Consider the following 1128034-nt stretch of genomic DNA (forward strand, 5'->3'; position numbering starts at 1 on the left):
TGAGTTTGATTTAGTGAATATTTATTTAGGATTTTTTTAATTAAAAACAAGGAAAACAGAAAAGGAACAGCGCTGTGCAAATGACCTCTGGGTCCGGGCAGGACTTAAATGCTCACATCCCCTCAGAGGATATTATCATCCTTGTTTGCTTTGACGGTTACAGATACTATGTCTCTCTTTGTGCTGTTTGCAAAAAAGCTGAGCTAGTCGAAAAGAAGAGATGGACTGTCTTTCCAATGGTGTGCTGGACTGCGGGCATTTGTTCCTCAGCGGGCTGTGTGCAGGGCCAGGGCTGCATGGAGCCGATTGTTTCTCGGGACTGTGCAGACCCGCTGCCTGATGTCCTCGCTGCTGACAGTGGTTGCCAACAAACCCTATTCCTTTCCATTTTGCCTGGTCGTCATTTCGCTGGAAAACAAGGTAGCTGTAGCCGCACAGAGACTTTTTCCTCCTTCCCTTTCCCCCTCTCCCCCCTCCCTAGCCCTCTCTGGGCTTTGACGTCACGTGTGCTCCTTTCCGTTGCCATAGCAACCCCATTCCCCAAGCCCTCTGTCGGTCTCCTCTGGTAGGTTCCACAATGGTACAGGCAGCATCACGCTGCACAATGGTTTCCAGGCAGTGAAAGAGGGTGATTCAGCAAGCCACTCTTCTCCTTCTCCTTCTTTCAAAAAAAACCTTCCCTTGTCTTTTTATTTTTTCATGGGGGCTGGGGGGCGCTTGTTACATGCTTACCTTTTGCTTTTCTTTTTTCATTTTTACAAATTTCCTTTTTTTCTCCTCACCCCTCAATTCCCAGGGGCTTGAGTGACTTTAAGATTGGGTTTTCTTGGACATCACCTGTCCATCTTTAATTTTAAACATTTTCCCCACCTCCAAAGAATCTGTTCCTTATCACAGTTTGGAATGTGGTTAATGAAAAACAAGTAGGGAGGATTTGGGGGGCGAACTGCTGGATGAGGATCGGAGTTCTGAAGCACGGAATGGTAGGTAGCTCTTTGCTCCTTCTGGGTTCTAACCTGTGTTTTGGAGGGTGTGGTGATGTCTGGTAATTGCTCCTGGTGGGGTGGGAGAACCAGGGTGGGAGAGGAGGCAGGTGCGGTGGAAGCAGGTTAATGAAGTGAACTACCTCTGAGGCCGGAACCGCCAGCCTCTCCTGCTGTGCGGTGCATCTCTCCCCAGACTTGGGCGTGTTGGAACATTTCTGTTTGGAGTGAGGGTGGGAAGAGGGTGGAGGGAGCTTTCTTCTTGTGACCAGGGGTTTTTAGATCAGTGCAGAGCTACAGAAAGGAAGAGAAACGCAGGAGAGAGAGAGAGAGAGAGAGAGAGAGAGAGAGAGAGAGAGAGAGAGATGCTTATTGGAAGTGCTGACCTCAGTCCCATATCCAAGAAATGCTACGAGTTCCCTAAAACATTAAAAATCATATCTTTCAGTATGCACTTACATTTACTTCCTGAGAGCTGTGACTTAAATATTTTGGGACATATTTACATGTTTTAGTTGAGAATGGTATGTATGTATTTTAGTTGCAAAACTAATGGCATTACTCTTGCAGAAACACTCTAGGCTAAATTTGGGCTGGGGGGAGGAACACAGAACAGGGGTCAGGTGAAACATTGGCACTGCAGTCCTATAGGTAAGGGGTCCCTTTAAGAAAGTGATCTAGTCACAGCAGGCAGCATTTTTTTTTTTTTTTAATGGCATGGTTCCCAGGTTTTCTGTGCTGGGATACTGTGTCCCCTGGAAATGTCAGAGCTCTTTGGGGGAGAAAAAAGATATATGATCAGAAATGAGCATGGCAATATATTTATCAGAACTTAGGTATTTGTGCCTGCAGCAAAATAAACAGGATTTATTGGAAAATCTTCAAGTAAATCAAGGTTAGAGATATCTCAAGAAAATTATATATATACATATCCCCCCCGCCCCCCCCTTACATTTAAATGTAGAGACTGAGTCTCTGCTTGAACCCTCTTCAAGGGATAACTTCCTGGGATACTGCAATTTAGCCACAGAAGAATGGCAGTGAGCTCTGAAGCCATCACAAGGTTGTTTACGTGCCTGCCTTGTTGCAGAACCGGACAGTGGACAGCAGCCCTGCCTGCTGCTGGCCTGTTGATGGTAACTTTTATGAACGAACTGGAAAGAGGCAGGCTAAGTCATGTGGGAGAGGCCACAGTTCAGATGGAAGGAAAATGGGTATCAGTGCATCAGGCCCAAAGGTCCGGATTCTCCCTCTATCCCTAGACTGCTAGTTGTCGCACCCTGGGAGACCTCATAGAATGCTCATCAATGTGTTTAAAATGGTTGCAGGCATGACCATTTGTCTCAGAGAGGGGTCAGTAAAATTTGTGCCTTAGGTGAGCATGTATGTCAGAAGCATGGACAGAAATGCTCATGAATGAGCTCGCAAGCTTCTGACCTCACTCTGGAACCCTGGGATTTTAGGGGTCAGGCAGTTTGGCTGCAGCAGTGTTGCTGCCGCTGGTATGTATTGGCTTCCCTACCTTGATCTCTCTCTCTTATAATTGACAGGAAGTACTGGATTAGTTTATTTTACCAGCTAGAGCAAATTGGATTTTCTCACCCCCACAACGGAACTAGAAAATCAGATGACAAAGGTGATATGACCTCAGATATTAAAGACTCTTCAGGCTTCCTCATCTGCACATTACTTCCTCCCGTTGTTGCAAAGTGTCTTTAATTTGACGGGCTCCTGTTGTTTGAAAATCCTCGCAGTTTTGGTAAAAAGATTCTTGATGATGAGGCAGTAAGAAATTATACGTGGAGTGGAAGAATCAGCTGCCTCCAGCTTCCTGCCTGCTTGCCCCAGAACAGCATCTGGCGTTGGGAGCAGTGCGTCTGCGGTGCTGGAGGGGGATGTTTCTGAACAGATCCCAGAGGGGCCAAGTGTGTTTTTGCTGTCATTGTCTGGTAGGTCTGCAGTTGTTAGGATTTAATAGTTTCGTAGCGCGTGGCCAATATTTCTCAAGGTTAGAATGAACTGCGAATTGATTGTGGGTGCTATAAAATACATGTGCTAGTATATTTTTCGATGCCAGGAAAATTCGTAGGGTTTTTCTTGTTAGTATATCCTATAGGAAAATCATAAGCAAAGGAATCTGCCTCACCTACGTAGTGTGAAAAAGCCTCCCATGTTTAAGGGAAGGCCTCCTATAATTAAAGGTTATTTTTTTTTAAGTTTTATTGTGGCTTTATGTAAATGAGCCTATTTCTTTGGCTGTAATCTTATTGGAAAAGTATTTTAAGACTGATGATAAAAGGCAAAGACTAATTGGGGGTTTTCTGGCTTATTAAACATGGGGGCAGATGCTCGCCTTCGCTGCTCTAGTTCTGGCTTCAGGTCACATTTGTAGCTAAAAGACTTTGCATGGAATTGGTGTGTTCACGTCAAGCGATTGCTTAGTTGCTTACGAGAATAATGGACTCAAAGCAAGAGAGACTTTCTCCAATTTAAATAATAGAAAACAAATTGACATTAATTTTTTTTTCCCATTGCCCCTACTGTTTCTTTTCCAGTCTCTTTTAAGCTTTGGTTGGACATTGCCACACTTACGCAAAAACAGGCACAGTGTCCAGCCATGGCCCGAAAGTGGTACAACGCTGTATGTGCTGCAGTCTTAGTGCTTCCTCCCTGGCCCCCATGGATTCTTACACCTCCTGAGGACCAAGGGCTTGTGGAGAAAGTTGGGCCTAGAGACTCCTGAGGGAGATGCTTCTTGGTAAAGAACATCTGTTCTCTCTTATATTAGATACCTCTGTTATGAGAGAGAACATTTGTTTCTTCTTATGTTAGATATATTTATTCCATTACGTAAATCTGAGATGAGACACTGTTGCTGATTCAGATAAAAGATCAGGCTGCATATTGATTGTTTGAAAGAGAAAATATAACTTAGAATTGGAGCTTGGATTTCCAGAAATTCAACCTCTCTGCTCATGTCCCCATCACCAAGTTGAAAGATTTTGAATAAAGATTTTTCAGCTTGACTACATGGTGCCTTTATGAGAAAAATCAGGGCCCAGAGGGGAAGTGAAGAATCTGCATGCTGTGTGTTTTAGGCACGAATTCTCCCCCTCCTCCCACCTTCATTTAATGGAGGGGAGCTTTATTTCTTATTGTGAGACCTCAGGGGATATTGAAAATCTTTAAATTAGAGACATTTCTGGCTTGAAAAGTGGACCTCAAATTTATACTTATTTTTGGTAAAGGCTTTTTGTTGTTGTTGATTTGATATTTTGGATTCCTAATAAGCCACCGTGACCTTTCTTACTGTTCTTATCCCTGGTGACTATGAGATGTAAAACCTAGAGGCTCCTAGGAATGGAAATTAGAGTTTTGAATGGAAAATAAATGACTAAAGGTTCCTAAGAAGCAGTTCTAACCCCCAGTTGCTCTAAAAGCTGATACGGTGTGCAGGTGTGAAACAAAGTTCCCCTACAGGGCAATCAGTCATTTGCAGAGTGACCTGCACAGTAATGAACCGGATTTTTGTTATAGTCTCTCTCTCTCTCTCTCTCTCTCTCTCTCTCTCTCTAGGAAAGCAGGGAGAAAACAACCCAGCAGTGACAGAAAAGTACTAAAACCTGCCTCCTGGTTTTCAGATGTTAACCAGCCTGGGTGCTCCATGTGCTCCCTGACAATGAGTTTCTTAAAGTCATGATACCTTCTCGTACATTGGAGATAGCATTTGAAAGCACTGATAGTGAAGGAAAGCGCATAGTTTGTTTATTTGGTCATGTGCACTCAGTGTCTATGCTACCTCTGTCATAGCACGTGTCACACAACACAGAGATTACCTGTCCCTATGTTTTCTGTATTCCCACTAAACTATAATCTCTGCCAGGGACTGACTGCGTCTGTTTGGCACATAGTAGGGGCACATTAATATTTCTTGAATGAATGTCTCTGATGTACAGAGTTCTCTGTTACATAGTTTCCTGTAACATAGTTTCTGACACTTAGGAGCTTATAGTCATTTTTGGAGATGAAGTTAAATAACAAAGGTGGTATATAATTGTATATTAATGATTTAACAATAAATGTAATAGGAATTCAGAAGAGAAAGAAATTCACCTGCTCTGAATTGGTGGTAGGTGACCCTGGGGCCACATAGGGATGGCCTGGGGGGAGGAATTCCTAGGAGCAGTTACTGTAAGCCTCTGGCCAAGAAAGGGATTCTTATTTGGGGCGGAGAGGAGGTTGGTTTGGGTGTGGTGACCATACTTCCCAAACTAGAAAGCAAAACTTACGTTCGATGATGGGATAGAACATTGGAAATGGGCACAGTCTCGGAGAATCTGGTCTAATAAAATGTCGAAAAATAATAGTAACAGATTGAAGTTACAAATCTAATTTTTTAAATAGATCAGATTATGGAAAAATCACTTACAGGTCTCTTTCCAACTCCAGACCAACTTTAGTTTTATTTTATTTCATATACTTCAGTGGTTTTCAAACTTCTCTCAGTCAGTCCTTTTATTGTTAACTATGCAATCCATAGTTCCAATGAAGTCTTACATGAAAAGCAGAATATGCAAACATGTAACAGTGGAGCTGCCTCAGTTGAAGCTTAGTAGGATGCCTTGTGTCAGAAAACCAAATCATATCACAAAACCAAATATCAGTCCTGGCTGGTGTGGCTAAGTTGGTTGGGCAGCATCCTGTGCACCAAAAGGTTGCCAGTTCAGTTGGGGTCAGGGCATATGCCTGGGCTGCAAGCTTGCTCCTGGTAGGAGGCACGCAAGAGACCAGCCAATCAATGATCCACTATCATATCAATGTTTCTCTTTCTTTCTCCCTTTCCCTCTCTAAAAAATAAATCAATAGAAAAATCTTAAAAATAAATACAAATATTATGTCATCCAAAGTAGCAATACAGATTGGGCTCATGTTCAGATTATAAAATATCCAGCTACTCTGGTGTGGGTAAAACCAAAGTTCTTGTGCTTGTGATAATTTTACAGAGTGAACTACCTCAAGATGTTTTATTTCTCGCCCCTGTGTCACCCATCACCAATTGTCCTTCGCAGTCATTTGGTTTTCTCAGTGCAGGTGAAATAACCATTTAAATGTTAAAATCAAATTTGTCTATGTTTTTGCTTTGATTTTAGGCTAGTATGAGAAATACCAAGGACAGGATCATCTCAGATCTTCGTTATGGCAACTCATGCAAGAAGCTGTTGAATTAGATCCATTTCCTATAGATGAGAAACCAAACAAGCAGTGGTGAGTTACAAATTTGAAAACATTCCTTAGCAGGAAATGTTTAAATATCTACATAACCAGTTTAAATATTGCATATGATTTAGTATATGGATATGAAGAAATTCTGCTCTGAATAATGTCACTAAAGTGAACATTGATTGGATAGGATGTTTAACTGATGGTGCGGTGCTATTAATACCACAGATAGCAGCATGAGGTCTTGGGGTGCGTGGGTTCATTGTATAACACGATGATGCTGCCACCCTGGATGCTGTCAGCCTATGTAAAATGGATGCAATGAACAATTCCATGTGGCTGAATAATAGTTCGGTAACTGTACTTTTCAGTGGTTTTATTATTTGTAACATAATTCTGTATTTACCAATTCATCCTTTCTAGTAGAAGAATTGGTTCTGAGCTAAATTATAATGCTCCATTCCTTTCATATATATATTCCTACTTCCTATACATATTCACATATATGCACATTCCTATATAAATAGATAGTAGTATATAGGTATATATATTAACAGAACACTTAGATCAGTGGTTCTCAACCTTCCTAATGTTGCGACCTTTAATATAGTTCCTCATGTTGTGGTGACCCCCAACCATAAAATTATTTTCGTTGCTACTTCATAACTGTAATTTTGCTACTGTTATGAATCTTAATGTAAATATCTGATATGCAGGATGTATTTAGGCGACCCCTGTGAATGGGTCGTTCGGCCCCCAAAGGGGTCGTGACCCACAGGTTGAGAACCGCTGATTTAGATCTTTAGAAATAAGGGAAGAGAAATCACATAGCAGTTTTATAAAGCTCAATTTATGACATTTTAGCCTAAAAATCAATTTGCTTGATAAAATAATATTAAAAAAAGATCCAGTTGCCTTGCTAATTGGAATAATTTTTAAAAATATTATAAAAATAGCATACATAGGCAAAATATATATTTTAATCGAATACTTGATGTTTCATAGTTACCAAAGTCAATAATCAATAGACTCCAGCAGTGATGAACTAGTTATCTGTCAAATTACATCTCTGGGAAATACAATATGACAGCGGTGCTTGTAAGACTCTAAAAGAAGCTGTTTTGAGCTAGTGATCAATAGCTTTCTTTCATTTGCTTAGCGGCTTCTATAACTCTGGGTAGATAGGCTACCCTGTGAGTTAATGTATAACCTATGACTGCAGAAGACTGATGAAATTAACCCTATGCTTATTTCACATCATGATTTTCATTACAGTCTGCTTACAGTTATATTGAGGAAGCAGATGTAACAGTCATCACTATTCTGTGCTTAATCAACATGTATTAAATTGCCATTACTCAACCATTTTCAAACTAAAAGAAGGGCAATTTTATATGGCTGAACTTAATATTATTTTGAGTTATGTATCATTCTAAGTAATGTAGAAAACGTACTGCCCCACACTTGGAGTGCGGGAAACGAGTTAAGTCGGCTCGCGTGAATTGCGCGTACTCCGCGGGAGCCGTCTTTAACTCGGTTCATATAGATTTGTGGTGGAGTGCGGGAAACGTGTAAACTCGGGCCGATTGTAACTGCGTATTACCAAATATTTGTTTGTAATCCACCCTTTTGGTGGATGGAACAAAACCAAAAGACAGAGCCATCTTATATTTTGGCGGGAAATTCACCCGCACTCCAAGTGTTATTAATATGGTGCTGTGACACGGGCAGGCATGGGGGCCAAAGGATGTGCAGCAGAGGAGAGTATGCAAGGAAGGCTTACTGGAGGGGATCATGTTTTGGCTGACTACTAAGGACAGTAAGAGGTTAGCCAGGGGAAGGGGAGCAGTGGGAACATTTTTTGATGGTCCACAGGCTTGAGAGAGCGTACATTTTTGTGGGGGTGGGGTGGGGGGGGGACTAGGTGTCACTTTGCTGGGGCATAAATGGGAGTAGTGGAGATGAAGAGGGATGCAGGAGATACATAATAAAGGATCTCTTAGAATAAAGCTAAGGAGTTTGGATTTTATTCCAAAATGAAGAACTTTTAAAAGATTTTAAGGAGGAAATTAACATGGACACATTTATTTTTTAATTGTGAAAGATGTCATGCACATGGAAGAATGTGTGACAAATACAGTTTGAGGAATAATTATAAAGCAAATGTCATATAACCGTTATTCACATTAAGAAATAGACTCCCGGTACGTCTCTGTGTGCTCCTTTAAGATCACGTGCTTTTCCTTCCACTACAGGTAACCCCTAACCGCCACCCTGCCTTTTGTCACACTTGCTCCCTTACTGTCCTTTGAAGATTTTCCAACTTGTAATCATATAATATATATTCTTAGTCACCTGACTTTGCTAAACATTGTACAGTTCTTCTTCCATGTTGATGCATGTAGTTAGTTTATTCATGAAAATTGTTGTATAATATTCTGTTTCATGCATATAGCAAATTCAATTTTCCATTATACTATTGATGGACATTTGGATTGTGTCAATATTACTTATACTAATATATATATTATCTGATTTATATATATTTATTTAATAAATATATTCATAATAAATAAACTTAATAAATATATATAATACTTTTTATGCATATATATTATTGCTCATAGATTCTAGTACTCATATATAAGAGCTTCTATAGGATACATAGCAAGGGAATAAACTAAATTTTGAGGTATGTGCACATTCAATTCTTCTAAATAATGCTAAAGTATTTTCCCCAATCGGTGAGATCAGCAATGTATGAGAAGCTTTATGTCCTCATCAACACTTGATTTATAAGTTCTGAAATTCTGCTAATCAGGTGGATACATAATTGCACTTATGGAAATTTTAATTTGTACTTTGCTGATTACTAATGAAGAAGATCTTTTCGTTTTTTATTGGCCATTTGCTTTTCCTCTTTTGTGAAGTGTCTGCTTAAGTCTATGAGATTTGTGTTTCAGAATAATAACTAGATTGAGTTCTTACTATGTAGTAGGCACTGTGTTAAGCACTTTACAAACATTTTGTCTTCATATCATTTTTATGATTCACAGTTAAGGAAACACAGATTTAAAGAGGTTAAATAACTTGCTAGCAGCCACACAGCCAAGAAGTAGTTGACTTAGCATTTAAGCCCAGGTGATTCTGACTCCTGAGTTCTTCAATTTCTCAGTGTCTAGAAAGTGATTAGGTTGGTAGCAGAGAGAACACTTAAGGTGTTATTGTAGAAATCCAGTTAAAAAGGAATAAAGGTATAAATCAAAGAATCACCTTTATGACATATGTACAAAGCAACTGTGAAGAAGTGGAAGGGTTTTTAAAAAAATCTCAAGTTTTAATACCTGTTGGCTAGGTGGATTCAATTTAGTCATACAATGTACATTTACACTCCAGGTATTGTGATAAGTTTTAAGAATACACTCTATGATTCCATGATTTAATAAGAGATGAATTTATTTCATGGGATCATAAAGCTTAGCATTTAAAGAGACCACAATGTTTATTTGGGTCAACTCTTCACTGTTTTAAAACATGGAATCTGGTTCAAAAAGAGGTTAAGTGGCTTATTCAAGATCACATGCTACTAAATTTCAGATTAAGAATAGACACCAGGCCTGAAAAGAATGCCAAGAAAGTACAACTTGCAGAACTTTTAAATTAATACGTAAAAACATAATCAACCTACTTTATCTCCTAAACATTTTTCAAGTCAGTTCCCTTTGAGTAAATCTGTTGTTACTGCCATAAGTTAGGCGCTCATCATCATTGTTAGCAAGTTTATTTAGATAGCCTAGCAAGTTATCTTCTTGCCCATGAATCTACCAATGAAGTCACCAGATCTGATTTGCAGTTGTTACCAGGTAACCTTCTTGCTCATTTTGATATGCTTGATTGCCTATGAAATAAATTCCCTTCCCCTTAAAATATACCATATTCCCATTCACCCCAATTTAGGAACTGTTCTCTCCCATTGCCTGGGACACCAATGTGCTTTATTACAGGCACTCAGGGTTTATTACCTCTGTGCTTTACTTCACGCTGTCTATTCTGCCTGTATTCACCCCACCCGTCCTTTACTAACAGTCATTAGTCATCTGTTAAGACCTTTGGGGACTTGACAACATGGGCATCATCTGAGAGCTCAATAGATCCCACCCAGATCTACTGACTCAGAATCTTTCAGACAAGATCCTTGGATGATTTAAGGTTTGAGAGGTACTGCTTAGACTCACTTTAGACTTCATCAGGTGTTATCTTCCCTTAGAAACGTTTGCTGACTCCTACCATTAGTCATTCATTTCTTCCTGGTGTTCTCATAGTAGCCTATGCACCGTAGACACTGTTACCACACATTTTACTGTTTATGGGTCTGTCTCTCCGCCTTAGCCTGGGAGTAATTTGAGTCAGATATAATTATCTTAGACTTCCATGCCTAGTACAGTGCATAAATGTTTATTGAATAATTGATGAAAGAAAGGAGAGAGCAAGAGATAGATATATAGAATGATAGAGCAGAGGCAGGAGAAGAAAATTATGAGAATAAAATACAGCCAAAGGACTTTTCAGGGAAATAACTAGACTATAAAAAAAGGCACCAAAGATTGCACCTCTGGATACAATTTGGAAAGCAGCTGACAGAGGGTCTGCAATCTTATTTAAATAGATTGGCTGATAAATGTGAATACTATTTGCCAAATCTTTCAGAATCCAAATATGATGAATAAGAGACTGTTCAGAAACTTGTCATGTAAGGCTGCTCTGTCTTGCTTCTTTGTGGTTGCAAGTTACCAAGATAGGAAACTAAATTCTTAGGATTAGTAAAATGAATATAAGTAGCTCTCATATTGTACAAAAATTTAAAGGCCTTTCACTGACTGGCAAAACTTCAGGCGATATTTCCCAGGAAGATGGAGGTGGGACTGTCACTGTTTGAGAGATTCCAAGTAATTTGATGTCAGATAAGGAAAGTAATAATGTTTTCCTTTAGAAGTTGGTGTTTTATTGGTGCGTATGTAAAGAGTGAGTCAGCATAAATTTTAGCATATCTCAGATTCTTCATAAAGAAGTCTGTATTCCAATAACCAATATCAGAGGAACTATTATTAAAATAGAAGTATGAGATATTTATTATTTTTTTGTTGTTGTTAATCTTCACCCGAGGATATATTTTCCATTGACTTCTAGAGAGAGAAGGGAGGAGGAGAAACCAAGAGAGAGAAACATGGGTGTGAGAGAGACACATTGATTGGTTGCCTACCACACGTGCCCTGACGGGGGTTGGGGATTGAGCCTCCAACGGAGGCATGCACCCTTGACCAGGAATTGCACCTGTGACCCTTCAGTCTGTGAGCCAACGCTCTAACTCCAGAGTCAGACTGGCTAGGACAGAAGTATGAGATCTTAGTGAAAATTTGGTTAGCATAAGGACCCTTTTCAGATTAGGGTTTATTGGAAAATGTAGTCTGCAGTTCAGCAGCAATCATTACATGTGATAATCTATTTTGTGTAGTGTAGATACCAGAAATTATATATGCCAGGTGTTTCAAAGTTGTTGTTGTTTTTTTCTCTATCAAATGTGGTTTTTATTCAACTGACAAGCACTGTTCTACAGCTGCACTTGTGGAACATCACATGGCAAAAACGGGAGTTTTTTTCTCTAAACTTTTTTTTCTTTTTTTAAAACTTGTTAAAAATGAGGTTGGTCCTAAAAATATAGAAATAAATAAATTTAAATTCACACAAAACTGTACATTGTCAAAAGGTCACTAAAATACTACAATTTTAAAAAAAATATATCTTATTGATTTTTTTACAGAGAGGAAGGGAGAGAGATAGAGAGTCAGAAACATCAATGAGAGAGAGAGAAACATCGATCAGTTGCCTCCTGCACACTCCCCACTGGGGATATGCCCACAACCAAGGTACATGCCCTTGACCGGAATTGAACCTGGGACCTTTCAGTCAGCAGGCCGATGCTCTATCCACTGAGCCAAACCGGTTAGGGCTAAAACACTACATTTGGTTATATAAAAAGTCAAGTCCCTTTTGATGGAAAGGAACGTGGAAACTTGTTGGTGTTGATGGTATGGTTTCTTCCTGTTAACAGACTGATAGGGGGAGGAGACACAAAGGAGTAGGGAGTGAGTTTTTTTTTTTTAACCTGCCTTCCCTACCAAATACTCTTATTTATCAAGAGATAATCCACCTAGCTCCAGGGGCAGTGAAGAGGAGGTAAGAATAGTGAGAAATGTCCCCTTTGATCATGCCCTACCCCACCCCCTCTCAGCCCCTCACTTCAAACTGAGGCTAGGACTCCACCCCACCTTAGAGTGCCTGTACCCTAGGGAAAGAGATGGAGCTGAGAGAGGAACACAAAATAGGAACAATTGAGATTCAAAGTTTTCCTTTGACTTGTACTTTTGGAAGGGCTAGGCCAGTGGTTGGCAAACTGCGGCTTGAGAGCCACATGCGTCTCTTTGGCCCCCTGAGTGTGGCTCTTCCTAAGCCTTAGGAGTACCCTAACTAAGTTAATAACAATGTACCTACCTATATAGTTTAAGTTTAAAAAATTTGTCTCTCAAAAGAAATTTCAATCGTTGTACTTTTGATATTTGGCTCTGTTGACTAATGAATTTGCCGACCACTGGTTTATTAGTGCTTTAAGTCCTGAAGGCTCATTTTCGAGTTTCTTTAAATTTGAGAGTGGATAACCTTGATAGTATTGTCTTTAGAAAGTAATTTATAAATCTTAAGAATCAACACAATTGCAATTTAGTTCATTAAGATTTGAAAAACTTGCACTGCCCCCTAACACCCACCCCCGCCCCCCCCCCCCCAAAAAAGGATTGAATAAAATATTAGGCAAAAAGTATGTGAAGTAGTGGGAGGGGATGTATTAAGTTAAGCTCTTTTTTAAAAAAATCTTTTATGAGTTTCAGCCAAATATATTTTGTCAAGTATCTGTTGACTATTGTCTTGCTAACCAGGGTTCAGGTCAGCAGTGTGGGACATCACAGGCAATCAAACCTAATGTGCTGAACTTCTTTTCTAGTCTTGATCCTGAGTAAAGATGTCTGACTCTGTGTTATAATTTAAGGAGCCAAAATACCCTCTGGTTCGCAACCCTCCGCTTCTGAACCTGATATAATGTGTGAAACCCCTAGTTACTCATTTGGTTGAAGATTGTACCTGTTAAAATGGAAATGTTTTGAGGTAAATTTGTTGGCTAGTTAATCTGATAAGCTAACTTGAGTTAAGGTGTAAATTGGTGATAATGGATTTTGAATCATGGATAATATCTACCCTTGGATAAATGTCTTCATGCATTAACAAAGGAGGCTAAAAGAATAGATTACATAGGAAAGATTTTTATATGGGGAGGGAATCAAGATAAGTCCTGAAGATAATGCTGTGTTAGGGGTTTATCAGATTATTTTAAAATTTTCATTGTACCTTCTCTGAAAAAGGAAGAAACCTTGATGTGAGACTATTATCCATATGGGATATCATTCATGCATAGGCGACCAAATTGACTGTATCTGTTTCCCAAATGTGTAATTTCTTTTTCTGAAAATTGTCTTCTGCTACTGTTCACAAATGTTTGTTCATTGATTTATTTATGAGAATAATCTTTTAAATTCGCCCTTAAAAATCATGGTTTCTAAGCTGTGCTGGGATTTACCAACATATTAGGTGAAACTATTGGCATCTTGATCACTTTAGATGTTATCAATGCAACACATTTACATAAAGGTTAGCAGATATTTTCAATAGGCAGATTATTGTGGTAGAATCTCTGAAAAATGAAGAAGACACAATTCTCTCTTTCTCCTTTCCTCCCTTTCTATGTTCTTTCCTCCCCTCCTTCCTTCCCCCCTCCTCCCTCCTTTCCTTTCCTGAAATATTTACTGGCTGCCCAATCTGTGTGAGGTACTGCAGCAACAAAGATAAATTCTAGTTAGTCTGCTCTTAAGCAACTCATTATCAGACTAGGGGCCTTCGGGTGGGAAGGAAAGAGGGAAAAACTTTTAAATGAGTGAAAAGACATCGAGTTCAGGGAACATTGCAATGATTAATGACTCAACTATCACCCAGGCATTCTCACTTGGGTTTCCACAGAAAGACATGGGTCCCGGTGTTCTAAGGCAGCAAGCAATTCTCAGACTTGTGGTTTCACAAACCCTTTTCATTCTTGAAAATTATTGAGGAACCCAAAGAGCTTTTGTTTATGTGGGTTCTATCCATTGGTATTTACCGTATTAGAAATCAAGATAGAAATTTAAAGTATTTGTGTAATTCATCTAAGAATTAACAACAGAAAACACATTACATGTTAACACAAAATAACATGTCTTTTAGCGAAAACTGCTCTTTGCAAAATAATTTAGTTACAAAGTGGCATTGTTTTACATTTTTGCAAATCTGTTTAATGACTGATTTAATAGAAGACAGATGAATTCTCTTATCTACTTATGCTTTCAATCTGGTGTTATGTCACACCTCATGCAGCCTCTGGTAGACACTACACTACATTTGAGAGAAAAGGAGAATGAAAACAGCAAATCATGCATTAATATTATTTGGAATTCGTTTTGACATCAGTGACCCTCCCTGAAAGGGTCTTCAGGGGGGTCTGTGTACTATACTAGAGAACCACTTCTAAAAAGCATCTGTTGTGTGTAATGAATTCATATCTTTTTTATGTATCTAGAATGGTACTGCTTGTGCACCAATCTTGGAAAGTTGGAAAAATTGTGTGTTTTGTCATTCAGAGAAGGAGCTCTAGAGGTGAAAGGCTGCGAGACTGTCACCTCCATGAAGGCAGAGATCTACGTCTCACTAGATATCTCAGGGCTGGACACATAGTTGACTCTGTGACGCTCAGTGATAGACATTCTAATGTGACAGACATACTTTTAAAAGTCACAATAGTTCTAGATAGAATAAGATGAGAAATAAAGGCCAGTGTGTGCTGTAGAGTCAAAGGGAGCAGCCATTTTCAACTGAAGTATTAGAAGAGATTCATGGGAGAGATGAATTGGCGTGGAATTGTGAAGATAACGTCGATAGTGTGGGAGTTATAAAGGTTACTTCTAGAAAGGGAACAGAATGAGTAAGGAGCAGACTGGGTTTGGGGTTCAGAAGTTTAGGCTTGTGGAACCTAGGCCAAAGGAGAAGGCAGTCAGAGATACGGCTAGTAACACAGATTGGGTCTGGACTGAGGGTGGTCGTGGATATCTATGAAGGATTTCATGTCTGTTTCTATAGACTATGAGGAGGTACAGCTGTTTTCTGAGCAGGTTTAAGGAAATGATTCCGGCCCAGCCACTATGGTTCAGTGGTTGAGTATCGACCTATGAACCAAGAGGTTCCCAGTTCAATTCCTGGTCAGAGCACATGCCCAGGTTGCTGGCTTGATTCTAGTAGGGAGCATGCAGAAGGCAGTTGATTGATGTTTCTCTTTCATTGATGTTTCTATCTATCCCTTTCCCTTCTTCTCTCTGAAAAATCAATCAAAAATATATTTTTAAAAAAGTAGAAAAAAAGAAAAGGAAATTATTCTGGCAGCAATGTTGAGAGTGGTTTGAAGAGTGAGAATGGAGGCAGGGTGAGCAGCTAGGGAAGGAGGGGATGAGAATCCAGCTTGAGAAAGAGACAGCACCACTCAGTGGAGAGGGACCCAGTAGATAGAGAAGGCCTCCAGGTTTTAGGTAATTTGAAGTAAGAAGTGAGAGACAGGGCTTGCGTCAATGAGGAAGGGAAATAGTGGGTTCTTTATGATTTCACTGTAGGCTAGACCATGGTATTACTAAACAATTATACACAGGACCTCGGGCTTTTGGTTTCTTCATATACAACGTGTAGAAATAGGTTGCTTGCCTATTTGTGTCACAGGAGTCCGTGTGAGGATTAATCAGCTCTTTGACAGAAAGGAGCTCTATTAATCCCAGCCATCAATAAAATAAGAACGTTTGCCAGGTGCTTTTGCTTCTATGTTGAAGGCTGCTATGCAAATATGAAGTACCGCCTGGAACTATTGTCACTGTTTACAATAGTAAAGCCATTGCCACAAAATGCCTACACAGCAAACGTTTTCTCTGTCAGTTCCAAATAAGAAGATGAAGCCAAGCATGGACGTCCATTCCATTTAGTTTATTATGAATCTTGCTATTTGTAAACTAATTTCCTGGTTAGCAGAGAAGTCATTTTAAGTGTATTTGAATTTCACTGTATCTCATTATTTCCATTACTCTGTTCTGGTGAGGTTTTCATTGCTCTCAGGGACTTAATTATCTTGAATTTTCTCTATGCAAATGAAGGCTGGGCCACATTTGATGTGTCCAGTACTTGCATCTGTGTTCTTGTTAATTATGGTTACTTCCATTAATTTAATACATAGCTGGTCAGGCATGTAAGCTCCAGAATTAGACTATCTGGGTTTAAAGCCAAATTCTATGACTTCATATGAGATCCTGGTTAAGTCACATCATCTTTTAAGCTTCAGTTTTCTCATCTGTAAAATGGTACTAATAATGGTGCTACCGTGGGGGGGATGAATGTAAAGCACATAGCATTAAATGCCCAGTAACTGCCAGGTTTTGGTTTTGGTCACGTTTATTACCATTATCATTAGAACGTCTTCTTTCCTAATAGGTTCTTGTTCCATATCTTGTTAATTTATTATTTGTCTACTAATAGTTAATTTGGGACTATCAACCGTTTCTTTTAAAACCTAGAATAACATTCTGAAGAATTCCCAAATCTTAAATTTTATTCATTGTATCTTTTTATATATACTAGAGGCCCGATGCATGAAAATTTATGCAAGAGTAGGCCTTCCTTCCCCCAGCTGCCAGCACCGGCTTCCCTTGGCACCTGGGACCTGGGCTGGCTTCCCTCAGACCCCGGCTTGGTCAGGAAGGATGTCCAGAAGATATCCGGTCTAATTAGCATATTACCCTTTTATTATTATAGACTAGAGGCCTGGTGCACAAAAATTTGTGCACTGGCGGCGGGGGGCGCGTGTCCCTCAGCCCCACCTGTGCCCTCTCACAGTCTGGGACTCCTTGGGAGATAACAACCTGCTGGCCTAGGCCCGCACCCAGATGGCAGAGGGCAGGCCCAATCCCTAGGTGCAGCCCCTGGTTGGGCTCAGAGCAGGGCCGATTGGGGAGTTGGGGCGCCGCCCCTTGTCATGCACAGAGCAGGGCAGATAGGGAGGTTGTGATGCCACCCCCAGTCACTCTCAGGGTAGGGCTGATGGGGGGTAGGGGCGCCACCCCCTGTCACACTCAAGGCAGGGTCGATGGAGAGGTTGTGGCGCTACCCCCTGTCATGCACAAAGCAGGGCCGATCAGGGGATTGGGGAGCTCTCCCCTGTCATGCACAGAGTAGGGCTGATAGGGGAGTTGGGGCACCACCCCCTGTCACACACAGAGTTGGGTGGATCAGGGGGTTGGGGCGCCACCCCCTGTCACCCACAGAGCAGGGCTGATCAGGGGGTTGGGTCACTCCCCCCGTCACACTCAGGGCAGGGCCAATGAGGAGGTTGCGGCTCTACCCCGTCACACACAGAGCAGGGCCCACGGGGGGGTTGGGGTGCCTTCCTCTGTCACACACAGAGCAGGGCCGATCAGGGGGTTGGGGCGCCTTCCCCTGTCACGAACAGAGCAGGGTGGATAGGGAGGTTGTGGCCCTGCCCCCTGTCACACACAGAGCCGCAGGGCGATCAGGGGGTTTGGGCGCTGCCCCCGTCATGCTGCTTCAGGGGCAGTGAGGCCTCGCTGCTTCACTGATCCTGGTGCTGGGAGGCCTCGTGGCTCTGTTGATCCCGGTGCTGGGAGGCATATTACCCTTTTACTATATAGGATAGAGGCCTGGTGCATGGGTGGGGGCCGGCTGGTTTGCCCTGAAGGGTGTCCTGGATCAGGGTGGGGTCTAGCTTGGGTGCCTGGCCAGCCTGGATGAGGGGATGATGGCTGTTTGCAGCTGGTCATACCCCCTTCAGGGTGGGTCCCCACTGGGGTGCCTGGCCAGTCTGGGTGAGGGGCTGAGGGCCGTTTTCAGGCTGGCGGATGACTGAAGCTCCCAACCTCTCCTTTTTTCTTTTTTTTTTTATTCTGGGATTTATTTACCTTCTATGGCTGTCACTGGAGCTGAGAGCCAGCTTTAGCTCTGAGGCTCGGCTCCAGCTCTGAGACCTCAGCTGCTGAAAGCAGGTATCTGGCTTTGTTTGGGTTCTATAATTGAAACACTTGCAATTCCAGCTCGGGCTGGCTGGCTGAAAGCATGGGTTTTGTTTAGCTTCTATATTTGTAACATTGTTTCTTAGACTGAAGCTCAGAGCTGGGCAGCGACAGGCGGGGAACCTTGGCTTCCTCCTTCACTGGAGCAAGCAAGCCTCCTGTTCGCTTCAGCTACCTGGCTGCCGGCTGCCATCTTGATTGGCAGTTAATTTGCATATCGCCCTGATTAGCCAATGGGAAGCGTGTCGGAGGTATGGTTAATTACCATGTTTGTCTATTATTAGATAGGATATTCCTATTGGGCTTTCTTTTGCCTAGAAAATCAAGTATTTAATTCTGCTGTAAATGAAAGGTACTCAATGACTTGTTCTGACTGGTATTATTTTCCATGGCACGTTGCTATCCTCCCACAGTCTTTCAGCAAAGAAATTTTGCTTGCCTTCTTCCTTGTTGCCCCTTGTATTTGACTTAATCTGTTCTCAATCTGTACTAGTATGTTTCTGACCTTGTTATCAACCATGTCTTTCTAGACCTCAGAGGCACCTTTCCATATTATCTCAGATCCATTGAGATCTGTTCAGAACATACACCAAGCCCTTGGCATATAGTGTTGAGGCTCTGTGGGTGGTCAGGGCTGCAACCAAACCTGTGCTCTGCTCATCAAACCAAGACTCATTTATCTAATTTGCATAAGTACTTCAAGAGTTATTGTATTCCTGTAGTCCTGCTCAGTACCCAATCAGTTCTAATTCATTACTATTGATAACTGATGCTTATAAATTCCTGTGAGTTTTGGCCAGATATATCATTGACAGATTCTTCTCTTGTCATAGTTGCATGGACTGAATGTTCATCCATCAGCTTTTGCTACACTGTCTCTAACTTCTATGGGATAGGAACCTAATGAAGGCGATAGTGCTTACAAAGAAAAGTTAATCTATATTTGTTAATAGTGAGTCTATTCGAATTGTAGAGAAAAGAATGAAAATGACTATTGAAAATAGCTGCTATTAGAGGTGAGAAAATGATTGAGTAGTAAGGCAAATCAGAATATATTAGCATTTAATCAGTGCCTTCTTTTATGATTCCAGTGTTGAGTATCTGTCTTAATCATTCTGGCTTAGAAATTGTTCAGATGACTATACCAGGGAAAAGTTTCCTTTTTGAAAATTGTGATACTCAATCTGATGTTAGGTCATTGAGATTTAAATTTAACACCTCAGTTTCACTGACTTTCAGTGTGGAGTATCCTTACTTTAGCAATTTGCTAGTTGTGTGATCTTGGCCATGTTACCTAATGTCTGGTCTCTTGGTTTTCTCATCTGTAAAATGGGACCAATAAAAGCATTGATCTCATCTGACTGATGCTTGCCAGAGGGGAGGAGGGTGTAGGGATTGGGGGAAAAAGGTGAAGAATTAAGAAGTACAAATTGGTAGTTACAAAATTGCCACAGGAATGTAAATTACAGCATAGGAATATAATCAATAATATTAAGATAACTGTATATGGGGCTAGGTGGGTACTAGAAATATTGAGGGCAACACTTTATAAAGTATAGGATTGTATAATCACTATCCTACACACCTGAAATCGATACAAAATAATATTGAAAGTAAACTTTAATTGAAAAAAAAGCAGCGGTCTCATAAGGTAGTCGTGAGAGTTTGAATTAATTTTAATAAGAGATATAAGATATCAGAGATTTAAAGTTGTTAGAACAATGCTTGGCACAGAACAAAACTTCAATACCTATCAGCAAGTGTTATCATCCTGCTGAAGTAGCGTGAAGGTTAGGAGTTGATTCTGGAATCTGGGCTTGAGTTCTTACTTACTTACTGCTTAGGTAATTTTGGACTCCATAACCTCTCTGAGCCTTTGTTTCTTTTAAACTGGGACAGTGATAGTATTTAATTCATAGTGTTAATGTGAGGAATAAATGGAAATTTCTTAGCATAATTATTATTGAACAGTAGCTATTATTTTTACACTTGAACTTAGCCAAAAGGCCGAGAAGCGATTAGCTATTATTTTTGTAATTCTGATGATATGCATTATATAGTAATTACAATAGTTAATACTTATAGAGAATTTATTCTGAGCCAGGTAAAATCCCTGAGTATGTTATATATTTATCTCACTTATTCTTCACAATACCTCACAATGAGGTACTACTATTATTATGCCCACTTTACAGATGAGCAATTTGAAGCACAGAGAGGTTAAGTGACATGTTCAAGGTCCCACACTTAGTGAGTGGCAGAAGAGAATCTGCATACTTCCGAATTATATTCTCCTGCCTCTTCTGAAGATAAAAAGTTGAATGTAATGTTTGGAGAATGAAACTAGACTCTAATGATTGAGGGTCTCACTCTGTCCTACTCTCTTTCAAACCCTAAATCTATTCATATAATCAGAAAATCCCAGTTAAAATGAAGATTTGTAAGTAGCACTAGAGGAGAAAAGAGGGGGAGTCATGGTGGTGGAGGGGGAAACTGAGGTCTCTGTGGTTGTGTATGCAGGTGAAGCCTCAGTGCTTCTTGTCCAAGATGAGATCTTCTGTCTTGGGGATGAGGTGAGAGCAGGGTTTACAGAAGACTTCTCATCTTAATTAGCTTCAACTTCTCCCCTTTCCTACTGCTCGCCTCACTGCAGGACTCTGTCTGAGGCTCCAAGGAATTGCACACATTTGCTATTTACTTATTTTAAATTAAAAATGTTACTTTATTGTGCTTTGTACTCTGTATGTCCCTGGTGATAGGTGAGGTGACTTTGTCTGCAGTGCAGCCTTGCTGATACACTCTGTGTAATAGAATAGGGCCTGTCTGCAGAGGGTGGTGCCCAAGGGTGTCCGCCTTCAAGTCATACAGATCAGATCCAAATTTCCACCCTGACCTTGGGCAATTAATTGACATGTAAGACTTAGTTTCTTTATCTATAAACTGGGCATGTAGTATGTATCCCGTAGTTTCTGAGAGAACCGAGTGTAAAACATTTTAATATACTGTCTGGCTAGAGGAGAAAATTAAATTTTGTTATTTTAACACTAAAAAACTTTGAAAAGATTGGTTTGCTTTGGATCATTACCAAACAGTTTCATTATTGAAATAATAAAAAGAACTTAGTTGTTATCATAGAAATTCCCTGAGGTATTTTCAGTAAAATAAAATAAAGTAATTTCATTTTCATCCTCATTAGCATGGGTACTCCTGGGTGACCCCTACTGGAATTGGGAAGAGCAAGCTGTGAAAAGGGTGTAGCTGGGTACTGTAAGAAAAAAAATGAGTCTACAAAATCGTACTCTACTGTTTGTTTATAAAAGTGAAATAATGTGTGTGAATGTACTTTGCAGATTCTCAATTTCTCTGCAAATATAAGATTTAAAAATAATTTCCATAGACATTCTGAGAAGAAGAGAAGTTTGGAATTAGACAAGGAAGGCAAAGAGAGGAAGAAGTCTTGCATCACATGTTAAGGAAAGTATGGATTATATGAAAGGCAATTAAAATTTGAGCAATTGGACTGTTGGAAAAAGGTAGATAGATAGATATTGGGAAAACATATATGATAAGGATAAAATGACCAGCTTGATAGTAGTAAGTGGAATATTTGGGCAAATCAATGGTAGCTTGAATGATGGTGGAGGATTCTTTTTTCTTTTTTTTTAATTGTTGACACTATTACAGATGTCTGCCATTATCTCCCACTTTGCCCACCTCTATCCAGCCCAGCTTCCCTCTCTCTGGCCTTTACCACACTGTTATCTGTGCTCATGGGCTATGCATGTTTGCTCTTTGGCTATCCCTTCACTTTCTTTCATCCAGTCCCTCCCACCCCCTCGCTCTGAGATCTGTCAGTCTATTCCATGTATTCATGCCTTTGGATCTATTTTGTTCATCAGTTTATTTTGGTCATTAGATTACACATATAAGTGAGATCATGTGGTATTTGTCTCTGACTGGCTTATTTCAGTTAGCATAATACTCTTCAGGTCTATCTATGATGTCACAGAAGGTAACAGTTCCTTTTATACAGTCATGTAGTATTCCACTGTGTAAATGTACCACAGCTTTTTTTTATCCACTCCTCTACCAAGGGACACTTGGGCTGTTTCCAGATTTGGCTATTGTAAGTAGTGCTGCTATGAACATAAGGGTGCATATATTCTTTCTGATTAGTGTTTTGAGATTCTTAGGATATAGTCCCAGAAGTGGGATCACTGGGTCAAAAAGCAGTTCCGTTTTTAATTTTTTGAGGAAACTCCATACTGTTTTCTACAGTGGCTGTACCAGTCTGCATTCCCACTAGCAGTGCACTAGGGTTCCCTTTCCTCAACATCGTTGCCAGCATTTGCTGTTTGTTGATTTATTGATGGGAGCCATTTTGGCAGGTGTGAGGTGGTATCTCATTGTAGCTTTAATTTGATGATTAGTGATGCTGAGCATCTTTTCATATGTCTATTGGCATCTGTATGTCCTCTTTGGAGAGTGTCTATTCAGGTCCTTTGCACATTTTTAAATTGGATTGTTTGTCTTACTGGTGTTGAGTCGCATGAGTTCCTTATATATTTTGGAAATTAACTCTTTATCAGATGTATCATTGGTGAATATGTTTTCCCATATGGTGAGTTCCCTTTTCTTTTTAAAAATATATTTTTTATTGATTTCAGAGAGGAAGAGAGAGGGAGAGAGAGATAGAAACAACAATGATGAGAGAGAATCATTGGTCGGCTGCCTCCTGCACGCCCTCTACTGGGGATTGAGCCCGCAACCTGGGCATGTGTCCTTGGCTGGAATTGAACCTGGGACCCTTCATTCCTCAGGCTGATGCTCTATCCATTGAGCCAAACCAGCTAGGTCTCCGTTTCATTTTGATTGTGAAGAAGCTTTTTAGTTTGATGTAACCTCATTGGTTAATTTTTTCTTTGTTTCCTTTGCACTATTAAATATATCACCAAAAATACTGCTACGAGGGATGTCTGAGATTTTACTGCCTATGTTTTCTTCTAGGATTTTTATGTTTTGTGCCTTACATTTAAGCCTTTTATCCATTTTGAGTTTATTCTTGTGTAGGGTGTAAGTTGGTAGTCTAGTTTCATTTTTTTGCATGTACGTGTCCAATTTTCCCAACACCATATATTGAAGAGACTGTCTTGACTCCATTATATGCTCTTGCCTCCTTTGTCAAATATTAACTGAGTGTAATGGCTTGGGTCGATTTCTGGGCTTTGTTTTGTGCTGTTGTTCTATGTGCCTGTTCTTATGGCAGTACCAGGCTGTTTTGATTACAGTGGCCTTGTAGTATACGGTTTGATATCAAATATTGGGATTCCTCCAACTTCGTTCTTTCTCAAGATTGCTAAAAGATTGTTCTTTCTCCTTTTTGGCTCCGTATAAAATTTTAGAATATCTTTTTCTATATCTTTGAAATATGCCATTGGTATTTTAATAGAATTGCATTAAATCTAGATTGCTTTGGGGAGTATGGACATTTTAATAAGGTTAATTCTTCCGATCCATGAGCACAGTATATGTTTCCACTTGTCTGTATCCCTCAATTTCTTTCTTCAATGTCTTACAGTTTCTGAATACTGGTCCTTTACTTCCTTGGATAGCAAATGTAGTGTAAGAAGTATATAGGGACCAGTTACATTATGAAGAGCTTTGTACACCATATTCATTATAACAGAAGAGTTTTAAGCAAAGGGTTGGAAACATGATGAGATTTGAGTGTTCGCTGTATGGAAAACGATTGGAGAAGGTATGGCTGGTGGTGAAGAGACAGGGAGGCTGCTGCAGTGGCCCAGGAGAGTCGGAGTGGTGGTCTGGACTGAGCACTGCCACGTTAGGAGAGAAGTGGATGTGTTCAAGGAATATTTAGGAGGTAGGAAGAATCTGCAGGACTTGTGTACATTTGGAAGATGAGGGGAATGACAGAGTCAGACATGATTTCTGGTTTCTGGCTTGGATGACTATGTGAGTGGTGGCTGCAATTTTAGAGACAAGGAACACCGGAGGAGGAGCAGGCTTGGAGGAAGCTAGGTTCGGCTGTGGACATGTGGCATTTGAGACATCCTGGAGGCAGTAGCATACATCTTTTTAAAGTTTAAGAAATTGGGGTGGGCTGGAAATGATGTTTAGACCTTATCAGCAAGTAAGGACACTGTAGCTTGTGGGGAGAGAGAATCTAGGGCAAAATCTCGATGAACACCACAAAAGAAGGAGTGATCAGAGAAGTTAGGAGGAAAATAATAATAAAAGTGATAAAAGCTAAATTGTACATGACATTTACTATGTGCCCAGTACTGTTTTATATGCTTTTACATACATGAAATCAATTTCACCCTCTCAACAGTGTCCCCTATATTACTTCAATAAAGCATTTGCCCCTTTGATACAAATGATTTTTACTGTGCTAACAGCCAAATCAGTGGTGCGAAACTGAGATGGTACTTACTGCAGCAAGGTCTGTGTAAATCAAACTCTGTGCTTTACATAGAGAGAAACTTTATTTATAAAAATACAATGCTAAGTACAGTGGGGAGGAAGCATGGAGCAGCAGTGCTCTCTGCCAGGGCCACGGGGAAGTGGCTTCTGCTATGTGCTTGCTTAACAGCACAAGTGAAAAGAGGGATAAGGCAAACACTTGAAGAGGCAGGTTTTTTTGTTTTGTTTTGTTTAGTTTTTTTTTGTTTTTGTTTTTGTAAACTTCTTGAGGTGGAGGGAATTTCCTCTGTTGGGACAGATGCTGATTTGGGATGGCTAAAATCTGATTTTGCCAATGAAAAATTTGTGAATCCCAGAAAGGTGAGTGGCTTACAGACCGTCACACAGCCAGCACGTGGCAGAGCTGATTTATGTAAATCTAGGCATTCTGGCTTCAGAGTTTGTGGGCACTTTCTCTACACTCTTCTGAAAGCCGTGGGGATGTGCTATCCAGAAACTCTGGGAGGAGAGTTGCCTAGAGGCCAGGGAAGATCAGAAAGTTGTCTGTTATAGGTTTAGTGACATTTGCCATTAACGAGTACTTGCTTGCTGTTGTGGTGGTCTGAGAAGACAGATCTCAGTTGGTTGAGGACCTATGGGGAGGTGAGGAAAGGAAGACAGGAAATATCGATGATACTGACAAGCACTTCAGCTGGGAAGGTGAGGAGAGAAGAGTTGGTGCGTTCTAAATGACAGACTTGGACTGGAAAAAAACGTCATGGAAATGACTTGACATAGAGGTAGAGCAGAGAGGAATTCTTTATGAGAGGAATACATTTGAGAAGCATTGTTTATTTTGGAAGAAGGCAGGTATGGCCCAAAATAATCATAAAACAATCCTTGATGCTAAGTTATAGAATTCATTGTTTTCCTAAACTCTCTATAACCATGCAGTGATTATTTGACTATCATCACCCACCAGCCAACAGCATTAAATTTGGATGCAAAACCTCTAGCCAGAAACATACTGATTTGCGACTACTGTTTTGAGGACCTTGGGAACAAATATAAGTTTTAACCAGACATAAATGGAGTGCTCTGACCCAGGACAAGCAACAGTCATCTTCTAGTACATTTCACTCTGTTTGCTCACTTCCTTCCCTTTGTTACTCTAAAATTACAGATGGTAAGGATTGCCTTGGGGAAGTTTCTCTAAAAATTATTTTCCTTGTGACTTTAAATCAGGGTTAATTTTGACCTTAGGTTTTTGTTTAGGTCAGGTGGACCACCATCCCCACCATACCCTCTAGGACAGCGGTTCTCAACCTGTGGGTCGCGACCCCTTTGGGGGTCGAACGACCCTTTCACAGGGGTCGCCTAAGATCATCGGAAAACACATATATAATTACATATTGCTTTTGTGATTAATCACTATGCTTTAATTATGTTCAGTTTGTAACAAAGAACATACATCCTGCCTATCAGTTATTTACATTACGATTCATAACAGTAGCAAAATTACAGTTATGAAGTAGCAACGAAAATAATTTTATGGTTGGGGGTCACCACAACATGAGGAACTGTATTAAAGGGTCGAGGCATTAGGAAGGTTGAGAACTACTGCTCTAGATTATTCAGGAGCTCTGCTGAAAGGTTTTGTGGAAAGTTGCAGGGTGAACTGGCCGGTTTATTTTTGGGAAGGAGGGCCATGGGAAATGTCACAAAGCCACACTGGTACTATGTTGTGTCAAACCACAAACAATACCTTCAGGCAAAGGTGAACTGAAATGTGTTTTCTGAAATTCTATGTAATTTGATGGGTGGCATTTTTTCTTTTTTCCATTATAAGGAGCTGAAGTTACTGAGAATGTTTTTTTATTTTTTTTTATTTTTATTATTTTTTTTTCAAATATATTTTATTGATTTTTTACAGAGAGGAAGGGAGAGAGACAGAGAGCCAGAAACATCGATGGGAGAGAAACATCGATCAGCCGCCTCCCGCACATCTCCCACTGGGGATGTGCCCGCAACCCAGGCACATGCCCCCGACCGGAATCGAACCCGGGACCCCTCAGTCCGCAGGCCGACGCTCCATCCACTGAGCCAAACCGGTCTCGGCAGAGAATGTTTTTTTAAAAACGGAATATTGAAGTTTTGTTGGTTCCACAAGTTTATTCCTTTCCTATCTTAAAGCCACAGCATGAGTTTGATGAGCTTGTGACATTTAAAAACATAATTAAAAAACAGTCTTTCTGATGAAAGAAAATGATTTACAAAAAGATGTATTTAAACGTAAAATTATATTTAACATGTTTTATTTAGAATAAAGTTTATTAACTTTATTTAAATGTAAAATGCATTTATATGTAGTTTTATTTTAATATCTTAATTTTGTTGTACCTCTAGTTGTGTTTTCTTGAAATATTCATAGTATATTTACATATTGTTTGAAGAGAAATACACATGTGCCATACTTAGAGCATTTGCTATTTTGGCTAAATGTAAGGTTATTAGTCACTTAAAAGTTCCATTTAGGCATTAATCAAAGAAAAGAGAAGAGGCAGCAAGATTAGAAAATACAGTTAACAATGAAGTGAATTTTAGTTACAAACCCAGCAAAAGCATAAACAAAACCAAGTAAAGAATCACTTTGGTACAGTTTCTTGTTTATCTTCTAAATCTAAGCAGTCCTTGTAGATAATCATACTTACTGAATAATTGGTCATGTTGTACGTTTTCTCATATTAACTATAAAACGTATTTCCTGAGGTTCATTTCATGATCGATTCGTTGCTTTTAATAAAAGGTGCTTGAGCCTTCCCCTTTAACAAGAATTCAGTGACTATTTGCTTGAGGAAATTCTCAGTACCCGATTCTTTGTTGAATGAAAAACAAGGCAATGAAGCCAGTTGGGAACATTTTTCTTCTCAGTTCGGTGACTGGCTGTGAGACGGAAGGAACATCTGTGCTCTCCGGTAAGCCTCTTTGCGTCCTTTTCTGAGAGTGAGAGACATATATGAGCTTTCCCCCAGCCCGGACTTGTTCTGATGAGACTGTACTCCTGAGTCTACAGGCTGATGTAAGGGTGCAGAGGGGGATTCTGTCATCATGTTCAAACTTGGCCATACATCATGTTTGAGAAATTTCCTCTATTCAAAGGATATCACCAAGTCGGCGCTGTGTTCTGTCTTGCCCGTGCTTTACTAAGTGAGGGAATAGATAGATGTTCCTTCTGTGCTTTGGCTGCTGTCTGCTTGGCAGGGAATGATCTATCCTTTTGTAAAAGGTTGTTTTTTTTTTTTCTGGCTCATGCTTTGGTGAGAGCTTGAGAAAAGTTATTGAATATCTTTGATTTTGAGATGCTTCCTGTGGTTCAAGTCAACTTTGAGAGAGAGAGAGAGTCATTGTTCTCACTATCTTCACACCTTCCTTTCCAGCTTCCCCATAGAAATTAGTAGTTAGCTCATGTGTTTAAAACATAAATAGGGCCGAAACCGGTTTGGCTCAGTGGATAGAGCGTCGGCCTGCGGACTGAAAGGTCCCAGGTTCGATTCCGGTCAGGGGCGTGTGCCTGGGTTGCAGGCGCATCCCCAGTAGGGGATGTGCAGGAGGCAGCTGATCGATGTTTCTAACTCTCTCTCTCTCCCTTCCTCTCTGTAAAAAATCAATAAAATATATTAAAAAAAACAAAACAAACAAACAAAAAAAAACATAAATAGGGACCTACACTCTATCTCTGAGTTTATGTATTTATTATCGGTCATTTATAACATTGATAAGCTTCTTGTCAATATTTATGTTTTCTCTTTGGTATTTTTTTAATACAAACCATTATTCATTTAACGAATATTTATTGAGTATCTACATTCTAGGCATTGTGCTATAATTCTGTGAGGAAGATGAATAAGATACAGTTTTTATGCCCAAAAAATTCCAACAAATGTATTTAGTATATTTTAATTAGTTTAAGATTTGAAAATGAATTCAAAATACTAACCCATCATTATGACTATGTCAAGTTAACATAGAAGTGAAAGCAACCTCCTTAGCAATGATCCTTATGCCTTCTCTTAGTCTGTCCCAGAGCTTCTGTCAGGTGGGGAAGGACAGAAAGGGAAAAGCTATGACAAAGATGACATTGATCTTGAAAGCCTGCTGCTTGCTTTGCTTGTGGGTAATTTGCAAATCCTATGATGTTGAGGAGTTCATAAAGCTAGCAGGTACCTGAGCTTCTCCTGAACTTCTTTTTGAAACTGAAAATAAGCACCATATTATTATTGTGTTAATTTCATTAGAAAGATACTGATTATTCTGAACAACACAATACAATACACCTTTATGTGAATTCTCAGAGATGTAGTGCTCATTTTAAGGGCTGAGGACACATACATACACTCATAGCCATGTACACACATGATCCCCTGTGTTCCCTCTGGTGGCCCACCCTAACTGAACATTCCTGAATTAGGGATGTACAATTCTATTAAATTAAAAATCTAGAAAATATATGCCTCTGTTGATCCTCATTCAAGTAAGATTAAATTGTTACTTAATTTATTGCTTATGAGATTTATAACTTTGGGTAGAACTGCATTTGGAAATAGTAAAAAACAGTCTTACAATAATATAGGTTTTCTGCAAAGAGTACTTTATTATTTATTTTTCATTTTGGAAAGGTAGAAATGAGGTGACCTATAAAGAACGAGAATGGGGTTATTCAGCAAAACTAGGGGATAAGAAGGCAAATTTGTGACTCAAAATATCTGCATCGGGGGATGACAGATGGCATAGAGAACAAGGTGATAAGAACAAGCAGAGCGGGGAGGAAGCCACACTGTTGTAAGCCCCAAACTGGAATCTTTTATTGCTGCTGGCCTGGACCAGCTCAGGACCTTGCCCTTGCCCATGTCCTTGTGGCTAGAAAAAGGCATCTTCCTCTGTATAACCAGTGGTGATTTCCTACTTAAATAAAACTCTTATAGACAATGCAATTTAGTGTCTATAAGAAATGTGTTTTCACAATCTCTATAATAGTAATCATATTTTGAAAAAGGATAGAACTAAGAGATTAATGAATTAAAAACTTACATGCATTCATCCAGCTGATTAAAGTGTGTTTAAAAATGTTTATATTTAAAAAATTTCTCTTTCATTGGCTCAGAGAGAGGAAGGGAGAGGGAGAGAGAGATAGAAACATCAATGATGATGAGAGAGAATAATCAATTGGCTGCCTCTTGCACACCCCCTAATGGGAATCAAGCCTACAACACAGGCATGTGCTGTGGCCAGGAATCAAACTATGACCTTCTGGTTTATGGGTCGATGCTCAACCACTGAGCCACTCCAGCCAGGCTATATTTTTAGAGCATGTTTCATTACAAATAGAGTTTATAATAGCTTAAAAACTTTAAATAGATATTGAGATTTTAGAAAAAATGGAATTTAAATATTATTCTATTTAATTGCACGTTATGTAGGATATTGAGATTATGTTCTTTCAAAGAACTAGATTCAATGCAAGACTGAAACTTGTGAATGCTTAACCATTTGTAAAACTAAGTAGTACACTAAGCAATAAAGTACTGTGATTAAGAGAAAAGTGTCAGATATTACAAGATAGAATTTCATGAAGTTTTATTGGTTAAAGCTGCATGTTGACTCTGACTAAAGAAAAAATTCATTGCTTTTTTTAAACCTCAGGTGAGATAATTTTTTAAAAAATATCCAGGTAAGATAATCCTTGCTAAAAAAATAAAATAAAAATCAAGGTATTCTGTATTTGGCAAACTTCACAGAATTTTCAAGGTTTCTAAGATTTGTAAAATTTAATGAAGAATTTGACTTTAAACCAGACAGATTACATACTACATGAAATATAAGCACTTGTACATCACATGTACTCGTGCTAAACACAGAATTATAGAAAGGTTTTTAAAGTAGATTTAAGAATGCTGAAAATAATATAACAAGGAACAGGTGGCTAAATACTTACAATGTAGATTTAAAATCAAGAAACTATGTACATTTCCTGTGCTACTTGGCATATTTATACAGTTGTTAGCTTCAACAGTTTACTCCACTTTTCAATAGTGATTTTATCTCCCTATTGAATGTGGTCAACTTCTAGTTTCTGTTATTTATTATTGCTTAATTTGTTTCCCATCAGTGAAAAGAGCTATACACTCGTGCTTGGTAGATTTGCAGCTATTTTATCTTCAATTCTAGTCTAAACTGACCACAGACGACTGCAGGGGCATACTCTTCTAAAGGGAATTTGGGCAATTATCCAGTGGTCTGTAAGTCACCCTCCTTTATCAACATTCAGGGAGAGTTATAAGAGGAGGGGAGAAGCTATGGCAAGCCATCTTGGTCTAGACCCTACCTACTGCTCTGGCTCAGACCCTAACCATGTCATGCTAACCCACTGCGGTTATCTCCCTCCTGGTCTCTGCCTCAGCTCTCTCCTCACTTGAATCCACCAGACACAGTGAGGTCAGAATGAATTTTCTAAAACGGATCAGACAGTCTCCTCCCTCCTTACATGCATCCAGTGGGTTCTCACATAAAGTCCAAATTTATTACCCTAGTGACTCCCAAGTCACCTTGTGGTCTTGTCAGCCAGTTATGGGTCTCTGCAGATTAAGAGTCTGGTTATTCCTTGAATAAGCTGCTTCCTTCCATGCATTGCCACCTGCCTGGAATACTTTGTGCTTGATAATTCCAGTCTTTGATTGGGGAAGTCACATTCTTTTCAGCAGTGCCACTGACTCTGTGAAGACTATAGGAGTTCAGAATGTGTCACCCTAAGATGTGTCTCTCTGGTATGCATGTTATTTTGAGGCAAAGGCAACTGAGACCCTGCAGGCTCAAGAGAAACCTCTCTTAACTGCCAGAAAAATTTGAATTTTGGGCCTTATTCATAATCAGAAATTACCAGAAAAATATATTTTTTGACCCATCTGCATGTCAGGGCAAATTACTAATTACTGAACGTCTGCTCTTTTTATCATCCTGCAATGACCTCCGAAGCCCCCAGGTAGCTTGCATTATCTTTAGCTCAGAATGTCATATATACCTCATTTTCCCTTTCTGTCTCTGAACCTCTTGTGTACATGGGTGAGGGAGGGCGGGTGTCTCTGACTCTCTTATGTATGTGGAGTTCCCATGCTAATGCATATAATTAAATTTGGTCATTTTCTATTGTTAATCTGTAGCCCATAGATTCAATCCTTGAGGGTAGAGGAAAGTTTCTTTTTCCCTGACAAGATCTTTCTGGACATTTTCACACTCTCTCAGCAAAAAAAATAATGCTCCATTTTCTGGCTCTCCATAGCTCCTTCAACTGAGAATCCTCAAGGATAAGGTTATTTTCTTCTTACCAGTCCTCTGGCACGCTGTATGAATATTGTAGGTGCTCAATAAATATTGGTTGACAAGTGAAAAATTCTGTATAGGGTTTTTGCTTTATAAATTCTTTATGTGCAGTATCTCTGGTGTTGCTTTCTAAAGTCTCAGTTACCCACAGTCAACTGTGGCCCACAAATACTAACTAAAAAAATTCCAGAAGCAAACAATTGCATAAGTTTTAAATTGTGAACCTTTCTGAGCAGCATAATGGAATCTTGCACCATCCTGATCTACTCAGCCAGGTTTTTGAATCATCCCTTTGTCCAGCATCGCCAAGCTGTACTAGTATATGCTCCCTACCTGGTTAGTCACTTAGGAGCTGTCTTGGTTGTAAGATTAACTGTGGCAGTATTGCTGTGCTTATGCTCAAGTAACCTTTATTGCCAGCAGTGATGCTGGCTATTTGGAGATGCCAAAGAGAAGCCATCAAGTGTTTTTAAAAAATTTTTTATTAAGTTATTACACATGTGTCCTTATCCCCACATTACCACCCATCCCCCCCACTCATGCCCTCATCCCCCTGTTGTCTGTGTCCATTGGTTAGGCCTATATGCTTGCATATAAGTCCTTTGGTTGATCTCTCCCCCTTACCCCCACCCTCCCCTACTTTCCCTCTGAGGTTTGACAGTCTGATTGATGTTTGTCTCTGGATCTTTTTTTGGTCATCAGTTTATGTTGTTCATTATATTCCACAAATGAGTGAGATCATGTGATATTTATCTTTCTCTGACTGGCTTATTTCACTTAGCATAATGCTCTCCAGTTCCATCCATGCTGTTGCAAATGGTAGGAGTTCTTTCCTTTTTACAGCAGCATAGTATTCCATTGTGTAGATGTACCACAGTTTTTTAATCCACTCATCTATTGATGGGCACTTAGGCTGTTTCCAAATCTTAGGTATGGTGAATTGTGCTACTATGAACATAGGGGTGCATATATCCCTTCTGATTGGTGTTTCTCGTTTCTTGGGACATCAAGTGTTTTTTAAATGAAAGGTGAGTACAGTAGTATAGGTATTTTAAGATGAGAGAGAGACCACATTCATATAACTTTTATTGTGGTATATTGTTATAATTGTTCTATTTTATTATTAGCTATTAATAATCTCATAACTTGCCTAATTTATATATTACAATTTATAATAGTACATGTGTATAGGAAAAAACAATATATATAGAGTGTGGTACTATTGGCTACTTTAGGCATCCCTTTGGGGGTCTTGGAACACATCCCCTGTGGATGGGGGCGGGGGGATTGCTGTATTCTTTTCTTTGCATATAATTTACTCATTTGATACTGATTAAATATGTGTTAGTAATCGAGTCATTTTTATCATTGTTAAAGTAAGAAAACAAGATCAAATGAGTTAAGGTGAAATATTCTACGCCTATTTTTTTTTTTATCTTAAAAACTTCCTTACACTGAAACTGTAACAAAAATAACAGTGTTTTAATAGGAATTTCATTTAAAAATTCAGATATAGTCATATCTTTTAGCAGTCTATTTGAGTTCCTAGATCTGAGCACATGCAGTTTTCATCATAAATACCCATAAACACTTAGGGCCATGTTTTGATAAAATTTGAGATGTTTCTAATACCACATTCATTGGTAAGATTGTTTAGTAAATTATTTGTTGATGATGTTTATTCAATACATGAAATATGTGAAGCAGCATAATTTGTTGGCTAAGCAAACTGATTTTAGAACCAAAGTGTCTGGGTTTAAATATTGGGTTTAATTACTATTTGAATAATTTTGAAAAGTTACTGTGTTTCGATTTTTTTTCTTTTAAATGTAGATAATAATGGTAGCCTTCCTCAAGATATTGTTTTAGGAATTAAATGAATTACTTCATGGAAAAGTGCCTGGCCACCCAGTAAAGTCAATAGTGATTATTATTATTATTCCTTAATTACTTTATTCTCTTCCTCTGCTCTCTGTGAAACCTCACTTATTTAATTATTCTGTAGGGTGCTTTATGTTTCTAGGAATATTTTCCAGTTCAGATTGCAACTTGAGATGGAAGCTCAAAGAAGAAGGTTGAATTAAAATTATAGCGAAGGGAGAGGTGGAAATTAGAACCTAAACTGAACTCCCTATTTCCCTTGTGTGAAAGTCCTTGTCCAAAACAGTATGCATTTTAGAAGTCAATATGCACAGAGTGCAGTGGCTAAACGTATGAAAGCTTGTGCTGACTAGGAACAAAAAATCTTTAAATGGACAGGTTTTGCCATGGAGAGCAGATTTTGGAGAGAGAGAATGAACGCATAAGATGGTATGTTCTAGAGGGCACTCAGATTTATAAGTGGGTGGAAGGAGTTCATAGATGAGTTCCTTAAAAGGGGCTGAATAAAAAATGAGGGGGACCAAATTTATTCATGATGCTCTTTATGATACCACTTTTGCAATAGATTTTATGGATAGTGTGAGTTTCTTATGTTTAGAGATGGAATATTTCATTCTATCTATAAAAATTTATTTGGTTATTATGAGCAAAATGAAGAGAAGATAATTCCTCAGAGGAAGGAGAGATGAGTCTGAGTAAATGACACTATTAATATTTTCTAGCTCTAATCATACTTCAGCCTAAATGTTACTTTCTCTCCCAGACACCTCTTTCAAGTAACTACTAGAAGTTGAGTCCATATATTAAATATTATGAAGGTGACATAGCATAAGGGATCTGAAGACAGAATATTACTTCAATTTAAATCTTGATGCTGCCCTTTATAAAATTTATGATTTGGGCATTTTTAACCTTATGAAACCTGTTTCTATGTAAAATGGGGATAATAATAGTACAGAAGAGATGGTGGTGGTGTGTGGATGGAGATAATAAATGTATGGGTTTAGTGTCTGGCACACAAGAGGTAATCAATACATATTAGCTATTATCTTGATATCTTGCCAATCAGCTATTAAACTAGCCCCTATAATGTGTAATGTGGCTCTTCTCTTAGTCCCTGTATTGCTTCTCTAAAACTTTTTGAACGCTCCACCTCATCTTCTCTCTGGATTTCAGTTTTTGCTTAGACTGTTGTAGGAGAAATTATGATTGCAAAATCTGACAGACCTGGTTTAAACTTTAATCCCGACACTCTCTTGTCTATCCATATATATAAAAGGCTAAGTGACAGACCATCCATCCATCCAGCTGAACCACCGACTGACCGGCCAGTACATATGATGTGCACTAGCAATTTAAAAATAAACACTGACTCGCGCATGCTTGATACTTATAAAGCTCTCACTGGCACCAATCTAGACAGAGTAGGAATATTCCTACCAGAACCGGTTTTGGGACATGGTCAGTTATATGTTGCCTTCTCTCGAGTTCAAAGAGCAGGTGATGTTAAAGTTGTAAATACTTAATCACTAGGGAAAATTAGTCAAGCACTCTGAAAGTGTTTTTACTCTTAATGTGGAATACAGGGAGATATTAGAATAAGTTTAATCAATTTACCAGTCATTGTTTTTATCAGTGTTGTTTTTATATCATGTTTCTGTTGTTTTTATATCATGTCTTTGTTGATGTTATAGCATGTTATTGTTTATTGATCAATTTATATATTATTTTCATATATATTTTACTTTCATCTCTGACACTTCTATTACAGAGAAAGGGCGAATAGCGATATTAAAATATTTCTTCTAATTAATTTCCTTTCAATGTTCATGAATCCGTGCACCAGGCCAATAGTTGTATGATATTGGACAAGTTAGTTTCCAAGACACTCAACATGATTTGGTGAGGTATAAACCTGGTTATACACATAAATCACTTAGCTCGATGCCTGGCACAGAGTTGACAAACACTATTTCCAATTTATTTCAGATTTGTGTGTTGCCTGGCCTGCCCTGAATTTATAATGGAAATAAATGTGAGACCACATTGAGAGATTTAGAGATTACTCAGACCTTCTTCCTGCGGGCCCATAAAGAAGAGAGCAGACAGAAAGTTTACCTCTTATTCCCAGCATTTCATTTCCAGCATGTGTGCTGGCTTTCTGCTATATCTCCTGTGATAATAAATGCTATTTTTCAAAGTGAGCTTTCTTCTCTGAAATCTGAAAAGTATTATTTTTCTCTCTCCTGGCCTGAAAATTCCAATTTGGAATGACCTTGGTGAGCATTTTAAGCCACAAATACTGACTTGAAATTCCTCAGGAAAAAAGAATGGGCTTCTCTGGGCCCAAGGCAGGGCGGGGGGTGGGGGTGGGGGGAGTGTCAGTAGTTGGTCCTTTAGTAGTTCAGGGGATAATCCTTGTCTGATAAGACCCTTGCTCCAAAACGAGCAACCAGCCTCTGCTATCGCAGCTGACAGCTCACAAGGTCGTTAGTCATTCTCACGGCCAGTGTGGATTGAACTTGAATTCTGCCACGAGAGTGTGTCCCAGTTACTGACTCTTCTTTTTGAACTTTGGAAGGAAGTCAGACTTAAATAGAAGCCTCTCAGACTTCTGTATAGGCATCATTCAGGTGGGTTTGCTGCCTCCTTGCCAATTAATTTATGTTAGAATTCATAGCTCCATGTCTCCTTTTTTGTGTGTGTGCTGCCTTATTCTCCGAGTTCCATAAATAGAATCTCTGTAGAACATGTGCCAGCTGACTAGATTATACTCTAAAATATTTCACATATAAGAAATGCAGTCTCCTGAGAAGTGAGAAAAGAAAGTCCAAGGACAAATGCAAATTTTTCTGATCTATATACAAAATTATGACTCAAAACATGCTAGAAAGCTTTTTAAACATGTGCATTAATTTGAGGCTATATTTTAGTTATTACAGATCAAGACAGGTAATTTTATGAAATGATGAACACTGGATTTCTAGTGGCATTTAAAATTTATCCAGTAATTCTTTACAGAGCTCCATTTGAAAAATGAGATATATTACAAACGAGAGCAGTACATACCCATTTTAGAGTTACAAAATAGGTTTACTATTTGTTTAGGATGTTTTAGTAAATCAATCTTTATAGGCTCTTTATTACCCCAAACTCTAAGTCACTGAAACCATTCTTTCTGGAAATAAATGTAGATATTCTACTTGATTTGGTATTAAACTATTTGGGAAGTTGGAATAGAAATGAGATGATTCATGAAAATATGAATCTAGTTAAATCACTGCAGGCTCTTGTTAAGGTTTGGAAATAGAATGGACGGCAATTGGAATCACTCTCAAGGAACCTTACCTATTTGGTCTCATAATTTCTGAATTGGGAGATACATTTTTGAATGAAAGACTTTGTTGACTGGAACATCATAAGACATCTAGTCTGACACTTGGATTTTACAGATTGAAAACCACAGATTGGACAGGTTACCTGATTTGTCCAAGGTCATACAGCCTCTTGGAAACAGTCTCCACGCTTCCAGAAACCATTAAATTTATGGAATTTTAATTTATTTTTATTTAAATTTATTATTATTCTCATTTCTTTCAGAAGGGCTTGGGTGGATATATTTCGGAGATTATTCCAGAGGGCACGAGAGGGAGAGAGGGAGTGGGGTAGGGGAAGAGGCCTCTGCCATATGCAGTTGGGGCTCATTTTGGTTAAGACTTTTGAGAGGCAAACATTAGGTACCACATGGTTGTCAAATTAAGGACCCGAGGCAAAAATCACTTGGGAGCAGTGGCTGCAGTCCCCAGTTGGTTAGAGTTGCCCTGGGGCCATTGACTCCTCCAGCACATGCAGGCTGAACTTGCTCAGGGGCTCAGCAGGCTTTCTTGAAGTTGGAGAAGACCTGGGCCATAGTCTTTTGAAACATTGAACTGAAGAGTGATTGTTGATAGTTCCTTTTGCTATTTAACTTCTGAGACATCCTCTAACTCATTCGTCAAAAAATGTAGACATTTTTCCTTTACACTTAGAGTTGGAAGGAACTCTTAGAGATAATCTAGGCAGTTCCACTTTAATTTTTTTAAAATATATTTTTATTGATTTCAGAGAGGAAGAAGAGAAAGAGAGAGAGAGAGAGAGAGAGCAACCTGCACAACCTCCGCCCCGCCCCTCCCACCCCCAACCTGGGGATCAAGCCCCCAACCCGGGCATGTGCCCTTGACTGGAATTGAACCTGGGACCCTTCAGTCCTCAGGCTGATGCTCTATCCACTGAGTCAAACTAGCTAGGGCTGACCCACTTTAATTTTCAAGTGAAGAAGTGATTTATAGAGAGGTTAAGTAACCTGCTCAGGTCCTACAACTTATAATGGCAAAGCTGTGACTAACCCTCAGGGGTCTTTTCATGCTGCCAGCCTAATGTAAATTATTAATTAATGTGAAAACCTGTAAATTGCAAGCTTCTGGTGGCTGGGGCTAGACCTGCTTCATTTATATAACTCCTACAATGGGCATATTAATGAATAACTTAATAACTCCACTTGTAGATCAGATGAGGCCCTTCAAGTGTTGTAAGGAAATAAGAGAGAAGGCTATTCTATTTTTCTACTTATTTTTGGTTTTTATTTTTCACTTCTTTATTTAGTTCTCTTCTACTCAACCTCCACCAACACCTTCAATCACTTGTATAATCCTAAGTACAGAAACCATATCTGTGCTTTTTTATTAGTCTATTTAGACCCAAACAGGTCTTTCTTCATTTTCCCCATTTACCTGAAGTCACTTGGAATGTGCCAAAGTGACTTTGTCAATATTTCAGCAATATTAGGAGAAATGGAGATTAGATAAGTAAGCACAATTCCAAAACATAATAATCATTTGCAAGATACTGATATTTAAATTTATTCTTCCTCTTATTTATACTGCCTGATTATTTAGTTTTGCGAATGGACCTTCTTATAGACTACTGAAGCACTAGAATCTATAGATAATTTGAGATGCATGGGGCAAGACAGCATAAAATCAGCCAAATTCTATAATTCTAAATTTGTCTTTGATTTTTCAGTTGTATTTTGGTGGGTTTTTCCATGTACCACAAATTACAATAGTATTTGAAAAAATGTAAGAAATATGGAAGTTTATTTGATTTATTTTGGAATCTTATTTATTCTATAGTGATTACTGATATTTATAATCTTTATAAAAATCAACCTTGATAGATTAGAGGCTGTATTTACTGCGTTGAGTAGTGTCTTCCCCCCCCCCCCCATATTCTTGTCTATGTGGAACCCACGACTGTAACTTTATTTGGAAATAGGGTCTTGACAGATATAATCAAGTTAAGATAAAGTCATACTGAGTTTGGTTGGGTCCTAAATCTATTATGATTGGTATCCTTAAAAGAAATAGAAAATTTGGATGCAGATACAAAGACTAACAGGGGAAAGACCGTGGAAAGATGGGAAGAGGTTGGAGAGATGCATCTATAAGCCAAGGAAAGCCAAAGATTGCTGGCAACCATCAGAAGCTGGAAGTGGAGGAAGGGAAGGGTCCTTCTTTGTTTTTATTTTTAAATAAAGTTTTACTGACTTCAGAGAGGAAAGAAGAGGGGAAGAGAGATATAAACATCAATGATGAAAGAGAATAATTGATTGTCTACCTCCTACACGCCCCCCACCAGGGATGGAGCCAACAACCCGGGCATGTGCCCTGATTGGGAATCGAACCGTGATCTCCTGGTTCATAGGTCAACGATCAACTACAGAGCCAACCAGCCAGGTGGGAAGGATCTTTCTTAGAGCAAGCATGTCAAACTCAAAGGCTAACACAGGCCAAATAAAGAAGATTTAAGTTTATATGGGCAGCTAAAACAAAAGCTTCAATTTTCATAGAAATGTAGGTTTATTTCAATAGAGACATGATGAATACAAAGGGCTGAAATAAATGAGTAATCGTTAGCATAAAATAACAGAACATTTTAATAAAAGTTGATATTTTTTCTTGAACATTAACTTACCACTGAATAACTGCACAAATTAATAAGCTTAATGCAAGTAATCCTATTTTTCTTGATCTCCGAAAGCAAACTATTTCCTGTTGCACACACCAAACAAGTCAGTCCATGACTAATGATGTGGCAATCGGCTGCTAAAATATTCGCTGCTGGTATTAGTGGCAAGAAATGGTGCACCTGCGCATAAGGGAAATGAAGGCAACATGATTATAGTAATCAGTCATTAGTGAACATAGTTCATTATTATGACTAGAAGCTTGATGCACGAAGATTCATGCAAGAATAGGTGTTCCTTCCCCTGGCTGCTGGCACACGGTGGGCTCGCTCCGGAAGCCTGTGCAGTGGCGGTGGAGGCGGGGAGGACTGGAGAGGTTGGGTGCACTAGTGCTTTTCACTTTCCCATTGTGAAAGTGGGATGCAACTGGCCCCCTTCCTCATCCTCTTCTTCCTCTGCCCTCCACCTCCTGCCTGCCCACCTTCCCTCCATGCCCTTCTCCCCTCCCCTCTTGATTTGGTGAGATAGGGAGGAAGAAGATCTGATAATTTGGGTTACTGTGTAGGTGGCCTCTTTCATCTATTCGAAACAAAGCTGAGCCTCCTGCCGCTGCTGCCTCAGCCGCCACCATCGCCCCTTGGCTGGCCCGGGGCTCCTGGCCATGCTAACTGTGCATTGAGCGAGCTCCCGCATGACCTCAGGCACCAGAGCAGCGATGGCAAACCTTTTGAGCTCGGCGTGTCAGCATTTTGAAAAACCCTAACTTAACTCTGGTGCCGTGTCACAAAAAGAAATTTTTTGATATTTGCAACCATAGTAAAACAAAGACTTATATTTTTGATATTTATTTTATATGTTTAAATGCCATTTAACAAAGAAAAATCAACCAAAAAAATGAGCTCGCCTGTCAGAGATGATATAGGTTTGCCATCACTGCACCAGAGGGTTGTGGAGCGCGGCAGGGAGGCCTTGAGGAGGCACGCTGCCCAGAGGCCCAGAGCGGCTGGGGGGGAGGGGCTGCTTGCCATCTTTGTTGGGTTAATTTGCTTACTTGCTCCTGATTGGCTGTGGGGTGTCACGAAGTGATGATCAATTTACATATTTCTCTTTTATTAAATAAGATTATGTATAATGGGATATTGTAAAAATTAAGTTATGAAATTTTTATTAAAACGTTTCTTACATACCATTATATTGGCTGGGCTGCAAAAATATTCATTGTGGGCCTCGAGTTTGACATGCTTGCTTTAGAGCCTTCAGAGACAGGGCAGTTTTGCTGACTTGTAGCCTCCAGACCTCTGATAGACTAAATTTCTGTTGTTTTAAGCCAAGCTTGTGGGACTTAATGGCAGCTCTAGAAAACGAATACAGATGCTAAGGTAGCATGGCAAATAATTTCCAGGATTATAGTATACTTATTCATCCTGGAAGAGCTATGAGGCCAATCAGTCAACACTATTTCTTGAGTATTTAGCAACTCAGTTATCTGTTAGAATGCTAGGAGGGAAAAGACAGAGCTTTAGCTCTCAAGAAATTAATAGTTGGTTTGGGTAGATAAACACTGTAGAACAGAAAGCATAATTAATATATAATATGGTATTATTGCATAGAAGTGCAGCAAGATTTCAAAGAAGGAAGACTTCATGAGGGCTTCAAAGGAAAGCTTCTCAGAAACACAGCATCTGAACTGGGCCAGGGTGGGCAGGTCTTGTAAAGGAGAGCACAGTAGTAGGCATCTTCTGGAAATGGGGAAGAGCAGAAGCAGAAGCCTGGATGTGACGGAACCTCATAGGCATGGATGCTAATCTCATGGAGTGGTGTGGAGATCACTGGGACTCTGGGAGAATCTGTGTGGAAGAGGAAGAGTGAGGCAGCTCACATGCATAGTGGTGCTCCAGGAATGACTGAACATGGTTTTGGAATACAGCTTTATCAGAGAATGCAGAGTGGTGGGTAAGGGGGAGGGCACTCCTCTTGGAGGGAGGAAACCTCTTGAATTTTCCAGTAACTCACTGTGTAATTTTGGGCTCCTTGATGGCCCTCACATTGGACTAGATCAGAGCATGGGAACTGGTTTACTTTGGGCTGAATTCATCTTAAGTAAAGCTTGTACACTGTTTAAAAAAAAAATCTAAATATTAATTAGAAACCTTTTAAAACCCATAGTTTGACCCTATCATGTAAAATGATAAAATCTGAAACCTTAGGCAGGCATTTCTACTGTAGCTACAGCTGGTTGTAGTTATTGCCATTTAAATGGCTCCAGTGCTGTCCAGGTTGCCCAGATCCAACTCGACGTCCTCAAGTATCTAGGAGATCTGTCTAGCCCCCGTGGGCATTTGAATTTGCAGCCCCTGGACCAAATTATCTCTGCTTGCTGCTACTGCCTTCTGAGTCAATCGCTATTTTTTACACTGTGATGAAAATCACATAATCTTATAAGTTTTTATAAATCTTTATGAAAGTAAAATACTTTCTTTTTCTAGCTTGCTTTGACAAATACAGAATAATTACAAATTCATTAGTACTTTAATATTGTACTGTTTCATCTTGTACTTTTAAAATCTGTGTGTGTGAGAGTGCGCGGGGGGGGGGGGGGGGGGAGGGGGGGGGGAGGGAGATATGTTGGACAGACCCAGACAGATTATATCTTATTGAATTTACTATGAAATGTCCTGGAAAAGAGAATTCTTATGCAGATATATTGTTAGTTATTTAGTGTGAAATTCACTGGAAAAGAATTCTTATTGTTACAGAAAAACCGGAGAAGAACCAAGCAATGCTTAGAGAGATGGAGTTACATTTATTACGCGTGGGCCCAGAGGAAAATGTCTCTCAAATTCTGGGTGAAATCATACAGGAAGTTTCCTGTATTTATACCATTTTACCCTCTTTGTCTCCCCAATATGGGTTTTTTCCGGTTCCCTTTGCAAGTTCTTAAAGGGCCCGATGTGCTGGGGCTTTGAGACCTCAACCAAAGGCTTGGCCTGACGCCAGCACTGATAACTTCGTCTGGGGAAGGTTTAATGGCCTCTCTGAAATGGGAGTAGTCTTATTTTCCTTATTATTTAAGCCAGCAAGCATTTACAGAAGCCAGAAATAGCAGGGTTAAAATTTCAAACAGCAGTTTTTATATAAGCTGGATGCTTCATTATGTAGATAACATTAGTCATATGACCAATTTGATTTATCTGTCAGTATTGTCTTTTTCTCTCTTTAATAAAAAGTTAGTTTTAATTTGTTTGGTCGATTTAAATGTAGAGTAGAGAAACATAATATAAATGCCAGGTTTCACCTCACTGTAAAAATTTTTTCAGATGTGAATGTCTTTTTTTTCTTTTTATTAAACTTATTAGGGTCACATTGATTAATAAGATTATATAGGTTTTAAGTGTACATTTCTATGGTATAAGATCTGCATACTTCATTGAGTGCCCATCACCCAAAGTCAAACCATTTTCCGTCACCATGTATTTGACCCCCTTTACCCTTACTAGCCCCCCACTACCCTTCCCTCTGGAAACCACCATACTATTGTCTGTGTCTATGAGTTTTTGTTTGTTTTTATTGTCTGTTCATTTGTTGCTTTCAGTTTTATGTCCCATATATGAGTGAAACCATATGGTTCTTAACTTTTTCTCTCTGACTTATTTTGCTTAGCATGATATTCTCAGGGTCTATCTATGTTGTTGCAAATGGCAGTATTTCATCTTTTCTTATGTCTGAGTAGTATTCCATTGTATATATGTACCACAACTTCTGTATCTCGTCATCTATCAAAAACACTGATTGTTTCCATGACTTAACCACCGTGAATAACGATGCAATGAACTCAGTGGTGCATGCACCTTTGCAAAATATGTTTTTCAAATTTTGGGGGTGATACCTAGAAGAGGGGTTGATAGGTCATATGGTAACTCTATTCTTAATTTTTTGAGGAGCCTCCATACCGTTTTCCATAGTGGCTATATCAGTTTACATTCCCACCAGCAGTGAATGAGAGTTCCTTTTTCTCCACAATCTCTTCAACACTTATTATTACCTATCTTGTTGATAATAGCCATTCTAACAGGTGTGAGGTAGTATCTCATTGTAGTTTTGGTATGCATTTCCCTAATAGCCAGTGAAATTGGGCATCTTTTCGTTACTGGAGAAAGCAGAGAGTCCAATTTCCCTGACATTGGGAGTGGGAGTAGGGTGGCTCTTGTGATATCTTGAGAAATTTAATTTTCTAAAACACGCACAGGAGAGTGAATGGTCTTTATTGGTGTGGAATTACATTCCTCGGGTTGTAAAGTCCCATGCCCCTTAACCCTGTCCTGAAAAAGGCATAGCTGGGGGTCCAGCAGAGCCAAAAGTATGACCAGTATCTAGAGTGTCTGTTCTATGGTGGAATTGGGTCCGGCAGAACATCAGGATAGAGTCAGTTCATCAGTCTGTTGTGTGGGTCTCACATGGCTATGAGCCATGTGGGCAAATGCAGGGGAATGTGCCCCCTGCAACAGGAGTCAGGCACCAAGCAGCAAGAGAGAGAGAGCCAAGAGGGTGAACTCTCTTTCTTCAGGAGTTTAACAGTGGCCGGTGTTTGCAGTGGCCACACCTATTCTGGCCACTGACTTGTTCCCAGGTGTGACTGACAGGTAAGCATCTTCCCAAGTCACCCAGACCTTACTGGGCATTTGTCTATTGTCCAGTCCCTTCCCCCAGTGATCTGCAGGGAACAGGCTTGGAGAGTGTTAACTGCAGCTTCTTGGCAAATATAACAGGCATGCCTATATTATCTAGTCTTCCCTTAATTCTTTACTGCTATTTAATAACCAGGTTTGTTATGGTATCATTTTTATATATCTATTGACCATTGGTCTTCTTGGGAGAAGTGTCTGTTCAGGTCCTCTGCCCATTTTTTAATTGAATTTTTTTGTGTGTGTGGTGTTGAGTTGTATGAGTTCTTTACATATTGTCAGAGGTGTTGTTTGCAAATATCGTCTCCCATTGGGTTGGTTGCCTTTTTGTGTTGTTGTTTCTTTTGCTGTGCAGAAGCTTTTTACTTTAATATAGTCCCATTCATTTATTTTTGCCTTTATTTCCCTGGCCTTTGGGGTCAAATTTATAAAACGATTTTACAACCAAGGTTCATATGTTTAGTACCTATGTTTTCTTCTATGTAACTTTTTGTTTCAGATCTTATATTTAGGTCTTTGATCCATTCTGAGGTAATCTTTTTACATAGAGACAAACTGTAGTCTTGTTTCATTCTTTTGCATGTGGCTTTTCAGTTTTCTCGGCACCATTTATTAAAGAGGCTTTCTTTTCCATTCTGTGTTTTTGGGTCCTTTGTCGAAGATTATTTTCCCATATACATGTGGGTTTATTTCTGGGCTCTCAAGTCTGTTCCATTGGTCTGTGTGTCTGTTTTTCTGCCAATACCATGCTGTTTTGATTATAGTTGCTTTGTAGTCAGGAAATGTGCTTACTTCTTTTTACTTAGGATTGCTTTGGCTATTATGGGTCTTTTGTGGTTACATACAAATCTGATAATTTTTTGTTCTATTTCTTTAAAAAATGTTATTGGGATTTTAATGGAGATTGTGTTAAATCCTATATTGCTTTGGGAATACGGACATTTTAATTATGTTGATTTGACTCACTAAGGGAAAAAGAAAATATCCAAACAAAATCAGAAATGAAATAGAAGTTACTACCAACATCACAGAAATTCAAAAAATCATACTAGAATACCAGGAAAGATTATGGGCCACAAATTCAATACCTAAAAGAAATGGATAAGTTCCCAGAAATACCTAACCTTCTTAGACTGAATCATGAAGGATTGGAAAATCCAAATAGAACAATCAGCAGTGAGAAAATTGAAACAACCATCATAACCCTTCCAAAAAATAAAAGTGCAGGACCAGATGGCTTCACCAGTGAATTCCATCAAACATTCAAAGGATATTTGATGCCTATCCTTCTCAAACTCTTCAAAAAAATTGAAGAAGAGGCAATACTTCCTAACACATTTTATGAGGCCAGCATAACCCTGATACCAAAATCTGGCAAGGATAACATTAAAAAAGAAAAATACAGACCAATACCTCTGATGAATACAGATGCAAAATCTTAGAAATACTGGCAAATAAAATACAACAATATGTTAAAAAATCATACATCACAATTAAGTGGGGTTTATTGCATGGGCACAAGGATGGTTCAACATATGCAAATTAATCAATGTAATACATCATTAACAAAACAAAGGATAAACATAATATTATCTCAGTAGATGCAGAAAAAAACCATTTGATAAAATACAACCCCCACTTATGATTAAAATACTCAATAGAATGTGTATAGAAGGAAAGTACCTCAACATAATAAAGGCCACATATGACAAGCCCTCAGCAAATATCATTCTCAATGGTGAAAAACAAAGCTTTTCCTCTAAGATCAGGAACAAGACAAGATGTCCACTCTCATCACTCTTATTCAGCATAGTACTGAAAGTCCTAGTTAGAGCAATCAGGCAAGAGAAAGAAAGAAAAGGCATACAAATTGGGAATGAAGAAATAAAAGTGTCACTTTTTGCAGGTGATATGATTCTTTATATAGAAAACCCTAGAGACTCCACCAAAAACTAGTAGAAACAATAAACAAATACAGTAAAGTGGCAGGATACAAAATCAATGTGCAAAAATATCCTGTATACCTATATATTAACAATGACATTTCAGAAAGAGAGTTGAAAAAGAAAACAATTTCTTTTGCAATTATTACAAAAAAAATAAAGTACCTAGTAATAAACTTAACAAAGGATGTGAAGGACTTATATAAAGCATTATTAAAAGGGATAGAAAAATTCACAATGAAATGTGAATGTAATTTTAATGCATCTGGCCAGTCATTGATATTTGTATGTGTTGCTAAGGATAAGATATGCCACTATTCTTCCTTTTGTTATCTCTCTATCCCTTTTTCTTTGTTGCATGGTGTGGTGTTGGTTTTGTTTGCCTTGTGTTGCCTCTGGAGAAGTGAAAGCCTCAGTGTAAAGGCAGTTTTGTTTTATTTTATTTATTTACTAGAAGCCCGATGCACAAAATTCGTGCAAGAGTAGGAATTCCTTCCCCCAGCTGCTGGCACCGGCTCCCCTGACACCCAGGACCTGGACTTCCCTCCAGCTGCCGGCAGGCACCTGGGATCCGGGCTTCCCTCGCAGCCTAGCTTCGTCCTGAAGGTCATCCAGAAGGACATCCAGTCTAATCAGCATATTACCCTTTTATTGTTATAGATTTACTAGAGGCCCGGTGCACGAATTTGTGCACCAGTAGGGTCCCTTGGCGTGGCCTGTGGGATCAGGCTGAAACCAGCTCTCCCGCATCCCCTGAGGGGTCCCAGATTGCGAGAGGGTGCAGGCCAGGCCAAAGGACCCCACTGGTGCATGCTCGGGGCTGGGGAGGGATGCGGGAGGGCTCCAGGGCATGTCCGGCCTGTCTCACTCAGTCCCAATCGGCTGGACCCCAGCAGCAAGCTAACCTACCAGTCAGAGCGTCTGCCCCCAGGTGGTCAGTGTACATCATAGCGACCGATTGACCAGTCGACTGTCTGTCCCCTGATGGTCAGTGCATGTCATAACGAGTGGTTGAGCAGCCTTAGTATATCATTAGCATATTGCACTTTGATTGGCTGAATGGATGACTGGACGACTGGACACTTAGCATAATAGGCTTTTATTATATAGGATTTATTTATTTATTTATAATGTTTTTATTTATTTCAGAGAGGAAAGGGGAGAGAGAGATAGAAACATCAATGATGAGAAAGAATCATTGATTGACTGCCTCATGCATGCCCCCTAATGAAGATTGAGCTGGCAACCAGGGCATGTGCCCTGCTGAGGAATTGAACTGTGACCCCCTGGTTCATGGTTTGATCCTCAACCACTGAGCCATATTGGCTGTGTTAAAGGCAGTTTTAGATGTAGAGTATCAGTATTTGTTTACAGAGCATCCCCCAAGTTTTACTGAGAGTCAGAAGCATTTCTTAAGAAGATATTACTCTACTAATGGTGTCCATTAAAGGAAAATTTATAGACAAATCTCATTTAAGAAGAGGTATAGAGACTCACCTCAATAGAACAGAGAAGCCCTCAGGGTAAAACTTTTTACTGCTTTGGGGAAGAAACTAACATTTTTTCTGTATATATCAGAAGCTATTAATTTTTTTTCAATAAGTCTAGGTGAAGAAAATTTAATGCAATTCTGCATTCGAGGCTGAGGGACTTAAATTTGTACACTTAATTCTGTTTGTTTGATATAGCTGTCTTAGCATTAGAAAATGTACAACTTTACCAAAGTTATACAATTTCTCTTAATTAATTTAGAAAACAACTCTGTACATATACATAAGTAAAATTAACAGACAAATCTTTTCTGATACAGTGTTTTCGGAAGGTATTTGACAATACAGTATGTAGTAAGCACTCTAGAAATATTTATTATATTGGGTTTAGTATTCCACCTCTAGAACACATTTTATGTGTATAATAAAAACTATATAAAGATATCCATCCAGTGTAATTTATAATATCAAAAATTACAAGCAGCCATCCAGGAAGTAAAGAGCCTCACATGTCTACCATCATATACTTGTGGCAGAAACTCTGAGCTATGGGGTTTATCTCTGTAAAGGGAGAAGATAGAAGCTGGCATCATTGCTGGGGAAATGTAGTCACAATCTTTTAAAGTCACATTAGCTCTTCACAAAATAAAAAATTGTTATTCTTAGTGACAATGTTAGGGATGCAGGTCCTCAAACTACAAGCAGGAATTATCCTGAAGGTATCTCAAAATGTAACATTAGTTCTATTTAAAAATTCTAGGTGGTAATGGTGGAAAAATTGAGAATCACCTTGGAATACCTATAAAGGTGGAGCTTCACCTTGGAATACCTATAAAACTAATTATATATATATAGGTCTAAGCGACTGTTTGACGTTCGACCATTCGTCTGGTAGCTATGATGCGCACTGACCACCAGAGGGTAGACGCTCAATGCACAGGCATGGAAACATGGAACAGACTGATGAATCTTAGAGGGAAGGGGCAAAGGGGAAAGGAGAGAAGAGATTAACCAACGATCTTATATGCATACTAGAGGCCCAGTGCATGGAGCCGGTGCACAAGTTCCTTGGCCTGGCCTGTGGGGATCGGGCCAAAACTGGCAGTCCAACATCCCCCAAGGGGTCCTGGATTGTGAGAGGGTGCAGACCAGGCTGAGGGACCCCACCGGTGCACGAATTCGTGTACCGAGCCTCTAGTGAATAATAAGAGCCTTGGATTTCCCATTTACAATTTTTATCTGCTTAATACTCTTCTATCTTATAAGCTTCTTCAATAGTGTTGAACCAATTTTGTTGATCTGAACACATTTATACTATTCAAGCAATATAAATGTGTAATACTTGTTAGCATGTTAGCAGAAAGTCTGTTTTTGAGGATAAGTATGTGCATTCATGAGTGTGTGTGTGTGTGTGTGTGTGTGTGTGTTTAACTTAAAACTGTGTAATCATATAGTGCTTGGAAATTTGCTTGCCTTATACATTGTTTTTCTGAGACTGTTTTTGACCTTGGACTCTCACAGGAAACCTATATAACAGTCCATCTTAAAAATAATGGTCCGACCTCGGCCACAGTAGGGGATACAGAGTAAATAATTAAAGCTGCCTTCATGAAAAGCATTCCACAGCAGGTAAGGAATAAAGAATCTTCCTTGAGAAGAAAAACTAATAAGTCACACAGGGAAAAATTAGGAAAAAACAACAACAACTGAGAGCAAGCCATCATAAATAGTGCCTCAAGGAAGTGAAGGAGATTTTCAAAACAGGACGAGAGCTTAGAAAGGTGAAAACATTTCAATGGATTTCTAGGCTGACAGCAATTTTAGAGTCAACTTTTCCCTTGACATTATATACTGATATTTTTACAAACATTGGTATTATATTTATGTTGCTTGCAAGGAAGTTACTAATGGAGGAACCAATGTGCTATGCACATTGATCAGAAAACTTCACACTTCATCGATTTACTGAGTCATATATTACTTGGTATATAAATGGATGACCCATATATAAGAGATATATTCTCTGTGCTTTTGCATAAAAACCAAGATGGGCAGCATTATGGATTTGCAGATGCTGTTAATAACACACTATAACAGTTCAAAGGGGAGTAGTGCAGCACTTAACCCTTAGGCCTGCAGGGGCCTGGCACATATTTTTGCATAGTGGAGGCGACAGTTAGCACTTAGTATGTGCCAGGCCCTGCTTGAATTTCTTCATATCTGAATTTTTCGGTTCTTCTTAACAGTTCAGTGAAGAAGGTTCTATCATTATCCCTATTTTATGACCTGGTTACTGAGAAAGAGGGGGTTTCTTTGCCCAAGGTCCCACCCTTGGAAGGTAATGGGATTTGAACCAAGACCAACTGTATCTGGGGCCAGTTTTAATCACTACAAGTGATTTCCAGGTTATGGCAGGAAAGAAAAAGTCACATGGGATGATTTTACATTTACATCATTATTGCTAGGAACGATCTCCTTATGAAACTGTCCTACAGACCATTGAAGGTAGGTAGCAGGTGGCTGAAGGCAGTGTGGCCCTTGGTCCTTACCTCCTGATCATAAGCCCCCTTCACTTACTGCGTTGATGCAAGGTCTGAACATATAGGTGTCCAGAGAGCCTGTGAGAGAGTCCATCTGTGCTTTGTTTACCTGCCCACCTGCCTGGGCAATGGTGGAGATGCGGACATTGAATAGCATCAGTGGGGAATGTGGGACTGCATTTGAGACTCAATTATTTTTCATTTTAGTTATAGAATATGAAGTAGAGTTTTTAAATGAGGAAGCAAAATAACAAAAAACTAAAATAGAGGCCAGATTCCAGTGCCAATAAAGAATACTGTCCTATAAGACTTTGTATTTGAAAGGATTCCTCCCCCTACCACTTTAATGTGAGGGTTGTAGGAATATTTTTCAATTTTATAAATGGAAGAAATGTCAGTATCCAAAGTTTTCAGCTATTGAATGTGATGATGATGATGATGGTGGTAGAGATAGTGGTACTTAAATAGCAGCTGACTATGTGCCAAGCACTCTTCTTTTTTTTCTCTCTTCTAAGTGGAAAAATGTTTATACAGCTAAATGCACAGTGCCTAGCACACAGTAGGGACACCACCCATAGCAGACTCTTTTTCTCTCTTCCCTTCACATCCCCATCCTTGCACCCCTTCTCTTACTTCTCCACTGACCCATTCTTTGTGAATAAACTATGTGGACCATCCTGAAAGTTATAGTTGTTATTAATCCTATAATTTATAAAGTGCAAACATATATTTCTGTGTGTTCCTTTGCATTCATGGTCCCTGGAATGCAGTGGGTGCCTTATAGATCTGAAGACTTAGGAAGATTTTATTTTTCTTCTTCTTTTAAATTCTGTGGTTGTTTCTCTCTTTATTTTTCCTTTTGGACAGGCACTCTTCTAAGGACTTTATATATGTTAACTTACTTATCACCCTATTGAATATTTTTAGTGTTAGTAAGTTCACAGAATAAAATGTGAACTATGAAGAGATAGCTTTAATAACTCCTTTCAATTGCATGTCAGTTATATTAGCAAAATTAGCAGAAAAAAGAGATGGTTTTTGATTTTTTATTTATTTTATTATTATTATGTTTTTTGTTAATCCTCACCCAAGGATATTTTTTCCATTGATTTTCAGAGAGAGTGAAAGGTAGGAGGGGGGAGAGAGAGAGAAAGAGAGAGATGTGAGAGAGATACATGGATTGGTTGCCTCCTGCAGGCACCCTAATGGGGATGGGGATGTAACCTGCAACCCTGGTATGTGCCCTTGACTGGGAATCGAACCTGAGACCCTTTGGTGCACGGACTGTGCTCTAACCACTGACAAGACTGGTCAGGGATTTTTTTTTTTAATTTGTAAAATGATTTCTCCCCCAATCCCAGATAGTTTAGAAAATCTCCTTTCTCTTTGGTCAGTAGTACAGGGGTGTTATTCCTCCAGTCCATTCTAACTAAGCTAAAAGTCTAGCGATTATTATTTTTAGAGAGGTGCACTGAGTAGGCTACTTAACTAAATCATGCCATGAGACACATTTCACTTGCAAAAAGGGGGATGACCTACAGAAATTCATGCAGAAATAGAGGCACAGAAGTAGTGTATCACCATGTTCTCTTACAACTTTATTTTCTTAACCTTTTTTTTCCATCTGTAATCTTAAAGTCAAGATAGCAATTCAGCAAAGAAAGAAGACTGTCTTCATTTTAAGCTCTATGTAGAAATATAAGATAATAATGTCAGGTGTTTCATCTTTTTGGAAGAAAATGCCAGATAAAATGAATCTATTTTTTTGCATTAGGTAAGAAACTAATTCATATCTTTCCCCCCTTACTGGATGTTTAAGGTATTAAGATGTCCAAAGATCACAAGTAAATGAGCCTCAGACTCTATTCTTTATTTTCAAATGCCTACTTAACCTCCAATTTGAAATTTACCATGTTTAGCAACCATTTTCTTTCCCCCAAATCAGTTCATTTCTTTTTTTGTACTTTCCCATTAATATTAATCATATCATCATTTCCCTAATGGACCAGGGTCAGAATCGGAGTCATTTTTGAGAGCTCTATCTCGCTTGATTATTTTACTCACCTGTTGGTACATTTATAGATTCTACCTGGAAAATGACTCTTGCCTTTAAAATTCTGTGGCTAGAGCTTCAGTTAAGGACTCATTCACTCATTGTTTCTTGTCTTGACTGAGATAATGGCTACTTACTGGTGTCCTCTTTCCCTCCTCTAATCCGTCTGCTGCAAGACTCTCAGACCACTACTTATAAATCTTTAATTAATTGTTCCCTCGGGGCTCATAATTAACTACAACCTTCTCAGCCAGGAATTCAAGGACTTTACAATATGGCATCATTCTGCTGTTCCTGTTTTACTCCCCCTGTTTGTCCAACCAAACTAGACTCTTCCCCATTTCCTGAACATGAGTCACATGTTTCTGTTCCCTGCGTTTGCACCCTTTTAGAGTTATTTCTTTCCCCTGGGATAGCCTTGCTTTCCACCTCTAACTTTCAAAATCCTATTTGTGTAGATCTATGTGGATCACCTTCAACTCTTTCTCCTTATCCCAACCTCAAGGACTCCCTTTCTCTCTATGAATCCCCATAACCCTCTGTACTTCTCTTAAAGTTCCTTGCATTATAACCAATGTTATGTTCTCTAACACTCTTCCAGCTCCCTCATCCCGATACTCATGCACACGTGTAAGAGCTCTTGTAAAACATGTTAGTCCAGTTAAATGGAATTGGGGTCCTATCAGAAAAGCTAAAAAATTGGCTCTTAGCAAATTAAAAACATAGTCTGAAAGTTTATGCAACAACCCATGGACTCCCTCTATGACAAGGTAGGTTATGCAAAAACATGTTAATATTCAAATTAAGGACCCTAAATGGGTGTCTTTGGAAATTTAGAGGATTGATAACATTGTAAGTCAGCTGAAGATTATTTTCTCTAGTAGATGACATTAGCTGTGCTTCATTTTTTAGTTCTGGCCATCCTTGTGATACCTGGTTCACAATTTGAATGACTGCCCAGACTTAGAAGGTCACTAGACCCATGCTTGAATTACAGGCTTGAAGCTTACTTTAACCACTTAGAAATATCTAGAATTCAAAGAAGCCTCCCATACAAAGGCTATGTATACATACGGTGTCAATTTTGATTTTATTCTTCTGCTTTATCATATTTGATGATAATTACCTTTTTTTCTTACTAGTATATGACTACCATTTAGTTACTGAAAATAGTTTTATTAACTTAAACATTTTTTTCAATTACAGTTGACATATAATTTATATTAGTTTCGGGTATACAACAGAGTAATTAGACATTACATAACTTACAAAGTGATCATCCTAAGAAGTCTGGTATACATATGATAACATATATGGTTATTATATTATTGACTATATTCCCTATGCTGTACTTTATATTCCCATGACTGTTTTTATAGCTGTCAATTTGTATTTCTTAATCCCTTCCCCTTTTTCAGCCAGCCCCGAACCCCCCAATTTTTTGTTTTCTTATATAATGGAAACATAAGCTTTCTAAGGGGATTGACCTTAAAACAATTCAGTGATAATTGCTTCAGTTTTCTCAGAGTCTACATGATTTTTTTCTAGATTGGCACTTATGGATGAAAATGTGGATAGAAATAGAGACATTTTAAAAGTTTTAGAAAACAAACAGGATAGAATTAAATATTGGATTAAGGAATATTCCAAAACAAGTCATATGTAGAAAATGCAGACTTAAATAAATGAATTAAGAGTGAGAAAACAAAACATTTTTTAGTTTGATACTTTAAGCTTTAAAATCCTTTGTTGGCTTCTTCATGTTTTTGAACAAAGTCTAGCCTCTTGCATAGCATGTGAAAGCCTTCATAATTTGACCTCAATCCCCTTTCCAGTATAATTTTCTTTCATGAATGAAATGACATCTCTCTCCTCCCATAGCCTCATCTTTAGTCATATCCAAGTACTTATTTTCCCATATCTCTTTGTTTTTAAATTTATTTTCCCCAAATCTGGAATACCTCTTTCCTCCATCAGTTTTCTCCATCAGGAAAAATTGTTCAAGACTTGGAAATAGACTAAAGGGATTACTGCATATTATCTAGACGATCCATTGGGCATTGTTGATTCCATAGGGGTGTGCAGAATGATTAACTTTCTATTGACCAGATGCTTTTACAGCTTTTTTCTGTTGTAGAAGTTAAGTTGTAGAAAGCAGAGAGCAACACAAATGATTCCTGTTCATAGCAATGAAAATTGATTTTGTCCAATAGAGGATATATATCTCTATAAGTCAAATAAACCATTTGATACATACTCATTTTATATATGAATAAGAGGAATGTTTTAACTTTTGTAACATTATATTTTAGCACCTGCCCTTCTCAATCACCATGTATAAAACTCTCAGTTCAGATATAGTGAAAATTCTTCCTTTTCAATGGGACCTTATCTATTTCCCTAAGCAAAATGACTTTTTACCTCATAATGTTCCCACTGCACTTTTAATCTGCTTCTACACTGTTACGGAATTATGTTACATCTATCTATATTTTCCCACTAGAATAGCTCTTCTAGAAGCAGAAAACATGTTTTATTTATCATTGTATTATTCCCTTCTTTGTCAAGCATATAGCACATGACATACAGATATTTGGTAAATGTTTATTGATAAATGAAAGTAGAAGTCACAGAAGAGGGTGATGGGCATGTTTTAGTGATTGCTGATAGGGGGAATTGGCTGCTTAGAGCAAAAAATGAAATAACTTTTTCACTTGTAGACTTTATGGGAAAATATGATTTTGCGTGAAATTAGAAAAAGTTGAAGAAAATAAAGCTAGAACGACCTACGAGAGATATGGATTAAGAGAATTGAGATTCAGAGGCTTGCACTCTGGCTTTTTTCCTGAATTGCTCTAGTCAAGACATTTTTCTTCTGTCATACTTTGTACATCTGTAATTCAGGAATAATAATTATGGGAATTATCAAGACCGAGGATTTCCTGTAAGGGGATGTTTGAGTCAAAAGTGGGCAGGAGGCAGCCTCATTTAGTTCATTGGGCTGTGACTGAAGATGAAAGAAATGTAAAATAAATACAGCTTTTTAAAAAAAAAAAACACCTTGAAATATACAACTGTGGTTTGAAATAAAAGTAAAAAGTGGTTTGGCTCCTTACCCTGAGTTTGGAAGGGCATTTTTCTTGGTGATTAATGTTACCCTCACATTCTCAACACTTTATTTATATATTTTTAGGAACTAGTTTTTGGCAAAATATGCAACTGTAAATGTGAAGAGACAGAATTCTCGTTGTCAAATATTTTGCACAATTAACTTTAATTGTGTTTGGATACTTTAAGACTCAGATAGTTATTTGTACAAATGTTTCGGTTATCTTTTCTGAAACAGAGAATGATTTTGAGTGTTTACTCCATAAATAGGTCACTTATAAATAGTGGACTTTAAGATCAGCAGTAAATTCTGAATTTATGCCCTGGCAGGTGAGAAAAGCCAAACTGTTTACTAACACAGCTCACTGCTGTTTCCATGGCAACAGAGGCCCGTTACTGTCAGCCCAGAGAGCTTTGCCAGTTGACTTCAGCAGTGAACTCTGTGTGATGCTGCCAAATGCCTGGCTTCTGTGTTTCCCGTTCCAAGCAATTGTTTCTTATGTTGAATACTAATGACTAGTCTACAAAGGCTGTAGTTCAATTCCACTGAAGATGGGCCTGGGAATCATATGTGGAAGAGTCGTGAGCATTTTGCCGTAGTGAATTAAAACTGTACGTGATCGGGGATTGCTCATTCCCTAACTAGCTATGCCAGTAGTTTATTAATAATGTTACCTTGCTAGCATTAGGCAGCTGGGCCTAAATCAGAAATGACAGCATGTCTGTCATCATTGAATCAAACGCTTTTTCAGGAAGACTTGCTGACTTTAGCTGGCTAGCACCCTCATGTAAATCCAAGTGATTATGCACATGTATGCTAGAAGAAAAATGAATTTGCAACCAAAGTGCTTTTTTTTCTGTTAAAAATGTTCACATATTGATTGCTCTGAAATGGAGAAAAAGCAGCTGCCTGAAATGCCAGTGAAATGGCTGACAAATTTAAAATGAGGGGGAGCGGGAGGGGAATAAAAGCATTTGAATAAAGAAAAAAGCTAAGCAGTTTTTACTCTTTAAAAATGAAGAGTACCATGATTTTGAAGTCCTAATCGTGTGGTGGTTATCAGTGTAGAGAACTGAATCTTCCCTGCCTGGGTCACACCCTACAACAGGAATCTGAAGACCAACCTCACTCATCATAGTTATATTTCTTCCTAGAACTTAAGTTCCTTGAAGGTAGACTGCTTTCATCATTGCATTCCTGAGAGCCAGCACAGCACCTGACACACACTGAGAGCGCAAAGTATATGTATTAAATGTAATGAATTAAATGGAAGTCAGTGAGTTCTTTGCAAGAAGTCTCTGTTATTTAAGCCCATCAAATTTCCCGGATGAAGCTATTAGACTCTTCCCTCATTAAAGAGCATAAGAGGCCCCACACCATGTCCTTCACCATGAAGTTTCTGATGTGGAGTTTCCATTGGTAGTTACTACGGTTATGACCACTCCAAGAGTCTGTTCCTGCAGACACCACTCAAAGGTGGCTCTTCTCATCAGCATCCACCCATCCCCCTAGGACTAGGTAGTGGATGAATTAATCATAACTTTTGTTGGCATCATTTGCCATATCTAACTCTTAGATTGGCCACCCTTCTACCTCGTCATAATCAAAGTTCTCAGTGGTTGTTCCTGCTCTGGTGCTTCAAGCTTTTTCATAGAACTTGTTCACAGCCCTTTAGAATCACACTCAATGCCAGTGGTTCTCAACCGTCCTAATGCCACGACCCTTTAATACAGTTCCTCATGTTGTGGTGACCCCCAACCATAAAATTGTTTTCATTTCTACTTCATAACTGTAATTTTGCTACTGTTATGAATCGTAATGTAAATATCTGATATGCAGGATGTATTTTCATTGTTACAAATTGAACATAATTAAAGCATAGTGATTAATCACCAAAACAATATGTAATTATATGTGTTTTCCGATGGTCTTAGGCGACCCCTGTGAAAGGGTCGTTCGACCCCCAAAGGGGTCGCTATCTGCAGGTTGAGAACCACTGCTCTATGCCTGCTGCTTCTCCTTCCTCCCCCTTTCTTAAGCTTAGCTTGTTTTCTTATGCTTTTAATATAGGTTTTATTTATCTCAAGATGTTGCCACAGAGAGAGAGAGGAAGAGAGACTCTCTTTGCTACTGTTGTCTGAACTCAGGTACACAGTTATCTTGTTAGTAGCTGCCAATTCCAGGCGGCAGAAAGGCAAATATGCAAACTGAATTCCAGAATAAATCAATCCTGAATATCTCACTGACTTTAAGAGAAACATATAAGGAAAGCTCTACAAATACACCATAGGGAATTTTGAAGCTACTCTATAAATAATCAATATTTTTAATGTTCTAAAGCTTTTTCCCTTGTAGAGGAATTTTAAATTGGGGTATTTGTGTATTATGTCAAATTCTGGAAAGCAAATGTGGTTCAACAATCTTAATATTGCCCTAACCGGTTTGGCTCAGTGGATAGAGAGTCAGCCTGTGGACTGAATTGTCCCAGGTTCGATTCCGGTCAAGGGCATGTACCTTGGTTGCAGGCACATCCCCAGTAGGGGGTGTGCAGGAGGCAGCTGATTGATGTTTCTCTCTCATTGATGTTTCTAACTCTCTATCCCTCTCCCTTCCTCTCTGTAAAAAATCAATAAAATATATTTAAAAAAACACCAATCTTAATATTATTTGTAGAATGGGCATTTTTTTTTTTTTGGTCTTTGAAACCCCTAATTTATCTGAATGATATAATAGACATTTTTTTAAAAAAAAGAACCAAATATTTTTATATATAAATATGTGGCTCAAATTTTGGATTCTAACATGAAAAAGTTAGATAATTGTATAGCACTGGGTAGACTTTTTCAAAACTTTATGACTGCAGTATTGAATTTCACTTGTTTAATGATTTCAGAGACACTTGAAGGGACGGAAGCATTTTATCTCTAAAATTCTTTACAAACATTAACTAATTAATCCTCATAACCCTTTTAAAGTAAGAAATGTATTATTATCTCTCCTGAAAGATTTGAACATTGTTTACCATGCTGGGAAAACTCATGAGCAGTGATTAAGGGTAATGTTTCTGCTCTCCAAAGCTGTAATTATATCTCCTTTCTAGATGCTTTCTTTGTAACTAGCATAAAATAGTAATTTTTAGTCTGCCTTTATGAGACTAGTCTTGATTGTTTCAGAGAAAGGAAATTTGGATAATAAATTTACAAAGTACTGAGATAAACTAATACTATGCTGCCAAAATCAAGTCTGTAATCTCTTTTCCTTTTAGTTTCATTTAAATACTTTTAAAAGTTCCCTTTCATGAATATTTACATAATTAAAATTGCAAAATAAAGTATACTTTTACTACTTTTATTCTGAAAACTTAATTTCCTTATTTTAGTCTCATCCTTATTTTTATTAAATTGATCCAAATTATAGACACATAAAAAGAAGGCCATAACCCCATTCAAGCAATTGGTGGGCCTTTCAGGTGTCTTTCTTTGTAAATAGAAATTTAGAGGTTACATTAGCACCAATTATTCATATTGGCTTCATGGAGGGGGAAAAGCAGAAAAATCTTATTTTGCTTTTTCTATTCTCATTTTCCTAAATTCATTTCTCACCTTTTAACTTATTTTTTCCATTAAGAAACACAGAACTAAACCAAAACCATACTGCCCATCATTTGCTTTAAGTATTTTTTGTTTTAAATAGATTTTTATTGATTTCAGAGAGGAAGGGAAAGGGAGAGATAGAAACATCAATGATGAGAGAGAATCATCCCATTGACTGCCTCCAGCATGCCCCAAACTGGGGATCCAGCCTGCAGTTGGGCATGTGCCCTGACTGGGAATTGAACCTGAACTCATGGTTCATAGGTCAGCGCTCAACCACTGAGCCATGCCAGCCTGGCTGCTTGAAGTGTTTTGAAGTTGAATACAAGGGAGAAGGGAAAACAAGAACAAAAGAGGAAGGTGTTGATGGTAAAAGTTATGTTTAGACGAGTCACTGAGGGGGTTCAGGAACAAATACGTAGTTGGCTGTCTGAATTAACTCTGATCATGCACTCATGACCAGGAAACAAGGCTTCTCAGTAAGCGCGACTAGGTTACAATAGACAGCCAATATTTATTAAGCGTCTATTTTGAGCCTAGCACTGGGACACAGCGAGGCACAGTCTCTGCCCTCACGGAACTTCCAGGGCAAGAGAGAGAGGAGCAGTTCTTAGTTCAAGCATTGGTGGGATTTAGTGTCTGCAGAGTGAAGGTCTGGTCAGAGAAGGGCTTTAGGTATTTACTACGGCTCAGACTCTAATCTTCCTAATGGTTAGAGGAGGGTCTCTGTGGTGGTTAATCTGACAGTGGCTTGGCTTATTTAAAAATTATAGAGGATTCAGACCTATGTATCCTTATTATTGAGTTTTAGTCTTATATTTTAAAAAAGTTTGCATAGGGCCTTTTGTATGCTTTGATTTTGGGAGGAATTCAATAATTAATATTGACACAGTCTGTGCTCTAGAAATGCCCACAAACTCTTGGGGAATGCAAATAAGAAAATAGGAAATGATAATTGAGTGTGATGAATATTGTTACAGGTAATCTGGAGTGATGTGGAGGAGGTTAGCAAGGCTATAGAGAGGAATTGACATCCAAGCGAAGTCTTACAAAAAACCAGATCCAATAAGATTATGGAAAAAGCATTTTGGGCAGATGGAATAGCAAAGACAAAGGCTTTGGTACAAAGGGGAACCCAGAGAACCACTGTGATCCCGGTGATTATGGGTAGGAGATGTCAGCCAGGAGTCTGGAGAGATAAGCAGGGGTCAGATCATGAATGACCCTCTATGTCATCTCAGGGAACTTAGAATTGATCTAGATAAAAAGAGGAGCCCTTGAAAAATTTATCAGAGGGAAGGGTTAGTATAAGGTTTGTGTTTTACATCTATCACTCCGACTGCAATGTAGGGAAAAGAACAGAGTTACGATTAGAGCTAGGAAAGTTGAAAACCTTGAATGATGTATATGGAATCCATTACAGGGACAAAATTTCCATATGTAATCTTTTTTCTTATAAAAGTATTTAAATTTGTATAAATATACAGTTCTCTATAACATCTTTAGGCTTATTGTTTCTATAGAACTATATAACCAACAGACTTACAAGTTAAGTACCAACCAATTTAAAGAAATAACAAAATTCAAAGAACAGCATGAGATTAAAATGATAGATGGATTTTTGTTGTTGTTAATCTTTACCTGAGGATAGTTTTTCCATTGATTTTTAGAGAGAGTGGAAGGGAGGGAGGGGGGAGAGAGAGAGAAACTTTGATGTGAGAGAGACACATTAGATTTTGTTGAAGACTCAGTCATTTCATTTAATGTAGTGTACTAAAACCATAGGTATAGTTGCATTTGTTCATATGGAGAGAAGGAAATTTAGAATAGATGGCACCTTGGTAGTGGTGTTCTTGACAAAACATCTTATGCCAACTTAGTTTTATGCATTTGTACCTTTCTCATAAAAGGAGAGGTATAGAATGACAACCTGGGCAGAGAAATAATAGTGAGTTATGCCAAAATAGTTATGATGTCACATATCACTACAACCTACTCCGAAGTGGTTTTATTTCCCTTCTCACCTACAAAATCATCTCCTTTGCTGGAGCTGTCCCCACTTTTTGTGTTGCCAGCAGAGTTCAAAACACATCTATTATTTCTACACCCCAAACACAGTTGATCCCAGGAATCTCCTCATTCACTTACTTGAGTGCTTTTTCCTTCCATGTTTTGTTGACAGAAAGAAATGAAGATTATGCTTCAACATTTTATGATTTTTTTGCTAGAGATGTGGAAGGAAGAGTTCTATTCTCTTAATAGTCATTGAGGTCAATATCACATTACACTTTCTTGGATATCATTCAGTTGCACACATTTCTGCATCTTCCTCTTAACTGTTAATTAGAAATAGAATACTGGACAGCATTTAAAAATAATTCTTTAATAATTAGACAAATAGTGAAAACCTTGCAAGGTTCCTGATTAGTTTATCAGGTTTAATTTCTTATGAATCCACTTCAGAATCAGCATCTGAGAAGAAAGCCTCTCTGTCCAGGGCTCCATTAGTGGAATAACACTATGTCTCAGCAGGATGAGAGAACAGGTCCAGTGTCATGGCCATGTTTCCTGAGGGGCGCATCATGGCCTGAAGTTTTCTTTCACTATCAGTGTAAAAATTTGTAAAATCATCACAGAAAAGGTTATATGGCTCTCCATATATTCATTTATATTTCAGACCCAAATATTTAATTTATAGGAATTTGCAGGCTTAGTCCTTGGGGAATGAATTTGTTTTTCGCTTCTTCTGCTTTACCCAGGGCCTTCGTTCCTTGGAGTCCTTTTAGTTTGGAAGTTGGCAAGTGCTGGTGCAATATAAAGTCATCTAGGAGAGCGCCGGTACTTAGAAATGAATGAACTGAAAAACTAAAAATTCACACTGAAATGTTATGATTTACATTTTTTAAATCCCAGCATCTAGCTTTCCAGGTTCATGTCTTAAGTTTGAAATGCCAAAACTAAATGCATTTCTTAAAAAAAAAAAAAAAGGTGTAGAACTCAGTAGACTATCTTTGCTCAAATAAATCCTTGTACATTTTCTGTAACCATTGGGCCAGCAATGGGGTGTGTTTGGATGTTTTCACTAAGAACCATTCATCAGAACATCATATTGCTGCTCCCGTGTAGCTGATGCGAGGCATAGTGTGGTTACTTAGAATTGACTGATTCAGGACATAGAAAGCATTTCGACAGGTGCTTTTTTGAAATACTGATTCATACAGGTAGGTTATAAACCCTGCTAGATTGCAAGTTGTAAGGGAAGAGATTGTGTTTCTTTTGCTTATTATATACCAGTGCTTCATGTGGTGCTGAGATGTCAATAAATACTCAGTGAACAAATGACTTAAGTCCCAGATCTTTTCTGATGTTGTTGTTCTCAGTCACGCACAGAATTCTGACCCAGTTCTCCACCTGTCTGGGCCACCGCTTCACTTTCATTAGGCCTCCAGTGGTCTTTCCTGTGTTTGCACTTACTATACTAGACTGTAGTTTTCCTATTCACCACCAGACTGAATGTTCCTGAGAGTGGCCTCCCTGCCTTATATATCCATGCATCATCAAAGTCTACACAATAGTTTACATAATGTCTGCTAGACTTTTATTTTATTTTATTTTTTTTAAAATATATTTTATTGATTTTACAGAGAGGAAGGGAGAGGGGACAGAGAATCAGAAACATCGATGAGAGAAAAACATCGATCAGCTGCCTCCTGCACACTCCCCACTGGGGATGTGCCCGCAACCAAGGTACATGCCTTTGACTGGAATCGAACCTGGGACCCTTCAGTCCGCAGGCCGACGCTCTATCCACTGAGCCAAACCGGTTAGGGCATAGACTTTTAGCAAGCTAATCTTTCTACCTTTTCAAGACATATGCAAATATCTATTCCTTTTACACATTTACTTTTCATTAGAGGAAGATGAGTCTATGCCCAAAGGTAAGTTTGATTAAAAAAGAAAAAAGGCCAACTCTGATATAGTGATTGATGGGTTTGTTATTTATTTATTTGGTTAGCATTTATTGAGCGCTGGGTGCGAACTGGGTGTCGGGCACTGTTCTTGGTTCTGAGGAGACAGCAATGAATAAAACATACTCCAAACCCTGTCTTTACGGATTTATTACAATGATGGAAACAGACAATAATGAAAATATCTAGTCTATTACATAGTGATAAAATGCTCGGGAGAATAAATAAAGCTGGGAAAGGAATACAAGTAACTGGGAGAGTGTGTTGACATTTTTGATAGGGTGAGTGACCATTGCCAACATCAACAAGGTAAGTTTTGAGTAAAAACCTAAAGAAAGAGATTGCCACCTATGTGAACATTGGGAATAGCATTCCAGGAAGAAGGAACAGCATGTTCAATCCAGTGGTCAGTTCTCAGTTCTCATGTGACTTACCCTCCTTTGCAGCTCCTCATGCAGATCACCTGCTCCCACGGCACCACCCTCCCAGGTTTCCTCTGGTCTGATTGATGGCTTGCTTCTTCGCTGGTTTCTTTTTGTGATTTCAAACATAGTCCTTTTCTTCTTTCTCCACGTCCTGTATCAGCAGATCCAATCCTGTGGCTAAATACACATAATAAATACATCTAAATTTATATTTCCAATCCTGCCTTCTCTGACCACTCTATTCAGACTTGTATATCTAATTGCTTACATGACATGTCATCTACATGCATCCCAAATTAAATATGTCCAAAAGTTAAATTTTTATGCTCAGCCCCACTTTCAATACCTACTTTAATTTATTCTTTACTATTTCAGTAAATGACATAATTATTCATATAGTTGCTCCAGTTAAACCTTGGGAGCCTTCTGTAGCCCTTTTTTTCCTCTCACATCTCAGAGAACATTTATTGAATTTATATATTCACTTATTGAAAAATGAATTGAGGTTTCTCTTCGTAGCTTTCATAGAACCCTATTTACAGCCCTCTCATAGCATTTAAAAAGCTGTGTTTTAATTGGAAGTAATTTTTCTCATTTATTAGACTCTGAGCCCCTGGAAGGAAAAGACCATTAACATTTATCTCTGATTTGCCAATGTTGAAGAAATGTCTGGGCACATAGGGGTGCTTCATAAAAGTGTATTGAATGAATTAATGATTACTTAGTCTCATTGCTCCCTAAAGAAGCAATTCCTGGAGTCTCTAGTATCTCCCCAAAGCATTAGGCTAGTGGCATTGTTATGATCAACTATCTTGTATTGGGTAAAATGTAGCTCATTTCTGGTTTAGAAAATAGTGGAATGATATTCTGAAATCACAACATTTTAGATCACAATTTTTGCAATTTCCCACATGACATAAAATGCAGAATTTAAGATAACATTAAGAAAACAAATGCAGAGTTTAGAACCTTAGGTTTTGTCAAGTTTGACATTGATGTTCATCTAGTCTAATGGCTTTTAAAATATATGATAAAGTTGAGGGCCAGAGCTCAGGAGATGGACAAAACTAGAGCTAGAATTTGGATACCTGGATTGCAGTCCAGTCTTTTTCTCACTGTGTCATTCTTCCATAGCTTACTCAATTTCCTTGATTTTGGTGATCATGTCTCCAGTGGTCACATCCGAAGACTATATATATCCACCCTCTTCATTCTATTGTATTTTCTCGTATTAGATTTTCTTTTCCATATATTTAGAAGCAAGCCACAGTGATCCAGTTCAGTGAGTCACACTTTTATCATAAGGATATGAACAATGCAGACACATTAAATCCCATTTTAGACAGAGTCCAAGTTATAGCTTGATTTTTATTTATTTGAAAAATATTTATTGTTAAAAGTATTACATATGTCCCTTTATTCCCCCCAATTATGGTGCTTCTATTTAATTTTTGACCCCCTCCAGCCATCCCAACCCCTGGCCCCAGGCCTTCACCCCCTATTGTCTGTGTCCATAGGTTCTGCATATATGCATACAAGGTCTTCGGTTGATTACCTCCCGCCCACCCACTCTCTCCCACCTTCCCTCCAAGCTTGATTTTTAGATATTACCAACATTATTGAAAATCATTCTTAACTTGAATTATATCTTGTGGTGATTAGTTTCTTTAAAAATGGGTTAGGTAAATTTATATAATAGAGTGTAATGCATAGATTAATGAAAGTAATTTTAATGTGAGCATTTAAACAATGAAAATTGCACTATGTCTAGAACATTTTGGGATAATAAAATTGACTCTCTTGAGCTTTTTAGAACACCTGCTGTTTAGGGATGTAGAATAGACCTTTACTCATGACTTTTTTCAAAGGATGTCAGCTGCTTCCTGTTTAATGACAAATATTCTTAAGATTACTATACAGAAAAGGGCAAGAATATATTTAGATTTCATATAGAGTTTACAAGGCCCATTTTTTGGCTTAAAAAAAGAGCCCAAATCAAAAAAGGTTGTGGATAATAATTTTGACAGAAATAGTTAACAATAAATAGATATTTAGAAAACTAAGAATTAGAATCACCTCAAATGCAATTATGGTGCTTCTATTTAACTTTTAACAAACAGAGACAACACTTTAAAGTTTTTGTTGATTGATTATTATGGGGAAATACTGGATCTATTGGTCTATGATTCTAGAAAATGGATTTTGCTATTTTACAGTTTCCTTGATGATTTTTCCTCATCCAGCTGGATAAATGCACCTCCTCTGTCCTCCTATAACACCTGGAGCAATCTTACTACTTTCTTCATTACATTCAAAATGCTGTGTTTTTACACGTTGGTCTTTCCTGAATGCATTTTGAGGCCCCCTAAAGGCAAATCTAATTCTCTATATCTGTTAACACTGCATTCTACCAAACAGACTCTAACTTGCTCTCTCTCCATCAGTTTCCAAATCCTTTTGGTTTAGCCTTTAAATTTCTCTCCCATTAGTCTTTGCTGACACTGAGAAGTATCATCAACAAACCCACATCGTTACTCTGCTTAGGCTGCTCTTAGGTGGGGAGCGGAAAGGGGGAGCAGGCTCTAGAGATGATGACCTTCCTCTTCACTGCGTCCCTGATGTGCCCAAGGAATTTCACATGCCCCTCATTCAGCACAGCCTTCAGATTAAGAGTAAAACTCTCGAGCGTGGCTGCCTGGATTTGAATCTCTGCTACACCATTTACTAGCCATGCTAGTTATTAGCTGTATGACCTTGGGCAAGTTTCTTCACTTCTCTCTGCCTCAGTTTCCTCATCTATATCAACCTCATATGGTTGCTGTGAGAATGAAATTAAGTAAGTTAATATATATATAAAGTGCTTGGAACAATGCCTGGCACAGAGTAAGCACTACAAGTATTAGTTGTAATTATTACTATTTATGACTATTCAGTAATACTGTCTCCAGGTAGTAATGGAAGACAATACAGAATCTCTGTGGGAATAAAGTCATAAGACAACCTCCCCTAGCCCTTGTTGAGAGGCACTGCTTTAAGCTAGAAAGCCTAATAATTAGTACTGGTCAAGTCAGCTGCAGAGCCAAAGAGTAGGAAGCAATCCAGTTATACTCTACTGCTATGTAGATCAAGGGATAGTTGGCAGAAATTTGATTTGTTGGCACATACAGTTCTTTAAAAGTAGATGTAACTATTCGGATGTTTGGTTTCTCTGAAATTCATGAATAAAATGACACTGAATTTACATATCTGCTCTCTTCAAATAAGTAAATATCCTTGAGTTTTAAGTAAGGAACTAGCAAGAAATCTCAGAAGTGTTTTTAGAAGATGCAAATTTTCTTTAAGAATATCTTTTCAAAGCAAGATTCCATGATTCTGGTTCAAAATAACATGTCACTGGCTTTCTCTAATGCAGTGGTCGGCAAACTGCAGCTCTCGAGCCATATGCGGCTCTTTGGCCCCTTGAGTGTGGCCACGAAGTTTCATTCGCACTGTATGTGCGCGCTTGCACGTGGTATTTTGTGGAAGAGCCACACTTAAGGGGCCGCAGTTTGCCGACCACTGCTCTAATGCATCCATTCCTACTTTCCAACTTAAATGTCTACAAAAACAGAGGAAAAGAAAAAGTCACAACAGGAACAAAACAAGGAGTGACAATTGACTTTTGCTAGATTCCAAGGGACTTTCCATAGCAAGACCATTGAAACTAGAATGAAAAAAAGCAATGGGCAACCTCCATAGCAAGAAAGAAAAATCTTGCTCTTGAGAAAGTAGGTATGAGGACCCTTTGTTTCTTTATCACTTTGTACCCTGGTAGAAATAAAGGTCTACCAACTCAAAGACTGCTTTATAATCCTCCTATTGCAGTAGTCGGAAAACTGCGGCTCGCGAGCCACATTCGGCTCTTTGGCCCCTTGACTGTGGCCACGAAGTTTCAATTACACTGTTTGTGGGCGCTCGCACATGGTGTTTTGTGGAAGAGCCACACTCAAGGGGCCGCAGTTTGCTGACCACTGTCCTATTGTATACATACTACATTTTTTTAGCCAGTCAAATGTAGTTATACATCTGTTACTAGTATATTGTTTCCTATACCACACAGAGGCTGACTCTGTAGAGACTGAATCAATGGGAAAAAGAGCAATAATAACATAGATGGTGATGACAATTTTCATCATTAATATTCAGTGATCTTCTGCTATGGGTAGGCTGCAGGTAAAAAAACTTTTTATTTTAGGTCTTAGTTGTTTAAGCTTTACAATAACCTATCATGAAGGTAGTATTATTCTTAGAAACAGAGGCACAGAGTGCTGTGGAAGACAAACTTGAGATGTGTTGCCAAAATGCAGAGGGAAAGGACAGTGGAATGATGATAGCATAGCTGACAGATATGGAAACCAGGGAACATAACTCCAACAAACCATGGAATGGAAATTATTCAGAGGAGTAAATGAGCACAATTTAGGGAAAGCTGTAACCTTCCTGAAGTAATAATGGACTGATCACGCACAGTTCTCTGCTAAGGAAAGAGAGCAAAGTTGCTAAGGGTGGGCTTTCTGGATTAAAGTTCTTCCTCTACCACAAGCTAGGTGACCTTGGGCAAGTTACTTAACCCTTCTAAGCCTCAGTTTCTTCATTTGTAAAATGGAGATGGTAATGATAGTATGTTTCTCATATGAGGATTGAGTATTACCTGTAAAGTAGTTCATAAAACTGACATATAGTAAGTGCCCAATAAATAATAGTGATGATGATGATGATGATGATGATTACTAGAGGCTCAGTGCACAGGATTTGTGCACTGGTGGGGGGACATGGCCTGCAGGGATCGGCCTTCTGTGGGAGCGCCACTCATCTAGGTCAGCCGAGCATCTGTGGAGCGGCTGCTCCCTGGTCCAGCATCTTCCGTGGATCTGAAGCACTCACCTCTCCAGGGGACCCGTTAGGGGCCGGGCCCAGGGACAGTAGCATTGAGAGGTGGCAGAGTAGGCCTCAGTCCCCTGGCAGCCACGTAGCCTGCGGGCGTCCAGAGGAGGCGGCAGGGAATGAGGAGGAGGAGCCTGGGGTGAGGAGGCGACGACTGCAGCCCAGTTCCTGCCTGTTGGCCCGGGGTTCGCAGCAGTAGCAGCTGCTCATCCCCGTCAGCCAAGTGGTACCCCCACTGGGGTAGCAACTGACCACCAGGGAGCAGCTCTTGCATTGAGCATCTGCCCCCTGGTGGTCAGTGCACCTCATAGTGAGTGGTCGACTGGTTGTTCTGGTTGTTCCGCTGTTTGGCTGCTGGGCTTTCATTGTCTAGGATTATTATTATTATTGAATGAATGAAAAGAAACAGCAGGAGAATTCATAGTCAAATAATTTGGGGAATTCTAATTAATTGGGTTTGCTTACCTCACGTCTCCTCAGAGCCTTTAATGTGCTTACCTGGATTGTAAAACTTCCAGAGGAGAGTTCTCAGATTTCCCTTTTTTCTCGTAAAGTATAAATACTATCTCATGGGACATTGGTGCTCTACAGACCACAGTCTAGAAACTGTTCTTTGTTTCATACATATTGTACACAAGAATTGAAAAACAGATGTGAAAGTCTTTTATTGATGACCTTCACTCAAACTAACCATCCAAGAGCTTCTGAGTTTCACAAAGCATCTTGAGTACACTTCTTACTCCATTGTTCAAAATCATATACATAGGCACTCATACCTTATGATCACTCACCCATGTCAACATCATCACCTTTAAACTGAAAATTTTCTTGGCACCTTTACAGAATGTTGTAAAAAATTGGCAAAGCTCCAGCCTTCTGGGTGATTTATTTGACCACATTATAATTCCTTCAGAGTGTTTGTGGTACACTGTCTATTATCATGGCACTGGAGGCCCGGTGCACAAATTCATGCACCAGTGGGGTCCCTCGGCCTGGCCTGCAGGATCAGGTTGAAACTGGCTCTCTGACATCCCCTGAGGGGTCCCAGATTGCGAGAGGGTGCAGGCCAGGTTGAGGGACCCCACTGGTGCACGATCAAGGCCGGGGAGGGACATGGGAGGTTGGCCAGCCAGGGAAGGACTGTGGGAGGGCTCCAGGGCGTATCCGGCCTGCCTCGCTCAGTCCTGATTGGCCGGACTTCAGCAGCATGCTAACCTACCAGTCAGAGTGTCTTCCCCCTGGTGGTCACTGCATGTCATAGCGACATCGACTGTCTGGTCCCTGGTGGTCAATGCCTGTCATAGTGAGTGGTTGAGTGGCCTTAGCATATTATTAGCATATTATGCTTTGATTGGTTGAATGGATGACCAGACAACTGGACACTTAGCATGTTGGGCTTTTATTATATAGGATAAGGACATTATTCTTTTGAGTTTTGGAATTACATTTCTCTAGTGTGTCCTACTTTGATATCAGAGTGATACTGAATTAAAATAAAAAGCACATTATTCAGAGATTTTGTTTTATTTGTTTCCCCCAACACTGTTGGTAACTTATATTGATCAGTTTGGTTTTATTTAATGTTTCTGTGGGTGACAGCATATTTTATCTGGCTTTTAAGAACTAACTGGGCATGGGTTTATTTAGAGAGAAGTAGCTTTCATAGGAATTATTCCTGTTGTACCCCATTACTATTAAGCTGGGGTGGGGAAATATAATTAAAAATAAATTCTGCCAGCCAAGTGAATTCTCTCTATGTAGGAAAGAATGAAACAGTTTTATTATTGGATAAGAGTTAAAACAGACTGAGATGCATATCACAGGCAATCAGTTAAGCAGACTGCAAAAGGAGAAAGAAATCTCATCCTTTTATATAGGTAGGCAGATACAATCTATGACATGCATATTAATTGTCTTTATCAGAAGAAAAAAATAAAACTTCTTGTATCTTTATGACAAGCAGGAAGTAATAGCCTAAAGCCATGCACATCGGTTCATGCACAAAGGTATCATTCCCACAGGGACAGGGAGACGAGTGCCACTCATCCTCCCAGAAGTTCACACTTCAAAGAAATAGCTCTGAGGCCACCCAGAAATATATTCCTGGGATACAGAAGTGGCATGAGGCTTATTAAACCTCTACACTTGATCTTAGCCAAAAGGCTGAGAAGTGAATGCTTATTAAACTTCTAAAAAGACATATACATCTCAGAGGAAGCATTTAAAATTTCAAGTTTTCTAAGGAAAATTCTAAGGCAGGGGGAGGAATACTCTTCTCTTTTTACTAGTAATATTAGGGAACATTCAAAATAAAGTGGTTTTATTTTATTTTTTAATTTAAATTCTTTATTGTTTAAAGTATCACATAAGTCTCCTTTTCCCCTCATTGACCTCTCCCTGGCCTCCCCCACCCCCCAGCACATGCCCTCACCCCCCCTGTCTGCGTCCATTGGTTATGCTCATACAAGTCCTTTGGTTGATGTCTCACCCCCTCACCCCCCACCTTCCCTCATAGGTTGGACAGTCTGTTCAGTGCTTCTATGACTCTGGTTTATTTTTGTTCATTGTTTATGTTGTTCATTATATTCCACAAATGAGTGAGATCATGTGATATTTATCTTTCTCTGACTGGCTTATTTCGCTTAGTATAATGCTCTCCAGTTCCATCCATGCAGTTGCAAATAGTAAGAATTCCTTTTTAAAAGTGTTATTTTTTTTAGGTCTGTATTTACCCAGGCAATTTCCCATCTTGTTACTATTTTATAGTTGCGCTATAATTTTTAATGATCTCCATTGCTCTTTCTACTTTTTCTGAGCAGCTTGCAGTTGTGTTAAATATCCAGCAAGTCCAAGCAATTACCAGAATTATAATAGAATCAATTTTTAAAATTAATACATTATTCAGCTTGAGGAAATATCTTTAAATATATTATACTAAAGGTATGATTTTTTATTATAATCCTTGATTCTTGATTAGCAATGTACAACATTCGCATTACACATTAAATTCACAAACTGTTGTGGAGACTTTTGCTTGCTCTTTCAAATGAACTGTTTCAGTATTATTTTGTAGTCTCTTATGAAATCTTACCCAATATGAATTTAAGGAGTAGGTTAACTCTGTAATCTGGTCATCTGAATTTTTTGAGCATTTCTTGTAAGACCCAATACATTTCTTCTGCGTTTTCATCAATCACATAAGTAACATTGAATTTACATGGTAATTTAGGCCTTTTAGTAATCAGTCCACCTTCACAAATAATTTGTTCCACATCCACAACACAATATACCATGGAAGTTCTCTAGTATCTAAGTCTTATGAGGCGCCTGTTGAAAGGTACATACTGAACTACCTAAACTGTGGGCCATTTTTTTTTATTGTTCCAACCAACAGTTATATTGTTATAACAGTCAATTAAATCACCATGGACAACAGGTGACAACTTCCATTAGCTACTTATACTGGGATTGGAGAGAACTTGCATGGTGGGCAGTTGGGAGATGGCTGAAAGACTTCCTCAAGGATCCTACATTTCAGCAGGATTTGCTTTCCCTTTAACTTATTGTCTCAAATCTCAACTCAACAAACTTTGTTCCTTTTTCAAAGTGTGATCTGGGGACCATGTTTGCAGAAGCAAGACTCAGGGACACCTCTTCTCCCAAACTTTAGAAACTGGGTCATTAGATTTCAGTCTCAGGGCACACAGCACATTTGTGGTTGTCTGCAAATACTAGTAATAGAACCTATGATGGTTCACAGACCAACCAGACCCCTTGAGGTCCAAGGTGGAAAGATGGTCAGGAAACAAAAAAAGGTAGGCAGTGAAGAGCACAGCCTGATTTCCACCTGGAGAGAATTTGTCTAGAGCACTGGGGCTAGGAACTTTCTCTCTGCTTGGTTCTGCTTAATGCAACCACTTCACATGTTATCCTTTCAGGAATCGAAATTCCAGTCAGAAGCATCTGATTAGATGAGGCACCCTCCAGTAATGTCAGCTTCATTACAGCAAAAGTGTAAAGGGAGGGAGTCATCCCAATTTGCTTTCTGGAATGGGAAATGTTACTCTGCCTCTAAATTATTTTGATATTTCTGTCAAATGGTGCTCACTTTATGCATGCACTGTTCTATGTGTTTTCCATATGTTAATTAATTTGTTCTTACAAAACTCTGTGTGGCACATAGTATTCTTCCATCTGTACAACAAAGAAACCTGGCACTAGAAGTTAATTTATTTGCCCCAAATCACACAGTAAATGATAGAGATAGGATCTGAAGCGAGGCACTCAGTATGTGTGTCTTCTCCATATTGCTCAGCCTTGCCAAAGGTGAGACTCTTAGTAAAAAAAAATAGAAAAGAAATATAAAAAAAGAGAAGGTGACAAATTTACAAACAACAAATCAACAATCAAATGTTCGATGAAAAAATATGTAATATCTATATTGTTATACTTACTAGAGGCCTGGTGCATGAAATTTGTGTGTGTGGGGGGGTCCCTTACCCCAGCCTGCCTCACCCCGGCCTGCACCTTCTTGCAATCCGGGACCCCTTGCAATCCGGGAATCCCTGCGGGATCAGGCCTAAACCAGCAGTTGGACATCTCTCTCACAATCCGGGACAGCTGGTTCCTAACTCCTCACCTGCCTGCTGACCTGATCACCCCTAACCGCTCTGCCTTCCTGCCTGATAGCCCCTAACCACTTGCCTGCCTGCCTGATTGCCCCTAACCACTGTTCCTGCCTGCCTGATCACCTCTAACTGCTTGCCTGCATGCCTGCCTCATTGCCCCTAACCACTTGCCTGCCTGCCTGATCACCCCTAATTACTCTCCTGCTTGCCTAATTGGCCCTAACCACCTCTGCCTACCTGCCTGATTGCCCCTAACTGCTGACCTGCCTGCCTGATTGCCCCTAACTGCCTCTGCCTGCCTGCCTATTCACTTCTAACCACTCACCTAACTGCCTCATCGCCCTTAACCATTCTGCCTGCCTGCCTGCTTGATCTCCCCTAACTGCCTCTGTCTTGGCCCCCACCATGGCGGCTTCGTCCAGAAGGATGTCCGGAATGACGTCCAGAAGGTTGTTCAGCAGTCTGGTCTAATTAGCATATTATGCTTTTATTATATATAATTTTGATGTAATATTAGATTTACAGAAGATTTACAAAGATAGTTCAGATAGTTTCCATATATAGTCTGTACTGAGATTCCCCTAAGGTTAACACTTTATATAATCACTAGAGGCCCGGTGCACAGATTCGTGCACCAGTGAGGTCCCTTGCTCTGGCCTGCAGGATCTGGCTGAAACCGGCTCTCCAACATCCCCAAGGGGTCCTGGATTGTGAGAGGGTACAGGCCAGGCTGAGGGACCCCCACTTGTGCATGATCGGGGCCGGGGAGGGATGCAGGAGGTTGGCCAGCTGAGGAGGGGCCGCAGGAGGGCTCCAAGGTGAGTCTGGTCCATCTTGCTCAGTCCAATTGTCTGGATCCCAACAGCAAGCTTACCTACTGGGATCTGCCCCCTGGTGGTCAGTGTGCATCATAGTGAGCAGTTGAGCAGCCTTAGCATATCATTAGCTTATTACACTTTGATTGGTTGAACAGCTGACCCGATGACTAGACACTTTGCATATTAGGCTTTTATTATATAGGATGGTACAAAAAGCAACACAAAGGAATTAACATTAATACATCACTATTACTTCACAGACTTGAATCCTTTTCCCCAGTTCTTCCACTAATGTCCTTTCTCTTTTCCAAGATCCAATCCAGGATCCCACATTGCATTTACTTATTTTGTCTCTTTAATCACCTTCAGTTTGTGCAAGTTTCTCTATCCTTCTATGTCCTCTGTGACTGAAACTTTGGATGAATAATGGCCAATTTTTTGTAGAGCATCCTTCAATTTGAGCTTGTCTAATGTTTTCTTATGGTTAGATTGAGGTTATGAATTTGAAGAAGAATGCCCTTTCTAGTACATTCCATAAGGGAATATATAATGTCAGTAAGACATATTAGTAGTGATGTTAATATTGATCACTTGATTAAGGTGACTTTGTTTTATTTTTAAATTATAGCTTTCCTTTAAAAAAAGTTAGCTAAGTTATCATTTCTAATATTTAGTAATTTTTATTTTTTATTAGCAGGTTTTATTTATTGCAAAATGTCTAACTTGTGTGGATTCCTGGACCATATCTAGTTTGCTCTTGCCTTTCAGTGACTTAATTTCTGTGATTTAGAATGTAATCTGTTCCTTAAACCACACAAAACCGAGTGCTCCATCTGATGTGTGAGCCAAGTGAACAATGAGCAGGCCACTGCATCCCTATTCTGGAGCAGACAACACCGCCAAAGGCAATCCTTATTCCTATACAAAATGTAGTACCGCACTAGGGAGTTAGTGAATTATAGCCAATTCTGTCAATTTAATGAGTATCCAGGCCATTTCTTTTGCTGTTCTTGAAGGCTACATTTGTTAGCAAGGCCTTCAGGCCAATTTGGCTATTAACCTCGGCTTTATGATACTACGTACAGCTCATTTAGAACAAATCCTCCATATGTAAAGTCGTACATCTGTCTTTTGATAGGAGTGAAACCTAGGGCGAAACAGTGATGCAGACGAATTATTGGTAAAGAAAACACTTCCCAGTCATCCCTGTGGAAGACCATGATCTTTTCTAATGCTTTGCTTGTCACTCAAGTATATATTGGAAAAAACCATCATGATCTTATACTTTTGTGTTACACACACACACACACATACCCCACACACACTGAGTGACCAGATTATTATGACCACCCCATCAGTACTTCATTGGGCCAACTTTTGCCTCAGTACTGCGGCGATTCTTCTTGGCATTGACTCCACGAGATGTTGAAAGGTGATGCGAGGAATCTGACACCATGCCTGGTGAATAGCACTGTCCAGTTCTGTGAGATTTGATAGTTGTGGAACCAGCTGCCTGATGGCTCTTTTAACTTCGTCCCACAAGTGCTCAATTGGATTGAGATCTGGTGATTGTGGGGGCCACCTAAGCAAGGTAAAGTCTCCCTCGTGTTCTTGACACCACTCCTGCACAATACGAGCACCGTGGCATGGCGCATTGTCTTGTTGGAAGAAGCCATTTCCATTGGGATACGCCATCAACATGATAGGATGAACTTGATCAGCAATGATACTTAGGTATGTTGTGCTATTCAGACGTTGTTCCAGACGAATGAAAGGGCCCAAATCATGCCAGGAAAACATGCCCCAAACCATAACACTGCCCTCACCCGCTTGAAGGGTTGTACTCATGCATGAGGGGTGCATGCTTTCATGCTGTTTCCGCAGCATCAAGTTCTCACTCTGCCATCTGCATGATGCAACTGGAACCTGATTCATCGGACCACATGAATTTTTTCCAATGCTCAACTGTCCAATCCTTGTGTTCCTGTGTGAATTGGAGACGTTTTATCTTGGTAACCGCAGACAGCAGAGGTGTTTAAACAGGCCTTCGGCTTCCATATTCCATATGATGCAGCGTATGGCTAATTTGCCTACAAACGTCAGGTGGTTATAATAATCTGGCCACTCAGTGTATATGTAATAAGCTGTATATATTAAATATAATTTGTGATTTTTATTTAAACCCTTTGCCCCTGATACTAGAGAGCCAGTATATAAACTCGCCTTAATTTTGTGTAACCTTAGGAGTAGTGTTGCATGTTATTTGTGTGTATTTGCTTGTTTCCTCTTCAAAATAGGACAGGTGCTAATATTTGCTCCAGGACTCCAGCAGACCGTGCAAATTTCTCATGTTTGCTAAACCATTTAATAAAATTAAATTTAGAAGGGTGATAGCAAAGGTAGGAAGAGAATAAAATTCCATCTTCATGGTAAGCCAATGGTTAGTGCTCTATACTCTTGCAATGCTTTCGTATTTAGTAACTTGGAACATAGAGATCCTGGTTAATATCCCATTCTTGTGTACTTTGTGCAAAAGGAACTTAGCTTTTTTAAAAGTTCCCTTCTGCTTCCCCATCTAGTAACATAATCATTCTTTTTTATCTCAACGCTTAAGCACTTTAAAAAGCATCTTAGTAATCTTAGTGTTAAATTTAAGTTTGTTGTATGATTGCTTTGAAATAATTTTATTAGTTACTGCTAGGAGATAATATAGGACCTTGAAACCCTGAATTAATATACAAATCTTATCATTAATATATAACAAATCATAAAAATTAAAAAAATATCTCAGTTTGCTCCCAAGGATATCTCTATAAAACCATTATTTTGTTTGTTTGTTTGTTTTGAGGTAGGTGGTGGGGAAGTGAGAAAAGCCACTTAGCAGCAGGGAGCAGGATACAAAATTAAATATTCTACAGTTTTTTTGGTTTCTGACAAATCAATGAGCCCTTACTCAGAGAGAATGTGCAGTAGTGGTGTGTTGGAACTGGCTTGTACCAACTTGCAAGAACCAGTTGTTAAATTCTAAGGAGTTTTGTCACCTGGTTATTAAACACAGTTATTATTAAAAATGAAATTATATAAACTCAGAACTAAGTACATGCTATTAAAAACAATGATAATAAAAAAACTCAAGACTCATCATTTCCCAGTGCTTTAAATTACCCTTTCCTATTATTATTTTAATCATGCTCTTGAGGTTATTTAGTCTGTTGTATCTGTGTTGGTGAAATACTCTATAATGGTATGCACTGTACATCTCTTCTCAACTCAGGATACAGGGACTGCACTCGATAGCTTGATAAAATTATAATTAACATCGTGAGTATGTATTTTTGTGAAAAAATAAATTAAATGTGATGGGAGACCATGTGATTTGAAATCACTATTCTATTACTTTCTGTCATACATAATATCTACCTCAGGGTATTTGAGTTTGCTGTTATATTCCCTCTGCCTGGAATCCTTTCCTTTCCAATATACACTTGGCTCTCTTCTCCTCCCATTTTTATGTCATTTCTTCAGAGAAATCATTTTGATTATTGTGTTTAAAATTGCCCACCCTGTCCTGCCCACTCCTTGACCTGGCACATTTGCCTTCCATCACATTGTCTGCCTTTGTTTTCACTCTAGCACTTACTACCCTCTGAAAGTATGTAGTTATTTGTGTATGTTCAGTCTTTCTCCCTTACTGTAATATAAGCTCCCCAAGGAAAGGAATCTTCTATGATCTTTTTATTTCTGGTTTTTCAATGCCTAAAACAGCCAGGCAACAATTGATTTAATATTTGAATAGACTATATCAATGGAAGGCACCTAAATTAAAGTAGGGTTGAGAGATAGTTAAAGTAATATTTGAATATGAGATAAAATAAATTTAGTCAGAGTACTACCACTCAAAAAAGTCTCCAAGATGCTGAGGTAAGCTGTTCTAATCAAAACACTGTTGTTGTTTCTTGGTGTCATTTATGCAAATCAAAAGAATGAATTTTTGTTTCTTGGGGGATGGAATTGGGGAGTAGATTATGTCCAAATTTTAGTTATAGATGGGATATGTACATTGCATTAACGATGCTGTACTCATTTGTGGAAATAAAGCTTCTACAACACTAATTACATGAACGAGAAAGGGTTTTATTTTAAGGAACAGCAGCGTATTCAGATTTTTTGTGGCACTTCTCCAGCTACAGAAGCTGACTGTCAAGAACTACTTTCTTTCCCAGAAGACTTTATAGGGTGGAAGCTGAGGCTGCAATTCTATTCCAAGCCAAACTTTGTACAATATGAGCAAATAAAATGCAAAGGAGAGTTTTTAGTGACTTTGATGAAGGTGGCTATTTATAATATTTAAGAGCCTCGTCAAGTTTATTGATAACTTAAAGAAATTGTCCATTTTAGAGAGAGGAAGGGAGAGGGATAGAGAGATAGAAGCTTCAGTGAGAGAGAAACATCAATTGGCTTCCTCCTGCATACCCCCTACCAGGGATTGAGCCTGAAACCCGGGCATGTGCCTGGATCAGGAATTGAACCATGACCTCCTGGTCATGGGCTGACGCTCAACCACTGAGCCACACCAGCTGGGCTTATTGCTACCTTTTAAAATGTGTGATTTTGGGATGGATATATTATCTGTAATCCATGAAGTACTAGAATGTATGTTTCATAAATTGAGAAGTAAAGGGTAATGAGGATATTGCTTAGGAGGAGCAATATAAGGATTGGCAAGTAATTGGGGAAAGCACTTTTATTTGTTATTTCATTCATTTATTCCACGCATAGTTTTTAAGATCTAATTATGTGTTAGGCAATGTTTTAGGTGCTAGGAATACAATGACAAATACTTTCTATCCTTAAACAATCTAACAGGAGAATAAAAACAAGTAAACAAGGTTATTGCAACAGTGTGGTAGGTGGCAGGATGAGAAAGTTGGAGGCCTTCGAAGAGCACATGAAAGAGACAACTAGCCCAGAATTATGAAGTCTGAAAAGTTGACCACATGATCATGATTTAGCGCTGTGAATTAAAAAGTCTGACTGATATGCAATAAATTAAATGGAGACGGTGGTATGTTAACAAATGTTTAAATCTGGTTCTTCAGGGGAACAAAAAACCCTGACTGGTGGTATTTGCTCATTTCTGCAGTACACATATTTCCACTATGCTGATTTAAGGCTACTGTATGGTGCCACTGAATGTGAAGATGAGAAGAGATGGACGTAGTTTACTCTAGTAAGTGGATACAGGTAGGCTCTTCATTGAGATGACACCTGCACTTCTCTGGTTGGAGAGGACAGGGTGGAGCCTTAGAGACCAGTTAGAGGCCATTTTATTAAACCAGGGAAGAGATGATGTGGTCCAAACTATGATGGTGAAATTTCAGGAATTTACAGAGATATTGAAGGGATAAAGAAGCAGTCTAGAATTCAGACCGTAGACTTGGAGTCAGGCTTTCTCCAGATCCTGGCACTGCCACTTAACTAGCACTGTGAGGCTGGGCTATCTTTTAGCTTCTCTGGATTTCACTGTCTCACTTATAAACTGGTGCTAAGGATAGTACCAGACAGTTGGAAGATTGATGATTAGTGTGATGGTGAGTGGGCAAAGAAGGAGAAATAAGAATCAAAATTAACTTGTGGTTTTCTGTCCAAACAGGTAGGTGGAGATGTAATTTTTATAATCTCCCCAGTGGACTAGAAAGGATGGAAACAATGGGGTGTGCAATTAAGAGCTGAGGAAGTACAGATGGAGAGCATAGTAGTAGTTTCCAAACTTGAGTGTACTTATGATCATCTGGGGACTTTGCAAATGTAGATCCTATACCATGCTGGGCTTACTGAATTGGCTTCCCCTAGGATATCTGTATTTTTAGAATGTTTCCTAGGTGATTCTGATGAAGTCAGTTCATAAAACAGCATGTCTGTCTACTTTAGAGGAATCTTCTAAAAATTTATGAAGAGGGTTATAGAAGAAAATAGCTGGGGAGAATTAAAGAATGGAAATGGAAGAGATCTAAAGGTGTAAATTCTCATGGGAAGAAGCCAGCAGACTTGGAGTATTTGGAGTTACAAGAGAAAGAATAAATGATAGAGGAAGGCTCCTGGAAAATAAGATAAGTTCAAGGTGAAAGGAGGTGGAATGGGTCTTCTACTAACTGAAGGGAAAAAGAAGGAATGGTTGTGCATCCAGATACACTTATTGTGGTTTATGGTTAGGGTTAGAATCATAATTTGTGGAAATAATTTGAAAAGTTCTTACCTATTGTTTTGACGGAGAATGGCAAATTGTCTCTGGTATTAATTTTCCTTTATTCTTTTTTATTTTTATTGAATTTATTAGGGTGACACTGGTTAACAAAATTATACAGGGTTCAAGTGCACAATTCCACAACCCATCATCTGTACACTGTGTTGTGTGTTCATCACTCCAAGTCAAGTCTCCGTCCATCACTATTTATCCCCACTCTACCCTTCTCCACCTCCCCTCCGACTCTCTCGGTAATCACCACACTGTTGTCTGGATCCATGAGTTTTTTTCTCTTTTTATTTTACTTTTTTGATCAGTCCTTCCACCTTGCTCAGTTCTTTATTAGTAAAGAACCCCCTGGATTTAGGTAGGCAAATGGCCTCCCTTGCAGCTAGGTGTGTTTATGTGACTGTTTGGGCCAGTAGGATGTGAATGGAATGTCTACATTTCCTGGGAAAATAAAGTGTCTTGCCCCAGATTGCCCTTTCTCCTTCTACTCGGTTAGCAAATGACTAAATTGGCAGCCGGTCTGGGACACAGAGATAAAAACCACATGTTTTCATCATGTGAGGGCATGTCAGTTTGGGGTCCTAACTGTCCTCCTGACAGAATCTAGGCTGCTTGCCTATCTACCCGTGCATGTTATGTCAGAAGCAAATAAATATCTATCTTTAAATACTGGGCTTTAGGACCTCTTTATTATAGCAGCTTAGATTGTATCCTGATTAGTAGAAACAATTCCATATTCTCTGTGAAGGAGGAGCTGAAATTATTTTCTGAGAATTAGGAGTTGGTGGGAAAAGGCATACAATTTGAAAAGAATGAGATTAGTTTAAAATTATTAGTGGGTGGAAGATAGGATAATAGAGAGAGGTACTAGGAAAATAAAGAACTTCTAGTAATCTTGAGAAACTAGAAGTCCATTGCTCACAGAAAAAGGAAACACAAATATGAATTAGCTAAATAAACTCAACACAATAAGGGAAAAATCCCAACAAACAGTTTTAATATTCTATCAGAAATGTTCACACTTCTCAGACTTATAGTTAAAAAGCATTTCATGACAGCGAAGATCAAAAGTATATATTTAATGTTATAATACTTACTGAACAAACAACCTATATACACATAGCTTCTAGGCTTGCTTGACATCAAAGAAGTCAAACAGGCATAGAGTACTAGCTATATTTCATTGCCAAATCAAATTTGAATAAAGTGCTGAGAACATTGAAATTACATAAGATGGAAAATGCTTTAACTTTATCATGGGAAACTTTCTGAAGGGGATGGCTTCTTAAGTAAAACTCAAAATTTGTATGTCTTTATACCTTGGTAACTAGAGCGTGTATTATTGGTTCTATGCTTCTACCCTCATACATCTTTTCTAGACAGAGTAAAATCATACTTGACTTTAGTATCTTTTGGCCTGGGCGGATATAGCACTATAATGGTCTTCGTAAGATGGGGAGACTTCCTCTGGTATTTATTGGCCTTTGGGTCTTCCACATTTGATAAAGTGTGATATGCCCCATATGGATAATGTAGAATTAAGTATTTGGACTCACTCATTAGAAGTAGACTATATAATTTCCTTGTCACAGACTTCAGTTTTATCTTATCTGAAAAATTACGTAGATTATTTTAAGTTGTGACCATCTTTATATTCTAGCAAGGGAATACCTAGTGGCCCTATGTTTTATGAAAAATCAGCTTGAATTTTATTCCCTAAGTAGATATGAAAACAAGAGTTTTTATATTTTCGCTTATGTACCAGGAAGTATAATTGGAAGTGATTCTTTAAGGATTTATCAGGATCAGAATTGAATATTATCTTGTGAAAAAACTGATGCATTTTCAAAATTATGATCATGGATTTAATTTTCTTTGTTCTAATCAAGATCTTTCATTTCATTAAAGTGGAGAAACTGTATAATACCAGTGAAAGCCGTTTTTGAAGACAAGTAAGGTGTGCTTGTATAGGTAAAGCCCTAGAGAGGCTCGGTGCTCGCTGGGAAAATGTTTTAATTTGGAAGAACAGAGCCCTAAGCCAAATTCTTAATTATCCTCAATTTAATTGAGAAAATTGCTTAGCCTTAGTTTTTCTGTAAGTTTGATTGACAGATACCTACTAGCTGGAGATACACTGTAATGCTGAGTAACATAAAATATCTTGAGACTTTCTGAAGAGAGTTGATATGTATGTAAAAGGAGCAGAAATAATGTGAGGAGACACGTTTTTCTGTTCCCCTGCCTAACCAATCAATTAACTATGTTGATTGGCATAATCTTTAGAGGCTGAACAATAGAATCACGGATGCGTACTTGCATGAAGATATTGCTTTGAGAGAAAAGAGAATAGCCTGGGATAAAAAGGAAGGGGAAAAGGAAAGTCTTACAAAAATAAGGAAGAAGGTTTAGAGAAAGGAGTTGAAAGTGAGCGTGATGAGAGTTAAGGAGTGGGGCAAACTGGATATCAATAGGAATGAGAAAAAAATGGTCTTAAAGTAGTGGGTTATAAATTGGATCTTCTTTAATATTTTTCAAGAGGTAAAACTAGTAACTAGAATTGCTTTACATTTTTTCTTTTTTCTCACCGAAGGAATGAGCATATTTTTTCCATTGATTTCTAGAGAGAATGCAAGGGAGTAGGGAAGGAAAGAGAGAGAAACATTAATGTGAGAGAGACACATAGATTGGTTGCCTCCCACATGCACCCTGACCCAGGTCAAAGGTCAAACCTGCAACCCAGGCTTGGGCTCCTGACCAGCTTTTGAACTCTGGGCCCTCAAGTGTGCAGTCTGAAGCTCTAACCACTGAGCACACCAGCCAGGGCGGAACTAGAATTGCTTTTAATTACATTTGGTGGCTGCATTTTGTTTATTCAAATGCAACAGTTTGCACCTGGTGTTTGAGTTTTATGTAGTAATCACAACAATTATAACTTCCTCTTTTGAAATACTTCATATTAGTGCTGTATCAAAACCAAATATGATAAAGGCAGTATATACATACCTGATTTCTCAGAGAATCAGACTTGGTGACTCCTGTCAATAAGACACATTTTTAAATTCTCTGGACATCAGTAACCACTACAAAATTGTATTGGTTTCTCCTAAAATATTTTATTGACCTCATAATCATGAACCTGTAAAAGTTCAAATAAAACATGTTTATTATTTCCCTTGGTTGATTTTATTGACATGATTTTAGAAGAGGATAAAATGTGACTTATTATTTTGAGATTTTTTTTTAGATTTTGCTAAAAGCCACAGCTTACATCTTGGGTTTGTTAGCTGCTCAAAATAATTGTCTTTCTCTTGTCAGGCCTTGGGCAAGGTAAAATCTGTACTCACATAGCTTTTAGTTTCTTTTTATTACAGTGGAGCTTGAGACTTCCTTAAAGTGGAATGCTGGTGTGTAGAAATTAAATAGAAATTGCAGATTTAAAAACATTTTAGTAAAATAATGAGATTCCATAATTAGATCTATTAAAGTGTTAGTTTTTAATTGGTTATTTTATTTTGTAGAATTTTAAAAATCCATGCAAAACAGCATTGTGATATACATATATATATATATATATATATATATATATATATATATATATATATACATATTTAAAGAGAACTGCCAAGTAACATTGTGGTATCTTCATTAAAAGGAAGGCTGGTGACTATGCCATAGATCCAGGATACAGAAGGGCAGCTGCACACTTTGCAGATGGTAGCTAAAGTGCACTCTGGGTGGAAGGCAAATCATTGGCAGTGTTAATGCATTTTATAAGAGCCGCGGATGATGTAATTTGCTCAATGTGCACGTTGACCCCAGGATGTGAGATCTCATAAAACTTCCTAAGCTTGGGCCTTCCAGCAAATATCCTCAGAAAAGGTGGAATTTGGTCAAAGACAAATGGCACAAGTGTTTGCCTGTGAGCCATTTTTAGCCCAATTCTGTTCGGACTATTCTTGTATAGACATGAGCTACATTTACAACAACAACAACAAAAAGAAAGCTGGCAAATGTTAAAGAAAAGATGTCAGTGTTTTTATTCTGTGACAGTGTGATATTGCAGAGAAATTATTCTTCTGTCATTGTTCGGCACAGTCATCATCTATGCTTAATCCTTAACTGTCATTTGTATTATTTCATTTTCTTTTTTTTCCAGTTTCCTTGGATTTTAGTGTCTCTATTACTGGTTTCTAAGAGCTTGTTTATGACTAAAGAGGTTAACAATTTCTCATGCACTGCAAATAAAACACCATGTTTTTTGTTATTATTTTACTGTGGTGTTTTACTTTTTGGTTGTACTAAACTTGTATATTAAATATAATCATGTTCTGTTTAATATATATATATATATATATATATATATATATAATTTTAAGTGTGTTTTTATGTTTCTCACTCCAAATCTTTAACTTAGAATTTAATAATTGATATTAATGTGTGGGAAAATAAACCTTATGCTCTATTTTATACCAAAAATTAATTTGAGAGGATTATAGATTTAAACATATAAACTAAAACGTTAAAACTTCTGGAAAAAAATAATATATTTTACACATTGGAGTGGGCAAAATTTATTAGACAGGAGCCAGAAAGTGTTAATCATAAGAGAAAAAATATGGTACATCAGTCTTAATCAAAATTAAAAAATTCTGCTTATCCAAAGACAGTGCTAGGAAAATGAAAAGATTAGTCACATGCTGGAAAGATTATTTGCAACATAAAATCTGACAAAGGATTTGTTCCCAGAACATATTTTAAAACAATTTTTATGCATCAATAATGAAATATCAAATAAGTTATTTAAATATATTGGGTAAAGGATTTGAACAGATACTTCACCAAAAAGAGTATAGAAATGGCCAATAAGCACTTGAAAAGGTATCAACATTTTTAGTCATTAGGGAAGTGCAGATTGAAATCACAATGAAACACCATATTATAACCACTGGACTGCCTACAATTAAAAAGCTGATCACACTGCCCTAACTGGTTTGCTCAGTGGATAGAGCACTGGCCTGCAGACTCAAGAGTCCCAGGTTTGATTCCGGTCAAGGGCATGTACCTTGGCTGTGGGCACATCCCCAGTAGGGGGCGTGCAGGAGGCAGCAAATCGATGTTTCTCGCTTATCGATGTTTCTAACTCTCTATCACTCTCCCTTCCTCTCTGTAAAAAATCAATAAAATATATTTTGTAAAAAAAAATAGCTGATCACCATATGTTGGTGATATGTGGAGCAACTGGAGTTCTGATCTATTGTCAAAGGGAGGACAAACAGGTACAACTACTTTGGAAGGTAGTTGGGCAGTTTCTTAAAAAGTTAACATATTCTTACCTGTGACCCAGTAATTTCTCTCCTAAATATTTATTAACCCAAGAAAAATTTATTTATGCAAGAAGCATGTTTTAACAAAATGCTTGTATTTGAATATTCTTAGCAGCTTTATTCTTAATTGCCCCAAACTGGAAACAACCCAAAATTTCATCAATGGTGAAATAAATTGTGATCTATTCATTCAGAGGAATACTCACCATTAATAAAAAAGAGTCAACTATCGATGCATACCATGACACACATGAATCTTAAAAACATTATTCTGAGAAGTCACCCAGACACGAGATTATAACATGACATGATTCTATTTTATGAAGTACAAACACAGACAAAACTAATTTATGGTGATAGAATTCAAAACATTGGTTGCTTAGGGGGTGTGGGGATGGTCTAAAAGTGACAGGAGAGAACTTTCTGGGATGATAGAGATGTTCTATATTTTCACTGGGTTGGTGGTTGCAGGGTCTATATATCAGAAATAATCAAATTATACACTCATTTTGTGAATCACACTGTCAATCTTACCTCAATTAAGATTTTAATTATCAATTTTTATAGTGTATATTCAAAATGGTATAAGAAAATACGTCAAAGATTTGAGTATAAATAACATTTTTTATCTTAAAGCAAAGGTAAACAAAAGGCATTTGATTTATTTTCTACTGTTTTATCAGTATGAGTCAAGGATTTTAAGTCTTTGGGACTTCTTAGGGCCTGGCTCTCCCCCCTTAATTTCATGTGTTTTACAACTATCTGGATTCTAGACAATTTTTATTAATGTTTCTATATTCTTCTACACAGAAAACTTCTAGTCATACTAGACCAGGGGTGGGCAAACTTTTTGACTCGAGGGCCACAATGGGTTCTTAAACTGGACCGGAGGACCGGAACAAAAGCATGGATGGAGTGTTTGTGTGAACTAATATAAATTCAAAGTAAACATCATTACATAAAGGGTACGGTCTTTTTTTTTTTTTTAGTTTTATTCATTTCAAACAGGCCGGATCCGGCCCGCAGGCCGTAGTTTACCCACGGCTGTACTAGACTATGACAATAATTTACCTTCCTAAAATTTTGATTGTGATTGCAAAATTTACAGTGGTATTCTTCACATCTTGTTCTATAGCACTCAATCATTTTTGTTCATACCTTACTTTCCTGTTTTAGGCAGAGTACATAAAAATAATCTCCCAAGAAATGTACTAAAATATTGGGTAATCAAAGTCAAATTAATTTCTTCATTTCATGTTTCAGAATGTTAAACAACTTTTGAACAGTAAAATCCCAAATTTCCAGTTGGAATTAGAATATATTAGAATTTTGTGCGTAAATGGATAATATAATAAATTGAATCATGTAATATTTTATTTTATTTTATTTTTTTACTTTTTAATATATTTTTTATTGATTTTTTTACAGAGAGGAAGGGAGAGAGATAAATCATATAATATTTTAAAAATACTTTGAAGGTATTTATCATCATATCTGCATTTTTTATTTAAAACTATAAATTTTTTTCTTATAAATTAATATATCTTTAAAGCACTTTTCATAATTTTTAAATAACATTTAATTATTCAGAAAATAATCTCAGAAAGACATATCTTTTTAAAAATAAAATTTTTAAATTTAGGCCAATTCACTGTAGAAATGTTTTTTAATCAGAATGTTCTTTCTTTTCTTTTTTTTTTTTTTTCAGGTGCTAATTCTTGACATTTTTTAAAAAATTGTTTAAAGTATTACATGTGTCTCCTTTTTCCCCTGATTGACCACCCCGCCACTGCCACCCCCAAGGGCAAGCCCCCACCACCCCAGTGTTTGTGTCCATTGGTTATGCTAATATGCATGCATACAAGTCCTTTGGTTGATCTCTAACACCCCCTGCCCCCCGCCAATCCCTTGCCATTTTTGTTCATCAGTTTATGTTGATCATTATATCCCACATCTGAGTGAGATCATGTGATATTTATCTTTCTCTGACTGGCTTATTTTGCTTAGCATAATGTTCTTCAGGTCCAAACATGCTGTTGCAAATGGTAGGAGTTCCTTCCTTTTTACAGCAGCATAGTATTCCATTGTGTAGATATACTGCAGTTTTTTTAATCCACTCATCTGCTGATGGGCACTTAGGCTGATTCCAAATCTTAGCTATTATAAATTGTGCTTCTATGAACATAGGGGTGCATATATCCTTTCTGATTGGTGTTTCTGGTTTCTTTGGATATATTCCTAGAAGTGGGATTACTGGGTCAAATGGGAGTTCCATTTTTAACTTTTTGAGGAAACTCCAAACTGTTTTCCTAGAATTTTCTTATTAATTATTTTCACTACTATTATATAAGAACCTTGATATTATATGACCTTAAGAACTGATGACAAATACTGAACTTCATATAATAGCACTTTGTGTTAGGACGAGGTTTAATTGTTTTCTTATGATCCGTATTTTGTTACCTAGGAATTTATTGTTAATAGGACTGAAGCTGGGTTTGACTGAGCAGGTGGGAACAAAGAATGTGGTATTTGAAGTGAAAGTGCTCTCCAAATAGGAGACAAAGGGAGGGAAAGTATGAAATAATAAATGAAGTGAGCTGTTTAGAAGCGAGAGAGCAGGTACAGAGATGCAGAGCCTTGAGGGCTGAGACTTTTCTCACCCCCTCAATGTGCATATACACTCAATGTGCTCATAGGCACTCAAGCACTTTCTGAATTGAATTATTGAGACCCAGGAAATCAGGGGAGGAACGGAAGGAGTGCAGTGAGGTAGTCGTGGTGATAAAAAGGGAAGATTTTAGAAAATGCAATTTGAATTAACTGGAAGAAGGGATTTGAAGCAGTGAGGCTAGCAAAGAGAAATTTGAATGTGTCTAAATGACAGGAAGCAAAAATATTAAGGAGTTCAGACATACGTCATAATGACAGGGCAATGTACTCACTACGCAGCCTAATAGCTCACTCTAATAGACCGGTGGCTTCTAATGATTTATGTAGTTTATGTTTAGGAAGCATGGAGAGAAGCACAGATAATTTCACATTGCAGTGCAATGATTCGTTTATCTTTTTAACTTATAGGATAGGTATTTTATTACTTCACCTTTTTGTATAGCCTCCATATTTTTAACAGAGAAAAGTGCATTTTAGCCATTTAATAAATGTTGGTAGACATTATGAAGTCAGTAATCAAATTATTACTGTATACCATGCACTATTTTAGATCGGGGAATACCAGTATAATGGAGAATAACATAGACATAGTCATGTTCCTCAAGGAGTTTATATTCTACTGGAGATGAAAAAGTAGAGGAGACAATTAGATGTAATTCATTCATTCACTCACTCATGCACATACTGATACGTTATATAAAGCATTAACAGTGGAGCAATATATAGAAAATGGGAGGGGTGGATCAGTGACTGTAGCTAGCCCTGACAGGGAAGGACTTTGCAGGTTATGATACTTTAGTTGAGATCTGAATGGTGAGGGGGATGCAGCCACATGAAGATAGTGGAAAAGAGTATTTGAAGGAGAAGCAAAATCAAAAGCAAATATACGGAGGTGGAAATGAACTTAGCATTTTATGAAGGAGAAAGAAGGATAGTATGAACAGTGGAAAATGGGTAGTCCTGAGACCTGAGGGGCAGCAGGGGCTGTCAGTGCAGAGCCTGTGGGTGGTGATGAGCATTTCAGGTTTCATTCATTTGCAATGGAAAGCAGGGAGGTAGGAAAGTGACATGCTCTGATTTATGCTTTAGAATGATCACTTTGGCTGCTGTGCACATGTCAAGATTGGGGGCAGAAAGCAACTAGAAAGCAATAGTTTAGGAGTAGAAATGAAGTTTTAGGATAGAAATGTAGCATAAAGATGGGGAGAAAATGCAGCATGTAAATACATACCCATAACACCAAAGATAGATTTGATTGGGGTTGAGATGCAAAATTTTATAATTTGGGAACACACACTGCTTTTTACATTGTTGTATTTTTCAATATTTTATGTTGTCTATGCTTCATTGTTATAGACGTAGATTTAGTAGTCAATTCAGAACTCAAGAGGATTATGTTAGTTTCAGAGTTGCAAACAGAATGATCTTCTCAAAATCCTGGCTCATTTATGATTCACCAAGATATAATTAACACACACTAGTCAACCAGGGATCAAACACACAAACCTCTTCTGTTACTTTTAATTTTTCACATGATTTGAATGGATATTTATATGATGTGTGCCAATTGCTACTTTAATTGACTTGGATGCTAGATAAAGTAGGAAATGTCTATTAGGCTTAGACTTTGCTGCTTGATCTCTGTTTCCAGATGTCTGACATCATCAGCCCGTGAGGACACATGGGACCAAATTAAACCACTCAAATGTTTGTCATGATTGTTAGTCACTATTTGTATGAATGAAACCTTGAAACCTCACAGCAATGCTGTAAAGTAGGGACTGTTGCCTCCATTTTACAGAGAAGGAAACTGAAGCCCTGATCATTAAATAACTTGCCAAGGTCGTACGGCTAGTAAGTGGTAAGCTGCCATTTGAACCTGGGTATTGACTCCAGAGCCCAAGCTCTTATTACTGTTATATTATCTCACACAACGTGGGAACTCTCAGCTCTGTATTTGCTGAAACTAGGCCTCATCTTTCATTTCCGAGGTATTTCTTCCCTTTCCCCTGGCATTTCACGCACCTAGAAAATTTTTCATGGAAACTCCAACAAATCCTCACATGTTCTCTTGAACGAATCTTCTAACCCTCATACAGTATTTCTGCCAATTGTTCCTCTTTTGGTTCCACCTTCCCCTTCCCCCTGCCTTTACTTATGAAGCAGCCCTATAGTCAGAAGTGAAGATGCAGAGGTCTGTGTTAAAGGTGCGGAGTTTGGCTGCTCAGAAAGCCATCAGTCCTCAAGGTCAGAGCAGGCCTGGCATTCATGAAGAAGGGGGGTTAACCTTGCCCCACCTCTGGGTGGAACATTGTCACCTGGACACTGAAACAGCACTGCTTATGGACAGCGTTTTGAACAAAATCTTGAAAATAGTTTCTGCAGCTTCTGCCTCTAATGCATCTCTCAGTTTGTGCTCCAAATATGCTGAGGTTGAATGACAGCTCAGCATTCTCCTAATTTTTACATTTCTTCCGTGTCCCTATACCAGAAACAAAATGAAATGAACACCCATATATGTTTCTTTCTCTGTGACCAAGGCCAGTGCATTTCAAGTTAGATCAGTGGATCCTCGAGGGGGTCACCCATGAGTTCCTTAGCCTGGAGGGTCATCTTTGGGTTTAATTAGGTACTTGGACTTCACATATTTTCTAACAGTATTTTTTTTAAAAGGCTGCTGTTTTTGTTTGTTTGTTTGTTTGTATTTTGCATCTCTTTTTAAATCCCAGGGATAATAAAAACCAAGAGAAGGGGACATATTTTAGCAGAAAGAAACATACGAAGTAATTCTATTCAAACCTTGAAGAGTGCAAGGCCACCCTCAGGCACAAATGTGAATGAGATGGTGTTTGTCTTCAGTGTTCCCAACCTCCTTTTCAACCACTGAGCCCCTTCTTTGTGGAAACTCAGAATCAGGAAAAAATAAAAATAACTAAATTTTAGTCTAATTACTTGCTGCATTTTAAATTTATTTCTAATTATGAGTTGGTATATATAATTTTTCTTATTACCGAAGGAATTTCAGACATCATTGAGGAGGATTAGAAAGAAGGGCAGAGAATTTAAAAAGTCCTTTCTGGCAGCCTTAACAATCACAATTCACAATCTGCCAGCTATTCTGACTTTAAGACTGGTTCACCTAGTAGGGCTATTTATAAGGATTTTCCTAATGTATCCCAAGAAACTAAGCAGAAGTGTCTTTTCTGTTCTTGTGTGGTGTGAAACCCATTTGCCTTGGAAAGTTTTTCACTTTGTGAATGTTTGCACTTTGAAAGACCATATTCTTAATCTGGACTGGAAACTGTGCCAAATATCTCGGCAACTTTACAAAAAAATGACTTTAATGTTAAAGGAAAATCATATTCTATGAAGGCTGTCATAATATGTTGCACTGATAAGGGGAAAATGGAATTAATATGGCACTTTCTTGTTAACTTCAGATTTCAAAATTAAAACACATTATATACAAGAAATAAGTCTTTTTGAGAATATAACTTTTCTGCTATTTATAGCTGTAGTAACTAGAAACAATAAAATATTTGTTATTATCTATAAGCAACAATCTTAATAAATAATTGTGCCTGGCCAGCATGGCTCAGAGGTTGAGCGTCAATCTATAAATCAGGAGGTTCTGATTCGATTCTCCATCAGGGCACATGCCCAGGTTGTGGGCTTGATCCTGAGTGGGGGGCTGCAGGAGGCAGCTGATCGATGATTCTCTCTCATATTTCTATGTCTCTCCTTCTCCCTTCCTCTCTGAAATCAGTAAATATATATATATTTTTAAAATAATAAATAATTGTGATGATTTGATATTGCGAGTTCTTATAAAAGAAATAAGCAGTGGAAGATTTCTGCAGCTAAACAAAATTTTAAAATCTCAATATAGCTGAATGGACCTTCTGAATTTGAGGAGTGTTTAATAAAGGGGCTCATTTAAACATGTGGGCAGCAGTTAGAGAAATATCAAGGGATTGTGTCATCTCCTGGAGAAAGTAGCAACAGGACATTTACCCCACTCCCCCATATACATGTGGGGTGAGGGGACAGTGGTTCCTGAAACCTGGAGATGATAGACAGTGTGGAGTGGACCATATGACAGTAGTGGTGACCTTGACAGCCAACCTCATGCAGTCTGCAAGGAGGGAGCTGGAGGAACAAACAGCCCAACCTCTTGCACCTCCCTCCTTTCAATCTCTATGGTGGCTCAACAGGAAGCTGGAGGTCGAGGCAGTCTGTTACTGGTCAGCCTCCTGGACATAGGGCAGACTGCAGGAAGCTGGAGAGGAGATCAGGAGGTGCAAGTGGAAGTTACCCAGCACAAGATACAAGGCAGAGGATCAATAACTTGATTCAAAATTAAGAAGAGGGCAGAGCTGGGGTGACAGGAGAGCTGGGTTAGCATCAAATTAAACTTGAGAGACCTGCGGCTTCAACTTCCTTCATTTATTTTATTGGTGAGAATAATTTATTCATTCACTCATTAAATTATGTACTCATTCATTCAAACATTCTTCAGTTTCCACTATGTCAAACAGATGGTTACTGTCCTACGTGTAGTATGCAGAATGAGCCCAGCCATGAGGTATATTAAAAAAGGGCAAGTGCAAACATCTTCCTGGTGCATTTATTTTAATTTACTTTCTATTATCTACTATTTCTTTACTCCAAACTCTGAAGGCAGGGCCAGGGGGTCTTTTTACATTCTATTAACCAGACTGACAAGATTAACACAAGTCACATGTGGCCTTAAATTCACTTAGAAGGACCTGGGGCAGGAGTCCCAGTTGGCCAGCAGGGCAGCATCAGGTGTACTCCCACATGCAGGGCTCCTATGGTCTCTACAGAAGGCATGCCCAGTGACAAGAGTTTAAAGCCGTGATATCCTTCTCAGGTATTTGTTGTTCATTTACAGTTTCCCCATTCCAGATTCAATTAACCAAATACGATTTTTACCATGAGCAATGCCACCTAGTAACTCAGTTGACATTACCTCTTTTATCAGGTTGCCAAGGGAACAGATCTAGAAAGTGAATTGAGTGTCAACTCCTAAAAGAGAAAGGGAAAATATTTTATTAACCCTTTGCCCACATATATTATGCCTATAAATAGTATTTGTTGCATTAGATAGAACCAGAGACAGGCATGAAAAGAGCAGTAAGAGTTCCTAGCTGAGCTAGAGTGTGACACATTGAAAGACAAATACAGCTCCTGTTATAAAAAAAGAAAGTCCACATTTCATTTTGCTCCCACAAATGATTTTAATGACCCAACAGGACCTTCCAAACAGATGGTTCCTAATGATGTGATGAATTGTCATTGAAACTATTAGTATATAGGGTGGGGCAAAATTAGGTTTACAATTGTATGTGTATTATTATCTTGTGTTATTACTTATTTATTATTGTATTATTTTCTACACAAACAACAGTTAATTCACCCTTGCCCCACCTTGTATGAAGGACAAGCAGCTGGATCTAGTTCTGTTTTCAGGTAGCCCATAGAATGAGCTGATATCTGAATATTTAGTATTCAAGGCACAAAACAAGAAAAAGATGGTGTTTATTCTCTCTCATGAAAGATGTAGTAGTGTGTCCATTCATATATGTGTTATTGAGACATATCTCATTGCCTATTCTGTGTCCTCCTATAGCATACTATCATGTTGTGCTGTAATTTTTTTCATAAACCTTTTTTTTCAATTGGACAGTAAACCTTGTGGGGACAATAATCATGTCTGTCTAATTATTGACTCTGTAGCATTTTATACAGTATCCTGCATAGCAAATACTCAATAAAGTTTGTTGAATGGATAGATGTTTAAATAAAAGAATATAACTACAATGAATACTATAGTGGATTTAAAGTTTGGGCAAATTTTTTTCTTATGGAACTAAATGTCTTCATTAAATGACATTAAAACTTGGCTTCCCTAGAGCTGTGTTTTTAAAATAAAGCCAATCACTTATTTTTCCTTTTGAGGATGACAGTTGAAGATAACCCATTAGTTGGTAAAGAATATGACAGTTTTTGAGTTGTAGTATTTTTTTTTTTTACAGTGAACCACTATGGAAAATATTTGACAGGGTGCCCTGACTTTCAGTGGACTTTTAATGTTATCTTCAAGGCCCCTGCAGAGCAATTCTCAAGACTAAACAATGAAATTCAATTCAGAGCATCCACTCCAAGGAAATTGCTTCCTTGAGATCCATTTAGGAAGTGATGCGGTACAAATTTCAACTAAACAAAGACACCACTACTTGGAGTTTATTAATTTACTGGACTCATAATTCCATAATTTATATTTAATAGTGCCCAAAAGTCTACAAAGTTATATTTTCTTGTTATTTTAATTAAATCTCAATTTTGGATATAAAAACCCAATTTTATAAACCACAATGTCTCAAAACACAACAGTGGCTCTGGAGTAAAAAATCTGGCTTTGAAACATGACTGCCAGCTACAGACCGTGATCTTGAGAAAATTACTTTACTTCTATGTTCCTCAGTTCATCTAGAAAATCAGATACATGATGGGGCCTGTTTTATAGGGTAATTGTGAATGGCAGACAGCAAGTGATTGATATGTGTTTACTATTTCCAACTTTTTTGAAGTTAAATAAGTAGTAGTAGTAAAATTTGAACTCAGGTTGTCACTTTTCAACTTGTGTTCTTTCCACCACTCCATACTGTAATTGTAATATTTGTTTGAAATGGTGCCTATTTTGCCCATGTCACACTTTCTCTGGCACTTGGAGCTAATGCTGCTTATAACTGTATAGTTTATCTCTAAAATGTGATCATCTTGGTTAAATTTATTAGATCATGACTGCTCATTGATGGTTTTCATTTGTCGATGCAAATGGTTTGGATGGTAATGGTTTTTAATTTTATCTTTATACATTTATAACAGAAATTTGAGTATACCAAGTCATTAGTTACTTAATGGTTATTCAAATTTACAGAAAAAATATCACTGAGGGCTGAGAGCAAAGGTTTCCTTGATCTTTGTATAAACATCTCACTTTCACACTGTTAGAACTGTACATTTCTTGATGTGGTTTGACTCCTTCCTGGTTATATAAAATGTAGATTCATTTTCACAGCCATAGTATCTTTTACCTTCACCAGGAGGTTTTAGGTAAAATATTGTACTTATAAATGGTACTTTATGGAAGACATCATTTTCACGCCGTTCACCTTCATTTATGGAAGACATAAATATAGATCTAGGTTTTGACTATGTGAGTGATAACTCTGGTAGGTTGGAGGACAAAATCATTGGAAGAGAGATTGGATATGTTCAGTTTGAGTTCTCTGTGGGAACATGAGGTATAGATGTTTAGGAAGCAGTTAGGTTTATGGGTCTGAAATTAAGAAGAAAGATTTGGACTGGAGCTATAGGTATTTCAGTAGCTAACAAGAAGGGGGTAGTTCAAACTACAGTGGCTGAGATCTGTCAGGGAGAATATAAAGGAAAAGTCTGCAGAGGGAAACTTGGAAAAGGCTGAAAGTTATGGGATATATAGAGGAGGCTGCAAAAGAAATGGAAAAAAGCAAAGAGTCAGGAGAAAAGCCAAGACAGACTGTTGTTCTGGAAACCAAGAGACTGATTCTTTTGACAAATATATATATTTTTAAACTAGAGGATTTATTAAAAAACTAGAGGCCCAGTGCACAAAAATTTGTGCACTCGGGTGGGAGGGGGGAAGGTGGGGGCCCTCAGCCCGGCCTGTGCCCTCTTGCAGTCTGGGACCCCTTGGGAGATAACCACCTGCTGGCTTAGGCCTGATCCCGGGATGCAGAGGGCAGGTCCAATCCCTAGGTGCAGCCCCTGGTCAGGCTCAGAGCAGGGCTGATTGGGGAGTTGGGGCACGGCCCCCTGTCATGCACAGAGCAGGGCGGATTGGGAGGTTGCAATGCCACCCTCAGTCACGCTCAGGGTATGGCTGATTGGGGGGTTGGGGCACTGCCCCCTATCACACTCAAGGCAGGGTCGATGGGGAGGTTGCGGCACCACCCCCTGTCACACACAGCACAGGGCCAATCAGGGGGTTGGGCGCTGCCCCCTGTCATGCACAGAGCAGGGCCCATCAGGGGGTTGGGGAGCTCCCCCATGTCACGCACAGAGTAGGGCCGATAGGGGAGTTAGGGCACCGACCTCTATCACCCACAGAGCAGGGCCGATCAGGGGGTTGGGGCGCCGCCACTGTCACACTCAGGGCAGGGCCAATGGGGAGGTTATGGCTCTACCCCGTCACACACAGAGCAGGGCCCGTGGGGGAGGGGGGGTTGGGGAGCTGCCCTCTATCACTCACAGAGCAGGGCCGATGGGGAGGTTATGGCTCTACCCTGTCGCACACAGAGCAGGGCCTGTGGTGGGGGGGTGTGGGGGGGGTTGGGACGCCACACCCTGTCACACACAGAGCCACAGGGCAATCAGGGGGTTTGGGCGCTGCCCCCTGTCACGCTGATCCAGTGCCAGGAGGCCTCGCGGCTCCGCTGATCCCGGTGCTGGGAGGCATATTACCCTTTTACTATATAGGATAGAGGCCTGGGGGCCGGCTGGTTTGCCCTGAAGGGTGTCCTGGATCAGGGTGGTTGTCCCCACTGAGGTGCCTGGCCAGTCTGGGTGAGGGGATGATGGCTGTCTGCAGCTGGTCACACACCCTTCAGGGTGGGGGTCCCCACTGGGGTGCCTGGCCAGTCTGGGTGAGGGGCTGAGGGCTGCTTTCAGGCTGGCGGTTGTTGATTGAAGCTCCCAACCGCTCCTTTTTTTTATTTTATTCTGGGCCAGCTTTAGCTCTGGCTCTAGCTCTGAGAGCAGGTATCTGGTTTGTTTCGGTTCTATAATCGAAATAATGTATAACTTCAGCTCTGAGATCCGGCCTATATTTGTTAGAATGTTTCAAACTGCCAGCTCAGAGGCAGGCAAGTCAGGCGGGGAACGTTGGAGTCTGCAGTCACTGGAGCAAGCAAGCCTCATGTTCTCTTCCAGCTGCCTGGCTGCCGGCCGCCATCTTGGCTGACAGTTAATTTGCATAAGGATATGCTGATTAGCCAATGGGAAGGGTAGCGGTCGTACGCCAATTACCATGTTTCTCTTTTATTAGTGTAGATGTTTTTATTGATGTTTGGAGTGAGAGAGGGGGAAGGACAGAGAGAAACATCTATGAGAGAAAAACATTGATCAGCTGCTTCCTGCATGCCCCCTACCAGGGATTAAGCCTACAACTTGGGCATGTGCCCTGACTGGGAGTGGAACTTGCTACCTCTTGGTGCGTGGGATGAGGCTCACCCAACTGAGCCATACCAGCCAGGGCTGGACAGATATTTCTTGAGCTACTACTTTGTGTGGTATGTTGATATGTAACAATGAACACAGTGGGTAAACTTATTTGCTACTGGGGAAATGTAGACTAAGGTATAATAAATAAATTCTATTATCTTGTTAAAGATGAAAAGTGCAATAAAATAATAAAGCAATGTGAGAAGACAGAATGTAGGGGTCAGTGTTGCAATTTTAAATTGCGTAGTCTGGGTAGGTATATAAGAAGGTGGTGACCTCTGAGCAAAGACATGAAGGCGGAAAAGAAAGAAGATATATAAGTAATTTCAGAAAGGATGCAGTAGTCCATATATTTCAGAAGGGTAAGGTAAGGCACTGATTGAAAAGTTTCCATTTGATTTTTGAAATTTGGAGTCAATCTGGACAAAAGCATGGGAAGAGGTAGAAGGAAAGTTGCAGTGGGTACATGAATGAATGTAAGGTGAGAAAAGACAGACAAAAAACGCTTTACATTAATAAAGATTTTATTCCATTTTATTATTAAATAGGGGAGACTTGAGAAAAATTATAGACTGGGGGGAGGGGTTGCGGAAGCCAGCATAAAAGGGATTATAGACCCAGTTTGTGATTTTATAGGAGGAAGTACTTGAGGACATGGGAAATGGGGGAGAGAGAATGGGATATAAATGGTAAAAGCGCTCTTTCACTGGCCCAAACGTAAATGAAGAAATATCGAGTTGCTTATAAATAATTTAGTGTTGGGAGGAGGCAAATAATGTCTTTGTTTTCTCTATGAAATAAGGAATTTGGCTATTTGTTAAAATGATAAAGTAGGTATTGAAGGAAGAAGGCCTGGGAAGATTTCACATAGCTACTGTGGGACAAAGAATAGGGAAATGACTAGGACTACAGAGCAATTTTGAAGGCCCAGTTGGAACTGATTTCTATGAATTTTTCATGCCATCCACCTTCATGATTGTGCATTCTGTCTTTTCTCTAATACGCCTTATCAGTCTAGACATAGAAGAGGAATGAATAGACAGCAGAATTGATCCAGGCCTGAAGTTTTGCCTGGTGTGTGTGATAAATGGACTGGAAGAATGGGAGTTAATGGGTTTGGTGAGATTGTATTTGAAATGATACTTAGATTAGTCATAAAACAGAAAGGGAATAAATAGGGGTGGGCTGATGAATAGGGACCAGATGAAGACATTAAGGGCAAAAGAGAAGATGGAGTATGTGTGAGGTAACTGAAGATATATGAGGATGTGGTTCGATTTGACCTTGGAGTTCAATATTTCAAAAATGTGGCAGTTCTGAGTGATAAAAAGTAAAGCCCAGTTTGTGGATGCCTGATGTGAAGTGGAGGTGGGCAGCAAGTGGAACTGAGAAGGACAAAAAACGGTGAGACAAGACTATTGGACTAGTCAACTACATGGCAATTGAATTTACCCAGCATGATGGCAGGGATTAAAAGGGAAACTGTGAACAAGGTATACAGTTATCGCTGAATCTGTGAAAGACTGTCCTGAAGAAGAAAAGAGGGAGGCGAGAAATGAATCACAAGCATCCCAAAGGGAGATTTCATAATGTTTAGACCTTCTGTGAGACTGAAGAAGATTGTCTGGGTAATACTCTCAGTGGATATGGTATATAGGTTCAGTATGTGCCCTTTGTAAAAGCAAATTAAGCTTCGATTTATCATACTTATCAATTTATCATAACCTAACCCAATCTAAAATGATTCCTTAATTAATTGGACTTTTGCTTCTTTTACTTATACTTTCTGGATGAGAGCAAGTCACAAGAAAATAAATTATTATTAAGGATTAATAAAAATGTAATTTTATTGGTGATATGTGGTTGAGAGTATATCCATGCGAGTGTCATATATTTCCTACATTTACTTCTTTAAAACTGTACAGTGAGTACTGACAAAAAAAAATTTCTCTAATTTTAATGGAACTTTCAGTTCTAAGAATAAGCAAAACAGAAACATAATGTTTTAATTTGGGCCAATTTCAAAACAGGAGCATTAAAGGAATGGAAAATTTTATAACATAACTCTATGGCTACAATTTTGCATTGTTTTCAAATTTTTGAAGTTTTCAAAAACTTCAAGTTTTTGACTACGAGCAATTAAAAATAAATAGGCTGGTTTTAGTTAAAGGTATATTTCCACTCTTCTCTGGGAGGATATGCAAGCTACTGACACATCTATGCACTGTGATGAAGGCACTGGTTGAGTCTCTCTTTAAATATGGGGAAATTAGTTGATTGTAGAGACAAAAGCTATTGATAATGGTACTATACAATATGTGATTAAAAATTACTTGTGGAAATAATGAGGAAAGTTGGCTCTAGTGTGCTTGCTGTACATGAGGTTTCTATAAATGCCCAATTCAATTATACTGTTTCTGTCTGATGCCTTGCCCTTCTTTTTTCTGTCTTTTTCATTCTCTTTCTTTACATTACTTGGCACCTTTTTAATTGAATAATTATATATTATGTACTAAGTACATAATAGGTACTTTTTGGTGCTATGAATCCATAGGGAAAATATATTTTTCATCTTTAACCTACATTCCATTGGGGAGAAAATGAAGGCAAAGAGATATCTAGGATGAGACAAACACAATTTCTGAATCGCAAGGCAGTGCTGGGTTACTCAAGAGGCAGGTTTTAGTTTATGTTTAGGGACTTGGCAAAAACAGAGACAACCCCCTCATTCATTCCCCCAGAAAAAGAAAATTTAGTTTTGATAAACTTTTCTAGAAATCTAACAATCAGGAAAAAAAAAAAGAATCACAATGTTTAAAATATTCAGTACAGGTATAAAACTTGTCATTCAAGACAAGATTATAGTTTGAATGAGATATACAGGGGAGGTCTCCAAAGTTCCCTGTACGGCACTGCATAAGAGTAGATGGAACAGAAATGTATTGTAAGGGCAGATATATGCGTTGAGAAATGAAGGAAGCCCTTCCATTTGAGAACGTCTCCCTCCGCCTCAGCACCTTCTTAAAAAGCTTCGAGGAAGAGATCAGCAAGAGAGGTCACAGACAAATAACCTCACATCAGATTCCATTGAGGGTCTTCACTTATTGACACCATGAAATATATTTTTGAAGATCTATACAATATAAAAAGCCGGTACATTTTTTGTGAAGAAACCACAGTGAGTTGCTATCAGTAGACTGGAGAGTAGCAACAGTCCTAGGCAAAACTGAACCAGAAGGGCTTGTCCATTTTCTTACTCTTCACCCACCCCACCCTCTATGCTACTCAGGCCTCCATTTTAGCCTTTTCTTAAAAAGAAACAAACAAACAAACAAACCCCCAGAATCTATCATTGATTTTCTTCAGCAAATAGGATTCCAAGAATATGTTACTCTGGTTAAGCAAATTGGTCACCTCAGTGATATTACTCATATGTTAAATCTTTGCAAAGGATCAGCCTTTGGAGTTACTTTGTCTTTTTCTGTTGAAAAATAAGCATAATCATAACAAGTGCTTTGGTACTTTTTGAGAATGTTTAAAAGAACACATTGTGTTTATTTTAAGCTTTTTGAAAACGGCATTTGGTTTAACATTGAGAGTGTAGAGTGCCCTCTTTCTAAATTATTTGAAAAATCAGGATCTTTTTTTAGACTACTAACGTGGGAGCAACTATCTGCTGCGATGGAACACAACTTTCTGTGTCTTCCTTCACTTCTAGGGGTCATTCCCTGAAGTGAAGGAAATTATTGGCTGATTGGTTCAAAACAACACTGTAACTGCATGATTGAGCTTACTTCTTCCCACCTATGATTTCAACAGTTACAGCATTGGTCACAGAGGAAAAATAACAGGTTTCTCCTACAGCCAATCTGACATGTCCTCTGGCTGTGTTGTGGCTCGTGACCGTTGGTGACATCAATCAGCTTGGCTCTTTGAGAGCACGTTTCCTTGACACAAGCACATTGTTAAGGCCCCGGGAAGCACTGTCTGTAGCTTGTTTACAGCAATAGCTAAGTTTCCAGAAATTGTGTGATTTACATTTTTCTTTCTCTTTGCTGCTTTCTCTATTTCATAATAAAGAAAAAATGTATAGACTGTCAGGGAATGGTAGATGACTTCTCTATGAAACTAAGGCATAATTTAATTAAAATTTTGAAAGATAACTTGATTCTTCACTTCAAAGTTGGATAAATGTTGGCTCTTTCTAATTTTTTTTACTCCAAAATTCTAGACAGTCAGTCCATATTAATAGCAGAAACACAGTTTCATGGGAATAAGAGCTATTTTTATGGTATACTTAACTTGAGGCTTTAGACTCTCCTCTTGTTAATGTTGTTTAAAATAGAACAGAACTTGTCTGCCTGGGACATTAACAGACCTCTGATGGGGATACTCAAGATGATCACAACTACAGTACAAAAATCACTTTGAAATCAGCCACTTGCCTCTCTGATTACTTGAGAGAGATGCTTACTTCAAAACTCTTTGCAGGTTAGATAAACAGATTTATCTAATCAATGATCACAGCTTCAATGTGTTAAACTTCCTGCAAAAGAGTGTAAGGAGTAGCACTCCTGTGAGGCTAGTTAGGCAGTTTACTATGGAAAGACCTTCAAAGTTTCACTCAATCAATCTTCTTGCTTTTGGACAAAGACAAATTATGGGAAATGGCCATAGATATTATTTCTAGTTTTCCTACTTTTGTGCACTCATATTCATCCTCACTTCATGGGATCTCCCCCCTTTTAGAGTTGAGGCTTTTTGTAGTACATTCACTTAACATCTCTCTCACTTGCTTCTTTTTCTTTCTTTTTAGTTTGAAACAGCAAGGCTTGCTTATTTCAGATGATAGAGGCTTTGTTATATATATAAAAAAGTCCCTGTTCAACCAGCAGTTCATATTTCAGTGTTTTCTTGATTATTTTTCATGAGGTTTGAGGGTTTTATTTTTAAAAAAAATAAAGACAAAATTAATTTTTATTAGGGAATCTCATTAAAGTTCTTTGGATGACTGCATGATTGAGCTTACTTCTTCCCACCTATGATTTCAACAGTTACTATACCCTGGAGTTTTATAAAGAGGGGTACAGAAGCCTTGAGACAGGACACGTGGGTCAGAACCCCCAAACTGTATGGCTTCAAAAAGTCACTTAATCTCTCTGTGCCTCCCTTTCCTACACTGTAAAACTACTGTGTTTAATATGATGGTCCCTTCCAGATTCAACAGTGTTTATCCTATCTAATAAAGAGGGAATATGCTAATTGACCCTCCCACTGTCGCAAAGATGGCAGTGCCCACAGCCAATAAGGAGGGAATATGCCAATTGACTGCCCCGCCCTCAAAGATGGCAGCACCCACAGCCAATAAGGAGGGAATATGCCAATTGACTGCCCTGCCCTCAAAGATGGCAGCGCCCACAGCTACAAGATAGCGGCACCCAGTCCCTTCAGCCCCACAGGGGCGGCAGGCACACGGCTATGCACCTGCCTCTGGAGTTCCCCAGTCCCCTCGGCCCCCCAGCCACCCAGGGCCACCCGAGGCTCAAGTAACCAGGGCAGGCCAAGGCTTGCACTGCCGGCAGTGGCAGCAGCAGAGGTGTGATGGGGCGTCACCTTCCCCTGATTGCCGGGTCACCTCCCGCCCCTGAGGGCTCCTGGACTGTGAGAGGGGGCATACCGGGCTGAGGGACCCCCCCTCTAGTGCATGAATTTTCATGCACCGGGCCTCTAGTATATTATAACACTATTGCATATTATGGTAGTTATTAATATATCTTTCTTATTCCTAGATATTAATTCTCTGAGGGTAGGGGCTCTTACTCATTTATCTCACTAAATTAGGGCCTCACAATGCCTGAGACAGAGTAATTGCTCAATAAACCTTTGTCAAATGAATGAATGCCCTGAAAAAGGAATGACTCAGCAGTAAGATTCACTGGGAGTTGATATAAATGTTGTATTTCAACAGATCCCAGGATCAGTGCAGAGGGAAAACCTGGATTAGATTAAACAACAACTGCTTATGTTTTACAATTTGTAGATACAGTGCATAATTATACGGTATTTGTCAGGATGATTTTGGGTATAAGAAAGAGATACCCTTGATGCAAGTTGGCTTACACAACAAGGGAATTTGTTATCTTATGCAGAAGAAAGTACAGAGACACAGCAAACTGAGAGTAGAGTAAAATAGGGTTCCAGCTTCATGTCTTCTTGATTCTTTTGGCTGTTTTTTGTTGTTTTTTTTCTTCTTCTTCTTCTTCATGTGGGCTTTGCCCTCAGACTGGCTTTCTTCATGATTGGCAGGTGGGTGCCTTCAGCATTGGCAGAAACATGCACCCTGGTTCTGGAGTAGACCTCTCTTTCTACCATGGAGTAAACATTCTTCCCTCAGTCTGATTGGTCCAACTTGGGTTGTGCATTACCCTTGGCCTTCATGTTTGCCAAGAAATGCCATTTAATGATTTGCAATGTGTTTGGGATGATAGTGATTACTAATCAGGAGACCTTGAAGTTGTAGAGAATTAACTTGCCCCAGCTAAACAGGCTGAGTGTGGGAAGCATGTAATGGTTAACAGCACCAATAATCCCCCCTGCCTGCATTTAATTCCCATCTCTTCTGTTTACCTGCTCTGTGAATTTAGGCCAGGTAACTAACTCAGTTTCTTTATTTGTAGTGATGGTGGTAACAATACTTACTTCATAAGCGCTGTGAGGTTTAAGGTGAGCTACTAAGAACATAAGTTAAGCACTATTGCAGTGTTAGCTTTCACTTTTATTATTATTTAATCAAAACTGATGTTGTGTTAAAAAGGTAAAAGCAGGGAATAGGTTCAATGTTGGTAAACAATAATATTTATTACATACTTTTTTTTTTAACAATTTTACTTTTAGGATTATCCAGTTATTTTTGAATGTCTATCACTATGTAATGATGAGTTTCAAATTTCAATGGAAGGGTAATCATGTGGAAAAGCAAGTGCTTAACTACCTATTAATCATGTCTAGAAAGTAAGAAAGAATTTCTTTTTATTCCAAGAGTGTGTATTCTGCCAATCTTGTGGTCATTTAACCAATTATAGACAAACTACCTCACAATAATTTAGACCAATGTGTTTTCAGTAGATTCTTAAATACCATCTACTTTACCCTTTCATGTTGAAAATAAGAAAATTTAGATCACAAGGAATTAAGTGGACTTGCCTAAGATTCCAGTTTGTAGCAGGACTGGTTTTAGAGTTAAAGGTTTTAAACTTCACTCATGGGTTGATTTCCTGGTCTATATAATGTTCCTCTTAAGTGCTAGACCCACAAACCTAAACAATGAAACAGAGATATTTTCCGTTTACTAAAAATTAGTTCTTGTGCTAGTGTGTGTTCTGAAATTTGTAGTATAAAACCACGTACATAGTTGGCCTCAACAAATCAATGTCTTCAAAACAACTTGACCATAAGCTGCATAAGGGGTCCTTACAGTTAATATCATGCCACATACACAGGATTAAAAGAGTTGGGCTACACGGGCTACTGGATATGGTTTGCTTAAGTCATATTTTCCAGGAAGTTGGTTGCAAATACTAACTCGAATTTTTAGATGTATGTAATGACTTAGAATGTCAAGTAGATTTTCTAAAGAAAGCTATATTAACGTTCATAAAGAGATGGAAAAATGCACATCCAAAACACATTAAAATTCCTAAATACTAGATACTGAAAATATTGTCAGTGTTCAAGGACAGGGAAGTAATCTACAGTTTTCTAAATTTTACAGTATAATTTGAAAAAGAAAATCTCTCAGGCTCAAAGAGTTCACATGATGCAAAGGCAAGGGCAATTAATAAGAAGCTCAGCACTTTGATTATCTCTCCTAAAGCTGCCTTTTAAATCGGTTGCTGATATTTTATTGCCTTACCAACATGCCTTCTAGGAATCACAAACCACACATACACATATTGTGCGGTACTTTATAGTCCCTCTCTGATGTTCACTGGAAGCATCGTAAGCCATTTTACAATTCCTACAGCACAACCTTTCTGTTCCACTTGTTCCTCAGCTGGTAGTTCACTTTTTTGTGCTGGAGGATGCTATTAAGAAAATTTGTGAGTCGAGACACTAGAAATGGTCCTTCGTTTGATGCATAATTAAACAGAGACATAAGATCAAGTAATGAGCAGTGATATATTTCAAGATCTATTTTAGAGATTGCAGGCACCTCGAATGCAAGAAACTTGACCTTTCATATACTTCTCATTTCACAGGTTTTGCACTATTTGTTTTCATGTTGTTATTCTTTGCTTTCATGTTATTATTCATTAAAAAGGATTTTGTGTGAATGACCTGTCACATTGCCATCACTCCAGTAAAAACAGACCATACAGTCATATCTTCACACCTTTCTTCATGCTTTCCTTTGATCCTAAAATTTTATTACAGACAAAAAAAGCATATGAAAGCAAAAACATTAAATAAAAGAGGAAGAGAAAAGGAACATATATTACATTTCTCATTTTGATAACCAGGAAAATTCATCAGGTTATTGAAAATCTCCTCCTCGTATTTTGATTTTATTGTTAGCATGGATCTTGGTGGAGGATTCTAAAACTTACCGATTCATATATTCTGATGAAATGTCCAAATGGAACTAAAATTTTGATGTTCCTTCAGTGTGCCTTTTCGAGTTATCTCAGGTCTAGATTTTAAAAGCACTTTTCCCAGGGTTGTTAAATCGCCATTCCTATCTGAGCAGATATAAAAGGTCATTAATAAAACAAAAAGTAGACTGAGCAAGTATTTAAAAGTGCAGAGAGTTTTTAACTGACAATAAAATAGAGATAATAAAAGTGTTGACTAGATGTTATATAATATTTGGGGGTTAAAATGATTGATGTAGTAATATTCTGCTGAAATTTAAATTGCATAAAAATAAAGATGACTAAATCAAGGGTGATTTAAAAGACTAATTTATAAAATAGTGCTATAATAAGGAAATTAGTGAGGTGAACTTGTACAATTTCATTAGTACAAGGATATCATTAATTTTGATACATAATATTTAAGTAAATATTGGGCTGGTTAGTGATATAAATCAATAATCCCAATAATCCTTCACTTACCTGAGAGCAGAATATTCACAAAAATATATTTTTGAGATATAATTAGTAGATATAGTCTATTTTATTTATTATTTTTATCCTCACTTGAAGATATGTTTATTGATTTAGAGAGAGAGAGAGTGAGAGAGAGAGAGAGAGAGAGAAACATTGGTGTGAGAAAGAAACATGGATGTGAGAGAGACATTGATTGGTTGCCTTTCGTATGTGTGCCAATGGGGGATGGAACCTGCAAACTAGGTATGTGCCCTGACCAGGAATTGAACCCACAACTTTTTGGTGCACAGGATGATGCTCCTACCAACTGAGCTCCCCATCCAGGGTGATACAGTCTATTTTAAAAATTAGAGCAAACTAGGTCATCAGGATACGTATAGGCACCTTATATTCTTTTTGACCATTCCCTTACAAAAGAATATGCCAAATCTCTCTTTATATGTTATGTGCTATTTTCTTAAACTGGTACAATTTAAAATCATATGGTAACTCATACACTGACAATTCGCATGCTTAATCTCCCATTTAAAATAAAATCAATAACCTTCTAAAATGAATACAGTATGTACTTAATGGGAAATATATATTTTTAATTAATCAAACTGTATGATTAATTAAAAATAGTTTTTTCAAGAGCATGACATTTTTGGTTTTGACAATTTAAAGTTATTCTATAAACATGTCATTTTCATTTTAATCTGAAAATTATATTATGCATGTGATTTTTAAATAAAATTGGAAATAGCTCATTTCTCATCTTAATGAAGTACAAAATAAGTTTCTATATATTTTTATATATTTAACTAGAGGCCTGGTGCATGAAATTTGTGCATGGGAGGGGAGGTCCCCTCAGCCCAGCCTGCACCCTCTCCAATCCGGGACATACCTCTCACAATCTGGGACCACTGGCTCTTAATTGCTCACCTTCCTGCCTGCCTGATCACCTCTAACTGCCCCCCTGCCAGCCTGATCACCCCTAACCACCTCTGCCTGCCAGTATGATCACCCCTAAGTGCCCCCCCTGCCGGCCTGGTCGCCCCTTACTGCCCCCCCTGCCGGCCTGGTTGCCCCCAACTGCCCCACTGCCAACCTGGTCACCCCCAACTGCCCCTCCGCTGGTCTTGTCGCCCCCAACTGCCCCCCCTGCTGCCCTGGTCTCCCCCAACTGCCCCCTTGTTGGCTTGGTCGCCCCACACAGCCTGCTGTTCAATTGTTTGGTCATCCCTTACTAACCCCCCTGCTGGCCTTGATACCCCATGCAGCCTGCTATTAGGTCGTCTGTTCGGTTGTTCAGTGGTGATGGCCCCTGGTTTTTTATATATTAGGATTATGTCTACAATGAAAAGCCAGTTGTTTTCCTGCATTTTTAATGAACCATTAAAAATGCTAATAATTTATTTCATAGCATAGAATACATCAGTTTATCTTACTATAAATTTGATAGTTTTTATATTCAGAGATAGGTGTTAAAGAAAAGAGATCCAAGATTCTTACAGTTTTGTAAGTTATTTCTATGTGATCAAAGCTTGATAAACATTGACTAATAGGGTTTCCTTTTTCAGGTGTGAGCACAATACAGGTTCATCTTGATGGCTTTGTACACATATTACTGCCATATGGTCTTTTCATAATAGTCACTTTATGATTTATTTATAACCAAATTTCAGCTCATTGAAAATATTTTAATAGTGCATAAATGGCCAGTAGATAGGAAGAAATTAAACTTCCATAGGTTCTGTGCTGTGACCTTGCTCTCCCCATTGGGATTTAACTAGGATCTTTATGATTAAATTTACCAGAAGGTCAATGGGATAATGGGTATTCTTTAGTTGCCTTGTAAACTCATAGTGGAGATTAAAAATTTAAATGTATGGAGTATTTGCTTAAATTTTTTATTCTTCCTTTCTCTGAAAGAGAGCAAATTTAAAAGCATTGTAGAACTACAGTTGAATGTTGCTATGTTTTGAACTATGTATAGTCTTGTTCCTTAATAAAATAATTGTAGTTGAAATATGTACTTAAACTGTATTCTGTAGTTACTGTTGCTCATGAAGAGCTCAAATGAAGAAAAAAGCTCTACTGACTGAAACCATACCTTACCTGGGAGCCTGTCTTCATTCATTTAGCAAATATTTATTGAATGCCTATCACGTTCCTTGTTCTGTGTAAGGTGCTGGGGATACAAACATGAATAAGAGGTATTCCTTTTCTCAAGAACTTCATGTACAGCAGGTGACAGACATTTATAATTACAAGGTAAAGACAGGGATGGAAATGTGTGTATGGTATCTTGGGAGCATCGTGGAGTGGCAGTTTTCCCAATCTGGATTTGGTAGGAGTGGTCTGACAAGAATGCTAAGGTGAATTTATATATTAATTATATATTAAAATATAAAAATAAATGTAAAAGTAGAAGGATTTCAGGTAGAGGAAATTGCTTGAGGAGAGAGAAAAGAGAAAGAATATGGTACTGTGGGACACTATAAGCAACTCAGTATTTTTAAAACAAAATGTGAGTTAGGACAGAAAGGTGGTCTGAATGGGAAAGAGGTAAGGCTAGAGAGGCAGGCAGGGGTCAGAGCATGTGGGACAAAGACACGTAATCTTACATGAGGTGGGCAGATCCCCGGTATCGTTTTATGGCTTATTTTTTTATTTTTACTTTTTCCTGTGTCACAATGCCATTCTTTGAGAATCTCTGAAGATTTTTAGTTTGGCCATACATAATCCCCATGGCTGGCCCCAGACTCTACCTCGTACTTATTTTTGCTGACAGATGAGGAAATATTTTTAAAGACCTGAGAATAATGCTATCTACGTTCCTCCCCACCCCTCCAAATAGTTTTTGTAATCTGCAAAGTAGATATTTACATTTCTCATCAACCCAGGAGAACAACTATGTGGGACGCAGTATGAAAGGGCCCCTTCTCACTTCTGGTTCATTGGGGGTTTTATGTTATCACAACTGACAAGACAAATTGTGACATTCACAATGTGTGATTATTGGACATAAAATGTTTTTTTCAAAAAGGAAAAGTAATCCATCAAATCCATTGAAAACATGCTAGCAAGTGAAGCCAGGCAAATTGGATTTACAATGCCTTGGGAGTATACATTTCTCAAATGCAGGACCTATAACCATTTGAAATGATATTGGTAAATGTTCAGGGACAGCCATATCAAACTTTTAAAGATTTCATTTTCACTGTGGAAATAGTCTTCAGTCATTCTTGTAATATAGAGCACAGAATTCCTCAGTATATCATCCTAACATGGAATAGGAAATTAAATTCCAGGCACATATGTCGTTTCTTATTTTCTGGAACGATCTTTGAAATTCTTGAGGAGAAATTAAAGTGATGGCTTCCTCCTGGATTCTTACATTGTTGGGCAGCTCATTCAGAAATGGATTGAAATAATACACAGTTCACAGAGTTGAATTAATATTTTAGAGGTAAATATAGTCAATGTTTATGCTCTTTATTATGCTAGCTTGTATCCTATAGAGGATTTTCAAAATAACCTTAAAACTCTGGCATAATATACTGTAATAATGGCCACTAAACAGTGATATTTTAACCTGTCACTAATAGTATGCTATTTTTCCTCTATTTCTATATTTAATTACATTTATCTCTATTATACTTGGCATTATCTAATGATTCTAAAATGCACTATGATTTTGAAATATAACTGTCCACTGAAAGACTGATAAGTTTGGCTTTAAATTGAGATAAAGCGTAGGGTATTTAGACACCCCAGGTGATAGATCAGGAGCTTGCCTCAGACTTAGATTCCTTTCTTATAAAATCATGCCTGCCAGGCTCATCTTAATGCGAATCAGTGTGTGAGTACACGATGAAAGCAAGAAATCCCTATTTAATGAAAAATAGTTTTAACATTTTAAAAATGAAATTCCATATTTAACTTGTGTGATACAAGGACCGCTTACATTACCCTGTATACTGCCATAATCAACAGTTTTTTATTGATCTTCTTTTAGAGAAATCTACTGGTAGGAGTCTTTGTCTCTAGTCTTCCTGTTTTGAAATGCATATGTCTGTCTGTCTTATCTACATCTCTGTATATAGCTATGTATCTATTAGGGTATATACCCATGAAAACATTTACAGAGAATATATAAGAGAAAAACCTAACAATGAAGCTTGTATCAGTGGGCAACAAGAACACAGTGCCTTCTGGAAAAATGTCCTAATTCTTTTAAATTTGGATAGGTAAATGATAGATGTTAATATTTTATTAACTTAAAATAGGAATAAGTGATATATTCACTCTCCTATTACTTAACTGATAAGGTATAAGGCCTGTGTCAGGTATATACCTTACTGCCAGGTTTGGAGATTCACTAGGAGCATTCACAGGTCTTAGAATAGAGTCTACTCACAACAAGGATTTATTAAAGTGCAAGGTTGCAAAGTACAGTCAGCACAAGGAACAGACACATGGGGTGAAGTCTGCAGAAAACCATACCCAAGCTTCTGTCTTCCCTATTTACAGACATGAGACTGAAATCTCTACTGTGTCCTTAGTGTGTAGCAGAATTCCAGGTCTGTAGTAAATAATGTTTGTTACATGAACACTGTGGGAGAGTTTTATTCTTCATGCCCTCAGATCATCAGAATTGAGGTAGGGACCTAACTTCTGCATATGGAGTTTGGGGTATTACAGAATGGCAACTAAGCTATAGTTTTTTTAAAAAGTATCCTATCTAATAAAAGACAAAAAGGGGGGTAATTAACTGTACCTCCGCTATGCTTCCCATTGGCTAATCTGGGAGATATGCAAATTAACTGCCAACAAAGATGGTGGCCAGCAGCCACGCAGCTGAAGCGAACATGAGGCTTGCTTGCTCCAGTGATGGAGGAAGCCAAGGTTCCCCGCCTGCCGCGGCCTGGCTCTGAGCTCCAGAAGCAACAATGTTTCAATTATAGAAGCTAAACAAACCCTAGATACCTGCTTTCAGCTGGCCGTGGCCTCAGAGCTGGAAGCGCCAGTGATGGCAACAATGTTTCAATTATAGAAGGTAAATAAATCCCAGAATAAAAAAAAAAAAAGGAGAGGCTGGGAGCTTCAGTCCCGGCCAGCCTGAAAATGGCCCTCAGCCCCTCACCCAGACTGGTCAGGCACCCCAGTGGGGACTCCCACCCTAAAGGGGGTGCAAGCAGCCTGAAAACAGCCATTAGCCCCTCATCCAGGCTGGCCAGGCACCCCAGTGGGGACCCCCACCCTAAAGGGGGTGCAGGCAGCCTGAAAACAGCCATCAGCCCCTCACCCAGACTGGTCAGGCACCCCAGTGGGGACCCCCACCCTGAAGGGGGTGTGACCAGCTGCAAAAAGTCATCAGCCCCTCATCCAGGCTGGCCAGGCACCCCAGCGGGACCTCCACCCTGATTCGGGACACCCTTCAAGGCAAACCAGCCGGCCCCCACCCGTGCACCAGGCCTCTATCCTATATAGTAAAAGGGTAATATGCAAACTGACCCTAACAGCAGAAAGACTAAGACTGGGAATCACTGGTCACTATGACACACACTGACCACCAGGGAGCAGACGCTCAATGCAGGAGCTGCCCTCTGGTGGTCAGTCGCTCCCACATTGGGGAGCTTTGCTCAGCCACAAGCCAGGCTGATGGCTGCCAGTACAGTGGTGGTGGTGGGAGCCTCTCCTGCCTCCTCAGCAGCACTAAGGATGTCTGACTGCAGCTTAGGTCTGCTCCCCACTGGCAAGTGGACATCCCCCGAGGGCTGCCGGGCTGCCAGAGGGATGTCTGATTGCCATCTTAGGCTCAATTCCCCGGGGAGCAGGCCTAAGCCAGCAGGTGGTCATCCCCTGAGGGGTCCCAGACTGGGAGAGGGCACAGGCCAGGCCGGCCGCCCCCCCCCCCCCGCCCCCAGTGCACAAATTTTTGTGCACTGGACCTCTAGTTTAAAATAAAAATGGTGGCATGTTTATATCATCAATATAGAGGGGTGTTGTACTCACCCTGCAGAGGAAGGGTTGATCCCCACCCAAAATTTGGTTTGGATATTGAGACTAATAATGCTACACATGCACAAAGAGAGTTTGAAATGCTTATTTCTCACTAGAGGCCTGGTGCACAAAATTCATGGAAGGGGGAGATTCCTGAGCCTGACCTGCACCCTCTCCAATTTGGGAACCCTGGGGGATGTCTGACTGCCTCTCGCAATCCGGGACCGCTGGCTCCTAACCACTTGCCTGCCTGCCTGCCTGATCTCCCCTAACCACCTCTGCCTGCCTGCCTGATTGCCTCTAACTGCTCCCCTTTTGGCCTGATCGCCCCTAACCGCCTCTACCTCGCCCCACACCCAGGACCCAGGATTCCCTCCTCTGGCTGGCTGCAGGCACCCAAGACCTGGGCCGGCTTTGCCCTGGCTGGCCATAGCCACAGGGAACTGTGGGTGGGCAGCTTCATCTGGGCTGCAGCTGCAGGCACCTGGGACTGCAGGGCAGGCGGCTTGTCCCTCTCTCGGGCCACAGCCTGGCTGGTCCCCATTTCTCTCTCGCAAGCTCATTTGTGCCTGGCTGGTCCCCATTCCTCTCTCCCCAGTGTTGAGTGTCTGAGCCGTTATGGCATGACAGTGTGAGGGCGTGACAACCATTTGCATATTAGCTCTTTATTATAGGGGATAATGAAGAGAACATATTAACCAAATCCATAATAGCAAAATATATGCCAGTCACTGATTAGATAAAGTCAATAATTTTAATAATATTGGCTGTGGGGACCTTAATTGGCGAGACCACAATGTTAAGGTTATAATAATCCACCATGAGATACCATTCATTTTTCTAGGTTTAAGAAAAGCCCAGATTTAGCTATTAACACATTTCGTACCGCTCAGGAGTTTTCTCGTGTTTCGCGCGCCATCTGTTAAGGACTGCCCACGAGTGTTCTCGTTTTTCACGCCCATGGAAAAAGGAGCGAATCTAGATACTTATGTAAATTTTGTTTGGTCCCTCTTCATAGAGGAAAATGTTTTACGCAGTACCATACATTAAAAAAGTACTAGGAACTTTAATTGTTTAAGTAAATAAAAATGTTATAATTATTGAAAAACAACACCTAAAGTGCATTATGATGATTTAAATAATGTGCAGTTTGCCCAAAAACATGCGGTCCCTGGTGTATGACTTAGAGATTTCTATGCGGTACGCAATGTGTTAATGAGAGAACAGTGGCCATTATCACCTTGTCCCTATTGATATGATAGGTCTTAAAGCAATTCTGGAAGGGGAAGATCCATGAAGTACTTTTTTTTTTTTTAAAGACAATTGCAACTGCCAAAGACTTAATTTAATTTCAATTTATTAGTCTTTGGTTCAGACTGTCCATATCTGCTATAGGATATTTTAGGGCAATAGATACCATGACTATGGGAAATTTAGGCAAGACAATATTTTTGGTAGTTAAGGTGCGGCATATCTATATGTCTCTAGTTTATATTTTATAACTTTACTAAAAGTGTAGAAATTATTTTGTTAAATTGAGGGGGTTTCCATAGTTTAAATGTAATTTGAGTCCCAGTATGGACATGATTATGACAGTTTGGCAAATGGCACATTTCAAAAGATATTACACTTAAGAACCTATACTGTAGAAGTATAAAAGGCAATCAGTTTTCTTTTATCTTTTTGTTCTGTAAATTTTTAAAATACAAGTTAGATTTCCAGTTGAGTCAAAGTTGGGCTTCTCTTTCAGTTTTTTTGCTTTTTGTTTCTACCTCCTATGCCAGTTTTTCTTTGTCATTGTTGTCCTTGTTGCTGTTGGATATACCTCAGTGGGAAGGAGGTCCTTTCTTATAGGCTCATAAATTTGCTGCTTGTATTTATGTTTCTTCTTTCAAAGAGCCTCAAACCAATATCTTAAAGACTAGGGTCCTCCTCCATGTTAGTGGTTGCTTTATAGGGTTTAAGGAATCCAGGTTGATGTGGGGTTTGAATTAACTCCTTGGCTGTTTCATAGGGGTTGGGGGGATGAAGGGAGTATAGATGTCTTTCTCTAAAATCCTAAGGGTAAAGCTCTTTGTTGATGACAGAGGTATAGGCAGCAGCTGCAAAGGCATTTTATAATGTCTTGGTAAGGCATCTACTTTTAGGAGTGTGACTCAGCATGCCACATAGTAAACTGCTTTTCTCCACACAACAGACCACCCAGTGGGCCTATAGGTCGCACAGGATATCAGTCTTTCTCCTGACCACTCTATAGAAAGTGCCAATCCCTGGTAGATGTTGGAATCAAGACTACACAGACAGGTCTAGGACATGATATATGATCCAGGGCTCCTTTAAGGAGGGCCCCAATCCATATTCCTGTCCTCAAATGCCAAATGATGAAACATCTGACATAGGTCATTTAAATCTGTAACAAAAGCTTAGGAGGACTCAGCAAATATAGCACAAAGTAGCACAGCTGAGAGCACAGTCTAGCCAGCAGGCAGCATAGCTCAAAGGGCATGCTCTTCAGCAGGCAGCGGAGCCAGTTAGCAAGAGAAATCAAGAGAAGAAAGATTCCCAGCAGTGTGGTAATTATCTAGACAGGCTTGCCACACCCAGTATGATGGTCACCCTGCAGAGGAGAGATGGATTCCCCCACCCAAAACTTGCTTCAGATGTCAGGACTGATGACACCATACATGCACTGAAAGGGTATGAAAAGGCTTATTACTTCATATAATGAGGCTTCCTGGGGAGAGCAGACAAATCCCTAAGCAGGTCCCAAAATGAGTTGAGGGCTGCGGAAGGAGACTGGGTTGGGATTGTATTGTGGGTAGCGGGGAGCTTGGATGTGGGTTCGTGGGTGCCTGGGTCAGTGATTGAATGTTTTGAATTTCCTGATGTCACTGAAAGAGAGAGCACCTGAGCTTTCTTATCAGCTTGCTCAGTTCTGGGGCAGAAGGGGGCAGGGGAAAGCTCTAAAGCTGTCAGCAATCAAATGTAAAAAATGGATTCTCAGACTCTGTATTATAAGAGGATGGGAAAAAAACTGCATGTATTTTTCTGTGGGGCCCATTTTGGTGTTTGGGGTATGTCTGTTATAGAAAATGTTGGGTGTCTCATTTTTATGCAACCAATCTTTTTACTTGTGTTAAAAACCATGCTTGAGATAACCTTTCTTGCTCTCTTTTTTAATCCTCAAATTTTATATTATCTGATACAGAGATTTATTATAACACTGATTTACTAAGCCTATTACTAGTATTGCAGCCTTCAATCATTATTCTATGAGTGCAGTTCAAAATCATGAATTCCATCTGAACTTTACTGTGTCCTCATACAGAATTCATCTAGGAAGTCAGTCAACCAGAATGGGCATGAGCAAATGAGCTTCTCATTTTGGACAGTCATTACAGTTTATGACTGATTTATGACCACATGTGTAAATGGTCCTTACAAAGTTCCAGTGTAAAGCCCAACTAGTGGGTCCATTTGTGCGAGTTCTCACAAGTATTCTCTTCTTCAATAGATGCATGAGCTTGCGGTCAGCTCTAGCCTTGCAGTTTGAAGTTGTGGTTTGGCATCATTCTCCCAGAAGTTGTCTTCTGGCCTGGATCTTCTACTATACCTCATTTACCTTATTTTTTAAATTGTGTGGCACAAAGAGGAAGTAAATTCAGGGGAGGCAGGAATTTTTCTTTTTGTTTGTTTGATTTATTGATATGTCCTCAATGCCTAGAACAATGCAATAATAGCTACTGAATAAGTATTTGTAATTGAGTTTCTTGACAAGAAGCACTTTCTATCTCTTTTATAATGTAAAAATGTTAATTATAACTTTCATATTTATAAGTGTAATTGAGCCTACGTTGGTGCTTCTGGACACCTGCTACTGCTGCTCACTCCTATTACCAAATGCTGCCAAGCAATAATCTTCAACTGACAGAGCAACAGCCACAGCAGGTTCTTATCTGTAACACTTACCTGAATGGATATGGATAGGGCAAGCCTTGAAGTATCTCCTGCTCAGTCATTCACAAGGACTCACTTGTGATGTTGAATTTGGAGTGCTATATTAAGCATTAAAAACCTTGGCAAGTTATTTTGGCTCAATTCTTCTATTAATCTTTTCTACCCTTTCTTTTCAACTTGGCTCATGAAGATAGCTTCAGGTTAAGGTAATATCTATAAATTCTTTAAACTTATCAGAAATAAATGCAAATCCTTTGTGAGAAACTATAATAGCATCTTAATATCTACATGTAGCAAATTAAGGGCAATGGATGGTCATCCATGTTCTACATGATCAATTTTTACTAAATATTTAGTGCAGACTCTTGTTAAAATAGTCTGCATTTTAAGCAATATATTTGTTATTAATTAATTATGTATTACTAGAGGCTCGGTGCATGAAAATTCATGCACTGGAGCGGGTGTCCCTCAGCCCAACCTGACCCCTCTCACAGTCCAGGAGCCCTCAGGGGCAGGAGGCGAACCGATGAAGGTGGCGCCCCATCACACTTCTGCTGTTGCCACTGCCAGCGGCACAAGCCTCGGCCGGGTCTGGTTACCTGAGCCTCGGGTGGCCCTGGGCAGCTGGGCAGCTGCAACCTGAGGTTTTCCTTTGCCTCAAGCTGGCCCTGGGTGGCTGGGGGGCTGATGGGACTGGGGGACTCTGGAGGCAGGTACTCGGAGTGGCCAGGCCTGCCTGGGGGTGGGCCCTGCCTTGCTGTGCGCCTGCCGCCCCGGCGGGGCTAAGGGAACTGGGCGCCGCCATCTTTGAGGCAGCCAATTAGCATATTCCCTCCTTATTGGCTGTGAGTGCCACCATCTTTGAGGGTGGGGCAGTCAATTAGCATATTTCATCCTTATTGGCTGTGGATGTTGCCATCTTTGCAATGGTGTGAGGTCAATTAACATATCCCCTCTTTATTAGATAGGATTGTCTTAGAAAAATTCTATTGTCTCTCTAACAGACTTTACATGTCAAAAAGAAACATATGAATTGAGCATGACAATAATTAAGCATTTACTTTGTGCCAGGCACTGAACTACCCTTTGAATGAATTCCTAAGTCTGATCCTCAGCTTTTTTGCCCTCCAGCTGCAGGGAATGAGAATCTGTTTATAGGTTGGGATGGAGGTCCTCTGGTTTAGTCATTGCCTGATGATTAATCTCCCTCAACCTTTCAATGTTTTTCTTTAATACACTTATATTCCTTAGCATTAGCCTTCTGATTCCATAGTAGTTTTTAAAAATTAAATAAAAATTTTGTTTTAGAATAGTTTTAAATTTACAGAAAAGTTGTGGAGCTAATACAGAGAGTTCCTGTGCTCTACTGCTGACTCAGTTTACCCTATTGTTAGCATCCTACATCACCATAATACCTTTGTTATGTTTAGACATCATGTCTCCATAGCCCTTTATGGTCTGTTACTAGTTTCTTAGACTTTTCTTGCCTTCTGTGCTTGATATTTTTGAGGTATACTGGTCAATCACTGTTTTTGCAGAATGTCCTTCAATTAGGGTTTGTCTGGTGCTTCTCTCATGGTTAGATATGGGTCATAGGTGTTTGGGTAAAGACCACAAAGTTGAAGTGCCATCCTCATCACATCGTAACAAAGGGTGCATGCAATCAACATGATCTATCACTGAGAATTTAACCTAGGTCAGCTTTTTGAGGCAGTGTGGGCCAGGTTTCTCCATTGTAATGCTACTTTTTCCCTCCCTCTTCTTTTTTACTCTTTAGATATAAGTCACCAAAGGAGCTCACTCTGGGAGTAGGAGGGGTAAGGTGGTGGGGTAGAAGTTGTTTCACCTGCTAGAGGAGGGGATATCAACATAAATTATTTGGAAGCTTTCTATAAGGATTTATCTTTTCTCCCCCATTTTTTATTTATTAATAATTTATATCACTGTGGACTTATGAATATTGATTTTACATTTGGGGTTATAATCCAATACTCCATTACTTATTTTGTTGCTTAAATTATTCCACATTTGGCCATTGGGAACTCTTCCAGGCCTGGTCCTTGTATCCCTTTGGCATGCCCTTATTTATAGTACTTTCAATTATGATATCCCTTCATTCTCTCAAGGGTCTGAGATATTGCATATGCTAGTGCATTCCATATCAGGTCACCACCTATCAAAGCTATAACAATTGTTTCACGACTGCATGCTAGGCCTTACGACTAGTGATGGGATTGTCCTTGCCAGACCAATTATCCAGATCCAAATCTATCTTAAAGTATGCTTCCCAGAACTATTTCTGGTATCAGCTTTTCTAGGTTGGATTCCTTGGGAAACGTATTCTTAGCCAGAGAGTGATTTGTTGGGGAATGCTTTTAGGAAAACACCTGCCAGGAGGTGGGGAGCACAGCATGGGCACAAGATGAAGCCAAACTGTAATGCTGTTGCAAAAGGGGTTGTAGCTGATGCCAAGAGCAGCTGTGAAGTTGGAATGACCTTCCAGAGATGTCGTGAGTTATGACAAAGGGTATGTATGTGTTGGGGGTTGGGATGCAGACTTTGTACCCTGCATTCATTGGGAAAAGGGTGTAACGTTGGGTAGGGAAGCTCCCTTTAGTAGTGGATCATTCTTTTTTAAAAAAATATATTTTCATTGATTTCAGAGAGGAAAGGAGAGAGAGAGAGAGATAGAAATGTCAATGAAGAGAGATTCATTGATTGGCTGCCTCCTACATGCCCCACACTGGGGAATGAGCCCACAACCCAGACATATACCCAGATTGGGAATTGAACCATGACCTTCTGGTTCATAGGTCCACACTCAACCATGCTGGCAGGACAGCAGTGGGCCATTCTTAAGAAGAGGCCCACCTGTGTGCTGTAGCAGTCAAAATTCCCAGCAGCTGGAGAAATGAAACTCAGTCCTAAAGGGAGAATCTGGGCTTTGCAATACAGCGCTCACCATCCATAAGAAATGTGCCTGTTTTATGATCTATAAATATACTTGGTTACTGCAATTTCTCTACTGCCTTGTTTGCTGCATAAGATAAATTAGCAGAGTAGCCATCCCCTGTGGCTTTTTCCTCCTACATTTCGAACTATTCCTGTCAAGCCACTGAGCTATAAAAGCTGGTGGTGATGTGCTGGATGAAGTTTTCTGGAAGCAATTTCTCAGGACTTATACTCCTACACTTGTCCTATTTAGTTAGATCCCAACCTGATACCACATCTTGATTTTGCGTCTCCAGCTTTAAACTGGTCTTTCTACAGTTCTAGACTTTTCCTCGGAGTTTGAACCATGACTTTCTCAGCCTATTGGCACTTTCTAATTCCCTTCTACTCCCTGGACCAAGGGTCCTCGAACTTTTTAAACAGGGAGCCAGTTCACTGTCCCTCAGACCATTGGAGGACCGGACTATAGTTTAAAAAAAAACTATGAACAAATTCCTATGCACACTGCACATATCTTATTTTGAAGTAAAAAAACAAAGCGGGAACAAATACAATATTTGTATTTGCATGTGGCCCGCGGGCCGTAGTTTGAGGACCCCCTGGACTCTGTTCCAGCGGGGCTAGGTGGAGTGGTTTTCAAGTCGGGGAAAGGGAGAACTTCCCTAACCATTTTCAATGGGGAGGAAGTGATACAAAAAAAAGAAGGTGAAGGGATTACATGGAGGTGGGCAAGGGCGGGGGGCGGAGGATGGGGACAATGGGGATAGAAAAAGACCTTGCTTGGGGCAATGGGCACACCATGCAGTGTGCAGATGATGTTTTATTGAGTTGTACACTTGAAACCTGTATGGTTTTGCTAACCAATGTCATCCTAATAAATTCAATTAATAAAAATTAATAAAAATACTGATCCTCAGGGATACTCAAATGGTTCCTTCAAAAGTCCCTTATGTTGTGAGACAGTTAAGATAGCTTAACCTCCTGAATATATTTAAAGGATATAGAGAGCCTAGAGATTGGGACAGAAAGAGAAAATAAACAGGAAGGGAGACATTTACCCTGATCCAAATGTTAAAACGCTAGCTAGAAATACTGTAACAAATATGCTAGGCTGGATATGTCTTTAGAAGAAACTTAAAATATTTTTGTGCTTTTTGTTAAGGAACATTTGTAAAAGCTTGAACTTGCTTTTCTAAAAAGTGGAGTTCAATATGTATATTTCCTCTAAGTGCCAACCAGTTAATTATATGATAGACATGTGTAGAGGAAGAAAAGAAAATATTACTCTCCTACTTTTCGTATGTTAATGCTAAATGGAACTGAAGGAAGACTCATGACATCACTGTTCCTTCTTTCCTGCCTCCACCGAGTCTATTCATTAAAATGTTATTCCATATCTCTCAGTCTTAGATATTTTTGTATTTTCCATCTCTATTATTCTGATAAATTCCTGTGAATTTCCTTCCAATTCATTAGCACAACTGTTTGTATTTAACCTATTTAACATATTAGATATTTAATTTAAAAGCTTCTTTTTTCACAACATCTGTTTAGCTCATGTTCAAATCTATCCATTATTCTTATCATAGCAATAGCTTATTTTTATGGCATTTATTTTGTATTCTGACTAATGATTTTATTCATTCCAACTTGTGGTCTTTCCAACTGATTTTATCATGTAAGTTCTTGTGGTGGTAATAGCTCCATTATAGTATCTGATGGTTCTCACTTGTGCTGTGTGCTTTCTTTCCTGTGATATTTCTGGAAATTTGTGATTCATCTTTCAGTTTCTTCTTTCATTTCTAGTGCCTGGTAACTTTCTTTGATGTGCTAGTAAATGTTTCATCACCAATTCTCTGGAAAAAAGTGCTCTGCTTTGTAGCACTAGCCAATTTTCATGGTGTAAGTATTCCCGCCATAGCCAATTTTAAACAACTGAAGTGGTGCCATTAAGCATGGAGTTGGGAAGAAATGTGCACAGTCAGCTTCTGTGAGTAGAAGCCAATGTCAGAACACCACTGGCAATTTTCCTTTTTAAATGCAAATTCAGTGGCCCATTAACTTTCTTGTTGTTGTTGTTGTTACAGTTTGCTCAGCTAATCTAGAGTTTTGTGATGCAAAAGAGTTTCCCTGTTAATTAACTCTACTAGGTTTCCAGGACCAGAATCAGTGCTGTGTGTTCAAAATTAGGAGAGCTTAAAAATGTTTGTGAGTGTTATAATTCTTAAATTGGTGAATTTCACCATGTCTACATCTTTTATTTTATCTTCTTTCTTAATAATCTACCCCATTTCTTATGCATTTGCCTCATTCCCATATTTTGTTTATTTGTTTGTTTGTTTGTTTATTTACCAGAGGCCCAATGCATGAAATTCATGAAAGAGTAGGCCTTCCTTCCCCTGGCTGCTGGCGCTGGCTTCCCTCCAGCACCTGGGAACCCACCTGGGAAGCCCGGATCTCGGGCTTTCCTCGCAGCCCTGGCTTCATCTGGAAGGTCGTCCATTCTAATTAGCATATTATACTTTTATTATTATAGATTTATTTTAGAGAGAGGAAGGGGGGGTGAGAGAGAACTAGCAATGTGTGAGAGAAACATTGATTGGTTGCTCCCACATGCACCCTTACTGGGGATCTGACCTGAAACCTGGGTATGTGCCCTGACCTGGAATAAAACCTGCTATCTTTTGGTGCATGGGATGATGCTCCAACCAACTGAGACACATTGGCCAGCGCTGCTTCATTCCCATCTTTTACACTCTAGTCTCTAACTATTGCTTAACTCCTGTTAAATAAGTTATCAAAGAATTTCTGTGGAAGCAATTGTCTTGTCACATGAACAATATTTTAAGAGATATATAACTTTTAGATGAAGACAAGTACAGTTTCCTTGGAAGGAGACACTATTTATTAAAATTATTTATTGGAAAGTATTTTTTATATTTATGTACTTATATTTAGGAACATAGTAAATTATTTTGCTTTCCTACTGAAGCTAATGATGTATTTCTAGATGTTTATGGGTAGAATGCTCTAAATCAGAAGTTGGCAACATTTTCCTATAAAGGAACAGATAGTAAATATTTTATGCTTTGCAGGCCATCCAGTCCCTGAAAAAATTATTCAACTATGCCATTATATTGTGAAAGCAGCCATAGGTGACATGTAAACTAATGAATGATTGTGTTCCAATCAGACTTTATTTGCAAAAATAGGTGGTGAGTTGAATTTGGTCCATGGGCCACAGTTTGCTGACCCCTGTTCTAAATGATAATCCATGGACCTAAGGACTTAATAATATTAATAATATCTTAAAGTAAGCATTTGCACAGTACTTAATAGGAAATTAAATTTAATTCTATTTTCTATATCAGTGCCTGAAAACATAATTACTAATTTCAAGGCTTTTTTTTTTCCCCACATAGTTTGGAGATTCCTTTTGGGCATAGAAGATACAGCATATTTTTTGTAATTAACAATGACTACTGTATACACAAAGCAGACTGTTAAGAGAGTCACTTGTAATAAATACAAAAATAATTTATATATAATGAGTTTGTTAAATACCAATTCAGCTTAGAAGCTGCTGGAACTTATTTTTTTTTTTTGTAATCAATAGTTCATTTGGTTTTCCCTTGTATATATTGCATTTCAGTGACAAACCGTGAGAGCCTGGAGTTGCCCAGAACAATTTGATTTTTTGCATCTGTGAAGGTTCTCAACCCTCCTGTGGTTTAGTTGGCACATCTCTCATACAAAAAAAAAAAATCTAAGTATTGATCTAAGCTATTAAAGCACACCATAGTTGCATTCTTTTATAGCAGCTGCTCTGCACCAGTTCAACATAATAAATTCTTAAGTGTATTTCATTCATACAACTTGTCCTACTGCTTTGCTCAGAGTAACCATTAACTCATACAGGCATGTAATGAGGAAAGTCTCAGAATAGTACACAGCAAGGAATGCACATATGGGGCTTCTCCCAGGAGAACAACCAGTAATTGAAAGCACTAAACTCCCAATTATCATCCCTCCCCATTTGCAAACTCCTCACGGGTCCTATATCGCACCAAGATATTGTCACTAATTTCACTTTAGACTAATATTGAGATAATGCCCTGCCATGTATGTTGTTTCTACGCATTGGTGCCAAATGCTCTCTGCCACGCTATCAAGAAATATAATTACCAAACTAGATTTCTGTAATTCACTGAGATTATCATACTGAACATTCTCTTTCTTTTTGTCCCTTTGTGGAAGGTTCTGCAGTGGCTGAGTGACTTAGTCATGGTGTTATATTTGAAGTCTTTATAATGCAAACCAGGGAAGGTCAGGATGCTTGTTTTTCATAGCAAGATTATTCATTCATTAAAAAATTAAAATACATTGCTCACTTCAGGTGGTGGGCTGGATGTTATTTCCCACATGTCCAGGTCAGCAGCGGAGAACAAAGATAGTTCTGCTGGGCAGCACATCTTCCACTGCTGCAAACGCCTCATTCTTCATTTGTTACCATCAAAGTTATTGAAAATTGACAGCTTTCAATATGAGGAGATAATGAAGATACTTAGATTTGGGCTATAGAAGGCAAGATTTAAATTGGATTCTCCTTTTATTTAATAAACATTTTCTTGACAGTAACTATATACTAAGAATAATGCTGGGCCTTGAGGTTTTAAACATGAATAAAACATAATCACTTTCCCCGAGAAAGGTAATACTGTAGTATGGAACAGACATATGAATGAAAAGTCACGATATTGTAAGGTATTCATACTAAAAGTATAAACAAAGTGCTGTGAGAAGACTGAGGAAAAAGTATCCCCATTTAATGCATGCGACAAGATCATGAAACGACAATGGAACAACGTATTTTAAATGCTGGAAATGAGCATTAGGAAAATGGAAATAAAATTATAAAACCATTTGTAGAAACATAAATGTTTTAAAAAACTTAAAAGTTTAAAAGTAAGGTATAAAAGGACTATAACTGAAAACATGAATAAATATAAAATAATATCAATGTGTTATGGCGTTTATAAAATATGTATAAGTAAAATATATGACAACAATATCAAAGGACTAGAGGGGAAATTGAAGTATACTATTGTAAATTTTTAAAATTATATGTGAAGTGGAATAATATTGTTTAATGCTAGATTAATAAAAATTAAAAATGCAGGTGATATACTCTAGAATAACCAGTAGGAAGAAGAAAAAAGAGAAGTATAACTAAGGTGCTATTATATAAAATAAAATAGAAAACAAAAAGCTACACGGTTCTTTAAAAAAAGGCTAGGTAGGAGAATAAATGGATTAAGAAAAAGAATGTAAGTGTAAAATACAGGACAAATAGTACAGTGGTAGATTTAAACTCAATAACATTCATGATTACCTTAAATGTAAACACATAAATACATCTGAGGTCATCAGCAAACATAATCATCATCTCATTATTTCTATTCAACATGGTACTGCAATTAGGCAAGAAAAAGCAGATTGAAAAAGCAATTAGGAAAGAAAAGTAAAAACTGTCTTCTCTTGCAGACAGTTTCTGTGTCCACCAAGAATTTATTAGATTGAACACATGAATTTATTGTAAAATATAAGGTCATTTACTACAAAAATCATTTTTTTTTTTTTTAGAAATGAGAATTTGGGAAATGAAAATTAAAATTATGCCATTTGTAATAGCATAAAAAATATAAACCACTAAAGACAATTTCTCAGGCCCCAATTCGCACAGGGTGGCTCAAGGTCAAGTGACAACTGCACATGTAGTTATGTTATAGAAGAGGAACCCCAACCTAAGGGAATTCAAATCTTTTATAATGGACTAGAGGCCTGGTGCACAAAATTCGTGTATGGGGGGGAAGGGTTCCCCTCAGCCCAGCCTGCACCCTCTCACAATCCTGGACCTCTGGCAGTAATTCATGGTTAAATACAGCAATAAACCACGAAGTTCACCTGGATCAGTGGTTCTCAACCTTCTGGCCCTTTAAATACAGTTCCTCATGTTGTGACTCAACCATAAAATTATTTTCATTGCTACTTCATAACTGTAATGTTGCTACTGTTATGATCGTAATGTAAATATCTGATACGCAGGATGGTCTTAGGCGACCCCTGTGAAAGGGTCGTTCGACCACCAAAGGGGTCGCGACCCACAGGTTGAGAACCGCTGCCATATATGTATGTGTGTTTCGGGGCTCGCGATTCTATTAATTGTTAGTCTATCTCTGCATCAACCCTACATAACTTTAATTACTAGAGCTTTAAAAAACAAATCTCAATCTGTGGTAGAGCAATTCCCTGCTTCCCCTCCCCAACCCCCCCACAGACAAATGCCCACCTTGTTTTTCTTCAGGAATGTCTTACAGTTTCTTGTCCTTTTATTCTTCTTTAAATGTAAAAATCTGCACAAGTTCCAATGTAAAACGTTTTTTTCTTGAAATTCAGACTTTCCTTCCGGGATTGTTTAGCTTGCTTCAGAGGTGTGTTTAGAACTTCCTATGGGAAATGTTTTGCAGGGGTTGCCAGTGGGATTTCCCACCATAGGTGGATTCGAAGCTTTGTTTCCTGTACTCTGCATTGCTGCCCTTTAAGAACTCAAGTTCTAGTCTCCAGACATCAGCAGGTGGCCTGGGCCAAGCGGCAGCTTCAACTCATTGACTTCTCTGCATGGATCCTTTCACATTGTTTTCAGCATCTCAGAACTTTTCTTGCCTCTTTTGGGCAGTTCAGCTATGCACTTTAGAAGATATTTTGTATATTCCATCTACCTTTTTTAGGAGTTTTGCCTTGCGAGTGGTTTTCAGGATATCTACTCGTTCATATTGCCAGAAACAAGTCTTTTGTCAATGTGGTCTTAAAATTCTTTCATCTCACAGAATTGTGTCATACACACAACAAACATTCAACAAAGTGTGTTTAATTGAACTGATAAGATTTCATCTGGGTTTCTGTGATGCTGCCTCATCATTTCCAAGTAACTTAGCATTTATGCCATTAGATAAATTTTGTCTTCTCCTTAAAACTTTACAGAATTATAAAATATTTTAAACATACAGAAAATAATATAATTGAAATATTTGTACTCGTCATCAAGATTAAACCATGTTAATGTAGTGCCCTATTTTCTTTAGTCTATGGTTATATGGTTATTTAACCAAGTGATATATATTATCATTTTGTATATTTTTAAAGTTTACATTAATAATATAGTGGTTTTCATACCCTTTTGAAACTTGCTTTTTTCCCCACTCAGCATCATGTTTGAAAATTTTATCTATGTTGATTCCTTAAACTCTAATTTAATTATTCTAATTCCTGAATATAATTTTATTAAAAATTACATTTTATTTAATAGTCCCTGTTTTCTAGAATAAATATATATATATATATATATATATATATATATATATATATATATCCTCTTGAGCAGGGGTCCTCAAACTTTTTAAACAGGGGGCCAGTTCACTGTCCCTCAGACCATTGGAGGGCTGGACTGTAGTTTAAAAAAAAAACTATGAACAAATTCTTATGCACACTGCACATATCTTATTTTGAAGTAAAAAAACAAAACAGGAACAAAAACAATATTTGTATTTGCATGTGGCCCGCAGGCCATAGTTTGAGGACCCCTGCTCTTGAGACTAATGTTTGAGAAATTTTTAAAATTAGATGTCTAGAACTGAAATTGTTGTATGATAGGATATACTTTAATTTATTATGTGTACTCAATTTCTTATATCTATTCTTTATGATTGTGATGTTGATCATTATAGAAGATAGGACATTTTTATCTTCTTTTTACTTGATATTTATAATTTGTGAAGAGTACTTATTAGTGGTCTGAATAAGGATCATGCTGAAATATGCTGTGCATGACATCTTGTGTATAATTCAAATTATATTAAAGTTTGTACAATTAAATAATGAATAATTAGGTGATTTGAAAAGTCACACCCCTCCTTTTTCTCTATAGGTATTTATGAGCCTCCATTTATTGTACTACTGCAGTGAACCAACCTTGGATGTGAAAATTGCCTTTTGTCAGGTGTGTGTTTCTTAGAGGTAAAACAAGGTACAGTATATTCCCTTGTATTTCCATTTTGCCATTCCATCTTTCACATGTTCCACATCAAATCTAGTATTTATGTAATATTAAAAGTAGCTTAGGAACTAGAAGAGGATACTTAGATGTTTTTTTCTTTCCTAGTTCATTTAAGTTAGAATAGGAATGAAGAGATTCCTTTTTAATGATTATAAATATAGCATTTAATCGCTTATAAAGTGGTTTCTTATTAGGTTTCACTTATACTTAACATTTTTAAAATTTCTTTTCAAATTCTTGAAATGAGGTTGAAGTCTCTGTTACTATTTCTCATCCTAAGGACTGATGAGCCCTGAGTAGCTCCAATACTCGTATATCATAACGTGCAGTTTGCTGATATCCAGTCTAACCAGTAGTTAGTAATAACATCTAAGCAATAATAATGACAAATAAATAATGAATTTAATAAGTAGACTTAATCTATAACGAATAGTAAGAAGGTGACAACAATGATTGGTCATGTGAATGGAGCAGGTAGGAATCTTCTTCTTGTATTTATATCAACTCTAGTTTTTTGAGGCACCTATGCTTGTTACAGATGTGCTTAAGGGAGTCCTAACCTAAGCCTGTTGTCAGTGTATAATTAATAGTGCTCCCTTTTCTCTCAGGAATCGTTCTTTGGAAAATACTGTAAATTTTATGATAATTCCATTTACACCCCAAGCAGAGTGCTTCACGACAGTTTGTCTGTAATCATTTTTTATTGTATCTTCTCATTTAGCTGTGCAGTAAATAGAGAAAGATATGCATCCATTGAAACAAGGTTTTAAAAAAATCCCTCTGCAGCTCCTTGTGGTAAAAACCAAAATTCTTATAATAAATACCCAAGCCTTTACCATCTAGCCAGTAGAAACCCCTCCCTGAAGTGTTCTTCCTTTATTATCCACTTGGCCCACTCCTTCACAACTTCAGGGCTTTGTTAAAATGCCATTTTTAAAGGGAGATTTTCCTGACTATCCTATTTAAAATTGCCTCTTCTTATCTCACACTGCCTCCTCAACTTCCTTGCCTTTCTTTTTTTCTGCCACACACTTTTCGGTATCTGATATACTATCCATGTGACAGGTATGTTGCTTCTCTCTCTCCACTAGAGTACATTTTCTTACTTGGGCAGGATTTTTTCAGTGGTGTGTCGGAACCAGCTTACATGGGCTCCCAAGTGATGGTTGTACACATCTCTTCCCAACTCTAAGTTCAATGATGAGAGGTTGGTAGATTAAAATCTGTCACGGAAGGAGTATTGCATAATGTAAATAAGCAATTGCTACAAATAAGTCCTCTTGCTGCCTCCAACACCCCTGAAATGTTGAACATTTACCAGCACATTGTTGGAATTTTGTCTCATTTGCACACTGCTGCCCTGTAGGACTAACAATAATATGTGGCCTAGGGCAGGCTTTTACCAAATATGTACCTAATGAATGAATACATGATACATGTTTATGTAATCAGTTGCAACTGTGGTAGTTCTCTGGTGGAAATGAATGAATTTCTGAGCCCTACCACTTTAAGTTTTATGACTGTGATCCTAGCCATTTACTATGGACATTAACACTTAAAAAATAAACAACAAATAAAAAAAAAACTAAGTTCATATTTTACATAGTTCAAGATTAAAACTGAACTTAGCCCTACCTGGTTTGGCTCAATGGATACAGCATCAGCCTGTGAACTGAAGGATCCTGGGTTTGATTCTGGTCAAGGGCAGGTAACTCGGTTGCAGGCTCCTCCCTGGCCCTGGGCCTTGGTTGGGGCTAGTGCAGGAGGCAATCAATCGATGTGTTTTCCTCACACCGATATTTCTCTCTCTCTTTCCCTCTCTCTTCCACTCTCTCTAAAACAAAAATCAATGGGAAAATATCCTTGGGTGAGGATTAAAAAACCCTGCAACAAACAAAAACAAAAAACACACACCACTGATCTTAAAAATTATTAATAAAAAATCTAAAAACATCAGCTATTTTTTCAGTCCAAAAAGTGTTTGTATAAGTTGAATTTATTTTCAAATTAGCTCCCAATATTTGAGTAAAGATACAGAACGTAGTTCTAACAAGATCTCTTTTAAAGCAAAGAAATAAAGAGAAGTGAAGCGTGACCTTTCTAATGACTGAACTTTTTGCTTTCTAGGAGTTTTCAGTGGCTAGAAAATATAATGCATAGTCTGTAACTTCCCTAAATTTAAAAATATTATAGCAAGCAGAAACTTTCTTCTGGGACTCCATATCTCATTTACTTTGCATGTAGAATTTTTATTTGTTAATAACATTTATTTTTTTTCTCTCTCCTGTAGCACTGTTTTCAGAGACAAAATAATATGTTGGCATTTGCTTTCAAAATGTGTTGTTTGGAAGCTTCTGGTTTCATGAGACATCTCATGGATTCTTGTGCTGTGGTGTTTCACGTAATCACCAGCAGGGTTAGGTTGCTCCCAATTTCTTGCCATAGAGACTATACAAAGATCTAAAGTAATTTGTCAACAATTAGTGATCAGGTATATCCAGACTTCAGACCTCTTGGATCTTAATCTGTGGCTTTTTAAAAATATGTTATATTTCCAATTTTCACTGTTATCAATAAGAAATCACAGAAAATAAACTTGCCTACATAGTTATTTATCAACAGAAAATATGTATATTATCTGTAATAGTATTAGCCTTATTCCTTAATTGAATTATTTGAAGAAAATAGGATTAAATTTTTAAACTGCTCTTATTTGTTTTGTTTTTGTTTGTTTTTTATAATCCCATCAAGCAACTTTTGCAAGCAAGCAGTTTCTTATTATATTCTGGGGAGAAATCTGTCTTTGAAGTGTTAGACAATAAAAGAACAATGTTTAGTTTGCACTGGTATGAATGCTTTACAAAAATATAGACCTACAGGGAGTTGAAACTGCAAAAACTCTTGATCCTCTTGAGAAATAGGTAAGCCTTCTTTTCTCAGTTGAACAAAAAAGTACGGAGCTGTTAGATTTCATATGAATTAAAAAGTTTTGTGGAAAGTGCTATTTTTGGACCTCTGCTGCAGTGAACAGATGAGTCAGGGTTTTAACCAGGGAATATAGACACAGAGATAGCCCGTGCTGGAAACTGCAGGCATACCCACTGGTGCCTACAGAATTTATGAGGTCCTAATGGGCATTACCATTAGTTGTACAGGTTTGTGTTTTTCTCACTCAAAGGTGACCACCTCGGGGACAGGACCAACACATCCTCACCCTTGACTTCCGAACGCAGAAATCTGCTTTAATTCAGTAAATGTTCAATAAATGCTTTTTAAATAAAAGAGAGTAAATCAATCTTAATAGAAAACACCACTTCTGGAGTAGAAAATTGTTTGCTTGCTTTTCAAAATTAAGTCACTTTCTCAATACCTTAACATCTTATAAGTGTATTAGCAGTAGATTTCATTGCGTTTTGGTTATTTTGGTAATCACAAATCAGTGTTTACCTAACATTTATTTGAAAGTTATTAAATAAAAAGTTATTAACTTATGGTCCTTTCTAAATGTTTGCTGATGTTTGAGTTGGTTATCAATTATTTAAAATGATTTCTTGATTTCTGAAAGTCTGAGACACAGGGGGTTCATATTAATGAAGCAACATTCATAAGTTTAAATAGCACTAGAACTAAAGGAACTGAGCTCAGTGGGCTTCTTTTTGGTTATGACACAGAAACTATGCCTCTGTGCAAAGTAGGTATCTATTCATTGACTGATTATTATTTGATTCCACCATTTATTTATTCAGCATGTCTTTACTGAGTACCTATAATATGTATCTGTAACTTGCAGAAATTAAGGATACAGGATAAATTATAGGGTTATTCCCTTCAAAGAGCACACTGCCTGATCTAAAGCACAGTAGAGGGTGGCTAGGCTTATAAACATAAAGAAGACCTACTCCTCTTTGAGCTAAAGACCTCAGTGATAACTGTGGGCCAAACAATAATGGATCAGAAAAACCCCAAAACCCCAATAATTACTGAATGCTTTCTATGTGTGAAGACTTCATTAAGATTTTTTCTCTCTTTAATCTTCACAACATTATTAATTGTCACAAGGCATTATCCAATTCTATTTCATTCTTGAGTTGGAAATCTCAACCTTTATACTAGGAAGTCTTTTCCTGAAATCTTGAACTTGAACTTCTTGAAATCTTTTATTGGTATACAGTGTTTTGGGTGAAGTGAGTAGCAACTAAATAGAACCACAATGCTATGATAATTTGCAAAGAAGCCTAATATCCCATTGTTCACCAGTAGGAAAAAAAATAAAGAATTTTATATAAATTCTAAAAGATGAATGTTATAAATAAGGCTTAAAATATTACTGGGAATATGACAAAAAATAGCTGCCTCATTGAGGAGTTCTTATTGTCAAAATTTTTCTTCAATGCTATTTGAATTCTTACTGGTTTTTGATATAGCACCTTGTTTTTTGATACATGTGATAGTTAAGACTGAGCATGTTGCTTTTTTTTATAGTTAAAGGATGCCTTGGAACACATAACAAACAGAATAGCAGGCATTGTTTCTGCTGACTTTATATAACAATCTTACAGTGGCATCATGAAACGACTCGATACGCTAGTCTTAACTATGAAAATGACTAGCTCAATATCATTTGTGCCAAAAGCAGAATCATCACTTTAGGCAGATACTTTTCAGTATCCAAAAGACAATACTTAAAGTATATCAAACAGATTGACCAGTTAATTTTCTGGAGATGCATTTTGCAGCTAATTCATTTTGGCTAGCCTATTGAGATAGATCAATATAATATCATAATACCTCTAATAGTGCCTGCCATATAGTAAGTGTTCAATAAATATTTAACAAATAGATGAAATTAGGCCCTTTAAATTTATATCCTGTTCTGAAAATCCAGTTTTCCATTACCAACACACGATTGTCTGCTTCAATCCTGAATTGTGAAATGTTCACTCTATTTCGAGACAATCCTATATAATAAAGAGCTAATATGCTAATTAGACCGGACAGCAGAACGACCATCCGGACAACCTTCCAGATGACTGTCCAGTTGACCTTCCAGATGAAGCCAGGGCTGTGAGGGCTGGCCAAGGGTGAGAGGGACTGCGAGGGCTGAGCGCCTTGCACAAATTTCGTTTACTGGGCCTCTAGTTGTTAAATAAGAGGACATGCTATTTATCTATTTCTCTTGATTTCCTAAGCTGTATTCCCATAGCTAGCTTTATTATAAGAATCCCACATCACTGTTTTAAATTATTTTAGCTGAACAAATGAGTGGTTTTGTAAAAAAAGAGCACATTGCCCTAGCTGGTTCCTCAGTGGTTAATGCATTGGCCCATAGAGTGAAGGGTGTGGTTTTGATTCCAATCAAAGGCATGTATTGAGGTTGCAGGCTTGATCCCTGGCCTTGGTTAGGGCATGTGTGGGAGGCAAACATCTCTCACATAGATGTTTCTCTCTGTGTGTCCCTCGTCCTCCCTTCCATGCTCTCTAAAAATCAATGGGGAAAAAAATTCCTCAGGTGAGGATTAACAACAACAACAAAAAGCACATGTCTTGGATTTGGATGATTGGATGAGCTTCATTACATATTAATTGGGACCACTAATTAATAGTTCTAAGACTTTGAGCCAATTTACTGCTCATTTCTCAGCTGCTGTTAGTGATAAATATCCTATATAAATAAAACGCGAATATGCACATTGTCTCCTTGACTGGGAGTCTGACCAGGAATTCGACCAGGGGGCGAGGCCAGCCGGCCAAACTCCTGTGATCCCTCCCCCAGGCCTGCTCAGCCCTATAGGCGAGGGCAGGCAGGCCAGACCCCACCCGTGCATGAATTTGTGCACCAGGCCTCTAGTCCTATACTAATAAAAGACAAACATGCAAATTGACCATACTTTCGCTATGACTTAAGCCATGCCCACCAGCCAATCAGAGCAACTATATGCAAATTAACCCAACCAAGATGGCGGCCGGCAGTCACGGAGCTGGAGCGAGCAAGAGGCTTGCTTGCTCCAGTGATAGAGGAAGCCAAGCTTCCCCGCTCTGAGCTCCACTGAAAGCAACAAAGTTTCAATTATAAAAGGTAAACAAACCCCAGATACCTGCTTTCGGCCAGCCGTGGCCATGGAGCTGGAGCGAGCAGGAGTGGGTTGCCCCTGGCGATGGAGGAAGCCAAGCTTTCCGCATGCCTCCGCTAAAGGCAACAAAGTTTCAATTATAGAAGGTAAATAAATCCCAGAATTAAAAAAAAAAAAGAAAAAAAGGAGAGACTGGGAGCTTAAGTCACCAGGGTGCTTGGCCAGCCTGGAAACGGCCCTCAGCCCCTCACCCAGACTGGCCAGGCACCCCAGTGGGGACCCCCCCACCCTAAAGGGGGTGTGGCCAGCCTGAAAACAGCCATCAGCCCCTCACTCAGGCTGGCCAAACCTCTATGGGGTGAGGGTCCCCACTGGGATGGGCATCCTCCAAGGGGTCCCACACTGCAAGAGGGAAGAGGCTAGGCTGAGGGACCCCCCTGAGTGCACAAATTTTTGTGCACCGGGCCTCTAGTAGTATATAACTGAATACATAGTTCACCTTTAGTAAGTAAGCAATTAATACTAGTTCACCTTTTTTCCCTTGATTCATATGACTCATATGACTCATAGATATACTGCTTACTAGCTATGGGAACCCCTCAGAAAGCAGCCTGACTAATGTGGAACATGTAACTGTAAGTGTGGCTACGGTCTTTCATCCCAATGAGAAACTGTGGTTGAGAAGAAAACTCCCACTATTAAAAGAGCTGCTCCCACAGTGGTTAGCTCTCTGGTAGCATTTTACTATGATCATTCATCAAGGGCCACTCTTTTCAGTGGCCCATTGTAGGCACACTCTGAGGAGGGAGTGCTGAGTAGGATCCTTTCAGGGCATATGCCAGATGACTGCTTTTCTGAAGGACCTCCATGGGCCTGCAGCTTGTGCAGTGCAGTGGTTGAGTAAAATCTCTCACTTTGTGCCTTGTTATCAGGAATTCAATTTCATATGAGTCATATTTACCAGAGAATCAAACTCCCCTGGTGCTGGTGAGAGTGAGGTTCTTATGATAACTTCAGAAAATGAATTTTCTAAGATTCACATGGGAGGATGGGATGTGGAAGAAGGCTTTATTTGTGTGTAATTACATTTCTCAGGTTCCAAAGTCCCCTGTCCCTTAAGCCAGTCCTGGAAAAGGTGCAGCTAGCATTCCAGCAGAGCCAGAAGCAAGGCCCGTGTCCAGAGCTGCTGTTCCATGTTGCAGCCGGGTGTGGTTTAGCATTGAAGTTAAAGTTTATTAGTCCATGTGTGGAGTCCAACAGGGCTGTGGACCATGTGGGCACAGGGAAGCACATCCCCCTGCCATAGGAGAGCCAGGAACCCAGTGTGCCAGAGAGAGAAGAGAGAAGAGCAACCTTCTGTTGTTTGGAAGTTTAAATATTCAGGTTTTGTGAACTCACAGTGGCCATGCCTATCCTGGCCACTGACTTGTTCCCCGGTATGACTGGCAGACAGGTAGACACCTTTCCACATCACTCAGACCTTTACTGGGCTTGAGTCTAAACAGTCTTTGTCCAGTCCCTCCCCTCATTGATCAGCGGGGAATAGACTTGGAAAGTGTTAAATGCAGCTTTTTTGGCAAAGCTGTATAAATGGCCTGCCTATATTATCTAGTCTTCCCTTTGATCATTTCCTGTTAAATAATAACCAGATTATTACAACAGTATCAATATGAAACATATTTCCATATCCTTTGATTAAAAAATATTGTATCTACTGCCCATTGTTTGGTTCCAGGTTTATTATAGAAAGAACTATTGAATATATTCTTCCTGTAGGTAAATGCTAGAGAAATTTTACCTTTTCTATGAACTTCTTTGATGCATATATGAGATCAATGAATCAAAACTTGCCACTCGTTGCCATTGTATTGTGTTGCCGTTATTTTTCCTTTGACTTTCTGGAAGCATGACACTAAGTTTTGTGCTCAAGGAGTACGTACCCATAACTTAAGACTTTAGGTCAGACTGTCATCTCCCAGCCTCTGCTTTATTTGACATTTGTTCTTAAAACCAGACTTAATGGTTTTAGTGTTCCTATATTTTTTATGGTGAACTGCACAAATTCTTTTCAGAACCACAAGGAATCTATCTATCTATCTATCTATCTATCTATCTATCTATCTATCTAAAAGCCTAAGTGACTGTTATGACCAAATGACCAGAACAACCAGTCGATCAGTCAGTATGATGCACACTGACCACCAGGGGGCAGATGCCCAATTCAGGTGGTCAGTGCGCTCCCACAGCCAACTTCCCACAGCCAGCCAACCTCCTGCAGTCCCTCCCCATGGCCAGTTCTTCCCCCCGGCCGGCTGGCCCTGATCTGCCCCAATTGGGGCTGGCTGACCAACCTCCCGCAGTCCCTCTCCCAAGGCAGGCCAATCAACCTCCCACAGTCCTTCCCCCCAGCCAGCCAACCTCCCCTGGCCCCGATTGGGACTGGGTGAGATGGCCTCGATTGGTCCTGATCTCCAGCAAGGCCTAGGGACCTCACTTGTGTACGAATTTGTGCACCAGGCCTCTAGTATAAATAATAAATGAATGAAAGAGTAAAATGACTTGTTCAAGGTTTCAGAGCTATTAAGTGCAGAAGTAATCCAGGCATATCATTAAAAAGAAACTAAGGAAGCTTAACCTCTAAAAATTCTTAAACCTCAATATTTTCTGCTCAAAAATTAACTAGCAGTAACATAGCAGTCATGCACACATGAAAATGGGGAGGGAGTGCTTGTGGAATGTAGGTTATTCAATTTGAGAAAAATGCAATCAAGGCTTTGGATACCTGCAGGATAAGATCAGTCATATGGGGCATTTTTCTTTGCAAAACTCCATAACTATAGACCAGCAACTGAACTGATGATGGGGACTCATTGCACAAGGCCCTTTCTTACAAGCCTACATAAAATTCAGTCTTTTTACAGAACAGATTATATTTAGAACAGATTTCCTCTCTCCCTACCAAATGGCCAGTGGCAAGAAAGCCTTCTTTTAATTTAGCTTTAAAATTTTTGGCAGATGGGAGATGAGGAGAAATTTGCCTTGAATCTTTGCAAAAGAAAATTCAATTAAATTCTATTATATTCACATAGAAATAATTATTGAAAGATTTGATTTTGGGTGGTGGGCACATGGTGCAATATATAGATCTTGTAACATAGAAACCCACACTTGGAACTTCTATGTTCATGTTGACCAATGTCACTCAAATAAATTTAATTAAAAAATAAAATATCTTTAATTAATAAAAGAAATAATTGTTGAGATTTAAATACAAGATTAATATTCAGTGGAGGAATTATTTTTTAAAATAATTTGATCAATAGAATAGACTATTCTAAATCTGTAGTTATTTTGAACCATAATGATCTTCAAAATTTACTATTGTGTTGATTTATAATTTTTAAATATAATATTCCTTCTTTGTAATTAATTTTCTCTCTTTTTTTCCTTCTTTCTTTCTTTTTTTCTTTTAAAAAATATATTTAGAGAGAGACGGAGGGAGAGGGAGAAAGAGAACATCAATGTGAGAGAGGAACATTGATCAGCTGCCTCTTCCACACCTCCTACTGGGGAACAAGTCCACAACCGGGGCATGTGCCTTGACTGGGAATGGAACCAGTAACCTTTTGGTGCCTGGCCGATGCCCAACCAACTGAGCACACTGGCCTGGGCTGTCATTAACTCAATCAACATATTAATTTATTCTCGGAAAGAGATTGTCTATTTTTCTGAGTATTTATGAAAATCTTGAATTTCAGACAGTCTTCCCAAGCATTTTAGTATAAATTTAATATAAAAAATATAAAGAGATGATGGAAAATTTGAGCTAATTGAGAGAACATCGGTCAGGCACTCTATTGAACCTATGAGATAAGAAAACACATCCCTGGGGATTATGACATCTGGGCCTGATAAACAGGTGCTGATATCAAGGAGAGTCATCCTGGCATCATTTTTGACGTTTGCATCCTTTGTTTACTTGGTTTGACCTGCATTGCTTACAATTTTTGCCTCTCCAAATAGCCCTCTTTGAATGGTGACATCTACTACCTCCCATGTTTTCTAAAATAGTTGTTCTGAGACTAATGGTCACTAGAGGGGAAGCAGGTTAGGGGACTGGGTGAAACACATGAAGGGGTTAAGAAGTATAAATTGGTAGTTACAAAATAGTCATGGGGATGTAAATTATAGCATATCATCAATATTGTAATAACTTGCATGGTGCCAGGTGGGTACCAGAAATATCAGGGGAACACTTTGTAAAGTATATGATTGTCTAGCCACTATGCTATACACCTGAAACTAATACTAAATAATACTGAATGTAGAGAAACCAAGATGGTGGCATAGTTAAACACCGGAAATTTCTGCCTCGCACAACCACTTCAAAAATACAACGAAAAGACAAAACGGACATCATCCAGAACCACAGGAAGGCTGGTTGAGTGGAAATTCTACAACTAGAAGGAAAGAGAAAAGCACACTGAGACTCAGAGGAGGTGTGGAAGTAAAGTGCAGAGGTATGGAGGCGCACGTGGAAAGGGCTGGCAACTGAGGACACGGTTGTCTTTTTCAATCGGCTTCCTCTCACAGGTGCTTGCAGCGATTACCGGGACACTGAGATGCGGGGCCTCTTAGGGTAGAACTGAGGATCAGCCATAGCTGTTTGCTCCGTCCTGTTAATTCCCTGAGACCCCGCCCCACCCAAGCTGTGCGCAGAGGCTTTTGCATATGAAAGGCCTGTCCCTTTGCAATCTGAAAATTACCTAACAAACTGAAGCTGGGTCACAGAGACCCAGAACTTCCAAAAGAAGGCCCAAGGCCCCACAGCAGCTTGCATTGCTTCACAGCTGGGCCTCATCTGGGCACCTACAAACCCCAAACAAAGAAGAGGAATCTGCAGATCTCTCTGAAGCTCCTGCTGGGTAGCCTTAGCCAGAGGATAAATTAGCACCTCCTTAGAGATCCAAGAGCCAGTGTACCCAGTGGTCAGAGTGGAACCATCCAGATTACAACTCCTCAGATCTATCAGGGACACACTCAGGGGGCAGACTCAGTGAGCACTAAAGCCCCATTGAAGCAAGTCTTGCCCCAGAAGTGTGTCTCCAGCCCAGAAGTTCGTCTCCAGCCCAGAAGTTCTCCCACTGCAGACACAGCTGATTCTCACAGCCAATTGGCCTGGAGGTCAATTCCTCCCAGTGATACCTACAACAATCAAGGCTTAACTACAACAAAACTGTGCACACAGCCCACAAAGGGGTGCACCAAGAGTGTCCACCTCAGGTAATTGGGGAGGCTGAGCCATTGGGCCCTATAGGACACCTAGCACAGAAAGTCACTCTATCAATACAAGGAAGCACAAAAAATGCTGAGACAAAAAAACAGGTCACAAATGACAAAAATGGAGGAAAGCAAACTACTGGATATGGAGTTCAAAACCACACTTATAAGGTTTTTCAAGAATTTTCTAGAAACCGCCGATAAACTTAGTGAGACCCTCAAGAAATCTAGTGAGACCCTCGAGGTATGAAAAAGGACCAACTAGAAATTAAGCATACACTGACTGAAATAAAGAATATTATACAGAGTTCCAACAGCAGACTAGAGGATCGCAAGAATAAAGTCAAAGATTTGAAATATGAAGAAGCAAAAAACACCCAACCGGAAAAACAAAAAGAAAAAAGAATCCAAAAATATGAAGATAGTATAAGGAGTCTCTGAGACAACTTCAAGTGAAACAACATCCGAATTATGGGGGTGCCAGAGGAAGAGAGAGAGAGCAAGATATTGAAAACCTATTTGAAGAAATAATGACAGAAAACTTCCCCTACCTGGTGAAAGAAATAGACTTACAGGTCCAGAAAGCGCAGAGAACCCCAAACAAAAGGAATCCAAAGAGTACCACACCAAGACACACCATAATTAAAATGCCAAGAGCAAAAGACAAAGAGAGAATCTTAAAAGCAGCAAGAGAAAGACAGTCAGTTACCTACAAGGGAGTACCCATAAGACTGTCAGCTGATTTCTCAACAGAAACTATGCAGGCCAGAAGGGAGTGGCAAGAAATCTTCAAAGTGATGAATACCAAGAACCTACAACCAAGATTACTTTACCCAGCAAAGCTATCATTCAGAATTGAAGGTCAGCTAAAGAGCTTCACAGATAAGAAAAAGTTAAAGAAGTTCATCACCACCAAACCAGTATTATATGAAATGCTGAAAGGTATCCTTTAAGAAGAGGAAGAAGAAGAAAAAGGTAAAGATACAAATTATGAACAACAAATACACATCTATCAACAAGTGAATCTAAAAATCAAGTGAATAAATAATCTGATGAACAGAATACACTGGTGAATATAATAGAATCAGGGGCATAGAAAGGGAGTGGACTGACTATTCTGGGGGGTGGGAGGGGTGTGGGGGGTGCGGGAAGAGACTGAACAAAAATCGTACACCTATGGATGAGGACAGTGTGTGTGTGGGGGGGTAAGGGCAGAGGATGGGGTGGGAACTGGGTGGAGGGGAGCTATGGGGGGAAAAAGAGGAACAACTGTAATAATCTGAACAATAAAGATTTAATTAAAAAAATAATATTGAATGTAAACTATAGTTGAGAAATAAAATTTAAATAAAATGCAATAGAAGTTCTAAAAGTATGAAACTTTTTAGAAATACAAATTCTTAGTGCTATCATAGTTCCACTGAATCAACACTTTTATTGGGGCTCAATGGTTTGCCTTAAATTGCTGCTCTTCTCAATATGAATTTTTGTTTCTATCTTTCTAATCATCAGCTCTCTTTGGTTCTTCTCAGTTCAAATCATAAGTTATGTGACCTAAGCTAAGGATATTATAAAACATGTAACTGGAGAAATTTTTTTAGCATTGACAATATTTTTCTATAGTGTGCTTAATGGTATATTTTAATAGGCACTTAGAGAAAAGTTTGTTTGAACTTTACAGTCATGACAAACAAGACTGCATGGAAACTGGGGATAAAAGATACTGTGTTAAATATGTTCTATGCTTTTTAAAACCCAATTTGGATTTGTAAGCTTAGGGCACAGACGAGATCTGGGGTAAGTTCTTCAACACAACACCTTGCCATCCAAGAAAATTTCCAATGCTGTTATCCCTGTGTCTTACTGCTAATAATTAAAATAGCCTTTCCCCAATTATTTGAGAATTATTACTTTCAAAAATGTAATTCCTAACCTTTAGACTTTATTTAAAATTTAATTCAAAATTAAATATAAAGAGGGAACTTGAAAGGAAAATGTGTGTGTGAATTCACAATTACTGTAATGATGATTTTCAATCTTATTTTGAGAAATTATGTGCTCTGAAATGGAGATAAAAGGTCACTGAGTAATTGTTATTGTAGAAAATATGCTAGGGTATTAGGCATTTCATTTGAATAGCTTTTATGTGTCTTTTTGACTGGGAAGTCTCTCGTTGTTAAAAGTTTTGCTACTGGTATAAGATCTGTGATTGTCTTAACAATTTAATGAAACTACCACCAAGTCTATATATATATAGTTTCCCTATTATATGAAAAGTCCTGTTGTACCTATGCACTGGGAAAGACCAAGGGGACTTCTCAAGAGTGTGCATAATTGCTAGGACATAGTGGTCCATTCCATTACAGCATGAGGTGTGGGGTAATCCTTGTCCTAACTAGGACGCTGGCTTCCAGTTTGTGTGCCATCAGTAATGGAATCTGGCAGACCACAGAGACACAAAGTCTGTTCCCTGAGGCAAATGCAGAAATAGTATTTCTGCTGCATGATAAGAGTTTTTCTTTCTAAATACCTCAGGCAGAGCTGTGTGATCTATTTTACAATTTTCAGGGGGAAAACCCTCAGTGAGTGGCTCTCACCATGCATCAGAATACTTAGGGACTTAATAAAACAGAATGTTGGTCCCGTCCCAAAGAGTTACTGATCCAATTGGTGTGGGGTTGGAGTGAGCATTTGCACTTCTTTTTTATTTTTTAAACTTTTTTTTTTTTTTTTTATTGTTGAGACTATTACAGATGTCCCTATCTCCTCTGCCTTGCCTATCTCCACCCAGGACCCAACCCCCTTCCCTCTGGCCATCACCACACTGTTGTCTATATGTGTCAGGCATGTAAGTTCTTTGGCTAATCTCTTCACCTTCTTTCATCCAGTCCTCACTTCCCCCCTCCCCTCAGACAGCTGTTAGTCTGTTCTCTGTTTCCATGCCTCAGCTTCTATTTTGTTTGTCAGTTTATTTTGTTCACATGTAAGTGAGATGATATGGAATATATCTTGCTCTGACTGGCTTATTTTGCTTAGCATAATAATCTCCAGGTCCATTCATGCTGTCACAAAAGGTAAGAATTCCTTTTTTTAATGGCCACATAGTATTTCATGTACTACAGCTTTTTTATCCACTCATCTCCTGATGGGCACGTGGACTGTTTCCAGATTTTGGCTATTGTAAATAACACTGCTATGAACATAAGGTTGCAGATATTCTTTTGAATTGGTATTTTTGGATTCTTAGAATATATTCCCAGAAGTGGTATCACTGGGTCAAAAGGCAGTTCCATTTTTAATCTTTTGAGGAAACTCCATACTATTTTTCACAGTGGCTGCACCAGTCTGTATTCCTACCAACAGTGTACAAGGATTCTCTTTTCTCAGCATCCTTGCCAGCACTTGTCATTTGTTGGTTTACTAGTATTGATGGTAGCCATTCTAACAGGTGTGAGGTGATATCTCATTTTGGTTTTAATTTGCATTTCTCTGATGATTAGTGATGTTGAGCATTTTCTCATATGTCTATGGGTTTCTGTATATCCCTTTTGGAGAAGTGTCTATTCAGGTCATTTGCCCATTTTTTAATTGGATTGCTTGTCTTCCTGGTGTTGAGTTATAATTCACTTGTCTCATGTTTTTGTTGTTTTTTCACAGGGATTCGATAAACAAGTGGATGTGTCATATATTGCCAAACATTACAACATGAGCAAAAGCAAAGTTGACAACCAGTTCTACAGCGTGGAAGTAGGAGACTCAACCTTCACAGTTCTCAAGCGCTACCAGAACCTAAAGCCTATTGGCTCTGGGGCTCAGGGAATAGTTTGGTAAGTGGAATGGATTTAACATATATATATATTTATAATGCATGTGTTTATAAGATGTTTTTATTGATTTTAGAGAAAGAGGTAGGGAGAGGGAGGCAGTGTGGGAGAGAATGAGAATTCCCTCTCATGTGCACCTGGACAGAGGATCAAACCTGCAACCCGGGCATGTGCCCTGACAGAAAATTGAATCCATGACCCTTCCTTGTATGGGAAGACAACCCAACCTAACTGAGCTACACCAGCTAGGGCTTAACCTATATTTTTAAAGGGAACACCCTTTGTCAACTAGACACACACACACACACACACACACACACACACACACACACGCGTGCATACAGACACAAGCAAAAAAAATCTATAAATAAATTGCATGACTGGGAGGGAAAATGCATGCTACTGAAGAAAAATAAAACTATAAGCATTATTTGTAATTCATTATCCATTTGCTAACAGTATGTACAACTTCACTTGTGACTACTTTTTGTGGTTTCAAAAATATTTATTACACTATAGTCAGTAAAAAAACCCCTCAGACCAGAGGTTTTAGTAGCTATTATTAGTGCACATAAAATTCATTTTAATGTTTTCACATCAAGAAATGAGGGGATGTGTGCTAAGATAATTAGCAGATAAAATTACCTACATTCCAAAGAAGTATAAAATGCTATCTCAAATGTCTCTGCGAGTTTTAAAGTTCAATGTTTAAAGTTGTTACCTATTTAAAAAGTGGTATTTTTAAAAATTTTGCTGAGTGTTTCCAAAATGGAAAGATTCTGTGATCCTTGGTAACCATTTTTTTAGACATTTTCCAGTGGCCAATTGAAATGATGACAAATCAAGATCTAATTTACCTGTTTCAGATTCGTAACTATTTTATTTAGATAGTTTTAAATAGTGTAGCAATTAAATGTTTAGTATGAAATATTTAGTATGAACTTATTAGTATAATAATTTTCAATCTGATAGCTTGCACTTATAAGTAAAAATTTGGGGCATGTATTATAAATACATATATTTATATTTATAAAAGATATTTATGTCAGTATTTTTATTTGTTATATAACTTACTGCTATATTAGTAATGTTCATTTAAAAACTTAGGGGAATGGGGGGGTGGGGAGTGATTAATGGGGGAACTTATATGCATATATGCATAGCACATGGACACAGACAATATAGCGTGGTGAAGGCCTGGGAGGGGCGGGTGAGGGATGGAGAGGGTCAATAGGGAAAAACATACAGAGGGGACATCTGTAATACTTTCAACAATAAAAATAAATTTTTAAAAAAATCATACACACTTTTACCAGATGAGATAAAGACTTTTTGAGCAGTTTTAGGTTCACAGCAAATGGAGAGGAAGGCGCAGAGATTTTCCCCTGCATGGATTCCTGCATTATCAACATCCCCACTTGAGTGGTACACTTATTACAATGGATAAATCTACCTTGACAGATCATAATCACCAAAGCCCATAGTTTACATTAGGATTCACTCTTGCTGTTGTATATTCTATGGAGTTGAACAAACTTAAAATGACATGTGTTCACTGTTATGGTATACAAAGTATTTCTACTGTCCCAAAAATCCTCTGTGTGCTTCCACTACTCCCAGCCTCTGGAACCATTGATTTTTTTTACTGTTTCCTAGTTTTGCCTTTTCCAGAATGATTTTAGATGGAATCAAACAGTATGCAACCTTTTCATATTGGCTTCTTTCACTTGGTAATATACACTTAACATTCTTTTTCATGGCGTGATAGCTTATTTCTTTTTAGAACTGACTAATATGCCATTGTCTGGCTGTTCCACAGTTTACCTATCTATTCACCTACTTTAGGCTATCTTGGTTGCTTCCAAGTTTTTGAAAATTATAAACAAAGGTGTTTTAAACATCCATGTACAGATATTTGTGTGAACATAAGTTTTAAAGGTTCACTTTATTTTGACAACTGGTTTTAAGTTTACTCTGAATGCTTAGTTACTGCAAATGGCAGAATTGCAGGTTGGTGCATTTACTAATCCTTTTACTCCATTTAAACCTCATTTATCAAACATACCAAGTTTTTTTTTTTATGGAAATTTGCCCAGTAAATTTCAATCTTTTATAGTGCCAATCAGTAGTTGTTTTGGAATTTGAAAGATGGAATATTTTAATATTTTAACTGTGGAGCAAACCTTTCATTTTGAAGATATTTATACAGGTAAAGCAATTTTATTTATTTATTTGTCTGTTTATGGTGCAGGTATGACACAAAACAATTTCATTATTTATTAAGCAAAAATGATGGTTGCCCCAAAGTTTAAGGTGCCTTGACCCTAATCTCCAGAATCCTTGAATATGTTATCTTATGTGGAAAAACAGTATGTAACCTTAGCAGATGTGATTAAGGTTAAGGGTCTCAAAATGGGGAGGTTATCCTAGAATATGCAGGTGACCCCAATCTAATCATGTGAGTCCTTGAAAGTGGGAAAGTAAGGCAGAAGAGTGGGTCAGAGAGACGCAACGGGAAGGAGAGAGAGATTCTAAATCTGAGAGAGACTTGCCTTATTGTTGCTGGCTTTGGAGATGGGGGAAAAGGGTCATGAGCCAAGAAAAAGGTGGCCTTTAGAAGCTGGAATGGCCCTCCGCTGACAATCAGCAAGAAAATGGAGGCCTCGGTCATATAGCCACAGGCATTGTAATCTGCCAATGAACCCCCGAATGAGCAAGGAAACAAATTCTTCTCTAACACCTTCAGAATGGCACTCAGCTGCTGGCAACTTGATGCTAACCTAGTGAGAGACCAAGGGAGGACTTCTTATCTACAGAACAGAATTATAAGATTATAAATTTGCATTGTTTCAGCATGTAGGTTTGTGGTGATTTGTTGAGGCAGCAATACATGGTATAGTAAATATTTTATTATTACAAGCAGGTAAAATGAACTATAATGTTTTTAAAGGTCTTAAATATTTCAGGGTGCCTCTGTTAACCCTCTTATGTTTGAGAAATTCCTGCTTTAAGTCACATGTTTATCTCTGGGTAATAAGTCCCCTGCCAGCAGGGTAAAGTGTGTATGGGAGGGGCCAGTGTTAATGTGTATATTAAATAGAGTAAGGTTTAATTTCTTTTTTAGATTACAATATATATTTAAGTTTGCATCCTACTGGATGGTTGTGTACCACTTGGAGAGTGGGATTCCCATTTAGGAGATCATTGCATTCATGAAAGACTTTCAAAATGAAATAGAAAATATAATAAGACCAAAAATTCTTATAAAGGAGGAGAGATGGGAGGAGGAGAAAACAGTGGTTACTGGCTGCCTTTTTCAAAACTGTAGAATATCAGAAAGTTTTCTGTTAAGATGCTCAAATAGTTACTGGGATTATTTCATTTTTTTAAATTAAAACTCCCTCGGAGAATGAGGACTGCCAGTGAAAGGAAGCTGATGGTCTTTTAATGATTCAAAAATAGATCCAAAGCAGAAATTTTGCTCAAAAAGTTAATAGATTTTCCCAGAAAGATTTGAAAATCTACCATTAAAATTTTTGTGGTATGTTTTATAGGAAATTTTGGAATTCTCTCCTTTTATAGGATGGGAATCATCCTAAGTCTCTGGCATAGTAATAAAAATATATTTCAATAAGTAAATGTCCTTGAGTAAAACTGTTAACCCAGCTTTACAAAAAATTTGTCGACAAATTTGTTAGTAAAGGAACATCTGAATTTCAAAATGTTAGCCTTGTAGTTTTCTGAGATTATTATTAGTCTTTTTGTCTATAGCTAAGGGAAATAAAACTAGGAAAGATCTAGATAAAGGGGAAGAAAAGAGATAGCATACTTCCCTTCCTTTCTTTTAATTCACCACTCTGCCAGCATGTTTCTTTCTTCTTCCTTGTCCCTCTTCCATCTAGCACTGAGATATTTTTGTTTAGTTATCAAAACTAAAGTTGGGTCAGTTATGTACTATTTTTCTTATAGATCTATTCTCATGTTAATTTGTCCTCTTTTCGACCTGCATTTAATTTAATTTTCACTCTATGTTTTTGTCAACAATGAGTTCATCCACCTCCCTCACACCAAGCATACTTCCATTCCCAGACATGCCTTCCTCACTAAGCTTAGCCATTTTTAGCTTTTGAGTTAAAGTGGGAAATATGCGACTCTCACTTTCACTTGACTACTTAGAAGCCATTATAGGGTTATTATTTGGCATAATTTCAGTATTGTTGTGTCTCGGGAAATAGAGAGGCCTGAGGAGAGGAAGAGAGATGGCGGAATGGTTAGTCTGTGGAGCAGTCAGAACACACACAATATTTATTAATGTTTACTGTCTTAATGGGCACAGTTCATGGCCCCCCAGAACAATGACAATAGTAATATCAAAGATCACTGACCACAGGTCAGCACAACAAATATAATAATAGTGAAAGTTTGAAATATTGTGAGAATTACCAAAATGTGACACAGAGACATGAAGTGAGTAAATGCTATTGGAAAAATGGCACCAATAGACTTGTTTGAAATCGGTTTACACAAACTTTCAATTTGTAAAAAATGCAGTTTCTGCGAAGCGCAATAAAGTGAAGCACAATAAAACAAGATGCTTGTATTCTGCTGCTCTGTGTGAGCAGAGAAGTCCTTGTAGCTTCCCTGGTGGGGAATTGCAATCTATGAGTTATTTAACAACAGTGGTTGGGAGTCAGATGAACAAATAATTTCAGAACATTTTTAAAAACTGTTTTTATTGATTTTCAGAGAGGAAAGGTGAGGGAAAGAGAGATAAAAACATCAATGATGAGAGAGAATCATTGATTAGCTGCCTCCTGCTCACCCCCTACTGAGAATCGAGCCTGCAACCTGAGCATGTACCCTTACCGGGAATCGAACCATGACCTCCTGGTTCATGGGTCGACACTTGACCACTGAGCCACTGTGACTGGGCATTCTCAGAACATTTTCCAAACATCAGAAGAGGATTGTTTCTAGCTCCAGAACAACAACAACAAAAAGAACATAGGGAGAAATCAATATTGTCTTTTCTCACTCCATCCTTTTATTGCTTGCTAAGCCAAGAACATTTTCTATTGTCTTATTTCTTTCTCCAAAGATGATTCAAACTGACAGTGAAAGAGATAGCAAAAGTCAACAACCAAGTTTAGCAGAGAAGGCTTACCAAGTTTGGACTGCTCATTAACTGAAAAGAGCTGATTGCCTAATTTTAAATGACAGGAGATAAAACTATATTCTTTCCTTTAGCTTATTTTCTTTGTCCTCTACATGTAATCATCTTATAAACAGTCCTGATCCAATTTTGAAAAATGATCTTTTACAGGATATTTATATCAAAGATGTAAGCTTAATACTGACAAAAGCATAAAGTGGCTTAGTGTAAAAAAAATCTGTGCCTAGAAAATTAAGTATTTAGAATTAAGATGATATACTTTATGTTAGCTAAACTTTTCTAAAACTCCAATTGATGCTAGAGGATGGCATTTAATCAACGTTGAAATAATTGTTGTTATAAAACATTCTTCAGTGGACTAGTTTATCTTAAATTAGGTATATAGCCGTATATGTATATACACAATGAATATATTACCAATTTATAATATATAATATATGCATAAAATATATACATACTAATCTAATGGATTAGTGTATCTTAATTGAATATATATGCTATATACCATATATATATTTTATGTCTATAGGATATATATCAGTTTTTTTTTCACAAAAAAAAAATTGAAAAATAATTTTTTCTGAATGTCCTTTAGTTAGTGGTCTATAGCAGTGATTTTCAACCTGTTTGCCCCAAGAATTTTTAAAACATGCAATACCTGACTATTTAGTCAAGAGTACTAATCTCTTTTCCCTTAGATTATCAAGTAAAAAAAAATGACAACAGCCAAAACAAAACAAAACAAAACAAAAAAAACACCTGTTTGGTGTGAATGAATCAAATTTAACTTTTTTATGTTAGAGCTGCAAAAATATATAATTTTTGGTGTGCCAAAGAATTTTAGTAATTAGTTTATGTGTGCCATGAGATTTTAAAAAAAGGTTGAAAATAGCTAGTCTATAGCCACAAGATCCTATGCCGATAATCTAAGATTTAAATTGCCAGGCATGCTCAGCCAAACCTTGGGTGTTCACATATTCTTACTTCACCATCTTCCTTTGATAAGTGGAAGTGGTGTGTATAGTGAGCCTGTCTAGCAATATCCCTGTAGCTTGGTGAAGTTAAAGGTTAGATAGACTGAAAGGAAGTTTAGAATTTTTTTTTAAGAAGTCTAGAATTTTTGTAATGTCGTGTGTGTGTGTGTGTGTGTGTGTGTGTGTGTGTGTGTGTGTTCTACACTAAAGGAAAGCAGGGACAGAAAACATTCCATAAGTAACAGGAAACAAAGTCTTTTTTTTATAGCATTTTATCTAGTGGGCCCTTCTTTGGACCAGCGTCTGATACTGCAGCTATATTATCTTGGTACATATATGCAGATACATATTGTTTAAGCCCTTGTTTACTTCCAAATAGGATTTAAAGTGATGAAAAGAAATAGATGTGACTTAGTGTACACCTAACATGTAAGGGATTTGGGGGAGTGGTGGTTGCTATGTCCATCAGGGTAGAGTCTCTTGAGGGGTACTGATAACATGATAGGAGTCTCAGTTGTTGACTGAAGACCTAGGTCCCCCATGCCTGTGATAGTAGGGGCATAGAAGGAAAAGGGGTTCTCTTTGTGGTTTGTTTTGTTTTTGTTATTTTAATTGTGGAACACAATTTGCATTTTGCTTTCCAACTTAGTAGTAATAGGAGTAGTAATAGGTAGAATTACCTTGGGTAGGCCAGAACTCTCCTCAAAACACAAACCAAATATAACAAAGTAACAGAACCAAAAGCCAAACCAAAACAAATCCCAAATTGTTCAAATGCTCAAAAAAAATTACTGGTAATAATGGCAAATCAAGTAACATTAGCAGAGCAAGCACTATTTATGGACTAATTTTCAAATAATAAATATTAGCTTCTGTGTGCATTGGAAAAGAAAATGGTTTGTTGAAAGTTCCTCTTTCTTAATGAGCTCATTTTATTTTTAAAAAAAGATACTATAGACTCACTAATGCTTTTAGCAGCTTTTCTCATCTTAGTGATGAAAAATTTGAGCTACCCGCTCTATACTCTGATTTAATCACCCTTGAACTAATAGCACACATTTACAAAATGAATGGCAAACATTAGGGAACATCTGTATATCTATATGTATAAAAACCTAAGTGACTTTTAGACTGTTCAACCGGTAGCTCTGATGCTCACTGACCACCAGGGGGCAGATGCTCAATGCACAGGCATGGAAACATAGAACATACTGATGAATCTCAGAGGAATGGGGGAGGGGGGAGGGAGGGAAGAGATTAACCAAAGATCTTACATGCATACTAGAGGCCCGGTGCATGGATTCATTCACTGGTGGGGTCCCTTGGCCTGGCTTGAGGGATTGAACCAAAACCCCCTGAGGGGGTCCCAGATTGTGAGAGAGCACAGGCCAGGCCAAGGGACCCCACCAGTGCACGAATCTGTGCACTGGGCCTCTAGTATATATATACTAGAGCAAAAGAGACTGAAATTTGGCCATCTTAAAGAACATGATGAAAGGTATTCAATATTTATTTATTGATGATTATAATTAGGAAGGAAATTAAGTAAGTTCTCTGAATTCTGTAAAATATTTGCACATATAAAGATCATTTATTTAATCACAGATACTTTAAAATACCTTATATTATCATTTTCAACCATTATAGTTATAAATACACTTATACCTTAAAATAACTCAACTTGCCCTGTGCTTTATCAGTGGTAGTATTTAACTTTCAATCTCTCAGAATCTCAGTTTACTCATCTGTAAAATGCAGATAACATCAATAGCTCACAGGACTCAAAAAGTATAAAATAAACGAGATACATGACATTGCCTTATAAATCTGATACTATCATGACTTTTATTAGGTTCAAAGAAGGTGACCTAATGTTCTTTTCTAACAATGGAAAATTGCAAAATGTTAACATACAGGATGTGGCAAAGGTAGGTTTACAGTTGTGGGTACACAACACAGTTTATTCGTGTACTTTTATTTATTAATGATTGTATTATTTTCCATACAAACAACTATAAACCTACTTTTGCCCCATCCTATACACCACTAAGGAAGATGCTTGATTTTAACAGCTGCTTAATTATCAGATTGGGCATATTATATGAATGTTATTGTTGAGAACATAAGACTTAAAAAATGGCTTTACTAATATTCCATAAGTGACTCTGTCAAAGAAGCATCTTAACCTTTTCATTCCTATCTTTCAATCTGAGCTTCAGTTAACCAAGTTTTATTACAACATTAAGTTTTAATCATTACTTTTTAAATTTGCAACATGGCTAAACAGACCCAGCGAACCATCCTTAAGCACAGGATTTGGATGGAAATGTCTTATGGTTGTAAAGCTGATGGTATGAAGAGAGATGGGTAAAATCGTCCAGAAGGTTTCTCTAAGTCCCAGCTGTCCTGGGTAACACAAAAGAGACTTGATCAGTGGGTCTAGAATGATGATTTTATTTTGTTTCTGGAAACATCACTCATGAGCCTAAGGCACACTCTCTTGTTAGAGTTCCTAATGAGCCATTATGCTAAATGACGCATACATCTTTAATCACACATTTCCATTTAGCCCCTGACCAGGGGAAATTATTACCCTCTGACCCACATCTGGAATATCAGCACATTTTGTATCCCTTCATTTTCCATTACTATTACAATTTACACACTTAATTACAACCTCCCTGAGATAATAAGCATTGAGTTTCAGATATTGTCTTTTATATTCTAAGGAGGTTTGAGGTGGTAATGGTTCGGTGAAATAGAACAGAGTAAGATACTTGCACATTTTGCTGTTCTTCTTAACTCCTTTGCATAGCTTCAGCCCCAAATATTTATTTACCATATTTTTTGATCAATGAGTAAGACTTGTAAATATCATTTGTTTTCCTTCAGAGAAAATGTGGTGCTTTGAGAAACCATGGGTAGAAGTTTGATGGCAATATGCTTATTGAAAAAAGCAAAATTATATAAAATCCTTATTTCTGTACGTTAACCTTATTTCTGTATGTATGTAAGTATTTATGTGTTCATATTTGTAAATATGTAATTGTCATTGTAACAGCTGATGCTAAAGAGGTTGGATTGCATAATTCTCAAAATTACATTTGATTTTGGAAGGTATTTTGGACATCTATTATGAGTGCTGTCATTCTTCAGTAAATTTATAATTAATTTACATCCTTGTAGTAAAAATTGGCAGTAAGAGTTTGAAGCCCAGAAACATTTTTTTTTTTTTGGCAGAGGGGAAAATTGTCCTTTAAGATTCCATAGATAGGGGGGGGGGGGGGAAGGAGGCATATGTAATACTCTTTGTAATACTTTAAGAAATAAAAATTATTAAAATATAAAAAAAAGCACAAACCAAAACTTTAAATTGTTTTTAGTAATGAAAAGTGAAATATGGTAGGATTGGTTTTGTTATGCTAAGACCATTTGTATATATGGTGGAATAAAGCAATGAATAATTAACAACAACAACAACAACAACAAAAAGATTCCATAGATAATTATTCACTTACAGATGATTGAGCCTTCTCTATAAATCATTTATTGATATAAAATCTAATGTCTTTACCAGGAGAAATAATTAGGAACACATTATTTATTTTTCAGTTCCTACTTCAATCCCAAGGATTAAATGGTTAAGTGAGATATTTCTTTTAGGACCTGTCTTCTAGGGCATGAAAAAGATATTGTCATTGCAAAAACAAGATTATTTTATGGTCCATGTACCATTTTGCCAGATGCATAATTCTGAATTGCTAAGATTAAAGTGCATCTGTGGTTATATATTTTTAAAAATAACCTATAACCCAAATATAAATAACTAAAGACTTAATTCTGCACTATTCAGTACATCTTGTAAAAGCCAACATTCCTCACAGAAAGGAAGCGATGTCTTCGATTAAGTTAAATTATGCCGAATAACAGATGGCAATTCCTGTTCCTCAGATTCCAGAAACAATTCTCATTTACTGCTCGAAGAGGCCTGTCCATTCTTATCTGTAGATAAGGTGGCTTAAAAAACAAAACACCCATAAAACAAAAGGAGAAAGCAGGTAGGTGTTATAAATATTGTAACTAAAGAAAGCAAGGTTAGAGGAGTGTTTTATAAAGCTCTGAAGGAAGGCACTTGGCCCCTCTGTCTGTAGAGTCATGCTTCTGGCCCATTCTGACATCATGTTCTGTTTATAGAGCCTGAGCTGTCTTGCTAATCGTGGGTTTAAATGTGAGAGCTGAGGACAAAGGAAGACATCTTTTGGTTTGGAAGTTCAAGTGAGAGTCCTATCACTCTGCATGTCCAAAGTTATGAATCCAGCATTGAAGCATTGCATTTTCAACTTCTCTCTCTGATGGGGGGGGGGGGGGGGGGACGGGGTCTAAATCACCATCAGAGAGGGTCCTTAGCTACTTTATTTGACAAAGTGTTTCTCTTATTTAGAGACATATGCATTAGAATTCTCTTAGCTATGCTCTTCTTGATTTATATTCACCTTATTTTTTTTATTATTAAAAATGTTTCCACAGAAGATTTAATATGTTTATTCATGAAAATCAAGATTTTTACTCCTAATCCAGGGAGTTACAGCGCCAAATATATTTTGAAAATTTTTTTTCTTTTGGGTTCATCCACAACTGGGAAATATGGTTGGGGAATGTGTGCCCTGCACAAGGGCAGGTGGTGAGGGAGCCTGTGGGGTCTGGACTCCATCTGACCTTCACCTGCCCAGCAATGTGCCTTGGGGTCTCCTTACCCATAGGAGCTGCCTTTTCCTGATTCACACATCCACACTAGAGGGACTAGTGGCTGATAATGAATGAAATTTAACTTAAGGTGGCCAATGAGAGAGATTCAATTTAACTAGCAAAAACATAACTTGGAGAATAACTAGTATAGAGACAATCCAGTAAGTTTAGGATGCTAATTAGCTGGAATGGAGATTTAAGGCACCTCAGAAATGGAAAGAATCAGGGAGCAGAGGAAAATTATAAGTCAACTTGTTGTCCCTTTAACATTGTCCCTTTCCCACGTCCTTTCTCTCCCGTATCTCTTTAGGGGCATGATTGTTCCAAGGCCTCCCTGTTCTCTGAGCCTGTCATTCTCCTGCTGGATCAACATTTTCCCTATTTAGCCTGGAGCCATGAAAGTGATTGCAAAGACAGTCTCAGATGCTCTCTATTTTCTTACCTCTGGCCTCTGCAGCCCCCTGCTTTCCAAACCCTCATTTCGAATCAGGCTGACTGACTGTTTTCTCCGCCTCTGCTGGGAGGCTGAGCCCAGCTGGGGAAATCATATCCTCATGCTGATTTCCTCCATTATAAGTTTATGAGCTGCATCTTCAGCTGGGCCCTTGTCGCTGCTTAGCAATCCATTTATTGTTGTGTCTCATCAGCTTCCTGTCCTGTTTCCCATGGTGGCTGTTACCATCCTTTTACAACTTCCATTGCCAGCTCCCAATTCCACTTCACCAGCCCTGTTCTTTGCAGGAGGCCTTGCCTCCTACTTCCTAGAGAAAACAGATGGCCTCAGGCATGTGAGCTCTCAAATTTCCCCTTCCATCTCCTATCTGCCATTTATAGTCTTTACCCAACTAGTTCCTCCAGGAGGAGCTCCCTGAGGCCGGCCACCCACCTGTGTTCTTGATTCCATCCCCGTCCCCTGGGGCCTGTCAGTTGTTCTGTACAGTATTTTGCATCAACTGTCTCTTCTCCCCCAGGAGTGTCTTCTCTGCTTATGTTGAAGACCTCCCACCAAATTCTTATGTAAAAAAATGTTATTTAGAATGTGCCTGTTCCTCAAACTGCCTCTCTGACACACTTTCTTCATCATCAAACTTCTGGAGAGAGAAGTCTGCGTTTAATGCCTCCACGTATTATTTACGTTCTCATTTCACAGACAGTCCCAATTCTATTGCCATGACCCGTCTGATAGCATAGGATGCTATGGAGAAGGCCGCCAATGACCCCCTAAATTGTTCATCCACTGGCTTATTTTTCAGCCCTCATTTTTTACTGCTCTGGAATGTTTGGAAACGTTAAGTGTTTCTTGAATTTTTCTTGAATGTCTGTCTTCCCTTGATTTTAAAGCTGGGAATGTTCAAAAATTTTTTAGTTTGAAATTGGATGAACTGACTGGCACAGGAAGGGCACCATCACACAGTGGTTAAGAATGCAGACTCTGGAGCCAGACTGCCTGGCTGGAGTCCTCAGTAACTTCATCTGAAGATCAAGCTAGTAAAAATATGTATGTATAGTGTTGTTTTTAAAGCAAACTAAATTAGTTAATTCAGTGCCTGGCTTTAGTAAATAGTCAATAGATGTTAGTTTTCACTAGTGTTAGTTGACCTGGGTCATGGCCAGTTTCTAAAGGATTGGCTAGGTGAGAACTGATGTTGTAGTTTATTGTGCAGAAAGATAGTAAAATAATCCAATATGAAGCCCCTGAAGATAAGATTGGAATCAGGAGCCAGAGCAAAAGGAGCCAGAAGGGCAGGTACTAATTCTAAATCCTAATGAGAGGGAGATTCTAAATGAGAGACAGAGGCAAGTGCCTAAAAACACTGTAGAACTGGATCGAATTGTGAGAAATTTGGGAACAATGGAATGAATCTAGGACAAGTGTCATGAATGTTACTGGTTTGTGTGTGAGTGGTAGTGATGTTAGTCTACTGGGTTGAAACCAACTGTTGTGTCCTGGTTCCCTCCTACTTCTATGACCAAACATTATCTGTCTCTTTTATTGGTCACCTTTCTCTACTCTTCAAATACTTGTATTTTATAAATGTTCTGCCTCCTTTGGCTTTTCCTCTCCTTTCACTGTACAGTGCCTAATGTCTCCCACATCTATGTCATTCTGGCTACATCTTATTTTTTATTGATGTATACATATAATTCAATGGTATACTGCAAATATACATTTTTATGTAGATATAATTGACATGTAACATTAGTTTCAGGTATACATCATAATGATTCTATATTTGTTTATATTGTGAAATGATCACCACAATGTCTAGTTAACATCTATCACCATACATAGTTACAAAACATTTTTTTATTGTGATAAGAATGTTTAAGTTCATCTCTGATAGAAGCATTCAAATATGCAATCTAGTATTATGAGCTAGAGTCACCATGTTGTGCATTACATATTTTATAACTGGAAGCTTGCACCTTACTTCTAAGTCCATATACTCATTTCTGTACATTTTATCCTTCAGATTACTACACAGCTATGTCATATTCAATATGCCCAGTGAATTTTATGATATACTTATACTTGCTTTTCAGTATGTATTTCTTTTATTTAAAAGTAAAATTTATGTACAAGTGATGCACTTAATCACTAGGATACAATTTGATTGTCAGCTTTCTTTTTAAAAGTAGTATACTTTAAAATACATATATTGATTTCAGAGAGGGAGAGGGAAAGAGAGAACCATTGATTGGCTGCCTCCTGCATGCCCCACACTGGGAACTGAGCCTGCAACCCAGGCATGTGCCCTGAATGGGAATTGAACAGTGACCTCCAAGTTCATAGGTCGATGCTCAACCACTGAAACATGTAAATTACAGTTTACACTCAATATTATTTTGTATGAGTTTCAGATGTACAGCATAGATAGTGGTTAGACAATCATATACTTTACAAAATATCCCTCTGATATTTCCAGTACCCACCCGGCACTGGACATAGTTATTATAACATCATTTTCTATAGGGTCACCATCTGTGAAGCCTTAACTTACTTTTCCTACTGCTTAACAGAAGTAATTGCTATCTCCTCTGTATTGACAGTATATGCTATACTTCTACCTCTTTTACTAGCACTGTCTGCTGCTAGATAATGATCTTCTCGGGACAAAGATCCTGATATCCATCCTCATAGTCTCAAGACTTCAAAAGTCTTGATGGAAACCTTAAATGTTAAATTGTCCTATATTAAATCTGCCAATATTATGATGTGTATATCTGTACATATATGTATATATATACACACACACATATATATACATATATATGAATACACACACAAATATATATATCCTATTTATTTACTACACTATATGACCCCTAATTTCAGAAGTAATACAGCAAATGATAAAAATACTTAAAATATAGAATAGAATAAACTATGAAATAGAAACAAATTCAACTATTTTAATGCAATAATTAGAGTAATTTAACTTTCTCTAATAATTATGCCTTTAGTTAAAGAATGAGCTAGTAATACCACTATTGACTTTTTAAATTATTTTTTAAATGCTATACTAATTTAAATTTGATCTGATAATATTAATAGCACAATATTAATGACAGGTTCTAAAAGAATCATTAAAAAGTACAATCCAAGGACTTGATACAAATTTACTAGAAAATATTCTTCCATATTATTGTGTCTGAATGTAAGAGAAATAACATGGCTACTGTAAATGAATATTAATGGCATCCACACAGAATGTATTAGGGTCATGAGATTAGAAAATCGGAAATGAATGGCACTGAAACAGCTAAATATTAGGGATATATTCATCAGCGCTGTACACAGGAGAAGCATTACTGGATTAGGAGGAGAATGACTAGGTTTAATAAAATGAAGAAAATGCGAATGATAGTGGCTGTCTAGAGTCATCGTTTATAAACCTGAAATAAAGAAAAACTGCAAAATAAAAAATGTAATCTCATCCCTGAGGCAGCTCATTAGTTCCTTTTCATTCAATGAGTATCTGTTAGACTCTGTGCTATGTCAGAGGGATATGGAACTGAACAGACAGGGTCAAAGATCCTGCCATTTATCTAGTTGAAAGATGGACATATACACACAGAAATGCCATTGTTTTTCTCGGGCTAACTCTTTTGCATCCTTTAATTCATATATATTAGTTAGGATGATTCTGGTGATTAAAAAACATATAGAGGTTCAAACACAATAGATGTCTGTTTCTTATCAGATGGCGGTGGGATAAGTAAGTGGACAAGAGGAAGGTGGCTGCTCTACTCAGTGATCTGAGCAGCCAGACTGATGCAGCGTCTGCCATATTCATCTTCTCCAAACAGCAAAAGGGGATAAAAGCATGGAGGGAAGAACTTTGTGCAGGCCTGGAAGTGGTGTGTTTCCCTTCTGCTCATGTTCCGCTGGCTAGGACTCAGTTACATGGCCTCCCCTGACTGGATATGAAGCTGCAGATGTCAGCCATTTGTGTGTCCAAGAAGAGCAGGGGGACTAGAATTTGCAGACTTCACACTATTTCACTGTCTATTACCCACTGGAATTCAGTATCTGCCCCTCAGATGTGCTTCCACATCCCTGTTTGTGTGTGTGTGTGTGTGTGTGTGTGTGTAGTTATCACTCTGTATTTACATTATCTCTTTAATGGTCTCATTTCCCACTAGACTATAAACTCCCTACAGGCAGAAACTGTCAGAATTGCTTCCAATTGTATTTCTAAAGCTTAGCACAGCTCTGGCACATGAATGAGTATGTATTGCCGTTAAACTCTCTGCTTTCTCTTCTTCACCTCCTGTTAACTCCCCAACGCAATGGAATCCACTTCTGCGCATACCACTCTGTGGGCACTGCTCTCACTGAGATACAGGCAGCAAAGACTCTTCATTCTGTCTTACTTGGTTTGGTGTTTGCCACTTTGTTTTGATCTTCCCCTCTTAAAGGTTTGCCCCTGAGCTTTTCAATTTGCCTTCTCAGTTCTGATGTGGACTCCTTTTCTGTAAAGTTGTCTTGCAAAGGAGAGCTCTTAGGAGTTAAGTGCTTGCAATCTCACAGATAAAGGAAATAATATATTTTGAAAAGACGTAAAGTCTGTGTACCTCATGGCAGAGGAAATGCTGGGTGCTGGAAGTGAGGTGAGTGGAGAGAGAGAGAGGGAGGGAGGAACGGATGCAGGGAGGGACGGAGGGAGAGATTGAGAGACACACACACACACAGAGAGGATAGGGAGATATGGAAACAGAGAGATAGGAATAGCAAGAGAGAAACAGGTGACTGAGACACAAAAAGAAGAGAGGAGGTGGACAGACATAGGGACACAAAGAAGCCAACTGAGAGACACCTAGAAAAAAACAGAGAAAGACAGAGAATGAAGGTTCCAGGAAGGGGAAGTGTATTTGTTTAAGAAAAATTTCGGAGAAAGCAGGAAGACACTAGTGGAATTAGCTTTGAAAGAGGCAATCACTCTTTGTGAAAGGACAGAAAAATGCCTTCTTTCCCCTTTTGTTTACGATGAACCATGTTTGGTATATTGGGTAACATATCTTCACTGGTGTTGCTTTACTCTCAGGTAGAGGTGGAACTTTGAATGGACAAAGAAGCCTTTGGATCACGTAGCTACATACAAAAAGGCATTGAAAAGTAGGACATATGTTACAGAAGAGCATTAGTCACTGAGGAATTCTTGTACAATTGCCACTTCTGTGTTTCTTTGCACTTTGAGGAGGATGAAGCTCATTGGTCAAAGTGCCTTATCATTGATACCTTTTCTTTTGGTAAATATGGTAACGGGTAGGGATTAAAACCACAGACTCAGCTACCATGCCCATACAGCTTTTCTAATGGCGCTCACAGGTCTTTGCTTTTTAAATAGATCATGATAAGTTTTTAATATCTATATCATGATAAGCTTATAATATCATTTGTTGTGTCCTGAAAGCAAACGTGAAGTTTCTAGATCAGAGACAGGGTATTATTACCAACTACAACAACTGCATCAGCAACCTATGGCCCCGTCACCCCTTCCAGGGCTATGCCGTAAGAGCCAGATGCCACAGTGCATGCAAAAAGGTGTTTGCACTACCCAGAAGGAAGTAGGAATTTCAGAGGTTATATTGGAACTACTACACAGCTGCCGTTTCCTCCTTCTCCAGATTGAGAGAGAGAGAGAAAGAGAGAGGGGGAGAGAGTGAGGGAGAGGGGAGAGAGGGAGGAGAGGGAGGGGAATACCTAATACTTACAATATAAACAAATCTTTTCTGGGAAGAGGTCACTGTTTTACAATCTTTTCAAATGTAAATGGATGGCTCTGGGATTTACCCCTTTGAAGTCTAAACATATTTTCTCTATAAGTCTCTATTTATTCACTCTTTAATTAGCAAGATTTGTCCTTTAACCAGGTTTCAGTTTTCTCTACTCTGAAAGCCCTAATGATGAAGAAACATTAAAATACCTCGATGAGGTATGTATTATTATTTATATTAATAATATAAAATTCCAGCCTATAAAGTAATAACATTTCCGGAATCAAATAACTTTTTAAAATAGCTATTTAAAAATAATTTTCAAATAATTGTTGTGTCATAAAAACATGCTTGCTTTTAACAATGCTCATTTAACTAGAATGTATGATCTTTTAATATTTTAATTAAATTTTAAGTACACATGGTGTGGCTATACATACATATTTGTTGTTCTGTGTGCATAAATCAAAATAACCCCATTAAACCCAATGAAAGAAAAAGGACCAGTGATTTGGTACCTCTTCACAGAAATATTGCTAACTTCTGTTGTATGCACTCAAAAGTATTAATAATTTAGTTTGGAACACAATAATAATACAAATGATATAGTTGAGATTCAATGCTATTTCACCCTATTATCTAACAAACTATTTTCCTTGGCTATCAAAAAGCATGTCAGAGTAACTTAGACTTTCACCAATGTAAGAATTTTTAAATATATGAAATATATTTTTGGAGAATTGGAACAATGTGCATTAATAAAATTGGAAAAGAAAGCTATTTGTCACTTTTGTTTCCATGTCTATGTCCTCATAGTGCAATGATTTGCCTTGAAGTCAGAAGCCACATCTATTTCATTGTATTACAATGAATTTACTTATTTATTTAGCACTTAATCTGTTCCAGGCACTGTGCTAGATGCCGGCGCTCCTGTTATGAGCTAAAGTGAAAATGGTTCTCACTCTCCTTCCAAATTTTTTACTAGTAGATAGGATCCGGTTATAGATATCTGTATTTGATATTAGGGTATAGCCTAAGGTACTCTAACAAAGAGACTTAAGGTACCTTGGCTTAACCACTTCTCTTGCCCATAGAAGTCTAGCTGCTGTATAGTTCCAGGGGATAGGGCAGTTTTGTTTCACAAGGGCATCGATCCAGAGACATGGTCATCTTGACAATGTTTTTCTTGCCCACATGGTCAAAGCCGCTAGGGTCACATTGCAGTGTGTGGGAAGACATAAGACACAAGTGGAAAGCAAGCACCGTATCTAAAAGTGTATGACCCAGAAATTGGATATTTTACTTCTGCTCCCATCCTTCATCCTGCACTTCATCATAGGCTTACATCTGGTACAAGGGAAGCTGGGAGATAGATTTTTTGTGGAATGCCATGTGCCCATCTATACTATGGAGGTTCTTATAACTATGAGGAAGAGGATAGGTCTTGGGAGACCCTTAGTCTCTGAAACAGTAAGTCTTCAGTTTCTGGATTTGATAACTGATATTCAGTCCTTCTTCTTGTTCATCTGACTTTGACTTGTGAGCCCTGCTGCAAATCACTGCGGGTTTTAGTTCTTGATCCCTCTAAATTGTGTCCCTGCCAGCTGCATTATATGGATTAGGGACAATTGATTCTCAAGAAATGCCACAATGTAACATAAGTTATATGACAAATACATGGATTAGTGTCCTAGTCTAAGGCAATTGCCCTGCCAGTCTCCTTTACCCTGTTTTCCCAACATCCTTCACACCGTCTGGAACACAAGAGGTTCTGAAAAAAACCTTCATTGAATGAGTAATGAACAAATGAATGACATATGTTGTAGTAGTGACTCTGACTTACGTACCTTTTTTTCTTCTTATTTTACTTTTGTTCAACTTTGATTCACATTGTTGGGGTCAGAAAGAGAACCAGGCACAGGGCTTTAGCCTGGGTCTGGATATATTCAGGATAAGAGTTAATTGTTTGCATTTCTCTATCTTCTGTTTTATAATAACTATATAACATACTTGAGGACAATCATATACTTAAAATATGTGAAATTATGAAAATGCACACAAATGTAATTGAACTGTCTATTTTACAGTCAGAAAACTGGGGCCCAAAGAGAAGATGGTTTGCCAGTTGCCATATAAGTTGTTCATATTACCAGAGCCTTTGCCTTTCAATTCATTGTTTTTTTAATATCACATCAATCTGATGATTCTGAACTTGTATATGCCTGAGAACTGGTAGATCGGAGGTTTACACTCAAAATCAGCTGCCTCTAAATAAAGTACACCTTCTTCTCCTTTAGTAGTTTTCAAAGTGTGGTTCCTGGGTCTGTAGCATCAGCATCAGACTCTCCTGGGAACGTGTTTGAAATGTAAATACTTTAGTCCCAACCCAGAGCCAGAAACTCGGAAACTCTGAGGCCCAAGACCAGCTATGTGTTTTTTGTTTTTTAAAAAATCCATTTTATTGATTTTTTACAGAGAGGAAGGGAGAGGGACAGAGAGTTAGAAACATCGATGAGAGAGAAACATCGATCAGCTGCCTCCTGCACACCCCCCACTAGGAATGTGTCTGCAACCAAGGTACATGCCCTTGACCAGAATCGAACCTGGGACCCTTGAGTCTGCAGGCCAATGCTCTATCCACTGAACCAAACCGGTTAGGGCAAGCTATGTGGTTTTTAACAAGCCCTCCAGCTGTGCTGATGCCCACTCAGGTTCAGGGCCCCTGGTACTGCAGGTGCCAAGACAGCCCGCACATGTATAAGACCTTATCTTCTATGCTATAGGCACACACACTCAACACTACCCATTAGTGAGTGCCTAGGATGCACCATTCTCTGTGCTAGATACTCTATGTACTATTCTAATTTAACCAATTCAATAGTCTGGCAAATAATTATTACCTGTATCTTATAAATGAAGACGCTAAGGCTTAGAGAGGTTAAATTGCCCCTCCCCCCACACCCACTAAGATCACATGATTAGATACTGGCAGGGAGGAATGAGATTTGTGGCTCATATTATTTAACCCCAATGACCATGTATTTTCTGAAGCACTGCTTTAAAAAATACGCTGTACTGTAATTTACTTATTGAGAAGTATTGAAAACAAGGGTATTTGATATTTGAAACAACAAGTTTTCAGGACCATGAGTTGATTTTCACATTTCTTCTAGTGATAATGTGCTCATTGAATGTTGCTTTAAATTTTAGCAGCTTTCCTTTGTTATTGCTGGGGAAAAAGTCAGCTTTCTTTAAGGAATTTGTCTCCTCTGTTTTTGCTGTTTGTACAAGCTGGTAAGTGGTATGGGAGAGATGAGTGTGTAACCTTCACAGTTGAAGTTTCTCTAGGAGACCTTGCTTTAGAGTTGGGCATTAGGGAATGGGCGTAATCCTGGGTGTATCTGAGAGTCCACGTGGCTGAAATATCCCAGTATCGCCAAGTGAGAGGAGACTTGACTCTAGTTAACGTAAAAAACAATAACATTCACACCTGTAAAGAATTTTTTTTTTTAATATATTTTATTGATTTTTTTACAGAGAGGAAGAGAGAGGGATAGAGAGTTAGAAACATCGATGAGAGAGAAACATCGCTCAGCTGCCTCCTGCACATCTCCTACTGGGGATGTGCCCGCAACCCAGGTACATGCCCTTGACCGGAATCGAACCTGGGACCCTTGAGTCCGCAGGCCGACGCTCTATCCACTGAGCCAAACCGGTTTCGGCAGACCTGTAAAGAATTTTTGTGAGTTTATTTTAGCCAAACTGTCGACAATTGCCGGGAAGCAGAATCTCAACATATTGAGATAGTGCTCTGGAGAATGGCAGTTTTTTACCTTATTTTATACATTACAATCAAAAGAGGAGATGTAAGTGGGTTTCATGAAATCCATTGGTGATAGATTAGGGAGGCGGGAGAAAGCAAAGTGGGGAAACCTCTGGGATTGGATAAAAAGTAAAATGATAGACACAGACTTAGGTGGGAACAGGATAGTTAACCGTCAACAATTAACTCAATAATAATGAGGGGATGTGTGGTCTCCACAGAGTGGTGCCTGTGCTTTGAGGGGTCCGGAGAAAGGAAAATTACTTTGACATTCCAATGATATGTTATCATAGATGCAAAAAGACAATAGGCTTAGTTAAGGTAAAGATTGACCTTTGTCAGGGAAGATACTGGCCTAGCATGAGATTACCCACCATAACTGCTTTTAGTTAAAGTTTTAATTTCAGACCATCCTTTGTAGATACTTTAGGCCTTTGAGTTTGCATGACTGCCATGCAGGCCTTCCCTGAGCTAGTCGGGTTATTCCTTTTTTGTCCACACTCTGGAATAAATTAAATGCTCTGTATTACCTAGTTCATTATTCCCGGTCACTGGGGGACCAGTTGACCTGTCTCTGGTCAAAGCTACTGCTACATAAGGACACCTGGGTATACAGAGCATGGATGGTGAAACCTCAACACACTTTTTAAATTGACTTTTTATTTCTTTTTACCTATGGAGAGAGTTTTGAGTAAACATTGCTCCTTAATAATTTGCCTGAAGTGAGTAACTCTGGTTATTGCTAGAAAGAAATCTGGAGCCTGTTGTCAAATCTTCAGATATTTCTAGAGAAATAGGATATATGTATATCTGCTGTACACACATGCTATATACCTGTGTGTTTATGTATATATATTTGTGTGTGTGAAATTCAATATTGAAATTTTTATAACCAACTCAATTATTTTAACACTGTGTGGATAAAAAAATCTACATTTGTGGGCTGGTTATGTTCATCACATGTTTACTTTGTATTTTCTTTAAACTTTTGGTGATGAAGTTTTAAAAATTGCTCCCTTTAAGTTCACTTATTTATTTGGCATCATAATTTGAGTTAATTTTAACACCCATCTGAAGATCCCCTTTTTTTGAGTGACAGCTTGTAGATTACTAAGCAAACAACAAAGAAACCTGGATTTAAAATCTGCCTGAGTTGACATAACGCCATTACTGTAACTGGACAACCAAGGGGTCTGGGCTGCCTGTCGCTACTTCAGCCAATTAAGCAGAGACAGGGCTGAATCACATGAGCATTTATTCCAGTAATGCCAGCAGTGTGGGAGAGCAGCAGGTCATCCACAAAAATCTGCTCTCCACCCCACCATAAGCCAGCTGCTTATATTGGGTAGAAGGACAAAGATTACATGGGAAAGTAGGAATTACAGGTATGAGAAAGTGGGCATGGGATAATCATTACTGGTTACAAATCATGCAGGCTGGGGGGTGAGGGGGGTAGGTGTCATAGAGGGCGGGTGTCTCTTGGCGCCCTGGGACCACATTACAGGTAATAGGGGCTGGGGTTGTAAAGAGCAGACGCCTCCTGGACTAGGTTGTTTCAGTCACGAGGTTGTAAATCTTTCCATAATGATATGCAGTTCTCAGAAGAAGGATGGACTACATTCCGATGTTAGGTCCTATGCCCCAGGGCGTACAACTCTCAGCGAGGTTAGAATGTGCTTTCTCTAATCAGAACAGAACCATCATGGTTAGCAAACATGATTAATATTTCTTATAATTATAATTAGTTTCCAATAGCCTATTTCTGTCGCCTAACATTTCCATATATACTAGCTGAGTGACCTGAAGTAGGTTACGTACAATCTCTAATCCTCGTTTACAATGTCATCAGAGAAAGCACAAAAGGTGCCCATCTTTGGATGCATAGTAGGTAGTTAATTTCTGTACTTTACCGTCTTTAACTATGACAAAAATTATGAAAAAATGGGCTTTCTCCAAAATTATAAAGGAACAAGCAATATTTTCTGTCTCCTAGGAAAATGAAAATTCTACGAATAACTTAGAACTAACAGTGCTATTCAATGAAATAATTGTAAAAATAATAAATCATTTAAATGTTTTGATTTGGGGAGAAGAGGTTGGGAATCTCTTAAATTTTTGTCAACTAAAATGCAAGGAGAGCTATTTTAGGATTATTTTAGGATTGAGCCAGCTTGGGCTCCAAAAGGGCAGGATTGAATACCAACTCTCTGGAAGCAGCTGAGTCACCAGCCTGGGCAGATTGTATCACTATCTGGGTCTGTCTGTGGATGCTTCAAGGGACTGACATAGTTTGTAGTCTTACAACAAAGTAGCAAAGCAGATAGATAATCTAGCTGGATTATCCGGATCATCAGAAGGATGAAATTTATATTACTTTTTTGGTGGTTTGAATGTAATGCCTTCATAATTGAGTTTTTCCCCCCATGGAACAATTAAAATCCAGCTGGATTTGTCCTTGTTCCATGTCAGAAATTATAGTTGATTTAGAATGAAGTGAAAATTAATTGATAAGCAGGGAGATCAGATGACTAGATTTACTGCTAAAACTTTTTGGCTTGAGGTCTGTCTTGTTCAGCTCAAAATATCATAAGCTTGGTGGCTTATAAACAGCAGAGATTTATTTCTCAGTTCTGGAGGCCAGAAATCTCAGATTAGGTTGCCCACATGGTCAGTTTCTGTGCCTGGTGAAAGCCTGCTTTCAAGTTCATAGATGACTACCTTTCCAGTGTCATCACTTGTTGAGAGAGGAAGCAAGCTTTCTCTGGACTCTTATAAAGACACTAACCCCATTCATGAGTGTCCCAACCTCATGATCTCATCTCATTCTAATTGCCTCTTAATGACCCTACTTCCTAATACTACCACATTAGTTTCGACATAGAAATTATTCTAGGGGGTGACAAAAATATTCAGTCTATACCAAGGTCTGTGGTAGACACCCCCTTATTTGTCAAACAGATAGAACCTGTGACTGACTTCTGGTCAATAAAATATGGCAGGAGTGATGGGATAGTCACTTCCTTCATTAGGTTATGTCATAAGAACTCTACCTTATGAGACTCAGTGAGAGATTCTCCTGCTGGCTTTGAAAAAGTAAGTGGACCATGAACCTATGACCCAGAACTAGCCTGTAGAACCGGGGTGGGAATGTCTGGCCTGTGGGCCATATAAGGCCTGTAAAATCATTTGGTCTGGCCCTGCCAAGGCATTGGGTGAGTTAATTAAGTGTTTGACCAAATATAGCAGGCTAATTTTAAGTCAATAATTTTGTATGGACCTTGAAAGATATTATAAATATCCAAATGGCCCTTGGCAGAGAAAAGGTTCCCCACACCTTCTCTAGAAGCTGTTAGGAAACTTCTGGATGAGAGCTGGTAAGGAAATAGAGACCTTCATCCTACAGCCACAGAGACTGAGTTTTTTTCCAACAACCATGTGAACTCAGAGGAGAATCTTGCACTCTCAAAAGTTTCTTCAGCCTGACAACACATTGATTGTAACCTGTGACACCCTGAGCAAATGATACAACTACACTCCTAATTCACAAAACCTCTGATATAATGTTTGTTTTTAAGCCATTAGGGTTGGGGTGACTAATTATGCAGCCTGTAAAATTAATACAAAGTCATCTCACTTATTCTCCTCAGGCTTCCTCAGGCTTCCCTAGTTGTTCCTTATAAGCTCACTAGAGGCCCGGTGCACGAATTCGTGCATGGGTGGGGTCCCTTGGCTTGGCCGTCGATCAGGGCTGATCAGGGCCGTCTTGCCCAGTCCCAATCAGGGCGATCGGGGCCAGCCAGCTGGAGAAGGGGTGTAGGAGAGGTACCAAAGGATGTTGGCCAGCTGCGGGAGGTTGACTGTGGGAGCGCACTGACCACCAGGGGGCAGTTCCTGAGCACCTGCCCTCTGGTGGTCAGTGCGTGTCATAGCTACCTGTCAGTCATCCAGTCATCTGATCATAATGGTCACTTAGGCTTTTATATGTATAGTCTAGAGGCCTGGTGCACGAAATTCGTGCACGGGGGGAGGGGGTCCCTCAGCCCGGCCTGCACCCTCTCCAATTGGGACCCCATGGGGGATGTACCTATGGGATCAGGCCTAAACTGGCAGTTGGACATGCCTCTCACAATCCGGGACTGCTGGCTCCTAACTGCTCGCCTGCCTGCCTGCCTGCCTGCCTGATCGCCTCTAACTACCTCTGCCTGCCTGATCACCCCTAACCAATTCTGCCTGCCTGCCTGATCATCCCTAACTGTTCCCCTGCTGGCCTGATCATCTGTAACCGCCTCTGCCTCAGCCCCGCACCTGGGACCCAGAATTCCCTCCTCCAGCTGGCTGCAGGCACCCAGGACCTGGGCTTCCCTCCCTCTGGCCGACGGCAGGCACCTGGGACCCAGGCTGACTTGGCCCAGCCTGGGTCGCAGCTGCAGGGGACCATGGGTGGGCAGCTTTGCCCGGGCCACAGCCGCAGGCACAGGCGCCTGGGACCACGGGGCGCATGGCTTCTCTCTCTCCTGGGCCGCAGCCGCAGCTGCTGGTGCATGGGCCCATGAGCGGCGGCTTTCCCCGGGCCCAGCTTTGTCAGGAAGGATGTCCGATGGTCACCCAGAAGACATCTGGTCTAATTAGCATATTACATTTTTATTAGTACAGATGAGATCCTTGGAAGAATGGTGCCTTGGAAATGTGTAAGACACACCTATATTCCCAGGTCTGGAGGATTTTAGACAAGTTTATGTGTAATGCTTACTGAGTCACTAACTTGTTAGGACTAGAAGTATGACATTCCACATAGATTTCAGCCTACACTCTCCCACTTATTAGTGGTGCGAGCTGGAGCCTCTTAGAGCTTCCCTTTACTTATTTGCAAAATGAGACTAATTAAGACATATATCATAGGATTATGCGAGATTGTATATGGATTTAAAATGCAAAATGTGTGTAACACATATTGGATGCCCAATAAATTCTAGTTCTCTTTCTTCCTCCCCAGGACCAAACCAACACACACACTGACACACACACACACACAAACTCACACACACACACATACACACACACACACTCACAAACATGTGTGCACACCCACACCCACAGACATAAAAAGAACTGGTGACAACTTTTTGATCTGGAAAAAAGGTTATTCTCTATTCTGGTCTGGTACTGATTGTTTTTCTAAGTGTGAATTATGTTTATCTATTTTTCATCACCTCAGTATTATATCAAAACATTGGGTAAATTCTACAGAGCTTTGTTTTCTCCCAATAGTGGTTTAAAATATCTGGGCCTATGCCCTTGTTCCCATAGGAATGGCTTCTCTTTCTGTTTGTTAATCTCTCTTTCTTGCATGCTGTGACTGATAATCTTTACTGTCACAAAAAGGGAATGGTGTTTTAAACCTCTTTTGGTCAGAAAGAGTAACTGAGTAGTGTTTAAATTGAACACAGAAGTCTCTCTGCCCCCTACTAAGATATGGACTTCATGACACAATTTCCTCAGGTTACAACAGTTCAGGGGATTGGTTATCTTGTGTCACTACATCTGAGACATATGATGTACATAGTAGCTTATTCAACAAATGTCTCATGTTCACCATGGGACTATACTTTTTATACTTTTTTGTAAGATACTAGCATCATTTTTTGTGTGTAAACTATCCTTTTTGTAAGATGGTTTAAGAATTTCTTCATGTAAATCTTGGTGATTAAGCATGCTGAGCTTGACCTGTGTGTTTTAGTGTGGCTGAACTCTTTAGAACATGGGACAAAATCTTATAAACCTGGGTCACGAATAAGCTTTGAGATTTGGATATGTTAATTTCACCCTTAGCCTCAATTTCCTTATATCTAAGTAAAATGAGGGAATTGGTTCAATGATTACAATCTTTCAGTTAAAAATTAGCAGTCTTGATATGTAGACCATGTGCTATTTATAGAAATGCACAATATGCTTTTTTCTTCCCTTTTGAAAATTGCTGCTGACAAGCACAGTGGTTTTAGCATTTTGTTTGAAGTATTTTTTATGCATCTGGTAGGAAGCAGAGCTTGGGAGCCTACAAAGTAATTACCAAGTCTCAAGTCTCTAGCAGCCAATAGTTAGTTGTGTGTGTGTGTGTGTGTGTGTGTGTGTGTGTGTGTTAGTTATGGCAATGGGATAAAGGGAATGGGTAGAGACTAATGTCATTTTCAAGATTTGATGAGTAATTGCCATTAACTGAAGTTCAAGTTAAATATTTTAAATCTAAAATTTATCTGACAAAGGACCTTTTCTACTTAGTGCCATGAATAATTACACTTAGAATGCATAGGAGGGGAATGGTTATTGAATCTAGAGCTAGGGACACTTAATTTGGAGAGAGGTTGAATTTTCAGGGACATAAAATCTTCAAATATTTGAACATACCTGTCTGCGTCTATAAATGAGTAAACTTACTCAGTTTGGCTCCAGAGAACATATATGGGATTAGTAGGAGTTAGAGTCTGGTTCGATTTAATAAAGAATTTTATCAGAGTCAGAGCTATTTACTAATGGGTTGTCTTCCTTTTGAAGGTGTAAAAACTGATAGTTTTAAAGCAAAAGCTAGCTGAATAATATATCTCAAGGAAGTTGTATTTTACATAAAATTGTACTTATTTGTGGAATGTTGGATTAAATGAAATTTTAACTTTTCTTCCCATTCTAAGTTTAGGTAGTTTTTTTGTTGCATTGCAAACATTATTTCACAGTTATCACACTTTTCAGCAGAAAACCTGCTCCTATAAGGTGAATAAGTTAGTCTTATATTTAGGGTTGGACTCCGTTATCTCTTCAACTATTCACACGTCGGCAAAGACTGAATCTCAGATGGAGCCACAGTGAAGATGTCTGGCTCTACAGCCAAAATATGAATCTAAAATTCTGGCTACATATGCTGGATTAATACATGTTAACACCCACAAAAAGAGTATCTGAAAGTTCGAACTCTTCTCTAAACACAAAACTGTAGACACATGTCTTAGTCTATTTGGGTTGCTATAACAAAATATGATAGTCTGGGTGGCTTATAAACAACAAATATTTATTTCTCGCAGTTTTGGAAGCTGGGAAGTTCAAGATCAACAGGCCAGTAGACTTGGTGTCATCCAATTTATGAGGACTCTGTATTCATGACCTAATCACCTTCCAAAGGCCCCACCTCCATATATTATCTCATTGGGCATTAAGTTTTCAACATATGATTTTTTGAGGTGAATTGTTTGTCCTAGTTATTGGTTGTATTCTGTAGACTGTTTTAGCTATGGGCATGTGAAATTTTATATTATGGACAAGGTATATCTAGGATTTGCTGGGCCTTAAGTTTATAAGAAAGTTTTAAGAAAAATCACAAATATAAAATAAATAAAGAAAATTATTTTTTAGAATAAAATAATTTACATGAGGGAGGGTAAGGATAAATAGGTGAAACCCAGAGGACTTTTAGGGCAGTGAAAATGCTCTGTGATGATATCAAAATGATGGATACATTTGTCCAAACCCATACAATGTACAACACTAAGAATGAGCTATAATATAAACTATAGGTTTGGAGAGATAATGATATGTCAATGTAGGTTCATCAATTGTAACAAATGTACCATTCCAGTAGGAGACGTTGATAATGGGGGAGGCTGTGGGTATGGGAGGCGAAGGGAAATTTCTTTACTTTACCTTTAATTTTGCTGTGAACCTAAAACTACTCTACAAAAGCAAAGCCTTAATAAAAAAATAAATTATTTGAAAAAAGTTACAACAAATTGCAAATTGTTAAATAGCCCACAAATACCACAGAATCATAAAATCCAGAAAAATAATATTTTTATTAATGAATTGATATAATACTTCTTTTTACTATGTTTTTGGCTGAATACTCTTTGAACATGTCTTCATATAACAATTACTTGGTACTATCATTACTTATAGAGAAAACAATAAAATTCAGTCTCTCTCATCATAGTTGGTCAAAACGTATCTTTTATTACTGATAGTTTAGAAAATATTTTTTGGCTTCACAACTTATTGCTGGTGATGTCGGATATATGTTTAGAATTGTCAAATTTGGGATAACTCTTTCTAGCTCCTTTTATATATGGGCTGTACTAGTTGAAAAAGTTGTTCACAGACTACCTTCTGGATTCATGTAGTATTTCAAACCTTGCTGTGTTGTTGTTTTTTTATTATCACTACCTTTGTACCCACATACTTTGAGTGTCAGGCAGTGTTCTAATTGGACCCAATATTCTTGGAAATCATACCTATACTAGGAAAAGTTGCAGTGACTTAAATACATAAATGACTTTGAAGTGTATAATAACCCACTGAACCCAACTAAATATATTCCCAACTTAATTTCCCCTTAGTCAGGTCCCAAAATGTTTGTAACCACTTCAATTCTACCTGATGTACAGGGCAGTTGATGTAAAAGAGGCTGGAGTATAAAGTGGTCTTAACCTTAGAAAATTGGTATATAAGCTGCGTAAGACTTGCTTTTTTAAACCTTATACAGGGTGGGGCAAAGTAGGTTTACAATTCTAAGTGCACAAAACACAGTGTTTACTCTTGTATTATCCATTATTAATTAATGTATTATTTTTCATACAAACCTACTTTTGCCCCACCCTGTATTATTTGTAAATCAAGGAATCAAAGTTGGGATTAAGCACAGAAATAGTAGAGGCAATTTTTTGCTGAACTACATGACAAAATCAGTTTGACTTCATAATCTTGAAAATGCATTTTAAATGGTTATTACAGTCAAACAAAAGTTTCAAAAGTCATATATGCTGTGGACCTTCAATAAATAAATTTACTTGTTTAGGTGCATTTCCCAATACAAAAAAAAAATGTATTCTGCTTTAATTTTCTTTTCAGCAGTCAAGAGAGGGTAATATAAAGTCATTATAAGGATAATTACTATAATATTTAGTATTTTAACTCAACATGGAGCAGCAATAAAATTACCAAAGAATTGTATCCAAGTTTTATTGAAGTATGAAGGATTATTTAAATTGCTTATTAACTCATTATTTGAGACTTTTATGGGCTAGAATAGTACCTTGTTTTCTAACTAGAGGTAGAAGAAAAATGAGGTGACCAAAAGGTGTTAAGGTCTAGGTTAGTATTCTAATAGCTTTATATTTGATAATCCCTTTTTGATCCAATGCACTTTGATTTTCTTCATTACTCTTAGAAAATATTGTTGACTGTGTTTCCCAAGTTAATATTTCAGTCTTATTTAATAATTTTTAAATCCTCACCAGAGGATTTTTTTCCCATTGAGTTTTAGAGAGAGTGGAAGGGAGGGAAGAAAGGAGAGAGAGAGAGAAACATGGATGTGAGAGAGACATCAGTTGGTTGCCTCCACATGCATCCTGGGATTGAACTTGGAACCCAGGTATGTGCCCTTGACCAGGAATCAAACCTACTACCCTTCAGTGCTGAGGCTGACACTTTAACCGCTGAGTAACACCGGCCAGTGTATTTGATAGTTAATGTCAGCATTTATGTAAAATTCTATTTGTATTGTCTCATAAACAACATGACTTAAAAATATTTAGTGGCAAACTAAACACTTTTTAACATGAAAATTTTACTTTAGTTACTGACCTATAAACAGGATTTATGCTAAAACAATTGACTAATTGCATTTTTTGGCACAACATCTTGCCAGTAACTTGATCATAAAGTTGTGGGATTTCCTTTTTTTCTCATTTTCTACCTTGAAACTGCAATAAAGCTAGAGTTTATGATATAAACTGGAGAAGAAATATAGCTTTGTTTTAAAAATACAGTGACTAGTACAGATGCTAAGATAAATCCGTAGCTAAGTAGATATTTCCCTAACTATGCTGTTCAAAACTAATATATTAGTTTTGACAAGCAGTTTGGATTTTATTAAATTCTCAAATGCAATGCCACATTCTACAGTGATAATTCTTTATGTTTACTATTCTCTATATTTCTACTTGACTACTAAACTTTCTGTATGCCTGTTAAGCTAGATAATAAACGTAAAGCAAGCAAAAATACCCATTAGATTTTGCTTGTATGTGTTTTCGATGATCAAATTGAAGCTAAATTAACTCTCAATGAAAAGTTTCATTTCTGGAAGAAGTGATGCATTTGATTTGATATTAGTACCTTGTTTTCAATAATTCTTCAAACCCACAAGGACCTACAGATCTACAATTTGTCATCATTGCTCTGTTCCTGACCACCTGCATGTACTGTTTCCTCCTTACAGAGCTTGGATGTTCTGTCTCATATTATGACCTATCCTCTAAATAAACTCTCAACTCTCTTCTTTTTTCCTTCCTGGCAAAACTCAAATTCTGGTTAAGTCTAACTCCTCTGCACTAAGATAGATGAACATGGTTGGATAGAAAAACATTTAATTGTTTTGACTGTTCATGCCTACATTTAAGACCAATAGGATGAAGTGGGCCTTTGTTACTGCCCAGGATCGCTAGTCCATTCACATTTCTACCATCAGGTGACAATTTTATCCCTTTACTTTTCCCGCAAAACTTTTTCCTCTTCTCCAGCTAATGATCTTGCTTTCTATTTTGCTGCAAAACTAAAAGCCAACGGAAATGAACATCCACAAGCTCCCCTCCACCACCATATCTACCTATATACCGTCATCTGAACCCATGTAATCTACTTTCCCATGTTGCTCTGCACAGTGTTTCACCTCATGTAAACTAATTCCTACACTTTGCATCTAGACCCCACCCCATTTCACCACTTCCGCCAATTATCCTCTTTTCTATCCTACATATTTCCTTAACATTAGACCTTTCCATGATCATCTAGTATTTTCTTCTCTCATTTTGGACATATTTCTAGTTTGTATTTTATTTCTCTATCTTGTATTCTCCAATATTTGAGTATAAGAAGCTTAACTTGTACATTTTTGTATCTATCACAATAAATATTAGCCAGTTTTTGCTTAACTTTGTAATATATGACATGATCTGTTAACATTTAAATTGAACTTTCTTCTATGATGTCTTTTACTTTATCCAAATAAAAACATCCAATACGTAAAAATAAAGATATGGTAGAAGATCAGTAAATGTTTGCTGAGTGAATAAAGAGATAACTATGCAATAGCCTTAAGTGAGCTTGATTTTCAATGAGTATCAGTTCAACTTAACAAAAGAAAGGCCGTAATAGAATTCTATTTCCTTATAGTGCTTAGCCAAAAGACAGAGGTATTATTTTTATAACACCAGAGGAAACAGACTAGAAGTGGTCAGATGGTTTCACTTATGTATTAGTATGGTGTTCCAGAATAAGATGATTAATAGAAAATGCTTAGGCACATGTGTGCACGCATGCACACATACAAGCATACATACATACACAATGCTTTCATTTTTACCAATGACAGAAAGAACCTTTGTGAGAAGAGTCTTTTACTGTTAAAGTGAATCTTGTACATTGTGACCTTTCTCTAAACTCAGGGTGCCTCACAAAAGAGAACATAAATACATCTCTTTTGCATTTTGGTGCTTATGAGTGTTGGGTACCTTGTGTTCCTAAACTGAGTACACACGATACCACAAAAGCAGGATGCAGTGGGAGGGCTGCTAAAACCAGCTGGTCAGGAAATTTATTTGAGGTTAGTAATCAGGCTGTTAATGACATCAGCTAACAGGAAGAAGTGAAGAGTACAAGAGGTGGGTATACTTGATTTAGGAGTAAAATCAATACTTGTCTTTGATTGGTGTGGTACTTTTTTTCATAGCTATGTAAAGAAATCCCATTATGTAGTCTCAAATGCCAATTTTCTATCATAGTTTAAAATTCTCAGGGACATAAGCTATCTGAGAAGAATACTATATAGACCAAAACTTGTCTGAACAATCATGTTTGTTTTAAACTAACAAAGAACTACAAACACTTACAGAATTTGCTATCTATTTATCTGGTTTTACCACATTTCTCAAATAAATTAGTCTTATAAAAAACAATTTCGTGATTTTTCTACGGTTTTGGTTTTTAGTATTTACTGGAAGTTCAATTTTGTTTCTGTTATAAACACAAAGAGTAAAGCTTCATTAGGAGAGAAATTGACCCGCGGAGCATTCATGTACAAATTGTTTTGTGAGTTATTTAACCATTCCGTGCCTCAGTTTCCTTAGCTCTAGTTCACCAAATGTCTATAAAAATACACCAAGTTAATATTTCTATCTGTCCAGAAAATAAATGCAAATTATAGTTATTATCATGATGTTATTTTCCTGTTATCACTCTCTCAGTTATCTAAATAAATGTTAATTAACTATTTGTTGATCAAATATATAAATGAATGAAAGAATGAACTAATGGTAAGATTACAATCAGAAAGGCTGGAATCTTAGTGTAATGGCTTGCAAATATGTATAGTTTTTGCTTTAATAATAGGGAAATTGTAGAAAATTCTAATAAATTCCAGATTTTTTTGTTATATATTTATAACAAAAATGTTTTACCTTTCATTTCAAAATAATTGCAATGTGTGGAAAAGTTGCAAGAATAGTAAAAATAGCTCTAACAAGACTATAATAATACTCATTTCATATGGTTTTAGTGAGGATCAAGGGAGTCTAAAATGTCAGGAACTATAGAAGCAAATGAGTGGGAGAAAAACTTCTTAGAACTAATAAATACTGATTGTTATTAAACTTTTCTCTTTTTTTTACTTGAACAATAGGAGTGATAAGAGTGCCTAACTTACAAAATTATTGCATGCATAAAAGTTAGAAACCCAGGGCTTTTCCAGCTTACATTAATAGCAGCTCAAGGATGAAATCCAATCTTGGTTTCTAGGATTACTGGAATACACTACAATAAAATCAAAATGACTTATGTTTAGTTCTTTCTCTTTTTGTTTTTTACCATTTATTTATTTTTATTCTTTAATAGTCACCATGATGTACATGACAGCCCTAGGACTTACTATTATTATTATTTTTAATTTTTCTTTATCGTTGAAGTATTACAGATGTTCCCCCCCCCATTAACCCTATCCTCCTCTTCCCTAGGCCTTTACCCCACTATTGTCTGAGTCCATGGGTTTTGCATATATGCATATAAGTTCTTTGGTTAATTCCTTCCTGCTCCCACTCCTACCCCCCTCTCCCCAATTTCTTTGAGAATCCTCAGTCTGTTGCATGCTTCCCTGTCTCTGGATCTATTCTGTTTTTAAATTTATTTTGTTCATTATATTCCACATATAAGCAAGATCATGTGATATTTGCTAGTTCTCTTTTGAGCTAATGTCAACAATTATATCACCTGTTCCCATTTGGGATTTACCTAGGCTTCAAATCAATAGTGAGGATGAATCTAGTTGATTTTGCTAAAGTGAACCTGATAAATGATTTGATAATTGGAAAATATTTACTGGTGAAAGTCACATTGTTGTTATATAAAAATGGTAATAAAATTTTGGTAAAAAAGCAATACCCAGTCCATTTTCAAACTGGAGTCTCTGTGCCTCAGGGTGGGGGCTGGGCAGGGAGGGGTGCAGGGCAGTGGGCCAGGAGTGCTCAAGCCCCACAATAAACATGGCAGGTCTTCCTGGAACTCAGATTGCAAGTGAAGATTGAAATGTTGATGGGGAAATGAGATTTTAAATTAAAACAAACATGGATACATATGGAATTAAAATACAGATTTTTACATGAATTTAAAGATGAAGCATAATACTTACATACTTTAAAACTATTTGACTCATGTTTATAAAATTCTGAGCTATAAGTTCACTCTGCTCTACTATTAGGAGTGCTTCAATCATCAGTTTACTTGTTTAACAAGGACTTATGTAGGGTCAACTATATGCCAGACGCTAAACTATACTCACAATGCAGAGGTGAACAATACTCGCATTGCAGCATATTTATAATACCCAACAGATGGAAATAAACTCAGTGTTCATTGATGGCTGAATTGTTAAAGAAAACATATATTCTCCCTGGCTAGTGTTCCCAGTGGTTAGAATGCCTGCCTGTGCACCAAAGGGATGTGGATTCCCAGTCAAGGGCATGTACCTGAGTTGCAGGTCTGATCTCTGGCCCCAGTTGGAATACTTTCAGGAGGCAACCAATTAGTGTGTCTCTCTCACATTGATGTTTCTCTTTCTCTCTCCCTCCCTCCATTCCATACTATCTAAAAATCAATGGAAAAATAGATGATTAACAAAAAAAACACAAAATAAAACAAGAAAAGAAAATGTATACATAATGGAATATTATTCAGCCATTTAAAAAAGTAAATCCTGCCATTTGCGACATGAGTTGATTTTGAGGGCATTCTGATGAGTGAAGTCAAATAGAGAAAGACAAATAGTATATGATTTACATGTTGAATAAAAAATAACTGAACTCATCGATACAGAGAGCAGATTGGTTTTTGCCAGAGATGAGGAGCAGGGGAGCAGAGGATGGGTAAAGGTGGTCAGAGATCCAAACTCCCATTTACAAATAAGTAAGTTTTGGGGATGTAATGCACAGCATGGTGACTATAATTAACAATACTGTACACTTGAAAGTTCCTACAAGAGTAGATCTTAAAAGTTCTCATCATAAGAAAAAATGTTTGTAATTCTGTATTAACTATACTTGTAATCATTTTGTAATATATACTTATATTAAATAATTATGTCATACACCTTAATATAATTTTGAATGTCAATTATATCTCAATAAAACTGGGGGGGAAAATGGTGCCCAAGATTCATGTGGCTCCTGCCCTTATGGGACTTACAATTAAGCAGTGGTATTATTATTTTTTTTAAGTGAGGCTAACTTAATTTTCATAACAACTTTATGAAGTTTTATAAGTTATTTTCATTAATACTGTTATAATCAAGAGTTTTCTGATAAGTGCTCAAATTAAGCAGGATTCTCAGACACAAAATAATATGGCAGTGATAGCCCAATTTAGATATAATGGGACTGAGAATGGTGAAGTATGGGCTGAAAAGAAGCACGCATTAATGAGAAAGACCATTTAAGGGGCAGTCTGTAGTACATGTGACAACATGGTAATGGAAGTGGAGTTAGACTTGGTTTGTATCTGAGTCACGGCACAAAAAAAAAAAAAGAAAAAGAAAAGAAATAGTTTCAATTTAGTGGATCGGGAAATATACATTGAAGGTAAATAAAAGCCATCTTAATGGTTGGATAAGGGGAGGAGATGCGAAAAGAGTAAAATTGAGTTCCTTTCTAAACTTGAACAAATGGGTATATAAGAGAAAGATTGGAGGAGGGCAATTTAACATTAAGAGAGAAATCAAAGATTTGTTGCTTGGGGACTATTAATTTTCAGGTCTTTCCGAGTCATCAAGTTAGAGGTGTTCAGTAGACAGTTATATCTGTGAGTCAGGAGTTTTGAGAAAGATATTTTAGCTAGAGATAATGTTTTGGCATCTGTGTAACATAGCGTTATTTTAAAATAGCTGCCCAGTTTAAACTTTTGTCTCCTTTTGCTTTTATGATGCCCTCTTCCTAACATTTAAAGCTCTGGAAATAAATGCTTAGCAGTTACAAATATAATTTCATTTAACAAACACATAGGAGATACAGAGCCAAATCCTTCAGGATTTGGGCCATTAAGGAACACAATAACTATAAGGAGCACAACAACTTGGAGGATAAAAAAACAAAGCAATAAAAGGCAATATATAAGTACACCATAATGATGGTACAAATACAAACTGTTGCAGAGAGAGTTCAATTTCATAAATATTAGCATAGGGGAAGTGAATAAAGATAAACAGTACACAAAGAGGGCCAGAGTAGCAATGAAGGAAAGAAGTCCAGGGGGGCATAAATAATAGCTAATACACATTTTTAGATGTACCTGTTGGGAGATGTTTGAGGCCATTCAGACTGGGAGGGCATTCATAAAGCCAGAACCCTGTGCTGGTGCAGCCTTGGCCTTGGAGCAAGAGAGAGTAGGCCCATGGGCTGGGCAATGACGTTTATTCCTGTTATAATTGTACGTCCCATGTGCAGGAACCATTTGTGATTCTTGTGGGTCACTTAATGGGTCTCATCAATTTTGCAGGTGTCAAGACATAGTAGCAACCTGTGAGCCAAAGGAGCATCTTACTGTCTTTAGTTTATTAATTTTAGACAACACCTTCTTTCCACAAGGCCAACTTGAGTCACTGTTTCAGAGTAGTTACTTGAACAAATAAAGGTGATGTGCTCAATAAACTTCAACTCCATAGCTAAATGACATCATCCAGGCTCTAAGACTCACCTGAGTTGCCATGTAGATTTAGAGGGAATATCTTGTTAAAATAAAAATATTTAACTAAGTATGGTGCCAGGTGGGTACTGAAAATATTGGGAGGATCACTTTGTAAATTATATGATTGTCTAACCTCTTTGCTGTGTACCTGAAACTAATTTAAAATAATACTGAATCTAAATTTCAATTAAAAAATAAAATTTAGCCGAAACAGGTTTGGCTCAGTGGATAGAGCGTCAGCCTGTGGACTGAAAGGTCCCAAGTTCGATTCCGGTCAAGGGCATGTACCTGGGTTGCGGGCACATCCCCAGTAGGAGATGTGCAGGAGGCAGCTGATCGATGTTTCTCTCTCATCGATGTTTCTAACTCTCTATCTCTCTCCCTTCCTCTCTGTAAAAAATCAATAAAATATATTTTATAAAAAAAAATAAAATAAAATTTAACAATATTGAATATAAATCACACTTTAAATTTATTGCCAGGAAATGACCAAAGGTAGGTCTGTAGCAGTAACCTTGGAAAAGTGGTCCCTTGCTTCTGCCTCTTTCATCTTATAGAAACAATGTGTAAACCAGAAGCACAGTGGTCCTGAGTGGCAGGGGACCATATGAGTTATCTCTAATTTAGGGATGTAAACATAGTGCTATTGAAATTTGATTAACTTAAAAATACAAATAAAATTTATTATATTCATTGCCTAAATATTAAAAATATAACATGAGAAAGTTATTCTTTTTTTTTTTTAAATATATTTTATTGATTTTTTACAGAGAGGAAGGGAGAGAGATAGAGAGTTAGAAACATTGATGAGAGAGAAACATCGATCAGCCGCCTCCCGCACATCCCCCACTGGGGATGTGCCCGAAACCCAGGCACATGCCCTTGACTGGAATCGAACCCGGGACCACCCAGTCCGCAGGCCGACGCTCTATCCACTGAGCCAAACCGGTTTCAGCGAGAAAGTTATTCTTGATATGTCCTCATGTATTTTAATCAATTGAAGCTTTCTGTCCAGCCCTATCTGTCTGTAATAGTGTTTCACTGCTATTTTCAGAAGAACTCATTTTTTACATGTGATTTTATTATTTTTAACCTTTTATAATTTCTGGAAATCTTCAAAACTGCATAATATGGTTACTAAATTTTAAATAACTAGTGACACCTTCAATATAGATCCTAATATTTTTATTTAAAAAATAGTCTCCAAATGGGCTAAGATGCCTGATAAGAACAAATATATTCTCAATTCTAGTTTATTTTTGTATTATTACATACCAGTGACCTGTCACACGAAATTGTGCAAGATCTGGGACCGCTCCCACCCCTCTCCATGCCATGGGACCACCCCGAGTCCCAAAATCCTGCCCTGCATGGCTGGCTCACCATGGATGGCCCTGAGTCCTGGAGTGCCTCCCTGATGCCTTGCCTCTGGGCTGTGCACAGCAGCCGCTGGGCCCTGCCTGCGCAGCATGCATGCGGGGCCGCAGAAACCCCAGCGGAAGCTGCGCAAAGTGGCCACTGGGACCCTGTGCCCCCACACGGCTGCAGGAACCCCGGTGGAAGCTGTGCAGAGCAGCTGTTGGTCCCGCCCCCACTGCCCTGCCCCCACTGTGCGCGCCACCGTCTTATGATGGCGTTATGGCATGAGGGTCAATTTGCATATTACCTTTTATTATATAGGATAAGTGGTTCAGCCCAGGTTTTTTTCACAGAAACTGCCCTCCTTCATTTAGAATTCCTTTATCAATTATTAATATTGTAAGACAGAACTTGTCAGAGAGGTTGCCTATATATATGATCTTGTTAATGTTTTGCCAAATTTAGATATTGGAAAAATACAATATTCTGATGAAGTGCAGCATAAAAATATTCTAAAATTAGGAATTCCATCAAATCCTGTTGAGAATATAAACATATTATAAAATTAGAAACTCTATCTAAAAATTATTCTTACAAGTTATGGAATAACTTAATTCCATACTTATGGAATTAAAAATTAAATCTTGTCCTTTGAGAACTCAATATTTGTTACGTTCAGTTCCTTTCTTGCCACATTTTCTTTCAGTACATTTTAGTGTGCTTTTATTGCAAGTTTTGCTTATTCCCTAGAAGTTTCAAGAGCTAAAATATTGTGGTACTCCATTTGCTGAATACTATGATTAAAGATTTCCAAGTGATTTTGCAGAAAAAAAATGCATCTAAAAATTAGGATGTGTTTACAAAAAGTTGTTCTTCAATCAGAATTATGAAGGATGCCAAGAAAATGGGGATTACCTTGCTGAAGCATCTTTATTTATAAATTTTTTTATATTTTAATTTTAAATTACAGTTTACCTTCATTATTATTTTATATTCATTTCAGGTGCATAATATAGTGATTAGATAACCATACACTTTACAAAGTATTCCCCCTGATATTTCTAGTACCCCCTGCTATTTCCAGTATCTCTGTTTCCATTGAATCTGTCAATTGCTTTGGGTAGTATGGACATTTTAATAATGTTAATAATTCATGTTAATTAATAATGTTAATTTATTAATGTTAATTCCTATCTGTGAGCATGTATATGCTTCTATTTCATTTATTTGTGTCTTCAATATTTTTTCACCAATGTCTTACAGTTTTCAGAGGATAGGTCTTTCACCGGCTTGGTTAAATTTATTCCTAGGTATTTTATTTTTTTGATGTAATTGTAAATGAGATTGTTTTCTTAATTTCTCTCCATGATAGTTTATTACTGGGTACAGAAATGCACCTGATTTCTGGATATTAATTTCGTATCCTGCTCCGATTTCTATGGTGATGATTTGTTTAGCATGGTTCCATATCCTTCATCAAGTCTTTGTGTGATATCCCCATCACTAGTTTGCTGAAGAGCATTAAGTCATAGCAGTTCAATTTCTAGTGTTTGAAAGAGCTCTGTTTTGAGGGCTTGGCTTTTAAGCCCCACACATTACCTAGTTTCAACTGTGTTGTCCATCAAGTGCAAAATGGTTTTAATAAGAATCTATGTAACTGGGCTTGATCATTTAGGTTAGTTTGTTACACAAGTGAAATGACTTTTCTTGATGTTGAGCTCTGAGTTTTGCTATCTTCATCTACCATTGGACCCTGCCTTTTACTTAGAGAAAGATCCAGGTCAGCGGTTCTCAACCTGTGGGTCGCGACCCCTTTGGCGGTCAAACGACCCTTTCACAGGGTCGCCTAAGACCATCCTGCATATCAGATATTTACATTACAATTCATAACAGTAGCAACATTACAGTTATGAAGTAGCAACGAAAATAATTTATGGTTGGGTCACAACATGAGGAACTGTATTTAAAGGGCCAGAAGGTTGAGAACCACTGATCCAGGTGAACTTCGTGGTTTATTGCTGTATTTAACCATGAATTACTGCTTGTCAAATGTTGTATTCCACAGAAAATACATTTGGAGATGGTGATCGCTTGTGGGAGATTTATTAGAGAGTGTACTTGGGGTTAATTCATGTGAAATAGAAGGTAAAGAAAGCAGACAGAAGTTTAGCTGCAATGCAACCTCAATAGAAGCCCTATCTGACCCTCCCCGGAGTTCCGGAGCCTGAGTCGGGGTGTGGCCAGCCTTTTATAGTTTCATGTTCAATAGTCACTGAATGAAGGCTGCCTATGAAGAGGGCAGAGGCTGTACCTAAAGAAGAATAAGAGCTGAGGGATGTCTGTAGCAGCACTTCCAGCTGCTGGGACAATAAGTCATTTATTCCTGAAGGGGAATCTTAGCATGCATCACAGCACCTACACTTCCCTTTGATGCACTTAATGCAGTTCTATAATTGGCTTTTTCCCCCCTCCAATATGCTGAGAACATATTTGCAGAAAATCAGAAGCCAAAAGTGCTTGGGGCTTACAAAAGTTATAATGTATCCCTGAAACCTGGATATGCCTACTTCTAGACTTTCTGTTATATAATTAATGTCTTTATTACTTAAGTCACTATTAGTCAGAGTTCTATTACTTGTAATCAAAAGCATCCCTAACAATATATAACCAAAATGATACAGCCAATCTATTCAAAGATAAAAATAACCAATCAAAAAAAAAATCCCAACAAAAAACTCAACAAACAAATAAATAACCCAAAAACTATTGAGTTCTGATGGGGTGAGTAGGGAGGGTCTCTACTGAGGACACTTGGGCTGAAAACTGAATCACAGGATAGGGCCAGGCAGGAGAAACAATCCCAAAAGCCTGAGGCAGAGGTGAGTTCGGCTAGTTCATCAGCATGGCTGTCAATGGTGGAATCAGTATCTCAGTAGTAATGTTTGGGCATGAAAGTGAGATATTTGAGGGCACTGGGTGCACATTTCTTTATAGTTTTCAACTAAGGTCCAGGCCTCTAGAAAAGGTCAAAGTGAGAATGTGGGAATACAGAAAAAGAGCAATAGAGGTGCAGGGGTACATCTCAGGACAGAATTTGGTTTGTTGGGCTATAGCTTATGATGTTTCAGATACTCCAATGACACTTTTAAAAAAATTCTTTATTGTTTAAAGTATTACATATAGTATTACATATGTCTCCTTTTCCCCACATTGACCTCTCCCCAGCCACCCCCACCCCCCAGCACATGCCCTCACCCCCCTAGTCTGTGTCCATTGGTTATGCTTATATGCATGCATACAAGTCCCTTGGTTGATCTCTTACCACCCCTCCTCCCATGCCTTCCCTCCAAAGGTTACTTCATTTCATGTTGTCCCAAAGCTCCCTTAGGCTCTCCTCCTGCTTTCTAATTTTTTTCTACAGTTGCTGCTCAGATTAGGTGTGTTTTTCTGCCCTATCTTCTAACTCACTAATTCGGTCGTCCGCTTCTTCTAGTCTACTGTTGAAACCTTCCATTGTGGTTTTTTTTTTTTTATTGTAGCTATATCATTTTTTAATTTCCTCTTGATTCTTACATAAGTTGTTGATTTTCTCATCCATCCAGTTTATGAACTGTATGACCCTTACTCTGACATAATTTCTTACTGTACAGAACCAATGATGCCAATGTGAAGATGTATTTGCTAAACTGCTGCCAGTAATCACTCAGGAATTACAGAAAACGGGAAAGACTGTAGTGTCAGCCTGGGTTCATGGCAGGAGACAGGAACATTTAAAGTAGGCAGAGATTTAATACGGTAAATTGGGTGCTTGCAAAATCATTGGAAGGCCTAGAGAGGTGAGCTCTAGTCTGGGTTTCCCAAATGATTCCCAGACATGCCAGAGCAAAATCATCAGGAAAGCTTCTACCTCTGAGACCATGGAGTTTCCAGGACATCTGATTGTAACAGAGGTTTGGGTATCACAGAGCTGAAACTGTGCACTCAACACCTCTGCTGTCACTACTCCATCGTGCTAGTGACTGCGCCCTGGAACCTGGAGTCCACCGCAGCCTGTGCTTCAACTCCTCCTGCCAACACTCTGGAGAGTGATGTCAATCTTTGCTTCAGAAGAAGATCTCACATCTCCATGAGACCTTGCTTGCCAACCAAGCAGTGTTAGGAGATTACCACCCTCACTTCTGCCTACAAATCTTTCATAGTTGCATCAGTGTCACAGGACCTTATTGGAATCCAGAGCTCTAGCTGTAAAAGCATCTGGGAGTTATATATTTAACTCTTAAGTCTCCTTGATGAAGGAAGACATGATACAAGGTGGCAAAATGGAATTTCAATGAGCCAAACCACAGCATACCACACAACTGTATACAGGCAACTTTCCTATTCTTTCAGAGGTAGGAAAGAGATGATAAGAGATATCTGTTGACATTGGTTCTCATATTGGTTTAAAAAGATACCCTGTGAGCCATTAATCACTAGGAATAGGGAGTTCCTTAAAAAAAATCATACTGGATAGCTTATTAAAGTGATAAGTAATAGAACTATATGGCTGTAATGTATCTAGATTTTAACAAGGCTTTTGCCTCAAACTTTTATATCATTGGGCAAACTTGTGAAATGTCAAGATAGTGGTATAGTTAAATGGATTTTAATTAATAGACAGATTAAGAAATGCTGATCTACACTAATAAAAGCCTATGTGGTCATCATGCCCTCATGCCATCACGCCCTCATGCCGTCACGCCCTCATGCCATCACTACCCATCACCAGGAGGCTACGTGCACAATGGGCATGTGGGGGTGGGCGGGACTGCATGAGTGGCGAGGTGTGTGGGTGTGCAGGGACTTGACCAGTAGGTGCACTGGGGGAGCAGATGGCGGCTGCCACTGACCAGGGCCGGCCCGAGGCTCAGGCAAGCCGCCGATGGTGGCTGCCACTATGAGGGCCGAGGCTCAGGCAACGAGGGCTGGGCTGAGGCTCAGGCAAGCCACAGTGGCTGCGAGGGCCAAGGCTCAGGCAGCCTCGTGGCTGGCAGTGGCAGCAGCAGAGGCGTGATGGGAGTGTAGCCTTCCCCTGATTGCTGGGTCGCCTCCCACAGAGGGAGGCCAGAGGCAGCATGAGCGAGGGGGTGCTGGGGACAGTGCCTTCCCCAGATCAGCCGGTGGCCTTCCACAGAGGCTAAGCCATCAGTAGGACATCCTCTGAGGGCTCCTGGACTGTGAGAGGGGGCAGTCCAGGCTGAGGGATGCCCCCATCACCAGTGCATGAATTTTCATGCACCGGGCCTCTAGTTAGTAGATAAATATCCAGTTATAACACACACTATAGAAATTTATGTTGATCTTGCCCTGCATTACACAATGACTCCAGCAAGGACATTGACTTTTAAAACTAGCAATAGTCATTATTTCTTGAGTGCTCATTCTAGATGAGGCACTATAGATACATGAAATTATTATTATCTCCATTATAAATATGGGGAAACTGATGCCATAAAGTGCAAGTGGGTTGCCCATAGCTTTGTGTCAGGTAAGCAGGAGTACTGAGATTCATACCCAAAATTGCTTTTAGAAAGAGGTCACAGAGGGAGGGAGAATGCTACAACATTTCTAGGAGAAACTGGCCAGTGTCATAACTGCTCAGAAAGCAAGGAATTGCCATTCTCAGTTATCCCACCAGAAGTCTAGGGCCGTCCCATTATCTTGCAGGATCTGGTCAGTATCTCTCAGACTGAAACTCATATTGACAAGCTTCACTAAAAATTCACATATAAAACCAGATGCCAATTTATTAAACTATGAGAAATGTGACAGTCAGACTGACCAAATACAGACGTTATTCTTGCCTGCAACATCTGAAAGAGAGCCTGATAAGCAGAATGTTGATTGCAGAGGATGGAATCAGACTGAGGAGACGCTGATTAGAATGCTAACAGGCTGCAGTCTCTGACATTCACAACAGGAATGCAAACATCTGCTGGCTGGCAGGACCTCTGATCTACCTGGGAGGCAATCTCTTATTTGGCCAGGCAGTGTCAGAATTTGCCTTTCTAACTCCTTTTTATACACTTTTATGATTGATTGCTATTCTTTCTTTAGATATTTTAATGATTTTAACTAAATTGTTTTGGATTAAAAGTTAGTGGTGTTTTTCTCTTTAAGGTGACTATTTTGATCAGTTTACTGCTGGTAAAATTGCTTAACCTTAAAAATTATAATTTCTGGGAGAAACCAAGATGGCGGTATAGGTAAACACCGGAAATTGCTGCCTCCCACAACAACTTCAAAAATACAACTAAAAGACAAAACAGACATCATCCAGAACCACAGGAAGGCTGGCTGAGTGGAAATTCTACAACTAGAAGGAAAGAGAAAAGCACACTGAGACTCAGAGGAGGTGCGGAAGTAAAGTGCAGAGGTATGGAGGCGCACGCGGTAAGGGCTGACAACTGAAGACACGGCTGTCTTTTTGAATCGGGTGGGAGTCACAAGCCCCCAACTGCTCTGAACTCCAGTTTGGGGAAGTCTCTGGGGACCCAGACTCATACGGGGAGAAACTGGACTGTCTGACAGCAGGCAGAACTTGGAACTTGAGGGCGGCTTTCTCTCAGAGGTGCTTGCAGAGATTACCGGGACACTGAGACGTGGGGCCTCTTAAGGCAGGGCTGAAGATCAACCATAGCTGTTTGCTCCGCCCTATTGATTCCCTGAGACCCCGCCCCACCCAAGCTGTGGCAGAGGCTTTTGCATATGAATGCCCTGGCCCTTTGCAATCTGAAAATTACCTAACAAACTGAACCTGGGCCAGACAGACCCAGAACTTCCAAGAGAAGGCCCAAGGCCCCACAGCAGCTTGCATTGCTTCACAGCTGGGCCTCATCTGGGCACCTTCAAACCCCAAACAAAGAAGAGGAATCTGCAAATCTCTCCGTAGCTCCTGCTGGGTAGCCTCAGCCAGGGGCTAAATTAGCACCTCCTTAGATCCAAGAGCCAGTGTACCCAGTGGTCAGAGTGGGACCATCCAGATTACAACTCCTCAGATCCATAAGGGACACACTCAGGGGGCAGACTCAGTGAGCATCAAGCCCCACTGAAGCAAGTCTTGCCCCATAAAGGAAGGGTGTCTCCAGCCCAGAAGTTCTCCCACCATAGACACAGCTGATTCTCACAGCCAATTGGCCCAGATGTCAATTCCTCCCAGTGATACCTACAACAATCAAGGATTAACTACAACAAGACTGTGCACACAGCCCACAAAGGGGTGCACCAATAGTGTCTACCTCAGGTAATTGGGGAGGCTGAGCCATTGGGCCCTATAGGACACCTAGAACACAAAGCCACTCTACCAACACAGGGAAGTATAAAAATGCGGAGACAAAGAAACAGGTCACAAATGACAGAAATGGAGGAAAGCAAATTACTGGATATAGAGTTCAAAACCACACTTATAAGGTTTTTCAAGAATTTTCTAGAAACCGCCGATAAATTTAGTGAGACTCTGGAGGATATGAAAAAAGACCAACTAGAAATTAAGCATACACTGACTGAAATAAAGAATAATATACAGAGATCCAATAGCAGACTAGAGGATCGCAAGAATCAAGTCAAAGATTTGAAATACGAAGAAGCAAAAAATACCCAACCAGAAAAACAAAAAGCAAAAAGAATGCAAAAATATGAAGATAGTGTAAGGAGCTTCTGGGACAACTTCAAGTGCACCAACATCCGAATTGTAGGAGTGCCAGAAGAAGAGAGAGAGCAAGATATTGAAAACCTATTTGAAGAAATAATGACAGAAAACTTCCCCTATCTGGTGAAAGAAATAGACTTACAAGTCCAGGATGCACAGAGAACCCCAAACAAAAGGAATCCAAAGAGGACCACACCACAAGACACATCATAATTAAAATGCCAAGGGCAAAAGACAAAGAGAGAATCTTAAAAGCAGCAAGAGAAAAACAGTCAGTTACCTACAAGGGAGTACCCATAAGACTGTCAGCTAATTTCTCAACAGAAACTATGCAGGTCAGAAGGGAGTGACAAGAAATATTCAAAGTGATGATTAGCAAGAACCTACCACCAAGATTACTTTACCCAGCAAAGCTATCATTCAGAATGGAAGGTCAGATAAAGAGCTTCACAGATAAGAAAAAGTTAAAGGAGTTCATCACCACCAAACCAGTATTATATAAAATGCTAAAAGGTATTCTTTAAGAAGAGGAAGAAGAAAAAGTAAAGATAAAAATCATGAATAGCAAATACATATCTATCAACAAGTGAATCTAAAAATCAAGTGAATAAGAAATCTGATGAACAGAGTAAACTGGTGAATATAATAGAACCAGGGGCATAGAAAGGGGATGGACTGACAACTCTTGAGAGGAAAGGGGTGTGTGGGTGCAGGAAGAGACTGGACAAAAATCATACCCCTATGGATGAGGACAGTGGGAGGGGTAAGGGCAGAGGGTGGGGTGGGAACTGGGTGGAGGAGAGCTATGGGGGGGGGGAGGGGAAAGAGGAACAACTGTAATAATCTGAACAATAAAGATTTAATTAAAAAAATTCTAATTTCTGTATTTCCAAATCCACTGCTATCCTTGTGCACTACCTATAGGCTGCAGGTCCATCTGATTCCTTTACCTAGTCTACCATTGATAAGTTAACAAGAACAAATAAGAACAAAAGTACCAGTGCTGACATACAGAGTTAAATAGCAGCGCAGCTTTTTTTTGTTGTTTTTTTTTAAAGACAGCATTTTCATTTCACATACGCTCACTGTGAGTCAATGATGTGCAATGTGTGGTTATCAAGAAGCCAGGGTAGACTTCCCTGTATTAACTATGTCAACATAATGAATGAGCGACTGAGTTTCTGAGAGAGTTGATAGCCTTACCCTTCACTGACACTCCATGCCTAGAGTAGCAATGTTGATTTAGTGCAGGGCTCACATTTTTAGATGATATTCACAGCCTGGAATATATTCTGAGGAACTGACCAGATGGAGATGGGCTTTGAAATCACATTCTGACAAATGGTGGTAGGGACACTGGTGATATTTAGCTTAAGGAAGAAAAGATTTAGGAGAAAAGCAAGAAAAGCTTAGTGTTATTGAGTGCTTCTAGGCCAGCCAGGCATTGTGCTCGGTCTTTTAAAGGCTTCAAGCATTGTGGGTCTATCATAAGGAAAAGGAAATGCTTCACTTTGAGTTGCCCTGGAAGGCACGGCAGACAGTGATCAATACATCCCATGGAAAGACAACTCTGCTTAGTAGAATAATGGCATTTATAACTCTCAAAGCTGATCAACAGCAGAAGGAGCTGCCTTAATGTTAAAGGGGCTCAAGTTTTTGGAGATGCTCAAGCAGAGACTGGTCAGACTTTTGATGGAGATATTTTGGAGAGGCATGGATCAGAGGAACTCTGAGACTTTGTCCTGCCTTATCCTGTGAGTGCATCGTTATCTTACAACACAGTTATCCTTTTTGTTTGTCTTTCAGTTTACTGGCATTAACCTTAAGTTGTAAATGTCACTTCCAATTCAGTAGATTAATTGTGGGGACACTAGTTGCTATGTCATTCCTGGAAACTAAGACAACCTTTCCTGGCAACTCAGACAATTCAGCACAACTTAGAGTGGCAAGGACAGGAAAAACATTTGTGAGTAGGTCATTAAGTATGATAGCAAGAAGAGACCAACTTCCTCATTTGTCCCAGACCCATGTATTCTGAGAATGGGAGAAACAGGACCATATATTGTTTGTTTTTTCAAAGCATGGTAAATGATCATTCTCAAATAGTTTGAAAGCTTCAAATATAAGTGGCATTTATTTCCATGTTTGTATTTAAATAATAAATATTATTGATGCGTCTGAAATCCCCTCTGATTGCATCCTCTGTTTTGAGCTTTGTTAGAGTTAATGAGGGAACTTTGAGTTTCAATCAACTTGTGCTTTCATGGCAATCAACATCACACCTTAACAACTGGTACCTTTGAATGGGGAAAACATGAATGTCCACATAAAATAAGCAAAGAATGATGAACCTAGAGAAAGCCTAACTGTCACATCAAACTAGAGGAGAATTGCAAGCCTAGAGAGATGAAATGACTCACACACAATTACATGGCTAGGGGGGAAGCTGAGCACATACCTTTCTTTTCTTGTCCCCTCACTCACTGATGCAATTATATGTTGTATTCTTGCCATGATTCCTTTTCTTTCTTTCTTTTATATTTATATTCTTGCAAGTAGAATTTTTTTATATTGGTCACTCATATCTTCTCATTTTTAAAAAAAAAATCTTTATTGTTGAAAGTATTACATGTGTCCCCCTTTTTACTCCACTGATTCCTTCTAGCCCTCTCCCCGCAACCCCTGCCCGCCCACTCCAGGCCTACATCAACCTATTGTTTATGTCCATGGGATATATGGATATACGGATATATATATATATATATATATATATATTCTTTGGTTGGTCTCTTCCCACCCATCCTCATCTTCCCTCTGAGATTCAGCAGTCTGTTCCATGCTTCTATATCTTTATTCACAGCCTTGTTGATCTGTGATGTGAGGAGAGAGTATCTGAATAGTATTCTAATATATATATATCTCCAATATCCTTAGTTCTGTAGGCAGGAATTCTAAGGAATCTTTTGTTTTTAATCCTGAATTTTTCTTGGATCTCTGCAGTGCTGCATATGATGCTGTCCTTGACAGAAATGTGGCCATTAAGAAGCTCAGCAGACCCTTTCAGAACCAAACACATGCCAAGAGAGCTTACCGGGAACTGGTCCTCATGAAGTGTGTGAACCATAAAAACGTGAGTTGTTCTTTTTAAAGCTCTGGTAGTGGGAGGTTGTGAGATCGGGGAAAGAAAATTAGTATGCCAACTTGAGTAGGAAAAGCTTTCTTTACTTTGCAATTTGTCTTTAAGGTTGTTTATCCTGTCCATATGCTACATTTAATTTCATTGTCCTCATGGTAGCTTTCTGCTTAAAAAATCATCTAAAAACCATATGGCATGGAGGGGATAAATTTGGTGGATATTTCCCTGTTATGAAATTAACCATATTTGGTTATTGTGCTCCAAATTATGTGGAGAGCTCCATTCTTCTCCAAAATAAAAACAAACAAAAACAAAAATATCCTATAGAACAATAGGTTATGTTTCTTTATAATTTCAATTTAATTATTAGCAGATGAAGATTTATATCTCCCTTTTCTTTTACCTAGAGTCTGGTAGTGGCCTCCACTTGTTCAGTGCACATGCTGTGCTTTGGCAAATTGTTTTTGTAGGGCTGCACAGCCATGCAGGGGGATATTTGCAAAGCACTTCAGAACAGGATCATCAAGAACATTTCTCCTTGGAACTCAGTAGGGTTCAACCATAATGGGACTTTCTTCACTTCCAAGTATAGGCTTCTTTAACCACAGGCAAAGGCCACTAGAATTCTTTCTATGTTTTCATTCTTCTTAGTAAGGATAAATGAGAGATAATTCATTGTTGTAGTAATGACTATTATTAAGAAATAAAATATATAATAAATATAGTACATATAAATCTAATCTAATAATAGACAAACAGGATAATTGACCGTACCTTCGCTACACCTCCCATTGGCAAATCAGCGAGATATGCAAGTTAACTGCCAAGACAGATGGTGGTTAATTTGCATACGTAGGCACGAAGCAGAGCAGCGAAGGCGCTGAAGGCGGCTCTGGCCGGAGCAGCGAAGCTGCTAAAGGCGGCTCTGGCTGGAGGAGCGAAGGCCTGGGTGTCGGGTGCTGGAGGAAAACCAGTGCTGCCAGCCAGGGGAAGGGAAGGCCTATTGCACGAATCTTTTCGTGCAACAGGCCACTAGTATATAATAACTAGAGGCCCAGTGCATGAAATTCGTGCATGGATAGGGTCCCTAGGCTTGGGGCCAGTGATCAGGGCTGATTGGGGCCTTCCGGCTGTTGGCCAGGGCCTTCCTTCATCCCACGCTGCTCCCTGGTGGTCAGTGCAATCAAACTCCCAGTCTCCTGGTTGAACTCCTAAGGGGGCACTTTGCATATTAGCCTTTTATATATATATAAATTATCCTATATAATAAAAGCCTAATATGCTAAGTGTCCGGCCATCCAGTTGTCTGTTCAACCAATCAAAGCGTGATATGCTAGTGATATGCTAAGGCCGCTCAACCGCTCGCTATGACATACACTGACCACCAGGGGATAGACAGTTGACCAGTTGACCAGTTGCTATGATGTACACTGACCATCAGGGGCAGACAGCAAACTGGTTAACCAATCGCTATCATGTGCACTGACCACCAGGAAGTAGATAGTCTGACTGGTAGGTTAGCTTGCTGCTGGGGTCTGGCCCATTGGGACTGGGCAATACAGGGATAGACAGGCCCTGGAGCCCTCCCATGGTCCCTTCTGCAGTTCCTCCCTGGCCACCGGCCTCTATCAGCCCCAATCAGGACTGGGCGAGACAGCCCTGATTGGCCCCGATCACTGGCCACTTGGAGGGACCCCACCCATGCATAAATTCGTGCACTGGGCCTCTAGTTATATTATAAATTATTATAATACTACTGTATAAACAGTAACTATTATAGCTTCCTACAAAGTTTTTCTTAAGTAAGAAAATCACACAGAATATATGAAACTAGAGGCCCAATGCATGAAATTTGTGCATGGATAAGATACCTAGGCCTGGCTGGCGATCAGGGCCGATCTGTGGGACAACTGGCAGGGCGATCGGGAGGGCCCCCCCGCTGGCACCCACCATGGCCAGACTGGTGCTGCCCACTCACCGACCCCCCCCCCCCCCCAATCGCCCTGCCACAGCTGCCAGTCACCTCCCTTTGTGGGGCGACCAGCAGGGTGATCAGGGGCCCCCCACTGGGACCCGACTTGGCTGGCCTGGGGTCTGCTGGCTGGAGGCAGCTCCTGTGTTGAGTGTCTGCCCCCTGGTGGTCAGTGTGCATCATAGCAATCGGTCGTTCCACCTTTTGGTCAATTTGCATATTAGGCTTTTATTATATAGGATTATCAATGTAAGCTTATAAATAAATGAATTTGTCATAAGGCACATCTATCAATGGCACTAAGAAGAAGCAAATATATGAGTGTTTAGTCAAATGATATTTGAAATACAAATATGTGGATTCAGGCTCAATGGCATTGTTTCTCTTTTCCTCTATTACACTGTGTCAATGACTTTTTAGTTTAGTCATTTGACAAATATTTGTTGAATGAATGAAATGTGCCAGATATAGATCTAGATATTCTGAGTACTAAGAATAGAGCAGTGAAGATAGCAGAGACGGAGTCCTGCTCACGTGGAGCTCATGTTCTAATGGCAGAAAAGCTCATGTTCTAATGGCCATCTACCAAACTGATGGGTAAAAGTATGGAATGGCAAATGGTGATAAGTACTATTAAGTAAAACAAAGCAAAGAAGGAAGATAAAAATTCTGGTGAATGTGGGGTGGTGTAGAGTTACTTTTTAAAATAGGCTGAGCAAGAAACACCTCTCTGAGAAAAGGAAATATTATGAAGTATGTACCCATCTTTAACTTGGCTATGCAAGGAATATGGTGCTTCTAGAAAGGAACATAGAAATGATGGAAAAGATAATTCCTAAGAAAAGTAATTCTACTAAAGCAATTTGTTCTTTCAGTATGTTAAATAAAGACAAGAGCAAGAAAACCACATGACCTATGCAATCTATTTTTATGATAGCAAAGAGCATGAGAAATACCATAGGCAATGGAAGTAGGATGGATACTAGTAATGAAGCAGCTGTGTGGAAAAGTTTGACAGTTTGTGTTTTCATATGTTTATATTTTCCTAGTCCTCCTTCCTGCCCTTATATACAATAAATGCATTGCAAAGGAATTTCCACTTACTTGGGAATCATACTCCTCATTCTTGATGGGGAAGTTCACATTTATGATACCTAAAAAGAAGTTCCAAATTGAAATGATAATTCTTAAATGGCATCCTACCTGCTACCACCTTTTGTGTGTATATGTATGTATGTATGCATGCCTACATGTATAAAAGTTTATGGAAATAAAACTCTGGAACTTGTTAACAGAGAGAAAATTCACTTACAACCAAGTGTAAATTTCACTTCAGTACTTGTAATATTAAGTAAAAGCAGTCAGAATGCAGAACTCTGTTAATGCTGTGGAAAGTAAAGTGAAACAGTGAAGTAATTCCAAATAAAAATTTAATAACAGAGACGAGCATCCATTTAGAAAACAAATACTTAATTCTAGGAATTGGTAGCCAGTGTGACTGTGAGGCCAGGGCTCACATCGCTGTGCACTTTAAGATACTGGAATAGAGGAGCTGAATCAGACTCCTGCCTGGACATTGTTCAACTAAAATGGAACAATGGAACTAAAATGGAAATACCTGTGATTATCTGCTTCTAAAGACAAAACTTTAAGTGCTTATTAGTAGGATTAGAATTCATAAAGGAGCAAAAAAAAAGAGGAGAAATTCTCAAAAGGAAATCAAAGAAGTTGAAAGTGATTTTTTATTTTATTTTTTTTAAAGGGCATAGGGAAAGGAAAAATAAAAATAGATAATGGTGTGAAATTTACCTTTCAAAATAATAAATCTTGATATGGGTTATTTGTATGTATTATGTTGTATTTATATGTGTCTTACACCTAGTTTCTGGTTTTTGTTTGAAAATGTCAAAATGAATTACATTCCAATAATGATAAAATACTAGAAAACCAGACCCACTATAAATATGTTCCAATGAGAGATGTACTCATTGACATTTTTCAACACAGACTATAACTAAGTATATAGAATGACAAGGTACTTTACTAACAAGATTTAATGATAGTTTGAAGTGATTTTACTTCTTTATGAATATTCCATACTGTAGAGGTTGCTTTAGTAGAGATGATCTTGGGTTTTTGGTGAATTATAACCATTGACATATATATGAAAATAATGGATGATATTATAATTTTTTCTTAATAATTCCTCAACAAATGAAAATTACTTAATGCCTAAGAGCATTCTTTAGAATTGATTGCTTTTCTTAGATGTTTAAAATGATTTTCTTTTATTTTTATTACTTCATATGTTTCTGTACCAGTTATTAATTTTGTTAATTCATGTTTTAAAGTTGTATAAATCTTAAACTTGTACTTATCAAATTTTTGTGAAATGGTTGCATCTATACTGTGAATAGAAGATAGTTATCTATATTTTTAATTTTTATTTCCTGTTGGCACATTAGTACAGAATTCTTAGCAGAAAGAACATTTCAGTTAATTGTGTATGCAATCTATTTGGAAATATCACAAAAGAGATCTTTTTTAATTTACTTATACTAGAAGGTAAAATTCTTTACTATCAAATATATAGTACAAAGCAGGAGACAATAAGTTTAATACTAGTAAATAAACTTTTGATAACTTTTTCCCATTTTCTACTAAATTCATTTTCCCCCACACATACTATTGGAATATTAGTTTAAATAATATTTGAGTGTGAAATAGAAGCAAAAGAAACTAAATTAACAATAAAAAAATCTTGAATTAGAGGTTCACCTTGAATTAGAGCGTCATCTTGAAATAGAGCACAACCTTGAACTGGAACACCACCCAGCTCACTTAGAGGAAAAACATGGCCTTGCTAAGTCTTGTTGGGTGTTTCACTGCTGCTCCCTTTTCTTACATGCTTTTCCTTCTTTGTTTAATGACCTTGTATTCTACCAAGTAGAACCATACTCTAATGCAGTATCACAATTACGTATCTTCTTTGACTCTTTCTTTTGCCTAAGAATTTCAGCTTTTTAATTGTATTTGAACCTGAAGACAAACTATATGTCCTTTCTGAGTATATTTTTCCATGTTCTGTGAGACAGTTCTAGAATTTTTTCCAACTTTTCTGTTTCCATCATAGCCCTAGAGTGTGACTTTGAGTTGGAAAAAATGCTAGTCTAAATATGCTTTTAAAATAACTCATTCTCTCCCTTTTCTCTTTCACTCTTTCTTCTGTCCTTTCCACTATCTCTTTTCCAGATTATTAGTTTACTAAATGTCTTCACACCCCAGAAAACGCTGGAGGAGTTCCAAGATGTGTAAGTAATAAAACTCTTGAAGGAAGGGAGAGCATAGCACTCTAGTAACTCAAGGGAAATTGACAAAAATAAAATAGATGAACTCCCTTGTAGAGATCAAAGGGACCTGAAAGCTGGCAGCAAATGAAAGGGATCTAGGGACAGGACAGAGGTTCTGTTTCTGGTGTTACTTCTGGTTCTCTGTGCTTTGTTGTTCCATGTTCTTGTTTCAGTTGGAGAAGATATGTTATTTATTGTGTGTTTTTTGTTATTGCTGATTCTGTGAGTTATTTAGAATGAGTTAATTCCCTTTGAAAAATACTACTAAAGAGAGATCCAATAATAATTATCTGTAATATTTATTTTTATGGTGCCTTTGATTTTGTGTAAAAAGAATCTACTTAGAAGTACAGTGATGACAAGCAGAGGAGAGAAAGTAAATCACGCACCTTATCTTGTGTAATACAGATGCATTGCATTCAGTGGAAGATGCTATTTTGAAATTTTTTCTTATTTATAATCGTAATACTTGGGAAAGAGTTTCAGGAAATTCAGGGAAAAGGAGGACAAGACAAAAGCAGGAAATATATGGGCAGGAACCACACACTAATAAATGCTTCTTCTATTAGCAACATGTGGTAGAGTTACCATGAGTTGCATGCATGCGAGACTTAGAAATATTTCATATATTCTCGATTCAGTCAAATGTGGAGCTGGGGAGTTAGAAAGACATACAGATTTAGGAGAGGATTCTGATGTATTTGAAGGACTAAACAGATGATCTGGAACTAAACTGTGGATTTACCCTTCCAGTTACTTAGTAATGGAACTGATGGATGCCAACTTGTGTCAGGTGATTCAGATGGAATTAGACCATGAACGAATGTCTTACCTTCTATACCAAATGTTGTGTGGCATCAAGCACCTTCACTCTGCTGGAATCATTCACAGGGTAAGAGCGCCTACTACAGAAATATAATGAAGATGTTTTAGGGAAGAGAAACTAACCGTAGATGATTTTCTTTATGTCGGGGGCTAGGTTAAGTAGACTGTCCTTCCTCATTTCTTTAATGTTAGAATTAGCACATAATTCACTAGTGTGTAGAAGGAAACTTAAGCTGTACTGTAGTTGATGTTGTTTAACGTTGTGTTCCAGCTCATTGAGAGTCAGCTTCTGAGAAGCCTCATGTCTTCTAGCCGTGTTTGGCAGAGGTCGCATGTGAAGTTGAAATAAGACAGTTCATTTACTCAGTTTGTTTCTGACAGAATAGACAGCTGCCCCGATCTGCTCTCCTGTCAGGCCTAGACATGAAATATAAGCTGAAAGGTTTATGTTATCACAAGGAGAGAGCTAACAGATGACAATAAACCCCCCGCCCTCTAAAAACGTTTTTCAATATGAGCCTAAACTGTAAAGACGATAGTACAATTCTCTTCTGGGTTTAACAAAGTTTCTGAGGTTATTACAAAAAAATCCGAAAACTCATTGTAAACTCCTTTGGGGCAACAATTATTTGCATTATGTAGGGCTCTGCAGTAAGGGGAGGGGGCCACCAGTGCTACTGCAGGACTACCATGCTGATTAAGTAAATGAAAATCACAGGTTCCACGTGATGCTGGCTTTTCATTCCCTCTCTTGTTCCTATTGTCAGGATTTAAAACCAAGTAACATTGTAGTCAAGTCTGATTGTACATTGAAAATCCTCGACTTCGGACTGGCCAGGACCGCAGGCACGAGCTTCATGATGACTCCTTACGTGGTGACGCGTTATTACAGAGCCCCTGAGGTCATCCTGGGAATGGGCTACAAGGAGAACGGTAGGGATGCTTCTGACTCATAGCCACGGAGACTGTGAAGGAAATGAGTACATGTTTCAGATAGCCAAGAATAATACTCTCTTTCTTGTATATAAATGTTATTTTTAACAGGGCTGCCAGCTTTTGTATTCAGAGGTTTTGTTTGTTTGTTTGTTTTTTAAAAACCATACTACTAAGAAAACTCACTCAATTAAAAATGTGTAGGATGCCTCCAAGAAGTAAGCTTTGCTAGAAGAGCACTAAAATGTTATAGCTGCTCCCTTTTCTTACATGCGTTTTCTTCTTTGTCCCACTAAACAGTGAAATGGATACTACTGAGCACACATGCTGTAGGTACTGAGGAAAAAATGCTATTTGAGTTGCAGATCAGCTCAACGTGAGTGAGGAAACAGGAATAAATCTATTATATTTAACCAGTTGGCTTTATGTCATATATTAGAGAGATGGCTCTAGTCCTAGGGAAAGGCAAACAGAAATACACCACACATCTTTGGAGTGAGAATCTTTACAAATGCACAATGAATACTTGATTTAAAATAATCCAGATTGTTCAAGTTGGATAAGAGTTTCTTTATTGCTTTAAACTGATCTGTATCTAATATTTAGGGTAGCAGTTGCCTAGTAAATTTTTTATAAATTCCAAAAACCATAGAGAAAATTATTTTATACTACTGCTTTCATAAAAGAAACCTTGTAGTCATGAACACTTTAAAAGAAAAAGTAGAATCTTCAAAATGTATTCCAATATGTTTTTATTGATTAAAATGAAGGATGTATAAGTACCTATCAGAAAGTATCGCAATATATTATTTTGAAAAGAATTTCTAACAAATAATATAGTATATTAAAAAGAACATATCTAATATATTTAGGAATTAAAATAGTTTTAAATTACAATTTTTATGTGTACTCAGAACCTTTCATATTTATGTTATACTCTATTCTATTTAGTCTTAGCCATCCATTTTAATAAGTTCTATAAAAATAATTACCATTGTATTTTTATGTGCAGGTGCTATAGGTTAGGTACCTTTATGAAAATTTTGGGGTTATCAAAGTTTAAAAAAAATTTTGTGTACTTTCAGATTAGAAGAAAGCCAATACTTTTGTGCATCTGTATAGAAGAAGAGAAAAAGTCAGCCCCTAGGAAGGTCAGGTTCACTTCGGTGGACAATGGAAAAAGTCTGATACCTTTTGAATTGGAACAGGCAAATCTAGTCTAAATTATTTGGAAAAACAGATATTTGTATACATTCTTCCCAAGTTATTTTTTTAAAAATCAAAGGTAAATCAATTTATAAAGCCAAGAAATCAAGGATCTACAGAGGCTGGGGGAGGTCTGAATTTGCCTGTTATGGCTTTTCAGAGCTTTGCTGCACAAATGGTGCATAATCTCATCTCTTCTCCTTTCCTCACTAGAAAGGGTTGCAAGTTATTGCCTTAGTTGTTTTTTGTTTTTTTTTTTGGCATCTCTAGATCCGTGCAGAAACCATACCTAGCACCTATGCTGTTCTGCCACTTACGTATGGGAGGAATGTTATCATGCAGAAAAACCTGCTTGCGACATCAGGCATGCCTAGCTAACCCGTGCACCTAACCCTGCCTTCCTTCCCCAACGGGTGTTTCAGCCTAATGTTTTTGCCTCCAAGTTCCCTTTGTCCTTACTAAAAAGCTAGTTGGAAGAGGAGAAAGACTGGAAAGAGAAGGTGAAACATGTTTGGTTAACAAGTATGATAAATATATGAATATAACAATTTTTAAAATACCTTTAATATCTCTTTTCACTTTACTTTCAGATGATTCTATTAAACATGTGCTAATTAATGCTATGTTTTTTAAAAAATATTTCAAGTGGAAACTAAAACTGATATTTATTTATAAGAATTATTTATGAAGGAGAAGACTAAGTCCTAAAACCAGGGATTCAAATACTTCTGCCTTAAAACTATGGTTCTGGCCACTTCCTAGTTTCTTGGATTGGGTTGCACGTACCAAAAAAAAAAAAGTATTTCATGTAGCTGAACAGGATAGAAAATGGAAACAGCCACTGTCCAGGTTGAAGAAGATACTTTTGGTTAGTTGCTGCTTTTCCATGTCACCATTTCCTGGCACTAAAGAGGCAGCCATAAAGTAATTTTCAAAAATTAAATTGAGCCCTCATACTAGACATTGATTATGTAATATTATAGTGCTGGTTTTAATTCACCTTTTTTGTCAACGTTTGGTGGGAAACAAAAATTGTACCTTCTAATCAACTGTTCTTTTTCCTCCTCCTCCAGAGATCAGTTATCTTAGTTAACTTTACTTTCCTCCCTTTTCTTCACTTCCCTCTCTCCTGTTCTAGTGGATATATGGTCTGTGGGATGCATTATGGGAGAAATGGTTCGCCACAAAATCCTCTTTCCAGGAAGGGACTGTATCCTTGTACCTTTTGCTGCAGCTTTACATGTCTTGTTCTCTCTCCCTTTAAACACCTAACAGTTTTACCAGGAGAGGAAAGATAGAAGCAAAAAGTTGGGTAAGTGGTGTAATTGTGATTTTTTTTTAAGTGATGATTTCTATAATCTGACCAGTACTGAAGACTACCTACCACAATGATTTAATTAAATTTCAGTGGGCTTTTTTCTTTTTAAATTATTTTGTCTACAAATCAAAGTAGCAGTGCTATTTTTTTCATAAATAAGAGAAGCGACCAAATCCCAAATTGTTCAAATATATTTATCTTTATAATTAGAAAAAGAAGCCACTGTTTGCAAGTATTTTCCATCTGCTTTCTAAAATGAATTTATGCTTCTATAACACTTAGGCAAGCTTTTGTCTATAGCTTCATTCATTTGAATTGCTCTTGACACTATATCCAATCTTAAATAGGTCATTATAGCATTTTCTTCTTAAAACATGAGTTTCCACATTTAAAAATCATAATTATTTTTCAAATTGCTGGGTGTCTGGTGGGTTTAAAATAGGTCTCTCTCACTTGACTTGGATATGTGACTTAGACATAGATAATTACTTTTCCAATGAATTGTAGAATTTTTAAAAGCAGTGTAGATTTGAGTTCTACCACTGAGTCCTATACTAGATTCCATCAGAAATTCCTCGGAGTGATATTTATGATCTGGAATTATTAAATGAGCTGGTATATTTCTGAAATGACCAAAAGCTTACTCTTTAACAAAGGCACATATTTGTGATTGTAATATATAGATAATAAAGTTAACATATTAATAGAGAATATACTTTAAAATACAGAAATACTCTGCTAATACACAATAGTGAAATATAAGTGCAGCAACAGATAATGCAAGATTGAGTTCAATATATTTGCTACATGACATTTTTTTTTTGGAAATTACCAATAAGTATATGGCCCATAACACTATTAAATCTTATATTTGACTAATAAAAAGGCTCTATTAAGGAACTCTTTTATGTAAGAAAGATTATGATTGATATTTAGTAGAAATAAAAGAAGAAAAGGCCTATAATAAAAGAAAATTGGAATCAATAAGAAATTAATACCATATTGAATATATATTTATGTGGACATTTATTTTTTTCTGCTGGATATTAATGAGATATTCTCTAAATTCCAGTAATAATGTAAGAGTACCAGTAATGACATCTTCTAGAACTATACTGTCCAATAGGTAGCCACTAGCAACAGGTGGGTATTCAGCCCTGGAAATTACAGCTAGTCTGAATTGAGATGTGTTATAGATGCAAAATGTATACTAGGGTTTGAAGATATAAAAAGGAATCATGTATATATCTCATTAATCATTTTTATGTTGATTATGTATTGAAATGCCATTTCATTTTACTTTATATTAATTATTTACATTTTGAGGATCAATTTTTATTCAATGCAGTTGATTTGAATAATATTAAAATTCATATTTATATTTAAATGTACTGATTTCATACAAAAGTAGAATTTTTTTTTCTTTGTGCTTTTGCCTTTAGGGTATAACACATTTCAGATTAAAAAAAAGAAAACTTCTCAATCAGTACTTAAAGACATCTATTTCTGTAAAGCATTGTTAATGAAATACAAAAAGCCTCATTTCCATATGGCATTGTTACAGCTTCTTTTATTTTTTTATTAGCATGGTTCTCTGAGTTCTGATTTAGTTCTTCAGACTTTCTTTTTCTTTATTGATTAAGGTATTACCTATGTGTCCTTATCTCCCCATTCATCCCCCCCCCCCCAACACACACACACACTCATGCCCTCACCCCCCTGGTGTCTGTGTCCATTGGGTAGGCTTATATGCTTGCATACAAGTCCTTTGGTTGATCTCTCCTCCTTACCTCTACCCTTCTCTACGTTCTCTCTGAGGTTTGATGGTCTGTTGGATGCTTCCCTGTCTCTGGATCTGTTTTTGTTCATCAGTTTATGTTGTTCATTATATTCCACAAATGAGTGAGATCATGTGATATTTATCTTTCTCTGACTGGCTTACCATAGCTAAGATTTGGAAACAGCTCTTCAGACTTTTATCAGAATTGCTTTTTACTTATTTTAACAGTTTTAATGTCAATAAAATGAGAAGGAAAAAAACCAAAAACCATTTTCAATCCCTTCAGAAAATAAGCAGGCAAAAGATAATAGTACCATATTAATAATTATTTATTCTTCCAAAAATTGTTCTCTTGGACTTTTTATTGCCCCTTTTTATTTTAGTTTATATTTCAGAAAAAATGTTTGTAACTGAAAGTAAATTGTGCAAAAATCAATGCATAAAATATACATCCTTGATAAGTTTGATCCTAGAAATTGAATATATCCTACTACACAAAATGTAGATTGTGATAAGGGCTTGCATTCTAATTCCTTTATCTCATGTGATGATTATGGAGAAGGGTCTTTGATAGCTTCCTGCCATTTATGATAATGAGCCTGAGTGAGGACCTAATAGTAAAGAAGGAAGTTACATAAAGACATTTATAATGGAAAACATTTTGCTTAAGTTAAATTCTACTTAAATATGGGTAAATAATTTTGAGATGAAACGAGTTAGAACTACCATCTTATTGAAAATGTATCAATTTGGATTTAAATCCTTAGTTTATTTTACTTGTAATTAAAATTATAATTTAATGTTGCAAGTCATTGCCACAGTTTTAAAATGAACTAAACCATAGAAATCCCTATTAAACAATGAGCTACACGTACTCTGTTTAAAAAAATTGTTTTATTAATATATACATAAAATTATCATTTTATGAGTACAGTTTTCTATCAAGAATTGAGTGGTCAGAGCACTGAATTAATTTCACTAAACAATGATGGTCAGACACAAGTTGAGGGGTTGATGGAGATTATGTATCAGAAGAATCATACCAATATTTTAGCATTTAAATGATTCCAGCATGTACTGGAGGGAATAGAAAAGATTGGTATATGCTAATTATACCTTGACTGCTTCCATGATTCTTCAGAGATTTAAGAATAAAAAAATCATAGGTTCTCTTAACTTTCACTTAGAATTATTCAGTTTCTCTCAGGCTAAAAAGTTTTTGATAATACTTTATCATCCCCAGTCAACATTCAGCATTATTCCCCTCTCTCCATAGAACTTCTTAATGCTAATTTTCCTAATCTGAACCTTAAGCACTTTGACAAATTGAGAAATCGTATGAAATTGTTATTGATGACTGAAGTGTTAGCTAATTTCCTACATTGAAACTGGCTGTATTTGAGAAACATTTTGTGGGTTTCTTAACTATTGAAATATGACTCAGATGATATCACATGATAGATTTTTGATTACTAAATTAAAGGGTTGGCTACATGAACAAATAAATATACATATTTGCTTTTGCAATTCAATAGGTTGGTAATATTTTAATATCCAAAGTAAATAAAATATTTAATATTTATTGTACACTTTTTAAATTTATATGAACGTATACTATGACACACTCAATTTTCACTATAGTGCTATGATTAAAACCTATTTCATACATATATGTTGACATAATATATAGTATCAGCCAAAAGTCTTAGACCCATGCTGAATTCAAGCCAGAGAGCAATAGATATGCCAGGTCAATTATTTTCTTTACATAATCCAAATATCACATGAAGTATGAATGACTTCTCGTTTCATTCAGATTTTGTTTCTTTTAATAAGAACTCACAATAAAGCTGTTTTATGATGGGTTTTTCTGTTTTTTTTTTTTGTTTGTTTGTTTGTTTTTTAATATATTTTATTGATTTTCCACAGAGAGGAAGGGAGAGAGACAGAGAGTCAGAAACATCGATGAGAGAGAAACATCGATCAGCCGCCTCCTGCACACCCCCCACCGGGGATATGCCCGCAACTCAGGTACATGCCCTTGACCAGAATCGAACCCGGGACCTCTCAGTCCGCAGGCTGACGCTCTATCCACTGAGCCAAACCGGTTTTGGCTTTCTGTTTTGTTTTGTTTTAGTACTAGTCACTTACTCCCTTCATCTACTTCACACACAAAGGCTTGTCATTTTCTTGATTACTGAAGGCTTGTGTAATACCAGTATAATTTTCATGACTTCTTTGCTTAAGCCTGCTTCTTTTAGATACATTTTACTTATTCCCCCCACCCACATCCTACTTCACATGGTAGCACCTTCTTTGAGCAAGAATTATATTGTTCCTTTACCTAGCATTCTTGGCCAGAGATCTCTGAACCTGGGTGATATTAAAGACAGGTACACCATCCTTAGACCTCAAGCATATTGTCTCCAGTTAATGCTCATAGCTGAGCTGCTAAAACACCACCTCTTGCCTTTCTGTCTGAAGATATGAGAAAGTTCAGTTGGATTGAAAAGGATATATACCTATAACCTTGCCAAGGCGCCAAGTTGTTAAGAAACTGGTAGATGGTTTTTCAAAATATATTTGAAGAAATAAAGAAAACACTCTCAGAGTAATTGACTATCATATCTTTTCTAAGCTCAAACATGAAAATTAGGAATAATCAAAGTAAACTATACAAAAATTGAAGGTTGTGGATGATTACTGGTATCTCCAGATAGTGTAGATAGATGCTCTTAGTCCCTTTATCTCCTTGAAATAACTGTTTACTTCCTAATAGTTTGCAACTAATACATTCCTATAGTTCCAATCTGTTCCTCAATATAAGGTAATACAGGGTTATCTCAAACAATATATAATTTTGACTTTAAATAAAGTTGGGAGGTAAAAACCCCATAGTCATTCTTTCACATTCATAAGCAAATTGCAGATAATCATGAATACAAAGATTATTCCTTTATTATTTCTCTGTATTTGTTAAAAAGAATATATTTTCACCAATAATATGCTTACTATTCTTTTCTTTTATTATTATTTTGAGAAAATCCGAGTGAGACAGGAATCACTAGAATGGAAGCTAGGGATTTTGAGGGAGCTGAAAAGATGGAAGTACTTAGCTAGAAGAGTAAAATCCCTTCTCCAAGGTGGTTAGAGAAGACCACAGTCCACTAGAGGGCAGCAGAAGGCATAATGGTCACAAAAGGAGGTTTGAGAGCTATACAGCAAAGGAGGCAGAAAGTGAGGGGGGACACAGAGAACCGACTTCTGGTGGAACAAAAGGCAAGAAGCTGAAGAGCTAGACCTGGACCCCCTAATGCAGTGGTTCTTAACCTTCTGGCCCTTTAAATACAGTTCCTCATGTTGTGACCCAACCATAAAATTATTTTCTTTGCTACTTCATAACTGTACTGTTGCTACTGTTATGAATCGTAATGGAAATATCTGATATGCAGGATGGTCTTAGGTGACCCCTGTGAAAGGGTCGTTCGACCGCCAAAGGGGTCGCGACCCACAGGTTGAGAACCGCTGCCTTAATGCCTTGAAGAGGAAACATTCAGTGCTATCAGGCACAAAGCTCCACTAGGGCCCCAGACATTCCCTGTCTCCTGGAAATATGTTTGTAGAAAGATTTAAAAGCATAGTGCATGTTTCTGTCCATCTAAGTTCTACAGAAAGAATACTGGGTCATTTTTTAAAATGAAATGAGACATTGAGGGGGGACTGCAAATAATGAAATGAATGCCTTAGTCTTTACTGTGACATTCCATTTAAACTGCCCTTGGTCCATTTGGCTCTTAGGACAGAGGTCATGAATGGTGACACCCACTATGGGACTCTTCCCTTCAGCCCTCAAATAAGTCTTGAGCTCATGTGGGAACAGGACTGCAAGAACTGGCTTCTGGTCTTATTCACTTTAGTCCTGTGACTTACCTCCTATATGTCAATTTCCTTTATAAAATACCTTCTTTGCCTATCTTATAGGATTGTGGTGATGAGAGTCAATTTGATACATATAAAACACTAGAGGCCCGGTACACAAAAATTTGTGCACTCGGGGCGGGGGGGGGGAGAGGGGGTCCCTCAGCCCATCCTGTGCCCTCTCGCAGTCTGGGACCCCTCAGGAGATAATGACCTGCTGGCTTAGGCCTGCTCCCGGGTGGCAGAGGGCAGGCCCAATCCCTAGGTGCAGCCCCTGGTCAGGCTCAGAGCAGGGCCGATTGGGGAGTTGGGGTGCCGCCCCCTGTCATGCACAGAACAGGGCGGATCAGGAGGTTGCGATGCCATCCCTAGTCACGCTCAGGGTACAGCCGATTAGGGGGTTGGGGCACCGCCCCCTGTCACACTCAAGGCAGGGTCGATAGGGAAGTTGCGGCGCCACCCCCTGTCACACACAGAGCAGGGCCAATCAGGGGGTTTGGGGCTCCGTACCCTGTCACACACAGAGCAGGGCCGATCAGGGGGTTGAGGAGCGCCCCCCCTGTCATGGACAGAACAGGGCAGATCAGGGGGTTGAGGAGCTCCCCCCTGTCATGAACAGAGCAGGGCCAATAGGGGAGTTGGGGCACCGCCACTGTCACACACAGAGCAAGGCCGATGGGGAGGTTATGGCTCTACCCTGTCACACACAGAGCAGGGCCCGTGGGGCGGGGAGTTGGGGCACCGCACCCTGTCACACACAGAGCAGGGCCGATCAGGGGGTTGGGGCGCTGCACCCTGTCACACACAGAGCCGCAGGGCGATCAGGGGGTTGGGGAGCTCCCCCGTATCAGGCACAGAGCAGGGCTGATCAAGGGGTTGGGGCACCTTCCCCTGTCACGAACAGAGCAGGGCGGATAGGGAGGTTGTGGCCCCGCCCCCTGTCACACACAGAGCTGCAGGGCGATCCGGGGGTTTGGGCGCTGCCCCCTGTCACGCTGATCCCGGTGCCTGGAGGCATATTACCCTTTTACTATATAGAATAGAGGCCTGGTGCATGGGTGGGGGCTGGCTGGTTTGCCCTGAAGGGTGTCCTGGATCAGGGTGGGGGTCCCCACTGGGGTGCCTGGCCAGTCTGGGTGAGGGGCTGAGGGCCGTTTTCAGGCTGGCGGGTGACTGAAGCTCCCAAGCACTCCTTTTTTTCTTTTTTTTTTTTTTTATTCCGCGCCAGCTTTAGCTCTGAGGCCTCGGCTCTGGCCTTCCTTTACCTTCTGTATTTGATACAATGTTGCGGTCTGGCTGGCTGAAGCCCGGCTGACTAACGCAGGTTTCTAGGGTTTTGTTTAGCTTCTATATTTGCAACATAGTTGCTTAGAGTTGCAGCTGAGAGGCCGGCAAGTCAGGCGGGGAATGTTGGAGTCCGCCAGTCACTGGAGCAAGCAAGCCTCCCTGTTCGCTCCAGTGCATGGCTGCCGGCCGCCATCTTGGTTGTCAGTTAATTTGCATATACTCACTGATTAGCCAATGGGAAGGGTAGCGGCCGTATGGCTAACTACCATGGTTCTCTTTTATTATATAGGATTAGATATGTACAAACATACACATATCTGCAAATACCTTCAAATATAAGTTACTTCAATTTTTATATTTTAAAGTTCTTTGGGGGAAACTCTAGCCCAAATAACCTTCAGATTGAATTAGATGAGCTATAAAAAATGAAAGTAACTAAAAGGCCATCTAGAATAAAAAGTAATCCTCTCAAATGATGAGAAACCAAATACCCGTGAATCAGACAACAGGAAAAGAAAAACAATGAATTAATTACCATTTACTGAGGCACTTCCGCAAGTTGATGTACAGAATGAAGTGAGGACACACTTGGATCTGAAGGAAACATGTGTTTAATTTGGTGATAATGTGAAATTGCCAGGGCCAGCATTACTCTGTGTTGATGAGAACATAAAATGTTTAAAGTAAAATACCCTTTCAATATTAGGATTTCTTTAAATTACTTATTATATACACTGCAGAATTACATGGATTTTCAAAGATGAAAATTTAAAAAAATGTGATGCAATAAAAACATTATTTAAGTGTTTTATGGCTACATATTTTGTAAGTTCATTAGTCTATAAATTTATTTATACTGTAATTATAAACCTAAAAGTTTTCTCTTTTATTGTAAGTTTTTCCTTTATTGTAAGTTTCCATGGATTTTTCTGTTTTGTAAAAAAACAAATAAAACTATAAAGGCTTTTAAATAAAGGTTAAAATTAATAATATGATGTCATACACGTTACAAAGAAAGAAAAGCAAGTCAAACATGTTGATTCAAGGAGAAAATCTTTCTTTAATTTCCTGGCATTATAATATTTATGTTGTGCCTCATGGATATTGTCTATTTTTCTTACTTAGATTCACATGTGCAAAATGTGGACCTTCTAAATTTATTTATGCATACAGTAGTCTTTTATAATTCCATTTTGCATCGAAGTTTAAAACAATGTGCTTTTGGTAAATATCTAGTTGAATTTTTAACTTTTGAAGCATAAGTGTTTCAAATAAATAGTGTTCTTGTTTTAGAAAACCATATTAAATTTTGCTATTGTACTTCAAAGTATCCAAGAAAATGTACTAAAGCACATTCTCTGAATCCTATGCCAAATGAAGGTATAATTATGTTAAGGGGAAAAGCAGTGTGGTTTAAAAATCGTGTTACCAGAGCCACGGAAACATTTGTCAGGATGCTGAAACAAAGCTTACATAGTCCAAAAAAATATTTTGTTGTGAATAACAACCCAAGTCACTATACAGAGTGCAGAAGCAGCAATACATTGCTTTTTAAATTTAGATTTAAGCTGCCAGGGCCTACATTATATTATTCTATTATCTTGGCTAAAAGTAGAAAAAAGATAATTTAGTATAATCTAATGCCTAACAAATGACATGACACCTGATATTTTTATTACTTGGAAAATTAATAATTATATTTTGTTAGCACCAAACTTTACTAACATTCATTTTAAGGAAAGTGAGTCAGCTTCTGAGTGTTAAAGTTGCAAATGAATCTGCTTTCTGCCCCTGGGAAACAGATGATGGAAGGGGGATATAATGAATCAGAATAATAAAAGCAACCAGAATTCTACCTGGGTAGCATTAATGTACAAAACTCATAGAGACCCAAATACTGTATCTGATTGTCTCAGTAATATCAAAATTCACTTTCTAACCATGATTGGATTTGTTAATTTCTCCTAAGGCTTTCACAGTTGGTATTCATTGGAATATCTTAAAAAGTTCATAAAATACTTGTCACCTTAATAATCATGAAATTTGGTTCCATGGCTTTATTTTGAGAAATACACCTGTCTTGAGTAAATAAAAATTCATATAAATTCATATGCATATACTCCACTTTTGTAATTCACAATGATAGAGTGCAACATTTCCAGGCACAAGGCTTAGCATGCAGATGTCATAAGCATGGATAGTCTGTAGGAATAGTGAATAGTGAGCAAAGTTAAATGGAAATTGGAAAAGTTTCCAGGGTATTACCACCTAGAAAAGATACATTAAAATAAAGAAAATAGAATGCAATGTATATTCATCAGTAGTTCAGATATAGAGTTTATATCTTTGCATAATTTTTATACAAAAACTTTATGATCTATTAGAGGCCCGGTGCATGAAAATTCATGCACTGGAGTGGGGGTCTCTCAGCCCAGCCTGCCCCCATTCAGTCCCGGAGCCCTCAGGGGTGGAAGGTGACCCAGCGATCAGGGGAAGGCGACATCCCCATCACACCTCTGCTGCTGCCACTGCTAGCAGCACAAGCCTCGGCCAGCCCTGGTTACCTGAGCCTTGGGAGGCCCTGGGTGGCTGGGCAGCCGACATCTGAGGCTTGCCTGTGCCTTGGGCCAGCCCTGGGTGGCTCGGGGACTGAGGGAGGGTCCGGCCGCACCATGTGCCTGCTGCCTGCCCCCCCCCCCCCGCCCCCCCACTGGACTGAAAGGACTGGAGGACTCTGGCGGGGCTGAGGGGACTGGGCACCACCATCTTGTGGCTGTGGGCACTGCCATCTTTGTGACAACATGATGGTTAATTTGCATATCCCCTCCTTATTAGATAGGATATGTAATATAAATATAAAATAAGTGACTTTCATATACATAATTTCAATATACATTTAATTCATGATGATAATGATAACTAACATTAATGAAGACTTACTATGTACCAGACAATATGAAAATATGTTTATCAGGCGTATTACTTTCAGAGTCTATTAAAAATTCTACATAAATGCTATCTATCATTTGCATTTTAGAGTATGAAATTGAGATTAAGAGAGATGAAGTAATTTGTTCAAGGTTACAGTTAGAAAGCAATGGAATTGGTTCTGCAGCAGGAAAAAAAAAGAGTATATACCAGAGATATCACATTGAGTTTTTGCATTCAATAAAAAAATGGAAATAGATGTTTTCTAAGTTACAGATAGGTTTGTGGCAGAAACAACTTTCCCCAAACATTTTAATAGATACAGGCAAGGAGAAACCCTGCATACTGAGTTTTTAGCTTTCTATATTTTTTTGTCTATCTCTTTTCCAGTACCTATTAAAAAAAACACAGATGCACTGTAAATAGCAACTTAGACTGGTCAATTTGGATAGTATGATAAGAATACTTGCAATTCAAAAACAAATATCTTTTCAGAGATCTTTTCCTTTTTTCTTTAAATCAAAAATTCTCACAGTACCAACCTCTTGTGAGACAGATATTGTCTGAAATTACAAATGCATTCATAATAAAGGGATGCACAACTGTTTGCTCTATCTTTCCCTGATACTTTTGCATGTCACTTGCTTTCCTAAAATGGAAGCAAAACAAATTTGCTTCTTTGGGTATGCTTATCACCTTCAAAGCTGTAACCATTCCTTTGTAGTGGTCACTGTATAGGGAATTAAATCAAACTGAAAACTTTGAGTGGAATCTGAGTGAGATTTTCACACTGGAAAGAATCTCATGAGGAATTCTTTTTAAAAAAAATATATTTGTATTGATTTCAGAGAGGAAGAGAGAGAGAGAGAGAAAGAGAGAAATATCAATGATGAGAAATAATCATTGATTGGCTGCCTCCTGCAGGCCCCACACAGGATCAAGCTGGCTATCTGGGCATGTGCCCTGACCAGGAATCGAACCCTGACCTCCTGGTTCATAAATCAATGCTCAACCACAGAGCCACGCTGGCCTGGCTCATGAGGAATTCTTTAAGGTCACTGCCAAATTACAAGATGTAATTTGAAGAGTAAGTGCAGCAAAATTATAGTGTGCTGCTACCTTAATGCCTGTCCTTATTTGCTCCCCCTTCAATACCCGTTATTCTTCTAGGTTACTTCCCCTCCTGAAAATGACCTCTTTCTCTTTCTGACTTTTCAATAGGAGCAAGTGGTAACCAACTGTAGTTAAAGAGAGAGATTTCACTTTTTTTGCTTCACCTTTCCCCACTTTGCCCCTCCCTGTGTACCTTTGCCCGAGCTTCCTGGTTTTATAGCTGGAAATAGCGGACATTATAATTTCACCTTAAATTTTAGGTTTCTTTTGATTCACAATTTCCAGAAGAAGTATCAGCTCTCTATATCATGTTGTTTATTTCATGTTGAACCATCCTGTTTTGAAAGCCAGCATTTCTTACTATTACAAAGCAACCATGTTTATAAGGCAAGGCTCCTGTTTAGAAATTTGCTCCTTCAGTGGGTGTCAATGAACTGAGCCAGCATATTCTAATACATTCATTCTTGAACTACCATATCACTTCATGATATTTATTCATATTTATAAATGAGTAAATCTGTTTTGTAAAAGAAATCCTTTCTTTTGAGTTGCTGGCAGTCTCCCCCACCCCCCAAATGTGGTATACAAAAGAATAAAAACTGATTTGCATGGTTCCCATATTAACACAATCTAGAATAATTTACAATACAAATCAGTAGGATCCTAGTAGATGAATGCAAATTAGACCTTTTAAATCAGAAACTAAAGTAATCATTGAATTATAATTGCAAAGTAACAATCATACATTGGGTAACACTGAGTGGTGTTGTTACTTTAGTTGCATAGAAGAAAGGGCCCTGGCATTCTCCCCTTTTCACTGTTTTAAAAGACTGTTAATGATCATAAGACTGGCCTCTAATCCAGTCAGTGAAAGATCAGGCCATTGCTCTGTGGCAGTTGTTCTCAACCTTCTGGCCTTTTAAATACAGTTCCTCATGTTGTGACCCAACCATAAAATTATTTTCGTTGCTACTTCATAACTGTAATGTTGCTACTGTTATGAATCGTAATGGAAATATCTGATATGCAGGATGGTCTTAGGCGACCCCTGTGAAAGGGTCGTTCGACCACCAAAGGGGTCGCGACCCACAGGTTGAGAACCGCTGCTCTATGGCATGGGTAGTCAAGTGTCTTCATTTATTTGCCCTTCTATTCCTGTCTTCTTGTTTATCTCCATGTCATTTTTGTTTTCAGTTGACATGTGGTCAGTAGGGTGCATCATGGGAGAAATGATAAAAGGTGCAGTGCTGTTTCCTGGCACTGATCGTATCCTTCTTAGCAGCCAGTGTTCTCTGTGGGTGTTATTCTCAATCAATTTCCTTTGGTTTGAATATAGTATTGCTGATGGGATACATTTGCTGCCCATACAGGGCTTCTATGAGACTCCAATGTCAAATATTTACCAGCTAGCATCATGGTACAGTAACTGCGTCTCTTAGCAAAATCTTATGTAGATAATATAGTATCAAATATGAAACACTGAGCATGGTATCAAAAGGTCTGTCTTAATTCAGTTCTATGAAACTAATAACAGTGATATACACTTTTCTATTGATTTTTGTTGTAGATGTTTCAAAATCAAGTTCTTTTCATAGATAGATAATAAATGACAAAATATTTCATTTTAAGATTTATGCATCCATATCATAGGAAATACTCACTTGGCATAGAAAATTTAATCAGTTAGATTTATGTTCACCCACAAATACAATAGGTTTATTTTAACACATATTGAAAAAGCATGCATATGTATTTTATTTTTAAATTGATCATCTTCTAAAGTTCTTTTTCTCATTTACTTCATTTACAGGAATGATTGCTCCAATTCCTGCTATTATTCTCTTCATGTAATTAACAAATGCAATACTTAAAACCTCATATATTAATAATAATTATATAAAATATCTGAATAAAAAATGTATGTCATTTAGATTAGTAAAAGAGACCCTTTCTTAGGCAGCAATTAGTTAGCAAATAAAAATTCTGAGTCTCTGCAGTATTAAATAGATGTAAAATGAACATTTGCCCCCTGTAAATTAAAATGATTGATTTTCATTACTTTCCATATATTTTCTATTAAAGAAAATCCGATTGATTTTCACAACTGAGTTATTAAATATAAATTAACATTTTTTAGAATCCATTTCTTGGGAGAAGTTGCTGAGTGATTAGTATATGAGTGTGTAATAACTTAACTTTAAGTTAGTTAACTATCATCCTACACTCAGTCATTTTCATTTATAAAAATAATATATCCTCATCATACTAAAGATAAAATTTCTGCTTACATGATCATAATTCAAAACTGAAGTTGAGCCTATAATAATGGGGTTTCAATATATAATTGAAGTAAATCTAATTACTAATATAGTGTATCCTAACTATATTATGATTAGCCATTTACTTTGAGGATTTGTAATTACATATATGGCTACACATATAGTGTCACACATACATTCTCTGTGTGTATTAAAGGACCAGTTTACAAAATGACTGAACGGCACTCATTTAATTTTTGTTGAATTAAAGAACTTAACCTGAAATATTTTATTTAGTAAAAATAAAGCTTCACTGTTTTAACTTCCATTCTTATTAAAATCTTTTTCTAATTTTCATATGACACACAATTATTTAAATAATTTTTGTCTATTTGCAGTTGTTTTCTACATACACTAGTACATTTCTTTAAAACATCTACAATTTACCACATTCATGTTCATGTTAATGCTATTTAGAAGTATGTCACTTGATACAAAACTAATTTCTTTGATTCTGAACAATTTATAAACTTGAGTTTGGCCTTTGGACATAAATATGAAATAGTAATTACATTTAGACTACTTTTAGACATTTGATTAAAACAAACTCAATCTGCTAACTTTGTACTCTTGGCTTTTTCAGAAATTCATTGTGGCTGAATAATTGATGAGTGATATGAATATTTGCGCCCTATAAATTAAAATGATTGATTTTCATTACTTTCTATATTTTCTTTTAAAGAAAATCAGATTGATTTTCACAACTGAGTTATTAAATACAAATTAACATTTTTTTAGAATTCATTTCTTGGGAGAAGTTGCTTGGGTATCAATCACTTCTTAACTCTGGTATCAAAATCTCGTATAAGTAAAGCTCTAGGCTGCTGCTAACGCTAAAGTTTCATATTAGATGCCCTTTAAATGCCTGCGCTTGATATTTGATATTGAGTTATTTCTTAAACTCTCATATGGGGATACATTTGTAAATGTCTCAAAGGGCGAATGGGAAATACTTTCTAAAGTGCCTTCTCAGAGTCCAAGAGTGGTCTTTTAATGATTTCAAACATGTTAGTTAAAGTTTAAATCAGTTTTTTCCATGAAAACAGTTTATGAACACTAATATCATAAAATTGTCCTCTTAACACTTGGAGTGGGGGAAACGAGTTAAGTCGGCTCGCATGAATTGCGCGTACTCCGCGGGAGCCGTCTTAACTCGGTTCATATAGATTTGCGGTGGAGTGCGGGAAACGTGTAAACTCGGGCCGATTGTAACTGCGTATTACCAAATATTTGTTTGTTTGCCGTTCACAAAGATACCTACCTGCGTATGCGAACCGTTTCATACCCATTGGGGTAATAGGTATCATAAAAATCCCTGATTTTGCGCGGGAAACCTAAATAATTGCCCGCGCCATCTTATATTTTGGCGGGAAATTCACCCCACACCGGAGTGTTAAAAAAACAAGACAGATTTTTTAAAAATTCACTATTATTATAAATGACTTATCTGAGAGGCAATAAAATTATACCCGAATCTATTAAATAGAACCTTTAAAATGGAACTAGAAATATACAATATGTACACTATACAGCTATACAATACATCATAAAGAATCATTATTGTTAATCAACACATCTTCACTTATATGAAGATATTATCAAAGTAAGTGATTTCTAAAACTTCTTGTAATTATAAACTTTGCATGTCTTCTTAATATATAAACTAATGCAACCACAACACTTACAGTATTGAAAAGGTCTTATACCCACTAACTTTCATGCCTAAAAGAATTCAACACATTTTTTTTCAAAATTGAGAAATTTAAATGGGTAATTTAAAATTTTTTTTATCTATTTATGTGCTACTTTGTTAGTAAATATATTTTTAAGTACATATTAATTAAGTTTTATTCAATTCAAGTATATTTTTAACTCTACAGAAGGATCAGGAATCAGCTGTTGAGATAATTTTCCTTTGAGATCTCTTCTAATGAATTTCTTCATAGCAGATATTTTTACTTTAAAAATTGCAAAAATGCTTTTATATAAGCAAATTAATATTAAATATATAACTTTTGAACACAATCAATAAAATGAACATGTATATACTACTACTCAGGTTTAAAAAAAGAACATTACCAATAAATACCTTTGAATCTTTTTGGGTGCACTTCATCAATCATATTCTTTCTTCTCCCCACAGAGATCACTACTGTCCTAAATATGTTTTTATAATCTCTTTTACTTTCCTTATATTTTTACCATATATATATCCTTAATATATGGTTTAATTATATGTGTTTTACATATTATCACTATATCACTATTACTTTGTGAATTGCTTTTTAAAAAGTTAACATATTTTTGAAATTTATCTATATTGATGCATTAGAAATAGTTCATTTATTTTTATTTATGTATGGTATTTTAGCCTATGAATATTGTATGACTGGTCCATTATCCTATAAATAGATTGGGTTATATTCATTTTTTGTTTTTATAAGCAGTGATGATATAAATATATGTCTCTATAAGCACATGGGCAAGGCATTTTGTTTTTTTGAAAATGATAAATGCCAGGCTTATAGGTGTGCACATGTTTAATTTGACTATGTAACATCAAATTGATTTCCAGAGTACAGTATATAGATGTAACTCTTTACTTCATAACCTTACTAACTCTTCATATTGCCAGATTGGTTTTAAAATTTGTTAACAATCTCTTGAATATAAAATACTTTTTCAATAGAGCTTTAATTTACATTTCCTTGACTGCAAGGGAGGCTAAATGTCTTTTCTTTTTTATTGTATACTAGAGGCCCGATGCACAAAAATTTGTACAAGAGTAAGCCTTCCTTCCCCTGGCTGCGGACACCAGCTTCCCTCTGGCATCCGGGATCCGGGCTTCCCTCCTTTGGCTGCTGGCAGGCACCCAGGGCCCAGGCTGGCAGCCCTCAGCCCACCAGCAGGCACCCGGGACCCAGGTTGGCTTCCCTTGGGCCACCCACAGGCACCTGGGACCAGGCTGGCTTCCTTCCAGCCCCAGCTTCCTCAGGAAGGATGTCCGGAATGACATCCGGAAGACATCTGGTCTAATTAGCATATTACCCTTTTATTATTATAGATTAGTGTTTTCCCTTGGTAAAGTGTTTCTTTGTTCTTATAAAACAATTTTTTTCTATTGTATCATTTTATTAATTTCTAGAGGCTCAATGCATGAATTTGTGCATAGGTGGCGTTCGGCTGGCCTGACGCCAATCAGGGCGGATCAGGGCTGTCCCTGCTGGGAGGAGGAGATAGCAGGAGGTTGGCCAGCCGGCCCGCCATGATTAGGGCCCAATCAGGGCCAGGCCTGCTAGGGGAGGGGCTGCAGGCAATTGACTGGTGGGCCTTGCCCCCATTGGGGTGAGGGGGGTCGATTGGAGGTGGGGCTGGCTGTAGGAAGGGGCTATGGGCAGTGGGCCTGCTGGCCCTGCCCCTTAATGGGGTGGGGGGGCCGATTGGGGGTCAGCGGCTGTGGGAGGGGCCTTGGGAGGTTGTTCGACCAGCCCCACCCCTGATTGGTGTGAGTGGTGAGTGATCAGGGGCAGAGCTGGCTGGGGGGAGGGGCCACAGGCCTATCAGGGTAGTGGGGGCCCATTGGGGGTGGAGCTGGCCAGGTGGAGGGCCTGCAGGCAGTTGGCTGGCTTGCCCTACCCCTTATCAGGGTGGGGGGGGGCGATCTGGGGTGGGGCTGGCCAGGGGGAGGGGCTGCAGGAGGTTGGCTTGCTGGTCCCATCCCCTAATGGGTTAGTGGTGGCGATCAGGGGTGAGGTAGCTGGGGGGAGGGACTTCAGGCCGATAGGGGTGGTGGGAGCCCATCGCGGGTGGGGCTGACTGGGGGGAGGGCCTGCAGGAGGTTGGCCGCCAGCCCATACCCCTCTTGGTGTTGGGGGGCAATCAGGGGTGGGGCTGGCTGGAGGGTGGGGCTGTGGGCCAATCAGGGGTGGGCTGGCCTGGGGGAAGGGCCGTGGGGGGAGTTGGCTGGCCACCCCACCTTCGATCAGGGTGGGAGAGGCCGATCAGGGGTGGAGCTGGCTGGGGGGAGGGGCCACGGGAGGTTGGCTGGTAGGCCCCACCCCCTGGTCAAGCCGGTTTGCTGGCCGCAGTGGGCATCATAGCGACTGGTCGTTCTGGTCTTTATGGCATTGTGGTTGCTGGCTTTTTATATATATAGTTGAGGATTTCTTTATATAATTGGTCACCTAATTTTTGGCAGTTTATGTGTTGCAAATATCTTCTCCACTATAGATTATTTTTCCATTTCATTTTATAGTGATTTTGAAATTTGGCAATGTTTTTTATGGTTCATGTATGTTTATATCTAGTTTAAGAAATTGTTGATGCCTTTGTTTTGTCTTGTAATTTTACTATGAATATTTTAAAGTTTAACTTTTTACATTTAAAAGCCTTTAGTCCACTTGTCATTAATTTTTGTGTATGGTGTGAAAGAGGGATCCCATTTATTTTATTTTACTTCCATTTATTGATCAATGTATTCTTTCATTGATCTATAAGGCTGTTCTTATCATAAGTTTCCACATATTGGGGGAGAGCTGTTATATTCTGGGCTCTATATTCTGATATTTTTGTCTGAGTCTATATTACTACCACCCTTTCTTAATGAATACAAATGTGTACTATGGGTTATATCAGGTAGAGATAAAACCCTTTTTTGTATTTTTCAGGAGTATCTTAGCTATTAATGAATTATTGCTCTTTCATACAAATGTTAAAATTGGCTAGTCAACTTCTCTAAAAATATTGCTACTGGTAGTTATATTGGAATTGGTTTAAATCTATAGTACCATTTGTGGAAAATTGCTATTTTAATTAAGACATTTAAAAATCCTTCTCTTGAGCATATAAGGATTTTAGCACACACTAATATTTTTGTTCTCATTTTTTAGCCTAATAAATTGACAATATTATAATTTTATTGTATTGTAGGTAGAGTTTGTTTAGATTCATCCTTTTGATTATCATTTTCTTGGCTTAGCACTACTTGCAATTTGGTCCTTTATTTTTAGATTATTTTCTTTCTTCCTGAAGTACCTACTTTAGAAGATTTTTATTGTGGGAGTCTTTGATGATAAAACTCTATTTTTTAATTGGGTTCCTTTACTTTAAAAATAGTTTAGTTGGATATAGAATTAGAGATTGACATTTAAAAAAATATTATTCCAACATTTTCTTCCAACATTTAAAAAATATTATTCCACTGACTTTTTGTTTACAATATTGCTGGTGACTAGCTGTTGTTGTAATAGTCATCTTTGAAGATAGCCCCCATTTGTTTTTCTGACTTCATTTACATTTAATCCACCCTTCCTTCCTTCCTTCCTTCCTTCCTTCCTTCCTTCCTTCCTTCCTTCCTTCCTTCCTTCCTTCCTTTTCTTTTCTTTTCTTTTCTTTTCTTTTCTTTTCTTTTCTTTTCTTCTTTTCTTTTCTTTTCTTTTCTTTTCTTTTCTTTTCTTTTCTTTTCTTTTCTTTTCTTTTCTTTTCTTTTCTTTTCTTTTCTTTTCTTTCTTTCTTTCTTTCTTTCTTTCTTTCTTTCTTTCTTTCTTTCCTTCCTTTCTTTTTATCTTTGGTTTTCTGCTGTTTCTCTACCATGTGACTAGGTGTGGGTTTCTTTTTATTTATCTCTCTTAGGATTCGCTGTATTTCTTGAATTCCAACCTATCTCCAATTCCTGGAATTTCTCAACTTTTGTTTCCTTAAACATTTTCTCTCCCCCTTTTTAAAAAATTATCTCCATAAAAAAAATTCTGATTGGATATAAAGTAGATATTCCATTTATTCAACAAATAATTTTTGAGCACCTACTGTGTGATAGGCACTTTTTGTCTCCAGGGTTATATCAATAACAAAACTGTCATCATGAAAATAATGACGACATGAAATTCTTGACATCATGAAATTTACAATAAAAGGCATAATATATTACAAGGTGATAATAGCTAAGGGATATGGAAGATCAAAATACATATATTGCCTCCTGCTTTTTTTTTTTTAATCCTCACCTGAGGACATTTCTTTTCATTAATTTTTAGAGAGAGTGGAAGGAAGAGGGGGAGAGAGAGAAATATCGATGTGAGAAAGACACATTGATTGGTTGCCTCTCGCATGCCCCCACCAAAGCTGTGAGTTTGAAACCGAAGTACAAGGTATGTGCCCTTGACCAGAATTGAACCCGAGACCCTTCAGCCTGCAGGCCAACGCTCTATCCACTGAGCAAAACCGGTTAGCGCTCTCCTGCTTTTTAAAAAAGTTTAAACATAAATGTTTTATCAGGTATGCCTAACAAAATAGCAAGTGTTCTTGATCTCATATAAACTTGACTGTACCTTCTTAACCTCCCTTTTACCCAACAATGGATGTAATCTTCCAGAGAGAGCCTCACAGATCTACAACTCCCTTTAATAGAAATCTATTTTTCTGTTAGTGTTAGAAACTATTTGTGTAAGCGCCTTTGTTTAAGATCATTTTATTTACCAATGTTAAAAGGACATTGATATTTTTCAATTATAAAACACAGATGTCAAATTAAATGTTCTCCAAAGCCTCTTCCCAGTTTGAAAATGCAGTCAGGTCGCAAGGTGAGAATGGCATACAATTTGAGGAGGGTGTTATGTACAAAAAATAATTAACATCATAAATACAAAATTAGGTACAGAGTCTTACAAGGGTCCTATGCAAATGAGAGATTAACCAAAGATTAACCTTTAATATGTTAATGAGAAGTCTACCATTGTGACACATATTAATTAATATATACTCAATTTTCTTATATTTGAAATGTCACTCCAGTTTTTGCTTTATATGTAAATACAGATCATAATTATAAATAGATTATAGTAAGATCCATATATGTCATGTTCCAAATACCAGCCTTTGGATATTTCATGTCCCACAGTATCCCAATAGCAATCTGCGCCCAGTGAACAAATAGTCTTCTACTCAAATGGTCAGCTTTGACTTTTGGTTGTGTTCTGGCTCATAATGTTTCCTCTTGCTATGGTCATTTATAATGAAAACAAGTGCTAGTTCACTACTGCATATTAAATCACTTATCCATACTTCATGTTATCAGAATTTGAGGGGGATTTTTGAGAGGAAAAGAATATTTTTAAGTAACAAAGAAAGAGTAAAAATATTTTTAAAGGAGCAAAACAACTCAAAACATAATCATGAAAATCTAGATGCAGAACTTTTTTATATATATAGTTCTATCCTGATCTTTAAACTTGTCATCCTCAGAAGAATTCTTCTGAGAGCAAATTTTATCATAGAGAAAATATGAAGCAATTACTGAAATAAATTGTCAAATATTTTGAACTTTATATTGAGCAGTGTTTGTATTTCTGTTTGTAGCACCCACAGGTAAAAGCATAATATAATCTCAATCTTTCCCTAGATTATGATGGGTGGAATACTTCTCCCTCTCCTGGGAGCCTAAATTTGCCACTTGCTGTAGATTCCCAAGGTCTTTTCAGGAAAGTTACATGGGAAAATGAGATTAGAATTTTTCTTTTCCTGAATATTTTCAGGTGAATGACCCCTAAATTTTTCATTAAATACTAGAGGCCTGGTGCATGAAATTTATGCACAGAAGGATCCCCTCAGCCCAGCCTGCACCCTCTTCAACCTGGGACCCCTCGGGGGATGTCCGACATCCCTCTCACAATCCTGGACCACCGGCTCCTAACTGCTCACTTGTGCCAGCCTGTTTGCCCCTAACTGCCCCCCTCTGCCAGCCTAGTCACCCCTAACTATCCCCCCCGCCAGCCTGGTCACCCCCAACTGCCCCCCCTGCTGGCCTAGTCACCCCTCTCTGCCCCCCTGCCTGCCTGGTCTCCCACGCAGCCTGCTGTTTTGTTGTTTGGTCATCCCTCACTGCCCCCCTGCTGGCCTGGTAGCCCCATGCAGCCTGCTGTTCAATCATCTGGTCGTCCCTCAATGCCCCCACTGCTGGCCTGGTCTCCCAACACAGCCGGCTGTTCGGTCATTTGGTTGTCCCTCACTACCCCCCTCCCCCGCCAGCCTGGTCGCCCCTCACTGCCCCCCCCCTGCTGGCCTGGTCACCCCACACAGCTTGCTGTTTGGTCGACCAGTTGTTTCGGTTGTCACAGTTACTGCCCTTATATATATATATATATATATATATATATATATATATATATATATGTGGTTTTAAACTTTTGCTGAATTTAAAGCTATTTTAACTTGCATCATAAACTGAAACAGGTTAGTATTTAATTCTTATATCTGGATTTAGTAATTGACAAACTACTGATAGTATATTCTACATTGTTATTTCTCAAAATATAGTCCAGGAGCCATCTGGATTGCAATTACTATTGATGTTCTTTTTAGTAATAATATATCAGATCTGTGGACTCAGAATTATGTAGATCAATGGGAAGAGTGGAAGGGTCTGTATTTTGTAATTTCCCTATGTTATGAATATTCAAATTGGGGAACCACAGTTTTATATCATGATGCCTAACACATGGCATGCATGCCTCTACTTCCTTATTGCATATTCATTGTGGAAATTACTAATTGGTTGCAATATTCTTTCCTACAGGACTGACAAAACCATAATACTCAACACAGAGCCTAGGCAGATGGATGGCTTGACAGATAAAATAACCTCCCTTGAAACTATTCTTTGGCAACATATTTTTTAAAACATAGTTGAGAATTCGGAGATAAACACTGATATTCTTTAACTTTCAATAGGTGTCAGAAAACTTTGCACAAAATATTGTCTATAAGGCTTCAATTAGGGGAGAAAGCAAGTCTGAATTTATGAAGTCATTAACTCTGGAAACTGTATTCATAATAACAAAAAGTAATCGACTATGGAAAAAAGCATAAAAGAAGATACAGTTTTTTGAAGGGCATAGTAGAATGATACCATTAAATACTCTTTTTGAATCCACTTTGTAGTTTCTGAATGCTTAAATGTGCATTGTATAAATTATGTTCATAATTATGGCTTAAAATACCCATTAAAAGATAAGGTATTTTTCATACATTATGTCCAAGGCAGTTTGTGATATGTTTTAGAAAGTTCCCCAACAATGAAGTTAAAGTAGAAGGGGTACATGGAATGTAAGCTTTTTGCTAAATGATAAAATTAATAAAGAATTTTCAATCTTAATATTTAAAAAAACTCGTTTTTACAATCCATATTTACTTTTTTTATTCATCTATTACAATACTGTTTACTGAAGACATTAGTTAATAGTCAATATTTGCACATTATCTTGTCTTATACTCTGTAAAGTCAAACTTTTTATAATATGACTAGTTTTATGTAGTGAATTTAGAATTAGATGAGGAAATTTAGTGTCAATAACTCCTATAAATGATATTTTTTAAATGCCTTTGATAAATATGTTAAGGGTGATAATTTCTTACTGAAATAGTAAATAAAAAATATAAAATATATTTATTGTTTTTTTAATAACTGCACAGACTGGACTCTGTCAATATTCAGATCTATATCCATACAGTATAAAAATAATGGCCCTGGTGCTGGAGGGTTACAGGTTTGATTCTCGGTCAAGGGCATGTAGTGGGGTTGCAGGTTTTAGCCCTTGCCCTCATCGGGGCTTGTGGGGGAGGCAACCAATCAATGTGTCTCACATCGATGTTTCTCTCTCTCTTTCTCTCCTCTTCCCCTCCTTCACTCCTTTCTACTCTCTAAAATGCAATGGAAAAAATATCCTTAGGTGAGGCTTAACAACAACAAAAAATGATAGTAATGACTTATGAGTTCTAAAGCAAATAAATCCTTTCACAAAATTACTTTTGGCCATTCTTTTTTTTCTTAAATATATTTTATTGATTTTTTTACAGAGAGGAAGGGAGAAGGATAGAGAGTTAGAAACATCGATCAGCTGCCTCCTGCACACTCCCCACTGGATATGTGCCTGCAACCAAGGCACATGCCCTTGACCGGAATCGAACCTGGGACCCTTGAGTCCGCAGGCCAACGCTCTATCCACTGAGCCAAACCAGTTAGGGCACTTTTGGCCATTCTTTAAAAAATATTTACCATGTTAACATTCATACATAAGCACAAAAATCAGTTAATATTTTATATATTTAAAAAATGTAACCATGTGGAAATCTGATGATTAAAATTTTTAAAATATGTATCACCTTTTTTTAAACCTAAAATATTAATAAAAATTAATTGTTTTGGGTGAATATGTTGGCCTGGCAAACTAAGGAGGTGATTTCAGAGACATTCTTTAAGGGAACTACTTATGACAAATATACCATCAATTTTATGGCCAAATTAAAACAATTTCTATCAGATAAATTTCAAACTTGCTCTTTTCCTTACTGGAATAATGGCAACAAGCATTGGATTTAGAGTCAGGAGATATGACTTCCAGTCTTGGCTTCTATTTGGTTAATAATTATTATAGAGGAAAATCATGTGGTTAAAGAAATATAGTTGGACAAGGTTGTTCATGTTGTGATCCTGTGAACATCTGGGAAAGAAGCACTAACACTTAAATATAATTTCATGTATGGGGAGAAAGAACTTAAAATGGATTGGTTAAAATAGACACAAACTTTTACAGATGACTATATCATCTTTATATTTTAAGTATTAACATTCAAGTACTTTATGGACAATAAAGATTCTTGCCTTCTTATGTTTTGTAAACTATTACATTAAGGACCATTATTGTGTTTTATCTAAAAAGCAATCTCAGGTAGAAAAATTCATTGAGTGCTTTGGTAGGCTCTAATTATCTATACTAATAAAAGTGTAATATGCTAATTAGACCAGACAACCAAATGACCTTCCGGACGTCCTTCCAGATGACTTTCTGGATGAAGCCGGGGCTGTGAGGGCTGAGGCAAGCTGCCACAGTTGCGAGGGCTAAGCCCCTTGCATGAATTTCATGCATTGGGCCTCTAGTAACTTATAAAAAGAAACATTTCAACTGTTCTTGTTTTAACAAATTCCACACTATCTGACTTTCCTTAAACTTTGCTCTAAAAATAACTTGGAATAGTTTGGGGAACACTATTTTAAAAGCAATAAATTTTTTACTAAATAACTCTACAACTCTAGTTAAATGTAACTAGAATATAATAGTGGGTTGGGAGTATCTTGCCCCTTTTTTAATGATACCTTTACAGAGATAGCTTCTTTGCCTCTATTTTTAGGTTGATATCATCTGTAAAATCCTAAGGAAGTTTGACCAGTGATTAAATGATAGCTTGGTAGGTCTTGATAACCTAACTGTATTTGAGAGTAGACCTCTTTTCATAATTTACAAAACAAGCCCTTGAGATTTATTTAGCTGTACTAACACTTTCTATTTAAATATGTTTAAATAGTTCAAGCTTAATTTTATCTATAATACTAATGTAAGTTTTTGTGTAAGAGTAACTTTAATCTTTTGTAACATTTTTAGCTCTTTTCTTTCTAATTATTCTGACTTACTACAATATTCTCATGAATATTATTCAATTTTTTCCCCTTTCACTTCATTTCTTGATATTACTCAATCATACATTTTTTTCATCCCAGTAACTAAGAGGATGTATAATAATTTAAATTTTATACAGTCAAATTACAAAGGAAGTAGATTTGCAAATTAACTTAATTTTATCTCTGTGCAATATCCTATCTACTTTGTTTGCATTATATATTATGTTTGTTAAATATAGTTCATGTTTTTTTGTCAGGCCTGCTGATCTTTTTTAGTCCAACTGTATTGAATAGCTAAGGATAAGGAGTTTACAAACCTCAATTAAGTAATATTATGGTAAGTTCCCTGAACTGTTGCAAATTACATTAGCAGAAATGAATGAATTAACTTATTATTAAAGGATAGAGTTGTAAAAGAATAAACAATGCAAAGGTAATACTTCCTGTGGTATTGGATTTAAGAAGAATTTCTAAGGCTTTTATCATTCATTGACACATGGCAAAGGGATTTCATTTTCATTAGTGCTATTTATCATTCACAAAAATATAACAAATGCTAATAATAAATAAAAAAGAGAATCTCATTCAGTATCAAAGAGCTAGCTCCAATTGGGGGGTATTAATATTCATATCAACAATATTTTTCCTGTAGAATTCCGCATGCTTAATGTACTTTTGAAACACACGCACTTGGATGGAATTCTATTATTTTAAATTGAACGTACTATGCTTACCCTCATGTCTTAATATTCAGGAAGACAGGACATGACCAAGAAAATAGGTATGAGACTGTGACTACTTTGATAAATAGAGAAATTTTTTAAGTCTTTGGTTAGGAATTAATGGATTATCTAATCAAAAATTATATTAATCCCATAAGTAATGCATATGAGTAGAAAACATTAACAGATGATGAAACTTCTTATTTGGTAGAGAAAGGAAGAAAAAAATCGTAAGAGGAATTCAAGAAACATGTAAATGAATCTTATTTAAATATTTGTGCATTTGTCATTTTTAGTAAATAAATGATTGAGGTAATTCCATGATAAAATATTATGTGTCACATTTTTTCTCTTTTAAGTTGCATGGTTATATAGAAGTTTATCTTAATATAAGAAATTCTTCTTGCGTTATTAAATACATTTTCATGTTTACAACCCAAAGTCTATCTCACGATATCCAATTTTGTTAAGTAGTGCTAGTTCGCCAATGGTGTATATGTTCCCAAAGTAAATTTAAAGTTTTAAGAGGATCCATTGCCTTACAATTCTGATTTTACATTTTTGTCCTTTTTTGCTTATTAAAACTCCAGTTGTGTTGCTGAGTGCTCAGGATTCTGAGAAGCAGTTAGTCTTCCAACTAGTGAAAGACAAGAGGTAGTAGCCTGTACTTTTGTTTGCCCTTAACTATTCAATTCTCAGATATTGACCAGTGGAACAAAGTAATTGAGCAACTAGGAACACCATGTCCGGAATTCATGAAGAAATTGCAACCCACAGTAAGAAATTATGTGGAGAATCGGCCTAAGTATGCAGGACTCACCTTTCCCAAGCTCTTTCCAGATTCCCTCTTCCCAGCGGATTCTGAGCACAATAAACTCAAAGGTAAGCCCACCAGGGACACTTGAGAACCGCTATGTGGGAGATGGGCTAAACATGCAAATGATAGAGACATATCTCTAACGTGAACTACCGAAATTTACGGAAAGGTATTTCTTTTTTATTATTGTATTAGAATTTTATTGTGTTGACTATACTTGAAACAAGTATTGGGTAAGGCTGGGAAATCTTTATAATAGTGAGGCTTCCATTATGATGGTGTTTATTGCAAGAGGATCCAAACTGTAATATAATACAATTACAATCATGAATATAATTACGACTGTGTGGTGTTGAGGGAATGCAGTAGGAAATTAATTAGAGACAGGTCATTCTAGGATTCCTCCAAGGGGTTCTGATTGAGTCAGGGAGATATCCTGGTTCAGGAGAGGTATTTCTTAAAAGATCTTTCTTACAAAGGGCAAGTGGTGAAGGATTTTAGAACTGACTGGATATCCAGAGAGAAGGATAATACTGAAGTGTGCAACAGTGGTGCAGGTTAATTATTTCATGGGGCTTATTTAGAATCTTAAAACTATTTTGTTGTGTAACTAAAGGACCAATGTAACATATCAAAATCATTGTTCTGATTCTTTTTATTACCTGGAAAATATTTTCAACACAAGTTGTTTGTTGTAAAATCTTGGAGAAGCAGGTGTCTGAGTTTTATTGTATTTTAGGGAATGCTTAGTCACATTTTTTTTTTTCATTTAGAGTGACACATGGGATTTTACCTACACATTTTATATTCAATATAAACACTTTCATTAATAAGTATTTTTTCAAATACTTTGTCTATAGCTGTGAACTTTAGTAACAAATCTTAGTTTCTTCACCCACAAAATTGGGATAATAATGCCTCAGTCGTAGGAACAGAGACAAGGAATAAATTTGGCAAAGTTATAAAGTATAATATAAATAAATTTCTAATTCTTTTTGTAACAGGACATTTCTGATAACATGATTTTGAAACAAATTTGGTTTTCCCTTCTGCCTGGGCTCAAATCCTGGCACAATAAACACTCAATAACTGTTAGATATAAAAATAATAATTGTATTTATTATTATTGAAAATGATCCTATACATTATAAAAACACACACATACTTTTGAAACTTAACCCCAAATATTCAGGGGGAGCAATATATTAGTTACATATTTATTTATTTATTTATTTTTTAAAACATATTTTATTGCTCTTTTACAGAGAGGAAGGGAGAGGGATAGAGAGTTAGAAACATCGATGAGAGAGAAACATCAATCAGCTGCCTCCTGCACACTCCCCACTGGGTATGTGCCCACAACCAAGGTACATGCCCTTGACTGGAGTCGAACCTGGGACCCTTGAGTCTGCAGGCCAATGCTCTATCCACTGAGCAAAACCGGTTAGGGCTATTAGTTACATATTTAATTTCAAGGCTTAATTTGTAACAACTATGGATGTAAATGAGACAGGGAAACTACAATGTACTATTATTTCCCAGGCTCTTACCATCTCCTCCAAACTTTCATCCGGCGTGTCCTCAATGTGCAGCATTGTTTTTGTGTCTGTGACATTACCCAGCTGCATTTCTTCCTTCAGCTGCCTCCACCAGCTCTCTGAATGGCAATAGACTAAATCATTACTAAATCTACTGCTTTTAAGATCAACACTGCCTATATACAGATCGAAGAAGATCTATGCCTATATGCAGATCTGTGGATCATTCTGCAACTCCCCCCAACCCCCACTTAACAACATGTCCACGTGAATATATATATAGATCAACCTCATTCTTTGAAATTGCCATATAAAATTCCATGGCACAGTTGTGTCAGAGGTCATTTGGTTGCTCTATAGATGGAAATTTAGACTGTTTTAAAACTTTTTTATTCCATAACCAATACTGAAATGAACTTCCCTTCTATGTGCATTTCATGAACATGTGCAATCATTTCTCTACTCTGTATACTAATAGGTAAAAGTGGAACTGCTGAGTCATAAGGTATTCACATTTTAAACTTTAATAGATACTGCCAAATTTGCTCTCTAAAAATCTGCATCAATTTACATTCCCACCAACATGAATGAAATTACTTGGTGTTCCTGGACATTACACCATCTTTTATTTTTGCAAATCTGCTGGATAAAACATATTTCATTGTTTCATTTTATGTTTCCCTAATCACTAGGTGAAGTTATCTGATTTTGGGGATGAAGGTACTACTTGGTTTTTGATTTCTTTTTATTTTTATTTTTTTATTATATATTTATTGACTTCAGAGAGGAAATGAGAGGGAGAGAGAGATAGAAACATCAATGATAAGAGAGAATCATCAATTGGCTGCCTCCTGCACGCCCTCTTCTGAGGATTGAACCTGCAACCTGGGTATGTGCTCTGACTAAGAATTGAACACTGACCTCCTGGTTCATAGGTCGACAATCAACCACTGAGCCACACCACTAGGCAATCTTTGTTTTCCTAATTTCCTCTCCCTCCAACAAATGTCCTTGCCAGAATAAAAATTTTATTAATTATTTTTCTCATTCGTCATTTCAGCCAGCCAAGCCAGGGACTTGTTGTCAAAGATGCTAGTGATTGACCCAGCCAAAAGGATATCAGTGGACGATGCCTTACAGCATCCATACATCAACGTCTGGTACGACCCTGCTGAAGTGGAGGCGGTAAGGCCTAAGCTTCTTTTACTTTCCTTCCACAAACAAATCATAGGAACTGGGTGCTCAGTGGTAAAAAGTGAGAGAATTAGAAACCCAACGAGCATACCAAAGACCTTCATGAAATCCCTAAGTCACAAACTTATTACTTCCCCTCTAAAAGTTTTCTTCTACCTGTGTTTTAAATGTATTTCTTTTTCAGGATTTCCTGTGAGAGATGGTGATTTAGTCTAACAAACCTTAGCGGTCCATGAGATATTTGCATTTGTTTTTGTTAAATTGTGAACTCTTCCTTTGTGTTTATTATCAGCCTCTCCTGAGGCAAACCAAGCAGCAGAAAATGTGATAGAGGATAAGTTACTTTCCCTCTACTTCCTTAATAAGATGCCTTCAGTAAAGTTTAGTACTGAAAACATTTAGATTTATAAAGCTTCTACCAGGCCATTGGTAGCTTTGTGAAACCTTGCATAAATTAGATGAGAAAATTGGGTGTTCCAATAAGGACAATATTTCAGATTCATTCTAAAATGACTACCACAATAAGATGTATCTCCGTATTTTAAATCTAGACATAGTTTAAGAATCCCCTTGGAAGCATAACTCTCCCTTTTCTTTCTTTCTTTAAAAAAAACTATTTTCCAGCCATTTAATATCTTTAATCACTTTCTTACATCTTTGCCTTTCTCCTTTTCTCTGCGTGGCATCAGGGCTGTACAGCGCAAATGGGGTATTGGTATTATTGCCCATTGTGTTTACAGGGCTACTATTGGGGATACCCTTTTTCCCTCTTTTAAATGGTAATATCAGCAGTATTACCTTGTACCCAAAACATCAAAATCTCTTCAAATTCTTAGAACACCTGTACTAAATGATTTCATTTTATTTCACATAATACCTTCAAATTACTTTATTTGAATTGGTTCTTAATCTTCTATTTGGAATGCTCTTTTTGTGTCTTTTTTTTCTCTTGCATCCTTTCTTCTACCCCAAATCTTGCTCCAGCATAGTTTTGCTTTGTTTCAGCTTCATTTCCTCTTCTTCATTGTGTGCTTGCCCATGTCAGAGATGCTAGATTCAAACTGACATAGTTCTTACCCTTTCATTCTTTTTTTAAAAATTCTTTTTATTGATTTCAGAGAAGAAGGGAAAGGGGGAGAGAGATAGAAACATCAACGATGAGAGAGAAACATCCATCGGCTGCCTCCTACATGCCCCATACATGCCCTATAACTGGGGATGGAGCCTGACGGGAATCAAACCCAGGACGCTTCAGTCCTCAGGCTGATGCTCTATCCACTGAGCCAAACCAGCTAGGGAACCCTCTCATTCTTCATTGGAGAAGTGAGATCTGATAGATGGGAGTAAGGATTAGGTAGAATAAAATTTTATAGATGTAGCATTTAAAAATCTACTTTTCATAGTAACCCAATCCGTAAGCAGTCACACATTTCGGAGACAACACTTTGGTGATAAATTAGTCTCCCAATTCTGGAGACGGGTGTGCAATCTTTGAGGACATTTTCTTAAGATCTGCTCTCCTCAGCACTTTTACAGCGATGTAACTTCATTTTGTTTCAAATTAATTTTTAGTCGCTTGAGTTTTACAAAATAAAAGCCCTAAAATTAAATACTTAAATTATAATGCTCTTAGAACTAAAAAACTAATGTTCTTACAACTAAAAAAATAGAGTCTTTTTCAATCTCTCACTCTTGGGAAATACTTTTAAGGATGTTCTTGGGGTAGAATAAAGTAATGAAATAAGTAAGATAGAGTATAATGTATGCGTATGGGACAATTAAGTATAGTATAGAATTTTTTCTGTGATGATTTTCAAGAAAATATTTTAGGTTATGTTGATAAATTTTTGAGGCAGACATACACTATTTGAAATTGTTGCTCCTTGTTGGTTTTGGTAGTTTAAATCATGTGGCATACTTTTCTTACATCTAGTGTAATGTGTGCAATCTGTTTTAATGGATTGTGGCTAGTGTTTAATTGGGGTCATAAAGTCTGCATTTGTAATTCGCTTGTAATTATGTTGCCTATAGAAGAGATAGTTGCTTAGAACTTATAACAGTATATTAATGAATAGTTTCAATGAGTTTTTAAACTTATTTTAATTCTTTATGAAAATTCATTTGAAGGATAAAGAGATGAAACTTAGGGTACTAAAATGTCTAGAGCCTTCTTTCAACCATGTCAATATAATCATGTTGGGGCAAGGATAGCAACAACGCAAGACGTATGAATTTTAGGAGAAGGATCAAATAGAGCCTGAAGGTCAAGGAAAAGGGATCAATTAATACACAGAACAAGCAAGTATTTAGCACCTTGACTAAGATCATTAGTCAGACAAGGGTAAACATTTTACATCTAGAGTGTTGCAGTGAATGGGTTGGAATCCTGACCCTTGGGCCAGGTTAGTTTATTGCTCTATGAAACGTATCAAGAGGTCACAACTAAGGATGTTAGAAGCAGTGATTGCTATGCTTTCTGCAATACCCTTAGAATTCATGCCTTTGTTATTGCATGGGAATATATATTTAAAGTATGATGACTGTGCTTTACAGACACATGGCAAAGCTATAATGGAATCACAAGTTTCCTGCCAGAACTGACAAGACTATTTTACAAAGTAAACTCCAGTGTGTCTCGATAAGCCAAATAAGTGGAAGTATGAAATAATCAAAATTTCCATGGTTATAAGTCATCAGAAGATCCAAGATTAGACAGCTTTTAAGTAACTTACATGATGTTAGTAAGAGAAGGAAATCAAAAGATGAAACAAAAATAAGGTCCAGTGGAAGTAAGTAAACAAGTGGAGAGAGGAATAAAGGAGAAAGTGCAAAAGAAGGTGATGTCTTCAGAAAAAATAGTAGAAAGAATAGTAGAGAAATGCTGTGTGTACTAATCTATCAATCATACTACTATCTCATCATATTTCCAAAAGTGCCAAAGTACCAAATGAAAAGAGAAGAGCATATGAATGCTGTCATAACTCTGAGGGAAATTATTCATGTTTTAAAAGTCGAATGTCAAGGTTAATAGTGATCTATCTGTGTAATAGCACAGAAAGATTTTGAAGTTATAACTGCTCAAATTATTCACAAGTTATTATTCAAATAAGGTTCAGAGTAATAAAATCGTGTGCCCCAAAATGAGCACAAAGGCCACACTTCATGTCAATGCTATTTCATGAAACAACTGTGGGAGGCACTCTAACTCTGCTTCGGTCTTCATCAAGAGGGCAAAGACATCATACACACACCAATGTAGTGTATTGGGTTGTGTGCATCTCCACAGGCATAAAAGATAGGTTAGGTTTCAATTTCTCTTCTGTCACTTACTATCTGGTCAATTTTTTTTTTTTCGAATTAAAGAGTCACATTTATTGCAATCCGGGACTATGAGGGGTCATTCCCAAATCTCATAGTAGTTATTTGGTCACAGTTCCAGGGTTATATAGGCAAAAAATCACAAAGGTATTGAATACATCTCAGGGTTTGGGATGAGGAACCTGGTTCGCAAAAAAGCAGTTTACAGAAGCAGAAATTAAGCATGTTAATTACAGTTTTGGGTCTCGGATCACTGAGTTGACAGAAACACATCACCTGGGACCGCTGGGTTGACAGGAACACATTATCTAGAGCCTTCGGGTCTCGAACCACTGAGTTGGCAGGAAGTCATTATCTAGAGCCATGGAGGCAATTTAGAGTAATTGCACTGTCCTGGTCTTAGGACCACTGAGTTGGCTGAAACACATTATCTGGAACCCTCGGGTCTTGGGATAATTGTGCTGTCCTGGTTTCCAGGTACAGAGGAATGTGCTTTCTAAAACCAGTAAGATAACAATCAATGGGATAGTCATTCAATCCAATGGGATGATTTATACAATTCAGAAAATCAAAGTAACTTTTCTATTGGTAAGCCAAACAACAGGGTTAGAGTTAAACTACAGTTTCAATCTGAAATGATTGCTACCATACTTCATTCCCCACTGGTTTTATGTACATGAGTCAAATCATGGACTCCTCTCTGGTCAAATTTTTAAACCTTTCTGCCACTCAGTTTTTGTTGTTGTTCCTCTTGTTTTTAAACTAAGATTAGGGAACAGTCCCACTTACTGTGTAGTGTTCTTCTGAGAATTTTAAGAGTTAATGTTCATAAAGTGCTTAGAACAGTACTTGGCAGCCAGGAAGGGTCATATAAATTATTATCATTCTCATTATTATTACTATTATGACTTTTACATACAAGGCTTTACTAGCTTTTGATATAGTAAAGATAGGTATGTATATATTCAGGGAAAAAGACCAGCTGCCCATGAAACTGCAGAAATATTCTACAACATTAAAAAATAATCACAGGCCGGGGAGGGTTAGAAATCAACCGAAGGACTTGTATGCATGCATATAAGCATAACCAATGGACACAAGACACTGGGGGGTAGGGGAGGCCGGGGGAAGGTCAAGTGGGGGGAAAGGAGACATATCTAATACTCTTTGTAATACTTTAAGCAATAAAACAAAATTTTAAAAAAACAAAACTTCAAGTCAAACCAAAAAGAAAAAAAATCACTTAAAATGATCTAGTTCCTACAAGATTTTAAAATGTTGCTCCTTTTCCTTTTTTCTTTTTAGCTGATGTATATCCACTGCTACCTTCCAAGTGTAAGAGAATCCAGTGCCATTAATTTAAATAAAGATGCAGACATATGATACAGTTCATAAATCCTCACTGTAACTATTATTATGAAACTAGGGGATATTCAAGGTGGTTTGTGGGAATCACTTTGAATATTTGCCCTGTGCTCTGTTGGAGGGAAATATGGAAATAGTGAGGATTAGTTGCCTTGTTCCTTACCAGATTCTTGAGTGTAGACATCCTGCTAGGGTAGAGGGTGGTTTTCACCTTGCAACCCCTGGGAGTAGAGATGAAGAAACCCTTTCAGAGTATTTTCACAAGCTAAGGAGGAATCGATTAACAATGTCTCTCCGCATATGAAAACAGAAATTAAGAAGTACATGAAATGTGACCATTTTTTTAAAGACACAGTTTTATTTGTCTCAGAAACTCCAGAACAGGCCAAGAAAGTGCTGAGGGCAGCAGCCTTACTAATGGTTTCTGCAGTTACTCTGCATTGCTAGGTGTGGCGAGGGAGAGGGGGAGGAAGGAGAGGGAGGATGTGCTCAGTCACCACACCAAAGACATCAAAACCCCAAGCAATCATCAGACAGAGGCCAATTAAAGCTTATGGGGCCAGAGAAGGACGTGTCCTTACTCCTCAATTCATGACAAAAAGAAAGGATGACGACCTGATACTAGAAGCATCTAAGAGGAACTGGGCTGGGGCTAAGCTCACAGCCAGCAGTGTTCAATCAGATCCACTGTTGTGCTGATGCCTTCATGTCAGAGAGGCCCAGGAACAGTCCTAAGTGGTCAAAACATTACTCTGGGAATCTGGACAGAGGGGCAGGCTTAGCTAGTTAGGCAGCTAGTATCTAAGATTCTGTTCTTGAAAACCCAGAGGAGGGATGGCAAGTAACATAGGACCTTCTGTATTGCAGCCAAGTCAATGTTACAGGAGAGAATGTTAGAACAGAGGCTTGCACATGGGGCTCCGGCTGAGAAGTAGACTGAGGAGAGAGGCTGGGCATGTTTGGATTGGGAATAGAAGTGCAGGTATCATTCTTATAGAGACTGAGGGACAAATTGTGACTAATCCAATCTAACCAGTTTGGGTGGAGTGTGATTTGGGAAGCAAGGCCCATGCTGAGCTTGTTTATAATTTCTTACCTGATTCAAGATTAATTTGGGAATTGGGATAAGGCTGGGTGGGACTTTAATCTAGCTGTACAGATCCTGAGGTAAACAATCTGGTCTTCAGATTCCCATTTACTGTTTGTTTATAACATAAGATAATTAACAGAGTCTTAAATAAATTATTAACTATTTCATTACTTTAGGGATTATGTTATTATTATTATTATTGTTTGTCTACAGCAAAATACTTTATAGGAACAATTACCCTGACTATTATATTAAGCTTTTATTGAAAGGCCATCATAGATTTTATGCCCTTTGAGCAGTCACTAACAGGCAGTATTTAACCTTCTTGTATTTTATTGGTCATTACCAAAGAGAGCACATGAAAGGGATGACCAACCATGCAGGAAATGCATTATTTTCAAAATTCTTGTGACATAGATATGTCCATTTTAATGTGTGTACCTGGAAAATTATTCAAGGTAAATCCTAAATGAGAGCTTAGAGTTCATTGTAGAATGGATCTGTGTGTGCAGCAGTTCAGCAAATATCAACATTCAGAATATCAGCTCTACAATTGGGAGCAGCTACAGGAACCCAGGACCAGAAATTATGATGAAGACAGTAGAATAGGGCTAGACACGGGATTGGAAAATATTGAGAAGAGAATCAGAAGCCTGTGGTCAAAGTAGTACAGCTTCCAGAGCTTGGTGTGAATAGTCCTGAGTGAGAGTTGATGCAGATACTTGGACAAATCCAACAGGTCGGGTGGTTACAACCAGTTCAGAAGAGACATTTGGTTCAAAATTAGAGGTCTGAGCAGATGCCACTCTAAAAGGCCTTGAAGCCAAGAGCAGATACTTTTAGAACAAACCAGAAATTAACAACAGTAGAGAGACCCTGCCAACCTTAGAGCAAGGAGATGGTTTACTGGAGCCCAGGCATGGGAAATGATGGCCTATCCCCTGGGAGCTGGGATTACAGATACAGAGGAGATACTGCAGCTTCTGGACAGAGCAACGGGGAGAAATGGCCTGGCTTCACCTCATCCCCTCATCTCCTAGTGATATCTCCCTCCTGTTGGCTGAAACTAAGCCACCTGATAGGTGATGCTGGAAATGCAGCCTGCAGGAGCCATCCTTGGAGATACAGAGCAGATAAAGGAAGGATGAGGGCTGTCTCTGTAGGCAAATAGGTCCAGGGCTGGTAAGCACCTATTCGTTTTTTCCTCATTCACATCTCTGAAATGCCCAACTACGTAAAATTAAGGTAACCAAGTGGTTATCCACACTTAATTTGGACAGGAGAAGGCTTTGGAGGTTACTCAGGGGCCTCACTGGGTAAAAGTGTAGTAAACATTACCCCTAACAACCCCTAATAACTATCATTTCCTCAAGGATCTTGTGATTTCACAAGTTCTATACCAACCTGAGAATCTTGGCAGAAGAGTATTTTTCATTGGGTTTTCAAATGAATGTGTGGACTTCTTTCATCTGTTGATGTTACTTTTTCAGTTGTTTGTTAGCTGGTTGAGGAGCGTATACTCTTCTGCTACTAAGTAGGTAAAATACACTAAAAAAGACATCTCCTTTTTGTCTTCTCCCTCACCCCTTTTTGTCTTCCTTCTCTTCTTAGCCTTTCCCCCTTTTTTAAAAAAAAAAATCAAGCTCTACAGAGCTGTTTACATAGACTTTGATTATATGTTAACAGTTTTAGTTATTTTTCCATCTATCTTGTAAAAAGTTATTGAACCCAAATTGCGTGTCCCACACTGACTTAGGTGCTGGTGATCCAGCAGTGAATTTTATAAACAAAACACAAGGTGCTTGCTTTCATTGACCTTGGTGGGTTTTTATGTACTTAATAGCTATGGAAATATTTATTGAGTGGGAATCCTATAACTCATCATCTTTGGACATAAATCCCTCCAAATGTGGTATGGGATAGACTTAGACAATAGGTCCAATTATATATGTATTAGATACATCTATATATACATTTAGGATTAAGAAAAAGACTATGAGCTACCATGAATATAAACAGCATCTAATGTTCAAACAATTCATCAGTAGCTGTCTACTTTTTGGTGATAAGCCACTGAATTAATTATATATGTGCTTATTTTAAATATTTTTTATCTGGTGAATCTGAGTTTGTGTTATGTAAAACATGAAGTACCTAGAAGAGATCATTTGAATGAGTTATAAATTAAAACATCTTTCTGAACAGGTTGTATCTCTCCCATTGAGATGAAAGGGGACTGAAGTCTTTGTAATTGACATTTTCCTTCTGTGAGTAATAGCAAAAGGTTAGGGCATGTCTCAGCTCAGCTTCTGAATAAGTAATCACCCTGAAATTCAGAAATGACTGTTTTTGTTTGCTGATTTCCCCCACAGCATACAGACACATGCTTAAAGCAGTTTGTAGATGTTATTTTTGTTTGCCTTTAGAGTGCCTGAGAGAGAAGCCAGTTTGGATATGAAGTTTGTTATATAAAATTTAATAGTAACTCTCATACTGTAGAAAAGATTTTTTAAATATATAAATACACATAACCTGCAACATTTGAGTTATTTAAGAATTTTTTGTAATACTCTGAACATTTTTATCAAGGAAGAAAAATTCTATTTCACCAAAATAATAAGAAACTAGTCTCTCTTAACATTTAATGGATGAAAAGCCTCCATTGCTTTTCATTAAAAGAAAAAAAGTGTAATGTGTCCGAATATGACCTGAGATTTTACTAGTGAGCTTATTACTAGTTTGCTTTTTGATGCTTTAGCTGTACCCACTTTTAGTAAGTAAGAAACAAAGCAAAACACAAAAATACTATTTTTTTACATCCTTTCAATCACTTTTATGCCTTGAATTTAAAGTTAGAAAACTTATAAATGATTTTTTTCATATGTGCAACTATATGTATCATGACATGTGATAAAGCACATCAATTGAATTTTCTCAGGAAAGTCCTATATGGAGCTTTTATAAAGGGAATTACTCTCTAGCCTTCTCAGATTGTTTCTAGCATTTTAACAATACCATTAAAAAACTTGGCTGGTGTTGCTCAATGGTTGAGCATCGACCTATGAACTAGGAGGTCATAGTTCCATTCTGGTCAGAGCACATGCCCGATTGTGGGCTCAATCCTCAGTAGGGGGCATTCAGGAGGCAGCCGATCAATGATTCTCCCTCATCATCGATGTTTCTATCTCTTCTCCTTCCTCTCTGAAATCAATAAAAAATATATTTTAAAAAACCACTACCAATGAAAAATATTACATATTTATACATGTTGGACAAACTACCCCATTACAGAGTATGAGAAAGGATGATTAACTATGACACCTGAAACTTGTAATGTTAGTGATTTCACTCCATAGTATAATATAGCGTCCTCTATGTGTTTTAAGTGTGACAATTAGTTTAAGTATTTCCCAAGTGCCCATCACCAGTCTAGTACGTAATCTGTGTGAAGGTCATGGGTGACTTTTTGTTCTCAGCAGTTGGGAAGGGAGAGGAATTGCTGACTGAGTGCTGCTGGGAGGTGAAACATCATCATTCCCTTCTCTCCATTCCCAAATTGCCATCATTTAAATTCTGTTTTTCAGACTAAATGTTCCTGTGAATTCTTTTAAATATGATTTTTCTCTACTCGCATGGAGTTAATAAGCTGGCTGAATCCCTCTCTCAGCTGTTCTCTCCATCTGTCCCGACACAAGGACTCCCTCTTTGAGTCTTATGATTTCTTATTGCAGCATGCAGCATGCTGTGAGACAGCGAGTGCCGCACGCCAGCAGGCTTCACTTGAGAAATAGTTTAGTGCCATCTACCTGTCATGGAAGAGCCTTTGAGGATGGAGTGGAACTCCAAGTCAGTTTGTTAGACTCAGAATGTATATGAATTTAGAAATAAATAGAAAGAAACATGAGCCACGATGAATATGAATTTGATGCACTCTAATTACGTGTTTAATTATAGAAAGAGCAATTCATATTTTGTGGTTCTCATTTGCTTGGTGGAAGTCAAATCCATGTCTAATTCCTAATATCGGCCATTTGTGGAATTCTAAATTTCCATCTGTTCATGCTGATGTATTCTTTCAGCAGCAAAATGTGAGCAATTTACTAATTGCCTTCCAGAGAAAATATAACTTAGCATTACATTTCCTATGCCCAGTGCCTCAGCTGGTAAGGATAGCTTTTGAATCACATTGGGATCGTTTTTGATGCCACGCATTATGTTGGTAGGAGCTTGTCAAAATGTTTGCTGTAGATAGATTTAGCCACCTGCTTTTAGTGGCCCCTCTCCCTGCATGACTTACAAGAAGAATATGTACTTCACTCAAACACTAATTCATTTGTCTCTAATTTTAGTGAATTATTCTACTGAAAATAAACATTCTTCTTGCTTTCAGCCCACTGAAAATACAAGGTTCTGGAGTGACTAAGCCACACCAGTTGAATAGTTCATTTTCAGGAGATAACTGTTTTGCTGATGGGTGGAGTCAGGTTTTGCTTTTCATATACTAGTATTACTTTGAGCCCTTTCGACAGTGACTACTGTTAATCTCTTGAATAGACAGACCACTGAAGGAGAAGTCTTTTAAAAAGGTGGTGAGGGAGCCCAGCTGGTGTAGCTCAGTGGTTGGGTACCGACCTATGAACCAGGAGGTCACAGTTTGATTCCTGGTCGGGGCATATGTCCAGGTTTTGGGCTCAATTCCCAGTAGGGGGCGTGCAGGAGGCAGTTAATCAATGATTCTCTCTCATCATTGATGTTTCTATCTCTCTCTCCCTCTCCCTTCCTCTCTGAAATCAATATATATATACATATCAAAGGTGGGGAGGAAACGAAAATTATTTTTCTAGAACATTCTACATCTGGCGCTCTCTGAAAGCCTGAGTTATAACGTCCCGTTGGGATCTTCTTTCTTTTCTTCTCTCTTAGTTGATCTCTTAGGTATTGTGAGATCCACTTACTTAACTCAAGGGAATAAGAATTTGTGAGAATATATTTTCTTTTCTTAGTATTTTCATCCTGGAAAGAAAAATATTATCTAATGGTGACATCTGCCTAGAGTGCCGCAAAGTAGTGTAATCTATAAACTGTGGAAGAAAAAAACACAGCAAATACTGTATTGCTTTAGTCTTTTAGAGCTGCTCCTGAGAAGTAAGCAAAGAAGTCAGTGTGGGAACTTGTAAAGTGTTCTGTCAGTGAAAAATTACCACACTTTATAGTGATAGAAATAATAAAAAAAAGGGAGGGGGGAAGACTAGGAGTAGGTCAGAAGAGAGAACCTCTGTTATCTCTTTCACCCTTAGATAAAAAGAGGTCATAAAAGTGGCGATTCTCCAGGAAACATCATTTATTAGGTAATTTGCATTCCTGCCTTGTTTGCCTATCTGCACTGTTGCTAAAATAATCAAACTATACTGTCCCCTTCCCACGATGTTTAGTCTGTCATAAAAGAATCTCCTGTAAACTAGTGTGTATGTAATTTCAAGGGCAGCTCTAAGGCACTCCTATCCATCCTCCTGTCATTATGTTTTCAACATAGAACCTTTGTTGACAAAGAAACTGATACTTCTCTGTGGAGGTGGTGATGTTTCCTGCAAGGCCCACAGGTTAATTATTATACACAAACCTTGTAATTTAAAGGCCACCTTCCTCCTGTTCCCAGCAGTAATGTTTATTTGGCAGGTGGCCCCTGTTTAAGTTTCTAAATCTGCTCTGGTTTGCTACTTAAAATGTTTTTCTTTGTTCTATCTCTACCAGATTCCATGAGGTTGAATTGCATGATAGACTTTTAATAGCATATTTTCCTTTTTAAAAAGATCACCAAATATACACGTGCCCATTCTATGCAATTCAATATAAAATATGTTTATTGTATCCATGTGCTGAGCACTGTACCAGAGTGAAGATGCACAAATGAGGGAACATTTCCCTGCCTTTTGGAGCTCACATCTAGCACTAAGCTCTCTTATCCTGGGATTCATTAACCCCCTTGGATAGGTCTCTAAGGGCTCCTAAAAACATCCTGAAATTATTTGCTTATAATTATGTATATACATCTTCCTAGGCGTATAGCTCATGGCCTTGGGGAGATTTTTGGAACTTTTACCTCCAAATTTAATTGTTAATATTTTTAAAAGCACTCATCTGGCAGAAAAAGTTTTGGATGGTGGGGCTACAAAATTGTGAGTCATTTACTGTTAGATAGATACTTAACTGTTACTAGTTATAGACATAATGCACTTCTTAGAAAATTGGCTTATTTCCTTGAGGTAGTTTTTTATTTGTATGACAAGTCCTTTGCACCTGTAAAGTTCCTACTTTTTTCAGGAAAAGGATGTAGAGGGAAGTGACAGGTAAATATAAAGCACCATGCTTTCAATTTTCATTATTGTAATTTTTAAAATTTATGAAACAGTTTCCTATGATCCGCTGCAAGTTAAAAATGACATTTCTTCAAGGACTAGAAATGAACAGCTAGTGTCTGCTTTTCACAGAGCTAGCTCTTTTCTTGTGCCACGAGGCTTTCAAGAGTCCCTTTGGCGTGTTGATTTATAGCTTTATGGGGGGTTGTTCTACAATGAATATAATAGATGTCAAGAGAATGACAGGTCCAACTTTCCTCACAATTTGCTTTCACTTTGTTTCTCCTAATAAAGAACTTATTTCCTTTGCATTATCCACTTTTCTCTGCCATGTTTGTTTCCCAAGATTTTTGTCCATTTTTCTAAGAAGGTGGTTATATTGTATGTTGCAACAACAAAAAATGAAACAAACGAACAGCAAAAGCATCTAAAAAGGCCTATATTTCTTTACTATGAAGGAGAATCATAGCTTAAATTACTCAATCATTGGTTTTAGAAATCATGCCTAGAGTTGATTATGCTTCCAGAGTTAGGGGAGAAATTGAGAAGTTTCACATTCTAGGGGAGAGGGGAAAATCATTAGAAAGTATAATCCTTAATGATGCTGCAAATGAACATGTGTGGTCATGTGAAAACAGATAGTTATTAAACCTGTGTGATTTTATTTAGACTTTCTAAATCCCAAATGAAAATTGTAGAGACGAATTCAGCATGTTATAAGAATTGTACCAAAAACAAAAATCTATAGACTGAAAGTTTTAAGAATCAGAAAAAGGAAGTATTCTTAAATGTTAGATCATGGTAACCTTCAGTTTCAGGATCTGAACATTTTTTTTCCCCAAGTGTAGAACCATTGCTTAGGCCTGAGGGCATTGGTTATATGAGAGGGGAAGGTAGAATGGACTCATCCAAAATGAGACAGAATATTAAAAAGGTTACACTCTCTTTTTATAAGTCTATTAAAAATTTATGGTCTTTCACAAAGTATGTACTATAATAAAACTATTATGTCCCTCTCTATTGACAAGATGAAGTCATAGGAATGATAAAAACCATTTCCATAGCTTGCTACGGGTTTAATATGAGATTCATAGGGTCATTTGTTTAATATTGGCACACAATATCTTATAAAAGAAGGGATTTATTGTTTATGAAAAATGCTTTTAATTGATAATCAAAAGAAATTCCACACAGTTTCCAATTTTTGGGGAGAATCTGATTTCCTTCTTTATGTGCTTTTGGACAGCTGAACTCCTTTCATGTTTCTCTGAAAGAAGTGAGAATAAATAGCTATGCTTCAGGCACATTTTCTGAAGATTTCTTATCTCAGATGTTTGTTATTTTGAATTGAATTCTGTAGAGAGCACTTTTGGCGACTTTAATGACATATGTACCAGACTGCTGTCTTCATAGAGCAGCAGTCTGTCACCACTTCCTTTCCTGATGCAGGCTTGCTCATGCTCCCTGCTCCATTGCCTTGTGACGCCTGTTCCATCACAAAGAAAAGTTTACTCTCAGCCAGAATTCTTACACATTCATCACAGAGAATCTGAAGTAATGAGTAGATCTCCCCAAATAGAATTCTTAGCAACAATCTAAACAAAAATTTTGGCTTATAATGAGTTAATTTATAATATTGTGGCATATAATCTAGCTTCCTCAAACCATGAGGTTCTAGGCAGCGAAAGAAGACAGAGCTACAGAATGTGGAGACCCAGGTAATGATAACAGGGAGATGGTTGAGCACAATGAGAACTACTCAGGTCTACAAGCAGAAGACTCAGACTCAGGACCTCATGCTACCATGGAAAGGTCCACTGTGGTCATTCCCTACATTTTTATTGAGTGTCAATTATACATGGCTATTGGGGATTTATTAATTAATGTTAATAAAGGACCTAGTTCCTATTACTTAGGATGGTAGGGTTGATGGATAAATAAATGAGAAATTTTCACCACTCTGGTAAATTCTATAAAAAGGGAAGCACAAGATGCTACAAAAGCCAAAGGAATATTGTACTATCCATCTTTTTGTAGATATGAGAGGCTTTAGGAGAAAGAAGAGTCTTAAATGAGACCAAAGCATGGGCAAGCGTTAGCCAAAAGAAAGGGAGGTGGAAGAGTAAAATCGTCTCCAGCGGTTCTCAACCTGTGGGTCGCGACCCCTTTCAGAGGGCTCGCCTAAGACCATCCTGCATATCAGACATTTACATTACGATTCATAACAGTAGCAACATTACAGTTGTGAAGTAGCAACGGAAATAATTTTATGGTTGGGTCACAACATGAGGAACTGTATTTAAAGGGCCAGAAGGTTGAGAACCACTGGAAAGAAACAGCCTGTTCAAGAGAGAAGCAAGACCTGCTTGAAATTCACCTGAGGAATGGTGAGGCAACTGTGTGACCAGAAAGAGAGCACTGAGAAATGTGAACAGAGACCAGGTCAGGGAGCACCATTAAGTCACGCCCAGCAAGCACCTGAGGCCGGGGGAATGACTGGAAGAATATTCATCAGAGATGTGTGTTTTAGGTAAACCATTCTTTCAGACTAGTAAGAGAATGACTATTAGCAGAAAGACCAGTTAGGAAGCAAGTGGAGTAGTTAAGATAAGAGATGATGATAAAATAAACTTCAGTGGTAGTGGGGATGAAAAACAGAACAACAGATTCAGAGCTATTTTTGATGGTATAATTGTCACAAGTGATTTTCACCTAGAAGATACCTAACAATGTTTCAAGAGATAAAATATTATATGTGAAAGTGCTCAATAAACTTTGAAAACATGTAATGTTACTAGAGAGGGACTTTTTAGCTTATGGGTATAATTGAAATAGTTTAAAACTAACAGTTTTAACCCATTATGGCACAAGGGACATGAAAATGTCATTTTTTTCTATCTTATTAATGAAAAGCTTAATTATAATTACTTTCTTTTTTAAATTAGTTCTTAAAATATTTTATTACTGAATTAAAATGTGTGCTCTGTTTTAAGAAAATCCATCATGTGAAATGTCTTAAGTAGTAGAAAAATGAGGCAATAGGAATGCCTTATGTTAGTACACAGTTCTCTATGATTGTGTTTGTAAAGAGGAAACTTGTGATTCTCAACTTTTTGTCTTCCACAACATTATGGAAGACAATATTAACTCATTATGTTAGCAACTCATCAAAACATTTAAAGCAATGATTCTTTTTTTAAAAAAAAAAATATATTTTATTGATTTTTTACAGAGAGGATGGGAGAGAGATAGAGAGTTAGAAACATTGATGAGAGAGAAACATCGATCAGCTGCCTCCTACACATCTCCTACTAGGGATGTTTTCCCCCAACCCAGGTACATGCCCTTGACCGGAATTGAACCTGGGACCTTTCAGTCCACAGGCCGACGATCTATCCACTGAGCCAAACCAGTCTCGGCAAGGCAATGATTCTTGATGGGATGTGTGGGATATGTCAGATTCATGTGGACAACTTACTAACTAGAAATAATTCCTCACCCTCAGGTGATTCTGTTCCCCTCCCAATCACCCCTTGGATCCCAGTACCCTGTCCCCACTACATGTACCTTAGAAATTATTGCTCTAGGAGCAATTTGAGGATAAGGATTTGGTTTCACTCATTTGCATCATCTATGTAACTGTATATTCCTGGCACACTGTAGGTTCGCACAACAGTTATTTGAATTGATGATATGTTTTAATCACTTTCATGCTGTCTACTTTATCTAACCTTCCCACCCATGCTTCTACTCTTTCCATCCATGTTTCTACTCTGCATTACTCCAGTCAAAAGAATCCTTACCCTCATTTATGGGTACCATTATTCCTATTTTACAGAATTTTAAAATGACTTTTACAGTCACACAGCTAAAAACCAAGGTTCAAAGCCAGTGTACATTTCATTATATCACAATCTCCTATTTGAGATATATATATATATATATATATATATATATATATATATATACATTTTAATTGATTTTTAGAGAGAGAAGAAGGGAGAAGGAAAGAGAAAGAAACATTGAGATTTGAGGGTGAAACATTGATTGGCTGCCTCCTGCATGCCCCCTACTGGGGATTGAGCTCACAACTCTGGCATGTGCCCTGAGTGGGAATCCAATAGGCAACCTTTCAGTGCAAGGGATAACATCCAACCAAGAGAGCCACACTGGCCAGGCTGTCACAATATCCTTTAAAAAGTTATATTTCTTCACAATAGAGGCCATTTAATAATTTATGCACCAACAAAATATAGAATAAAAATGAACTTACAATAATAATGTTTGCCAATTTTTACCTGATAAAAATATGTGCATAAAAGCGGTACATGGCTCAGCTGGTGTGGCTAAATGGTTGAGCATCAAGCTATGAACCAGGAGGTCACGGTTTGATTTCTGGTCAGGGCACATGCCTGGGTTGCAGGCTTGATCCCCAGTGTGGAGTGTGCAGGAGGCAGCTGATCAATGATTCTCTCTCATCATTGATGTTTCTCTCCCTTTCCCTTCCTCTCTGAAATCAATAAAAATATATTTTTTAAAGTGGTACATGAATATTTTCTTATATAATTAGCCAGGTGTATTGAACCTACATATATGGAACAAAAGGTAATTGATTAGCTGAACTCTTCATACCTGGTTGGAAATTTTTATGAATCCAGGACATTTATGTAATGTTCTAAGATTTTTCAGAGATATCAGTTCTAAGAGAGGGAAAAAAAGTAAGTATTTGCAATGAAAAAAGTAGTACATTTTTAAATTAATAAGGGCATCTTGGAATTGAAAAAAAATAAATTTTAAGTTAAAATCAATTTGTATTCCTATAATAGCAGTTGAGTGTAGGCAAATCACTTTTCCTTGAAACAGTTACTAATCCTGTAACTCAGTTTCTGTATTTCCTGTGGATTCCTATCCAGGGGCTGCACATTTATGCTAACTAGATCAGTATGCTTTTCTCTGGTTAATGTCTCCAGGATGTATTGTTACTGAGTCAGGTTACTGATGTAGGAGTGCTGAAATCTTCTTTTCCCTGATCATTTTGCTTCTGTTTTGTGAATGTAGGACAGAGATGCAAATGACATGTGGCCTTAATGTGCTGACTCAGCAGTATTAGTGTTGGATGTGTTGGTTTTCCACCCAGAATGTTTTTCTAGCTCCCATAGAGATCATTATTTTGTCCCATAAGGTATCATTGAGGCTAATGTGGCCTTTTGCTCATGGAAAGTCTTGTAATAAAAGCTGTTGCTTCTCAGAATTTTAAGTTAACATATTTTCTACAAAACCTTCCATATGCCATTATCATATCACACATTATGTTGGATTGATCCATTTTTATATTTATCTCCCCCATGTTTACTGCTCTAAAGTTCCTTGGGAGCAGAAATTCAGCTGTGCCTACTGAGTATCTGATAAATATTGTATGATCAGCACATGCCATCTGAATTTAATTAAACTGTACTGTGCTGAGCACTTCTTTAATGTTTATAAAAACCCTTTCTCAAATCCAGTCATATTAAAGCCTCAGAAAAACCCTCTCAAATGGTGAATGTCTTCAACCAATGTTACTGACCTCATTCCAACCACTCCACACAAGCATCATCTCTACCCTGGACCATGTAATAGTCTCTGTTTGTCTCTCAGCTCTATTCTTGTCCCCTATGGTCTAGTCTCCAGAGTGCCAAGAGCTCTCCTTTTAAAATGTGAAAGCAGGTAAGTGACTTCTCAGGCAATACTCTCCAGTGGCTTCTCATTGTATTCATAATGAAACTCAAACCATTCACAATGGTTTACAAGGCTCTGTTCAATGTTGTTCCAAATTTTATTAAAACCCATAGTGTAAAGGTGTTTTACATTGTGACTCAGCATACACATACTCATTAACACACACACACACACACACACTCAGCCTTCATACTCTGATATATTCTATCTCAGTCTTCTTTCCTTGGTTACATTAAAAAGTGCAAGTAATGACCCACCAATTTGTTTCATGACTGCAGTTTGGAAAGCATGCTCTGCTTTACCTGGTTCCTGTCTACTTTTCTGATTCCACTTTCTATGCTCCCGCTTTCCACTTGGCTCCCATGTGCTGGCTTCCTTGCTGTTCATTACCATGCCAAGCAAGAGAGGAAGAGTGCCCTGACCTGGAATCAAACCATGACCTCCTGGTTCATCGGTCAATGTTCAACCACTGAGCCACGCTGGCTGGGCTCATTGCAGTTCCTTCTGCCTGGAACCGTCTTCCTCCAGATATTCATAGGGCTCCCTCCAGTACTTCATTCAAATCTTCGCTCAAACATTATTTTCTCAAAGAAGCCTTGTGAATGTCTATTATGTGCTATATACAGTGTTAGACTCTGATGAACAACGACACAATCCTTGTGCTCAAGATTCTGTCGCCCTAGTTTATTGAGAGCTAAGAGCCCACATTTTAAGCTTATTGAAACACATAGAAAAACTCAACTCAGTATCGTGGGTTAGAGAAGATTCCTTGGAGGGACTAATATTTAAATAGAAACATGGAGGATAGAGCAGGAATTACCTAAGTGAAGAAAAACAGGCAGAAGGAAGTGTGATACAAAAATCCCAGGGTCAAGAGAGGGTTGGGAGAACTGCAAATCTTTGGGGGTGCCTTAATGGAGAAGGGTGAGAAATGATTTGGTCTGCTGAACAGGTAAGGAAAGAGTCTTTAAACACTGTGATGGAGCATGCACTCTATTCTAAAATAACGGGAAATCATTAAAACTAGCAAGCAGAAGAATAGCATTCTCAGAGTTGAACTTCTAAAAGGTCACTCTGTCTGCAAAATGAGGCTGGAAAAGAGAAAAGGAAGATGGAAGGTAGGGGGGTAAATCTATAGTAACATAGGTTAGAACTGATGGTGGCCTGTGAGCAGACATGGGCAGAAGATTAAGGAGATGTTTAGAAGCTAACAATCAATTATGAATAATTAGATTTTGGGCTTAGGGATAGTAGAATTCAAGATGACTTAGAGCATAGAGTATGTTGGTTAATAAGTAGGTGTTAAATGAATGAATGACAAAGAAACTTAAGACTTGGACACTGGGTGTTTGGTGGTACAATCAGTCAGCCTTTTGGTGAAAGAACCAAAGAACAATTTAATTTCCAAGGAACAGTAGCTAGATTTTCCATTTTCATGACTTGATTAAATTTGTTGATGGTATAAAGCTAATAAATTAGTGACCTGACATCTGAGAAAGCTATAGAACAGGATGAAAAATAGAGAAAACTCAATTTAACTTTCTTGTCAAGCCACTAAAACATTATTCAATTAAGTTTTCTAATTACACTCAGTTCACATTATAATTACAATTTACATTACTAGCAATCAAAGGTTGCTCTGGACACTTAGTGCTATGATATCTCTGAACAACATCAGTGCTTTTAATATATAATGAATTATAATACAACTAGGAGCCCAGTGCGCTAAATCACGCAGCACCGTCCACCAGCCTGCTGCCCAGCCTTGACAACTGAACCTCTCCACAGAGCTCCAGAGTGCCTAGCCCTGCCCTTCGACCCCTCCAGCCTTCTCTGGCTGCTTCATGCCCCTCCCTCAGTCCCACCAGTTGCCTCGGGCTGGTCCTGCCTCCTCTGGCGCCTCCCCGCTTCCGCCCCATCTCCAGAGCAACACCCCACTGCACACTCACAGGCAGCCTCCTGCTGATCGGTCATTATGTGTGATGGCATCCCAATCATTATCATATTAGCTCTTTATTATTATGATGCTTTTGCACATTACAAGTTCTCAAGAGGGGTTTGTTGAATTATCTGGAGTAATATTTGTTACACATTTTGATTAGTATCTTCTTAGATAAAGCAGTATATGAAATCTTTCCCGATGACCAGGGCTTATTGCAAACTAAGTGACTTGCCCAGGGTCATTTGTCTTGCTTGGGTCAGAGTCAAGGGTGCTCAGAGCCCTGTGCTCTTCCCATTATTCCTGGCAGGAAATCTGTGACTTACTGAAGAGGCTCAGAGATCCTCCTAGCTCACTTTGGCTGAATTTATTGTGAGATACAAATATCATGTCATTTTGATTGTGATTCACAAATTTCCCTGTTTCTATTCTTTTTAAAGCCTTAGCATATGATGATTTCTGTCCACAGTTTATTCTATCAAGAAATAGATATCATTGAAGATGAGAGAAAACTAGTTTCTTTATCCATGATATTTTCTCCTATATCTATACAAAGAAAGCATACATAGGCAAATGACAAAACTTTGATTACCATATAAATAAGATAGGACAGAAGTCTTTATCTTGATTGCATGATAAAATTCCGAGGGGGCTTTTAAATATCCTGATGACCAGATCTCACTACAGATCAATTAAATCAAAATCCCTGTGGGTGGGATTCAGGCATCAGCATCTGTAAAGCTCTCAGATGATTTCATTGTGCAACTCTAGTTTGCAACCCCTGGGTGAGAGCAACTTGATGAAATTATGAACTCTGATTCAAGCACCTTTTACTTGATGTTTGTTTGTTTTCCAACCACAAGGTGGCAGCATCACAATAGAGCGCATGCACAGACCAGACCCTTTGTTGAATGGACATGGAAATTTGTGTCTGTAATATTAATTAAAAGCATTTGGAGGGTTTCTCCAGACAGCATTGACTTTTCCTTTTCCTGTTGTACTCTGCTGGTTTGCTTGGCTGAGAAAACTTTTAGATATATTTATTTTAACAGCTTAAAGTAGCAGGAACTATAGTTGGGTGGAACACGGCAAAGAACATGGATTTTGTAGTCAGATAGATTTGGGCTTAAATATTGCCTCTGCCACTCACCAATAGCAAATGTAATATCTTTGTGCCTCAGTCTATGCCAAGAAGAGAAGGGTTATTATAAGGACTAAATGAAATCATATATGGAAACCAACTTTGTATGATTTCGATGCTACTAGGGTGATGAAGATGTTGAAGAAGAAAGTGATAATTCTGGGATAGAGCCAGATATACAGAGTCCAGGAAAACCCAGGATACAGTATTTTTTCATGTACAGTCTTTCTTTTTTCCATGTGGATTTCTTTTTTCCCTATGTACGTTCTTTTACTTTCCACCAATGCTTATACAAATATGCATGCTCTAGCCCCTTCATTTTAAAGAACAAATAATCAATGTCAATTTTTGTTTTACTACACCTTTAGCAATGGAAGATGCCCTTAGTAAAGGAAATACCTTCTACCTTTATCCTCAAGTTTCTGTAAAAATTAGCCTATGTTTATTCACAATTATTCTAGTTCACTTCTCAAACCTTGAAACTCTCTAAGATCGCCAGTGGCCTCTTAGGGGGCCAGGTGTAAGAAAATTGGCACCTCATACATCTTTGCCATTTGAGTTAGTGGATAACACCCTCCTTCCAGGTACAGTCCCCCTTGACGGCTGTGGTGACAGCTCTCCTGTTCCCCAGTCTCCATTGCTGAGTGTTCCCTTAGAATGTGACTCCCAGAAGTTCTCTCCTGTAGCCCTCACTTCTTTTCTCCGTGGAAATCTTACCTTTGACAATAGCTTTAATTTTAATGACCAAAACCAACACTGAGATCTATACATTGTCCCATATAGCTGTTCTGAGTTCCAGAACTATAAACCTCACAATCACTGGCATTTAAATTGGTGTCTCAAAATTAATATATCAAATATTGAACTGGACATATCCCCTATTCACACAAAAGCTGCTTGTTCTGCTCCTTCACATTGTACCTTTCAATCCAGGGCATGACTTTTTACCCAGATAATTGAGCCAACTCCCTAGGAGTCATTCTAGATTCCTCCCTCAGCCCCCTTCATACCGATCTTGTCAAAGCTTATTAATTCGTCACCACCACCCACAAAATACTTCTCAAAGGACTTATTCAATCTCATATTTTTTTTATTTCTTACCTCCCACTTATTTTTTAATGCAGCACAGTTTGACTTCTGCCACGAAACAGTTCTTGTTAAGGTCACTAACTCTCTTGTGTCATTCATGCATCCCTATCTGTCCTCCTGCCCTTCCTTACCAGAGGCTCTGAGAGCACATCTCCCAATGACCACTTGCATTCGCATCCCCTCCTGGAGCCATGCTGGGGACCAATGCAAGGCAGCTTGGGAGAGAAGACTTAATGAGTTCTCAGAGGCAGGTTTTATTTGCCTCTTATTCCCCATTGTGAAGTACTTTTAGCTTTTAAAGGCATTTGCTTCATCTGCAGTATTAAAATGTTTAATTTCTTTTCAAGAGCACTGGTACCGTTCCTAAAACCTGCCTAAGCACATTTTAAAAATCATCAGATAGTGCCCTTACTAGCTGCCATTTGCCTACTTTTAGAAGGCAATGAAATTTTTAGTAATTGCAAACTATATCACTGCTTACTGCATAGTAAGTTCACAATATAGATAAACTATAACTCTGGAGAATTATATTTAGTCAATCATGTTGATAATTGTGCATATTGCTATCACACTTTATTAATTTGGCAACTGTTGCTAAGATTGTTAAGCAAATATTAAACCCTGTTGTGGATAATGAACTGTTCTTGTTGCTACAGATAATGTAAGGTTTTTAGAAAAAATAGACCGTACTAAGTGGTCATTAGCTAAAACTAACTAAATAAATAAAAATAAACGTACATATCATCATTGAGTGTGATATAATAATTATTCTATCTAGCCCTGACCTGGTGGCTCAGTTGGTTGGAGTGTTATCCTGTGCACCAAAAGGTTGCGAGTTCCATTCCTAGTCAGGGCACATACTTACCTTGTGGGTTCAATCAGGGCACTCATGGGAAGCAACCAATTGATGGTTCTCTCTCATATCGATGTTTCTCTCTCTCTCTCTCTCTCTCTCTCTCTCTCTCTCTCTCTTGTTCTCTCTCTCTCTCTCTCTCTCTCCCTTCCTCTAAAATATAATTGGGTCAGATTTAAAAAATAAATTATTCTTTCTAACAATTTATTTTCTAATGAGGAGGTCAAAACTTCAAGAAGTCTTGTTCATCAAAAATTTTAAATTCCTTTGGGCCATGGCCAGGTGACTCAGTTGGTTGGAACATCATCCTCTACACCAAGAGGTTGCAGGTTCAATTTCTGGTCAGGGATCATACCTAGATTGTGGGTTCCATCCCCATCAGGTTGAATTTGGGAGACAACTGGTTGATGTTTCTTTTCTCTCTCTCACTCCCTCCTCTCTCTCCAAAACATCAATAAAAACATATCTTCGATGAGGATTAAAGAAAAAAATTTAAATACATTTGGAAAACTTATTCTATGTAGATTTAAGAAAATATAAAATCAAATTTTGCACCTTTTCTTTCCTTTATTTCTTTCTTTTTCTTTTCTTTCTTTTCTTTTTTTTTAGGAGAGAGAGAGACCTGTGTGTATTTATTTATTTATTATTTTTGTTTGTTTGTTTAAAACTTGAATTTACTTTTTATTGTCTCACATTTTTTATTTTAAATTCTTTATTGTTTAAAGTATTACATGAGTCTCCTTTTCCTCCATTAACCTCTCCCCGGCTGCTCCCACCCTCCAGCACATGCTCTCACCCCCCTACTGTCTTTGTCCATTAGTTATGCTCATATGCATGCATACAAGTCCTTTGGTTGATCTTTTAACCCTTCACCCTCCGCCTTTCCTCATAGGTTGGACAGTCTGTTCGATGCTTCCATATCTCTGGTTCTATTTTTGTTCATCAGTTTATCTTGTTAATTACATTCCACAAATGAGTGAGATCATGTGATATTTATCTTTCTCCGACTGGCTTATTTTGCTTAGCATAATGCTCTCCAGTTTCATCCATGCTGTTGCAAATGGTAAGAATTCCTTCTTTTTTATAGCAGCGTAGTATTCCATTGTATAGATGTTCCTTAGTTTTCTAATCCATTCATCTGCTGATGGGCACTTAGGCTGTTTCCAAATCTCAGCTATTTTAAATCGTGTTGCTATGAACATAGGGGTGCATATATCCTTTCTGATTGGTGTTTCTGTTTTCTTGGGATATATTCCTAGAAGTGGGATTACTGGGTCAAATGGAAATTTCATCTTAATTTTTTGAGGAAACGCCATACTGTTTTTCACAGTAGCTGCACCAGTCTGTATTCCCACCAGCAATGCAAGAGAGTTCCTTTTTCTCTGCGTCCATGCCAGCACTTGTCATTTGTTGATTTGTTAATGATAGCCATCCTGACAAGTGTGAGATGGTACTTCATTGTTGTTTTGATTTGCATGTCTCAGGTGATTAGTGACTTTGAGCCTGTTTTCATATGTCTCTTGGCCCTCTATATGTCTTCTTTCCAAAAGTGTCTGTTTAGGTCCTTTACCCATTTTTGATTGGGTTGTTTACCTTCCTTTTGTTAAGTTGTATGAGTTCCCTATAAAGTTTGGAGATTAAAACCTTATCAGAGATAACATTGGCAAATATGTTCTCCCATGCAGTGGGCTTTCTTGTTGTTTTGTTGATGGTTTCTTTTGCTGTGTAGAACCTTTTTATTTTGATGTAGTCCCATTTGTTTATTTTCTCCTTGTTTTCCATTGCCCTAGGAGCTGTACCAGTTAAGATATTACTATGACAAATGTCTGCTATTTTGCTGTCTATGTCTTCTCCTAGGATCTTTATGGTTTCCCATGTTATGCTTAAGTCCTTTATCCATTTTGATTTTATTTTTGTGTATGGTGCAAGTTTTGATCTAGTTTCATTATTTTACATGTATCAGTCCAATTCCCCAACACCATTTATTGCAGAGACTGTCTTGACTCCATTGTATGCTCTTGCCTCCTTTGTCAAATATTTTTTTAAAAATATTTTATTGATTTTTTATAGAGAAAAAGGGAGAGGGATAGAGAGTTAGAAACATCGATGAGAGAGAAATATCGATCAGCTCCCTCCTGCACGCCCCCTACTGGGGATGTGCCTGCAACCAAGGTACATGCCCTTGACCGGAATTGAACCTGGGACCCTTCAGTCTGCAGGCTGACGCTCTATCCACTGAGCCAAACCAGTTCGGCTTCTTCGTCAAATATTAATTGAGCATAATAACTTGGGTCAATCTCTGGGTTCTCTGTTCTGTTCGGTTGGTCTATATGTCTGTTCTTGTGCCAGTACCAGGCAGTTTTGAGAACAGTGGCTTTGTAATATAGCTTGATATCTGGTATTGTGATTCCTCCAACTTTGTTCTTCTTTCTCAAGATTGCTGCAGCTATCCAGGGTCTTTTTTTATTCCAGATGAATTTTTGGAGAGTTTTTCTAGGTTTTTGAAGTATGCCACTGGTATTTTAATGGGATTGCATTGAATCTACAGATTGCTTTGGGTAGTATGGACATTTTAATGATGTTGATTCTACCAATCCATGAACATGGTATATTCTTCCATTTGTTTATGTCTTCCTCTATCTCTTTTTGCAGTGTCCTATAATGTTCTGAGTACAGGTCCTTTACCTCCTTGGTTAAGTTTGTTCCTAGGTATCTTCATCTTTTTGTTGCAGTGGTAAATGGGATTGTTTTTTTAGTTTCTCTTTCTGTGAGTTTATTATTGGTGTATAGAAAAGCCATTGATTTCTGGGTGTTAATTTTGTACCCTGCTACATTGCTGAATTCATTTATTAAGTCTAGTAGTTTTTTTGGTGGAATCTTTAGAGTCTTCTATGTACAGTATCATGTAATCTGTGAATAATGACAACTTTACTTCTTCTTTTCCAAATTGGATGCCTTGCATATTTTCTTAAATGGATTTTCTGATCTAATTTTGCACTGGAACTTATCCTTCTTGATTGAAGCCTTATAATAAATTATGCATCTTCTGTCAATCGTCAAACTGCAAAGACTAATAAGAAAAAAATAAGAGACAACATTATCTTCTTTAGTCCAGCTTCTGAATTAATAGAGAAAGCACACACTGAAAAACAATGCTATTTAAAGCTCTCATTGGTATTTTCAATGGGGCAGCAGAACACAGAGAGAAAAAGTGGAACAAAACCATATTGCCTGCTTAATTAGGACAAAAGGAGTGGAAAACAAACATCAGCAACTTGATGATTGTCATATGGTTCAGAACATGACGGATTCGGAAAAAATGTTAATTCAGGGCGCAAAGATGGATAAATGGAACAACATTGTACAACTTGGATTTCTTATATCTGTTTCTCATCTTTTTTGAGACACATGTGTGTAGAGTTCATGATGTTGTCCAAGATATTTTGGCAAACAGGAATATAAGTGTTGATTACTTGGGTGATAGTTGCCAGATCTAGCTACATGTATATAGTGACAGAAAATTGGAACAGAAATCAGAGTGGCAGACTCACATTTGCCACTAATGAAAGTCTTTTGTAAGTGTTGAATTATTCAGTTTAACATTTCTTCAACCCATAATTACTTTATTATTCTGTCTTTTCTCTTGGAGATCATACATTTTATTCCTGCCACTAATTAAGTCCATGACCATGTACAAATCACTTAAGCTTTCTGAGTTTTTATATTCTTATTTTCAAAGTGAACAAAGGTGGTACTAGGTAATTTCTAAACTTTCTTCCAACACTGACACTCTATGATGCTGTTGAAAATAGAATTATCTTGAAGATTAAGGAAAGAATCAATTCATACATTTTACTCAATGAAGAAGTATTATTTAAATATCCTATATAATAAAAGAGAAACATGTAAATTGACCGTCCCTCCACTACACTCACCAGCCAATCAGGAGTGAGTATGCAAATTAACCCAACAAAGATGGCGGATTAATTTGGATACACAGGCGCCGGGCAGAGAGCAGAGCTGGAGAGCTGGCAACTTGAGGGGATGTGGCTACCTCAGTTGCTCCCTCGGTCGATCCTTTTGGGGGACGTGGCTCCCTCAGTTGCTGGGCAGAGAGCCGAGCAGGAGAGCCAGAGGTCTGGGGGGCCATGGCTCCCTCAGTTGCTCCCAGCAAGAGGAGCACCAGGAATTCTGGGAATAGTAGTTCTGGTGGCAGCCCCAGGACCAGATTCGGAAACCCAGAGCACAGGGAGCACCAGGAATGCTGGGAATCATAGTTCTGGTGGCAGATGGATCTCCTAGATGCTAGAGCAAAGTGAGCCTGGAGCAAATTACTGTCGTGGTGGAGGATGGAGGAAAAGCAAAGGTGAGAGACATAAGTAAAATCAGAGTGTTTAGGAAAAATTAAAGGGAAGATATCCAAAAACTTCCAGGGAATCTCCACCAATGAAGCAAAGAAAAAAAAACCTGTCTCTATTATTCTGTGAGCAACAAACCAAATTGGGTTGGGGGTCTCAGACAATTTGCTCATATGATTTCAAAGACAGACAGAAACTCCCAGATTGGAGAGGGCTCCCAGATTGGAGAGGGTGCAGGTCGGGCTGAGGGACCATTCCCCCCCCCCCCCCCCCCCCCCGCCCCCCGTGCACGAATCTTCATGTACTGGGCCCCTAGTATGATATAAAATGAAGTCACAGGAGAGAGCAACTAGTGCCTTGGGAGAATCAATCCGATTTTTGAATAGGTTCTGATTAGAGATCTCTTTAGCAAGAAATCATGCCCAGCAACAAGAACCAAGAGAATGCCAACAGAATTCAGATTCCTCAGTCCCAATTTTATTATATAGAATTGCACTCTTTTATGTACTTTCTGGCAAGAGCTATATTTTATAGCTGAGTTTTATATTCCTAAAGATGGAGAAAATGCAAGGAAATGCTGACTTGATATCTTAGGGCAACAAAGGGTACAGCTACAATTGTTGAGACCCCAGTGGTAGGGAAATGTTGCAATTCAGTTGTTTTCTTCATCCTTTAATTACTATATTTGTGAGATCTCTAATATGCCATGTCACGACATTGCCATGTAGGGTTCTCACATAATTAGCCCCCAAACATTTATGAGAGTGAAATGACTGAGGGCTATTAAAAACTACAAGGACAGGCAGTTGCGGGGTAGAGAGATAGAGGGGATCAATGGGGAAAAAGAGGGGACAGCTGTAATACTTTCAAGGTAAATTTAAAAGAATAAAAGAACTACAAGGACAACTAGAACAAGCCAGGACTCTTTGGGGCAAATTGAGACCTGCAGTCTCCCTATTGGCTTATGTTTCAATTCTTGTTTTATAAAGATGTTTACTTTAAATATTGTTTCATTGTCCCTTATTTTAGATTCATCTCAATTACCATTTGCTCTGACTTATTCTTTAATTTGGGTTTTAAGCAACGTCTCATCATTAATTAGCTATGTGACTTTAAGATATTTTAAAAGGAGTTTCTTTGAGTCTTAGTTTCCTAACCTGAGGATTATTAGGGCGGATATGGAGCCTAGTTTATCTTCTTCGAGAAAAAGTGCCTTCCCTTAATTAGAGAGAGAACTGATCTGTATTTATCAAGCCCTCAAAGATAGTTGGGAGAGCAGATATGAGAGTATTATAAATCTGTTTTTTATCTCTCCAGTCTCACAGTCTGTTCTACTGTTCCTTTTTGTTTTGTTATATCCAATGTCCATATTGTGAGAGGATATTTCTTCTACATTGTTCTGATTTTTTAGGTGCTATCTTCTACTAATTTCCCCACTAAGGACCTATCTGGATCTTTCTAGGTATGGTGGCAGCTTTGAGTTTTGGAAAACTCTACAGGGTTTTAAGGCATGGTTTATTGTGCCTTGAAAACCAAAGTCTTTGTTTCTCTTTCAAGAAACTGCCAATTATTTCCTCTTTTTGAAACTCTCTGATCACAGGCCTTCTATACCACTGCAATATTTTCATTCTCCATGTATGTCTCTAAACGATCCTCTCCTCCTCTTCCTCCTCCTTTTTCTCTTCTTCCTCCTCCTCTTTCTTCTTGGACTTTGCCCCTCTGGCCAACCTTTAACCCTTGGTATCTGACAGGGTCCACTTTGGCTTTTTGCTCTTTCTACCTGCATAGCCTCCATGGGTGATCTCATTCATCCACTGTCATGATTTCAAGGAACACCTCTCAAATCTGTACATCTCTAGCCAACAACATTCCTGTTTAATAAGGTGGGGAGAGGGAACAAGTGGGCAGTAGAATACTGGCTTCTCTGTGCAGATGGAGGCAGGGAGTATAATGGACCATGGCATGCTAACGATTGCTGACTAAGCACATATGTATGTGCGTTTGAATATGACATTACTCTTTGGTTTACTGGTCAACTAATCTTTTATATTGTTTTGTAAGAGACATATCTATGTGAATGTACCCTTTCACTGCAGGGGATTGCACCCCCTCTTTAAAAAAAAGAAAGGAAAACAAAAACCCTGAACATGGAGCCCTTTCAGCCATAACTATAATGCAAGTGTTTTTTAAAGCAGCCCTCTTGGGTTTTTTTGAAAAGAAAAATATTGGACTCAGTACTCTGTTTTCTTTCTTGTGGTTGTTTGTGGTTAGAATTTATGTACTTTGCAGTTTATATATCAGCAGCAGCTGGATGCTGAAGCTCCAAGGAAAACTTCTCTCAAAATAGTTTTGTTGCAAAGAGAAAATGGCATTCGTGAACTTTGGCAGGAACTGTACTCTTGAGCTATGTTCAATTTTGAAACTTGAAAAACCCACTGCATGGAGAAGCCAGCCACACAGGATCCTGAGCTGGCCTATTGTTACAAGAGGAAAGTGGTGTCAATGATGCACAGAGCTCCTGAGACCTCTGAGAACTTGTGCACAATGTGTCTGGCAGGGGGCATAGGCGAGGCCCACTTAGATGGGGGACCTTACCACCGAACTACACGTGAGCTCAGGAAGAGGCAAAGCAGGAAACCTGTTACTCTGCAAAGTGTCTTTCCATGACCGGAGTTTGGCTCTGCATTAGTTGACTTAGGTGACAGCTTCACAGATCTTCAAAAATTACTTTTTTTTCCTCATTAAATCATAACATTCATATAATTTGGGAGTCCTTTATAATTAAGGTGGAAGATCCAGCCTTAGTCAGGTCTCCAGGGAAGTGCCCTAGTATCCCAGTCGCCTTACCTTTCAAGTCAGTGTTTCTGTGTTCTCAGTAATGTCGTGGGGTAGGGGCACCTCGTTCCGCTTAGCCCTTTCAGCTGACAACGTCTGAATCACAGTAGCTGGTTTAAAGCCTTCTACCTCAGTAGCAATCACTGTTGTTAAACGAATATCTGGCCTCATCAGTACTTATTGCTCAACTAGAGGCCCGGTGCACAAAAATTTGTACACTCGGGGGGCGGGGGAAGGGGGGTTCCCCAGCCCGGCCTGTGCCCTCTCGCAGTCTGGGACCCCTCGGGAGATAACGACCTGCTGGCTTAGGCCTGCTCCCAGATGGCAGAGGGCAGGCCCAATCCCTAAGTGCAGCCCCTGGTCAGGTTCAGAGCAGGGCCGATTGGGGAGTTGGGGCACCGCCCCCTGTCATGCACAGAGCAGGGTGGATCGGGAGGTTGCGATGCCACCCTCAGTCACGCTCAGGGTAGGGCCAATTGGGGGATTGGGGCACCGCCCCCTGTCACACTCAAGGCAGGGTCGATGGGGAGGTTGCAGCGCCACCCCCTGTCACGCACAGAGCAGGGCCAATCAGGGGGTTGGGGCACTGCCCCCTGTCACTCACAGAGCAGGGCCCATCAGGGGGGTTGGGGCTTCGTACCCTGTACCCTGTCACACACAGAGCAGGGGCAATCAGGAGGTTGGGGAGCTCCCTCCTGTCATGCACAGAGCAGGACCGATCAGGGGGTTGAGGAGCTCCCCCCTTGCTGGGGTCCTGCCCCAGCAGGTCCAGGGGTTCCCCAAGGTGTGGACGGAGTTGCGAAGAAGTAATGACATGAAGGCAGTGTTCAGTTCATCAGCAGAGTTGGGTTCTCTAGCCAGGATCTCCAGCCAAGTTCTGGTGCCAGGTTCTGGTTCTCCAGCCAGGTTCGGTTGTCAGGTTCTATCCAGGTTCTCCCGCCATGTTCTGTCTAGGTTCTCCAGCCAAGTTCTGTAGCCAGGTTCTGTCCAGGATCTTTTGCCATGTTCTCTGGCTAGGTTCTGGTTAGGATCTGATGAGGTTCTGATGTTTATTGTCTTGTTACATCCATATTTATACCAGCCGATTTTAATCCTGTCAATTTCTATTACAAAGGTTAGGGCGTTTCTTATCTCCATTCCAGGGAGTAAAGATTATGTAGCTTAACTACCCGCCTGGCACTTAATTAAGGGGTTGTATCCCCTCCCTAACCTCAGGGAAAGATCCCCACCTGGGGAAACAACCTTTCTCGGAGAGGTGACCTTGGTTAAAACACATGGCGCTAAAGGGAGCTAACACATTAAGAACAGTATGCCATATACGCCAAGTCCCTTGAAACATATGCTTTGCAGATGTTTCTTCCCTGCAGCGACTGTGTCAAGCAGCAGGATGGACCGGCTCCCAGCACCCCCTGTCACTCACAGAGTAGGGCCGATAGGGGAGTTGGGGCACCGCCCCCTGTCACACACAGAGCAGGGCGGATCAGGGGGTTGGGGCTCTGCACCCTGTCACACTCAGGGCAGGGCCAATGGGGAGGTTATAGCTCTACCCTGTCACACACAGAGCAAGGCCCGTGGAGGGGGGTTGGGGCGCCACCCTCTATCACCCACAGAGCAGGGCCGATCAGGGGGTTGGTGTGCTGCACCCTGTCAAACACAGAGCTGCAGGGCAATCAGGGGATTGGGGAGCTCCCCCCTATAAGGCACAGAGCAGGGCCCGTGGAGGGGGGGGGGGGGCTGGGGCGCTGCACCCTGTCACACACAGAGCAGGGCCGATCAGGGGGTTGGGGAGCTCCCCCCTGTCACACACAGAGCCGCAGGGCAATCAGGGGTTTGGGGAGCTCCCCCCATCAGGCACAGAGCAGGGCTGATCAGGGGGTTTGGGCGCTGCCCCCTGTCATGCTGATCCCGGTGCCAGGAGCCTTGCTGCTCCGCTGATCCCGGTGCTGGGAGGCATATTACCCTTTTACCATATAGAATAGAGGCCTGGTGCATGGGTAGGGGCTGGCTTGTTTGCCCTGAAGGGTGTCCTGGATCAGGGTGGGGGTCCCCACTGGGGTGCCTGGCCAGTCTGGGTGAGGGGCTGAGGGCTGTTTTCCAGCTGGCGAGTGACTATAGCTTTCAACTGCTCCTTGTTTTCTTTTCTTTTTTCTTTTTTCTTCTGGGCCAGCTTTAGCTCTGAGGCCTCGCTGCTGAAAACATGGATACAATGTTTCGGTCCGCCTGGCTTTCAGTCCGGCTGGTTTCTGGAGTTTTGTTTAGCTTCTTATTTGCAACATAGTACATAGTTGCTTAGAGTTGCAGCTGAGAGGCCGGCAAGTGAGGTGGGGAACGTTGGAGTCTGTAGCAAGCAAGCCTCATGCTCACTTCAGTGCCTGGCTGCCGGCCACCATCTTGGCTGACAGTTAATTTGCATATACTTACTGATTAGCCAATGAAAAGGGTAGCGGTCGTATGCTAATTACCATGTTTCTCTTTTATTAGTGTAGATAATTAAGTTGCCTCAAAACAACTGGTCAAAGTCTTCTATTTTCCTATCCAGCTGCTTCTGTGGTATGTGAGGCTGTCCCAGCATGCCACGGCTACGACCCCTCTGTCACGGCTAGGACCCCTCTGTCACAGTTCACACTACTAGAGATCTGATGCAGACAGAAGAGCCCCTATGGTGTGTGGGTGCTGCTCGTGGGCCAGAGACCCTCCCACAGAAGCCAGAAGCCGTCTCTGAAAACCTTATCCAAAGCCTTCCTACAACAGCTGTCTTGGAGGGATGTGTGTCCTAACAAGTCTGAGCCACTTTGTTGAGCACCTCTTTTAGTTTCTCACAGACACTGTTGCTTTAGGAGTGTTGGACAAGATGAGTTCTGGATTCCCCTCTCTCATGGCATCTGGCATTTTGTAGTTCTTTTCTTTCACTCATCCCATTGCCAGAGGAGGCAGCTCTCAGCCCCTTCTCTCTTTATCTCCTGGAGATCATTTTTCTTGTCACTTGGCCTGAATTGGAACTGCCCTAAGTCACCGCGATAGATCTCAGGTGCAACCACCAGGAAGAAGAGGTCAGGGAATTTATCTGTGATCCTCCTTCCTGGCTGAAAATTTCTCCTTTTCCTTCTTTGAACTTCTCATAGCAAGAGGACTGCTGATTTCATGTCAGACTGAAGGCCCTGTCTCATCATTTCTCCCAGAAAGGACTAACAAGGGGCCACTCAGGGGTTCAAGGTGGCCAGTCTTTATAGACAACTGGCAGCTTTTTCTCCTGAGCGGGAGCAGACTATCTGAAGTCATTTAACTATAAGGCACACAAGCTATACATTAAAGTGTTTTATTATGCTTCATGAGACATGAAAGGGTGATTAGATCCAGATATTCCTTTATGCTGGAGACTAGTACTATGGTCTACTGAGAGGTATTAATCCCTCTTTTTCTTGGGGGTCTAAAAATGGAACAAATCTTATCAGTTTGGGACAGTTTTAATAGAGTTCTCTCATAGGGCAAGTGAATGGATAACATCAAAGCTTCTGGGTTCTCGTAATCAAGTGTCTTGCTTGCTTTTTAAAGACTGGCTATTGGTTGGGCTTGGGTTTGGAATCAGGACGTTTGGGTATATGAGCTCACAAGATTTGGATTCTGCTGCCTTATTTAGTCAGAGCAAATATAGTTATGTAAAGGAATCCTCCATAAATTGGTGGGAAAATTTTAACTTCTGCACCACTGTAATTACTCCTTATTTTATGAGATTCTGATCACCACCAAAATCATTGTAAGACTTTAGTCATGTTTAGTTTATTGCACAAAGTTTATTGTTTGTCTTTATTTTTCAGCCTCCACCTCAGATATATGACAAACAGTTGGATGAAAGAGAACACACCATTGAAGAATGGAAAGGTGACTCTACTACTTAAATATACATTTTACTTATTGAAACCCAAAAATATTCTGAAACCTTTTTCTTTTAAAACAACTTAGTAAGAGAGGATTTTCTAATTGCTACCCTCTTACACCATTTTCGAAGCTCCTAAAACTAAATCTATCCTTTCATGTTACTAGTAATACTTCATTTACTCAAGAATGAAAGGATTAAATACTGACACTTTTTAAAACAGTACTGATTATCAAGGTATTAGCCATGGTGGAGGGCAAACTTCAGTTTAACGTTTCACAATTAAACTTGTTCTGTTTGTATATGAAATTATACAAAATGGATAAAATCACATCTGAGATGATTTAGACAGAAAATAAAAGATAATATATTGATTCATTCACTTGATATATAGCACTTGAGAATTTAAATAAAAAATACACTAAGTAGCTTATTTTCTTTGAAGTTAGAAAGAATGAATGAATACATTAATTCATTTTTTCCCAAACACACTGTATGATCGAGATTATACTTAGACAGAAACTTTATATAAAGAATAGTTAAACTAATATAACTAATTACAGAGTAGAATAAATATGAGAAAACCAAATACAGATTAAATGAGATCAAAATTAGGAGGAACATAAATGGAAGATCTAAATGGAAGAAATGTTTGTGCCACGTTGAATAAATTAATTCTTAGAATTTATAATGAGGAAAATGAAAAAAAAAAAAAAACAGAGGAAAATGCTAGAATGGGGACCTAAGAGGAAAACAAAGGGTAGATATGAGCAAGAAGGATCATAAAGATCATAAAGAGACTCCAGTGGTCAAGAAGTCGTGTTAAAGAATATGGAAAATGAGCGTCCTCCTTCCTTTCTGCTATTGCAAAAAAAATGTAGAATACAAACAGTGGATGAAGTAAAAAAAAATATTATGTGATAGATGGAAAAGACTTAGTTTAATCTAAATAAGGACCGGAAGGCACTCTTAGGGGTTTGTGTTGAGTAAGTAAGTGAAAGGATATAAATATCACTTAAGAAGATAAACATGGACTAAAATGGAGAAACTGGGGAAGAAAATACCTGCAAAAGTATAAAAGCTCTAAGCCATGTTAAAGCAGGGATGAGTAGCCCTGAGTGATTGTTAGTCAGAAGGGGCAAAGTAAAACAAAATGAAAATATACACGTTTAACTCTAGTAAGAAAAAGCCAAAAATAGATGCCAGTTTGGGAATAAATGTAATAACTTTTAATGTTGGGTTTTAGGCAAGTTTGGTTTGACAATTCCAAGAGTTGAGTCTGGAAAAAAGGTAAAGTAAGAGTTAAAAAATTGATAGAAACTAATGGTTTGAAGTCATGAGAATGTTATTTATACATAAATATAGTGATTTATTTACAAGAATAGCATGACACCCCTTAAGAAGAGAGTAGAAAAGAAAAATGCATGTTCAAAACTGAACCATTAAAATCCTTAAGAGATAAGTTAGAATGTGTTAGGAATCCCCCAAAGAATTCAGAAAACAATTAAAATGTGTATTCCTCATACATTTATTTGGCCAAATGCTTTATTGAGCAACTACTTTTACCAGGTTCTGTGCTATTGCAAGAAAATGTAGAATTAGAGGAGTAAAGGACTCCCAATTGTGTTCTAGTTTACTCAGCCCCATCAAAATGTTATTTGTCATTAAATAAGGAATTTTCTTTGATGACTAAGAAGAAATTTATTTTTTAATAACACTGATAATTGTTTCTTACAGAACTTATCTATAAAGAAGTAATGAATTCAGAAGAAAAGACTAAAAATGGTGTCGTAAAAGGACAACCTTCTCCTTCAGGTACTCACTCTCAGTGAATAACCAATAAACCAGTACTTACGTATTTCTCTTGGCCTTGAGCAGGAATTGCAACCAACAATATTGCTTATTGTACATATGAACAAATATCACGTGACTGTTTTCCTCTAACAAATTCAGTTTTACTCCCCCCACCTTTTGGTAGCTAGAAGAGGCAAAATAAAACAAAATGAAAACATACAAGTTTAACTTCAGTAATGATAAGCCTAAAACGAATGCCAGCTTGGGAATAAATGGAATAATTTTTTAACGTTGGATTTACAGATTCAAGAGTTGAATCTAGAAAAAAGATGAAGAGTTGACACATTTATGGGAAATAATAGTTTGAAGTTCAGCGTGGCATTCTGACTATTCAGATTATGAAGACCCAGCACAGGAGTTCTTTTAGAACTTATTTTAAGATAATAACGAGTCTTGAAGAAATGTTAACATGGGCTGCTTCAAAGGTAACTGCTACTCATCCAAATGCAGAGCTGTAACGCCCTCTCTACCACCAAGTCAATAGAGAGTTTAGGAAACCCTGCAGCCCAAACCTCTTTCCTCATTCACTCCAGTGTGTGAACTCTTCACAGGGTTGGTGTGACAGTAGTTGAAGCATCAACCAAGATGCGCACCAATTAATGTCAGCATGGAAAATCTTTCAGTTTGTGATATACAGATATTTGCATATGCATATTTTGCTCTGTAATGTGCTTTAGGATTACTCGAGATAATTTACTTACACTTATTAATGCTAATATATTTTTTCTAAGATCTATGTTCTGAATATAAAGAGAATATAGAAAGAGTTCTAGAAAATGTAATGGCTGCCCTGGCCGGTGTGGTTCAGTGGTTGAATGTTATCCTGTGCACGAAGAATTCACTGGTTTGATTCCTAGTTGGGGCACATGCCCAGGTTGTGGCACGTCTCCTGCTGGGGACATGCAAGAGGCAGCCGATCCATGTTTCTCTATCTATCCCTCTTCCTTCCTCTCTCTCTAAAAAATCAATAAAAACATAAAAAAAGAAGATATATGACTTATACTCAGCTCATGCTGGGAAGAATATAAGCTGCAAATGATTAGTTTAAAAAAATAGATTTGGTTTTCTACCTTTGAAAAGCAATTTTACCCCCAGGATTTTTTAGTTGTTTCAGGAAGAAAAAAAGATGTAATATGAATTAATAAATTTGTCATACTTGTTCTACTCTAAACATCAGTTTGTACCTATAACCACTAGGCTGCCTAAATAGATGCATTTCAGTTATGATGTGTTTTTCTCACCTCTAGAGTGGAAGAAATTACAGATTCTATTCCAAATCTTTCCTTTACTCAAAGAGGGTTAAGGGAATCATTGGAGTTGCGTGCCCACCCTACTCATTGTTCTAGCATCCAAGTTGCTACAAGCCTGCAGAAGTTGCTTTTAATTTACCTGCATGTTCTGTCTGCTGCTAATTAAGGAATCCAAAGACTGAATCCAATACCCTCAAGATGCTTCTTGCTAGGGCAAAAAGACTCCTTGTCTTTAGAATTCCCATAATGGCCAGAACATATTTCGCTGTCATCATTAAGAAGCCAAAATACCAGGGTCCAATGAAGGGTGAGCTAGCATCTCAGGCTGGGACTGGACACATTTTAACAGAGTCTCTTCTATTCATCTTTGGTTAAAGTCATCATTAATTCATGTCCTTTCCTTTTTCCAAAGCGATCAGAATCATGCTACCCACTCCAGGACACTCATCTTCTGCTATTTTCTCTTCCATTTTCCCCTCAGCCATAACCAGGTCTCCACAACAGCTAATCTTTGATGACTTAAAATCCACAATTCTCTATTTAACACTTTCACAACACTTCTACAAAAATATTCTTATTTCCATGATTCCTTTTATGTGGCTCAGGGAAGGCAAAAGGGGACTAAGGAGTGTAGAAGTGAGATTAATTAATCATTAAAGGGATGGGATGAGTGGTCTGCCATATGAAGAAAGCTTTAAATATTTGGCAAAGGAACAAAGTTTGTATATAATCAAAGCATGCTTTCTTAATCATTAAAACCATAGTTCTTATACAAAAGAAAGTGAGTACATGTAGTAGTTTCTTTTAACTCATCAATGAAGAAAATGGCAGAATGACAATGGCAGGTTGATGAAGATATAAGAAATTAGGATTTATGTAATCTGTGTGTGTGTCGGTGGGAGCTATAGATTTGAGCAAGAGTTCCACTGATCAGTGCTCTCCAACGGCTTTGCATCACTTATGACTTAAGCTTAGTAACCTCTTGCTGATATTGATGGCCCTCTATAATATACCCAGGCTTTTCACATGGCACCCTTTCTAGAGTCTTATATTTTTACTAGAGGCCCAATGCATGAAAATTCATGCAAGAGTAGGCCTTCCTTCCCCTGGCTGCTGGCAGCAGCTTCCCTCTGGCATCTGGGACCCGGCTGGCTTCCCTCTGGCCCTGGCTTCGTCAGGAAGGATGTCCGGAATGACATCCAGAAGACATCGGTCTAATTAGCATATTACCCTTTTATTATTATAGATATGGCTGGGTTCACCACCTTTAGGAATTATGTTCACTCTAAAGTGTTTGCTTATTAAATACCACATTGTCCCCAAATATCTTTCATATCTGTCCCAAAAGACTTTTCATAACATCCCAAATAAATAGGATCTTTCTGTCTTATGGGTATTACTAGCTCCTGTATTTTAGATGTATTATTACCCCTTTAGTGATTATAAATTCATTGAGAAGAAAGCCTGTATGCATTCATCTTGTGTACCAAGCAGTGCCTAATTGCTGTGCTGTGTGCATAATAGTAACTTGATAAACATTTATTAATTTAAAAATTGCAGCTCAGGCCCTCCCTCGGCTTATTTCTTGGTGCTCTTCCAAAGACAGAATTCAAGACAGCATCATAACTGTAACACAGTTTGCAGTTCAGTAAGTTCTTATGGCAGTAAATATTTATTCACCCTATTAATCACCATGAAGATAAATGAGCCAAGAATCAAATATATTAAGTGTTGCTACTGACATTTGCTCATGTTTCAGATAAAGCTTTGCTGCTTTCAGGAAGTTATTTGATTTACTCATTTTGGGCAAATCAAATGTATATTCCTGATTTTTTTTTTGCAGGTCTGTTTATAATATGTTAATGATTAATTTTAAACTATGTCACTTAGGCTCTACCTACATGTGAGAAGGCTAAACCACTTTTTAACCACTTCAAGTAGTTATAACCATCACAAATTATCTACCTTATTCACATGCCCTAAATTATAATTATATAATTATTAAGTGATTTTTTTTATTTTGCTTGACTTAACCAATTTATAGTAAAAATTATTATGGATTTAATATTTCACTTCATGATTTTAATGGGAAATACTCATTGCTTAATTGAGAAATCATATACAATATATAACATCTGTTATATGATATTGGCATATGATATATTTGTATGCATAATACAGAGGGATAGGACAGCCATGCACCAGAGCTACTAGCTCCTGAGAGCCAGCTGTGCTCATCTCTCCCAACTATGAGTTTATTGACCTCATGTTGGTAGCTTGAAACCCACTATGCAGGATTTAAGACATGGAAATTGCCTGAATCTACAGGTCAGATTTTTTTGGCCTTGGAGAGCCAGTTGTTACATTTTTATTGGCACACCCCTGTGTTTCTGTGTGTGTGTATGCACAGTATGTACATATGCAGTAAACCATGCTGGAAAGAAAAAGCAACTATGAAAAAAATCAGCTTCCTTGCATTATTCATTATTTATCTGCTTATCATAATTTATTTGTAAATAGCTAAGATGAAGTAATATTACAACATAGACTCCCTTAATACTTAGTCCTGGCAACACTGGGAACTCAGCAGCAAGGGAATAAGTTAATGCAGTTTCACAGGGACAGAATGTTTCTGAAACCCAAAACCATGTTTTAATGATGCGTTTAAAATGTAAATAGGAAGTTAAATGTGCATTTGCAGAAAATGTATAGGTTTAAAATTTATTGATGGAATTGTTATATATCAATAAGAAATACATCTAAATTTCAGATACATTTTAAATAAATAACTGTACTCCCTTCTGCTATCTGATTCCACTTCCATAGTGATTTATTTTCAAGAATAACATGGCTGCTTGCTTTCTGAATTGATTTGTAAAGACTGCTGAGGGAATTTCAGCTCATGAATAGAAATTAATTTTCTTCTGAAAGCATTTGTCATAGAATGTTAGCGCTTGAACAAATATAAGAGGTCATCTAATCTAAAAACTCTGCTCACCACCTCCATTCCACCTGAGAAATAAACCTCCCAGAAGTAACAATGACTCACCAAGTTACCGATGCTGAGTAGGATGGGTAGAAATTTAGAGGAATCTCTAATTGAAGATAAAGCTCCACAGATCATTATAATCTACTAGAGGTCCAGTGTATTCAATTCATGCATGGCGGGGGCGGGGGAGGAGGGTAGTTCCTCAGCCCAGCTTGCACCCTCTCCCAATCCGGGACCCTTCAGGGGATGTCCGACTGCCAATTTAGGATCCCTGTGAGATCGGGCCTAAATCGGCAGTCTGACATCCCTCTCACAATCCGGGACTGCTGGCTCTTAACCACTCGCCTGCCTGCCTGCCTGATCACCCCTAACCGCTCACCTGCTTGCCTGATCGCCCCTAACCACCTCTGCCTTGGCCCCCACTGCCATAGCTTAGTCCAGAAGGATATCCGGAAGGTCTAATTAGCATATTATGCTTTTATTATTATAGATAGCCTCTCCCTCAACTATATTTCACACACCATGGAAGTGTATTCTTCCCAATTAGAGTCATTGTTCTAGTCCAATCATATTAATTGTTTGTCTTAAAAAATCTCAACCCCAAACATGTTGAGGCTCAACGTCATGCAGAAAGAGAAACAAATATATTTCAGTGAATTTTTTTCATTTTAGTATTTCTTATAATTCCTCATGTCTATTTTTTATGTGTGGATAAGTCAGGAAAACAATTTCCTTTAAAAATGCAGAACAACATTTTTCACTGAAATAATAGGTACCTTTTGGCTTGATAACTTCTAGTTGAGAAATTTTCATTGATGTAAGTTACTTCTTTCCATGAAACGAAAACTTTCTCTTTCAGGTACAGTTGAAAGTAGCTAGTAGGTGATATTCCTTATTTGCAACCTGCTAGTATTTTCAGTACTCTAAATGCCATTTTTATTTGCGAACATTTATAATTCTTTATTGATATCAAAACATTTCTTTAAATGCACATGTCTACTGGTTTCCCTAAAAACAGTATAAAAGGAATATTTATCACATTGTCAGAATATCCAGGACAAGTGGCCCTGTAATCAAATTCAATTCAGTTCAGTTTTGTTTAGGAGATTTTCACAAACTCTTTGGCAGTAAATTAACAACTTGAAGCCAAGGTCCATGTCTTGACTCTTCTATTTGTGTTTGGTTTTATAGTCTACAAACTTTATTTATTGACTACATGAAAAACAGTCTTAGATGTATCATCCAGTAAAGCCAGAATTGGCTACAATCAAGAAGGCATTTATTACAGTGCAATACAGGAAGTCATACAGAAGATCTTTAATGGAACAGTGGGGGACTGGTGAATCTTTAACAACTATCTCTTTAAAATAAATCAGAACTGATTATAGTATTTACCAATTTCTGGGGTGTAAGTGTTCTCACTGTGACCAATTTCAGGCTACCAATGTGACATCAATGAAGGCAGAATGGAAAGAGATGCTAATAACTGACTTTTAAAAGCCACTAAAAGCCACCCCAGCATGCTACTCTAGTTTTTGCTACCTCCATTCAATGTTACTTATAAATGTAAATTTGTGGTTTTTCTAGGAAAATTTCCTCAATGTTCTTTGTATAATTTCTCTAGCTGCTAATGTTGTGGGTTTGTGTTTATTTTCAATTTGATTAAACATCAAATTGTGTTCTTATAAAGGAGCCTTATCTCAGTTAAGCCATATCTCATCCTGTTTGAATCAATCCTCAGCTTTCACTGTGACAATTAGAACAGATCCACACAATCAACTGTTCTGGGCTAAAGAGAAAGGCCTATCTCAAGAGAAGACCAGGACTATTATGTAGAAACACTTTAAAAGACTGTTTACATTATTACAAAACTTTATTTTAAAACTTTTAAATCATTTATTTTGTCATAATTTAAAGAAAGCACACTAGCAAGGATCTTCCTGGTTACATGAATGTTTTGATTAATTATACTATTCATGAGATGTCTATTTTATCATTTGCTCTATTAGTTTCCAGTTCACTGACAATGAAACTTTTTATTCATTAAATCAGCTGTACTTCTACATACTAGCGATGAACAGAAAACAGTTCCACTTACAAGCATGAAAAAGAATAAAATGCTTAAGAATAAATATAACAAAAGAAGTGCACATTTCTTACTCTGAAAAATACAAAACATTGTTGAAAGAATTTAAAGATCGAAATAATGATATGTCATTGTTCACTGATTAGAAGATTTAATATTGTTGAGATGACAGTACTGGCCAAATTGATCTGTAGATTAAACACAATACCTATAAAGATTATAACTGTCCTTTTTTTTTCAGAAATTGACAGAATTTTTTTTCTATTCTTAAAATTCACATGCATGAGACACAGAAAAGCCAAAATTATCTCAAAAAAGAACACAGTTGTATGGTTCACACCTCCTGGTTTCAAAACTGCAGTATTCAAGACAGTGTGGTGTTTGCATGAGAATCCTATGTACATCAATAAAATAGAAATGAGAGTCCAGAAATAAACCCTTGCATTTATGGTTAATTGATTTTTAGCAAGGATAGCAAGGCAATTTCATGGACAAGAAATGGTCTTTTCTGTTTTTTTTTTCTTCTTTTTTTTGTTGTTAATCCTCACCTGAGGATATTTCTGACGTTAATTTTTTAGAGAGAGCGGAAGGGAGATGGGGGAGAGGGAGAAGGGGAGAAAGAGAGAAACATCATTGTGAGAGAGACATATTAATTTGTTGCCTCCTGCATGTGCCCCAACCCAGACGGGGATCAAACCTGCAACCCAGATCCATGCCCTTGACCAGGAATTGAACCTGGGACCCGGCAGTGCTTGAGTCCATTGAGATACACTCTAACCATTGAGTACACTACTAGGGCAAGAAACAGTCAGTATTGGACTACTAGCTAGCCACATACAAAAGAATGAAGGTAGACACCTACTTCATATCACATACAAAAATAAACTCAAAATGGGTCATAAACTTAAGTGTAAGAGCTAAAATATGGGAGATAGGAGTAAGAAAATATAGGAGCAAATCAGGAAATTTTTTTTGTTTGTTTTTTGGTGTGTGTGTGTGTGTGTGTGTGTGTGTGTGTGTAGATATGGCGAAAAGCACACCTAACAAAAGGAAAAAAAATAGATAAATCCAACTTCATCAAAATTAAAAATATCTGTGCTTCAAAGAACACCATCAAGAAAGTGAAAAATATATAATAAGGGACTCATATTGAGAATATATCAAGAACTTTTACACTCAATAATAAAAAGAAAAAAAACAATTTTAAAATGGCCAAAAGATCTGAATAGACATTTCTCCAAAGAAGGTATACAAATGGGTAACAAGCACATGAAAATATACTCAACATCATTAGCTATTAGGCAAATGCAAATCAAAGCACAATGAGATACCATTTCACATACTCTTGGATGGCTATAATAAAAACAGCAGGTAAGAAGTGTTGGAAGGGGAGAGGAGAATTGGAGCCCTCATACACTTCTGGTGGGAATGTAAACTGGTACAGCCACTCATGTTAAACAGAGAGTTGCCCTATGATCCAACAATTCCAAGCTTAGACTAAAACTTTTACATGACTGTTTATAGCCACATTATTCACAATGGCCAAAAAAGTAGAAACAACCTAATTGTCCATCAGCTAATAACTAGACAGATCTGATGCATCCATACAATAGAATATTATTCAGTCATAAAAAGACTGAAGTATTGATACATGCTACAGCATCAATGAAACTTGAAAACATTTTGTTTTGTGAAAGAAGCCAGTCACCAAAGATCACAGATTGTACAATCCCATTTATATAATACTAGAGGCCCAGTGCACAAATTTGTGCACCAGTGGGGTCCCTCGACCCTGTCTGCGCCCTCTCGCAATCTGAGCGGCAGGCGGTGAGAGAGGAGCCCGGGCCAGGCACTGCTCCCGCTCCCACTCATCCCTGCCCCACTGCTCCTCCCACTGCCTCTTGGTAGCTTGCTGCTGTGGAGGCGGGAGAGGCTCATGCCACAGCTGCGCTCGCCAGCTGTGAGCCCTGCATCTGGTACCTCTCAGTCAGCTGGGTGGCACTCCCACTGTGGGAGCGCACTGACCACCAGGGGTCAGCTCCTGCATTGAGCATCTGCCTCTGGTGGTCAGTATGCATCATAGTGACCTGTCACATGGTCATTTGGTTGCTTGGGCTTTTATATATATAGATATCTAGGATAGGTAATTTTTTTTTTTTTTTTTTTTATGTAATGATGTTTACTTTGTTTTTTTTTTTTTTTTTTTTTTTTTTTTTTTTTTTTTTATTTTCCTCTTAAAGTATTACAAAGGGTATTACATAAGTATCCTTCCCCCCCCCCCCCCGCCCTTGACAAACCACTACCCTCCCTTACCCCCCAGTGTCTTATGTCCATTAGTTATGCTTATATGCATGCATACAAGTCCTTCGGTTGATCTCTTACTCCCCTCCCTCCTGCCCCCCAACTCTCTCTGGCCTTCCCACTGCAGTTTGACAATCAGTTTGAGGCAGCTCTGCCTCTGTATCTATTATTGTTCAAAAGTTTGTAATGGTCTTTATTATCCATGAATGAGTGAGATCATGTGGTATTTTTCCTTCATTGACTGGCTTGTTTCACTTAGCATAATGCTCTCCAGTTCCATCCATGATGTTGCAAATGGTAGGAGTTCCTTCTTTTTAACAGCAGCATAGTATTCCATCGTGTAGATGTACCACAGTTTTCTAATCCATTCATCTACTGATGGGCACTTAGGCTGTTTCCAGATCTTAGCTATGGTGAATTGTGCTGCTATGAACATCTGGGTGCATATATCCTTTCTGATAGGTGTTTCTGGTTTCTTGGGATATATTCCTAGTAGTGGGATCACAGGGTCAAATGGGAGTTCCATTTCCAATTTTTTGAGGAACCTCCATACTGCCTTCCATAGTGGCTGCACCAGTCTGCATTCCCACCAGCAGTGCACAAGTGTTCCTTTTTCTCCACATAGGATAGGTAATTTTATATAGACAGAAAGTAGATTCAACAGTGCCTTGGGGTGGGTAGTAGGTAAGAAACAAACGACAGGGTTTTCTTTGGGGGTGATGCAAACACTACCACATTGATTGTGGTGACGGTTGCACAATGATGTGAATATCCTACAAACCACCAAGTTGAACAAATCTGTGAATTATATCTCAATAAAGCTATTGCAGAAAGGTATACGGGCAACATTTTGTATTTCTAAAGCATATCACCATAATTTGAAAGCCATCATTAAAAGCCAGGAGATGAATGAACAGCAAGAACAAAGCAATCTCACTGTCAGCCCACAATTGATAGAGTCATTCTTAGAGTTCTGTGTCTAGTTTTAATCTCTATCCTTTAATAAAGATGTGGAAAATTTGGAGACAGTTCTGACAAGTACATTATAGTGATGCAAATTATTAGAGACCAAAGCTTATGAAAAAACATGAGGATGTTAGTGTAATTTAATCCAGAATCAGGAGGAAAAAACAGAGCCTGGCACTTGGGATATGTCAGGGAATCAAGGGTTGTCTGCTAGTGTGAGAAATCTAGTAAACGTCACGAGAGGAAATGAAGTAGCTCTGCACTATCTCTATAAAGGCTATAATTAAGTATAGTTGGAATAAATTGAAACCAGACAACTTTACATTACACAATGTTCTGATAATGAGAGAGTAATTATTTATAAGAGTCTTAAAAATCTAGAGACATTTAGCGTTAGGAAGTACTGACACTTCTAAGAGTTTAAAGAACATGAAAAATATATTGTATATGAAAATATACATTTTATTTGTGAAAATATCATGTTACAAAAGAATATATATTAAATAATCGCAATTAGAGAAACTTCCTAGCAAAAAAGACAAGAAAGAAATAGACCAACTTGAATAGTTCCTATCGTTAACATGATGATCAGTGCATATTATCTTTTTTCTGTAGTTTTTCCCATTCCCCATAATTTATGGTATACATTTAATCAACAAATAAAAATGTAAAATACATGCAATCTGTCTTGGTTTAGATGTATGGTCCTCTCCAGATACTTTCACATTTTAATCACATTTTTCCACAGGCAGGAAATGTCTACCTCAGAAGCAATCAGATTGTGTTGACTTCTCTACTTCATTCAACTATATTTTTTTCTGGTTTACTAGATTTAAGTAATAATACTACTATAACTTGCTTTGGATTTATTACCTTTTACCAAATGTATCTAGCACACTATATTTGCTCAAATGAAGTACAATTTTGAAGACAATTCTTCACCTCTTATTTTATTAGATGGTTATACTGCAGGTATTTTAAATAGCAAACTTTCATAAAGTATACCTTAGGCCACTCATATTGCTTCCGTATAAAGATTATAAGGCCTGGGGAGGGGCGTGAGTGGGGTGGAGGGAGTCAGTGGGGGAAAAAGAGGATATCTGTAATACTTTCAAAAATAAAGAGAATTTTAAAAAATTAAAGAATAATAAAATGCAAAAAAAATAGAATATATTCTGAGAAAAAGTGAATTGACTCTCTCCAGGATGCTGTGGTTTAATTATACCTTATAATGCCTCTGGCTCATCTTTCCTTATAGTTCTCCGTTTTAACTCATAAGTATTTACTGAGACATTACCATGAAGAGTTTTCTTCTTGGAGCTGCAAAATCATTATATTCCCACATAGCTGATAAGTAAGATAATTATTGCAAATTATTCTAAGTTAATAATTCAGAGTTCTTATTTGTAGATTCCCAGGCAAGCAAGCTTGCTGGAAAGTAAATACACAATTAGAAGGTGTGCTCTGTATTAGGGCCCTTTAACCCCCTTCATTTTAATAATAATAACAAAAAAGAAGAGACATGCAAACTAAAAAAATAGAAGTGGGCTCTGGCTTCTCCTATTTTTTCCCCTTTGGTCTATGGCAACTGTCATCAACAGTCTTACTTGGTTTTTCTATATGGACTTTAAATTTGATGTCACATTAATGACTATGTCATCAGAGTTACATAATACCCCTTTCTTTCTCTAGAGCTGTAGTCTCTAAGAAACTCAGATCTCCGGGCTCCACCTCAGCCCATATTTCTGGGGTAGGACTCTTACATGTGTTTGTTTTTAAAAGCTTCCTGCAATAAAAGCATCCAGGTTCAGATGATTACATTAAAGGCTTTCGCTTGTCTGCCTTCTCCATAGAACAGCTGTCTTCACTCCTTGACTACACAGTTTCTGGGAAGCTTTTAAAAAATGTAAAGGCTTGGATCCATTCAAGGCCAGTTATATTACTATATTGGAGGTGCAGGGAGTGACTGGGGTTTTTAGTGCTGTTGTTTTTTTCTCTTTCCAGTGCATTACAGGTGATTTCTAAGGTAAAGTGAGATTTGCCAACTACTGCGCTCTTCTGTGAGTGACTTGTGACCAGGGACTTTGTGCTGTTGTGTCTTTGTTTTCACCCTCCACATGGTGCCCTGTATTAGTTTTGCTATGAAGGCTTGTCAAACGAATGATGGACCAGCCGTCCCCTGTTGCATTTGCCCGTGCTGCATCCTGAGAGACATTGAGTCTAGTTCCAGATTTAGTCATGTTGGTCTTCATTTTCTTAGCACAGGTGCAGCAGTGAACAGCAGTGAGAGTCTCCCTCCATCCTCGTCCGTCAACGACATCTCCTCCATGTCCACCGACCAGACCCTGGCGTCCGACACTGACAGCAGCCTGGAAGCCTCAGCGGGACCCCTGGGTTGTTGCAGGTGACTAGCCGCCTGCCTGCGAAACCCAGCGTTCTTCAGCAGATGATGGGATGGAACACACACTCCCGCACACACAGAACCGCACACACACAAGCGCAGACACGCAATGACATGAACACAGCAAGGGAGAGAATCCAAACCTAAATTGAAACAAATCTTTCAGCCTGCTTCTTCTCCAGAGCGCTCTATTGCAGCTAAGCCAGATGCATATTTAACTTCTAGTTGCTCTTGCTTTGATCTTCTTCCAATGATGCTTACTACTGAAGGCAAATCAAACACAATTAGGGAAGCCTTTTCCATAAAGTGTGATTTTAATGGCTGCAAAACCAGCGCCCCGTAACTGCCCTTTCAAATGGCATGACAAGGTGTGCAGTGGCCCTATCCAGCATGTGTGTGTCTCTATCTTGCATCTACCTGCTCCTTTTGGCCTAGTCAGATGGATGTAGATACAGATCCGCATGTGTCTGTATTCAGACAGCACTGCTTACTTAGAGATGCTACTGTCAGTGTCCTCAGGGCTCTACCAAGACATCATGCACTGGGGTACCACCTGGTCCATTTCATGTGATCTATTACTCTGACATAAAACCCATCTGTAATATATTGCCAGTATATAAGCTGTTTAGTTTGTTAATTGATTAAGCTGTATGTCTTATAAGAAAACATGTAAAGGGGGGAAACGTGGGGGGAGTGAGCTCTCTCGGACCCTTGAAGATGTAGCTTCCAAATTTGAACTGATTAAATGGCACCTGTATACCAATTTGTAGAAAGAACATATGTGATGCTTATGTACACTGTGGGGGCGGGAGGGGGGAACAGTTTCCAGGCACTCGATGGTTTGGCTTTTGAAGGAAGGTGGGAATGCGAGCTGACAATGTGTGGGTAGACTGACTAGAGTTGTGTTGAGATGGAGGAAGACCTGCAGGAGGAAATTATTGCCCAGTTACTAGGAGACACCGACATCCATGTTTTAGAGAGTAGACCCCATTTGTCATTTAGAAGTTATGTGTCCCAACTGGGCAGGGAGGGGCAGGAGGGGAGGCAGGGGTATTGGGCACGTGTCTGATCCTAGGAATTGCTCTCCGTGTGATGTCCTTCAGAACACGAGCCTCCGTAGGCCACCCTCACATTGTGGGTTGTGTTTTCCATGAGTGTGCTACTTCCCAGGCTTATACTCTGCCGAGGTTTTCCTTTGAAAGGAAATATTACTTTCCTCTTCTGGAATTAAAAAAATAAGAACGACTTTAAAAAACACATAAAAGCACAGGGTGGTCTTCAGGTTAGCATTTGAAAACATTTCCACTCACATTGTTTCTCACTCCTTAATATGGCTGATGCTTCCTATTTGTTTATTTCCACCCATTGGAACCATCCAAGAAGGGTTAATAATTCAAGTTTAGTACCGCAGTGATGCCACAGCAATAACTCCACCCACAAGTTCCTGCTGCTAAACAGCTTTAGCAAAAGCAGTTTGTCCAAAGAGCAATGAAGCATGGATGTCTGTGTTTAGCAAAATCACCTGAGTTTAGCGCCCATTCAGTGAAAGTGCTTCCTGACTCCCAAGGAGGCAGCGGGAGGCACCTGGGTTAGGCACAGGGCAGTGCCAGGGTCACTCTCAGCAATGCTGGAGACCGGCCGAGGCTTCCCTTCGTACGTGGCTGAGCTCACCGGCACAGCTCTGTGCACTCTGACCATTTCGGTGCGGACCAAGGTGGTGACGTTTCACCTGAAGAAGAAGTGAAACGCATGAAACAGATGGGTGATGGGTGTGCTATGGCTGGCAAGTGGAATCTCTTCAAAACGAGAGCCAGCAAGAACGCCAGTGCTCTGACCATTGCCTTAAACACACTAGGGGAGCTTTGTCTCTTTTCAAGCAATAGAATCCACCCCCACCGTCACTATGCAGCAGTGCTGCCATTTATGGGATTGCTCCACACAGTAGGATTCAGGACAAGAGGTCATTTGTTTAAAAGGGGGAGAAAAAACATTAGACCATGCAGCTTGTCCCCTAGAATAAAAGTAGCCCAGTTTCTCTGTCTTGCTACCATCGTTTTTGGTAATATTGCAGACAACCAGATTTTAAAAACTTCTCTCATTTTTCCTTCTGTTACACTCTCCCACCCCAACCCCTTAAAAAACAAAAAGAATGTTTCTTCTTTGTACCCATTAAGTCTATACTGGTCTTCTTTGTGTTCTTCTCTTGCTTCACCTGTGGCCTCTCTCCTCCTGATTTTCTAGCACTTGCGATTAAGTGCAGAGAGTAAGCAACTCTTTGAAAGAAAGAGTCACAAGGGGAATTTATTCAGCCACAAAATAACATCAAAAGACAGAAGGTCTCCAGCCAGCATCTTAGAAGTGCTTGGCAGGTAGACTGTCCCTCATCTGCACAGAAGTGATGATTTTTTTTTTTAACTTAGATTAAGCCAGGCAAGAACTAGGTAATGTCCCTCCCCTGCTATTGCCGTCTTCCCTAAACTTGACTAGGCTGATCTCCCTGTTGTCTGGCTCTTAGGAGCTGATTTCCTTTAACCAGATCTCCCTTATGGACAAGCACAGATAGAATCAGTTGAAGTTTCATGTACAAATAGAACTAAGAGTTTGGCTTTTTCACTCCTTATAGGATTATTTTCACTAGGTTATCAAAGCAAGCTAGGTGATGTGACAACAAAGAGAATTATTTCAAAAGCCCACCGGCTCTTCATGATGTTGGGTCTACTTTATTATAATATTACTAGAGGCCTGGTGCATAAAATTTGTGTACTCGTGGGGGTCCCTCAGCCCGGCCTGCACCCTCTTGCAGTCCGGGAGCCATCAGTGGATGTCCGACTGCTGGCTTAGGCTCCATAGGGAGCAGGCCTAAGCTGGCAGTCGAACATCCTTAGCGCTGCCATGGAGGCAGGAGAGGCTTCCACCACCGCTGCTGAGCTTGCCAGCCATGAGCCCAGCTTCTGGCTAAGCAGCACTCCCTCTGTGGGAGCGCACTGACCACCAGGGGGCAGCTCCTGCATTGAGCATCTGCCCTCTGGTGGTCAGTGCACATCATAGTGACTGGTCATTCCACCATTCGGTCGATTTGCATATTAGCCTTTTATTATATAGGATATTTGGCATTGAGCCTTTTTCCCCTAAAAAAAATTCCTATACAGTCACCTGTAACTTCCAAAGCACTCTTGCTTTTTAGTCAGGAAAGTATCAAGTCACCTGGACTATGTTCCTGAAAAAAGGAAAAGTCCTACCTAAGGTTGGCTTTCATTTCAGAGTGTGTGGCTGGCACTCAGAGACTTAACCTGTCACTTCCTGCAAGGCACTGGTTTTGCAGCACACACACATTCATACACACATCACCCTTCCAGTTCTAGATCAACCCTGGAAGGCAAAACCATGCCAGTTTCTTTGCAAGGTCTTAGTGAAATGCTTTGTTGTATTTTGTAGGAAGCATGGCTATGGGCCCACAGGCAGGAGGAATTAAATTGTTGGGAGAGTTTGGCAAAATCCACCACCATATTGATATGTTTATATAAATTTTGTGAGTCAGCCTGTTCATTTTTTTAAAAAAAGATACATTGGTCTTACAACCAAATTTCTTCTTGTAGAATAACAACTAATAGTGACCTTGCATCTTCAAGAATCTGATGACTGAGCTTTGTGGGAATGTATACCCCAGGTGGACCAGGGCCTGGCCAAGTCCTTCCGACTAGAGGGAGCTATTTAATTGAGGGCCAAGGGGCAGGAGTGTTTTCTCAATTTGTTGTCATTATCAGAAAAACATTACCTAAGGATACTGGTAACAGAAAATAGACCTTGACAAGTGGAATAAATGGAATAGATAAAAATACATAAATCTCTCTATGACCTGGTTGGGGAGAGTGGGTGGGTTGGGGCAAAACTCACTTTTAAATTTTAAATATTCATTGCAAAATCTAAACTATACAAAAACCTAATTTCTTTTTAATTATTTTTTTAAATTCTCACCCGAGACTACTTTTCCATTGATTTTAGAGAGAGTGGAAGAGAGAGGGAAAGAGAGAGAAACATCGATGTGAGAGAAACATATTGATTGGTTGTCTCCTGTACTGACCAGGGCCCAGGCCAGGGAGGAGCCTGCAACTGTGGTATGTGTCCTTGACCAGAATCAAACCTGGAACCCTTCAATACACAGGCCAATCCTCTATCCTCTGAGCCAAACTGGCTAAGACCCTTTTTAATTCTTTTAACAGATGACAATTTAAATCTTAAAAGCAATGCAGTTTATTAAGAATGTTGTCCGCCAGCTTTGCTGAAAAATTTATCTTTTACAGCTCAGACAAATAAATAAAATTGCTCCAGGAATCTTTGGTCCCAACCACTTTGGGTCTGAAGATAAATTCCACCCCTTTCTCACAATCCTCCCCCGCTCTTACCCCCCACACACATTTTAATTGTGAGAATCCAACATTTTCCACAGATATCATTAAACCATCAGGACTCCTTACTGTAAAAACAACAAACAAGTTACAATGTAAATAGTTATATTAGTTATTTTCCATGAAATTAAAATATAAGATTTTGTTATGGGGGGGGGGGGGGGGGGCGGGGCACTTAGATAGTCTGCTCACTGTCTGAAATATTTACTTTGACCCATTTCCTTGGTCAGTCAAGCCGAAATGGACTTCTGTATATCTAACTTTTGATTCTGTGGGACCAATGGCCAGTATATCCTTATGGAAACAAATGTCCCAACCCTTATCTAGCATTAAACTGTTCACATTGCCATGTCTATCTCGCAACAAGACCTAACTTGCACCTGCCTGTTATTCTGCATGATTGAACTCCCAAGACGATTACCAATGGTGAGAATTGTCCTGTGTCAGTGTTTATAAAATGGACTTGCAGCACGCACATATTCACACACACCTCACCCTTCCATTCTAGATCAACCCTGGAAGGCAAAGCCATGCCAGTTCCTTTGCAAGGTCTTAGTGGTGAGAACTGAAAGTCAGCCTAATGGATCGAATGCAATCTCAGTAATGTTTAATAAGCATTTGAAATTATTTAATTCATTTCTGTGTTCTTTCTCACTCTTTTTTTTTAATTTCTACTTTTTTTCTTTATTTTCAAATTGTCGGTGGAATAAGAGCGAGAATAAGGGAGAACTTGGACTTTTTTGGACTCTTTGTAGGATGATACTGAGTTGATACATTGTGATTTCTGTTTCTTATGATTATTAAAAACCAGAGTAAATCTGCTTCCCTTAACATAAAATCAAATCTAAACCAGACCTCGTTGGAGTTTGCTGTTGACAGTGGTGTTTGTTCTGCTCGTTGTCTTGGTTTTCATGTCTTGCAGTAGCTCTGAAGCGTCTCACATGGTTTCCTAGTGTGGTCTGATTGTGCTCGGGAATAAATAAGAAATGAGGAATGACCTACTTTCTCCCTATGGGTAAAGTGTGTGTAATGTGTATGTGACCATGTAGAAGGCTGTGCTTTCATGTGAGATGGGTTTCTTCTAAAAATGACCTGAATTTCTGTTTGGGGACGCTAGTTGTATATCTGCAATTCAGTAACTTTTCATAAATGTGTAAAATCAGTGAAAGGGGAAAAATCATTTTCTGGAAGCATTATAGTGAGTAGAACAGGGTAAATATCCTTGGTTACTTTATCAGAATTACCAATAAGTTTAATTATTACCCAAGAGAGAAGGTAAAAGGTTTTCTTATCTACATGGTAGGTAACTCAATACCTCAAACTGGTGAATAAAAAATATATAATTTTGTGGTTTGATAAGGAAGTCACCAAACCTGTGTTAATTTAGCTGGAAGTACCTGAACAATGTCAAGGAATGGCCCTTCGATTTCTGTAATAAAACATTTCATTTTAACCAATTGACTATTAGAAAATCTGGAAGATAAAAATACCTATTCTTTTAAGTTAACACAATTTATACCAGTGCCTTTTGTTATTTCTGGCATAGCTTCTATTCTAATTTAAACCTCGGATCTTTAGTCTCTCAATAAAGTAAGTTGAACAATGGTCAAGTAAAGTACCTGAAAAGACCCACAATATTAAGAAGGGAAATTGCATTCCACAATATTGCTCATAGAGAGAAAGGAGTTATTGGTGCATATCAGGTACCATAAAAGATACTAAATATTTGGAGGAATTTTAACTCATTTTGTAGGGAGGAGAAGAAAGGAGTCTTGAAAACTACCTTCCTTATAGCTACTACTTCAGTAACAACCAACCCAGAAGGATGATTCCCTTTGCTCAGTAACATTACTGGTTTGAATACAGGAGAGCGGATTCTGACATTGCCAGTTCTTCACAATGGTGTTTTGTCCTGGTAACTGCCTTTCCTCCAAGGGTTTTGAAAGGCATGCCTGGAGGACATTTGCAAAGCAGTGAACCGCACTGAACATCTCACCTCCGTCAGATCACTTCATGCAGGGGATCACTGTAGGTGGCAAGTCATCTCTCTCTCTCAGCTGCAGACTGAATTCCATCTGCTCAACCTTCTAGATTAGCATGTTCTGATTTAGTTACAGAAAACGAGCCGACAGTTTGGTGACACCTACAAATGAAAGTGAAACGCCCCTTTGGAATTTCCCACCCTCTCTGTGTCACATATTTCTTGCTTAAATAAATGCTTCTCTTGGTATGAAACTCAACATAAACTAAGTCTGAATTGCAATTTAGAACATTCAAGTTTTACTCCGTGGAGTGAGTGGCTTCACCCCCTTGTCGCTGAACTTTGGGTGCTGCTGTTCCCTGGGCCTTGTCTGGAATCTTTTGGTTTACTCAATAGTCCAGATTATTTGTAACTTAGAAAGCATCTGCAAGATAGTATGCATTATAAGAACTCTCCACACTCTTCCTGGAAAAGGGTCTCACACATCATTTGCCTTCCATCAACACTTTCACATTCACATTTGTGAAAATATTGTTTGAACAATTATTATGTACAAAATCAATTTTCATAATTCAAGTATATTTTACATGGACAGGAAACTAGTAATATTAAAGTATTTCTTTCATGAAAGGAAGACTTCTGAAAAGCAATTGCTCTTTTCTTAATGTTAATACCTTGCAAATTTGGATTTGGTGCAAATCAAGCTCTAAGAAGATGCTCTGAATTTCTAGTTTAATTTCTGATATACATTCTTTTAAAACACTTTTATTTGAATTTATTTAGATTAATACAATTATTTCAGGTATACAATTCTACAATACATCATCTGTATATGCTATTGTGTGTTCAGCACCCCTCCCATCAGCATTTATATTCCCTTTACCCTTATGGACACAGAAAACAGTATGGTGTTTGCCAGAGGGAAGGAGGTAAGGAGGAGGCAGAAGAGGGTAAAGCGGGGATAAATGGTGATGGATCTATATTTTTAAGTAGCATATTCATTCACTTTAAAACATTTATTGAACATCTATCTAAGTGTGCTAGGTAGGAGATAAATACAACATAATCCCCATCCTTAAAATTTTAGAGTAAATAAATCATTCAGTTTAAAAATAAGTGGTTAAATCAAAATATCTATATCTCACTTATTTACTTTCTTTTAAAATAATGATGTGTTCAAAGTAGTGGTGTGACTTAAATGAGTCCATTTTTATTATTTCCTTAAATCAATGAAACAAGAAATCTGTGTCTCTCAATATTATCATTTTGTGTAATTTACACTAATAAAAGACAAACATGCAAATTGACTATACCTTTGCTACACCTTAAGCCATGCCAACCAGCCAATCAGAGCGACTATATGCTAATTAACCCAACCAAGATGGCAGCCAGCAGTCACGGAGTTGGAGCAAGCAGGAGGCTTGGTTGTCCCAATGATGGAGAAAGCCAAGCTTCCCGGCCAGCTCTGAGCTCCACTCAAAGCAACAAAGTTTCAATTATAGAAGGTAAATAAACCTCAGATACCTGCTTTCAGCCGGCCATGGCCATGGAGCTGGAGTGAGCAGGAGGCTTGGTTGCCTCTGGTGATGGAGGAAGCCAAGCTTCCCTCCCGCCCACCCTGGATGGCTCTGAGCTCCTCTCAAGGCTACAAAGTTTCAATTATAGAAGATAAATAAATCCCAGAATAAAAAAAAAAAGAAAAAGAAAAAAGGAGAGGCTGGGAGCTTCCATCGCCGGGGGCGCTTGGCCGGCCTGAAAATGGCCCTCGGCTCCTCACCCAGACTGGCCAGGCACCCCCGTGGGGACCCCCCACCTTAAAGGGGGTCTGGCCAGCCTGAAAACAGCCATAAGCCCCTCACCCAGGCTGGTCAGGCACCCCAGCAGGACCCCCACCCTGATCCGGGACACCCTTCAGGGCAAACCAGCCAGCCCCCACCCGTGCACCAGGCCTCTATCCTATATAATAAAAGGTAATTTGCAAACTGACCCTAACAGCAGAACAACTGGGAATGACTGGTCACTATGACACACACTGATCACCAGGGGCCAGTCACTCAATGCAGGAGCTGCCCGCTGTTGGTCAGTGCGCTCCTTCAGGGGGAGCTCTGCTCAGCCACAAGCCAGACTGATGGCTGCCAGTATAGCGGTGGTGGTGGGAGCCTCTCCTGCCTCCTCAGTAGCACTAAGGATGTCTGTCTACAGCTTAGGCCTGCTCCCTGCTGACAAGTGGACATCCCCTGAGGGCTCCCGGGCTTCCAGAGGGATGTCTGACTGTCAGCTTAGGCCCAATTCCCCGGGGAGTGGGCCTAAGCCAGCAGGTGGTCATCCCCCAAGGGGTCCCAGACTGTGAGAGGGCACAGGCTGGACTGAGGGACCCCCCCAGAGTACACAAATTTTTGTGCACTGGGCCTCTAGTTATATATAAGTGAACTTAATGAATTAGTATAAGAGAATTTTGGATATTTTCGATGACAGTATAGGAGACTAAACCATTTTTACAATTTATTTTTTAAAAATAACATGGAGATTAAAAAATACAAGTAGGCCCGCATTAACTCAGTGAGGAAGTATATGTATCTTCACTATTGTCCTTTTAATTAAAAGCTAGAGTGCTATATTTGGTCTGTTTTAAACAAATGTCATTACACAGATAAAGGGAGAAATGTGTTGACATACTGAGACCTTAACAATGACCTGCAATATTTGTATCTTAGAAAAAATAGGTAAAAAGTTTGGAGGCAAAAAAATATTGACAACAACAGAATAGCATGATGTTTCTTTTCAGCTTTAAATAAAGTTTATTGTTGATCTATGTTTTCTCTGAGAGCTACTGGGCCTGGATATTGAGTTCAAGGCTCATAATTCTAGCATCACAGTCACCAAATCAGCCAACAACATCACAATGGATACTGGAGTCACTCTGCAGTGACACTGTCATATGACACACAATCTCTGAAATGTATTCAGTCTGTGATGATAGGTGGAGCTTTAAAATAACATAAGGTAAAATGTAGTCATTTATTATTTTCTGTTAAAAGATCCAGCTCAGAACATCCCTGAATATCTGAGCCAGAAATCTGACATTGCACTGTGAACATTCACTCAGGCCATAATTGATTCATGCCACCGATATTGATTGACTGTTTCAGTCTTCTGAGAACTGTTCTGGGCACACAGCGTTGTGATGAATTCAGGCGCCCTTCCTGCCTTCGTGTTTTCTACATCCTAAGGGAGGAGTAAGCCAATGGGAAGCGCCAAGAAGACAAAGCTGGTTAAAAGGACAAGGTGTCATAAGGGCTGCTATTTAGACAAGATAGACAGGGCAGGCCTCTCAGAAGGGGTGATATTTGGACAGAGACACAAAGTAAGGGAGGGAGCCACATCAGTGTCTGAGAAAAAGCATTTTAGACTGAGGGGAAAGTAAGTGCAAGGGCCCTGGAGTAAGAGCTAGCTTGTTTACAGGAATGGCAAAGAGTCTTGTGGATGAAGCAGAAAGGACAAGGGAAGGTGTGGTAGTAAATGAAATTGGAGAGATAGGCAGGGGTCAGAGCATGTCAAGATCTTGGAATTTTATTCTAAATATCGAAAGATGCTGAATAGATGTGCACAGGAAAATAATATAATCTAAATTTTCTTTTTAGATGGATCCCTCTGGCTCCTGAGTGAGAGAGGATATTAGGAAGAAGGATAAGAATGGAAATGAGGAGTTCAGTGTAGGGTATGACAGTCTAGAAAGCTGGGATGGGCTTGGGTAAGGAAGTGGAGGTGCTGAGCAGGTCAAGAAGCTGAGTAGCTGAGTTGGAGGGGGGGGCGCATAGTTGATTAGGTGCTAAAATATTGTCATGAGGCATGTGCTTCCAAAGAGGTTATTAGGGAGTGGGGAGGAGCAAAAATCTGGAAGCTGAAGCAAAGAGCAAAGAAAGACCTACCTCTCCTTCAGGCTGGTGATATGCAGGTTGTGGGAAGGCCAAATAGCCATCCTGGAGTGAGCTGCAAGGAGAGTGATGCCATCAGGAGGTAACTGTCAGAGATTTAGGTGATGGTGATGACAGCCGTTGATCTAGAAGGTGTAATGGAAAGGTATAAAGTGGTGAGGGGATCAGTGTTCGAAGCAAATGAGGGAATATGCTGAGGATAAGCATACGGGGATAAGCATATTCCGTGGTCGGCAAACCGCAGCTTGCGAGCCACTTGTGGCTCTTTGGCCCCTTCAGTGTGGCTCTTCCACAAAATACCACGTGGGGGCGCACACGTACAGTGCAACTGAAACTTCGTGGCCCATGCACAGAAGTTGGTATTTGTGAAAGCCACACTCAAGGGGCCAAAGAGCCGCATGTGGCTCATGAGCCGCGGTTTGCCGAGCCGCAGTTTGCCGACCACTGAATAGGTGAAGGCAAATGACAGGGGAGTTAGACTATTTTGGCAATAGGGACTCAAAGATGAGGTCATGATGGTGGGGTACATAATCAATGCTAGTGAATCATGAGGAGGCAGGGCATGTGTGTGTTGAGAAGAAAGTGCTGGGATAAACATGATGTACACTGAGAGCCTCCCTCAGAGCGAAGAGACAACTTCACTCAAGGCAAACAGTCTCAATTTGACTGCTCAATCAGGCAAGTCAGTATTCTCTGTTACTGATACTCTTTACGCAAGGAAGGTAACCCTCTCTACAATGGACTGAAACAGCTAAATACACAGTACATACCTAGTGTCATTTAGCTCTGGACCTGAGCCACACATAAATGATGCATTAAAAAACACAGTTTTCATGAGTTAAACTTACTATTCCAAGATCTACAATACGTTCGGATTTTGGCTTCCTGGGGAATTATCAGTTTTCTAAGTCACTTTGTAGCAGGAGGCCCTTGAGCTGGGAAGTTCTAAACTTTCAACTCATCCCTCCCGCCCCACCACCCCTTCCCGCCCACTTGTACAGTTAAGAAGACCTATGATCCCAAAGAGAGAATCATAGGATTGACCTTTGGGAGCCACAGTTCCAGCACTCTTTTCCTGTATTTGTGAGTTCAAACAAGGCAAAATGTGTCCAGCTCTTGCTATTTTCTTTGAATAAAACAGTACAGGCGCCTGGGTCCTAAGTGTTTTCAAGTCTCATCACGTAAGGATAAATTGTTGGCACAATGACACATCAATGGTACAGACTTGATAGTTAAATTTTATTTCACTAAAAAGGCTCCCTGGGGTGCACACCAAAGGCAGTTGTTCATGCTGTTCCATGCACAAATGAGGCCCTAATCCCAAATGGCCACCCTGTCTGATAACTTCCTTTTCATCCTTCAGGACTCACATCATAGCCATGGCTCTGCATGGCCTTTTCCAGCCTCTCTTTGTAATCTCTTACTTTCTTCTTTTAAAAATATATTTTCAGAGAGGAAGGGAGAGGGAGATAGAAACATCATTGATGAGAGAGAATCATGGATCGGCTGCCTCCTGCACGCCCCACACTGGGGATTAAGCCTACAACCAAGGCATGTGCCCTGACTGAGAATCAAACTGTGTTTCCTGGTTTATAGGCCAATGCTCAATCATTGAGCCAGGTCAACTGGGCATCTTTTACTTTCAAAGTCATTCATCTTATGTGGTGATTAGCATTGTAAATTACTTATCCCAGGGCACCTAGCTTAGTGGTGGCTTGGCATATGGAGCCCTTCAATAACTATTCACTAATGGTGGTGCTGATGTGAGTCTAGACATGTTCATTGGCCTATAATTACAGGTAGTTCTTTGTACATATCTTTAGACACTTATATTTCACTCAGGACTTTAATACCCAACATCATCTTCAGTGTCCACATAAACGGAATTGATATGGGATAATTCCAGGTAGTTCTTTAAACATTATTGTCACTTCATGGATGTAATTGTATTATCTCAGATGCTTGGGGTTCCCTATTCCTTGCCATCAATCTCTGGCAGATTATCTGCACAAAAATAAAACTAGAGTTCCTGGGTCAAGGACATGAGTATACCTTCTGCTGGTGAGCATGCTTGTCTTTCACTGCTGGCCAAATTCCTGAAGCCAGGGCCCTATTATGTTCTTTAGAAGCTTAAACACCCTTTCCATAGAAGTAATTTGAGGGCTGACAGCTACCATTCATTGAGCACTTACTATATGCCAGGTACTGTGCTAATCACATCACTCATTCATTAAAAACAATAAAACCAAAAAATCAAAACCAAAACAAAACAACCCAATGAGGAAGGGATGCTATTATTATTCTTATTTTATAAAAGAAAATTAATGCCTAGCTGGTGTGGCTCAGTGGTTGAGCATCGACCTATGAACCAGGAGGTCACAGTTCGATTCCAGGTAGGGGCACATGCCTGGTTTGTGGGTTCAATCCCCAGTGTGGGGAGTGTAGGAGGCAGTCAATCCATGATTCTCTCTCATCATTGATGTTTCTATATCTCTCTCTCCCTCTCTCTTTCTCTCTGATATCAATATAATTATATTTAAAAAATTAAGACTTACAAACATATGTAACTTTTCTTAAGGTCATATAACTACAAAGTGGCAGACCTGGGATCTGAATCAGGCCTCTAAATCCAAAAGTTTGTGCATGTTCTTTCCTATGGTGCTCTTTTAAGCAGGGTGCAGCATCACAGTTTTATTCTCCTGATTTCCAAGGTGAGGTAGTTATACTAGTGCTTTAAACTATCCTACCTTGGAATTATCACATTTTTTTTAAAGAAGGCCTCAGCTTGTGAATAAATAAAAATAAATAGCAATAACATTATTTAAATTCCACTTGTGTTTTTTAGTCATTTCGTAATAAAATTACATATAAAAGCTACACTTGAATTGTCCTGATGTCCTAGGTAATTCTATTTTAAATGTTCTCTAGAGGATTCCCAGCCATATAGTTTGACTAGTAAGACCAATATTTTTTTTTCTTTATTGATTAAGGTATTACATATGTGTCCTTATCCCCTCATTCCCCCTCCCCCCCACTTCTGTTCAGACCCTCACCTCCCTGGTGTCTGTGTCCATTGGTTATGCTTATATGCATGCATACAAGTCCTTTGGTTGATCTCTCCCCCTTACCCCCATCCTCCCCTACCTTCCCTCTGAGGTTTGAGCATCTGATCAATGCTTCTCTATGACCAACATTATAGACTCACCACTTGTAAGCAAATCTTTTATTCTGAGCTCATAATTAGAGAATTATTGTAGTCAACTATCCTAGCCACCAGTGTGCTAAGTGGTGAGAGCATCATGGGTCTGATCCCCAGCCAGGGCGTCTGTGTGAGGCAATGGATCTCTCTCTCTCTCTCTCTCTCTCTCCCCCCTTCACCACCCCCCTCTCTCTCTCCCCTTTTTTCTCTCTAGGATCAATGAAAAAGCATATCCTTGAGTGAGGATTTAAAAAAAGGAAAAAAGAAGAATTATTGCTGTTAGCCTCAATAGTTTTATTTATTTTTTAAATTGCAGGTTCAATCTGCATGTGTCTGACTGCAGATCAAACCTGCAACCTGGGTATATGTCCTGACCGGGAATCAAACCCCACAACCTCCTGGTGTATGGGGCAATACTCCAACCAACTGAGCCACACTGGCCAGGACTAACCTAAATAATTTTAAAGAAGTATATATAAGATGTAGCAAATGAATTCTTGATACTACCTAAGTACTTATTTCCAATTTATTCTTATGTCAATTTGTAGTTGATATTTTCGAGGCTTTTAGCTTAATTAATAGGAGAACTAATAGAAACTCAGTATCCATTGATTAGAGGTCATCATCACCAAAATCAATAATTAAAATTAATAACAGCTTCCCTCATAATTTTTTGCTAACTGTCCAAATTTGTTGCTAACTCTCTGTGCTGGCACTCTATAACATAAAGGGTGGAGAGTGAGAGATTTAAAATCAATAAGATATAATTCTGGTATTTATTTTTTAAATCCTCATCCAAGGATACTTTTTCCATTGATTTTTTTTTTTAAAGAGAGAGTGGAGGAGAGGGTAGGGGGGAGAGAACATCGATGGGTTTCTCCTATCAATTGGTTGCCTCCTGCACACACTCTGACCATGTATATTCACAGTGGTTGATACTAAAGGACCACGTAAGCTTGATCCTTGAAGGGCTGTAAACAAAAGCAGCACAGTGACAAGAATGAATGCTGTCAAGGCTACTCTCCCCCTTGAAAAAAAGAAACACACACAAACATAGAACCTTCAAACACACAAATCCCATAAACTCAAGTGGTGTTTATTTCCAATTATGCTTGAAAGGTGACTTTCTGTTTTCCTTTGAGAAAGATATATTTGTTTGGCTTCATAAAAGCATTGTCTTATTGATGTGTGAAGAACTGTTCTCTCTCTAGAAAGTTATCATCACTAATGTTCACAAATTCATCAAAATTGGACCTTGAAGCATTCTCATTTGAAAATTACTGTGAATGACTATGTTTCCAACAGGGAAAAACAATACTGTGAAAATTAGAAGCAACATTGTTAGTTCATTTCTTCTGTCTCCTCCTCCTTCTGGTCCCCTTTCCCTCCATCACCTCTCTCTTGCTGCAGAATGCCTTTGCCCTCTGTGTCCTTCAGAGAGAATCCCAGGTGACAACAGAACAGTGAGCCTGACTGAGAGGAGAATGTCACTTTGTGGTACACACGCTAGTGGTTTAACTGAGAGGGACACAGAACTACTATTTCACTGAGGGTGACAAGCCCCAAAGTGCAGTTACCTGGGGGTGGGGGTGGGGGAGAGGTCTGAGTGAAAGGCAGGTGCTCAGAAAATGGCATTGCAGGGGTGGGGCAAGTGGCTTAAGCCGTTTTCCTAACTCTCAAAGGGCAGGAAGAATTTCTCGGGTAACCGTCCAGCAGTTACAGACTCAGGCCAGAACGACAGAATAACTCAAGGCATGACTGGTGAAATGTTTTTCTTTCCCATGTTGCCCCTCTAAGGTGCATCCTGCGTAGCAGACAGGCATCTGTGGACCTGACCAGGCAGACCAGGGGGCTGGAAAAAGGGACTTTTTCCCACATCCAACATGTCCTGCGCCAAATCCTTACAAAGCAAACTGAGCAGTGTCAAGGGAAGAATTTACAGAGCAGTTCAAAGGTTCCTGGTGATTCCACCGTATTTCATAGAATGATTTACATTTCTCTTTTTGGTCATGGTAAGGTCTATTGGCACAAACAGCACAGCCACAAAGTATTCTTTTGCTTTTAATAACTCATCTTATATATATACTTATATATTTTTATATATCTGCTTATCTTCATTTCCTCGGCAAAAAGAGGGAAATAAAAATATTGATCTATAAAATAAGCTGATGATAACACAATGCCAAAAATAGCTTATGTTAAGTGCAAGGGGTGAAGCTTGAAAGCAAGCTAAATTGCAACAACATATTGAATTAACATTTTAAATACAAGACTTGCAATAAAATAATTCTTGAGATATGCTTCTCATTTTTAGTTTACTTTTCAAAAAACTACTCTATATACACATATCCAGTTGTAACACTTGACAGTAGCATATGGGGCGTGATATAACTTTGGTACACGTTGCAGATATGGATGGGTAATGTCTGTAAATGATAGTCCTTCACCAGTTAGGGCACTGTACAGCCAGGTGACCTGTCACCTGATCCCACGTAATCCTCCCACAGGAACCCCAAAGTCCTTCCCAGATCCACCAGAGACAGCGGGGGACAGCCGGCTCACTGGATCCATATCGTGTTTCCTCGCTCGGGTCTCCTGGGTTCCACCGTCAGCTCCCCAAATGTGGAGAAAAACTGCTCCATTTCTTTCTGAAGCATGTCATTTCTTTTCTCAGCGTCTTCTTTCGCTCGCTCTGCGTTCCGCATTTTGATTTCTATCATTGTGAACTTTTTCCTCTCCTGATCCAGTTCATCATGGAGGTTCATCATTTCTGTTTCCAACGTCAAGTTTCGCTGCTCTAAGCTGCAAAGGGTTGGGGCGAAAATAAAAGATAAAGTGATTTTATTCACATGCAATAGGACAGGGATACAAATATTATCTAAACTCTGTCTCTGCAAAGCTTAGGGAATTGGGGTGAGCCCTTTTAAATCAGTGAGGTAAGGTCCAGTGATTTTAAAGGTTTTTGTTGTTGTTGTTTTAGTATTTGCTAAGATGATTTGCTATCATGTTAACAAGATACCCCAAGACCTCTCTCAGAAGCACTTAGTTGTCATTTGAAAGTGAATGTATAAATGTCAGCACAGAGGAGTCAGAAAACCAATGTCACACAGCGCAGAACGGCAGAAGCAGAAGGCAGCCCAGACCACAGGGCTTCCTGGATCCTTATTGCAAACTGGGCTTTACTGAGAGAAAGGGGGAAAGCCCAGTAAAGATGGAAGAAAAGGGGAGCAATCCTATTGGGTTTCTAGGAGAGGAAAAATGATAGTAAAAATATCATTGTTAGATAAAGTCCACTGCTAAGAATGAACTTTCTGAGACATAGGAATCTTATAAAAGTGGTACCAAAGCTAACGCACATGCAGAAGAGTGGAGATAGCATGTGGTGAATAAGTAATCCACCTGACATTTTGTGACAATGGAGTCCACCCAAGTAACCTGCTATTCCTAATCTCACTGCTTTCCAAGTTAATATATCTGAAGATCTCTAGATTTATATTTCTATAGATGGATAGCTGTATCCTTTTGGATAATTGTATGATTTTAGATAACTTTCTTGAAAACAGTTTTCTCCATAATCACTAAGTTCCAAAACATAATTTGTTGCTGTTCAAAGAGGAGTATTAAGCACTTGTTTATTATATGATGAATCTTAATAATAGTTTACTTTTTTGTGTCTCCTCTTCTGAGCTAATATCCCTGGGATATGTTTAAAGTTACCATAACACTAAAATTTGAATTTCAGAAACCTGATTATCTTAATAATAATTTTCAAACTTTAAATCTCAATTGTTTTTGTTTTATAATGTCTCATGTGCTGATGTTTCATCCAGATAATAATCATAACACTTCAAAATAAACCTGTTCTTCTTTTGAAAGTATGAGAATTCTTCATATTCTCTAATCAGTTAGAAGGCTGTTTTGATCATATGATCACATTTTTATATAACAACCTGGCAGTGTGCTGGTCGCAACCCAGAATTAGTCTACAATACATTCTCTTTGATTTTTAAATCTATTTATTTTAGAAATAAAAATGCTAAAAAGAAACTCAAGCATAAATACCAATGAAGACAATCCTTTACACAATACTGATACATTACACGTATCAGGCACTAGTATGAAACTTCCAGGACTCTAACAGCCTGAGTAGAATACAGAAGGGAACCCCTCCCACTGCAGACACAGAGTGATGCTGGAAAAATACATAAAAACTTTAAAAATACATAGCAAGGTTAAAAGAAATTTAAAAAGCCTGTTCAAGTATCATAACCGTGAAAGATACTCCAATTTAGAACAGTAAGTGGAAGCACACAAAGGGTATTGATCCTGGATAGAGGTCTGAGGTGGGAGCTAGTTTTTTATTTTTCACATGGGGGAGAAGAGGTCTCTGGTATAAGAGAGGAAGAAAACTGAGAGTGATTCAGCTGAGAGCTTATAGCATTAATTATCTTTATACAAAAGGGACCACAAACACTCTAATCATGGGCTGAGTGAAGTGTCAGAATTGAATCATCAAAAGAAAAAAATCAGCGTTAAGGTATACATTTTTGGATATGTCTCCTTGGGCAAAGGCAACAAAAGCAAAATGTAACTACATTAAACTTAAAAGGCCCTAGCCGGCTTGGCTCAGTGGATAGAGCATCAGCCTGTGGACTGAAGGGTCCCTGGTTCGATTCCGGCCAAGGGCACATGCCTGGGTTGTGGGATTGATCCCCAGTAGGGGGTGTTCAGGAGGCAACCGATCAATGATTCTCTCTCATCATTGGTGTTTCTATCTCTCTCTCCCTCTCCCTTTCTCTCTGAAATCAATCAATCAATATATATGAAAAAAAAAACTTAAAAGGTTTTGCAAAGTGAAGAAAGCCATTAATAAGAAAGACAACCCACAAAATGGGAGAAATATTTGCAAATGATACATCTGGCAAGTGGTGAATATCTAAAATATACCCCAAACTCATATAATTCAACATCAAAAAAGCAAATAATCCGATTAAAAATGGGCAGAGAACCTAAATAAACATTTCTCCAAAGAAGACATATAGGTGGCCAACAGATACCTGAAAAGATGTTCAACATCACTGATCATCAGGGAAATGCAAATCAAAAGCACAATGAGGTATCACCTCACAACTACAAAAGGCTACCATAAAAAAGACAACAAATAACAAGTGTTGGCAAGGGTGTAGAGGAGGGAACTCTCATGCATTGTTGGTGGGATTATAAATTAGGTACAGCCACTATGGTAAAGAGTATGGAAATTCCTCAAAAAATTAAAAACAGAATTACTGTATGATACAGCATTCAATTTCTGAGTATTTATCTGAAGAAAAAACCCCAATAATTTAAATGATATATACACCCTATGTTCACTGCAGCATTATTTACAATAGCCAAGATATGGAAGCAATATAGGTGTCCATCAATAGATGAATTAATAAAGAAGTGGTATATATGTACAATGAATTATGACTCGGCCATAAAAAGAGATTGAAGTGGTACATATATACAATGGAATATGACTCAGCCATAAAAAAAGATTGAAATCTTGCCATCTGCAACAACATGGATGGACCTAGAGAATGTCATGTTAAATGAAATAAGCCAGAGAAAGACATGCCATATGATTCTAATTATGGAATCTAAAAAACAAGTCCAGTCGGTGTGGCACAGTGGTTGAGCATCAACCTATGAACCAGGAGTCACATGCCTGGGTTGTGGGCTCAATCTCCAGTAGCGGGTGCAGGAGACAGCTGATCAATGATTATCTCATTGATGTTTCTATCTCTCTCTCCCTTGTACTTCCTCTCTGAAATCAATAAAAATATATTTAAAAAACACAACACAATTGAAAAAAAACACAAAATGAATCAGAAGCCAACTCATAGGCACAGAAAACAAACTGATGGTTTTCTGAGGAGTGGAGGGTGGGAAGTGGGAGAAAAAGAGGAAGAGGATTTAAAAGTACAAACTTTCAGTTATAAAATAAGTTATAGGGATGGAAAGTAAAGCACAGGAAATATAGTTAATCTACATATATAAAAGGCTAAGTGACCCTCCGACCATCTGGTACCTATGATGTGCACTGACCACCAGGGGGCAGACGCTCATTGCAGGAGCTGCTGAGCTGCAGTGACTTGGCAGCAGCCGTTCTCCGGTGACGCACCCTTGAACCAGAGAGGAGGTAGCCTGATTCCTTGCGGGGCTGTGTGTTTCCACCTTCGGCCATGGGTTATGTTCCTGGGGCATTGTCGGCCCCAAATCTGGTTTACTGCCGAACTGGGGTGACCGCAGCTGCCCTTCGAGCTGCGGCCCTGGGAAGGGACTGTGGGAGGTTGGCTCCAGGGCCTGTCTGGTTGTCTCGCCCAGTCCCGCCCTACCGGCCACCTTCTAATTAATTTCCTTTCAATGTGCATGAATCTGTGCACTGGGCCACTAATAATATTAAAATAACTATGTATTGTGACAGATGGTTACTAGACTTATTGTGGCGATCACTTAGTAAGGTATATAAATGTTGGATCATTGTGCTGTACACCTGAAGCTAATATAATATTGTATATCTACTATAATTAAAAATAGATCTTAAAAATGAAAAAAAAAAATCAGTAAACAGGAAAACAGGTCTGGGAAAATTGTCCAGAATGCCTCACAAAGAAAGATAGAAATTTAATGTGAGAAAGAGAAGTTAACAGAGATGGAGCATGGATTAAGAAGGCCCAACATACTTGAATAAGGGTTGTAGAAACAGAAAGTTGAGAAAATGGGAAAGATGAAATAAAATGATAATAGATGAAAATATTCCAGAATTGAAAAATATATGTCCTCAGATCAAATAAAATTTGAAAGTTAATGGTAAAAATAGCAGAAAGTTACTAATCAAAATAAAAAATGGTATAGCAATGCTAATATCAGAAAAAATAGACTTGTAGGAAAAATACATTATTACAACTAAAGATGACCATTACTCAATGATATCAATTCATCAGAAATATATAAACAATTCTGATCTTTTATTCACCTAGCAGTGTAGCCTCAAATAAGTTAATATAAAATATAACAGACATTTTTAAGGAGACATTGATAAATCCATAAAGATTAGGAGAGTTTAAGTTACCTTTGTTAGAAGTTATAGATCTATCTGATAAAAATGAGGAAAAATGGAAAATATTTAAGCAGCTTGATTAACAGACTTGCTCTATGGTCATATATAAAATCCCAAACCAATCATAAAAGAATCATTTTTACAAGACCAAATAATTGATATCATAAAAATAAATTTCTCTGACTATAATACAATAAAGGAAATGGGGGGTGGGGGTGGAGAATACTAAACTCACATGTTTAAAAACTAAAAAACATATCAATAATTGATAAAGTACTACCCAGCTATCTTATCTATCATCTGTTGAGCTATTCAGGTATGTAGGTATGTAGGTACATACGTATGAATCATCTATCTAACCTCAATATTTGTGGGTGGAGCTAAAAAAGTTTGAAAGTGAAATGTGTAAGTCTAAGCAGGAATTTCTGTGGCTTGGGCACGTGGCAGCTCCTCTACCCTCCCTCTCCGTGAGCCCCTCCCTTGCCTGTCAGGTGGTAGGAATGCTACAGTGAGAGGGCCCAGTGAGATGGCACTCTATTGAAAAGTTCTATTATTTTATCAAAGTCTCTGAAATGCACCATAGACTCAGACCATGAATGTATCACCAATGTCGTCAAAAAGGAATATGTTCATCTGCAGCCATTCACAATGATAACTTATTTCCAGGATGGAGGTAACAGTTGAAACTTGCATTAGGATGAATGCAAGCTTCAGCTGGTATCTCTTTTCCCAGCGCTAAGTGCTCATTTATCACCACGTACAGGCAGCAGTTCAGAGTTCTGGGAGCCAGTGCTTCTAAACATCACATTTAGAAAGAGGAGTAACCTGAAAGATGTTTCTGCCTTTTTCTTCTTATTTAAACTTCCTGTCACTCGGCATTATGGAGAAAAATTCAAGACCAAATAACTGATATCATAAAAATATCATTCAGCGAAGTTTACAAAAACAACTTTCCAAAGTAATTTTTCAACCTAACATATAAATAGCATTTTATTCTATATTTACTACACTGTGGGTACTCTTGAAAATAAGTACCTTTTGGCCTGATGATTGATAAATGGATGGGAAATGGTAAAATAAAGTCAAGTTTATATACACAAAAGAAACCATGTGGGGTGTGGAGACGTGGAAGCAGTTGAAGCAGGACAAAGACTGATGTGCACAAATGGTAAGGGTCTTAGAACCCCCACAAGGGGAGAGGTCCACCCAACACACAGCCGGAGCCTGGGAGTGAGACCACTAGAGGGGCTCCCTCACACTGAACCGAGCCTCAGGCCTTCTCCTGACTTGGGAGCTCAGTGTTCTTTGCCCTATGCAATGCTGAAAGGAGAACATAAAAACAATCAGTTTTGCCTGGCTGGTGTGGCTCAGTTGGTTGAGCATGGTCACAAGCACCAGGAGGTCACCGGTTCAATTCCCTATCAGGGCACATGCCCGAGTTGCGGGTTGGACCCGCAGTAGAGGGCGTGCAGGAGGATGTTTCTCTCTCATTGATGTTTCTCTCCCTCTCCCTCTCCTTCCCTCTCTCTAAAATCAAAACAAAAACAACCAAAAAAAACCACACATGAAAACAAACAAAAAACAGTTTTGCCATTTCTGTGACCTCAGTGACGTGTGAATGTGGTGACTTTCAGGACAAGATTATATTTGTGAGCCCTGGGCTCCATTCTCCATGGCCTATCTGACAGTCAGGGCCCTGTGAACTCAGGACCCTCAGACAATGCCCCTTTATCTTGCCTGGGTTGTTTTCCTGGAGAAGTTGCTAAGCAAACTTCTTCCTGACCTGGCTATCTGATGAGAAGATGTGAAAGGATATAAATTAGGGTTTAGCATAGCTGTTTCCTTATAAATCATAGTTTTTGCCTCCCATTTAGGCTATAATTTTCCTTGTTCATATGAATATACTTCATGTCAACACCTTTCTCAAAAACCTTCATGGATTCTAATCTCAGAGCAAAAGCTAAAGACTTAATCTGATCCCCAAGATCCTATCACCTGTTCCCTGTTCCCTCTCTGAGCTCCTTGCCCAGCCCATCTCACAGCATTTCCACCTGCTCCTCTCACAGGTGTCTGCACAGCTTCCCCATAACCTGCCATAAGGCCCTGCACTTCACCAACACTCTTCCCCCTCTTCCCAGTTTTACTTAGCATAGGACTCATTTTACTTATTTATCTGCCTTCTCTCGTACAACGGAGGCATGTTCCACGAGGACTGAGTTTATATACTAGTATGTTTTATTGACTGCTAAATTCCCAGGGCCTGAAACCGAGCTTGGCAGATAGCAGACACTCACCCAGCATTCAACAATCAAAAGAATAATGGAAAATAATAGAAAAGGTCTGATTATTTTTACAACTTTACCCTCATTCCATCCTTTTCTTGTCAGTGAAAACAGGCTCCTTACCCTCCATTCATTCCCCTCTCAGCTCCTCTCTAACCAGCCTCTAGCACAAATCCTCACAGCATAATTGGGTACCTCTGCTGTGCAGGAACAAGGCTCAATGGTTTCTTACATGCTTTCGAGGGAAACACTACTAGCATTTAAATTTTTCATACGAAGAAACCCAGGCTCACAAGAGGTAAAGTTAACTTTCCCGAAGCCCCGACTTTACAAATGGTGAAGCCAGGACTTGAACAGGGGTCTCTGGCTCGGGAAAGCGCATATTTAACCCCCTGTGTGAGTGTGACCAGTAGGAGGCTCTCTGGCAGTTATGAGCTCCATGTTCTCCTCACCTCTTTATCTTGGACTCGTACTCTATCTTCTGCTTGGTCATTTCCTGCTTCAGGCTGGACACTAAACTGTGCAGCGCACTGTGGTTGCTGCTGGTGTTGCCCACAAACGTCTCACTGTTGTCGCTGCTGCTGGTGGCACGACTGCTTCGACCTCCCACACTCCTCCGGTCACTTTTGTTTTCATAGTCCCCAGGGTGGGAAAGATCGTCCTGCGGGGGCCCATCCAGAACAGGGTCCTCAAAGTTCCCACCATAAAAGTCTTGTTCTGGACAGGTGGTGGTGGAGGAGCGGCAGGAGTTGGAGTTCTCAGGGAGGGAGATTTCACAGGAGGAAGTGGACCAGGTGGCACTGTCAACGCTCTGTTTGTCATCGAAGTTCATCATGGAGAACTGCTGATGGACGTTGTCATAGGTGGAGAGCCTGTGGTGCTGGCCTGACTCTCCTGTTTGCTCTTTCTGCTTGTTATCTCTCAGGGTCACGTAGCCATTGGGCAGCCAGGACATGCCGCGGCTGTTCATGGGGTTCCCGAGTGAGTCGGTGTTTAAAATGCCCATGCGCACTGTTCCGTTCTGTACACTGTGGGTGCCCATTTTGGTGCCAGAGCTCTTCAGTGATGAGGTCCTTCTGGCCTGTAAGCTCCCATTGGGGGTGGTTTGGGTTTTCTCAAGACCTTCTGCATTGCTGCTGCTGAAGGACCCGTTGGTGACAATCCCGCTGCCCTTATTGAAGGCGGGGTTCTTTTTGACCAGAAGAGGGGGGCTCCTAGAGACATCCGGCTTGTGAACACTGTTCCTTGGGCTGCTGGTTTTGCTGCCTGACAGGGCTGTGGGGGAGCCATTATCTACGCTGCTTCTCTGGGGAGATTCGGACTTCTCCCAAGAGCACTGCCGAACAGGACTGTCCTTGGTATTGTTGTTCTCTTTGTTCTGTAGCTGGCCCACGCAGGCTTTCTTCTGAACTTCATTGTTGTTGTTGCTCATTCCGTCTTGGGGCTTGCTTTGCAGTTCTGCATCTTTGGGGAAAAGGCGATCGTGTTTGCTAATCATCACTGACATCAATTGCTGGACCACCACAGTGCCTAGAATTGCATAGAAAACAAAGTCACATGAGTGAAATAGTTTTGATTTATTTCCCATTTTTAAAGTGATCCTTAAAGGACCACATTCAGGTGAACATTCAACATTATTATCAGCAGTGCTCAACTATATTCTTTTTTTTTTTTTTTTTAAATAATTCCTCCTCTTTTTTTTTTTTTTAAATATATTTTATTGATTTTTTACAGAGAGGAAGGGAGAGAGATAGAGAGTTAGAAACATCGATGAGAGAGAAACATCGACCAGCTGCCTCCTGCACATCTCCTACTGGGGATGTGCCCGCAACCCAGGTACATGCCCTTGACCGGAATCGAACCTGGGACCCTTCAGTCCGCAGGCCGACGCTCTATCCACTGAGCCAAACCGGTTTCGGCTCAACTATATTCTTAATGATGATAATGGCAAACAGAAACTAAAATTTCTTGAGCATACACCGTGAACTCTACCAAGCACTTAAACTTTTGTTACAGCAAGTAAAATAACTCAAAAAAATGAATAGAAAAATTGATCTATTATCAAAAGCAGTAATTTATTTAAAAATTAATGGGTTTATCAGTTAATGGTATACTAGCATTGGCTGAAATCCAAATACATTTTTACATATTTCTCACTGATTTACAATCTGGACTCCAATCCCTTAAAACTGGCTGTCACCATAAACCAGGCTTCTAAACTAGTTTCCTTACTTGGGGGCCATAATTTCCCTAAGAATCTTCTTAAGTATTAATGTTATTCATGTACCAACAATAAAGCAGGTTAGGCTAATGCAAACATCAGTCATCTTTGCTTTGGCTTGAACTGTATTAATTTGATGTGTTAACTCGGTTTATATCATGTTGATGAAAGTTTGTAAGAATAATGTCTGATAAGTACATATAGGGAATGAATTTATTTATTTATTTTTAAAAATATATTTTATTGATTTTTTACAGAGAGGAAGGAAGAGGGATAGAGAGTTAGAAACATCGATGAGAGAGAAACACCGAATAGCTGCTTCCTGCACACCCCCCACTGGGGATGTGCCCACAACTAAGGTACATGCCCTTGACCAGAATCGAACTGGGACCCTTCAGTCCACAGGCCGACACTCCATCCACTGAGCCAAACTAGCTAGGGCAAGGAATGAATTTAAATTTTAGTTAGTAAATGTGGTTTCTACATAAAATAAAACATGAGATCTGGTGAGGAAAATGATGAGAAGGGCTTTAGATAATGCAGATTTCCACAGAAACAGCTGCTAATTGAGTGGCTGTGAGACTGTACAAATCTGACCTGGGAGGAGGCCACTCTTTAGCTTAAAGCAGCACCTAGGCAAGAGTTGACTCTGAACATAATTCAAATCAAATTTTGCTTAGGAAAAATGTGTTATATCTCTTTCTATTCTGCACATTTCTTCTGTGATGATTCAAAACTTATATTTAAAACAAGAATCTGCCATGTGTCAGATCTAGTGCTGGACCAATGTTGCTCAAACACTAATATTTATGCAAATTATTTGGAGATTCTGTCAAAGTGTAGGTATTGGGTGGGGCATACAATTTTACATTCCTAACCAGCTCCGAGAGGACGCAGCAATAACAGCACAGGAGCAAGGGCCTCACCTGGAAGCTTCGCAGTTTCAGGACCCACTGAGGGCCTTCTGAATCAGAATTTGCATTTTGACAATAGCCCCAGGGTGATTTCTGTGTTAGAGTTTGAGAAACACTGTGCTACATGGAAATGTTTCACTTACAGCGTCTAAATTAAGTTTCTCAAAAGACGGTGAGATAGGACTTAACATTTTTCACATGAGAAAACTGGAGCTCAGAGAGGTTAAGCTTTTGCTCAGGGCCATATGGACAGTAAGTGACCTAGGTGAACTTTGATGCTTCGTCTTCTTACTCCAGATAGTTCTTGTTCTACTATATTTCAGCTGTTGCATTTAAACTGCAGTAATGATAAGTAAACTTGATATTTTTCTAAATAAACGAAATATAAGACAATTATTAAAGCACCATCAATTGTTACAGAGTCGTGGAAGAAAAAAGCCATCTTTCTTCTTAGTCATATCTGAATTTGTCATCCTACTTCCATGCATGCAGCAGTGACTCTGATGAAAAGACGTTGGGAGCGCTAAAATGGCTGTCAACACTATCACCGTCAGGTACTGTGTTTGAAGACATGTCTACTTAGTTCTAGTTTACTATTTGCCCTTAAGACAGGCACACTTTACAGTGTTAGCAGGCTCTGGTCTATAGACTCTGCCTGGTGCTTTGGGAAATTTTAGCTTTTTCCTGTCACTGGAATATTAATATTTCAGGCATCCCTGCTTCCCGTCGAAGCTGTGAACTCTGTGGGGCATTTCATTGTAAAGTGACATCCCCTAGGTCTCCATGGTGAGTCTGTGGACAGCAATGCCGAAGTGTACCTGCCACAATTGTAGAGTGAGTGTCAGCGTCCTGGAGATTTAGAAATCCCTTCTATTTGGGGAGGCTCTGCTTTTATCTTGTCTCCGGGATAATAAATGGCAATAGTTTCTTGTAAAGGGACTCCCCACTCCCCATATTTTACAGCTATTTAGGACAGACCAGCTTGGTGGTTATGATGAAGAGTACCACTTCCTTCCCTTTATATTTCCTCCTTTCTGTCATTCTCTTCCTTAGAATGCTAATGAGAAACATGAAACCCAAATGAGGTCAGGGTGCTTATAATCACTGTTCTGAAGAGTTCAAGCAGACTCAGGAGCCTCACTGTGCTGCACGATCCAGCAATTCCCCGCTCATATCATTTTATACAGGTTGAACTGAAATACTATTTTAGGAATTTTTCCTTCATAAGCATTGGATTCAATTTTACTTTAAAGTTGCCTTGAAACTTTAAAATACACTTATGTACACATATATAGTATATATTTAGTATATAATATGTATTTAGTATATAGTATGTATATTATATATACATATCTTTGGCATTATTCTATGAAATGTAGTTTCAATTTATTTAGTTTTGCAAAGAATACCCCCATACATGTCATTTTGCATGTGTGCAGGTATCTGTAAAATACATAGTGACTTTTGACAAATGCCAGTCCAAGAACCACCACATTATCATAATATAGAAAATTCCCTTGTGCCCCTTTGTAGCCAATTTCTTATTCCCACCTTCCACCTATGGCAACCACTGATCTGCTTTTTGTTACTAAGTTTTTCTATTTCTAGAATTTCATGTAAATGAGATTATACAGTGTGAGGTCTTTCGTGTGCAGGCATTATTCACTTAGCATAATAATTCTGACATTGGTCCACGTTGTTGCATGTATTGGTATTTCATTCTTTTTATTGCTGAGTGGTGTTTGACTCCATGGTTGTAGCTCGGAATTAAGACTTTTCATGACCAGAGCAAATTAAAGCAACAGGTGAGATTACTTTGCTGCTCCATTTTCCCCCTACTCTTTTAAAAAAACCTACTTGTCCACTTGTGCACCTTTCCCTTGCACATATTATTACTGTATTTAGAGAAAATTACTCTTCTCATTGGGCATCAGGTTTCTTAGGGGCAAAAAGAGGCCCAGGACTCCTGTTGAAATGGGGTTCTTTGGTGCCCTAGGAGACTCAGAGCTCATGGTTCTGCTTCTCTCCGGAGCAGCTTTGCTCTCCTTTGTTGTCAATACTGACAGGGGGAGGGGGAGGGTGGACCACGCAATTTTTATAGGACGTCTTCTAAAACAGCAACAATAAGAGTTCAGACAAAAAGACAAAAAAATTCACTGACTTCTGGGAAGATGGTGGCAGCATAGTATTGAATCTCCCCAAATCCCCACATAAAAACAGCAACTAGTTAGCAAATCCCAACTCGTGGACCACATTCACAATAAAACTTGGTGGCAAGATATCCTCCCCAACCCCATAAAAGAAATTGCAGCAGACAAATCCCTGTTGTCACAAGACATGCATGGTGTTGGCATCTGTGTGAGAAGAAGCAGGAAGAAGGAATAATGGACCAGAGAACAGAAAAGCCCTGAAGTATAGGTATTTGCTGCAAAATGCAAAGGGCTAATTTAAGAAGAGCAGGTAAGACTGGGAGGGAGTGTGCCTAATCCCATAGAGACAATCTCTCAGCAAGCCTGGGGAAGTGAGAGCCATCTAGCACCTGTGAACTCTCGCCACTGGCCAGCCAGAGCTCCTTCCAAACTCCACGTGGGGGGAAACTCTTGCGAGTGGAATCAAAATCAAGCAGGGAGGACTAGGGCAATAAACATAGAAGAAAGGGAAGGCTAAGTAAAACCAAGGGTTGGAACTAAGCCAGTACATCTTAGAAAGCAAGCTGCCATATTGTAATACTCTGTGAAAAACAGAAGATTTGGCTCTGTGAAATCAGAGAACCTAACCTGCACACTGACCAGATCATCTACACACGCCTGGCTTATGACAACATACATTTGAAAAATTCGCCGACTTATGCAGATCCTCCAGATGTTGGTACCTTTAATTTTAGAGTATCAAAGACATTTAATTGTGTCACTATCAACACAATCTCACCAGAAGAATAGCTAAATATTAAGAAGCTGTCAAGCTTAAGGTGTTAGATAAAAGTTTTTTACTTCTTTAAATTTCATCAATGACAACACATTCTGTCAGAGATTTTATTAAAGTAAAAAGATTAACTTAGTTCATTTTTGAGAACCTGTCTGCCAAAAGCTCAAGTCTGCATGACTATAGTTTGTCCATTGTTCTCTCAAGTAAACATGAAGTACCATGGAAAAACAATTAGTGTAGCTCTCAACTCAAGTAATCACACAAAGGCATTTCCTTGAACCGATTATTGTATTACCTTAAAAACAGTATGTGGAAGAAGTGCTTTACACATAGAGCTCATCTCTCCACCAGATTGTTCTCAAGGGGGTATTGAGTACAGTTAATATGTTCTACTGTCCAACAAGAACATTCTTAAGTAAAATTTGTATTTTTTCCTGTTGCCAGTGCATGGCAGTGAGAAATGTAATGTAATGATGCTAGTGGAGTTTGGTACCACTACCTTGATTCACACTAAGGTAGTTATTTTTTTCCATCATTGCTTTTGCACCATCAACGTAAATGTCAACATAGTGAAAGGACAAAAAACGCCTTGGTATAACATCTTAGTATTTTTATGAAGCAATGAACTTGGAGACCTATGGAAGGTAACTTAGGGACCCCCAGGTATCCTTGGATCACATTTTGAGAACTACAAGGTTAGAGAGACAATAAGGTAAGGACCATTAAATGCATAGTTACCTATAGAACTAAGACTGGATAAGAACTAAAAGAGAGTATAGTATCTAATGTGTATATGTAGATATAGCATAAATATCTACATATATAAAAGCCCAATATGCAAATTGCCACCTCAGGAGTTCGACCAGGAGACGGGAAGTTTGATCACTCGCTATGATGTGTGCTGACCAGCAGGGGGCGACACGGAACAAAGGAAGGCCCCGGTGGCAGCTGGGGAAGGAAGGCCTGGCCAGCAGCCAGAAGGTCCTGATTGGCCCTGATTGCCAGCCAGGCCTAGGGGCCCTACCTGTGCACTAATTTTGTGCACTGGGCCTCTAGTAAAAAAATAAAAGGAGAATTAGAAGATCATATATAAAATTTTTAAATGTTTGCAATAATCATACTGGTGTTAATAGTATTACTATTGTTATTCTGAGATTATTATGTATTTGATAAGAGGTGGAGCAAATGATTATTTATCAGATATTTGAACTTTGTAATTTCCAATGTCTTTCAGAACCAAGATTCATATTTGGAAGGAAATGAAACTATAGCAGAGAAAAGAATAAATTAAAATGCTATAGACATGATTTTGAATTGGAAGTATAGTGTGAATTTGGGAGGCAGTTTGTCTTTAACATGTGTGTATGTATGTATATTGTATGTGTACTAAGTATGTCTGTAAGTAGCATTTATATCTACTTTCTCTGTCCACTGAAAGGTCTAGAAATGACCAAACCAGAAGCAATGAGCATCACCTGTATTTTGGTCTTGAAGTATCATTTCCCACTAAAAAATTGTTTTTGAAAATTGGACTCTTTGGAAATTGGCGGATTCAGGTTTGGGGCGGGAAACATATGAGTCTGGGAAATCTGAAATACTACAGGGAAAGGAAGCTATGAAAAACTATTCAGGTCATGTCAAAAGGACTGGGAAGGCTAGCTGAAGGGGCTTCCACTGGCCAAAGATGGAAAACAGTAATTACAAAGAACAATAATTACAATGCATTGACTCATGAAATAGATTTAAATACATGAGTTCACAATTATATTTTACAAATAGTGTTAATAATAACATTTATAATAGGAAGAAGAAAAAGAAGGATAAGGAGGAGAACTCACTGTTAGAGAATGTTAAAGAAGCCACAGCTTGACGGACCTAGAGAGTATTATGCTAAGTGAAATAAGCCAGTAGAGAAAGACAAACACCATGTGACTTCTTACATGTGGAATCTAATGAACGAAATAATTCAACAATCAAAATAGAAACAGAAGCATAGATACATAGAACAGACTGACAGCTGTGAGAGAGGCTGAAGCAGGGGGCCTGGTGAAAAAAAGGTAAAGGAATTAAGCAAAAAAAAATTATATATATACATAGACACAGGCAACAGTATGGTGATTACCAGAGGGAAAGGGGGTTGGAGGGTAGAAGAGGGCAAAGAGGATAAGTAGGGATGGAAAGAGACTTTACTTTGGACAATGGGCACATGATGCAGTGTGCAGATGATGTTTTGTTGACTTGCACACTTGAAACCTATATGGTTTTTGTTAATAAATTCAGTTAAAAAACAATCTATTTCCTTATTTAAAACATAATAAAGGGAAAGACCAAGCAGCATTATCCTGTCTTTTATTTATGAAAGCTAACACTGGGTTACTAAGTAGTAGATGAGAAGAGATTTTATTTTTATTTATAATAAAAGTGTCCCAATTATTAAGTTAAAACATTATGATGCTACAACATGGATGAACATGGAAGACATGGTGACTAAAATAAACCAGTCACCAAAAGACAAATACTCTGTAAATCCACTTACATGAGGTATCTACAGTAATAAAATTCATAGAAACAGAAAATAAAATGGGGTTGCCAGGAGTTGAGGCATTATATTTAATGGATACAGAGTTTTAATTTTGCAAGATGAAAAGAGTTGTAGAGGTGGATGGTAGTAACCGTTGCATGACAATATACATGTACACAATACTACTGAATTGTACACCTAAAAATGGTGGCAAATTTTATGTTATGGATATTTTATCACAATTTGTAAAATTGGAAAACAATTATGGAATTATGATATCACCGTTTCAACATCCAGTGAATTAATAGTTTTAAGAATTGCACTAAGATCACACAAAGATAAAGATAACCAGATGTTATATAACAAAATCTATAGCCTTGCTAATACTATCAGACATGGCTTTGATCCAGGTTCTAATTTATAGAAAATAGAGGGCAGAGGACTATGCTAAACTGCATTATGAATATGCAATCAACAAAATTCAGACTATGGGAAACTATACAGTTCAGATAACCTAATTTTTCAACAAATTATAGGGATGCTGTATATTATAAGAGACTTAAATATATATATCAAATAAAAGAATAGTAAAGGGTATGCCGGGCCAGCGTGGCTGATTGGTTGAGCGTTGACCTATGCACCAGGACTTGTGGTTCAATTCCTGGCATGCAGAAGGCAGCCAATCAATGATTCTCTCTCATTGTTGATGTTTCTATCTCTCTCTCCCTCTTCCTTCTTCTCTGAAATCAATATATATATATATATATATATATATATATGTATATATATATATATATATATATATATATATTGATTTGCCCACAGGTAAATAAGTAACATTGTCTTATAGAGGATCATATTTTTCTACCTCTTAAAATCAGTTAAATAAACCAAAATTAATAAAAACATATTACCTTAAAATAGTAACTTTTGAATTTTCTGAAAATTGCCTTGGACTCAAAAGTGAACTTGAATTTTCTAGTTCTTGCCTAATATTTTACAGATGACTTATAGAAGTTCCATTCATTCTTGTAAGGTTACTGAGGAATCAGTTAGTCAATTATTATGTTTACGAAGCTTAGACAAAACCCTGACTCCCAAAGAGAAGATTTTTTCACTTAAAAAACCTGAGAAAATAAGTGGAATTGTTATGGATTTACTTATTTCCCTCATTTGCTCAATAAGTTCAGGCCAATCAAGAGACAGTGATTTTTTTGTGTGTGTGATGGTATAAGATAATCATTTACTTACCCTCCATGATAGTCAAAGGATCTTCCATTTTGGGGCGCAGGATATTAGGGCCAAAGACAGTGGCCAAGTTCTGTGCACTCATTTTGTTAACTCCTGAATAGGATTGTACTTCATCCAAGAATCTGTTGGGTGTAAGAATGTGAAGAAAACACGAGGTTAAATTTGCCAATAGAATAAAAATGAGTCATCCTATATAATAAAAGGCTAATACACAAATCGACTGAATGGTGGAACAACCGGTTGCTATGATGTGCACTGACCACCAGGGGGCAGATGCTTACTGCAGGAGCTGCCTCCTGGTGGTAAGTGTGCTCCCACGGGGGGAGCGCCACTCAGCCAGAAGCCAGGCTCACGACTGGTGAGCTCAGTGGCAATGGCGGGAGCATCTCCTGCCTCCGCAGCAGTTGGACATCCCCTGAGGGCTCCTGGACTGCAAGAGGGCACAGGCCAGGCTGAGGGACCCTCCCCCCCCCCGCAGAGTGCAGTCATTTCATGCACCAGGTCTCTAGTTATAAAATATTTATAAACACGAGAATGTTAAGCGATGATTATGTAGGTAAAATTATTTAGGAATTCAAACATCTCTTAATCAAATGTGGAGAAAATATGTTGCAAATTATTAAGAATCAGACTTGAGGAATCATATCAGATATCACCCCTGGCCTAGCTTGACTTGGTTTCCTCTGTCAGTTACAGAAACAAGTGTTTGGATAATACTAATATGGTCTTAGATTGAAGACTATGAGTTCCCTTCCAACGCCTCAATAAAGTATTAAATATGTGTATTCAATTTGAGAATTATATAAGATTATTTGGTACACTCCCTTATTTCAGAGGGGAAGAATCACCCCTCTTTGTGGAGTAATTTGTGAGCTTTCCATTTATAGTCTGTTAAAAATGAGACCAAACATTTTTAAAATTAAGTCTCATTTCTACTGACATGAAAATTACAAGCAAAAATTGTTTCAATTTATTAGGTGCTAAAGAACAAGGGGCATGAAATCAGCCTTTTCCTGAATGAATTTAGTGGGGGAGGGTTATTTTTGTAGTCTTTCAGCCTTTTTTCATTCCCTCTCCCTTCTTCATTTTGGCAAGAACTTCTGTTTTGCATGGCTTACAGATTTAACCGATAAGACAAAAAAGGAAATGATGAAAAATAAAAGTTAACTTATTTTATGTTATTTAATACATGTTATTATGTGTCAGTCATTGTGCTAACTTGTTAAATTCTCACAGCATCCCTGTGAGGTAAGTACTATGATTGTCTCCATTTTACAGGTGAGACACACGAGGCACCAGAGGTTAAAAGTCTTTCCCAAGGACACGGGGTTAGTAAGTGGGAGAGCTGAGCTTTGAACCCCATTGTTCTGACTCTGGAGTTTGTGTTCTTCATTACCACACCAGGACTTTTCAAAAAGGTGCCTATTTCCGCATGTTATACAGACTAACTATATACAGACTAACTATAATAAAACTGAAGGACAAAAAGCCAAACTACCATTTCTTATTTGAAATAGTTGAAATTAAAAGTCTGCTTAGATGTTTCAAGACAAGTTAAGTTTTTCCATTGTGACGATAAAGACTTGCAATAGGGTTCTCAAAGCCTTTTTCCCCGTTTACTTAAAGAGAATTTAATCTTTTTATTATCCAGTACAGTAGTGGTCATTTCAGATACTCTGCAGTCGTGTCAATCATCAATTTCTTTATTTAAATTTAATACGTTTTGATTTTATGTTTGGCTTTTTTAAACAGGAGCACAGACATGGAGCCTCCCATCCCAGGCTCTAAGTTAAATATGGTCACTGAGAGAGTGCTTTTCCAGGCACAGCTATTTTTCTAACAGAGTTGAATTACAAATGTCTTTTCAATGAGTCTGAGGTGGGAGAGGAATTGAAAGAAAATAAAGTGCAGTAAGCACTTATTACATAGACATTATTTAGTTAAAAATATAATTCAATTTTTTTTTTAAAATATATTTTATTGATTTTTTACAGAGAGGAAGGGAGAGAGATAGAGAGTCAGAAACATCGATGAGAGAGAAACATCGACCAGCTGCCTCCTGCACATCTCCCACTGGGGATGTGCCCGCAACCCAGGTACATGCCCTTGACCGGAATCGAACCCGGGACCCTTGAGTCCGCAGGCAGACGCTCTATCCAGAAAATATAATTCAATTTTAAAACAAATGTGTGAGATGTGTGTTTTTACTACCATTTTACCGATTAGGACTCTTAGATTCAAAGAGAATAAGAAATTACATAAAGATAAGTAAGTTGTCAGTGGTAGAATCTGGCCTCCCATGCAAACCCTTGTCATGCCAAGGAGCATGTTCTGTCTCATAAACAATAGTACAAGGTACCTGTGCAAACTACTTTGACTAAAGTTCAAAGCAACATAGCTTTAATATGTGAAGTTAAGAGAGACTTCAGAAATGACAAATTACAGAATCATGCAATCTTAGTGCTCAGAGAACCTTTGACATCACGTTGTCAAACCTCTTACTTTTACAAGGCCAACATGGGAGCTCAAAGCAGTAAAATGATTTTATTCACCGTCAAACACAAGTTAGTGTCAGGCTAAATATAGTCTGGTTTTGTTTAGGACAATTCTTACCTGCAAATATACTTGAGGAGATTATAATTGACCACTGGCAAACTCTTCACTTGCTTTGCTAATTCCTTCACGCCCTGAGTATAAAGAAAAAGAGAATAAATATTACCTTTCTAAGTACTGGTCTTGGAATTAAAGCAAATGGGAAAAGGAGTCATACAGTGCTGTGTGTGTGTGTTTTTTTAAATTAATTTCACATATTATTAGTGTAGGGTCCTGTCCTAAAAACTTGCTACCATCACAGAGAGAATGTTAGAAATATTTTGAAGGATGTGAAAGGATTTCAAGTATTTCCATAAGTACTATTTGTGGAGAAAAAGATGTAAGTGAAGCCCTTTTGACATTTTAAGCATTTGTTCACTTTCCTGAAAATGGGAGATAGCCACAATTATAATAAGTCTATTGGGGAGAAAAAGTAGTGTTGATGTATTGAAAGTCCTTCCCATTTTCAGCATGCCCCAAACAATAGAGAAACACACATCTGCAGACAAATAAGTCTCTCAAAATTGGTCATGTCTAGGACACATCGTTTGGGGTGGGAAGCCTGATCTTCCTGGAAATTTCACAAAGGGATTAAATGCTTTGTTTCTTCTCATTGTAGAACTTCCTCTGAAATATAAATGGTCCCAGAAAAGCTATCGGATGATGTAATCTGACTTGTTCTTCTCCCTGTTATGGGCTGGACAGTAAGTATTTTAAGCTTTCTGGGACATATGGTCTCTGTCTCAACTATTCCACTCTTCTGTTTTAGTGCAAAAGCAGCCACAGACAACATTATATAACAAACAGGCAGCAATTTTTACAAGAGTGCCAAGAAAATCCAATAGGAAAAAAGGGATAGTTTCTTCAACAAATGGTGGTGAGACAACTAGATATGCACATGCCAGAGAATGATACTGAACCCTTTCCTCACCCCATAAACACAAATTAACTGAAAGTGGAGCTTACAACTTAAATGTGAGAGCTAAAGTTATAAAAGGCTTAGAAGAAAATATGGGAGTAAATTTTTGTGACCTTGGATTAAACAACGCCTTCTTAGATATTCGAATAAAAGCACAAGTGACAAAAGAAAAATGGATAAATTTGGCTTTATCAACATTAAAAATTTTTGTGCTTCAAAGGATACCAATCAAGAAAATGAAGAGACAAATCATAGAATGGGAGAAAATATTTTCAAATCACAGACCTGGTAAGGGACATGTATATAAATTATATAAAGAACTCTTACAACTTAATAATAAGATAAATAACTGAAATAAAATGGGGAAATGTCCTGTCTATGATGTTTCTCAAAAAAAATACACCCATAGTCAATAAGTACATGAAAAGATATTTAAAATCATTAGCCATGAGGGAAATGCAACTCATACCTCAATGATATACCACTTTACACACATTAGAATGGCGATGACAAGAAAGAGAGAGAACAAGTGCTGGCAAAAATGTAGAGGACTTGGGACCTGCACACATTGGAAGTTTACATGGTGAAGCCTCTTCAGAAAACAGTGTTACATATGGCCCAGCAATTCTACCTCCTAGATATATACCCAAGAAAAATGAGAAGACATGTTCATAGCAGCGTCATTAATAATAGCCAATCAATGGAAATGCCTGTCTTGCAACCGATGAATAAACAAATAATGGAATATTATTTAGAAACTAGAGGCCCGGTGCACAAAAATTTGTGCACTCGGGGGGCGGGGGGAGGGGGGTCCCCCAGCCCAGCCTGTGCCCTCTTGCAGTCTGGGACCCCTGGGGAGATAACGACCTGCTGGCTTAGGCCTGCTCCCGGGTGGCAGAGGGCAGGCCCAATCCCTAAGTGCAGCCCCTGGTCAGGCTCAGAGCAGGGCCGATTGGGGAGTTGGGGCGCCACCCCCTGTCATGCACAGAGCAGGGCGGATCTGGAGGTTGCGATGCCACCCTCAGTCACGCTCAGGGTAGGGCCGATTAGGGGGTTGGGGCACCGCCCCGTGTCACACTCAAGGCAGGGTCGATGGGGAGGTTGCGGCGCCACCCCCTGTCACGCACAGAGCAGGGCCGATCAGGGGGTTGAGGAGCTCCCCCCGTCACTCACAGAGTAGGGCCGATAGGGGAGTTGGGGCACCGCCCCCTGTCACACACAGAGCAGGATGGATCAGGGGGTTGGGGCGCTGCACCCTGTCACACTCAGGGCAGGGCCAATGGGGAGGTTATGGCTCTACCCTGTCACACACAGAGCAAGGCCCGTGGAGGGGGGTTGAGGCGCCACCCTCTATCACCCACAGAGCAGGGCCAATCAGGGGGTTGGGGCGCCACCACTGTCACACTCGGGGCAGGGCTAATCAGGGGGTTGGTGTGCTGCACCCTGTCAAACACAGAGCCGCAGGGCAATCAGGGGATTGGGGAGCTCCCCCCATCAGGCACAGAGCAGGGCTGATCAGGGGGTTGGGGTGCCTTCCCCTGTCACGAACAGAGCAGGGTGGATAGGGAGGTTGTGGTCCTGCCCCCTGTCACACACAGAGCCGCAGGGCAATCAGGGGGTTTGGGCGCTGCCCCCTGTCATGCTGATCCCAGTGCCGGAAGGCATATTACCCTTTTACCATATAGAATAGAGGCCTGGTGCATGGGTAGGGGCTGGCTGGTTTGCCCTGAAGGGTGTCCTGGATCAGGGTGGGGGTCCCCACTGGGGTGCCTGGCCAGTCTGGGTGAGGGGCTGAGGGCTGTTTTCCTGCTGGCGAGTGACTAAAGCTTCCAACCACTCCTTGTTTTCTTTTTTTTTTTTTTTTTATTCTGGGCCAGCTTTAGCTCTGAGGCCTCGCTGCTGAAAACATGGATACAATGTTTCGGTCCGGCTGGCTTTCAGTCCGGCTGATTTCTGGGGTTTTGTTTATCTTCTTATTTGCAACATAGTACATAGTTGCTTAGAGTTGTAGCTCAGAGGCCGGCAAGTGAGGTGGGGAACGTTGGAGTCTGCAGCAAGCAAGCCTCATGCTCGCTTCAGTGCCTGACTGCCGGCCGCCATCTTGGCTGACAGTTAATTTGCATATACTCACTGATTAGCCAATGAAAAGGGTAGCGGTCGTATGCTAATTACCATGTTTCTCTTTTATTAGTGTAGATAAAATACCAATACACGGTACAATGTAGATGAACCTTGAAAACAGTGAAAAAAAACAGTCACAAAAGACAACATGTTGAATGATGCCATTTATATGAAATGTCCAAAATAGGCAAACTTATAGAGATAGAAAGTTGATTAGTAGTTGCCAAGAGTTAGGAAAGGAGAATCATGGGGAACAGGTATGAAGTTTATGGGGTGATAAAATGTGCTAACTATCCTACAATTAGATTTTGGTGATGGTAGCAGAACTCTGAGAATATAGTAAAAAGCACTGAATTGTACACTTCAAATGGGTGATTGTATAGTATCTGAATTGTATCTCAACAAAGCTGTTTTTACAAAAACAGGCAGTAGGGAGGATTTCTTAGGAGTCATTGTTTGAGGTGATTTAAGAGGCACAGTATGAAAAAGGAAACATGAAGTAAGTCATCCACTTTGTTCATAGACTATTTGGCACCACAATTAACCTTTTAGGGGAGCATAGCGGCAAGGAGTGCTCATTTCATTTATTCGATCATATTTTTCTTTTTTTAATGAGAGAAGGGATTAAAAATGGGACCTGAGTTGTGTGTGTCAAGTCTAAATGTGTGTGATGTCAATACACAGAAGAGTGGAACACAATCCAAAGATAGGGCAAAGGAAAGATTACAAATTAAAGACAAAGAACACTGACAAAACCCTCAAACAAAAGCTTTCGTAGAAATAAATGCATAGACTTACGGCTTCCTCTTCCTTGCTGAGCAGTTTGGCACATGACAAAAAATCTTCATACTTCGCATAAGGAATCACTGGTTCTGGAAGTTCTCGGAGATACAGTTTGAGAAGTGACGCCACTGTGTGCACATCCGTGTTGCTGTGGAGAGAGAAGTGTGAAGATCATCTTTGGACTGAACCTTATAGCATTTTGTTTGTTTATTTTTTAATCAAATATATATGTGTGTGTCAGAATTATATATGAATTTGCAATGAAATCAGTCAATCCAGCTTTCAAGAAATACATACTTATGTGACAATGCCTACTAGATGCTATCGCAGATGGGAAGGAAAGGGACAGACATAGGACACTTGCAATTCTCAGTGTGGTTTAAAAGTTCAGCATTTTGCTTTTGTGCATATTTGATGTTAAGCAAAAGTGTTAACTTTTAAAAACAATGAGTATATACCAGACTTTAAATAAAATAGAACACAATTTACCAAAAAATACCAAATCTACATACGTGTGCATGTGTGTATTTAATGTCAAAATTAATTACTTCTGAATCTTAACTTTATTTCTCAAAATATCTCTCATTCCTGAGAAAACATTGGTGATTGGTTATAGATACCGGAGGCTTGCCATGACATACTGTAGCTTTTAAGCAGAGCCCATTTTGAAAATGATTGAATATCAGCATGATTGCTTGTCTAATATTCTAAGATAGTTGGGAACCCTTAGAGTGTTTTAGAAAGGAAAGGAAAGTGCTACAAAAATAAACAATGAAAACTTAACATGAAATGCAAATTTTTATCCTCTGCTGAATATTAGAGTGCCAGGATAATTTACTGAAATGTTATTTTATATTTTGTTTTCTTTATTTCCCTATTCCCAGTAAATCCATGAAGATGGCTGACAGCAAAGACAGAAAGAGGAGGGGTTGTCTTTTTCTGTTGTTTTTGTTTTGTTTTGTTTTTATCTGGGGGCAGAGGGACAGGAAAATGGGAAGGGGAAATGGGTGAGCAGGGAGTAAAAAGGTCAATTGATCCCCAGGAAGTGGGAAGAGTGGTAGTGAACAGGGTCAGGGATTTTGTCAGTAATGAGAACATACACCCACTCGCAGACCTCACTGAAGGAAGTGACAAGTCGCCAGAGGGATACACCTGGACAAGCTGGAACAGAAGCACCGAAATTCCCTGCCTCTGTGAATATTCTGTTGGTCCAAGAGCAGATGAAAGCAGAGTTGACTTCACCAAACTAAGTGGGCTGAGGCAATGGGCATTTCACCTCTCAGTGTGGGACTCAGGTTGATTTCACCAGGCATTTCCCACAGCTAATCTGTATTAGACGCTACAGAAATACAGTGGCTAGGTCCCCGATGAGTTAAAGCAATGTATTATTCTAGCCTCCTTATAATTTATAACTGGGGGGGGGGGAGGAGCAGATATTAAGCAGATAATAATACAAGTTCATAATCACAAGGTGGTAATAAGGAAAAGTATCAGATGCTATCAAGGGAGGACTAATCTAGAGGCTGTTTCTCTGAGGAATGATGTTGGGGCCAAGATCTGAAGCGTGTGTGTAAGAATTAACTACGTGAAAGCTCAAGAACAGAAGGAGACCTTCCTGATTAGTGCAAAGCAGATAAACAGAGACCTAGGTAAGAGGAAGCGTCCTGTCCTTGAGGAGCTGACAAAGGCCAGGGAGACCAGATCTCATAGTGGGACTGGACCATGGACTTCACCTTCCTCAGAATTAGGGGAGGGCTGAGGTTTTCCATTTTCACACTGAAGTGAGTCAAAGGAGGCATTCTGCAATCGTTTTGCAGATATTAAAATAATAAAGGTGACCTGATAAGGCCTGTATTAACTAATTTTATTCTTTCCATAATTAAGTGACTATTTTTTTTTCTTAAAATTCTCAACTGATAGACAATATAGAAGTCATCTTAAAGGCTTGTAAAGAAAATAAAAATCATGTCTTCTGGATGTCTTGAAAATTGTGACCAAACTCATTAATTCCTAAAAATACTTTCCTCCAATTTCTTTTTAAAGCTAGGCCTAAAGTAGTCTCAATGGTAAGACATGAAAGACACTATTTTTTTTTCCCTGGCAAACCACTCTACTTCCTGCATATCAAAGCCCTTCTGTGTTTCTAGTGCTATGTTGTAAATCACCTGACCCCTGGGGGTGCAGTCCTCAGTAGTAACAAAACCACAAACTAGAAGGACGGGCAGTTCAACCAAGTGTTAAACTATTTCCATCTTTTGATTCCACTCAAATCCAAACCACACTCTAACCAAAAGAAATTTATGACCAGGTTAGGTTGTATTGCCTTCAAATTCAATGACAATTTTGTTAGGTTATAGGTAGCTACAGAGAGAAATATAAAAATATAATACCAAATAAGTATAATTTCAATATATGGAATATATCATGTATAATTTGTATGACCACATAGAATATATAAAATATTTATGAAATAAATACAATAAATAAATGAGACAATAAGAAATATATATATTTAACAAAAAATCTGTTTTAGTATTTCAATGACAAACTATTCATTACTCTCCCCAAGCACACTGTTTTTAAGGTAACTTGCTGTTTTTTGGTTTTTATTTCTTCATGTTTCTCACTGCCTTTGATCAGGTTTTTATTCAAAATTAGCTGTCCAAAGTGATTTGAACTTTATGGAATAAATTGGTTTTTTTTTTCTTTTGCAGTGAGTTTCTTTTCTGAGGATTTCTCAGTTGCTGGCTTCTTGGTACCTGTAGCCTTTTTACTTCCTGTATTATTTTGCTTCTAATGAAGTTGAGCTATAGCACTGAGGACGTTTGAACACTAGATGGCGCGATTGCAAAGTTAGACTAATCGAGAGGGTGTGAATTGTGAGGGATGAAAGGCTGCAGAATCATTCTTCATCCGCCAGCGATATTCTTAGTTCCAAAGCTGCAGTAATTTCCCAAGAATAGAAATATTCGAGCTATGAGTCAAGGTAAGAGATGTGGACTGGGATGATTATATTATCCCTTCCCTACGGTAATACGTTACATTAGCTTTTTAGCTTGTAGTATACATAAACCCACACACTATTAAAATAGAAATAATGAAGAAAAATTACAATATATTTTCTTGTTTTTTTGATTAGCAAATGTTATTAAATTTTTTGCTTAAAGAATAAAACTTAAATTTATGGCTACTTTGGGGGCTTTATTAAACTTAGGTTATTTTGTAGGAAAAGAGACTTCTACGTTATCATTTTTGGCTTTGTCCTCTCCCACTGAATGGAAGAAGACAATCACTTCTGGACCGACGCCAATGTATTTGCTGGTTCTGATTCACTTCAAAAGCCTCACAGTTCATCCACCCCAATTGCCAGTATGCTACCCACTACGATAGGAAGTCTGGGGTTTCTCTAACAGAACCACACTGTGCATCTAACTCTCCAGCCTGACACCCCTCACTGATAACTCATTTTTTAGTCTAAATTTTAAAAATATTTTTTATTGATTTCAGAGAGGAAGGGAAAGGGAGAGAGAGATGGAAACATCATTGATTGGCTGCCTCCTGCACACTCCTTACTGGGGATCCAGCTTGCAACCCGGGCATGTGCCCTGACCAGGAATTGAACCTGGGACCCTTGAGTCCTCAGGCTGATGCTCTATCCACTGAGCAAAACTGGCTCGAGCATTACTTAGCCTAATTAATATTTGCTTAATATATGGCTAATTAGGTAAATACCAACTAAGATGGGTTCTATATTGTCTATTCATTTAGAATTTTAAGATAAAAATATTTTTTAATTATGAAAAGAATAAAATTAATTAGATAAGACAAGCCCTACCTATCAGATCACCTCTATTATTTTAACATCTGCAACTGTATGTTAATTGCCCAATGTACCTAGAAAAATGTGTTCTCTTTACCTCAGAGAAATATATCTCAGTCTTCATCAAAGGGAGGTCGAGTGACTGCATTATGTCAGAAGCTGGTGTACATGGAGAATTAAAATCCCTAACCCGGCCAATAATAGTAATAACAACAGCAGCAGCACACACCTACGCGCATCTCTTTGTGCATCAGGCCTGCCAAGCAGCTCATTGAATGGGTTCTGTTATGAACTCTCTTTGGGGTTCTTAAAAGGAAATTGCACATTATATAAACATTATATTAAATTCTTTTTGGCTAATTACTGATACAGGAGGGTTTTTAATGTAACACTCTTTTAGTAGGAATTTAAAACTATTTGCTAATGTAAAATCATTATACAAACCTCAGGTCTCTTTCATTCACCTGGCAGTACAATCTGTTTTCAGAAGCTAAGATAAATAACCATGGACATTCTATTCAGTGATAGCAAAGAGGCAGAGCCAGGCCCGGGGATCCTGAGTAAAGGAGCTGTCAGGCCAGAAGATGCTGCGAAGCATATGTCCCTTCATTGATCAACATACGGGTTTTGTTTACAACCTATATTGTACTTGTACTTCTGAATTCTGCAGTGTTTTCTATTACACTTAAAGGGAGGGTTCCATGAGACTTTCTACAATTGACCTAATTTGATATTCTCAGAGGTCTCCCTTTCGTCATTCTGAGATTGTTCTAGAAATCACTACCTCACCAAATAGTTTACAAACATTTATAGTGTGCACTGCCCCATGCCACACGCTAGGTGAAGCAGAAATCTTTTTTTTTTGTCCCTCTTGGTTTTATATCTCTAACCAATAACCAAGATGTTTCCATACCACTTTTCATTTGCTCAGCTTCTTAACATTTTCTGTATATTATAGCTGCTAAGTCCCTGCCAGGTGCGTGATCTTAAGAATAGTTTTATACTTCATGAAAATGACCTGTGTTATTTATAATCTATGCACAATAGGGGCCTCTTACTAAGCTGAGCAGGGATAAAGGAGTCTGATGACAATCCCTCCTTGCTCATCCTCTAGGCCCTCCCCTCCTTCTCCGATAAACAGACCCACACACAGAGATCAGCTCAAATGCCACAGTAATTACAAGCATAATACCACACAGGAAAAATCTTGAAACTTTTAAACTTCAAAATGAGAAATGGAAATTTTCTTTCCAGATTCAATGCACAGAACATAATATAATCCGTTGATTTAACTGAATAGAGTGAATTTCCAATGCACCCCGTGGAGAGTTATTAAAGATATCGTGAACTTATTTGCAACATGCAGAGTGAGATAACCTAAAGTTCACTTGGAACTAAGAAAAAATAATGTCATGTCCATAGAACTCCATGAAGATAAGTGGGACGGAAATCAGTCAGCAGCACTACCAAGATGAATACTGCCACCAGCGTGTCTTAAATAACACACGGTCTGTCAACCGAGCTCACCAAGACATAGAAGAGCAAATCCAAAGGTGGTGAATAGTTGCAAACTAAGCCAATGTCTACCAGAAAAGCCTGGTTCTGCTCAAACTTATGTTCTTTTGTATCTGTCAAAACTGCTACACTTTTTGGCAGTGAAATTTGAATTCAGTTAAACTGTTGTGGCTTTTTCTTACCGTTATGTAAGTGTCACCATTGAATTATATACAACCCCCAAAAGACAGTTTTTACCTCCCGGCAGAGTCCTGGACTATGTTGATTTACTGATTGTTCCAAACAAGTCTTGTGTTTTAAAAGAAGACCGTGGTAGAGAACTGCATGATGACTCCTGCAGTGGACTGAATTGTCCTCCACTAAATTCCCATGTGGTCACCCTTGGCTCTGATGTGATGACATGATGTATTTGGAGGTGGGGCTTTGGGGAGGTAATTAGATTTAGAGAGGTCGTGAGGGTGGTTCGATGGGATTATGCCCTTATAAGAAGAGACACTAGAGAGCTTGTCCTGCACCCTTTAACCCCCATGCATATGCAACAAGGAAAGGCTATGTGAGTACACTGGCCATCTATAAGCCAGCAAGAGAGCCTTTACCAGAATCCAATCATGTTGGTACCCTGATATCAGTCCATTCTCTAGAACTGTAAAATAAACTAATCTCTGTTGTTTAAACCACCCAGCCCATGGTATTTTTTATCTTTATCCTCACCTGAGGATATTTTTTCATTGCTTTTTAGGGAGAAAGGAAGGAAGAGAGGGAGGGAGGATGAGAGGGAGAGTGAGAGTGAGAGTGAGAGCGAGAGAGTGAGAGAGAGAAAGAGAGAGAGAGAGAGAACAATGTGAAAGACATCGACTGGTTGCTGGGGATCGGGGATTGAGGATCTAACCTGCAACCTAGGTATGCGCCCTTGACTGAGAATGGAACCCGAGACCCTTCGGTGCATAGGCTGACATTCTAGCCACTTAGACACATTGGCCAGGGCCATGGTATTTTTTTATGGCAGCCTAAGCTGACTAATACAACCCCCAAATCTGCATTCCGTGATTTTTACCTCAAAACCACTAATGGTTCTGTTAGAGTATTAGGTAATAAAATGTTAGCCAAAAGACAGAAACATACTTTCAGATAATGTGGATTTATGAAATATTGTCAGATAGATCAATGAGATATGGAAGAAACTGATTCTAAATTCTGGTTGTACATGGAATGTTCTTCAAAATGCTGATGATTGGGTCTTATATATTCTTACATATAACTGATCGTGGCTGAAACCTGGGCATTGAGATTTTCAAAGAGCTCCTCAAGTGATTTTTATGTACTGCCAAGGTTGAGAAGCACCAACACAGAACACGTATTTGGGGTGGAAAACTTCCATGAAAGGAGGCAGTTCCAATATGTAAAGGTGAAAAATTTAAATACGGCCACTCCACCATTCACTGGAGCCAACTAGTTACATACCTGTCTCTCTCATGTTCCCTGAGAGAAGAATAGTGAGAGGAGTGCTGTTCCTGCGTCCACCTGACACATTGACCTTTCCTTTCCTGCTTCTAGAATTATTCATGTTTATGGAAGTATGCGTGTATAGACTTCTCCCTTACAATGCTAGTTAATTACTTAATATATATAAACCAACATACCATATACATGAACACACACACACCCCTGCATGTGTAAAAGACACTCAAAATAACAAAATATCCTGTTGTGCATCTGCAAGAAGATATTACTTTGAGCATCTGAGTTTTGTGACTCCAAATAACAGACCCCTCAAATGGAAGAAAGTAGCTACATTCCCAAACTGAAAAAAAAAAAATCATGGATATTTGTCCATTTGCTACTTCTGACAACTAATTCCCATGAGTAAGACTCTCATTTCATTGTGTGTGTGTTTTTAATGCCTCACTTGCCTATGGCTTCCACCTCTCTGCCTTCTCCTCTGGCCATTATTCTTACCAGTCAGCTCCTAAGCTCTTCTTCCACTACTGGCTCTATTTTCCTAGACACCCCCTTGGACAAACCCATGAGTCCAACTACCACTTTTCTTCAATGACTACCAAGTACACCTCTCTACACCATACTTTTACATTGAATTCTTAGCTGTTCCATATACTTTGAATTCTATACTAACACACAGCTGGACAACAACAAAGAAATCCTTGCAACAAAATTATTCCTTTACCATATTCTCAAACATGAATGACATCAGCAGTCACACAAACAAACAACAAACCTAGAAGTCAACCTGAATGGTGCTTTTCTGAGACCCTAAATCTATCAGTAATTAGTGATTCTCATACTGAGCTGCACATTGGAACCACCGGGGAAGTTTCAAAAAATACTAATGATGGGATCCTACATTTTCTGATGTAGTACCTTCTGAATCCATTACCTCTTCAGTAGTCTCATTGACATTGCTCAAATTCAGTGTGTCACTCACTTACATTAATATAACAGCATATTAGCTGGTCTCTCTATTACAAACCTCTCTTCCCACCCCCAACCCTCTGAACATGCCCACATAGGTGGTTATCATCGTAACAAATAAATGTAAATAACAAGTAAAATGCCTTGTTACATAGCTTTTGAATACCATATTCAAATACAAAGGGCAAATGTTTAAACATCCTATATAATAAAGGGCTAATATGCAAATTGTCCCCTCGGGAGTTTGACCAACCAGGAGTTGGACCACTCACTATGATGTGCGCTGACCACCAGAGGGCAGCGCAGAATGAAGGAAGACCCCGGCGGGCAGCTGGCAGCCGAGGGAAGGAAGGCTCCAGCTGGCAGCCAGAAGGAAGGCCCTGGCTGGCAGCCGGAAGGCCCCGATCGGCCCTGATTGGGACCCTACCTGTTTATGAATTATCTCGTATTTAGATAATATACATTACACAGAAACCCATATACTTATTTTATAGACTAGTCATTAGAGTTGTTATCACTTAGTCTGGGTAAGAATGTTGGAGAGTATTGATTCAGTTTATAAATAGCCATACTCTAATTTATCTAAGTAGATTAAAAATTAAGAACAAAAAATGAAAATAAAATCTTACTTTTTTCATTTTAGTACCAAGGTTCTTTCATCAGAGAAATAAGGCTTAATAGGATTGAGACTCTTATAAAGCTTAATGTAGAATATTCAGGAAAGTTCCTTAAAATAGTAAAACATCAATATAACTCTATTTAAACAGGCCACCTTGTACATACATATGTATACAATTCCAACAACAACAGCAACCAGAAACTAATTAAAACTTTAAGTGATGTTAGTTATAACATTAATTAACATGGCTGTTAAAATTAGTTAATATGTCCCTCCAGTCTAGTGATTTTGGACCCAAGGTTTAATGTCATATCAAAATGTAACTTAGAAGTAATGTTCGAATGCACATGATACATTCTTGTACTACAAATGACATTAATGTTTTACAAACTCTTAAGGTCCAAGTTATAAAGATGCCATAAATTCCTCTAGTAGAAATTAACTCTGAAATCAATGAAGTCACTTAGATTTTTCTATTAAACTAAGATCCTATCATATCAATAATTTATATAATTACTTAGAATAAGTATTGGCATAAGGAATTGTTTGAATTTCATCAGTGATAAAGGGTTTATAGATAGCCTGTTTGTCAACTGCAGAAATTTTATTCTATACTAGAGGCCCAGTGCACAAAATTCATGCACTTGGGGGGTCCCTCTGCCTGGCCTGCGCCCTCTTGCAGTCTGGGAGCTGTCAGTTGGACATCCTTAGCACTGCCGCAGAGGCGTGAGAGGCTCCCACCACTGCCACTCTACTCGCCAGCTCTAAGCCCAACTTCTGGCTGAATGGTGCTCCCCCTGTGGGAACGCACTGACCACTAGGGGGCAGCTCCTGCATTGAGCGTCTGCCCTCTGGTGGTCAGTGTGCATCATAGAGACTGGTCATTCTGCTGTTCGGTCGTTTTGCATATTAGCCTTTTATTATATAGGACTAGAGGCCCGGTGCATGAATTCATGCATGGGTGGAGTCCCTCTGCCTGGCTGGCGATTGGGGCTGATTGGGTCTGTCTCGCCCAGTCCCGGCTGGGGCCCATTGGGGCCAGCCAGCAGCAGGGAGGGACCAAGGGAGGTTGGCCGGCCACAGGAGGTTTGCTGTAGGAGCACATGTGTGTGTGTGCATATCCACATACTATATATACACATATTACATGCACACATACTATATATATATATTTTGTTTGTAGAATTTTTAAAAAAAACATATCCAATAAGTTTTTTGGTGTGAAGAAAATCAATCCAGGCTCTCCTTGATTATCTCTATGTGTTAGATTTCTTCTCTCTCCAGTGCCAGTGGACCTTCATTGAATTTATTTACAATTGCTTCAGGAGAAGGCTCAAGCTTTCAAGGTTTCACAGAGTATTTATAGTTGTCCATGAACAAAGTTAGTTTTCTCAGGATTTTTAATAAACATAAACATTCTGAATTTAGGTTGGGAATAACGATAGTGTAATACCCACACTTGGGCACTTTCTCTGGCTTACTGTGGAATATAATTTCTTAAATTCACAAAATGTAACACATATACCAAGAAATGCAAGAATAATTAAAATGATTGTGAGGTGCCGAAACCGGTTTGGCTCAGTGGATGGAGCGTCAGCCTGCAGACTGAGGGGTCCCAGGTTCGATTCCGGTCAAGGGCATGTGCCTGGGTTGCGGGCACATCCCCAGTGGGAGATGTGCAGGAGGCAGCTGATCGATATTTCTCTCTCATCGATGTTTCTAACTCTCTCTCTCCCTTCCTCTCTGTAAAAAATCAATAAAATATATTTTTAAAAAAATGATTGTGAGGTTACTGTCAATTCTGATGACCTATTTTCAGGTGGATATAAATAAACTACTCAAGATATGAGAAAACTCATTTACATAAAATTTTAAATTATACTTAGCAAATAGCACTTACTATTCAATGAATAACATGGCTGTAGTTTGAAAGAGGTGGGCTGAGATACTTCTTGCTTAGTTTGCATTTCTCCCAGAAATGACTCAGAAATAAAGGTAACTGGAAGAAATCATATACTAAGTATACTATGACCATGGGATGATCTAATTAGATTATGTAAATGATGAGCTTTTATTTCTTAAATGGGATATGCTGTTTTTCCTAAAATTTGACACCTGGTATACAGACCCTTATATGACTGCTAGTTTTCATGTCTTTACATTAGTAAATATGTGTACCTGAGACTTTATCACGTAACCCTTTCTTGCTTCAATTGTACCCGGGACTTGAAGTGCTATGGGTTGTAATTTTAGTTTCATATGATTTTCAAAATCTTGGCAAGTAGTTAATAAACTTGGCTTAGCTAAAACAGAGAAGTTACAGGTGTATTTAGTTACTTTGCAATTTTATGCTGTCTGCCTACATGTTTTTCCTACACTAAATTCTGCAGATGGAGTTTCAAGAGAAACAAAGGAAATATAACCATCAAAATAGATTCAGCAATTTATTTTTTTCTGGAGGTTTCAGGTATGTAACCCAGGATTTTTTAGAGAAACATTATAGATGTTCTGACACTGAGGAGGTATATTATGCTAAAAATATTGTTTTAATTTCCCTAACATTTCTTAAAACCCATGTACATTCTTTAATAGTTCTACTTTAAAATAAAAAATAAAGTAAAACAAAGTATCACAAATAATTTTTCTAGCTAATGAAGACTAATTAGAAACCAGTTTCATATATTTCATAGACATAATGAATATATATAATGTGTTCCTAAAATGACCTTATTGCATGTTGCCCATTTCCTTCTGTAACTGTTACAAGTTTGGAGAATTTTGATGATCTGATTCAGGGACTAACAATAAAGGATATAACATTCTTTTACAGAAAACTTATTTTTTTCCAATAAGATAGAAAACAAAACTGTTGTGCCTTACAAAGGAGATGAATAAGTAGACGCCCAATTTTACATTTTGAATCTTCAACTCATAGTATTAGGGAGGACTTAAAAAGGATTTTATGGTATATCCAGGTGAGTCTCCAAATCAACACCAAAGCCATTGGAGTCCACGCAAAACTTGTTCCTTCTCTGAACACTCCAACAGTCTTTTATTACAACACAAAAGCATTCCCAACATGTGGGTTAAATGATACCACTCCACTTTATTATTCCTACACTGTTCCTTTTAAATAGGGATACAAACACCAATTGATAGATATACCAAACACCGGTTAAGTGGATATTTTTATTCATAACTTAATCAGGTTTTAATGGACGTGAACTCAAATTTATTCGAAGATAAAGTGAAACTTGTGTCCTCATCAGCATACGTATAGACTATTAGCTACATCACCAAGAGAGTAAAGCACAATGAAACGGGACAGAATTCCAGATAACCACCTGTCCTACATAAACTATTTTCACATTCGCGATAATTTCTCTTAAAGCTCATTAATTTTTCAGACCTTGGTATGTTTACAAGGAGGTTTCATGGAACCCTTCAGAATTATACCCATTGTTCTCATTAGACAAGAAGCCAAGCATTGGGGGAAGTAGGCCTGTCAGAGAGAGTGAAAAGTGACCTGACTGAATTTCCCAAAGTATGGATGATTCCAAGTCTGGTGCCACACAAAACGGACACTAGGTGACATCAAATCACAGAGAAGGAACACTAGTGTTTCCCCCCCATTACCTTTCAATTCTCCTGATTATATCAAACAGGAAGTTCCAGCTGGGAATGAGAGAAGTGTTAAAGTGGTATTACCATTTGCTAATCTCTATTTTTATCAAATAAGGAGAGGGCCTTGGGGTCAGAGTCTATGGAAAGCAGCTGTGTTCAGCTAGCATTTAATAACATGCTTTGTAGTCACTGCATTTATGCTATGTTGACTTTGTATCTATGGCAAATGATGCTGGTTTGCAATCAACAATAATGATACAAAGTTCCTTTTACAACAAAATTGACAAAGAGAACAGTGAATAAATGCAAAGAAAAATACCAGTAAACCTGGTACAGTTGTTATATGGATATGACCAAAGTCGATGGTACTGTATGAATGACAAGTTGGAGAAGTACTCTAAGATAATGGTTACCAAGTCTCGTCATGCCACCATAATATCTAAGAACTGCATCAAAACATAGGTACGTTAAGAGTTACCATAGCTAAACAGCTGTTCAGGAGTTTAGAGGGCTGATGCCTCTCGACTTCTGAGAATCATTTAGGGTGCTGGAAATAGGGAACCATTTTACCATCCAGACATTCAGTGTCTAAGGGTCTAGAATGAGTCTCACCAGAATGTGCCTCCCTGGCATGCAGATGATTTCAAGTTGAAAGCAAAACCCAACAAACTCAAGGGGTGGGGGAGTTTTCCTCCACCTCACCTGCCTACAGGAATTCAAACCATAAAACCGGCTCAGGAAGGGAACCTTAGCACATATGAATTAACTATGGCAGACAGGGAGAGCCAAGAAAGTCTGTTAGATTCCCCTCCATGTCCCATCATTTCCGAGTGGCCATTCAAGAATTAATTTGCCACATGTTTGCTCTTTCTTATCTACCTGTAAATTGCCTACTTTTCCTTTGATTTCCCAGGCCCCTGCCTTCCTCTCCTCAGTCCAGATGGTGTATAAGCCTCAATTGCCCAAAGTGCTCTCCAGTTTCTTAGTCGCATGGAACTCCCTGCATGTAGATGCATAATAAACTTGGTCATTTTCTCCAGTTAATCTGTCTCATGTTAATTTGATTATTAGTCCAGCAAGAACAACTTAGAAGGATAGAAGGAAAATCATCTTTTCGTCCCCCACCAGGGCATGCCTTAGCAAACTCCTGGAAATGTGTTCTTTGCTTTTTCAACTTTTTATCCACATGACCTTAAGCTACCACTTGCTTTTTTCACCTTCCTCCACCAATCCCTATCTTTAACCTTAAATATTTCACACTATGACACAAGGGCTCTACAATGTATAGTTTGCTACTAAACTCTTAGTGTTTGCTTTCTCGCATGGATCAAGGCATAAACGTGCAGGGAAGTACTTTTCAGTATGTTCTAAAATTTCAGCCCATTTTAGAAGCTAGCAAGATATATATTTTACACATGAACTGAATACCCCAGAAAATAATTTATCTTTCACAGTAGCACAACACCTGCCTAGCCTAGTCAGAACCAGTATGTTGCTTCCAATAATGCCATGAGGCAGATGGTACTTTTTTCTCATTTCATATGTGAGAAAACTGAGGCGCATCACTTCAAATGAGCATTGCCCTTTACCCCACATTCCTGTAGCCTACAGTCCAGGCTATATCTCCCAAGTTATGGTTTGAAGGCCAGGCATATAAACTCAACTCAAGATTTATTTTAAATGCAGATTCCTAGGCATCCTTCAATCTTTAAAATCACAACGATAGACAATGGGGTCTAGGCATTTGAATCTTGAGATATCTTTGTAGGTATTTCTTATGTAAACTAATGTTTGAGAATCTCTACTATGTCAGTAATGCTCCTGACTTTCAAATTCACCTTTTATAACCCTGCTTAGTAATGTTCAATCCTATATTGCTGCCCGGAGATTAAAACTAAAAGGTGTCTGGCTTTTCTGACTTCTACATTATCAGATTTGGATTTTTTCCCCCATTTTATTCCTGCAGACTTACAGTTTGTTTAGGGGTCCTAACTCAGTCACCCAAACAAAGAAAACATAAACAAAAGGGGAGAAGCTGAGAAGCAGGAGCGAGTGCAGAATGAACTGGGTGTGTGGGAGGGCAGCTGGAGTACCTAGGACAGCAGCTGTTTTATGGGATTCTTGGACAGAATGTGTAAAATCACTGGCTTCACACAGCCTGCTGTCCTTGCTCTTGAATGCTGTGTTGTAAGCACGCAGTTATTTTGTTGACGAGTAATTAATGCTGTGAGAGTGATACCCACAAGGCCATTCTTGATTCTATGTTCCCAACTCTTCCGAAATGAGTCTTCTTTAACAGCTAATGCCATGTGGAGAGCTTTGGGAACAAGATAACACTTGGCTTCTAATTTGATTTTACACATTCTGTTTTTCATCGTGTCCTCTCCAAGGGGAGAAGCTGAATAAAAAAATGTTGAGTTTCAATTTGTTTTTATTCCTAACTAGAAAAAAGGGAACGAAGGAAAGAATGGATAGAAACGATTTCTGTTGGTTTTTTTGGAGTTGACATAAACTGATAAAATACAAAATTTTTCAGGTCAATGCAAATGTCCTTTCTCACAAAATTCATTTTGGTCAAGGAAACTGTGGGAAAATGTCATCTAACTGTAAACACATTAAGTCATGCATACATGCAAGTCTTAAACTTGGACCTCAGAATTGGAAAAATAACGTTTAATATAATTAAAGAAGAGGAGAGAGTGCATGGTTTAATAAAAGCTGGCCCATGTGCTGGCAACCTCTCTAAATTCAAATAGTGTGTGTTCCAAATTTCTTTTTCTCTATTGTCTTTTTTTTTTCTTCTACAGGACAAAATGTTTCTCTCATTCAAATACAAAAACATTATCTTCCAAATGCATCTATAGTTTCAAAACCACAGGCTGATTTATGAATACAGATGCTTGTCAGCATAGGTCTGATGTGTACAAAACATTGAAAACAACAGAAGGGGAATCAAACAAACTGGGGTACTAATATGATAAATTATTACATAGTCCTTGAGATCATGTTTTTAAAAATTACTTAGTAATATGAGAAGTTGTTCATGATATATGTTAATAAGAAAAGGCAAAATGTAAAAATTGTGTGATTCCAATACATACATACATATATATATATATATATATATATATATATATATATATATACACACACACACTAGAGGCCTGGTGCACAAAAATTTGTGCACTCGGGGGAGAAGGGGGCCCCTCAGCCTGGCCTATGCCCTCTCACAGTCTGGGACCCCTCAGGGGATGACCACCTGCTGTCTTAGGCCCGCTCCCCGGGGGATTGGGCCTAAGATGGCAATCAAACATCCCTCTGGCAGCCTGGCAGCCCTCGGGGGATGTCCACTTGCCAGTGGGGAGCAGGCCTAAACTGCAGTTGGACATCCTTAGCGCTGCTGAGGAGGCAGGAGAGGCTCCCACCACCACAGCTGTACTGGCAGCCATCAGCCTGGCTTCTGGCTGAGCAGAGCTCCTCCCATGTGAGAGCGCCCTGACCACCAGAGGGCAGCTCCTGCATTGAGCGTCTTCCACCTGGTGGTCAGTGTATGTCATAGTGACCAGTCATTCCCAGTCCTTCTGCTGTTAGGGTCAGTTTGCATATTACCCTTTTACTTTATAGGATAGAGGCCTGGTGCATAGGTGGGGGCCGGCTGGTTTGCCCTGAAGGGTGTCCCGGATCAGGGTGGGGGTCCCGCTGGGGTGCCTGGCCAGCCTGGATGAGGGGATGATGGCTCTTTGCTGCTGGTCACACCCCCTTCAGGGTGGGGGTCCCCACTGGGGTGCCTGGCCAGTCTGGGTGAGGGGCTGAGGGCTGTTTTCAGGCTGGCGGGTGACTGAAGCTCCCAACCTCTCCTTTTTTTCTTTTTTTATTCTGGGATTTATTTACCTTCTATGGCTGTCACTGGAGCTGAGAGCCAGCTTTAGCTCTGAGGTTTGGCTCCAGCTCTGAGGCCTCCGCTGCTGAAAGCAGGTATCTGGGCTTTGTTTAGCTTCTATAATTGAAACACTGTTGCAACTCCAGCTCTGATGCCCGGCTGGCTGAAAGCAGGTTTCTGGGGATTGTTTAGCTTCTATAATTGCAACATAGTTGTTTAGAGTGCAGCTCAGAGCTGGGCGGCGGCAGGCAGGGAACCTTGGCTTCCTCCATCACTGGAGCAAGCAAGCCTCCTGTTCGCTTCAGCTGCCTGGCTGCCAGCCGCCATCTTGGTTGGCAGTTAATTTTCATATCGCCCTGATTAGCCAATGGGAAGCTTGTCAGAGGTACGGTTAATTACCATGTTTGTCTATTATTAGATAGGATATATTTTAATAGGTTTTAATAGATATCTAATATCTATTATTAGATAGGATATATTTTAATAATAGCTATATGTCTAAGTCTATATATATCTATTTATGTTATATATAGCAATAACTCTCTGGGTTATTTAATTTTGAAATAGTCACCTTTTCTTCATATATATTTCTATGTTATAAATCATATACAAAATGTTATAATTTAAAATGACTTTAATAACATTTATTAAATTTTAATAACACTTTACATGTTATAGTTTTATAATTTTACTAGAGGCCCGATGCACGAAATTCGTGCAAGGGGCTCAGCCCTCGCAGCCCTGACTTCATTCAGAAGGACATCCAGAAAGTCATTCGGCTGTCCCATCTAATTAGTATATTATGCTTTTATTATTATAGATTTTAAAAGTTCACTTTAGAAATCAAATTTTAGGCCTTAATATTAGTGCTATAATAATAGTAATCCTCACTATTAAAATGAGAGATTACCATTGCAGAATTCCTGAGAATATTTTTTCAGATTTTAATAAGTATAAAGATGAAAGCTAACTCCTGTTGACTATTTAATGAGATATAAGCATTATTCAAATAAAGAAGAAAAATATTTATTTACTCTTGCTCTTTAACATATTTCACAATAAAAAACTTTTGTACTTTGCTTTAAATCCTAATAGTCCATATTTTTAAAGTATTGTTTTTTTTTTAATCATTCTGATTTTGAACACTGGTGAGATTAACTTGAACTAGCAAATGTCCCCAGGCTTTTGGTCTTCACATCCTGAAAACAGAAACCTGAGCTAGGACTTGGTCATATAAAATTTCAAACTCAGCCAATTAACTAAAAATGTGAATATGGTTCTGAAAATAATCTCACTCTCCTTGGGAAATTAGAGATTGTTTATTTCCCTACCAGTGTACTTTACAATTACATTTTGACACAAATATGTAACTCTCTTCTTTTTATCTCACTGTTCATAAATCTTGGAATCCTTTTTATTTAATAAGCAGAATCTGGTAAATTCATATCTGCCTCCCTATGACTGGCCTCAAACTTGACAATCAAAACAAGGACATTCAGGTTGTTGGAGTATAATATTGTGATATGATAAGAAATATGTATATATTTTGGTTTTCATCCCTGGCCCCTTGCCAGAGCTCCTAAAACCTTTACAATTTCCACAATGATAAGAGTAATGGAAGTATTTCTTGGTTATAATATTTGGATTTTATCCTCAGTTCTTGCATTTTTAGTTCTGGGTGACAAAGATGAAAGGAAAGTCTTTTGTTATTTAGTTTTCCTTTATAGAGTGACCCTTTTAAACATGTAAATAAAATTACTTAACTTATTTGTTAAAAATCTTTTAATAGATTTCCATTTCACTTAGAATAAAAACTAAGTGTCTTATTATAACCTATTGGACTACACAGGATCAACTCCTTTAATCTCATCTCTGAGGATTCTAATCATCACTCATTGTATTTCAGCCACAGTGGAGTTATGTTCTTCTGGGCCTTTGTACCTGCTGTTCTAACTGCAACATGCTGCCACGGTATCTTAGGTCTTATCATTCAAGCTACACCCAAATGTTACATCCTCAAGAAAGAGGTGTGTATCTCCACCACTTCACTTACTAACATATTAGCACTTCACCCCTTATCACTCTTAGAAATTATTTATATATTGACTGTTTATTGTTTATCTGACCATCACAAATAGTGCAAACTCCACAAAAAAGAATAGACCTGGTCTGTCTTTTTCCACATAGAATTATATCTAAGACAAAGTAAACACTCCAAAATTATTTGCTGAAGAAATGAATGAGATAGATGGTGACAGTCAATTTCTTTCATCTCCATACATGTATACCACACCTTCCATCAAGAAGAAGAGTTGTCCTGGCTGGCATGGCTCAGTGGTTGAGTGCTGACCTGTGAACCAGGAGGTCATAGTTTAATTCCTGGTCAGGGCACATGCCCAGGTTGCAGCCTCCATCCCTAGTAGGGGTGTGTAAGAGGCAGCGATCAATAATTCTCTCTCATCATTGACATTTCTACCTCTCTCTCCCTCTGCCTTCCTCTCTGAAACCAATAAAAATACCTTTAAATCTGAGCTGGCCTTATGCTTTACTTTTGACCAATAGTATTCAGTGAACCTAACATTGTGCCAGTTCTGAGCCTACCCACTCTTGTCTTGAGTCCTGAGATACCCCTTAAAGAGCTCCAACAATCGGCTAACGAGAGAAGCCCTGAAGGATCCAAGAGTGCACAGAGGAAGAGCGAAGCTTAACCAGCCATCAGCCCCGCTTAGACACCAGACTTTGAATGAAGTCTCTTAAATACTTCATTCAGCTTGCAGCTACACAAGATTGAGGCAATAAGCACCATGGGGAACGGAGGCAAGGTGTCTCTGCCCAGCAATGCCCAAATGCAGAATCTGAAAAGATTGCTGTTGTTTTTAAACAAAAGAATTTGGCATGGTCTGCAATGCAGCAATAGATGCCTGAAATAGTCATTGGTACCAGAAATTGGGTGCTGCTACAGCAAAAATTGAAAATATATGTCTCGGACTTGGAACATGCAGAGTCTGGGCAGGCAATAAGGAGCCTATTAGTAAGAGCTGGAAGCAAAATGAGAAAACTGTTATTAGAGGCTAGAAAAAGTAAATGCTTACTAAGCAGTGGTAGAAAAATTAGCAAGACTATCGTCTGCATAATTCAGAACATAATAAATGTTCCTGATGAGGCTAAAGAAGGAACCATTCATCTTTGAAGAAAAATTTAGAGAAACTATAGTGGCCCCAAGTATCTCTAGCTGATAAAAGATTCTCAAAGTAAGAAATGGGCATAAAGCAAAGATGCCAGTAAGACAGAACTGAAGGCAAAGATTTCTGTTTACCTTTATGATGGGTGTGGCTACAAAATCCCTTGTTAAAACTAGAAGAATTAAAGCAGCACCTCACAGATTCTCTCAGCAACACGAAAGTATTTAGAAGAATCCTAAGATTATTCTATAGCAGCCTGACTCATAGAATATCGAAGGGCCTGCATAGAGATGGATGGGTGTGACTTTGTCTCAACTAGTGGATTATAATCCAGATGATAAAAACCAAGGTTTTAAAAGAATTTGTGGTAACTTGGGGAAAAAAAACACATAGTATCAGTTCAAAATGAAAGGAAACTTTGGATTCCCAACTTTCTTTTTTATGGGCAGGAAGTAGGCTAAAAAATAAGTCAACTAGAAATAGGAGCCATTTCTTGCAGAAAAAGAAGGAAGTCTCAGAGAACAGAACTAGAGGGCATACCAAGCCCTACCTAGAAACATGTCCCAGCCCCAGGAGAGGAGCCCTGACAACTTGTCCAGCAGGATTTCAGACCTGCAGAGGAGAGAATCTGCTCACAGCCTTCACAGAATAACAGGTAACAGTTTTTCTACTAAAAAACGAGAAAGCTAGTCTAACTATCTGAAATAAGATATTGAATAACAAACAGTGCAAACATGTGACTTTGGAGAGTATGGAATTACAGGAGATAAGTCTCATGATGACTTCAGGCTTGCACACAGAGGCATCTGCCAGACCCTGGGACGGGATGAGGACTTTAAAATAACAATAGTTTTGCTGAGCTAAGGAGACAGAAGTTGTAGTTTGGGGAGGTAGAAGCGGCTGGAGGGCATTTTGCCAAAAAAAAAAAAAAATCTTGAATTCTACATTGAGGTCTTCTTGAATCTTTGTCTAAATACCAAGTCTTTGGTCTAAATACTAAATAAACACACAAAGGGTAGAACTCCACAGGGTTAAACAAAGAACAATCACCAGGGGAAGAACAATCACCAAGGATAATAGAACAGAATAGAGGACAGAAAAAGAGAGAAAATCAGTGACACTAAAAATGGTTCTTTTAAAAGTTTAATATATATATATATATATATATATATATATATATATATATGCCTAAGCAGCTTTTACGACTGAACAAGGACCAGTCGACCAGTCGCTATGACACGCACTGACCACCAGGGGGCAGACGCTCAATGAAGGAACTGCCCCCTGGTGGTCAGTGCGCTCCCACAGCCAACCTCATGTGCCCAGCCTGGCGGCCGTTGCCTTCTCTCCCCACCCTACTGGGGCCTTTGGGCCCTGGGCTGGGACAGGGAACAGCGAGTGGGTGGCGGCAGACACAACCTCTTTCCCAGAGTGGCCAAGGGCCAGCTCCCTCCTTGGGGCTGGCGGCCAACCTCCCGTACCCCACCCCTCTCCCCAGCTGGCAGGCCCCAATTGGCCCGGCTCTGATTGGCCCTGATCTCTGGCCAGGCCTAAGGACCCCACCTGTGCATGAATTTGTGCACGGGGCCTCTAGTATATTAATAACATACTAGGGAGACTGATTAAGAAAAAAGGATGTCACAAGTTGCTAACATCAGAAGTAAAACAGGGAACAATCTACAGACATTACACAAAAAGTAAGATGACAATGAATTTGAAAAGTTATATAGAATGGACAAGTTTTATGACAGATATAAATGAAATGGTACAAGAAAAAGTTAGAAGAGCCACATCTAAAAACTTTTCCCACAAAAATAACATCAGACTAGATAATGTCACTAATAAATTGGATCAAAGTTTTATGGGACAAATAATACAAACTCATACACTTTTCAGAAAACAGAGGCAGAGGGGACACTTTCCAACTAATTTTGAGGCCAGAATTCCTCTGATAACAAAACTAGTCAAAAACATTACAAAATATGTTTGGTCAATATAGGTCCAAAAATCCTTAACATATTATTTGCAAGTCAGATATAGTAATATATAACAAGGATAATACATAACAACCAAATATAGTTTATCATAGGAATATAAAGTCGCTTTCACACTTGCAAATCAAAGAATGTAACTCATGACATTAACATAATAAATGGAAAATATATTGATAAAATACTAAGTTAAAATACATTGAAATAAAATACTAAGGTCAAATATATTGAAATAACCCTATTTTTCAATTCTTAATATGGAAAAATCTTTGTTACACAGTGTTAAATTAATAATATTAAGATAAAAATTATTTCTTTTTTCTACTAAATTAGAGAAAGGAGGTAATTCACAAAATAGTAACAATGTTTAATTCTTAACTTGCTGTATACTTTCTCCTCTGGAACTTCCATTATTTCCTAACTTTCACCATGCCATACTTCTTGTTTCTTTGTAAATTTATTTTGGGTTAAGATGAAGGCATCTATTTAAAATCTAATGCTTCTTACTATCATCATAACAAATAGTTATTTTTAAATACATTGCCAATATCCTAATCTTATCAATATTTTTAATATCCCATAGCTTAAACAACTTAAAAATCAAACAAGAGAAGACTTATACTTTAAAAGTTCACTCTTCCACCTTAACTTATTTGGCTCAATGGATAGAGCGTCAGCCTGCAGACTGAAGGGTCCTGGGTTCAATTCCAGTCAAGGGCACATCCCCAAGTTTCGGGCTTGATCCCCAGTAGTGGGTGTATAGGAGGCAGCCAATCAATGATTCTCTCTCATCATTGATGTTTCTACCTCTCTCTCTCCCTCTCCATCCTCTCTGAAATCAATAAAAATATTTTTTTAAAAAGGTTCACTTTTCCGATGTTAAATACAGTTTTAATTTAGAACCAAAGAAAAATAATCAATAAAATTGTTTTTAAGGGGGCCCTGACCGGTGTGGCTTAGTTGGTTGGGCATCATCCCATGCCCCAAAAGGTTGCTGCTTCAGTTCCCAGTCAGGGCACATTTCCAGGTTGTGGATTTAGTCCCAGGTCTAGGGTGCTTACTGGAGACAACCAATCGATGTTTCTCTCACATTGATGTTACTCTCTCTATCTCTCCCTCTCCCCCCCCACCTCTAAAATCAATAAAAACATATTAAAAAACAAACAACTGTTTTAAGGGGTAAAAAAGCACAGAAGAGAAAAGAAATCTGAAACATCAAATCTTTGACTCTGCAACTTAATAAAAACAATCCATAATTGTGTGACCATGTAATTAACATCATCTATACTATTACAACATCAATGACAATGTCTCAGCTCACTGCATCCTTTCAGTTCAGATTGAATTTCTCAGTAAAGGATGGTAGGTAAAATCTTAAAATCTACCTGTCAAATGATGGCTTCTCTCCACAGTCAAAGGCATCCTGGAGCTCCTTGACAAGGTTAGCCTGGCCTGGCAGCCGGAAGAGCCCCTCTTCCTTCAGCCCCCTCTGTCGGATGAAGTCCACGCACTGCTCCACCAACATGGGAGCCAGGCGGTTCCCATATCTCTTCTCATAACGGACAGTTTCCTCCAGTTTCTGCCCAAAAATGCCTGAAGAAATAAAAAAAATCACAATGAATTTAAGAAATGTATCTCTTCCCACTCTGATGCTTTCTTTAAAAACTCAATGTAAAGGAAAAAGAAAGATTGGAATGCTAGCAAGCATTTCACATTTGGTACCTCACATTATTACAGAATCAAATTCAAGAAAAATACCTGTTGCATGTTCAAATTATGTAATACCCCAGAGATGAGTGGGGAATTATTTTAAATTGCAAAAGGGAGTAAAATAGCATATCTTTTCTGTGCTCCAATGTGGTAATGACTGAACTGTCCCTGTGTATGCCATGCAGCGTATCAGCATTTCTCTCATTTAACACTCACAGGACTCTGTGAGGAAAGCACCACCAACATACAATTTTATTGAGGAGGAGACTAAAGCATAGAAAGATTGAATAATTTGCTGAATGTCACACAGCTAGTAAATGGTGGAGCCAGGTTTGTTCGAGGCTGTCGGATTCAGAGTCATTCTGTTGGTATAACACAGCAGCTATAACATAGTGCTGCGAAGTGTGCAGAATGACTAAAAACTGAGCTAGAGAGGAAGTAACCTGCCAGCTTGCTAGCTTGCCTACCTCAGTTCTTGTTGTCATCTAGGATGGGTGATTTCTGCTGAGAAAATGTAAATTTATGAGAAGGTCAGAAAAATAAAGAATGAAGCAAAAAACTCTAAATATTTATGAGTATGCTACCCAAGGAGACTCTTTTTTTATGTGAAGACCTATGCCTATTTAGCAATATCATATGTGAGTGTTACGGTATGTAGACAGTAGTAACATGTATTTAGAAATTCCTGTGGGAAATCATATTTTCTCCTCTAGATCTAGCCTTGATAGGAATGATAATAGATGTACACTTCCCATTCTGTAACATGAAAACAGGATGTCCCAAATGTCTCTGGCTTGCATGGTTGGCGTGCGTTAACCTCCTGTATAATAATTTTTTTTAGGAAAGTGAGGAGGGAAATTATTTTTTTAATATGTTTTATTTATGATTTTCTTTGAGGGAGCAGTGAAACTTTAAATTTTAAAATTAATAAAAAAGAACAAAGGTTATGAGCTATTCCCAACTAGCAGCACAGGAAAGACATATTGATTAATAGATTATTAAAGGAATATTCTCTGTTAAGTGAGTCTGCAAATAGTTCCCGCTATGCCCATGTAAATTCCCAGTGAGGTTTCATACTCCCTGATAAAATTCTGCCAGAATTTCTGGGGTGATGACAGTACATCATGCATACCTCCCCTAAAAGAACATTGTTGGTGCCATAAAGCATTACCGAGGACATGAGTTTTCATTGGACTGAGAAAGAAAACCACACAGGTGAACTTATTATATCTGTGTGAGGCTGTTTAAACTGGAGGGAGAAGGAGAGGGGGAGGGGAGGGAGAAGGGGAGGGGGAGAGGGAGGGGGAGGGGAGGGAGAGGGGGAGGGGGCGGGGGAGGGAAAGGGAGAGAAGAGAAATCTAAGCAACCTTCAGGGTTTGTGAGATTCCTCCTTTACTGTGATTTATAAACCAAATAGCTAGAGGCAGCCAGTGAAGTTAGTGAATGTGATCAGATAGATATATTCAAATTCCATTAATCCTAAAAACAAATAAACAAATACAAGGCAAATCTTGGACTCTCTGCATCCTGTAATTTTTCTCTTTGCTCCTAGTATCCAAGGAATTACTCTGGCTTCAGTCCATCCCTTTCTATCTTCTTGCTTACCTACTGCACTTTGGCCTATGATACCACCATGCCACTAAAATAGCTTTTTTAGCCCTGACCGATTTGGCTCAGTGGATAGAGCGTCGGCCTGCGGACTGAAGGGTCCCAGGTTCGATACCGGTCAACGGCATGTACCTTGGTTGCGGGCACATCCCCAGTTGGGGGTGTGCAGGAGGCAGCTGATGGATGTTTCTCTCTCATCGATGTTTCTAACTCTCTATCCCTCTCCTTTCCTCTCTGTAAAAAAATCAATAAAATATATTTTAAAAAATAGCTTTTTTAGCCCTAGCTGGTTTGGCTCAGTGGATAGAGTGTCAACTTGCGGACTGAAGGGTCTCGGGTTAGATTCCAGTCAAGGGCACATGCCCAGGGTTGCAGGCTTGATCCCCACTAGGGGGTGTGCAGGAGGCAGTTGATCAATGATTCTCATTGATGTTTCTATCTCTCTCTCCCTCTCCCTTCCTCTCTGAAATCAATAAAAATATATTTAAAAATATAAATAAAAGAGCTTTTTTAGCAACTTCTTAGTTGCCAAATCATTGACAGCTTATTTTATTTTTGTAATACTTTATGTCCCACTCGCCTTAAAATTATCAATCTCACTCTTCTTCCTGATACTGTTCACATGTCACATAATTCTTGCCTTCCAGAATACTCTTCCCAGTCTCCTTTTTGATATGCTACCTACTCCCCCTTCTCATAGGTTTGCTGGTTCCCTGGGTTATGTCCTCAGCCCTGTTTTCACCTTACTTGTCACAATTCTTTTGCTGGACTCCACTTAATTTCACTGCATATCAATTATTCCCAGATCTGTGTCTCAATTTGGGCCACTCTGTGGTCTCTAGCATTACATTTCTAAGTGCCCATTAGAACCCTCAACATGGATATCTCAGGTTCAAAATGTCTAAAACTGGCTAACTAATCTTTTCTTCAAAACCTGTTCCATTTCCTATAGTTCTGATTTTAGTTATCAGTTCCAGCGATACACCCCCCAAATCATGGAAGTGCCATCTGAGAGCCAAGCTAGATTCCTCCCTCCTTCACTACCTGTTGGGACCCCAACAACTACCCTCATTCACGCACCAGGTTTGTCCTTTCCAGGGTCATTACTACTACAATGGGCTAGATCCTCAATATTTCCTAAATGACTTTTTTTTTTTTAAATATATTTTATTGATTTTTTACAGAGAGGAAGGGAGAGAGATAGAGAGTTAGAAACATCGATGAGAGAGACATTGATCAGCTGCCTCCTGCACATCCCCCACCAGGAATGAGCCCGCAACCAAGGTATATGCCCTTGACCGGAATCGAACCTGGGACCCTTCAGTCCGCAGGCCGACGCTCTATCCACTGAGCCAAACCGGTTTCGGCTCCTAAATGACTTTTTGTAAAGTCCCAAATCCTAGTAAGTGCTGCCACAGTGACCTTCATAGTATTTAAATCGGATCGTGCCATTCTTTTGCTGCATTTCTTCCAATGGTGCCTGCCACTGGCCAACCAAACTCCTTTGCATGAAATACAAAGTCTCCCCAATGTGACCTCCGTCTTTTTCCACTGTCTTTTTCCATCAACAATGTTTAGGTGACATCCATTGTGTGCCAGGCACTGTGCCATATCCACCCTCATTTCCGCGGCTTCTTCACAAACAACATGCTAACTATACTGAACAATTTGTTGCTTCCTTCTAGAAGGTAAGACTTGCAATCACGAGTTAGCCTAGAAAAATTTATCCTGCAAGATGCAACTTATATCATCTCCTGTGTTAATTAAGACTTATTACCATTCTCTCACCCCCATCCTAGAAGCAACGCTTGATATATTTCTTCTTTGATTTCTTAACACATTGCTGTGTAAGAATTTCCTTAGATGACTCTCTGTACTCAACTAGTCCCTTAGTAGTCAAAAGAGGAATGTGTTTCCACTATTATTATAGTAAGAGAATTAGTTTTCATTTATTATTATTTTACAAAATTTGTGCACTGGGGGTGGGGGTGTGTCCCTCAGCCCAGCCTGCACCCTCTCCAATCTGGGACCCCTCCAATCTGACATCCCTCTCACAATCTGGGACTGCTGGCTCCCAACTACTTGCCTGCCTGCCAGCCTGATCACCCCCTAACCACTCTTCCACCAGCCTGATGGACGCCTAACTGCTCCCCTGCTGGCCCAATCACCACCAATTGCCTTCCCCTGCCGGCCTGGTTGCCCCCAACTGCCCTCCCCTGCCGGCTCAGTAGCCCCCAATTGCCCTCCCCTGCCAGCCTGGTTACACCCCAACTGCCCTTCCCTGCTGGCCTGGTTGCCCCTAACTGACCTCCCCTGCTGGCCCGGTTGCCCCTAACTGCCCTCCCCTGCCAGCCTGATGGCCCCTAATGGCCCTCCCCTACCGGCCTGGTCCCCCTCAACTACCCTCCACTGCAGGCCTGGTCACCCCCAACTGCCCTCCCCTGCCGGCCATCTTGTGGCTGTGGGCACTACCATCTTTGAGGGCGGGGCAGTCAATTAGCATATTCCCTCCTTGTTGGCTGTGGGTGCCACCATCTTTGCAATGGTGTGAGGGTCAATTAGCATATTCCCTCTTTATTAGATAGATTGAAAAACAGTTGTATACTATATATCTTATGAACTTCAGAGAGGCTTTGGTAATCCTTATGATGCCATATACACAAGGAATAAAATGGGGTGGCATCAGATCTGAAGGACTCCAAGATTCACATTCTATTCTACCATGTCGCTCTGATCTGAATGTGTCTGTTAAAAATTCCTGTGTTGAAAACCCAAGGCCTGAGACGATGGTAGTAGGAGGCTGGGACCTTTGGGGACTAATCAGGTCAAGAGGGCAGAGCTCTCATGAATGGGATTAGTGCCTTTATAAAAGGGATCCCAAAGAGCTCTTTCATTCCTTCCCTTTCTGTCAGGTGAGAATGCAGCAGGAGGCTGAAAGTTGGCCACCTGCAGGAGGGCTCTCACCAGAATGCAGCCATCCTGGCCTGGTGTCAGAGTTCCAGCCTGCAGAACTGTGAGAAATAGATATCTGAGGTTTACAAGCTACCCAATCTCTGTCATTTTGTTATAGAAACCTGAACTGGCTAAGACACATAGGCAAACTCTCTTGCTTCTATCCCTGGGACTTAATACTGCAGTGAGTAAGGACTGACTGTTCCGTAAATATTTGTAGATTAATGAGTTCATTGAAGCAAAGTATTTTACCTCCTCAATTATAGGAAATATATGAATAACTTCAAAGTAAAAGGGAACTCATCAATAGTTCTCAGGTTATGGCATTGATTTCTATAAAAACTTGAAAATAAAAAAATCCTGTTTGCTGACAAGAAACCAGAAGTTTAAAAGCATTTTGGTTATTGCTCCAATTCTTTGTTATCAGTTATTTTTCAGAGTTCACTATTCCTCCCTTCCTATAGATCACATGCTGAGCCATAGAGAGAATTTGCTTTTACTTATTCTTCTGCTACTGTAAACCTGGTAACAGAATAAGTCTTGGTACCAGGACTATAATATTTTTCTATTGAAAGTGAACATTCACCCATGGTAAATGGAGAAGTCAAAATAAAAGACATCCAAACTAGTATAGAAGCAAAACCAACTAAGGCTTACTTCAGACTCATCAGCACTTCCTAAGTAGCCAACAAATCTTATATGATAGAAAATGTAACCAAAGGAGCTCAGAGTCTGTAATAACCAATAAATTCTTGGCAGAATCTTGACTCTTTTTGTTGTCAGAGTGGGAAAGGAAGGAGAAAAATAAAGGCCTGGAAAAGGTAAATGTAATAATGTGAACATAGTGACCCAGTGGCCTAGGTCTTACACCAGCAGAGTAATTACAGACACCGTTTACATCTAGGTACAAGCCATGCAATTTACATGCATTTTTTCATGACACTCACAGACATTCTACAAGGAGGTTGCTCTTCTACAAACAGATTCAGAGATGTGTGGTGACCTAAAGTCACACATTTGGAAAGTGGCAGATCTGGGGTACAAATGCGGGTCCATATACTTCCTCTTCCCACTTGTTATGTTAATTCAGTTCAGACAAACTTTTGCATAGCGATGACCAGTCTTTTAGGGTCATACAGGAGAAAGTGTCTTTTCGTAACTTCCAAAGACTAAATCTGGTTTCATGTAGTTCAGGGAAATCACTGCCTTTGCAAATGAGCCCATAGTCAAGTTTTTGTTCATGAGCTCCTCAGACATTGCCTATAATTCAATGTATTGCTTATTATAATTACTTATTTCTGTTTTTTTTTAAATCCCCAAAGAGTCTGTGAACACATCCCCAGCACCACTTGGTAGATGCTCCATAAAACTTTGATATATGAATTAATGAGCTCTTCATTTATAGCACCATATAAAATTATATGGATTTGGATAGTAGCAATCTGTTGAACAAGTCAATTTCCATAAGTGTAATTACAACATGAGCAACATACAATAATCTTTAAAAACATGTTGATTTTATCCACCAACATTATAAAGACATTTGCTTTAATTCCTTATAGCCTATAGAGACTAGCAGGAAAATTTAGATAAGAATATTACTGTTTGCCATAAATCTTGAATCCTTAATTGAGCAGACCTATTACCATTCTCACTTTGGGAATAAGTAAATGTCTCTCTTTTTCTACTACAAAAGTGCATACAGCACTTTAACACTTGGATTGCGGGAAACGAGTTAAGTCGGCTCGCGTGAATTGCGCATACTCCGCGGGAGCCGTCTTAAGATGGCTATGAAGATAAGGTGGCAAAATGCAGCATATATGAAATATAAGGGCTGCAGGGTAAAGAGTATGATGCATGTTCATTAGATCCCAAAATAGAACCAGAGGCATGGATACATGGAACACACTGACAGAGGTCAGAGGAGTGGGGGATGGGGAAGACTGGATGAAAGAAGGTGAAGGGATTAGCCAAAGAACATGTACGCTTAGCCCATGGACATAGACAACAGTGTGGTGATGGCCAGAGGGGGTGTGGGGTGGGGGCTGGGTAGAGGTGGGCAAAAGTGAGGGGGTAATGGGGACATCTGTAATAGTGTCAACAATAAAGAAAAATATCATTATAACATAATGCAAAAAAGGTAATATAATGGATGATGAAACAACAGCTAGCAATATCTTGAAAAGTTTGGATAGACAACAGTGTAGAGAGAGCATCATAGCAGAGAGGACACAGTGGACAAAAGCAAAGAGGTGATGTAGAGATGTGTTTAGGGAGAAGGAGTGGGGCATTCTGGAGAATTGGGGTTTATTCTCTAAGGAATAGTTGGAATTGGCTAGAAGGTTTGATAATTATATGAAACAGGTAGGACTTCCTTTAGATGTAACCTGGAGTCAAGAAAATGTTCAGCTGTGGAATGCCGCTGACAGTACTGCTTAGGGATACCTATTAGGTGATGCTTTACAAATGGACTGCATGGCCCTGGCCTGTTTTTCTCAGTGTTTGGAGGATTGGTCTGTGGACCAAAGGGTTGCAGTTCGATTCCCAGTCAAGGGCACATACTTTGGTTGCAGGTTCCTCGGCTCAGGTAGGGAGGCAACCAATCAATGTATCTCTCTCAGTGTTAAAACAAAAACAAAACAAAAACCCCACACAAATGGACTGTATGTTGTAGGAATTTGTGAAGAATGTTGGGGATGGAAAGAGGTAAGGATGGGTGCTGTCTTGAAGAGCCACTTTTTAGGTTAAAGTAAGTTGTGTGCATGAAGCAATAGAGACACAGGGGACTAAGATGATGGGAAGAAATGGAGCTGAAACCATACAAAGAAGGAAGAAGCTGAGTGGTTATGTATAAGCGGGAGGCGGGGGGAGAGGGGGAAAGCACCGGAAAATGAATGATGACTTATCTCCAAGAACAGGGCAACTCAGGACAAAAACAAAACAAATCAAACAACAAGCTAAAGTTAGGGTTAAAAATTTACTTTAGTCTTTCCCATGATCACAATAACTTTAAATCAACCAGCCTATTACAACTAGAAATTAACACTAATATTCATGATCCCAAGTGTTACCCACCCCCAGGGAATCAAAAGACTGGTTCTGCTTAGCATATTAGATATTAGTCTTAAGGAGGCAAAAAAAAAAAAAAAAAATCAAGAGAATAAAAACACATTGTAATCTTTATCTCACCGGAACATAAACACTGAGCACCCCTATCCCCAGCTTCCTGCCTATTAGGTGTTTGTTTTTCCTAGATTTTTAAAACCACTGGGAAATCTTTTCAGTGACCTGTATTAGTACCTAAACAAAGACAGAGAAAGATGACAAGGACAGAAGAGTGTGAAGAAAAAGGAACCCTGAGAAGGTAGTTACGGCTCACATAGCATGCAAGCTCCAATACCACCAGGGCACTGGACACGTGGACTCAACGCCACACTTCATCCTGAGGGTGTTTCTTCCGTCCGCCTGCCCTTGACAACAGTCAAGAATATGCCCTAAATGTGGACCAGGAACAGCAGACACGTCACCATTCTTACTTCTGGGCTCTCGGCCATGATTCCTGCCCTCTCCCTTTGGCTTTCACTGAAATGCCTTAAGCTGATGCTCTCCAACCGGCTTGGGAGAGGAACTCAGAAACTAGGTCCACTTCTTGAACTACTTGAGTGCCCAGGAAATTAAACAAAGCACAAAGGAACCCTCTCTTCTTAAGGTGGCATGGCTTGGGAATCCAGGACTGAAAGAAAAGTTCGTTCTTTTCAGTGCCAGACCTTAAACAGCCCATGCTGCTGGCTGCTGCTGACCTGAGTGACTAGAGCAGCAGGAGACAGCAGGACAGCAGCCTGCACCCCTGCCCTCCAGGAGCCCCACTGGGTCCCTGCTCCCTGTGCTCCTGCAGCCAGTGGGCTGAGGGAGGCCCGTGTGCACTGACTGGATCTGGAGAAAAGGAAAGAAAACTTCCAGCAGCTGAATGCTTCCCGCACCTCCTCCCCTTTATGCTCTGACAGAAACCAGAATGCAGCTCTGTAAATTAAAAATCTGTTAATCCTTGACTCAGATGCTGAGCATTCCTCAGATGACTGCGATTTTGCGGAGGGAAGGACAATGCTTTAAAAATAGCCCACAGGAGACGAGAGACAGAAGCTGCTCCCACTCCTGTGACTGCCTTTGCCAGCCCAGGGGAACCCCTTTGCAGGCTCTGCCTCCCCTCGCTGGTGTTTAAGGAGAAAGGGAAGAAGGAGGAAGGGGCAGCCCTGTTAGCCAGGATGCTTGCAGATCTGCTATGCTCCACTATTAAAGGAGAAAAAGGTGATAAAGATAATAAAGACCTCGCTCTAGGCTTCAAAAATACATTAATTGTCCCCAGAACGTCTCATATTACAGACGAAGAGCAATAACCCGGAAACATAGACTGTCTCTGGTATTTGGATCAACCCGGTTTAGTGTCTGAGGTGAGGGAATTAGAAGAGCAAATGTCTTGCAAGCAATTAGTTTCTAGTCTTCACTTTCTATCATTGTCTGTTTCTCTCTTGGTGCTACAGCCTCACAGTAACCCTAATCTGTGCTCTATCACCCTGTTCTGAAATCTCTATAACTCTCTAAAATGTGAGACACGTACATTTAATTGTCTTTATGGATGAGAGAGGAATAAAAATTAACACCTGAATTCCTTGCTGATAATATATGCTAATGATCCTAGCCAGATCTTAGCTGCTCAAAGGGTCAGACTCAGAAGGAACAAGGTTTAGTTTTAAAAAATTCCCACTATATTTTTCTTTATATAAGTGACTTTTCTTAATTCTCTTTGTTGTTGTTGTTGGTGACTAAGTAGAGGGAGTTAATAGGTGGCAGATCAAAGAAAAAAGGGAGAAAGAATGACCTTGGACGTTCCTCAGATCAGCTCCTGATTAAATTAGCTCTCTGTACAGAACCTTAAAGTGATAATTACCTAGTTCCAATTTAGATAATCATTCCATTTATTATTCCCATTTTGAAGCAAAATAAAATGTTAAAATCTTTTGATACATCATCATTTTCTAAAAACATTCATTTTACCTATGCTGTGCTCTTTAACTCTCCCTTCATTCATTGCTTCAGAAATGCCTTAGTTTCCCCATGCCTTTTTTCTGATAGTTCCTAGCTTTGGCCCCTTCCAATGCCACCTCTTTGGGAAGTCAAGGTGACTTCTACTTCTAATCAGTGTTATTCAGTGTGGCTGAGAGCCTCTGGCAAAGGTCACAACAAGTAACCTGATTATTAACATTTTCTCAGCAGGGGAGGTGAGGCAAGCACAGGCGGTCAGAGCCAAACCGATATGATGGGAGAACACACGGGAGTTGAGAGGGACCCATTTCAATGTGGAGCAACATGGCTGCTTGATTTGGGTCTGGGAACAGCCCAAGGTGGTCGTGGCCCCTCCCATTAGGATGGTCAGCTCAGCCTGTTTACTTCTTCATCAGTCAGTCAATCACTCTAGATCCCCACCATTCTGTAAGCCCCACCTACCTAGACTATTCGCAGGCAGTAATAAACAGATCAATCTGCACCTTGAAAAATCAGTCTAGACAAGCAAAGACGCACACAAATCACTTCTGCACAGTTCTAATCTCTTGGTTTCCAGACTCCCATTTTATCTGAGCATAAACTGAACTTTAAAGCATCAGAGAACATATGCATACTTTTAAAAAGGACATTAACATATCATCTACCTACCTTTCCGAAAACTAAAACATCTTTTGATTCTTCTGTATGTAGTTTTAGGAATGAAAGGAGTTGATGCTAAGGCACCTGAGGGGCGCCCCCCCACATTTCGGTCTTCAGGCATCATACAGGCCCAAAGTTCGGACAGTCTCAGCTTCCTTTAAGACCTGCCTCGGTAGGATACCCCACAGCCACTCCTTCTCATGTTTGTTTATTTGTCAGGTCTTAAGTGCTGACTCCTACAACTCATAGGTTTTTATCCTCCAAGTCCTGAAACAGGGGTACGTTACCACCTCTCATTCACTCCTTTTTGGCACAAGAAAACACACTTCCTTTTCTCTTGCCTAATCCAGAGAGTTTTTAAGGATTTTCTTTTTTTTTTAAATTTCTGCAGCCATTCCAAAATATCACAGCAAAAAGAACCGCAGCAAGCAAGCTGCGCCTCCCATTCAGACAGCAGGATTTTTGTTTTTTTATTAAGAACTGTCTTCTCAGCTGGAACTGGGGGCACTGAGATTCTTCAGGAAAGGTCAGCAAATAGCCATGTGCAAGGGGACAGAGCAACAGTGACAAAAAGGACCCTGAGGAATGCGTCAGGGCCGTCCTTGCTGGTTCCTTTCCTCTGAGCAACAGGGGAGACAAATAATGACACCTTCTCCAGAAGTGCGTGATGGATTCTTTCCAAAGGGCCGCCCTGTCCCTTTTAGAGCACCCCTCATCCTCGGACGCTCTCCGCAGGCTTCTCCTCCCTTTTCCCTTCCGTCTTCAAACTCCGGGGGCTCCCGAGGGAATCGCCACGTCAGAACAGTCAAGTGCCCATTCCTGGAGACGCCTTGGGTCCTCGGAAGAGGCAGCCAGCGCTGCAGGGAGCCTCTCCCCTCCTCCGCGCCCGCTCCCTTTTCTCAATGAGAGCTGGGCGGGAGCTGGCAGGGCTGCGGCTGCCTCGTCACCACTGCTGTGGCTGCTGTGCCTTCAGTGCCCACTGGTCACATGCAGCAGGTGCAGTCACAACAGTGTGCGGGGAGGAGGGGGCGGCCACCCCGCGGTGTGAACCCCTTTTTTCTTCCTTTGACTTTGAGTTGACTTCCTGGCGCTTGTCTGTGCTGCACCTTTCCAGCCGGCTGCATCATTCCCTCCAGAAATCCAACAGCACCAAGCCACCCCCAAGTGGGCAACACGTTTGCCCCTTCCTTCCTGTATCTATTCTCTTCCTGTACAAGGTTTTTAAAAAGCATGCTTTGCAGTTCAATCTACTTGTGAGTGCTGATTTAAATGTTCCAGTCATTAAAACATGTGATGTGTATGCATTTGTCTGTGAAAGAGAAAATATTCTAAATCTAGTGACAAAAAACCTGCAGGTATAACCACAAAACAACTCCATTTACATGCATGCACATTTATGTATAAATATATTTCTCTGGTTATGGTTTGAAAATATATTTCTCTGGTTATGGTTTGAAAACCAATCCTGTTTTCAGCTTTCTCCCCTGCTCTTGTAGGCACCCTCTGCACCCAGCCGCCAGGTCTACCAACCCTCTCCGTCCCACTCACTGAGCAACTGACTCCTGGGTTAATCATTCATCCACCTGGCTGTTCCAGGTGCAGATTTGGAATGCCAGTGCTTTAACCCCAGCTGACCCCCCAGGCATCTGTGTTCCTTCCTAGCCAGTCAGCGGGAGCTTTCCAAAATTGTGAGGAGTCTTAATGAGACACTCCCTTCAAAAAAATCATTACTCCAGGCCCAGGTAGGAATAGTTTGTCACTGAAGGGATCATTCTCAGTTATTCATGCCCTATGGTTCAAACATTGTTCTCAGCTCTGTGTCGCAGCATGCAGCTAGGAAAATAGGAAGTCACAGAGTACAGCTCAGTACTACCAAACAGAAGCAGGGCTGGGCTGGGAGGTAACCTGGGCCAGGGAACACTTTGCTGACCTCAGCACTGGCAGGAGAGAACATGTGGAATCACAGGGCTGGAGCTGGAGTGAATCCTAGTAAAAACAGTGTCATTCAATTGTCTTATTTCACAAATGAGGAAACTAAAGGTGAGGGGGTCACTTATCCAAGACCACACAGCCGGTCTGTGTCAGAGGCCAGAACACAGTGCCTCTTAATTAACCCCTGCCTGCCCACACGCCAATGATTCCTTATGAGGATTATTCACATTCAGCAGTTTTACTGGCTTGATGGGTCTCTGACTCAACTCTTTTCATAAGATACAGACATATACAGGAAGCGCCTGGATTCATTAGTAAAGTTAGGCTAATCATGCAGATTTCACTCCGCTGACCCTGGGTGAGGCATTTCCATATACCCTGCTTCCAAAACAACTGAAAAGAAACCCAGTGTAAAACAAAACAAACAAACAAACAAACCCCCTAAACTTTTCCATAGCTAAATCAGTGTTTTGACATTCCAACTTTGGGATTTGATTGTCAGGCAGAAATGATGTGCCTGCCAGTTAGCATTGCTAACAGGCCTTCACAGTTTCTGGGAGATTGCTAGCAGATCTCACAAAGTTGAGGCATCTACACTCAATACCAAACTTGGTTATCAGGCTGGGTTGCTCAGAGAGGAGGTCTACTTCACCCATTCCACTAGTTCTCTTTCCCCACCTGGTTAGTTGTTGTCTAAATTGTCCTTATTTAACAAAAAGGAAAGCTCTACATTTTATGATTTTCACTTCACAGTTTTTAATTTCTAGAGATTCAAAGCTAGGTAAGCTCCTCGGGTTTCTCCTCTATTTTAATCAAATGTCTATTATTGGAGTGGTAAGGAAGGGAATATTTTACATGTATATGCAACCTGAACAAAGATAAGTTTAGGTGCCTCATGAAAAACATTAACTTTTTAAAAATGCAGTTTGTGAAACTGCAATACAGTCAATAAAATGCCCTCTCTGTAATAGACATTTAAAATATATCCAAAGGTAGTATACAAAAATCGATAAACCAGGGAAATATGTCACCTTCCAAATGCCATTTAATCAATGACGAACACCAATCTTTGAGTGGTGGGAAGGAGGTTGGAAGTCATAGAGGTCTTCATTTAGGATCAACAGGGCCATAGGTTCCATACAAAGACAGGAGGGGAAATGTATTCTCTTATGTAAGGTATTCATGGCAAAACCCTTTAAAAGAGCTTTATTGAATTATCATTCACATATCATAGATTTTCCCATTTAAAGTTCACAATTAGATAGCTCTTAGTATACTCTCAGAGATATATGAAACCATCATCACAGTTAATTTTAGAAAATGTCATTACCTCCAAGAAAAGATCTCATATCTTTGGCTATTTTCCCTCTACCACCCTCTTACTCTCCCATCCCAGCCCTAAGCAACCACTAATCTCTTTTCTATCTCTATACTTAGATTTCCCAGTTCTATACGTAACATGAATGAAATAATGTGACATGTGGTCTTTTGCACCTGGCTTCCTTCACTTAGCATCATAGTGTTTTCAAGGTTCCTTCATGTTGTAGCAAGTGTCAGTACCTCATTCTGGCTGAATGATAATCTATTACATGGATGCTAGTACATTTTGATTGTCTATTGTCCATTGATGAACATTTGAGTGTTTTCACTTTTGGCTATTAGGAATAATGCTGCTCTAACTATTCATGTACAGGTTTCTGAAGGACATATGTTTTCATTTCTCCTGAGAGAAATAAAATGTTGGGTCCTATTGTAACTATGTTGAATCATTTGAGGACTTGATAGACTTTTTCAAAGCAGCTGCATGATTTTACAGGTCCATCAGCAATGTAGGAGGGTTTTGATTTCTACACATCCTTGCCAATACTTATTATCAGACTTTTGGATTCTAGCAATCATAGTGGGTGTGAAGTGGTATACCATGGTGGTTTAGACTTGCAGTTCTCTGATGATTAATAACTGCATACCACCTTTGGATTGAGCATCTTTTCATGTGCTTATTGATCATTCGTATATTTTTCTTGGAGAAATGTTTATTTAGATTCTTTGTCCATTTTTAATTGAGTCAAATTAGGTCCAAAACTTGATTTGTCTTTATTATTGAGTTATAAATGTTCATTATATATTTTGGATACAATGTATAATTTGCAAACACTCCCATTCTATGGGTTCTTTTTCATTTTATTTTTAAAAAAATATATTTTTATTGATTTCAGAGAGGGAGGGAAAGAGAGAAACATCAATGATGAGAGAGAATCATTAATCTGCTGCCTCCTGCACACCCCTTACTGGGGATCGAGCCCACAACCTGGGCATGTGCTCTTGACTGGAATCAAACCTGGGACTCTTCAATCTGCAGGTTGACACTCTACTGATCCAAACCGGCTAGGGCTTTTTTCATTTTCATGATGGTGTCAATTCAGGTATTTTTGAAAAACTCTATTCATTCGAATCATCACACTTAAAAAAAAAACTTTTGCTTTTAATATAATGAAGAATATACTATCAATGAGGCATGGACTTGTAATTGTGTTTTTGTTGTTGGGTTGTTTTTGTTTTTTTTTCTCCCACAGTAGAAGTAAGAGATCAAACTATTGGGATTAAAAGCAGGAGGAAGCTCACAAGTCAGGAGACCTGGGTTTTCTTCCTGGTTCTGTTACTCCCAGAATGCCACTTATCAAGTTAGTCCTCTACCCTAGGTCTTAATGACCTAAGCCATAAAATGTGGGGTTGAACTAAAACAGTGGTTCTAAAATATTCTTACTGAGTGGGAAACTTATTTTCAATTAAATGTTAAGTGAAGCCCTAATATGTAAAATAAGTGGATTTTCAGTTATATAAATGTATTATTTGAAACTCAAATTTATAATATTTCTGTATAATTCAGTCAATGAGCACAGGGGGATGATACTGATGCAAACATTTGAGACCAATGAATATGGGTGGCAGTTGGAATCTTCTATCACTGTCAATATTTAGTTCAGTTCTATACTCTGTCTTAAGTTTAGATAATTCCTATGTTTAGATAAATCACAAAGGATTTCTTGCAAATTGAATGAGTGCTTTAAAAGTTTGCTTTGCAATCTCATGATACTCTTCAATTAAACAAAGAGGGCAGAAGATTTATTTTTTTTGATGCATCGTTTCTGTGATAAGTACTCTATGCCAAAATATCTCTCTTGAAAAGTAAACTTGAATCAAGCATTCATAGAATAAAGTATATAAGCCAATCATCTACTAGAATATACCTTCCAGGTTCATAAATTTGAAGATTCATTTATAGCTTTTGCCCAGTCCCATTGAGATCATTTCTGATACTCTTGGGCTGATAGGACCGCTTATGGTCACTGATTTGGCGAAGCTTGCTGAATCGCATTCATTTTTCTTGAGAAAAGGACAGACAGAAGAGGAGGAAAGGGAGAAAACAGCACAATTGATGGAAATAATCCCTCACCTCAACAAAAATACCTCCTTCAGCAGATATGAAGGATTCTCCTGAACTAAGACACTCAGAAATCTCATAACAGAGGGTCTCCTGTTTTGAAGGTAGACACATCCTCAGGCTCCCCACAAACCCATAGCCCTGGAGGTACCAGCAAACCGCCAGTAGTGAAGTATGGATTTCACATGGATAGTCATGTGAAGATTCTCTGATAAGGCACTGGGGTAGGGATCTCAGCCCCATACTCCTTTTTGAATGTTTTTCATAGTGGCTTCGCTCACCAGACATTTTAGTATATGAATAGGGTGGCCATATAAGTTGTCACCCAAACTGAGACACTGTGAGAGTGAGAGGTAATACTATCAATCATTAGCCTGAGACAACAGTTGTAAACCAGGCTGTTGCCAGGCAAACTGGGGTGAAGGGTCATCCTGGTTAGGAACCAGGTTCTCCCCAACAGAAGATAGTGCTAAAGAACAAACAATTGGCAGATACGTATTACCAATCTGGCAAAATATCAATATGTCTTCAATGAATCTTTACTAGTTTAACCTGAACCTAACTTTTTAATTTTTAAATGAAGCTTTTGAAATTTTTCTAAAATGTAAAGTGGTTAGTCAGCCTAAGGAGCCTCTGATATGTTAAGGGGAAAAAAATCACTTCTGAATGCAGGGTGCTGACAATACGTGAGGGAATATAAAACAAATATGGAAACTGTAATGGTTTTACTAAATATGAATTACTTAATACAATTTGTTTAAACTACAGCAATATAAAATAATTAGTCTGTACATTCTTGGAAACACGTGTCGGTTATAGATGAATATTTTGGGGTTCTTATTTTATTGGTTCCATTTACTGAATGTTTAAATAATTTTTCTGTCCATATTATTCTATTTTATATTCCTTGACAGACGAAGATCATTTCTGTCACCCTTTCTTCCTCCTTTTAGTTCTATTAATAGCACCATTTTATTTATTCTTCATATGGTAAACTCTCAACCCTGTATTAACTAAAATTTTTTTACAAAGTTATTATCAAATCCACAAATACTTCCCTGATTACAAAGCATTTTTTTTTATCCCCATATTCATCAGATTTTCATTCAAAGCTTTGCGATTTCTTTGTTATGTTATTGAACATCTGGAGGTTTGGGATCTCTTCTAAAGCTACTAGTCATTTTTTTTTTTTTTTGCCTCATATCTACATGTTCTTAACTAATCTACTTTGATGGTATCAGTCTCATAACTATTTATTGTTAGTGAATATAAAAATATAATCCCTCTTTGTAATTCAAGATATTCATGGAAGGTTGATTATTAATGATATTGCCTCAATGAAACTTCCAGTAGTTACTTAGATATGGGTTTAGCCATAACAGAATAGTTTACTATTTATTTTAACATTTATCCTTTTGAAAATAGGAGATAATACTCATATTAGCTGGAGGAAAGGATGAACAGGTTTGGTCTACTTCTCCATTTTTCCATGACTTAAAAATATACTCACCTCCTCCAAAAGGGCCCCATATGACGCGGCGGATGGACTTCACCCAGTCTTCCATATCATGCTGGGTGCCCGCCATGAGGAGGTAGCTCTCATGATTTGCTGTCATCCGTTCTCGATCGCCTCCTGTAAGAAGACAGTCACACATGAGAGTATGCTCAGCCAAAGATTCCCCATCAGCAGCCGCCTAGGGAGTTCCTGACACACAGACTGTGCCTAAGGCAGCCAGCACTATGTTCTACCCAATGAATTGGAAATATTTACCATGATTTCAACATGGGGAAAAAAAAAACCTGCTTAAAAAGGAAAGACTCTTACGTTTCCAGGGGAAAGCTGGAAAATAAATGCCATTCTCCAAACAAAGCCTGCCTTTTTGTCCTAGCAACAACCCATAGGCCTGCCTTAACTCATAAGCCAGTCTATGCACACTGCACTGCTGAATAGGGAGAAACAGCAAAAGCAAAATGAAAGATGGAAACGTGATCTGCAGAGCCTGGGATTTTGTCTGAAGAAAGTGCATGCACAGCGAGGCCACCAACACCTCATGGGTGAGCTGGGGAGTTCTAGGAAAGCAAAAGAGCCACATGAAAAACTTTTGACACCGAGGTCCCCCTCTATCACTCTGTCCTGGCAGGAAAGCCTTCCCCCGAGATCATACCTCCAGGAGGGCAAAGAGGAGAGAAGATACAATGCTGGCCAGTCACAAGGCCAAATCAGTGCCCCCACCCCTATGGGCCTCACACTGAAGAGTGAGATGTAGGAAACCCCAGTGGTGCCTCCATGCAAAAGGTTGGTGGATTGATCAACATTTAATTTTCACTGAGTGTTGCAAAATGTGCAGCCTGGAGTTGAATCAATTCGTGTCCAAGTGCTTTGTTTTGTTAAGACTGCTGCTGTTTGTTTGTATTAAGATGCATCTCTATTCCTTTATGAGGAGCTTGCAGACTCCAATTTACAACACTGCCTTTTCTTTCACATCCAGTCTATTGCCCACATAGCTCTGAAAGCGACAGGCATTTGCGCTTGTGACCTCTGAATTTTATACAAATGCCCTAGGTTGAGAAATACAACTATTTTAGCACTGCTTCAAATTTATAGAACAAGTGAAAGGTTAGAGAAGTGAAATAACCTTAAGCCAACCAAAGAAACAACTACATTGGTATTTTACATTTTAATACTACTGGGTGGAAATGGGGGAGGGACCAAGGGACATATCAAATAGGTTTCCTAATATCTACAGATCTCTGGAATAAACAAAACTGGCCATCTCATATTTTAAAGAACATCTCACTATTAGGGAAACAATGACACTCTTACACCTTCAGGTGTATGCTAGGTCAACCATCACTTTAAACAACTTTTATCCGAAAAGGCATAGGTTCAGGAATTAAAAAAATAAAAACCTCCTAAGCCCTGGCCTAGTAGCTCAGTTGGTTAGAATATCATCCCCATACACCAAGGTTGTGGGTTCAATCCCCAATCAGGGCCCACACAAGAATCAACTAATGAAAGCATAAATAAGTGGAACAACAAGTCGATCTCTCTCTCTTTATTCCTCTCTCTCTCTCAAATCAATACACAGTAAAAAATTTTTAAAAAAGAAAGAAAACCCTGCTGAAATTGTAATTCTATCTTATATTAGCTGTTTGCCTTCTGGGAAATTATATAATTTCTGGAAACTCTCTATTTAGAAATAATAATCCCTATATAATAAACTTTCATGAGAATTAAATGCAATAAAGTAAAAATACCAGCACTATGTTAAGCTAAAAGAGAAATTCTGTAAATATTAATTCGGTCTCATTTTACTGTCTCTTATCCCTAAAAATGCTAAAAGGACATATTACACTTAATTTGAACTGAGAGATATTATGTCTAGTAAGTAAGTGCTTGAGAACAATTTGTCAATAGTACACATATAGAGGGATTTTTAAAAGGCTACCTCTCTTTGATACATAACAATACACATAAATTGTGTCCTGTATATGTATGTAACTATGACATACATTAGTATGCATATTCATGGTTGTATGCCATAGAAAGCGGCAGAAAAAACTGAATGACAAAAAAAGGTGCTTCATTTAGCATGGCACAGAACTATAGATTTAGTTTGCATTCTGATCCACTTACACGACAGCACTGGGCCAAAAAAAAATTACCATTTGAAGTGAGAATATTTTAATTATTCTCTTTGCCAGAAGGATGGTTGGCAATTCAATTTGGACAGCAATATCCTGCTGTGTCACTCCCGGCCCAGGCAGAAGCAGCCCTGGTAATGAGAGTGAGTGACAGCGGCTGCAGTGTTTCTGCCTGAAAGCAGAGAGAAAAGGAGAATGATGAGCACAACTGGCCATTATCCCCTGACTTTTCATGTGATTCTCTGTCTCTGCGGGTGGTGCTGTGTGTCTCACCCTAAAGCTCATTTAGACTGCCAATCACAGATATGACAGCCCATCTGTGAATTTCACTCATGGATATAGAGCTTCGAGCCTGAGCGTATTAGCAAGAGAGGGGGAAAGACTGAGAAAGACTTTTTCTACAAGTCTCAGTGAGAATGCAGACTCATTGGTAAGAATGCGATGAAAACAACTGGCGACATTTATATAGATATAAACTAGATATTCTGTACTAAAAATATGTGATTTCTAACTGGTGATGCTATCTGTTCTAACTCACAACCCTTCAGTTCTAAAGGCCTGCTTCTGGTACTGCACCTCACAATGGAAGGGGCTCAAGAACAACTTATTGAATACATGGTTAAATAAATGAATAAACTCAATATTGACTTCCAACCATGTGAATCAAGTTTTACTCTTGGTTAATCCTTTATGGGGATTAATGATCCATTTAACCATTGTGAATCTCAAATTCTTTCCAAAGGTAAAGTTTTAAAAAGCAGCTTTGAGATTTATCCCTGGAGGGAGTGTCATTGTCATCTTCAATCCACATACATGTATGTACCTGTGTGTTTATGTCTATATTATAGCCATTATACACTCCCCATTCTTAAATTCTGCTTCAACATAAATTCCTATGTAGTTTTATTTTTATTTTTAATACTGCTTTCTATGAAAGTGGATTATACACATTTTAAAGGACACAATGTATTGGTAAATTATATACAACTTTTAGATATTAACTCAGATTGGAAGCAATGCTTTGGTGATAATATTAATACTTCAAGCATTTGTGATTTGAAGTTAACTAAGTAGGTTACACCATTTAATTTTACTTGTTTATGTATGTAATTGAAAGGATTTGTACATTTCATTGGGATCTTCTGTATATTTGGATTAGATATAAAATTTTCTTTCTCAGAAAGGAAACATATTTTCTGAAATAAAATAATTGACAGGTTTGATTTTGCAAAAATTTAAATAAGATTAAGAAAAGTTTCATGAATTTAATAGACTAAGAAAAAGTTTAATCTAATATTAAAAGTCAGGCTAAAGAAAATTACATTAAAATAAAAGCACAGTTAATTAAAAACAGGAATACAAATATCCATTAATTATATGAATAATTACAAAATAATATTTTAAAAATAGTTTTTGATAAACAACTTTGCAAATAATTTATTATTATTATTTGTTTTACTCCTCACCCATGGATATGTTTTAATTGATTTTTAGAGAGAGAAGAAAGGGGAAAGAGAGAGAAACATCGATGTGAGAAACATCGAACCTAAACCCTAGGTATATACCTTCACCAGGAATCAAACCTGTAACCATTTGGTGCATGGGACAATGCTCCAACCAACTGAGACAATGGATGCAAAGACTTTTTCAAATTTTTAAGAGAAGTATTGGAAATGGTTTTCCAACATATACATACTCATTGTTTATAGGAGTATGAATAATATTCCTTATGATGCAGTCACTAAATTAGGGTTTTAAAGAATATTTGTTAATATGAGTTTTTATTACACAAAAGGAAGTATACAAAGTTTATATATATTATCTCAATTTCCATATAAGTAGACAGCAGATAAATAAGATACTAGATTAAAATACAATAATGTTAACAATGGTTAACAATGGTTATCTCTAAAAATTTTTTTCTCTTCTTTTGTTCTTTTCTACATTTTCCAGATATTTACCCATTTGTTGTTACATAATACAGGTGTTTTTTCAGATGTTCTACCATATATTATTTTATTATCATAAAAAATTATTGAAAAGAACAAATGATAGGAATCATATAGTCAAGAAAGCACTAATAAAAAAAGCCAACATGAGCTGAAGATAATTATCATTACCCTCACTGAGTGTTGCCTAATCTGGCTCACTGTGAACTCTCACTAATTTTCCTTTAACCTTCTCCCTCTCTCCCCCATGCTGACCCAGAGCATTTCCCCAAGGGAAGGTTTGGGACAAGAGACCAGTGTTGCTCAAAGTGCAGAAGACACCAGGTAACTGGGACCTCCTCAGTACAAAGGGGGCTGCTACTATTATGTGCATTATCTTTCTTAAAAAATATCTAAATAAATATTTTACTGAATTTATTGTGTGGAAATTTTCAAAAAAATAGTCACCAAAACAGGTTTGTTCTTTTTTTTCCAATGAAAATAATTACTGTAAATTGTCAAAATTATGAACTAAAAAGCCAATTACTTAGAAGTGATGTATTTATATGTGTGTCATCTCGAGTAAACAAACCTTTAAAGAGATACAGAGAATTACTTGTTTGTATTTGAATTTTAAAACAACTTGCTCCAGGGAAACTGTGGTCATAAGCATTTGGGTTCATTTCCAAACAGTTCATGAACAGACCTGAGGACCTTTCAGCGAATACCTCTCATACTGTTAATAATTTCAAGGGTGAACTGTTTCCTCATTCCCAGGTACAAATCAGGTTAAACCAGACCTATTATACTCTCAGTTTTATTATAGTTAAGAGAAAAATATTTTAATGTTCTAAGTTGGGTTATTAAATTTCACTCATACAACTGCAAAGTCTTTGTTTTTTAATTTAAGCATTACTTTTCTCAAAACTTAGTTTAGGTTTTTATTGGTAGTAGAACTCTAATGATAAATTGCAAGATATAAAGTAAATTCTGAAGCATATCAGCGGAAAATGACTGAGATGGAAAAATACAACTTTCCTTTTATGTAAACTGATACTTGGAAAACAATCAGTTACATGAAATTATAAGCTTCTATGGATAGTATCACTTCTTACTAAATAATAACAATCAAAATAATAAAACAGCACATAAGTTATAAAATAAGGGCAGAGAAAAAATGGGTGTCACATTCAATATCATATTTAATTTTTCATATTGTTTTGGGTATTATAGAGATATTGTTATTTGAAAATTAAGAATGTTGGTGTGTTTTCCTAATTAAAATTTTTCCAAGTATGTCTTCCTCAAAGGTTAATTTCAAAAATATCAGAAGGGCAAAATTTCAGTATAATCCAGTTATAATCCATAATCCAATGCAGAAAACTTGCATTACTTTAAAATTAGATTTTTGAATATTTTAAAATCCCTAAACTAGAATATGAGAATTAAGAGCCCAGTGGCATTAATAATTGTTCTGTTTGTATTTTGTAGTCAGTACCGCACACTAAACCGATTACTAAATATTATTTTGCATTATAATAAAATTAATGCTACATTTTAATTTCATGCGTACTTTATAATACTGTTTTACAGATTTCTTATAACCCCATAGTAGTTCATAATCTCTTTGTAAGAAGAAATCATACTATAATATATAGCTAACTTATGTTGAAGGTGAAAATAGCGATATAAATGTTACATTTATACATATATATAAATGCACACTTGTTAACCAGTTATAGATTTATGAGCACTTATTAATTATGATAGATTTCTAATAATTAAATTTAGAAATAATTTTGTTTTTGGAAATCTATCTAGTTGTCTACAGACAGAGAAAGCACTGAACTAAAAATTCTATACTATACTAGTTATTTCTGATTGCCTTACCTCAAACTTGACTATAATAAAATCCAAAGATGTGAGCAAAAGTGCTTCCTGGATCAAATTAGAAAAATATATACATGCTTATAAAGAAATACTGAAAAATTACTAAATTGGAACAATGAAACCAGATTCTTCAAGTTCAAATTAGTCATTGACTAGCTGTGAGATCCCTCATCTTTAATTGAGAGTAACAACAACACCTGTCTCATAGCTTTATTGTGAATTAATTGAATGAAAAATGACCACAAAATACGTTGAATAGTACTTGGAACATAGGATGCTCTGCTCAGATTATTATTGACATGCATAATAATGTTACCCCCTACATTTTTAATATAGTAAATATTTGTCATTTGAAGTCTTTAAAATGCAGGAAGATAGCTTACCTTTGGGCAAATATTCTGAATATATTTGTAAAGAAAAACCCTTTTATAGGAAAATAATTATTATTTATTTTTAAAGTAAATATTGATTTTCATATTGGTCATGTTTTTAAAAGCATAATTGTGATATACTTACTTATAAATGATTAACAAAATCTTTAAGACCTTGATAGAATCCTGTAAAATAAAAGGGTAATATGCAAATTGGCCCTAACGGCAGAAAGACTGGGAACGACTATTTGCTAGGATGCACGCTGACCACCTGGGGCCAGATGCTCAATGCAGGAGCTGCCCCTTAGTGGTCAGTGAGCTCCCACAGGGGGAGCGCTGCTCAGCCAGAAGCTGGCTCATGGCTGGCCAGCACAGCGGTGGTGGCCATGCTAAGGATGTCCGACTAACAGCTGAGGCCCGCTCCCTGCAGGGCTCCCGGGCTGCCAGAGGGATGTCTGACTGCCAGCTTAGGCCCGATTCCCTGGGGAGCAGGCCTAAGCCAGCAGGTGGACATCCCCTGAGGGCTCCTGGACTGCAAGAGGGTGCAGGCTGGGCTGAAGGACCCCCCCCCCCACATGAGTGCATGAATTTTCATGCACCAGGCCTCTAGTAGTTTATATTTCCACTAATTTTTCACATTTCTTGGACTTATTCTTTCAAAAAACTATTTGGCAGAGCACAATTACTATAAAGATGATATAATTTATTTCATTTTAGGTATTTGTTTTCCATATTGCACTGGGCCATCAATAAGATCTCAATTTAAGTACTACAATATATTTTGATTTTCACTTATGTCAGAGACTCAGAATCTAGTCACTTCCTGTACAGCATTTTATTAAATTCTGATTAAAATTCCCAAGAAATAAAAGAAAAATATTTTCTTGGCAGAGCAAAGGTATCTAGAATTTAAGTCCTCTTCTAATTGATCTTGGCTTAGTTTGGGAGATCAATGAATTCAAAATTTTATCTGATTGCTATAGAAGTCAGACAGGTAGAATAAGTTACCTGTAGAGTCAGATCAGTTTAGTCCAACAAAGATGATACAGACTGGTGTCCCAAGGGAAAGCAAGTCCCAATGCAATAATTTACAACTTGTAATAAATGGAATACCATCCATAGTCAAAGAAACAAGGCAGAATTTGCTGACTTGGACAAATAAAAAATCAAAAGCATTTTTTCTATGAGGAGGTACCTTACTACAAATGATGACTTAAATAATGAGAAATATCAGAAAATTTGGGGTTATTTTTTGATATATTGAAATTTATACTTCCCATGACTATGCCAGTAAACCCCCTATTGCAGTGTTTCTCAAAGTGTGATGCAACTCTAGTCTACATGTCTAGGAAGATAGGAAGCATCTGAGAACTTGTTAAAACTACAAATGCTTGGGCCCAAGCCCAAACCAACCAAGTCAGAAACTGGTGGTGAGACTCAGCAATCTGTTCTTTAAAATGCCTGCTATAGGATTCTGATGCAAGCATAAAGTTTGAGAACCACCCTTGTAAGAGAATTTGCTCTAATAGGCAGAGGCTATACATTTTAGAATCCATGTATTTCAGCTACATTCATCCTATTAGCTTGTATCCATGTTTTATTCTATCAGTCATAGCCAGCCAGCCAGAAAGTACTAACTTTTAAAGCTAGGGATCATATAACTTATCTAATTGCTTATTTGCATTGTAAATGATTAACACTCTGCAACTAGTTTTGCAAGGACATGTCATTCAAGTTGGGATTATGGAGTCTAGCAAATTTGTGGGCCTCATGCATTAAAGATACCATACTTAATCAGAGCAAACATTAGAGCATTTCTTTTTGTATTTAAATACTGTGTCAATATACGTCTTCCCCTAACACCCAGAGTTTGATGAGTGAAATAGAACACTAAATTTGGGGAGACATGCCACTCTTGAAGATCTAGATTAGAATGCTGAAATCCATTTTAAAAATCTCCTAGTATCCCACTCCTCTTATTGTTTTTGAATAGTACAAACTTGTAAGATTAGTGATAATATCAGTTGACACAGCAGGGTGATTTACATTTTACAAATTACTTTTATATTCATTTATTCATTTGGTTTTTACAATAACCCTGGGACGTAAAGCAGAGCATTCATTCATTTATCCCACACATATTTACTGAGCACCTGTATCGTGCCAGTTATTATTCTAGCTTCTCAGGATATAGCAGTGAACAAAACAAAGGTTGGAGTTTAGAAGTGAGGTCTGGATGGCAGATACAGTCATCAAGGTGATGGTATTTTAAAACATGGACTTGGATGGGGTCTCTTGGGAATACTGTAGCAAGATAAAGTTAAAGTGAACTCCAACATTTATAGACTGAGAAGAAGAAGAGGAATCAGCAAAATAAGTTGAGAAGATGCAGCCAGAAAGGTAGGAAGAGAAATGAGAAAGGCTGGGTGAAGAAGGTGATCAGGTGAGTCAAATGCTGTTGAGAGGTTAAATAAAGTGAGAACTGAGTACCAACTACTAGATTAGGGAAACAGAGATTATTGGATTAGGCAACATGGAGATTATTGGTGACCTTGAAAGACTGACCAGACTAACACAGAAAACAGAAAGAGCCAATATCAACAACCCCTCTAGGCATTTTAATGTAGAGAGAAGCAGTGGATGGCTCTCAGAGTCATGGGGACAAAGGTGTTTAAGATGAGAAATATCACAGAATGTTATATGCTTATGGAATTATTCACTGGAGAGGAAAAACATGTAGAAGAGATGAGGTGTAAAGATTCATTCACATTTCTTTAATAAAGCTATGCTCACAATCCCTCATGCTCTTCGGAATATTTAGTAAAATCTGGCAATTAACATAATTGATTTCTGCCAAAAGTTTGTTAACAGTTTGTTAAAAATATGTAAAACATCTAGGAGATATTGAAAACAAAAGAACTAGTATTGAGCAGCTAATAAGTTTCTTCACAGGTCTGCCTGGGGGCAAAATAAGGAATGGTGTTAAATTCATAAAGCATTTTTCAAAACTAAATTTTTTTATATTAATTTGGACACAATTTTTAGTATTTGTGCAATAGGAGATTTTTGGCAACTTAATTTAATTGGGACAATTTATTATACAATATTAGTTTTATTTGTCACAGTGTTAATTATCTAACTTTACACAGCAGCAGTTTTATAGAATGTCTTGGTATATACAAAAAAACCCAAAATTTAAAATAAAATACTATGCTTGATTGTAATTAAATTATCCCAACCAAGAAATGGCAACTAGTAATTATTCTAATAATATAAAATTTTAAAAAAGTCTTTGATTCAGTTTGAATGTTGTTCTCTTAAGCAATTAAAATTAACTTGGCAATTAGAACACTTCACTGTCCATTGTACTTTAACTCTCACAGTTCATGATTTTCTGGGTGTTGTGAGCTCTAGTGTGCATGTTTGGGAGGGTTAGACATAAAATTTGTCTTACAGGTCTGAAATTTGAACTCAGCCCTTCCGGTAAAAGTGCACTTCTTCACCGAGCACACAATTGTACAATGTGTTAAAACCCCAACACTTTCAAAAACATTGGTGTTTCAGGAATATTTTTAATTCCACTAAAAAGGATACTTGTGAATTTCCCTAATTTGCTTGATATAAACACATTACACACTAATTCTATGATTTCCTCAAGTGTAGCCATTTCCTCAATCAGTGTTGAAAAGAGTCTCTATGTTCATTCTGCCAATTCCTTAACCTATGTCTGGAGTTAGGGGACAATGGTATGTAAGATGAGAAGTGTTATAGAATGTTGTATACTTATGGGGATTATTCACTGAAGGAAAACTTAATTGTCTCATTCTATTTACAAATAATTCCAAGAACCTACAAAAGGAGTCAGGACCACAAGGTCACATGTTGTTCACATGAAGTTCCTATAAAGAATACTACTCCATATCTGCTTTTTAATCCAAGCCCTTGCATATTAAGTTAGAAAGGATAACACTGTCAGAAGGACTAAGTAGACTTTCTCTTTTTAATGAACAAATGGCTGTTATGAACACATTTTAGGATGATTTCTTTTCAAATAAACACATATGCATATACAATTTAATAGCCATGCATTTAGGGTTGCTAAATCAGATAGAAACATTATTATTAAATGAGGATGTCGAATTGCATCGACGCAAATCACTTGGTAAAAGGATGGGTTAAAACCAAATGGGGTATGTGTGTGTGTGTGTGTGTGTGTGTGTGTGTGTGTGTGTAATCCAAATTATAGAAGTACATTTTTTAATTTATAAAAAATTATGAAATCTAACAGTTTGGCTATCATAAGTGGGTAAATACTCATTGCATTACCTGAGAGGAAACAAAGGCAAGGAGAAGCTCCTAGAAAAAGCTGTCAGACGTTTTATATTGTATCATTTTTTATGTAATATCTTTCAAATCTAGTACAAATATCCACTTCTCTAACTTCCTAAAGCCCAGCAATTTTTCTAGATACATGAAGTAAATTAAAATTAGATCCTGCCTGCTGATAGATTGATGCTGTGTATCTCATAATTTTAAATTAAAGAGTAATCAGCCAGACTCCACAAGTTAATTCAACTCAGTATACCATTATTAATTAACATTTAATGAATACCCACAAGTCTATGCAGTAGCATTAGAAGTTGGTAAACCAGCTGCTGTTTGGGGCATGTAGTCTGATTCATAGATAATTATCAAGCTAAATCAGGCTAAACTCTGAATACAGATTCGCAGATGGACGGGCATACTGTTAAACAGAAGCCATATTCCTAAAAGCATCCAATGAGAAATAATGGCATTCTTTTTCAAATATAATGTAAGAAAGCCACCAAAGAGGTAATAGATACATGCTATCTTTCCTGATCTTTTTTGTTGGAAGGTGGGGGTTGGAAGCAAAGGCATAAAATAAGTCGATAGGCACACACATGTGCATACAGATTCACCAAGATAGAAAAAGAAAAGGCATATAAAGCCATGGAAGAAGAATGTTTTGTAGTTGAAAGCAAGATTAAATCAAGGTCACTGGGTTTCTCTTCAGTAGAATCTATAAACACCTCATAGTTAGCAAACTCAATATCTTAGATATGACCCTATTCAGAAAATGTGAAGGAACTAGTTATAATAGTTGTTGAAAGATCTTTCTTGAATAAATGAATGGAGATTGAAGAATTATGACAATTCATGAAAAGTTATTACTTATTGCTCTTTAATATGCATACAAGCTAGACTTAAAATATATTGAAATTCACGTAGGAAGACCGTTTGATGCTTGACAACATATTGCAAAGGAGACAGGGGAAATACTCAGAAGCAAAACTGGATGTCAGCAGAGAACAACCATAGGAGGGAAACAGTGGGATGGATTGCTTGTAGACTGTTAAAGTGACCTACCACCCAAGGCAAAAGTTATCTTATGACTCCAAGATGGAAAGTTATTTTGTTGATGATTAGGTGTTTTTGTTTTTGTTTTTTACTTTTTAAAATAATTCTTTATTGTTGAAAGAATTTACATATGACCCCCTTTTGTCCCCCCATTGACCCATTTTTATCTATAGTTTATCAGCCTAATAACAAGTTATTACTTCGTAACCTAGAATGAAAATTTGAAAATAACAGTCTCTGAGTCTAAAGAGAGTGCTCCTAACAACAGGGCATAACTAGTGGCACTTTTTATACATTATTTCATTTAATCAGTAGAAGTAACCTGTGAGGTAGGAATTACTTTGCCTGTTTTAGAGATTATAAAATTGAGCATCAGAGAGGTTTTATGCATTTCTCAAAGTCACATAGCTAATAAATGGCAGAGTTGTGGTTTATTCAGGTTTTAGTTTGACCTCCAAAGTCCAACCTCCCCATTACTCTTGGTTTCTTCAGGGTCATGCTATGCTTTGTTATAATTCACCCGTACTCACTTCATAGCATTTCCTTCTTCCTTTCTTCACTGAGATCTTTAATGATCTCACCCAAATGAGAAACCTTGCTGACTCTCCAAGTAAAGTTGCCCCCACCCGTCACCCACAGCACTTTGCACCTATCTCTAGTATAGCACATATCACATTATTTTATAATTCAAGTGGAGTGGCATAACATAGGCATTTGACTTACTGAATTAAAATATATGCGTTTATTACTGATTTTTAAAAGAAAATAACACCCTTAGTGGCACCAAATTTCACATATCAGGTTAGGTTCCAGTAAGAGATAATGTGCCAGATTATCTTCCATATACCCTTTCAAATACTCTCTCTGTACTTTTCCACCTAGCTCCCTGCCACAGAGACTAATTTGTACAGATGATAGTAGTGGGCCCCCATCCCTATAGCTTTTCACAGGGTTTGGCCAATAGGCAGCCATGGCAGGAGATAGCAAGGAGGAAGAAACATGACATCAGGTATTTGTATCCCTGGGTCCTAGCTCTGGAGTTGTCCTGGGTTGGGCTCTGTATCTTGATCAGAAATCAGTTCTCTCCCCAAAAGACTGTTCTCAATGGCACTCTTCTTCTGAGTCCTACTCTGTCATTGTCCCTTAGACAGCAGCCTGGAAAAGCTCCTTCATTATGAGGGAGCCCAGGTTATTCCACTATTGTTTGTAATCCCCCTACACCTCACCCACACTTTTCTAAGTGATACTTTTGTACAGAAACCTTCTTCAAATTATCCTAATTTGAGTGTGCTGCGTTTTTCAGTTGGGACTGTAATTAATACAATTAAGTTTGGATAGGAGATGCATTTTGCACAACATTCTCTTTATTTCTAAAAGCCTAGATACATAGCAACTTCAGTGCAAAGCAAAAACATAATAAACCTACAATTAGTTTAATACCACACCTACTTAAACTTTATGTAATTGTACCGCCAAGGCACTGTGAGGAATATAAAAGGAAATTCATGGCATGCTCTTCCCACTGGGACATTATGATCTTATTAAGCATGAATTAAGAAAATTATAAAGTATGAACTGAACACAGGTGCAATCCTTTATGCTACGGAGAATAAAGGGTGCTAGTTATTAAGAAAGGAATAAAGACTAACTTGTTATCAGGAAGAAGGTTCTGCAAGCAGGAGAACTTGCACTGTGTTTTGATCAGTAGTCTCAAAGTGAAGGTGGTGTTGCAGACCGGAAAGAACTCTATGCTCATGTGGAGCTCAGTGTTGTTGAAGACCTTGCCTCTACAGGGAAGCTGTCTTGGGTTGAGGTGACTGCCACAGGCTCTGGACAGTCTATGTCCATGCTCTGAGAAGTTCCCTTACTCTGACAAGAGCATTCTCCTTTGTGCCATTTCCCTAAGCCTTCCTTAGTTCTTCCTGTATATTGCCATCTTTTCCCAGGATTATTGTTTGCAAATAACTGTCCCATTATTAGAAGATCCTCAAGAAAGAGAGAATACCGACAAGGCATCATTTTTTAGATGAGTTCATCTGGGCAACACTACATGTCAGGCACCACACTTGTTAAGAGCCATGGATACAAAGATGATTAAGTCACAATTCTTGTTCATAAGTAGTGTGTCATCTAGTGGGGAAAATTAATACATGTAAGATCTCAAATTTCTAATCCTAATGAAATCAGGGGCATTGTGGGTAAATACAATGCTAACATGCACACACACAAACATATATAGATATACACATCATAGAAATGCACACAGACCCTCATACATATCCACACATGTACACCTTGGCTGGTAATTATGTGTCAGACAGGAATTGATTTACACATGAGCTAATAGAAAAGAGAAAAATATATAATGTTGAAATCATCCAGGAAATCAATTTCAAAAACAATATAAAGTGCAGGATGCTTGATAAATATCAAGATAATATTTCTTTTAATCAAATTCATTTAAATATTTCTACTTAGGTTTTATAAAATGAGTCGAATGAGAAAATATGTTAAAAATTGAGATAGATGTAAATTTTTAAAGAGAATAAACTAGATTTATTTGGCTATCCATTTGTAAGTTGGCAGCTACCGAAATGCCAAATGATAAGTTGGCCACAGTGGGGCTTTTTTTCTTAGAACCTAGAAATATATTAACACTAGGAATATATTAATAACTCTGAAGGAACACAGTGGTAATTTGAAAATCCAATATGGGAACTCAGGTTTTCCTCAAGACTGACAGTACTTATTTCATAGCAAGACATCTGAGCAAGCAAAATTTCATGCAAATCAGGTTTAACTTTCTATTCATTTTGCTTCTATAATAAAGATGAAAAAATCAGTCAGCCTCTTGCATATTCAGTGTCCTTTTCCACCAATATGTGCCCTTCTGCCAGAACTTTACACTTCTCCCTTATTTAAAATAAAAGTAATTAAAGTGACGCTGATTCATAAAGAAGAGAGTGAACTAGTGGGTGAGGGGATCCTGTTAAATATAGGACAGCACCCATTTCAGGTAGCTTAGCCACGTCTCCCATATCCCTCTCTTCATGAATTTTGGCCAGGAATCAATTATTAACTTCCAATAATGCTGATAATGTTGATGCCCATTACTATGCACTAAACAACTCCAACGCTAGTAATGATGAAACTTGGAGATCTAAACCCCCATTTCTGCCAAGTGAGCACCCACCTGCCTTCCAGATGATGTGATCGTCATCATTTCACTGAATATAAGAAATACCAGAGAGTGATATAGCAGCTTTTGTATATGAACGATGGGTTTTATGATGCTGGAAAAATCTATAATGTACACTTTGTATGCTAGTAGTGGTAAGCTATAATTCTGAAATACCTTTAATAGGTTTTCACTTTCTTTCTTTTGCAAGCTGAGTGGAAAAGAATAAAAAAAAAAAAAAAGCCTGCACATTATCTCTTTATTGTAAGGCTCCTGCATATAATACAGCTCCTGAACTAAACAATGTCTTTGGCCTTGCACGCCATGTTAAATAAAGCTTAGCAGTGACCTTGGTGCCAAGAAAACGAGACGGTGGCTTTATTTCAGCTCCTTCTTGGCAGATGTCCAGTGTACAAATTGGCACCTGGGTGACAGCATCATAAAACCAACCAAGGTGAATCAAATGTGGAAAGCCACCCATGTATACAATATCAGATCATCTACATACTTGAAACCAGGCATATGAAGTTTTATTTTGCTTTGCTTCACTAAATATGAGTGGGAAATGGATTGCTTCTGACAGTCCTGCTATCATAATTTCAGAAAAAAATGCTCTTTGTATGTATTTAAGAATAATGTGCAACAGAAGCTCAGGAAGAAGACAGATGTTCAATAGAAACCGAATGCAGGGGAATGATCTCTCCACAGAACACAAGGGAGCCCGGCTCTTCATTTACATGCTAACATTTTCATGAATCTCACTGGGTGATGAGCACAGGAGTATTTTTAAAAGGGACGAAAGAACTGGAACAAGGGAGGATGAGGCAGAGGAAGGAAGAACAGGGAAAGAGCATGTGTAGTGTGCATATAGATCCTATATAATAAAAGCCTAATATGCTGTGTCTGGTCATCTGGTCAGCCGTTCAACCAATCAAAGCGTAATATGCTAATGATATGTTAAAGCTGCTCAACTGCCTTAACATATCATTATGTGCTATGATGCACACTGACCACCAGGGGGCAGACACTTCAACTGGTAGGTTAGCTTGCTGCTGGGGTCTAGCCAATTGGGACTGAGTGTGACGGGCTGGACACGCCCTGGAGCCCTCCCACGGTCCCTCCCCAGCTGGCCAACCTCCCGTGTCCCTCCTTGGCCCTGATCGTGCACCAGTGGGGTCCCTTGCCCTGGCCTGAGCCCTCTTGCAATCTGGGACCCCTCAGGGGATGTTGGAGAGCCAGTTTCAGCCAGACGGCAGAATGTCACTATGACACACACTGACTGCCAGTGGGCAGATGCTCAATTCAGGAGCTACCCCCTGGTGGTCAGTGCACTCCCACAGGGGAAGCGCTTCTCAGTCAGAAGCTAGCCTCAGGGCTGGCGAGCGCAGTGGTGGTGGCGGGAACTTCTCCTGCTTCTGTGGCAGCACTAAGGATGTCCGACTGACAGCTTAGGTGGGGAATGGGCCCAAGCCATCAGTGGGACATCCCCCAAGGGCTCCTGGACTGTGAGAGGATGCAGGTCACCCCTCCCAAGTGCATGGATTTTGTGCACCGGGCCTCTAGTAGGGTACAAAAATGTCCATTATCACAACTACTTTTCTTTAAATCACTCCAAACAATAAATAATCTGTCTGTAAGTATAATAGGATTTAAAGAATAGCTCTTCTACTTAAATGAATAATGTACATAATGTGCCTAGCTTAGTGATTCGCCCACGTGACCTAACAAAATGCTGTTTAATAAGTCACTCTTCTTTGTCCTTTTCTGGAAGGTGAAACTGATTATTCTTTGCCTTACTTTTTCCTAACATTTTACAATGCTAAGGAAATGCTTCCTTTCTTAGAACTGTGACTGTATCTCTACCTACAGACCCAGAGCTTCTCTACCCTTTTCCTAATGCTAGAAAAATGTAAATTAAATGTAACTTAAACTTCTTTGAGCATATCACAATAAAAAAAAAATCAAGTAACTTATTTTGACAAATTCTCTGTCCCCTAAGCATAATTTTAGATTTTTTAAAATTGATTTGAGAGAGAGAGAGAGAGAAATATCGATGAGAGAAAACAATTGATTAGTTGCCTCCTACAGGCCCCTTACTGGGGATTGAGCTGCAAGGAATTGAGCTTCAACTGATGCCCCAACCATTAATCAAACTGACCCAGAATCAAACCTGCGACCTCACAGTGCATGGGATGCTGCTCAACCAACTGAGACACACTGACCAAGGCATAATTTTAGGTTTGATTCTACAATTAAAGACAACAATTAAGACTGGTAATTTGTTTTATTTTACCATTCTATTTTTAAAGTTTTGTGACATAAGATCACTCAGCAACAAATACATTTACCTGTAAACTTCAATTCAGCAGATATTTAATAATACTGTGACAAGAGCATTTTAATAATGTTGCTTCACAGAACCACTCTTCTTTTTAGGGAAGTGTCACCTAAACCTCTAAAACAAGTTAATTGATTAATTGTTTGTTTGTTTGCTTTCTTCCTAATTAATTCATGCCACAAGAAGATAAATCAGACACAAATAGTGTGAATCTTTAGTGTTTCATTTTATTTGCCACGTTCATTAGTCAACAGAAACACTCCATTTACAGAAATACTCTAAAGCAAGGTAAAATAATTCTCAGTAGCTTTGATAATTGTATATTCTGAAAAGCATCATAATCACAAATGCAGTATTGATGTAAATAATAACTTGGATCTTGTCAAATTTCATTTAGCAGCCTTCCTCAAAGGATGTTCTACAGAAAATAGGTTTCATGGTCTAGAGATAAGATGTGATAAAAAATTATCCAGAATCAAATGCATCTGAGAAACTACAGGTCCAAACAAGTTAAACAGATTTCCTCTTTGCAAGACTTCTCAGTCTTCATATTTGGAAGTTGTCCTAAAACACCTCCAAGAAAGGAAAATATGAAGAGGATCCCTTATATACATGACCATGGGAAGTTTTCTTTGCAAATCATCTCGAGTAATTTGTGCTTTATGGAACACACTTGGGAAACGCCAACTTTTATTCCAGTCACTGCGCTGTACAGATGTCTGGGTTCACAAACAGAACATCGGGGGTTGGGGTGGGGAGGTTAAACAACTGGGGGCCCGGGTCCAATCCAGAACAAGTGAATCAGAATCTCTGAGAATGCAGCCCAGAAATTTATATTTTTAAAAAGCTCTTAAGGTAAAATTTTTGATGTTTTAAACATCCATGGTTTTGTTTGTTTGTTGCTGTTGTTTTAAGAATGATTCAAAGCAATTTTCAGTCTTCAAGCTGTACATTGCGGTAGTTTCACATTACTAACAGTGGAAAGTTTCAAGTATATCTCTGTTTATGGTTACTTTAGCATGCTTTTATACTTATTGAACTAAGCTGTCCAGTGTCACTAGATTCTGGAAACAACAGACCAAAACATGACCGCTATACAATACAAGCATCCCAAGGGGAACAAACTATAAAATTGTTAATAAGCATGAAATTAAAGGTTGTTTTAAACTGCAACAGCCTCGCTGCAGTAAAATCAAACCTAATATGTACCAGGGCTCTTAGCATTGCCAGAGGTCCAGCATAGATCAGAGACTTTTAGATTTTAGATGCTTTTGACCAAAGATCAAAGTATTCAGTTAATTAGAAAAATTCTTTGACCTTGTTCCCCTTTCTCACATGAAGTATAAAAGTGTACAAAGTTTCTCATTTAAGAAAATATTAAACACAGTGTTTTTGATCTTTTCAATACATCAAAAGAAAAAAAATATTTTCCAATAAACCCTCAATGACATCCCAGCTTTATTCTTAAAATACACATGAAAATAACCTGTTTACTGGAGGAAAAGAAAACTGGATTAAGGGTCAGAACAATTAAACCCTTCACCAAAGCCCAGATTAGTTTCAACTAGAAAGTTTTAAGTTTTCATCAGATTTCAAAACTCTGGTCAGATCTGATTGGCTCTGCTCGCCTTCTGTTCCAGACAGTACTGATGGGTTTTTAAAAGCAGATTTGTGTCCCAGCCCAGGGGGAACATGTTACAAATAAGGACAACCCCTGGTTACCAGACCATGGAGGTTTTAGTTTCTTCTCTCAGCCAACCTTAAAAACGAGTGGGCAGTTCAAGCTGGATGGTTATTTGAGACAGGGGACTATGGTGCTGCATCCACCTGCATTGGAATGTAGAAGTATGAAGGCACTCCAGCCAGTCAGTGTTACCATTTGGAAACAAAACTTCCTGGGAAAGAAAATATCATAATCTCTAAATTAGACATAGCAGTGAGCTCCAGTTGTTAACCCTGTGCACTGAGTGCATGGATATTTTAAACATCATCAGGAGCCTCTACCACAATGAAAGGCAAGCATATTAAATAAACTACTATTAAATATACCCTGAAGAAGAGGGTTCGGTCAGCATAACCCAATGCCATTTATGGTTCCATAGATTGCCAATAAAATGAAGCATCTTTTCTGGGCTACAATAAATATTTACTTTCTGTTTGGCAAATAAATTACTCCTCTGCAAGCTGAACATTCTTGAAGGAGCAGCACTACAATAAAGTTGGTAAAGCAACTGATAAGCAATTTGGCTTAATTGCTTCCCCATGTATGTTCTCAAGTTCCTTGCTAAGTAAATCACATGCAGCTCTCAAGAAGGCAAACTATCTCTTGCCTAGCAAATGTTATCCATGCTAGGCAGGTTTTCCATATGTTATTTAGATTCAGGATTATAAAACTCAATGCAAAAAGCTGGTCATTCAGCCCAGAGCAGTGTGGCTCAATTGGTTGAGCATCATCCCATGCACCCAAAGGTCACTGGTTTGATTCCCAGTCAGGGCACATACCCAGGTTTTGGATTCAATTCCTGGTTGGGGTACATATGGGAGGCAATCTGGGAAGCAATGGATCCATGTTTCTCTCTCACTTTGATGTTTCTCTTTCTCCCCCTCTCCTTACCTCTCTCTCTCTCTAAATAATCAATAAGAAAACATGTTTTGAAATCTGGTCATCCAATAACTATCCTACTGGTCTACTATTTTATAGGTAATTGGAATGTGGGAATAGAGATTTCTCCTGGTTTCAAGGTAATCTTGTCAGGCATTGTGTGCTTTTTTCTCCTTGGTTTTTCCATAAGAGACTCTGACAAGAAACAAATGGGCACACCTTTCCTACAATTCCTGCTCCTTCAATATGAAGGAGTAATGGAAAGTTAAAATGAAGGCAGGTCTCTGTGAATAAATAACTACCTTTTATCAGCCTGCAACTCAGATTTGTAAATCACTTATTTTTCTCCATATATTTCTAGTATCAAAAACAAGTTAGAAAGTATGCCCTCTGTAGAAGAAGTTAAGTAATTGGCCCTGAAAAGATTCCCTTTACCCAAGAGAAAATAAGGTGATTGCACTTAACAAGTTTAAGTAAGCTTAAGTAGTAAATGGTTAACTTTGCCTTTAAGAATGTGGGCCATGGTTGCAACCGAGAGGGCATATCTTCTACACTAATAAAAGAGAAACATGCAAATCAGTGTCACTCCGCTATGCCCACCAGCCAAATAGATGAGTATGCAAATTAACCCAACAAAGATGGCGGTTAATTTGCATATGCAGACGCAGGGTGAAGACTGAAGACAACGTAGAAGGAAGCCAAGTGCTGCAGAAGGGAGCGAAGCTGCGGAGAAGCAAGCGGGACAGCAGAGGCGGGAGGGAAGCAAGCGGGGCGGCGGAGGCAGGAGGGAAGCCCACCTCGGCGGGTTTTGCACCCTTCTCTGCTTTGCTCTGGCTGCAGGAAGCCCTATTCTTGCAGGAATCTTTCTGCAACAGGCCTCTAGTTGTGAGTATAAGCAAAAGAAAAAAGTAGCATTTATTGTTTGTCCACTCTGCATTAAACACAGTGCTCAGCACTTTTGCACATTTTATTTAATGCCCATACTAATTCTGCAATGTATATTCAATATCTAAATTCAAAGTCTGTTATATAGATGAAGTAACTGAGGTTTAGAAATGTTCAGTACTTCAGGGACATCCAAGAGTCACTGGTGAGACACTGATACTCACTCATTTCATTTCTCCATGACTGAGAATTAGACGATTTTCCTTCATGCTCATGTTGTTTTAAATAAGTGGCAAGTTTTATGAACAGGTACACATAATCCTGGGTTTGCTGATGGTAATGGTGACAATAAGAAAATGATTCAAGGAAAGTAGCAGCGACTGAATTTTGCTTATACTTAATTTTACTTTGGCTTTTCTAACTCAGTGACTCAGAATACCATAAAGTCTCCCTTCATAACACTTGCCCCATTCTTGACCTTTCCAATCACAAAAGTAGAACTTGCTACCAGCTAAGGTCCTTCTACTCATCTCTCCTTTCTCCTTAGTCAATTGCTTGATTGCTTTAATATTTCATTGTTCCTAAAAGTCTATTAGGTAATCCAGGAATAGAGAGTTGGCAGATGAAGTAAACTTGGGATATGTTTAACACTTTGCCCTCCTTGAGAGATGCAGAATATCCATTAGATATTGAAAACTTTGAAGTTACTCATCAAGAAACTTGCCTAACACTAGTGTGGTTTTTTTTTAATTTAATTGATCTGAAAAAAATCACTCCCCTTTAATTATGGGGAAATGATTTTAGGAACTCAGTTTCACAAATACTAATAATTTGTATAATACACATATCAAAGGTTCAAATCTGCCGACCACAAATAGCCTTACACATCAGTAAGGCCAAAACACTTACTTGTTTGAATGCTACCACCAAAACTGTCCTCAGATAACCTGGTAGGAAGATGTGTGTTTAAGTAATTCATTCATCATATTGTTGTATCAGCAAGATATGCTGTTGTGTAGAAACTTTAAAGTCGCTTGGGAACTAACTTTGCTATTCTTGGTAGTTCCCAAGTGAGCAAAATTTACTGTATTCTCGATAGGGGATTAGCAACATCTTTACCCTGAGAACTTCCAAGAAGATCAACAACATCTATGGGCAAGTGGGCTTAATTGTGAAAACCAAAAATGTAGTTATAGATGACAAAGTTTTGCCAAATAAGCTGAAAAAAAAAGAATAGAAGAGAAAGAAAAGAAACAGAAAAAGAAAGACAACAGAAAGAAATAGATGGGGCCTTGAGAATGGCTGTTTGCCATCCAGAATACAGTAGTTCTGAATTATTTACTCTGCAGTGTATGGATGAAGACAATTCCGTATACTTCAACATATATACCTATAGGACACAGAATTTTGCAGTCTTGACATAATAAAAACAAATTTACAGGAGAATGTCTTCACTAGCTTTTATCTCATCAATGCTTTGGATAACAAATGTTCTTCATTTCCTGCTATAAAACAGGTTTATTATTACTCACAGAACCCTACATTTTGTGGCTAATTATTTTCTTGCATGTCTGCTCACTTTAGCATCCACCAGCTGGGTAAGCTGTGTTTTCTGCCAAACCCATTTATGTAAGTCAGGTTTCTTTCAGATGTCATAAAATATTCTTCAGTTAAGAAACTTGCATAACTTGATATGCACTAGCATTTCCTAAAATTATTTGATCTGATACATTTACTCCCCTGCCATACCTAGGGGCAAATGGTCTGTAGAATTTAGTTTCATGAATATTATTTCGTAATGTATGCAATATGAAGTGTTCAAATATGAATGCAAAAACTGAGAGGTGTTTCTGTGAAAACTATTTTTATGCTTATTACACAGGATTGACAAAGTTACTATTAAATTCGATGTGAGAAAAACAGCAGCAATTATTGGTTTAATAAAATCATATCTTTTTAAAAATATATTTCTTTATTGATTTCAGAGAGGAAGGAAGAAGGAGAGAGAGATAGAAACAACAATGATGAGAGGGAATCACTGATCAGCTGCCTCCTGCAAGTCCCCCACTTGGACCGAGCCCACAACCCAGGCAATGTGCCCTTTGCCAGAATCGAACCTGGGACCCTTCAGTCCACAGGCTGATGCTCTATCCACTGAGCCAAACTGGCTAGGGCTAAAATCATATCTTAATATATCTGACTTTAAAAAGAAATCATAGTGATCTAAAAGGGCTCACATTACTTTAAAAATTACAAGTGAGAAATTATAGGAGCAGCTTATGCAAAAAAGACAAGAACACCAATTATTAGACCCCTTATCAAAGAAAAGAAATTGAACTCACGTGCAAATTGGCAAATGCATATATACTTAAATATTTTATCCTATGTAATATAATAAAAGCATAACATGCATATCTACCGAACAGCAGAATGACCTGTCGCTATGACACGCACTGACCACCAGGGAGCAGACGCTCAACACAGGAGCTGCCCTCTGGTGGTCAGTGCGCTCCCACAGTGGGAGCACCGCTCAGCCAGAAACCAGGCTCATGGCTGGTGAGTGCAGAGGCAGTGGTGGGAGCCTCTTCTGTCTGCGCTGCAGGCAGGTGGTAAGGAGCGAGGGGTCCATGACTACTAGAGCCCCGGACTATGAGAGGGCGCAGGCTGGGCTGAGGGATCCCCCACCAGTGCACGAATGCTGTGCACTGGGCCTCTAATATTGATATAAAATGTCTGTGCTGTACATGTATTATTTCACAGTTCCCTACTTTAACCAGATTTTTAAGTGGACTAATTAACTAAACATGTATCAGTCTAAATGTGGTGATTAAGATGTCTTCAATTGTATGGCTATGATGTTACCCAAGCTTATCTTATTAGTACCTGCTCTTCTTTCTAAAGGAACCTGTCCTTTTCTGCTACTGCAAAAATCAACATTCAAAGATAAGTGGAGTTTGGAAAATTGATTTTGTTTAATGCAAAGAGACCAGCCTCAGCATTTCTGGTCCTCAGGAGAATCGCGTGACCATATGGTGCAAGAAACACTCTTCTGCATGAAGAAAGTACTGCTATTAAAAATGATCTGCAGAAAAAGGTGACCTTAAATTCCACAAATTACTTAAGTTTTTTCATTTGAATCGATGTTAATTGTGCTTACTACATACTCTATTTTTTCCCAAAGTGTCAGTTGAAATGATCAGCCAATGCTGCCAGACCCATTCTGAATAATTAAGAGAAAATACACTGATAGAAGGGAAGAAAATATTTGACATAAGAATATGTAAATATATAGATTAATAGGTGCACAGCTGTTATAGACCAACCACTATGTTAAGTTTTCTATTCAATAATTTCAATGATTACTCTAATTTTGCTTTGCAGCACAGGTTGACAGCATAAACATTTTAATAGACTTTTTATATTATTATTGTGGTTTCTTTGTTATGTTAGCCATTTTAATGTTGTAGAAATTAGCAGATATTACTACACTAGTATGTTTCTAATCCTATTTATTCTGTGAATATATTATTTGAGGCTCATCACATTTAAAAATATTGTCTTGAAGAACATGGGCTACTTTTAAATAGTACCCTATATTATAAGTGGACATACTAAGAATCACGGATATTTTAGGACTTTGAATAGCATTCGAAGGAAGCTAGACTTTCACTTGGCTGTTTTTATTTATTGATTAAGTTATTATATATGTATCCTTATCCCCACATTACCCCACTCATGCCCTCATCCCCCTGGTGTCTGTGTCCATTGGTTAGGCCTATATGCTTGCATACAAGTCCTTTGGTTGATCTCTCTCCCTCACCCCCACCCTTCCCTACATTCCCTCTGAGGTTTGACAGTCTGATCGATCCTTCTCTGTCTCTGGATCTGTTTTTGTTCATTAGTTTATGTTGTTCATTATATTCCATAAATGAGTGAGACCATGTGATATTTATCTTTCTCTGACTGGCTTATTTCACTTAGCATAATGCTCTCCAGTTCCATCCTTGCTGTTGCAAATGGTAAGAACTCCTTCTTTTTTACTGCAATGTAGTATTCCATTGTGTAGATGTACCACCATTTTTTAATCCACTCATCTGCTGATGGGCACTTAGGCTGTTTCCAAATCTTAGCTATGGTAAATTGTGCTGTTATGAACATAGGGGTGCATATATCCTTTCTGATTGGTGTTTCTAGTTTCTTGGGATATATTCCTAGAAGTGGGATCACTGGATCAAATGGGAGTTCCATTTTTAGTTTTTTGAGGAAATTCCATACTGTTCTCCACAGTGGCTGCACCAGTCTGCATTCCCACCAGCAGTGCACGAGGGTTTCTTTTTCTCTGCATCCTCTCCAGCACGTGTCGTTTGTTGATTTGTTGATGATAGCCATTCTGACAGGTGTGAAATGGTACTGCATTGTCGTTTTGATTTGCATCTCTTGGATGATTAGTGACTTTGAACATGGTTTCATATGTCTTTTGGCCTTCCTTCTGTCTTCTTTCGAAAAGTATCTATTTAGGTCCATTGCCCATTTTTTGATTGATTGTTTATCTTCCTTTTGTTAAGTTGTATGAGTTCCCTGTAAATGTTGGAGATTAAACCCTTGTTGGTGATAACATTTGCAAATATGTTCTCCCATGCAGTGGGCTTTCTTGTTTTGTTAACTTGACTGTTTGAATTAAATTAAAATTTACCTGGGAGTTGGCCAGATTCTATCGCAAAGCATATTTTGTTTCCAGAACTTATTATTTTTTGCCAAATAATATCAGTCTCATTCCTTTATCACTGGATACTATCTTAATACTACTTCATCTGTTAAAAATAATTTATTCTTTTGATTCTGTTTCTACATAATAAAAAATTCAAATAAAAAGTAAAGAAAGAGTGACCTCTGGAAGTGTGTGGATGAAGCATAGATAGGAACTGAAAGGCCCCACTAAGCATTACTTGAAACACAGCCAACTTCACTTACTGATTAACTGATCTTGTCCTAAATGCAAGGGAGGTAAATCTCTATTTCAGTTGCCAACATGATTGTGTTCTCTTATTTGCATTCTATAAATCAATTTCAAGCTATCTATCTAGTACAGAACATTTTATTCTCTCCAAAACTTTTTGATTCACAAATTAGAGATTTCCCCAAATGAGGCAAGAGGAGTTTTGACCTTAAAGGCACTTATGAACAACCTTGTGCTTTAAAATGATCCGAACAGTTATCTGATTAATTTTTTAAAATGCAGGATTCAACACTGTTATACCTGAAAGCATTTAAAAAACGTATACATAAATGAAATCCCTATAAGTCTGAGTGGAATAACTCTATAACTTATTTCTGGATGTTTGTGTTTTCTGAAGAGAAGTGATGAATCAACAAGTTCCCAACTCTGCCAGCTGTGTCCACTGTCATGGTTCGATTTGAAAGTGTCAGTCATTATTCGTGTCCACATCCTGTCATTCTTCTTCGTAAATAATTTACCAAATGCATTTTTCAACCTCACATGTAACCTGGACTAACTTTATTCACAATGGGCATCTCATCAACTCCAGTCTGGGATAGTCATCTCATTCTTTTATCAATGAAGAGCCATGCAGACATGTGGATATATGTACATACATAGGAGGATATGTAGACATGGAGCTGCCAGTGATTGGTGCAAAGGGCCTAGAAATACAAATTCTGTTGTCAACTCAGGCAAATCATGTTGGAGTTTTATCAGATTGCCCTGTGTCCAGCAGGCATATAATACTGGGAAGATGCTAAAACTCCTTGTGTAAAAAAAGCTGCTAAAACTCCCTTTTTCACTGGTATTAAGAGGTAGCTAATAAAAAGTATTATATTAGTTTCATGTGTACAGCATAGTTATTCAATATTAATATACTTAACTAGGGGATCACCATGCTAAGTTTAGTAACCATCTGCCATTGTACAAGTTTATTACAGAATTAAGCTATATTCCCTATGCTGTACATTATATCCCTGTGACTTATTTATTTTATAACTGGAAATATGTACATTTTATCTCCCTTCACTTTTTTGCCCTTGCCTCCACTTCCTTCCTCCCTGGCAACCATCAGTATGTTCTCTATATCTATGAGACTGTTTCTGTTTTGTAATGTTTGTTCCCTTGTTTCATTTTTTAGAATCCACATATAAGTGAAATCATATGGTTTTTGTCCTTCTATGGCTGACCGATTTCACTTAGCATAATATCCTTTAGGTTTATCCATGTTGTCACAAATTACAAGATTTCATTATATATATATATATAGATTTCAGAGAAGGATATATATATTTCAGAGAAGAAGGGAGAGGGGTAGAAACATCAATGATGAGAAAGAATCATTCATTGGCTGCCTCCTGCATGTCCCCTACTGGGGAAGGAGCCTGCAACCTGGGCATGTGCCCTGACCAGGAATGGAACTGTGACCTCTTGGTTCATATGTTGATGTTCGACCACTGAGCCACACCAGCCAGGCAGATTTCATTCTTTTTTTATAGATTATATATAACAATTTCTTTATCTATTCATCTGGACACTTAGGTTGCTTCCATGTCTTGGCTATTGTAAACAATGCTGCAATTAACATGGCAATGTATATAACTTTTTAAATTAGTGTTTTTGTTTTCTTCAGATAAAAACCTAGAAGTGGAATGAATGGGTCATATGGTATTTCTATTTTTAATATTTTGAGGAACCTCCATGCTGTTTTCTATAGTGGCTGCACCAATTTGCAATCCCACCAACAGTGCATAAGGGTTCTCTTTTCTTCACATCCTTGGCAATGTTGTTCTTTAAACAAAAGTATAATAATTGATTTAATAAAAATAAAAACAACTATATAGTAGTTAATAAGCAGGAATTTCAAGAAAGATAGTAGCAATTTAATGTTTTTGAATCCAATTTCATTTAGAGATCTTTCCTACTCTGCCTCCCATCCCCAAATCAATAAACAGGAAAATCTAACAACAACAAAAAAGTGAGTTGTAAATTGCTGTATAGGAAACATATTGTATGCCTGCTCCATTGTTACCCACTTCAACTCATAGCGGATTCATATACACACACAACACTTTATCTTCCCTTCCTGGGCATTTTTTTCCTCAATCAATTGTCTCTCTCTGCCTATCAATTTGACTGCTCGTGAAGTTGAAAAAAGAGAGGAGGAAAATTGGAAAATCATAGGAGAAAGAATATGTGATAAGAAAATATAATTAGAGAATGAGGAAGATAAGTGAGAAAGAGCAAATATGAGAGCCACAGGGAGAGAAATGGAAAGCTGCTGGCTTCAGTGATAATGTTAACCCATATATTGGAACCCACAAAGTGGAGACCTCCCCAGTGATCCAGCCCACCACGTTAAAATCTAAACCCAAGTCAGACGGCACTTCCTGAAAACCCTTTGTTGTCAAGGAAATCTAAGACTAATCAACATCAGCCAACTCAGCTTTTGCTAGCTCACCTTAGCCTGGGAAACTGGACCTGCCAGTCTCATGAGGAAATCCCTGCCCTCCCAGCCAATCAAGACCTATTTCTGTATGCAGTCGCTAATGCTCTATAACACTTGCTTTTGTCCCAAGTCCCTTGTGAAGAGTACTCCACTGTCTGTGAGGTACTGCGTCCCCCAATCTATGGATGTATCCCCTCAAATGAAGGATATCAAGCTCTTCACTAAATTGCTTTGGTTTTGTCATTTGACAAAGGTTGATCACCCTTTTAATTCCCTGTGAAATATTTGTCTATATTTTTTACATATTTGAATACTGGCAAATTATCTGACTGGTATCATAGAATCAGTTACTCCTTTAAAAAATTAGGAATAATAATAATAACAACAATAATTTATAATTCCTTCACATTAGCCCATAGATAGATGTCTAAACCTGGTAATATCTTGCAAGCACATTTACCACTCTGATATATAACCCATGTGAGAGAAAGTTAGTACATACATATTCCTTAAACCAAGCATATAAACAAACAACCAAATAAGAAAAAAACAATCTATTTGTATTCAGTGTACACAGTAATTTTTCCACACATCTGCCTTTTGAATTAATATTTACTTGAAGTGGGTGATGCTTCTGTTTGCAAACTGATCAATGTTCACACTAGCATTCAGACTATGAGCATGGCGGAGCTGGAGCTGGAATTAATTTAATATGTCATCTTATATCCTTCAAGAAAGAATTCATCCCATGTGAAGGGAGACTGAGATATCCACATCTGCCCCACGGGAATAGGTGATTGCTGAAGAGGAGCAAAGAATCACGCGGCACAGTGGCCAATGCCTTTTACGCACACTGTCCTCTGCATGTACATATGCAATGCCTAAGGTGAAAGGTTTCAACAGAGACCGAATAACACCTAAAAGAGATTTTAAAACCAAACCCCATACAAGAGTTTGAGAGTTCATAGAAGCACACTTTCTAGCCAGCATATATGGGTGTAAAGTTTCACTCTACTATTGGAGCATGATAAGTCATGAAGAGAACACAACTTCTTGAACATCAATGCAGACCAATCACAGAAAGAAAAGAGATAAGTGACATTTATAGTAAATGAGATCCCCAGAGCTGTAGACAAGGACAACTGCAGCAATGGGATCTGAGGACAATTGAGCAGCAAGCATGGAACACCGCTGGGGCTTCTGAGCACATGTCTTGGGATAGAGGAGCTTTAGCCTCTATCTCCCCCCAAAAAACAAAAAAAGTAAATGAATGTATTGTATTTGCTACACAAATGAAACTTCAAGAAGGGAAATCTGACACCCCTTTCTAAATACATTCTACCCATGAGCCACTTCCACAAAGAAATTCTACAACAACGCTGTCAGGGGAGACTTGAGGAGGCTAGAACTCCTGGCGTGGGATTCATGGTGAAGGGTTCTAAACAAGAGAAATAGTTTTCTCAGTAGGAGATGGCCACAAGATAAGTAGATGGCAGTTTCTTTGAGATTGAGGAAGAAAATTCTTTCATAAAGTAATAAAAATGTAATTAAGAAAGAGTAGTAAACCTAGATAAGGTAATATTAACCTGGTAATTGCAAAATGATGTTGGTTACTTAATGTCAACAAAATAAACTACAGAAAATATTTACATCACTTCATTGAAACTTAGAAATTTACTTTAAATATCTCACCAAATATTATCTTTATTTAGCGATATCTGATGTCAAGAAGTACCAGTTGTACCAGTTAATAATGCAGATTTTGTAATCAAAGAAAATGCCATCATTTCAAGAGAAACATCAAAAGTGCTTTATTCAAAGTAATGTCCATCGCTAGCTACACACTTCCCCCATCTTTCAGGTAAGTTGTGGATACCGTCCCAATAGAACTTTTCTTGTTTTGAGGCAAACCACTCAGAGACCCAGTTTTCCACTTCTTCGTATGTTTTGAAGTGCTGCTCAGAAAGTGCGTGTGCCATCGATTGGAACAAGTGGTAATCTGAAGGAGCAAGGTCTGGTGAATGTGGTGGGTGGGTTAATACTTCCCAGGCAAGATCTTTTAATGTGTCTTTAACTGGTTTTGAAGTGTGTGAAGGTGTATCATCATGAAGCAAAATTACTTTGCTGTGTCTTCTGGCACATTCTGGTCATTTCACGATCAAAGCGTGGTTCAAATTGATTATTTGTTGTTGGTAGAGATCAATATTAAAGGTTTCACCTGGTTTTAGAAGCGCATAATACACCACACCTTCTTGACCCCACCAAATGCAGAGCATTGTCTTCTTTCCAAAGTGATTTGGCCTTGCAGTCGATATTGATGGTTGACCTGGATCAACCCATGATTTTGTGCATTTGGGGTTCTCAAAATAAATCCACTTTTCATTGCCAGTCACAATTTGATGCAAAAAAGACTTTCTTTTGTGCTGTTGAAGCAACATTTTACTTTGACTTTTCGGTTTTCCGTTTATCTTTTGTTCAGTTGATGTGGCGCCCATTTTTCTTCCTTCAAAATCTTTCCCATTGTTTGTAAATGATCGGAAATTGTTTGCTGAGCAACGTTTAATCTTTCTGTAACTTGTTTTTGAGTTTGCCATGCACCTTCATCCAATAATGCTTGTAATTGTTGGTCTTCAAACTATTTCGGTTGACCTGGATGTTCTTTGTCTTTCACATTGAAATCATCACTTTTAAAGTGTTTAAACTAGCATTCACAAGTATCTTGAGATGGAGCATGTTCACCATAAGCTGCCCAAAGTATACGATAACTTTCAGCAGCACTTTTCTTCAAAATAAAGTAATGAATTAAAACTTTTCGCAAATACTCTTCTTTTGGGGCACGAATTTCGATATTTTTAAGTGTAAAAATATCTATGATGTTAACACCTTCAGAAAATTTGACATATGAAGTTTTGAAGCTTGTTGTCAATACAACAAAATAGCATACATATCAAATCGCATATATATCAACATATGTGTAACTCCATCTATTGAAAAAAATCTGCATTATTAATGGGTACTCCTGGTATGTGCTTACTTAGACATGGGGACTCTTTCTGTTCTTGTGTTTTTGTTTCAGTAAAGTAATTATTCTTATGGATTTAGTCACGGAAGCCATTAACTTTACATTGATGTATTCTCTACCATGGAAATTAAAGTAATTGATCACAACAGGCTGTGAGATCTATATACAACCTCTGGAAGAGGGAAATGACCTATAAATCTTTCAGACAAGTTTTGGGAACTGGCATTAAATTTCCATATATTAAGGCAGGCAGCCCAGAAAACATTCAAAAGGCTAAGAAATAAGATGTGAATGGCCTCGTACTAAACTATTTGAAGCTGGTTTGTAGATCATTAGTCTTTTATATACTAACTAGTTCACCAAAATTCCCCACATAATACTCTTAATCTGTATACTGTATCTTTTGTATCTAGAATCAACTTTGATTTCAAAAGTGAATAAGACAGAAGTCAGGGTGGATACATATTAGGGGATTAGAAATTAAAAATATGAATTCTGCCATAAAATATTGATTCAGACCAACCAACAGTTAAGAGAGAGAGAGAGAGAGAGAGAGAGAGAGAGAGAGAATTGCCCCCCAAAGAATTTTTCTCAGGAAAACAAACAAAAGATGGAAAACCCAGCTGCTCAGCATGCATGGGACAAATTCATGGTCATTTATATGTGTGTCTTTCAAGAGTGTCCCGCTGGCTTGAGCCCAGGTGATCTTCTTTGGGATAAATGCCTTTAACATGAGCAACTAGTCATAGCCAAGAAAATTTTCTACCGACTATGCCAGTTCTGGTTTTAAACTCGCCAGTGTAAAATTCTCCATGGCAAGCTATAGAAGCTGGCGGCAATAAAAAAAGTGTATTATGTCCTATATTTTGATTCCTTTACCAATTCTCTGTTTTGTCTCCTGCCTGCTAAATATTTAAATGAAAAATGTCAGGTTTGGTCATCAGCTATCCTTAAATTCCTAAGTCATTCAACTTTACCTAGAGTTGACAAAGGAAGATAACATTTCATTGTCACTATGTTGTCTGATGTGGATGAGCCTGTTGTGCCTTCAAAGACCAATAGAACCGCGTTAGTCGTGCCAAGGAGAAGAAGGAGGAGACAGAGAGTGGACTGTATTCACTTTCTCCTGAACCTCTCCTTTATTTTCTGCTGTGTTTTCCTCATCCTTTCCTTTTGGTACATTTTTCTCTATCTTCCCTATAAAAAGTGACCCTCTTCTTGTGTAAGCCTTTTCCTGAGGAATCTTAGTTACTTTTATAAGCTTGGCTATTAACCCTGGTGTGACGGTTCTTAATTTAACATCTCCATGTTAATGTTGTTGAGAGATGTACTTCAAACACAGAATATCCCTAAGTAAAAATCATCAATTTCACCTCAAAGCCTGTATTTTCTCTGATCTTTCTTATCTTATTTGAAGTTACTCCAGTCCCATTGTGCAACTCTTTAATCTCCCAGCTGAGGTCCCAGTCCCAATCAGTCACTTAACCCTGTCAATACTGCCCCCAACATCTCTTCCCAGTTCACACCTCTCACCAAACTGATGCCCAATCCCTGGATCAGGTGTCTGTACCTTTCACCTAGATTACCACAACTGTCTTCTTGGGGTGACCCTTTGGCTGACATTGTCCGTCAGCAATTCCGCTGCCACACTAACCCATTTAATCTTTAGGACAGTCATTTGTAAAGCATGCACTTCCTGGTTTCTGCCTACTCTGTTCCGGGGATTTAGAAGTGAATGAAAAGAAGTTTCTGCCCTAATGGATTTTATGTGCTATTGTCATAGATTTAACTTGATAGAAACTCTGTTTAAAATTATTTGCTAACAATCCATCACCAGAGAATTGAAGTCCCCAGTTCTAGAGGCACGCAAAGCCTTCAACAATCTGGCTTCAGACACATTTTCAGCCCTCTTTTCAATCCCAACCTCACTCATCTCCCCCCTGTGTTTCTAAGCAGACTTTTCTAGCTGCCATAGTTTGCCTGAACATGCTTTTATTTGTGTCCTCCTGTACCTCTTTATTTATTTGTAAATTTTCTATTAAAGCTTTAAGACCTAGCTGGAAATGATCACCTTCAGTGAAGTTGTCCTCACTCTCCTAGCCAGACTTCACTGATGCCTCCTCTGTGGCTATGTTTGTTCCTGCCCCTCTCACCTCCCATATTCACAGAATAATAAAGTCCTTGCCTGCATATTTGTCTCCCTCACCAGTTTGTTGTGTCTTTAATTGTAGGAAAAAAGATGTAGTCATTTTTGTATCTTGAGCCCTTAGCAAAACTTATGTCCTGATAATAACTCAGTAAGGGTTTGTTTAAAGAACAACACACACACACGCACACATACACACACACACACATTTTAAAAAAGAGTAAACAGAAAGTCAGGGGCAGGGAAGTCTTCAGGGTTGAAAGCATTGGTAATAAAATAATTAACTGCCTTTATTTTACACTCAGTAAATGCTAGGGATTAGGTGTCCTTGTTAACTGACAGCTAAGAGGAAAGACACTGATTGTCCCCAACAGACCTTTCATCCATGAAGTGATTCATTTGCTTAGGTTTGTTTTTTTTTTGTTTTTTTAAACAGGGAAGCTTTTCTTTCCTACAGCCCTGACAGTATGATGGGGAAGAAACTATATATACATCTTTTACAAGAAAATAAAAGTTATAACTGCCTTTTAAGCTCATGAATTTAGGAAATAAAAAAAAAAAGAGGAAAGAAGAGGCAATAAAAAATGAATGAAAGGACAATAAAAGTCTCAGAGCATCAGTACAGGATTCTGCTAGGACTCAGATGACTTATGTATGGATGAGGCATTTGGGGGGATTCAGAAATATTGTGCTGAGGCTATTCTAGCTACTAAAAGCTGTAATGATAGAAATACCTGGAAGCATGGCCTTATTAATAGAAGAGGTTCTTTCTTTTTTTGTGTGAGTTTTTTTTTTTTTTTTCAAGATTGTTAGTGAGAGAGCAAGGGAGAGAGAGAGAAAATCGGAAAATCAATGAGAGAGTGAAACATCGATCAGCTGCCTCCTGCATGCTCCTCTACCAGGGACAGAGCCCAAAACCAGGGCATGTGCCCTGACAGGGAATCAAACTGGCAACCTTTCAGTGCATGGAACAATGCTCAACCGACTGAGCCAGTGAGCCAGGGTGAATATTCATCCTCTTGAAGCTTTAATTTTTTTGACTGCTGTAAAAATTGCTTCTTAGAGCAAATAACTCAGTGCAATAAAAATACATCTGAAGCTATAAACATCACTTGCAAATAGCAAAAATAGTACTTTTAAAATTACAGATTCACTAAAATACACCAAAATATTCTAATGAGGGCCTCAGAAGTTAAAGACCACACAAAGTAAGATCTATTTTATTACATTTATGAATAATTTAAAAATGCATTACATACAAATTTTCACAAAATATATGAAATTACAGAACATAGACTACTTGTGCTACATAAAGAAGGGAAGGTGAAAGATAAGGGGAAAGAAGATAGAAACAGAAAGACAGGCAGTTGATTTACATGAAGAAAATGGATGGGAGTGCTTCCTCTGGGCCCTAGGTAAAATTGACTGTAGAAAAAGAGAATATGTTAAGCACCATTCAGACTTGTCAATATGTATCATGTGATCCAGGGAAAATTATGATTCATACATGACCCAGAATATTCTTTAATTGTAAGAGAAAAGGTCAACAGATTATCTATACTACTAAAAGCCTAGATGGTCCTCACGCCCTCGTGTGACACCCTCACATCATCACAAGATGGCTGCCCAAGATGGCCTCAACAAGATGGCCGACAGGGGAGGGCAGTTGTGGACGATCAGGCTGGCAGGGGAGTGGTTAAGGATAATCAGGCAGGCAGGCAGGTGAGCAGTTAGGAGCCAGCAGTCCCGGATTGTGAGAGGGATATTCCCCTATGGGTCCCAGATTGGAGAGGGTGCAGCCCGGGCTGAGGGACAACCCCCCTCCCCCCGCCATGCATGAATTTCGTGCACCGGGCCTCTAGTCCATATAAAAAATAATAAACAAACATGGTAATTGACGGTACCTTTGCTATGCCTCCCATTGGCTAATCAGCAAGATATGCAAATTAACCGCCAACAAAGATGCATATGTAGGCGCGAAGTGGCGGAGCGAAGACTGAAGGTGGCTCCGGCTGGAGCAGCGAAGGCCTGGGTGCTGGGTGCCAGAGAAAAACCGGTGCTGGCAGCCAGGGGAAGGGAAGGCCTACTGCACAAATATTTTTGTGCAACAGGCCTCTAGTCCTATACTAATAAAAGAGAAACATGGTAATTGGCGTACGACCGCTACCCTTCCCATTGGCTAATCAGCGTATCCTTATGCAAATTAACTGTCAGCCAAGATGGCGGCCGGCAGCCAGGCAGCTGGAAGCGAACAGGAGGCTTGCTTGCTCCTGTGACTGCAGACTCCAACGGTTCCCAGCCTGCCGCTGCCAGCCTCTGAGCTGGCAGTTTGAAACATTCTAACAAATATAGCCGGCTGGGATCTCAGAGCTGAAGTTATACATTGTTTCGATTATAGAACCGAAACAAACCAGATACGCAGCCTCAGAGCTAGAGCCAGAGCTAAAGCTGGCCCAGAATAAAATAAAAAAAAGAGCGGTTGGGAGCTTCAATCAATAACCGCCAGCTTGAAAGCAGCCCTCAGCCCCTCACCCAGACTGGCCAGGCACCCCAGTGGGGACCCCCACTCTGAAGGGTGTGTGACCAGCTGCAAACAGCCATCATCCCCTCACCCAGACTGGCCAGACACTCCAGTGGGGACCCCCACCCTGATCCAGGACACCCTTCAGGGCAAACCAGCTGGCCCCCAGGCCTCTATCCTATATAGTAAAAGGGTAATATGCCTCCCAGCACTGGGATCAGCGGAGCCGAGAGGCCTCCTGGCACCGGATCAGCGTGACAGGGGGCAGCGCCCAAACCCCCGATCGCCCTGCAGCTCTGTGTGTGACAGGGGGCGGGGCCACAACCTCCCTATCGGCCCTGCTCTGTTCGTGACAGGGGAAGGCGCCCCAACCCCCTGATCAGCCCTGCTCTGTGTGTGACAGGGTAGCACCATAACCTCCCCATCGGCCCTTCCCTGAGTGTGACAGTGGCTGCGCCCCAACACCCTGATTGGCCCTGCTCTGTGGGAGATAGAGGGCGGCGTCCCACCCCCATCCCCACGGGCCCTGCTCTGTGTGTGACAGGGTAGAGCCATAACCTCCCCATTGGCCCTGCCCTGAGTGTGACAGTGGCGGCACCCCAACCCCCCTGATGGGCCCTGCTCTGTGCGTGACAGGGGGTGGCGCAGCAACCTCCCCATCGACCCTGCCTTGAGTGTGACAGGGGGCGGTGCCCCAACCCCCCAATCAGCCCTACCCTGAGCGTGACTGAGGGTGGCATCGCAACCTCCCAATCCGCCCTGCTCTGTGCATGCCAGGGGGCGGCGCCCCAACTCCCCAATCGGCCCTGCTCTGAGCCCGACCAGGGGCTGCACCTAGGGATTGGGCCTGCCCTCTGCCACCTGGGAGCAGGCCTAAGCCAGCAGGTCGTTATCTCCCGAGGGGTCCCAGACTGCGAGAGGGCACAGGCCGGGCTGAGGGCCCCCCCCTTCCCAATCCCCAAGTGCACAAATTTTTGTGCACTGGGCCTCTAGTCTATATAATAAAAGCCCATCAACCATTATGGCAGAATGACCAGAATGACCAGTTGCTATGATACTCACAAGGGGGCAGATGCTCAACTCAGGAGCTGCACGCTGGTGGTCAGTGCGCTCCCACAGCTGGAGTGCCACTCAGCCAGAAGCCAGGCTCATGGCTGGCGAGAGCAGTGGTGGTGACAGGAGCCTCTCCAGCCTCCATGGCAGCGCTAAGGAGCAGTGAGCCAAGAGGTAAGGAGCAAGCAGGCAGGCAGTTAGGAGCGAGGTATCCCAGATTGCAAGAGGGATGTCTGACATCCCCCAAGGGATCTCAGATTACGAGAAGGCGCAGGCTAGGCTGAGGGACCCCCCTTCCTGCATGAATTTTGTGCATCAGGCCTCTAGTATATGATAAAACCTCTTATTGTTTCTATAATGACCAAAAATAAACTCTGTGCACACAATAAATACTTTTTGTGAGTCACTCTTTTTTAAACATTATCATATCAAAACATATATCAACTATTGTCTTCATATCTGTGTGAGTATATGGAATTAATTTCAACTTTTATCTGTAGCTCTTAGGGAAAATAATGAATGTGTTCTAGCTTCAGTATTTTGGCTGCATTATGACATAATTTTAATTTGTAATGTATTTACCTATTTGGAAGCAAAGAAGCTGTGCAGTTAATACTTTCAAAACTCTAGGAATATGTACAGACTTTTAAAGTGCTGTTAAGAATAAACATCAAAACCAATTAGAAAGGATATATGCACCCCTATGTTCATAGCAGCACAATTCACCATAGCTAAGATCTGGAAACAGCCTAAGTGCCCATCAGTAGATGAATGGATTAGAAAACTGTGGTACATCTACACGATGGAATACTATGCTGCTGTAAAAAAGAAGGAACTCTTACCATTTTCAACAGCATGGATGGAACTGGAGAGCATTATGCTAAGTGAAACAAGCCAGTCAATGAAGGAAAAATACCACATGATCTCACTCATTCATGGATAATAAAGACCATTACAAACTTTTGAACAATAATAGATACAGAGGCAGAGCTGCCTCAAACTGATTGTCAAACTGCAGTGGGAAGGCCAGGGAGGGTTGGGGGACAGGAGGGAGGGGGGTAAGAGATCAACTGAAGGACTTGTATGCATCTATATAAGCATAACTAATGGACATAAGACACTGGGGGGTAAGGGAGGGTAGGGGTTTGTCAAGGGAGGGGGGGAAAAAAAGGGGCACTTATGTAATACCCTTTGTAATACTTTTAGCAAAAAAAAAAAAAAAAAAGAATAAACATCAAATGACTATCATTTCCTCTTTCAATCAGTTTGAGTACATAAACTCAAGACTCTTATTTTAGCAGCAATTTTAGAAGAGACACACATCTTGCTCTAGATCAGTGTTTCTCAACCTTCTGGCCCTTTAAATACAGTTCCTCATGTTGTGACCCAACCATAAAATTATTTTCATTGCTACTTCATAACTGTAATGTTGCTACTGTTATGAATCATAATATAAATATCTGATATACAGGATGGTCTTAGGCGACACCTGTGAAAGGGTCGTTTGACCGCCAAAGGGGTCGCGACCCACAGGTTGAGAACCGCTGCTCTAGATGAAAAGGTGTAATGCTTGCAGGACCATTTCCTGGTGCACAGGTTGTCCATTGGTAAAGTGCATACCTTGACATGTCATAATAATGTTAATCTGGAATCAGGATGAAAAGTAAACCTGAAAAGTATACTCACACCCAAGGAGCAGTTCACTGCTCTGTATGAATTAGCTAAGCAACTCAAGCTATAATTTCTACTTTAATTAGTAAAAAGGTTTTATGATTGTTCTGTGATGTTTACCACATTATAGGAAACAAATTATGTTGTCAGATAACGAGCATTGCTAATCATTAAATTTTTGCTAAAAACATGATTTGCTAAAGAGTGTTCTAGGTCTTTAAAAAATGAACCACTTCTGAGTTCAGACACTGCTAAGTTAAAGATAGATCTGAACATAACCTCCTTAAGGTATTTTGAAATAGCATAAGGTGGTTCAAACTTCTATGCAGCACTAGGATATTGATGTTGTGACTTTGATTAATATTTATCTTTAATTTTTGGACAAGTGCAACAGTGAAATTGATTTTAACCCTCTATTTCAAATTTCTCTGAGGGATTCTCAATCTAGGCAGTGCTTTAATTCTCTCTTAGGCATAAAAATAAAAGACAATCAATAAAATATCAACCAACATAATTTACCCACTTTAATTTTAGCTTTAGACAATGAAAGAGCCCTACTAATTAAGAGAAATAACTCCTCTACTAACCATAATAATGCACCATTTTAGTTTTCCATGTGGTTTCACACATGGGAAATTATCAAATATTTGAAAGTATATGGGAAGCCCCGTGAAAATCTGTTTCCCCGATTTACTAGAGATAACTCAAAAAGATGAAAAGAAGCATTAAAATAATAATATTGTCTATTACTTTACAATTTAAGCTATATAGTATCAGAGTAAACAAAGCTTTTGATATATTTCACATGTTTATATTTTAGAGACACTGAATAAACCTTCAAAAAGATGCTCTTGAAATTTTAAAAAATGACTATTGCATTTTCTGAGAAAGTTAATAAAACCTCCAAAATGGGTAAGAGTTGATAGTTATTTACAGGTTTCCATAGAAAATGTATTCAGAATCAGAATTGTAAAAATGATCCTTACTTGAAGAGCACGATTTAAAGAGACTGCAAATAAAAACATGCATTTAAAGCTCTGTAAATAGGCAGCAAGTTTCCAGAAGCAAGTGCAAAGAGGCTCTCCAGTGGATTACAAAACTAAAGGATGGGATGGTTATCTAGCACTTAAAACACTTTAATCAAGCCCACACAATCGGACACTAAGCTCTACAAAAGGAATCATGATGCACCTAATATTCACAACAAAGAAACCAAATCCTAAAATGTCTTCCAAAAATACATTGGGTAATAATGAATAAATTTGAATGAACACTGAAGAAGGACTATTTGCCTTAAATAGGAAAAGTACCCTCAAGTCTCACTTTTTTCTGTTTGCTTCTTTCTACATGGTGACCGCAGGGCACTCTTGGAGTTTCTCTGTATTTCCTGACAGACATAAAAATCTATGTAATTTTGAAATTTCAAAACCTATTTTCACCATATTTAACTGTGTAGAAAGCAGCAAATTCTAGAGATTATATTTATACAAGCAATTTAATTGTGGAGGCACCAAATAGTAAATTGATATAAGACTTAAAATAACAATTTTAGTTGATGTAGCAATCTCTCTTTGCACCCCAAACCTCCAACTCCCAGCCCAAGATTTTTTTTTTTATCAAAGTTTCCACATATTTCTAATAAGAAAAAAAAAATCAGTGATTTACCTGCCATATTTTCTAGAAGGAAGTCAAACTTTCCACAACTGGACAGTTTCAAATGCAATCTTCCTTCATTATAAGTGTGCTTGTGAAAAGTGGGTTCCTTTCTGGACCTCCAGAAGAAAGCTAACCAGACTAGAGGTTTGATGACTTACCACTCATCTCTGCTTTTATCAGCTAAGGGTGAGAGACTAGTGGCCACACATAATACTTCTGTAACTTCCCCTTAACAAATGTTTAGAAAGCTAGTCTTGACAGAAACTGATTACAAGGATAAAAATCACACCCCCTTGTCCCCTTCACAACAAAGGGCTCATCAATGAGAAGATTAAAAGACAGGCTTTGAAGTGGCTTACGGTCCCAGTGGTCTTTAAAGTCAAAATAGGAACAAAGTTTTCCCCCTCATTAACTTTTAGCATTTTCTGGTTTGAATGGACTGGAATCTTCCAAGATCAGATAGTGCCTACAAGGGATTGTCTGAGAAAGTTTTGTCTGAAAAATAGGCTATAGAAAATGAATTGGAACTGCCAGTTCATGAAGTAATGATTGGGGAAGTTGGGAGTGTTAATGAAATGAATAATAAGTTTGTGTCATTATCAATTACAACTTAACCTACATGTTCTTACTCAAGAGTTAAGCATTTTTTTTTTTTTACTTTTTGTAAGGACAGATGCTATAAACAAAACTTTAACACACTTACCCTCAAAATGACCACAGGAGTTTTAAGAGAGCAAGGATTTTTTTGTTGTTTAAATTTCTACTTTGTAAATAAAGAAATTAAGGCCTAGGCCATTTTTGACTAAACATGCATAAAAAACTATAGAACAATGTGCAATAAAATGAGGAAGAGCATTTTTAATATACTTAATCACATCAGAAAAAATGTGAGGGGAAAGATTACTTAGCTTCTCAATTTGTATTATATTTTCCTGATGTCTTTATATTTATATGTTTGGATATTTTCCATGATATGACCATATCATCTTCCCAGAAATTCTCACCATCCTTGGCTCCCAACCTTGTACTACCTTGATTTCTTCATTTTTCAAGGCTTTGTCATTGGACCTGTTTTCACAGTGATTTCTTATTTTCCTTCTTATTGTAACACCTTAGCAAGTGAACCCTGCCATCAGCACCAGCGAAACTAGATGGCCCCTGAATAAGCTCGGTTCTTTGTCTTTGAGTCTTTGTTCATGGCATTCCCACTAGTTGGGAGAGTTCCCTAACACAATGTTTCTTCAAACTCGATTGCATTTTAGAATCACTAAGAAAAGAAAGAAAGCATTCCATAACATACCTAACCAGCAATTCAGGTGATCTGGTTGATTCTGATATTCAACAAAGGTTGAAAACCACAAAAACCTATCAAAATTCTCCCCATGACTTCAAACCCTTTTATGAACCCTTTTGACCACATGTATCCATTTCATCTTTTCAAGTTCCTCTTCTTGACAATTTCCAGTGATCCTTACCGAATTCTTCTTTGTATGCAGACTTCCATAAGCCCTCTTACTCAATGATACGCTTAAAAAGAGCAGGTTGTCAGTCCCACTAACTGCTCCATCTTTAAATCCCTTTGTTTCCTAGAGCTATTCCTGCTGATTTGCTTACCCTAAACTGTTTGAACAGAGACCAGGGAGTATTTAAATGCCTTCAATGTCTTCCCTCACCAATCTGGGTGAGCCCAACAAAGTCTTCCTCCCAGATGGCAGCTCCAGGGAGCGGTGTCGTCATGCAGTTTTTTCTCCCCAACACTCTGGTATCCAGTCTGCTCTGGGCAAAGCCTGCTTTTTGGTTTCTGCTCAGCTCTCATTGGAGACTCTATTTTCCCTCCAGGACCTTATTTCAATTGCTGGGATTTGGACAGCCCCACACTGATCTTGGTATTCCGTCTGATGCCAGCACTGTCCCTTTATATTGTTAGCTACATTCCAGCCATCTGTTAGGAACTCCAGACATTCTCTTGGAAAATCTTTGCAGGAAACTTCCTGAATCTCTTGACATGTAGGCACTGTATCTTGATGTACTCACTTAGCTGATGGTCAGCTGGGACCAGCCTCCTGGCGGTTCTAATTGTAGAAATTATGCCAGGTTCCCAAGATATCCTCATCTACCCAATGAGTTTTTGGCTCTTAGAAAGTGCCAGGCATTAAACTTGAGCCCTAATGTAGAAAAGAACTGTTATCTTTGCTGTAACATGGCACAAAGTGCCTGGCACACACTAAGTGCTCAGATTGTTCTGAAGATTTTATTAAAGTATAAAATACACAAGTTTACTTTTTTAAATTAAGTCTTCCTTATGTAAAGTTTCTATCGTTCCCCCTCCTGGTTCATTTCACTCAAACATTTTAATATTCAGAATTTTAAAAATAGAATACAGAAAATCACAAAGGTTGTTGTGTTCATATTTATCACGTCACAGATCAGAGACGAGGGAACAAAAGTGTCTAATGAACTGCCCAGATCCTACAACTAGTTAGTAGCAGAGCTGGAAATTAGATGTCCTAAATTCTAATTATGTAATGAATTATCAGGCAGGTCTAACGATGAACACAGAGTCGAGTGGAAAACGGGAGAAAACTACTATAGATGAACCCCCTAGAGACTAAACACTTGGCATATATTTTGTCATCTAATTCTCACAATATCTCTATAGTAGTGATAACATTTGCACATTTTAAAGAAGAGGAAATTTATAGTCAATAAACCTAAGTTTTTCCCCAAACAAACTAAACCAACAAATTCTAGATACCAATTGAAAGCCAGGTCTATCTAGCTCCAGAACCTAAGGCTTTTCATTGCTCACCTGACCAGAGGGTTGGAAAGACAATCTAGTATAAATTCTTGATTGAAATCAGAAATTCACCAAATAAGATCCATAAAATAGGACCTTCTAATTTTTAACTCCCTAATCAAACTCCAAATTCCTATAAACACATGTCCTAGGGCATTTTCCTTTACTGAGGATCAATATGAGTAAGGAAGACGTGCAAGCCCGGATCCCAGGCTGCAAAGGACTGGCTGACTGACAGTAATCTCGGTGGCAGTGCCCATGGAGACTTAGCAGTGCTGATATTGGTATGAAGACTGTCATCATTCTCATTTCTGCTCTGTTTTCTAAATGCTCTACGTTTTGAGTAACCTGGTCCTAATTCTATGGAAAAACCCAAACCTTAATGTTTTCATTTAGCAATTTTGCAAGACACTGAATTTCAGGAACCTTTAGGAAGTGCCTAACTTAATCACCCAATCTTAAAATAATATTTTGGCATGTTTTGTAATAAAAAAGACATTAATAAAATTATAAAAGCACATGCATACATTTGCACTGCATTGCGTGGTCTATTTGACTTATTTTATTTCTTTTTTAATTGAGAGGGAGCAGTCAAAAATGTTTTGAGGCCACTGATCCGATCTCTATGACCTCACGTGGAAAGGAGTGAATAAAAGCAGACATCCACTTTAGTGTGGACAACAGAAGTGAGGAACTGCCAAGCATGGGTCAGGCACAAGACAGAAGTACAAGGCACATACACTGAAATAGAAATGCATGAAATGATGCCTCATGAAACGGATGCTTGGAAATAAAAAGCAAGACAGACAAGGGTCATGCAGCAGATAAGAACAGGATCACTCATTCTGAACATTCTGCACACTGTGGCAACAGAGATCACATTCCACTCGGGTTAGTTTTTACTGCCCTCTACTCCTGTGTGAGCTCCGGGGGCAGTGGACCATGTCTAATTCAGCTCTGTAAACCCTCTGCACTTGGCAAAAGCCCTGGTACATAGTAGACGATCTCAAGTATTTGCTGACTGAATATGTGATTTATGGATAAAGATGTGTGCTCACCTGAAAAGGAAACAGGGCAAAAAGCACGAGAAGAAAGGAGAGACTAACATTTATCAAGTGGCCATCATGTGTCAGAAGGAGAGCCAGGTATTTTATTACTCTAAATTATTCTCACAGCTCTCCTATGAGGTACATATTCCCACTTACATGGAAGAAGCTCAGAAGTTTATTTGTTCGCCCAAAACAAACACATCTGGTAGGTAGCTGGCCCAGAGTTTGCAATATGAGCTGACTTGGGAGTCCACACTCAGGGCTCCCTGCTCCCTCCTGCTGACAGTATGCGGTAGGATCTCCATCTAGAGTAGCAGCAGTCACAAATCACAGCCTTCCTATGCAAAACACTAATGCCAGCCACAGAATTGTCTGAAGTCAAGATTACCAGCAATATTATGGCTAACTATAACTTCCCACCAGGGAAGAAAAATCGGTCATTAGTAGCTTACCCTCTGTCCGCCCATTTTTTATTTATCCCTCTTTATAACTCAATTTCAATAGATACATTTTAGGTTGTTTGAGATATGTTTTAAAACATAGAGAGCAATTTCTATTTTAATTTGTTGATTGAGTCCGTCTCAAAAATGTAAAATAAAAGACTTAGGAAATTCAAATGTTTTTGTAAAAAATAACAAGTTTCCTAAGTCAAGGTCCCTGGTCTATAATCAAAACATAACATATTAGATGAAAACAAACACTCATTCAGCCTGTTTAAAGTTTGTGAGTAAATAATTCATGTATATTTTCATAGTTCTCCTTGTGGGTATATTGGTAATGTAGATTTAATATGTAGTGCACACTAGACCTTGGTTAAATGCCTGGTTTAAAGAGCAAATACTGGCTATAATCATTATTTTTTAATGAAAACAATTTATGTTAACCCTTATCTTAGCATAACAATGTCATCTAATAATTAGGAGTCTGCATAGATAATATACTGGGTCTCTTTGTTGGTGAAGGGAAGGGTGAATGTGCTATCACTGCTTTGTCCCTCAAGCAGAGAGGAGCTAATTCTGAAACAAATGAACCTTAAGTTTCAAGGTCCTTGAACTGCATGAGCCTTTTCCAAAGTCCTGGATGGGCTATATCGATGTGCTCACATGGTCATATACTTTTGTAAAATTCACAAAACTAAGATATTTTTGCCACAGTCCATTTCAATTTACCAACCACCACACTTTCCCTTGATCAGGTAATACCAGCATTTTTTTGTATCCTGATAAGAGGAGTTCTATTGGGGATACATTTAGCTTAAGTTTAGTGGAATGTATGTACACATATAGTTTAAGGAAAGGCTGGATTATCTTTTCACTCTTTAGAAAGTGATATTACAAAATAACTTTCAAACAAAGAGTTGATTAAGTAAGGTACAAAGAAGGTGTGTTGGGCATTTTATAAGTAACAGTCCTGCTGCATTTCTGGATTTGTGATGCTTCTGAGTATTTGTCAGCTGTCAATTTTTTATTTTTATTTTAATGAATTATTTTTCATTCTAAAACAATAGTTGATTTTTTTATGTATAGTTTTTTTTTCTCCTAACCATCAATCCTGTAATGTATAAAACCTAGGGCCCTCAAAACCTGGAACTCTCCTAACCCTGGAGAGTAACCTGAGACATTTGTAGAGTTATACTCTAGGCTCTGTAACAGAGTTATACACATTCCTTCGAATAGATGAGAAAAATAATACCCTTTCCCCCAGCCAGGAATTATTTAAGAGATCTTTATTCAAAGGAGGGAATAAATGGGAATAACAAGTTTAATCTCATATCTACTTGATAATTCCTCCTCTTATTTCAACATTACCCTGGTCAGCAAACAGAAATACAATTGTACCATTTAGTAGGTACTATTCAGTACAAGGAAACTTGAAGTAAACAATAAAACAGAGTATTTAGCCACCTTTAAGACTAAAAAAAGAAGGTTATTCTTTTTTGGCCTTCCCCAATATCTCCTCCTTAATATGCCTGAAAAATACTTCCTCCATACACAATATCAAAGGAAAGAGACCTAAAACCCTCATTAAATAATTAAAGAGTGGGTTCTGAATGTGCTCAGAGCACTAGGTAAATCCTATAGACATCTTTCCTAATGTACAAAACATTTGCAACTTCTAAGCCCTCCTATGTTCATATCACCCCCAAATATGTAAGTTCATGGAAAAGGAACATCTATACTAATTAGTGGACTTTAATTCTGAAAAAGTTAACCCATAAATTTGGAGGCAATATAGACAAAGGGATGCCATACACAGACAGGAGCACAAATGAGAGCATTCACAGATGAGAGGAAAAGGTCAACAGTGTACTCTGAGCTTACATTTCTTCCTGGAGAGCAAAATCAACAATTGAGGTCAATGCACTTTATAGCCATACCTAATGAGTGAGTTCTACTGCTTAAATTTCACCCTTAGGGAAAGAGAAAAAAAGATGAATCCTATATAGTATAAGAAAAGGTAAATAATGAGAGCAATTTTATTGTTCTCTTGAAATACATTATTGCTAATGATAATAACAAGGGCTAATGTTATAAGAGCACTACATGCATTAAGTCAATTAATCGACACAATATTTTGGGCAGTTACTATTATCACCACGACTTTTCAGATGATGAAATTAAGGCACAAAAAACCCCCAAGATTTTACTCAAAAGCACAAGCCACAGTACGAGTAGAGCAGGGTTTCAAATCCAGACAGTGTGGATGTATATAGCCCAGGCTCTTTGCTTTTAGGTCATGAGCTGACTTCCAGGCCTTTTCTAAAAGGAATTCTCACTTCAAATATTCTATCCAGAATCCATAATAAAATCCTCCTGTTTCTCTTTCTCTGATTTGTGCCTCATCTTCAGCTTCAGAAAACAGAGTTGCCACAAACCCAAAATAATCAACTCCTTTAGCAGATGCTTCTGTTAATCTATAAAAGACAAATAAAATGATTCAGGAAATTCATGTGAAAAGAAATCTGTTCCTTTCCTTCAGGTTGGTGTAAAAAAAATATGCTCCCTTTTTCTGCTCATCAAGCGGGTGTCAAATTGGTGAGCTGAAAACTTCTCCGCTTTATGTGTTTTTTGTTAATGCTTTTCCCCCAGAACAGGACTGTAGTGATTTAGAGTGAGGTGATCATAGCAGACCCCACTCAGATGCAGCTGGGAGCATCATCTCCTAACAATGCCTGGGAGTTAGAGCTAATGCAAGGGGATTACCAGAGTCCCCTGCAGAGAACAATAGAAACTGTTTGGTAGAAGCTGAGGATTGGCTGTATCAGCAATGATTGCCTAGTTCCTGATTTTCTAGAGACTGAGAAAGCAGGGCTCTTTGCTGGCATGGGACAGGGCTATGGGCAATCAGAAGTAAGCAGACAGCACAAGGAGTGAGCGCAGGGTGGTGAAAAGGATAAAAATTTGGCTGTTGGTTCCTGTTTGTTCCCCTTCCCTGTTTTGAAGCTACAGTAGCTCATTTGTGTTCACAGGGAAAGCCTAGGAGAATTTCTGAGCAGCAAGGGCCACTGAAACACCGCTAATAACCACCAACTTTGGGCTCCTGGTTAGGTCAGAAATAAACCCCTATTATTTTCAGCATTGTGTTCGTGTTCTGTTATTTGTTGACAAGTGCAATACTAATGGACAGACCCTGAGGGAAAGGAGAGAGCAGTACAGTACGGACCAATGGAATTGGTAAAGTATCATCCATAGGCAGTAGGTAGTAGCAGGTACTGAAACAAGAACATTTATCATCATACTTGTGTTTAGAACAGTGATGGCGAACCTATCACACGCATGTCAGAGGTGACATGTGAACTCATTCTTTTGGTTGATTTTTCTTTGTTAAATGGCATTTAAATATATAAAATAAATATCAAAAATATAAATCTTTGTTTTAGTATGGTTGCAAATATCAAAAAATTTCTATATGTGACACGGCACCAGAGTTAAGTTAGGGTTTTCAAAATGCTGACACACCGAGCTCAAAAGGTTCGCCATCACTGGTTTAGAAGACAGATCCTGGCACAATTTGGAAGATGAGTAAAAATAAGAGGTTGTGATCTCTTTTAGAGTGACCTAGTTATGGTTGATACTTAAGAAAAAACTTTTAATTTTAGAAAAGATTTAGTTGACAGAAAAGTTGCAAAGATAGTACAGAGAGTTTTCATGTAACTATAATTAATAGATTAGAATATCATTAATATGGTACATTTGTTATCAATGAACCAATATTGACGCATCATTATTAACTAACATTCATATTTGATTTAGATTTCCTTAGTTTTTACCTAACCCTTTTGTGTTCTGGGATCCTGCTCAGAACACCACATTACATTCAGTCATCTGGTTGGCTTTGGCTTCTCGTGGACATGACAGCTTCTCGAACTTTTCTTGTTTTGATGACCGTGACAGTTTAGAGATGTATTGGCCTGATACTTTTCCTAATGCCCCTCAATTAGGATTTGCCTGATGTTTGTCTCATGTTTAGCCTGGAATTATGGACTTTGGAGAGAAAGACCACAGAGGTGAAGTGTCCTTCTCAGATCATATCTCATTAGCTCTCTTAAAAGTTAATGAAAGCTTTCCCTCCCTGTCTATTTGGAGATTTGCTGTCATTATGAATGACACAGGAACTATCTGGACCAAAACGGTCATGACCAACAGACTACTTCAGCGGAAACAAATGGTATAAATATCCTTCACCCCGGGGAGGCAACAGTACCCCAGACATAAATTCATGAAAAACTCGCCAAAACATGTGCGACCATACCAGATGTCACTTTTATATTTGCATTCAGAACCCTTTTTGGTGGTGGGGAGACAACTGTTTGGCACGATTTATGACCTTGAATTAGGCAAAGAAAAATGAACCCAAATGTACATTGCAAGACATGGTCTGTATGAGAAGACCTGGAGCAAATAGCGAAAGAAACACAGAACAGAATGAAGAAAGTCAGGGCGACTGCAAAGGCCAATGCTGGTGCTGGCAAAAGTGAGCTGGAGACTGGACAACAGAAGGAATAAAGAACCGTCAGTAAATTTATCTGTGGTGATTCTGCAGATTTTTCATGAGAGGAGTAATAAATTAAGAATTTTTATATGTCTGCTTGTTTGAAATACAGAAAAAGTAAACATAAGTGCTATTTCAGCTTTGCACATATGATAGTACAAAGGTTGTGGGCAATCCTTCCCCCACAACTTCCCCCCTTCCCTCCCTGCTTAACATCCATCTTAGTTTCATAACATCTCGTTGGTCACTATGTTCTTATTGTACTATAGTCAATGGGAGGAATGTAGATGCCTTATAGTTAAGGCTTTCCAGAACTAGCAAGCATAAAACAGAAAACCAACTTCATCCTACCCACCTGCACTATAATCACCACTTCTATGCTCATATCAGGCTGCTCACTTCCAAGTCAAATATGACTTTTGGGAAGGGTAACCTTTTGTTGCTATGTATCATATCAGTTTTACATGTGAACTCTTAAGGAAATAAATATAGAACATTTATTTACGTTACCTAAATTACTATTGCCTTATAATAATAGCACTGAGAATTGACATTGAGAGTTGAATATAAAAATAAGATTCTAAAATAGAATGGGAGCTGAACCTTCTAGGCACTGTTATGTTTCCATTTCATTCCTTTCCAAAAAAAAGCAATGAGTAATTTATTGAGCAAGCATTATGACCTGTACTATTTTGAGGAAAACAGGATGCTCCAGCAAAAAAGAAAGAAAATCATATGTTTATTATTACTTAATCCCAGGTCAACTACAGTTATTACCATAGGTCTTGTGTTCTTTTAATGTTTACATTGAGTATAAATTTAGTAGAATCCATGACAATAAGCCCAAAATTATACTTAAATATGCTAAATATGAAGCACACAGCATCTTAATAAGGTAACATTTTAGAAGAAAATAGAGCTCTTCAATCAGCATTAATTTTATTTTTAAATGAAAATGACTGCCATGTGCCAGGTACTTTACAAAAACCTAAATTATTTCATTTCGTCCTCTCACTTAGTCCTCCTGAATCAAGTGATTTAAAATCCATTAAAACAAATGAGGGTGAAGTGATTTGTCCACTGATGAAACTTTCAGAAAAGGACAGATTTAAAGACTTTTTTCCCCCCACTAAAATCCATAGAGCACACAGAACCACTCATGTGCAGTATAAATTGGGATCCCAGCAGGAAACAGCACATGCAGGTTACAGGGGTCCATTGAGGCTTTAATAGAAGCCTATCCCCAAAGACATGCACAGGCAGTGAGGAAACCACAGTGGCACTACCCCAGGATACAGCCAGCCACAGGTCACCCACTCTTCCTTCCACTCACACCGAGGGAGTCAGGGAAATTGACACACCACCACTATTCTCCTCCTCCCACCCATGACTTGGTTCGGTTTTCCACAGACAGAATCCAACCACAAGGCAAGGGGAAGGGAGGCATAGAGGGTGGTCCTCACAGCTCTGCCCTCTAGAGCAGAGCGCAGTAGGGGAGTGGACACCAAGTGCGTTGGGAGAGGTGAACAGAATGCTGACATTCCTCTAACTGTTGGTCTGAACATAGAAATAACATGGAATTCACATTCATTTAAGTATGCTCACTGCTTATTCTCCTGAAAAGAGACTTGAAAGACAGCAGCAAGAGACCTTCGCATTGAATCTTTCTAAAGGTATAAGAATCAAAGGTGAGCTCGCTCATGTGGAAAAAAACAAGCAAACACACAGACAGAAAAAATGCCAAAGGCTCTAGTAGAGCCTTGGTGGTGGCCAAGTGAAGCCAGAACAATGCCCTATAGTATGCAAGATGTTGTTGGGAAGTCAGGAGTCTCCAGGCATCACTTGTTTAGTGAAGTACTTCTGAACCATGAGCAGCTATTCCAGGTTTCTGAACTGTGACTCTGCTCTGTTACTGAGTGGTTAGATGTGTTGAGACAAGTGAGAAAAGCTTTGTGCCTTTGTTACTTTTTCTATCTCTACCACATGCTGGATACTTAATGTTGCATATGTATTTATTTATCGAATTAACATTGCATCTGATTAATGTAGAGTGAACAAGTAAGTAAATAGGGCCAGAACAGCAGTAAGTGTTAGTGTGAGAATTACAGAGATGGTGAATGAGAAAAGATATCATTTTTTTAAAGCAGACATTTTTGTAAAATATATTTTTATTGATTTTTTACAGAGATGAAAGGAGAGCTAGAAACATTGATGAGAGAGAAACATCAATCAGCTGCCTCCTGCACACCCTCTACTGGGGATGAGCCTGCAACCAAGGTACATGCCCTTGATCGGAATTGAACCTGGGACCCTTCAGTCCACAGGCAAATGCTCTATCCACTGAACCAAACCAGTTAGGGCAAGAAAAGATATCATTATGCTAAGAAAACATGAAGAACGCTGCAGAATAGATGTTTCCAATAAATATACCCATTTTTCTGCTCATTTTAACTGATTTTCCTTCTGGTTTTCTTTTCATTGTCTTGTTTTCCAAAATAAGTTGCCTAAAATCTTTATAACTATACAAGGAATCAGTTCAATATAAATACAACTAATAAAGTGTTAAGCTAACTTTTAAAATTCAATAAATACAATAATCCTTTGAATGTACAATCACGCACAATAACTGATATTTCAAAGATGGACTGCATATTTGATGGTGGTCCCATCCTATATAATAAAAGTTTAATATGCAAATCGACCAAAAGGAATGACCTGTCACTATGACACACATTGACCACCAGGGGGCAGACGCTCAAGGCAGAAGCTGCCCCCAGCCCACAGGCCTGCGCAGCGGCAGCAGGGAACAGCACCGGTGAGTAGGCGGCACCAGGCCAGCCAAGGTGGGTGCCAGCAGGGCCCCTTTTACTCCGATCACCCCACCAGTTGCCCCGCAGAGGGAGGCGACCAGAGGCAGCAATGGGGGGCAGGGCTGGTGAGTGGGCAGCACCAGGCCAGCCAAGGCAGGTGCCAGTTGTCCCACTAATCATCCCTGATCACCCTGCTGGTCGCCCCACAGATTGGCCCTGATCGCTGGCCAGGCCCAGGGACCCTACCCGTGCACAAGGTTCGTGCACCAGGCCTCTAGTAAGATTATAATGGAGATGAAAAAGTCCTAACACTGAGTGATGCTGAAGCTGTCCTAATGTGGTAGGGAAATGCATTATTCATGTGTCTGTGGTGATGCTGCTGTAAATAAACCATCAAAGGACAGCACATGCACTTAGAGCAGTAATGCATCCCATTTAGGTGCATGGAGGTACACTCTCTGAGATTCTCAGAATAATGAAATAGCCTAAGGCAGCACTTCTCAGAACATATCCCCATTGTTAAGCAGCACCTGACTGTATTACAGATGCCTTCTACAAAAGAATCCAATTTGAATTCTTTTTTAATATAAACGTTCTTATTTGAAATGAATCATTCCTCCTATTTGCATACACCTTGATTTCAACAGTCCAGGCTTACTTCTAAAGTAAATTAGACAATTCTGAAAAAACATAAATAAAATACAATATGTTTCCTGATCATAGTTTGTGATTTATTAAAAGTAAGGAAGTGATTTTACCTCAACTGCCAACTCATGGAATCTTAGAATTTAATTTGGCCACAATAATTATGAACTTAGAAAATAAAAAAATAACTTAAAAAACTTGCTATTCATAAAATGAAGTAGAATAATATTGCAAAGAGATAAAGAAGCATTCTTCTGAAACTCATCAGAACAAGAAAGCCAAAAGAAAAAATGTTTTCCAAGAGGAGCCTGCCAACTCCATCCACTCATCCCCCATCTGCCACAGGAAACCTGCAAGTGCTTCTTAATGAGCGTTGGATGGGATGTGGTCCATTTGCTCATAGAGCTGAGACTACACATGAAGCAGGGAAATGGATGAGGCATATGGAACTTACTCTTTTCAAATGTATGCATATTCTCAAGACATTATTATAAATGATTTATTTTGAAGACATTTTAGTGAAAAACTTTAGCCAGAACGCCTCCATTCCTCTAACACATAAAAAGAAAAAGCAAACAAAAAAGAAAATTGAAAACTCCCCCTCCCTAACTGTTCTGCATTTCTGTGTACTTCTTACTGCCCTTATCAATAGCAAACAAGTCAGGCTCTTGGTGACACCTCTGAAGGACTCTTCCTTCCTTATTACCCTCTCATTTATATGCCCCGACCCCTACCCAAAACTTATATTCTGTGTCTGTTTATAAAAAAATATATCTGGTCCTAGCCAGTTTGGCTCAGTGGATAGAGCGTCGGCCTGCGGACTCAAGGGTCCCAAGTTCGATTCTGGTTAAGGGCATGTACCTTTGTTGTGGGCACATACCCAGTGCAGAAGGCAGCTAGCTGATCGATGTTTCTCCCTCATCGATGTTTCTGACTCTCTATCCCTCTCCCTTCTTCTCTGTAAAAAATCAATAATATATATATATATATATATATATATATATATATTTGATTTTCCTCCTTTTCAAAAAATTGCTCATTCACCATCAGTTTGGCCTCAAACTTTTTGCATAAATGTCTTTGCCAAGCCAGAGGAAAATAATTCTCTTTTTCTTAGAATATACTGAATTCAAGACAAAGCTGTACTAAATTTTACATAGCTAATTCAGTCCTCTTACATGGCTATACTGTTTTCTTTGGCAGGGCTACACTAAAAGTCTTATTCAAAGTTCCTTAACACCGTTCAGATTTTTATTCAATGAGTAATAAGCTGATTCCTAACAAGTAAACACTCAACCCAAACCCATACACTTAATTTGACAATTCAAGTTTCCTATGTCATTAACATTGACAAGATAAAAGTACTGAAGTTCAAGTATATGTAGGGTACTTTACTAGACATTGGAGAAGTAACATGTTAGAAGATAAAAGTCTACAACAATGATAAGCACTAAGGAGAGGATAATAATCTATGCCCCAAAGGCAATGCTCAGTCAATGAACTAATCCTCCCTGGGCATCCCTTATGCCAGGCACGGTGCTAAGTGCTGGAAATACAAAGATAAACAGGCAGACTTAGTCCTTGACTTCATTGAGCATACATTCCACATGGTGACAGATGATTTTTTTAAAGGCTACAATATCAAGTAAACAAATAAATAACCAAATAAGTAGAGAGTGTGGTAAGTGCTATGAAGGAATTATATAGGGCTTTGTGATAGAAAATAATGTGGTGGTAGCCTGAATTAATTAGAGCGGTTAATAAAGGCCTCTCAGAAACTGAGACCTGAAAGAGAAGCCGGCCAGCCAAGATCAATGGGCCTGTGGGGAGACAGGTGGCTCCAAGTGTAAATTTTAAAGCCTAAATTAAAAATATATATATATCCTAGTGGTGTATCTAGGAATTATCAGAAGGCCGATTTATCTGTAACATACATGCCATGGGGAGAGTGGTCTGAAATGAGGTTAGAGATGGACCTTTTTATGCTGAGCCTATAGGTCATGATAAGAAATGTGGACAGTTCCAGGCAGGGGAGGGAAGGATCTGATGTTTGCTTATTTTAATGGCTGTTTTGTGGAGAATGTGTTTGAGTGGGAGAGAGACATGCTAGAAGGCTAAGTAATGGTGGTTTCTGCCATAGTGATAGCAGTAACCATAAAGAAACGTTGAAAGATGTGAAATATATTTTGGGAGTAGAAGTGATAGGAGTTGTGAATGAATTGAAAGTGAGGAATGAGGAAAAATGGGACTCAATCAAATATCAGATGGATGGTGGTGCCACTTACCAAACTAGATGATAGAAAAGGAACTGGGGGTGGCAAGGAGTGCATATAGAGTTACATTTTGAACAACTTATGTTTGTGATGCCTACTAAACAGGCGTTGGCTCCCTGAGTCTGTATATTAAGGGAGAGGGCTGGGGTAGGAATTCAGAAGAAGAGATTTCCTCTAATGGAAGAGCAGCTGAAACTGCATATTCAAGGAAGAGTAGGACTTAGAGAAGTAGAGAAGAAGGAAGTCACCCAGGGTACTTGGAATTATGAGTTGATCTAATTGTGAAACAGTAAATGAAAAGCTTGGCTGCCATAGAGTTTTCATGTAAAGCTATATTGAAAACAAAATGGTGAAGTAATAGTAGGGGCCAGATTGAGAGAACTTTAAATTCAACTTTATGATTTCTTTTGTTTAATTTTAACTGAGTGGAGATATAAAGTGGGAAGGGTATATAAAAGAAACATATTATTAAAATAACTATGACTATTCATATATAATTTTTGAAGATAGGGAAAACCTTAGTCTGATGTGGAAATCTCTCAGGTCATCATTTCAGTGAACTTGGTGTGAATGAATGAGTGTTTGAGCTAAGATGGTGGGTACAGAGGCAGAACGGAAAAGAACAATACAGTACATAAAAACAAAGCATCAAAAAGATTTGGTTCCTGGCCAGTGTGGCTCAGTTGGTTGATCATCATCCCATGCACCGAGAGATCGCCGGTTCCATTCCCAGTCAGGGCGCATGCCCTGGTTGTGGGCTCAATCCCTAGAGGGGGCATGCAGGAGGCAGCAGATCGATGTTTCTCTCTCTCCCTCTCCCCTCCTCTCATTCCAAAATCAATACAAATATCTTTAAAAATATTTGGTTCCTGAGATATCATGTTGGGGGTAGAAATAAGAGGGAATAATTTGGTAAATAACCATTCATACTCTTTTTCTTCCTTAAGTATCCAGTGCACGTTGGCAATGAGCCCAAGTGGTGCACACCGAATGCTTTGCTTCATGCTGTTTCCTCTGGAATGGTAGGCACTAGTCTACAAAGCAGTGATGGTAGACATCAGTACAAAACTGGTCATTGCCGGGCCACAGACATTGCAGCATAGAAATAAGGAATGTTGTAGGATCAGATTCATATCTGCAAGATCTGTACATCGATGAAGGAAACATGTAAAATGAACTGTGTTATACAGCCCTCACAGCATAGCATTTAATCTTTCCTTTCTCCTCATATTAGGTGTGTTCTTATTTGGGAAGGAGATGATCACTAAACTGAATATTCAAAAGTACACAAAATAAGCAAGTAATGGGGAAAATATTGTCACAATCAGGAGCTAGCTGAACAGCAAGGCAGATTAATTGTCATTTTTATGTTCTGGCATTCTTATTGTTATGTTCTTAAAACAGTACTTGGCCTGAGGCAATTCTTTTCTTTTTTTTGTGCCCCGGTTTTATCATCTACAAAGGGAAATCATCTAATGTAGTGAAGTTGGAGCGGGTTGTGTGTGTGTGTGTGTGTGTGTGTGTGTGTGTGCAGAATAACATATATTCTTATAAGAAGTGAAAAAAGTAGAGAGAGATAACATAAATAATAAATACTGACATAATGCCTCTTAGCAAAACAATATTAAAGATAATGCATTCCTTTTAAAGCATTTTATTCAAAATATCAGTAAAGAAAAATGTAATAATATTAATAAACAACCTGCTCACAAAATATGAGTAGAAAGAGTGACTCTCATGATTCATTTTAACAACTAATGAAAAGATAAGATGGATGCCAGCAATTGCCTACCTTCATTCTTTTGGTGATTGACAAATTATTTTGTATTGCACCTAGGGTACAATATTAAATCCATGCGTAGTCATTTATCACTTTATGGCTGTCCTGTTCTCAGAAACTTCAGTTATGTTTAAAGCCTGCCTTCCTTTAGTAATTGGTGTTTCACTCAAAGTGAAGTCATCTAGTCTAAGCTAGCCTTGGGTTTTGAAGAGACACATGCAATAAAAGCTTCTAGCCCCTCTAGACTATTATGCCAGTGACTGTACCATAATGTATCCTACAATAAATGGTTGAAGAGCTTCCCCTGGCTAAGAGGGCTGACGGGTTTAATATTAAACCATAATGAAGAGATGTCACAAAAATATCATGTGTACTTAGTATTTGGTCTTTGTAGAGACCATCTCTGTAAATCTCAGTTCCTTCTTGGCATCTTCCGTGTTTTCTCTGGATCATGTGTTAATGTGCCCTCATGGGGTTCCATATTTCAACAAGTCACCCTGCTTCCCCCACCTGTCTACACACTTGCTTTTTATATTCTCCATAAATAGCACCTTGTCCTGTAATTCATCTTCCATGCCTCATTCATTCTAAATCTAAGTTTCTTGGCTCTGTTTCTGCCATATTAAAATACTTCCCATGGCAAGCTCATGTTTAAAAAGAAAATCCATTTTTCTGATTCATTTGACACGAGCTTCTGGGTGTTTTTAGAATTTATTGTTCACTCTCAAGTCAATACCTCTATGATACCGTCATTAAATATTAAAGGCTGCTTAGGGCACACTCCTTATCAGAAAGCTTTGCCCTTTTAATATCAAGGAGAAGGATAGTCTCCCTCTTGGAAGGAAGCTTGAATTCTTTTTAAACTGTAAGCGCTAAAACTTGGGTTTGCCACTTCAATGTGGTAAGGAAGAACAAAGAGTACTGGAGACTAAAAGATACTAGAGGAATGCAAAAGGAAGGTTGTCCCCGGCTCTCTCTCTTCCTGCCTGCTGCAAAAAACAGCTTCATTAGTAACCCTAGGCCCTTAAATGAAACAGGAAGTTCGGAATACTATCCTTTCCCATTTCTGGTTAATTCCTCCTTAGAATCACTGTAAGAGGCAAAGCCAACTTGAAGAACCATAACAGACCAGATGAGGTTTTATTTTAATGTTTGCACGAATCACTTTGCTTTAATTTATTGAACTCTCTCCGCGGGAACACCGCTTAGCTGCACAAAGCATTTATTCATTTTCAGGTAAATGCTACTACTGTGAAGGGTGAAAAGAAGCAAATACATCACATTAGCACCAGGCACCATTTACTGGTAACCTGTTACTGAAAAAGTGAGGAATTGCAAAATAAATAGTAGAAAATATTTTGTGCAATAAAGTGGATTAAATGAATTGTGGAGGCATATCAATCAAGTAAAACACTCTTTGGATGCATTGGTCACCTAACATGAGTTCAGGGGTCTAAAGACAAACTAAGGTATCCCTGTTGCCTTGCTCTCGCTTCACAAATGTTAGAGTTGTCTCCCTACTCCCCAAAGCTTGGAGCAGTGCTTTGTATAGTTGGGTATTTAATAATAGTTCTTGACTGTTACATAAGTGAATGACTGAAGAATGGCATGTGTCTATGTGTCTGTTCTATTTATTTTATATTTCTCACAACTCTTGTTGTAAGAAAGAACTTATTTTGTGGTAGATGCTGAAAAAACAGGTTAAAAGGAATATCTGTTCCACTTAAAGTGCTTAATTGCAAGCAAAAGAAATTTTTTTAAAAATGGCCAAGCCCTAGACAGTTTGACTCAGTGGATAGAGTGTTGGCCTGCAGACTGAAGGGTCCCATATTTGATTCTAGTCAAGAGAACATGCCTGGGTTGGGGCTTGATTCCCCAGTAGGGGCTGTGCAGGAGGCAGCCAATCAATGATTCTATCTCATCATTGATGTTTCTATCTCCCCCTCTCCCTTTTCTCTTTGAAATCAATAAAATATATTTTAAAAAATAAAAATAAAAAAATTGGCCAAGCAAAAGGAGAATTATTAGAATATGTTATGGGCTCAGAATCAATGGGAGGGCAAGGATCAGGCTTTAGAGCTTCTGAGGGTCAGAAAAGTAGTTAAATAGAAATAAAAAGCAGGAATTGAGAGGCATGGTAACAGGTCTACCGCAGCAACTTAGCTGCTTCTATTGCTTCCTCTGCTAACTACTATTCAAGTGTCTAGCTTCCAACCTCCTATCCTCTGTATGTTAAAACTAAGAGCGAGCACCATATTGGTAAAAATAAATCCATGTGCCTATTCTCTGTCTCTGTAGTGCTAAGGGATTAAGGACTTTTACTTCTTGAAGAAAAGATGTAAACCAATAATTTTCCTACCACTAAAAGTACAGAGATTATTTCTATATAGGAAATGAAAGTATTATGAGGAAAGTAAGTGGAGTCTAGAAAACCAATGTGTATATATATATATATATATATATATATATATATATTTGTCCATAACAATTAATCTGAATTTATAACCCATGCTTTCTTATTCTTAAATAAACTGTGAGAAATTGAATATATGCAATGAACTCCTGTGTTTTCAGATAGTACACTATTCGAATCTCACATGCTACAGTATGCATTTACTTTTGTATTCATTATAAGATTTTTGGTGATGTTTTTAAAATGAAATTAAATAGTTATGGATCACTTTTGACCTGTTTTCCTCACAGTCTTAACATATCAAGGAAGTTTGTTCTTGTTAACAGTTTTGCTCATTACCCTGTACTAGTAAATTCCTAAAGATCAGAAATTTGCTTTGTTCACAACTGTATCCTTAACGTCTAGAACAGAGCCCAGCACATATGCTCAAGAAATACTTGTTGAATGTTGATTTCTTAAGAGCATACATTCCAGGATACTTACTGCGCCATTGCTTTGATCCCACACCAACAAAAATGGGAACAAGCTATGTATCCAGCAAAGGAGAAATAATCAACACATTTTATACAACTGAATCTATGAGATGTGTATGCTATATTAAGTTTTTAGAATGTGAGTTACCAAAAATACTTATATAGTTTTGTTGAATATTATGTATATACATAAAAGTAGTAATAGAAAAAGATACTAAAATGTTGAGAGCTTATCACTACAGGATGAGTTTAGAAGGGATGAATAAGATACTTTCACTTCTTATTTTATATAATTTTTTAAAACCCTTTATTATTATAAAAGTGTAACATGTGTATTGTAAAAAATAAGAAAGTACTAACAAGTAAAACTAAAAAAATTAAAATATCATATTTTCACTATTACCTTAGTAATAATGTCCTTTTGTAGTGTTTGTCCTTTCAGATCTTTATCTTTATGTATTTATACACAAAGGTATATATATTTTTTACCAATATGAACTCATTCTGCATGTAGATTTTCTAGTAAATAATACCTATAGTTTCATTTCAGTAAATTTTCATCATCTAATATGTAAATATATTTGCAAATTAGAACTCATTGAAATTAAATTTTTGTTCTTAGAAAGAAACAGTTAATTAAACAAAAAAGACAAGCTCCAGATTGAGAGAAAATATTCATAATACATATATCTATCTGATCAAAGACTTCTACCCATAATACTAGCATATAAAAAACACAATACATTAGTAAGAAGATATGTCCTTTAAAATAAATGGGCAAAATATTTGAACAGTTGACAAAAGGCATATGCTTGGTCAGAAAGTATATAAACAGATACTCAATGTCATTATTTATCAGAGAAATGCAAATTAAAACCACAATGAAATACCACTAAGCTCCTATTAATAACCATAAAATTTAAAAAGACTAACATTAGCAAGTGGTGGCAAAGATATGCTTGATTCCAACATGTTGGATTAAGATTTTATGTGGTTTATGGAAGAAAAGAGTGGATTTAGAGTCTGACAATTTTAGTTTGTTTTTTGGCTCAAGGTCTCTCTATTTCTTATGTACGCATTTGGACACACAAATAATGTCCAGCTATATTGGGCTAGTAATGTAATACCAGCCAACTCACAGGGTTACTCTATTAATTGCAATAACACATAGAAAATTGTTCAAAATTGGAAGAGCTCCACCAATATTAGGTATTAGCTGCAATTTTCAGGACCGATGGCGGGAGGCTTCACTGTAGGCACAGGAAGTAGCTGACACCTCTTCACCTGACACAACTTCTATGAGAACAAAACCAAGTTACCACAAATCTAGTGTCTTGAAAAGCACAGGAGTTTTGTAAATAGTCCTTTGTTCCGTAGGACAATTTCAGACATTTAGAATTACCAAGTGTGCTATTGTTTTTCTCTCAGAAATGCTGCCTACTAGATGCTGGAACTACTGACAGGCGTGGTTGAGCATCTAGTTCCTATATTGCGAAGGCATTCCTGAAAATCCCATCTGAGGTAGCAATACTCTAGGGTGAAGTGCACACACCATGTCTAAGCTCACTCGCTGGCTAGGCAGGAACACCAGTTCCACATTAGAACTGTCCTGGTGTAAGAAGACACAGCCACTAACTATGAGGCTTCTGTGCTTTCTAGGCTAAAGGAAACGGGAGAAATACAAGTAACAAGAAAGAGATGCACTTATGGAATTTTGAAACTTCCCAGAAGGAGTTGTAAAGATTTAGAGACCATGTTTTATAACACCTTTAGTTTATAAATGAGGTGGGAAAGGAAGTGAAATGGAAAGATGGGAAAAAAGGAGTGATTTTCACAAAACAAGGTTGACTAATTTGCTACTCTTAGAACTTTGCTGCTTTTTAAAAAAATTTATAGTGTCTAACAATATACCAGTACCATTATCTAAATAGCTCCTTGAGCCTAAATGTTGTCTGAAAGTCTTCAGTCCATAAGAAATCAATTTTCTAATTTTTCAGTTCTGCAAATGCAAAATGCTATTTGTCAAATATATTTAAAATGCTATTAAACAAAAAAATTAAAAAATAAAGTACTATTATATATTGCATATGAGGTTTCAATTCATATGGATAAGATTTCCATAGCAGTTTTCATTTCATAAAACTGTCCTCCTTTTAATATACATAATTTAAAGACATGTATGTAAATACAAAATTTGTCAAATTTGTTTCTCCTACGAACAAAATTACAAATAGGAGACATTTCATCTGTCAGCTGGTGTGTTTCTATCTTGGATACTGAAGTGGACACAGCAGATTTGCCATGCTGTGGAGACAGTGTAGTGAACTGGGAAAGAAGGTATAGAACACAGATTAGACTACCACCTCTGCTATTTATTAACTGTGTAATCACATGTAACACACTTCACTCACTTATTGTGACATGTCTCCATCTGAGAACAAATACAGTTCTCCTGCAGTATTTGGAAGCATTGAACTACTAAACCTGCGACTTGAGTGATGCGTCTTTGGCAGCCTTGCCCTCCACATACCACCACATCCTGGCCTCTAAGTTCTAACACTGTGAATAAACAGATGATCACACATTTAGCCAGAGAGGACTATATGTGTGCTCTTGTCTCTGACCTCACCCACCCTCCTTGCAGTTCCTCTAACAGGCCAGGTACCTCCCACATCTGAACCCATCCATTGCAGTTATCTCTGCTTGGGCAACTCATCACACAGCAGGCTCCTCTAGGCTTCTGCTTACTGAGAGGTGTGTCTTGACCATCCTATCTAATAAAGAGGGAATATGCTAATTGACCCTCACACCATCGCAAAGATGGCGGCGCCACAGCCAATAAGGAGGGAATATGCTAATCGACTGTCCTGCCCTCAAAGATGGCGACATCCCCAGCCAATAAGGAGGGAATATGTTAATTGACTGCCCCACCCTCAAAGGTGGCAGTACCCACAGCCACAAGATGGCTGGCAGGGGAGAGCAGTTGTGGGTGATCAGAGCAGCAGGGGAGGGCAGTTGGGGGTGACCAGGCTGGCAGGGGAGGGTGTTGGGGGTGATCAGGCCAACAAGGGAGCAGTTAGGCGTCAATCAGGCTGGCAGGGAAGTGGTTAGAGGGTGATCAGGCTGGTAGGCAGAAGCGGTTAGGGGCAATCAGGCACACAGGCAGGTGAGTGATTGGGAATCAGCAGTCCCGGATTGTGAGAGGAATGTCTCACTGCTGGTTTAGGCCCGATCCCTCTGAGGGGTCCCAGATTGGAGTTGGTGCAGGCTGGGCTGAGGAACAACCCCCCAGTGCACGAATCTTGTGCACCAGACCTCTAGTCCTATATAAAAGAGTAACCTGCTCCAACCATGCTATGCATTTCCCTTACTCTGCTATATCTTCCTTTACAGTCTTTACTTGCCTGACATACTTTACATTTATTTTATTAAGCATTATGTATACCTACAATCCTATCTAATAAAAGAGTAATATGCAAATTAACCATCACTTTGACACAAAGATGGTGGTGCCCATAGCCACAAGATGGCGGCACCCAGTCCTCTTAGCCATGCTGGAGTTCTCCAGTCCCAAGGGTGGCTGCTGGAGCAGGACCTGATTGGCTGTCACCCTTGGTGACCCGGGATTGGCCAAGCAGGCCCCGCAGACAGCAGAGAATCATGGGGAGTGGGCCTAAGCCATCAGTAGGACATCCCCTGAGGGCTCCTGGATTGGAAAGGGTGCAGTTCGGGCTGAGGGACGCCCCCCCCTGCACAAATTTTATGCACCAGGCCTCTAGTGTATTATAATTATAAATCTTGAGTTTAGAATGTAAGGTTATTGATGGTAAGGGATTTGCCAGTTTAATTCACTGCTATATTCCCAGTATACTAAGAATAATACTTAACACATAATATGAATTATGTGTCATAAAAAATATTTATCAAATGAATAAATAACAAATCAAGCAAATTTTCTAGGGGTTAAAACCATCAGTGATACTATAAGTTTTCTTATTGTAAATTCATTGCAGATCATCAAGTGAATGGTTAAAATCTAGATGTTGAAGCATTATGTTGTTATAAAATGTATTGATTAGAATTTTTTTCCATGTGCTTCACAAGGTTTTAGTAGAAATCTGATATTCAGAAATTCCCAATGTAGTTCATAGGTGTATGTGTCCTCTAAATTCCCCCTTCTGTTTCTAGAACTAGTTGACATCTAAGATCTATCAGAAAAAAAAAAATGTGCAAACTTAGGTTACTTTGGTTGAATTATGTTCTAGCCTCTGCAAGAGTTGACCTACTGGTATAAGCTGGTGGTAAAATTATTTTAAATCTTTCTCTGATATTTTATTCTGGAACATAAATAATAAAATAGTTCTAAAGGTGGCCCCATGACTGAAAGGCAACATACTATTCAACTATATTTCAAAAATCGAACTGTGAAAATCTGTTTTCTTATTGTTTTTCCTAGTTAAAAGGCCACAAATCAATTTTTCTTAATACCCATGGCATGGTGGTAAAAAGAGTACTGGAATCCTGACAAATTATCTTTATCCAAGATAACAGGGTAGAGTGAATGTTGATTAAGAATCACACCGCGATGTCTGAGAATGACCCCATTATCATTAGGTGAGAATTAATTGATCATTTTATAGTTATTCCAATAGGGAATGTAAAGTGTGGACTTCAGAAGGACACTTACCTAATCCTAATGATCGATAATAGGTGATTTATGTTGTACAGTCTGATTCATTTTATAGCTGCAGCAATTGGTAAAATATTAAAGTAGTATTTCTCAACAAAAAGCATCATTAATCAAAAACCCTGACTGATGATGGTCAACTGTTGAGTTTCCCCGGCTCTGACATCAGTGAGAGCAGAGCAGGGGTGAAGACAAGGTCTTGTTGGAAGGCAACTTTTATTTTCAATTTTTTTGCCTCCCAACAACATCAATAACAAGCCCATAAAACTAAAATAATAAATAAAAAGATCATATTTTTTACTTTAAAAAGTATAATTATCAATCTTTACATCCTCTTATTAGCTAAATAAGCTTTCTAATGACTGAATTTTTTGCTATTTAGAAAACAGTAAATCCTAGTGTAACCCTCTCAATACCCATCAATAGAAACTGTTACCCCTTCACTTAATTATTCTTAACTTTATGAACATAGTTGGGAGCTTCCAATCTGCAATTTAGCATTTATTATTTATGTAAGACAATTGTGTTGCTACTTCTCCCTGAACGAGGTGGATGCTGATAAAGAAACACTGTTATGTCTTGAGTGTGTGCCCACAAAACTTGTATGAAAGGGAGAAGAAATATTAAAAGCAGAGAAAAATTCTGGGGAACAAATGCAAATATTGTATTTAAGTTCTACAATATTTATACAGATATACAGTAATGAATTAAATGGATGTATACAGTAATGTTTCTACAGTTTGAGAGCAAGACAGATGAGTGAGAATGGGGCTCTTCCACTTGCTGCTTAATCTCTATTGGTCTTAGCTTTTAATGTTTAAAATGAAGATAATAGCAACAGACTCCAAAATAGATGTGAATAAAATTAATTAAGTAAAAACATAACACAAGTTGGTATTCAAATTTGTGAGATGAATAGAGTTCTGGTGTGTATAATAAAATTTTTACAGAGGGTACATAAATTAAAAACAATTCAAATTATATTTAGAATCATAATTATGATTTAAAATTGTCAGATGTGATAAAGAGAAAGTTAGAATAATAGTTTTTCCTTTATTGCTCAGACACTGTTCAATAGACTTGACCTGCAAAAGGAAATATATTTATACTGTACTTGTCACTTGCTGCAAGGTTAAAGTTGAAGTGATAAATCCTATAAAGTACAAAACAATTCAGGTGGAACTAATACCAAACTAGCATTTTCCAACCTCTTGGACAATGATACCTCTGTCAAATTGTTGCCATGCAACAGGACATTTGAAGGGATAAATTGGCCATTGGTCCCATTAACCTCACTGTAATCTCCAATAATCATGTCCACACACATACATCTGCAATGCCCCCTGCCTCCTCGAAGACTCACAAAGGCTGCTATCATTTCCACACATTGCAACTGGGGCAAAAATTGAAATTAAAAAAGCAGAAATATGAGAAACACCAACAATGTTATTATACTGATAAAAATTTCCTAGACGTTGACCACAAGTAAATTATCTAAAATGCAAAGTACAACTGTTATTACAATTTATATAAGACATATTTAAGCCATTATTTAAAAAAGGTGTAAACATGCAAAAAAATGAAACTAGACCACCAACTTACACCATACACAAAAATAAACTCAAAAAGGACAAAGGACTTAAACATAAGATGGGAAACCATAGAAATACTAGAGGAATCCACAAGTAGCAAAATCTCAGACATATGCTGAAGCAATTTCTTCACCGATACAGCTCCTAGGGCATTAGAAACTAAAGAAAAAATAAACAAATGGGACTACATCAAAACAAAAAGCTTTTGTACAGCAAAAGAAACCATCAACAAAACAACAAGAAAGCCCACTGCATGGGAGAACATATTTGCCAATGTTATCACCAATAAGGGTTTAATCTCCAACATTTAGGGAACTGATACAATTTAACAAAAGGAAGATAAACAACCCAATCAAAAAATGGGCAACAGACCTAAATAATTACTTTTTGAAAGAAGACATAAGGAAGGGCAAGAGACATATGAAAACATACTCAAAGTCACTAATCATCTGAGAGATGCAAATCAAAATGACAATGCAGTACCATCTCACACCTGTCAGAATGGCTATCATCAACAAATCAACAAAGGACAAGTGCTGGTGAGGATGCAGAGAAAAAGGAACCTTTGTGCACTGCTGGTGGGAATGCAGACTGGTGCAGCCACTGTGGAGAACAGTATGGAGTTTCCTCAAAAAACTAAAAATGGAACTCCCATTTGACCCTGTGATCCCACTTTTAGAAATATATCCCAAGAAACTATAAACACTAGTCAGAAAGGTTATATGCACCCCTATGTTCATAGCAGCACAATTTACCATAGCTAAGATTTGGAAACAGCCTAAGTGCCCATCAGCAGATGAGTGGATTAGAAAACTGTGGTATATCTACACAATGGAATACTACACTGCAGTAAAAAAGAAGGAATTCTTACCATTTGCAACAGCATGGATGGAACTGGAGAACATTACACTAAGCGAAATAAGCCAGTCAGAGAAAAATAAATATCACATGATCTCACTCATTTGTGGAATATAATGAATGACATAAACGGATGAACAAAAACAGATCTAGAGACAGGGAAGCATCGAGCAGATCGTCAAACCTCAGAGGGAAGGTAGAGGGGGTGTGGGGGTAAGAGGGAGAGATCAACTAAAGGACTTGTATGCATGCATATAAGCATAACCAATGGACACAGACACCATGGGGGTGAGGGCATGAGTGGGAGGTTGGGAGTGCAATACCTTAATCAATAAAGAAAGAAAATAAAAATAAAAAAGTGTAAAATATCCCTTTATCTTCTTTTTTAGATAAATACAGTGCTGAACCATGTTTTTAGTTACTAAAAAACTGTGTGTGTGTGTGTGTGTGTGTGTGTGTGTGTGAATTGCTACTAACACTTGCTAACACTGTGGAATGGAAGGAAGATTAGACATTTTTAAATTTAATTCCCAATTGCAAAATATCACCGCAAAGCAGCCTAAATTAACACTTTGTAAATTTTGTACATTCACTCAATGAATATTTATCATGGCTTATCGTAGGTTGGTACAGAGCTGTGTGCTAACGACGCAACAGTGACATAGAGCTGGGATCCTAGCCCTCAACTAGCAGACTCTATTGGAGAATCTCTATCTCTTTAGAATTTTGTACCAGTCTTCATCCATTAAGTTTTCTTCTGTCTGAATTCCTAAATCTATTTTATAACATTTCCCTGCTGCAACATTATGTATAAAAGTCTGTTATTAATACTATTAATAGCAATGTTGATAAAGATGATATAGGTCAATATACATTTTGCATCAAAGCCAACATCTATAATATATCATGAAAGGAACCAATTATATATAGCCAATGCTTTTGAAATGTATTATATAGTTAATGGTTTAAATTTTCAAGAAATTTTCTAATTTTGTTTTTTTGTAAATAAATGGATTTCCCAAATATTTCACAGCACCCTTTTTTTTGGATAAAATTATATTTTTGTCATGGTAAAACATAATTTTATTGAAGTAGATTTTACTATCTTACTGTAATCTTTTCAACTTCATACAATAATGTACATTCTCAGACATTTCTTGGATATGAAGTTGTGTTTTGCTCTATTTTTAGAGACAAATATCAGTACACACACACTCCTGTTCCATCCCACTCCCTATCAAAACACACACACGTACATACACTTATTTCTACACATACACAGAGACATCTATCTTACTTCCACTCTTGGAACACAAAACAATGTAAAAATTTTATCCAGAAAACAATTGAATTTTACTTTAATTACAGTTGCATATCTTTGTAATGAAATAACACTGTAATATCTTCCATGTCATATTCAATGTCACATACTAAGTGTACCGGTTAATAATGCGGATTTTGTCATCAAAGAAAACTCGATAATTTCAAGAGAAACATCAAAAGTGCTTTATTCAAAGTAATGTCCATCACTAGCTACACATTTCCCCCATCTTTCAGGTAAGTTGTGGATACCGTCCCAATAGAACTTTTCTTGTTTTGAGGCAAAGCATTCAGAGACTCAATTTTCCACTTCTTCGTACGTTTTGAATTGCTGCTCAGAAAGTGCGTGTGCCATCGATTGGAACAAGTGGTAATCTGGAGGAGCAAGGTCTGGTGAACATGGCGGATGGGTTAATACTTCCCAGGCAAGATCTTTTAATGTGTCTTTAACTGGTTTTGAAGTGTGTGAAGGTGTATCATCATGAAGCAAAATTACTTTGCTGTGTCTTCTGGCACATTCTGGTCATTTCATGATCAAAGTGTGGTTCAAGTTGATTATTTGTTGTCGGTAGAGATCAATATTAAGGGTTTCACCTGGTTTTAGAAGCTCATAATACACCACACCTTCCTGACCCCACCAAATGCAGAGCATTGTCTTCTTTCCAAAGTGATTTGGCCTTGCAGTTGATATTGATGGTTGACCTGGATCAACCCATGATTTTGTGCATTTGGGATTCTCAAAATAAATCCACTTTTCATTGCCAGTCACAATTTGATGCAAAAAAGACTTTCTTTTGTGCTGTTGAAGCAACATTTTACTTTGACTTTTCGGTTTTCCGTTTATCTTTTGTTCAGTTGATGTGGCACCCATTTTCCTTCCTTTAAAATCTTTCCCATTGTTTGTAAATGATCGGAAATTGTTTGCTGAGCAACATTTAATTTTTTCTGCAAGTTGTTTTTGAGTTTGCCATGCACCTTCATCCAATAATGCTTGTAATTGTTGGTCTTCAAACTTTTTCGGTTGACCTGGACGTTCTTTGCCTTTCACATTGAAATCATCACTTTTAAAGCATTAAAACCAGAGTTCACAAGTATCTTGAGATGGAGCATGTTCACCATAAGCTTCCCGAAGTATTCAGCAGCACTTTTCTTCAAAATAAAGTAATGCATTAAAACTTCCCACAAATGCTCTTTTTTTTTGGCACGAAATTCAACATTTTTAAGTGTAAAATATCTATGATGTTAACACCTTCAGAAAATTTGACATATGAAGTTTTGAAGCTTGTTGTCAATACAACAAAATAGCATACATATGAAATCACATATATATGTGTAACTCCATCTATTGAAAAAAATCCGCATTATTAACTGGTATACCTTGTAATTAATTCTACAGAACAAAGCATGTTAAAGAATATTTTCTTCCAGTATTAGTGAAAATCACATGAAAAGCGTTGATTCACAAGAAAGATTTATCTTTAAACGAACAAACCTTCCATAACATGCTAATCCATACATATATACATTTATATTTGTGAGAAATTATTTTAAAATATTGTTATTTCTAAAAAATCTTCATTTATTTTCTTACTTTTATTATACACCAATCTCTAAATTCAGATTTATTCTGTCAGCTGGAATTAGTAATCAAGCAGTTAGTATTCTTTGACTTAAACTTGATTATCTAATTAGCTTGGGAAAATAAACATTACTGCATTTAGAGAATAATTAACAACCACAGTCTGCCTTCTGATCTACAATGGATGAAGCAAAACTTAAAGTCCAAAATTATGATTCTACTATCATTTTCTTTCTCATCATAAGTCCTCTTTGCCTCTTTTGTTATTTGCATCTTAATTTTGGAAATTAGCTTTGCCACTTACGTAGCTGCTTAACCCTTCCTCACCTATAAATCAAAGATAAAAATAGAATATAGAACTGGAATGCAAGTTTCCTGACAAATGATCCAGTTTTTATTTTAATTCTGTTTATATTATTAGACATAAAGATAATACAAAAGAAATATCTGACTAACATTGTTAAGGCAGTATTACTCTAAATATCAAACCTTACTGTACCATCAATCCAATCTTTTTAAATATTAAAGGCCGTCATTAAAATTCTAATGGTATCTTGAATATTTAACTTGATAATGACAAATGTATTGCTTTCCATGGGTTCTTTTCTTATGGACACTTACAAGAAAAAAGTCTTTGCATTTTAAATTTTTTCACACATTTAAAATTTCTTACTTAGGTATATAATGTTCATCTCTTCCACATATTCCCTCTCATTATCTTAGCAATAAGGATGATATAAGAAAAGTTATAAAGAGAGAGAACAAAAATGCAAGTAAAAGACATGAGAAGCATTTGAGTAAATTATTGATGACAAAAACAAACAAACAAAAAACACCCTAAAAACTAGAGGCCATTTATAAACAGCATTTACTGGCTATACAATTTTTAAATATCTTAATGTGAAATGTGGTATTTCTTAATGTGAATTTTTTTATTTTTACTGCTCATTCCAACTGGTCAATGATGCATCATTAAAAGCAGTCAGTGGCGTGGCCTGATTGAATTTGTAGTCTGAATCTCATTCACTACCCTCAGGTTCTTGGCTGGGTTATTTGACCTCCCTCATCTCTGTCCCCCACGTGTATATCAGGGGTTTTCATTCCACCCCATCATCAAGTGGGGAGAACTAAATAAGACAAGTTACACAATGCACTTGGCACAGATAGGTGCTCAATGAACATGCGCTCCCTTCCTCTTCCCCTAATGCCAGCTGCTGGTAGACCACATTTAACAGAAAAGGAAGCTATGTTCTTTTTCCAGACAGCTGGTAATCCAGGCTCCCAAGCTTCTACAAACAATGCTGACTTATTTTTGCCACAGCTGATGTGTATATAATGTGCTTTGCCAGTTTTCCTCATGGGCTGATTTCATGACCACAGAATCACTGACTTGTTTTCCTTTATTGTTCCTCATTTTATGGGACCAGATTGAGGTAAAGTGGCAATTCCGTAATGTTTTACACATTTCACAGACCTGGAGGACTTGTTTTATTGTCTCGTAATAACAATAATAAAAGTGTTTTACATTTTTCAGTCCTCACCACAACCCTATGATGTATGTCATTAGTACTTCCAATCTGTGGATGAGGCCACTATAAAACACAGGTTAAGTAACCTGCCTGCCATTACCAGGGCAGCAGAGACAGAATCAGCATGTAACTGAGATGTCTTGACCCCAGAGCCTGAGCTCTAAACTCATAGAAATGAAAGGAGCCTGGCTGGTGTGGCTCAGTGATTGAGCATCGACCAATGAACCAAGAGGTCATGATTCGATTCCTGGTAGGGCACATGCCCAGGTGGTGGGCTTGACCGCCAGTGTGGGGTGTGTAGGAGGCAGCCAATAAATGGTTCTCTCTCATCATTGATGTTTCTCTCTCTCCCTCTATAAAGTCAATGATAAAAATATATTTAAAAAAGAAGAAGAAGAAATGAAGGGAGAGTTGGATTCACACACAGGGTGAACATGTGCTTTAAAGTCCCATCTGCTTACCACTGCACTCAACCGAGGGGTCAGGAATGGGCGATGGCACACATCTCCCAGCACCTGGATGATACGGATTATGCTTTTATTTCTTTGAGGGTACACGTGCATCTCTTTTATTCACTCAAGTTCAGCACCTACAGGATATATGTCTAACAGGCAACACAATGATGACATCTAAAATATTCCAGTTTCAGGGGCACATTCCTTCTCCTTTTTGTCTTTTTTATCTATGGGGGAAGGGACTCATAAGCAGACTTATGTGTAAATGCTTGGAGTAGTGTCTGGTACTTAGAGCTATGTGATGTATTATTTTTGTTAATATTTTAATGTTATTATTATTATTTATAATCCAGAAGCTGTACAGCATAGCGTTTAAGAGCCCAGATTTGGGAGCCAGACTGCCTGGGTTCCAATTCTAAGTCTACTCTTTACCAGCTGAGACCTTAGAGAAGTCACTTAACCTCTTCAGTTTCCTCACCTGTGAAATGCGAAAACTAGAACGTATCTCACTGGACAATAATAAGAATTGCTTAGAATAGTTTCTGGCTTATATAAACCCCATTTGTTATGTTATGTGGCTTGATCCTATTCGGTTCAGTGAATCCTCCCATCCAATGATATAAAAAAGGCAAAGGGGCCACCCTCTTTTTCAGTGCTGCATTAATAAGGACTCTACCTAACCCCTTCTAAGAATAAGGAATTTTGAGTTGAAAGTGACCTCAATGCACTTTGTCTCCAAATTCCTAGAAGTATTAATTGTGGAAGAAAGTTCCTCTTTTATCTGGTGCTTGACCACAGATTACTCACTTTAAAAAAGGTTAAGATATCCAGATATTCAAATGAACTGATAGACCCCTTCATTCTTGCTTCTATTCTTACTTCTATAATCCTAATTTCATGAAGGGTGTTTTTCATCATGAGATACTGTAAATTTTTAATAGGTGCACTCTAATGGACATACAGAAATAGGCCCTACTAAATGAAAATATCCTACTGAACAATTATTCTAGATTTCATTTAAAAACTAACAATAAGTAGGTCTAAAATGAAACTGAAGTAATAAAAGTAACATCTTTTGTGGTTTCTCTATTAGATATTACAGTAGCTAATGTCTCCAATTATTTGGTCTTTGTAGCACTTAAATGACCAAATCCCAAAAGAAGAGACTAAAATCAAATAAGGCACCTTAAGTGATCAACTGTTGGCCCTGCCAGTGTGGCTCGGTTGGTTGGAGCACTGCCTGTCACGGACACTAGAAGGGGGTGGGTTTGCTTCTCAGCCAGAGCGTGTACGGCAGGCAACCGATCAATGTTTCTCACATCAGTGTTTCTTTCTCTCAAATAAATAAATAAAATGATTATCAGTTTCGTGTTTGATTAATTGATTTTTGTTGTTTAATTGCATAATTAATGTATCTATCTGCTGCTACCCTTTATCCATGGGACATTGCATCCCAGATAATCTCCTTTTGATCAGTTAACATGAGGGCTTTAAGACAATTTAAGAGCCATTACGAATAGGCTGTGTTGTACTATGAAATAAATTAATATTTGGATTTTTATTTATAAAAGCTATATTTCAATTCTGTTGGTTCATCACAGGTAGGGTGTTCATCTCTTACATTTTTCATACTCTGTGGGTTTCCTTTCAATTTACAAAGCCATAGCCATCAGGACAAATCCTGCTAAATATTCAAAGCCTTGTATCCACAACAGTTTTAAGCGAGAAATAAATCCTATGAAACAAATAATATGTGATGAGATGGCACCTCTGGAGTAGGACAGGCCAAATGCAATGCTAGGTGCATAGGGTATTTGTCCTTCACACGTTGCCTGGTGGATGGGCTTGGGGTCCATTCTGAAGCTTATGTCTTCTTCATCGTGTTCAGTTACACAAGATCATTCACTGTTAAAGGCAAGACTTAAAATGCAATTCAGGAAAAATGATTCCTCTTGTCCCTTGAGTAATAGTGAACTTGGCACTAGTTTTCCTAAATTTTAAAAATCAGTTTATTTAAGTTTATTCTGTCACGTGTATTTTTTTTTGCTCTGTTTTCTCCAACCAGATACAGGTCTGCCTCAATTCCCTCATCTGTATAGTAGTCCTCCCCTGCACAATTTTCTCACCTCTAATTTATAGCCTTATTGTGAGAATTAAGTGTTTAAGTATGTAAAGCACTTAGAAAAGTGCACATAGTAAAAATGCATAATCACTATTCTCTCTTGACATTTTTCAAATCCAACAAAGAATATTAGCAGAAAGGATGATCAAGACCATTAAATAATGTCACTAGTACATTTTCAAAGCATGGTTTTACTATTTAATATATAGACAAAGCTAACAGATCATAAATATCAGTACTTACCTAGGAATCTAACCAAGTGTAGATCTCAAGAGCAGATGGTAGAATTCTTGACAAGGGCTCTCTAATTTTTAGTTACAAAGGTTCATTCCCATATACGAAAATTTATTTACGGTACTACCCACAGCATGGCAATTTTAATGAAATCAGAATGTGGTTCATGTTGAGTGCTTGCTGCTATCCTGGGTCATAGGGAAGCAGATTCTTCCCGAGCATATTTAATTCTGTGCACAGTTATATGTCACTTTGAGTCTCCACCCCCATGAAAACCATGCCCTCAGAGTTCATCTCAGGAAGCTGTATTTATTGCCCAGCTATTATAAGAATTTCCCCAAGCTGACTCCAGGACAAAGTTTAGTTTTGTCTCTTTTATTTTATTACTAGAGGCCTGGTGCATGAAATTCATGTACTTGGGGGGGGGGGTGTCCCTCAACCCAACCTGCACCCTCTCACAGTCTGGGAGCCCTCAGGGGATGTCCAACTGATGGTTTAGGCCTGCGCCCTGGGGAGCAGGGAGCAGGCATAAGCCAGCAGTCAGACATCCTTAGCACTGCCGCAGAGGTGGGAGAGGCTCCCACCACTGCCGATGAGTTTGCCAGCCATGAGCCCGGCTTCTGGCTGAGTGGCACTTGCCCTGTGAGAGTGCACTGACCACCAGGAAGCAGCTCCTACATTGAGCATCTGCCTCCTGGTGGTCAGTACATGTCACAGCAACCGGTTGTACTGCCATCAGGCCGAAACCAGCTCTCCAACATCCCCCGAGGGGTCCCAGATTGTAAGAGACTGTGGGCCAGGCCAAGGGACCCCACCGGTGCAAGATCAGGGTGGGGAGGGACACAGGAGGTTGGCCAGCTGGAGAGGGACCTCAGAGGGCTCTAGGGAATGTCCGGCCCATCTCACTCAGTCCCGGTCAGCCAGACCCCAGCAGCAAACTAACCTACAGGTCAGAGCATCTGCCCCCTGGTGGTCAGTGCACATCATAGCAACTGGTCAACCGGTTACTGCTCCGGGTGGTCAGTGCACGTCATAGCAAGCAGTTGAATGGCCTTAGCATATCATTAGCATATTACGCTTTGATTGGTTGAATGGCTGACCGGAGGACCAGACACTTAGCTTATTAGGCTTTTATTATATAAGATTTTATTTTGGGGGGCCTTTTTTATTTTAAAGTTTATTCTTCCATTTGTCTTCATGTCATATAGGCTCTACAACCACAACTTCTGGCTGAATTAAAATTTTAGGGAAGCACAAAGACTATGGAACAAAAAGACAGAAATAAAAGAAGCAAGAGTTCACATGTTTTCCATCATTTAGAAAGCAATGCTATAAACTCAAATGCCTTTTCCCCAATAGTAGAGGGGAAGTAGGGGATTCTTTTTCCTCTATGAGCCTCATTTCAGAATTAAATTGTATGACTCAGCAGCTAGGTCAACTCAAATTGCAGACCAGATTGGCAGAAGAGAAGCAACCTAAACAAAGTAAGTGTAGGAAAAGGAATGTGAGCTATCCCTGCATATGATGATCTTCTGAGTTCACTTCCAAGGAATAATCAACAGTAAAGAAGATGAATGATAATTGAACCTGAACTCCTAAAACTATCCCCAGAGATCAATATTCTCTTTTTAAGTAACTGCCATAGCTGTGCTCAAACAATGGCCCATACTTACTACGTGCACATATTAATGAGATTAATAGGCCTCCTCTCATAAACACTGTGCTTTTTTGGTTCTTTACATGTGAGGATAGAGGTTTTATTCTATGAGCTAGAACAACTCTTCTCAAAGTTCAGTGTAAAAACAGAGCACTTTGAGATCTAGGTAAAGACGCAAATTCTAATTCAGCAGGTCTAGGATGGGGTTTGAGGTTCTGCATTCCTTATTCCTAACCAGCGCAGAGGTGACATTGATGTTGCTGGCCCATTGACCCCATTTTGAATAGCATGGAGATAATAAAGCAGCCAGTCCTATACTCTCAATTTTCCTAGGTTCTCTCCTCACTGTCACCTTTCTTGAACCAAGGTTATGGGTTGAATTGTGTCTCTACCCAATATATATTTTAAAATCCTACCCCTAGGACTTTAATTTGGAAATAGGGAGGGTCTTTACAGAGATAATTAAATTAAAATGGTAAGTTCTAATCTAAGTACTGGTATCCTTATGAATTCTGGTGTTCTTATAAAAAGGGAAAAATTGAGACACTCATGCACAGAAGGAAGATGGTACAAAAGACACCAAGAGAGGATAACTATCTACAAACCTAAGGCTACTGGAAACTGAGAGAGGCCTGGAACAGATCCTTTCCCAACATCTTCCCTGTTGACTTGCTAGCACCTTGATTTTAGACTTCTGGTCTCTAGAGCTGAGATAGAATTAAGCAACAGAACATTTCTGTTGTTTCAGCCACCCAGTCTGTGGAACTCTGTTATGGCAGCCTTGTGAAAGTAGCATAGCTACTGTATTAACTACTTTCCCATGACACCTCTTCTTCCTTCTCTCTGACACATGGGGAATATTTCAGTATATCACAAAATTTAGGACCATGTGAGGAATGTGAGGCCAACATCCCACACACAGATAAGGTCACACAAAGGGGTAGGTCATGTTTCTCAGGGTTGCCTAAGATGAAAGCCTGGGTTGGTCCTATAGGTATTGATCACTAAACAGGTTAAGTGTTCTGTTCATGATGTCTGTTGTTAATGCCCTTTAGAAGTCAAGAAAGTTGACTCTGAATACTCTCAAGGGATAGATCTTGAAATTTTTGTGAATCTCTAAATTCTCAAATACTTCTATAGAATATAATTCCCTTCAAGAAATGAAGGAGAACTAAAAACTTGGGCTGGCCCCTTAATAATTTTGGAAAATACAGACTTAAAGTAAATTATAAAGGCACTGAAACAATTTTACAAATCACTGTGTTGTCACTGCTATTGTTTCACCACACATTTGGTGGATTTATTTTGACAGAGATTACCAATACTGCCAATTTTGCATTCCATGATTTATTAAAACTGTGATTGTCTATGAACTCCCATTGAATTTACCCCTGCTCATCTTTTGTTCATCGTTAGCAGCCCTACCAATTGCTTTTCTTTTCAGAGACATTTTTCTACAAAATCTTTCACATTATGAGAGTTAAGCTTGCAATGAACAAAAGCATAAAAAAACAACCCACACTGATTTATATGTGAGGGTGTAGGCAAGAATGAAATAAGCTAAACTCACTCACTAGTATCCCTACAAATCAGCCTCACACCAAACATGATCCAAACACATTCCTCAGCAAAAGGACAAATTAGCTACAAAGTATTGTAGACCTTTGTTCCACTTTAGAAGAGTAGAAAGTCATGCTGACAAGTTCCATGAAAGTCAAGGGTGTTAAATTCTTGATTGCAACCCCTAGCCATAAGATTTCTTTTGAATATAGTTCATCCTATTTTTTATATCTTCCATGGCTCCCAACGGAGGGGTGGTACCACTCCCTTGAGAGGTGTTTGGAAAAGTGTAGGAGTGATAGGAGTGTTTGAGTTTCCATAACAAATGGAGGGAGTTATTGGCACTTTATGATAGGAAACTAAATAAAGCAAAGCAAGAGATAATAAATGTTTGCCCCTCACCAAATGCCAAAGGCTCTTCTTTGTTAAGGCACTCATCCCATTTGGACATTTTTTTAAAGATTAATGGTCTTTCCAGTTTAAGCTCTGAGTTCACCTTTTGACTTCTACCAGAAATCATGCTGACTTCATACATCTCTATCTCTCAGAGTTGACAGGTGTTTCATTCCTTTGTGTGTTCAAAGAACACTGGTTTCTCATGCTACCCACTCTATGGACTTAAGAACATATGCTAAAGAACATACTGCATTGCCCTAGCTGGTTTGGCTCAGTGGACAGAGCATCAGCCTGCGGACTGAAGGGTCCAAGGTTTGATTCCGGTCAAGGGCACATGCCTGGGTTGTGGGCTCCATTCCCAGTGTAGGATGTGCAGGAGGCAGCCAGTCAATGACTCTCTCTCATCATTGATGTTTCTATCTCTCTGTCCCTCTCCTTTCCTTTATGAAATCAATATATATATATATATATTAAAAGAACATACTATATAACCAAAATATCTGTTCTTCTTGGTTTGTTGTCTTGTTGTTTATGTTTTTGTTTTCTGTTTTGAGTATAATAGATAAATCTGACCAACACAGTATACTCCAGTTAGAACATCTTAGTGGTGTTTTTAAGTATTTTTTATGTACTCTTTCAGTTCCCTCCACCATTACTGTTACTATCTCATTCTTTCCTTTATCCATTCATTCTTCAAGCATAATTAAGCACCTACTATGAATAAGATATTGTGTTAAGCCCCATGAAGGGAGGTTATATACAATGGTAATCAGATCTTCCTTCTGTGACAGTCAGATTTACCCTGTTTTATCTCTCATTATTTTTTCCTTGTTTTGTCTGATAACTTTCCCCAACTTCATCCTTTTGCCTGATGTAGAAAAAACTCATACACTCATCCCCAAAATCATGGCAATCCCATTTGCTAAAATATCTCTATTCGCAACCTATACTGATTAGCTTTTATAGGTAAGCCCATATACATATTTTATCATTTTAAACCCCAAATATGTGATTTATGATACTATTATCGATGTAAAAACTCAGGCTTAAAAAGTTAAATAACTTCCATAGTCAAACAACTTGTTCATGGATTTAAAAACAGGTCTAGCTGACCCTAGTGTTTGTGTCCTTAATGAATATAAAATAGTCCTGATAATTAAAATCACCCTCCTGTGACTGCCAGTGAACTATAAATGCCCCACTTTCACATTTCAGCATAGACACATTTGGCATTCATTCTCTGCACCCTGACCAAATTCATCATGACTGTTTTAGAAACGGGTTATACCTTCCAAGTTCCTATTAAAAATAAACCCCCCAAAAATGCTTAAAAACTTTTCTGGATTTCTTAGCTAATACAAATCCACAAAGCAGAAGTTCCAAATATAACTACGTAGCCCTCTGTGATTTTTCAATGCCTGCAGGCTTTGAAGTGCTGTGGACTTGCCTTAATCTGTTGCTAGGAACATTGCACATCGCTCCAAACAACCTGCCAGTCCGAGAATCCTAGCGTGGGTGACATAAATGTGTCTTTTATCCAGGTCAGAGGATGGTGTGAGGCGGTATGAGAGGTCTCGAGAGGGGAGGCATTCCAGGATAAAGAAATTAACTAGCGGAATAGGAAGTGAAGAAGAAGAAAGAATCCACAGGCCCTAAAGAAAAAGCTTTCTAGCTGAATCCCTCCCGTTCCCCACCACCCACACGCCCCTCGAGAGCTTTTGGAATCGGTTCAATCTCCTCTGCTAACACTTCAGAACGGCCAGCGCACAGCTGACAGTGTCTCGTTCCCTTGTCTCACCAACGCAAATCACAGATCAGAACCTGCAGATGCCAGAGAGGGATGCACTCGGAGGCCTCAGTCAAGTGTCAGATTCAGGAATCCGGGGACTTAAGAGCGAGAAATCAATCTATAATTTTCCCTTCACACTTGTCTGGCCGCAGAATAAAAACAAAGCATCGGCTTTACATTAAAAAAGAAATGAGAAATTGACATTTATACCTTCTTTACTTGCCTTTATCTCAGGAGGAAGGCATCTGGAACATAGAGGATGATGAGGCTGATGGTACAGAGAAACAACTACTGCTTTGTTGTAGTTTATTTTTAATTTTTAGTTTTTAATTACAGTTTACTGTCAGTATTGTTTTGTATGCATTTCAGGTGTACTGCTCAGTGGTTAGACAATTATATACTTTATAAAGTGCTCCTCCTGATTTTTCCAGCACCCACCTGGCAACCACACATATTACACTCTCATTGACTATGTTCCCTATGCTGTACTTTGCATCCCTGTGACTATTCTGTAACTATCAATTTGTACCCCTCAATACCTTCACCTCAAGAAAGGACCAGTTTGGACACCTCCCTTCTGTTGTGGTCACTGCCATGACTGCCACCAGCCCAAGCCCCTCTCAGGCAGTGGGATGCCGTTTCCATACCTGCTCCTGGCTGCCTGTGACATGGTGAGTACAGCATCAACTCCGTGGGAGTTAGCACACCAAAGCCCTCTTCTAGCATGCATGCAATTTCATGTTTTACATCTAAACCTTTGTTCAACTCCTTTAGAATGTATTTCAGTATAAGGGATCAGCTTTTTCCCCCTCAAATGGATATCTAGTTGTATCAATACCTATTGTCTACTCTTTCTCCCTCTGTTTCAAAGTTCCATGCTTATTACACACTAAATTCTCATGGGAAACTTTGATAACTGAAGTGAAGAAACTAAATAGGGAGAGTTAAAGATTCCATGTCCTTTGAAACACTATATATATGCTCTCTCCTTTCCTAAATGTTTAAAAGTAAAAAGGAGAAAGGGGAAAACACCATATTTCTGAGGTTTCTTTAGCCTTGAGTAAGGGGTTATTTTCAATACATGCTCACACATTCTAATTCTATAAATTAATTATTCTATTTGACTATAAAGGTTCTTTGAGCCCCCTGTACATTGCTGCTGACTCCAGGAATAGGGACATTATGAATGACAGTTTTGCCAAATAGGCTGAAACTGGACTGCTACCTAATTTGTGAATGTTCCTTGCCATATGTTATGTTTCCTTGTAAGGGCATGGTTGTTTTTTGGATATTTTTAAATAATAGATCAGCTTTTGTTTAAGCAAAATAATCAACCTATTTTACTCTTCTGAACTTCTTTAATGTGAAAATCAGACTGGAAACAGGATAAAAAGCTCTTAAAGGATGTGAAGAAAATTCTGCCAACTAGTGTGGTTGATTTAATCATTTATTTGTTCATTGAACAATTATTTATTAACTAATGCCTGATGATTCAAACCAAAGGTGAATAGTGGATGTCCAAAAAGAAAATTCCTTTAATGGTTCTAGTCTAATGAGGGTTTTACATGAACACTAATGTGCAAGCATTTATTGCCAGTCTCTAAATCAAATGACACACAGCTGTGTGGGACAAGTAACATGTACCTTGTTATTCAGCAGAGGATTCGATGATTTTCAACCCTTTTGTTGTTAAAGTACTGAATTTAAAAAACAGAAACAGAGAGACCAAGATGGCGGCATAGGTAAACACCGGAGATTGCTCCCGCGAACAACCACTTCAAAAATACAACTAAAAGACGGAATGGACATCACCCAGAACCACAGGAAGGCTGGCTGAGGAGAGACTCTTCAACTAGAAGGAAAGAGAACAGCATACCGAGGGTCGGAGGAGGCGCAGTGTGGAAAATACAAAGGTGCGGAGGTGCGCGCGCAAAGCGGGCTGGTGGCTGAGGGCGAGGTTGTTGTTCTCAATCAGGAGGGAGTCTCAGACTCTGAGCTCCAGATTCGGGCGAGTCTCTAGGGACTCAGACTCAAACAGGAGAAGCGGGATTGTCTGGTATCAGTTGGAACGTGAGGGCAGCTTTCTCTCCGAGGTTTGCAGCAGTTGCTGGGGTTCTGAGAAGCAGAGCCTCTGGGAACAGGACTGAGAGCAGCCATAACTGCTCCCTCCACCCACCCTGTTGATCCCACCCCACTCAAGCCCTGCGCAGAGCCATTTGCCGGATCACCTCAGGCAAAGGCTAGATTAGCACGTCTCCAGAGGACAGAAGTTATCCCACTGCAGATATAGGTGATTCTCACAGCCAGTCGGCCTGGTGGTCAAATCCCTCTAGTATTAACTACAACAATCAAGGCTTAACTAGAACAAGACTGCGCACAAAGACCACAAGGGGGTGCACCAAGAAAGCATAAAAAATGCGGAGACAAAAAAACATGACAGAAATGGAGGATATAGAAGTAAAAAACGCAATTTTGAGGGCTTTCAATAATGTGCTAGAAGCTGCCAATAAACTTGATGAGAGACTCACGAAATCTAATGAGACCCTCAATGTTGTGATAAAGGACCAACTAGAAATTAAGCATACACTGAATGAAATAAAGAATATTATACAGACACCCAATAGCAGACCAGAGGAGCGCAAGAATCAAGTCAAAGATTTGAAATGCAAAGAAGCAAAAAACACCCAACCAGAAAAGCAAAATGAAAAAAGAATCCGAAAATACGAAGATAGTGTAAGGAGCCTCTGGGACAGCTTCAAGCGTACCAACATCAGAATTATAGGGATGCCAGAAGATGAGAGACAGCAAGATATTGAAAACCTATTTGAAGAAATAATGGCAGAAAACTTCCCCCACCTGGTGAAAGAAATGGACTTACAGGTCCAAGAAGCGCAGAGAACCCCAAACAAAAGGAATCCAAAGAGGACCACACCAAGACACATTATAATTAAAATGCCAAGAGCAAAAGACAAAGAGAGAATCTTAAAAGCAGCAAGAGAAAGAGACTCAATTACCTACAAGGGAATACCCATACGACTGTCAGCTGATTTCTCAACAGAAACTGTGCAGGCCAGAAGGGAGTGGCAAGAAATATTCAAAGTGATGAATACCAAGAACCTACAACCAAGATTACTTTATCCAGCAAAGCTATCATTCAGAATTGAAGGTCAGATAAAGAGCTTCACAGATAAGGAAAAGCTAAAGGAGTTCATCACCACTAAACCAGTATTATACGAAATGCTGAAAGGTATCCTTTAAGAAGAGGAAGAAGAAAAAGGTAAAGATACAAATTGTGAACAACAAACATGCATCTATCAACAAGTGAATCTAAGAATCAAGTGAATAAATAATCTGATGTACAGAATGAACTGGTGATTATAATGAATCAGGGACATAGAAAGGGAATGGACTGACTATTCTTGGGGGGGAAAGGGGAGTAGGAGATGTGGGAAGAGACTGGACAAAAATCGTGCACCTATGGATGAGGACAGTGGGTGGGGAGTGAGGGCAGAGGGTGGGGCGGGAACTGGGAGGAGGGGAGTTATGGGGGGAAAAAAAAAGAGGAACAAATGTAATCTGAACAATAAAGATTTAATTAAAAAAAAAAAAAACAGAAACAAAGGAAACAAAAACCTTCCTGTAGTTTAGTAGGAGGGGTACCTGGATCACTGGGAACCTTTGGTGACCAGAGACTGTAGTCCATAGTGGACTAACCAGGTGAACACCACGCTTGGCCAGATGATGCCAAGTAGTCTGTTCCTGTTTGGGTGAGTTAATTTGTATTAGTCATGCCTTTTTTTCTGCATTCATGATGCTTTGACATCTCGGGTCTTGCTGACCCTGGTGAGGCTGGCCCTCCCAGGGCTGGCCAATTCCTAAAGATAGCAAAGACTCACCTAGGAGCATGCCTTTTATGTACAAATAAACCAATTAGCTCATACCCTAACTATCCTTTATCTGGCTCTCACACTCTGGGCCACTTGCCATCTGCTCTACACTCCTCGAGGCCAGGTATCCAGAAAACAAGAGACAGCCCATAAGGTCCTAGAGCCTGCTGAAATTATTCAACCTGGCCACTCCTAAACCTGCCTACCCTTCCTTGCCTGTTCCTTCCTGAGGAAACCACAATAAAAGTTCTTACCCACATTTGGCCCTTCCCTCTGACCAAACATGGTACTCCCCATGTGGTCCCTTTGTGGCATGACATGCCCCTCCTCCTCAGAACTATGAGTAACAACCTTTTCAATGGGAGTCGTCTCTTGATCTGTTGGTCTCACTCTACCTGAAGAATAATAAAACCTACCATTTAATAACATAGTTCTTCCGTAAACTTATAAAGAAAAGGAGATACTGCCTAAAGGTACAAAATAATCTCTGTTAACATGTCGATGTGTTTTTATAAGAGTCCTTAGTCAAGTGAAACTCATTCTATAAGAGAATAGCAGTTAGAGAAGGGACAGGCTCCAGTTAGTCTTATACTTTATTAACATAATAGTCAAAGCATGCTGGTTATTAAAATCTTCCATCAGAAGAGAGCATATAAAAGTCTCTTTTTATGGATTTTGATAAGTTGGAGTAGAATTCTTGAATATTCCGTAAAATCTAATATGCTATAGAAAACTTCAAAATAATTTCCTATTGATGATTTCTTAGCCATTAGAAATATTTGGAAATTGCAATGAGATTGTCTTAAGGTGACTATTTGAATTGCATACTTATGAGAATCATTTGGCTATTAAAATGTAAATAATTTAATTCAATAGTAGTATTTTTAAAAATTATTTGCTGTGTGTGGTAGGGAGTAGCTATTAGAGGAAGCCTGGGTTGGAATCAAATTTGAAGTCTGCCCGATAGAAATCATTTAAAGGTTTAAAAAAAATAAGAATTGTATTGGTTGTAAAAATAAGTATTTGAGATAAATTGCTATGGTTAGCACTTCCTGTGGTGGCCAAGGACAACAGGTGGTCAGGATCTGGTCCCATCTTCCAGCACTATTCCATGTCCTTAGAAGAAACACTGGATTCTGGGCAAATGAGGCAGACCGCCTGAGTAGACTTACAGAAATGCTTTTTAGTCTCTGTCTCCAATGGAAAATCTCCTGCTGCCTTCTGCTCCCATCCCAGCTGCCAAGGCCTTGCAGCCCATTGGTCCACTAAAGAGTCCAGTGACTGGCCTCAGAGGGACATCCTACAGAGGAATAGTCATATCACACACCTTGCCTTTCATGTTCCCTGTCCCAAATAACCCAGGCCTGCTTTAAGGAATCCGGAAGTAATAGTTAAAAGTTGTTGGGTGGGGGGGGGGGGGGGGGGGGTAATGGGGGGAATAAGGACACATATGTAATACCTTAATCAATAAAGACATTAAAAAAAAGTTGTGTGTGTGCCCATGCCTTCATCAGAATCTACACTACTTTGGGAGCAGTTAGTAAGCAAGAGAGAGAGAGAGAGAGAGAGAGAGAACTTAACACCTTATTGCTAAGGTAAAGAAACAAAAAAACTGCTAATACTGCTTCAAGCCAACCCCATATACTATAAGCATATTTAACCTCAATTTATCAAATGTCTTTGTGAAAGTGTAACTATGTCAGTATGTGTAAACAATTGATAACCATTTCCAAGCCTAGTTAGAAACTAGATAGTGAGAAGCATGAAGAGAAGAAATGCTAGGTGAGATAGACAAGGCCATCCCCTGCCTGGGAGCCATATATCCCATTCCTTCCCACTAACAACCCCACTTTTCTGCTCACAGAGGGGGCAGTGATCTCTTGAACTCAAGGGAGGTGGGTCTCTGCCCAGTCTCAAGGGACAAATCACAAGTGCTTTCTTGACCAGGCTGCAGAGATTGAGTGTAGGTCTAAAGAAAGCAGGTTCAGTAAATTAGGGACTTAGTAAGGTGAAATTCTAGAATAAGAAGGAGGAAAGGGAGAGAGAACACATTGTGTTAAGAAGTTTAAGCTTTTAAAAAAAAGAGATACTTATCAACTATATAAATAAAAGCTAATCTTTTTCTTTAACTAGGAGAGTTTAATTGCATAGAAGTAAATGTGTTTGAACAGACTGGCATGTGCTTCGAGGTCAGTGCCTATAATCTCTGAATCTTTTTAAACCTCTTTTCATGTCCTGGTAAGCTATTTATCTAAAGAATAAACGCAGACACACAAGTCAAGGCTTTCTTTGGCTGTTTACATGGATATGTTCATCAAATAGATGATTAACTTTCTAGTCTTTTTGCACAGAAGGTAATCATGGGTGCAGAGGGACACCACAGGGGACCACAATCATCATGGAGAGATGGATACTCTTGTGTTTATAGAACAGTGCTCAGAGGCCCTCCATTGCATCGTTTCCTGGTGATCAAGTCATGTCACACCCGCAGAAAGACATAGCCAAATGTTAGGCCATGGCAGCAGCAAACCAAGGTAGCACAGGTTCCAATAGAAACAGGCCAACCATCGATCCTTTGTATGCCTCTCAAGTTCCACATCTTTTCAAATAAAACTATGACTGTTCTTAACTTGCAAAGAAAGAGTGACAGGTTTGGAGGTGAGTATTTCCTGCTCACCATTCCCCAGTGTTCTAACAGCGTCTGAAAACAAGGAACCATGAAGAGAGTGTCCAAGGAATTAGCAGTCCGCGTGTATGTAGCAACGGGTGACCTTCTAGTTAGAATATTAGACTCTTCTTTCTAAACTGACATCATTTCAAAGGAAGACGAATGACTTTGATATTGTATGTTAGTTGGTAAGTGTTTTGAACAATTTCAATGTTCACTGCATTTGAATATAATTTATTTTACCTTATTAGTTTTCAAATGCTGCCCAAATGGAGACCAACTTTAAGTACAACTTTAAAATTGACATTTAAAAAAAAATTCGAACTTTACCAATCTCAGAAACAGAATTCAACTTAATTGAGACAGACAAGTACTTTCTGCAGGTTGACAATGTGTTTTATTAAGAAATTTTGCTCTTGGCTTCATTTCTGCTGACTCTGAATTTTCTTAAATATGCTATTGTTCTTTCCTTAGATCTAAAATTTGAACAGCTGAAGGACTATTCGGTATTCCATCATAATTATTCCTCACATTAGCATATTATCTTTTCCCTCCATCTAAAATTTGATAGCCTTTTGAACTTTTTCTGACTCATTTATACCAAATACATTTCGCTTTTCTAGGCATGTGTTTCATGAGTACAAATCTATATATTTATTTAGATACAACAATACAATGTATCGCTTATATTTTGTGCAGGTTCAGTTGAATAGGTAACATACAAAACTGTTGCAGGAGGAAGGCCTGCCAGGTTACCCTGAGCACACTCTGGAATCCTGCTGTGCTGATCATGAGTACACACCTGTGTCCCCACATATCCTGTGCACACTGCAGCTGTACTGTCCTTGTGCACGCAACATGTGGAGTTCCAAATTCAAATATGCTAATAACAGAGTAATTGTAAGTACATCAAAAGATAGCAAAGTATTGTTTGGTTTTCTTTTAGTTTCAAACAGTTGTGTTTTTTTGTAAACACACACACACACACACACACACACACACACACACACCCCAGTGGCCAAACACAAGTTTTCATTTTGATAAGCAAAAACACAGAACCTAAGGCAGTGATGGCGAACCTTTTGAGCTCGGCGTGTCGGCATTTTGAAAAACCCTAACTTAACTCTGGTGCCGTGTCACATATAGAATTTTTTTGATATTTGCAACCATAGTAAAACAAAGACTTATATTTTTGATATTTATTTTATATATTTAAATGCCATTTAACGAAGAAAAATCAACCAAAAAAATGAGTTCGCATGTCACCTCTGACACGCGTGTCATAGGTTCGCCATCACTGACCTAAGGCATTCCACTCTGAAGTTTCAACCACTAACATGTGGGTGGACAAATAACATACCACAGCAAGTACTCTAAAAATCTGGCAATTCATATTTACATCTGGAGCAGTTGCATATGCTTTCAGGTCAGCACTAGGATCCTGCATATGAACAGCTACATCATTTGGCAGCAGCAATTAATGAAAGAATCCAAGAAAACGGCACCAAACTGATCACATTTCAGCTTAAGAGGAGCGCTATGTCCAATCTGCTGCCACGATTTGACACGGTGGAAAGCTGAATGGGTCATGTCAGAAAACAAGGGCATAAATAACAGCACACACAGTCTAGGACCTGAATTTGTGGTGATAAACATACCCCCAAACCATCAAACACAATCAACAGCAATACCTGGCAGTTTGTCTCCAAATTAAGGAAAAAGCACCCAGCTCTCACCTTGCACAAACACACACTCCAGTGGTCAGTGACAAATGCAGGCTGCGCTTGCAGGCTGGGAGACAGAGCAGCTGCTCTGTCCTGAGCTGCTTAAAGCACATGTGAACCCAGCAGGCTCGGGTCCTACCCTCTGTTGGTTCGCTGCAGTTTCTCCCATGACTCCATCACCCAGGAATGGAAACCACGGCCCTCTCCCCAGCTACTGAGCTCAGATAAAAATGCTGAGTCCTGCAAGGTCACCACAAGGTGAACACAGGCAAAAGGGGTGTATGAGGAAGAGGAAGAGGAAGAGGAGGGATCATCAAGGAAAGACCCTAAACTCCAGACACCTTGCCTTTCAAGACATTCTAAACTCCATAAATCAGAGCTGCGACAATTATCAGAGAAGCAGTAAATCTGATGGCACTGAGCCAATCTCTCTCTCTCTCTCTCTCCCGCCCCCCCTCTCACACACACACACCCAACACACACACACACACACACACACACACACACACACACACACACTTCCACAAGCCATTCTAATTGTCCAGACATCCTTTTTAAGCCACAACGTTTTTTGCAAGCCCTTTCCAGGTAACAAGGCATAAAGAAACGTCTTAGAAAATTGAGTATTTGAAAAAATCAAAATAAAATAATTCTTTTAAGAGAAAAATCATTTCTGATCTATAAACCAACTCATATTATTGAAGTCTTGCTTTTTGTGTACATACTAGAATTATGCAAACACCACCCCCATATTAAAAAGATAGCAAAGATGTATTTATTTCATAGATGACTGGCAGAATCAATAACAATTTCTCATAACAATTCCTAGCATCTTTTTCAAGATTAGTCTTGACTTCTACACATTTAATTTGGAGAGGTTTCAAGAAGGCATTTCTTGTCTAAAATATGATCATTCAGCATGTATATGTTACAGACAGATACAAACATGCGTATAAATGTTTCCCTGTAGAGTCTCCCTAGGGTCTTACTGTCCATATTTTGGTTTTCCTATCAAAAGCGGAGAAGTAACAATTTTAAGCTTGCAAGTATATTACCAAATATTATTTCTGTTAGCTGTATATGTTTTTTTCTTATAGGTATACAATTATTTACCTATGTTTAGAACCACAGCTTTAACAGGAAATTATTCTAACTCTTCAGTCACTTTCCTCTCTCCTCCTCCAACCACCACTATTCACTAGCCCTGTGATTTGAGCAATTTTTAGAAAAAAAAAGAAATACTTTGTTCTTTAAAAAAACAATGAAGTCGTTTTAAGTTACAAAAAACAAACAAACAAAAGACACCCACAACAATTTTGTTAATATGTGGCAATAGCTCTTGTCCTGTCTGTCTTCAAATAGACAAAGTGAATGTAGAGGTCTTTCTCTATGGCAGAATACCTCTCTGTTTTCCAACATACACCCAATGCATTATTTTTTTTCAATCTGTTCAAATTACCAGATCCTTAGGAATGTCCATAAGGAAGCAAGGCAATCTCCTACCCTTAAATGTAGCAGAGAAGGCATTTTTTAAACTGTAGTTTGGAGTACAGTAGAGGAGTCATAATTTTCAGTCCTCTGGGTCTGAGGATGTGAATAAAATGCCAGGTCATTTCTTGCAATGTTATTGGAAAGCTGGAGGCAGAGTCTGACTGCAGCCTACATGGTACACGTGTCTGCTCTCCCCCTTTTCAGTGGCATTCCCAGTTATGAGAGTCACCTTGGAATTGGATCTGCAAGCCAGCAGTCTGATTCATAGCAAATTCTCAATTTCTGCATTCAATCTCCTTTTTTTCCATAGTTTTGCAATCTTTTCAGAGAATACCACTCTTTGATTATAACTTGCCTTGGCTTTTAAAATTCCCATCTGCAAAGTGCACCATCTAAAGTTCCTTCATGAAATCTGCCTCCTCATCCTCCCCAAACCTTGCCTTAGAAAGAAATCCATAAGTTTGGAAGTCTTGCAGAGAGAAATAGTTCGTTTCAGAAATTTTTATTTTATTAAAAAGCGGTTTGTACTGGTATTTGGGCCATTGACTAAGCTAGTAATACATCAAAATAAATAGTGGATAAAAAGAATAAATATGCATATTTTAATGTCAATTTTCCATGTTAAATTGTGAATGAAAAAAACCCCGAACACTAGTAGTATGCTAAATAACTAATCAACCCTCATACAAGGAGGTGAAGGGCCTTCAACTATTTGGTGTTCAACTCATTGCTCCTTTTGCTTAGAATAGGCATTTTGACCCTCACTACAACCCACTTGTTCTAGTGGCATCACATTTAACTATAGAACAAGTAAATAAAAAAGAGTTAATCTGCAATGACATTCATAACGTACAGCAAAGTGAAAAAGTTTCTTCCTCTCATTCCCAAATACATGGTATTCCTGAATGAAGGAAGGATAGAAAAAAAAAAACACCGCAGTCTTTTTTTTTTTTTTTAATTAGACACTATTGCACTATGCTTTCAATTATTTCTCAAGTCAGAAATGATAAAAATGAAAATATAGTTTTGGGCACTTTCTTCAAATTACTATTCTGTCCCATTAAGGTGTTTTGTTTTGCAAACACTGCAGCTAGTATCTCCTGAGTGTAATTCCACTTCAAAAAACAAGAGCACATGCCTCCTCTCTTTCTTTGTCTCAGGCTCTTCAATTCTTCTGTTGGATTTTAAGAGCCTCATTTCAGAAACATGTATTAAAACAACAACAACACACCAAAAACACTTGCATGGAAGTTTAAACAAATTAAGGAGAAAGCACGTGAAAGCAGGGGTTACCATTAGTGATCCGGTGGAGAAAGTAAATAATGTCTTGGTTTCCTATTTGATTCTTGCTATCTTGTCCAATGATAATATCTTCTAGATTGTCCAAGTGGCCGTGTTTACCTTCATGCAGATACTCAAGGCAGTAGGGCCTGAAGTCCTTTGAATCTTTCCATTTAGGGTGGAACTGGGTTCCCGGATGAATAGGACAGAAATGTTTCTGGTTTGTAATCTAATGAGAAAAGATGTTTTTCTAACACATTTTTCCCTGCCGCTCCCTTTAGTTTGATTCCTTTTCTTAGGCCTTAGAAACAACTCCCCGTGATAATATCTATAAGCCATGGAAAGCAAATACTGTTCAAACAATGAAGGTCTGTAGGGAAAAATTTAGAGGAATCTGAAATGTGTAAGCTTTTAGCATTCCAGCCACTTTGTATGGATGCGTAAAGATATGTGAAGTCTCAATCTTTCTATAGTTAAAATCATGAAACTGAACATTTCCTGCACAGTCATAATTTACTGTGTCTTAAAAGATAACTTTGCTTTTTACTGGATGGTAATTATTATTATTATTTTTTTTGTCTGCAAAAAGATCTATTAATGCCCTTTCTACTCTAAGATGTGAAGAACCACTGTCCTGGTTTTCCTGAAAGCTTTCCTAAATACCTCTGAGTGGTTTAGAAAAAACAGACAAACACTGGGGAGTATAATTAAGGTGGAGAGGAGAACCTGAAGATTACCCCTTCTGAATGCGGAGAAAGAGATTGCTGGGCATTTAAAGTGATATAAAAATGTATAGTCATGCCCTAGCCAGTTTGGTTCAGTGGATAGAGCATTAGTCGGCGGACCAAAGAGTTCTGGGTTCAATTCTAGTCAAGGGCATGTACCTCGGTTGCAGGCTCCTCCCCAGCCCTGGCCTTGGTCGGGGCTACTGCAGAAGGCAACTAAGCGATGTGTTTCTCTCACATCGATTATTTCTCTCTGTCTTTCCCTCTCTCTTCCACCCTTTCTAAAAATCAACGGAAAAATATCCTGAGGTGAGGATTAAAAACAAAAAAATATACAGTCAGGATCACTGGAGATATTTAAAAGTTTTGTAAAAATATAGCCTTACAGTATAATTGCCACCCTTCACAGCACCACAGGACATCATAGGCAGGTAATCTGCACAAAGGGCTCTCAGCCACCTGGCCCCTGAGACTGGTGATCATGGCCTCGCTGCTGTTCACCCTGAGTCCTTCTGTAAGAGCTCCTTTGGGAAGCCTGGGACATATAGGAACATGGGTGCTCCTCTTTTCCATCAAGTGAAGCCTTGAGGGAAAAATCTTCTAAAACTTCGGTGCCAATGCCCCTGGTACATCTTAAGATATATCTCTATGCCATGGTACAATAATGATTGACATTTAGAGCACCACGTTAGGACTTTTAAGACTCTTTATGGTACATTTACTGAGTAAAGCATATTAGAAAATAGTGTGTGCAATGAATGTTATCTGAATTTCATAATAAATGTTTAATAGTATGGAAAAATCTGAAAAATCTGCATCACAATGTTAATAATTTTATCTTTAAGTAGTGAGATTGTAGCAATTTTCTTTTCTTCTTGATCTTTTTCACTTTCTAAATGTTCTGCACTGCCTTTTACTACCTAGAAAGAAATGAGAGAGCGAGAGAGAGAGAGAGAGAGAGAGAAAAGAAAAGAAAAGAAAAAAAAGAAAAGAAAAGAAAAGAAGAGAAAAGAAAAGGAAAGGAAAGAAAAGAAAAGAAAATAAAGAAGGAAAGAAAGGAAGGAGGGAAGAAAGAAAGACTACGAACTCTAGTTCAAGACGATGTTTGGGAATCATTTTTTTAAAATTAACTTCATTGTTGGGAGTATTACAGATATTGCCCATTTCCCCCTCTTTCTTAAAAATACATTTCTTGAAAAAGCTAATTCACAATGCTTATAATCTCTACAACTGGAAAAATTCAGTCTTTAGACCTGTTGTTACCATTATTCTCACCATCTGCATTAAAAATATTCATGAGGACACATAAAACATTTGAGATTCTACAGTATTATAGCATAAGGAAAATATAGAGCAGTTGGTTTTATTGATTTTTAGAATATAAAAAAGGGAGATAAGCAAAATAACAGATGTGTATCTGCATGTAAAAAATATAGAGAGAATGGATATGGTGCAAATATAAATAGCATGATATATATTCATGAATACATAATCATAGTTTGGGTTCACTACTTATTTCTGAAAGGGGAAAGGCAAGCAGACAGTATATACATGACCAAGAAAAGCTATTGTCTTCTGAACAATGACCTTGCCTTAGCACATCTTTTAGGGAGATCTTTTCTGTAATGGCAATACTAATTTCTTTGGGGGTAAGCAGGGTCCCTGGCTGAGAGATTGCATTGCTGATGTTACTTAGGCCTTACTTGCACTTCCATTTGTGTTCTGTATACCTGTCTGTCCTAACTGGGAGCCAACTGGTAGAGAAGTCAGGATTATAAGAATATCCAAAGATCATCCTGTTAATTAAATGCAGACTCCAGTCCTCAGTGTGTATATTTCTTGGGAACAAAAGTGTTGAGCATAAAACTCTGGAGGCCAGTGAAGATTATTTGGACTCAGCCTAAAATTCATCCACCTGCTAATATTTTATTTATTTGTTTGTTTTCTGAAATAGCATTTGAGGAACTGAAGAAACAGACAATCTATAACTTGAACATTTAACTTTTCATTAATTAAGTCATAGCCATGTGTTTATTTTTAAACTGAAATAAATTTTCTTAACATGCTCATATGGATAAAAAGGTTCATGAGCTGAGCAAGGTTCTACTTTAAGAGAATGTGTTTTACTCTTTAAACAAAGAGTCAACACAAATGAAATTGAGAACTCATTATGCTCTTCAAATATTATTGAGCTAGAGGCTCAAAACTATGAAAGTGTGGCATCTTCAAAATAATAATTTCCAATAAATTATCTTAAGAAAAACACTAAATAGTATTTTTCCTTATATTCTATCGTCATTCGGACTATAACTAAATAAATTTCTATTTGCATTATTCCTACACTTTAGTTGGGCTACAGCTAGAATTTCAGTTGTTTTTGGAAGCTGAATCAAGTTTGAATACACTTACATTTTATTTGTATGAAATGAGCTAATATAATTTATTAACCTTCCTTTTGGTTGATTAAAAAAACAATTTAAAAACTCAATTTATGCATTCATATAGAAATAATAGTAAGATATCTGTTTTATGTATTCATTTTATCATGAAAAAAGATTTTTTTTAGTTTCATCTATTCAAGGGGAATTATCACTCTATATACCTGTTCAAAATTTAACAGTAACAGTATTAAGGACAAGTTTCTCCTTAAAATTAAGTATCTTAACATTAAAGAAAATGATATCTACATCCCTTTCACCAGTAAAGTGTTTGTGTGTATCTATCTACATACATATACTAGTATACATATGGATATGTACTCCAAGCTTTATCTATGTATAGAGTTTTATATGGTTGTAGTCATACACACATTTATGATATTATTTTATTTTAATAAGCATTTTTCCTTATATCATTAAAATAAGATTTTGGAGAAAAAACTTTGTAAACTGCAAAATATATAAATAAATTCATTATTATATTTGTTATTTTAAATGCCTGCATAATAATATTTTGAATTAATATGATATAGTTTATTTATTCATTCCTCTATAGTTGGGCTCAAAATTTGTTTCCAGTTTTTCTAGTAAAATTACACTATTATACTATTCAAAATATGTTTTTCTGTAGATTTCTTTTTTTCAAAGTCTTCTCTTAGAATAAATTTCTAGGAAAAAAAATTACTAGGTCAAAAAGTCTGTTCTAATTAAGAGCTTTGTTTTTTAAGTGCCAAAACTTTGGCATACATTAGTTTTACAGCATCCCTTTATGGGATGGAGGATGGGTGAATAAGTACATTTATAATTATTTGTTATAGATTGTGTTGGATATTTTAATTCACATGCCAATTTTCTGTGTTCTGTTGGCCCAAGTTGTTTGTGCAAATTTTGTAACCATGTTTCTCTTTATCCCTAGAACAAGGATGAGCAATAAATATTTTATCTCAATAACACATTAAATACAGGTGATGCCAATCTTGTAAGTTTCATTTATACATGCTGATAAGTTCTAAATAACTACTTATACAGTCTATTTACCAAAACATATGTTACTCAAAGAACCCATTGTAATTTTTACTTGATAAATTACACGTATGGATTCTTTGAAGCTTGCTGTAAGCTTGCTTTCTTAAACTGAACTTACTTCGGCTATTTCAACAAAGAACTTTTAAGGAATTAAACTCAAACACAAGGCGGTATTTTCATTCAATAAGTCTACAACAAAACAGGTCACAAGGACATAAAATCTGCATATGCACAGGAGCTTCCTTAACACTGGAATCATATTGCACTAATTTATTTTTATTTGCTTTGCTTTTCTCTACTATTGCCAATTTGCAAGGGGAATTAGAAAAATAAGGAGAATCTAAAGTACCTCCAAGAATCAGCAGCAAATGGAGAGATATCCTTTTTTGGTGGAAAGAGACCTAGCATGGGGTCAGGTGAACTCTACCACTTATCAGCTGAGCAACACTTGGCAAATCACGTCTTTTCCCTCTCTCTCATTTTCCTTACCCATCAAATGAAACTTACATCAGACTGGATGTTGAACTGCCATATAAACTGAGAATCTAAGGAGTTGTTATTTTTATGATAAACTACACTAAATTTTATGAATTTGGTGTTACATTGATTTGGAAATGAACCCCATGACTTTTGTGGCTAGTCAAGTATAAATAAAAACACAATATAAAGATACTAGAGGCCGTGCACAACATTTGTGCACTGGTGGCGGGGCGGGGGAGGGGGGGGGCCCTCAGCCCGGCCTGTGCTCTTTTGCAGTCTGGAAGCCCTCAGGGGATGTTCGACTGATGGTGGTGTGGGGAGCGGGCCTAAGTCGCAGTTGGACATCCTTAGCGCTGCTGCGGAGGCAGGCCGTTGCACTTGTTAGCCATCAGTCCAGATTGTGGCTGAGTGGCGCTTGGGAGCACACTGACCACCAGGGGGCAGCTCCTACATTGAGCATCTGCCCCCTGGTGGTTAGTGCATGTCATAGCGATTGATCGTTCTGCCATTCAGTCAATTTGCGTATTACCTTTTTATTATATAGGATTATCATCATATCATACCAATATTTTATTCATAAAGCAAAAAATAAAGGAATGGTGCATAAAAACTGAATTTATAAGCATTTCCATGCAGCTTTGCAGTTGCACAACTTTCAAACTGGCTAAACAGTGGTTCTCAAAATATTTCTTCTGGTAACTACTTCCCTCCTCAGGTCCCATGACATTTCCCATTAAAACAACAACAAAAAAGAAACTATATAGTGGCAGACTATCTCTTGTGAAGAGGGCTACTGTGACATCTTGAGATAGAGGGGGGAAGGCTAGGAATGAACAAGTGAGCACAGGCTCTATTGGAGGCAATAAACATATCTACCCACCGCAGGGGATCAATAAATGTTGTTAACTGGCTGCAGAGAAGAAAACAAATAGAAGAAAGATTTCACTGAGGTGGAAAAGGGCCTGCTGTTCTTGAGCCCTATTTCTCTCTAATGAAAAGATATATTACCTAAAACTAGTTTTCACTTTCTCACCAAAGTTCTAAATGTTATGGTCAGCAATATTGGAAGCAGAAGGATGCATTTCAAGGGATCTGCTGGCATCCAATTGAGGTTCTTTTGATGATAAAACCAATCACTTCCTGCTACCTAAATGTCTTAAATGTTTCCTTTCTGATTTACATGGTCCCAAATTAGGCTAAAATGGACAAGAGAATGAAAAAAAACCCCACAAAAAACAAAAACCCATGTGACATCAGAAGTTTCTTCCTGAACTTTCTGAGAAAAAACAAACAAACAAACAAAAAAACCAACAACACAAAAAACAAGACACAAATTATGGAGCAGTGACTTACTGAATATAATTATTTTAATTTTACAGATAAGAAAAATGAAGCTTAAGAAATTCAGTATCCTTCTGTCAATACATTAATATCATTCAGTAAGTGTTCACTGAAGCAACATTTTCTTAGATCTAGTCCTAAGAGGGATAGGGACTTGGGGTTAAATATTGAACTTTATGGTAATATCTGATACAGATCATGCTACCTAAGAATTTTATCAAAACAAAGCAGTTAGCCAACTGGGACAGATTTTAACCAGGACCCCAGAATCTGGGATACAGAGCTATGATTTTGTATTACATATCTCATTAAAAGTCTTTACATTGAAAGGATTATCTCCATTTGGGTTTATACTTGGGTTTAATAATATGATCAGATGTAAAACTCTTAATTCTAATAAAATAAATTCTGTGGGGAAATTTCCACTTTTCACAATTCAGTAAGTTTCCCACAGCTACATTTCATGATGTCCTCTCCTAATTTCAAGTCAGCATTTACTCCCCATTTATATATATAATGAATGTTTGTCAAGTAAGACTTGTTTACCTGTTTAGGAAATTTTCACTTTGAAGAAATAGATGTTAACTCATTGATATGAAAAAGATTTCAGGGATTGGACATTTGAGGACACTAACACCCTAAAAGTAAAGTAATATATATATATATGAGCATTTGCGTCAGGCCTAGAAAACACAATGAGATTTTCCATTTAGTTGTTATTTCTACTTTACTACAAAGTTCTGTCTCATGATTTCTACTCAGGTAGTTAGGTTGTTTTTCTCCATCGTTATAGATCAGTTGCTCCAGTCAGTCAAATCAAGGCAGTTTATAGATGAATAAAAAACACATGATTCCTATTGCTCCTATGCTTACCTCCTATGTGAACTTTGACCCATTGAGGTGAACTGAGGAAGTTACTATTCTGTCCTGGTCTTTGGTCTTGGTCTTTCCAATGAAGAGCTTGACTATTTTTTTATTTTTATCATCATGGAATGAGGTAGTTCGTTCTTTCTTTCTTTAAAATGTTTTTATTTATTTCAGGGAGAAGAAGGGCGAGGGATAGAGAGATAGAAACATCAATGATGAGACTCATTGGTCTGCTGCCTCCTGCATGCCCCCTATTGGAGACTGAACCTGAAACCTGGGCATATGCCCTGGCCTGGATTGGAACCATGACCTCCAGGTTCATCATTTGATGCTCAACCACTGTACCACACCAGCCAGCCTGAGGTAGTTCTTTTAAAAAGAGAATAAAGCCAGAGAGAGGCTCTCAGAGTAGAGGAAGAAATTATTTTCTGGTTATTGGGCTTAGTTAGGTTGAGGAACATGAATGTCTAGAAAGTCTTCTAAGTGATAGATTCCAAGATGGTACCAGCTACATTGAAACAGAAGAGAGGCCATGGTGCAACTGGGGCAGGTCACTCTGGAGAGCAGGTGGTATTTCATGGCTTGTTGTTTTCCTTTGTTCCAATGGGTCCTTTGTAAGAACCCAGTCTTGTATGATGTATTCCATTGGTTATAATAGGGAAGGCTATATTGAAAATTATGAAAGCATAAGGTCTAATACAGTCATATGGGATGACTGCAGAGAGCTAATGCAAACACATCTCCTGAAGGGAAGGAAAGACTCAAAGCTCTCAGGAAAAGAGAGTTGAAGCTGCATGGCCCCATGTGAGGGAGTGGAGAATCTGGGTTTTATTGTGAAGGTTGGGAGAAGTTTCCATAAGGCAAGGGAAGATAGTTTTTGTTGTTGTTGTTGTTTTTTTTTTTGGGGGGGGGGGCGGGGAATTCAATATATACACTAAGTGGCCAGATTATTATGACCACCTGACTTTTGTAGGCAAATTAGCTATAATTTCATGATGAAGTTGCTAGAGGGCCAGACCATTATAAATAGTGAAGCAGGTTGTTTACCATGACTGTAGAAATAAATCACAATTAACTGCCCCCCTGCTGGCCTGGTCGCCCCCAACTGCGCCCCCCCCCCCCAGCCTGGTAGCCCCTTACTACACCCCCTGCTGGCGTGGTCGCCTCCAACTGCACCCCCGCCAACCTGGACTTCCCTCACTGCCCCCCTCTGCTGGCCTGGTCACCCCTCACTGCCTCCCCTACAGGTCTGGTAGCCCCCAACTGGCCCCCCTGCAAGCCTGGTAGCCCCATGCAGCCTGCTGCTCAGTCACTTGGTTGCCCCCTCACTAACCCCCCTGCCGGCCTGGTCGCCCCACACAGACTGTTCGGTTGTCTGTTTGGTTGTTTAGGATGTGGTGGTCACTTAACCTTTTATATATAGATAGATGATTTTTTTGGAAATTCTCACTTACTTGGAGCTCTGATTCATTTTGTTGAAAACAAAAAACCTTTATTATAAAGGAAAATACTCTTATGTCACCAGCTTTTATTTCTTTCTCTCTCTTGTACTAAAGGGTGATATGAGCATATTTTTAAAAGATGCTAAAATCAATTTTGCATATAATACATGTACTAACTTTTCTCTAGATGCTCCTGATAATTTGGTAATTATCTACATGATAATAAAGCATGTGAAGATCTTCTCCAATCTGTAAATACCAGTAGCTGCTCTTAATTGAGCCTGCATCTTCACTATTAATTTTTTATTTTACTTTTTACTACACTGTAAGTGGAATAAAATGATGTTTAAGAGATGGCAAAAGAAAAACAAAATTTTATAGTAGAACCAGCCTAGACATTTTGTCATATAGATCAAGTAGCATGAATATAAGAGGCAATAGATTTGGCTGATGATAGGGTGACCTCCTTGCATACCGAGTCTCTTTGGGCTGAGCATTTAATTGCCCTGGACTAGGATTCTGTTTCTATCCATATATGCCAGCTGCTGGATCTCAAATTCCAGGGTGAACTCACCCCCAAGAAGAGGAATAATGAGGAACATCCACTAAAATTTACATAACTTTAAAATTACTAAAAATATTTTATAGCATTTACAGTTCAGCATCTTGAGACATTCTTTTTGACCCATTTACTAGCTATATCACTAGAAGTCATTTCAAATGCTGACAATTTAAATAGCCAATAAACTTCTCAAGGAACACATAAAAATCTTAGGATCTCAGCATTAGAAAAGATGCCAGTGGCCATGTAACTCAAATTCCTATCTCATTATTAAGTTAAGAATATGAGTGAACAAATTTTTCCAGTTCACTATAGTAGACCCTTAATATTGGAAGAGAGAATTGTCCCAACCAAACCTTTCATGAATGCAAAACGTTTGAACAGGTATTATATGTCATGAACCTTCAGGGTCACTTATAGAAAGTAAACCCACCAAGTAAACTCTGAGAAGGTGTTGATTAATGGATGCATTACCTTCATTGCTCTTCTCTGTATTAACAATTTTAGTAACATTTAATTTTTATGAGAATACCTCAAATTTCTCATGAACATTTGTTATAATAATTTTATAGGTCTCTCACTTAAAGAGAAATGGCACACTAGAAACGTTTTTGTTTGACTGGGGTGAGAGAATGAAAGGTTGGTGTTTAGCCAGCTTGTGTTCAAACTTTAATATCTTTATGAGAACTATTTATTACATTTGCTAAGTAGAGCAACACTAGAATAGATGAGGTAATAGAAACTTAAAGATTTTCTCAATAAATCATTAGAAAATTAAATTGTGCGAAGAAAGTTCAGAAAACAAAGAAACTGAGGCACAAAACAGCTCAGTGACTTGGCCAGGATCACTCAACCATGTTAAGTAGAGGAATCCATGAGTAGTAATGCGGGTCACCTGGCCTGGAGTCCACACTGCTGCTGTGCTATGCTACATTAGGAAACACTGATGCATATGCTTGTACTTGGCTTTAATTATGATCAAGAACAAAATGGATAGCATGCTATTAGCACCATGTCCTTCAGAGCTCTGGCATTACTCAAGATATTATCTCTATTATTTCACATGTGAAGAAATTGAATCATATAAAGGTTAAGGGCATTTTTCAAAGTCACAGCTATTTTGTGCCGAATATTAAAGATCAAGAAGATATCGTCTAACAAAGTTGGTAATTCACTTATATCAAAGGCAAGGCTAAAATTTTAATAAAGGAAATTTCAGTAGTAATGTCTATCACTTATGGGGCAATAGTTAGGTTCCAAGGACTTTACATACATTCTTATTATCCTCTCATCAGCTCTGAAAGGTAGATTCTCATTTTCTCTCATATTATAATCATGTTATAGGTGAGAAAAATTGAGTCTCAAAATTTTAAGAGGCTTGCCCAAAATTATGTATGTAGCAGGTATCAATCAGGATTGAACTCCAAAGACCATGTACTTTCAGATGTACTTTTGGGGGGACGCCAAACGATATTCTAATGCAGGGAATTGAATACAAGTAAAGATAAATCACGGACTAGGCACACCTGTTTTTTGCAATCTCTCTTTGCCATCAATCCCCCCACCCCCCACCCCATGCTGCTGCCCCACTTCTACCACTTACCCCTCCCTCTGGTCTGTAAAGTTCTATCCTTGTCATCACATTAAAACCTTCCTTTATCTTTTCAGGTTGCCTCATCAGAGTGTTCTGTGAGCCAGAAACTTTTTACAACAATAAAGGATGTTAGAACTAAGCACTGGAGGGTCCTAAAGTAGATTCAATCCCTGAAAAAAAAGGCGGGGGAATGGGTGATAAATAATGCTAAATAAACTTTTAAATGTATGACTATATTCAGTTGTAACATTTTGTAAGTGACTAAGCCTTGAATGGAATAAGGTAATTCTGTCTTACCTGGAATACTTGTTTAATGAATTGCATGAATAATTCTTTTACAGGCTCTGTCACTGACACCTTGACATATCCATCTCTATATAACTAGCTAGATGTTATTGTCTCTTTTATTAATTTTATATAACAATATCTTTATTCTCACCCAATTCAAATAGAAGGGCTAACTCGTTTTTGAATTTTAATTCCTTTCATTACCTAATACAGAACCCCACAAAATGTTAATCTTGTTGATAATGGTGGCTACATGTCAATAAATGGTTATAGTGATGACTAAAGAACTGTGTTTAACCCTGTTTGTAACTATATAAATAGAAGGTCCTTCTGTCCTAAGCCAGTTACCTTTGGGGCTGTCATCTCCCTTTGTTAATCCCAAACTATAATAGGGTGTCATTATGATTCTCCACCTAAGGCTTATGACAGTAGCTCACCTTAAGTCTGATGAAACGTGGGAGGGTTCTTTAATGATCCTTCCTATGACTTCCAGGAAGTCATATGTAACAAAGAGTTTGTTTTCTGTCAACAGACTCATTTTTCAAATCACCTACCGTCTTTCTTTCAACAAGGAAAGCATTTTTTTGGTTTGCATTACCTAATTGCTATTCCTTTGGGGTCTTTTTCTTCATAATTAAAGCAGCAATCACTACCATATGGACATGGAGACTGCAGAACAGGAATAAAAACCTATCATTCAAAATATCGAAACAAGACTGGGAAAGAGCTACCTCACCAGGGCCAATTTTCTGTAACTCCAGACCCATAGTTCACACTCTCAAGAAGATTTCTCTTGATCTTCCTTCTTTCTGACAACATTTAAGAATAAAATATTATGAACAGAGGCAGAGAGAAAATGGAGTCAAGGTATTACCTTAAAATGAAAATCTGGTAACCAACAGTATAATTCATTTTACCTAAAAACAAACAAACAAAACCCAAACAAAATACTTCTGTCTGAGGCAACTGAAGGAACATTTGAGAGAATAGGATGTAAGGATTGAGGGATTCACAGTAAACGAAGAAAGGTTCATGTGGTAGAGAGGTTAAAGCAGCTGAAAGGAAGCCAATATAGAGCCCAGTGCTGCTCAGAGGGGAAGAGTCAGTGCCTGCCTAGATACTGAGTTAGAATGGCAAGGTCTGAAAGTGTTCATTTATCACTCCTAGGGCTTAACATTGAGAATCTTGCTTTCTATTGATGCCTGCTACATATTTTTTCCCCAAAAAGAATCACACTGAAATAAAAAAGCATATTTTTGGTATTGAGGGAAACACACAAGAATGCTGAACGTCCGGTTTCTTTCATTACAAGAAGAAACAAACAATGAAGTAAAACTGTCAACAAGTAAATAAAAATATGTATAAGGGTTAGTTAGGAAGGAAATACTCTTCCGCTCCCAAGAAAGACAGATCAACATTGTGTTTATAAAGGCCCAGAGAGAGGAAAAATGTTTGCGGTGTCACCGAGGGAGGAGACAAGAGATAGAGAGAAGTACTTGGAGGGATGCACACCAAAGTTGCTGACATCAGGGAGGGTAAAGTTGCTTAAAATGCCCCAGAGAGATAAGACTGGAGGAGAATGGTGACATGATATAGCTTTGGGGCCAGCCCTGAGACCCCTGGGCTCCAAGGCTGGACAGAGCCTGAAGCCCCTAGTGAACTTGGAACAGAAGCAGCAGAGACATCTGTCATCAGAATATTACATTGACCATTTCGGCCTGGTTGGGTTAAAGACCTGCCAGTCCTCTCTATGAAATTTTAACATAGCCCCAGTTTGGGAGGTAGGAAACATGGCCTGAGGTTATTTCTTAAATACCCTGGTCACTTGGATTTCAGAGGTTGAGTTAAAATAATTAGAAAAACAATGGAACTATTTGGCACTGAATCAGCAGTGGGGTAAAAATTACACTGATAGTTATGTTACCCACAGTGTTGGAGGCAGAATTGGACCTTGGTTCTTGAGTTTGGCAAAGAAAAAATGTAGAGGCAAGAACTCAAATTATAAGAGAAAGTTTATTTAGAAAGTTACAGAGGTAGAAGAAGTGAGCCAGCTGGGCTGCATAGGATCAGGAAACAAGTTACAAAAACAAAAGAAGGGCCCTTGGAACACAGGAGAGGGAAAGGCAAAGGTCCTGCACCTTGAGGGGGAGGGAGAGGGGGAAGGAAAGGCATGGGTCCTGAGACGGTCCTTTTGAGGGTTTTAAAAGCTGGGAGTTTAGGGGATGTCTTAGAAGAGGATCTCAACAGAATGTTCGTCAGCTTTATGAGATTTATTCTCCTGACTTCATTTCTCCTTTGGTGTGGTTGGCACAAATGGTACTAATTGGAGTTCTGTGATCTATCTCCCTGAATAGGGTGATTTAAGCTATTTACCTTCTAGTTGGGGAAAAGATGTGAAAACCATTTACTCTTAAGTGTCCTTGGTTAGGGAAACTAGGATTTTTCAATTTACCAGATGGCTGTAAATTACTTGGTCATTTAATTATCTGCCTCAGTTTCCCTATTCCACCTGTCCTGGCTTAGTAGCCTGTCTCAGTTATACAATTCTTCAAGTGAATTTATGAAAATAATAATTTAGCCCAGCTGGCATGGCTCAGTGGTTGAGCATGGACCTATGAGCCAAGAGGCCATGGTTTGATTCCTGGTCAGGGCACATGCTCAGATTTCGGGCTCAATCCCCAGTGAGGGGCATGCAGGAGGCAGCTGATCAATGATTCTCATCATTGATGTCTCTCTCTCTCTCTCTCTCTCCCTCTCACTTCCTCTCTGAAATCTAGAAAAATATATTTTTTAAAAGAAAATAATAATTTAATGAGGTGGTGGAAAGTTTTTCTTTTTTTCTAATATGTTTTTTATTGATATCTTTAGAGACAGAGGGAGGGAGAGGAAGAGAGAGATAGAAACATCAATGAGAGAGAAGCATCAACATGCACACCCCCTGCTGGGGATCAAGCCCACAATTGAGTCATGTGCCCTGACTGGAAATTGACCAGCAACCTCTTGGTGCATGGGTCAATGCTCAACCACTGAGTCACACCACCAGGCTCTTTCTTAAAAGTTTTTATTTCTTAACTCTCATTTTTGTGCTTGTGTTATCAAATATCAATGCATCAAGTAGCAATCTTACCTTGAATTCCTAATCCAGCCCTCAGTTAAAAAAAAAAATCACTTCCACAGGGAATAATTATTACACAATTGAGCATGTCATTTGCCTTGGGGATGTTAGAACTGTTGCTTAAAGCCTTCTCTTAAATGTACTGAGAAGTAGAATATCTGACTTTAGACTATGTAATTAAATTCATGATTGTCAAACAATATTGACAAATACAAAATATTTTCAATAATGACCCTGCTATGCACACTAAGGGGCAAAGAACTTTCACTTTATTGGCAGAAAACATGGCTTCCTTGCTAAGGTGTAGGTGACAGAGTAACATACTTGCATCTTCTCTTAAAATCTACTTCAAATTCCCTTCTTCCTTCACCTTAAATAGATCAGTGTGGGAGGGGGGTCCAGAATGAGTCACCCCAAGATGTGCCACTGTGATATGCAGATTGTTTTGAGCTAAAGGTCACTTTAACCACATGCTCAAGAGATACTTCTGTCCCTCCCTTTAACTGTCTAGAAGAACTTGAATTAGGGGTCCTGCCCATAAGAGATGATCAGAGATAACTTCTTTTGATCTATCTAAAGGGCAGTGCAATTTTTTTTTTTTTTTTTTTTTTTTTTTTTTTTTTTTTTTTTTTTTTTTTTTTTTACTAAATGTCTGTTCTTCTTATCATCTTGCAATAACACTTTGAAGCCCCTAAGGTAAATCATTATCTCATCCCTACCTCAAGCTCTCTTATGTTCTCCAATTCCCCATTTCTGTCTCTGAACCTCTCTGGCATGTGGGTCTCTGACTCTCTCCCCTGCATATGCATGTATTAAATTTGGTTCTTTTTCTCCTGCTAATCTGTCTTACATCTACTGACGTTTACAGCAGCCAGAAGAACCTTGAGGGCAGAGGAAAGTTCCTTCTTTCCCAACTAGTGGAAGCCAAGAATGATGACTTGCAACTAATTTGTCACTCCTTCCACTCAGGAGTGAAACTTACTCAATTGGGAACCATCAGACTGACCCAGACTGGAACTAGTTTAGCTTCTAAATTCGAAGTTCATGTTTGCTGAGGAACCCTAATAATCTAGTCAAATGAAGCTGTTAAGTGAAGTAGGCTGTTGGAATGCCATGGATACAATTCTGCATGTGCAAGAAACAAATAAGACTGTGTGTGAAAAAGAGATATTTAATCTAGGATTCACAGATTTAGCATAAATGGTCTTCAGAGAGTCCCCCCTGAAGAAATTGTATTCACAAATCTGTGATTATGTACACAAGTGAGTTTTTCTAGGGAGATTACTGGGAATTTACATTAAATTTCCAAATCATTTGTTAGGAACTACTGTCAAGGGTTTGGGCATGGCTGGTTCTGGCTGACCTCTTCTTGAAGCTCAAAGTTCATCAACATGACTCTGTGGAGATTGCAAAAGTAATGAGTGCTAATGGGGCATTAACAAAAAGCCAAAGGAAAAAATGTGAAGCTCAGGAAATTTACATTTTAATTCTGGAACACCTGAGCAAAGTATTTCAAATCATAAAGCCTTTGCTACTAACCCTACACAGCAGAAGAATCTTTGGGGATCAAGATGAATTTTAATATAGTCTCTAATCAACACAGCTGAGGAGAGAATTTTACATCTTTCTATTCCAGATGGTGCCATTTTATCAGAGTTCCACTCCTTGGTGTGCTTAGTTAATTAAAGCCCTTACTGTTTGTTAATGACAGATTTGTGCAGCAAAAATTACTCTGGAACAGATGTCGGCAAATTTATCAAAGTGGCTGGGTAATCATCCTAACTTCTCTGAAGGACTATTCCAACTCACCCACACTGAACTTGCCCGGGACCTAAATATCACCTGTGCCTTTTCTGCTTTTCAAAGGGAGCAAGGGGAAGAGGAGGCAATGGGAAGGGGAAGACCAATGGCAAGCTCTTTGGCCAAAGTTATCTACTTTGCAAAGGAATAATCAGTAATGAAGACTTTCAGCAGTTTCCAAGGCAAAAGTATTAAGATGATAGCTGATAGCTTAATTTGAAAATGAAAAGTATTTTAATAAACACTGCCTTTATAATTATTTAAAGTGTGTGTATACATTTTGGGAGGGGTTACTCAATATATTCTATATATTTATTTATTTGTGGATCTAGTTATTTTTTAAAATTAAATTTAATGGGGTGACAAAGGTTAACATAGTTATATAGGTTTAAAGGGCATTTCATCTATATATTGCATTGTGTGTCCACCATCCAAATCTTCCATCACTATATATTTGTCCATTTTACCCTGTAGAATCCCCTAACCCCCTTTCCTCTGGTAACTACAAAACTGTTGTCTGTGTCTATGAGTTTTTATTTGTTTGTTTTTTCTTGCTTATTCATTTATTACTTTCATTTTTATATTCCACACATGAGTGATATCATATGGCTCTTAACTTTTCCTGACTGACATTTCACTTAGTATGATAATCTCAAGATCCATCCAAGTTGTCACAAATGGCAGCATTTTGTCTTTTTTATGGCTGAGTAGTATTTCTTTAAAACAATTTTTTCTATTGATTTCAGGGAGGGAGGGAGAGAGAGATAGAAACATCAATAATGAGAGACACTCACTGATCAGCTGCCTCCTGAACACCCCGCACTGGGGACTGAGACCGCAACCCAGGCATGTGCCCTGATTGGGATTTGAACCGTGACCTCCTGGTTCGTAGGTCGAGGCTCAACCACTGAGCTATGCCAGTCAGGCTGGCTGAGTAGTATTTCAAAAGAACTCATACAATGAACACCAAACAAACAATCCATTTATACAGCGGGCAGAGGACCTGAACAGACATTTTTCCCAAGAAGACATACAAATGGCCAACAGATATATGAAAAGATGCTCAACTTCACTAGGTATTAGGGAAATGCAAATCAAAACTTCAATGAGATACCACCTCACACATGTTAGAATGGCTACTATCAATAAGACAAGTAATAACAAGTGTTGGAGAGATTGTGGAGTAAAAGAAATCTTCATTCACTGCCGGTGGGAATGTAAACTGGTACAGCCACTATGGAAAACAGTATGGAGGCTCCTCAAAAAATTAAAAATATGACCCAGCAATCCCTCTTCTGGGTTTCTACCTGAAAAATTTGAAAACATTTATTCACAAAGATATATGCCTCTCTATGTTCACTGCAGCATTATTCACAGTGGCAAAGATGTGGAAACAATGGGAGTGACATTGGCTAAATGATTGGATAAAGAAGATGACATTTTTATGAGACTCTCTCAATAAGTTCCACCACAGGCTTCCTAATCAACGTACATTCCTGCTTGCTGTAAACTAGCAGCTCAAATAAACTTTTATCTCATCTCTTTGTTCCTGTTTTGTCCGTATATACCTGCAACTGAAATGGCAGCCTAAAATAACTGGAGATCAAAGGGGAAAAAAGGGATGAGATGTCATTAATTAACACAATAAAACAACAACCAAAGTTATAACAGGTACCTTGTCACACCTCAAAAGCTCTATGAACTCAAAATTGCAGAGGTGATGGTGGGGTGTGTGTGCAAGCATTTGAATACTGTCTGTTCTTTGGCAATTTCAAAATACCGTATGTAGTTAATGTCTTCAAAAGAAAAACCCAAGAAAGGGTTAGAGTAGGTAGTTTTCATTAGGATAAGATAAAACGAAGTGATTTGAAAAATATAAAGTCCTGTATAGAGGTCAGATATTTTTTTTTTATCACCTAGTTCTGTTAAAGCAGTGGTTGGCAAACTCATTAGTCAACAGAGCCAAATATCAACAGTACAATGATTGAAATTTCTTTTGAGAGCCAAATTTTTTAAACTTAAACTATATAGGTAGGTACACTGTCATTAACTTAACTAGGGTACTCCTAAGGCTTAGGAAGAGCCACACACAAGGGGCCAAAGAGCCACATGTGGCTCGAGAGCCGCAGTTTGCCGACCCCTGTGTTAAAGGAAAGACAAACTGTTTTTTAGTGATTCATATAAATCTTGTTTCATATAGAATGTTATATTTAAAATTTGCATAGAATATATTGCGTTTCAGTATATATTTATTGCAGTTATTGGCATAAGTACAGGACATTATACAAGACCTGTTGTAAAGACGAGGAAGAGCTGCTGTGCAAAGACACTGAATTACGGTATTCACCAAAGTTACTGGGGCCAAAAAACAACTAGACCTTGAGTTGCTTCCATACCAAGCTATTTATTAAAATCTCATCATAATAAACTTTACAAAACCGTAGTAAAGATTTTCCTAACACTAACAGTATGTATAATCCCACTCCATAAAATCATATTTAAAGAATTTGTCTATTTATGAAAACAGCTTCACCTGGGTCTAGAAAGAGAGTGCTTACATTTATTATAAATAAAAATGTTTCAAAGCCATTGGGAGCCTTTTACTCTAATACAAATATGCAAAGAGCCAGAGCACACTGCTTTCAAAGTCACTTTATATGACGCTCCCTGGTCGGGTGCACAATAAATCACCCAGAAAATAGGTGTGAACTGCCTTTTAAATTGCCAACCTGGGCAAATGGCAGAAGGAATATTGTGGCTATAAATTTCAGAAAAAGAGAATCTCTTAACATTTAAAAGGTTTGGGGACAAATTAAGCTTCAAGCTCATGAAACATAAGGAAGTATGTGTGAACACAAAAAGTAAAAAAAAAAAAAAAGAGCAAAATGAGCATCATAAAAATATATTAAAATTGTTCACTGTGTAGGTATGAAAGTATTATCCTAGTTCCCTGGTGGTCTAGTGAAAGTTTTCCTGCCTCTCTTCCTCTTCACCCCAACAATGGGGACAGAACCCTGGAAGGGATCCTCAACAGAGCAAACACATTGAGCTCCATTTTAGTTAAGGAAAATGTTACAAGCAGGTAAGCACACTTTTCTATAGCTCTGGTATTTCCTAGTGTTTAGGAAACTCTAGTCATGAAAAGCTCAACTAGCAGAAGAGGTGACTGTAACTCTCCATGTACTCACTTATCAGCCTCAGTCAAGCACAGAGGCCAGATCCACTTGTGTCCTCTTGGTCTTGCAAAGTTTGCAGGAACATAACCACAAGTACAGCGCTAGCAACCACATGTTGAACTCCTACTGTGTGTCAGACAATTTACACACCTTCATCTATCATTTGTTTTGCCCTCACTCCATATATTTTTTTAAATAATAATTCATGTTTTGCAAATGTGGAAACAGAAAGTCACAAGTGTTAAGTGATCTCTAGAAGCTTTGCTAAGGAGCTGAGTCAGGAATTAATTCCAAAGCCAGTCAGTCTAACTCAGAACTCTCTCATCTTTACACTCCAATGTGTTGCCCATTGAAATGATCCATATTTGCCATAAAAATTATTTTTCAAACTGGGTATTAACTACTTTAAGCTTAATTGTCTTGATTCCTTCCATTTAAAACTAAAGTACTGTTACTCTTTAGCCACCATTTATGAATAAGTCAATAATCATAAGACATGACTATCTTTCTGGACATGTGCCTATTCAACTCTTAAGTTAAACTCCTAAGTTTTCTGTTGCTTCCAGTACAGCACGTTTAACTGGAGATGAGTACCTGAAAAAACATTTCTTAGCTCAGAACGCCTTCTGGGTTTGATATAGTTGTAGGCAGTGGATGGGGAAGAAACTACCTTCACTGAGAACCTATTATATAGGCCGTACATATAAATGTTATCTTAACTGATCTTGACAGCAACCTTTAAGAGAAGACATTAGGAGGTTCTGACAGGTTAGGTAATTTGGTTGGGTGTAGGTAGCAAATGGAAATCCTTGGAAACCAAAAAGTCAATGCCATCTATAACTAAGACATAACCACCCATACTTCATCTGTACTTATTTTGTTCATCTTAAAGCTGTATGTTCTTTGAAAGTTTTGTGGTATCTGTGTATTCAACAAGAAACAAGGATATGTTAATTTGAATAATTTCTTAATGTGAATTGTTTTTTTTCTCTTATTGAAGTATATCAACTGGAAATTTTAAGTATACTGCATATAATCATGTTGTGAATGTCTAAGGAAATAATTTTTCTGTGCTATAATTTTCTTGAATAATGTATAAGGCAAACATTAAAATTATTTTAATTCCTAACATTGAAGGGAATTATGAGGACTTGAGGTTATAAGCATTGTTTTAACACAGCTTGTTTCTGTTGTTACACAGCAATAATTGTTCCAACCTTTATTTTGATGCTTCCTGAAATAAATAAAATTTATATTCTAAGTTTAAGTCTCTTCATTCAAAATAGTTTCTGTTTGAGCATGTTTTATTTCTCTTTTTCTTCTCCTTCTCTTATTTTTCCTCTTTCCCCTCCTCCTATTCTTCTTCCTTCTCTTACTACTCCTTTTTCTGATTTCTACCTTTGTCCTACAATGGTCTTGGGTGTTATTATTTTGTCATTTGGCGCCTACTTCTGCATGGGATCCACCTTTTGCTTAGCTCTACCTAAGCAATTCTTTTCTTACACAAAAGCAAAGAGCTAAACCAGTATTATAGGGTTTATTCTAAGTTTCCTTTTTCCTTCCTTACTAGTATTTGTGTGTAATTTGAAATTGTTTTTTGTTGCTTTTATCCTAATATTATTAAAATATCCTAGATTTTTAAAATAAATAGTATAAGTACCCAATTGCTTTTTATTTTTTAAATATTCAAAATAATAATTATTATTTTTGCTCACTGTGAAGAAATTAAAAATTGAAAGGGAACTGACTTTCAATTTCCTGATTCAGTGTCTGAAATTCAGGTGCAATTTATTAATACTTTTAACTATTATTTTGCAATAATTTTACTCTTGCATAGAAGTTGCAAAAATAGTAGAGATTTCTCATGCACCCTTTACCCAGCTTCCCCTAAAGAAAACATCTTTGAAAGCCACAATGTATTTCTAAAAACCAGGAAATTAAGATTTGTACAATATCATTAACTAAATTACAGACCTTATTGTTGTTTGTTTGGCCTATTTTTGTATGTGCTTGTTTTTGTTTGTTTGTTTGTTTTAGTGGAGGGTAGGGTGTACAGTTCTATGAAATGTTATCATATGTATTGATTTGTGGAACCACTATGATAATCAGGATACAAGTGTTCATCACCCCAAAGAAACGCTTGCATGCCACACCTTTATTGTCACCTCTCCCCAACCTCTGCTCCTGGAGATCACAGCTCAGCTCTGCATCACTATAATTTTGACATTTCAAAAATTTTATATAAAATGAAATCATGCTGTAGGCAGCCTTTTGAAAATGACTTTTCCCCTTCAGCATAATGCCTTTAAGATCCACCCACATTTTTTCTGTATATCAGTAGCTTATTTCTTTGGATTGCTGAATTGTTTCTGATGACATACATGGACCACTATTGCTGAGAGAATGTTAAGTGAATCTGGCTTCTCATCTTTGAAAAAAAACACCTTACATTTATAACTTTTTGACTTAGTTTGAACAGAAATCCTGGCTTTAAAACTTAATGCTGACACTAGTTTTTTTCTTAGCTAAAGTCAAGGGAGGTGACTAAACTAGATGGCCTTTCATTTCATTCAAGCTCTCGAACTTTGTATAAAAATGATCTTAGAGAATGAAGAAGCTCCAAAGGGTGAAGGCATATTTCTTAAGGCATACAATTCATTCTGCAGTTTTACTCTTCACCTTTAGCACATCTGTTATCAAAGTTGTTTTGTCCTACCCAGCACAACCCACCTTAGTACACTAATAACACTCTGATTAGGTCTCCGGTAGGGAAGTATAATGCAGGCGAGGGGGAAAATCACATCCCCCAGCCACACTGGTTTTGGGGTGGCAAGTGTTGCAAGTCAAGCTAATCAGAGTAAAAAATAATGGGATTTTGCTACAATTGCTAACAAGAGAAACTCTTTGGTTGCTGAATCAGAATTTGGAAGCAGCCTGCTACAACGAAGCCACTCCAGAGGACAGCGATACTGAGAAATGGAGAAAGAAAAACAAATTCTGCTGACATCATTTCAATCTTTGGAGTTTACCACATTCGCTTTAAATTCATCCTTTTTGCCTGCTCTGTGAAAATGGATATGGTCCCTTTAATACTTTTTCCTTTGCCAGCTGGCACCATGCTAAATTCTGTCAGTAGGGGGCGTGAGAGAGACATTGCCGAAAACAATAATTTTTCCACTTCCTGGTTCCTGGGTGTTGGCTCTGCAGGCTCCTGCAGAAATGCAGCTGCCAGCACCAGCTCCTCCAGTGCACACATGGCTTCCTCAGTGCCCAGCAACTGCAGCACCCGCAGCCTCTTTAGCATCAGGCTTCTGCCACTGCACACTGGCCTGAACATTCAGTGGCCAGATGCTTTCCCCTGGACCTCAACAGGCGGTTTTGCAGCAAAGTGCCTCCAGTGAGACACCTCTCTATGAAATTTCTGTCACCGGAGGGTGCATTCAGGCAAGTCCCAGAGGGAAAACTTGCAGTAAGTTCTGCTTGTGCAGCAGCAGCCAAGTGACTGCTCACGGATGCAGTGAGGCAAGACCATGCTTTCTCCGTCACGGTCTGAAGCTCGGCCTGGGAGGTGGGCTATTCCTTGGGTGCTCAATCTCACCCTGGAGTTGTGGCTACTCCTGATATCTGCTATGCCTGAATTCTCCAGAGTTCTTCTTACTCCCTACTAGCCAATCAATGGGTGTGCTAACTTCTTGTTATAGTTAAAAAATCTTTATATTAAGCTTTCCCTGTTCAAGTTACTCTGTGGTTTCTCTCCTCTGATTGGACCCAGATTGATACACCAGGCCTGAAGGCTGAGTTGCCCTTAGACTTCTCAATTTTATGATCTAATAAATTCCATTTTTGCTGATGTTGGTTCTAGTTGGGTTTTTATAATGAACTGGAAAAATTCTGATACAAATAAGATCTATAAAATTAATAAGGTTAATACAGAGAAAATGGTCTTAGAAAGTTTTATAAATATATTTTGTAAAAGTAAATTCAAATTCAAATTTAATTGGTACAGATTCCAATTCTAGCAAACTTTTTCTCAGCCACCCAGGGATGATATTATATTGGCAACTTGGAATATGCTCTAAATTGTTTTGGGTTTTTTTTAAGCTACGAGTAAATGTCATAAGTTTGAATCAGAGCTTTAGTATAAGGGACCAGTTTCATTCAACACACCTCACCACATGCAGTGAAGAACCTGTCTCTCAGGAAACTGATATAATTTCTCTCTGGTGGTGAATCAATGTAATCAAGTAAACATTAAGGAGTTAATGCACTTATATTGATCCAGAGACTCTCCAACATGAACATGTGTGAGTGAAATAATTTAATATAAAATATAGATTCAGTAGGTTGATTATCTATAAGCAAAGAAATACTACAGGTTATTGTTAATTTTGGTTTGTGCTTTTATTATTATTTTATGTGTGCACAGGAGTTGGTTCTTAGCTGATTTTTTTCCACTATGCCATATTAATAAAAAACATCTTCCTATTTTTAGAATAGACATAAATGGTGTAGCCAAATTAAACATGCAAAGATAAAAAGTCCTAAAAGATAGTCTCCTAGTGAAAAAATAGCATTCAAATAAATAGATTTTTTTCAGATTCTGACAGCCAAAGAGAAATAGGAAAGAACACAGTGATTTGTATATAAATATCTAATCATTATTGCATATCTTCAAATTTCCAATTATTTCAGATGACAACAAGCAAAAGTGTTCTAGATAGAAGTTGTCACTGAAGTCAGGTCAACAAATATTTCAAAACTTAAAGAAATATTGACTAAGGCCCAAACAGGTAGAGTGTCAAACTCCCATTCACAAGCCTTCAGTGTCTGCTGTCTACAAAGAGTGGGTGGGAGGAGTCACCAGAATTTTAAGAGTCTCAACCCAAAGCCCATGTTTCTATGACTGATATAAAGGGCACAGAGACCATTATATGACCAAGAGTTAACAACACTGGACTTCCATCTCTTTCAAAAATAGATAAGTGTTCAAGAGGTTCTACATTATTTGGATTAGAGGTCTTATCACTGACGTTTGGGGTAGGATACAGGTTAGAATACTACTGAGATTTGATGTTTTCCTGGCTAATAAGAAGTTCTGTTTTTAAGAAGTGACTTTATTGGGTTCTGCCATCAATATCTCTGAGTTTTATAGATATTTAGAAAGAACTCATGCATTCTTCTCTTACAAATTCTTTTGATGTTTTCAAAGAAACGTTAAATTGATATTTAAACTGAAGTGTTAGATACTTAAAACTTGACCTTTATTAATCAGAAAAAAATGAATTAGATAGTTTTCCTTTCCCATTCAGTCAAGAATATATTAATTTAGTCTCATATCACTATACATAGAAAGTTTATGTTTTTGTTATCAAATTGTCTTTTTTTTTTTTCACTTGCAGCCTCCTTAATCTAACAATAAAAGGGAAGTTACATGAGGGGATATGGAAAAATAAAACAAAGAGCTCCAGCAGGAGAACTGGGCCTGGTGGGCACTGAGAACACTGAAAAAGGAACCCAATTGCCTCTACTACACTTATGCTTCCCACTAAAAACTTTACATGTGTTATTTCACTAGGCTCCACAATAGCCTTGTGACAATGGCATTATTACTTTTCTGTGGAGAAAAAAACTGAGGGCCAAAATAGTTAGGACTCTAGTTCAAACCCTAACTTGTCAAAATCCACAACCCATGGTCTCTCTAATAAACCATGTTCTTTCAGTGGGAGAAAGAGGAAGAGGTTAGAAAACAGAGCCAAGATAGAGAATGATGGAAAAAGGTCATCAGGCTGTTACCATCTTTTTGCCTGTGGGTAACATTGATTCCTTTGTATGAACCTTGTATGAATTTCTATGTCAATATACATATCAATTCTGAGACAGATACCAATGTTAATAATGTTAATGTGTGACAGCCGGTAACACGGAATGAAGAAACGTGACAGTGAGAAGTGGCATCCTTCTGTTTACCTGGTGGAGTTTCCTTGCAACTGGATGTTGTCTACTACTTATAAAAAGAGTGTTTGGCTAATTAAACAACATTCCTTTGGCCCAGTCCTTATACCTCTCAGGCTGCTCTTTGAGGGGGATAACCAGAGAGGTGCTGGAGGGCAGGCCTTTATTTTGTTGGCTGGAGAACATTACACTAAGTCACTGACGAGATGAAACAGAGGGTCAAACCTGGTTAAAGGTTGCATTACTCATTAGAAAGATCACAAAGGGAATTCTGGTCAAGATAATGTTTAAAAAACATTCTGCAATAAATAACATATTTTAAAAACACATTCTAACATTTTATTTGTGTATTATTTGTTATCCTTTGTTCTTTATTGGTTATGCCACTGCCTTCACAACTAATGTTACAAAAGGACACTAAAAACATCAGCAAAATAATGTTTGGTGGCAGATCTCTTGTACATTCTACTGTACAATTATTTCAATGGAATTCAGATGTCCTCTTAATGGATGTAAACTGCATTATAAAAGACTCACACAACTCACACAACTACCTTCAGCAGACTCAAACAACTCTAAAAGAGGAGATCATTCCCCCCCCCCCCCCCCCCCGCCCGCAAAGTTCCAGATTGCATGGTTTTATCCCCTCTCAGTGATATACATTTAGATTGCTTCATTACGCTGTTGGACATGCCTTTTCCCCTCAGCATGAGGAATACTGTTGCCTAAAGAAAGTGGCAAGAGCTATATGGTAACTCTTCTTAGTTATTACCTCATACTGTTAAATAAATTACATTTCTTCTCAGGTGAAGCCTCAGTAAATTTCTTTCAAAATCCAGTTATTTATAGCCCTATCATTTTGCTTTTCCTCTCTCATATTATACAGGCTTACAGTGAATCATAAATTCTTAAAAAGAGGACACTGTTTCGTGTGTGTTTTGGGCAACACTTAGTGAACCATGGATGGTGGATTAATATTGAAGAAAAGATACTTAGGAACTTACTTGTTTCTTCTTTTCAATGTATGCACAAGAACATTTTATTTTTGTGACAGGAAACAGTTGAACTTCATCCCATCCCATATTTTATTTGAGATAAAAAGGAGTATATATAAACTGAGGGTCATAACTTTAAAGCTTGGAAGATTTGTTTAAAAATAGAATGTGATGGAAAAGAGTTTGCCAGGTACCATAAACAAAACTAAAAGAGGAAGAACTCTTCTATATTTTTACTGTTCTGTGGGAAATAAAGCTTACCCAATTTGAATTTATCTGGACTATATTTTTCAAGTTTGGTATAAACCCAACCCCACTATTTCAAAACTGTGGCCCCAAATCAAAGCATACATCTCTAAGAAGCAATTCTTTTACAATCTGGGGACAAAAGACAAGCTGAACGTTGTTTCCTTCAGGATTCCTCATTATAAATGTTATTGTAAATGAGCAGTTAGAATTATTGCTGGCAGTTTTTGCAATATACATTATAGAGGTATTTCATACTCAAATAAGTGTATCAAACTTGCTATGTAGACAAAATTAAAGTACATATATTCTGTACTACTTCATGCTCATACAAGTAGAGGGTAGTGAATAGTGTGTGCTGCAACATTTATGACCTTCTGCTAAGACAAAATTTCATTCTTCAAAAATTTATTGGTGCTTTATAACTGGGAGCTAATTTTGCTTCTTTTATAGCTGTCAACTCCCTATTTATCTTACTGTGTCTAATTTATGGGGCTAGAAAAAATATTCCTCCATTTCAATAAACATGTCTTCCACACAGAAAAAAAGTGATATCTCTGTATACTATGACATTTTTGAGACTAATTAAATGTACAGAGAGCCTAAAAAGAAGTCCAGATATTAGCTGATAGGTATAATTTGTTGATGTACTTCAGTGGTGTATGACAATGAGGTCGACAGAGATTTGAACTGTACTATAAAAAATCAACTTTATGACCTTAGATTTATGAAACAGGAAATATAGAAGCTCTTTGAGATCAGATATTTCCTATGAAACCAAATAGGGAAGATGTTGGGAGGAAAGACATACAAAAAGTGTTTCCTGAATGAAAAGCATTTTGGAATATTATTCATAAATAGTCATAATATCCCTCAAAATACCATCAAGGTATGTGCCAGAGTATATGATTTATCTTTTAGTTAATTCTACCTACTTTCAAGGGGAAAACCTCAACATTAATTTTAAAGAGTCTGTCTATGCAGATGTAACAAATGGGGTACTCCCACAGGTAAGCTAAGGCTGGTTTCCTGAAAGCTCATTCCTCTTAAATGTGTCAAATATAAGGATATATATATATGTATATATATATAGTATTTATTTGTTATCTCCTTTTGATAGCTATAGAGCATTTTGTCTTTGACTCTTGAGTTTTTTCACTCCAAAGAATACTGAGAGTCCGCCTGCTCCATTCTTGGCTTTGGTGTAACAAACTTTGGATAATGGGTAGAGAGAGCTGAGAGAAACAAGGAGAGAAAAGTGCTTGAAGAAGAAAGGGGGGATTTTTAAAAGTAGAAAAAGAAAAAGGAGGGGGCAGAGGAACTGGATTTCAGGAAAAAACAATTTGAGAGTCAGACAGGTTTTAAGGCCGTTGCAAAAAATGAATTTTAAGAGATATTACAATGATTTCAGAATCTAAACATACTCTAATACACTTTATTGAACTTAAAAATATATTTATAGACAGAAGGAAGATGATGACTGGCAGGAGGGTAGGGAGGGAGAGAGTGTGAGAGCACGAGGGAGTGATAGAGGAGTGTGTGGACGTGTGTGGTGTGTGTGTGTATGAGCTAGGGACAGTTAGATTCTGCAGGTCTTCTAAGGGGCTGCTAAACTGGGCAGTCTTAGATGGTGGAACCCCGCTCCCTGTGCAGACACTCCTGGGCGGCCAGCACAGGCACAGAGACCACGCCATCTTGAGAAACAGAACTGCTTGAGACTAGGATCCTGGTCTCAGCACCATCCAGTCTGGTCTCAGACACAAACCAGGACCCTGCAGCCACTGGGGACAGAGACCTGCGACCACAGCTACAGACCCATGGACACCAAGAGTCCAGAAATGCCCGCGGCAGATCCATGAGTAACAGAGCCCATCCCCCTCCCCTCCCCACAGACTCTCGGGCAGCACCATAGTAATTGATAGACCCACCCCTTTCCCGGGCCTCAGTGCTGCTACAGGAACGTTAGCCTGGAAGTGCACGAACACCGGGAACTGGTCCTGTGTAGCGTGGGCCCCGGGACCCCAATTCTATGGGCAGGAGGCAGCACCAAGCACCAGTGACTTGACTGTGTTTCTTATCACCTGCGCCTGGGATCCCTGATTCCCTGTGCATTCATACTAAGAGCCAGTGACTCCAAATCTTGGTGCATGGGCACACAGGGAGCCTGATTCTCAATGCGAGGCTACCCAAAGCAACAGAGACTCTGATACTGGATTCTTGGGGAACTCTGACTCCTGGCGCATGCTAGGGGGCTCTGAATTTCTACACACTCCAGGGGGGTCTCTGTTTCAGCATGGTGCAGGCAGGGTCCCTGATTCTAAGGGCGCACACAAGGCCACATTGAACACTGGTAACACTGACTCTGAGCGAGCCTGGTTCCCACCAACCCACCACAACCACACATCTTAGTGTCAGAGCTCTTCAGTGACACTAGGGTGGGGTGAGGCTCCCACTGCACATGGCCCAGACCAATGCAACTCGACGTTTGAACCATCTGGAGATAATCAGAATGGGGAAACGACACAACCCCCAGAGGAAAGAAAATGGGGAGTCACCAAGAAAGGAAATTAATGAAATTGAAGCATGCAACGTGACAGAAAAAGAATTCAGAGTAATGGTTGTACAATTCATTCACCGGATGGATGAGAAAATCAACAACCTATGCAAGAATCAGGAAGAAATGAAAAGTGATATAGCTACAATCAAAAACACCATGGAAGGTTTCAACAGTAGACTAGAAGAAGCAGAGGATCGAATTAGTAAGTTAGAAGATAAGGTAGAGAAACAAGCTCAATCTGAAGAGCAACTGGAGAGAAAAATTAAAAAGCAGGAGGAGAGCCTAAGGGAGCTTTGGGACAACATGAAACAAAGTAACATAAGCATAATAGGGCTGCCAGAAGGACAAGAAAAGCAGCAAGGATTAGAAAATCTATTTGAAGAAATAATGACAGAAAACTTCCCAGATATGGGGAAGGAAAAAGTTACACAAGTACAGAGAGTCCCAAGCAAGATGAATCCCAAAAGACCCACACCAAGACACGTCATAATAAAGATGGCAAATGTACAAGACAAAGAGAGAATCTTAAAGGCTGTAAGAGAAAGACAGAGAGTTCCCTACAAAGGATCCCCCATCAGATTATCAAATGATTTCTCAACAGAAACACATCAAGCTAGGAGGGAATGGAAGGAGGTATACAAAGTGTTGCAAAGCAAAGGACTGAATCCAAAAATACTCTATCCAGCAAGATTATCAATCAAAATTGAAGGGGAAATCAGGAACTTTGCAGACAAAAAAAAGGCTAAGGGAGTTTATCACTATCAAGCCAGCAATGCAAGAAATGCTAAAGGGAATGCTGTAAAAAGAAGAAATATAAAGGTAAGAAAGAACACAGGCACAAAAATAGAAATGACTACAAGCAAGTACCTTTCAATAATAACTTTAAATGTAAATGGACTAAATGCTCCAATCAAAAGACATCGAGTGGCTGAATGGATAAAAAGACATGACCTATATATATGCTGTCTACAAGAGACCCACCTCAGAACAAGGGACTCACACAGACTGAAAGTGAAGGGATGGAAAAATATCTTTCAGGCAAATGGAAATGAAAAAAAAGCTGGGGTAGCAATACTTATATCTGACAAAATAGACCTCAAAGTGAAGGCAATAACAAGAGATAAGGAAGGCCACTTCATAATACTAAAGGGATCGATACAACAAGAGGATATAACCCTGATAAACATATATGCACCCAATGCAAGAGCACCCAAATACATAAAAAACCTCCTGGAAAATAACAAGGGAGAGATCAACAGCAACAAAATCATAGTAGGGGACTTAAACACACCACTGACATCACTGGATAAGTCCTCTAGAAAAAAAAATCAGCAAAGAAACAGCAATCCTAAATGACTCACTAGATAAGATGGACTTAATTGACATCTTCAGAACATTTTACCCCAAAGCCACGGAATATATGTTCTTCTCAAGTGCACATGGGACATTTTCAAAAATAGACCACATATTGGGTCACAAGCAGTCTCCCCAAATTCAAGAAGATTGAAATCATACCAAGCATCTCTCAGATCACAATGGCATAATATTAGAAATAAACCACAATAAAAACAATCCAAAAAACTCAAACACTTGGAAGCTGAATAGCATGTTATTAAATAATGATTGGGTTACCAGTGAGATCAAAGAAGAAATTAAAAACACCCTGGAAACTAGTGACAATAACAGCAAAACAATCCAAAATCTATGGGACAAAATGAAAGCAGTCCTGAGAGGGAAGTTTATAGCAATACAGGCCTACCTCAAAAAACAAGAAAAAATGATAGTAAATCATCTAATTCTACAACTCAAAGAATTAGAAAGAGAACAAGAAGAAAAGCCCAGAGTGAGCAGAAGGAAAGAGATAATAAAGATCAGAGCAGAAATAAATGACATAGAGACAAAAAAAAAACAATACAAAAGATTAATGAAACCAAGAGCTGGTTCTTTGAAAGGATAAACAAGATTGATGAGCCTCTAGCCAGGCTCACCAAGAAGCAAAGAGAGAGGACTCAAATAAACAAAATCAGAAATGAAAGAGGAGAAATAACAGACCCCTCAGAAATTCAAAGAATTGTTAAAAAATACTATGAACAACTCTACTCTAACAAACTAGACAACCTGGAGGAAATGGACATGTTTCTAGAAAAATACAACATTCCAAAACTCAATTAGGAAGAATCTAAAAATCTCAATAGGCCAATAACTATGGAAGAAATTGAAGCAGTCATCAAAAAGCTCCCAGCAAACAAAAGCCCAGGGCCAGACGGCTTCACAGGGGAGTTTTACCAAACATTCAAGGAAGAACTAAAACATATCCTCCTCAGACTATTCCAAAAAATTCAAGAGGAAAGCACACTTCCAAGCTCATTCTATGAAGCCAGCATCACCCTAATACCAAAACCAGATAGAGACAACACAATGAAAGAGAATTATAGGACAGTATCCCTCATGAACATAGATGCCAAAATACTCAACAAAATTCTAGCAAATCGGATCCAGCAATACGTCAGAAAGATCATACACCATGACCAAGTAGGATTTATCCCGGGGATGCAAGGATGGTACAATATTCGCAAATCAGTAAACATGATACATCACATAAACAAATTGAGAGATAAAAATCACATAGTCATATCAATTGATGCAGAAAAAGCATTTGACAAAATACAGCACCCTTTCTTGATAAAAACTCTCAGCAAGGTAGGAATAGAAGGATCATACCTCAGCATAATAAAAGCCATATATGACAAACCCACAGCCAACATCATAATCAATGGGCAAAAACTAAAACCATTTCCCCTAAGAACAGGAACAAGACAGGAATGCCCACTCTCACCACTCCCGTTCAACATAGTACTGGAAGTACTAGCCATTGCGATCAGACAAGAAGAAGAAATAAAAGGCATCCAAATTGGAAAAGAAGAAGTAAAACTGTCCTTATTTGCAGATGACATGATACTGTACATAGAAAACCCTAAAGACTCCATCCAAAAATTAGTAGACTTAATAAATGAATTCGGCAATGTAGCAAAATACAAAATTAATGCCAAGAAATCTAAAGTATTTCTTTACACCAATAGTGAACTTACAGAAAGGGAGACTAAAAAAGCAATTCCATTTACCATTGCACTAAAAAAATTAAGATACCTAGGAATAAACTTAACTAAGGAGGTAAAAGACTTATATGCGAAAAACTACAGGACACTGAAAAAAGAGATAGAGGAAGACATAACCAGTGGTTCCCAAACTTATTTGGCCTACCGCCCCCTTTCCAGAAAAAATATTACTCATCCCCTGGAAATTATTATTATTTTTTTTAAATTTTAATAGCAGTTACTCATCGCCTGCAAATGCACCTGTGGCCATCACCGCCCCCCTGGATCACTGCAGCGCCCACCGGGGGGCGGTAGTGCCCACTTTGGGAATCACTTGACATAAACCGATGGAAGAACATACCGTGTTCATGGATTGGTAGAATCAACATCATCAAAATGTCCATACTACCAAAAGCAATCTATAGATTCAATGCAATCCCCATTAAATTACCAACAGCATATTTCACAGATCTAGAATGAACATTTCAAAAATTCATCTGGCCGAACCGGTTTGGCTCAGCGGATAGAGCGTCAGCCTGTGTACTCAAGGGTCCCGGGTTCGATTCTGGTCAAGGGCATGTACCTTGGTTGCGGGCACATCCCCACAGGGGGGCGTGCAAGAGGCAGCTGATCGATCTCTCTCATCGATGTTTCTGGCTTTCTATCCCTCTCCCTTCTTCTCTGTAAAAAATCAATAAAATATATTAAAAAAAAAATTCATCTGGAATATAAAAAGACCTCGAATAGCTGCAGCAATCCTGAGAAAGAAGAACAAAGTAGGTGGCATCTCAATACCAGATATCAAGCTGTATTACAAAGCCACTGTTCTTAAAACAGCTTGGTACTGGCACAAGAACAGACATATAGATCAATGGAATAGAATAGCGAACCCCGAAATCGACCCAAACCACTATGCCCAATTAATATTCGACAAAGGAGGCAAGAGCATACAATGGAGTTAAGACAGTCTCTTCAATAAATGGTGTTGGGAAAATTGGACAGATACATGCAAAAAGATGAAACTAGACCACCAACTCACACCATACACAAAAATAAACTCAAAATGGATAAAGGACTTAAACGTAAGATGGGAAACCATAGAAATACTAGAGGAATCCACAGTCAGTGAAATCGCAAACATATGCCAAAGGAGTTTCTTCTCTGATACTGTTCCTAGGGCAATGGAAACTAAAGAGAAAATAAACAAATGGGACTACATCAAAATAAAAAGCTTTTGCACAGCAAAGGAAACCATCAACAAAACAACAAGAAAGCCCACTTCATGGGAGAACATATTTGCCAATGATATCACCGATAAGGGTTTAATCTCCAACATTTACAGGGATCTTATGCAACTCAACAAAAGGAAGATAAACAATCCAATCAAAAAATGGGCAACAAACCTAAATAGACACTTTTCAAAAGAGGACATACAGAAGGCCGAAAGACATATGAAAGCATGCTCAAAGTCACTAATTATAAGAGAGATGCAAATCAAAACGACAATGCAGTACCATCTCACACCTGTCAGAATGGCTATCATCAACAAATCAACAAACAAGTGTTGGAGAGGATGTGGAGAAAAAGGAACACTTGTTCACTGCTGGTGGGAATGCAGACTGGTGCAGCCACTGTGGAGAACAGTATGGAGTGTCCTCAAAAAACTAAAAATGGAACTCCCATTTGACCCAGTGATCCCACTTCTAGGAATATATCCCAAGAAGCCAGAAACACCAATCAGAAAGGATATATGAACCCTATGTTCATAGCAGCACAATTCACCATAGCTAAGATTTGGAAACAGCCTAAGTGCCCATCAGCAGATGAATGGATTAGAAAACTGTGGAACATCTACACAATGGAATACTACACTGCGGTAAAAAAGAAGGAAATCTTCCATTTGCAACAGCATGGATGGAACTGGAGAGCATTATGCTAAGTGAAATAAGCCAGTCAGAGAAAGATAAATACCACATGATCTCACTCATTTGTGGATTATAGAGAACAACATAGACTGATGAACAGGGACAGACCCAAAGACAGAGAAACAGCGATCAGACTATCAATCCCCAGAGGGAAAGTAGGGGAGGGTGGGTGTAAGGGGAAGAGATCAACCAAAGGACTTGTATGCATGCATATAAGCCAAACCAATGGACACGGACAACAGGGGGATGACAGTATGAGTGCCGGGGTGGGGGGGGAGGTTGGGGGTTAATGGGGGGATGAGGACACATTTGTAATACCTTAACCAATAAAGAAATTTAAAAAAAATAATTACAATATACAAGGTGCAGTAAATATATATATATAGATAGATATAGATATATATAGATATATATTTATTTATACTGAGTGATGTTTTCTTAAAGCAGTCTATGCTATGTTGAGACCATGTTTGCCTAGATTTTTATACAGATAATGTGGATGTATCATGCTGCATTTTCTTCCATATCCTTGATTTTAGAATGTTCCCTCAGGAACAGCATATCCTGAATTCTCTTAATCCTGAGAACCAAGTTTTCTCTGAAATATAGTTTTAAAAATTATTAAAACTTTAGCCCAGCCAGTGTGACTCAGTGGTTGAGCATTGACTTATGGACCAGGAGGTCAAGGTTTGATTCCCCATTTAGGGCATATGGCTGGGGTGCAGGCTTGATCACTAGTAGAGGGTGTGCAGGAGGAAGCCGATCAATGATTCTCTTACATCGTTGATGTTTCTATCTCTCTCTCCTTCTCCCTTACTCTCTGAAATCAATAAAAATATGTTTTTAAAAAATTATTAAAATTTTAGATTTTTATTGGGGGAATGGCATTAAATTTTCCCATCTTTGTATTTTTAAGTATAAAAGTGCTTCAAGCTTATTTGAAAAAATGAATTGTTAAAAGGCAAAGTACAATCTCCATTGCATTCACTCCCATTCTCACGTTTCTAATGTTATCATTATTGACAATTTTGTTGTATATTTCTGCTGTTTACATATCCCATACTGAAAAAAAAATCAATACTATTTTTTTCATTTTTAACTCAAACCTGACCCTGCAATTGAACTAACAAGCACAATTCTTTCTATTAGACTGGTTCTAGAGTTCCTTTAAAAAATCGACAATGCACAATCATACATATTGATAATCTTCAGCTTTACTTGGGAAAGCCCCATTTTCTATCAAAACACTTGAAGTATTTTTTTTTGTCACCATGTTTATGTTTTTAGTAGTCAAGATTGACTAGATGATGCTGCACTAACAAACAATTCCATAACAGCATTTATTCCTGACTTACACTATTGTCTGATGTGGGTCAGCCAAGGCCTCCGTTCATCAGAGTCATTCAGGACCCAATACTATGTGCTTCCACAATCCCAGAGCAGTAGGAAGGGCACACGATGATCTGAACAGTAGTATCTAAACCCCTACCTGGAAGTGAGACACATCACTTCTGGTCCTTTTTCATTGGCCAAAACAGGGTACAAGGCAGTGACTAATTTCAAAAGAGGGGAAAAGTTTAATTCTGTTGTGTGACAGGAGAGCAGAGTGCTAAAAACTTTGGTGAGCACAATATATGACTCAGTATTTTTTTGGTTCAACTCTCAAGTCTTAACTACTTTTGGTCAGGACCAATATTTTACATTATTGCTTCCTATTTTCACCCTCAAATATGTATTTTTGCTCTATGTGAATATGTTATAGGAGGAGAATTCATAACACTGAACATAAGGTCATTATCAAAAATTTTTTTATTGAATTGAATTCCAAAACTTAAATTCCCCAAATCTCACGGATTCCCCAAATATGGACGTTTAATTCCAATTCTATCTGCATTTTTTAGAGAATTTGCTTTATATATTATCTCATGGAGTCCCTTCCTTTCTGTAATTCTTTATTTCTTTCTTGGGTTAAAAAAGGTAAACAACACAACAATTTTAACCAGCATTGGACTCTCAAAGCATGGCATAGGCTTCCTATTTGTTTCGTATAGACCTTAGTAATAATAGATGTTTACTGATTAGTGGTTAAATGCCTGATGTATTTATTTTTAGACCAGGTTTTCATTTTTTCCAACCTAGTTCATGGAGAGCAAAAATCATATGTGAAACAGTCACACTGAACTTGGCCAACAACAAAAGGCTATGGCTGTAGTGCCTGGAAGAATGCTTATTCGTTATTCCCTAGACCAGCATATTTCTCAGCAAAGACAAGAGCATATACTGTAGCCATGGAAAATCTGGGGAACCGGAGCTCTTGAAAATACCATTTATGCTACATCAAACTTGAGCCTACTCAGGCAATGTAAATCTTTCCCATATGTGATGACTGCTGGCTGCCCAGCTTCCAATTCTAAAAGGGACTCATAAACATCCCAAATACTCCTTTGTAATTTCTACCAGGACTCTGCAGCTATCTTTATGCTTACAGTTGAAAAAACAGTTCTCTAATAACTAGAAAGAGATATTTCACCCTGGGAAGAGGAAAACATACAACCTTATAATTCAGGTATACATTTAAGACATTTTTATATTCCAGGATAGATTTAAATTTCCATAAAAGTAAATTGTCCTTTAAATTATAGATACAATAATATTAAAGACAGCAAAAGCACTATCAAGCTTGAATTCTGAATTGTATTCTAAGACTCTCAATGTTTTGGCCCAGGATATAGGTATGGGGATTTTCACAGGCCAAAATCAAGATATATGGTGTGAGAGAGAATGACTTGTGCTGCTACATGGGGAGTAAGGGGCAGTCTGAGAGATCTAAAATGGCCAATGAATTGGTAAATTTCTCAAGGCATTTAGATGACTTAAAACAGTGCTTCTTAAAGTGTGGGCCATGGGCCACCTGTCTCATAATCGCCTGGAGTTTTTGTTAAAATACATATTCCAGAGCCTCATACCAGGTTAACTGAATCAGAGACTGGGCAAGGACCCAAAATCTGCTTTTTAAGTTCTTCAGGTGATTTTTGCACCTGCTAAAAAAATCTAAATCCATAGATTTATTGAAAGAAGACAGAAGAAGAGAATATTTTAAATTAAAGCCTTAAAAGACAGGCCAGAAATTCAGGCAATGAAGCAGTTTTACCTAGATCTTAAAGCAAGGAGAAGTAAGAATCTCGTAGTCTTGGAATAGTAAATGCTATACTGTTGGTGGAATAAGACATCAGGAGGGAATTTTAAAGTATCCTAACATCACATCTCAGGCCCAGCAACAGTTCCCATAGGGAATGCATTGAAATCCTGTCACTGACTTCCCCATTTCCCCTAAGATCTTCCAGTAGTCAACCATGACTACCAGAAGTTCAGAGCAGACATACTCCTGCAGAATATCTGGCTTTCTCTGATTACCAATATCTTTAATTTGCTTCCTTCTACTACCACACTGCTAGTTCGGCCCTACCCACTCATTCTAGGATCAGATTTTGGGTTCACTACTATTACTCAAGTTTTTTTGCTTTTTCTGGTGTATTTCTACCTAGTATCTAATACCCAGTTGTTTAATGAAACTACATCTTGCTTTCCATTTCAATCTTAAGAAGAGTCCTCTTCTGAACTCGAGCCAATCTGCTGACTGATTTCCCTGAAAGTGAAAGCAAAGCCTGCTGCACCTGTTTAGTATACCTGATCTTTGCCTATCATCTTGCTCACTCTGGCTGGTTGGATCTCATTTGCCACATCTTGGTACCCCTGATGTTCACTGCTTCCCCAAATTAAACCACAATGTTGTTAAACCTGTGGGCTGCCATGCCTGGCTTTTCAAAAACGATTTTCATTTAGAGCCTTCATTTGCATATAGTGACAATTTCCCACCCGCCCATGTATACAAGTCTACTTCTGCATACCACCCCTCTCTGTCTACACACTGTGTAGCAGGAAACTGGGCCACACCCAGTCAGTCGCCAAGTTTTGGCCAAGAAATTCCACAGATGTCCCAGAGGACTGGTGAAAACCTAAATAGGCCATGAGTTTGGAAAAATCTCACAACAGTAAGATGAGTAAAGAACTTCTCAGGACTTAGATCTTCAGAGGGAAGTTCTTGGCAAGCCCAAATTTAGCCTTTACTCTTTGAGTAAACTGTAAACCCCTCAGAAAGCCAGTAAGTGATTTATTTTTTTCTTTCTGGTTTTGATCTCTTTGGAGTCCATAGACACTGAGCAGATGTTACTTTTTGGGCAGCTTAACTATGCTTTAAGAATGTAAGGATCACTCAATACCAATAAGGGCTCGTTTTATAAGGAACTTTTAATCAGGCAACAATCCTTTTGAGCAATTTGTCAAAAGTTCAGCATTTGCTCTGTGTCACTTAAGATAACTTCAGTAAGGATTAGAAAGATAGCATATGTTTTTGGTCCTTAGAGATCAGAATATAGATGAAACTGAAACTAAACTATGAAGCTTCATTAAGATGTTGAGAGTAGAGATTCTCCTATAAGATTACTCTTTTCTTTCCCTAATCCTCTCACTTCTATGCTCCAGACCTAAATAAGTCAAATCCTACACTTTGTCTTTCTAACCTTGATATTCCTCCTTTCAAAGAAACAGAAGTATAGTTCAGACTTTTGGTAAGATTATAAACCATTATTTTTACACTAGCATTTTCCAGAGTAAAATAGAGAGCTAAAAAAAAAAAAAAAAAGATGGTTATGTATATACTAGAGGCCCGGTGCATGAAATTCCTGCACTTGGGGGAAAGGGGTTCCCTCAGCCCAGCCTGTGCCCTCTTGCAGTCCAGGAGCCCTTGGGGGATATCTGACTGACAGCTTAGGCCTGCTACCCCCAGGGAGCAGGCCGAAGCCTGCAGTCAGACATCCTTAGCGCTGCTGCAAAGGCAGGAGAGGCTCCCACCACTGCCGCTGTGCTCACCAGCTGTGAGCCCGGTTTCTGGCTGAGCAAAGTGCACTGACCACCAGGGGGCAGCTCTTGCATTGAGCGTCTGACCCCTGGTGGTCAGTGCACATCATAGCAACCGGTCGTTCTGCTCTTTAGTCGATTTGCCTTTTATTATATAGGATATCTTACATAGAAGGAAGGAATGAATATTGGTCTACAAAATCCAGTATATAAAATGTAACTTTCTTTCTTTTTTTTTTAATACTGTTTGATGGCAAAGATGGCAAAAACTTAATCTTGGTTAATCCAGGGTCTCCACTTTCTTGGAACCATATAACCTCAGGGATCTCCAAGGTTCCATGTCTTGGATGGGGGAAAGTGTCCCATCATCATCATCTTCCACACATGGGCTGAGATGCTGTTTCCCCTTCCCTGTCTGCTCTTGGACACCAGTCTACAGACTCAGAGACTAAGTCTTCCTTGCCGTGACTCCAACCTCCTCCAGGTTTGGCTCTCACTGTCCCTTCTCTTCCTCTCTTGGCTGCACACAGGGCATGGGGATATGTGGGGAGGCTGTTTTGGACATGTCTGCCTGGATACCCATTTCTAAGGACCTGGTATCAAGCAGAGCAGCACTAAAAAATGATTCTGAGTTTTTTAGCCTCTATGCACTTCTCACAGGAAGTGATTCACAGATTCCTATGCTCTTAGATCTCCCCAGTCTGATCCAATTTTTTCAGTTCTGTCTCCCACATGCAGCTCAAGGAGTGGTGCCAAGGGTAGCAGTACATGGGGCCTTTACTCAGAATCCCGTCATCTTGCAAGTGCTCAAGGTTACCTTGTTCCCTCTGATTCTCCCCTCTGGCCCCACTACCATGAGAATCATTATTTGCTCTTAGCAATGGGATAAAGAGATCTGTTTTATTTGGTTGTTGTCATTGTTGTAATTTAAACTTTGGATTCTGAGGCTTAATGGAGTTTAGCCTTTTGAATCTCAATACTGTTTTAAACAAAAAAAAAAAATCAAAATACTTTTTTTTCTGAGTCATTCCTTTCTGAGGCAGTATTTTTTGTAAAATAAATGAGATTTGAGCAAATGTAAGGAACAGACTCAGTGCTGACATTCAGGAAATATTTTGAGATGTTTACTCGTGGTTTAAGTTTCTGTCATGTGGAAGGGCTGCTGAAACTCTGACAAATATGAGCAAACTAAGAGAAGCAAAGTTTAATAAAACACTAGAATGCTCATCAGCTTTATCTATAATAATAAAAGGGTAATATGCTAATTAGACCAGATGTCCTGCCGGGTGTCATTCTGGACATCCTTCCAGATGAAGCCTGGGCCGGAGGGAAGCCAGTGCCTGCAGCCAGGGGAAGGAAGGCCTACTCTTGCATGAATTTTAGTGCATAGCGCCTCTAGTTATGACATAAAATATATGAAAAGCAGAAACCTGAAGTATTTCGCCAAGTGGGAATAAAAGTAAGCTTGTGTTTTTTGCCTCTGTCTTTTTATTTTCTAATGACTGACCAGGTGTCTAGTCTGAAAAGTTGACCAATCCTTTAACATATCCTTGCACGTAAACACCTCGAGCAAGATTCATATCCTTTTGTAACAATAAGACTAGAGAAATATTGGGTCCTCTAATTGGCCATCCAGGTGTCAGGCACTGTGTTAAGCACTGGTCATACAAAAGTGGAAGACAAAGTCCCTGTCCTTACACTGTGGCTGAGCTAAGGAGAGTGGGCCATTGAAGTAAGAAGTTAACATGCAAAGGGTTGGGGGCCATGGGAGATACTGTTGGAAAAAGGGACAGAGATGGAGCCATGAAGAGCATCCCAGAAAAGGTAATGGTTTCCCAAGGACAAGACCCAGGAAGCGGTCTAGGCTGAAAAACCCCCTGCATGTGGCAAAGAACACAAAGGGGAGGCTGCAGAGAAATGCTGAAGCCGAATGTTTATATGAGAAAGTAGCAGAGGAGGTTACAAACCCCAGGGGAGAAAGGGAAACATTCACTCTGATCAAGTTATTATCCCAAGATGTTTTCTCCCAATCTCTCTCTCTCTCTCTCTCTCTCTCTCTCTCTCTCTCTGTGTGTGTGTGTGTGTGTGTGTGTGTGTGTGTGTGTTCATAAGAAATATAGCATTTCATATTATAAAGCTGCCATGGCATAACGTTAATATTTTTTGAAATGTGTAAGTATATCTCTGATGCGGAGATTTACTTTACTTCAAAGAACACTGTGGAGCATTGGGAGTTGCACTTTGGGGATGATTCTAAACATTTCATTATTTCATTTGTGATGTATGTCACTCCCATTTCAGGAGCCGAAAAAATTTAGTCAAGCAAACAGTGTTTGAAAGGCTTTCTCCAGCAAAAGCAGCTCCTATGAATGACAAAGAGGACGGATCTCTAATATGCACACTGGATTCCAATTATGGAGAGAGAAGGAAAGAGAAGACTTGGGTTTATTTCTATTATAATTGTGAGACTACCAAATGCAATTAATATTCCAACAAGTTGCAGGGATCATTGTAAGGCAGATGTTCTAGTCTTGCTCTATGACCATTGACAAGTCACTTAGCCTACTTTGGACTGTTTGAATCATTAGGAATACCAGGGGCCTTAACTGCAATATCTGTGAAATCCCATCCAACTCCCCTATTGTCATGATTTATGCAACTTCCGTTTATAAGTAATTAATGAGTTGATTAAGGAAATGAAATAAGCCACAGAAGCCTTTGACGCTAAGAAAGAACCTAAGTTCTGTGACACAAATAACTTGGCAGTTTCTGGGGAAAAGCATTAGAGCAGGCACTAATAATAGCTTTAAAAAACCATATTGGATACTAAGGCAAATGGTCAGTTTCTCTACTCAAAGGGACAGGCGCATGTTGATTTGGAAAAGCTAAATTAACCTATTATTCCAGGATTAAATTATAGTGAAATAATATTCCTGGCATACATCTGAAAACCTGTACTCATTACTTTGGAGTATTCCTACTTAGAATTTGACTGTGTTGCTGCATGGGTTCTTAAATTCAAAGAAAAAGAAGCAGCCTGCAAATGAAGCAGAGAGCCTGTTGTCAAAAAACCTGGGACCAATTCCTTGCCACTCCACTTATTTGCTTCATGACTACAAGGCTGAGTCAGAAAGAAAAAAAAACAAAACAAAACAGAGAAAACACATAGAAACATTAAATAAAGAAGTGTTTATTTGCATCATCTATTTGTAGTTATTAAAAAAGAAAAATACTTTGTTTTACTTTTCTTGCTCCCCTTTCTTAAAAGAAAAAAAAAGTGGATAGGAGATGCCTTTGTCTCAAAACAAAATAAAATACCCACTAGCCCTTGTTTGACTACACTTGCAACTGGACCAAGGTTGTTGGTGTTTCCTGGGTTTAACTTTAGTGTAGACTTCTTCAAAAAGCACATCAAACTCATGAAGAATAAACCAGTCAGTTTAACATTAATTGGAATCTATTTTTTTTAGAATGTTAGTAAAATCTAATAAAACGTGCTTTTTTGAGTATTAAATGAAGGGATGCATTAGGAGTGCACACAGAATTGGGGCTGGCACATACAAGGGTTTGATATATGTTAGCCATAACTGGTACCCTGATTTTATGTTAAAAAATGGAGGTTTAGAATTATTAAGTAACTTGCATAGGATGATGATACATGTTAAATATGCCCAACCTAAAATTTAATTCCATAGCCCTTAACCATCTACTAAAGACTCACTGGAATTTTGAGCAAGGTGGTAGCCATTGAATGGAGAAAAGGAATGCCAGAAATATATATTTTGAAATTCTGGAATAACTGTCACCTGGTGTACAGTTTGAGTGCACAAACGATGTTGAGTTCAAAGTACAAGAATACTCGAGACAGCATAGCACAGGGGCTCTGACTGGCATGGCAACTATATAAGGTGGTGCCATCAAGTGTGGGCTGCTATGCAGCCCAGTACCCTGCCGGGCCAAAGGTCCTGATGCATATGCTGCACATCCAGAGGGAGGGGACCTTCATGACAACTCGCACAAAGTGTGAATTAGAAGAGGACTTGCTAAACACAACTCTAGGTTGGGCTTTCAGTCGAAACCATGGGTCTGGATGCAATCTTCTGAGGAAGAAAGTGTAAAGGGGGAAAATGAAACCAACACAGACACTCAGAACCAGAACCAGGAGGTGGGAGGAAGACAGGAGCCCTCTAAAGAGAGTGAGGGAAATAGGGGCAGAGCCGTAGGCTATGATAAGATCCCTAATGTCAAGAGACAAGAAGAACATGACAGCAAACAGTGTAAAAGACAGAAGGAGCCAAGATGAGCACAGGGACCAAGAGCTGTTGGATTTAACAGTTCATTCAGCCATCATTAGCAACTCCTGAGCGGTATTTTCAGTTTTACGGTAGAAATAAATGCCAAACGGCAAAGGGTTATAGAGTCAGAGGGAGGTGAGGAAGCAGAGACTGAAAAATGCACATTTTTCTTGGCATCAGGAAGAGAAAGGTTGGTTGAAAAAGTTGAGTGTGTGTTTGTAGAGTTGCAGAGGCTTGTATGTTGGGTGTGCATTGAGGAAAAGCAAAAGATGCAAGTAAGATAATATAATTTCTGAAGCAAGTCCTAGTTTCATCTACATAAATATTTTGTTAAAAAATTCCATGAACAACAGTGGCCCAGGAAATGCCTTAGCAAGCACTCATTAACGAAATGACAGCTGTTTTAAGTGTTCCCATCGCTGCTGTATGTTTATCACCCCTTGTGTAATAAAGACTCTGGCATGGAATCTTGAGTTCTTCCTTGAGTATGAGAACCCTTCCGTTCCCTGAGGAATTTTCAGAGAATAGGGTACATGGTTGACCTCTTACTCAGACAGAAGGAAACCGTGCTTTCACCTCTTGCTCCTAAATGAATTTATCACCCAGTCATTACTTCTGGATGGATTTAGACATTAGGCTGAAAGCTGGAATTCTAGGGTCTAGATGAATAATATTTCTGGACTTATTTTCCTTACTTTGTGAAAAGAGGGGTTTGAACTTGTGAATTTTGAGGTCATGACAGCTCTAAAATAATCAAATGAGCAAAAATCATATGAAAATAAATGGTTATCCTTATTTTATTATTGACAGAACACACTGAAACAATGTTGATCCTTAACATGTGTTACTATGTCCTGTATAGCCATAGAATAGACTGTTATTCAGTCGTAAATTTTTTCCAAAGTGTTCTGAATGATATAGAAAAAGTTCCCAATAAAATGTTAAATGAGAGAAGGTAGAACCAAGCAGGCAATATTAAGCTAATTTTATAAAAATAAGATTAAAAAAAAATTGACACCATATTATAGACACAGTCACAGAAAGAAATCTGACAATAGGAGTGAATCCACTACAGTGTGGAATGGGTGACAATAACTTATTTTCCTCTCATATTGTCACTCTTCATAAACATGGTTGTTATATCCCTTATGGGTAATGTAGGGCATTTTACACAGGAGGTTTGCAGGAAGGTTGTCTTCAATTCCATTGTATTCAGTTCTACTCATAATGGTTTCAAGTGTGGGAATGTACATACAAGTGCTATCCACCCTGAGGGACTAGCACGTGCTACAAAGAAGCACCCGAGAGGACACCCTTGGTATTAAATGTAGTCAAAAGAATGTGGGTTAGAGAGAGAAGCTGAAGCAAAAGGAAATTGCTCCTTAGGATTATTTTTCTTTTTAGTTAGTTTGGAAAGATATCAGTGTTTACCTAGAACTCTATAACTTATATAATCTTTAAAAATTACTCTGTAAAATTTTAAGATGACCAACATCATATTTGTCTTAGCCCAGCTGGTATAGCTCAGTGGTTGAGCATAGATCTATGAACTAGGAGGTCATAGTTCAATTTCTGGCCAGGGCAAATGCCTGGGTTGCAGGTGCCATCCCCCGTGGAAGGCATGCAGGAAGCAGCAAATCAATGATTCTCTCTCATCATTCATGTTTCTATCTCCCTCTCCCTTCCTCTCTGAAATAAATAAAAATCTATTTTAAAAAATTGTCTTAGAATCAGCCATAAGTTTATTCTTCTAACTTACCCTTATTTTAACCTTAAAAACAACAAAAAATAATATCCTATATAATAAAAGTGTAGTATGCAAATTGTCCCCTTGGCCAGAAGTTGTCCAGGAGTTGGACCAGGGGCGGGGCTGGCCGGGGGAAGGGAGGCAGGCCCCAGCTGGCAGCCGGAAGCCACTAGGGATCCTATCAGTGCACAAATTTTGTGCACTGGACCTCTAGTTAGTAAATAAAATAATAGCAATATCTGCTTGTAGCAAGTGTATTATAAATTTCTTAACACTTTCAGCAAAATATACCAAATAAAAGAATACAGAAAAAAAGGCTGATACTTTCATGTCCTCCAGCTCTACTTTTTAAATTATTATTGACTGCAGGTAATAGATGTTTTTTCTTCATAGCAATTTACAATTCCAAATTGCTGTTTGCTAGTAGCAACTTCATAATTTGTTAAGTAGCATTGCTTAATGAAGTCTTCATGTTTTAGCATGACCCAGCAGTGAACTAATACTTCAGTAATAACAAACACTTCAATAATAAAATATGAAGTATAAAACACATAATTTTAGTATATTTTATTCATTAATTCCCTTTTAATTTAAGGATTGCATTCAACAAAAATGTATTGCATGATTTAGATGCACAAAAAGAACTTTGGTCTTCAATCACATCGCCTCTTAAATTGTCCAAAATACCAATTCAGTACATTAAACAAAGGTATTTCATATAATAGGACAGACCTGAGTCATTTTGAACGTGTTTTCTGAGAGGTTATAACTGAAAATGTGCTAAATGTGGATTTTTATGAGAACAACGCAATTATCTTTCCCTGTTCAACATTTTCAGAAACATCCATAGCTTCTCACACCTGCCCACACCTCCAGTGTTCAACTTGACAGCCCCTGGGAAACCATAAATCTTGCTCACTGAATTCTGGTTCATAAGTGGGCAGGTTCTGAGGGTTTGGGTGAATTCTTATGAGGTTGTGTGAAGAAGGACCTTAATTTATGTCAGTGGTTTCTTCCTTTTCTAGTTTTAAAAATAATTTTGTGAACAGCAATGTGTATTCATAATGGCACTGAGTTTTCAGGAGGTTTATGTTTAGGCCTGTGGTAGTATAGTTCTGATTATAAAATACATGCTCCTTCATATGTCAAATTCTAATTAGGTATGGATGTGAAAATTAAGTTTTGATTAAACTGAAAGACTCAGTCAAGTAAAGAAGAACTTTATTGCATTGTCTCAAAATATATATTTTTATTTCTAAGGAGCTGTGTTTTAATTGGAATAAGATTTTATTTTAAAATAACTCTTATTATCTTTTATTCTATTTAACAGAAAGTACAGGGAGTAAAAATAAGTGAAATCTCTAGCTTTTAGATTAGATAATACTTCCAAACATATGTAGACTCTAAATTTATTGCTGCAGACAAAACACAGTCCCTAATTCATTATTTGAAACAGAAAGAGTTGCCATGTGCATCACAATAGGCTTTAACAGCCAGAAATAATTTATACAATGACTATGTGAAATGTATATTTAAAAAAATTACTTAAGCCAAGCCCTAGCCAGCTTGGTTCAGTGAATAGATCATCAGCCTGCAGACAGAAGGGTCCCAGGTTTGATTCCAGTCAACGACACATATTTCAGTTGCAGGCTTAATCCTGGGCCCTGGCAACTAATTGATGTGTCTCTCTCACATGGATGTCTCTTTCTCTCTCTGTCGCTCCCCCTCCCTCCCATTCTCTCTAAATTCAATGGGAAAATATCTTTATGTGAGGATTAACAACAACAACATGTATATCCTATATAATAAAAGGCTAATATGCAAATAGACCAAATAGCTGAACAACCAAACAACTGAACAACCAAACAACCGAACAACCAAACAACTGGTTGCTATGATGTGCGCTAACCACCATGGGGAGTGCGCAGAACATGGTGGGCATCGGCCACGGTGTGATGGTGAAGCAGGTGAGCAGGGGCACCAGACCAAGGCAGGGCACCAGTTGCTGTCATCGGGGTGAGCCTCTGATGGTTACTGAAAATTCTTTGCTCCCACGTGCCACAGTCCCGCCCGGTGCTTGCACCTGCTGCTGGTGCCGGCCCCGCTCACACCCTCTGTCGGCACTAGAGCCACAGCTTGCACCTGCTGCTGGTGCCTGGTGACAGTCCTGATTGCTCCATGCCATCATGGGTGCGAGCGGTGGCTGCTGGCCCTGATCACCCCTGAGGGCTTCTCCACCTCCCCCTACTCCTGAGGGGCAATCGGGGCAGCAGCTGCCACTTGCACCTGCTGATGGCGCCAGCCCCAATCATTTCCCACCTTCAGCAGGTGCGAGTGGGGCCAGCGCTGTCAGGGTAAGGAGCCATGGCAGCAGGAGCAGGCTGCTGGCAGACAGGTGAGCGGGGGTCACAGCGGGAGGGCCAGGCGGGGTTGTGGAGAATGGGCCAAGACGCGCCCCTGTGCCTACTGCAGCCTCAGGGCCCACAGTTCCTTTCAAGGTGCACAAATTCGTGCACTGGGCCCCTAGTTTGAAAAATAAAAAATAACAAGCCCAAAGGGCCTCTAACACAAAAGGCCTCACAACATATTTCTGAAGCTGTATGATCAAGTAATTACCAATAGACTCTAATTAAATTAAAGTTGGGATTTAGAATTATCCTGGACTCACTTTATGGTTTCATGTATTTGTCTAATATATGCAGTTCTTTTTCTTGTGTAGAGTGGGATTAATAAATGTGACTTCCAGCATTATCAAGATCATTGAGAAACTAGTGATTCCTTTTGTTCTGAAATGCACAACATAAGATATATTAAATACAAGGAAATTTATATGGTACTACTAAGTTCAATGTACACAGTTTATAAAATTGTTTTATGCTATTTTCAGTTTAAAAGAAATTACTTACAAGTAAGGACACCATTAAAGAAATCAAGATATCATTGAGAAAATTAGCCTTGCATTATTTTTTTCCCTAAGGCATAATCTCCCTACAGGGGAATTACACAGACTAGAGGATAAATATTTTTCCTTTTCTCTCTTCCCTACAAAGCATTATTATTCGCTTTCCCAGCCACGTATGCATGTGAACAGCACATGCCTGAAGTGAATGGGATTAAAATAAAATACTTAGTACTTGATTAATATTAAGTCTACCCCTTGGGGCTTGATTAGTCATTGATTCCTTAACATATACCTCCAATCTACACTAATAAAAGAGAAACATGGTAATTGGCGTACAACCACTACCCTTTTCATTGGCTAATCAGCATATCCTTATGCAAATTAACTGTCAGCCAAGATGGCGGCCGGCAGCCAGGCAGCTGGAAGCGAACATGAGGCTTGCTTGCTCCAGTGACTGCAGACTCCAACGTTCCCTGCCTGACTTGTCGGCCTCTGAGTTGCAACTCTAAGAAACTATGTTGCAAATATAGAAGTTAAACAAGACCCCAGAAACCAGCTTTCAGCCTGCCGGGATCTCAGAGCTGAAGTTATACATTGTTTCGATTATAGAACTGCAAACAAACCAGATACGAAGCCTCAGAGCTAGAGCCAGAGCTAAAGCTGGCCCAGAATAAAATTTAAAAAAGAGAAAAAAAAAGGAGCAGTTGGGAGCTTCAGTCAACAACCGCCAGCCTGAAAGCAGCCCTCAGCCCCTCGCCCAGACTGGCCAGGCACCCCAGTGGGGGCCCCCACCCTGATCCAGGACACCCTTCAGGGCAAACCAGCCGGCCCCCAGGCCTCTATCCTATATAGTAAAAGGGTAATATGCTTCCCAGCACCGGGATCAGCAGAGCCGCAAGGCCTCTTGGCACCAGATCAGCGTGACAGGGGGCAGCGCCCAAACCCCCTGATCGCCCTGCGGCTCTGTGTGTGACAAGGGGCGGGGCCACAACCTCCCTATCCGCCCTGCTCTGTTCATGACAGGGTGTGGCGCCCCAACCCCCTGATGGGCCCTGCTCTGTGTGTGACAGGGTGCAGTGCCCCAACCCGCCCCCCCCCCCCCACGGGCCCTGCTCTGTGTGTGACAGGGGGCGGGGCCACAACCTCCCTATCCGCCCTGCTCTGTTCATGACAGGGTGTGGCACCCCAACCCCCTGATCAGCCCTGCTCTGTGGGTGATAGAGGGCGGCGCCCCAACCCCCTGATCCGCCCTGCTCTGTGTGTGACAGGGGGCAGTGCCCTAACTCCCCTATCGGCCCTACTCTGTGTGTGACAGGGGGGAGCTCCTCAAACCCCTGATTGGCCCTGCTCTGTGCGTGACAGGGGGGAGCTCCCCAACCCCCTGATGGGCCCTGCTCTGTGTGTCACAGGGGATGGCGCCGCAACCTCCCCATCGACCCTGCCTTGAGTGTGACAGGGGGCGGTGCCCCAACCCCCCAATCAGCCCTACCCTGAGCGTGACTGAGGGTGGCATCGCAACCTCCCAATCCGCCCTGCTCTGTGCATGATGGGGCGGCGCCCCAACTCCCCAATCCGCCCTGCTCTGTGCATCACAGGGGGCAGCACCCCAACTCCCCAATAGGCCCTGCTCTGAGCCTGACCAGGGGCTGCACCTAGGGATTGGGCGTGCCCTCTGCCACCCAGGAGCAGGCCTGAGCCAGCAGGTCGTTATCTCCCGAGGGGTCCCAGACTGCGAGAGGGCACAGGCCGGGCTGAGGGACCCCCCTCCACCTCTGAGTGCACAAATTTTTGTGCACCGGCCTCTAGTAACTTTATAAAAAGGAGAAGAACCAGGATTTTCTGCATTAGATGCAGCAATGCCTTACTTCTCCTAAAGCCACATCCATGGCAACTTCTACTACAGAACACAAGTAAGAACTTGGACATAAACCAAAAGTCTCCTGAGCACCTAAAATAGATGTTGCTCTGTCTATGCACTTTGGTACATGCATTTTTCTCATAAAAAAATCTCATGGGCCATTGGAGAATGTTATTGTCTCTCATTCCACATATACTATTTTATAAACCTTGTTACTGGTTTTGTTGTACACAGCACAAAATAAATAATAATCATACAGGGGTAGTTGAGATTGAAAGGAGTTTTTTGAGGAATGCAAACTGTCCACACTGATAAAAAACAACAACAACAACAAAGTCACACTTCCCTATGGATGGTGCACACGAGAGAAAATAAATGTCCTATAAACATAATACAAGAATTTTGAAAAGCACTGTGCTTATTTGGTCTTTTGACATAAGAAGTAATAGCCTTAGACACCACAGAATAGGCCCCCAAAGTACATTACATTATAGAATAGTTCCACAGTATATACAAGGAGAATGCTGAGTAATTCAGAAAACATTGAATTAAATTTAGTTCCCTCTAGAGAGAGATCAAAATATAGAGTGGATCTCAGAAAGTTAACTATCCCAAAATAACCGAGTTCTTTCTAAAGCTTTTGGATTTTTGGTGGTAAACTTGTAAGCTTTCACTTTTTTTTTGCAAAGGCCACCTATGTAGAACTCCTTATTTGTCTCTATTATTTGTCTTGTGATCAGCAGCAAATGGTATAAATCCGCTATCTGGTTCTCTGGGAAAAGAGTGACACCTTGGATGACAGGGGTGGAGTCCCTCCTGTCCCCCGCACTGCCACTGTGCGCTATCCCCCTTTGCTCCCAGGGCCCCTCCAGAGTTCAGTGATTTGAAGTCTTATTGCAAATGCCACTCTTCTCAGGAATGTGGTTCCTTTTAAGTGGATGAGCTTAAGTTAGAAAAATTTCATTTAAAAAAGAAAAGGCAGGCTTACCATTTTTTAAAAAATAAATGGGAATAAAATGAAGGAAGGGTTAAAATTAACAATTAAATATAAAAGCAAACTAGAGGTAAAAACCCCAATTCAAAAGTATATGTTTCCCAGGTCAGACCCATGAAGCTAAGATGGGGTCGGTTAGCCTCCACTAAGCCCGTTCAAGTACCTGGAGCGCCCCTGCCCTAGTCCTCTTATCTGATTGGCTCTATGTTGGTTCTACACTTCAAGTTGAAGATGCATTAATCTATCCCTCCCCTTTAGCCGAGAACATTCTGTACATTCTGAAATGGTAAAGCATCTCCCTCTTTATCCCACACAAACAATAAGTACAAAAACCTCCCATGACAAGAAGCAACAGAAGAACAAAGCTCAACTCTGCTTTAAAATAAAACAGCAACAAAGATCATTTGGCTCCTGAAAACAAAGCCTAACAAAATGAAGTAAAATCCTAGTAGCTTCACTTATCAACAAGCACAAAACACCGTAGTTAGGAAAGCAGAGCTATCTTAAAGAGAGTACTTTCTCTCAGAAGAGAGGTAAGGTGTAACAAAAAGGTCAAATGACCACGGAATACTTGTGCCCAGAAACAAATGACCCCTGAAGGAGATTTCAGTGCGTAAAAAACAGTACCTTATAAGTAACTGGTCTTGTCTACTCACAGCTGTTCCCAGTGCCGGCTCTTGTTTAACTGTCTACTGCCTTCAGTTTAAAGTTTATTCTGTTGGCAAAAAAGTACAGAGCTTGTCTGGAAAATGCTGTTTGGACATAAATCATTCCTTTTAAAGTGGTGGTAGCTGTATTCAGGCTTTCTTGTAGAGGGGCTTATAAACTCTTCCTGTAGCTAATTTTCTTCCTCCTCCTTTCCTTCAGACTTACTCAGTATCCTCCTATCCCATATATTGAAGAAAGAGACAGAGAGAGGAGAGGGGAAAAAAAAAAAAAAAGAACCACTAGGAAATATACCTTAAATAATGTAGTAATTGAGCACTTAGAAAAAAAAACACAAAAAAAATAAAAATCAATGAGAGACATAAAAAGTACATCAGAGTCTTAAATATATTTAGTCCTAACGACCTCATTTTATAAATAAGGAAACTGATGTCTAGAGAAAATATAATCTGAACAAGGTCACTCACATAGCTAGTTAGTGCCACAGCTAACAATAGAGACAGGGTTTTACAACTCTCAATTCAATGCTCTTTCCACCACATTTAACTGAGGGGAAATGGTTTACCTTTTCCCTCTGTATCCTTGTATACTACCCAAATGAGCTGGCAGGGAGCAGTAACACAATTAATAATAGAAGAACCATCTGTTCCAAGAGAAAATACTTATCTCTGTTTTAAAATTAATACTGAGAGTTTCCCTATAATGTTTCATTTCTTTGTATACTTAGGTTATAATCTTTTTCTTTGCTGATTTCCCAGAATATCTGTTGTTGTTGATTATTTATTTATTTTTGTTTTTCAATTACAGTTTACATTCAATATTATTTGGTATTGGTTTCGGGTGTATGGTACAGTGGTTAGGAAATCATGTATTTTCCAGGATATTTTTATGTCTTGGGAGTTGTCACTTTTCAGGGGGCGTTAATAGTATCCCACAGTCCTTAACGAGGACTACTTCTATAAGACATGTTGCTAGGAGAAGTGTTACAGTAAGTCTTTAACATTTCTACCCAATAGCAGTGATATTGTTACATGGCTCTTGAGCTAGAAACATATTACTATTTCCATAAATGCCCACTTCCAATTTTCAAGTTTTTTTTTAATCACACATATAAATTAATTCTGATTATTACTGATTATATATTTTGTTAAATAAAGAGAAGCAGCATAATAATTTTTATTTGCTGTCTTTCAAATTAAATGTCCTATTTATATATAAAAAGTTTATTTCCTCTAATTGAAGGGGGATTGTCTTTTATTTTTATTTTTTTATTTTTTAAAATATATTTTATTGATTTCTTACACAGAGGAAGGGAGAGGGATAGAGAGTTAGAAACATCGATGAGAGAGAAACATCGATCAGCTGCCTCCTGCGCAGTCCCCACTGGGGATGTGCCTGCAACCAAGGTACATGCCCTTGACCGGAATCGAACCTGGTACCCTTGAGTCCACAGGCTGACGCTCTATCCACTGAGCCAAACTGGTTAGGGCAAGGGGGATTGTCTTTAAATAATTCTTTAAAGTTTTTCTTTCTGAAATGTATTCATTCACTCATTCATTCATTCACTTATTTCATAAATTGAAAATTTATAAACTTACCTCATCTTTCCATTGTGGAATATAATAAGTGACAAGCAATAACTTTTTAAGAGAAGTGCATAATTTTTAAAGAAAATCAAAGGGTTTAGATAGGAAATAAGGCCACTTTTCTATAACTACCTTTTTATTCATTCTCACACTTTAAGCATGTGCTCAAAGTTTATTTATATCCCATTTATTGAGTTGCTCACTCACATCAACGTACATCCCCAGGTGAGATAACCCAAATTTTAAGTGGCCCAGATTGAAATTGCTCTGGTCACTACTAACCTTTCTACCTGATTTAGTTCCTTAAAATATTAAAATCCAAAATCTGAGAGTAATTACCATTTACATTAATACATAACACTAATATGTCAAATATGACAGGAGTTCAGCACACTGATAGACATTACTTGGCTTTACTAAAAGTATTCTGTATTTTTCTTTTACTTCTTAAACTTTGCTTTTGACTTGAACATTTGCCTTTTGTCCATTAAGAGGAGCAGGAAGGAAATATGAGTAAAACCTTGAAAGAGATGTAGACTGTGAGGAGACACATGGAGATTTCGATGGGATGAGTCAGGATGATTCAGGGTTGGTGAGTGGACACAGGAAGGAAGGTGTAAGGAGGAGTCACGTACCAGCAGGTTTTTTAGAACAGAAGTGGGCTGAACCACAGACAATAGATTATAGGTATTGAATTCAAGAACCCAAATCTCCAAAAATAGGTTAAGCAAAGAAGGAACTAGCAATTTTGGTGACCAGTGCAAGCAATAGGAAATTGGCCCCCAAACATACTTTGTAATTCATGACATGGTTCATTTCTACCCATTGGAAGGGAGGCATGTGCTGTCAATATGTGAATTCAACACAATCCAAAATAGCACAATGATTTACAACCATTTAAAAAAATTGCCCCTCTATATTTAGGTCCCTTGGACATACTCCAGGTTGCCCTAAATACTCCAGGCATGCTCTGGATTTCAGAGTCCTAGGGTAGTGGGGAGGGGAATAGTTACTGTGTTATGAAGGCTGGACCTGTGGAGTTGAATTTCACTGATGGGAGAAGTACTTAGAGAAGAGGTGAACTCCAGGGCAGACTATATTAACACAGGCAAGGCAGTCGGAATTCTCTAACGCTTGATCTCCTCCTCTCACTTTTCACGTTTACAGTAACACTAGAAGAAGGCTTTTACTAAGGAATCCCAGAGAGCAATTTTGTGATAGCAGTGAAGGGAAGTGACTGCACAAACAGCTACTGGGTTATAATATTCTATGCTTGGGTGGAGATTTCTCACATGGAAGTTTTTAACCGTCCCAGGAAACAAATGCACATAAAAATCTCAAGCATCAACTCCTAAACCAATTCAAGCTCATGCCTACTTTGTTGCTCATCTCCTCTCACAATCCATTCTCCAGCAGCCAGAGTGATTATTCCCTTCTTCATACCCTCTGATGATTTCCCATCATTCCCCTACTTTATATCTTCCAATGATTTCCTATTACCCCTGTTTCATACCCTCCAATGGTGTCCCATCATTCACTTCTCTCATATTCCCCAATGACTTCCCATCATTCCCCGGCTTCATCCCTAAAATAATTTCCCATTGTCCTCAGTAAAAATCCAAATGCTTATTTATGGCCTCCTAGGCCCTGCACAATTTTGCCCATTTATCTTTCCTACTGATTTCCTAGCATGATAGGCATATCATTCTAGAATTTTCCTCCCTCATATCTTCACAGGACTACCTCCTTCTCAGCACTCACGACTCTCATCTCCAGCCCTGTCAACATGGCTCAGTGGTTGAGCAGCAACCTATGAACCCGGAGGCCAGGGTTCGATTCCCAGTCAGGGCACATGCTGGGGTTGTGGGCTCAATCCCAGTGTAGGGCATGCAGGAGGCAGCCAATCAATGATTCTCTCTCATCGTTGATGTTTCTATCTCTCTCTCCTTCTCCCTTCCTCTCTGAAATCAATAAAAAATATATTTTAAAAAAGAGTCTTCTCCAGTGCTACCTCCCCAGAATAAAGACTTCTTGACCACTCTAGCTAACCATCTTTTTCCCCCCATATACTTACTTTCTACCCCATTTCTCTGTTTTGACGTTTCTCCATAACACTTACCACTATCAAAAATTCCCTTTGGTTCTTTTTTACTTATTCACTAATTCAAATAGTTGGTACTTAGTTTAAATATGTCCACTGTATCTCCTCTAGAATAAGTTTTATAAGGTCAGAACTATATCAGAAGTTATAAATAAAATTAGAAGCATAAGATTTAGGATTTTTTAAAACCACATTATTCCCAGTGTTCAGAATAGTGTCTACTATAAAATAGGAATTTGACAAATATTTCTGGAATGAATTAATTATATTTCCTCTCTGGGTTACTACTCTTCAGTCAACAAACAACTAACATAAGTCCATAAGTGTGAAGGCAAAGATGAATCTATTTCTGCAATTGGCTTTGCAAACCTCCCTATGGCTCAGAGCTAGCATAACAGGAAGTAAGAGCCCCCACTGGGCTCTACCCATTTATATCTACACAAGGTGCCTCTAAGCCCTTGGATTTTGCTAACACAAAGGCCGGAATATACCCTTGACTTGCCAGAATATCATCTTTAGTGATATACACCTAACTAGATAAGTGATTACATTTACTAGAAAGTCCTAAGAGCTTCTGGACATCTCCTTTGTTTCCTGAATCTGGAGTAGCTGTCATTATTGAAATAGCAGATATCCTAAAGTTAATTCTATCCTTTCCATGTGTTTTCAAGAAGTCACTCTTTGCTGCCAGCTCTTTAGGAGCAGAAGTAAATCCTTGCATTCACAGCATATGTTTCTAAATGAAAAGGGGACAGACAAAATAATTTCAGAGAGGTGAGCTCACAGATAATTGAATCTCCCACCTCAGTTCTCCTCCACACTGATTCAGAGCTCTCCAGTGAGCTGTAAATTAGATTTCCTCTCCTGTCTCATGCCATACAGCTTCCTAATTACCTGTACTAGTGAGTCAGCCTTTCTGGGCCCCGTGGCTCAGGAACATTGTGGGATAATGTGACTTGTTCAGCACACCCGGGGTCCAGTCACATCAGAAAGGTGGCTGTGTGATGGCGGGCAAAAAGAAAGTGATTCTTTATATGGAAGACAATGATTTTTCCCTAAGCCTCAAAGCAGCTGTGTTCCCTAGGATACCCAGGAAAAGGAAATTTCTTGACTGAACATTCTTGCTGCTCAGTGGTATGTAAAATAATTAAAATCATTCTTGCAAAAAAGTGCCCCCTTTTTTAAAAAATACATCTTTATTGATTTCAGAGAGGAAGGGAGAGGGAAAGAGAAATAGAAATATCAATGATGAGAGAGAATCATTGATTGGCTGCCTCCTACACGTCCCCTAATGGGGATCAAGCCCACAACCCAGGCATGTGCCCTTGACCAGAATCAAACCTGGGACCCTTCAGTCCACAGGCGGATGCTCTATCCACTGAGCCAACCCAGTTAGGGCAAAAGTGCCCTTTTTATGGTACTAAGTGCATACTAATCTCAGTATATGAGTGACATTTATTTAGTCAATGAAACAAAGCTACAAATATTTATTTATTTTAAATATATATTTTATTGATTTCAGAGAGGAAGGGAGAGGGAGAGAGAGCTAGAAACATCAATGATGAGAGAGTCATTGATCGATTGCCTCCTGCATGCCCCCTACTGGGGATAGAGCCTGCAATGCAGGCATATGCCCTTGACCAGAATCAAACCCAGGACTCTTCAGTCTGTAGGCTCACACTCTATCCACTGAGAGAAACCAGCTAGGGCTACAAATATTTATTGATTGTCTCCTATAGACAAGGCCTTGTGAAAGGCAATGATGTTTATATAGTAAGTATTCCTTGTTATCTCATGGGATAATATTTTTTCTTTATCTAGAATACAAATTTCTCTAGGAAAATAAGTAAACATTTTTCCTTCCCTCCTTTCTCTCTCTCTCTCTCTCTCTCTTTTCCTCCCTTCCTACAATTTCTTGAAGCCCATATATATGAGTCCATATAATGTGCAATGTTTGTGTATAAAGAAAGAGACAAAATCCCTTGTCAGGAAGATTACCCTTGGAGGTGGGAGTTTATAGACTATTGGGGAGATCCGCATGAGGTTGTAAAGAAGCCTGGACTGAAGATGGGAAGGGACCAAAGGAGGCTTCCTTGAGCAGGTGAAACCAGAGCACATTTTGAACACAGGAGGGGAGAGGAAACACGCCAGGCAGGAGAGGGGCACACTCGGGTCACTTCAAGTAGTTCTTATAGAGCTGGAATGTAGAATAAAAGCCATAGACTAATAGATAAAAGATGCAGAAGGAATATAGACAAAACCCAGGCTCAGGAATTTGGTTTTGATCCTGAAGGCAATAGGTAGTTACTCAGGGATTTTAAACAGGAAATATTTCCTGTGTAGAATGCTAAATGAAGAAAGAATTTAGAGACAGGTGGTCTAAAGGTCTGCTTAAGAGGTTGTTTCTTTACTCAAGCAAGACATTGTGGTGGTCTGAAATTAGGCATTAGAGACAGAGAGACGAGATGGCCTCAAAAGATATTTAAAACTTTCCATAAGTAAGAAGATGTGAGAAAGGCAAACATACTTCCAAAATATCTAGAACATGATTACAGAAAAATGTATCCAGTTATCAGAATTGCATGGAAATGTAGTAAGTCTTCATTACAAAAAAGACATCTTTCATAAACACTCTCCATTTACAGATGTAGAAGCTGAGGCACAAACTTGAAAGAGTGACAGCAGCATTTGACTCCTGTCCATCTGACTACAAAGCCCATATTCTGTACACTAAATTTCTCTTTGAGATCAGACATTTTGAATACCTTTGGGAACTTGGGTGACTAGATTTGAAGAGATTGGAATATAACTTGGCAGTATCGTAAGATATTCCTTAGGCAGAACTGCTTACGTTTTCTAGGCATAATCATGTTCATATTGGAGACCTAATGTACAAACAATTTGTATTTGCACGGTTTCTATAGAACTATATGTTTAACTCCCATGCAAGACACAAATCCTTCATCAAATTCCTCTAGAAAATCTAATTATTTTTAAGCTTGGAAGGTTTATTCACACTCTATTAGGACAGCCAGTTGAAACCAAAATAAAAGTGGACTTGGCAGATCAATCAAGTCAAATATTGAGTTTTGAGTAGAATAAAGTTTGGAAGAAAACTCAGTTTCAATGAATCTAGGAGGGCAAGAGGTAACACTCTTAAGACATTGAAAATAGAAAAGAACAAACATAGCTCAAACAGGAAATGATGCTGAAATTTGTCTCAAAGGTTGGAGCATATTTTACATCTACTATGGGTAGGGTTACCATACAGTTTACTGCCCAAACCATGACTCTTTGAGAGTAAGAGGAGGTACTATTATTAATTACAACTGGAAAGCAGGCAAAAACCAGGACTCATAAAGGCAAACCTGGGTATACACCACCCTACATAGAGGTCGACACTAAAACTGACCTTCAGATGATGACAGTATCAAGAATGAAGTCTTAGGTCTTAGAGTAACTGGCTTCTAAAGCGAGGCAAGACAAGCAAAGTCAGAATTCTTATACAACTTGGGCAAGGTATTCAATACAAAGGCCAGATAAACTGCACCATTGGGATACATTAATTATTTCAGTTCTACAACTTTATTAAAAATGATATAAAACAATAAAAAACAGTCACAGATAATATATACAGTATCTATTCTGAAATAAACTAATGTATTCACATAAACATTTTGGCTATAAGTGATATTGGTATAGATGGGTGCCCCTAGCTATTTTGATTATTTAAAAATAAGTACAAGCTTTATTTTTCAATGTCCTGGCCAGAGTGGCTCAGTGGTTGAGCATGAACCTATGAACCAGGAGGTCAAGGTTCGATTCCAAGTCAGGGCACATGCCCAGGTTGAGGACTTGAACCCCAGTGTGGGGCATGCAAGAGGCAGCCAATCAAGTATTCGCTCTCATCATTGATGTTTCTATCTCTCTCTTCCTCTTCCTTCCTCTCTGAAATCAATAAAAATGTATTTTAAAAAAAAACACCAAATGGAATCAAATCTTAATCCACTCTTCTGCCCCACACCTGAATTATTTCCTGAAATGAGCCTATCCTTCCCTATATGGCAAGGTTCCTTACTATCTATATCCATCCACAAAGGTGAATATTTGTACACATACACTCATGTGTACATCCACAAATCTGTGTTTAAAAAAGAAAACATTATCTTCCTTTATCCCAATCTTGACACAGTTATTAAATTTATTGACCTTTACAGCCAAGTCAGCAAGCATAGTAATAAATGTGTCCCTTTCCCCATCATAAAATCTCTTCTCCATCTTTAAACCCCTGGACCTATCTGTACAACTATCAGTGGCAAAGAAAAAAAATTGCAATGTTATTTTCACTAGCAATCAAGATGCTAAAGCAAAATGAGTAACTAATAAATGTTTACTGATTTGAATGGATGAATCACTTCAAGGACCCTAATCTCATCCATGTGGGAGAAGCTGCCAGAAAACAACTATATGTGAACTGACATCCATAGTATCCATTTCTCTTTTTATCAAGAGTTCAAAATTGCTTTTTTGAATGTCTCTTAATCATTGCTTTGTGTGAGGAAGCCTGTTTCAAACCTGAATACTGTATTTTTCATCCTCACTATATGACCACTAAACAATAAAAAGTGTGACTTGAGTAGATTCCCCTTCTTCATCATGAATTGGTCTCTGTAGTGTCTCCATCATTTTAATCAACACTCAGTTGGGTTTCTCAATCCCAGTATCCTTGTTGAATTTACAGTGTCTAATAAAAGATGCCAATGCACGTTTCCAACAGCCTTTCTAGGAAAATAAAGCACTACTATAGGCCACCCTTAGCCAGCAGTTATTGAACTGGTAAGCTTATCATGGGCAGTTTTAGCCTATTCAGAAAATAATTTTATTTTTCTTAGAAACTTTAGTCAGTATATTCTTTATGTTTTCACCTTTGAAACTACATTTTAAAAAAATATATTTTATTGATTTTTTACAGAGAGGAAGGGAGAAAGATAGAGAGTTAGAAACATCGATGAGAGAGAAACATTGATCAGTTGCCTCCTGCACACTCCCTACTGGGGATGTGCCCGCAACCAAGGTACATGCCCTTAACCGGAATCGAACCCGGGACCCTTCAGTCCGCAGGCCAACACTCTATCCACAGAGCCAAATTGGTCAGGGCTGAAACTACATTTGATAGTCCCTTGGTCATGCAATGAACTTCAACTCTTAAGATTTTTTTCTTCACAATATTCAATGAATCTATCATCATTGTGTTATTAATATCTTCCTGTGAGAGAATATATATTTAGTCATGGGGAGAGTTGTCATTGTAATTTGTTATGGAATGTTACAGTGTTTATATTCTTCAAACTCAATTTGTTATTAATAAGTAGATGATATTTAAAGACATAAGACAGATGAGATTGCCAAAAAGAAAGTGCAGTTAGAAAAGACAAACAAGGACTAAGAACCATAGCACTCCATAGCACTCCAATGAAATGTTAGATGTGTTAATAGTGTGTGTGCAGTTTATAAACATATGAATTAGATATAGTTGCAGTGGGATATGTTGTTCATTGAAACATCTGGAGATGCCTGCTTTAACTCCTTTGAATTCAGTAACAAAAATAATTATACAAGGGTAGAAGGGCTATAGTAGAAGTATGAGTCATTATTAGGTTTTGTAACATTTTATTTTGGAATAATTTCAAATTCACAGAAAGATTGTAAGAATACTACAAACAAAACCCATATACCCTCCCACCTGATTTAGTAATTTTTATCTATCAAAATACGTATATGCATATATTTTTTTTATTCACATTAGTGAGAGATAATATATACCTTTATCAGTACACACTGTGTACTTCCCAAGATCAATAATATTTTTGTTCATAGCTTCAGTATAATTCTCAAAATTGTGAAATTTAACATTAATACACTATTATTACTATTCTGCAGTCCATACTCAAATTTCTAAATTGTCTCACTAATGTCCTTATAGCCACTATATTTCCATTTCCAGATCCAACCTATAGTCACCCATTGTGATTGGTGTCATTTTTCTATATTCTCCTTTAACCTGGAACAGTCCCTCAACTTTATCTTTACCTTGAAATTTTTAAAGGGTACAAGCATATTATTTTATAGTCTCTCTCTCTCAGTTTGAATTTGCCTAATATTTTCTCATGATTAGATTCAGGCTATGCATTTTTAGCAGAAATGCCAGAAGTGATGTTGTGTCCTTCTCAATGCATCATATTAAGAGGCACATGCTGTCAGATCGCCCTGATATTGATGAAGTTAACTTTGACCCATTTTCTTATCATACTCTCACCGAGTGGTTTTAGCACCCACTGTTGGATTAGTTAATTCTTTCCATTCCTTCTGTATATATTAGTTGGCACTCTATTGTGAGAAAGAACTTTCTCATCATACCAATTTTTATTCATTTAGTTTAATATAAACTTATGCATTTTTATTTTATTCAGTTAGTCAAACCAATTATTTTATTATGTACTTTATTAATTTTTTTTTGAAAAAAGAATTTATTACTTACAAGTCCTGAAAATTACATGGTACACCTAGGAGGACTATACTGCAAGGTCCTGAGTAGAAAGAGAGAGAGCGAGCTGGTCTTGCTTCTGCTTTTACTGGGGTCAAGGGTGGAGCCTAGGGAATTTAAAGTTCCACAAAAGAACAAAACAAGCAGCCCAACTGGTCAGTTATAAAATCAAACAAGATCTCTAAAACAAAGGAGAGGTGGGGGCTGGTTTTTTATTATGTACTCTAGTACTTAAAGTATTTTAGACTTAGCCAGTGGGAGCCCCTTCAGGCTGGTTTCTGTGTCCTTTTGCTATGTCACTATCATTTTCTGAATACTTCCTTAATTGTACGATTAGTTATACTTTCCCTGTTCCAGACTTCAGTCAGTCTTCTCACCTTGATTTATTTTAATGCAGAATGGCACTTAGAAACCAAGTGCTGAACATTCATGACATTGCTTCTAAACTCCCTAGTCACATAGAGTCACTAAACATTTATATATATATATACACATATACACATTTTATATTTCAGTTTTTTAATATTTTTAATATATGTTTATTGATTTAAGAGAGGAAGGGAGAGGGAGAGAGAGATAGAAATAACAATGATGAGAATCATTGATTGGCTGCCTCCTGCATACCCCCTACTGGGGATCCAGCCCTCAACTGGGGCATGTGCCTTTGACTGGAATCAAACCCAGGACCTGTCAGTCTGCAGGCCAATGCTCTATCCACTGAGCCAACCTCGCTAGGGTTTATATTTTAGTTTTTAAATCATGTTTTGAGTTTTGACAATATGATTACATTTTCAGGTTTAAAATATGGGTGATTATCATTTATATTTCTTCCCATCTCTCCTCCCACCACCTCCTACACTTTTGTTATATATAAATATTGACAAAATAATAAGGTTATATCTGCTTTCTCTTCTATAACCCTATTTTTGCCATAATCTTAGTTTCATAGTTATATTAATTCAATGTCACTGTGAGAATTTTATCATATATTCCCATCCCCCAGTTTTTTATTAGATTCATTATCGTATATTCCCATCCCTCAGTTTTTTATTAGAATTTCACATTGGAATAATTTTTTCAAGGAGGCCTGGGTATTGACTGTACAATTGCAGCAGCCACTGCAGCTGGCCTTGATGCATTTTCATTGGTATCACTTTATTATTCTCACAACTTCCGGTGTCTTCTGGCAGTCAACACGGCTGTGAAGAAGTCTGAGGTAAGTATGTTTTTTACCCTTTGTCTGCAAATAGATTTTATCATCTGAATGCCAGCAGACTTTCCCCCTCCCCCCCTTATTCTAGATAACAAGGATATGTCCAGATACTTGTGTTTTATGTCAATCTGATGTGTCCACTTAATCTGCAGATTGAGGTACTCCTTTTACTCTACTTTTTTTTCTTTCATTATGTCTTTAAATATTTTCCTTAGTTCATCTATTGGTTTTTGAACTTCAGGGATACCAATTATTCCCTTCTCGTCTACTTTGTTTTCTTTTCTAATTATTCTCATCTCTGTGTCTCCCCTCTGCTTTCACCACAATTATTTCAAATATTTCTTTCCTTCCTGCCAGTGATCTCATCTGCAGTTCTGTCTTTCTATCTTTCCTTATTCTAATTTATTTGTTAGATTTATAAAGGTCTTTTTAAGTTCTTAATTTATCTCTTCAACTCAGAAACATTTTTTTTTTCTGTTGCTTTATCTCTGTCTTTGAGCTCACATCTATGGAATTCATGGTTTCTTTAGGAAATTCATTTTCTTAGAGAATGCATAGCATTGGGTACTTGTGGAGGACTTTAGATTTCTACTTTGTTTTTATCCTCTCTTAGATATTTTTCAATCTGTATTTGGCATGCTATTCTCATGTTCTTCTCTTTGTGTCTTTTTAATTATTTTGTTTTTTATTGTTGTGATTTTGCTGTAATACTGCTGCAGGCGGTCATGCCACTTCATTTCACTTTGCTCATGGTTAACACAAGCAGTCGCTTCTAGACAGTCTCTTCCCTGAGTCTGTGAGGGTGAATCTCTTTGGCACCCTCCCAACTTTGTAAGAACACTGTTTATCTTTCCTTCAGAGCAAGGATGATTCTTCAGCAGTGGGTACATTTCTTTGGCCGTATCCTCAGAAGATCTTAAGCTTTTCAACTTTACAGCAGTTCCTTTTTTCTACAGCCACTTCCAAGGATAAACAGACATGAATAAGGTAGTAAGCATCGTAGCATTAAATATACAAACATGCGCTGTCTTCTCCAGTCATTCCAGTCACTCATTTGCCAGACAAAACAAGGATAACAGAGTTGAACTTCTACCAAGAATGTCACGGTTTGGGAAGAGCCTCCCTTTCTCTCTGCATCATATTTGACATTTGGTAACATCAGCTACAAATACTTTACCACTGCCCTGACTAAAATATAGTACTGAAATTTGAAAGTATTTTCTTTCTCTTCTTTAATAATTTGCCCATCTACAGAAATCTATACACCAAAGAGCAGATGTCATTTCCCTTCCTCCCTCCCAGGTACTCAGGTTGGTTTTGTTGTTGCCGGGATGCTCTGCTCAAGTCTGCAGGGCTTTTGGTAGATCTGGACATGCCTTCCTCCTCTTCTACAGGAATGCCATAAGCTGTGCTGTGGGCTCAGAGCATGTATTAAAGGTGGTGAGGTATTTGCGTGTGAGTGTGTGTCATGCTCATAGAACACATACATAACACACAGACATTCTAAAAAACACATACCTATATGGAAATGGACAGAAGCAGAACAACCTGGAGAAATAGTTAAATTTATTCAAATTCAAAACATTAAAATTTTATAAGATGAGCTTGTAGGACCAATACACCATTTAAAACTATTTGTTAAGCATTAAAATTGTGAGAAAGTTTTGACTTTGAGAAGCAGAAAAAGGCAAGTGGACTCAGTGTAGTTTACTTTTTCAAGTTAGAGCTCATAAATGACCTAAGTGCTTTCTTGTCTAGTGGGAGGCACTTGGCACAAGTGGGGAATTTTGCATTTTCTCTTAATTATGTTTTTGTCCTAGGAGACTTTTTTTCTATTTTTCATATGCTATGTTTCCTTGTTTGTGGTCCTAAGACATGCAGAAATAAGTTCATGATCTTCCAGAAGACACAGGGCCATACAAGGCTGTATTTCTTAGTCTTTAACAAGTATATGATCACCTAAAATATATACTCTATCTAAAATACAGATTCTGATTCTGGCTGAAGGATGGGGGTGCAGACCTGAGGATTTGATTTTCTAACAATATTGCTCATCAGAGGGGTACACTTTGAGGGACAGGGGATATGCATGTTACTGATTTTAAAAGAATGGTTCAATTTTAAGGGTCTAGAGCAGTGGTTCTCAACCTGTGGGTCGCGACCGCTTTGGGTGTCAAAAGACCCTTTCACAGGGGTCACCTAAGACCATCGGAAAACACATATATAATTACATATTGTTTTTGTGATTAATCACTATGCTTTGTGTTCAATTTGTAACAATGAAAATACATCCTGCATATCAGATATTTACATTATGATTCATAACAGTAGCAAAATTACAGTTATGAAGTAGCAATGAAAATAATTTTATGGCTGGGGGTCGCCATAACATGAGGAACTGTATTAAAGGGTCACGGCATTAGGAAGGTTGAGAACCACTGGAGAGTCACTGCAATGGCCAAGGAGTTCTTTCAGTGTGTTAACTTGCATCTCGGACCTTTATGCAAGTACAATAGATTCCAAAATCTTCTTCCAATATGTTATTATTCTCTCCTCAATCTTTTTCCTTCCTTCCTTTCTTCTCTCTTTTTTTATTTCTTTTTTATTTTTATTTTTTTGGCTCCACTTACTTCTTTGATCCCAGCCCCCACCCCCTTCTCCACTTCCTTCTTCTATATATAGAAAGATAACTGAGTCACAATATTCCGAATTAGGAAATGGGACCATTATTTTTATGACTTTTTCCTCCAGAGCTTTAAGTATTTTGATTTTGCACTATCACTGTTGATGTTATTTTAGGCTGAAAACAGATTGTAAAGTACAAGAAATCTCACTCATCAGTAAATTTCAGCAAATCAACAACTTCAATGTTTGCACAAATTTTAATCTGTAATTCATAAGGGAGGGGGAAAAAACAAATACATGATGGAAAAGAAACAACAATCCTGACACAGAAAAGTGACTACACATTATTGTGAGTAAATTTATTTCTGCTCTGTTCTCAACTTTTCATTACCAAAGGACTATGCTGTACATGAGATTTCATGTTTCAAGAGTATGGCCACTGATTTTATTTATTTATTTATTTTTGCTAATCCTCACCGGAGGATATTTTTACCATTGAATTTTAGAGAGTGGAAGGAAGGGAGGGAGGGGGAGAGGGAGAAGGAGGGAGGGAGAAGAGAGAAAGAGAGAGAGAGAGAGAGAGAGAGAGAGATTTGAGAGATGATACATTGATTGGTTAATTCCCACATGCACACCAACTGGGATCTGGGATCAAACCTGCAACCTAGGTACCTGCCCTTGACCAGGAATCGAATATGCAACCCTTTAGTGCTCCAGCTAATGTCCTAACCACTGAGTGACACCAGTTAGGGCATGGCCACTGATTGTTAAAGTATTTTCCATCTGGAAAAGTTAGCCTCTGTCTTTGAAACCTACAAGTAGATAGGCTGCCGGAAGCCAATTCCAGCATGTCAGCAGGGCTGAATCATCTGGGAATGGCTGAGGCAGGGTATTTCCCCAAACCTGAAAAGGATGCATGGGATGATTGCTTGCTGCCAGACAGCTAAGGGCATTTCAATCTACATATTATTGCCTCCTACTGGCCAAACACCTGAACAGCCGTAGGCAAATTCCCCAATCTGACAATGGATTCTGTACTAAACCCTACCCTTTGATGTGTAGATCTCCACCTCTCCTTAGGACAAACTGTGTTAATAAATAGCAAGACAAGAAGAACCTAGTTCCTTTAGCTAAGTCTTCTCTGAATCCCCAATATGCCTTTCATAATTATGTTTCATTTCTGGACTCTTATTTAATTTATGCACAGCCCTTTTCCAGATTTCTGAACGCTTATTGATGCTGGATCAAGACCACTGGCATTAATAGGCTTTCACGGTAAACTTTCAGTTTTCAGAAAAAACAAGCACATCCATCCTCATGACCTATCCCCACTGTCTTCCATAGTGATTTTTTTAATTTTTGTCCTTCTGAAACTGCAAATACATAGTAATTTATTTTACTTAATTATGTTTTCTTAATATATCAGAAGCTTGCTAATATAAAATAGATTTTTTTTTTATTTAAACTGCTGTTGTGCTTTGAGACAGACCTAAGCAAACATGAAAACACTTTCACCCTGAAGAATTTTTCTATCTCTCCCCCCACAGTATTTTTACATATGTACCTTAGCAAATCTCTCGACCCATTTTTTTGGTGCTCATTTTCTAAAGATTATTCATTCTGAATCCATAGATAGCACTTATGTGCTCTGAATTAAACCCATGAATCAGTCAAAACAAAACTTCAATATTCCACTCACAAGCATATTCTTTTATTCCACTCACTACATAGTATAATTCACACATCAACATAATTTTATTAACTCAGTCTCACCAAATTAACTTGAAGAGCACAGTTTTAAGTAATAGGTACCTTTGTTAAACTCTTTTTAGACTATGTAGTGTATTTAAGAGTTTACTTTCATTTAAACATTAGCTCAGAAATGAAAGCTTATGGATTGATTTCCATGGAATTATTCACTAAAAAGCTAAACAAATATCTCTTTTCCTATTGTATGGAAGCAGATTCTTATCATACTTTTCAAAGATAATCAGCCATTTGGGCCAACAGGCAAAAATCTGTAGGTCTTTCCCATGGTAACATATGCCTTTCATAGGGCAACAAGTAAGTGTGCCTGGTTTATTCAAATACAAACACATGTAGAAGTAGTAAAAGTTTTCTGAATTGGAAAGTACTAATGAAGAGCTGTATAATGAGAAATCTTTGAGAATAACAATAACAGAAAAAGGGATGTACTTATGCCACACCAAAACTGCTAATATAAAACATCTCCATTCCTGTGAGCATTCAGAATTTGCTTGTTTATAGAAACAGAACAAAAGTAAGAAAATGTCCTTGGTTTCTCCTCTCTGTTAGGTGATGGTTAAAAAACAACAACAAAAACAACACACACACACACACACACACACACACACACACACACCACCAATTACTTTGGGGACTAGAGAAAAGGAGAAGAATGTACCTCTAGTTTCTGTCAACAGCTCGACACTAGAACAATTTGTGTCAGATATTGCTTCTCAATCAATACCAAGCTCTGTGGTTAAAAGAACTGCATCAAACCAGTGTTTCATCTGGTTAATGATATCAGTGAAGGTTATCTCTATACAGAATGAAAAGGTCACCGATCAAATAGCAGTGACTCCCTCACATTGTTATTGCTCACTGATTGTTTAAGGACCCCTGCATAGAACCTGCTCCTTTTAAGGCACTGAGTTTGGCAGGGGAGAATAATAACCAAATGTCGCCTCTTAAGAGCCCTCACACTAGACAGAAAAGTGGATCTCATCAGCCTATCTCTTTATAATAATGCATCTAAAATAAAGTATGAGAAGGTATACATTCAAAAGAAGCCGAAGAAAAGAAACTCTGGCTTAAAGATTTCTTGGTAGTAAAGAAACAAAGTAAATAAATAAAATGTCCAAGAAACCCTCAGAGTTGTTAGTAAATTCCATGACATTCAGCTAATATATGATGCTGAATTCTATACTTTTTAAACAAATCGCAAATCTATTTCCTCACAGACCTTAAAATTCATTAGGAGAGACAGAAATGGACATTTAAAAAATAAATTGATATGGAAATGACAGGTTTCTGATTTTTGGATTTTACATACAATGTAATGTAAATAGCAATCCTGTTCATTGCTGCTTTTGCGTTTTGTAAAGGCCTTTAGTGTGGAGGCCTCTAGTTTTGTCATGCCTGGCAAGAAAGTGCAAGTTTGTGAGTGCTTAGAATGTACTTTATTAGCTTTATCACAGATTCTGAAAATGTACAGACTGTCACCCCACCAGTAATATTTCAGAAGGGTAGAAGAGAAGTATTTAAAACACTCCGTCCTTTAAAATAAATAAATAAACAAACAAATGAAGTATAAATGACTAAGTAGTCCTGACTCCTCCCTCTGCCACTTGAAGGCTCTGGGCCCCTTTCTTCTCTTCCCTGTTGGGGGTTGGACACCGACCCTTTCACTTCTTCAGGCCTCTTCCCCCCTCAGGGCCTTGCCTCTTGTTGGTGTCCCTGCCTCAGGGGATCAGTTATTTCAGTGGCACTGGGATGGACCTAATAATTTTTCTGTAAATTGACAAACTAGTAGGTTTTATCACCTGAAAAATAGAAGAAACAACTGTTTGTGGAAGTGCCCTAGGGACCATAGTTAATCATTCTTGCAAATAACATCACATGGGATATAGTTCGGGTTTACTGGAATCAGTGTTTTCCCTAATATAAGAGAATAATGGCCTGGCCAGCATAGCAAAGCGCCAGTGGTTTATCACAAATGAATGCCTTACCACGTGCTTTTTAGAACTAAGTAACGGTGCCATATCATTCTACAGGAAAACTGACTGCCTGCAACTATAAAAATACCAGAACCTGGCAGTGGGTATACGTTCAAAATACTGATATCATGTTTGCATAATTCAAAAGTGATACTTTTTAAAATATTTTATTTTAGATAGTAATAGGAAAATCAGGCATAAAAGAAAGATTTAAGCTATTATGTCATTAAATTTTAAATATGTACTTTAAAAAAATCACAGATACTCCTTGGTTTTCCTTTCTTTAAAAAACAACAGTGTCTCCAAACTTGTTGATCTTCACAATTCTGCTAATTTAACCAATGGCACTGAACCTATTTTAGGCACACAGGAATTCTTTGCATAGGTGTCATAGGAAATTGCTTTCGTCTCTTTGGTGGGCCTGCTGTTGGAGGAACTCCTGGCAAGAAAGGAAGGCTGCAGAGCCTAATGTGGAAGCCGGAGCTTCGGAGTCAGACTGACCTGGACCAATCCCAGCTCATTGCTCATGGGATGCATGACATGGGCTTTTGTTTCTTTTAACCATTTGGTTTCCCTTATGTGGCTCATTTGTAAAATAGAGATAATCTATCTCACAGATTTGTTTGAAGGAATAATTCAGATAAAAAATATTCAAAGTACTTAGCACTGTCACCTTTAAAGAAACCATCATTTTAATAACAATACTATTTGTTAATTTATGTTAATTAACTTTGGTACAGGGAAGGTTGCTAGAGTGGAAGACTGGCAGCAGGGCATTATATGTTTTCTCTCAGATCCTTCTTTTAACCACCTTCTCAGCTTCCCTTGTCATTCTCACAGAAAAAAATATCATGTGATTTCCTGGACATGAGAAACATGCTCAAACAGAGTCAAATTTAATGTATACGTAAAATTGCATAATATAGTTTCTATATAAATCTAGATTCAAATTTCTTAATGAATTGTTCTGTACTGTATCTGAGTATTGGGACAACTATTTCGAGCAAATCAGCCTTTCTTAAATACTGTGCTGTATTCACCCACAGCCATATGACATTTCAAATGGAACACAGAGCTTAAGCAGAATACTGCAAGATGTGCTTGCTGATGGGTTGCCTTCATACGCACTAGCAATGCAATTAGACCATGGCCACTGGCCAACTGGCTCAGGTCTTGAAAAGACAATAGAAAGGCCGTGAGACATAAACAGGAACTTTGGGGAAGAAACAACATAGCACTGTTGATCATAATACAGCCGTTACTATGGACTCAGTCTTTCCTCTCTCTACACAAACCTTAAATGCATTTGTTGGTTCACTGGAAGTTATGCTCTGTCCAAGGAGAGAAGAGCCAGCACTCAGAAGGTTAAAACTGCCAGTATGACATAGTGAAAAGTGGTCACTTCTGCTGCCTGCTCCTTGGGGTGTTCTCTGCTTCCGAAACTCACCTTCATTACTGTGCATAGAGAGAACGTACATATTTGTTTCAGGCATGTTTTTGCTAACTCTGAAACTCTACCCCTTTCTCTTACTTATTTGTTATACACTTGACCCATGCATCGGGACCACATTATTTTCTCTTTCTTTAATAATATCCTTTCTCAGTTAACTCAGGTTTCCCAATAGAACTTCCATTGGTTTCCCTTTAATTCCTTTTTCTCAGTTTTATCCCCCCCACCCTTTTGATTGTAAATTCCAGCATGGATGAACAAAGAGGGGAATTCACTTGTGTAAACAAAAGGCCAATAAAGATTGGAATGCTCCCAGAGGGGCTCATTTAGGGTGGGATGCAGGTGATGGTGAGAGATGAGATGGGAAGAGGACAGCATTCTCACTATTGGGAGGTGTCAGCACATGGGGAGAACTAGGGGGCTATCATCACCAGGCTTGAAGAAATGGCTCTAGAACTATCTTGGTTGCCCTGATAAGACTGGGGTGCATGTTTCTTTACATGCACTTTGATAAAGCATGAGACAGAATCAGATTAGGAAGAACTCCAGCTATCTCCAAGCTGTTGTCCTCTGAAGCACTATTTGGGGAAGTAATTTCAGCTTCAATACAACCATGAAAAAATGAGAACCCATCCTCCCAAAATAATCAGAGTAATGTTTTTCTCATTACCATGCCTTCGTTTTTCCTGTTGACATTGCAATGCCTACAGAGATCTCATTACTGTTGTTTTCCATATTTTAATTTTAAATTATTGATAAGCTGTAGTAATACTGATCCATGACTAAAAACAGGCAGAGGTGGGGAGCTAAGAAATATTTTTCAGAGAGCAATTGAAACACTGCAGATATGCATCTGTAAAATTGGAAGGCAGAAAACGTACATAAGCTGTTCAATTTGTGAACTACTTGAGGCAAAGTTAGATCTCTTCTGAGTATAATTGATAAGAATCACTAATGTGATGGGCCTTGAACTCTTCCAAGCTCCGTCCTTCTTGGCTTAGGGCCTTCTGCTCTTCCTGCATCTCATCACCATAGCAATTACAGTCCAAAGAACACCATATGGCAATGATTTAATTGGCTTCAAATCTTGCTCCAAAGATGTCACAGGTGTTTTGGTCCTATTCCCCATTTTTCCCATTTAGAAGCAGATCACTCAAATAGCAGAAAGAAAATGTCATTTCTGTGGCCATATGGGAAGCTCAGTGCTATAGTTAAAGAAAAACTCAAATAGAAAAGTCTAAGTTTCTTAGACCTGAAAGCAATATTCCATTGCAATATAAATGGCATATCATATGATTGAAACATTTGTTAATAAGAAGTATAAAAGCATGTTTTAAAAGTTTCAAGGTGACAACCAACTTCCTCCCTTTTTAACATCTGTCTAGATTATTATCCCCTCCTTCCAATCCCACTGCCACTGAACCATTGCCCAGAGACCCATTTCCTCAGACCTACTTCTTAACATGCGTTAGCCTCAAATGCAATTCTGTTCATATAGCTTTGGGCCAATACCTGCCAAAGTGACCACAGAATAAGAGTTGAATTTCTTAATACTCTGCATAAAGCCTTTTACAAACTGGGCTCAACCACTATGCCAATATTACAGCCATTAGTCTGTCTTCACCAACCAAACAAGTATCAATAATCATTCTGTTCCTTCTTGCTAAATGTTATTTCCACTACTTTGATTATAAAAATCCTATCTGTATTTTGAGAACCTGTTTAAATGCCATTTTTCTCATTACATCTTCCTCGATTCTGCTTGGAGAAAGTAATTTTCCCCTTCTTTATGCCCCTCTCACATTTGGTTTTATCTTTCTCCTATAGTCCTTATTAAATTATTCCCCCTAAAATTACTAATGTATAACTATCAATTCACCCTGTGGGATTCCAATGCAAAGGGTATGACACATAAAGGAAAACTGGGATTGAGATTAATATTTTTCCATAATATTCAGGTTGAAATCAAAATTCTACAATGATCCTATATAATTAAACCCTAATATGCAAATTGACTAAATGACAGAACAACCAGTTGCTATGACGTGCACTGACCACCAGGGGAAAGATGATCAAACGCAGGAGCTGCTCCATGGTGGTCAGTGCACTCCCACAGGGGGAGCGTCGCTCAGCTAGAAGCCGGGATCACAGCTGGTGAGTGCAGCAGTGGTGGCGGGAGCCTCTCCTGCTCCACGGCAGGTGGATATCCCCTCAGCGTCCTGGACTGTGAGAGGGCGCAGGCTGGGCTGAGGGACGTGCCCCCCCCCCCCCCCCCCCCCCGCCCCCCAGTGCACGAATGTTGTGTACCGGGCCTCTAGTATGTTATATTTATCCTCATTGAATATCTGATAGTAAAATTTGGATATTAAAGTGATTTTTTTTCCTGTTAATTGTGAACTAAGTTGTTCACATCATGCCTTCCTGTGGGATACACTGGAAGGGATATGGTAACAATAAAAAGAATAAAAATAATTTTTATATTCAAGTCTCACTAGCATAATTATAGCAATGCCTGTCCCTTAATCTCCTGTTCTTAGGAGGGTCCTGGGGTGGCTCATGCATCATTTTCCTTGACAATGTTCTTCTCTTCCACACCCTGTGGTCTCTGTGCCTTTCATTGTGTGGTACACAATGACGCAAATCACTCTTCCCGTCGTCCCCCCTTGTCACCTTCCAAACAGTTGTTCCTTCTCATGATGTTTTGTCAACCTGCTCACTTCCCTCCCTCTATTGTGCTGTGTGTATGGTGCTGTGTGAGAGGCTCCCCTCTCACAGCATAAAACTGCAAAACAAGGTGCTCACACTCCTTATCCGAATTTCCTTAGAGGACTGGATTGGAAGGTAGTGGAAGTGATATTCCTTCCTGCAAACACACCATCTGGGTGGAGCTGGGGTATTTGGGCTCCATTTCTGCTAGAGGGGATACCTCTTCACTTGGCATCCCTTGTCTCCCCATTACCTCAGCCTAGTCATTGTCCTTCATTTCCCACTACTGGACTTTAGGCGTCCTCCCTCAAAATCCCCTGAACTGTGGCTTAATTCCTGGCATGAACACAGAAAACAGGCCCCTTTGGGATCCACATTCCATAGGTACACAGCTGTCTCCAGGAAGTGCAGCTGATGCACACCTTAGAGTTGACAGACTTTCATTATAATGGCTAGGCTATATTTCTCCTTTATTCGTGTGTGTGTGTGTGTGTGTGTGTGTGTGTGTAAAACACACTCATGAATAGATTATTGACATCATTGCATTTTATAATGGAAGTGGCAGTGAATAAACTTTTGAAAAAAACTTTTGGGCCTTTAAAAACTTTTAGAGCCCATAATACAGTTAGCATTTTCCTAGTCTTGGTTTCATTGACCCCTTGCTGCCCTCTAGTGAGTGTCTGGTATATCCCCCTCGGCTTCCAATGGGATGAAAGTTGACCTGGGGAAAGAGAGAGGGAGCCTGACTCAAATGTGCTGAATGGATTCATTTTAGGCTCAGAAAGGTCATCCAGCCTCTGGAGAAGAGCTGGATTCCAGGAACCTTCAGACACTGTGCTACTTTGGTCAGAGGACAAACAAGAAAACATGCAAAAATAACTCTGGAGCATAGTTAAAATTACTCAGGGCCCAGTAATACCCTAAAATGCATTTGCCCCTGCATCATTGCTGGAGAATTAGAGCCAATTCAGCCACTGAGAGATTCCTTCCATCCTAGTCTGAATTCAAATCCCCTTGGTCAACAAGGGACTTTGGAATTATGCTGCTGTTCAGCAAACACCTTTTGAGTCCAGAAGGCCAACAAAATACAGCCAACTGCGGGAAAGAGAATGCCTTGTGACAGCAAGCAAACAATAACAAAGCGTAGCAATGGGCTGGCGCTGACTAAGGTGTGATTGCTGAGAATTTTCTTCTCTACACAGTATGAAAACTTACTTGACTGAAAGTTATTAAAGTCTTCAAAAAGTTTCAAGTCATTGAAAACAGAAAGGATACTAAGAGAAGAGCTTGCTCAGTATCTAGAAATATTTGTTCAAAATCCCCTCCTTTATTTTTTTACTGACTCAAATGAGAAACTAGGTTCTGTAAGTTCTTCTCCAATAAATATAAGTGAGTGTTAGTTACTAATATCCTGAAATTATATTATAATAAAAAGCTTTGAGATTAAAATGTCAACATTTTAAAGTTAGATTTAGAATCTTAAAGCTCTAATTTTTAGAAGGTAATTTAGGTGTGGATCATAATGTCCAATTCCTAAAAAATATATCTTATTTGATTAAATGTATAGAATGGTTAAAATATTTGCAATTATTTTGTATGTGTATGGGACTCTTAGTTTAATCAGTTCACTTACTGACTATTAAGAAATAATTTAATGGGTATGGATATACTGTATCATCTGTTGGCTATTGTAATCTCAAATATGATTGCATTTCTTAGTGCCTTATCTTTTGCTAGAAGGGGCCCTGAACAAAAACCTAGTGTTCCCAATTATAAGTGATATAAAATACTGGGAGCCTCCCATGTTCAGTAGCCAAAACAGTGTTAATACATAAAGGAACAAGCTTACTTACCCCCCAAAATTAAGGAAGAAAACATGCTATTCAATTGTTGAAGAATTCAGCGTTGTGAAACCAATGTGTTGGTGTTTTTATTTCATGTGTTGTAACACTCAATACCATACAAGCTTTGACGTGTCTACATTCTGATGTCTGACATCAAATACACTTAGAAATGCATTACACTGAGATAAAAAAATAAACTTCTTCATAATAAATGTTTACCTACTACATTTAAAGGCTCTTCCCAGGTAAACAAGTTAGTTTACATAAAGGAAGAACTGTGCTCATAAGTATGCAGAGATGGTAAATAATAATAATAATAATAAAAAGTTAGATTTTTATGGTTCTAAGAAAAAATGTGAAATAACCCACCTCCCAGAAAATTACAGTGGAAGATTCACCTCCCTTCATTCATTTGTTCAGGACTTAATAGAGTGTTCATAAATCAAAGACACAATCTTTGTCTCAAAAAGCTTACACAACTTAAAATAGAGGCCATTCATACCAAGGCCTTACATCCAAATAGCACTTTATAGCTACAAAGCTCTTTCACGTGCATCATCTAATCTTTCTTGTAACAACCAAGAGAGTGAAAACAGGACAGAAATAATAATCCCAATTTTACAACTTGTGAACCAAAAATTAAGTGGTTTGCTCAGTATCACATGATTCACAAATGTTCCAGCCAGGACTAAACTGAGTTCTTCTGACCTAAGTTCAGCGCCTTCTCCAGTATTTCTGGCTGCTTTCAGTATTTGGCAGACCCGAAAGCTTCTTACCAATTGCTCTCCCCTATCTTTACAAATGCTCAGGAGTCAAACCTAGACATTACTTGCTCACAAGAACTTAAAGTTCAACATCTACCCAACTATGAAGTATTAAATTCTTCATGGATTCACAGAATTTTAAGCAAGACCATTAAAATTGTGTTGTCTACCATATATCTATCTCTCCTCAGAGGACTATTTTTATGTGAGGCTTCTAGGAAATATGATGAGCACCTAAATACTACTGAAATTATTCTAATAAGAATAATACAAGAGAAAAATCTACTGTGTAATGTCAACAGAAGTCATAATTTGAAAGTTAAAGTTAAGTGAAAGATATTGCTTAATAAGTCATTACTAAATAAGCACATTTCTAGGAAAACAGCTGCTTATTCAGAAGAATGATTGTTTATCTAAAATTAAGCCAGAGAGGAGAATATTTCTTTTTTCAAAACCAATTTAACAGACAACTGTTTGTGGAAGCCATCAGCTAGTGCATAAAGGCTTATTTTGGGGCCCACAAATTGCTCTATTGATACCTTGGCTTCTAAACACTATTTTGAAACACGCCCTGATTCAAAGGCTAGAATGATACCATGGAGTTAGGAGATGGGTTTCTTAGCTCTTGAAGCAGAGGCAGGTCTTATTACACTTTGATGTAATACATGAGATTTTGAAATGAATGTCGCACTAAACGACTATCTTACCACCTGAGAACTTTATATATTTGCGACCTCTCTCCTTCCTGGGTTGAAGTCCTATGAAAAGTAGTAACATTTCTAATGATACCAAGTCCACTATGCCAATAAGCCAGAATAAGAAGAAAAACAGAAAAAAACAAAACAAAACACCCTTCAATTATCAAAACATGTTCCTAGTAATGTCTCTCTACAACTTAAATCTGTATTGTTATTCTGAAGGGGGCTTCCCAATCAATAACAATAGCTTCTAAAAAGGTGGATTCTTTCTTTTGTAAAATGTTATTCAGTTTATTTTATTTTATTTTATTTTATTTTTCCATCAGCATTTATCCCCTCTTCGCCCTCTTCCACCTCTACCTACCCTCTCTCCCTCCACAATCACCATATGTACTGTCATCCATGCTTCTTCAAAGAGGCATCCTTTCTCTTCTGTATCAGTGACAAGGAAATGTCAGAAGATATATTTTCTGTTCATTCTCTCATCTTCTTTTTAAAAATATATATATTTTTATTTATTTCAGAGAGGAAGGGAGAAGGAGAGAGAAAGAGAGAGAGAGGAACATCAATGCTGAGAGAGAATCATTGATTGGCTGCCTCCTGCACACCCCACACTGGGGATTGAGCCTGCAACCTGGGCATATGCCCTGACCTGGGATCAAACTGTGACCTCCAGGTTCATAGGTTGACGCTCAACCACTGAGCCAACCTGGCCAGGCCTCTCATCTTCTTATACCAATTTAAAAACTTTTTCCAAATTGAACATCAACCAGGTAACTGAAAAAAGTTCAGTTGCTATTGCTGAAAAGAATATTTTAATCATTGGTATCTAAATTTACATTGCCTTATCCCTGGCAATCCAAATCTGAATTCTGGGAGTGTTCAAAAGCAAGGATCTCTAGGGACAGAACACTCTAGAGAATCATACATCCAAGTTAACATTTCTGTAGGGCTTCTTTGTGCCATGCAGTCTGTCACCCACATCACATCTCTCAAGTAACATGGGAGAATATAACCCAGCCATTTTCATGAGAGTTATTAACCCTGTTTGATAGAAAATGAATCTGATGAAACTGATGATCAGAAAAGTGATCAGTTTGCTCACAGAATAAAGATACCAAGTGCCAGTGTGAGGACTTAAACTCAGGCATGTCTCTTTCCAACTACTGGGGTACCTCTTCCATGAGTCCAAACATGTAAGCACAGTGGTCTCTCTTCTCATCTATAAAAGAGTGATGGGCCTTCATATTTAATACCAACTGATAGCATTGAATGACAGCCAACTCACAATATGGAACAATACTCACATTTCTTGAGTTAACAAGGAGATTAACCACAAAGGCAGTTGAGTATAACAAAGGGCACTGAAGTAGGAATAAGGGCTTCATGGAGTTGAGGGTTGCTCTGTGGGAACTTGCTCTGAGAGAAGATGCTTCCTGTTGTGTTTTGCAAGTGGTGGATAGTAATGTTGGGAAAGTTGTGTTTATTCACGGAGTTCCCCACTAACTATACACTGATTGGGCCTCAATGAGAACTTATCCAGACCCTGTGGTGCAGACATTGAGGGCACTGCCCTTGCCATAGACCCGTAAGGGGAGATGGGCACCTATCAGATGACAGAAGTAGTTCAGCGCCTGTCTCTGAGTCAGAAATGGTTCCTGGATGCATAATGATGCTTGTACGTGGCCCAGGGAGGCTCTATTCATTGCCATATCTCTGTAGTTTGGAGATTTAGAACACAGAAGTGAAGGAGGGAGGGAGAAAGGAAGATTTGACTTATTAAGCAAGAATTTAGGATCAAATACTATGGTAGTCAGTGCTATAGAAATTGTCTCATTTATTCTTACGGTAGATATTATCTGTATTCATTAGTTGAACCAAGCTATAAATGTGAATGATTTACCCAATGTCATTTTAGAGCCAGCCTAGAGTATAGGTCTGTATTTTCTCCTCTCCCCCTCCTAATTTCTACAGTGGTAAAGGGCTCTGGCTTTGGCACCACAGGGAATGGGAAGACAGTCTCCTGGAGACATTCCTGATGAAAATGTGGTTCTAATAAATAGAAAATCATGATTTTGTAGTGATAAAAATCCATATACTAGTAGTTTTCTCACTTTATCCAGCATGGCTTAGCATCCAAGATATTTCCTCTCTGTTTCAACAGCTATTAGAAGTTGAAAAGAAACAATGTTGGGCTGAGAGTATTGGGGAAAATTTTGACAACATTTATTAGGTTAAGCCTAAAAAATTCCCAATATTTGACCAGTTTTGACCGATAGGCCCTGGAATTTTTCTATGGTCAACCTAACTATATAAATTCAGTATGCACACACCAACACTTGAACCAGCTAGTATACCAAGATGTATTTATGAGAGATTACAATTTTGTTTGCAATAGCAAACACCATAAACAACCTAAATACATATTAAGAGCAGGATAAAAAATTAATTATCTGTATCTGTACAATGAAATACTATGTAGTCATTAAAAATTATAAAGTAAATCTATATGTATGGATATAAAATATGTCTAAAATAAATTAAGTGATAAAACAAGATACAGAAGAAGAACAATACATCCAATAAATTTACAACTGAATGTATGTATATGAATCATACTTATTTACAAATACACAAGTAAGTGTATGATTTGAATACACACATTCATTTTTTTTCCTCCACACCGAATTTATTTGCCTTACTCAAATAGGAGAAACTTTAACCTGATAAGGAAGTCATTCCCTACATTTCTGAGGATGACACTTCTCATGTTAATTACTGTTATTCTCCTTTGTGATTTTACCAAACTTTATTTTATTTGTATTATTTTTTAAAATATTATTTTATTGCTTAAAGTATTACAAATAATAGTACATATGTCTCCTCTTTATATAAATCTAGTCAGGAAGATTGATGCTTTGAAGTCAGTAACTCAGTAAAACATTTATTTTTATGTATATTCTTTCATAGCATTTGAATTTTTTACTGTGTAGTACTTTGATTATAAATGATTATAAAAATGCAGAGAAAACATTCTTTGAAAACCACAACAAAATAATTAATGTTTCCAGGAAAGGAGGGGAGGGGAGATCTCTGAGACGTCTGCCCTGACATGGAGCGGCAAAGGGGGAAATCCCTGAGTCAAAGAAACAAAGATGGAAATAGAAAGGGAAGGGAAGAGATTAACCAAAGATCATATATGCATATACACATAGCCCATGGACATAGACAATAGTGTGTTGAAAGTTTGGGGTAGGGTGGGGGCTGGGTAGAGGGAACCAAAGTGGCGGGGGGGGTGGGAGAGATGGGGAATATCTGTAATATGCTCAACAATAAAAAAAACCCATACCTATATTTGCAGGACCACAGTTTTCAAACAACAATAAAAAGGAATGCATAGTTTGACAATCTGACAATATTATGTAAAAGTACAACAGTCCTGAAAAATCTTTGGTGTGTGATTCCCATGACCTCTATAGAAATTAATAATAAAATTTCAGATGCATGGTGTGTTAATCAGTTTTTCACTGGCAACTTTTTTCCTTTAGGGGAGGGATGGAGTGAGATTTTCCTAAATCCATACAATGTGGTATAATAGAGTTGACACAGGATATGTTTTCTGAATTCCAAATGTCAATGCACAGGCAATCATTTATTTACTTGTTTGTTTGTTTACTTATTTATTTATTTTTCAGGCAAACATCTAAATGTAAAAGGGATACCGCTTATAGAGCAAAAATTAAAGGAATCCCTAAATTCTACATTTAGAAAATAACATCAGGACAACACGTTATGCCTTTATTTCTGCTGCACATTTCTCTCCTGGTGGGTACAGCCGGTTAGCCTCAATTGAGCATTTCATCCATGTTGGAAAGGGAATTTTGTAAAGGAGCTTAGAAAAGGACATTCAGTATCTCTGTGTCACTAAAGGTGTACAGCTTCCTTGGAGCTGTGGGTAGCCATACCTGCCACGTTGAAGAAGAGACCATCAGCCTGATGGAAAGACGGGAATGATGCAGATGTCCCAGAAGGTAAAAGGACAAGAGCAGATACTAGTACAATTACTGCCTGGGAGACGTTCAAGTTAAGTGTTTTTGTTTATCCTGAAACTTAGTGGTAATGTGTTCTTGAGCTCTGGAAAATAGCCCCTGAATTGCTATAATAGTCAAACTAATATGAGTTGAATTCTGCTACTTATAGCTAACATCCTAGTGAAGTTAACAGTTGAACCCTAAGTCTCCACAGAACCTACATATACTCTTAGGAATTTGTAGAAATTAAGAATACTTATACAAATACTTAACCCTGAACATAGTAATATAATAACAGCAAATACTTTTTTACTACTTATAGTTAACATTTAATTTCACAACTGAGGCTCAGAGAGTTTTAGTAATCAACCAAAGCTCATGTGATATGTAACAGCACTGAGATTTGAACTTACTCCGATTCTACTCTCATGCACCAGAAAATCCTCCCTTTCTGCACCATATTTGGAGGTAAAACATATTTCTTTTTCTATGCATTTTATATTTTTATAAGTCTTTTTGCAAAATTCTCATATATTACATCATATGATTATTAGTTTCTTACTGTTTCTCACATGCATCTACAATTAGAAATGTTTGCATATCTCATTTAAACACCCAAATATTTGTCCTAGAAGATAGTTTGAATCAGATACTTTGTCTCCTTTTTAGTTTTAATTAACAGGGAATACTGATTTTATTCTACTAATGCTTCCTCTACTGCAAATAAGAAAATGTAGCTATGAAGGAGCATCACTGTTTTCAATCTTAAGCACTTTCTTCAGACTTTATTTGTTCCACTGCCTTTCTAGCATAGCAGACTACTTTAAGTCCTGTGTGGCATGTTTATGAGAAAAGGAGGTACTTATTGCTCACTGGGACACAGAATGAAAATCTTTTAAGAATGGTTCATATCATATAGTCATAGAAACAACCAGGATCATGTATCTCTTCTAGATTATTTGATTTAATAGGTGGGTACGAGGGAGGCCCAGGTTGCTTACTGCTATGACAGACATCAGAAGCAAACACACTGGAAGTCTTCCGTGTAAGTTAGGGTTCATTTAAAACTCACTAGCCATTTACACACTTGAAGACAAGTGATGTTTTACAGGGAAACTGTAGAGGGCAGTATTGCTGTGCATTTTGTATATATTGATTAAGAAACTTTCCACACAGCCAAACAACCCAGGCATGAACAAAAATAGGCCTGCTGGGTTAAGATTTTAATCAGTCCTTTTTTTTTTTACAATCCTTATATATTACTCTATTTTAAAGTCACTCACAAAATTTTAAAACATTAGATGTCTGCCTACCCACGCATCCCCCAAATCCTCTTCATTTATTCACACCACCATTTGTATTGACTGTTGTGTCTTAATGACTACATTTTATTAATTAAAAATTATTCTGTTTCAGACTTTCATAGAAATGATAGATGTTCAATGTTTGGCTATTTTAATGTCATGTTGTGGTTGGTTTTGTTTTGTGTTCTTGTTTCATGCTTGGTGCTTCTTTTTGCTCAATAGAAGTTTAAATAATATCCTCTAAGATTACCTCTCAAACAAGGTTTTTTTTTTCTTTTTTTCAAAAAGTAGTATTAGATGCATGTGGGCGGGCATGTACAGTGCAAATGAAACTTCGTGGCCCATGCGCAGAAGTCGGTATTTTGTGGAAGAGCCACACTCAAGGGGCCAAAGAGCCGCATGTGGCTCGCGAGCCGCAGTTTGCTGACCACTGGTCTAGGCTTTTTCTTAAAAGTGGAAAATGTTCTTTCTTAATGCTGTTTATAATAATTCTAAATGAAATAAAGAAGCAGCTATTCTCAATATGCATTGATACTGACTAGCAATGGGTTCACGCCATGGTTTGGTCACACACAGATAAGGGTCCTGAGGTTCTATATTCAATCCAATCAAGCATCCTCAGAGCCTCTCCTATCCAGATGTGTTGCCAAAGGATACACAGAGACAAACCATACCCCTGGCCCAAGGAACTCATTGTCTATCTGAGAGGTTAGGTTATGGGGTAAATGAACAAAAGGAAAAGAAAATTATACAAGAGGAAAAGAAAAATCAAATACAAGAAAATAATGTAGCCCTGTGAGGTTTACTGGAGAAGGACCTGGGCCAAAAGGATGGGTAAATTCGTAAAAAACAAACAAACAAACAACAATAAAATGAAGAATGGGACATTTCATGAAGAATCAGCCTTGTGTTCACAGGTGGAAGAGGACAATATATCACCATTTTAATATATGAGTCCCTAAATGACAGTTCTTGAAAAGACAGCGAATTTCCAGCCCAACCTCCTCATTCCTGGTTATCAGACCATTATGTCCCCAGTGAGGAAATTAGCTCACAATTCCTTCACTTACCCTCATTTTCCCATCTGAGAAAAACACACAGTGAAAAAAATGAGGCACCTCCATTACTGCTTTCACTACCTCCTCTTTCACCACCACAAGGAAATCTCTATCACTGCAGGAGAGCAAAACAAAACAAGAAGCAAAAACACTATAACCAATGGACACAGACACCAGGGGGGTGAGGGCATGAGCGGGCGGGTGGGGGGACAATGGTGGGATAAGGACACATATGTCATACCTTCATCAATAAAGAAAAAAACAACAACAAAAAACCACCCTTGATTCTAATTAAGTTAAATCAAAAGTGCCTTTGACATGCATTGTGGTCGTTTGCTGACATGCCGCTTTCTCAGTCTCCTGGACTGTTAGTCTGCCAGGGAAGGGAGTGGGGTGGGGAATCATAGTACCCAGCATCGGCCCAGGGGGCCAGGTGAGGCACTGCAATAACCTGTAGAATTTGAAATCATACAGATTCCAACCTCCAGTCCAGTCCAGTCCAGGGATGGAACTCTCCCTTCAAGGGACTCCCCCAGTATTTCATTTTGCATAGAGAGCATTCTTCTGTCTTCCATACTTACTTTGGTACATTGCAGCCAATTAGATCATAAATGTCTTGAGTTTATGTTATTACATGTTTTATTCATTTCTTACATCTTCCACACTGTGTACTGTGCAAGCAGGTACATGACAAGAACTTATTGAATTTATAAGATTCTCCTCTTTATAAGATTCACCTTTCCTAGGCACTGGTTTCCCCATATCTGACACTGACAGCCACTTTGAAGATAAAAGCACCTTGCTTTAACCTCACATCCATACTTAAACATTGTTTAGAATTAATAATGGAGAATACTGAGACTAGATTAAGAACTGGGAGGCTTCTGAAATGGAGGGCATCTTTAGACTTGTCTGGCTGCGTAATGGAGTCTTTCATATGATATTCTGTACCATCTGGCTAATTCCCTCTAATGACTAAAATACCTATTAATAATTCTCTGAAATAAAGGCTTAACAAAGGACATTTGTAGGGGTATAGATATATTTTAAAAAGGCCCAAGAACTATTGTAAAGAACCAAGCATTACATAATGGAAAATATCCCTGAACCAATATGAAAGATGATTCATGTCCCTTCTGTTACAAGTTGTTCTGTGGTCCTGTCAGTCAGGAATGTCAGAGCTACAAGCTACTGTGTGGTTCCCCCTAACTACTTGTGGAAGGTTTACTGGAAACCTTGATTAATAACTTCTCAGCCTCAGAGAATCTCTCTCTCTCTCTCTCTTTCTCTCTCTCCCTCCCTCCCTCCCTCCCTCTCCAGAAACAGTGAAGTATCATTTAATAACCAATATGCTAAAGGCATATTCTCATTAAATTTTCACACAGAGTACTAAATTTCATTTGGGAAATTCTATTCAGCCATTCCGTGTTTTGGGCCTTATATCTTTCTCTCACACATAAAGGATAAAGATATGACTGAGATTATTAACAGAATTCTAAAAATTTATAGATTCAGGGGCCATGGGATTTGAAGTCATACGAATAACGATTCCAGGGAACACAAGCCAGGCTCCTGCCTCTCCAGGGTTGATGTTTAATGCTGAACATGGTTGAATTGTGGTGTTACCAGTAAAGTACTCTGGGGTCTTACATAATGAAAAGCATTTTTTAAGTGGAAATGGCTTCCATGTTTTTCAATGTGTATTTGGAAAAAGCTGAATTCATATATGATAATCAAAACAAATACAACAGAACCACTAAGGAAAAAGGCCTTTATAAAATGGATGGATATTTTTGAAAGAGATGCTTTAAAAAAAGATATTGAGGGTGAAAATCATCTCCTGAATAACAACTCAATAATGCTTAGGACCAACTATCAGTAAATCTTGGGATTCAAGAGTTGGAAAAGAGTCTACAAGTTAAATCATTAAGCAGTTTTCAGCTTTCATGTGATTGTTGTGTCATGAACTACTTTGCAACCCAGTAGGAGCTAAAGACCAAGTAGTGGCATTTGTAAGAGATTTGCTTATTTATAATTAAAGTTGATTTCAGGTTACTTTCCCTCAAGTTCTGGAGTGCTTCCTTGAATGGAAGAGCAAGGGGTAGAATTACATAGAGTCAGCCCTTCGTATTAGCTGATTAAACCAACCCTGGATCAAAAATACAAAACATGTATACACACTTTAACTGATAACTCAATTTTCACTCCTTTTCAGGTTTAACTGATTTGAAATAATGGGTAAAGCCAGACTAAGCTTTAAACAAAGACAATTTATCTACTAGACTTTTTTATGGGGATATGTAAAGATAAAATTTATGGTACAAAACCAACAGCAGTTGATGAACTGAAGGCGCACAAATACCAAATGAAATGATTCTTGATGTATGAGTCCATCGCTTCGCATTATCAGTAGTGCCTAGACCAAAATGGTCATCAGTTTGAAAATAGGTGTTGACAAAAAAATTTAGTCATTTCTGTAGGTTCTTTTTGAAAATGAACTGTATATTAATAAACACTGACTTTACAATCATTCAAAGTATGTATACCTTTTGGGAGACACCCTATATTTGATTTTAAAAAGTTACATTGCTGATGATTGTGTTATGTAGTTAGGCCTATGGTTGTTAACTGTCATGGTGCCTGTACTGAACATGTATGGACAGTTTTCCTCATCATTAATCCCTAAAAAAATATAGCATGACAATTATTTATATAGCGTTTACACTGTATTAAGTATTATAAGTAATAAAGAGATGGCTTAAAGCAGCACTCGCCAACTTTCCAGACCTCACAGACCACCAGTGGTCCAAAGACCACCAGTTGGTGACCACTGCTCCAAAGGTTTCCTTAAACCAGTGGTCGTCAACCTTTTGGACCTCACGGACCACTAGTGGTCCACAGACCACCGGTTGGCGACCGCTGATTTAAGTATATGGGAGAATGTTCATAGGTAATAGGCAAATATTACACCATCTATATATATAAAACCCTAAGCGATGGGTCAACAGGTCGACCACTTGACCCATCACTATGATGTGCACTGACTACCAGGGGCCAGACACTCAACGCAGGAGCTGCCCCATGGTGGTCAGTGCACTCCCATAGCCGGAGTGCCCCTCGGCGAGTTTACCAAGTGGTGTCAGCAGGTGCAATGGGGCCGGGATGAGTGGGAGCGGCACAGCGCCTGGCCTGGGCTCGTGCTCCTCCCCGTCCGCCTGCTGCTTCGCGCACTACTACATCCCCTGAGGGGTCCCGGATTGCGAGAGGGCAAGGCCAGGCTGAGGGACCCAACCGGTGCATGAATCCATGCATCAGGCCTCTAGTTTTATATAAGGAACTTGGGCATCTGAGGATTTTGGTATCCACTTCAGGGTTCTGGAACCAAGCCCCCCACTGATACCACCGGACATTGCACAGTCATTGCACTCGGCTGACCTGTGTGTCCCTGTGCAAACAGCAGAAAAGATTAACAACTGCTACTCCAGTGCAGCACTACTGTTTCCCGTCCCCAGGTGGTTGGGTTCTTTGATTCTTTCTAACATTTAACTTGATGTCCCTTAGTCTTCATCTCAATTTCACCTTCTAAGTCCCAGACTTCTTTTACTCTCCTAAATATCTTCTTAATGACAGGGGTACATTCTAGCTTCCATTTAAATTTATGATTTATTTTTTTCCAGCCAGGTAACCATACACAGTAATTTAACAACATAGTCTTCCATTTGCTTTCAACAATCTAAATTTCAAAAACATCCATTGTTGCTCAGAGATTCAGATTCTCTCACTTTAACTGAGACCCAGGGACCCTGACGCTGCACTGAAACCTTACTTCAGTCTCTGGGTCTCATGTAAACCATGAGGTTCACAACATTTAAAACAATCACAAAAATGATTATTTGTTGTCTATAAACTATGTGTAAATGGCACTGAGATATAACAAAAATTAAGATGTTCTTCCCTTAAGAAACGTAAGCCAGCTAGTGATCTATAATAATAAAAGCGTAATATGCTAATTAGACCAGACGTCCTTCCAGATGACCTTCCAGATGAAGCTGGGGCTGTGAGGAAAGCCTGGGACCCAGGTGCCAAAGGGAAGCCAGTGCCAGCAGCAGGGGGAAGGAAGGCCTACTCTTGCATGCATTTCCTGCATCGGGCCTCTAGTACAATAATAACTTGAAAAAAATGAATAACAGAAATAATATAAACACCGAATAACAGCACACGTTTGAAGTTTTATAAATCAGAGACTGAACCTTGTCACAAAACTTAGTTTCCACAACTTTAAATTGGACCTAATCAAAGAACCTACCCTAATGGCATCACTTTGAAATTTACCTAATACTTCTTTGCCTGGTGTAGATTAATTCAATACATATTTATATCTATATCTAGCTATATCCACATATTATGTATGTATACACACACTTTTCATTATCTTCTTTCTCTTACACTTACAGTAATTTGGTAATTATGTTATTTATTCAATTCAGAAATGCAGGTTGCCTATGCCATTAGTGAGCAAAAGCAATCTCAAGCGTAGCTGAATAGCCAGGCGGAGTTAGTAAGTATTCCTTTTCTTTATTTTCCTCCTTTCCCTCTCTTGGGCCCTCCCTACTTTTCTCCCAGTTTCCATGTTGCAGGATATAAAAGAGACATCATCACTATTTCAGCTCAATGACTGCCTATCTCTTCTAGGAGAAACAGACTTTGGGGTCAGCTGCCAGCTTCTGCCTCCAAAGTCAAGGACAATTGCCCACTCTGTGCCCTGGCGACCAAATCCTGCCAAATGGTGACAGATGGCGTCTTCCCTGCAGACCCTCTAAGAGTCACATGGCAATTGGCCCGGGTGACTTTTCCAGCTCCTCTATCGCCAGTCCACTCCACTCCACCCGACTTTTCCATTCCCTCCCCCACGCTGGCAAACAGAACAGAGACTTTTAAACACTGTCATTTTTTCCCATAATCCCCTCAATGAAAATGAGGCTCTTTAAAGAGATCTTTTTATTTGTTTTTGGTCTTTGAACTACATAATCAGACCACGTGGTGTGGTGTCTGCCGCCTTGTAACATTTGACAACCACATAAAACGTGAATGAAAAGGCACCAGGGCCCGCAAAAGCAGTCACCTCCTCGAGGGGCACTTCTTTCCCCTCCTTACACTCATGGAAACGGAGCTGTGATTTTGTAAAATCAGGCAACCAAATGCCACTGGACACTGAAACAAATCCAGTTTCCCTCTCAACTTCCAGTCGGTTTCAATATCATTGCCTTCTTCCAATTCCAAGGGAAGAAAATAGCCCACATCCAGCTAACTGAGGCGATTCTTTGCCACAATGCTTGCAGCCATCTACCAGCTATTTGGCATTTCTGTCTCCAAGCCATGCACATGCCCAGTTGAACCAAACTGAACATAGACAAATAAATTAGTCATAAGCAGAGAGCAAGGAGTTTCACACATTAATGACACCAACCCTCAAATTATTTGCATTCAGAGATATTTCTGGAAAAAAACAAAACAAAACAAAAACACACAACAACACCCAAACCTGTTTATATTTTTTAAAGTCTCCCCCCTTTTTTTTTCACTTGAGTTATTTAGTAAGCTATCCCCATAGATGTTCTCTAAGCTGTTCTCATCTTTTTCTAACAACAAAAGCCATTTGAGCACCATCTTCAGTATGATGTTGATATTCTTTTCCACAGTCTCTTTTCTCCTGTGCTGAAAAGGGCACAAATGTCCACCTGTCTGGTAGGGAAGGGAGAAAATGCCCCTGTGAGAATCTTTTGTCCGCAGCTCCTTCTGAAAGAAGAGCAAAATGATTATGTGAAAGGTATCTTGGTCCTGCCGTTTTGCTAACTGGTGAACAACTGATTTTACCTTGAAGCTTTCAGTTCTATGTAAAATGAAGACAGTAATAGAAACTACCCTATAGTATTGTTAAACTAAATGAGAATTCCAGCATAACAGGATAAAAGCTCAAACATGTTTGCTGTTACTATTTCTCTCTTATGCACAGAGAATCTGTGTTTCTAGGATAACGTGGGACCAGTGCAGGGCAGCTATAAGGTAGGATTATATTAGAAAATATTTCTGGACCAAGGATAATGGTGAATGAGGTAGGTGCTTGTTTCATGATAAACTAAGCCATGAGCTAAAAAATATGGCAAAGAATGACATCTTCCACTCACATGAAGGAAAAAAGGGTGAGAGGAGGGAAACAAAGATGATAAGAAAGTACTTTTTATTTTTTTATTAATTATTTGTTGTACGCCAACTATGAGCTGAGCCCACAGAATATAATGGTGAATAAAATAGGTTAAAAAGTTAAACAAATCATTAAATCCAGAATATAAAACCCTATGACAGATGTGAGCAAGAAGACTAATAACGAATATCAGGTCGAAGGTAGCTACTTTCAATAGGAAGTCTCCTCTGAGAAGACATTTAAATTGAGATTCAAATGATAAGAAATTACCTGGAAAATACAATCCCCAAAAATGGGGGCAAGGGCATAAAGACATAGTCCAACAGGCACAAAAATCTTACATCTGAAAAATCTGGGAGTTCCATGAACTATAGGGCAAGCCAGTGTGGCTGGAAAGTAGTGGGTAAATGGCAATGGGGTATGTGTTGGGGGGTGGCCTGCAGGGCTGTGAGGATGTGCATGGAGTTTAGATGATATGCTAAGTTCGATGGGAAGCTGTTGAAGGCTTCATACAGTGCAGACTTGGTTTAGCTTGTTTGAAAATAATCTTTCTGGAATCTTGGAGGAAAACAGAATCCAGAAATCCAGGAAAGAAATGGTATGGCCTAGACAAGCATGAGAAAGAGGTAGAGAGAAAAGGACAGTGTGGAGAGTTTTGGAAGTATAAGCCACATGACATACTGATGGACTGGCTATTGAGGGTGAGGAAGAGAAAGGATTCCAAGGGTCATGCCCTGAGTTATGGCAAGTGTTGAGATTTTTTTCTTTTATTGTTCACTTAATTAAATGTATATTGGCAACACACTAGAAGAGGTCTGGGCAGACTGAAATTTTCAAGGCACTGGGGAGATGGGAGGGAAACAGGCAGCAGGAGTAGGGTCATGGGGGAGCACAGGCCATTCTCCTGGCTGCAAGCTAGACAAGGGGCAGTGGCCACATGAAGAAAAGCAGTTAACAGAGCAAGCCAGGTGAGGCACAGTCTCTAAATGCTCCTTTTATTTTCAAGGCTTTAAGAACATCAAAAGGCAATCTATGGTGATCCCAGGCTAGAGCTCAGGCTCTCTCCCTGGGGCTAAAGTAGACAGCAGGCAGCAGACAAGAGAATTATTGAAAATTAAAGAATGAAGCTTTTTAAGTAACATGCTTGCTCTGGTGTTATCTGCAGCTGACTCAACCAGAGGAAGAAACCCTCATAACTTAAAAAATAAAAACAGTGCCAAGACAATCTATGGGGGGGAAAAAACCTCTTTTCAACACATGGTGCTGGAACAACTAGATATTCACATGTAAAAAATGTTGGACCTCTTCCTTATACCACACACAAAAAAACTAACTCAAAATGAATCATAGACCTAATTGTAAGAGCTGACCTATACCCCTATTAGAAGAAAGCATAAGAATAGAACTTGAAGACCTTGATTTAGGCAAAGTCCTCTTAGATATGACAAAAAGTGACCCCCCAAAATACATACATTGGACTTCATCAAAACTTTTGTGCTTCAAGGACACCATCAAGAAAGCAAGAGGGCCCGTGGCTTAGTAGTTGAGAGTCAATCTATGATCCAGGAGGCCAAGGGTTCGATTCCTGGTCAGGAAATATGCCTAGGTTGTGGGCTCAATTCCCAGTAGGGGATATGCAGGAGGCAGCTGATCAATGATTCTCACTCATCATTGATGTTTTTCTCTCTATCTCCCTCTCCCTTCCTCTCTGAAATAATAATAATAAAATACATTTTAAAAAGAAGGTAAAAAGACAACCCATGGAATGGGAAAAATATTTGCAAATCCTATATCTGTTAAAAAAATCATATCTAGACCACACAAAGAACACCTACAAGTCAACAATAAAAAAATAGGCAAAAGCTTTGAACAGATATTTCTGAAAAGAATATATATAAACTAGAGGCCCGGTGCACAAAACAAGATTTGTGCATGGGCGGGGAGGGGTGTCTATTCAGCCCAGCCTGCACCCTCTCCAATCCAGGACCCCTTGGGGGATGTCCAACTGCCGATTTAGACCTGATCCCGGGGATCAGGCCTAAACTGGCAGTCGGACATCCCTCTCACAATCCTGGACCACTGGCTTCTAATTGATTGCTCACCTGCCTGCCTACCTGGTTGCCCCCAACTGCCCCCACCTGCCAGCCTGATCACCCCTCACTGCCTCTGCATGCTGGCCTGGTCACCCCCAACTGCCCTCCCCTGCCGGCCTGGTCGCCCCTCATGGCCCTCCCACCAGCCTGGTCACCCCATGCAGTCTGCCTGTTCAGTCATTTGGTCGTCCCTCACTAACCCCCCTGCTGGCCTGGTCACCCCATGCAGCCTGTTTGGTCAGTCATTTGGTCATCCCTCACTAACCTCCTGCTGGCCTGGTCAGCTCATGCAGCCTGCTTGGTCAGTCATTTGGTCATCCCTCACTAACGCCCCTGCTGGCCTGGTTGTAGGCAGCCATCTTGTGAGGGTGTGAGGGTTAATTTGCATATTACCTCTTTACTATATAGGATGGCCAAAAGTACATAAAAAAATACTTGATATCATTAGCCATGAGGAAAATAAAAATCAACAATGATATCACTTCTCACCCACTAGTATAGCTAATAATAAAAAAGATAGATAAAAACAAGCATTGGTGAGGATATGGAGAAGTTGAAACCATTAAATATTGCTGATGGGTATGTAAAGTCATGCAGTCACTTTGAAAAATAGTTTCGCAGTTTTACAAAATGTTAAACATTAGAAATATAATATGACCTAGCAATTCCATTTGTAGGGATATACCCAAAAGAAATGAAAATATATGTCCACACAAAAACTTGTACATAATAATGTATGTTCATAGCAGCATTATTCACAATAGCCAAATAAAAAAACTAAACAAAAAACCTTCCAACAACAGATGAAGGAATAAATAAAAGTGTATGTCTATAAAATGAAATACTATTCATTGATAAAATAAATGAATACACAATACATTCTACAACATGGGTAACCTTAAAAATTTGATTAAGTAAATAAGACAAACATAAAGACCATATCCTACAGAATAAAGAGGTAATATGCAAATTGACCATCACACCCTCGCACAAGATGGCCATGCCCATGTGGTCACAAGATGGCCGCCCCAATGTCATCACAAGATGGCCACCACAAGATGGCTGGCAGGGGAGGGCAGTTGTGGGTGATCAGCCCAGCATGGGAGGGCAGTCAGGGGTGACCAGGCCAGCAGGAGAGGGCAGTTGGGGGAAACTGGGCCTGCAGGGGAAGGAGGGCAGTTGGGGGGGGGGGGGACCAGGCCTGCAGGGGAGGGCAGTTAGGGGTGGCCAGGCCGGCATGGGAGGGCAGTTGAGAGCAATCAGGTCGGCAGGGGAATAGTTAGGTGTCAATCAGGCTGGCAGGGGAGTGGTTAGGGGGTGATCAGGCTGGCAGGCAGAAGCAGTTAGGGCAATCAGACAGGCAAGCAGGCGAGCAGTTGGGAGTCAGCAGTCCCGGATTGTGAGAGGGATGTCCGACTGCTCGTTTAGGCCCGATCCCACAGGGACATCCCTCAAGGGGTCCCAGATTGAAGAGGGTGCAGTCTGGGCTGAGGGACACCCCCCTCCAGAGCATGAATTTCATGCACTGGGCCTCTAGTATGGAAATAATTCTCTATCAACACATATATAAAGTAACAGAAAATTAAAATATAATTACAGTTAGCTAAAGACACCATGTTCCAGAGAGCTAATAAGATCTCACAAATATAGAGTAAAGAACAAAATGTTAATTTCTCTGATCATTTTCTAATGCTCATCCTAAATAAACTAACTTTGAAAAAAAAAAAATTGGATCTGAACTCTGTCACTCACTTACTAGTTTCGTAAACTTGGAAAGTTCCTTACACTTACTATCCTAACTTTATAATGTGAAAAAAAACAAAAACCCACAATATTTAACTCATAAGAGTGGCAAAACTAAATAAAATAATCCATATAAAGTATAATACTATACTTAGCACATAGAGCACATCAAATTGTAGCTATTATTATGATTATTAAATTGTCATTGCTATATTACCAAATTCAAATGAACTAGGGTGGCGGTAGTCTTGCCACTTAAACTTGAGAAATCATGGAAATTTAATATTAATATAGCCAAAAAGAATTTGGAAGAATAGAAAGACTACTCAAGTGGGAATGTGGGAATTTATACAAGGTTGGGCACGATAACCTCTCTGAGACTCATACTCTTCATCTGTAAAATAAACAAAATGATCTTTGATTTTCCTTACAACCTTTCATAAAATAAGGGGAAGGGATTTATTGATTTTCATGTTCCTTACAATATTCTTTTTTGCCTTAATTTCATGCTCAAACTGATTTATTTGAAAGCCAACTCATGTTTCCAGTGACAATAGTAGCAACTAACACAAACACTAGTGAAAATATCTTTTAATGAATTTAAATCTATAATCTTATGAATATTAATAAAAGCCATTACTACTCATCCGTTGTTTATAAAAACACCTTCAAACAGTCAGGAGTCTCCATGAATGAACCAAAGTTGTAAAGTCTTAAAACGCAAAGTATCTTATGTGATCCAGACTGCAGATCTCTTAAAAATAAAAATAGCACACTAGTCCTCCTATTGCACTTTTAGCCACATCTAAGCATACAAACCATGATCTCTCACCACACACTCAATCAGTATAATGTTTGCTATGTGAGATAGTCTTACATAATGTATGTGACAGGTATGAAGAAATGTCAAGAAGCTACTTCTTATCTACACTAATAAAAGAGAAACATGGTAATTGGCGTACAACTGCTACCCTTTTCAGTGAGTATATGCAAATTAACTGTCAGCCAAGATGGCGGCCGGCAGCCAGGCACTGAAGCGAGCATGAGGCTTGCTTGCTGCAGACTCCAACGTTCCCCGCCTCACTTGCCAGCCTCTGAGCTACAACCCTAAGCAAGTATGTACTATGTTGCAAATAAGAAGATAAACAAAACTCCAGAAACCAGCAGACTGAAACCCAGCCGGACCGAAACATTGTATCGATGTTTTCAGCAGCGAGGCCTCAGAGCTAAAGCTGGCCCTGAATAAAAAAAAAAAAGAAGAAGAAAACAAGGAGCGGTTGGAAGCTTTAGTCACTCGCCACCTGGAAAACAGCCCTCAGCCCCTCACCCAGACTGGCCAGGCACCCCAGTGGGGACCCCCACCCTGATCCAGGACACCCTTCAGGGCAAACCAGCCAGCCCCCACCCATGCACCAGGCCTCTATTCTATATGGTAAAAGGGTAATATGCCTCCCGGCACCAGGATCAGCGTGACAGGGGGCAGCGCCCAAACCCCCTGATCACCCTGCGGCTCTGACAGGGGGTGGGGCCACAACCTCCCTATCTGCCCTGCTCTGTTTGTGACAGGGAAAGGCGCCCCAACCCCCTGATCAGCCCTGCTCTGTGCCTGATAGGGGGGAGCTCCCCAATCCCCTGATTGCCCTGGGGCTCAGTGCTTGACAGGGTGTGGCGCCCCAACCCCCTGATCAGCCCTGCTCTGTGCCCAATAGAGGGGAGCTCCCCAATCCCCTGATTGCCCTGGGGCTCTGTGCTTGACAGGGTGCGGCGCCCCCCCTGCCCCCCCCCCCCCCCCCCGCACCCATGGGCACTGCTCTGTGTGTGACAGGGTAGAGCCATAACCTCCCCATTGGCCCTGCCCTGAGTGTGACAGGGTGCAGCGCCTCAACCCCCTGATCCGCCCTGCTCTGTGTGTGACAGGGGGCGTTGCCCCAACTCCCCAATCAGCCCTACCCTGAGCGTGACTGAGGGTGGCATCGCAACCTCCCAATCCACCCTGCTCTGTGCATCACAGGGGGCGGTGCCCCAACTCCCCAATCAGCCCTGTTCTGAGCCCGACCAGGAGCTCCACCTAGGGATTGGGCCTGCCCTCTGCCACCCAGGAGCAGGCCTAAGCCAGCAGGTCGTTATCTCCCGAGGGGTCCCAGACTGCGAGAGGGCACAGGCCGGGCTGAGGGACCTCTCCTTCCCCACCGAGTGCACAAATTTTTGTGCACCGGGCCTCTAGTTATTTTTATAAAACAGAAAATAGTAACTGTAATTTGGAACACATTTTGAGTTCAAAAAGTCCTTTCAAAAGTATAGAATATTACTCATATGGTCAAGGAGATTTATTTTAAATCATGTTGAGATTTTAGGAACAACATTATATTCCCCCATTTGATTTGCTTTTGCTGATAAAGATAAAAATCTGATTTTACCAGGTGAATCTTAAGTTCCTATTTAAAAGTAATTTTCAATATTTATTTGGTCAAGGAATCCTAAATATTCAAGTTTCGCTGGAAGGGTATAACTCCATTAATTGCATCAAAGATATATTGTACTTGCTAAAGATCTAGCCCGACTTGGCAGGCAGCATATTCATACAGGGATCAGTGTCTCAGCAATAGAAGCCAAGCATTAAGTGGGAGCCATCATCATTCTTTTCATTGTGGACCTTTTATTCTGACCCTTTTAGTACAATTTTTTTTTTTTTACATTGTTGGGGTTGTCAAGATTCTATGCTCTGTCACATTTTCCAATAAGTAATCTGAAGGTGTGAATTTGCAAATGCCATGGAAGTGAGAGCACAGAAAAGCTCCAATCTCATGATCTGAAAAAGAGACCTGCTAGTTATTTTGAGGAGCAATAAGACGGTCACATTGCTCTTTGAAAGGAATGGTGTTTTCAGCCACTACGAACATACTGAGCTGTTGTGCCTGGCTGTTTCTATGCAATTGAGTCAGTGATCAGTAGACTGAACATACAACCAGACTGCTGCCTGCAGTTTCCCATGCAGGATTAGTCCCATCGCTAGCAGTTCCATCAGGAGTTATCATTTATTCCCTGAGGCTTTATGTTCCAGATCACAGTGAAAAGGCACTGCTGGCTGCTCGGAAGTGCAGAAGGAGACATTCATCTCAAAGGAAGCAGCAATCAAATATCCCGGGGTTCACAGGTTAGCAGCAATGAGCTGAGCAGAATTAGTGGGTTTAACATTTGGGTGTCTGTTCACGTTGACTGAGGAAAGGTGTTATTTATGGCCCAGGTCTGGACTTTTAGAAGAAAGAGGACGTGATTGCATAAAGGAAATTCATGTCTTACACTGGCACACAGATCGTCCCTTCCTTTATCTGCTTTCACACAATTTGATTTTCACATGTCACATTAACTAGGAAAGAAAATGATGGAGAATGATGTTACTAAGACAAATTAATAGATTCTAACACATAGAAATAATGAGGTGCTCCTTAAAGAGTGGTGAATTGAAGACAAGCTAGACCCGTGAATGAGGGCAGACTAGCGGGACTAATTTATACAAGTCACCGTGCTCATTTGGGTGACACTAGTTTTCGACAGCCGCACACATCCAACATCTCCTCTGGTAGTTCCATGTTGTAATGATGAGGAAATGGATGCCATAGGGTTTAGAGGACTTGCCTAAAGATATAGCAGGAGGAGGAATCCCATCTCTCCCACCTGCCGGTTCTGTGGTACTGAACTGCTTCATAAATGGACTTCATCAGCATTACCCAGGGTGTTCACTGGAACTCTGCCCCCAAGGATGTTCACTGGGATGGAAAACCACAGCTCCTCGAGAATAAAACTTGACACATAATATCTGGCTCATGGCTGATTCTTACTAAATGTGTGACTTCTGATGTCTCCCTTTCCCTTTATTTTTCACTCTTCCTCTCTCCCTTCCTTCTTTCTTTCTTTTAAAAAATATTTTTATTGAATAGAGAGGAAGGGAAAGGAAGAGGGAGATAGAAACATTAATGATGAGAAAGAATTACTGATTGGCTGCCTCCTGAACAACCCCCACTAGGGATTGAGCCCACAACCTGGGTATGTGCCCTGACTGGGGATCAAACCATGACCACCTGGTTCATAGGTCAACACTCAACCACTGAGCCATGCCAGCCAGGCCCGTCTTTCTTTCCTTCCTTCAACAAATAGTGATTAAAAGTCTATGAAATGTCAGGCAGTTTCCTATGTGCTAGAAACAAGATAATGAGCAAAAGCAGAGTTCTTACTCTTGTGCAACTCACATTCTTATGAGGGAGACAAACATTATTTATATAAGAAAAATGTTAAGAAATATAAGTCATGGGCCTTTAATAGTGTGTTAAGACAGACTGGTAGGTTTCTCTGAAGTAGTAAATGAGGTACTATCTGAGGGATGAGAAGGAGTTATCTTATGAATCTTGGACTGAGTGGAAGGAACCATTTAAAAAGGAAAGAACAGTATATGTAAAGATTCCGTGGCTAAAGTAAAGCATGGCACATTTGAGAAATTGAAAAGCTGCTACTGTGATTTGAGTTCAGAGAGCAAGGAGGAAGAATGAAACATACTGGGATAGTATGTAGGAGTCTGTAGGCTGTGATAAGATTTTTTTTTAAATAGAAGGTGACTTGATCAGATTAGAAAATAAAAAGTTTCACTGGGCATATGGGAACTCTCTGTACTTTCTGCACAATTTTTCTAGAAACCTCAAACTACTAAAAAATAAAATCTATTAAAAAGATCATTCTGGCTACAGTAAATGGGACAGATGGAGTGAGGGACAGGCTCGAGTCTTGAGAACAAGTAGGAGATACTGCAGTTCTCCAGGACACAGAGGACCAGGACCCGAGCTCCAGGGCCCTCCAGCATGAAGAGGTAAAGGAGAAGAGGAGGGACAAGTACTGGTGACTGAGAAGACATGGGTGGTGAGGGAGGAAGAAAACCAGAAAAGTGTGGTGACCTTGAAGCCAAGGTAGAATGTGTATCAAGAAAGCTGATCAAATGCATCAAATGGTCTGATTGGACAATTATTATAAAGGCTGAAACTCAATCATTAGATTCAGGAAAAGAGGTCATCGATGACACGAATAAGGAAAAGTCTGGTGGAGAGGGGTGGGCACAAAAATAGATTAAGGCAAAACAGGAATTGGAGAGATATATTATAGAATATAGAACAGTTTTGTTGCAAAAAGAAGCAAAATATAGTAGGAGAAGTGTGGTCAAGAGATTATTATTATTTTTTTAAACAGAGGAATAAAAGCATGACACTCATCTTTCTAAAACTTCAGTATGCATAAGATTACTTTTCTTTTTTAAATAAAAATGCCAGTTCCCAGGCTACTCCTATATGCCCTGGGAATAATACAAAAAGAAGATAAAGCTACATAACAATACTTAAACAGGTCAGAGTGGATGGAATTCAAAGACAAATGAAGGCCTGGACTTAGAAAGGAAAAGGGAGCATCGCTCTGCTGTAATAGAGGGAAAGAGGACCAAATGTCACATGTAAGTAGTTTATTATATTTGGTATCAGGAAATCAGGGTAATTTCCATAAAATTAAGTTGGCAGTAAGGTTATCTATGGGAGAGAGAGGTTGACAAAAAATAAAATACAAAATAAACCAACGATTCAAATGATAATTGATTTGCATCAGTTACATCCACATCAAAATGAGTTATTTGTCTTTCAATCAAAGAGCCCATTGTGACAAATCACAGCCCTTAGAGGAGAGCCAAAGAGCCCCCCAGCACAGTTCTGTCATTATCTCCCCTGTGATTCCTGTAAGCAAGTGACACATCAGAAATAATGAGTCATGTGAAGGACAATGTAATTGGTGCTGGAAAAATGAACCCTACATTATGTCATGCCCCTGCACTAATCGTTTCCTAAAGCCTTAATTGCCTGTTTTGATACTCCTAGCTCTTCTACACCCTGAATGACAAGTTGGTAATTCACTACAGAAGGTTTGGGCAACTGGGTAAGATGTATCAGGGGCTCCCTTTGGCTTTCTTGCCCCGACTAAACACATCACAGTAGTATTGAATGCACGAGTGTGCCACTTTTAGAAAGGAGTTTGTTCCCAAATACAAATTAGCCTGGACTTAAAACAAAATATCTAAAGATAACAACACAAGGCCAGATGTCTAGTCTATTTCCTTTAGGCAAAGTGTTAGAAATAGGACAACAAAAACAAACCTAAAAACAAAATTAAGGAGATTTTTTTTTTAAATCCAAGGACAGGATTTAAATGTGCCAGAAAGACTAGCTAATATAAAACATTTGTTCTTGCCTGGCCTGCATGGCTCCATGATTGAGCGTTGACCTATGAACATGCTGGGGTTGTGGGCTTGGTCCCTGTGGGGGGAGTGCAGAAGGCAGCCTATCAATGATCCTTTCTCATGATTGATGTTTTTATCTCTCTCTCCCTCTCCCTTTCTCTCTGAAATCAATACAGATATATTTAAAAATAAATAAATAAAATATTTGTTCTTTCTCTAGGCAGCCTCCATTTCTATTTCACGTGTCCTCAGTTAATACTTTGCTTCCTAAATTATTCAGGTTTTCCAACATGTATGAAAAGATTGAGTGGAATTCTTCACTGTGGCTTAATATATAAATAGAAAAATCTGAATGGCTACTTCTTTCTTTGAGTGGAGCTCACGTAGTCAGTACTAAACATGAGGAAGAGTCTCCATACATATAAAAGCAAAGCCTTTGGAAGAACTATGATATCTCATCTCCATTTATACTCTTTTATGGGCTGAGTTGTGTTTCCCCAAAATGTACACGTTGAAGTCCTAACCCCTTGAACCTCAGATCCTAACCCCATGTAGAAATAGGGTCTTTAGAGACCCCATTTAATTTTAATTAAGTTAAAATGAGGTTCTGAGGGTGAGTCCTAATCCAATCTGACTAGAAATGAGAAATTAGGACACTGATGGGCACAGAGGCAAGAAGACATGTGATGACACAGGGAGAAAGTGGCCATATACAAAGAAAGCAAGGAGGCCTCAGTGAAAAAACCAATCTTGCTGATAGGTTGATCTTGGACTTCTAGCCTCCAGGTGGTGAGAAAATACATTTCTGTTTTTTAAGCCCCTCAGTCTGTGGTTCTGTGTTGCAGCAGCCCTAGAAAACTAATAAATACTCTTTCTACCAATCCCTTTTTCTTATCACAGACACATAAAATGTGATTTTTTAAATAGTGCTGGTTAGTAGGAGCTCAGGGGAAAACCTTCTGTATGAGACCAGAGGATCCTTAAACCAGCGCCACTCCACAATAATACTCTAGTGTCCTCCTACGCTGGTGAGACTTATTAGACTCATAGCTGATTTGATGAAACTGAACGTATATAGAAGTTTGAATTTAGATTTATTACTCCGATGTTTGAAATATAAGCAGTGATTAGTATTTAGCTGTATATTTTCACAAAATTAACTGAATGCCAATGTGGGGGCAGCCTCATGTCTGAACACTGTCAAATTTCCTAGGACTCAGGGCTCCCCTGAGTTGTCCCTGTCAGAGAAATAACCAAATGGCCACCTCTCCTCGGCATCCTGGATCGGCAGGTACACACGCGAGTCACATGCATGTCCCTGGCACATCCCCGTCTTACTCCATTAGTATCCCTGTCTAGTCTCAGAGCTTCCGTCATGCCTCTGCCAATATTTGTTCAGCCTGTGATTTGTCACACCATAGTCAGCTAATCAAAATCCTGTAGGTTCTTTAAATTCCAGGGGCTGATTCACTGACTCTGGGAAGACTTCCTTGATTATTCTAGTCCCTGACACTGACCTTTTGCTTCCTCAATTTCACTGCATTTATAATCCCATCTAAGACAACTCAGTATCCAGCACTTATTTATACACAGCACCATTTAAACCATTGTTCCAAAATGTTACTACTCATCACCAAGATTTACTTCAGGCCAGGCAGAGTCCGAAGTGATCCCCATACTCTTGTCTCTTTACATCCTCAACACAACCTGAAGAGGGAGATGTTCTTACTGCATATTTGCTCAGAGGAAACTGTGGCTTGGAGAGCCTAGCAACTAGCTCCAGCAGCGCAGCTGGTATCTGACCTAGTCCTGTCTGTCAGAGACGTCTCAGACCTCTCTCCTCTTCTTTAATTGGCCTCCAGGGAGGCCCTCTCTGTGTTCCTTTCTCACCATCAACTCTTAGCCTTCCTCCCATAGGCAGCTCTCTTTCTAAATCACTGTGAAAAGGGGCCTTTTCTGCTCTACTCTCAGAGACCTCAAGAAAACAGTTTGGGATTTGGCAAAGTACTTAGCAAAGCACCTGGGATAATTGGGGTTTTATAAATCCTAGGTGGCTTTGCCTCATGTTGCCAGCTTTCTTATTTAAGGAGTAGAGATTCCAGGTTGGACCCTACATTTCTACAAGACCCAGGGCCTCTCAGGCCTTCCTTGGCTTGATATAATGGGGTGTGAAGATGGAACATTTTTAAGAAAAGCAACATTTGAAAAATTGACAGGAAATATGAACCCACAGACTAACAAAGATAATTCTTTTATATTATATTCTGCCCTCTAACTTTGTTATGACAGAAAAGGCAATAAAAATGATACAATGGTTTCTCTCCTAACTTTGTTAGAACATCATATTAATATGACCCACAACTCATCTTACCTTTTTGTTACTAGATTAAAATTTTTTTATTAAAGTATAGTTGATGTACAGTATTGTATTAGTTTCACATGTACAACATAGTGATTCGACATTTTATATCTTACGGTGTGCTTGCCACAGTAAGCCTAGTAACCATCTGTCACCGTGCGAAGTTATCACACTTTGTGTGATATTATTGACTATATCCCCCTTCATCTTTCTTACCCGTCTGTCCCTCCTCTCCCTTCCCCTGTAGCAATCGTCCGTTTGTTTCTTGTTTCTATGAAAGTCTGTTTTTGTTCTATTTGCTCATTTGTTTTTATTTTACTTAAGCCAGGAAGTCCAAAAGCCCCAAGGACACATTATTGGGTTGCAGATGGTCCTTGAGGTCTTGCTTTTTGAAATCTTTAGGACCACTTCAGCTCAGTTTTGTATTACAAAAGAAAAGAAAAGAAAAAAGGACTTTCCTGGTTCCCCGAGAGTTGGCATAGGACTTAGTGACATGCCAGTTTCCCCTTGCTGCCAGCTTCTCTCCCACCCGCATGATCAGTGTGTTCTCTGCTCACTCACCTGTTCTTTTTCCTGTGAAGTGTACTTTCTCTTTCTCATTCCCTGATCCTTTCCAGTCTATTGGTTTTTCTGTCCACTGGCCATTGACTCATTCAAACACACTCTCTCCCTAGCTAAGATACAGCTCAAAGGAGTCCTACCACAGAAAAAGAACTGCCTGGAGAAACTCTCTTTTCATAATGACAGTGGCTGATATTTGCCTAGCACTTTACTGTCTATTTTCTTCCCAATTATTGGATAAAAAAGACAGGTGAACACAAACAGCCTCTGAATGCATAATGAAACCATGCCACAAAACACAGTGGAGAGGAGGATCACATTTGCAGCAAATAACATGCAAATAAACACCTTCTGCTACCCAAGTACTGACACTATTGGTTTTAGTATTAATGAAGGATGAGGAAATGCAGTCTACTTTTTAAGGAGTGTCGTCTGTGAATTAATGAAAGTCTCTAGTTTCTTGTTTTCTAAGGCATTGAGAGAAAGAGCTGATTTTGTCTAATCCAATACAATCATTACACAGATGATAAACTGAGGTTCAGTTTACTCATTAATTCACCAAGCATGCATTGAGCATCTACTAAATGACAGCCACTCTGCTAGACACTGGGGATGGAAGGCATTGTTTCTACTTAAAAGCGTTAAATGTAATGGGAAAGAAAGTGAATACAAACAATTTTTAAGATGTTGAGTGTCATGAGAGTGGTAGCAAATGCAGAGTACACGAACTTTTAAACCCTTAATCTCATTTCTTCAGTTGTCATCCTTATGTCCCTTAATTCTTGGACTTTCAGCCTCTGTTGGATCTAGATAATATGCCTATCCATATTCTTACTAGTATAAGAAATCTGTGGCATGTGGTGGCTTTGTGGGCTCAGATAGGTGTGAAGCTTAGTTTTAACATTTGTTAGAAATGCGAGTTTGTGCCATTGTTTACCAATAAGGAGGATGGTATCTATCACAGGTATAGTCATATTAAGTGAACCATTGTAGATAAAGCCTGACATACAAGACTACAGGACCTGACACAATTTCTGTAAACATTAACTACAAATATTAAGGGAGTGTTTTTTTTTGTGTTTTTTTTAAAAATATATTTTATTGATTTTTTACAGAGAGAAAGGGAGAGAGATAGACAGTTAGAAACATCGATGAGAGATAAACATCGACCAGCCGCCTCCTGCACATCTCCCACTGGGGATGTGCCCGAAATCCAGGTACATGCCCTTGACCGGAATCGAACCTGGGACCAAGGGAGTGTTTTTCATACGGATGTTATAGAACTGGTGGGTGAGGGGTAGAGATGTTAATAAATGCATGGTAGGATAAATAAACCACCCCTCTGAGAAAATTAATTTGTTAGTTTTACCAATGAACACAGTACTGTCCTTTTCTGTAAGATACTTAGATCTTTAAGGTATGTACATTGTAAAAAGGAGAGTTTTGATGATACTTCAAGCTATTTGATCTTGCAAAAGATGCTTCCTTCTCAGAATACTTACGAATGTCTTCATGAACTTGTATGGACTGGACAAAGTGTGGGAGATTTTTTTTCAGGCTAGGTGCACTCAATATCCTATTAATGGTATTCATTTCTTTAAAAGGTCATAAAACAGATTTTAGCTTTGGTCAGGATCTAGAGTTCTAAATGAGACATAACAGGGTTTAAACAGAGAATTTCAGTTTGGTGGCTAAAACTTTTTAGGTTCATCCTGGTGGAAAAAAAAATAGATAGCATTCAATGATAGAGCTGCTAAATAAAAAGATTGGCATGCAGCTCCTGCATCCTGATTTTGAGGCAGCCAGGGGGTAATGCCATGGCCTGGGGAGACAGGCTGTCTCAGAGCTCTAATTCTGGCTCTGGTGGCACCAGCGAGGATTAGTGATTTATATTAGTATCCTCAGACTCCTTTTCATAGGTTTGCTTTTTTTTTTTTTTTAATCTCACTACAGGAGTCCACAAGCTATGGCCTATGGACTAAATCTAGCCCACTGTCTATTTTTTACATTTTTAAGCTATTAGAAAAAAAAACTGAAAAGAAAGATATTTCTTTAGATTTGAAAATTATATAAAATCCAAATGTCAGTGTCCATTAATAAAGTTTTATTGGAACACGGCCATACCCATTTGTTTATGTTAGAACAACAAAGTCGAATAATTGTAACAGAGACTTTATGGCCTGTAAAGGCTGAAACATTTACTTTGGTCTTTTTCAGAAAATATTTGCTGATCCTGACCTAGCATGTAGAGTGAATGATAAAACTAAATGTGCACGGATCCACATGCCCACAAACACTATGAGAGAGCACACTGCATTAGCATTTCTCATAAGAGCAATCATGAGATCGCACTTAGAATTGGTTTATAAATGCCCCAAATGCCTTCTGGTTGACGAAGAATTAGCCAGAATTTCAAGAGATTGCAAACATTTTAAATGCTCTTTCACCATTTTAATAGCCTCTTTTAAATGTAATATTTTAAGGCGTTTTAACTAGCAAGGGAATGTAGAAGCAAAAAAATCCCAAATGCATTTTTATATGAAAGAATACATAGTAGCTAAAGCATGCTGATTTTCAATGCATTTATTTAACTCATGTTCAGAACTACTTGTGTATATAGAATTATGTTTTCATGCCATAAACAACTCCTACTCACATTCTCTAAATAATTTGCACAAATTAAGCAAAAAAGAAAAAGGAACTTTTAAAAAACACAAGCTTCAGGGCAGTCTGCAGACTTAGGCAGATAAAAAAGTATAGCTGCCTTTGGATAACAAATACAATTGCATGATTTTAACTTACTGTACTAACACAAAAGAGAAAGATAAGATAAAGAGAGTGTTCGAAAAGTAAATGTTCCAGCAGCATATTTAACTAATGATCAAGAAGATGATGTTGATGCTAAAACACTTACAATACCCCCACATTTTCATTTAAAATAGACACACCAAATACTGGTTTACATTGTTGTTGTTGTTGTTGTTAATCCTCACCCACTGATCTTTTTCCCATTGATTTTTATAGAAAACTAGAGGCCCGGTGCACAAAAAATTTGTGCACTCGGGAGTGTCCCTCAGCATGGCCTGTGCCCTCTCGCAGTATGGGACCCCTCGGAGAATGACCACCTGCTGGCTTAGGCCCGCTCCCCAGGGGATAGGGCCTAAGCTGGTAGTCAGACATCCCTCTGGCAGCCCAGGAGCCCTCAGGGGATGTCCACTTGCCAGCGGGGAGCAGGCCTAGCTGCAGTCAGACATCCTTAGTGCTGCTGAGGAGGCAGGAGAGGCTCCCACCACCACCACTGTACTGGCAGCCATCAGCCTGGCTGGTGGCTGAGCAGAGCTCCCCCTGTGGGAGCACACTGACCACCAGGGGGCAGCTCCTGCATTGAGCGTCTGCCCCCTGGTGGTCAGTGTGTGTCATAGTGACCAGTGATTCCCATTCACTCTGCTGTTAGGGTCAATTTGCATATTACCCTTTTATTATATAGGAGAGAGGTCTGGTGCATGGGTGGGGGCCTACTGGTTTGCCCTGAAGGGTGTCCCTGATGAGGGTGGGGATCCCTCTGGGGTGCCTGGCCAGCCTGGGTGAGGGGCTGAGGGCCGTTTTCAGACTAGCCACACCCCCTTCAGAGTGAGGGTCCCCACTGGAGTGCCTGGCCAGCCTGGGTGAGGGGCTGATGGCTGTTTGCGTCTGGCCACAGCCCCCAGCCACCCAAGCTCCCAGTGGAGGCTGGCTGGAAGCAGGTATCTGGGGTTTATTTATCTTTTATAATTGAAACTTTGTTGCCTTTTGCGGAGGCCACAGCCAGCCAGAGCAGGCGGGAAGCTTGGCTTCCTCCATCGCCGGGGCAAACAAGCCTCCTCCTGGCTCCAGCTCCGTGGCTGCTGGCCACCATCTTGGTTGGGTTAATTTGCATATAGTCGCTCTGATTGGCTGGTGGGCGTGGTTTGGGCATAGCGAAGTTATGATCAATTAGCATCTTTGTCTTTTATTAGTGTAGATGGATGGGAGGGAGGGATGGAGGAAGGAAGGAAGGGAGAGAAAGAGAGGGAGAAAGAGAGAGGAGGAGGGGAGGGAGAGAGAGAAACATGGTGCACACCCAGTTTGGGGCTGGGAATTGAATTTGCAACTCAGGGACATGCTCTTGACCGGGAATTGAACCCACAACTCTGTGATGTGTGGGTTAATTTCTAACCACTGAGCAACACCATCCAAGGCCTGGTTTACATTTTTAAGTGACAGAAAATTAATATATCCAATGACTTTATTTGTTCATCCTAGAAGTTGCAAATACAGACGTGGATGATAAATTTTAACTGCTGTTGTAACATCATTATCTCAAAAACACAAATATTGATCTCTTATATAGCACAGCTGCACTGACCATCTAAATCAGTTCAAGTTTGGGGAAATTAAAAATTTTACAGTCTCCAGACATATAAAATGTTCTGTCTAGGGAGTTCTTTTGTAAATGCATAAAATAGGCCTGTAAAATTATAATCATAGGACCAGGAGAAAACTGAATCTGAGAGGTAAAAGTAAAAACTGATGAATAATATAGCATGGAATTATGAATAATAGAAAAAATGTCATATTAGACATGTGTGTATATAGATGAAATAAATAGATGCAAAGGAAATAGAGATAATGAGCTACATATAGAGAAAGATAGATAGACAGATAAAGACATCCACATTCTCTAACCTTTCATTTAGCTCCTAAAAATTCTTCTGGGAAATAATTAGAATGAAAGAAATGTTAGTGAAATTTACAGAAGCAATATGCAATTGTCTAAGGTTATTGAAAATTATTAGTGTAGTCATGGGTAATGTTGGGGAAAATGACACCTTCACTTTTTTTGAAGGGCTTAATTTCATTTCCAGGCAGATGAAAATCACTTTAGAATACCCTTCAAAATCCTTTTTTTTCTTTGTTTCTATAGCCAACATTTTACCCCTCATCCTATTTTCTTATGTGTTCCTCTTTTCTTTCCTTGGGAGAAGGAAGAGGATGAGAAAACCTCCAAGTTCTAGTTCTTACTGATTCGGGGCACTGGGCACAATGGGGTTTTGAGAGTTTGTAATATTGGTAATTGCTTTTGAAACTCATAATGGGTCTCTGCTTGGATAATATCTATGCAGGTCAGTGGACTGATTGCCAGCAGGTGTGTCTGCTGCTGGCTAGATAGTGAGTGATAACTTGGCCAGTGTGTGGAGCAAGTTGGTGATGAAGCTGGGACTGTTTCTGCAACGTGAGTTCTGTAATGAAGAAAAGTGAACCCCAGTTCACTGTTTTGTAGGGAAAAATTACAGGTGTAGATTCTTCCTTTGGCATAGTTATTCACATGTAAGTAAGGACACTGTGGACAAGTATATTTCTCTCCCCACTTTTTCATGACAGTATAGTTTGGCTTTAGAACATACATTCAGAAGCACTATGAATGGGCATCTTTATCCAGTGCCTATTGTAATGATAGGCATAAACCTAAAAATAACTGCAAATAAATGAAAATGCCTACTCTCACTTCAAGTTCTGAGACTCTCATTCTTTTTTTAATATATAATTTTATTGATTTTTCACAGAAAGGAAGGGAGAGGGATAGAGAGTTAGAAACACCGATCAGCTGCCTCCTGCACACCTCCAATTGGGGATGTGCCTGTAACCAAGGTACATGCCCTTAGCTGGAATCGAACCTGGGACCCTTCAGTCCACAGGCCAATGCTCTATCCACTGAGCCAAACCAGTTAGGGCTGAAACTCTCATTCTTAATGGAGAAGTTAAGAAGAGATTCAAGTATATCCGTTTCAACTAAGAGTAACAAAAATATTCACATATTCATATTTCACAAACTATGCTCAAAACTATAATACCTCATATTTTGAAGTCAGATTATATATATAAAACTTTAGTTTAATTTCTGGGAGCTTTACCTTGGGAAAGGTAAATCAGTGATGCATGCATACACACACACACACACACACGTATATACATTCACTAGCTGGAATTAGCTGTTTTACCTTGATCAAATTACTTCTCTGTGCCTCAGTTTCTTTATTTGGGAATGGAAATAATACAATAGGCTGCCTCCAAGAATTGTAGTAAAGGTTAAATAAAGTGATTCATGCAAAGAGCCAGGACTTGCCTGGGATACAGATAAGCTGTAGGTGCTATAATGGATATTTAATGCAATAAATCCCAGAGGCTGAGATATTGACTGCTGGTGGCTCACAGAGGCCCTTATGGAACTGTTCTCCACTTCAATAGAATACTACTTCACCCCAGTTTATTTGTCTCCCCTCTTTCCAATCAATGGCTGGCCAGCTGATGCCAGGAAACAGGTCTGGTCCCTCACTTTAGAACAACTCTGAGGGGCAACCCAGCTCCAGGGCTCCCCATACCATCAGCTGAGACTTCCGTTGCAAAGATGTCTTGGGACAGCCTCTCCCTCTGCCCACCCTGCTTTCCTCACTTCCTCACAGATGAAGTATCTTCAGAGAGCACTCCCTAATAAACATGTGATCATAACTCCATCAGAATGCACTTCCCCAGAATCCAGACGAAGATTTTAGATGGCTATAGATTTTTAAAATATGTCTGTCCATTACCCTGGAATTAGTAAGATCTAAATATGAATAAAAACATGCTAAAAACTAACATTCCAACTTGTAAAGAACAATGGAAGTTGTGCCAAGCCACTTCCCTACAGGGTTTATAGAGAGAAGGCATTTCAAAGAAACCCAGACCCCATTTGCCTGTCCCTGACTAGTACAAGAGGAAGACTAGGAAAGAGGAAGTGCTGCTTAGAGACAACAGTTTTCAAGATAAACACTATTTTTTTTTTGACGAGGAGGAAAAGAATTTCTCCCAACCAACAGAACAAATCAGAAAATCATGAGAGAGTTGCTCGTAAATTTTGAAGTGTGCGAGAATGGTCACCCACAACTTCTCTAAGCTGAAGACTTGCGTGAAGCTTGGCAAGCCACTGAACCCACTGGGTCTGAAGCTCACTCACCATGGAGGCAGGGGCAAGGTGGCGGGTGCAGTGAGGCAGCAGCAGCAAAACAGCCTGCACTGCTCTTACTTGGCAGGTACATGGGACTCCTGGTAGCTGAATAGCACAAGGAAAGCAGCTGGCCGTTGAGCCCCTTTGTTGGTGTCCCATCCAACAAGATCATGCCCAAGACAGAACATCCTACCATGTGAGGTGCATCTCCAATTCTAGAGATGTTGAAAAATCCCCAACTGCACTCCATGAGAGAGTCAGCATTTGGGGTGACGTGTACTAAGCAGGCAGTGCAAAGGAGCTATATCCCTGCAGAAGCTTTTGGGTAGGAAGATTACCTTCTTCCATCTTTCTCTCAGTATCATTATCAGAGAGGAAGGCAGAGAAGTGGGAGAAGGAACGTGAGAAGCTGCCCACCACTTCAGCCACGAGAGCCACAGAGGTCTTAGCTGCACCAGGGGATGGAAAGATCCCACACAGCAGGAAGTAAGAGATCAGCATCACTGAGTTGGGAGTAGTGGTAGCCAATCAACAACGACAACAAAAAACAACATTCATATGATTGAGATTCCTCCATAAACCTGGTAGATACATACACTTCAACCTTTTTCTGCACCTTGCATTATGCTGTATTAGGTGTTAGGGATGAAGTAATGAGGGAGAAAGGTGTGGTTCCTAACTCCTTGGAGCACATACTCCCTTGTCTCTCTCTACCGGTCTCTGTCTGTCTTTAAACCACGACTGCCTTTTCTCCGTGTGACAGACTATTCTTCTGAGAAAGTTAAGGCATCATCATTCCATTAATTATTCTGTTATTTTTTTTAAACATCACAAGAAAAACTTCCCCAGTACACATTTTGTGAGAAGCAAGGCTCTTTCTTTGAGCACTATACATTAAAGGTCTGCCAACATTCTTTTCTCAACCGCATTTCCCAAAAACTTAGCACTTGGCCATATAATGTAATCCAGTCTAAAATTTGGCATGTCAGACAGTGAAGTATTCAAATACGCCAATTTGGCTAACACCTCCTTTTTGAATAACAAGTAGAGAAATGGAAAAAAATTGAAGTGAAATGCTTTAAATTATGGCATTATTATGAGATAATTTATTTTATGAGACAGCAAATCTATAAAAATTAATTCTAAATTAAGGTAGATTTTTTTCAGGTAGGTTTTTACAAAAGCTTAAAGCCTGTACAGAAATATACTACCCAAAGTAATAAATAATATAGCCTGACTCGTAGAATTGTAGTAAGATGCCCAATTCTATTGAAAAATCTTGTTTTCTTATTTGCACATGATTGCTTAATATCATAAGATATTTCGGACTAAAGCAAAAACAAAACAAAGATCTGGGAACTATAAAGATATATACACATGTCATAAACTCTCTTTCTCCCTCTATATATAGGGTGGGGCAAAAGTAGGTTTACAGTTGTGAGTATGTGAGGCACAGTATTAATAAAGCTATTGTAGTCTGACCTGCATGGCTCAGAGGTTGAATGTCGACCTATGAACCAGGAAGTCACAGTTCAGTTACGAGTCAGGGCACATGCCCAGATTGTGAGCTCAATCCCCAGTGTGCAGGAGGCAACCAATCAATGATTCTCTCTTATCATTGATGTTTCTATCTCTTTCTCCCTCTCCTTTCCTCTCTGAAATCAATAAAAATATATTTAAAAAATAAAGCTATTGTAATAATCATAACCTGCATGTCTTTTTCCATATGGACAACTATAAACCTATATTAGCCTACCCTGCTTGTACACACACACACACACACACACACACACACTCACACAAATGTGTATGTACATAGTACTATAATATTTGTCAAAGGGCTTCCTGGATGCTATTACGTGTTTTAGATACCATTATAGGCATGTGGGATTAAGGTATCCTATTAATGGCTATCCCTTAGGTAGTTGGGCCTAAGGTGCATGTCCATAGAGACGGAATAGTGATGGTTCTGTAAGCATCATCTGCAGCATGGGTTTTTAGAAGTGGTGATCAAGAGAATTTCACAGAGAAAGCAATGTAGAATAAGTATGTGTTATGATGATACGCCTTCAGTATGAAGAGGATTCTGTGTATGACAATGACCACATTTTCATCATTTTTCCTGTCTCCTATCCTTTCTGATAAAAGAAATCACTATTGCACTTCACAGGCTCCCCTCATCAAACTATTTCACAATTGGAAATCTCAGAAAATATCATCTTGTCATTCCCATTTGCAAAAAGAAACCATGTCATTCTATTCCTGAGTAATCCTGATTTTGCAAAAATTGATAAAAATCATGTGATACAGATCCCCACATTTCATACAAATACAGTAGCATTTGCCTGAAATTCCATCCTGATGTCAGGGGCCCACCAATAAACCCCCAATGACCAAGATTAATGGCGCAGACACTGAATTCTCACTGTGATTTTCCAAATCCCTCTTCAAAGAAACATTTGACACAATTCTCTTGTCACTTCAGAATTATAAATCCTAATTTAGAAGCTACACATATTGAACTAATGATTCAGGAAGCATCTTTTCAAATGAGCTCTGGGCTCATTTGTTTTGAAAGAACAACCTTCAGATTCCACATCATAGAGTCTTGAGCTACTTAAGCTTTGCTCATCAAAAGCCATTATTTCATGTGCACTACATATGCAACACATGCCCTAGAACAGCAATCTTGGAGGGACTTCCTGAGCTCAAAGACACAGCTGTCTCTAGAAGTCTTGACAATATCCATTTATATTACATCAGAACAATAGAAAGATAGAATCTCTACACAGTAGTAGACCTTTAGAATTATATTGGAGATAAAGAGCCAAAGCTGTCAGTTTAATACCAGGCTCATTTAAAAGCCAACGGGCCCTAATGTTTGAGGATAAATAGGGAAAGAAATTTCCACTACTGATACTTCAAAGACTTTGCAACATCTGGAATTTGGTTCCATGCAGAGTATTCCACTAAGAAGTCAGTATAAAAAAGCTCTTAATAGGGCAAACAAGATTCAGGTTTCTTGCAATATGTTCTCCTTGGAGGAAACAAATAACACAATGCATCTGACTAACCTTTCTGCACTTCAGCTGCATTAATTAACATTTAGTCATGGATTCCACTGTGAGCCAGATGAACTCAATGCTACAGCTGTTTTCATTGAGGAGAAAAATATGCTTTCACATTTTAGATTCCCAACATTTATAAATCTGGGGGAAATATTTTGTTGACTGCCTCTGTGCCAGCTTTATTGATATGAATTACATATTAGTCACCCAAATAAATTAAAACTCACCCCTAGACTATGAGTAAATCAATGTCAATAACACATCAACTGGGTCATTCAAAGCCAATGCTACAAAAAGTACATCCCTCTCTTTTTCTTACATTACGGATTAAGGAAGGGCTAAAAAACACATCCAAAAAGTAGCTGATGGCCTTGAAGAAATTGTTGCTGGGTGAGTTAAAGGTTTAAGTGAAAACCAGGTACTCTGAGAAGGATGAATGAAGATGACTAGAAAATAAAATGAACAGATGTTGAAGAAATTTAACTGCAGGATCTGATAACTTGGCAGAGGCATCCTCAACTTTACAAGCCAAACATATGGAAGTGGTTGGTTGGGAACAAAGTTGGGTACTGAACTGCAACATTTTGTTAGTTGTTGAAGGAGGTTTTTTCCTTTCTTTTGTTTTTATAGCAAAGGCTTCTTTACAATGTCATTTTATGAGGAAATTATGGCAGTAAATCAGCTGGACAATGCAGTCTACCTATAATACCTTGCTAAAATTTTCATATTGCAAGAAACTTGTCTCCAATAGTGTCTTAGCAATGTTGTGTCTTGACTTCTGGTCACTCTGGAGTCTGTGGACAGATGGATATCCAATAATCACGTGGCCATGTGTTTTTTTGTGTGTGTGCGCGTGCTAATGCTCATTTGTATCAAGTGTAGAAGCCTGGAGTCATTATCTCTGTAAATAGGAACCAAATTTGATACTTGCCTCCTCAAATTAATGTTCTCTTCATGCTTGACAATTTTCAATCATAAAGGCTGTCTGACTTGTTTTCACCTTTACCAATATGGAACAGCAACAATGCAATCAAACCAGAAAACCATCTTACCTGGAACTACTTCAAAAAGGAATTTCCCTGGACTCTCTTCATTGCAGGGATGTTCCAGGACTTTATTTCCAGGCAGAAAAATGGCACCCTGTGAACACAAATGCCCCAAACATCAACATCATCAGGTGGCAAATATTAAATAGTATCATCATCATAATCATCATCAGTGAATAGTCAAGGTGCATCTATAACTAACATATCGTAACGCACCTGACTCATTTATATTCCCAACTAATCAAAAATCATGTAACAGAATCATATTCATTCAACATATAACAAATTCTTGTTGACCATCTAATATGTATGAGATAGTGTTAGGTACCAGATCCATTTTAAGCACCAATGTATTAAATGCATTTCTGCATGCCAAAATTTTTACTAAACATTCTATCAACATATTAATTGTTAGAATAATCTTATGAGGTAGGTATATTTTCCCCACCTATAGTTGTGAAAACCAAGGCAGAGACAATAAATAACTTAGTCAACGTTACCATAGGTTTCTCTTAATTGTCCGTTCTCTTTTCTGTTAAATTTCTCTCTCTTTAGCGGATCATTCTCATGGTTCTGAGACATGTTTAAAAGTTTATCCTATTAAATAATTTAGACTCCAGCTCCCCCTCCAGCTATCATCTTTTTATCCCTTTGCCTAGCATAGTTATCTACACTGAATCTATATCCTTGTATGTATCCACTGTACTCTAGTTTGTGCACCCATAATTCCAATTACATGATTCTCACAATCTTCATGCTTGACAATTTTCAATCATCAGTGAACTTGACTTCCCAGGAGCTTTCAGCATTATTAACTATGCTTTTTTGAAGCACCTACTTTCCATGGCTTCTTGGTATTTTTCAATGATTTTTTAAAATTACTAAATACATTGCAAATATTCAGCCTAATTAAGACCTTTCTTTTATATATAGGTTTGAAATCTATATGATTTCTATAAAAAGTGATAAGATCAGTTTTTTCAATTACAAGTTTATTTTACTTAATTAAATGATCTTGTGAAGTAATTAAATTTGTGATTTAACTTAGTTTTAGAACATAGCATCTAACCTTCCAGGTAGATACAATATTCATTTATGCATGCAGGTATGTGAATATGTGTGTCTATATGTCTCCTGTTTAATTCTATGCCTTTTGGCTCTGCTTGGGATATTAAACTGTACATGTGTTTTATAAAGTAAATTCAAGCCACTCTCCTGAATAAACAATTCTCCTGCACCCTCCGCCCCCTCCCAGGCCACCAGATCTTCCCTCCACTCATCGCTCTCTCTACCTCAGGAGACAACTCTTTATAAATTCCAAAAAAACAGGCTGCAGGTTGGGTTTGACAGGCCATAGCAGGAGGTCAGAAGACAAGATAATTATTGACTTGTCTTCTCCATGTGAGGCAGCAATTTGGCCCTAGTTCCCTGGGCAGCTGCCTTAGTCCACATATCCTTAAACTTGTAGGCTCCTTAAGGTTCCTGTAGAGCTAAGAGTGGTAATGGGTTCCTCCCTGTTTTTAGCCCCAGGATGTTTTTCACTGTCTGTTAGTTTCTATTAACCTTTGCAACACTTTGTCACAAACCCTCCAATTACTACTTTTGAGGTGGAGACATCAATTTCTTGCTGGGATCATAAGTGACAAATAGCCAGGGCACAAGTACGCTGTGTTTTCTAAGAAAGAGCAGATTACCCCATGATGTTCAATATGCCTCACGACAAATGATCAGAATGAAGAAACTCAGGAATAAAAAGGGATGTAAACTTTATCGTAAGAATTCCATACATATGGCGATAATTACATGTCAAGAATTAATCAGCATATTCAGAATGAAATCATACTTATTTCTATCCCTCCTGGGGACTATTCCTTTTTGTAAAGAATCTTTAAAGTTTGAAAATGGGATACTATGTTAAACAAATTGTTTTATACTTTGACAGCTAAGAGTTGGCAAAAGAAACAGAATTCAAACCACACTAGTATTTTGTTTTCAGCTAACATTGCTACTAGAAAAGAAACTCATCTCTAGTTAGTGTCAGATCACCGAACCCAAACCACAGGACTTGGGGGTAAGGCTAGATGATGTTGAAAATAAGCAGGGTGATCTTATTCTCTGACATTTGGATTGGAAAATGTATTCATGTGCAGTAGCTGTGTCAGTTGCATAAGCACAATGCTGAGATATTCTTTCCAGCATGAACGATGATTATGAGCATCACTTGGAACTAGGTGAAGTCTGAGCTTATATAAAAATATACATTAAAATATGCATATTTATAATGCAAATAGACTGATGTTTAATAAAATGAGGGCAAGGTGAAATAAATATTATTCAACCATGTTTATTTGAGTTATGTAAGTTGGTTTGATTTTTTTCTTTGTCGCAAACAATTTCATTAATCTATTCAACAAATTTGTATTAAACAACACCTAGTATGCGCCAGGCCTTATCCGAGGCACAGAGACTATAATAGTGAGAAAGTCCAACAATGCCCTTTCTTGCATTTCTGGATTTTAAAATTATTCAGGGAAGGCAGAAAACTGAAAAAAAAATACAGATAAGCCCCCAATATGAAACGAAAACACATTACATATGATTATGAAAGAGCTCTGGCCACTTAATAATCAACCAATCATGATGAAGTGTGTGTTCAGTAAATCTATTCTGGAGCTGAGCTGTCTAGGCTCAGATTCCCACTCTATACCCATTGGTGAAGTGACTTCAGGCAAGATACCCATCCTCTCTATTCCGCAGGCTCTTCATCCTTAAATTGGGATAAAGGTAGAACCTACTTCATAAGTGTGAACAGACTAATACCCATGTAGTTTGTAGAAAAATGCCTGAGACAGATTATTTTTAGCTGACAAAAGATTTTTTAGTATTTTTAATACTGACAAAAAATATATTTCTTATATTCCAGAAGGCTCAAAGATATTTTAGGCCCACATTTTTTCTAACCCCCAAATGATGACGCGATTCTAACCCCCAAATGATGACGCGATTCTATGTGTATAGATTCTATACACATCTGCTAGTATTATCATCTAGTTGAGTAAACTAATTAGAAATTTTGAAGTCAATTTTTACTGACCATCATGTTTGCAAGGCTAGACTAATCAAAACAAACAAACTTCTAATTAACAACCATAATAATATATAGCATAGCATAATGATGTTGATAATGATGATTGCTAATGTTACTCATTGTTAAACAAATGAGTGTGCCATTATATTATTAATTCACTCAGTGACTCTGTGGCATAGGTATCTCTCACTTTATAGAGGAGGACAATACAGCTCACGGAGCACCTAACAAAAAGCCTGGCTTTGTGAACTCCTAACCTATTTGTGTGAACAAAAAAGGGAAGGAATAAATGAATGCAAGCTGCTTTAAGGATTTTATCTTTAAGTATTAACCCAATTTATGTTCCTATTTCTAACCAATGACTGCTATTGAAAAGAGTTTGAAGTTTTATAGTTACCAAGTCTCTTCTTGCCCTCTGAAATTATTTACTCTCATACCTAGGATGCTGCCAGAAAGACAAGAGAGGAGAAACTTGCAAATTGGTATAATTTTTGAATTAACCGAAGTAATTCTGGTGTGCAAAATGGGGAATACTAACCTAAACATTGTTTTAAGCTGTCTTTTAGAGAAAATAGCATGATATTTATATCATGTGCAAACTTTGCAATGTACTATTTTTTCCTCAGCTAATAAAACACATAAGAGCAAGTAATACACATAACATTGTCCAACTGTTATTTAAATGAACAATGACAGACATAATAGCATGAAGTTATTTCTGAATAAATAGAAATAAACTCTCTATAGAGATGTCTCATTTTGCTGTTTTTTATTATAAACTGCAAACTTAGCACTTGAGAAGCATTTGTCATTCTGGGTTCATTTTAATTTTAAAACAGTATTTGCATAATATTACATATGTTCAGATCCTAAGAAGCTAATAGAATGCCACTAATTGTGATGGAGAAAAATATGTACAGTGTTTGGATGAAATTATTTAAAAGCTTTTAACGCTTATTTTCATACACAAGGATCCTGTACCCCCTGTGAACTCTCCCTCTGGACAGAACAGAAGTACATGAAATTCCTTCCAGAGTCCTTCTGCGCTAACAGTTTCCCTGGGAACATAATCACCACCATTCTAGCTACATTTAAGTCACTTCTATTTGACCACATGTTTTTGATTCTTTGGAAAATGGGCAAATTCCTTGACTGTGGAGGAAAAAACAGATTAGATATATGGGAAAGGAAGGGATTATTATTCTAAAACCAAAATTCTATAATCATACTCAAAATTTGTAGAGACCTTAGAAATTACCTTTCTCAGGCTTATCTAACATATGAATCTCTGTAATACGGAAGGCATTCTGAACTTGCTCAAACCATCTCTTATTTCCCTACTTAAGGTGTCCCATGCCATTTGGAAAGATTGCAATTGGGGGAAAAAAACACTCAAATGTTGATACAAAGTCCATCCCCCTAACAATTTATACTCCACATTCTTCCCTTCAGAGAGAAATGCCCCTTTTCTGTCTTGGATCATCACAGCCAATTTCTACTGAGAATTACTATGTGCCAGGACTGTGCTGTATACTGTTATCTTCTGAAACCCTATGTGTAGGGACGATTATAACTATTTTACAGAAGGAGTGCTGAAGCATAAATAAGTTGAATAGCTGCAGCTGGTAAAGCACAGAGATAGAATTTGACCCAAGCTCCCTTCCTAAACCTGTATATTCCTTATGTGAGAGGAAGCTACAATGTGATTTATTGGTTCATTCACTTATTTGTTTATTCGTCAACCATATGTGTAATAGGTATTATATATTGAGGATGCCTAATACTTAGGTAAAAAATGAAATTGTTAATGTAGGTAATCCTTGAATAGCCAGGTCATAGTTTTATTTTGCTAAGTTTTTCCTATTTTTTTTTTAAATTTCAATAATGAGCATCTATTACTTGTTTAATAATAAAAACATACGAATATATTTTTAAAGCAAATAAAAATGACAGAAGGAGGCAAGTTTGGATGGGGCATTTTGTCATCTCAAAATTAGGCTTCTGCCTTGAAATAAAGACTGTGGAAGGCAGTTCTAGAAAATGTCTAAATATAGTCCAGTACTCTGAGTAATGGCCACCCATAGATATCAAGTCCGGATCCCTGGAACCTATAAATGTTATCTTATCAGGAAAAAAGGTTTCTGCAGACATGATTAAATTAAGGATTCTGACAGAGTTATCCTGGATTGTCTGGGTAGACCTTAAATTCAGTCACAAGAGCCCTATGACAGAGAGACGGGGAGACGATGCACACGCAGAGGAGAGGGCGAAATGGAAATAGAGGCAAAAGTTGGAATGACACGGTCTTAGGCCAGGAAATGCTGGAAGTCACAAAGCCAAAGTAGTTCCCTCCTAGAGCCTCTGAGGGGGGTCTGGGCCTACCTACACCTTGATTTTGAACTTCCAACATACAGAACTGAGAATTAATTTCAAAGAGTAAAGACTGAGGGATCTCAGGGAAGAGATCAAACAAAGGACTTATATGCATATATGCATTACCCATGGACACAGACAATAGTGCTGTGAAGGGCTAGGGAGGTAGGTGGGGGGTACAGAGGGTCAGTAGGTGGAAAAAGGAACATCTATAATACTTTCAATAATAAAGATAAAATTTTAAAAAATAGTAAATGTCTGTTGTTTTCAAACCACCAAGTTTGTTGTAATTTGCTGCCGAAGTCAAAGAAAACTAATACAAATACAACATATTTTGAAACAAACCCTTCAGTGACCCCTTGGGAGGAGCCTGTAAACAGCTGAGGCTTTAAAAGGAGTTCACTGCTCATTCTCAAGTGCTGGTGAGTGGCTCTAACTTTGACTTAGCCAATGATTTTTGGGAAGAATCCACATTGTTCAAGGGACTCAAATAGGTTGTAGCCAAGGAAAATCCCTCCTCACCCGATCCTCAACTCTCAGTAGGAGCAAGTGTCACATTCTCATCCTGGACAAAAGACCCGGGGCAAGGTTAGGAGTCATTTGGAGAGAACTGAGCTCACTTGATAATCTTTCTCAATCAATTACTGGGCCCTTGACCTTGTATTTGGTATCCAATAATACATGCCATTTGATAACACTTATTATTTCTCAACTAGAATATGAAAGGTCAGCTGCTCAGGGAATGATAAATGCCAAAGATTCAAAGTCTATGGCAGTAGGAGAGAAAACAACAAGAAAAGTGTTTTTTTTTTTTTTTTTTTTTTGCAGTTTATGTCTTGTTATAAGATACAAAGAGGGGAAAGTCATCTATATTAATAAAAGGGTGCCCTAACCGTTTTGGCTCAGTGGATAGAGCAGCAGCCTGTGGACTGAAAGGTCCCAGGTTCGATTCCCGGTCAAGGGCATGTACCTTGTTTGCGGGCACATTTCCAATAGGAGGTGTGCAGGAGGCAGCTGATTGATGTTTCTCTCTCATCAATGTTTATAACTCTCTATCCTTCTCCCTTCCTTTCTGTAAAAAATCAATAAAATATATTTAAAAAATAATAATAAAAGGGTAATATGCTAATTAGTTCGTACATCATTCCAAATGAAGCTGGATCCAGAGAGAAGCCCGGATCCGGGTGCCAGAGGGAAGCTGGTGCTATAGCCGGAGGAAGGAAGGCCAACTCTTGCATATATATGAATGAGCTTTAATATATAGAAAAATATATATAAATGGACTTTAATATATAAAAAATATTTTAGTCGATATAGCTTATTTTTATAGCTGCATAATACTCCATTATTCATGTTTCCCATATATGATCTCTATATGAGGATATATTATATATTATAAAGAGAAAGGATAGTTTAGTTTAGAAATACACATTCATATACTATATTTTAAGTAAGAAAGAAAAGATACTAAGAAATATATTTGCATTTGCCTTGACTCACATAAAACAGTCACGGGAATAATACTCACGAATCTAATCAAAGTAGTTACCTATCAGGAGTGTGAGGGCAGCAGAATAAGAATGGATGGAAAATAAGACTTTTCTTGTGAACATTTACTACAGTTTTGATTTTGAAATTTTATGAATGTTTTATGTATTTATAAATTATATTAAAAAGGAATATAGTATGCAAATAAAAATTTCACAAAAATGTTAGTACTTTTCTCTATATAGTTGAATTTTTAAAAATTCTTTATACATTTCCTCCATAATTTCTATAGTGCAAGAATATTACTTTAAAATTTTTTATTTTATTAATCTTTTGGAGAGATAGGAAGGCAGAGAGAGAGAAAGAGAGAGAGAGAGAGAGAGAGAGAGAGAGAGAGAGAGAGAGAAACATTGATTTGCTATTCCACTTATTTATGCATTCATTGGTTGTTTCTTGTATGTGCCCTGAGCAGGGATTGAACCTGCAACCTTGACATATTGGGACGGCACTCTGGCCAGGATAGAATATTACTTTTTTAATTAAAAAACAAAACAAAATACCCTTTTGTATTAAAAATAGTTTTAATTCATTCACAGTGTTAAAGACATAGCTAGTGGACTCTATATTATTCTAGATGTATGAAGGCACCTACTTGGGAGCTGAGAGAGAGAATGTTTTTAATTTAATTTTGACCTTTCTTGGCAAACAGCTAGCCTTCTTGCTTAACAAAATAATCTCAGGAGAAAATATCAGTGACTAAAGTTTTGGATTCAATGCTCTAATATTTTTCATCTTGTAAGTTCCATTGATTTTATAGTTGTTCTCACGCAATTTGTTTGTTCCTGGCTCCTGCCCTAACCCACTCAAATGTCATTGATTTTTTCATCTTCTTTCAAAATACTGACTTGGCCCCTATGATTAAGAAGCAACAAGCTTCAATTCCAAATATGCATTTCCATCCTGCTCCTGTCTGATTAACCAGAAACAATGACTGTGGTAAGGCAATTAAAATTTAGTTTAATTTGTGATAGTTAAAATTAACATGTCTTCCCCCTTCTAAAATATATAAAATTAAAATTATTTTTAATATCTACTTTAACATGCATTGCTTTCCTATACTTAAGGCACTATAACAGAACACAAGCATCGAGCAAGGCCAGATATCATGACAATGATAAAATCAGAATGCCACGTCAATTTTTATTGCATTTCTCTGAGTCAGACAATGTTTTGAGTGCCGGAGATAAAGCAGCATAGAAAGTGGACAGTTTTCCTGTTCTCACAAAGGTTACATTTTAATGAAGGAAGAAATAAATATGTCCATTCATACATAAATAAATTTTAAAACATAAGGGAATTATTCACACAAAGTGCTGTGTACTATAGTTAATTAAAATAGGGTGTATGTTTGAAAGTGCCTGGGTAGCTACTTTGGAATAATTATTCTCCGAGCTGGTGACATTTTAGCTGAGATCTTAATGCTAAGGAAAGTCTATCCACGTGAAGATGAAGAGTGGTTTACGTCTAAGAGGAAGGCAGGGGTGATCAGGCCGCACTTCATAAGCTAAGGTTGTGTTTGGATGTTTATTTAAGTGCAATGAGGAGCCATTGAAGGATTTTGAGCATGGTATCATCTGAATTTTATTTTGCAAAGAACACACAGGTTATTGAATAGAAAATGGATTGTTGAAGGGCAAGAGTGGAAACAGGAGTCCAGGCTAGTTCAGGATAGAGAAGATGAAGACCATTAAGATGAAGACCAGTAGTGTTATTTGGATTATGTTTTGGAAGTAAACAGGAGTTGGTAATGTCTTAGATGTGAGGCTTAAGGAAAGAAAGAACTATAATGCCTAGAATTGTGTTTGAGCATTAGAGCACCGGATCGTCTAATGATAGGAAAGATAGAGAAAGAGAGAAACAGGATTTGGGGGGAAATTAAGAGTTCAGCCATATTCAGTTTGAAACACTCATTAGACATAGGAAACTGGCAAGTAGAATGTTTGATATATAAGTCTCAAGTTCCAGACATAGATTCAAGAGATTTAGTTTTGAGAGCCATCAAACTTTAAATTGTATTTGAAGGCACAGAATTAATTAAAGTAATCTAGGGAAGAATGTGTGGACTGGCAAGGTAGGGAGTCAAGGGAAGATCTCCAGGGCAGGCCTGTATCTGGTAGACCTATAGAGGAGGGAGCCAGAAAGAAGGCTGAGGAGGGTCCAGAGAATTAGGAGGGGCAGGTACAGGATCCTGAAAGCTGCATCTTCCTCCATCATCTGTTGAACACTCCAGTGAAAAGGCATTATCTTGAAAAAGATCATTCCATGATGGTTAGCTCTGGTCCTTTCCAAGTTCTACTTTATACCAAGTCGAAATCTGACTCTGGATATCCTCTGCCCACTCAACCCCCTCCACAACGATTGGCTAATAATACTCTATGGCTCTGGACATCTTTACCATGCCCACATCAAGTCCACCCCCCCCTTTTATTTTATTTTATTTTTTGCTTTTTTTAGTTAATTCTCACCTGAGGATATTTTTTTTTCTAATGATTTTGGGAGAGAATGGAAGAGAAGAAGGGTGGGGGAAAGGGAGAGAGAAAGAGAGAGAGAGAAACAGCAATGCAAGAGAGACACATCAATTGGTTGCCTCCCGCATGCCCTGACAGAAACCACATCCTTACCAGGGGCTGAGGGTGGGGAGAAAAAGATTATGAAAGGACACGGGAATTTTTGTGGAGTAAGGTAACTATCCCATACTTTAACTACAGTGGTGATTACATAGTTGTATGTAAATAATAACTCAATAAACCTGACTTTTTAAAAAGGGGGATAAGAGATCAACCAAAGGACTTGTATCCATGCATATACGCATAGCCACTGGACACAGACACTAGCGGGGTGAGGGCTTGTGCTGGGGGTGGGGGTGGTCGGGGAGCTGGCAATGGGGGAAAGGGAGACATACGTACTACTATATGTAATACTTCAGATAATAAATAATTTAAAAATGAAATGGTCTGGTTTACACTATTAAGAGAAATAAAAGTGCAGTGTCACTGATGCTCTGGGGCTTGGAGAGCTTCTCACTGCTGCCAGGTCAGTCACCCTCATCTCTAGCCCAGTGTTGAGGCTCCTCTGCAATCTCCCACTGTCCCTGAGCACATTATCTGTGGTAGCCTCTGTACACATCTCTCTCATCAGAATGATCTACCCATACCCTATGAAATAAGGTTGTCAAGTTTTTCTAACAGGATTGCTTATTTACTCTTTTACTCTTTATTCTCATCTAAGTAATATGCTCAAAGAGAGGAGTTATGAACATTATGCATTTTGCAAGCTTCTCCACAATATCTATCACATTCCATGCAGAGAAAAGAATGACATCAGATGATAGGTACTCAAAAATATTTGTGGAATGAGTAAATAAATTGAATTTTAAAAAACACATGATTGACCTTATTATTTAACTATGGCTTTTGGGTGACCAGGCAACTTTGACTTGAATTTTCCTATTTCCTATCCTGACTTGATAGGATCTGTTTTTAATATAAACAAAAGATAAAATTTCCTTCCCAGCTTCATTGTTGTCAGCAATGACCCAATTGTCTCAGTCATAATGTTGGTTGGATCGTTAGTTTATTTTCATTCATTTTTCTCCTTTATCCTGTCCATATGCAGGCTTCTCTTCTCTTTTCTTTCCCACGAGTAACCTTTCCTTTTACACGGGTCTCTGATGATCTCACTGACAGCTCCTGACCTACACTTTATGTCATGCACTACTGACCTTACACAGAGCCAAGGAGAGTCTTCATGAACATATCTTGCACTTATTAGACTCAAAGAGTGGCCTTTAAGGGTCATTTGCAACAAGTTGAATTTGTGTTTATGCTTACTCACAGGCTGTTAATGAAGCTGGGCAGGTGTTAGTCTGTAGATACTAGAACTTCAACACACAAATAAGTCACATAAAAGTAAGCATCATCTACATTTTCACAATAATGAAAGCTGAGGTTAAGTGTTCAAAACTGAGTACAAATGTTGCTGTAAATTAAATGTGAACTTAATTTTGACTGTCTAGTCATGTACTCTAAGAACTATCTCAATTATGATACATCAAGATTCACAAACCCTTATCTGACCAGCTCAGTGGTTAAATGTTGACCTACGAACCCAGCAGGTCACGGAGGTCACAGTTTGATTCCCAGTTAGGGCACATACCCGGGTTGTGGGCTCCATCCCTAGTAAGGGGTGTGCAGGAAACAGTTGGTCAATGATTCTCTCTCATTATTGATGTTTCTATCTCTCTCTCCCTCTCCCTTCCTCTCTGAAATCAATAAAAATAAAACTTTAAAAAAGGGAGTAAAAGACTCACAAACTCCCCAAACAAATAAACATAAACATTTATCTATCTGATTTTTTTTTTTTGCATTATACTGAAGAACTTATTGATGATATAGGTAAAAAAAATACTAAATTGAAAATAAGTTATTTTTATCTTTTCTTAAAACACTAATACAGTAAAGGATATTGAAATATTTCAGCTAAAATACATGTGAAAATGACTAAATTGACATCTATTTACTATGATGCTAGGAAGTAACTTGAAATAATCATTTTAATGCATATATTATTCTAATTTTAAGAAAACTGCATATGTAAATATAAGGTACATCTGTTTCTGTTACCAAAATAGAAGAGTAGATGTTTTTTAAAAACTTGTTTCACTTCTCTCTTTCATTCTGCCTCTTTACCCAAACATAAAAGAGTATATACTTCCCTTTTTAAGTTCCTCCTCTCCCTTCATTTTATCTATATACTCATGTGTAATAGTCATAAAGAGAGGAGCTTTATTACATTTGGGTACTTATATTTCATACACATGCATGTTATAACCAGAGAGAGAGAAAAAGAGAGATGTGCATATTCACAGACTGAATTTGGATGAGACAGAGTGGAGTGTAGATGAAATACCCTTCAGAAGGAGAAATATGCACAATGGGACTGGTGGGACTTTTGAACAGCCTTCTTTAGGCTGAGGAACTGGGTCCAAATCTCTGGTTATTTGTCCTCTCAGACGAGACGTGAAGGAAGTGTGATATGACCACACTGCAGATGGTTTGGGTGATCAGCTTTCAAAAAAGAATTTTATTAAATCCACCTACCACATGTTTTCAGTCATATGGAGCTCTCATTTTATTATACAAGCATACAAGTACACATATGCAGATGTACAGGCCTGTACATGTCTACGGATCTTGATGTCACAAACCCTATAGTTTGTGCTAATGTGAGAGTTTTCCTGGTTGCTAAACATCTGTCAAGACCACACAAGAAATTCTCAATCTTAAAAAAAGTTGCAATCAAAGATTATCTGACGAGATAGAATATGAAATGAATATGACAGCTGTTCCAAATTCTTGATTTATAAATGTTATATATTTTACAGAAAGATGCATCCATGTATAATACACAGTTTTTTTTAAAGATGCAAACAACAGAAATAAAAACAAAGAAATAACTGGTGCCAATACCTAATTTCAAACTTCCAGCATCTAGAACTGGGAGGAAATAAATTTGAGTTGTCTTTTTAAAAAGTAGCTAGTGGTTATCAGGCAATAAATACAACAGATAATGAGTTCATAACAATAAATTAGGTATCAATTCTAGTGTGGCCATATTTAAGAAGAAATATAAGTAGCTGATGGAAACAGTGATAGCAGAAGCAGTTAGTCTTAGCTCCACTTTCTATAATTTTTTTTCTTTAAAATTCCTGTAATTATAGTGAAAGACTAATAAAATGTCCCAAAGTTTTTCACATCTTTTTCTTACAATGGAATATTTATTCCTTTTCAAGGTCAACACAATTAATTTCCAATATAGAAAGCTCTATAGGAATAAATATTGCAAATTATATCTGCATCAAAAAATAATACAATAGTTTGGAATTATCAGAAAGACGTGGTTTATTTATCTTTTGCCTGCTGATAGACTATAAAAGGGAAATTCTCACACAGGGCACATGCCAAAATTTTCCATTTTTTTTGTCTCAATGGTATCTTAAATTACCACACATGCACAGTTTACTTTGTATCAAACTCTCAATAATAGAAGTTTTAAAAAATGGAATCAATATAAAATTACTTAATCATTAAGAACAGAAGCAATGTATTCAAGTACTTACTTATCTCCACCTGGATGTCTGACTAATTGACATTTTAAAACTCAACATTTTAAAACTCAGGACTGAGCTTCTCATCCTACCGCCCCACCCCCACCCGCCTCCTGCCACCATCACCACCATCTGCAAAGTGGGTCTTGTAATCGTTCCTATCTCAGTTGAGGGCAATTTGGTCCTTCAAGTTGTTCAGCCTCAATTCCTAAAATTATCCTTGACTTCCCTCTTTTACACTCATATCCAGTGCAAGAACAACTCCTGTTGACTTTGTCTTCAAAATACAACCACAATTGGTCAGCTTCTAATTACCCTTACTATATGATCAGTTTAGGACAGTAAAAATCATTGTTTTGAAATCTTAATCCAGTTTTACAATGTAGGGTTTTTGAATACTTCTTAATGCTCAATATATATATATATATACTAGAGGCCCGATGCACAAAAATTTGTGCACTCGGAGGGGAGAGGGGGTTCCTCAGCCCATCCTGTGACCTCTCACAGTCTGGGACCCCTCAGGAGATAATGACCTGCTGGCTTAGGCCTGCTCCTGGGTGGCAGAGGGCAGGCCCAATCCCTAGGTGCAGCCCCTGGTCAGGCTCAGAGCAGGGCCGATTGGGGAGTTGGGGCACTGCCCCCTGTCATGCACAGAGCAGGGCGGATCGGGAGGTTGCGATGCCACCCTCAGTCACGCTCAGGGTAGGGCTGATTGGGGGGTTGGGGCACCGCCCCCTGTCACACTCAAGGCAGGGTCGATAGGGAAGTTGTGGCGCCACCCCCTGTAATGCACAGAGCAGGGCCCATCAGGGGGGTTGGGGCTCCGTATCCTGTCACACACAGAGCAGGGTCAATCAGGGGGTTGAGGAGCTCCCCCCTGTCACTCACAGAGTAGGGCCGATAGGGGAGTTGGGGCACCGCCCCCTGTCATGCACAGAGCAGGGTGGATCAGGGGGTTGGGGCGCTGCCCCCTGTCATGCAGGGAGCAGGGCCCATCAGGGGGGTTGGGGCTCCGTACCCTGTCACACACAGAGCAGGGCCCATTAGGGGGTTGGGGAGCTTTCCGTTACGCACAGAGCAGGGCCCATCAGGGGGTTGAGGAGCTCGCCCTGTCACTCACAGAGTAGGGCTGATAGGGGAGTTGGGGCACCGCCCCCTGTCACACACAGAGCAGGGCCCGTGGGGGAGGGGGTTGGCGCGGCACCACCCTTTATAACCCACAGAGCAGGGCTGATCCGGGGGTTGGGGTGCTGCCACTGTCACACTCAGGGCAGGGCTGATCAGGGGGTTGGGGAGCTCCCCCCATCAGGCACAGTGCAGGGCTGATCAGGGGGTTGGGGTGCCTTCCCCTGTCATGAACCGAGCAGGGTGGATAGGGAGGTTGTGGCCCTGCCCCCTGTCACACACAGAGCCGCAGAGCGATCAGGGGGTTTGGGCACTGCCCCCTATCACGCTGATCCCGGTGCCAGGAGGCATATTACCCTTTTACTATATAGAATAGAGGCCTGGTGCATGGGCGGGGGCTGGCTGAGGGGCTGAGGGCCGTTTTCAGGCTGGCGGGTGACTGAAGCTCCCAACCGCTCCTTTTTTTCTTTTTTTTTTCTTTTTTATTCTGGGCCAGCTTTAGCTCTGAGGCCTCGCTGCTGAAAGCAGGTTTCTGGGGTTTTGTTTAGCTTCTATATTTGCAACATAGTTGCTTAGAGTTGCAGCTGAGAGGCCGGCAAGTCAGGCGTGGAACGTTGGAGTCTGCCATCACTGGAGCAAGCAAGCCTCCCTGTTCGCTTCAGTGCATGGCTGCTGGCCGCCATCTTGGCTGGCAGTTAATTTGCATATTGCCCTGATTAGCCAATGGGAAGGGTAGCAGATGTACGGCTAATTACCATGTTTCTCTTTTATTAGATAGGATATCCTTTTTATCTAGTTGTACACTTGTTCATTCAATAATATATAGGGAGTGTCTACTATAGGACAGGCATCATCCTAGGTACTTTATATTAGTGAGCAAAATAAAGATCCCACCCGTGGGAATCTTACATTTGATGACTGGATAAAGGCAACAAATAATACATAAAAGAAATACATTATGTAGTATCTTAAAAGATAATAATGACTATCGTGAAAGGAAAAATATACTCAGTTAAGTGAGTCAGGAGTTACTGGGAGGTAGGGAGGTTGTTAGTTTACAGTATTAATAAGGTAGTCAGAATATGCCTCTTAGAAAAGTAAAATTTTAAATAAAAGATTGTTAGTCTGATTCCGTTCTGCATATCTAACAAGAGCGTTAATAAGAAAGTGCCCAGAAGGAAATGACATAGCCTGCCCTTGTCTTCAAGTCTTTCTCCAAACAATCAGCTAGAAAGGGAGAAAGCAAGGAATGGATGGGATGAGGAATGGGAAGAGACAACCAAAAAAACCTGTTTGTTATAGACTGAACACTTGTGTCACCCCCAAATTCATAATTCATGTATTGAAATCCTAACCCTAATGGGAAGGTATTTGGAGATGGGAGTCTTTGAGGGGGTAATTAGGTTATGAAGGCAGGGGTCTGGTCTGACAGATTTAGTGTCCTAAGGAGAGACCTAAGAAAGCTTCTCTCTCTCTCTCTCTTTCTCTCTCTCCCACCCCTCCCCCCCAAGTGAGGACACAGCAAGAAGGCAATAATCTGCCAGCCAGACGGAGAGACCTCACCAGAACATGACCATGCTGCCACCCTGATCTCCAACTTCCTCCAGGACTGTGAGAAAATAAATGTCTACTGTCTAAGCCAGCCAAGTGATGATTATTTGTTATGGCAGCTGAGCAGACTAAAACTCCTTACAGTGTTCAGTGTTGAAACACTGAAAATGTGAACCTGTGAAGCCAGGAAGGAGATTACATAGAGAAGCGTCATGTTCAAGTATAATTTATAGCACCTCATAAAGGTTGAGACATTTAACAACCAATTAATCCCATAAAATCTTGCTAATTCTCCCTCAGAAAAAAAATTAGAATCTGCCTTATTATCTGTTGTCTCCAGATAGGCCCTTACAATAGCTTCCTACTTGGTCTCTGCTGTCACTTTTGCTTCCTCAGCCAGTCATAGAAACCCTGCTAACCGTCTATGGACCCTTTAACTCATCAAATGACTAAATACGAAGATTCTCTGGTAAGAATCCAAGTTCCAAACTGATAAAGATGTTGAAATATCCGGACCTGAACTAACCGAGTTTGACTTAAAATTGTCACAATGGGCAGAACCATAGCAATGTTTTAGTGAGCACTTGGTAATGTAGGCATGGCTGGCTAGCTCCCTTTCCGGCATTTCCCCTCCTTACCCTCACTTCCTCCAACACACACCTCTTGCTCAATCTTGCTTTATTAATAATAGTATATGTTTAACTACAAACTATATATTAAGATTAAAACATTAGAAATACAATGAAAAAGGACACAGCATTTCTATCAAGTGTTTTGCAGCTTTTTCAAATTGGGCTCTCCCAACACTAATTCTAATTACTCTCCCACATCTACCATTGCCTCTGGTCATGGTGCCCTTTCTTTTTCTCCTGTCCTCCACCCCTCCACCCCCACTGGGGCATTTTCATGTCTGCCTTGGGTGTTTTACTCAGTTTCTTCTCTCAACCTGGAATTACCCTTTCTATCACCTCTTCTTTGCAACATTTGACCCAATCTTATCGCTCAAGCTCTACTTTCTTCACCATCTCTTTCCTCAGAAATTAAGTCCAGCTGATTTCCATTTTGTCTAATTTGTTACCCTCTCTTCTAGAACATATTAACATATTAATATTATTCTATTTGCTATCTGTTATGCAATTGGGCTTATTGAACTAACAGTATGTTATGTTTTCCTAAGTAATGTTTGGTGGTTTCACATATGTCTTTTTTTTTTTTTCTATTCACAACTAGATATTTAAGTTCCTTGTGGGATTGGGCCTAAACCAGCAGTTGGACATCCCTCTCACAATCTGGGACCACTGGCTCCTAACCGCTCATCTGCCTGCCTGCCTGATCACCCCTAACTGCCTCTGCCTGCCAGCCTGATTGCCCCTAACTGCCCTCCTATGCCAGCCTGATTGCCCCCTATCTGCTCCCCCTTCTGGCCTGATTGCCCCTAACTGCTCTCCCCTGCTGGCCTGATAGCCCCTTTCTGCCTCTGCCTCGGCCCCCGTCACTGTGGCTTTGTCAGGAAGGACATCCAGAAGATATCTGGTCTAATTAGCATATTACACTTTTATTAGCATAGATAATAGATACATGATTAATAGCATAAATGTATGCCTGTTGATTAACTGAGTTGTAAAACATCACCCTATATAATAACGGGCTAATATGCAAATTGACCAAACGGTAGAACGACCAGTCACTATGACGCACATTGACCACAAGGAGGCAAACATTCAATGCAAAAGCTGCCCCCTGGTGGTCAGTGCACTCCCACAGGGGGAGTGACACTCAGCCAGAAGCCAGGCTCATGGCTGCTGAATGCAGCAGCAGTGTCAGGAGCCTCTCCCACCTCTGTGGCAGTGCTAAGAACCCCTCGGGGACTGCGAGAGGGCGCAGGCCGGACTGAGGGACCACCTCTCCCCCAGTGCACGAATGTTGTGCACTGGGCCTCTAGGAAAACTATAAGACATTGTCCTTTCTAGCTCATCTTGATTTATCTTCCAAAGATCTATAACTCAGAAGGATTTTTCTTATGTTTCCAATTGTAGCACATTCAGCCTTCACTGTTATTGTTGTCCTCAACTATATCCAAACTACATCTAAATGCAGCCTATTAGGAAATCTTCTGTTATTACCCATCCCTCCACTGCTTCTTTTTCCAGTGGCAGGGCAATTTATCCAAAACCTGATAAAAATTCAATTTATCTGATCATTTCTGCATGGTGTCCTTTTCTGTAAGTCAACCAGGTCCTCTGGCACCTCCCCCTTCTGACCAACTGCAAGAGCAGCCTCACCTTAGCATGAGGATGATTTCATGGGAACTTTTATTCAAAGTGAGCACAATCCAGTTATGAGTTAAATTGAAAGAATTTGCTTGAGAAATAAAGTGCTTGCACATGTAATGTCAATGAGTCCTTTCCAGCAAACTGAATTGTCATTTAATGCAAAATTTAAAACCGCATAAAAGGACACCCAAGTTAAAATTACACAAAACCATTACAGGCATCAAAAGTGGAAATACAATGTGTTAGCAAAGAGAAGGAAACAATAAGGTTTAACTTAAAATCAAAGGTTGCGGCAGGAATGTGATTTTTTTTTTCTATCTATGGTACAATTAGGCACTCTGGTTAGGCTTCCTGGGTTGTAAATAGGATTGCTATTTCTTAAGAAGACATTTACCCTTTTCTCATTCTGATGGTAAATGTATTGTATAAATATATTTTCTTACAATTATATAAGTTACCAATCTGAATTTAGACTCTAGTAAAAACTGATGGTGAACCAGGAAGAAATGAATATATTCAATATATATTCTCTTTTAGGAATTAAAAAAATAAGGCATTTTAGGACTCATTTTTCAATAAAAACAAAAAACTGTTGGCCTCTAAATGAGACTCAGCACTCCCAAAGTAATTCGTATACTAAAATTACAATCATTCTAATAACCGAAAAAGTTTGTCTACAAAATGCTACATAATGTTTTATCTGTGTATGACTAAACATAGATGGAAACAAAACTGTCCTTCCTCTGATTACTTTAAACTATTTGTAACTTTATTATCATGTTTTCCTTCAAGAAAATACATTCAAGTTCTACTTTATCAGTATATTTCTCCTATGGAACTTATTTGCTTTTGTATACTATTTGTGTTAGAGATAGGCAGTAGGGCTTAGCAAATATATTATACCAACTAACTTGCTCCCTTTCAAATAAAACTGATTAAGAGGAAATTAAGGATTTTACTCTAATGATTATTGACTACCAGTAGTTCATTTGAAAACATTTATCTCTAATTTATTTGACTTGCTGCTGTTCTAGACCATCAAATGACTTATGTGTGATTTACTTAGCTTCAGAATTTAACATATTTATTTCATTATTTCAGGGTCAGTTACAATCAAATAGAGCGCACATGCTTCACTAATTACCACACTGAGACTGACAAAGGGGCTTTAGCTCAAAATAAAAGGTTGTCAGTTCATAAAGCCATACCTCAGACAAGCATGTGATTTTTTCTATCTATGGGACAATGGGGCATTCTGGTTATGCTAAGGTAAGTATTGCTTTCAACCTCTTCCAAGTGGATAAATGAACCAGGAAGTTGCTAAACCCTCCTCATGCCCCTGTTACGGACAAATATCTCAGGTGAAGACAAATATGGTCTTTATTGTACATATCCTGTGGCCAAAGAGAATATGGGTCACGGTTTTTTGAGGGTGGCAGAGATCTAGCAAAATCTGGTATCAACATTATTTAATTTTTTATGTAAAGATGGACAAATGCAGCAATGAAAATATTCTGTTACTTTACTTTTGACAGTAAGAAGTACAGAATAAGCCACAAACAAATAAACTTATATTACTAAAAGCTTGAGTAGAGACGAAGTCTGGGTGTTTTAATTCTTCTACTAAAAGCCCAAATAATAACCTGTATGTTTGGCTTACATTACACCTTGGAGGATTAGACATATCATTTTACCTTTGCTTTCATTGTTGTTTCCTAGCTGAGCTAAATGTTACATTTATATTTAGTTACTGACTTTTAATATCGTGTTTAAAACTGGACTACTCGGTGTATGATGTATGGGGATAACTCATTACTTGAGGGGATGAACTTAAGACAAGAATCATAACTGAATAACAATATTGAGATGAAGAGCCATGTCTATAATTAGCAAAGGAAAGAAACCTCTCTAATATTTACATATACTTGTCTAACATATTCTTTCTTTGTAGCCTGAAAGCTAAAGCAAAATTGAAAAGTGCATAGTTACTAATATGTATATATATTCATGCATGTATATATTTGTTCTTTAAAATATACACATGGTGAGAGAGGCAAATGTAGTTTCTTTAAGGCCAAAGAGGCTTTTCATCATTTATCCAAACATTTCAGACATTTCCTAGTCCTTTAAGATTACAAAAAGTAATACCAATAATACTATAATCTTCATTAACAATATTAAAACTTTCATTCAAAAAAGCAATTGTACTGCTCTAGGACCTGGTACACTGTGGGGGAAAAGACAGGTAAAGTCCTACTCCGCGGGGGTTATGTTTGGCTGGTGACAGAGTGGGTGAGGTCAGACATGCGCCACTGCAGGCCGGATTCCAAATCCCCGCTCTTCCAGCACCACCTAGGTGATTCCAAGTCCCTCCGGCACTAACGTCCACAGATTCTCCCCTATCCGAGCATCTCATGGTTTCTCAGAACTTAGAGAAAAGCAGACACTATGGATAAACAAGCCAGGGACCACCCTAATCTAAGCTGTTTCCCAACTGAATTGCCCTCTGCAGAATTTCAGTTCTTCCTATTCATTTTTTCTTAAACAAACATTTTAATTAAAGTTAAATTAAAATATAGTTATATCTACATATCTATCTACCTACCTACGTCCTACCTAATAGAGGTTGGAAAATTTTTCTAGAAGTTGACAAGCAGTCCTTTTCCCCAATTCGATCTCTGCCCTGACAAGAGGCAACACCTGATAGGAATGCAAAGAGGTTAATATTAAGAAAGATTTCTACATTGAGCAAGGTCTCTTTTTCCTTCTTCTGGTGGAAATCTCTCTGAAAATATTTGCAATGTCCATATCTACTGGCCAAAGATAGACTAATTTTTATAATACAATGATTTTGTTAAAAATCTTATCTTCTTCTTTCAATGTCCCCTTCACCCCTACCACCTGCCCAGTGAAGTCTTGTGACTTAGGGAGATAGAGAACAGAACTGTGTTCAAGTTTCACAAGAATATCTGGATTTCACAAGTGAGGTTTTCTTTTTCAATAAGCAACGAGGCTCGGGGACTTGTCTAATGTATGCAGGACGTTTCTCACACAGAGAAGGATGAGAGAGTATCTCTCTCACACACACGTGACATTCCCTTCCCTAACATATTCCAATTTATACCTATAAGAACTGCCTTTTTTTCATGATCAAGACTCATTGCCTCCTATCTACACTAATCTTTCTCTCTCTTTCTCTCCCACTACTCCTACCCCCCATCACCACCCCCCCCCCCAAACACACACACACACAATTGCTGGAGGTTAAGAGCTGGCAATGAAGTCAGGGGGAAGTGAGATTTGGCCATCCAAGCTTTGAACCCTAGTCTAAGGATCAGCACAGGGATAATTTTCCCTCATTTCTTGGAATTTACAATGCCGAGATGGGAGAGAAATTATTTCTGGCAGAGAGAGATTCATGAGCAAATATCCAGGGTAGGACAAAAGTAGGTTTACAGTTGTTCATATGGAAAATAATATAATAATTAATAAATAATAATATAAGAATAAACTGTGTTTTATATATTCAAACTGTAAACCTAAGTTTGCCCCACCCTGTATATTATGTATCTTTGAAAGCACTTAATGTATTAGATAAGCATGAGATGCACTGTCTACATTGGTGATAGACAGGAGCAATACTCCTTCAAAGAAAGTTCTCTCTAACCTGTCTCTTTTGCCCCGAATCCAATACTGTTAAGATAATGAATGCAGTTTTCATAGTACCTGTTTCTGAAGGTCCCTTAAGAAGAGGTAAAGTGTGTTACGCAGGCAAGGTTCAATGAACCACAGAGGTGGTGGGATTATTTTTCTCTTGATTATTTAACTCCGACCCTGAACTTTTGCATACCTTAAAAGCAACGTATTAACTTCTGCTTCTGGAGGCTGAACAGATGATTCTGCATTCCCATAGCATCTCTAGTATCTTTCTTCTTGCTGGCTCCCCAGACAATGCAGTTTGGTTTACACTGTGGCCATGTGAGGAGACCACAGCAGCTGGAAGAGCAGGATGGCTGCCTTTGGTCTCCCTCAGTGTATTCTACAGGGTTCACAGGGTAAAGCCACATTGCCTCTATGTTGTAGCAAAACAACCCACATGACTTGCTATTCTCTTTCAAGTAAAAAACTGAGGCTTTCTGGTAATATTGTAAATTATCATATTATTTTCAAATGAGAGCACTCTGTTGGGATAACTGTAAGGTCACACAATGTAAGTATTCAGGAATACTTGTCTATCTGTGGCTAATTTACATTTCTGTTCATTTGTGTTCTAATGTAGTGGCAGCGGACCACTAGTACTAGTACTTAGAGAACATTGTCCGACTCAACTTCATGAATATTTCCTGAAATAGATCTTCTTTTAGAGCAGAATGTGACATGGTAGTTAAGAGCCCCAACTTCAGTCAGACTGATGTGAATTCTACTCTAGACTAGTTTGACCTTGGGCAAGTCTCTTAACTTTGTACCACTTTCCCCATATATAAATTGAGGATAATAATAGCACCTACATTCTAGGTGGGTTTTTTTTAAAGATTAAAATATATGTACTTCATCAAGTCATTTAAAATAGCACCCAACACATAGTAAATGCCCAATAAACCTTAGCTACAATTTTAGTTTCCCCCTACCCTTTTATAAAAAAGCATTTTATTATTAAATTAAAATTACCATTAAGATGAAAATAAGGGTGTGAATAATAGACATATACTAACAAGGCTCACTGTTAATATCACTTGTTAGTATCACTTCTTCCTAACTTGGAGAGTTCAGTTTCTTCCATGAAGATCATGTAAGGACTGTCACCTGTTACTTCATATATGAATATGAGTAGATAGATTTGATTTTTTCTGAATCAGTATTTTTAAGATTCATACATATAAATGTTTGGACTCCTTCCCAGAAAAAACTGAACCACTCTCTGGGGTGATCTTGTGATTCCCAGATATATTCAGAGAACTCAATGCAGCTGTTATCTTCTAACCATCCATAACTGGCTCCAAGTTCTCAAACAGGATGGAACCTGGGAGGGAAGTGGGGAGCTAAATGTTATGTGAATTAGCAAAGGCTTTCTTGAACTTACATCATGTTTAATTATATCAAATGCTGTTCATTATGTGGTTAGGTTTGTGGTGCTTCTTGGAGGAAGGAGCAAGGAGAAAAATTACTGGCATCTGAAACAAAACCATAAATCTCTGTTCATGGGGGATCTCAAATTAGACTTGAGTCATGGGATTGTCAAGTTGCTCATGCTGGAGTCAGCTGGGCTGATTGGCTTCTTATAGCATAACACAGTCATTTTTATTTAATCTCATAAAAAATTAGGGAAAAACATTCTCATAAAGCAAGATTTGGAAAGAGGACATCATGTTGGTTTCAAGTCTTAAAATTATACTAGGAGTTTTTCTACATGTTTGAAGGCTGTTGAGCTTAAAGAAAATTCTATGGTAACTCAAACAAAAGCTCCAATGTATTCATACAAGATACACTTTCGGGGGCCAGAACAATCCTTTGAACAAGATGTGTTCTAAGAGTCTTTCCTATAGTATCTGTCACTTTATCTTTAGGAAATCATCAGGAAAATAGAAATAGAAATCTCATCACTGAGTTTTTGTGGGGTTTTTTTCTTGTTAAAGGGTATTGTTAAGCTTTGGGAAACTTGTGATACTCAAAATACACATCCTAATTCATGATTTATGTAGTGTTACATCCATTATTAAAAACAGGGAACAATGGAAATATACCCATACATGTGAGCCTGGCTTCAGAATACTTCAATTTATTTTTATTTCACCTCTGTCTCTTACTACCCATGTGACTCTGGGTTATTCATTTAAGCCCTCTAATCTAAATTTACTCTAAACATGTAAAAATAACATTTATCTCACAAATTTCAAATACTGTATGAGTGCATAAAGCATTGGGGTGAAGAAGCCATAACCCCTATCCACAAGCTCACAGTCTAATAGCACCAAAGTTTGAATGAGAGAAGATACGTGAAACTTCTTTGGTATGTTTTGACTCTCAGTATTAACTGGTTTCAATTCAGTAATATCTTTTCAAATCTGCAGTTTTCTTTGACAGTAGGGCATTCAATAAAAGACTGATTATGCATTGGGTGGTAGGCAGGGTTTTTTTTTTATAACCTTTCTTACTCTTCAGTTTCAATAATTAGATGTTGGACCATGGATAGGCATGGCAGAAAAAAAGGGAAAGCCATCAGAGGATATATTTCAACAATAAAAGAAAGATTTTTTTAAAAATATAAGAGCTGTTCAGGACAAAACAGACTCATAGGTACATAGAACAGACTGGTGGTTGCCAGAAGGGAGGGGGCTTGGGGGACTGGAGGGAAAGGTGAAGGGATTGAGAAATACAGGTTGGTAGTTAAAAAGAGTCATGGGAATGTACAGCATAGGGAATATAGTCAATAGTATTGTAATAACCATGTATGGTGCTAGCTGGGTTCTGGAAATATCAAGGGGAATACTTTGGTAAAGTATGTGATTGTCTAACCACTATACTACCTGAAACTAATACATAATAACAGTAAAAGTAAACTGTAATAGAAAAAAAGTAAGAAGTAAAAAATAAAAGAGGTGTTCAAGAACAGAAAGGGAAACAATGGGATGCCAGTAGTTTCTTGTCAATGGTACTTTAAAATAGTATTGCTTATGTCAACGAGATTCACAATATTGAGATAACTGCCTGGATGATATATGGCAGTGGTTCTCAACCTTCTGGCCCTTTAAATACAGTTCCTCATGTTGTGACCCAACCTCAAAATTATTTTCGTTGCTATTTCATAACTGTAATGTTGCTACTCTTATGAATCGTAATGTAAATATCTGATATGCAGGAAGGTTATAAAAAAACCCCCTGCATATGGTCGAACGACCCTGTGAAAGGGTCGTTTGACCGCCAAAGGGGTCCCGACCCACAGGTTGAGAACCACTGATATATGGTGTTGGTAATACACTTCTCCTGAGCTTCCTCATTGGCTCATGACCATGCCACACCTGAGCCACTGGAAGGACCACTTAAACTCCTCAGAGGGGAGTTAAATCAGAGAGGCCAAACTTCGAGTGAGTAGCAAAGTTCTAAAGTTTCAGATAAGAATCTAACAGGAAGGGCAATGAGGCAGAACCACTATATTTCCTCTTATCTATGTCCTATTTCCACTTTGTTATCTAAGAAAGCTGACATTTATTTACAATTATATATATTTGCATGTCATATTATTTGAGAAAAAAGTTCTTCAAAATCTTTACAGTAATTATCTCTGAGTAAGGATTTTTTTTGACATTCTTATTTATGTTTCTCTAGATATTTTTGAAGTGTTAACATGATAATGTAACATTTCATAATATAAATATACTTTCACTTTAAAAAAGTCAATTATATTTTAAGATGATATATGCCTCAAAAGTCTTTCTAACTGTTCCTAAACTCAGTTTGTATGTTTGAATTGCCAGAGGAGCTCTTACAACATGCAGATGGCTTCCTGGGGGTCACATTTGACCTAATGAATCAGAATCTCCAGGTTGGGCCTAGGAATCTAGACTTTGAAAAGCTTCCCAGGCAGTTCCGCTGGAGCTGAGTACATGTGCCCGTGGGTCAGCATGCAGAAGCCAGTGACTGGGAAACAGCACCTGCAGGCTTGGGTTGCCCGGTGTGGACTCCCCCTCTCACGGCTGATGTGCAGACTGTAACTCTAATGAGGATAAATAGCCACTTCTCTGCAGTTAGCTGCTGCCCAGGAAATTCCCTAAATGCAGGTACCTTTAGTCGTGCCGCTCTGCTTATTTTGAGAAGAATTACTGAAGTCTTAAAAAAAAGGTTGGACTCTGTGATGGAAGGGCTCCAGTCCTCATCATTCCAGCTGAGGGCAGCGGCCATGGTCTACAGAGGAGGCCCTGGACCAGCCTCAGGCCCAGCGTGGAAATGGGCTCAGTCCTTGTTCCAGGCAACCCAGGAGCAGAGGCAGGAGAGGAGACCAGCAAGTTGAAGCCATCCTGGGTGAGAAGAAGGTGAGCCTTACAGCATCCTCAGCGGCTCTGCTGAGATGCTGTCCATTTGTGAGGACTTAGGTTTAAACGTTAACAAATGCCTTCTGGTTGCTGGTTTTTGCTCAGAAAAATTGGTGTTTTTTTCTTTTATATTGAGTTTATTGAGGTGACATTGGTTAATAAAATTATATAGGTTTCAGGTGTACAATTCTTTAATACATCATCTGTATATTGTGTGTTTACCACTTCAGGTCAAGTTTCCTTCCATCACCATTTATCCCTCTTAACCCTTATCTACCTCTCCTACCCTTCTTTTCCTCTGGTAATCACCATACTGTTGTCTGTGTCTATGAGGTGTTGTTTTGTTTTGTTTTGTTTTGTTTGCTTAATCCCTTCATATTTTTCACCCAGCCTCACAAAATCCCCCTCTCCTCTGACATCTGTCAGTCTGATATCTCCTTGTAGTTTTAATTTACATCTCTGTATCTCTAAGTCTGTTTCTATTTTGTTAGTTTATGTTGTTCATTAGATTCCACATATGAGTGAAATCATATGGTACTTGTCTTTCTCTGACTGCCTTATTTCACTTAGCATAATGCTCTCCAGATCCATCCATACCGTAGCAAAGGCTAAGATATCCTTCTTTTTTACGGTTGAGTAGTATTCCATTGTAATAGTACTGAATAAAAGAACATAGTATTCCAAATGTCCCACAGCTTTTTTTATCCTCTCCTCTACTGATGGACACTTGGGTTGCTTCCAAATCTTGTAAAAAATGCTGCAATGAACATAGGGGTGCAGATATTCTTTCAAATTAGTGTTTCCAGTTTCTTCAGATATATTCCCAGAAGTGGAATTACTGGGTCATAAGGCAGTCCCATTTTTTAAAATATATTTTATTAATTTTTCACAGAGAGGAAGGGAGAGAGATAGAGAGCCAGAAACATCGATGAGAGAGAAACGTCGTTGGGCTGCCTCCTGCACACCTCCCACCGGGGATGTGCCCATAACCAAGGCACATGCCCCCGATAGGAATCGAACCCAGAACCCTTCAGTCCGCAGGCTGATGCTCTATCCACTGAGCCAAACCGGTTTCGGCAAGGCAGTTCCATTTTTAACTTTTTGAGGTAATTCCATACTGCTTTCCACAGCGGCTGCACCAATCTGCATTCCCACCAACAGTGCATGAGGGTTCCCTTTTCTCCACACCCTCCCCAATATTTGTTGTTTGTTGATATATTGATGATAGCCATTCAGACAGGTGTGAGGTGATATCTCATTTGATGATTAGTGAAATTGAGCCATTTTTTCATATGTTCATTTGCCATCTGTATTAGTGTGTCCTCTTTAGAGAAGTGTCTATTCAGGCCTTTATCCTATTTCTAAATTGGATTGTTTGGGGGTTTTTTGGTGTTGAGTTATATGAGTTCTTTATAAATTTTGGGTAGTAACCTCTTATCAGATATATCTTTGGTGAATATGTTCTTCTATTCAGTGGGTTGTCTTTTCATTTTATTGATGGTTTTCTTTGCTGCAAAAACATTTTAGTTTGATGTAGTCCCATTTTGTTATTTTTTTCTTTTGCTTCCCTTGCCTAAGGAGATATATCAGAAAAAACACTGCTATGAGAAATGTCCAAGATTTTATTGCTTGTGTTTTCTTCTAAGATTTTTATAGTTTCAAGTCTAACTTTTTAGTCTTTAATCTCTTTGGGTTTATTCTTGTATATGGAGTAAGAAGGTGGTCTAGTTTCATTTTTTGCACATTTTCTAATTTTCCCAACACCATTTATTGAATAGACTATCTTTACCCCATTGTATGTTTTCTGTCTCCTTTGTCAAATATTAATTGACTATAAAGGCATGGGTTTATTTCTGGACATTCTATTCTGTTCCATTGACCTACATGTCTGTTTTTATGCCAGCCTACTTCCACTTTTAGCAAGATTAAAAAGAATTATAGACTTGGACCTATATTGAGAGAACCGAAGGAGAAACAAGAGAGATATACAAGTGAGACTTGTGTCCTGATAGTCTCAAGCTTAGGCTCAAGGTGAGTTTGTCTAGAAAGCAAGTGGTAGGACTTCTCACCTCATCCCAGCACTGTGCAGTACCTGCAGAGTATGGGATTCCATACTCCACAGATTTTACATGCAGGAGTAGTAAAATTATTATGTGTCAAATGAGGGCATGGGAGTTAGCTGAGAGTACAGAGGGTTTGATATGTTGAGTAAGACAGAAAATTCTTGGACTGAAGGCCAGGCAGTAGTAAGACCCAGGACATTATCTTAATAGACACAAGTATGCAGAGGTAATTTCTCTGAAGGAATGATTTCCAGTGCAGTGGATACCAAAAGGGTCTGGATACCTCTCCCGTGCTCCAGTACCATGAACTCCCTAGAACATGCTAGAGACAAGGAAGGAAAATGAAAATCCTGTCTCAACTGACTGTAAATCTGAAAATGGCTAGGAATTGTGTGACTCATGTTTTATGTATTAGTCAGGATAGGAATTTGAAATTTAGAGGGATAGAAATTATATAAAATACAGTTACTTTTTATTTTACATTAAGTTTTGTAGTCTGAGAAGTAGATACTGCCTAACTTTACAGTTAATTCTTTTCAAACCTGAGTTCTAGAATTATAGTCTGAATAGGGCTAAGCTTTCTGGTATTAATTATATTTCTCCAACCCCTTTATTATTTGGATCTTGTTTTGATGTTTTATTTGTGCCTTTTATTATACGTCTCTTATTAAGTTCTTTTCGAACGTATTATAAATAAAAACAAATTTTGGCACCGGAACCAGATCTCCTGCTGATTATGTTGAGCTTTTCACATTAAAATAACCTTTTAAAAATAATTTAGTAAAACACAATCTATAAAATTGAAAAAAATATACATAATACCAACACACAGTTGGCACACATTTGTTTCCCTGACATTTGATAAAAGGTGTATCCCTGACTTAAACAGACAATGTGTACCCATGGCATCAACTGTCAGCTAGCAAACCTGGCCTTTACTCCTTTTGAGGGAAAACCATTAAAAGAAATGAAAAGATCAAAGGGCTTTTACCACTGAAATGTTATCAGAGGACTCACAACAGTTCACAGTTAAAAACTCACTTCCCCATCAACAGCAGCAGCAGCAGCAAAAATGGATACATCATTAGCAGCCTGCCAGGTCCAAAGGCTAGCTGGAAAATAGATTCTGAATGTGAAACAGACTAATTAAGCCCATTGTTCCCTGCTGTCACTCTAAGGAACAGCAGGGACATACAGGCTGTGTGCTCAGCTAGGCTGAGTGGCAGACTTGAATCCTTTCACCTCCCAAATGTGCATATAAAGTGTGGACTGTCTGCCAAGGTCAGGAGTACAAGATAAATCTCTGTGTACAAACGTGCTAATGCAGAAATGGAGGATTAAAGGCGCATTAAGACGTTGTGAGGAGGATGAAGGGAGAAGACCACAGCAGAAGGAAAAGCAATGACTGGCGCACATGTGTCATTTGCTAATGACCTTTATCTCTTCAAAGCTCCTTATTTCAGTGGATGCCCATTCTGCTTGGGAGCAAAGCTGCTATTGTAAAAAGCTCGCACAAAATCACCATTTCCCCAATGTGAGTGCCCTGCGAGGCCTGGAAGGGTCATTCCACTCTGTGTGGCAGAAGCCTCCATTCCAGCCTTGAGGAGGCAAAGCTTGCTTCTCTCATGTGCTGCCACTTTACAAATCCTGCTGGGACTTGTGTCTTTTAATGACATTGGAATAGGAACATGGGAGTCCTTTCCTTAACATGCTATTGTACTTCAAATAACGATTTCTTCTGACAGAGTTAGAGGACAGCGTGTTTAGGGAATGAGATGACATTGCTCTGTTCGCTGCAGCAAGATTTTCAGAAGATGAATAAGCACTGCGCCACCACACACACACACACACACACACACACACCCACACACGCCAGCTGGACACTGTCTTACTCATGGCCCTGCTCCTTGCTCTCCCCAGAGGAAGAGCACTGCACATTCCAACAATGGCTTCTCAGGAGCCAAAGGCCACCAGCTAACAGTAGGAGAACCAAGACACAGGTTTAGCATTCTCAACTCCTTGTCCAACATTCCTTTTCCACTTCACTGGAGTTCTGACTCTTCACTCACCCAACCCTATTAACTCTGCCCCCAATCCCTAACCCTCAACCCCAATCAAGCAGCAAATGTAAATATAAACTCATGGGGAGCTTGCTTAACAGTTGTTGCTGAATTCTAATGTAAAGATCAGTACTGGCCTGCTTAGAGACTTTTGCAAAATGGTCTCTTAGAGTTCCTGGAAGGCAGCAGCAAAGCAAAATGTCAGCATTAATTTGATATGGCTTTTTGTGGAATGCAGAACAGTTCATTAAAACCTTAAACAGGTGGCAGCTTTGGCAGCTCACTGTGTGTACGCCATGGACAGATTTATTATGCCTTTCATTGTAAAATATTTATGCAGAAACAGACTCAGGGAGATAAATTATCTTGTTCACAAGAGCATTCTATTTGAGGCTGCTATGATAACTGCCATATCAATCAAATGATGCAATGAAACTTACCATCCATTTTATAATCATCATCAATTATTCGTAACAGGAAACTCTTTTCATTACTTCTCCATTTTAATTTCGGAGTCTTCAAGACAGCTCTGACCTAACCGTGGGGGACAGTGCCACAAAACGGGGACTGTGGACAGGACATCACCCAGTTGCTGGGGTTCAGGGTGGGAACGGGATGTGCATTTCAAAGCAAACATAACTGCGTGTGAATAGCATGGGCCCTACCCATCCTCCGTGATGACAGTGGGTGAGAGGAAAGCATGTAAACACCAGAGGCATGTTTGAACACTGAAGTTCTGCTTCATCAACTGAGGTGTGCCACGAGACAATTGAAGCTCAACGCGATGTCAAGTGAAGCAAAGTACACACTCAGAGTCACTAGTGAGTCCTTGAATAATTGCAATGACTCCACAGGCTCACTGTCAGCACCTTCCTAGGAGCTGGAAGTTTCTACTGATGGCATCTGCCTTTGGGGAAGGTGAGTCTCATCAATTTTAAATACAAGACATTTTCTGCAAGAAGGGTATCCAGATGTGGATCCCCCACAGTCCAGTCTCCCACAGAACTTTCCAGATTCTTTTGCTCAGTGCAGTGTCTGGAGTATCACACACATTAATCAATGCAACGTTCTACCAGCTACTTTCTAGTCTCACACTGCAAGATACATGCCGAACCCTCTGGAAGCACACTTTCCTATGGAAAAAATGCAAAGCAGACTAGAAAGGGAAGGCAGTTCTTATTTGGACACTTACCTGCCTTCCATTAACAAAACCCTGATTATATCCACCTACTTTCTTAGCCAAGTATCTCAGGGACACAGGCATCTTGGTTTTTCAACTGGCTTCTCACGTATATACTTGCCCTCATGTTTGTGCTACATGCAGCCTTTAGTTTTCACTCCTTCCAAAGGAAGAAGGCTTGCTGATCTTTACTCACTTTCCTTATCAGAAGTGGCCTCTCCTTCTCTATCATAGACAACATTAAGTATCTTTTCTCAAAACAGTGCCCAAGAATAACCTGTATGAAGATTTTTCAGCCTAACTCTGATTACAAATTCTTATGGCTGCCCTCTTGGCACCTGCAAATAGTTGTGTACAACTCTAATTGGATAGCGGTACATTAATTTGTGGTTACTTGGAGCTTTGCTTTTGTCCCCATCACCCATTGCAAATTCTCAGACAAACAGTAGCAAAAAGCCTACCTCATGGCAGATCCTTCAGGTTAATTCAAGATGGTTTTAAAAGTCTTGGAATGTGGATATTTAGTTCAATGTTTACGGGGCTAATCCTCATATATCCTGCATAGCCAATATTATGCAGACTGACACAGTCTATATGATAATGAAAGGTGCCCTGAGGTCATTGATTTTCACTACTAGGCTTTCAAAAGGACATAGGACTTGGAGTCAGAAAAACTGAGTTCTAATCCTTGCCATCTGTGCATTTACTAGCTGTGCAATTATAAGTCACTTGTGGCCTTAGACAAGGCTCAGCATTTACATCAATAAAATGTGCAAAATGCCATTTGCTATGGAAACCTTAAAGGGAGGTTGACTTAGATAAATTATATATGTATTTATTTAGTAAAATATAAAGGAAGATATAATATTATTGTTACCACCATATATCAGTCAAAGAGATTTTTGTATTGTTCTGGGATAAAAGATAAAATAATACAATTTATAACATGTTCTTAAAAAGATGAGTACACTTGTCCGGCTGGTGTGACTCAGTGGTAGAGCACTGACCCATGAACCAGGTGGTCAGGCTTCAATTCCCAGTCAGGGCACATGCTCAGGTTGTGGGCTCCATCCCCACTGTGGGGTGTGCAGGAGGCAGCCAATCAATGATTCTCATCATTGATGTTTCTATCCCTCTCTCCCTTTCCCTTCCTCTCTCTGAAATTAAAAAAAAAAAGAGATGAGTACACATTAGAAAGTAGAAGATAAATCATCTGAGTTTAATATCAGCAAGACATGTTGAATTTGCCTGCTTTAGCAAGAGAAAGAAAACCTGCTACTTCTGCTAGAGCAGTAGTTTTTAAAGTGTGATCCCAAAGCACCAAGAGCATCTGGGAAGAGTGTTAGAAATGCAAATTATGGAGCCCTACGCCAGACCTACTGAACCAGCTCTCTAGGTGGCTCTGATGAATGCGGGAGCTGGAGAATCACTGCTCTGCTCAGTATCCGGGGTTTTGTCCAGATGCCATGAACTTGGGTGAGCTTGGAGCCCATGTCAGGATAAGACATCATGAGAATATGTGCATTAACCGCAGCAATAAATTATCCCAGATTTTCAGTCAATGCAGATTTATTGTTATGTCATCATTTCCATTAAATGTGAGCTAGGCAAGAAAATGTGACTTTGTAAAACTTTCTAAGTCTTTTTTTTTAATATATGTAAATTCACGTTGGTTTTTTTTTTTTTTTTTTAAGTGCATTGCCAGACCAGAGAACCAGATTTGTTGGTTCCAAAAATATGGCCTCTGCAGTTATAAGGGAAAAGTCTCTGACTTTAGGTGACATGCACTAACCCACATTTAGCCATCAACTCTCAGAGTGACTCAAGGCAAGTCAGCCTCTCAACACTTAAATGTCCCCCCTGATAAAGTGAGATGGTTGTACTAAAATGCACCCAATGTGCTTCTCCAGCTCTCCCTGTCTGAATTGTTCCTTCCTTCCTTCCTCCCTCCCTTCCTCCCTCCCTCCCTCCCTCCCTCCCTCTCTTTCTTTCTTTCTTTCTTTCTTTCTTTCTTTCTTTCTTTCTTTCTTTCTTTCTTTCTTTCTTCTTTCTTTCTTCTTTCTTTCTTTCTCTTTCACTCTCATTCTGAAAATTGAATTCATAAGAGTAGAACAGAAGGCATAAAGGAAGGGCCAGAGAAAGAAACACTGGCTGAGAATCAGAAGAAAAAGAAAGTATAGAAAGGACTTTCATTTAGCATACCGTGAATGGATCAGGATAAAAAACACATAAAAAGTAATTAAAATTCAGCTGTAAAATAAATATGAATCAGTACCAGATTTTAAGAATTAGATAATAAACTGTGTCCATCTTTTAAGGGAAACCTGTGGAGAGGTGAGGAGGAATGCCTCAAGGAAGGGGATCATGAAGGGGATGAAAAACTGTGGGTACAGACGTGGGACTCTGCCAACTCAGTCCACTGAATGGAGGTACAGTTTGAGCAAAAGGAAGGGCCAAAGGCAACACAGGTGCTCCAGAGTGAACACATTCCCTGTCTAAATTCATCTTTATAGTATTAAGGGAAAACCTATTCTCCAGCTTGTTCTGTCAAAACCAGGCCAAAGCCACTGGCTATCTTTGTACGATGAAACTCACACCCCACTAATCCTAGAAAGGAGAACTGAACTAAAGATCTATAAAAAAAATCCAGTGCCCTTAGAGAAAGAATGACGTGTATTAGTGAAGAGAGCATGCTATTACACCATGATGGTTGCCGGACAGGAACCTAGCAGACGTGAAGAAAATAAGCCCTCCACAGGGGTGATATTTAATTACACAAAGAACAGCCAGACTCTGAATAACAGAATTCACCATTTTTCATTTCCACTTTCCAAACGTTCGTCAATAAAGTTTTCCCCCAGTCCTCATCCTGATTGATACTCAGTAGAACATGTTTCCTTGTCATGAAGATAGCCACTGAGACAGCTTCTTCCTGAACCATCAGAACTCAGCTACAACCAGGAGTCTGCCTCTCTATTTTTGTTTGGCACCAAACTTCGCTGCTACAACAGATGGTCGGCTGACTGGAGAGCCAAGTCTTATCTGCTGATACAGAGCAATAATCAAGCTGGCAATGGGAAAGATTCCTCCTTAACTAGCTGCCAAGACCAGTCTCTCCAAGACCAATGGGATTGGTGGGCAAAGGATGCTCAGATACAGTCACTCCCATTTGGCGGGTCCCTTGTGACATGTATTACATCCTTCCCCATAACTGGAACAGAGTTATGACGTCCCAGGGAGTTCAGAAACCAGTCGCATACTCCTAGAGGAAAGCCAGACTAAAAGAAAGCACACATTGAATAAAAATTCACAAAGAAGGGAGGTTTGTAACCAGAAATTGAAAGGTCCCATCTTGTCACAACATGGCTCAATTAAACATCTTCTCTTCCTAGTTCATTCCAACTCTACACAGATTTTCTCCTAGTACTCTTCCTCTGTGCACAAGGCTGAGGATTTTTCAGAGAAATTCAATCTACAGGTTTTTTTATTCGTTGATAAACATTAAAACACAGCAAAATAGCAGCAGAACTGCTACTGATGTGCAAAAAGCTTTCTGGGCCTGTTTCCTCGTTAGGAATGGAAAACTGTACGGTGTTTATATTAAACTCATTCATCTATTTATTGGTTAAAGTTTTGCTAAAAAGCTCAGGTCACAAAAGGACAGAATATATTGAAAGTTGGTAACTCTGTTCCTTAAATGGGGAAAAAGCACTTCACTCAGACCCTGGGTCTTTAGTTCACCATTTTTCATTTCCACTTTCCAAATGTTCTTCAGTAAAGTTTTCCCCCAATCCTCATCCTGATTGATACTCAGTAGAACAAGTTTCCTTGCCATGAAGATAGCCACAGAGCCAGCTGCTTCCTGAATCATCAGAACTCAGCTACAACCAGGAGTCTGCCTCTCTATTTTTGAGGTTTCCCAGGTGTGTCCTTAAAGATTTTTCTGCATTTGGTCAGTGGTATATTTGCAGCACATTCTCTTTTTAGTAGAGGCATCTGCAGGTATTCATTTATATAGGCAATCCTACTTTTCAAATATAATTTCCCAGCCTTAGAAGTTAGCATAAGAGAAGTTCTATAGAAAGCTCTGCTTTCAATCACGTAAATGTACTGGGGCATATAAAAAGTGGTTTTGGAGAGTTCAGAAGAAAAAGAAGTGTCTTTTTAACAGATGGATGCCCTGTACTCACAATTCAAACATAAAAGGCTGAAGCAAAAGCTTGTGTTTATATATATATAGCTTCCAGTTTCCTCATCCACTAGCTTTACTGAATCACTTCTATTCATCCACACATTCATTAGTCTACTCATATTTTCATTTGACAAATATTTATTTCACAGTATGCTTAGACCCAAATTATTGGAAAATAGAAATTTAAATATCATGTTTTATTTCTTAGAAGGGAAAATGCAAACAAAAACAACAATCCTATATAATAAAAGCCTAATATGCAAATTGTCCCCTCAGGCAGTCCTTCCACAGGGAATTCCACCGGGAGACCAGGAGTTCCACTGCTCTCTATGATGTGTGCTGACCACCAGGAGATAGGTGGGGCATGACAGGTGTCTGGGACACAGCGTTGGAAGTGGGTGAAGTGGAGGTGCTGCCGGCCCTGATGGGCCCTGACGAGAGCAGGACTGTAGCAGGATGGTGGAGCAGGTGAGTGGGCGGTGCCAGGCCAAGGCGGGTGAGAGCAGGGGCCAGATCACCCACCAATTGCCCCATAGAAGGTGACCAGTGGCGGTGGCGGGGGGTGGGGGGGATGCCGCCCAGCTCCCAGGCACTGAGGGAGCTGGGCCGGGGAGGGGGATATAGCGGGGGGCGAACTGGATTGGTTGCCCCGCAGGCAGGATGGTGGAGCAGGTGAGGGGATGGTGCCAGGCCAAGGTGGGGTGCAGGTGGGGCAGCAGGGCTGTGAGGCTGGGGGCGCAAGCTGGGGCCCAATCTCCGCAGGCCACCCCAAGGGACCCCACCCATGCACGAATTTGTGCACTAGGCCTCTAGTATGAAAATATGGACCTATGGACAAGACGTACAGAGAATACAGAAAACAGACCTTATAATTCTTGCTTAGAAAGGCAGAAAGGCTAGATAGAGCTAAGCTAGGAAGACATGTAGGCTTTTTCCAGGTGGATGATTCAAAGAAAGGGCTGTCTAGTCAGAAGTAACATCTAGTGCAAAGGCACTGAGGCATACAAGATAAATGTGTTCAAACTAAAAGGAGTTCAGTACAGAGGAAGCAAAAATATATGATATAATCTGAGAATGTCTGAGGCAGGAGATAAATACTGAAGGGCTCTACATGTCATACAAAAAATTAGATTTTATGTTGTAGGACAGTTGTTCTTAACTGGGGATGCCCATTTGAATGACCTTGAGATCCTTCTGTAAGCATCCACCTCGGCCCTAAACCAAGAGATTTCAATGTCTTAGGTCTTGGATAATGCCGTTCCCCTATATTTTCTTAAAATTCCACAGATCCTGTTGCATGTCATTGTTTCAGAACTGCTTTAGGCTCCTAGGAACCAGTGAAGGATGGGGACGCCTTGATCAGGTTGATTGTTGATAGATTTCTTTGTGGAGAATGTGAAGGAAATTTTGCAAGTTATAAAAGAGAATCTAGGCAAGGCATAGTTTAAGAGGCAACACAAACTGTCAATCAAGAACAACTGAAGTCCTGAGTTAGGCCATGGCAAGAAGCAAGGCCAGTGTGTTTGAAAGAAGCAATGAGGATTAGATCGCTAGGAATTGGTGACCTACAATTACATCCTCTCCCTAGTTTCTGCTGTGCTAACACCATTCCTGCAAGACATGGAGTGGAGGAGATAAAGAAGTGAGTTCAAGTTCACATCTCCTTAGTTGATTGGGTTCAAAACATAAATAATGTAGAGACTGAGAAGGTATTAATTTAAAATTCCCTAGTGCTTGCTCCTCTGAAATGTTGGTAATTTAGGTGTGGTTTTATTTAAATTGGCTAATATAGCACTTATTAAGATTTCAGAATTCCAAACACTGTTGGTGAGTTGCAATTCTAACAACTTATAACAAGTAAATGTCAAATAAAATCACCCTATCCTCCTCCGAAGATTGGAAGGCCACTTACATGGCCACCTCATAGACTTGTCCCCACTTCTCGATCTTCTCTCTCTGCTGGAACCACCAGGCACTGTCATCCATGCTCATCTTTTTCATGCAGCCAAACAAGCTTAGTATTTTATTGGATAAAAAAGTGGCTGAGTTACATAATATTAAAGTAGAAGAAATTTTCTTGGGATAGAGTCAGATTTGCAGCCACCCCATGTCAACCGAGATGAAAATTACTTTCTCCAGCCTCACGTCCCTCTTCTCCTCCCTCTACTTTTCCTGGCCTCTTTCCAAGGGTCTGTGATCTTGGGATCTATACTAAAGGCCCAATAAAAGGCGTTGACATAATTTCCTATATAAGTGGTGAACCTAGCTTGCCAACATCCTGGATTTATTTTTCCTGAATTACTGAGAAGATCTACCCACTTGATTGTAGTTTTTTTTTTCTTATAATATCCCTATACAGTGGGGCCTTGACTTACGAGTTTAATTCCTTCCGTGACTGAGCTCGTAACTCAAATTACTCGTATGTCAAATCATTAAAGTGAACGAGTGAGACACGTGATGCTGGGCTGATGTTGTGGCATTCACTGTGATGTTCGCTGCGCCAACTAGCGGTGGGGTATCTGAAGCTGGCTCATAACCCGAATTTTAGCTCGCAACTCAAAGCAAAAAATCGGCTCAGAGACGGCTCATAGCTTGAAAAACTCGTTAGTTGGGACACTCATAAGTCAAGGCCACACTGTATGCAGAAGTAGATGCATTAAAACATTTTTCTATCGCTATCTTCTATGGAGGGTGCAGTCCACTAAAATATATGATTAGATTGAAATTTCATGTATCACGTAGAAACTTGTATTCTATATTTGAAAGTGCAAATCCAATGCAATCTATCTTTTTATCCAGATATTATTTAGTATTGGCATTTTGGGGGGTGTGGTTTTATTTGAATTGGCTAACAGCACTTATTAAGATTTCACAACTTCTCACACCATGCATAGTCAAGTTGCAATGCTAACAATGTATGCCACGTATATTACATACAGATTTTAACTAGGTAATAATACTTGCATCTATGAGACCTAAATATGTACATTTTTTATTGCTCCTCATTTCCTTTTTTAAAGCACTCTCTCCTATCAAACACTGTCTCTGTACTTCTCTTCCCAACTTTCTCTTCTCATATGTCCAGCAAAATGTAAAGTGTGACTGCCCCAGAGAGATTAGGATGGTCCTATTTACTTGTTTTTATCCCTCCATTTCCCAAATAATCTGTGCTAAGAATTTTTAACTGCATGTGTTGTCACAATATGTTGACAATATGGTCCTGAGATCTAAATCAGTCTTATAGCATGGTCATATTAGAGTCAGACTTTTTCAATTAAAAAACAAAACAAATCATGTTGTTTCTCTAAATATATTGCCTTGGAAATGAAGTCTGAATTTTGAGACAATTTTCCTCTGGGTGTTAGTATAACAAATGAATTTTGAAGCCTCAACGTTCTTGAATTTTGTACACCCAATCATGAATAGGAAGCATGGCCACTGAGCCAGAAGCTGTGAACACCAAACATTCTAAGCAAATCCTATCACTTGAGGAAGAAATGCGTCTAAGAGAATCATAAGAAAGGCACAATACAAATGGCAATGTTAGAAATGCTACCACTTAACAAAGAATCTAAATCTGTACACTTTCAGCATTGACCTTGGTTCAGACAACCAACATCTCTCTCCTTGAACACGTGACTAGCTTCATAATTGACTACCTTTACTCTGGTCTTCCCTCCTCCCTTCTTTTCTGCAAAAGTAGAGCCAGTGTAATCCTTCTAAAGTGCATATCCAACACTTTAGATTTTAGCTTAAAACCCTTCCATGACCCTCCATTGTTCTCTGGATTAAGTTCTAGCTCTTTAACATGGATTGTAAAACAGGGCCCATCATGAAGGACCACTTTCTACACCCATAGCTTTGTTTCCTGAAGCTTCCCCTCTCAAACTCACACAAGGCAAGATGTTCATAATCCCAGGCTCTTTGCAAGGACTGTCACTTCCTTTCTCTTTCTAGCTAACTCCCACTGACCTTTTGATCCCAGACTAGAGGGAATTTCTTCTAGGAAGATGACATTAGCCCCTTCTATATGTTACTATACTAACTGTACTTGCTTGTATTTATATAACACTTTGAAAATGCACTACAATTGTCTATAACTTCCTGTTCTCTTTCATTTGTGCCACCACCTCCTGTTTCATTTTCTTAGTTGCCTCTGTAGCTGGCTCAGTAACTGCACATAGTAAGTTTTCAGTTACTAGTTGTGGAAGAGATGAGTGCATAAATGAACTTAGAAGTTCATTAAAAATTTTAATTTCAGGCACTATGCATCTATGAATGAAAAAATGAATAAATAAAGTAAAACTGTACACTGTTTTATTTTGTTTTAACTGTACATTGTTTTGTTTTAATGGCCTTTGATCTGATGGCAGAGGAAAAAATATTACAAGCCTGGTAAAAGTCTATAAACAAAAGATTAGGGTAAACCAACTGAAATCCTGAGGAGAAATGTTCTTTAACATGAAATTTATTATGCTCTGACTCTTGTTTCTTTTTCCTATCAGAGTGGCAACCAAACTATAGGGTATTTCAAGAGCATCCCAACCAGCGTTTAACTAAAACTTGAGATGTGTAACTTTTCCATATTTAAAAAATTGTTAGGATTTATATTACTCACCCATTTATGGAAACTTATTTATTGATTTATCCTTACTAATGATGATTTTTTTTGGTATTACCAAACTCTTTAACTTTAATGTAAGTGTGTTTCTTCTTTGTTTCTGAACACAGATGAGAAAAAAATAGTAGTTCAACAATTGTAAACCTCATGAGAATCAGACAAGCCAATAGGTAATTTAAGAAACTCTTGTGGTGCAGTGGTTGAGCATCAACCTATGAACCAGAAAGTGGCACATGCCTGGTTGCCAGCTTCATTCCCAGTGTGGGGCCTGCAGGAGGCAGCTGATCAATGGTTCTCTCTTATCATTGATGTTTCTGTCTCTCTCTCCCTCTCCCTTCCTCTCTGAAATCAATAAAAAAATATTTTTTTAAAAAGGAACTCAGCCGAAACCGGTTTGGCTCAGTGGATAGAGCATCGGCCTGCGGACTGAAAGGTCCAGGGTTCGATTCCGGTCAAGGGCATGTACCTGGGTTGCGGGCACATCCCCAGTAGGAGATGTGCAGGAAGCAGCTGGTCGATGTTTCTCTCTCATCGATGTTTCTAACTCTCTATCTCTCTCCCTTCCTCTCTGTAAAAAATCAATAAAATATATTTAAAAAAATAAAAAATAAATAAAAAATAAAAAAGGAACTCTTTTCTGGCTTTCTGGTAAATTTTTATTTGTCTTTATGGGTAACCTTTGATTCTTTAGGATACTGGATTCAGAGAAACACAAATATTGACCTTACTGATACAGAGTTCAGAAAGATAATTTATGGATGTTAGGGGAAGAACAGAAAAATAGAAATGGTAAAGTTAGGCAGAACCTGTATATTTGATCAATTAAGTCAAACTTCTACATACTTTGTAGTTTCTGAAAATTAGACTAGAGTAATAAAATAAAGGAGAACTTAATAAGAAAGTTGGAATAGATTAGAATCTATGGGCTATTTCCTTTTGACCACCAGAGAGAGTCCGGGAATTGGGTTGCCCTGCCCCTTCCCTGTTCTCTAGAACAAGCATGTCAAACTCAAAGGCTCACACGGACCAAGTAAACAAGCTTTAAGTTTATGTGGGCCCCCCAAAAACAAAAGCTTCAATGTTCATAGAAATGTAGGTTTATTGTGATAGAGGCATGCTGAATACAAAGGGCTGAAATAAATGAGTAATCATTGACATAAAATAATAGAACATTTTCATAAAAATTAATATTTTTTCCTGAACATTAACTTACTGGACACGGAATAACTGCACAAATTAGTAAGTGTAATGCAAATAAACCTGTTTTTCTTGTTCTCCAAAAGCAAAATATTTCCAAACAAGTCAGTCTAAGACTAATGATGTGGCAATCAGCTGCTAAAATATTCGCTGCTGGTATTAGTGGAGAGAAACGGTGCGCCTGCGCGTAAGGCGCGTAAGGGAAATGAATGCAGCATGATTATAGTCATCAGTCATTAGTGAACGTTGTAGTTCATTATTAATAATTATGTATAACAGAATATTGTAAAAAGTAAGTTACAAAATTTTTATTAAAACGTTTCTTCCATACCATTACATTGGCTGGGCCACAAAAAATATTTGTTCTGGGCCACATGTGGCCCGCGAGCCGAGAGTTGGACATGCTTGCTCTAAAAAGATTCATTCCCCAACTACCCAATTTTAGTAACTGGACTATTTTCTTTCTTTTCTAATTATTAACTAGTCACAATCTGTATTTTGTATTTCTGACATTATCTATTCATTACCTTCAATTCTAGGACGATGCACCTACACATTAATTTTGTTATAAAACATGTTTACAGTGAAATCCTTGCACGTTCCCAATGACTATTCTAGATTTGCAACACACATCAATCATCCTTGTAATGTTTCCGATCAAATGTCTGAATTTAGATATCTTCGTAAGAAATAAGAAATTAGAAGCCACCTGCATCATAGCATTTGTCTAGTACTGTTTCTATTTCTGAAGTCTCAATAAAAGTGAACAAGAACCGAAACTCTCAAAATACCAAATGGACCAGAAATTGAAACTCTAAAAATAACACAGACAATTATGTCTCACCAACAGCTTTCTAAAGAAGCCCGTGTACAGATTTTCTCTGAACTTAATTCAGCCAACTCCTCTCCCTTTGACGAGTCTCACCATTTCACCACTTGCAGCCCTGGCATCTGGACTATTGACACCAGTAGTGGTGAATTAATTATCGTGGCTGTTTTGTTCTATTTGCATGGAAGATGCATTCTAAAGCTACTTTAACAAAGTATTTCAAGAGACAAACTGACATTTTGGAAATAACAACAAAAAATGGGAAATATTGATCAATGTTAACTAGAGTGTGATAATTAATTAAATTACTAGCACCTATATTTTTCTTGCTTCATGGCTGGTGAGCAGGTCTAAGGTATTTACTGATTGGTTGCTTCCCCCAGAGAAAGGAATGCACATAAGGAGAGAATGACAGGGACAGTCACAACTTAGAAGTTCATTAAAAAATGCAATTTCAGGCACTCAACTGCAGTCAAAAGACTAAAATCATAGCATAAGCACATTCCATTTCTTTTCCACCTAACCCACCTAGCTTGGAGGGAAGTAACAAAGTCAACTTCCCCTAGCAACAGGTCACACTGCCCTTATAGCTGCTGTTCAGCTGCAAGCATTCTGGACTTAAAGGAAAAAGAAAACTATTTTGAAGGCCTAATTGGTAAAAATAAACCAATTATATTTAGGGGTAGCATGAAAAGAATATCTTCCAAGCTACCAGAAATGTTGCTTGGAGAAGAGTGTAGCACTAGCTCCAGATCCTAAGCAAGAAAAGAATGTCCAGGGGAAAAAATCCCTAAGAAAATCTTTTTCTTTTTTTTCATTTTTCTAGCATGAAAATTTTCTCTTCATAAAAATCAGACTGAGTAAGGGGAGAAAAATGTACTAGGGAACATATTAATTACTAGAGGCCCGGTGCACAAAAATTTGTGCACTCGGGGGGGTTGAGGGGGGTCCCCCAGCCCGGCCTGTGCCCTCTCCCAGTCTGGGACCCCTCGGGAGATAACGACCTGCTGGCTTAGGCCTGCTCCTGGGTGGCAGAGGGCAGGCCCAATCCCTAGGTGCAGCCCCTGGTCAGGCTCAGAGCAGGACCAATTGGGGAGTTGGGGTGCCACCCCGTCATGCACAGAGCAGGGCGGATCGGGAGGTCACGATGCCACCCTCAGTCACGCTCAGGGTAGGGCCGATTGGGGGGTTGGGGCACTGGCCCCGTCACACTCAAGGCAGGGTCGATAGGGAGGTTGCGGCGCCACCCCCTGTCACTCACAGAGCAGGGCCCATCAGGGGGGTTGGGGCACCGACCCCTATCAGGCACAGAGCAGGGCGGATCAGGGGATTGGGGCGCTGCACCCTGTCACACTCAGGGCAGGGCCAATGGGGAGGTTATGGCTCTATCCTGTCACACACAGAGCAAGGCCCGTGGAGGGGGGGTTGGGGCGCAACCCTCTATCACCCACAGAGCAGGGCCGATCAGGTGGTTGGGGCGCCGCCACTGTCACACTCAGGGCAAGGTCGATGGAGAGGTTATGGCTCTACCCTGTCACACACAGAGCAGGGCCCGTGGGGGGGGGGGGGATTGGGGGGCCGCACCCTGTCACACACAGAGCAGGGCTGATCAGGAAGTTGTTGCGCCGCACCCTGTCAAACACAGAGCCGCAGGGCAATCAGGGGATTGGGGAGCTCCCCCCTATCAGGCACAGAGCATGGCTGATCAGGGGGTTTGGGCGCTGCCCCCTGTCACGCTGATCCCGGTGCCGGGAGCCTCGCGGCTCTGCTGATCCTGGTGCTGGGAGGCATATTACCCTTTTACTATATAGGATAGAGGTCTGGTGCATGGGTGGGGGCCGGCTGGTTTGCCCTGAAGGGTGTCCTGGATCAGGGTGGGGGTCCCCACTGGGGTGCCTGTCCAGTCTGGGTGAGGAGCTGAGGGCTGTTTCCGGAAGCAGTTGACTGAAGCTCCTAACCTCTCCTTTTTTTCTTTTTCTTTTTTTATTCTGGGCCAGCTTTAGCTCTGAGGCCTCGGCTGCTGAAAACATCGGTACAATGTTGCGGTCCGGCTGGCTGAAGCCTGGCTGAATGAAAGCCGGTTTCTGGGGTTTTGTTTAGCTTCTTATTTGCAACATAGTACATAGTTGCTTAGAGTTGCAGCTGAGGGGCTGGCACCGGGAGGCGGGGAACGTTGGAGTCTGCAGTCACTGGAGCAAGCAAGCCTCCCTGCTCGCTTCAGTGCATGGCTGCCAGCGCCATCTTGGCTGACAGTTCATTTGCATAAGGATATGCTGATTAGCCAATGGGAAGGGTAGCAGTCGTACGCTAATTACCATGTTTCTCTTTTATTAGTGTAGATAATTGTCATACTTTAGCTATGAAATTTGTTTATCTGAATGATGAGACAAATTTTTCTAAAACTAGAATTATATCCTTTTAAATAGTGTGATAGAACTGGCAGAGAGAAAATGAATATGGCCGCTATATTAATGATTTTTAATGTTATTTGAAATACTGAAACCTAAGTAAAGCCCTTTGAAGATAGAGATAGAGATGCTCTTTCTATTCTACAGGAATTTAATTTCTAAAGGCACCATTTACAAATAACTTTTAAAAGGATAAACTTTAATCTCATTTTTATTTTATGACATTTTAATATTTGAAATTGGTCTCCTGAAAAACTAATAAACACCCAAAGAGACAGCATTCCTAATTTCACTTCCTTAAACTACTCCACTAGTAGCCTCCTCATTCTGTTCCTGGCAACTCCATCCTTCTAGCCGCTCAGACCAGAGTTTGACAGCTTCAGCAGTATTGTTGATATTTGGGGATGAAGAATTCTTTTTTGGGGGTGGGATAATTCTTTTTTAAAAATATATATTTATTGATTTCAGAGAGGAAGGGAGAGGGAAAGAGAAATAGAAACATCAATGATAAGAGAGATCCATTGATTGGCTGCCTCCTGCACGTCCCCTACTGGGGATCAAGCGCGCAACCCAGGCATGTGCCCTTGACAGGAATTGAACCTGGGACCCTTCAGTCCACAGGCTGCCACTCTATCCACTGAGCCAAACCAGTTAGTGCCTGAATAATTCTTTGTTAGTGAGAGTTGTCCTATGCCTCATAAGATGTTTAACAGCATCTCTGTCACCTTGACACATATAGCACCCTCCCCAGCTGTGACAACCCAATACGTCTCCAAACATTGTCAAATAGTCCTGGGGCCCCCAAACACCAGACAGTCAGGTACTACTAAAATGTTATAAACTTCTCCATGTAACGTCTTCCAATGGATGTCTGTCTCACAATGAGTAAAAGCCAAAGTCCTTAAAAAGGCTTTTCTGATGTCATCGCATTCCACTCCAATAACACTGACCTCCTTGCTCTTTCTGGTGCGCTTCGGGCATGATTCTGCCTCAGGGTCTTCATACCTGCTATTTCCTCTGCCTGGCAGGCTCATTCCAAGTCTTTGCTCAAATTACCCCCGACTGAGGTCATCCCTGACAACTGGATTTAAAAATGACGCGTCCCTCTGCCCCCATTCTCTATCCCTTCCCTTGTTTATTTTTCTCCAAAGTACTTTTCATATTACTGTGTCAACACACTTAGTTATTTTGTTTATTTTCTGGTTCTTCCCACTAGGTTTTATGTTCCATGATGAAAGCACTTTCTACAATTTTCACTAAGTTCCTGTGAACAACAGTTACTGGCCCATTATTGAGAGGTTGTTAATCAAAATGTATTGAATGAATGGTCTCTCCAGGGTTACTAGTGAAGACTATTAAGGAGATCTTTTGGAATTTTCAAAATCATTTATTTACACTTGATTATTTAATTTGGAGAATTATAATGTAAAACTTGTGTTTGTGATCAGTGTGTGTTCAAATTTTTGAAACTATTTTGACTTCTTAGGAACAGCCTTTATTATGTTCCTGAATTTGACAAGCAAGGTGATAATATGAATTACTGCCCTCACAGAAGTCCAAAAATTGTTTTTCAGATTTTATTACACTTGTCAGTTAAAACTATGCAAATCTTTAGCAAAAACCATTTAGTCAAAATTAAAATAATATTTTTAACACAATCTGGAACCACAACTTTCTTCATTACTTCATTCAATTTATATCAAATTGTAAACCTCAACTATGTACAAAGTATAATGCTTGATGTTGCCAAATGATGCATCTTATAATTTGAGAAAATCCAATTTTAATTTCTTCTAAGAAGCTTTTTCTCATTTTTGTCTTGGGTGACCAGAGCTGATAGCAATGCAATTGATACTTATCTACCTTGGGACCATTCTTTTCTTGTTAATTCTTTTTCTAAATCAAAGTAAATAAAGAGGAAATATCTTTAAGTGCTTGAATGTTGAAAACACTTTAGAATAGTTTAATTTTTCATGTAGTTTGTTTATGAGGGAATATATTTATGTTTAATTAGTTTTACTCTTAATTTCCTTAAGAGTTAAAGGAAATTATATGGGAGTGTCATATATGAGAGGCTGGAGGGCTTGAATTTCTCTGCTTACCTCACTGGTCGGGTGAGCCTGTCTTTCCCACGTGTGCTTGCCAACACCGTACTCAGAGAGCCCGTTAAAAGGAGATCTACGACTTGGCCAACCACACAGAAAAAATGGCTTCAAAGATTCCCCACGGCCCATATTTATTACTCAACTGTGTGAGAACATGCTAATATAACAGTGAAGATGGTTCTGGGAAAACGAGTCCAGCGTTATGGTGCTGAACCAAATTCCGTCTCACGTAATCAAATACTTTTCCATGCAGAGTGGCCTTCTACTATAGTCACTTGGGGTTCAAATAATATTTATACAAATGTTTCTACTTTGTACCACAAACAGCAAGCTGATAATAGCAATTTTTACTGGGGCAATTTTCTAGCACATGGTTAAGAAAAACTTTCTGAAAAGCTCTCTTAATTGGTTTCTATGGAAAGAACACTATAAGTGCTGAAGTTAGCCTTAGAGTCTCAGGTAATACATTTTAAAGAAAGACCAGCTGCATGTTCCTTTGTTACAGGCAGTTAGGCAGACGTGAGCAGAACAAGGACCATGGGCCAGGTACAGAAGGTCACCGGGGTGGAAAGCCCTGGGTGCCTAGCAAGGGACAAAACTGGGAAATCAAGAATCTCGCCTCAGGGTAACCTTTCCTTCACTAGGATATTGCTGGTCACGCGGTTTGGATCTCCTGACCTTTCATATGGCTAGTCATGCGGTTTAGACCCCCTGACCTTTCCTCCCTTAAGATAATATCTAGGCCTCAGTTGTATTTCAGCTCCAGGCCCAGAAAAGCAGACATACCAGACAAGTGATGCTGTGGCTGCCTCAGGACCCCCTGCCCTGGCACCAACCAATCAGTGGAGACTATGACCCTGAAAGAGCACACCTGGAAAGCTGAGGAATATTCTATTGAGACCCGCCCCTGAGACCTCCCCTAAGATTCCCACCAGCAAGAGAGAGATAAGCGCCCTCAACATACAGGACCCAGCACAAGCTCTCCTCCAAGGGAGTATGCCCTTGCCATTTCCTTCCCCCCAAGGCACATATCCCCTAAACTCTAAGGGAGCCCAGGAGACTTGCAACTAGGGGAGCAATGGGCAATGGCAGTTCATTCCTGGCTAACCCCTTGAACCTGAACCAAGGCCTCCTTTTCTTTGGCTTCTCAGTGAGCCAAAGCAGCCCAGCCTAGCCTCACCCGTTGCTTCTTCTATGCCCTTCCTTGTTTCACTGTCCTAAGTGTGTTTTTGCTGTGGCCAATACATTCTTGGTTCCTTTGAGGCATTTTGACTCCTGATTGAAATCTTTCCCTCAAGAAGATAAGAACTGAGGTTTCATCTTGCCAGTAAACCTTTACATTTAATAATTTTGCTTTGCTTGCCAAGATAAAGGGTGGGTGTGAGTAGTAGATTCAAGAGTCCCAACAGTGATGACTTGAGCTGTTTTAATTATTGAAAATGTATTCTATAGACACTTTATAAAGGAGTTTCTATAGACACTTTATATAAGAGCAGCAGAAAGGAAAAGAGTTTGTCCTCCTTTTTGTCAGTCAGTGACAAAAGAAAATCTTGACAACTGAGCAGCGAGAATGCAATTGTAAGTGAAGAATAACTGGAGCTGTGTTATTTTGTGATATTTTCATTTTGTAGTGATCATCTACCCCTGAAATAGATGTACTTTGCCAATAAAATGAGAATATTATTCCTCTGTGAAAGTGCCCTGGGGATAAAGTCATTAATTTCCCTAATGCCCTGATCCCATGGGAAGCCAGGCTGACATAAAGTGTTCTAAAGATTACTCTGTTCTGATAATTTTCTATGCCAGATTTCTGTAAAGAACTATTAAAAGTTTCACTAATGGCTCTATATTAAAGATTCACTGTTAATTTCAGCACACAGGTTGTGAGAAGGAAGGTTTAACAGAGAGAGGACGTGTTTCTCCTTTCCTTGGAGAAATTCTTCTTAAATCTACGGAACTTGAAAGGAAGAAAAAGGAAAGGTAGACCACTGAGAACGCATCAAAAGGTTTCAGTGTGCTTGATGGCACTTCATTAAAATACTGGAGGCTCGGTGCATGGATTTGTGCATGGAGGGGATGAGGGAGGGCTCCTCAGCCTGGCCTGCACCTTCTCACAATCCAGGGCCCCTCGAGGATGTCCAACTGCCAGTTCTTGAGGGGATCAGACCTAAATGGGCAGTCAGACATACCCTGGGGATGTAGCAGTATGCCAAGCAGCAGGCGGCCAGGGAGGAGGTTGAGCCGGAACTGAGTGCTGTGCTGCTTGCGCTCATCTCGGCCCACTGTGTCTGCTGCCGCTGCTCTGTAGCACTGCAGCAGAGTTGGGAGAGGTTCCCGCTGCCACAGCTGCACTCACCAGCTGTCAGGCTGGTTTATGGCTGAGTGCACTGACCACCAGGGGGCAGCTCCTGCGTTGAGCGTCTGCCTCCTGGTGGTCAGTGTGTGTCAAATCAACCGGTTGACTGGAGTCATTCTGGTCGTTCTGGTCGTTTGGCTGTAACAGTTGTGTGTGTGTATATATATATATATATATATATATATAGCCATGAATAGAAATTCTCCCCATTGTACACTTTCATAAGTTGAGGCTTAAAAGATAAAAAATTCAGCCAAAGCCCAGAAAAAAATGAAAAGGTAAAAGAAAAAAGAAAAATCCAATTCCATTCATGTCTAAAAACAGAGACTAAAATAAAGACAAGACAAAAATTATTTCCTTGTTTTATTCAATAGAAAACTCTTCCAAAACACTACTGAAATGTTAGATTTGTATTATTTATGTCCTTTTTCATTTTGACCCTATTTTGCAATATTTTGTTTGAGTTGCTGTAAACTTTTTCACCAATCTATACTTTGGCCAAGAATAAGTCCAAGTGAACTATTGAAAGGAGCAAGGTTTGTTAAACACTATTACCATAAGCTAGGCCACTAGAGTGTGAAACTCATATGATGAGTATGGTTAAATGTGGACATAGGCCATGATTATCATGCTTGCATTTATTAAAAATCCAATTACTTAATAATAAGCTTATTAAATAATTCACATGAGTTAAACTAATTGACTCTAAAATATGGTCCATCTTTCTGTAATTTTATGTATTGAAGTATTTTTTATGGCAAAACATTTCAGGCAAAATAAAAAAATTCTCACTTTCTTAAAATGTCATTTAAATTTCTTCATTATAATTTCAAATTCAGTGGTTGCACAAATTGTTTCTTGCTCTCATTTTATAACAAGCAGTATTTTTGAATACATCTCTGAATTGCCTCTAAAGAAAATCAAGTAGTTTTTGGTTTATGGTTTCCACCTTCTCTTATATAAGTAAATGATTCACAGAACATGCTTTGACCCCAGCCTACGGGATCTTTAGTGTCCACAGGCTGCAATAGCTGTAGGCAAATTCTAAACAGAGATTTGAAACTTGAATTTATCCAGCAGTACAGGAGACAGCATATTTATTTTATTGGGAAGCAGCTCAATAAAAGTTTTGGCATCAGCTACTGAGTGAAACTGCTTTATTTTATTTTGATAAAAGTTTCAAACATTTTTTTCAAGTGTATAGCACATTGATTCTCTAAAGCAGCGGTTCTCAACCTGTGGGTCACAACCCCTTTGGCGGTCGAACGACCCTTTTACAAGGGTCGCCTAAGACCATCCTGCATATCAGATATTTACATTACGATTCATAACAGTAGCAACATTACAGTTATGAAGTAGCATAAAAAATAATTTTATGGCTGGGTCACAACATGAGGAACTGTATTTAAAGGGCCAGAAGGTTGAGAACCACTGCAAAGGCATGGTCTAACCAAACTTCCATTTTAAAGCTTCACTTTCCGTGATAGAGAGTTATGCATAAAGAATTTCCTCTGGCAGTTATTAGACTAAATTATTAAAATAAATATGAATTAAGATTCCCTATTCAGTTCATTTCATATAAAAGTTATTTTGCAGTAGCAAGTCCCTAAAGGACATTACTCAACAACAATACTAAAACAATATGATTGTATAAGAAACTTAATAAAATGTCCATCAGATACAACAGGATTTGCGGGAAACAGTTACCTAATTGTAAGGGCATTTATCACCCTACGCCCCTGAGCACAGTTAGCTCTTGCAATCTGACTGTCAGTAATCTAGTCTCAGCAAAGAATGTTCACATGCTCAATGGGCCTAAAAAAAAAAAGCTGCCAAAAAGTTATATGTTATTAATAAAAAATATCCAAAAAGTAAGAAATATTTTAAGAATAAACACTTTAATTGAGTTAAACTCTTTCATGCCAGTAAATGAGAGAAAAAAGATTAAAACAGACTACCTTATAAAACTATAGCTGATTTGTATATATTCAGTTTAATTTTGTATGAATTACAATGTATGCTACTTTTTCTTATATTTAAAACCTGTACACTCTAGTCTTCATTATTAATTCTAAATCAATATACAATGTACACATATGTACATGTATACATTTACATCATAATATATCATATCCATTGTCATGAATCTGACTGTGTAACATTTTTTTCTTTTCACTGTATCCTCACATTTTTTTTAAAAATTGTGGTTAAATTGGTATATATGGTTATATATATTTCAGGTGTACAACATTATAAGTACAACATAGTGTTCACCTCTGTAAGTGTAGTTTTCATCCATCACCACACAATTAATCCCTGCACCCCTTTTGCCCTTTCCTATCACTCTTCCCCTTTGGTAACCACCAGCCTGCTCTCCATCCATGAGTTTTTGTCTTGATTTGTTTATTCATTGTTTTGGTTTAGACTCCACCATAAGTGAAATCATACAGTATGTGCCTTTCTCTGTCTGATTTATTTTACTCAGACTGATACCTTCACGGTCTATCCACGTTGTCACAAATGGAAGAGTTCCTTCCCAATACTATACATTTTTAAAGTGTCCATGCTTCCCAACCCTCATGTTCCCATTCCATAAGATATAGGTTTCCATCACTTACATAAGTAACTTCAGATTTTCTATTTGTAAAATATAAATATTAAGTTTTATTCATGAATCCATTTATAATTAAAGTTTATATATAAGAAATAACATGGTATAAAGCATGAGAGAGGCCTGGATTTGTATCCCATCTCTATCAACTAACTATTTCATCATGGCCATGGTTTCCTCATGTGTAGCGTAATGAGACCTACATTGCAGGACTTTTTTAAGCATCCATAAAATAATATATGTTAAAATATGTATGTCTGATGCATACTCCAGTACGAAAATGTTAGCTTCATTTGTATTATAACTAGAGGCCTGGTGCACAAAAATTTGTGCACTCGGGGGGTGGGGAGGGGGGTCCCCCAGCCCGGCCTGTGCCCTCTCGCAGTCTGGGACCCCTCCGGAGATAACGACCTGCTGGCTTAGGCCTGCTCCTGGGTGGCAGAGGGCAGGCCCAATCCCTAAGTGCAGCCCCTGGTCAGGCTCAGAGCAGGGCCGATTGGGGAGTTGGGGCGCCGTCCCCTGTCATGCACAGAGCAGGGCGGATGGGGAGGTTGCGATGCTACCCTCAGTCATGCTCAGGGTAGGGCCGATTGGGGGGTTAGGGCACCACCCCCTGTCACTCACAGAGTAGGGCCGATAGGGGAGTTGGGGCACCGCCCCCTGTCACACACAGAGCAGGGCGGATCAGGGGGTTGGGGCGCTGCACCCTGTCACACTCAGGGCAGGGCCAATGGGGAGGTTATGGCTCTACCCTGTCACACACAGAGCAAGGCCCATGGAGATGGGTTGGGGCGCCACCCTCTATCACCCACAGAGCAGGGCCGATCAGGGGTTTGGGGCGCCACCACTGTCACACTCAGGGCAGGGCCGATGGAGAGGTTATGGCTCTACCCTGTCACACACAGAGCAGGGCCCATGGCGGGGGGGCGGGGTTGGGGCGCCGCATCCTGTCACACACACAGCAGGGCTGATCAAGGGGTTGGTGCGCTGCACCCTGTCAAACACAGAGCAGCAGGGCAATCAGGGGATTGGGGAGCTCCCCCCTATCAGGCACAGAGCAGGGATGATCAGGGGGTTGGGGCGCCTTCCCCTGTCATGAACAGAGCAGGGCGGATAGGGAGGTTGTGACCCGCCCCCTGTCACACACAGAGCTGCAGGGCGATCAGGGGGTTTGAGCCCTGATCCAGGTGCCGGGAGCCTCGCTGCTCCACTGATCCCGGTGCCGGGAGGCATATTACCCTTTTACTATATAGGATAGAGGCCTGGTGCATGGATGGGGGCCGGCTGGTTTGCCCTGAAAGGTGTCCTGGATCAGGGTGGGGGTCCCCACTGGAGTGTCTGGCCAGTCTGGGTGAGGGGCTGAGGGCTGTTTTCCGGAAGCGAGTGACTGAAGCTCCCAACCGCTCCTTGTTTTCTTTTTTTTTTTTTTTTTATTCTGGGCCAGCTTTAGCTCTGAGGCCTCGCTGCTGAAAATGATGGATACAAAGTTTCGGTCCGCTGGCTTTCAGTCCAGCTGGTTTCTGGTGTTTTGTTTACCTTCTTATTTGCAACATAGTACATAGTTGCTTAGAGTTGCAGCTGAGAGGCTGGCAAGTGAGGCGGGGAACGTTGGAGTCCTCAGCAAGCAAGCTTCATGCTCACTTCAGTGCCTGGTTGCCGGCCTCCATCTTGGCTGACAGTTAATTTGCATATACTCACTGATTAGCTAATGAAAAGGGTAGCGGTCGTACGCTAATTACCATGTTTCCCTTTTATTAGTGTAGATTGTATCTAGAGGAGCAGTGTCCAATAGAATATTCTGTTATGATGGACATATTTTGGAACCTGTGCTGTCCATTTTGTAACCACTAGGCATATGTGACTATTAAGCTATGAAATGTAGACAGTGCAACTGGAGAATTGAATTCTTAATTTTATATAATTTATTAAGTACTAAATTATGTTTATTTTAACAAACAAATTATGTTTATGTTCAAGCAATTCATGTGTAAATAATCACATATGTCTAGTGGTGACAGTATTGGACAGCAACTCAAATCTAGCATGCTTACATCTACTCGAGACCTCCATAATGTTCAGCTTTTACTAACTTTTTCTGCACATAATACATAAAGGGACTTCTCTAGATCTATTTACAAAATTATCATAATTAGTATAAAAAATTCTCCACTGACTTTATTGTTATTCATACGCATCATACTAGTATATCATATAGCTTCTCTATCTGCAACAGTGATGTGTTCTTGTTTTATTCAGTTCTGTATAATCAAAAGTCACATAATTAAACAGTAATATTGAATAGTATCTTAATATTTTCATTTGGAAATTTTATCAGATTCTCCCTTGCCTTTTGAACATAATTTAGCCTTGTTTGAAGTCACAAGTTCATTATGAATATTATTTATGGGAAAAAATATTTTATTATCACATATTTATCATGTGTCTCAAGAGTGTTTAGCATCTTGAGACAAAATAAAAATTCAAACAAAATCAGCACTAAAAACATAAAAAAAAGGTTGAAACTTATGCTCAACTCTAAAATAAACAATAAACAAAAAAACTCACAAACATTCTTAGTAATAATTATCACATAAATACATGGGTTCTTTCAAAGTTTCCCCTTTACTCTACCCAACCAATCAAGACAAGCCAATTGTTTATGCAACAATGACCCTTTGTAGTGGAAGCACACCAAACACACCACTACTACTTGGCCTTCCAAAAATCTATAGTTTCTGCATCCCTCAAACTGTGGCGCATCTTCCTGTTCACTTGTTTTACATTATTACTTGGAGAAAAGGAGCATTATCACTCATGTCTATAAGAACTGGTGCCAGAATGCCTCAGGAAGTTTTTCCTTTATAAAGCTTAAATTTATCCTTCTTCATTTTCATTGTTATTAGATACTTCTGCAGACATGAGAATTTTTTCTATGCTTTAAAAAAAGTGTTTGCCTTAATAAAAATTTTAGGCACATAAAATGGGAATGATATTAATGACCTTGAAAACTACAATTTGCATTCTAATGAAGATTAACTTCTTATGGATTTCTTCAATAAATAGAATTTTATATTCTGAATTATATCATTTATCATAGGCTGAGTCAAAAAAGTAATATTGTAGGGCAATAAGGTATTACAACTATTTCTAATCAGTAACTCTATTTTCTTATGTGGAGTACTATCACTCTCACTTTTGTTTGTGACATTTCACTAAAAGTATTACAAAATTAAAAAGTCAAAATCATTTAATCCCTCTTTATCTCATTACTGAATAACAAATAAATGTAGAACATTTAAGACCTCTAATATGAACACCGGTCATTATTGTTTTTCATTGTAATATAGCATGCATCATAAAGACATGTTTTGCTGTAACACTAAAAAATACTTGTTGAAATTGAAGAAAGCAAGCAAAACACCAGATCAGTTTCATCAGCATTTTAAAATTCCAAGACTATAAGATGTGCTAAGAAAAGAATTTTCTCAGAAAGACATTAACTTATTCACTGTCAGAATTTTTTAACAATTTTCATAACTCCAAGTCCATCTTAATATTGTGTCTAATTTTAAAAGATCAAAACCATCCTTTTAAAAAACAAAGCTGGTTTAGTCAATAATCCTTTTCATTAATCCTAATGAAATAGCTAATAATGAAAATGGCTAATTTAATTAAAGATATGACCCTGAGGGAATATATATATATATATATATATATATATATATATGCAGTCATCAAAGTAATTAAATTATATAAAAATGCAAAATAATGTAAGGTCATTTATATGACCTATTAATAAGTAAAAATAAAAAATTCAACTACATATATACTATATTCACTGTTATAAAAACTATACATTTGGATAAGGCTATAAAAGAGGATAAAAAATGAAACCCTAGTAATTATGATACATTTTAAAAATTACATTTTAATAATTAAATATTATTTTTATAATTTTTAAAAAGTAACCTGAATCACAAACACATGACTCTTCCATTTTGGTGAATACAGCAACGAAAAATATTGGGGAAAAACTAAGAGTTTTCCTGATTCCTCTGTGGCCCTCATGCCTCAGATCCAAATAAATCCATCAGCAAGTCTTGGTGAAAGAAAACTTTACATACATTAAATGCCAGAGAGAATAGCAAGTCATTAAGGAAGGGGGCTGGGTGTATAAAATAAGCCCTAGACTTAGAATAGAAGTACCTGGTTTGGGGTTCTTGTTGTGCAATTTATAACTGTCAGAATTTTGTACAAAAATTAAACACTTTGAAACTGTTTCCTCAATGCTAAAATGGTCATACATATCTCCACAGGACTACTGTGAATTTTAAATATGATAGTGTGTTTAAAACACAATACCTAGTTAATATGCTAATTAGACTTGCTAATGAGACAGCCAAGAGTTGGGAAACTGGCTACTGAACTGAAGCCATTCTAGACTAGGGAAGAGATTGTTCTTATAAAATGTAGACATTTAGTAAATGTGTGGAATTAAAGTACATAACAAAGAAAGGCCTTTTTATGATATCTGCCAAACAATCACATAGTTCATTTGCAGCCATTTTTAGCATTTTACTTTCAGAAATAGAATTCTATATAATAAAAGGCTAATATGCAAATTGTCCCCTCGATCAGGAGTTTGACTGGAAGTTCAACTAAGAGTTCGACCAGGGGGCGGGGCCAGCCGGCCAACCGTCCTAGGCCCCTTCCCCTGCCGGCCACACTCCCGGATCGATCCCCTCACCCGTGCACAATTTGTGCACCGGACCTCTAGTATAAATATATCTTTCAAAATCCAGAGTTCTGAATGCACATAAGTGACACAGTTGTAAACTCCTTTTAGGAAAGTTAATTTCTAATTAGCAATTTTTTTAAAATGCCAAATTTTAATATTTTCTACTTTAGGACACTTTTTAACTGCTTGTACTTTTAAAAACAGATATGCAGGGAAATTGAGTGGCAGACATTGAGAAGCTCCCCAAGGGTACAATAATTAAGTTCAAGGAGGCAAGGGTGACTATTTCCAGAAAGAAAAATAAAGCTAACTTTTTTATAATTAATTAAAATATATCAAATGGGCAGGAACTTCACAAGCTGAGACACACTTTTTAAATTTTCTGTTCATAAATCACTAGCTATATCCTGATAGGAAATCTTCCAATTAAAATCTCAGGTCACAAATAACAGTTCTCACCTGCCTAACGCATTTGGTTTTAGGATATATGGTAATAAATGGCAATATTACATCTTTGCTCTTCAAAGTTGTCTGTTCTGTCATTGGTGATCTGTGAAGTGAATTTAGTATATCTACTTGTAAAATCTCAATGTATAATATATAAATATTCCTGTGTTTGCAAAGAATACTCATTGCCATTCTTTTTATGTGTAAATCTTTTCATTTCTTCCTCAACTGGTTTTAACTAACTGATGTACAAATACACTCCAAACTCAGTGCAAACTATATTAAACTCATTTCTGTAAGTATAATTGTATATCTAAGAATAACATGCACTACACAGTAAGATGCCAGTGTAGCAGAGAGAAAGTTATCTCATCTCAGGCCTTTTCCTGGCAGGACCTCTGTAAGACACAACTGACAAAACTTTACCTACTGCTCCTCCAACGTGGCATGGGGGCAGGAGTTGTACCTTTAAAATAACTAGGTTAATGTTGCTGGAGATAATTTGTAAAAGCATACATATTGCCTAGGTTGAGTATGAACAAGTCAGCATAAAGGATATTCAGCTGACTACATAGGCGTATCTAGAGTCATTTATGCACTTATTCAGTCAAAAAAATATTCAAATAATGACAGTCACTTTCCCTGGCAGTAGTGATATAGCAGTGAACAAAGTAGAAGAAAATCCCTTCCCTCACAGAGCTTACCTTCTAGTTAGGGATAAATAAGCGAAATGTATGGTATCACAGATGGTGATAAGTTTCATGGACAAAAATAAAGCAGAAATGGATAGAGCTGGTTTCAGGGAGAGGATGGCAATTTGTCACTAAGAAGATGACATGTGAGCAAAGATCAAGATACTTGGCATCTGAGTATTCAGTGCATTGCCATTGTACCACCACCACCCTGTCACAGTGGGCAGCACCCTCATCATCAACTTTTATGAAGCTGTTATGATTGGAGATCATTTTTACATCCATTATTTTATTCTTTGAGGTGAGTATAATTTACTATTAATTTTATATGTGAAAATAATAGAATGACAAGTGTTTTAATAACCTACCTGTCCAATATTACTCACTTGGGAAAGGTAGGGTTAGGATTTCAACTCAACTCAGGTTGTTTGACTTTCAAGCTTACACCCACAATGACTATGGGGGGTGGGTCACACAGCTGAATGTCTCAGGACATTGTGTTAAGTGACAAACTCAGCTGAAGGACACCACAAAGAAAAATGAAAGAATTTTGGATAATTTTGCTCAATTTGCTACTTTGCTATGAGTTGGTCATATTTGTTTTCACAAATATATGTCAATAATTAAGTAGAGCACTATGCAAAGTAAACACACTTCATAAAATGCTAATTATAATAATTAAATCCAATTTCACAGGTTGAATAATTAAATGACTCAACCCCATGCAACTAGTCAGTGATACAGTCAGACTCAGATCTCAGTCTTAAACCTAATATGATATTCTTGTCATTAAACAAAATTACCTCCCCAAAATAATAATTACACCAATATCTGATGATCATCAAGTTGTTGCTATGTGCCAAGCCCTGTTCTAGGCTCTTTACTCATTTAGTCTTTACAACTACCAATCAGGTAAGTACTACCTTCACCATTTTATAGAGAAGGAAACTGAGAAAGCAAAGTTTAAAACATTTGCCCTTCAGATAACTAGGAAGACATTGAACTGTTTTAGACCTGGAAATGATGGCTCCAGGGTACTTGCTCTCAACCAATAAACACTATTGTATTTATTAATAGATACAGTTCTCCTCAAGGACTTCACCAAGAGTGAATTCAACAGGTACCATCTTTGACTGAGAATAACCTTCACTCTGATACTTAATAATATTGTAATTAAAGATGATTAAATCAGCCTTCGATCTAATCTTCCTGGACTTATTTGGGAGACTCAAACTCACAATTGTCAGTGACAATTTACAAATAACGTTTGAGTTCACGTTGATTAATTCATTAACTTTTCCATCCCTTCAACAAATATTTATCAAAAGCCTACTGTTAACCAAACACTCTACTAGAGAATAAAACAAAGATCTCTGATCTCATAAACTTGTGCTCCTGTGTGGGAAATAAACAATAAAGAATAAACATGATAAAAGTAAATATTGTATTATATTTTAAGTTCATAAATAGTGTGAACAGAAAAAGAAAGAAAAACCCCTAAGCTGGTTTGGCTCAGTGGATTGAGTATCAGCCCATGGACTAAAGAGTCACAGGTTCAATTCCAGTCAAGGACACATACCTTGGTTGTAGTCTCGATCCCTGGCTGACCTGGTAGGGGTGAGTGCGGGAGGCAACCAACCGATATATCTCTCTCATATCTATGTTTCTCTCTCTGTGTCTCTCGCACTCCCTTCCACTCTCTCTAAAAATTAATGGAAAAATATCCTTGGGTGAGAATTAACAAAAAAGAAAAATAGAATTTGATAAGTGTGGGGAGAAGACAGTTTGCAATAAAAAAATTACTTTCTTTAATATACAAGACACATATAACACACAAAGAAAACTCTCAGTTCCAGAGTTGTTAGTTTAGGGAAAGTCAAAGAAAATTAGCCTTTCCAGTCTCCCATGGAAAAAGGGGGTGAGAAGACTCAGAATATCACTAGTGTGATACAGATGAGCTCTTTGGTATAAAGTGATATTTGAGTAAATACATAATGAAGGAAAGAGGGTTAACTATGGAGAAGGAGGGAAGAGCTACTACAAAGCCCACAAGTATGATTATGACTAGAGTTCTGATCCCAGGCTGTAGAGGGATCAAGGCAGAAAAAAGTGGGAAACAGTGTCAGAGAAATGCATACGGACCAGATGGTGAAGGATCTTGAAGGCCTCTACAAAGACCCTGGCTTCTGTTTAAGTGTCACAGGGAACATTGCAAGATTCTTAGGAAAGGATTGACATGGTCTGACATTAACTTTTAGAAGAATCACTACGTCTGCTTTGTTAAAAATAGACTGTAGTGAGATAAGAACAGGAACAGGGATGGGCAAGTAGGGTTTTGGAGTAATTTAGGTAATAAAAAATAGTGGTTCAGATTAGGGCAGTAACAGCAGAGTTGTAAAAGTGGTAAAGTTTTTAATATATTTTTAAGGTGGGGCCTACAATTTTTTAATATCTTGGGTGTGAGATATATGAGATATGAGAGACTGAGAATAACCAAATATTACTCTAATTTTATTCATCTGAATAACTATGAAGGATGGAACTTCCACTAACAAAAGTGAGGAAGGCTATGGTTGAAGTTGGTTTAAGGGTAAGAACAGTAATTCAATTTTGGGTATGTTAAGTTTAAGATATCCATTAGTCATTGAGTAGATTGTTGGAAGCAGATGAATAAATAAGTCTAAAAGTCCAGGAGAAAGGAATGGATTGGAAATTTATATTTGGGAGCCATTGAAATATATATGGAATTAAAACCATGGATCTGGACCCCAATAAAAAGAGGAAGTAAATAGAGAATAGAAGAGTACTGAACACTCACTTGCAATATTATGTAGCAAAGTGGTTGAGTAAAAAGAAAAAAAATAAAGAATTGGCAGAGGAGACTGACAAATGAGATAGAGGAAAACCAAGAGATTGTGTGACCTGAATGCCAAGTGAAATTTATCAATTGTGTCAAATTCTGCTCATAGTTCTAATAAGAGGGGGGATAAAAATTGACCATTGGACTTAGCTTCATGGGAGCACTAGTCACTTTGACCATTAATGGAATGACAACAGGTAGAAGTGAGAAAAGCTGGATTCTAATATTAAATATTTTATTCTAATTATTCTCATTATTAATTTCATGTATATTTCTCCTTATCAGTTTTGAGGCTTATGGAGAAAGAATTCATACTTTATTTACCTTGATATCCTTTAGGCTTGATAAACAGTTTCTGATCAATATCAAGTGTTCAGGAATTTTTTAAGATTGAATGGATGAATAAAAATATTTGTATGTCAGACAGTTTTATCTTTAATGAAACTTAACTATATCGTTGGAGCAACAAAAGTCCGATTAAAACTAAAATTATTATAGCCATTTAGCTGAAGGTGAATTCTTTGAGGACTGGGTGGTTAATTAAAGAAACAGGATTTGAGTTGGACTTTAAAGAAGTGTGTCAATGTGCCAAAACAAAAAACAAAAAAACAACAACCTTTATTTACTCTTAAAGACCATCTGCACTATCATTTTGCTTAATGACAATACCTTCTCTCAAAAAAAGGAAGAAAACAAATTGACATTTACTAGTTAATTTGCTAAAATATTAATTCTCTTAAAAACTCTATTGCAATGAAATATGGGATATGCCAGAAATCAAAAAAGAGATTAACAAAAGAACTTATATGCATCTATTAATAGCCCATGGACACAGACAATAATGCAGTGAAGGCCTGGGAGTAGAGCAGGATGAAGGGGGTTAATGGGGAGAGGAGGGGGATATTTTTAATACTTTCAAAATTAAGATGAATTTTTATAAAATTATAAATAAAAACTCAGATTCACTTCTTACTTTTAGCTCAGCAACAAGATATGTAATATGTTATGGGCTGAATTTTGTCCTCCACTCCCCCCTTACCCCCCCCTCCCCAAATACACTCCACAAATTCATGAATAAGTCCTAAGTACCAGTATTTTAGAATGTGACTACAGTTTGAGATAGGATCTTCATAGAGGTTATTAGGTTAAAATGAAGTCATTAGGTGGGCCCTAATTCAGTGTGATGTCTGTCTTTATAAGAAGAGGACATTTGGACAAAGACATATACAGAGGGAAGACCATGTGAAGACACAGGGAGAAGATGGCCATCTACAAGCCATGGAACAGATTCCCTCTCACAAACCTCAGAAGGAACCAGCTCTGTTGAGTAGGCCATGGCGGGTAGTGACATCCTAAGCTTGTAGCTTCCTTGACCAAGGTCAAGCTTTACCTTAATTGAGCCTGTCTACTGTCCTTTTGCATCTAAGATAATATACCTTTGAAATGCCAGAGTAATCTTTTCCAGACCTTTAGGGCACAACCACCACACCAGAGCAAGAGACCACAGAATGCCTCATTGTTATCTCATTCCCAGCATACCATCCCTATGTGCTGTAAATGTTCATTGTTAACTATCCTGTACCCACCAATGTCAAAGAAGTATTTGTCTCTGTTTTACTCTTTATCCAACCCCAGAGATTTCCCCATTTTGCTTTCTCCTGTCCCCTTAATCTACCACCAACGGATTTCATGTAACCTTCTTTACCTCTCCTCCTTTTAATGTATAAAGTAAGCTATACAACTGCCATTCTCTGGAGCATTTTCCCAACACACAGGAAACCAAAGGAGGGGACATAATGGTAACTTGAACACCAGAACCCTTTAAGAAGCAAAAAGTTCATTATCCAGGAAGATCTGTGCTGATGCTCTTTACCCTAAATGGCCAAGCTCCCAGGTCCTCCAACTAAATCTTGTCCCACTAGCATTTCCAAATACCTGTTCCCCCTAAACCAGTGGTTCTCAACCTTCCTAATGCCGCGACACTTTAATACAGTTCCTCATGTTGTGGTGACCCCCAACCATAACATTATTTTCGTGGCTACTTCATAACTTTAATTTTGCTTCTGTTATGAATCTTAATGTAAATATCTGATATGCAGGATGTTTTTCAGGGGTAGTGACCCACAGGTTGAGAACCGCTGCCCTAAACCCTTAAAAAACTGTCTGAACCCTGGATAGGTAGTTTGGGCTTTAGCTTCCCATCTGGGTGATGCCATTCAAAATAAAATAGCCCATCTTTCTATGCTGTAATTCTTGGTCTTCAGTGTTTGTCTCTGCTAGTGCCAGGTAGATCAACTCTTCCTGTTTGGTAACAAATTAAACTATGTAAATATCTTAGAACCAATTTTGAGAGTTCATTAGCTCTTTAGGGTTATTTAAGACTGGATAAAATATAAAGAATTCTATTCTCCTTCCTGCCTTTGCTTCAATACCATTGGGATGATTTGTGTCTTCCAATGAAATACTCAAGGTAACATGAGCCATATAAACGTAGGCTTTTAAAATGTATTGAGATGACAGAATTTACTGAAATAGAGAATAGTACTGAGTTATCCCTAGTCAATCTGTCCTAAAGCAGAAGAGTGAGAAGTAGGTTTTATCCAAGACGGTGATTAAAGATAAGAGAGTCATGTCTGATTCTCAGTTCCATGTGCTACATTCCCATCTTCTGGGTGATGCTAGGACAAGTTGAGAAATAATCAACAAAAATAAAAATTTCTGGTATGGAATCATAAAATAGATTGCCATTTCATTAGGTATATATCAGAAGCAACTATCTAAAATTATTAAAATTAAAATTATTCAGAGGATATACCCTATCTGCCTATGATAATATACTCTTGTAATAAAATGCAAATTGTAATTTATTTTTTTAAAAAACTCTGGAGACAGGCCCTAGCTGGTTTGGCTCAGTGGATAGAGTGCCGGCCTGTGGACTGATGGATCCCAGGTTTGATTATGGTGAAGGGCACTTGCCCGGGTTGGGGGCTCGATCCCCAGTAGGGGACATGCAGGAAGGAGCCGATCAATGATTCTTTCATCACTGATGTTTCTATCTCTCTCTCTCTCCCTCTCCCTTCCTCTCTGTAATCAATAAAAACATAACTAAATAAATACAAACAAACTCTGGAGATTCTTTGTGCTCACTGATCTGGATTGACAAGGTGCCCCACACATTGTGGGAGCACACAAATATACACACGCATACAAACACACAACCACACATGGATGAAATTAAAATAAATGTTAATACTATAGGGGAAGAGAAAAGAGAAAGAACACAGAATCCTGTATTATTAAATTCATTGTTATGGAGTGTCTTCGGGTTTAAAATAAGCTGCTATCACTTATAGAATTTCTCTTCCCATAACTTCTAGAGGGTTTTGAAGAAGCCACATGTCAGCTGAAAAATGTATCCCTTTACTTTTTCAAGTGGTGCCAAAAGGTGTTAAGAAAGAATATTAAATTGCAACAGGCTCTTCTCTAAATTCATTAGAACAGCTGAACTAAAACCACTAAGTCCAGCAGAACCTTACTCAGAAGAAGTTGTATCATATTACATGTACAAGCCTAGTAAGTATCATTACATGTGGTATTTAGATTTAAAATGAAGTACCAGAAGACTAGCACAAAATTATTTCTCTAGCTAAATAACTACTGCAGTTCTTCATAAATCAAGGTGAAGCTGGAGTTATGAACATACAGAAGACCATCATGATTAGTAAGAAGGGGTGGAGATGAGATAAGTTATTACAAAGCTCTGCCACATTCCTGGCCTGCCATGGTACTGATTCCTCAGGATATGAACCAGGACAACAGTGTGGTGTGACTGAGATGATGTGTGGTATAGAAGAAGCTTCTGTTCAGGAGATGAGGCAAAGGGAGTGGAGATTTTGGATAAACCCTCATAGGAATGTCAACCACAACCCTAGGTCTTGGTAGTCATCTTCTATGTTAATACGTGTTCCTATTTGAAAGAAAACCTCAAATATCTCTTTGATCTAGATCAGCACTCTCCAATAGCAATAGGATGTGAGCCAACTTTTTGATTTAACATTTTCTAGTAGCTACATCAATAAAAGTAAAAAAGACACAAGTGAATATTAATTATATATTTCACTTAATGCAACAAAGCCAAAACATTCAACATGCTTATATGTTGAAATTATTGAGATATTTTACCTTCTTTTTTTCCATTCAAAGTTTTGAAATCAAGTGGGGTTGTTTTTTTACACTTAAAGTACTTCTCAATTCAGATTAGCCACATTTCAATCCTCAATAGCCATATGTGGTTAGTGGTTACCATTTGTGGCTATTGACAATACATATACTAGTATAGATATTGGAATTTATCATTGAGGAATCCTTAGAAGGCAAATGTATGTTTTAAAAAGAAAAATCAGTGAAACCTAATGAATGTTGTATATTAACCTAAAACTTCTACTCTTGGTGACATCCACCACATATTTGTTGCCAAAATTTGAGGTTTTAGAGATGATAAAGTTGATGTGAAAGATCTTTGGACTCTCACCCTGGCTCTAACCTTGGCTGAGATCAGCTTCTTTGTTAGTGGATCTGAACTATCTATGATTATAACTATACTACCCAGAGAGATGATCCAGGGAACTCATCCCAGTATCAGACACCTTATGAGTATGCATTGATTCACAAATAAACGCTTAAGACCAAACAAAAAAAAATACATTGGATTCTAGGTAACACTGATTATCTACACAACTCAAGCATTCAATTAATGTAACTTGTACATTTTTCCAGTTACACTGGGCTCCAGATTCAATATTGCTAACACATTTAACTATGCAGAAAATTATTGTGTGTCCATAACTGTGACACTTTGGGAGCTTTTAAATATTTTAATCTTTCCATCCCTCAAAAATTTATTTAAGAAGTGCTTACTATGTTCATAGATAACAAAACACTGAGAGCAAGACAAGAGAAGTATCAACTTATGTCACTAGTCACTTACAGTTTGGTTTAGAGGAAAATACACATCAAATTAATGTATATGATTAGTGTAAAAATTACATTAAAAGAAAAGGGAGAAATTCATTAGCCTTTGATTTATCAGGAAAGACTTCATGGAGAAATTCAAACTTATAATGGTCACAAGGATAATTTGGTTGGATTGACAATTCAGGATTGTGAAAAGAGCTTCAATAGAGGAATGTAACTGAGTCTTTCCACTGTATGTTCAGTGGATGGTGATAAGAACAGCCTAATTTAATTGGAATTTTGTGTCAAGGGATAATAATAATGGCTAGTATTGAATATATATGTATGAATGAATATACATATGTGAATATACATATATAAATGAATATATACATATATTCACAACAAGCCTATAAGATCTATTAATATTTCCCTTTTATAGATGAAAAATGGAAGTACAAGGATGTTAAATATCTAAGGTTTTTTTTTAGAGCTGGAAGATATATGATGAGCTTGGGTTGGCACTTGGAATTCAGAGTAATGGTAGGAAATTCAAGCGTCAAAGGCCTGTGGAATGAGAACATCCATATAAGATTGAGACTAGAAATGTTATCTTGGGAATGAAGTTTATATTATTAATTCACTATAAGAAATCTTCTAAAGAGAAGAATAGTGAAGGTCAAGGTCTATGCTATGAGAAATACTCAAAGTTGGAAAGGAAATTAAAGAGATAGAAAAGATAGATGACCCACAAGGAAAGTACAAAATGATAGAAGCCAAGGAAGGAATAATGGAAAACTATATCAACTGGTGCATGAAGACCAAGAAAAATAAGTAAAAAAACAAACAAACAAACAAAAAAAACATGGGATCTATTTAAAAGAAAAGAGGAATGTGGAGGCAGTTTTTAATGAAATAGAAAAAAAAGGAATGTAAGTCAGGAAGCAATGAGAATAAACCTTAGTCTTAGAATTCTGGTATGGCACAACAAAGAAGAGACGTGTAAAGCTAAAGAAATAGTGACACCTTTGAAAATCTTCATTAACAAACTACATCACCAAATAGTTGTTGAATGATTGGGGATGAATGTGTTAGCTAGGTCTTCCAAGTTATTCCTTAAGCACAGAAAGAAAGATGAAGAGAAAAGGTAGGAAATGGTGGTAGACACATTAGTGAAAAGAGGGCAGTCTATACAGCCTATAGAGAAAGTATGCTTTATTTTTCATCTTCACCTGAGGATATGCTTTTATTGATTTTTAGAGAGAGAGGAAGGAGGGGAGAGAGAAAAAGATATCAATGTCAGCGAGAAACATCGACTGGACTGGGGGTCAAATCTGCAACCTAAGTATGTGTCCAGACCTGGAATTGAACCTGCAACCTTTGGTGTACTGGACAACACTCCAATCAACTGAGCCACCCAGCCAGGGTGCAAAATTTCACTTTTTAAACTAGCAAAATCATCTTCCTAGAGTTAAGAACCATTGAGTGGGGTTGGGAAATTATTTGATCAAAAAAAAAACTGATAGAGAATTGATATGAATAAATAGGTTATTGTTGAATAGTGGGAAATGTTTAATTGTGATTTGACACCATGCTTTCATAGTAGGTAACGTCTCCATGGCTTTCCATTTTCCCCAACAAAAGTTTCAACTAGAAATGGAAGGAGAAACTGGCAATTAAAAAGAACATTAGTTAAAAAATAGTTCGCCCTGGGTGGTGTGCTGAATGGTTAGAGCATCAGCCAGTGCATCAAAGGGTCACAAGTTTGATTCCCAGTCAAGGGCCTGTACCTGGGTTGCAGGTTTGATCCCTGGCTCCAGTTTGGGCACATGTGAGAGGAAATCAATCTCTCTCTCTCTCTCTCTCTCTCTCTCCCCCTCTCCCCCACTTACCTTCTCTCCCTTTCAATTATCTAAAAATCAATGGAAAAAATATTCTTGAATGAGGAGTAACAATAATAACAAAAAATAGTTCATGTATCCACAATAAAAAAGCCTTATAAAAAGTAATCATATAATGATCTAGTGAGCAGAAATAAATAGCTGACAATCATAGATTGCTTTGAAATATTATGCTGTTTTCCAACTATTCTCCACCTGATATGAAGATGTATTCATCTAAGGATTCAGGGATGTTTGATTAGGTTTTAAGTGTATAGTTTATATTTATTTGAATCATAGGAGAAGGGATATCTTTTTCAAGGAGCTAGACGAGAGTCAAAAGGTAGGAATTATTCTGAGTATCTTAAGAGTCTGTCACTGAAAAGGTTTGTTTGGCCCATGCATGCAACCCTGAGATGTAAGACAAAGAAAAAGAGTGAAACTTGAAAGATTTTACATTAGTGGTAGTTTCATTGAGGATAGACTATCTTAGGAACACAGATCAAGTTTAACACTGCTGGATTGCTATTAGTGATATGACAAATATGAACAACAGTACCTTTTGTGAGCAGAATTAAGTGTGGGAGATGATGCAAAGAGAAATGCAAGAGAGGAAGAAATTGACAGTATCTATTTGAAGTCAAAGAAATACCTCATTGAACACACTCTAGACATCTTCTGAGAACAGTCATGAGTCTTTGGACATATTTGAAGATGCTAAGTTTCCTTAAAATCAAGAGAAAACTAAGCTTTTATTTGACTATTATGACCTTAATTACCTCCAGGCTTAAATTAGAAAATAAGTTAATTAAGCAATATTGGTGGTAATTAGAGGCAGAAAAAAATTATTAATCTGAGTAACTATAGAATATTTGACATAGAGATCATAAATTCTTAAAACAAAACTATTAATGCTTAGACAAGATATCATTTTATTTCTCCATTTCATATTAAGTACATCAATATACAAAGCTTACCGACTGGAAGGGAACCAAACCACTTGTGCAATTTTTTCATTTCTTAGTTAGACTGCTAATTACTACATGCAAAATATCAGTTGTACAATTACATTGAAGTATAATGTCAAGTCACTTAAACCAAAGAAATTATAAAAATAGCAATCTATATCTTTAGAAGGATGAATGTTTCTGCAGTATGTAGCTGAGGAAAAAATTAAAGACCTATCTATAAAAAAAATCAAAGAAAATAAAATCAAGTTGATTTGTAAGGGCCAGAACCAGAAGCATCTGGTTGCCAATTAAATCTAATGAAACTTAGAACTTAACTTTAGAAAGAAGGAAAGGCTCCCAAAAATATTTTAGGAAATACCTAAAAAATTACACCTATTCCAAAAGTATTTTTTGAACTGTTGATTTATAATTGTTAATTAAAAGGGAAGAAAAACTATGGTCTTAAACTAAAATTACATTCTACCTTCCTAGATCTTGGTGAGTGAGAAGTGGAATAAGGTAAATAGGTAAGAAGCCAATGGTTGTAAATACATTCTGCTAGAGGAACTTCTGGGCAAGAAATGGTGTATTTCACATAAGGCAAAATGAATAGAGAGGTCAGTTCAAGGAGCAAACTGCATTAAAATTTTAGAACTTTGCAGATGCCTTGAGTTATAAGAAATTGCCCAATTTAAACACATGGTAGCACAGTTCTATGCTAATAGAAGATACCGAGTAAATGCTTATTAAGGAAAGACTAGACCACATACTAATTTGTCCAAAATCTTCTATACTGGGTAACGTTCTAAAAATGCCAATATATGCCTCCCATATGTGTGCAATTTATCATTAGATCAACAGATAACCAAAAAGACACATCAAGAGAAAAAGAGACTCAGAGAAGCAGCCAAAGAAATGCCAGACAGCGAGAAAAGCAAAGGAAAACACAGCCAGTCAGATAAACTGTTAAGAAGAGGAGTGCCAAGATTTCCATATGGGCAGTGCGGTAACACTGTATGTAGACACACACTAAGCATTTTAATGGCCAAATTTTACTAGAAACTGAAAACAGTAGGTACTAGACAAGTGTGCTCATTATTATTTTTCCATGAGCCAAACACACATATAAAAGGTGGGGGGGAAGGCTATCCATTGGAGCAAAACCAAAAGGGAACATTTTTAATGAGTTTAATATATCCCAAGTAAATGATACTGTTCCTAGAATAATTAGCATCTTAAAACATCTGTTATCTCACCAGAGAAAACAAAATCTAATTTTATCTCCTGATATTCTAAAACATTTATAAACCTCCAAATGACACCTCTATGCTGTGGAGAAATATAAAGCGCAAGGTAATTGCAGTTGCAAAGCTAAATGGAGCTGGGAGAGGCAAGTATTTTATTGGACATTGCTATTAGACACTAATTTGCTATTAATTAATGCAGACTTGGCAGCTGGGCTGCATACCTGTGAGTAAAAAATTGAACCCTCACTCCCTATTGTGTATATATGTGGTAAAAGCTTGAAAACACAGTGAGACCATAGGAATGTTTTCATTTTGTATGTCCTTTAACGACTTGTGTAACATACCTTAGGTTCTCTCATTGTGTAAAATCCAGTGAGATGAAACTCTGAGGCCTTGTACCTCAGAGACACAAGAACATGCCTCCTGTCCCAATAAAAGATGGTAATTCTTCAGGTAACACATGTTCCCAGTCCCTCAGTTATGTGACACTTAGCTTAGGACAAGAAAAACTTTCTCTACAGAAGGCCAGCCTTGTAGGTGAAACTGCTAATTGTCTCACAATATGTATTTTCTCATTCTTATAAATAGTAATATAAGCCAAATTTTATATGGGCACATGGCTATATATGAGACCAGAGAACAGATGGTGAGAAAACAAAAATAGATAGATAATGAACTGATAAATTTCAGGAAAGGAAGGGAAGAAAATAATAAAAACACCAGAGAAATTAAGACAAAATTAGACAATACATTGCAAAACATGGGAGTATTAGAAGATAAAAAAAATTTAGAAGAGAGTGCAATAGGTTTTATGAAGTGATATATATGAAAATCAGACAAAGGAATACACAAAATATTAAAATAGAAACTATAAGGAAATTTTCCAAAAATAGAGAAGGAATTGAATTTATGGATACAAATGACATACCATATATCAGGACCATTCATAGTGAAATGTATCCTAGTTACATTATTGTTTTGTAAAATCGAGAAATATTCTCTGGGTTGGCAGGTAGCACACCTGAGTAATTTCTAAGTGGCTAAATATCAGTCTGATCTCAGTTTTCTCTACTACAACATCCAACATAAAAAATCGCAGAAAAAAAGTGATGACAAGCTCCACAAAACAATTATCCAAAAATTAACACCCATATTTTTGAACAAGCAAAACCAAGGGATAGTGCTATGAGCTCATCTTGACAAAGTGACTTGGGTAATAATTTTTCCAACAGGAAAAAAAGGGAAAATTACAGCAAAATGATTAAAATAAACATTGACTCTGTTTAACTAAAACATATGGGAAGACAGGGTTATAGAACTTTTTATAAATGTTATACATCCTGACAATGTAATAGTTTAGCAAAATAGGCAAGTGAAAGAAGAGAAAAGATTGGAAATATTTTTTAAATGTAAAGTTACTTTTCTCTTATAACTAGTTAAAAAAACTATATACCTTAAATTGATCAGTTGGTTAAGTTTCAGTTTATTTAGCAACATATAAGTACACATTAAGAAGTACAACACTGTTAACTAAATTGGGTTAGGAGGAGAAATATGATAACATAATCATTGCCCCTTCTAGAGTAAACAGCTATTTGTGTAAAATATACAGAATTAAGGATTTCAGAGAAATTACTAGCTTACAGGTATTTTCTTGAGTAAAGGTAAAAATTTTTGTATTACCAAAAGAAACACATGCAAAGCAAATGAAAGACAGATCCAAAAAGCAAAATACATTAAATAATCCTATACAAACTGAAAGCATAATGTAAAAGAACATGAAATAATTACATCAACCATAAAAACATATTGTTAATGAGTTAAACTCAACTATTACACATGAAAGAAACTAACAAATAGGAAAACAAAGTGAGACCAAATTATATGTTGAACCCAAGACATATATATATCAACTATGCAAAACCCTCAATATGTTCCAAAAGAATATAATTTGTATATAAAGTACTTTCTGATAACCATTAAACAGGAAAATGAGGAAAAAGAGCTAAGAAACTATAAATTTAAAACAAATTACCTTTCTTTTCAAAAAACACAAGTCAAAGATGAAATCAAAACTAAAATTTTAGAATATGTAGGTAAATATCAGTATTAAAATAATTGCCTAGCAAAACCCATGGGAGATACCTGGTAGAGTCTTGAAGAATAATTCTACTTTAAATATTTATGTAAAAACAACAAAATTAAAATAAACAATTACATATTAAAAAAACTTTGAAAAAGTATAGCACCAAAACCCAAGAAAAGCAAAATTGAGGAATTAATAAAAATACATGTTGAAATAAATGAACTAGCAAAACACTAAAAAACTATTAGATAAAATTCATAGGAATCATTATTGGAAGTAGCAATAAAACAAACCATTAGCTAAATGAAGCGGGGGAGATCCATGATAAATTACTTAGCTTAACTTTATGAAAATATATTTTAAAATCTGGATAATGTGATTAATATTCTAGATAACATAATTTGTCAAATGCCACAAGAAACAATAGAAAATTTTAAGCACTCCTTTACATAGAAAATATAAAGAAAGCTGTCAGAATGCTACCATGACAATAGTACCTCATGGTTATACAAGTCATTCTAAAGATGGTTCCAAAGTGGTTCCCTAACTTTAGTGTCTATAAGAATCATTTGGGAAGCTTGTTAAAGCACAGATGCCTGACCCCAATCCCAGAGATTCTGAGCCAGTATGTCTGGGATGAGGCTATGAATTTGTATTCTGACCAAGTTTCTATATCAGTGGTTCTCAACAGGTGGAGCTTCTGCCCAGCAAGGCCACTTGTCAATGTTTGGCAATTATTTTTTTGTTGTAGCGACGGTGTGGGAGAGTACTAATGGCAGTTGGTAGGTAGAGGCCAGAGATGCTGCTAAGCACCATACCACACATAGAACAGTCCCTACAACATAGAATTATCTGGCCCAAAATCTTAACAGTGTTGAAATTCTAAGTGTTGCTAATTCTACTGGTCTCTACATTACACTTTGAATAGTACTGTTCTAGAGCAAGAGTCAACAAACGTTTTCTCTAAAAAATCAGATGGCAAATATTTTAAGACTTATGGATGACATACAGGCTTTGTTGCACACTCTTTTCTTATTTTTACAATCCTTTAAAAACATAAAAACTATTTTTAGCTCATAGATTGTACCAAAACAGATCCTTTTATAAATAGTAGAAATACAAACTTGTTGTAGAATACAAATACAAAGAATATAAATTCTTCCATAAACTGATAAAAATATATTTTGCACTTAAACCTAGTTATCAAGATTAATGCAAATTGTAGCAGGTCATTAAAATCAGAGACAATGAAAGCCCTTCATTATCACCACTTTTGCTCACATTTCTAGTGATGGTAGCCAATGTAATTATACAAAAGAAATTATTCTTCTAAAGGTTGTCAAGCAAAATATAGTAGAAACAGCTGGATGATCACCATACCTATTTTTCTTACTTTTCTTGTGTACATATATAAGCTACATTTCCCAATAGGTATGGCCATATAATTGAGTTCTATAAAGCAACACAGGAGCAGAAGTGAGGTGTACTAATTCCAAGTCTGTCTAATAAAAACATTCCAAGTCATCTTGGTTCTTTCTTCCCACATCTGCCTGCTGGATACAGAAAATCCAGTGTAGCATTCTGAGGCCTGAGAATGGGAGTTGGCAAACTATGGCTCATGGGCCAGATTTGGCCCCCAACTGCTGTTAATTAGGTTTTATTGCACAGCCATGCTTTCTCATTTACGTATTGTCTGTGGTTGTTTTCAAGCTAAAACAATTATTGAGTAATTGCAATAGAGATTGCATGGTCAGCAAAGCTTAAAATATTCACTGTCTGGCCCTGTACAAAAAAAAAAAAAAAAAAAATTGACAACCCATGCCCTAAGATGATGGAAATAGAAAATAGAAGAAACCTATATTCCTGAATTAGTCCTTGAGTAGAGCTGTCTGACCCTATCATACTGTATTTGTGAATGTAGTAAAATAAAACTTTATTTAGTTAAGCCACTGAGATTTACTGTTTATTTCAGAAGCCAGTTAATGCTGACTACACTGGGAAGGTAAACTTATGAGCAAATATGATTGCTTACTTATAATATTCAAGTGAACCAACTGATTATTTGTGAAAAATGAGAAAAAATAAATGAAGGCAACTGGGTACAAAATTAATTAAAAGAATCAATAATATCCATACATATATAATAATCCATTATATATATAATCACCAGTAATGGTTAAAAAAAAAAAACCTTCTCCATAAAATTGCAACAAAAATAAGAAATAGCTACATTAAATTTAACCTGAAATTTGGAAGATCTATTTGAATAAAACATTGCTTGGAGAAGAATGGAACATATATCTTGATTAAAATATTTAAATTATTTTTAAAAAGTCAATTTTTTTTCATGTTCTTCCCTGCCTTTGACCCGTTTTTTTAATCAAAATTAGCTGTCCAAAGTGATTTGACCTGTATGGAATAAGCACATTTAAGTTTATGCCACAGGCTTCTTTGGTGGGTTTCTGTTCTGTGGGCTTCTCAGCTGCTGGTTTCTTGGTAGCTGCAGCCTCTTTTCCCACCAAAGGCTTCTGCTTTGTAAGGCCAGCCTTCTTTCCTTTTGTCCCTACCACAGGCTTCTTGCCTGGAACCCCCTTCTCATCTGTTTTGGCTTCTAGCGCTGCTGCTGCTTTATCCAGCCCGAGCTGTGGTTCTTGGCCTGGAGAAGAATGGGGTTCCGGCACATGGGCTGGGGTTTATAGGGGCTTCGCTTCAACATGATTCTCAGACTTTCCAGTGGATTCTTTTTCAGGCCTCTGTGAGGAACCTAATTGTGTGGTGCTTGGTGGGCTCTTTGGGTCTCTGGGCTTTTCAACATTCTGCTCAGGTCTGTATTGGGCATCTTGTGCATGGGGAGGTGGTAGTTACTCTTGAGGGAGGCAGCTTTACTCCAGGTGTCACAAGGAAAGCAGCTTCGATCCAAATGCAGACTCAGCCCGCATATCCACCAGGAGCAAGTTTCATAATGTTCAGTTTGCTTACATTCAGCAGAGTAATTCCAGGGATGTTTCTGAAGGCTTTGATGATACCAGTGTCTTCCTTATAGATTATGCACTGGATACGAATATGGTTTCTCTTTGGCCCTTGCCAGCTCTCATTCACGGAGGGGCAGAGACCTTTTTTATATCATTCCAGGCCTCAAGTTTCTTAAGAAGCATAACAGCCTCCTTGGTTTTCTTGTAGCCTTCAACTTTATCTTCAACCACCAAAGGACACTCAGGATCTTCCTCAATATGATGACCTTTAGACATGACTAGTGCTGGTAGGGCTGAGGCAGCGGAGCAGAGCAGATGTGTATCGCTTCTGTGTTGTGTTCACTCTGCGGTGCCAATGGTGCCAGGTTTTGGTTGGTGCAAACATGTGACCCCACAACACACGTCCCACTGGCCATACGATGAATCTCACCACCATGAACTCTGGGAATTTGAGCTACAGCTCTGCCAGTACCCCAAGACTCAGCATTGGTTTGATGACCTGCCACTTCACTGACCACATAGGGCTATTTTTTTGCGCAAGTTGGTGCGAACAAAGTTCAAAATATCTGGTCGAATGGGAGTCTTGAACACAGCAGGCTCTGTGTACACTGATATCAATGGATGAGCACACACCATGGTGTGGAGAGAAGGCCACACTCCTCTCAACTCGGTGGCTCCCACAGGAAAAGGCTAAAGATGTCAGTTTTTACTAAGTCAATGCAGAAATTTAACTTCTTGGGATATTTTCCCCCAATTAGACAAGCTTATTATGTACTTTATACAGAAAAAGCAACATGTAGTCTTACATCTTATACCCGATGGATCAATAAAGTTAAAGTGGAAAAAGAAAATATAAAAGTACTAGAAGAAACCGTGAAAAACATCTTTTAATAATTTCAGAATGTGAAAGACCTTCCCAGATATGATACAAAACTCAGAATCCACAAAAAAAGATGAAAAAAAAATGAAAATTTCAACTCTAGAAACACCACCAATATCTATATATCTCCTTCATGCTTACATGTAGAGATAGTACACACACACATGCACACACTATACACATGTATGCATGTGATATAATAAACTGTCAAAGAAAAACAAAAAACTAGAAAATATATTAGCAATAGGTATCATAGACAAAGGCTCATTTTCTTAATGTAGTAAAAGTTCCTAGAAATCAAATAAAAATGAATATTTTAAAAAGAGAATTAAATGTGCAAACATGCAAAAATGTTTAATCTCATTTATAATAAAAATATAAAAATGGCTTAAATATTTTTCCATCGATCAAATTTCCAAAAATAAAAAAGTGGTACAACACACAATGTTGTAGAGGGTATGAATAAAAATACTCATATACATTGCTAATGGTAGTGTAAAAAAATTGACAAAACTCCTACAGGTGACAATTTGCAAAAATCTATCATATTAAAAATTACTTTCTATTTTTAGGGATTTATCTTAGTAATTCATTTAACATGTGCAAAATGATGCAAAAGTATCATTTGTAATAGAATATTGCAAATAATCAAAATGCTCATTATGACAGGGCTGATTAACTGAATTAGGGTACCTCTATATAATAAAGTGTTATGTAGCAGCGATAGAAATGATGAAGGCCCTTATATAGAGATAGATAGATTAATAGATAGATAGATACTTAATAGATAGATATACACAAAATCAAAGACATATTTTTATGGGAAATACAAACAAGGTAAAGAATAAAATCTGTAGTTTTCTGCATCTTTATAAAAAAGAGGAAAAACAAACATGTATATCTTTGTGTACACTGAGTAGCTCCAGAAGGATACATAAGTAGGCACTAACAGGGGTTGTCTCTGAGAGGAAAACTAGTTGGCTGAGAAATATTTCACTGTATGCTCTTTTGAACATTTAAAATTTTGCTTTAAAAAGTTAAATATATCTAGATGTCCCTATATACAGAATAGATTTAACAAGTAGCTATATAAATATTACATTTAAAATTGATATATTTAGCATTGATATGTAGATACATGAAAAATTTTTATGTTTTCCAATAACTCATTGGTATGTAAATAAATGCACAGGTTTGCTTTTTTAATTTGAGATTTACAGAAAAAGAATTTCTTTCTAAAAGGGAGTAAAAAACACAAACAGGCAAAGGAGACAGCCTTTGCAAAATGGAGACTAAAAGACAAAAAAAAAAAAAAAAGAATCTTAATACCTTCTTTAACATCTATCTTTCTAGGCCTTATCATTTACAAAAAGTCATGGCCAACAAGAGGACTGGACCCAATGATATCAAGTGGCCTCAAACATGAGAAATATCTAAAAATTATAACTAAGAGAGTTATAAGGCATCATTACAAACTAGTAAGATTAATTTTTTCATAGTTCAAATGTTACAAAAACAAACAATTTCAGACTGCCTACAGCCATTCTGATCACAACATTACTTGGAAATTTCAGGAAAGCTGTTGCTACGATAACTTCAAATCCTTATTTTAAATATGCCTTTCATGCTGGAAAATAAGACAAAGAATTCAAAGATGCAGAAAAGACATAAAAATGCCTCTTTTTTTAAAGATAGCAGTTTGTGGTTACTCAAACTCTGCCGATCCTATGAGTCTGATCTGCTCTGAGCACATAATTCAAACACCCACCCTTCCAGCATTAGAGAAACACAAAGACACAAACTAGATTTTGCCCCAAATCAGTAAAACACATTGTCTTGAAATAGATACTCTAATAATTATGTTTCCAATATAAATAATATAAACAATATTCTCAATGACCACAAATAATATAAACAATACTCTCAATGACCACATAGTTTTATATGTTTACACAAATTAAAAATACATGTTGACTAATAAAATGGGTCCTTTCAACTGACTATAATTTCCATGAATTCCTTGTGAGAAGGATTCTCACGTTAACTATTAATTGGCAATCGATACTAGAAGCTGTGTAATCACTGGTCAGCTCTCAACAAGTTTATATTTGCTTAAAATTTCGTAATTACAACATAGTTTATTCTCCATCATGGGTTTATATATTCTCAATGCTTTTGTTATAAAAAATAGCATCTAGCAATTGTAAAGGTGGCTATGAGCTATGATACACATCTTGAGTTAACTGAGAACTGGGGAGAAGATTCTGGCACCCACAATATGCAGACCAGACAAGCAGCAAGCTTTGCACAATGGTGCCCTGGTGAGTTCATTTACTTCTGTTCAGGTGGGCAGCATATTAAATTACTGAATATCAAGAAAATCAATCTCAGTGATTATGATTTCTTCCAGTAATCAGTGATAAAATTAATTTTTACCTTTCTTTGTTTTAAGGAGAGTTTAATGTAAGATTTGTTTTAAAGATTAAAAAATAGAGCAAAGTAAAATAAATAAAGGTAAGTTGGCTGAGATGAAAGAAAATGAGGAAAGGAAAACAAAATGAAATATGAAGGAGGTTAGTATATGCTATCCATTGCATGCCCTATGCACTAACCCTGTGCACTGACCCTGAATCAAGGGATAAATGTTTTAGAAAATTGATAGTGTCTGTAAAGCAAATACAAATTGATAGTCATGTAAAGAAAAATCACACTCTCTTTTCTTTAATGAAACTTAAGAGAAGTTTCTTCTGTGGGGTGTTTCTGAGAATGGAATTGTAATGTGATAAACATCCTGACAATAAATACAGTAACAAGTTTGTTTTCACAGGTCTTTTTCTTATAGTGTTGCTAGATATAGACATGTGATCATTTCAAATTACATTTCAATAAAAACAATGTTGCAATGGGAAGAAGAGCCATTCTATATAATAAAAGGCTAATATGCAAATCGACCAAATGGCAGAACAACCGGTTGCTATGATGTTCCTGATCACCCAGGGGCAGACTCTCAACACAGGGGCTGCCCTGGGTGGTCAGTGAGCTCCCACAGGGGGAGCACTGCTCAGCCAAAAGCAGGGTGCGGGTTTAAGCTGTCAGTCAGACATCCCCTGAGGGCTCCCGTACTGCAAGAGGGCACAGGCTGGGCTGAGGGACCCCTTCCGTCCCAAGTACACAGATTTTGTGCACTGGACCTCTAGTCTATTAATAAGTATCTATGTCACTCTTTATGGCCTAGCTTAATCATAGGATCTATTAGCAATTTTTAATAATAACAGGGTAATATGGGATGTTTAATCTCCTAATACAGTGGTTCTCAACCTTCTGGCCCTTTAAATACAGTTCCTCATGATGTGACCCAACCATAAAATTATTTTCATTGCTACTTCATAACTGCAATGTTGCTACTGTTATGAATCGTAATATAAATATCTGATATGCAGGATGGTCTTAGGCGACTCCTGTGAAAGGGTCGTTCGACTGCCAAAGGGGTTGCAACCCACAGGTTGAGAACCGCTGCCCTAATATCTGATGTTATCAAAAGGAGTTAATGTGACATTTAAGTGCTTTAAAGACATGGAAAGTTCATCCTGGGCATTATATAATGGAGAGCAATTGACCAAATGTGTATAATATGCTCTGTGGTTGGTGTCTAGGCTCAAAATCAGTGTACCATGCATCCTGGCTCCTGGATGGCCCCAGATAGATGGTCCTGAGTAAATTAGGGCTATTCTGAAAGCAACACAGTGCACCTTCTACGGTTGATCAGAATAAAGATGGCTAACGTTGAGTCATGGCTTAGCGATTATGGATATAGAAGGTTGGACTTTGGAACACTATTTATCCTGAAAGGTCCTCCAGGGCAGCTTGCAAATGGTTATTTGTCTTCTTATATAAGGTTGTTTGTCCCTTTTTTAGAGACAAAATGAAGTGTGTTCAGATGCTTCACATCTCAGGAAATAACACGTCTGCTTTTGCAAAATAAAACGATGAACTAGACACCAAGGAGACTTTTTCTTAATTTCTTCCTACATTATCCATTTTTCCAAGACAGATTTTAGTCTTCTCTTCAGTTTCGTTTTCTCTACTTCCATGTTTCACAGATAGTTATAAGGTAGCTTGCATTAAATTTTCTCATTATTTGGTCTCTCTTTTCTGTTTAAGGAAATACAAAGAAATATCCCTCATTTTTCTCTAAAATTAGAGTTAAGTTTCTGTGATTTTTCCACTTTAATGGTTCCTCATAAAAGAAAATACTTAATTGAGAAAGAAATATGTTGTCAAAATACACAGTAAAACTTTTTTTAAAAATTTCCAACAGTTCATATTTCCAACGACTCTACCATTTTCTCAAAAGTCATAACAATGTCAGTACTGATTCTGACATTGTGTATATTCAGTGGTTATCACAGAAGCTAATCCTAAAGTCCACTGCAGTTTAGGCACCTGAGTGTGAATCTTCTCTTTCAAGGAAGGTGAGAGGTATATAGGTATCTATTTGGCAATCTAACAGATTACATCAGATCCATACTGTTATGAGTTCTGCTGCACATGAAATCAATCTCAATGACCTCTGCATACTATATTTTAAATGACCTCCTCCCCCAGAACAAATGTGCCAATATGCAGCCAACATGGCATATATACTTTGCTAATCTAATCAGACACCTCTGATGAGTTGTCTATAAACACGCACTGCTCCAGTTCCATAAGCATGCTTTGTGCTTTCTTGTTTATAACATATCACTAATCATTTTATTCCTATCAAAGAAGAAATTTGGGGGCCTAAGGTTTTTTTCTGTTTTCTTCCTGAAGACTCCTTTGTGAACAGGGAAGGCAGAGTTCTTTACTGATGCACACCTGTTTCATCAATATAATAATATTATATGTTTTGCCATTGACATTTTAATGAAGAGGGGGCAGCTACGTGCTTGAAAAACATTAAAAAAGAAAATGCAAATCAAGATTTCTTATTCTGACTCAAAGGTTGGGTCCATTTGTCTTTCCTGTCTTCATTTTCTTTGGTCCCAAATGGATAATTATGCTTATCTGTTTCTCGCAAGAAAAGCAGTGAGGATAACCTGGTTCTAAAGGATACATATTCCACATACTAATGAGTACTACTATTTATTAGTATTAGTAGTATTAATGTACTATGACTATGTCTAATTTTTTTACATTAAAATTTTGGGAAATAATTGAAGTTGTATGGTTTTGGGGAGAAAGAGCATAATTCTGGAGACCTAAAGATATGGATACAATTCCTGGCTTTTCTGCTTCGTAAGCAAATTAGTTACCTCTTCTAAGCCTTAGATTTCTTGTTTGAAAAATGGAGAAAATGATACATAGCTCATGATGGAGGCTGGAGGATTATGTGTGTGTATGAAAAGCACCTACTGCAGTATCAGGCACACAGGAGGCAATCAATTAAAATATTCTTACTTCTTGTGGGCTATCACATTATTTTTCTTAGTCCTTTACTCCTCCCTCTGCTGCACATCATTTGCCATGAGACTTTGGGTACCCCTTCCTGCCTCTTGACCTTAGGCTTTAACCAATGGGATGATTACAGACGTGATGTAAACAGATGATGCATGTGTTCTTGTTTTACTAACTGATTTCTTTGAGGCTTGGGTGATTACCAGGAAAAGGTCAAGTCCCAATAAGTCCATGGTCTAAGGAAGAAAAAAAAAAAGGCATGTGGAACAGAACTGGATTCAACCTGCAGTTTGCAATCCAGCTTAGCCAAACCCAGACTAGAGCAGCCAGTCTCTAGCTGTGAAAATCCAATGTGAATGCAAGAATGATTGATGATTGGTATGACACTGACCATTGTGATGGATTGTTATGCAATGTTTTGGCAAAAGATCGTACATAGAAATGGGTACCTAGAATTAAAGTACTTTATGCCAAAACCCCAATATATGTAGCACTGGTTTTCAGATCAGGCAGTGAATGACAACAAACTACTATAGGAGGCTAGAAAAAACAGAGAATAATTTCATGTAGTGGTAAAATACTTGTTTAAAAAATGTTGCCTGTGATAATTTGGAGATAGAAAATATGCTTAACAAACTTGTGAACTTAGGGAAGCAGGTGTCCAGCTTGAATATTAGAAGAATGAACAGGCTTCTGGTAGGAGTCTTTACCAAAGTGCTCCAGGAAATAGACACATTTGGCAAAGAACTATTGGTTTCCAAATAGATTAAGAGGACATTCAGTAAGCTCAGAAATGGTAGGTTTTGCTGGGCAAAAACATAAATTTTTCTTATTCTAGCCTCATCAATCAGTAAAATATCATCAAATTAAGGTTTAACCTGAGACAAAAATCAAATATCTATCATGATGCCTGAAGCTTGGAGGCATTCAATAATTTAAGATCTCTTGGCCCTGGCTGGGCAACTCCATTGGTTAAATGCCATTCCAATATGCCAAAGTGTGGGTTCGATCTCTGGTCAGAGCACATACAAGAGTCAACCAATGAATGCACAAATAAGTGAAGCAACAAATGGATGTTTTTTTCTCTCTGTGTGTGTGTCTCTCTGTGCCTCTCTCTCTATCTCCTCCCTTCCTCTCCCACACTCTAAAAAATATTAAAATTTAATGTCTCATAATAGGACTGATTTTATGTAATGTATTATTATAAAGCACTGAAAATTAATGAACTAAATTTTAAATGTATTAACATTGATAAAATTTTAAAACATAATGCTGAGTGATAAAAGCAAACTCTGAAAGGAGTTATAGATCATGATGAAATTTATTAAACTTTGAAAACATACTTTTAGTTGTTTATGGGTATACACATATATATAAAGATATAAAAAAAAGTATGCCTGGATATTAAACACACCAACTTCAGGAGTAGTTAACTAGAATGTGAAAAGGAGGGGAGAGGATCGAGCTTTCACTGTGTTTGTAACATTTTATTCCTTTACAAAAATGTAATCTGAAGAAAATATAGAGAAAAGTTAATTCTGTTAAATATGGGTGGTGAGTACATAGTTAACTTTTAAATTGGTTGACATGATTAAAACTAAAAATAATATTAAGTGGAAAAGAAGTAAAGAGCATGTCTTTTAGTATGTAGCTTTAGACTAGTCATTCAAAATTAAGATAATATTCAAATATTAAATTATGCACTTTGCCTCTTGGATCATCTTGCTGGACATTGGTTTTAAAATATAATTTTCACAATCTGAGACAAGGGTCTAGAAATTAGCATATTGTCCCTAGCAGACTGTGTGAATATAATGGAAGAGAACACAATTTATCCATATATTTGACTGACTAGCCACCAATACCAAAGAACTATAACCCTAATTATTTTACCAGTTAATATTTAAGGATCTCTTGCCAGTACATGCAATCAGTTACAACATACTTACTGGTACTATAACAAAACCTGGAGGAAAGCACAGGTCAAGTAGGGGATTATAATTAAAGACCTGAATGAAGAAAGAATGTGTCTGCCACATGAAGCCAGGAGTTAGAAAACAAGCGAGTTGTTGTGCTCACATTTTTCCTGCATAACCCATCTAGTTTCAACAAGCAGACAGTGCATACTTTCATCAGGCTTTTACCACTGACTCACGAATAATCTCAATTTTCAATCGTACTTTGCATTTTCCAAGACTCATGTGCCTGAACTGTTTTCCTTGGGAAAGAACATTGAGAGAGGAAGGAATCAGGCCATGGAAGGAGGGAGAGAAAGTAGGAATAGTATTACCAATAAACAGCTCAGGTATTGAGTTATTGACTTTTGTAGTGTTGATGAATAAATTCAAATTTTTCCTTAAACAAACAGGTTTTTTTTTTTTTAATCAGAAAAGCTAAATGCAATTTCTAAAGCCTTAAAAATGCAGACACTTTTTAAAGCCATCATTTTTCTTAGGTAGATAAGTGTCTTGGGATCCAGTGGAGATGCATGCTTACTATTACATATTGGCTCTCATTTACCCAACATTATGGAAAATGTGTTCTTTGCATATTAGTTTATCCACACAATAACTTCAGGCAAGTCTTTTTAATTTGAAAATTTATTGTCCAAATCTCTATGCCCACAAGGTCCCTTCGGGCAGCAAAGACTTTGATAATACAAAATATTCACTTACACACTGACCTGAAAGATTAATCCCCATTCAAATATTCTTCCCAGCTCCAAAAATAGCAGTAGCACATAGTTACAAATATGAAATGTTTCATATTAGACAAAATATGCTCATTTATGTAACTATTTCAAGAGAAAGTCCTAAAAAAAACTTGTTTATTATTATAAAACTAGAGGCCCAATGCATGAAATTCCTGCAAGGGGCTCAGCCAGTGCAGACCTGGCTTTGTCTGGAAGGTCATCCGGCAGGTCGTTCAGCTGTTCGGTCTAATTAGCATATAGCACTTTTATTCGTATAGATGAAGTTCTTTTTTTAAGTCAACTGACCTTTTTCTATGTCAAATTTTCTTTAGTAATGAGCATCCTCTGCTCTAGTATTATCATAATTTTTAGATGAATAAATTGATGGCAAAGGCAGTCTTTCTCAATTTCTCTCATATTCATAGAACACTACACCAAAAACCTTTACAAATCCAGACCTAACTAACTTCCAAGTGAATGCTTTCAAGCATTATATAGTCTAATTTTCCAGGAGAAAATAGTAAGAGCCACTATATATAAGGCACAGTAGTACAGGGTCCTAAAGAGAGTGAAACAGACAGTAATTGTGAATGGAAACCATGGGAGCTACTAACATACGCAAGACCTTTGAAACTGAGAACACCTGCTCACCATAGCAGCAAGAATTACTACAAGTATGCCACTTTTCCTCAGAAGCTAGAAACCAATTTGAGAGATTGGGTTCTGATATTCTTAAATTCATCTTCACCCTTTGTATCCAATCTACTTCCGTTGATGATACTGAGCCAAATCCATTAAAATGTATTATTCTGGCTGGGTAACCCATAGGTGTTACCAAGGGCATAGCATCCTATGTTACCCCTTCAATTCAACACACCAATGCAAACACTCTGCTAGACATGGGCAATCATAAATTGATTCAGATTTGATCTATGTCCCCTGGGTGCTCACCGAGATAAGCAATGCTCACTAAATTTCCCCATGCCCCAATCACTATGTAGCCTAAAAATATGCATTGTGAAGAGGCTATAAATAAGGTAAGCTATTGCAGATAAAGTACAGTTTGATGACATTTAAGTTGAAAGTGCCATAGTGCTAAGCAATTAAGGATCTCTTTTTAGTTCATAACCCAATAAAATACTTCACTGTACTCTACAAAGGGAATGCATTGGTTTGTCTTCCCCATTGTTGTAAAGGAAACAACAGAGAAGGTACAAAAGCAAAAACTACTCATGTTTGAAAGAAATGAAAGCATTCCCAGCTTAGTTTTGTTTTTTGTTTTTTAAGTAAGAGCATGCATTTCTAGGACATGTTAAAGGAGTACAAAGTTGCCTAAGAAATTGATAAATATTGGACTGACAATGAACTTTGAGCATTCGCAGAAGCAGTGACAAAAAACTCGGCCCTAAAACAAAGTAACACTGCTATTCCAGAAGAGGGTGGGGCATGCAGAGGAGGATCAATTGGACTAGGACAAAGCAAAACGTTTGGATTAGAACAGAAATAATGTCATTGTTCCCACTGGCTAATGGTGTTCACCAATTTCTCAATGAAAAAAAAATTTAGTTTATAGCAGCACCCAGTACATACTATTAATATTATTCAGTCTATGTTTAATGAAATAGATCATTGCATAGTTGCTATGCAATGATCTCCTTTTAGAATGTGATGTGTTCAATTCCTAATTAAATAACAGTCACCATTATTCTAGTACTTACTGTATGCTAACCAGTTTTCTAAGTATTTTTTATACATAATTTATTTATCACTATAATTCTTTGCTGTAGGCAATATTATTTTTCTCAGTTTACAGATGGAAAATTGGAACCACAGCAAGGTCAAGTAACAAGTTGAAGGTCACAGGTAATGGGTGGAGGAACCAGGATTCAAACAAGGCAATCTGACTCCAGAATTCATCCCTTCACACTGTGCTGCCCACCTTTCTAAAGAAAATCCATAGGTTTAATTACAATAATAAATTAATCTCAAAAATATTAATTGAGTACTGTCAGCCAGGTATTGTATTAAGCATGTGGCTACAGAGATGCATACTACTGGGTACATGTTTATATGTAAACAATAAATGCAAAAGGTCTCACTATATATGTGACATCAGTGCAGAGGATAAAGGAGAGTGGTCAACATATTATAAACTGTTTGGCTACTTGCCCTGACTGTAGCACTTAACTCTGTTGCCTCTATTCACAAGAATAGGGGGGCATTAAGTAATTAGCATTCTTTAAAAACTTCCATATTAACATTTATTTTCTTAAGTGCTACATATTACAACAGCCCTCTTCTCTCTCTCCTTTGTTTTGTGTCTCCTTTCCTTCTCTTCCCTTCCTTCCTTCCTACTTAAAATCAAGTCATATTTTTTTTTAAATATATTTTATTGATTTTTTACAGAGAGGAAGGGAGAGGGATAGAGAGTTAGAAACATCGATGAGAGAGAAACATCGACCAGCTGCCTCCTGCACATCTCCCACTGGGGGTGTGCCCGCAACCAACGTACATGCCCTTGGCCGGAATCGAAACCAGGACCTTTCAGTCCGCAGGCCGACGCTCTATCCGGTTTCGGCCAAGTCATATTTTTTGAGCAAACACTAGAACAGACCCTTTCTGCTTATCCTATATAATAAAAGCCTAATATGCAAATTGACCAAACTGCAGAACAACTGGTCACTATGACACACACTGACCACCAGGGGGCGGATGCTCAATGCAGGAAGGGCCCCTAGCCCACAGGCCCCAGGCCAGCCAAGGCAGGTGCCAGCGGGAGCCCCCCAATTGTCCGACCAGTCGCCCTGCAGATCGGCCCTGATCACAGGCCAGGCCTAGGGACCCTAGGGACCCAGTGAATTTCATGCACTGGGCCTCTAGTTCATTATAAACATGTAATACAATTTGTTAAAGGGGAAAAAAAGGGTCTCAGATAGATGACATCTTTAAATAGTTCAGAAATTTTCATTTCATTTTTGGATTTCTCTTACTCCTGACACATTTTATAGCTTCCTTTTTATAACTGAAGATCCACAGACAGGAAGAGGAGGCACACCTGCATAAACACCAAGCCCGGAGCTTGGAGCTGGTCTGCAGCCAGCACCGGGCCTCCTGCTCTCATATTCCCTCTCACTTGAGCCCCATCAACACCTGAGGGAAATCACATGGCCCAAGAATGAAACCTTGAGAAACTTGGCAAGTGTGGCCAGGGCTCCAACACCTGGGCTGAATGAGGAAGTATCGAAATTAATATGCGACTGTTTTTCAGAAACATTCCTTTTACTATCCTATGACTGAATATTCATATCAGGGTGGCTGAATAGAGACAAATCCACAGAGAAATATGTAGGTGAGATTAAAATGAACTGAATTTACTAAAGATATTAGGGAAGGGGTATAGAGGCAATTGAGGGGTGACCTTTTTCAGTGATATTTGATGACCTGATACCAGTGAACTTTTAGGTTTTGTGGATTTTTGTTTGGGGCCAATTCTTACTTTTTTTTGGAAGATCTTTATGGTTAAAATAAAAGGAACCTAAAGGGACACTGATGCCAAGGGCACAGCTGCCTAGAGGGAGTGTTATCATGTGTATTTCATTAGGTTCACTTAGGTAGAATGGAAATGGCCTGACCATTCTGGCTCTGAGAGAAGTTCTATTATTCTCATTCTATTTATTTACAATGTCTACTCCATCTCCAAAGCAAGAATGCTCTTAGGTTAGAGGGAGCTAAACTCAGGCCCTGTCTTAGAAAAGGCAAAAAGAGATTCACAGAACTACAGAAAAGATACCATTCTACATTTGCAAAACCCTATTACACAGTTCTAACAACCCAGTGAAGGAAGTAAGGCGTTTCCTATTATCGTATCTCATTTCCTTCAAGACTTCCTCAACTGTCACCACATTGGTCTTTCTTTGGCAACTCTTTATAAAACAGCAACCATCTTCCACCTTGCCTTCCAGCCACTCCTATTTCCTTGGTGGTTTAAGTTTTCATCAAAGTGTTTCACTCCATCTGGCTTATTATGTATTTATATGTTGTCAGTTTCACTCTAATAGAATGAGAAGAGTGACTTTGTTTTGTTTGCTGGCTTATCCTTGAATCTTAGAATAGTTCCTGTCAAATTTAGCCAATGTCTGTTGAATGAATAAATGAATGAATATAAGGACTCAGAAGACTGTGACTTGCTCAAGTTATAACGCTAATTGGTGGAAAACTCTAGACTCAGACTTTTGTCTTAGAAATCTATATCTTATGCTCTTTCTATAGAAATCTTAAATGCCCCTTTGAGGCCTGATGCTCCAAAGGGTGAAGATATTTTATGAGGTGTTTAACATGTAGTAAGTACTCAATAAATGTTGTTGCCTCTGAATCTGAATAACTGAGAATGCTACCCACCATATAAATGTTATGATTTTCCACTTGCCTGAAAGTCTTTGAAAGAACTTCAAGGGAAGAATGGTTTGTAAGGAAGTCCAAGGTGAATAAGAAAAGAAGGTTAGCCTCTGCAAATACTCTAAAATTCTTGAAGGAAAGCATTGCAATTGCCATAAACACTCTGGTGACTGCACATACCCAACCTGATTCTCCCTAGTAATTTTTTCAGGGTGAAATGTACTTTTGTTGTTGTTGAACTTAATGCATGCTATTTGTAGAAATTCAGAAATGCACAGAAAAAAGTGTGAGAAAATCTAAATCTCCTGCATGCAAATCCTCTGTTTAAGAAAATATGACATCCCTCAGTATATATTTTCATTTCTACCATATACATGTATATAATGCATTAAGATTTTCATGTACATACTGCTTCACACCTGCTTTTAAAAAACTTAATAATGAATCTACCATTTTTCATTTCATTGAGTACTCTTATAACATGAGTTTAAATGACTGCATATAGCTTTTTTGTATAAATGCAATATATTTTATTTAATCATTCCATATATGTAGATATTTTACTGTTCCTAATTATTTACTCTTATAAACAAACCATGAAAGTGTAATATAAATAAATGTTTGTAAAATTCTCTGGTTATTTTCTTAAAATAAAACCCCTATTTTGAAATTGCTGGCCAGAAAGTATAAACACTTTTGAGGTACACTGTGGACCTTATATCTATCTGGGAAGATTATATTACCTTAAACTCTCTTTAACAATATAGTTCCCTGAGGTTTTACCAATATTTTATTATTTAAAATGTATTTTCTAACTTAATAGACAAAAAATAATCTCTCATCCTTTTTTATGACAAAAAATGTGTTTGTTACAGAAAATATGAAAAATCTAGTCATGAAAAAGAATAAAATGAAAATTACCCATATTCTAATACACACAAACAAATACTGTTAGTACTGGCATGAATACATTCAGCTTTGGTTCTTTGTGTGCATATATGAATAGCTATGGTCATATATCTAAATACAATAACAATTGTTAAGTGAGATGGCATCTATATCTTTTAAACTAATAATATCATGAACATTTTCTCCTTCCTATTAGTTGCTCATCTATAAGAACATTTTAATGGCTGCTTAGTGTTCCGGAATACAAAAGAATTTAGCTTTCCAAGTCCCCTATTACTGACTATTAAGATTAATTCCAATCATATCATTTGAAGCTTACTTAATTTTGATAAATTGATTTTTTATAGATTTAGTGACTATGGGTAATTCTTTAGTGATTTGCCTCATCTATATTTTTTTTCAAAAGATATGCCCATTGTTTTCTTGTAAGCATTGGGTAGCTGGAGATCCCTCAACCAGGCAGGATAAACAACAGGTCATGGAGGCGCTTTTCACGTGGACCTGCAGAGGAGAACAGCATTGTAGTCACCCCAGTTCAAAGAATCTCATTCAAGCCTAATGAGTCATCTAAGCCTGTTACTGGAAAACAGGAAGTTTCAATTTCCAATCCAATTTTCACATCATCTGCTTTAGTAGTCTAAGACAACAAGTAGTTCTACAGACTTCATTCTGCCCAATAGGTGAGATAGTTACTGAACTGACTTACCAGGATTTGAAAAGATGTACACCATCTTTTTAGCAGTCCTAAAAACACTAGGAAAGGCGAATGAGTCTCCGTTTGCTCAGTGTATTACCAGGTATCAACTTAAAAATAATAATGTTTCCTAATGGAAGCTTCAACTTTGAAGACAAAAATTATATGGATACCTAATTGATTCAGAGAGACTAGCCCATCATCCCTAATAACCTAACTAACTACCTGAATTTGCAGAACAGAAAAACAGTCCCTACACAGATGCATTTTGAAGGTAGCTAACCACCTCCAATATGTTCTTACATTTTCAGCACTTCAAATAAATGATATTATCAAAGACAATTTATTTTGTGCATTTTCTTATCCTCCAAGTTAATACAGGACAAAAGGCCATGTTAATTAAGTAAAAATTTAACTTTAGTTTCTTCTAAAAATGGAAAATTTTAGTTTGCTTACAATGATTAAGCAGTTTACTTCCTCACAGTGCCATGAGGTGTAACTAAATAAGTGGGCTAGTGCATTTGGAAAAGCAGCATCTTGCCCATAAATGTGGCTGAAAGTGGGTTTTTATGAGCTTGAAATAGAAAATAGTCCCTAACATATTAGACATTTAAACAGGACAGCTTGATGCAATGAGGTGACAATGATTCATCAAAGATACTTTTCTTAATTTCATGACAAAATACTTACTGAAAGATTTCTCTGTAAAATCTAATATTTGGGACATACAATGGAAGTCCTTTTTATCAAGGAACATCAAGAGAAAGATATTCAAAACTTTCTATGGCAACAAAAGAGAGGCCACTGTGTGATTTCCCCAAAGCAGGTGAATTAAAAATACCACTGAGGATTTAGTATAAGACAATCAATTATATAATTTTGGATTTATTAGTGCATTATTGTGCCATTTGCTTTCGCTTATAATACCTTAATTTAAAATCATATTGTAAAATAATTTTAATATAGACTAATATGTGAACTACATGAGTTAAAAAATGGTATTGTGGTGAGCAGGGACGATGTGGTAGCAACGCTATTAGATATTTGTATGAAAATTAGTCTATTGAACGCCAGTAATATATTTGTATAACTTAACTCTGTGTTTGAAAGCAGCGAGACATTCTTACAAAATAGAATTATGATTTCTTCCTTTACTAGTAAAACTTGTAAAACAAAATAGTTGGTGGAAGAATGATTAATAATGCTGTAAGCTTTGAAGTCGCTTTCTCTCTAATGCCACTCAAATGTTTCCTTAAACTTTTGTGTTTCTTTAGAAAAAGCGAGCCTCATAAGCTGTCTATCTGGTCATTGGCTTTGATGATAACATTTTGCCTTGGAAACTATGTGAGATATGACATATTTTCCCCTTCAAATTCTACTTCTTTTTTCATGTTTAATGCAGAGTTTTATCTGGAAATGGTAATGTAAACATCTTACTAAAAGCCCTATTACACAAAAAGATTCTGGCTATCTTCCCTTTTCCTTACTTAGAAAAGCCATGCTCCCCAACTCAATTTATAGATTCAGTACAATTCCAACCAAAATCCCAGCAAGTCGTTTTGTGGATACCTACAAATCAAGTTTATATGAGAGAACAATGACCCAGAATAGCCAGCACAACTTGATACTAAAAGAGAACAAAGTCAGAAGATGGAGACTACCTGACTTCAAGACTGACTATAGAACTATGATCATCTAGACAGTGTGATATTGGTAAAAGAAATCAATGGAACAAAATGGAGAGTGCAGAAATAGACCTCCAAGAACATAGACAACTGATCTTTGACATGGGAGCAAAGATAACACAATAGAGCAGTGGTTCTCAACTTTCTGGCCCTTTAAATACAGTTTCCTCATGTTGTGACCCAACCATAAAATTATTTTCGTTGCTACTTTGAAGCAAAAAACACCCAACTGGAAAAGCAAAATGAAAAAAGAATCCAAAAATACGAAGATAGTGTAAGGAGCCTTTGGGACAGCTTCAAGCGTACCAACATCAGAATTATAGGGGTGCCAGAAGAAGAGAGAGAGCAAGATATTGAAAACCTATTTGAAGAAATAATGACAGAAAACTTCCCCTATCTGGTGAAAGGAATAGACTTCCAAGTCCAGAAAGCGCATAGAACCCCAAACAAAAGGAATCCAAAGAGGACCACACCAAGACACATCATAATTAAAATGCCAAAAGCAAAAGACAAAGAGAGTATCCTAAAAGTAGCAAGAGAAAGAAAGTCAGTTACCTACAAGGGAGTACCCATACGACTGTCAGCTGATTTCTCAACAGAAACTTTGCAGGCCAGAAGGGAGTGGCAAGAAATATTCAAAGTGATGAATGCCAAGAACCTACAACCAAGATTACTTTATCCAGCAAAGCTATCATTCAGAAGTGAAGGTCAGATAAAGAGCTTCACAGATAAGAAAAAGCTAAAGGAGGGAGTTCATCACCACCAAACTAGTATTATATGAAATGCTGAAAGGTATCCTTTAAGAAGAGGAGGAAGAAGAAAAAGGTAAAGATACAAACTATGAGCAACAAATATGCATCTATCAACAAGTGAATCTAAAAATCAAGTGAATAAATAATCTGATGAACAGTATGAACTGGTGATTGCAAGAGAATCAGCGACATAGAAAGGGAATGGACTGACTATTCTTGGGAGGGGAAAGGGGTGTGGGGGGTGCGGGAAGAGATTGGACAATAATCGTGCACCTATGGATGAGGACAGTGGGTGGGGAGTGAGGGCTGAGGGTGGGGTGGGAACTGGGTGGAGGGGAGTTATGGTGGGAAAAAAGAGGAACCAATGTAATAATCTGAACAATAAAGATTTAATTTAAAAAAAAATTTTAAAAAAAAAGAGTTCTCAACTGAAGGCACTTGGCAAGGTGTGGAGATATTTTTGTTTGTCACAACCTGGGGAGGGAGTGCTACTGGCATCTGGTGGGTAGTGGCCAAGGATGCTGCCGAACACCCTGCCATGCACACACAGCAAAGAGTTGTCCAGCCTCTAATGCCAATACCACTGAAGTTGACAAACCCTGCTAAACATAAAGCAGGTTAAAGGGGAAGTTCAAATAGAAGAGGTTGCTTTCCGTAACACTGGGCGATTAGTTATATAGTGAATGAGTTTTGACATAGGAGGAATATCAAAGTTTGTTTCCAAGTGTCCATTTAGTCACCCATTTATCTAACAAATAATTTTTGAGCACCTATTATGTGCCAAGAACTCTGTGAGTTCCTAGGGATACAACCTTAAACAGAACATAACAGAATACAATTTTGCTTTCACAGAATTTACATTTCAGTTAAGAAATAGAAAACAAAATAATAAATTAAAAAATATTGACTGTAATGAGTGGCATAAAGGATAGATACAAAAGGGGCTCTTATAGAATGTTGAGAAGAATTAATTAAAATGAATAAAATATGCTCACCATGTCGTAATATCACTGCAGTGTTTGGGTAAAATAAATACATTCTTTTGTGCTATAAAAGCCACCCTAACAGCGTATTCAAATCTTATTCACCACTTACCAACAATCTTGCTGAGGAAGAAAGGCTGATTTGAGCATCCATCTCTTAAATCCTTTTATAAATGATCACCAGAAGGCAAAACCAAAAAGACTTTTTAAGCCTTGCATAATTTGAATACATTGCCCCAGGAATGTTAAAAAAAATGTTTTTGTGGGAGTTGCTAACAGAGTTGAATAAGTATAGTATATTATGTGTGCCTTCCATGAAAAGTATACTGATTGACATCACATTACCCAGGAGAAACAAGTTCTTCAAGTGAGTAGCTCAGCACAGAAATGCCTGAACTATGAATATACTTCACACATGGGGTTTTGCCTTCCCGAGAAAGATAAGTGCTTTCTCTAAGACACTTCAATGCAAAGATTATTCTATGTCACCTTTGAATGCGCTGTGCCTTCTAGATCTCTCCCTGTGATAGATACAGGCCCTATCTCCTCTCTCCTCACCCAGTTACACAGTGGCCTTCTTATTTCTTGCTTTTCTGAAACCCATTCTCCACGTAGTAACTACAGTAAAATTTTTAACATAAATTGGATTATATCACTTCCCTTAAAACTCTTCAATACATTTTCCTGTTACATAATAGGAAAACGAATATCCTTAATGTGCTTAACAAGAGCCTAGATTATCTGGTCCCAGCTCCAGAGGCTTCTGCCCCTGTTGCTGAAGTGCTCTGCATCCGTCACAGTTATTTCCTTTCTGTGTCTATAACAAACACCCCAACCTCTTTTCCAACCCATGGCCTTCGCACCTGCTGTTTCCTTTTACCATCTGAACCTTAAATCTGCAACCCCATCTCCTAATTCTTTATTCCAGTACGCTGGCTTTTTTTCCCTCTTTATAACACTTAACACAATTTATAACTATATATTTATCATCTGTGTTCTCAAATAAGATGCTAGCTCCATGGGGCAGAAACCCTGCCACCTGATCCTCAATTTTAGTCCCAACATCTAACAGGTTGTTGGGTATACCATGAGGGTGAAATTTATATTAAATTAATGAACAATTAATGTGAAATTAATTCATTTTTTAAAAAATGGTGTTACCTTTGTAGAGCACAATTTGCAAAACATCTACCATTACATACTTACAGAATGTATTAAGGGCATCCTATATAAAAGCCTAATATGCTAAGTGTCCGGTCATCTGGTGACCGGTCGACTGTTCAACCAATCAAAGCATAATATGCTAAGGCTGCTCAACTCCTTGCTATGATATGCACTGATCACCAGGGAGCAGATGCTCCGACTGGTAGGTTAGCTTGCTGCTGGGGTCCAGTCGATCTGGACTGAGCAAGATGGGCCAGACACACCCAGGAGCCCTCCTGCAGTCCCTCTCCAGCTGGCCAACCTCCCAAGTCCCACCCTGGCTGGCCCTGATTGCCCTGATCAGTACTGGGCGAGACGAGGCCAGACACACCCTGGAGCCCTCCTGTGATCCCTCCCCAGCCCTGATCCCTGATCGTGCACTGGTGGGGTCCCTCGGCTTGGCCTGCACCTTCTCACAATCCAGGACCCCTCAGAGGATGTCAGAGAGCCAGTTTGAGCCCGATCCTGCAGGCCACTCCCCTCGGGAGGGTGCCAGACTCAGGGCTCATAGCTGGGGAGCACTGCTGCAGCAGCTCCAGCCTCTCCCAATTGGACTGATTGGGTGCAAGCCTGCAGCAGGCTCAATGGGGCTGGGATGAGTGGGAGCAGCAGGTAGGAGATGAAGGCGATGTTGGACTGAGGATTTTGGCCAGATCCCTGCAGGCCACCCAGAGGGATCCCACCCATGCATGAATTCGTGCACCGGGCCTCTAGTACTATATAATAGTAAATAGAAATAGTAGAATTTTACTTATACTTGAATTTTACATGTAGAAATTATGATACATATAATACAAAACTATACATCCATTTAAAGCAATTCACATGTGTCTCTTAGGGGAAAATGTTTTTTTTCCCCAATAAAATCATGAGGTGCGATGTTATTACATCAATGTCACCAAAGTGTGGTTTTTCATATAACATCTATTATGAGGGGTCACCTGAGTAAACAAACCCAATGAAAGTTTTCCATCCAATAACCAAGGATTTCCCTGTAAGGTAAAGAGGACTCTGCTCTATGAATCTGTGATGGACCAGGTTAATTTTCTGACATTGTTTACTGATTTCTTTTTCCCAGAAAAGACACCCAGTACCGAGGGAAAAGGACTGAAAGACCAAGAGGAGCTGAGCTCTGTTTCCAGCCCCACCACTCTATCCATCCAAGTTCTTGGGCAGGGTGCTCAACACCAACTAGGTCCCAATACCCTCATTTTGTCTTCATATGTTTTAATAGCTAAAACAGCACCCTATCCTAAACATGTCTCCTGAGTAAGATAGCTATCACTTCCTCTCTTTAACTCCTCCTTTCTCTCACTGATAGCAGCAGGACAGACCATTAAACCTATGTTGTCCTATATGGTAACCACCAGCCACACGTGGCTACTGAAAATTTGAAATGCGGCTAGTTGAAGTGCTTTGCATGTAAGATACACATAGATGTTGAAGATGGAACAAAGAAGAAAATGTAAAATATCTAAATGATTTTTATATTCATTACATGCTAAAATTTTAAATTTTTTAGAAGCACTAGATTAAGTAAAATAGAATAGTAAAATTGATTTTGCCTGTTTATTTTATTCTTTTAAATTAGTCTCCAGGATTCAATGCACTCCCCATTAAAATACCAATGGCATATTTCACAGACCTAGAACAAACTCTCTAAAAATTAATCTGGAATAAAAAAAGACCCTGAATAGCCACAGCAATCCTGAGAAAGAAGAACAAAGTTGGAGGGATCACAATACCAGACATCAAGCTATATTACAAAGCCACTGTCCTCAAAGCTGCCTGATACTGCCACAAGAACAGACATATAGACCAATGGAATAGAATAGAGAACCCAGAAATTGACCCAAACCACTATGACCCAAACCTCAATTAATATTTAACAAAGGAGGCAAGAGCATACAATGGAGTAAAGACAGTCTCTTCAATAAATGGTGTTGGGAAAATTCGACAGATACGTGCAGAAAAATGAAACTAGACCAGCAACTTACACCATACACAAAAATAAACTCAAAATGGATAAAGGACTTAAACATAAGATGGGAAACCATAAAAGTCTTAGAGGAATCCACAGCAAAATCTCAGAAATATGCCGAAGCAATTTCTTCATCAATACAGCTCCTAGGGCAATTGAAACTAAGGAGAAAATAAACAAATGGGACTACATCAAAATAAAAAGCTCCTGCACAGCAAAAGAAACCATCAACAAAACAACAAGAAAGCCCACTGCATGGGAAAACATATTTGCCACTATTAGCTCCAATAGGGTTTAATCTCCAACATTTACAGGGAACTCATAGAATTTAATAAAAGGAAGATAAACAATCCAATAACAAAATAGGCAAAGGACCTAAATAGACACTTTTCAAAAGAGGACATACAGAAGCCCCAGAGACATATGAAAACATGCTCAAAGTCACTAATCACCCGAGAGATGCAAATCAAAACCACAGTGAGGTACCATCTCACCCATGTTAGAATGGCTATCATCAACAAATCAACAAATGACAAGTGCTGATGAGGATGCGGAAAATAAAGGAATCCTCATACACTGCTGGTGGGAATGCAGACTGTTGCAGCCACTGTGGAGAACAGTATGAAGTTTCCTCAAAAAATTGAGGGGAGGCCAGGGGATTGTCAAGCGCGGGGGGGAAAAAAAGGAGACATATGTAATACTATTTGTAATACTTTAAACAATAAAACAATAAAAAAAAATTAAAAATGGAACTTCCATTTGACTCAGTAATTCCACTTCTAGGACTATATCTCAAGAAAACAGAAACACCAATCAGAAAGGATATATGCACCCCTATGTTCACAGCAGCACAATTTACAATAGCTAAGATTTGGAAACAGCATCAGATGAGTGGATTAGAAAACTGTGGTACACTACACAATGGAATACTATGCTGCTGTAAAAAGGAAGGAACTCCTACCATTCGCAATAGCATGGATGGACCTGGAGAGCAATATGCTAAGTGAAATAAGCCAGTCAGAGAAAGATAAATATCATATGATCTCACTCATTTGTGGAATATCATGAACAACATAAACTGATGAACAAAAACAGAGACAGAGAAGCATCAATCAGACTGTCAAACCTCAGAGAGAAGGCAAGGGAAGGTGGTGGGGGGGAGGGGGAGCGATCAATCAAAGGACTTGTATGCATAACCAATCGATACAGACACTAGGCAGTGAGGGCATGAGCTGGTGGGTGGGAGGGGCAAGAAGGGGATAAGGACACATATGTAATACCTTAATCAATAAAGAAAAAAATTCTTTATAAAAAAAACTTTTAAATTCCTGATGTGGCTTGCCTTTGTGACCTGCATTATATTTTTATTGAATAGCCTGAGTGAGATTGTTTTTTGTTTCCAATTGTTTGCCTTGGGAAATGCTGAAACTATATGAAAAATTCTTACTAAAATGTTTTCAAACTTGAATATCCAAGTTTCTATAAATCTATGCTTATATAATCAAATGGGATTATTATTATAGGTCACCATTAAATACTATAAAAGTCCAACACTAAATTCAACCTGCTGATTAACCCCATTCATCTTATTTTTTTCAAATAATCATTTCAAGCACCAAAAATCAAAAGTAGTTTCCATACATTATTATCTTGATGAGCTACTGAGAAACATCAAATTACAGTTTGGCCAGGAAGTAAACACACACACACACACACACACACACACACACAGAGCATGCCACTAAACACTTCGGGACAAGATATTCACCCTTCTGAGCCTCAGTTTCCTTACATAGGAAATAATGGAGGGGTTTAGGAGGAATTAAAATCAGCCACCATAAGTCTGATATTTCTACGTATGAAATGAATAGTTAGCATGGAATATATAACTGTAGAGTGTGATAATGCCTCCATAGTTAGACCTAATGACTTCAGACTCTTTCAGTAGCTTAAGACCTTATATTCATTCATTCATTGGACAGTGTATACCTAAAATTTTTACCTCATTTCTAAAATAAAACAAATGAATTTTCAAAAATAAAAAGATGAATTGAAATAAAATTCATCTTTTGAAAAGTCATGACATTTCTACTTTTTGCATTATAATGTGGCTGCATAATAAGGATTTTTTGTGATGTCGTAAATTTTAACATCTCTATCCCTTGGGATCGCTTAAAATCATTCTCCAAGTTAAAATGAAGGATGAAAGGTACATTTGATAATTTCTCAAATGCCATCTTAGTTGTCACAATAACATCATCTGCCATAATTATGAATTCACAAATCCTCAGAATGTTTAGTGATCTTTTAATTAGGAAATTTGCTTTATTTCATGTTACATCCAAAATGTGGTAGGTTTAATTTGTAGAATATTCTGAAAGTTAAATTTCATTTATTAAGATACTATAATTATCAATCTATTGAAAAACCATTCCAGATGGAAACTACCAAGGTATTTATGATAACAGCTATAATAATCCACTTCTTTAAATATTCAATATTCTAATTAAGAAAACATTTATTTAATGCCTCCTATACATCAATGTATACACAGAAAAATATTTACTCCCAAAGGGAGCATAAAGTTTATATTTTCAAAGAGATTCCATGTAGCCCTAGCCAGTTTGGCTCAGTGGATAGAGTGTTGGCCTGCTAGAAACTGTGTTAAACTGTTTTATGTATAAATTTTATTCCATTTGTATTTTAGAATAATATTCAAGATTTCAGCCCCTTGGATTTGCCATTTTCTATTTTAGAAAATCTGGTCTTAAAATTGAAGGACAAGTAAGATTATGGGGATGAAAATGCATGCAGGATTTTAACTATCTCCCTTACAACCACAGGCATCCCAAGCTAAACCAGAAAAGAATTCTTTGAAGCTGTGAAAAGGCTCAGTCTTTCTTCTCTTCTCTTACCTCATCCAGCACTCATCTAACCATCACTGGGGCACAATATTTTCAGGGAAGACAAAGCAGAGACCGGGAAATGCCCACTCATCAGTTGTTTCTAAATAGCTATATTTTAGGGCTGAGGACCTTGAATCCTAATCTTTTTGGCTTCCTACTCTCTACTTAATGCTTGACCTTCAATGCTGTCACAATTCTGGCTCCATTCCCCAAAGCACAAAAGACTGCAAGGCATGTAGGCCTTAGCATCCTTGAGTAAAACTGGACTCATAAACATGTATCACAGTTTTCTTCAAAGAAAATTAAAGCACATTTCTGGCATTATGTGGTTTATACTTGTAATGTTCCATTCTGTCTATACCAAAAAGCTTTATAAGGTCACCAATGGTGATACTGTAAGTTTTCATGTGCAAAATGATATTAAATTTTCACATACATAGATGTTTATAATTACAGTGGTAAATACTATGAAACCAACAAAAATAATGAATCCAGGTTATGCTAGTTTACTTGGAGGGATTTACCCAAGTATTGTTAATGAGAACAGCAGGATGGAGAAAAGTAGGCATGATATGATACATTATTTGATAAGGAACATACATCCCTATATTTGTGGATAGTATGAGTACTGGTAGGTATAATTATTCATATATGTGTGTGAATATATAAAAATATGAAAGAATATGCACTAGCTTGTTAACATAGGACATTGTTCACTGGGGAGAAGATGAAAAGAAAAAGGAGAGAGGAGTGTCAAAAAAAATGTCGTACTTCAAAAGTCACAAACATACTTCCTAGCATTGGAAAGTAAACATGAAGGACCTTGGTAAGAAAAGATGGGAGTGAGGTGATGGCTGGATGAGGAAGATTCCATTTATATACATATGTAAAATTATGTACCAAGGCATATTTACAGAATTTTTAAAAATGTGATGAAAAATAGTGTCTTTGGTTTTTCTGTAAAATATCTCAGTGGTGTCTTCATTGAATTACCAGTGGTTTCATACTAGTGTGGCATTAGTCCATCCTCCTTTATTGTATTTCTCTGCCAAACCCAGTTATTCAACAGAAACTTTCCATTATGCTCCCAAAGTCTTTTTACATAAATCACAGAGGAAAAGAAGGTACTGATTTTCTAATTCAGCAGTTATGTGCATTTCTGAGCAAATGCTACACACTGAACATCAGTCAAATATGAAACAACTAGAGACCCAGTGTACGAAATTCATGCATAGGAGGGGGGATTCCTCAGCCCAGCCTGCACCCTCTCTTCAGGGATCAGGCCTAAATTGGCAGTCAGACATCCCTCTCACAATCCAGAACTGCTGGCTCCTAACCACTGGCCTGCCTGCCTGCCTCATTGCCCCTAACCACTTCTGCCTCTGGCTTTGCCCAGAAGGACATCCAGAATGACATCTGGAAGGTCGTTCAGTTGTCCAGTCTAATTAGCATATTATGATTTTATTATTATAGATGAATTTCAACTTAGGTAAGCTTGGCTTGGCTCTTTAAAGAAACTTTGCCACTTTGCCTCATGCCTACCAGATAACTATAGCTACTACCTGATTTGTCTATAGTTAAGTGCTTTATGTTATCACTTTTTAGGTGCAATATGAACTGGGCACAAAATAAACAACCTACCCACTGTACCCAAGAAATAGTCATTTCTAGTGGGATCTTCTTATATTGGGTGTCTGAATGGAAAGCAGCTTCCCATTGCCTGTTGTACTCTATCAACCTGAGAGAGAGATAATTCTTTTGCTGTGTTTGGGTTAGTAGTTCAATATACACCAGTTGTTTGATAGGAGGAACGTTTCCATGTTCTGCAAGGTTTATTCAATACATTGAGGTACATTATTTGTTCAAGCCACATACTTTAGAGAGAATGGGCCACTATTACTTTCTGATGAACTCTTAATCTTTTCATTCTTGTACTCAGAAGAGATGACATTGTTTTAGAAAGTACTCTAAAATAAAAAATAAAAAGATTCCTTTCCTTATATATCGATTAAAAGGTCAAGTTGATGTCTACTAAATCTAAGTCTAAGCTGGCAGATAAATATCAACTCTCATTCAAACTCTAAGCAATTTTCTTTTAAAATCCTCACCTAAGGATATGCTTTCATTAATATTTTCTTAGAGAGAAAGGAAGGGAGGGAAGGAGGGAGAAAGGGGGCGGGGCGGGGAGGAAGAGAGAAACATCAATGTGAGAAACATTGACTGGCTGCCTCCATGCATGCCCTGACTGAATCCACAACCCTGACTGGAAATCAAACTCGCAATCTTTTTATGTGCAGGATGATATTCCAGCAAACTGAGCCACCTACCCAAGGCAGTCTGACTGTGGCTGGTCTGAAATGTTATATCAAGAAAGATTTCAAAGATATTTATCAGGCTAATGAAGGGGTGCTTAGATAGAGTAGGCAAGACTGACTTGGGAAGGAAAGGACAGGTGGAACCATATTTGCAAAACCTAGCCTAAGATCATAGGTTAGACTGTATGTCTGGCGAAAGGTTTTCAAACTTGTTTTTTGTTTCTACCTTGATACATCTAATTAACAGTAAAGCTAATAATAACATAAGTTTGTTGTGTTGTTGTAGGTGGTGATGCTGGTTGGATATGGTACGGTAATATTACCAACATTTACTTAATATTTTCTACATTCCAGGTATTTCATATCCAGCAGTTCATTTAATGCTCAAAACAATCCTTTTACATAGTGGCCATTCCTGCAAGTCCTTCCCTCTTCCTTCCAGTGAGGAAATGTCAGCGTGCAAGTGAGTATCACCGAGATAATCTTGAATGCACTGAAATTTATAAAAAGTAAATTTTCCTAGTTTTACTATTTTAACTAATGACATGGCATGCCGCATAACTAATTATTTCAGGTGAGCATGTGGACCCCAAAGGTTTGCACTCCAGCATTATTCTTTGCCATTCTGGTTTTCCAGATTCACTTGCTAATTCCAAAATGAACGCCATGGAGATATGTGTGTTTTGATAAACATGAAAGATGATAATTGGTAGAAGTGTGATTACCAATCCCCCAACTGTGCTAGCAAATTAGTTAAAAATCCAGATCCTAGAGCTGAGTGGTGCTGCATGGAGTTTTATAAAATTATCTGTCAATTCGAGAGAACCAAGATGGCGGCGTAGGGAGCGGACCTGTGTGTGCTGCTCTCTCACAGCATCATTGAAACTATCAACTATGAAGTAAACAACCGCCACTCAGAACCACGGGGAAGTTGGCCCAGTGGGAGATCTACAACTGGAAGAAAAGAAAGAAGCGCAGTGAGACTGAGTGGGAGCTACGGAGGCACCAAGACCAGAGGTACGCAGTCACACGCCACGCGGGCTGCAAATGGATTCTCGGTTTTTTACGAACCCTCAAATCCTCTGGGCTTGCTCGGGGCGGGTCTCTGAGGCCCCAGATCCCACAGGGCGAGGCGGCCACGGCCTTGCAGTGGTCGGAGAGCGAGGGAAGCTCTGACACGCGGCTGCTCGCCGGCACTGAGGGACAAGAAGTCCTGGTGTCCCGGGGAGGCGAGGGGCGCGGAGACGCCGCCATCGCTATTTCCTCCTTGCTGGTGACTCCCTGTGACCCCGCCCTACCCTCAGGGCTGTGCCAGAGGCACAAGAGGGAATGACTGTGCTTTTACAAACTCTCAAATCCACTGAGCTGGGTCGGGCGGGTCTCTGAGGCCCCAGGCCCCACGGCGAGAGACAGCACGGCCTTCCAGCGGTCAGAAAGCGAGGGAGGCTCTGGCGCTCTGCTGCTCGCCGGCACTGGGGGACGCAAAGTCCTGGTGTCCTGGATAGGCAAGGGGCCGCTGAGTCTCCGCCCCGCGACTCCCTGTGACCCCGCCCTATGCAATTTACATTCCCATCTGGGCTGTGCCAGACTCACAAGTAGAAACGCCTTTGCTTCTGCTAACTTTCAAATCCACTGAGCTGGTTCAGGCGGGATCATGAGGCACCAGACCCTACGGGGAGAGGCAGCACGGTCTTGCAGCCATCAGAAAGCGAGGGAGACTCTGTTGCACAGCTGCTCGCCGGCACTGGGGGACACAAAGCCCTGGCAGAGATTCAAGGGGCCGCGGAGACTCAGCCAGTGCAATTTGCTCCGCCATGGCGACTCCCTGAGTCTCAGCCCTAATCAATTTACATCCCCATCCAAGCTGTGCCAGGTGCACAAAAAGACCCACCTGCGCTTTTGCAGCCTATCCCAACAAATTGCAGACTTCAACTGCTCGCAGCCATGGGAGACACACTCAAGAAGCAGACCCAGGAGAACCAGGATGGCGGCATAAGGAAGAGACCTGTGCGTGCTACCTCACACAACAACATCGAAACTACCAAATATCAGACAAACACCTATCATACAGAACCATGGGAAAGTTGGCCCAGTGGAAGCTCTACAACTGGAAAGAGAGAAAGAACATTGAGACTGAGTAGGATGTGACACCAAGTACAGAGCCCAACCCAACAAACTGCAGATTTCAACTCCTCGCATAGAAAGAAGCGCATTGAGACTGAGTAGGATGTGCAGAGGCACCAAGTACAGAGCCCATCCCAGCAGGCTGCAGATTTCAGCTCCTTGCATCTGGGAGGGACGCAATCGGGGGGCAGAGTCGGGTCCGGGGCCGGCCAGGGCTGGGCCTGACTCGGCCGGCACTGTGGAACTGCTGTACCAGCAAGCGCACAAACATGCCCACTGGTCCCAGTCTCTTGTGGGGCGCTGGGGGACAGCAGACAGGCAGTCTGTGCACTTGGTGGAGGGCAGGAGTGCTGGATATTCAACCACCAGGAACGCCTGGAGATTTTGTCTGGTGGGGAGCCGCTGGCAGGGGACAGAGGGCCAAACTTCCTGTTTCCCTGGTAAGGCTGGGATGGCCCTGGTGAGGTCGGGATGGCCCCGGTGAGGTTGAAACGGTCCCGGTGTGGCAGGGACGACCCCGGTCAGGTCGAAACGGCCCCGGTGTGGTAGGGACAACCCCGGTCAGGTTGAATCGGCCCCGGTGTGGTAGGGACAACCCCGGTGAGGTTGAAACGGCCCCCGTGAGGTAGGGACGACCCCGGTGAGGTTGAAACGGCCCCCATGAGGTAGGGACGACCCTGGTCAGGTCGAAACGGCCCCAGTGTGGTAGGGACGACCCCGGTGAGGTTGAAACAGCCCCCGTGAGGTAGGGACAACCCCGGTGAGGTTGAAACGAACCCCGTGAGGTAGGGACGACACCGGTGAGGTTGAAACAGCCCCCGTGAGGTAGGGACAACCCCAGTCAGGTCGAAACGGCCCCGGTGTGGTAGGGACGACCCCGGTGAGGTTGAAACGGCCCCCGTGAGGTAGGGACGACCCTGGTCAGGTCGTAACAGCCCCGGTGTGGTAGGGACAACCCCGGTCAGGTTGGAACAGCCCCCGTGAGGTAGGGACGACCCCGGTGAGGTTGAAATGGCCCCCGTGAGGTAGGGACGACCCCGGTCAGGTCGAAACGGCCCCGGTGTGGTAGGGACAACCCCGGTAAGGTTGAAACAGCCCCGGTGTGGTAGGGACAACCCCGGTGAGGTTGAATTGGCCCTGGTGAAGTCGGGATGGCCCCGGTGAGGTTGAAACGGCCCCGGTGTGGTAGGGACGACCCCGGTGAGGTTGAAACGGCCCCGTGAGGTAGGGACGACCCCGGTGAGGTTGAAACGGCCCCCGTGAGGTAGGGACGACCCCGGTGAGGTTGAAACGGCCCCCGTGAGGTAGGGACGGCCCCGGTGAGGTTGAAACGGCCCTGGTGAGGCTCAGATGGCCCTGGTGAGGTTGAGACTACTCCAGTGAGGTTGGGACAAATAAAGGGGACCAGTATGGACTGATGTACAGGGGTAGATACAGAAGCAGAGCAACATTGAACAGAATGTTAAACTACAGTGGGAAGCCTGGGGAGGGTTGGGGGGGGGGATTAAGAGACCAACTGAAGGACTTATATGCATGCATATAAGATTAACCAATGGACACAAGACACGGGGCGGGCGGCCGGGGGGTAGGGGCCAGGGGAATGTCAAGGGGGGGAAAAAAGGAGACATATGTAATACTCTTTGTAATACTTTAAGAAATAAAAATTATTAAAAATAAATAAATAAATAAAATAAAAAATAAAAATAAAAAAAAAATTAAAGGAAGGAAAAAAAAATTATCTGTCAATTCTTTTAATTTTGCAGATGTAAAAACTAAGACTAGTGGTTTTCATTTATATTTGATTACTCTTTAACTTTTTCCCCTATACACATTTCTAAGAATTGTGGCAAACTGGTTGAAAACAGTGAGGGTATTTATATTACATTTAAATAAACATATATTAAGGTCTACTTAAAAATGCATTAATAATTTTGATAAAAGTTTTAGTGGGCTTCTAGGTAAAATTAGATCTACTCTAAAGAAGGCCTCCTGAAGGATAAGCATGGTAGATAGATGGCAGATACTCCATGAATGTTCATTTTAATTTTTTAAAGAAGGAAAGAAGGAAGGAAGGGTTAGAGAGAGCACTGGAAGAAGAGGGAGAAGAGAAGAGGGTTGGAAGAAGTTTTCCTATTCAAAACAAAATAACATTTCATTTATATTAGATAGTCATTTTCTAAACATTAGCATCTTTGAACTAACAATTCACTGTCTTGCAATCACACATTGAGCACTGCCTTAAGAGGGAAGTCTCCCTCTCTTCTTAAAAAGGGAATAATCCAAATTAACATGCAAAATATGCATTACAGTAATTGGCACAAAAATGGGGCATAGTATGAAACTTTGTAGCAATGTCTTTGAAAAATAACCAGATCTAACTTCCAAGCTTATAACTGGAAGGAAACATTTGTCAAATAAAAGTCCATATTTCATTTTTTCCAACTCCTGAGTCTCCTTTGAACGCCTTCTTTAACATAGAGAATTAATATGTGCTGCATATGTGTATCAAAGATTTTTGCTAATTGCTCTCTCAAAACTGAAACCTCAAAGAAAAGGTACAAAAAAACCCACAAAATACAAAATTTCATCCCAAAATTCACAGTGTCCTGTACTGTTGTGAAGGATAAAGTGCCTCTGTGGCAACTTAACCAAAAAAACTTGTTGTTGAGTTGGCTTCCCCTGAAGCACACCCAGCCTCCACTCTAACCAACCCAATATGTCTCTAGCTGTATCTAAAGACAAATTATTAAGCTCAAAAGAGAGGATCAAAGGCAAGGATAATTTGATATTTAGAACCAAAGGAAATGAAAGCTTTACTATACATCATTGGCTAATGGATTAGCCAGAGGTGCAGATGGTGTTAACAGGAACCAGATTCATTACCTAGTTAGTTTGCAGACATGCCCCCAAACTGGCAATTATCATGATTACATGATAAAAAGAACTTGTTCAAATATTAAATTAAAAAAATAAAAAGTCCTTCCCTCAGTCAAGTTTACCAGTGCTACAATGATATCCTCTGGCCTTTTTTTTTTTTTCATTAAAAAGTTAATAGGATTCATAGAATATTAATAAAAGGTATATTTCAACCGTTTTCAAAATTCAAACTAGAAGAAATATTTGATGTTTTCCAATGCAACCTACTTCTTTTTTAAGATGAGAAAATGATGCTCTAGAGTTATTAATTGTTCAGGTTTTAAGTAGCAGAGTTAAGACTAAAATCCAGGTCCTCTGATCCCTGCTAGACCCCAATTTTATTTGTTATCAGAAATAATTCACATTCATGCAAATGCCCACAGAAGCTTCGCTCTGCAGAGCTAGAAGGAGGTGGTGAGTTTACAGAATCTCTGTCCATCATATGCCAGTGCCTCTGAGGCCCAATGCAATTTCTCTCACAAAGTCGTCTCCCCTGCAAGCTTCACCTTGCAGGTGATTTATGTCTAAGAATATCACTTGTTGACCTTTAGAGAGGAGACAGCTGCTCATGCTTCTCCACTTTAAATCAGTTAACATTAAATTAGAAATTTTATGTGTCAGAAGAAGTTAAGTATTCAAGGTACAAAAACTTCCATAATCACAGCCTTCATAGTCCTTCCTAAGGATGTTATAAACCTCACATTGACAATAACATATAAGGCTAAAGTTTTGTTTGTTTTTAATATGTTTTTGTTGATTCCAGAGAGAGGAAGGGAGAGGGAGAGGGAGATAGAAACATCAATGATGAGAGAGAATCATTGATTGGCTGCCTCCTGCAGACCCCCCACTGGGGATCAAGCCCGCAACCCGGGCAGGTGCCCTGACCAGGAATCGAACCGTGACCTCCATGTTCATAGTTTGATGCTCAACCATTGAGCAATACCGGCTGAGCATAAGGCTAAAATTTTAAAACTTTGGAAATGAAGTGAAGATCTAGTTTATTTGAACTCCCATTACTAATCTCAGTTGTAAAAGTGGAGTCATCACTTTGAAAAATGTGTACTCCTGGGTAATTACTGTTATAACCGCACACTTTGAAGAATCAAATGGTCTTGTCGAATATGAGTTTATGATTCCTTCAGTCAATAGACGTGAATTAAGTACACACTGTATGCCAGGCAGTGTGCTATGTGAGAAGGTATTTGGACTCAAGGAGTCACTGTAAGACAGGAAAGATAATAGCAATCCTACAAGATGTGCTATTAAACAGATGTTCACTGGATTCTACAGGAATTCACAGGAGGAAGCCACTAATTTCCACTCCTATCCCCCAAGCTGGTCAGAGAATATAGAAGGGAATTGTGGAAGAGCAGAGTGACATGATACATACTTTTATTTTCTCTTAAGCAAATAAACAAACACAAGCTGTTACATTAAAGGACAGCACAAGGAATTTAGCAAGCAGGAAATCACCAATCTAGGATTCAAAAGCAACAGGAGGCTTTAGTGGAGAGCCCAATCATGTGCACACATAACGTTAAGTGACTGGCTGATGGAGAAAAGCAATCCTGCTGGTTGGTTGGGCTGAAACCATTTCCAAGATAAAGGTAGTGATAACCAGAAAACCCTTGCTAACGAAGCTACTAGCACACAGGCCTGTTTTCCCTCTTCTCTTTGCATGACTAGGTCTTTGTCATTGTTCAGCACCCAGCACCACCACCACACCACTGTATCAGTATTGTCTCTCAAGGTATCTATTCATTTCCTTCACATAGCATTTCACTGTCTCCCTCATTATAGCTGAGCTTCCCAAGGCTTGTTTTATAGCAAGCACTATACCTGGCATATGTCATCATGCACACATCTATTCATGAATTAATACAGAAGGGGGTAAGGGAAGGGAAAGAAGGCCAAGGGTCCTATTCTATCAAGTATGAGGGATTAGTCCAACCGTATTTATTTCACCCATTAACATGTTGCTTCCTTGGATCACTATTTGTCAGATAGATGCACTTCCAAAGGAAAGCAACTTTAAATACAGGGTGGGGCAAAGTAGATTTGCAGTTGTAAGTATGTAAAAAAGAGTTTATTATTTCTTGCTAGAAATGCCCAAATCTATTTTCCAACACCGTATCGTCAGGTGTTTAAGTCCCATGGCATTCTTGTCTTCTAAAGCCATAACCCTAAAATGGACATGTGGTTTAAAAGAGCACCTTTCCCCTGGATCCTTTCAGGTTCCTTTCAGCCGCCAAAGATTCATTTCAGATTTGTTTCCAGAGAATCCACAAGAATGAGTGAGAGGTGGGTTTGATAGACCAGTGCATGCCCTCCTCAGTTCCCTGTCACATGGCCAAGAAGACCATCCCAGTACATGTCCTTATTTGCTATTTCTATTTTAGGTATCGTAGTAATTTAGCAGACACTCATCACCACTGCTATGCATCACTTTTGTCTTGTGTCAGAAACAGAATGCATCACATCTGCTTTGTCCATGAATCCTCTTCACTGTATGATTTTGTAAAGACAGCCAGAGATAAAGCCCCAGTTTATATTAGATGGCGCTGATGGATCCGAGTGGTGTAATGTGAAACAAATACAAGTGGGGGCCGCCTGCAAAAGCCTACAGAGCTAACAGAGGTTCCTTTCATGAATGGCTGCAAAAACTGAGTATTAGGTGTAGGTAGATGTATTTTAGCAGGGTCTGCAGCCAATCAGAGATACATATTCTTTGAACATACCGCCCAATCAGCCAAGTATCATCCACAGAAGGCCAACACCCCTCTCCTAGAAGTTCTCGCTAAAAGTTATGAGTTATTAGCATAATTCCTAGAACTCTGTAGATGCCTCTAAATTGTCATCTTTATTTAAAAAGTATAGGGTTTTGCTTGGCCCGGCGTGGCTCAGTGGTTGAGTGTCAACCCATAAACCAAGAGGTCACCAGTTCGATTCCCGGGCAGGGCACATGCCCAGGTTGCAGGCTAGATTGCCAGTAGGGGGCATGCGGGAGGCAGCTAATCAATGTTTCTCTCTCATTGAAGTTTCTATCCCTTTCCCTTCCTCTCTTTCTCAAATCAATAAAAACATCTTTTTTTAAAAAATAGTATAGGGTTATTCTCTATGAAAACTATATTTCTATTTATTAAAGTAAGTATCTATGTCTTCTTTTTTGCTCTCTTATTTGATCATTATAAAAACTCAAAAATCTCTTGACTCTAGTTTGCCCACCACCTCAGAATATCTTTCCCCCCTTTCTGGCCTTATATTATTTCCATCACTGTTCTTCCTAGTTTTGTCAATTGTTAGCCTTGGTGCATATATTTTTAACCCTTCCAAAATGTAGTCTCTGCATCTATAAAAAAACAACAAGAAAAACAACAACAAAATGCAACTACACATAGTATTGCTGTGAGAATTAATAAGAGAAAAATGTAAGTAGAGTACTTAGCACAGAGCATAACATAACAGTTTGTAATAAACAGCTACTCCCTTTCATCTTCAATTTTTATTAGTTAAAACTATTTTTAATTGCCACTCCAATAAAAAAAATTTGAATAATGGCTTGAGTTAATTATACTCAAAAATAAGAAAGTTTATTTTCTTATTAAGCTCCTGAGATTTCAGAAGATTGCTAATATATTTTACAAGAGAAAATCTGAAAATCTCAGTCATCAAAACAGAAAGTTAGAAAAGTAGTAACTGTGTGAAATCCACATAATAAAAGTCCTCAGGGATAGACAGCATTGCATAACTCCTATTTCCCAATCTAGAATATAAGAGGGAAAAAGGTCAGAAACAAGAATGCAATTTCTGTTGAAGTCGCTGCTCAGAGACACGTAAATTTAAAAAGACAACAAATATTGCTTCTAAAAATTATTATTCCTATGATCAAAACAAATTATGTGGTTCAAATATATCTATTAAAATATGATACAATTTTCAACCCAGACTATTACCTGAGATACATAAGTATTTGAGGGTGTATTTTCTCCCATAATATTAAGATGTATTATAAGAATTGAAAAATTAATGCCCTATATTTAAATTGACCTAATTGTAAAGGTTTTAGATAGTGATACAAAGAATGTCCGCAGTCTTTGCTTTGAAAATGAATTCATTGATAGAATTTCAAGCAGTAAACAACAGTTTGATGAATGACTTAAGTATGTTTTTTAAAAAACCAGACATGGCCCTAACTGGTTTGGTTCAGTGGATAGAGCATCAGCCTGTGGACTGAAAGGTCCCAGGTTTGATTCTAGTCAAGGGCATGTACCTTGGTTGCGGGCACACCCCCAGTAGGAGGTGTGCAGGAGGCAGCTGATCAATGTTTCTAACTCTCTATCCCTCTCCCTTTCTCTCTGTAAAAAAATCAATAAAATATATTTTAAAAAAATTAAAAACCAGACATGTTTTCTATGTTTTGTATCTCATAATTTTGGAAGGAAAGGACTTTGGAGTAAAGATACAACTCTGTTGTATCTTTAGAATATTCTCAATCATTTTTTAAAAGTCAGAAAGAGAAACATTTCCAATAAACACTGCCTTTTTATTATAATTGCATGTGAAACTATGAGACTTTAAAGAGGATGTTTTGAAAACTGAGTATTTTAGATAAGCAATTATGTCACTGCCTGTGATAATGACTAAAACTGCCTTCACCAAAGATTTTTGCCTAAATATTCAAAATGCAGACTAACATAAACCACTGAAAACATTTATGAAATCTTTGTGTAGTTTGAAAATGGAGTGGCTGCTCATTTTCCCTCAGGATACTTTAAAAATAAATTGCCCGTTTCTAAAATAATCTATGGATATTACCATGCATATTTTACAGGCAAATGCAATGTGTTAGGAAACAAAAGCATTAGCTCACTGGAAGAATCATGAAACTTTACACTTTAGAAAACAGGAGTGTTTGTGGGGCTAAGCAAAACTTCTAGAAACTTGGGATCGAGAAGCAACTGTAAAACCATTGGTGTCATCTCTTCATTTGATAGAGGAAGCACAGGAGAAGTTACTAATGCAAGGTGATGTACCTCATTAATGGAAGAATAAAGTCATAACCCAGGAGAGCCTTTGGCTCTTGTACTACCATATCTATTATCTATTATAAAAAACAAAAATTAACAAAATATGGAAATGTCTTTTAAAATATAGAGCAAATATAAGTATTATATTTACGCATTTAAAAAGAAACACTAAAAAGGATTCAAATTGATAAAGGAATATGCACCACAAAGCTATTTGAAAATGTATTAGCATCTTAATTGCTGATGTTTCCTGTCTTCCTTGGAGGAGATTATACATGAATGTTAAGTAACACAATTAAGTTAGGATCACTGTTGGTTTATTTAAATAATCTGTGCATACTGCAAGCTAAGTCAGGACTATAGTATATTTAACCCACAACTAGGGCACTGAACTGATATCTACAGATTCGGTTCCTTATTCTATTCATCCATATTAGAATTTCTTAAGATTGGCCATAGGTAAACCAAGTAAAAGTTGTGCATCTATCTATCTAAATATATATATATTTAGTGAGGGATGATGTATTATTTAAGCATTTGTAATTCCATATCTAAAAAAATGTTTTTACATAGAAATCCAGGTTCACAAAGATGAACTGAGGGTTCTGCTAATAAATGAAACTGATTCTGTTAATCTCTTCTAATGACTGTGACACAAACAGGAGCAATGAATTAGAAGAAAATATTATCACAAGTTAGAAACTATATCTTTAGTGCTTTAGAATTTTACAGTATTAAAATTATACTTATGCATATGTCAAGGTACTTGGCTCAAAAATGGAACAGAATATGTTTCAAATTAATAATCATAAGAAATCAGACACATGAAGGACTTTGACAATCTCTAGAATATGGCTAATATGCAAAGTGTCCTAGCAGGAGTTCGACTGGGAGACCAGGAGTCCTACTGCTCACTATGATGTGCACTGACCACCAAGAAGTGGCTCAGAATGAAGGAAGGCCCTGGAAGGCAGCCAGCAGCCAGGGAAGGGAGGCCCAGGCGGGCAGCTGGAAGGCCCTGATGGCCCTGATCGCTGGCCAGGCCTAGGGACCCTACCCATGCACGAATTTCGTGCACCAGGCCTCTAGTTGTTAATGAGAGAATGTTAGTCCCATTTATCTGAGAGAAAAATGAATATACATTTGACTGGGAGTTGTAGTTGAAAAAAATGTAAAAGTATATGTTTTCATAATAAGGTGTTGAGTAAGAATTATCCTATTATCCCAAAATAACTTCTGCAATATAAAACCAGAAATAAAGATATGCTAAGTGCCTTGCTGTTCTAAGAGACAACAGAATAGAATCAAATCCAACCAGATACCACCACTGTGGCCAGCACCACACCTGTCTTCTCCTTTCCACCTGTGAAAAGATGTCTTGGGGGAAGCCCTGACTCTCTCAGGTCAAGGGAAAAGAAACACCAGCAGAATCACTAGCAGCTGGGCAGTCTGGCAGATCACTCCTCAGTTTGTCATTGCTTGGGCTGCTCTGCACCTATCCCTGAGTAATGGATGAAAGAACTAGAGAAAGATGAGGGCAGGTAAAATTCTATGACCGTGTGGAGGAGGCTGCAATACCATATTTGTCATGACAACCAGGAATGAATTTCCAGGAGTTCACATTTAACCAGGGAAGGTAGGTCACCAGGTAATGAGATTCCAGCAAGTGTTGTGCGTGTACTGCCCATTCTGAGAGCTGAAGCAGGGGGAAAAGGTCCACACAAAAACTTGTTCTTGAATGTCCAGAGTATTATTTATAACACTCCAAAAGTAGAAACAACCCAAATTTCTGTCAACTGAAGATGCATAAACAAAATGTGGATTGTTGGTACAATGGAATATCATTCCACCGTATAAAGAAAGGACGTACGAATACACGCTACAACATAGCTGAACCTTGAAGACATTATGCTAAGGGAAATGAGCCAAATTCCAGAAAGTGAGACTAGTAACTCCTGCATCTGGGATTTAATCCTTCTACACAAAATGGGATCAAATGTTTTCTAAATTACAATGTATGTAGCTTACAATTGATAAATTGCCATTGAATAAATGAACATATGGTAATAGTGCTAGAGAAAACAGAGAGCAGCTGGATTTGGAAAGGATAAAGCTAAAGAAGAAAAGACAGGAAGATCAAGTGCCCAAAAGAAACCTAAAAGAATAAGTAGCACTATTCAAATATTCATAGGTTAGGGGGGTAAATAAACCAAATAAACCAATAAACATATATGCATAACTCATGGACACAGACAATAGTGTAGTGAAGGCCTGGGGGAGGCTAGAAGGGGGTCAATGGGGAAAAATGGGGGACATATGTAGTAATACTTTCAACAATAAATATTTTTTTAAAAGCAACTTTTTAAAATACATTACCCTAAACACTAAAAATGTAAATGTTCAAATTGCATTTTTACTCATTCTTTCCCTCCCCCAAAATTCTCTTCTCCACTAGTGGGGATCATTGAAATATACCTGTTATTCTAATAAGATAGGGAAAGTCCATCTATGGACTACTTGGTTCTGTATATTGAACTGCATCACAAATACAAAAGTCTTCAGTCAATATGAGTAAATGTTAGAAGCAGAACTCAAGGGACTCTACTCCAGTAGTTCTTTATGCAAACTGATATTGAATAGATACATGTGCTTACTTGGGTACATGCTGTGCATGAGACAAGAAAAAAACCAGGGCTGCCTTTCTCTGGGTGGTCCAGTCTTGCAAGGGGAATCCTTCAAGTCTCTGTGGCTGTCATCATAATCATTTTGATAAGCTTTGAAGGAGCCCCAAAAGTAATTTAAGCAAAAAATAAGACAAACTACAAAGGTGAGCATTGTTTCTTTAAGACTCTTTCCATGAGTTCAGTGTTTTGGCAGCATAGGTCATAAGTGAAAACAAGTTTTCCTCTGCTTTGAGGTTAGCATTACTTACACGAACTGATCATCTGTTATTTCCTTCATTATTCAAGTAATAAGGTGTATATTACAGATCCTGACTTCTAAACTGCTGTGTCAGGGTATCCTTATGGTCAAAGATGGTAATTTACCAAGTAAGTAACCAGTAACTTAACCAAGGTTTATAACTAGTGATGGAGTTGTGAGATAATACAAAGTAGATATATTGGTCTCTGCCCCTGGTTCCTGGCACAGAGTTCCTAAACCCTTATGATTCCCTAAGTGTTAAGAGTACTAGCAGCATCTTTTGTTATAATATTTGGGCTCTGACCCTGGTTCCTGACAGGAATCCTTGTAATTTCATGGCTGATAGAAATATCTTTTATTCTAATAAAGCTACTCTGGGTGGGCTTCTAGATGGCTCCTGGGTGGGGCTGTCACCAAGCCATGGTTAGAAGTTTAGAATTTTCAGCCCAACCTCCTATCCACCAAAGAGGAGACTGGAGCTTGAAATAAAGTTAATATTTGATTAGGCCTGCATGATGAAGCTTCCATGGCTGTTTATCTGTATCTTTTATTATATCCTTTAATAAACTGATAAATGTTTCCCTCAGTTTTGTAAGCTGCTTTAGCAAGTTCATCAAACCCAGGAAGGTGACTTATGGGAACTTCCCATTTGTAGTCAAGTCAGACAGAAGTGTGAGTAACCTGAGGACCTACTCCTTATATTGGCATCTGAAGTGGTGGGGGAATAAGACACCCAGATGGTGTCTTAGAGAATTTCTTGGTGTGGAGGAACCTCCAATCCCAAATTTGGTGACCAGAAGTGTCAGAAATGAAGTGCTCCATGTGAGTGGTCAAGATACATCCAGGTGGAAACCTGAGTAGTAGTCCTCTACAAGTCTAGACTGAGCCCAGGCAGTATGACTCCTGAATTTGTATATAAAACAACTGAGAGAACCCGGGGCCTGGAGCTCCAAAAGGGCCTGGTTCGGTTCCTCTCCAAGGCCAGGGCGGCTTCCATGGCCCTGAGTTTTGCCCACTCATCCTGGGAGGCCTCAGCACGTCCTGGAAGAGAATGCGGCTGCAGTGCTGGTTTTGCAACTTTAAGAGGTGATCAGCGCCCTTGCGCTTCTTCTCCGCCAACTCGAGGAAGAAGTAGCCCATGCCCTGGAGGAGCCACATCATCCAGGCTGAAATAGAAGCCCAGAGAGAATCTTGCCCCGAGAGAATCGAAGATGGCGGCATAGGTAAACACCGGAGATTGCCGCCGTAAACAACCACTTCAAAAATACAACTAAAAGTCGGAACGGACATCAACCAGAACCACAGGAAGGCTGGCTGAGGAGAGACTCTTCAACTAGAAGCAAAAACAACAGCATTCCGACGCTCAGAGGAGGCGTAGTGTGGAAAATTTAAAGGTACGGTGGTGCGGTGGTGAGGTGGTGCACGCGCAAAGCGGGCTGGCGGCTGAGGGCGCGGTTGTCGTTTTCAATCAGGAGTGAGTCTCAGACTCTGGGCTACAGATCCGGGCGAGTCTCTAGGGACCCAGACTCAAATGGGAGAAGCGGGACTGTCTGGCTACGGCCCCTCCGAGGTTTGCAGCGGTTGTGGGGACAGAGACGCAGAGCCCCTGGGGACGGACTGAGAGCGGCCATAGCAGCTCCCTCCCCCTGCCCTGTTGAGCCCGCCCCGCCCAGGCCCTGCGCACAGCCATTTGCCAATTGCCTCAGGCAAAGGCTGGATTAGCGCCTCCCCAGAAGACAGACGTTTTCCGCTCAGCTGATTCCTACAGCCAGTCGGCCTGGTGGTCAAATCCCTCTAGTGTTAACTACAACAATTAAGGCTTGGCTAGAACAAGACTGCGCACAGAGACCACAAGGGGGTGCACCAAGAAAGCATAAAAGATGCGGAGACAAAAAAACATGACAGAAAGGGAGGATATGGAGCTAAGAATCGCAATTTTGAGGGCTTGCCATAAATTTGTGCAGAGCCTCACGAAAACTAATGAGACCCTTGATGCTACGATAAAGAAATTAGAAAGCAAGCATACACGGACTGAAATAAAGAATATTATACCCAATAGCAGACCAGAGGAGCACAAGAATCAAACCAAAGATTCGACAAAAAACACCCAATTGGAAAAGCAAAATGAAAAAAGAATCCTAAAGTGTGAAGATAGTGTAAGGAGCCTCTGGGACAGCTTTAAGCGGACTAATATCAGAATTATTGGAGTGCCAGAAGATGAGAGACAGCAAGATATTGAAAACCTATTTCAAGAAATAATGGCAGAAAACTTCCCCCACCTGGAGAAAGAAATGGACTTACAGGTTCAAGAAGCGCAGAGAACCCCAAACAAAAGGAATCCAAAGAGGACCACACCAAGACACATCATCATTAAAATGCCAAGAGCAAAAGACAAAGAGAAAATTTTAAAAGCAGCAAGAGAAAGAGGCTCAATTACCTACAAGGGAATACCCATACGACTGTCAGCTGATTTCTCAACAGAAACTTTGCAGGCCAGAAGGGAATGGCAAAAAATATTCAAAGTGCTGAATACCAAGAACCTACAACCAAGATTACTTTATCCAGCAAAGCTATCATTCAGAATTGAAGGTCAGATAAAGAGCTTCACAGACAAGGAAAAGCTAAAGGAGTTCACCACCGCCAAACCAGTATTATATGAAATGCTGAAAGGTATCCTTTAAGAAGAGGAAGAAGAAGAAAAAGGTAAAGATACAAATTATGAACAACAAATATGCATCTATCAACAAATGAATCTAAGAATCAAGTGAATAAATAACCTGATGTACAGTATGAACTGGTGATTATAATAGAATCAGGGACATAGAAAGGGAATGGACTGACTATTCTTGGGGGGAAAAGGGGTGTGGGAGATGCGGGAAGTGACTGGACAAAAATCATGCACCTATGGATGAACACAGTGGGTGGGGAGTGAGGGTGGAGGGTGGGGTGGGACTGGAAGGAGGGGAGTTATGGGGGGAAAAAAGAGGAACAAATGTAATAATCTGAACAATAAAGATTTAAAAAAAAAAAAAAGAATAAGAGTTTGGCCACAGGGAATTTGGAACATTAACATAACATTTAATAAAATGTGAAGTTGAATTAATGCTGTTTTTGACCTTGAAAATGGAATATGAAGAATAAAGGAATAAATATCTATTAAAAATAAATAAATAAAAAAAATAAAAAAATAAAACAACTGAGCTCAGCCCTAACCAGTTTAGCTCAGTGGATAGAGCATTGGCCTGGGGACTAAAGGGTCCCAGGTTCGATTCTGGTCAAGGGTATGTACCTTGGTTGCGGGCAAATCCCCAGTGGGGAGTGTGCAGGAGGCAGCTGATCAATGTTTCTCTCTCATCGATGTTTCTAACTCTTTATCCCTCTCCCTTCCTCTCTGTAAAAAAAAAATCAATAAAATATATTTAAACAACAACAACAACAACAACAACAACAACAACTGAGCTCAACTGCTTCCCAGAGAAATGCCCATTCTGGATCAGCAGTTCTGGAGAAAATTATGACTATAATATTTCTCTCACACTGCGGTCCCTCTGGCCACCATGCCCCTCCCATCAATTTCTGCCTTTGTCCAAGAAAGACATCCTCTGCTGCTCTTCACCACAGATGACCTCTCCAGCAGCCACAGAGTTCTCAGTTCTTCCTACAGTCAAAAGTGACTTGGCCGGCATTCCCACAATTCTTGCTTAAGTAATAAGTGGTACTAGAAGCATTTATCTGTAGCACAGTTGCTTTTCAATCATCTTTCCAGAGATAATGTCATAAGGCAAAATAGGCAGTACTACATAGGAGCACCAGACAGAATTGTAGGACTGTCAGAGGAAGCCTTTTTGGATAGGTGGGCATTTTGAATTCCTTCACAATGAACGATACATAGAATGATCCCTATATTAAATGCTTAGCGATAAGTCAAGGAAAAGGGCACATAAAAGCAGGGGAAATGTAAAATACCAAGATAAAATATACAATCCTTAACACTCTTTACTGGACTCATACTTTTTGTGTTTACTTCTCCAAATTCGTATCTCATCACTGCTTCACTTATTCTTGAGTACTGAAATACTTGACCATTGTCAATTCCCCAAAAAATCTACTGAAGGACCATGGCCTATTCCTTTTAGTCTGTCACATACCCCATCCCCGCCAATAGCTTGTTATAAAGCTATATCTTTCTCCAATTCTTGTTAAAAAGCTCTCCCTGAACCTTGAAGTAGTTATAAGTGCCCCTACTATGGCCTCCAATGGTTCCTTGTATTTTCCTTATTAAAATACTCATTACATTGTACAGTAACTGGAATTATCTATAACATCCTTTGGAATTTAACACCATCTTCATGAATGTTTGGAATGATTTGATCACCTGAGGCAGAGACTGCTAACTCTTTTTTAATACCCATGTTCTTTTCTGCTCCCAGCATGAAGCTAGGCTCTATGTTCAACCTCCTATACTGTTAGGTATGATCACGCTACTCAGTTCTATCCAACGGAATGTCCACAGAAGTGATAAGAGCTATCACCATACCTGATCCATCTAAACCGTTATGTAATGCTTCCTTATATACCCCCTCTTCTAAATCTGGGAAGGAAATGACCCCATGGTGAACTTGGAAGCCAAAAATTAAAATTGCAAAATCATTGGCAGCCTAAGTTTCTAAACAGTCATTTAAAACAGACTCCCTTCACTTAACCTAGAATCACTTTGGACTTTCACTTGAGAAAGAAATAAGCTTCTTCTTTTTAAATCTTTATAGCATTGGTATGCACATTAGAAATCTATAAATATATGATGAATACAAAAAAAAAGACACACAAGTGGATGAATGAGTAGTTGAATACTTTAAGAAATCCTATTTTTATCATACTAATAGTATAAAAATGGCTAACATTTATTTTATGCTTATTATGTGCTACTGCTTTCTAAGATCCTTTGCCTAAGTTATTTTATTTAATACTCTCAATGATATCCCAAGGTAGGTATGTATTATTATTACCTCATTGTAAAGATTAGTAAATTAAAGCTTAAATCGGCTTATTCAGTGGCAATGCATCAGAATTATTAAGTGGTGAATTAAGATTCAACACAAACAATTTGACTCAAAAACCCATGTTTTGACCACTCCAAAATAAAAAATTCCATGCCTAAATTACTTCTGCAAGCAATAAAAAATTGTCCAACTACTAGCAGAATAAAATAATATTTTATGTTAATAATACTCTCTCTTAATATAATCATATTCCGGAAAGAACTAAGAATTCCTAAAATTTTACGATGATGCAGAATACCATCTTGTGTGTCCTTTTAAGTACAAGAAACTTAAATGATACCTAGAAATTCAGTTTTAGATTTGAAGATAAAATCCAAGTTTTAAGGTTTCTAGTGTTATTTTAATCACATAAACAAGGCTTTGGTTTCTTCTGGTTTATATATTTTAAAAGAGAACAGCAGTTGCCTTAGAGAATTCTAGATGTCATTAACTCCCCAGTTTCATTAAATATATAGAATTAGAGCTTATTCTTAAATCAGTAATCAATTCATGCACGTTTAGAGGTCAGCCCTCAGGTTAAACTTCACTCAAAATCACTTTGTTCTCTAAGTTAAGAAAATCCATTGTGATCTAACAGTGTCATCTTCATCATGTCCAGAAAAAGCCTCCCCACACAATTGGATCAATATCTATTGTAGTCTAGACTAGATTAATTGGGTTGGTGCCTATTTGGATTTTAGTCATTTTATTAGGAGTCTCAAACTGGCTTTTAAAAATCAATGCTTTCCAAAATTTTCATTTTGAGGCCAATTTTCTTTTGCATTAATCAGAAGTTTTTGCATTTTCTTATTTATATTTTCAAATTTTTATGAAAGTTAAAGACACTGCATGAATACTTTCTGTGACGAGGCAGACCTGAGAAATTACTTAGAGAAGCATAGCCAAGGCAATAAGATGATATTCTCTTTGAACAGTTTAGGGCAGAGTTCCTCAAAGGTGGGGGGGTGGGGAGGGTTTATTTACATAGTCTCTGAAACCTGCAAGTCCTCACACTTTAGAAACATTGAACTCAGGCTTGATCCATTGTATCCTACCTTCAGTACTAGAAGGTACATGAAGCTCACCAAAGAGAACTTTTGTTAGGTCTGCTTTCAGTTCTCCAATCACTCAGCTCCTGCATTCTCTGTTAGCTCCCCTAATCCTTTGTTTAGGTCCAGGATCAGACCTAATTAGTCATTTAATTCATACCCACCCTGGTTAACAACCCAGTTCACCTGAAGAGTCCACAGGATGAAACACTGAATCTTACTCATACTCCTCCTATGTATTTCAATGTGTTCTTCCATATCAAAGTCCCTGTATTGGATCCCCCATATTCCACGATTTTTCACATTAACCTGACCCCTTTTTCTCAGTTTAGTAAAAAGATTATATATTCAAGATAATACATTTATGTGACTATTACATAGTATAAAACATGGTGCAATGAGAAAAGAACACTTGAGTATGAGATGAGAAACAAAAGAAAGACTACTGCTTTACTTCTGTCTCTATAGATCTTGGTTACGTCACTTGCTATCTCTATTTCTTCATCTGTAATGATAATCCCAGATTCTCTACTGGTTTGCTATGATGAATGCAATAACAGGTACAGAATTGCACTATAACTGTCATGATCCCAATATGGAATATTCTCATTAATTATTTATGAGGTCTTTGGCTGAGGCCATAGGAACTTAGACTTATTTAAAGGCAAAACTGTCTAACTTTGGGTAATCTGAATTGTACCTAAACCTTGGTCTCTGAATGCATACATGGAGATAATCCTACCTCATGGAATTATTTTAAGCATTTCATAAAACAATATAAATAATTCTTAGTCTAATGCCTGGCTCTGGTAAATGCTCAAAAAAATAGTATTTTCAAATAATGACTGAGGTTTGGAGTATGTATTGGCATTACTATTTTTATCTGATTCAATTATATTAATGAAAACTGTAAAATTATAATGTCTGAGGAATTTAAAATACTAAAGCAGAGTGCTGATCCAAATTCTTAAGTCATTGAACTTTAACACAAGGGAAGTAGCCACAAGAACACACTGTTAGGGATATTTATGTAAATGAATCTAAAATGTTTCTTCTCTTATTCATATGTCCTCTGGATGTAAAGGAAGGAAAAACACATAGGTGATGCAATACCTCAGTTCATATCTCCTTTCATCAACTGATAAGCAATGATCAGAGCTAAACAAAAACCTTGTCGCTACAGGGAGAAAGATATTTCTTCTCTCACATTGCAGCTTAGAGATTTGTGGCTGAGAAAATGACTAAGTAAGTAAGCAAATAAAAGACCACTTAGGAACCACAAAGAAACTCTTCCCAGAGTATATTGTGTATGCTGGTTGGATGTATCAGCATTGTTCACTTTAGCTCCACATCCATATTTCATATGAGTTAAAGTGGAGGGAAGCACCCCAGAGAATTAATACTAAAGGTGTCCCAGAAATTACTGAAAGGTTCATGTACAGTCTTCCTTCGCTTCCAACTTATTTTTGAGAAAAGGAAAGATGTTTGGCTACAATATGTATGTTCTAGCAGAGGTCCATTAACATTTTTTCATGAAATTAGTTTGCTTGAGAGACTCAGACATTATGTTCCAGCTTAGTAGAAAGCAAAATTAATATTATACAAATATAATTTGCCTCTTAGCCTCAATTTGCAAGTTCATCATCTTGAACCTAAGTAAACAATGAGAAAAAGTATGAAAGATGCCAGTGAACTGAAGGAGACTATTGGTTTCAAGCAAACCCCTTTACTTCTTAGAGTGCTTGGACCCACAGTGCTTTTTATTTCCTTACTTACCAAGGGCTTGGTTTCATCTTCATCTTTGAAATAATATAGCTGATCTCCCTTGAGCACAAACCAGCGGGTATGCCAAGTCTTGACAAAGCCTCCTTGCTTCCTCAGCCACCCACACTTCACGGCATTATTCCGCCCTTGGCCTTGTTGGGGGTTCTCAGCGGAGTCATTGTTCTCCTCCATTATCAAGCTGATGGACTTTCCTATTTATCAAACAAACAAAAGAAATAATAAGGTGCTTGATATATTCACTCCTGAAAATCACTCCTACCTCTTTTTTAAAAAAAAAAACAGGATGAGGAGTGAAAAATGTATATCAACTCACTTGCCAAATTTCTAGAAGCAAACCACAGACCTAACAACATTGTGCCTGGGGAAAACTTGGAGAGAGTTCATTGTGTCTTCCTTAAGTGAGCTAGTCAGCTGGGCAATAACATCCCTTTTTTACTAAGTAGATCTAAAGATGGGAAAGTTCTGGAGGTAATGTGTTAAGAAGCAATTTTTTAAAAACTAAATCAACCAACAAAAACCATAACTCTCATGATAATGGGCCTCTGTGTCTGGTGTATACTGATTGGGGCCCATTTGCACAGGCCTGTGATTATCTGAGCAAACACTAGCCTGGCACATGTTAAAGTTTAAAAGGACTATTTTAAAAACCTCAATGGAAGACATTTGTTTTACATATGTGAAAATTTCTCAAGATGTATCTGGCCCCTTTCCCCCAAAGTGTATCCTATTGAGAGTTTCTTTGGCCGGTCAGGAATCAGTGTAGCTGAAAAAGTTTAGGGAGAAAAAAAAATAATTAAAAAAAAATAAAACCCTCAGCTCAGCCAGTTGAGTTTCCTTCAAATACCAGGACTAAGTCAATTGCATGATGAAGAATGTTGCAAGGTTATGTGTGAAGGAGTATAGGATCGTACTCACTATACTAATACATAGCAAGGAACTTAGTTTATTGTAGAGAAAATCTTAATCACCAGGGGAGAAGTTAAACTGCCACAGTAAAATGGGGAGGTGGCTTTCTGGGAGAACCAGAGACAAGTGGCTAAGAACAAAAGATATTTTCCTGCCCCGAAGGCTTTCTGCAAATTCTTACTAATATTGCATATTTTTATGAAGTCCATTCTTACCCTTGTATCTTTCATGAGGATATGAAGATACAGACTAAGTAATAAAACAGAATATTTCTGTCCTGGTGTACCCAGGCACAAAGCTCCTACTTTTCTGCTTGATTCCAGGAAACAAACTGACTTTTTGTATAGTCCTTCTTTTCACCATTGATTTTTTCATTGATTTGTATGTACACCGTCCTAATTCTAAATTCCATGAAGTTCCCATTATCAGCCCTTAGTTATTTAAGTTTCTTCTTTGAAGGGACAGGGTCAGACCTTCCATTATTGGACCTTTAGTTTCTGACTTTAGTCCTGCCCTCCCAGTTGCAGAGATGAAGCAGAACTTTGGCTCTAATTAATCAGGTTGTGAGCATCTCAACCATCTTCTCAGTAGTTTTGCCTCTTCCACTGGCATGCATTCCAAGCTATCTCCATCCTTGCGTTCATCTCCATCTCTATAAACTGCCTTTAAGCTTCAAGTAGGCCACTTGACCACCATCTGTCTCATTCAATATTCAATTTCCTTTTTAAACCGAAACATCCTTCTCACTAAATAGGCCCTCATCTCTATAAAACATCTTGAAACTTCCTTTGCTGCATAAGGCATTCCCAAGTCAGAAACACCTTCCTGCAGGAAGCATTCCCCCATCGTGTGCGTGCATGTGTGTGCAGATTGGATCATGCCCAATGCTTCAAAGTTTGTTACGTCCTCAGGGCAGGAACTTTCATCTCTTTTCTTTTACATTATTTGACCAAGTATAAGGAGCCATGTAAAGCTCACGCTAAATGAACAGTAAATGCTTAACACTTAACATAATTTAGATAATAAGTATGCTTATTTAGACCACTCTAAATAATTGTTTTGGTCTCCTGGCATTTAAATTGTTCAAATCTACACAAGTTGTTATTTCATCAGCACCTATTTATTCCTTGACCAAATACCTTAACTTATAAAGCTGAACTTATAAAGGAATTCCTTAAAACAAACATTCTAACACACATACACACACACACACACACACACACACACACACACAGACACCCCCCCCCTAGAATTCATGCACAACAGACTCTTTCCTTTGTCCCTTCTTTTTCTTTTTTCTTTCCTCTTATAATTCATGTTTTCTATTAAGTTTGAAAAATACCCTCTAAAATTCTTCAAGGTAATTAGGAGCCTACCATTAATAATGTAAAAAAATACTACTGCCCAATTTTGTTTATATCTACCATTAATGCCTTAGAAAAAAATGTGTGCACATTAGAACATTGTTTATAATTCTTCTTACATAAGTTGTTTACAAGTCTGATGAAACCAATGACAGCATCACCCACTGAACTCCTGGCTATGTTGCCTCTAATTTCATAACTTCAGAATGCATCAGCAAGTATTTCAATAGTACTAATTGTAACAATTCATTAAACAGAAATGAAAACAGATCATATCCTATCTCCAAGAGAAAATAATGCCACAACTATTGCTGGATGAGTAAAACTAAGGTTTATTAAAATAACTATGATTTTTATAGAGGAGTCTTGATATTTCTTCAGAAATTAAATGGCTCAAATTCTATCCTTCACCTATAAAATGACAATGTTGGCCCAGATCATTGCTAACTATGGTGCCTTCCAGCACACTGAAATCCACCACCTCTCTAATTCCATAAGCTTAAGGACACTAGATATCCTCTGCACTTCATACCATGTCTGGCATATGATGAAGCTCAATCAATGTTTGATGAATTAATAAATATTGCAATAGGTTTGGTGCTAGATATCTAGAAGTGAACATGACCTCCCTCTGAACCTGATCCTGCCCCAAACCTGATCTTAGTAAATGGCACCATGATACACACAGTTGAAAAAAAATAAAATCATCTTTGAGTCCTGACTCCTCCTCATTGTGACTATCAGATCCATCAGTAAGTTCAGAAATATTTTCAAATCCATCCGGTTGACTCCATCTTCATTGCCACCCTATGATCCAAGCCATAATTATCTTTGACTAAATGATTCTCATAGCTCTCCAACTGGTCTCATAGCTTCCATTTTAACCACAAACACTAAGACATAGGCACATGCTCACACATATTTTATTCTCCACAAAGCAGCCAAAGTGAGCTTTTAAAAAATTAAATCAGATAAGGATTCTCTACCCTTAAAAGTTGATGGGCTCTAATTATGCTTCTTTTAAAATCTGGAGCCTTACCATAGCCTATACATCAGGAATCGTGTGGCATCTATTTATTTTTATTTATTTATTAATATTTTTATTGATTTCAGAGAGGAAAAGAAGGAGAGAGAGATAGAAACATCAATGATGAGATAGAATCATTGACCGGCTGCCTCCTGCATGCCCCACAATGGGGATCGAACCCACAACCCAGGCATGTGCCCCCAACCAGAATCAAACCGGGGACCCTTCAGTCCGCAGGCTGACGCTCTATCCACTGAACCAAACCGGCAAAGGCGAGGCACCTATTTATTGATCTAATGTCTAACCTCATCTCACGCCATCTACCCCTCAATCACCCCATTCCAACACACACACACACACACACACACACACACACACGCACACACACTTAAAAGCCCTGATGCAAGCACCCACACCAGCTTACTACCAGTTCTGGAAACACCCAAGTCCTTTATGCCTTGATGATTGAGACCTGCTGATCTCTGCCTGAGCTACTCTGCCCTGTGCTCTTTAAAGGCTGACTCCTTCTCATTCTCTAAGTCTCAGCCTAAAACTACCTCCTCCCAACAAGGCTTTACTAATCACCCAGTGAGTTACTTACCCTCTTGTTGTTCTCTAACTGAACTCTGTCCTGTCTTCCTGACACTTCTTTAAGTTGTTATTTCTTTAGCTCTTTATGGCTAATCACCCCTCCAGGAGATCATGAGCTTCAGAAGGCCAAGGACTTGCTTTTCCTCACTGCAGTTTACCCAGTACCTTTCAGAGTGCTCACTTGGTGTTCAGTAAACAATGCAAACTTGGTGAATGAAGCTATGTAACAACCACAGTAGAATTCATACAAGAAGATTTTGGAGAGTTTTTACATTGCATTGAATTTCTTAAAGAAGATTGTATACTCTAAGAACTTGATTTGTTTTCCTCTGACATAGGAGACTTTAGCATCAAAACTGTTCTTAAACACAATGTCAAGATCTTCAAACTTAAATGAACCTGAAACAGTCCTTTATGAAGAAATACAACCTTCAAATTTTACATGTGTTAGCCTTGTAGGAAATGCACACAATCAATTGTGGTTAAGCATGAAGAAAAGTATAGTGTCGTCATTCAGCTTCTCAGAAAATAACCTAACTGAATCTCCTCTGGGAAAGGACTTCCACTGTGTTCAGGTGGTGGCAGCTCGATGGTACCTGAGATTACAGAATAGAATTATCAACTAAGGTGTTTAACATATCAACCTAACAATGACAATATAACAATAATATAATTTTTTACTCTAAACTAACAAAAAATAATTGAAAAGTTATGTCTTTATATCAATCTTAGAAAAGAGCCTTAATGATGGCTACTGTACCATACCAGGGCTTAGAAAGTTACCATCATTTGATGGGTTTATACCTTTGAATTATCTTCCAGGTGTGGAAACTGATTCGTACATCTATGTGTGTGGTTCTTTTTTGCATCCAGGTGGTCTAGGAACACAACAGTATCACATGGTGCCATCTGAGATGAAATTCCTGCTCCTAACAGAATTTCTAAAAGTCCAACAGCCACACACATAGGTATTTATATTTGTGACTTCAAGAGAGAATATATAAACCTGCATGTAATCAAAGATGTATAAAAATAGAATGCCATATGCCATAGAGTTGCAGTGTGTTTGGATTTATCTATGGGACTACACGTGTTCAGCAAACACAAGAGACTGACAAAGAAGAAGGGGCCTCGAGAGGCAGTCAGAGAAAGACAAATCCCATATGATTTCACTTATATGTGGAATCTAAAGAACAAAATAAACAAAATTGAAATACACTCATAAACACAGAGTGGACTGGTGGCTGCCAGAAAGGAGAAGGGTTGGGGAGTAGGTGAAAAGGTAAAGGGGTTAAGAAGTACAAATGGGCAGTTACAAAACAGTCACAGGGATGTAAAGTGCAGCACAGGGAATATAGTCAATAATATTGTGATAACTATTATGTACGGTGCCAGTTGCCGTACTGGAAACATTGAAGGGAACGCTGTGTAAAGTATGTGACTGTCTAACCCCTAAGCTGTACACCTGAGATCAACACAAAATAAAATTGAAAGTGAAAAAAAAAAAGGAGGGAGCTAGATAGAAAGAGAAGGGAGAGCGAGAACTTAGAGCATAAGCAGTTTCACGGTTAATGCCTCCACTACACTCAGTGAACACATGCTCCCATGGGGGGGAGGCGTGTGCTTACAGCCAGTGTCAGCTCCCTGGGCCCCTGTGGGGTGTGTCACTGTGCAAGTGTGACCCCGGAGTCTCGGAGTTCACATGATTTCACATGGTGAGGTCCTTCAACACAAACTACTCCAGTTGCTGAGTGAAAGAACAGTGATCTGTTCTATCGCTCTGGGAGAAAACAAAAATAAAACTGGCAGGTTTGATAAAATACTGCAATTTGTGAGAGATGTATGTAACTTTCAAGTGTAATTCTGTTCAGATTCAATTGTTGCCTTTTGTTGACATTAGAACCTAACTCCTTTGTAAAATGAATGTGATTGCACTGTTCACGAAAGCCAATATTTATCTTATTTTAAACAAAACACACAACTTTGTCTTGTAGCTGTTGCTAACATGCTGGCTTGTCAGGCAGGTTTGTACATTTTATTGTGCTGTACATCTCAGTGCTAGCATCTATCCTTTCTATGGGCAATGGTTCATAAAGCAAAACATAGAGAAGGAATGAGATAATGTGTGCATATGTGCATGCATATGTTTACATGTGTGTACATGTGCCTGCATACACGTGGGTATGTGTGTGTGTGGTGGGTGTGAGTATATATACACTGTGTGTGTTTTCTCCCTAAGGAAGAAAATTCTTAAAAGGCAAAACATTTGTTGAGATTCTTTTCTCATTTTTCCAAAACTCAGTTCCAGGCCACTGGAAGACACGTGTGTATATTCCTGCAGATCCCACATCCTTTGCGGAAGTAAACAACAAAAAAGAGCTTCGCCACTCAATGTTCACAGAACAATCTGATCGTGGTATCTTACAGTCAACCCAGGAATGTATAGATTTATTCTTATTATTTCCCAGGACATTTCTTCAATAACCACAATTATTTACCTAATTTAGAACTTAATATTCTAAATATTCAAATAATTTCAGGCTTGATCTGGCTTTCTCTCTCTCTGCCCCGCTCCCTTTCCTCCCGCAGACGCCGAGGGACAGCTGTGTGAGCACACAGGGGAAAGGTGCTCCCTGCGAGCCACAAAGAGCCTCACAAGAGCCTGACCTGCTGGCCACTCAATCTAAACCTCCAGCCTCCAGAACTGTAAGCAAAAACGTGTCTGTCATTTACACCACCCAGTCCACATGCCCTATGTTAGGGCAGCCAGAATAGATTATGGCAATGCACATCTACAAAAGAGATGTATAAGAAAAAATTAAAAGAACCAAGTCTTAGAAGCTTGTTGTAAGGTAACTGCTAACTAAAAAAAGCTGATAAGGGAAGAACAGTTCACTTTCTGTCCTCACTCTCGACCACATCACCTCTTCATTTGAAGAATGAATCGAACCGCGGTGCCTACAGGGCATAAGCACTCTAGGTTTGATATTGCAGAGGCTCCGGTGGAAATTGTCTTAGCTGCAAGACCAGTTCCAGGAGCTTAAATCTGTTTTCAGGATGCAATTGTATTTCTTAAAGCACCTTGGACTGCCTCACATGGTTGGTTGTTTCACTGGCAGGATTTCATAGTTAACTTTTTTTTTAAAGTTCATTCCTTTTATATTTACTTTTTTAACTTTATTTTTCAATTACATTTTACATTCAATATTATTTTGTAATTGTTTCAGATGTACAGCATAGTAGGTAGGCAATCATATACTTTACAAAGTGTTCCCTCTGATATTTCAAGTACCCACCTGGCACCATGCATAGTTATTGTAATATTATTGACTATATTCCCTATACTGGACTTTACATCCCTGACTATTTAGTGACTATGAATTTATAATTCTTAATCTCTTCACATTTTTTACTGGGTCCTCCAATCCCTCTTCCCTCCTGCTATCATCACTCTGGTCTCTGTATCTATGAGTCTGTTTAAATTTTGTCTGTTTATTCTGATCTTTAGATTCCACATATAAGAGAAATCATATGGCACTTTTCTTTGACTGGCTTATTTCACTCAGCATAATATCCTCTAGGTCTAGCCCTGCTGTAGCAAATGATAAGATTTCATTCTTTTTTAAGGGCGAGTAACATTCCATTGTATACATTTACCACAGCTTTTTTTATTTATCCTTCAGCTTCTATACAAAAGCTTCTCTAGTGCCACTGCTATCCCCTACCTAGACATTCCCCTTCCATGAGAACATCATCATTATGGACATCATCTTTATCATCTGGCCATATGCTTATTACTTTACAGTTTTCTACACCATAACTTATTGACGATAAGTGCTCCCTGGAACCCCCCAAACTAACCAGGATATATACACAAAGGTTTGTTGAATAATTGTGAATGAGGGAAGGAAGGAAGGAAGGAAGGAAGGAAGGAAGGAAGGAAGGCAGGGAGGGAGGGAGGGAGCGAGGGAGGAAGGAAGGAAGGAAGGGAAAAATACATTAATCAGTCTTTGGGGCCTACTAGAATTGACCCCAAAAGCCTGAAGGTTCCCCAAAGTACAGTGCAAAAAGTCCTAAATATTTTATAATTAGACAACAATGAAAGTAGTTCAGTCCAAATTCTCCCACCTAAACCTAATCCTTTCAGCATTTAGCAGATGAAAACTAAATTGAAATTCAGAAACTACTGAGTTTCTGTCTCACTGGTGATGCTAGCCTTACTCATAATTTGAGTTAAAAATAAACTTTTTTTCTAAACCTGAAGAGATTAAGCATGAAGAGAACAGAGGAATTGAGTAAAGTACAGTTTAAAGCAGTCACGAGAAGAGCACACCTGGGGGAACGTTAACAGTAATAATTCTTATAAATGTGCAGTTATTTTCCTGAGGAAACACTAAATATCCTGTTGCTTGATTCATTTGAAATTATATTGTCCAAAACATCAGGGAATAGAAAATTATGTATATGTTGGGATGAATCAGGAATGCCAATTTACATTTTATATTTTAAGCTTCAATATTTTCATATTCATTTGGTAAGAAATCAGAATGACTTACTGGGATTAGTTATTTAAAAGAAAACTTCTTTTATGCATTTACTTTGTTTTTGTTGTATGTAAAATGCATCATACTTTATAAGGAGGATCTTCTCCCTCTTAAGAAGATTTTCATTCAATCAGGAGAAAAGTATTTTAATATATACTAAAATAGGTTCCCCACCACCACATCACTATGAGAGGGAGGAGTAAAAAAGAGAACTACTGGAGTTCCCAATGCTGACAACCCGAGTAGAAACAAAAATCAAATCAAAACACTTTACCATTGATAGGATTAAGAGAGAAATGGTAGACACATGGATAGTTCTGCTGATCTGCAAGCTCCTGTCAGACATTGTTAATTAATCACAGTTCTTTTTCCTGCAGAACCTAAATACACTCCCAGATGCTGTCTCAATACAGCAACTCTAAACAGTCACATCAATCACATAGGAAAAGGAGAGGGATACTGTTTGTTACTTCAATTGTATAAACAAACCAAGAACTAATATAAAATAGAAACTGGTGTACTTCCTAAGAGAGAATACCATTTGAAATGGGGAAAGAAGAGAAAAATCAGCTCTTTTTTCTTTCTTTCCTAAATTGAGGTAAAATTGACATAACATTACACATACAAATGTATAATCATTACGGTGTAATGATTACACATTTATATATGCAGTTATTCACCAAATAACAACAGGGATACATTCTGAGAAATGAATCATTGGGGATTTTGTGTTTGCACGAACATCATAGGGTACACTTACACAAACCTAGATGGTAGAGCCTAGTTCACACCTAGGCTTCATGATATAGCCTATTGCTTCTAGATTACAAACCTGCACAGCATGTTACTGTACAAAACTACACAAGATGGAACCAAGCACAAGAAAAAAATGGAGCAATCAAGAAAAATGAGAAACATAAGATGTATGAGGCTACTGCCAGCATCACACAGCATACTGTTTTACAGCAATTAGTAGAAAGAGTGCACTCTAAAATAATGATAAAAGTATAGTATAGAAAATACAGAAACCAGTAACATAGTTGTTATCATTGTCAAGTATTACGTACCATGCATAATTATGTGTGCTGTACTTTTATATGACTGGCATTACAGTAGGTGTCTCACCAGTATCACCACAAACATGTGTGTAATGCATTGTGGTATAATGTTATGATGCTGATGCCATCACTATAATAGTAATTTCTCAGTTCCATTAAAATCTTACTAGTAGCCTTGCGCACGAATCCGTGTTACTAGACCCTTAAAAATAAGACCAGAAACCTGATTTTATAAACATCTCAACTTTTCAGCTTTTGTGTGTCCCTCCCCTCCCCTTACTCATAGTTCAAAATTTTGTTTTGAAAAGCTGTCTCAAGAAACAAAGAAAAGAGGTTTTCCACACCTAAATCTGAAGAGTAATGGGATTATAATACCCAAAGGATGGGAAAACAAGGGCAGCAATGAAGGAGAGCTTCTGCACACAGTGGGAGGAGTGTGTAAAAGGGGAGGGAGGGTTGCAAAGCTGAACAAGTGGAAAGCTGAAAAAGACAGTCCAGCTCAGGTGGGGAGAACCTGATCAGCTGGGTCCTCTGTTCACAGTAGAGAAATAACCTCCGGGCCTGTCACTTACAGAATTTCTCCATCCCTGTCCCCTCAGGGTCACATTTTTAAGCTGAGATAAAAATGCAGACAATAGGGTGGTGAAGGTTTAGGGTCGGGCTAGAACCAGGTGTGGAGGGCAAGGGGGGAAAAGGGGGAGATATCTGTAATACTCTCAACAATAAAGATTTTAAAAAACTTGCCTGAAATACTTTTTTGTAAAGTTATCTTTATTGTTGAAAGTATTACAGATGTCCTCCCTTTTGTTTTCCCATTGACCCCCTCCACCCTGCATCGGCCCCTCCCAGGCTGTCATCATGTCTGTGTCCATGGCTATGCATATATGCACATAAGTTCCTCATTAATCTTTCCCCACCCATCACTCAAGCCCCGCCTTCCTTAAATATTACTTTTAATGTCAGATTCCTTTAATGAGTCCAACCCCAGAAGATCAGATATGTTGTTGATTACATTACCCTTTCAAGGCTATCTATGGAGCCACCTTTTTATTCGACCACATTTCAAAGAAAATACTTTACAAGTAGGTAACTATGGCTGAGATAGTCATTCATCTACAATAAACTCTCAGACTTTTTCCTTCAAATGCAAGCTGTAAGGTATTTAATGATTTCCAATAAGGACTTCTTCTTTATCAATTAATCCTACAGGTTGAACATCATCAGCCTTCTTTTATAAGTTCTGGAAAATCACTTTTCACTCTAGGTATATAAATCTTGTCCTAATCACTGAACCACAGTTGACCTCCCACTGGTTTATTATATTGATATACTGACAATAGAATTCTTTCATTAGAATTTAAGGTAAGTGGGGACATGTCAAAATAACTGCAAAATCTGACTGCAATTCCCCTTTATTCAGCATCATTCCCATTATCATGCACTTTGATGTATTAAACTTTGATCTTTAGGAGGTGCCATTATTCTCATATACTTTGAACATATTATAGTTCTTCAAAATATCTAATTAATACACACTTAGTTTTAGATAAACTGAACAGAAACCTAGCTTTCATGTACTTGAATATATTTCTTCAGCAGTTCAATGAAGGATAAAAAATACTATACATAAAAAGACATTTTTAAAGATGTGGAGCTTGGTGGGACATACGATTTCGGCATGTGCAGAAGCCTATCTCTGGGGAACACTCTTTTGTGCCATGTTGTTTCCCTTGGTCGCACTATCCACTGCCAGAATGTGGATCACCCGTAGGTCCTGAGCTGCCTAGCAACAGTGACCAGCCCAGGGCGTGGGCATGGGACTGAAGCAGTACCAAGTGGGGGCCTTTCTTAGGTCAGCTATAGAGACACATGATGGATGAGCATTTGAAAGCAGTCATCTCCCCCGCCCAGTAGAGGAAAGCAGTCTGCAAAATGAGGCTCTTCCGAGACAAGCAGATGTGCGAGAAGAAAGGAGAGAGCTCTAGAATATCCATCCTAGTTCTAATTCCTGGAGTCCTGGCCTGTGTGTACCTTTCTTGGATCCTATCTTATTGTTCCCAGCAAAGTGAACAAATAAATCCCTGCTTGCTTAATCTTGTTTGAGTTACTTACTACCCTAAAGAATTTTGATAAATAAAATACAAACACTTAAAATATTTCTAAAAAAGTTTCCTTGAAATAATAGAATTCTAGGCTTACAACACAAAGAGCTTACCCTATTTTGTATCAAACACAAAAATTAATTCAAGATGAATATTAAACCTAGATTTAAAAGCTAAAACTTCTAAAAGAAGACATAGGAAAACAAATTCACAACCTCAGGGAAGAAAGTGATTTTTTAAAAAGGATACCAAAGCCCTAGCCAGCTTGGCTCAGTAGATAGAGCATCAACCTGCGGACTGAAGGGTTGCAGGTTCAATTCTGGTCAAGGGCATATGCCTGGGTTGTGGGCTTGATCCCCAGTAGGGGGCATGCAGGAGGCAGCCAATCAATGATTCTCTCTCATCATTGATGTTTCTCTCTCTCTCCCTCTCCCTTCCACTCTGAAATCAATAAAAATACATTTAAAAAATAAAATAAAATAAAAAGGATACAAAAAGTAATAACTATAAAAATGTATAAATTAGACTTTATTAAAAGTAGAAATCTGTTCATCAAAAGACATCATTACAAATTACCTTCCATTTATTTCAAGTGAATCAGCAAGCCAGACATTGTCAGAAAATATTTGCAAGACATATATCTGCCAAAAGAATTACATCCATAATATATAAATGCTTCCTATGACTCAATAATACAAAGACAAAAGAAACAATTTAGAATATAGAAAAAAATCATATAGACACTTCACAAAGGAAGATATACAAATGACCAGTTCTCATGAAAAAGTTCCAGCATCCTTATACATCAGAAAAATCAGAAAAATGTATATTAAGATCCAATGAGATGCAATAACATAAACATGTGAATGGTTAAAATTAAAAACAGACTGATCACACCAAATGTTGGTGAGAAAATGGAGCAACCAGAATTTGCATACATTGCTGTTAAGAGCATAAATGGTATAACCACTTTGATAAATGGTTTGACAACATCTTGTAAAGTTGAACGTATGTCTGCCTATGACTTAGAAGTTCCAACCATAGATGTATAAACAAGAGAAAGGGAATTCATATGTTCAAAAAATATTTGTACAAAAATGTTCATAGTAGTTTAATTCATATTAGCCCCAACTTGAAATAGCCCAAACAGTGCCCATCAATAAGTGAATAGATGAACAAATTTAAAAGCTAAAACTTCTAGGAGAAAACCATACAGCAAAATACTCCAGGGTCAATAACAAGAACCAAATTATACATGCACATAACACCACAGTTATTATGATGAGTAAAATAAGCCAGATACAAGAATATACATTTCAGGATTCCATTCACATGAAGTTCTAGAATAGGCGAACCAGTCTATGGTTGTAGAAATCAGAAAAATGGCTACTCTTCAGGGGGTGGATATTGACTGGAAAGGGGCACAGGGTTCTTTCTAAGGTTATGGGAAAGCCTAGTCTCTTGATAGGACATGAGTTACATGAGTGTAGACATTTGTCTAAGCTAATTAACTATATCTCTAATTCCAATCTCAAACCACAAGACACATTCTTGTCTTCCAATTTCCATATTTGTAACTTCCTTTTCTAATAGTGACAAACCTGGCTTTCCATTATGTTCAACATATATATGTAGTTGCTCAACTTGTAGACATTTGTCTAAACCAATGAACTATACACTTGAGATTTGCACACAAACTATGTTGTTTTAATAACTTAAAAAACCTTGGAAAATATTGAATTCTATTTAGTAGGCTTGTTTTGTACTAATTGTTATTGGCTAACAATTCTGAAATTACCTTCCATGTATTTCAAATCAAACAAATAAATATACATGTTGAATATAATGGGAAGCCAGGTTTCTCACTATTGGAAAAGGAAGTTACAAATATGGAAATGAGAAGGCAAGCATGCATCTTGTGGTTTGAGATTGGAATTAGATATATCATTATGAACTTATGGCATATAACATGATCATTTGTTTTATACATACATAGTGAAGTGATGACTACAGTCAAGCTAATTTATATGTAACCTTATTATATAGTTACCATTTTTATGTGTGATGAGAGAACCTGAAATCTACTCTTAGCAAGTTCCCAGTATTCAATAAGTATTATTAACTCTAGTGATCATACTGAACATTAAATCTCTAGAATTATTCATCCTCCCTAACTGAAACATTATACGTTTAGACCAAGATCACATGGTTTTTAACAGATAGCTACATAGACATAGAAATAAATATAGATGTACATTTACTAATGCTGTTAACTGAGAGGCCTAGAAGTAATGGCACACCAGTAACAGTGAATAAATACACCTAGTGTCCAAACATTCACTTGTGAGTGCCATGTACTTTGAAATGGAAGCATGACTATTTGGATGAAAGGTTGATTCCATAGGTTGGTCAGGAAAAGTATCAGATAATCCTAGAATAATACATTCCAGAAAGTCAGGAAATACTCAATAATCCTGTGGAAATATCAAAAGGATACAGAAGCTAGTTTGAAGTGGTTTTCACTGGCCAAATATGGGACAGTTTGAGAATCTGAATAAATAATGACCGTATGGGTAATAACCAAAGAATAAAAGAAAAGACTGCATCAGTTCTATTGATATAAGAAATAAATAAAAACAAGCAATTAAACTAATAGAAGACACAAGGAAGCTCTTCTTTTCAGAATGTCAACTAATAAATATATGGAAGCAATAACAAAGTTAAAAATTATAAATGGATGCAAAAACTAGTGCTAAAATTTTGGTGGGTAAAACATATTTACATAATCTCCAAATATCTCCCCACATACTATTTAGAAAGAGTAAAAATAGTAACTTTACTGTGAGGAAACCTGGCAGATCCAATGCCGTCCAAGTTTACATCATCAATGCTGGAATAAACTGTCATTATGTGCCTCCTGATGTCATGTTCTAAGAAGGACACACTATCTTTCACTTCTGAGGTGGTCCTGCCAAAAATGCATAACTTGAACCTAATCATGAGGAAACACTGCACAGACCCAAACTGAGGAACATTCAACAAAATAACTGGTCTGTATTCTTCAAAAATCTCAAGGTCAAAAAGACTAAAGAAGGTAAAGAACCGTTCCAAATGAAAGTACAATAAAGAGACATGACAGTCAAACACAGTGATCGACCCTGGCTTGGATCCTGAGCCGGGGGTGGGGGTGGGGAATTATACAGAAAGAGGGAATTATTGGGAAAATTAATAAATTTTAAACATAGACTGTGGCATATAAAATATTATTGTATCAGTGTCAAATTTTCTCACTTTGATCATAGACTGTGCAATAGATATTATTGTATCAGTGTCGAATTTTCTCATTTTGATCATTGATAACTGCAGTTATATGACAGTGCATTTGTTCTTAGGAAATACACGCTCTAGTGTTTATAAAGGGGCAAGAGTCCCTACTTTAAACAATTCAGAAAAAAAGCATTATAAACAGACAGGTGTATAGCTAGAATGATCAAGCAAATGGAGCAGAATGTAAACAACCGGTGAATCTGGGTAAAGGGGGTTTAAGAGTCCCTAGTGCTATTCTTTTAACTTTCCTATAAATGTGAACGCATTTCAAAATAAAGTGTTACAGAACACATCTGGCTTATTGTAAGATGACACAAAGGAGAAGCAAGTTCTGTTCACTGGACCACCACCAGTAGGTTTCAAATATGCCACTGTAATGGAAAGGGTACTACACTAGAAGTTAGCAAACAGGGCTCTGGAATTGAACAGTTATCTGACCTTGAGAGAGTCATTTATTTTTTGGCCTCAGAACTCTGAGCCCCCAAAATAAAGAGGTTGAATAACTATTTGATGTCTAAGATTTCTGCTAATTCTAAAATGTTGTGATTCTTAGAAATTCTTAGCATTTACTTCTAGAGGTAACATGATTAGTGGGAAGCTTTCCTAGTTGTTACTGTTAAGACTGCTAAAGGAAAAAGGACGGTGATAGAGCAGAAGTTTTGTTCCACTCCTGGCCCTTGTTATTGAATTGCCATGCCATTTTAGTTTTATTCTTTGAAAATGTCATGCCTTAATTTAAAGACTATAAAAGCCATTGACTACCATCGAAAATCTATATTTAACCTTCTCCATGCTTTTAGATAGAAATAGGATTTTTTACTTGTTTAATAAATAATATATAGTGTTTACTATGTGCTCACTATTCTGATATATATGTATATACACACATGTGGATATGTGCATGTGTATATATATATACAGATGTACTAGGCAAAAAACTCTATAAAGTATGATTATTATCCAGTTTATAGATGGTAAAACTAAAGTATCAAAAGGTAGCTATAGTCCTACTGCCAATAAGTGGCTGTTTAAAAACAACCATGCATTCAAACCGAGGCAGTGTGGCTGCAGAGACTGTGTCCTTAACCATTGCTCTACATGGTCTCTCAATTATCACGTGAAAATAAACTCTAGCATTGAATAGCCAATGCATTCAAAAATTCCATGAGAAACAAAGTAATCCTGAATTATAAAACTATTTACTCTTTATGTTGCATATATATAGCCTCAGTTTCCAGATCTATCACTAATATATGCCTATTTGGATATTTATGCACACATGTTCTGTTTTGAGTTTTTACTTTAAATTCTAAAACTTGCAGACCCTTCTATGTGAGACATTAGCAACATTAATTTGCTACTCCTTCCCCTTCAGCAGCTTGAAAGTAGTCAGGTGAGAGAGCTCAGAAGCTGCCGCTTGTCCGTCCTTGGCAGAGGCCAGCATTAGAGCCAGCCAGGCTGCAGCACACTCAGTTTCTCAACCCAGGGGAAAAGGAGTCGCATGTGCTTGGTCTTTACACAGAGAACATTTGCAGTGAAAGTGACAAATTCCTTGTTGCCTTTAAAAAAAGAAACTATCCGGCACTATGTCATTTTAGTTGGAAAAGTACAAAGTTATAATTCCTAAGGATTTTATCACAGTAGAGCTAACTCTCTCCAGGTGCCAATATCTGTAGCCACCAGTTTAGCTCACTTAGGTCTCCCCAGATGCTGTGAATTACTCATGCAAATCCCAAACTCATTTTTTTAAAAAATATATATTTTATTGATTTTTCTACAGAGAGGAAGGGAGAGGGATAGAGAGTAAGAAACATCAATGAGAGAGAAACATCGATCAGCTGCCTCTTGCACACCCCCTACTGGGGATGTGCCCGCAACCAAGGTACATGCCCTTGACCGGAATCGAACCTGGGACCCTTCAGTCCGCAGGCCGATGCTCTATCCACTGAGGCAAACCAGTTAGGGCTCCAAACTCATCTTTCATGAGTCCTAGATTGAGGATAAGAGATAAAGCTGGACAATTGTTAAGAAAGGGTGCTTTTAACTGACAATAGATTTACCCAAGAGAAATAAAAGACGGGACTTATGATAAGAGGAAGAATTAGAATCCATCATATTTTAATATGTCTAACACATTACCTTGCAAAACACATAATAATCAGCAACATTTATACACAGGGCTTCTCATAAATTCCACATAATAATCTGAATTTCATAAATTCCATATAATCCATATAATTCCATATATATACAGAATCCACAGGCTAAGATGACTTGCTCAAGTCATAAACCTAGCAAGTATCTGAGCTGGTATTTTTTTTACTCTGGATCCTAAAGTGTTGTTTTCTTTCTTTTCTTTTTCATACTCATTGAACTATACTGCCTGATACTTATACCATTACCTGATATAGACTACTATCTTATAACTACTAGCATTCCCCCGCAATGAAGGAATGAATGAAGTAATAATGGAACCAAGAGTAAGCACTTAAATATTTATTATAGCTTAACACTATTACAAAAATGTGTAAGGAAAAATGAATAGGCAATTGAAAAAATACTTTACAGTACTTATTTTTCATAGAGTTGCTTTAGGATTTAAACATAAAATTGAGACATTACATGAAGGGTCACTTATAAAAATTCAAGTATTAGAACAGCTTAATTACAATCTTAGAGTGAAAAGAAAAATAAAACATTTTAAGAATTGTAGGAAAATTCTGCCTTCTAACATGGTTATGAAATGTCACACTCAGGTTAATGAGAAGTCTAGCAATGGTGTCTTTTATAATATGGACAGATGGCCAATTTCCAATTAATTAGAAAAAATCATATTTATCACCAAAACTATAATCAACAAAATTAAAACTTGCTTTGAGATTCAGAAGCCATTCAGGATCCTGTAATACTGTAATCAGCATTTTTGTCATTTACAAAACACCAACTAATCCAGATTTAATCATCATTCTCTCTTTTCCAGCTGTACCAACAGTTGATGATATCATTCTTTCTATTCCCACAACTAAAATATTCTACTTTTCTAGCCTCTTCATTCCCTCCATCATAGCTAGCTTTGTTCTATCCTCACTACCACCCCTTTGCCTCACAACTAGATCATGACGTCATTCTAACCCACAGTGTCATGCTTCTAAGGCCCCCTCTCTCAATTCTACTGCCAGACTGTACATTATTTTATCTAGTCCAGAACCTTAAATAGCTGCCAACTGCACAGCACATCATTTTAAGAACTTAGCCTAATTTTCAAGGTGTCATAATCTAACCCAGTTTACCTTTCCAAATTATTGTTGATTACTCCCCTAACAAGCACCCATGAAGGAATCATCCAAATCTGTGTACTCAATTTAACCAAACATGCAGTGCTTATTCTTACCTGTTTCTTCTTAGAAATTACTAGAACTAAAATCATCATCATCAGCACCATCATCACCATCATCATCAAAAGCAAACATATAAATTACGTATTATGCACCAGGAAATGTCATAAGTGCTTTAGACATTTTAACTCACATAATCTCTGCAATAACCTTGTGAAAAGATGATATTTTAATCATTCTCATTTTGCAGAAGGTCCAAGGCAGTCAAGTAAGTCATGCAAGGTCACACCGCTAGTAAATTGTAGAGCCAGAATTCAAACCAGCAGTTTGATTCAAGATTCTATATTCAACCACTATCTGTATGGCTCTCGATTACCAAGTAATACAATTTCTTTATTGTCAACCACATAATCAGCTATGAATTTCACATATGCTCCTTTATATTTCTAATAAGTTATGAAATTACCCATGTTTTATTTCTTTGAGGAGCCAGAGCCCCAAATAAGTGTCTCTAAGGAAGACCATGTTAATCAAAAAGTAAATATTATAAAAGGCAAAGACTCAAGAAATATGTTTAGTCAAAAATGCATAGAATTAGATCTCCTGTCACCAACAAAGTCCTCTGAGCCAGGACTTCCTGCAGCAAGAGTGTGAGAGAATATAGACTGGAGCGTGAGCTGGCAGAGCTGCTTGCACATTTCTTATCAGAAGCTGCGGGGCAGCTCTGCTTGCAGAAAAGGCTAGAGAGTCCTAAAACTTGCTTCGAAGCTATAGTTGCCCAACAAGTATACTTATTTAGATTATAAGTGGTAAATTAATAAAAATAGCTATCTAACGACTGATATAAAATATTTATTGTAAAATTTGAATGTTTACAATAACAGAGTGAGTCCATACATTTTTTTACTTCTATTATGTTTTCGAAAGACTTTATTAAGTCATGGTAGCTATGACCTCAAATATCAAATCATAAAAGTTCCATCATGTATGATAAATATAATCACCTGCCCCATAGTCCCTTGATTAGATTGAACCATACACAAAATTTCTAATATTTGATAGATTTTGACCTACAAAAATGGTAATTTTATCTGATTTTGTGAAATATAAAGTCAAAGTGGTAAAATGGAAGTAATCAGCATTGAACACAATGCATTCAAAATACATTGTTCCTTTCATTGCCTTTTGTAGACAAGTTTATTTGCACTGAAGACACAGTAATTTTCTACTTCCTTCTTTGAGAAGTGATCATAAAACTGTTGAATAAAAAATCAAATCTAAGTGTTTACATTACTACTGTTTCCTGGCCCTCTTTATACCTCAAAGTCCTAGAAAGGAGAAAGCTATGAGACTTTTATTGGGGGAAGGGAGGTTCCCCCTTAGTTATTAATGGTTACCAGGGTAAAACAAAATTTGCTTTTTCCAAGGCAGCAGGAATGATTTTTTTTTTTTTGCTTAAATTGCTAAATTTATTCCCCAAATGTACATCTTCCCTAAATAATTAATCCACCTGTCAGACCTGGGACACACATCTGCACCTTTAAGGAAGTCCCTCTTCATCAGAAGTCACTGGGGGAAAAGCCTGACACCAAAGTGCAAGTGAAATGTTATTAAGTTACTAGCACACACCACAACCTATGCTTTCTTTGAATATATTTGAATGGCTATTTATAAAGTTCTCAATTCCCAAATTGTAAATAAATCTCTAGGGGTACAAGTTCAACAATTAAAATATTTTCCCCTTAGTGATATGCTAGCTACTAATGGCCAAGTAATATCTCAGTTTGTGGCAAAGCATACTTAGTGATGCCCAGAGTTCATCACAATCTTGAAGAAAGTTTTCTGCAATTGTAGATGCCACGGGTAAACATGGGCACAAGAAGGGCTTAAGAACTCAAATAAATAATACTTTTCCTAGATATTAGAACCCAGTTTACCCTAGTAATACTTTCAACTTTTAGGTGGAAGAACATCATTTTCCTCTACAGGAATATCTTGGCTCTACATGGAGTTTTACAGTTGAATACATTTTTGCTCATATTCTTTCACACCAAAGTTCTATATTCCCTTCCATTGCTCAAAATAAACACTTTCTGCCCTGGAGTAGAGTTAATAATCAAAAGAGGGAGGAAAAAAATAAAAGATTCTTGGAGTAGGAATGTCTGGATACAAAAGAGGAGACATTACATTAATACCAGTAGTTGATATGTTTCTCTTTGTGTCTTAGGCCTGATCTTTATCTTAGCAACCAGATGAAAAACTTCTCAAGGTCAAGAATTGTGTCTTATAATCCCTGAATGCATAGCTCAGAATTGAACATGAAGTGAATACTCAGTATGTGCCTAACTAATGATTAAAATGTAAATGATAAAAAGGCTATTAAACAACAGTAGATACAGAGAATCTAACATAGCATATTAGTCAGAAAAGATAATTTTCCTTCTCTGGATTAAGTTTCCTTGAACAAAATGGAAAAAAATAATGAGACTCTTTCTCACAAAATGTGTTTGGAGTACCATGGCCTCTTATATTGCCCATAATAGGAATGCAGTAAATTCTTGTGGTTTTGAACATTGATTTTCGATAAAGCACTGTGTAAAATTACCTATGACCTAAAATGTTCACAAAATATATTTTTAGTGAGAACTTATAAATATTCATGCACACACATCTCAGTGAGTGTGTACGCACACATGCATATTTTCTAAGTTACAAAAAGGCACTATCCTTCAAATTTCATCAGCCAAGTTATACATTAATAATAATTTATCATGGACAGATTTATCAAAAGGCAATTGTTCCTGACTATTCCTCATTTTTCTTCAACATCTTAATTAAGTTCACAAAATTTGTCCAAAGTCTAACATTATAAAGAAATATTGTTTGTCATAGTTGTCATAGACGCTTTTACTTACTTAGCAAAATAGCTGTAGCTTTGATATCTAAACATTAATTTTTCTTTCTGATCAAAAGCTCCCACACCTGCTTTTGTTTACAAATAAAATCACTAAAACAGTAATCTATTGTAATTAGGTAGATATGTTGATCAGAGTCTGACCTAGTAATAAAAAGGTATTTGAAACAGACTTGAAAACAAAATAAGAAGGAACATTCAAGATAATCATGATACCTGTATATTTTCAGTAATATGTAATTATATCGTTTAGAGAAAACATGTTCACCAATAACATATACACCATCTATGCCTGGTATGTATGGCTTGTATAGTATGTATTTGAGGGTGCTAAACAAAATAATGGTAGCATATTATCTGATGTAGGGATTCTATAGGAGGAATGGAAATATTGAAACACTCCTGGACACCTCAGCTATCATGACACAACAACTGAACTCCCAAACAAGGCATAGGTCATCTGGAAATAAAATAATGTATAGGTGATGCAATGATCTTCAAGGATTTGTCCAAATAACTGGAGAATAAAACATGAACTTCCTCAGGGAAGCATTTGCTAATCTCCCTGATAAAGTTTTAAGTATTTATAGCACTATATCTCTTCTGTGACACACAAATATAATTTTATGTTTATTTGTGTGGTTCTTTTAGTAATGTCTAGTTGCCCAAGTAGAGTCACCTTAAGTTCTCTGAGAGTAATTTCCATGTCCTTTTTGTGTGTGTAGGAGTAAGGGTCATAATTGTATTACTTCAATGGAAACAGTGCCTGGCACATAAGAGACAGTCAACAAATAATACTGTCAAATTTGTTGAAAGAATGAAACACAGGTGAATGTTGAATACTAGAAATGTAAAGTAAGTTATGGTATACATGCTACAATTAACACCATGAAACACAAGTAATCACCAAGTGGGAAGCCTGAAAATAGATCCCTTCCTATTCTCAATATTCATGACTTGAGCAATGGGAGAATGCATGGAGGAGATGGTTAAGGAACCAGAACACTCAGCCTTTAGGACAGGGGCATAAAGGAAGTCAAGGAGAAAAAAACTGTCAAGAGTGAGTGATGCACCAAGACTAAGTAGGTGGGAAACTGAAGAGGGGCCATCAAGTGCGATTGGAGGTGGCTAAAGAGTTTAAGCAGAAAGTGTTTCAAAGTGATAGAAACAATTAAAATGGAAATGGGGAAAAATAGGCTGGTGACTAAGGACTAGCAAGTTTATTCTACCAAGAAAATCAGTAGTGAAGAAAATAGAGAAATAAAGCCATGGGTTTATTAAACTGTATAAGGGACTGAGAGACATTCATAGACAGATAGACAGACAACAAACTATCATAGAAGCTTTCTGTAAACTCTATCGGTCTTTTCTGGGGGACTGAGGGTAGGTGAGAGAAGAGAGATAATGAATTTGATGGACAATAGGAAGAGCTCTGTGAGTCAGATGTGACAACATTTTTCTTTGGAACTGACTGTTCGTCACAAACAAATCTCACCTCTTCTTCTAAGTTTTTATGGGTTCCTTTGTTATAATCATCACTAGATTGTCAACTAAGGTAATAAGGAGACTCATTTATATTTAAATCTCCTCTGAGTCCTTCCCGACTTTCATTCAGTTTGTGTGATACCAATAGCATGGTAATTGTCAGCTTCTACATTCTTAAGTGTTTACCACATACCTGATTCCCACATTTCAATTAGTAGTGTTGTATTTAACTTGAATGTGTACTCTTCATACATAAGTAGAAAAAAATACTTTGTGGCTAACTTGCAACAGTGAGGAATAACTTAGATACTATAAGTTTTTACCAGTACTTTAGCATTTTTTTGGTTACCTTCTTCTCTAACAAAAATGATATCATTTATTTACCATTTATTAAAATCTATAAAAATAAATGGAACTATATAAATAATGCATTTTTGCCTCTAAACATTACATGTAAAAATCTATCAGTATTTAAATTTGAGGCATTTTATAATTTTATTTGCAATGAACTCAAGGAAATAACAATTTGGAGTGAGTTGGACTGTGTGTGTTCCACACACTTCAACTCCTTCTCTTGAGAGACATTCAGATCCACTTAATGAATGCAAAGCTTTAGGGAGGTTCTTGTCTTTGACTTGAAAACATGGCCAACAGAAGCCCAGCAGATATTAGCTGGGTGTGTTTTGAACTGGAGGGAGAACAATCAGAGTTCGTTTATTCAGTCACTTTCATCTAATGCCCAGAGGCCACTACTAGTGATTGGTAGATTAGGTTAGAAATGTAGAGAAGTCAAAAGGTCTGATTCCACTAATGTCACATATGTCTGAAACTGGCAACTGGAGGCTTTGTACACATAACTGCACCCATCGCTAAGCATTTGGATAATATGAGGACCAGCTAGTACATCCTTTTCCACTCAGCATTCTGGGCTTTAAGACTTTTCACTAATTTTTTATTGTCACCTTCTTTTAACCCTCACATATTTCTATCCCTTAGTTTTCTCCAACTGCTTTCTCTCCCAGCCAACTGGCCAACTACCCTCTGCCTGTAACCAGGCAAATCTGTTACCATATCAGTTCCTTTTGTTCTCCCCAACCACAGCCCTTCTGCTAGAGGTGGCAAGAGGGAAGACCTCAGTGGTCTCACAGACAGACTTGCATGAGAATTCCAGCCCAGCCACTTCCTAGTTCTGCAAACTTAAGGAAATTATTAATAATAACCAATTATTAAGACCTTAAAGCCTAAGTTATTAATAATTCATAACTTTAGTAAGTTATTTTTAAAACCAAACTTGTTGATTATTGTGTGATTTGCATGAAACCAGGTGCATCAAAACCTAAAAATAAAAACACCTAAATTAATGAAGTACAGTCAATCATCTGTGCTTTTCTTCTTCCTTTGGTGTCTTTTTCAAGTTTCCCCAAATTTACCTACTATGACTGGCAAAGCTTTCCATTTCCACATCTAATTATCTATCTATATCTATATCTATATCTATATCTATATCTATATCTATATCTATATCTAATCTATATCTATATCTATCTATATCTATCTATACCTATATCCTTATATTTATCCTCTGCTATGACCTACATTCTAGCTTCACATACTTCCCTGGACTAGTTCTATCTGCATCAGGTCACTCCACTCATTTCCTTGTCCATGACTTGCAGATTTCTCATCCCCTAATGACTAAGCTCTCATGTACATGTTCAGCAAACTCAGTGCTGTATTGGAAAAAAGTATCTTAACTAAAGTTGTGATGTTCCTGTACATCTTCTGGCTCCTTGGAAGATAACAATTTAACATAGGCTAGTTATTTAGTTAAAAACTAAGCGTTTTAAATTAGTGATTATCATAATGCATTCTAGTATATCTAGTGGGGTTTTATTGCATTTGACTGTACACTGATTTTGTGTGTGTAATATTTATGATCACATAATAATCATATCTACAACACAAAATTTTCTAATGACATCATCTTGATTTTTTTCTTGTATTTGATAGCTAAAACAGAACCTGAGAGATGTATTTCAAATAATATAAATAGTACCCTCATATGCCCTCTGTGAGGGAAGATACCCCTTTCTCTATGGTATAAATAATACAAAATGCTTTAGACCATAAAACTATTTAAGTGCTGAAAACTACATCCTCAAAGACGTGGAACAGGAAAAAAATCATTTTTAGAGAATATTTTCACTCAAACTTTGATTCCTGAATGCATATAAACTAAAAGAAACTATTAATACAATGCAGTTTGACTGGCAGAAGCATATAAATGTAAGCCAAAAGTGAAAATAATAAAAAGGAAAAACATTAAATGAATTTCCTTGAAGAACGCTTACCTAGTTTACCTAGCTTACCTAGCTTGGAAACTGGAAAATTCCTTTATGAATAACAAAAACAAGGGAAACTAAAGGATAAAAATGTCTCCTCCCTTAAGATGAAGGTTTAGCCCTGGCCAAGTGGCTCAGTTGGTTGGAACACTGTCCTGTACACCAAAGGGTGGTGAGTTTGATTTCCTATCAGAGCACATACCTAGGTTGTGGGTTCAATGCCCTGCCAGGGCGCTTATGGGAAGCAACTGATCAATGTTTATCTCTAACATCAATATTTCCCTCTCTCCCTTTCTCTCTCTAAAAATCAAGGTAAAGATTTTTTTTAAAAAAAGATGCAGTTTTACATGGAGGTTTCTTCGATTAATGGGAAACAACTGACTTGAGAATGAATACTATAGCCCCACACATAAATATAACTAGTAGCTACTTTTAAAACTCTCCCTTGAACATCCTCACTATATACTGTATCTCAGACTGTTTTATAGCATCTCACACATAGAAAGGAAAACACTCAGCCATGCCCTTGAAGGTGACTTTGTTGCCGGTGTCACCCACGGTCTAACAGAAAGGTTTCCTCTCCTACGTCAGCACTTTCTGTTGACAGAATTGGCTTTTGCCTATCGGGAGCTGCCACTGATCAGTGACTAGAAAGAATTCAGGAACTTAGAAGCTTTCCATCACTGACAGAGAGCGGCAGGCAATATAAAAATAGCTTTATACACTAAGGATATGTTGAGGCTTCTTAGCAGAGACAGGACAAGAATGGCCACACCACGAAGTTTGTCTTCCTGGAGCAAGATCAGCAAACGGCAGAACGCTCATGGGAAGCAATAAGCCACTAGAGGAGCTGTTATCAGATGCTGGTGTTCAAATGTTTATGGTGTAATCACAGATTGTAGTTTTTCCTTTCAAAGATCACAAAACATTATGTTTGGTATTAAATATTATATAGTCTTTCATGGACAGACTAAATTCTGCAGGCTCAAATTGTAGATAAAAAATGATGTTTTTATAATACTAATATTATCCTCCAATTGTTTACATGGAAGTTTCTTTGATTAAAGGGAAACATTAATCTCTAGATAAAGAAAATCATATAGATAAATATTATTATAGAACAGATAGAGAAAATGTTTCAAAAATAATTATACAATCCTCAGTGTAAGTATTTATGTTAATCATTCCCAATTTGCCACCCACAGCCCTCACTCCCATAGAATAATTCTTTCATTCTGCCTTGATAAGGAATTACTTCCTCAAAATCTCTCTATTTTAACCATCAAGGGTGAATTTTATTTTCTAACAAGGACCCTATGAAACACTATCACTCACAAAGAGTCAAAATACGAACCAATGAAATGTCCTACCACATATTTCTAAATTTTTAGATCATAGTTCACTTCACATTATGACTTTACAATGGACTCCTGAGAACAATGGTATCCTAATCTCCATTACCACTTTATTTGGCTGAGCTGTTACTGTAGCTTGATAAGCATTTGTGCTTTGCAATTTTACTATATAGACACTATATTCTAATGAGCCCAGCAAGCCTTAGGACTCTATAGTTAACAGATGTTCATTATAAAAAGAACCACAGAGATTGGCCACTGATACAGCAGGCTGTGGAGAGGGGATGGACTTTGAAATAAGAGGCCTGGGATGAAGTTCCAGATTGCAGAAGTGATCCTGTACAAATCAGCTTAACTGCTTTTGTTTCTTTGCTTATTAAATGGAGGAAATAAAAACTCATTTTATAGGATTGTGTGAACCACAAATATGAGTATTTAATGAAAAAGCAAAATAATCTACTCAGCATAGTTATTAGCTTATACAGGGGTGAACAAAAGTAGTTTACAGTTGTGAAATACAGAGTTTATGCTTGTATTTTTGTTTATTTATTAATTTTGTGTCATTTATTATTATTAACCTACTTTTGCCCATACCTGTATCTAAACAAAGATAGTTGGAATACCTATATTAAATATTTAATAAAACTTAAATAAGTTTTGAGGCCAGAAATAAAATATTAGGTATTGAGATGCTTCTGTTTTCCCACAATTATCAGCCTAAAATAAAAATGATTTGGAGAAGCTATAAATTGGTTAGACCTGGAAGGTCACTTGTGAGTAAGAATATATTCCTCATTCCTCCAACACACATACCATGTCAAAGTCCTATGCTTAAAGAACTCATGTGATTCTATATCACTCATTTATTCATTTACTAAACAAACATTCATTAAGAGTTTCCTATGATCCAGACATTGTTGCAAGTACTGGGGACAGAGCAGTGAACAAAATATACCACCAATATGTCTTGGCAACAATAATGTCATCCCCCAGAATTTGGTATGCATTTCTTTCATTGAAATCTTCATTTTATCTTCAGAATATACGCACTGCTATGTTCATAGCAGCATTATTTACAATAACTAAATTTGGAAACAGCCCAAGTACCCATCAGTAGATGAATGGATAAAAAAGCTGTGGTACATTTACACAATGGAATACTACGCAGCTATAAAAAGAAGGATATTTTACTCTTTCAGATAGCATGTAGGGACCTGGAGAGTATTGTGCTAAAGGAAATAAGCCAGTTAGAGAAAGACAAATATCACATGATCTCACTTATATGTGGAATCTAATGAACAACAACAAAAAACTGACAAAATAGAACCAGAGGCATGGAAACATGGAACAAACTGAGGATATCAGATGGAAGTGGGGCAGAAAGAGATTAACCAGAGAACTTATATGCATACTATATATGCATTGTCCATGGACACAAACAATAGCATGGTGAAGGCCTAGGGTGGGTACCAGGTGGAAGGGGGCAATGGGGGAAAAAGAAGAGACTTCTGTAATAGACTCAACAATAAAGATAAATTTAAAGAAAAGAAATCTTCATCATCATTTTATCTTCTACTCTTGACCCTGTATCTTTTTAACCTCTAGGTCAGAGCTGGACTTATGGAACATTGTCAAAGAGTTGGCACACAAGGTCCTAATGACATCCTTAACGTCCTTCTAAGAATGGAAAGACAGAATTTTACACAAAAAGGAAAACCAACTACCTGGTTCATATAATTTGTGTTTCTAGAAATTAGAGAATACTACCAAACTGCATAAAAGCTACTTTTAAGGCCCTATATCGCCCTGCTTGTGGAAAATAATTCCTGCACTTATGCAAATAAAAAACCTAAAGTTGAGTAAATATTTATTTACTCATTTCTTTAGACAAAAATTACAAAGTAACTACTTTCTGTCTCAGTCTTTAGAATGAGTTTCCTAGTGATCCTTGCATAATTAAATACATAAAATAATACCATCCAGGAAGAGAATCTAAATTTCCTGAGAGATTTCTGACCCTATTCTTATACTAAAGAATAGTAAAGAAGATCAGACAATTTCTAATTATAGAGAGCTTACAATCTATTTGGGGGACTGAGATATTACAATGGGAACAATTAATAAAGCCAGTATTAAATATATCAGTTTTATATTTTCTCAAAAAAGTGTTATTTGGGTGCTTATTGTCAAATCACAATCCAGAAGTGCATTCCAAGTATTTTTGTCCTACAAAATGAGGGGTTTAAAAATGTACAGAAGGGAGGAAGTTCTCTGATCCACTGTGCTCTTGGAAACTTCAAAGTAACAAGCCCTCTGGACGTTAATAAGACATTCTTATTAAAGTTAAATATCCCAGTGAAATAGTCTAGACCAGCGGTTCTCAATCTGTGGGTTGCGACCATCAGAAAACACATATAGCATATCAGATATTTACATTACAATTCATAACAGTAGCAAAATTACAGTTATGAAGTAGCAACGAAGATAATTTTATGGTTGGGGGTCGCCACAGCATGAGGAACTGTATTAAAGGGCCGCAGCATTAGGAAGGTTGAGAACCACTGGACCAAATATGCACATAGGAGAAGGTCTGATAATACACACTGTGAAGATGAATAGCTTATCATGATTCTCATTCATTTGGAAAATGAAATATACATTTGTTATAACTTCATTGGCTTCATATATAATGTATTTTTTTACTATTTTTAAACACACGAGACCCGTACATTTTCTTAAAATGAAAAGTACCTTGGAAATGTTCATTTGTTAACTAGACATGGAGGAGTATAATCACTTCATTGTTTTTTAAAATTAAGAAGCAGATCCCCTTTGTAAAGAAATTAAAAGATAGATACACATGAGAGTGAGGCCCATTGTTTCATACTTTCATATATTCAACAAATATTGACTGAATGCCACTCTAGTCTTTGGCATTGCAAATATAATATGAGTAGGCTTAAATTACCCATTTTTCAAAAGAAATAAACCAGAAAGAAATTATTTTTTTAAAAGAAGCACAATGTTCATATGGCTGAATACAGAAATGAAGAAATTAGCCTCATAGTCAACCAGATGGTACATTGGGTTTTGCTTGGTTGAGACCTTCCAAATGGAATACCTAAAATATTAATAAGGCAGTAAAATGATTTGGAAGAAATACTTTTACAATATTATCCCTGAAGAGATAAATTTATTGCCTGAAGGTGGCTAGTAAAATAACTGAAATTGTTCAGATGAGCCCTGAGCAAATTGATATTTTGGATGCCTGACTTGGGAAAATTATATCTTTTTATATTTGTTAATCATCATTTAGAACAGTTGTTCTCGTTTAGGAGTAATCCTATTCCACCCTACCCCACCCACACTCCTTAGGAGGCATTTGGCAATATCTAGAGATACATTTGGTTGTCACAACAGGAGAAAGGGTTTCTACTGGTATCTAGTGGGTAGAAGCCAGGGATGCTGCTAAACATCCTGCAATGCACAGATTAGACAGCACAATAAAGAATTATCTGACAAAAATTCTTTCTCATTATTATAGAGAATTATTTATCAATAATTCTCATTATTATCCTAATTTAGGATGTCTAAATGGTGATGAAAAGCCAAAGCAAGAGTGATCTAAAGAATTTCAGGCCAATTGAACTTAAGTGCTCTGACAGGTTTCAACAGTATTTTATTCTCAATCAGCAATAGTTTTACACTTAAAGTCTAAATATTAGACCAAATCAAGCAAGTCTTTTCATACACCAAAGTTAAACAAATTTCAATGATAAAAAAAACAGGTGCTTTATTTAATCAGACTTAGAGGCAGCATGCTACTGAAGTATATATCACAATGCACTTGCCAAAATCTATAATTTTATTTATGATGCATTTGGAACACTGTAGCTCACTGTCTCTTCTTGGGAACAAATTAGAGTTCTAATAGAATCCTTGATGATAACCATAAAACCACTTTATATATATGTGTACATACCTTTAAAATATGTTCACCCCTGATGTGCTCCAATTACTACCACATCTTATGTACATGAAGAATTTTGACATCACTGAAGAAACCAGCTGAAGAGCAATCAAGATGTCATTACATACTTGATTCAGAAGACCAAGACTTGTTTCTACTTTGATAGTATCAAATAGACAAGTATTAAGTGAATATTGTCCTATATAATGGAGGTAATATGCAAATTGACCATCACGCCCTTGCACAAGATGTCCGCCCCCATGTGGTCAAAAGATGGCTTCCACAAGATGGCTGGCAGGAGAGGGCAGTTGGGGGCGACCGGGTCAGCAGGGGAGGGCAGTTGGGGGCAATCTGGCTGGCAGGGGAGCAGTTATGCATTGATCAGGCTGTTAGGGGAGTGGTTAGGGGGTGATCAGGCAGGCGAGAGGTTGGGAGCTAGCATTGGGCCTAAACCAGGCAGACATCCCCCAAGGGATGCAGAGAGGGTGCAGGCTGGGCTGAGGGACACTCCCTCCCCAGTGCATGAATTTCGTGCACTAGGCCTCTAGTTATAATTATAATCAACTGAAATGAGCAGTTTTTTATTAGTGCCTATTCAGAGGATTGACATAGATACAAGTCAGGTCCAATTGCAACAATCTAGGCCTCATGTATAAGCAAATGGCATGCAAGCAATATTCATCTGTGTGAATTTTGTTTAACAAACACATAGTACTTACAAGGCACTGTTATAATAGCTTTGAAAATATTAACTAATTTATTGAATCCTCATGCAAATCCTATGAATTAGATGCTATTATAATTCAAATATTTATGAGTAAACTGATATATGGAGAGGTTAATTCTCCCACCCATGTCATTAGAACCTAATTATATCTTTTCTACATTATTGTTACAATTGCCAACTGGTCATCTACCCCCAATCTTTTTCCTTACCATCCACATTCTATTCAAAGAGAAATATTTCTACTTTAAAAGTGTTGCCAGAGCCATTTTCCTATAGCATATCTACTCATTAACTTATCTGCTTAAATATTTCCAATGATTTCTGATTTCTTTTTGGGTTATTATGATTAAAAACAAGCACTAGTATTTTTTAGCAAAAATAGCAATTTTTTTCTTGCTCACCTGCATTAATCATTTTACATGTGTTATCTTACTTAAACCCAGCTGTTGTGATAGGGAATTCTGGGTAGGACACAATCTGACCCAAATCTACACCTTTTCCCATGCTTCTATGTCTTTGTATAGATTGGTTCCTTCCTTCAGTGACTTTCTCTCTCCTTTCTTTCTGACACAGTCCTACCCTTCAGCTCCTCCAGAGCTAGGCATTCTATTCTTTGTGTTCATAACACACCTCAAGCAAATACTGATATTATAGCATTGATTATGTCATATTGCAATCTATTGTTCATACACCTGTCTCCCTTATCAGTATTTGAGAAACTCATTCCAGATTTGTTTACGTTTTTGACATGTAAAAAAGTACTAAACCAACTCATTGAATAGATGTCTCAGAAAATCAGGAAAAGAAATTGGTTTTCTGTTGTCAATTTTGAGCAGCAGGGAAACCCACATCTACTTCTTTGATCAAATAAAAATATTCCGTGCATGAGGTGAAATTTCAGGAGTCATTTAAAAAATGGAAAAAAATACTTGGCAGGTTTGAGAGAGAGTATTTCTGTTTTCAAAGTAATGCTTGGGAAACAATACAAGAATGAGTGTACAAAAGAAAGCACTGTGTTGTTCTCCCTTGGACAAGAAGAGAACTAAAGTATAAAAGATGAGTGAAACAGTTTAACACACTCAGGTAAAATTTTCCATGTGCAAAATAAAGGTCTCTGAATGGATAAGACTGGCAATGGGAGACATTCAGGAAGAAGAGTGGCTTCCTTAAGTTGGAAATGAATTTGCATATATCAACTTCCATAACACTCCCATGGAAATATTGTGGTTCAAAACTTTTAATTTTGCCTTTTTATTATTACTATGCATTTCTTTTTCTCCCAAATAGGAAATAAGCCCTGTTCTCCACTTATACATGGGTTATTAGAAATAAATATATTGAAAAAGCTTTTGGATATTTCCTTACTACCTTTACATAATCATATTGATTTCACTAGGCTAGCATAAAGTAATCATACTGTTGCTTCCTCATTATTAATGCACAAATTGTTATACCTGAAAATGAATATGAATTTCATTTTCACATTATCTTTTTATATTTGACATCTAGTGTTAGTAATGCATATAACATCTACAATGTTTGTATCATGTAAGGCAATATAAATGTAAGTACTAACAGATGATTCATCTTGTAAACAGACAATGTAAACTTACAGTATCGAGAAATACTGTATAGTACAGTATTTTAAATTTATTTTTTCTTCATTATAATTTTTTAATAACATTTTCTTTTCTCTAGCTTATTTTATTATAAGAATACAGCATACAATATATGTAACATATAAAATATGTGTTAATTGTTTATGTTATTGGTAAGACTTCCAATCAACAGTAGGATATTATTAATTTTTGGAAATCAAGTTATACACAAATTCTCAACTGTGCAGAAGTCTGTGCTCTTAAGCTCCTCATTGTTCAAAGGTCAACTATACTCTGTAGTCTACGTAGTGCAGATTTTGATACAATTAATGGCCAATGTGTGTTTTCTAATTGAATAGAAATCATAAGTGAAACTTATGAAGAGGTAGTGAAAATATGCTGGAGTACACTTCAATGTAAGAAACACAAAATTACTTTGTATTCTAACCTCAGAAAAGGCAGTAATGTCCCCTCAAACTATTTCCACTTCAGCTTTCCCTACAATAATGTAACAATATTTCTATCACACCTTTCTCTAGAACTCGGAGTGCCTATATCCATTTTGTTGATCTATCCTACGTCTCTTAAGAAAATCAAATGTTCAGGATATTGTTGACCCATAGTAGAAAAAGCAGTGATTGCATGTTAAAAATAAAATTGCTGTTTGAACTTCTGAGAAGTAAATTACACAACAAATGCACAGATCATGTATTAATACTCCTAAAAGTAAAATGTTAACACAACATAATAGACTGCTCTGTAAGTACATATCCTAATATATAAAGAGCCAGGGTCCATCACAACCTAATCATCCAGATGGATGACTGATCACCAGGCTAGGGTTCCAGTCAGCACAGCGGGAGTGAGTCCTGGGTCCTAGCTGCCCATGGTGCTGCGGGGAGAGGAAGCTATGGGAACAGAGCCATGCTGCCATTGGACTGGCCTCTGGGTCCCTCCCCCTGCCCACTGGCTCTGGGGAACCAGAGCCATGCTGCGATTGGACTGGGCTCTTGGTCTCTCCCCCCACCCGCAGGCTCTGGGGAACCAGAACCATGCTGCAATCTGGGAATCTTGGTTCCCCCCCGCCTCGACCCGCAGGCCTGGGGAACTGGAGCCATGCTGCAATGGGACTGGACCCTACCTGAGGGGTCCCAGATTGTGAGAGCATGCAGTCTGGGCTGAGAGACCCATCGAGTGCACAAATTTTCATGCACCGGGCCTCTAGTATAATATAAATGAGCTGAGCATTATTTATCTTTAAGGATGATAGAAGGATATTTTCCCACCTGTACATATCTGTATAAAAGATACATAAATTTATTACTGATACTCAGCTGTTCAATAGGAACAATTAAAGTAGTATTTGTTTTCAGAATTTCAGAAGCTATCTAAAGCAATCTCCAATAGAATCCTAAGAAAGAGAGTACATCAAAGTGAGTTACTAAATAGTAATAATCACAAAAAATGATCCTACAAGTTCCCCATCTCTTCATACAGGCAGAACACCTGTGATATTCAGTAGTGGCCTCAAGATAGCCCTATATTATTAATATCTAACACTTAAAATCATTAAAGTTTTCCCAAGAAACTACTTTTTATCTCACAATCTGATTCTCAGAAAGCTATATTGAGCTATGGAAAAAAAAGAAAGAAAAAAACCTTTAAAACATATTTCATGCTCTGTCCTGTCAAGTTAGTGTTCATCAATACAAGTTCACCAAAACAAACTCTGAATGCATGAGGATCCATAATTTTCACTTCAAAGGAAGGATATGGAACAAAAGAACTCAAAGTATACCTCTCGGAGAACAGGTACCCTGGGTGAGTATAAAGGCCCCTATATGAAACCTGATTCAATTTTTCTAACATAAAGAATGAGCACAAAATAAAAGGCTGACCGTCTAAGCAAATAGGAACATAGGGAACACCTCTAGGAATTCCAGGTTTTCTGACATGGGTTATATTGGACAGTGTAAGAAAACCTTGAATCAACTATAGTAAAATATCTAAAAGGTGAGGTAGCAAAGGTGTAAAAAGAATGTAAATATATAGCATGAACCACAAACATGAGCTACTTTATTTTTAAAATGCTAATAATACATGGGCATGTGAAGCTATTAACAAATATACTAGTAGCTATAGAAAAAAAGTTCCATTAGATCTTGAATATTTTATAAACATTACAGTAGTGTGATATCAAAGATATAATTTGGATATTAATAGTAGACATAGTATATATGTAAATGAAGCCAAGTCATACTATGCTCCAGTCTAGCTAAAGGTCACTAGCTCATACATTATCCTCCATAACAAAATAGGCATGTAGAACCACTCCCTTTCACAAGAACCCCAAAGGCAAATAAATCAATAGAACAGGGCAATCAATAAACTATCTCCTAAACTATCTCTCTCTCTCTTCATTCCTATCACACTTACTGGATTTTAGTTTGTTGCCTACTATTTTTTGTTCTTATAAGATATTAGGTCTATATAGAGCCTTAGAATTTTCTCAGGACAAGTGTCACCTATAATAATTCAGGTAGCTCACTGTACTGGGTCACCTGATAAAGAGAGAGGAGAGGTGACTCAACCTCCTGCCCTGAGCATACACCTGCATATGCTATATTAACTAGTGGTGGCCCTATGCATCACCATAAACTTGCAAATGGGCATCTGCCATACTGATTCCAGTACAGGCTTTGAACCATACCATATTTGGATTTAAATCCTAACTCCATCTCTTACTGTAAGTGTGACCTTATCCAAGCTACTGAACCCTCTCCAACCTATCTCCATATATAAAATGAGAATAATCTCATCCACTACAAAGGGCTGTAGTGAGAATTCCAGATCTTGAGTGGCCATGGGGCATCATTTTATGTTCAGATGTCCAATATGTGATAGCTACTATTGTTATTAATTCTATAGTTATGTGGTATAAACTTTCTTAACTATACAAAATTCCTATTCATTAAAAGGTTAAAATTTTATGCACTGTGTATTCAATGTTTACTAATTACAGACTCACAGTAGAAGCAACATTAAAGAATAAAATGCCAAGAATATGGTTATTAAATATTGAAATCTTAAGATCACCCAAGAATTTGGTAAAAAATATAGCCCCATCCCAAGATTGTGATTCAAGGGTACAAAATGAGGAGTCAGGATTCTGCAGCATAGTTCTCCAAGTAATTCTGACATAGGTAAACCATATTTGCAAAACTATGCTACCTGGAGAGAATACTGTTATCTTCAAATGAGCTTGTGAGTAATAATTGGTAAATTATCCAATCTCCAAAAGACTGGCTAGATATATAAATATAAACCATAAGCAGAATAGGGTTGCTAAACAATACCTCTATAGGAAATGACCAACCTCTACATATTAAGATCCATCTCAGTGTAATCTTGCCAAGTGCACAGGTTTTAGGGTCAATAAGAAATGTGTCTATTGATATGTCTGTTTTCTATAACATTTTAATTCTGATGTAAGAAAGTCAATAGAATCAAATTCTTTCAATACTTTATCTCACGTCTTACCAAGAAACTTTCCCCACAGAGAAGAAAAACAATTGTTCTTCCTGCCAACTCATGTACAAGGTATTTCTTTGTTAGTTATTTGAGCCTAGTTGCTAACTATATTTACATATTACGGGTGATAATTCCACTTAGAAATATAACATGCTCCTTTAAACATGCTGAAAACTCCTAAAATAACGTTTTCAACTTTATGCCTTCAATTGTTCCAAATTACACAATTACCTTTAGTTACATGTAAAATTTTGGTAATTAAGACATTTCCCCATCACTTACCCTTAAGGTATGGAGAAAAGTGTTGCTGAGTTGTTTTGTACCTTGTGTTTGTAAAGCAGTTTTGGAATCTTGAAAATTACAGAAAGTATAATCTCTTTGGCTAGATTTATAGGAAATAACTATTAAATTTTGGCTTGGTTTGAAAATGTTACCACTTCAGAAGGCAAATTATACCAGAGGTATTTACCCGCAGTCCTCACGTAAGTTCCAAATATGAACACTATTATAACAGTGGCCAAGATAATGGGCCTTAGGAAATACCAACCTTTATTCCCATTCTTCATTTTATTACTATGTTGTATCATAAAGAGAGAAACATCACATACATGAGCTCTGTGAACCCCACAAAGCGTATTTACTGAGAAGCCAAACACCCAGTACATCACATGATCAGAGAGAAACAGAGATCCCTGAATCCCAATAGCGTACATGACCTGGGAAGACTTTCAATTCCCTCTTGCAACAGTGACAGAGCAATTAGTGACTCAACTAGAAGTCCTGGCCATGCTTGCATTATGAATTAAGGAAAGGAAAGGCATAACTAAAGTTCAGTATCATTAGGAAAAGTCTCATTTATGCTAATGAGGCCTTGAATGGCACAAATAATAAACAATTATATTTGTTTAAGAAATGCTATGTTTATCTCCTCCAGAGTTACTACCCTAATCATATTTTGATTAAGTCATGTCTAAAACTGATTTACACTCTCTTAGACATACCAATGGATGGTAATGAGAATCTGCTCTGGGCCTCTATTGTTGCAAGCTATAACTATAAGGTTTTCTTTTAATTAGGAAAACCCAGGTCATGTACAAGACTCAATTAAGTATTTTAATTATCCTCTAAAGAAAAATTTAGTGACTTAATACATTATTTTCATCTTACAGTTAACAGTGAAATAACAGGACACGTGGGAAAGTATTAGACATGTAGTAAGCATCTATAAATAGTAGAGGCCTTCCTTACCGTCTGAGAAAAGAATGTGCTCTCCATTTATGTATGGACCTTTGTTCTCAGTACTGAATAGCTAACATTATCTGAATACATCAGATGCCATTCCAGCATGTCAAAGACTGTCAGAGCCACCTGGACGTGTGTCCGTCACCAAAGGGCCAAATGACTGGCCCATCTGGCTTGTGGTCATGTGACTAGCTGGCTATTTACATATACACACCAGGCAGAAAAATATAAAAGCAGCCAATTATTTGAATAAGCAGGGGAGAAGGCGAGCCAAAACAAAGTGAGAGACTATCATATGATCTGAGTTCAAATCCTGCCTCTTCAAAAGTATGAATTATAAGACCTTAGGTATATTACTTAAGCTCTCTGAGCTGCAGTGTCCGCGTCTGAAAAGTTAGGATAGCATCATCTGCCTAGTTCAGTTGTTGTGATGTTTACAGATAATCCTTATAAAATACCCAGAACAGTGCCTGACCAAATTAGGCACTGTTTGTTGGGGGAGGGGTACAGGGGTGATGAAACATCAACATAGCAAATACCTAGCTTGCTACAATACCGACTTCTGCGAATGGGCCACGAAGTTTCAATTACACTGTCTGTGCGCGCCCGCACGTGGTATTTTGTGGAAGAGCCACACTCAAGGGGCCAAAGAGCCGCATGTGGCTCGCGAGCCACAGTTTGCCAACCACTGTCTAGGCATTCATAAGGTTTTAAACCGAACACATGTTAGAACAGTTCACACAAAGTGTGAATCCAAACACAAGCTGAATTGAAAACTGGCACTGTAATACGTTAGGATACATATCCTTTGTTTCCTTTAAGCCTCTTTGAAAGCTCTACAAAACAGATATCAAACATATCAATGATTTAAGGAATGAGAGCTTAATGGCTTGACAGCTTTAGCTGTCCACTGGTATTCTGATGTAAACCATTTCTTTCTAGCATAACAGCTTGCCATTACCTTTGGGTAGTGTCCTTGTCACTAATAAATGATAACTATATTGGCCTCCTAAATGGGTCACAGTGAGAGAGTTCCTGTGAAGTTTCTTGTGAGACTCATGAAAAATGTATGCTAATGCCCTTAATAGTACTTTAAACAGGTGAAAATTAGTTAAAATGAACATCAAGGGCAGTTTTAATGAACTGAATAGATAGTACATTAGGATGAGCAGTAGGTAGTGATGTTGAAAGAGGGAATAGGAGTGACCAGGAGTTTGGAAATGTCACAGAGAAGAACAAACAGTCTGAGGATGATGTGTGACAAGAATGGTAAGGTGTTTAATTGCAAAGTTTCCAGTTGGAGGGCTGCCTGTATTGCCTTGGGAATGAGGATAGGAGGATGTGAACTAGAGGGTGGTGGTGCTTGAGTGTGGATATGTCTAGATGGGGGTTATAAAGAAATGGTGGACACCATATGGAATATCTATATTACCATTTCAAGTTGTTCTTAAGATCATCTGGCAGCACCTTGCCCTCTATTCACCTGATACCCACTCTTAGTGACTAAGTAACTTTCAATGCCTTGTCTTGACACTATTAGAGACCTTGATAGGGTAGTATTGGGGCAGGGAATTGATAAGCAGGTGTCAGCCAAGAAAATGGGATAATCTCTTTGTTGCTTATGAGTGAAACAGAATGTCATTTTGAGAATCAATGTATAGAGGCCATTGTTAAAGGGCTTGGGAAAAGACCATTTAAGTGGGCATGTTATACATTCACTAATGGGATCCTTTCCCTGTGATAGATCCTGTGACTTGCCACGAGTTACTTTGCTAAAACAAAGGTCTGATTGTATCACGGCCCTACCCCAAAATTTAGATTCTTCCCTGATGCATACCAAATGGTATCTAGACTATAATTGGGCATAGTTTTCCTTAGTCAAATTTTCTGCCCTCACATCCCCCTCTAATCTATTTCCCACTCCTCCAATGTACTCTCAAATTGAGTAATTGTCATCTACCTGTGTGTTTCCTAAGTACACCACACATTCTCACCAAGTTCATTGGTCAAATCATTAGTCTTTCTCCCTTTTCCCCATATTTTCCCATCCAGATCTAGTCAATGTTAATTCACGTCTGCATCCTGGAGATTTCCGGCACCAAGCACTTTACCTACTCAGCTGAATATCTCTGACTCAGCACTGGTAGAACTGGGCACGGCATGGATGGCTGCAGAAAGGTGACCTGGATGAGTTCAATAACTTACAAGTAAGAGAAAAGTCAAGAGATATTGCACCATAACTTAGAAGACAGTGGAGAAACAGGAAATTTCTCCCCCTTACCTTTGTCCACATTTGCAAATATTTATTGTTGATAGAGTACCCATTGTTTTCCTGGTACTGCATTATTAAAGGCTGTGTGACAGAACTGACATTCTCAGAGGAAACATTACCTATATTTACTCTTTTTGAAAAAGGGGCTTCTTATATTAAATGAAATTAAAGAAAATAATATAGTTCAGTTTCGGCATTTGCTATATTCCCTGAGAAAATGGTATTGTAATCTAAGTAATCCGTCAATGCCTCTAGTGACTGATCTGCATCTCTCCCTCATCTGGGCACTGGGATTTATGGATCACTCGAAAAGTCCCTGACAACCTTTTCACCTTTTGTATGACAAAACTGCATAAATCTTATGTTTTCCTACACTGAAATGAAAATTAAACCTCTTTTTAACACACTATTTGTCTTGCTTGGCTGGTTTATGGTGAGAAAGAAGGCCAAAGATGTTTTTTGAAGCAATAATTCATCAAGTATAAAGGAAGGGTATGCAAACAGCTTCATCTTACTAGGTAAGCATGTTTTTTAAATCCTCAGATGATACAACGTCTTACCTCACCAGAGGTGAAGGGGAGAGGAGGAAGATAATTAAATGGATAGAAAAATAACTTGCAAAAACCATCATCACAAAAGCATTTTTCTTGTGGAGATGGAATGTAAAAAATGGTGTAGGAGAACATTTGACAACAAAACACAGACAGGGAGGGCTTTGAAGACAAACAGCTTTCTTTTGTTTCTCTTTTATAATCAACAAGACTAAGGGATTTCCAGTCCCAGTGAAGAATTCAGTGGGAAAGGGTGAGAGCCCATCTAACATGTGACTACACACAGTGCCTCGATCCTAATGTCAGGTAATGATAATTGTACTGCCCTCACCTCCACCCCCCAAAAAAACACACACAAATAGATCCTAAAAGAATCTAATGCTACTTTGTAAAGGTTTCTGGGCTAACCTAGTTGTTCTGAGAAAGGGCATTAAATAGCAGACCTTAAATTATAATATGATTGAGATCTTGTTTCATCGGTATGTCCTGTTTCTCCAACAAAATTGAAAACCATGTCACTGCCAACCTCTTATTAATAGTTAATAATTTCAAATACTTAATTTTCTGATTTGCTTGGCAAGCAATGAATCAAGTCTAGGATGACACTGTACCAGGTATCATGAGAAAAGGATTAGCTGCCCTAACCGGTTTGGCTCAGTGGATAGAGCATCGGCCTGCGGACTGAAGAGTCCCAAGTTTGATTCCGGTCAAGGGCATGTACCTTGGTTGAGGGCATATCCCCAGTAGGGGGTGTGCAGGAGGCAGCTGATTGATGTTTCTCTCTCATCGATGTTTCTAACTCTCTATCCCTCTCCCTTCCTCTCTGTAAAAAATCAATAAAATATATTTTAAAAAAAGGATTAGCTGTGTAGGGGGAGCACATGGTCCTGGGTTCAAAACCAACCTTGGGTACAGAGCGTAACCTCTCTGAGACTTTGTTTCCCCCTGGGCAAGTGGGATAAAAGCTTTCAGTAACTATTAAAAGTGGCATTAAATATTTAAGAAATAAATCATGATCATTATTCCCAAGGCATTCAGAATATAGGAAGTCATATAAAACAGGCAACAAATAATTTTTATAAAATGTCATCTAATTGGTACCTCTGGGAACAAGTCATTCTTCACAGCCAATTCTGGTTAGTTATGAATTTTATGCCTCTAAGGACTATTATTTTAATAATATGCATTAGAAATGTCTTAGAAGCACCATATGTTTCTTTGCTTTTTCCCCCATGATATCCAAACATCATTTAATACTTTTGTAATTCTGCAATTGCTTTATGGACATCAGTCTAGGGCACTTTGAGGTCTGTTTACTCTACCTTCAATAGTGTTAGAATGCTATAATTTTGACAATTTCTGTGTGATAATTTTAGAAAGTCTCTTGTCCTTTCATTAGATGTCACTTTTTAAAGCTATTAGAGACCATGCCTGTAATATCACTTCTGCCTTTTAATTTACTGCTGCAAACCTACATTAGTCCAGGGAAGACAATTACTAGACAAGTTAAAATTGGTTTACTTTTTATAAATATTGCATATTCATTTAAAATTATAAATATACATTAACCCTATGAGTGAAGATAACTTTAAAAATGACAAGTGAATAATAAAAGCAAAGAATCACAATTTTTCACACTAAAGTTTAAAATATCAGCCTGACAAAATACAAATAACATTAAAATTTAATAAATTGGGTAAGCATTGAAATAAGCATGATTGATGAAGGATCAATATCTTGATATGCAAGTTCATATTAATCAATTAAAAATTGAAGAAAAAGCTACATGAAAAGCAAGTGACAAAGGAATGATGATTAGTGAATGAACATATAGAAAAATATTTAATTTTTTAACAATATAAAATGCAAATTAGCCTTTAGTATTAAAGTAATAACATTTTAATATTTTTAAATTAAAAATGTTAAATTCTGTGACAGCTGTGTATCAGTTATACCATTTTGGAAAGCAAAATGACAACCTCTATGAGTCATAAAAATATCCACAATGATATACTAGTATTTGGAAAAGCTATATAGGCAAAGATCACATATTAATGTCATTTGTTGTTAAAGTTGGAAGGAAAATCCTAATTGTCCAAAACTAAGGGATAGATAGATAGAATTTTTTATCCTTACCAGAGGATATGTTTATTGATTTGAGAGAGAGAGGAGGGAAGAGAAAGAGAGAGAAACACCGATATGAGAGAAACATTGATCGGTTGCCTCCCATAGGTACCCCAACCTGGGGATCAAACCCACAATCTAGGTATGTGCCCTGACTAGGAATCGAACCCACAACCTTTGGGTGCACAATACCCCAACCAGATGAACCATCCAGCCAGGGCTGGTTTTAACTTTTAAGCCATGTAAGAGATTTACCACTCAGAAAATTAAAAAAACAACAACAGTATCCCTCTGCTTAAGAAAGTTTTTGAATCATAGGAGCTCGCTTGGCCCGTGCACTTAGGGCAGGTGAGAAGTTCTAAAGGATAAAGTTCCAGAATCCAGCTTCCTAGATGAGTCAATTCTGAAGAATATTCTACATCACCTCTCAGAGCATCCCCAGTAGAACTGGGCCCCAGCTGCCCAGAGCTATCACTCCATAAACTCCCTTCACTGGCTTTTCCTTTTCCCCGTCTGGCTTCTCCACTCCTTCACCATGCTTCCTGGTACCACCTACTGCCTCAAACTACTTTCATTCTCAAGTTCCTTCAGTCTGCTGTTGAGGGTACCCAAACCAAGACAAGTTCTATCACTTTCATTTACAAATTTAGTGTGATTTTTTGTATTTTCTATAAATGCAAAGATAATACATGATCCATTTGGGCCAGTATAAGTTTATGGCCAACAGGTCACTGGGCAAGAAATTTAGACAAGTTTAATGAAGAGTTTTCTGAAGTTGGTAATAAATAGTTGGAAATAAATGTGATTGTCTTTCTCTCCACTTCTTTTCTCTGTGCCACTCCTGATTCAAATGATTAATGAGTCTGCAAGTGGCCAGGGATCTGAGAAGAGACCCCTGTGTGGCAGCTTCCCCTGAGGCCCGAGTGAGCTCCACATGTATTTCCTGGTCCCTCAGAGGCCACAGAGGGAAATGACTAGAAAGTCTGAGTCCCCCAGGCCCTTGAGTTTGGGAGACTAAAAAGGAAGAGTGAGCAGGGAACCTTCTTTTGGGCATCATAGCAGGAGAGTAAAGATCAATTCTCTTCTTCCACACTGAGGAGGGGCAGCTGACACTTAGGGACTTCAACAAAGGGACCTGAGCCCAGTGAACCGATATTAAAAATGTCTAAAAGGAGCTCTAAGAAGAAAAAACAAAAAAAAACAAAACAAAACAGTGTTAGGACTAGAATCTGGGTAAAATGGGCAATAAAGCCTTATCTTTTCTATGGGTTTTCTTTCTACTATGAATGGTGTATTAGTTTTATATTTTGCTGTAACAAATTACCAGCAACATAATGGCCTAAACCAACAAAAATTTATATCTTACAACTTTTCATTTCTGAGGTCAGAAATCTGAAATGGTTATCATTGGGCAGGGCTGGGTTCCCTCTGGAGGCTTCTAGGAAAGCATCTGCTTTCTTGCCTTTTCTAGCTCCTAGAGACGACCTGTGTTCCTTCGCTCATGACCCCCTTCCATCCTGGAAGCCACCAAGGGCAGGTAGAGTCTTGGTCATGTCACATCACTCTGACACTGTCTCTTCTCCTTCCTGCTTCCATATTTAAAGGACACCTGTGATGACACTGGGTCCACCTGAATAAATAAACCAGGATAAAATGTAAGTTCACCTGTAAACTTAATTCCCTTTTGCCAACCAACCTGACATAATCATGGGTTTCAGGGTGAACATCACTGGCAGGTCACTATTCTGCCTACCACAAATGGTGATAATTTTCCTCTGACATTTTCTAGTTTGTTGATTGGTATTTTTCCAGGAATACTATTTTATAGATATTAATCTTAAGTCCAGTGAATATGCTAAACTCATTTTTTAAATTTCTCCAGTGATGTATCTTGTGCCTCTCTTGGACTTTAGTCGATTTCACATTTGTAATTTTTTTTCCTTTCCTTTTTAAGTCCTTCTACCTCTCATTTTTCTTTCCTTTTAAGGTATTACAATGATAAATAATGGAGGTAATCACAGTAATTCTTATCCTGTGCTACCTTTAATAGGAATGTTTTAAAAGTTTTCCAAATAACTGTACAGTTTTGGAGTGACTCCAGATGAATATCCCTTATCAGAATAATGAAAAAGTGTATTCCTAGTTTACTGAAAGTTTACAAAAAAAAATGAGAGTTGAATTTTCGTGGATGCTTTTCCTCCATCTATTGAGATAACTATGTGGGGTTTTCTCCTAAATTATGTAGATGTCTGAATATTAAACCATCCTTGAATTTTTGGATAATTATTATTTGACTATCATGTTTTTTATACACTGTTGAAAATATTTTGCCAATATCATATTAAGGTTTTGCTTTTATATTTATACTAGAGGTCCAGTGCACAAAAATTTGTACACTCAGGGGGATCCCTCAGCCCAGCCTATGCCCTCTTGCAGTCTGGGACCCCTCAGAGGATGTTCACCTGCTGACTTAAGCCCACTCCCTGGGGGATCGGGCCCAAGCTGGCAGTCAGACATCCCTCTGGCAGCCCGGCAGCCTTTGGGTGATGTCCACTTGCCAGCAGGGAGCAGTCCTAAGCTGAAGTTGGACATCCTTAGCACTGCTGAGGAGGCGGGAGAGGCTCCCACCACCACCGCTGTACTGGCAGCCATCAGCCTGGCTTGTGGCTGAGCAGAGCTCCCCCTGTGGGAGCGCACTGACCACCAGGGGGCAGCTCCTGCATTGAGTGTCTGGCCCCTGGTGGTTAGTGTGTGTCATAGTGACCAGTCATTCCCAGTCGTTCTGCTGTTAAGGTCAGTTTGCATATTACCTTTTTATTATATAGGATAGAGGCCTGGTGCATGGGTGGGGGCCAGCTGGTTTGCCCTGAAGGGTGTCCCCGATCAGGGTGGGGGTCCCGGTGGGGTGCCTGGCCAGCCTTGGTGAGGGGCTGATGGGTTTTTTCAGACTAGTCACACCCCCTTCAGGATGGGGGTCCCCACTGGGGTGCCTGGCCAGTCTGGGTGAGGGGCTGAGGGCTGTTTTCAGGCTGGCCAAGCTCCCCGGTGACGGACGCGCCCAGCCTCTCCTTTTTTTCTTTTTTTCTTTTTTATTCTGGGATTTATTTACCTTCTATAATTGAAACTTTGTTGCTTTGAGTGGAGCTCAGAGCTGGACGTGGCAGCTGGGAAGCTTGGCTTCCTCCATCATTGGGGCAACCAAGCCTCCTGCTCGCTCCAGCTCCGTGGCTCCCAGCCGCCATCTTGGTTGGGTTAATTTGCATATAGTCGCTCTGATTGGCTGGTGGGTGTGGCTTAAGGCGTACCGAAGGTACGGTCAATTTGCATGTGTGTCTTTTATTAGTGTGGAAGTGAGAATACACTATAATTTTCTTATTCAAACTTTACATCTATGTTAACCTCAAAGTTGCACTTGTTGCACAAAGTAGTTTGGTTATATTTTCTATTTTGAGTCTCTAATCCAGTTTGCTTAAAATAGAAATCTTCTGCTTTTACAGGTTTTTTAAACTATGCCTATAAATACCTGGGTTTGGTGTCATTTGGAGATTGGGGTAGGGGAAGCATTTTTGGCATTAATCGTATTTCTTTAATGGTTACTGATTTATTAATGATTTCCATTTTTTCAAGGCTAAGTTAATAATTTATATTTTGCTAGAAAATTATCCATCTAAAATGTCAAATTTATTGCCAGAATATAATCTTACTACTCTCCTATAAACTTGAAAGTCCCTTTTCATCAGTAGTTTTAATTCCTTTTTATTTCTAATATTGTTGATTTGTACTACCTCTGTTTTTTCTTGCTCTATCTGTGAATGGTGATTTCTCCTACAGCTGTTTGTAAGTGGTTTTGTGCAAGGAACAAATCCTCCTGTGGAAAGGAGATGAGTGATGGGCATTTGGGAGAGGAGTAAGTAAAAGGTCAAATCACCTGAACGAGGCTGCTACTTCCAGCTGAAAAAGAAGATGCAAATAAACTTAGAAAAGAGGACACCATTTAGCAATTTGAATAAATATCTGGAGAGCAGTCTATTGAAGTGGGCCTCTATAAACTATACTCTATGAATATGGAAAGAATACTACAATACCTTTGTTACCCATCTAACTCCATAATTTATCTTGTATTTTCAGGTTCTGATAAATATTTATATAATGTTACTGACATGAGAATTTGAGACAACATAAATCCATTTATGTAATAGCTATAAGACTCACTTGTGACTGACACTTTGCATAAGCAAAGCAATAGATGAAATTATAGGTAACATTTAGTGTATTGCTACAAAAGGCAATCCAAATAGCTCATTCTTAAACTAATTAAGAAACACATGGATTACCTATAATAGAACTGCTGGGATATGATCAGTTACTGAATGTGGAAAAGGTGAGTGATGTGACAAGGAACTAATACAGAAAAAGGAGGAAATATACACTATGTGTGCAGTATTATGCCAAAAGGGAGGAATTTGTGCCATCATAAAATAAAAGTTGTAGAAATTTTAATACAATAGATCATTCCACAAAAACTTTTAGTAAGATTTATGAAGAGCTAATTTCCAGAGAGAAAAAAATGAATGCAGGTATTTTATAAGAGAACAAGTTGCAGGTAAAGGCAACATAGGACCCCTGTCATGACAGTTCTCTATTAAAGCAAGTAAAGACATTGAAACTGTGACTTAGATCAAACCTCTAAGACAAACACCAAAATTACAGACAAAACAGAATCAGCCTATCAGAAGAGAGAAGATAAGAATCCATAACAAGGGGGAAAATTCACAGAACAAACAAGAAAACAGTAGGTATGAAAACAGTTTACAGTATCGGATACATTGGGCATGTATTATTTTAGTACCCAAATATCACCTATTCTTATGAAAGATTCTCCTTCACACATGTGGCTCTGGTGTTAGCTGACAAAGTCTGATTCCCACCTACTGGCTACAATGTACAGATTCTATTGAACTGAGCTAATCAGAGCCTATTGAGGAGATTGATCAATATTGTAGTAGATGAGAGTTATTTTCTTTTCTCATTATCAGGCTGTAGGAATAAGAACGAGGTCTTCCGAGATGGTTCCATTACCGGTGGAGAATGCAGTCTCAGAGAAGAAAGCCACGATGCTGAGAGAAAAAGATGAATGTAGAGAATCCTGACAGGAGTCATTCCCCAGTTATAGTCACCTCTAAAATTAACGACATATCAACCCTTCCTATAGTTTGCTTAAATGAGCCAATAAATTCCTCTTTTTGTTAAAACTATTTCATATTAGTTTTCTGTCTTTAATAGACAAAACTCATGACAAAGAGACCAGATATACATGTCCTAAAAAAAAAAAAAATACAAGAAACTTTAAAAAAAGAAAAAGGAAGTCATTCTAAACAAGGAGTATTTAGGAAGCTGGATAGGACTAAAAATTAAGAAAAAAAATGTTTCTTCTTAAATGTAAAGTGCAATGATTTCCCAGTTTTCATAAGGGGCATAAAAATTATGGTTATCAGGCAGGTAGGGGTGTATTAGAAGTCCCAGGGGCCAAACTGAACACTGAAGTAGGATTCTCCACATGGTTGAACATGGGAGCAAGATGGAAAAGATTTATGCTTCCTCCAGTGGCTGATCTCGCTGAAGAATTCCTGTTTCCTAGTCATCAAAGTGTCTGTTGGAGGTTGGTCAGTCATGTCTGAACTGACAGCACCAGAACAAACTTCTTTCCCAACCTCTTTTGCAGTCAGATGGAAAATTGGAAAATTCTACCTTTAGTGGAATATAGTATCTCAACCACACCATAGTTGGTAACTCGTGACAGCATTTTCAACATCCACAGTACACAAATCCTAATGGCCCTGAGTGATTGATATTTAACATTTATAGAGCAACTACACTGGGCCAGGTACTAAAATGGGATATCCCTTACACTCTAATAGCAATAAAAATAACAACCTAAATAATTATAACTAAAAGGGTGGTGATGTACGTATGATATGGTAGGCATTTTGCTAAACATTATCTCATGTAATCCTTACAGCACCATGAGGTAGGAACTATAATTATCTGCACATCACAGCTGAGGCTCAGTGAGGTTAAGTAATTTGCCAAAAGCCACATGGTTAATTGGTAGAAGAATGAAACTGGAACCGAGGCTGCTTGTTATGGTTGAATTGTGTTTCCCCTAAAAAAGTATATACTGGTATAAGTCGTAACCCAGAATATGGCCTTCTCTGAAATACAGTTGTTGCAGATAGTAGATAAGATAAGGTCATGTTGGAGTAGGTGGCCCCTAGCCCAATGTGACTGATGTCATTATAAGATGGCCCTGGAGACAGAGAGACACAGGAAGAATGCATGTGACAGTGAAGGCAGAAGCTGGAGTAATGCCGCTGCAAACCACAGATACCAAAAATTGCAGGCAAAGCACCAGCAGCTGGGAACAGGCAGAGGACTATTCTTTTACAGGTTTCAGGAGCATAGCTCAGATGACACCTAGTCTTCAGGCTTCTAGCCTCCAGACTGTCAGCCAATCAATTCATGTTGTTTTCAACTACCCAGCTTGTGGTACATCATTACAGCAGCCTAAAAAACTAATATAATACCTAACTCCAAAGCCTTCAGAGTGCCATGTTTTATTACCACATGAGCTTGAAGTCTTTCCTGGGTGATAGAAGAAACATTTAACTACATCTAAAATAGATATAATTTTTAGTTTTATTAAATTCTAATTACATGAAGATTCATTCAGATAAAAATTTTTTTTTTAATCAGAAGTCCTATTTTCTGCCTCAGCAATGGTAAAAATCATTTTTGTAGTTATTTTTAGATATTTTAAAAAATAGCTTAACTGTATTCTTTTAAATTACTGAAATGGCCCACATCTATCCTGAAGGGATTTTCATTTTCAAAAAAAGGAGTCTTTGTATTTTGTGGGTGGCTGCTAGACTGTTTTATTTGAATTACCACACTCTAAGAACTCATCTAGAAGATATAGACAAGTTTACACAAAACACAGACCTTGTGCAGCCAGCATTTTACCAGAGAACAGACATGGCTTTTCTTTGCAAAAGAAAGAAGTGGTAGAGAGAATATAGACTTAGAGGAGAGGGACTAGAAAGGCATAGTTAAGATATATTGTCAGGGAAGTGATAAAGAAAGAAATGAGCAAAAGAGGAAAAGCAAGGAGAGCTGAGCAGAGGAAGAAAAATGAGCCTGAAGACAGGAGAGGAGGCAGATGTGACAATCTGGGAGGGGGAGGGGAAGGAGGGAGGGAAAAGGGGAGGCAGGGGGAGGGAGAGAAATGTGCTGCATACATGTGAAGGTGTGAATTGTTACTTTTCTGTTTATCAATATGCACAGCAGACATTTTATTCAGGGTTCCCGTGCCATCTTAAATACTACAATGAAATGAGACACATTTCATGGCACTTTCTCATAACGATAAGTATGCAGCCAAAAAAACCAAAGGAGGAAAATACTCTTATAAACTGTCTTTTTTTTTTAAATCTTGGCAAAGTCTTTTATCTGAAACAATAGAGCAGTGTGCATTCCTATCACTTTATTTTGAAGAGTCCCTTTCAACAGCCGCCACGTCACAGGCAATACTTGATTACCATCAAAGGCCATGCTTTCTAGTGCCAAGAGCCAAGTGTGCTGCGGTCTGATCATTGAGAAATATTTCTGGATAGTAAAGATCAAGGGCCATACATGTGGAGGCACATATTGTCACCATTCTATCTTTGTGAGGATATGATATTTATTCGAAGCAGGGCTTTCCCAGTAAAAGGCACAGTGACAGCAGCCTTATATACAAAAGTAGCATTTCAATGTAGTATATTTTAATTTATAAATACATTTACTACTTATATATATTTAAAATTTTAAATCCCATGAAATGTCTCGGGGTTGAAAGTAAAAACCATTCGTTAATATAATCAAACCAGGAAAAGCATCATGAAAAAGCAAAAAGAAAGTTGGCAACATTATAGTTGCAGATTCTAAACGAGGTGTTTATTCTGCTTCCAGAATAACCATGCTGTCAGGTGAGAGCGGGTGAGCATTTCAAAATCCCTGGGTACAGAGAGAGTATCTCAGAGAGAGTACCGGTGTTCTTCAGGTACTACTTCAACTCTCGGTGCTGGTAAATGTTTCTGTATTTAATACATTGATAATTTTGTCCTCTTTCTGTAACACATTGCATATGCTTTTAAGTGGATGCATGTCTTTTTCTAATCTAGACATCCCTTTCTCTTGTACTTTTGGGTGTTTTGTTTTTTTTATTAAGAAATTTCCAGTTAGGACAATGTACAGATCAAAGCAGGATTTTATAAACGAAAAAAAATTAATTATATACCTAGAGTTCTCTAAAACTTCAGACAGAGGAGTGACCCACTCATTGCAACAGCAGATGGGAGGAAGGGTTCATGAAAGGCTAGAAGTGGAGCCAGGCATGGCAAGACTCAGACAAGAAGAGAGGATGGAATTGCATGCAGGGAAAGGCCTAAAGAAAGGAGGAATATGAAGATGAGAGGGGGGCAGTAGAAAAGGCAGCCAATGGGGAAGAACATACAGAGAAATAAGGTCAACTGGGTCAGTGATGACCGCAAAGTCCCAGCAAGAGAAGGCCAATGCAAACTAGTGGAAGGAGGAGACATGAAGAAAGCAGTGGACAGTAAGACTGAACTGGCACCAACATGAAAGATGGACTTAATTGCAGCAAAGGCCAAACACAAATAGGTGAAACTGTTGCACAAAACAGCAATGATGCAGGTATCAAACGGAAGGGGCCTGCGGAAGGGAGACGGCAGTGAGAGTGAACTATCAGAGCCTGGAGACAGGTGCTCTAGGGTCAGCATTGTGTTTGTCTTGGGGAGGCAGTGGCAGATACAGATCAATTTAAGACATATGTTTCTGGGTCTTATTTTGCTTTTTACTTCTTTGTTTATTGAGGCCGTCCATTAAGAGGTGATAATGGGAGATAGTCATAGTGGCTAAGGCAGTGGAAGGGCAGTTCCTGGGTTCAGTCAAGGGTGCAAACTAAGTGGGAGCGCTCTTCAACTGAATCCCTTGAAAATGCTCCTCAATTTTTCATGGTTTTCAATATTGAGACCTTGAGTCATTACCATGGACAGATGGAAAGAGAATAAAAGAATGACAAGGCTTTTTAGGCTTCTAGGTGTTTCTTATTTAAAGCCATGTGAGTACCTGTTAATGATAGTATAGTTATCTTCTGAACAACTCTAAAGCAGAGCATTTCATTAAGTCTAAACATGAGCTTTGATTATAAAAATATAGTCTTGATTATAAAAGCTTGAAATTTTCATAGGTAAACTGAATGTATATCTCTAACCAATAATTGATGACTTTTTAATCTAATCAACTTAGAAGGATATCCATTTTAACAATGCTGTCATTACCAAATATATATGTTGATATATTCTTTCAAATATTGGTATGTGCTCTTACTCTAAAATAATAGATCTTATTTAAGTTAGGAGTCGTTCTGAGCAAGATGTAGTTAAGTAGTGACTTCCATTTTCTTAAAAATGTGGATACATGCTTATTAGTTATAGATAGTTGCTTTTAAAAAATAATAAAAAGACCATGGTAGGGTGTGGACTTTCTAGTAAATACTTTTAAACTTAGGGTACATAATACTCACTTGGAAAATGATTTAGAATGTAGATTCAAGAGCCCAATTCCAAAGATTCTAATTCTTCTCTAGAGGAGAAAGACTCCTTTGGCTCTCTTTACTCTCTGTGGCCACAACAGCATATCAGGCCTGTGAATTTCCCCACTTGAGGAAGAGTGTTCTCACCCCCTGGGCAATTCAGCATGAGACTCAGCCCAGAAATGAGGCAGAGAATCAATTTGTTCTAGGGCTTTCTTCCTTTTCCCATTAGTAAACCCAAAAACTTCAGAATACCAAAGTAAGCATGTCATAGAGAAAATAACAACGCAAGCCATTTGAGCTGCTTTCTGCCTAGCATTGTATTAAAGCGGCAAGGTTATGTCTGCAAACTTGAGTGAGGCCTGGCCCAGCTCATAGGATACAAGTCACATCAAATTTGGTATTGAGAGCCAAGCCAGGTATTAAAGTTGGCCATTATTTTACTGTGTCCTTAATTCCCCCTGTGGTAGGTGTCTGGAGGAGACTCAAGATGTTAGTCACCTTTGACACATTAACACTGATTCTGCGCAAGTAAGTATTCTGTTTCCTCACAAAAATCTCCTTGTTCCTGTCACCAAAGAAAAGAAAATAAACTAATAGCTTGCCTCATGGCTTGTGCATTTATTTTACTTGGAGAAAAGAACGGCACACTTTTCTTTAATCAACTTAAGAGAAAAAGGAACTCAACCATAACTGCCTCTTGGTTCATTTAGAGTAGAAATTAAAAAGATGAAGAAGGGAACTGAATGCTGGCAGGACCGAAGAGTATGGCAAAACTGTGGTGTGTCCAGAGACAGCTACAGCAGTATAACTGCAAAAACAGAGACACTGAGTTTCATTCTATAACTTAACATAAAGGAACCGGCTTTGCAAATATACATTTTTAATGTTGACGATTAAAAACAGTAGAAAACAGGATAACAATACATTTTGCACTTATATAGTTATCACAGAGTGATTTCTCTTCTCCAATTAGTCTTTATAAAATCTCTGAGAAGTATTCTTTTTCAGAATTTAATACTCAGAGAAGTATTTTCCCAATGTTACACACATGACTGACAGAGTTGAAACATGAAACCATATTTTTAGGCTTCACAAAAGCACATGATTTAATACCCTGATTGGGCTACTCACAAATGCATGGGGCAGGGTAAGACTTAGTCACTGACATCTGTGACTAATACACTCGGTTGATTAGGGTCTTTCCAACCCCCTTCTCCTTAAGCTTCTTCCATTAAATAGTCACCAAGTTTAGTCATTCAAACCCTCTCATAATTCTTGATTCTATTCCTTCCACTTCACCAGCAGTGTCCAAATTCATCCTAAACTCCTGGACATTTACCAAACATCTCCTAATATTCTCATCACACCATTGTTTCTTTGTATATGGCTTTCCCCTTGCCTGAAATTGCTTCCTTCCTTTCTTATCCACTTGTCAACTTCAGAAAATGACTTCCTTCTTTGACTATCCATAAATTTCCTATTCATCCTTCAATATTTGTTAGTAGGATCTTTCCCAGGAAGGATACACTTTCACCAAAAGACATTTGGATAATATCAATTTCCCAAAACTTTTTAAATTTGTGACCAAAATATGGTGCTAATAATGACTATAGCTAGGAATACGGAAAACTCCCATGAAAATGTGGCATAACCCATGAACCACGGAGCACCTAAGGCTGAGCTTCTTTATTATTACAATTGAATATACCCTAGGTCTTAAGTGTTTGTCTTCACATTGTTGCACGGTCATCTTAATTAATATGTTGTTGAAGTTTATCCTTGTGATTAAAACCTGTCCGATATGACATGACATACACTTGTGGTCAAAAGGTGATCAATAAATCATGTAAAAGATTATAATCTTGTCAAAAGCCAGAAGGGAAATAGACTTCTCCAAGGAAGGAGTTCTTTACTTTAGGTTTTAAAAAGTAAACAAATAAACATTCCCACCATACCAAGGATTCCCATGCACAAATCAGCAATGACTGTGATGGACCTATTCCTGCTCTGATGGCCCTGTCTCATGGTGATACTCTCAAGCTGTTACTGTTTCACCACTGCTAAGCCAGAAAGGCACATGCAACCCCAAACTCTCCTAGATTTCTGCAGACAAAGGATAGCAATATCATTAACTTTCTTATTAAACCTCAGTAAATAAACACCGGAGGCATCTTCCTTTTCATGGTTCCCAGGAACTCTAAACAAGAAGAAGCCAAAAAGTTACAAAAATGTTGGCATTTGTATAAAAGAAAGAACTTTGGAAGCACTGAGTATGACTAATAGGGGAAAATGTATTCATTGAAAGAAAAAGTTCACTATGCTATGTAAGATAACAGATCAAAATCTCACAACAAGAATAACAGTAGTCTGACTACTTCATACATTCCCTAGGGTTTGGAAGTGACCAAATCAAAATGAGATACAAACCTACTATATACAATCAGTGGTACTATTGAAAGATTAAATTTTTCTTTCTCTATCCAAGAGACATAATGCTGGCCCTCATAAATTACAGGGAAGGAGAGAAGTCCGGGCACTAAATTACTATCATACCTCTATCTAGGCATCAGAAATGCTTGCCACACCTATTGTGTTACACAGTACTAAATTCTTACACATTGTTAAAAATTGACATCCTAATAGAAGTTAATTTGTCCTCATAGCTGATAAATCATTGTTACCAACAATAAGTCTTTTCTGGACTTAACTTTAGCTTGATTTGGGCTCCTCCTCCTCTCTTTAGCTTTTCCTATCCACCCCAAGTCTGCTGTTCCAGTTCCCTTCCCTCTTACTAGAACCCAGGAATAAAGCAGGGAAAAGAGACTGTTACACAGTGTAGTTAAAGGTCCCATCTTCCAGAAGGACAAAATGGCCTGTCAGGTTGGAGTAGCTATTTTTGGCCTCGGTTACTCCTTATCTTGGGGCTTTTATAAAATTTTATGCTTTTGTACCCAGTTACAGAAACTTAAAAGAAGACTATTTACTGATATTATACTTCATATGTGAGGGACAAATCAATAATAAAGATATTAAGATAGTAAGAAATATATAGTAATGTCATATCATTTATTCTTTAAAGATTCCTCCTCTTTCACTTCATCCTACTAAGGGACTGAAGAGGTCTAGTCTTGACTCCTCGTAATGCATAACTATCCTACTCTTTATGGTGATTGTATATCTCAAATATCCATGCATCTAGTAATGTATAAAATGCAGGTATGATGAGGGGAGACCCAATAAGAGGCAGGATGCACAAGTAATAACTGTAACAGCAATAACATTTTGTGAGTGCTTACTATGTGCAAGGAATGCTTCTAAGCACTGTATATACCTAGTAGCTCATTTAAAATTCACAACAACCATGTAAAGGAGTCCTATCTTTGTTCTCATTTTCCAGAAAAAGGAATTAAGGTAAATAGAGATTAAGTAGCTTGACCAAGAGCCACATAGCTGATGAAGTAAGGATTAGAACCCAAGTGATCGACCCAGAGCCTATGTGCTCTGAGCTGCTGTAATATGCAGGTTCCCAAAGAAGGGAGAGAATTCCCAAAGAAGGCAGGTGAAGAAGGTACTACTCTATATGGAGGAAATGTAAAAGTTCCACATTCTTAAAGAAAATGGGACAAACATTTCTATGAATAGTAGAAAAAGAACATTATTTGTGCTGTCAATCCCACCTAAAGTTACATGGATTTTTTAAAAGCGTGGGTCTAGGATTGGGGTTGAGAAAAGACTGAATATCAGGTATTAGCTGGGATTTAGTGGTATATCAGCCTTTTAAGGTTGAGCTAAGTAACAAATGACCAAACTTTTAGGACTTCTGAATTTTATTTGTTTGGAGTCTTCTTTTGTTTTTTTGTTTTTGCCTTTCTATCAAATGAAAGTTTTGATACATACCTATAATGACAAAAGGTATGTGCAACAGAAAAATGTTTCTCTTGTCTCTTTCAATATCTCTTATGCAGAATATAGGAACTATATAATACATTCAGTGATGTTAGAAATGGGGAATGAAGCTATAAAATTGAACAACTCCACCTTTACAACCTGAAGCTGATTCAACTCTCAGTGTAGACAAAGGAAGAGAATGTGGAGTTGGGGACATTGTGAAAGAACCAGAACAATGAGGATAAGAGTTAAAGAAAGAGGCTTGAAATAGCACCACAACTAAACTATTGTTTATACTATTTCCTAACCAAATTCTAGCAAAAGCTGTAAAAACTTATCAAAAATTTCACATAGGATGATATACAGTTTCCATGGGGCTTTACATTTTCCTAATTGTGGGCTGCATATTTGCCCAAATTCCACAAGAACCTGAAAATATATTAGAAACAGGAGGCTTCCTTTTCATGTCGGTAGCAATACAGATATAGAAATTAGTGTATAAAAAAATCACCTTGTGCCCTAACTGGTTTGGCTCAGTGGATAGAGTGTCGGCCTGCGGACTGAAGGGTCCCAGGTTCAATTCCGGTCAAGGGCACATACCTTGGTTTCGGGCACATCCCCAATAGGGGGTGTGCAGGAGGCAGCTGATCAATGTTTCTCTCTCGTCAATATTTCACTCTCGTCAATGTTTCTAACTCTCTATCCCTCTCCCTTCCTCTCTGTAAAAAAATGAATAAAATAGATTTTAAAATATATATATTTTGTAGGTTACTTGTTTAAGTATGTAAACATTCAAATCAAGATGACATCTACATAGCTTTCTATGTAGGCCATTGTGCTTTGACTCCATACTCTAAGGCTAAAGAAAAAAATAACTTTACACAGATATTGCCCTCTAGTTAGCAAATTTGTTTTTCATAGAGATAAGGGTTAGCAACTCTGAAAGTCTTTGAAATGTACTGAAGTCTTGAGGAAATAAGTAAATATATCATAAGAGAAAGGTGCTAAATTATTTTGTGAATGAGGGCAGCTAACAACCAGATCTTGGTTTCTAAACATCATTCTTCAATAAAACAATTGCTGATTAGAAGGCTGGATCAGAAAAAGTACAAGATGAGCCTGGAGCATCTTGTGGTACCAGAAAATAAGTGTTCTAAAAATGAGGATGAATGAGGAAAGGACACATGTATCAATGTGAAGACTGGCCATATGACCAAATCTGGACAATTTGAGCAACAAAAAAATACCAGTTGTAATGTATTATAACTCACAGATTAAAATAAATATCCACAAGTCCATACTGATATACATAAATAACTGAATAAGTACATAAGTGGAGGAGAAGGGAAAGCTCATTCTTACCAATGAATTTTAACTAACAAATGTTGAAGGAATCCTATATCATAAAAGGCTAATATGCAAATTGTCCCCTCAGGAATTCAACCGACCGGGAGTTCGACCACTTGCTATAATGTGCACTGACCACCAGGGGCAGTGCGGAACAAAGGAAGGACCCATTCGGCAGCCAGGGGAAGGAAGGCCTTGATCGGCCCTGATCACCAGCCAGGTCTAGGGACCTTACCCGTGCATGAATTTCGTGCACCAGGCCTCTAGTGATAAAATAGAAAATCACTATTTGAAAAACACCACAGTGACAGCTGTTTCAAACAGGGAAATTTGTGGTTGAAAGTAGAATGAAAAACTGGTCATTTACACAGTTTCAAAGTATCCCCCCACAAGATGCTTAGTAATTGCATAAATGAAACTAGCACCTTAACAGTGGAGAAAACTGGCAGACCTGAATTGAGGAATAGAAGTTGACATATTAGTAGACTCCTTGATATCACGTGCTTCCTGACATGAACTGAGAGGGCATAGCATCATTCCACATTACTCTTGCCAAAATGTATAACCTGAACTTAATCATCAGAAAAACCAAAGTGAGAGACATTCTCCAAAATCAAAGTGGTCACTACTCTTCAAAAGTGTCAAAATTGTGTAAGACAAAGAAAGATTGTGGAACTATCCCAGATTGGAGGAAATAAATAGATAAGACAACTAAAAATATGTGTGATTCCTGTTTGTATCCAGAAAAAGGACATTGGTGGTTTAATTGATGAAACTTGAATAATATCTAAGATTGCTTAACATTATATCAAAGTTAATTTCCTGGATTTGATAACTTTAACATGCTAACATTTAAAAAAGCTTGCATGGGCATTCTTCATGCTACTTTTGCAAATTTTATATTTCTGAAATTATTTCAAAATAAAGTTAAAAATAAAATATAAATTTTAAAATGGCCTATGATATTAAATGGTGTCCTTTTTTTTAATAGTAATTCTCATTAACAATAACTAACATTTGTACCATGATGCATTTTATGCTACATTATCTCATTTGACCATTATCCCCATTTTATAAAATATTTTAAGTGACTTGTCACCACTAGTGAATATCAGAACTGACTCTCAAATCCAGAGTGTTTTGAACCACAGACCAATTTAACATTTGCTGAATCAGCTGCTATTTGGTTTTACATTTATACAAAAGCTTTATGATGATGGAAATAGAAAGGGAGAGTTAATAATAATAGGTATAGAGTAGTTCCCCTTTATCCTCAGGGGATATGTTCCAAGATGCCTAGTGGATGCCTTAAACTGCAGATAGTACTGAATCGTATACATATCAGGTTCTGACCTATACATACATACATATGATAAAGTTTAATTTATAAATTAGACACAATAAGAGATTAACAACAACAATAAAATAGAACAATTTTAATAATATACTGGAATAAAGTTATGTAAATGTGGTCTCCCTCTCTGATAATCTATCTAATAATGGCGACAGCTACTAAGTGACTTTGTGGATAGCATATATAGCATGGATACGCTGGACAAAGCGGTGATTCAAGTCCTGGGTAGGATGGAGTAGGGTGGTGTGAGATTTCAAAACACCACTCAGAACAGCACGAAACTTAAAACTTATAAGTTATTTCTGGAATTTTCCATTTAATGTTTTCAGACTATAGTTGACCATGGGTAACTAACCTTGAACAGCTAAATCACTGATAAGGAGGGATTACTGTACAACAGTTTGTTGAAGCAGTTGAGATAGTTAAAGTGAATTATTTAGTGCATGGTTTTGTTCCATGTGAACAAAAACAGCAAGCAATGCAGTATATCCTGGAAGGGCCTAACTGAGGAAGAGAGCAAAAAAACACCCTAAGCAATAGTAATATGAAGAACTATGGGAAGAAAATAGGAAACTAATATGACAGGTTTTAGGTTGAAAAAGGAGATGAAGCAAAAAAAGAGAAAGAAATGGAAAAGAAAAGAAAGAAAAAAGTGGTTAGAGAAAGGATAGAAGCAAGACATTGTCCTTTAAAGAGGGAAGGACCTATAATTTTGAATTAGAACAAAAGTGGGTGGGCTGTTGGTGTGGTGGCTAATTCAGAGCTGTCACCTGCTCAATACAGTTTCAAATTTATTAGAATTCGGCCATGAAGCAGCTGAAACTTATACCGGAATTTAAGGTTAATTCTACTGAGATGTCATTATAGGCTCCCAGAAGCATTGGGGACTGTCATCACAGGACAAAGTTTTTGGTCTTCTGGTTGACAGTGTGCTCTGGCCAGTGCCTCTCATGAACCAAGAAGCAAGTGTAGATTCATGGCAAAAATCTAGATGAAAAACGCTGGTTCCAAGAGCCCACTCAGCAAGTACCCAATCCACTCCAGTCTCTCTTGTGACCCCTGCCCAAGAGGGTGTGAACAGACTCCAGGAGTCCTGGTGATGCTGAGATAACAGTTAAGCTGAAACAAAGCCCACTGACTTAATACAAACAAGTGCAAAAGTCACACAAGTGGCAATAAACTGCAGAAGCAACCAGTTTCCATCACTTATTTTTGTTGTCAAATTTGGATCTCATATTTAAAGTCAAACAAAAAATTAGCAGAAAAGATGAGAGAGAACAAAACTTTTTTTCTTTAAGTCTCACACTAAGTGGAAGAAACATACCAAACTAGTCATCAGCAAACTAAAAAATAAACCATTATAAATTAAAAATTCATTAATAATGAAAAAGTTATCAAATTAAAATTAGTCTAAGAAAGCATTGTTTTATGTGATAAATTATAAGACATTTAATATCCTAATTTAGTCAAAAGTTTGACAAGAATAGAACAAGATAATAGGATAATAGATCAACCCAGAATATAAAGTTTTGTACTAATACTTATAAATACAACTCACTGATAAAAAAGTCAGCCATGCTTGAATACCAGAAAAATGTTAAACTAAACAAATCTATTAATAAAAGTCATATTTGAGTCTGCAGAAGGAAGCACTTGTGTTGAACTACAAACAAAGATTTAAAAAATCTGATATCCAACATTATATCAGATGGTCTCAATAGGGAAATAATTCATTAATAAAATATACAATAATAAAGACTCCTTATTGTTGACACTATTACAGATGAGAGCTTTTATGAAATCATGCCACACAAGTTCTGTCTTGAATTTTTTTTCAAATAAGCTATCAAATACTAGTTAGTGACCACTTATCTGCCATAAACAAAAAGTACTACACTCATAGACCTGCAGAGGTAAATGAATCATTCTAATAGGAGCTGGGGCTGCCAGATTAATTAATAACTTTGCAAAAGCAGCCAGACAATCATTCTATGACTGAATTGTTTATCACAGTTTTTAACAGTCAAAAAATAATGGTCGTTCCCTGCCTCTGATTAAAATCAAATACAGAATCAAAATCAGTAGCTCGGAAAGCAGGTAGACTGGCAGGTGGACTGGTTCCTGTATGAATGCATTCTGAAGAGAATTCTCTAGAAACCTAACAATGGAATAACAGGAAGTTGCAAGGTAAAGACACTATCAACTCCAGAAAAAAAAAAAAAAAAACAACAGTTAATACCTTTGTTTCAAATCAAAGGTCTGAGTTAAGATGAAACTAGCAGGCCAGAAGCCTTCCCTGCCTGCTCCCAAGTCTGTAAACTCGGTCCTAATTACTCTCGTTATAATTTATGAGTCAACATTGGTATCAGGAATCAATCTGGAATCTCTTAAGCAGGCACAGGATCTGTTCCCTGACAACCTTGACAAGCTGCAACACCAGCTCTAATTCTCACTAGCAATTTCAGTGCATTCCACCTTAACATCACACAAGAATTTATTTATTTTCATTATCTCTTCCTCCCTCCCTCTCTCTGTCACCCCCCTCTCTTTCTCTAACCCTTTCTCTCCCTCCTCTCTCCATCCCCATTCCCTCCAGACTCATGGTAATATGACCTTTACATATCATTTATTCGTTCTGAATTATTTTAGCATTTCGCATTACTAAGACAGCTCATAAGTGATATTGCTTGGCATTTCCACAAAATAGTACAATATAATTTTATGTTACTTAATGGCTCTTTCTAAGACATTAAGAAAAATCTTTATTAAATCATACAAACAGAAAACAGCAGTAAAAAAAATACACCGCTATTATCACTACTATGCATTTGGTCAGAGTATTTCTACTAAACAAACAAAAACAAACCCTCACAAGCCTCCAGTGTCCTCTTCTTGCTTGAAAATGAAGAGATTGGAAGCAGAGGCCCAGATGTGACACCACTGAGCGGCACACAAAGATCTCAGGGAGTCCAAGCAGTTAGCATTCTCTCTATAGAACTCTCGTATTCTGAGATCACATCCCACACTTCAGAACTGCCTGCACAGGTATGTGGAGCAGCATGCTCTGGCTTCCCGTAGCTCAGTGGCACACAGGTCTCACCTTGCTCCTGATGAAGAGTCGCCTCCACCAGCTGAGCCATGTACTCTATTTGTCCTCCCCCGTTTCCAAAAGGAGGCCCTCAGAGCCCTGCAGCCCCAGTCCTGGGCTCAGACCAGGGAAGCTAAGGATACTCCCTGGAATGTTCCACAAATTAAACAGTAGAGGATGGGACCGCAAACAGTGAGATAATAAAAGCACCGCACTGAAAGAATTCTCGATTCTCAGCCTTACACGGCAGCTATGGTGAGCTGGAGCTGCTCTCCCCTCCTCCATTCTCTCTCTCACCTTTAATGATTATTTGACTCAAGGCAGAGCTGTAATCTCTTTAGAGATTAACCAGTTTTTTAAATTTTTGTTTTTATTTTCTACATGAAATCTCTTAACTGTTAAAGACCATCGGGCTTGCTTACCTCTTTGTTTTTCAGGAATATGAACAGGAATAAGAGAACAATGTATAATTATAGTGTAGTTTGAAGACTAAATTGAATGAAAATCTATAGCACATTGACAACATTCACATTAAATTGTGTTGACAACAGTTCAACACAATTAATATTACAAGAGATTAGCTTAAAATGTACCAAAAAACAGAAAGTGTTACAAGTTACACCTTGATTTTACTCTGGCATATTTTTCAGTTGCCTTCAGAGTTAATCCAGGCTCAGTAAAAATGCTTTTTAAAATGTTAATTACAGATTCACTCGCTCTACTCTCAGCCATAATTCCTTACCCAAACGATAGAACACAGAAAATCATGACTCTTTTTCAAGTTTGCCAGATGGTACTTAACTAATACCCTTCAAGTTGCAGACCACAGGAAGTAATTCATTATATGCATTAGATTCCTTATGCTAGCATTTGGTTTTAATTTTATTTTTTAAATTGTTTTATTTTTTAATTTTCTAGTTTTAATTTTTAATTGGTTTTCAATTTTTTTAGCTTTGTAAACTTCAATTTAATTAATTTTTAAAATATTTTTATTTTTAAATTGGGTTTAATTTAGCATCTGGGTTTGATTTTGGTTTAATTGTCTCAGAGAAAGGTAAACAGGGAAAAATCAATCACAGAAAATCTGTGTTCTGGGCTAATCACCTAAATCACTTTGGACTCATTTTCCATATTAAAAGATTGAGGTAAGATGGTTAGACCTATTTTCTAAGTGGGCTTTTGTTCTGGGGTCTAATAAATTCATTCCAAGGGGAATGTAGCATGTAACCTCCAATTTGTTAATTGTGGAGGCCTTGCACAGGTAATAAACATGGAAGAATACCCAAAACATGTTCTTAATTCCGTAATTTCAACCTTCTCCTGAAATCTAAATTTGTACCAAATGTATAGGAAAAGAAAAGTTACACAGGATTTCAATATCACCTCCTTTCCCTTCAGAGGTAGTTAAGGCCCAGATTCAACCAAGAAAGGAGCAGCAGGGGTTCCCTTTCACTCCTGGAAAATACAAGTTGGCTTTGGTTTGTTAGACAGTTTTATCCGTACACCTTCTATACTCACACTATCTAAAAGCTGAATATAAGCAGTTATAAATACACACATTAACTAACCAAAAACTTGACAAATACACAGCGAAAGATGAGAGAAAAGTAATTTAAGGAACTGATCCTATGATTTACTAAGTGATTCCAAACAAAATTCATCTCCAATTTGAAAACATTACCTGGGTTCTTGAGATAGCCCTAGATGAGTCACTCTTGCTGACTGGGCTCTACTCTTACCTGACCCAGAACATATAAGGCCAAGCCAAGTTCAGAAGGAGTTCAGAAGAGGAACAGGAAATGCTCCTATCACTCATAATCATGCATAGAGCTAGCTGTTAAGCAAGTGGTAGTTCTTATAGAGAATCAAATCTATGCATTTAATGCCTTAATCATGATATTTATTTGAACACAAGAAATGTCTAGTTACATTGAATGGAAACTTCTGTAAGCCATTTCATGTAAAATATGGTGGTCATCAGGAAACTAGTAACTTCATACTCAAAAGAACTATTTCTAGTATGTCTCCAAGTTATATTTGCACACTGTACTAACAGAGCTGAGATTCTGACTGCTTTTCTTACTGCTTAGTCAATATATAGTGCAGGGAGCTAGAGGCTGTTCTCTCCCATGCATCATAAACACCAGTTGTCGTCTAAGAATAGATATTGTTTGCATTTGTGTTACTGAAACAGCAGAAAGTATAAGACTTCACTTCTAATTTCCCACAGAACTACAAAAAATGGAGTTGAAACTCTGTCCTTTTACTTCATTAGCTAGTTTCTCAATGGGGATGTGTTTGGCATTTGGGAAGAGAAAATTCTTTGTAGAGAGGGACTGTCACACACATTGCACTAATGCACCCCTGGGCACTAAATGCTAGTAGCTTCATCCAGTCATTGTGATGACCAAAAACATCCTCAGGAATTTCCAAATGCCTCCTAATGAGTGGTCTACCCATGGCCCTGAACCCACAGCTGATGAAAACTAGTCCATTGGCAAATGAAACTTGTCAAGGAAAGGTCTAAACTTTTTCATGCAATCTATATGGCTTCCAGATCCTCTTTCCTCTCTCAAGTCATACATCCTTTTTTAAGCCCTGTCACTGTATACACATAGCCACATTTCTATTAAAATTGCCCCACAAGAACACACTACCATTTAGCAACAGAGGCTTTTTCAAGACTGGAACAATCTTAGGAAGGATCTACTCCAACCTCCTTATTTTAAAGATAAGGAGCTTAACGTCCAGAAAAACTAAGTGATTTGCCTGAGTTCAGATGCTAATTAATACCAGAAGTAAAATCAGAGCACAGGCCCTCCTCACTGTTTTCCCTTTCCACGCTTCTCCAATCATAGAATGCAACGTAGAGAAAGATCTTTCAAACCATATCTCAAGCTACTGATTAAATAAGAAATTCTGCCCGTAGTGAGCCAGCAAGTAGACTTTCTTACCTTGAAACACTTTTTTCCTGACACTGTCATCCTGAAAAATATTTTCACATACCACTAAGAAAAGTTCATGCATACCTACTGAAAAGCTGCTTTTTAGAAATCCAAGTGAATAGTATTTTTAATGGAAAAGAAAGTTTTCAATTCTTCTCTAGTGAATCTGGATGCTATATTTTCAAAGAGGATACTGCATTTATTTGGGTGACATTTGATTAATAAAATTACATAAGTTACAGGTATACAATTCTATAATACATCATCTGCATAATATATTGTAGGTTCACCACCCCAAGTCAAGTCTCCTTCCATCACCATTTATTTCCCCTTTATCGTTTTCTATCTTCCTTCTCCCCCACCTTCCCCTCTGGTAATCACCATATTGTTGTCTATGTCTATGAGTTGTTTTTTTTGCTTAATCCATCACCTTTTTCACCAAGTCCCCAACCCCCAGCCCTCTGATAGCTGTCAGTCTGTTCTCTTTATCTATGTCTGTTTCTATTTTGTTTGTTAGTTTATTTTGTTCAATGGATTCCAGATATAAGTGAAATCATGTGGTACTTGTCTTTCTCTAACTAGCTTATTTCACTTAGTATAATATTCTCCAGGCCCATCAAAGAAGATACTTTTAAGTTTTAAAATAAACACACCCTCCAACCAAAACATCTATTACTGCAGTAAATTACATTAAAAACAATAATGAACAAAGGCTAGTCAATGCAATAGTGCCTGTTTTCTCTTTAAAGTAATGGTATACAACCAATAAATATCAAACACATTCCCTGGTTTAAAATTCATGTCACTTCCATTTTTACCACAATATTTTTTATCATCAGTATTAGTTGCACATTCATTAGATTGCAATATCATCTTGTCTGTATGTGCTTTTCAAAATAAATATCTCAATTAGTAAAATATTGAGTGCAGTTTTTTAATGACTTCTTGATTTAATTTCTAACTTTACAGCTGCTGAGGCATCTGGACTTATATCATTGAAATGTTTCAAATTGAACACAACTTAGATATTCAAGGCTCAGGACTACTCACAAAGAATGTCAAGTTTTTATCTTGTAGCTCTAGAAGAAAGCACAGGATCTAACTACTCAGTGGCCTCCTACCTATAAACTAATTGATGTCTGGGGGGCTTACCCACCTGCACTATGAGCAGGCAGCATAGAAAAATAGGGGAAACAGCTACACAAAACCAAAGTTACACAACACAGGATAGCATTCTGTGGAGAAATAATTTTTTAGTCCGTCCAGTACATCATGTACTTTTAACCACTCACAAGTAATGTAATATACCCTTACCTAATTTTTTCCTGATTTCCAAACGCCACTTTTGAATATGTAATTGTCCTCAATCACCTGGAGGCCTTGTAGAAACACAAATGGCTGGCCTTCATGGGGCTTGGTAATGTGCCTTTAACAAGTTCATAGGTGAGAATAATGCTACTGGTTCTGGGACCACACCTCTAAAACTGCTACTTTAAAGCATTTTGAAAAGTACTTTTTTTTTTACAGCTATCAATATCAGAAGTACATTTTTCATTTTTACCCAGTGCGCACACGCACACACATACACACGGAAATTAAAACATTTGAAACAATTCTTACTTTTACTACATGTAATGAACCCTGATTTTTCCTATTGTATTCCAGCCTCATTTATTCCTTTTTACTTAGAAACATTGATCATGAGCCACTAATTTTATTTCATGACTACTGATAGACCAAGATGTACAGCTTGAAAAATACTGCTCAGTACTCCCATGTTCATCGTTTAATTTCATAATAGTAACTGTTCAAATACCAGGTGCCAGCTAACCTTCCAGTCTGTACATGCATTGCTCACTTCATAAATTAAAAACTCATAATAACACAATGAAGTAGGTTTGATTAAATGCCCATGTTCACAGAGAGAAAATGTGTGGATCAAGGTTAACGCAACTTGTCCAAGTTCACAATGTTTGTGCATATCAGAGCCCGGTTGGAACATAGGTCTAATTCCAAAACATAATGGTAAAGATTGCTCCCTTGAAATGAAATATATTACTTTTGAATCCCAGATCTACCATTTAGTGGCTGTGTGGTTTTGGTAAATTACCAAGCCTCTCCAAGTTTCAGTTTTCCCACCTCTTAAAGAGAGATAATAATTGAGCCTGCTTATGTGGGAGTTGTGAGGATTATAGAAGATAACCCATGACAAGTGCTTGGCATAACTAGCACACAGTAAGGCCTTAATAATTGTTATTTATCATTAGAAAGAAACTGAATTATTAATGGCCATGTCATTCACTGCCTCCCTTATCTTGGCTTCTAGTTCCCAGTGATGTCTCTGGGTTTGCCTTTTCTTCTGCTTCCCTGGCTTCTAACATGTTATCCTATGACCTTGCCTCTGCCATTCTCTCATCCATCCTCCTCTTGCAGCTCTATCTGCTGTGCAGGAGTGCTTGTGGCCTCCACCCATCTCAAGGCACCAAAGACAAGGTTCCCCCATGGAACCTGCCAAGTTAAATTTAACACCATAGATACATAAAATAGACTCCATGATGGAAGTATGAGTTGTTATCAAAAAGTGAAGGTTCTAATCAGCAAAACAAAAAACGCAAGAAGGCTGGAGACTGGTATCCCCCAGATGCGTTTATATAAATGTATCAACATTGCACTTGACCATTCTACAATAACAAACCATCATGAAATACCAAAATCAAAATGGAACTCTGAAGGCAATACTAACATAGCTGAAGCCTCAGGTTAGGAAATTATGTGCAGCAAGATAACAGCAGGCTCTTTTGAATACCCTGGCTCATCTTTTCTTGCTGGAAGTTCCTTCATATGGGAAATTTTAAAACCAGATACTCCAAAAACAAGCACAGATGACCCTCAAGGAAGATGGACAATTCTCTTCTCTGGGTATCTTTACAAACAGGATTGCAATGCACGCCAACAATTCCTGTGATAAATGCCCTTCCTTGAGAAAGTCTGGCTTGGAAATTTCTTTCCCTATTGCTCATTTCATTTCTGTGTGCCCAGTGAGTGCTGCCACCACTAACTCAATTTTCTCCCCTTCTCAGTTGCTATCCCCAACAAAACCACCCTCTCCTTCTATCTTTCAGCTTTCCCACATTGGGTCTCTAGTCCTCAGGCCAAGGACTACTATCCCTTTCTCATTCCTCTACCTCCACTGGTCACACACAGTGTTCCTGGAGCATATGTCTCCCTGTCTGGGAATTAAATAATGGGGATAGATCACAGAAGCCCCAGGGACCATACCCTTTCTGTTTACTTTTCACAGAAATAAAATCTAGCCAGGCTGATCATCAGAGATTAATTCAGTTACGGGACTGTAGTAGCTGGAGTCTCTTTTCTCATAAGAGAATCTTCACGGTGGTAACCCATCCCCAGGACCCTAACTCAGGACAGGAATACTATCACCTAAAAGAACCACAAGAGAAGTGGAAGACCAGTGCATGGAGATTAAGTTGAGACCAGGGTCCATACCCATAGAACACACAGATTATAATTCTCAGATTAATAACGAAAAAGAAGAAAAGCATGTGAGGAAGGTCACACAGTAACAGCAGCAGACTATTTGGCTTCAGGTAGAACCTCATTTTGATTCTCAATTCTGTATCACTTAGTAATTGCATTACCTTGGGTAAGCTTCTTTATCTCTCTGAGCCTCAACATTCTCATACAATAGGAATAATAGTATCTGAATTAGATAAAACATGGTTTACTTCTAGAATTACTAATTACTTCTACTTCCTTCTGGAATTATAAGTAACATATGAAAAACAGCACATGGAGTGCCTAGTACTTAATAGGTACTTAATTCACTAGAGCAGAGATTTTTCAACCTTTCTCATTTCATGGCATACATAAACTAATTACTAAAATTATACAGTACACCAAAAATTATATTTTTTGCCAATCTGACAAAAAAATTGGTATAATTTTGATTCATTCACACTGGGCAGCTACTGTTAGTTTGGCTATTGTCATTTTCTTATTTGACAATCTAAGGGGAAAGAGGTCAGTGCCTCTGACTAAATAGTCAGGTATTACATGTTTTAAAAATTCCTGAGGCACGCTAGTTGAAAATTGTTGCATTAGAGTGATTATCATTATGAGAGTCTGTGAAACTCAAAAAGAGAGAAATTTTTCAGAACAAAAATGAGGCCGTTTCCCCAACCCTGCTTTGGGGAATTTGAAAAATTACTTTGTTTTTTTGAGACTCAATTTGACAAGCATAAAACAGCCCTAACTACAGCTCTGTAAGCCTCAATTTATTAATTGGTTTCATTTGTAAGAAAAACAAGGCCCTTTTTTTTTTTTAACTGTTTTTCAGATATATCCCTAAGGTCAGTCTTCTATGCATTTGTGATATACATATTGAAAAGAATTAACATGTTTGGTCTTATAACACTTTCAAAGTAAACATGATTTTCCTTCTAAGGTTTTTCAAGAAATATAAAATTCAGGCCAAGGACATTTGATTTATCAGAGAATACAAAAACAGTACCTAGAATGTTTCAAGGAACCACTGAAAATGATCAGGAAAAAGTATTGGCTCTAAAATACTAGCTTAAAACTAAAAAGTAGAACTTTACACATATTTAAGTACAAGTCTAAAAAAAGAGTTAAAAGAATACAAAATGAAGGTAATTCAACCTGTTTCCATAACGAATTGGAGCTAACTCATTTAAAAGGTATGGATATGACAGGTACATGAAAACAAGGCAAATTATGTCAGAAAACCTTGACTAGGATGCAACTGAGCATCAAGTTTAGTTCAGCTTCTTGGATGACAAGCCAAAAATGAGGAAACCGGTGATTTCTTAGTCTCTTTTTTCTAACCAAAGAAACACCACCAATTAACCAGATGAGACATGCTTTTTAAAGCAATAAAAGCAAAGATGAATGTATGAAGATCATTATATATATAAGGAATATTGAAATACATAAAAATAAGAGACAACATAATAAGTGCAGCCCATCTCTTATGCATTGACTTTCAGTAAAAAGTTGAGTATTATAGTAAAGCACAGTGTAATGAAGATAATGTAACAAAAATGTGTTGTAATATAATTAGGGAAGGGAAATTTGTGATCATGATAAAAATGGAGAGCATGGAAGGTTTAGAAAACTGTGTAGACTATTTCTCTCAAATATCAATGCTTGCTCTTCCAGTCTTCTCAAAGATATTATACTAAAGCAATTTGAGCTTAAGATACCTGACTAGAGCTGGAGACACAGGTAGTATGTATTCTTAATTGAAAAATTATCCAAATACTAAACAGCAGGTATACAAGTGACAGAAGTATCACTGCTCAAATAAAGTATAACCCCCTTCTATATGTTAGGAAGCAGAAATAACTGTAGAGAAAACAGTTGTTATTGTTTTTTTTCATAGAAACTTTGAATTTGCCTGAGTGCTTAAATGAGATGAAAAGAAAATCAATATAATAATGAATTGGTAGCATGAAAGAAGGTGGCCCTCTATATTTCCTCCACATTCTCCTTTAATTAAATCCAGTTGCCCTCAAGCACTAGCACTCAAAATAATTATTAAATAGCCAAAATTAGTATTTCTATTTTGTGTGATTAAGATTTTGCCCATTCCACAGGCAACAGCATCTCCCAATTTAACTCCATCATCGGTCCTCACAGCCAAATCCAGGACCTCCCATTGGGATTTGATAGATTACAGATTTTATAGTATAATATAAAAAACAATTGTGGAAAATTTGTATCTATTATAACTGTTTCTTTTATCTTAAAGCTCGAGTATGTTTTGTGATTTCCAGAAGAAAAAGATGATTCCACAGTAGCTTTCTGTTATGTTTTGCTTTTGCTTTATAATTGCAAAACACAATATTTCATCTGTTATAGGAATTAAATAGGCATGTGGAGACTTGTGCTGAAATTTAGATATGTTTTGTAGCATTGTTACTTTTGGAAAATAAAATGTAAGCTCAAATAGACATTTTTCAAATAAACTTTTGGGAAATAAGTATCTGCATAAAGTAGAGTCCACTAGTACTTTATTCATTCATGACTTTGCTTGCTCATTTATTGATGAAACATTAACAGATGTCTACTATGTATTTCAAAAACTGGGCTGGACACTAGGGCACAGGTGGTTCCTCCTCCACCAACCCACCCATTAAGGAACTCACTGTAGTTAGTAAGGGAGGGAGATGAAAAAATTATTATTCAAAGTGTGTTCAAAACACCATGGAAATGGACAAGATGAAATGATTAATTCTTTCTGCAGGGAACTGGGTACATTCTACAAAAAGAAATTCCACTTGAAATAGACCATCAAGAATCAAGAGGGACTTTCCAAGAAGAGAGAATTCCAGGAGAATGAACATCCGTGAGCAAGAAATCAAAAGTGTGAACAGTGTGAGGGGCCCTTGATAGGAAGAGGAAGCTAAAAAGGCAGGGCTTTAAAGAGCTTTTAGTCACTATGCTAAAGAGTTTAGAGTTAACATAGTTCATTGGGATCCACCAAAGATTTTAGAACAGGGACTTACACAATCAAATCTGCACTTTATATAGAGGAATTGTAGCAGTGTCAGGGTAGGGTGAAGATGCTACTTAAAAGCATACATGTACACAATAACTTCCAAAAACTGAACATTCTCTGCCTCCACCACAATAAGCATTCCACTTCCAAATGCACCTTAACTTAGCTGCTAAAACCACCATAATCTTGTAAAGTTTGAGTTCCTGTGGCAGAGACAGAGGGTTTACCACTGAGAGACTCAATATAAGGCTCCAACTCTTCACATGAAGAGCATTAACTTCATGACTGAGTTGACTACTTATAATTTTGTTTTTAAATACCTTTCTCTATTTTTGAGAAATTATAATCCTTTAGCCATGAATGTTGGAGCAAACAGGCATTTTTTTTTTTAATTTAACTTCTTCTGCTTTTTCCCTCAGTGTAGGATGAATGCTTCATATTCTTATTATCATCAACTCCTTCCCACCCATGTGTAACCAATTGGATGGTGGTCCCTTCTACTGGGCTCCAAACTGAAGCTCCAGCCACAACCTCCGTCTTCTTTTTTCCAAAGCACATCTTTACCAAAAATAATGAAACATGACAGAAAAGAGGAATCAGCATTGCTTAAGCCCAACTCATGGGAAAAGAACCCTTTACTAATGGCCAGAAAATACCACAGAAGAATAACCACAGGTAACTAAGATGATCCAATGGCAAACACTAAGAACAGGAACCAAATGCATGGCCTGGAATTTGAAAGCACTGCCAGCTTTCAGCCCGGAGAAACCAACCTGGGCACAAACAGAGCCAGAAAGAAAACACACTTCACTCCTTGGGCCATTGGGTCACAGCAAAATGACTCGGAGCAGTGTTTGTAAACATCTAGTAGGCTTTTGGCCAAGACAGCAATGCAATCAGAACCAAACCACTCAGTACCACCTGCTGCACATTCCTCACTCTTCCTGTCCCACCTCCCACTTCCCTTAACCCTTACCCTTCACCCTGGAGAGCCCAAGATCACACATTACATAAAATCATGCCTGGATGAAAATTCTCAGAGCTGTGGCCATTACTATCCCAGGCAAAACCGAAAAGGCTTTCCCTGGGGACTTCAGCCAAGAACACTTTTCACTTTTACACTTAAATCTATGCTCTTGTCTGGAAGGATGCATTGCTGTTCATTCTGCAGTGAATTGTTTTTTCTTAAGAACTTAATTCTTCCCCACTTACTCTCAGGTTTGTAGTTTCAAGATGGTTCAAATTCACAGTATATACTACAGCCCAAAAAGCATCACTAAGAAACCATCCCCCTCTCAAATCCAAACCCCTGAGATTAAGTAAGAAAACCAAATAATGCAATTGAAAGCCAAGGACAGACTGACTTTCAACAGCCTTTCACATGTAGAAAGGATTATAGATTTTCTTTCCTTTTATCATGCTACCTGTGTACTCCTTACTCCAGCTAAATTCCAGATCTAAAAACTCAGTCTATCCCTTCTTCCAGCAAGAGCATACCTCTTCTGGGGGGGTAGGAAGATATTATTTATTTTTAAGTTTTGTCAATTCTTTGACATTCAGCAATGAACCTAACAAGAAAAGATTTCTGGACTTGCTTCCTGAAGGTAGGTATTCAGGGAAGGCAAAGGGAGAACTGTAGTACTGGGCTCTCTTAGAAGTTCAAATATCCTGAGAGAAGAGGAAGTATTAAGAAATTTAAAGGGGAGAGAGAGATTTTAACAAGTCTTTTGTAGCTTAATACCTGTTTTCTGGTTTTTTCTAATATAGTAATTCTGTGTGTTTTATGTTTTATGATGTCCAGTTTAATACCAACATCCATCCTTGCCCTTAAGGGTTGGTTTTACATTCTAATGAGAATCAGGGAACTGGTTGAATTTAATCCATCTGTCCATCTTCTTCTCGGTAATTGAGTAAACCTCTTAACTCCACTGTAAATATTCCTGGATTCCAATTAATTTGTCTTACTTAGTAAACACAGCAGCACATATTGTTTTACTTATGGAAAAACAAACCCTTTGTAACTTTTATATTTCAAATACCCAGCATGATATATTATTTCCTCTTTTTAGAAAGCGATGGAATAATGATGTCTTGCCAGGTGTTTTTTTTTTCTTTTCTTTTTTTAAGAAAAAGAGTGACGAGATAAACTATGATGAAAGCATTACTTGGAGATTATGTTCTAATTCAAATGAATTAAAACAGATTACAAGGGAGTCTGGTCTCTCCATTACTAGTTGGTATTGAAAAGCTAAGGAATCCAGAGTAACATTCTCTCCCTTCCTATTTGGGGACTTAGAAAAGAAATGCAGTCTAAACTATCCTTTTAATGAGAATATATTACATCTTGTCCTCAAGAGAGGATGGCTACTTCCTCAAAAGTTATGTTTGCAAACTCTAGACAAACCCTTTTGGGTGTCTTAAAACTCACCAACGATTCCCTAACATTTGTGTTTGCAATGAAAGTGTGTATTATTAAAGCCTACTTCTGTGTGTCTGTTATCCAGGAAAACTCTCACATAAGACACTAACGGAAACAGGCAGGGAGAACGGGAGGCTGGATAGTAAGAGGGCACTGCACTATGTAGGTTTTGTTTCCATTAGTTCTATCAATGTAAACACATAATACCAGCTTGCGCCGTTTTTATCCTTTTACAAATAATTTTAAAAGGAGTATTGTTTCCCATCGCGCGCGCACACACACACACACACACACACACACACACACACACACGAGCACCAGCACACACACGATCCTCCCTCGCCCTCGCGCCCCTCCCCCCTCCACTCCGCTGTCCCTGGCAGCTGTGCCGCAGCCCCCGCACGCCCCCAAGGCCGAGTCCCAGCCTCCGGAGGTGGCTCCGGTGGGCACCCCAGTAGCCGTGTCACCTACCCTGCTCCTTGCGCAAGACAGATGCTGGATGGAGGAAGGAAAAGGCTCCGAAGACCAGCCGAAAGAAAAGCAAAAGAAATAAAGGGGGTGGGACGGCTCCTTTACTTCCCACAAGAAGAAGTGTTGCGCGCCATGCACTTAGTTGCTCTGCAGCTGTGGTTTCGGAGGAAATTCTCGGGGCCGAGAAAGCTGCGGCTGGGGTGGAAAGTTGTGGGTGTTTTCCCCCCAGCTGCCTGCGCCTCGATCCTCTCCTGTCCTCGCCGCAGCCTTGACAGCTCCCGGGGCCTGGGAGACCCTCCGGAGCCCTGCGGGTTTCCACCGGGAGCTGGGCTGGGTTGCCACATGCACTTGAGAAATCCTAGCAGTTGCGCAAATCAAGAGTCCCAGAAGTTAGAAAGAGTGATTGTGTGTGAATGAGTAAATATACAGTATAAGAGGCTGGGACAACTGAGCGGGGCCAACCCACAGACGCAGCTCAGGGTTTCAGATTTCATTTGGCAACTGGCAGCTTCAGAAGATTCGAGCCCACTCAAGCCACTCTACTGGGGAGGCCGGGAGGAGCCCTGTGCTCCTGGAACGCCTCCCCGCTGTGTTACCTTGGAGCCTGTGTCCACCGGGATCACCAGGCAGAACCCGAGCCCGCGCTGCCTGGTCTCTCCGCAGCTGCCATCACTCATTTCATTCCATGTGTAACACATATACTTTGATCGCGGATCTCGGGCTGTGGGTGCGTTTGAGAAGGATGGAAAATCCATGTCTGCTCACCTCCAGGAGCGCTACATTTCTTTGACCAAACTCCACACACCGGTTTTACTTGCTTATCCTCTGTTCTCTGTGTAAAAATCTTATTTCTCAATCAGATCTCCCTGGTTCCTTAAACCTGAATTCCTAGAAATGCTTATTGGATGCCCACTAGTTAGATCCTCAGAGAAATTCTTCCTTGTCATGGTTTAAGAGCCCTCAGAATCACACAGTATGAAGGAAAGAGAATAAGTAAACACTTGAAGCCCTCTGTCTTCAATACCACCACCAACAATCTAATTTCAAATCTATATCTTACAGTATTGGTGACCTGGAATGCCAACTCAAATTGTTTCAAAAAGCTTTACAAAGCTCCCTGCTTCAGATTGTTTAGAAATCATTACCGGATTTCTTTAAGACACAAAATAAGAGTGGCCTCATTAGATATTGCCAGTGATATGGCAAAGGAGCACAGATTTAAAAAGAAGAAGAGCACACATTTAAATTTAGAAACACCAAAAATAAAAGTCTGAGTGGACACGAGATGTTTTCTTCTTTTTTATCTTCTTTCTCCGGTTTCTTGGAGTCTTCCTTCCTGGTGAACTGCCCCATCAAGCCTTTGGAAAAATGTGTACAGAATTCTTAGCCAGAAGCAACGTAGCTTATTTTCTAATTGGTAAGGAGTAAATGACCTTCATCAACTGATTGGGCTTAAAGTGTTCTAGCCATTTTAGATGAAAGCTGGAAGACAATGAAATTAACCAAAATGAAATCTGCACAGATGGACTCAAAAGCCTTAGGAAGACAAGTGTTACTAGGTATGATGCTAGATGTCCATATTTTAAGAAAGACAAGGAACCTATCATGTCAGTATCCTATCTCAGGATCTAACAATTATTACTACAAGCAATGTAGACTCAAGACAATACAAAATTGACAGGGTGGTTAGATCCTTACTGGGTAGTCCCTAATCCAAAAGATTAAGATATGCCTCTATGGCACACCTTGTGTCTAAGGCCTTCTTCTTCACATCTCCTGATTGTCAACCACCCTTTCCATTTGACATCACTTTATTGACATGTGTGATGAAAGTGATTATCTTAAACTGGACTGTACAATCCTATATAAAAAAGCCTAAAATGCTAAGTGTCCAACTGTTTGACCATTTGACCAGTCACTGTGACACGAACTGATCACTAGGGGGCAGACGCTCGGCCTGGCCTGCGCCCTCTTGCAATCTTGGACCTCTCAGGGGATGTTGGAGAGCCGGTTTCGGCCCGATCCCCACAGGCCAGGCCAAGGGACCCCACCAGTGCACAAATCCATGCACCGGGCCTCTAGTTTAAGGATAAGAAGATTGTCATCTGGGGATTAAGCAGTAAGGAGGTATATCTATTAAGACAAGCCTCCTCTTGCCCTCCCACATTTCTTCAGAAAGAGAAGGGCCACTGTATTCCTTTCCTTGAAGCTCCTCAGGGATTTAGCAAAGATCTTTGTTACAAGAGAGAATAACCTAAAATAGAAACACGGGGTTGTTCATAGGACTCAGACTATGTTATCCCTCTCTTATTTGTGGACTAATTGGGGCTGGGAGACATTCCTCAACTTTAAAGGAGAAATAAGTTCTTAAACAAGAGACTTGAAAGATTCTAGCTAGAGGAGGATCTCGATGCGACTGATACAGACTCCAGGGAAGGGGTATCCGTCATTCAATTCCCAGGGTCTCTGGTAAGAAATTGCCCAGGGCATCACTATAGCTAAGTTTTACCAGTCAGTCAACTCAATTCTGAGTTTAGGTCAAATTCCAGCAATGTTTCCAGAGTAAGGACTAATTTGCCAGGATTCCAAAGTCATAGATATCCTCAGAAGAAGGGTCTACAGCAGTCAAGGGTTTGAGGAACCTAAGATTTACAAGGGGAATGTGTAATTCCTCCAGGATCAGATGGATTTCAGGGACCTAAAAATGAGGTAGGAGGAGGATGAAATGAAGGAAAAAGAAGAGGAGGAGGAGACCGAGGAAGAAGAGGAGTGAAAAATGATAATGGCTTCACTACACTTGGACAAATTGTTTGAGCATCAGCATTGCCAGAGACAAGGACGGAAAAGCAACCAGACAAAGCCCCTTGGACATTGCTGTTTTCAGGCCTCTTTGATTGGAATTCAGAGGGAACTCAGCAAGAGTTTGTACAATCACTTTGTCTAATATTTTAAGTACATGGGTCAAATGGTGCTATTATACAAGTATGGATTAAAAATGTATTCTAATGTACTTCACTAATTTAAAAATTATAGTTTTCTACCAGATTCCTTGCCAGATACTTTGCAGATCTTAGCATAGAGTAATATACTGTCATGTTACTCACTTTCTCATTAATATTAGATACTGGAGTTCTTTAATTATGTTTTCTTTTGAAAATACATAAATTCCTAAGAGGGCAAAAAACACAGTAACAAAACAGAATAGTGAAGAATTGCCAGAATCCTAACATTTCCTCCAGGCTCTCACCAACAATGCACAATTTGTGTGGGTACTGACATATGCCAAGATCTGATTTCAGGATTAAGATAGAAGGCATCTCTACTGAAAAACATTTACATTTTTATTTTTATTTCCTGATAGAAGTTTCTTTTTAAGAAAGTGAAGCTTTGTCTTAGCAAAATAAGGTGGAGAGTGATTGAGGGGGTTTTGTGCCCATCCTCCCCCAACACTTTAGATTACATGATGCAGGGAAAGGGGATGTACTACTAATACTGGGACCAAATCAATCCAGCTAAATCCCTGTGAGAAAGATAAGGAGACAAAGAGAAAAGCAGAGAAGGGCCACTATAGCCACGGATTCCTTCCTAACTCCATCAAAGGCCTGATAGCATCAGGAGTTTCAAAAATGAAGCATGTTCTGTGGCCATTTAGATCCTGAGTAGAACATAGCATCAACCATCACTATATTCTTATTCAATTGACATAGTGTGTTTTTTAAATCCTCACCTGAGGATATAATCTTTTTATTGAATTTTAAAGAAAATGGAAGGGAGAAGGAGAGACAGAGATATCGCTGTGAGAGAGACACACCGATGGGTTGCCTCCCCCACTCACCCCAAACTGGCCCATGATGTAGCCTGCAACCAAGGCACATGCCCTTGACCAGAATTGAACTTGGGACCCTTCAGTCTGAGGACTGACACTCTATTCACTGAGCCAAACTGGCTAGGGCCAATTGACATAGTTTTTTTGGCAGTCCAAGTCACATTTCTTTTTTTTTCTTTTTTAAAAAATATATATTTTTATTGATTTCAGAGAGGAAGGGAGAGGAAGAGAGAGATAGAAACATCAATGATGAGAGAGAATCATTGATCAGCTGCCTCCTGCATGCCCCCTACTGGGGATCAAGCCCACAACATTTCATGTGCCCTTCACTGGAATCGAACCTGGGACCCTTCAATCCGCAGGCTGATGCTCTAGCCACTGAACCAAACCAGTTAGGGCCTAAGTCACATTTCATCATCCCCTAGACCCTCAGAGTAGATGGTACAACAAAAAATCCACAATTAATTTTATTTTTGAAATTGCTGTTTTTTCTAATTACAAAATTAATGCATGTTCAACACATGAAATGAGGAAGCTACAAAGAAACATAACAAATAAAAAATTGACATGTTCTTACCATTCAGAGATACTATTAGGTTAAAATTAGACATAATTTGAACATGTCTAATTGTTTATTCACCTCTTTATGTGCTTATCTTTTTTATTTTTCAACCATAGTTTACATTCAACACTACTGTGTATTAGTTTCAGGTGTACAGCCTAGTGGTCAGAATATCATATATTCTACATACTGATCACCTGGTATGTCAAGTACCAACCTCACAACACACATAATTATTGCAATATCATTGACTATATTTCTTAGGCTGTACTCCACATCCCTTGACTATTTTGTAATTATCAATTAGTACTTGCTAACCCCTTTATGTTTTTCACCCAGCTCTCAAAACCCCTTTTACCTGGAAACCATCATTCAGTTCCATCTATAGGTTTGTTTCTATTTTGTTTATTTCATTCTTTAGATTTTACATATAAGTAAAATCACATGGTATTTTTTCTTTCTCTGATTTATTTCACTTAGCATAACATCCTCTCTCAGCAGTTCTCAACCTTCTGGTCCTCTAAATACAGTTCCTCATGTTGTGATCCAACCATAAAATTATTTTCGTTGCTACTTCGTAACTGTAATGTTGCTACTGTTATGAATCGTAATGTAAATACCTGATATGCAGGATGGTCTTAGGCGACCCCTGTGAAAGGGTCGTTCGACCGCCAAAGGGGTCGCGACCCACAGGTTGAGAACCACTGCTCTAGATACATCCATGCTGTCACAAATGGTAAGATTTCACTTTTTTTTTTTTTTATGGCCAAATACTATTCCATTGTATACATGTACCACAGCTTTTATATGTACATGTCTATTAATGAGCACTAGGATTGTTTCCATATATTGACTATTGTAAATAACACTGCAATGAGCATAGGGATGGATATCTTTTTTCAAATTAGTGTTTGGGTTTCTTTGGATATGTACCTAGAAGTAGCATTGCTGGGTCATGAGGCAGTTTCATTTTTAATTTTTTAAAATAAGTTTAAAATGATTTTAGAGAGAAAGAGGTAGGAAGAGGGAGAAAGAGATCTAGAGAACCATGGATTGGCTACCTCTTGCACGCCCTCTACTGGGGATCAATCCTGCAACCCAGGCAAATGCCCTGACCACGAATTGAACAGATTACTTTTCTGTGAATGAGATGACGCTCAACCAACTGAGCCACACCAGCCAGGGCTCATTTTTAATTTTTTGAGGAACCTCCATACTGTTTTCCACTGTGGTTGCACCAGTCTGCACCCCCACCAACAGTGCAGGAGGGTTCCTTTTTCTCAATAACCTCCCCAACACTTGTTAGTTGATTTACCAATGGTAGATATTGTACCAATATTGCATCCCAGGAATGAATCCCACTTGATTATGGTGTGAGATTTTTTAATGTATTGCTGAAATCAGTTTGCTAACATTTTGTAAAAGATTTTTGTACTTATGTTCATCAGGGATATCGGCCTATAATTTTCTTTCTTACTAGTGTCTGATTTTGAAATCAGGATAATGATGGTCTTGTAAAATGAGCTTGGGAGTCTTCCCCTCTTCTTGAATTTTTTGGAATAGTTTGAGAAGAATAGGTGTTACTTCTTTAAATGTTTGGTGAAATTTACCCGTGTAGCCATTTAGTCCAGGACTTTTCTTTGTTGCGAGTTTTTTTGTTTGTTTGTTTTTATTACTGCTTTGATTTCATTAATTGTAATCAGTCTGTTCAGATTTTCTGTTTTTTCTGGATTCAGTTTTGGAAGATTGTATGCTTCTAGAAATTTATACATTTCTTTCAGATTGTCCAATTTTTTGGCATCTAGTGGTTTGTAGTATTTTCTTATAATGGTAATCGGTTTTTTTTTGTGGTGTCAGTTTTACTTCTCCTCTTTCATTTATGAATTTATTTATTTGGATCCTCTTTCTTTTTTTCTTATGAATCTGATTAAAGGTTTTTCAATCTTATTTATCTTTTCAAAGAATCATCTCTTGCTTTCATTGATCTTTTGTTTTATCTTTTTAGACTTTATTTCATTGATTTCTCTCTTATCTGTATTCTGCTCACTTTGGGCTTTGTTTATTCTTCTTTCTCTAGTTACTTTAGGTATAAGGTTGGGTTGTTTATTTGAGATTTTTCTTGTAATAGTAATTAATTTCCTTCTTAGGACTGCTTTCACTGTGTCCCATAGATTTGAAATTGTTGTGTTTTCATTTTCATTTGTCCAGAATATCTTTTGATTTCTTCCTTGATCTCATTTTTTAACCCATTTATAGTTTAGTGACATATTACTTAGCCTTCATGTGTTTGTGTGTGATTTATTCACTTTTTTTCTTATAATTGATGTCTAGTTTTATCATGACATGTTCAGAAGAGATCCTTGATATGATTTCAATCTTCTTAAGTTTATTGAGATTTATTTTGGGCCCCAACATGTGATCTGTACTGCAAAATGTTCCATGTGCACTTGAAAAGAATGTATGCCGCTGCTTTGGGGAAAAATGCTCTAAAAATATCAATAAGTCCATTTGGGCTAGAGTGTCATTTAAAGCTGCTCTCTCCTTATTGATTTTCTTTCTGGAAGATCCATCCATTAATGTCAATGGGGTATCAAAGTTCCCTATGATGGCTGTATTACTATCTATCTCTCCCTTTATATCCATCAAGATTTGCGTTATATATTGAGGTGCTTCTATGTTGGGTACATATAAAACCATTACAAAGGTTATATACTCTTATTGAATTGATCCCTTTATTATTACATAATGTCCTTCTTTGTGTCTTATTATAGCCTTTGTTTTAAGGTCTATTTTCTCTTATATAAGTATTGCTACCCCAGCTTTTTTTCTCTCTCCTATGTTCTGAGGCCAACCACCAGGTGTGTTGGTCCTGGGGCCTCTTAAAGGGAACTCTGGCCCAGGTCAATGTCAGAAGCTGCCTGTGATCAGCACCAGTTCTCATTCCAGGACATTCAGTAACATCTCAGGGTACACCTAGGCCAGCTGCTACCTTCCGGGGGCCTACAGACTTGCAGTGGGGCAGGACCTCAGGGAGTCGTCACAGTGGGGCCAGTAGAGTTCATCAGGTTAAAGTAGGTTGAGACTTGGTCCTGTGGAGGGAGGGTTCAGCACAGGAATGGTGGCACCTGTTGTGAGTTTATCAAGAAAGACTGCAACGTGGGTCCCAGCTGTCCACCAGCAGATCCTCTGCTGGGCACTGAGAGCAAGCTTGGCAAGATGAGACTTCGGGGAGTCAGCAGGGAGGGGCTAGTGCATCTCCCTAGGTTGATGCCTCAAGGGGGGGTGGGGTTGGGCCAAAAATAGGAACAGTGGTGACAATGGGGCATATATTGAGAGAAAAAAATGGCTGTTGTCTGAAAGCCACACAATTCAATCTCCCCCCACTTGTCCCTGGCAACCCCTGAGTTTGAAAGTTTTTCAAGAAAGACTGCAATGCAGCCTGCCCAGGCTGGCTGCGGAGATCCCTACACTTGGAGCAGGCTTGGCAAGGTGGGTCCTCAGGGAGTTAGTGGGGAGGGTTTAGTGCATTTCCCCAGGCTCCCGTCATGTGGAGGGGATTGCTTGACCCACGAAAGATGGCATCTGTGGGTTGCCTGGGAGTGGGACTCAGCACTGAGAAATCGGCAGCTGTCCCTGCAGCCGTCTCCCCAAAGCCACACAATCCAAGTTTGCCCTGTATCACTCCAGTTCCCTCTGAGCTGCTGTCCCCCCATGGGAGTTCAGGGTGCGTGTCTGTGAGATTTTTTTGTGTTGGTCCATTAAGTGAACGCCTGGGTTTCCAGCATTCTTCTCTCTCACCTGAAAAGATGGAATCCCCTCTAATTTTTCTAGGCAGATATTTTATAGGTTCCTCTTCCTTGCAGAGGTGCTCTGGGTTGGGGAACTTGGCTCCTCTGAGGGAAGCTCTGCAGCTGAGATAGACCTCCAGATTTTCAACCACTGCACTTGGGCGAGAGGGGTCAGCCCTTTTTGCATCTCCGCCTTTCCTGACAGTCTCTGGCTTCTCTGTATATCCTTAGTTATGTGACTTCTGCTCAGCTAGTTTTCACATGGTTATCCAGGTTGATTGTTCTACAATTTAGTTATAATTTTGATATGGTCCTGGGAAGAGGTGAGTGTAACTTCCACCTACTCTGTGGCCGTCTTGGATTCTCTATGTTCCTATCTTATATAAAGTTTTGGATCATATTACAAGCCAAGCAAGGTTCTTTTGCCTGAGCTCTAAATTCAAACCTCAGTTTTCAATTAAAATAGTTTTTTTTAATGCTATTTAGACCTAGACTCAAGAGTTTACTGGATTCTTGTTAAACAACTAAATTCTCTTTTCCAAGATATGCAGATCCCTCCTCCCCCGTCAGCTCCGGAAAAAATCTTCTGCTTTATACTTTTAGTGGCCATTTGTAGATGTCTCACTTACTATTCTAGAGTTTCTTTGTGTTTGCTGACTCACAATTTTTCTGAGACAGCCTTTATTTTCCCGTAATTCACATCTCAGCTCACCACATCCTCTCTTTTTTCTCTAGTCACCCATGAGTAGACACGTGAACACACACACACACACACACACACACACGCCATGCACATTCACATCACACATGCACATCCATAAAGTGAAATGTTCCTCCAGCTATGCGACTACCTACTTGTGGACTCAGCTCTTAGTATAAAACTGGCATGATAAAACTTCAAAATATTTTCAAATGCAATTCCATTTGAATACCTGAATAATAGCAAAATTAGCTTACTCTCAAGACATACCTTTGTGTAGATTTCAAGTCAATTATCATATTGGAATCATCTCATTAAGTTTGCATTTTTTAGAAAATTATATACTGCCATAGAAATAAAACTATTCTGCTCCCAGGAATTATTTACTTATAGACTATGTAAATTAAATGTGACTTTAAAAACAGTTTCCTATGCCTAATAAGCAAACAGAGAGGAAATTATCAATAGGTTCTTCACATGAGTCTAACTGCAGTGCCATGTATATTCTAAGCCTTATCATTTGTGTAGAAAATCCTCATTTCATCCTATTTTCATCAGTCTAAGCTTTTCTTCATTTCATCTTATTTTCATCACATATCAAGATCTTTAAATAATGAATGGTGTGTTTTTGTTTGTTTGTTTTGTGTGTGTGTTTTTTTCTTCTTCTGCTTCCATTTTTCCTCCCATCTACATCGCCTGCTTTATCTAGTTTCAGATCATTTGAAACTTCAGGAGAAGAACCTTTACCTCATTACAGATTCTTATCCCAATGCTATAAAATATACAGGCAAAATAAAAAGTTGAGCTATTAAGGCTGCTAATGGACTTGGATACTCGGCAAAATTGATTCCATGCTTGAGCAACTGTAATTTTCCTGGTTTGGGCTGTATCTTGGTTAATTATAGGGACTGAGGTCATAACTTTAAGTCACTTAAAACCAATTAAGTTATCAAAGAGAATAAAATGTTTTACTGCTACAGAGCACAGATGTAACCATCAACTTGCATAAAACCTAAATAAGAAAGTATAAGTGAATAAAAATAACTTATTCAAATACCATAATAATTATAAATAATAATAATAATAATAATAATAGGATTAGACCTTATGGTTTTCAAGGTGCCTTCCTATATGTGATATGTTTTCATTGCAGCAATCCTATGAAAATGACATGACTGCTTACATTTTACAGAAGAAAAATACAAAGAGAAACAGTGTATGCACCTGGCTCGGAATCACATAAACTCATAACACGTGAAGATAAGACTTGAATTCAGGCCATCTAAGTACAGATTCTGGATTCTTTTCTCTAATATGTTAGCAGCAGCACCTCCCTATGCAAAGGACAGCAAAATTTCCTGTTAACATATCACTTGCACTGGTCAAATGCTTGACAGTAATTATTATCATTACATTCTTTTGTGAGGAGGAAGATTGCCAGCCTCCTACAGATCAATTCTAAATCCAATTTTAGGTATTAACTTTAATGTCCTATCCTACTAATCTTTTATTCAAGTTTCCAACAAATAGCAAAATGAACGGTTCTCTTGCTTTCTCTCTGTGCTCACCATCTGTTGGAGATGCTAATGAGCATTGAATTGGCTAAAAAACAGGTAGAAATATCAGAAAGAACAGCAAGTGGTTTAGATAATTTACAAACTTGAAAACTGACTGGAAAAAAGTAAGTATTGGCTTTAAGATATTGAAGTGACACTAAAGACAAATGAAAATAGGAAGTTTGCTTTTCAAGATAGACAGGCTAATCATGTAAGGAATAGAATTTAGAATACCTACTTTCTCCATATTTCAAAATTACCAAACAAAGTTCCTGGGAAATCAATGAAAACAATGTGATTTTTAGAAAGATTTTCAAAAGAAACTAAGAGAATAAGCTAAGAAAACAATGACCAAAGGGCAATTCAAGATGTAGGCCAGTAAGAAGACAAAAAATGAAAAAAATAAAAAATAGAACTACAAAGTTATCCTCTTTACTTATTTTCTTGTCTCCAATTTTCAAACTTTTTCAAAGTTTACAAATGGTGGGAAGCAAGCTTTGTGAAGGCTTACTTAGCAAGCGTTAGTCTGGGGGTGACATGGAACTAACACAGTGGAAACTGAGGAGGAGAAATGGTGGAGTTTCAAAATGCTGAGAAGTCTGTTCTAAATCACTGCAGTAGAAGACTCTCTGCCCTGTGTGTTTTATTCAATAATGGAGAGACCCATAAAAGAAGCCTCTAAATGGCTCTAGGGGGAATAGTCCCATGAGGTGGAAATGAAAGCCCCAAGACTTCGCTCAAGATGCTGATGCACGTTGAAGAAAGAAGGACGCTTTTGGATGTGACATCAGACTTGTCCATTCAAATGTTCTCAGAATCAAACCTGGGGAAAATAACTTCAAGTTCCTCAAGAAAGGAAATTTAAAAAAACAAACAAAAGACAGAGACTGAGACCACCCTTTGGGGAGCCCAATAAAATAATGTTAAGATCAGCTTATAGAAAGCCTCTTCTCTCTGGGGTTCTCTATAGAAGCAACCAGCAGCAAGAGCAAGAGCAAATCCAGCTGTGCCTTCCAGGTCCAGCACTGGGGCAGACTAAAGCCACCAGGTAAGAGAGTGGACATCAGTCCTGAGATCTGTGACAGGATAACATCACTAAGTCATAAGCTACTTCATACCCTGTGAGGGGGAGATGGGAAGCTCCACTGGATGGGGATTTCCATTGGTCCTGCTGGGCATAGTACTCAGAGCCTAAATGTAAAGCCTAGACTTAGCCAGTACATAAATGTTCATCATTAATGTAAATTTGACCCATATCCCTGCCTAAATCCCTTTAAACTTCTGTTGATACTCGCATACTATTATAAGGAATTAGAAGTGCAGAGGGGAAATAGTTAACATCCATAATAGTAATTTTAGGGGAGAAAAATGATATTGGGAGAAATGAGCAAATTCAAGAAAGTAACTGGTTGCCGTGAAGATAAATGGTTTCTTTATACAGACAAAAAGTGTGACAACTCCCAAACACAAGGCTTGTACAAAATGCAATCAACTCAGACATTAAGCGTGCCGTCAAGAAATGGATCTGCAATCACTGAGAATGAGGGAACTAAAAAGGTTCAGAATGTCAACTCCAAGAATAAACCTATCTGTTAAGAAGACTCCTGGTAGCCTTGGCCAGTGTGGCTCAGGTAGTTAGAGTATTGTCCTGAACACCAAAAGGTGGCAAGTTTGATTCCCAGTCAGGGCACATCCCAGCTTGCAGCTTAGGCAACCAATCAATGTTTCTCACGTCGATGTTTCTATCTCTCTTGCTCTCTCTCCCTCCTGGTAGCTAATTTCCTGGTAGCTAATTGGGCTGAAATTTATTTTTAGTAGTCCTTGTGAAACATGCGTCTTTTATGCACTCTATACTTCAGGGAGAAGTGGCACTGAGCCAAATCTTAAAAATGAGCTCCTAGGCCCATAAATCAACCAATGGGTTGTAGCCCTGTCCCGGCCAGTCAGGGCTGTGCAGCTATAACCTCATTTGCACCGATCAGAGAGGCTTCATTTCTACCAATTAGGATGGTGCTATTTGGACCAATCAAATTGTGAGGTCTTGGAACACTTGCATAGAAAGGACCAATCAGGGACCAGGGAAGGGCACAGTTCTCTATATAAATCAGTTTCATCTCTGTCCTCAATGGAACACACTTGAAGTTCCCTTAGAAGTTATCATATTAAAACACTTGTGCCTCCTTCCCTGACTCACTTTTCCTGAGCCACTTCACCTGAGCCGCCTCTTTCTGGCTGCTTCAACTGAGCTGTTCCACAGCCCAGCCAGCTCAAAATTGAGCTATTATTCAGCTAACAATTGAGCTAAATTTCACTGCACCCCAAATTGGGGACTCCTGTTGGCATTAAATAGTGGCAACAACATTCAGTTGACAAGAGTAAATTTCCCCTTTTTTCTCTAAGGCAGTGGTTCTCAACCTTGGCTGCACATTAGAATCACCTGGGAATCTTTTTAAAATCCTGATTTCTGGGCCTCATCCTCCGGAAATTCTGTTTCTTTGTTACTAATGTTGTGGCCTCACCCCATAACAAAGAAACAGAATTTCCGGAGGATGAGGCCCAGAAATCAGGATTTTAAAAAGATTCCCAGGTGATTCTAATGTGCAGCCAAGGTTGAGAACCACTGCTCTAAGGTAATGCAGAGATGATGCTACAATACAGACATTTATTATTGACTCATATGCAGCCTCTAAAACTTAACTACTGGCATCATTTTCACAGGCAAACAGAAGACTAACTCTTCTTATGGAAATGTTATATCATTATTTTAGGCAGACACAAACCTGGACTTTAACCAGTATGTAAAGACATCCTGACATTTTATATTTTTGCTCATTTATTCTTTAAATTCTCAACACATTGCACCATAGACCAGGAGACTATATATATATATACACACACACATATATACATATATACATATATACATATATACATATATACATATATACATACACATACACATATCCTCACCCAAGAACATTTTTACATTTTTTCCATTGATTTTTAGAGAGAGTGAAAGATATGGAGGCATGGGGGGGGGAGGGAGAGAGAGAGAGAGAGAGAGAGAGAGAGAGAGAGAGAGAAAGAGAGAGAGAGAGAGACATAGATGTGAGACAGCTATATAGATTGATTGTCTCCTGCATGTGCCCCAATCTGAGCCCAGGATTGAACCTGCAAGAGAGGTACATGCCCTTGATCGGGAGAATCTTTGGTTGGAGGGCTGACACTTTAACCACTGAACAAAATGACCAGGATTACAATAGACATATTTAATGTAACTATTTTTTCAGGTACTTACTGGGTGGATTTTTCTTAGCATACGTTGCACAGAATCTCTGGTTTTGAAATTGTACAATAATAGAAAACACACTCACTGTTTTTAAATACATGACCAAAATGTAGTGATAGGATCAAATCTTGAAAATCAGTTAACAAACATTAAAATATTTTTTGAATTGAACACTACACTAAGAAAGCCTAACATAAACAACAAAAACCTTTTATTTTAATCTTTGGGTTTATATGATTATGAAATTCTAAAACCATGTATATTTGGGCTGAAGTTTCCCACATTTACTTAAACTCAAAAAAATTTAGAGAAATGTAATCTGTGGGCTTGAAAGTGATTCAAAATTAACCTCCCCTGCCACCACCATTTCTCTTTTCCCTTTCTGGGAATTATTGTAAATACATTATTATACTGGGACTTTAGTAAAAATAATGTTATAAAACAAATATTTAAGATGAAGTGACTTGCCATGTATAAAATGACTTAATTCCTCATGCTGTGCCCTATTGGATTAAAACATAGAATCAAATGCTTACTTAAAATAATAAACTTTGCACACAAGATTATATTAATTTAAAATTTTTGTGACTAAGGATTTATGTTAATATTTCAATGAAAAGAAACAAGTATAGCAAAGTTGTTCTTTAATTTAAAATGCCAAATTTAGAACTAATATGCTTATCTAAATTTAGCCTTAGCTACATATAGTTTCTTTTAATAGCTTATTATATTCAGAGGTTATCTTGAAACAAAATGATTTCTAAACATAAAGCACAGTAGGCCAAAATTTAATACTCTTAATATGAATATGCTCTTCTTTGCCTCATGTTATACCATGTTGACTTTATAATTACTGGTTTTGTTTCTGAAATATATAGTTTTGTACAATATACATTTATGTACCACATTATGTTGTTTCCATCAGTGATGGACTGCATTTATGACAGTGTTCCCATAAGATTACAATGGAGCTGAAATTTCTTATCACCTACTTATGTAGTTGCTGTCCTAACATGGTACCACAATGGATTACTCACATGTAAATAAGGATGCTGTACACATACATAGCACATACAATGGTGTACTATACACATATAGAGTACATATCATTATGTATAGTATGTAATAGTTTATGATAATAGACAACTATGTTACTGGTTTATGGATTTACTATACTATACTTTTTATCATTATTTTAGAGTGCACTCTTTCTACTTATTAAAAATAAAGGTTTGCAGTAAAACAGTATGCTGTGTTACACCAGCAGCAACCTCATACATCTTATATTTACTGCATCCCTTGATTGCATCATCTTCTCTTGTGTTTGATTTAATCTCATGTTGTTTTGTTCATCATGGCCCCTAAGTGTACAAAATTTACTGCTAATGTTGCCATTAAGACATCATGTTGAGTGATTGACCCAGAAACAAAATGAACAGTGATTAAAAACTATGAAGGTGGAAATTCAGTGATGGTTATGGCTCAACAGTCAGGCATGTCTCATTCTACCATATCTATGATCTTGAAGAACAAGAACAAAGTGATGAAAGTTGTTACAAAGGACCTTCTTCAATGAAGGTAATAACAAAAATTTAAGGACCTGTATCAAACATAGAGGAATTTCTAGTGACCTGAATTGAAGACCAAATCCAGAAGGGTGTCACTCTCAGCACTATGACAACCAAACCAAAAAGTTCATAATGTTGAAAGAATATACTAAACTCGACTACAAAGTTCAATTCACTCCTGGATCTGGGTGGTTTAAATGATTCAGAAATTGTTATTCATTACATAATGTGAGAGTGAATGATGAGTTTGAAAGTGCTGATATGAAAGCAGCTGAAGAGTCTTTGGAAATTCTAGATAAGCTGATTGTGGAGGAAAATTACTTGCCAGAGCAAATCTTCAAAATGCATGAAACCAGCCTATTCTGGAAAGAAATGCCTAAAAGGGCTTTCATCCTCAAGGAGACCAAGTCAATGCCAGGTTTCAAGATGCGTAAGAACAGAATAAGTCTTGCTTGCAGGCTACAAATTGAAAACCTTGTGATCTGGCACAGTGAGAACCCCAGGGTCTTCAAGCATTCCATTAAGCACACACTGCAGGGACAATAAGAAGTCCTGATGACTCAGCTTCTCTTCCAAGATGCCCTCCTGAACTGTTATGCCAGTGACATGGAGAAGTACTATTTGGAGGATAGCCTATCTTTCAAGAGTTTGCTGATTGTTGAGAATGCTCCTTGTCATCCTCCTTTTATTGGTGAAATGTATCCCTATATTAAAGTAGTGTTTCTCCCTCCAAACACCATTTCTTGGATCCAACCAATGGATCAAGGAGTTATAGCTTAGGCATACTACCTGAGGAGGACCTTTCCGTAGGCCATTGCTACAACTGAGGGAGATATAGGAATTCTGGAAGGATTACATCTATGACTGCATCAAGAACGTTGCTTGGTCTTAGGGTGACATCACCAAAGAGTAAATGAATGGCATCTGGAAGAATACACTCAAGAGGTTGGTCCATTGATTTCAAAGAATTTTTTAAGAATGAGGAAATTGTAAAAGTCAGCAAGGCTATAGTTGAAACGGTAATCAACTTTGACCTAGGGGTGAATGAGGATGACATTCATGAAGAGAAAAAGAAACAGCAGAAGAAAAATAACCCCCAAGAAAATTCACTGTAAAGGGTTTTGCAGAAGCTTATGCAGACAGACTTCAACAAGCTCCTTAAAAGTTTGAAAACATGGATCCTGACACTGAAAGGTTTTCATTAACAGAGAGGAATGTTCATGGTGCATTATCTACTTACAAGCAAATCTATGATTTAAAAAAAAAAATAGAAAGAAAATAAAAAGGCAAGCAAATTACCATGGACCTATTTCTGAATAGAGTGAGACTCAGAATACACTCAGGCAGGTCCTTTGGGGGGCATTTCAAAAGAAGGCACTGTTCTAATAGGAGATGAAAGCTCCTGAAGACTTTCCAGTGGGACATGACGTGGAGGTGGAAGATAATGATATTGATGATTCTGACCCTGTATAGGCCTAGGCTAATGTTTGTGTGTGTGTTTGTGTTTTAGTTAAAAAAAAGTTTAAAAATTAAAAAACAATGTTTAAGATAGAAAACAGCTTATAGAATAAGAATATAAAGAAAATATTTTTGTGCAACTGTACAATGTGTTTGTGGTTTGTTACAAAAGAGTTGAAAAGTAATAAAAATAAAGTTTATAAAGGAAAAATGTTATAGTAAGAAAAGGTTGTTATATTATTGAAAACAGAAAATATTTTTATAAATGTAGTATAGCCTAAGTGTACAGAGTTTACACTAGTGCACACTGATGTCCTAGGCACTCACATTCACTCACCACTCATTTCATCAACTCACCCAGGACAATGTCCAGTCTTGCAAGCTTCATTCATGGTAAGTTCCCTATGTAAGTATATCATTTTACCTTTTATAGCATATTTTTACTGTATCTTTCCTATATTTAGATATGTTTAGATTTACAAATATGCATCATTGTGTTTTAATTGCCTACACTGTTCAGTACAATAATATGCTGTACAGGTTTGTAGCCTAGGAGCAATAGTCTATACCAGAGCCTAGGTGTGTAGTAAACTATACTGTCTAGGTTTGTAGAATGCATCCCTGTCTTTAAGCATCACATGACTGTATATAGATAAACCCATTAATAATAAAAAAAATTGCATTTGCATTTTATCAAGGTAAGATTAGTGACCTTATGGTTAGATTTTTTAATTTAATAACTGCAGGGATCCCCCATGAAAATAGCCCTTGTCAGGGTGAAGCATACTGTGCTCAAATGTAAACTAATAGTTCATGAATACACAGTTATGTTAAAACAGGACTGTGACAAATTTAAATAATCACTCCTTATTAGGCTACTAATGAGCTTCAATAAGTCAACCTATGGATATTTATCAGAACTTTTGTGTATTTTTTGAACAGCCATGACACTTTACAATAAAATATGTCATTTACTTAAAAGGCTGCAATAAGAAGATAAATAAATTATCTACATTGAGTGATATTTACTAGCATCATTGATCATTCCTGAGCCCAATTAGTCAAGATTTGTTTAATATATAAACAAATTATTATTTGCATAAAGTCGAAATATTGACAGACTTAAGACAAAGATTAAATATCCAGCTTATTCTTCCTTTAACTTTATTTTGTTTCAATTACAAATATATATAATAGAAATTTGTAATAAATTATAGAAAATTCTCATGAAAAAGCAAGTAGATGTCAAAAGTTACTATGTCTACACCATAGTAACCCATTTTCCATCTCCCTAGCTTCTTGCTCAATAAACACTCCAAGGGGAAGTTCCAGTAACATGAGGGCCTATCTTTTCTACTCCAAATTTCAAATACCAATGACCTCATCCTAGGGAGAAAGGGAAAGGGAAGGACAAGAATACAACAGCTTTGTCTGAGAACAAACATCACAGACTCAAACAAAAATCCACTTATATTGCCCTTATGCATGTAAAAGCTGTGACTAATAAAAATTACTACTGAATTCATAGAGCTTTTGTGTCATTATGCCTTTGATTAACCAATAGGGTACTAAAAATACAACTATTTATATGTGGGGAGACTTTTAAATATTTTGACCTTAAAGAATTCCCAGTAGCTGAGAAAAGACTGGGGACTTGTGCCTCAGACTGTCTGCTCTACGTTAGTGTAAACATTATTCTTTGAAGGTGAAATAGTTGTGCAGGAAGAGATAACACACTGGTTGTAACTAGTCTCAAAAAGCACACCTAGCATTAATTTATTACCGAATCCACGGCAGAGCAGTTAGGACCACAACGATTTCCAGAGTTCACTGTCTAAATCTCCTGCTACTACCTTTTACCAATGGGACATGAGAGAAATGTGCACAATCAATTCCTTATAAAAAATATTAAGCTGGTTTCAAAATAGCTGAATTATTATTGCTACACTTAATGGAACTCATTAAAATGGCTGCCATGAGTCTATCTAGATCAGTGGTTCTCAACCTGTGGGTCGCGGCCCCTTTGGCGGTCGAACGACCCTTTCACAGGGGTCGCCTAAGACCATCCTGCATATCAGATATTTACATTATGATTCATAACAGTAGCAACATTACAGTTATGAAGTAGAAACGAAAATAATTTTATGGTTGGGTCACAACATGAGAAACTGTATTTAAAGGGCCAGAAGTTTGAGAACCACTGATCTAGATGTTTCCACTATAATTGAATTTTAATTAACTCGATCATTTTTAGTAAACTAATAAATAAACTTGCTCCAACCTTATCTTATTTAACCTTGGATCTTTCAGTACAGAATTTAGAGATTTAAATTTTTCTTTCTTTTCTTTTCATTGCCATAGTGATACTGAACCAACTGCATTATTAAAATTGTCTAATTCTTGTTACCATCAATTAGTCTTTCATTAGCAACCTTCAGTATATTTATGTTCCAAGAGAATTTCAACTGTACTGCTGCCTGACTACTACCTTCATATCACAGCACACAAGAGTTCTGGCATAAGCCGAAACCGGTTTGGCTCAGTGGATAGAGCGTTGGCCTGCGGACTGAAAGGTCCCAGGTTCGATTCCAGTCAAGGGCATGTACCTGGGTTGTGGGCACATCCCCAGTAGGAGATGTGCAGGAGGCAGCTGGTTGATGTTTCTAACTCTCTATCTCTCTCTCCCTTCCTCTCTGTAAAAAATCAATAAAATATATTTTTTTAAAAGAAGAGTTCTGGCATAAACAACACATATATGGTTATTTATATATTATAAGTATATGCACAGGTTCAAACATTTTATAAGATGCTCATAGACCAATTAGGCATTTTGATCCTTTGGAAATAAAGAGAATTGCTTGAAAATGGAACTGCTCAAATCTCTTAGTTCAATGTACAATGCAATTTGGATCACTAATAGTATTATGATTTTATGAGATCTAGAATGTGATACATACCAGCATCTGCATAAGTGTTTCATTCAATGCTAATTGTCTTCCTGGAAACTCAACAGGAAGCTGATCCACCTGTTATATAAGAACCATAAATTTTCTCTGGAAAACCTTATTTTTTGTGAGTGTTTGGTACCAGTTTCTTCAATAGTCTATTCTTCACTTGCTGGCTGACCTCCTGCTATTACTTAATAATGTTCTAATAATGCACTTAGTCTTGCTTGGTCCTTATTAATCAGTGTTCTCTTCACCAGAGTTTTCCTTGTCAGGTATTAAGGCCTGTCTCCCCATTTATCCCATAAGTATGTCCAGTCCAGGTAGGAGTCATTAGTGCCATAATGCTACACCACAGAATTGTTTTGAACATGAAATGAATTCTTACATGTGAACTAAAAAGCACCGTACCTGACACATGGAATGCACAATAAATGGGGGCTCTCATTATCCCTACCATTCAGCCTTAGACATCTTCCTTTGAGTTTTTGCTCTCTGAACACCCTAAATCAGTGATGGTGAACCTATGACACTCATGTCAGAGATGACACGCGAACTCATTTTTGGTTGATTTTTCTTTGTTAAATGACATTTAAATATATAAAATAAATATCAAAAATATAAGTCTTTGTTTTACTATGGTTGCAAATATCAAAACATTTCTTTTTTTTTTTTATAAAATATATTTTATTGATTTTTTACAGAGAGAAAGGGAGAGAGATAGAAAGTTAGAAACATTGATGAGAGAGAAACATCGATCAGCTGCCTCCTGCACATCTCCCACTGGGGATGTGCCCGCAACCAAGATACATGCCCTTGACCGGAATCGAACCTGGGACCCCTCAGTCCGCAGGCCGACGCTCTATCCACTGAGCCAAACCGGTTTCGGCTATCAAAACATTTCTATATGTGACACGGCACCAGAGTTAAGTTAGGGTTTTTCAAAATGCTGACACGCCAAGCTCAAAAGGTTCGCCATCACTGCCCTAAATAAAGGTGAGTCTTAATTCAGCTTGTTATGTGACTAAATCCTGGTGTGAGTAAGGGGACAGGATGGTCTACTTTCAGAGTAGGTCTAATCTGCTGATTTAGGATTAGAGCACAGGTTCTTCCCTGAGACAGAACCATCAGAGGATCAGAACTAGACCTAAAAAGGTGATTTTCTTTTGCATGTGTCCAATTTTTGCTAAAAATGAACAAACAACAACAAAAACCCTATCTATTAACTTCAGAGACAGGGTATAAAGGCCAAAATTGCAGACTGTTTAATCCAGGGGTGGGCAAACTTTTTGACTCGAGGGCCACAATGGGTTCTTAAACTGGACCGGAGGGCCGGAACAAAAGCATGGATGGAGTGTTTGTGTGAACTAATATAAATTCAAAGTAAACATCATTACATAAAAGGCTACGGTCTTTTTTTTTTTTTTTTTTTTCGTTTTATTCATTTCAAACGGGCCGGATCTGGCCCGCAGGCCGTAGTTTGCCCACGGCTGGTTTAATCACAGTCAAACAGGGGAAGATAAATTCTTGTTGAAAGAAAAAGCTACTAGTAGTTACAAAGAAAAGTCCAAGAGAGAGCAGCAAAACAAGGCAGGAAGCAAGCCCCAAATGGAGTAGCATCCCTGAAGGCATTTCATTGCCCAGGTTGCTATGAGATCCTCATCTGCCCAACTCAGAACTAAGAGAGTCTTTGGTCATGTGAATAGGACACTGGGAAGCAATCTATCCTTGTGTCAGACTTACAGCAGCAGGTACTACATTTCTAATAACTTTGATTAAAATTATAAATACACTAGAGGCCCAGTGCACAAAATTCGTGCACTGGTAGGCTCCCTAGTGGCTGCTGGCTGCTGGCCGGGGCTTCTCTCCCTTCCCCCGGCCGGCCCCGCCCCCTGGTCGAACTCCTAGATGAACTCCCAGTCGAGGGGACAATTTGCATACTATGCTTTTATTATATAGGATTATCTCATATAGATTTTGTTCACATATTGGATAGGTCCTAGAGTATTTCTGTGTGATAGAATTACACTTACATAATGAGATACTATTTTTGAAATAGTAACCAATGCATTTTTATTTCCAGTATTCCCTTCTCATCTGTGTTTTCAGTCTATAGTATGAATTCATTGGCCTCAGACAAGGGATGACACATTTGCCTCAAGCAAGGGATTGTGACTTAGAAATAGCTTTTTTACTATAGTCTAGAAAATTATTCCCTAATGTAGAGAAATAAAGATGATGAAGGAGATGTGATGAGAGAGTATGAGAGACAAAAGAATGAGACATAGAGCAACACACAGTCTTAGGTAAAGTTATTCACCTGAGCTCTCTAAGTGCACCTAAGTTAGCATGTCTACTACTTGTACTCAGGAGTTCCATGGGACTGAGTTCATAGATGGTCCAGTTTCCACCCAGTAAGCAATGTATAGTGTGCACTAAGAGAAGCTATGCTAGTTTCTCCCATTGATAGTGCATCATTCTCTACCCATTCAGCAGAAAAACCAAACATATGTTCAAGACCTTGCTCAATTATTATGTTACCTTATTTTATCTTCAAGTTGGACAACCTCTTTTCAACTCTAAACTTGTAAATAAGTAAAGAGGCAACAGCCAAAGGCAAGTACAGTTTTTCTGGAGAACTGAATAGAGGTGATGGGTAGGAGGGAATGCCCTACCAAACCTGTTCATCATTATGGTTCATGTACCTTAATGTGTAAAATCAGACAGTATGGCCATGCTTATAAATATTATCTTCATCCTGCGAATTTGTACTTCATTCTAAGATACCAAAGGGTCTAAGAAAGAAGCTGATGTGATCAAATGTCTGTGTAGAGTCGTGGTCATATAAAGAATGAAAGGCCTGATAAAAGAGGGTATGGTCACTAATATTTATTAGGAGCTTATTTTGGTCTAAGACTTATGCTAGACCCTTTGAGTATATTGTCTCCCTTGATTCTTTGACCAACAGTATGGAGTCTGGAATAAACTAATATTCAGAGATGTTAAGAGACATGTCTAAAGAGGTGTAAGCAAACAGTTCTGGGGTGAGAACCCAAGTGTGTATACAACCCAGTGCTTTTTCCTCTAGTCCATATTCTCTTCCAACTTCACCAAGCTTAATTTAGAAACAGGCATCAACAACCTTTTCACAAATTAGTGTTTGGTTGTCATGGACACCAGCCATATTATACTTTGTTTCCAGTTTCAAAAGAACTCCCTTAAGCACTATTCCTCATTACCAATAATGATCCAATCCGTAATGAGTCCTTAATGGTAATCAGTCTGCTCATACCCCAATCAAGCACACCTCATTTCAAGATTTTTGAAACAGGTTTATAAAGACTGAAATTCACATGATGAAGCACCATGTAGAAAAGTGGAGCAAGGCCGCCATAACCACGGGGAGGGACTGGATTTTATAAGAATACTCTTGGAGAGGATGCAGTAATGGCAGAGAGGTAATTCTCACCTTTAATCACCTGAAAAGCAGCTTGCTCTCTATTTTCTTTCAGTGGTTCTCAACCTTCCTAATGCCACGACCCTTTAATACAGTTCCTCATGTTGTGGTGACCCCCAACCATAAAAATTATTTTCGTTGCTACTTCATAACGGTAATTTTGCTACTGTTATGAATCGTAATGTAAATATCTGATATGCAGGGTGTATTTTCATTGTTCGAGACCCACAGGTTGAGAACCTCTGCTTTAGATCAAGGATTAGGGCTTCAAGACTAGGAAGTGGTCTTGTGTGAACAGGAAAGGTAGGCAGCAGCTGAGTCCAAATTCAAGTAGGCAAACAGCCAAGAGCAGAAGGTGGCAAGAAGCTCAAAGTCCATGCAAACAATAAGCACTCGGGAGATCCTTACAGGTTGACAAAACGGCTAGAAGCATGTGGTCAAAGAGCAAGAAAGGGTCAACTACTAAGCAGTATTTAGCATTGTAGGAGTGAGGAGAAAGCAGATAAACAGCCCTTATCATGGGAAAAACGCTCTTAGAAAGGGACAGTTGCCCTACAATAGCTCAGTGGTTAGAGCATCAGCCCGCAGACTGAAAGGTCACAGGTTCAATTCCAGTCAAGGGCACGTACTTCGGTTGCAGGCTCAATGCCCAGCCCTGGTCAGGGTGTGTGTGTGTGGGACGCAACCAGTCAACATGCCTTTCTCTCACATCTGTGTTTCTCTCCCCTTGTCTCTCTCCCTTCCTTCCACTCTCTGAAAATCAATGGGAAAATATCCTCAGCTGAGGATTAACAAAAAAGGAGGAGGAGGAGGAGGAGGAGGAGGAGGAGGAGGAGGAGGAGGAGGGGAACCTTCAGTCTGAAATTCTCAGTGTGAGGCTGGATACTATAGTCTGGAGATCGAGTCCTTGAAAATAGAACACCACTGTGGCAAAGATATTTTCAAATGAGGAAGGAGACAACAATCATGCATGCAGCCTACAAGGGAATATGGTTTAGTGCAGCAGCTACTGAGCTTGTGAATTGCTTTTAGAAGAATGTCAATGAAGGATAAACTACCGGTCACAAATTTCAGCATCATTATCTGCATATACAAACTTCAATAAACAGATATTAACACTGTTTTGCATAATTTTGTGGTTATTTCTAGACCCATCCACAACCCCCCACCACCCTCCTTTCCCCACCTCCCCACCGCCCCCCCCTTCCCCCCCCCCCCCCCCACACACGCACATTTTAAAGTGTTTTGGAAAGGCTGGACTGGAAACTTAACCCAGGAATTAGTAAAATATTTTTTAGTGCTCAGTGCCTATAAATCAGTTGTCAAGTAGGCAAGAGTTTCTGCAGAGAAATTTGGAGGGACTTTGTGTCTGGGACATGCTGGGAAGACTTAAAGTAAGAAAAGGCTTGATTTTATCAGTAGTCTGTTCTTCACTGGAGAATGTTGTTCATTTTGATGGCTTCCAGAATATTGGAAAACAAGATGATATCCAATGACTACATGTCCAAAAAAGCAGGTAGGGAGTGAAAGGAAAAGAGACCAGTAGAGGTGGCCGCATGTGTTCTAGCCTAAAGAAGGTTCTGGGTAAATGTTTCTCTAGGAAGATTTTAACCTAGATTATGTCTTTTTTTCCTTCTTCTAATATCTTAGAATCAGAAAGCTTCACTTTTCTGTTGGAGCCCATAAAAGCAAAGGAAGGAATTGGCTTTGAACTATGGTGTGCTATTCATGACTTTTGACATGTGTTTATTCTGCAAAAACTCACTGCACTCTCCTCCCATCATAGATTCAACCACCACTACCAAATCACACTGTAAGAAGTCAGGATTTGTTGTTATTTCTTTTTTTCTAATATATTTTTATTGATTTCAGAGAGGAAGGAGAGAGAGAGAGAGAGAGAGAGAGAGAGAGAAACATCAATGATGAGAGAGAATCATTGATCAGCTGCCTCCTGCACACCCTCTACTGGGGATTGAGCCAGCAAATCAGGTATGTGCCCTTGACTGGAATCAAACCTGGGACCCTTTAGTCTGCAGGTCGATGTTCTATCCACTCTGCCAAACTGGCTAGGGCTGTTGTCGTTATTTCTTAACATTTTATCTTACCTACTATTTAATAATACATTTTGAAAATGAAAATCTAAGTACCTTTACTGTGCTAAAGTGAATATGAGAAGAGATTTTTGTTATATTATTGGCCTGGAGAAAGTGGGGCAATGACAGAATGAAGTAGCAGAATCAATACACAAGAAGAAAACTTAAGACAATGTCAGAGTCTGACTGAATTGCAGTCCCCTCTGTCACAGCATCCCCCCCAGGGAACTTGACTCATGTGCTGAAGTGGAACAATATGTACTTTGTACAAAAGGGCCAGTCCATTCATATAAATTTAACTCTTACCTCAATAAAACTAAATAAAATAAGCTCCTTAAAGCCAACCACATTGACATATTTGTCCTGTAAGCCCCCAATTGTCTACCACATTCATCAGTATACACAATTATGATTACATAATTGGCTTTTTAATAATTTGTTGGCTGATTGAGTTATGCATGATCTGTCAGAGCCTGAAAATAATAGTGAGGGCTAGAGAATTCTTGTAACAGAAATGGAAGCCAAAAAGTTAATCCAAACCGTAGTGGAGAGTGTGACCAAAAAAATGGCAGCACAGAAATACAGGTAGGATTAGGTCACTAGGTATTTTAGCTGTTGGCCCTTAGGAGGGAAGAAATCAGAAAGGAAGGATCATAGTTGAACACCTATTTTCCCCCAGGGAATTAAAAGAGTTCTTTTTTCTTAGGGAGGGAAGCCATTTGAAATAGTACAAGATTTAAAGTTCAGAGTTCTGAGCCAAAATATTAAAGGGTGGGGATGCCAGGGCTGGGTGAATCAACAACACAGAAGCACACAGGAGAGCAGGACTTCTTGAAATCACACTGAAGTATGTAAGTATGTAAGATTGCTGGGAATTTGGCAAAATCAGAGCACTAAGTTGAGCAATGAGGAGCAAGGACAGAGCCAGAGCCAATAGGGAGTAAACAATGGCAATGTGGCAGAATGAAGTCATTATTTTTGTGAGATTTTTTTTACAAAGAATACAAAGTTGTTGGTAACTAATATGCTTTGAAATGACAATCTAGACATTTTCCTATTTCTAAGGTTCTAGCACCAGGTTAGGTTTTGACAGTTCCATAGGAACTTTACCAGCTAATGATAGAAAAAAAATTGTTCACTTCCCAACCTCCACTTCCCTTGAGTTTATTTCCACTGTGTCTCTCTGCTCCTACTCCTAACATTACTCCCAGTGAGCCCAACCTGGGTGTGTGTGTGTGTGTGTGTGTGTGTGCAGGTGGCGGGGGGGGGGGGTGTGTATTGCATATACGTCTTTTGGATTCTGTGTCAGAAATAAAATCATAATCACTTGGAAGTCCTAAGATCATTTTTCCTAAAATGATGGCTCTGAAATTCTGTTAGTTTATTCCACGACTAGGGATCCAAACACCTGAATGCTTAAAAGTGCATTATTTAAAATACATAACATGTCTTTAAAATTCTTTTAATAAAACTTTTAACTACCATGAAAAACATAGAACTTTAGTTTCATTTCTTACTACATTTCAAATCACATTTATTTACTTTTCTTTTGTCAATTACTTCTTTTTACTGGTCAATTTTGTGCTTAACTATTTTCCCTTTACTTTAAGAAGCAAACTCTACTATCTCTCTCTCTCTCTCTCTCTCTCTCTCTCTCTCTCTCTCTCTCATCCTATTTACATTACTTTGAAAAAGGACTGTTGATAGATTTTTAAAAACTGTAGAACAACTTATTAAAATGTTTGAAACCTTCGGTAGATAAGGCTACTCTCATTCAAAAACAAAATGTATGGGAAAACAAAAGATAGTACACAAAATACTATGGTAACGGGACATGATTTATAATATATATATATATTTTTTTTAACATCGTTTTTTTTTATTTTTTATTTTTCTTTCGCTTAAAGTATTACAAAGGGTATTACATAAGTGTCCTTTTTTCCCCCCCCCGCCCTTGACAAACCCCTACCCTCCCTTACCCCCCAGTGTCTTATGTCCATTAGTTATGCTTATATGCATGCATACAAGTCCTTCGGTTGATCTCTTACTCCCCTCCCCCCTGCCCCCCAACTCTCTCTGGCCTTCCCACTGCAGTTTGACAATCAGTTTGAGGCAGCTCTGCCTCTGTATCTATTATTGTTCAAAAGTTTGTAATGGTCTTTATTATCCATGAATGAGTGAGATCATGTGGTATTTTTCCTTCATTGACTGGCTTGTTTCACTTAGCATAATGCTCTCCAGTTCCATCCATGATGTTGCAAATGGTAGGAGTTCCTTCTTTTTAACAGCAGCATAGTATTCCATCATGTAGATGTACCACAGTTTTCTAATCCATTCATCTACTGATGGGCACTTAGGCTGTTTCCAGATCTTAGCTATGGTGAATTGTGCTGCTATGAACATCTGGGTGCATATATCCTTTCTGATTGGTGTTTCTGGTTTCTTGGGATATATTCCTAGAAGTGGGATCACAGGGTCAAATGGGAGTTCCATTTCCAATTTTTTGAGGAACCTCCATACTGCCTTCCATAGTGGCTGCACCAGTCTGCATTCCCACCAGCAGTGCACAAGTGTTCCTTTTTCTCCACATCCTCTCCAGCACTTGTCGTTTGTTGATTTGTTGATGATGGCCATTCTGACAGGTGTGAGATGGTACCTCATTGTTGTTTTGATTTGCATCTCTCGGATGATTAGTGACTTTGAGCATGTTTTCATATGTCTCTTGGCTTTCTGAATGTCCTCTTTTGAAAGGTGTCTATTTAGATCCTTTGCCCATTTTTTGATTGGATTGTTTATCTTCTTTTTGTTAAGTTGTATGAGTTCCCTATAAATTTTGGAGATTAAGCCCTTATCAGATATGACGTTGGCAAATATGTTTTCCCACGAGGTGGGTTTTCTTGTTGTTTTGTTGATGGTTTCTTTTGCTGTGCAGAAGCTTTTTATTTTGATGTAGTCCCATTTGTTCATTTTCTCTTTAGTTTCAACTGCCCTAGGAGCTGTATCAGTGAAGAAATTGTTTTGGCATATGTCTGAGATTTTGTTGCCTTTGTATTCTTCTAGAATTTTTATGGTTTCCTGTCGTACATTTAAGTCCTTTATCCATTTTGAGTTTATTCTTGTGTATGGTGTAAGTTGGTGCTCTAGTTTCATTTTCTTGCATATGTCTGTCCAATTTTCCCAACACCATTTATTGAAGAGACTATCTTGGCTCCATTGTATGTTCATGCCTCCTTTGTCAAAAATTAATTGAGCATATTGGTTCGGGCTAATTTCTGGACTCTCTATTCTATTCCACTGATCTATATGTCTGTTCTTGTGCCAGTACCAGGCAGTTTTGAGAACAGTGGCTTTGTAATACAGCTTGATATCTGGCATTGAGATCCCACCTACTTTGTTCTTTCTCAGGATCGTTGCAGCTATTCGGGGTCTTTTTTTATTCCAGATGAATTTTTGGAGAGTTCGTTCTAGATCTTTGAAGAAGGCCATTGGTATTTTAATGGGAAGTGCGTTGAATTTATAGATTGCTTTGGGTAGTATGGACATTTTAATGATGTTGATTCTACCAATCCAAGAACATGGTATGTTCTTCCATCTGTTTATGTCTTCCTCTATCTCTTTTTTCAACGTCCTGTAGTTTTCTGAGTAGAGGTCTTTAACCTCTTTAGTTAAGTTTATTCCTAGGTATCTTAATTTTTTTGGTGCGATGGTAAATGGGATTGTTTTTCTGATCTCCCTTTCTGAAAGTTCACTATTGGTGTATAGAAATGCCTCAGATTTCTTGGGGTTAATTTTGTATCCTGCTACATTGCCAAATTCATGTATTAAGTCTAGTAGCTTTTTGATGGAGTCTCTAGGGTTTTGTATGTATAATATCATGTCATCTGCAAATAAGGACAGTTTTACTTCCTCTTTTCCAATTTGGATGCCTTTTATTTCTTCTTCTTGCCTAATTGCAATGGCTAATACTTCCAGTACTATGTTGAACAGGAGTGGTGAGAGTGGGCATCCCTGTCTTGTTCCTGTTCTTAGGGGCAATGGTGTTAGTTTTTGTCCATTGAGTATGATGTTGGCTGTGGGCCTGTCATATATGGCTTTTATTATGTTGAGGTATGATCCTTCTATTCCCACCTTTCTGAGAGTTTTTATCAAAAATGGGTGTTGGATTTTGTCGAATGCTTTTTCTGCATCAATTGATATGACCATGTGGTTTTTTTCTTTCAATTTGTTTATGTGATGTATCACATTTATTGATTTACGGATGTTGTACCATCCTTGCATCTCTGGGATAAATCCTACTTGGTCATGGTGTATGATCCTTCTGATGTACTGCTGGATCCGATTTGCTAAGATTTTGTTGAGGATTTTGGCATCTATGTTCATGAGGGATATTGGCCTGTAATTCTCTTTCATTGTGATGTCTTTACCTGGTTTTGGTATTAGGGTGATGCTGGCTTCATAGAATGAGCTTGGAAGCGTTCCTTCCTCTTGAATTTTTTGTAGTAGTCTGAGGAGGGTAGGTTTTAGTTCTTCCTTGAATGTTTGGTAGAACTCCCCTGTGAAGCCGTCTGGCCCTGGGCTTTTGTTTGCTGGAAGCTTTCTGATGACTGCTTCAATTTCTTCCATAGTTATTGTCCTATTGAGGTTTTTAGATTCTTCCTGATTGAGTTTTGGAATGTTGTATTTTTCTAGGAATTTGTCCATTTCCTCCAGGTTGTCTAGTTTGTTGGAGTAGAGTTGCCCGTAGTATTGTTTAACAATCATTTGTATTTCTGTGGGGTCTGTTGTTATTTCGCCTCTATCATTTCTGATTTGGTTTATTTGGGACCTTTCTCTTTGCTTCTTGGTGAGCCTGGCGAGGGGTTTGTCAATCTTGTTTATCCTTTCAAAGAACCAGCTCTTGGTTTCATTGATTTTCTGTATTGTTTTTTTGGTCTCTATGTCATTGATTTCTGCTCTAATCTTTATTATCTCCTTCCTTCTGCTCACTCTGGGGTTTTCTTGTTGCTCTCTTTCTAATTCTTTGAGTTGTAGAGTTAGATGATTGACTACCATTTTTTCTTGTTTTTTGAGATAGGCCTGTAGAGCTATAAACTTTCCTCTCAGGACTGCTTTCATTGTGTCCCAGAGGTTTTGGATTGTTGTGTTTTCATTGTCATTAGTGTCCAGGATGTTTTTAATTTCTTCTTTGATGTCATCGGTAACCCAATCAATATTTAATAACATGCTATTCAGCTTCCAAGTGTTTGAGTATTTTGGGTTGTTTTTATTGTAGTTTATTTCTAACATTATGCCATCGTGGTCTGCGAAGAAGCTTTTTATGATTTCAATCTTCTTGAATTTGTGGAGACTTTGCTTGTGACCCAATATGTGGTCTATTTTTGAATATGTCCCATGAGCACCTGAGAGGAATGTATATTCCGCAGCTGTGGGGTGAAGTGTTCTGAAGATGTCAATTAAGTCCATCTGATCTAGTGAGTCATTTAGGATTGCTGTTTCTTTGCTGAGTTTTTGTCTAGCGGATTAATCCAGTGATGTCAGTGGTGTATTAAAGTCCCCTACTATGATTGTATTGTTGTCGATCTCTCCCCTGATATCTTCCAGAAGTTTTCTTATGTATGTGGGTGCTCCTGCATTGGGTGCATATATGTTTACCAGGGTTATATCTTCTTGTTTTATTGATCCCTTTAGTATTATGAAGTGGCCTTCCTTATCTCTGGTTATGGCCCTCACTTTGAGATGTATTTTGTCAGATATAAGTATTGCTACCCCAGCTTTCTTTTCCTTTCCATTTGCGTGAAAGATATTTTTCCATCCCTTCACTTTCAGTCTGTGTGAGTCCCTTCTAATGAGGTGGGTCTCTTGTAGACAGCAGATGTATGGGTCATGTTTTTTTATCCATTCAGCCACTCGATGTCTTTTGGTTGGAGCATTTAGTCCATTTACATTTAAAGTTATTATTGAAAGGTATTTGTTTGTAGCCATTTCTTTTTGTGTGTGTGTGTGTGGCTGTTTTCTTTCTGAGCTTGATATTTCTTCTTTTTACACCAGTCCCTTTAGCATTTCTTGCATGGCTGGCTTGGTGGTGATAAACTCCCTTAGCCCTTTTTTGTCTGTGAAGCTTCTTATTTCCCCTTCAATTTTGAATGATAGCCTTGCTGGATAGAGTATTCTTGGATTCAGTCCTTTGCTTTGCATCGCTTTGTAGATTTCCGTCCATTCTTTTCTGGCCTGATGTGTTTCTGTTGAAAAATCATTTGATAATCTAATGGGAGATCCCTTGTATGTTACTTTCCGTCTCTCTCTTGCAGCCTGTAAGATTCTCTCTTTATCCTGAACATTTGCCACGGTAATTATGATGTGTCTTGGTGTGGGTCTTTTCGGGTTCACCTTGTTTGGGACTCTCTGGGCTTGTGTGACTTTTTTCTTCCCCACCTCAGGGAAGTTTTCTGATATTATTTCTTCGAATAGGTTTTCTAATCCATGTTCATCTTTCTGTTGTTCTGGCACCCCTATTATTCGTATGTTGTTTCGTTTCATGTTGTCCCAAAGCTCCCTTAGGCTCTCCTCCTGTCTTTTAATTTTTTTCTCCATTTGCCGTACAGTTTGAGTGTGTTTTGCTTCCTTGTCTTCTAATTCACTAATTCGGTCCTCCGCTTCTCCCAGTCTACTGTTGATACTTTCAATGGAGTTTTTTATTGAAGCTATGTCACTCTTCATTTCTTCTTGGGACTTACTTAAGTTGTTGATTTTTTCATCTGTTTCTTCTAGCTTCTTGCATAAGTAGTTGAGTTTTTCATCTGTTTCTTCTTGCTTCTTGAACATCTGGTACATGTACTCTAGGAACCTTATTCTGAATTCTTTTTCCGTCATGTTGCATATCTCTGTCTCACTTAGCTGCTTTTCTGGCGAGTCCTCCTTTTCTTTCCTTTGGGGGTTTCTTTGCCTACCCATGTTTGATCTCGCTGACATATGTAGATGTTGAGATGTTCAGTGGCTGCTCCCTGGGTGGCAGGGGCTCCTTGGGTTGTGGTTGCTGCTCAGACGGTTGCGGTAGCAGCTGCTTTCCAGTTGGCAGCAGCTCCTCTGGTGGGTGTTGTTCACAGCTGTGTTGGCTCTTCTGGCTGGTGGGGGGAGGCTTCACGTACAGCTGCTGTTCCACAGACAGAGGGTGTGGTGATCAGGAGGCTGTGGTGATCAGGAGGCTGCGGTGATCAGGGGGCTGCTGTTGCTTGGATCTGCGGTCTGGGAAACGCTCCTCTCTTACCAGCACTGCATGGTCTGGGAAACGCTCCTCTCTTATGGGCACTGCATGGTCTGATCAGTTCCTCAGGATGCCCCCTTTAGTCTCAGTTCTCCGCAATCCCAAAATCCAAATCTCAAATCTCCTGGCGCCAGAAAACCCGCGGAACTCCTTACCCTGGTCAGGGTCTGTGTCTGTCCCAAGAGACGCGGCTGTCTGCCATGCGGTCTCCCTCCGACCCTCTGGGCTCAGGTCTGGCAAACTTTCCTGCCCAGATCCCTGGTTTTTAACCTTTCCAGGGGAGGTCTGCCCTTCCCGGCTGCAAACCATCTCACCAGCTGCGTAAATTTGCCAATTCGGGGTGGGTGTTATTAGTTTCAGCTGCTTACTCCGTTTGCTCCGGGACAAGACCTGGGACGCGTCTGCCTATATCGCCGCCATCTTGCTTCTCCCCGATTTATAATATATTTTTAAATAATCAAACAGCAGATATGATTTATAAGTCATACAGGATGAAAATATTATATGAACTCACTCTCTTCCCTATGAATCATATTAATGAGCATGTGAGGCTGTAAGCAGCAGTGTCTAAATACAAGTTCTCAGTGAAGCTTGTGATGATTCTGGGCATCGATGTCTGCAATTGGTCATGTTAAAACAAAGCAGAACCAAGATTCTAAATAAATTAACAACCAAATATGCCAGAGCAGCTATATAAGATCCAATAAATTAAATGCCAAACAGATAAAGACACTACATGAAATTAATAAAGTGAGGAAGTCTAGGTAATCAGTGAATTTCATAGCTTTCAGTGTCGGTTAGCAACATAATGTTTCTAAAAAAAATAAAAAAGAATATTTTAAAATTTTATTTTCTTTAGAAAAAATATTGAAAACAAACCGACATTCCATTTTGAAATTAACATTTTAACATCTGGTTAAACAGAGAGTGGAATATTTGTACAACCTGATACATCGAGATCGGAGGGGGGGAAGTGTGTTTCCTAGAATTAAATATCTGTGGTGGTTAGATTTCACAGAACCAGGGTGGCTCTGACTTTGAAACTGACAAAGTATCACTACCTTTTCTTTCCAATGATCCCTTAATAAGAACAAATAGTGTGTCTGTGCCGTTGCTATTTTGAACTTTTGGAATGTCTGCTACTGGTAGTCAGCCATACCTGAATTCTCAGCAGTTCACATCTTCCTCCTTTTGACTGCTTGCAATCACTGTCAAAAATGCTTTGTCTTAGGTGAGAAGGCACACTATGGCTTTAAAGTGAGTGTACTCTGTTCATTCTTTTCTAAATGGAGAAGTTTATTGGTCTAAGGAAAACTGTATAACATAGAAGGCAATCCAAAATTATAAATTAAAAAATGTGTGAAAGAATGGAATCTCAGTTTTCTCTCAGGCCTATAGTATTTTGCACATTCAGTCAAATGCATGGATAGGAGACAATCCTCTATCAAGTACGGGGGTGGGAGGGGCAAAGTAAGTTTACAGTTGTATACAAGACAGAGTTTATTCTTACAGTATATTCTTTATTGATCATTGTATTATTTTATCATATGGACAACTGTAAACCTACTTTGCCCCCCCCACCCTGAATTATGGGTGAATATTAATGCCCTCTCAGTAGGTTTAGGTGAGCATAATGTTCTATACTCCACCTCCTTGGAGATCTCAAGATTGTCACCCAGATTTCAAAAATAAACAGAAAAGGGGCTGTTCCAGCAAGGAAGTCTATAATACTTTCCTGATCTCTCACTGAGAGCCTTAGTAAATATTATTTAGCATACAATATTTACCTGAGTATTTCCCAACCTACAGGAGATTAGAAGTGGCAAGCTAAAGGTGTGATCAAAGGGGAAGGAAGGAGAGATAAGTGGACTTGAGAAAGTCTGAGAAAAACTATTTGAGCAAGATAAAAAGCCAAAGAAACAACAGTTCCAGACCTTATTTAATTGCTATGGCTAAACAAAACGTACACGAAACAGTGTTACTGCACTAAGTAATAATTCTAGTTTGTAATGTTACAAACATAGACATCCAAAAAAATCTCATACTTCTTAAAAGAAATTTAGAAAGTTTTCTTCATAATAAGTAAAATGGGCAGGGTTTCGGGGAGAAGTAATGCCCAAAAATTTGGAAAAGAACACGCTTCTAAGCATATAAATACTGAATAAAATCATCCTGAACTTATGGAATTAAATACCCAGGTTCCTATTAGTTAAACAAAGCCAGGATTGAAATAATTGGGTTCTGTAGACAGGCAAGAAGGTAGAAGGGAAGTTACACTATTGAGTGGACCAAAAAGCCAGTGTACCATTGGAGACTTGATGTATGTATCAAGTGTTAACAAAGGTATTTTGGTTAGTTGACTATGAAGACACATAAGGAATGCAAAGAAAATGAGATCTGAGAATCTAAAATTATCACAGATAGGAGAGAAGGGCAGATGTAGGAAAATTTGAGTCAAGACAATTGATAGAGAGAGCTCACTTTTAAAAAAATATTAATATGGGCCTCTTGTTTGAGAAGCCAAGAATGAAGAAATAGTGAAAGAAGTCAACTTCTAAAGGAGAATGGCAAAAGGGAGAAAAGCCCTCTGTCTAATACTGAGTGTCTGTTGTGATTGCTAAAAGTTGGTCTGAGTTGGTCTGGAAGACATTATGGTTTTACAGCTCTGTTTCCAACTCCTTCTGAAAACAATTTTCTGTCTATACAGCTATTAACCCATCTCCTCTCCTTAGGAATAGAAATGAGACAGAGCACATCTGTGTGAGGTATTCGGTCCCCCCAGCAGCATGTGGTTGAGGAAGACTAGCTCTCGCCTGTAATGGATACTGAGCAGTGTATCACAAGATCATCACACCCAGAGGTGTGTGTAATTTGCTTATAAAACCAGGGTGACACACCCCTGCAAAAGTCTGTTCCTACTGAGACTAGGAAAACCCTGACAGCTGACTGTGATTGCATCATGGTCATTTATATGCACCCTTTCTGGATGCTGAGAGAGACAGCCCCCAGCCTGCTGCAGCTTCACATTTTGCTCAGTGGAATGGGTATGTCATCTTAAAAAACACTAATCCAAAGATAGTACATATTTGAGCTTGAGGTTATGCCAGTTTTTATCATCGAATAAAATAAAAACAGCCATCTAGTGAAAACGCAATAGTTTTAAGAAGTGAAAAAATTGCTACCTGGAGTCATTTTAACTGCAGGAATAAACATTTCAAGCATGATAAAATTTTAATATGGTAACTGACAAATAAAAGAATGTTAGAAAACTCAAGATAATTAAGTTATAAGAATGTCATCTGATCTGAATTTCAAAATCCCAGGTCCTTTGCTTAGCTATCCACATTCATTGTCCAAAGGGCAGTCATTCAATTATCTGTGAGGTCTCAACCTGAAAAGACTCTAGGAAAATGAAAACATGAGCAGTGGATTTTGCGGCCCACTTTTTTTTAAGGTCGATAATTGAGGAAGGGGGTTGCTGATTTAGCATTCTCTGGTATTCCAACAATATCCCCCTCAATCCTGAGGCCACGTTAGCTGGTTTGGGGATTTACCTAACAATAAAGCAGATTTTCTTTTCTAAAATATGTTAGGCCAGCAGGCCCATCGACTCAGGGAGTCCTTAGATTCTTGTTAAATTTCTGTACATGACTCCCTGTCCTTCTTTAAAGGCAGCTCTGCACCAAACCTCCTTGAATTTTGGTCAGTGGGATGTTCCACTTTTTTGGTCAAAGTATAGTGAACACATGAACCCTTTCCTGCAGACCTGCCCATTGGTTTTTACTTAAACTGGAGTGCCTGTGCTGCCTTAGTTTGTTTTTTTTGCCCAGAAGAATCCTTAATCCTTAAGGAAAATAGACACATGAGAGTCAGCCTTCATTATCTCCTGGACATGCTGAGGCACTACCTACATCCCAGAGTAAACAACACAGTTTAGTCTTCTGCTGCACTTGCATTTCAGTAACTTTTATATATTAACTACATAGCATCAAATACATTACTACGTGAAGACTTGGCCTCAATAAATACAGGCTATAGTCCAGCTTTGGTGAGCTGTACCTTCCAGTGACTACAGTTATCATTCAGACTGATGGTAAGTTCTCAAAGAATTTAAACATTAATTTTAACTTAACACATTAGACAGCAATTAAAGAGAAAAATAGAATTCATTTTAAAATAAAGTTTTCATTGTCTCTCAGTGACTTCTATTTATTTAGCACATACAATGGGCCAGGCACTAGGTTGAGCTTTTAAAAAATTTAGTCAGGTAAGCCTTGCAACAACCCTATTACAGATGAGCAAACTAAGGTTCAACATGGTTAAGCGACAAGGTCACAGCTGATTATTATAGAAAATTTAGAAACTCTCATAGAGAAAAAGAAGAAAAATGGAGTTCCCTCCACTTTGAACACTTTGATATATTTATATATCTAAAAATATAGATTTACCAACTTATTATTCTATCATTCAGCAATATATTTGAATGGTTGACATCATTTTTACCTACTGGTTTTGCATTGTGTGGCTATACTATGATGTGTTTATGGCAGCCTGTTGTTGGACATTTAGGATACTCATAGAATTTTAAACGCTCAGAGGAGGAGGCTGTGTCCTATTGCTGGACATACCAAAACATGTGGTTTACTTGAAAAGGTGTGACTTTAACAGAAAGGTTCTCTGTTTAATTTGGTGGGGTACCTTGGTCAAGACATTTACCATTTGAAGTCTGTTTCCTCATTGTAAAAGGAGATTATTACTCTTAATTTTTGAAAGGATTAGAGATAACCTCTGACTCAGTGCCTGACATAGAGCCTATGTCAGGGGTGGGCAACCTTTTTGTGAGTGCATGCCAAAACCAGCAAAATCTCTGACTCAAAATTCTTCTGCGTGCCAACCCTAATTTTTTGAGAACATGTTACGCCTACTTGATATCTCTTAAGGTATACATATGTGAAGAACCTTGAAGAAATAATAAAATTCATTTGAGCGACAAAAACACAGTATATGATTATGAAAAAATACATTTATTTTTTAATGGATACATGTACACTGATAGTCTGACAGAAAACTTTATGACTCCACTTGATATTATCAGTGGGACTTTTGCTGCTGCGTCACTGATGACAGAGATTTTACATCAGGTTTATATTTCGTGACTTTCAGAGATATGCACGAGCTACTACTTTCATCCGTCAGGCTAGTCCTATTATGAGACTTAACAAAATTCATCACTAAGAACAGAGATTCACAAGCATGTGGATGAAACCAAAACACTGGTCAGATCTAGGAAGGCAGGAAGAGTTAAGGCAGAGGCATAGAAATTGCTCTTCCCCTCTCTCATCAATCCATGTCTATGGTCTTTAAGATAACTTTGTTATGTAAAATTATTTATTTATCTAAGATGCACCTACACTGAATTTATCTGAAAAATAAAAAAAGTCAATATTAAGAAAAAAATTGTAAATGGAAGATTATAAGAGAGGGTTTCGCGTGCCAGCAAAAGTTACTGGCGTGCCATGTTTGGCATGTGTGCCAGGGGTTGCCCACCCCTGGCCTATGTTCACCAAGCTGTCCACATCAGGACCACTTTGCTGGATGGAATGCTACCAGATTCATGGATCATTCAATAAAGACAATTAGATATTTAAAATTTATGAATTGTTTATTTCAGGAATTTTTCACTGTTGACCACATGTAATGAAACAGTGGAAAACGAAACCTCGGGTATGGGAGGACGCCTGTGCTCACATGGCTCAGGCAGGGAAAAGGTAGAGAACCAGTAGGTGAGAGGCAAATCAAGTGTGTTTAATACCAAATAGTTTCATTCTGTTCCAAGACCAGAGACCTTTCCTATCCAAGCACTTTCAGCATCTGCAGGAAAGCAGCAAGGTGACTCTGTAGAGACTATAAACAGATCGGTGTAAATCTGTTACTCATAAATGAGAAATCCCAAGGAGCCATGGCTTATCATAATGCTTTGTGCCTAGAAGAAGACCAGCCTATTTATATCTAAACTTAAAATATGTTTAGCATTTTACTCATTTTTAATAAAACACTTGCTTATGTCTTAACATTTGAAATGGAAAATAGTGCAAATGTCAAATGGTTGAGTGGGCCCACAGGAGAAGATTATGGTTCACACACAGCTGCAAGAAGGTAGAGATGAGGAAGTGAAGTAAGTATGCGTTTATTTCTGCAAATTTGTGACCTTTCTGGTACTAAAGTTAGAGGATAAAAAAAAAATACCAGTATTCCCAGGATACAGACCAATTATTTTTATTGGTAAAGGGACTTGCTGATGACAGGGAAAGGGTGGATTTTTTTGAAGCTTCCTTTGATTAAACAGCAGACAATCAAGTTTATAAGGATAGCATTCAGCAGTCTAGGGAAGTGAGAGAGAGAAAAAAAAAGACCCACACCTGCATTTTGTTTTGTGTAACCCCGGAAGAGAGTTCCAGAACAATTTAATGAAATCATGTTCCATGCCAGAAGAATGTGTTTGCAAGGCTGATGAAAATCTGATGGGCATTTTGCCTGGAAGATTGTAAGGAAATGAACAAATGTTTTCTACTATGATTATCAAGTCAACAAAACTCTAACCTCTAACTTTGGTTCACAGAGGGGGAATACACAGAATATTGACAGCATTGGTAATTTTTAAGATATTGTACTAAATCAATCTCCTTTCAGGATAAGTACCCCAGCATAACATTAGAATCTCAATTTTACAAATAAAGCTATCATGGAAGAGCAATAATGACCTTGTGCCACATCAGTGCTTTCTTTTTAATGTTCTGTGTCTTAATTCTAAATAGAATCTCTACCTTTTGGGTTCTTTTTCTTCCCCTTAACTCTAGGGAAAATTGTCGATTGACCAAATTCTGCTAATAACTCTTTTCTGTTTCCTAGTGTCATTTATTTATGCAAGTGTTTAGCATAGGTTACCTTAATATTTATGTTGCACTGGGCATACACAAAGGTATTAACATTTGGTATATGTCCTCAAGTGTTTAGTCTTATCTTCTTTGAAATTACCTCCTTCTTTAAATATTTTTCTTCGATATATTTTGCTTTCAGACCACTACATGTTTCTAGCTAAAATTTGCCTTGAATTGCCTAAGAAAATATTTGTGAATGATGATGGCACCTCACAATGACTAAATCCTAGCAGGTGCTCAACAAATACTGGCTCTTCTGCCTCAAGAGCTAAGGTGTCAACTTAATGTGTGAGCCATTCAAAGGATATTTTCATTTTACCAAAGATTCTTAAGTACCCAAAGGAACAAAACGATTAACAGGAAATGGCAAATGGGAGGATACTATTTAGGGAGGGGGATTCAATGCTAGGTATGGTTCCTAGGCCTCTTTTACCAGCCAGGGTACCCACTCCAGCTGCCGTGAGTCTGACTGCTATGGCACACAGCTGCCCTCTTCTCCAGAAAAGTGTCTTCATTCAAAATCTGACTGTCCCTGGGGTACAAAAGGTTGTCTCTATTGCCTCAGGTGGGACCAACTCTATGGTGCCATTGATGCTGCGGAGTTCTCTGTGGGATTAGACTGAGGCTAGAGTTCTGAGAACACATCATTGCTTAGCTTCCTCCTCTATCCAAACGGTCTTCATTCACTCCCTTCTTCCAAATTACGGGTATCCAAATCATTATCTCAGGCTCTGTTACTGGGGACCTTCACCCAAGGCACCACCACAAATGGTCCTATGTAGCCAGATACCTAGAGGGTATGTTTTCCTTGCTCTAAAATCAACAAAAACAAATAAATATAAGTAATGCCTAAACCTTGAGAAAGATAATTAAATTGCTTAACAAATCCAAGACATTCATTATAAAAATATTTACCCAGTGACCCAAATGTCAACCCCCTAATAAAGTTAGAGCAGTTTTTGATTTTTAAATGTCCAAATAAGTAATAAACATATTTTTTATGTTAGCAATTGTATAAAATTATTTTCATCATTTATCCTGAGAGAAATAATAAGCCAGGATTTATTTTACACATAAGTGAAGAAACAAAACAATCCTACTGACAATAATAAACCTCTACTCTTAAGATAATTTTAATTGGTTTTACTCATTTTAGACACTGAAACTGAAACATCAGTAATGCTTACCAAGGGATACAGAAGTCTCCTGATGTTGCCTCATCATCATTAATTTTGTAGTGCTTTAAGTTTTTAAAAAATGTTACAGTATACTACCTATTGATCTTCATAATAACCCAGGACACAGAACATTTGGATATCTTTCTTTTGAATCAGATGGGAGTATTGAAACCCAAGTAATCTGTTAACTCTGATTGCCCATTTAGAATCACCAAGGGGAGATTTGTAAAATTATGGAGGGCTAGACTCCATGCCAAACTATTTAAACCCAAGCCTGGGGGTGGAGAGGAGCTCAATAATCATATTTTATAAAGTTTGGGGATGAACCTAATGTGTCACCAAGTTGAGAAACACTAGATTATAAGTGGTGCAGCCAAATCCCTACAGCTGGTGAGTCCTAGACTTATATCTGAATCCAAGTTTCCTCGGCCCCATCTGACTTCCTTTCAGTGACTCCACTTCACTGGAAATTTTTCGTTTTAACTGGTATTTAAAGAATGTGAAGTAGAGTATTTGCATTCTACTGGGAGGCAAAAGATATGAAAAAGTCAAAACGGATTTGATTTTTCACTAAGCAGTTTTGGATGGGTAAACCATCTAGGGATGTGCAAATGAGATTTCCTTTCAAACAGAAAAGGTTTTATAAATGACAGAAACTGCTTAGCAAAACATAAACATAGTTTGGCTGTTTACCAAGTGTTTATAAAACACAGTAGTTGAGTTTCTTTAGCCTAAAATTATTACATCTCTGGATCACCAATGACACATTTGTCCTTTTTTCCTGTAATGTAATATTTTCTTCAGTTTATATTTACATTGAGCTTAGTTTGTAGAAACATTTAACCAATCACTTAGAAGTCATTGGTGAAAAATCCAGTGTGTACAACAAGGTTTTTAAAGTTTGTTTTTTATTTTGTTTTGTTTTGTTTTTTAGGAGTTGGGTGTAGTCTGCTAGCTAGGCTATACTCAATGTCCATGTTGGTGAGGGAAAGAGAGAATAGATTTATTTTACAAACTAGAGGCCCAATGCACGAAGATTCCTGCAAGAATGGGCCTTCCCCTGGCTGCTGGCACCACCTTCGCTCTGGCTGGAGCCGCCTTTCTGCCTTCCCATGCTTCCCAGAGGCTGGGAGTGGCTGGGGTGGTGCGGAAACCTGCATCCCTGGCCACTTGGCGCCTGTGTATGCAAATTAACCTGCCAGCTTTGTTGGGTTAATTTGCATACTCACTCCTGATTGGCTGGTGGGTATTGCGAAGGTACGGTCAATTTGCATCTCTCTTTTATTAGTGTAGATAAGTGAAGAAACAAAACAATCCTACTGACAATAATAAACCTCTACTCTTAAGATAATTTTAATTGGCTTTGCTCATTTTAGACACTGAAACTACTAAAACTGATAAATTGAACTCTGGGGTCCTGAACCAAACTCTCAAATCTTATTTGATTCCCACAGGGCTGATTTCCTGCTTGAAGTGGAATCCAGCTTTCATCCAGAGACTGGCTGAATGGAGTGCTGAGCCCCTGCCAATACCTACTAGTTCCCAATCCTTTAGATCAGTGTTCCTTAAATGCTACTGTGCTATGGACTCCTTGGCAGTCTGATAAAGCCTATAGACTCTTTCTTATACCCCTCAGGATTGTAAAGGAAACCAATTATATTGAAAAACTGTTCTCACCATGGAAAATCACCCCTAAGTATATAACCATGATGTTCATTTGGCATTGAAAACCACTGCCATCTAGAAGTCCTTTCTTATATCTATGATGCTTGAGCTCTTCATTTGAACTGCTGGAGCCTCAAAGAGAGAAGGTAGCCCTCAGGTTGGCTCAGATATTTTCATCCACCAACCTCCAGAGAATTACAAATTCCAAGCATATCCTGAAGCCATGTGGCTTATATTCAGCTGACGTCAGAGAGAGGCTGGGTTGGGTCATACTGTGATTTGTGTTGCAAGAAATTGATCAATTTAGGTATCTGTTTATGTCAAAGATGCTACCTATGTGACAAAGAGGGAGGTAGGCTCTTTGATTTTTTTTAAAGTTACATTTAAGACAGAACTTGACACTTCATATTTCTTTTCTATTATGAATATGGATATCAACTATTTTGGTACCCTCCATCACCATTAAAAAAAAAATCACACAGTTGATTTAGGCAGGAACAAAAATGTTGATTGTTGATTAGATTGCTAGACTCCCATGATTTAAATCCTCACTTAGGATCATGGATTTATATTAATAGACTATGTATTTGTCTTTTTCTTTATGTACTTTCTTCAGAAGTTACTCTCACCTATTCTTGCAAATTATGAACAGATTTCTTAAATTATTTTGGGAAAGAGTACACAAAAAAGAAAGCATTTTCATTTTTTTAGGATACAGAGTTTGGTTTTTTTTCTTCTCATTGATATTCACTGAATATTTAACAACCACCTATTGCATTGAAAACCCTTCCCAAATGTCTATCAGTAGATGAATGGATAATAATGCTGTGCTACATTTACACAATGGAATACTACTCTACTCTAAAAAAGAAGAAAAGTTTACCCTTTGTGACAGCATGGATGGACCTAGAGAACTTTATACTAGGTGAAAGATAAATACCACATGATTTCACTCATATTTGGAATTTAATGAACAAACTGAATTCCCAAACAAAATAGAGACAGACTCATAGATAGAGAGTAGGCAGACAGCTATGGTGGGGTGGGGTGCCGGGGCGGGGGGGGGGGAGTGTGGATGGGATTGAGCAAAAAAGAATAAAGGAGAGAGAACTTATGGACATGGACAACCATGTGGTGATTGTGGTGGGGAGGGGGGTGAAGGTAGAAGAGCGTGTAGAGGGGATAAATGGTGATGGGAAAACATTTTTTGAATGCATCATTTATTTAAACAGTCTCTTTCAAAACATTGGTTGAGCAAATGCTCCCCCCCCCTCCCCCAGGGGCTGAAATAGCCATAATCTTTTTGAAATAGAACATTCAAGTCTGTAAAACATTTAAGGAAGCAACTTCTTCAGTTATTTGCCTATTAGTCACCGCCTGTAAGTTCTTCCCAGCCAACATGAGGCCAAAATTACCAGAAATCACGCTGTTAAAACCCACTTTGGACAAAATGATGTAAGATAAAGGTCACATTTTCATTAATGTAAAGGCCATGTGCTTTGGAAACACAGGTTATTGTTTAGGGCACATTTTAGATATTACTGTTTGTGGGAATAATTTTAAACTATCAAATAATTCAATAAAAGTCTTCATTCCATCTTTAATAATCATACATTAAACTTAACCTTATTGCTATAATCCATTATAACTGTTTCTGCTTTGTAAGTTTCTCTTTGATATGATTCATGCCTCCCAGCAAAAGGGAAGAGCTGACCAAGCTGTTCACCCATGTTCTGACTTTAATTGTGTGTTAGGACAAAATCTGTGCTCCTATAACAGACACTCCAATGCCATGGCTTAAGTGAGAGAGATGTTTAAGTCTTCCCTGTAACAGTCCATGTGGTCCAGGAATGTGGGGCCTCTTAACTCCCAGATACTCTCCAGTATCCCAGACCAAAGAAGCACAAAGCTTTCAAGTATGGGGTGGTTGTCACCATGCTTCAGAGGGGAAAGAGAGGCAGCTTGGAGGAATGCAGGGACAATGCTTTAAGGACAAGACCTGGAAGGGGCACACTCACTTCTCTTCCTCTTCCATTGGCGGGCACGTCATTGCATGGGCATGCCAACCTACAAGGGAGAATGGGAATGTATGTTCTACCTGGGCAGCTGTGTAACCAGCAAAAGGTCTGATGAGGAAAAAAAAGGAGAATGAATTTGTGAAATAACTATCAGTCTACCACCAGCTGGATTTGCATTTCTGTTTCCATTTTCTGTTTTTAAATTACCAAAAGATGCACAACTAGCCTTTATCAAATATGGTATCATGGCAATAGGTCACAACCTTTCCATTTGATGGGTTTAAATGAAGTGGGCATTGTATGTAAAATATGCATTTTTAGTGTTCAGACCCTTTAAAAGATGTCTCCTATTATAACAATTTACATACAAAATATAGGGAGAATTTTAGACTTTAATCTCTGCCATGTGTTCAGAAATGTTTTCACATTTTCAAATTTACAGTTTTAATAATTATACAGAGTTATGAGTAGATTGGGCCTCCTAGGATTAAATGTATAAAATGTTTTAAATTATAAAAAATATATTAACTACAACCATCTATGAAGTGATCTAGTGTCTGGGTTAGATTCGTTATGTACTTATTATACCTTAAAAACTACACCTTAAAAAGTAGGCACAATTCACCCAGTTTTGCAGATCAGAACACTTAGATGCAGAGTTTAGATAAGCTGGCCTAGTTCCTTAAGTGATAAAGTAGGGATTTGAAACCAGAGCTGTCTGATTCTGAAGCATTCTCTATTCATCATCTCACTTAATCCTCATAACAATTCTTTGATATAAGCAGCTGGTTGTTGCCTCGTTTAATATAGTAGAAAGTAAAGATCAGAAAGGTTAAATGACTTGACAAATAAACAGTTAAGTGACAAAGTAAGAGTTTCTGATTCTAAAAATCTATGCTCTTTGAATAACTGCTTTTGAATTAAAATCACTGTATTTACAATCAAAGAACTTATTCAATCAGGCATCATCTTCTAATTGGGTGATTTGGGGCAAGCTACTTAATTATCCAATATTTCAAGAATGATAATAGGCTTATCAAACTGCAATTTTAGAAATTAAATACATTAATGTAAAGTGCATGCAAGGAACGTGGTGACAGTAGGTGCTCACTCCAATTTTCAGCTCTTTCTCTCTGAATCTGAATTTAGGTGCAGCTTTACAGAGATTTGTATATCCTTGTATAGGTATAAAATACAATTGTCATTTACTTGTACCCTAAAGAGAAGAAAGCTAGAAGTCATCTAACATCACTTTCTCACCTAGTTGGTCTTTTGACACCTTTGTGATTAACACTTACATTTAATAAAACTCAAAAATTTAGGGAATTCCCTCTCTAACTTCTCTGTATTCGTTAGTGCTATGGATATCCTAAATTTTTTCCCTCTTTGTCTCTGAATATACTTTATTTTGTTGAGTCCTGTGATTTCAGTAGAATAGTCACTCTTATGTCATACAACATGAGTGATAAAGCTAATAATGATTGTAGTCTTAGTAGTAACTTGTTTATTTAAAAGTGTTTAGATACACTACAGGCCTGGTGCATGAAATTTGTGCACGAGGGGAAGGGTCCCTCAGTCCAGCCTGCACCCTCTTGCAATCTGGGACCCCTCAAGGGATGTCCGATTGGCAGTTTAGGCTCAATCGCACAGAGATCCCTGTGGATCGGGCCTAAGCTGGCAGTCAGACATCCCTCTCATAATCTGGGACCTCTGGCTTCTAACCACTCACCTGCCTGCCTGCCTGATCACCCCTAACTGCCTCTGCCTGCCTGCTTCATCCCCCCTAACCACTCACCTGCCTGCCTGATTGCTCCTAACTACTCGCCTGCCTGCCTGATCATCCCTAACCACTTCTGCCTTGGCCCCCACCACTGTGGCTTCATCCAGAAGGACATCCGGAAGGTTGTAGGCTGTCCGGTCTAATTAGCATACTATGTTTTTATCATTATAGATTTGGCCTATTAATTATTTTAATTAACAACAACCTTACTAGGTAGGTACTATTATCTCTACTTTGCACATGAGAAAAATGAAGTGCATAGAGGTTTAGAAATTTGTTAGGAAGAAGTGGAGTGAGGTTTCTAACCATGCAATCCTGCACTAATCAATCCTGGTAACCACTACACTATCAGGCCACTCTAAGAAATGAGTAGTTGCACTTGTTAAAGGAAAAAGATTTCAGTGGGTTCTAATACTCCTTTTAAGTGATCCTTTCTGGTAGAGGATAATATTGCTATATTCTTTTATCAAATTGTTTTATTGGAGAGCCAAATTGATTTATTTGTAAAATTCTTCTTTAAGACATCAAAAAAAAATCTGACTTAAATATTTACAATTCTGTCTACATTTAACTCTCCCTTTCTCTTTTTTATGATGCAACACAACATTAAACTTCATTTTTATTTGCTGTTGCCAAATTATGACTGTCAAGAATGGCATCTCCCATTTTTTAGAGTAAGCAACCCAGGCCTGATAGTGCTGAGTCTATGCATTCTGACATAAGTAAATATTAATTACACAAGTAGTTCCCTGTAACTCTTTATAGAATAATTTCATTTTAATAATGCATAAGCATAGAGAATAAAAACACAAAGACAAGAGAGCTGTAACTCAAAGCATTTTTCTTCTTCTACCTCCTGTTCTGCCAAAGACATGATGATAGGAATCATCTTGGAATCAGTTTTTCAGTTTGTCTTAGGCCTTATGATGATGTGGTTTTCCCTCAGCTGGGTAGCAGGTTTAGGTCTCAGTCCATGGGAGATTAAAAAAATTAACTAGGATCCTTCAGGGTGTACTGAGCTGGCCCTCCAGGCTGGACTCGGCTGCACAGCGAAGGTGAAAGTGTGCTTTCTTCCCCTGCAAGTTTTTCAAGCTTAGTTCCTGCCACTCTCTCTCCTGTGACCTGAGGCCTCTAAAACCCCATGGCTTCCAAAACTAAATAATCAATTTGGCTTTGAGTTGTGCCCATGTTGTTTTATCCAAGGTCATTTTCATTTCTACATAAAAGATAATGAGAAAGTTGGATTAAAAAAATTCTCCTTTCCTCTAACACATTTTTGATCCTTGTATCCCTTGGACTTAGAAAATAGTATCTTAGAGAATGTTATTGCATGTTCCCGATGACTCCTCAAATGTTAGTATGAGGCAAGTTGTAAAGTTTTGAGGTACTATAAGGATGTATCTAATGCCTTCACTGATTGCAACTGCATAAGAAACTTTTACAATTCATACCATTGGGTTTGATATATATTGATTTGTGAGTCAAGAGAAGACCAAAATAATTGCTTTAGGATATCAATGCATTTGTCTCTCCTCATACTTTGCTTTATTTTTCTTCATAGCACTTATCATCTGAAATTACCCAAAGTAGTAATTTGTTTGCTTTATTGTCTACCTCACCTACTAGAAAGTAAACTCCATGAGGACAAGGATTTCTACTTTGTTCACTGCTATAGTCCCAGGGTCTATAATGGTGTTTGGTGCATGGTAGACCCCTGGTTGAAATAAATAAATGTATGTGTCATGTAAGTATGAATGAGTGCCCAGGATCTGTCACACAAATGGTTATTCAACAGTCAGGCTTAGAGGAAGTGACTTGCAAAAACAGAGCAGGAATAATAAAAGAAGCAGAGTCCATAAAACCACTGGGAAATGGGAAGTTGCTGTCACCAGCAACAGCGTGAATGGCGGGAGCTTTGGCAACGATGGCAGCCCCTCCAGTGCCTTCAACATTAAACGTAAGGGACCTAGGGGAAACTATTCGCTCCCTTGACCTTGGGCATGGGCAGCTCCAGAAGGGCAGTAACACCTTCAGCCAACATCAGTGGTCTATCTGCCACTTTGGGCATTGCAGTAAGCAGGGATTAGCACGCTAAGTCAGAGCAAGTAAGGTAGTAAATGAAAGGCATTGATTCTAGACTTTCAACTCTGACCATTCTTGATTTCTCCCAGACCAATGTTGAAGAAATTCTAGAGAATTTAGAGTTCCTTCAGATTTTGTGAGTCAAAGCTATAGAAACACTAATTTGGGGTATTTAAATGATTGTTATTGCAATTCTGTTCTTATAACTGACTGCCTAAAACACAATGAGTATAATATGCTTTTTATATGGGATGAAGGGACAGATAATAAAGGACTGACTGGGCAGAAATTACTTTGGGGGGGAAAAGGAACAAGTGGGACCAAGAAGTAATTTTAATTGTGGAAGGGATGTGGAAACAGGTATCACAATCCAACAAAAGTGAGAGAGAGCAAAGATAATTTGGCACCAGGAGCCACAGCCTGAACATCCATTCAGTAGAGCATGGCTCCAGAATGACCCATGATGTATTCCCCAGAGGATGCCAAGTGCAAAATGTGGCTGCTTTCTCTGAGATCACTGAGAATCCAGGAGGAGGCCTGGGAGTTTTCTGCCAAAATGGAGTAAGACCTAAGAGAGGCTTAAACTGTGGAATGCAGATTACATAGGGTCAGGGCTTTTTAGGCCATAATAAAAATTTGGGATTTTATTTTGTGTAAATGAGAAGCCTCTGGGGAATTTCAAGGAGAAGAGTGACATTAAAAAAGAATCACTAACATTTTAAAAGAATCAAAGACTGCCAAGGAGAAGTAAGGGTGGAAGCAGGGAGCTGCAGTAATCTAGGCAAGCAATAATCTAGATAAGCAATAATCCTTTGACTGGAGCAGTAACAGCAGTGAGAAAGAGCTAGATTCTGGAAGTATTTTGAAGGTAGAGAAAACAAAATTTGCTGATGGAATAGATCAGTGATTTTCAACCTTTTCATCTCATGGCACACATAAACTAATTACTAAAATTCTGTGACACACGAAAATATATATTCTTTTAACTGATCTGACAAAAAATTAGGTATAATTTTAATTTATCCACGCCAGGCTATTGTTGTGTTGGCTGTTGTCATTTTTTTTATTTGATGATCTAAGGGAAAAGAGATCAGTGCCCCTGACTAAATAGTCAGGTATTGCATGTTTTAAAATTTTTTGTAACACACCGGTTGAAAATCTCTGGTTTAGATGCATAGTGCTAAAGAAATTATAGAGAGGATGACACCAAGGTCTTTGGCCTGAGTTACTAGAAGGATATAGCTCCCATTTGCAGTGATGAGAAAAGTGCAAGAACAAATTCAGTATAAAGGTTAACAGTTCCTCCCGGCTAGTGTGGCTCAGTGGTTGAGAGTCAAACTATGAACCAAGAGGTCATGGTTCAATTCCCAGTCAGGGCATATGTCCAGGTTGCAGGCTGGATCCCCAGTATGAAGGAGGCAGTAGATCAACAATTCTCATTCATCATTGATGTTTCTATCTCTCTTTTCCTCTCTGAAATCAATAAAAATAAAACATGAACAGTTCCTTTTGGCATGCCGAATAGACATCCAAGCAGAAATGGCAAGTAGTACTTGGACATATGAGTCTGAAATTCAAGTGGTGGTCTAGGCTAGAGTTCTCACCAAGACATGGGTTTAAAACCAGAAGACTGGGTGAAATCACTTTGGAAGTGAGTATAGATGAAGAAGGTGCCTGATGATTGAACTATGAGAAGACTAACATGTAGAGGTCAGAAAAATGAGGAAGATCCAGAGAAGACTGAAAAGAATCAGCCAGTAGATAGGAGAATATTATGATAAATATGTATATGTGTTCAAATGAAAATATAGGAAGAAAAGAAAAAAGGAAGGAAGGAAGGAAGGAAGGAAGGAAGGAAGGAAGGAAGGAAGGAAGGAAGGAAGGAAGGAAGGGAGGAAGGGAGGAAGGGAGGAAGGGAGGAAGGAAGGGAGGGAGGGAGGGAGGGAGGGAGGAAGGAAAGCTATTTCTAGGCACTGGAATTGTAGGCACGTTTATTTGCTTGTTTGTGCTCTTCTAATTCATATTTCTTTTGTTTTGTTCTTCAAACTTCTTATAAAGAAAAGTTTTGGAAATAAGAATTTGTATTATAAAATGAAAAAATACAAGTTTTAAATATTTAAAATACAGTAAGAGAGCAAGATTGGGACTTCTCTGGACTAGATGGAGGATTGTCTTAAACATGATAAAGTATACATTACATTCCTGAAAAGAACATGAATGCGGGAACTATGGGCCCAGCTATTAGGCCCTGGGCCCCTTAAGCTCTGCTGTATGAGCCAATGAGGTTATGAAGAGCTAGACTGGCTTCTTAGAAAGAATGGCAAGCTGGAAGCCAGAAAGAAAAAATAAAAACAGAGAGAGAATGTAAAGTGATCTCTAGAGTAGAAGAGGCCCAAGAGTAAAAAACCTCTAAAGGCCCTAGACTCAGGATAAGAGAAACAGTTTACAGAGTGGAAGCGGCAGGAGGTAAGGGCAGACACTGACTGAGCATGTACTAGGTTGCCACATACTAGAGACCAGGAATGAGAGCCTGAAACCCCAAGAGGCTGAGAATAAAGCCTACACAGCAGAATACAAAGTCAAATTCCCAAGAAAAACTGTATTCTGAGAGCATCATTAGAGCTCCAGGATCAAGCCATGACTGAAGTTAACCCTGGATTGTTCAGCTGTCAGCTAATACATTTCCTTTTTGTATTACAGAAAGTTTGAGTTGGGTTTTCTATCATTTGCTGACACAAAAATCCTGACTGACAGGATAATGACATTAACATCTAAGTTGATACTCCCTAGCAATAGATTCTTTCAAGAAACTATTAGTTTTGAAGTAGGACGCCAAAGGTGACATTATAAAGTGAATAAAGCTAATTAACATTTATTTGACACTTAACCATATGTTAGACTGGGTTCCAAGTATTTTACAGATTTGATCTTCTTTAATTTCCCCAACAATGAGACAGGTGCTATTACTATCATTATTAATTTCATTTTATAAGTGAAAAACCGGAATACCCAGATTCCCACCGTTTAAATAACTGATGCAACATAGACATTCTCTGCAAGTTCAGAGAAGAATGTATTCTCGAGTGACAGTTTCTAATGTCTCAGTCTTTGGTTGATTCTCAGCCTAATAATGCTTCCAGGTCATATGACATTATATTAGAAACAATACATTTTCATCTCCAGGCAACTTAGCTTTCTTCCCAAAACATTGTATTTTGTTTAGAGTTTAGTAAATGGGAACAAAAAAACCCTTTCCATGTTTCACCCATGCCAACCAGACCCTGTAGTTAAAATTAAAAGTATGAGATGAAGAATTTTTCCTTTTGATTTCTCAAAACCATTTGCTCTCAAGCTGACATCAAAAATGGGATGTTTCTTATGGTTTAGAATAGAAAATCCATAGAAGGCATGTCTCTTCCTTTCACAAGTGGTTCTGTGAGACCACTGAGGCAGAAATCCTGGGTCCTGTGTGAGCACTAGGAGAACTCTCCAGAGAGACAAGGCGTGCCTTCCACTCCTTCTGTTTAAATCCATTTTCTTTTCTCAGCTTTCTGAAAACCCTGACCTAAATTTCAACTTGCAACAAGGTTGTGTATTTGCTCAGCTCTTAGTTTAAAATGTTTCACCAGAGACTCTACAAGGTCGAAATGATGATGGTGTTGAGCTTGAACTGTGGTTCATGCATGGTCAATTCAAGTCAGTGTGTTTTTATTAGCCTGGCTGAAAATGGCTTTTGTGTTTATGAATTTATTTTGCAAAGGCTCAGAAACTATACCACTTTACTTTAAGTTGCCTCAGGGCACAGATGCGCATAAAACTTGTTAATTAAAATAGTAAACTACCTAGGTTGTAGATAAGGAGCTGGGAGCTATACTGATAATTAAACAAAGGCTGCTAATAAATCAGGGTCTCCAAGCTGAGCTAGTCAGACTAAAAGTACAAATTTCTTAAATGTTTTACTGTGACTTCATAAAGAAAATTTTGGAGGAGGTATGAAAAGGTAGGAAGAGATAGGAGCATGTTACATAACCAGAGGTTCAAGCCATTTTCAAGCTGAAATCTATAGACTAATGTGGACTCTGTAGACAATAGAAGCAGTTAGTTTTTTTGAACCTATAGCCAGGGATAATATGGGATATATAAGTCTAAAGCTTGGTTGAGTAGTCTGCACTGTAGATATATATTTTTTTAATTTTTTAAATTGATTTTTAGAAAGAGAGGCAGGAAGAGAGAACGGGAGAAAGAAACATCCATGAGAGAGAGAAATATCAATCAGCTGCCTCCTGCATGCACCCTACTGGAGATCAAGCCTGCAACCTGGGCATGTGCCCTGACCAGGAATTGAACCAGCAACCTCTTCGTGTATGGGATCATGCTCAACCAACTGAGCCACATTGGCCAGGGCTGTAGATTGATATTTAAGAGTTAAAAGCATACAGATTCTATGTGAAACCAGACTTACATGCAAAGTCAGTGGGGGAAGAAGAAGCCGAGAAGAGAGGAGAGGAGAGGAGAGGAGAGGAGAGGAGAGGAGAGGAGAGGAGAGGAGAGGAGAGGAGAGGGGAGGGGAGGGGAGGTGGGGGAAGGGAAGGGAAGGGAAGGGAAGGGAAGGGAAGGGAAGGGAAGAGAAGAGAAGAGAAGAGAAGAGAAGAGAAGAGAAGAGAAGAGAAGAGAAGAGAAGAGAAGAGAAGAGAAGAGAAGGGAAGAACCTTGGAGTTAAGACAACTAATGGAATTACCATAACAAAGATTCAGATCGTACCTCTTCATATTAAATAAATTTAAAAAATAATTATTCAGATTCTCTAAAGCAACCTATTTATATTCAAAATGATGGTATTGGGTATAAGAGCTTTTTAAAGTGAATAACAGAATTTATTCTTTTTAAGTGATGCAGCTTAACTGAATTTAACTATTCGTCCAATCAGTTTGAATGTATTGATGATCATGCTAAGGTTCACAACAGGCAAAAGCTCAAGACATATCTCCTGTTCATGTTCTGAGTAAACAACACTAATTGCTGAATTTATTTGCTATATATTTTATTTTTCCAAATAAGCTGGAATCCTATCAGCCCAATTTTTCACACCAGAGATCCAAACTCAGTCATTGCCCCATCTGAAGTTAATAACTAACATTTAGTCCTTTGAATTAAAGTACAAAAAGATTAAGAAATGGCCCCAGCTGGTCTGGTTCAGTGGATAGAGCATCGGCCTGCGGACTGAAGGGTCCCGGGTTCAATCCCAGTCAAGGGCACATGCCCAGGTTGTGGGTCCAATCCCCAGTAGGGGGCATGCAGGAGGCAGCTGATCAATGATTCTCTCACTGATGTTTCTGTCTCTCTCTCCTCCCTTCCTCTCTGAAATCAATAAAAATATATTTAAAAAAAGAATAAGAAATGAATTCTTAAACTTATTTTTACTTTTATTATTTTATATGTCAGTCAATGCTTTGTCTTATTTTTATAATGTTGATAAAACAGAAATCTATGTCAAAAAAAACAAACAAACACTGGTTGACTTTGTTTACTTAATGTTCTTTGGAAATTTATGTCTCTGTACATTTCTCTTTTTCTTTTTCTTCTCCAGCTGACATTCAATGACTTACAAATTACTGTTTTATATTCAAAGTTGCTCTTGATCTTTCTCCCATTTATCCCCACTGCTGCTACCATTTTAAATATATTTTAATTAATGTATAATTCATAAACAAGAAAATGCTCAGGTTCTAAGTGTACAGTTTAGTGACTGTTAATATATGTTAATCCCCAAATAATGTTCAACCAATCAACATACAGAAAATTTCCACTTCCTATGTGATTACCTCATGATCCTTTCCAAATAATCTGACTCTCAGACTCATTCTTGAAGCAACCATTGTTCTGATTTTCCTTGCTATAAATTAGCTTCACCTATTCTAGAGCTTCAAACAAGTAAAATCATATAGAGTTTATTCAATTTTTTCTGATTTGTTTAATTTGGCTTAATGTTTTTGAGATTCACCCATTCTGCTAACATTAGATATTTGTTTCTTTATATTGCTAAATAGTGTTCCATTGTATGAATATACCACAATTTTGTTTATCCATTTCCTGTTGATAGACACTTGGGTTATTTTAATTTGGAGTTATAAATTGCTATGTGCATTTTTGTGCAAGTCTTTTTGTGAACATGTATTTTCCTTCTCTTGGGTAAATATATAGGAGTGAAACTGCTTGTCAATGACCTCATTTAAGTCATCATTGCTAACCTAAATTAGAGAAACTCTCTCCTAAAGGATATCCCTATTTCATTTTTCTCCTTCTACCTTGTGGTAGACAGAACAATGGCCTTAGATAACCATGTCCTAATCTCTGGAAACCTTGAATATGTTACCTTAGATGGCAAAAGGCACTTTGCAAGTGTGATTAAGTTAAGAATTTTGAGATGAAAATATCCTGAATTATCCAGGTGGGTCCTGGATAAAATAGGAGGAAAGAGAGAGAGGGAGAGAATGGAGGAGAGGGGCGGGGGGAGGGAAGAGGAGGGGAGGGGAGGGGAGGGGAGGGGAGGGGAGGGGAGGGGAGGGGAAATATTTGAAGATGCTATGCTGTTACACTGCCAGCTTTGAAGACAGGATGACAGAGGGGCCCTGAGCCAACTAGTGCAAGCAGCCTCTAGAAACTGGAAAAGGCAAGGGAACCAATTCTCCCTTAGAACCTCCAGATGGAGCACAGTCCTGCCAGCACTTTGCTTTCGGGGCTCCTGATCTCCAGAACTGTGAATTGTGTTATTTTAAACTACTAAGTTCATGGCAATCTGTTATAGCTGCAAAAACAAAAACAAAAAAATCACATCTTCAAAAACTTCCTATTCATTCTGCCATCAGAAAGATAATTTTGACTTGAATATTGGATTTTCTTATTACCTTGCCAAAATTTTTTCTCCAGGTTTAAATCAAAATGCTAGCATATCACATAAAGCTCCTTAGTCTCATCCCCTACCTATCTACCCAGTCTCCCTAAGAATACTTTGCTTCCTATTTAGCAATCTGTTCTTGATTTCCCAACACTCCATACTCTTTCCTGTGACTTCTGCCCCAAGGCTTTTCCCCCTAATGATTTAGCAAGCAAATCTCTACTCATTCTTAATGTCTTAAATCCAGCATTACCTTTACTGCAAAGCCTACCCTGACATCTTTAGTCAGGATGCAGACCTTCTCTTTGAAGATCCCATAAAGACTGTATTGTGACATTTGCATAGTATATTACACATTTTCCATTAAATATCTGCCTCCAACTAATCTGTGAGCTTCTCGAGGTCAAAGGTCATGGCTCTCTCTTGGTATACTCCCCTTTCCTAGTAAATATTAAGTACTCAATCAGAGCTACTGAATAAATGAATGAATATATAATTTAATATTCTTTTAATTATAATTAAAATTTTCCAGTTAATACTTACATACACTTTTATCATCTTAAATCCTGCCACTCATTTATCATTTTGTGTCTAATACATCCTACATACTTAAAGACTATTATTCCAGTATTAATAATCAATAAAATGACAACAATAGAGAATTCTCTCATTCTAGAAAAAAAATTAAGTATTTTGGATCATAAGTTTAATATTTTAAAAAGGCACTTAAAGGAAAAATACACCAATATATAATTGTTTTCATAGTAGTCTTACACATACATATTTTGTGTCATGATATACAAGCTTCTGAGGTTTACTCTATAATCATGCATGCATACCTTGGGGGGTTGCATTGAATTAAGGGCACTTCCAGTTCTAATAGTAATTTCAAGTTCATGAATGATTCCTTACTTGGAGTCAATAAAATCTATATGGTCCCAAAGTTGACATGATAAAACTCTTCTGCCGAGAATAAAGTTCAGAGCCACACCCCCTCCTCAAGGTTGACTTGAGAGGTGCCATCTGTGAGGGGTGGGCTCATGGACCTCTTGTTCACTATACAGGTAGTGCCAAAGCACAGTGCCCGAACCTCAAATACTTGCTGATTTAATAAATGAAAAAAAAAATTCTATAAGATTCCTTGGAGCTAGATTGGAGAGAGAATCCTAAGGTTGTTACTTGGCTCGAATTCACAGTGGACATAATAATTAAAATAATCATTTTTAGGTCTTTTCTACCCCCTATAAACCTTTCTAAAAAAGGATTTTCTCCCTGGCGATTACCACCAACCTTCTATTATTTTTCTATTTCCTGGATTGTATGAAAATCCCAGTGAAGTTCATTAATTTTACTCACAGTGAATAACCTCTTTCCATCTTTGCCTGCAAATCCTACTGAGATGCTGACTTCCTGCTTATTTTAAAATACAGATTACAAAAAAATATTGCAAGAAAGGGAAATGAATCAAGGAGAGCAACAAAGGAAAATGTGTGCTCTTCTGTTGCCAATCCCAAGCCCACGTCACTTGAGCCAAACACACTGAGGCTTATTTGGTCTTTCCGCCCCCTTCGCTGGCACACTCCAATTGCCCGCAGACCTCGGCAGTGTAAAGAGGTTCCAGTTGTTCCAAAGTTCTCTCCCTCCATGTGCGGATCTCAACTGTGTGCTACATAACCTCTCTCACCAATTTCTCCCAGAGCCAGTCCTACTCACTCTGTTTTGTGCCTCATCTGTTGCCAGAGTGCTGATATCTCTCTGCATTGGGCTTCCTCTGAGAACGCTGACTGACTGGAAAGAAGCTAGAATGACACCAGGAAACTAGACCCCAAAACTCTTCTGTCACAGAGAGCAGCAGAGTCTTCCTGGTGGCCCTTGACAACAGAGACCTACAGAGTATGGACAGAACTACAGCTCCCATGATGCCATGCCATTTGAAACTGTCCACACCAAGTGTCTGAAATGCCCACACACGAAGTTCTGTTTTGTTTTTAATAGTCCCATGCTGAATATCTCAGTGCAGGAGACTTCCTTATACTCTGCCCTCCTTGTGGCACATACTAGTACAAAATAATACCTTCCGTTTAAAATGGAAATTCTTTTTAGTTCTCATCTGTTATTAATGGATGTACTTGGAAGATATTATACAAATAATTTATCAGAGTGTGTATCCAAAAAAAAAAAGACATTGCACCTGGCTTATAAATTTTAATTAGCACCCAAATGAGCATCTGATTATGGGTGAGTTTCTGCTAAGTCACCTGTTCCAGGCCACACTTGGCTTGGCAAAGAGGCTCTGATATCTTAATAGCAGAAGGTATTGGCGGTATTAGTTTAGCCTCAGTCTCCATGGCAATCCCTTAATAACACAACACAGCACAGCACCATATGTACTCCCTCACTGATAAACGGCTTTACCTGCAGGCAATTTAATAAATAACACAGGATGAAGGTGATGATTATTAAAATCGATTAAACAAATGCTGATGCCATCCACAGCTCCAGCAATGACTGAGCGTCCCCATGGGCCTGGGGCTGCACCAGGCCCCTCAGAACACACGAGAGACACCACTCCCAGTCCTCCAAGCTTCTTCCCAATAATGAGAAAAGGAAGAAAAGTTCCTCCCGACTTTTTCCATGGGGTTAGGGTTTTATGGATTGTAATAAAAACAAAACAAAATCTGTTTCCTTCTTTGTATGTTAAAAAATCATTCTTATAGTAGAGAGAATTTCCTAGGTCCACTTTCCCATTTAAATCCTCCCAGTCCATATAACTTTTGAGTAACAGACTCCAAAAATCATGTGCTTGCCAAATATGCCTACCTCTAGGTGCCACTTAATCAGCTTCTCAGATCCTGGAATCTTCACTCTCCTGCCCCAGTTCCTCATTTATCCTCTTTGGGATCTAGAAGCCAAAAGTAGACGCAGAGCCAGATCTTGCTATAAAGACTTCCTCACCTTTTCTAAAAATCTGGAAAAGGCTCACCTGTGAAGAATGTGTTTACAGAGAAAACAATTAATTGTCCCTTCCCTGCTCAGGCTCTTTCCATTCCCCCCAACCCCCTCCATCTGGCTCCACCCTTCTCTCCCAACCAGATCTGCAACTGACTAAGCTCGATGAGCCCAAGACTGCCCCAAGCAGATTCCTCAGTCCTTCCAATCCATAACCTGCTCCCTGCTCTCCTCCCTGATAAACCCAACCTACCAGGCTTCTAGCTTCTCCCAGTTAAAAATATATATGCTTTTCCTGATCAGCTCCATCCCTTACAACTTCTCCAGGGGTGACCCTCTTAAAATAGAAATTAGATCATTCTTTTGTTTAAAACCAATAGCTTTCAAGTGCATCTACAATAAAATACAAACTCTTTCCCACAGGCTACATTAAAAGGTTCTCGTGGAGCCACCTCCCACGCTCCCCTCTGCAAACGGGCTCTGTGGCTGTGGCCTGGCCAGTGTGCTCAGTGGTTGAGTGTCGACCCCATGCACCAAGGGTTGCCTGCTCAATCCCCAGCAGGGGGCGTGCAGTTGTCTTTCTCCTGGAAGTTTCTATCTCTCCCTCTCCCTATTAACAAAAATTAATAAAAACTTTTTTTTAAAATGGGCTCTGTGGCCTAGCACCTCCGTTCCCGCCACCTGTGATCACACCCACAAGTGGTTGCCCCCGAGGTTCCACCAGTCCACAAGCCAGTGCCTCACTCCTGGTCACCCGGGACTACTCCCTGTGCCGCCTGGGTTCCACTGACAGTGACAGCTCCTGTGGAAGTGCCGCGTACCCTGGGGAAGCCATTCCCCACCACCAAGGCCGGCCAGCGTCAGTGGTGGGCAAGCTTCTTTTTTGGGAAATCCATGCCACAGTGCTGGAGTCCCCCGAGCACTCGGAATCTCCCAGGCCTCCAGCAGCACATCACCTGTGACCTGGCTCGGGAAGCCACAAGGAAGCAGCCTGGCGGCCAGCCCTGCAAAGCCACTGCCGGGCCTCCATGCTGAGGGACCACCACCAGCCACCAGACTTCCAGAGGCACTAGGTTCTCTGAGCACCTCCCTTCCCCCTCCTTACCTCACCCCATAGACTAGGTGAGCAGAAGCAGTTGGGTTCTTTTATATCAAAACAGCAAACACCAAAACGGGAGTTGAGAGAGCCCCGCTCTTTACTACCCAAGCCACCTGGGAGCCTTCTTGACACCCCATAACCCTGTGCCTTGCACCAAGTGGAAAATAAAGCACAAGCAGCCAGGAAAAAAAAAAAAAAAAAGGAGATCCCCTCCCTATCCCTTGAACCGCTAACTCTCTAGCTTACACACACACCCTCGTACCTGACTTGCTACCTCCATCTTTCAGGTCTCAGCTCCTCAACATCACTAGTGAGTAGGCAGAATAACTACCACCCAAAGGTGTGTTACCTCCTAAGCCCTGGAACCTGTGAATGTTGTTACATGGCAACGAAGACCACAGTTAGATTAAGGTTGCTAATCATCTGATTTAAAATTAGGAGAGTATCCTGGTGTTCCCAATGTAATCACAAGTTCTTAAAGTGGAAGATGAAGCTATGACTGCAGAAGAGAGAGCCAGAGATAGAAAGAAAGTAAAAACAGGGCCAGGTCCCCAGGAATGTGGTTGCCTGGAAGCTAAAAAAAAAAGGGTAAGGAAAGTGATTCGCCCAGAAAGCCTCCAGAAGGAATGCAGCCCTGCTACTGCACCTTGATTTTATCTGAGACCCATTTTATACTTCTGAACAACTGAACTCCAAGATAAGTGTGTGTCATTTTAATTAAATCACTAAGTTTGTGGTAATCTGTTACAGCAGCAATAAGCAACTTATACATACATCTTCGCTGATTCCCACTAATGCAATACGCCCCCTCCTGATATTTGCCAGATTTATTCAACCAATATTTTATTTTTGCAGCTCCTGTGTTCAAATGTGGTGTTTGCTCCTGTAGATATACCCCGTGAACAAAATAGACATAAATCTCTTCCCTCGTTATGCTTACCATCTAATAGATAAGCCCCATATTTTTTTTTTTCATCAGAACTTGGGATTTTTAATGTAATATTTCACAAACTGGGTTTTTGTTTGGAGAAATTTTTTTGCTTGACTCTCCCATGAGAGACATCGTTTCTACATAGCTCATCATTATGCAAATTCAATAATGTCTGACACATAATGTGTTCAATAAATATTTATTGAATTAATAAGTGAGTGACAATACATATTCCTCAGAAGTTTCTCTTCTCATTATTTATTCTCTCTCTGGTTCCTTTTGTTCCTATGTATTTATTAATCAAAGAGCTGTGGATCAGCCATGTGTAAAGGAACTACGCCCCAAAAGAGTCCTAGCAGTATGGCTGTCATAATCAGTTAGGGCGGCTATATCAAGAGTATCATAGTCTGGGTGGCTTAAAAAATAGAAATTCAGCCCTGACTGGTTTGGCTCAGTGGATAGAGCGTCGGCCTGCGGACTGAAAGGTCCCAGGTTTGATTCCATTCAAAGACATGTACCTTGGTTGCGGGCACATCCCCTGTGGGTGTGTGCAGGAGGCAGCCTATCGATGTTTCTAACTCTCTATCCCTCTCCCTTCCTCTCTGTAAAAAATCAATTAAATATATATTTTTTTAAAAATAGAAATTCATTTCTCACAGTTCAGGGAGACCAGAAAATCCAAGATTAAGACACCAGCATTTCCTGTGTCAGGTGAGAGCCTTCTTTCTAGTTGCCGATGTCCATTTTCTCATTGCACTCTCACACAGCAGAGAGATCATCTCTCTTCTGCCTCTTCTTAGAAGGGCACTAATCCCATTCATCCCTCATGACTTAATTCTCTCTCAAAGGTCCCACCTCCAATACCATCACATTGGGGATGTATACTTCAAAATATGAATTTGGGATGATATATTTAGTCCAAAGCAACAACTATGTGCAATTTGGTATGTTTAACCCCAATTAGCTATGATAACTGTTGTTTCTTAATTCTGACATTTCCCCTACTAATGTCTCTGAGAGGGAAGAAACCATGTCTTATTCCTTAATTGTCTTTATGATTGTTAAAGTAGAAATGTTGTTTGATTTTAGTTAGATATTAGAAATACTGTTAGAACTTAGTTAAAAATCATTTTACTCTGTGTGACTTAGGAATTGAGGTGAAGCAGGACTGCGCTCCTGATAACCATGTGTGTGATGATGTGTACTCCTCCCCCCTGAGAGTGAAACCGTGTGTTTACGAGTTTGTTTACTGATATGCCCATTGGAACTAATGTTAAACTTGAGATCTTGTTATGCATTTTGTTTACCAGATTTCCCCTACTCCCCCTGGACTGCCATGGGTACCTCAGGCTATTTAAAGGGTCGCCAAATACCATTCAGGTTGATCATTGCTTGATCGCTGATCGCTCTGATCCCAGCACTGCACCAGTGGCTGATCGCTGGACTGCCTTTGGCATCGCTGATCGCCCCTGGTCTGCGTGCTGTCCCCCCTCCCGCTCCGCCAAATGCCAGAAGAATGGCTGAACCTCCCGTCGACCTGCAAAGAGTACCCACGTACCTATCGCAGAGGCCCGGACAGGGACGCTGTCCCTGCAGACCAGACCTGACCTGACTCCTCCAGCCACCAACGGCGCCCAAAGCTGCCTTGAGAGGATGCCACAGGCCCGGGACACACACTAAGCCTGTACCCAGGGCACCAGGAACCTGTATGCTAGTAATAAAGTGTGCTGTGTGATTTGCAACTGCATAAATTTGTGTGGCATAATTCCTCCGGCAGTCTCTATAAAATTACTCACGTGTTTTAATTATAAGGTCAGATATTAACGCCTGCCCTCGGCCCTGCCTGCTCGGAGTAGTCTCTTTGCTGGCAACTATTTAATGTCCGAACACCTGCACGATTAAGTTTATCCCAAGGGACGCCTCAGATAACACCTCTCCTTCCTCCGACAATGATCCTATCATTTGTTGTTGTGCCTGGAACACTCAATGGCTGACTGTTGAATGAACGAATAAACAATGACTATATCTGTATTTCAGATTACAAATGTTTATCAGTTGAGGCTCCATATAAATAATTGCTTCCCTCCACTCAGAGGATGTACAGCAAAATAGTGACTTGCTATAATTATAGCAAGATTTTCCATGAAAGTACGTGGACACAAGCCTAATAGTGTTTGGCTTTTATTTTGCAGGCAGGAGAGTGGTGAGTACATGGAGTACTTTTCCATATGTATGTAAGGGAACAGTAATTTGAATCAAGTATTTGTTGAATAGTTATTTAATGTCTACCCCTCTTCAGGGTGGCCATATCCTGTCATCTATGGAAATGCTATTTATAAAGTTGATGTCCTAGAAAATTTTTCAGCCTGGCCTGTAGACTATCTCAACCCTAGTGCCAGGCACACTTAGATACAAAGGAAGACTGAAGAACAGGTATGGTGGAAGGTGGGGGTTGAGGTGGGGGGACCATGATCAAGGCCATAGAAAAAGCATTAGCAAAACATAGAGATGAGAGGACTGTAAAGTCTCTTAGTTTAAAAATCTCCCAAAGTGATAGAAAATGAATTTCTTTTTATAAGTGCATGTCATATGAGGATATATTCAAGAATGAATACTTTTGAATTAAAATAAGTTGTCTTCATACATGAAAATATATTTTTAGTCTTTTTTAACCTTTGCATATTTAGTTTTCATTTTAAAGGCTGGAATAATATAAACATGACTGTAAAGAAAAGTGAATATTTAATAAGCTTTCTTTCCTTTTATGAAACTTCTCAATTTATTCCTGCTCTTTTTACGATACTGTCCCTTTCACTTCTCCATTGATTTACTTTTTAAAACTTTCAACTTGTAATAATCTTTCTGTTCTCTATTAGGAAATATTTAAACTATCTCAAATATTAGGCATACTAATTATAATAAAAATCTCAAGTTTACATTTTTTTCCAGACTCACTTATCCTAACACTTGAATTTTCACACTACAATTTGACGATTGCATTAGGATTACAGTGCCGCTGTAAGGTTAAAGGTACAACACTTCAAAATCCTTAACCAAAGCAAGTAGATATTAGGATGCAAAGTTAACTTAATTTTCTAAGAATGAAGATTACTCTTAATCTTGTGACATCATGAATTATGTGCTTGATTCAAAAAGGCTGGCTGTTGTTGAACAGACCTTTAGTGGTGCTTTATGTCAGTGCCATTTAAGAGATAGTGGGTGATGCCTCAAAACATTTACCTTTTGAGATGCTGATCTATAAGGATACCCAGTCTTTTCTCTTGCCTCATACCACCTCATTTGGGCTCTTGATTTTCAACATACTTTGGGCAATAGTTTGGGGATAAATTTAGCTTCAGGCTACTCCATTAAGAAAAATCTGTCTTTGCTAGTGTGGGAGTGAATAGTGGTGATTGCAGGGAACAAAGGAAGTGATTACTCAGCACCCACAGGTCCTGTTAGTGCTCACTTCTTTGAGTGATAGATATTTTGAGGAAGGAGAATGATAAAGGTTCTGCCTTAATCTAGTCACAGATGCCTTAGGTTCTTGCTGCTTGTAGAATGAATTTATCCAAAGCCCTTCTTGAGTAAGAAAGCCTTTCTCAACTGCAAGGTCATATTTCTTTGCTAACTAGATATGCTTTTACAGGAGTACGTATATAAACATATTAAATATGTATTTAATATATAATTTAATATAAGAATATATTTTTTAAAATTTTTGGCATTTGAGTTTCCAGAGTCTAATTATTAATAGGAAGGAATACCCAAATCTGGAAGCTGATGGTTATACAAATCAAAAAGATGCTGTAGGGAATAATGAGTATTATAATGTGTTAGAGCTCAGTTGACTAACGCATGGCATTAATGATGTCAAATCACTGGCCCCAAACCTATAGAGCCATTTAGTGTCACACAAAGAAAGAGGTTGCTAATTAAGGAACCCTTGGCCTTGATATTGAAATGTCTGCTATTGGTCCCAAACAAGACAGCATGAACATTTTAATGAGTCTCATATTCCCACTGGAAAAACAGGTCATATGCATTATTGAAAATCAATACCATTACTTTTAGTATATAAAGAAAGAAAAACTCTTTTAAATGAAGAATATAAACAAGCCAACCAAACTCACCATGTAAGCCAGTAATGAATTTAAACACAAAATGATTAGGATGTGGTTTTAAATCTGTTATGACATTTATTACCTAGATATCATTGGACAAGAATCTTAAACTTTCCTGCTCTGACACATGGGATTGTTGTGAGTTGTAAATGTGCTATATGTCAAAGTATTTAGAATATAGTAGGTGCTCAATTAAAGAGGGCACATCACTGACATGTGTTAATTACTTTCCCTAAATAACCACCACCCCAATAGGTACATGGGCACAGGGACCTTTTAGTCCTCTCTAATTTGCCAGCAGCAATAAACCCAATTCAGTTCAAATAAATGAATGTGGATTATGTCCTTACTTCAGGACAAGTGAAGTAGTATATATTAAAGATACAACAAAAGATAGGGGCCAAGCCTCAGGGAGTTCAAACTAGTAAAATATTCACAGACAGACAGTTCACAGTAAATGCTGGTTGAAATTAATAGATAAATAATAATAAATAGACAACTAATGACTACTGTTACATACCTTCTGTGTTGAAAAACAAAACCACAGCATATTAATGCTTTTTGTCAGATAATTCTAGCCATAACTGCTAAATTAATCAGTGGGTGAATGCTACTAACAATTTAAGATGAAATGTGAGTAGGTTATCTTTGTTGTGTTTCACTCATTCCAAAATGACAGTAATGACAACTCCACAAATTAACTGTGGAAAAACCAAGGCAGAAATTTACATTGATGGGAGTTAAATTTGCCCAAAGAATATTGAATAATTTGTTGTTTTCAGCAGCAAGCTAAAGAAAGAGCAAACATGTACTCTGAATTATTGATTCTCAAAAACACATTAAGTAAAGCTATTTTCTGCAACAGATGCTATTCTGATACTGGATGTAATATATACCTTCAAGATAAAAATAGCAGTTTTTCAAACTTCATAATTGTTTTAGACGTACTATTTTCTTTTGACCACATACAATAGTCCATCCCTCTCACCACAATCAACCCTTCCACGTGGTAACTACAAGAGCAAGAGTTTTTCCCTTGACCCTGTTTCAATAGCATGATTTTTCAACCCAGAGGAGGGCCTCAGGTTGAATCAATGGGGGTCTCCATAGGAATCTGGATTTGGTACCAAAAAGAGAAAATCAGACTAGATTCCTTCCATCAACTAAAGTTGTAGATCAGTGGTTCCCAAACTTATTTGGCCAACCGCCCCCTTTCCAGAAAAAATATTACTCAGCCCCTGAAAATTAATTTTTTTATTTTATTTTAATAGCAGTTACTCATTGCCCCCAAATGCACCTGTGGCCATCACCGCCCCCCTGGATCGCTGCAGCGCCCACCGGAGGGGTGGTAGCGCCCACTTTGGGAATCACTGTTGTAGATTGTTAAAAACCAATCTGAAAAGAACCTGTTACCTATGCACATGGGCATACATTTATATATATATATATATATGTATATATATATATATATATATAATAAATTCATAGATAGGGATGTGCATAATCTGCTTTCACAATCAAAATGAGATGTCTCATATGAGTTCTACCTGTTTCCAAGGTCACCCTTTTTCCTGTCTTCAGGCTCCATGCATTATCATAGCACCCTTGGGGTAAAATAAGCTATTTGCTTAAGTTGATTCAATTTGGGTTTCTGTCACTTGCAGTCAAACAAGTTTTAATACAAGATTGTATCATCAGTGCTTCTCCAGTTAAAATATAGGAGGACCAAATTTAAGTAAGAAAAGAAAAAAAAGAAGATTCAGTCACAGACCAGAAGACAAATTTAAAAATGTGTAAAAGATGTCTTTCGGTGGGGGAATTGATAAACAAACTGTGGTACATTCATACAATAGAAAATTATTTGGCAACAAAAATAAATGAGCTATCAAACCACAAGAAGATATGAGAAAACTTAAATGCATATTACTCAGTGAAAGAAGCCAATCTGAAAAGGCTACATGCTGTATGATTCCAACTATATGACATTGTAGAAAAGGCAAAGCTATGGAGACGATAAAAAGAGCAGTAGTTGCCAGAGGTTAAGGGGAGGGCAGGTTGAATAGGCAGAGCACGGAGGACTTTCAGGGCAGGGAAACTACTCTGTATGATACTATCATGCTGGAAACTTGTCATCAGGCATCTGTCAAACTTTATAAAATGTGTAACACATAGAGTGAACCCCCCCTCCAATGGGCTTTAGTTCAATCATGTATCAATATTGGCTCATAAATTGTAAAAAAAAAAAAAAAAAAAAAAAAAAAAAACAACACACAAAAAAAACTACATGCCACTGTAGCACAAATTGTTAATAACAGGACAAGTTGGGGATTAGATGAGGGGATTTATGGGAACTCTCTGCACTTTTCACTCCATTTTTCATAAATTTCTCAAAAAATAGTGTTTCCCTTCAAATCTAACTCTGCCCCTCTGGAAGCAAATTTTCAAAGACCCTTTAATATGTTTTCAATGACAAAAATCCTTATATTATACCTTATCAGCACTTGACAACAGGGTTAGTGTCTTGCAAAGCTGCATAATTCACTTGTAATTTAAGACAGAGTGTTTATATGTGGGAGGTAGCCAATAAATACTTGATAAATAGCAGATAGATGAACAAGTATGATACTGTCAACAAGCTAATATGTAATCTTCAAGGATTAAAAATTGAAATAACTTTCTCAATTATATCTTGGTTTCTCTTCCCTTCATCTTTATATAAACCATTCACATGGCAAGTATACATTTCTCATGTGTCTAAAAGTATGACTCAATTTAAATTGGCTTTCAAGCTACAATTTTATTCAAAAAGAAAAAAGAAAAAAAATCCATGATGTTTCCAGTTCAAGATCACTCAATTTCCCTTTGATTTAAAATTCAGTTCTTCAGGGGCAAATACTCAGTCAAAGTCAGGGTTTCCCTTTTAACCCCTTATCCCTTAAGATAATTTAAGTTATTAAAGGGCTTACATGTCATCTGTGAAGGAGACTGGGTCTGGCCTTTGCCCTTCCTGGACCACACTGAGGCTTAGCTGCCCTCACCTTTAGCCATGGCAGCCAGACTCTGTCCCCACTGCACGTACACCATTAACCGCGGCAGGGCCTCTGGTGGTAGGTGTGTGGGGCTGTTGTCTTTCCTTTCAACCTCAAGCTTTCTCCTGGCCCCCAGCTCACTGCCAACTTACCTTTGCCGTCCTGGGGTACATGGGAGCTTCAGGTGTCTTTCTACGTGATTTGTAGGTACCCTGGGTGCTGTGATGCTGTCTAGTTTTATTTCCCAACCCCTTGTGGCCTTAGGCCTAAGGCATTTGTGCTGGCTCTTCCCTCTGTCTGGGGTGCTCTTCTCCAACATATCCATGTGGCTCACATGGCTCTTTGTTAAAATGTTGCCTTCTCAATGAGGCAATCCCAATCACCCTTTAAGTTTTAACATATTCCCACATACCGATTCGCCTTATTAATTTTGCATATTATTTTTCCACAGTTGTTATCACCTTTTAAGATATTTTCATTTTTTATTATGTTAACTGTTCGTGGTCTGCCCCCTTCTCCCATCTCTAACGTAAACTTATAATAACACAGAATTTTTTTTCCTCTTTTGTTTACTGACTTAATCCAAGTTCCTAAAACAAAGCCTGGAATAGAGTAAATGCTTAATAAATATGTTTTGAATAAATACATCTCTGGCCTTTTAAAGAAAACTAGTCCTCCATGCAATATAGAACACGTCTGTCAATACCAGCCATAAGGAACAATGCCTGTTCCTGTCATTCACACACATTCTACACCCTCTAGCCATCCCACCTCCCTGCCTGCCTATAGTCTCCTTTTCTATTTATCCCAACCTCTCTAATCTCAGGGTCTTTTCTCATAAGTTCAAGATCTGTCTTTGGTCTTTCTCTTTCACTGGTGACCTCTTTGTACTCCTTTCCCCAGCTTATCTGCCTTACCTCCCCCTTAAACTATTGTTCTGTAAACTGGGTTAAGTAAGACATAATTTATCTACCAGTCCTCATAATGGAATTTTCATTGTACCTTGTATTCTCACCCTCTCTGCTTCAGATAGTAAAGCTGGCAACTGACAGCATAGGAATGAATACAACTTCTTAGGGGGACAGGATAGAGTGAGACATGCTTCAGTATGGAAACCTGGAAGTACTAGTACTATGAGAAAAGTCAAATAAATGAGAGGAAACTAAAAGGAGAGATAAATAAAATTAAAGAGGTAAAGAACTCTTGGAAATCAATGGGGAAATTTTTTCCATGAAGACAATGGCCATCATTAGTACCAACGCTGAAGTACAGTCAAGTAAGATTAGATCTGAAAATTCTCCATTGGTTTTAGTAATTAACCGTTTGAGTCCCAGGGGGTATTGAAAAAACACTGTCGAAGAATCCCAAACAGCGCATTGTCCACAATGTTCGAAATGTGCTGGGTTTTCTCGACATAAAATCTCAGCAGCGCAATTGCGCTGCTTGGGACTCAAACGGTTAAGTAGGTCATTGTCATCAGTTTATTTAGAATTGGGGAAGTTTGGAGCCTGGACACCAGATAGCAAAGAACTGAGGGATGAAAAGGGGTTTCACCAACCTATTACCAGACATTTGTGAGTGAGCCCATTTGTCACTAGAGAATTGCTCAGCTGAACCCAGTCTAGAGCACCGAGCCATAGACTCATGAACTAAATGAATGGTGTTATTTTTAAAAAAAATTTTTTAATATATTTTATTGATTTTATTTTTTACAACGAGGAAGGTGAGAGGGATAGAGAGTTAGAAACATCGATCAGCTGCATCCTGCACACGCTCCACCCCCTCCCCCCACTGGGGATGTGCCCACAATCAAGGTACATGCCCTTGACCGGAATCGAACCCGGGACCCTTCAGTCTGCAGGCAGACGCTCTATCCACTGAGCCAAACTGGTTTGGGCATGAATGTGAAGTATGGTAGCAACCATCTCAGGTAGAAACTGTAGTTTAACTCTAACCCTGCTGTTTGGCTTAACAATAGAAAAGTTATTTTGATTTTCTGAATTGTATACATCATCCCATTTGATTGAATGACTATCCCATTGATTGTTATCTTACTGGTTTTAGAAAGCACATTTTATTTTACCTGGGAAGGAAAGCACAGTTATTCCAAGGTCAGAGGGCTCTAGACCCAAAACTGTAATTTAGATAACATGCCTAAATTTAACCCAGGTTACCCAAGGGCTCTAGACCCAAAACTGTAATTTAAATAACGTGCTGTTTCTGCTTCTATAAACTGCTTTTTTGTGAACCAGGTTCCTCATTCCAAACCCTGGGATGTAATCAATACCTTTGTGATTTTTTGCTTATATAACCTTGGAGCTGCAACCATCTTGTTACTATGAGATTTGGGAAAGCAAAATGGCCCCTCATAGTCCTGGATTGCAATAAATGTGACTCTTTAATTCGACTTCTTGAGGCGTCCTTCTGTGTTGATAACAACAAATGGTGTTATTTTAAGTCACTTAATTTTGAGTGGATTTTTATGCAGCAAAATTGATATTTGAGCAAGACTTCACCATGTATAAAATGGATGGGAAGTAGTTTAGAAAGAGAAAGAATCTGAGAATTTAGAAAAAAGGGGATAATAAAGCAAGGTACACAGGGAGTGTGAAAGAGTGAAACTCCAAGCAAATGTGGAGGCATAGGTGTAGATTGATTCACATCCTGGAGACTCACAGTCACAGCCTAGAGATGAGTCAGAGGCCTGAGGAAAGTTACAAAGCTCTGATAGGTTCCCTCTTAATTAATGCTGTTGCTAAGAGACTCTGACCAGTCACACTACATTTATCACTGTACTCTTTCCTCTCCATCCATTTCTGAATTACCTCGCAATGAATACCACACATAATTTAAATCACTGTTTACTGGGTGGTTTTGCCTATATATTTGCTATGCAATGGCAATCCAGTTGTAACAATTCTATAAGTTCTTCAAATTTAGTGTCTAAGACACTATATCCATCTTAGGGTTCCTCTTCTTGTTAGCATCTTAAAGAACAAAGATTAGACTACATATCACATGTATCACATGACCATTATTTGAAGTTCAAGTACAATGCTTCAATACAAATCTGACTTAATCAAATACCAAAAAAATAAAAATGATTTTTATTTGGGAAAATGAGGGGTAATGGACTGAATTGTGTGTCTCCAAAATTAATATGTTGAAGTCTGAACCCTCAGTTCTTCTAAATAGGACTGTATTTGGAGACAGGACTTTCAAAAGGGCAATTAAAGTACAATGGAGTCATTAGAGTAGGCCTTACTCCAGTATGACTAGTGTCCATATAAGGATGGGAGATTAGGACACAAAATACACAGATAGAAGAACAAACATATGAGGACACAGTGCGAAGGCAGCCATCTGCACTCCAATAACAGAGGTCTCAGAAGAAACTAGCTATGCCAACACCTTGATCTTTGACCTCTGGCCTCCAGAATTGTGAGAAAATAAATTTCTGTTGTTTAAGTCACACAGTCTGTTATTTTGTCATGGTTGTCCTAGCAAAGCAATACATGAGAGGATTTTTTAAATTAAAATTAGGTCAAGGAAATAAAAGTTATATTCTCTAAACATGCATCAAGAGGAATGCCAGCAATTTGAATTTGCTGAGAGAATAAAGCCATGAACTGGAGGAAGCAGACTGATGTTGGTGCAGGTAATAACCAATCCTGGGGAAGAACTAACATCCAACAGTGGCAAACAGTAACCCAATATGTAACCAAGAAACTCACTTAGATGGGAGGAGGTCTAGTCTAAAATGTAGAGAACCCCCAGCTCATACACAGGCATATCATGGGGCAGTGTTAAAAGTCAGGTGGATACGGTTCTATTTGTGATGTTAAATGCATACAGAGTAGACTATATCTATCTGTAGGTATGAGAACAGAGTTCGGTTCCTGAGCAGAAGAGGGTTTGAAAAACTAGGGAGGATAACAGAGTTCTAATCAAGGTGACTAGACAGGTAGGTAGTCAAATCCCATATGGAAACCAAAATGTTCTTCCAAACACAGCTTAATTACTGGGCCATCAGAGTTAAGTCAACTGAAAGGTGGTTATGGGAAAAAAAGTCATTTGGTAGCAAATGAGAGTTGACTCAGCTGGAGTATAACTAACTCTATAGCCCCACCTGCTGGTTGAAGCCGAAGATGGTTAACATATGGCCAGCATTTGCCAGAGCTGTCCCAGGAACAGGAGCTGACCCTCCCAGTGTGGTCAATGTCCTTAGCTAAAAGAAGTGTATCAATGTCTGCTGAATGGATGCAGATATGGTATGAAAGCAGCAAGGTGTTCTGGGATCAGAAATTGCATTAGATTTTCTAAATCGACCTTTTTACTCCTGAAAAAGGATTAAAATGTTTCTCCATATTTCCACATTCTTAGAACTCAGGTATCTAACGTAACTAAACTTAGACTGTATTTCTAAATCAATATCTCAGGCACTATCTCAGGACTGAATATATCATTAAAACATTTTGTGTCTGTGAGGAAAAAGAAGGATTAGTTCCAATAATTGTTCTTGCTTTCTTTGAAGGTCACCTCAACACAGGGATACTTTCAAAAGAAACACAAATCTTACCTCCAAAAGCTTGGGTTTATTGAGATCTTGCAGAGATAACCACATCTCTTTAGATGCATCCATTATTATTTATAAACCTCATAGAAAGATGAATTCACAAAGGAAAATTATGTCTAGATATATTAGCCAGAGTTATGCCCAATAATACTAACACACAACCCCCAACATCTCAGTGGCTAGCAAAAACTACCTGCATGTCTCTCTCAGGTCTTCACATCGTTCAGAACGGATCTGCCTCAGGTTGCAAGTCAAGTTCAGTTTCAAGTCTGCTACACAAGCCTCTTATCCTGGGACCAGTGGCTTCCCAGAGCATGGTCGTCTCATCTAGGTGGCGGAAGGACAAGAAACCACACCTAACCATGCAAACGTATTTTGACTCTCAGTTCATGTAACATCTGCCAATGTTTTATCGGCCAAAAAGTCACATCACCAACCCTGAAGTCAGTGGGGTGGAGATGCATACCCCACCTACTCTACTGGGAGGCAATGCAAAGGCTGAAAATGTATAGTTTATTACAGAGTGAGAGTGAAGTTGGGAAACAAAAATCTACCATAAGGATAGTTTGTCAGTCCCGGTAGCTATGGCATCTTCAAAAGTACTAGAGCTTGTGGGGAGGGTGCGATGGGAGAAGTCTGCAATAAAGTCAACATTAAAATTTTTTAAAAATATATTTTTATTGATTTCAGAGAGAAATGAAGAGGAGTGAGAGAGAGGAACATCAATGATGAGAGAGAATCATTGATCGGCTGCCTCCTGCACACCCCCTACTGGGGACTGAATCCGCAACCCGGGCACGTGCCTTTGACTGGAATCAAACCTGGGACCCTTCAATCTGCAGGCTGACACTCTATCCACTGAGCCAAACCGGCTAGGGCAACATTAAAATTTCTAATAAAAAATAATTTTAAAAAAACTACCTGAGCTTAGAAATGAATTTTCTAATGCCTCAGTTTCTAGGAACTTAGACCATATGTGATTTTTACAAACAGAATTTGTACCTGCTAGCAAATTCTGTCTTCACAGTGGGATATATAATTCATCACAAGGAATATGTCTAAATTCTTTGCTTTTAGGTGATTAAACTATGATATAAAAATCATTTATTTGACTTTTTTTATTTAGTGAATAAAAGTAATCTTACTTGTCAGCTGAATAGTTAAAACATTTCCAGGCAGCCAATGTAATATAACAGAAATTTACAAAACTATCTCCAAGGGTCATCACCAAATGGTAGGTTCGAGAAGTTTACTTTGACCAGTGATTTGTAAGAATGAGATCCCAGACACAGAACTATTGGCAAATTAAAGAACCCGAGTCTTAGAAGAGACAAGCTCTTGGATACCGATACAGTGCTATGCCCTGCTCAGTTTTAAAACAAGGCTCTGAGCTCCTTCCACTGAGAATCTCCCACTAGTTCAAGCACCAGTGACCACTGCAATCTGCACACTTCTTGGAGAAGTAGGAGGCATCAGCGCATTACTCTTGAAATCCTAGTTGTTAAAAGCGTGACCCATGTCTGGGTAGTGATTCTCGTTGTCAGTCTTCACACTTGGACCAATTCCCTAATCCATGCCATTTGTAACAAGGCTTCCTTTCACTGAGAAATTAGTGAAAGTTAATATGTAAGAATATATTAGACAAAATAAATACTAAGAAATAGTAGAAGCTGCTTAAGATTCTAGCAGTTAGGAAGTTTAAAATCTGTACATCTGGACACCAAGCATCAGTATTATTAACAGGGTAAGAATAGAGACACCTGTACTTCACAGGAACACAAGATTTCCAGTAACCCAGTGTCTGATATTGCATAAATGTCAACTTAATATTACAGATCTTATTCCTTCTGAGAACTTGCTACCATTTTTATTTCTTGTTAGTTCTTAAAGTTGTAAAATGTAGAGACATTGGCTGAGATATCCCATAGAGTTTTGGAACAATAAAATCTTGCCTTATTAAGGTCCCTAAATGAACTGACTTATCCATCATGATGCACATTCCGACATAAATAAGGAATTCAAAGTATTCGTATTCCCTATGCTCCCTGAGAATTCTGAGTTAAGGCAGCCAAGGCAAACTGCAGCTGAACTGTGAACATCGTTATGATGTCTGCATAGTGACTCCTGAGAATACCAGACTCCACCAGGATGAACACAATTCTGAACACTTACTAGAAATGCCAGAGAAAAGAGCCTACTTTTTTTCCCACTCTGTATGGATACAGCAGCACCTGCCGAGAGCAGAGGTAGGAAACTCTTGGCACAGAGGGGTTCCTGAGTCCAGGGCTGGGTGAGCCAAGCTGTGCAGGAGAGGTGAACACCTCGTCCTCCCTTTTGATTGCTTCCCCTTTCCTTTCACATCACTCCCTCCACTCACAACCCCCCTCTGGTTTCCTCAAGCAATCTCCAAATATCCTATCTAAACTTCCTAATTTCTTTTGCTTTTCCCCTAACAGCAAGTGTCTGACGTGGTAACTGGCCTTTGCCTTCTTTCTTCTCTCTCTTGTCTCCATATCTTCCCTTCCTCTTAGATTCTCTCAACCCCTGTCTTTTCCTTATTTCCACTCTACCTTCCCATGTGCTTGTATATTAATTACTTCCATTCAAATTATGAAATTGGGGCTGAGAAGGAAGCATAGAGACAACCCAGGCAGAAGCATTCATTTTACACATGAGGAATCTGAGGCCCAGAAAGGGTGTGACTTTCTCAACATCACCTGCTTGTACCTGAACTCAAGACTAGAAGCCAGAACCACTGACACCAGCTCATTCTCTTCCCACAATGGCTAGCAATTATCAGCCACTCGGGACAACGACAGCTTTCTTCCATTTTTCTCACGACAGCACCTATTTATTGGCAACCAACAATGTGATATTGCTTAGCTGTGAGCATGATGAGAGTCCAGATATGTCTGCCAGCCCCACATTAGAATCAAACAATAGCCAAAACCGGTTTGGCTCAGTGGATAGAGCGTCGGCCTGCGGACTGAAAGGTCCCGGGTTCGATTCCGGTCAAGGGCATGTACCTGGGTTGCGGGCACATCCCCTGTGGGAGATGTGCAGGAGGCAGCTGGCCGATGTTTCTCTCCCATCGATGTTTCTAACTATCTATCTATCTCCCTTCCTCTCTGTAAAAAATCAATAAAATATATTAAAAAAAAAAAAGAATCAAACAATATGTTAGTCACCAAAAATTCACCCCAACTGTATACCCTTCTCCCTCCAGTTCCATAGGTCGCCATGTCTAATCTCAGAGACATTGCCCTGTTCTTTTCTAGGTGCCAGTGTTGCCAAAGGTTTGGGTTGGTGGGATTTCTCCATCGCTAGTGGGAATGGGGTGGCTCCTGCAATATCTGCAGAAAAGAAATTGTCTAAGACTTGAACAGGATAATGAATGGTTTTTATTTGCAAAGAGTTACATCCCTCAGTTTTGCAAAGTCCCATTGTCTTTAAACCAGTCCTAGAAAATATGTAGCTGGGGCTCCGCAGACCAAAAGCAGGGCCAGTGTCCAGAGTTTCCATTCCATGGTGGAGCTGGGTCCGATGTAGCATCAATCTAGATTCAGTCCATCAGTCCATTGTGTGGGTGAATACAGGGGAGTGTGCCCCCTACAACAGGTGTCCCAAGAGAGCAAGGGGGCCACGAGTGAAAGGGCAAGACAGAGAGAGAGATCCCTTTGTTCAGGAGTTTAAATATCAAATCTTTCCATATTTGTAGTGGCCACCACTCCACGCCTATTTTAGCCAATTCGCTGTTCTCAGGTGCAACTGCCAGAAAAGCACCTTCCTACATTACTCAGACCTTACTGGGCATGTGTCCATTGTCCAGTCCCTTCCCACAGTGATATTTGGGGAACAGACTTGAAGAATGTTAACTTCAGCTCCTGGCAAAGCTCTATAAATGGCATGCCTATATTACCTACTTTCCCTTTCCTCCTTTCCAGTTAATAACAGCCAGGTGATTAACAGTATCACCAGGACCACTCCCAACCACAGGGCGCTGAAGTACGGGGAATGGAATCATAGTGTGAAAGTGGATCAGGCAGAAGTAGTGACAAACTCCAAACCATACATTTCAGCAGCACAGGGTGTCTTGTGGTGGGCAAAGCTTCCCACTATTAGAGAGCCTAGCTTGCTACTAGATAAACTGTCTCCTGTCTGGCCTTCAGCTTTTAAATTACTGTTCTTGTTGCTGTTACTGCTGCTTGCTTTGTTTGCTTGCTTGCTTCTTAAATCTCAGAAATTGATCAAGGCAGGCTTTCTGAAATAAAATTAGAGCTAAGAATACTTTCTGACTTTCCTTCCATTACATGAGTTGCACTTCCATAATTTCTACTTTCAGTAATCAAAAGGAAGAATAATGATAGCGAGCACTTACTAAAGGCTTATTTTGAGGCACTGTGCTTGGTCTTTACATGGACTACCTTATTCCATCCTCACTGAAGTTTCATAAATTAGATACCATTATTAGCTGTGCATTACAGATCAAAGAGCTAGCAATTAGAGGACAGAAACCCAGGCAGTAGACTCTGGAGCTGACATTCTTGAGTTACTTCCATCAGGGAGTGAATACAGACACTGCAGTCATTTCCAATTTAGTTTATGTTTTGAAGTACTTTGAGTCTGTCTGGGGGCTGCAGGAAAGCAGTAAGCGTTCTCTTGTCTACCAAGCTACACTTGAACCCTAGCAATGTCTAATAAATTAAAGACAACAATAACAAGGGATTATGCTTTATGCTATTAACATTATTAATCTGATCCTGAATTGGCCCAGCAAGTGTACTCAAAATCTGCTCAGCCATTTCTTCTGTTGGCAAAGAATAGGGGTCTCGTTTAGCCTTGAGCTCTTCATTTCCTCATTTGCATTTCATCTCAAATAGTTGATCTATTAAAAAAAGTTATTTGTAACTTATCCTTGTCAAACAGATTAAATGTAGCTGGCCTCATAGATTGCTTCGAAATTGCCAAATATCAACAACCGACAAAGAGCTAATGCTGTGGCAATGGAACATGTCCTCATCTAAAACAGAAATTGGACCTTTTCCATAGATATTTTATTGTTATGCACAGAATTTCCAAACTAAAACATAAATTCAAAAGCCAGCTTTTGCATTTTAGCCTGCACAGCTTCTCCTTTTGCAAATTATGGCTGTGTTCTTTCTAAAAGGAAATCTGTAAGTCAGAAATAGAACCTTTGAGAATAGTGCCAGGTAAAAAATCTAAGACAAATAGCAGGTGTTGATGGCTGACAGTGAATAGTCTTTAATTGCAAATGCCACATGCAGGAGAATAAATCCAGTTTCTCGAGCACAAAACACAAATAAAATGGAGGGATTTATTCACTACATTTCTTCTAGAATCTGCATTTACTTGCAAAAGATTTTGCTTTCTTCCATTGACAATTTGTATTCTGAAATTAAAGGAAAGTCACAGAAAAAATATCTTTGCAAAGATAACCCTTCCAACTGGGAACTCTGTCACATTCCTACCCATCTTCTATCTCCCTCTCTACTAGCTCTCATTTATTTAGACTAATTTGAACATATCCAGATTTCTTCTTTTGTTTAAAAAATAATGTTTTAAACAATGCTTTCTCTCATATTTATTAGAAAAACAGTCTACTCCTGTGGTCTTTACTTCTACTTTAATCTACTCATTTATTCATTCATCCTTCATTAATTCAAGAAATATTTATTAAGCATCTACTATACATAAAACCTTATACTAAGTGTTGTTGGAAAAATATATAATTATGTTCTGTGTTTATCCTAGCATCTCTTTGCCACAGAAATTATACATTAAGACTACATCATTATAATTTTTTAATAATTGAAAACATGTAATTTCCTTCCAGAAATTTGCATCTTTTCAGGCTGTTCAGAGCTACGCTTTAACTTCTAATGGTGGCATTTCAGGTACAAGGGAAGAATGTGTTTTGAAAGGGACTACTGCTTCTCTCTGTTAGGTACTAAATGAGAGGTTAAACAATAGAGGATGTTAGATGGAAGTGGTTGAAAGGGGGAGACAAAATAAGATACAGCAAATTCAACCAGTGTATTCAACCAGGGGTGATACTGCCTCTCAGGAGACATTTGGCGATGTCTATAGACATTTTTGGTTGTTACACGGGGTGAGTAGAGCGCATGGACGCTGTTAAACATTCTTAAATGTACGGACAGTTGCCAAGCATTTAAGTCCCCATAACAAAGACTTGTCTAGCCCCAAATGTCACTACAGCTGAGAGTGGGAAACTCAGGATTAGAGAGATGAATATAATTTTTGTTTCCTACACCACAGCAATGATTACCAAGTAGCAACTTGTAAACAACTGGGGTGGGCCAGCTTGCATATATAAGAAAACCAATTGTTGACCAAATATTTTGCAAAGTGCTGTCATCAGACTATTAGTCTCGGGTTTATTAGTGTGTTTATTAGAAATGCAGAACCATGAGCCCCACTGCAGATCAACCAAACTCTGCCCCCTCCCCACCAAATTCTGTCAATGTTCAGAAAACAATGCAATTATTTTCATAAAAAAGAGGTGGTGTTAGAACTAGCAAGAAGGGGAGTGGGTAGTTGTGATGTTTGCGAGAGAGCCCTGATCTGCTCCTCAGAATATCTGGGTTTGAATCCACATTCATGTTTGCAAGACTTTGTGACGTGGGCAAGTCACTAAACTGTCACTAAGACACTTTCCGCATCTGTGAAAACAATCTGACATGGAAAAAACTAGAACAGATAACACCCAAGAATGTATCTAACACACAGTATCAATTACATGGCATATTCAGGAGCTCTTGCCATCTGACATTGTTCTAAGCACTTTTTATTTATTAACTAATTTAATCCTTATTACCAAATTTCAGTAGGTAGTACTGTTATCTCCATTTCATCAGATAAGGAAATTTAGGCACAGAGATGTTAAACAACTTGCTCAAGGTTGAGCAACTGGTAAATGTTGGAGACAGCCAAGCTCCATAACCCACACACTGTCTCACTAAGCTTTTCCAAAGTGTTGATTGATCTGTTGCCTCAGACACGGAAGATAATGAAGTATGAGATAGGTTATTCAGTTAACAAATAATTCTTAAGTGTCTACTATGTGCCACTTGCTAGAGATAGAGCAGTGAGCAAAACAGATATCATGCCTACCCACTTAGAACTCACAACCTCAGTCAGTGTGTGCACAGAGGAAAGCTTGTCAAAGACTCAGATTCCCAGACTCATCCCTGAGAGCCCAGTTTGGTTGATCTGCAGTGGAGCTCAGGGTTCTGTGTTTCTAATAAACACACTAATAAACCTGAGACTAATAGTCTGATGACAGCACTTTGCAAAATATTTGCTCAACAATTGGTCTTATAATGTGTGTTACTGGATTAAAGCCGGGATCACATGAGTTCTTTACAACTCAATACTATCTACTGGGAAAGCAATTCAAGATATATGCCAAATGCCAAAGAGGTGACTCATTGAGGGCAGAGAGAGTGCCAGAGCGGCACTTAAGCAAGAGAGATTACCTGATGGGCACTAACTCCTAACAAGAGACCAGTTAAAAGTCGGGAATGCTCAGAGCCCCTTTCCAGAAGGAAGGCCTCCTGCTGTTCACATAAAATGGGTCCCTTAGTTAATTCTCTGAAGGTCATGCAGGGCAGGGACTCACTGAGGCACAGACTGATTGTGAATCAAGGAACCCAAAATCTAGATCTCAGGAGTAGCTTTTCATTTCATTGCTCACATTATTGAGCCTCTTTGCTCGCATACTAAGAGGGAATGAGACCCACAGACTTTGCATGTATTATTACCTAAACAATAGAAATGTAATATACATTTATATTCAAAACTACTACATAGTTACAATAACAATCCTTATGTAGCTCAACATATACATTGCCCAACAGAAACATTAAAAATGAATGCCATTTAATTACAGGAATCACTGGCATTGAGAACAGAAGAATCAGAAGACCTGGGTTCTAAGCCTAACTGGCCACTAAGGATGTAAAATCTACTTAATTGCTAAGACTATCCAGTTCTTCTATAAAATGAAAGGTTAGTCAAGGTGATCCAATTTCTGTTTACAACCATATATGAAATTAGTGAGTCAAAACAGAATAGAGAATAAGTGCTTCCCTACAGTAAGTGTAAGTATTGTTAGTGTGTGTGTGTATGTGCATGAAAATTTTATGTTAGACATACCTATACAGACTCTGAGTTATGATGTAAAATCCATTTCTCATTGTAGGCTTTAGTCAATTCAGTTGGAAAGCCACTGATTTAGAAGATCCCTTCCAGCTCCAAAAGTTGTCTCATTCTGTGGTCTCACCTCACCCATTAGTGACCTTGTAAATTACCACATGATGCTAACTAATCCAAATTTGTTTCTGCTTAGCTGCAGCTTCAAGCACCAGATGTGTCCATTATCAGCATATTCTGTAAAATATTTATGCACCTAGAAGGTCACTGACCAATCTCTTGTGGCTGTTTCTTCTCTTTTGAGCTGATTCTGGTATTTTCCACTGACCAACAGAGCTAAGGGAACAGTAGGCTACACAGCTACAGCTATATCTCTACAATAAGAGAAAATCCTTTTTTAAAGAGGTAAAAAAATATCATCACACCACCTACTCCTATGGATAAGAAAAATATAAAAGCCCATCTGAGACATGATCTCAGAAAATTAACGGGTATATAATTAAACTTGGTGTTTGGAGGAGCCAGATTAGAGAGCACAATAAAACTAGGATGAACTAAAACCCTGGAGAAATTATAAGCAGAGATTTCCCAGCCTTACTCCTCAAACCTCTCACACCCATTCTGAGAGTTCTGTTGTACCTACTTTAATTCCTGCCTAAGAGTAATTAAGTTAGGCACATGGTGTTATAACTTCAGATTTATGATAAATTCTCTTTAATGACAATTATTTTTTTGGTATAGGATATAGGGTAGGTACCCTCCCCCAATATCCACACTTCTCTTTCATTTCCACTTTCTCTATTCTTACAGAAAAGTGTATCAGAACCACATGAGAGAATGTCTTAATTACACCTACCCATCCAGAGATTCTAAGAATCAAAGAGTATAAATGCTCACTTTTCCACATAAAAAGGCCATCCCCACTGAGTAGTACAAACTGGAATTTTTGAGTTATGGGACACCTTTGTAGCGTACTCCTCCCTGCCCATAGCTAATGGTATCAGCTGATTTACACCTGTGCTGAGGAGTTTCCCAGACATGCATATAAACATATCTAGGAGACCGAGGACACAGGCAATGAGGAACTAACAGAAGTAAATTTCCAGTATGGTAAGTAGGGGCAGAAAGAATTAATCTCACAGGAAAGGTTGGGGAGAATTTGCAGAGTTTGAGCATCAGAGAGAGGTGGTGCCAGATACACAGCTACTACAGGGCTTCTCCCCACCTAGATTCTGGGTTGGTTTGTCTACACTAAAAAGTTCCATCTTGCTAACGAAAGGAAATATTTCGCTAAACTTTTAACATTTTGAGGTTTAAGCTACCTTGCTAAGAAATCCCCACAACTGATCATGCTCTAGACTAGAGGAAGGATGCCATTCCCATGTCCTCTCCGCAGTGGAAGAACTGGGATGAGAGCCCTGGTGACCTGAGCCATCAGCCTGGCTGCCCACAGGCAGTAGGACCTGTTTGGTGGAGGTGAGGCATACAGCTCCGCTTGGCAACCACAGCAGTGGACCTGCATCTCCAGCTCAGAGAGCACCAGTGATTTTGCACATCCCTGGACTTGGCAATAGAAGCAAGAGCAATGGAGCTATTGAATCTTAACTCAATAGCATGGACTGTGTGTCTCTGGTTTATAGACCAGCCACAGAAGGCCAACCAGCAGCTGCAGCATCAACAATCAGGACTAATTTGGGGGCACTGAAAGATGTCCTTGAAAAGTCTCAGACGTATTGGGGAAGACCTTTGCAGGCCTGCAATGCCTGATATGTAGTGCAAGCTTTTAGCCAGTAAAATTTGGATTCACTGGTATTAAAACATTCTCACAAACTAGTGAGGGCTACAGATCTTCATTGCATATAAGAAAGAGTAACTTCATTGTAAACAATCCCAAACAGAAATCACTAAAGCCATTTCTGAAACAAGAGCATTAAACGTTCATGGTGATCTTTGCAGGCTGAGTAATTGCAAAGAAACTTCATCTTTAGTCACAAAAACAAACAATTACCACAAACAATAATAATGAGGCAGCCCATCCATTAAGTGACATTCATCCATTGTTTTCTTTTTTAAAACTTATCTTTATTGATGAAAGTATTACAGATGTCCCTCTCCCCCCCAAACCCTCACTTCACCACACTATTGTCTGTGTCCATGGGTTGTGCATATTATCCATTGTTTTTAAGTTACACTCTACCATGCAAAATGTTGGGAGGGGGCAGAAATTCACCCATTAGGCTTTAGATCAGCGGTTCTCAACCTGTGGGTCACGACCCCTTTGGGGGTCGAACGACCCTTTTACAGGAGTCGCCTAAGACCATTGGAAAACACATATATAATTACATATTGTTTTTGTGATTAATCACTATGCTTTAATTATGTTCAATTTATAACAATAAAATTGGGGGTCACCACAACATGAGGAACTGTATTAAAGGGTCCCAGCATTAGGAAGGTTGAGAACCACTGCTTTAGATGCTCACTAATATCTCTTGGACTATCTGACAAATTTCTCTGAGAGTAAAAAGCACAGTAGTTTATAGTGATTTCAATGAGAATTGGAGTTTTCTCTTTACTTGAGAGGTGGAAATAATCAATTCCCTCAATAAGCTTTTTTGGGAGCTGTAAACAGTTTAAGCAAAATTAGCATTGATTAAACTTGAAAAACATTTACCTAGTGAATCTCAGAATGAATTTAATTTCCCAGTCTTTGTGCAATATCAATTCCTGATTAGTCCTTCATTTAATGGAGATGTAGTAAGTCCAGCATTGCCTCGGGCATTTGGACATTGCACTAAACATTGCTGTGGATCAAAAGAGGGCCAAAAGGGCACCCCTTAGTTCTTTGAAAACCTGAAATCTGGCTGAGAAGGAAAATTATACAAAATGAAACAAATCAAGATTATAATTTCCACAATATTCCTTTGCTGTTCCTGTGGAAGATCTATGAAATCCCATAAATACTTCCTTCTCACACAATATGTGAGTGAGCATTCTTAAAATAATTATTTGATATACCCAGGAACATAAAAAAATGAATAGATCATTCATATAAAGAGTGTCTGTGATAGAGGGAGAATTCTTTTTGGACAAATACTTCAGCAACGTTTGTTGATTTTTGTAGTTTAAATTCAATATGTCCAATATCTTGTTGAATACTACAGGTCATAAAAATAAAGGTATTTATAGAATAAAAACTTATTCATAGAAAAAATAGAGAAAGTGGGAAATGGGGTAATCTTTATTAAACTTAGTCCAGAATAAGGCTTCTATCTTTTAGGTAACCAAGAACTAGTGAATATGTCAGCATTATATACATACCTATAGGCAAGACATTGCAAAACACCATCAGTTGTTAAATTTTAAAAATAAAAAAAAACCTTTTCCCAAATAGTTTGTTCCTCAAGAAATCACAAACTAATAGAGCCTCTGAATTACGAGAAAAATGTTAAGTTCCCTTTAAACATTCATCTGAAAATCAAAGTCTTTATATACTGTTTTAGCAAATGTTTGTCTCTTCAGCCTGTGGTTGGATTCCTCTATGGAGAAATCACTGGGTCCTAGGACATAAGTGCACACTGATGCATACTTGTCTCCTTCCTTCTTTATTATTGTCAGTGTCCATTTATGTGACTACTGGCAATAAAAATACCACTTGTAGACAACTTACCACCTCAATTCACTGTTCTATTTCACTTAAATGAAGTATTGCCCATTATTTCAGCGACATCTCATTTATGATAGTGTTTATTGTCATAAAGCCTATATGTTGTTATTTTTCACCCAACAGCAAAACTAGAAGATACTCCTTACAAATATAGACAGGCTCATTTTATTTCTCATGTCATCCTTAATATTTGACTTTTCAAACATTGCTAGTCATAAAAGATATTGTTTAAAATACAAAGTATCACTGTGAAATTAGATTTCTAAAAACTAAAAATTTTAAATGCTGTATAAAAATTACATCATTTTTATATTTGAGCAGGAAAGCTGAGACTCCACATGCAATAGGCAACAGAAGAGGTATTCTGAGGGTTCATGTCCAAATAAGCTACTGAGGCCCAAAGCCATCAATCTCTGGGATGTGACAATGCAGCCAGATGCTGGGAACTCAGAAACATTAGCCAATGACTTGCTGCTTTGATAAAAATGAACCAACCAGTATAAGGATGGCTGAAGTCGGACTGAGGAGTAGAAAGCTAGAATAAGGAGCAGATCAAAGCCCAGATTGGGTATGTAAGCAGAACTAAAAGCCTGTTATAATCAGGACATAAGATAAGAAGAAAGCTCCTCCAACTGTAATGTAAGCTCCTTGAGTATAAAAAGTATGAGTATATATATAAAATCATTAACCCCCATCAGAGTGGTCAATTAATGTTTGACAAAGAATGAATAATTTGCACCAATGGTTTACTTGAGAACCCAGACCTCAACCTCCAGTCTTCTTCCACTTGATTTTATTTGTACTCTATTTTAATTTTACATTTTTAAATTGAGATATAATTTGCATGTGGATCTTAAGGGTTCAAATCAATGACTTGATAGATGCATACACCTGTATAACCAGAACCAGCTTTCTGGGTGTGCTATCTGTGCAGTCATACAGGGACCCGAGCTTAGAAGGGTTCTGTGCCTGACTTAATGCTCTGCTGTTGCCAAAAGTATATTAATAACTTTTGAAAAAGGAGCCCCACATTTTCAATTTGCACTGGGCCCTGCAAATTACGTAATAAATCCTGTATGAAACTCACACCTCTATGTGGTTCCCTCATGGCCTTTCACCACAGATTACTTTCACCTGTTCTAGAACTGAAATAAACAGTGTGATATCTATCTATCTATCTAGCTATCTATCTATCATCTATCTATCTATCATCTATCTCTCATACCTACTTGCAAAGAATCTAGCAGCAGAATAGATCTTGAAATATAGTTTCTATGTAACAGGTCAATGACCAATCTTTGGTCATATCTTTTCATAATCTCTGGTTTACCTGGAATATAATGGCAGCTTGATAACTTTGCATGAATAAATTAATTAGAATAATAACTATCCATCCCCTAGATTTATTGTAAGGATTATTGGGATAATTCATGTAAAGTGCCTGGCACAAAATAAGAGCTTTGTGAACATTATCATTAGGTTACTAGTAGCCCTGTGCACGAATCCCTGCACAGTAGGTCGCTGCCGCACTCCTGAAGCTCCCCCTGTCCCCTCTCATAACTTGCTGCCCTGCCCCATCCTATAGCTCTCTGCAGCCTGCTTGTAGCCAATAGGTCGCTGCCCCGCCCTCCTGTAGTGCCCCCACCACCACCCTCCCCCCCCCCCCCAATAGCTTGCTGCCCTGAGCCCTCCTGTAGCTCTCCGCAACCTGCTTGTACCTCGCTGGCCCACCCTCCTGCTGATCCGTGATCTGGTCTTGAGGTCCTTGGTCATTACGCCTCAGGGCATAACAGCTAATTAGCATATTCCTCTCTTATTATATAGGAGGATAATTTAACCAAAAGAACAGTGTCTGCAGAGGCTGATGAACTTGCCAGGCAGGTGCTGCCATGTAAGTGAGGGAGCCAGGACTCTAACCCGAGTTTCTCTGACTCCAAATTCTTGTGCTTACTCTAAAATGCTGCTTCCCTGGAATGACCAAATATGTACTTTGACACTCAAAACAGAAATGGTAATTATGCATTTTTTTGTAAATAGACAAATGAATTTTTCTTTATCAAAATATTTGCCTACAGCTTCAAGTGTGCTTATTGTATATTTGTTTTCTAGTGCCAGGATTTACTCTGAAAGTCTAGTTAAGCAACTTGTAGCATACTTTTCAGCAATCCGTGAACCAAAGATAGCAACACTTTTTGATTTTCTTGCTGGGAAGTACTCCTATGAAACACAACTTGAGACTAATTTAGTTGCATGCATAAGCCAAATTAGTCAACAGCTAAATTTGATTCAAAATCTACCAGAATCTGTCTTTTCTGAGTTGTATTTCATAGTAAGAATGAACATCACACCTACCCATTCAAATGTTCCTGTTCTTAAAAATACCAGAAGGCTCTCCATGCTTGTCTCTTTAAACACAGCACAACTTCACAGATTATTTGCCTTTAACTTAGAAAGTTTCCACTTGATAGTGTGGGATATTGTGTTGGGATTTTCTCTTTGCCTCTCATGGCCACCCTCACCCTTCTCAAACCTGGGGTTCTGACCTGCATGGACTACCCTAGGACTACCCTGCCCTCTGGCGAGGCAGCTAATGGCACACAGAGGAGGCAGCAACAGATTCAAAGGGAGGCGGGGGGGAGGGAGGTCAGGCACTTATGTCCTTCTCTCCTTCCAACTGGGTCACTTCGGGTTGGCTGCATCTTGCTCCCAGAGGCCACATCTTGCCACACAGCTCTCCGTCTCTGTGGTTTCAGTAGCCCAGGAGCAGTAATGGCTCTGTGATGTTATGACCCAGGTTCATCACTCTCGTTTGTTCCTTCACCTACGTTGATCCTACATATTTGCAAACAGTCCCTTTATTAAATTCTCCTTTTATTTCTCAACCCTGATTGATACAGGTGACTCCATGATACACCCGTGTCTCATCTAAAGTAGCTACAGCAGCTGCCATCTGGCATGACTCAGTGTTCAAGTGTCAATCTATGAACCAGGAGGTTGTGGTTCGATTCCTAGGCACATGCCTGGGTTGCAGACTCAATCCCCAGTGTGGGGTGTGCAGGAGGCAGCCGATCAATGATTCTCTCTCATCATTGATGTTTCCACCTCTCTCTCTCTCTCTCCCTTCCTCTCTGAAATCAATAAAAATATAATTTTCAAAAATACAGTGACTACAGCAGCATTCCCTAAGGATAATCTTGACTGAAATAATAATAAAAAAAACTTTCAGTGGTCGATTAATTTCAAAGAATGGCTTAAGCAAAATTAAATGGGGTTCTTACTTTAGAATCTCACACATTTTTGCTGTATAAATGATCACTGAAAAGCCCTAAGAGGAGGAAATTACAAGCAGCATTTCCTACATTTTACTTTTCCCACACAGTAGCTTCTAAGACTGCAAGGACAGAATCTAAGCAGGACTGTAGTAGAATGATAAACGAGGTGGCGATGCAGAAGGCTTTGCCGGGAGAAGCAGTCAGGTGACCAGGCTCCTGTCCTGTGCTGGTTGGAGTGCCTCAAGTAGGAAACTGTGCAAGTGTCAGGGGAGGCAGAGCTGTACTTGCCAACACAGCAAGGGATTTCTAGCTGCTGGAGTCAGCTAATTGGTATTTCTTCTGCCTCCTCCCTAGTGAGAATTTCTGTTACTGGCTGTCAAATCTCATCACGTCTCTCAAGACTATTCATTGCTTTTTTTCTCTTCTGGCCACATTATATTTTCAATGAGAGTGGCCAGTTGTCTTCCTGAAAGAAACTAGCATGTGGATTTTCAAAATATCCTTTCATCAATCTTTTCTCTGTTAACCCTCTTATTTCTTCAGGGCTTCTGGGCTTAAGTGCCAATGAAAACTGAGTTTTGTTGTAATTATTCACCAAAGAAAAATGCTTTTCCTTTTAGCCGGTAGGTGACCTCAAATACATTATGGGTTAATTTTACTGTTTTGGATTATTAGCCATTTTGCTTAATTTCATATTGATTATTGTTTTTTTAAGTGAATAGTGCCACCCTGGCTATTTTGGCTCGGTAGAGTATTGGCCCATGCACTGAAGGGTCACGGGTTTGATTCCGGTCAAGGGCATGTATCTGGGTTATAGGTTTGATCCCTGGCCCCTATCGGGGCACATGCAGGAGGCAATCAAACAATGTGTCTCTCTCACATCCATGTCTCTCTCTCTCTCTCTCAACCCTCCTCCCTCCCTTACACTCTATAAAGATCAATGGAAAAATAATATCCTCGGGTGAGGATTTAAAAAAAAAAGTGAATAGTGCCAAACATCTGAAAGTCGGATAACCACCTAATTGTACATGCTATTTTTATTTTGCTCATTCTGTTTGACTCAATTAAGTTCATCTTACTAATATGCAGTTCTTTTTTGAAATATGTTGACACTCTAATTGGTTTTGAATACCACTAACTACTGTCTGCATCCAATGATGTATTTTACCACTCTTAGATGGATACATTTATTTACAAGGGACATATAACCTTAAAGCTTGCAACCTAAACATAGCAATGACCACCCCTTGCCACTGACTTTTTGCCCCATGGCCTTCAATTCACATAGTTAGGGAGTCTTAACATCAAAAATCTGGGTTCAATCTTGGCCTATGATGTAGGACCAGTCCTGCACTAAAACATCAATGATTCTGCTGCAAGACAGGCTCGTCCCTGATCCCACACTCATCCTGAACCCCAGTTGTTATGGTTTTACTCTTGCCTTGTTCCTCCTGAGAGGCTCCTTCCTCCTCCTCTGGTTACAATGACTAAGCCTCAGCTCCACAGAGGAGCACACAGTAGTGTCTGATCTTGGTGATGTATCTGGTAGCGTGTAGTGCTAAAGGTGAGGGCTTTAGGGCCCAACTGCTTTAGTCTACAGCTCTGGTCCCCCAATTGCTAGATTTATGTGCCCCAGTTTCCTCATTTGTCTAAAGAAGCTAATAATAGTTTCCACCTCATAGGTTTGCTGTTATGTTTAAACCAACACACAATAACGGCTCAATAATTTTCAATTATTATCCACAATCCCTTGCCAGCCCCTTTGAGACGAGGGTCCTATCTCTTTCCTCCAGTTATAGTAGTTGAGTTCCTATAGGAAACAGAATCTCACTTAAAATATTCAAGAGATTTGAATTAAGTTCAATCTATAGAGGAATGGGCACAGTTAAGAGAATCACCTAAGGCTTTTGAAACACCTAGACACTGACAACAGAGGGAGCCATTATCACAACATTTTGAAACACTGGGATCCAAGGAGAACCCAAGCTGCAGAGGAGGGGTGGCATGAAGAGCTACAGTTGCACTTATGGAAGGACTGATTCACTGCCAGAAACATGGCCCAAGCAGAGAATAGGAAAGAAATCCTGTTCCTTTCTCTTCTCCCATCTTCAGTCACTACTGCTACCTCCCAATGGAAGCCAGCTGGCAAAGAATTGTGGATAATGTAGTCCTTAGGAGTAGATCTCTTATGGCAGACAATTAGGCCACAAGGATGGAAAATGGATCTAAGGACAAGGTCAAGCAGAAAGCAACCAGGAAGCCAGTCCTTAGTGAGTTTTTTGCAAATCCAGTCCCCTAGATTAGAGCTACAGTTGCTCTAATCACATTTGCGGATGCTCAGCCATCTCTTTTGACTCTGTGTCTGCTCTAGAACTGGGCCCTGAGGTCTCCAGACCCCAACTATCCTCATCAGGCTGTACCCTAGGCCAGCTTTACTCAACACTCAAAGCCTAGGTTCTGAGAGAAAAAATTTTACAGTTGGGTGTTTTTTTACATGACTGTTATTTTTTTACAACCTTAACAGCCAACGTGTGAACAAATAATCAGGTCAGTTATAAAATGATCCAAAATGACTAACAGATTGGCCATTTTTCTCTCTGTTGGTTTTAGTCATAAGTGCAAGGTGATACTGTGGCAGAATTACTGGGAAGGGGAAAAATATATACTGAGAAATGAACTGTTGAGAGATAATCCTCCATGAGTCTTATGCATTTCTGAATGTCTTAAAAACAAAGGCACTGATAGTCCTTTGATGCAGGCCGTATTTTCAAGGATGCTTGTATAGTAAGTAGCCTTGGAAGACAGAGACAGTTTTTCTCAAAAGCAGAGCATAGGTTTTCTCACTGCCCATGATTAAAGGTTGCTGATGCCTCAATTCCACATCCCTCTCCTGTAACTCAGCCCACTGTGTGTGTAGGTGTCACTGTGGGATTCACATCACCCTGTGGGAAATGGAGCTTAGGGAACAGTACAAAATGCTGATTATCTAGCTACAGGCATTGGCTTTGAGTAACAAATTGTGTTACATCTCTAACCTAGGAGACTTGTGTCCAACCTAGGAGACTTGTATCCTTACCATCAATTAACCTGTGGTGGGTTAACTTATTAGATTACAAGTAGGGTAAAATCTCAAACATTTCACAGTTCTTGATATATATATATACTTCTAAGTAGTTTAACAATATAGGCTCCTTTACATAGGGACTTGTGTCAACTGGTGGCTCCATTTTAAGAGATTTTGTTGGCTATTTTCAACTCTTTTATCAGTTCTTTCTCTAACACATAAATTCAAATTTTAAAATGATACAAAAATATTTTTACTTAAATGCTATATAAGCCCACATGAAATCTAGAGATTGTTTCATCATTGAGAAGTAATACATTGGCTTGACACAGATCATTTCTGTTAGGCTAAAAAAGAGTCACCCATCCCTAAAACACACACATACACATATGCACATGCATGTACATATATATACACGAATACATGCACCACATAAACATACATGCACACAAGCACATAGTCTATGAATCTAGATTGTGTTCTGGATATAGTTATCTGAAGATACAAAATATGTTTAAAAAACAAGGTAACCTCAAAAGATAGCAGCAGATGTGGCATATCTCAGCAAAATTTCCCTGACTGTGAGATACCATAATAAGAAACATAAGGCATTAGTGTCATATTAATGCAATATGAATGGTCTCATTGGATCCAGAAAGCTGAATTCTTACCCTGCTACCACTTTTCTATTCTTACAATTCACATCACCATTTTAGAACCACTTGTAACAAAAACCAGTGCTCTGTATTCTAAGAAAATATTTACAAGTACAGGAAATATTTACAAGTACAACCACAATTGGATTCAGCAAAGCTTCGTCCTGATTATGGGGTAGTGGGTTGTGTGGGTTTGGCAAGGAAGGGTACTCACTTAGCTTCAGCTTTCCAGGTAAGCCCATTCCCCCATAGTCAACCCTGTGTGAGGAAATTAGCCAAAAGACAAGATTTAGAATGTTTCAGGCAAGTGCCCAATTCCCCCAAAACCAGAACCAACAGTGGAAATTTTGCAATTTATGATTCATCCACTTGTAGTAAGCATTAACTATGGCTTATATTCTTTTTATAAAATTGTCATAAATGTTTTTGTCTCCAAGAAAAATAGATTAATAACTTCATATGTGGCAGAGCCTTTGGCAGCATGAGGGAACTATTTGCCTATAGTGGAAGGGAGGGAGATCATGAAGATATGAATGTACACACAAAGAAAATAAATCACAGTGTACAGAAGATTTTAACCATCTTTGATCAAAATGGTGAAATCCTCCCCATTGTCCCTCGGAAGATCCAATCAAGAAAGCAGCATGATGTAATGGAACAACAAAGCTTTGCATTTGGAGTTAGGCAGTGCAGGCTTCTAAATCTAGCTTCCCTTTTATTAACTATGTGACCTTACTCATGATACTTTATCTGGACTCTAGTTTCCAGACCCATTTAAGAAAAGAGAAAGGTGTTTGTTGTTTTTAAATAACTTGCTACTAAAAATGACTGAAAGCATAAAATGACAGCACCTGGAACATAGTCAGCATTCTCTAATTGTCAGCTGATGTTATTATTATCTTTTCATTATCGTTAACCATTACACTAGATTACCCAGAAAACAATCACTAGATACCAGTTTCCCCAAATTAAAGCACATTGAAGTAATGTGGTTGATTACAAAAATAGGTTCTTTATACTTTTTTTATTTTATTTTATTTTTTTAATATATTTTTTTATTGATTAAGATATTACATGTGTCCTTATACCCACGTTACCCCCTACCCCCCACCCCCCGCTCATGCCCTCACCCCCCTGTTGTCCGTGTCCATTGGTTAGACCTATATGCTTGCATGTAAGTCCTTTGGTTGATCTTTACCCCTTACCCCCACCCTCCCCTACCTTCCCTCCAAGGCCCAACAGTCCAATCAATGCCTCTCCGTCTCTGGATCAGTCCTTGTTCATCAGTTTATGATGTTCATTATATTCCACAAATGAGTGAGATCATGTGGTATTTATCCTTCTCTGACTGGCTTATTTCACTTAGCATAATGCTCTCTAGTTCCATCCATGCTGTGGCAAATGGTAAGAGCTCCTTTTTCTTCTTCCTCTTCTTAAAGAATACCTTTCAGCATTTCATATAATGCTGGTTTGGTGGTGATGAACTCCTTTTGCTTTTTCTTATCTGTGAAGCTCTTTATCTGACCTTCAATTCTGAATGATAGCTTTGCTGGATAAAGTAATCTTGGTTGTAGGTTCTTGGTATTCATCACTTTGAATATTTCTTGCCACTCTCTTCTGGCCTGCATGGTGTCTGTTGAGAAATCAGCTGACAGTCGTATGGGTACTCCCTTGTAGGTAACTGAGTTTCTTTCTCTTGCTGCTTTTAAGATTCTCTCTTTGTTTTTTGCTCTTGGCATTTTAATGATGATGTGTCTTGGTGTGGTCCTCTTTGGATTCCTTTTGTTTGGGGTTCTCTGTGCTTCCTGGACATGGAAGTCTATTTCTTTTACCAGGTAGGGGAAGTTTTCTGTCATTATTTCTTCAAATAGGTTTTCAATATCTTTCCCCCTCTCTTCTTCTGGTACCCCTATAATTCTGATGTTGGTACGCTTGAAGTTGTCCCAGAGGCTCCTTACACTATCTTCATATTTTTGGATTCTTTTTTCATTTTGCTTTTCCGGTTGGGTGTTTTTTGCTTCTTCATATTTCAAATCTTTGACTTGATTCTTGTGATCCTCTGGTCTACTGTTGGGAGTCTGTATAATATTCTTTATTTCAGTCAGTGTATGCTTAATTTCTAGTTGGTCCTTTATCACAACATCGAGGTCTCACTAGATTTCTTGAGGATCTCACTACATTTATCGGCGGTTTCCATAAAATTCTTGAAAAATCTTGGAAACATGGTTTTGAACTCTATATCCAGTCGTTTGCTGTCCTCCATTTCTGTCATTTGTGACCTGTTTCTTTGTCTTCGCATTTTGTCTGCTTCCCTGTGTTGGTAGAGTGGTTTTGTGTGCTAGGTGTCCTACAGGGCCCAGTGGCTCAGCCTCCCCAGTTACCTGAGGTAGATACTCTTGGTGCACCCCCTTGTGGGCTTTGTGCACAGTCTTGTTGTAGTTATGCCTTGATTGTTTTAGGTGTCACTGGGAGGAATTGACCTCCAGGCCAATTGGCAGTGAGAATCAGCTGTGTCTGCAGTGGGAGAACTTCTGTGCTGAAGACACCCTTCTGGGGCAAGACTTGCTTCAGTGGGGCTTTGGTGCTCACTGAGTCTGCCCCCTGAGTATGTTCCTTATGAATCTGAGGAGTTGTAATCTGGATGGTCCCTTCTGACCACTGGGTACACTGGCTCTTGGATATAAGGAGGTGCTAATTAAGCCTCTTCCTGAGGTTACCCAGCAGGAGCTACAAAGAGATATGCAGATTCCCCATCCTTTTTTTGGGGGGGGGGGGGTTTGGGGGTGCCCAGATGAGGCCCAGCTGTGAAGCAATGCAAGCTGCTGTGGGGCCTTGGGCCTTCTCTTGGAAGTTCTGGGTCTGACTGGCCCAGCTGCAATTTGTTAGGTAATTTTCAGTTTGCAAAGGACCCGGGCATTCATATGCAAAAGCCTTTGCAGCAGCCTGGATGGGGCGGGGTCTCGGAATCAACAGGACAGAGCAAGCAGCTATGGCTGATCCTCAGCCCTGCCCTGAGGGGCCACGCGTCTCAGTGTCCCGGTAATTGCTGCCAGCACCTCTGAGGGAAAGCTGCCCTCAAGTTCTGAGTTCTGCCTGCTGCCAGACCGTCCAGTTTCTCCCCGTATGAGCCCTGGGACCCCAGAGATTTCCCGGAACCAGAGTTCAGAGCAGTCGGGAGCTTGTGACTCCCTCCCGATTCAAAAAGACAGCCGCGTCCTCAGGTGCCAGCCCCTTTCCCCGTGAGCCGGAGCCTCCGTACCTCTGCACTTTACTTTCGTAGCTCCTCTGAGTCTGTGTGCTCTTCTCTTTCCTTCTAGTTGTAGAATTTCCACTCAGCCAGTCTTCCTGTGGTTCTGGATGATGACCGTTCTGTCTTTTCGTTGTATTTTTGAAGTTGTTGTCGGAGGCAGCAATTTCCGGTGTTTACCTATGCCGCCATCTTGGTTTTTCCCAGTTCTTTATACTTGCATATTGATTCTCAAACAGAGTGAAGCAATGACGAAGGAAGTTACTCAAGTATGTATATGAATATTGAAGAGGAGAGGAACATGTATGTATTTTGCCAAAAGAATGCTTAACATACCTGTTATTTTTACAACACCAACAAGAGAAATTAAACTCTGACAAAATTATCTTGGAGGTTGATGGTGTGAAGAAGATACAGGGACAGCAGAAACAGCATGGATTAAGCACGATAACTTTGAGGGTACATGAATCTTAGAACTGGAAACCAGAAGTCCCTCATTCCCACTATCTTGATAAAGACATGTAATTCCCTTATGTTTCTGTGCTAAATTTTCTCATTTAATACAAACTAGTTCATGTTATCCAGTCGTCAAACTTAAAGGAACACACACATTTATTAGATTATGTACAATTTTCAGATGGAGAGGTTACCTCCTGGCCTAGCCTTCCTGGGAAATTCGGGTTCATGTCCTCCCATATGGATCCATTTCCCAGCCCACTTCATGTAAATGGTCCAGGCCTGACAAAAGGACTGCAATTTATCTCTTCCCACAAATAACCTTGAGAGATTCTATGAGTTAATGGATGACTATAGCTATAGATGTGAGAAATGTTGCCTGTTTTCTAAGCCAGACTCTTCTAGCTGATTCACAAGTTGTAGACCATTTACTGTCTCAGGGGTTTCTTGGGAGAGAAGTTTCTGTTTGTTCTTCTTTATACAGTTTAAATGTTAGTATTCATAAAACAGATGTCTGCAAGGCAGTGCCAGTTAGCTTAAACACATATGAAATTAGTCATTTGTAAAGCAGATTCACATATTTCTCTGATGGGCTGCAAGGCTCTGATTTTGAGTACTAATTCATGTTTTAATACATTTCTAGTGGCTCTTAAATTAGCTTTTTAGCCAACCATCATGGATTATTTTTGGCTCATTGGACTACTAATTCTAAGTATAAAACAAAATCCTATGAGAGAATGGATAAAGAATTTGTCCTTGAAGTTACACAAAGAAGCAAAAATTCTCTCCAGGAAATTAATACTCTAATTATAAACTTTCTGGTTGAGAAAGTCTTGAAAAGCTTTGTCTCTTCTATGAAGTCAGACGTCTTTGGTTTGGCTTCATTTAATGTTTCCCATTCAGAACATATGGGAATATTCCTGAAACATCAGAGCAGCTGGTCCTTTCGAAATCAGAACAACTTTTCTTTCTAAAGCTACTTACACTATAGAAAAAGGAATCCACTCTGCTGGCAAAACAGCTGTTCTTATTTCTGAAGGACATGGCAATGGCTAAGGCAACATGTTTTCCTGCTTAAATTACAGTTTTGGAAAAGAAAAAGATCAATCATTGTTTATATATTGAGTTGTAATATCAGTTCCCTTCTTTTAACTTAGCCCATTTAGAATGTTTCCAAATATTGGAAGCATTAGCACACAGCCCACAAAGTTCACATTTTGACTGACTTTCTCAGTTGACATTTGAATAGTTGACATCTTATAGTAGAAACAACTTTTCTGGAAGTTTCTATACTGCACTGCATTTCTCCCAGTATTTCCAGTTGTATAAGCAAGATGTGAAGAAATGTTAATGATGAAAGAAAAAGAGGCAATGAAACAACTCAAAAAAGTATGTTCAGAGTTTAAGCAATATTCTTAGTCATATATGCCCCCAGTAGCAAGGTAGAATTAACACTCTAGTCTGTGCTCTCTTGGTCCACATAACAAGCCTCAAATGTTCTCTTGACAACTCTTAGCTTTCTTGCACAAATGTGACAATTTTCCTATGCAAGACTTTCACAACTAATAATGAATCTATAGAAGTATTTCCATACCCTTGGAGGAAAGAAATATAAACTTCTTAGCAGAGTTGAGTAAAGGCTAAAAGGAAAATTATTTTCCTGGATAAAAAAAAGGTGCATTATAACTGAAGCTTGACAAATATTTGATTAAGAAAATATTTAGAGATTCAAAAATAAAGACTCCATGTGGCAAGTCCCCATTTCGGCAAAACCAGAGAAACTGCAATTCCATGTCACCACTGCATTGACATGACCTGCAGGGCACCAAATTGTTGCTACTGATCAGTAAATTCCCAGATCACATTTCCTAGCTTTTGGATTAGCAATACAATGGGAGCTATTCTCTTTGTAAAGCCACTTAATCTGTGTTATCTTGTGGTAAAAATAACTACTTTAAGCTCCTACTATATGGAGCTCAATGCTTTAAAGACATGACTTGTTAATCCTTTCATTATGCATTTGGGGTTGGTGAAATTACTACATTTTACAGAAGAGCAAGTGAACTTAGAGAATTTTATAATATTTCTCATTTATCTTAAAATTCTTCAGCATAGACAACGTGACATACACTTTTGATATATAGTTTTATTTTATTCCCTAGAGTGATTAGTAACATGTGAAGTACCTATATGGGGAAACACTTCAGGGTTAGTCAGCACATTGAAAGACTAATCAAAGTCACAATCCAGAGCCTGATACTCTAAATTCTTCATTTATCTTTCAACAAATCAGAGCTTTTCTTAAGTAGCATAATGGAGGATACTAACATTTACTAAAGAAGTACAAGTGACCAAATTGATTTGGGTCAGTTCACAAAACTGGTTATTGGTTACATAACTTGCTCAAAATGGTGTAGCTGGGATTTGTTTTTTGTTTTGTTTTTTAAATCATCACCCAGGAATACATTTTCCATCAGAGGGAGGAGGAGGGGGAGAAAGAGAGAAACATCGATGTGAGAGAGATACATTGATTGGTTGCCCCCTGCACACTCCAGGACCAGGACCAGGGAGCAAACCTGAAACCAAGGCACGTGTCCTTGATCAGGAATCAAACCTTCTACCCTTCAGTCTGTGGGCCGACACTCTTTTTACTGAGCCAAACTGGCCAGGGAGTGTGGCTGGGATTTGAACACAAGTTTTCTGATTCAAATAACACTGCTTTGAACCACTATGTTTAATCATCTGGCCTTATTTTCTAACATACAACAGAGTACTCAGTTCACCCTTGATTACTAAGGGAATGATATACAAGAAAAGTAAGGAGAGAAGGAAAAAAGCAAGAATAATCCTCTAAGTCTGTCACACAAATGACCCCACCACAAAATTCTTGGCAAATTAAGGTCTTAGCCCTTTACCTATTTTCCCACATTTGGCAGTTATATTAATTTGCTAGGACTTCCATAACATAACGCTAGAGACTGAGTGGTTTAAACAAGAGAAATTTATTTCTCATAGCTCTGAAGTCTAAGAACAAGGTGTCAGCAACATTGGTTTCTCCCGAGACTTCTCTCATTGGCTTGCAGATGGCCGCCTTCTTGCTGTGTGCTCACATGGCATTTTTTTCTGTGTATGTGCAACCCTAGTGTCTGTTTGCCCTAATCTCATCGTGTCATAGGGACACCAGTCAGACTGAATTAGAGCCTAACATAGGGGCCCCATTTTAACTTACCTCTTCAAAGACCCTATTTCCAAAAGTCACACATTCTGAGGGGCTACGGATTAGAGCTTCAACATATGAATTAGGATTGTGGGACACAATTCAGTCTATCATGGTATTTTATAAATCTCCAAATCCAGGACATTCTGCTGTCCCTTCCTCTTCATCGAAATTTTTGTTCCCTTGGTTTAGGTTTTCAGTATGTCCCACCTACCCAGTATAATCGCCTTCCACATCCTATCTCGTACACATCCACAGTGTTCTTTACACCAGTGCCCTGCTGACAATTGTTGATAAAGCCTCTTTTTTATAATAAACCCCAAATACATAAATTCTTGGTTTAACAGAATAATAAATGTAATTTGATTTTCTTTATTGTCTCTTAGTTCCAAAGGTTGAGAACCACTGCAAAAAGAAACCAATACCAAGATCTCAAAGACAGCTGCTAAATCACTTATAAGAATGTGCTGAGAGACAGTAAAACTTATTCCACAAGCATTAGAGATCACTCCTCTCCAGTCACAGAAAGGCTGGGATTATTTTGTAGTTTGGAGAGTGCTGTGGAGAAATTCCACCTTCCAGGGGAAGCTCTTTCCTGTGTCACAAGCCAAATGAGAGGTGCTTTGAGGATACCAGTCACATAGCTAAACAAGTGTTTAGCAGTTTAGGGAGCTTAAAGACTAGCATGAGATGCTGAAGTTAGATCAGCCCCAGATGGAAGAGGAGACAGAGAGAAAGAGAAAAGGAGAGAGAGAGAGAGTGTTAGAGTGAGCTATACAGAGGGAACTATCCTAGGAATGGCCTACATTTTCACTTATCATGGGGGTGAAAGTAAATATACATATGGACCAAATGAGAGGGAGCTGGCCTAGGAACATCTTGAAAAGATTTCTACCCAAAAGAGCTAAAGTAACTCTGCAGAAGGATGAAGTTCCAGGAATCAGAAGGGCTGATGAAGAGTATAGCAAGTGGCCTGCTGAAGGAAAAGAGAGGTATCTCATGCGGTAGGAACTCCAGCTACAGCAGGTCTGAAAGGATGAACCTCCAAGAAAACATCAAGAGCAACTCATGACAGCAGGAGTCCACCTGCATGGCCATACCAAAGCCAGATCACAAGTGCAGTGTACTCACAAAGCTTCCACCCTTCATCTACTCCAGCCCCTGTATATGGAGAAGAGTAGAACAAGGACAGAACAGCAAAGACACTTCTGCCCTCCAGTATCCTGTGAGGAAGAACACCCAATCTAAGGAGAGGAGAAAGCATTAACTTCAAATGAAAGTATTGTTCTTATTATTGCAAGGATTGGGCATTTTAACTCCTAAAATTATACTGTACTTCTCCCTAAAAGTGATCAGAAAAGCAATGATACCTGCACAAAATTTCATCTAGTAGTAGGAAGTTAACCAGCCCAAAAAGTGGGTTAAAAAGTGAAAGAAAGAATAGAGTTTCTTTCTGATGCATTCATCAAATTGAGCACAATCCAATAGTTCTGTTTTTTAAAAGATATATGACAAGCATAAATATAAGCTCTAATATTTCCTTCTCCGTGGGCCCTACAGCAAGGACCACTGCCCACTAACTATGTGGCTGTTTTTCTAGGCTGGCCTGGTCAAGCTACTGTCCAGCTTAAAATCCTAGATGTGTTTCCATTGCCTGTGGTTGAGATCTAACTTTTTGATAGGAACATGCAAGATTTGCATGCTTTTCTGGTCTCCTCTGCCTACCTACTTGCAGTTGAGAGCTACCAATGTGCATGCAGTTCCCTACACAGACATTAAAGACATCTTCCTGCACCTATGCTCATGCCATTCCATTGAATTTGTCTTCCTTTTCCTGTTCCACACTTGGTTTTTATTTCTATTTAAAACTTAGTCAGATGTTACATTATCCAGCCTCTCAGCTCACCCTTATTCAGAATGTCATACACAGATGCTCCTTGACTTACCATGGGGTTATGTCCTGATAAACTCATTGTAGGTTGAAAATATCATAAGTCAAATGCATTTAATGAATTTAATACACCTAACTTGCCAAACATCATAGCTTAGCCTAGCCCAGTGGTCGGCAAACCGCGGCTCACGAGCCATATGTGGCTCTTTGGCCTCTTGAGTGTGGCTCTTCCACAAAATACCAAGTGCGGGTGTGCATGTACAGTGTGATTGAAACTTCGTGGCCCATGTGCAAAAGTCGGTTTTTGGAAAGGAGATAGATGAAACAAGTATACAAGATGAGTGTGGATGGGAGAGTTGGAAGGGGTCGACCTCAGCGAACATACCTCAATCAGATTGAGGACGTTTTTAGCAAAGGCCAGCTTAGGAGTACCCTAACTAAGTTAATAACAATGTACCTACCTATATAGCTTAACTTTAAAAAATTTTGCTCTCAAAAGAAATTTCAATCGTTGTACTGTTGATATTTGGCTCTGTTGACTAATGAGTTTGCTGACCACTGGCCTAGCCTAACTTAGCATGCTCAGGACACTTATAAGCCAACAATTGGGTGATTATGTTGAGTTGTTTCATCTTAAGAGTAACTGCCTTCCCCTTCTTCTCACCACAATCAGGAGACATAGATAGATTATTGTACATATGATGGGATGTGAAAACACAATATTCAAAAACTGCTGGCAATATAGTACACTATATTGGTTGTTTACCCTGGTGATCCCGTGGCTGATGAGCTGTGGCTTGCTGCTGCTTCCCAACATCACGAGAAAGTATTGTACCACATATTGCTAGTCAAGAAAATATCAAAATTCAAAGTTTTTACTGAATGCATATTGCTTTCTCATCACCTTAAAGTTGAAAAATGGTTAAGTTGAACCATCGTATATTGGGGACCATCATATATATATATATATATATATATATATATATATATATATATATATGTATAACCATCGTATATATAAATGTAACTGTGAACATTTATCTCTCTACCACAGTTTCCACTACAAAGTTCTTCAGCTTCTATTACAAGGATAAGCAGTAAGGATTATGGTTGTCTATTTATTTTTGCTATTTCATCATTTCTCAAGAGACCCAATAAAGTATTAATGTTTTATGGAATTCAATAAACAAATGAAGATTGCACTGAATCTGGTCTAACAGAATTTAAGCACTGAACTTCTACATCCAGGCATGTTAACCCTAAGATAACTAAATTTTACGAGGGATATTTTTTCTTTGATCTTTTTTCAGTTAATTTTTTAAACTTCTGAGGTAAAAAATAAATAAATAAATAAGGCTCTTTTTGTCAACTGTTTTTATAACAAATTTTACTCATCAAGATAACATTGAAGACAAAGGTTTGTTCTGAGACACACTGTCTATGGGATGGTTTATTTTAAGCCATGATATTATATTAGCACATGGTTATTCACAGAGGCATTGATCAATATGCTTTTGCTCCTGACAGCATCAAAGCACCAGCCTGGCTATTTCTCTCTAACCCTTTCCTCAGCCTCATTTTGCATGAGAGTCCATGGCACATCGCATATTACAATGCAGTTTTATTTCAGTCTCTGTAAAGTTGTATTGAGCACAGAGGCCTTTGTTACGGAAAATGTCACAGTGGATGGAAAATATCACTTCAAAATATTTGTAGATTGTTTTTAGCAATTTATTTGGAGGTATTAGAAGCTCTGCAGTGATGAAATTAAAAAGAAAAATTAATTCTGTCAGCAAACAGTTGATAAAGTCCAGCAACTATTGAGAAAAAGAGCAGGTTGGAGTAAAAGGCTTCATGATGCTTGACTTTCCTCTAAAGAGAGAGGCTCTGTATTTCTCATGAAAACCAGATTTCTTTTTCATCAACAAAATTCATATCACTTAACTGTCAGCATTCAAAAGTTAATAAAGTTCATTAAACCTTACTATCATTAATAAGTAACAAAAAGGAAGAGAAATAATATTAAATGAGCAAAATTTTAGTTAATTGGAATGCTTAATGATTGTCAAGGTACAATGAAGGATATATCCTTTTAAAATATAGCTGTTCAGAGTAAAAATTTTTAAATATATAAAGTCAAGAGACTTAAAAATACTAACACTGTAACCCAAGAATTGCACATATAGAAATCTGGCCTAATGGAAAAAATATTTATTTCCAACTGTGTTCATTACAACAGTATTTACAATACCTTTAAAAACAGTGTTATTAAATAAGTTAAGGTACATGCATAGGATATAATATACAGTTACTAATGTTTTAAAGAGTAATAAGCAACAACAACTCAATGGCCACTATATGCCTAGTACCACTTTAAGTGTTTTGCCTCAAAAGACTCAATTTTTATAACAACCTATTAGGTCTCACCTATTGTTATTCCCCATTGTATGGGCTAATAAACTGAAATATAGGAAGTTAGCATGCTCATGATGATAAACCTGTCAGAAGTAGAGTTGAGATTTAAACCCAAAACTCCTGGTCTATTATCCACACACTTCACCACCACACTATATGTATTAGTTTGCTAGAGCTGCCATAACAAAAGTACCACAAACTAGATGGCTTACACAGAAATTTATTTGCTCAGAGTGCTTGAGGCTAGAAGTCTGAAATCAACGTGTTGGCAGAGTTGGTTCCTTCTGAGGGCCATCAGAGAGAATCTGTTCCATGCCTCTTCCCGAGTGGCTCGGGGTTTTCTGGCCATCTTTGGTGCTCCTTTGCTTGTAGATGCTTCACACTAATCTTTGTTTTCATCTTCACATGGTGTGAGTGTCTGTGCCCAATTTACTTTTTTTTTTTTTTTTTTTTTTTTTTTTTTTTTTTTTTTTTTGGTAAAGACACCAGTCACATTGCTCCAGTATGACTCCATCTTAACTGTACATCTGCAAGGACCCTATTTCTAAATGAGGTCGCATTCTGAGGTCCTAGGAGTTAGAACAAACATATGAATCTCGGTGGGCCACTATTGCCACTATTCAACCCATTGAGTTTCTAATCCTTTTAATATTCAATGGTGAGAACACAAAAGCTGAAAATAAAAATTTGTAAACATTTTGATCCCAGTTTAAAACTACACACTAGGAGGTGGAAGGGGAGTGATTATGCCAAATAAAAGCATCACAGATCTTACTTTTTCTTTATTCTTATTTGTATTTTATAATAAGCACTTGATACTATTTTAATAATTTAAAATGCAATAATGACTATCACATCTGAAAAGAAGCAGAAATATTTTTCCAAATTTATCAAGTTTATTTGTATCATGTGATCCCAAAAAGCTTTGTGTACACAGGTCAGGGCTACAGCCTGGGACAGAATTTTAACTTCAGTGTCCATGTCCATCTTCCTTACTTTACGTCCTCCAAATACCGTGTTTTGGCACCACGTCTTTCCTCCCATGCTATTTTCTAAGCTCTTCAACGAATAACAGCTTGACGCTGTGTGACCTTGGTATGCTATCTGATAGGACTCTGGAGATGTGGCTCAAGCAATCAAAGACATACATAGAAATGTAAAAAGCTCTCCCTGGTAGTCTCCAAAGAGCAGTGCACTCCAGGTGTTGTGCAAGATAATCCACTTAGGGTGTGAGGACAATAGTAATATTTAGATACTGGCATTCATAATACAGGGTTAGCACTCTTAACCTCACTCAGTTTATATTCAGCTGTGCAGAATTCAGGTATACCATTTAAGTATCCTCTGGGAAGAGTGGGACAGTTACAGGGTAGCAGAGTGGACCTGTATTTGTCTCCTCGGGTTGTCATAACAAATTGCCACAAGTGAGTGGCTTAAAACAACAGAAAATTATTCTTTCCTAGTTCTGGACTACAAAGTCAGGATGTCAGTAGCTCCATGTGCCCTCCAAAGGCTGTAAGGGAGAATTCTTCCTTGTCTCTTCCACCTTCTGGTAGCTACTGGCAATTCTTGACATTCCTTAGTTTGTAGATGCATCACTTTAATGGTTGCTCTGTGTTCCCTGTGTCTTTCTGTGTCTTCTTCTTTTCTGTTACATATTTGATGTAGGGCCCACCTAATCTAAGATTATCTCATTTAGAGATCCTTATCTTAATTATATCTACAAAGGCTGAATAAGATTACATACTGAAGTTTCAGGTAGCATATCTTCTGAGGGTCCAGTGTTCAATCCTACATGGCCCTAAAGTGCTATCTTGCTTTCAGAGTAATGAAATAACTTTCAGTATGCATGAACATGTTTAGGTGGATTTATATTGATCATATTATCCAGTTTTAACAAAGTTAATTTTCACAAATTGACAAATGAGTCAAAAATAAAGCCAAGAGATTAAACACCATAAGAATAATGTAAATCCAAGAGAAAAACAAGAAAATAGAAAGGCTAACACTTTTTTTTCAATCCTTTGTATGAGCTCTTTATCAGCCATAGCAAACTGCAATGAAATAATCATACTTAACAAGTAGAGCAAAATATTTTTTATTAATTTATTTTTTAAAACTGTTATTGTTAAAAGTATTACATATGACTCCCCTTTCCCTCCACTGACCTCTTCTAACCTGCCTCCACCCCCCACCACACCCCTCTGATTCCCCTGCCCAGACCTTCACCACCTATTGTCTGTGTCCATGGGTTATGCATATATGCATACAAGTTCATTGGTGGACCCCTTTCCACCCACCCACCTTCCTCCGCCTTCCCTCTGAGATTCCACACATTATCAAGAACCAATCTCCTGGACTTACTTAGATGCAACAATACCTGGGAAATATAGCTATAGCCCCTGGCTGGACATTTCTCTTAGGAGTTGGGAAGGGATCTACTTTATAAGAGAAAAACAGTAAAGCTGAAGAATCAAAACTTCTATACTACAGAAATGAGTTTCTGATCAGGTATGTGTAGTTCCTTCACTATATCATCACCACTACTTTACCATCACCACCATCATCACCATCCAATAGTTTTGATGACCAAATGTAGAATTTTCTTCCCAGAATAAACATTGTGCTATTCATTAAAGACTACTTTTATCTCTCTACATATTCCATTCTGTCAGATTTTCTTTTAAATGGAAATTTGTTACTGGGCATTGGATGACAATACTTTTAATCAAGCTAATTCTTCTAACTTGGATTGTATAAACAAACAAACTAAGACAAAACAAAAGAAAAATTTCAACTTATTTTGAAGATGAATAGTTATCCAACAAAAAAAGAAAAAAAAATAAAGAAAGAAGTTTACTGGAAATACAAATTTACATCTATTATCATTAACAATAAATCATATGTAAATTATATAATTGTTCCTTGAGATTTTATTTAATGATGGTATGAAGTCATCACAATTAGTAAGACATATTAAAACTGAGCACTCAGTTTTAAGACACAGCTTCATAATTTTTCAGTCATGTTTAAAGGTCACCTTAATTTTAGAAAATTAACTGAATTTCCTGATAAACATAACATTCTCTTTTAAAGTTCCTCACTATGAGAAAAAAAATTTAAACCACATACTATCTAGGAAAACCTTATTCTTCTTTTCCTTGGTAAAAATTAACTGAATGCATACTCTGTGTGCGCGCATGTGTGAGCACACAAATGTGGCAGCACACACACACACACACACACACCATGGAGACAAAATAATATGCTTTCCGTATGAGTAAATAATTTTGAAAAATGTATTGAACTTATATATGAAGACTGAAAAAAAGAACTGGAACAACAACTGACACATGGTAATATGTTTTCTCTAAAGTTGTATGAAAACATAGATAATCCTAATATAACCTAGTATACTATACTTGCTATATCTGTTTCAAAAATAAGATACAACACAACTAACATTCTGTGCACCATAGAGTTAAAGGGTGATATACAAGATATATTGTTGATAGCAGACAATTGAGAGGGTCAGCCCTAAGTGGGAGTATGGAGTTTTAATCCAAGATAAGGTAGCATGTACTACCACAAATACAAGTAGGTGAATAGGTGTCTCTTCTGATTGTTTTTATCTTTTCCGTGAAGTGGGAAGCAAAGTCATCAGCAGGGAGTAGAGCTAGGAGAAGAAGCACTGCAAGTTTGAGGGAGTAAATAAAGCATTAATTACTCATCTGTGAGAATGAAAGAGTGATAGGATGAGAAAATTTAATTTTCAATACTGTGGTAGGTTGCTGTATTAATGTAAAAACATGTACTGCTCTTTCCTACTAGTTTCTCTTTACTATGCTTGTCCTGTAGAAGGATTATAATTCCCATCCCATTGAGGTTAAGCTTGGCTAAGTGACTTTCTTTTGCCAATGAAATATAAGTGGAAATGTCATGTACCACTTCAGAAGAACAGCTTTAAGAAGCATCGTATGGTTCTACCATCTCTTCTTTTTTCTGCCCTGAGTGCAGCAGTCCCCCCAGGGAGGAGCTGTTCCATTAGCTTAGTCCTAAAGTGAAGAGACAAAGCTGACCCACACTGTCTATTGAAAGCAAATGAGAAACAAATCTTTTATTGCATTCACTACTAAGACTTGGGGGTTGTTTGGTATCACAGTATAACTAGACAAAATAGGTTGCTCTAGGTAGAATTAAGGGCCTACTTAAAGTTACTATCATGAACATACAGTAAGACCTATCAGTCTATAACGAATTAAACATTACAAAGCAACAACAATATAACAAAGGAATTTTATATTTCTAGATAGTTTGAAAGATTTGGTCCATAGCAGCTGTTGTCAACATTTTTATTTCTGGACCCCTTTAATGCTTTCAAAAATTATTGATGGTAAAATATTTTATGTAGATTGTATCTATTGATATTTGCTATCTTAAAAAATTAAAAGAAAAAATTTAAAACTATTTTTAATCCAATTAAAATAGTAAACCCATTAGATATTAGCACAATATAATTTATAATAAATATTTTCCAAAACAAAAAATAATTAGTGATGAAGGGCATTGTTTTACATTTTGGCACTTCTATTTAATGTCTGGCTAAATAGAAGACAGCTGGATTCTCATATCTGCTTCTACATTCAATCTGTTGTGATATTACATGTTATAAAATTGGAATAAAACTATTAAGAGGAAGTATTTAGATTAATAACAATCAGGAAAAAAAAAAAGAAAGTCCACTACATGGGAGAACATATTTGCCAATGTTATCTCTGATAAGGGTTTAATCTCTAACATTTACAGGGAACTCATACAACTTAACAAAAGGAAGATAAACAACCCAATCAAAAAATGGGCAAAGGACCTAAATAGACACTTTTCGAAGGAGGACATTCAGAAAACCAAGAGACATATGAAAACATGCTTAAGGTCACTAATCATCCGAGAGATGCAAATCAAAACAACAATGAGGTACCACCTCACACCTGTCAGACTGGCCATCATCAGCAAATCAACAAAAGACAAGTGCTGGAGAGGATGTGGAGAAAAAGGAACACTTGTGCACTGCTGGTGGGAATGCAGACTGGTGCAGCCACTATGGAAGACAGTATGGAGTTTCCTCAAAAAACTAAAAATGGAACTCCCATTTGACCCAGTAATCCCACTTCTAGGAATATATCCCAAGAAAACAGAAACACCAATCAGAAAGGATATATGCATCCCTATGTTCATAGCAGCACAATTTACAATAGCCAAGATTTGGAAACAGCCTAAATGCCCATCAGCAGATGAGTGGATTAGAAAACATTTGTACATCTACACAATGGAATACTATGCTGCTGTAAAAAAGAAGGAATTCTTACCGTTTGCAACAGCATGGATGGAACTAAGCCAGTCAGTGAAAGAAAAATACCACATGATCTTACTCATTTATGGATAATAAAAAAACATTATAAACTGATGAACAAAAATAGATACAGAGGCAGAGAAGCATTGATCAGACTGTCAAACTACAGCGGGAAGGCTGGGAAGGGTTGGGAGTGAGGGAGGTAAGAGATCAACCAAAGGACTTGTATGCATGCATATAAGCATAACCAGTGGACACAAGACACTGGAAGGGAGTGAGGGCATGGGGAAAGTCAATTGGGAAAAAAAGGAGACATATGTACTACTATTTGTAATACTTTAAACAATAAAATATATATATATATATATACATATATATATGTATATATATATTTTTTAAAACATAAAAAATAAATTTAAAAAATAACAATCAGGAAAACTAGTTAATTCAACTATTTATAGAGCATTAAATATGATGATGCCAAAGGAGATCTAGGAATTAAAATGCTCTGATTCTCTCCTTGGTATGATTTTTGCTCATTTATATTTAATTGATTGCATTAATTTTATTACCAGAAGATCTGGATGATGCTAGCTAGCTATGGTTTTCTTTTTTTTTTTTTTTTTGACACTATATAAATCCCCGCCTGTGGTACAACAGGCCAAGAAATTAAGCATCCCAATCCTTCAAGAAACAGTCAATAGTTTATAAAATCTAGACAGTGATTGACATGTCTGGTTTTATTCTCTGCCAGCTATTCGTAGCAAAGGTCAGAAAAGAACTATAAGTCAACTGAAACTTCAAATGAGCTTATATCTCTCTTTTTCAGACAAATGAGACCCATGCTCCTAGGAATGTTCAGCTTAGAAATCAAAACGCCATCTGGGGCTGAGCTATAGGAACAGAGAATTGGGGATTTCAAGTACACCTAAATGCCACACTTAGGAAGGTTTTAAAATAAATCACTTCTAAACCTCAGACTAAAATAAAAGGCAATTACTCTTGCTCAGTTTTGGCATTTCTAAAGAGCTCTTAGGAAAGGAGGAGGAATAGGTGATTAGGACAAGAAAACAGAGTCTAGAGACCTCCTGGTTTCACCAGTGAAAACATTATTTAACAGAACAGGAATGATTTGTCAAGATGACATTCACATTCCCAGAGTAATTAATTTTCATTCCCATCATTGGGCATGAAGAATTAAAAAGTACACGAAGCAGAGAATTATAAATGTTCCCGGTGAAAAATAAGAAGTACTTGACAGTATTGGTATTATTTAACATTCAGTGAGCACCAGAAGTGGGCTGGGCATTGTCCAGAACAAGGCAGTAACATGCCATAAAGTCCTGTGAACTGCTGAGGCGAGCCCAACCCCCTGTGTTTCACCAGTAATACTATCTGTCAAACTGGATTAAGTAGCAATTTAAATTCTGGCCATTGTTTGGGAATGCTTTGTTACACGGTTTCAGCAACAACATTACTGCCATTAAACAAACTCAGCAACTGATTGGTTGTACGCCTGTTAAGGATATTTTCACGTTGATTCATGATACCTACGTTCTGTGGACTGAAGAAGGAGAAGAGCTATAGTCACAACTTACAAATTTACAAGCCAGTTTACCACATCATCCTCCCTGCCTTACCTGCAGTATTTTGAAGGACTGTAAAAAAAAAAAAATAATGTGTTTCTCTTATTAAAATAAGTGTCAGAAAAGGAAGTAGATGTATAAATGTTTGTGGGTGAAGAAATCAATGAACATTTACCTTATTCAATCCCCATTCCTTACACACTCATACCCCAGATATGCCATCCAATGTTGGTTCTTCCTTCCTTTGCTAAAGTGAGAATAGCATTTAAGGCATTGCATGCTCCTTGTTTCTATGCAACAGGTTCCAGCCGATGTGAGAATAGCAAGGCACAATTTAGAGAGCTTATCACAAGAAAGAGCAAATAATGGAGTACTAAAACCTTAAAGGAAATAGTGGATTTCAACATAACCATAGCTAGTATCACAATCTTAACAGGAAAAAGAGAGTAATAGTATATGCTTAAGATTCCTTCCAGAACTCCAGAGAAACAGAGAATGCCAGCTGTGTATCATGGAATCATATAATAGGAAGTGGGAAATTTTCTTTCATCGATGCTACCTCTTTCCCCAGAGCTAACACGTTTCATCTACAACATAGCTGTGTGACACCTTGACACAATCTAGACAGGCACGCCCCTTTAAAATAGTACCTCAAAAAGGAGCAAACTAAAAGCTTTTCATCCACTATGCTCTTCTCAGCCTATAATATACTATTTTTGATGTGTATCTCTAATAGCATTTTCCAGCCTGTCCCTCGTAACACTTAAGATGAAGTTTTGCAGTTAGATTGCTGACTAAAGATTTACTCTAAAACGGTGCCATACTGTTTTGGTAAATTGCAACTGCTATAATAAGTTTACATTAAGCCCCATTCACATTACCTTCACAACTGTTTTAGTAAGGGTCTAAGAGTGGAAACATTTTTACATGTACATAGGTCTTTCTATAATTTTTCATTCCATTTCATGTGTTTTTGTCAAATGACTATTAATGACTGGGCATGCCCAAGGTCAATTAATTTGCGTATTTCATTTATGTCAAGTTTAAAATGATATAGATTTATTTTAGACTCTGATCATAAATGATAGTATTTTAGATAATCATGCTAATTCATAAACTAATCCAACTTTAATATTTTCAGGGATGTAGGTAATATATTATGTCACCATAAGCAAAAAAGTGATGACAAGGGAAGTAATAGTAAAAAAAAAGATGAATACCAAAGACTTACTTCAAGCAAATTTTCTCATCTAGATAAATTATCCTATGTTTAAGAAAGTGAAGTACTTCTAATAGGTATTGTTTGATGTTACAGTTAAGCAAGGGGATAAAGCAGAGAATAATTTAGCTATAGTCAGCCAGACTGATTTTGTTCCTGGAAAACTCACAGTGTGGCAGAAATACTGAGTTTTGTGGCTTCTTGAAATTTTTTCAAAGGATATTCATATCTATTATCTCATATCATTCTCATCACCAGAATAGTATCAATACAACGGATACTTTCATCACATTTGATAAAAGGAATTGAGGTAAATGTTTGTCCAGAGTCATAGCTAACTCAACAAATATTACTTAAAAATATAAAGTTGAAAGGAAGGAATGAAGAAAGGAATGAAGAAAAAAAGGGAGAAAGAAAAAATAAATGGCAGAAGTCAGGGAGGGGGAGGGAGGGAGGCAGGAAGGAAAAAAGAGAGAGGGCAGAATGTATTATGAATGTTCCTGCAAAATTATTTGGAAGATAGACTCAGACACACCTTCTTATAGCCTGTCCCAAACACCATCTCTTACCTCTTAATGAGCTGCCAACCTTCTTATCCACATATGCCCTTCCTGTCACATCACCATTGCTGTAGTCCCACCTTCTCTACTGCTATGCTCTAAAAGAAAAGAATGTGTTGAAGGATATGAATGTGTATGAAATATATAAAAGCTAAAACCTAAAAGCCTGTGTTCAGTTTCTAAAATGCCTATAGTAACACACCATTTTCATTTGACTCTTTTTAGTTTGCCTCACCATGCCTTTCTCTAGGAATTGGTACTTATGCCATGGGATTGAGTCAAAGATTAATTTTAATGATGCTTCATTGCTATGTCTAAAATAATCTCTCCTCATTGGTCCATAACCAGAATACACCCCATAACCAGAATATGCCCCAAAATTTCAGGAACTTGTCTCTTTTTTCTTTCTCTTTTTTTTTTACTTTAAATAATTTTTCTTCAATTACAGTTGACATATAGTATTCTATTAGTTTCAGGTGTACAACCCAGTGATGAGACATTAGATAGCTTACTAAGTAATCATCCCTTAATCTGATACCCATCTGACATCATACATAGTAGGTCTGAATGATGGTTGTTCTGTAGTTTAGTTGTAATTCTGATGTGGTTGTGGGAGAATGCAAGTACCGCCTTTACCTATGCCACCTTCTTGACTGGAAGCCTTGACTCTTTTCTTTCAGTGTATTCATGATACCACTACACATATTAAGAGTTGGTGCTTGATCTGATCACTTAAGGATCTTAGAGTAGAGTTAGTAGAGGCAATATCTGTCAGATTCCAATGTGTCCAGTCTTTCTCTTTCCCCAAAATCTCCTGGAATCTATATAAGTATGTCATCAACTCTTCCAACAAGCTCAGACATGGCTTTTTTTTACCTCAGACTTGTGCCCTTGTGCCTCATTCTATAGAGAACTTGGAAAAATGTTTCCTTGGTGAAGAGATGTTTGGAATTTTTATGTCAGAATAAAGGTGAAGGTTAAAAGCCTTTAAATTGCTATAGCTACAACTCTTTTTTAGAGTGTGTAGTTTATTGTTAGCTTATTTATGTGAAGGAGATACACAAACAAATTCATTGTGATTAAAACTCAATGGGCATGCACGTTGCATTTCCTTTTAGTAAAAAGCTTATAATTAATAGAAACAATATAAGCTAGTGACAAGGCAATTAGCTTGATGGTTGTTCAATTAATAGTTGTCTTGCTGTAGAAAATTTAACTTTAATAGTAAGTTAAACTTCTTTTTGTTATGCTATTAATTATAACTCTAAATTGCCTCCTAGTTGAGCTTAAGATGATGGTGGACATTCAAGTGAAAATGTCTGTAAATAATTGGAATACAAATTAGAACATAGTTAAGAGGCCATGACCAGAAAAATGGATTTAGAAGCCATTCATAGAGGTAATAACTGAGCAAAAGAATTGATTCTAGAGAATAAGAGAATGGGGCCTTGGAAAACTTGCTGTTGACAAACAAGCTAACAAAAAAATAATGAAAAGTCAGGAAAAGAGATATTCCCCATGAGAAAGATTTCTGGAGAGCAAGGCAATTCACTGTCATTGAGGCCAAAAAAGTATGTCTTCTTTTACAAATCTCCTTAGTGCCTAGCACAGTAAGTTCTATGTAAATATTCTACATTTACATATGTGTAGGAGAGTGTGAGTGTGTATGGTGTGTGTGCAGTAATTTCTCTGTAAGTATTTAATGACTATAAAAGTAACAGGATGTTAAATTAGATATCACAGCTGAAGTACATTCCAAATTTAGGTGCTAACTACAGATAAAATTATAATTTTAATGTTCAAACATAATAGAAGCTTACTTCCTTATGTAAAGTCTAAAATGTGTATTGCTGATGAGGTTTTCTCCTCTGTGTATTGGCTCAAGAACTCAAACTCTTTTTAACTCATGGCTCTGCCATCTTAAAACCTGGCTTTCAAGATACTGGAACACCTGGCTGTACTCATCTTCATAGAGCTGCCAAAATGAGAAATCGGAAGATTTCATTCCCTCTCACGTTGCATTGGCAAGAACCAATCTCCTAGACTTACTTAGATGCAAGAATAGTTGGGGAGTATGAACCCTGGCTGGACATTTCTCTTAGACAACTACAGTACAAGGGAGAGTACCCTTTTTTTGTTGGATAACTAATCATCTTCAAAATGAGTTGAAATTTTTGTTTTGTTTTGTCTTGGTTTATTTATATAATCCAAGTTAGAAGAATTAGCTTGATTAAAGGTATTGTCATCCAATGCCAAGTAACAAATTTCCACTTTAAAGAAAATTTGACAGAATGGAATATGTAGAAAGATAGAAGTAGTCTTTAATGAATAGCACAATGTTTATTCTGGGGAGAAAATTCTCCATTTGGACATCAAAACCACTAGATGGTGCCCAGCTAGCATGGCTCAGTTGTTGAGCATGGACCTATGAACCAGGAGGTCACATTCCCTGATTACAGGCTCAGTCCCCAGTAGGGTGCATGTAGTAGGTAACTGGTGAATGATTCTCTCTCATTATTGATGTTTCTCTCTCTCTCTCTCACTTCCTCTCCCTTCCTCTCTGAAATCAATAAAAATATATTTTAAAAAAAAACACCATTGGATGGTGCTGCTGCTGATGGTGGTGGTAGTAGTGGTGGTAATGATATAGTGGAGAAACTAGACATACCTGATCAGAAACTCATTTCAGTAGTATAGAAGTGCTGATTCTTCAACTTTACTGGTTTTCTCCTATAAAGGAGATCCCTTTCCAATACCTCCAATAAGAATCTACATTTAATGTGCTATCCTTCAGTAGGTTATACAGGAATTTAAGTAGAGACAAAAACACAATGGATATTAATAATAAATGAGATTTTGTTTATCCTTTGTTTTGTTGTAGCTTAGAAAGGTAATAATGGCCAAAAATCTGCCTTTCTATGTGATGGTTCCACTACTATCATCTACAACCAAGTCAACAGGTTAACACAAAATGTAATTATTTGCTCTGATTGATATATTTGTTGAGATTTAGGTACTGTGCTTCATAAATCTAAAGCTACCTTGCCCTAGCTGTTTTGGCTCAGTGGATAGAGCATCGGCATGTGGACTGAAGCATCCTGGGTTGTGGGCTCCATCCCTAGTAGGGGGTGTGCAGAAGGCAGCCAATCAATGATTCTATCTCATCATTGATGTTTCTCTCTCTCTCTCTCTCCCTCCCTTCTTCTCTTAAATCAATAAAAATATATTTTTTAAAAATTAAAAAATAATAATAAAGCTACCCAAAAGTACCACCTGGTATTAGTCATTATAAGAACAGAAAATATAAAGTCATATAATTTCTTAGCTTCAAGGGGTATTTCCTACCTGGGAAGCCACTTGGGCTATTGTTAAACTCATCCAACTAAGGAGATTTAACTGAACAATACTTGGATAACTGATTTATCAATAGTGAATTGCATTACTTGAGAAGGCCTTAAAACTAGGCAATAAGTGGTTATTGTCTGAATACATAGGATAGCCTTAAAAACAAACAAACACACACACACACACACACACACACACACACACACACACACACCAAGTAAAAGGACTTTGGGACTTTGAAGTTTAGAATCACAGGCTATCCCAAAGAGAAAACCATAGATCCTATGACTATTTGTCATGTTCTCTGGGCATGCTCATGTCCGTCATGCTGAGGAAATGTTAAGTAACAGCCACACACAGGTTGACATGTAATGGAGTAAGTGAATAAAAAGCAATATAAGAGCTGACAGAAATCTGAGTAAATGCTATGCTCTAAACACATGTTGATTGATGAGCCAATGATGTCAGAGACATTATCTGAATCTACTAATTAATTACTGTTGTAAAATCCTTCCCAGTGTTCAACTTTCCTAGGTAAATTTCCTGAACAATTTCTCTAAGTAGAGTTAGACATGGCCATATATCTTTATTCTTTATTTTATAAACTATGACCTAATTTACCTTCCATCATATTTTCTATCTGACAGTGACCAATGTTTCTGACCAGTATTTGAAATCCTAATACTTAAAGAATATCTTGTTTGTTCTAGGTTGAGAAAAGAAGAGAAAAGCTGCTGATTTAAAAATTTACTCTAATTGTCCATTTCAACTTCAATAGGTGAATTAAGATGCTGTTGAATCATTTTTATCTTTTTATTCATTTGTCTTTAAAATAATTCTTTATTGTTGAAAGTATTACATATGTCACCTTTTCCCCCCACTGCCCCCCTCCACTAACCACCCCTCCTTCCCCAGGCCTTCAGCACCCTATCGTCTGTGTCCATGGGTTATGCATATATGCATAAAAGGTCTTTGGTTGATTACCTCTTACCCACCTACCCTCCCCAGCCTTCTTCTGAGATTCTGCACTCGGTTCCATGCTTCCATGTCTCCAGATCCACTCGATTCATCAGTTTATTTTGTTATATAGATTCCACATGTGAGTGTGATCATGTGATACTTGTCTTTCTCTGACTAACTTATTCACTTAGCATGATACTCTCCATACTGTCTCAAAGGGTAAGAGATTCTTTTTTTTTTTACTGCTGCATAGTATTCCATGATGTCAATGTACCAAAGCTTTTTTACCCACTCATCTACTGATGGGCACTTGGGCTGTTTCCAGATCTTAGCTATTGTAAATTGTGCTGCTATGAACATAGGGGTTCGTACATTCTTTCTGATTAGTGCTTCGGGTTTCTTAGGATATATGTGCTAGTGTAATTTCTGGACTTTGGGATTTCTTAGACCCCTAAAATTTGGGAAACCAACATTCCTCCTATCATACTCTGATCCAGTGGAACCCTTGTCACTGACAAGCACTGGTCTTTAGACCAGCACTTGAGAACCACTGTTTCAAGGAATCAATGCTACAATGATCAAAACTACAATCATCATGAGCACATGATAAACTTGAAGTCACCCCCAGGAATAAGTCCTTGGTCTTACTGATACCAAGAAACAAATCCAAAACTGCATGTAAGCCCAGAGACCAAAAAGTTTGAACCTTCCTGAGCCTTTGATCTTAAAAGACAGCTAACATGAACCAAATGACAAACTACAAATTTTTAGTGGTTCTCATAGTTCTCCTAACTTGCACCATCCTCTCAGCAGATTGCCCACATCCTTCCATTCCCAGGAGGCCCAGGCATATTGATAAAAGAGGGAGTGTCTAATGATAATTTGGGGAGACTAATATTCTAGGACAATGGAAGCCACATCTAGAGATATTTTCCTGAGACATTCAGCCTCAGACTCCATTTTCCAACCCAGTTAGCATTGTTAGCTCAGAGTTTGGTTCATGAACCAGGGAACCTGATATATTTTTTAAATCCCTTAACCAGAAGCATTAGATTGCTGTGTCAATAATGAGATATAAACTTAAGTTAAAAAAAGCAGGGAAGTGCAAGAATTCAGCTTATTTTGCAACCCTAGAAGGAACCTAACAGTCCAGGAATATTACAAGCATAAAAAATGCAGGAGCAACAGAAAAACCTTACCAAAAAGATGCCATCTTTTTCTGCTCTGCATAGCTACCTCAGTTCCTTTATCCTTAGCTAGGATTAGAAACAGAGGAAGGGGAACAGAACAAGAGAGAGAGAGACAGAGACAGAGAGACAGAAAAAAAGAGGATATGAATGTGTGGTGTCTCTCCTTGCCAATTCATAACCTAACCTGCTACGCTGTACATAACACCTCTTTAGCTATTGACTGACTGTTAAACATTGGTTGGAAAGCTACCAAGTCCTGAGACCATTCTGCAAAGCACATAAGAAACATGATTTTACCACCATGGATGACCATATAGGTGTTCATAATGCAGGTGGAGTCTTATTTTCAGCAGAAAGTTTGATACTGTGGAATTATATCATCTAATTAATTATAACCTGATCTCAGCAAATTCATTAATTCCATATGTGCATAACTTCTCACCTCCACTTTGGCCAGAGGGCTAGGAAGAAATAAAGCAAACACTGGAGTAGTTGAGCTAAGGTTTCTCTGACCTAACAGTGTTATGATCTGCCACATGACTAAATAACTCTGTATCTAAACCCTTATACACTGGGAAGTTTGAACAGAAAATAGCTAACAAAATGTAATAACCATATTCACAGATGATATGAAAATGTAACTTAAAGTCTCTAGCACACGCAATCATTTTAACTTTCCACTCATGAGAAATGGCATATTGAATGTGGGGCTTAAAGCAGAGCTTGTGAAATGTGAAATGTCACACTTATTTAACTCTGGCAGTTGAATCAAGTGCTCTTGGTTTTGTGGTCCTTTTCAGAGGCATGTATTTAAAGTGACCCTTTCTGAATTTTTAACATAATCAGAATTGGAAGGGTGTCATGCAAAGTAATGATGGAAAAAGGGGACTCGGTATGGAACAAAATCTTCTGTAAGAGAAATGTGCTGAGTCAAAGGAGATGAAAGGCAGTGATGAACAGAAAGTAAATGGAGTTCAATAACATTGTTGAGCTTTTCACCAGGCACTAAACTCAGTGCCTTCTAAGTTATTTCAATCTTCAAAAATACTATGATTATCTTCTGCATTGTCACATATGAGGAAATGGATTTTTAAAAAACTAAGGTCACTTGTCCAACTTCACAGAGTTGGTAAGTGGTTGAATGGATTTTGCACCCAAATTTTTACATGTTTTTACAATGCATACTTGGCTTATTCTGGTATAGTTGGGGATTTGAGGTCTACTCACCATATCTGAATTTCCTCCTTTATCCTTTTCATCTATCCAAATTACTTTCACTGTGCACCTGAAGAAACACACCTTTGATAAATATTCCTTGATGTTCCCCGGTTCTAGTTTCTTCTTCCCTGTGTGAAATCCTGTAGCACTTGTTTGCTCCACCACTTACACATCCTACAGGATACGCTACCTAGTTCACTAGTCCACCTCTACACATGTCTTATCTTTTTAATTCAATTATTCACTGGAGGGCAGTGACCATATCTTAAAGATCTCCGGGTTCCTCATTGTACAGAAATGCAGAATAAATTCCTTCTCTCCTGCCACTTTGAGCAATTAGTGGTTGCTGCCTAGCATGTCATATTGAAAACCTTATACAATCCTTTGAGTGATTGGTGATGTGTCATGGGTGCTTTTGAATGGGAAGAATGGGGGGGGGGCAGTTAAAGGACAGGCAGAAAATGATAGCACCCACATATGTGTTTGCTGAACCTGCCATTTTAGATTGATGTTTTCAATAAAACTAATCCAGATAATTAAAGATAACTTGTCTAAAATTTACATCAAAATTATAAACCATTAATTAAAGTAAATTTTAATTCAAGTTAAACATGCAGAGGAAATGGACATTTTGTTGTTGTTGTTGTTCTAACAAAGTGCTTGCCACAAATAATCTCTGTGGTTGATAGCCTCGTGAGTGAGGTGAAAAAAATTAACTCTCCAATCCAGATAAAAGCTATGAAATTAGAACCTAATCCAAATGAACTATGAGGTTCATTTGCTCTGGATTAAAATTCTCAGTGTCTCTAATATTCTCCTCCTCCTCCTCTTCCTCTTTGAGGAATCTACAGGAGTAGAGAAGGGTAGCACAAATGTCCTTGTGGGCATTGTGGTTTCAATGGCATTGGTAGAAATGACTTCATGCTAATCCTCAGATATGTGCTCCCTGTTGTCTACTGTTCTAAAGGGCTATGGCCTTTGTTGACCTTGCCACTATGAGCCCTGCTGGCCTCCTTTGCTGCAATTTACAGCTGTTGATTCATGATTCAGTCTTTTGGCTCTAGAAGCACTCAGAGGAAGCCTCAGCCACCTAACTGTTATCAACTCAATCTGTTTTCAGTTCTCCCTGGCTGCAACTCCTGGGTCTATAGTTCCTCCTCCACCAGGCCCCCATCTGAGCTGTCCATGCCCGCTTGTGCTGTTGGGATCACCTTGCCCTTTACAATACCTCTTGATTCAGCCCAGGATTTGTAAACTTCAAGGTATCCATGTGATCAGTGGTACACCCAACTTTAATGTGTGTAGCCTCCTCCCAGAGACCTAACCAAGTACTAGGTTAGAGCCCCTAACTATCTTAAGGCTCCTAAATTTAGTGAGCCACAAGTTCAACCCCAGTCAAAGCTCCAAAAGAAACTGGGACACAAATACTTTGGCATTTTCTTTTCTTTCCAAACTTCTTCATGCAACTACCAGGACCAGCCTTGGGGAGGAGGGGGAGCTTTCTCCTACTTCCTTTTGGTTGTACCTTCCTCCTATCAGAAAAGACCTGTCATAGAAGGAAGGAGTGTCTTACACTATTGGGAAAAACAGTGAAAAAAATCCTTTAAATCTAGCCTTAATATATTAAAGGTGATAAAGAAATTTGGAAAACCTTTTTCAAGGTTAAGGTAAGATTTGCAAGGCTACTGTGTGGCATAATTTTATTTTGCATGTCAAAAGGTGAACACTAACTGTCTTTCTCTTTGTATTCTAGGTTACCAGTTCCTAATATAGTCCCAGGCAATGTCTACCCCCTGGGAACTAGGACAAAGGTCTTATATTCAAAATGGCAAAAGAGAAAAGCATATTAATAATTTTTAAACTTCATTATCATTATATCTGAATGTCAGTAATACACAAAATAACTAGTGCTTGGTGTACTCTGTTGTTCAGAGGCCTAAGTCAACACTCTGATTACCTAAATGACCTGCTTGCTTCAGTAATTTATTCTTACAGGCTTATATTCTAACTTCAGGCAATCATTCTATAATTGCTTTTTATAAAAGCATAAAAAGGGAGCAGATAAACCTTTATGGGTAAATAGTACAAATTCTCATCATAATTAAAAATTATATGCCCTCATGATGCTGATCATTAGTATCATCATCTTTATGATGTTTGATTGAATCAACTTAAATTTTGATATGCTGAGCCCATAAAATAATAGGGCAGTATTCCTCTTTAAAAGCATAGTGATTTCAGTTCTTCTCCCTGATTTAGGCCTACTGTTGAAGTTATATAAAATTGTGTTTCCAAATTAATTAGAAGGTTTTCTAGGTTTTATTTATGTATTATTTCCAAAGGTAGAAAAAATGCTATTCAAATAAACCTAAATAGATTTTTTTTTTAAATCTGAGCCGAAACTCTTTTATTACTTTGTAAATAATATCTGGATCTTTAAGTAAACAAATAGCCAGATCTTAAGGGATCTCAGAGATGTTTCTAAATCTTGTTATTGACCAAACTGGTTTGGGATTCAGTGACTGTCCAATTAATGAATGGATGCCTATTTATGGCCACTTTCAAATGAGAAAGCACATATTGCCCCACAATTAGAAACACTACCCAGTGCTTTATTTATTCATGCAGTGTTCCATTCACCCCATGCAACGAGTGCAGGATCAGACACTGTGCCTTAACTCAATGGGTTTTAAAGGACAAAAAGTAGGGCACTGGAATTTTGCCTCTGACAATGACAGCGTAAAAGGAAATGAACTTACACCCTCATGAAAAGTTAGAAAATGGGACAAAATACATTCTAAAACTGTGTTCAGACTTTAGACCACAGGCAGGGTAAGCTAATGATCCTTTAAAAAGGTGAATAAATGAGGCGGTCCTTACAATCTTCCCAACTTTCTACCTCATGGTCCTATTCAGGCCGTGGTACTGAGTTAAGAAGACAGAGATCTGAGTGCAGTGAGGCTAGGTGGCCAGAATTTGAAAGGCAGAGTTCTATATAGAGCAGACATTTTCAATCTTTTTCATTTCATGGCACACATAACCTAATTACTATAATTCTGCAGCAAACCAAAAAATATATTACATTTTTTGCTGATCTGATGCTTTGGCATTCAGAAACTTCAAAATGAAAATGTCTTAGTAGTAGGTCAAAACTAGGCATAGATTAAAAGCTATTTTAAACTCAAAAGTCAGTATTACTACAATAACAAAACCAGAAAAAGCCACTACAAGAAAACTTCAGATATGTGTCATAAACATAGATGAAAATATTTTTAAATATATGCTAAAGTCTGCAATAATCTCAACATTAAAAATTTTTAATAAAAAATAAAAATAAATATATTTTAAAACTTTAAAAAAAAGAATAGTGAAAGGAGTTTTAGGGGCAAACTAGGCAGGTTTAGGGAGTTTTAGCAATTAGAGGGTCCATGGGGGATGAAGGCATAGTTGGGGGCTGCCAAAAGGCATACATTCGCAGAGAGGAAAAAAAGGTGCCACAGGATAAGGGGAAAGGAAGACATCCACTCACAGATTTAGGGAAAAGCCACAGGGTATGGGGAGAAAGAGGAAAAACACTTGCACAGAGGATAGAGAAATGCTGACAAATGGGAGAAAGAAGAAAACAGATTTTCACAGGGGATAGAGAATTCTACCACTGAAGGGGGAGAGAAAGAGGGAGGCACTACATGGGTTTTGAGCTTTGTAGCTAATGTAGTGACCAATTGGAAGGGAATATCAAGAAACAAAAACCTGCATCCTTTATAAACGTTAGCAAAGGGGAGCTTGGTGGGTTACCCCCTTTGAGACCCCCTCCCTACAATGGGAGTCTGTACTTGTTTCCAACAAATTTCCACCCTTTTCATTTGCCACCTTTTGTCCGTGGCTTCATTCTTAAAATCCATCTGGACAAGAACTCAGGAAAGAAATCATCCTTGTATCCTGCTCAGGAAAAACCACCTGACTCAATAGAATCATGACTAAATGTGATTAATCCCAGAAATGTAAGGTTTGGTTAACATTGCAAAATCAATTGATGAAATTCAGTATATTAGCAGAAAAATTATATGTACATATATAAATTTGACCTATATATATGACAAATACCTAATTGAAAAGCAGGCACTTGGAAATATGCTCAATATTACTTACTGTCAGGGAAATGCAAATTGAAAGCACAATATCACTATATATTAGAATTTCTAATATTAAAAAATATTGACAACTTAAAATATTGTGCTAGATGTTTGGAACTCTCACACATTTATGGAAATTTAAAATGATACAACTACTTTCAAAAACAATTTGGTACTTTCTTACAAAATTAAACACTTTCAGGATGATATAGCAATTCCTCTCCAAGAAAAATCATACCTTGTGACCATACACAAAAAAATTATGCATAAATGCTCATAGCAGCTTTACTTATAAAAGAAAAGTTAAAATAACTAAAATATTCATTAATATATGAATTTGTGAATAAATTTTGGCATATTCATACAACTGAATACTACTTAACATAAATAGAAACAAGCTATTGACTAATTCACACACAATGAATTTAAAAAAACATGTTGAGTGAATGAAGGTAAACACAAAGAGTGTGTATTCTGTAGTTCCATGTATAGAAGTCTCAGAAAAGGCAAATTTAATCTCTAGTGATTAGTTATCAGTGGTTGTCTAGAGCTAAAGATAGACTTGTGATTGAAAAGGAGCATGTGTTCAGCTGGTGTGGCTCAGTGGTTGAGCATCAACCCTAAGAACCAGGCTCCAGGATTGATTCCAGGTCAGGTCACATGCCCGGGTTGCAGGTTAGATCCCCTGTGGGGGGCATGTAGGAAGCAGCCATTAGATGATTCCCTCTCATGATTGATGTTTCCATCTCTCTCTCTCTCTCTTCCTCTCTCTGAACTCAATAAAAACACTTTCAATTTTTTTTTTAAAGAAAGAAATGGAGGTGGAGAGAAAATGGTGGCCGAATAGGCAGCAATGTCTTGCACCTCCTCCAAGGGCCAGGCCAGAAAAGCAACTAAATCAGAGAACATCCACCCTGAATTAACAAATTAGCACAACTGAGGAGATCATTTTCAATAAGGAAGGGCAGAGGACACCTAGAGAACGCTGCTTACCAGCTATAACCCGCCTGGAACAACCACCGTGCCCTGGCAGTGAGTGGTGCAGTACCTCCCAGTAGGTTCCCAGACGTCTGCAGGCCTCCCCACCAGCCCACTGGAACCCAGATTCCTAGGATCCAGCTCTAAGACCCCACAGTGAGTGCAAGCCAGGGGGAACCCTGTGCCCCACCCCTACCCCGGAACCCAGAAATGTGCTGCTAGCCTTACCCGGAGCCACATAGGACCCGCTCCACCCCGAGTCCTGGGACCTGCTGCCAGGGCAACCCAGAGCAACCCAGAACATGACTCACTCAGGGCCACAGCTCTGACTGTGCAACCCAGAGCAAGCCACGCCTGCTCCATCCAAGCCCCTGGGACAGTCCTGCCAGGGCCATCTGGAGCAAACCAACGTACACCGCACTTCAGGAGACAGGAGAACACGGACTGAATGACCCAGGGAAACCACCTCCTGCTCCAAGCCCAAGCCCATGGGACAGTCCTGCAGGGGAGACCTGGATCGGCCGATGTGCCCAGCCAGAGGCCACAGGATCACACTGCAAGTTCACTGTCAGAAGGACCTAGGGTGCCACTCTGCCACGAGTGCTGGGGCGCACAGCAAATTGAATGCCAGAGGGCTCTGGGTCCTCATAGAGAATTGCACACCAGAAAAACTGTGCATGCACTCCCACCACTCCAAGCATCTGAAGCACACACTGAGGGACCAGATCTGTGGGAGAAGGGGATACAACTCAGAGTGGAGACAATAAAGGCTTGAGACTCAAAGAAGACCCAGCCTCTTGGCAAACAATTTGCAGACCATTGCCCTGATAGAGTCTTCAACCTCTGAAACCCCAAGGAGGGTACCCAGGGCCATAAAGAGAGAGCAAAAATGGGGAAACAAAGAAACAACCCCCCAAGAAAAGAGGAGGAAAAGCCAGAAAGGGAACTAAATGAAACAGAGGCATGGAATATGTCAATAAAAGAATTCAGAGTAAGGTTCATGCAGATCATAAACCAGTTGGATGAGAAAATCAACAACTTATATAAGAATCAAGAGAAAATCAAAAATTATATAGCTAAAATAAAAAACACAATGGAAGGTTTAACAGTAGACTAAAAGAAGCAGAGGACCAAATTAGTGAGTTAGAAAATAGGGCAGAGAAACACACCCAATCTGAACAGCAATTGGAGAAAAAAATTAGAAAGCAGGAGGAGACCCTAAGGGAGCTTTGGGACAACATGAAACAAAGTAACATATGTATAAATAGGGGTGCCGGAAGGACAAGAAGAGGAGTAAGTATTAGAAAACCTATTTGAAGAAATAATGACAGAAAACTTCCTTGATGTGGGGAAGAAAAAGGTCAGACAAGCACTGATTCCCAAACAAGGTGAACCCAAAAGGCCCACACATAGAAACGTTGTAATTACAATGGCAAACATAAATGACAAAAAGAGAATCTTAAAAGCTGCAAGATAGAGATAGAGAGTTACCTACAAGGGATCTCCCATTTCATTATCAAATGATGTCTCAACAGAAAAACATCAGGCCAGAAGGGAATGGAATGAAATATACAAAGTGATGCAAAGAAAAGGAATGAATCCAAGAATACTATACCCGGCAAGGCTATCACTCAAAATTGAAGTGGAAGTCAGGAACTTTTCAGACAAAAAAATAAGGCTAAGGGAGTTCATCACTATCAAGCCAGCAATGCAAGAAATGCTAAAGGGACTGTTGTAAAAACAAGAAATAGAAAGGAAGAAGTAACACAGGCATAAAGAATAAAAATGGTGCCGAAACCGGTTTGGCTCAGTGGATAGAGCATCAGCTTGCAGACTGAAAGGTCCCAGGTTCGATTCCGGTCAAGGGCATGTACCTGGGTTGCGGGCACATCCCCAGTGGGAGATGTGCAGGAGGCAGCTGATTGATGTTTCTCTCTCATCGATGTTTCTAACTATCTATCTCTCTCCCTTCCTCTCTGTAAAAAATCAATAAAATATATTTTAAAAAAAAAGAATAAAAATGGCTACAAACAAGCACCTATTAATAATAACCTTAAATGTAAAAGGACTGAATGCTCCAATCAAAAGACATTGAGTGACGGAATGGATAAGAAAACATGACCCATGTATATGCTGTCTACAAGAGACCGACCTCAGACAAGGAACTCACACAAACTGAAAGTGAAGAGATAAAAAAAAATATTTTTCAGGTAAATGGAAATGAAAAAAAATCTGGAATAGCAATATTTATATCTGACAAAATAGACCACAAAGTGAAGACCATAACAAGAGATAAGGAATGCCACTTCATAAAAATAAAGGGATTGATACAACAAGTGGATATTACTCTGGCAGACATATATGCACCCAATGCAGGAGTACCCAAATACATGAAAAAACTTTGGGAAAATATCAAGGGAGAGATCAACAGCAATATTAGGGGATTTTAATACCCCATTGACAGCACTGGATAAATCCTCTAAACAAAAAATCGGCAAAGAAACAGCAATCCTAAATGACTCACTAGATCAAATGGACTTAATCAATATCTTCAGAACATTTCACCCGAAAGCTACAGAATATACATTCTTCTCAAGTGTACATGGGACATTTTCAAAGATAGACCACATACTGGGACACAGGCAAAGTCTCTTCAAATTCAAGAATATTGAAATCATATCAAGCATCTTCTCAGGTCACAATGGCATAATATTAGAAATAAACTACAATAAAAACAATCCAAAAAATGCAAACACTTGGAGGCTAAATAGCATGTTATTAAACAATGATTGGGTTACCAAAGAGATCAAAGAAGAAATAAAAAACATTCTGGAAACAAATGACAATGAAAACACAACAATCCAAAATTTATGGGACACAGTGAAAGCAGTCCTGAGAGTGAAGTTAATAGCTCTAATGGCCTATCTCAAAAAAAAAAAGAAAAAGAAAAAACTGATAATAAATTATCTAACTATACAACTTAAAGAATTAGAAAAAGAGCAACAGGAAAAGCCCAGAGTGAGCAGAAGGAAGGAAATTATAAAGATCAGAGAGGAAATATATGACACGGGGACTAAAAAAAAAATACAAAAGATCAATGAAATCAAGACCTGGTTCTTTGAAAGGATAAACAAGATCGATGAACCTGTAGCCAGGCTCACAAAGAAGCAAAGAGAGAGGACCCAAATAAACAAAATCAGAAATGAAAGAGACAAAATAACAATAGACTCCACAGACATACAAATGATTGTAAAAAAAAAAATACTATGAAAAACTGTATTCCAACAAACTGGTCAACCTAGAAGAAATGGACATATTCCTAGAAAAATCTGCCCTTCCAATACTCAATCAGGAAGAATCAAAATATCTGAATAGGCAGATAATTATGGAGGAAATTGAAGCAATAATCAAAAACCTCCCAGCAAACAAAACCCTGGGCCAGACGGCTTCACAGGGGGAGTTTTACCAAAAATTCAAAGAAGAACTAAAACCTATCCTCTTCAGAATATTCCAAAAAATTCAAGAAGGCAAACTTCCAAGCTCTTTCTATGAATCCAGCATTACCGTAATCACAAAACCAGATAAAGACACTACAAAGAGAGAGTATTACAGGCTAATATCTCTAATGTACATAGATGCTAAAATCCTCAACAAAATTCTAGCAAATCAGATCAGCATTACATTAGAAAGATCATACAACAATGGGATTTATTCCAGGGATGCAAGGATGGTACAATATCCACAAATCAATAAATGTGATACTTCACATAAACAAATTAAGAGAAAAAAATCACATAATCATATAAATTAATGCAGAAAAAGCATTTGACAAAATCCAATACCCTTTCTTGATAAAAATTCTCAGCAAAGTGGGAATAGAGGGATCATACCTCATCATAATAAAAGCCTTATATGACAAACCTACAGCCCACATCATACTCAATAGGCAAAAAATAAAAAATTTTCCCTAAGAACAGGAACAAGACAGGGATGCCCACTCTCACCACTCCTGTACAACATGGTACCAGAAGTGCTAGCCATAATGATCAGACAAGAAGAAGAAATAAAGGGCATCCAAATTGGAAAAGAAGTAAAACTGTCATTATTTGCAGATGACATGATATTGTACATAGAAAACCTTAAAGACTCCATCAAAAAAATTACTAGATTTAATAAATGAATACAGGTATGCAGCAGGATACAAAATTAACAACGAGAAATCTACGTTAACACAATTAAATCTGAATTGAATTTTATTGAACTTGAAATTGTGTTTGTTTTGTTTTTGGAGTAAGTGAAGTTATATTCCTATTTCCTTTTTTTTCTTCTTCTTCTTTTTTGACCTCTTTTATTTTTCTTGAGTGTATAGTTTTTACAAGATTGATAAAAAATATTGTTAATTTCTAGTTGGGCTCTTTAGACCTTCTGAGGAAGAAAAAAATTCCTTTCTCACAAAGTAGTGATAAGAGGCTTAAATCATCACTACTATGGAAAATTCCTCAAAGTGCACATACCTTTGGGAGAGGGTCAATATACTATGCAGAAAACGCTAAGGTTTCCAAATGCTTTTTCTTACAGCACACATTTCCACCAGATTTTATCCATATCTTCCTGAAACGTTATATTTATACTAGATGCCTGGTACGCAGATTTGTGCACCGGTGGGGTCCCTCAGCCTGGCCTGTGCCCTCTTGCAATCTGGGACCCCTCAGGGCATGTTGGAGAGCTGGTTTTGGCCCAATCCCCATAAGCCAAGCCAAGCGACCCCACCAGTGAAGGAATCCATGCATCAGGCCTCTAGTATGCATATAAGATCTTTGGTTAATCCAGGGATCCTCAAACTTTTTAAACAGGGGGCCAGTTCACTGTCTCTCAGACTGTTGGAGGGCTGGACTATAGTTTTAAAAAAAACTATGAACAAATTCCTATGCACACTGCACATATCTTATTTTGAAGTAAAAAAACAAAATGGGAACAAACACAATATTTGTATTTGCATGTGGCCCGCGGGCCGTAGTTTGAGGACCCCTGGGTTAATCTCTTCTAGCCCTCCCCCCTCCCTCCTTCCCTCTGAGATTTATCAGTCTGTTCCATGTTTCCATGCCTCTGCATTGAGCGTCTGCCCTCTGGTGGACATTGCACGTCATAGCTACTGTCTGGACAGTTGGCTGGTCACTTAGGCTTCTATATATATATAATTATTTAGATCTACAATATTTTTTATTGTAGATCTAAATAATTATAAATTCTGAGACTTTGAAGTGGAAATCACTGCTTTAGAAATTCAAGACAGGATTTTATTTTTTATTTCAGAATTTCTTAAATCTGAAACTGTATTGGACTGATTAAAACTCATTCTCTGAAATTATTTCTCCACATATCCAAATAACCAAGTCAATTTACTCAATTTAGTCACATAATCAGATTGATGAATTTCAGAGGGAATGTGGGGGTAGGGGGTATCGGGTGAGGAGATTAACCAGGGAATTTATATGCATATATGAATAGCCCATGGTCAGAGACAATAGTGTGGCAAAGACTTGGGAGGGGCTGGTGTGGGGAGGAGGTGGTCAATGAGGGGGGGAGGGACAAAACAAACAAACAAACAAACAAACAAAAGTGGACATCTGTAATACTTTCAACAATAAAGATAAATTTAAAAATAATCAGACTGGGTATTGGCACCATAAAATATCCTGCCCCTTACCTCTCAACTATTCAACAGACATTAAATTAGCCTTCAATTTTCAAACATATATAGGGGTATATCCAGGCCAAACTTTAGTTCTTTATGAGTATGAAAATGGAAAGCTTGAGCAATTTCCATTGAATCCCTTCTATGGCACTTTCTTCCTAGATATAATGATGAGATCTAGATAGAGGATGACTTTATCCTAGGGGATAGAACCTGGTGGGAGAGAGCTAGTTTACAGTACAAAATCACACCTGGCAACTTATATACAAAGCTACAGAAAAAGTCTTTATGATACATGTGGAAACTCCAGGTCTCACACTAAAGGTTTTCTCATAGTTTTCTCATTTTATTTAATAAGTGTATATATAGCACTAATTACAGACAATGCTCTAACTGATTTACAAATATTAACTCATCTTCCCATAACAAAACTCCATGAGACAAGTACTATTGTTAATGCTATTTTATAGGTGAATGTGAGGCTAAGTTAGTTGCCCAATGACTTATGTCAATTCAATGACTGGACAGGATGAATCCAGTCTGATGACACAGTTTATGATCTTAACCTAATTTCAACACTGTCTCTACCATAATTCCTAGACTTCTATGAACAGGGCCAAGATGCCTTGAGGAATCCTTTCATGGTTCCCATGAGTAAGGAGTATTAACTTGCCACTAACAACCATATGTAGAAGAGTTGGTAAAGAAGTCACCATTGATGCTACAAGGCTGCAATGTCCTTACATAAGAGTCCTTTATGTTTTCCTTTAAGTTGGGTTACATATTCAGCCTTCTAAATTTTTTTATACATATGAGTAACTTGTAAGATTATTGTTACACTTGCAATCATATAAAATTGACCCAAACACCATCTCTGTTCTATTTCTAGGAATGTAAACGTCTTTTAGCAATCCTCCTATATAATAAAAGGCTAATATGCAAATCGACCAAACAGTGGAACGACTGGTCACTATGATGCACACTGACCACCAGGGGGCAGATGCTCAATGCAGGAGCTGCCCCCTGGTAATCAGTGCATTCCCACAGGGGGAGTACCACTCAGCCAGATGCCAGGCTCACAGGTGGGTGATAAGGAGCAAGGGGTCCCGGACTGCAAGAGCCCTGGACTGTGAGAGGGATGTCTGGGTCCCTGGCTACAAGAGGATGCAGGCCGGGCTGAGGGCCCCCCCCTCCACCCCAGTGCACAAATCTCTTGCATTGGGCCTCGAGTTTCTTAATAATTTTTTAAATTCTCAGGTGTTTGAGCTATCACTAACCTCTATTTCTGATGCAAATGACTTTCTTTATTTTAAATATTGCTGCATAAATTATTCAAAAACAATCCTGGTGTCTTACATGCATTATTTAACTTCAAAGAGTTGTTAGGAGCTAAAATTTCCTTTTCAAATAACCTGCCCTAAAAATCAGCGCCAGTTGCAGCCTTATGAAATCCAAATGTGTCTGAAAATTTTAAATGGGTTTAACACAACAAAATGGGAACAGTAGGTGGATTAGAGGAGAGTGGAGCCCCATTTGGTGGGGCTAGACTCCCCCAAAATAATCAACAGTGTTGCCAGAGGCTTTAGAAACTATAGAAGGATTTGAGAAGAAGCATGACTTTCAATTTACCGCTAAGCTGGGTATTCAGACATTTATAAAAATAGGTAAATTCAAGTGAGGCCATTATAGTGTTGGGTTCCACTAGTCTTCAAATTCCAGAAGATTTCATAAGTCAAGAAGTCTGTCAGGCCTGGGGAGGAGGGTGAACATGTTGGTTCCTGGGGCTGTCAGGGAAAGGAGAGCCTTTAGATTTCCATTTCTGACTTCTATAACACCTTGACTCACAGAAATAGGTCGAAACATGAATACATCTGCATCCTGCTAATTATTGAGAAGGGCCAAAAGGGGAAAGTGAAGATTTAACCCAAGACATAAAAATAATTTCCAAGAATAATATAATTTGTGTAGTAGCATGCAGTGCTAGAAGTGCACATAAATACACATATACATGACAAAGTTAATGTGTGTGTGTGTACAGAGAACTATGCAGATGCTAATATTAATGGACAGCAAAATATACTTTTGGAAATAATAATGGCTATTCTCAAATGGGTTAAGGGCTATTACTGGAGAAGAATTAGACCTATTTTAGGTAGTTTCAAAGAGTAGAGCTAGGATCAAAGAGTGAAAATTAAAGGGAAACAAATCTGAACCCTGTGAACAGAACCTTCTAAAATACTGAGCATAATTCACTTTCTTATATTTTTTTCTAAAAATTTTCCATCATTTCTACTATAGTTTTCCTTTGTATGGCACCTTTATTAACCTCCTTGTGATTTTATAATGCTTGCTTTTCCAAGAATCCAAGAAACTAATTTATCAATTCCAAAATAAATCAGTTTCTATAGCCAATGTAAATGTATTTTAAGAAAGTAAGGCGTATTTCTGGTTAAAACAAAGGACTGATTAATTTTATGGTGGTTTTATAATGGGTACTACATTAAATTATTTAAAGAATAATTGTCTTATCCTATGATGAAGTCTAAAACAACACGTGTCACAAGCATTTAATTGGTTTTCTCAGTAAATAATGATGCCCTTAATTTCTTGGCAGACACCATCAATGTAAAATATTTGTAAATAACCAAGAACAATGTCTCCAACTGGTCCCTGAGGAAAGAAATATGAATATCATAGCTGTCAACAGACAGCTTTTCTAAACATTGAACTATAATAGAGATTTAGATATGCTTACATCAACATCTGTACAACTGCTCCATTCCAGAGACCTGAAAAGGAGTAAAAATATTAGCAAATGACAAAAAAAGTATATAACTAACAGATGGTATCCTTGATCTTCTCTCCTGATTAGGCTGCAAATCCCTTCCACTATGAGGGAAAATATAATACAAAACTACTGATTAATATCTGTTTACCTTAGGTGGAACTATTTTTTTTTTCCAAGTTAATGTGCAAAACAGAATATTAAAAAGAAACACTGAGAGTCAATGCATCTCAATATGAGCCCACAGGCCCTTGAGATTTGATCGAGTTAATTTCAGTGGGCCACTTTCCCTTCTGTGACCTGAAAAAGGTAAGAGTGGCCTTCAAATGTACTTATCTCTGTCCACACAAGATGAATCAGAGTATGAAAACTATTGTCTGATTTTCCACAGACTCTGAAAATGATTCCCTGTTTGAAAGACTTGTGTTTCAGATTGTTGGCTCCATGGCACCATTGTTTGCAGGCACTAACCCAGAGAACCCAACTGTTGCAGTCCCACACAATCAGATACCAATTTGCGGCCAGTCTTAGCCATGGTGAGTAGTCAGGCAGAGCAAATTTAGATAGCATTTAGGCCAGTGTTTCCTACATTTATGCTATCAAATAAAGAAATATGCTAATTGACCCTCACACCGTCACAAATATGGCGGTGCCCACAGCCAAAAAGAGGGAATAGGCTAATTGGCTGCCCCGCCCTCAAATATGGCGGCACCCACAGCCCATAAGGAGGGAATATGCTAATTGACTGCCACGCCCTCAATGATGGCAGCACCCATAGCCACAAGATGGCGACTCCCAGTCCCCTCAGCCCCTTAGCCGCCCAGGGCTGCCCTAGGCTCAGGTAACCAGGGCCGGCTGAGGCTTGCACTGCCGGCAGTGGCAGCAGCAGAGCTGTAATGGGGGCGTTGCCTTCCCCTGTTCATGGGGTCGCCTCCCACCCCTGAGGGCTCCTGGACTGTGAGAGGGGGCAGGCTGGGCTGAGAGACCCCCCCCTCCAGTGCATGAATTTTCATACACCAGGCCTCTAGTTTGAATATAAACCATTTTGCCTCTCAGCATTTTAAAACCTCACAGAACTAATGCTTCATGAAAAAGTTTGAGCCCTGGCCAGTTTGCTCAGTGGTTAAAGCATCAGCTTGTGGAACAAAGGGTTGCTGGTTCAATTCCAGTCAGGGCACATACCTCAGTTGGAGGCTTGATCCCTAGCTCTGGTCAGGGGTGTGCGGAGGCAAATAATCAATATGTCTCTCTCACATTTATGCTCCTCTTTCTCGCTCTCTCTCTCTCTCTTTCTCTCTCTCCCCTCTTCCTCCCTCCCCTCTACTCTCTCAAAAAAAATATCCTCAGGTAAGGATTAAAAAAACACAGTTTGACAAACACTGGCTTAGTCACATGCACACATTCACATATCACACACACATGCACACATCTCTAAATAGTACCAGTGAACTGACTAATATATGGGAGGACAATGACATTTCAGGGACATACAATCCTTCTAATAACAAATGCTAAATTGTAAAGACAAGTTAGAAAGTTGGAATAAATGTGTGTCAACACTGAATAATAAATATTTGCCAGAATGGCTTAAAATATTCATACTCCTGAGCCAGTAAGTCAGAAAACTGCCTTGAGAAAAAAATACAAAATTCAGGCAAATATTTATGTATACCCAATTTTTATTGCAGCATTATTTATAATCCCCCAAATACCAGGAGCAACATAAATACCCAACAATAGGAGAATCACATAAATTAGAATATATACATTTATTCGGAGTATTCCTCAGTGATTTTAAATTGTTTCCTAAAATATATATAATATGAGGAAAGATGTTTATGATATAGTCCAAAATTGCGACGGCGAGAGGGTCATTTAGTATAATCTAAATGTATAAGACGTATGCACAGAGAAAAAGAGCAGAAACATACCAAAATGTTAAAGTATTCTTTCTAAAGAGTAAGACTATACTGAATGTTATTTTCTTTATATGTACTGGTACCAACAACATTTTCCATAATTGACACATAATGCTTTTATTAGCGTGAAACAAAAATAAATTTGCATTCCTCCTAAAGCTTTCAGTAGCTTTCCTGGAGAAGCACGCTCTAGGTTTCTTATCTCATAGCTCGTTGCTTCTCTAATGACATTTCCTCACAATTTAATTGGTAATTGTTAAAATGGGAGGCAAAAATGCTAAACAGAAGAATGTGGCCTCCAAAAAACACCTTTCTTTTAAAGGGAGTTTTGATCGCCATGACAACTCTGGGGTAACTTGACCACTCAGGAGGAGAAACTTTCTCCTCAGAGCAGCATAGGGCAAACCCAGTCGATATCTCTTGGGATCTCTGGCTTCCTCTCACCTCCTTCCAGACATCAATCAAGTTCCAGATGCACTTGGTGAAACTGAATCTAAAGCAGACCATTATTAGTTTGTCCTGCCAGCTCTGGGAATGTTAGTCTCTCTGGGAATTAAGAGCCATGTGGTTGCTAGGCACTGCTAGTCTCACATGTGCAACTTCATTAACCGCAGGTTACACAAGGCTAGAAACCAAGCTCTGGAAAGAATGAAAAGGCCTCCAAGTCACAATTTCTCTTTAGTCAGCCTGAAAGGTTTTTTTTCCCTAAACTGTGGGATGGGGGGGGGGGGGGGGGCGGTTCTATGCAGCAATTTGGATAAATATTCATTTATAAATAGTGCAGTGCAACAGTTAGCAAATATATAGAAATCTCCGCCAATTACAACTATTTCTTCCATTCAGTCTTCCCATGAACCATAATACAATTGTGTATATGTGTGTTTGAAATTAAGAAGAAAAACGTATATAAAATCTCACTTTCTTTGGCTGTACCAGTTCCAAAAAAATGTTCATTTCAAAAGCTATTTGTGGACAACACTGCATATTAGGCGGAACCAAAGAGACAGCAAAGAGATAGATGAGCCAAATTTCTCTTTTGGTTCAAAAAAAAGGGGGGGAAGAAAACAAAGTATCCCCTTCCTCCATACTTTTCTTCCATATATTTTTTTTTAGCAGATTACTGGTCTCATCAAAAATGAGTAACGAATAATAAACAGAAAGGAATTATTGTAGGACCTATACACAAAAGCTTTAGAAATGACTGAGAAAGAGATGAATAATCCATGCAAAGATAAAGAGTTAAGACAAATCATTCAATAATTTTAAAAAATGTTTTAAATAATTTTAAAATAAAAGCCTGATATCTCTTTTATGATAAAAAAAAAAAATTGAGCTTGACAGTGCTCAAAAATAGAGGGTAAAAGCGAGGGTCAAAAAACAAGCATAGACAACTGACAGAAATGGAGGATATAGAGTTCAAAACCACACTTTTCAGGTCTCTCAAGAACTGTCTAGAAGCCGCCGATAAACTTAGTAAGGCCCTCGAAAAGACTGGTGAGACCACCGGTAAATATAGTGAGGTCCTCAAGAAATCTAATGAGACCCTCGATGTTGTGATAAAGAACCAACTAGAAATTAAGCATACACTGACTGAAATAAAGAATATTATACAGACTCCCAACAGCAGACCAGAAGAGCGCAAGAATCAAGTCAAAGATTTGAAATGCGAAGAAGCAAAAAACACCCAACCGGAAAAGCAAAATGAAAAAAGAATCCAAAAATATGAAGATAGTGTAAGGAGCCTCTGGGACAACTTCAAGCATACCAACATCAGAATTATAGGGGTGCCAAATGAGAGAGAGCAAGATATTGAAAACCTATTTGAAGAAATAATGACAGAAAACTTCCCCCACCTGGTGAAAGAAATAGACTTACAAGTCCAGGAAGTGCAGAGAACCCCAAACAAAAGGAATCCAAAGAGGACCACACCAAGACACATCATCATTAAAATGCCAAGAGCAAAAGACAAAGAGAGAATCTTAAAAGCAGCAAGAGAAAGAAACTCAGTTACCTACAAGGGAATACCCATACGACTGTCAGCTGATTTCTCAACAGAAACTTTGCAAGCCAGAAGGGAGTGACAAGAAATATTCAAAGTGATGAATACCGAGAACCTACAACCAAGATTACTTTATCCAGCAAAGCTATCATTCAGAATTGAAGGTCAGATAAAGAGCTTCACAGATAAGGAAAAGCTAAAGGAGATCATCACCACCAAACCAGTATTATATGAAATGCTGAAAGGTATCCTTTAAGAAGAGGAAGAAGAAGAAAAAGGTAAAGATACAAATTATGAACAACAAATACGCATCTATCAACAAGTGAATCTAAGAATCAAGTGAATAAATAATCTGATGAACAGAATGAACTGGTGATTATAATAGAATCAGGGACATAGAAAGGGAATGGACTGACTATTCTTGGGGGGGATAGGGGTGTGGGAGATGCAGAAGAGACTGGACAAAAATCGTGCACCTATGGATGAGGACAGTGGGTGGGGAGTGAGGGCGGAGGGTGGGGCGGGAACTGGGAGGAGGGGAGTTATGGGGGGAGAAAAGAGGAACAAATGTAATAATCTGAACAATAAAGATTTAATTTTTAAAAAAACAAGCATACAAATATCACACAAAATGAAACAGAAATTATAAAGAAGATGACATATGTAAAAGGAGATAAAGTGGTCTATATAACCAGTGTTCATAATGCAGAGATCAGAAGAGGAACAGAGGAGAAAATTTTTTAAATATCATAGGAGAAAACATAAAAATTAAAACTAATTACTGAAACGCCTCACCATGTACCAAGGGTGGGGGGGACAGGTAGTTATCAAAATTAGGATAGGTGCCTGGGAAATCTGACACAAAAATCTGGTGCAAAATGAGCTACATTAAGATGTATTTAGAGAAAGTCACACAATTACAAAGATTAAAAAACAAATAAGGGATTCAGAAAGAAAAAATCAGGCACATATAAATCCAAATGAGAAAGTAGGAAAAAGTGTGAACTTGACAATTAATGTCTTCACCTTTTATAGTACTATCAAAAGTGAAAATGTAATTAAATATTAGCAAACAAAGAAATAAATGAGCTCTCCAACTTTTCTTTTTTTGCTTGTTTATTTTATTTTTTTAAATATTTCAAGAAAAACAATCTTAAATATAATAATGTTACATGCAATAAACATTAATATCTCAAGAAAAACGATTTTAAATATAATATTACATGAAGTAAACACCAATTATTCAAGAAAAAATATCTTAAATATAATAATATAATAATATTACATGCAATAAACATTAATATTTCAAGACAAAAAGGATTTTAAGTATAATAATATTTTCAATACTGTTCTAACATAGTATGATATCATAAAACGTGTAGGAAATATTAAAAACTTTTATTTTTCTTTAGCTTTAAGCTTTCTAAGGTGATATTTAAAGACCCAATCAATTTCTCTTGCCATAGCATTTGGCTTCAGATAACTCAGCAATTCATTGTTATTTCAGAGAATTGTACTTTTGTTAAATGTAATTAAATTAAAATTTAATCTTTAGAAATTGAATATATCATATAATCCACTTATTTTTCTAAAATTACCTTAAAAATCTATCTGTACATATGGATAGAAAGACATTTGAAATAATGATATCAAATTATGATTATTTCTTGGTTGTGAAATATGAGCATTTTGGTTTTTACTTTACTTTCTTTTTTAAAAAATATATATTTTTTTATTGATTTCAGAGAGGAAGGGAGAGGGAGAGGGAGATAGAAATATCAATGATGAGAATCATTGATTGGCCACCTCCTGCATGCCCCCTACTGGGGATTGAGCCCACAACCGGGGCATGTACCCAGATGGGGAATTGAAGCGTGACCTGCTGGTTCATAGTTCTATGCTCAACCACTGAGACACACCGGCCAGGCTACTTTACTTTCAAGTGCTTTCTCTAGAAAAAAATAAATAAATTTCATGTATTTAATGTGGCCAATGGGAGGATCTCATAAATGTCTGCTGGACAGGTGTTATGATCATAGGCAATCACTGAATGAGGGCTCTGTGCAAAGAACATCACTCTATAAATAACATCAGATGAAAGACAACACAGAAAATGCAGATGTGACTCTCTACATGTGTCAAGGCAAAGATTAAAAATATTTGCCACATCAATGCTTTTTAATCATTCATTTATACAGTACTATGAGGTATCCTGGATCGTTTTTCTTTCTTTGGCTATTTTTATTCAGAACACTGAAGCTGCTCTAGAAATAGTCACACTTTGACATTAATCTATATATACTTATATCAGACTCAGAGCATAGATTTAAAAATCACATGAATTGAGAAGAGTTTTGGTGAGTGTCATCAGTCTAAGGTTACATTATGGATGCCCAAATAGGCACTCTTTTCTTAATCTTTTATCAGTTTTTTTTTTGGTTGAGACTGTCAATTCTAGCTAAGACTAGGGAGAAGCCTCCTAAATGACTCTCCTACTTCTCATCTCTGTCCTCTTCCCCAAACCCCATCCCCATTCATCCTCTATGATGTTTATTATTTTACAAGAGGCCCAGTGCATGGATTTGTGCACTGGAGGGGTCCCTCAGCCTGGCCTGTGGTGATCAGGCTGAAACCGGCAGTCCGACATCCCCCGAGGGGTCCCGGAATGTAAGAGGGCACTCTGCAAAGTTGTTATCCTCGCTCAGCAGCTCCTGCATTGAGCATCTGCCCCCTGGTGGTCAATGCACATCATAGCTACCAGATGGTCAGCCGGTCGGCTGGTCAGCTGATCACTTAGGCTTTTATATATATAGATTATTATTTTTTATTGAATTTATTGGGGTGATTTTGGTTAATAAAATGATATAGATTTCAGGTGTATAACTCTATTATTCATCATCTATATATTGTATTGTGTGTTCACCACCCCAAGTCAAGTCTCCTTCCATCACCAGTTATGCCTCCTTCACTCTCTTCTATTTCCCCCCACCTTCCCTTTCCCTCTGCTAATCATAATACTTTTGTCTGTGTCTATGAGTTTGTTTGGTTGTTTTTTGCTTAATCCATTCACCCTTTTCACTCAGTCCCTCAACCCTTCTTCCCTCTGTAAATTCTTTTTTTAAAAAATATGTCTATATTTTTATTGACTTCAGAGAGGAAGGGAGAGGGAGAGAGAGATAGAAATATCAATGATGAGAGAGAGAATCATTGATTTGCTGCCTCCTGCATGTCCCCTAATGGGGATCAAGCCTGTAACCCAGGCATGTGCTCCTGACTGGAATCGAACCCAGGACCCCTCAGTCCGCAGGCCAATGCTCCATCCACCGAGCCAAACCAGCCAGGGCATGTAAATTCTTTAATAACTATCCATCTCCTTTTCTATAAAATCAAACCCGGTTATGTCATTGAAAGTCCATTTTGACCTGACCTCTGCCTCCCTTTATAAATAAGCTTTAAAAAGAAAAATGTCTCCCTACTCCAAGTTTTCTCAAGGAGGGATTTTTTTCCTAAGCACAAGACTGGTATTTCTCCACCTTTTATTCAACCCAACCTGAGGAGGTAGAGATCTGATTGGCAAGTTCAGGAAAAACAAACTGGAATGTTCAGTGTCATCCTTCTCCCGCTAGGCAGTGAGCTGCTCATGGGGAGCACGAGTTCTGCTCCTCCACTGAGTCTGTCTGCCCTGGTCCTCTGCTCCTTTGATTGGGCCTGGAAATTCAATCTGTCTGGGCTTCCGAATTAGGGAACTCATTTATGAGTTCCAAACCAAAGCCACTTGCTCAACCAAGCTTCTATCACTGAAAAAAAGAAATACTATGCCTCCATTTGCTTTTCTTTCTTTTTATTTCTCAACTTTTTCAGAATCCTGGTGGGGGGAAAGGGTACTATTTACGGAACATCTCACCCAGAAGACCCCAACACATGCTCACATTTCATTGAGGGATTGCACTTGCCAAATACTGCGTTGATGATTTTTGTAACGTGGGCTATGTCATCACAACTACACAGTCTCTGCTACTTAGCCCCTGACTCCTCACCACCTCACACCCTCAACCTCCATTTTGTCTCAGTTGAGCTTGGTATGGAAGGGAAGATTCCCTACTCGGATCTATAAAATAAAGATAGAAATTTAAAGATGATCAAGAGACTGAACTGGTAAAGCGCTTCACATACGCTGACTTTCCTATAAAATGTAAAGTTCAAACAACATTTAGTTATCATACAGACCTTCTTGAATTTTATTCTCCTACATGAGAAATGTTATAATGCAAATGGTCATTGGCTCTGAGCTCATGTTTATAGTTTGGTGATTAAGGGTTAGTTGACAGGAAGCTGTTTTCCTCACTATAGCTGAGTTACTCTGGGGAACCTTGAAGCCAGAGTTTCTGCTTGGGAATAAAAGAGCACTTGGATCTTTTGCTTTTTCTCTAGTGCATATTATTGGTCCCTCAGTAAAAAATGACTTATATTCTCCACCATGAAAAAATTCCACTAGGCTTTGGACCCATGGTAAGATAACATTATATATTTCTGCTGAACTGTTTTTTTTGCAAAGGACAAAATCCCTCCCTGAACAAAATAAATAAGTATACTTATCAAAAAGAGTGAGGCAGTAGGATTCCTAAGAAGAGCGTTTCCTAAAAGGATTTACCTATTATTTGTTCTTCTTTAAGGTATATTTGGAGACATATTATGGAAAAGGGAGATGCTATATTAGTATAACCTATTTAATACTAATTGTCCAATTTTCTTATTATTCTTTGTTCCCATAAAAGAAATGTCATTGTATCATTACATGGTCAGTGCCTGAGATTTAGTCCATGGTGGGAATTTTTCAAAATCTCACAAAACACCATATTGCTTTATTTTCCAGTTCTTAGTCCTATTATTTCTTCTGTGTTCTATTTCTGATATAGAATTGGTGACCCCAAAAATAAATAAATAAGTAACTCTTATTAGCTCTTGGAAACAAAATGTCATTAATTAGTATATCTATAGAGCAATAAACATAAATTCAGGTAGGAATAAAGTTAAAGACTTTTTTGCAACTTTCACATTTTAAAATATATTTTTACTAATTTTAGAGAGAGGAAGGGAGAGGGATAGAGAGATAGAAACATTGATAAGAGAGAAACATCGATCGGCTGCCTCCAGCACTCCCCCTACTGGGAATCAATCCCATAACCAGGCATGTGCCGTAACCGGAAATGGAATAATGACCTTTTGGTTCATGGCCCGACGCTCAACCGCTAAGCCACATCAGCTGGCACATCTTTCACATTTTTGAAGCAATACTGGGTATTAAATTATAAATAAACAAATAAATTGAAAAATAATAAAAACTACATTTTACATAAAATATTAAAAATTGTATTCATATTTTTAAAACTTTATATAAGTGCTAGAGTTTTACAATTTATTTTTTATAATAGTAAACACCCAAATAAAAGACCTATATTTAATGACTCTATTAAAAGTGTATCACAAACTTGAAATGTAGGATTCTTATTTCATTAATTATTTAAAAATATTAGAGATGAAATTGATAGGTGTAACAGCCAGCCAAATAACTTCTAATTTGTAATAAATGAGACAAACCTCTTCTAAGGAAATATAGTTTCAAACTCAAATCAATATCTCATTTTAGTCAAAATTTTCTCATTAAATATGAAATTAGTAGCGAGTGTCAGTCAGCATGCCAATATTAATCTGAAAGCGCTGTTTTCTGAAACTAGAATCTCTGTCAGTAGCAGCAGAATGGACTAGGAGCTTTCTATTAGGTTAGTCATCAAGTTAGGGAAGGAACTTTCTATTAGGTTAGCCATCAACTCAGGGATTAAAGAGATCATTTATTTCTTCCAGGAGAAATTATACCTCTCCAGTGAGAATAGATTTTATTAACCAGCATCTAACAAAAGTAATCAGATACATTTTTCTTGACCTTAGTCAAATTACTGAGAAGTTAAATATGAAACCTCAACTTAGCATTTAAACATAAGGACTCAACCGTTTGCAGAAATGTGCTTCTATGCCAGACAGAAATAAAGCTCTGAAAAATGACCAACCCATTACCTAAATCACAACAATAGGTGGCCAGAACTTTGCAGGCAAAGTGCAATTGCACACCTATCAGTCTCTCAACGTGGCTTAATGAGCCTCAAGTAGACCACATCTGAAACTAAGCAAATCCATGACATTTAGATCAGCATTATATTCACTTTGGGCTGTGCAAAAAATGATTGATGATGGTTATGCCAACTTTTAACCTCTTTGATATACTGTAGACTATAATCCACATAAAACAATGTGTGATATTGTATTAAAACAGCACATCTAAACGGTGGATCTAAACTCCTGAGGTTGGTCTGAAAAACATGAGGTTTCTTTTCATTTCTTTTTGTTACTGATCTAATGTCAACCTTCCTGAGTTTCCAGTTTATTTTTTGCTAATATGTTGCTAAATATTGAGCAATTTGGGAAGATTATATTTTTCAAACATTGAGCTTCATAGAAAAAAGGTTCTATAAAAATCCCAAGCAACAGTATTACTATTCATAATGTACCCAAACACAAGAGAAATAATATTCACTGGAAATAAAAGGAGCCTATCTAAATTTGATAACAGAAAATGGTTTTCAATGGATTATCTAATAAACTCGTGAATGTTTCTGAGTATACTGTAGCAAATATTCCACAATGACAAAAGTTTAAAGATAATATACTCATAAGTAATGATTTATTTTACTTAGTTTCACAAGTTCAGCTGAACCTCTTTTACTTAAATGTTAGATATAAGTGTTTGTATTTTTCTGATATGCTACTAAAACATTTTAATTCTCCAACTTATACACTCAAAAAACAACTTTTATTATTGGGCACCTGTTCTGTGCCAAGCAATGCCCTGTTATCCATAGGGTGTGATTTAAAAGATACCACATAATCAGGGCCATTACATAATTTATGGGTGCAGTGCAAACTGAAAAGTATTAAATCCTTTGTACAAAATTTATCAAGAATTTTAAGAGTACTAAGCAAGGGTAGGGCAAGTGCACAGCTTTCGTGCCCAGAAAGCAGCCCCTCATCTGGTTTTAGCACTGAGCCTTCTTTACTCTTTTTGATGTGAAAAGAAGAAAAAAGATTAATGTACATTTAGAAAGCTTTAGGAATTATGGGATAATAGGATGGTACAACCAAACCCTCCACTGGCAGTATGTATGTTTGTATTTATTTTTACCTATTTCTTTATTTATTGAATTCAAAAGCACAAGTTTCCAGGAAGAGCTTGTAATGCATTTGAATAATGGTGTTGCTCAGATATTTCATTTTTCTGGTTACAGAACTGAATACATCAGAGATGAAGAAGTCCAAGTGGTAGTCTCTGGAATTTGATTCTAGGTTAAGAATAATACCTTTCTCGGACATGGATAACTGCTAATTAAGCAGCCAGCCTATAAGACCTATAAAGTCAAGTATAGAACTACTGCTAACTATAAGCACAGCAGAGGAAGACCTTGGCCTGTGCTAAACAAATCAGAGCTAGAATAAGATTAACATAAACCCCATGTGATTGGTTCAACCATCACTTAATTGAGAGCCTTCAGTGTACCAGGTACTCTTCTAGGGGTCAGGAGTACAAAGGTGATGTTATCAAACTTATATGTCCTCATGGAGCTCACATTCTCACAACTGATAGCACAAAAGATAATCAGAGTTGACACCCATTTGTGAATGTGTAATGTTTCTTTACAACTAATTGTAAAATAATTTTCTCTTGATAATACCTTTAGTTTCTATTTGTTTATTCACTTATTCATTTGACAAAAAAATTACCAAATAGCTTTTAAGATCTAGGTACCATGCTGGGATTTAGAGTTGAATCTATAATTATACAGTCACCATTGTAAAATATGTCATTAATCTAAGAAAAGTCACTGATTGCAACCTGGGCTTATCTCACTCATCTATTCTCTATGCTTTTTAACAGTCCAATTGTCTTACCCAGAGATTTCAAATATGTGGCATCTATACCACTGTTCTTCACTCTTTCACCCAAGAGCAAAGTCACTAGTGAATTTGGGCTCTTTTTTTCCACTGAATTTAAACATAGCCTCAAAATTCTTTTAAGGTTAACCCTTCACCTTTCCAAAATCAATTTTACAATTGGTTAATGAGATAAAATCTATTTGCCATTTTTGGTTGAGCCTGGATTTTGAAACCCATGGTTGATTTCTGAATAGTAAGCTTAATATTAGGAATAATGGTAAATCTACTAACTAACTGTATGGCTCAAGATAAACTAATAGTTCCAAAATATCTTTAGACTAACACCATAAAATTAATTTTTCATTCACTTTACAGTCCTAAGCAGAATGCCAGAAGGCATCCAGGGCTCTACTCCATGCATTTACTTGCAGAACCAGTTTTTTGTGTGTTTTTTTTAATCTAGTGTCTCTACCATTCTCTACAGAATTGAAGTCTCACACGGAATCCTTCACGAGCCATGTATATGGGGTAAGAAAGAGTGTGAGGAATGGTAAGAGAAACTTATGTGTCAGGCCTTGAAGTGGCATATTTTATTTTTGCCCACATCCCCACATTCTGTTGGTCAGAACTCACTCATATACACATGCTCCCCAAATGCAAGGAATTCTGGGAAGTATAGTTTAGTCTGTGCCTAACACAGAAATGAAATGGGGACTGTGCATTATATCTCTACTACCGGTACATCAGCATCAAATAGGATGAGATGGTAATGCATTTCATCAAATACACTTAATTTACTAACAATAAATAATTATCTATGTATAGTACTCAGCCATTTAACATTAATACTTTGAATTTGGTGTTAATGACTGGTCCCTTTAAATGCTACTAAATTTGTAGGACTGATTATTGTTATGAAAACCCTTTTATTATTTGGACCAATAGTTACTATTAGGGAATTTTTGCTTTCAGATTTATTACAATTATGGTTATTTTTGTACATTTCTGCTGGGAGCCAGTCCATCCTTGCTGCTTGACACAGTCGCTGCAGAGAAGAAACATCTGCACAGCATATGTTTCAGAGGACCTGGCGTATGTGGCATACTGTTCTTGATATGTTTGCTCCCCTTAGCGCTATGTGTTTTAACCAAGGTCACCTCTCCGAGAAAGGTTGTTTCCCCAGGTAGGGATTTTTCCCTGAAGTTAGGGAGGAGATAAAACCCCTTAACTAAGTGCCAGGTGGGTAGTTAATCATACTTAAGCTACATAATCTTTACTCCCTGGAATGGAGATAAGAAACACCCTAACCTTTGGAATAGAAGTTGATAGGATTAAAATCAACTGGTATAAATACAGATGTAACAAGACAACAAAACTCAGAACCTAGAGACAGGACTTGGCTGGAGATCCTAGACAGAACCTAGACACAGAACCTAGAGAGAGAACCTAGCAAGAAAACATGGCAAGAGAACCTGACTAGAACCTGGTGACTGAACCTGGCTGAAGAACCTGGACAGAACCTGGCTGGAGAACCTAATACCAGAACTTTGGCTGGAGATCCTGGCTAGAGGTCCTGACTAGGCTGCTGATCAACTGAAGCTGTCTCCATGTCATTCCTTCTTCACCGACTCCGTCCACACCTTTGGGGACCCCTGGACCCGCTGGGATTGGACTCCAGCACATTTCTATTTTTTTAAATTTTCCTATATGAGCCCATTGAAGTTTGGAACCCTATATAAACATAGGTCTACTTTCTAAGGAAGCTGTATCCTTTCCAGGTCAACTTGAGCCTCCAAATTCAATTAGGACTAGGAGTCTGGTTTGATATTCTATCTCTGAGTCTAGTTAGGCCTGCCAACCAGTAACATACTTCTTGGAGGTCCCAAAATATTGTTTCTTAATTTTCTCAAAAATCACACAATTTTTCAGAACCATCAAGATGGTATCTAATGGGAGTGACTTCAAGGATAAGATGATCCCCATGTGTTTACTTCGCAGTATTCTGGGGGAAATGAAGGGCCTACATCTAAAAACAAAACACAACATCCATAAAAATGCAGCTTTTAGTATTCCATATGAAATAAGAAATGTTTAAGCTGGACAGAATCCCAGAGATGACAGCGTGTGTTGATGTGCATTCTGAAATGCACAGGCCACGTTCGGCCTTCCTGACTCTTGGTGTGGCTCAGGAATGGGGCTTGGGGAGGGCCAAATTATGCTGACTGTTTTCCAGCCCTTAGAAATCACTCGTTCATTAATGCTTTGTGGTTTTACTCCTTGGGTCTAGCTATTAGGACAGAATAAGTTTATTGTAATTACTGAGCAAGCAACATAAGAAATTATCTGCTCAGTGTGGAGTACAGAAGGGGAAAACAGCAGGTGGCAATGTGTGTGTGACAGGCTGTTTTCTAAATAAAACATAAACTACTTCTATGGCCACTGCCAAAGGAGAAAAGTGACTGATGAAAATCATATGTTCCAACATAAGAAGCCCGGGGAATAATATTTTTTAGATTAAAAACACTGATTTTTTTCTCATTAACAATGGGAAAATTTTATTTTGAAGAATACAATATCAAGAGACCCTAGATGATGAACCACATTTTCAATTAAGTGGTTTAGAAGGCTAGTAGAAAGGCAAAATAAACAAATTTCAAAAACAAATTTAATTCAGTTTCAACATTCCTTCATGACAGTGCTTTATTGTATTTCCTAAAATTTAATTCAAAAAATGAAATTCCTTATTCACAAATAATTAATAAAAGAAAGCAAACATATAACTGCAAATATTTCACTTCCTGATATAATACATAATTTATGATATCTCTATTTTATTTGTTTCAAAGGATAATGCTTTTTGATGTGAAATTCATACACAGTATTATGCTCACAACTGATCTAATCCAATGACTCCATCATAAGAGAGAGAAAACGAATATCTGGAGGTGGGGAAGACTTTCTCAAAGCCACAAAATGGGCTTATACAACTGAAACTACGAGTCTCCTGAATGTGAATTCACAGTTTTTACTACTGAAATAATAACCTCAAATGATATTTTTAGTGTTGCTTTGTGTCTGTACATAGCAGGTGATGGCTGCTAATTATAATTACTACATATTCTAATCTGTACATTATTTATATTAAATTACATTTTAAATATAAACTATAAATCCAAGCATACAAAATAAAATGAATACCAACTCACTAAATCTTCTCTACTAGTGTTTTAAATATGATTGCCTAGACACCTCTGAATATATGGAATAAATAATTTTAACACAAGAAGAGTGGGATGATAGTGGTGTTTAATAGTAAAAAACAGGATAGGTTAGCCCTTTCTCAGAATTCAGAGATCTGACTTCAAGAAGTTTGCATGGTGAGACTCAATATAAATAGTTATAAGCTATAATTAGATATAAAGAGAGGAAACCTATATAACAGTTCCTAAATTAGGAAAACTAATACTAGTGTTATAAAATAAATCACTTCTGTAGCACAGAGGTTAATTATCAGTCAAGTACACAACACAATTTTAGGGATAAAATTTTGTAAAATCCAAGAATAGGAAAGAATTTCCTCTGGAGTAGTAGCAACTAATGAAAAATGGGGAAAAAACTGAAATTAGTTTGAGAAAAACTTGTATGGCACTCAAATCCATTTCCTTTGTTTATAAAAAATGCTCCTTCCCTTTAAGGGTAAATCCTTAGGCAGTTCATGGTCTAGTTGGGAGGGAAAGAGAAAATATCTGTTAATTATATATCTGATTAAAGGCTTCTATCTTGAATATATAAAGACCTCTTAAAACCTAATACTAGCAAGAAAACAATCTTAATTAATTAATTAAAGCAAGAGTTTGAACAAACACTTCACCAAGAAATAGATACAAATGGCAAATACTTAATGAAAGGATTTTCATTATCATATGTCATTAGATAAATGCAAATTAAAACACAATAAGATTCTATGCATCTATTAAAATTGTTAAAATTAAAATACTGACCATACCAAAGGGTAGCAAGATGTGGTATGAATAGAACTGTCATAGGCTATTGGTGGGAATATAAAATAGGACAATTACTTTGAAAAACAGTTTTGCAGTCTCTTAAAAAATTAGAAAAAATGGTGGCTGAATAGGTAGACGTGTCCTGCACCTTGTCTGGGAGCAGATAAAAGGAGCAACTAAATCGAATAACATCCACCCAGAATTGGTGAATTAGACACAGCTGGTGAGACAATTCACAGCTGGAAAGGGTAGAGGACGCCTGGAGAAGGGTAGGATCGGGGATCTGGGCTGAAGAGAGATGCATCATCTGACTGTGGAAAGCAGGCAAAACATCCGACTGAGGAAAGGAAGTCCACAGGGCTGCTGGCAGCTGGGGAATCTAGATGTAAGTCCACAGCCACGAGAGGCTGTGCCCAGAAAGGTGGCCTGAAGACCTGCCCAAGCTGCATGGTGCCAGGGGGAGAGAAACTCACAGTTGCATGGTTGTTATACCTCTGTTTTCTTTGCTTTTATTTGCTAAACCCAGTTCATAGAACCTTTCAATTACAAACACTCACTTGAGGGTGTGGTGTAGGTAGAGGTACAGATTTGTAGAGTCTGAGGAGAAGCTGTGGAAGGGAGCAGAATAGGGAGAGGTGACCAGGAATCCGGCACTGAGACATTTGTGACCCTCCAAACCTAAGCAGCCATTTTACTCCTGGAGAGCCAGCCCCTCCCAGCAGCCTCAAGACAGCTAGTACAGCCACACCCAGCCTATACCTTGAGCTTTGCAAAGGAAACAAAGACTCTGAATAGCCCCAAAGAGCCCTCAGGGACTGGGTTGAAGAGGTGCCATTTAGTCCTGGAAAGCTATACAGCACCATCCCAGCACCTAAAGCCTTTCAGAAACAGACACTTTAGTGATTAAGATTGACAGCAGGCATGCAGATTGGTCCCACCTGCTTGCAGACAAGACTGTGGATACAGACACAAACAGGAGCGGTGGATCACTTGGCACTTCAACCCAGTGCTGACTACCTAACAGGAAACTGAGAAATGGCAGACAGAACAGAAGAGTGAGGCCTTAAAAGAGCCCCCATGCGTCATTAAAACTCAGCTGAAGCAAATGACACTCCACTTTTTTATTTTTTATCTTTTATTTTGAAATTTTGTTTTCTCTTTTTTTGTTTTTTGTTTTTATATTTTATTTTTTTGTATTATGTTTTCTTTATCCTATTTTTATTTTTTTACTAGGGCCCCAGTGCACGAATTCGTGCACCTTGAAAGAAACTGTGGGCCGTGGGAGGCTGTGATGGGCACAGGGACGGGTCTTGGCCCATCCTCCGCACCCACCGCCCAGCCCCTCCCACCGCGGCCCCCCTGTCCCTTGTTTTCTGGCAGTCCCGCTTCTGCTGCCATTTGCACCCGCTGATGGTGCTGAACAATTGGGCCGGCACTGGGTGCTGGCAGTGGGTGTGAGCAGCGGCTCCAGCAGCAGGTGTGAGCATTGGGTGGGACCATGGTGCACAGAAGCAAAGAATTTTCAGTAACCACCAGATGCTCGCCCCAATGACAGTGATCAGCACCCCACCTTGGTCTGGCACCCCCGCTCACCTCCTCCACCATCCCACCACAGGCGGCCAACGCCCATGTTCTGTACTCTGCCGCCTGCTGCCAACACCTGCCATGTTCCCTGCACACCCCCTGGTGGTCAGCACAGGTCATAGCGACTGGTTGTTTGGTTATTCCACTGTTCAGTCTATTTGCATATTAGCCTTTTATTATATAGGATTGTTATTTTATTTTATCTTATTTTTCCACCCTTTTCTTCCTCATTTCTCCCTTTTTTAATCCTGTTTTCTCTTCTCCTGTTCACCCTTTAGTATTTATCTTTCCTTTCTTTTTACCCATTGTTAAAAATTGATCTTCTTTATCTGCTTTATTGACGTTTTTATTATTGTAGTCCCTATTGGCTTACTCATATATCTAATTTGCTCTCTCCTGCTCCAAGTCCATGCATCCTTTGCTTTTCTCTTTCTTTGCTAGTCAATTTTTTATGCTTTTGTTTTTCCTCTCATCTCTCTCTTCTCCTAATTGTTTAATTAGTTTCATTCAATAAACTCAAGCCTATCTGCTCTCTCCTCTATTCTCCTTTTCCAAAAATAAATGAAAAATTGATAATTTTTAAAAAATTTTGTTTATCTATTTATCTATCTATCTATTTTTCTATTTATTTATTTATTTATTTTTCTTTTGTTCTTAGCCACTCATTCTCTTTCTAACTCCTCTATACTGAAGCATGGCCATTGCCCTATTTATTCAATTCCTTAATCTTATTTTCTATATATAAGTTCTGCCTCTACAGATTCTATCCCCCACTTCTTCTAGGTTTTTGTTGTTTGCATTTTTTTTATTTGTTTGCTTTGTGGAGTTTTCAACCCATGTATTCTTTTTTCTTCTTTTTTCTACTTTTTATTTTCTCTCTTACCTTATTTTTCTTTTCTCAATATCCTTTTTGCTCTCTTTTCTCTATCCTAATTATATTTTCTCTGGCAGTCACTTTTATCGGGGTTATCAGTGTCATGAGTACATTTGTGTTTTGTTCACTTTGTGTTGTGTCTTGTCAAGTTGTATTTTGTTCTGTTTGGTCAACACAGTGGAGAGCAAGCCACATAACCAGACACCATGAGAGAAGACTCCATCCACAAAAGGGACAATAACACTCAAGACCCAACAACATCAAGAGAGCCCAAATATCCCAAGTAGGGGGCATCCCTAGAATACCCAGCCCAGAAGACCTTAGAGATTGCACCACTGGGCCCCACAAAACATCTACTATATAAAGCAAACTCAAAAAATCTGGGTGTCATACCAGTTTGATCTAATACAGAAAAAAAATTGCAAAGGAACAGCCAAAATGGGAAGACAAAGAAACAACCCCCATACTAAAGAAAAGGAGGAATCACCAGGAAAGAAATAAATGAAATGGAGGCATGCAATTTGTCAGAGAAAGAATTCAGAGCAAATGTTATAAGGATGCTGAAAAGGATGGAAGACAAATTCAACAACATGTGTAAGAATCAAGAGAAAATGAAGAAGAATCAAGAGGAAATGAAGAATGACATACCTCCAATAAGGAACACAATTGAAAATTTCAACAATAGACTAGGAGAAGCTGAGGACCACTTAGTGAGTTTGAAGACAAGGTAGAAAAATACCCAAGCAGAGCAGCAATTGGGGGAAAAAAACTTAAAAAGCAGAAGGTGGGCCTAAGGGAGCTTTAGGACAATACAAAATGAAACAACATCCACACAATAGGGGTGCCAGAAGGAGAGGAAGCTGAGCAAGGAATAAAAAATTTTGTTGAAGAAATAATGACCAAAAACTTCCCTGATTTTGGGAAGAAAAAAGTCACAAAAGTCCAAGAAGTACACAGAGTCCTAAACAAGATGAACCCCAAAAGACTGACACCAAGACACATTATAATTAAATTGGCAAACATCAATGACAAAATAAGAATCTTAAAGGCTGCCAGAGAGAGACAGAAAGTTACCTACTAAGGGGTCTCCCATTAGACTATCATCTGACTTCTCAACAGAAACACATCAGGCCAGAAGGTAATGGAATAAAATAAACAAAGTGATGCAAAGAAAAGGACTGAATCCAAGAATACTATACCTGGCAAGGCTATCATTAAAAATTGAAGGTGAAATCAAGAGCTTCACAGACAAAAAACAAACAACAAAAAACTAAGGGAGTTTATTATCACCAAGCCAGCAATGTAAGAAATGCTAAAGGGACTTCTGTAAAAAGAAGAAATAGAAAGGTAAGAAGGAACACAGGCATAAGGAATAAAAATGGCAGCAAACAAGTTCTTATCAATAATAACATTAAATGTAAACGGTTTAAATGCTCTAATCAAAAGACATAGGGAAGCTGAATGAATAAGAAAACATGACCCATGTATTTTCTATCTACAAGAAAACAACTTCAGAACAAAGGACTTACATAGACTGATAATGAAGGGATAGAAAAAAATTTTCAGACGAATGGAAATGAAAAAAAGCTGGGGTGGCAATACTTATATCTGACAAAATAGACCTCAAAGTGAAGGCCATACAAGAGATAATGAAGGCCACTTCATAATACTAAAGGGAACAATTCAACAAGAGGATATTACTCTGGCTAACATATATGCACCAAATACAGGAGCACCCAAATACATAAAAAAACTTCTGGAAGATATCATGGGAGAGATTGACAGCAATACAATCATAGTAGGGGACTGTAATACCCCATTGACACCACTGGATAAATCCTCTAAACAAAAAATCAGCAAAGAAACAGCAATCCCAAATGACTCACTAGATCAGATGTAATTAATTCACATTTTCAGAATATTTCAGAAAAAGCTACAGAATATACATTCTTCTCAAGTGAAAAAAAATTAAGCACTTGGATGCTGAATAGCATGTTATTAAACAATGATTGGGTTACCAAAGAGATCAAAGAATAAATAAAAAGCATCCTGGAAACAAATGACAATGAAAACACAACAATACAAAATCTAAAGGACACAGTGAAAGCAGTCCTGAGATGGAAGTTCACAGCTCTACAGGCCTACCTCAAAACAAAAGAAAAAATGGTAATAAATTATCTAACCCTACAACTTAAAGAATTAGAAAGAGCATAACAAGAAAAGCCCTGAGTAAGCAGAAGGAAGAAAATAATAAAGCTCAAAATGGAAATAAATGACATAGAAACCAAAAGAACAATACAAAAGATCAATAAAACGAAGGGCTGGTTCTTTGAAAGGATAAACAAGATTGATGAGCCTTTAGCCAGGCTCCCCAAGAAACAAAAAGAAAGGACCCAAATAAACAAAATCAGAAATGAATGAGGTGAAATAACAATTGACCCTACAGACATACAAAGGATTGTTAAAAAAATATTACAAATGCCCAAACCAGTTTGGCTCAGTGGATAGAGCATCAGCCTGCAGACTCAAGGGTCCCAGGTTTGATTCTGGTCAAGGCGATGTACCTTGGTTGCGGGCACATCCCCAGTGTGGAGTGTGCAGGAGGCAGCTGAATCAATGTTTCTCATCGATGTTTCCAACTCTCTATCCTCCTCCCTTCCTCTCTGTAAAAAGTCAATAAAATATATATTTTTTTAAAAATATTACGAACAACTCTACATCAACTAACTGGACAAACTAGAAGAAATGGACATATTCCTAGAAAAATACAATCATCCAAAACTCAATTAGAAAGAATAAAAAAACCTGAATAGGCCAATAACTACCAAAGAAATTGAAGCAGTAGTCAAAAATCTTTCAGCAATCAAAAGCCTTGGTCCAGATGGCTTTACAGGGGAGTTCTACCAAAAATTCAAAGAACTAAAACCTATCCTCCTCACACTATTCCCAAAAATTCAAAGGAAGGCACACTTCCAAGCTCTTTCTATGACACCAGCATTTCCCTAATGCCCAAACCAGATAAAGACACTATGAAGAAAGAGAATTACAGACCAATATCCCTGATGAACATAGACTCTAAAATCCTCAACAAAATCTAGCAAATCAGATTCAGCATTACATTAGAAAGCTCATACAACAGTAGGGTTTTTTCCAGGGATGCAAGGATGGTAAAATATCCTCAAATCAATAAATGTTATACATCACATAAACAAATTGAGAGAAAAAAATCACATAATCATATAAATTAATGCAGAAAAAGCATTTGACAAAATCCAACACCCTTTCTTGACAAAAACCCTCAGCAAAGTGGAAATAGAGGGATCATACCTCAACATAATAAAAACCTTATATGACAAACCTATAGCTAACATCATACTCAATGGGCAAAAACTAAAACCATTTCCCCTAAGAACAAGGAACAAGACAGGGATGCCCACTCTCACCACTCCTGTTCTACATAATACTGGAAGTGCTAGCCATAGTGATCAGACAAGAAGAAGAAATAAAAGGCATCCAAATTGGAAAAGAAGTAACACTGTCATTATTTGCAGATGACATGATATTATACATAGAAAACCACAAACTCTATCAAAAAACTACTAGACTTAATAAATTAATTCGGCAATGCAGCAGGGTACAAAACTAACACCCAGAAATGTATGGCTTTTTATACACCAATAATGAACTCACAGAAAGAGAATGTAAAAAAATAATCCCATTTACCATTGTACCAAAAGAATTAAGGTACCTAGGAATAAACTTAATCAAGGAGGTAAAGGATCTGTACTCAGAAAATTATAGGACACTGAAAAAAAGAGATAGAGGAAGACATAAACAAATGGAAGAATATACCATGTTCATAGATTGGTAGAATCAATATCATTAAAATGTCCATATTACCCAATGCAATCCCCATTAAAATACTAATGGCATAGTTCACAGACCTAGAACAAACTCTCCAAAAATTCATATGGAATAAAAATAGACCCTGAATATTTGCAGCAATCCTGAGAAAGAGAACAAAGTTGGAGGGATCTTAATACCAGATATCAAGCTATGTTACAAAGCCACCATTCTCAAAACTGCCTGGTACTGGCACAAAAAGACATATAAACCAGAAAAACAAAACAGAGAATCCAGAAATTGACCCAAGCTATTATGCTCAATTAATATTTGACAAAGGATGCAAAAGCATAAAATGGAGTCAAGACAGTCTCTTCAATTAATGGCATTGGGAAAATTGAACAGATACATGCAAAAAAAAATGAAACTAGATCACCAATTTACACCATATACAAAAATAAACTCAAAATGGATAAAGGATTTAAGTGTAAGACAGAAAATCATAAAGGTCTTAGAAGATTCCATAGGCAGCAAAATATCAGATATATGTCATAGCAATATCTTTGCCAATACAGCTCCTAAGACAATAGAAACTAAAGAGAAAATAAACAAATGGAACTACATCAAAATAAAAAGCTTCTGCACAGCAAAAGAAACCATCAACAAAACAAGAGAGCCCACTGCATGGGAGAACATATTTGCCAATGTTATCTCCAATAAGGGTCTAATCTCCAAAATTTACAGGGAACTCTTACAACTTAACAAAAGAAAGATAAACAACCAATAAAAAAATGGGCAAAGAACCTAAATAGACACTTTTCAAAAGAGGACATTCATAAAGCCAAGAGACATATGAAAATATGCTCAAAGTCACTAATTATCTGAGAGATGCAAATCAAAACAACAATGAGGTACCATCTCACACCTGTCAGAATGGCTATCATCAACAAATCAACAAACAACAAGTGCTGGCGAGGATGTGGAGAAAAAGGAACACTTGTGCACTGCTGGTGGGAATGCAGACTGGTGCAGCCACTGTAGAGAACAGTATGGAGGTTCCTCAAAAAACTAAAAATGGAATTCCCATTTGACCCAATGATCCCACTTCTAGGAATATATCCCAAGAAATCAGAAACACCAATGAAAAAGGATATCTGCACCCCTATGTTCGTAGCAGCACAATTTACAATAGCTAAGATTTGGAAACAGCCTAAGTGCCCATCAGCAGATGAGTGGATCAGAGAACTGTGGCACATCTACACAATGGAATACTACGCTGCGGTAAAAATGAAGTAACTCTTACCATTTGCAACAGCATGGATGGACCTAGAGAGCATTATGCTAAGCAAAATAAGCCTGTCAGAGAAAGATAAATATCACAGGATCTCACTCATTTGTGGAATATAATGGATAACATAAACTGATGAACAAACATAGATCCAGAGACATAGAAGCATTAAACAAACCATCCAACCTCAGAGGGAAGAAAGGGGAGGGGGGGAGATCAACGAAAGGACTTGCATGCATGCCTATAAACATAACCCATGGACACAGACAGTAGTGGGATGAGGGCATGTGCTGGTGGGTGGGAACGGCTGGGGAGAGGTCAATGGTGGAAAAAGGAGCCATATGTAATACTTTAAACAATAAAGAATTTAAATTGAAAAATAAATAAGCACACACCTACTACTCATACTACTCCTTGGCATTTATTTTAGCCAAGAGAAATGAAAGAAGACATCTGCACAACAGCAAGGAAAGGAGATGAACTAGTAATACATGGAACAACATAGATGAATCTCAAAATATTATGCTGAGTGGAAAAAGCCAGATGAAAAGAATACATACTTTATGATTCCATTTATGAATACATCTTGAAAATGGCAGCTAATTTATAGTGCCAGAGAACATATTAGTGATTGAGTACATGCTGGTGAAGGTAGGAGAGAGGGATCACAAAGAGGTACTAGGAAACTTTTGATGGTGATGGATACCAGTACGTTCACTATATTGATTGTGGTGATGGGTTCATTTTTATACCTATTTCGAAATGTATCAAAGTGTGCACTTTATGTGGAGTTCATTGCATGCCAATTACATCTCAATAAAGCTGTTTAATAAAATAGGAATTTATAGCAGGACTGAAACAACTTATAAAGGCACAGTAGAGACAGACTTCTGCCACCCAGAGAACCTACATACAAGAATATTTTCTCCGTGAGATAGAGGCCCTCAATCATTCTACATACATGACAAGTATGTAAGAAGACACATGAAATTTTCTTTATGAACCATTTAGGTCCCAGAAAGGTAATATAATGCTGGGATAAGCATACTGAGCCTTCATTAAGTACAAAGATTTATTATTTTTTCTCATGTTAACTCAGTGGAAATTAAACACATGCTACTGGATCTGACCTGTCACTCATTCTGCTGCTATTATGGGAGTTCTCAGGCAGCTGAGGCCACAGAGGGCAAAGATGCCAACAATTTACATATCATATTAAGCATGTGATGACAGAATTGCCAGGCGACTCTAATTTTTCATTCCACATGTACTCGAAAGGTGCAAGATAGAAAAGGGAAGTGCATTTCATGTGTTGCATGGGTAAATAGACATTATGGAGCTTTTCAGAAATCCCCTTGTTTAAAATAAATACATAATCAGGAAAAGACTCAAAAACTGTAATGGTGTAAGCTCTGGGGAATAGAAACAAGAGAATAGACAAAAGGTTTACTCTTTGGTATGGCTTTTTAAAAAAATTATTTTCATTGATTTTTGGAGAGAGAGGAAGGCAGAGAGAAACATCGACCAGCTGCCTCCTGCACGCCCCCTACCAGCAATTGAGCCCAAAACCCAGGAATGCGCCCTGACAGGGAATTGAACTAGTAACCTTTCAGTGCCTGGGAGGACAATGTCCAACCAATTGAGCCACACTGGCCAGGGCTGGAATGGCTATTTATATGCTTGGAAGTTGTCATGAGCACAAGTTACAATTTCAAGAGAAAAATAAATAAAAATTTTTAAATGAAGCCCAGTTCTGCTACTGGGATCACCTGTCTTAGGTCAATCCTAAGAAATGGGTCAGGTGCTAGGGCTTTCCTCTTCAGATCAAAATAGTTCTCTTTTTATAATTTTAATTTTTATTATTTTTAAATTTTACTACTGCTTCTACAACCTCTATTTCACATATTAAATTGGTGAACCACTTGCAGAGATAATTGGGGGATGGTGGCCGGTAACTTAGTAATTACAAATGGGGGACAAGATATAAATTATTAGTGCTTAATCTGACCCGCTATCCTGGCTACAACAGCTATGGAAACATAGGTTGATCCAATAGGTTGTTTTTTCATCTATAACTTGAGGGCTATCTTTATCATTTTATGTAGTTGGAGCTAATTTACATTCACTTGGCATCTTCTGAAAATATTCATCATCTACAGCATTCATGTTAACTTCTTTCCATAGAGAAATAAAATGTGCAGTTATCCATCCTCAGCCATGTCATTGAAAAATATTTTTCTCTGTCATTTAATAACTTTACATTCTATTAGAAAAGCTACCAAAATGTTAGCAGGCACCCATTATCAGATTAAATGTCCCTTATTTTCAATATTTCATATGTATCAACTGAAGAATGGTATAAATGTTCTCCATACCAGAGATAAATGGTATATTATCGCTTGATAAATTCTATTAAAGAAAAAAACACTGCTTGTGTTCAAGAAAATCTAATTAAAGACTTTATTTTTGCGAAAGAACCTACAGGAAGAGCATCATCTGTGCTTACTTTCTTTAAAGAAAAAAGAAAGAAGAAATGAAATGAACATAAAATGTGTTAACTATTCTTTAAAAACCTGCATAAGTCTGGTTATACATAACTAGAGGCCCAGTGCCCGGATTCATGCACATTGAAAGGAAATTAATTAGAAGGTGGCCGGCAGGGCGGGACTAGGCAAGATGGACTGGACACACCCTGGAGCCAACCTCCCATGGTCCCTCCCCAGCCAGCCACACCTGGGGTGGTGCCAGGGCTCAAAGGGCGTCTACAGAGTGAGCAGGATCCCTCTGACAGGTAGGGTCCCTCGGCCTGGCCTGTGGGGATCGGGCTGAAGCTGGCAGTCCGACATCTCCCAAGGGGTCCTGGAGTGAGAGAGGTCACTCTGAAAAGTTGCTGTCGCTCAGCAGCTCCTGCGTTGAGTGTCTGCCACGTGGTGGTCAGTGTGCGTCATAGCTACCAGTGGGATGGTTGAATGGTCGGACAGTCACGTAGGTTTTATATATGGAGATAATAGCATAATCTCTTTTACAGTACCTGTGTACTCATTTTAACAATAATGTATCCTATATAATAAAGAAGTAATATGAAAATTGACCCTCATGCCCTCACAAGATGGCTGCCTACAACCAGGCCAGCAGGGGGTTAGTGAGGGACAACCAAACTACTGAACAGCAAGTTGCGTGGGGTGACCAGGTTGGCAGGGGGGTTAGTGAGGGATGACCAAATGATTGAACAGCAGGCTGCATGGGGTGACCAGGCCAGCGGGGAGTCGGGGGGGGGCAGTTAGGGGCAACTAGGCCAGCAGGGGGGGGGGGGCAGTTTGGGGCAACCAGACTGGTTGAGGGGGGAAGTTGGGGGTGACCATGCCAGCAGAGGGGGGCAGTAAGAGGCAACCAGGCCAGTGGGGAGGAGGCAGTTAGGGGTAACAAGGCCAGTGGGGTGGGTGCATATGGGGGCAACCAGGCCAGCAGGGGGGGGCAGTTGGTGGCAACCAGGCTGGCAGAGGGGGGAGTAAGGGGTGACCAGGCCAGTGGCGGGGGGGGCAGTTAGAAGCAACCAAGCTGGCAGGGAGGGGCAGTTGGGGGCAACCTGCCCGGCAGCTTGTGGCAGTTAAGGGCGACCAGGACAGCGGGGGGGGGGGGGGGGGGGGCAATTAGGGGAAACCAGGCAGGCAAGTTAGCAATTAGGAGCCAGCATTCCAGGATTGTGAGAGGAATGTCCTTTTGCAGCATTCAGACATCCCCCAAGAGGTCCCGGATTGGAGATGGTGCAGGCTGGGCTGAGGGGAAACCCCCCGCCCATGCACGAATTTCATGCACTGGGCCTCTAGTTTTTAATAAAAATGTATTACTTTTCTTTACAAGATCATCAAAAGGAACCTTAGTATAAAATTAAATTGTTCACCCTCACTGGTTTGTCTCAGTGGATAGAGCATTGCCTGCAGACTGAAGGGTCCTGGGTTTGAGTTTGGTCAAGGGAACGAGGTACAGGTACCTTGGTTGCAGGCTCAATCCCTGGCCCCTGTTGGGGCGTGTGCAGGAGGCAACCAATCAATGTGTCTTTCTCACATCCATGTTTCTCTCTCTGTCTCTTCCTCTCCCTCCCACTCTTTCTAAATATCATTGGAAAAATATCCTCGGGTGAGTAATAACAATAACAAAAAAACCTAAATTGGCCAATGGCTATAGTTCCAACAGCAATTTTTGTACCAAATCTATTACCAATTATTCTTAGACATATCTGGTTTCAAATTCAGACTTCACCACTGACTAACTGCAATTTTGAACAAGAAACATAACCTCTATCATGCTCAATTTTCTCATCTACAAAATGGGGACAGTAATCCATGCTTCATAGGCTTGCTGTAAAGTTTAAATTAGATCACATATGTGAATATTTGGAATATGGTAGAAATTCAGCAAATGTTCTCACCTGTACCCTTGGAATTATAAGCAGTAGGCCCAACTCAGCCAAATGTTTTTAAAAGGCAAAAAATTGAAAAGTCCCTTTCTATTAATGTTTCAATCACACCAAATGAATTTGATTTAGTGGGTCATTATTAGATCATACATGTATATTTATAATATTTTTGTACTCTTGGATCTTATACATTCTATTATTGAAAACATAGTTTCAGAACACCAACCTTAAAAATAATTTTTTTCCCTAAGGGGTAATAATTCATTTTGACTACATGATGTGACTTTATATGTGTAAAAACATTTTTAAGTTATGTTATTGCTTCAATACTAAAATTTCTAAGATCCAGGAAACCATTTACAATCATTTGCTCTCACTGAGATGGTACAGGAAAAATTTTACAGAGTTAGGCTGAGTAGAATTCTGATCACCCACAGGTTTAGTATCCTGGTGAAAAAAAGACCCAAAGTGATTAACTGGCAACCAGAAAAACTCCTTCATAAAGGTTTTCTCCAACCAATACTACTAAGACATAACCAATAATAAAAAAATACTATAACTATTCAACAAAGAGGCATGGATATTGAATAGCCTTAAACAATTATAATCATACCATTCATCATTCAACAAACTTTTATTAAGTGTTTACTAAGTACCAAGTTTTGGAGACCCTAGATTAAAAGACATGCCATTTTCTCCCAAAGAATCCAGTTCCTAGGGGCTGAGGCTGTCAGACATGTAAACAGATAATACATGTGTGATAAGACAGGTACTAGAGAGTAGTGTCAGAGTGGCATCTGGCCCTGAGCACAGGTGTGAGGAAATCTTTAGGGACAAGACAGCCTTTGAACTGTGTCCAAAAGTGTGAGTAGGAGTTAGCAAAGCCCAGACGTAAGGAAGGAGCCATCAAGGCAGACACCCTTAGGGCCCTGTCTAAACAAAGGGCTGGTTTTTAGATGAAATGCTAATAAACTATTTGAAAATCTGCCTTGTTGATATTAGTAAGGAAGCCTTAAAATGAAGCACAATTTCTTTGGAATCTGTCAAGCTATTTTCTTGCCATCTTAAAATTATATAAATATGACCTGCGTTAATACTGACTGAAAATGTCACCATATGCAATTCCATCTTTTTTAATCCAAAATTCTCAGGCAGCATATTTCAAGAAGCTGTATCAGCAACCACCAACAACCAATATAGGCAAGCAGAATTATAAGATTTGCTTCACAAAGAGAAAGCAGGGAGTGTGTTAACTAAAGAGAGAGTATGCATCCAAATGAACTCATTACTAAGAACCTAACAGCTGCCAGATCACTACTAAGAAATGAAGAGCCTGTTGAAATGTAAACCACAGAGAAGAGAGTTGAACAAGTGGTAAAAAAAAAAAAGCACAAGAATATTCCCAAAAAAGATTCCAAAAATACATCAATTGGCATTGTTTAATTTAAAAGAATAATACTTCCTGCAACTTGGAAAGTTCCTATGTGAAAACAAAGGCCCAATTTTGTACTTGCTGTTCTTTGCATTCACTAACATGGACTTTATATACTTTATGTACTGAACGTATTTTAGACTCAAAGCATCAACCCTCATAAGTGACCAAATCAACCCAGGTATTTCAGCATGCCAGAGGCACAGACTTCATGTTTATTATATGAAGAAGCATATCATTAGAGTAAAATATTAGGTATTTCCACAACTCTAGGAAATCATCATTGAAACTTACTAATAAATTTCAATCTAAAAAAATGTATATTGATGTTCATTACTTGCAATTGCAATGAAGATTGGGAGAGTCCCTTTGCCTAAAAATCACTTGTTAAAAAGCACATTTTCTTTTAGTCAAAGAGATCCTGCAGTCATCTCATTTATTCTCAGCATGTTTTCTCATGTCAAATTTGTATATTTTTCTTCAATATAAGCACATTCATCATTTGCCACCATGCAGGAAAATATTTAAGCATCTTATCCGAAATTGCTTTAAGTTTATCCCCCATATGTTTTCATATTAATTGTCCAAATAATTTTTAAAGCAATTTATGTTCACACTGTCTGAGTTGAAGATTATGAACAAATTATTTTTCATGGAAAGGTTAAGCATATAGTGCAGAAAAAATGGCTTTTGAGCTAAATGTTGCCTACAAGCTTAAAGTATGTCTATTTATAGCTTGGTATTCTATGGAGCTCAAAATTCACTATCCAAAGATGTCTACAGGCATGTTTTTGGTCTCTATTATATTTAGGAACAAAACTGTTATTCATATATTCCTTATGTGTGAAGGAAAGATGTGTCACTTACTATGATAGAAACAAGTAACATATTTCTATTCATGTTATCTATGAATATTTACTTTCCTGCCTTGTATCTTCAAGAGAATGTCATGCCTCTAGAAATGTTGTAATAAAACCATGATTTATCTTTTCTTTGTAATGTTCCACAGCACCTGGTGTAATGTTCTGCAATAAGCAAATAATCTATAATCATTAATAGTCTGTTGGCTAAACTTTTAAAATTTAGAAATAAGCCCATAATCAGTCTCATGAAATGTCAAATGCTTGGTAGGAATTCATTGTGATCAAGGAAGAGTTGTTCAAAAGTTAAATAAATATTAGAATGGGGACAATTTGGGATTTAACTGTCTCACCCAGGGCTACTAGAGAGAGTTACCTTGAAGGACCATGAGACACCCATTTGTAATTCTTATAAAGGACAAATCTAATTTCTTTGAATCTGTTGCAGAATTTCTGACTGCTGAGTCTGAATAGCAGTTGTTTTGTTTTAAGTTAATTATTACGATAACTTACTTTGGAAATATAGTTTACCCTTGAACAACATGGGTTTCAACTACTCTTGTCCACTTATACATGGATTTGTTTTGTTTTTTTATTAAATACAGTTAGCCCTCCTACCTGTGGTTTTGTATCTAAAGATTCAACCAACCACAGAAAGAAAACAGTATCTTCACATTTCCATCTGCATTTTCTGAACCCTGGATTTTCCCCATGTTTGGTTGAAACCACAGATGTAAAGTAACAACTGTAAAGTCAAAAGTTATACATGAATTTTTGGCACCCCTGACCCTCATAATATGCAAACTCAACTCTATTTGTGATTGGGGTTTTCAGATAAGTTTTAGGATGCATCCCTCACACATATCTCTTGCCTCACTTCTTGTTACCCTCTTCCAAGCCTTGCCCACAACTACTACAATACATTCACACACCCTATTCTCAGCCACAAATTAGAGACCTCCAACCTTTCTTCACCTCTTCATGTCTATATCCCTTTACAATGGGGAGTCATTTGAAAGTTTAAATAGAGAAATAGCATAAATAGATTTATATTTCATAAAAGGCACTTTCAAAATTAAGTTTTCAATTAGGTTTAATGAAGTTCCTTTTGTCTATGTTCTTATTTAATCCCAATTAAAGATTTCAGGGACAACAAAACCCAGATCCAGAAATTCCATGGCTTCTCCTTTTAAATCTTGAGTTCTTTTTACTATTTGGCCTCTTTTAGATGCTTTCCCCAACATTTTATGATTCTAGCATTTTCAATAGCATCAAGAAGCCACTTCATCTCCAGGGAAAGATGGAGTAACAGGGGATGGATTCATCTTCTTTTTTGAGAAAAATTTAAATAGCCAAAATATGTGTAATGACAACTCTAGAGATATTGAACAAGAGATGATGAAAATAAGTGATTTCTATGATATATGAAACAAAGTGAATCCTACAATTGCCTGAGCTTAGTGTCTAGGGAGTTTGTAAACCATGATTCAGGTGGGAGAATCTATGCCTGAGATAAGATGACAGTGGAACCCACTTCTCTGTGCTTCCTGGAGTGGTGTGTCTTTTTCCTTCACCAGGTTAGAAAAGATTTCAGTCATCTTTTCAAATAGGTTTTCAATCCCTTGCTCTCTCTCTTCTCTTACTGGTACCTCTATAGTGCAGATGTTGTTATGCTTGATATTGTGCCAGAGATCCTTTAAACTATCTTCATCTTTTTCAATTATTTTTTTTTCTTTTAACTGCTCTGAGTGGGTGTTTTCTGCTACCTTGTCTCCCAAATCACTGATTTGATCCTCTACTTCTTGTAGTCTGCTCTTTATTCCTTCTAGTGTATTCTTCCTTTCAATTATTGTGTTCTTCATTTCTGAAACCTACTGAATGGAAGAAGATATTCACTAACAATACATCCAATAAGGGATTAATATTCAAAATATATATAAACTCATAGAGCTAAAAAAAAAACTCATAGACTCAACACCAAGAAAACAAACAATCCTATGAAAAATAGGCAGAGAATCTGAATAGACACTTCTCCAAAGAGGACATACAGATGGCCAATAGACAGAGGGAAAAAATCTTCAATGTCACTAATCATCAGAGAAATGCAAATTAAAACCACAATGAGCTATCACCCCACACCTGTCAAAATGGCTATCATCAATAAATCAATAAGCAATAAGTGTTGACAAGGATGTGGAGAAAAGGGAATCCTCTGGTACTGATGGTGGGATTGCAGACTGGTACAACCACTATGGAAAAAAAAGTATGGAAGTTCCTCAAAAAGTTAAAAATGGAACTTCCTTTTGAGTCAGTGATTCCACTGTTGGATATTTATCTGAAGAAATCCAAAACACTAATCTGAAAAGACAGATGCACCCCATAATTGCAGCATTATTTATAATATCCAAGATAGGAAAGCAACCCAAGTGCCCATTATTAGACGAGAGGATAGAAAAATAGTAGTACATATCTCAATGGAATATTACTAGCAATAAAAAAGAATGAAATCTCACCATTTGTGACAATATGGATGGACCTAGAGGGTATGATGCTCAGTGAAATAAGAAAGTCAGAGAAAGACAAATATCATATGATTATACTTATATATAGAACTAAAAAACAAAATAAATGGACAAACAGAGACAGACTAAGAGATACAGAGAACAAACTGACAGTAGCCAATGGAGAGAGGGTTGTGGGGGGGCTGCGTGAGAGATGTGAAGGGATTAAAAAGTAGTGATTGGTAATTAGAAAATAGTCTTGGGAATGTAAAGTACAGAATAAGGAATATAGTCAATAACATTGTGATAACTATGTATGGTGCCAGGTGGGTACTTGAATTACTGGGGAATCACTTTGTAATTGTCTAACCACTGTGCTGTATACCTGAAACTAATATAAAATAATACCGGATGTCAACTGTAATTAAAAAATAAAATTAAAAAAAGACATGACAGTGGGAGTTCAGGGAAGCCAAGTTCATAGAAAGACTGGTGAGAACTGTAAGAGACTAACAAGATCTGAGGAGCATCCTCTTCATGTCTTCAGCTAATTACTGATTGGCACATAAGTGTGAGAAATCCACCCAAAACCAAGGAAAGAAACATCCAAAAAGATGAGAATGGGGGCGGGGAAAGCCAGAGTTTACACTCGTCCCACCAGCCAGAATTGAAAACCTCAGTAGGATTTTGCTTCAAGATTGGGGAAACTCAGCCTCAGAATAAGTGCTGCTCTACCTAGTTCTACCTAACAAAGCTTAAGAGCAATACTTAAAAATGATCAAATAACTAAGTAATTAAGTTGTGTCCCAGAATAATACTGAACAGTAATTTTAGGAATATAAAACTATCTAGCACCAACAATGTAAAATTCACAATGTATGGCATCCAATTAAAAATTAGCAAGCATGTAAAGAAACAAGTAAATTTCAACCATAACGAGTAGGAAAAAAGAGCCTATCAGTTGGAATTGACATAGAAAATACACAGATGATACAATGAGTACACAAGGACAATAAGAGAGTTATAACTAACTGCATACCATCTGTTCAAGAAGTTAAAAGGGAACTGAGCATGTTAATGAGAGACATGAAAGATACAAAAATATAGTGTCATCAAACTTCTAGAGATAAAACTGCTCTGCTGGCAAAGAAAAATACAGAAATCACTATAAATAAAAAGACAAATAATTAAAAGGACTAACTAATAATTTCAGAAGAATTTAAGATACTTATCAGTTTTATAACTTTTGTGCCTTGATTAAGAAGTAATTTCTTTAAAAAGTGTATAACCTAAAATAGTAGGTTTTTGCTTCTACTCTTGCTCATTTATTTTCAGTGTTTCAAAAACTGATGTTTATTGTTTATAAATTACCCAGTCTATGGTAATTTGTTATAGCAGCCAAAACTGACTAAAACAATAGTCCAGTGATTAAATTAGACATTAATAAAAATTAAATCTCATGGATTTTATATTTTAGTCTTTTCTTTATCATTCTCATTACAACTTATATACCCTTTTTTAAAAAAACTATAATCATATATTCTCCACTAGTAAAACAATAAAGGCAAATTTATCACTTCATATCTTAATGTTCTTTCTTTGTGATGGGTTAGCAAATTAGGCATCTGTTTGCATCCTATGTAAACTTTCAACAACAGGATTCGATGGAACTAGAAAACCTAATATCTATTAGGAAGTACATCTTGTGTGACATTTTGGCGGATGCTTTGCAAACTGAATGTATACAAATGAGTCAATTTCCCTTTATTATCCATAAATATTATCTACAACTCAGTGTTTCACTGTTTACCAATCCTTTAGAAGTATGAATATAATTACATACAATTGTGAGACTATTTTGAAGTTTGTTTCTTTAGAATGTTTTCATCTCCAAACAGCAAGCTTTGCAGAAAATGACTTAAATATTTTCACACTATAATCACCACAATTTTAAGGTGATTGGATACTTTTTAACAAAGGGCCTAAGGTACCAATACCACTCTGCTCAAGGTTCCATGAAGAGTTAATTAGTTAATTTGTTCACTCATTCAAACATTTATTACTAGTAAATCCTACTGCATATAATTTATTCTGCTAATAACTAGATCAATATAATTGAATAAAAAGTCCTTCCCTTCAAGTTGTTTACTTCTGCTATGGACTGACTATTTGTGTCTCCCCAAAAATCCATGTGTTGAAACTCTAATCCTCAATGAGATAGTATTCGAAGATGGGACCTTCAGTGGGTAATTAATTCATGCGAGTGAAGCCTTCATGAGGAGACGACTGCCCTAATACAAAGACAAAAGAGAACTTGCTTTCTCTTTCTGCCCTTCTCCACATGAGGATGCAATGAGAAGAGGGCATCTACACACCAAGAGGAGTGTCCTCATCAGATCTGCTGGTGCTGTGATTTGGTTTTCCCAGTCTCCAAAACTGTGAGAAATAGATGTTTGTTGTTTACACATTACCCAGTCTATGGTTATTTGTTATAGCAGCTCAAACTGACTAAGACAATATTCCAGTAGTTAAATTGAATATTAATAGAAATTAAATCTCATGGGTTTTATATTTAGTCTTTTATTTATCACTTTCATTCTAACTTATATACCCTTTGAGAAAACCTATAACCATATATTCTCCACTGGTAATCATAGCCAATCATTATTATTTTAATTAAAAGAACAACAAAATATAATCTAATAATGGGTAGGATACCAATAATTATTAATGGTATTATTATAATAACTATATTATTTATTTATTTATTTATTTATTTATTTATAACTATATTATTTTGAATAAGCTAAATTCTACTAAAAAAAAAAGACCATAAATTTATACTGACTCAAACACAATGGAAGTGTACTTTTTAATAGTATCTGTTGGGTGAATGAATATGTAGAACAATCATTCTACAGTCATTCAGAGATGCACGGTGATAGAGGTTATGCCAACTTGATGGCTTCCAAGGTATCTTTGGATATCATCTCTATATTTGACAATCAAAGGGAAAAATAAATGGAGGACACTATTAGGATGCTTTTAGGGCCAGACCAGTGCACATTACTTCTCACAATTCATTGGCTAGAACTCCATCATGTGATTATTCCTAGTCACAAAGGAGGCTGGGAAGAATAGTCTAACTGTACAGACAGGAGGAAGAGATTTTATATCTGTGAGCCTCTGCCACAACAATTAAGATGTCAATTCCCTATAAGTAAAAATCAAATTGTGAATTACAGTTGTCTTGCGTAAAGCCAATTTTATCAATAAATTTTTTCTTGTTTCTGAAAGTAAATTAGAATATTTTACAATAATAATTATCCCACATGCAAACATTTAGGATTACTAGTGACATGCTGATACTTTGTTGCTAAGCATTCAAATAACATATTAATTTCATAGTTTATCATAAATTTTCTAAACACCCACCTTTAATTTCTTTCTCTTTTCAATGAAATTACAGAAGTAATGGGTTTTTACTCACCAATGTGAATTTAAATCTCATCTTTTTCACTATTCTCCGTTGTCTTTGGACACATATTTAACTCTTGCAGCCTTGATTTATTTACTTAGCTCTTTACTCAAGATAAAACATTTACCTGATAGAATTATTAAATTGAATGAGTTGTATGCATTTTAAATAGTATGTAAACTATGAAGCCAGTGGCATTCATTATAAATATTCCAGAAATAATGGCTTTTATTTTTAGATTTCTCAACATTTCATGTCTTTGTTTTGTTTTTTAATCATAGTAAAATATACATAAAATTTAGCATTTTAATAATTTTTAAACGTATAGTTTAATAGCATTAACTAAATTCAAATTTTTGTGCAATCATCACCACTATCCACCTCTAAAACTTTTTCATCACCCCAAATTAAAATTGCATATCTATTATAACTCCCTATAACCCTCCTTGCTCCCAACTCCTTGTAACAACTATTCTATATCTGTCTCTATGAATTTGACTATTCTAGGTATCCTATATAATAAAAGGCTAATATGCAAATTGTCCCCTCAACCAGGAGTTCAACTGGGAGTTCAACCAGGAGCCAGCCAACCACCTGTGGCCCCAACCCCCCAGACGGCCCCTGCCCACAATCCCCCCCCACCCTGATTGGGGGTGGGGCCAGCTGGTCATCTTCCTGTGTCTACACCCCCCTCCCCCCGCTGACTGGGCACGATTGGCCCAATTGGGGAGGGTCAGCCAGACCCCACCCATGCACGAATCCTTGCACCGGGCCTCTAGTTTAATATAAGTGGCACATTTTTATTTCCATCTAATTTTCTTTAGTGTATATTCCATAAATATTTTCTTTGTGATTATTATATTACACATTTTGTGAATGGTTATTATATTATATACTAGAGGCCCAGTGCATGAAATTCGTGCACGGGTAGGTTCCCTAGGTCTGGCCGGTGATCAGGGTTGATCTGTGGGGCAACTGGCGGAGCAATTGGGGGGCCCCCACTGGTATCTGCCTTGGCTGGCCTGGGGCCTGCAGGCTGGGGGAAGCTCCTGCATTGAGCATCTGCCCCCTGGTGGTCAGTGCACATCATAGCAACTGGTTGTTCTGCCATTTGGTTGATTTGCATGTTAGGCTTTTATTATATAGAATAACATAATATTATCTATTTTATTTGTGGTGAGATACATATAACATTATAATGTTGTAATAATCTAATTTGAATGAATACCAACTTAACTTTAATGGCATACAAAAACTCTATTTCTATATAATTCCATCCACTTTAGATTATTTTTTTAAAAATATATTTTATTGATTTTCCACAGAGAGGAAAGGAGAGGGATAGATAGTTAGAAATATCGATGAGAGAGAAACATCGATCAGCTGCCTCCTGCACACCTCCTACTGGGGATGTGCCCACAACCAAGGTACATGCCCTTGGCCAGAATCGAACCTGGGACCTTTCAGTCCACAGGCTGACACTCTATCCACTGAGCCAAACCGGTTAGGGCCCACTTTAGATTATTGATGCACAAATTTCATCTTCATGCCATGTGTACCCACTAACATTGATTAATAATTATTCTTTTGCATATGTATTTTGTAGAAAATTAAAAGTAGAGTTATAAACCAAAAATATATAACACTGTGTTTTATATTTGTTCACACAGTTACCCTTTATTGGAAATCCTAATATCCTTCATATGACTACAAGTTACTGTATAATGTCCTTTAGCATTTCTTGCAAGGAAGATCTAATGGTAATGAACAGCTTTTGTACAACTGAGAATATATTAATTTCTCCCTCATTTTTTAAAAAATATATTTTATTGATTTTTTACAGAGAGGAAGGGAGAGGAAAAGAGAGTTAGAAACATCGATGAGAGAGAAACATTGATCAGCTGCCTCCTGCACACCCCCTACTGGAGATGTACCCGCAACCCAGGTACATGCCCTTGACCGGAATCGAACCCGGGACCCTTCAGTCTACAGGCCGACGCTCTATCCACTGAGCCAAACCAGCTAGGGCAATTTCTCCCTCATTTTTAAGAATAGTTTTGCCAGATATAGAATTCTTGGTTGAAAGTATTTTATTTCAGCACTTTAACTATATCATCCCATTGTTTTCTGTCCTGCAAGATTTCAGCTAAGAAATTTTCTAATAACTTTATTGTATATGACAAGTTGCTTCTTGCAGTTTTCAACATTCTCTATCTTTGGCTTTTGACAGTTTGATTATAAAGTGTTTCAGTGTGGTCTCTTGTGGTTTATACTACTTGAAGTTCATTGAACTTGGATTTGTAGACTCATATCTTTCCTCAAATGTGGGATATTTCAGTCACTATTTGTTCAAATAACCTCTCTGCCCTGTTCTTTCTCCCTTTTCCTTGATTCTCTAGATGGTGTATCACAAGTTCCTTAGTCTCTCTTCACTTTTATTTAATCTCTTTTCTTCCTGTTCTTCAGACTCAGCAATTTCAATTATCCTGTCTTCAAGTTTGCTAAATGTTTCTGTACCTACTCAAATCTACTGCTGAATCCATGTAATATTTTTTAATTCAATTATATTACTTTTCAGCTCCAGAATTTCTGTTTAGTTCCTTTTTTATAACTTATATCTCTTTGTTTATATTTTTTGTTCCTATATTGTTTTCCTAATTTCATGTAGTTCTTTGTCCATGTTTTTCTTTAACTCTTCAAGTATATTTAAGACAGTGTTTTAAAGTCTTTGTCTAATACAATGTCTTCCTCAGGGGTGGTTTCTGCAAATTTATTTTGTTCCTTTGAATAAAGAGTGTTTTCCTGTTCCTTTGTAAGCCTTGTGAATTATTATTGTGGTTTTTGATAATTGGGAATATGAAAAAACAGACAAGTCTCTCAGTATTTGCAGACGTGCTATGTGCCAGGACAGTCTTGCAGGTAGAGCTGTGTCTGAATCTTGGGTTCAGCTCATGCCTTTTCTAAGCATGCATTTTACACAGGCCTGTGTGTATTATCTCAATTCCCCTGTATTCCCAGATATTTTTTTAATGTATTAACTTCACAAAGAATTTCATTGCAGCTTCTCTTCAGGGCCATAGATAATCTATTGTATTCCCCACCTATAATCTCATCCCAGGAATTTGAAAATCTGTAGGGCCTCTGCAGATTTCACTAGCAATATCCACTGCTTTTTTCCACCTGAGAGCCTAGTTAGGAACAACAGAGACCATTTTTTCAGGCAGTCCCCAGACAGGCTAGAATACCACAAATAAGATTTGCTCTGCTCCTTCCAGTTCCAGGTAGACGTAATTAACTGAATATTTGTGTCCTTCCCAAATTTATGTTAAATAAAGCCTTAACCCGCTTCTCCAATGCAATGGTATTTTGATGTGGGACTGTTAGGGGGTAATTAGCATGAGATGAAAATATGAATATGAATTCGTGTCCTTATAAGAAGAGACATCAGAGAACTTGCTCCTTCTCTTTTCCTTGTGAGGGCACAGAGAAAAGGCAGCTGTCTACAAACCAGAACCTGAACATGCTGGCACCCTGATCTCAGATTTCTAGCCTCCAGAACTGTGAGAAAATAAACTTCTGTGGTTTGAGCTGCCCAGACTATGATATTTTGTTAGGGCGGCCTGAACAGATTAATGTAGCAGAGAACTAGGAACTGGGTTGCCACTTTAAACAAACCAAAGCCATACCATGCCAGGGATGAGGGGGGAAATATTGACTAAAAATGTCACAAAATTTTCTACCATTCTGTAGGCATTTTTTTCCTTAATTGGTTTCTGCAGATCTTTGACTGTTTTCCAAACTCCTGTAAAGTTAGTTCAGCCAATTTCAAACCTTAGTTGTTTATTGATGTTTCTGTGGGGGAATAAGGACCAGGAGTTTCCTAGCTTGCCATTTTGCTGATAACCAGCCTCAAATCTTTTAAAATAAAACCTTATTTAGTAATCACTATTACTTTATATATATTAATCAGGAGCTATTCCCTAAGTCAAAAATTTATAATAAGCAAGATACACTGTTTTGTTTCTAAATATTTTGTAAGAATGTGGTAGCTATAAAATTCATCATCTCACTTCCAGAAGAGAGTCACATACTATTACTAAATTAAACTCTTACTAATAAAATGTATAGTTTTATAATTAGTTCTTAATAAATTCAAATATAAAATAACCTTGGAGCCATATGCCTTAAAAAAAAGAATCAATGGCCCTAACCGGTTTGGCTCAGTGGATAGAGCATCGGCCTGTGGACTGGAAGGTCCTGGGCTTGATTCCAGTCAAGGGCATGTACCTTGGTTGCAGGTACATCCCCAGTGGGTGGTGTGCAGGAGGCAGCTGATCGATGTCTCTCATCGATGTTTCTAACCCTCTATCCTTCTCCCTTTATCTCTGTAAAAAATCAATAAAATATATTTTTAAAAAAAGAATCAATGTACAATAACTTTCTTTCCCTTTCTTCAACAGCCTATGAAAGCTTTCTGATTTGCTCTCAAAGGTATATAATTAGCCTCTGTTTTCATATTCTTTCTGCTTACTTTGTTGCCTTTTATGTCACCCACTGGCATTGTAATTTGAGCTTTATTTTAATTAAATACTACGTATTTTCTAAATTAGGATGTAATTCTACTTGAAAGGTGGAGATTGTTATCTAGAATCATAAAAGTATTTGTACTAATCCTGGCTTTTGAGATTTTATAGATCAATGTCTTCATGGTCCAGATGTGGACATGATACAGCAGATTAATGCTATTTAGCCAGTTAGGCCTAAAGTCATAACACAAAAAAGCCCTTTTACTGATAGTTTTATGCTTTTTATTATTTTACACTTTATTTTTATCTGTTCTCCCAATTACTCTGATAAAAAATAAATTGAACTACATAGTACAGTCATTTCCAGGGTGATACTAAAAATGTTTTGCAACCAGAATGGCTGGAGCAGAGTTTCAGAGGAGAGCCTTATGGCTCCATATCCAATCTTCCAGATGCAGAGGGTAGAAGTTGGCTCAGGAAAGGGACTAGAACAGGTAGGGATGAGAAACACCCTTCTGGATCAGAGCACTGGCTGCTTATAAACCAGTATGGATGTATTTCAGTATTATAACAATAGACGTAGGGCAAACTGGCTTAAAAGAATATCAGGTCCCTCCCTGACATTTTCTTTGTATCCCTAATGTTTCCAGGGTGATTTTTCAAACTTCAGAATCTGTTTAAGTAAGCCCAGTCTCTTCTAAAAATCTGTAAACAATTTACTTAGCAACCCTGCCTGCTTTAAGAAGCTGATGGGAAAACTGGTTGCTAGGCAAAAACTTAATTTATTTTACCAGAACAAAGATGAACAGGTCACCTTTTCGTCCAACAGAAACAAAGCCTTAAGCCTGTAGAGAACTGACCAAAACCAAGTTTGGAGGCTTGCACTGGGGTCTCTTATGAACACTGTCCATAATTAGATAACTAAGACTCATTCTCATTCAAGGATGCAAAGGAGAAGCTGCAAAAAAGCTGGTCACAATACAAATAATGAGAGAAACAACATTCAGGCAAAACTACAGGAACGGAACATTAAAATCACCTTCTTTGCCAGTGCTTTGCATTTTAATATCTAGATGTTAGAGATACTATATTATTCAAACTAGGATACTAACTGGTATGCCAAATGTTATGTTTCCACAGGATACATAAAACATATCCTTCTCGAGCATCCATTATCTTTAGGTAGACAAATTCTTAAAATAACAATTTCTGGGTAAAATAAACATAGGTGTGCCATTGAACAGAATCCAAAATCACACAAGTTGTTAAGGAAACATGAGACAACGAAATTTTACAATTATGGAGTGGACATCTGGATTATATTTCAGTCTGAGATTCTCTGGAGTTGAGAGCTGTACTCCTTGATTATCCTCTACCCTGGTTGTTTCACTGATCTCTTGCAATATAAAAACAAACAAACAAACAAACAAAACACAAGAACAACAAAAAACCCCCACTAAAAGTCAGTTTAAAATAACAATGATTTATTATTTCTCACTATTCCATTGCCAATTTGAGCATTTCTTTCAGTCTCCCTTGGGATCACTCGTGTGTCCCGTAGTCATTTGGCAGCTCCACTGAGACTGGGGACCCAGGTGGCTTCCCCTACGTAGGATGCTGGCAACCTGTTTGGAAGCTTTGGTTTTCCTGTATTTGACTTCTCATCCTCAATAGGATAGTCTGAGTTCTTCACAGGATGGTGGTTTCAAGGTTCCAATATGGTAAGAATGAAAGCTGTAAGAACTCTATGTCACTTGTGTCACTTGGGTCACACTCTGTAAGTCAAAGCAAGTCACAGGCCAGCCCTAACTTACAGTGCATAGAAACAAATTCCACCTCTTGCTTCAGAAACAGCGAATTCACTATGCAAAGGTGCATGGATACTAGGGGTTGTGATTTCTTGTGTTCCTTGTTGTAACAATCTACCATGGGGGATTTCTGTGAATTGAGCAGACTCTAGTGAACTGAACGTCATCCACTTTATAAGTCCTTAGGAGTGCAAATCCTTCACTTAAGGGAAAAGAACACCAATTATTTGGCATAAAATATACCCAAAAACCCAATTGTATTTTCAGTTTGGGAGGTAAAGCAACACAGGAAAGGTTTTTGATGGCAAAGATATTGTCTTTAATTAAGGCAAAGTCAGAAAGAACAGTTGCTAAGATGCTCTCCAGAAGCCAAAAGCCCCAAATCTAAGGAATACTAATTCATAAAGGACCAAGACCCTGACTGGTAGAACTATTAAAGATTTTGAAAATATGTAAACCTCCCAAAATATGCTATTTTTATCCTTTGTTCTCCAAACTGTCTAAAAGTAAAAGTGTACATATACTTATATACCTTTGCTGTACCTTTCTTGGAGGATAAAATTTGGTGTGGATAACAGATTATTATCCACTAAAAATCAGACTTATTTATCATCTGCTCTGGTGCTGTCTCTTATCATTCTTCTTCCTCAGAACTCTGAGTAAAAAAAAGAGAAGAGCATGGATGTCAGCCTATGCCTTAGCAGGGAACTTAGAGAACAACCTTTAGTTAGGAGTCTGTGTCAACTAAAACTTACCAACTCATTTTTCAATGCCTTTTTACATCAACTCTTCTTTCATGCCCTCTTGATGCCATTGTAATTAGCTAAATATTAATAGTAAAGGAGCAAAGGGAAGGCCAGACATTATAGGCATGTTTCCTGCAAAACACCGGGGGGAGGGGGCTGGAAAAGGGGAAGATAGACGCATGCCCAATAAAGCTGGGATGACTAGGGAAGGTGGGTTCACACCTGGGAAGAAGTCTTTGGTCAGAAGGGCATGGCCACTGCAAGCAGAAATTTGGGATATATAATCCCCTGAACAAAGAAGTTCACTCTCTTGGTTCCTCTTAGCATGTTTGGCTCTTGGCTCATGGCTCATGCTTGGCTTCATGGCATTCTCCCATGTGGCCCATGGCCATGCAGACCATCCCCCCCCCCCCCCCTCAATACACACACACACACACACACACACACATACACACACACAATGGACTAATGAACTACAACTGGCCTGATGCTGTAATGGACCTGTCTCCAATATGGAAAGGAAATTTTGGTCATTGGCTTTGCTTCTAGCTTTGCTGAAACCCCAGCTACACTTCTATGACCAGACTAAGGGAAATGGGACTTTAGAAACACAGGGATTTAATTCCACGCAAATAAAAATCACTTGTTCTCCTGTGCAAGACTCAGAAAATTCTCTTTTTCTTGGGACATCATAAGAAGTCCACCCCCTGCCCTGACCGGTTTGGCTCAGAGGATAGAGCATCGGCCTGCGGACTGAAGGGTCCCGGGTTCAATTCCAGTCAAGGGCATGTACCTTGGTTGCAGGCACATCCCCAGTAGGGGGTGTGCAGGAGGCAGCTGATCGATGTTTCTCTCTCATCGATGTTTCTAACTCTCTATCCCTCTCCCTTTCTCTCTGTAAAAAATCAATAAAATATATTTTTTAAAAAAAGAAGTCCATCCCCAGCAGTACTTCTTGTGATATCACCCTCATCATCAGCTAAATCACCAAGAAAACATGATCTTAAGCATTCTGAGGACTCAGTAGGTAACTTTTAGAAGTGGCTCATTAAATCAAAATTATATTAGCTTTAAAAAACACAGAATAGCTACACCAATTGAAAAGGATCAAAGAGAAAGTTTTAAATAGGAAAATTCATTAAGAAAATCAATTTAGCAATATGAGTGTCAGTGGGAACCATGAACACATGAATGACATATTTTTCTAACACCAAGGCCTTACAAGGCTTCATCTCATATATAGCTTAAGACTTTTCACATTACAGCACTGTAACCTATAAATAAAAATCAGTAGAAGCCCATTCACTCTCAGCATTACTCAAGGCAATTCTGGGCATTATTGTGCCAGTGAGAAATTGTATTTTCTTATTATTCTTCCCATGTAAGATGATAAAAGAAAATGGAGCTAGAAAAGCTGATAACCTTTAAGGTAAATCATATTGGAACCTTCTATTTTGACATCATGCTTTTATTTATTAATATTTAACTTACATAAATATTGCATTATAATAGCGACCAAAAATGATATGTGAGAATTAAATGACACAAATAAGTTATATATTGATCATGAAATCTCCATAATAAGAGTTAGCTGTAGAGAACAGTGTTCTTCCCTCACTGTGTATTATAAAAAGGCTGAATCTTCTTTTATGAGAAAATGTAAGCCTAGAAAATATATCTTATAAGGGGGATACAGAAAAAGAAGTGTGCATATGCGAATATGCTATACAGGATATCCTGATATTGAGGTGAAACAGAATAAATCAGGAAGGGAACTTTTGGTTACTTCTTTAACATTGGATAATGAATTGCAAAATGGAAACTAAAATAGAAAACTAAAGCTAAGAAACTTTTGACAAGCCTAAGTAGCTGACAATCTCAAACTGGTTCATACCTCCAGATTCATTCTTTTTTTCCCAGGTAGATCCTTAATTCCCCTTTGTAGAATTAATTCTGTGTCCAGTGTCTAAAACCAATTAAAGTCAGAGTCACAGTTCTATGGTTTGGGAGTGAGCATCAAATCACTCCTGAGGAAATATACAGGAGTGGCCATAGAGATGTGCTTCTTCGTCCTCCAATTACAGAGAGAGTGACTAACCAAGAGTCTTAGTTGCTGTGCTCTGAGATCCACTGCCACCTTGACATGAAGGCCAGGTTCTCCCACAGGCTCCTACAAACCAGTGACTGAGCATTGGGGCAGGCCCCTTCTCGTGAAAATAGGGAGCCTCCTACTGTTGTCGCTGACTTGAGGATTCCCAATGGTCTTGTGGAACCTTCATTAGGTTGTATGGCAGACTAAGGAGTTCCCATCCAACCGTCTCTTCCTTTTCCCTTCAGGATCACATTTACATTGGATTGAATGGCTACCACAGACTTTTGCAGTTCCCTCCTCCATTTTCTCTCACACAGACATTTCTTCTAATAAAATTCTTGAACTTTTAATTCTGTCTTGACGTCTGTCACTCAGAGATCCTGAACTAACACATGGTCTACAGATATGACAAATAGATTCCTACTTTTTTCTCAATTCCTAATCTCTTCTAATGAACCTTAATTCTTATACTTGAATTTATTCTGTCTTTGAGTTCCCATGTAATAACCTACTACTCAATGTGCCAATAATAATTGTGGCTTTTCTGTCCAAGTATGAACTTTTTAGACACAACTATTTGTTAAATTAATCTTCAATCTAAGTGTAGCTCCCTTTCCATAAAATTTACTCTGACTAGCTAGATCCTCTTATTATAATAACACACCGCTTCTTTTTTTTTTAATTCTTCATTGTTGAAAGTTTTACTTGTGCCTCCTTTTCCCCTCATGGACCTCTCCCTGCCCACTCCCACCCAATACACTGCTTCCTGTAATTACCCCACTGCTAGTTGAATTGTGGCCAGAAATTGCTGAAACCCTTAGATATTGTGTCTGATCACCAAATGGATTCCATAACCAGTGAGCTCTGTAGGGTATCAGCTACCTCAGTGCTTATCCAACTTCAGTGAGTGGGTCCAGTAATTCTGAATCACACTCTATACACATGTCTCACCAAATCCCAGGAGATGACATGAGGCATTCACTTAAAATTCCAAAATAAAATATTTATTGGCTAAATATAAAACACTTACCTAATAAGGAACAAGGAATAGCAGAGAAGAGTAAATACACCTCCTTAGAAGGAAACTTACGCAAGGAGAAACTCAAAGTTATTGGACATGTGTGTTGATTGAATTGAAAACAGAATGGTTAAAGTATCCTAGACATGCTATATTTGAAGACATGATTTCCTAGCTTTCTTTGTATCAATTTGTTTGTGTCAATGTAAAGTTTAGATTTACTTATCACAGAACAATTATTAAGGCAAAATGAAATACGAGTTTATTTCTTATAAAAATTAAACAATATTACTCTCATGTTACTCAATTATGGCTAATTTCAACTGAATCTTCCTCTGGATCACATGTGAACAAAACATGATTTATTGCCCTAGCCAGTTTAGCTCAGTGGTTAGAGCACCAGCCTGCGGACTAAAGGGTCTCAGGTTCAATTCTGGTCAAGGGCACACATACCTTGGATGCAGGCTCGGTCCCCACCCTACCTGGGGCATGTGCAGAAGGCAGCCAATCGATGTTTCTCTCCCTCTGTCTCTCCCCCTCCCTTCCATTCTCTCTAAAAATCCAATGGAAAAAATATCCTCAGGTGAGGATTAACAAAAAATAAAACAAAACATGCCTTATTGACTGATTCAGACCCAGGACCTTATTTTATCCAATCCTTAGTCCCATTGAGGAAATCAATGGTGCCTTTGCATGGGGAATAATGCCACATTATCATCAATGTAGTATTTCTGAATCAGTGACTGGTTTTCATGTTAACAGTAATGTTGCCCATTTCCCAGAGGTTGGGGCAGGGGAAGGGAACTAATTGTTTGTTGTTTAACTTCGTGAAAAAAAAAGTCATACATTTTTGGAAAGTGTAGTAAAGAAATAAAGGTTCATTAAACACATCCTCATCAAGGAAAGAGAACCAACCACTGGCTCAAGGTGCCCATTTAGCAAATATGTGGGCTGTGATGATTGGCCTGTACTATGCCAAATATAAGCCAGGGCACAAAGAATTCTATTGAAGCCATTTATAAAAATACCATAGTTCTATGTATAAATATCACCACATGTTCTCTAATGTTACAGCAACTGGAGTCAGATAATGTCTGAGCAGATTGTTAGACAATTTCAACTGATTAACACTAACCTTTCATTGGAAATGGAGATTTATCTCCACAATCAAATTCTGTTTGACAGCTCTCTACAATACTTTTTTTTTTTCACTATTTTCTGGGGTAGACTTCAACAATTGTAAAAAAAAACACACACACACACACACACACACACACAATTTTTTCAGGAGACAGCTTTTTTTTTTTCCTCTATGAAAAAATTTTCTTTTGGTCCACAACTTTAAACAGAATAAAGTCTTCCACTATTTCATAGTTGAGCAGAGAATCAGACATTTCTTGGGGGGGGGGGGGGGGGGGGAGGAATATAAGCATGGTTGAGAATGATAAAATTAACACACATACAAATAAAACACAACAAACTATATTTACCTGAGTGAGTACAAAGGAATTTGACTCTATCTAGGGATAGAGAGATTTGAAAATCAAAAACAAAAACATCTTCTTTGACTATTTGGTAAATAAAGAGCTTATATGCCAACTAAATATTGTACATGATAAATCTCATTAGAGAATCAAGGGAAAAAAAAGACTACAAAATTGCCACCAATCTGAGGTTCCTAAGAAAACATAACAACTAAATTCAATGAAATATTCCTGAATGGATCCTGGAAAAGTAAAAGGACATAGTGGAAAACATTGGGTCATCCAAGTAAACTCTGGAGTTTAGTTAATAGTAATGTACCAATGTTAATCCCTTAGTCTTGACAAATGTATCACAGTTATGTAAAATATTAACATTAGAGGAAGCTTGATTGTTCAAATAGGATTCACTTGGCAAAATTTTAGACTAATTTACTCTATTTCTTAAATATCTTTTTTTCCAACATGTGAAAAATAGGGAACTAGAATAGTGACATTTCCAAAGCAATATTTTCATTTATAATAACTCATGAGCCCTAACCAGTTTGGCTAAGTGGATAGAGCGTCAGCCTTCGGACTGAAAGGTCCCAGGTTCGATTCCAGTCAAGGGCATGTACCATGGTTGCGGGCACATCCCCAGTGGAGGGTGTGCAGGAGGCAGCTGATCGATGTTTCTCTCTCATCGATGTTTCTGACTCTCTGTCCATCTCCCTTCCTCTTTGTAAAAAAAAATCAATAAAATTAAAAAAAATAACTCATGAATTCTCAAAGGATCTTCCATTCAGTATGAATTTTTATTAGATCATGTGACTATTCTACCTAGAACAGATATATCACCATGAAATAAAATCAATGCTATCATACTTACCTATTTAAACAAACAGCCTTCTTTTTCATAGTCAGTTTCACTTTGTCATCTTACCTAATAATAGACAAACATGTAAATTGACTGTACCTTCGCTACACTAACAAGCCAATCAGGAGAGTATGCAAATTAACCTAACAAAGATGGCGGTTAATTTGCATACGTAGGCTCCAAGCGGTGGAGTGAAGCCTGACAGCCCGGGGGCCAGAGCAGCGATGGCCCTGGGGCTGGCAGAGCAGCGAGGCCTCACAGCCCCAGGGCCGGCTCCGGCCAGAGCCCAGCCAGAGCGAAGGCCTGGGTCCCGGGTGCTGGAGGAAAACCAGTGCCAGCAGCCAGGGGAGAGGAAGGCCTATTGCACGAATCTCTTCATGCAACAGGCCTCTAGTTTAAAACAAGAAAGGGCACAAAAATATAGCTACAGGAAGTATTGTCAGAAGGAATTTGAGAGTAGAATGATTGATATCTTGAGGAATTAGCACCATAGACATACATAATCTTTAACTGTGTTTCGGTAGGCTAGCTACTCAAAACTATACTTTGTAGTAAAAATTCAGCTGTTATTATTCAGACTTGTAACAATCTTTTCACCCTGAATTTTATAGTCTTTTACTAAAAGGAATTCAATAGCATCTTAAAATGTTTTATCACAACTGGGATTTTCTAACACCTGACTCTATAGGATCAAGGCTAATGGAATTGTGGCTGGATACAAGAAAAGTAGACATTTGTGTAAGATGTGTAAGATGACACAATGCCAGCTTAGGGCAGGCAGAATCAGGGGTATAAGGTACAATCATAATAAATCCCTTTCACATGCCATTTGGCATGTTCCTGACCAGTGAGTCCTGGAGTCTAAGGTGGAACATTCCTAACAGACATCTACTCACAGTGAGAGCAATTGTCACCCAATCTCATATAGCCATTGCTTTATAGCATTTGTATACAAAATAACTTCATAGGAGAAGCAACTTGACACCTTGAACAATTAATAACTTCAAAAATATTTACTTGTCCAGGTTTATTGGAAATCTAACTTTGTATGTGCCTTACAAATTCAAGTTCACTACTTTGAATTGTAACTTGTCAGTCTTGCAATATGTGCTTTTATGAAATTATAAATTTAGAATTCAAACACTTTGAATATCCTGTGATACTTTAATTAAAACTTTAAAGGACAATATTTTTTAAATGTTAGAAATAAAATTCATAATTTCAAAATATATATTTCTTTACACTCAGTATTTTGCTATTTTTATAAAGTAGGTCATGAACATGAAAAAGTAAAATTATAATGGTATAAAAGGTCTAGTCTCCCCTCCCAAATCCCTTTCTCTGAGTCCATTCCTTAGAAGTTCTAATTTTGGTTATTAGATAATCTGGTGATGTCACTGTAATTCTGAAAGATGTGTATACTAGAGGCCCAGTGCACGAATTCGTGCACAGGTGGGGTCCTTTGGCCTGGCCAGCAATTGGGGCCAATCAGGGCCAATCGGGGCCAGCCAGCTTGGGGGAGGAACCTCGGGAGGTTGGCTGGCTGCAGGAGGTTGGCTGTGGGAGTGCACTGACGACCAGGGGGCAGCTTCTGCATTGAGTGTCTGCCCCCTGGTGGTCAGTGCATCGTCATAGTGACTGGTCAACTGGTTGTAAGGGTTGTTTAGGCTTTTTAGATAGGTAGGTAGGTAGGTATATAGATAGATGATAGATAGATAGAAACTTATCATAAGGAATTAGCCAACATGATTAGGCTGACAAGTCCCAAGGTCTGCAAGGTAAGTCAACAAGTGGAGAATCTAGGAGATCCGATAGTTTAATTTCAGTCTGAAGACTGGCAGGCACAAGTCCCGAATGAGCTGACATCTTGGTTTGAGTCCAAAGACAGGAAAAAGTTAAAGTCCCATTTCGAAGGCAGTCATGAAGGAGAAATTTTGTCTTACTCAGGGAAGAGTCAGCCTTCTTGTTCTATGCAGGCCTTCAACTGATTGGATAAGGCCTACCCACATTAGAACAGGCCATCTGCTTTACTCATTCTACCAACTTAAATATTAATCTTATCCAAAAAAAAAACACCCTCACAGAAACACCCAGAATAATGTTTGACCAACTATCTGGGCACTCCATACCCAGTCAAGTTGACACATAATATTAACTATCATACTTGGTTTATCAAATTTATCCACTTATTCTCTTTATGAATCAGGTATGGTACTGATTGACTTGGCTAAGAACTAAACCTATACAATAAAGTGGTAATATGCAAATTGACTGTCACACCCTCGCACAAGATGGCCATTCCCATGTGGGCACAAGATGGCTGGCAGGGGAGGGCAGTTGGGGAGACCAGGCTGGCAGGGGAAGGCAGTTGGGGGGGAACAGGCCTGCAGGGGAGAGCAATTAGGAGCAACCAAGCCTGTGGGGGAGGGCAGTTGGGGGCAATTGGGCCAGCAGGAGAGCAGTTAGGCATAGATCAGGCTGGCAGAGGAGTGGTTAGGGGGTGGTCAGGCTGGCAGGCAGAAGTGGTTAGGGGCAATCAGGCAGGCAGGCAGGCAAGCGGTTGGGAGCCAGCAGTCCCAGATTGTGAGAGGGATGCCCGACTGCCGGTTTAGGCCCGATCCCTGTGGGGTCCCAGATTGGAGAGGGTGCAGGCTGGGTTGAGGGGCACCCCCCCCCCCAGTTCAGGAATTTCATGCACCGGGCCTCTAGTTACCATATATCACCCCCACCCCCATTTTCCCTGCTCCTTCCCCTACTCCTCACTACCTAGATGTATTGGTTATATTTTCAATTTTTAGTTCATTGACTATCTGTAAAATGTTATATAACTTAAAATTTTTACTTGCTCTTTCAACTTTAGCCACTGTTTCTCAACATCTTATTAGGTACCACTCTGCACTAATCCTCTGTCTCTACCTTCTGACCCTTGTCAGCTTTATCATCACATGCATATTGTCAAGGTTTAGAATATTCACATCCCATCCTGTACATATAATTAAAATCTCAGTGCTTCATTTGTAAAATTAGAACCTAATAACTAGCATTTACAACATGATGGTTATGTAATAACTATTAATTCTAAAACTAGTTAATTGAGCAAACCCATAGAAAAAGGCAAATGCACTAAATCCCTGCAGCTATTTAGAATGTTACACACATCAAGATCAAATGGATTCTTGTTCCCTTCATTCCTCCAAGTGCTCATATTTCATTTGCTACATATTTTTCCATGACTTTCTTGTATATTTGCTTCTTTTATTTAGACTTCAATTTGCTCTTCTCTTGTTGCAATAGATATTTCTATTCCACTATGTACTTAATCATATTATCCATTACGAAATAGTATCTTATTCTTTTTGAAAGACAGTCTTAAAGAAGCCTTCTGACTTCACATTCTAATCTGGACTGATTGCTTTCTACAATTGCTGCATATCTGTCATCCTGGGATTTCTTTTTATTATTCTACTAGAGGCCCAGTGCACGAATTCATGCACCAGTGGGATCCCTCGACCTGGCCTGCAGGATCAGGTTAAAACCGGCTCTTCAACATCCCCCAAGGGGTCCTGGATTGCGAGAGGGTGCAAGCCAGGCCAAGGGACCCCACCGGTGCACGATCGGGGCTGGGAAGGGATGTGGGAGGTTGGCCAGCTGGGGAGGGACCACAGGAGGGCTCCAGGTCACGTCCAACCTGTCCTGCTCAGTCCCGCTCAGCTGAACCCCAGCAGCAAGCTAACCTACCGGTCGGAGCATCTGCCCCCTGGTGTACATCATAGCAACTGGTCGATCAGTTGACTGTCTGCCCCTTGTGGTCAGTGTATGTCACAGTAAGCAGTTGAGCGACCTTAGCATATCATTAGCATATTATGCTTTGATTGGTTGAGCAGATGACCAGACAAATGAACACTTAGCATATTAGGCTTTTATTATATAGGATTGAGTATATTTTTGATTCCTGGCAAATACTCTTTCTTTTTCTTGCAATTTAAAAAAATGTCCTGCTCCTGAAATAATGCAGGATGGGACAAAAATAAGTTTACAGTTGTGAGTATGTAAAACACAGAGTATCTTCTTATGTAATTATTAATTATTATATTATTTTCTATACAAACAACTGTAAATCTACATTTGCCCCACCTTGTACTGAAGTAGTTCTCCCCTTCCACACCCCTACAGAAAGGATAGTGGAAGAAAGAGTTTTTGAATTCTTGCATAATGTAGAAATTTCTATTTGTTTCCTTATCTTTGGTTGGTAGTTTGGGTGGGTGTGGAATTCTATGTGTGAAACCACATTCCATCAGAACTCTCAGTACATTATACTATTGAAGAGAAAGAAATCTGGGGTTAACCTGATTATCAGTTCTTTATACAGATTGTTTTAAAATATCCTGAGAGTTATTTATCCCTGATGTTCAGACATTCACAGAAATATGCCTAAGTAACTGCTTTAAATATATTTAATTTGATTAAGTTCCATAGACACTTTCAATATGGGAAGGGAGGAGTACCATTGTTCCTCTCAAGCTTACACTGAGCTAAACTAAAGCATCCTATATAATAAAGAGCTAATATGCTAATTAGACTGAATAGCAGAACAACTGTCTGGACGACATTCCAGACTACCATACAGGTGACATTCTGGATGAAGCCAGGCCTGCGAGGGATGGACAAGGCAGCCGGGGCTATGAGGGCCAAACCCCTTGCACGAATTTCGTGCATCAGGCCTCTAGTATGATATAATGTATTACTTTAGCATTTAAGAAGCTTTTATTCATTTAGAGTATTTATATGTTTATGTTGTTATGAATCCAAGCAAGTTTTTTTTTTCTCTTTAAATATTTCCCCTTCTTTGGATATATACATGAAGCTACAAATTCTAACTGGTACAGACAAGTACACAAAGGGCTTTAATAGTAAATTCAAAGAAATATTATCTAGTTTCCACTAACTTACATCTGCCAAGAATGCAATTCCTAACTTGTGTGCTATGGAGCTATTCAAAAGAATCCTAAGACCTAAATCCTCAAAAACCTTTAGCAAGGTAAGCTATAATACATTTGTGTGTATGCATGCGCGTGCAAGCGCACACACACACACACACACATACAGAAGTAAAGAACCTTGAGAAAAACTACAAAAACTAATTATGAAAAAAATAAAATCTTGTCCATAATTTTGTCTTATATCTAAAACAATATCAATAATTGCTTCCTTGCTGGTAATGAAAATGGTAAATTATTTAGTCACTTTATTCACTTTCATTATTTTTATTATCAACTTTTGGCTATAATCTCCTATTTCACTTAATTTACCTGTCATTATAGATACCACTGTTGAGTTATGAAACTGGCTAAAATCAGCATGAGTTTCAAGTGTTTTTATTATGAAACCTGACAAATTGACACTGTTAGTCTCTCCTGGTTGCTGTAAAATGAGCATGGCTGGAAGAGCAGCAAGGACGAGCAGCATCTGCACTGTGCCTGGGCCAGCAGTGGAATTCCTGGAAGACAAACTTATGTCACCTGACATCCCCTTATGTCACTCTATTGTAGCACCCAGTGAACTTTCTAGTGCAGCCTGTCACTACCTGCCTCAGTCTTGGTATGGAGGGAGTAGAAAGGAAATGACTATTCTATGTATGTATTTTATTTCAATTTGGTGCTTGCAGGATGAGGCACAGAGCAATTCTCTCAACCCTGAAAGTCTGTATATCTATATTGAAAAGCTGTAGGTCAAAACCAAATGTTTGTTAAGCAGGGAAAAATAAGTAAAGGAAATAACAACAAATAAAAGAATTCCATGTAGACACAATAAACATCTGTAAGTCCAAGTCATAATCATAATCAATTCTAGTCATTTATTAGACATTTATTTCATTTAACACCTACTATTTGCAAAGCTCTATGGAAGACACCACAAGAAATATGAAGATATTTAATGTACTATTTCTATACTCAAGGAGTTCATAGTAAATAGGAGCTATAAAAGTCATTACTACCCATAAATAAAATTTTAACTGATGAAGTTTTCATAGATAAAATTTGAATTGATGAAATTAGGTATAGATACAATAATAGTAAGCATCTGCTAAAATTAGTTACTGATCCAGGAGTTTGGTCAAATGGGAATAAGAAGGGCAATAAATAAAGATAACTTAGCTTAGGGATTCAGTCCAGAAAGAAACCTAAGGACTTCCTGAAAGAATACTTGATACAAGAAGTACAAAGAGAGCCACAGGTGAAATTAGACATGGACAGAGAAAGCTCTAGATCAGTGATGGCGAACCTTTTGAGCTCGGCGTGTCAGCATTTTGAAAAACCCTAACTTAACTCTGATGCCGTGTCACATATAGAAATTTTTTGATATTTGCAACCATAGTAAAACAAAGACATATTTTTGATATTTATTTTATATATTTAAATGCCATTTATTAAAGGAAAATCAACCAAAAAAATGAGTTCACGTGTCACCTCTGACACGCGTGTCATAGGTTCGCCATCACTGCTCTAGATAATAGGCTGGCTGCTGTGTCAGGTATTGGGGCAGGATAGGGGAGTCATCAAAGAATGATGTCTTAGAAATGCATGGCCTCTCGGCCCTTAAGCAAAGAGACATTTCTGTGGTCTGATGGAGTTTAGGATGAGAGCTCTATATGCATTCCTCTGTTAAACTCTAATTTGTTGGAAGAAGAGAAAGGAGGCTGCGGACAACTTAGGGGGACATTCAGAATAGCTAGGATGGAGATAAGCTAAGGAAAGGACAAGGTCTGACTCTGAGAGTACAGAGAAAAGAGTGATGATTCCATCGATTCAATGGATGATGCCGAAAAGGAAAATTTTTCCATCGAATTTCTTAATAGTATTACTCCTTCGGGAATGCCGTGTCATAAATTAAAATTGAAAGTGGGTGCAATCATCATGCTACTGCGAAATCTTAATAGTAAATGGGGTCCGTGTAATGGTACTAGATTTATTATTATAAGATTGCGACCTAACATAATCGAAGCTGAAGTATTAACACGATCTGCAGAAGAGGAGGTTGTTCTGATTCCAAGAATTGATTTGTCCCATCTGACACTGGCCTAGCATTTAAATTAATTCGAAGACAGTTTCCCGTGATGCCAGCATTTGTGATGACTATTAATAAATGACAAGAACAAACTCTAGACAGAGTAAGAATATTCCTACCTGAATCTGTTTTCGGACATGGTCAGTTATATGTTGCTTTCTCTGGAGTTCAAAGAACATGTGACATTAAAGTTAAAGTTGTAAAGTTCATCACAAGGGAAATTAGTCAAGCACTCTGAAAGTGTTTTTACTCTTAATGTGGTATACAGAGAGATATTAGAATAAGTTTAATCAATGTATCAGTCATTGTTTTTATCAATGTTGTTTTTATATCATGTTGTTGCTTATTTATTAATTTATAGATTATTTTCATATACATTTTACTAATTTTCTTTCATCTCTGACACTTCTATTATAGAGGAAGGCGAATAGTGATATTAAAATATTTCTTCTAATTAATTTCCTTTCAATGTGCACAAATCCATGCACTGGGCCATGAGTGGAAAATAAAGGAGAAATAATAGCAAAGCAAAGGTCGATATTATACAAACACAACACATGATTCTGCAAATAAACATGATCTATAGAGTGCCACTTAATAAGGAAAAAAATGGAATCTAGCCACTATAGAAGGAGAATCTTTACCTCATGGATTCAGCTTTACCATTCATTGTCTTTGGAAATAAGTACATATAATAAAAGTCTATTACACTCTTAATCTGTAGCATAGGTGGAAGTTCTGCCCCCACCACTAACATTATTGTCAACCAAACTCCCACCAATCTAAGCAATATAATGTGTACTAACAAATAGGGAACTGCTTCTGAAAGCAATTTCTGAGTAAACAGTGTTCTTTTGTGGTTTTGTTTGTTCTTTCTTCCATAAAATGTAAAGTAAATGAAATGAGCTATTATATCATAGCTATAATCTTTGTCAATATAGCCTGGTGGGCATCAAAGGAGGATGGCAGCTATTATCTAATTTCTGTGTAAACTCAATACCTTTGAGACTTAGTAGCTTGAAATTTGGAGAGCTACTAGATACACATAAAATATTTGTGAGATGAACTAATAAACAAATTAGCAATTTGAGAACTTTGACCATATGGTCCTTGACATATCCAAATGTACCAGGCTTTATGGCAATTAATTGAAACTCCAAATTAAGAACACAATAACAATACACACATATGACTGAAGGGAAAATTATGTTTGTCCATATGGATATCTGTGTTTTATAAACAGAGTGGCAGCTTTCCAAAACATTATAATTTGCTAGGTCCTGGAAAATCACGTGACTCAAATGGCTTCCCTACAGGCCTGCTAACCACTACTAAATTTCCTCTTTAAGGTTTTATTTGTTGTTGTTGTTTGTCTTAACATTAAGAACAAACTCATTTAAATAAAGTAACTGTTCATTGTGCTAGAAGTTCAGAAGGGAATGGGACTGTGATAGGGTATAAAAACATTTAGTTCTAGGAGTATAAGGAGATCTCTCTGAGGGAAAGGCTTCTGAGGTAAGATTTGGAAAAGAAGATACAGGCTGCTATATGAAGAGGTGAGGGGAAGCTTCCTAGGCAAAAGGGACATGAGGCTTAACATTTGAAGCAACAAAAGAAGGCCTTGAGCACAGGGTGTTTAGGGTAGGTCATGGGATACATCATGGAATGAATACATGATGGAGGGCCTGCATGGCCAAGAATTAATTGTTCTGGCTTGAATGTCAACGTGCAGCCAAGTCTTTAAGCCATAACAATCCCCCAAATCTTTTAGCATGCTTTCAAACCTTCCTGACTGCAGTGCATCTCAGCCTCTGAATCTTACCAGATCTCCCAGTACAACCTATCACTCCATGCCTTGTGCTGCATTACTTATGGCCAACTCAGCATCACCACCTCCCCTTTTAAAATTTTCTTTGATTGAGAGGGAAAGCTGAATACCATGTTTCCCAGAATCCTCTTCCCTCTATTTTTCTCAATTAGACCCTGTCACTCACTGAGACATAGAGAAAAGAGAGATCATACTTGAAAGGCAGGTCCAGCCACGTGCTATGAGATTCAAAGTAGATCCCTGGTAAGCTCCTCTGCTCCTCCAACAATTGCAGGAACCTCAAGTTCCTTCTCCTAAAACCCTTCGAATCTGGGCCATAGAGAGTGGCTTTTATATTTGATACCAGAAAACAGAACTTCAGAAGATAGGAATGTGGAATCAAATCTATGGGCTGATTAGATTTAAAGGCAGTAATAATGGCACTGCTGGTAAAAAAGGAACTAATGGTAGACTGTGTCATGCAGTGGCAAAAGTTAGTTACTGCACATATCAAGTGCTTAAAAATGCCAGTTTCAGGGAAACAAACATACTGATATGGGCACCTGGAGTTAATGTTTCAGCTTGAGAGGACAGAAATGTTTGCACCACTTAGTTTACTGGAATATAGACTCAACAGTGGCCTATGTTACTAGTAAATGCAGGATAGCATAATACACTGACCTGCTTTATTATAAAAGGTAGCTCTGAAAGACAAAAATTGTATAGGTTTCGCATGAAATGTCCTCACCTTGACAAAATTAAACCGCATATACTACTAAAGACAGATTTAAGGAAAGCAGACACCTCAGGACAATTCACCAGAAATAAAAATAAAAATTAAAAAATTTCCTGCACAAAAGAAACATCTTTTTAAAAAGCACCAAAATGTCCTCCTTATTCTCTGTTGCCTTCTCCTTTAACAGCAATGGGATACATTTGCATTTCTTTCAGCAAATTCTAAAGTTCCCTTGTCTATGGTTATTGGATTTGTTAGATAATCTGATTGTTAACTTTTTAAATATAAGCTTGGGGTGATAGCTGGGCATTTAATTTTGTCATAAATAAGGTGAATTCCTCCAGAGATGTCCCATATATTGAAATACTGGATATTGTTATCACTTATACTTCTCACCAGAAAGATTTATCAATCCACACTTCTAAATATATCCAATACTTTGATACTTTATTGTTAATAATAGTGGACTCAATGTGCTATAATATCTTAAAATATATAAATGATCTGAATCAAAAGAAGGTTATATTTTATTCCTTCCAGAAATATGAACCTGATCATACCCTCACCCTATTTAAAACACTTCTTTATTCTAATTGTTTACAGTAATGGCTGAAACTTTTTGCAAACTGTCTTCCATGAAACACAGGTATCCATCGACATATTAATAAAGATTCCAGGAGCAAAATTTCCATGGTTAAGTAAATTTGGGAAATACTATGTTAAACATGGTAAAATAAGTCCTTACTGTGGGATTTTTCTGAATCTTTAATGTGTCAATATATACTGTGAATGCCTGATAGGAATATATATACTGCATTTTCCACACCCTTTGTTCATAGTCTTTGGGGGAAATTATTCAGTAAAACACTGGCTTCCACAACCAAGTGCCCACTATTTAGCACTGTGTTTAAATCCTCCTTACCTCCCAACTGGGTCTTGGTTTACCTTTCCTGCCTTACCTCCTACCATCAGCTCCAGAATAACTACACTCCAGCCATGCTCCCTGGTTTCTCACCTCTATACTGCACCATTTCACCTACTATGCCTATTTGTTCTCTGTCAACCAAACCAACCATACTTATCTTCCCAGGTTAAAGTCATCACCCTCCCAAAATCATACAAGTCCTCACTGCTCTTAGAGCATCTTTGTGGACCAGTGTACATACAGATGAGATGAACTATGTGTTTCCCTCAGGTTGCAAGCCTCTTGTGAGCAAGGGTTGTGTCTGATACATTTTGTATGCATTTAGGAACCTAGAGTAGATAGCATAGTAAGCACTCAATTTGTTATTGTAGGAGTTACAATAGCTGTAATTTACTTTTTTAAAGCATTTCCTATATTTCTTGGAAAGTCAATAATCTGTTTTACATATAAAAACAATTGATGAACTGCAAATTCTTCATTACCTAATTATGCTGAATAAGTTTGATACAGGGCATTCCAAAATATTTTTAACATACCCATTAAAGGAAACAGACTAATCAAACTAAAAGTCTTCTACTTACAAACTGATAAATAAATTGAAGGTGAAGAATGAACATGGATAATTTTACAATTACCATCCAAATTATTGGTAGAAAGTCATAGCCTTGGATTATGGTCCATAGTAGTTTATGGGTAAGAAAGTGACTTTACAAAATAATGCCTTTATTTTACAAATAAATAATCCGAACTTTTATTATAGTACTTTAAAAATTATATTTTAGGAAGAAAAAAAACCTGGCAACATATGAGTGCTAGGTGTTTCAACTATATCTTTTCCCCCTGCTCTCAACAAAAAGACTTGAAAAAATATTCTTTTCTAATCCATTTTGTACCATCTAAGATACTTAAAGGAAAGCACTTAATACTTCTCCTTTACCTCAAAGTCTCATCCTTCCCACCACATATCTTTGTGTGTTTTTCTTTCTTTCTTAATCTCTTTAAGGTCATTATCTGAGTCAAACCAAAAGAAAAGCATGTGGAACAAAGGAGCTCAAAAGTAGTGAGTGAGGTATTTTTAAGGAAAAAAAAAACCTTTTAACTTGCATTTCAGAGGTCTACAGGCAAATAGACTTCAAAAATGTGAAGTTAAAAAACAGACCTCTTCTGCATCCATTCCCCATTTCCTCCCTACCCGCCTTCCCTCTTTTTTCCTCTCTCCCTTCCTTGAACAACGCTTCAATCCTAAAGGTTTTGAGATTGGATAAAGCAATTCAGATAGTCATACAGAGAAGCTTGATATAGGGTGTCAGAACTCAAACTCTATGCTGAACTGAGTATACCATCTACTGATCATAAAATTAGAAACTTAGAAAGTTTGTATTCATTTTTTAGTGTGAATGCTTTTAGGGGGAGGGGGAAGGGAAGGGAGGTAGATACATCCCTAATTACTTTGGCTAGAAGGTAAGATATTGAGGGCCTTGGCTTTGGCTGACAACAAAGCTTCAGAGGAAAAGGAGAGATGCTTTGTTTTTTAATTTGTTTTTTGCAAGAAAGAAGAAATTTGCTTTTGACTAGATGTTTTTCTTGCTTGCTTACTCCTAAATGGGAGTTTTCTGAAAGGTTAGAAGGAAAGAGAAAAAAGGAGAAGCTAATAGGGCAAGAGAGACTGAGATGATTTGAGGTTCTTCATAGCGTGAAGGCAAAGGGTGGATATTCTTTAATGGTAATTCCTATGTTGACAGTTAAAGTCAGTTGTGTCACAGTAATATAAATCCTTTCTGACTCCTCCATAAAACCCTCAGTAAATTCTTTTTTTTTTTTTTTTACATTTAGGTTTAGTAAATTCTATTTCTTAATCAATGTTTTATGTGGGTGTTTTTGGGTAAAACTCAAAGAGCCAACAAGAGATAACATACCCTAGGAATTGAGAGTTGTTAAAAAAAGCCATTGCAATATAAGACCCCTGAAAATTACCATAAATCTAGGTGTGGGACTCTATTTTCACAAGTCATGGTTTTAGTACTTTGGATCCAGGTATACCTAGTTGGTCTTATACCCTAATTTGACCGCTTATTAGCTATGTTACCCTGGGTATACTAGTCAATTTCTCAGTCTCCATTTTCTTATTATGTGCATAGCACTTAATAAGTATCCATAAACAGTTAGTTATATCAACTTTAAATTGCCTATCAAATTGATTTGCCAAGAGTTACAGTTCTTCAGGAGCCAGTGCTACAAAGTGAAATATCAGCACTTTATTAAAAAAATATTTTAAACCAACATGAAATTTCTTTGACAATCAAGTTTCTCTTGTGCTATAATGCTGTCCCATTGTGACTCTCATTACAACATGAAAGAACTATGATGTTCCAAGGATTCCTTCATCTTAATCTGTATACTTGCTTGGGTACTTACAGAAACTGTAGGACATAAGAGGGAAGAGTTAATTTGTCTAAGACTGATGGCCACAGGCTGGTCATTCAGAGAGGAAGTTGTATAGCACCAAAGAGAGAGCTAGAGTCAAGTTCTACAGGAAATCCCCACAGAATTCTGAGTTGGTGGATCAGGCCCATGGACCACAAAGCACAGAGCTGCCACCACTAGGCTGGGGTCCCAGCCCCTGATGAGGCCTAGAGGAAAGCTGGTGTTCTTCCAACCTGGTGTTGAGATGGAAAAACGGGGCCAGGGTCAAATTGCTCTGATGGGATCCTTTATTGTGCCCCTGATTATGCCAGGGCAAGCACACAGTTTATTATCAACTCACAACTGGGCTCCCTCTCCTACAGTCTGATGTCTGGTGCGACCAGATCTGTTTGTTGACCCAAAGTACAAGGGGAACTGGGGCGGGGGGGCATTCCTGCTATTCTTCCTATCCCTGTGAGTTGCTATTAATAAACCCAACTCCAAAGAACTTGAGATGTGTGTGCCTGGCCATTCATTAATGCTTTTTTATTAGGGCTCAATGGAGGAATCTAGTCTTTGGACATTTTTTTTTCTATAATATTAGCTCTACTGTTAATTGAGCATTCCTTCTGCTGATCATAAAAAAAGAAGGAAAGCCTAAACCAGTGAGAAAGTATGAAGTTGGTTGCTGACAGCTTACTGGACAGTTTTACACAGAACACTGTCTGATGGGATTACATTCAAAAGCAAAAGTAAATGCCACTTTTCAATTACTAGTCTTGAGCTTTTGTTTTCACTGAACCATTTCCACCTCCTATATATCTTCTTTCAATTGCCTTGTCTAAAGACATGACCATTACTTTAAATAGCTCTTTTTATTGTGATTAAGAAATCGCATCTTAAAGAAAAAGAACTGGAGAGTTTTATAAGTTTACTTATAAATGTTAACAACCCCCCAAAAAACCTAATGAGTAAAGGCAATAACTAGATCTACACAGTATTTGGAAGGGTTCTAGGTTATGCCCAATAAGGCTTAATTTGTAAACATGGTAAGAATCCCTCCTCCCATTAGAAAGTAATAATTATAGACAGATCTCACATCTTTAAAGACATAGAAAAGAATCATAAGAGGGATGTATAAGCAAAATAAGAGAGTGTTGGCTGAGATCTGAGGGCATCAATGCAATTAGAAGGCGCTGAGAAGAGGCAAAAATATTGCACTATTTGAGGTAAACTCATAAATTTATAGTTATACCAGGAAGATGAGTTCTCTTGTCCACTAGGGGTCAAGTGTTATATACTGAAAATGAAAGTATGAGGTTCTTAAATAAACATTCTCATATGTCTTGAATTTGGATTTTTCCATGTACAATGGAGCCTTGACTTCGAGTTTAATTCGTTCCGAGACCGAGCTCGTTAAGGAGCTCGTTAACTCAAATTACTCTGTCAACTCAATGCAAAAAATCGGCCGAGAGACTGCTGGTATCTCAAAAAACTCGTTAGTCAGGACACTCGTAAGTCAAAGCCCCACTGTACTCTCCTTAATACCCAAAGCCCTGGACAAATCACTACAGGGGCCTGATAGGGTAAATGTGACTCTTATCGCACTAATGTCACCCTGTCTTTTGCTTGTTTAGGGTTAGGTTCAATTCTTGGTCAATAATAGGCTTACAAATTTATGCCAAACAGAGTTAATATAGGCAGATAATTCTGAAAATTGAATGTGATTCCTAAAGTACCTATACTTACGAGGAAATAGGTCTGCCCCAGCATAGGCTTAAAGACCATCCTGAAATAGATCTTTATGGAAACTCTAGAAAAAATTGTTTTCAAAATATATAATAGAGATGGTTTGAAATACCTTTGGAAATCCCCAAAGTAAATCAGATTTGATCCCAAGACTTACAGCTAAAGAATCTAATGTGGATTGGTTAAAATAGTAAACCCAGAGAACCAAGATGGCGGCGTAGGGAGCGGACCTGTGTGTGCTGCTCTCTCACAGCATCATTGAAACTATCAACTATGAAGTAAACAACTGCCACTCAGAACCATGGGGAAGTTGGCCCAGTGGGAGATCTACAACTGGAGGAAAAGAAAGAAGCACAGTGAGACTGAGTGGGAGCTACGGAGGCACCAAAACCAGAGGTACGCAGTCACACGCCACTCGGGCTGCAAATGGATTCTCGGTTTTTTACGAACCCTCAAATCCTCTGGGCTTGCTCGGGGAGGGTCTCTGAGGCCCCAGATCCCACAGGGAGAGGCGGCCACGGCCTTGCAGTGGTCGGAGAGCAAGGGAAGCTCTGACACGCGGCTGCTCGCCGGCACTGAGGGACAAGAAGTCCTGGTGTCCCGGGGAGGTGAGGGGCGCTGAGACATCGCCATCGCTATTTCCTCCACGCTGGCGACTCCCTGAGACCCCGCCCTACCCTCAGGGCTGTGCCAGAGGCACAAGAGGGAATGACTGTGCTTTTACAAACTCTCAAATCCACTGAGCTGGTTCGGGCGGGTCTCTGAGGCCTCAGGCCCCAAGGCGAGAGACGGCACGGCCTTCCAGCGGTCAGAAAGCGAGGGAGGCTCTGGCGCTCGGCTGCTCGCCGGCACTGGGGGACGCAAAGTCCTGGTGTCCTGGATAGGCAAGGGGCTGCTGAGTCTCCGCCCCGGAGACTCCCTGTGACCCCGCCCTACGCAATTTACATTCCCATCTGGGCTGTGCCAGACTCACAAGTAGAAACGCCTTTGCTTCTGCAAACTTTCAAATCCACTGAGCTGGTTCAGGCGGGATCATGAGGCACCAGACCCTACGGGGAGAGGCAGCACGGCCTTGCAGCCATCAGAAAGTGAGGGAGACTCTGTTGCACAGCTGCTCGCCGGCACTGGGGGACACAAAGCCCTGGCAGAGATTCAAGGGGCCGCAGAGACTCAGCCAGTGCTATTTGCTCTGCCATGGCGACTCCCTGAGACTCAGCCCTAATCAATTTACATCCCCATCCAAGCTGTGCCAGGTGCACAAAAAGACCCACCTGTGCTTTTGCAGCCTATCCCAACAAATTGCAGACTTCAACTGCTCGCAGCCATGGGAGACACACGCAAGAAGCAGACCCAGGAGAACCAGGATGTCGGCATAAGGAAGAGACCTGTGCGTGCTACCTCACACAACAACATCGAAACTACCAAATATCAGACAAACACCTATCATACAGAACCATGGGAAAGTTGGCCCAGTGGAAGCTCTACAACTGGAAGGAGAGAAAGAACATTGAGACTGAGTAGGATGTGACACCAAGTACAGAGCCCAACCCAACAAACTGCAGATTTCAACTCCTCGCATAGAAAGAAGCGCATTGAGACTGAGTAGGATGTGCAGAGGCACCAAGTACAGAGCCCATCCCAGCAGGCTGCAGATTTCAGCTCCTTGCATCTGGGAGGGACGCAATCGGGGGGCAGAGTCGGGTCCGGGGCCAGCCAGGCCTGGGCCTGACTGGGCCGGCACTGTGGAACTGCTGTACCAGCAAGCGCACAAACATGCCCACTGGTCCCAGTCTCTTGTGGGGCGCTGGGGGACAGCAGACAGGCAGTCTGTGCACTTGGTGGAGGGTAGGAGTGCTGGATGTTCAACCACCAGGAACGCCTGGAGATTTTGTCTGGTGGGGAGCCCCCGGCAGGGGACAGAGGGCCAAACTTCCTGTTTCCTCAGTAAGGCTGGGATGGCCCCGGTGAGGTTGAAACGGCCCCGGTGTGGTAGGGACAACCCCGGTCAGGTTGAAACGGCCCCCGTGAGGTAGGGACGACCCCGGTGAGGTTGAATCGGCCCCGGTGTGGTAGGGACAACCCCGGTGAGGTTGAAACGGCCCCCGTGAGGTAGGGACGACCCCGGTGAGGTTGAAACGGCCCCCATGAGGTAGGGACAATCCCGGTGAGGTTGAAACGGCCCCCGTGAGGTAGGGACGACCCCAGTCAGGTCGAAACGGCCCCGGTGTCGTAGGGACAACCCCGGTGAGGTTGAAACGGCCCCCGTGAGGTAGGGACAACCCCGGTCAGGTTGAAACGGCCCCCGTGAGGTAGGGACGACCCCGGTGAGGTCGAAACGGCCCCAGTGTGGTAGGGACAACCCCGGTCAGGTTGAATCGGCCCCGGTGTGGTAGGGACAACCCCGGTGAGGTTGAAACGGCCCCCGTGAGGTAGGGACGACCCCGGTGAGGTTGAAATGGCCCCCGTGAGGTAGGGACAATCCCGGTGAGATTGAAACGGCCCCCGTGAGGTAGGGACGACCCCGGTCAGGTCGAAACGGCCCCGGTGTGGTAGGGACAACCCCGGTCAGTTCGAAACGGCCCCGGTGTGGTAGGGACAACCCCGGTGAGGTTGAAACGGCCCCCGTGAGGTAGGGACGACCCCGGTCAGGTTGAAAGGGCCCCCCTGAGGTAGGGACGGCCCCGGTGAGGTTGAAACGGCCCTGGTGAGGCTCAGACGGCCCTGGTGAGGTTGAGACTACTCCAGTGAGGTTGGGACAAATAAAGGGGACCAGTATGGACTGATGAACAGGGGTAGATACAGAAGCAGAGCAACATTGAACAGAATGTTAAACTACAGTGGGAAGCCTGGGGAGGCTTGGGGGGGGGGATTAAGAGACCAACTGAAGGACTTATATGCATGCATATAAGATTAACCAATGGACACAAGACACGGGGCGGGGGGGGGGTGGCGGGGGGTAGGGGCCGGGGGAATGTCAAGGGGGGGAAGAAAGGAGACATATGTAATACTCTTTGTAATACTTTAAGAAATAAAAATTATTAAAATATTAAAAAAAATAGTAAACCCATTTAAAAATATGTAAACCATTCTGAACAGACAGAATGACCAAAATACAATGTAACTGCAATGCTTTATGTGTTCGTGCAATTATATAGTTTTTCATAGATTGACCTGTACGGTTTCCACCAATGAGATCGCTTCATTCGATGTGGACAAGACAGTGTGTTGACATCTAAGGTCTATAACAGATGGCACGTGAAAAACGAGAAAACTCATGAGCGGTCCTTAACAGATGGCGCGCGAAACACGAGAAAGCTCATGAGCTGTACAAAAGGTGTTAAAAGCAGCAAGAGGAAAACAGTCAGTTACTTACAAGGGAGTAACCATAGGACTGTCAGCTGATTTCTCAACAGAAACTATGAAGGCCAGAAGGAAGTGGCCAGAAATATTCAAAGTGATGAATACCAAGAACGTACAACCAAGTTTATTTTACCCAGCAAAGCTATCATTCAGAATTGAAGGTCAGATAAAGAGCTTCACAGATAAGAAAAAGCTAAAGGAGTTCATCACACCAAACCAGTACTATATGAAATGCTGAAAGGTATCCTTTAAGAAGAGGAAGGAGAAAAAGGTAAAGATACAAATTATGAACAACAAATACACATCTATCAACAAGTGAATCTAAAAATCAAGTGAATAAATAATCTTATGAACAGAATAAACTGGTGAATATAATAGAATCAGGGGCATAGAAAGGGAGTGGACTGACAATTTTCAGGGGGAAAGTGGTGTGGGGGTGCAGGAAGAGAATGGAAAAAAATCATACACCTATGGATGAGGACAGTGGGAAAGAGAGGTAAGGGCAGAAGGTGGGGTGGGAACTGGGTGGAGGGGAGCTATTTGGGGAAAAAAGAGGAACAACTGTAATAATCTGAATAATAAAGATTTAATTAAAAACAAAAACAAAAAAAACAAAAAAAAACAACAAAAAAAAAAAAAATAAAGAATCTAATGTGTTACCTTAAATTCCCTTTGGTGCCATAGCTTCACAAAGTATTCTTTTTTAAAGATACCAGTTTTCACACACCCTTTTTTCCTCCTCCCCCCACTTTTTCCCTTAAAACTCTTTTGAGAGCTTACCACTTACAAGATAAATGTACAAAGATAATGTGGATGTACAAGATAATGTACTCAGGGCCATCTGTTTTCAATATCTTGCATGAGATCATCTCCCAGGAGCCTCATAAATGTCAAGATTTCCCAAAAGTCTTGTTTCCTCATCGAAACCAAGGCTTTAGTATCCAGGAGAGGGTTCTGAGCTAAAGATATTAATTTGGGAGTCATCAGGGTATAATGTCTCCCAAGTTAATATCTTTAGCTCAGAACCCTCTACTGGCTTCAGACACATATACTGAATTTTAGAATAAATGTCTCCACTATGGATATGCCACAATGAATGTGTCTAAAATAAAACATAATCTCCTCCCCCAAAACCTGTTCTTCTGTTCTGCATTTCCTATCTTGGGAACAGCATCACAAAACTGTTGATTCAGGGTGTGGAAGACACACCGGAGACATCACTTTAATCTGTCCCTTCTCTACTCTCACTATTACTGCCTTGAAGTTCTCATCTCCTTTCCCTGTATTTTGCAGTAATATCATAATTAGAGGCCTACCCTCAGGCTAGCCTGCTTCTGCTGCTCCTCCTAATTGCTGCCAGAATGATGTTCCTAAAATGTAAATATAATTTGTCTCCTCTGTTTAAAAATCCTTTTGTATGTCCCTATAATTTTCACTTTAGATTTCAAAATTCTTCATCAACACACAAAGCTCTTCATGACCAGGCACCTACCTACTGTCATTTTTTTTCTATCCATTCACATACTCCTTCCCCTGAGTCCCATAACAATGGATTTATAATGATCTAACATAATATAATTATAATTAGAGGCCCGGTGCACAAAAATTTGTGCACTGGGGGGGGGGGGGGGGGGGGTGTTCCTCTCAGCCCGGCCTGTGCCCTCTCGCAGTCTGGGACCCCTCGGAGGATGACCACCTGGTGGATTAGGCCTGCTTCCTGGGGGATCGGGCCCAAGCTGGCAATCAGACATCCCTCTGGCAGCCCGGCAGCCCTCGGGGGATGTCCATTTGCCAGCAGGGAGCAGGCCTAAGCTGCAGTTGGACATCCTTAGCGCTGCTGAGGAGGCGGGAGAGGCTCCCACCATCACCACTGTACTGGCAGCCATCAGTCTGGCTTGTGGCTGAGCAGAGCTCCCCCTGTGGGAGCACACTGACCACCAAGAGGCAGCTACTGCATTGAGCATCTGCCTCCTGGTGGTCATTGTGTGTCATAGTGACCAGTCATTCCCAGTCATTCTGCTGTTAGGGTCAGTTTGCATATTACCCTTTTATTATATAGAATAAAGGCCTGGTGCACAGGTGGGGGCCAGCTGGTTTGCCCTGAAGGGTGTCCTGGACCAGGGTGCCTGACCAGCCTGGGTGAGGGACTGATGGCTATTTTCAGGCTGCCCAAACCCCCTTCAGGGTGAGGGTCCCCACTGGAGTGCCTGGCCAGCCTGGGTGAGGGGCTGATGGCTGTTTTCAGACTGACTAAGCCCCCTGGCTACTGAAGCTCCCAGCCTTTCCTTTTTTGTTTTATTTTTTATTCGCTCCAGCTCCGTGGCAATGGCGACTGGAAGCAGGTATCTGGGGTTTATTTACCTTCTATATAGATTCAGACTTTCCTCCATTCCAATGCCTTTTCCTCTCTTTTCAAGCTAATTCCTACTTACCCTTTCAAACCTCAACTCAAAGGCAGCCTACTTCTCAAACCTTTCAGAATCCTTCTTACTCTCATCTGATTTCTGTTCTCATTGAGCATGCCTTTATCACAGCCTTTATCCAACAGAAATCTCCCTTATTAGACTGTAAGCTCCTCAGGCCACATCTACCTCACTTATCTTATCAGTACCTAGAACAATGCCTGGCAAATTCATTATTCATTATTCATGTGCCATACTTAGCAAAATGTTAAGACTTTGTGAAGTAATCTTTACTCCAGGTAAATATTTTAGAAAAAAAAATGTATGTGACATATTAGGCCAGATTTTTTTCTTCTAAGAAGATAATAACAACATTTAAAGGATATGAGAAGAATCTTTATCAAGATTTTAGAAAAGGTAAAGAAAAGTATTTCAATTTATATATATAAAGTCCAGAGAATATAATATAATAGCCCCAAGGGAAAAAATGAGCACAAAAAATAATCAGGCAGAATGTTCCTTAAAATAATCTTTAGGTATATTCCTCCCTTCAGTCACATAAACACACTATAACACTCAAGAGAATTAGAAACTTTGAGGGGAAAAGTATAAACAATGAAAGTCACTATTCTATTAGATTTTTGAAAATGTTCTCTAAAGAAAATCCATGTATAATAAAATAGTGGAATGGAAGTTTGCAAGCTCTCAGTGGAATCTTTGGACCACAGGCACTAAGAAATGTTTCCTAGTGATAAATGAAACCTCTAGGATATTTCCTAAGCATAAGTACATTTTACTGTAGCAGAGCTAGTCTCTCCATTGGCTGTTAGAGAGATAAAGAAGTATTAAGAGTCTAGTTACTACTTCAAGAATGACCCAGGCAACAGGTGCCTTCCACAATACCATAGTCATAACATTCCCATTCATTGCACACCCAATTATTTAAATTGAGGTATAACAATTTAGAGATAACTAAATTACTTTCCCTTAAAAATACTCATTCATCAAGTAAAGAGATTACATTTGAATGAAGCCATTTCCATGTAAATTATTGGTTCATTGTTTTAACCCAAAGCAACATGATCAGTTACCAAAAAATATACATGCTTGAAAAAAGAGAATATTGTTATGTTGAAGTCATTCTATGTCTTAGAAGTTAATGACTATCCCCAATGGTCTGTTGCTTTAACTTAAAGAGTGCTAAAAACCAACAGTGAATGGAATTTCATTATAGTTTGGTGGCAGAAACAGGAAATAATATTTCACTTTAAAAGTTGACCATATATGATGTATATTGAAACTCTACTTTCTGCTTGATTTTGTTTTGAACTTAAAACTGTTCTAAAAAACAAAGTCTATTTTTTTAAAATTAAAGTTAATATCTTGTTACTTTATCAAGATATTATTTTGTGGTGTAAGTTGTATGTTCTCCAACAATGCAAATAAATCCATTTGATGGCTAGACTATTGATAATAATTAAATCCTCTCCCACTTGAGGTCTTTTGATGCTTATATTCTACTTTCTAAGCTATAAAGAAAAGCAGAACCTTCCAAAACCACCTTTCAAAAGTAGTCAAGTTTTTCTATTTTTAGATCAGTACACTTTCATTTCCAAACCAGTGTGCCACAAAGTTAACAAAAGAAACAAATGGGTGGGCCTCTGACGCAGGACACACATAGATTGCTTCTGATGGGGCTATTAAAATATATGGCAACCCTGCATCAGAATGAAAAAAGGGCATGTGGCCCACCCACAGTGGTAAAGTTCCCCAAAGCCTTCTTCAGTGCATCTTGTTGGAGCATAAAAATCTCAAGTAATTTGCTTACCATCTAATGGGTAGACTCATACTGTTCGTCTTTGGTAGAGAGGTGCTTGTGTGCATAGGTGCGTGTGCGTGTGTGTGTGTGTGTGTGTGTGTGTGTGCAAAAGGGGAACAGTTATCTACTGAACAATCAACAGAATAAATTCACACTGGTGGAGAAACTTGGAATATCTATCCTGGATCATTCTGTGGGACTTGGAATGTCTTGGGTGACTAAACTCTCTTTGGTGTTATTCTTTTCCAAGTAATTCAGACAAGGACAAATAATCTTCTGAGGGAACCAAATGGGTATAGGTTCTGATGTGAAACCAGTCCTTATGGTTAGGAGAGGAGCTGTCTTCAAAGATATTCAGAGAAAAGGTCTTCTCACATAGAAAGAACTTAATATACAGGAGCGATAGAGCAGGGTACCCTCTGAAAGACTGAATGTCTTAGAACAGCAATTTTCAACCGGTGAGCTGCAGGAGGCACCTGGTGTAGTGCAAGAATTTTTAAAACATATAATACCTGACGATTTAGTAAGGGGCACTGACCTCTTTTCCCTTAGATTGGCAAAAAAGGACAACAGCCAACACAATAGCAGTCTGGTGTGAATGAATCAAAATTATACCTATTTTTTTGTCAGATTAGCAAAAAATATATATTTTTGGTGTGCTGCAGGATTTTAGTAATTCATTTATGTGTGCCAGGCAATAGCTCCTCCCTTGACCATGGAAAAGTTCTGTCTGTAATATAGTTTCCAATTTTACCATTTACACTAGAATTCAACATAATTACCCAAATCTTTGAGTGCAGTTTTATAGTCATAGAGCTTTATATGTATTAGTGTGGAGCATCAAAGGCTTACGTTTCTAAGGAAACGTTCATGGAGCCAGCAGCAACTACTGAAGGGATTGTGTCTAGACAAGCCAGAAGGCGACCAGCAGGGAAAGAAGAGGTGGGCCACCTGGGACTCAGAAGCAGCAAGGAAGCACACCTGGTACCAATGAGCAAGTCTGCTGCCCCTCAGGACAGAGTGAGACCCTCCACCAGCCCATCCTTTGGCCACAGGAAGCATCAAATTACTGAAAAGCCATGGTCTGATGTTCAGCTCAGATTCTGATAAGAAAGTGGCTTTTTAAAAATCCTTACTTGAGGTTATGTTTTTTTATTGATTTGAGAGAGGGAGAAACATTGATGTGAGAGAGAAATACCAGTTGCCTTCTGCATGTGCCCCAACTGGGGACCCAACCGCAACAGGAGTATGTACCCTAACCAGGAATTGAGGCCACCATCTCTTGGTGTACAGGGCAATGCTCCTACCAACTGAGCCACACTGGCCAGGGGAAAAGTGGCTATTTTAACTAAAAAGCAGCAAAATAAAGTCCTGCCCTTTGTTCCTGCCCTCCAAGAGCGTGCAGCTGGCTATGTGAACACAGATGCAAGAGAGAGCATTGAGATTAGAAAGAGAGGGGCATGGCCGGGCAAGCCAACAAAAGCTATTCTTCTATAAACAAACAAAGCATTCAGCCAGGATTTTCAGAGCAAATTAGAGAGAAGTGTGGCATTTTGTAGAAATCAATAAGTAAAAATGTTGTATTAAAGGAAACATGGAGTAAAGTAAGGGACAACGTGGTAAACAGTAAACCCTGATACAAGAACACAGCCACGGTAGAGTGTATTCCACAATTGTCACCAATCTCCCTTTTTGTCAATAACAGGACCTCAGTTTTAGCTGAAAGACAGCTCTTCCTAGCCTTGGTTCAAGCAGGCAATTCCCCTGTGACTAAGTTCTGGTAAGACACAAGCAGAAGTGTTGAGTGGGTAGGCTGATTAAAATCAGTTGCCTATTTTGGAAGAAAAAGTCCCTATTATCACTTCGTTGTTTTCCCCTTCTTCTTTCTTTGGTCTATAACTTGGATACTGTGGCTGGTGCATCAAAAACCTTCCTAGTCCATGAAGTGACCTTGAAGTTGGAGGCATAGGCTAGACATGTGGAAGAGCAAGAGCTGAGAAAAAGCCTGAGTCCCTAGTGACTACTGAGTTAACACATCCATCTTGTACTGCCTACCTCTGGATTAATTTTGCAATAGAGAAGAACGAACAACTTTGCTATTTATGTAACTGTTATTTTAGGTTTTCTGTCTCTGTTTATGTTTTCTGTTTATGTCTCTGTTTAGGTATTCAGCTACACCTAATCCTAAGTGATACACCAAGAATCCCACAATAGAGCCTGTAGGACAATAACACCAGTAGTGAACATCCGCATAATTGGAAAGAGTCAAGGGTACAGATCAAAAACAAAGCTGCTAATTTGGGTACATATTGTTGTTAGTGAGAAATATCTAAAGATAAGATTTAGAGTCAATGTACATTTATACATAAGATAAATGTATAGTCAACTATGTACGGTTTTCATTTCACAGCATAAATTCAGTCTGAACAAATGTTTTTGTCATCGTTATACAGTTTAGAGATAAAGAAACTCACCAGTATTTATAGGGCCTGAGACTCTGCCTCTCTAATACTGTTAAGTGTCTGGTACCCACAGTGACCAAAACAGAGCAGCAGCACTACTGATGTAACACTGACATTTACAAACTGGTCCCTAAGTGTGACACAAATTATTCAATCACCTTAGGAAATAATACAATGCATAAAGCATGCTATCGGCCCTTAACCTTACATTTCACAGTTGTTTACTGAGCATCTACTATGCGTGGGTCCTATACTACACACTACAGACAGAGAGGTTAATAAGACAGATGCCTCATCCTCAAGAAACATACAGTTTAGAAAGGGACAAAGAACAAGTAGACAGTGTCATGAAAGGAAAGCATCCTGGTGCTCAAAGGAAGGAAACAGTAATGAATCTTTCCCCTGAAATGGCACTTTAGGAAAATTCACTATCAGGCAAAGATAAGTAGAGGTAATGTGGGGCAGACCCAGGCAGGGGGTGTCATATGTAAGTGCGGGAAGATTCGAGAAAGGGAGGTACTTCTAGGGTATGAATGGTTTGAAAAGTTTTAAGCAGGAAAGTGAAAAGGATTTAGCTAAAGGAAAATCCTTTAGCAAAGATCATCTGGATGCCTCAGGGAGAAGAGATTAAATGTAAACAATGCTGGAATCGGACCAGCTGTAGAAAGCATGGTAGTAATTCAGGCAAGAGATGATGACAGCCTGAGCTATGAAAAGATGTCAGGAAGCTGAAGGGGGCAAGTTGAGTCAGGAAGTTGAGAAACTGACATGGCACAGGACTCCACCTTTACATGTTGAGGAGGCAGGTGTGTGTGTGCGTGTGTCCATGCATGCGTGTGTGTGTGTGTGTGTGTGTGTGTAAAAGGGGAACAGTTATGTACTAGACAATCAACAGAATAAATGGACACTGGTGGAGAAACTTGGAATATCTACTCTGGATCCTTCTCAGATGACACCTGGTTTGTGCTTGAACACCTGTTTAGATGGTGGGGGCACTCACTGTGATAGGAACCATAGAAAAGAACACATCTGGTGTGAAATAGGATGAATTCAAACTATGAGAATAACACTAGCAATGCAAGTAGTAAATAAGGTGTAGCAAAGAAATGGCACAGTCCCAGTGCCTAAGGGTTCAGAGGTTTTGGGTCTTATGTGGGCAGAAATGTCCTTGGGAGGAACAGATTTATCTTGGACCTCTAAGATTATGAAGGAGGCCAATAGACAGAGAGAAGGTATGAGGGCATTGGAGGTAAAACCACATGAGCTAAGCATCACAGAAGCCAGAGAACCCACATGTTGTAAAACTGCTACCACACAAATTAGTGGAGACTGTGGTACTTAGAAACCTAGTGGAAATGAGCTAAGATCAGACTTTTAAGAGCAGACATATTCAGAATACACATTATGCAGATCTTGGTTAAAACTACAAATGGGGTGGGGTCACTAGGTGAAAGTGTTTAAAAATCCATACGAATCATAATATTTCAATCACTATCCAAAAGTGTAAAATAAGACAGTAGGCTTTCCATTTTATATCCTCACTAAAGAAAAGCAATCTCTCTCTTGGCTTATGATATTCAGTATGAATAGCACATGGCCAAGTTCACTACATTTTGCCCTACCTTCCCCTTAAAAGAAAGCAAGTCTCTCTTTCCTACTGGCAAAATGATGATGTCTACTAGGACATCAGTGAACACAAGCAGGAGCAATGCACTAACTGGGAAAGGCTATAAGGCTTTTTGGTTTTTTGGTGGCTTTTTTTGTTTTGTTAATTTAATCCTCACCTGAAGATATTTTTTCCATTGATTTTTAGAGAGAGTGGAAGGGAGGGAGGGAGACACGGGGAGAGAAACATCGATGTAAGACAGACACCAATTGGTTGCCTCCTAGGGTGAGGGATAGAGCCTACAACCGAGGTACATGCCCTGACCTGAACCCGGGACCTTTCGGTCCATGGCCAAAGCTCCAACCACTGAGTAAAACTGGCAAGGGCTGTTATAAGACTTTTAAAAATACTCTTGCCCAACTAATCTTCCATTATTCTTACAAGGAAGGGAAGAACAATAAAACAAGTAAATTGCTTAATGAAGACTGCTTTGAGAATTTAAATTAATGTGGATTTGTGGTGCAAAAGATACTTTGTCATGAATGGCAAATTGGTTTGATGTCAGTAGAAAACAGATAGTGATAAATAGGCATAATTTTTAAACTATTGAGCACCTTTTCTGTCCCAGGCGAATAATATACATTCATTTAATTTATTCCATCCAAGAACCGCATGGAAGAGATATTGTTACTGTTGTCACTAGTGTGATGAGAAATGTGAAGGTTGAAGACCAAATGAAAACCTCTGATTGAATCTGGGAAGGATCACATTAATTTTATAAATCAAATAGGACTTTTATGGGAAAGTAATTTTAAAAACCCATTTATAAATCTGAAATTATAACCTGTAAAATCTCCAGAATGTTTTTACCAGAGCATAGAAGGTAATGGTAAATGTTACTTCTCCAAATTCAATATAATTATTTCTGTTTAAATAGCATTTACCTACAAAGTATTGACTTTTGTTAATTATATAAAAATAGAGGCCCAGTGCACAGGGTGGGGTCCCTCTGCCTGGCCTGCACCCTCTTGCAATCCGGGACCCCTGGAGGGATGTCGAAGGCCTGGTGCACAGATTCGGCCCAGGGCACAGATTCGGCCCGGTCCCCGCAGGCTTGGCCAAGGGACCCACTGGTGCACAAATCCGCCCTCTCCCCTTCCCCCTTCCCTCTGAGACTCATCAGTCTGTGCCATGTTTCCATGCCTGTGCATTTGAGCATCTACCCCCTCGTCGTCAGTGCACATCATAGTTGCTGGTTGAACAGTCAAATGGTCGACTGGTCGACCGGTCGCTTAGGCTTTTATATATATAGATTTGCTGTCAAGTTTATTTATTTATTCATCTAAAAGATGTTTATATTTATTTTTTAATTTATCTTTATGGTTGAAAGTCTTACAGATGTCCCTCCCCCCGCTTAATCCTCTCCATCCCACCTTTGTACTCCTGCAGTCCTTTTTAAAAATACAACCATACATGAACCAAAATATGGCACTATGAGCAGAGACATTTTCTTTTCCATTTTCCCTGTGAACTTTTCATTAACTCAGCTAGTAATTAAAATTAAAAAATCCATTTTTTTATTATAAAGGCTGCATCCAGTGCTTTATAATGCTTTTTCACATTCCTAAACAATGCTTTCAATGGGAATCCAGATTATTCCCTCAAAATGGAATTGTGAGGTAGGCAGGATGAGTCTATTACATGTATCTAAAAGAAATAAGCAGAGTTCTGATACGATACTGATATAATAACCCTAGTAAACTTAAAATTATTTGAGACAATTTCTAAATTAGCCACCGAGCTCAGCTAAGACTAAGACTTTAAAACCCAACTCTTGACAATCCAAGTTTTTAATGTGTGTGTGTGTGTGTGTGTGTGTGTGCTTTTTTTAAAATCTAAAGTCCCCTGCAGGGCATTCCTGCAAATGGAGCTAATCAACATTGTTAGGCTGTAATGACAACAACATTTCAACAGCACTGTTTTTGCTTGCAGCCTCCATTTTATGTTAATCTCAGTGAATATAGGAATACAGAGTTAGAGGAAAATCAGTTGGACAAACACCACAATATCTTCAGTATATCTGGTCTCATTTTTTAATATATTGATTTTCTTCCTAATTAAACTTAGTAACACACTCACTTAATTACAGTGGATTACATCTTCCCAATTTGAAAAAATATAGATATTTATCACCAGTATGTGATGTTTCACAAAAATTGAAAATTCTATTTTAAAAAAATTTCAGAACATCTAGAAGGAAACTTATCATGATAGCATATGTCAGTACAAAGAAAGAAGTCACATGTCTTCCAATTGATGTGAAAAAAACAGGTCTCCTGGAGGCTCAAATGTATTCAAATCCAAATATATTAACAACAACAAAGCAATAAAAACAATGGGAGGTGATTATGGTAACTATTTACTTCAGACAGTAAATAAACATATTAGACAGAGCTCCATCTTCCTTGTTTTTATCCCTTAGGGAAAAGTCTCTCCTAACCTGCTCTCCAGGAATAATGCTAGCATCCAAAGTCCAAACCTAGTACATACTTAAAAATCCTGGAGCCCTGAAAAGGTCATTATTTATTCTAGTTGAGCTTCTAAAAATAAGCTGTCATATCCAGTCTCTCTGCTCTGTGTATCTTCTCTCTGAACCAATGTCTAACTCTCACACTTGTGCACACATGTACAGATGAATATGCGCCTTCTTTTAACTTTTCTCATGCTACTAACCTAAGTCCATTTCATTTTAAACGAGGTTAATATACCTAAATACCTAATATACCTAAAGAGAGTGAACATTCCCAGTGTTTCTACAAAACCAGAATAAGTTTTTATTCACTCCAATGTCTCCTCCAGAGTTCACATTGTTTAAATTTGACAACCATGCTTATTAAAAGCAGCCCCACCCCACCCCCAAATGCCCTAATTTGTGACTTTTTAGAACATGAGGCTACATGTGCAAATAATTTTAATGTGGGAACCACTTTTAACCTGGCATCCACATTTGAAATTACAGTATAAAGAAGCACATGTGCCAACTGTCCCTGTTAAAATGAGAGCATAAAATAGAAAAATATCCTAAATATTGAGAAACCTGGCAAAAATTTCTAGTGAGTCATAGACGATTAGTGTGAACATTGTCAATGATTCATAAATGGTAAAGGCTTGGGAATAGAATGCCAGATGGAGAAATAAGTGGAAAGAAGCAAAATTGGCACAACCATAAATGATAACTATGCTGAGGAGATGGAATCTTGCCCCAGAATTAAGGCTTGGTATATAGCACTCATAACATTTTGGAGGCCTCTCTCGAGATATGTAACATAGGAGAAATTACATAAGCTAAAACTTGGGAGTAGGCACTAAAACACATGAAACAACTAAGTTAAAAAGGAAATCCTTGCAAAAGGGGAACTGTGTAAAAAATACCTCTCAAAGAAACATTTTCCACCATACAAGTCAATGGTGCCCAAGGACTTTCTTTAAAAAACAAAAAATACCAACAACAATAAAAAAAAGAATTCATGCTACTGCTGTGGAAGCTAGAAGCATAACATAAACACAAGAGTATGAGTTTATTTCAATGAACTGGTGTTCTGTACTGAGCAATTGAGTTAAATGGACCCCAGTAGGAAAAAAACCTTAAGACTGAGGGTCCAAATTTCAATGTAACAACTTGTAGTTGCGAGATCAAATGTAACTTATAAAAGAAGCCAAGAAATGCAGGAGATTTTTCAAAGACAATATCCAATACTATGAGTGATTTTCAGACAATTAGAAAAAGCCAATCAACTAGACACTTGATTCCAATAGATAAGGAAATAGGTAATTTTTAAACTATTAAGAATAAACTAACATCCTTAGTATCACCCTACTAATTCTCAGAAACAAAATAAATGTATGGAATAATAGGTTTTCTTATTTCTGCATATACAAACTGTTAGGTTTAAGGAAATTTTTCTACCAATTTAAATGCCCAGTTTAAAATAAACAAAACCATATGCTATCACAGTTTTACACTAGAAAATTTGTTCCTTGAAGGCAGAAGTTTTTTGATGTTGTTTTTTTCACCTTTGCATTCCCAAGTAGCTGGACAGTATCTGACAGAGTTGGCACTCAATTAATGTTTATTAAATAAGTAATTGAATGCTTTCCAAGAAAGAAATTCTGTATCAGTGGTTCTCAACTTTCCTAATGCCGCGACCCTTTAATACAGTTCCTCATGGTGTGGTGACCCCCAATTTCATTGTTACAAATTGAACATAATTAAAGCATAGTGATTAACCACAAAAACAATATGTAATTATATATGTGTTTTCCGATGGTCTTAGGTGACCCCTGTGAAAGGGTCGTTCGACCTCCAAAGGGGTCGCTACCCACAGGTTGAGAACCGCTGTTGTATATTGTGTTTCATTTATATGTTTTACTTAGCTAAGTGTACTTAGCCTTGTTTAAAAGTAAACCAAGGACATTTACAAAAATATCGGCCATATGAGATTTTTTAAAAATATAAAGTAAGATAAAGATAGAATGAAGACATTAAAAGTGGGAAACAAATTGGGCTCTGAGATTATTAATGATTTATCCAGCAAGGGAGATACAATTAGTTACTCAATACATATTTTTTTTCTAACATGAAAATAAGCTGTAACTGTCAAGAAGCAAAATTATCCTCCCCTACTAAGCCTTGGAAAGAGTCTCTCCCCTGATTTCTTTTTCCCCCCTGGATTCCTTATAAAGAATATAACTTGAACCATATGATTTCAGTCATGTGTAGAATAAAAAAGAAAGCAAAAAACAAACAAGCAAACTCATAAACAGAGACAACAGAAGGATGGTTATCAGAGGGGAAGGTAGGTGGGGAGAGGATGAAGAGGGTAAAGAGGGTCAAACATATGGTGACAGAGGGAACCTAGACTTTGGGTCAGGGGTGGGCAAACTTTTTGACTCGAGGGCCACAATGGGTTCTTAAACTGGACCGGAGGGCCGGAACAAAAGCATGGATGGAGTGTTTGTGTGAACTAATATAAATTCAAAGTAAACATCATTACATAAAAGGGTACGGTCTTTTTTTTTTTTTAGTTTTATTCATTTCAAACGGGCCAGATTCGGCCCGCGGGCTGTAGTTTGCCCATGGCTGCTTTGGGTGGTGGGCACAAAATGCAATACACAGATTATACTAGTACATCATAGAATTGTACACTTGAAACATATAATCTTACTAAATAATGTAACTCCATTAAATTTAATTTTTAAAAAATGAATTCCAAGTGTTACTTCTTAAAATATCTACCAACTGAAATTTAGTAAAAGTAATACAAGAAGGACATAAAACAATTCACTCTAAAATACATACACACCTCTCTGACAGTCTGGCATCATTCAGGAATAAACTCTTGTGTCTAAAATGGGGGAAGGATGGATTATATATCACTCATTTAATTCTGAGGCTGGGAAAATGGCTCGTCTCAACTTCCAAAAAGCTTTATGCGGCAGTAAATTCAGGCGAATACTCTCTGACAAACACCTGGACTGCAGATATTATATTTTTCCAATCAGCTCAATCAGCTGAGAGCTTAACATCATTCTGTTAATGCAAAGAAGCTTAATCATAGTATATGTGTAAGTAAGGGTGCTCTTAGAAATAATTAACCACGAATAGTATGTATGACATAATAAACCAACAGTAATGTGGAACAGGTCCCAGTAGTCCTCCTACTAAGTCAAATCTTAACCCTTAAATCAATGCATTGTGGGTAGGTATGGACACTTCTGGGAAAGGGGGCTAGGGTGACTGGGGCAGCTGGAGCAGCAGGCAGGCACTCGGGAGGCTTGGAGGCAGCAGCTTCACTCTGTCATGTATGGAAGTGTTTTAACAGCCTCTATTGCTATACCAGCCAATGCTGCTGAATTTCAGTAATCAATAAATTCCACTCTTGTAAGGACTGAGTTCAGATAAGTAAAAACTTTAACACAACACAAATACTGGATAAAATTGTTCTTTTACATCGAAATGGTTTCTGCAGCAATCCTAGTCGTTTGGGGACTCCTTTGTTTCTGCCTATATATAAAATTCTTCCAATACTACTTCTTTAGCTCTTGCTTACCCTCAAAATAAGATTTTTAAATATGTTTTTAAAAATCAGTTCAGGTTCTGTTGCAGCCCAGAAAAGGAGATGCAGGCAAGGGCATGGTCACCTCGGGTTTTCAGCTGTATTTGAAGCTGTGCATGGGCGAGGAAATGTGGGGGTTGGCAAGGAAGAGCGAGTGAGGTGTGTTGAGCTCAGTTGATGCTCTGGAGGACACACAGAAGTGAAAGGTATTAGAAAACCAAGAAAAAAAATTTTGAAATGTTAAACATGGACTCTGTGATCTGTGGAAAAATATCAAGCAGATTAATATAAATTTACTTTCAGAAAGAGAAAATAGGACAAAATAAATAACTGATGAAGGACTTTATTGATATTGATGGCCTCAAGTCCACTATCTTGCTATTCCATTTTCATTTGTTCCATCTGTTCTTTGTTTCCTTTTTCTTCTTTACCTGTTCTCTTTTGGACTAAGAAAACAGAGTTGATTATTTCCTTTTATCTCCTCTTATTTAAACTTCATTTCTTTATTATTTAGTTGGTTACTTTAGAGATCATAATATTAATTATTAACTTATTGCAACCCGTGTCTCTGTCTGTGAAGTGAAAGAAAACTTCAATGATAAACTTACATTTACCACAATTAAAGATGGGCAAAATATTTGTACAGACACTTCACAACAGAAGTTATATTAATAGCCAATCAAACCATGAAAATATTTTCAACAGTTATTAGTCATTAGGGAAATGCAAAGTAGAAGCACAATGAGCTGTTACTATAGACCCAATAGAATGGAGGGGGTAAGATTTACTAGTACAGTGCCCAGTGCTTACCAGGATGTGGAGCAACCAGAACTCTTCTATATTGCTGGTGGGAATACAAAATGTACAGTAATTTGGGGAAACTTTTTAACAATTTCTTGTAAAGTTGACCATATTCAGAACCTACAACCCAGTAATTACATTTCTAAGTATTTGCCAATTACAATAAAAAAACATGTCCACAAAAAGGCTTGTTTAAGATTGTTCTCAGCAGTTTTATTCAAAATGGTACAAACCTTAAATGTTGTATATCTTGATATAAGAGTATGGTTGCAGTGCATTTGTCAAATTCATTGAACTTAAAATGTATATTTCAATGAAAGTAAATTCATACCTTATTTTAAAAATAAAAAATTTACTGATAAAAATTAAAACTAAAAATGGTCAGTACATGTATTACTCCCACTTAGAGGTAAGAAGTGAGCCATGCTAAACTCAGGAACAAATGTTTATTTGATGCCTATGGTGTTATATTTTTATTAGGAGGTTCTTTACCTATCCCATATTTCAACTATATTTACTTTTGCCAGTCCAAATCACTAAGTGCTATCTTTGTTCTAAATTATATGAATAAATTCAAACATAGTCAGAACTCTCCAATCAATTTGTAACCACATCAAAAACTACAGCAACATAATCTATATAGCTGAACATCAACTGAAGGTAAACTAGAAGAGTAGCCTTCAGAATTCCCTGCAGATAAAAACAATACTCAATCTGCCCAGCCAGTGTGGCTCAGTAGTTGAACTTCAACCCATGAAACCAGCGGAGGTTATGGTTTGATTCCTGGTCAGGGCAAATGCCCAGGTTGCCAACTCTATCCCCCAGTAGGGGGCATGCAGGAGGCAGTTGCATGGTGATTCTCATCATTGATGTTTCTATCTCTCCTCCTCTCCCTTGCTTTCTGAAATCAATAAAAACATAAAAAATACTCAATCCTGAATTCTTATGAGAAGATGAAGTGTCCCCTACCCATAGGTTATTTATTATGCAATGGGAAAAATTAAAACCATGACAGCAATCTTAACAATATCTTTACACTTGATCAAGGATAAATAATTATCTTTGATATCCACCAAGATAATGTGTCACCTTGCATTGTCTCTAATTATAAACCCCCGTATAAGGCAAGAGTTATTAATATTGTCTTGCTGCTGCTTCTAATTTTCCCAGTGCCACCAAGCCATGGGAATTCTGTTTCAAGCATCTTGGCTAAATGTGATTAGCAAGAGCAGTAGCATAACCTTTCTACTGTAGTGGAGTAATCATGGTCAGAAGCAGTGGTTCCCTTTTTAAGAGTGACACTTCCTGACATTGGACATCTTGCTAGTCTCCTATTTCTGCTGGTTTGTAGATATTTGAACCACATCTTTAACATAAAGTAATAATGAAGGATGACTATATTTTTAAAGCATAGAATAGATTTACCATAACTTTTAAAATCTTAATATCCTTAAGCTCTCTATGTGTAAAAAGCAGCGTTGAGCCACCTCCCCCATGATCCTGTTACAATGACATACTAGTAATTGGTAATTGATTCTCCTTAGAAAATGTTTTATGTATAATGAACATAAAGAAATTCTCCATAGTCCTAAACCCTATATCTTTAAAAATAATAAGGGGTCTCTAAAAGCTAATGTTGATAAGTAATATTGCATATTCTAAGGTGGTGCTAGTGAAACAGAATGTCACCTAAGATCAGCATCTGTCAACAAAAGACTTCTAAGGTGGCTGTTTTCCATGGTAAATCCATTGCAGGCATAAATTTTGCGGGAGAGATACCTGAATTTGTGAGCACAAATGAGAATAATCAAGGTCTCAGGGGAAGACGACATTACCCAAGCTCTCAGATGCTAAAACGACAATTGGACCAAATCAGAACTTTTTCTCTATAAGCAAGCTACAAGAGAATATAAATTATCATAAGTTTGTTTAGCCAGCATAGCTTCAAACAAGGGGAGAAAGTTCATAAGATAGGGCTCTCAAGTAAAGAATAGATGTGCCGGCATGATTTCTTCGTGAATTCATTCAGCAGGTATTAACTGGGCACCTCCTTTGTGCCAGTAAACAAGAAAGGCAGAGTTTCTGCTCTATGGAACCTACCTTGAGAGATACATATTTACTTAGCCGTTCTCTCCACTAGGCAGTGCTTAGCTGGGCAAATGTGATGATCAAGGTCAACACTGACTCTTCTGACTGTTCTATATCCGTGCATCCATGGCCCATCCCTGTCTCATGTTCTCCTTACTGAGCCTGAAATCATTGATGAGGTTTCCTCTCTCCAATTACAATCTCATTGCTATATTTCCTCCTGTCAATGACTCTGCCCAGTTCGCCTTTTTGGTTTTTGGTTGTTCCCTTGCTCACTGGCCACAAATTTGCTCTTACCTGTTATATTTGACTTACTAGTTAAACGCTCAGAAGAAAATCTAAATTTCTAAGTTCTTGGAAGATACTTCACTGGGCCCCCAATCCTGAAGAAAAAGGTTAACTTTTCTACACTAAATAAATTAATCATATATTTGTGCTTAATTTTGTCATTATCTCTATCAACCTTAACAAATACCAGACTACGATGTTCATTAAAAAAAAAAAAAAAAAAAAGGCAGTTATTCTCTTTTCAGAGATTAAACTGCATACCACCTGCCACAGTCTGGTCACAAGAGAACCTCGTTCTTGGATGACAGCTGAGTTCTCAGGCCTTTCTCTGTGTGCCTGTGGGGTCGCAGCAGGAGGCTGAATACCATTGAGTCTGAAAACAGTTTTCATGTTAAAGGGCCTATTGCATGCATGGAGAGTCTCAAAGTCATCTCTTCTTGAATAAATATTCCTTGGCTATGGCTGGAAACTTTCATGCACTACTTACCAAATTGTGTTCATATGGGCAGGCATTTATATTGTGCAACCTAATCACTACTACTGGTTTGATGTCTCGGCAGACAGAGGTAATGTACCTATAATCACAGCCTGATTGCACTACCCCTCACGGCCTTCGCAGCACCACTCTGCATCGATTCATCATTCCCCTTTCAAGAGAGGACCTTTGCTGCTTTGTTTTTATATGATCTTGAAAGCCTGGCTGTTTTCCACCAGATCAGGAGTAGAGATTTGGATTATCCCTTTGATAATAAATGATAGGACCAGTCTTAAAACACAAAAGAGCTTTTCTGTGCTTCCTTTCTATATTTGAAAAGTTAAAGTTCCTTATTACAAATCTAATTCTTAGGCTTTATAGGCAAGGAAAGAACACTGGCAAGTAAGATTGTATAGGCAGTTGTTCATCTGTGATCAGAGATACCTTCAGAGTTTCTTAGGGTCTTCCATGAAATGGGAAGGGAGGAATTAGTAGATTTCCCTGGGCGTGGCTCCAGCCCCCACTTCTACACATATCCCCACCTCAACCAGGACAGCTTAAAGGTCTCTCGCTTGCACAGACCCTTTCAAGATACCTAGCAATATTTACATGGTCATGTGTTTATATGTTCTGTAAAACCTGTGAAAGTTTAAAAAAAATTAACCACAATTAGTTAAGGCCACTGTCTTTCCATTGTAACTTCCCCTGGTTCTAACTGGCACTGAAGTAGTCACAGGCATTTTGGAGGATGAAGTTAAGGAAAAATTTGGGGGTATATTTTGTTTAGGTATAGCAGGATATATACAAGGATTAGCAAAAATAGGTTTACAGTTATGAGTATGTGAAAGTTTATTCTTGTATTATCATTTTATTAATTATTGTATTCTTTTCCATATGAACAACCATAAACCTACTTTTGCCCACCCCTCTATATGAGCTTTATAGTCATGCCTTCCATGACTGAATTATTGCTAACTACCTCAGTACAAGGATGGTTTCCAGGAATGTTTCCCATCGTTCCCTGTGCCAGCTCACCCAGCGCCATGACACAAAGGTGTAGCACCAGAGATGCTCTAGTGAATGAGCACACGCTATGGAAGGCACCGAGGTTTGACGTGTATGAAGCCATAAGTTAGTTTGTATAAAATTTCTTCTATCATCAGACACATGAAAACATAAGTAGACCCTTAAGTTCTCATTTATGGTTAGTCTAAAGCACAAGCTCTACACTTGTAGTGCAAGGGGTAGAGAGATAATCAATCAATAAACAAAGAAATCTATAGACATGAAATTAGACAAGAATACTTCTATAAAAAATAAAGCAAGAATGGATAGTAGGGTTGAATTTTGAAAGAGGATGATGAGGAAAATAAGGTACCATTTGATCCATTATTTCATAACCAGATATGGAGTATGCCAAGCATCAATTTTTATTAAGTTCCTGCTATGGGTTAACATTACTGATACCACTGTGAACTATGCATGAATAATCCTGTTTCATGGAGCCTCCAGAATAGAGGATTATACAGCCAGTAAACAGGCAACTGCAATTTAGTGTGTCACGTACTATGGTCTTCTCTCTTTGTCTTCTGTCTTCCCTCTGTGTGTTTCTATGTCCTAAATCTCCTCTTCTTATAAGGACATCAGTCATATTGTATTAGGGCTCACACTAATGACCTCATACTTTAAGGAAATACTTTAAAGAGCCACTTACTTGACTTAAAGGGTGATGAAATTCTTCTTCATAGAAAACTTTTATGCCAAAGTCTAAAGGATAGGTAAGTTATCAAAAGTGGGATGAAAGGGAGGAAGGATACTGCTCTAAGTATAAAGAACAAGATGCAAATGGCCAGAGACTGAAGAGGTTGTGTTCTGTGCTTGGAGCTGAAAATGGTTTAGTAAAAAGCATAAGACAAAAAAAAAAGATGAGATTGGACAGAAAAGCAAGCTGCATTCAGATCAAAGCTTCATACACTATAAAGAGGATTTTGGACTTCAGAGAGGTTTTTAACAGCAACAGATGAGGATATAATAAGAATTATATATTTTTAAAATTACTGTCATGTGGAAGAAAGAGTAGAAGAATGCAATATTGGAGGGGGGGAAACAGCGAAGATGTTAGTGCTATTATCTAGGGAAAAAATAACAATGGCCAAAAGTTGCAAGTGCAATTAAGATTCATAAGAGTGATAAATTTGAGAGATATGTAATAAATAGAATCAAATGTGACTGCTTGAACTGAGAAGGTAAGAGTAGTGAAGGGCAATGTCTAGATTTCTGGCTTGAGTAATTAGCTTCTTCTGCTTTGGCCTGAATTGTGCCCCCAAAAAATTTTTATGTTGAAGTTCTAACCCCCAGAACCCCAGAATATGACTGCATTTGGGGACAGGACCTTAAAAGAGGAATCAAATTAAAATGAGGTCATTCGTGTGAGCCCTAATACAATATGACCGATGTCCTTATAAGAAGAGGAGATTAGGACACAGAAACACACAGAGGGAAGACAGAAGACAAAGAGAGAAGACAAAGACAAGCAAAAAAGAGAGGCCACAGAAGAACCAACCCTGCTGATACCTGACCTCAGACTTCTATCCTCCGGAATTGTGAAAAAATAATCCACCCAGTCTGTGGTGCTGTGTTATGGACAGCCCTAGAAAACTAGTACAGTGCCCTCATTAAGACAGAGAATATACAAAAAAATGAAGCAAGTTTGGGGTGGCAGACATGATGAGGTGACATATTAGGATGCACTTGTCTACAATGCAGTTGGGGCCTCTACAGAGGCAAAAGTGAGACAACTGATGGCATTCTTCCATAGACCAGAATATCCTTGACTCCTATGAAAAACTTCTTGTGAAGACTAGCTCACAAGGTTACAAACCACACAAGAAAATAAAACTCTTTGCCCGGTTGCTGTGGCTCAGTGGTTGAGTGTTGATGTATGAACCAAGAGATCACAGTTTGATTCCTGGTCAGGGTACATGCCCGGTTGAGGATTCAATCTCCAGCAGAGGGCATGCAGGAGGCCGTTAATCAGTGATTCTCTCTCATCATTGATGTTTCTATCTTTCTCTCCCTCTCCTTCCCTCTCTCTAAAGTCAATAAAAACATTTTTTAAAAAAACTCTTTGAAGGAGTCACCTAAAGCAATGGAAGGTGCACACCAAAAATTGATATAATAGTCTTACCATGAGGTGAGAATAGAGCAGTAAGAAAAACAAATTTGAAAAAATAAACTTAGGCTAGAACTGAAAATTAATCATTGAAATAAATAATTCATCGCATAGGTTGAACAGTGGGCTAGATACCTCTGAAAAAAGAAAAACTAGTGAAATGAAATAGATTTGAAGCAATTACATAAAATACAAAGCCGAGGGACAAACAGATGGGAGATATAAATGGTTACCCAACTGGCATAGAACAAGTAGCTCCAAGATATGTATGACAGGAGCTCTCAATGAGAGAATATAAAAATGACAAAAATATATGTATGTAAAGGAACTGAAATTTTTGATGAATTAAAGAAAGACATGAGTCATCCTCAGACTGAAGGAGCATAACGGGTCCCACAAAGGGTAATCAAACACAGATCTGCATGTAGTGAAATGTAAAACATCAAAGCCAAAGAGAACATTTTACAAGTTATCTGAGAAAATACAAATTATCTACAAAGGAATAACTACAGTTTATCATTGTAATACAAATAAATAATAATACGAGAATAAAGTCTATGTTTTCTGTATTCACAACTGTAAGCCTACTTTTGCCCACCCCTATATATTGACAGGAAACCATAAGTAATAATACTCATCAAAAGACAATTTTAAAGTGCTGAGGAAAAAATCACTATCTATAATAATAAAAGTGTAATATGTTAATTAGACCAGATGACCTTCTGGACGAAGCCAGGGCTGCGAGGGAAGTCCAGGTCCCGGGTGCCTGCCGTTGGCCAGAGGGAAGCCCGAGTCCTGGGTGCCAGAGGGAAGCTAGTGCCAGCAGCCAGGGGAAGGAAGACCTACTCTTGCACAAATTTCATGCATCGGGCCTCTAGTTAACTTATACTCACCTAAACTATCATTCACAAGTAAGAGTGAAACTAAAATATTTTCCTACACAATAAGTCTGAAATATTTGCCACTCAAAGACTTTTGCTGAAATAACTACTAAGTATGGAACTCAGCAGTAAGAAAATTGAACCAAGAAGGAAGGCTTGAGAGGCAAGAAGCAATAGTAAGCAAAGAAATTGTTAAATATGATGAAAATTTCAATAAATAGTTTGTTAAAATAGTAATAATAATCTCTGATTAAGGAGGATCAGAAAAAAGGCTACCACTAAAAGTAACTCAATAATAGCACTGAAGTTGAAATATGAAAGCTCAGAGTTCAAGGATTTAATTTCCTTATATTGTTTGGGCTTCATCTGTAGAAGATGCCGGCAGCATCTAACGTGGGTTCTGCAACTAACTTGGGTTAGTTCCCTCTGATGTTGCCCATTGTACAACCCTGCAGCCCTTCACTATTGTATTCAACCAACAACCACAGAGCTTAATTTAATCAATGCTTTTTGAAAATTTATGCCAGAAAAAAAAAAAAAAAAAAAAACAGAGAAAAAGAAAAAAAGAAAAATCTTTTTAGGATCTATTGCTCTTTAATAAACTACCCTAATATAATAAATTAACAAATAGCAAAACAGTCAAAAGATGAGTAGTGGATATTAAATTAAAATGAAACAAAACAACAGGAAAATTCTCCAAAGTAGGTAATAATAATAATGAAGAATTGACTGTACTGTTTGTTTTCATTCCTTAGCAGCGACAATAGGTATTATTTATATTATAAGTGACTCAACTAAGGTATAACAGGATCATACCATTTTCCTATAGCACAACCAGAAACTTCATAATCACTAAATATGACTTCATAATTTCTAATTTTAAAATCCAGTTTTCTATCTCATGTATGGCCTCAGTTATGAGATCTAAAAACACTGGTTTATTCTTTCATTACTTTACATTTTTAAAATGTAAATATTTCTTCTTTTTCAAGTAATTGGATTACTTTCTAGGACTCCAAAAGTTTTTAGTTATATGCTGATAAGCTGTCTCATTTTAGAAGTCCTAGAGTTAATCTAGCAAAAACTTTACATATTCTAAAGAAAATAAACAAGCTGATCCTTGACTTATTCTTCTAATCTTCAATTCTTTCTTTAGTATATTGTGAACTCTGATTGGCTATGTAATTGCTAGGAAGTATAAAAATTTTCAGCACTCCATTTTATTTTTGTTTATATTCATGAAAGGTAAAAAAGTAAAACTATTAAAACGAGTTAAAACCAGTGTCCAAAAGAATTACAAAAACCTACCAAATTGCGAAACAAATAACCTTACTGTGACCTCTTCACAAATGATCAAACACAGCTTTGTAGCAGAACTCAATCAAGGACAGACATGTAATACCATTAAAGGTGAAATAAATTTTCCCTTACAAAGTCTAACTTTTTTTCATTTTTTAAATCCTCACACGAGGATATGTTTTTATTGATTTTCTTTAGAGATACAGGAAAGTAGAAGGAGAGAGAAAGAGAGAGAGAGACTGAGAGAAAGAGAGAGATGTGAATCCGCTATCAGTGCACGGGACAACACTCCAATCAACTGAGCCACACTGGCCAGGGCTGACTTTAATTTCTTAGAGTCAAAAACTGTTCTTTGTCATTCAATACATGTATACACATGGATATGACTTTGGTCAAGCATTAAGAAATATATGAGACAGCCTCAAAAACTTTTAAAAGAACTTTAACAGCATTATAATACGTTTTAATTGGCTACTTTCTTGTCAGTATCCCTTAAGTTCCAAGTTTCTCACCATTATGTGCCAAGAACTTAACACAATTTGTGACATATCAATGTCTGACAATTTAATTAATAGCATATGCTAGAGAGAGCCTAGTGGTGGCTTATAATTTATAAAGTTAGGACTTTCATTTCTGCATTTATTTATGAGCTTAAAACTTTGACTAGAAATTGCTATAAATCAATAAGCCTTTGTAGCAACAACAAAGACAAACAAACATTAAATAGACTTGTTTTAATATGTTGATAAGTAATAAAGAGAAGTGACTAAAATTTGGCAAATATGAAGTGCCATTCCTATTAGAGTAATTGAATGTGCCATTCTGCTAGAAATAATCAACAATATATAATATTTAAAGGAAGTGGCCCAACAAGTATCTGCTGAATATCAAGGGAACCCACTAGCAAGTGCCAGTAAAGAATCTTCAAAATATTTTTCATTCATTTCTTTTCTGAACACTTACATTGTTTAACTTTTCAACCCAAATATTCATGCTAAATATTACAGTTAAATAGTTTAATTCTCTTGCTTGATTAATATTCTTTCAAATATTTTATTACTCACTAATCATTTCATATGTTATATAAGTGGAAGAAAGTAACACAAAGCCTGAAATCCAAAATGTGAAATTGTATAGGTTTGTTCTATTTTTCCCTAAATTTGACTCCATATAATGGTTACTGTGATATGTCATATTTTCATTTATAACTTTTTTTTAGTTCTTCAGATTCAAAATTCACAGTCTACCTTTTTTACGGGAACAAATTATTTATAATTCTATAAAGTCAGAAAACTTTCTATTATATGACTGATATTTTTTCTGTTAATTTTTTAAATGTTTTGAGCATATTTAATTCTAAAACAAATTCCTAACAAATAAAATTGAAAAACAAAGTGACTGATTAAATCTGGAAGTTTCCACTTCCACATGATACCAAAATAGCAGTAAAGTCTGATTAGATTTCACCTGATATTTCTTACTAGAAGAAGTTTACAATTCCCGATCTATCAAAATATTTATTCATGCCCGGGCCACTGTTGCTCAGTGGTTGGAGTGTCGGCCCATGCACTGAAAGGGTGTGCAGAAACTGGAAACTTCTGCATTGTTATTGGGAATGTAAAACAGTGCAACCACTGTGGAAAATAATATAGTCAGTCATTCCTCAAAAAATTAAAAAATAGAATTATTATATGGTCCAGCAATTCACTTCTGGGTATATATCCAAAAGAATTCAAAGCAGAGCCTCAAACAGATATTTGTAAAGCCATGTTCATAGCAGCATTATTAACAACTAGTGACCCAGTGCACAAATTCATACACCCGTGAGGTCCCTCAGCCAGGCCTGTAGGATCAGGCCAAAACCGGCTCTCCGATATCCCCTAAGGGGTCCTGGATTGCAATAGAGTGCAAGCCAGGCTGAGGGACCCCACAGTGCACGATCGGGGCCAGGGAGGGATGCAGGAGGTTGACCAGCTGGGGAGAGACTGCGGGAGGGCTCCAGGATGTGTCTGGCCCATCTCACTCAGTCCCCATCAGCCAGACCCCAGCAGCAAGCTAAACTACCAGTCGGAGCGTCTGCCCCCTGGTGCATGTCATGTCATAGTAAGCAGTTGAGCAGCCTTAGCATATCATTAGCATATTATGCTTTGATTGGTTGAATGGACGAACAGACGAACAGACACTTAGCATATTAGGCTTTTATTATATAGGATAGCCAAAAACTGGAAGCAATGCAAGAATCCATTGACAGATGACAGATGAATGGATAACCCAAATGTTGTGTGTGTGTGTGTGTGTGTGTGTGTGTGTGTATATATATATATAATGGAATATTATTCAACTTTTAGAAGAAAATTCCGACACATACTACAATATGGATGAACCTAGAAGACAGACATTATGCTAAGTGAAATAAGCTAGTCATAACAGAACAAAAATTGTATGATTCCACTTATATGGGGTACCTAGAATAGCCAAATTCATAGAGACAGAAAGTAGAATGGTGGTTGGCAGGGTTTGGGGGAGGGAGGAATGGGGAATTAGTGCATAAAGGGTGCAGAGTTCCCGCTGGGGAAGATCAAAAGGCATGGTGGTAATTGTTGCACAACAATGTGAATACCCTAATGCCACATAATTGTATATTTAATCATGGTTAAAATGGCAAATATTGTGTTATGTATATTTAGCACAATTTAAGAAATGAAAAATAAATGTTTAACCCATACTAAAAACATAACTGCAGCTTTTTTCTTTTTATTGGATTTATTGAGGTTACACTGGTTAAAATTATGCAAGTTTCAGGTGTACAATTCTATATATAATGCATCATCTGTATACTGTATTGTGTGTTCATTACCCCAAGTCAACCACTATCACCATTTATTCCCCTTACATCCTCCCCATCTCTCCCCACTCTCCCTCCCTGAGGCAATCACCACAGTGTTGTCCATGTCCATGAGTTTTGGTGTTTTTTTCCTCTCAATCCCTCCATTTCCTGTACCCATTCCTTCCCCACCATTTTTGCAACATTCTTGATATTAAAGTTATAGGTGATTTCTTTTTTTGGTTTCACATATGATATTACTGGTGTGATAGCAACAGACAAATCTTCTATTCCTCTGTTCTCCTGACATAAACTCTGCAAACTATGAAATAGTCCCAATCTCAAAAGATATTTGAAATAAAGGAGGTTTAAATTTGCAATCCTCAGGCTGCACTCTCTCAATGAAAGCTTGCATTGGTCCTTCACAGTTTTAAAATCCTGCATACTATTCACCACCTCATCATATACATACTATCAGCATCTTTTCCTCAAAGTAGAACAAGTCATCAATTTTGGGTAAAGAACTCTCTTTCTTCTAAGAAATTACAACATTAGCACTTGCAGCCTCTGTCTTCACTTTGATGTTATATGGATTCAAATGGGCCTGGAACCCATAGAATTAGCCGTAGCTTGTGGTGATAATTTCATCAACCTCACTTTCACCATGCTTGACTTTGCTTCTTCCAATGAACTGCTAGCTGTCTTCTGAATGTACATTAAGGTAATAAAAATTCAACTTTGATGCTGATCCTCTAGTTTCACAATAAAAAAACATTCAATTGTCACTTTTTCCATTAACAACTGCATAGACCCAGCACTTTTCACAAAGAGTAAATGATCACCTCTTGTTCTTCCTAATTGTTTCTACTATGAAATGATTCATCCTATATACTATGCTTGCATGCAATGTTTACCTTTTATTTTTGCTTCTTTCAATTTTTAACCACTAATGAGCACTTAGCTAATGATAGGAAATGCCAGCCAGGTATAGGTGTTCAAAATGAATAGGCTATATATAAAAGGAATTGCTGGGTTTATAGCAAAACTGACAAGTTCATGCTCACCTAAAAGCACACAAATTGAATTTAAAAGATATTAAAAAGCACTGAGTTTGGTCCTGGCCGAGTGGCTCAGTTGGTTGGAGCATCATCTCATATACAGCAAAAGGTTGTGAGTTTGAGTCCCAGTCAGGGCACATACCAAGGTCACGGGCTCAATCCCCAGTCAGGGCACATATGCATATGGGAGAAAAACCAATTGATATTGCTCTCTCTCTCTCTCTCTCTCTCTCTCTCTCTCCTCCCCCCCCCCCAAATCAATAAAAACATATCCTCAGGTGAGGATAAAAGAAAAAAAAAGCATTGAGTTGGTAAAATAAGAAAGTTTGCAATCCAAAGGCCACCAACTTATGATTAATGCCTTAGAGTAACCAACAACACATAGCCAACAGGAAAATGACTGCAGACCACTACTAATTCTATTTGCTGATGGTGAGTAGAACAAAAACAATTTGCTCTGGAACATATCTCTGTTCATATCTATGAAAGTTCTAGCTGACTATAAATAAAGTGTTACTGAAATAGCATTATTACCACAAGGAAAATGAGTGTGTTTTTTAACAAAACTAAACAAACAAACAAAAAAGCTGTTGATAACTGCAGAAAATGGACAAAAATTTGTTGACCAGCAATATTATTTTTATCATTTTTAGCCTATAATTTTATTCTAAATTGGGTAATATATTTGTCTGGACATGTACATTTTCATGGTTTTTTCCTTTCATTTTAATCAGATAGAGAGAAAGCAAATATGATTCATTAAAGTGTTTGGATTCCTTGAAGACTTACATAATATACAATACATGGAAAATAAGGAATCTATATATTACAGTTGCAAGCATCCACTAAGTTGCAATGATCTAAGTTAAAACTAGACTCCATTTTCTAAATGGGAAACACAAATAAGTGGGTTAATATTATGTTGTAATTAAGAGGCACTCCATGCTGTTTCACAAATAAGATAAAATCATTGACTTGATATCAAAAGAAAAAAAGAAAGAAAAGAAAAAAGTCTCTCCTGGGTGCAGTAAAATGCAAATTTGTCTTCTGCCTTGCAGAGTTGGTGAGCAATAGGTTGAACACACTGAGAAAACCTGTTAAAAAGGTGCATAGGTTCATCTTATGAAGAAGAAACAGTGCAGTAAAGGTAGCTGTGTGCAAGAGGGAGTTTAGAAAACTGATGACTATATACTCTGAGTTCAATTTTTGCTATGCTTGTTTTGTAACTTGAGTAAGATTTGTATAATGTACATCTATTAACCACAATACAATCCCAAATGATCAGTTAGGTTTTTTTCTCTACATGAAAATTTCCATGTTCCCTAGACTCACAGCTTGCAACACAATAGGAATTCAAGGGATATGCCTGAAATTATAAATAAATAAATAAATAAATAAATAAATAAATATTCAAAACCTGGGAATATCCTATCTAATAAGAGAGTGATATGCAAATTAACCATCACTGTCACAAAAGATGGCAGCAGCCACAGAGCGGCAGCCATGGAGCTGGAGCGATCAAGAGGCTTGGCTTGCCCCCGGTGATGGACGAAGCCAAGCTTTCCACCTGCCCTGGCTGGCACTGGGCTCAGCTCAAGGCTACAAAGTTTCAATTATAGAAGATAAATAAATCCCAGATACCTGCTGGAAAAAAAAGAAAAAGAAAAAAAGGTGAGGCTGGGAGCTTGGGTAGCCGGGGGGCATGGCCAGCCTGAAAACGGCCATCAGCCCCTCACCCAGGCTGGCCAGGCACCCCAGCAATACCCCCACTCTGATCCGGGACACCCTTCAGGGCAAACCAGCCAGCCTCCACCTGTACACCAGGCCTCTATCCTATATAATAAAAGGGTAATATGCAAACTGACCCTAACAGCAGAACGACTGGGAATGACTGGTCACTATGACACACACTGACCACCAGGGGGCAGATTCTCAATGCAGGAGCTGCCCGCTGGTGGTCAGTGCGCTCCCTCAGGGGGAGCTCTGCTCAGCCACAAGCTAGGCTGACGGTTGCCAGCACAGCAGTGGTGGCAGGAGCCTCTCCCGCCTCCTCAGCAGCACTAAGGATGTCCTACTGCAGCTTAGGCCTGCTCCCCTCTGGCAAGTGGACATTCCCCGAGGGCTCCCGGGCTGCCAGAGGGATGTCTGACTGCCGGCTTAGGCCCAATCCTCCAGGGAGTGGGCCTAAGCCAGCAGGTGGACATCCCCCGACTGGTCCCAGACTGCGAGAGGGTACAGGCCAGGCTGAGGGACCTGCCGAGTGCACAAATTTTTGTGCACTGGGCCTCTAGTGTAAAAATAATAACTAATCTAGTACAAATTTTAAAAATTATTCCCATTAAAAAAAAGAATTACTAGTGAATATTCCAGAAAAACTGAGGGTCCACTTGTAAAATATAATCTATAATTTCTGCATTTTTCTGTAGTATTATTTTGTCCCACTTAAATCAAACCTGCAAAAAAAGAATTAAATAAATATGTCACAAATTTAACACATCATTATTTTTTAACTTCAGGATTGTGACCTTAATTGTTGCAATAAAAATCCAATAAGGGGAGGATGGGGAATGTTCACTTGTCATGTATAAGTTGAACCTTATGAAAATGTAAGCAGATTTTCCTGATATCAGAAAAGCTACATGGAATCACCAACCTAACACAATTATCTTCCACAATACCTGAAATTCCTATATTGCCATCAATCTCTGGGTTGTTTTTGTGGTGTTTTTTGTTGTTGTTGTTTTTTTGTTCCCCAAGTGTCCTGTAAAATATAGATAATAATGGGCAAGCACAAAGAGACTTGTGTACACACAGTGAGATAGAGCATAGGGTAGGTAGCTTCTGATGATGAGAGTGTGGTGAGAGAACTGAAACCATCTAGAATGTGGGCACACCAAGATATCAAGCACCCAGGTAACCAAGAGAAGACTGGAGCATGGACAAAGCTTAAAAACCTTTAAATTTTGCCTCTCCTGCATATAGCTGTCAAGGAAGTGCTACTATAACATACAACCCTGTCCTCCCAACACTAATAAGCACAGTTTTTAACTGAAGGTAGTCACTCAATAAAGTTTGTGGGTGTTTTTATTAAAGACTACAGGTCCAGTGCATGAAATTCATGCACGGGTAGGGTCCCTAGCGGCTGCCAGCTGTAGGCCAGGGCTTCCCTTCACACTCGCCTTTGCCTGGCACTGCCCCCTCACCTGCTCCACCATCCCGCCACTGTCCCACTCTTATCGGGGCCCATCAGGGTAGGCAGCACCTCCACTATCGCCCTCTGCCAGAGCTATGTCGCCGATGCCCACCATGTTCTGTGCCACTCCCTGGTGGTCAGCGCACATCTAACTCCCAGTCACTTAAACTCCCACCCATGGGGATAATTTGCATATTAGCCTTTTATTATATAGCATTCTATACATAAGGTACAAAACAAATCATTATATTGACTCACTCATGTTAGATTCTTAAAAACCCAAATACCCGTTAGTCAAGTCCAAACTGAGCAGAAAAATAGCCATATTAATATAAGAAATTAAAACCAATAACTTCACCTTTAAAAAAATCAAGTTTTTCATTTGTTTTTGTTAGAAATGAACTTATATGTAAAATGCTAATTTAGCAGTATATATACACAAAATCCAATGACATATTTCTTTGTAACTTTGTAGGTAAAAACTAAACATTGATTTTTGGAACATATATAATCATTTGTTTTATAAGTGACACTACTGGCTATTAAATTTGTATCTCTTAGGAGGTTTTGTTTTTTGTTTTTTTGTCAAACTTTTTTTGTGTGTGCAAACTTATCCATACACTCTCAGCTGGACTCTTCTTTAGCCAATAATCTCTATTTATAACACTGGCCAACTAATTTAGGATAAGAGGAGCTGTCTGTGATTATGCATCTGGGAACATAAAATCAATACTATTTGATTTATTTATTGATATTTTCCAGAAATCAGAAAATCTATGGCTCTTTGTGTGGCCCTCTCAAACTATAATAGTTGAAACAATACTGATATGTATCAAAGCTGGACAAGGAAAAGAAGTGAAGTCTCCTAAACATATAAAGAAAATGGACTTCCAGTCAAGATGGTGGCATAGGTAAATGCAGTACTGGCACTCTCCCACAACCACATCAAAAGTACAACTAAACTACAGAATAATCATCAATCAAACTGCCTAAAATCTAGCTGAATGAAAGTTCTACAACTAGGGATTTAAATAAGAAGCCATATTGAGACCAATAGAAGGGGAATAGACAATGAAAGGGCTAGTCCCACACCCACATTTGGCAGATAAAAATTGGAAGTGATATCTTGGTTGTGGAGATCCCTCCTGAGGAACAAGAGGTCCCAGCCCTACAGTAGACCTCCCATCCCAGGTTCCAGGGCCAGAAGCAGAAGACCCCATAGCTTCTGGCTATACAAACCAGCAGTGATTGACACTTAGGGAGCCAGAGGGTTGCTGGAGTTCAGGAAGTTCCTCTTAAAGGGCCCAGGCACAGACTTACTTGAACTCACTCTTTCTGAGTTCCAGTGCTGGGACAATAGCTGGAAAGAAACCAGGAATATACAGGAAGGAACTGAATTTTCTGGCATCAGAGCACAAGTTGGAGGGGCAGCTTTCTGTCAGACAAAAGTGCTGGTATAGGCCATTGTTTCTTTTTTGAGACACCCCACAATAGAGCCACCTGAGTCTCCATCAACCTGGCTCACACTGTTCACCCTGCCCTGGTGATTACCTGAAATCCTGCCCCACCCAAATTACAGGCCCACCCATTTCCAGTGGCTTTTACATATGAATAGCCTATCTTGGCTCATGCTTCAGACTTTCCTAAAATCTCTCAAACAAGAAGCATCTGTGTACCTCCTACCACTTGATAGGTGGCCCCAAGCCCAACACTAGCAGCAGCTGGCCTTAGTTCACAGCTTGCCTTGCCTGGGCATCTCTAATCCTAGCACAATTAGCAGCCATCTGCAGATTACTCTGTAACTGGTGCAGGGTGATCCCAGGCAGCGCCAGATATGAGGCCCCAGAGTGCATGCACCCAGTGGGCAGCCAGATTACAAACTACACCAGATTATAACCCAAGCACCTCCACAAGTGACACACTCAGATGAGCACCAAAGCCCCATTGGAGCAAGTCCTGCTCCATAGGGTCGATTCCTGACCAGCAGCTCTCCACTGTAGTCATAGTTGGTCCTCATAGTTGATCATCCTAGAGCCATGGTTGTCAAACTGCAGCTTGAGAGCCACATGTGGCTCTTTGGCCCCTTCAGTGTGGCTCTTCCACAAAATACCACGTGCGGGCGCACACGTACAGTGCAATTGAAACTTCGTGGCCCATGCACAAAAGTCAGTATTTTGTGGAAGAGCCAGTATTTTGTGGAAGAGCCACACCGAAGGGGCCAAAGAGCTGCATGTGGCTAATTAGCCGCAGTTTGCCGAGCCGCAGTTTGCCAACCACTGCCCTACAGGGTCAATCCCTCTCAGTGATGCCAACAGCAATCAAGGCTCAACAGCAAAAGAGTGCACACAGCCCACAAAGTGCATACCAGGAGGGCTCAGCTTAGGTGAATGGAGAGGCTGTGCCACTGGACTCTACAGGACATGTACTATACAAGGCCGCTCTACCAAGTTCAAAAGATGTAGCAGCTCTACCTAATACATAGAAACAAACAGGGAAGCAGCCAAAATGTGGAGACAAAGAAATAATTCTCAAATGAAAGAACAGGAGAAATCTCCAGAACAAGAACTAAATGAAATGGAAGCAAGCAAACTACCAGATACAGAGTTCAAAACAATGGTTATATCACCCTGTACACCTGTAATTGAAAAATAAAAACTGATTTAAAAAAATAAAATAAACTATAAAAAATAATCTTACAAAGAAAAATTTAGATTGTGAATTAATAATAAACCATGAAGGGTAATATGTCATTTTCTAAGACCCCTTCTTCAATCCAAATGGATTTTTTTTATTAAAGAACATAAAACATAATAGTTAGACTTGTTTCTGTTTAAATACAGGAGCTGTCATAGTTATCCCTTGTCAGATGGACAAGTAAAAGAAACTTAGGCAAAAATGACAGTGCCATCTGTGGTTTTTTTTTGTCTATCTAGAAAGAGATTTGATCCACATGATTCCTGTTCCTTATGTGGGTATTTACTACAGAGAAAACAGCAAAGGAAGATCTGGTCATGGTCTATAATGGACTAGCAAACATTAAAAGTCAAGGCATGAAATCCCTTGGCTGAGAGGTTAGGTAATTTAATTGGTAGATACCAAAGATAAAAATGAATCCCTCAGGAACTTTTATATCATCTGTCAATCCAGTCCAAACATGTTTTCCATCTTGCTAATTTACAAAAGGACTTAGATCCTCTAAAGAAAAACATTTGAAAGTAGCTTTTCAACAAAAGTTATTTTTTAAAATATTGACTTTTTTCATTACAGAAAGAGAAAAATAGTTATTGTTTGGCAATGAGAAAAAGAAGCTCTAAAATTAAGGCAGGGCCAGAATGCCTTTACATATAGAAAATTAATTTTGCATGTTCATTGAACATAGTTTAGATAGTGCTCCCACTGAGGAAATGTGACTGAGTGTATCAGGAAAATTTCAGGCCTCCCAGCTGCAGATGGAGGGTGAAAGCTCTCTAGTGCTTCTCCTTTTCCCTAGAGGTCTCCTGATTAATGGTTCATGAGGACTAACTATTCCAATCTATCAGAGGCCTCTCTAGGAAGAATGATGTGTTATTTGATGTCTAAGAGCAATACGACAACCAACAATCAAAGCTTATTTTAGAACTAGAGGCCCGGTGCATGAAAATTCATGCACTGGAGGGGGGTCCCTCAGCCCTGCCTGCCCCCTCTCACAGTCCGGGAGCCCTCAGGGGCAGGAGGCGACCCGGTGATCAGGGGAAGGCGACCCCCCCATCACACCTCTGCTGCTGCCACTGCCAGCAGTGCAAGCCTCGGCCAGCCCTGGTTACCTGAGCCTGGAGCGGCCCTGGGCAGCTGGGCAGCCACCTCCGAGGCTTGCCTGTGCCTCGGGCCTGCCCTGGGCGACCGGGCAGCTGACATCCAAGGCTTGTCTGCGCCTTGGGCCGGCCTTGGGTATCTGGGAGGCTGGGGGCAGGTCCGGCCGCACTGCACGCCTACCACCACTCTCCCCTGCCCCCTGGCAGGGCTGAAAGGACTGGGGCACTCTGGCAGGGCTGAGGGGACTGGGCACCACCATCTTGTGGCTATGGGAGCAGCCATCTTTGTGATGGAGTGATGGTCAATTTGCATATTCCCTCTTTATTAGATAGGAGGATTGCTGCTCTGTATTAAATAAGTAGTACAAGATCCTCTGTGTCTATGAGCATTCTACATAAGACTTAGGAAAGAGAAGAGAAAACAATGCACAGAAAAATAAAATCACCTGTTTTTTCCAAATAGATATTTACCTTTATGATCCTTTGTAACCATTGCTGTCTGTGAGAAGTTAATTTAATTCTAGGGTAGTGAGTACCATGAAACAATCAGAAGAGAAATGAGGGTCAAAGCACAGAGACCCAAAAATAGACGTACACAAATATACTGATGTTTTGCATTCATTGTTACCCAAGTTCACTGTGTTTTTAAGGGTATTATTTATTGTTTAAATATTGAAGCATGAATAAAAGGGTTTATTTTAAGACAATATCATAATTAAGACCCCAAATTTATATAAATCTGTCATGTTATTTTTTCTTCCTAAAACCCTTTAACAGCATCCAATTTCTCATGGAATGTACAATTTTAGCAATGGCCTGCAACCTCTTTAGTGATCTGACCCCATTTATCACTGTAGTCTCATATCCTACAATTTCTCTACATAGTCTCAAGGACATTTATCAGAATTATTCTCAGAGTATTATTTTTCATCATATCTATGATGCCTTCAACTAGAAGGTGCTGCATTAGAAAACAACTAAGAAAGAAAAATGTTGACCATTACACTTGTATACTAATGATTTTTTAAAAAAATATATTTTATTGATTTTTTAGAAACAGGAAGGGAGAGAGACAGAGAGTTAGAAACATCGATGAGAGAGAAACATTGATCAGCTGCCTCCTGCACACTCCCCACTGGAGATGTGCCCGCAACCAAGGTACATGCCCTTGACCGGAATCGAACCCGGGACCTTTCAGTCCGCAGGCCGACTCTCTATCCACTGAGCCAAACCGGTTACAACTATACTACTGATTTTAAGATACAGCTCAATTTCAGAAATATTAAAATATGAAAAAATTAATGGCTTAAAAATTTATGAAATGTGGTATTGTTTAGTAGATACAATGGATATTTATAAAATATGAAGAATGACAACACAGTGAATTGAACTACCATATTTCAACACATTCCTACCGTCATTCCTCTGTGCTCCCTTTAAAGGGAATACTATCTTGAATTTTCTTTTTAAATCATCCCCTGCTTTTATCATTTTACCACATATGTTTGTATTTCTAAACAGTATGTTGTTTGTTTTAGCATATTTTGAATTTTACATAAATGTGTTCATTACATATTCTAAAATGTATGCATTTTGCTCAGTATAATCATTCTGAGATTCATCCATATTAGCATAACTCATTTATTTTTACATAATTCATATAAGTATTCTATTACTTATATTTAGCACAATGTTTCTATCTGTTCTACTGCACTGCTGATGTACTGGTGGTGAACATTTGGGTGTTTGCTTTTTGTGTGTGCCATTACACACAAGCTGCCATGAGCACCCTTCTACTTGTCTCCCAGAGCACATGTTCAAGGAGTTTCTCTAGGGAACATATCCAGGAGTGAAATTGTTGTATCTAAACTAAGGTTGAACAAATGTGATTTTACAAGATAATAGCAAATTATTATCCAAAGTATTTGCAGCATGTAAATATTCCAACTATGCCAGTGGGTTCTACTTTCACTTCATTTTTAAGGTATCTAATTTCCCCTACCATCAAAAACAACAGTCAATCAACTCTCAAGCCATCTCTTCAAGAAAGTATGTATCTTGAGAGTGAAAGGTAGAGATTTTGAAGCCAGACTACTCTAGATTCTATGAAGATTAGTTAATACATCTAACATGTTTAGACTGATACCTTAGACATTAATATATTAGCAAAAAATAATTGTTAGGTGGTGTTGTTGTTATATTGAATTACTTACAGAATCCTGAAAACACTTAGATTCTAGTGCATTGTATCTTGGTGTATTTGCACATATGACTCCCTGATACTGAAATGTCTGTCCTTCCCTCCACATCCTCCATATAAACTTCATTCTTCAAGAGCAGTTCTGTAATTCACCCTCAGATACATGCAGAGTTGATCATTCTTACTTAGGGCTACCACTGCCTCTAATATATGACCTAATACATTGCATTCCATTCATTTATTTACTTTTTTTTCTTCCTTACTACCATTTCAGTTATTTTGCAAATATACTCTTTTGTTTTTATTCCTTATTTCTTGGTCTTAGCAGGCCCTTAGTAAATGCTTGATAAATAAATGGATGAATAGATGAATGAATAATTACAAACAAGTGCAACATCAGTAATACCCACCCACAAACAATTACTTATTTAGCTTTGCAAATTCAACTAGAATACAAAGAATTAAAATGTATATACCACCATGTTCTCCTAACAGATTCTTCTTAAAGAAATTCAATATTTTTAAATATCTGAAGATAGAAGGATAGAAGGATCTTTAACTGTGACCTTTTTATCTTTCTGCAACCATAAGAACCTTTTCTCTAACCAACCTTGTAAATTAATATTCCCTTTTCTATGAGAATTTCATGCCACAGCACAACTGACAGAAAAATGCCCAGAGCATTGGAGCACAAAGTCATTTTATGGATCTACTTCCTTCTTCCTCCAGTTTTAGTCTTTAAGTTGATTTTAAAAATTAAAACCTTGGTTTCTTTTTTGTTTTTGTTTTTTTGTCTGTCTTTTAAGATTTAGAATGAAGAGGTGATTAGCTGCTCAGATGTTAATACCTGTGAACCTTATGCAAGCAATAAATAAAGTCCACTACTTGTTCATAAGAGTGTCTTCCGCTACTTCCCCATCATCCAGCTTTGGTGTGAATAGCTCTCATTCACACCAGACAGCTCCAATTATTAGACTACTCGAGGCCTAGTGCACAAAAATTCATGCATTCAGGAGGGTCCCTCGGCCCAACCTGCGCCCTCTCGCAGTCCGGGAGTCTTCAAGGTGTGTCCGACTGACAACCCCGGGGGCTGGGCCTAAGCCACAGTCTGGCCTCCCTCTGCGGGAGGTGACCGGGTGGGCTGATCAGGGGACAGTGCCAGCTGATTGCCCCTCCACTGCCGCTGGTCACCACTGCCACCCTGATCGCCATCCCCTCCCTCTGCCCACTGGCACCCACTTTAGCTGGCCTGGCGCCACCCCTCCCCTCCCCCCCCCCCAACAACTAGTCCTTCCATCATTCAGTCTATTTGCATATTACTCTTTTATTATATAGAATTACATTTTATAATGTGTCAAACCCTCCTACCTAGTGTTTCCACCTAAATGGTCTATTTTTTATATTGGTATTGGGCAGTGAGGCCAAACACTGCAAAGCAATATTTTCCTAATTGTGACTACATCCTTTAACACTTTTTCACATGACATAGAATTAAGTTTATCTGGTTGACTAGTGTTTAAAATATAGCACCTGAATTGAACACAATACTCTAGATATGACATGAAAAGTTTACAGTAGATTATCATTTATGCATCTATTCTTCATTTTTACAAGTGTGTCCTACTATAGCCCTTGTTTTATTGTACATTTGCATTAATGGACCTTAAGGATATATTTGATATTAAGAGGTAGCCATTAGATACTATTAACAGACACCAAGTTTTTTCACACAAATTTGTTTTTATTAAATTCATCTCTTTAATTTTTACATCATGATTGCCAGTTCAATAATAAGAATTTTTAATTTATAAAGTTCTTTAAGGAGATGCCTGACAGAAAGTGTCATTTGTGTGCTCAGAGCTTGCCACAATGTCCGGTAATAATAGGTGTTCAACATAAATTGAATGGATTAATTCTTGAAAGAATGAACATTCTTTAATTTAAAAGTCAGGTTAAAGACCAAGCTTATCTACTTTCTTTAAACATTTTTATTTTTTCCTATTTTCCTGTCTCCTAAAACCATTCTTTCATATTACCCTAATTCTAAACCTTGGAGTCATTTTAGATTGCAGCTTTTTAATTTTACTCCCAACATTCAAACGTTTACCAATTCTCTATCTACAATGTTGATTACATCACTCTTGCCCTTTCTGTTCTAATGAGGGATGCTATTTCAATCCTTCATTAAGAACAGTGACATTAATAGCTTTTATTGCTAATGAGATACTTGTCTCATGATATTATAGAATCTTCATTATGAGTTATACCTTGACTTACTAGAAGCCTGCTATTTGTAGAGTATTCCCTTTTCCGGATAAACTATCACATCAGTGAACACATTTGCTCAAGCAGCTGTACTTAGCAGCAGGAATCACACATGCCACCACAACCGTAAATCAAGTACCTACTGATAGTTTTATATGCTCAGGAAAGAAATAAAGAGAATTACAATTACACACCCAAAATGTCTATGCCTGTTCATTCATGTATACTCCAAATGTCAGGTATGTTCTACACTCATTAACTGAGAGCCAACTGTGCCAGGCACTGTACTATTTGCAAAGTGAATGAGATACAGTTCCTGTCCTCAAATTCACAGTTTTGGGAGAAAGACTGATATGGAAAAAGAAAATTCGACATGAGTAAGTAGGTACAAATCACAGGAAAGGAAATATTATTTTGCTAAAAGAATACTTTAGAAAAAGGTACAGAAATGGAATTAATATTTACCATGTTCCTCTTCTGTGTCAAGATCTCTGCTACAAGTTTGTTCATATTACTTTATATGTAATAGGAAATGTATCAATAACTACTGCTAAAGGTTTCTTGGTGAATGGAAAACAATGCTGATGTCTTTCAGCAAGAAAAACTACAAAGTCAAAGGTAATGACTACTAGTCAAGATGAAACAGTAAGCTATACCACCTCTGCTCCAAGCACACAGCAATGATAGATAAAATATGGACAGATAAAGCCAGAAAGACAGGATTGAAACAAGATAAATACCTGTTTTAACCTGGACTCCCAAGAATGCATAGCCTTGGACAAAGGCTTACTGCTTTATTAGGTAGTATAATCCCATGGAGCAAAAATGAAAGAAAAGAGGAATGAGACAGGGCAGAAGGAAAAGCCACTTCAATGTATTATGACTGATTGATCATCTCCTAAGACTATCCTCTGAGAGGCTATATAAATGACTTCCCAATCCATGGAAGAAAGGAAGAATTTATTTGAAGGCTTCCATCTCCCACTGGTTAAAGCTCTCCTACACAATTTTTACCTCTCCCCCAGCCACACTTATGACACACTTCTGGGTTGTACATGCTTGAGATCACAGCATCTGCTGTCTTTAACAAGGAGCTGGGGGCAGGAGATGAGACAGCACACAGTGAGTGCTATTTAGTTGCACCTGTAGGAAGTTTGTTTGGCTTCTCCACAGAGAGTTGGTCAATGCAGCAGTGTCTGTAACTAAAAGGAGTGGCCAAAGGTCCCAAAGACAAGTTATGACAAGAGGATCTGAACTGTCTGAAAAGCCTAACAGGTATTTCTATATAATTTCTATGGAACTGAAATGCAAAGTAATGAGCAGAGCTAAAACCATGGTGTACTGGGCTTGGGTTTGGAAGCTGCTAGTAACCTGAATCATACATGACAATGATAATCACAAAATGCAGGGCAATGTTTACCACTAAGGAAAGAAAGAAGAAACAAGATCAGGAAGAAGTAAACAGGGACTCAATGGTGACTACCATGTTTTGTTTCTTCCAAAGAGCTCTGAGAGGAAAATGGCAAAATATTACACTTGTGTGAAATTAAGTATTGGGTACATGGGTATTTGACATACTATTCTTTTAACTTCTAATATGTTTAAAGAATACTTTAATAGCCCTAGCCAGTTTGGCTCAGTGGACAGAGTGTCAGCCTTCAGACCAAAGGGTCCCGGGTTCAATGCCAGTCAAGGGCATGTACCTCAATTGCAGTCTCTTCACTGGCCCAGACCCTGGTTGGGGCGCATGCAAGAGGCAACCAATTGATGTTTCTCTCACATTGATATTTCTCTCTGTCTTTTCCTCTCTCTTCTACTCTCTCTAAGAAAAAACAATCAATGGAAAAATATCCTCAGGTAAGGATTTAAAAAAAAGGAAGAGTCTAATAAATAAAATTTAAGAAATTAAAATATTTATCACTAGAGAGATACTATTATGTTAACAATACAAATTATTTTCATTTGGAATGTGCTGTAGGTATTTGAGCCCTAAAGTCATGTTTTAGTTGAAAATATTCCCGTATAGTTTATTTTTGAAAAAAATCAGTATGACTTAAAGAATTATTTCTAGTTGACAAACACCAAAAGAAACTGGATCCTTTTAAATAGTACATTTCTAGCTCAAGTTGATCTTTAAAACGCCATTAAAAGAAGTCTGAAAGGATGGCCTATATAGAGCCCATACCCAGCCCCACCATTTTTTCCTAGATTGCAAATGGTTTGTCCTATTTGTACAGTTATCCTATATAATAAATAGGTAATATGCAAATTGACCATCATGCCCTCGCACAAGATGGCCACCACAAGATGTCCAACAGGGGAGGGTACTTGGGGGTGATCAGGCCAGCAGGGGAGGGCCATTAGGGGCGACTGGGCAGGCAGGGGAGGGCAGTTGGGGGTTGCAGGGCCAGCAGATGTAGGTAGTTGGAGGCTATCGGGCTGGCAGGGGAGCAGTTAGGCATCAATCAGGCTGACAGGGGAATGGTTGGGGGGTGATCAGGCAGGCAGGCAGGCGAGCGGTTGGGAGCCAGCAGTCCCAGATTGTGAGAGGGATGTCCCAGATTGGAGAGGGTGCAGGCTGGGGACACCTCCTCCAGTGCACAAATTTTATGCACCAGGCCTCTAGTTTAGTAAATAAATGAAATGAGAACCCAGAGCACCAACTCCAAAGTCTTTTCCTTTCTTTGTTTTGTTTTGTTTAGTTTTGTTAATCCTCACCCAAGGATATTTTTCCATTGATTTTTAGAGACAGTGGAAGGGAGGGGGAGAGAGAGAGAGAAACATCAATATAAGAGAGACACATCAATTGGTTGCCTCCGACCAGGGCCGGGATGGAGCCTGCAACCAAGGTATATGCCTTTGACCAGAATCAAACCTGGGACCCTTCAGTCTGTAGACCAACACTATATCCACTGAGCCAAACCAGCTAGGTCAAGTCTTTCCATTAATATGTTCTGCCTTTGTGGTTCTCCAAGAGTGTGTTGATGTCATTCTATTTGGGAACAGGAGGACAGGTGTGCAATGCCTCCTCCAATCTTATACCTCTTCCACTTCCATGCTTTAATACCCTAAACCTACGAAGACTCATATTTTTTTCTTTCGCTCTCAACAGTGCACTTTAGAAAGAAGTTGTCAGTTTTGTTTACCAACTTAAAAGCAATTAAATGTCTGAACATTTCTGCTAAACAAAACTCATAGTATACAGTGATCATTTAATCTGATCAATCTCCTTTGGACAGTTCAAATTAGATTACCTTTCTCAGTAGAATACTCATCACACTTCCTTTAGTATTGGACAAATCAATCTCACTGATTTTTTCAGTCTTTCTAAGCTAATCTTTGACCACATTGGAGGCAGATTACTTTAACCCTCGTTGACAACACAGGAGAACCACAACTATAAATATAATTAGTGGCTTCTTTCTACATTTTTTAGGAGACATTTTCTGTCCTAGGAGATTGGATGCTAGTAATAAGCAAAGGAGGAGGGAAGAATGGAGAAAAGGAAGAACTGACACATTAAAGGTGGAAGAATGAGGCCATTACAGTGACTTTCAAGCTCTTTGCAAAAGCAGATGAGCAGTGTCATGTCTGGATTATTTGGCACTGAGAGGAGAATAATTTTCAATGCTTTCCTACTAAGTACAACAAAATTATCCTAAATAATAAAACCCTAATATGCAAATCGACCAAACGGCGGAATGACCTGTGGTCACTATGATGCGCACTGACCACCAGGGGGCAGACGCTCAACGCAGGAGCTGCCCCCTGATGGTCAGTGCACTCCCACAGAGAGAGCATCGCTCAGCCAGAAGCCCCTCTGTGGCAGCACTAAGGAGCAGCAAGCCCAGCTTTTGCCTGAGCAGCACTTTCCCAGAAGCTGGGCTTGCAGCTGGCAAGTGCAGCAGCAGTGGCAGGAGCCTCTCCCGCCTCTGCTGCAGGTGGGCAGTAAAGAGTGAGGGGTCCCAGACTGTGAGAGCCCAAGACTGTGAGGGGGTGTCTGACTGCCTGCTTAGGCCCAATCCCCCAGACTGCAAGAGGCATCCCGAACTGTGAGAGGGCACAGGCCAGGCTGAGGGACCCCACCCCCAGTGCACGATTTCATGCACTGGGCCTCTAGTTTTCAATAATAACCATGAAATGGAATGAGTGATAGGCAGAAAAGATATAAAAACAGTGAACCTTTCCTTTTATTAAATTTTGTATATATATAATTGTGCCAGTTTTTAAGTGAATGTTAATAAAACCAAAATGTCTGAACCTTCTAAATCATACCGATGTAATGTTTTGTTTCCTTGACTAGTTCTTTAGTTTTAAAGAAATTAAATATCAGAAGAGTAAATTTTAATTTTGAAAATGTTATTTGAATTTAATAAAACATTTCATATAAGAATTAAAATTTGTACTTGCCAAACAAAAATATTACTTCTCTCAGTCTTCACTATTTCACTATTTACACCTTAAACACAAAACTCCAAATTGCCACATAGAAAGACAAAAGGGAAATAACTCAAGTCTTAGTCCATCATCTTTACCCTTGCTGTTGCCACCACTGTTTACTTTAACCTACATAGGACTATGTACTATCACAGCGGTTGGAGACAAGCAAGCTGGAAAGAAGCCAAACCTTTACAAACAAACTCTGCAAACAAGGCGTGTTTCACCTACGTCAAAGGTCAACTGTATAAATGGCATTATTCCATGGAGAACACAGTCGGCGTTGGTGGTATAGTGGTGAGCATAGCTGCCTTCCATGGAGAACACAACACAAAATGCAATGTTTCCTTAGGGATACATTTTAAAGAAGTGATATTTTGCAATTTAAAACTTCGACCAAGAAAATATTTTTTAGGAAGGAATATTTTATCCCTGACATAGTTTTGGAGTTGCCAATGCATGATGAGAATTTTTTAAAGTAAATTTTCAGTTAGTTTTATTAATCTTTTTAACTTTTCTACAGACCATTCACCCCCTCATTGACTGTTTCCAGTAGTTTCACTGTTCTACTTCCACTCTAAGTTGTATCATAACTTTTGTTTCATTTAAAAATACACACACGTGTTCAAATTAAAGTATGGTGAAACAGAAATGTGAATGCAGATATAAATGAGATACAGGAAAAGCTTATATAGGATTCCTGTCACAAAGACCAAAAATAATTAATAATAATAATAATAATAATAATAAGCTTGATGGCCTTTAGGAACAGTCTTGAACTAATTGGGTAACTCCCTGGGGTGGATATGAGTGGGACTGGTTGAGAGACTAGGTACTTAGAAGAATGTTCAAAGATGTATATATTCTTTTATTTCAGGTGGATATCCTTTACAACAATAGCTGCACATTGAAATCACCTGGGCACCTTTAAAAAATATTGATGCCTAAGCTCTACCTTGACAGATTCTGATGTAATTGGTTGGAGGTAAAGACTGGCCATAGGGAATGTTAACCGTGCCCTCGCTGTGACTCTAATGTGCTACCAGGATTAGGAACCATGGCTTTAGAACATGTCTTCTCTGTCCTTGGCTCTGAAGTGGCAGCTACAGAATTCCTCTTTAGGAGGGACTTAGATGAAGCCAGCTGGTGAAAGCTAGGAGACTTGCAAACATATCCTGAAGCTGTGCCTGCACAACAAACCCACAAATTTTACTTACATTATATTATTTGGAGGTGTTATTTTGGTTGGTGGAAAACAACCCCTGCCACTAACCCTGTGTATTACCCATGTAGAGAAGAACTTGGGACTCAAGCATATCCTGTCCTGCATTATGACTGTGGGTGACCTTAGGGTACACTGCTCTGATCTCCCCATAACAGCATCTTCCCACGGGATCACAGTTGATAGGCAGCCTCCTGCTGTCCATACCTTAGGCTCCAACTTGGAGCTTACAGCGTTCATGCTTCCTTGGGGCTGCTCCCAACCAATGATGGAGTATGGCAGCTGGACTAGAGGTTGGCCATTTCTGCCCAATGCAGGACTCCTCTAATGAGCATCTTTTGCACAGGGAATCCCTGAGGCACTGGTTTGGCTGAGTCTTTCTCAGACCTCCATGAAGTTTGAGTCTCTTCCTACCAATACCTCCTTTCTTTTCTCTCTTTTCCCAGGTGTCAGACCTACACCATGGTACCAAGACTCTCCTGACTCCCTGCATTAACTTTCACAAGCATTTCCCTCAATAAATCTCTTGTGAATCTAATCTCATCTTTGTGTTCACTTATCAGAGGACCCAAACTGACACATGATTCTAATGCCACTTGATATTGGGATAGTTAATGACCTACCATGAGCTTCAGGTTATTCATCTGTTAAAATGAAGAGTAAAAACTAGAAGGGATATTGTGAAGATCGAATAAGATATATTATCAGTGAGCAAGAAGCCAACTTCTTGGAACATAGAAGGAGGTTAATAAATATTAATATCTCCTTTCAGCTTTTGTGAACGAATACATTTCCATCACATCATTGAACATTTTGTTCTATAACTTATGTTTCATGCACTGTGGCTGTACAAAGTGCATATGATGAATGGTATAAGGAGTATAAAAAAGCAAAGGAGTTTCTTTTTTTTAAAAAAAAAAAAGATAAATATGTGAGGTGATGGAAATGTTAATTAACCATGTGGGGGAAATCCTTTCACAGTATATACGTATAGCAAATCATAATGTGCACTTTAAATATCTTATAATTTTGTTCAATAACGTTTAAAAAAGAGGTTTCTAAAGACAATAACAGTAAATATCATAGTAAAAGCATATACCATAGATGTAATATGGTTCACCTGGCCTAAGATACACAAAATAAAAATAAAACCCTGAGTAAAATGTTTTTTTTCATATGTATAATTCATATGCATATTTATTAAATATCATATATGAAAGTTTTTACTGCAAATGTTCTCTCATGTTCAGAGCATGGAAAAACAAGGCTGCATGCCTCCCATCAATTAATATCTCTGAACGTAACCACAGAGTCCTGCAGGTTTCAGCCTGGTTTCGAAGGTGTATATCTGCAAAACGTGCGCATAGTCCAAGTAAAGGCAGACAGACTTGTTTCCCACAGAAACTAGCCAGCAGATTACCTTGCAGGACTCTTACAATAAACTAACAGCACTATCAAAAAAGGCTGGGGGGAAGGAAGAGAAATAATAGAAATAACGTAAAAAACTGAATTTAAAATCCAGTCAGTTCTGCTAGATACGACCTCTGCAATCCTTAAAATTGCCGTGCTGTGTAAAATCATGCCATAAAAACTACAGGGCTTATGAGAAATGGGGTTAGGGACCCAACACTCAGAAATCTCATCAGTGACACATTTTTTTAAATGGGAGGAACCTAATAAAAATGGTTGCACAGTTCTATACACATGAAATGATTATGGAATACATAAGTACTACAAAAAATATGACACTTTACCTTGGGGAAAAAAACCCTGAATTTGCAGAACAATTGCAACTTGTGAATTGATGGAAGGAGGGTTATCTGAAAAGGATCTGAAAGTTCTAACAGCAGATGTGTGTGGGCGTGGCCTATCATACACGTGGTGAACTGAGGTAACTGGTAGATATTCAGGGGTATGTGTGTGTTTTATAAATTCCTGTGCAGCTGGGTTCAGTTGGCTGCAGTCTACTGCATTCACCTTGAGTTTCTTAGAAACACAACTGTGTGGAAGCAATGTGAATTTAGTTCGCTTTCTAAAATAAATACCTTCAGTTAGTGCAAAACCATCTTGTAAGCCAGACGAGTAGCTCCACTAGAATTTGTTCTTATGCTGTCCAGACAACAGAACAACCAGTTTCTTAAACTTGTAGGCCATAGCATTCAATGGATGAAATAACCTACCCTTTCCTGCTGGTCAAGTGAATACTGAAGTCAATGTTTCATGGAGAGGAGGATGCAAAGTGTGGCAGAAGGAAAGACAAAGCATGCCCATAGAGAGGAGAAGGCAGAAAAGATGCGCTCCAGACTACTCCAACTAGTCCAACAAATCCAAGTACAGGGACAGCTGTGATCCACAGGTTCTGCTATTAGAAGCCCAAGGGGGCCCAGCTGGCATGGCTCAGTGGTTGAGCATCAACCTCTGAACCAGGAGGTCACAGTCAATTCCTGGTCAGGACACATGCCTGGGTTTTGGGCTTGACCCCAGCGTGGGGCATACAGGAGGCAGCCGATCAATGATTCTCTCTCATCATTGATGTTTCTATCTTTCTCTTCCTCTCCCTTCCTTTCTGAAATCAATAAAAGATATTAAATACCTAAATAAATAAATAAATAAATAGCCTAAGGGGAAACAATGAGAGTGGAAGTGGTAGGTAAGCAGTAATTGTTAGTTGATAAGTGCCATGGGCATGATGTAAAACAATATTTTACAATATAAATCACACCTCCTCCTCTCAGATTTAAATTAAGATGAACAACTCTACAGCTTTCTCTTTCAAGCAATATCTATTACTTCAAGACAAATCATTTTTTTAAATGGAAGTGGGGAGAAGGATAGAAAGAAAAGTCTCACAATTAAAGAACTTGAGATCTCCCTTCCATCCAACCATTTTAAAAAATTTATTTTGCAAAATCAAAGACAAAATTTGTGTCATGCTCAAAGTTCCCTGATATAGCAATTCTGTGGAAAATATTTTGCACTTTCAAAACAAGCATTATAGCAGAACTTACAGTACACTGTAAGTTTCCTAAGAAAATTATTTTTCATTGAAAGGGGATAGATATTTCATTAAGATATAAGGGAATGCATCACTGCACTAACCATTTACTGGTAAATACACTGTTAATTCGTCCTGTGGATAAAATCTTTATGTATGCTAATTTTATATAGGAATAGAAGAATGTGGACAGATTAAGGCCTTCTATTTTATTGTTTTGCCATTTCTTTTCTAAAGAAGCTATTGCCGATCAAATAACTTCCTAACTTTATGGAAAAAAGAAAACAAAAGGGGGGATTAATTCCTTTTAGGTTCCAAAATATACATCTCTTTTCCTTCATATCTAGAACTGATGTTACTAAATTTTTTCTATGCTCAAGTTTTCGTCTTTGTTAGGGTCTAATTCCCTGGTGGCTTGCATTTCACATGAATCTAGGCAAACAGCAGTTTCTGGTACTTGTTATTACTATAGGATCCAGCAACCCCTCTTCTGGCATCTACTCAAAAATTTGAAAACATTTATTTACAAAGATATATGCACCACGATGTTCATTGCTGCATTATTCACAGTGGCTATGACATGGAAACAACTGAAGTGTCCTTCAACAGATGATTGGATAAAGAAGATGTGCTACATATATACCATGGAATACTACTCAGTCATAAGAAAAGATGAAATACTTCCATTGGCAACAACACAGATGGGCCTTGAGAGTATTATGCTAAGTGAAAAAAGTCAGACAGAAAAGCTAAGAGCCATATGACTTCATTCATATGTGAGATATAAAACTGAAAACAACAAATGAACAAACAAGAAAAACAAACAAAAACTCATAAACACACACAGCAGTATGATGGTTACCAGAGGAAAGGGGCTAGGGGTAATAAAGGTAAAGGGGGCGAAATATATGGTGATGGAAGATATGACTTTGGGTAGTGGGCACACAATGCAATATATAGATCTTGTATCATGAAAATGTACACTTGAAACCTATTTAATTTTATTAACTAATGTCACCCCAATGAATTTAATTTAATTTAATTTAAAAAAGAGAACCAAACTTTCTTTGGTCCCACTTGGCTATTCACTATATTGATTACCATAGACTGTAAGACTTAGAGAGAATATTTACCACTTTAAACTAAAGTTTTAACTTCATATGGTATTTTACAAGTTTGCCAAGTGCTTTCACAACTATTACGTCATTTAACTTAATGTAATTACATCTCCTTGTATCAACGTGCACTGTGAATCGTTTCCCTATTCATTCCATTTTTCCCCATTTATGTTATTTGAAATCTTTCCAACCTGCTTTTGGAAAACAAGACTTAACCAAGCATTCCCAGAAACGTGTTAGACTGAACGGTTGAAGAGATCAGTTACAGCTAACAGATGTAAAGCACCTGGGGAAACTTCTGCAGCAGAATTGAAATTGGTGGTGCATCCATTGAGCCACTTAACTGTTGAACTTCTCAATTACTTAGATTCTTAGAACACATAAGTCTTTTGTGTTTGTTTGGTTTGGGTTTTTCGTTCCAAAGAGTGGAACTGGTTTCAAGTACAGGCTATCAAAGGAGGCCACAGGGGGGAAATCTAATCAAGTTCTGCTAAGGGGGAAGAGAACTTCTCTACTCTTCTGCTATCTATGAGGAGAGATTTGTCCTAAATACCTAGAGCTTCTCGTGCATGAAGGTGGGGTAAGTGACCTGATGGGTGAGTTTCAGAAAGAACTGGACATGAAAAGACCAGCTCCTTTAGCCCACCCCTCCCTATGGTCCAGCTAACTACAGAGTGTAGGCAGTCAGTTCTGTTATTCCAAATCCCATTGATTACAGGGCAGACTCTGCCTCTGCCCACAATTTGGAAATGCAATTCAAGGGAATGTTAGGATACGGTGTCTTGAGCCGGGAATATTGAGGAAGAGACATGGTCAGTGAAAATAACACTGAATCATAAGGCATTAGGTGAGGTCAGGCTATGTCAGGTGCTGAGGTTTGTTGAACCTTGCAACTGGTTTTCACAGTTGTGTGTTCTGCTTAAAATCAGTGCAGCCTAAGTAGCAGCTTTATATCTTGGACTTTAAATGGATAGATTGCGATGGGATTTTGCATTTGGTGGGTAACTGTAGCTTATGGTGGCTTGTCCACATGTGTATAGCTATGTCTATACAGTGAGAGGCTGTTTTTACACAGAGAGCTTTCCAGGCCTTAAATAAAGTCACATGGGCCACAGAGACCTCCAGAAGCTGGCTGCTACAGCATGACCTTGCACTACCTATTGTGTGTGGACAATCGATGAAACAGTTTTTGTTGATTTTACTGTTTCTCAACCATGTATGTAGGCATTGTCTTCAAGTTCTGTAAGTGCTTTCAGAACACAAGAGTGAGGTCCTAGCTTAAATTGGGGGGGGGGGGGGGGGAGGAAGAAACCATTTCTTGAAGAACACAGGAAGGTCACTGTTTTTACTTACCTCCCCTAAGGCTACAAACTTCCAGAAATAACAATGACTGTGTGAGTTCAGAAATGTGCTGAAGATGTTTCTCCAGCTGGAGTGAGGATGAAGTGGAGAAACTCTCTCTAGGCAAGCAAGTTCCTGGAGCTGAGCAGTTTCACAGTAAGAGCAGTGCAACCACCCCCTATGACCCAGAATAGTGTGTGGGACTGGTCACTAGAGAGAGTGCCCACTAAATCATCATAAGGATGCAGCCAGCCGAAACCGGTTTGGCTCAGTGGATAGAGCGTTGGCCTGCGGACTGAAAGGTCCCAGGTTCGATTCCGATCAAGGGCATGTACCTGGGTTGCGGGCACATCCCCAGTGGGAGATGTGCAGGAGGCAGCTGATCGACGTTTCTCTCTCATCGATGTTTCTGACTCTCTATCTCTCTCCCTTCCTCTCTGTAAAAAATCAATAAAATATATTAAAAAAGAAAAAAGGATGCAGCCAAACAAAAGGCCCCAAGGCACACCAGATAAGAATATGGAAACCCTTGCAAATTTCTCAGCTTGCCCAGCATGTCTCAAATATCCCTTTCCAGGAGAAAAGGTCATTTCACAAACGATTTTTCTCTCAAGTTTTCTGGTAATTCCTAGGGTCAAAAGTAATATGTTGTAGGTAATGTCTCCCAACTGAATCCAAGTTCCCAAGTCATATTGGTTCTGGAAAGCTGGCACAGATGGACTGGCATCCTTTTTTAAAAAAAAATACACTTTATTGATTTTTTTACAGAGAGGAAGGGAGAGGATAGAGAGTTAGAAACATTGATCAGCTGCCTCCTGCACACCTCCCACTGGGGATGTGCCCACAACCAAGGTACATGCCCTTGACCGGAATCCAACCTGGGACCTTTTAGTCTACAGGCCGATGCTCTATCCACTAGGCCAAACCAGTTAGGGTTGGACTGGCATCGTGGTCAGACTAAAATCAAGACTGTCCACCCTATTCTCAGATCTCACTGGGTCTCTTCTAGAATCTTTGACATCACTAAATACTGAGTTTGAAGAACACAATTCTTCCTGGAAAAGCTGCTCCAGGGGCTTGGGATTTATTTATTTTTTCTAAATTTGGTGGAAGTCAGCCCGGTGCTGTAATAATCTTGTGAACCCTTTTTTACAAAATTAGGTACATCAGAAACTTGGCAATGAATGAATGCAATTTCTGAGTCTGTAAAGGAACTACACCCACTCTGTGAGAAATAACCCAGGCTGCAGCTGCTGAAGGAAACTCATTCTCTCGGCCATCAGGACTCCCTGCTGACTAGGAAATTGGCAAGGATGATTTTTCTTCACTAATTTCTTTTGAAATCACAAACGTAAAGTAATTTGATTCTGGGTTTTAATTCATTTGAACTGTAAAATTCAAGGGAGTTAAATTAGTACTTTAATTTTTTGAGGGATTTAATAATGTGCAGAGATTTATATTTAAATTTAAGACATTTCCCTTCTTGGAATGTTCTTATTGAAAGAGCTCTATGTGATCATTCGATATCATTGTAAAACCTCTACTAAGCTTAGACAATGTAACTGGGTCATAATTTGGGCTGGAAATAGAGAGGAGAGAGAATTTTCAGCTTTAGCACAGACTGACCCCTTTGGACCCTTCTAGGGGAATATGATGTCTCCCTCACCTGTGTCCTGGGCAAACCCACAAAAAGTCAGACTGGTGGTAGGATAGCAGCCTGTGATGGTGAGAGCAGGCTATCTTCATAGACTGAAAATTTTCTCCTCTAAGACAATAGCACCAATTCTACTTTCCACAGGCTTGATGGTTAAGCTTCATAAATAAGAAAACAAAACCCTGAAGCATAGTTTGAGGTGTGGGAGGTGGAGACATTTTTCTTCCCCCCTCCGCCTCCCCCCTCCCCGATTTCTATAATGGGTTTTCCCAACTTTTTTCACCCCAGAAAATTAGAGTCAGTTCTCTGACTGATGAGTTTGGGAGAAACAGGTAGGCATAGCTCAGCCCCTTCCCCTACACCCCCAGGAAGCTGGCTGCCTTGAGAGGATACACTCTCCACTGCCGGGAGCCGGTCCATCCTTGCTGCTTGACACAGTCGCTGCAGAGAAGAAACATCTGCACAGCACATGTTTCAAGGGACCTGGCGTATATGGCATACTGTTCTTAATATGTTTGCTCTCCTTAGCGCCATGTGTTTTAACCAAAGTCACCTCTCCGAGAAAGGTTGTTTCCCCAGGTAGGAATTTTTCCCTGAGGTTAGGGAGGGGATACAACCCCTTAATTAAGTGCCAGGCGGGTAGTTAAGCTACATAATCTTTACTCCCTGGAATGGAGATAAGAAACGCCCTAACCTTTGTAATAGAAATTGACAGGATTAAAATCGGCTGGTATAAATACGGATGTAACAAGACAATAAACATCAGATCCTAACCAGAACCTAGCCAGAGAACATGGCAAAAGATCCTGGACAGAACCTGGCTACAGAACTTCACTGGAGAACCTAGACAGAACATGGCAAAAGAACCTGGATAGAACCTGGCTAAAGAACCTGGTGACTGAACCTGGCTGGAGAACCTGGAGAACCTGGCTGGAGAACCTAGCGAGAGAACATGGCACCAGAACTTGGTTGGAGATCCTGACCAGAACTTGGTTGGAGTTCCTAACCAGAACTTCGCTGGAGATCCTGGAGGGAGAACCTCGCTATGCTGATGAACTGAAACCAGTTTCCATGTCATTCATTCTTCGCTGACTCCGTCCACTCCTTTGGGGATCCCTGGACCCGTTGAGGTTGGACCCCAACATTCCACCCTGCCTTTTGGTGAACCAGGGGCATGATGTTTCAAGCTGCCTATCTCTGGCTAAGCCAGGAGTTTGGTTTCAGGTGCTATTGTTGCCCTTCCTCAAGTCACAGGCTACAATATTAATTTTACCAATCACAAACAATAAAGGTTAGGAAAAAAGATAAAGGCTATATTTTGATCTCTTTGATTTCCAACTATCTCAATCCATACATACAGGTAAGATTAAAGCATAAAATATATGCATGTATATCATTAACTAAGGCAGAGAAACCATTTGATTTCACTTATTGGACTTATTTAAGGACGTACAAGGCAAAAGAAGAGGATCCTCTCACACTATTAGTCCAGTCAGGTAAGAAAGGGAAGCCTACATCCAAGGTTTGAGGAGCAATGGAGCTGCACCAAAAGAAGCTACTGAAAACCTTGTTCCCTTCAAGTTTCCAAGTGAGAATATTTGAGCAAAAAATAAAAGTTCCAAGTACAGGATTTCCAATTTCACATCCACTTAGGTTTTAAGTCCAGAGAGGGGACCCCATGGAACTATTGAGCATCCACACTTAAGAAGCCAAGAATACAAAGTGCCTTAAAGCAACAGTTGGGTCATAAAAAAAGTTATGAAGAAAGCAAAAGCACAGTGTAGGTTATTGGTAGTTACACTGAATATTACATGAGAAGATAAGCTACCTTTTTCTACCTCCCCCATCATCTACCTTCAGCATTGTCTGTCAGGCTGAAACATTCAGTATGGTTATTTGCAAGATAGCACTGGATAGAATGAGAGGTTGGAATGCTGAAGAATATCAAGTGGGAAAACAAGTAAGGCATTTTCTTGATAGTGTTCAGTTAATCTAGCAAAGCCCATTTTGATGACTACATTGTCACAGATCATGGCAACAGTTCTATTGGCCTTAAGAGTTTTAGGGCACTATTTTATACATCACTAGCAACAATTCTGTGATGTAAACCACCTGCAAACTATTCTTTCATACAAAAACCAAACAAGCAAACAAACAAAACTAATGCTGGGTCATGTCCATGGTTTATCAAGGTAAAATCATTAGCCACAGTTTGGAGTGACATATCAGAACATATTACAACCCCCACCTTCCTTCTGTTTCAATATTATTTTCTGTATTCCATGCATTCAGACAGCTGGCAAATTGAAATGAAGCTATTTTTCTCAGTATAAACTCTGTCCATACGCGATAATTCCCTTTCTGATAATCCAGAGAAAGATAGAGTTTCCTTACTCCCCTAACATAGACAATGAGATAGCCCCATTTCGTTGTATTCCTATCCTCAAACGAACTTAAGGTAAAAGAAAGACATGATCTACATTAATGAAAAACATAGAATATATATATTAGTGTCACCCAATTGTTGCCAGTCTCAAATTCTTTGTACATGATTTGAAGAGTGGAATTGAAAACATCTCAACCATAAATAATAATCAGAGCCTCCTGACTCTTCCCCCACACCACCAACAAAAACTACCAAACTCACGAAAACTGTTCCAAAATATAAACAAGCTAAAGAAGCTGTGTTAACACTAAAAATTAAAGTAGGATAAGACTGAGCTCTTGACTTACATGTTCTTGCAAAGTTGTAATCAAGAGTGTGTGGAGTACACACACACACACACACACACACCGTGAGCCAGTATTTTATATTTAATCATTAAATCCAATCTAGACTATTTTTTAGTTACCTTAACTATAAGGAGTTCAGAAGACTTGATGAACTAAACTCTTTCAGATAATTCTGTCTGAAACTTTTTAGTTGTTCCTTTCACTTACACAAGTCCAGTCAAAAAGCCCTTCCCCCACTCATATTTCAGAAGTAACATGTAGTATGAAAAAAATCCCTCAGAAATCTAATTCCTCTATCAGAGCTCAAAAATGTATACACTGAGAACCCTTAGTATTTGTGTAGTTCACTTCTATTGGAAAATTAGGATTCTTTTCGATTTCCCCATTTATTTCTTCCTCTTATCCAACTACTGACAATCTTCGATCTCTATCATTCCCTCCTGGTCAGCTGAAAAGACAATAGTTTATCTGCAGAAATCTTTTCACTAAACCCATGCTGACTGTGTCTGTCCTTTGATAATTGGTTCTGCAATGATGCACTTGCCGCCTAATATAAACTATAGGCTAAAAGCTGTTACTCATAATTGAATCTGACACTTCATACAACCTCTCACCAAGGTAACAATCACATGAAACCCAGAGTAACAAAAATTAAGGTTGCATACTTAGTTTAGCTGCACCTTACCCACCTGAATATATTTATAACCTTTAAATCACTGGATATTATTTTTCAGTGTGCAAAATTAATACAAGATCGTCTTCACTGATCCTTAGAATAATAACTACCAAAGACAGAAGGAAATCATTCTACCAAAGTTAAAGCAACAGATCTCTAGTCAAACCAAGACACACATACTTAAGGCAGCTATCTCACATAAGAAAAGTCATATAGCCTCACAATTTTGTTTGGTAAGAAATATTCACAGCTTTTTTATAACAGAATTGGTATAAGCCTTAACTTACAGAAAGGACTAGGGTTTTATTTGAATCAACTTTTGTGGCTTACCTAAACTATTGCTATTTACTTCCGACATAAACAATAAATGAATAAATTGTATCCGGATACTCACAGCAGAGAGCTCAGTTCTGGCCCCTAAACAATCAGCCGCCTCAGCTGCAGACTGACTGCTACAGTTGGGAGGTGCTTTTATTTTTCTAACAAAGTAGCACCCTCTAGTGGCTTTTCCAAGTTATTAAAAGGCAGATGCCAAGCATGTGACATAATTTGTTTACTATCCAATTACGCAATGTCAAAGCACTCAGGTGAGAACAAAAGCTTGCTCTGGGCATTACAGGAAACATATTGCAACCTCATTCTATGTTTTCTCTAGGGATGATGACTTCTAAAGGGACAAATGTTTAAACATCATGTCTATTTCACATCTGTAATGTGCCTGAGAAAATATAACCTTCCTTGGTAAAAATAGTTTATTATTACTCTACTATTATTCCTATTGTTAGTAGTATCATCATTGCTATTAATATTAATGGAAAAAATGCCATTTACTGAGTATTTACTATATACCAGAAAATATATTCATTGTTTTACATATTGTGACTCATTTAAAACTCACTACAAATATATAACCTAGATTTATCCTTATCCTGTATTATGGATGAAATAACTAAGGTCACGTATGTGAGTTGCCCAAGGCAAGTACCTAAGAAAAGGTCAAGAAAAACTGATATTCAAACCCATTTTAATATGTTTCAAAGATTCTTACAATCCTGATTTAGATGAGCAGAAATTATCAGTAGCTTTCACATGTATCCAGCCTCATGAAAGTATAAATCCAAAGGAATTATTCAATAACAATGAAAATAAGATTGAAAATCAATGTAAATTCTTTTAAGTTCATGTTAAAAATTCTCCATAGTAAATAAAAGTCAAACACCAATTCTTGGATGGCAAAGCAATAGTCTCTAGAAAGCCAATTTATTTCTTTATATTTTGCCATATGCCTTACACGATTTGCTCAGTCATGATATTTTATAAGATTAAAAGAGGTATATTTATTCAGTTAGGCATTCAACAAAACATATAGCAGATGCCTCTAGCATTACCTCTGGTTCTGATAGTCAATGAACCAAGATTTTTGAATTAAAAAGTTGCTCTGTGAATATCAGGAATTATCAGGCCAAAAAGACCCCTAAACTAAGCATTTTTTTTATGGCTGCAAGATTTATATGTTCCATCTTAAATGTTGAGTGTCTGATCCCCAGTAGATAAAACTCTTCTTGATAGTTACATAAGGCTTGAAGTTACCTAGAGAAGCAAACAGGAAAGAATGTTTAACCAAGTATCTTGTTTACTAGATTCTCATTGATAGTTATGCTCTTCACATATATCACTGTGGCAGTCTTCAAACCTATTTCCCTTTCTTCTTAATTAGAGCTGCTTCATTTCCATTTCCAGCCTACTTTGTACTTGGATGTGACCATGCAACTGGATTCCAAACTTTGGAATGTGAGCAAAAGCAATGTGTACCACTCCATGCATAGCCAATGAAAACCTCCCTCCTGAGGTCCTCCATGTTCCTTTGCCCTTCTAGATTATTGGGATGGAACTAGTTCCCAGGTAACCTTGGACACCATGTATTGTACCATAGCAGAGCCACACGATTTAAAGATGGAGACTAGATTCCCTGAATCATTCATTGCCTGGAGAGAAAAAAACCCACATTTGACGATCAGGATCATCTATTTTGCAGTTTATGCAAGTAAAAAATCAACTTCTATAAGTTTTGAGTCATTATGAAGTTTTGCATTTGATTTTTTATTACATCAATAAGCATTACATTAAATCAGTTATTTAATCTTCATAGCAATGTTAGCAAGTGATGTGGGTTTATTCCCATTTTATAGATGAAAAGACTGGAGTTCAGATAGTTTAATAACAAGCCCAATTTTTTTACAACTAATAAAATCCAAACCTAAGTCAAACTCATATCTCTTTAACTCTAAAACATATGTTCTATGTTATACTTAGAGTTAACCAGCTGCCTCTTAACAGTATTAAACTACCATGTTCCAAATATTAGCTTAGGTATATGCTGCAGTAACAAATTACCATGAAAACCCGAGCCTTTTATAATAATAATGCCATTTCTCTCTGTTTCTGCTGACTTTCTTCTTTTTGGGATCCAGGCTTAAAGAACAGCCTATTTTGATCTCATAACAAAAGAAAAAGAATAATGGTAAAAGTACATGGTAGCTCTTCATTGTTACTGCCACCCACATTCCATTGGCTTAGCAAGTCAACTGAACAAATCTGATATCAATGGGATCAGGAAGTGTAACCTTCACACAGAAAAGGGGAAAAAATAAGTGAGAAAAAGAATATATTTGACCATGCCATCACTCTTGGAAATTAAAAGTTAAGATGGTACAAAAAAGTTATATCAAACTTAAGAGAAAATAAATTTAACTAAATTACAAAAAAATAAAAGGAAGCAAAATATCGATGAGATGATATACTGACCTTGATCACCACCTCCCCAAAAAATGTAATAAAGCTAAGAATTAAATTATAAGAAATGGCCTGAATCCAACTTGTATACTTGAACAGAAATTAGATTTCTGAATCATCTCAATGGGCATCTTAAACACACACACAGACACACACACACACACAGATTCTAAACTATAGGTTGTAGAATAACTCATGTCAACACAGATAACACATTACAAAATACACAAAATAAGTAAGCCAATGAATAGATGTGAGGGGGGCAGAAATATGGGTGAGGGTGGAGACAATGATTGAGAAAAAAACTGCATAATTTGCTTATAAAGCCATGGACAGGAAAGTCATGGTTCAGTTCTGGCTGGCAGGTGACATCCCCTCTTCATTTCTTGATTTATATAGTCTTACCTATATTTTAAAGAAAATTACTTTTTAAAATATGATCAATCTGTCTCATTGTTAGTGTCTTATTAGCATATTTAATCAGACACACTGACCCAAATCTTTCAGCTCAAATATTTGATCCAATTTTCAGTCAATAATGGCCAAACATAGAAGAGGTATTATCTAACTCTAATTAACGCACCTCTGTTGCCTTATAAAACAAATCATCCCTATCTTTTCTGAAATCATCCCTATATTCTAATCTTGTTGAATATTTGCTAAATGGATGAGTGAATGAATTAAATGAAAAGTCTACACTTTCCAACATGATTTTATGACATTTAATACTTACAATAAGACTCAGTATTACGTCACTCTCTGGGACCCAGTAAAGAAAACCAAGATGACACATACACAATGAAAATAGCAGTGCACCAGAACTAAACATCAACTTCTAATAAGTGGAAAGGAATAAGAAATAAATCAACAATAGAACAGTCAATTTTAGCAATCATTTAAAGACTACCTATGATTTAAGTGCAAATACATTTTTTGTGTTGGTATTCATCATTAGAGTGAAGCTCTATGAGACCACGAGATCAAGATCCATATCGTTTTAGCTGCCTTATCCTTAAAACTTAGCATAGCCACTACCACAAAAAGAGCTCAGTAAGAATTTCTCAGGATCCATGAATGTAAGAATGGTACCATAATTCATGATTTCACATAAATTATCTTTTAATCTTCAGAACATCCCTGGAGTTGGGCATATTGATTTCAGTTAGTTGGGTGTCATACCGTGCACTGAGAAGTTGCAGGTTTAGTTCCCAGTGAGGACATATGCCGGGGTGCAGGCTTGATCCCCGGCTGAGGCAAGTACAGTAGGCCACTAATGGATGTTTTTCTCTCACCTCAATGTTTCTCTCTCTCTTTCCCTCTCCCTTCTTTTCCCTCTAAAATCAATTTTTTAAAAAAGAATGGAAGAAAAGAAAAAATAAAATAGTTGCCTTGCCTTTGCTGTTTTTTCAGATTATCAAAATAATCCATAGATGAATGTTCTTTATGGATAAATTCTAGCTACTACTAACAGATGGAATGATAGGATTAAAGTATAACCTTTTAGCAATCCTAATGAAATAATGAATCTAGTCAATAATCATCAATGACTGCTAAAACCAGTAGATGAAGGGAATTTGGAAAGTTAAAACGAATGGATCAGCTGACAACATCTGGACTCACTGATCAATTATCACAAAAAGAGATAACCAGACAACATGAGCCTTCTGTGATGATTCAATGAGAAATACATAGTACCACTAGTGACGTGTTCTTGCCACCAAAGCAAATGTGAATCTGATCAAGCCTCTAGGCCTGCCTATCTGCTCTTTCACTGAAAATCCAGTGATGAGAGGAACATGCTAAGTAACACCTGGAATGCAATCAATCAGCTACAACCAGGATACAGAGAATTCTAAAAATCAATGACCTGCTCTCTTCAACAAGTAAATGGCAAGGGGAAAAATAAACAGGAAGAAAGACCTGTTATTAAAGAGTCGTACTGTGCTCTGTAAGCATATAAAGAGATATATCCAGCAATGTGGACTTGTTCAGGGCCTGATTCAAATAATACCAACTGTAAAACATATGTATGATGTAATCAGGAAAATTTGGATACTTAATGGATATTTAATGATATTAAGAAAAGATTGTTCACTTGGGGAAGGTGAAATTCTGTTAAATACAGTCCTTTTTCCAATACATATTGAATTTTTTAAATATATTTTTATTCTTGATAGTATTACAGGTATCTCCCATTTACCCTCCTTTTCCCTCATAATACACATTGAATTTTAACAGATAAAATAATAGGCTACCTTAGGTTTGCTTCAACATAACCCATTGATGGGAGAGAGGGGAAGTATAAAGATTATAGTTGAAATAAAATTGGCCATATGTTAGTAATTATTGAAACTGGATGATCAATTTTTTATACTACTCTCTCTTCTAATTTTTTACTTTAAAGTTTCCATATTGAATGATAGAGAGATCATGTACTGTAGTTTACAGAGAACCTACTATCTCCTTGTCATAAAATGAACTTTCAAGGTGTTATCAGAAACCAGGAATAGCCCTGCAGTGACTGGTTGAGTCCCCATCCCAGAAATATAGACTTAGGCTCATACATGATATGGCTGCAAGACCAAAAGGGATTTTGGGGGAATAATGTCTCACACATTATTTAAGTTCCTCTTGTCTCCAATATGTTGGCTGATTTTGGCCTCCTAAGAGCCTTCTGGGCTCCTGGCTATCATACTGGTCTCCCTTTTGGAAAGAATATTTGGAATATTTATGTCACAGAACCTGTGCCTCAGGATGAGGGTCACATTGTCATATCTGGATAGTTGTTACCTGGACCTGCCTAACCTGCCCAAGTATTGCTCACCTCTGAGATCCTCCCAAATGTAGCCTGCCTATCTAGCATCAAAATTGCTTACGTGTTTATTTGTTTTTTCTTACTCCTGCTATTTGCCTAGTTCTGCCTGCTAATCTTTACCCTAATGATTTTTAGTAGTCAACTTTTTCTCAGATCTATTAACATCCTCTTACCTAAATGACCTAAATTTTGAAATAGTGCAGACACAGACAGCTTCTGCATTTTGGAACAGTGAGCAAACAAAAAGGCAAGACTTTAAGGAGCACTTGTCTTTCTTGTCTCACAGCTTAAAAGCTGCCACTGGTGCTGGGGTTGGGAGTGGGGTGGCAGCTGCTCCCCCTGCCACAAACCCTTGACCTGCTGTCACCCATGAGCCTGCACGGCAGCATGACAGTAAACACTGCAAATTCATAGCAACCACCGTGGTGCCACCCAGACAGTGGGAAGCTCTAGGAAATATTGGTTGGTGGCAGTTATGACAATCCACTGCAAATCTGGCAGTGTTTCACCACTGCGCACCCTCAGCTAATCCTTCTGTACTCAGTTCCCAGTGACTTCAAGGGGATCAATATGAAAAAAAAGATACCCCAACAATCTGGCCTCTCTTTGTCCAAGAATATTGATTTTAGAATTACTGGCAATATGCTTTAAGTGTTAAGCCTCATTTTCTGTAGGGGAAAACAGCAGTTTACCTATTGCCATTGTTCATCTGCAGTAGAGATTACTGGGGGAAATGGCCAGCCAGTCTGGCAGCTGCAAATAGGCAGAGCTTTCTTTTAGGCAACCCTCAGAATGGAAATACTTTTTTATTTGGCAAATACATAATTGCTATATGTAGCTGCAAACAGCCTTGGGAGACTAGTTACCCATATATCAGGGGATAGGTAATATGGTACCCCATACCATTAAAAAGAAAATCGGAGGCAATGGTTGTTTTGATTCAAGTATGAAAATCTGAAGAACACCTGCCAGACTCAAGAAGTCTTAGTTAGGCTGCAGTTAAACAAGAGATCAAGTTGAAGAGGTCTCAAAGAAGACAGCTGAAATGTATTCCTCTGGCTATATCAAGTGGTGTTTTACATGGGTAGGAATGTTTATAAAATTTGTGTTGATGAGTTATTTTGGGAGAAATATTGTGTGACATTCTACATATTTTAATTTATACACATATTTTACATTTGGCTTTTTCAAAGTTAATGTCACACTAAAATGGAGCCAGACCATTACTAAATAGTAAAACTGTGATTAGAAATCTAAATATATTTCTACTTGCTCTTAATATGTACCTTTCAAAAGACATTAAACCACTATAAGGAACTGCCCCTAAAATTTAATTAATTCCAAAGATCCACTTGGAAATTGAGATTAGCTAACAAATCTTAGAACTACCATTTGCCTGATTCTGGAGGAATAATAATATCTCATAAAAAATGATGTGGGGTGGTGAACACACAATATAATATACAGATGATGTATTATGGAATTGTACATCTGAAACCTATATAATTCTATTAAACAATGTCACCCCAATAAATTCAATAAAAATAAATGAAAAAAGAAATGAACACTTTTACTACATTTTGTTTCACAAGTGTTTGAGAAGAGGGTACAGCATATTTTAATGCAGGAATTAAGGGAAAAATAATTGGGCCTGAAAGTTAGAAAACATAGGATGAGTTCTATTGACACTGGCAGTGAAGGGCCTGATCTCTAGCCAGGTCAACTGCAAATTGGCACAAGACTAGATTTTCCAGTTTAGCATTTCTGAGCCTCAGTTTCACATAGAAGGTGTAAGATTTGTACTTTGTGCTTCCAAAATGATTTGCTTAACTTTATAAATTAAAAATATTGTAAAACTTGAGAATTCTAGGTTTTAAAAATTCAAAGGAGAATGATGACCATCTAAAAGGATAAATGGAATTAGCTCTTACAAGATTTCTGAGAGAAACTAATTGCTGGATTAAATTAATGTTTTGTTTTCTGGGGAGAATAAATTTTTTAAAAGAACAAATTCCAATGGACACAGACAGGAGGGGTGAGGGCATGTGCTGGGGGGTGGGGGCAGCCAGGGAGAGGTCAATGGGGAAAAAGGGAGACTTATGTAATACTTTAAACAATAAAGAATTTAAATTTAAAAAAAAATTCATCAGCAAAAACACCTTATTCCTGGAAATAAATTAAATGGAAGTTAACTCATCTCCTGACTGTACTAGAGAATCTAACGTAAAAAAAATTTGTCATTTAATTAATTAGCTATAAAATGGCACAGGAATGTCACTCAGATGCAGGTTTCAATTATAAACTCTCTCAAAAAGAGCAAAACATAAAAGGATTCTGAGATGAGATTCTGTGGCCTAGAAATGCTGTTCCCTGATGGCTTCACCAAAGAATGGAAGGAACGCTTTCTCAAATATCAGTGGTCTTAAGAGAACTTTATGCTAAGCAGCTTTATAGTCTGCATAAATTTTCTCTACCTTCATTTCTATTGCATCTAGGCTGTGATGTTAGCTGAGGTTCAAAACATATGCTTTATGCCGAAACCGGTTTGGCTCAGTGGATAGAGCGTCGGCCTGCGGACTGAAAGGTCCCAGGTTCGATTCTGGTCAAGGGCATGTACCTGGGTTGCGGGCACATCCCCAGTGGGAGATGTGCAGGAGGCAGCTGGTCGATGTTTCTCTCTCATTGATGTTTCTAACTCTCTATCTCTCTCCCTTCCTCTCTGTAAAAAATCAATAAAATATATTAAAAAAAAACAAAAAAACATATGCTTTAGATGTCAGAAATAAGGGGGTAAACTCTCCATTTTGTTATGAAAAAAGTACCAGCATGGCCGGTATTTTGCCAACATAGTAGGCTAACCTGCTCTGTATGTACAGAGATAGACACCCACCCACCCCCCAAGTTGAGCTAATGAGATAGGGACTTGAAAACTGTCCAAGTACCTGAACATGTTAATTGTACAGTGCAGAAGAGCACTTGTCCATGCAACAATTTGTAGGAATGGTTTTATTTTAGGTAAATAACCCTTGATCTGTGATTTCTGTCATTTATGGTTGACTTCCTTTATGGTTCTTTTATCATATTGACTTATTTTTATTTTCATATTATGAATTACATCAGCCATTTCCTTTATGTTCCTAGGTTTCTGTCCTGTTTTCTGTCACATCTCCTCTTTTCTTCAATATTTTTTTAAACTTTAGTCACCTGAAATTTATTTAATACATGATGCAACTTTGTTTTCTTCCTGACAATTTATCAGTTAGTAGAGCATCTTTATTAAACAATCCTGGATTGGCACTACTGGAAATCAGTTTTATTTTTATGTAACTGGTGTTAAGTTGTTCCCTAGGAGAATTGCCTTCCAAGAGCACTAGTTGCTTCTTGAAACTCATTCTACTTAGACAACAAAATTATACCACTGGTTTAAATTATGATGGCTATCTTTAAGCTTATTAAAAACTAAGATTCTGAAAGACAGAAATCACACCTTATTTATTCCACATTCTGCCACAATTCATGGTTTACTTTGCATATATGAAGCATTTGATACTACTTTTAAAATAAACACAATGAAATAGAGCATACATCCAATTTATTTAAGAACCCTGGGGCTATTTTGAAAAAAGAAAAAGAGGCTCAAATACAACTGCATATGTAGCCATTAAAGACTCATTTTGCATGATGTGATAACATGTTTACCCACTGCAATTAACAGGAAAATACCCACAGATTTAGTATATAATTGCAAAATTTGAAAAAAGGAATCTACAACATAATTGATCATGAGAAACTGAGAGATAAACTGTTGATTACATGCCCAATGGGAAGGTCCATTCTTCCTTGATAGGAAATCAGACTTTTGTTTGGGGCTTCCTTCTCTCATGTCAGAAGGTTAATTCTTTTTTAGGAGGTTAATTCTTAAAGGGTGAATTGTAACTGTTGCCAACCAATCATGTGTCTTATTTCCCTTGATAGAGATTGGTTCAAGCATGGGCATATAACCCAATTCTGGCTAATGAGACCTACAGGCAAATCCACTCACTGGATGATACCTTAGAAAAGTTTTCTCTGATAATAACTTAGAATGCAAGAGAAGATAGGACCATTTTCTTTTTCTCTGGTTGTTGTTGATCTGTCTTGATCTGCAATCACAAGTTGTTAAAAGATTAAAGGGGCTTGGGTTCTTAAGGATATTGTTGAACCACTAAATCAACCAGTCCTGGAACTTCCCCTAACCCTATACTCGTGATCATCTGGAATTAAGCCCCCTTGTTGTTTAAGTGGGATACATGGAGTTGAACTTTCCTTACTTACAGGTGAAAGTGTCATAACTGCTATATACAATACAGTGGATCAAACCCTAGCTTCAACTCATGCTACTTTTTATATTGAGACAGAAATAAACTTGTATCTAGTTTCTTCTACCTGGTTTTGTTTTTTGCAATTGAAACTAATCCCAATTAAGTCTGTTAATCAATGAAACGGATAATTATAGACAAGAACAAAAGAATACATATCTACATTAAATACTGTATTTTCATTTAAAAACCGAATTGGATATGACCTCAAAGGAACATGAGCCCTAATGGGTGGGGGATTCTTTATGCCCCAAAAGTCCCAGTTTGTGTCATCCGAAGCTGGGTGGTAGGGTCAAAAGGTATAAACACACCCACTAAGAACATACCTTTTCTTAAATTAAAAAGAAAACTCAGGCAAAATTAATTTTAAGAATTTTTATATTTATATATGTTTAAAAAGTATTATGTAAACATACAATCAATTTTCTAAAATTAATTTAAAAAGTCTTAAATTTTTTTCATACTATCAGCCCATATCAATTTGGACTAGCCACATATCAAGCAACTAATAGCCACATATGGCTATTAGCTACCATATTGGACAGTACAGAGCTATCACTCAAATATGTCTATTATAGCCTTCTACTGATATGTGAGAAAACAAAGATGACACCTACCATCTGTAAATCACATTATAACCTAAGAAATGTTTTTATATTTTATCTCCTAAAATCCAAAACAATAATCTACGGGGGTAGTATGACAAATATTATTATTTCTAGATAAGATCACAATCCTAGTAATAAACTTGATCACAGATCTTCTATCCAGAAATTAGGCTGCTTCAGAGAGATTAAAGGAATTGCCAAAGGCTAGCCAGCATGTTGACTGCAAAATATGGCTTAAAATCTGAGCCATTTGATTCCCAAACAAATGCTCTTATTACTACAACACTGCAGAGGCCCTAATACATGTATCTATACAAAGTCTCTTAAGTTTCCTTTTCCCTGAAATTGATCTGAAGGTCTATACTAATCCTATCATTAAACTTTGGGTTATTCTTAGTTAAACTACTGATCTGGGTCTATTCAAAAGAGTGATGTAATTCACGACACTTTCTTCTCATTTGTGTGACCCAATCATCCCAGAAGTGTTTTAATGGGCTCTTATGTTTTTCTTTTTCTTATTGCAAGAATAACTACCTGCAATGTGCAGACAAAGGATTTGAGACAAATGGCTAAAAGTATCTTTCTATATAGTAAAATACACACAACTGAGCATAATGTGATCCTGTTTTTGTAAAACAATTAAAAATGTCCTTATAATTATGTATTTGAATAAATATAACATATGTATTATATGTTTTTTTATAATGATAATAGCATGCAACAGAAAACAGCAGATTATTTCTTTGGGGTTGGGAGAACTACATGACAGAGGGTAAGGGACAGGTAGGAAAGGGAGACACAAATAAAAAATAAGAAATGGGGAAAAACCTGCATCTATAATAAGATCCTGTTTATGTAATATAATAAACTTATATATGGGTGAGGTATCTACATCTACATCACAGTCATATATAGAAATTATATTTATATGATACATATATATATATATATATATGTTCCACGTTCAAAGGCTGTTAAATTGCATTGTTTACCCATATCTTCAGAAAAAAATCACTTCTACTGTCGTGGTAAACAAACTGCTTCTCTATTTATAATGGTCTGGCCCTCTAACAACTTCAGCACAAAATTATAGCTAATTTGCCTACAAACATCAGGTGGTCATAATAATCTGGCCACTCAGTGTATATGATTTCTTTAGAGTTGGTCACATGAATAGTTTATAACTGAGAGTTAGGCACCAGCATGATTGATTAGCTTTTTAAAAAATTGAAGCACTGAGACTTTTTGAGATTTCAGGAATCTAAATTTTTAATATATTCTATATAGTTCCAATAACGACTTTGAAAGCTAGATCCCCCAGTCAGGAGGAAACATTTACTGACCCCTTACTATAACCCCTTTCTAAGCTACAGGTACAGGTGCTAGGGAATAACATTGAACAAGACAACGTCCCTTCCCTCTAAGATTTTACATTCTAATGAGGGGAGGCAGATAGTAAATACAGAAAAATTAATTACCATAATTTCCTGAAACTTTAAATGCACTGGGTAAAACATAGTGACAACTTGATCTAGGTTTGCAGCACTGAAAATCATGAGATGTGGTAGGATTGGGGATATAATTTGGAAATATAGACAACTGGATTTGCCAGTGGATTCAATATGGGCAGTAAGAGAGAAAGAGGATTCAAGAATAATTCCCATGCTTTTGGCCTGAACAACCAGTAGGTGGATGATGATACCACTCAGTGATAGGCTTGAGAGAATTTTTTTTTTTTTTTTTTTTTTAGAAAACTAAAAATTCTGTCTTAACCATGTTCAGCTAGAGAAAGCTAAAAGACACACGCAGTGAAAATGTTGTAAGCTGTCAGAGGTATGATTCTGATATTCAGGACAGAGTTCAGGGCTGAACATAAAAATTCGGAGCCATCAGCACAGGCTCTCCTAAGGAAAGTGCAGCTAGAGAAGATTAGAGGGCTGGAAAAATAAAGCCTGGGCACTCCAACGTTAGAGATGTGCTGAAGAAATGGAGCTGGCGAACCTAAGAGGAATTTGAGAGAGCAAATCGATCAAGAACACAAGCCAAGAACAATAGAGAAGGAAAGGCAGAGTATGTGGCCATACACACAGTCAAGTGACAGAAAAATGAGGAATTTCTTGTTGATCGGGTCTATTTTCTCTAGGAAATATAAGGCCAAGTCATCAATTGGGAGGAAAAAGAAAAAGCAGTGTTTGAGACCGGAGGGGAGAAGAGAAGTTATGAAACAGTCATCTGGGGGATGAAGATGAGTTTACTAGAAAAGTGAAATAGGATTTTCAGACAGTGTTCAGTGCTCTTGAAATCTAGGGCCATAATCTGAAGAGAGGCCCATCAGCATTATAGTGTGATTATCTAGCACTGCTTAGCTGCCCTGATACAGGCCCGGGATACACAGATTACTGGGCTTACGAAGGACTGAAGTTTGGTCAGGTTCATACAGTAGAAGAAGAGAAGGTCAAGAGAGTTAAAGATGTTGGCAGAGGAATGGTTATAGTGAAAAACACGGACTCTAAGTTGGGTAAAAGGAGGAGAAAGACATTAAGAGGTTACGAATAGCAAATATGTGGAAGGGTCAGCTGATATGAAGTCTTTAAGAGCTAGAATGATCTGCCGAAACCGGTTTGGCTCAGTGGATAGAGCGTCAGCCTGCGGACTGAAAGGTCCCAGGTTCGATTCTGGTCAAGGGCATGTACCTGGGTTGCGGGCACATCCCCAGTGGGAGATGTGCAGGAGGCAGCTGATCGATGTTTCTCTCTCATCGATGTTTCTAACTCTCTATCTCTCTCCCTTCCTCTCTGTAAAAAATCAATAAAATACATTTTTAAAAAAAGAGCTAGAATGATCAAAGTGGGTGTGTGAAAGTTAGGAGTTAGCTGGCTGGAAGGCAAAGGAAGAAAATGGGATGTTGGAGGACATACAGTTACTAGTGACACCAGGTTTGGATATAACCATATACATGAGTCAGGAAGGCAGGCACGGTGGAGAGGAGGTAGAGATTCCCGGAGCTAAAAAGTCAAGCAACTGAGATAGGGGAAGTAGAAGAAAGGAGTGAGCCATGGTTATAGTCACCTCGTGAGAGGAAGCAGCTGGGAAAAGGGTAGCTAGCAAAGGGAGGTGGAGTAATGGTAGGATCTGAAGTCATACACTAAAAACAAAACAAAACAAAAAACTTATGAGTTTGAAAAGAGAAGGGAGGGAAGGTGTGTAGGCAGTGAGAAAGGATAAGAGACCATCGATTTGCCCCCAGGCCCTAGAGTTCCCAAGGAGTATGAGGGAAAACACAGCAGCCTTCGGAGGAACTGCAGACAAAGTGGTGTCAGTAAAACTGAACAGGAATGTGATGGGAACAATAGAACCAGGGGTGGAGGATGTTGAGCAGTTCACAGGTGACCAACCCTGGGTTCCCAGGGCAGTGAGGGAGAGTCCAGTCCGGGTGGACAGGGAGAGGCAGGCAGGAGATAGCATCAGATCAGAGTGTGTCCTGAGGAAGAAGAGAACTTTTGAAATGATGGATAATCTGGACAGCTCATCCTTTAATGATAAACAAAGTAAGCAGAGATGTGAGGCATGGTGGCACTGGTCCTGGGAATCTCGGAGCCTCAGCTCAAGCCCACGGAAAATACACTGGCTTCCCAGAGCACTTGGTGGTTCCTGCCCACAGTGAAGGAGGTCAGGTAGTGTGTTCAGGTTCTATTCTTTGTAAATGCTTTTTTCCCTCATTAAAAAAAAAACAAAAAACAAGGACTAGGCTGAAAAGTAAACAAGGCAATAACCTAGGGTTTGAGACGCTGAAATGGAAATAAGGGAATACTTAGGAACCTGTTCCAGGATACCATTGCCTCCAAATGTACAAACTGATTTAATTTACAGTAAGAAGGGGGAAGGAAAGGAGGAGGGGAAGGAGAAGGAAGAAGAGGAGGAGGAGACAAAAACAAAACTCCCTAAAGCCCTGGGCTGTTCTTCTCGAATAGAAAGTCTGGGGGGAACCTGTGCTGGAAGGTGAATAAATGAATCATGGACTTTCTCCAGCCTGCATCCATTATGATCCATTTGCTGCAAATTTCCTGGGCATTGATTACTACTTATATATAAAACCTTTACATTTTCAAATGCAAAAGTAACTATCAAAGACTTGTTACTAAATTTGGGACGGGGGAAGCCAAAGAAATGAGTGACAGGAAGAAAACAACACAGAAAGGTACAGTATCCATCCTTTAAGTAAATCATTTCCTTTAATAAAAAATGAAATCGACCATCAATTTTATATGTTTTAAGTGACATAATGAGATCTCCTATATTTGTGTTGAACAAATTAGTTTTCCAAATGTAAAGGTCACTCATTTCAATAGTCAAACTTTCTGACTTTTTCCAATTATCAGAGCAATGCATGTGGAAAATAAGAAAGAATAAAGTCCCATTATGGTAATGTTATAACGTATTACAGGAAAAGGGAGAAAGAAGTCTCTTGGGAAAGTCAATAAATAGGCAGTTTAATTAAATGATATTACCCTTATGTTCCTGTCTAAGCCATATTTTTTAAAAATTGGAAATGCAAAAGTTAGCTCTAAAGACGGTTATTTTCTAGAAATGATTTTGCTCGACAATTGCCAAATAATTAAATTTACACAGTGATAGATGCTTATCTGAGTGGTCTTAAGGCTGGAGGAGCCCATCACTGGCCCAACACACTGCTTGGAATCAGAATGACCAAGGGCTTCAGCCACATGCTGCCAGGCTCACTTCCTCATCCTGTTGCTGAGCAACTAATTCCAGAACTAATTCCTCCATGAGCCACACGGGACCTGATATCACGGTAAAGAGTTCTCACCAAAGGATGCTCCCACTGTAACATACCCACTCCTAGTGTTTCATATAAACAAAACTTGGAAAGGAGTTTCCGTCACCAGTTAGTGCTAGGGATGTTGTTCTTTTGAAGTATTAAGCCAAACATATTTCTCAGATGCCAGGCAATACCCAATTACAAAATGCAATTGGCCATCCATTATGTGAAACAAACGGGTAAATTCCTTGTTTAAAAATTCAGGGAGTTCACAAACTCCGAAAGGAGATAGGTAAAATACAAGTAATTATGAAACTGTGTGATGGCAGTAGCCTAGTCATTCTATAACCACATATTTATTCCCTTAACTGGCCAGCAGGTGAGCCGATCTTATTGCTGGTTAGAAAAATTGAATGGAATCATGAATGTGAATTGACCATTGTAAGGGGAGAATCCCACTCAAGTTATGAGAGGTAGAGGGTATTTTAAGTTTACATCCTCAACGTATCTAAACAGGACTCCCATGAATTAGAACTGGATTGAAAGCCATTCAATATCAACTCTCCATCAGGCAGCAGTCACATAAGGGCGAACTTAATCTTTACTTCTGTCCTCTGCTCCCTCTCTCATGTATATAGGCCACACACCCCAAGTTTGCATGATCTCCTGGGTCCAGTGCCTACCACTGTTTATTTGAATCAAGTTCTTGGTGTCCCAACTCCAAATTCCAGTCTTAGAATGGGTCTGACATCTATCCATGGTCCAACAGCCACGGCAAGGAGGATTAAGTCATGTGATGCATAGGGCCACTCCTTTCAAGGATTAGAGAAAGGGGGTTTCCCTAAGGAATGTATGTGTGTGTGTGTGAGTGTGTGTGTAGGGAAGAGACTATTGGCATCTCCACTGCAAAAGCATTTATTCTTCAAGGTCCCATATGTCCCAGTCTCTGCACTTGGAAAGCCCCCAGCTCCCCACAGCATTCAACAATCATTAGTTCAGGGGTGAACACACAGTGGCAGTAATGAGCCTGGGCACTGCTTTGGGACAGTGAGTAATAAAAGCCTCCATCATATGTGAGGGTGTGTGAGGTCACAGAAGTGCCTCTTTTGGACTCTTGCTAGTGGTATGAAACTCTTGCCGCATTTCCTATAATAATCCCAATGGGAAGTCAAATACCGCACCCGCCCCCCCCTTAAGGGTATCTTTTTAAAAGCAACAAAGAAAAAAGTAAATAACTTTGCTACAAGCAGAAGAAATTACACACATTTACTGTTATGTGTATGCAAAATAAAAACAAATATGTGTCATTGGTTAGTGAGTGACTGCCTTCATTCTTTGATTCTGAATATTTCAGCTCAGCCTCCCGAGGTCAGTTTTTCTTTCTACCCTTCTGAAGTCTGCATTATCTCAAGACACCCAATATTTTTTCATCTGATCCAAACTTTCTCTTTCCTGTCCCTCTTGATCTCTGTTGTGATTGACAATTCTGGCTCAAAGTCTTCTCTGTTTTCCAGATCCATAGAGATCTCCGAATTCTCCTTGAGCCATGATTCCCGAGGGTCCAGAGCCACCGTCCTCCACAGTGTAAGTCAAGCAGCTTGTTCTCTTATTCATTACAGCGCATATTCACTGGTGGCAGTCAACACTTCATTATCAACAATAACACTGGGAGTAATTAAGCTCCTGATTACTGGCCTGGATAGTAATTAAAATGGGAAATTTCTAATGCTGTCTTTAATTTATTGGCACTCTGTGTTATCAGGTCAATATCATCACAATCAGCTCTGAAAGTATTTTGTTAAAACAAATGTGAGCATCACATTCTACTTTTTTTCCTGAACATTCAAGCGACAAAATCCTTTAAACTATTGGATCAAATAAGAGCATAAGAAGACAAAGGTATTTTATACAGACACAGACCATGAAAAAAATGAGAATAAATATTAGATGTCCTATTAAGAAATGGCAACTAAAAAATGTTACTTTCATAAGTCAAAGCAATGCTATCCTATTCAGCACTCCAAATAATCATGATTCAAAGTAGAGCAGAGTCCATTTATTTATAAATGCCATTCATAAATGCCTACCTTATGAGAAGCTAATCAGGACAAATTAAAAATTAAAATTATATTCCTTGGGAACCTTAGAATCTAATTGAGAATGGAATGCATAATAAAGAAAAAATGATCACTCACAACCTTTACCCTGAATATATTCTATCATATTTTAACCAGCTAAAAGCAATATGCCTTTTTTCTACCCACTTGATTGATAGCTTTACTGAGCATAGATTGGAAATTATTTCATTCAGAATTTTGAATATGTTACTCCATTATCTTCTAGCATCCAGTGTGGCTCATGAAAAGATGTGTATAATTTTTAATTCTGTTCTATTTTTTTTTCTCATCAGCTTTTGGGAGTTTCTCTTTGTATCCAGTTCTCTACAACTTCATGATTATGTACCATAACATGAATCCTTTCTTATCTTTTGTTCTGTGGTCCTTCAGTGGTCCTTATCAGTATGGCCATTCATATCCTTCAGATATGGGATATTTTCCTAATAAGCCTTTCCAATTGCTTATTCCCATTTTCTCTGTTTATTCTATCATCTGGATAGAGGACCTCTTGAACTTTCTTTCTAATTTTCTTAAAATTTCCTATTTTTTAATCTTTTTTATTTAACTCAAAAATTATTCCAATATATCTTTCATTCTACTGAATTTTAAATTTCTGATCCCATAGTTTTCATTTCCAAGCATTCTAATTTGATTACTCAATGTCCTTTTTTGTTTCTTTTATGGAATATATTTTCTTACCTATTTAGGGATATTAACTACAGTTTTCTTATTTTACTTTGTTCTTTACATTTTTCATTTACTGTGTTCTTTATTTCTACTTATTTGGTTTGGCCTCCGCAACTTAAGAGCCTGCCTCTAATGTCTATTGATCCTAGACTGTCTGCTCATTTTAATGGTGCGATACTAAAATCCTGAGTAGATGCTCTACGTATAGATGGGATGATTGACGGCTTCATTGATGAGGATCTGATGGTGCCATTTCACTGGACCCCCCAAACCATCAACATCTGTAGACATGATCTCATGGATTGGCTAATTGTGCCAGAGAGAAACCCTCCATTTCTTAACCAAAGAGTCTGCCAGTATTACAGAGCTGATTTCGGATGAGCGGAAGCAGATTGCATGGCACAATATGTAGATTTTAATTTACTATCTTTGTTTTTGTTTTGTTTTTTTTGTATAGTTACCTGAGTTTAATTGTGCCCAACTTCAGGGTCTGTTTGGTTCAACTTCTCTGGAAATTAAACCTCTAGCCCTCTATAAGTATGGAGGGGGACTCAGCAAACTGTGAGAGGGAATCTAACTCTTTTTATTTTATTTATTTAATTGTATCTTTATTGTTGAAAGTATTACAGACGTCCCCTGTTTTCCCCCTATTGACCTCCTCCACCCCACTCCGCCCCCTCCCCAGGCCTTCACTGCACTATTGTCTGTCCATGGGTTATGCATCTATGCATATAAAATTCTTTGTTAATCTCTTTCCCCCACCCCCTTCCATCTGAAATTCGTCAGTCTGTTGCAAGTGTCAATGTCTCTGGATCTATTTTGTTCATCAGTTTATTTTGTTTTATTCAGCCTTTCAACCAATCCTTATGGTTTTGGCCCTGCTTATGTCCCTCTCCCTCTTGTTAGAAGAAACTGAAATTCCTGAACCTTTCTAGGGCTCTGTGGCAGACTCAGCTGACCTCTGTCTTTCCCTCACTGCTGGCTTGGCTTTTAGAGTCCTCTGGTCTTCTAAGTCTGTTACCAATCACATAACGAGGCAATAGATTAAAGATGGCTGTAAATGTTTTGCCCCATTTGTCCGATTGAGAAGACTACTCTGACTAATAAGATAAGGCTGAAAGGAGTGTGCCAGTTGTCAGACCCAGGCCCTAACAGTGTGAGCCTGGATATCCTGTCTCTTGGACACTCATTCTGGGAGCCCTGAGCTGCCAGGTAAACAATCCAGCCACCCTGTGGGAACGGCAACACATGAGGCCGGCCTGAGACTGCGTGGGAAGGGAAGAAGACCCCCTGAGTCCAGACCCCATGCTGTCTCTGCTAAGGTGCATGTGTAAAGCAGTTGTGGACACTCCAGATCAGCCCAGTGGCCAGATAAATACCTCTGAAGGCTCACAGTCAATGCCATAGGGAACGGAAGAATCACCCAACTGAACCTTGCCCAAAATTTTACCACAGAAATTATGATGTATAAAAATTATTATTGTTTTAATCCATTAACAATTAAGATAATTATGCAGCAATATATAACTAGGAAATTCTGCTCCCCTCCCCTCCCCCGCCCCCATACATTATGTTGTATTTTTCCCTTTTCCTTGTCTTTTTGTATTTGGGGCTTATAACTTTTAAAAAATCTCTCTATTGTCATTTTATGAAGCTTTCAGTAGAAGTGGTGGTGAATGCATATGTGCTATCCATCATGTTTAATGAGAAGTTGCCTCGTTTATTCTTTAATCTCTTTTATATTCTGAAGTATGATTTATTTTTGGTATATTTCATTTTTAGGTTTTTGTTAGACTTTCAAAACCTAAATGGAAATTCTGATGGTATAAGCTATCTCTTCCATTAATTATACATCCACAAACCAAAGTCATTCTGATAAAACAATTGCATTCCCTCTAGTCTACTAACACGCTTGCAATATTAAGATTGAGCCATATTTCTAATAAAGTTTAGCATTCATAATTCTTCCCAGAAAAGCCTGTGACAGATAACAGCAATGAATTTAATGGCACATGTCAACTCATTTTACAGAACTAAAGAGACTGTCCTTTTTTTTTTTTTTTTCTTAAATCTAGTTAAGGAAACGTCTAATCTCATCTTTTAAACCTATTCCTAACAGGATCCATCAGTACACGGTAAAAATTGAATCAAATTAATGCTTTCTGGCATGCATTAGCAGCCAGCAAGGTCATTCATTAGTGTGTGAAGTACACCCAGCATTTCAAATAGAAAGAGGTGCCATTTGAGAAAGGGACATATTAGTGCTTCATCCTAGTCATTCCTGCATGCTGACCCGACTTATAATGCATGATTCTCTTAGGGAGCATGGCGTTAGGTGGGAGTATAACCAATAACAGGAACTCCTACCGGTATTTCCCTGGAAGGCAGCATGCACATAGGCTAAGAAACAACTACCGTGATTTAGGGATGTGAGAGTCACTGACTGCTGTGTCATAAGCCTGATTATGACAGAATCTAGGAAGAAAAGAGAACCGTAGATATGTCTGTTTTACAAGGTGGGTACTCAACAGACATTTGGACTTTGCCCATCTCTTTTGTCCCCCTGGAACTATCTGATGAACATGGTATACGGAGCCCGCTCAGGAGAAGGGGAACTATGGTTCCAGAGTGCCTGTAGTCCAGTGCTTCCCAGACCTGCATGTGCAGACCTCCCCAGACCTTGTTGAAATGCAGATCCTGACTCAGTTGGTCTCCTTGGTGCTGAGATGTGCATTTCTAACACAGTTCAAAGTTATCCCAAGCCTGAGGTTCCATGTGACACATTCTGAGAAATAAGACTATAGGCAGATATTATTATATATCTCTTTCCTCATTAAATTTCAGAATTTATCCTTCCAGTGTAACAACAAAATTCAAAAAGTTTGCACTAAAGGTTTAGAGCAAAAGAGCACAGCATAGCAACTTAAAAACTAAGCACTGAACGTATGCCAAAATTCCTCATTATTTTGTTACGGTTTTTTTAGCTTTACAAAAAATGTTATCATCTACTATATAATTTTCTGAGACTTGCTTCCCCCCCAACATGTTTCTAAAATTTATCCAAAGAGTTGCACCTTCAACAATAATGACAATGTTCTGATTCTCGGGCTGGGTGGTGCGTTCACAAGCTATGCTTCAAAAATTAAACATCAGTATATGTTCTTTTATATGTATTAAGAATTACATCCTGAAAACATTTTTAACTAAATATTTTGTACCTCAGTTCTTAAAGTTTTTACAGCCAGTAATACTTCCAACAACATCTTACTTCTTACCACTCCCTCCAGGGAGCCCAGTCAAAGACCATGTTACTTGACTCCAATCTCCCGCCCCCTCTCTCCTCTCATTTGCTTTCCGCTAATTGCAACTCTTAAGCCTTCAGTCCCCATTGCTGATTTTTCAACATGTGTTATTCAAGATTAACTTGTGATAGAAAACCCCAATGTCTCAGGAGCTTTAAACAATATTCTTGCTCGTGTAAAATGCAGAGCTAAAGTTCTTGGCCACGAAATCTCCTGGGAAGTTCCTCCTTGTGGTCACCTCAGGATTCAGGATGTTTCCTTGTGTGTTCTACCATCTCAGAGCCTTCCTCTCCTAAGATGTGGTTGGGGGAAGAACGAGGAAGATTTCACAGGGACTCTCCATGGGCAGGCCTGTAAGTAGCAATATACATCACCTCCCCCACCTTCCATTGCAGGAGCTCAGTGACACAGACCACTGAGATGCAAAAGGATACTGAGAAATATATGTCTTCCTCTGTTCCCAAGAGAAAAGTAAAATAGTTTTGTGTACTAAAAAAGAAAAAGAAAAAAAAAAGAACTTTCTCACTCTCCCTGCCACCATGCATATCTGTACCTTAAAAACTAAATTTGCACCCAGCCAGTGTTGCCCAGTGGTTGAGCATTGACCTATGAACAAGGAGGTCCTGGTTCAATTCCCAGTCAGGACACATGCCCGGGTTGTGGGCTCAATCCCCAGTGCAGGAGGCAGCTGACCAATTATTCTTTCTCGTTTCTATCTCCCTCTCTCCTTCTCCCTTCCTCTCTGAAATCAATAAAAAATATTTTTAAACTAAATTCACAATAATGTTTATGAAATAATTTGCATGGTTAGTCACCCATGAAGAGGAAAGTAATCTACTTCCATATACCTGGCTCCTGAGTAACTGCTAAATGTTTTAAAACTCCATTCTCTTTTGTTGGTTAAAAAATGTTGCCTATATAATAGAAAGTAAATAAAATATTCATTGAGAACTACATTAGGACATTTGGGTAATACAAAAAGGAAATCATATTTCCTATTCTTTAAAGGCATATATAATCCAGTTAGGAAGAAAAGATACTAGCTATGCAATAATACAGAATCTAAATATCAATTTTAGAATAACACATTAGAAGGCCAATTGCCAAATGATTGTTACAGATGTTATAGAATATACATTTTGATAAGTAAGTGGTAAATTATGGCTGGGGAAATATGGAATAGTTTGAAAAGATGAGAAAGAAAGAGAGAGAGAGAGAGAAAAGAGAGAGAGAGAGAGAGAGAGAGAGAGAGAGAGAGAAGACCCTATTCTCCAAAAGATGCAAGACACTCTTATGATACACAGAAATGTACAAATAGATCAAACTTAATGTATTTTTATTTTATTAGCTTGACCTATGCTGCAATAGGCCCATTTATCCTATAGCTCAGCTTCTACTGTACTTTATGCCCCAGTAAAAATAAGATATTATATTCTACTCTAGCTGTCATACTTCCATTTTATATTAAAAATCCCTCAGGTAATAAGAAAACAGGCAGTTTCATTTATCCTGCAGGACCTCTAAATTCAGTGGCCAATATCCTGTATTGCCTTAAAATTAATCACTTCCCAGAGTGCCTCAAAATGAACTTTAGCAAATACTGCAACTGGGATAAAATTTGCATTTCAGATTCACAGTGTATCCAAGGCTTCTATTTTCCCTCATCTCAGCACTTCTCTCCTAAACGAGACTATACATGTCTGGTAAGAGCAAAGATGCAGTGCACAGAGAACAATGTCAACCTTACTAAAGAAACAGGTATGTAACTTCCATCCTCTGAGGCCATGGTAAAAATGTTTAAGCAGATGGTGAAGCTACAGTTAAATTTGCAGTTGTGGTTTGGGGCAAGACACAGGTTATTTAGCAAAATCAGATTTTCTCTTACTGGCAATTTTATGACATTTAGAATTATTGAAGGGAAAGGTATGGCTCATATTAATAAAAGTCAGTACCATCCAAAATTCTAAGATATGAGGACAAGCCAAAGGTATTCCCACCCTAATATTTCTGTGACCTCTCCCACCCCCATAACCAACTATTCTCTCATGCTTCCATTCCAAGCACCCAGCAGCCTCCAGCTCTCTTCTTCTATCAGCATGTTCTCTTAGAAAGAGACCTGGTAGCATCAAGTGAGCTCTGTCCCCCACTGCTGTACTTTCCAAGGAAGAAACGTGAGAATGGAAAGCAGCTGCTGGGAAGTAGAGTGCCCATGAATACACAAAGTTTCCAAGTAAAACTCACATCCTGCATTGAGAAAGTCAACTTGGCCCTAGCTTGTTTGGCTCAATGGATAGAGCGTTGGCCTACGGACCAAAGGGTCCCAGGTTTGATTCCAGTCAAGGGCACATGCCCAGGGTTGCGGGCTCAATCCCCAGTAGGGGGCGTGCAGGAGGCAGCCAATCAATGATTCTCTCTCATCATTGATGTTTCTATCTCTCCCTCTCTCTTCCTCTCTGAAATCAATAATATATATATATATATATAGAGAGAGAGAGAGAGAGAGAGAGAGAGAGTCAACTTGCTTCAAAGTAGACCTTCCTATTAAGACAAATTATTATTTTAAAAAATAATAAATTAAATAAATAAAACAAATGCATGACCTTGGCCAGCATGGCTCAGTGGTTAAGTGTCAATCTATGAACCAGGAGATCATGGTCCAATTCCTGGTCAGGGCACATGCCCAGGTTGCCAGCTTGATCCCCAGTGTGGAGTGTGCAGAAGGCAGCTTATCAATGATTCTCTCTCATCATTGATGTTTCTATCTCTCTCTTCCTCTACCTCCTCTCTGTAATCAATAAAAATATATTTTTTAAAAAACCACACAAACAAACGCAGAAGCAGAGTACAATTTACATTTAAATTAACTCTAAAGATAAACTCTCAATTTATGGCAGATTGCTTCCTGGTCCATACCACTGTTTCCTCCAGCTCAGGTACAGATGCATTGTATATATTTACCTTCCTCTGCCCTGATGGAGACTAGGAGGAAATGTGTGACAAACACTATCTCTCCATTTATACTATTTGGGGATGTACTTTAATTTTCAGCCCAGTCCTGTTACTTTCCAAGGAGTCAAGAAGCAGATCTGTATAGGAAGCTCTGTTCTCCAGAGAGCAAAGCTTCTCACCTCTTTTCTGCATGTATACACACCTGGGGATAAGACACTTCCATGAGTAACACTTGCAGAGAGTGATTCTCAACAGGTTATCAGAATCTTGGCAAAAAGTTGATTCTGATCATTCCCTCAGGAGGCGGGTCTCTAGTACCTCACCCCATACCTCTACCTATTCATTTAGCCAATAAACATTAAAAGTCTGTTCTCTGTAATTCAAGTACTGTGCAATCATTAAGAAACATGTTTGCCCTGACCGGTTAGGCTCAGTCGCCCTGCAGATTGAAGGGTCCCGGGTTCGATTCCAGTCAAGGGCATGTACCTTGGTTGCGGGCACATCCCCATTGGGGGTATGCAGGAGGCAACTGGTCAATGTTTCTCTCTCATCGCTGTTTCTAACTCTCTATCCCTCTCCCTTCCTCTCTGTAATGAATCAATAAAATATATTTTTTTAAAAAGAAAGAAACATATGTTTGAGGTTGGGGATAGGAGAAGACAGTGAACCATCCATTGTAACATAGAGCAACAATCAAAATTTATGAACCTTTGAAAAAAACAGTAAAATGCATCTAAATATCAAAAGAATAAAGAAAACAATCAAAGAAGACCCAGGGATGATTCAGATCTTGGAGTTAGCAGAAAGGTTCCCTGGTCTGAACCCAGCATTGAGCATCATGTAGGAAACCACAAAACACAGCCCACAGGGCTCAGACCCCAGCATATAAACAGAGCACAGTATACCATGAGGAGGAATCTGAGGACAGATAGTCCCTGGACCAACACAAAAATAATCTATACTAATAAAAGCCTAGGTGGCCCTCACACACGACGTCATCACAAGATGGCTGCCACAAGATGGCCGCCACAAGATGGCCACATGCACAGCGGAGGCGGGGCCCAGCAGCAGCTTTGCACAGTGAGGCCTGGGGGTCCCGCAGTTCTGCACGGCACATAGGAGACCGGTCCCAGAGTCTCTGCCACCGCGTGCAGAGAAGGCAGGTCCCAGGGGAGGAGGTGGGTCGCGGCAGGGGAGGGCAGTTGTGGGTGATCGGGCCTGCAGGGGGAGGCAATTGGGGGCAACCAGGCCTATGGGGGGTGGCAATTAGGGGCAACCAGGCTGGCAGAGGGGGGCATTTGAGGGTGACCAGGCTGGCAGGGGGGGCAGTTGGGGGTGACCAGGCTGGCAGAGGGACAGTTGGAGGCGACCGGGCTGGCAGAGAGGCAGTAAGGGGCAATCAGGCCAGCAGAGGGGCAGCAGTTAGGGGCAACCAGGCAGGCAGGCAGGCAGGCAGTGAGTGATTAGGAGCCAGCAGTCCAGGATTGTGAGAGGGATGTCCAACTTCCCCCAAGGGATCCCAGATTGGAGAGGGTGCAGGCTCGGCTGAGGGGACAACCCCCCTCTCCCCCCCCCCCCCCCGTGCATGAATTTTGTGCACCGGGACTCTAATAAAAATATAAACTATGAACTTATATATAAACTTTAGGTGAAATGCTGTGTCAATGTAGTTTCACCACTTGTAATATATATGATGCTCTGGTGGAGGATGTTGGTAATGGGGAAGGCTATGTGTTGGGACAGGGAGTATATGGGAATTCTCTGTACTTTCTGTTCCACTTGCTGTGAACCTAAAACTGCTCTAAAAATAAAGTTTGTGTTTTTAAAAATTTAAGTAGTGTATGATTCCATTTATATAACATTATTGAAATGGCAAACTATAGAAATGAGGAACAGATGAGTGATTGTTTAAGGATGATATGGGGGCAGGAGGGAGGTAGGTGTGGCTATAAAGTGGCAACATAACGGATCCTTGTGTTGAAACTGTTCAGAACCTTAACTGTGGTGGTGGGCACATAAACCTACAAGATGATAAAACTATAGGACTTAATATATCCACAACCACATGTGCATACACTACACACACGTGCAAGTAAAACTAGGGAATCTGAGTAAGATTGTTGAATTGTATCCATGTCAATCAATATCCTGGTTGTTCACTATAGCTGTTATCATTGGGCAAGGGGTACAAGAGATAACTCTGTACTATTTATTAAAACTGCTTGTGAATTCTCTCAATTTAAAAATTGAACTACCTTAAATTATCCAGCAGGTTGTAATGAGGCCACAGAAACTTGCCATGGCCTTCTTAATTTTGCTGCTTGCAGTCAGTGTTGACTCTGCAGCTAAGGTCATCAGCAAATGAACATGACATGCTTCTACTGTTTGAGAAGAGAAAGCTATCCTAGCCTTAGAAATGGCCTGGTATCCCAGCCTCGGGGGCTTGTCTCACCTTGCCTGTGAGCTTGTGCAGCTCTACCTTCCAAAGGAACCAAAGTGAGTCCCTGCCAGCTTTAGGTGACTCACAAGCTTTGTTGATGTCACTGAAATATCTGTGAAAAAGATATTCTAAACTGAGCTGACACAGCAATTTTTGTTCCATTTTATCTGGCTTCTTTTCTTTCTGTGACAAATACCACGTAAAAGATCATTAAGTGGCTTGGTGTAAAAGATTTTCTGCCATGGAAAACTATATTATAAAGATGCAGCCAGCCACCAACAAAAATAGTATAGCATAAGGCAGGAGTTAATGAGAATCAGAAAGGGATATAAAGAGAACGTCTTTCTCTTTAGCAACTGAAGGGGTGCACTTCCGGCATTCTCTCAGAAATAACTAGAGAATCAAGCTGAACGTCTGTAAGGCAGTCACTGCTTAAGTTGAATTTCCAAGTATGGAGCAAGGGGGGAAATAGAATGGGAGACTGATCTACTGTTTGCTTTTACTATTTTTTGCCTATTTCTCCTCTTCTACTTTTCTTCCCCTCCCTTTATTGATTTTGTTTCTGTTTTTGCTTTGTTCTAAGAGTCCTCGTTCAATCTGATCTCCCAGCTTTTACCTGAGTGGCTCATTCCTGGCAGACATGGAGAAATGGGTGGAGGAGAGAAACAAAGAAATCCATTTGCACTCAGGACTGAGAAGCAAGCCCCTTGGGAATGAATGTGCCCAAAGAATATAAATGACTTGGCTCAATAACAAAACCTTAGTCACCAACAAAGAAAAAACAAAGTATTTATAATAAGCCATCTGCCCTGACCCATTGACTCAATCCTAGTTAGGTTAGAATTTATATATATACTAGGGGCCTGGTGCATGAAATTCATGCATGGGGGAGGAGGGGTCCGTCAGCCTGGCCTGCACCCTCTCCAATCTGGGATCCCTCTTGCAATCCAGAACCACTGGCTCCTAAGCGCTCACCTGCCTGCCTGATGCCCCTAACTGCTCCCCTGCCAGCCTAATAGCCCTAAATGCTGTCCCCTCCTTATCTGATCCCCCTAACTGCCTATCTGTTCTCCCTCCTTATCTGATCCCCCTAACTGCCTATCTGCTCTTCCCTCCTGGCCTGATCCCCCTAACTGCCTATCTGCTCTCCCCTCCTGGCCTAAACCCCCTAACTGCCCATCTGCGCTCCCTTCCTCTCTGGCCTTCAGACCCTGGCACAGGAGTGCTGACAGCCCTCCGCCCCCATCCTGATGCCCCCCTCTGGGCCTGCACGTGCCTCTGCCAGGGGGGTGGGGGGGTTGCCCCTGATGCGGCACCTCCACCAGGGGGCTGCCGAGGCCCGTCCTGACGCCCTCCTCCGGGCCAGGTGGCACGGCGGGCCTGTATACACCTCTGCCGGGGAGGCCGCCCCCAGCGGCAGCCTCATGTCCTGGTGGCACAAGTCCCCGCCCCGGTCCCTGCCCACCAGCTCCTGTGCACGTGCAGCCTGTTGAATGGTCATGACTGGGGCACCGTTAGGACCAATTAGCATATTACCTCTTTATATATATAGATATATATAGATATAGATAGATAGATAGATAGATAGATAGATAGATAGATAGATAGAGATAGAGATAGATAGAGATAGAGATAGATAGAGATAGAGATACTCTTTTCACTAAAACTTCTAAGGCACCTAGACAAAGCAGCACAGGTTTGATATCCACATGACAAAAAAAAAAAAACTAACATGAGAAAAAGATACCTGCCCACCTCTGCAGGGGAAAGTTGAGTGTGACTGAGGGCCCTACATTTCCCTGAAGGTCTCACAGAGCACAGGGCAGCCAAGGGCAGCATTGGCATTTGGGATGGTGGTGCTCAGTGGCTGTGCCTAGTAGGAAGCTATGGACACCAGAAGCATCCAGCAGAATGCTTTTACATAGCTAGCAATAGTTAATTTCACACCTATGTGTGAAGTCACAGGAGACACCCCTGAAGATGCTTAGAAATTGTATAGAAGAGATATGAAGAGTAATGAAAATAATGAAATAATAGGTAGTATAAAATCCAGAAAAAAAAACAACTTACTGTAATTAATATAAACACATTTTTACCATTAGCTCAGGAAAATACAAGTTTCATGTGCATGCAGTTTACTTTCATTTACCAAAGAAAGTACTGAATTGGACTGAATTGACCTCTCCTCTCCTCCCAAATCTGCCTGAGTAGCCCCGATGAATGTCTTTGTATTCATTATGTAGTTAGTAAACAGCTTTCTCCACTGATAGGTTTTAATGTCAACATATAAATGTGCTTGTAAATAAAAATTCAAAATATAATTTCATATGTACAAAAATTGGTTGGCTGGCAGCAACAAAGTAAATGCAGCATATCACATACTATCAACTGTCCAAAAGACATGATATTTGACCTCTGAGCAAACTACCTATAAGATATACTCCAAGATAGAAAAGAACAGTTCTCCCAGAGAAAACACCCAGGTCATACTTGCAACACTCACTGTTTTGTTCTATAATTTTACCCAAGTATCTAAGAAATTCCTTCTTCCTAAATGAAAAGTTCCAGGGCCACCTATGGCCAGTATTTGCCAATCTGAACTGCACTCTTTAATAACAATCTTTAAACATCAGTCCCTTCTTTGTTCTATTTCATGCCCTCTTGCCTTTGAACTGTTACATCCTTGAAGAGTTTCCTTACATAAACCTTTCCTATACTCCAAACTTTATCTGTATTAGTCATGTTCACCTTCCATTTACTTCTCAAGAATGAGCACTGACACCATTTTTTTTAGTCTCCGCAAGGAGCTCTGACCTAAAGATCTTTTATCCTCCTGGCTGTCTTTATTGATGCTTCGTTACCATTCCTGTCATATGAGGTGAAGGATAATGGGTAAAGCTCTGAGTGGGATGGCTTCCCAGACCTTCGAAATGCTTTGATATGCTGTGTGCCTGACTTCCATTTGCTTTCCTCATTGTTAAGATGCCACTGCTTTCTATTTGTTTCATCTAGCCTACAACTCTTGTTACTAATAGCCCCTTAAGAATTATTTCAATAAGTATTTCTTTGCAAGCTTTGGCCTAATTCTTTTCTCCATTTTTCTAAAATTGTTTTTCAGTGTGGTCTCTAATGTCATATGACAAATGCAATGACAAACACATTTTCTTAGTATGAAAATCAATAAAGTAATTAGGTTATTCTGATTCAATCAATTTACATGAATGTTTTATCTTTCCAGAATGCCACTTAATGGTCTCTTACATGGTATTTGTCACAGAAAGAGAAGGAGCCAGATACAATGGAAAGAGTGGTATGGAGCTACCCCTGCTACTGGAAGAGGAACCCAAGAAACTGTATTACTGATTGTGGACTAGTAGAGCCAGCGCTATATAAAGAGCATATTGTGCAGATTTTTCTGAAAGTATTTACATGACTTGAAAGTGTTCACAAAAATACAAAACTTGCAAGTGAACAATAACTTAAAAACTCAGAGCACCTATATGTTATTATCAGCCTTGACTTTTTATACTTTGGTTCTGCTTTTATTTTCCAGTTTGGAGCATTCGATAGTGAAAAAAATGCCCAAGCACAAATTGTTCAAAGTCCTATACAGTTTGATTATACAACTGGAATGAGAAGTCATGGTGGTCGCATTCACCCTGCAGATAAACTTTTGCCTTTTTACTTTACAACACTGCAATTTTGCTTTCCCACTAGTATAGGTACAATAGGAATGAGTCAGCAAACGGTCAAAACAATTCATCTTCCAGCTTGCTTGTTTTTATATATATTTACCTTTTTCTCTTACACTTCCCACCCCCAATTGTACAACAGAGAAATATCTCTGTTCAACGAAACCACTTCTGCCATTCTGGTGAACTTTCTGCTAGACTCTATAAGTGAGAGTTGGAGGAGGGCATGTCTTATTTATATTTTTAACCTCAGCGTGAAGCAAAATACTTGCCACATAACTGACACTCAAAAGTGTTGAATGAGTAAAATATAATGAGAGCATGCTATAGTCCACTTGTAAATCATGCTTACATTTGACATTTCACTGCCAAGTTATTGTGAATTATGCCAAATATAGGTAGTGAGATAACTTTATATAATTTCTTATTTCCCTCCTCTGAGTTTATGACCGTGTTCTATCACTAAGACTTTACCACCTACCAGAGACAATAAACTCCCGAGAAACATGAGCTAAATTATGCATAGTATTGTGGTTAAAAGTACTGACTCTGGAGGCAGGCTGTCTGGATTCAAATCCCTCCTCCACCACTTACCAGCTGTTGACATTAGGCAACCTAATTAATTATTCCAAGTTTGGTTAATCTATCTGTTATAACACTACCTACTTCATCAAGTTGTATGAGTATTACATGAGCTAATACTTATAAACCATCTAAAATGGTATCTGGCACATGGTCAGGATGATATAAATGTTTGTTTTTGAAAAGTTGTCTTTTGACATACTATCATCAATCAACCAAGATAAATTTATTGAGTATTTGTTATAGAAAGGAAAGTCATGGTAGGCTGCTAACCATCTCTATGAAAATATTTCATTCCAGATGCAGTATTTTAATTGGCAGAACCTATCAAGATCTGAGAATAATTGACTGTGTGATGATGGGGATAACTCATAAACTAAACTCTTTCCCATTCTCCCCCCTATGTTCATACTCTCAAAAATTTTAGAGTAATATTTTCCCTTAAAATCTAGACATTTTCTTGAAAGCAGATAGTTTCTCTGTGCCAAATGGAGTACGTTTTGTCCCCTGGCAATATGGAGAATAGAATATTCTGAAAAACATCCAGAAAAAACACCAATGGGTGATAATTTCTAATAAAGATTCTTTTAAATGCATAGCTAAGAATCAAAGAAATAAAGGAATCCTCAAATGCCACAAAATGAAGCATTCGGAATACAGTGTGATAAATTGGTACTCAAATGACTCCCACCTTGAGAGCATGTGCTGACTCCTGGAACCTAGGATGTTACATTTTAAGGCTACATTGGATGGATTAGAAAGAAATCTGCCACAAAATAGTACCAATTATTACAAACTAGAATAAACATGATTGTTTGATAATGCTGAGGAGATAGACAAATAGACCAAGAGAACAGAAAAGTGTCCAGAAATTAACACACACACATATAAATGTGTGATACATGACAGCGATGTTATTACACATTGGGAGAGAGATTATCACAAATTGAGGGAAATGTGATATATGACAGAAGTGTTATTACAAACTGGGGTGGAGGGGGAGAGGTATTATTAAAAATCCTATATAATAAAAGCCTAATATGCTAAGTGTCCGGTCGTCTGGTCAGCCATTCAACCAATCAAAGCTTAATATGCTAATGATATGCTAAGGTAGCTCAACTGCTCGCTATGACATGCACTGACCACCAGGGGGCAGACGTTCCAACTGGTAGGTTAGCTTGCTGCTGGGGTCTGGCCAATCAGGACTGAGACAGCCAGGCTGGACATGCCCTGGAGCCCTCCAGCGGTCCCTCCCCATCCCCCATCGTGCACCCCTAGGGTCCCTAAGCCTGGCCTGTGCCCTCTTGCAATCCGGGACCCTCAGGAGATGTCGGAGAGCCAGTTATGGCCAGATTCCATAGGCTAGGCCAAGGGACCCTCTGGTGCACGAATTTGGGCACCAGGCCTCTAGTTATAAATAAATGATCTAGGGCAGTAATTTTCAACCTGTGTGCTGCTTTGCCACAAGAATTGTTTTTTGGTATATATTTTTTTAGTTATTGATTTGTTGGCATTCATCAGCTGATTTTTGTATGTGCCCTGACTGGGGATCAAACCTACAACCCTGGCATATTGACCTGGCCCGGAATCCAACCGGGGACCCTTTTGTCTGCAGGCCGAGGCTCTATCCATTGAGCCAAACCCAGTAGGGCTAAGAAACAGGGCCACCATCTAGCACGGAGCTGAAGTTGGAACCCCAGGCTGAGGCCCAGAATGCGCGAGAACCCGAGGCCTGTGCAGCCCCGCCCACCCGAGCCCTCTGCCACCACCTCTTCACTCCTGTCCCCCCACCTCCCACCCAGACCCCACCCAGCTCCCCAGGGGGTCACCTCGGGCCATGAACGGAGGCTAAATGGTGCCCATGGCAGACAGCGTGCCTTCCTGCTCGTGCTCACCGCCCCGAGCCGCTGCCACCAGAAGGGACTGGCATTCGAGACCTTACCGTGGGGAGGAAGCTGTGGGTCCCAGGCCGGGCGGCCCGCAGTGGCGACCCCACGCATTTCCACGCAGTGAATGCGGCGGCCTGTTCGCTTGGGCCTCCGTCATGCTCCTGGGTAAGTGTCCAGCCGGCGGCACCACTGTGAAGGCTGCTGCAGGGTCTCCCTGCGAGGGGAGAGCTCCTGGGGCGCTGCACAGACCTGCCAGCGCGTCCGCCGCCCCCTCGCCACCCTCCCCAGGAGCTGCGCTGCGTCCTGGCCAAGAGTGGGACCAGCCACAGCGGAGGTCCGAGGTCCGCTTGGCGGCACCAGCACAAGTTGTGGGTTCGCTCCTGGTCTGTGGTCACCGGCCGGAATGGCTGCTTGGAAGGCCACTGGGAGGCAGCATTCACAGGTTCCCACCGGTGCCTCTGCCTCCGCCAGGTCTGAAAGTAACGAGGAGCTCTGCGTCCAGCTCCGGTGCCTCCACTTCCCCGCCCTCCGCAACCGGGCCTGCAAGGCTGCCATGCGGGAACGGCTACGAGAAGTCTTCGTTTCTGTGTAAATGAAGTCCGACGTGTGCTGACATCAAGGACAACGTGGTGGGTGGAGGGTTTCACTTCACCGCGAAGAAGGCGACCCGGCCTGAGCTGCACCTGCCGTGAGGGGAGCGGAGATGTGCGTGGCCGCCCTCTGCCAACCGCCCCAGGGCTGCCGGCAGAACCGCAAGGACCCCCAGGAGCGCTGCAAGTTCTTGTGTCTGGACCCAGACGGGAAGAGCCTGTTCGACTCCATGGCCGGCGGGATGTGTCTCATTGTTAGCTGCTTCTCCTCCTGTCTCATCCTGTCCCTGCTGCTTTCCAGGGTCCACCGGGAGCACATCGAGTCCCTGATTGGAGCAAACCTGCACCACTTTAACCTTGACCACAGGATCCCCGGCTTTGATTATGGCCCAGACGCAGCCGCTACCCCTTTCTGATGATGGAGAAGGCAGGGCTTTCCACTTCCATAGCCCTCCGCCTCCATACACTGCGTACGAGTACCCAGACACTGACCAGCCTGATGACCCACCGCCACCCTATGAGGCCTCCATCAACCCTGATAGCGTGTTCTATGACTGATTTCAAGGGAGGGAAATATATCTTAAAATACAAAAATTAATACCCAGAAAGAAAGAAATGATAAATTGAATTACATTGATATTAAAAATTCTTCAGCCAAAGGCATCTTAGAAAGAGAAGGAAATGAGCAACAAAGTTGAAAAAGACATTTGCAACAAATATAATTGGCAAAGGACTAGCATAGAGAACATTTTTTTAAAAAAACGATGACTAATTTATGTGAAAGAAATGAACCATCTAATAGAAAAAAAGGCCTAAATATTTAAAAAATCTTTAGAAAAGAAGGATCTTAGTAGCCACTAAATATATAAAAAGATGATCAACCTCGCTAGTAATCAGCTAAATACAAATTAAAACAGATTGAAATACCATTGCACACCTCCCAGGTTGTCAAACATAACAGAAGCCAAATATCAAGTGTAGGTGAGAATGCAAAGGAAAGAAAATTCGCATACACCTACTAATGGGAATATAAGTTGGTAATGCCATTTTACAAAAACAGTTTAGCATTAGCTAGAAAGTTATGATGCACATACTCTGGTTAAAAAGGAAGTTGAATTTTTAAAATTTCTGATATATTTAAAGGATGGTAGCAAAAGAGAAAAGGACCATATAAAAAAGCAAATAAAAAACTATAAAATAAGATGAAGGAGTTAAATCCAAATATATCATAAATTACATTAAGTATAAAATTCAAATGTAAATGTTTAAATGTATCAATAAAGATTGTCATGTTGTATTTACAAGAAGTTTTCAGCTATATGCTCTTTATAAGAAACATCTAAAAGATTAATATAAATATATAGAATTTTTAATAACAATAAACATGTTCCAGATAAAAATCTCTCAAAGAAAATCTGGTGTAGCTATATTAATATCAGACAAAAATAGATGTTAAGGCAAAAAGAATGATCAGATTCACTACATAATGATGCAATTTTTATTTAAAAGAAGGATCTAACATTTCCAACGATGTTTCCTCCTGATAACACAGTTCCTATGGCAGACAAGCCAGCTCTTCACCAGTCGTGCAACTGCAGTTGGACTATATTTCCAAGCCTACTATATTAGGCGAGACCATTAGACTGTATCTCACCAACAGCACCTGAATGTTTCATTTCCATGCCAATGGGATAGTCCTACACTCATGTAATCATTTATTTAGTAATCCACATTTATTCGATGCTGATTGTGATTATTATAGATACTTAGATATTAAGACAAAGTCCCAACTATCAACGAGCTTCAGGATTCTGGGGAGACATATATAAAAATAAGCAAGTCCACAATAGTAATTGCTCTGAAGTATTGAACATATGTGCAGAGGACTATAGGAACCAAGAGGAAGAAGTGCTAAGCTTACCTGGAGAAGTCAGGCATGGCTTCACATCAGAGGAACTGACACTTAAGCTAATTAATGAAAGCAGACACAATGAAGAGATACAGAAGCCAACATAAAGGCATGAGGGTCTATGGCTAGCTAGTTTGGAGAAGTACACGTAAATCTGTATGCCCAGAGCACCTGACCCATGCAGAGAAATGATTTCTGACCCAGCACAGTGGCAAAAAGTAAGCAGAGGAGAGACTGTCCCAGCAGAATTAAAGAAGTAAATGGAAATGAATGACTTACTGAGAAGTAAGGAAGAAGGCCGCATGCAGGGTTACTGACAGAATGGAGTGGCATTATCTGAAAAGGAGATTAGAGAAGTACATTATGAAGTAATTGTGTCTGAATTTAAGGAGCATGGTTTTTAACTGAGGTTGATTTGTGTACATTTGGTAGCTGGGGCAGTGGGCTTTCATAAATTTGCCTGGAGAATGTTTAAAATAAAAAATAAAATGCCAACAGTAGGCTAATTTACCCAAATATTTAGCAATCCGGTGCTAAGTACCAGGAGGATCTGAGGGTCTAAATCAGAGAGTGACCAATATTCTAATTATTTGTAAAATTCTCCTCAGTAAAATGATAAGCTGACTGGGGAAGTGAAGCTTTTCTAGACCTTTGCTACCAGATTCTTTGGGGGCATGTAAATCTTTTCTCACAGAATAACAATCTGGGCCAAGGAAAAAGAAACAAGAAAAGCCACTTGGTGTGGCAATCAGCTGCTAAAATATTCGTTGCTAGTATTAGTGGAGAGAAATGGTGCGCCTGCGTATACGGCGCATAAGGGAAATGAATGCAGCACGATTATAGTAATCAGTCATTAGTGAACATTGTAGTTCATTATTAATAGTTATGTATAATAGGATATTGTAAAAATTAAGTTACGAAATTTTTATTAAAATGTTTCTTACATACTGTTATATTGGCTGGGCCGCAATAATATTTGTTGTGGGCCGTGTGCGGTCCACAGGTTGACATGCTTGATCTAGATATTCAATGAATATCCATCATTTTACATATCTAGGCATAAGTTAAGGTTTCAAGTTACCAAAACAATTTTGAAAACTATTTTTAAGTCACATACCATAAATCACAATTATTGTTGAAAAGTCCATAAACTTTTATCTTACATCTATTTAATTCACTTACTATGAAGAATATACTTCTAGAAATTATTAAATGTATTTATAAATTTGCCAATCCACAGAATGCTAGTTTAACAGTCCACAATTACTTACTTCTTAGTTTTCACTAGGAATAAAGGACTTTAATGGTTAAGAATTCTAATCATTATACATAATTAAAGCTACTTAGAAATAATAAGAGTCAAGCAGACAGTTGTTTTATTCTGATGCTTTTGCAAAAGAGAGATTCATGAAAAGGACCCTACTGAGTATTGTTGACAGCTGACATTACTATCGAATTACAAGGTGTCAAAACTTGGGTACATATTTCACAACTAAAGAGGCTCCACCTGACATCTGGTCTTATGCAAACACTGGAATTTCAAAATCAAAATGACTAGGAAGAGCAGTAGCCAACCTGAGGTAGACAACTTCCTCCCAAGGCATCAGATCAAGAACATTTATTTTCACTTCTCTTTCCCTCCCTGACCATTCTCTTCCTAATTCTTACACCATAAAAGTCTTTATGATTCTTTTGTTCACCTTTTGTCTTGCTCTAGCTGGAACGATAATGCCCCTGTTGTCATATGTCAGGCTATTGCAAGGAGGCTAATCCAGCTTCCAAATGACTTTGCCATGATGCTAGTGTTCCCGTAGTTCTGCCCATCCCAAACTTCTCCCTGATTTCCAATGCCTATTTCTCTGAAACAAATTCATTCCATTCTCTATCATGTCAGGCTCCCTAACCCTGGACGTCCATGTCCCTGTCTCTGATTAACAACCCCAAACCAGGCTTGTGTCAAGACTCTCTACAGAAGAAAGGACACAAGGCAGCGGAACCAGAATAAAACACCTGCACAGTCCTCAGACCCTTACATTTTACTGGCTTCCATGGCTGCCACCTTTCCAGTCCCGAGCCACAGACTCAAAGGGAATTACCAGGAGGCATTCATGATTCTAAATTGACTTCCTTTGGCAAATCCCTACTCCTCTGACTTGGAGTAAGTGCAATGAGACTCTGATCAGGAACCTCATTTTCACTCTTGAAAATACTGCAGAATCTGTTGCTAAAGCAGTAGCTTCCCAACAAAAATCCCTGGACTCCGGCAGAAGTTGTTCTTGATAATAGGATAGCCCTTGATTGTCTTTTAGCTGAGCAAGGAGGTGTCTGTTCTGTGGACACCACCACCTGCCACACTTGGGTTAACACTTCTGGGAAAGTTGATACTCAGCTACTTATCACTGATCAAGCCAGATGGCTTAAGAAAGTGACTCCTTCACTGGGGTCTTTCTCTGACGTCTTTAATTCTGATTGGTTTGGGTCTTGGGGACCAAGGTTCCATAGTGCACTCCAGACATTGGGGATGATCCTGCTTATAATAACCATAGTCATCTCCCTGGTGCACAGACTATGGTTATTATAAGCATTTTCACAAAGCCTTCAAATGTGTGTCTGCAGCTGCTAACCACCAAGCAATGATCTCCCTAGATCTAGAATGTCAGAAAAGGAGAGAAGAAATTTATCAACTTAAAGAATGTAAAACTAAGGTCATGGCCTGTGACTACCATACAGAGATTCAGCAAAAACTGCAAGCACTCCAGAGCAGGAGCTGGGAATAGAGTTAATGCCTTACATTTTTTGTCAAGTCTTTCAGGCTGAGAGTCTGATGAAAAGGAATTGTTAAAAAACAAAAACAAACAAACAAAAAAGACAACAGGCCCAAATTGGAGTTGCTTATGCTAAGCCACACATCACCAAACTGAGACTTAATTATAGTTTTAGTTCTCTCAGAAATAGAATCCTACACCAATCAGTGAGGAATCACCTGATCAGCACTAGTAAGTTATCTGCCTAATAAAGCCCTTCATTTGCTAAAGAAAAGTAACCTTGCAGTAACCAACCCACGTTTTTTACCTAGTATGACTTCCTTCTTCTGCTCCCTTCTGCCTATAAAGTCTTCCATTCTGTATAGCGCTTCAGAGCTTCTTTCTCTCAGCTAAATGGAATGCTGCTCGATTCAAATGAATTTTTGTTTTTCTTTTAACAACATGCACACACACACACACACACACACACAAACACACACACACACACTTCACCACCAGCAGCCTAGAGCTTCAAGGTGCTGTGGTTTTTTTTCTTCTTGTTTGCTTGTTTGTTTATTTGTTTGTTTGTTTTTGGAGCTTCAAGTGTGTAATGACTGACTGTATTTTCTTTTTATGTCCACCATTTTAGTCCCAGGGTGGTTCCCTACCACTAGTTGATGTTCTCTCCACTTACTCATTGCGTATGCCGTCTGTTTCCTAGCTCAATAGGACCTCTATGACAGTGTTGTCTAGGAAAAGAGACTGAAACTGAGCTGAGCTAGTTCCCCCACTAAACCCTAATCCCCATCCACAGATTGGCATGGCTTTGTGTCATGACTAGCCAGTATATAGAAACTTCTGACTCCAAGGGGATGAGACATAGAATAGGAATGTTTTGATGAATGTACAAGTAAAATCAGTGTGCTGTGTGCCCACAGTGGTGAGCACGGAGCAGCTGGGGACAGCAGGAAAAGCAGCAGCTGGGACAAGGGACTTTCCAAAAGAGAATGGGGAGAGTAGAAAACCATCCATACAGGATAACAAAGCGAGGAATTAATTAATTAGTCCACCACTTTTCAGTTCTGCCTGGGGCTAATTCTACTTACCCCTTAATATCCTCTAATTTTTTAGCTCAATATCCAGTGACTTAAATTAATACAAATCATTGCGCTTTTTAAAAACTATTTTTCTTTAATTTTTTTCTGAAACTAAGAACTTATTGCCTATGTTCTGTTTTTGTTATATGTATTTCAGAAGTAAAAAGCCAAACAAAATTCATATTCTCCCACCTGGGAGTTTCCAAGATTAATATTTCTATATACAAAAATCAACTAGGAAACAGGTAGGTATGAACACATTATGCTTCATTTCTGGTAATACAGTTTCCTTTCAACTTGCAACTCTCGCCATCTAGTGACGTAATCTGGTTTTACAATTTGACAATTCCAACGAGTACATAGAGTCATGGACTGATTTCACCTCTGAAAAAGACAACTTGTCATTATTGGTTTCCTACTTAAATTAATGATTCTAAAATTTTTTATCATACTATGCCATTATGTGTTAAAAGTATTCCAGCCCTGGCTGGTTTGGCTCAGTGGATTAAGCATTGGCCTGAGGACTGAAGGACCCCAGGTTTGATTCTGGTCAGGGGCACATGCCCGGGTTGTGGGCTCGACCCCCAGTGGGGGGTGTGCAGGAGGCGGCCAATCAATGATTCTCTCTCATCATTGATGTTTCTATCTCTCCCTCTCTCTTCCTCTCTGAAATCAATAGAAATATATTTTAAAATAAATATTAAAACAAAAACTTTTGTCTTATGATTCTATCTACCTCCTTTCCTCCCTTCAGGTAAGACCAAAAGTCATTCAAGTAAATTTAGAGCAAAGCTGTTTGAAAATTAGCATTAGGACTGTCTTTGACCTCCCTCTATTACAGTTCTGTATTGAAATGTCCTGTGTTTTCAGGACATTGATAGCATCACAGGAATTAAAGTACTAATTCTAGGACATTTGACCCTTACTGACTGACTCTAGCCTGTCAATGTCAGTCTTCATCAGAATGCTTTATTGAGACCAGAATGTTCAAAGAAAACAATAGACTCTTCCCTGCCCATATGCCCTATGGAAAATGAATGACCTGGAGGGGGAAAAAAAGCTCAGTGTCAAATATGTTTGGAAAGCATAAGTTCATTTCCTTTAGAGTTTTGCAATGCCTATTAACATAGTGAAAACTTTAAGAAATCCCAACTTAAGTTTTTAAATTGTGTTTAATTTTGTTAACCTCTGTGCTTCAGATTATCTATTAGCAATTTAGCATCTTTTCCCTGCCCTCCTGTCTAATAGGGGCAGAAGTCTGGGGAACAATGTTTCCCAGAATCTCCTGCCAGCATGCTTCTGGGTTATAATCTACCAGGGAGAGCCATACACAGGAGACTTAGAAGGACAAGAGAGACAGAAGCAACTGTTTTTGCTCCATTATATGTGTAGATATATGACCACTGAAACACATGAATCCCTAAAAGTTTCCCTGCAAATCACCCACTTCTCCTTAAGAAGCTCACCGAGCAGTAAAAAGAGAAATCATAACAATAATTTGAAAGATTTATTGCCTTTACTATGTCCCATCATTTCCTAGCCCAACCACCTCCATGAGCAACACACTCAGGGGTGGACTCAACAGGCACCAGAGCCCCACTGAAAGGAGACCTGTTCCGTGGGGTTGGCCACATAGCAGGTCCTCTGCTGTAGTTGCAACTAGTTCCCTCTGCCAATTGGCCTGGGGTCAGTCCCTCCCCCAACAGCAATCAAGGCTTAACTACAGCAGGTGGGTGCAATGCATGCAGCCCACAAGGGAGTTGCACCTGGAGTACCCAGCTTGGGAGACCAAAGAGGCTGTGCCACTGGACCCTACAGGACACCCGCTACATAAGACCATTCTACCAAGACCAGAACATGTAGCAGCTCTATCTAATACATAGAAACAAACACAGGGAAGCTGCCAAAATGTGGAGACAAAGAAATATGCCCCAAATGAAAGAACAGAACAAAACTCCAGAAAAAGAACTAATGAAGGCAAGCAGTCTACCAGATGCAGAGTTCAGAACAGTGGCTATAAGGATGCTCAAAGAATTTAGGGGAAGAGTAGATGACTTTAGTGAGAACTTCAATAAAAAGATAGGAAACATAAAAATGAAGGTAGAAAACATAAAAAAGAACCAGTCAGAAATGAAAAATACAATAACAGTATGCATTACAAGGAATCAACAGTAGAGTAGGATCAAATCAGCGATTTGGAAGATAAGAAAGAACAGTGAAAAGAAAATGAAAAATCAGCCCTAGCCAGTTTGGATCAGTGGAGAGCGTCGGCCTGCGGACTAAAAGTTCCCGGGTTCAACTCCTGCCAAGGGCACATGCCCAGGTTGCAGGCTCGATCCCCAGTAGGGAGCGCGCACGAGGCAGCTGATCCATGATTCTCTCTCATCATTTATGTTTCTCTCCCTCTCTCCCTTCCTCTCTGAAATCAATAAAAATACATTTGTAATACTCTTTGTAATACTTTAAGCAATAAATAAATAAATAAATAAATAAATAAAAAAGAAAGAAAAAGAAAAATCCCCCCAAAATGAGGGTAGTTTAAAGAGTCTTTAGGACAGCGGTTCTCAACCTGTGGGTCGCGACCCCTTTGGGGGTCGAATGACCCTTTCACAGGGGTCGCCTAAGACCATCAGAAAATACATATATAATTACATATTGGTTTTGTGATTCATCACTATGCTTTAATTATGTTCAATTTGTCACAATGAAATTGGGGGTCACCACAACATGAGGAACTGTATTAAAGGGTCGCGGCATTAGGAAGGTTGAGAACCACTGCTTTAGGACAACTTCTGGCATACCAACATTCACATCATCAGAAGAGAGCAAGGGATTGAAAACCCATTTGAAAAAGTGATGACAGAAAGCTTCCCTAACTTAGTGAAGAAAATAGACAAACAAGTCCAACAATCCCAAAGAATCCCAAACAAGATTCACCCAAACAGGCCCACACCAAGCACACCATAATTGAAATGCCAAAGATTAAAGACAAAGAGAGAATCTTAAAAGCAGTAAGATAAAAGCAGTTAGTTATCTATGAAGGAGATCCCATAGACTGTCAGCTGATTTCTCACCAGAAACTTTGCAGGTCAGAAGGGATTGGCAAGAAATATTCAAAATGATGAAAAGCAAGGACCTACAACCAAGATTACTTCATCCAGCAAAGCTCTCATTTAGAATAGACAGACATATAAAGTGCTTCCCAGAAAAGAAAGAGCTAAAAGAGTTCATCACCACCAAACCAGTATTGCAAGAAATGTTGAAAGGTTTTCTTTAAAGAAAAAGAAAAAGAAATAAAAAATATGAATAATAAAATAAAAATACATATATATCTATCAACAATTACTTTAAGTACAAATAGATTAAACGCTCCAATCAAAAGACATACAGTGGCTAAATGGAAAACAAAACAAGACCTTATATATGTTGTCTACAAGAGACTCACTTCAGATCAAAAGACACACATGAATTGAAAGTAAAGGGATAGAAAAAGATATTTCATGAAAATGGAAATAACAACAACAAAAAAACTCTGGTAACAATACTTACATCAGACAAAATAGACTTTAAAACAAAGACTATAACAAGAGTCAAGAAGGGCCCAGCACCCTAGCCAGTTTGGCTCAGTGGATAGAGCATCAGCCTGTGGACTGAAGGGTCCTGAGTTCAATTCCTGAGTTCACATGCCCAGGTTGCGGGCACAATCCCCAGTGGGGGGCATGCAGGAGGCAGCCAATCAATGATTCTCTATCATCATTGATGTTTCTAACTCTCTTCCTCTGCCTCTTCCTTCCTCTATGAAATCAATAAAAATATATTTTAAAAAAAAGAAGAAGAAGAAGAAGGGCCTATCAATTCCACCTCTGGGTATTTATTTGAAGAAACCCAAAACACTAAATCAAAAAGACATATGCATCTATATTTTCACTGCAGTATTATTTACAACTAGAGGCCTAATGCATGAAATTTGTGCAAGAGTAGGCCCTCACAGCCCTTCCCCTCGCTCACTGGTCATTCAGGAAGGTCATCCGGAAGGTCTTTCTGGAAGGTCGTTCTGCCTCTAATTAGCATATTAGCTCTTTATTATATAGGATAGCCAAGATATGATAGCAACCTAACTGCTCATCAATACATGAATGAATAAAGAAGTGGTACATGCAAACAATGGAATATGACTCAGGCATTAAAAAAAAGAAAGAAATTTTGCCATCTGCAACAACATGAATGGAACTAGAGAATATTGTGCAGAGTGAAATAAGTCAGGGAACAACAAAGGCCATGTGATTTCACTTATATATGGAGTCTAAAAACAAAATAAATGAACAAGCAGAATAGAAACAGACTCATAGATACGGAAAACATTTTGACAGTTGTCAGATGGGAGGGAGATTGAGGGCTGAGTGTAAAAGGTAAAAATAAAAGAAAATTCATTAGGTTGTGTGCTCTTCACTAGATATTTTTGTACTAACCAGATGTCTGAAGAGTATGCTGCTTGTGTGCACATTCTAACCACTTCCACTCATTCTGAAGGTTTGTCATAGAAAAAGCAAACAAAAGGATGCTTCAGCCATTGTAAGTAATAAAAATGTTTTGTTTCTACCTCTCTAGGCAACAAGAGTGCATTGTATATTCAGCAAACTCTATCAAGAGGCCTTGATTTTCATAATACTTTAAGGTATTGTGGTCTCTTCAAAGCCATCACTGCATGCTGGAAATATATTTTAAGTCATCAAAAAACTGTTATTATAAACCTAGTCTTTTAAATTAGCAATGCTGGGAGAAATAAACATTCTCCAGCCTGATTTTAGTTTCTGAAAAATTATCATTAGAAAGTCACCCCTACAATAATTTGTAATATCTATCTCAGGTCTTTCCTGAAGAATCAAGTGAATGAACAGGAGGCTGGAAGGGGTATGGAAGAAATGGGGGGAAAGGTATTGAGACAAATTTGAAGATGAAAACTTTACACTTGTCTAAATATAATTTAGTTTTCTTCATCAAGTATATAGACATACCCAGATCCTCTGTTGCATAGCTCCTATGAAAAAGATAGGGGTTGGAGGTGTTAGCAACTTTTTATCTGTGCTTTCAGTCTCATGTGTAAGAAGTATCTTATATAGAATTAAGTCTGGTCCAATTCTTAAAGTCAAGCTCAATTATTAGTGATACATTTTTCAGTTAAATAAAAATATCCTATTTAGATATATACATTTATCTGTTTTCTAAAACCATATGTAAAAAGAGTAAATATCATATAAAGCTTAAAAATTATAGTAATCTACAAATAAACCTAAAAAATCCCTAGAGATTATTTACTCCAAATCATATGATTTCAAGGAGGAAAAAACAGAAGTTCTGAGAGGCTGTGATTTTTTTAGAGCCATAGAGGTGATTATAAGTAGAGCTAGGATTACATCGCAGGCTCTGATTCGTGGTCCAGGACTCTCCGCTTCAGTTCACTGCCTCTTTCATATCACATCTGCATAATCAAGTATTCCCAGGAGTGATGGTTATTACAAATGACAATATTGATTAACCACATTCTCAGTATTTCCTAAGTGAATACAGATTTTAATACTATGATTACTACAAAGTGAGAAAACTAGCTTTCCTTTTTAGCACAGTGACTCTTAGACTAAATTGGAAGAAATACTTGTCTGTATTTATAAAAATCTAAATTATGAAGTATTTTGCTTAGGACATATTTCATTCCACAGAGTACTTGGGGCTGTTTATAGAAGTGCAATTGTTAAATATAAATAAAAATGTATCATCAGAACAACAGAGAAATATAAGTTGGAAGAGGCAGTTACAGACTATGGTGTCATGAGGGCTGGGTAGAAGAATTAGGATATCTATGACGATCAAATTTATGATGGTTGTTCAGTTATCAATTTGATGCGAAGCTGCCTGAATGTCAAAATGAAAAAAAAGCATGGTCAGTTAACATTGGACATTACCCACTAAAGAAAATATTCTAGTTTCCCAGGGAAAGTAAACATTTCCTACACCTCATGCTAAAATGAACTTCTCTGCACGCTCTCTCTCTGGAGCACATTTGCATCTTTCCTCCCACTTTTTTTTCCTCAGGTTCATACCTTTGCTTTCTTTCTCCTAAGCTCCAAAGGCTCTTCTTTTGCCTCTGTAACTTGCTTCCTAAGTCTATGCAGCCCAGCTGGCTCACTTCTCCTACCTCTGCGACTTTATAAACTTCTTATGCCAGAAAGATTAATTTAATTAACTTCTCTCAGAGGTCATAGAGCTCATCTATACTGACAAACAGCTAAGGTTGTCTATACATTTTTGTGGTATTTAGTAATAATTAAATTAAGTTTGTAATGTTAGTAAATGTCAAATATATTAAATCTAAAAACAAGTGCTTCTCATGAAAGAGTGGGGAATTTCGGAGGAAAGGTGTGGGGGTTGTAATCGGCCAAAAACCTTGTATGCGTATACTGTACGCATAACCCAAGGACACAGACAATAGGGTGATGAAGGCCTGGGCAGGAGGAAGGAGCGGGCTGGAGGGGGCGAAGGGTGGGGGGAAGGGACATATGTAATACTTTCAACAAAGATTTTTAAAAATAATAAAATAAAATAAAGAAAAACAGGTGCTTCTCAAAAGATGGGTGAGGTACTAACACTATCAGAACCACTTATTGCCTGTTTAAAATGCAATTACTGAGTACCTCTCTAAATCTAAAGACTCTGAATTTCTCAAAGTGGGATTAGGAATCTGTATTTGATAAATTCCCCAGGCATTCTAAAATTTGAGGACCACTGACCTAGGGTTTTGAATCCGTACCAAAAGGAGGGAAAAAGAACTCTACATGGACACAGAGCAGTCCAAGTAAGACCCCAGAGGCTTGAAATAGTGTACAAGTTGGGGAATTATGATGTGTTCCAAACATAAAGTGAAAGAAAGGATGGAAGGAGATGAGGTTGGAGAAAGGGGTTCCAGGCTGTCCTCACATGGAAGTCATTACAAAACCTCTCTTTCCCACACTCCCTCCTCGCTCTCTTTCTCCCTTCCTTTCACCAGGTTCACCTATTTGCTTTAAAACAACCCCTCAATTGAAAATTGAAAACAATTCAGGCCTTAGTCAGGATTTTCACCTTTATCCTCAGAACAAGAGGAAACCATTTGGCAGACTTAATTAAATGAGTGGTCAGAGCAGGTTTTCTTTTTAAGTTTATTCTCATTGCTGCATTGAGAGTGGTCTGAGAAGGAATGGACAAGAAAGATTTGGACAAAGCAGTCAGGTGGTAAAAGGTAAGAGAGATCTTGGTGAACTGAAGTGGTGGTAGCAATAAGATAGAAGGAGTATTGGACAGGTGTGGAAAGTATTTCTAAGGTAGAATTGATAGGTCTTGCTGATGGATTGAATGATCTTTTACCCTCTCTGCATCCACCCCCTTGGGCATTTAACTTTGAAGTGTCCTCTGCCTCTGTCTCTGGACTTGACCATGTGCCTGGCTTTGGGTAATAGAATGAAGCAGAAGTGCAAGTATGGTGCTTCAAAGTCTACAACTCGAGAGGCCTTGCTTTCTTGTGTTTCTGTCATCTCCATGAGGACATTCCTGAGGTAGCCTACTGGCATGGAACAGATAGGTGGCAGAGACTTGAAGTGCCCAGTCAGCCCAGTTGAGACTCGTCTAGATCAGTGATCAGCAAACTCATTAGTCAACAGAGCCAAATATCAACAGTACAACGATTGAAATTTCTTTTGAGAGCCAAATTTTTTAAACTTAAACTATATAGGTGGGTACATTGTTATTAACTTAATTAGGGTACTCCTAAGGCTTAGGAAGAGCCACACTCAAGGGGCTAAAGAGCCGCATGTGGTTTGAGAGCCGAAGTTTGCTGACCACGGACCTAGGCTACCCAGAGTTTTGATAACCATGGGGATCTATGTAGTCTCCCCGACATGACCCCATGCCTTGTGATCTAATTCTGAATGCCACTTTCATGTCACACAAAGTACAGGAATCTGAAATCGACCAATGGTCAGTTTCCCCTTGAGAATGTTACAGAATTTACCAGGCGACTGAAAAATACACAAGAGTACCCGGAGATACAGGAAAAACCCATTTATTTCCAGATGTTTCACATGTACTAGTACAGTGACTCAGGGGGTCAGTTCTATAAATCCTGAGTAAACCCATATGGAGGAAGCTTTCTCTTTATACCCTTTGGTTTCTTTGTCCCTCATATATGGACCAGACTTCCGGACCTTTCTTGGGCTTTGCAAAAAGCCCTGTGTGTTGGGATGGGCCCATGAGACCACACCTAAAGGCCTGGCCTGGTGCCAGCACTGATCACCCCCTCTGGGGGTTGTGTATTGTTCATGGTTTATGGCCTCTGTAAAATGTGAGTATTTAGGTAAATAGGTCTTACAAAACCAGATAATTAAGGAAGGGACAGTGACTTGATTATAGGCTAATAAGAATATGCATTAGGGATACTGTCTAACTAGGTACAGAGTCAGGCTGGTGGTCTCCCCGCAAAAAAAAAATGTCTTATTTTCCTCATCAAGAAAACAGCCGATCATCACCATAGTTCAAACAATTCTTCTGTCAACAAGAATTTTGAAAAATGTTGGATAGTAGACTATTGTAGGCTATAGAACATAAGCTCATAAAGGCAGCAACTTTGCTTTACTACTGCATCTTCCATGTCTGGAACAGGGTTGGTCCCATAGAGAAAACTCAGTAAATATTCGTTCGTTCATTCTTTGTCAAGGACCGGGAAGTAAGTATTCAATGTTGAACATTTATTTTAGCAATCAGTTTTCTTTTAAAAAATGTGTCACTTTTAGGAAATTCTACCACGATTATTTGGAGACAGAATAAAATCTCTTAACCTGCCAATTTTTTTCTATTGAGAATAAGTAGAAAAATGTAGGTTAAAGCTATGATTTAATGGGCATTGAACAATGATCAGTAACGATTTGTAATTGCCATTTAGTCATCAGTGTAACAAGTCATCTTATTCTGTCATTAAAGTTCATTCTAAAATAGTGTATTGCCTTAGGTAAATATCTAAATATCTCATTATGTTCCTGTTTTACTCTAACATTTTACAGATACCACAAAAGACAAATTACAAGAGATCTTAGGGGTAAATAGTAAAACAAATATATTGCATATAAATTATTGAGGGTTTTTTCTCATAGTTTCTCTTTTATGTCACAACAAATAATGCTAAATTAGATGCCTACAGTTTGTCACTAAACTCCTTTTACAAAACCAATGACTATTGATATTAATGTTGCTATCATTTAGTTGAAAAACATTTTGTTTTCCTGTGGATATCATATTAAAACCTCTCAGTTAAAGCAATACATAAACCATGATACTATATTACTGGATTATAAAGGTTCAAGCACATTTTAAAAGGTATTGTTACCATGTAATAATGACATCATGTCTTTGGCAGCATTTAAACATCACCTCTAAAATATTCTGCAAATCACATAAAACAGCAAAAAAAAAATTGTTCATATGAGCTATTATAGTGCTATCAAGTGCAAACCTGGGAGATTACAACCTCTATAAACTGATCACTAACATAATTACACTTTACATCCTAACATGCACTAGCAGTGGCCTAATTTACAGTAACACAAGCAGTTTCATGAGACGAATAGATTAGTTTGTGGCAGCAATCAAGGACAAAGGACTAAAATCACCAGAAAGAAAAGATCAGAAACTCCTCAAACCCATGTCATGTGGAAAGCTCTATCATTGTAACTGTTATTGATTATTATTCTGGGAAGATTACAAATCAGAAATTAGTCCAGATATATGATGATAAACAACATAATTCTCTAAGAAGTTAGGACTATTTTTAAAATAGCTGTTAGAAGATGTACTGTGCCCTAGCCAGTCTGGCTCAGTAGAGTGCTGGCTTGCAGACTGAAGGGTCCCGGGCTCCATTCCAGTCAAGAGCAAGTATGTTGGTTGCAGGCTCCATCCCACCCAGGTCGGGACATGTGCTGGAGGCAACCAATCAATCAATGTGTCTCTCTCACTAAATATCAATGGAAAAATATCCTTGGGTGAGGATGAACAACAACAAAAAGAAGATATACTGCTATAATAATTGACCAATGAAACTTGGGGACACACAAAGAGTTCTGGGATTTAATAAAATAAATACAAAAAGCATTGTTCTGGTTCTACCACACTCTAACAAATGAAAAGAATAATCTATAAACTAGGTGTGGAATTGAGGATTTATCATATTTAAGGCAATAGCCAAAGACACTTGCATTTTCCATCCACAGATATTTATCCCAATGAGATTACTGAAATGTGTCAAGGTTTTAAGAATGAAAATAATCTACATTTACCTGATTAAGGATTTTGTGAGGTAGGGTTATTATTACTCTTCTATAGAGCTCTTCAAATCACTTTTGCATACATTATTCAATTTATCCTTCAAAGATCCCCACAGGAGCTAGGTTGGAAGTATGTTATTTCTACTTCTTACAAAAAAAGACTAAAAGGAAGAATTTTGCTAAAACTTTGCATGACTTTAATTCCAGTTTGCATCAGAACGATAGCTACAAATCAACCTAAAGATCCAAATCTTCTAATTTTCAGGTTTTCTACTCATAGTCCTATAATGGAAGACATTTGGAAGACTACTGTAATTTCTGAATAATTCAAGCCATAACTAATATTTATAAAACAGACAAACAAAAAGATTCAATTATAGAGTTCATTCAGTTACAAAAACAATTCCTGGAGGATTCCTGTAATAGCATTTTAAGAGGGAAAAAAAAGTGCCTAGGTCAGTGATGGTGAACCTTTTGAGCTCGGTGTGTCAGCATTTTGAAAAATCCTAACTTTGGTGCCGTGTCACATATAGAAATTTTTTGATATTTGCAACCATAGTAAAACAAAGACTTATATTTTTGATATTTATTTTATATATTTAAATGCCATTTAACAAAGAAATATCAACCAAAAAAATGAGTTCGCGTGTCACCTCTGAAACGTGTGTCAGGTTCGCCATCACTGGCCTAGGTCAACTATGTATCAAGTAGGTTGCCAGGCACTTTTCATGTTTTCCTTAAATGTATTTTCTTATTAGTCCTGAGAGGTGTGTATTATTATACCATTTTATGTAAACTAGCTCAGAAAGCTTCAAAAATTAAGAAGTCCAGTGCTTTCTCCATTGGCCTGTTGCTTCTCAAACTTATGCCCCACAGTACCCGTGATGGCAGAAGAAGAGGAGGAGCATGGGCTCTGAGGTCTCAACCTACCTTTCCAGCCTTATCCCTTACTGCTTCACCATCACTAGTATCCTTGTCACACCCACACACAGTCTAGGTTACATCCCACGAGGACACATCAGGTCAACACACCAGACACTCGAGACCACTCTGACACACCATGTTCACACAGATGCTGGCCATTTCACAACTCAGAGCTTCTGACTTCCTTATTCCTTCTGCCCAATGTATTATATGCATACTGCATTACTCCAAAACCTCTTACTCCTCCACTCAAAACCCTACTGAAATGGCACCTCCTGAATGAATCCTTAAGCATTTTTTGACTCTTATAAACACAGTTTGTTTTATACGTTATAATGTTCATATAGGAACATTATCTACTTCTATTGTGATTTATTTACTTCCTAACTACCATGCCACTAGACTTTGAGCTGTCTGGAAGCAGAGATCTCTCTGATTCATCCTGATATCTCTAGTGCCAATCACAGTTCCTGGGACAAGATAGATTTTCAATACCGATCTGTTGAATGAAGTGTCACTCATTAGTAGATAAGGCAGAAAGCCTTGTAACAATGGGTTATTTGAATGCAGATATGCTTCAAATTATTTCTGGGGAGAGAATGAGGAATAGTTAAAAACAGTGTATTTTCATTATTGTTTGCAACATTCTTTCTACAATCTTGTTTTCTCAACCTATTTACTCAACCATTGATTTAAGACCTCGCTAAAAAAATTTCATCCAGCCTATAAAAAATTAACTAATATCATCCAAATTAATGAGGTTTAAGTGTTTCTAAAGGGAAAGGAGTTACCAAAAATACATAAGGAGCTGTTTTCTTTTAATAATTAGAATAATCAGGTTTAACTAACCTATTCAATATTTTTTATCCTGTTACCATAGAAATACATTTGAATAATATTACTCAAACAAAAGTTCTAATGCCATGAAAGTAAATTTTTAAAGTGTTTAACAGTAGATGTTATATTCCAAACATCAATGTATATCTTTTACAAAGTTTTAACAAAACATACCAAATAACACTCCTATTGAAAGGAAGAAATAAATAGGCATCACTGTCCTCTTGCTACTCAGTCAGCTCTGCTAGCCTTAGAGAAGTATACATTTTCATGGAAATTGCAAACATCTTCAAAAACTACAAAATAATGACAAGATTGAAAGGCTTCTCTACTGAAATCAAAAGGCAGTTGTTTTCCCAGACTTCCATAATTTTGTCTACCAAGATTGTTGCTCCAATAACCTCAACAATAACAACAATATTAATACAAGAGGTGATATCTTGATGGAGGTTTGTTTTATTATGGGATTTCTCTACCCCAAAGCAACAAACAGTCCCCGGAATAACCCTAAAACAATCACAGTATATGAACTAGCCACGGAGCACCACAGAGGGCTCCAGTAGACTTGGCAGCCTTCGTTTGCTCCTCAGAGCCACTTTCATGACAGTAGATGTCCAATTGGGAAGAAAAGAACAACCACCGAAACCACTAGCTCACAGGAAAAGGTGCAACAACTAGTCAGAGAATACTTACTGATTCCTGAGTGTGTGTGGCTGAAAACTGTAGCCACCAGCCCTGGCAAAAGGGCTTCTTTGAGGGCAGAGTGAATGGTGAACATTTTGAGCATTAACTAGCAAAATACAAAGGAGGAGAAAAAGAAAAAAAGCAGCTCCCTGGGGTTAATGATAGTAGAAATATCGTTCAGTCTCCAGCTTATGAAACTGTTCTTGGGAACCCACCTGCTGATTCCCCTTCCTCCTCCTTTCACAGGCTGTAAAAGCAGCCAATCCAAAGCTGTTACAGGTGCCACCCACCTCGCCGCTAACCCGCTGTAGGTTGGCAAGAGAAAGTGAAAAATGAGATAAATTCCACCCCCTTCTCCTACCTCTGCAGGCAGCATTAATACTGATAATTATTTGGTCACTGGTGAGTCTGGCAGTAATTGCTACCTCCTCCTATCCTCTCGCATTTGCATTTCAATTGCCTTCATCCTAATACTGAAAAGGCTCAAAGCTTTGTTTGCCTGACCTTGTATAGATAGCATGCACTTCCTCATAATCAGTCACTATCTACCATCTGTGTCTTCCTTGAAGGATGGCTGGGTAATGTCCTCTGCTCCCAACAGATGCTCTAAAAATAATGAGGCTATTTTTATAAGCATGAGTGTTTATGATATGTACATGTAAAATATATACATATGTGCATAAATACATCTATGAATGCAATCTCATTATATGTTCCTTTTCTGGCAAGCTGTTTGGTTGGTAATAGTTCAACTTTAAATGTTTTTATAAAACAGCATATTTTCATTTTGACTAAAGATAAGAATTTTAGTTCTATCTCTAAAAGAAGCTCTTAAATTGCAGCATATTTACATGGTGAGGCTGGGATAGCTGGGTAAGTCAAAGTGTGAGCTTCACTACAAATAGGATTTGCCAAGTACTTTCATAATATTTGAGACACTAAATTAGGCTCTTGCTGCAGCCAAGAAAATGGCAGTCTTTTCCCTTATTGGGTTTATATTCTAACAGATATCACCATCTGCTATTTATTCTCCTTATTTTGAATAGGATATCACAGAGACAAAACAATTTCAAGTGAATCTTTAAGATTTCAGAGTTAAGTTATTCCATCCAGGGAACAAAGAAATTAGTTTTTTATTTTTAATTCACTTCTTCTAGGAGATATTCTCTCACTTGCATTGGGGATCAAGAGCACATACTCTGGAAGCAGATTGGGTTTAAGCTTTTACCTAGCTCTGCCCTTTGATGGTTGTGGAGCATTCTTCTTAGTCCTCAGTTTCCTCTAAAAATAACAGCCAAACTACTTTCCAGAGTTGTGGTTAAGGCTTAAATGAGTGAATGTATATAAGGATTCAGGTTCACAAGAAATTCTATGCCATCATTAATCATTACCCAGCAGCTGGGAAGCCACCTAAAAGCTATGTCTTGAAATTCCAATGTTCAAGTCTACATATATTTCTATATGTTTATATACATTTTCAATTACAATTACAAGCCTAATTTAAGTGTGAGTACAGCAACATTATCTGCATGCCCACTAGGTGTGTCTTCACCTGCTCCAGCGCTGTTAGTTGTATCCAATAGCCAATCCCCACTTTTTTCTTACCGACATAATCCTTTCTATTTGGGAATAGCAATACACATAAGCATTTTCCAGACTCCTATTCAGATGGAGGATTCTTGTGACACAGTCTGGCCAATGAGATATAAATGGAAGTTTTTGATTGAGACTTCTGGGAAATCTCCTTAAAGGGAGACAAATCACTGTCACGTAGTTGCTTTTACTCATCTCCTTTTTTTAAAATGTATTTTTATTGATTTCAGAGAGGAAGGGAGAGGGAGAAGGAGAGGGAGAGGGAGAGAAAGAGAGAGAGAGAGAGAGGGAGAGATCAATGATGAGAGAGAATCATTGAACAGCTGCCTCCAGCAGGTCCGGTCCGGGACTGGGGATTAAGCCCACAACCTGGGCATATGCCCTGACCAGGAATTGAACTGAGACCTTCTGGTTCATAGGTCAACGCTCAACCACTGATCCACGTCAGCCAGGCTGCTCATCTCCTTTTTTTTCTGCCTGGGAAGCAGATGCAACAACTGGAGCTCCAGCAGCCACCAACTGACCATTCTAAAAGTCACAGTTCAAGATTGGCTAAAAGAAAGGATGGAAAGAGCCTGGGTCATGATTGTATAACAGACCTGCCATACAGGTTCAACTGACTTCTTTATATTAAATAGTAAAAGAAAGACCCTTATCTGATCTGAACTACTCTATTTGGGTGTTCTATACATGCAGCAAAAGTTATATCCCTGATATATCCATTGATATAACTGGGGACCATAGTTCACAGACAAGATTAAGGACCATCCTGTGATGACACAGCTTGAAGATGGTAGAACTGAATTTGGAACCTAGGCAGTTTGGGTTTTAATTATACACTGCATGTCTCTTAAAAGAGTACCAATGGATGAGACTTGGAAAATAAAAGTTAACTTTTTCTCTATCTGTAACACTCCTTTCCTTGGTCTACCATTCATTCCTTTGGACAACCAACAACTATCTAATGTGTTAAATGCCAAACAAAATGTGCCAGGCACTGGAGATACCACCCTGAACAAGCAGGCAACATCCCTGCCCCCATAGAGCCTACATCTGTGTGTGGATATATATGAAAACATAGACAATTGCAGTATTGTAAGCACAGGTATGTGGGGGAGACCAGGTACCATATTTTCTCTTCCTCCCCCCAAACATTTAGTTACTAACTGTTCTAACACACAGGAGAAATTCAGCAATAGTGAACTACTTCACTTGAATTGTTTCTTCGGTGATTTTCTCCCCAAGGGGAGGAGGATAGGCTGGACAACTTTCCATTGCACCATCTTGATTAAACATGGGATTCCCAAGGCTTTTTCCACATTTACTGTGCATTCACCCTTTCTCCTACTTATAACTGTTCTTACTCTTGACATGCAAATGTGAGAAACGTTTCTCTCTTCTCCTACACGTGGTATTAAAAGAGCTGTTACTCTCTTACAGGTTAGTCATGCCCGTGTCTGTCCACAAGCTGTGTTGCTGCCAGCGCTCAGAGGCCATTCCTCAGTCTGTTTTGTGTAGAGCTATCACCACTCCGCACGCCTCTGTTCACTCCTGTGGTTCCTGGATGGGGTGGCAATTGCAATGGGACAATGAGGTCTTTCCTTTTAAATCTTCAGTATCGGATCTGAGAAAAATAATTCCTTTCTCTGGGTCAGAAAGCCGGAGCTTAGAGGGTCGATGTGGGGAAGGGTCAATGGGGGACATCTTTAATACTTTCAACAATAAAGATACATTTTTTAAAAAGAAAGGAAAAGAAAGCCTGAGCTTCCCTTCTGACCCCACCTCAGGCTTCCTCGATGATTCACATACCTAATATGTAAAGCCTTCCTTTTGTTCACCGCCTCTTCAGAAAATCAAGTAAAGAGGACTGGTCTCTTTTGTTCTCACTCTCAATGTCCTTCTCTCTCCATAGAGCAATAAATCTGCTAGGATTCTGAAAAGAAAGGTAAAATGAGTTGTTAAAAATTCTGCTGCAGCCCTAGCTGGTTTGGCTTAGTGATTAAAGTGTTGGCCTGTGGACTGAAGGGTCCCAGGTTTGATTCCCGTCAAGGGCACATGCCTGGGTTGTGGGCACGATCCCCGTAGGGGGCGTGCAGGAGGCAGCCAATGATTCTCTCTCATCATTGATGTTTCTATCTCTCTCTCCCTTCCTCTCTGAAATCAATAAAAATATATATTTTTTTAAAAATCTGCTGCAGCCCTTGCTGGTTTGACACAGTGGATAGAACGCCAGCTCATAGACCTGATTGGACAGGTGCAGGAGGCAACCAACAGATGTGTCTTACTCACATTGATGTTTCTCTCTGTCTCTCCCCCTCCCTTCCACTCTCTCCAAAAATTAATGAGAAAAAAAAATATCCTCGAGTGAGGATTAACAAAAAAATCTTAATTGACCTGGTTAATTATCCAACCCACCATTGGCCATCTGAATGTGACACATGGAAACATGACATATCATGAGAATATCAAACTCTACTTTGGTGGTTTCTACCAGTGATAGGAGCCACAGTGGAGCCACTTGACAAACCTAAAAGTCAGAACAGTATTCAAGTAATAGAGACAGCACAAATAACAACAGCAATAAAATAAAGAAAAAATATAGCTTTATTTTACTTGTCCTGAGTAGCTTAAAAGCATGGCACAGACTGCATTTGTTGCATGCATAATGGCCCCTTTTATCTTCCAGCTTGGTGCATCAATGGACTTCTATGCCTGTCCCACTTCTTAACCCATTATCTCTGGTCATTCCATTTGTCACTATAGTTATGTGACTCACAAGGTAATAATCTGGTGAAACAAGAAATGTTGAGTTCTCATCCTAAGCCAATAACTTCTCTTATAACCTTGTAGAGTTATTCAAGCTCCACATTCTCATCTTTAGAATGGCAGTGACAATAACCCACCTCATGGGTTTATGGAAAAACAGAAGGCATTTTAAATTATGACAAAACACTTCATAAACAAAAGTCTGTGAAGCGGCATTGTTCTCAGACTTGTGCTGCCTTTCCAATTACAGAAAGAGTCAGTTACTGATTGATCATTACTGGAGCAGCAGTCCCTTCCCAGGAAGTGCAGCCACAGGGTGAAAGAGTGTCAAGATGAAATATGTATTCAAATATCCCTTTCACAACTTTGGATATCAAAAGCTGCGATCAGATCCTTTCCTTGTCACAAAAAGGACCTGAGCTCTTTGCATCTAAATTTAACATGGGGAAGCTTATTAGAGGGGAGACAAGGATGAGAACATTGATTTTCTTCCTTTACCTTTGCCATGTTGAAGGAGAATCGTGAATGAGCATGAAACGAGCTGCTATCTCCCAGTCTTCTCACGTATGCTCAATGTCTGACAGTAACAAGGTTTAGCAGGTTGAACAGAAAACGCCCATGTGAATGGCAAAATTGTGCTCATCACAAGACCTTAGTTTGCTAATCCTTTTCATTTTCCCCTTATCCCTGGTTCACTGGTGTGTCTCTGGGTAGATTTTTGCTCTCTCTAGTTCTTGCTTTGCTTCAGGAGGCTGGGCCTTCTCCCTATTTCCAAAATTTTGGGATAAATTTCCACTTACAAAAGCTTTACATATAATAAACATTTACAGTTATTAGAGACAAAAGATAGTAGCAGCCATTAAACTTAACCCCCTGGAATATTCTCTGAATTTTTCTATGGTTTCTGCCTCAATGTTTCTCACTTCTCCTGGCCCTAAACACTTCCTTTAGCTCCATTCCCTTCTCTCTTGATCTATAATTTCTTCAGATTCTCAAGTGAAAGCTTGGAGTAGGATGAAAAAATTAGAAACATGGAGAACAATCACCAAGCCGATATGTTCTTGCTTCCACACTTGCCCACCTCCCCCTTTCATGCTCTTCTCCACAAAGCCACTAGGGGGAGACATATTAGAACCTATTCACAGGATTGCTGGGAGGCTTAAATCATATACATAGTATGTAAAGCATTTATAACAATGCCTGGCATTTACTCAGTAAATATTAGCTATTCGCTGTAGCTGAAATACTGAAAGTTTCCTATAAATGACAGCCATTGTTATTATTGGGACAATAGTCATCTCTATTCTGTTTTAAGGGGGTCTTCATTCTTTTTTTATTAAATTTACTCAGGTGGCATTAGTGAATAAGATTATATAGGTTTTGAGTCTTTGTGGAAAGTCACCCTGTTCCTGCTTCAACAGTGCTTAGATGGAACCCAGTGCTAGATCCATCTCAGCCAGCTGCCCAGCGCCCTCAGACAGTCCCAAGGCCCCAGCCACCAGTCCAATGCTGCACAGCTGCCTCTCCTTAGCCACCCCATAACAAGGACAGGGTCCGCCTCGAAGGTGCACCGGAACTACCACCAGGACTCGGAGACCGCCATCAACCGCCAGAGCAACCTGGACCTCTACGCTTCCTATGTCTGCCTGTGCATGTCTTACTACCTTACTATTTTGACAGTGATGATGTGGTTTTGAAGAACTTTGCCAAATATTTTCTTCACCAATCTCCTGAAGAGAGAGAACATGCTGGGAAAATGATGAAGCTGCAGAACCAATGAGGTGATGGAATCTTCCTTCAGTATATCAAGAAACCAGACTGTGATGACTGGGAGAAGGGTCTGAATGCAATGGAGAGTGCATTACACTTGGAAAAAAAATGTGAATCAGTCACTATTGGACTTGCACAAACTGGCCACTAACAAAAATGATCCTCATTTGTGTGACTTCATTGAGAATCACTACCGGAATGAGCAAGTGAAATCCATTAAAGAACTGGGTGACCACATAACCAACTTGCACAGGTTGAAGGCCCTGAAACTGGCATGGCAGAGTATCTCTTTGACAAGCACACCCTGGTAGACAGTGATGAGAGCTAAGCCTTAGGCTGGCTTCCCAGAGCCATGGGAGTGACTTCCTAGTCACCAAAGCAGTAAGTGCATGTTGGAGTTACCTTTTCTGTAACTTGTACCAAAACATCCACTTATGTCTTTCATTTGTACTATTCCTTCAAATAATGTGGCACCCCTCAAAAAAAATTATATAGGTTTCAAGTATACATTCTTATGATACATGATCTGTATATTGCATTGTGTGACCACCATACAAAGTCAAATCATCTTCCATCACCATATATTTGACTCCCTTTACTCTCTACTCCCAACCCCTTCCCTCTGACAACCACCATACTATTTGTTGTTTGTGTCTGTGAATTTTTGTATGTTTTTCTTGTTTGTTCATTTGTTGCTCTCAGTTTATATACCACATATGAGTGAAATAATAAGATTCTTAACTTTTTCTGTCTGACTTATTTCACTTAACATGATATTCCTAAGGTCCACCCATGTTGTCACAAATGGCCTCAAAAAATTAAGAATACAGTTACCATAAGATCCAGCAACTTCTCTTCTGGGTATCTACCCAAAAATATTAAAATCATTTATTTGCAAAGATATATGCATACCCATGTTCATTACAGCATTATTCACACATTCACACTGGACAAGACATGGAAACAACCAAAGTGTCCTTCAATGAAGAAGGATGAAAATGTGGTACATGTATACAATGGAATATTACTTAGTCATTTCTATTCTTAAATTTTCTCTATCATAGTACCCAAGTCTTGCATCATTGATATTTTTTATTACATTTCAAGAAAGCTTCTTCAGAATTGTAAACTATACAACATATCTCATTTCAGCTAAATGACCTCATAAAAGTACAAAATATATCTGTACAAATTGTTTTAGAATAAATATATTGCCTCAATATATTTTGCACATTTTTTATTTGAGAAATAGAAATCATAAAAGAGGAGGCTGTTCAAGGGAAAAGTTCTCATATCTGAGGTGTATATTTGGGCTAAGGAAGATGGGGAGTATAGGGATCAGAGTGTTGCTTGATGTAGGTCTTCTTGAGAAAGTGATGTTTTAGCAAAAACTTAAAGAAACCAGCTGAACATCTGGAAGAAGAGTTGAAAAAAAAGTCCCTTATATGGAAAGATGCCTGCTATGTTGGAAGGACACTAGGAAAGCCCACATGGCCTTCCCTCATGGATTTCAGTATGGAGTGGAATTAGAAAGCAGTATGAACAAGGTCAGAAGGATAATAGAGGGCCAGAGTGTTTAGGGCCTCAGAGACCATTATATGGACTGTGTATTCTGGATATATCTGAAAGCAGAGCCAAAAGATTTTTTAATGGATTGTATATGGGCTATTGGAGGCAAAATGAAGTCAAAGATAATTTCAAAAATTTTTACCTAAGCAGCTGAACCTAAAGATAGAATTGCCATCAATCAAAATGTGAAAGGACAGGGTAGAGGACAGAGTATTAGTAGTTTAGTCTTTAAAGATGCTGATATTTAGATATCCAATATACATCCAAGTGGAGATATCTAGTAGGAAGTTGTATTCATGAACCTAGAGTTCAGGAGAAACAATGGGCTTTATACTAGATGGCAGAATTTAGTGAATACAGATAGAAAAAAAAAGTGAATCAAGGAATGAGAAGTCCTCAATCCTAGATAACTCTAACATGACAAGTTTAGAGAGAAGAAGAGTAGGAGACAGAATGAGTTAACAGTGAGGTCCAAGAAAAAACAAAATATGGTGATATAATGGAAACAAAGTGAAGAAACTGAATCAAGAAAAATGGTATAATTAACCCTGTCAAATGTGCTGATAGCTAAAACAAGATGAGGACTGGGAATTGGCCACCAGATTTAGTAATTCGTAACATGGAAATCATTGGTTACCTTGACAAGAGTCAATTCTTTGGAATGCTGGGGGAACCATCCTGATTGGAAGGAGTTGAAGGAAAAAATGGAGAAGAGAAGAGAAAATGAAAACAGCCAATGTAGACAACTCTTCTAGGAAGTTTTACAGTAATAGGGATTAAAGAAAAAGGGTTAACTATTGAGAGAATGAGGCCAGGAGAAGATATTATTTTATATGAAAGATGTTCTGGGAGATAGAAATGCTCTAGTAGAGAGCAAAGAAACTATGTAGAAGATGGAATTGTTAAATAAATGTCTGTATAGCAAGAGGGAAAAGGACCAAGTGCACAAGTGGATAGGCTGACTTAAGCTAGAGCATAACTGAGCTAATAGGCAGGAAGGCAGATATGGTGGTGGACCTTTCATGGAAGCTTTCTATTAATTCCTTCCATTGTCTTGGTGAGGAAGTTGAGAGTGACAACAGGGAAGAAAGGGTTATAGGCTTGAGGGCGAAAGAAAAATGTGAAGTAGTTGTATGGGAGACTGAATGAGCTGCTGCAATTGCCTGGCAGCATTAAGGACCCAGTTGAGGTTTACATACTGAATTGTGAACCAGTCAGCGTGTTGCAAGTTTTTCTCCAGAAATGCTGAGCTGCATGGCTGTAGGCTCAGAGAAAGAAGGACTTGACCCAACTATAATTTCGTGAAGCAGTACAATGAAGGAAGAGATGGAGCAAGGGAGTCAAGAGTAAATATAAGGGAGATTGTTATGATTACCCATGAATTAGACTGGGTAAGAAGGGAATGGAGGTGTCCCAAGGAGAGAGACAGTTTAAAGGTAGTGGATCAATGACCTGTTGGTCCCAGGGGAGGTCTAAGGATGGCAGCAGTGAGCTGAGAGGAGATACAGAATAGAGGCTGGAGTATAAGAAATTGAGATTATTAAGAGTTTGCAGTTATTTCTAATCACAAGGTCTAGAATATAACCATGAGAGTGAGAGCCTGCCCCAGGCTGGAGACAACTTGTAAAGCAGGCAATGAGGGATAGATTTGGACCTGACAGGCAATAAGTTGATTATTGCCACATTGTAATCATGGTCTTTTGTAAGCCATTATGGACGATTTTATGCTTTTAACTACGTGTACATTTTATTTTGATTAAAATTTTAAATTGAATTTTATTTTCTAAAATCCTGTATTTGTACTTTTAAGTCCCTGATTTTCAGGCCTACCTATTAAGTCTTTTCTCTTAGCTATCCCATATGTACCTTGAATTCGTAAATGAGCCATCTTCTTCCACCACTCCCCTGGAAGAATCCTGTTCCTGCTTCTTCACCTATCACTTGTATCTCACCTGGTAGCTCTAAATCAGGAGGATAGGAGGTAATGTAGACACCCCATACCCAATCAGACACATTGATACTCACAGTGCCACACACATTCACATTGCCCCACACACGAACATCTAGTTTGTCACTAAGTAAAATCGTTCAATGCTCTTATCTCTCTAAATTATTCCCTCCTTTGCTTTCCTCTGCCTTACTTTAGGCCCTCATTATCCTGATAGCCTCCTAATGGCCTCTGTCACCACTCCCTGACACTCTAATCTATACTTCACACTGCCGCCAGGGATATTTTTCTAAATTCAAATCTTACGCTATCTTTCAACCCTCCCTGGAATGCATCAGCCAATCACCCTTCATTGCTTTCAGAATAAAATCCAAAATCTTAACATGGCAGACAGAGGCCATGATCTGGCTATTTGTCCAGCCTTACTCTCATAAATTACCCCAGATGTATTTGATGCTCCAGTCACACCAAACTTCAGGCATTTCTCCAACAGAAAAAGCTTTCATAATGGGAATCAGAGATAATGCAATCAATTAAGTATGAAACCTACTTTGCATTGTGTAAACTATTATTGATTGCAAGTCAATCTCTATTGGGAATTAAAAGCTCAGGAGGGGACTTGTGCAAAGCATGGAAACACATGCCTGCTTTGAGTGCATGGCCAGATGCTCTGCCAACATCTTTCTTTGGACTTCTGTTGTTGGGTTCTTTTTTTTTAACCTTTGGCAGTTGTGATCAATGCTGCAAACATCGTTGTGAAGTCAGGACTCAACAACAGAAGGAATTCAGGCTGTGTGGACAAAGAGCAAATGCAAAAATGTTTAGTTTTGATGTTGCCCATTTTAATTTTGATTTTGATTGTTATTTATATTATAAACATGCCCCTGTAACAATAGAGATATCATCATTATTAAAATCTCTGCAGAAGAATAAATACCTAACTATTACAATCTTGAAGATCTCTAGCTATCTTTTTCTACCTATATTCTTTCATTGCAGCAGTTATAATGTGACTTTTAATAATGGGAGATTTCTTAGGAATACAGCCACATAGACTCTACTTTCTCTGGCTAATTTCTGCTGATCCCCCTTGACTTAACAAAAATATCATCTCCTTTGGAAAGCTTTTTCTGATTCTCTCAGCCTAAATCCAGTGTTCTTTATCCCTGCTGCCATGACAATCTAGAACTTCACACCCCATGCTACAGTTATTTACTTAACATTTCCTCTCTCTCCTGCCTGTCTGAAGTAGGAACTCAAAAGCAGAAGCCCTCCTTCATCCGCATATCACCATACCCTTAAGTGGTACTTCATACAGAGTATCACATACATGTTTGTTAAAAGGAACTGACAGATAATTCAATGGTTATTGGTTGATTGTACAATTGCTATTATTGTTTATTTTGCAAATTTTAAATGGTTTGAGAGCCCCTTCCTGAAAATTTTCTCAGGAGCTACAAATGTCTAAACTACAATAATTTGCTCCCAGCATTTATTACTATAGCGCACATGTAGATTGGGATACCACACCATGGAAAACCATTCTAGTCACTTCACATTCAGGGAGCTGGACTATGCTTAATCCATTACCCATCCTACCTGACAAAAAGGATTAGCTGCCATTGTCCTCTAAGACCTGATTCTTTTGCCAAACTGGGAAGACATTTAGAAATCAATAACTCATAAAACATGCTAATGGCTTCAAATAAGCTTTTTCAGAATCGTATCATTAGTGAAATTCCCTGGATAACATGTACTCTATCCACCTCTCCCACTCACATCAAACTAAGCCACTAACTGTGTATATTTATTTATTTATTCATTTTTTTTACTAAAGATTTATACTCTACATTCCTAAAAATAATTTTATAGGAGTGATTAGTTAGGAATACCATTAATATCTATATTTCAGAACAAACTCTCCAAAACTTCATCTGGAAGAAAAAAAAAACGACCCCAAATAGCTGCAGTAATCCTGAGAAAGAAGAACAAAGTTGGAGAGATCACAATAACAAGCTATATTACAAAGCCACTGTTTTCAAAACTGCCTGGTACTGGCACAAGAACAGACATATAGACCATGAAACAGAACAGAGAACCCAGAAATCAACCCAATTGCTCAATTAATATTTGACAAAGGAGGCAAGAGCATACAATGGAGTCAAGGCAGTCTCTTCAATAAATGGTGTTGGGAAAATTGGTCAGATACATGCAAAAAAATAAAACTAGATCACCAACTTACACCATACACAAAAATAAACTCAAAATGGATAAAGGACTTAAAAGTAAGATGGGAAACCATAAAATCTTAGAAGACTCCATAGGCAGCAAAATATCAGACATATGTCATAGCAATATTTTTACCAACACAGCTCCTAGGGCAATGAAAACTAAGGAGAAAATAAACAAATGGGACTACATCAAAATAAAAGGCTTCTGCACAGCAAAAGAAACCATCAACAAAACAAGAAAGTCCACTGCATGGGAGAACATATTTGCCAATGCTATCTCCGACAAGAGTTTAATCTCCAAAATTTACAGGGAACTCATACAACTTAACAAAAGGAAGATAAACAATCCAATAAAAAAAAAATGGGCAAAGGACCTAAATAGACACTTTTTGAAAGAGGACAAACAGAAGGCCCAGCATGCTCAAAGTCACTAATCATCCTAGAGATGCAAATCAAAATAACAATGAAGTACCATCTCACACCTGTCAGAATGGCTATCATCAACAAATCAATGAACGACAAGTGCTGGCAAGGATATGGAGAAAAAGGAACCCTCCTGCACTGCTGGTGGGAATGCAGACTGGTGCAGCCACTGTGGAAAACAGTATGGAGATTCCTCAAAAAATTAAAAATGGAACTCCCATTCAACCTACTAATCCCACTTCTGGGAATATATCTCAAGAAACCAGAAACACCAATCAGAAAGGACATATGCACCCCTATGTTCATAGCAGCACAATTTATAATAGTTGAGATTTGGTAACAGCCTAAGAGCCCATCAGCAGATGAGTGGATTAAAAAACAGTGGTACATCTACAAAATATATACTACACTGCTGTAAAAAAGAAGGAATATTTACCATTTGCAACAGCATGGATGGACCTGGAGAGCATTATGCCAGGCAAAATAAGCCAGTGGGTGAAAGATAAATATCACATGATCTCACTCATATGTGTGTTATGATGAACAACATAAATTGATGAACAAAAATAGATCAATAGATCCAGAGACAGAGAAACACTGAACAGACTGTCCAACCTCAGAGAGAAGGCAAGGGAGGTGGGGGTGGGGGGGAGATAAGAGATCAACCAAAGGACTTGTATGCATGCATGTTAGCATAACCAATCAACAAGGACACTGGGGCGGTGGGGCTTGTGCTGCTGGGCGGGAGAGGCGGGGGGGGGGGGGGGGGGAATGGTGTCAATCGGGGGAAAAGGAGACATATGTAATACTTTAAACAATAAATAAATAATATCTATATTTCAGTGACCTTATAATTCATGGGTATGTGGCAGTAGCTAATAGCTTGGTTTTAAATCAGTAGCTTAGTTTTATATCTGTTTTCTCTGCCCTTTGTATCAGTAATTTTTCAAGAATAGTTTACGAATCAAGAATATTGTGGTATCACAGGAGCTTGTGTACAGAACGTGATTCTGTGTGAATCCGTGTGTATGACATTAAAGAGAACTTATTTAATGCTTTCCTATATAACCAAATGATTGGTAAGTTTTTTTTAAGTTGAATAAATACAGCTGAGAATTCAAGAGCAAAGCATTAGAGAGTAATTTTACTTTTTGAAAATCCATCACTGTAGCAAACTGCACACTTAAAATGGATGCCTTATCTTGTATGTAAATGATGCCTCAGTAATTTGAAATAATCAATATTTATAGTGATAGGAAGTAGATTAGTGGATTCATAAAGCTGACGAGGTGGGGATGATTTAAAGGGGCATGAAGGAACTTTGGGGGGTTATGGAAAAGGTTCTCTACCTTGATTGCAGCTGGGGATTATTTGGGTGAATATATTTGTCAAAATCTATCAAACATAATTTACTTTTATGTAAATTATATCTCAATAAAGATGAGCAAAACAAAAATCAATGGCTAAGCAAAACAAAATTATTGTTTTATTCAATCCCATTAAATTGCTATTTTAAAGATTTATAATAAATTAATGGTGAGTACTGTATCTTTATGGTGACTTTTCTTTGTCAGATATCTCACAGACAAAAATAATGCACATAGATCTCATTAAATGACTAACATCATTAAATTTCTTTCTCTATGAAGAGACATTATTAATGTTCCATAATGCAAGGTCACTGAGTTGGTCATGTATATTAAAATGAGTAGAACATTCCATATGCATACCAACTTCCCATCCAATTCTGAGGCCTGTTCTAAAAAAAAATGCAAATAGCTGGTAAACTGTGAATTCACAAATATAGTTCACAATGTGTTATATTTAAATGAGAAATTGTCACTTCACAATTGAGGAATTTTAACTAACATGTATCAATTAGATGATATCTGGATAATAGCAAAGTGCTGCAAGTGTGCATGCACATTCTAGTGGAGACCGCTCAAGCGTGGTCTCCCATTATCTTTTGAATATCCTCTACATTTCATGAGTTTCTCCACGGTGAGTTTTGCTTTTCATTATAAAACCCTGAACACTCCTTTTCCACCATCCTAGGCATCTAGGATCTGCAAGCACACAACCTTGGTCCCACCAATCAGATGCACCCACGTGAGGTTTCAATTCATAATGTGAGAAAACATGCAACGTGCTAGGCATTTATTTTCCTGGCGCAAGTGTCAGCTGAGTAGCTTGCTGTAGCGGGTAGCAGTAAAAGCTGATTTGAAGTTGAGTACCTGGCATCCAGCAATTTTAGAGAAGCTGAGTTCCTGGCATCTCATGTCTTGCTTGTGGCAGAAATGACGGTGGCAGTTCCCACTGGAGGCAAGTTCTGCAGCGTGCCTCTGGGGTCAGAGGCGGCAGCAATGGTTGGCTTATCAGCGAGTGGGTGGTTGGTTCTGGACATGGGTCCTGCTAATTTAGCCTGATGCCTATTTCTTCAGACCTGTCAAGGATTCTCTGAGATTCTGATTTTCTCTACTAAATTATTTGTTAGCTTAAACGGGCTGGATTGAATTATGTTTGCCCCTTTGATCAGTATGCACATTTTATACAGGGTTTTGAGCAGCGGAGTAATCTCAGTGTTAGAAACTTCCTAGGAAGTTAACAACATGTGGATAAAACCCTGTTGTCGTTTATTTCAGAAAAGTCTATTTCACTGTAATGGCCACAACATGGAAACCATCTCACTATCTCTTTGGGGAAGTTACCTGCCCTACACCTAACAGGGCAGTCTTAGTGTTTACTTAGCTGCTTGGGGTTGTTTGTTTTTAAATTGGTAGTTTACCCAGTACTCTAGGGCACACACTCAACTCAGTGCTATCTGTGATGATGATAAACTTTATCCTTCAGGACTTTTCTACTTCTACGGTCTCTTTCTCTCTGAGTGATCCCATCAACTCCCAAGGTTTTAAATACTGTCTATATATACATTGATGACACCCCAATTTCTATCCAATTTGATCTCTCCTCTAAAATCCAGCTTCTTATGCAACTCCCTACTTGCTACCTCCATTTGGATGTCTAGTAAGTCATTAAAATTTAACCTGGCCATTTCTTTAGTATGCCACTAAAAAGCAAAAATGACAAAAGAAAAAAAATAAATTAGAATACATCAAAATTTAAAACTGTGCTGCAAGCAATACTATCATAGAAGTGGACATACCACCCAAAGAATAGGAGAAATTATTTGCAAATTATATATCTGGCAAGGAGCTTGTACCTAGAATATATAAAGAAGCCATACAACTCAGCAATACAAAAAAAAATTTAAATAGGCAAAGGATTTGAATAGACATTTCTCCAAAGAAGATATACAAATGGCCAGTAAGCACATGAAAAATGCTCAACATCATTAGTCATTATGGAAATGCAAATCAAAACCATGAGGTACTGCTTCACACTCTCTAGAATGGCTACAATGAAAATACAGACAGTTATAGGTGTTGGCAAGAAAATGTGAAGGAATTAGAACCCTTACCAATTACTGCTGGGACTATTAAATGGTGCAGCCACTTTGGAAAATAGTTTGGTGATTTCTCAAAATGTTAAATATAGAGATACTTTTTAATCCCACAATCCCACTTTTGGTTATATACTGGGGGGGGGGGGGGGGGGGGGGGCGGGAATAAAAACATATGTCCAAAGCAAAAACTTGTACAAGAATATTTATAGCAGCATTATTTATAATAGCTAAAGGTAAAAAATAACCCAAATTTCCATAAACGGATGAATGGATAAGCAAAATGAGGTATATCTATATGCTGAAATATTATTCAGCAATAAAAAGGATTGAGGTACTGATCGATACCTGCTGCAACACAAATGAACCTTGAAAACATTACCTTAAGTGAAAGAATTCAGCCAGAAAAGGCCACACTGTATAGCATCCCTTAATATTTAATGCCAAGGTTGGAGAGATGTATAGAGACAGAAAGTAGGTTAGTGGTTGCCCAGAGGCAGGATAGGTATAGGTTTCTTTTTGAAGTGATAAAAACGCTCTTAACTTAGATTATGGTGTTGATTGCATGACTCTGTGAATATGCTAAAAAAAATCCTTGAATTGTACACTCTAAATGTTGTGTGAATTTTATGGTATGTGAATTATATCTTAATACAGATATTTAAAAAAAAAAAAAACCTTAACAAGCTAAAACTGAACCTTTAACTTCTTACTCCCTCAAACCCAAATCTTTTTCTCTTACAATTTCTCCCGTTGGAGTCATCCTTAATTCTTTTTTCTCCACCCCCCACATCTAATCCATGTATAAATCCAGTTGTTGTTACCTCAAACCATATTCCAGTTCTGACAACCTCACTCCTGAGTTCTAGTCCATGTCACCATCATCTGTATTCCAGTGTAAATGCGTTCTAACTGGTGCTTCTGTATTTACCTTTATGAATGTTTCCTCGTTTTAGCTAGCTGACTTTTTAAAAACTGTAAATCAGACCATATCATCCACTGCTTAAAATTTTCTGATAAATTTCTGTCACATTTAAATAAAATGCAGTCTCTTTTCCATAGCCCACCAGTCGCTACAAAATCTAGTGTCTGCCTTCCTCAACAAATTCACTGTGTGTCCTCTGAAGGTTACTTTGCTCATCATTCCTGAATAGAGCAAATTTGTTTCAGCCCCATGACCTTTGCCCTCACTCTCGTGACTGATCCATGTCATCATTCAAGTCTCAGCTCAAAAGTCTTCACACAGGCTTTGTAAAATAGCATCGCCTCTAAGTATCCTGTTATCCTGTTTTATCTTCTTAACAACACTTTTAATTGGCTGAGACTATCTCAATTATTTTTTTTACTATGGCAAGAAACACAAAACATAAAATTTGTCACCTTAATCATTTAAAATGTACAGTACAGTTTGTTAACTACATGCACATTGTTATGCAACAGATCTCTAGAACATTTTGATCTTACAAAACTGAAATTCTGTACTCATTGAATACCAACTTCCTTTTTCCCCTTTTCCCCGGTCTCTGGAAATCACCATTCTACTTCTGTTTCTGTGAATTTGCCTACTCTAGGATTTCATAAATAAGAAATCATGCACTATTTTGTCTTTTTTGTGAATGACTTATTTCACTTAGCATGATGTTCCTTGTACATTGTTAAGGCTGAATAATATTTCATTGCATGTATATATGATTTTATTTCTTTGTTGATCTGGTTATTATCTGTTCCCCCACTAAGCATCCTGATAGCAGAGACAATGAGAGCAGAGACCTTGTTCATTGCTCTATCTCCTCCACCTAGAACAGGTAAAGGAAGGTCCATAGAGGTGGCAAAACTGGACTTGAAACTTGGAACATATGATTAATTAGAGGAAGTAGGATTCCCCAGGAACAAGGAGCAGAAATGTTGGGATGAATATGGACTGTTCATGGCATAAAGAGATGTGTGTAATTAAATAATAATTAGAGATTCATGAAAAATAATTTGATGTAGGTAGCTAGAGCCAAACTCTCATGATCTTGAATATCAGTCTGAATTTCCAGACTTTATTCTGGAGGCAACAAGACAGTGAAAAGTTTTGATTAGAAAAACATATTAGTAAAGATCACTTACTAAGCATCTTGTATATACTACATATTCTTGCATACATTATTTCATTTAAAACTTACAACAATCCTATTATTACCTTCATTTTCCTGAAAAATCTTTTAAATGAACAATTAATTACTGAAGACATTTCAGACTACAGAGTAAGATTGGAAGTATTTAAATATTTAATTTTAAATTGGAAGTATTTCAAAGGAAAAGTAATAATACAAAGTAACAGATTGTGAACAGAGAAAGAAAAAGAAGGAAAAACTATTCTAAAATTTGTAACCAGGGCGTTAGTTGATTGGTAGAGTACAAAGTTTGGTTTGTAGAAGAGGGCAAAGTTTTAGCAGAAAACCTAAACAGAAAAGTCCTATAGCTATGCACAAAAATGTGGCACTGAAGTAGTCACAAAAGATCTAAGCTGGAGATGAGCATTTGAGTATTTTTCCCCCACAGCATGGTGTGATTGTAAAAGTGAATTAATAGCTTAGCAAAATTTAAATGTTGTCTTCTTTTCCTTTGATTTTTATGACAAAAGCAAACTCTAGCATACTCCAAACAATTCTACAAAATTCTACCTACATGAGGTTTAACTTTAGACTCAGCCTCTGGAGTCGGCTGGCTTGAGACACCCACAGAGAAGGGAATTAACACAGCGTGAGACCATATAAACAAGAAGGAAAGAGTAGAAAAACAAGCAGTAAGGTTTAAAGTTATTGTTTTACATAGCCCCAAGGTTACTTTTAAATTTTCCAAAACCAAACAAATAAAGCAGATGTGTTCAGGTACCCCACAAGCCACTCTGTCATGGAAACTTTCAGTGGAATTTCAAAGACTAGAACCTGAGGTCTAAAACGTGTTATCTTTTTGTTTTTCTGATCATTGTTACGCTTCTCCTCTTCATTAAGTCTTTTTCATATCTACTGCCCCTGGGACATTGTTTCATGCTTGTATTCACATTCAGTTAAATGCTAATTATTTTTCAACACCATCTTTTGGATTTTTCTTCCCTAAATTATTATAGTATTGCATTGGGGAACTTGAGATTTCAAGGAAGCTGTCAGAATGCTTAACAGAGGGGATAAAAATAAAGAATAAGCTTTGTTGAATCTGGCTTCCCATTAGGTTTTTCAAAATTAAATGTTGAGTTTTATGTGAATATATTTAAATATATTAAGCTTTCGTTTTTACTTATTTAACATTTATCAGTGTGATGAAAGTTTGAATGCATATGCACACACACACACACACACACACAATGTACGCTTTCATTTATCCAATATCTCTTGAACCATTCCCTATTCACTAGGCACTACACTAAATGTTATTTCAAAAACCTTGTTCTTCCTTATATTGATATCTAAGTAATTGTTCTTCAATATCCCTTTAAATTTTCTTCCCAAAACTAGTTTTGCTACTAAAAAAGGACTAAGACATTAATTTTGATATGATTCTTAATAATGTTCTATAAAACTTTGGTGTCTTGCCAGTTGTTTTCGCTTCAATATTTCATAAGCACCCACTGTGTGCTAGGTACTGTGCCTAATGCAGACTAATTTCAAAGTGTGGGATATTCAACAGCTGCAAGCAGCACTTTTCCTACAAAGCTTACACATGAGCCATATTACAAACTGGCTCTAATGTACCTTCTCAGCCACATTTTCTTTCTCTATGTACTCATGGGATGTCTATTCCAGCCATATGGAATTATTACCCAAATTGTGTTCATAAAAGACTTTAAGCTTTAGATCTTGTCTCTGTTTCTGATTCAAATGAATGGAATGTTAACATTGAAGAACTATTACTATTATATACGCTAGAAAAAGATACAGAGAAATGACAGAATGATAATTTTGTATAGACATTTAAGCAGAAAAATTAAGAGATTTCTTCTTAGTAGGGAAAATAAGAATTTTAATTATTTTTCATAATAGTTTAGCACCCAAAGAGTGCCACACTTACAAAGAGTCCTAATGAATAGCATATAATTGGAATAAAATACTTGAGAGGATAATTTGTCCAGCAGAACAATATTTTCATAATAGAATCAAATCTGTTTAAGCTAGTATATTGGAAATGATTCAGCAGTTAATTGACAACCTTTCCCAAAGCAAAGCATTAATATGGTTAGTGGGAAATGGTGAATACAATATTTCTCTTTAAAGAGAAGAGAAAGAGCAGGTTCAAAAAAGTGCTCTCATACACATCATAGACATTTTCAGCTACCATTGTTTTTCAATATATAGGGCCCAGGCTAGGCAAACATTGGCTGGTCAGGTTTACATTCCTTTCAAAAATACTCTTGTGTGCTTTTATAATATAATCATCGCATGTATAACATCACGTTTAAATACCAAGATAAAGCTTAATAAACTTTTCTACTTTACTGCCCATGCCCATGGGCTATGCATATAAGTATATAAGTTCTTTAGTTTATCTGTAAAACTATCAACAATAAAAAATATATTTTACAAAAACTGAATAAACTTTTCTTCTTATCATATAACACTTTCTAATAAAGAATGTTCCCAAAATCTGACACTCTGATCTGATCATTGATATTTCTGAAGGAAATAACAAGAACCAATGTAATCCTGATTTGTTCAACAAAAGAATTACAGATAGTAAAAATTAATCTCATTGACTTAAAATGGGAAGACCAAGCAGGAGGATTTCAGTGAAAATTTTGGAATTCAACAGTTATTAACTTGTCTCTGAAGAGAGCCAGGATCTTCAGCTTCATCAGTACAATTACATTAAAAGTAACTTTTGAAAGGGAGCTGAAACATGGACAAAAATGATAATTACATATGGGGAAAGAGTTAACACTCTCCATCTCGGAACAGGGATAAACGAGATGTATGTGAAGTTGCTTTACAAAGTCCTAAACAAATAGTTATCCACCTGTCACACTAGAAGTGCCCAATAAAAGTTGTTTTTAATTAATGATTGCTAGTTAACTAATTAGTCAAAATAAATACTAAGCAAACCAGGGATGTGAAAGATAAGAAAGTTCTCTATTGAAGAGTGATTTGTGTGACTCAACTCATTTTCTCAGTTCTTACAATAGGTAAGATCAGGATTCCCATTCTAACTGATTTTCAGCACAGCTCTCCTGACAATATTACAAGAGGCTAGATTAACATTTTATATTGATCAGAGAGATTAAAGCTGACTGACTTGATTATTTAAATCAGCAGAGCAACACCACTCTTTGGAGTCTTTGTTATGAAGGATCTCAAGGCACTTTGTGAATCTTCAGTGAGAAACACCTCCTCCCCACTTCAAATAGGAAGAAGCAGAGGCACACTTCACCTTAATGAAAATTTTCCAGTGGAAAAAGATAGGTGTTTGCTCTGACGTTAACACATTAGAATGCAATTGCCCACAGTATTTCAAATTAGTATTAAATAAAACATTGTAAATGCTAAAAAAAAATGTTTCCTTTGTAAGGCACAAACAAAACATCATTCCCCCTTAATAGTATAACTCAGAGGATAACAGAAAGAAAACTGCCCCCCCCCAAAAAAAAATTTTTTATGAATCTTTGTGGTGGTTATTGGGGAGCGCTATGAGCCAGGAGGATCTGGGTTTAATTTGAAAGACCGGCCCTTACTAACTGTGTGACTTGGACAAGTAATTTAGCTTTTATAAGCCTCATTTCCCTCCTCTACACAATGAAGACAGTAGCAGTAGTTCCCTCATAGGGTCAATGTGAGGATTAAAGGTGTAAACTGAGTAGCACCATGTCTGGCACATGGTGAGCACTCAATTTAGTGTACCTGTCATCATTGTCGTCATCTTCTCTAGGCACCTGTGATGGTTAATTTTATGTGTCAACTTGAAGGGCCTTTTTGGATGAGATTAACATTTAAATCCAATCAGTTAAAGGCCCAAATAGGACAAAAAGACCTGCCTCCCCAAATAAGAGGGAATTGCTCTGCACTTTGCCTTTGGATTTCATCTGCACTTATAGCTCTCCTGAGTCTCCAGTCTACTGGCCTTTGGACTAGAACTAGGACATCAGCTCTCCTGGGTCTCTGCCTGCTGGCCCACACTGCAGATTTGGACTTGCCAGCTCCATATAATCATGTAAGCCAATTCCTTATAATAAATCTCTTTCTTTATATGTACTCATTCTAGTGGTTCTGTTTTTCTAGAAAACCTTGACTAATATAGTACCATATACAAGCTTGAGAATATTAATAATAAAATAGATTTGATGGCATAAAATAGGTATTATTTTTTAATGTATATTTTCATTGATTTTTATAGAGAGAGGAGGGGAGAGGGAGAAAGAGAAACATAGTTGTGTCAGTGAAATATCAATCTGCTGCCTCTGGCACGCCTCCCACTGGGGATGGGGACCACAACCCTGGCACGTGCCCAGACCAGGAATCGAACCAGCAACCTTTTGGTGCATGGAATGACACCCAACCAATTGAGCCACACCAGCCAGCACTAAAATAGGTATTATTATCACTTAAATACAAGAAACTTGAAGGCAAGCATGAGCCTTTAAGTATTGACTATGCAACAAATATTTAGTAAGTGCTTAGAGAATAAATTAATCAATCGTTATTTTTATGATAATCATGCAAATATTGTACTATTTTTTAAAAGTGTACATAGACTAATATCATGCATTAGGCATAGCCTTAGGATTATAATATTTAAAAAGGTATAGATGAAGAAGTGCTCAAATCACTAGCTCTGCCACATGGCTGAGAGAGCATCTGAGCTGCCCCAAATGTCATCCTAAGAAACAGAATGTCCCAAAGGAAATAGAAACCAAGGGAATGGATGAATCACATCTGTTGTCATGGATACTGTTCATCTTATCTGTGTGAACTTGAAACCTGAAAGCACTATAGAATAGAGTGGCTGGCTATCTAATTGAGGCCTCATCTGTTACTAAAAGACCTGGTTCAATAGAGGCCTCCTTAATGTCTAATGCGTGCTCATAGGGTAGTTAGCCTTGTGCAGAATGTGCAAAATGTACAAAAATAGGTTTTATTCCCCTGTACAGTTGTTCTGTACACTGAGTGCTCATTAGACTCATCTGGAAACTTAAAAAATATATATTTGATGGAATCTCATCCTGACTTGATGCAATGGGGTAAGACCTGATGAGTAATTTTAAAAGATCCCCAAGCAATGCTAATGTTATGCTGCTAGGGTTAAGAACTGTTACTCTGGGCTCCCACAGTCTAAGTAATGCACAGAAACACATGTAACATACACACTCATTAAACCCTTTCACATATTAACACTCTTCATACTCCTTCTCATGTCCAATTCCAGTATTCGGAGAATAGCTATGACAATTTTCTCTCTTATGACTTGAGATCTTCTCTACTTAGTACTTATTGCAATGCCCCTCATTTCCCCTTTCCGAGAGTCTATCAAGGTCAGGATATAGACAAATGGAAGGTAGCTGATCTTATTACTGATGAGAGATTAGATAGAATAGGAACTTAAAGCTAATCATTAAAATCAATATATATGCTAACCTGTGAATCTTAAGACAATCACAAGAATCAAAAGACTCATAGAAGTCAGAGACAAAATAAAGTGTGTATTTTTTAAGTGGTCTATGATCTAAAAATAAACTAATTTTGTGAACATGTATTTATAATATAAAGCTCTGAAACACCTGGAATTCACTAAATTTTCAATTACTTTGAAAATATTGTCTCATTTTGACCACACATGTTGCCTAAGAATGTTAAATTTAATTTATGGAACAAGTGCCTATAATATCCACTGACAATCTTTGTCAAGTTTTTATTTTTAATTTTTCATTTAGAAATTTTATATTTGTATATTTAGTTATTTGTTTGCTATGTGTCCTATGCTAAATGGATTGCCTGCTTTTCACAATATAGTATAGTTTGGCAGTATGGTATAGTTTGGTACACTCACAACAAGTAGAAAAGCAAGCAATCCCTTAGTTTGATTTTCACTTTTCAGAAAGAAATGGAAGTGAGCAATTCCACTTCTGAGTAGCCAAAATAATTGAAAACAGGTATTTGTACATTGATATTTATAGCAGCATTATTCACAATAACCAAAAGGTGGAAGCAATCCAAGGGTCCATCAACCACTAAATGAGTAAACAAAATATGACATATACATACAAAGAAATCTTATCTGGCTATAAAAGTAAGAAGGAAATTCTGATACATGCTACAATATGGATATACTTTGAGGACATTATGCTAAGTAAAATAAGCTAGTCACAAAAAGACAAATACTATATTATTCCATTAATATGAGGTACCTAGAGTAGTCAAATTCATAGAAACATAAAGTAGGATGGTGTGACATACAGTAGCCAATAGACATATGGAAAGATGCTCAGCATCACTAATCATCAGAGAAATGCAAATTAAAGCCACAATGAGATATCACCTCACACTTGTCAAATGGCTATCATCAATAAATTATCAAACAAGTATTGGCAAGGATGTAGAGAAAAGGGAACCCTTGTGCACAGTTGGAGGGAATGAAGACTGGTGCAGCCACTGTGGAAAGCAATATGGAGTTACCTCAAAAAATTAACAGGAACTGCCTTATGACCCAGTGATTCCTCTTCTGGAAATTCATCCAAAGAAACCCAAAACACTAAATCAAAAGAATATATGTACCCCTCAGTTCATAGCAATGTTATTTACAATAGCCAAGATTTGGAAGCCACCCAAGTGCCCATCAGTAGATGAGTGGATAAAAAAGCTGTGACACATTTACACCATGGAATGCCACTTGGCTGTAAAAAAAAAAAAAAAAAGGAAAGAAAGAAAGAACGAAAAGAAAGAAAGAAAAGAAAAGAAAAGAAATCCTACCTTTTGCAACAGCATGGGTGGGTCTGGAGAGCATTATGCTAAATGAAATAAGGCAGTCAGAGAGAGATAAGTACCATATAATTTCACTCATATGTGGAATCTAATGAATAAAATGAACTAACAGGCAAAATAGAGACAGACACATAGATATAGGGACCAGACTGACAGCTGTCAGAGGGGAAGGGTGGAGGGAGGAGGGATTGAGTAAATAAGTAAGTAAGTAAATAAATAAATAAATAAATAAATAAATAGAATGGCAGTTGCCAGGGCTGGGGAGGTGAGGGGTGGAGGGGAGGAATAGCGAGTCATTGTTTAACAAGTATAGTTTCAGATTTGCAATATGAAAAGAGTTCTGGTGATGAATGGTGATGTGAATATATTTAATGACAAAGCTGTACACTTAAAAATGGTTAACATAAATTTTATGTGATATGTATTTTACCATAATTAAAATAATAAATAATGAAAATACTGACAACAGTCATTTATTTTGCTTGTGAACCTACAGTCTGGGCAGGGCATCTCTGCTGCACCCAGAAGATACACCTCCAGTGGGGCTTACTCAGGGCTGGCCAATGGGTGTTGCTGCTGGCTGGGAGCTCATCCCCGGCTACTGGTCTGGGGCCTTACCTCTCCATGAGGGCCTCTCCTTGAGCCCTCCTGGTGGCATAGCATGTTGCTTATTTCCTAGAGCAACTATTTGAACAGATGATAATTGAATATTAACAATCTCTTGAGGTTCCAAAATGGCATAAGTCACTTCCACTCTGTATTTTATTGGTCAAGCAGTTAAAAACAAACAAACAAACAAAAAAACACCCAGCCCAGCAAATGAAAAGGGAGGAGATATAGGCCTCACCTTTGGATAAAACAAAATGTTTGTAGCAATCTTTAATCTAATCCACTACACCAACTAACCTAGTTTTTCTCTTTCTATATTCTAGAACTTTTCTCCACCTGACAGCTTCTATTGATAACTTAGATTGTCCTGCCCTTTCCTAGACCTAAATCTAAACCCTTATACATGGCTCCAAATCTACCTCAAGGGCTTCTCTCTAGGCATCGTCACCTTCAAACCCATTTTGCCTGATTTTCTCTTTTTTCAATTCATGTAAATTGTAGGAAGTGTTTGATTGGCCCAGATCAGCAATTTACAACAGGTGTGCCACAAGATTTTTTAAAACATGTAATACCTGACTATTTAGTCAGGGTCACTGACCTCTTTTCTCTTAGATCAGTGGTTCTCAACTTTCCTAATGCCGCGACCCTTTAATACAGTTCCTCATGTTGTGGTGACCCCCAACCATAAAATTATTTTCCTTGCTACTTCATAACTGTAATTTTGCTACTGTAAACAATATGTAATTATATATGTGTTTTCCGGTGGTTTTAGGCGACCCCTGTGAAAGGGTCGTTCGACCTCCAAAGGGGGTGCGACCTACAGGTTGAGAACCGCTGTCTTAGATTGTCAAATATAAAAAATGACAACAGCCAACATAACAATAACTATCCAGTGTGAATGAATCAAAATTATACCTATTTTTTGTCAGATCAGCAACAAATATATTTATTAGTACGCTGCAACATTTTAGCATTTAGTTTATGTGTGCAATGCAATGAAAAAGGTTAGAAATTGCTGGTCCATGTCATCATTTCAACTGTGCATGCCATAGGTTATGCACAGACCTATGCATTGGCTGCCATTAGAGCAAGTACTCCTAATCCAACACCTGTAGCGACAGGGGCAGGGTCATAATATAAAATATGGCTGTTTGGGCTCATTTTTTCATATATGCTGTATGGAGGTGAGGGTCACAGGTAGAGTTGTGCAAGGGTTGTGGGTGCAGCAGGCACCACAATTCATTTTCCTAGAATAAAATGAAGCCCTTAGTGGTTCTGATAATACTTACCTACTCCTTCCCAGGTCCTTAAGATATGGAAGATTTAACTGGCTTAGTGCTTCTCCTTTTCATGCCTCCTTCAGAAAATGCATGTGGCTTTCCTATAAGCATTCCTTTTCCCCTTAGGATTGCCCTTAATGTCCTCTTAATGCTATTGCCTCTGAATAAATATCATAGGGTGATTTTTCCTGGACCCTGCAATATGCACAAGATGAATCCTTCCTCTTCATGTTAGCAGTAAAAAGGGAGCAATACATGTGTGACTGTTTCTTCCTGGTTGACAAAGACTCTGAACAGACTGCAGTCCAGTGCCTCTAAACCAGTGGTTCTCAACCTGGGGGTCGAACAACCCTTTCACAGGGGTCACCTAAGACCATCGGAAAACACATATATAATTACATATTGTTTTTGTGATTAATCACTATGCTTTAATTATGCTCAATTTGTAACAATGAAAATACATCCTGCATATCAGATATTTACATTATAATTCAAAACAGTAGCAAAATTACAGTTATGAAGTAGCAACAAAAATAATTTTATGGTTGGGGATCATCACAACATGAGGAACTGTATTAAAGGGTCTCGGCATTAGGAAGGTTGAGAACCACTGCTCTAACCCCTCTTTTCAAGTAGGCCTCAGTGTTCCTTGTTGGGCCAGCATCGCCCAGTTCAGCAAGAATCCTATCAGTTTAGGGAGACTCCCCCACCCTACATATCTGATCACTTAGATATGTGATCAAATTCCTCATCTCTCGCCATCTGCAGGTGATATCTGATGACCTTGGCCTGCCTTCAGCAAGAATCCCGTCAAGTCAGTTTAGCCAGAACCTCATCTATGCCTGATATTTCCTCTTAGTAATTTTCCATACTGACCCCCCACCCTGCTCCTTGCCTCTAAATCCCAACTTTTCCTTGTCGTACTCAGAACTGAGCATAGTGTTACAACGACATCTCTTTTTCCTGTTGCAACGGTGCCTGAATAAATCTGTTTTGCCAATTTAAAGAAACCTGTTTTTACTATGAAGTTCTAGTGTTTCTTTAATATGGTTTACTATTATCTGACTAGATGCATTACACTTTCTCATTTCCACCTTTACCTGTTCCCATTTAGAGAAATTAATCTCCACAACAGACTTTTGACAGGTTTAAAGAAAGAGAAATCCTTCTGAGGGAAATGTTTTCTGATGTAGGTGAGACACAGGGAAATAAGAAACCTCAAAAGGGCCTGACAGACAAAAAAAATCAGAAAAATGAGTGAAGGCATCAGAAAGAATCACATTAATAAGAGTTCCAGACATTCACCAAATAAAATTTGTGGGTGCCCTGGCCAGAGCTGTTCAATGGTTAGAGCATCGGCCCAGCACTGAAGGGTCTCAGGTTCAATTCCCAGTCAAGGGCACATCTCAGTTGAAGGTTCAACCCCCAGCCCTGGTCAGGGCATGTTCAGGAGGCAACCAATCAATGTGTCTCTCTCACATCAATGTTTTTCTCTCTCTCTCTCTCTCTCTCTCTCACTGCTCCTTCCTCTCTCCATTCTATTCCCTCTAAAAATCAATGGAAAAAATATCCTTAGGTGAGTATTAACCAAAGAAAAAAATTTTAATATATTTATATAATGCCTGTGGGTTTATATGCGTATGTTTAGCATAAGGCCAATATGGTCCAAAGTAGCAACAACTCCCAGCTGAATTAGCATTTCCAGCTTTTCAAGTATGTGAAGAAGTGTGGTGATCCTCATTCTTGCCCATGCTACTGTCTGTTTTCCCCTGGTGATGCAGATAAATGAGTGTTCAAAGAATCCTCTTAGGATTCATCAGATTCTCTCTCTCCTCTGCTTAAAACTCCCCAGTGGCTTTCAATTACAATTTAGAATAAGAAGCAGTCCTTGCTATCGCCCACAAGAGCACCCATGATCTGGTCCTTGCTTACTTCTCCAACCTGATTGTGCACCATGCACTCCCTTAATCCAGTCATATCTCTACTCTTTCGGATTTTTGCACCCTTGTTTCCCTTTTTTTTTTTTTTTTTTTTTTTAATTTCAGCTCTAATGCCATTTTCTCAAAAAGTTTCTCTGGCACTCCATCAATCACTCTCTGTTCCATTCCCTGGTGTTTTTATAGGACTGCTTCTACCAGAATGACCTTATATTTGTTCATTCCTTTGTTGTCTCCACCTATTAGCTCCATGATAGCCAAGACTCTTTCTTGTATTATCAGTTACGAGGTCATTAGTTAGCATATCACAGTGAGGCAGGAAGAATCTAGGCAAGGGGAACAGGGAAACTAATTTTCAGCCAGATACTGGAGGTCACCAGGGTGGAAAGTCCTGGGTGCCTCGCAACGGGCAAAACTAGTGTTGGGCCCTAACCGGTTTGGCTCAGTGGATAGAGCGTCGGCCTGTGGACTGAAGGGTCCCAGATTCGATTCCGATCAAGGGCATGTACCTTGGTTGCGGGCACATCCCCAGTAGGGGGTGTGCAGGAGGCAGCTGATCGATGTTTCTCTCTCATCCATGTTTCTAGCTCTCTATCCCTCTCCCTTCCTCTCGGTAAAAAAATCAATAAAATATATTTTAAAAACAAACAAACTACAACAACAAAAAACACTGGTGTTGGACTTCACCCCTAAGGTGGTCTTTCTTCCCCTGGCATATTGCTGGTCATGCGATTTGGACCATCCCCTGACCTTTCTTCCCTAAAGGTAACATCTAGACCTCAGTCGTATTTCAGCTCCAGGCCCAGAAAAGCAGCAAAACCAGGTGGATGACACCAGGATCAGCTGCAATGTCTAATGACCCCCGGCCCTGCTGCCAGCCAATCAGTGGAGACCTTGACCCTGAAAGGACACACCTGGAAAAGCTGATGAATATTCTATTGAGATCTCTCCTGAAACCTCCCCTAAAGTCCCCACCTTTAGAAAGCAGATAAAACCCCTCAAGACGAAGAAGCCAACATCTCCTTTGTGAGTGAATTTTCTTTCTTCTAAACTCTAAGGGTCCCCACGAGACTTGCGCCAGGGGAAAACGGGCAGTGGCAGCGCATCCCAGGCTTACTTACCCCTGAACTGGTCTCCAAGGCCCTGTTTCTCTGACTTTTCAGTGAGCTGACAGCAGCCCCGCCTACGCTCATTTCTTTCCTATCACATTTCTAGGGAAGCAAAGCAGTCTCGCCGAGGGTCTCCTGTTGCTTCTTCTAGTCTAAGCCCTTCTTTGTTTCACTGTCCCCCGCTTTAATAAACATACTCTCAAAATCACCTAGACTCATACTGTGAACTCTTTCCAGCACGAAGTCAAGAACCCACATAGGACCAGCCGGCCAGAGACATATTCATTCCGCACTGGGTCCTCTTCGGATAGCAACAGTTCTTAATAAAAATTTGTTGAATGTATAAATGATGAACTCCATCTTTTCAAATATCAAGCTTTTTACTAAAAAGCTCTTTCCACCAGATACATAAACTTCTAACAGCACAATGCACCAATGCTAACAAGGATTTCCTGTCCAATGTGTTCTTAAATTACAAAGAGACACAAAAGCTCTAACAGCTTTAAAGAGACTGGGCCTTATTAATACCGATGTTTAGGTTCAACTTGAACATCCCTATAAACAATACCACAACTCAACTAAATTCAGAGTGCCTTTTCTTATCTGCTATTGTGCCCAGATTTGTTAACATTAGTTTTAAGGGCTAAGATGCAAATTTACCTTTTTTAATTGGCCATCGAAGATGGGATAATAATGAAAGTTCACACAAGTGTTTTGTCATGTAAACTAATTAAAATAGAAAGTCATTTTGAGGAAAGCAATATAGGGAATGCACTAAGCATCACACTGAATGTTATAAAAAGGCTGGAACGCAAAATGATGTATTTCATATTAATTACCAGTCCTCAGAGAACTTGGAGACTTGAATAATAGTATTCACTTAGAAAATTCCAGGGACCTACAACTAAAAAAATAAAATCATTAAGAAGCTGGTGAATAAAAGGGAAATTATGAAAATTAGATATAGTTCCTAGACAACATTTTTTAAATTCTGAATTTATGAAATTGACCGACTAAGGTGTAAGCCAAGGAAACAGACAATACATGAGCTATATATCTTATATAATATTTAAAATATGGTCAACACAAATGGTAGAATATTAATATATTCTAAAACTTCTGAAGTACAACATCAAATTATGCCAGCCTGTATCTTGCATTAGTCATTATCACGTTCATGATAGAGCAATTTCTTCTATTTCAAGCCCAGAAGAATGGCCTGCATGTTCTTCATAACAAACTAATCTTTTCTATAGGAGATAAAAGGAATAAAAATCAGCATTTAGCATCTGTTCCCAACATTTGGTTTGTAGCAATGCTCAGCTAATTACAGCTGAGCTACCATAGTATGAGAACATTCCTCTTTCTGCTATGATAAATTCCAAAACCAAAATTCCATGGTTGGTGGAAATGATAAACATAACTAATAAACGTAAGTTCAGTGCTAGTAGCAATCCTACTTTGGGAGACAAAGTAGCAATTATAACTGAAATTCTATAGTGCATGAACTTCTATCTCTCTGCTCTGATGAATGTCAAAACTAGAATTTCCTAGTGAGTGGAAAGGGTAAAATCAACACGTGCAAGTATAAATATAATTTCAATGCTAGTATTCTTCACTTGGAGAAGAAATTAACAGCTGATACAATTTCATTCCTATGGTCATGAGGTCAAGAAAAATTCATCCTAGATTTTAAATATACTTTATGATCTCTTAGCAAATCACAATAAGCTGGTCCCTGAGATGCAGCAGACCAAAATAAAGAGATATCTAAATTGTCAAAGGATATTTACAGTTATTGCATGGTAACAAGAACTTCTCCAGGCTACAGGAAGTGACCAGATGCACATGAATGTAAGGAGACTATCTAAAATGATTTTATCCTATAGGTCTAAGTTGTACAAAGTTCAGTTCTACTTACAACCACCTTTTTGGTTCTTCACTTTGATCTAGGCTCAGATTCATGCTCCTTTATCATTATTTCAATAAATAGTTATGGAATACCTATTAAGTTCCAGTCACAGTAAAGCATGACCCTCATGGAGCTTACATTCAAGTAGGGAGAAATAGATAATAAGCAAATAATGCATTACATATACATACAAGTGTAGAGAAGAAATCTGATCAGAGACATGGGAGAAAGATTATAGGAGACAAAACAGCAATTTAAAATAAAGCGGTTGTAAATAGCCTCACAGAGAAGAGGCAACGTGACATTTGAGAATACTTAACATGATAAGGCATCAGCTGAGTGGCTATCTGGGAGAAACTTGCTCCAGCAGGAGGTAGAAGTATGCCTGGACTGTTCTGGAAATAGCAAGAAGACCAGTGTGGCCAGATAGAAGAGAAAGACAGTGTCATGAGATGAGGTCAGAGAGGTTATAGAGACCAGATCACATGGCTCCTTGTAGACGAATGTGAAACTTTATTGAGCAATTGAAGGGTTTTGAGCAGAAGATTGAGATCAAAAGTATTTCAAGTTACAACTCACCATATCCCATATACTCCAGTTATCTTTTACCCTGCCCAATTTATTTCATGGTACATATCATCTTCTTACATTATTTTAACTTATATATTATGTTTATTACTTATCATCTGTCTCCTTAGCTACAACTTAAGTTCCATAAAGGCAGGACATTAGTCCTTTTTTTCTTTCTATCTTGTTTATTAATATGTTCCAGGTACCTGGCACACAGTAGGTTTTCAATAAGTAAATATTAAATATTTGTAGAATGAAAAACCTGACTTTTATTTTATGAGGGTATTCTGAGGCAAAGTTGAAGAAATAGGGAAGAACCAGCCCATATAGCATAGAAGATACTCTCCAGGGGGCAAGCTTTAAAAGCCTTAAGAGCAGGCCAGAAATAGCAGATGCTACATACCAGAGTAAAGATTGTAGTTTTTGAATCTAGGCAAGATAACTTGTCCTCCAAAACAAAACCCAACAATCCCTTGAATGAAACATGATACAGAAACCAGAAAACTCCTAGAAAAAAACACAAGCAGTAAAATCTCAGATATTTCTGACGTATCTCCTCAGGCAAGAGAAATAAAAGAAAAAAATAAACAAATGGGACTACAAAAAACTAAAAAGTTTTTGCATAGCATAGGAAACCACCAACAAAATGAAAAGACAACCCACTTAATGGGAGATGATATTTACCAATGATACATCCAATAAAGGATTAATAATCAAAATGTATATAAATAACTCAGCAACTCAACACACACACACACACACACAAACTCAATTAAAATGTTGGCAGAGGACCTGAATAGACACCTCTCCAAAGAGGATCTACAGATGGCCAAGAGACATATGAAAGATGTTCAATGTCACTAATCATCAGATAAATTTCTATTAAAACAAATTGCTATTAAAACAACTTCCTATAAAACAAATTAAAAGAAATTTCTATTAAAAAATTAAGATAGAATATGTGCTAATCTACTTAGGAAAGGGTTGTTTTTTCATAATTCACAGCAAGGGCAAGAAAATGGCACTTATAAATCTAAACACACTGCTATTGAAAAAAATTAATACAATCTTTCTGGAGACAATCTAGTGTGATGTATTTTCATTTTTTTTAATTACTGTAATTTCAGTGCAGTTGTGAAATATCAGAAAATACCACATTAGAGTTGTTGAGGTAAGAGATGATGTTTACTTGGTCTCCCTAGGGTGGTAGCAATGGAAATGAGGGACATGGAATGGACTGGGGAGTTATTTTGATCATAGGGACAATAAAATTGATGATTGATCAAGAAGTAAGAGTAACAAAGACAGAAGAGTCAGGAAGAGCTTCCAGATTTCTGGCTTGAGTTTCTGGGTGGATTGTGATACATTTCACTGAACATATGACCCTAAAAGAGAAGAAGGCTTGCAAGGGAAGATGATGGCTTCACTTTTAAATTTGAAATGTTTAAGAGAAAAGGTAATAAGCCTGTGTGTGTGGTGGTGGGAGGGGTGTTGTTTTGTTATTGTTTTGTTGTTTTTGCCTGCCGAGCGCCAATTTTGCCTTTCTTATCAGACCCAGGTTTTTACCTTTGAGGACTTATGTCTTCATCATTAAACAAAATCCACTAAGCCAATTATCAGAATTCTGTCTTCCCTCGTTAGGGAAGAGACGTGTAACCCTAGCTAGGCCCAACTGGAAGCGATCTTACCAGAATGTGGATCCTGAACAGAGACGTAAGTATAGTTCCTGCTACAATATAATTTTAGTGGTTTCTCTTCTGAATCCTTGCCTAGCTCCTACCATAGTATTTTGACCAAATTCTGTGATGCCTAATATTCTCCCTTGTTTAAGTTAGTCATATTTAGTTTCTGTTGCTTACAACCAAAGAATCCAAATAACACAATATTCATAGTTGGATATGAGCATCCATAATTCAGCAAGATCTTGGCCCAAAGTAATGAATTTAGCAATAAGTTGGTGATTGAAGTAATGGATGATATCTCATACCGAGAGTATGTAGAATGAGCAGAAAAGCACACCTAGGTATGAGAGCTCAGAAATGTGAACAGTGTCAGGTAGGCGAAGAGAAGACAGCATAATAAGGAACAGTCAGAGAGGTCACAGGAAAATCAAGAGAACATGGTAGCAAGAAACCCCAAGAAACCTATAGCAATACTAATAAATATAAGTAAACACGTTGTAAAAGATGTTCATTTTAATATTGTCTCTAATAGAAAAACATTAGAAACAACCTAAATGTCAACTTAAATAATTTAGAGAATAGTCTAATTATGGAATTCGGTGCCATTACTGAAAATGACATGAAAATATTTAAAAGGATGCTTACTCAATAAATGCTATATAAGTATTAAGTGTTATTTTGGAAAATTGAATATCCTCCATTGGGCTCAAGCATACAAGGGAAGTTTACTTGCTTTTCACTTGGGAAATAGTTTTTCAATAAAATAAATACAGATAATGATCTTACTAAAAACTAAGATACATATTTACTTTACAGTGTTATCTTTAATGGATTCAACAGGCAAGAATTTGTAAAGTACTTATTATGTGTTACCATTATGCCAGGATCTCTGAAAGATACTGAAAAATACAGAATAAAGTTTTTTTATGAGATAAATACTTTTTTATTTTTATATTTTTAAAAATATATATTTAATTCTTCATTGTTGAAAATATTACATATGTCCCCTTTTCCCCCATTGTCCTCTCCCAGCCCACACCTACCCCTAAAGTATTTTTTATTATAAGGAAATGGCACAAATATTTATAAGTAGTTCATGAACTGAAGTTGTATCTTAAAAAAACAATAAAGAATTTGCCAAATTCTGAGTCTCCTACTCAAACTTTGGCTGAGAGAAGCCTGCCGGCCTTTGTGTGAACACAAGAGTGGATCCATAAGGACAGCATCTGGGGCCATCAGTCCATTATGCTTCCTGCAGTAGGAATCCTGAGTGCAGCATTTTCATGACTACAAATAAGGAGTAGCCACTAATGAGGCCACAAAGTAGGTAAGCCACAAAGTGCTTTATATTCAAGTGCTACAAAGTTTATAATTTATACTTTAGGTTCTATAGTATAAAATTAACTAGACAGAATGACAGGTTAGACTTGATAAGAACCTTGACTCCCAAGTTTCAGTCTTGGGAATATATTATATGTATTGAATATGAGGTTAATATTTGGGAGCAAGATGAACTGGGATGCATCACTTACTATCAGGAGGGAAATTGCACACAGGCTTAAATCATTGGTGGTGTTTCTGACTCAATCAAGCATCTATAATAATAAAAGCATAATATGCAAATTGACCAAACAACTGAACAGCAGAATGACCGTCCAGACGACCTTCCGGATGACCACTGTATGACAGGCACTGTTGCCAGGCCAGCCAAGGCAGGTGCGATGTGATTGGTCAGCGGGCCCCACCATTGCCCCATGCCAGGCCACCCTCTGTGGGGCGATCTATAGGGGGGCTCCGCGATCAATTGCCCCAAAGAGGGAGGCCTAGGCTACCCAGCTGGCAGTGCTGCGGTGCGTGGGCAGGGCCACCCTTGGTGGGGCAATTGATCTGGGGGCCCAGCGATCTATTGCCCCACAGAGGGAGGCCCAGGCCATCCAAGTAATTGCATCTCATGCCTGTTGCCTGCAGAGGGAGGCGACCGGTGGGGGGGGGGGCGGGGGGGGGGGGGGAGGTTCCAGCACCGCACAGATAGCAAGCAGTGGCAGCAGCAGGTGCAGGGCCAGCTGCCAGAAGTCAGGGGAAGGAAAGCCCTGATAGGCCCTGATCACCGGCCAGGACTAGGGACCCTACCCAAGGGATCCCAGATTATCAGAGGGTGCAGGCCACCCTGAGGGACAACCCCCCCCCCCCCGCCCCCCGCGCACAAATTTCATGCACCAGGCCTCTAGTTATTAAATAACTACATAAATAATATATCATCTCTGCCTTCTAGGGGCTTGTTCCCTTCACACAATAATAATAGCACAGTATTATTATAATAATTATTACACACTACTGTTAAAAGATAGACTGAGGTGCATTAACATTTTGAAGAGTTCATTTGAGCATACATCAATTCAAATCAGGCAGCATTGAACTGAAAGTGGGTGCTCTACCAATAGGAGATAGAAGAAAGGCTTTTATAGAGCAGATGCAGAAGCAAAGCAGGTAAATTATTTGTGTGGCTACAGCTTAAGCAGTTGCCTTATTTGGGAAACCTAGTTGGCTGTTTGTTATTGGTTGCCCTTAAGTTTCAAAATCTCAACCTTGAGCATTTATAGGAATTGACCAGCTGAGGTTTTGGGTTGTTCACATAGACTACCAAGGCATTAGAGCTACCTTGGTCTAAGGCAGGGGCAGGGAACCTTTTTTCTGCCAAGGGCCATTTGGATATTTATAACATCATTCGCTTAATAGAATTCACTTAACATAAATTTATGTTGCTATGAAAAAAGCTCCTAGATTTATTGAGTTTTGAGTCCTGCCTGTGGTTGCCTTGGCAGGGCCAGACCTGTGTGAGCCTCAGACAACATGCAGGCTGCATGTTCCCCAGCCCTGACCTCCTTGTTTAATTACTTTAACCCTACTGACTATTTCCTAAAGCTTCATATGGGAGTCATATTAAGAGGAAGAACCTACATTTTTCATGCTGGGGATAGACTGGTTTTGAGAAGAAAACTAAGATAGGTAAGGTGTGTTTGTGCTTAGGTAAGTTCAGGAAGAAATCAGCCTCGGTCACTTGGTAAAGAGCCTGAAGCAAAGTCAAAGCCTCCACCAACACAACTGCTGCTCCAAAGAAGGCTCTCTCCTCCTGTCCGGGCAGACTGGGGCCCTCCAAGCAGAAGTGTCACTCTTGCCAGCTGAAATCTGCCACAGGAGGGCTGATAAAAAGCATGAATGGCTCTGGGGCCAGGACTCCCATAAGATTCTGTCACATGGAGAGGGTTGTCCTCTTCCCAAGGAGATGTGAGGATACCAGAAAGGGGGGTACTTGATAGAGGGACTGTGGGAAGAAGACAGTGAGAGGAGGGAAAATTGTATATAAAGATGAGAATGAGTCTTAAAATAAGGCTTCATCACTTTTCTGTGGAAAGCAGGAGCAGATTTAATTAATTAAAGTAAACACGCCTGCCTTCCAATTTTTTTTTTAAGTATACTTTTATTGATTTCAGAGAGGAAGGAAGAGGAAGAGAGAGATAGAAATATCAATGATGAGAGAGAATCATTGATAGGCTGCCTCCTGTATGCCCCCTTCTGGGGATCAAGCCCTCAACCCAGGCACACACCCTGACCTGGAATGGAACTCCTAGTTCATAGTTCAATGCTCAACCACTAAGTCACGCCACTGGGCCGCCTTCCATTTTATACTTCTTTAAGGTTATCTATCTGAACATTTCAATTAAGAAAACGAAACAAAACAAAACTGTCTTACCAAATGCTGGCTCACTGCCTTGAGACTTCCCCCCATGAAATTTGAAACTAGACCCAGTAAACAGAAGGCAAAGAGAGATGGAAGCAGCCAATCCTCCTTGCTGGCTTGCCAAGTATTGGTTCGAACCTGCAGGTGAAATCTGAAACTATCCCTGTACATAGAGGTCAAGGAGAGACTGAATACAGGCAGGCCACTGCAGATGGTGAGGTGGCAGGTAATAGGCAGGGAACTTAGCATGTCTTGTACAGTCTTGCACAATGACGAGGTCTCCAGACCCAACCACCAGAATCCTAAGAGTTTAGAGATGCACAGTCCAGATGGTCTTGATAACACATTACTCTCTCAAGTCTGTGTGCTTGAAGGAGACCACATTGGAGTGGGAACAGTTAGCAAAACCTACATTCCACCAACAGGGAAGTGGGTAAGGAGCCTGCAATTGCGGGGGTTCAGCTGCAGGGTCAACCAGTGGTCACATCCTCTGGATGACCTCCTCCAACACCACAATACAATGGTGAGAAGAAAGGTAACATTCAGGAAGAGGGCAGCGTGACTTCTTGCTTATCTGCTGTTTAATCAGAAGCAGCCTTGACCTTTGGCATTAGTAGGATTATAAAGTTTGTTCCTGCAGAAGGTATTGAGGAATAATCTCCATATATCCTGCTATGTGACATGAGAGAATAACTGTCAATTTTGAGTATTAAAGTGCAATGATTGTGGTAGATGTTCAATCAAAATAATTAATCAAACAACAGGTAGTGTTTTCCAAAGCTCCTTTGAAATATCGCTTTGATTTAATTTAAAAAATTAATACACTTTTAACTTTTTATTCAACTCCCATGCATTTTGTCTTAAAATGGAATAAATAATTTGTGATGCTTTTTCTAAAGATTAAAGTAAAAGAATATGCCTCTATGTTATGACATGAATAAATGCTCAACATGTTAAAATTACTATAATGAACTAGAAAAATTTAGATGAATTATTTCTAAATGTAATAGTCACCTTATTTCTAAAAATATTAGTTTTTATATTTTAGCAATTTTTCTTTTTCTTTTCATTTTATTTATTTATTTATTTTTTTAGAGAGAGAGAGAGGAAGGGAGGAGGAGAGAGAGAAACTTTGATGCAAGAATGAAGCATCAAATCAGTTGCCTCCTGCACAACCCCCTCTGGGGATCAGGCCCAAAACCCGGGCATGTGTCCTGACCCAGATTCCAACCAGCAACCCTTCAAGTGCACGGGATGGTGCTCAGCCAACTGAGTCACACCATCCAGGGCATTTAGCAATTTTTCTGTATCTACATTAAAAACCCCTTGAGGGCAGAAATGATATATTATCTTTATATCCCCTCGATTCCTGAGCCAGTGCCCTGCAACTTGTAGACACTTAATAGTAGTGCTGGAACAAATCAGAGATGATGCTAATATGTTAAACCTAAATGATAGGAACTAGGGAAATGAAACTGACAAAAGGAAATAATAAGGGAAGATGATTTTCAACAAGTTGGGCCATCCATAATTGAAAGTCTGCAAACAAAGTATCATCCCTAACAAAACATGGTTATATCTTCAAAAATCTTCTATTAAACAACACTGTTAATTCCTTTCGGTGATTCTCTAAAGCAGCTCTTATAGAACACCACAATCATGAGAGCTAAACCAAAGTATTATGCCTCTAATGTGGGATAATGGTTCTGGTATTTTTATATATTCTAAACCTGTTATGCTGATAATGGATTTATTTTGGAGGCTGAAAGTCTAATGCATGATGTATATTGCATCAGAGGCAGAATTTGCAATTACTGAAATTGCAAAGTGGAATGGCTATTTAAAAAATTTTTTTTCTATAACCTAATTCTTATTCTGATTTTTTTGTCTTGCTGTATGCTTGCCAAAAACATAACATGCCACTTCAACTAAGGGGTTCAGATTATTACCTTTATTGGAGGGTTCATGCAGATTATGCAAAATGGTGGCTGTGTTTTGTGCATATGGTATTCAGGTTTGAAGTATTCTTAGAGGAGGATTTTCCCTGCTCTGTATTGGACAAATCCAGGCACAAATGCAACATTGATATCAGATTTTTAAAAAAAAATTTTATTGATTTCAGAGAGGAAAGGAGAGAGAGAGAGAGACATCAATGATGAGAATCATTGATCAGCCATCTCTTGCATGCCCGCCCCCCCTTGGGATCGAGCCTGCAAACTGGGCATGTGCCCTTGACTGGAATCAAATCCAGGACTCTTCAGTCCTCAGGCTGATGCTCTATCCACTGAGCAAAACCAGCTAGGGCTTGATATCTAATTTTAAAACCAATCACACTTCCTTGAAAATCTCCTTATCCCTTAATATCACTTTGAGGATTGTAAAACAACTAGAGGCCCAGTGCATGAAATTAGTGCACTGGTAGGGTCCCTAGTGGTTGCTGGCTGCAGGCCAGGGCCTCCCTCCCTTCCCCCAGCTAGCCCCACCCCCTAGTCAAACTCCCAAAGAAACTCTTGGTTGAGGGGATAATTTGCATACTATGCTTTTATTATACAAGATTAGATTAAAATTTATAAATATTCCATTTTATTTTCAATAAATCCATAAAATACGGAGCTTATAATTTCCCACATGGTAATTTTTAAACTGTTCTGCTCTAAGTTCTACCTGAAATTCTTTCATGGGGACACCCAGAAACAGACAGAGTAATGTGCCCATGGATAGTGAAGGTACCAAATACTTAGAATACTCTGTCAAATACTTATAATATTCTATTGAATTAAGAGAAAATGTTATTTTCTTAAAAATAAAAAGACAAGGGTGAACCAAAATGACGGCATAAGGTATATACCTGTACGTGCTGCCCCCCACAATCACATTAAAACTACAACTAAAAGACAAAACGGCAATCATCCAGAACCACGGGAAAGCTGGCTGAGTGGAAGTTCTACAACTAGAAGGAAAGAAAAAAGCTCATTGAGGCTGGGTAGGAGGTGAGGAGGTGCCAAGAGCAGAGGTATAGAGGCACGTGAACTGGGCTGCACCTGGGTGCGCAGTTTTTTTTCAATTGGGAGATACAAGCTCCCGTCTGCACTGAACTCGTTTCTGGCAAGACTCTAGGGACCCAGACTCCTACGGGGAGAAACTGGACTGTTTGGCATCAGGTCAGAAAGCAAGCATGGCTTTCTTGCAGAACTGCTCGCAGGAATCATTGTTACTGTGGGGGCGCGGGACTCAGGGATGCGGAGACACTGAGAGGCAGAGAGGCACGGAGTCGCGGAGAGGGCTGACTGACAGCCATGGCTGTTTGCTCCACCCTGTTAATTCTCTGAGACCCCGCCCCACTCAATTTACAACACCACCCAAGCTGAATCACCTGCCCTTTTGCAGCCAAACCTAACAAACTACAGTTGGGTCAGAGAGCTCCAAAATTTCCAAACCCCAAAGAGGAGAAATCTGCCGATCTCGCTGTAGCTCCTGCTGGGCAGACTCACACAGTGGTTGAATTTGCACCTCCTTGGAGATCCAGGAGCCAGTGTACCCAGTGGTCAGATACCAGATTTCAACTCTTCACATCCATAATTGACACACTCCAGAGGCAGACTCAGTGAGCACCAAAGCCCCACTGAAGCAAGTCCTGCCCCATAAGGGTGTCTCCAGCACAGCAGTTCTTCTACTATAGACACAGCGGGTCCTTGCAGTCAAAGGGGCCTAAGCCGTCAGTCGTATATCCCCTGAGGGCTCCCAGACTGCAAGAGGGCTTAGGCTGGGCTGAGGGATCCCCCCCTATCCAAGTGCACTAATTTCATGCACCGGGCCTCTAGTGTGTGTGTGTGTGTGTGTGTGTGTGTGCATATTTAAGTTAAAAAAAAGTGTCAGTTCTGCCATTTTCATACTTCCTTTCTTAAGCATTGTTAGTCTTCGTTGTACTGGCATTTTCTTTACAAGAATCTCTGTATGTCATTTGCATGTTATGTAAGGATGAGTTTCATTAAAAAATGGGTCATAGAATCCTCTCAACTAGCCACACACAAGCTGCTCTGTGACATGATTCACTGAAAGGGAGCAATTGGGAGTGGCCTCTGTGAAGTCGTGGGCACATGGAGCTCCCACATTTCCCCCCAGAAACCTCCTGTACCCAAACGCAGGGAGCATGACCACCTTATGCACAAACTGTTCAGCATGTCTATACACTACAGATCAGTACTGTTTAATTTTATTTTACTTTTGGATTTAAAATGTAGAAGTGATTGTGTTTCTCATATCTAGTAGATTTTTGTGCACCCCTTAATTCCATTGATTACAAACCACTGGAGAGCCCAGGAGACTTGAAAGCAAGCATGTCAAACTCGCGGCCCATGGGCTACATGCGGCCCACAACAAATATTTTTGCAGCCCAGCCAATATAACAGTATGTAAGAAAAGTTTTAATAAAAATTTTGTAACTTAATTTTTACAATATCCTGTTATACATAATTATTAACGAACTACAATGTTCACTAATGACTGATGACTATAGTCATGTTGCATTCATTTCCCTTACGTGCTTTACTCGAAGACACACCATTTCTCTCCACTAATACCAGCAGCGAATATTTTAGCAGCCGATTGCCACGTCATTAGTCTTGGACTGACTTGTTTGGTGTGGGAAGAGAAAATATTTTGCTTTCAGAGAACAAGAAAAATAGGTTTATTTGCATTACGCTTATTGATTTGTGTAGTTATTCAGTGTCTGGTAAGTTAATGTTCAAGAAAAAATATTAATTTTAATTAAAATGTTCTATTATTTTATGTTAACGATTACTCATTTATTTCAGCCCTTTGTATTCAGCAAGTCTCTATCGAAATAAACCTATGTTTCTATGAAAATTTAAGCTTTTGTTTTATTGCAGCCACATAAACTTAAACCTTGTTTATTTGGCCCATGTTAGCCTTTGGGTTTGACATGCTTGCTTTAGAGTAAAAAGAAAGAAAGAGCTCTGGACAGTGTGGCTCAGTTGGTTGGGCATTGTCTCATGCACTGAGAGAGAGATTGTTGGTTTGATTCCCAGACAGGGTACATGCTGGGGTTATGGGCTCCATACCCAGTAAGGGGTATGCAGGAGGCAGCCTATTGATATTGTACTCTCACATGGATGTTTTGCTCTTCTCCCTTCCTCTCTCTCTAAAACTCAATAAACTATTTTAAAAAAGAAGAAGAAACAACTTAGAAAAATTACTTAACCTTTCAGAACTTCATTTCATTCATCTTTAAGATGATGATAATAAAATAGTAATAATTCCATGCAAACAGATTTACTGTCAGCATCAAATTAAACATTATGTAAAAATTCATTATAAAACATTGTAACTTTTAGTTAATCCTAATAAAATTTCAGTAAGATTTATAAGCCTGTAAGGTATTGAAGCATAAAATGAGTGAAAGAATTATATGGGAGGATCTGCATTATATTAGTTGTGTAAAAATTTAACTGTTTTTAAGACTTTTTTAAAATGACATTAAGATGCCCTGTTATCTCAATAAAACATGGGCAGGGGGATGTTCTGATATGTCATGAAATGCCCCAAACTGACAAATAAAAATTTTTCTTAAAGAAGATTATTGCTATATTCATATAAAATATATATAGAAGTAGGCTCAAATAATAAATAAAAACACCATTCATGTCAAAGATTTAAAATATTTTCCACCTTGAAAACTATGAGGGAAGGATGGAGGGATTTAATCATCCTTAGTTTTATAAATTTAGCTTAAGTTTACTTAAGATATTTATTTAGAGGTACCAGCCAAGTTAACTTGTTTGGTAATGTGGGAGTAATTATAAAGATTAATTTGATAATCTTATTTTTCTATCTATATTGTCCACAAATGACCTTATTTAACATAGATCATCCCAAAGTATAATTTTTATTACTCCTGTTCTTCTCCCAGTATCTCTATTAGAGATTTCTTCGTTCTCTAAAAATCAGCTATCACATCTGTATAAATTACTAACAAATGTTTATTTTTTATCTGGTTTTCTCCTCAGAATTTTGGTCCCTCATCTTAAACTGTGTGTGGGATATTTATATTCATATATTTCACAATCTCCTTACAATTAAAGTTTCTAAAATCTATTTCTAATGCCTTTCCCTCCAAACCTGGCACCAGGTTCCTCTGTCGTTGGCAATGGAACAAACAGTGTTTTTGTAATCATGACTGTAAATGAGAAAGTCATCTTTCATACAGTTCCCTGTGCTCTCCAAACCCAAACATAACAAAAATCTTGATCATTCTTCCTTCAAAACATTTCTCCCATCATCCCTACCTTGATATCAGGCCTTACTTTCTTTTATATTTAAACCTTTTCACTCACATTTCAACCTCCATACCCTCTCTAATGCAGACCTTCTTGCAGTCTACAGATAGATTAATCTTCCTAAAGCATGTTTTCCCGTGTCATTCTTCTGTTACAAATAGTGCAAACTTCCTGCCATCTGTAGAATAAAGACCCAAACTCCTAAATCTAGCATTCAATTTGGGATTCAAATTAGATCACATTCAATCTTTCCTATCATCTATATATATAAAAGGCTAATATGTTAAATGTCCCTCCAACCATCCGACCGGTAGCTATGACACACACTGACCACCAGGGGACAGACGCTCAATGCAGGAGCTGCCATGATGTGCACTGGCCATTTACAAAGAAACAGCACCATGGACCTGGCGCCGACAAAGCAACACTTGGCTTCCCCCAAGTGGGACAAAGGCCCCACCACCACCCCTGAGCGACACCCCACCAAATTGCAGCCAATGCTGCCAAGACCCCATGGTGTAAAATGCAGCCCACAGCCCAGCCTAACCCGGAAATAGTCGCTGTGGGCACTGGGTAATGACATCATGTAGCAACGCCTGGTTTCCTCTCCCTAGCAACTAGCCTCCTTGCAGTTTCTTTAGCCCAGGAACATGACTTGCTTTATAGCCAGGTAGAAACATTTTACATGTTAACCAAATGTCTGTGAAGCATTTTCACATGCCTCATCTCATTTGAACCTCACAGAATTCCTGGAGTAGGTAGATAAGAGACTCAGTAGAATCCTATTTTCTTTACATTAGCAGGAAAACGAAGATTTAGAAAGTTTAGAAACTTGACCCAACTGAAAAGAAGTAAGAAATGGTGGACACTGAAAATGACTTCAGGTTTTTTCATTGTGCAGAATATAGTCAAACACTGATGCAGTTGAATATTTTACACTTTGTTCTCCCTGTGTGATCTACAATAATAATCTGCTTCATGTTGATATTTACTGCTGTGTTGCTGACAATTACCTGAAAGAGAAGTTGGGGTGCTTCACTGGGCTGGAAAAGGTTTAGCTAAAACAGAAAGCAGGTCTAATTAAGCAAGTTTATTTTATATCTATAAAAGGCTAAGTGGACTCGCGCATGCATGATACATATAAAGCTCTCACTGGCGCCAATCACACCCGTGTGTTTCCATCTCTCATTGTCGATCATGAATTTGGTTGACACTTCTATTATAGAGAAAGAGCAAATAGCGATATTAAAATATTTCTTCTAATTAATTTCCTTTCAATGTTCACAAATTCATGCACTGGGCTTCTAGTATGCATTATTACTTACAACCAAGCCAGAAATATGCCTTTATTCTAAACTAGAGGCCCAGTGCATGAAGATTAGTGCACAGGGTGGGGGATTCTCTCAGCCCAACCTGCACCCTCTCCAATCTGGGAGCCCTCAGGGGAGCCCTGGTTCTCTGCTCTCTGCGGGGCCTGGCCACTCCACGCTCACTGCCCAGAGGCCCTCCACTGCCTCAATCTTCTAGTTTTTTAATGAGAAGCTTTTCTTTACAAAGGACAATTTTCTCATATCTCCATTTTCCCTCTTCATGTTCTTCTCTCAACTCAGCTGAAGACCCTTCTCCTGCCCAGAGGCTCTCTGCAGGCAGGGCAGGGTGGGGCAGAATGCTGGCGTCTGCCAGTGTCCTGCCCCCAGCCACTCTGTGCCTACGTGCGCACTGCCCAAAGGCCCTCCGTGGGCGGGGCGGGATGGAACACCTGCGTCATCACCATGGTAACAATGAAAGCATCCCGGCCTGGCCACCGCCATCTTTGTTACTTCAATTTGCATATTCCCTCCTTATTGGCTGTGTGAGCCGCCATCTTTGTTGCAGAGTAACAGTCAATTTGTATATCCCCTCTTTATTAGACAGGATATGCTTTGTTTCTTCTGTTTACTCCCCCTTTTGCTTTTTGCCTCTCTGTTTTGTCACATCATAAACCAATGGAAATGCCTTTCTCCTCCTCTTTCCCAGGTGTTCCATCCATAGCCACTCATTTATTCATTAATCAAATACACACTGAACATCATCAAATGTTCCAGACTCTATATAGAGGTGAGCAAGCCATGGTCCGTGACTTTTAATCTGGTCAATTAAATAGACAGAAAAATAACTAATGTAATACTCTTATAATAGAGGCATAAACAAATGGGACAATGCTCACATAAAATTAGTTAGACCACTTCATTCTATTTTTAGAATTTGAGAAGAATGCCTCAAACTTTTTTTGATTTGGGAGTCCACATTGCCCACAATGAAACCATGGTAAGAATGAGGAACATAATTCAGGAAGGGAGTGAGTGATAAGCCAATCTACCATAACTAAGAAAAACCAAATGAATAAAAAATTTAAAAAACAACAGCAAATTTAAAAAATTAATGAATATGAAATTCAGATCTTTGTGTTTCAAACATTTTGAGCCCATCAATTATCTGTTAATGGAACAGACAGTGGGATGCAAAGTAGTGTGTATACCATGACTACTGCTCTTTATGCTGGACCAGTTCCCTTATGCCCTGAGGCCACCCCACACTAACCAATCTTTAACACATTTGCAACCACTGTTAGGAGTTTGGATCAGGTTAAAATAACACATTATTGATTCAATGGACATTTTTTCAGGCTCCCTTTGACCAAGACAAAACAACAACAACAAAAATGGTTGCAGATATAATAATGGTTGTTATAACCCTAAGCAGTGTTTGTAATTTAGTTGATGGTAGTGATCTATCACTTGCTTCATTTGCATCGCTGTGGAAACAGTCTAATAAGACAAAGTGTTTATTTTCCCAATTTGTCATGCAGGAGTGTATCTATTCCCTTCTCATGCTTTCGGGAAGTCACAATTCTCATTACTTTTTAAATAGAGTCAGTAACCCTTTTGTATTATGCAGAGCCAACCAATCAATCAACAAATATTTATAGAGTAAGTGCAATATGTTGGGAATAATAACAAAGGAGGAGGTTGGAGATTGAGAAAAGATAAGAGAGGTGAAACAAAGGCAAGATAGAAGCACATGTTTTTGCAGTGCCCTCTTGGAAGAGATAGAGGGAACTGAGGCAAAGTGGAGTGGACCTTGAAAAGGCAAGGTTTGTTTTTTGTTTGTTTGTTTGTTTGTTTTTTAAGCAAGTTCTGTTTAGATTCAAGAGCTACATACTGACATCTATGTGAGAGATTAATGCAGTTAGATCTGAGACTTAATAGGCATCAGAAGTAGAAGAAAGAATATAGAACCACCTGAAAGGGGGCTGGAAGAGGTGGAAGGTGAAGACAGTGGCCAACAAATTCTGAAAGTAGGTAAGGAGTCTTATATTGTCAGTACCCCCTGAAAAGAGAATAAAGTTGCTATGTGTTCCCATCTAAACCAGCTAATTCTGTCTCTGGAACGGTTGTGGGAGCTCCCAGTAACCGTATAGTATACACACACACAAAGCACCATAAATATTTAGTCTTTGAGCTCCAAGGAATCCACAGCCCAATTTTAAAAACTATTCAAGTCTTTCAATACAGTACAGTTATTGCTCCCCAGTTTCAAGTTTATTTTGTGAACATTTCATGATTTTACTTCTGTATAATTTTCAGCAACAATTTTAGATGGATCGAGTATACCTTGATAAGAATAATGAAAAGAATCCACGGACTGGGCATAGAAAATAGAGTCAAGTAGATGATAGAAAAGTTCACCATTTTTGCAGCCAAGTCTTGAGAGAGATAAAGTCAAGAGATTGTAGTTTGGGGGCTTAAACTATGTGAAGGAAGCATACACGGAACCTACAATCAATAAATCTTATTATTCACACAGGTCAAGAACTTTCTTTATGTAGTCTGAGATATCCCAAATTGTTTTACCAGCTGAATATGTTAAAGGATATAAAACAGCTCTTTTAAATCAACATTATCTCAGGAGTATAATTTTAAACTCATATTGTTTCTAAACCTATAACAGTTCACTGTTTTACTACAGAAAGTTTGCTCATTGCATACTAAACGTGTGTATATTCACCTTTCTTCCCTTTGTAATTTTTACCAGTTGTATTACCTGCATGAAATATCTCCACTCCACATATGCCCAATTTATCTTTTAAGATTAAAACCATATTACTCCATTTTATAAGTCACTATCACTCTATAATAAAGTGATTTGACATTCTATGAACACCTAGAGCATAGCTATATAGTTCACTTGAAAAACTAATGTACTACTTTAAAATAGTTCTTATACATATTATGAATTAGCTATAGCTGATTCTTCACCCAGATTTCAAGATCCTTGAGGTCTGTGCCACTGTATTTATATACCACACCCCCTCATATAGTGGCTTGGCCATTTCTTACTTATTAAATACAAAAATTTAGATAAAAATATAAGCAAGTCACAAATATGTAACTTGTATTCCTGGAATAAACTTGGGTCAATTTTAAAGATAAGTTAAGATGATATACTAATATTTCATTTAGATTTTTTTGCATAGATTTATTTGAATTCATAATTATGGCAAATTGGTAGAAATGGAACTTTCCAAATTTTCATCTTTATTTTCTAGAACAGTTTAAATAGTGTTGATGGTTGTTATTAGCCCATGAGTTCAGTGAACTCTTTTCCTCATTCAATTTCCTATTGTAGTAGAAGCAGAGAAACAAAAGCATTTTAAAAGTTCCTAGTTTTGAAGGTCAAATGTCCAAGTCTAGGTTTCTGAAAGAAAAGAATTTTGACAGGACATATAAATAAGCACAGTAAGTCTCCCAACTACCACATTCCTGATTCTAAGTTTCTAAATGGTCTCTTGTCAGGACAGGACCTCTCCCTACCCTTTCTGTGTGTCCTCTATAGAGATGAAGAGGAAGCAAGGTGGGAACACTGGTACAATTTCTAAGAAAGAGTACTCCCCTGCCCTTTCATGTGGCCCCTGTTCTGATCTTTCAGGTCCTAACGAAGAGAGGGGATGGTGATGATCTCCCAGGAAATATTGAGGATCTGAGACTGGAAGAGATCTGTGCTCAGCTTTAGGTCTGGTTGCACCAATTAGACATTGAGATCAAAGTGTTCCTTGACCCTACAAGTAAGACTGCCCAATGTCTAGGAGGCCTGGATGTAGACAGGCTCATGGAGAGCCACTTTGGATGTATCCTAAGAAGAAATGAGAGAACAGCCAAATGTTTTTCCTTCCTGGTAGTTTGAAAGCTATGAAGGCTGGAATGGTCTCACAGGTGAGAGAGGGAAATGGGTAGAAGACAATGGAATCACATGACTGGAAACCAGATAAGCCAACCGGGACTCGGCAGATGACACCTGGGACACACCAGACTATGACTATGCTTAAGCCTTTGGAAGGTAAATGCTGTCCCAAGGAGAGGGAGAGAAGCTAGAAAACAATGAAGGGAATTAAGGCTACTTAAAATGATTATTTTTCTGCTATAATGAAGGCCTTAAATAATGTGGTGGTTTTCAGTGTGGCTAATAGAACTAAAAAAAACGTTTTCAGACCCTGGCCAGGTGACTCATTGGTTAGAGTGTTGACTTAATACCCCAAGATTGTGGGTCTGACTCCCAGTCAGGACACATACAAGAATCACCAATGAATGCATAAATAAGTGGATCAACAATTACCTGAAAGAGAAGTTGGGGTGCTTCACTAGGCTGGAAAAAGTTTAGCTACATCATAAACAAGTTTATTCTATCCTATATAATAAAGAGCTAATATGCAAATGGTCATCACACCCTCATGCCCTCGCACCCTCATGCCAGGGCCAGGAACCTGAGGCCGGGCAGGGGACCTGAGGCCAGGCCGGGAGACCTGAGACCACACCCCCGCCCCGGCGCTGGGGCCGGGGGGACCTGAGGCTGGGCGGGGGACCTGAGGCTGCACCCTCCACCCGGCGGGGCTTGACGGGGGACCCGTGGCTGCACCCCTGCCCATCAGGGCTGGACAGGGGACCTGAGGCTGCACCCCCCACTTGGCCCTGGGCCGAGGGACCTGAGGCTGCGCCCCCGCCCTGCAGGGCTTGACGGTGTGGGGCCGGCTGGTCTGGGTCTCATGCAATTTCAAGGCACTTGCGGTTGGTTGGGGACTTGATTCTGGGTCCTGCAGCACACCCCAGATTCTGACAGGAGGGAGATTTTCATATACATTTTACTAATTTTCTTTCATCTCTGACACTTCTATTATAGAGTAAGGGCAAATAGCAATTCTATATAATAGAAGATAAACATGTAAATTGACTGTCCCTCTGCTACGCTCACCAGCCAATCAGGAGTGAGTATGCAAATTAACCCAACAAAGATGGTGGGTTAATTTGCATAAACAGGCACCAGGCGGAGAGCAGAGTGGGAGAGCTGGCAAAGAGTGGAGCAGCTTGTGGAAATTAGCTCCCCAAGCCGCCAGACAAAGGGCAGAGAGGGAGAGCTGGTGGCTTGGAGGACTTGGCAGAGTGGGAGGCCATGGGACAGAGACAGAGCAGGAAGGGAAAACCAAGAGCACGGGGAGCACCAGGAATTATGGGAATAGTAGTTTTGGTGGCAGCCCCAGGACCAGAAGCAGAAGCCCAGAGCACAGGGAGTACCAGGAATGCTGGGAATCGTAGTTCTGGTGGCAGACAGATCTCCTAGACTAGTGGTCAGTAAACTGCGGCTCTTTGGCCCCTTGAGTGTGGCTCTTCCACAAAATGTCACATGTGGGCGCACATGTATAGTGCGATTGAAACTTCGTGGCCCATGTGCAGAAGTCGGTATTTTGTATAATATATATATACTAGAGGCCCGGTACACGAAATTCATGCACTGGGGGTGGGGGGAATCCCTCAGCCCGGCCTGTGCCCTCTCACAGTCTGGGACCCCTTGCTCCTTACCGCCCGCCTGCTTGCTGCTCCCTACCACTTGGCTCGCTGCTCCTTAGTGCTGCCGCGGAGGTTCCTGCCACCTCCGCTGCACTCACCAGCCATGAGCCCGGCTTCTGGATGAGCAGCACCCCCCCCGAGGGAACTCATTGTAGCTCCAGGCCCTGGTTGGTGTGGATCAGTAGTTAGAGTGTCCTCCCACGCACCAAAGGGTCATGAGTTCGATTCCAGGTGAGGCCACATACACAGGTTGTGGGTTGCTTGAGCAACTGATCAATGTTTCTCTTTCTCTTTCCCTCTCCCTTCCTCTCTCTCTAGAATCAATGAAAAGAACATATCCTTAGAGGAGGACTTAAAAAGAAAAAAAAATGCTGGTTTCGTTCAGTGGATAGTGCTTTTGCAGGCAGACTGAAAGGTACCAGGTTGGATTCCAATTGAAGACATATACCTGGGTTGCCGGCTTAATCCAGGGCCCTGGTCGGGGATTCAGCAAGAGACAACCATTTGATGTCTCTCATATTAGTTTCTGTCTTTCTCCCTCCCTTCCACTCTCTGTAAAAAAAAAAAATAAACAAAAAAAATAAATGCAAAAATGTCCTCAGGTGAGGATTAACCAAAACAAACAAACAAACAAACACCCATTCCCAGTGTGATTATTGAAGGAGCATATGAAGTATTTGTTGAATGAACGGGAAGGGATGAGACTTTGATTTCTAACTGTTTTAGCAACTCTGCAAGCCAGAGGGTTTATTTTTATTTTTTTAAAAATATATTTTATTGATTTTTACAGAGAGGAAGGTAGAGGGATGGAGAGTGAGAAACATCGATGAGAGAGAAACATCGATCAACTGCCTCCTGCACACCTCCTACTGGGGATGTGCCCGCAACAAAGGTATATGCCCTTGACCAGAATTGAACCCGGGACCCCTCAGTCCACAGGCCGATGCTCTATCCACTGAGCCAAACTGGTTAGGGCCAGAGGGTTTATTTTTTATTTTCATTTTTATTGATTGATTATTTTAGAGAGAGGAAGGGAGCGAGAGAAACATCAGTGTGTTGTTTCACTTACTATGCTCTCTTTGGTTGCTTCTTGTCTGTGCCCTGACCAGGGATCCAACCTGCAACCTTGCTGTATCAGGAGGAGGTTCTAACCCACTGCTCAGGGTGCTGCCTGTCAGGGCTCCTCAAGAAAATCCCTCTGGTGTGTGCCCTGGCCCCTGCTGTGGGTCGGAGCTCCTCTGCCACAGCAAAGGTTTGGGTTCCATTCTGTCAGGTTTTAGGTTTGATTCCTGGTCCAGGCTGACTGCTGCTCAGCAAGTGACCAAGGACCATTGAAGTCCATGTGCTCTAGTCATTCGGCGGGGACCGGGGTTCCATGGCTGACTTGGCCGACTCTGATCCCTGCTACCCCCAGTCCTCCATCCAGGGCAACATCAACTATAAAAGCTGCATGGCCTCCAGGCAGGTCGCCCTCTCCATGGCTCGCCAGGCTTGGTTTCTCCATAGTTGCCCTGGGAGGCTGATTTCCAGGTTACCAGGGAGAGCGCCCTCCACTCCAGACTCCCAGGGAGAGCCGGTTGGGGGCATGAGTGCTGGCTGACCTCTGGGGTTGCCCCACCAGCCCGATCTCCCCTGCCTGTGGCCCCGCTCCTCCCTTCATGATCACATATCCGGGGCCACAAGCATGGCTGCACCCGATGCCCTGGGTGCCGCCATGCTTCTGGCCCCGCCCCTCCCTTTATGATAGCAGATCAGAGGGCTGCAGGCATGGCTGCACCCTGGGCCTGCACCCGGTGCCCTGGATGCTGCCATGCCTGCTGCTCTACCCCTCCCTTCTCCATGCAGATCGGGGGCTGCAGGTACGACTGCACCCTGGGCCTGCACCCGGTGCTCAGGGTGCTGCCATGCCTGCTAACTCGCCCCTCCCTTCCTGATCACATATCCAGGGGCCTCAGGCACGGCTGCACCTGATGCCCTGGGTGCCGCCATGCTTGTGGCCCCGCCCCTCCCTTCACGATAGCAGATCAGAGGGCTGCAGGCATGGCTGCACCCTGGGCCTGCACCCGGTGCCCAGGATGCTGCCATGCCTGCTGCTCCACCCTTCCCTTCTCCATCGCAGATAGGGGGCTGCAGGTATGGCTGCACCGGATGCCATGGGTGCCCCCGTGCCTGTGGCCCCGCCCCTCCCTTTATGATAGCAGATCAGAGGGCTGCAGGCATGGCTACACCCTGGGCCTGCACCCGGTGCCCTGGATGCTGCCATGCCTGCTGCTCTACCCCTCCCTTCTCCATGCAGATCGGGGGCTGCAGGCTCGGTTGCACCTGATGCCCTGGGTGCTGTCATGCTTGTGGCCCCGCCCCTGCCTTCGTGATCGCATATCCAGGCGATCTGGCACATGGGCAATACATATAAAGCTCTCACTGGCGCCAATAGCATGTGTGTGTTTCTATCTGTCATTGTCAATCGTGAATTTGGTTGACACTGCTATTATAGAGAAAGGGCGAATAGCAATATTAAAATATTTCTTCTAATTAATTTCCTTTCAATGTGCACAAATCTGTGTACCGGGACACTAGTATATAATATTTCATTCTCTTCCTTTCTTCCTTTCTTTCTTTTTTCATTCATTCCTTTCATTCTTTTTTCTTCTTTCCTTCTTTTCTTCCTTACATTCTTTTCTTGTTTAAGAATAAATACATCCAACACTGTTTTTTCAAATGCATTCATTTTTATAGTAATTACTAGAGGCCCGGTGCACAAAAATTTGTGCACTTGGGTGGGAGGGGTGTCCCTCAGCCCAGCCTGTGCCCTCTCCCAGTCTGGGACCCCTCGGGAGATAATGACCTGCTGGCTTAGGCCTGCTCCTGGGTGGGAGAGGGCAGGCCCAATCCCTAGGTGCAGCCCCTGGTCCGGCTCAGAGCAGGGCCGACTGGGGAGTTGGGGCGTTGCCCCCTGTCATGCACAGAGCAGGGCGGATCGGGAGGTTGTGATGCCACCCCTAGTCAACCTCAGGGTAGGGCCGATGGGGGGTTGGGGCACCGTCCCCTGTCACACTCAAGGCAGGGTCGATGGGGAGGTTGCGGCACCACCCCCTGTCACGCACAGAGCACGGCCGATCAGGGGGTCGGGGAGTTGCCCCCTGTCACTCACAGAGCAGGGCCGATCAGGGGGTTGAGGAGCTCCCCCCTGTCATGCACAGAGCAGGGCCGATCAGGGGGTTGAGGAGCTCCCCCCTGTCATGCACAGAGCAGGGCTGATCAGGGGGTTGAGGAGCTTCCCCCTGTCATGCACAGAGCAGGGCCCATCAGGGGGTTGAGGAGCTCCCCCCTGTCACACACAGAGCAGGGTGGATCAGGGGGTTGGGGTGCCACCCTCTATCACCCACACAGCAGGGCCAATCAGGGGGTTGGGGCGCCTCCACTGTCACACTCAGGGCAGGGCCGATGGGGAGGTTATGGCTCTACCCCGTCACACACAGAGCAGGGCCGGTGGGGGGGGGGGGGGGGGGGGGGATTGGGGCGCCGTCCTCTATCACCCACAGAGCAGGGCCAATCAGGGGGTTGGGGCGCTGCACCCTGTCACACACAGAGCAGGGCCGATCAGGGGGTTAGGGTGCCGCACCCTGTCACACACAGAGCCGCAGGGTGATCAGGGGGTTGGGGAGCTCCCCCCTGTCAGGCACAGAGCAGGGCTGATCAGGGGGTTGGGGCGCCTTCCCCTGTCACGAACAGAGCAGGGCGGATAGGGAGGTTGTGGCCCCACCCCCTGTCACACACAGAGCCGCAAGGCAATCAGGGGGTTTGAGCGCTGCCCCCTGTCATGCTGATCATGGTGCTGGGAGGCATATTACCCTTTTACTATATAGAATAGAGGCCTGGTGCACGGGTGGGGGCCGGCTGGTTTGCCCTGAAGGATGTCCTGGATCAAGGTGGGGGTCCCCACTGGGGTGCCTGGCCAGTCTGGGTGAGGGGCTGAGGGCCGTTTTCAGGCTGGCAGGTGACTGAAGCTCCCAACCGCTCCTTTTCTTCTTTTTTTTTTTATTCTGGGCCAGCTTTAGCTCTGAGGCCTCGGCTGCTGAAAGCAGGTTTCTGGTCTTTGTTTACCATCTGTATTTGATACAATGTTGCGGTCTGGCTGGCTGAAGCCCAGGTTTCTGGGGTTTTGTTTAGCTTCTATATTTGCAACATAGTTGCTTAGAGTTGCAGCCGAGAGGCCGGCAAGTCAGGCGGGGAACGTTGGAATCCGCAGTCACTGGAGCAAGCAAGCCTCCCTGTTTGCTTCAGTGCATGGCTGCCGGCCGCCATCTTGGCTGGCAGTTAATTTGCATATCTCAGTGATTAGCCAATGGGAAGGGTAGCGGCCGTACGGTAATTACCATGTTTCCCTTTTATTAGATAGGATGCTTTCTTTATGCTTGTATTTGTTTGAAATGAAGCTGAAGAAATGGTGAAATTGAAGTAAATATTTCTTTACTATCAATAATAAACTTTCTCTAAAGTCAAGAATACTATTAGGATGTTAAAAGCATGACTTTCTAAACCACATGTTGCAATTTCACACAGTATCCATGGCCTTTTTGTTTGGAAAATGAGGAGGTTTGTGTACTTACAGTTTCTTCCACCACCCTCTCCTAGAACTATATTTACTCATATTATTAATTTTATGATGTCAAAATTGGTAACATTTACATTTTATCCTGCAATCAAAATTCTTGACACTTTTTAGTGTTGGTTTTACATTTAAAGGAATTCAGTTTCCTTTATCAGTTCTTTTACCTCAGCTTCTTTTTCCTTGAGTTCTGTGTTTCTATACACCTCTTAGTTGACTAAATTAGGTTGACAGTTTTGTTGTTGTTGTTTTTTAAGAAGGCCTTTGGGCAATATATCTCCTGAGTTTCTTGAGAGTATATATCTTTATAGTTGGAGGATAACTTGGCTAGGGACAATATTTAGAGTCAACTCTCTTTCCCTGAGAAATTCATACAGACATTCTTCCTCTGTTTTCTGGTATTCCAGCATTACTATGGGGAAATCCAAGGAGTGCCTAATCTCTTTCTTTAACCTTTAATGCTACTTGTTTTGTTTTGTGTTTTTTTTTTCAGAGAATATCCATAGAATTCTATCTTTAGTCTTAAAATTCAACAATTTGGATACTTTTGGTACTAGGATACTTCTTAGTGTACATCATTCTGCATCAGTTTTTCTCTTGGACAGAGTTTGCTCTTTCAACATTTAAATTTTGGTCTTCATTTCCAAAAAGTACCATCTAAGTTTTTTCTTGTTACTTATTTAACTCCATTTGTTCTATTTTCTTCCTCAATTTCTAGTTCTTCCTCTAATTTCTTCTTGAAATCTATTTTCTTCCTTATGCCTATATGTTATATTTTTAAAATATCAAATTTATTTATTATTATATTGATGTATTTTTTTCATTCTTTAAATTGTATATTCTGTCATGATTTTTCCTTAATATATTTTTCTAAGATGGGTTTTAATCTATTTTATTTATTTTCTGAGGTTTTTCCATCTCAATATTTCCATCCTCTAATGCCTTAAATTATTATTGTAAACTCTTGCCTCTCTTTTCAAGCTCCTTTTCTACAGAGAACATTGTACAAATTATCTGTTTTTGCATAATGATGTTAACACAAACTTAGTGGCTTGAAACAGCACATATTTTTTATTTCACAATTTTGGTGGGTCAGGTGTCTGAGCACAGCTTAGCTGGTTCCTCTGCTTTGAGGTCTCAATGGCTGCAATTATGTTGTCAGTCAGGACTGTTATCTCATCTGAGGTTTGACTGGGGGAGGATCTGCTTTTCAACTCAGCCTACTGTTTGCAGAATTTAGCTCCTTGCAGACTACTGAATTGAGGACCCCTTTTTCTTGCTGATCACTGCACCCTCACGGCCATGCTTTGTGACCCTCTCCATATGACGTGGAGCTCACAACATGGTAGCTTGCTTCTTCAAAGTCGGCAAGAGTCTCCTAACAAGATGGGTTATAATCTTATGTAATTGCAAGCACATATACGTCATCATATACATCCTGTCCCATTTACTGAATTCAATTGGTTAGAAGCAAATCACAGGTCCTGCCTACACTCAAGGAGAGAAGATAATACAAGGACATAAACATCACGGTGACCACTGTAGGGTCTGCCCACCACATTCCTGTTGTATGTAATTTCTTGAGGACTGTACTAGTTTCCTAGATCTGCCATAACAAAGTACCACAAACTGAGTGGCTTGACACAAGAGAAATGCACTGACTCATAGTTCTGCAGGCTAGAAGTCTGAAAGCAAGGTGTCAGCCAGTCTATGCTCCCTCTGAAGAATCTAGAGAAGAATCCTTTCTTGCCTCTTCTTAGCTTCTGGGGGCTCCCTAAGATTCTTGGCATTCTTTGGCTTGTAGCTACATCACTGCAATCTCTGCCTCCACTGTCACATGGCTTTCTTTCCTGTGTGTCTCGGCGTATCCTTTTCTTATAGGGATATCAGTCATTGGATTTGGAGCCCACCCTAATCGAATATGACCTTACCTTAACTAATTGCATCTGCAAAGGCATTTCCTAATAAGGTCATATTCTGAGGTTCTGAGTAGACATAAATTTGGGGACACTATTCAAAACACTACAGAGACCATGAGGAGATGTACAGTATTCTTTAACTCTTGGGCTATTAGGTAATATATTGTGCACTCCACGTTCTCGTTCTGCAGTTCACTTATCTCCCTTTTCTCTTCTTTTTGGTTGTTTTATTCCCAGATCCCTGATATATATATATTTTTTTGGAGTGGTAGAAATTGAAATTCACTAACCTTTCTCCCTTGCCTGTCTCTACCACAGAAGCTGTCTTAGCTATTTTGTTTTCCCTGCCTTCCTGTCAGCTAGTGGTTGCCATGACACACAGAATTTGTCCATGAGTTATTGGCAAAAATCTGTGTAGGGATGGGGAGTGATGGGAGCTCACTGGCTCCTCTCGTCATTCCCTCACTCTGTTTTCGCTCTAGAATCTCCTTGGCTCAGAGACAGGCTGAAGGCTGTCAAGATGGCACGCCAGCCTGGTGTCTTCTTTGTTCCTGCACCCCTTCAAACCAGACATTACACTTTTTCTGAGGCTCCTCAAGGCCAAGATCTTACTGTTCAAATCACAGTCTTTCAAGACTGTGCCTCTTCCGTTGAGAGGAATCTGTGGTCTGCTCAAGGTTAGAGAAGGCATGCTTGGTTCTCAGCAATGAGCGTCTTCCCCCATTTCACTTCATTGTTTGGTAAACCTGCTTCCTTTTTGGTAATTTAGGGTTGTATCATTTCCTTGTTTCATTGAAGATGAGTCCCCCCGCCCCCCACATTGTTTTTCAACATTTTTATTATTATTTGTACGTTTCAAGGAGGGGGAATGAAATTAAAAAGTCATTATATTGACATCTTGGATTAACAGCTTCTACTAAACTGTATAAGAATTTTAACATAATTACCTAACCCCTACTTCTATGATAATCAGAGTTGAGAGGAAAATGATATGTTTTTAATTCTTTCCATTGGATACAATTAAATTAGTAAACTTTCCTCCTTTTACAACTTGTTAGTCTTTGTTAATATCATATGGCATTTAGATCCTAGGTGTTACAATATTAATATTTTATATATTTTTCCTTTTAAGAATTATTTATGATGTTTGCATTCACTTTATAAGCAGATTCTCAACCTTTTTTTTTTTTTTTTAGTATCACTCTTTTACCAAGTTTCAGTGTTTGCGAACAATTATTTCAGACCCTCTTTTCGCATTAGTTCTTAATTTTGCTTCATATTTTACTTTTTGGAGAAATATTTAAGACATTTATTTTTATAAATTGTATAAAGGTTGTCTGATAGTACTCACATATCAGAGAATACCTTTCTGTTACACTTACACACCATTAACTACATAGCTGGGTATAAAATTCTTCAGCTAAAACTTCTCCAGCCCTAGATCAGTCAGTATAGGCTGAGATGTGTTGTGCTTAACAAATGACCCCAAAATTTCAATGAATGTAATCTTAAAGCTTTATTTCCAGTCAAGCTACTATTTTTTGGCAGGTTGGCTTCATCTTCATTCCAGCACCAAGTTGATAGAGCACCTAGAATGTAGTTGGTTACCCCAGCATAAGGCAAAAAGAACATGGAAAACTATGCTCTGGCTCCTCTGCATCTGCTGGGAAGGCCCAAAGTTTTTATGCTTGCAATTTATTGGCCAGAGAAAGTCACATGGTTGAACCTGGTGTCAATAAGGCAAGGAAGTTCTTATTGTTTCCTAGGGATGGACAGCAAATACTTGTAAACAATAATTGTAAATAATGCAATTTAGTACACTCCCCATATGTCACAGACATTGCTTATGTTAGCATTTTCATTCATGAAGAAGAAGGTTAAATGAAGACTACTACAACTGATATATAACAAATAAGAGTAGGAATAGGTTTACGGGAAGATAATAATTTTAGTTTTAGAGAGTTGAGTACAAAATATCTAGCAGATAATTGGATATGAGATTGAGTGTATGAGGAAAGGTCTAAGTTGGAGATATGAAATTATGTAATCAGTGTATACAATTGAATTCATAAGAATTACTGAAAGGAGCAGTGGAATGACAGTGTCACCTTGGAGAGCAATGACTGTAAGAATCAGCCAGAAGAAACAGTTATGGTAAAGGAAACAGAAAGAATGGGTAGAAAATTTGAAAGGAACAGGAAGTAGCAATGTCATACAAGCTAAGGAAGTGGAGAGTACCAGGGAGAGAAAGTATCAGCATTTCCAAAATAAGAATAGAAAACCTCCAGTATAAAATGGAAATTATTTGATGTTGCATTAGGAGGTAATTGGTGCCTTTAATAGGAGCTATTTCAACAGAGTGGAAAAGTAACAGGCAATTGAATGACTATTAGGGATTTGAGTGAAGAAATCGAGTATAAATGGAGTACAAAAGACCACTCCTTTAAAAAGCAGACAAGGCAAGAAAATAGTCACTATTTGTTAATTCTATGTGGAGGGGGGAAAAAGAGGAGATTGGAAGGTCTCCCCGCCCCCCCCCCCCCCCATTTGAATAGTGAAGAGACTTGGAAATGTGTAAAGGACCAAGGAGTGTGTGTGTGTGTGTGTGTGTGTGTTCATTCTTATTTTATGAATAGATGCATATACAAGATACAATTCTGTGGAATTTAAAAACAAAATCAATCAACATAACAATGTTTAAATGGTGTAAAATTCATGTACCTATAATCAGTCTTTCATACCATAGTATGTGTATTAGTCTGGGTTCTCCAGAGAAACCGAACCAATAGGATATATAGAGATATAAGACACAGTTATCATAAAGAGATTCATTATAAGGAATTGACTCTCACAGTATGGAGGCTGAGAAGTCTCAAAATCTGCAGTAAGCAAGCTGGAGACACAGGAAAGTTAATGGTGTAAGTTCAAGTCCAAATCTAAGTTCAAAGGCGAGAGAAGACCAATGTCCCATCTTGAAGACAGTTACACAAAGAACAAATTCTCCCTTCCTCTGCCTTTTTGTTCTATTCAGGCCTTCAACAGACTGGGTGAGACTCGCCCAAGTTGGGAAGGGCAATCTGCTTTACTCAGTCTATGGATTCAAATGTTAATATCGTCCAGAAACACTCTCACCGACACATCCAGAATAACATTTAAGCAACTCTCTGGATCCAGTCAAGTTGACACAGAGAATTAACTATCACAGGATGTCATTAAATTAAATTTGGATTTATTTTTTATATATGTTATTGATTTTTTACAGAGAGGAAGGGAGAGGGATAGAAAGTTAGAAACATCTATGAGAGAGAAACATCAATCAGCTGCCTCTTGCACATCCCCCACTGGGGATTGTACCTGCAACAAAGGTACATGCCCTTGACCAGAATTGAACCTGGGAACCTTCAGTCGGCAGGCCAATACTCTATCCACTGAGCCAAACCGGTCAGGGCTGGATTTATTTTTTAATGAATGTTTAGTATTGTATATAAAATGTAATTAATTGTATACAACCTCAATTTGAATCCTGAATGATTTAACTTCTGGACAAGGCAAGAAAATAGTTGCTACTTGTTAATTCTGTTTGGAAACCCAAGCTATTGAGAAAAAATTAAATAAAACAAAGAAACTATAGGTTGTGTTTTTTTGTTGGTTTGTTATTGTCTCGTTACCCTCAACTCACTGGCTAGAAGTTTCTAAAATACAGTAAAACTTCAACTTGATTTTGAAAGGCACATAATGATGGCAGAAATTTCAGGAGATGAGGAAGAACAAAAAAGGATGCACAAACATTTAATTATTTATTTATTTATTTTTTGTTAATCCTCACTGGAGAATATTTTCCCATTGATTTTAAGAGAGAGTGGAAGAGAAGGGGTAGAGACACACAGAGAGAAACATCAATGTGAGAGAGACATATCAATTGGTTGACTCCAGCATGTGCCCCGACCAGGGCTGGGGATCGAGCCTGCAACCGAGATATGTGCCCTTCACTGGAATTGAACCTGGGATCCTTCAGGCCAGGGGTTTATACTCTATCCACTGAACCAAACTGGCTAGGGCACAAACATTTTAGTGATAGAGAAGATCTAGAAAAAAAATTAGCTCCATGTTTAACTTTATTTGTAGTTTCTCTCCAAAATAATATTGTTTTGAATATAGTGCACCCCCAAATTAGCAAGAATTTTGATTGAGATAATTAGATACAGTACGAAGAAAACAATTATGTGTTCTAGTCTTATTGTGACACATAGGAAAGAAACATGAAAAAAACAGTGTTCTAATAAGAGAAAATAGTATGTGTTTGGAATTACTAATAATCCAGCTAATTTATTCATCTCCATTATTAGTATACGTCATTAAGTTATGATAGTTTTTAATTGCTTGATTCAAAACTTTTCTGGATGAATTGGAATGCAAAGAGTGTTGCCAAAATTGGAATTTTGAGTACTTCATTATTAATGAATTGTATTTCTACTATCTTCATTAAAATTGTACGAATAATTTGTGTAATAACAGATACAATTATAAAATTACATCTGTGATGAGTGCTATGAAGAAAAGTCGAGTTGTTCTTCGAAAATTTTTCATGTGGGATTTGTGTCTTAGGCAGTTCAAGTGAAGGCTTCTTTAATATGAGTGAAGAACCAAGGGACAGGGAATAGACTGTGCCAACGCTCTGTGGCAGAAGGAGCTGAAAGCGGGGTAGAGTGACAGCAGCAGAGAAAGTGCAAGAAAATCATGATGTGAGCTGACATTAGAGAGGGGTGTGGTGGACCAACTGTGCCAGGTCCCAGGAGCCACTGAAAATCTGTAGGTGGGAACAATGGATTGGAAGGGGCCCAAGTGAATGTGGGTAGACCAGATAAGAGGTTAGTGCAGTTGTGAAAGTGAGACTAGGGCAGTGGTTGGCAAACTCATTAGTCAACAGAGCCAAATATCAACAGTACAACGATTGAAATTTCTTCTGAGAGCCAAATTTTTTAAACTTAAACTATATAGGTAGGTACATTGTTATTAACTTAATTAGGATATTCCTAAGCTGGCCTTTGCTAAAAACATCCTCAATCTGATTGAGGTACATTCGCTGAGGTCGACCCCTTCCAACTCTCCCATCCACACTTGTCTTGTATACTTGTTTCGTCTATCGCCTTTCCGAAAACCGACTTCTGCGCATGGGCCACAAAGTTTCAATTGCACTGTACGTGGCGCCCGCACATGGTATTTTGTGGAAGAGCCATACTCAAGGGGTCAAAGAGCCGCATGTGGCTCGCGAGCCGCGGTTTTCCGACCACTGGACTAGGGTATTGCCAGAGAAAATGGAAATAAGAGTTAATGAGACCTTTTTAGGAAGTAAAATTAACAGTACTTGGCAATAGACATGATGCAGGGGATGAGAGAAATTGAAGTATTATGGATGTTGCCTTTTGAGGTTTTTAAGTAAAGCAATAGAACAAAAACACCATGCATGGTGAAAGGTTTAAAATGCAGTTCTTACATAAGTCCAATGATTACTTATAGCAATGGAGAATAGGAGCAAATGCTTGTTATGCTTTATATGAACTGTTGGTAATGATTTGTGTGCCCCACTATGACGATTCTTAAGACATTATATTTTCTGGTTTACATCTGTCTCCTTCACTACACTGTGAACTATATGAGGGCAGACATTAGGTCTTATTTACTCTCCTGCAGGCAGTCAAGTTTCTGGCATAGCAGCTACTCAAATATTTGTAAAAGGAAATAATTAGGTCGAGAATCAAACTTTAAAATTCTCTATTTTCCAAGTTACTTCAGTATGGTTTTATATTCATAAACAAACACCCTTATATAAAATATACCAAATCCAAAATTCCAAGTTAATAACTTTACTCATTTTAGCCATAAAACTAAATGTGGTTTTAGCCAAATATGGCTACATTACTGATAGATGAGTTTAACTGTTAGCCAGCTTTCAAATAATGCTAAACAACTACATGCTAGTATAGAATATAATTCCAAATTTACGTACAAGATACTGATTAATTAATCACCCAGCATAGTACTTTTTAGCGTGATGAAAAGATATATGGGATAAACTAATAGCAGTTTCTTGAACTTTACAGGTGCGTCAGGCCAATTACTTTTTTTTTTCATTCTAGTCAGCAGATGGCACTGTTTTACTTTATTTAGCTAAAAGAAATATCTCCTGAGCCCTTACCAGTGGTTCTCAACCTCGGCTGCACATTAGAATCATCTTTTTAAAATCCTGATTTCTGGGCCTGATTGAAATCAGGATTTTAAAAAGATTCCCAGGTGATTCTAATGTGCAGCCAAGGTTGAGAACCACTGCCTTAGACTCCTAGAATTCAGCCTCACTCTATTAAATAACACAGTATTTTTTGAGAGTTAACTTTATACTTTTTGAACTATACGTAAATATTATAGAATAGGGGCTGGTATAGATTTAAAAATTCATACATTTTTTTCGTCAACTTGAACTTAAAAATTTCTATAATATTGTTTCTCATTTGATTTATTGCAAACAATTGTTCTCATTTTTGTAAACAACAGGAAAGCCCAGCTTAGTTTACTTTGTTTTATGCTTTATTTTCGTGCAAGGTCAATGCTGAACAGTGCTGGAAATAACAATTAAATTCCATTTAAACTAATGTGGAATAGTTAGAAGTTTTATTGGGCTTCAGTTCCCTACCTATAAGAGTAACCCTTCAACTCTGAAGTTTTTGAACTTGAGAGTGAGTCAGGAGATCTGGGTTTTATTCAGAGTGCCATGAAATATACAGTGAGTGACCATAGCCATTTGAATTTGTCTTTTGCCCTGCTTTTTTGATGAGTGAAATGAATCTAGTCTGTACACTACTACATTTAACTTGTAAAAACATTGTCAAGATACTCGTTTTAAAGGTCTGGACTCTTCAAAAAGAAATATGAAGGAATTGGAAATCAAGAAGTCCTTCAGACTTTAAGTAGAAATACAATTTATTAATAATGAAGTATTCAAAAAATCCTGTTTCTATAATAGTCATTAGGATGATGATGAGCAAAAGCAGACATTGTTGCTATTCAGTTTCCTTATGTCTTCGTGTTACTCTTCAAAATTTAAAGAAGCTTTAGCTTGTATTATTTACTTAAGTAAAAACACAAAAACAATAACCAAGCTACAACCTCCCCTGGCCTCCCAAAGAAACCCAAACCAAATGCTCAGTAGCTCCTTTGAATGTATTTATAAAAAGAACAAAAAATAGTCTCTAATTGGAACTTTCTAAAAGCTTCTCTTCCCAATTAGAGTGCAGTGATGACTTTAAATGGCACTGTCTCGAGGACAGCTCATCAGTTAATTATATGGGGTTCTCTAAATTGAGGAGTGAAAAATGATACTAAATTTCAATCAGTGCAGATAAATATGGCTTGTCATTATTCACTTGGTATTTTAGACAGTCCATCTAAAGAGGGAAGACATGGAGCAGAAATATTCATCTTTTCTGAAAGAACAGAGATTATGAGAATAACACTGAACATTTACCCAACACTATGTTCTTGACTGGAGTATGGTTTCTGTAGTCATTCAAACCCCGTGATCCCCGGAGACTTTCATTTGCTTGCCCAGTTTATTTTCCATCTGGCTCTTTCAAACAAGGAAAAACAATGTGGCATTTCTATTGTTGTACCTAATACCCTGGGAAATTGGATGTGGATTTTAAATTGAGTAGTTATGTAATTTAAAATGTTGACTGAAGCTTCAATTTCTTCTAATTTTTGTGTTCCAGCATAATTTAGCACTCTGTATTCTGGTAATAAACATCTTAAAATTCTATAATTTACTTATACTTATTTCTGGGATAATTCTACCTGCCCAAGTTAAAATTATTTCCTCTTTAGTCTTAAAGAAAATAATTGTTTAAATAGCAAATTGTCAATACATATTATTTGTCTTAACAATTGCCCAATAGTGCTATTATCTAAAAATTTTCTTTCTTACTTTTGATATTTTACATGATCCTTTTATCTTCAGCTTTCTTCAAAGTTATGCTTGGCTTATTCATGTTCATAGAATTTTCAATCGTGTTAAAAACCAATATGGATTTTATTATCATAAATATCCTCGTTATTCTCCACAATCACCTTTTTCATGATGTGTAAGCTGGGGACCAGGCTCTGCTTAGCAATAGCCCTTCATGTTTGCTCCTCTGTTCCCGGGGGAGTTTCTTGCACATGCTTCGATCCCTTTCCATCTGGCCTCTGCACAAAGGCTTTCTCCCTAGCTAACACAATCCTTTGTTTTATGGAGAACCTCGAGTTTATCTGAGAGTGAATACATGTGAAACAATAATCATGTTGTGGGAGAACCTGGTCTGACCTTATTTTTATACCTGAACCCTAACATGACAGAGAAACTACACTTAGCTGGCAACAAAGACTGAAAAAGGTAAGAGCTGTAATGATGACAGATCTGAAACAGAGCTGCCCAAAGTAAATGTAAAGGGCCTG

At 38.5% G+C, this 1128034-nt stretch overlaps 2 protein-coding genes and 4 pseudogenes across 14 annotated transcripts; 4 read left to right on the forward strand and 2 right to left on the reverse strand.

Annotated features, from left to right (window-relative positions):
* Nucleotides 1-566: 566 nt before the first annotated feature.
* MAPK10 (mitogen-activated protein kinase 10) lies at nucleotides 567-281145 on the forward strand. Of its 6 annotated transcripts, none has more exons than XM_070393316.1 (14): nucleotides 567-983; nucleotides 6134-6248; nucleotides 127835-127906; nucleotides 142972-143141; nucleotides 192386-192515; nucleotides 197746-197804; nucleotides 198597-198735; nucleotides 199436-199601; nucleotides 214346-214417; nucleotides 228340-228522; nucleotides 231056-231180; nucleotides 265067-265130; nucleotides 266863-266940; nucleotides 278837-281145. In XM_070393316.1, the coding sequence occupies exons 3-14, from the start codon at nucleotides 127841-127843 to the stop codon at nucleotides 278977-278979; spliced, it is 1395 nt and encodes a 464-aa protein (XP_070249417.1). In that variant the 5' UTR covers nucleotides 567-983; nucleotides 6134-6248; nucleotides 127835-127840; the 3' UTR covers nucleotides 278980-281145. The 6 variants fall into 6 exon arrangements, with proteins under 6 accessions (XP_070249417.1, XP_070249425.1, XP_070249401.1 ...); XM_070393324.1 differs by lacking the exon at nucleotides 214346-214417 and adding an exon at nucleotides 201946-202017 and having other exon boundaries at nucleotides 569-983; nucleotides 127835-127933; XM_070393300.1 differs by lacking the exon at nucleotides 214346-214417 and adding an exon at nucleotides 201946-202017 and having other exon boundaries at nucleotides 569-983.
* Nucleotides 281146-293568: 12423 nt separating this feature from the next.
* ARHGAP24 (Rho GTPase activating protein 24) lies at nucleotides 293569-848478 on the reverse strand. Of its 8 annotated transcripts, none has more exons than XM_070393355.1 (10): nucleotides 848462-848478; nucleotides 683547-683746; nucleotides 561331-561418; nucleotides 358037-358159; nucleotides 340568-340775; nucleotides 318140-318272; nucleotides 314323-314396; nucleotides 311710-311831; nucleotides 302330-303407; nucleotides 293569-295295 (listed from the first exon to the last, which is right to left on the reverse strand). In XM_070393355.1, exons 2-10 carry the CDS (start codon nucleotides 683724-683726, stop codon nucleotides 295052-295054), a joined length of 2250 nt encoding a protein of 749 aa, XP_070249456.1. In that variant the 5' UTR covers nucleotides 683727-683746; nucleotides 848462-848478; the 3' UTR covers nucleotides 293569-295051. The 8 variants fall into 8 exon arrangements, with proteins under 8 accessions (XP_070249456.1, XP_070249472.1, XP_070249490.1 ...); XM_070393371.1 differs by lacking the exon at nucleotides 848462-848478 and adding an exon at nucleotides 815508-815627; XM_070393389.1 differs by lacking the exon at nucleotides 848462-848478 and adding an exon at nucleotides 758225-758242.
* LOC138999071 (large ribosomal subunit protein uL4 pseudogene) lies at nucleotides 635236-636606 on the reverse strand (annotated as a pseudogene).
* On the forward strand, nucleotides 805614-816671 carry LOC138992737 (pancreatic progenitor cell differentiation and proliferation factor pseudogene; annotated as a pseudogene).
* A 175825-nt stretch (nucleotides 848479-1024303) lies between the features above and the next one.
* On the forward strand, nucleotides 1024304-1044322 carry LOC138992781 (integral membrane protein DGCR2/IDD-like; annotated as a pseudogene).
* A 22864-nt stretch (nucleotides 1044323-1067186) lies between these two features.
* Nucleotides 1067187-1068759, forward strand: LOC138992888 (ferritin heavy chain pseudogene; annotated as a pseudogene).
* The last annotated feature ends 59275 nt before the right edge of the window (nucleotides 1068760-1128034 follow it).

The sequence above is a fragment of the Myotis yumanensis genome, unplaced genomic scaffold, assembly GCF_028538775.1.
Source record: "Myotis yumanensis isolate MYYU_CA2020_CCGP unplaced genomic scaffold, mMyoYum1.0.hap1 SCAF_1, whole genome shotgun sequence".
In the NCBI taxonomy this organism is placed as follows: domain Eukaryota; kingdom Metazoa; phylum Chordata; class Mammalia; order Chiroptera; family Vespertilionidae; genus Myotis; species Myotis yumanensis.

Excerpts from the sequence above, each read along its gene's own strand:
- ARHGAP24 (XM_070393355.1), bottom strand. The coding sequence starts at position 683,726 with ATGGAGGAGAACAATGACTCCGCTGAGAACCCCCAACAAGGCCAAGGG. Across the intron at positions 358,160-561,330 it reads CCTTTTTGAAGTAGTTCCAG|GAGGCGATCGAGAACGGATG; the intron begins GTAAGATGGTTT and ends GTCTTCTTACAG. Across the intron at positions 311,832-314,322 it reads CTCCTCAAGTATATTTGCAG|ATTCTTGGATGAAGTACAAT; the intron begins GTAAGAATTGTC and ends TACACCCAACAG.
- MAPK10 (XM_070393316.1), top strand. The coding sequence starts at position 127,841 with ATGAGCCTCCATTTATTGTACTACTGCAGTGAACCAACCTTGGATGTG. Across the intron at positions 143,142-192,385 it reads GGGGCTCAGGGAATAGTTTG|TGCTGCATATGATGCTGTCC; the intron begins GTAAGTGGAATG and ends GGATCTCTGCAG. Across the intron at positions 197,805-198,596 it reads CTGGAGGAGTTCCAAGATGT|TTACTTAGTAATGGAACTGA; the intron begins GTAAGTAATAAA and ends TTACCCTTCCAG.